The sequence below is a fragment of the Pelodiscus sinensis genome, chromosome 10 (assembly GCF_049634645.1).
Source record: "Pelodiscus sinensis isolate JC-2024 chromosome 10, ASM4963464v1, whole genome shotgun sequence".
Lineage (NCBI taxonomy): Eukaryota > Metazoa > Chordata > Testudines > Trionychidae > Pelodiscus > Pelodiscus sinensis.
This window is the reverse complement of record NC_134720.1, coordinates 7,704,355-8,607,791: the sequence shown is the minus strand read 5'-3', so window position 1 is coordinate 8,607,791 and position 903,437 is coordinate 7,704,355. Positions and strand designations below refer to the sequence as shown.

The 903,437-nt window shown below is 45.4% G+C and overlaps 12 protein-coding genes and 2 long non-coding RNA genes across 35 annotated transcripts; 8 read left to right on the top strand and 6 right to left on the bottom strand.

Annotated features, from left to right (window-relative positions):
- Positions 1 to 48,576: 48,576 nt before the first annotated feature.
- On the top strand, positions 48,577 to 388,760 carry GPC1 (glypican 1). The gene is made up of 9 exons (XM_075937488.1): positions 48,577 to 49,309; positions 203,738 to 203,896; positions 309,834 to 310,225; positions 352,991 to 353,156; positions 364,191 to 364,321; positions 381,186 to 381,305; positions 382,667 to 382,800; positions 384,094 to 384,269; positions 385,368 to 388,760. Exons 1-9 carry the CDS (start codon positions 49,153 to 49,155, stop codon positions 385,583 to 385,585), a joined length of 1,653 nt encoding a protein of 550 aa, XP_075793603.1. The 5' UTR covers positions 48,577 to 49,152; the 3' UTR covers positions 385,586 to 388,760.
- On the bottom strand, positions 313,178 to 328,692 carry LOC112546139 (uncharacterized). Of its 2 annotated transcripts, none has more exons than XR_012906194.1 (5): positions 328,567 to 328,692; positions 324,817 to 324,940; positions 322,732 to 322,801; positions 321,767 to 321,862; positions 313,178 to 313,316 (listed from the first exon to the last, which is right to left on the bottom strand). It is a non-coding gene; the product is annotated as an uncharacterized LOC112546139 (long non-coding RNA). The 2 variants fall into 2 exon arrangements; XR_012906195.1 differs by lacking the exon at positions 313,178 to 313,316 and adding an exon at positions 318,773 to 319,005.
- Positions 388,761 to 390,607: 1,847 nt separating the features above from the next.
- On the bottom strand, positions 390,608 to 450,502 carry ANKMY1 (ankyrin repeat and MYND domain containing 1). Of its 5 annotated transcripts, none has more exons than XM_025185708.2 (18): positions 450,334 to 450,502; positions 446,672 to 446,969; positions 440,376 to 440,522; positions 435,653 to 436,119; positions 431,569 to 431,785; positions 429,206 to 429,370; positions 425,949 to 426,319; positions 423,107 to 423,278; positions 421,764 to 421,904; positions 419,884 to 420,036; positions 412,665 to 412,772; positions 409,499 to 409,630; positions 407,206 to 407,319; positions 403,258 to 403,423; positions 402,167 to 402,251; positions 398,398 to 398,552; positions 393,356 to 393,409; positions 390,608 to 390,834 (listed from the first exon to the last, which is right to left on the bottom strand). In XM_025185708.2, the coding sequence occupies exons 1-18, from the start codon at positions 450,336 to 450,338 to the stop codon at positions 390,647 to 390,649; spliced, it is 3,138 nt and encodes a 1,045-aa protein (XP_025041493.2). In that variant the 5' UTR covers positions 450,339 to 450,502; the 3' UTR covers positions 390,608 to 390,646. The 5 variants fall into 5 exon arrangements, with proteins under 5 accessions (XP_025041493.2, XP_075793594.1, XP_075793596.1 ...); XM_075937479.1 differs by lacking the exon at positions 450,334 to 450,502 and adding an exon at positions 449,125 to 449,309; XM_075937481.1 differs by lacking the exons at positions 409,499 to 409,630; positions 450,334 to 450,502 and adding an exon at positions 449,125 to 449,311.
- On the top strand, positions 409,856 to 411,725 carry LOC142830842 (uncharacterized). Its single transcript, XR_012906363.1, has 2 exons — positions 409,856 to 410,349; positions 411,605 to 411,725. It is a non-coding gene; the product is annotated as an uncharacterized LOC142830842 (long non-coding RNA).
- A 2,997-nt stretch (positions 450,503 to 453,499) lies between the features above and the next one.
- On the top strand, positions 453,500 to 459,555 carry DUSP28 (dual specificity phosphatase 28). Its single transcript, XM_006125191.4, has 2 exons — positions 453,500 to 454,023; positions 456,203 to 459,555. The coding sequence occupies exons 1-2, from the start codon at positions 453,676 to 453,678 to the stop codon at positions 456,332 to 456,334; spliced, it is 480 nt and encodes a 159-aa protein (XP_006125253.1). The 5' UTR covers positions 453,500 to 453,675; the 3' UTR covers positions 456,335 to 459,555.
- Positions 459,556 to 460,889: 1,334 nt separating this feature from the next.
- LOC102448096 (claudin-15-like) lies at positions 460,890 to 497,250 on the bottom strand. Of its 2 annotated transcripts, XM_006125192.4 has the most exons (6): positions 497,099 to 497,250; positions 496,428 to 496,692; positions 477,418 to 477,582; positions 477,178 to 477,259; positions 462,615 to 462,725; positions 460,890 to 461,068 (listed from the first exon to the last, which is right to left on the bottom strand). In XM_006125192.4, the coding sequence occupies exons 2-6, from the start codon at positions 496,645 to 496,647 to the stop codon at positions 460,969 to 460,971; spliced, it is 678 nt and encodes a 225-aa protein (XP_006125254.1). In that variant the 5' UTR covers positions 496,648 to 496,692; positions 497,099 to 497,250; the 3' UTR covers positions 460,890 to 460,968. The 2 variants fall into 2 exon arrangements, with proteins under 2 accessions (XP_006125254.1, XP_006125255.1); XM_006125193.4 differs by lacking the exons at positions 496,428 to 496,692; positions 497,099 to 497,250 and adding an exon at positions 486,392 to 486,730.
- A 7,171-nt stretch (positions 497,251 to 504,421) lies between these two features.
- Positions 504,422 to 528,343, top strand: PARL (presenilin associated rhomboid like). Of its 3 annotated transcripts, none has more exons than XM_075937476.1 (10): positions 504,426 to 504,723; positions 506,284 to 506,476; positions 507,696 to 507,836; positions 510,602 to 510,650; positions 513,344 to 513,439; positions 514,756 to 514,905; positions 515,446 to 515,516; positions 517,261 to 517,362; positions 522,775 to 522,872; positions 527,503 to 528,343. In XM_075937476.1, exons 1-10 carry the CDS (start codon positions 504,590 to 504,592, stop codon positions 527,615 to 527,617), a joined length of 1,149 nt encoding a protein of 382 aa, XP_075793591.1. In that variant the 5' UTR covers positions 504,426 to 504,589; the 3' UTR covers positions 527,618 to 528,343. The 3 variants fall into 3 exon arrangements, with proteins under 3 accessions (XP_075793593.1, XP_075793591.1, XP_075793592.1); XM_075937477.1 differs by lacking the exon at positions 504,426 to 504,723 and adding an exon at positions 504,760 to 504,932; XM_075937478.1 differs by lacking the exon at positions 522,775 to 522,872 and having other exon boundaries at positions 504,422 to 504,723.
- Positions 528,344 to 533,718: 5,375 nt separating this feature from the next.
- On the top strand, positions 533,719 to 561,166 carry MAP6D1 (MAP6 domain containing 1). Of its 2 annotated transcripts, XM_075937474.1 has the most exons (3): positions 533,719 to 534,291; positions 552,592 to 552,709; positions 559,135 to 561,166. In XM_075937474.1, exons 1-3 carry the CDS (start codon positions 533,846 to 533,848, stop codon positions 559,210 to 559,212), a joined length of 642 nt encoding a protein of 213 aa, XP_075793589.1. In that variant the 5' UTR covers positions 533,719 to 533,845; the 3' UTR covers positions 559,213 to 561,166. The 2 variants fall into 2 exon arrangements, with proteins under 2 accessions (XP_075793589.1, XP_075793590.1); XM_075937475.1 differs by lacking the exon at positions 552,592 to 552,709.
- Positions 561,167 to 564,860: 3,694 nt separating this feature from the next.
- On the bottom strand, positions 564,861 to 647,310 carry YEATS2 (YEATS domain containing 2). 4 transcript variants are annotated; one of them, XM_075937463.1, is made up of 33 exons: positions 647,288 to 647,310; positions 646,100 to 646,387; positions 643,849 to 643,966; positions 635,712 to 635,809; positions 635,516 to 635,608; positions 632,378 to 632,407; positions 631,556 to 631,798; positions 628,389 to 628,504; positions 626,489 to 626,650; positions 624,314 to 624,425; positions 622,215 to 622,259; positions 618,834 to 619,020; positions 612,373 to 612,612; positions 610,382 to 610,540; positions 608,330 to 608,433; positions 605,706 to 605,813; positions 604,045 to 604,218; positions 601,956 to 602,214; positions 601,398 to 601,559; positions 599,270 to 599,394; positions 597,705 to 597,863; positions 596,844 to 597,017; positions 593,041 to 593,239; positions 590,452 to 590,583; positions 589,515 to 589,613; positions 587,741 to 587,852; positions 582,096 to 582,169; positions 580,685 to 580,764; positions 575,194 to 575,395; positions 572,406 to 572,632; positions 571,575 to 571,649; positions 570,781 to 570,854; positions 564,861 to 568,219 (listed from the first exon to the last, which is right to left on the bottom strand). In XM_075937463.1, exons 3-33 carry the CDS (start codon positions 643,946 to 643,948, stop codon positions 568,111 to 568,113), a joined length of 4,233 nt encoding a protein of 1,410 aa, XP_075793578.1. In that variant the 5' UTR covers positions 643,949 to 643,966; positions 646,100 to 646,387; positions 647,288 to 647,310; the 3' UTR covers positions 564,861 to 568,110. The 4 variants fall into 4 exon arrangements, with proteins under 4 accessions (XP_075793578.1, XP_075793576.1, XP_075793580.1 ...); XM_075937461.1 differs by lacking the exon at positions 647,288 to 647,310 and adding an exon at positions 646,746 to 646,937; XM_075937465.1 differs by lacking the exons at positions 612,373 to 612,612; positions 647,288 to 647,310 and adding an exon at positions 646,746 to 646,937.
- On the top strand, positions 647,216 to 681,524 carry LOC142830741 (uncharacterized). Of its 5 annotated transcripts, XM_075937471.1 has the most exons (6): positions 647,443 to 647,469; positions 664,477 to 664,589; positions 667,775 to 668,034; positions 677,000 to 677,209; positions 680,400 to 680,635; positions 680,988 to 681,524. In XM_075937471.1, the coding sequence occupies exons 4-6, from the start codon at positions 677,187 to 677,189 to the stop codon at positions 681,440 to 681,442; spliced, it is 714 nt and encodes a 237-aa protein (XP_075793586.1). In that variant the 5' UTR covers positions 647,443 to 647,469; positions 664,477 to 664,589; positions 667,775 to 668,034; positions 677,000 to 677,186; the 3' UTR covers positions 681,443 to 681,524. The 5 variants fall into 5 exon arrangements, 4 of the variants coding, with proteins under 4 accessions (XP_075793587.1, XP_075793588.1, XP_075793586.1 ...); XM_075937472.1 differs by lacking the exon at positions 664,477 to 664,589 and having other exon boundaries at positions 647,216 to 647,469; XM_075937473.1 differs by lacking the exons at positions 664,477 to 664,589; positions 667,775 to 668,034 and having other exon boundaries at positions 647,216 to 647,469.
- Positions 659,545 to 698,301, bottom strand: KLHL24 (kelch like family member 24). 4 transcript variants are annotated; one of them, XM_075937468.1, is made up of 8 exons: positions 698,135 to 698,293; positions 685,306 to 686,290; positions 675,245 to 675,429; positions 672,581 to 672,699; positions 671,644 to 671,832; positions 670,949 to 671,137; positions 666,667 to 666,803; positions 659,545 to 664,715 (listed from the first exon to the last, which is right to left on the bottom strand). In XM_075937468.1, exons 2-8 carry the CDS (start codon positions 686,223 to 686,225, stop codon positions 664,697 to 664,699), a joined length of 1,758 nt encoding a protein of 585 aa, XP_075793583.1. In that variant the 5' UTR covers positions 686,226 to 686,290; positions 698,135 to 698,293; the 3' UTR covers positions 659,545 to 664,696. The 4 variants fall into 4 exon arrangements, with proteins under 4 accessions (XP_075793583.1, XP_006125259.1, XP_075793582.1 ...); XM_006125197.4 differs by having other exon boundaries at positions 659,545 to 666,803; XM_075937467.1 differs by lacking the exons at positions 659,545 to 664,715; positions 666,667 to 666,803; positions 670,949 to 671,137; ... (1 more) ...; positions 672,581 to 672,699; positions 675,245 to 675,429 and adding exons at positions 681,628 to 682,648; positions 682,884 to 683,175; positions 687,729 to 687,894 and having other exon boundaries at positions 698,135 to 698,301.
- Positions 689,467 to 767,933, top strand: KLHL6 (kelch like family member 6). 3 transcript variants are annotated; one of them, XM_075937469.1, is made up of 8 exons: positions 689,467 to 689,933; positions 691,020 to 691,115; positions 734,722 to 734,899; positions 740,808 to 741,257; positions 744,685 to 744,922; positions 751,569 to 751,771; positions 757,895 to 758,108; positions 766,030 to 767,933. In XM_075937469.1, the coding sequence occupies exons 3-8, from the start codon at positions 734,738 to 734,740 to the stop codon at positions 766,329 to 766,331; spliced, it is 1,569 nt and encodes a 522-aa protein (XP_075793584.1). In that variant the 5' UTR covers positions 689,467 to 689,933; positions 691,020 to 691,115; positions 734,722 to 734,737; the 3' UTR covers positions 766,332 to 767,933. The 3 variants fall into 3 exon arrangements, with proteins under 3 accessions (XP_075793584.1, XP_006125260.2, XP_006125261.2); XM_006125198.4 differs by lacking the exons at positions 689,467 to 689,933; positions 691,020 to 691,115 and adding an exon at positions 727,573 to 727,975 and having other exon boundaries at positions 766,030 to 767,932; XM_006125199.4 differs by lacking the exons at positions 689,467 to 689,933; positions 691,020 to 691,115 and adding an exon at positions 727,585 to 727,975 and having other exon boundaries at positions 734,734 to 734,899; positions 766,030 to 767,931.
- A 12,970-nt stretch (positions 767,934 to 780,903) lies between these two features.
- On the bottom strand, positions 780,904 to 781,959 carry GPR148 (G protein-coupled receptor 148). Its single transcript, XM_006125235.2, has one exon. It carries the CDS (start codon positions 781,957 to 781,959, stop codon positions 780,904 to 780,906), a length of 1,056 nt encoding a protein of 351 aa, XP_006125297.2.
- A 37,755-nt stretch (positions 781,960 to 819,714) lies between these two features.
- On the top strand, positions 819,715 to 881,225 carry AMER3 (APC membrane recruitment protein 3). The gene is made up of 3 exons (XM_006125200.4): positions 819,715 to 819,782; positions 831,020 to 834,087; positions 878,875 to 881,225. The coding sequence occupies exon 2, from the start codon at positions 831,041 to 831,043 to the stop codon at positions 834,065 to 834,067; it is 3,027 nt and encodes a 1,008-aa protein (XP_006125262.2). The 5' UTR covers positions 819,715 to 819,782; positions 831,020 to 831,040; the 3' UTR covers positions 834,068 to 834,087; positions 878,875 to 881,225.
- The last annotated feature ends 22,212 nt before the right edge of the window (positions 881,226 to 903,437 follow it).

Here is a 903,437-nt window from a genome sequence, read left to right as displayed (position 1 = left end):
TTCACAATCTACTAGCCTGCCCTCCTAAGATCTGATGTGCAAGGGGAATGTGGGGAGTGTCTTTTTCCTTCTCAGTTGGGGGCCACTGAGGGTTTTTCTCACTTGCACGCAGGCCCCTGACTGATTTTTCTGTGGGTCAGCAGCTCACCAGCAGCTGGCACCCTAGGCAAACCATGCAATCGGTGCCCCCACCTCCAAACCCCTCAATGATATTGCGTCACCATTTGGTGCCCAATTTAACTTGGCACCCTAGTCAACCACCTAGTTCGCCTGTATGGATGGGCTGCCCCTGGCAGCTCCTGACCAAAAAAAGGTTCCCCACCCCACATTTGACTTTCAACACAAAATCCTATCAGCTGTACAATACACAGGACCATACACAAACATTATTAAAATATGCACAAACATATGAAATAGCATGCATTCATGATGTGCGATGACACAAAATAAATTAGCAGGTCAGAGTTTTGAAACGTCATTGATTTCTGTATCATACTATGTCAATGGACACCAGCTTTATTTTTTTCTATCCAATATGATGTGCATTTAAGTCTGATGTAACCAAATGTCCATCCGCAAGGAACTAAGAGAGGTTAGGCATGACCAAAGTGCTGTTTTCCTTCTTTCCTTGTCTAGGCCCCGAGTGGAAATATATTGGAAATGCATTAAGAAAAGAATGTTTTCAAAGCCATGTTTTCAATTCCTTATGCTGGAAAGCTGTGAGATTTCTTACACCTTTTAGTATATCAGACCAGCGTAAGAGACAACACCTGCTGAAAGAAATTACAGTCGCACATTCACTGGTTTATAATACTTGAGCTGTATAGGATTATTGCAGAAATCTTCATCTAGTATTAATTGTCAAGGCTCCATTAGCACTATAACACTTTACACCTGTTGAATATCTGTCCCTGTGTCTTAAACTGGCCAATTATTTACAATCAGAACATTATTTTAAAACATAGATGAAAGTGATATAGGTAAATACCTTCCTTCCATTTTGTGATATGCAGAAGATGATTCAGGCTTCTCCTAAAAGAAGAATAGTCAAGTCAGCATTTCTGGTTTGCTGTTGTCATTCTGTTGAAAGTAATTGCAGTTTTCATGACAGAATGTTGTATGGACCAATATAGTTCCATATTAAATCTCTATTATAGTTTCATGCCTAGCAATGCTCTAGTTAAGGATCTGCCAGATTTCCATTAAAAACAACGACCTATTTTCAAGGGTTTATAACATAGCCTTAAAAGCAAGCTATGTATTGAAACTTACTGTGCAAAAGATCCAAGACAGTGTTTCTTTAGAGGAGGTGAAGGATATCTGTATATAATGGGTTATAAACGTCTCCCCTCAAAATCTAATACCCAAGAGAAACTACAAAGAATTTATTCAAGAATCCACTTAGCTGATATGCCAAATACCCTCAATAACTAAGCTTAAAGGATCATGCAGAAACAAGTAAAAATGTCCTTTTTGGAGGGGGTTGGGACAGCAAACACAGCTAGAAGAAAACCCTGCCATTTCAGACCATTTTTAAAAACAGCATTTTTAAGAACTATGAGAAGTCCTGTGGCACCTTATAGACTAAGGCTACGTCTACACTGGCATGAATTTCCGAAAATGCTTTTAACAGAAAAGTTTTCCATTAAAAGCATTTTCGGAAAAGTGCGTCTAGATTGGCAGGATGCTTTTCCGCAAAAGCACTTTTTGCGGAAAAGCGTCCGTGGCTAATCTAGACTCGGTTTTCCGCAAAAAAGCCTTTTTCACGATTGGGGCTTTTTTGCGGAAAACAGTACTATGCTGTCTACACTGGCCCTTTTGCGCAAAAGTCTTTTGGAAAAAGACTTTTGCCCGAACGGGAGCAGCATAGTTTTTCCGGAAAAGCACTGATGATTTTACATGAGCTCGTCAGTGGTTTTCCGGAAATTCAAGCAGCCAGTGTAGACAGCTGGCAAGTTTTTCTGGAAAAGCAGATGATTTTCCGGAAAAACTTGCCAGTCTAGACACAGCCTTAACAGATTTATTGGAGCATAAACTCTCATAGGCAAAGACCCACTTCATCAGATGCAGTGGGTCTTTGCCCATGAAAGCTTATGCTCCAATTAGTCTATAAGGTGCCACAGGACTTCTCATTGTTCTTGCAGATTCAGCCTATCATGGCTACCCCTCTGATACTTGTCACCAAGCATTTTTAAGGTTTATTTTATTAGTAGTATAATGCTGTACTGCTAGGGATGAACATTCCCATCATTTTGCATACATGAATTTTCTTTCTCTGTATTTGTTGTGTGCTAGTTGGTAGTCAGGTACCACAGACGTAGGTACCATATAGCAGAGACCATTTGGTGGCAGGATTCGCACAACATGTGAAGGTGACATGAATTAGGTCCATGCTCCGTAAGAGTGATGTCCATGACAATTTTAGTAAACATCTGTTCTGTATTCAGAGAGAAGCGGGATGATATGTTCATATCACATGAGGAGGATTAGCAACTTTCTAATCTATTAGTAACCAAGGATGATATTTGAAAACATCTTCTAGGAGGTAAACATTTTTAAATCAGCAGATCTGGATAACACACACTCAAGCATATTTAAAGAGTTGATTGAGGAGATTTCTGGCCCACTGATATTTATTTTTAATAAATTGAAGTGGTATGAAAAATGCAGACCTCTGAAAGAAACTGCTAATGTGCTGCCATTCAAAGAGGGGAAGTGGGATGACCAGGTAGCCTGAGATTAAGCCAAGGCTAAATAATGGAAAAGCAGATACAGGACTCAGTTAATAAAGAATGGAAATGTGATTAATGCGAGTCAGGGTAGTTTAGGGGGGAAATTAGTCTGTTCAGACAACCTTGATTTCGTTTTATGATCCCATTACAAGTTTAGTTGACAAAAGTAGCTTTGTAGATGTACTATATAGATAGATTTTCATAAGGTCTTATTACCACATCTTCATTAAAACAAAACAGTCTTATTCAATACCAGTAAAGCACATTAAATGAACTGAGAACTAGTTCAAACTAGTTCTCAGTGGGAATCATGATTGAATATGAATGTTTCTGATGGGCTTCTGCTAGGGCCTGATACTAATTCAACATTTTCATCAATGATCTGGCAGTAAATATGAAGTTACCTTCGATTAAAATCTGTGGCTATGGTAAATACTGCTGACGACAGGGTAGTCATGCATAGTGATCTGGATCATGGCAAGCTTAGAGTCATTCAAACAGAATGTATGTTAATACAGCCAAATACTACGTCCTACTTCTAAGAAAAACAAATGTGATGGGGAGGAGGCTGTAGCACTTTTTCAGGCCCAGTACTTGTAATACACATAGCATAACCCCTCCTCCCATACACACAGCCACGTGAGCCATGACAAACATTTGCTTTAATTCTGAAAGTATTGTTACATCCTCTACATTTCTGAAAAATGTTAAACAAATATAGCCAAAGGGAGCATAACATCCAGGCTGAGAGCGTTCCAAGTTTGCTGACTACTTTGTGAGGTTTTGGCCATTATAAAGGTATTATATCCTGTCAGTGTCTTGATGTTTTGATTCGAACGGACCAGCGTGACTGCAAGCATTTTATAATTACGTCAATTAACTTTCAGCTTTATTTTTCTGACCTTTTTCATTTGAGCAATTCGACCTGAGCGGACGCCCTCAGTTGTGCCCAGACACGGCCCGGTCCGTCACAGCCAGGCGCCGCCATTTTTAAATCCCGGCTCGTTCGAACCCCGTGCCGCGCGGCTACACGCGGTACAGACTAGGTAGTTCGGACTAGGCTTCCTAGTCTGAACTACCGTTACTCCTCGTGGAATGAGGAGGAACGGTAGTTCGGATTAGGAAGCCTAGTCCGAACTACCTAGTCCGTGCCGCGTGTAGCCGCGCGGCACGGGGTTCGAACGAGCCGAGATTTAAAAATGGCGGTGCCCGGCTTATGCAAATGAAGCCCGGGAAATTCAAATCCTGGGCTTCATTTGCAAGTGCGGTATGCCTACATTACCCCGCTAGTTCGAACTAGGAGGGTAGTGTAGACATACCCTGAAGGGGCTCTGGCCTGTATTCGAGGCAGGGCTATAGCAGTCTATGAGGGCCTGGGCTGAAGCAAGCAAGGCGGCAAACAGGACTACAGCTGGGTGAGCACCAAAGCTGTTTAGCACTAAAGCATGCCTCTTGGCCTAAGGAGCAGAAGGACTGCCACCACTGGGTGGGGTGGCAGAGGGTAGAGATACATGGGTCTCCCCAACACCACCAGGTCCCCCAGCCCAGGGCCCTAACAGTGAGTGGTCCACCCGTGGGTCAGCAGGGATCTGCCTGCCGCATGCTGACTCCCATTCCAGCAGGAGAACCCTGGGCTACATCCTACCACAGTTGTGGTTTACAGTACAAAGAGCCCCACCTCCGCAGGGTATTTGTCTACTGAGAGCTCCAGCAGCTCCTCAGGGTCCTCAGATTGCTCCCTGAAAGTAAGGTGTTGGTCCACCCCTGGGCTGGGCTTCCGCAGAGGTGTCTGCTCCTTTGAAGAGACATCTCTTCTCTGCTATGGCTCAGCATCGGCAGGGCTCTGCTTTTCTACTCCCTCTCTTGCCCTGGTACTTCCAGTGAGGGGGGCAGGCCAGATTGGGCTCCACCCATCCAGGGCAGTGTAGTGATCCCTCACACTGCAGTTCAGAGGGAGTCCACTCCACCTCACCATGCAGAGCTGGCAATAGACTGCGGGGCCTGAACAATGGGGGGCGGCAGCAGTGGGACCTCTGGAAGGGACAGGGCTTGGGGTGGAAGGTGCGGGGCTCAGGGCAGCCAGCCCTCAGCACTACCTGGGACTCATGGAGATTTAAAGGGTCCAAGACTGACCACCACTGTTGCTGCAGTAGTGGTGGCCCAGAGGCCTAAGCTCTTTAAATTGCCGGGACTTGGGGCTACTGCCCCATTTGCCCCCCTCCCATTGCCCTGTCACCACATGCCTCTCTATATTGGGTGAATTTTACACCTTGGCCCCAAACCTACCAACCGGGGCTACAACCCAAGGGAAGTAGCCTACACAAATATGAAATCCCACTGACTTTCATAAGGAGCTGATGTAGATCAGAATGCAGGACTGGGGATTTATTAAGCAGGATATTGAAGAGGAAAATATATTAATCTCTCAGCAAGCTAAAGGTGTAACAGAAATTCCCTTCTAGTGGAACTAATGGTCTGGTGTTATCTTTGTATGTGACAACTTGGATTATCCTGGTGTCATGGGGAATATGAGATAAATTCAGATCATCTGTTTAAAACGACTGATGGAATTTCTGGCATAATTTCCAGATTCCATAGACCTGACTATTTCTATCCGGACAGTCACAGAAGTTAGTGCTGAATATTCAAAATCCTCCTATTAAAATGGAAGAGAAACTTGTGTAGGGGTTTTTAATTGTATTTCACTAATACCACGGGGCTATCTGGAGCTAGGCCAGTGGATATTCCTTTAGAACATTTAAATTGAAAAATATTGGTCTATTTGACTTTGCTTTACTTGAAGGATAAGAAGATTTTCTAGGCACAACCCTGTGTCAAGATGTTGAGTTTAGATTTAAATCAAATTTCAAAAATTACATATCCCTCATTCACTCTAGCCCCCTTCTATGACAATTAGTCTCTAAGGGTATGTCTACACTACAATGTTAGTTCGAACTAACGGACGTTAGTTCGAACTAACATTCATAGCCGCTACACTAGCGCTCCGCTAGTTCGAATTTGAATCGAACTAGCGGAGCGCTTAGTTCGAACTAGGTAAACCTCATTTTACGAGGATTAAGCCTAGTTCGAACTAGCTAGTTCGAATTAAGGGGTGTGTAGCCCCTTAATTCGAACTAGTGGGAGGCTAGCCCTCCCCAGCTTGCCCTGGTGGCCACTCTGGCCAACACCAGGGAAACTCTATGCCCCCCTCCCGGCCCCGGACCCCTTAAAGGAGCACGGGCTGGCTACGGTGCCCGTGCCAGGTGCAAGCCTGCCAGCACCCAGCCAGCAGACCCTGCACCTGGCACGGCACAGAGCCACCCACCCGATGTCCCCCAGCCCACCCCCTCTTCCCGGGACCAGGCTGGCGGCTCCCGGGAGCTTGCCCTGGACCGCAAGAGGCGGGCACCTTCCTGGGCTAGTGCGGACATCGTGGACCTCGTCCACGATCTCTGCACTAGGCACAGGAAAGTGGCCGTCTAGGGCAGGAGAGCTGCCAGCCTGGCCACCCAGGAGCAGGTGTGCATGAAAATCAAGGGGGTCCACTGAGACCCCCGACCCTGAGCCCTGAGCTTACAATGGCCGTACTGGGTCAGACCAAAGGTCCATCTAGCCCAGTAGCCTGTCTGCCGACAGCGGCCAACCCTAGGGACCCTGGAGGGGATGGACCGAAGACAGTGACCAAGGCATTTGTCTCGTGCCATCCCTCTCCAGCCTTCCACAAACTTTGGGCAGGGACAGCACTCCTACCCCCTGGCTAAGACTACTCCATGGACCCAACCTCCATGACTTGATCTCACTTCCCTTTAAACTCTGTTCTAGTTGTAGCCTTCACAGCCTCCTGCAGCAAGGAGTTCCGCAGGTTAACTATTTGCTTTCTGAAGAACAACTTTCTCTTACTAGTTTGAAGCCTGCTACCCATTCCTTTCCTTTGGTGTCCTCTAGTCCTTCTTTATGGGAACTCATGAAGAACTTTTCTGAATGCACCCTCTCCACCCAACCCCTGCTTTTAGAGACCTCTATCCTGTCCCTGCTCCATCTCCTCTTTTCTAAGCTGAACAGTCCCAGTCTCTGTAGCCTTTCTTCATATGGGACCTGTTCCCAACCCTTGATCATGTTAGTTGCCCTCCCCTCTCCCAGCCTTTCTCTTCCCCTCTCCCACCTCCTTTTCCCAGTCTCCCCCAGTTTTGTTCAATAAAGACAGAGTCAATGTTGGAAGAAACGTTATCTTTATTTTGTACATCAATAAGAAGGGGGGCTAGGGAAGGGTAAGTGGAAGGAGGTGAGGGAGGAATGGGGTACGAGCCCCCGATGGGGAGGACTGGGCTGGCTCTGCGGGCTTCTGGGGGTGGAAGCTCTCCTGCAGCCCCCCAATTGCCCCCTCTCCCCAGATGGCAGCCTGCGGCAAGTGCAGCCGGGCTGATGGCCGAGGGGTGTGATGTGCCGAGTGTGGGCACTCAGGGCACTCCAAGCCAGGACTGCTTTGCAAGCGGGGCACCCCTTAGAACTGTCTGTCCGGGGTGGGGGTCGGGACCCTTTAAGTGCAGCCCTCGGCTAGCCTGAGACTGCTCTAAGTCCTCCTCTGATGCCCTGCCGGCACTGCTTCCGGCCATCCTTAAGACCTGTTCAGAGTCCACTCAATGTGGACATGCTAGTTCGAATTAGCAAAACGCTAATTCGAACTAGTTTTTAGTTCTAGACGCGTTAGTTCGAATTAGCTTAGTTCGAATTAACTAATTCGAACTAAGTTAGTTCGAACTAGCGCTGTAGTTTAGACATACCCTAATTTCCATGTGTTTTATAGACAGCTAGATTGGCTGTTAACTTTATGTAAAGTGGATGTTAATTAATGCTAAATTGTAGTTCTTAAAGTGCTTCATATTTCATCCCCTTCAATGCTATATATGAACCACCGATCATCTGATTGCAAAGAATAAGGAAAAAATATAGGAAGGTCAATTTACCATCAGCTGTGAAGTCCTAGCTACTTACTGTAACTGGAGTTATTGGGTTTTAAAATTTGGTTTCTAATTTTTCAATAGATGTATAATTTAGCTTTTTAAAGCTTATTTAGTGGTATGACCTCAAATCCTCAGGGGATTAATTAATATGGAATGACATGGCACTTTGAGGCTAAAGTTTAGTGTGAAAGGAAATGTGTTTAGCTCATGGTTTCTCTGAAATGAGTGTGACAGAATAAACCTCTCTGAAAAGGACTACGTCTACACTATACATTTTTGCGGCAGAAAATATGATGAGGGGCTCATTAACATAAGTTGCAACATCATTCGCATATTTTCTGCCATTTCTTTTTGAGCAAGGGGTTTTTGCGCAAAAAGAAGCACACCCCCTTGCATAAAAAGAAATGGCAGAAAATATGCTAATGATGTCCCGACCTATGCTAATGAGTCCCTCATTACCATATTGTCTGCCGCAAAAACATGTAGTGTAGATATAGCCTAGTGCATGAATTCTGCTGTTCTCTAAAAGTCATTTTTCTGGATCAATGTATATAAAATACGCTGCTTGCCTTGGGTAATGGAACCTCCTGGCAATAGTTTTTTGGATTTCATTAGTGCCTGCTGACTCCAACAAACATTAGGTCCTGATTGTGCTAGGTACTGTACAAATGCATAGGAAGAGGACAATTTCTGTCCCAAAAAGCCCACAATCCAGCGAGCTGGTCTAACGTGCACTGGGGGCAATAGAAAGACTCCTACTGATTTCCCTGGGCTTTGAATCACTCCTGAAGTGCATTTTGCATGCTCTTTTTAAAAGTAAGATTTTAACTTCAGTATTGTAGAGCCTGGTAGAGCCATGTAGATGTTAATAATTTAAATTCCCCACTGACTGCTTCATACATTTCCCTCTCTCCCCTCTGTCTTCTGTTTGCCGTAAGAAAAATACAATACCTTCCACTATCCAAACGAAAACGATGGAAGAAGTCTTCTTTTGGCTTTATGGATTCACTATTTTTAGGCTAATACTGGACTAGGCCCTCCGCCTCACAAAATCTTAACTGGTCACAACAACAAGATCTCTTCAGAACAATCCCACACAATTGTCCAGCATAGGTAACTCCTGGATATAGCACTTCTGTTTCTCCAGGCATGGCATGACCATTTATGCCTAGTTCCAACATAATGTGCCACAGTCAGGACCTTGATTAAATCCCTGGAACAATGGTGGCAACCTGGGGCTCTATACGTGGGATTCTATACGTGACCCATGAGACATTTTGTTTGCCATTGCCCACGTGCAGGGTTGCCAGATTCCGTTTGATTTTTAACTGCATAGGGGTTTTTTCCTACCAGTATTACTAAAGTGACAGGCACGTAAAGAAAGGGCACGTGAAGTGTGGTGTGTACTGATAGCACACAACGTTGACTGTCAAAGCCGTGCGCTCCCTCTGCATCCAATCAAAGCATTGCTATGGTTCAGCTGGTACATCCTGCAAATTCTAGGTACACACACGCAGTTAGCAAAGCTACCCTATCCTAGGAGACCGTCTTGGTTACAACAATCTTACAATCCAATGAGATGAGGGAGGGCCACTCTTGCAGCCCACTCACTAGCCTAGGTTGTCCATCACTGCCTTGCAATGTGGTTTCTGTGCCATTCTTAAAAATAAATGTAATCCTGGCATTTGTAAGTTACACATTACTGGGGAAAAAAATCAATGGATATTTCTCAGTAAAGACAGTTTAGCTCTTCCATGTGACCTTATTATATGATGTTTGTATTTTCATAAATCCTGTTTAATTCCTAGTATCTATTGTGAAGTATATTTGCAGTTTCCTTAATTTTTGCAGGATAAAGAATAAAGTTAGAGGCTAAACAATTATCAATTTCATAGCTGGACAGAAGATCTTATGGTAAGCAAAATAGACCGGCTGTCCAGTTTTAATGGGATTTATACAGTATTTTATGCTTAGAAAAGGTGGAATGAAGGTTTCTGTACAGTTTCAACACAAATCACTAAAACGTCCATCTTTTTTCTTCTTGCATACGTTCTGTTCTCATTCTGGTATTAGAGCAGTGTTTCATAAACTTTTTAAGACTGAGGAACACCAAAAAATAAATTTTGTTTATGAGGAACGCCAAAGATTTTTTGTTGAGCAAAAAAAAAAAAAGAGGGAGAGGCGGGGAAAAGTTATTGACCAAAAAAAGGGTAGGGGGATTATTCAGAAAAAAAGGGTGGGAGGAGTCAGGGAAAAGTTATCAACCCCTCCACCAAAAAAAAGCGGGGAGGAAGTTATTAAGCAAAAAAAAAAAAAAAAAGTCACCTGCCCCTTTAAGGGCGGCCATTTTTAATTGTTTTGTTCTCTGCGTCACACCTCCGATTGCCTCGCAGCACACTGGTGTGCCGTGGAACACAGTTTAAGAAACACTGTACTAGAAGATGCCCAGCGCTCCAAAGAGGGACTGACCTCTATTAAAAATATGGGTGGACTGCATAGCTAAACAAGTTCAATAAACACTATTAGCAATTAATATAGTCAAAATATTTGTGCATATTTTATAAGTGGACTGAAACATCTTAGGCATCAATACAAAAATCTCTTCTGTCGATAGAGGATATTGCATAGATAACACTTTAGAAACTGGCCATTCTGTGAACTTATGCTTTAAAATGTTTACCATAAACTACTCGTAATGTCCATTTCTGCATTTATATCTGTGCAGGACACAAGAGCAAATGAGCTCACTGCCTGGAAAAGAATAGGAAGGATGGCAGGAGATCACTCTGGTTTATCCAGGAGATCCTCAATGAAATGAAACTCAAACAAAAATTTCCACAAAATGTGGGGAGAACCCAAGAATGTAGGGACAAAATTAGAAAGGCCAAGCCACAAATGAGATTAAACGAGGGAAATATAGTCTAGATGGGACTATTGTAAGGTGGGCACATAACTGATTGTAAACCGTTTCCAGAGAGTAGTTATCAATGGTTCAAAGGCAAACTAGAAGCCCATACTGAGTGAGGTCCCACAGGGATCTGGCCTAGGCCTGATTCTGTTCAATATCTGGATAATGGAATAGAAACTATACTCATAAAATTTGCAGATGATACCAAACTGGGTCGGGTGGAGTGACAGGGTGTTTGCCCCCCACTGGCCCTATAAGGGTTAAAACTAGGGCTGTCAATTAATGCGTGTTGACGCCTGCAATTAATGCAGGGCAGAATTAACATGTTAAAAAAATTAACGCACGTTAATCTAGGGTTACCATACGTCTGGTTTTTCCTGACCATGTCCTCTTTTTCACTTGTTAAATCTCCGGCCAGCCATCTTTTTTAAATGGCAAAAAATGTCCGGGATTTTGCTCTGCAAAGGGGATCAGCGAGGGACAGTGGCATGCATCTGTCAAATGGAACGTTCGGAGCCACGCACCGGGACTGTTCATGGCTGCTCTGCGCATGCACCCCAGCGACTGGAGAGAAAAGCGTGTGGTTGCCAGGGCTCTGGTGAGACCCAGTGAAGATCCGATGTGGGGGGGGTTGGCTCCTCCCACGGAGTCACCATCTTACCCTCCACCCCGCTAGGTTATGTCCCCGGTTCTGCGGGAGGAGTGGGGCATTGGGTTAGAGCAGAGGAGCTGGGGATGTCTGGCTCTGTGGGAGGGGTGAGGGCATTGGGTTGGAGTGGAGGGGGGGAGCTGTATTCTTATTATTCTTATTATTGTTTAACAGCACAATTAATTGCACAATTAATTTTTTTAATCGCTTGACAGCCCTAGTTAAAACCCAAGCCTGGGAGAGGGCTGAGATGATAGAGCCCACAGCTGAAGCAGATACAGCCAATTAGGGCCCAGTGGGGCTGTATAAATAAGGGCATTTGGAGTGGAGGAAAACTAACTCTTGCTCCAGCCGTGGAGCAGGAGGGACTTGGCTGCCAAGGAAGCTAGAGGCTTCCTGAGACAGAGCAGTGCCGGGGAAAGGCAGGCAGAGCTGGGGAGCTGTGGCCTGACCTCACTTCCAGGCTGCAGGGCCTGAGGCAAGGCCTGAGCGATACTAGGGCTGCAGGGATACCAGGGCAGGAGAAAGCAGCACCTTTCCAATGATGAGTGGCCGTGTCAGACGGCAGTTTACCTCTGAGGCAGGGACTAGATGACACCTGGCAGTGGGTCATTGAGGAAAGGTTGGTACAGACGGTTGGGGGAGTGAGTGTGACAGGTGACAAGTTCTTTGGAGGTGGGAATTAGAATTTAAAATAATCTGGGCAGTCTGAAGAGAAGAGGATGAAATTCAATAAAAACGAATGCAATTTACTCCCCTTGGAAAGGAACAATCCATTGTACACATACGAGATGGGAAATAACCGCCTAGAAAGGAATACAGGTTGGACCTCCCTGAGCAAGTGAGTTTGCCAGATATGGGGTGGTCAAGGTACTCCCAGGAGGGGCCGGCAGCCTTCCTGCTGGGCTCCCCTTCTGGCCGCCAGTCCCACTGCCAGCCCTGGCTGCTGGGCTCTTGGACCCCCGCGCGGCTGACCAAGCTCCACTCCCCATCCACTGGCTGGGCTCCCTGCCACCAGGGCTACTGCACTGCCTGACCAGCTCTGCATCAGTCCCGCCAGCTTGCCAGGCTCCCAGCCACTGGAACCACCAGGCTGCCGCACCGGCTCTGCTCCCAGCCAGCCAGCCAGGCTCCTCTGTCAGATTCCCAGCCACCAGTGCTCTCCGGTCCAGCCGTATACATGCAGCACACATTCCTCTACACCTATGTAATTACTATGCAAAAAACCTTCCCTACTTCCTGACTGGCTGCCTGCTCCACTTGTCCACTTGGTGGGGAAGAACTAGCACCCAGAGCAGCTGTGGACAGCTTGTATTAAAGGAGGAGATTGGCATAATAGGCATCACTGAAACCTGGTGGAATGAGGAAAATCTGTGGGACACAATCATACCGGGATATAAAATATATAGAAAGGATAGAGCAGGCCGGCTGGGTGGCGGAGTGGCACTGTATGTGAAAGATAATGTAGAATCAAATGAAATAAAAATATTAAGTGAATCAACATGTTCCATAGAATCGCTATGGATAGAAATTCCATGCTCCAATAATAAGAAATTAGCAGTAGGGGTATATTACCGACCACCTGACCAGGACAGCGATACTGACATAGAAATGCTGAGGGAGATTAGAGAGGCTACCAAAATAGAGAACTCTATAATAATGGGGGATTTTAATTACCCCCATATTGACTGGATACATGTCACCTCAGGAAGAGAAGCGGAGATAAAATTTCTCAATGGCTTAAATGACTGCTTCTTGGAGCAGCTAGTGCAGGAACCCACAAGGGGAGAGGCAATTCTCGATTTAGTCCTGAGTGGAGTGCAGGATCAGGTCAAGGATATAACCGTTACAGGACCGCTTGGGAATAGTGACCATAATATAATAACATTCAACATTCCTGTGGTGGGAAGAACACCTCAGCAGTCCAGCACCCTGGCATTTAATTTCAAAAAGGGGAATTACGCAAAAATGAGGAGGTTAGTTAAACAGAAATTAAAAGGCACAGTGACTAGAGCCAAATCCCTGAAAGCTGCATGGAAACTTTTTAAAGACACCATAATAGAGGCCCAACTTAAATGTATACCCCAAATTAAAAAACATAGCAAGAGACCTAAAAAAGAGTCACCGTGGTTTAACCACCATGTAAAAGAAGCAGTGAGGGACAAAAAGGTATCTTTTAAGAAGTGGAAGTCCAATCCTAGTGAGATAAATAGAAAGGAACATAAACACTGTCAAATCAAGTGTAAACATGTAATAAGAAAAGCAAAAAAAGATTTTGAGGAACAGCTAGCCAAAAACTCAAAAAGAAATAACAAAATGTTTTTTAAGTACATTAGAAGCAGGAAGCCTGCTAAAAAGCCTGTGGGTCCCCTAGATGATCGAGCTATAAAAGGAGCAATCAAGGATGATAAAGCCATTGAGGAGAAACTAAATGATTTCTTTGCTTCAGTCTTCACGGCTGAGGACGTTGGGGAGATTCCTGAATCTGCACCGTCCTTTGTGGGTGATGAATCTGAGGAACTGTCCTGGATTGAAGTGTCATTAGAGGAGGTTTTGGAACAAATAGAAAAACTTAATGTTAACAAATCTCCGGGACCGGATGGCATTCATCCAAGGGTTCTAAAAGAACTTAAATGGGAAATTGCTGAGCTATTATCTGTGGTTTGTAACCTATCCTTTAAATCGGCTTCCGTACCTAATGACTGGAAGGTAGCCAACGTGACACCAATATTTAAAAAGGGCTCTAGAGGCGATCCTGGCAATTACAGACCGATAAGTCTAACTTCAGTACCGGGCAAATTAGTCGAAACAATAGTAACGAATAAAATTGTGAAGCATGTAGAAGAACATAATTTGTTGGACAAAAGTCAACATGGTTTCTGTAAAGGGAAATCCTGTCCTACTAATCTGTTAGAGTTCTTTGAAGGGGTTAACAAACATGCAGACAAGGGGGATCCAGTAGATATAGTATACTTGGATTTTCAGAAAGCCTTTGACAAGGTCCCTCACCAAAGGCTCTTGTGTAAATTACATGGCCATGGGATAAGAGGGAAGGTCCTTTCTTGGATTGAGATCTGGTTAAAAGACAGGAAACAAAGGGTTGGAATAAATGGTAAATTTTCAGATTGGAGAGGGGTAACTAGTGGTGTACCCCAAGGGTCAGTCCTGGGACCAATCCTTTTCAACTTATTCATAAATGATCTGGAGAAAGGGGTAAGCAGTGAGGTAGTAAAGTTTGCAGATGATACCAAACTGTTTAGGATAGTCAAGACAGAAGCAGACTGTGAGGGACTCCAAGAAGATCTCACCAAACTGAGTGATTGGGCAACAAAATGGCAAATGAAATTTAATGTGGATAAGTGTAAAGTAATGCACATCGGGAAAAATAACCCCAACTATACGTACAGTATGATGGGGGCTAATTTGGCTATGACAAATCAGGAAAGAGATCTTGGAGTTATCGTGGACAGTTCTCTGAAAACTTCCACACAGAGTGCAGCGGCGGTCAAAAAGGCAAATAGGATGCTAGGAATTATTAGGAAAGGGATAGAAAATAAGACCCAGAATATCTTACTGCCCCTGTATAAAACTATGGTTCGCCCACATCTTGAATACTGTGTACAGATGTGGTCTTCTCACCTCAAAAAAGATATTTTGGCCTTGGAAAGGGTTCAGAAAAGGGCAACTAAAATGATTAGGGGTTTGGAATGGGTCCCATATGAGGAGAGGCTAAAGAGACTGGGACTTTTCAGTTTAGAAAAGAGGAGACTGAGGGGGGATATGATAGAGGTCTATAAAATCATGAGTGGTGTGGAGAGGGCTGATAAAAAAAAGTTATTTATTAGTTCCCATAATAGAAGAACTAGAGGACACCAAATGAAATTAATGGGTAGCAGGTTTAAAACTAATAAAAGGAAGTTCTTCTTCACACAGCGTGTTGTCAACCTGTGGAACTCCTTGCCAGAGGAGGCTGTGAAGGCTAGCACTATAATAGGGTATGTCTACAGTACAAAGTTAGTTCGAACTAACGGACGTTAGTTCGAACTAACTTTAATAGGCGCTACACTAGCGCTCCGCTAGTTCGAATTTGAATCGAACTAGCGGAGCGCTTAGTTCGAACTAGGTAAACCTCATTTTACGAGGATTAAGCCTAGTTCGAACTAGCTAGTTCGAATTAAGGGGTGTGTAGCCCCTTAATTCGAACTAGTGGGAGGCTAGCCCTCCCCAGGTTTTCCTGGTGGCCACTCTGGCCAACACCAGGGAAACTCTATGCCCCCCTCCTGGCCCCGGACCCCTTAAAGGGGCACGGGCTGGCTACGGTGCCCGTGCCAAGTGCAAGCCTGCCAGCACCCAGCCAGCAGACCCTGCACCTGGCACGGCACAGAGCCACCCACCCGATGTCCCCCAGCCCACCCCCTCTTCCCGGGACCAGGCTGGCGGCTCCCGGGAGCTTGCCCTGGACCGCAAGAGGCGGGCACCTTCCTGGGCTAGTGCGGACATCGTGGACCTGGTCCACGATCTCCGCACTAGGCACAGGAAAGTGGCCATCTAGGGCAGGAGAGCTGCTAGCCTGGCCACGCAGGAGCAGGTGTGCATGAAAATCAAGGGGGTCCACTGAGACCCCCGACCCTGAGCCCTGAGCTTACAATGGCTGTCCTGGGTCAGACCAAAGGTCCATCTAGGCCAGTAGCCTGTCTGCCGACAGCGGCCAACACTAGGGACCCTGGAGGGGATGGACCGAAGACAGTGACCAAGCCATTTGTCTCGTGCCATCCCTCTCCAGCCTTCCACAAACTTTGGGCAGGGACACCACTCCTACCCCCTGGCTAAGACTACTCCATGGACCCAACCTCCATGACTTGATCTCACTTCCCTTTAAACTCTGTTCTAGTTGTAGCCTTCACAGCCTCCTGCAGCAAGGAGTTCCACAGGTTAACTATTTGCTTTGTGAAGAACAACTTTCTCTTACTAGTTTGAAGCCTGCTACCCATTCCTTTCCTTTGGTGTCCTCTAGTCCGTCCTTTATGGGAACTCATGAAGAACCAGATGGCAGCCTGCGGCAAGTGCAGCCGGGCTGATGGCCGAGTGGTGTGATGTGCCCAGTGTGGGCACTCCGGGCACTCCAAGCCAGAACTTCTTTGCAAGTGGGGCACCCCTGAGAACTGTCTGTCCGGGGTGGGGGTCGGGACCCTTTAAGCGCAGCCCTCGGCTAGCCTGAGACAGCATCTCCATGCTCTAAGTCCTCCTCTGATGCCCTGCCGGCACTGCTTCCGGCCATCCTTAAGCCCTGTTCAGAGTCCACTCAATGTGGACTTGCTAGTTCGAATTAGCAAAACGCTAATTCGAACTAGTTTTTAGTTCTAGACACGTTAGTTCGAATTAGCTTAGTTCGAATTAACTAATTCGAACTCAGTTAGTTCGAACTAGCGCTGTAGTGTAAATGTACCCATAGAGTTTAAAGAGAAGCTGGATAAATTCATGGAGGTTAGGTCCATAAAAGGCTATTAGCCAGGGGATAAAATGGTGTCCTTGGCCTCTGTTTGTCAGAGGCTGGAGAGGGATGGCAGGAGACAAATCGCTTGATCATTGTCTTCGGTCCACCCTCTCTGGGGCACCTGGTGCTGGCCACTGTCGGTAGACAGGATACTGGGCTAGATGGACCTTTGGTCTGACCCAGTACGGCCGTTCTTATGATCTTATGTTCTTAAGTTCTTATGAACTAGCACCCAGAGCAGCTGTGGACAGCTCATCCCATCTTCACACTGCTGAGGCTGGACAGATGACTTGAGGGGCAGCTGGGGAGTGAAGGGGACTGGATTGCCAGGGAGGCTGAGTTCAGGTGGGAGCAGAAATGATGTGTGTGTGTTGGGGGAGAATGGATGCGAGGAAGAGGATGGGGTAGGTAGGTTAATGACTCAGCAAGTGCAGGGAGATGAAGGGGATGAGAGTGCTTACATCTGTGGCCAGAGTCACTTTAATAGGTCAGGGAGAGTGGGCAACACTCGCTGTCAGACCCACATGCTGAGATTGGGCACGGTCTCTGTGCAGAGCTAATCAGGACAGTGTCAGAAGAGAGAATTAGCTGACAGGTCTGGACGGTTCCATCAGCTGGTCCTGGTAAAACTCGGTTTATTCTGAATAACAAACTCAGGGGGACTTCACTCTGGCATATTATCAGGATGTGTGTGAGTTTTCTGTGATTCTTTAATTCAAGACACGCAAGGAAATCTGAGAAAACAGGGCAACATTTTCAAAAAGAAAGTGTTAAAATTTTGCAAAGGAGACTTGGCAAATATTTTGTTAAAAATACATTTAAAAATTAATTGTCCTACTTATGATGCCATCATTGGATATTAAACTATGAAATGAATTTACAGAACAGCAGTGGTTAGTCTTAACCTAAATGCACCCTTAGCTCTGGAGTCACCACTCGCCTTCCATAATATATATCACAAAAGAGGAAAACCGAAATGCCTGCTTGTTCAGACACCGTCTCACAGAACATTAAATGTGAAATGAGATCTCAGGGTTAAAACCTGGTCACTGCCACTTGTTCCACTGCCACTTGTCAATTTCATACCACTCATGCATGATCTCTGTGACTCTTCATGTCACTTTTACTGTGCTCCTTGTCAATTTCACGCCCAGGAGTGGGAGAAAATTGGCAGCCAGTACACAGAAATCAGAAGCAGAATAAATTGACAAGGAGTGGCAGAAACCTGTGAGTTCCTTTGAGCTCAAGAACACTGAAAACCTAGAGAGACATGGAAACATCAAGATGGTTAAACTGACATAAGACTGAGAGATCAGGAGTGGTACTAAACTACGGGGAGAGTTGAAATGATCAGGAATAATGTCCAACTACAAGAAGAGACCTGACATGGGGCTAAACCACAGCAAAAGAGGAAGTAAAAGGAGCTCAAAATTGAGAGAGGCAAAAATTACATTTTTAAAATTAAGAAGCAATTAGATTAAAGCTTTAAATCAGCCACACTTACTCTCACTTGAATACGTGCTGTGTGAAGGTGTGAGGTTTAAGAGTACTTCTCCTGTAATCTAATAGCAGCTCTTCCACACAGAGACAAAGGGCTAAGATTTTCCAAAATGACTGTTGGTACCATGAAAAGGATGAGCACCACTGAAAGGATCTGATTTTAAGCAACACCTTATAACCATTCCCAGATCCATTCCTGGATCTTTGGTCAGCTGCTGGTATGAAAGCACCCCCATGGGCAAGAGAAGTTTGGCATGATTTAGTAATGATTTCTCTGATTAAACAATGAGTTGAGCTTCAAAGAATCCCATCTAGTCCGTATCCCAAACAGTGATGGCTGTGACACAGGGTAATGAGTCCTCTTAGAGAACCATGTAGGTTCTTGTAGACAGTGACCAAAAAAATCTCTTAATCTGCTCTTTGATACACACCTCTCAGAAGTGGGTGCTTCATACATTAAACATGCAGCATTTTATGTAAAGTAGATATCAAGATGTGATCAAAGTGGTTTTTCTTCCCTGTCCCAGAGGACTCCTGGAGAAAGAGCATTCCTGCTTAATAAAAAAAAATCCACATTTTCCATCAAGAGGCAAAAGGCAAAAATGAACTGCCAGTGAGCTGGTCTTCTTGGCTGAAGAAGCCATTTATTTTGTCTTAATCACATTGGTAGCATACTAAATCTGAGACAACTTTCATGAATAAGATTTTCTTTTTTCTTAATGTAAAAATATGCACCATCCATTTCATGAAGATAATTATCTAGAAATTTGGGCTATTCTTCCATTTTCCATAGAGATGATAGCATCTGATTGTCTGGCTAGAATCACAACTACAGTAAGGCTCCATGTAGTACAGCATTGTAATGACTCTAGGTGGACTACACTGTCTATAGACTTAAGCAAGGAGAATGTTTTAGAAAGTGAAATGCTTAGTTTTGTAAAAAATGGTTTCCCTTCAGTACAAGTACAGTACAATGTGCTACTCTTGAAACCCTCACTCATGCCAGTTGTTCCTTTATGTTCAGTTGCATTATTCATGTAAGAGCTACAGAATTGGGTGCCATGCTTGAAACTATCATCTGGTGACCACATTTTGAGCATTTAAACAAGTGTTACAAAGAAAAACAAAATGAAAGTTATTTACCTATAACTGAGTTCTTCATCCTCATAGGATGCAGACAGCTGGCACAGCTGACATGGTGGGACTGTAATTAGCAATGAGTAAACCACCCCTGACCTTTATGAAAGTCCACAGATAGGAGGATCTGACTTTAAAGACTGTAACTTGTTAACTCTCCTTGTTGATATAATAATTGCAAGAAAAAAACTGAGGTGAACCAGTGAACATTCAACCAGTAGTTAAAATGGTGGTAACATGATTTTCAAAAGAACCAAGTTAAGATTCCAGATATATGCGGAGGTATAAATACATACAGTAATTCCTTGTTTAACACATGCCCGCTTAACACGTCTTCGTGATAGCACGATTTTTTTTTAGGGAACATTTTTTTAATTACTCGCCTATCCCCAGAATAACATGATTTTCCCCACCGGCCTATTGCCAGCGGCTGCAGGGGGCTTCCCCCGCCTCCCTGCAAAGTGGTGGAGGGTTTGCGGCTCGCCGCGCCATTCCCCAGCGACCTCCGCCCCCTCGCTGGATGCAGTGCGAGTCCCGGCAGACCCGTCACAGGGGCATACTCCCAACCCAATCCCCTTCCCTCCCCTCTTCTTCCCTTCCCCAGAGCCAAACACCTCCCCTCCCTGCTGTAACCCAGTCCCTTTTCTCCCCCAACCTTATGTCCTGGTCCCAACAGACACCACCGCTTGAAACGCAACCCCCCACCTTTTCCATTATTTTCAATGGGAAAATTGACCCCGCATAACACGTTTTCACTTACCACGATCATTTTCTGAAACATATCTATAGTGTCAAATGAGGAATTACTGTATATAAATTATATAATCCTTTGAGAAACTTTATAACCCAGAATAACGCACAATGATTTACCATTAACCCATTTTTTTAGGGTTGCCATTCCTTTTAGATGATAAATTTGAGGAACTACTAACTCTTGTTTGTAACTTATCCTTTAAATCAGCTTCTGTAAATCAGACTGGTACAGAAGCTGCTAGCAGCCTTTAAGTACCTGAAGCGGGGCTCCAAACAATATGGAGAGAGGCTGTTCTCAATGGTGACAGATGACAGAATGAGGAGCAATGGTCTCAAGTTGCAGTGGGGGAGGTCTAGGTTGGATATTAGGAAAAACTATTAGAGTGGGGAAGTGGGGAAACACTGGAATGGGTTCCCTAGGGGGACAGTGAAGCACTGGAATGGGTTCCCTAAGGAGGTGGTGGAATCTCCATCCCTAGAGGTTTCTAAGTCCTGGCTTGACACAGCCCTGGCTGGATTGATTTACTGTATATAAATCTTTGGGCAGGGGGCTGGACTCAATGACCTCCTGAGGTCTCTTCCAGCCCTATGATTCTATTCCGAAATAACTATGCGAGTGTCTACACAGCAATTCCGTTATTTTGAAATAATTTCAAAATGACAAACGGCTTGTTCCAACTTCTGTAAACCCCATTCTAAGAATAATAACACCTATTCTGAAATAGCTATTTCGAAACAAGGCGTGTGTAGACGCTACACTTTTGCTATTTCAAAATAGCCCCATTCTAAGTTATTCCTCCTGGGGCTTTAAATCGAGATAGTATGTCTACATTAGGGAAGCCTGCCTCAGACTAATTTTGAGGCTTCCCTGCAGTGTAGATGTTCTATTTCAAAATAAACTATTTTGGAATAACTATTCTGGAATAGCTTATTCTGAAAGAACTGTGCAGTGCAGATGTAGCCTAGGAGATAACTATTTTAGTTTAGATCATATGACTTGTTCTTGACAAATGCATTGTGTTTTGCCATACAAAACATGTTATACCCATGTGCCACATGCCAGCTCCCTCTCTGGAGCACTAATGTTCTTAGAAATGGACCCTAGTGATCAATGAAAAATGTATTGAACTTAATATTGTTGGCTCAGGAAAGTCATTTGTCTTGCCCTACCACTGAAAGCCTATGCTAGCAATATGGGCTACAAGTGGAGAGCATTTTATTATTTATTATATTTAAGCATGTTCTTCTCAGTGGAAGTGCTGCTTTTAATGATGGATTTTTGGTGATGTGAATATAAAGTACATCACAACTCCACTATGTTTTAATTTTATGGATGGCACAGCTCTTTGGCCTGGGTACCCTCAGTTGGCTGAAATCATATGCATGCATCCCAGCTGGGAACAAAGTCACAGATACGTAGAAAGGACAAGAATGTCCGAGTAAGTCAGCTGTCACCATGGAGATTGTACCAACACAAGAGATACAGTAAAACAGCGGTCTCCGACTCCAATCTTCTTATGCCCCAAACCACTTTTTAAATTTCAGGGCAATCCAAGATCTACTCTCACCCTTCCCAGGACATTGCCCCATCCATGCCTCCTTCCCTCCATCACCCACTCTCCCTTACCCTCACTCATTTTCACTGGGGTGGGGCAGGGGTGCGGGCTCTGGGCCAGGGCTGAGGATTCAGGTGCAGGAGGGGGTGAGGGATGCAAGTCTGAGAGGGAGTTTGAGTGCAGAAGGAGACTCCAGGCTGGGGTAGAGAGTTAGGGTTCAGGAGGGGGTAGGAGGAGTGGGGTGCTGGCTCTGGGAAGGCAGGGGCAGGGGAGGAGGAGGACATATGGAGTGTTGGCTCTGGGAGCGGCCTGTGGGCTAGGGCAGAATGTTGGGGTGCAGGAGGGAGTATGGAGTTCTGGCTCTCAGAGGGGGCTCCTGTCTGGGGCAGAGTTTTGGGATGCAGGAGAGGGTGGAAAAGGGAGTGCTGTCTCTGGGAGGGGGCTCCAGGCTAGGGCGCAGTTTAGGGGTGGAGGTGGAGCTGTGGCATGCTGGCCCTGGGAGCGGGGCCAGGGCTGAGACAGGGGTGTAGGAGAGGTGCAAGGCGCAGTAGGGCTCAGACAGGCTGCTTGCCTGCCATGGCCCCATGCTGATCCCAGAATCAGACAATTGCAGGTTTGTCTCTGTGCTCCCCTGGCTGGGAGGGGGACAGCACGTCTCCACACACTGCTCACTGCCTCCGGCATTGTCCTTACAGCTCCCATTGCCCAGGAGCCAGCCAATGGGAGCTGCAGGCACAGACAGCTTGTGGAGACATGCTGTCCTCTTTTCCCCAATGGGAGCAAGAGATGAGCCTGCAGGCAGGAGGCAGCTTGATTATAGCAGCCCAGAGATTGTGATTGACAGGCTGAGACTCCAGGACTGACCAGTCAATCACAATCTATGGTGTCTCCTGCAGTAAAAGATTCCATACAACCTTGGTTTCCAGTCATTGCCATACCAAGCTCTTCCTCCTATTTAGCAATATGGGAAGGGCAAGGCAACTGCAACTCCATGAGGCCTGTTCATAACCTCCAGAACCTGGGATACATTTTCAGAACCCTGGTGCACGTACAAATGTACAATAGGAGATAATCCGGCACTGGCAGAAAATGGATGGAATTATCAAAATGGGTCTTTTCCATAATGGCTGGTCGCCCCCTGTCTTGCAAGGTGATAACAACCTACAATAGAAAAGGAGCAGACATTTGACTCCAGCAGACTTACTGTCACAGGTGTGAAGCTTGACGGCAGGCACTTCTCAATATGTTGCTGCCTACCATGGGCAGTGGAGGCCAGCTCCTAAGCCTGTGGCCCCACCACCACTCTGCCTAATACCCGCCCCGGCCCTGCTCCCTCCCTACTGTCTCCCTCTTCCCTTTCCTCTCCCTTGTTACTCACCCTTTACAGCAGGGCTACTCAACTTCAGAAGGCCCGGGGGCCACAATGATACTCACAGCACATGCCGAGGGCCACAACTTAAGTGTGGTTGCATATACATGCAAATATATATGCAAATATATGAAAATACCTTCTTTCACACCGATGGTCATGAATACAAAGATTAAGGCAAGACTTCACAACATGCAGGTCCCATTTAAGTCAGTTCTGCTGATATTAATAAAATGCAATATTTACCCGATTTCCACCCATATGTCAGAACTTTTAATGAGTGTCAGTCTAGGAATTTAACTCCTATAACGTATATCAACCGAAGACCATCATATTGATTGCAGGCAGTCCCCGGGTTACGTACAAGATAGGGACTGTAGGTTTGTTCTTAAGTTGAATTTGTATGTAAGTCGGAACTGGTACATATTGTAGGGGAAACTCTAGCTAAACATTTCTCCAGAGCTCAGTTTTATTCTCCCACACCTCACTTCCCTCAGTCCTTTATTCTCAAGCTGAGGTGTCTGCTGAGAAAAGCCACTCCGCATCTCCCTGGTCTGCTGGGTGGGGGCGCTAGCTTCGCGTCTCCCTGGTCTGCTGGGGGGAAGCAGCTAGTGCGGGGTTGCCTCACCCCGTTTGTAAGTAGGGATCCGATGTAAGTCGGATCCATGTAACCCGGGGACTGCCTGTACTTTTGTTTTGGCTCCCACCTGCAGGTCACATGTTGAGCCCCACGTAAATCCAAACTGCACGGCAGGCCGCAAACAAATGGACCATGGGCCACATGCAGCCCACGGGCTACGTGTTAAGTAGCCCTGCTATACAGCCAAATCATGGAACCCAAATGTTGCAAATGACATTTAAAAAATGCTCTTCTACGATTTCTTCCTAAAGAAAATGGAGCATGTTTTCTACTTTCTGCATGTCAAATTGTGAAGAGTAGGCCTGCAGAAGGTACCTAATTAAAAGCATTAAATTGGGGAATAAAAAATTATCAGTCACAGGTATTTTGATATACCTCAAAATTTGTCAGAGATGTATGTGCAAAAACTTTGTAGTAAGGGCAAGTCAGCTGTCCTGCTCAATACAGTACTACATCTCATGGAATACATGTTGTACAGCTTTTCTCTATTTTACGTTTTCTTCATCAGTATTTCTAAGATGATTTTATATTTTAAATGTACTCTTAAGCCTTCATTAAATAATCATTCCAGATTACTACATATTTAATGAACTGAAAGAAAGACATTATTTTAAATTAATCAGTCAGAGCACTTTAGTGTATTCGTAACAAAGTACGTTGCTTTTATAAAAAGGGAACACTAATTTATTTTGTGATCTTCATAAAAACAGCCATATTTATGAAATTTCCATATATGTTTATATTAAAAATACATTTCCAAAGTTTTTAGGCATAACAAAGGATTTTATATCTTGGTAAGGTACTGATTTTGGTGGAGGGTTCTCCTAAAACTAGTTCATCAGATAGTCAGGACTGAAAAAAGAGAAACTCATTTGTCCAGCTCTCTGGCATAAAAGAAATGTCTTTTTTAAGGGAGGAGATGAAAGGAAAGTAGGGATAAATAGAAAGGACAGGAAGACTTTGGGAGCAAGTTTTTGTACTATAGTTATTAACATTAAATTGTGTATTTTACATAAGGGTGATCTTTTGAAGAATATATTTTAAAAAACATGTCTGAGGATCCAAGCATTAAAGCTGAATACTCAGATTGTGCACCTAAAAATTTATGCAAGGATTTTTTAGAGATGTGATTTAATAATCTTCTGCAACAAACTAATGAAATATTTAAAGCAACATTTAAACTAAGGTCCTGTAGACATCGCAATGTACAACTTTTGTTTCAGTAAATTTCAGAGTTGGCACATGCCTGTAAATAGTTTCATGTGCCACTTTCACATGCTCAGTCTTATGCTAATACGTGTGGCAAGCTGGAAGGCTTTTCACTTTTAAGTTAATAGATCCACTTCAGGGGAAGACTCTCCAGCCTGCAATAGCCTGCTGCAGGGGCCTTCAGGAGCTCTCAGAGCAGGGCGAGGAAGAGCAGAGCAGTTGAGTACTCAGACGCAGGGAAGGTATTGCCTTCCCTTTCCTCTTACAGCTGCCGCCCCTGCTGCCTTCAGTATTCTCCAGTGAATCATGGAGTCATGAGACTGGAAGGGATCTTGGACGGTCCCCTCACCCAGCCCCCTGCACTCAAGAGACTCATAGACTCATAGACTTTAAGCTCAGAAGGGACCATTATGATCATCTAGTCTGACCCCCTGCATAGTGCAGGCCACAGAATCTCACCCACCCCTCTTAGAATAATCCTCTCACCTATGTCTCAGATATTGAAGCCTTCAAATACTTTGAAGGACCCAACATGCAGAGAGTCCTTCAGCTGTGATCTGTGCCCCATGCTACAGAGGAAGGCAAAAAACCTCCAGAGCCTCTGCCAATCTACCCTGGAGGAAAATTCCTTCCCGACCCCAAATATGGCGATCAGCTAAACCCTGAGCATGTAGACAAGACTCACCAGCCAGACACCCAGAAAGTTCTCTATAGTAACTCCTATCATCCCTCCATTGACCTATTTCCCACTGATAATGAATGGTCAATTAGTTACCAAGATCATGTTCTCAAGAGAGAACTAAGTACTATCTAGATCAGGGGTCTCAAACTCATGGCTCACCGGCTATCTACAGGCCAGAGCATATTCACAACCCAGCGCGAGAGATCCGGCAGCCTGGGGAGGGTATGCCCATTACCAAAGCCCCGCCCCTTTCTGCCACCGCCCGCCTTCCCCTGTGGGGAACTGGAGCAAATGCATGTACCGAGTACGTGCCGCTTCCCTGTGACTCCCACTGCCACAGGGACGGCAAGGGAGCCTGACCGCTGCTGCTGTTCTGCACCACGGCATCCCAGTATTCCCCAAAACTGCATCCCTGGGGGATGGGGTGTGATGGTGGGGAGAAGGCAAACAGGAAGGGGTGTGGTTTGGGGGCAGGGACAGGCACACTCCCCAGGGGTTGCCAGGTCTCCGGGGCCGGAATGTGAATATGCTCTGGCTGGCAGATGGCCCACGAGCAGTGAGTTTGAGACCCCTGATCTGGACCATCTCTGACAAGTGCTGTCTTAATTTCCATGCCTTCTGATTTATCTTGTTTCAGTCTCATGCAATCTTTAAAACGAAAGCTTTCCAACTTATTCTCCATGACCACTATTGTGGCCCTAGCTTCTGCTTTCTTTTCAATTAATATTTCTAGAATTCCTATTAAGTCCATCGTTTCTGATCATATGAAGCTAAAAGCAGGCAGGCTTACTGCCCACAAGTGAAGAGATGCTAATAATCTGGCTTTATTTGATTCTGCTTTTCTGGCATAGTTCCAGGAACCGTTATCTGGGTTCAATCTAGCCTGTGACTACAGAGTACCTTGAGTACAGGTATTCAAATCGGGAAGGCAAATTAAGGGCCTCACTGAGATTTTCTTGTATCAACTCTGGCTATTGTTGTAAAGAAATAAAAGCCCCTCCACGGATAACCCCGAGGGGCTACACTGCAAAATGAATATAAAACAGGTTAACTCAAAGGTCATCTGCCACAGTGCTCTTCATTGTCCTTCAGAAGCGCCAAGTTCAATTCCTTTAGTCCATCTGGACTGCAAGGTCTGCAGGCGCATGAGGGAGGGAAAGCATTCTGCCCTCAAAGGAAAAAGAGCATCTTGCGGCTGATGAAAGAGCGTTGCTGACAGGCTGTGAAAGCAGTTGCATTCATGGGGCATGTGAGCTGAGGAGAGTAAAGCAACAAGAAAAACGGATGATTCTCAGCGCTCTGGAGGAGATGTTTATGGACAAAGCAGTGAAGGCGGGGGGGGGGCGCATAGGCTATGTCTACACTGCAAGGTTATTGCGCAAAAACAGTTGTTTTTGTGCAAAAACCCGTGGAGCGTCCACACCCCAGATGCGCTTTTGCGCAAGTAAATCAGCAGTAAAACGACAAAACAGAGGGCTTTTTCCGGCATAGGTAAACCTCCTTCTATGAGGCATAACTCCTTTTTGCACTACAGCTATTGTGCAAAAAGGCAAGTGTGGACTCTCCAGAGGGATTTCCCTCTGGGAAAAAGCACAGATGCTCTGATGGTCATTCTGTGAATGGCCATCAGAGCTTTCTTGTGCAAGAGCATCCATGCAGTGTGGATGCTCTCTTGCGCAGAAGCACATTGCTTTTGTGATGTGCTTTGAGGTATGGATGTGCTCTTATGCAAGAAGCCTACAGTGTAGACGTAGCTTTAGTGCATCCACCTGACCTCCTTTGATATTTCTGACTTCAGACTATTTAATAATATCCTGAAAGGCCTATAATATGTAGCACAAGGGACAGTTTTGGGAAGGTTCCACTTCAATAGCATTAAGAGGTCTCTGTTTCCTTGTGCCCATTGCTGAGCAATGTGTGTCGCTCTCTCTTGCAGGGCCTGTGTGCCCTCTCCTCCCACCTACTCCCGCAGCAGTTGACAAGGTGCTACAGCTTTGAGGAGCTGTGAGCCTGTTACCTCACAGTGCAGAGCACCTGCATACCTCCCTTCAGCCGAATGGTCCAGGAGCTCAGCATCTCTGCAATCAGGGCACAGCAGCACTAGAACATTTCTTACAATGGGGGTGCTGAAAGTCTGGGGTCCTCACCCTGCCTTGGTTCTGCCCATGCTTTTCCACCCTACCCCCCCAAGCTGGAGCCAGGAGTACGGCTGTGGCTCTGGATAGATGGGTGGGACATGCAGGCAGGGTTAAGGAGGCTAAGGCTAAGAGCCAGCAGCTGAACTCCTAGTGAGGGGCCAGGAGCAGTGGGGACCCTGTGTGTGGACTCCAGGTACAGGGCTGTGAACAGAGTCCTGGACATGAAGCCAGTGGCTGCCAGGAGCAGAGGCCTGGGCATAGGGCTAGCAGCAGCCAGGGCAGGGTTCTGCAGCAGCCAGGCCCCCACAGCCCGTGTGTGCGGCTGAGAGCAGACCCCTGAGCATGAGTCCTGCAGCCAGAACTGCAGGTGCAAAGCCAGGAGTGGAGCCCTGGGAACTGGGAAGTCAGGGTATGTCTACACTACCCCCCTAGTTCGAACTAGGGGGGTAATGTATGCATACCGAACTTGCTAATGAAGCCCGGGATTTGAATTTCCCGGGCTTCATTAGCATAAAGCCGGCTCCGCCATTTTTAAGGTGTACAGATAGATCGGAATGGCTACATAGTTCGAACTATCTAGCCCGTGCCGTGTAGCCGCGCGGCACGGGGTTCGAACAAGCCGGCTTTTAAAAATGGCGGAGCCGGCTTTATGCTAATGAAGCCCGGGAAATTCAAATCCCGGGCTTCATTAGCAAGTTCGGTATGCATACATTACCCCCCTAGTTCGAACTAGGGGGGTAGTGTAGACATACCCTCAGTTCCAGCACCCTGGGCATGGGGTGGCAGGTGGCATATGGCACCCACACAATAACTGGGGGTGCTGCAGCACTCCCCACACCTTAGTTCCATGCTTATGCTGAGGCATTTAAATGTGGAGTTAGGTACCCCGCTGTGGTCTCCTGGGTTGGAAAATATTCATCCAATTATTTATGGCTAACCTTAAAGGGTTAATGTGAACGGGTTTATAATCGTACACTTTGTAAAGTTTAGGGGCACAGTCCTGTACTTACCCAGGCAAAATTCCCATTTGGGGAGTTTTGCCCAAGGCTAGTCTGTACTTGCAGAGTTGTTGCATTGCCTGTTTACCAGGCGTCAGAGCAGCAGAGGTGCTGGCCAGAGTGGTCATTTAGGCACTATGGGTATGGCTACACTAGCCACCCTAGTTCGAACTAGGGTGGCTAATGTAGTCATTCGAACTTGCAAATGAAGCCCGGAATTTAAATATCCCGGGTTTCATTTGCATGATCCCGGGCGCCGTCATTTTTAAATGCCCGGTAGCTAGAATTACCTGCCTGCGGATACACACGGCACGGACTAGATAGTTCGAATTAACACTCTTAATTCGAACTACCGTTACTCCTCCTGCAATGAGGAGGGATATCTCACAGGGATATCTTCCGAAGGCTAAACATTTTGTAAATAGGAAGAAAGTGTCTTCACTTGCACATCACTCCAAAAGCATCACTGGTCAGAGCTGCATGCCTTCTGAGTTTCACCACAAAAAGTCATTGGCAAATGTAGATGATCCCACTGGGTTTGTGCTAAAAAGGGACTTTTCCCACTTTATATGGCAAATGCAGACATGCCCTCAGCAGAGAGTTTACAACCAGACTTCATTCGCAGAATGATAGCATCATAGAGCTGGAACAGATCTCAGGAGGTCATCAAGTCCAGCCCCCTGCCCAAGATAGGACCAATCCCAACTAAATCAACCCAGCCAGGGCTTTGTCAAGCCGAGACTTAAACACCTCTAGGGATGGAGATTCCACCACCTCCCTAGGTAACCCATTCCAGTGCTTCACCACCCTCCTTGGAAAATAGTTTTTCCTAATATCCAACCTAGACTACCCAAACTGTAACTTGACACCATTGCTTTGTTCTGTCATCCATCACTACTGTGAACAGCCTCTCTCCAGCCTCTTTGGAACCTCCCTTCAGGAAGTTGAAGGCTGCTCTTAAATCCCCCCTCACTCTTCTCTTCTGCAGACTAAACAAACCCAAATCCCTCATTCTCTCCTCATCGGTCATGCGCTCCAGCCCCCTCATCATTTTGGTCGCCCTCTGCTGGACCCTCTCCAGTGCATCCACATCCTTTCTATAGTGGGAGACCCAGAACTGGACACAAAACTCCAGGGCTACATCTAGACTGGCATGATTTTCCAGAAATGCTTTTAACAGAAAAGTTTTCCATTAAAAGCATTTTCGGAAAAGAGCGTATAGATTGGCACGGACGCTTTTCCACAAAAAGTGCTTTTCCACAAAAAGCGTCTAGATTCCGTGGCCAATCTAGATGTGCTTTTGCGCAAAACAAATCTCAGCTGTCTACACTGACCCTTTTGCACAAAAGTTTTGCGCAAAAGGGACTTTTGCCCGAACGGGAGCAGCATAGTATTTCCGCAAAAAGCACTGATTTCAGACAGTAGAAAGTCAGTGCTTTTGCGGAAATTCAAGCGGCCAGTGTAAACAGCTGGCAAGTTTTTCTGGAAAAGTGGCTGATTTTCTGGAAAAACTGGACAGTCTAGACACAGCCCAGGTGTGGCCTCACCAGAGCCAAATAAAGGGAATAATCACTTCTCTGGATCTGCTGGCAATGCTTCTCCTAATGTACCCTAATATGCCATTAGCCAATTTAGCGCTCTTGGCTACAAGGGCACACATATCCAGCTTCTCATCCATTGTAATCCCCAGGTCCTTTTCTGCAGAACTGCTACTTAGCCATTTGGTCCCCAGCCTGTAACAATGCTTGGGATTCTTCTGTCCCAAATGCAGGACTCTACATTTGTCCTTGTTGAACCTCATCAGATTTCTTTTGGCCCAATCCTCTAATCTGTCCAGGTCACTCTGGACCCTATCCATTGTCTGTGACCAGAACAGAGAACAATTTTTGTCCACTTTGTCTCTGAATTTGGCCACTTCTCATTCTTCTTTCCTTGTATAAAAGCAACAGAATGAAAAAGAAAAAGAAAGTTGTCAAGTCCATGTGAGTAGAATGCATAATGAATATGCTCAAAATCTAGGCATTAAGGAGCAGAACCCAAGTTCTTATGGGCTACCCTATGTATCCCATGAGGAGTCAGCTGTGCATGTAGCACTTCTGGAGAATGAGGAGGAGGACTTTCAGTTCTTTCTCAAATGGACAGCACTGAATAGTTCATTTCACAAAACATTACTAAATGGAGATTTGGGGAAAATTCCATTTTTCCATTTAAAAAATGAGTTATGGGCTCTGAAGTTCATAGGCTCGTTCTTCTTCTTTAGGTGAAACAGACATTTGTGAGAGGCAGAAAATAAGGGGAAAATTGCCTTAAGCATGTGTAAGGAGATTAGTGAGCATGTCAGCATAATTTATTAATACTTTAGGAATTTGGTATTCTTGATATCAGTATCTCAAAGGTACAGTGTTGGAGCATTGTGCAATTTAGCTAGAAGACTTTTAGATTATATTACTGCCTATGCTGGCAAAATTTATGTCACTCAGGAGTGTGAATATTTCACCCCCTGAGCAACATACATTACATTGACATAAGCGCTAGTGTGCTAGTGCTATGTTGGCATATGGAAGCTCTCCTACTGCCATATTACATGCTGCTTATGGGGCTTATGCTGCTCTTCTACCTCTTTGAGGATCTAGGAGTGGCAACCTCAGCAAAAGCAAAGGCCAATTCTTTCTCCTCTAAGCTAATTCAAGCAGTGTTGTCAACAACGTAGTTGCTCAGTTAGGGCTTCACTCAGAAAAAAAGAACACATCTGCCCCAGCGTCAGAAGCCCTCTTCCAGGGCTGTTACCTTCATGCACTGTAGAATGGATGCATAGGTTTCCGCACAGATTTCTCAAGCATGGCACAAAAGTCACAGCTCAGGCATGGCATGGGAGTCTGTGGTCAGCAAGACTGATAGCGTTTATGTAGATTTTAAGGCTTTCTGCCATTATAATGTCCAGTAATTTTCTGGGTCAGGTGCCAAAAATCCAAAGAAGAGGAAATAAGGGTAGATAGATGGTGGGTGCTGGTAGTTGAGTCTCTCTCACCTTTTTCTCTGATATACAGACTCTTCATGTGTGTGATTAACTGGAGTAATCTAGAAACACAGAGGAAAACAGGGAGCTCACTGGGGAGAAAGGAGTGTTTAAATATCCCTGCACTCTCAGGGCACGTCTACACCAGGAAATTATTTTGAAATAACTGAAATCAACATCATAACGCCTGATATAATAAAATCAAACTAGCATATGGGAAAGCATCAAGATGAGTTAGAATTATTCTGAAATAGCGTGTCCCCACTGACTGGAGCCTGACTTGGACTTGACCCCCCCTGGAAGCACTCTGGGGAGGGCACCAGGAAGGTGGATACTTCCGGTGGCTGCTTGGTCTGGCAAACTGTGATACATGCTCTCACAGGGTATGTCTACACTACAAAGTTAATTCGAACTAGCAGCCGTTAGTTCGAATTAACTTTAATAGGGGCTACACATGCAAACCGCTATTTCAAATTTAATTCGAACTAGCGGAGCACTTAATTCGAACTACGTAAACCTCATTCTACAAGGAATGATGCCTAGTTCGGATTAAGTATTTCGAATTAAGGGCTGTGTAGCCACTTAATTCAAACTAGTGGGAGGCTAGCCCTTCCCAGCTTGCCCTGGTGGCCACTCTGGGCCAAACCAGGGAAACTCTTCTGCCCCTCTCCTGGCCCCAGAGCCCTTAAAGGGCCACGGTCTGCCCACGGTGCCCGTGCCAGTTGCAAGCCTGCCAGCATCCAGCCAGCAGACCCTGCACCTGGCACATGATGAGCCAGCCACCTGCTGCCACCCAGCCCTCCACCTCTTCCCAGGACCAGGCTGGCAGCTCCTAGGAGCCTGCCCGGGGCCGCAAAAGGTGGGCGCCCGCCTGGTCTAGTGCGGACATCGTGGACCTCATCGAGGTTTGGGGGGAGGTCTCCAACGTCCACGATCTCTGCACTAGGCACAGGAACGCGGCCATCTACAGCCGCATGGCTGGCAGCCTGGCCACCAGAGGCCACATGCAGTCCCAGGAGCAGTTCCGCTGCAAGATTAAAGACCTGCGGCAGGCCTACTCCAGGGCCTCCCAGCCAGGGGCCGACCTGGAGGCATGCCCTCATTATGAGGCCCTGGACTGCATCCTGGGGGCTCACGCTGTCCATGCCCCCCCGGGTGGTGATTGACCCCAGGGCAGAGGGCCCCGTCCCTGACACAGAGGAGGAGGAGGATGCCGAGAGCCAGGAGCTTGCAGGGAGTCTGCCCAGGACCCAGGACCCCCAAGGCATCCCACAGAGCACATCGGCTGTGTTGTCCGAGGCCATGGAGGACTCCACATGTGAGTAACATCATGCTCCCCTTATGTGTATGGGGGGGAGGGGTGGAGAGGGAGCCCAGGGACCGTGCACCTAGGCCTTGCCCACCATGGAGCAGCAGCTGGGTGTCATGCAGAGGCCCTGGCCCATTCCCCACTCGCTGACCTCACCTTGCAGAGTGGGCCTGGGTTTCACCCACTGTGTCCCCAGGGAGAAGTGACCACTGCTCTTGTTTCACCACAGCCACAGCACCTGAGACTGCAGGGTGCACCACCCCACCTGCAAGAGCCACCTGCACCTGGGCCAGCAGGTGCACCCGCAACCTGGAGGACTATCATCGGGGGCTCCTGTGGCTACTGGAGCACCAGCTCCGCACCCAGGACCACTGGGTCCGGGAGGACCTGCAGCTGCAGCAGTGGAGCTTGGAGGCTCCCTAATGCTGAGGCTGTTCTGATTGCAGAGAAGGAGAATCCGGCAAACTACAAACTGGTCAGCTTCACCTCAGTCCCCCGAAAAATCATGGAGAGAATCCTCAGGGAATCCATTTTCACAGAATCATAGAACACTAAGAACAAAAGAACATAAGAACGGCCGTACTGGGTCAGACCAAAGGTCCATCTAGCCCAGTGTCCTGTCTGCCGACAGTGGCCAGTACCAGGTGCCCCAGAAACGGTGGACTGAAGACAATGACCAAGCAATTTGTCTCCTGCCATCCCTCTCCAGCCTCTGACAAACAGAGACCAGGGACACCATTTTATCCCTGGCTAATAGCCTTTTATTCTCTTCGCACTAGAACTGAAAGAGACCTTGAGAGGTCATTGAGTCCAGTCCCTTGCCCTCACAGCAGTACCAAGCACCATCTAGATCATCCCTGACAGGTGTCTATCCAACCTGCTCTTAAATATCTCCAGTGATGGAGATTCCACAACCTCCCTAGGCAATTTATTCCAGTGTTTAACCACCCTAGCAGTTAGGAAGTTTTTCCTAATGTCCAACCTAAACCTCCCTTGATCCAATTTAAGCCCATTGCTTCTTTATCCTCAAAGGCCAAGCAGAACAATTGTTTCTCCCTCCTCCATGTAACACCCTTTTAGATATGTTGCCCTAGGTAAAGGTCCAAAATGGAGTCTTAGGAGTTTTTCTCCCTCAAACAGCTTTCCTGCCAAATCCTGTAGGGAAGAAGTCTTTGCACTCCTCCCTGTCACCTATGCACACGGCTCCAGGCCTTTGCACTCCGCACTATGTCATGCGTGTGCATCTTTTCTCTGCACACAACCCTCTTTACTTGTGCACACCGCCCACCCTAGCTGCACCACTCTCATTAACCCACTTTCCCACCTTGACTTCTTTATAAGCCTCCCCCTGAGCAGCATTCGTGTTGTTTAGTTCTCCTTCATCCATCTGTGTGCGTCGTTGTTTACCCTGAGGAGTCCATCCATCCACTGCCACGTGACCTGATTGGGACTATCCATATCCAAAAGGGCCATCTCAAGGGGTGAGGGAAGCCTCCTCCCATTCAGCATTTTGAATTTTGGGAATTACCATTGTAAGTTTTGCTCATACAGACATTCAGACAAGGACTGGTGTCTAACTGACTCTGAGCATCAGCACGTGGAGAGCGAGGATCCACACTGTTCCGGAATCCGGACCAGCGTAGCATCGAGGGATGTCCCTGTAGTCGTCCCTCTAGGCTTTCAAATAGCCAAGAGGTAGAAGGTCACAGACGTCTATCGCCGTTTTATTGTAAAGTATAACCTTCTGTTTACGGGACCTTTCCTATCCTCTCTTTCTCTTCTGGGATAGGGTGGGACAATTATTGTTGTTGGCTGTGTTGATGATGCGTGTTTGTTCTTTCTAAAATATATGGTTTGGCCCTAAATTTATGTCTGGCCTGTTTATGAAACTTTGCACCAGTGATAGATACAGATACCAGGTCGAATCTGGCTTCTGTGGGGGAGGCGCATTAGGCTTTGATTGATTGCCCACAGCAATTGTTTACCTTTGCCTTCCAGGTAACAGGTACTTGAAATGTTCCCCCTCAGTCTTCTCTTTTCTAAACTAAACAAACCCAATTCTTTCAGTCTTCCCTCATACCTCATGTTTTCATGTTGCTCTTCTCTAGACCTTCTCCAATTTTTCTACATCTTTCTTGGAATGTGGTGCCAGAGCAGAAGAATGACTTCTCGTGTCTTGCTCACAACACTCCTGTTAATGCATCCCAGAATCATGTTTGCTTTTTTTGTAACAGTGTGACACTGTTGACTCATATTTAGCTTGTGGTCCATTATGACCCCTAAATCCCTTTCTGCAGTACTCCTGCCTAGAAAGTTGCTTTCCATTCTCCATGGGTGTGTCTAGACTACATGCCTCCTTCGACGGAGGCATGTAGATTAGCCAGATCGGAAGAGGGAAATGAAGCCGCGATTCAAATAATCGCGGCTTCATTTAAATTTAAATGGCTGCCCCGATCTGCCGATCAGCTGTTTGTCGGCAGATCGGGGCAGTCTGGACGCGATGCGCCGACAAAGAAGCCTTTCTTCATCGGCACAGGTAAACCTGGTTTCACGAGGCTTACCTGTGCCGATGAAGAAAGGCTTCTTTGTCGGCGCGTTGCGTCCAGACTGCCCCGATCTGCCGACAAACAGCTGATCGGCAGATCGGGGCAGCCATTTAAATTTAAATGAAGCCGCGATTATTTTAATCGCGGCTTCATTTCCCTCTTCCGATCTGGCTAATCTACATGCCTCCGTCGAAGGAGGCATGTAGTCTAGACACACCCCCTGTGTGAAACAGATTGTTCCTTCCTAAGCAGAGTACTTTGCATTTGTCCTTATTTAAACTTCATCCTATTTCGCTCAGACCATTTCTCCAGTTTGTCCAGATCATTTTGAATTTTGACCCTCTCCTCCAGAGCAGTTGCAACTCCTCCCACCTTGATATCATCTGCAAATTTAATAATCTTAGTTTCTATGCCATAATCTAAATCTTTGATGAAGATATTGAACAAAATCAGTCCCAAAACAGACCCCAGCAAAACCCCACTTGTTATGCTTTTCCTGAATGATTGTGAACTGTTAACAACTACTCTCTGAGAATGGTTATCTAGCCGGTTATGAACCCATCTTATAGAAGACCCATCTTGTATTTGCCTAGTTTATTGATAAGAAGGTCATGTGAGATCGTGTCAAATACTTTAGTGAGGTCTAGGTATACCACGTCCACGTCTCCCTTATCCACAAGACTCGTTATCCTATCAAAAAAAGCTATCAGATTGCTTTGGCATGATTTGTTCTTTATAAGTCCATGCTGGCTGTCACCTATCATCTTCTTATATTCCAGATGTCTGTGGATGAATTCCTTAATTACTTGCTTCATTATCTTCCCTGGCACAGAAGTTAGATGGACTGATCTGTAGTTTCCTGGGTTGTTCTTATTTCCCTTTTTATAGGTGGGCACTATATTTGACCTTTTCCAGTCTTCTGGAATCTCTCCCAACTTCCATGATTTTTCAAAGATGATAGCTAAAGGCTCAGATACCTCCTCTATCAGCTCCTTGGCTACGTCTACACTGGCCCCTTTTCCGGAAGGGGCATGGTAATCTTTGAAATCACAATAGGGAAATGCGCGGGGGATTTAAATATCCCCTGCAGCATTTAAATAAAAATGTCCGCCGCTTTTTTCCGGCTTTTAGAAAAGCCGGAAAAGAGCGTCTACACTGGCCCCGATCCTCCGGAAAAAGCGCCTTTTTCCGGAGGATCTTATTCCTACTTCAACATTGTTTCAAAATAACTGCCTGCTGTGTAGATGCAGACTAAGTTATTTCGAAATAATATTGCTATGTAGATGTACTCTAAAATACTGATTTGATTTTGAAGCATTTGGAAGAGAGGAAAGTGATCAGGAACAGTGAACATGGATTCATCAAGGGCAAATCATGCCTGACCAACCTAATTGCTTTCTAAGACTAGGTAAAGGTCTCTGTGGACATGGGAAAGGTGGTGGATGTGATACACCTTAACTTTAGCAAGGCTTTTGATACGGTCTCCCACAGTATTCCTGCCAGCAAGTTAAAGAAGTATGGATTGGATAAATGGACTGTAAGGTGGATAGAAAGCTGGATAGATATTCAGGTTCAATACATAGTGATCATGGTTTGATGTCTGGTTGGCAGGCAGTATTGAGAAGAGTGCCTGAAGGGCCAGCTCTGGTGCTGTTTTTTTTTCTTTTCGCCATCTTTATTAGTAACCTGGATGAGGGGATGGATCGCACCCTCAGTAAGTTTGTGGATGACACTAAGCTTGGGGGAGAAGTAGATATTTTGGAGGCAGGGCCAGCTCTAGGCACCAGCAAATCAAGCACGTGCTTGAGGCGGCACATTTCCATGTGCGGCATTTCCAGGTAAGCAGCCGTCCCCAGCAATGCTTGGCCCCACCCCACCCTGCCCCACTGATTTTAAAGGGCCACGGGAGATGCCACTACCCACTGCACAGCGCTGGCACCATGCGCTTCCAGAGCCTGCTGGCCACCCTCTGCCTCCTGCTGCTGCCTGGCTCCACCGCCTACTTCGGGTCAGCCCTGCCCGTGGGGGGTGGGGTGGGTTCACGGGGGGATGGCCCCGTTGCAGAAAGCGCAGTCTCCCCTCCAGCCAGGGCCATGGTGGCTGCAGGGAGGCTGGGCACCCGCCAGGGCCCCTGAGTCCTGGGCACAGCCACATGGACCGTGCTGGACAAGGCCCTGCAGGCACTGGAGAAGCTGCAGGTACTGGTGGAGCAGCAGGGCCTGGAGCTGTGGAACAGCGCCCCCTGCTGGCCCCAGCTCCTGCTCCAGACACGCCAGCACCTGCCCAGCCTCTGGGAGGCCGGCTACTTCCCTGTCTTCATCAGCAACCTTCAGCACAAGGCCAAGCAGGCCACCAAGCTCTTCAAGGGAGACCCCGAGGGAATTTGTCAGGAGGGGTCAGCCTCCAGGTACTGGTCCCCAGGCAGCAGGGGCGGGGCGAGGCAGGGATGCCCAGGTTTGTGGGTCAGGAGTGAGGGGCACTGGTAGTGCTGTGGGTTGGGAGCAAGAGGCATTGGCAGGGCTGGGCTGGGCTGGCTGTGTGGGCTGTGGGTCAGGAGTGAGGGGCACCAGCAGATGGGGGGACAGTGCTGGGCTGGCTGTAGGAGCTGAGGGTCAGGAGTGAGGGGCACCAGCACGTGAGGGGGGGCAGGGCTGGGCCGGCTGTGGGTCAGAAGTGAGGGGTGCTTAGGGAAGACATTAACGTGTTTCATTACAGTGTATCGTTGAACCAAAATTGTTTGTAATTGTGATTTTGTTAAAATTAAATGAGTACACTAGTAGGAAATTGTTTTATTTCACTAACTACAAATTTTCTGTTTTAATTTTTTGTTTTTAATTTTAAACAGTAAAAAAAAACATTACAAAGGGCAAACAAATGCAAAAGCCAACAAAAAAGGGGCGGAGGGGCGTGCAAAAATTTTTTTGCTTGGGGCAGCAAAAAACCTAGAGCCGGCCCCTGTTTGGAGGGCAGAGTGACCTAGACAATTTGGAGGATTGGGCCACAAGAAACCTGATGACGTTCAACAAGGACGACTGCAGAGTCCTGCACTTGGGACAGAAGAATCCCAAGCGTTGTTACAGGCTGGGGAGCAACTGGCTAAGCATGCAGTTCAGCAGAAAAGACCTGGAGATTAGAGTTGATGAGAAGCTGGATATAAGTCAAGAAGGCTAATGGCATATTAGGTTACATTAGGAGAAGCATTGCCAACAGATCTAGGGAACGGATTATTTCCCTTTATTTAGCACTAGTGAGGCCAGATCTGGAGTACTGTGTCCAGGTCTGTGCCCCCCATTACAGAAAAGATGTGGACACTTTGGAGAGGGTCCATCAGAAGGCAACCAAAATGATTAGGGGGACCTACATGACCTACAAGGAGAGACTGAGGAACTTGGGCTTATTTAGTCTACAGAAGAGAAGAATAAGGGGGGATTTGATAGCAGCCTTCAACTCAGTTAAGGGGGGTTCCAAAGAGGATGGAGAGAAGCTGTTCTCAGTGGTGACAGATGGCAGAACAAGGAGCAATGGTCTGAAGTTGCAGAGGAGGGACGTCTAGGTTGGATATCAGGAAAAACTATTTCCCTAGGAGGGTGGTGAAGGATTGGAGTGGGTTACCTAGGGAGGTGGTAGAATCTCCATCCCCAAAGGTTTTAAAACCCCAGCTTGACAAAGTCCTGACTGGGCTGAGTTAGTTGGGGTTGGTCCTGCTATTAGGTGGTTGGACTTGATGAACTCCTGAGGTCTACTCCAACCCTCGGATTCTGTGATTCTATGATTGTATTCAGTGCCTTGCTCTACAGGAGGGCAGTACCCACAACTCTGTGCCTTGTCTGTGGGAGACCCAGAGAGCAAGAAAGCAGGCATCAGTGTCAAGATTAGCACAGCTAGGAACAATCGCAAGGAGACTTCTGTGATTGCTTCCTGTCACAGTACTTAATGGAGTTGTCACAGGAAAAAAGGAAATGCATAAGGAACAACCCAAGCTATTATCAGGAAAGTGCCATATGGAGTTCTTGATTGAGTTCAGTAACTACTTAAGTCAGTTAGGCCTAGATCCTGAAAGGTATTTAGTCTTCTTACTTCAGTGTAGGATCTAGACCATTAAACACCTGCTCTGACGTTGGAGTGGTAGCCTGCAAAGGAAACATGGTCAGTAGCTGAGGTTCTAGCCGGTGGGAGGTGGTATTACCTCCTGTCTCTTTAAGGATAAGGTGGCCATCTTGTACTTAATGGCCCTCTCCTTAACTGTTTAAATTAAAGAGAGTGATTTTAAGGAGTATTCAAATAGGGTGATGAGTTACTTGGTCAATGGGCCATTTTAAAGTATATGAGAAAGTTTGACCTTGATTAAGCCCAAGTAATATGGAAATACTGAGCTGGAGAGGTATAGAATCATAGAATCACAGAGCTGGAAGAGACCTCAGGAAGTCATGAAGTCCAGCCCCCTGCCCAAGGCAGGACCAATCCCAACTAAATCAACCCAGCCAGGGCTTTGTGAAGCCGAGACTTAAAAACCTCAAGGGATGGAGATTCCAGCACCTCCCTAGGTAACCCATTCCAGTGCTTCACCACCCTCCTAGAGAAATAGTTTTTCCTAATATCCAAACTAGACCTCTCCCACTATAACTTGAGACTATTGCTCCTTGTTCTGCCATCCACCACTACTGTGAACAGCCTTTCTCCAGCCTCTTCGGAACCTCCCTTCAGGAAGTTAAAGGTTGCTATCAAATCCCTCCTCACTCTTCTCTTCTGCCGACTAAACAAACCCAAATCCCTCAGGGTATGTCTACACTGCATCCCTAGTTCGAACTAGGGATGCAAATGGAGACAATCGAAGTAGTTAATGAAGCGGGGATTTAAATATCCCACGCTCCATTAACATGATCTCGCCGGCGCGCTAGTTCGAATCACAGCTGATTCGAACCAGGAAGTGCGCGCCGGGACGCGTTAGTTCGGACTAAAGCCCTTAGTCCGAACTAATGTTACTCCTCAAAAAATGAGGAGTAATATTAGTTCGGACTAAGGGCTTTAGTCCGAACTAACGCGTCCCGGCGCGCACTTCCTGGTTCGAATCAGCTGTGATTCGAACTAGCGCGCCGGCGAGATCATGTTAATGGAGCGCGGGATATTTAAATCCCCGCTTCATTAACTACTTCGATTGTCTCCATTTGCATCCCTAGTTCGAACTAGGGATGCAGTGTAGACATACCCTCAGTCTTTCCTCATAGGTCATGCGCTCCAGCCCCCTTATCATTTTAATAGCCCTCCACTGGACCCTCTCCAACGCGTCCACATTCTTTCTATAGTGGGGGGCCCAGAACTGGACACAATACTCCAGATGTGGCCTTCTCAGAGCTGAATAAAGGGGAATAATCACTTCTCTAGATCTGGTGGCAATGTTCCTCCTAATGCACCCTAATATGCCATTAGCCTTCTTGACTATAAGGGCACACTGTTGACTCATATCCAGTTTCTCATCCATTGTAATCCTCAGGTCTTTTTCTGCAGATCTGCTACTTAGCCAGTCCTTCCCCTGACTGTAACAATGCTTGGGATTCTTCCCAAGGTACACTGTATGACTACATCTTTAGATTTTAGATTTTCTTCTTTTTATTTCCTTACACTCAGAGAAGATGAACCTTGAAAATTTAATTTCTTCCCTTGTTTGTTCCATATTCCACTGGGAAACCATTTGTTTTTTCTAGTTTAAGTGGAATTGCAATTAAGGTGTCTGTTTGCCTAATAACTTGGTTTATATAACACTTTCTTGCACCAGTGCAACTTGGTTTAAGTATATTGCATCAGCAAATAATATTTGTCAGTTAATTGCTATTGCAGAGAAAACAGGAGAGCACAGCACATCAGTTCTATGGTACTTTTGGAGGTCCCGCACCGTAGCACATATTAAAATCTGCTTTATTTAGAATCTGAAGGATGTTCTTCATCAGATTATAACTATTTTAGATAAAATGAATATAGGTGTAAACAATATTAGTGTCCTCTTAAAAATTAAAATGCAAAATCTAATTGGGATAGTAATCTAATTAGATGGGATCAGCCCATCTAATACCATACAAATATATGTATTTTATTATAGACTGTTGGGTTTTTTTCCTCTTTTCTCTTTTCTACACCAGAAGAAAATCCAGGAGAATGAGAAAGAAGTACAAATATGGAAAGATGGAGCAGACTGCAACAGCCACAAGTAGTAAAAGATTTCATTATTTAATTTCACACTCACAAGGCTGTAGAGGCATTGCAGACTGTGGGGAGAACAAGTTAAGAAGGGTACTGGTCAGACAATGGCAATATTGGTGTGTAAAGAAGCCTGGCAGCTTTCAAAAAATGAATGGAAGATTTCTTCTCCTTTCCTTCCATTCACTATAGATTAAAGTGGCCTCTAGAAGTAAATTCTTCAGACACCCCTTCCCCCCATCAGTGGTTTTGCAGTGAAGTTTATAATTGTACACTACAGTGTAGAAGAATTCAAATTCAATTTCTGGCCTTTTTATTTTATTTTATTTTATTTTATTTTATTTTATTTTATTTTATTCCTAGGATTGTACTTCTTTCATGGTCCCATGATCTCTGAGTTCTCTGGTTGGCCTATGACCTTTCAGCCTTGCACTACATGTTTCTTTTCTAAATTGGCCAGGGTTGAGACATCACTCGGGGAATATCAATGTTATAAAAGACAGCATTCTCTCAAAAAATGTCAGATTGAGTGAGTCACTGCACCTGACTGCTTAGCTTTTGTCAAACAGCACGGAAGGTTTGAAAGCGAGGTTCATTTTTTTCCAGAGCTAACCTGTCTAAAGTATTTTAAAAGACATTTTCCTGGCATCCTTTGCAACAGAGGCAGTGGAGTTAAATTTTGCTGTGCTCAGATTCAACATTGTAAACTTAAAGACAAAATGTAAAGGTGTGCTGTAGAGTTTGACCTATTATTACTCCTGGTTTTCTCCGCTTTTCTCTTCCTGTTCATGCTCTCTGTTCATTAGCTCAGCTGGAAGCGAATCAGATTAAGAGCTCTATTATAATCTCAAGAACATGGGTGTGCGTCATCTTGCATCATGAAAAATCCAACATTATGAGTGTGTGTTGCTCCTGGCAGAAGATTTTTTTTCAAGATACATGGCAGCACATGTTAGATTAGAATGAAATCCTTGTTGCAATAAAGCAGTATAGTTCCACTGTGACACCAGTTTGTGCCTCTGGGGATCAGGCCCAGGAATAACACTTTAACCTGTTTTGTAGCGATAATGAATTTTCTCTCTCCCTTCATATGATGGGTTTGTCTCACAAAAATTGAAAAATTAAAAATATACTGGATAAATTCCTTCCCAGATGCAATCCCATTGACTTCAGAGGTGCTCTGCCAGATGAATTTGGGCCATTTTTTAAAAGTGCCATTTAGTAGCTTATACCTTGTTTTATTGCATAGAGACTTCCTATGTGACAAGTCATTTCCAGAAAAAAGTTGTATTCAAAACGAGGTTATATCCTATGTTTGTCATGACTATACTTGTAGTGAAATTATGTTTGGCTACAGTTTACCTGCACTTCATGTTGATGCCTGCTGTTAGTAACAGGTAACTGTCCTAGTGTTGCCCAGGCTCCTATGCAATTACTTAGTCTGCTTATGCCTAGCGCTGGCTACGGTCAACGTTGGTAATTTGGGTGGTTGCTTTCCAAGGGTAGAGTAAGATTACCTTTGAATGGTATGATTGTACATTTTCTCATAATCTCATTCTACAGAATACTACCACAGACAATGGGATTTAACATTGCCTTTAAAAGAAGGTGGATCTATTGGAAATGGTAAAATGGCAATTTGATCGCATCCTGCTGTAGATTCATAGACTTCAAGGCTAGAAGGGACCATCATATTCATCTGTTTTGACCTCCTGCACATCGCAGGCCATAGAAGTCCACCCACCCACTCCTGCAGAAGACCCCTAACCACCCATCGAGCCACTGATGTCTTCAGATCATGATTCACAGGCTTCAAGTTATGGAGAATCCACCATTTACACTAGTTTAAACCTTCAGTTGGCTTTTGCCACAGGCTGCACTGAAATCTGGAAAGAAAGAAAAAACACTGGGTCTCTGCCCATTTGACCTGCAGGAAAATTCCTTCCTGACCTCAAATATGGTGATCATTTGAGTGTGTGGACAAGACTTACCAGCCAGACATTTGGGAAAGTAAATCAGAACCCTCCACATCTAGGGTTCCACCACTGGCTGTTGGGGCATGTCTACACAGCAGGACTTAACTCAAAACAAGCTACACAAATTAAGCTATGTCAATTGCGTAGCTTATTTTGAAATTGAAATTGGGAGCATCTACACAGCACTTATTTTGAAATAGAGCACGACTTCCCTTACTCCTCATACAATGAGGGTTACGGGGGTTGGAGTAAGACGTCCTCAGGTTGACAGTATTTTGACATTGTTTTAAAGGAACTGCCTGCTGTGTAGACGCAGACTACGTTATTTTGAAATAATGTTGCTATGCAGATGTGCCCTTGGAGATATTTACTGTTGGCAGTTGTAGATCGGCTACCATGCCATTGTAGAAAGCCTCATCACACCATCCCCTCTGTAAATTTATCAAGTTCAGTCTTGAAGTTCATTAGGGTTTTTGCTCTCACTACTCCTCTTGAAAGGCTTTCCCGGAACTTACTCCTCTGACAGCTACAAACTATCTGATTTCAAGCCTAAACTTGTTGATGGACAGTTTATATCCATTTATTCGTGTGTCCGTATTGGTGCTTAATTTAAATAACTCTTCTTCCTCCCTGGTATTTATCCCTCTGATGTATTTTTAGAAAGCAATCATATCTCCTCTCAATCTTCTTTTGGTTAGGCTAAACAAGCCAAGCTCTTTGAGTCTCCCCTCATAAAATAGGTATTCCAGTCCTCTGATCATCCTAGTAGTCCTTTTCTGCACCTGTCCCAGTTTGAATGCATCTTTCTTAGACATGGGAGACCAGAATAGCGCACATATGTTATATTGCACTCAACGTTATATTGTGTATCTATGTTATATTGCACTCAGTGTTCTATCCTGCTGTGTATTGCATCTTTGAGAGCCACTGCCTTCTTGATTCTTTAGCAGAAGCAAGAATTATTGGTTTTCCTATATCTGGGGCCGGATTTTGAACCACTTAAGTCCATAAGAGCTTTGCCATTGATTTAGAAGAGGAGCAGGGTCAGACCCCTGAGAACAATCTCCAGCTCTTGATGTCATATAGAACAATACCCTTGATTAATTAACACAGACACACAAATCCTCAAGTCTTAGCATTTAAGATGGACAAATGGCTTTCTTACTTAGTTGTGTGAGATCAAGCTGGAATCGTGAGCTGGACATAGATCCTCTGACAATTTAAGGAGACTTTGATCTTATAACATCTATCAACAAAATAACTGAGCACACTATTCTTGTGCATGCCAATAAAGTTTAGGTTGAGTGGAATACCTTATGATTTTCTAATAAGAAAGATTTTGTTCAGAAATAAACAGCACCAGAAAGCAGGGTGAAATCTAATAAATCTGCTAGCCCTGGTCTATACTAAGCAGTTATATTGGAAAAAAATATTTTGAAATAATAAGCAGAATGTCCACACTACCAACCCTGTTATTTTGAAACAACAGGCTGGTCGTTTCGAAATCTGTTCTCTTGCTTTCCTTGGGAAATAGGCTTATATAGAAATAGTTATTTCTGGAATTATTATTTTGAATTTAGTTATTTTGAAATAATTTCCTAGTGTAGACATGCCCCTAGATAAGTGAATTAGACCTGAATCAGGAAGACGTGTGTTCAGCTCCTGCTGAGCACAAGTCAACCTGGGTGTAGGAGGTGGCTTTCATGGTTTAGTATCAAAGTTAGGTATAGCCTCGGAGAAGAGAACCTGGAAAAAAAGATACTAAGGACGCTCCTACTTTACCTCTGTTTTAAACTCAAATTGCCTGACTATCTGCACATAAATCAGAATGGTGGTGCATTACATTCTTTGTATATTGTTACAAATGGTCATACATTATTAGGGCAACAGAGGATCAGACTCAACATGGAACAAGATCATCTGATTTATACTTTTGTGGGTCAGATACTTGACTGCTATAACTCAGCATTGCTACGTTTTTGCACCAATTGAGGATTTGGTCCATGTAATTCCACTGTGTGATTGTTCCTGATTTGCATCAACTGGAGAGAAGACTCAAGTGTGCATGTAAACTTTTGAAAATTAGATGACGCTTCCAAACATATCATGCCAACCTTACTCTCTTTTCCTTTCCAACTCCCCACTCCCATTTTTTTATTCTTACCTCGTGCCAGATGAATTGACCTTTCTATATCACACCTGTCACTTTTCAGTGCCTGAGTCTACTTTTCTAGATGCAGCACTTTGTCTGTGACTGACAAGAGGCTTTCTATCTGTTGCAGGATGGATTTTCTGCTTCTCTTTCCCTAAGTTGCTGGCATTTTGTGTTCTTTTCTCTTCATTCTATCTACACCTTTTATGTTTTCCTGCAGTCTTTTTCCTTGCTCCACTGTTTCTGTTTCCCCTCTTCTAAATCACTGTTTTCCTTAAATAACTGAAGGTTTCTAGAATCTACAAATGGAAGATCTTCTGTTTTCATATTAACTCACTTTCTAATTTGTTTAATTCAAAATGTTGAAAAAAAGTCAGAGTTCACAAAGCGAATCTGACCCTCAAATGTCCACAGGCAAGAGTTTAATTCTCTACATATTTTGTAAGATGCAGTAAAGTATATTTTCATGTTTTGATAATGTATTTGAAATTGCTTAAAATTCTTGGTGTATATTCAAACTTTCTCAGTAAAAACCACCCAATCCTTTAATATCGATATGCATTTGTTTTCTCAGTTTTGTACAGTATGTCAAGTTAGATGGCTCTTGTCTTGAATCAAAAATGAATCTATTTGGCTCTTGTCACCATAGTATCTGAGCACTTCACAATCATTTATGTATTTATTTAAATATTCTCAGTAAGGCAGTAGTCCCCCAGCCCCAGCCCCTCTGCTGAGCCCCCTCCCCCCCACAGGGAGGGGAGAAGGCAGGGCAGCATACATGTGCCCACAAGGAGGGGAAGAGATGCTAGGGGTGCATGGGGGTGCCCCAACCTCACCGGACCCTGGAGCACTGGGGAGGGAGGAGGTTGCATTGCATCTCGTGGCTCCCATCTCCCCAGCTCTTGGAGCATTGGGGGAGGAAGGAGGTTGCGCGTTGCAGCTCTTGGAGCACGGTGGGAGGGAGGAGGCTGCATGACGGAGCACGGTGGGAGGGAGGAGGCTGTGTGGTTCCAGGCTCCCTGGCCAGGAGCACGGGGAGGGTGGGCGCTAGGGGCAGCAACACTCCACCCCAGAACATTTACAGCAGGTGCTCTGGGGGCAGAGTGTGGGTGAGGCTGTGCCTTGCGGTCTGGGAAGGCAAAGCCTTCCCCCACCTAGGCTACCGGATGCCTATGAAGCTAAGGCTCAGATTCTGGGGATATAAAATTGCAGGGAAGAGGTGGGGCAAGGGTGTTTGGTTTTGTTGGATTAGAAAATGGGCAACCTTACCTCTAACTGCCACCATTCTACAAATGAATAAAGACTTTACTAAGGCCAGTTTTATTCTCATGTGTCAATGAACAGAATAAAGCTGGTTCCATTTTCACACACAGTTTCAAATACAGATTTGCCAGGGCAATAACTTGCAATCCAGGTACGATTTTTTTTAATCAAATTGTACATATTCTAACCTTGTGGTAGCTTGTGTCTTTGTATTTGTGGGCCAGTCTTTGGCATTCTTTATTAATGCCAAAAGAGTGAGTATCCCTTAGATATCTGATTGTGAAAGAAAATCTCCAGGGACCAGGACTAGGGATGTTAAATATCGGTTAATTGAATAGTTGATTAACCTTATGAATTCTTACTGATTATTCGATTATCCTATAGTCCCCGGGGGTAGGGCTGGCAGCCAGTGCACTCTGGCTCCACTCCTGAGGAACCCCTTGCCACTCCATGCTATTGCCTCTGTATCAGAGGCAGCAGCGTGGGGTGCCAGTCAGGAGCTGGTTTAAAAACCAGCTTCCCTTGCAGACCGGCTGCCTGTAGCCCTGGGCTGCCCCCTCTGACACAGAGGCAGCACCCCCTGTCCTGGGGTGGGAGGCAGGGCTAAATTCCTGGACCTCGCCCACCTAGCTCCTAATACACTTTAAATGCAGAACCATAGCAGGAGTAGGTCCTGGATCTGCTAAAAAGTATACTGGCAAGAAGTGGGAGGGAAACGTCTCTAGTCTATAGCATATGCGCTTTGCTTATGGTTATGTGACTACACTATTACATCCCTAACCAGGACTGGAAGAATTCTAGTGCTCAGTCAGTGCCAGTGTTTTTCAAACAGCTTGAGAGTGGGATCAAGCAGAACGAGCTGAATTTATGCAGAAACTCCCCCGTTAATCAGTTGCAGCAGCTCAGGGTGTAGGTGCTGCTGACACGAGGTGTTCCTTGAAACACGACAACCCCTCCTAAGGACGCTACAGTTCCTGCCATTCCTTAGCAGGCTTGGCTCTTCGGACAAAGCCCGGGCAACGCTCCACCTGCCCGGCGCGCTGATGCAGCCCCTGTGCCGCGCGCCGCGGAGCGATGGGGCATGGCGTGGAGCTCAGGCGGGCGCCCTGCGTGGCGCCCGCGGCACGGGCTGGTCCGGGGCCCCGGGAGATGCCCAGGGGGCGGGGGCGGCCCTCGCACGCTGACCTATGGCAGCGAGCAGGTGGCGGCGGCTGTCAGCACGCGGGGAGCCGGCCGGCGGCGCAGGCCCGCGCCCCCCACCGAGCGCACAGGAGCGACCCCGGCGAGGCGCGGGGAGGAGCCTGGGGGCAAGGCAGGGGGAGGGCCGCTCCCCGCCCTTGATTGGCGCAGGGGCTGCATGATGCCACGTCCGGCGGGGGAAGCCCTGCCTTGCCGCGGAGCCTCCCCGCCCTCGCCCTCTTTGCAGGTGGTGCGCGGCTGCAGCCGGCCGGGCTCACTGCTCCTGCCGGGGAGACGCGCGCTCGCCCCGGGCGCTGCAGCCCCCGCCAGCCGCTAGCGCGCCCCTTGGCTGCCGGCCTCCAACTTTGCCCAACCCGCCGGGGCTGGCTATTCGCTGGCAGCGCCCCCCGCGGCGCGTGTTCCCGCCAGCGGGGCTGGCCCGGCTCCCCCCCGGTGGCAGCTGCCCCAGCCCCGCGCGCTCAGCCCAGCGGAGCCGGGACTGGCCCCTTCGCCGCGCTGCTGGCAGTGGCAGCCGCTCCCGGGAGCTCGCCCTGCCCAGTCCCGCGGGCTCGTGCCTGTGGGGTGGGGATTGCGCCCCCGCCCCCGCCGCCTGATTTCCCCGGAGCGGGGCTTGGTCTCGTGAGCAGCGGCCGGGATGCGAGGGGGCCGGCGGGACTGAGCTGCCACCCGCGAGCCAGTGAGCGAGCGCCGGGCGCAGGCGGAGCCGGCGGGGCAGCGGGACCTTGGGCTCGTCCTTCGCGCAGCGGGCTCGGGGGCTCGGCGCGGCAGGAGGATGCATTTCTTCCCGTGGGGATTGTGGCTGCTGTGCGTCGCCGCCGCCCCGGCGCGGGGGGACAGCGGCAGCAAGGCGAGGAGCTGCGCCGAGGTCCGGCTGTTCTACGTGGCCAAAGGGTTCAGCCAGACCGGGGTCCCCCAGGCGGAGATCTCAGGTGAGCCTCCCTCCGCGCCTCGCCCCTGCCCCGGACACCCGGCAGCGCGCTGCAGAGCCGCTCCCGCAGGGGGCAACCTCTGCCCGGAGCCGCTTCGCCGCCGCGCTGCCGCGATACAAAGGGACTCCGCTTTGTCAGCCCGCCGCTGCGGGAAGCTGCGACTCTGGCAGGACGGCGCTCTGTGCGGGATGCAAACCGGGGTGGGGGGCGTTGGGCAGCGGCTCCGGAGGCATTGGGAGGGGATCCCCCTTCTGTACAGCATCCCCGCGTGTCTTCGTCTGTTCCCATCCGATTTCTCGTGAAGGAGCCCACCAATTGCACAGTGATCCATCCAAACAATGGTGTGATTTTCCTAGTCTCGCCTTCCCACGGGACCAGTGCAATAGGTTCCTCGGCAATAAATATCAACTTCAGTCTGTTCTGGAGTGTTGTGGAGAAAAACGATTTCTTGTAGGCTTGTGATTTTTGTTAAGGAGTCAGTCAGTTAGAAGTAAGGGAGTGGTGAAGTCAGACCTTAGATGTCTTCAGGAGGAGGGCATCCCCAGATGTGGCACACCAGCCCTTCTTAGCACTTGCAAAGTCTTCCGATAGACGAGATCTGTCTTGATTTTCTGTGGTGCAAGCATGTTTAAAGGAGATATTAGGTGATTGCTGTCCGGTGTTTTCATTATTGTACAATTACAATGAACTGGAGGATTTGGGTTAGAACTCAGGATCATCAAAATCCTATGGATTTGATTTCAAAGCTAGAAAGTGCCCCATAGTTACAAAAGAGAATAACTTTTGTTTATAATGTTCTGTTGGATGAAAACCAGCTTAAAGGCATTTGTCAGTTAAAAATTTAAGTGTCAAATGATTTTTATCAGGTGTTTGAAACAACCCCAGTCATCTACATCAGAATTGATTTCTGCTATATTAATATTGCATGTGAAATACAAACTAGATGGGGGAGGGTCGTGTCTGTTTTTTGGCAAATAAAGAGGAGTTTTCAGAAAATCTCTGAAACATAAGGAATATTTCAAGGTTTGGTTTATGTTTTTGAAAAATCTGCATTTATTTTTGTTTGTAAAGCTTTGCCGAAGTTCTGATTCACAGACTTGTGACCCATATCTAAGAGCTTTCTTGCTCACTTGTGGGAGCTACTTAGTTCAGACAAAGCATTAAGACATGCAAGTGTACGTGCCAGAGCCAACCTTCAGGGACATCTCAGTTAGATTGCAGTTTGTAGTTCTTTCCTAAGCTGCAGAATTTCTTATGAATACTTCATAATGTAGTTTTATGGGGACATTATTATCATCAGCTGACATACAAATGGAGAAGGCTGAACTTGTTGCCATACAAATGTGAACTTTTTCTTTGTTGAAAGGTGGATATTAAAGTAAAATGGAAGGTTTCAGAAAGTGAAATAGTGGAGAATTTAAAACCTATTTAAATTAAGGGGTTTGGGGAAAAATGGGGGAGGGGATGCAATTAATCCAGCTAAGCAAAAAAAGACCCTTTCCCCTTGGCTACAGATATCCGTAAAGGATTGTTTAAATATCTCATGCTGCTTAAATAGCTCATGCTGCTTATAAAGTCTTCAAGGGCGTAAACATTTTAAGAAACAATATAATGAGGAAGAGTACATGAAACCCTAAATGAAATGAGCTTCAGCATTGGTCATATTTTAGAATTGTGTGATATGCATTGCATAAGATATAAATATCTTGTACCCTCAGGGTCACTGTGTTCAAAACTGTGTTCAAAACTTCTAAAAATGCTGAGGTTGGTAAAGAAATAAGAGGAGACAGATTTCTAGGAACAAGGTTTATTATTTCTAAAGAATTACCAGTATTCACGTTTGCAATCTTAAGCAATAATGTTTGAACTATAGGAACAAATGGTTTACCTCTGACAGTGAAACTGTACAGATAAATATTGTAAAAATTGGTGGAATGAACTGAGACAAATGGGGGAATACTGTCTTCACATGTGAACGTTCTGCTGATAGTGCAGCCAATTGTGTACTTAAAATACAAAATGAGAACGCTTCATGTTCATTGTTGGTGATTGTCACGTGTACTTCTAAATTCTAAGTTCTAAATGTTTAGAAGTTTGAAGCTGTCATCTGTACTCTCTTAATATCTCTAATATATAGATAATGTAGATAAAACGTTTTACTGTGAAAATGTCAATTTTGAGTTGGCCCAGATTGTGTATGGTTCTGGTTTGTTGATTATTTTATACATGGAATGCACATACTGTTTACTTTTTCAGAATAAGGGTGTCTCAAATGGCTTTTTAGTGACAACTGTGTAACCATCCATGACAAGTAAGATCTTGTCTTAAGAGACCACTTTATCATATCCCCAAAGGTACGGGGTAGAATATAGCTCTATCTTAATTAGCAAATGACTTACGTTAAGCAACCAAATTCTGTTGTCTCTTTGAGTGGTCACTGAAATATAATGAAACCTGTCTTAGTTTGGTCAGCTGACCAGAACTGCATCACAAGACTTGTTACCCACTGGGCTTCGTATGACAGAAATCATGTCAAGATTCTACTATAATCTCATCTGTAAATGTCTACACAACAAACACTAGGGGAAATTTCAATTTAGTAAGAAGTGCTGATTGGGGTGGTTTAACTATGAACAGCCTGGCTTTGCTTTCACTGAAATCCCTGTGTGAGTGAGAGAGGTTTCCCAGTGTCCAACTCATGGTTTGTTGGACAAGGGCAAGGGTCGTCCTACAAGCAGAAGTAAAAGTAAGTGGGTGCACCCCAGTGTGCAGCTCTGGTAAGAGCTGGGTAAGCTGCAGCAAAAGCCAGCAGAGAGCTATTTACAGAGCTGGCAGGGCCCCGGGTTGCAATAGGACAGTACCTGCAAGAAATTCTAAGTTACTGTCACCACTGCCTATGAGCCATCTGTTTTTCACTCTTTGGAGAGGAAGAGGATAAAGTGTAATTGGCTCCACGTGACTCCTCATGTTTTCCTCCTCCTTCCATAGTCTTCCTCTTACTAAATGAAGAAACTGCTTTATTTCCATCATTCCCAGCCCCATGGCTGTGGCTGCCTTGCTCCTCGATCACTGGGACTGTCTCAGGAGTCTGGTGTCATCATTATTCATGCACCCCTGAACTCCTCTTGACTTCAGAAGAAGTTGATGGTGTACCAGTCATGCAAACTATGACTTAGAATGAGTTAGTTACATTTATATTGGCTTTAGCACACTTCACATTTTTTAATCTACAATTTTTAATGATTTAAGAGGATTATGACTAATAGAAGAACTCCTTTGCTCAGCAGATGATAGTATGAGTGTACGAATCAGCTGGAGAGGTGGCTACACTGTTACTGTTATTAGCTCCTTAACACATACAGTGCTGATTAAGGGAAGAGTCCAGCCCCCTGGATTTCTCATGAAACAACCAGGGCAGGGTTTCTAACTTTACGTTAATGGAGGCACAATGCATTGTACATGTCTAAGCAAGCACTCGGCATGTGTCAGATACTAGTATTAATCATGTTTTAGGAAGAGACAAGGTATTAAATCTCATGGCTTTGAAGTCAATGGCAAAACTCCCAAACATGAAGAAGTCTACTCATATAAGCAGGGCTCGACAAATAATGTAATCTACTCGCCCATGGCAAGTAGATTACAACCCGGAAGAGCCAGCACACAGCGATCTGCGCATGCGCAGAACCGCGCAAAACTGCATAGCTGGCGAGTGGGGCTCGCTGCCACTTGGAGAGCCCTGCATATAAATAATCTCCACATCCCAACCTCAAACCCCTGATTCTGCTGTAAATATCTATGGTAATGAACATCCCTAAACTAAGGAGCGATATTCCCTCTTGCACATGATGCAATTGGCAACATTTGCTGGACCCACATCTACTTAGTTGGTAACAGACTGGGCACAGGTTTCCTGCCATTTGGAGAGTATTCCCTGTGCAGGACTCATTTGCCTGTAGACTTACTGTCCTTTAAGGGCATTTAAAACCACGAACTGTGTGAAAGAGCCAGGGCATTAGCAAGGTAGGGATGTCTGTGGACCATTCCCCCCACAGACCATTGTCTGGGGTGCTATGAAGGGTTGTAACATTTCAGGTTTAACTGGTTAACTGATTAAGTGGGATCCCGCGTGGGGCTGGCAACAGGAGCCAGAAGTGGGCGACAGGTGGGGGCTGCTCCCCACTGGTGCCCGGTACGCATTCCCCATTAAGGGTTTTTTTTTCTGGAAAAACGGCCATTTTTCTGGAAAAACTTCACTTATGTCCACACTGCAATTGCATTCTTTAGGAAAAAAATTGAAAGAACAGAGGGGTTTTTCCAACATTGGTAAATCTTTCTATGAGGAAGAAGCCTTTTTCTGAAAGAGCTCATTTGGAAAAAGGTGTGTGTGGACGGGAAAAGAGGGAGTTCTTTCGAAAGAAAAGGAAAGAAAAAGCGCAGGTGCCCTGGTGGCCACTCCGTCCATAGTATTCACAGCTGAAATGCAAGATAGTGTCCATTTAGCGTGGATGCTAGAAAAAGCAGATAGCTTTTTTGATGCGCTTTTGCTGTGTAGACGCTCACTTTCGGAAGAAGTTTTTTCAAAATATCTTTTCGAGAAAAGTTTCTTCTGAAAGAAGCCTGCAGTTTAGACATAGCCATTCCTAGCTCTAAGTTAAGCTGGGACCTTCTGTTCAGATTCTTAAACAGATTATGTATTTAAATGTGGCTGCTGTGAGGCAGTGTGTTGTTTGAATTCATTTACCCCAGGATATCACTTCTCAAAACATGCTTCCATCTCCTGCTGTAGCCAGGCTATGTCTACACTACAGGGATCTATCAGGAAAAGGTATGTAAATTGTGCTCTATTTTCAGAAGAGGCTTTTCCGAAATTTGGCCCGTCTTACACTAGGCCATATTTCGGAAAAGCCTCCTCTTTCAGAAGAGCCCTTCTTCCTCGTGGGAGGAGGAAGACGGCTTCTGAAAGAGTGCATCTGCTCTTCTGCAGCAAAAAGCGGAAGAGCAGACGTGTCCCATTGAGGTGGCGGAGTTTTTCCAGGATATTTCTGGTATCCCGGAAAACCTCTGTAGTGTAGACATAGCCCCAGAGGCTGCGTCTACATTGGTATCCCTTTCCGGAAAAGGATGCTAATGTGACGAGTCGGAATTGCAAATCCGCGGGGGATTTAAATATCCCCCGCGGCATTTGCATTTACATGGTTGCCGCTTTTTTCCAGCTTGGGGATAAGCCGGAGAAAAGCGCCAGTCTAGACGCGATTCTCCGGAAAATAAGCCCTTTTCCGGAGGATTTCTTATTCCTACTTTCAGAAATCCTCCGGAAAAGGGCTTATTTTCCAGAGAATCATGTCTAGACTGGCGCTTTTCTCCGGCTTATCCCCAAGCCGGAAAAAAGCGGCAGCCATGTAAATGCAAGTGCCGCGGGGGATATTTAAATGCCCCGCGGATTTGCAGTTCCGACTCGTCACATTAGCATTCGTCACATTCCGACTCGTCACATTTTCCGGAAAGGGATGCCAATGTAGACGTAGCCAGAGAGTGTCTAAGATAGGGGTTGCATGGGCAAATGGTGAGCAAAGTGCAGAATTTATTTTCTGGGACTTCTGAGCTAGTTTGGTTACTCACTTTTCCAGGCAATTCTGCTACTCCCCAAAGTTAAGTATCATTTAACTGTATGCAGTACTGGCTCTTTTTAGTTCGCCTTGCTTTCATCGCTCAGATCTTCTAGGCTCCCACAAAGTGCTCCTGTGACTCCATTATGGTCTGAGAGATTGTCAAGCGTATGTATGAAAGTCATTGTGGAGACATTAGCTACATTAAGAATTCAGGAATACTGCCCTTTTCCTCTTTGTGCAGGACCTAATTTGATGGGGACTTCAGAGTGTTACTGAGTTAATAACAAATACTGGAATTGTATTTGAGTTTTTCTGGAAAACTCTAGTAATAAAAGTAAAGGCACAGTGATTGGAAAAGCTACAGATGAAGTGGGACTTTCTGTTCTCCAAACACCGGTCTCTTCTACTTGAACCAAAGGTGATTCTCCATTGGTTCCTGGTAGTAATAGCAGGGTTATTCTATCATCTTTGTGTTGTAGCCACAGATGGATGATAGGATCGCATACACTTAGCTGGTGTGTTATAGTGCTGGTGAGCTTGTTCGGAAGAGATTAGATTATTTGAAAGGTAGAAAAATTCTCCTGACCCAGCATACTTGTAGTATGTCTGAAGAAGCAACACACACTACTAGATTATGTCCTGTTTTCACTAAAATTGACAATGATCTTGGTATGAATGTTAGAAAAGGTTTTGGTTGAATTTAATCCCTTTCACACTGATGTCACTTAATGTGATATGTTTACATATTTTCTGCTTGGTGATTGTGTTCCTAATACAATATGTGCACATATACATACTTGTCAAAATCACATTTATGGAACAAAACAAGTTCTCTCTGGTGGCTAATTAGTAGGGCCCTGCCAAATTCATGGCCATGAAAAAGATGTGTTGGACCATGAAATCTGGTCTCCTCCCTTGAAGTCTGGTCTTTTGTGGGCTTTTACCCTATGCTATTCAGTTTTCACAGGGAGAGAGACACAGCATTTTCTCAAACTAGGGATCCTGACCCAGAAGGGAGTTGCAGGGGGTTTGCAAGATTATTTTGGGCAGGTTTCAGTATTGTCACCCTTATTTTTGCGCTTCCTTCATACAGGCAGCTGGAGAGCAGCAGCATTTGGTTGGGTGCCCAGCTCGGAAGGCAGTGCCCCAACAACAGCAGTGCAGAAATAAGGATGGCAGTACCATATCGTGCCATCCTTACTTCTGCGCAACTGTTGGCGGCAGCTCTGCCTTCAGAGTTGGGTCTCAGCTAGCAGCTGCTGCTGTCAGCTGCCCAGCTCGCAAGGCTGTGTCGCTGCCATCTGCATCACTGAAGTAAGCCTAGCAGTATCTTATCACCCCTTACAATAACCTTGCCCTCCCCATTTCTTTTTTGTGTCAGGACACCTACAGTTACAGTACTATGAAATGTCATGATTTTAGCTATTTAAATCTGAAAATTATGATTCTTTTTAAAGTCCTATAACCAAAATGGACTATGAATTTGGTAGAGGCTCTTCTAAGTAGATGCCTAGTCCCTTAGGTTTAAACAAAGTTTTGGTACAATAACGGACCGAGGCCCAGATATAGAAAGGTATTTAAGTGTTTCTGTGCTCGGGTAACCAACTTAGGAGCCTAAATGAGATTTAGACTCCTAACACCAATTGAAATCAGTGGCTCCTAAGTGGATAAATCTCTTGAAAATGAGACCTAGGCCTCTGAGGGTATTTTTGAGTAGTAGCTGGGAGTATGCTATCCAGCACAGGTAGACTTGAACCAGCGCCCTAAACCTAACAGAGGAGCTGCAAGCAGCACAAGTAACAGCCTGGGCTAGCCACCCAAATACTCTCCTGCTTGACTCAGTGGGTATGTACTTGGTTGGATAGCCTACCATACATGCTGCCGTGGCCACGCTGCTGTTGGCTCAAGCAGAGCTTCTGTGAGTAGATCTACCTGAGGTAGGAATAACACCTCCCAGCTGCTATATAGACATACCCAGAAACACTTAATGTTGCAGTGCTGACCACAGCAATTCCAAAATATATCTAAACTAGTCAATTAGCCCATCACAGGGGTGCTGTATGGGGACCGCGGCACCCAAATGGCCGCTTGCTCCCCCGCGGCAGTCCGGCTGAGCAAAGCAGAAGTCAGGTGAGTGCCACGGCGGGAGGCAACAGCTCTGCCCAGAGGGAACAGCCAGCGTTAGAGTCATAGACATTGGGCTACTATATCTATATCTATCAGGCCCCAAGTGCCTGCCTTGTACATATTTAAAATCTAGAAAGCTGTATATTAAAATGTTCATTTTAAAGGATTTTCCTTACTCAGTGTGAGATGGATGACTAAGTTCTCAGTACATAATTATCATTATCAACTGCATCTGACAAAAATATTTCAACAGCTCCTTTTGTTGGAGAAGCAAAACATAATTAATGTCTTCCCCCGCCCTCGCCCCCCTGGAAAATATGAATTAATGTATAGCTTGAATTCCTTTTGTTTGAAAATCCATAGCCTCTTTCCCTTGTTCCTCATTCCTCTGATTTTGCCACGTGGCTGTTCAGTTCTCCTGTTTTTATTTAGAGAGGCTGATAATATCAGTAAAATCTCAAGACATGCAGATATGTTTCATAAGATCAGAGATGGGCACCTCTGATGTTACCAGTTGCATTCAGCAGACCATATAGACTCATTCTTGTGGCTCATTTAAGTGACTAGTTGTGCTTATACTTTAAAAAAATATAGGTTGCTGTCTTTACTATGAAAAGATTGAGTTCAGAGCCAGAGATTATGTTTTCTTATATCAAAGTAGTAATTTATTTAAAATAGAGGGCCTGGAAAAATCTGCTCACTAAAAAAATCTGGGAACCTTTCTCTAATGGGCCATGAGGGGCTAGTCTAACTCCCAGTTGTTGCTGGAGTCAATGGATTATTACTTGTATTGCTAAAGCACCTCAGCTTTCCAGTTATGGCCCAGGGCCCCATTGAATAAAACAGAACACAAATATTGACCCTTTCCCAAAAGGCCATAAAGTCTGAGTAGCCATACTGAGCCTGCTAAGTGACAGGGTGCTAGTGTCATCTGACTTGAGCCATAGGATGAAGTGTTGTCTCTTGTGTCTGCCATTGTGCTGACCGCTTCCTTGGAATTCTAGCTTGCTTCAGAGCTGGCAGGTGAGATTATGAAGCTGGGGCAGGTGATGGTCACTGGGAGCAGGGAGCCAAATGGGATCTAATTGTGTAATTAAACTTAAAATTTAGGCTACCAAAGGAGCCTAAATGCCACTGAAATTCTATGGCAGGCAGATATTGTAGTTCCTTAGTCTGCATTGAAAACCCAGCCTTTATTTGCCATTTTCTAGCCTGGCTCCTATTTTAGATAGGCTGGAAAGAAAAAAAGCCTGACAGTTTTAATACATTCAGAGTTATAGATCTCGTCCTGAAACATGGAAATGCAAGTAGAAAAAAGGAGTAGAAACAGCAAGGAAGTATCAATATTTATGAGGCAGGTAGAAAGAGGACATTCTGTCCTGTGACATGGTTGGACACTACTAACTACATACTCCGGATGTAAAAGGTTATCCGGTAAAGCCTCACCCTTAATCGATAATACCGGATCCGGTTAACCAGGAGGGGCTGGAGCCGCTCCCCACCTGCCCTGCGCAGGGCGGTTCTCCAGCCCTGCGGGGCCCACCACAGCAGCCCTACCTCTCCCCTCCCACTGCAGGTTACACGCTAGCTCCTGAGAGTGAGGCCAGCAGGGGCTGCCTGCCCTGCTCCCAGGGAGCCGACTGTAGAGCCCACAGCGAAGTCACCCCGGGAGTGGACAGGTAGCCCCTGCTGGCCCTGCTTCTGGGGAGGCTTTGCTGTGGACTTTGCAGTATAAAGCTTGTTTTAAGCTTTATACTAGAGAGCCTGCAGCATGTGTAACTCTAACTGCTAGGATTTTTAGCAGTTACACGGTTACATTTTTAACCGCATTTTTACAGCCTCACTGCATATACCATAATGATTAAACAGAGCATGGTTTCCTGAAAAAAGGGTGTATCTGTCTTACAGTGATGTGTACGTGAATTACACCTGCTCAGAGGAGCAATGGCAAAGTATCTCTTGTATGGGAATCACAGCCACTCCATGTGGTGTACATCTGTTTGCTTGCAACATCTTGGTTTAACTCTGTTTTTGATTAGACAAACCCTTTGTATTCCTTTGAATCTGTCACATTGTAAGATGTATTCAGCAAATTGCACAACATTCGCTATTCTTGTAATAGATACCTTGCATCAGCCCTGCTGTTCTGTCCTAGAGTGAGTGTCTGTTGGTGTAACTCCACTGCCTGCACTGGAGCCTCTCTGGCTTCCCACCAGAGTAAATAAGATCAGAATCATGCCCATTACTTTCATCCCTTATGGAGGTCCATCTTGGAGGCCTAGGCACTTACTATTTGTATAGTAATGAGAAGGGAAGGATGATTTGGTGGGTAGGGTGCTAACTAAGACTGAGACACCCAGGTGCAATTCCCTGACCTGGCACAAGTCTGTTAGGCCCAGTCTACACTATCACAGGGCATTGATCTAATAGCATAGCAGATCTACTTACTGCAGTATCTTCCCTACAGTAAGTTGATACATTCCTGTCAACACCCTTTACTCTTCTTGTTCTGGTGGAGTACCAGAGTCAATAGGAGAGTGCTTGGCGGTCAATTCATCACATCTGTACTACATGCGATAAATCAACCACCGCTAGATCGATTGCTCCCTGCCAATCCAGGGGGTGGCGAGACATGCCCTTAGTCTCTGCATCTTTACCATGCGAGGCATACCTCTGAAAAAAAATCTGCACATCTGTGCCTCCATGTCCCATCTGTTCTGAGGATAAAAGCAGTTACTTCTCACAGGTGTTGTGCGGAGAAAAACATTGAAAGATTGTGAGGTGCTCCCTTACTCTAGTAACAGGGACTATATAAATTACCTTAGCTAGATAGTCCCTAGTATTGTGAGTGGTTCCATTTAAATCACTTAAGAACATAAGAACGGCTATATTGGGTCACACCCTAAGTCCTTTTAGCCCAGTATCCTGTCTTTCGACAGTGACCAATGCCAGGTGCCCCAGACAGAATGGACTGAACAGTGATCCATCCCCTGTTGCCCATTCCCAGCCTCTGACAGACAATCTAGGGACATTTCCAATGCCCATCCTGGGTAACAGTCATTGATGGACCTATCCTCCATGAATTTGTCTAGTGCTCCTTTGAACGCTGTTGAAGACCTGGCCTTCACAACATCCTCTGGGAAGGAATTCCACAGGTTGACTCTGCATTGTGTGGAAAAAATACACTTTGAACCTCTTTGGTCTGAGACCCTCTTGTCCGGCAACCTCCCTTCATCTAGCAAACTCCCTTCATTGCATCTGGTCAAGTCCTGAGGGTGCCAGACCAGGCAGATCCAACCTGTACTTCCTTTTGTTTGTGTTACTTCTACCTATTAATTTCATTTGGTGACCCCTAGTTCTTTTGATATGAGAGCAAGTAATTAACTTTTCCTTATTTGCTTTCTCCATATCAGCCATGATTTTATAGACCTCTATCATATTCACCCTTAGTCTCCTTTTTTCTGAGGTGAAAAATCCCAATCTTTCTAATCTCTCTTCATATGGCAACTCTTCCATATCCCTAATCATTTTTGTTGCCCTTTTTTGAATGTTTTCAATGCCAAGGTATCTCTTTTGAAATGAGGTGACCACATCTGCACACAGTATTCAAAATGTGGGTGTACCATGCATTTATACAGAGACAAGATATTCTCTATCCTTCTTTTAATGATTCCTAACAGTCTGTTTGCTTTTTTGACTGTTGCTGCACACTGAGTGGATGTTTTCAGATAACTATCAACAATGACTCCAAGAGCTCTCTCTCTTCTGTGGTAACAGCTAATTCAGTCTCCATCATTTTTGACGTACAGTTGGGATTATGTTTCCCAATATGCATTACTTCGTATTTATCATCATTAAAATTGGTCTGCCATTTTGTTTGCGGTCGCCTAGTTTTGTGAGATCCTTTTGAAGCTCTTCACAGTCTGCTTTGACTAAACTATTTTGAGCAGTTTGTCACCTCACTGCTTGCCCCTTCCTCCAGATCATTTAGGAATATGTGGAAAAGGATTGGTCCTAGTTCAGACCTCTGCGAGACACCATAGTTACTTTTCTGCCTTCTGAATACTGATAATTTATTCCTACTCTTTGTGTCCTGTCTTCTAACCAGTTATCAATCCAAGAGAGGATATGACAACTCATGGTGGTTAATACTGTTTGGGGTTAATGTTTGCAGGAGCAGCTGCTTGATTACTGTCGTGTTAGGGTCTGTCTTCTGGTAGTTAACTTCCTTCCTCCATCCCAAACTCCGATTAAAGCAAAGATTTCTTTTTTCAAAAATGATGTTCACTTCCCTCATTGTGTGTGTGTGTGTGTGTGAGTGTGTGTGTGTGTGTGTGTGCGCGCGCGCGCGCACGCCTCTGACAATTTAAAATGTACCTTTATGTAATATTTGATTCCCAGCCCAGGGGATTAGATTGCCTCCATTGACAGTCTGAGTTCTGTGAAAAATAATGAAGCTTTAGACTGACACTTAAAACGCTTGTCTTTACAGGACGAAATTGCAAGTTGGTTCAGTGACGGCTGCCCAATAATGAATTTCCATTTTAATTCCAGTTTTCCAGACATAAAATCACCTTTTTTTCCTGGTGACTCAAATATGCTGTGTGATGGTTGTCCAGAACAGACTAGTTCTGTACCTTTTCTAAAAAAGAAAAAATATAGTAATCACAAATGTGTGGCCTTTATTGACATTGTAAAAGTAATTCTTTTTCTTTCATATGCAACAGTCTGAATAGAATAGTATAGAATTACCCACCTCTTGTAAACTCTTATAATTGGCAACTTAAACTATTTTTAGATTATCATGCATTCTACTAAAGCACTTTTAAAAATATTTAATATGGTTTCAATGAGCAGCATGATAGTACTTGTGCAACATTCAAAACTTTTGATTAAAATACAGGTACTTTATGACAAATAGTTTTGACTTGCAAAATGGTATTTTATAGCTTTGTATTATATTATATAATTTTGTCAAAATATTTCAAGTTTTTTTACACAAGCTTCTTGTTTTCTGACTGGTGTGGGGGAGTGGACAAGAGAAAAACTGAAAAGCTATTACTTTCATCTTTCAGTCTATTTCTGGATGGGAAAAGAATACAATAAAGGGTGCGTTTTGGAAATTAAGTTTAACTCTTTAGTTGGTAAAAAAACAGAAAGTAACTCATATGTCTATCTCTTCTTATATTCCTGAATGGTGACAACATTGAAAAGAAACAAACACAAATTCAGTTTAACTTGACTACTCAGTAAAGTTTCTGGGGTTGCACTGGCATAGCGGGGGGCTGAATTCGGCTTCAAGAATTCATTGCAAACTTGAAGGGATATTAACTGTCAGAATTTCTCTAACTCCAGCTGTCTCAATAAATGAGTTAAATTGTGGAAGGAAAGACTTGTGGTTACTTGGCTGGGAAGTGGGAGGAAGGGGATCTGTGCCCTTAGGCCTCAGTTTTCATGGGAATGATACAAGTCACTTCACTTCTCTCCTCTCTCTCTGACTGTTTCCCTATTTGTAAATGTTAAATGGAAATGTTATTTGTTAATTACCTCATGGAAAGTGGGTTGGTTGTGGGGCTTAATTTGCTGGATTGTAGAGCTTTGAGATGCATAGAAGGAAGACATTATAGAGGAGCAAAGTATTCCTCTTTCTGACATAGCTGCCTGGCTTAACCCAGCCGCATGAGTTTAAAACAGTTGCATAACCATTTCCCAGTTTACAAACATCTGTTTGGCTTTGCTGCAGAATTCCAAACAATCCCAGCTAAAACTCTCCTCCTTGGTGCGAGGTCTCACTTAGGTTTCCACATTGTGGGAATAGAGTCTCTTTATTGAATTGGATCAGTATGGACTGCTTGGGATTTTAAACCCACTGGGAGTTTGAGGAGGCTCTGCTCTGCAATAGGTGGACTTCCCACCAACTCATTCAGCATTTTATTGGGACTGAGCCCATGCTGAAGTGGGAGCTCTGGCCATTGGTGCTGGTTCAGCCCTACTGGCCACTGCAGCAGAGTGTGAGGGTGAGGCTAATGGCTTTACCCTGAGATGGACGCTCCAGAGATTGAAGTCCCGGGGTTTGATTTAGTGGGTCAAGTAGTGAGCTGCCAAATCGACTGATGATGGTGCCCGTTGGCCCACTACTCCACCAGGTCAGGAGGTAGGGTTGCCAGATGGTCTCCCAAAAAATACCGAACACTACAGCTAAAGATTTGTCGAGCCAAAAAACAAAAACACACTGCCACAAACACACATGCTATGTTTAATACTTAACTTTATTATAAAACAGTCTTCATCCTACACCATCTCTATGTAAAGAGGCTTAGAAGTAATTGTGCAAATGTGCATGCTGTTTTCATTGTTTTCTGTTCCTCTAAAGCTAAGGCTATAGAAGAATTTAGAAGAACTCGTTTTTATCCTGCAGCTGAAATGATTGTAGAGAACTCCTAGCGCCGATCGTGCCTCGCCTCCCAGCCACTCCCCCTGCCCCTGCTAGGCTTCTGGGCTTCTGATGCACCCAGAGCGGCAATCGCGGCCCTGCCTCCCATCTGGAACTTCCAGGCTGGGAGGCAGGTCCACGATCGGCACTGGGAGCCTGTGATTGCGCAGAAGCCTAGGAGGGGCGTGCCAGATGCAACCTCCTGCAGTGGAGACAGTGCAGAAATTCGATTTAAGGTATGTTGGTTCTAGCTATGCTGTTCTCATAGCTGGAGTTGCGTATTTTAGGTCGACTTTATCCGTAATGTAGACATGGTCTTACTGTATGTTCAGCTTCTAAGTTACATTAAAGTTTAATATTAGCGTTAAGCACATGCACATGTCTTTGTAGGATTGGAGCCTATAGAATGGTGGTCCCCAAACTGTGGGGCATACCTCACTGGGCGGGTAGGGAGGAGCATTCAGAGTGACACATGATGGGGCCTGTGCTAGCCCTGTGGAGAGCAGGGAGGCAGCCACATTCCTGCCTTCAGCTCAAACTCCTCTGCTGAGCCAACTGTACAGTAATGGAGGGGGAGTGCAGACATATTTGATTACTAAAAAGAGTGGGATGGGGTTGGCAGGAAAAGTTTGGGTACCACTACTATAGAATATGGGGGTGATGGTGGAGTTCATGCAAAGGGGTGGAAGGATTGGGGAAGGTTCCTTGAATCCTTATCCCATACTTTTTTGCAGCTGATCTGTACAGGGTTACAGATCAGCTGCAAAAAAAGTACAGGATAAGGATTCAAGGAACCTTCCCCAGTCCTTCCACCTCTTTGCATGAACTCCACCATCACCCCCATATTCATATCTGTGCTGTCCTGCAAATATATTCCTGGGCTCTCTTGTTCTCTCTCTATTGTTCTTTGTGTGGGCCCCCTTTACTATAGGAGCCTCTGACTTCTACAGGGAAAGATCCTTTGTACTGCAATCTAGCCTTAGAGACTGCAACTCCCATGATGCCTTGGGAACAGGAGGGAAACAGCTTCTTGTCCAGGCAGTGCAGAGAGAGAGCAGGTGGTGGGCTCTATTTTGGAGAGAGGAGCCAGATTACTGGTGTGGAGCTCAGTCCAGACCAGCAGTTGCTGCTGGAAGCTAGAGCCTGCTAGGGCTTTGATCGACAAGGGAACCTCAGAGGCTATCGGGGGTTGTCCCTGAAGGGGGGAGACTTTTGTTGTGCCTGGAGCTGACTGAGAAGGGCCTGCAAGGCAGGAACCGAGAGTCACTGGGACTGTTTGGGAAATGCTTGCAAGGGAAGGAGCACAGCAGTGGGACTGAGTGTGAGGAGAGGCAGAGTGATCTGCCTAGTGAACCAGGGACCTAAAGCTGCTGGCATTTGGAGGGGTCAGCTCAAGTCTTGATAGGGGTAGTGCAGCTTTCTGCCTTGCTGCACTGACACACAACCTTCACAGTGCGGTGTCCACTACAGCTGCAGATCTTCAAGTGCCCTCACTCAAGCAGGAGTCTGGGACTCTGAAATCCAGAGGAGTGCACACTTTGGGTGGGGTGAATAGTGGCAGTGCGTAACTGTTTAAATGGTTAACCCATAAGCATCAGCTTATCAATTTCCGTTACCCGCCAGATCCCGGTCCTGCTCCTAAGGAACTGGCTGCTACCGTGCGCTGCAGACCCTGCAGTGTAAGCTTTATACTGCAGAGCCTGCAGCACATGTAACTAACTGCTAGGATTTTTAGTGATTACATGGTTGCATTTTTAACCATTTTTTTACATCCCTAGTGTAAGTGCAAATTAGATAAGATTCATTTATTACTGTATACTTTGATTTAATTCAGCTACACATTCTGGATTTAATTGAGTGACATTTAATCTTAGTATGTTAAATCTTTTTTCTTTACATTAAATTGGAATTAATACACTTTTACTTAAGTAACTTAGATGTATATTATTTATATTTATTCCGGGAGAGGAGTCGATAGAGAATCCCCACCTATCCAACATCACCAATGGGATACTCAGGATCTCCTTTAATATCAAGAGCATTAGGCGCTCAGACACATAGCAAGGGCTGCCTACTCCCGAATAACCCAGGGAGGAAAGCGGGAGGGGTTACATTTGCATTAAGATTTTTACAGTAGCTGCACTTGGATCCAGACTGTGGCATGCAAGTTGATTTGATCAGGTAACAAGCAGTTTCACGTCCTTTAATTATAATATTAATAATCAGTGACCAGATGACAAGTAAAGACAAATCTATTGGTAAATCTTTCCTTCTGTGCTTAATTGCTGCCAGCATGTAGCAATTTGGAAGTGTTAACTTTTAATTAATTTGGGTAGTTTTAATTTGTATTACATGATGATGCATGGTAGTTGCTTGTTAAATATACAAATCCAGGCTGAACAAATTGGCAGAGCAGGTCATACTGCCATTAAGCTGCTGAATTTTTAGTAGGTGTTCTTAAATGGTTGTAGGTTTCTGAAGTTGGAGGTGAAAAGATGGTACTGTAAAGAGAACCAATTTAAATATGTGATCTGTTATGGATTATTATAGGAGTGAACTGCCCAAAATTACTGTTTGATAGCCCGCTTTATGCTTTAAAGACTCAATCTCTACAAGAGGGGAAGTGGGGTCTGGGAGGGGTTTTGATTGCAGGAGTGGATTCTGATCTGAGAATCTTAGAGGGAGTTGTGACCAGGAGGGAGTGCACAGGGCTTGGGTTGTGACCTGGTGCAGGAGTGGGTGAGGTGCTGGGGGTAGGCTCTGGCTGGGAGGTACTTACTCTAGACAGCTCCCAGCCAACGGCCCAGCAGGACCCTAAGGCAGGCTGCCTCCCTGCTACCACCACACACAATACTCAAATCGGCTGGCTGTTTGGGCCAGCATGTGTGTCCCTGCACAATGCGCACCATGGGGGGAGAGGGGCTGTGCATGCCTGCAAGCACAGCCCAGGCAACTGCCATTGGTCTCTTCTATGATTGGCTGATTTCTGGCCAGTGGGAGCTGCAAGATTGTTCGGGGGTACAGTGAAGTTTCCTTCCCCCTAAGGCGCATGCACTGCTCAGAGACGCACACGTTGACCCCAGCAGCCAGTGAGTTTGAACAGCATGTGGGATCACAGCAGGTAGGGAGCCTGCTCAAGTCCCACTGGGCTTTGGGATCTTGGCGGGTCATATCTGGCCTGTGGGCTGTATTTTGCCCACTCCTGTTTAAGGCTCATGATTGGGAGGGAATTACAAAGACCAGTTTTTGTACTCAAGACTCTGCAGAGGTTATCCCATAGAATTTCCAGAATAGGAAAGGGATGCGATCTACATATTTTAGCATTTGCTTTTTCCCCTCTCTCTACCTTCTGATGCTGGGATTAATCACGCTCATGACAGCTATACAGAGGGTGCAGGAGAGGGGGGAGGAGAATGATCACCCACTCCTCCGCTGGCTGTTAACATTGCAGCTTTATTGTTCTCCTGTCTTTGTGAAAAGTATTCAAGGTTTGAATTTGGTACCTATTGTCTCTTCAGGAAAAGAGTTCTGCATTAATTAGCTCTGCTGCAAGAAGAAGGTGAGGAATTACATAAAAAGCAGAACCATGTTCAGCCTGCTGTGTAACCAGATATCACAGTCTAGGCGATAGGTTAGAGGACACCTTGTTTTTCTTTTGTCTGTACTTGCTGTCCTTTTTGGTCACAGAACCATTTAAAGCCTCCGATTTTTCCATGATGCAAAAATAATTTTGCTATGGAAATCACTGTCCATTGCTGAGTCTGCTGATTTTACTGCTCTTGGGTTTTCCTGGAAAACAGAAACCTACAAACAAATGTTGGGACCATGAGCACTTTTTTCCCCAGTTCCGGCCCCCTTACCCTCCCCCAGTAGAGTAGAGTTTTAATGAAATCTGCTTAGGTGCTAGCATGTAAATGAGGAATGACTACAGTGTGATTTTGCTCTTATTAGATAGAGTGAATGCTTTCAGACTCTGGGCACGTTTCTGTATTAAACAGAGAGAGCGAGAAAGCAATACTGTATTGTTTGCTACAGTATTCTGGGTCAGCTGTCTGGGGGTTTGAGTTGTGTCCTTATATGTAACATTGCACTTTGTATTGCAGGGAAGCAATCTCCTGTCAGTCATATATTATATATTTTTCCCTGTTAGTGGTACATTAAATAGCAGTACTTAGGCCTGAAATCCTAAATATACCTTCAGTTTGTCTGGTGTATGTATATCCTGTTTAAAAGTGATACCCTGTATTTTCATGCCATCACTATTAGATTTTTATCATGTTACATTACTGAGTATTCACTGTCCTTCTGTCAGTGAGGGGAATAGACTTCTGAAATTACCGTGCTTATGTAATTTGTGTGTACTGCACTGTTGTTTTCTCAATACTTTTTTTCTGTGTGTCATGGGAATGATGGTGTTTGTTTTAATGGTGGGGAACCTAAGGCTTGCATGGATCCAGCCACTGGTGCTCGGGGCTTCTCCTCAGAATTGTAGAGCCTATGCTGGCGCTCCAGTCCCCCCATCTCCCTCTCCCCGCTGTTCTCCCCGTGGGCCTGGAACACACAAAATCTAGTAGCCTGGCCCCGACTGATTTTTCTGTGGTTGAAAAAAGTCGGAACTGGTACATATTGTAGGGGAAACTCTAGCCAAACATTTCTCCAGAGCTCAGTTTTATTCTCCCACACCTCACTTCCCTCAGTCCTTTATTCTCAAGCTGAGGTGTCTGCTGAGAAAAGCCGCTCCGCGTCTCCCTGGTCTGCTGGGGGGAAGCAGCTAGTGCGGGGTTGCCTCACCCCGTTTGTAAGTAGGGATCCGATGTAAGTCGGAGCCATGTAACCCGGGGACTGCCTGTATCTGGCAGAAGATGCCAGTTGTTAAAATTTTGTAAATAAAATGCAGAAACCCTGCAGAACAACCTAACAATACTGTATGTTAGAATAAAATTCAGAATAAGACACAGAATTTGGGACATTGATGGATAAGAACACGTTATTAATGAAGGTCTTCAGGGAGTTGAAAGAAAGTCTATCCTGTCATCATTAGTATACAGCAGTTTTAGTTAGCAAAATTAACAATAAAATCCTCTTCTAATTTGATCTTTTTTTCTGATGTGCCTGAAATATGTCATCATATGGTTTTATGGTTAAAGCACAGACTGGCTGGAACTCAAGTTTGGAGTTCAGCTTTCTGTTCTCATACAGATGCAAATTGGTCACATTTCTTGGTGCCTCAGTTCCCCATCTGTGTACGGAGGTAATAAAACTTCCTTTGTCTTTTTTATTTATATTATCAGCTCTTTGAGGCAGGATCTGTCCCTTATTGTGTGAATACATATTCCCTCACAAAGTGAGAACATGATCTCCTTTGGGACCTTAAGGTCATATTGTAGTAAAAATAACAACAGTGCTTAGCACCAGATTTTGCTAACCTTACTTATAATAACTAGAGTCCATGGTGTCATTTACTTGTGAAATAGAATTCCATGCTACTCAACCGGAGTAAGCACTCTGACATTTCCAGAACAGATTTTGTGGGCACGTTGTTGGGTTCTGTGTGTTTTGTTTTCTTTTATCATTACTCGTTTCTTTCAGGTATCCAAACAATTTACTTAGTAAATGAGAAAATAAACTCTTCTTTATTTCACTGTAATTATCTCCAATTCTTTAATCTACATTTTATTCAGTGGGTAGTGAACAGTATTCATTGGGAGGTGGAAAGGAACTGTGAGAGCAGAAATCATATTGCAGGAAAAAATAAAACTGGAATCCATGCATCTCCAGAGACTCTGGTCTAAATCAGGAGCCAATATTCTAGAGTCCTTATAGAATGGAGAGTCAAGTTTAGCAGATTTGAATGTAGATTAACAATTACTTTAGTTGATTGTGTGCCTGGAGTTGCATTACATTTGTTGTGTTATTTTTAGCGAGTTTTGAAGCCATCAAGTAGTATGTAGTCTGTTATTTTTATCTTGATATAGCTGTGTCTAATAGAATTTCATGTAATTGAATCTTAATTATTACAGACAGCTTTTCTGTATGAAACTATGGTAACATTTAGTGTAGCAAAATACTTCTCACAATGAAGTTAAACAGTTTATTCTTAAGCAGAGCCAGGGGAATAAATAATTCATTCAATGGCATTGGCACCATGGTCTCTTGACTCCATGCTAATATGCCACATTATAATAACAACATTATGTGTTTGTCATCACTTTTTTAATATTGTTTCCTTTAATTTTTATTATACTTTCATCATGAAGCATACAGCCAACCACATGTGACAGATGTGAGTCTTGTTTCTTAATGCATTACTGGCAGGTGCTCAAATAGTTTTGATGTGCATGTTACTTGCGTGTGTCTACGAGAGAGAGAAAATGTAGACTGTATACAGATGCCTGGTAGCCGAAGTAATTTTTGTTTTCAAGGCATTAATTCCAGTCATCCCTCCTGGCCAAAGTATATGGGGTACTATATATGTAATAAAAACTAAAATACAGCAATATTTTTTTTTCAAACACTCTACTAATTAACATAACACAGCCATCCTTTGACTACAAAACAAAATTAGAAGACATCTAATACAGATGGCTAGAGAACAAAAAATGTGGAATCAGAAAGAATTATTCTAAAAATTAATATCCCCATATTCACCCTTTGCTCTCTGCTATTGTGTTTATGCATGCTTGTTTATAGGTGAATGTGAACCAGCATGTACAAAATTACTCATATACTACTCTGCAGCTTTTCACACATGTATGAAGGAGAATGATTCCTTGACTTCCCCTTATCAGTTTTTGTCAGGGTTAAGACCTGAAAAGCAGACCTTGAGGGCTTGCAAATGCACTGACTATTGCAGAAATATAATTTCCTATCAGTGTATTTATTGATCAACTTTTTTAGCTAGACTACAGCAAAAAGAATGGAGACGTTTCAATGGAAAAACAAAGATCACTGCTTCTGAACTGGCAACATTTCACAAAAAGATTGGGACTTGTGCATTTGTAAAAGACTTGCATGAAAAGTTTCTTATTGGCTACTACTGTATCATGCCCACAGCCATCAAAGGAAGATAGTTGAAGGAAGGCACTTCAATGTCTGCCCACTCTGACTCAAGTTCATATTACACGATCCTAGAAACAGCAATGCCAGCACTAGAATGCTAATCTGCCTTAGAGTTTATACTCCAGTCTAGACATTCTTTCTTTTAGTTCCATGGAGGGGGTTTTCTTATCCACCCTTGCTCACACAGCTCCTCTTATTAATGTATTAATGGCTCCAGCCTGCATTTGAATAAAGAGGAGAATATAACACTTTCAAATTTGCAAATCACAGTTTCATTTCTGTCAGCTTTGGCAGTTACAGAGTTTCTGGTAACTCTCATGAAGACAATCTGGTTTGAATTTAAAACCCTCCCTGAAGAAAGGAAAAGCTGGCAGCTCAGAGGTTCAGCAGGATGTCCTTATGTGAAGCTTCTGTCTTTCCTTTTTGTCTATGATTTGTGTTAGCAGAAGGGAAAACTGTTTTTTTTTTTAAATATCTCTAAATTGGCCAAGTATTCGGGGACATATTTTTGCTATTACAACCTATACTGGTTCTGTGGTAAATCAGCAATTTTCATTTGAGCAGTTCTAAAAATTAAGCTAATAAAGACTGCTAGCCTTCCCTTGTGTTTAACGTGACCCGTAGGGAGATACTCCTACTCTCTCTATGGGTTTCTTAAAGGGATGGGTTGTGGTGTCTGGGTCATTGTTGCTAGGCAGATTTAGCACTCCACTCCCAGAAGCTTCTGGAACTCATGGTAGTTGTTGGATTTGCTACAGTAGGTTCTCCTGTTGCTGCTGCTTTCTTCTAGGCCATGTATTCTGTGCAAGCTGGGAGAAGCTGAGCTCAGGAGCAGGAAGCAGGCTGTTGTCCCTCACTCAAACATTTTGTAGCAGGGTTTTCTTTAAATCTGTGGTGGGGAACCTGTGGCCCTTTGGGGTTCTATGTGTGGTCCACAGCAGTGGTTCCCAACCTTTGTTATATCGTGGACTGGCAAAGCCATTCACAAACTAATTTTATTTGTATATTTACATATTCATTAGGCAAATGATGAATATGCAAATACAACATTACCTGTTGTGACAAAGCTCCTACGAAAACTCGCTGGGTCCTACACTTCCTCAGAGGCTCACAGCAGCCAACAATTTTAGGCTCTTTGCCCAGGGCTTTAATTCACTGTTTGTTGAGTGCTTCATCATTGGCTAGCATATGGTAAAACAGGGTATGTCTACACTACCCCGCTAGTTCGAACTAGCGGGGTAATGTAGGCATACCGCACTTGCAAATGAAGCCCGGGATTTGAATTTCCCGGGCTTCATTTGCATAAGCGGGGAGCCGCCATTTTTAAAACCCCGCTGGTTCGAACCCCGTGCAGCGCGGCTACACGGGGCACGAACTAGGTAGTTTGAACTAGGCTTCCTAGTTCGAACTACCGTTACTCCTCATTTCACGAGGAGTAACGGTAGTTCGAACTAGGAAGCCTAGTTCGAATTACCTAGTTCGTGCCCCGTGTAGCCGCGCTGCACGGGGTTCGAACCAGCGGGGTTTTAAAAATGGCGGCTCCCCGCTTATGCAAATGAAGCCCGGGAAATTCAAATCCCGGGCTTCATTTGCAAGTGCGGTATGCCTATATTACCCCGCTAGTTCGAACTAGGAGGGTAGTGTAGACATACCCACAGAGAACAAACTCCAAAGTCTTTCTCCGTGAATGGAAATGGGAGGTGGGTGTTGGGGGGAACCCGAGGCCACCCTCTACTCTGGGTGCCAGCCCAGGGCCCTGTGATAGTAGTTGCTTGTGAATCTTGACACCTGCTAGAATACAACTCCAAGACCCCAGCGCTACTTCCCCAGCACCTTCCTTCTCTCCAGTTCATCCTCCTAGTTGCGATCTCCTTCCTCCCAGATGTACGCACCCTATCACTGCAGGCCACTTCTTTTAGAGCCAGTCTGAACTGGTTTTCTTAAATACCCCCAGGTGACCTAATTGGCCTAAGCTGGCCTGATCCTGCAGGCCTGGTCAAATTACCCTCAGGTGTTTAGGGTTGCAAGGTGTTCAGTTTGGAACCGGACAGTCCAGTATTTGAGCTATTTTGTTTGGGAAGCAAATTGAGAAAATATAAATGAGAAAATATAAACGTCTGGTATTTTCTAAATAAGATGTAATGTAGATATAATGTAGTGTCAAATGTGTCCAGTATTTTTGTTGAAACCATCTGGCAACCCTATGAGGTTCCATTGCCCAGACTGCCTCTGTTGATTCCAAGCCAGCCCCTCCCTGTTACTCTGGGGGCAGGGATTTCCTCAGTCTGAGGCTTATAGCCTACTTTTTATAGGCTTTGACTCTCACCCCTGTGCCCTTTGACCCTTTAATCTCTGACCCCTACAGTCCATGCCAACTTGTCCTGTGACCCCACCACACCCTCACCAACACCCCTTTGCCCCCTCTCCACCTCTGCACTCCCCACAACAAGGCTGCCCCCTCCAGGGAGCGTGAGAGAAGGAGGAGGGAGTGTGAGCCACCAACGGCGGCTGCTCCACCTGCCCACACAGCCAATTTTGCTGCCAGTAGCGCAGGAGAAGGTGGAGCAGGAGGCACCTCCCTTCCTCCTCCTCCTCCTGCCACTGCCTCAGCCCTACTGCTACTGTTAGCTAAATCAGCCACCACGGCTGCCAGAGCTGAGCCACTGAGAACAGCTGGTTTCAGCTCCGTCAGCTGCTTTCGCAAGCCACAGTTGGGAGCCACTGGTTCACGAGACATTTTGTTTACCATTGCCCACATGCAGGGTTGCCAGATTCTGCTGGTTTTCTTCCATATAGTTGTTTTTCCTACCAGTATTACTAAAATGATGCACCCTTAAAGTAAGAACACATTGCATGCAACATTATCTGTGAGAGCCATGCGCTTCCTCTGCAGCCAGTGTTGCTATGGTTCAGTTGGTGATCTGTTAGCCTGGTGAGTAGTGATTTCAGTAGAGGAAGAGTATGTATGAGTTCCAACTAAGGATGTTACATTGTGATTATCTGGCTTACAGACCCGTCTTGGCTCGTGCTGGCTCCAGGAGCGACCCCTGATGCGACTCTGCACTTTCAATGTAGTAGGAGCTGCTGGGCTCTTGATACATTTAAAATGCAGCGGTGCAGTGTCCTGGGCCAGCGCAAGCCGGCTCTGCTTGGTCCTGGCTCGTGCTGAGTCCAGCAGCCTTCATTCGCAGTGGCTAGGGCGCCTCCCCTATCCTCTCATTGCTGCCTCTGCTTTTAAGCTGGCGCCCCTCAGCACCGCCTCCTGCCCCCTTTACTGCCTCTGAGAGTAGTTGATACTCCAGTGACTACTTGATAAGCTTATGCTTATCGGGTAGTCAACTAGTTGATTACCCACTAACATCCCTAGTTCCAACTGAAGATTTCTTCAAGCAAATGGAAGGAAGATGCTGTTTTACACTCACCAAATTGTACAGTTTTCATGATCAAATACTCTATCTAATCAAGAGTCTCCAAACTCATGGCCCGTTGGCCATCTACAGTTGAAGAATTTTAATAATCCAGTGGGGAGCCCCTGCTGCTGCCCCAAATCAGGCTCCTCTCTCAGTAATTCCTGAGGCCACATCCTGTGGGGGAAGGGTTGCAATGAGGGGCAGAGGGCAGTACTTTGGGGATAGGTATGGACGCATTTCCCCACTCCTGGGCTGCAGGGACTCCCAAGCCAAATTACAAAAATGCTCCAGACTCGTGGGCAATGAATTTTGAGACCCCTGCTCTCAGTGAGACTTAGGTGAACTAAACCTAAGCTGTTGGGAGTTTCCTCTCCCTGTTTCTGTGGGAACTGAACTGTTCACATTTTAATTTATGTATAATGAAGATAATATCGGTGGGTCATAAAATAGCATGTTATGCTTTGAAAATGAGATTATTGTTCATCATAACTTTATAAAATATTAATTACATTAATTTTTTAGCTCCTTTTGGGATTTCAAGGTGGGGAGGCTGATCCTGTGCAATCCTTGCTGAAAATCCTTAGAGCCTGAACGTTGAGTCTCCAGGTGCTTTCTGTGGGAGTTGAGTTTATTTTCCGCACTGGAGAAGGGCAATGAAGTGAACTTGAGTCCACCCAAGGTTACACTTAACACGGTTTCTCTGCTGCTTTTCATCTGATTTGAGATAAGCAGAGGTCATGAGGTCATGTTCAGATAGCTTTATTTATTCAGCAAGGCAAAGGGCATGGATCTGGGGCTGCACCTTCAGCCCTGCTTGCAATGTTGAAACCATGGGGGCAGAGCTGGGCCTGTCTGTCACTGACTGCAGCATGTTTTGCTCCCCCTGGAGAGCCTCATTCTCTCTGCCTGCACAGCAGTAGTAAGGTGAGAAGAAGGCTTCAAACTGTACAATTTAGGTTTCTCTTTTGTCTTAGATGCTGGTCAACTTGATCTGCCTAAAATATTGGGTCTTCCCTGGGCTCTTCAGGGCTGCTAGCCCTGAATTTGGCAAAGGAGTCTTTCTCTTAAAATAAGGCAGCAGTTCATCTCCACGCACAGCCTCTGGGCTTGTCTCCCCTGCAAGAGTTTAGCTCAGGTTTGTACACTTTGCTTAGCATCACTGTTCCCTGTAATTTTTCCCATGCATGTGGGGAATTAATTTTGTTATATGCACCAATACGGAGGAAATGTGTGGTGAGGACGAGGCTGAAGACATTCACAAACACTCTACACCCACCTTCACCTCAAACCCCTCATCTCTGCAGCTCCACCCTGGAGCCTGCAGTCTAGTCGGAATATATAATTATGCATCAATAATTTTCTTCAACGGGGTTGTGAGAAAATAAATATGAAAACCACTGGCTGAAAGGGAACTTTAGCCTAGCGTAACCCTGCACTGTGGTTCACTGACAAATGTTGTGGCACGTGTTCTTTGCTGTTGCTGTAAGTGGTCTAAGAGACCTCTACAGCCAAGGCTGAGCAGCTTTATAGCTCAAGCTGTAGAGGCTCCTATGCTAAGATCAAGATGTCCCATGTTTGAATCTGTCCAGTGGCAGTTACATTAGCATTACTCGAATGATAGTAATAGCGTGATCAGATGGCAAGGGTGAAAAATCTGGACAGAGTTGGGAGTAAGAGGCATCTATATAAGACTGAGCTTCCAATATCAGCACTGTCCCTATAAAACCAGGACATCTGGTCACCCTAGATCAGTATTTCTTAAACTGTGTTCCGTGGCACACCAGTTGGAGGTGTGCTGTGGAGAACAGAGTTCAAAATGGCCACTCTTAAAGGGGCGATCTTTTTTTCCCTCAATAACTTCCTCCTCCACTCCCCTACCCCCTCTCTTTTTTTCCCCCCCTCAGGCTGCCTCTGCCCTTTTTTTTCCCCCTCAACAGAAAAATCCTTGGTGTTCCTCATTTAAAAAATTTTTTTGGTGTTCCTTGGTCTTAAAAAGTTTAAGAAACACTGCCCTAGATAGTGCAAAAGATTGCTGTCTGTAAAGAAAATGTGGTAGTAGCTGCTGTACAGTTTTCTGGGAAACCTTTAGAATCCAGACGCATCTGCCGTAGATGCGTATAACCAGAAACCAGTGAAAGCGGGCTATATCTAGGGATGTGAACGACTAGTCAACTATCCAATAAGCAAATGCTTATCGACACATTAGTTGCTCTCCCCCTTCCCTTGCTGCCTCTATCAGAAAGAGGCACCAAGTAGGGGATGGGTGCTTCAAAGCAGCAGCGCCGAGTGGAGCCCGGGGTCAGGGTTCCATTTGGCACTGCTGCTTTGAAATGCCAAGTGCAGCCCTGGGCCAGCTGAGTCCCCAGCTGGTCCTGTGCTCCCCATGGTGTTTCAAAGCGGCAGTGTTGCAGGGAGCCCAGAATCCCCAGCTGACCCCGGGCTCCCTGTGCACTGCTGCTTTGAAATGCCGTATGGGGCCAGTGGGGGACTGTTTGAGTTCCCCACTGGCCCTATACTCTCCCCGCTGCGTTTTCGCCTTTGAAATTTAGCAACACCTCTGGGGCTGTTGCTACACTTCAAAGGCGGAGACAACCTTATCGACTAATCGAATAGTCAATGAAAATTACATCAACTATTCAATTAGCCAATTAATCAAAATTTTACATCCCTAACTATATCTAGCACATTTATTAAGAGAGCTTTATTAAATGCAAATATTAAAATGCTGCTTTTGTGGGGGTTTTAAACTGAATTTGAATTTCCATCTGAATAGATATTGACACAACTCGTGAGTTAAATAATCATCTAGGAAATTAAATCATCTAGTAAATAAAAATGTATAATATACCATTTTCTATCAAGTGCAAAATTTAAGATTTAATAAATGTAAGCTAAGCTACATAATTGCTGAAGTAAATGTGTATAGACTTAGCATTATCTTCTTTCTAGCAAAAAGAAGCACTAAATTTAGTATAAAGGAAACATCTAATTGCAAATCAACATGTTTTAAAGGTAGATTTTTTATTGGTTGACAACTGTTCTTCAAGACTATAACTGAAGTACAAATGATTTAAATCTGTAACTTAAGTAAAGGTTTCCTGCCTAGTGATTTGAATCACTCCCCCTGGAAGAAGCTAGCAAATAATTACTATCTCCAGATGGAATTCTCAGGTGATGTAAAGCCAGTTTTGCTGTCTCTCTACTACCACTTCCAGGTTGCAAGGTAAGAGAGAATTCCCATGGAAAATAAGGCATCCTTGGGCTCCATTGGAGCTGCTGATAGCAAACTTCTTCAAGCTACTTGGGGGATGGGGATGGCCTCTGGGCTGAACAGCCCCCCAGATGCTGCCAGGCCACCTGTCTATGCTCCTGCAGTTGAATATAGCTTGGCTCGACTGGATGACTAGTGGTCTGTCTCTCCCTGGTGGATTGGGAAGAACTATAATGCAAGAGTCTGTGTTGGCCTAGAAAACTGCAAGGAAAGAAAATGACCACTTAGGAAATTCTCCCCATTCCGCCAATGCTGTGTGTGTTTTGTTGGGTTGTAAAGCAAGGGCCTGGTACTGTGAAGTATTGAGTACTGAACCTGATCAGTCTCTGAGGTCCTCAGTTCTTCACAGGATAAGACCTAGAAATGCTTAGTGATTTGAGTATCTCTGCTGCCAAAGAGATGCAAATTGGGTACTTTGTGGAACAGAAGACTGTCTCAAGCACCTCTGCACTTCTCAGTGGTTCCTCTAGGGTAGTGGTTTTCAAACTTCTTAGGCTGCATACTCTGATCTGAGATCACGCATACCTACGATTAGATTGTCAAGTCTCACTGAATAAAGTAAATAAAGTCTGTCATTACAGGACTTTTTATCTGTAGCCCCCAAGGAAAGTGTGTGTGTCCCAGTTCGAAAACCACTGATCTGTGGAACTGCTTTAACCTGGGCATCAATAAATGGGTTATCTGTCTCTTAGGGTCAAAACTAGGAGTGGTGTGATGGCAGTTGCAGAACTGGGGATTAGGGTTTTAAGAGTGTAGCCGTTTAAATGGGTAACCAATAAGCTCATGTTACCCAAATTGCTACACGTGGCTCCCAGGCCTGCTCTCCAGGAGTGAGGTGGCAGGCAGGAGCTGATACTCGCCGGGAGCTGAGTACCGGAGGCAACAGGCAGGAGCTGGTGTGTGCAGGGAACTGGCTAAAAAGCTGGGAAGCTGACAGCTACCCCATGCTGCCGATGCATGTAACCATTGAAAAGTTCAGCAGTTACACACCCCTGCAGTGTGAGGTGGCAGTCGGCTTGCTGGGAGCTGGATTTTTAGCAGTTACATGGCTTTTTTCAGCAGTTACACCGTTAGCCAATTATCCACATTTTAACATCCCTAGTGAGGATAAGGAAGAATATTTTAAAATAGCAGCTGCATGAAAGAAATCAACTTCTGCACAGACTATGAAGATTCAGTGTAGTTGTAGTGATGAACCAACCTCAGGTTGATGACTTGAGTATACATAATTTTGTAGAAAGTCAGCAATAAGCAGTAAAAAAAACCCTATAATTGCCCTTTCTTGCTAAAGAAAACAAGTCTTTGATCTTTGTTTTTGTCTACCTCTCAACAGATGTTGGCTCTGTTGAAATGTTTACTTTTCAACTAACATTCTTCCTAACTAGTTAATTTGCTTTCAGACATTTTTATTTTTTATTTGTTTGAAAACAATTTGGCTGCTAGAGAAAAGTTCTACTCGTTTTACAATCTTTTTCATTGATGCTCAGGCTTTGTTTTGAAGTTAGCGCCTATTTGTGGATCTGCTTTTTATGACTTATTCTCTTCTGTTTAAAATCGGTTGACAATAGTGCCCAATCATTAAACACTCTTGCAGGCTAACCTTCAGTTTGACAGATCTTACCCTCATATTCAGGATCATTTTTATATATATTAGAGGACTTGCCAGGGTTCCGGCGCGCACTTCCTGGTTTGAATCAGCTGTGATTCAAAGTAGCGCGCCGGCGAGATCATGTTAATGAAGCGCGGGATATTTAAATCCCTGCTTCAGTAACTACTTTGGTTGTCTTCATTTGCATCCCTAGTCCGAACTAGGGATGCAGTGTAGACATACCCTGAGGGACTCACACCTGAATAGCCAAACTTGCACAACAGGGAAGAAGAAGTGAAGGTTCTGTCTTACCCCTCTCCAGGGACCGTCGACTTCCAGATTTCTGTCCAGATAACAGAGATTGGGAATGACTAAGCAGCCATGGGAGCGTGGGCTAGATCCTAACCCAGAACCCACCTGAATCCCTCTTGTGTGCATTACCCTGTCTAGTCCAGGTGAGCTGTGGGCTCCCCAAGGATTAAACACACCTTCAGATGTTACCCCACTATACTGGCAACTGTCACTCCAAGCCAGTGATCAGTCTGCCGAGGAGTCCTGTCACTCAGAGAAGCAGCGCTCACTGCACCGTGTCGGCGAGCAGGCTTGAGGAAGAGAGCCCAGAACACTCCGAGCGCCCTCTATTTATGCACTCCTGTTGCCTAGCAACATTTCCCGCTCTTGCCCTGTTTTCCCGCCTTTTTCCTAAGCAAGGAAGAAGGCTATTCACAATGGAGGCTCATCTGTTGTTTGAACAAAACAAAATGGCAAACCCACAAATAAACAACTTAAACATCTCAGCTGAATTGCTCATTACAAAAGAGCTAACATTAACAGATAAAGAAGCGCCCATTAACAGCATCCCCCTCTGCTCTCCATCCCCATCCAGAACTTGATATAGTTGGGGTCTGACTGTCAGGCCTGAGGTGGTGGCAGCAGCTCAAAAGTAAAGGTGGCAACGGGGCACTAAGTCTACTATGAAATGTGATATTTGTCAATATCACTTTTCACATTACCACCCTTATGTCTGTGCTGGCATGATCCTGCCTTCACAGTTGGGCACCCAGACAGCAGCTGAGCTGGGTGGTGATATATATGCGTTGGTGGGGGGGAAGTATAAACAGAAAGGGTGCTTGATCAAGTAAGTTTGAGAACCACTGGCTTAGTGGATAGGGCATTGAACTGGGACTCAAAAGACCTGTGTTCAAAATCTGGCTCAGGCTTAGACTCCCAATGTGACCTTGAAGAAGTAGCTTAATCTGCTCATGCCCACCTGTTTTTAAAAGACAAATCTGTGAAGAGGCTAATACTTCCTTTCCTCGCAGAGGTGTTAAGGATTAAATCTACTCATAGCTGTGGGATACTTCCATGATAGTAATGAGGACTTCAGATGTATCATAGAAAGACAAACGCTCCTTCGGAAAGATGATTCCTGTGTTTATAAGGATAATTTTGGGGGAAACTCACCAGTACAAATTCTATTCCGTTGTCTTTTCCAGTGGTTCCCAACCTTCTTTACATGGGGGATCGGCAAACCCATTCACAAACGTTTGGCAGACTGGCAACATTGTATTTGCATATTCATTGTGCAAATATAGAATATGCAAATAAAATGCTATCTGTCTACATAGCCCCAACCCAGCCCAGCCCCTTGCTCCCTGGTGCCTAAAACCCTTTGATCCCCACCTTTATGCCCGGTGCCCTTTGACCTTTTAATCTCACCCAACACCCCTTTTGCCCCTTCTAGGAAGTGTGGTCTGTGCTGTCACTGTGGGCAGGGGAAATGGCCATTGGTGGTGTATCCCCTCCTTCCCCAAGCATGACCTCATCTTACCTGGGTAGGACGGAGGGAGGGACCTCCTGCTCTGCAGTGTCCTGCCGCTGCTGGAAAAATCAGCCATGTGGGCAGTGGAAGCGGCCGTTGGTGGTGGCGCACTCTGTGCTCTTGTCCTCACCATGCAACTCTTCCGGCCGCAGCAGCCCCTGCCATCAGCCGCCTGTCCCCTCCCCTCCACCGCATGGCTCTTCTGGCCCAGGGCCACTGTGGCCCAGCAGCTGGGAACCGCTCATCTATTCTGTGAAGCCAGGACTTGAGGGGACCCTGTGTGGAGGAAATAGGCAGCCTTGGCTATAGTAGTCAAACTGAAAGTTCAGTTAGGCTCTCGGAGTCTCCAAACTTCAGTGAAAATTCTGGTACCTTGCTGCTACCACTGATTCTGATCTGGTGGTACTGTGAGAATAGTAGCCATATCTTTTAAATCCTCAGTCTATATAATTAATAAAAAGGGGGTAGAAAAACCTCTTCGTTCAGGACTGGCATGACACCAAGTACAATTACTACCACTGAAAGGAATTTAATTATAAAAAAATTGCTAGCTGATTTGTGTGTCGTGGTGGGGAAAGAATGAGGAGGGAGGGTTAATAAATCCCTTGTCTCTTCTCTGGTCAGCTGTTACACAGCAGGGCAAATGACTGGCAAGAAATAAGGAAGCCATAAATAATAACATATGTCTTAAGTGATTACAGGATGGTAACAGCTGAAACTGAATTAGAACTAGGATTTCTTTTAAAAATTGATCCAACAGAATATAATGTAATTTTTGAAGCTATGTTGTACAGATAGTAGAGAAGTTTCCCTGTATTCATAAGATGTAGTTGACATGCCATTAAAGCTTTGTTTCTCTAGGAACTTGTCATTATTGGCAACACTAACAGAGCTGTGAACAGCAGCAGCTGGGCTCAGCATGGAGAGTCTGTGGATTTGACAAGGTAGCTGAGCGTCTTTTAACTCTCAAAGTGTCCACGCATCCAGACTTGCAATGGGGTGTGTGCAGTTTTATCCTCAGAAAACCTGCCAAGTCATTTCATTCCTGTTTCTTTGGTCTCATTTAGCCACTGTCTTATGGGAGATCTCCTATTCACTCTCCACAGCTGTCTGACAGGCCTGCATGGACATCTACAGGAGCCAGTGTGTTTGTAGGCTGTGATGTAAATCTTTTTGGGTTATCAAATCCCACTGGGTCCCTTTACATGCTTGGAAGAAAGGGTGCTTTTTAACCATATCCACGTCACTTGTGACTCCACATCTTCCACGTCTGACCTGACTGATATTTTGTGAAGATTTCCATATAGTCCCTCCTTTTATCTCACTTCTTTTAAAAACATTATGCTCAAATTTTCAAAAGTGCTCAGCAGCTCTCACATGGGGAGCAAGACAGCTCCTACAATACTGTGGTTGAATCATAGCCACAGTGAAGAATCATGAGCAAAGCAGCTTGGCAAAACTGAAAATAAAATCCCCTGCTTGCTGAAGGTTTGGATGATAGTTAAGAGGGAAATATGTTCTGTCATTGTCAGCTGTTTGTGAACAGTAGGAGCTTGCTGTGCTCTGAGACTCTTCCAAATCTGGGTACTTCCTTTAGGGAGCTAAATAGCAACGAAACTCTTTGAAGATCTAGCTAGGTATCTGGATGTCTTAAGTGGGAACAGTGAGTACTGAACTTCTTTTGAGTGTCTGGCCCTTAGTTTCTAAAATCACAACAGATTGACGGGTGGAACATCCTTGCATGTCTTGCTGTGTAACAGGATATTTGGCATTTGCTACAGTAGAAGGTTTATCTGTAGTGCATGAATGAATGCTTTCTGTCTTGCCCACCATTAGTTAACTGCACCTTTTAAAAGGTGCTTCCAAGGAGCAACCTGATCCTCAGTCCTAGCGCCTGTTTAATCTTTCTAGGCTGTCTGTCACCACTGTGAAAACTGTAATAGCTTTGTTTACATAAACATTAGCAGTGAAGGTAGAAGTCTAGACAGATTACAGTCACCTTCTGTATGTTCAGAGTTTTTTTTTATGTGAAGTGAGCCTTTTACTTCCCCGTGCAGTTTCACTTTTGGTGACTTGGTATGGTCTTAAAACATGTTCCAAGTGTCTGAGTGCCCCACAAGAGATGCCTGAGATTGCTAGGGCAATCTAACGGTATGCAGTCCGGGTTGACCGGACCAAAATGAAACTTGCCACACATCATGGTTTGGGTTGTTTCTTTTTTTAAAGTGAACTTAGTGATGTTGAAAGGTGTCAGTGTGACAAACTTGGAACCTGAAGTCTTTTGTTTATCCAAAGGAAAGGCACAACATGGGCCAGGTGGCAGCAATACAGATTCCCAGCGAACTCTGTTCTTGGAGTAGCATCTTCAGGCATGAGCAGGTGGTTCTTCTTCCCTTTCTTCTATCTGACTGCTGCAGAAGCTGCCAACAATCACAGGCATGAGGCTGGGTGGTTCAGTGATGTGAACAGGTAGCAAATAGGCTGACGTGATCAACTCTTCAGATTGGCCAGCCAAGCAGTTTTTAGGAGGTAAAAGACTTTAAGTGGAGACTCTCAAAAGCACCCTGTTGTCCTAAGTCTCCTTCCATTGATGTCAATAATAAATCTCTCATTGATCTCAGTGGGAGTAGCTAGGCCAATGCTGAGTGCCTTTGAAAGTCCCAGAGGTGATCTAGAGGTTAAGACCTCCTATCTGTTCCGGCTCCGACTTCGAGTCATTCAGCTTCCCAAATGTTTGTCTCTTACTTCCACCATCCTTTTTTTTCCTTGAAAAATGGTCTGTCCCTAAAAATAAGCTTATGACGTACAACTGTTAAAATAGAAACCTGTATGTTGGGCAACCTATATATGTATCACATATCCAAATAATTGGGCTTCTCCACAGTCCCAAGTGTGTGCAGATTGTCACTGTGTGCATGTGTGTGCTTACAAACCCAAACAAATCTTGTCTGTTGGAGGCTAATTGGGGACCATACTGGGAATCAGCAGGATTCTTCGTTAGTCTGTAGGAGCAAATGAATCTTAACAAGAAGATAGCCTGGCCTCTGCCTATGAAAGAAACCTTGTGTCCTGTAGGAGCTCTCCCCTTGTGCTTTTCCACAAAGCTGCTTATAATCCTTCTCCTTAGGACCTGGGGAAAGGAGCAATATTACCCTTTGGGATACTAAGACCCAGGGAGTAGCTGTCAGTCTCACCTTAAGCCTAAATTTACAAGTTTGGACAGCATCGTATTAAATGTGGGTTCCTGTAGTAGTCACCAAAAGAATCAAAATTAAATAGCTTACCAACTGACTAGGATGTTATCATTCAGCATCATTCACGCTACTGTCAATAAACCGAACCAGGGCACCTCACCTTGAGTTTTACAGTGGGAGAAGATTGGCTTTAATACTTTGTAGGATTGAGATTTAAAACATTTAGTTTTCAAACAACCCTGATTGCATGAGCCTTGGTTCTGTTTCTTGGGGTCATTTAAGGCACCATCAGCAAGGAAAGCCAATCAGCGGCAAGTGTTCTGTTTTTTGTTTGTAATGATCTAATTACTAGTCAGTCTATGAGAACTGCACCTTGGGTCAGTAGAAATATGCTGTGTGTGTGTGGGAAGCGAGGGAAGGATGTTAAAGGAACAGGGCTGAGAAATGTGGTCTGCATGCTTCCAGGAATGGAATGGCTGGCTGTTAGGAATGAACTCTTGTGGGTGGGTAAATCTGTGCATTCTGCATCTGGTTTATCAGTGACAGAACAAAAAGGCTGTCTCCTTTCAGTACTCATCGCCACTGTTAAGGCCCTTCGTTAGATGAGGCGTATGTGGTCTGCAATTGTTGGCAATGACTTGGCTGTTTCTTTCATAGAAATTACTCAGGCAGCTTCCTTGAGTTATTCGTGCTCTGGAGTCTGGAGAAGGTAGCCAGTAAGGCTGTAAGAGTTTAACCATTTAACCGGTTGACCAGTAAGCACCAGTTTCTGTTATGGTTAAACTCCTGCAGTGTAGCCGGCTCCCCGGGAACTGGTGCATGCCAGCAGCAGGTTTACAAGCTGGCTTCTGGAGTGCACTGGCTCCTGGCTGCCATCCCTGCTACTGGGCTCCCGGCAGCTGCCCCACGTTGTGGGCTCTGCAGTATAAACCTTAAACTGCAGAGCCCGCAGTATGGGGCAGCCAGCTTCCAGCCCCACTCCTCTGGTTGTTGGCCCCACTTCCGGGAAGCCAGCTGTCCCTCCCTGCTGTGGTCTCTGCAGTGCGGGGCAGCAGCCAGCTTCCCAGGAGCCACAAGTGCACCCTCACCATCCTTCCCTCCCATGTCCCACCCAGCTGTAGATCCCCAAAAATGGTTAACAGTGTAACCGCCAGGATTTTGTTGTTGTTACACGGTTGCTGTTTTAAAAACTTTTTTTTACATCCCTAGTAGCCGGAGCTGCTTGGTTCAGTGCTAGTTATTTCCTTGCTGTGCTGCGCAGTTCAGCTCCACTTTAAGGACTGGCTGTGACTATGAAAGTGTTACGGAAACCGTGGGACTCGGTACCATCTGGGAAGTGTTCTTACAGGGCCTAGGATGGACTTTGTGGCTGGAAAAGGAAGCTAGGTAGCATGTGAGACATTTCCCCACTCAAGCTGTAGTTTGCAATTGCTTTGGATAGTACTTCTTTTGCTGTATATCAGTGGCTCTCGGAGTGTGGTCCACATACCATTAGTGGTAGTGACAGTCTTGCAGGTGGGCCGTGGGCTCAGAGTTTGCCCCCCACTCTGTAGTGGGGAGCCTGCACTAGCACTCCAGCCCACCCGCCCCTGGCGAGGTTGGAGCACCAGCTCCAGCTACCTGCTACAGGGAGAGGTGAGCCTCATGGGAAAGAAGGGGCTCCGCGGGCTGCCAATCCCTCTCTCCCTGGCTCAGGGAACAATAGTGCAGGAAACCACTTGCCTGGAGGCTTTCTCTGCTGTTTCCTTTGGTCAGAATCACTGCCAATGGGAGCAGCGGGGGATGGTGCCTGGGAGCAGTGGGAGGCACAGAGCCAGGTAAACACCCAATCCCTTCATGCACCCCCTCTCCGACTGAGACCCCACAACCCACCACGCTCCTGCATTCTCCCTCCCAGCCCCTCTCCCCCCACCTCAGCCGACTCCTGCATCCAACTTCCTGGCCCATCCTCATCCCACTACTTCAACCAACTTCCCACCCACCCCTGTACCCTACTTCTTGGCCAGATCCCCCCCCCCCCCCCCCCCACTCCTCGTGTACCCATTTTGTCATCCTGGGTGGCTGGCTGTGGAAAGGTCTGCCTTGAGCGAGGTGGGTCGCGGGCCAAAAAGTTTCAGAATCACTGCTGTGTATGTATAACTTTCCAGGTTTTTTTTCCCACAAAAGGATAATGCTCTAAAATGTGAGATTTCACTATGTAGAATTGGGGCTAGAAAGTTTGAACGTTGCACTCCAGTTTAAGGTGTCCTTGAATTTCCTCCTTGCTAGAAGATAAATTGGTCACTGAAAAGCACAATGTAACTGTTTCTCTGCAGCACATCCTGGGATGTGGATCTGTCCCCTTCTTAACTGTGGAAAAGCAATACAGTTAAACATCACAAAAAGCTTATTTTGGGCTGTTGTAGAGAATCTATGAGCATGGATTTCAGGGGACCAGATGATGTTTGTTTGAGTTTAAATGGAAAGCTTGAAGTCCTCTTCCGCCCACAAGGGATTTGTTGGGATTTGTCCTGGTTTTAACAGGGTATTGGACTTGATGACCTTCTGAGGTCTCTTTCAATCCTTTGATCTATGAAATAGTAGTTGTTTCAGGGCGACTTTACTGTTTGCTGACTACTTGACTTCATCACAATTCGTGTTTCCTTTATAAAGTAAACTGCCTGTCTGATACAATGTCGTCTTGCCCTACTGCCTGTGATTATGATTGTGTTATTCCCTTTTTGCAATTGAGACTGCAGTTTGTTGGCATTTTTACCCTTTGAGTGACTTTCATTGCTAATTTATTTTTAAGTGTTCCCTGGACAGTCAACGCTACAAAGTCGGGCTGATTGTCAGGTCTATCCCTGTAGAAGGTGCTTAGTAATTTGCTTGGTTTCATTCCTTTTTAAAAGCACCCTGTTCATGCCAACATTTTAGGTTAATGTTATAGAATTATTTTTTGCTTGTTAATTTCTGTTTGTAGTGCTGACCAGGTGCTTAGAATTAATATGCCAGTGCTCTCCAGAGATGGTGTTTTCAATAGCACGTCAATGACCTACGAGCACAATTCCCACTGGAAGTCAGAAGGAAGTGTGCGCCTAAATCACGGAAGATGGGACTTTTAAAAGCACCTAAGGCAAATGTGCTATCATTTATCCATTCTCTTTGAATAGTGTGTGACCACTAGAAGAGTGTTTTGAATAAGTACTTCTGCACATGTACATGTTTGAATGTCCAAGATGCAATAGAAAACTTTTTTTCTGTTATCCAGAAAATCTTTTTTAGATTCTGGTTCTTACATTTTCTCTAGTGATAGTATTTCTACCTTCTGCCCCTCCTCAGCCCCTAAAACAGAGGTGGGGAACCTCAGGCTCAGGGGACGGATGCGTCCCTTGGCTTGCCTGGATTCAGCCAACCACCAAAGCTCAGGACACCCCCCCCCCCAGCATTGGCGGGGCTGGAGCGCACAAAATCTACTAGGCTGGGGCCCCCAGGCTCTGCTGTGTGAGGGGGAATGCAGGGAGTGTCTTTCTCCTTCTTGGTCAGAGGCCACAGTGAGGGTTTTTTTTTTTTCCACTTCTCACTTGCGTCCACCCCAACTGATTTTTCTGTGAATCAGTGGTCCCTGACCCCAAAAAGGTTCCCCACCCTGCCCTAAAGCCTTCCCTTGTTTTTGAGCTTTCTACAAAAGTCCTGGCCTCCTGTCTCCCAGAAGTAATGGAAGTGGGAAAAGTTCTTCTAGAAAGGAATTCAGAATCAACCACTTAAGAAATGTGCGTGGTCTGGAGCAAACACTTTTATCTGCAGACATTTGTTCCGGGGGTTGCAGACTTACTAGTCCGTGTATTGTTTTTCGGTATACTAGTTGGAAGACTGCTTTTAGAAAATGTTCTCCTGCTCCCCTTGCACACACCTTAACATTGCTGAGATGGCGCATAGGAACAGTGCTAAAGGGAAGCTAGGATTTTATTCTATCTGTTCTATTTAGAACAGAATTAGAAATGAAACTTCCTTGAAAATCTGCATTTGTTTAGGGTTTTTTTTAACATTTTTTGTTTCCATGAGCCAAAATGCATTGAGTAGGAGTGGGCAAAAGTCACTCAGTGGCCTGGATCCGGCCCACCTAAGGCTTTGATCCAGCCCCTGGGGCTGTTCTAGGCCCTGTCCCCTAGCACATTGCCTAGGAGCCGGAGCCGCACAAGCCCTTTGAACTACTTCTATTTAAAGGGCTCGCGCCTTCACGCCTGTCAGGCCTCACATTGCCTGGCAGCCACCTGGCAGGTGCGAGCCCTTTAAATAGAAGCACTTGAAAGAGCTTGCGTGTCCCTGGCTCCCAGGCAACGTGCTTACAGCGAGGCCGGGAGCAGTGAGGCCTTACTAACGTGATACCTGGGAGCCTCAGGGGAGGCGTGAGCCCTTCCAACTCCTATTTCAAGGCCTCAAGGCCTCACTCCTTCTGGGGCAGCCTGCAACCACTTCAAAAGTTTTTTAAATGGCCCCCGCTCAAAAATGATTGCCCACCGCTGTCACAGAGCCTAGCATGGATATAAAATATGTATCCACAAAATGAGTCATGGATATCCTTATCCATAGCCATTGGTAACCACGGATTAGCAAGGGCTCTAGAAAGGCAGTGGGAAATGTTCCTCTTGCACAAGTATTGGATACCTCTTGAGAGAACTAGTCCTTGTAAGATTTCCATCCAAATATTGTACACACATGATCAAGGCTTATTTGAATTACCATCCTGGCTTTTGGATGCTCCTTCAGACAGGGGTGAAGTTTGCTTATCGGGAAAATAGTCCAGGGCTTTCAAATGACTAACCAATGATCAAGACATTTGGATTTCAAACCAGATCTGCTCTACCCACCCAAACTCTTTCTGAAGTCATTATATTACAAATTCCTAAAGAGACAGGCATGTTTTTAAATAGTAAAAGCAGAGTTGGAGAGAGTTCTGTTTGGACACATGGTTGAAAGCAAAGATTGTTTCATCTGTATTCTGTGGAGAGTAATTTAGTACATTGTCATTTGTTTCAACTAGAATGTGTGGAGAAGCATGGCTGGTTATTTTCCCCCCTTTCTGTTTGAAACAACTTGACAGTTATTTAAAATTACAAAATTAAATGCAGACTTCAGTCAGCTTGACTGAGTTTTAAAATTAAGATTTTTCTGTGCAAAGTACAGTGAGAAATCTCATTTCCCCTTCCTTATCCCTGTGTCTCCTGCATCAACACCAGATTTAGTTCTGCTTTAGGGAGGCAGCATAATTTCAATCTGGCTGTGTCCCCTTGTATCCGTGGTTCTCAAGCTTTTTGCCTTGTGTCCTACCCTGCACGAGGCAAACTTTTCCACAGACCACCAGCCAACCACCCACGATGATAAAACGGGAGCAGGAGCGGGTGGAGGTCTGGCCCGGAAGTTGGTTGCAGGTGTGGGCTGAGGGTGGGGGGTCTGGGAGGAAGAGTGCAGGAGATGGGATAGTGGTGTTGGGTCTCAGTGGGAGGGGTTGCAACGTCTGGGCATGGGAGGGTTGGAGGGCACTTACCTCGCTCCATGCCTCCTGTCGTTCCCAGACACCACTCCCCATTGCTTCCATTGGCAGTGAATCCAGCCAGTGGGAGCAGCGGGAAAAGCCTCAAGGCAAGCAGTTTACCTCGCTATTTTTCCACCAGCTGGGGGGAGTGGGAGCAGCAGCGTGCAGAGTCACTTCCTCTCCACGCGAGCCAGTTCCAGCCCATGAAGTTCACTCCCCTCTCCCCCATACAGTGGAAAGCTGGCTCTGGTGCTCCATATTCACCGGGGTGGAGGGAGAGTGGAGCTGGAGTGCCAGTGCAGGCTCCCTGCTGCAGGGGAGGTGAGCCCTGAACCAATGGCCCACCTGCAAGATGGTCATGGACCACGCTTTGAGAACAGCTGCTTCATAGCCAGAGGAGAAGAATGTTTACTTGGGTATGTCTGCACTGCAGTCACAGGTCTGGCTGCAACACTTGTAGGTGTCCCCAAGCTAGGTCTGATCTAGCTAGCGTGCATAGGAATAGCAGAAGAAATGTAAAAAGTAATTGAAAAATAACTGTAACTGCTAAAGATCCTACTGGTTACACACGCTGCGGGCACTGAAGTACAAAGCTTAAACAAGTGTAAACTTTATACTGCACAATCTGCAGGGAAGCCAGCTCCCCGGGGGCAAGGCAAATGGGCTGCTGGCCCCGCTCCCAGGGAGCTAGCATGTAACCATAATGGAAACCCATGAGCTGATGCTTAGTAGTTAACCGTTTAAATGGTTACACGTTTATATCCCTAATTAGCAATGACGCTGCAGCAGCACATGTTGTACAGGTCCATCTGTGACCCTGCATATAGAACTTGAGCAGTTAGTCCAGGCCACCATAGCTTTACTGTAATTGTCACTTGCTAACGACGTGAAAGCTTGCTTGGGTATGTCTGCATTTGCTGCCATCACATATGCAGTGAAGACATACCCATAGTCTCGCTATGTTAGACTTAGATCTGGTGATTCCAAAAATACTGACTAGATCAGTTAAACCAAAATTTGCACTGATACTTCTTGTAGCCCAGCAAGATGGAAGCTAAATTATAAATGACCATAACATGACAGCTGAATAACTGGCATTATACAGTCATGATACCACTAAGTAATGTGAAGTGAGCAGCCTTTGGCATTACACAAGTTGTAGCTTAACGTGACTTATATTAACGTCCACGGTACATGCCATGAATGGCTTCTGTGTTTCTACTTGGACAACAGCCTGTGAATCCTGAGGGTCCATGCCGGTGGCCAGGAGCCCCCCTGGGTTAGGAAGGAACTGTAGATTCTAACACAATGGAGCATTTTGTGGCTGTGATACATTTTTCATTATGGCAAAAGGTGCTTCCTCAGAAACCAGCAATCTAGTCCTGTATCTTCGCAGTGGTTTGGGGCAGGTGCTGTGGCTCTTGTGAGGGATGTAAATGGTTAACCAGTAAGGGCTGGAGCAGCTCCCTGCCTGCCCCGTGCAGGGGCCCGTTCCAGCCATGTAGGGTCCACTGGCGCAGCCTCTGTCCGTGGCAGGCCTGGCTGCCCACCTGTCATAATTACACATCTTCTCCCTTGGAGCATGGGCAGGGAGACTTCACTGTGGGCTCTGCAGGGCTCTAAAATTGCATTGTAGATGTCTAGACTTGACCTGGAATCTGGGCTTTGGGGGCTATGATGGGTGGAAAGGCATCAGGACCAGGCTGTGTGTACTACTCTGCCAAGGTGTCCAGCAGCTGTGTTGCCCAGGTGATGGATTTTGGCTGGTGTTTGGTTACAAATCATTCAGTACTGAATGTGGGGGTCATGAAATGCTGGTATCCTTATTTATGGGAAAAGGGAAGCAGAGCTATGTGCTTAACTTGCCTAAATTGGGGTAGGGTCTCCCTCAGTCATAGAATCCTAGGGCTGGAAGAGACCTCAGGAGATCATTGTGTCCAGCCCCCTGCCCAAAGCAGGACCAACCCCAACTCAATCATCTCTCCCAGGGCTTTGTCAAGCCGGAACTTGAAACACTCTAGGGATGGAGATTCCACCACTTCCTTAGGTAACCCATTCCAGTGCTTCACCATCCTGCTAGTGAAATTGTTTTTCCTAATATCCAACCTGGACCTTCCCCCGCTGCAATCTGAGATGACTGCATCTGGATCTATCATCTGTCACCACTGAGAACAGCCTCTCTTCATCCTCTTTGGAACCTCCCTTTAGGTAGTTGAAGGCTGCCTCACTCTTCTCTTCAGCAGACTAAATAAGCCCGAATCCTTCAGCCTCTCCTTGTAAGTCAGTGCTTAGCTTGTGACAGGACTTAGACTTGGCAGTTTGTAGCTCTAGGACCTGTGGCCTTGCTTGTTGCTCAGTTAGAAAAGTAGCAAGCCGTGGTGTGATGGGTTGGATCGCAGAAATCCCCTTGGGTTTGGCCCCAATATGCTAATCAAGCCATTGATGCCCTTCTTCCTGCCCTCAAGGGTTCCCCCCCACCCTATCCTTCTAGGCCAGAAGCCTTGGTCTCCTCCAGCGAAGGTACAGAGTTGGGATTACCACCCCCCAGCACAGCAACACAAACGCTGAAGGAAACCAATCCACAAAAGGGACCAAAACCCCAAATAAATCCATCTTACTCTGTATAAAAGTTTTACACAGAAACAGCTAATAAAGATGTCTGTCCCCTTTGACCGTGAACAAGCAATATGCATATTCATTGCTCCTCCTTCCCCCCAGGTAACCGTTATTTACACTGGGCTTCGTAGTAGGTCAGGGTAACGATATAGTAAATTCAGAATTCACTGCTATGGTGTTCTGAGAGGTCTCCTGCTTCGTTAGTGATGATAAATGTTCGGCGCATGCATTTTCGCACTTTCTCACTATATCATGCCAGCTCTGTGCAGATAGCTAGCATAATAGATTTCATGAGAGCTCCCGAAGACCACAGACTCAGATAAGATTCGAAGGCACCCGAGTCAAGTTTATTGTCGAATGAAGTACAGTAATAGCTGTCAGTAGCCAGATGGCCTCTGAGCCCCAATGCATTTGTACCCGTGACAATGGACGTGGCTCAATTAATAGTGAACAAAATAGTGAAAGGTATGAACAAAAGTATTTTTATAAAGTATAAAAAGTAGGAATTGTAAAAGTAGTTGAAACAGAAAACAGATCAAAGTAAGTTACTAAGTTAAATTAAATCAAAGAGGCCAGCTAATTCTAATACATTAGGGCAAGAATTTGCATGTAACAAGTTTCTTAAACAGTTCTTATCTCAGGCTAGAGTTGATCTTTCTTTTTAGCTAGTACTTTTCAGCTACATGAAAAGGCTGCAAAACACTGTGTCTCTGGACAGAAAGCCTTATAAGCCAATCACTGTCCGAGACAATTTTAGAAGTGTTTAATGAGGCTGATAAACTGTGTTGTGTCTCTAGCATTCTCATGTGAACTAATATGGCTGTTGCATCATACTTTCTATTTAAGCAAGAGGTATCACACATTACAAACTCTAGGCCAATGTTAAATACATGGTTACTTTTTACTTCTGAAGTTGGACACTGGTTCTGAATAAGACTGGCAAATGCTTACTTTCTTTCTGAAAAAAAAAAATCCAACTGACTGGTTAGGAACATGTGGTAAAAAAGTGAAGAACTCCCTCACCACATTAAAAAACATGCATAGGTAAACTAGTCTGGTGTAGTAGTTCAGGACAGTGATGTGGTAAATTCAGGATTCACTGGTGTGACGTCCTGACAGGTCTCCTGCTCCATGAGTGATGATAGCTGTTAGGCTGTGTTCATTTTCGAATGCTTGCTTAGTATATCATACCAGCTCTGTGCAGGCTCAGATAAGATACGAAGACACCCGAGCTGGGTTTATTGTCGAACAAAGTACAGTAATACAGGCAGTCCCCGGGTTACATGGATCCAACTTACATCGGATCCCTACTTACAAACGGGGTGAGGCAACCCCGCACTAGCTGCTTCCCCCCAGCAGACCAGGGAGATGCAAAGCTAGTGCCCCCCATAGCAGACCAGGGAGAAGCGGAGCAGCTTTTCTCAGCAGACACCTCAGCTTGAGAATAAAGGACTGAGGGAAGTGAGGTGTGGGAGAATAGAACTGAGCTATGGAGAAATGTTTGTCTAGAGTTTCCCCTACAATATGTACCAGTTCCGACTTACATACAAATTCAACTTAAGAACAAACCTACAGTCCCTATCTTGTACGTAACCCGGGGACTACCTGTAGTTGTCGATAGCCAGACATGCCCCAAGCCTTTATGCATTTGTACCCATGACAATGGACTTGGCTCAGTCAATAATATGGATTTACTACTTCCTCCTAGGCTGGACAAAAAGTTTAAGTTGAGGTACCCCAACATTTATAGACAGAGATAAACAATCTATGATACATACCTTTCATATCCTCTTATGCATTATTGACACGTTTGGTACCTCCCCTTGTACTTTCCTCCAACGCATTTCTGTTCACCACCCATTCTTATGTTATGTTTTCACTGTTGTTTTCAGACACAATATCACTATTCAAACTATTTTTTCATGTGCTAAGTTGGGGGTGTCCTTGTACTGTCCTGGTGGACTGTATTTACATATTTCATGTGCTTTTAGCAGCGCTAGCAGTTCTTGTGCCGAGTTCATGTCCTGGACACTGACTTGCAAGGAAACGTCTGCTTTAGACAAGGCCTGCCTGTTATTCATAGTATAACTCTTGCTTAATTTGGCTCAGGTCTCAGGCCTTACACCAGGCCTGTGCTTCAGGTTCTTTCTTTCTCTTATATCAGGTCATAGAAGCTGCATCTGTAACATCTTAGAGTTAAATGCTTGTAAATTGAACCAAGCAAATGGCTGCTTTTGCATTTCACGGAGTTGCAAACTTCTCTGTACAAGTTTTTCTCAGAGAAAAGTGGTTCAACCCTTCTCACCCTATACACATTAGAGGCTGTCTGCTCCAACTAGCACTAATGTGAGCTGCAGAATCTTTAAAAGACATTACAAGCCATACACTTACGGTGTGTGTAGACTACAGGATTTGTTGACAAAAGTTGGCTTTTGTCGACAAAACTATACCTGCGTCTACACTACCGCCGCATTCTGTTGACAGAACGCAGCAGTTTTGTCGACAGCAATAAACCTCAATTTACGAGGAATAATGCTTTTTTCCGAAAGTTCTCTTTCGAAAAAAGGTGCTATTGCATGCAAACTGTGCTTTTTCGAAAGAGCGTCTAGACTCTTTCAAAAAAGTGGCTTCCTTTGTCGACAATACTGATCATAGTCTAGATGCTCTTTTTCGACAGAGGCGAAAAAGGCGTGCAGTCTAGATGTAGGCTTAATGGCTCTTGCGATGGGTGTCGTCACAGAAGACCCCTTAGGGAGGCTTTCTGGAGTTCTGACAAAGCCACTGACACTCACCTCTTTGCTCTCTGGGGCATTTCACCACCCTGTGATGCTGAGCCAGCTCACCTGATCTCTCCCAGGCAAGGCACAGAGCTGAGATCACCGCTCCCCACCCAAGGAGCAATATAGACACACAGGCATGCTCAGCACATTTCATTAGGGTGTGCACCCAAATAATTTTTTTAAAATGCACTTTGACCCCCATTTTGGCCACACCCTTGAGCCTCATTGGCCACACCTCTGGAGGTAACATTCTCAGGGCAAAATGGACACATGACCAGAAGCAAAAGATGTCATGTGATTTTTCCCCCCCGCCCCCCCGTACTTTTCCCACCATCCTCCTACCAATAGGGATTAATTTGGCCCCCACCAAACCCCCCTCATGCAACTATCCTGCAATTGCATTAACCCAATGTGTGTGACATTAACTCAGTACTGGTGCACAACACAAAATTCATTCTGCTCATGGGAGGAAACTCTTAGAGGGAACACTTCCTCCAGCCTCTCCGCTCCCGAGTTAATGTGGCTTGTTTGGATGTGCGACTGTGGCACCCAAGTTATTAATACATATCTCAAACCTCTATATTTTTCCTCTGCAGCCATGTCTCCTCCCCTTGCTCCATCAGCTCCCCTCATGCCTACTGCCCCCCTACCCCTCACCCTCCTCTGCTGTCCTGACTCACTGCCCTCAGCCTTCCTGAGACCTGCCCCTCTCCCCCAGCCCTTCTCTCCCCTCTGTGCCCACTCCTCCAGTAGCCCCACTCTGATCATGTGAGCTACCTCTCCTCATCCTCTCTCCTAACACCTCCCTCTACACACCTGCCTTGCTGCTCTCCTCTGGTGCTGGTTCCTCCCCTGCAGATGTCTGCCCTTCTGCTTCACCCCCAGAATCCTCTGGCACCTGCACCTTCCCTTAACCCTGAACCCTCCTGGTGCCTCCCCCTTCCCTCACTGCCCCTGCCCCCTTTGCCCTCTTTTTCCCTGATGCCCTCCCCCTCACCATCCTCTGCCCCCAGTCCTCTCATGCCCCTGTGCCCTCACACATGACTTGCTCCATCCCTGCCTTCCTCATGCCCATGCCTTCTTTCAAGCCTTCTCCCAGAACTCCCCCCTCTCCCCTCTAACCCCCAATGCCCTTACCCTCTTCTCTCCCAGCATCACCCTGTCCCCCTCCCACTGATACCTCCCCTCTTGCCCTTTTCCTCATTGTCTCCACTTGGCCCCCTGGCATTTGTGTATCCTCTGCCCTGTCCCTTGGTGCCTTCCCCTTTCTTCTCCTGACCTGCCCCCCTCCCTCTCCCACTCCTTCCTCGTATTTTTCTCCCCTTCCCCTCCCCTCCTCTCCCCTCTCTTACCTTACCTTTGGCTTCTGCCTTCCAGCTTGCGGGGCTGGAGTCAGTCGGCCCAAACTACAGGCTGGCCAGGCCATAGCCCGGGGGCGCCTCAGGGGCACAGCTCAGTGCTGTTGGGCTGGGCGGGGGTGCCACCCGGGGGGCCGCGCAGTGCTGCTGCTGAGGTGGGGCAGAGGCCTGGGCCGCAAAAATGGCTCGGGCTAGCATGTGTAGAGCCCCAGCTGCCTCTGGACCTGGGCATCACGGTTTTAAAGTCCTGGAAGTCACATCACGCCACGCCCGGGCGTCTCCCCTCTCACCTGTTGTGTGGCATTTGAGGATGCCGCGCATGAGCTCTCTCTGCCCCACAGTGCCCTGTAGATGGCCGCGGGGAATTTAAAATGAGGAGCTGCGGCGCCCCATCACAAATCCCCTTCTGGCCGGCTTGAGACATTAGGGTGTGCCTGGGCACAGCCGGCACACCCTGTGCGCACGCCTGTGCATAGACACTGAATCTCTTCAGGTCTGAGGAAAATGTAGATTTTTGGGCCTTGCTTTCAGGGAAACCACTTGCCAAATGGGATCGGAACCCCAAATGTAATTGTTCAGGTAAGCCCCCTTTAACAATGAAAGGAGGATGTGCACACTGATTGCTCCCCCAGGTGACAATAATTTACACTGGGCTTGACAGTACAGAAAAGTGATTTTTATTGAGTACAAGCAGTAGGATTTGTTGTTGCAAGTGAAAACAGGCAGAGCAAAGTAGTTTACAGAAAACGCATAGCTAGTTCTAACGCTTAAAACTCAGTACAAACTGCCTGTAAAACTGTTCTTATCTCAGCTAAACCTCCAAGCCAGAGAAGATCCCTCTCCCTGGAGTCTTTGGTTCATTCTCTTGGGAGTGCCATGCCAGCCAAAGACAAAGAGACTGAAAACTCTGCATCTTAAATAGCCTTATTTTTAGGTGAGAATTCTTCAGATTCCACCCTTCCATGGAAAATTACCTGGTTAGACCCATGCCAGTTGGGGTGGTCACATGACTTCCTAAGACCAGACGTAGCTTATATTTAAAGGAAAAGGAGACTGTTTACTGGTGATCATCCAGACATTGAAGGTAACACCTTTGATGACTTTCATTTGCACATTTAAAACGATAAAGCATACCATACACCAAACGTCTAATTTTACACATAAGAGTGGTACATATATCAAAATAAGAAATACAGATCCCGAAGATTGTGACATTAAGATTGATAGGCTACATGAGGCATTTTGTCCAATGCATCTTTGAATCATGCATATTTGTGTCCATAAATCAATTTCATAAAGCCGGGGAAGGGGGGAAAACAGGGCCAGCCCACAACATTTTGGCACCTGAGGTGGGGAGCTCAAATGACACCCCCATGTCCCCTTGCTTGGGCTAAAACTTTGAAAAGTCTCAATTCTGCCGCCTTGTTGTTCTACTCCCCTCATGGTACTGCTCTGCTGCCTACCCCAATAAAGGAGAACTAACAACTTAAAATGCCTTGTTCAAGAATTGTGAACTAGTGGCGCATTCCCCCCCAGTCTGGCACTCGAGGCGGTCGCCTCAGTTCACCTCATGGTAAGGTCAGCCCCGGGGGGCGGGAGGGGGCGGGGAGGGGGGAAGGGAGATCGGGTGGGTGTGTAAAACTGTCACACTGCTTAAGTCCAAAAGGGCTGAATGCCTTAAAAAAACAGAAGATACACGGGGACTGATATTCAGATTAGTCCAAACTGAAAAATCATGCAGACTTCCTCATGAGTAATCCTTGGCTATTGTCTTTTAAAATTAATGCAGCTGTTACTGGCTTTGGGAAGTGCCTACAGAGATAGAAATAGGTCTAAATGAGTGCAGCTTGCAGATTGCTTGTGCTACTGAGTTCAAATAAAACTATTATCATTCTCTTATCCTGTTGATGCCACTTGGGTCATTAACCAGTGCCATCCAGGAAATGCTACAACAGCAGTAGATATTTGTCAAGCAATGGAAGCTAACCTTGGATCAGTCAGAGGTATACACGAAAAGCATACTGAAAGAAGCATAGACTTGAATTCAGGTATTGACTAATGAAGGCACTTACACTAAATCCTTAAATGTAGAAGAAAAGAGGTGTTTAAGTCAGTTGAAAAAGTGCAAGATTTGATTCTTACAAATATACAATAGTGACTTTTGGATTCTACTCAACATCTCTATAGCTTTTACAGATTCCTGTCTTATAAAACACTTCTGCTACGTCTACACTGTGCATTATTGCGCAATAAGATATGCAAATGAGGTGCGGGGATGAATATCGCCGTGCCTCATTTGCATACCTAGTGAGCCACCATTTTTGTGGCACCAGCTTTTGCGCAAGAAGGAGCTGTCTACACTCCTCCTCCTTGCGTAAAGAAACCCCTCTTGCGCAGAGCCGTTCTTCCTGAAAATAAGCGGCAGAATGGCTCTGTGCAAGAGGGTTTTTTTTTTTTTTTGCACAAGGAACAATTTAGACAGCTCCTTCTTGCGCAAAAGCTGGTGCTGCAAAATGGCAGCTCATTAGGTATGCAAATGAGGCAGGGCATTTGTGACACCTTTTTAGATACCTGGTTCATAATAGGGATGTGAATGACTAGCCAACTAGTCGCTCCCCCCACCCCTTGCTGCCTTTATCAGAAAGAGGCAGCAAGGGGGGGGAGACAAGAGAGTGCTTCAAACCAGGAGCACTGCATGGAGCACAGGGTCTGCCGCTTTAAAACGCCATGTGCAGTCTGGGGCCAGCTAGGAATTCCCAGCTAGCCCCAGGCTGCATGTGGCGTTTCAAAGCGGCAGCGTTGCTGACCCCAGGCTCCTTGTGGTGCTGCCACTTTGAAATGCCACGGGGGGCTGCTTGAATCCCCTGCTGGCCCTATGCTCCCCGCAGCACTTTTGCCTTTGAAGTATAGCAATAGCAGTAGGGCTGTTGCTACACTTCAAAGGCAGAGGCGCCCTACTGACTAATGAAATAGTCGACTATTCGATTAGCCAATTATCTAAATTTAACATCCCTGGTCTATAGCTGTTGCTCCTAAGCCCTACTGTACTGCTAATAATAATGAAGAACAAACTGCTATACTTACGTTAGCCCCGATCCTGAAAAGCAGCATATAGCAAACAGCTGATCTGTGTCTGGAGGCTGTCTTCTGGGAAAGGCAGCTGGGAAGGAATGTGTTCCCCTAGAATACTGTATGTCTGGTATGGAGGCTTCAGGAGCTCCTTGTGGGTTTTAAGCCCCTGCTCAGAAAAGGGCAATGGATAGAGAATCTATAGACTCGTCCTCTCTCCAATATTGAAGTCCATCTGCAATGGTGCTTTACATTCCCAAGCAAAAATCCTGCCTGTCTCATGGAGCAGAGTGGTACTTGCTTGGTGGCTTCTCTGGGACTTCTGATTTCACAGAGGGTTGGCAGGATGTTTTAAAAATTATGCACAGTGGAGGTTTTCCAGAAGCCCTTGCTGTATGTGATTTGGAATACTCTGCATCACAGAAGAAAAGGTCAATGCACCTACCTTCTAGTAACTGCAGCAAGTAGCCTTGTTCCAGTACCTCAGCAACAGTGTTAGGGCTAACACTATATTTACATTTTGTGTTCTGTAAAATTGTCTTTGAGGGAATAATTGAATGTTGCAAACAAGTGACTCAGAACAAACTGTGCCTTATGAGAGAATAGCCTTCAGATAGGTCTTTGTTTATACTTCGGAGGTTCCACCCCAGTGTCTTTTGTTACGGTCTGGGTGGGCTTACATCCACCAGATTGCTCTTTGAGGCATGGGGCAGGATGAAAATCCAAGACGGTGAGATGTGGTGAAACATGGGACTTTCACCAGAAGTAACCAGCAAAATTGGATCAATGTGCAGATTTTGTATCTTTAAAAAAAGACTAAATTTTTAGATTTCAGGTTTTGTTGTGAGCATTAACACACATTATGCGTTATGCCTTATTAGAAGATTTGCCCGGTGTTGCTTGGGTACTAACTCAATTTCTTTCATTTTCCAAAAAACAAAAATTAAATAAAATGCAAGTGTTCATACCTCATTTGAATCATTGCTCTGGGGTGAGGCGGGGATGAGGGGTTCAGTGTGTAGGCTGTCCTGGGGAGAGCAGACTCCCCCAAATCCTTCATCAAGGCAGCTTGGAGCCAGGTGACAATGTTCACTAAATACGAGAGAGAACCATTTAAGATGAGGAGTTAACAAATGTTGCAAGAGACCATTCAGTATGAACTAGACAGTAAACATCTCTGCAGTCCCAGGGCAAAGGAGGGTTAATGGGTTACATATGAATTATTGAAGTGAGCCATCAATTCATTGTCTTTGAATCCGTGACTGTTTCTTTCAGGTACACATCTTTTGCTAGCTGCAATTCCAGTTGTGCTTTGGCCTTCCTGATTACACCTCTGCATGCTAGAGCAATATAGTTATGGGGTTCTCCAGTCATCTGTCCAAGCTTCCACTTCTTGTAAGCTTCTTTTTTATGTTTAGGCCCATCAAAGATTTCACTGTCCCAGAGGGGTAGCTGTGTTAGTCTCTAGCTTTAAAATAGGTAGTCCTGTGGTACTTTAGAGATTAACAGAAAAAATACATATTGAGCTTTTGTGGACAAAATCGACTTCCTCAGATGAGCTTCAGTGATTTCACTGTTATGATAAGCGACCAGCTCGGCTTATTTGCTTTTCTTACTGCACATCGGGATGGTTTGTTCCTGCACCTTCAATAAGGCTCCTTTAAAATATAGCCAGCTTTCCCTCCTCACGTTCGCATCCCATGGGGATCCTGCCCATCAGTTCCCTGAGGGAGTCAGTCTGCTTTTCTGAAGTCCAAGGTCTATATTTTGCTGCTCTCCTTCCTTCCTTTAGTCAGGATTCTGAACTCAACTATCTCATGATTACTGCTTCCCAGGTTGCCACCCACATCTGCTTCCCCTGCTAATTCCTCCCTGTTTGTGAGCAGCCGGTCAAGCTGCGCATGACCCCTGGTTGGTTCCTTCAGCACTTGTACCGGGGAGTGGTCCTGTATATTCTCCCAAAACTTCCTGGATTGTTTGTGTACTGCTGTCTTGGTCTCCCACCAGATGTCAGGATGACTGAAGTCCCCTATGAAAACCAGGGTCTGTGGTCTGGAAGCTTCTGTTAGTTATCTGAAGAAAACCTCATCTACCTCATCCATCTGACCTGTTGGTACATAGCCGACACCCACTTCAACCTCACCCTTGTTGCTCCTGCTTCTTAACTTAACTCAGAGATTCTCAACAGGCTTTTCTCCCATTTTATATTGGAACTCTGAGTAATCATACTGTTCTCTTACATTCAGTGCAACTCCTCCACCTTTCCTTCCTGCGTGTCAGTTTATGCTCTTCCATGACAGAAGGGTATATTTAAGCGTAAAGCAGAAATATGGGAAGTTCCCGAATCTGTCCTAATCCCACAGGTTACAATAAATTTGTGGTGGAAGCAGACTGCAATATTATGGTGTTATGCACAGTTGATCAGCTCTGTCCTTCAAATGCTATTAACTTCAGGCTGGGTAATCTATATTCGTGAACGTAGAACACAAAGTCATGCCCGCAAAAGGTTTAGGAGAGAATTAAGTATTTGTTCCCTAATCCTGAATGTTTATAAATCAGTATTAATTACTATAGAAGGAAGCATTCATACTTGAGTGCTTTTAAAGGGTTTACATCCCAGTTTTTTAAATTTGGCAATCCAGCTGGCTAATTAATATAGCTCAGCGCAAAAGAAGAAATAAAAATCTGTTCCAATGCAGCATAAGCATGCTGCTCTTTTACTTAATGGGGACTAATTGCAGCCATTACGGAGTGTTATAAATTAAAAACAATGGAGGGTCTTGCCACATCCTACAGGGCTGTTGGTAAATATGCTCGGAGGCTTGGCTCTGATTTGGGGGGCCAGAGTGGCTTTTTGATTCTAGGACTGAATGTATGTCGTGTTCAGTCTGTTCAGTGTAGTGCACAAGCTTATAATACTCAAGGATGTAATTATTTCAGTCACATAGCCAACAAGATTTAGAGGAGTCCATGGTAGATAAACACCATGGAAATACCGCAGTTTGTCATAATACCAGAGGTAGCATTCAATCCATTTTGTTGCTGTGCAGCAGTGCAAATAAAGAGGTGGGGGTGGAAAATGGAGAATTGAAAGTCTTATCTTTTTTTTTTAAACATAGGGCCATTTCCCTAACAGCAAGGAAGTTGTCCTCAAAGCAAAGAGAACATGAGCTGGCTGGAGCCAGCAAATCTTGCACTAAACATTTCCAGGGCTATTGATTGCCCCAGATTAAGCATTTAATCCTTTTTTTAATCACACGTCAATCCTACTGTTTACATGAGGTTTTAAAAAAACTTTTTATCCTTGTTCTTTACTGGTTTAGTAGAAATGTGTGTTCTGTGTGCCACATTTGGAGCGTTACAGACCCTGAGCAAATGTGTTACCTCTCTGCATTGCTCCATGAGAAAGAAAAGGTTCCTGTGGACATTTTGGTCCATAATACCTTGCCCAGTGTGTGTGTTGTCACCTTCTAATATTCCTCCTTCATCTGTTTTAGATTTAGCAAGACAAATAAACACTCTTCAGTTGTTTCTGCACATCCAGTATCAGGACTGAAACCAGCTACAAGTTGGACCTCCTTGGTGTTGCACCCTTGGGACCTGACCTGTCCTGATCAAGGGGATTTGCTGGGCCTGTGGAGGCCCCTCTCCTCCTGGCCTGTGCTAAAACGCTGCCCTGTCCACTTTCTCTCATCCCATCCCTCCCCTCCCTCCTTCTCAGCCCCCCCCCCAGTAAGGCTCCAGCCTGCCCTGTTGCTTCTACCTGGCCAGCCGTCGTTCCCTGGGCCAGAGCTCACCTGCTCCTGCTGTCCCCACTGTCACCAGGGCTGGAGTTGCATGGACACTGCCGGCCCCCTGCTACTTCCTAGCTACTGGGGCTTAAGTGCCTAGCCCCTCTTCCCTCTCCCACAGGGCTCCTGGCTCAGTTGCCGGTCCCACCCGTCACGCCCCCCCCCCCCTCCTCGACTGGGCTGTGGTAGGAGGAAGTAGGGAAACAGGAGCTGCATTGTTGTAGGATTTCTTTTAACTCTCAACTACAAAAGGAATTTTTTGTCATTGCCTGTTTTGTTAAAGACAGTTGCTGACAGCTATTTTGAAATAAATAACCCAAATAATTTAAAGTGGTGTTATTATATAGTGTTCTTTTGACAAATGAAATATGCAGAAATTTTCAGAATTTTAAAATATTAAGTGCAAAATTTAATATTTGGCCCAGAATTGCCGCGGGAGTAAAGTAATCAAACTCATCCTCAGAAAGCGTGGCGGGAGTGGTGGAGAGGTGAGAATATGCAAAAAATTAGTAAGTCTTGCTTGTTCTCCATGGCCAGCTTCGGCCATGGAGCAGTTTTGAGTTAGAATGGGGATGCCTTGTACTGGCAAACTCGACCTAAGTGTCCTGTGCTTTATAATGCTTTGTCTAGTTCTCAAATGTCCTAATAATTCAGTTACACATACTGAAAGCTAATGTAAGTTACAGTCCTGTCTATAGGTCTTGTATTTCATACTATTTGAATAGGAGTAGCTACTGTAAAGAATTCAGAGATTGAGAGTGTGAGAGAAATCTTGAAAGCATTGATGTAATCTGTTCTTAATTAGTACTTGTGTCATGGTATGTGCTTGGGTCTATAATGGGGTGCACTCACCTCTCATGAGCACCCCCTGGATGAGTGTATATGCCTGACTCTTTCCCGATTTGTGATGGCCCTAGGGTTGCCAGATGGTTTCAACGAAAATACCGGACACGCTTGACATGACATCACAATCTACATTACATCTTATTTAGAAAATACTGGACATTTATATTTTCTCATTTATATTTTCTCAATTTGTTTCCCAAATAGAAAGCTCAAATACTGGACTGTCCAGTTCAAAACCGGACACCTAGCAACCCTCCGTAGCTCTTCAGTGACTCAGCTGGACCTGAGTATTGGCTGGCAGACCTGAATATTGTTGATCCACTGTCCTCACCTCTGTTTCTCTCCATTCTTGTCCACTATGTTTTGGGTCAGGAGGATCCCCATTGACAGAGCTCCATGGTTATAAAGGTATCTTGGGCTCTCCACATCTTGCCCTAGTTTCCATAGCAGATCTGGTGTTTGTATGGGGAATGGGAAGAAGGTCCAGAATTGGCTCTTTTATCACTATTGGTAGGTCTAGACTACAGGGTTTTTTTTTGAAAAAAGTGGCCTTTTTTCAAAAAAACTTCCCCTGCGTTTAGACTGCCGCTGAGTTCTTTCGAAATTAAATCGAAAGGACGCGGCATTTTTTTCAACCATGGTAAACTTCATTTTACGAGGAAGAACACCCTTTTTTGAAAGTGCTCTTTCGAAAAAAGGCATTCTTGAATGCAAACTGGGCTTTTTCGAAAGAGAGCATTCAGACTGCCTGGGTGCTCTCTTTCAAAAAAGCAGCTTGCTTTCTCGAAAGTACTGGTTGTAGTCTAGATGCTCTTTTTCGAAAGAGGCTTGCAGTCTAGACGTAGCTTATGCCTTCAGGTTAGCCAGTCAGAAACCTAGGCATCAGTCATTGAAAACCATTCTACATACATGATACTTGTTTTTAACTTTTATTCTCTTGGAAATAGTCAATCAGTAGGTAATATGCAGGTTTTGCTTTTCTTAGAGGAGATGCAGCCAACTGAAAATCATGCATTTTTGTTAATTTTTTTGTATTTCTTTTAGCCAGATGCTGATCTGGTCGGTTTCACTCTCTGGGTTGCATGAACCGAGGTTGGTTGTAGACTGTAGCAAGAAGTCAATAGCATTTCCAATGATAAAAATGCTCCTATTCTTTAGTAAGCTTGGTACAAATGTCTCACCTTTTGGGAAAGACTGAACATAAGAACGGCCATACTGGGTCAGACCAAAGGTCCATCCAGCCCAGTACCCTATAAAGGACGGGTCAGGTTTGGGAATCTCCCTAACATCCTCAGCCATGAAGACTGAAGCAAAGAATTCATTTAGTTTCTCCGCAATGACTTAACGACGATAAAGTGCTCCTTTTGTATCTCGATCGTCCAGGGGCCCCACTGATTGTTCAGCAGGCTTCCTGCTTCTGATGTACTTAAAAACATTTTGTTATTACCTTTTGAATTTTGGCTAGCTGTTCTTCAAACTCCTTTTTGGCTTTTCTTATTACAGTTTTACACTTCATTTGGCAGTTTTTATGCTCCTTTCTATTTACCTCACTAGGATTTGACTTCCACTTTTTAAAAGATGTCTTTTTATTTCTCTGCTTCTTGTACATTGTTAAGCCATGGTGACTCTTTTTTAGTTCTTCTACTATTTTTTAATTTGGGGTATACATTTAAGTTGGGCCTTTATTATGGTGTCTTTGAAAAGTTTCCATGCAGCTTGCAGGGATTTTACTTTAGTCACTGTACCTTTTGATTTCTGTTTAACTAACCTCCTCATTTTTGCATAGTTCCCCTTTTTGAAATTAAATGCCACAGTGTTAGACTGCTGAGGTGTTCTTCCCACCACAGGAATGTTAAAAGTTCTTTTATTATGATCACGATTTTCAAGCAGTCCTGTTATCTCTTGGACCAGATCCTGTACGCCACTCAGGACTAAATTGAGAATTGCCTCTCCCCTTTTGGGTTCCTGTACCAGCTGCTCCAAGAAGCAGTTGTTTAAGGTATCGTTTAAAGACTCATGTACTTTACTCTGTCACTTTAAATAAAGTCCCAATATTTACTAATTTTTTGCATGTATTGCAGTAACATTAATCCTGATGAATCCAACTGGTTTTAATGGAGATGTCATAAGTATTTACACAGGCTTTCAACTGTAACTTAGCATCAGTTAACTAAACCGTTATTTTAAAGTATTGTCTTTAATTTTAATACATTACATTTCCCAGGGTCCTTGAGCAGTTACTCTTAGTTCCTGTTGCTACTATCTTCATTTTTCATTTTCCCTATCTTTCCTACTTTTCTTTACTAACTCTGTTTTGATGGTGCAATGAAACGCTTCAAAAATGGCTGCTAGAAATCAGCCTGATGCCAGTGCTACTTCCTGCACGATGCTAAAGACCTCATCCTAGAAAACAAGTTGCTTTTTGCAATCAGCCTTTTTCTGACCTAATGAAAAAAAGGGTGTTCTTGCTGTTAAGTCTCTGGACTTGGACACAGGAGATCTGGAGTTAAATCCTTGGCTCCATCACAACTTCCTTTGTGCCTTGGGGAGATGCACTTTGTTTCTCTGAGCCTCCATTTCCCATTTGTAAAACACTGAATAATAACAATTATTCCTTCCTGGTATGATCTCTCCCTTGTCTGGTGACTCTTGGAGGTCTACAGAGGAGGGTGGCCAGAATACATTCTGAAGGAGGAGAAGGGCCTGCAATCACCCGTGTTAGCAATTAGCTCCATTTGCAAAAGACTCCAAGAATATCTTAAGAAGACTGGTGTATGAGCTGCAGCTGCCCTGGCAGTTCCTATTCATAGAGCCATAGTTCAGTTCACTTTCAACGTGTTAAGACAAATCAAATAGCCATTTGTTGAAACAGCACATAACAAGTACTACTTTAACCTCTCTCTCCAGCTCTCTGCTTCCTGTCCCTGAGAACAAATATATTTACCTGTTGCCTGCTTGGAATGTGTATAGGGTCTGAGCCAAAGCCCACCAAAGTCAAATAAAAGACTCTCCGTGGTCTCAATGAGCTATCAGACCTTTAAAGAGGCCATTCTCTCTTAGTTCATTTGTGGGGTATATTTCTCCCTGCCAGGAGAGAGAGTGTGAGCATTTGGAGCTTTCAGCTATATCATTCTATCTATATTGCCCAACATCCCCGATACTGGACTGCATTCCAGTTATTGCCTCTCTTACTGTTTGGACAAGCTGCATTTCCTACCGTTTCAGCAGCATTCTAGGATTTGTCAGAATTAGGGATGTAAAAGTGTAGTCGATTAACCAATAAGCAAAAGCTTATTTTTTAGCAGGCTGGCTAGTGGCCCGGCTCAGTCCTGGCTTGTGCTGGGTCTGGGAGCTACCCCACGGTGGCTCTGCATTTGAAGTGTATTAGGAGATGGGTGGGCAGGCACCCCGACTCAGTTCCAGCTTGTGCAGGGCCCGGGAGCTCAGACCTGCCCTAGACAGGGGCTACTGCCATCCTGTAGTGCTGCCTCCTTATCAGAGGCAGCAGCACAGGGCGACAGGCAGCTGGTCAGTGAGGGGAGCTGGTTTTTAAACTGGCTCCCCTCGCAGACCAGCTCCCACCTGGCATCCTGTGCTTCTGTCTCTGATACAGAGACAGTAGTGCAGAGTGGCTGGGGTCTCCTCAGGAGTGAGGCCAGAGCACACTGGCTGCTGGCCCCACCCCTGGGGACTATAGAATAGTCGACTAACCAATACGAATTCATGAGGTTACTCAACTATTCAATTAACCGATATTTAAAATCCCTAGTCAGAATTTCTTAGGGCAGTTTGTGTTTCTTAAAGATTTTGGGTTTCTTGGTTCATTGTTTTCCTCCATTCATATTTTAGATCCAGGGGTTGTTGAAGTTGTACTGTCCTAGAGTCTTTCTGACTTCAACCTGATTCATTATGTGTGTTTTAGCATTTGGCCTATATTAGTTTCTGGTTAGGCTGCACAACAAAGTGCAAGGAATGGTATGGTTCCTTTGAAGTGGTATGTATCCCTTAGGGCTGTTTTGCACAGATAGGCAAGTCCATATTTGAGTAATTAAATCCCATTAAAAATGCTCCAGTTTTTCTGTAAAGCTTCTTTTCAGCATTTGTCCAAGCTGATAAAAGCAAGGGACTTTGAACAACAGCTGCTACTTTGACTTTAACCCTAACCAGAATGGAGTGTCTTTTTTTTAGCAGTGCATGTCAGATATTGTGGGCCAAATGCTGCCTTGGGTTGCTTACACAAGAAGTTCTGATCAAACAAATTATGCCTCTGTAGGGACTGCAGTATGGAAGGCATCACTGTGGTGAGTTAAGGGACAAACCAGGTTTTCTTGTTTTTATTGCTGTAAGCCAGAACATTCATGTTATTGTAAAGCTGATATGTGTGGCCCCTGCCCCTCTCCCTTCAATCGGTTAAGTGGTTAAACTATATTATTTTAATAATTAATAATGACATCCCTAAAGATTATTTTAATAATGTTTTTATGTAATAATTTGCTTTTTATTTAATGAACTACAGATCAAGCCATTCATTTTAATAATGTCTGTCTTGTCTCTAGACATTAAATGTTAGCATTTTTACTGCCTGATGAGAGGTGCTTTCATTTATGTTGGGAGCAGGTTGTGGGTGCAGAACAATTCTCCAGTTCAAGTCCTACCCTGTATTTTGACCCACACTGGCCATTTGCAGATACGCTCACATTATGTAGTATTCATGATGTAAAACTCAGTTGTATTGTGAGAACTTGTTGCTGATAAAACAAGTGGGATGAAAGGATCTCATCTTGAAAGACTTAGTAGGGTGGCAATTTTATTAACCAAACTTAATGGAATTGTGCTCATTTGCATCTTGTAAATAGCACTGTAGCATGGATCTCAATTGTGGGTTTGAAATCATTATAGAAAGCACTTTATGGGCTTACCATATTTCACAGTTAACTTGTCTGCTCATGTTTTCTTATATACGAGGCAATAGACCAGCTCCCAAAGTTCTATTATTAAAATGAACTATTTCCATTTAAAAGCTCATCCCAAACCCAGCAGACACTGTTTTCAGTCAGCCTCCTCCAGTGAAAATTGGAGAGATTAAAGAGGCATTTTAAGTGCTTACAAGATTAATGCCTGGATGAGGCCAACAAGAACCAATATCTCCATGACAGTTTGACTCTTCACCAGTATTAAATAGGAAGATTGTGGTACAATCACTCATAGGTTCTAATTAAGTTTCAGTATAAAAATGCTCATAAAAAGACATAAATATATAGGGATGAGTCCTCAGCTGGGGTACATAAGCATGACCCTGATTTCAGTGGAGCCGTATTTGCTCAAGGCATCTGAAAATCTGACCCACAAGTATGTACATTGGCCTTCCGCCACCCTTGAACTAAGGATGTTAAATATTGGGTAACTGGCTAATCGAATAGTTGATGCATTTTTGCATCGACTAGTCGATAGGGCACCTCCCCCTTTGAAGTGCAGCAACAATCCTAGGGCTGTTGCTACACTTCAAAGGCAGAAGAGCTGAAGCACCCAGTCTCTGTGTGGTGCTGCTGCTTTGAAACACCGTGGTAGCATTTCAAAGTGGCAGTGCTGCACGGAGCTCAGGGTCAGCTAGGGAGTCTCCAGCTGATTTCAGGCTCCACTTGGTGCTGCCGCTTTGAAATGCCACGGGGAGCCCAGGCTCCTCACCAGCTGATCCCGGGCCCCCTGTGGCACTCAAAGCGGCAGCGCTACATGGAGCAGCTGTCCCTGGGCTCTGTGCAGCGCTGACGCTTTGAAATACCCCCTTCTTCTCCTCTCCTCTCCTCCACCCTCCGCTACCTCTATCAGATAGAGGCAGCAAGGGGTGGGGGGGAAGAGACTAGTCCACTCGTCCTTCACATCCCACCCTTGAACATAGTATTACAAAAGGACAAACCCAAGGTGATTGGACTGTTACTTGTCCATAGTTATTTTTATGTGAATTGGAATAAAATATTAAAATGATGATGGGGCTGTGGGGTAAATTTTAAGTTCAGGGCTAACCATGTGGCTTTTTGCCCTGATATGGACCCCATCTCCCCACCAGCCAACCTGCTTTTTGTTCTCTAGACACCTGATTTTTTTGTTTTAATATTGCCATTTTGTGCAGCGGCCACAAGAAAGGTCACATCCCCATGGTGTACTAGCACAGGACCTATAATTTAAAGCCGGTTGCCCCGTTCACTGGCAGTGCGCGCATGCACAATGCGGATCTTGCACATGCGCAGTGAGGGGCTGGCAAGTAGATTTTGCCGCGGTTTGTCAAGCCCTGTTTATATGAGACGTTGGCACATGGGCAGAGGCTGTTGGAATCATTGGCAGAGTGGAGAAGAAAGGCAACATGAGAAAAAACACAAACAGAGCAGTAAGGCAGGGCAGTGTTGTGAGGAGCCTTGAAGATGGAACTGTAAACTTGAACATGATGAGGGAGAGATTCCATTCTGTCGTCTTTTAATGGAATGTCACAAACATTTTATCTAGCCTGTGTGGCCATGTAAACAAGTTTTTCTCATGAGGGAGCTGTTAAGAGTTGCCCCTGAGATACCACTGAGCCTGCCACTTCTGTCAGCCTGGGCACCCTTTTACCCTGTCTTGTGGAGTGAGACTGCTAAGCCTGTTCTAGTGCATACACAGATAGGGCTGTATCCAACTGCAGTATGATCCAGACACTGAGGGGGTGTCTAGACTACATGACTCCATCGACGGAGCCATGTAAAGTAGTTTACCTGACATAGTCAATGAGCGGGGATTTAAATAATCCCCGCTTCATTAAAATAAAAATGGCCACTGCGCTGTGCGGACAATCAGCTGATCCGGCACAGCGCGGCAGTCTAGACGCGGATCGGTCGACAAGGGAAGCCTTTGTCGACTGCTCCCTTATGCCTTCCTTATGCCCCACTTCATTGATTATGTCGGGTAAACTACTTTACATAGTTCCATCGATGGAGCCATGTAGTCTAGACGTACCCTTCGTGTGCAAACCCCAGATATATGAAATACACCTCCTCTCTCATGGTGGAAAAAGACACACACAACTTCTCTCCTCCCTTCTGTTAGAAATTATATTATAAATAGATTATATTATAAACTCATAGTAAGTATGAAAATGTAACAAAGCACATTATTGAGCAAATATAAATAATATACAAACTCAGCTTAATATACTCAAACCGGTAATGAAATATAATTTCTTACTCTAAATGTTACTTTAGGCACGTTGCAAAGTTTCTGTACCTTAGAGTTCCAGTTCTATTTCTTTTCAGACTGGATCCTTGCCCCTGTCTAAACTTCTCCCTTGCTTTCCCTTCAGCAGTCTGTCTTTCTTCTTGGGTGGGCAGGCAGGCAATAGAGTAACGTCATTTGCTATCCCGCTTCCTCTTAAGTAAGATTTACACAAAACAGGAATTTTATGTTTCCCGAACTTGACCCCTTCCTCCTTTTATTTTTAGTGGACGATCACAAATCTAAGATAATGTTTAGTACAAGGTGACAGGACCACCTGACCCAGTAGTTTCTCAACCGAGTCCCAGAACTCCTCTCAGGAAGGAGAGAGGTTTAATACCTTCACAGTCTTGTTGTTTTGGTTAATGGGCCATCAGCCCTGTCTGGCTTTTTCATTGTTGTACCTGAAAGACTAATTGTGGGTGACACCTAAAGTAGTCCATTTGAAATATAGATACATGATTAATATTTTAAACTTCAGATGCAGAAATGATACAGGTGCACGAACTGGATAATCCCATTCATTAAATCAAATCCTTTCCAATGATATCTTACATGAGCCATCTTTCATAACTGAGATGCACTTCATATCATCCATCTTGTAAGCATATTTTCATAAAAAATATGGAGTGTAAAATCACAGCAGCTTTATTCAATGTGAGTTCACTGCTTACTCCATGAAGGACCCCAAGAGCAGCCAATAATGCTCTGAATTTAAATCCACTGGCATGGTGGCAAAGTGGGTGGGCGCAGAATGCAAATGTTCTGAACAAACTGGCTTGATAGGAAGCAATGACAAAACAAGGATTTAGATATACTTTTAAGTACAGTATTTTGGGGTGCTGATTGGATTTATGTGTTCCTAGGTATGTATCTGATCCCTGCTGCTGTAGGATCTTAATGCCTCACAACCTCCAGTTTATTTATCCTTCCAGTACCCTATGAGGTACAGTAGTGCTCTTCTCTCCACATTATGGATGGAGAGCTTAGGCACACAGAGACTAATTAGGAGCAGATTTTTCAAAGGCATAAATGGCTGTTTAGCACCTAACTCCCCTTGAAAGTCCATGGAAGTTAGTCACTACACTGCCGTTTGTGCTTTTTAAAATCTTTCCCCAGGTGACTTGCCTGTAGTCATGTAGGGAGTCTGAGGCAGAGCAGGAAACAAAAGTCACATACTCTAAATTCAAGGCCAGTTCATTAAACACTTGAATCCTAATTGTTGGGTGGCCATCACAGGAAAAAGAAGAAATTATGCGTTTCATGTACATGAGCAGGTTTCTTCTCTCCCCATCATCACCTCTCTTTTTACAATAATAGGAATTAATGTGGGAATTTCCCATTAGTTCATCTATGCTCTGCACCCCGATGCAGGACTGTTTGCTTTGGTATGGTCTTGAATGGCTTAGTGAAAGGAAGACTACTGATATGTTATGGCATGAGAGGCCACTGAAATGTCAGCTGTTGACCTTTGCTTGTGACTTCTATAGAGGCAAAGACCTATGTGTCTGCATCAAGACCTGTTCAAAATCATCTTGTCAATTTGAAGAATTTGTCCGACTTTAACAAGATGAAATTCAGTAAAGATGAGTCCAAAGTACTTCACTTAAGAAGGATAAATCAAATGGGCTATTACAGCATGCAGACTAACGGGCTAGACAACAAGTACTGCTGAAAATAATTTGGGAGTTAGTGGATCACAAATTGACTATGAGTCAACAATTTGATGCAGTTGTGAAAAAGGCTATTACATCCCAGAATTATATTAAGTAGGAATGTTAACATTTCAGCAGTTACACAGTTACAAGCGGGGCAGCAGCCAGCTCCCTGGGAGCTGGCTTTTAAGTGTGCACTGGCTGCCACCTCACACTGCTGCCTCTGTATCAGAGGCAGCAGCTGTCTCCTTGGGAGCTGATGTGTACTGTGAGCCAGCTTAAAAGCTGGTTCCTGGTGCGTACTGCTTCCCGTCTTCCACCCCGCTCCTGGGAAACTGGCTGCTGCCCTGTGCTGCTGCTTTTAATACAAAGGCAGCAGTGTGGGGTGACAGGCAGCCCTGGGAGCCACGTGTAATCATTTGAGTAACCGATAGGCTCATACTTATCGGTTACCTATTTAAATGGCTATAGTCATACATCGCTAGTATTAACAGGAATGTTGTGTGTAAGAAACAGGAGGTAATTGTGTTGCTCTGCTTGGCATGCTGAGGCCTCGGCTGCAGTAATGTGTCCATATCTGGGTACCACCCTTTGGGAAAGATATGGACAAATTGGAGAGAGTCAGAGGAGAGCTGCAAAAATGATAAAAGGTTTAGAAAATCTTCCCTATGAAGAAAAGACTGTGATCAGTTGTTCTGCCTGTCCACTGAAGATAAGACAAGAAGCAAGGGACTTAATCTGCAGCAAGGAGATTTAGGTTAGTTATTAAGAAAAACTCAATCTATAAAGTCTCAGTAGGGTAGCCGTGTTAATCTGTAACTTTAAAAACTGTGAACAGTCCTGTGGCAACTCAAGGACTTACACATATATATTATATCGTGAGCTGTTATAGGTAAAACACACTTCATCAGATGAGCTGGAGTGGAAATTACAGAATAGAGAATATATATAACAGTAAAAGCAATTGTATGAGCAGTGTTAATTACACTAATCAGGTCAGGCAGAATGTGTCACATTCGTAGCTTTTGATGTGTAAATGCAAATATCAATGGCGGGGAAATTGCCTTCCTAGTGCATTTACCAAATATAATCTTTAAACACAAATTGAGAGTGTTGAATTTGTAAATGAATTCTAGTTCAGCAGTCTCCCTCTGCAATTGGGTGATAAAATTCCTTTGCAGAAGAACTGCTACTTTAAAACCCATTATTGAATGTCCAGGGAGGTTAAAATATTCCCTTACTTGTTTGTGTGTTACCATTCCTGATGTCTGATTTGTCCATTTATCCTTTGTCACAGAGACTGTCCGGTTTGGCCAATATACATGGCTGAGGGGCATTGATGGGACTTGATGGCATATATCACATTAGAGGATGTACAGTTGTGAGTCCTTGATGTTGTGGTTTATGTGGCTAAGTCCTGTGATGGTGCCTCTTGTATAGATATGTGGACAGAGTTGGCAGTGGGGTTTGTTGCATGGTTAGGTTCCTGGGTGAGTTTATCTGTGATGTGGTATGTGGCTGCTGGTAAGTATTTGCTTCATGTTGGGGGGATGTCTGTAGGCAAGGATTGGCCTGTCTTTCAAGGTCTATGAGAGTGAAGGATTGTTCTCCAGGATAGATTATAGATTGCCAATTATGTGCTAAAGGGGGTTTGAGTGGGGGTTGCAGGTGATGATGAGTGGTGGTGGTATTTTTTTTGTTGGGTCTGTCTTGAAATAGTTGACTTCTGGGTACTTGTCTGATTTCATCCATCTGTTTCTTCATTTCCTCAGAAAAGTATAAGTTTTAAGAATGCCTGATAAAGATCTTGTAGGTGTTTGTCTCTGTCTGTGGGATTGGAACAGTGGTTGAATCTTAGGGCTTGGATGTGGACAATGGATTGTGTGATGTCTCCTGGATGGAAGCTAGAGGTGTGTAAATAAGAATAGCCATCAGCTGGTTTCCGGTATCGGGTGGTGTTTGTGACCATTATTAATTTGTACTGTAGCATCAAGGAAGTGGATCTCTTGTGTGGACTTATCAAAGCTGAGGTTGATGGTTGGGGTGGAAAATGTTGGGTCCACATGATGATGTCATCTATGTAGCATAAGTAGAGGAGGTATGCCAGAGGAAACATTGTAATTAAACTCTAGAATTGGCATCTAAGATTGTGGGTACGTCTACGCAACAGTGTTATTTCAGAATAACTGACATTATTCCAAAAAAGCTTTGTCCACCTCTGTATACTACAAGCAGTTATTTCAGTATAATGTGAAAATAATGGCAAGCCAGAGGACTTCTTACTCGACTCCTGTAACCCTCATTTCACAAGGGCTATGTCTAGACTGGCCGCTTTTCCGGGAAAAAATCAGCCGCTTTTCCGGGAAAAACTTGCCAGCTGTCTACACTGGCCGCTTGAATTTCCGCAAAAGGACTGACTTCCTTCTGTAAGAAATCAGTGCTTCTTGCCAAAATACTATTCTGCTCTCGTTCAGGCAAAAGGGCCAGTGTAGACAGCTGAGATTTGTTTTCCGCAAAAAAGACCCGATCGCGAAAATGGCGAAACTTTTGCGGAAAAGTGCTTTTGCAGAAAAGCGTCCGTGCCAATCTAGACGCTCTTTTCCGAAAATGCTTTTAACGGAAAACTAGACGCAGACATGGAGTAAGGGAAGAGTGCTCCACCTCGGACTTCTTGCTGTAGACAGCACCAAAAGACAAAATAAGCTATTTCGACTTAAGCTACGCAATTGACATAGCTCAAGATGTGTAGCTTATTTTGGCTTTAGCCCTGCTGTGTAGATGTGTCCTGTGTGTGGAATTCCCCCTTAGATGTTTTTAAAAACAGGTGGTAAAGAGACATGTCAGGAATAACAAGGATTACTTGCTCCTGCCTGAATTCAGGGGACTGAACTTGGTGACCTTTCAGAATCCCTTCCACTTGTACAGTTCTATGATTGTTGTTATTCCTTTATCTCATATAAACTGAGGTTTGCCTACATTTGCAGACCTGCTGGTGATTGTCATAACAACACAAAGCTCCACAGCAGAATAATAGGCCATCATAAGTTTTGAGATATACACACATCATTTAGAATGGTAAATTAGGGACTGCTTCAGATTCCTCTTTCACCAACAACTCTGTTTTCTGTAAGTATTGTGTTTAAGTCAAGAACTCAGGCTCAGTTTTACTATGGAAAAGCTCTAATCCTGCAAATGTGCAGTGGGCCTGGTTTCCTGCTGGTGGTTTTAGTGGCATGGAATTAGTGTAAATCAGGACCACTCTGTACAATTCCCATAAATTTCAGAGAGATTGTTGTGAATTGCCAGTATTCACTGCAGTTTAGAAAATCTCCCTGTTATTTTTGTATATAAAAACAACTTTTACATCAAGTAAACTCACTGATAAATTATTGTTCTTGTTTTGGAACTAATTGCATTGTTTTATTAAAGTTATGAATAATTGGTTAAAATAACAAAAAGTAAAACCCATAGAGAAAATGAGTAGTGTGGCTGCCATGGATGTTTTCTTCATGAGCATGAATTATTTTAATGTTTTTTTTTCTTGTATTGATTTAAGTTCTTTTGTTCTGATGCTATCAAAAGAGGACAGATTTCAGAAAATTCACGTGACGCATGTTTTTGGTTCTCATGGTACCTCCTACAGTATCCTAAAGTGGAACTTCTGTTGAAAGCAGAATAAACATTGCAAGAGCCTTTTGGGCCTGCTTGTCAGAAAACAAGGGACAGTTATTAAGGGTATTTGCTTTTCATGTAAAGAAATGCCCTTGATGCCCTTGCAGATGATGGTTCCATCAAGAAGTATATATATGCTTAACTTTTTGCACTGCATGTAGCTTTGTTGATGTTTTGGCAGAATCAGGGCCCTAATGGAACATTTTAGGTGTAATTATGCAGTGAGCTCTTGAAGGGTGGACCCTAGTAATGTCAACTCTTCAGATTTTATCGTAACTCCTTTGGCAGTTGGTGGTTAGTCTTAAAGTCTTGGGTCTGGGAATTACATGAAGATTGTTTTAATGAAAAACAAAATCCCCAAACTTCGCGGAGAAAAGCTTGAAAATGTGACCCAGGTTAGCCTGAAGTCTCCGATGCTGCAAGGCAAACAAAAGAATTTAAAACATATGGGGGTGACCAGTTTTTCTTAAAAATAGTGAGATTTAAACTGATCTCGTGATTTTTTTGAGGTGTCTGACTTCTGCTTTTTGTATGCTTGGATTGGCAGTACAGTGGCCCCTGCATTCATGTTGAACTCACAGAAGTCATTTGGACTGCCTTCATAAAGCTCGTGGCAGGATCAGGGGATGAGAACTTTACTTAGTACTGTAACTGAAATGGAAGTCTTGTTGGTGTTCTGGGATCTCAGTAGCAGTATTGTTTTTTTTCTGCGTGAGAAAGATGCGGGGAAAATCTACCTATTCTAAGCAGATTAACCATTGAGAAAAGCCTGAGCCACCATTTTTGATTAGCAGAATTAGACTTGATCCGGAAATTCTCACCCTCTACCTCAGGTTTGTTGAACAGCACTAGCAATAGACTGTGAAACTGAGACTATTATGTGAGAGTAATGGAAGGAAGCACATGGCACCTTGAAGTCCTTGCATGTAACGAGTAATTCAGCTGTGAAGAAGTGTGGCTCGTCATCTTGCCTGTGGGAAAACTTCCTTTTGGCTGGAAGAATAATGCTAAATGGTGTGAACTTGTGTGGGCGTTCCACTTTATCTTCTTTGTATGGTTTTGTGGTTGTATATTTTGACTAAAAAAATAAAGAAAGCATCTATTTGAAAAGCCAACTGAAAACCTTTCTGCTGGAAGATCTTCATGATTGTCCATATTTGTTGAATTGGAAAATTCTCTTTATATTCTTGTTTTTGACTGCTGTAGTCAGGTGTCAGTTAATTTTAAAAGACCATACCTCTCATTACACATTTCTAAACAAAAAATGAAATATATTACCGGGTGGAAATGATTATGCAATGGAAGAAAGATGTCAAAAATGAGCCATGGCATAGGAATTATGTACATTCTGGGACTGTTATCCTTAAAAAGATAAAGCTGTAAAGAAAAATTATCTTCATTCATATAAGGATATAAAATAATCAAGAATTTCGTATAAAATCCTGTAAAGAAATAGACTGGGACTCCCAGATAAGTACTTAGTTTTTTGCATTCTTCTTCCACACAATAGGATTTTATTTATGAATTCAGGCACCAGTCTTAGAATGAATACCATGCTAGTGCAGGAATCTGCTGTAGCCCAGGCTTAGGATTCTAAACAGCAGTAATGCGAGGAACCTACTTAGTGTCCTCTAAGACACTAGCTGAAGCAGTTAGCATATAAGGCTTTGAGGCCTATGAACTTGAGCAGAAATAATAGGTCCTACGATGATCCCGAGTTTTGGAGACCTAAGAATATTGTGCTTAGGTTGGAGATTCTATACAAAGTGATGCCTGTAACCAGGAACATTGAACCTATACTAGGCTTGGCTATTTTTGGATGGAAATGTTGGCAGATGATTAACCATGAGATTGCCTTGGCAGTGAATTCATGTCAGTGAATATTGGTCAAGTTTATTAATATACTAACCTGTAGAATAGGGAAACCACAATGTGATTAGAGTGAGGAGGTTAGATATGGGCAATGGAGACTGGGCATTTGTCTGAATATTCATGACAGTCCCTATGCCTCCTAATAAGCCATGTAAAGAAAGATCTGGACCACTGGACTTGTTTAGCATGTCAGGCACAGTTCCCTAAGAGAAGCTGGGCATGTATGGGAAGAATGATTGAAGGGCTAAAGCAGGGGTTCCCAAACTTTTTGACGCAGGGACCAGTAAATCCAATCACGAGCTTTCGGAGGACCAGCAACAGTCATTTGCATATTTGCATATTCATTAAGCAAATGATGATTATGCAAATATGTTGTTTTTGGTCTTCCCAAAGCCCCCAAGGCCAGCTTTAGCAAAGCTTTTGATATGGCCACCCACAACATTCTTACCAGCAAGTTAAGGGAATATGGATTGGAAAAATGGACTGTAGTCCAATAAAGCCCTGCACCACCACATCGTGTATTGAAAAGGGGCTCATTTATTTTTAGAAAGCTGACACCATCTTTGGAATTTTTTATCCATATTCTCATTCGGGATGGTGAATGCACCAGGTTCTCTCCATTCTGACACATTGCAGTGCCTTTAAACCTCACTGTCAGCAGTGGGGATATTTAAAAGGCACTGCTTTTACATTTTTATTCAGGATTTGCGTGCACCCTGAACTGTCCCGCTCCCCACCAGCCGATTCTCTCCTGGCAAGCCCTGCTGCCCCCACCAGCCCTGTTTGTGCCAGCTGGTTCCCCAGCCAGCCTCACTGCCCCCGCCAGCCGGTTCTCCTCTCTCTCCCCCCCCCCCCCCCCGTGATCTCCCCTGGCCAGCCCCACTGCTCCTGTCCCCCCAGCCAGCCCTGATTCTGCCAGCCGGTTTTCCCCCTCCTCTCCCCCCCCCACGATCTCCCCTGGCCAGCCCCACTGCACCCACTCCCCTCCCCCCCCCCAGCCAACCCAGCTTCTGTCAGCCGGTCCCCCCTCCCCACGATCTCCCCTGGCTAGCCCCACTGCTCCTGGCCCTCCTGGCCAGCCCTGCTTCTGCCAGCTGGTTCCCCCCCCTCCCCCCCCCCCCAGTGATCTTCCCTGGCTAGCTGCACTGCCTCAACCCTGCTTCCCTGCAGCCCATATCCAAACTTCCCCTCCATAGCCAGCAATAAGAGCTCACTTGGTAACCCTCACTATGCCTCTGCCGGGAGCCTGAAACATACCGTGCATCCGCCCAGCCCGGCTTGAGGAACCCAGCGCTGCACGGACAGTCCGGGAGCCCGGAACACCCTGGCAGCCACGCTGAGGCCCAGTATTTTTTTTTCCTGTGTCCCGGTACTGGGCTGTGGCCCAACGTTTGGGAAACGCTGGGCTAAAGAGTTTGGCAACACTGCCAACACAAAGCTCATTACATTCTCAGGTGCTAAGATAGTGTTGGTATCCTTGTGTTTTCATAGCTGAATGTGGGAAAATAATTTCCTTTCCCTTTGGATCTTTGTAAACTGGTTCATAATTGGTTTTTCTGTGTGAAAAATCCTGTCTTTAATATAATGAGGACTTGTCTAAAATGAATTTTTACTGTAAAATAACAAAGAGGCTGGTGGCACCTTAAAGACTAACAACTGTATCTTGGTGTAAGCTTTCACGAGTTGCTACTCACTTTGTCAGATGCATGAAGAGAAATAAACATGTAGTGGGGATCCAGAGATGGGAGTGTTACACCAGAGCTAATTCAGTCAGGGTGGATGTGGATAAGAGAGTGAGTAGATCTAAAGAGGAAAATTACTTATTGTAATGAAAGAGCCATTCCCGGTTCTATTCAGGCCCATTCAAATAGTGTTACATTTGCATATGAATTCCAGCTCAGCCGTTTCTCATTGCAGTCTGATTTTATTGTTTTTTATTCTTCTGCTTGAGGGTGGCAACTTTTAAGTCTGTAACTGTGTGTCCAGGGAGGATAAAACGTTCTCCTCCTGGTTTTTGTATAATACCATTGTAGTGCCCCCTTCTCCACCTGCTTACCTTCTTTAATGCCAATCTGCTTACAGGTTTTGATGGACAGATCTGGGTTCTTCTGGATCCCGCCACCCACTCAACTTTATTTGGATTTATTTGGCGGTGCCTCCACCCCTCTCACTCCTTCCTGGCAGGGTCACCAGGGAAGCTTGGGAGGAAAATTCTAACCCAGGGGAATCCCCACGTACTTGCCAGATAGTTGGAGACTCCCAGAAAATAACACAAACACATACACTATAATAAACACAATTATATTAAACGGGAGACAAATATAACAGAACAGGGTAAAACACTATTTTTAGGTTCACCGGTGCCCAGCAACTGTAAGGTTAGTGTCCCGTTGGTACGCGTACTTTGTTGGGGCCTTTGATGACTTATGACCGCAAAAGTCTTCTCTGCAGTGGTTTAGCAGTGGGGCTGCCTGGGTCCATTACAGCCCAAAGGACTCCCAAGTAGGAGAAGGTGGTAAATCCTTCCACAGGTTTAATATGCAGCAGGTTATAAAATCCCCAAATTCCCTGACTAACTAAAAGATGGTGCACTCACACACTCCATGAATGAGCCTCAGGTTCGGCGATGACTCAGTCACTGCAGATGGCTGGTCTCTTCTGGCAGGGATCCTCTTCAGGCAGGAATCAGGCTGCTTTGATCCCAGAATTTCCCCTCACCAAAGGGTTGCAAGACTCAAGGTGCAGGCCACACAACTGCACTAAAAATCCAAACTGTAGTCTCCTAGCCCAGCATTCAGACACACACAGCAGGTAGCAGCCTCCCTAAACCAGCAGACAGAGCAGAGCTGACCATGCGGTGACTGGTCTCACCCAGGGAGCTGGAGAGCCAACTCAGCCTGGCTGGGGAAGTCTCCCAGCAAACTCCACAAACTGGGAATCAACGGTGGAGACATAAAACCCAGCTGAGGGATCCTGTCTTCAGGTCCCTAGAGGCTAGTTCTCAGGGGGAACCCTGCATGCAGGCCTGGGGCTTACCGGCTCCCACACAACATCCCTCCCCTTGCCCTGCTGGCTCCAGACTCCCCCCAACAATGGCCTCTCCTTCCCCCTCCTGAACTCCCTGGGAGGAGCATCTCACTCCCTATGGGTTGCCGGGCAGACTCTGACCCTGGAAGGGAGGGGGAGCCAAGGCAAACTTAGTGTGCCTCTCCCTGAGCTGCCAGCAGACAGAGCCCCAGGAATCTAGGTAATCTCCTTGGGGGTTACGCCATTCTTGATGTCTGCTTGTGTCCTAACCACATCAGCCATGCGATCAAGAGCTCGTTCACCCACCTGCACATCTACTAATATGCCATCATGTGTAGATTGGGCCTCCTAGGTCCAACACCTTCAGGATTTAAGTAATCCCAAAGAAGGGAGTTTGCTGTAAGAGGATGGGGTGGGAGGAGGGTTCAGGCCTCGGGCTCTCTTGGGCTCCCCTACTGGTCATTGGCCGGGGCACAGATGTTGCTGGACCAAAGAGCCCTGGACCATGGAGGTTCAACTTGTGCCAGCAATGCCCATCTGCCACATACATTGGACAAACCAGACTGTCCCTTTGCAACAGACTAAACGAACACAAATCAGACTTCAAGAATGGTGTAAATTAGAGCAGCTGAGTGGAGCATTGAGTGTTAGTCCTTAGTAAGCTATCGGTTAATTGAATAGTCAATTAACCGCATTAATTCTTAGGGTTAGTCAGGATTGGTCCTGCCTTGGGCAGGGGGCTGGACTTGATGACATTCTGAGGTCTCTTCCAGCTCTATGGTTCTAGGATTCAATTATTCTATTCTGTAATCCCCGGGGACAGGGCTGGCAGCCAGTGCACTCCAGCCCCGTTCCAGGGGAGCCCCTTGCCACCGTGCACTGCTGCCCTGTGCTGCTGCTTCTCTCTTCTGCTGCTGCCTCTCTAACAGGGGCAGCAGCGTGGGGTGCCAAGTGGGAGCCAGTTTAAAAACCAGTTGGCTACAGAGGCAGCTATGTGGGGTGGCAGCCGTCTCTGTCCGTGGGGCGTCCGAGTTTCTGGGGAAGCAGCTGGCTCACCATGGACAGAGGCTGCTCTGTGGGATGTGAAGCAGCCTCTGCCCCAAGCCTGAGCGGCTTTGCGGCAGCCTTCCTTGCCCCACCTCCATGTTGCTGCCTCTGTATCAAACTGATTAACCAACTTATTGGTTATTCAATTAGTCGACTACTCGTTCACATCCCTAATTTGGCAGCAACTTTATGACAAAAATTTAGGCCTCATGATGCTCAATTTAAAGACTTGCTCAAAAGGGTCAAAATAGAATCCATGCACCTAATCTAATTTTCTACCATTTATAAATGATTGGCCAGACTTGTCAACTTTGGAATACTGCATGTTCACTATGATTATGGTTTCTGAATTGTAGACATGGTTGTGTTTGAGTTGTTTTCCTTCCTGTCTCAGACCTCTGCAAGACAAGCTATTCTGCTGTCAATTTACCTCGGCTTAAGTGCTGCTCACCTCTAGTTTGTTCCTTATATGCCAGGTTTGATCTCTTTGACCCTCCCCTTCTTCCCATGTTACTGTCTAAAACTCTGCTTTGTAGCACAGGTTTTGCTTATGTAAAAGGTTTCAGTTCTTGTTTGTTGTGTGGGGAGAGAAGGGATTTTGTGCTGCTTTGCTGGATCTACGGATGCAAACCATGCAAGCAGTCATTTCTGTATCTCATTGCTCATACTGTTCCGGGGTACTTGATAAGAGTTGAACTGTAGAATACTCTTGCTTTGTTCTGTCATACAAAACACTGAAGTTTGGCACTTCACTTTGTAGGAGCCAACTTGTTCCACTTGATGTTCCCCTAGACTTCAAGGGTGCTGAATTACAGATGGTTGCAAACTAGAACGAAGAAATTTTTTGAAAAATTTGCTATGAAATTGCTGTTGGGTTTAAAAAAACGAATTGGAACCTCTCTAGCACTGAGTTTATTCAAATAGCGAAGGCTTAGCTTGCTGCTGAGAGTTGTCTTTTCTGAATGGCCTTCTCATCCTGGATCCTGAATTATGTAAATATGATTCTTACCATCTTCAAACAGCGACATGGCACATTTAGAAAGAAATTATCAGCTGTCTGAACTGTAAAGTAAAAACAATAAAAATAAGCAAAACTTGTGCCTGTAACTCCTTTTTCCATATACATCAAAGATGAAAGTCGTGTCAGCCCAGCTGAAAATTGCATTGTGATCATAATTAGTTTGTTAGGAATTTAAATTGCTGCACAGTCATGTTAGAAGCATTTTCTTTATACAAATGATAGAGAAAAATAAAAGAGGATGAGAGTTTTTATTAAGAAGAGATACTGTAGAGTAACAACTCCTCATAAACAGCGGACTTCTCTTTTTCCAGGCTTTTTTCCACAATGAAAAACTGTTTTCAGGGTTTTTGCAGAATTGATGATAGAAGAAACAGGCACAGATTCAAAATAATAAAATGAAGTACCTGTGTGACCAGTCTGAGTATTATCATGATGTAAAGAAAGTAACATATTTCCTACCTGATTCACATAATCAGTGAGTTACAAATTGAATTCCAAGGTGGAGAAACAGCCTAAAGGTTCAAAGCCACTTTTGCTAATACTAGTCTGAAATTAATGAATGGCTTTCACTCCAGGGTGGTTCTTATTTCTCTGTACTTGAAAGTCTTTGCTGCAATAACTTCAGACTATAATTAGATTGACTGGAAAACTGAATTATCTGCAGAGTTACTCAGATCACGAATGAGGGACATGAACTTTGTTCATCTCATGCATATGTCACCTTCAACAAGCAGCAAAATAATTTCAGTTTCTAATACAATAAAAGGAGGGGATATCTGAAGTTTGTTGGCTATAGATCCAGTGACATGAATTATTCTGTCCAGAGAATCCTGGCTTCTTTTGATTGACAAGTTTACTGGGAACATACCTGACTCAGTACTTTTGAATGTTGTACTGAACCATGTTAACTTGCAGCACTGTGGGAGTCGATTGATATTTACCAGATGAAGTTACCTTCTACTGAAGTTAACTGAGCAATGATGAATCCTCTGAAGTTGTGGGTGTTGAGAAAAACATTTTAGCATTTTTAATGCAAATTGTATTTATTAAAAATAAACCATATTTATCTAGGCTTTAGTTTTGTTAAGGTAATACTTCCATAGTTAAGGATGATACATAATTCAGGGTGTATGATAATGTTAAATTATTATTTAGTACTGTTTGCATAGGACCCGAATATTACTCTGCTTGATTTCCTCCAGATTTGATGATGCTCAGAATATCAAACCCAGGCCTATAATTCTAGCCATGTGATAGACACTTTACAGGCAGGTATTCAGACAAGAACATCTGTTGCCTTCAGTAGAAGGATCAAGCCCATGGTACCTGCTTCCAGTAACTTGCAGTCCAAGCAATTGATCTTGTGAAGTTACTTGTTTAGATAGTCCTCAATGAGATGAATAAGTAGGCTGATTTCAGTGGGATTGCATGGTTGGATTCGAAATCCTATCAAAGGACATGGTTCTGGGATATTCTTTTTTCAACGTTTTAGTTTACAACTCGGTAGGACCCATAATGTTACAGCATAGTGTGCTGCTTTGGAGCCAGGTCACCCTAGTAACAGTGCCCTTATGCCTGGATATCCCATTGGCTGTGCTGTGCATTGCATCAGTGCTGCAAAGCTGACTGACACAGCTTCATTTTTCCATGAGATCTGACAAAGAAGGGCAGGAATTTTATGAAGACTGAAAAAAAGTCTGTAAATGTAACTGGGCTTGCATTTTGAATTACAATGGAATGAATTACTCTCTCTTAAAAGATGCATCTCACTGATGACATGGACTCTTGTGTTTTACAAGGGGTTACCAAGAAGATGCTAAGCATGCTTTACTGTATTTCACATTTTGTGACCTAATCCTATATTCTCAAAGTCTCTCTATGAAACTGAGTCTCGTCTATGAAAAAGTCACGTCTATGAAACTGAGCTTCACTGGCTTGTTCTCGAGACCCACCTATTTACTGAAGATTTAGAGATGTCACTCTCAGCAGAAACCCTTTGAAAAGTTTATTTTGCCTGTTCAAATAGGAGAAGGAATTAACTTGATAGTTGGAAGCCGTGGAGTAGCAGTGATACATTGTGGAGTAGTGGTTGTGGTTGTGGTTGTGACTGAGGGTTGAGTGTGTATGCAATTTTTTTAACTTTTGCCTTTGCACTCCATTATTCCTAGCTGCTGCCATCCCTTAGATGTAATTGGCGTAAGCTGGCCTCAAGGGGTGAGGGGCTGCGCATACTTTTCCCAACTGAAGATCGCATTGGCAGAATGCCGTAAACCTCAGGCTTGTGGCTAATTTACATAGAATAGAGGCAGACTGCAGCATCCTGACCGTCATTATAAAGATACAAGCTGGTACTTTGCTTTTCTGACCTTGATGGCATGTTGGGTGCTGTGAATGGTCGCCATGATGGATTTCTGGATTAGAGGGTGGTCATGAGCTGTCTGTAGGTACTAGCAGCGGTAGGAAATGGAGTGCATTATACATGTATACTTTAGAGGGACCATAGCCCATTGCTTCCTGCAGAATACAGTGATGAATGGTTCTGTTCAGTCTTGGCCTTCCTGGTACAGCAAGACTATAGGAAATGCTAGTACTACAAATTCAAATATCAGAGGCCGCCATGAGTTCAAGTTCCTTCCTGTTTTACTGCAGAGTGCTGTCTGGCTATTGGAAAGTAATAAATACTGGGAATTGGGGGGAAGCTATTTAGTCACTGGCACTTGGCCTTTTTAATATATGGCTTTCCTCAAGGAGCCATCAATTTGTTTCCTGCAAAATACTGCCGTTTTGAGTATCCCTTTCAATGGCTGTGGGGGTTGATCTGTTTCAGCACCACTTCTGTAAGAGCGTAACTACATTCAGAGGAACATAGAATCTGCTTTCAGTGAAGGTGCTGCATTTCTCATGCTCTACAAATCTTCAGCCTAGGTGTCGTGTTGCGATTTCTGATACCATGTAGAAAGCTGGAGCCAATATGCACCAAAAAAAATGCTGTATATTAGATTTCAACATCTTTAGAGCAAGGTACCATCTCTTTGTTCTGTTTTTGTACAGTTGCTGGCACAACGGGCCATAACCACACTACTGCATCACAAATAATTGATAGTACAGGTTGAACCTCTCTAGACTGGCACACTCTGGTCTGGCAACATCCATGGTCTGGATGCCTTTTATCGTGGATGTGGCCACGTTTCTTCCAATCCTATAAAATCTGTTTACAGCCATCAGTCCTGGCTCTCCGTGTTCTCTACTGTTGTTTAGCTCTAATTTACCTCTAAATGTCTTCTAAGAGTCCAGCAAGCAGTGGAACTGTTGGTAATGCTGCTAGACAATATTGACCTTCTGTGGGTCGACACCAGTCCAGTCCCAAGGACAACAGACTAGAGAGGTTCAACCTGTACCAAATTGTGGTTGGTTGGTTGGTTGGTTGGTTGGTTGGTTGGTTTGTTCATTAATTATCATAAAATGGCCTATCATTAAAGGGATAGAATTAGTATAAAATTCAAATAATCAGAAGGGGTCTGAGGATGGGAGAAAAAATAGAAATAACAAGCTAATGACAAGGACTTCAAAGGGAGTTTATTAATTGGGTGTGCATAGAAGGAAAACTAACTGGAGAATATGAGAATGACAAAAGAATGTGTAAGTGGAAGAAAAGGTAGGAAAAGGTGAGAGAACTGGCAAGAGAATATAAATGAAGAAATTAGTGAAAACATTTCATCAAAAGAAAAAATTGTACACTCCTTACGGTACAGATCTAGGTTTCCGGTGTGCCAGTGACATGCCATGCACACAGATGTACATTTTTACAAAAAAAAAAATCCTTTTCTTTAAGCTCAGGTTGCTAGAGTGATTTTTAAAGTGTACATCACTTAGGATGACAGCTTCGTAATAGCTGTCTCTTCCCTCTACTGCAAGGCAAGTGGTGTTGATCTGATGAGTGTTTGATTTCTCACCCAACACATTACGGCTACATCTAGAATGGCATGATTTTCCACAAATGCTTTTAACGGAAAAGTTTTCCGTTAAAAGCATTTGCGGAAAAGAGCGTCTAGATTGGCACAGACACTTGTCCGCAAAAGCACTTTTTGTGGAAAAGCATCCGTGCCAATCTAGACACGCTTTTCCACAAAAAAGTCCCGATCGCCATTTTCGCGATTGGGGCTTTTTTGCGCAAAACAAATCTAAGCTGTCTACACTGGCCCTTTTGCACAAAGCTTTGCACAAAAGAACTTTTGTCCGAACGGGTGCAGCATAGTATTTCCGCAAGAAGCACTGATTTCAGACAGTAGGAAGTCAGTGTTCTTGGGGAAATTCAAGTGGCCAGTGTAGACAGCTGGCAAGTTTTTCCGCAAAAGCATTTGCGGAAAAACTTGCCAGTCTAGACGCAGCCTACCTGTTTAGAATGGAGAGGAAGATTTTAGGATCTTGCATATGTCGAGTCATCCTGATGTAGGGTACCTGAACTACTGCAGTTATGCCAAGCAATTAAAGCTGAGACCCATGAGTCAGCTGATTCTTTGTGCTCCCTACAGAAGGAACTAGTGTGCGGGCCACAGAAGTCCTTCAGGGAAGACTTTTGGAATTGCGAAGGTACAGGATAAATGTGGATGATAATGTGGTGGTGATTCTGTGGACACGTGTATGCTCACTTCCTGCGGTAGTGGCAGAGTGGCCAGATTCAGTCATGGGAAACTGAATTAGTTGCAAAAATGTTTGTCTAAAATTAGTGTGGAATATAGGGGGCAGTTGAAATCAGTGTGAGTTTTTTGCCACTGACATGCTACAATCCTCATTTTTTTTAAGGAGAATTGAGGCATGAAGAAGTGAGGAGTATATCTATGCAACGGTGAGTCTCAGTGGACTTGGGCTTGCAGGGCTCACGATGTGGCACTGAAAATTGCAATCTAGACATTCCTCCTTCATGGGCCCTGAAGGCTGGGAAAGGAGGCAGGCTTTGGAGCTTAGGGGAAATATCTACACAGCTGTTTTGAATGCTGTAGTACTAGCTTGAGTCTGTAGACCTGAGCTCTAGGCCACATTACTGTGTAGACACAACATGAGTGGTCTGTCCAGGTTCATAAAGGAAATTTCTGGTGACAGAGAATATTGTTCTAACTACTGGACCATCCTTCCCGGTTTAGTCTTGAACTATGCTGCAAGTTTCTAGCTGTTCTAAATTATGGGAAGCAACTTGCTAAATATAGCAGCAGCTCTTCTCCCAACTGCATACTGCCTTTTGATCCTTGGTTTGTTGTTTGGCACTGGAACGGAGAGGAGGAAAAAACAAAGGATGACCAAGGGCAGTGTGGAATTGTCTTCCCTGTCTAGCTCTAATAAATCTAATAAAGAGATCAGCTTGCTTTCTTCTGTTTAAAGTTCTTAGCCAATTCGTCCCTGTTTTTATGGCTGAGCTTTCACTATTGGCTGCTGTGTGGGCTGAACCAAACAACTAAACAAGTCGCATTTCTTACAACATTTGAGGGCTAAATTCTGGTGTTCCCTGCCAGCAGGGAGTTAGTGAAGAAGGGAGTGGAGCTGGAACCATTTTTCTGAGATGGAAAAATACAGGCAGAGAGGTGCCTGGGGGCAGTGTGCTCAACTGTGTTCCATATACTTGCTTTTTTTCAAGAAAAGGGCAGTGTTCCCTCCACAGAACCCATTCCTATATGCCACTAGATGGCCAAGGACTGCAAGGACCTATTGGTTTGACCGTGCCTCTAGTAGCATTGTCAGATTCAAGGCACAGCTCTACAGCTTGGTTCTTAAGGCCGTGCTATGCCTGCATGATGTCCAGCATTGCGTTTCTGCTCTAGGGATAAAAGCCTGCCTGCTTCCTCTGTCTCCTTTGAAGTACATGGACATAGGCAGATAGAATTTGTGTGTTAAAGGAGGCAGGTGCGGATAAACTCTCTCCAAGGGTGATTCTCTATGTTTTAAAAGAAAAGAGACTTCAACTTGTGAGGAATGCAACTGTGATGGGAAAGGTGAAGTCAGTTTGAACGTGGCAGATGCTACTTAACACATACATTGCGGTATGATGTGTCAAAATGTGAATGGAACAGAGCGGGCTGGAACATTGCTGCTGGAACATTGCTGCTTCATCGCGAAGTGCTTGTGTGACGTGCACTACAAAATCACTCCAGAATCCAGTCCCCTGCCTTTCCTTGCACATGGGGCATATCTCATGAAGGAATTTAAAACAAAATCTAAAATCTGAAACAATCAGTTGTCATTTTCAGTCTTTTTAGCAGTACTTGTGGTGAAATGCCAGGATACAGGATAGCCAGAATCTTCCATGTCTAATGGTTTCTCTCTTTACTAGGACTTAAAAAGAAATGGATTTAAATTAAAAACACCCCAACATAGACCATGACATTTCCTGTTAACAGGAAGTACAGATTTTCTTCTTATCCTAGGTGGGTTTCTTTTAATTTTAGTTGAGACAAAATGAACTGATATGCAGCAGTGTTCCCCTTTATTTGAGAATTCTGTATTAGAAGATGTTCACTGGTTGAACTAAATGGATTTTAAATCCTCCTAGTTTAAACTGGTGCAGCCCCCTGATTAGCCATATTAAAACTCATGTAATCGTTGTGTCATGGGGCCGGACTTACGGCTGCAGCACTACCTGCTGGCAGTTCCATGCTCCTGCTCCGGTCCTGTGTTGCTCCAGGACCGTTGTGTCCTCTTCAGGACACTGCCCGCTCCAAAGATCTTTCGCCCCCTTCTGGGGGTTTATCTGCAGTTCTGTGTTTCTACTGCCTCTGTAGCTGACTGTGGCCTCCAAACCTAGTCCCTCTGTCTCAGGGGCAAGGCACAGTCAGTACTGAGCACACCTTGGTGGCATGGTATTGTTCAAGGAGGAGGGGGGGACTCAGGCACTCCCACTACTCTGGGTTGTTCCCCAGGGACCCTCTAGAGACAGTATTTTCCTGCCATCCTCCACTCCCCTTCACTGTCTCTACTTCCCTGGGCCACTTCTCCTGTGACCCTTTGCATCCTCCTGGCCCTTGTAGCAAGGCCTAAGGCGGCAGGTATCTGGCTGGAGCCTCCCTGTCTAGCCACCCTGAGGCTGCCCAGCACAAAGGTGCTTCTCTGGGAATCGGGTTCTGCACCTTCCCTGGTCAGAGCCTAACTGGTTCTTGCTGCTGGGCAGCTCCTTATAAACAAGGCTGCCCCAGCAAGCTGCTGTCTGAATGGCTCCTTCCAAGCCCTTTCCCAACTGGCCAGGGCTCTGAGCAGGGTCCCCCCCAGCCTGTTTTAACCCCTTCCAGCCAGTATGGGACAGCTGCCCCGCCACAACTTGCTTAAATCCATTTTGCATGCATCAAACTACTGAACAGCGTTCCCTCTCATTTTTTCCATCCACATGCTGAATAAGTGTTATGGGCACCGAGGTATGTGAGGATGTGCACCACTAATAGGAACACAGGCTGTGGGCATTGTGAGCGCTCTGAAAATCAGATGGGTGGCATTTGAATCTCCGCCTTCCTCAGCTTACAGGGAACGCTGCTACTGGATGTAGTTTAAGTAATTTAAGCACAAGTTAATCCTGTATACATTTGTAGAGCTTAAATGTTTGCACTGACTTAAAGTCGATTAATTTTGTTGGAGTGGTTTGACTTTTCTACTACAGACCAGGTTTCTGTCATTACTCCAGCTGGGACACTTCAGGTGAGGAAAACATCTAAAGGAACATCAGTGCAAGTTGGGGATCTATTTCATATTTCCTTTCAGAATGTTGTTTGCATAAATGTGTGCTAGGAAAGGTCCATTTTCATTTGGACTGTGAGTGTCTCTGAATAATCCCTATATTTGCATTTTGTAATATTCATACTACAGTAAAACTCCATTGGTCCGGCATCTGACAGTCCGGCACTCCTGATGGTCCGGCACCATCAGGAACCCGGAAGTGCTCCGCAGCCGGACCATTGGAGCTGCTCTGCCTCCAGCTTCCCCTATTCAGCCGCTGCTATAACTGACCAGCGGCTGAATCGGGGAAGCCGGAGGCAGAGCAGCTGGGGCGCTGCAGGGTAAGTCCCCTAGCGCTGCCCCGGGGGCTGCGGGACCAACCTGGCAGCACCCCAGGCGTCCCCGTTTTGACCAGCCGCTGATTCCGGGAAGCCCAGGGCAGAGCTGCTCTGCCTCAGGCTTCCTGGAGTCAGCTCTTGGTCAATTTCAGCAGCGGCTGACTTGGGGATGCCTGGGGCAGAGAAGCTGGGGTGCTGCCGGGTTGATCCAGTAGCACCAAGGAGCGGTGCTGCGGGACCAACCCAACAGCACCCCAGCTGCTCTGCCCCAGGCGTCCCCAAGAGCAGCTGGGGTGCTGCCTGGTTGGTCTCGCCGCGCCAAGGTCGGCGTTACCCCGACCAACCTGGCAGCACTCCAGCTGCTCTGCCCCAGGTGTCTCCGATTCAGCCACTGCTGGTCAGTTTCAGCAGCAGCTGAATCAGGGACGCTTGGGGCAGAGCCGGACTATCGGAAGGGGGGGCTATGTGGTGTCTGGGGTGGCACCCCCCCCCAGACTCCTCATAGCTTCCCCTTCCGATAGTCCGGCATATCTGATAATCCGGCACCCCCTGGGTCCCAAAGGTGCCGGATTATCGGAAGTTTACTGTAAATAGAAATGGAAACCAAATCCTAAAGACCGATGTCTCTGCTTAGTGCCTTCTCCAGTGCTCTGATTCTGAAGTTGCATATTCCTAGCCAGAGTGGCTGAAAATGAAAATGCTAAACCCAATATCATGTAGAGCCCTGAAGTAAAAAAACGGAGGCCCCTGTGTGTCTGTGTTCGGAACTGCAGATTTTTTGCATGAAGCTCACTCAGAAGTGGGAGATCTGCAAAAGGTCTCCAAACATGGTGGTAACACTGCACAGCAGTGTGTGCATGTGCAAAGAGTACAGCCTCGACCTCACGCTGAAACCAGCTGAAGACCGGCCACCTTTGGTAAGAAGGCAGAAGGGTGGGTCACACGTAGGACGGGATCGGGCCAGTCAGTTTGTGATTAGAGATCCAGTGACTACAGATCACCATGCACGTGGTGAGCAGTGCAGCTGGTCTTAATATATTTTTATAGAAAGTTCAAGCCTTTCTTGGTGGCCACCTGTTTCCTCCAATCCCATCCGTACCCTCCCTGTGTACTAGGAGGCTGTCATTAGTAGGACCCTCCTGCCCATAAAACCTCTCCTGTTCTCCCTGCTTCCCTATTTATCTGGTTTTAGTGTCCGTGATCCCTGCCCCAGACCTTCGGTTCCCCTGTGAACCGGCTCAGGCTGTGAACAAGAAGAGCCACATGTGGCTGCATCATTTCTGTTTCCCTAGGATCTGATTGGGTGGTGAAGTTCAGCCTTAACTCTAGTGACGCAGCACAACATAAGCAAAGTAAAATGTTTTTAAAAAACTCTGTAAATGTGATTGAGTGGAGGATACTTATGAGGATGACAAAATAATACGGTAGCCAGAAAGGGGAGGGGTGAGGACAAACTCCCTGTTAGCCAGCATCTAATCATAGTCCTTGAAGCTCACTGTCATTGATGGTGCACTGTGTTTTGCATCTGCAGTCGAAGAGTCATTACCTGCTTCCCCACCATTCCTGGGCTTGGTTATTCTTTTCTGGCAGATTATTTCAAGTCAGGTCACACGGTGCTATCGCATTTCATTTTGATGTACCTGAATAAATCGCTTCCAGATGGTGGTATTTAATGGCTGTGCCCAGCTCACTTATCACCTCTGCCCGACTAGTTCTGTAATTGTTTGGGGCAATGGGTCTCCAGCAAATAGCTATAGATGTTTGTTTGTTTGCTTCTTATGCTCCCTGTTCGTATACATATGATATTTTATCTAATATACAGGCAGTCCCCGAGTTACACGGATCCGACTTATGTCGGATCCGCAGTTATGAACGGGGTTTTTCTCACCCCGGAGGACGGGAGCGGCGGGACGCCCAGATGCGCTGCGGTCCCGCCGCCCGCGTCCTCTGGGGCGAGAAAAGCTGCTCCGCGTCTCCCTGGTCTGCTGGGGGGGAAACCCCCCTCCCCCAGCAGACCAGGGAGACGCGGAGCAAAGCTGCGGAGCACGCGGGCAGCGGGATAGCCCAGTGGAATGAGGAGTAACGGTAGTTCGGATTAGGAAGCCTAGTCCGAACTACCTAGTCCGTGCCGCGTGTAGCCGCGCAGCACGGGGTTCGAACGAGCCGGGATTTAAAAATGGCGGCGCCCGGCTTATGCAAATGAAGCCCGGGAAATTCAAATCCCAGGCTTCATTTGCAAGTGCGGTATGCCTACATTACCCTCCTAGTTCGAACTAGGAGGGTAGTGTAGACATACCCTTGGACACTATAAGAGCTACCACAACCAAACTTTGCATGGGATAATCTTTCATCCAGGAGAAGGTTTTAAGATACTTTTGGACCTGATTGGGGTCCTGCCCTGCCTCTCGCGGCACCTGCAGCCCTGGGTGCAAACTGGGCACCCCTCCCGTGTGTAGCCTCACCTCTACCTGGGGTCGCTCCACATCTACCCCCTCCCCCATCCTGGAAACCGAAACCAAAACCAGCCAGCCTTTCTGCTCAGCTCTCTGGCCTTATCCGAGCAGAAGGACTCCATGTGCCTGCTGCAGCGCAGGGCGGAGGAGCCGAGTTAAACCCTCGATGCATTACACTGCTGTGAAGCCAGCCGGCTGCTGTTCATACTGTGAGTGGGGCTCTGCTGTGTCTGGTTCCAGCCATCGGGGTTAGATGTGAGCTCTGATCTTTTGCTTGCCAAAGCAGGGCAGGTGGATCCCTGAGCCAACCTTGCAAAGAGAAGTCCCCTTGCTACTGGCCCATGACTGTGAACTGTTCTCCTGGGGGCTGGTTGCTTGGCCCTGAGGGGAGAAGAGTCCTGCTGCTCTCAGAGGGCCAGGAGCCATCAGCCCCCAGGGTCTGTGGCTCTGGGGGTCCCCTCCTTTCCTAAATTTTGTTCCTCCGGTTTCCTGAGCAACGCTCGGTAAGTCCAGCCAGTATAAAATAAGAGAAATCTTTTGAAATTTCACCACTGACCTTTCTCTTAAATTTCATGTCCTGTTTTCTCCCACAGCACCTTCCTCCCAAATCTGCTAATTGTTTCCTTCACAAAGTACTGTCTAAAGATGTGTAATTAAAACAGGGTGTTAACTGGCCTTTGTACATTTTGGGCCAAATCTGGGAGGCCTGACTGATCTGCACAAGTAGGGGTGTGTTTGTGTGCGTATTTGCAAAGAGTGTCTAGCCCTTTGCACTCTGATGCTGGTGCAGGTTCTGTGCAGGGTTGGGTGCCAGGCACTTACACGAAGTGACGCATTACACAGTAGGGAATTTGTCTTTTCAAGGGGTAGCCTGGCCCCTTTCCCACAGCCACGACATTTTCTCCTGCCGTACCAGCTGCAGCAGGGAGGGCACATGATGTACAAGCTGGCCCTTTATATAACCTGACCCTGGAAAAATCTTCCCTGGGCTGGGGGGGCCAGTTTTATAGCCACATTGTGCCACTGGTGCACTGCATCAGAGACTGATCCACCTTGCCGCCTGTTACTGCGGCTTAAGCTCCTGCTAGATGGCAGTACAGAGAGAAATGCCCACTTAGATTTTTCTCAAGAAGCTGCTGTTTCCTTTGTCCATGTTACAGTAAATAAATATCCCAACACAAGCGCACACACACATCTGCCCTGATTGACACTTTCTTATCCCATTGAATTGACGACAACGTAACTGTAGAACATAGTCCTGCTAGTGCTTGTAACTGCTTCCCACCCCCTTTGACATCCACGTAAAGTGAGGGCATCGCAGGAAACGTTCAGGGTTATGGCAGATGAGGAAAGGGGCACGAAACCAGGCTGCTCACTACACGATCTGTGCACAGCGTGGAAGAGGGCTTCCTATCAAACCTCTCCAGGCAGTTCTCGTGTGGCTGTTGTTGATGCCGTAGTTTCACGTGTGGACGGTGCTGATGTGAGAACATGTCCTAGCTCTCCATCTTGCAGTCGACTCTGCCTGGGTAGATTTTAGATGAGACCCTCTGTAGTGTTCAAGTGCAGTGTCTAGCACAATGGGGGTCAGATTATGAATGGGTGACACTGTATTGTGTGTGTGTGTGTGTGTGTGTGTGTGTGTGTGTGTTTAAATATATGTCTGTCTATTATACAGAGGCCTGTATGTACAATTAAAGCATTCCAAAATAACATTCCCCTCACACCTTTTTCCCTTTAGGGAGGGGATGAGAATAAACATGTCACAGATATCACAGTGCTTAATGCATTACTAGAAAATGCTGAGATACTATGGTTGGGGTAGGGACCCTATGGATCAATGTCATTTGGCCCACAGGCCACACAAGTTAAACCTACCCACCCAGGGAGTTGCCAAAACTCAGAGTCCCTCTCGCCCTCCTAGTGGGGTGAGCTCCTGCTCATGGCTCCAATCCTATAGGTAAGGGGGAGACCCAAGCCTGGGCACTCCTGGGAGGCTGAAGCTTCAAGTGCCATTTTCAGTGTCCCTCCTCTCTTGTGGAGCTGGAGCTGTGAGCTCATCCCGACACAGGGGCAAAGCTTTGAGTCCCAGGCCTATGATACAAAAAAGGTGTTGAGAGCAGTATAAGAGCCTGCCGAGGATAGACTATTTATATTCTGTACACCCCGTGAACATTATCTGCACAAGTCATCAGTAAATATGCGGCCAGTATTCCTAAGTCTGCCAGTCACAAAGAGGAGAAATAATTGAATTCATATAAATATGGAAAACGTCTGCTCAGGGTGATTGGACGTGGGTTACAACTTTTCTGATGTAAATCACTAGTGCTGATGTACATCCCTGGTTCAAACTGGCTCATCACGACAACTGTTGCTGTGAAATGAGTTGGAGAGTGTAGGGCCATGCCTAATGGGGAAGTGAAAAACTTCCGACACAATTGGCACTCATTGACACTAGTAGTTACTGCCTCTACCATCATAGGTTTTACAGATTGAAACAACCCGTTAAGTTCTGTAGACTAGGGACGTTAATAGAGAACCGGTTTCCTGGTAAGCATCACTCTTAATGGGTGATGCTTACCAAGTAATGGTTAACCAGTACCCATGAAGCAGTCACAGGTGGAGGGCAGCAGTGGGATCACTGGGCGCCTGCATGGGGCTGCCGGTTATCAGCCCACGTGGGTTGGGAGCCGGCAGTGCTGTATGAGGCCGGATGTCTGATTCAAGTTCTCAGGTCTAGAGCCTTCCTATAGGGCATCCAATGTTGAGGGAGACTATGTTGTATTCTATGTTTGGCTGGATGTTAATGGATGGGCAGCAATCTTGTGAAAATCAGCTCATTAAAAACAGCCTGTTGAAGCTAAATTTATTTTATTGGTCTTTTGGTAGGGTAGTACTCTAGTAGTTACATATGTTGTGTATTGACTTTTTCTTATTGAAAAGTTTTTAAGTTGCAAAAGCTAATCTTGTGTCCTCTTATTCCACACAGACCTAACCCATCTAGTACTTCATATAGTGACTATTAAGGCCTAACAAGAATTGTAATTAATTGACCACTTGTAAAGTCTTTGAAAGTTAAATGGGCCCAATATTACATTTAAGATTTGGGACCTGACTCTGTTCTGATAAGAATTCAAGATTTTATATCAATGAAGAGATGTAATGAACTGTGAATAAAAGGGTAGGGACTTCTAGCATTCTGCAGTCATCTCCAGATAGGATTTTAACAGGCATAGGAAAACGGTATGCCTTGAAAGTCTGTGGATATGAGCCAAAAATCTTTGAAGTCTCATAGACTCATAGACTCATAGACTTTAAGGTCAGAAGGGACCATTATGATCATCTAGTCTGACCCCCTGCACAGTGCAGGCCACAGAATCTCGCCCACCCCTCTTAGAATAATCCTCTCACCTATGTCTCAGATATTGAAGCCTTCAAATACTTCGAAGGCCCCAACATGCAGAGAGTCCTTCAGCTGTGATCTGTGCCCAATGCTACAGGGGAAGGCGAAAAACCTCCAGGGCCTCTGCCAATCTACCCTGGAGGAAAATTCCTTCCTGACCCCAAATATGGCGATCAGCTAAACCCTGAGCATGTGGGTAAGACTCACCGGCCAGACACCCAGAAAGTTCCCTATAATGAATGGTCAATTAGTTACCAAGATCATGTTATTTCATCCAACCATCCCCTTATCATAGAATCATAGAACTGGAAGAGACCTCAGAAGGTCATCAAGTCCAGCCCTCTGCTCTAGGCAGGACCAATCCCATCTAAATCAACCCGGCCAGGGCTTTGTCAAGCCGAGACTTAAACACCTCTAGGGATGGAGACTCCACTACTTCCCTAGGTAACCCATTCCAATGCTTCACTACCCTCCTAGTAAAATAGTTTTTCCTAATATCCAATCTGGACCTCTCCCACCACAACTTGAGACCATTGCTCCTTGTTCTGCCATCTGTCACTACTGAGAACACCCTCTCTCCATCCTCTTTGGAACCTCCCTTCAGGAAGTTGAAGGTTGCTATCAAGTCCCCCCTCACTCTTCGCTTCTGCAGACTAAACAGACCCAAGTCCCTCAGCCTCTCCTCGTAGGTCATATGCTCCAGACCCCTAATCATTTTGGTTGCCCTCCGCTGGACCCTCTCCAATGCGTCCGCATCCTTTTTGTAGTGGGGGGCCCAGAACTGGACACAGTACTCCAGATGTGGCCTCACCAAAGCCGAATAAAGGGGAATAATGACATCTCTGGATCTGCTGGCAATGCTCCTCCTAATGCATCCTAATATGCCATTAGCCTTCTTGGCTACAAGGGCACACTGTTGACTCATATCTAGCTTCTCATCCACTGTAACCCCCAGGTCCTTTTCTGCAGAACTACTACTTAACTGGTTGGTCCCCAGCCTGTAACTATGCTTGGGATTCTTCCGTCCCAAGTGCAGGACTCTACACTTGTCTTTGTTGAATCTCATGAGATTTCTAGTGGCCCAATCCTCCAATTTGTCTAAGTCACTCTGGACCCTATCTCTGCCCTTAAGCGTATCTACCTCTCCCCCTAGCTTAGTGTCATCTGCAAACTTGCTGAGGGTGCAATCTATCCCCTCATCCAGGTCATTAATAAAGATATTGAACAAAACTGGTCCTAGAACCGAACCTTGGGGCACTCCACTAGAAACCGACCGCCATCCTGACATCGAGCCATTGATCACTACCCGCTGGGCCCGGCCTTCTAGCCATCTTTCTATCCATCTTACCGTCCATTTATCCAATCCGCATTCCCTTAACTTGCTGGCAAGAATATTGTGGGAGACCGTATCAAAAGCCTTGCTAAAGTCAAGGTATATAACATCCACTGACTTTCCCATGTCCACTGAGCCACTTACCTCATCATAGAAGCTAATCAGATTGGTCAAGCATGACTTGCCCTTTGTGAATCCATGCTGACTATTCCTGATCACTTTCCTCTCATTCAAGTGTCTCAAAATGGATTCCTTTAGGATCCCTTCCATGATTTTTCCAGGCACCGAGGTAAGACTGACCGGCCTATAGTTCCCTGGATCGTCCTTCTTCCCTTTTTTGAAGATGGGCACTACATTTGCCTTTTTCCAATCATCCGGGATTTCGCCCGATCTCCACGACTTTTCAAAGATAATGGCCAAAGGCTCCTCAATGACACTTGCCAACTCCTTCAGTACCCTTGGGTGCATTAAGTCTGGACCCATGGATTTGTGTACGTTTAGTTTTTCTAAATATTTCCTAACCTGTTCTTTACCCACCAAGGGCTGTCCATCTTCTTCCCATCTTGCGTCGCTTAGCACAGAAGTCCAGGAGCCGACCTTGTCCGTGAATACAGAGGCAAAGAAAGCATTGAGTACTTCAGCTTTCCCCACATCCTCTGTCACTAGGTTACCTCCTTCATCCATTAGGGACTGCACACCCTCTCTGATCACCTTCTTCTTGTTGACATGCCTGTAGAAACCTTTCTTGTTATCCTTTACATCCTTAGCTAGTCGCAACTCCATTTGCGCTTTCGCCTTCCTGATAACCCCCCAGCATTCTCGAACTATACATTTAAACTCCTCCCTAGTCATTTGTCCAAGTTTCCACTTTCTGTAAGCTTCCTTTTTGTGCTTAAGTACACCAAGGATTTCCCCTGTAAGCCAATCCGGTCTCCTACCAGGTTTGCCTCTCTTGCTACGCGTCGGGATGGTTTCTTTCTGTGCCTTCAATAAAGCTTCTTTAAAATACTGCCAGCTGTCCTGGACTCCTTTCCCCTTCATGTTAACATCCCAGGGTATTCTTTCCATCAGATCTCTGAGGGAGTCAAAATCTGCTTTTTTGAAGTCCAAGGTGTGTATTTTACTACTCTCTTTCCTTCCTTTGGTCAGGATCCTGAAATCTACCATCTCATGATCACTGCTTCCCAGGTTGTCACCCACCTCTACGTCCCCTATTAGTTCCTCCCTGTTTGTGAGGAGAAGGTCAAGCTGTGCACGGCCCCTGGTCGGATCCTTCAGCATTTGTACCAAGAAGTTATCCCCAACATTCTCCAAAAACTTCCAGGATTGCCTGTGTACTGCCGTATTGGTTTCCCAACAGATGTCAGGGTGATTAAAGTCCCCCATGAGAACCAGGGCCTGCGATCTGGAAGCTTCGCTCAGTTGTCCGAAGAAAGCCTCATCTACCTCATCCACCTGGTTCGGTGGCCTGTAGCAGACACCAGCCACAACATCACTGCTGTTTGCTCCTTTAAACCTGACCCATAGACTTTCAACAAGTTTTTCTCCCTCTTTATACTGGAGTTCAGAGCAATCATAGTGCTCTCTTACATATAGTGCAACTCCTCCTCCTTTTCTCCCCTGCCTATTCTTCCTGAACAATCTATACCCTTCCATGACAGCGCTCCAGTCATGCGAGTCATCCCACCAAGTCTCTGTTATCCCAATTAAATCATATTTCTTGGTCTGGGCCAGGGCCTCCAGTTCTTCCTGCTTGTTGCCCAGGCTTCTCGCATTAGTGTACAAACACTTCAGGTAACCAGTTGATTGCACTATCTTCTCCATTCGAAACTGGGGTCCTCCTTTCTCGCTCCTTGCTCTATGGATTCCATGAAAACAAATTTTAATTCTGATAAGAATTTTGCATGCAGTAGTTTCTCTTTAGGGGTACGTCTAGATTACACCTTTCTGTTGACAGATATGTAGATTAGGCATGTCGAAATTGCTAATGAAGCAGGGATTTAAATATCCCGCGCTTCATTAGCATAAACATGGCCGCTGCTTTTTCGACACGGCGCTTTTTAAAAAAAACAAACAAAAAAACAGGCAGCCTAGATGGGGATCTGTCGAAAAATAAACCCGTTTTTAACAGATCCTGTATTCCTCAAAAAATGAGGTTTACAGGATCTGTCGAAAATGGATTTATTTTTCGACAGATCCCCGTCTAGACTGCCATTTTTTCGAAAAAGCTTCATGTCGAAAAAAGCGGCTGCCATGTTTATGCTAACGAAGCGCGGGATATTTAAATCCCTGCTTTATTAGCAGTTTTGACATGCCTAATCTACATCTCTCTGTCGACAGAGAGGTATAGTCTAGACACAGCCTAGGGGTTATGATCTCCCAATGTGTTAGTCTGTATGTATGTGTCACACCCCTTCCCTGCCCCCACACCCTTTCCATTGAGATAACAGCAAAGAGATTTGGACATTCTGTCTTCTGCTTCTCTTGGGCTGCCCCTCCATAGTGCGGAGAAAGCAAAAAGCAGCAGAGATCCTTGGAATCTGTGGTTTTACTTGAGAGTGACTGAAGGCAAAATGTGGCCTGGGATTCATTATGTTCCATGTATGCATGTGGTGTGGAAAAAGAGGGAGAACCACTTTGTCTTAAAGGGAGGGAGCCTCAGCTGTGGCAAAGCAGAGTGGGATATGGTTGGAGATGAGAAGGAGGCAGAAGGTGGCAGACTACTTTCAGAAGAGCCCTGCATACCCCCGGTTATCCATTTTATATCCATGGGTATCCACACCCACCGATATCTGTGGCTTATTTTTTCAGAAGCGTATACCATATTTGTATCTGCGCAGGCGTAAACTCTCAGCACAAGCTAGCTGTGCCTCAGGGCACATCTAATTTGTGTTGGCTTATACTGGCCCTCTAGAAGCATTAGGCTGGCAAGGATCACCCTAGTGTACTATGCTCCAACCCTAACCCTTCTCACCCCTACATCATTTCCGTCTGTTTCAAGTTCATTTTGCACCGCTCCTACATGTGAGCAGGATCCGGCCCAAAATGCTTCAGTTTAATTGAGTCCGTCAGGGAGAAGGAAGCAATCAGAAAGAAAGTTAAGTTATTTTTAACATATTTTACTGTTTGAGCTCAGCATGTTTCCCCTGAATATAGGAGATACACTGAGAGGAAAACCACAGTATGGTACCATCACTCACTCACAAGCCCTAGTGTAGACACAGTTATAATTGGCAAAAGAGTGTTTTTACCGGCAGATCAGATTGTATTTGGGGAAAGGAGCGTGAGCGATAGCAGTAAAAGCATTCCCTTGATGGTCTAGGCTGCCTTGCGTCAGGAGGGTTGCTGGCATGACTATACTGCAAACCTTTTCTAGTGTGGACCAGTCCTAAGTTACAGGGGATCTGACTGTTCATTTCTCACATTCTCATTTCCTGGGAGTTTTGGAGCTGTGCATTAGGGTTGCCAGTTTTGGTTGGACATGTTCCTGGAGTTTTCATCATATGAAATGACCTTTAATTAAAGATTAATCTTAATTCCCATAGGCTCCATTGCTAACTTGGAGGGTTGGCAACCCTATTGTGAATCAGGGTCCAATTTTTGGGTGGCCCAGTCCAGACTTGTAACATAGGCCCCCTCCCACACACACCATAATTTGCAGCCTGGGCCAAGCGCTCTCTTCCCTGGCAAAGTGTATCCTTCCCCTGTCGCCCTATGTGGAGGTCTTGCAGTGAATAATGCAGGGCATGCATATGTACAGAGGAAGACCAAGTATACTCTGGCCTTTCACATTATTACTGAACGTGACCACTAGCATTTTACAGTGAGTCTTTTTTTCTCTCCAGACATTCTTATTACACATTTTATTTTAAGAATGGGATTCAGTTCTCTGAATCCATGGGCTGTGATGTGTGCAAAGAGCAATATGTAGTGCTTTTTCCATTTGACTGTTCTGGTTGCTCTGGTATGGGTCTAGTAGGTTTAAAAGCTGTGAAATTGTCTGGCTGTGCTGCAGTTATGTTGTCAGTTCCCTGAAAAGTGTAAAGGGGGAAAAAATGGCAAGAAAGAACATAGCTGGCACTGCACTTTTTGTTTGCTGAGTTTAATATCTGATTCTACAGCTTTGTCATGTAACACTTTTTATTGTAAGCAGCAACTGCTAGAGAAACAAGCAGTAACATCTATCCTAGAAAAATATAAAGCAGCAGTCTTCTGTTCTGCTGTAGGAGCTCACTTGATTTGTTACATCTCCTAATTTACATGATGTTCCATGTTAGCAAAACAAAATATGTGTTTCTGGGAAAAGTTACATCTTAGCAGGGATGCATTTATTTATATACTAAGATTACCCTGTTGTGTTGCTGCTCTTCTCACCCTCTGTGTAGATCAAGGAACCGTCCACCAAAGTGACTGAGTAGATGGAGAGAGGTGGATTCTCAGGAGGTAGACAATAAAGTGCTTTTTGGGTCAATACCAGCATCCTGAATTGTTCCAGGAAACCACTAGGAAGCCAGTTTGCTCTAAGAGACATATTAATAGGTACAGCTGCTCATCCATGCCCTATATAAATGGGCAGTTTGTTTTGCAATAGCTGAAGTTGGAGGGAACTCCAGTATAACACTTTGTAGAGGGACCATTGATGTTGGCATGAGTAGGGATGACTGGTAAGTTTTGAGAGAAATGGCGACAAGTACAGATTGAACAAGGTCACTGCTGCTGTCTAGATATCGAGAGACTTCTGAGGGTCCTAGCCAGATTCAATAATTAAAAAAAAAAAATAGTAACAAAGGAAGGGCATACTCCTTCAAAGGGGCAAAAATAATTTCTCCTATTTTCTCTGGATGCTTGCCTGAGCCAGCCACTGTCACTTCTGTTTTATACTTTAGCATGCCAGCGCTGGTCAGTTAGCTGTCTCTCCAAGTCCTGGTTCCAGAGAGATCTTGGAAGAATCTAGCAACCACGCTGATAAAGATGTAGAGCTCATATATCTCTACACTTGTGCAAAGCGGATCCACAATAAACAACTACATCAAGAACAAAGGAAGGAGAATCAAGCTTTTTTACCCATTGCAAAGAGGTGTTTGTTCAATAGAACCACTTACAATTTTTTGACATTCAAACTTTTGAAATTTGAGAGGGAAATCAGGATAGTGGTTGACTAACACTCCCACCTCTCCCCCTCCTTTTTTTTTTTTTTTTTTTAACAAACTGTGAAGTTGATAAATATTGGACATCATTTTAAAACAAGTGTGAAGAAGATTAGGAAACAAAGTACAGACTTTCACTTGTTCCACGAGGAGTACAGCTAGTTCGGATTAGAAGCCTAATCCGAACTAGCTACTCCGTGCCACATGTAGCCGCGTGGCACTGGGTTCGAACTAGCCGGCATTTAAAAATGGCGCCGGCCAGCTTCATGCAAATGAAGCCCGGGAAATTCAAATCCCGGGCTTCATTTGCAATTGCGGATGACTACATTACCCCCACTAGTTCGAACTAGCGGGGTAGTGTAAACATACCCTAATTGACTACCTAATAAGCATATGCTTATCGGGTAGTCAAGTAGTGACACGACTAGTCGCTTCCCCCTCTTCCCTTGCTGCCTTATCAGAGAGAAGCAGTGAGGGGGAGGGGGGAGCAGGAGCCTGTGCTGGGGAAAGTGGGGGGCAGGAGAGGCAGAGGTGTAGTGGGGGGGGACCGGGTGTGAGCCGGGAATCAGGTGATTCCCAGCTCATGCCTGGTCCCAGACACTGCGCCTCCACTTTTTAAAATGTATAAGAGCCTCTCTTAATACATTTAAAAAGGAGAGGGGGAGCATCTGAGACCACATGCAAGCCAGGACAGCTTTGCAGTTTCCCCCCTTATGGAGTAGTTGATGGAAATTCCATATGTATATACACACTTACTTAGAACACTACTGCTAAAGTCGACTTCTTACAGGATAGAATCCCTGTAGGCTCTTGCATTACTGCTAGAATATAATGAGAAGGTAAAGTATAAAGCACAGTATATAGGTTTACAGGTGCACAACCTACAGTGGATTAATTATCTTTTGTATTGCAATATTACCTGGAGCCCTACGCCAAGGTCAGGGCCTCATTGTGCTGATCTTCGTGCAGACCCATGGTCAGATACTGTTCTAATCTGAATATCTGATAGTCTAGAGAATATGGACAAAGGGTGAGCAGGTAAAGGAGATGCAAAGAAGTGCCCTGGGTCACACAAGTCACTGAGTAAGCTGGGAAGAGAACCTAGGTCTCCTGACTCCTGAGTTCAGTGCTCTGGTCACTAGATTACAGGCCAATTCGATCCATTAACATAAAGGCTTCCAGTCTGCTTTGGAATCTCAACTGTGGAGTTGTCTAAATAGCCACTGGACCCTGGAAATGCAAAATTCCCTGTGTTGTTGCAACAACATCCCATGTTTCCTGGAGAACAATGAGGGTACTAGCTCCTTTCATAAACACCCTTTGGAAAGTAACTACCAACTGGACCAGAGCCAAAAAAGAGTGATGCATAGATTAAATCTGTCATAGCCCTTTACCCATTCTCTCTGCACCTCTGTGCTCATATACAGAAGCTTTGTCACTGCTATTAATGATCTTAAAGATTTCTGGAGCCGTCCATGTTAGGAAGGCAAGAGAAGATAAACTGTCCCTTCCTTCAGAATCTGAAAATGTATAAAATGACACGTTACTAAAATATGTTTAGAAAACCCCAATCCCTGATTCCGTATCAAGTTTCAGTCCTGGGCACACTGACTGATATTGGTTTATAATGCAAAATCAACAGACCCTTCCCCATAATGAAGTATTAGTGCTAATAAAGATAGTTCACGTTATATGAGAGATTACAACACTACTTGTTTTTCATCCTTTTTTAAAATTAAAATTGATGTAAAGAGCCTGATCTCGCTTCCTGTGAATTCAGTGGGAGTTTTGCTGCTGACATCCAGGGGAAGAGGATCTGACCCATAATTTGAAAGAGAAAGGGGAAAAGTATGTGAAGGGAGTGTTTGTTTTTGAAAGAGAGAATGTATGGTGGAAGGTTAGAGGGCAATTTCTTTTGCTTCCCCGGGGAATTAAGATTGGCTGCAGATCAGCAAGCAAAGACTCCCAGAAATACCATTTAAATAAAGAATTTGGTGGTCAGCCAGGAAAAGGCACTTGAGTTTTGGCACTGGTGCTTGGTATTAAAGACTGACAGACAGCATATTGTACGGTAGTCATTACAATGACAGTAGGGAGCTAATCGATGTGCTAGGTGGAGACGTTTAAAGGGAGGATTAGAAGGAGACTGTTTTCCTTGCAGTCTTCCAGGGTGGAACATAAACATCAGTTTCTTTTTGTAAAACACTATCTTGGGAGTTCAAATTCTCAGAACCAACAAAATGGATTTGCAGAGTTCCTACATGCAGTTACTGGCAGTTGTTTAATTCAGCTCTTGAATATAAGCTTTTGTTATGGCACTGGGCTGAGTATTGCTATGCAGTGTGTCTCCTGTGATTGATCAGAAGAGCTGCTAAATAATTTATCACTGAATTATTATTCTAGAGTCAGTTTTCTATACGTGAATTTCACTGTAGTGTCCTGATCCTGTCAGAGCCTATCCTGTCCTCTGTATTTCCCCGACTAACATGTTTGCGAATCATTGCTTAGCTACCAACTGACCAAGGAAAGTTTTAAAGTTAATGACTGATACTAATTTTACTTCAGAAGCTTGTTTTTCTGTTTTGTACTACTATTTAATCTTATAAGGACAGGTTGATTCCAGTAAGCACCAATAAGCATCAGTTCTGATGGTAATTTTTGTGGGAGAGAACTTTTGATATACAATACTATTTTTTTTTCTTTACAGGACATTTTTAAAAGTAGGCTTCATCCTTCTAGAATTCATCTTTCTATTGCTTTTTTGTTGTTGTTGTTGTTGTTGAAACTGAAATTTGTCGACATCCTTATTTTTGATTGCTCAGTTTCACAGCTTGCGCAGAGTTGCTTAGTTATTGTAGGATTCCACAGGACAGTTGAATTGTTGTCATAAGCAAGTTGTGTTTTTATTTTTAAGAGGGGATGCTCTCCCTCAAGTGTTTACTTTTCACGAAAAAGGAATATAAATAAATATTTAGTTTTTGAAACTGGCTTTAAGAAAAAGCAAATGTGGTAAAATTCTAGGCCTTTCCAACTTATGCTTTAGGGAAATAATTCTACAGATCATATTTCTGGTGTTGCAAGACTTTCAATATTAGGGTTTTTTTCTTATATCTCTAGCTCCTGGAATCATCTTACTACATAATATACACCTCTTATACAGCACTTTTCATCAATACATCTCAAAAGATTTTAATTCCTGGATCTGAATATTCATTTTTTTAAAAAGCTTCCAACCCTTATGGCTGAAGAGAAAAAGCTTACAATTGTGCATTCTAATAACTCAAACAGAAGAGAACCCGGCATTTATTATTTAATTTGTATGATTCTTAAACCAGTCTCATGTTTTTTAAACACGTGGAGTTCCTAATACTGCATTTCTTTCTTTGGTGGAGGAGAAACAGAGCCTGACAAAAATTATATCTGTTTAGGGCAATGAAGATACCTACCAGTAAAGGTGAAAGAAAAAGGCATCACACTAGCACAGAGTGTATCCAAACCCAAAGACAATTGATGTAAATGGAAAGTTGTCCTCCGTAAGAACTTCTGGTCTACACCCAGAATGAGGATTTTGAGTATCACGCACCAACTTTTGTTGACTTTTTATGAGATTCTCTTTCTCACAGAGTAACTCGGGTTCTGAAATGTGACTGTTTCTTAAGCAGGAGGGCCTCAGCTCTGCCCTCTGTACATGGACAAGTTAGGGTTTTTCCCTTCCTCTTTTCAACAGGAAGTAGTTTCTTTGTTTCCTCTTCATGGAGATGTTGTGTAATTAATTCTGGTAGATGAGAAAGCCTTGCCTTTCCTTATAGTTTGGCCAGTATTTAAGTTGTCAGAAGCTGCTGTAGAAGTGATCATATTAAATACCCTGTTGGTAAAAATAAGTAATGAACTTATCCTATTGTACACAGGGGCCTTTGAATTTGAGCAAGTGATAGCATGCTTTAGGTGTCTATCGTGAGCACTGTACATAAAGGGAAGATCTTTGAATCGGTTTGGCACATCCTCCCCCTTGTCTTGTTCATCGCATGGGGTTTCTACCAGCTAAAGGGAAGCTGATGTTGACAATGTGACCTTCATCACTTGTTCCTCTGTCATGAATCATGGGGAGCTGGACTGCCATGGTCATAAACATTTCAGTATTGTCCTCCTTTCTGCATGAAGACCACCATCTCATTTTCAACCTGGGAATGATTCCTGAATGTCTCAGCTGGATCAGTAATTCAGTATCTGACAAGCAGACTTCCTCTTCCTTCCCAATTTACCCCATTTGGATTGAGATAGCCTGAGACTTTTTGCCCCAGTTGTGGGGGGTGCCGATTTATAGCCTCTTGTTAGACTCTGCAGCTTTGCTTTGTAGACCGGGGGGGTGGGGGAGGGAAGGCACTTGCTACTGCAGGCTGAGCAAGGCTGAATAAAATCTCAGGTTTACTTTGTTTTCAGGGGCATCCTCATCATCTTTGTCACTGTACTCATGATCCTCATCTCTCTCTCTCTCTCTCTCTTTTTTTTCTATTCAACTCCAGCATAGGGATTGAGGGCATTGCAACATTAGTGCTGCCTTTCTGTGCGCTAAGTGAGGCTAATTCATTTTTCCACTTCACAGTCTTTCTCAAGCGCTTGCTGGTGGATGCGAAGGTTAAATTGCATGACAAAGAATTGATTTTTCATATGCTTGTCTTTAGAGGCATTCTGATCATGTGGCTGAGTAGTCTTATGCGTGCCTCTCCAAGCAAGCACACCTTAATCAAGCACTCACTTGAATGTAAGAAGTGCCTTCATTAAGAGGCCTGGCGTTGCAAAGTTGCCCTGTGTTTAATTCCAGTTGTCTGCTTAATTAGACGTTTGAGAGTCCTGTTAATTGATTGATGAACAATTAAAACAGCTCCAGCATCTCTCCTGACTAAGATGCATTCAGCAGCTAAGCCCTATTGTATGCCTCTTTGGGAATTTGCTCTGCAATTAGTTGTTACCAATGCCTGTTTTGGTCTGTAGCCTTAGAAACCAACAGCACAGGCATATGAGAAGTATCTCTAAATAAAAGTATGTTAACGTGCTGTGCTTGTGTTGTAGTCAGAGGAACAGATACACACGGGGATAATAGGATCATAGAATGAAAAAACAGAATTTGCATACAGCATCCTCCCCCCACCTGACTTTTACATTTTCGTCTTTATCAAATATTTTATAATTGGATTGAGGTCACTGTAGGGAGCAGTTATACAATGATTACAAATTATCTTTAAAAAAATCAGGCAATCATTCATTAATCAAGTTTGTGTCAGACTGTTGATGACCTTCAATATAGCCACCGGTTTTGTGCTGGTTTAATAATACTCCTTTTGAAGTAATAGCTGGAATTCCCAGAGGTAACGTTAATAACACTGGCAGTTTTGACACACTCACTGATAGGGCATTAAGTAGCAGGTGTCAGCTTAGGGTTCTTGTATGCCGTTTATCAAGTGAGAACCATCTGGGGCCAAATTCTGGCTGCCCCTGTGTTTGTGATGAAGCTAAGCTGGCTGTCTATTGAAGAGTTTAGGAAAAAAGCAGGTGGCATTTTTGGAGCTGGCGGGCTATCCGTTCACATGCAAAGCTTTTCATATAAGCTGTCAGTATGAGAATGTGAGGCTTAGGCCCCATCACAGTATTTGAGGTAGAGGAGACCCTCAGCAATAAGGAAGGGAAAGAAAATGATTTTTCACTATACATTGGGGGCTGGGCAGTGTTGGTGAGGAGGGGGAGGTCTGAAAGGTGGTGGGCATAAGTCTGTCCCACCAGCCCCAGCCTCTCGGCCGAGGACTAAGTTTCTAGGGGATTTTGAGGACAGCCCAGAAATTTTGCCACATCCTGCCCGATATAGCCCACTTCTTGCTCACAGGGTAGCTGAACACGCTCACTCCCAAAACATTAAGTTTTCTTCTGGAAAGACAAATGCAGTGGGGCCTTGTCCTTAGAAAGAATTATTTTTTTTAAATGAGAATGGGGGAAAATATGCTGGGACAAGTGATAGGCAGTTTCCACATCAGTGTGCTTAATAGCATGTGTAAGGAACTAGCAAGCACTGGCAAGAGCAAGAGGTTTTCCTAGCACTGGTGGGGTCAGTGGGTTTCCCCTCATTTATTTATGTATCTTTAACTTAGGTATAGGGGTTTGTCACTGGAAGATTGTTTGCAGAAGTTTCCCTGAGGACTAGTTTCTGCGGCACTTTGTTCCCCTTTCCTTCATCTCCCCAGGGCTTAGCTGGCTCAGTTCCTAGAAGTCTCTCCATGTCTGACAGCAGCGTTATACTAAGTGAACTATTTGTTCTTTTTCCAGCAGTGAAAACACAGTCAACTGCTGTTTGTGTCTGCTGCTTTTATCTCCGTCTTTTCGGAGACGTGCTGTGCTCCCCTCCTACAAGACCTTCCCCATTAAGCTGTTGTGTTTGGTGGAGAAGTGCTGATGTTATGTGATCCCTGGTTGACAGAGCTCCTCAGTGGCTGTAAATCGGCAAACATTCAGGGGCGCAACACCCACGGATGCCATTTGAGGAGCCAGCCTAGAATTTTTAGGTTTCCCTTTTTTTTTTTTTTTTTGGACACAGCGTTAACGGTAATTTCAGCAAGGGGCTCTTTTGCCTCAGGTTTTCACTTTTTGCACACTGTACTCCACAGGAAATGTATGTTGTTAATTGAACACACGAGGTTTTAAAGTAAAATAACAAATTTAGGTGGAACATTTAACGATTTTACAAGTAAGTCTCAATTTTAATAAATGTTCTTGTTCCGGTTCTTGCAATTTATGTAGCTTTTATATGTTAAAAACTCTCGCTTAAAAATCTCTCAAGTGGCCTATTGTTCCTAATGAAAACAGTGAGTCAACTTGATGTGATAGATCACAGGTTGTGATGCTGTCAGCTGATCCTGATCATTTTGATCACAAAACAAGATAGTCACACAATTATCTTAATTGAAAAGAAGAGCAGAAGATAAAAATGAAGCTTTTTCTCTCCTGGGTTTCAGTTGCTGGGAACTCATAGGCACAAAACGTGGCATAACTCAATTAGTCAATCCTGGGGCTCAGCCATCGACAACATTTGTATAGATTGCTTTGATCTTCCTTTCAGCAGAACTTTTGCTGCAGTCATGCTAGTGCAGCCTATGATATTTGTTATGATTAACTTAGCTAGACTGTTATTGGAAAAGAAATGGCAACAAGATAGAGAGAGGTGGGAGGAATATGATGGGGTAGAAATTGACACCTGCGGGAGGGAAGTAGGTCACGTTGGACGAATTTCTCAAGGCTAGGGTGGCTTGAAATGTTTCCGAATTTCAGGTTTTTTACATTTAAAAAGGGGTATTACGGATATTAAATTTAGATTAATCAACTAATCGAATAGTTGATGGAATTTGCATCAACTATTCGATTAGTTGATAACAGCACCTCCGCCTTTGAAATGTAACAACGGATGGATCTTGCTATATTTCAAAGGCAGAAGCACCAGGGGGAGCATGGAATCAGCAGAGGGGAGGACTCAAACCTGCTTTTGAAATGTACAAGAGTCCCCACACACACCCCCACTGGGCCTTGAATCCCCTGCTCACCCCGTACTCCTACAGCGCTTCTGCTTTCGAAATGTAGCACCTGTTCTTGCTACATTTCAAAGGCAGAAGCGCCACCAGTTTCCCACTGAGCCCTTCCCCTGTTCTCCCCCCCACCCCACCCCACCCCACCCCACCCCACCTGAGATGGTACTGGGAGGACTGGCTTTTAAGCTGGCTCCCCCCAGCACTGGCTCCTGCTCTGCACCCTCTTCCCTCTTCCCCCCTCCCCCCCTGCAGCCTCTTTCTGATAGAGGCAATAAGAGGTGGGGTGGGGGGGAGGAAGCAACTAGTCACTTACATCCCTAAAAGGTATACATCTTTTGATGACAGTTACACCGCCATCGAGAGAGAGATTTCTGGTTTCCTTTCTTTGGAGTCAGAACATCATCCAGAATCGAGAGCATGATGGTAAATCCTGGCATTTGGTGGCAGTAGCACTGAGTAGGATGTTGATGCTGTTAAGTGTCAAAAGGATGAGAATTCTGTCTCTGACAAGTCATCACTAGAAGGGGTGGAGATTGGCCTGTCATTAAAAATGTCTAATCAGAAAATGTGTCTGATAGACAAGGTGCTAGCCTAATAAATTCTGGTCTGTTGCTGTAGAGGTTTTGTTATGTCACTAGAAGCCTTAAAAACCTAAACCTTTCCTGTGGATGGGGCTTTGGGAAAGCACTCAAAGGTGGCCTCACTGTTTTCTTTTACTTCAGTGGCAGCGGGAATTTGGCAAACTTTTGAGTGTGGTAGAAAATCCCATTGTAGCTCAGTTCCCACCATTTCTTTGGTTTTGAACGGCACTAGCTTTCCTTACTATTTTACAGAATGACACTCTCTGTTTGGATTTTCAAAAATAGGAGTGTCATGGAGTCACTTGAGCCAGGGAGTATCTCACGGAAGGAGCTCGTCAAACCATATGGAAATCAAATTAATATTCAACTTAGGATAGCCCACTTGTACCGTACATTTCACAAAGTAAAACAAATGAAAAGGGTGCTCTCGGATTTAAGCCCCTACTATGCCAGACTTCTTGGGTTAAGACAGGGAAGAGCCTTCTTTTGTGGTCCCAGAGTCACCCAGAACTGGCAACTGGAGGAAGCAGTTAGCCCCTTTTATCCTGCCAGCAAGACCCTGATTGGTGCCTGTTCCCTGTCCTCCTAGTTACCAGAGGACTGATGCTATTGGTTCTACCTTCAATTCATCCTGGGTGGCTTTTCTAGGCAGTGCTTGAAGAACTACATGTGGTAGTCCTTTTCCCTCCAAAAGGTCTTTTCTTCTGATGAGGTGACACAAAGTGGCAGGCCTCCAGCAGGGGGGTGCAAACACCTAGTACACCCTGTCAAGGAGCCTAAAGATACACCGGAGGTATCCTGAAATAGCTATTCCACATCTTTTGAGCATACCTGTTACTTTGAAATAGAATGAGCTTGCTATTCCGATGTCCCTGTAAACCTCATTCCACGAGGAGTAAGACCGCGCCAAATTTTGAAACAAGCTATTTTGAAATTAACTCAAAATAAGCTGCGCAATTTGCATAGCTCAAATTGTGTAGCTTATTTTGAGCTCTGGGTGCAGTGTATACACACCCGTAGGCCCTAAATATACATTGAAAAGCTTAACTTTAGGCTCCTGTGATTTGAAATTTGTAAAATGAACTATCTTGAAAGGAGCTCTCAAGAACTGCATTTGAGAAAGCTAAATCTAAGTTAATAGCATAAACCTTATTTGCTTATTTACAAACTTTAAACTACAGCATAAGGCCCTTCAAAAGGCACGACGATGGTCATGTTCATCTTTGTGTAGTGGCCGTAGGCATAACCCTTTCTAATTAGGTCTACCGTGCCTGGAAAAATCCAATTGAATTGTGTTCAGAAAAGATGAACAAAGATGAGGATTCAGTTCACAAGTAAATTGACTTACAGGTTTAAAATTAGTTTGAATGTTTGTTGCATGAATGATTGTGGGCCAGTGTGGGAATTATACCAGTGCTAGCTAAACTGAACCCAACTCATTCTCGTGACAGGATGTCACAAGAAATTGTAGTTACAGATTGCATGTTTATGCGAAACCCCCCACTGGACAATTTTACCAAGTAATGAAATGAGTTAAGCACTGATAAATTATCTGACGTTTGCTCAACACAGTAATGGGTAGGGTACGTTTATCTGTTGCAGTTCCTGTACCAGTTATCAGATCTGTAAGAGTTGGTGCATAGACTTCAGTATTGTAACCTGAAGGAAGTGTTAGTCTGAGCTCCATGATCGTTCCCTGTCATGGGATCTTTATTGCTTATATGGATAGACCTTACAGAGGCATGCAGTATCAGTTTAAGCCTGTGTCTCTGTGCTATGTCCTGTAGGAAGCCCAAGTGGTGATGTAGTATGGACTGGAACTCCTAGCTTTCTTGTCTAGCACAGTGTGTGTGTGCTCGTAACCAAGCTAAAGAAGCGTTAGAATGCCTGTGCCATAAGTGAAGAGAAGTGTGATGGTCTTAGTGTTCTGTTAATGCTGGTGTCTGACAACTTTGGGAGGGAGTTTTATTTATTTGGATTTTTTAACAGTGCAGATCAATAATTCACTTGGCTCACATACAGAAATTAGGAACAGTCGATGCATGACAACTGTAATTGGCTCAATCCCAGAAAAGATCTGTTTTCCCCCAAACATCAGCTCCACAACCCTTCTCAAACGCTGAACAGGAAGTCTGGGAAAAGCAGGCAGAGCTGGCAGTGTGAGCTAATGGACATTAATTGCTGGCCACAGGAGAAGCTAGTTCCAGGGCTGGTGAGCCTCTTCTAACTTAAGTCAGCGTGAGCTGTTAGCTGGAGCATCTCCACTCCTGTGGAATCAAGTACAGGATAGGGCTGGTCTAAGGCAGACACATACTTGCACGAAAAATCTAGTTAATATCGGGGCCTGTAGTTCAGGAAGTTTGAAAACCACAAACCCAAGCCAACTAGAGCCAGAGAGCCTAATTCTGGTGGCACATAGACTTCAGTGGAGATACTTTTGAAATTAAAGTAGTATGGTTACATCCAGTATAGGTGGGTCAGCTGCACTTGCTCCCTTGAATTGTTGTACTCGTATGCCTTTTGAGTGGTATGACAGGTTGTATTCTGGAGGCACAAGTCACGTCTCCAGAGTTATGGCTAAATAGAGCTCTAAGCTTGGATTCAACCTCTTTGTTATGTATGGATATGCTGACCATATGTCCCGATTTTTCCGGGACTGTCTGAATTTAAATATTTTGTCCCAGTGCCCCATCAAGTAGTGAAATGTCCTGGAAAATCCCGCTGAAGATTTCACTATTTGATGGGGTGGTGCAGCAGGATGCGTAGGGCAGCCAGATCAGCTTCCAGTGGTGCACGGTCCCTCCCTCTCCCTCTCCCTCTCCTCTCCCCCTCCCCTCCGCTCCCCATGGGACTGCCTCTTCTGCATGCGGTCCTGGTCTGGCAGCACCGCCTCCTCCTCTGCGGTCCACCTTGGAGACCGGCTGGGGTGCTGCGGGGTGGGCTCGGGCTCAACAGGTGCCGGGACTAGAGTGGAGGCCACCCACGGTGCTATTTTTAGTTCTGCGGGCCGGGTCCCAATTGGGGCAGCTTCACTGGAACAGGCCTCATGTGGCTGCCACTTGAGTCCAGTTGGAGCTGGGCACCCCTCAATGACTGAGACCACCATACTAAAAATAGCACCATGGGTAGCCTCTTCTGCAGCCCCGGCATGCGGTTCTGCCCTGGGAGCAGCTGAGGCCAGGGCCACAATAATAAAAATAACGTCGCAACCTGGCTCCAGCCCCACAAACTGCTTTCCATATGGAAGGCAGAAGGTGAGGGAGGGGGCAGGGGGAGAACTAAGGGGAAGGTGGTTGAGGAGAGGAAGGGGCTTGTAGTGAGGGGAGATGAGGGAGTAGGTCAGCAGAAGAAAGGGGAAGGCACCAAGGGGCAGGGTGAAGAAGAGACAAATGCCAGGGGGCCAGGAGGAGACAACGAGAGAGAGGACAGCGTGATGCTGGGAAAGGAAAGGGGAGGGACAATGGAGGCAAGAGGAAGGAAGAGGAGAGGGGAGGAGTAGGTGCTGGGGGAAGAGGGGTTGAAAGGAGGGGTGGGCATGAGGAAGACAGGGGTTGGAGCAAGCCATGTGTGAGGGCACAGAGGAGCATGAGGAGAACTGGGGCAGAGGGTGGTGAGGGGGTGGGCATCAGAGAGAAAGAGGGCAAGGAGGTCAGGGGCTGTAAGAGAAGGGGGAGGCACCAGGTAGGTGCGGGGTAAGGGAAGGTGCAGGTGCCAGGGGATTGTGGGGGTGAAGCAGGGCAGACATGTGGAGTGGACGGACGGGCACAAGAGGACAGAGGAAAGAGGCAGGGCAGGTGGGTAGAGGGAGGTGTTAGGAGAGGGGATGGGCAGGGGTAGCTACAGGTCAGAGTGGGGCTAGAGGAGGAATGGACACAGGGTGAAGAAAAGGGCTTGTGCAGAGTAGGGGGACAGGTCCCCAGAGGGCTGAGGGGAGTGAGAAGGGCAGGAGCCAGGACAGCAGAGGACAGTGATGGGTGGGGTGCTGCAGCAGGCACCAGGGGAGCAGATAGGGCGAGGGGAGGAAGCAGAGGGAAAAGGGAAAGGTTTATAAGATATTTATTTATAACTTGGGTGCCACAGTGGCACGTATCCCAACAAGTGCACATGAACTGGTGCACAAGACAAAATTCACTCCGTTCATGGGAGGGAAATCTTAGAAGGAACATTTCCCTCTGTGGCAATGCAATGCAAATTGTGTTAATGCAATTGCAGGATAGTTGCATGACGGGTCCTGTGGGGGCCAAGCCCAAACCTATTGGTAGGACGGTGGGAGGAGTTCTTAGAGGGGTCACACAACACCCTTTACTTCTAGTCATGTGTCTATCATAACACCAGGAGCACTACTGCCAGGGGTGGGACTTCTTGTCGGTCGGGGGTGTGGCTGTCATGTCCCTAATTTTGGTTCAGAAAATATGGTCACCATATATATGGAGCATAAAGTAAATCCTTCAGAAATTCCATACTTACTCTTTAAGGTACTGAATGAATTTTCTGAGAATTCACAAGTAAATCTAGTAATTGATTTGACTTAGAAGGAATATAAAATGTATACACATGCAAATCAGTGTAGATATGGATGTACCACCTGACCACTTCTATTGTAGAGAATGGGTGTTCCCTCCTTTATTGAAATTTTCTAGCTTTCATGGGTATTTTACTCCCAACTTCTAGATTCTGTCCAGATTTGAAAATGGCAAATGGATCGAGATGGTTCCTTCCCCATAGTTTCTAGCTTTTAATTGTAGTTCCATGAGCTCATGTTAGTGAAACTCTAGTTACAACATGTTCTTTAATTAATATTAAGCCACTGTAACTATTGCAAATCCAGTAGCACAAAGCTACTCTTTGAGTCCTGGAGCTAGGTGTAATTGTAGGGCCTGGAACTGAGTTCAGTATTCTCTTTATTATATACATGAGGGAATTTTCTTCATTTCATCCTCCAAAAAACCTGCAGCTTTATAAATGAGATATCAGACTGGTTTTACAATGGACATTTCCTCCAGTCTCCAATAAACTTTATCTTTATGTTTTATTGGTGTCAAACAGGGTTTATTTTATTAGAAAGGAATAAGTGTAGCTGGACAATCTATTTGTCAATCTAATAAAGGATAGAAGTAGTTAAAAGATAAAGCTAATTGATTACATAGCACAGACTCTCTCATCACCTATTCTGAGTGAACCATAGCAGGCAGCATGCCAGGCATCACTGATCTGGAGGCAGGAATAGATCCTCGCCTGGCCAGAAGGAATGCACTGCTGTAACTCATGCTAACACAGTATGGGCATTTGTCTCCCTCCAGTGGGTTGAAGATTTATAGACATTCCTAAGTGCGAATTCCTGTTCTGTAGACACTGAAGGCTCCTGCTTTAAAATCTGGAGGTCTCAGGTTCTTTCCGTGCAGATGGCCCGTCCTCTGAGAGCCTGTGGTTAGGTGGTAGACCCGTGATTGCAGCGTCAGGAACACCAATATTTCTGCTCTCCCTAGGCGTGCCTACCATATTCATCACCACTGTGTCTGATACTGTGCTATTCCCTTAGGGTATGTCTACACTACCACCCTAGTTCGAACTAGGGTGGTAATGTAGGCAACCGGAGTTGCAAATGAAGCCCAGGATTTGAATTTCCCGGGCTTCATTTGCATCTTGCCGGGCGCCGCCATTTTTAAATGTCCGCTAGTGCGGACTCCGTGCCACGCGGCTACACGAGGCACGGACTAGGTAGTTCGGACTAGGCTTCCTATTCCGAACTACCGTTACTCCTTCTAGGAAGCCTAGTCCGAACTACCTAGTCCGTGCCGCGTGTAGCCGTGCGGCACGGAATCCGCGCTGGCGGACATTTAAAAATGGCGGCGCCCGGCAAGATGCAAATGAAGCCCGGGAAATTCAAATCCCGGGCTTCATTTGCAACTCCGGTTGCCTACATTACCACTCTAGTTCGAACTAGGGTGGTAGTGTAGACATACCCTTACAGTGTTACTTTGCTGTCTTGTGGCATTCTGCCCCGTCTCTAGACCAGCCTAGTTTATACTGGACCTGGTTCTATTTGAACCCAATGACAGAATTCCCACTAACTTCAAAAGCAGTCGTATTGTGCCCATTAGTCCAAAATAACTATTAATCCGTGGGACAAGAAAGCAAAGTCAAGTCCTTTTCTCCCCTAGTTTGTCTGACCCTGTCAGGGTTAGAAGCAATAGTCCAATTGGCTGTAGCTGAGTAAAAATACATTTTCAAGATGAAGGTTTTAACTGAAAAGAAGAATAAATAGTTTTTTCTACCTTTTCCTGGTCCCAGCACATGCTAAGGTAAGCGGTTAGCACGTGACAGCTCCTCTGGCTGGATCCCGCATCCCTTGCACTGTGCTAGACAATAGTATGCATCTTGCAGACTTTTCTCTTTTGGGGGGCTGAGAGGTGGGAGGGAATCCGAATTGTTGCCTAGTGTGGATAGATAGACCCCCATCTACTTCAGCAATCAGCAGGTAAAACTGTTTCCCACTATAGCCTTTGGTTTTAAGCTAGAAAAAAAACATTTCCATGTTCTGCCTCCAGGCTGAGCTGTTACCGCTGGGGTGTGTCTACAGAATTCCACAAGTGTGGGTGAGAGTGTCCTGTCTGGAATGCAAGGAGCACAGGTGGCAGCAGCAACTGCAAGTTCTCATTGCCCCTGCAATGGTTCTCAGGCTGTTTATAGCTCTGTCAGAGAAGGTGACGTGGGGCAGCAGCCTCCAGTGTTGTTTCTTGCTGGGATGGTTATTTATTGATGTATTCTAGTCCAGAATGACAAACTTCTGAACTAGAGCAAGGCTCTGCAGTGTTTGTACTTGGTGCCTGAGTACAGTTATGCCATGTACAGAAATATCCCTCTTCACTCCTATTTCCAGACTTGGATACAGACAGCAAACAGGCTTGAACATATCTACCAATTCTGTGCGTCAAAAGAGCCATGCGTTGATGCAGTTCGAGTCGCTGTACTCTGCTTTCTGCCCTGCCCGAGTCCCAAATTAATGGTGATTGATTTCCAAGAGCTGTGCAAATCTCTAGTTTCTGGGGTGCTTGCAAAACTTGCCTTCATGCCAAACAATGCACCTGGAGTGGCTGAATGCCTCAGCATGATCTATTTCATGTCGCTTTATTTCTGAATTGAACAATTTAATTAAGATATAAATTAAAATAAATGTCACTGTTTAGTCATGATTATAAGTGCTCCTTGTCGGGTGAACTTTTCAACTGCTAGGATTAGCAAAACATGAAAGCTTTTCTTTAACAACAAGCAAATAAAACGTGGTGGATTCTTATTTGAAAAATTTGGCCATTAGACTATTCTCCCTCGGTTCATCAGTTCTGCTCACTGGCTATGGAGGGACACTGTAAGTCATTCTCTGTGGAATATTTTTTAATTTTGCACTTGGGGCCACAGAGCAGCACAAGTAACTTCTTCTACCTTACCATTTATACCTAGAGTAATGAGCTGTTGGAAATAATTTGTTTGGAGAAAGTTTGTACACAACAGGTTCATTGAAGAAAACCCTCTAGTGTCTCAGTGTTGTTAAGGCTTAAGCAGCTTAAACAAGATTTCAGATCTATATTTGACCTTTGCTTTGTCTCTGCAAGGCTGAGCTAAATTAGCATTGTGTATCTAAACAGATTTTGATTTCCCGACAGCTTCTGTCTGAGCTGCAATGTGTGTGTCCAATTTTGCAAGCCCCATTGTAGAAATGAGAAATGTTTTTTACAGTCACCAAAGCATCCTGTTTGTGGAGTAAATGTTAATGACACGTTTTCCCCCCTTTATAGGCTTTTCCTTGTAAGTACTACTACTACTTTTCCTTGCAAATACCGCACTCCATTATTGTACTCTGTCTGCATGTAAACTAGGATTTATAACTGCATTTAACTTCTAAAAATGATTGTGGGCCCAGAGGTGACTGCTGCCTCATGAGATGATACAGGCACAGAGCATTGTCTTTGGTTTATTACTACTAGAAAGTCTGATGTGAGTTTAACATAATTCTTCAGGAAGAAAATAATTCAGTGGATTCTCATCGCTCTAACCAGGAAAAATGGCTTTACTGTGCATCATTTACATGACGGTCTTAGTCCTGCAAGTGTCCTAATAAAGCCTCTGCCATATAGTGTCCATGGACAATGAGAGAGGAACTTACCATAATGATACTACACACTATAGATTATTATGCCCAGTGGCTAATATGTTCTAAAGGTAGCTACATTTCTGTGTTGCTGGAGGGATTACAATCTATGCAGTGTGAATGGATATGAGATACAGTTCTCTTACACCATGCACAAAACTAGTATTAATACAACTGAATATGGGTCAAACTGTCTTCCCTAGCGGCGCAGCTCCTGAAGTTAAAAGGGCAGGAGTACTCTCCTCTGAACCTCCTATGGCACAGCAGTAAGAGGCTTTCCCTGCAGATCTCCTAATGTGCCTATGGCAAGGCGTTCCAGAGCCAAATAATTCCAGGTTACAGAATCTGCATGCCTCTTGCTGTGTTTTGCAAGCCAAGAGAGCTGCGATGGGGGGAGAGTGAAACTTCTAATATTTTTTCTCCACATCTTTATTCATGCAAGGACAAGAAAATAGTTCTTTATCGGTAGTTTTCAAACTTTTTTTCATGTGCAGATGCTAAAAATATTGCAAACGCAGGTGTGGACCCTTTTTGAAGTTCACCCAGTGGCCTGTAGCCCCCTACCTCAGACGTATTAGGTACTGAACAACAGCTCCACAGAATTTAATTATAAATGTTGCACGTGTTCAGCATGGCATTTGATGCGACAGCAGCAAGTGTGCTAAACTGTGGGCTTCTACGGGAACAACAGCACTCCTGGGTTTTGAAATGCAGGTGGGGATATTCACATACTTTTGATTGGTCAGGAAAACGGAATGCCTTTTCTGGGATCTAAAACTTTATTTTCATAATCACCTTTCATGGACTTCTTAGACATAATCTGTGGTACCAATGGAGTGAACACACCACCGATTGAAAACCACTCATTATATTTAAGCAGTACAGGGCGCTCCCGCTATAAGTTGCCCCGGTATACATCAGTTCCACACTAAAGTAGTTTAGTGATAGAAATGTAGCCGTGTTAGTCTGGGGTAGTTGAAGCAAAATGCAGGACAATGTGGCACTTTAAAGACTAACAAGATGGTTTATTAGATGATGAGCTTTCGTGGGCCAGACCCACTTCCTCAGATCAAATAGTGGAAGAAAGTAGTCACAACCATATATACCAAAGGATACAATTAAAAAAATGAACAAATATGAAAAGGACAAATCACATTGCAGAACAGGAGGGGGATGCGGGGGGGGGGGGGGGGGAAGGAAGGAAGGTAAGTGTCTGTGAATTGATGATATTAGAGGTAGGGAGAGTGGGATGTTTGTGAGTTAATGGTATTAGAGGTGATAATTGGGGAAACTGTCTTGGTAATGGGTGAGATAGTTCAAATGTTTGTTAAGTCCTTGTTGGCAAGTGTCGAATTTTAACATGAATGACAGTTCAGAGGATTCCCTTTCAAGTGCAGATGTAAAAGGTCTTTGTAGCAGAATGCAGGTGGTCAAGTCATTGAGAGAGTGTCCTTTCTGGTTAAAATGGCAAGAAACTGTTTTCTCTTTGTGATCTTGTCTGATATCTGTTTTGTGGCCATTAATCCTTTGGCGCATCCCCCTCCTGTTCTGCAATGTGATTTGTCCTTTTCATATTTGTTCATTTTTTTAATTGTATCCTTTGGTATATATGGTTGTGACTACTTTCTTCCACTATTTGATCTGAGGAAGTGGGTCTGGCCCACGAAAGCTCATCATCTAATAAACCATCTTGTTAGTCTTTAAAGTGCTACATTGTCCTGCATTTTGCTTCAACTAAAGTAGTTGACGCTTGTAAGAACGGATGCGTTAGAAGTCCTACCGTTCCCCGCTCTTAAGTTGTGGAACCCCCCCTCCCCTCCGCCCCAGTTTGTGGAAATGGAAGTGAGCTGCAGGGGGAGAAAATCCCCACTTTAAGTTGTTTCGCTGTAAGTCCAAGTTTTTGGAACGTATCTTGGACTTATAGCGAGGACGGCCTGTAGCTTGTGATCCCATGATCAATGTATTATAAAGCATAAACTAACCTTTTAAAAAATCTAACACGATGCTACAGCTTCTACCTATGGATCTTATGTCCACTCTTCACTTTCTCCAGTCCTTTGTTCTAATCTCTTCTTCCTCTTTCTTTTCTCATCTTGCCCACCTGTCAATTCTCTTTGGGTTTCATAGGATTATAGAATCATAGAGCTGGAAGAGACCTTAGAAGGCCATCAAGTCCAGCCCCCAGCCCAAGGCAGGACCAATCCCACTTTGGCCCAGAGCTCTTGGAAGTTGGTGGAAAGACTTTCATTGACTTCAGTTTACATTAGACCAGGCCCTGAATGTCTTTATATAAACTCCACAGTTGGGATTTTCAAAGCTGAGTGAGGCATTTGAACTCCCAGTTCTAATTAATATAATTCGGAATTGCATGGTCTGAATCCTCCTTGATGGCTTTGAAAAAGTACAGCTCACATGTACAAGCCTAATAGGACTCTTACATTTAAAATTAACAATTTTGGTTTGAGTCATGTTTTACTTTTTATTTGCTTGGTTAATAAAACAGAAATGTGTGATGACTTGGCATCTCAGACTAAATTTGATCTAGAACCAATTTAGGAACTAACTATGGAATTCCATGATACCATCTTCAGGGCAACTTTCCAGAGGATGGTTACTGATCAACAGCTCGATGTCTGGTTGGTGGTTGGTTTCAAGTGGAGTGCCCTAAGGGTCAGTTCTGGGGCGGGTTTTGTTCAACATTTTTATTAATGACCTGGATGAGGGGATAGATTGCACCCTCAGCAAGTTTGCAGAGAACACTAAGGTAGGGGGAGAAGTAAATATGCTGGAGGTAAGGAAGAGGATCCAGAGTGATCTAGACAAATTGAAGGATTGGGCCAAAAGAAATCTGATGAGGTTCAGCAAGGACAAGTGCAGAGTCCTGTACTTGGGACAGAAGAATCCCAAGCATTGCTACAGGCTGGGGACCAACTGGCTGCATAGCAGTTCTGCAGAAAAGAGCTGGGGATTACAATGGATGAGAAGCAGGATAGGAGTCAACAGTGTGCCCTTATAGCCAGGACGGCTAATGGCATATTGGGACGCATTAGGAGGACTATTGCCAGCAGATCTAGGGAGATGATTATTCCCCTTTATTTGGCACTTGTGAAACCACATCTGGAGTGTGGCGTCCAATTCTTGGCCCACATTACAGAAAGGATGTGGACACACAGGAGAGAGTCCAGCAAAGGGCAACAAAAATGCTTAGGAGTCTGCAGCACATGAATAGTGGCCAAGGGATTTGAGCTTGTTTAGTCTACAGAAGAGAAGAGTGAGGGGCATATGCACTCTTGTCCCATGGGATGCAGGTACCAAGGGGTGTGGGTGCTGCCTGTTCGGCTGTCAGTTCATAGGCCCACTGTCTGTCGCTCTGAAGTGGTGTGGCTTATTGGCCCAAGTCTCTAACACAGCCCCAGTTCAGGGCCACATGGCCTAATGTCTAGAGTCTCAGGGGTTCGAGGCAGAAGCCTCATAGCGGGGTCTGGGACCACCCTACTCCACTGGGCCCCAACTCAGAGCCCTGTCAGTGGGGGAGTGATCTACCAGTCGCTCAGCAGGGAATCCACCACAATGAGTCAGTGTCGGATGCAGGGACAAGGGCCTCTTGTAGAAAATGACAAACTGTGGATATTTCATGAAAGAAACACTGGCCACTAAAAGACTGAAATCAGGGGCACATTAGAAAAGAGGCAGAAACTTCGCTTCCTTGTAATGTACGAAGCAGGCACAGGCTTAGGGATGTTTGCTTGTTTGTTTTATTGTTTTTAATTTATTTTATCCTGCTTATATTTTCCTCCCACGTATCAGAAATAGGAAGGCGTATTTCTTTCATCAAACACAAGTTCCTGGGCTCAGGTCAGGTGTTACAGGGTAAAAGTCTCAGGCCTGTGAGCTACAAGGGGTTAGATTAGTTGATCTAGTGCAGGGGTTCTCAAACTCCAATGCACCCTGGTCCTCTTGTGACAAAAATCATGACATGAGCCTAAGAAGGGGGACCAAAGCCTGTACCTCGCCAAGTCCCCCTGTCCCACATGTGGGGAGGGGAAAAGCCCACCAGCTTCAGCCCTGGTAGGGGACCTGTAACCTGAAGCCCTAACACCCAGGGCTGAAGCCCTTTGGCTTCAGCTCTGACCCACATTCTGCGGGGCTTTGGCTTTTGGCTCCAGGTCCCATCTAGTTTTAGCCAGCCCTGGTGACATCATGAAAATGGGATTGTGACCCACTTTGGGGTCCCAACGCACAGTTTGAGAACTGCTGGGCTTGCTGTCCCTTCTGGCCTCACAATTGATAGGTCCTCCCCTTTCATCTTTGATTGAGGAATATGTATTGAGAGCTTTCTTGGACATAAGGGAACAGAGTTGCTGAAACCACCACTGAGTTTTTACCCAAGCACATTAGTTAGGGGCTAAAAACACCCAACCCCCCCCCCCCCACACCAAAGTGTTAAACAATGTGGAGAAAAGACTTCTCTTGGTTAATGGGGTTTCGCTTCCTTGGTATCCATGATGCCTTGCTCTTACCTGTTCTCCCAGGCTCAGTGGAGACTTCTTGTCTTGGTAAGACGTACATTTGCAATGCAAAACAAACCACTCCCCCAAGCAGAACTCTGCTCACTCCATATTTTCTTCTTTTTAAACAATCAACTTGCTGACCCACTTTGTACATTATTTAGAAAACAGCATGTGGCAATTAATTTCCCTTTGCAGGTCACAGCTTTAGGTTTTTCCTTGAAAGTGCACTATTAAAACACTTAGCTGTTAAAATGATAATCCTTTCTGGTTTTTTTTTTTAAACCAGAGAAGCCCACGTAAACTACTGTTTTGCCACTAGGATAATGCTAGATTATTTTACAGACCTGAGAACAGTAGAAGAGTTAGGAACCTTGATTAGAGGATTCTTATTTGAAGTAAACTGGCTCATCCCTAAATTGCTAGGCACTTTGCCAGTATCTTTCATTTATTGCATTGACCTGCTCTGTAATTTAATACTAGGGATGATGAGTCTGTTAGCGTAACATCAGGGTTCTGATGTGAACCTAGGAGGTCAGGAAATCATTCTGTACGTTCTCTGCCCCTCAACATCTGTCTGCTTCACAACACATGCCTGGGGTTCTGGCTGAGCTCACCCACCTTTTGGAGAACTCTGAAATGCAACCGGGTGTTGCCTGTCCAGGAGGAGCTGGAAGAGAGTTATGATGGAGCAGCCTGAGTTATTGCCTCTTGTTTCCATTGTCTTCTGGGGAGCTTTCCAGGCAAAGGAGGAAGAGTTGAAAGGTTGGGAAATCTAAAGGGATGGCAGCTCCAGCCCAGAGGTAGGGTTCAGAAAAAAGTAATGCCACTCTTGTGCTGTCCCCAAGAAACTCCATGGCCCTGCATTGGTTTATCATGGCATCAAAGTATGAGCTTACAAAACTCTGTTTGTGTTTTTCAAATGCCTGCAGTTCTGTTCACCAACTTGCGTAAATTCACAGAAAGCTGTATGTGGTGCTAGCCACAGAACTCCCATCACTCCCTCTGGAATTCTGGGTATGATTCACTGCCCTGAGGCTTAAATTGTCTCGCTCTGTCTTTCTTCATCCTTTTGGCAAGTGCTTCTAGTCAGCCTTCCTCCTCTGAGTCAGTGGCTCAAATGTGACAGAAATTCGGAGTAAGCTAATGTTCTCAATCCACTTCCCAGTGGGCAGGTGTCCACGTTCTGGAAGCCACAGTCACACATGGCTTGCTGGCACCTACAGCGAAGACGACAAGGACTTGAGGGCCTGATATAAAGCCCATGAAGGTCAGTAGGAAGACTCCCATTGGCTGTGGATCAGGTAAACAGGGCATGGAGACTGAGCCACCTTCTCACATTTTACAGGTGCCACTTTGCTCAGGGTTTGTACCCCTCAGAGTGGGCAGCAGTGCCCTGAGGAGCCTACACACAGGAGCTGCTCCTGTTCTGCGAGAAACAGAGAGCTCCGGTTTATGGTGACACCGTTTCCAAGCACTGAAGTTGTAGACGTTTAAAAGTGAACTGAATGTTTGAGCTACCCTTCGGGAACATTCATGTGTGTATTCAGTATGGGGTGCCTGGGGAGTTTATGGCTAGGGGGCAGGGCGAAAGGCAGAACAAAAGCAACATTCAGGGCAAAAGTAGCTGAGATTCTGGAACACCCAATAGGATTTTTAAAAACCATTCTGAAACCTCAGGTGTTTGCTGAGCAAAGCAGTTGGTTTAGAAATCAGCATGGCCACACACTTTATTACAGCAGTACTCATACCCCAGTACAGTGAGGACTGATCAGCAATAGTCTTCCTTATCCCTGAGCTGAGACACTTGGGCCCCACTTGGCCCAAGCCAGCCAGATTTCCCTGGTTTTCTTCTAGGATTCCTTCTGCACATGCTGTATTTAGCTCCCAGCCTGGGGAACGAAATGTAACTCTCTGTTCTTATTACATCATTGTTTCATTGCAACCTGAAAGGATACTTCTGAAAGGGTGATCCAAGTTCTCCACTGCTGTAAAGTGGCATGGCTCCATTGAATCAGTCAGTTTACAACGATAGAGAGTTCTCAGGATAGGTTGCCCTTGGGCTTCCCTTGGTTCTGAAAGGACATAGATGATATTTTCACTTTGATTAGAAGAGAGATCTCAAAACAAAATGTTGTTTTCTACCAGCTGATAAATACGATAGCTGCAGGCCAAGGCCTGGGTCCAGTTAGAACCTGTTGGTGGGTTGATCTGGTGAGATTTTTCTGATGGTGGGGACTGACTGCAGGTGTTTGCATCTGGATTGCTGTTTCTGCTGTAACAGGTGCCTTGCCATATTCAGTACAGGGCCTTTAGCTCAGCTTGTTGCTGTGGAGGGCTGCTCACCCTGTGTGGATAATCTCTCTTCTCGTGGACAACATGGGCTCAGAAGCAACACTATAGAACCCTTTGCTGGTGGGGGGTCGGTTCCTATTTGGTGATGCTTTGTCGATGTGTTTACTTTTTAAATACAAGCAGTAGTGCACTGATGAGAGAAGCAACAGATTTTTTTTCAGGCAGTTTTTGGATATTTGGAAGCAAGAGGGGAGCACTGCACAGTTGTTTGATGTGCTGATCAAAAGATGACACTATAATCATCTTAAACCTCCAGGGTTTATACAGTCTGCTTGTGTTTAATGCGAACACTCCAAACCAAAAGAAACGAAACAACATTGCTTTTTGGCAGAAAGGGTGTGAGAAGTAAGTGTTGGGCTTTTTATTAGACTGTTTAAGACATTACTTTATAGTAGGGATGTTAGAGTTTAATTTATTAATTGTGTAACTGCACCAATTCTGAGCCACCCCGTGCTGCTGCCTCTGATTCAGAGTTAGCAGTGCAGGGCAGCAGCAGCCACTATCCACGGGGGGCCTGTGCTCCCATCAGACAGGGGCTGCTCTGGCCCGCCCGCCCCGCTGCCGGAGGTGGCTCCACGTAGTCAGTGCTTGTGGGGAACTGGATTTCAAGCCGGCTCCTTATGCTTGTATCTGCTCCTGCCTGCCCCCCTCACCCTCCACACTGCTGCCTCTCTATCAGGGCCGGGGGGAGGCGGGCAACTCCTCGGGATCCAGTTCTTGTGAGGAGCCAACTTAACAGCCAGCTCCCTACAAGCACCAGCTCCCGCCTCCCCCTCCTTGCTGCCTCAGATACAGAGACAGCAACGGGCAGTGTTTCTTAAACTGTATTCTGCGGCGCACTGGTGTGCTGTGAGGCAGTCGGAGGTGTGCCGTGGAGAACTGAGTTAAAAATGGCCACCCTTAAAGCAGCAGGCGATCTCTTTTTTTTTTTCTAAATAACTTTTCCCCAGCCTCCCCCCCCCCTTTTTTTCCTCAACAAAAAAATCCTTGGTGTTCCTCATTTAAAAAAAATGTTTGGTGTTCCTCGGTCTTAAAAAGTTTAAGAAACACTGGCAAGGGGGGTGTGCATATAGTCATTTAGGTTAACCAATAAAGCCAGACTCCTCAGTTAATAGTTTAAACAACTATACCCTAACATCCCTACTTTATAGACTTGCCTTACCTGTTCTACAATGTGCATGGTGATTAGTAATCTGGAATCTATTCTTGCTGTTTATTTTACTGCTTGGAGTTGGGGACCTAGAATCAGATCCTCAGTTGATTTTAAACTGATGTAATGCCAGAGCAATGCTAATTTAAACCCGCTGAAGATTTGGCCCACTCTGTTCCTTGAGCACCCGTTATGTTTCTATGTGATGTGACACAGTGCTTAGAAATACAGACCACCCCTTCATAAGACTGATCTGTGATATAAAGTTATATTTGAGTTGGGGTTTAATCTACATGTGTATAACTTTCTCCTAGTTACTGACGGTTTCAAATCAATGATCTGAATCGCTGGCCTGTTACCGGTCTCATGATCTATCCACACCCCTATGCAACTTGTTTTTGCAATAGAAAAGGTTACTTCAGCAGTTGGCATAGTCTGCTGTCTGGTTAAGTCTTGTTTGTTCTTGAGTTAGGAGTTTGGCTCTGGAATTGGAACACATAAATACTCTAACTTGTACCATGTGAGCCACGCAGAACTTACAAAGACTTTTTTGTCTCAAAAGCTGAACTTTTAGAGATGCTTTCCTTTTTATGTTTCCAAATAGTGGGAATCAGTGTTTTCCTTGGACAATGGACAATGTCAGTCGCTCACTGCTTTCAAATTTCTTCTCATTCTTTATCTTATCATAAAGTGTCTCAAGATAGTTTTATGAATTTGGCCATTGCACTAAATTCTGTGATCATGTTCCTTGTTATGCTGTATTTCTGGCCATTTGTCCAGGCTACTAAAATACTAGAGACATTGATGATAGGTTGAATCTGTAGCATGGCAGAGAATTTTTATGTGGACTAGGTTTCTTCAGATACTTCCTCGTGCCATGTCTCATTGCACCGATGTTATATTTTAAGGTGATGCCCATCTAACATGCTGAGAAGTGCATAGAATCATTGTTTATTCCACACAATATTGTGAATAGGCAAATACTTGGTAGACTTGTTCTGCTAATGGAGAGCTGCTGCTCCGATCTGATATTTCGGGGAAATCGGAAGAATTTACCCATGGTAAGCATGGTATGAATGGTAGGTCCGTGATAGGCTTAATAAGGATGTAAGGTTAAAAACCAAATACAATTTGGTTTTTAATATGATACAGGGGGGATGTAAGTGACTAGTCATCTACCCGATAAGTATATGCTTATTGGGTAATTGAATAGTGACTTGACTAGTTGCTTCCCTTCCCCCCTCTCCCCCCCCCCCCCCGTCAGCAAGGGAGGAGCAGGAGCTGGTGTTCGGGGGAGCTGACTTAAAATCTGGTTCCTCCCACCACTGTTTCGGGGGGCGGAGGGAAAGGTGAGCCAGAATCCCTGCTCGCTCCTGGTCCCAGATGCAGCGCCTTTGCTTTTTAAATGTATTAAGAGCTGCCAGGTTTAGAACTTGGGGGACTGAGCAAACGTTTCTCTCTACTCACGATCCATACTGATCCATATTCAAGGCCTAGTTCATTCCCAATATAACGTGTAGGCATGACAGTTCTGTCTGATAACTTCATATTGCTTCCTCCAGCTCTCAACTTAGAACTCTCACAAAGAGGAAGGGCAGTAGCATTTAAATTTCAGCACTACTTCTTCTGAACCCTGTCAACACCCTTAGCTACCTGAGTTTAACCCTTTAGTCACCGAGTGCTGGCTAGCACTCCTGCCCATCACGGTCCTTTGCCATAATTATTGAATAAGTGTTGTGTTGGACAGTGCCTAGAGTGGTGGGAGTCTAGTCTAGGATGGGCCTCGAGGCCCTGCTGGAATAAGATAATGGTACTAAGACTAGAGAATTTTCCCTCTGTCTTCTTTCCTTTCAAGATGCCTCCTATTCTAGTTCTACACGGTTCAAGTAAGAGAAGAAATACTTTCCCCGACCAGGCTGCTACCTGTCTGCCAAGACCAACTTCTCCTGAAGTTGTTACAAGCTCATCTTATTACATGGCCTCTCTTGCTAACAGATTGAGAAACTTTGTTTGGGAATAGCTCTTGTTTTGAGAGAAAAATTTAATAAGAGCTATGTGCTCTGCATTTTTATTTTGTTTTGTTTTTCCCTGTTAGGGTTGTTTAGATGGCTCACAGGAAGAAGTGAGTCCTAATAATCTAGGGCCAGTTCTTCAGCTGGTGTAAATCAGTGTAGTTCCTGTGAAGCCATTTACAGATACCATCAGAAGATCTAGCCCACTGTCTGTAGTGTTGTGATTAAGGCCTAGTTTTAAACCCCAAATGGAAAACTTGTGAATATTGTTTTTACTTGAAAAATGATTCCTCTCGGGTTCCTTAAAATCTACCTATTCCTCGGAACAAAGATGGCAGTGAAATTAAGAGTTAAATTCTGGCAGAGCCAGGCTCCAATAGAAAATGAAAGGGTTCCAAATGTGTTTCTGATCCCAGATGTGCACATCACATCCATGAGGTCAGCCTGCTCATTCTCTGGAACAGACAGGTTGTTGAACTGTATGAGAATACTCCTCTTGTATATTTCAATAATATGTCAGCTCACAAAAATAAAGCAGACAGACATCTAGGACACGGAAAGCATGATGTGAACCGTAGCTTGTCAGTGGTGAATAAAAGGAAGCTTGGGAGGGAGATGTATCAGCTCTCTCAACAAAAGATGAGGTTTTTGGAGAAAATAATTTCTAGCCTTAGTACATGTGTTACACCAGCTGTAACACCACCCAGAGTATTTACCTGGAACATACAAACTAAAGAGCTCTTGTTTGGAAATCAAACCTAGTTCGAAGAATTGTTGAATATTGCAAGTGTCTTAGGGCAGCGTTTCTCAACCAGTAGTACAAGTATTCTTAAGGGTACTTGAGAGAAGTCTTGTGGGTACATCAGCACAACTGAAATTTGGAGAAAACTGAATTTTTGTTTTAAATTTTACAACAGTTTATTTTTGTACTTTTTACACCCAAAAATTTCATTACCCGCCCAGCTACAATTAAGTTGTTTAAACAAATGTATTTCAATGGTAGAAAAAAAATGTGGTGTCTGAAAACTGTAGGTACTGGGGGTACTTAAGATGTTGTTGTTGTTACTGTTGTTGCTGAAAAGGGGGTACTTTTTAAAAATAGGTTGAGAAACACTATCTCAGGGCACGTCTACACAGCAGGGCTAAAGCCGAAATAAGCTATGCAACTTCAGCTACGTCAATTGCATAGCCTAAGTCGAAAGAGCTTATTTTGGCTTTTGGCGCTGTCTACACAGCAGGAAGTCCAAGCATTTTTTCTCTGACTTTCCTTACTTCTCATGAAATGAGGGTTACAGGAGTCGGCATAAGAAGTCCTCCAGCTTGCTATTATTTCAACATTTAACTTGAAATAACAGCTTGTAGACACGGACAATGTTTTTTTGGAATAACATTAGTTATTCTGAAATAACACTCTTGTGTAGACATACTTTTAAGGTGTTTGAGGCCTCACAGCGGGAAGGTGCCATAAGTTTTCTCCAATCCTCCAATATTATCTCTCAGTTCATTTTTATACACACAGTGGTACAATTTTATTTAGTTTTCTAACTATAAAATATCAGAATCCCTTTTTCAAATCTTATTTTTTCAAACAGACAACCCACAAGTAATTCAGTGGTATCTGGCTAAGTATTTAGTGGTTGGACGCTCGCACACTATGTAGCTTCTGAGCGCAGATGCAGTTTTATCTCAGTTTTTAAAAAAAATACAGATGTAGATTCAGATGAGAGGCATGATTGCTAAGAGGTTAGCAATTGGTGATGTTTTGGAATGTTGTACGCTTATTAAGTTTGCAGATGATACCAAGCTGGGAGGGGTTGCAACTGCTTTGGAGGATAGGGTCATCATTCAAAATGATCTGGACAAATTGGAGAAATGGTCTGAGGTAAACAGGATGAAAGTTAATAAGGACAAATGCAGAGTGCTCCATTTAGGAAGGAACAATCCGTTTCATACATACAGAATGGGAAGCAACTGTCTAGGAAGGAGTACGGCAGAAAAGGATTTAGGGGTTATAGTGGACCACAAGCTAAATATGAGTCAACAGTGTGATGCTGTTGCAAAAAAAGAAAACATGATTCTAGGATGCATTAATAGGTGTGTTGTGAGCAAGTCATTCTTCTGCTCTACTCTGTGCTAATTAGGCCTCAGTTGGAGTATTGTGTCCAGTTCTGGGCACTACATTTTAAGAAAGACGTGGAGAAATTGGAGAAGGTCCAGAGAAGAGCAACAAGAATGATTAAAGGTCTATAGAACATGACCTATAAAAGAAAACAAAGAATTGGGCTTGTTTAGCTTGAAAAAGAGAAGATTGAGAGGGGGCATGATAGTGGTTTTCAGGTATCTAAAAGGGTGTCACAAGGAGGAGGGAGAATCATAGAATGATAGAATCATAGGACTGGAAGGGACCTCGAGAGGTCATCGAGTCCAGCCCCCCGCCCTCAAGGCAGGACCAAACTCCACCTACACCATCCCTGACAGATGTCTATCTAACCTGTTCTTAAATATCTCCAGAGAGGGAGATTCCACCACCTCCCTTGGCAATTTATTCCAATATTTGACCACCCTGACAGTTAGGAATTTTTTCCTAATGTCCAATCTAAACCTCCCCTGCTGCACTTTAAGCCCATTACTCCTTGTCCTGTCCTCAGAAACCAAGAGGAACAAATTTTCTCCTTCCTCCTTGTGACACCCTTTTAGATATTTGAAAACCGCTATCATGTCCCCCCTTAATCTTCTTTTTTCCAAACTCAACAAGCCCAGTTCATGAAGCCTGGCTTCATAGGTCATGTTCTCTAAACCTTTAATCATTCTTGTCGCTCTTCTCTGTAGCCTTTCCAATTTCTCCACATCTTTCTTGAAATGTGGCGCCCAGAACTGGACACAGTACTCCAGCTGAGGCCTAACTAGTGCAGAGTAGAGCGGCAGAATGACTTCACGAGTTTTGCTTACAACACACCTGTTGATACAACCTAGAATCATATTTGCTTTTTTTGCAACAGCATCACACTGTTGACTCCATATTCAACTTGTGGTCCACTATGACCCCTAGATCTCTTTCCGCCATGCTCCTTCCTAGACAGTCGCTTCCCATCTTGTATGTATGGAACTGATTGTTCCTTCCTAAGTGGAGCACTTTGCATTTTTCTTTATTAAACCTCATCCTGTTTACCTCTGACCATTTCTCTAACTTGCTAAGGTCATTTTGAATTATGTCCCTATCCTCCAAAGAAGTTGCAACCCCACCCAGTTTGGTATCATCTGCAAACTTAATAAGCGTACTCTCTATCCCAATATCTACATCATTGATGAAGATATTGAACAGTACGGGTCCCAAAACAGACCCTTGCGGAACTCCACTTGTTATCCCTTTCCAGCAGGATTTAGAACTGTTAACAACAACTCTCTGACTACGGTTATCCAGTCAATTATGCACCCACCTTATCGTGGCCCTATCTAAGTTATATTTGCCTAGTTTATCAATAAGAATATCAATAAGAAAATCAATAAGAAAAATTGTTCTTCCTGGCCTCTGAAGAAAGAACAAGCAATGGGCTTAAATTGCAGCAAGGGAGGTTTAGGTTGGACATTAGGAAAAAGTTCCTAACTGTCAGGGTGGTTAGACACTGGAATAAATTGCTTAGGGAGGTTGTGGAATCTCCATCTCTGGAGATATTTAAGAGTAGGTTGGATATATGTGTATCAGGGATGGTCTAGACAGTACTGGTCCTGCCATGAGGGCAGAGGACTAGACTCGATGACCTCTTGAGTTCCCTTTCAGTCCAAGTATTCTATGATTCTGTGTTTCAAGAAATGTTCACTAAGAAAGACGTTCAGTTCTTGATCTCTAGCCTTGTAAGGATGGAATAGCTTTGAAACTGCGTTTGGCACATTACAAGGGCTCGACAAATAGTGTAATCTACTCGCCTGAGGTGAGTAGATCACACCCTGGAAGAGCCGGTGCGGAGCGATCTGCGCATGCGCGGAGCGGAGAACCGCGCAGCTGGTGAGCGGGGCTCGCCGCCACTCGGCAAGTCCTGCACATTACAATATTCAGCCATCTTAATTAAGTCAGCGTTTAGGTCGTCTTCTGGTTCTGGAAATGACCAGACTTGGATGCCTAAGCAAGTGTCATGTGAATATGTGAACTTACAAACCTGGGTGAACAGAAGTTTGTGTACACATATAAAAATGTTGGGCAAGCACAGAGCCTTGGAGTAGGATGGATGTTTGTCTTTCCCTCTTGCTGACAATGTCTCCCATGTGCACTCAGTAACACATGCTGTGGCGGGGAAGGTTAACAACATCGATCAGCTATGCTCTAGACAATTTGGAATGGCACAGGCAAGAGAGAGGTCAGTCCATAGCTGGCAACGTTCTGTAAGTCTTTTCCCAATTTCAGGAGAGCAATGACTTTTGGCATTCACTGAGTCTTTGAAAGTTGCTCTTCACTGACCACTTACATGAAAAGCTGTACAAGCAGCTGGTACATAGTGTCATCTCACTCAGTCACAAAAGGCATTTAGCAAACACAGGGACTGGGTCTTTGTATGAGTGAAAAATGTGTTCTAGAAGTAGAGCATTCAATACCTACTTGCTGTAGTTTAGGCTTGATAGAAAACTTGGGTGTATTACAAAGTGCTTAATTGTAAATTATAATGGTTAATAAATTGCACTTTAGTGATAATGTCAAGCTATGGATGTAGAGCTCTAGTCTGAAAAGAGACTGTGAAAGACTGTGTAAAAAGGGAACTCAGATGCATCCATATTTGGAATCAGAGCTGCTGGCTTTAGGTACAAAAAAGAGCTTATCTTGCTACTTACACCAATTTGCTGTTGAGCCAACAAACTTATGAAAAAGTGGATTGGTTTTTGTTCTTTCTTGAATGTCAACAGATGGATTGCTCACCAAGCTCTAGTTAATTATACCTGGCCTTGAAGATTAGACACAGTGGTGTTAGTGTAATTGAGAGTTGGATTGGCTCGCAGAACCTTTAGCACAAAATGACGTGTTTGAGAATAAACAATCCAGCTTAACTCTCTAAACAAAGGCTAGCCCCTAGTAGGCTGCTGCCTCTATTTACTGCACTACTGCACATATGGGCAACCACTGCTCCCATTGGCTGAGGATTGGCTGTCAGACCTGGACACTGCTTCTCTCAGTTCCCATTGTCCAAGAATGGCAATCTCTGGCCAATGGGAGCTGCAATTGCCTGTATCTGCAGAGGTGCAGGCAAATATAGCAGTAGCTTGCCAGGTACTAACCCTGGCAAATCAGACATGGCCCGAAGGCTAGTATTTGCCCAACCCTGTTTTAAACCCAGGCTGAGTTTGCAAGGCTGGATGTAAGGGAAAGAAGTTGTCTGGTTTTAATATAACTTGTATTTGTGTAAATTAGAAGTCACTTACTTAAAGGAAATGGATTTAAAATACGGTGAAAACTGGAGGTAGGAAGAAGAATTGGGCTCAACACCTAGTTAGTTATAACCTGAGAATATCTGAGACATAATAAATCAGAGACATAATAAATATAGTGATAAACAAAGCAATTTGTAGAGTATTGCTTTTCTGAGTAAAACAAGTGATGAGAAAGGTGACCGTGAGAGAGAGAGACTCATAAGGGGACTGTGAAAATTAGACTCTCAAAGTGACAGCTCTTGTGGGGGAGGGGGGAAGCTTGTGAGATCTCAGAATTCCATTGGAATGCTGGCAATTGAATGACTTGAATGAAATACGAAGACTCCATGGCATGCCTTGTTGTCTGAATGTGGAATCTAAGATTACCCTGGTGGTGGTTGATAGGGAAGATGAAAAGAGGACAGATGAAGGGTGGCTAAAAGAGGGAGATGAAGAGCGCGGCTCTTGAAACTTTTTTTTTTTTGCCATTACAGTGGGTTAAAATGATATTTTTAAAGGTCCCTACTATGTATGAACAGATATTCCTAGGCACCATTGCACATGGTGATAGAAGTGAACTGCCAAGCCATCTATGAGGCCATTCAGTCCCGTGAATGGCTGAGGGAAAAGTAGGGTGGATTGATTTAAATCACAATTTAAAACACCCCTCCCCCCAAAATTGATTTAAATCAAGTTACCAAAAAAGCTAAGACTGATTGATTTTGGAATAAGCCCCATTGAACTCACTGGCACTTCTGTTTTTTGAGAAAACAAGTATAGAATGGGGTTCTCTTGGAAAAGCCGAGTTATGCTGATGTAAAATAAGGAACAGACTTACATGACCATGATGTTCCAAAATAAGGGGCATGTATTATGTAGTATAAAATAAGGAAATGACACAGTGGCAACTGGCAACTCTAGTTTTCTCTTACTGCAGTGTTCTGTACGGCATACTTGAGTGATTGCTAGATTCTAAACCTAATTAACTAATTAAACATAACATAAGGATTAGCTAAGCTAAACTTATCTAGCAACATCCAACTCAGAAAAAAAGCTTGGGGATTTACTTATCAAATCACACTTCTACTAAAAGAGATAGTCTTGGAGAATGATGCGTTCGTTGCAAAGCGAATTATTTAAGTTACTAACCAGTTGATCCACTCAGCCATATCTACATCTTCATCCACATAATTTTCTCCCTATAAGCAGTTTTCCATATGCTGTTTCATTCTTGAAAGTAGACCCGGCTTCTTGTTCTTGCACAGTTTGCACTTGATACTTGGGATAGACAAAATCCTGTTTAATCAGTTAACCGGTGACATCCCTACTTGACACATTTTCCTTTTTAACCCAGGGAACAAATTTCTTCACACTATTCCCAGATAGGGTCTGTCTTATGCCCAGAAGCCATGACAGTTTTTCTTTGGCAAAAGTGTAGGGGAATATAGAAAGCTCTGTGTGTGCGCTGAATAATGTGTTCCTTTTTTCTTTCTAGTGGACTCTACAGTTCCTGTCTATGCTGCCTCTGTCCTTTCCTATATATTGTCTTTCTGTCTTCAAGACAATATCTTAACTAACTCCTCTGACAAGCTTGGCCAAAGTCCACCACCACATAAGCACAGAACAAAAATCGGTCCTGTCCAGCTTGTGTCTGTCTTTGTATATGTTACTTTTCAGACGGCTGAGAAACAGAAATTGAAAGACCAGAGCTTTCAAAAAACAAGAGCTGGTAGTTAGGCTGGACAGACTAGAGGCATTAATTCATTTGTATGAGACTATATGTATAGGTGTAGCATGTCTGCGATGAGATTTATCTGTAACTTATTTTTAAATGAGAAATTTAGTATTTTATTGATTTTTAAAAAATCTGCTCTTTTTACATTTTTAAATGGATTTTTATCTACCCTGGTGAAAAGGGATATTAGCAAAATTAAATAACTTTGGAAATGAATAATCTGTTTGGTTTTTCATCTTTCAAGCGCCTTCTGCTTATAAACCCTCAAGACCATTGGAGGTGGCAGCTAAAGGTTCAACAGATGTCAGTGGGCAAGTAATTTGCCCAGTGTTTCGGACCCAATATCAAGGATTATGTAGGCCATCAAAATTTGCTTTTTGTTATGTAAACAGATGTACCTGGGAGAACTTCTATTTTGCAATAGGCACAGGGATTTGCTTATAAAAAAGGCTAGGAAACATTTCAGTAGTCCATGATGTGATATTTTAGTTAAGGAAATTTGGGGATCAGAACAGTAATGTTGCCTGTATATGTAACAGAGACACTAGATGGCTAGCTCTTCCGTTGGTTATGTGACAACAGTGAAGCTACACTTCTTTTCAGATGCCTTTTTTCTGTAGCTTTGCGGTTGTTGAGGCTGCAAAAGTATCAAAACAACTGTTAGGACTCAGGCACTCTCTGCATTGACATTGTTGTTGCTTTAACATGAACCTCAGAAAAGGATTCGAAGGCTTTTTAGGCACCTGCTGCAGGGATGTTATGCACAAGTCAACGTCTCCACTGTATAGACTTTCCCAAAGCCATTCCTGCAGATGAGTCTAAATAGTGAAAAACAAATTACTCATTCTGTTTCTTATCTTGCATTACCCTGACTGGAATCTGACTTGATGGCTTTTAGGAGCTAGTTGCTGCTGCTTAATATCTGAATGCCGCCCGCCCTCACTCTCTTCTCAGAAACCAGTACTTAGTATTGGGATACTCTTGGGACTATGTAACTTCCCCGGCCCTCCTCCTCCCATACATACAGGAGCTGCTGAGGTGTATATATGGCTCTTGTACTGCCAACTAATTATCTTAACAATTTTTTAATATTTATTTTAGTTCATTAAATCGATCAGTTGCTCTTATGCACAAACTATACATAATCAACTGGTAACCAGTCGCAGATCCATAACTAGTCTACTCAAACTCCTCCCTCTCCAGCCCTCCTTATTTTACTCATCCTCGCCCAACAAGCCTGGGGAAAAGGGTAGTCTTGCAGCCTGTCCTGCACATCAGCAAATGGTGGCTCTGTTTGACCAGTGTAAAAGGGGAGCGGATTCCAAAATCAAGGAGTGCATTTTCCAGGGAAAACTAACTCCACCCCAGTCTTGTTTAAACGGCACAAGCAAGCTAACAAATCTCAGCTGCCATATATCATGGATGGAGACTTGGTCTCTATTACCTTAGAGATCCAAATCATTTAGGGCTTTGTACATCCTAGGGGTATGTCTACACTACAACGTTAATTCGAACTAACTTAGTTCGAATTAGTTAATTCGAACTAAGCTAATTCGAACTAACGGATCGAGACTAAAAAACTAGTTTGAATTAGCGTTTTGCTAATTCGAACTAGCATGTCCACATTAAGTGGACCCTGAACCGGGCTTAAGGCTGGCCGGAAGCAGTGCCAGCAGGGCATCAGAGAAGAACTTAGAGCGTGGAGATACTTTCTCAGGCTAGCTGAGGGCTGTGCTTAAAGGGTCCCAACCCCCACCCCGGACAGACAGTTCTCAGGGGTGCCCCGCTTGCAAAGCAGTCCTGGCTTGGAGTGCCCGGACTACCCACACTGGGCACATCACAGCACTCGGCCATCAGACCGGCTGCACTTGCCGCAGGCTGCCATCTGGGGAGAGGGGGCAATTGGGGGGGCTGCAGGAGAGCTTCCACCCCCAGAAGCCCGCAGAGCCAGCCCAGTCCTCCCCATCGGGGGCTCGTGCCCCATTCCTCCCTCACCTCCTTCCACTTACCCCTCCCTAGCACCTCTTCTTGATGTACAAAATAAAGATAACGTGTCTTCCAAAATGGAATCTGTCTTTATTGAACAAAACTGGGGGAGACTGGGAAAAGGAGGTGGGAGAGGGGAAGAGAGAGGCTGGGAAGAGGGGAGGGCAACTAAAATGATCAGGGGTTGGGAACAGGTCCCATATGAAAAGAGGCTAAAGAGACTGGGACTTTTCAGCTTAGAAAAGAGGAGACGGAGGGGGGACAGGATAGAGGTCTCTAAAAGCAGGAGTTGGGTGGAGAGGGTGCATACAGAAAAGTTCTTCATTAGCTCCCATAAAGGAGGACTAGAGGACACCAAAGGAAAGGAATGGGTAGCAGGCTTCAAACTAGTAACAGAAAGTTGTTCTTCACAAAGCACAGAGTCAACCTGTGGAACTCCTTGCTGCAGGAGGCTGTGAAGGCTAGAACTAGAACAGAGTTTAAAGGGAAGTGAGATCAAGTCATGGAGGCTGGGTCCATGGAGTGGTATTAGCCAGGGGGTAGGAGTGGTGTCCCTGCCCAAGGTTTGTGGAAGGCTGGAGAGGGATGGCACGAGACAAATGGCTTGGTCACTGTCTTCGGTCCATCCCCTCCAGGGTCCCTAGGGTTGGCCGCTGTCAGCAGACAGGCTACTGGGCTAGATGGACCTTTGGTCTGACCCAGTACGGCCATTGTAAGCTCAGGGTCAGGGGTCTCAGTGGACCCCCTTGATTCTCTTGCACACCTGCTCCTGGGTGGCCAGGCTGGCAGCTCTCCTGCCCTAGCCGGCCACTTTCCTGTGACTAGCCCAGGTGGGTACCTGCCTCTTGCGGTCCCGGGCAAGCTCCCGGGAGCCACCAGCCTGGTCCCGGGAAGAGGGGGAGGGCTGGGGGGCATCGGGTGGGTGGCTCGATCTGTGCCAGGTGCAGGGTCTGCTGGCTGGGTGCTGGCAGGCTTGCACCTGGCACGGGCACCGTAGCCAGCCCATGCCCCTTTAAGGGGTCCGGGGCCGGGAGGGGGGCAGACGAGTTTCCCTGGTGTTGGCCAGAGTGGCCACCAGGGAAACCTGGGGAGGGCTAGCCTCCCACTAGTTTGAATTAAGGGGCTACACACCCCTTAATTCGAACTAGCTAGTTCGAACTAGGCTTAATCCTCGTAAAATGAGGTTTTCCTAGTTCGAACTAAGCGCTCCGCTAGTTCAATTTAAATTCGAACTAGCGGAGCGCTAGTGTAGCGCCTATGAAAGTTAATTCGAACTAACGTCTGTTAGTTCGAATTAACTTTGTAGTGTAGACATACTAAGAGAGGGCATTGACTTGCCCCTGAAGATGAGCTGGAAATGGGCAGCTGCATTTTGCACCAGATGAAGTTGCTGATTATCTCTCCATGGTAGCAATCCTGTCACATTGGGCTATGCCAAGCAGACAGGCTGCTTATGTTCCATTTGCTCTCGTGTACTGCACACAATGGAAAGTTACTTGCAGTTCTCTAGACACTTTAGTTGTTGCCTTAGCTGGACCAGACTGCTTTCCATGCTCCTCTCTTCTCTCCCATTCGCACATCGGTGAGAGCCTGGCAGACAAAGACAAAACTGTCACCACTAGTTGCCAGGAGGAGATCAAATGCAGCGTTGTTTTTGGAACATGGCATTCTGTGATTCACAGAGCCTTCCTTGTTCGCTCATCTCCCACGCTATGTCAGCAGAGGAGCAGATAAGAGAATAGTAGGATGCCCTGCAGAGACCTGGCTGTTGTTTGAAGAAAGTTTAAAGCATCTTCCAAATGCCACTGAAATGCCACTGAGGGATCCAGTGAGCATGGAAGGGAAAACAGAGAAGGGAAAAGATAGCTCTTTCATCTGGCTAGATTGCATATTGGTGATGGGTGAGGTTTCCCTTTGATCCTGCAGTTTACTGTGCTGAATATTCCTTACCCCAGAGCAAACATAGCTGTTCGGCTCAGAGCAAACAATGCGAAGCAGTCACAGCAGCATTATTTACAAATGTACAGCCACAGCCAGTCTTTAGAAAATCTTGGCTTTTTGAAGATGTTTTAAAGTGACAGCTTGGTTTAGCTGCCTTCATTTGGTGCGCTCAATCTGATACAGTTTAAGAGTTCTGATTTTCCAGCGTGGTTGTGCATCACTTTCTGAAAATTGGATCCCTTCCAGATGTCTAAAGATGGCCACCCACACAACTGGTGCTCTTGCAGACTTTGAGTCGACTTGCCTGCTGATACATCGGGAAGGTCAAGAGGCTGCACTGCATTGAACAAAGGGGGCAAGTGAATTCCAGAGCTAAGGGCCTTCTGTTTAGACACACTTGCTCTGGCCCCCCAGACACACATGAGTAGGGACTGTAGGCTCAACTGATCTCAGCTGATGGGTTATTGAACAAAGGGATTGTTTCTACAGTTCCCAATATTTGAACTGTAAAAGCTGTTATTGATCCAAACCACACTTTGAATTTCATCTAGAAGTGAAATGGAAGCTGGAATATGTTATGGACTAGTAGGGTTGCCAGGTGTCCGGTATTTTCGCCTCTGGTCTGGTAAAAAAAAAAAAAAAAAAAATTCAGAAAATACCAGACACCTGAAATGTCCGGTATTTTCTGTTTTTTTTTTTCCCTGCCAGGAGGCGAAAATACCAGACACCTGGCAACCCTAAGACACTCGGCAACTGGGCCCAGCCCCCGGACCACTCCCTGGACTCCCGGGCCCTCTGCTTACCTGTAGGGTGGCCAGGTGGCCGGTATTCTACCGGACAGTCTGCTTTTTTGTACCTTCTGTCCAGTAAAAAAAATTCAGAAAATACCGGACGTGTGCAATGTCCGGTATTTTCTGTTTTTCTGGCTGGGAGTCCCAGCCACTCTTCCGCCCCCGCCAGGCTTCTGCATGCAACCAGAGGGAGTCCCAGGCTAGGAGGCAGGATTGCAATCAGTGCTGGGAGCCTGTGGTTGCGTGCAGAAGCTGGGCGGGTGTGGGGGAGTGTTCGGTATTTTTGGGGAGACCATCTGGCAACCCTACGTACCTGGGGGAGGGGGTACCCTCGATCAGGAAAACAAGATGGCCGCCAGCCAAAAGACCTGAAGCAAGGGGAAGCAATGCCTTCCCTGGGTCTTAGTGCTCAGCCTCTCCCCTCTCGCACTTAAAGTACAACAGCATGGCTCCTTTATGTATTTTAGTTTAGTTTATTGCTTAACTTTCAGGGTCCCCCTTTTCCTCCTCCCCCGCCATGTTTTTTTGGGGGGGGGGTCGGTATTTTTGGTTAAACCATCTGGCAGCGCTGTGGACTAGCTGGTATTGGATGTTAATGTTAAATTGGCTCTATTGCAATTTTTTTTTTAAAACTGGTAACTTGCCATCCCATCTCTCTCCCAAGGAGATGCAAACAAATCCAGGGAAAATGGAAGAAAGACAGTCACTCATGTTTTCCTGATTAATCACTTTCACTTCAGCCCTACATTGGCTGAACCAAGTTGTCTGTTGCATACACACTGATCAATAGATGCTACTGTGTTCTTGCTGATTCCTAAATTGAAACAGGCCAGCAAAAGTTTACAGAAGAAAACTTTCAGAGGGGTAGCCATGTTACTCTATCAGTAAAAACAAACAAAAAAGGAAGAAATACAGACATTAGTGCTAAACACACTCACTTCTCTGTATCTCTTCCTTTTTTTCTTTTATCTTCGGGCATCTGAGAGAGTGAGATGTAGCTAATCACACTCACTTCTCTGTATCTCTTCCTTTTTTTTCTTTTATCTTTGGGCATCTGAGAGAGTGAGATGTAGCTCACGAAAGCTTGTGCCCCAATACCCTAATATTCTTTTTTGTTTTTAAAGAAGAAAACATGTTCCTCGTGCCCTGTTGACTCCAAAAGGCTTGCTCCCGCCATCCTCCTCTTGAAATAGTTCCATTATGCCTGAGGCAAGATTATTAGATTATTGTAAATCCACAGGGGTTCAGCACCATAGTTTCGTGTGCATGGCATTGCGTCTCACTTGCCCCAGCCAGAGCTAATACTGTCAGAGGTATGTTTCCGCCGCACCACCTGGCTGCCTCATCCTGATCGTGCCTGTTGCCCTTGTGGAAATGCCAGAGAATGGGGTAGAGGAGGGAAATTTGTCTAGAGGCCCTTTGGTCATTATAATGTGAATGTAACAGACTGGTCAGTGCATAGCCCTGAGATCAAATCCCAGATGAGCCACTTCCTTAGCCACCACTGGAGACTGAACCAGGAATCTCCAGGACTAACAGCATGAGTTTCTAGATCTTGAGCTAAATAGCCAAGCTGCTTGCTTACTTCATGCTATTCATTTATCTTCAATAATTAACCTAGATTAGACCTGATCTACATTTAAGAGTTTTAGCTACTGCCATAGCTATGTCAGTTGGCGTTCAACTCCCCGTGTCCCCGCAGGCTTTGGGGAAGTCCCTTAGGGTATGTCTACACTACCCCGCTAGTTCGAACTAGCGGGGTAATGTAGGCATACTGCAATTGCAAATGAAGCCCGGGATTTGAATTTCCCGGGCTTCATTTGCATAAGCCGGGCGTCGCCATTTTAAAATCCCCGCTCGTTCGAACCCTGTGCCGTGCGGCTACACGGGGCACGAACTAGGTAGTTCGAACTAGGCTTCCTAGTTACTCCTCGTGGGCTTCATTTGCAAGTGCGGCATGCCTACATTACCCTCCTAGTTCGAACTAGGAGGGTAGTGTAGACATACCCAGAGTCTCTCTAGGTATGTGCATGCTTCAGTAACACACGTATGACTGAAACCAAGAGCTCTCTACCAAGGATTGAACATTTTTCTGTCCCAGCAACATTTTTCTGTTTTCACCTCCCTTCCATGAGACCATTCTGCTCACGCTCTCTTCACACCTTTGGTACATCCTCCACCCCTTTTCCTTCTGCCTCAGAAATTGGCAGTGTCAGTCTGACCAAAGTGTCAGAGCAACTCAGGCCAGCAGAGGCTGTCAGCCCCTGGACCAACTTTTATTACCTGATTGCAACAACAGAGGGCACTTGTCCACTAGGTGGCTGTAATGAGGAGTATGGTATGTGCATTTCTGTATGTATTTGTATAAGAAGATTCACAGTATCTCTGAATGAATATTTATCAGGGTGGCCTTGCCATAAGCCTACATGCTGAACTGAAGACAAGGTGGAGGGAAGAATGTTGACTGTAGCACCCATAAAATCCCACTTGTGCTGTTTACTGAATCTCCCTTGGGGATTCAGTAACCCTCATTATACAAGTAGTTTAAAGAGAGAAAGAGAAACAGACAGTCATAGAATCCTAGGTCTGGAAGAGACCTCAGGAGGTCATCAAGTCCAGCCCCCTGCCCAAAGCAGGACCAATCCCAACTTAATCATCCCAGCCAGGGCTTTGTCAAACCAGAACTTAAAAATCACTAGGGATGGAGATTCTGCCCCCTCCCTAGGTAACCCATTCCAGTGCTTCACCACCCTCCTATGGAAATAGTTTTTCCTAATATCCAACCTAGACCTCCCCCACTGTAACTTGAGACCATTGCTCGTTGTTCTGCCATCCATCACTACAGAGAATATCCTCTCTCCATCTTCTTTGGAACCCCCTTCAGGAAGATGAAAGCTGCTGTCAAATCCCCCCTCACTCTTCTCTTCTGCAGACTAAATAAGCCCAAATCCCTCAGCCTCTCCTCATAGGTCATGTGCTCCAGCCCCCTAATCATTTTGGTTGCCCTTTGCTGGACCCTCTTCAGTGCATCCACATCCTTTCTATAGTGGGGGGGCTCAGAACTGGACACAATAGTCACCAATATTGTTCTTTTTCACCTGCTCTTGCATTTACACCCTGCTATCTATCTACGGTATGTATTTGGACTCCGTTACTGTGGTCTCTGAGCATCCTGCAATCAATGTGCTTTTCTTCACAAATCCTACTGTAATGGGAAGGTTTTTCCATCAGGTTACTCAATCACCCTCTCTGAGAGCTGATTATGTCAGCTGGGAGTTAAGTCCACTTACATATGCGCTTGGGTTGTGAATTTTTCATATCCTTAAATAATGCATATAGGCGTATCTACCTTTAAGTGTAGACAACCCCTAGGGCAGAAAGAGTGTATCTATACTGCAACAAAACCCACACATGCTGGCTCGGATTCGCAGGGCTCAGCCTCCAAGACTATATAATTGTAGATTACATCATGGGTCTCAGGTTGGAATGGGGCTCCAGGACCTCATGAGGGCAGAGAGTCCCAAAGCTCAAGTTCCAGCCTGAATGTCTACACTGCAATTTTAAAGCCCAGTAGCCCAAGACTTGCAAGTCTGTCATGGGACGTAGACCAGTCATAGGTGTGTTATTGAACATGCATAGACTTGGTCAAACTAAGTGACTTCTGCAAAGTCTGTGGTGGCACGGGGAATTGACCCTGCAATGACACTTTAACCACTGGGCAACCCTCCTTTCCAATTAAATAAACCATGTGTGGACTTTACTGGAGAAGGGTAGTTTTGAAAAACGTGTGTCTGGATGCAGAACTCCAAGAGGCAAGGATGAGGAGAAACACATTAAGCCATCTTGAAATATCTCAGAAGGAACTGTCCCCTTTCCCTCCCTCTCACCCCTCCCCTCGGCTTCCCTCCTGCATAACACGGTTTACAGACTCCCAGGAATTAATTCCTGGTTGACATAGAACTTGTCTTTCATGTGGTCACCTGGCTGCTTACAACGGACACTCTTGTTTCTACTAGCCTTAAGAAATATGCACACGGATTAGTGAATTTTCTTTCTGCTGTTTTTTTTTCTCATTTAGTGTTTTATTTTCATCATTTTAACATTAAAAGCACAGCAGTTTCCAGCGTCGAGGATTGCATTTTACACACACCCATCCCCGACACTGCCCTACGAATCTGCTTTGCCTGCAGGCATGCTTTAATCATTCCCTTTTCTTTTAAATGACAACAGCATCTGTTTGCATCAGCACTCTTACTGACACTATTGCGTGACAATAAGAACAACACTTAGCACTGGTGTGATGCAAGCTATGTATGCATTTGTCTAGAAACTAGTTTGAGGGAACAGAGCAGGGCAGGGGGCATTCCCACAGACAGGTTTTGAAAGTGAGAGAGGAAGCAAGCTTGAGCTCAGTGGTGAGTTGGAGACATGACGTGAACAATGTCCTATTCGCATACAGAATAGTGATAGAAACGTAGCCGTGTTAGTCCGGTGCAGCTGAAACAAAAAACAGGACTATGTAGCACTATAAAGACTAACAAGATGGTTTATTAGGCGATGAGCTTTCGTGGGCCAGACCCACTTCCTCAGATCAAATAGTGGAAGAAAATTGTCACAACCATATATACCATACAGTCTTTGACTTATTTACTTTCTAAGTGTAGTGTGCTGGGCGCTTCCCGACTCGAGTGTAGTTGCTGATTCAGTGTTTTTTGAATGCTCTCTGTATCAGTTCTTGTCTGCCATAAAAATCAGATTAGTATGCGTGGGGTAAAGAGTATTTTCTACAGTCACATTTTAAATACATAATAACTTTTAAAAAGATAGTGGCTCTATTGAAATTGGGAAATTGTACCATACAATGAATAGGAGAAGTGAATAATAATTTTCCAGAAGTACAGTACCTTTGCTCTGACTGCATTGCAGGCTTGGCTGTCCTCTTGTAACCTCTTTGGATACTTGCTGGCAATGAATGCTGAATTTACTGGGTATTACACATTGAAAATTGTACATGCGATGGAACAGAAAGGACTTGAGACCACACTTTTTGTTCTAAAACTACTTGACAGTTTTCAATTTATTAGTTCCTTTAAGAGCCACAAACTGAAGTTTTCTCATGAGATTAGCATTTTTTTCCTTGACCACCGAATCACTTACTGTGTTGTCATGTTGAATACTGAAACTGAGATCAACTTCTAGGTAGAAGCTATAAGCATTTAACAAGCAAAGAATAGACAAGGGATACACAGTTATCAGAACTTAAGATGGAAGCGGATCTCTGTTAATTATGTTTCAGTTATAGCTGGAAACCTGTTGGCCACACACATTTCTAGCATGCCTGTCTAAAGTGGAACTGTTCTAACCATAGACGTCAGCTCCAAGTGCCGTACAATGTTTGTGATAAAGTAAGTTAGTTGTCTCTTCCCTGTTCAGAAAAGGTTAACAATGGATCCTTTCCCAATGTGGCTACATAGCTGTTAAATGCGGCCAGATTAAAAAAATAGTTGAAAACCCCAGAGAGCAAATCTTTCTCCCTTTGAAGTCAGTGGGAATTTAACCATTGACTTTCAGTACGAGTAGGTTTTAGCCTCAGGTGAGCAACCACCTGAAATTAAAACCAATGCTTCATAGCATGTCGAAAATAAGCAGGATTTTACAAAGCGTCTCCTCTGTGAGAAGATGATGTATTCCCATTTGCTCCCCTGTCAGATGCCTCTTCAGTTCAGAGTCTCTATCTGCTTAAGACAACCACAGATCAAAGTACAATTTTTGTAATTTGTGCAATTTAATAAATATCTTATCAAGACAAAGGTAGGACTCCTTAAAGAGGGAGTGATTTGCTAGGTGGAACTAATGCTGAAGATGAAAGCAGTGAAGTTTCATCACCTGCAGTTAGAGTACGTGGAAGTAGAATGAAATTCAGTGGGAAGAGACATTGTCAGTGGGTTACACTGGGAAAACAGAGAGCCTGGTCCTACAGGTGCTGCTGGGATTCGCACTGCTATCTGCATCTGCTTGTACCCAACTGCTGAAGGAAGCAATAGGAGAGAGTTGAGTGAAAGGGCAACATGCAAGAGAAGAAAGGGACAGGAAGTGTACAGAGGCCAATAGATCGGTTCAAGTGAAAATAAAGAAATGGTGTGAAAGAGAAAAGGATGAGAAAATTGTCAAGCTACCAGCATACCGTACAAACTTACTTTTGTATAGTATAAACTTAAAAAAAACAACAAATAGTCTGGTAGCACTTTAAAGACTAACAAAACATGTAGATAGTATCATGAGCTTTCTGTGTGTCATGAAACCATCTACATGTTTTGTTAGTCTTTAAAGTGCTACCAAACTATTTGGTGGTTTTTTTAAGTTTATCCTGTACAGACTGACTTGGCTACCACCTGAAGCTACTGTATAGTAGTACGAGTATCCTTTGTAGCTGATAAGCCTTGTGGGACATGTACAAATTGTAGATTATGGTATATCACTTACAGGTAAATAGCCCATACAGAGTGACTATAGATGTAGGTCAGAGATTTTTTTTAAATGTATAACGGCTACATTTCAGTAATGCTGACTGAAACACTGCTTGGGGGTGGGGTTGATTGTTTCATTGGAGGAGGGATTCATTTGCCACAGGCAAAAGAGAAGATTGGTCTTGAGGTGAGATCTGAAGAAGCCTGGGGAACCAGTCACGTGCAGAAAGGCAGGTGTTCCACATAACGGGAGATGGATCTTCCTCACTCCAAAGGGACAGGGAGCAGAATTTGACAGTTCTTGTATACAAAGATCCTCTTGAGACTATCACCCACTCTACTGATCATACCACTGAGCCCACCTACTTGCCCTTTCTGCGGCTCCCCACCACTACAAGCTCTCATCTCTCCCAACAAAGGCACAGGGTTGGGGTAACAGCCCCCCAGTGGAGTTACACAGATGCTGATAACAGATCTGGGAGGGCTCAGTTACAGGGACTTGACAGCTGCCTGGAGCACAGCCCCCAAAAGGAACCAAAACCCCTAATAAATCCATCTTATTCTGCATAAAAGTGTTGCACACACAAAGCTCACAGAGTTAGCTCTCTTTCTCAGGGAAAGAGAGCGATGTGCAGCTCTTGCACTAGGTTTGGTAATAAATACAAGTGTTTCATTAAGTATAAACAGTAGGATTTAAGCGATTGCAGATGAAAACAGAGAGATCAAAGCAAATTACTAATCTAAAATAAACAAAAAATGCCAGCTAAGCCTAATACACTAAGAGAAGTTGTTAGAAATCTTATTTCCCACCCTCATTCTTCTCTCAGATGCAGTTATTCACAAGCCAAAGCTGTGATTTTTTTTTTCTCTTATTTGGGCCCAGCAATGCCTTCTACTCCTTTCATTGCAATTCTTTTCTTTTCCAGGTGTTCTTTTGTATCCTCTTGGGGTGGGGCAGCAGTTTCAGAAGCCAGATAAGGAGGATCATTCTTTGCTTCCCATCCCTTATATAGAATTTTTCTGGGGCTTTGTTCAATTCTCTCTCCTCCCTTACAAAACAATACAATATTCAATGTGGATTCCAGCACCAGGTGGCATGGTGACATGTCTTTGGAGGACCAACCTCAGTTTTGGCTTATAGGAAAAACAAAATCATTGAAGATCATTGTCTTGAGCACTGGGCCTTTAAGTCCCGTAAGTATCACTAATGATGTTCACTAGGGGTATGTCTAGACTACATGACTCCATCGACAGAGCCATGTAGATGAGTTTACTAGACATAGGAAAATGAAGCGGCGATTTAAATAATCGCTGCTTCATTTACATCAAAATGGCCACCGCGTTGTGCCAATCAGCTGTTTGGCGGCACAGCGGGGCAGTCTGGATGCTCCATGGTCAACAACGGAAGCCTTTGTTGACCTCTCTGTTATGCCTCATGGAATGAGGTTTACTGGAGCGGTGGACAAAGGCTTCTCTTGTCAACCACAGCGCGTCCAGACTGCTCCGCTGTGCCACCAAACAGCTGATCGGCACAGCGTGGTGGCCATTTTGATGTAAATGAAGCGGCGATTATTTAAATCGCCGCTTCATTTTCCTATGTCTAGTAAACTCATCTACATGGCTATGTCAACGGAACCATGTAGTCTAGACATACCCTAAAAGACCAAGAATTAATAAAACAGGTATCCACTTACTATTTCTAACTTCATGTATAAGAATGATACATGCACACAAATAGAATATACACATTCAGGAGATTACAGGCTCTTGAAGGATAGGTTACTTGCCTTGTTTTGCATAAAGGATATTTGAATTCTGCATATTGATATTCAAAAACATTTTTCTATAAAAATAAGAGGGTTATTAATCACAGGAACCATTAAGAATGTTTTGTGTAAAATGAATGATTTCAAAACATTGGACAGCGTTTGAAATAGGCCAGAATTAACCTTATTTGAGGTGAAATAAATAAAACTCCATACCTGGAGACTTACTGGCATAAGGGGTGAGGATACAGTGAGATGTGCAGTCCTTTTTTTTTCTTGAAGGTACGCATGTAAAATGTGCTAGATTGACAGCCCAAGCTTGAGGGGCACGCGGGGTGACATCATGGGGAGGACCGTTCTCAACCCATTTCCTGGGCCTATTTTGATTGCCAGTATGCTCCTGGACAGAAGTGTGGCTTTTATCCACAGAAGAGATGTGTGATCCACAGACTGTAATCTCAGATATTCCTTCCTCAGCAAGGAAGTATTAGAAATCTCATAACATCCTAAAAATCAGGGAAAGGCAAAGTCCTCTCAGGTAATCCAGCCTCTTTTCCTACAGATACAGGATTATTCCCTGTGGTATATTTTATAGCTTCTTGTCCAGTCTTGTTTTAAAAGTCCCAAGTGATGGGGCTGGCTCTCATGAGATTGCCACTTTATTTTTGCCAGCAAGTCTATTGAAGGTTATTAGTGATTAGTATTAAAACCATTCATGCAAGTGTGCTGGAGAACAGGGCGAGATGAAATGAGAGATGGAGTACCATGGGAAATGTATGATGTCCCTTTGTTGTCACTAATATAAAACAAAAGAACTGTTTAGGAGTAGTTTGATAGATGCTTAGGGGAGCAACTTCTTTCTGAATTGCTAGCAAACTGCCCCCATCCTTTGACACTCTATCCAGATCATTAAATTGTGTAGTTAGCTGGACTAGGGATAAACAGTCTGTGAGCTGGATTCACTTCCCTGCTAAGATTAGTTAGGAAACTTTGCCTGGGATTCTGAAATGGACCGGAAACCAGAGATTTCTGTGGATGTGGGTCATGTATTCACGTCCTAATGATTTCAGTATAGAACACACCCATATACAAACAAGGTCTTTAATTTCTTGGTGACTAGCACATTTTGATTTTGCCCATTAACTTGGGGGTGTGGAATAGGGAGAGGTCAGGTGACTAAGCTATGAAGCCTTCCTTTCTCTGTTGATGCCCAAACCTTTATCTGCCCAGACATAGAGGCTGAGCAGTAGGGATACGTTGAAACTAGCACGAGTCAGAAAATGGGAAATGTTTTTATGTAAACACATTGTCATCTTTTTGTTGTTGATATTTTGAAGAAAATTGTGACCAGCTCGTCAAGCTATAAGGTGCTTCTCTACTTCTTCCGCTTGTCCCCTCTGTCCCCATCACCAGCCCCAACCCTCCCTGAATACCACAGTGCTATGGAGTATGACCCATAGCAAGCGAGGGAGGGGAGAGGAGTCTGAATCCCACGAGCTTTAAGTTCTCTCCTCTCAGAATCCTTGGGAAAATTTCAATTCAAAGAACAAAAAATTAAAAGCAAGCAGTAAAGCTCCAACCCACGAAGTATAATAGCACTTTTGGCACCAAAGGTCTGGGCAGGATTGGTCCCTTAATTCATGCATATGAGTTAATGCCATATACAGCAAGGTATGTATAGAAATATGCATGAGGGAATTGAGCTATGCGGTGTGGGGACCATAACTCTGAATTTTCTCATTTTCCTGCACTGAAAGCGTCAGTTCCATTGACATGTTTTGGCTCCATTCACGACACACATGTGCACCCAGCAAACTGAACACCAAAAGGCACCCGAACTGGTTTCTGTTTGCCCCCCCCCCTTTTTTTTACAGCTTCAAAAAGAGGGCAAGGCATTTTAAACACTTTATTAAAGCAACATAGAATCCGTCCTGAACTGAAACTTCTATTGCCAAGTGCCATCCCAGACTAATTCTTTACAGCTGAGCTGGAAGCCCTTCTGAAAACAGGGATTTAAAGTGGAAACACTGACTAGCTATAACTATACAGTACCCTAAAAGGAGACACTACAATTACGCCTGACATGATTCACCAAGACCTGATTTTTATACAGTTGGTGAACATTTGCTGTTTGATGGTTTTGGGAGCAGTTTCTGTATGTGGTCTGCTCCCTTTTGTTCATACTTGGTTGACACATGTTTTTCTATAAACATCTCTTCTGAAGGGTACTGACAGACAACTGTGTTTAACTATGAAATGATTGGGTGAGCTGTTTGTCCAAGCTATAAATAGGATACCACACAAACCCAGCACTAATCTTCCTAAAAGACAGATATTGACAATATTTCTTGGTCAGATGGGGATGATGCTGAGGGAAGAACAACTAGATCCTTTTATGTTTTAGGACTCAGCACATTTTCGTTAAGTATTCAAGCAGCTATTGCTTAAATAAGTTTCCTTAGTAAGATTTTATTCTTCACATGTAACTGTTTTGGATCAAATATAGACCTGATGCACGGCAATAGAATTTCACTCATTTCTATCTAAAGATGGTTCTTTATATTTGAGTGGTGGTGAAAAGTGATGAATTGATGGTCTCGAAGACAGAAATCCTCTCTCCACATAACAGCTGCAGCATGGCCAGACTCCCCGACTCTGCCCGGTCAGCATGCCTCAGCACACAATGGCATGGACCAGCCTTGCGGGTGAAAGAGTAGCTCGCTCTTTACCCTTTACTTTCTGTAACTATTTTCCATAAATAGATGGTTCTGTAATCTGCAGAGAGAGATACTACAAATGAGCAGAGTGAAATGTAAAAAGAAAATCAGACACACAGATTTCATCTGTGTTTTTACACCACTGTTCATCTGGACATTCAAAAATGTAAGGTGAATATAAAATCTCCTTGTACCATGAGTTGTCCTGAAAAGATAACACTAAGCTAGGGGGAGAGGTGGCTAGGCTGGAGGGCAGGGATAAAGTCCAGAATGACCTAGACAGATGAGAGGATTGGGCCAAAATAAATCTGATGAGGTTCAACAAGGACAAGTGCAGAGTCCTGCACTTGGGACAGAAGAATCCCAAGCATCGTTACACACTGGGGATCCACTGGCTAAGCAGCAGTTTGGCAGAAAAGGACCTGTGGAGTACAGTGGATGAGAAGCTGGATACGTAGCCAAGAAGGCTAACAGCATATTAAGGTACATTAGGAGGAGCATTGCCAGCAGATCTAGAGAAGTGATTATTCCCCTTTATTCGTCACTGGTGAGGCCACATCTGGAGTATTGTGTCCAGTGCTGGGCCCCTCCATTATAGAAAGGATGTGGATGCATTGCAGAGGATCCAGCGGAGGGCAATGAAAATGATTAGGGGGCTGGAGCACATGACCTATGAGGAGAGACTGAGGGATTTGGGCTGCAGAAGAGAAGAGTAAGGGAGGATTTGAGGTTCCAAAGAGGCTGGAGAGAGGCTGTTCTCAGTAGTGACAGATGGCAGAACAAGGAGCAATGGTCTCAAGTTACAGTGGGGGAGGCTTAGGTTGGATATTAAGAAAAACTATTTCCCTAGGAGGGTAGGGAAGCACTGGAATGGGTTCCGTAGAGAGGAGTGGAATCTCCATCCCTAGAGGTTTTTAAGTCCCGGCTTGACAGAGCCCTGGCTGGGATGATTTAGTTGGGATTGGTCCTGCTTTAGGCTAGGGGCTGTGCTCAATGACCTCCTGAGGGGTCTCTCAGCCCTATAATTCTGTGATTCTAAGATTGCTGTACACTAGCGATGGGTTAATCTCCAAAAGCCCCAAGGTTGGTTTTGATAATCATTCAGGCAGTGAGATGCTTATTCCAATTTGTATGTGAATTTTGCATGGACATTCACACAAGATTTCTGGTACTTCTCCCATTTGGAATGGAAACGAAGGGTTACATTTATTACGGTTACATCGGTATCTCCAGCTTTTTAGCTCTTTCACTTCTGATCAAAACAGGGAAGGGTGAATGTGCACGAGACAAAAATTAAGGGAAAATGGGACATATTTATATGGATGATGATAAACATTCTGAGTTCCAAAGTTTAAAAAAAGCAGCAACCAACCAATCCACACTCAACCGCCAAGAATTGTGGAAGGGATACAAATGCTCCTGCTTCATGGCATAAACCAACATCTAAATTCAAGGAGTCCTTTAACCTTAAGACACATCTGTAGGAATCTCATCATTTTGTAATCCCTCAGTTTACTCTAGTAGCTCTTTACGGGAATAGGCTTCTATCAGATAGCAAACTGCCAATGCAAGCGATGGAAAACTTGATGTAGTAATAATTAATGTCATAACTTCAAATAACTAGAATGCTCAGTATTAATCTAAGAAGAAATGGAGAAAGCCTGCTTAATGAATCGCTTTTCTTCTTCCATAAAGATGTTACACACTTAATGAAGACCAGCACATATGTAATGGAATTGAATAATTTATGTGTACTGTCTAGAAAATTTTGATTAATCTTCTTGTAATAAGATAGGAAGCAGTTTACTGTAATGGTAGGATAAGATCTAACTGTGGATAAAAGCCACTGTTTAAAAAAAAATGTAAGCCAAAATATCAGCTGCTATGTTCAGGGCAGCTCTGAAAGTGGTCAATAACAGTGGACTGTGGAACAAAGCATCAATATTTCCTTAGAAATCTTGTGTAAAAAAGCAAGCCAATTCTTGCCTTGTTTAACATGCCCTATAGGGGCCTCCTGCCTTCTTCAGAGAAGTTAATAGAAAACAGCGTAATACTAAACTGCCTCTGTCTCTCTTCTGTAACCAGACACACGCTGTTTTCAAAGGGTTCTAGTATGATTTGGATTTTTTCCTAAGGCTCTTAAGGTGCTAATTGAAGACCCACCCTCAGTACCATCACAGGGGCTTATGTAACATATCTCCTCCCTCCCACCCCAATGGAGCAAGTTGCTTAGGAGCCATTGTTAGACTCCATGTACCTAAGGTGAGTAGAATCAGTGATGTGAAGAGAGATGCCAAGGAGCAATGCTCTTTGGTACACGGGACACAGTTGTCCGTTCTGCTAGATTTGGGGCTTTCATTGCCTACAGAATATGTAAATTTGTTGCTTACATCATTCTGTCATCACTTTCGCATCTCCCTGAAAAAGATATTTGCTGAAAATCATAAAGCAGCTCCTGTCTCACCCTAAAGCACAGTCTTCAACCACTCATTAGGTCCTCTTTTGCCCTCAGATGCATGCAAACAGTGCTCATTCTAGTCAGTGGTGTTGTCAGGCCCTGGGTAACTGAGTTCAGAATTGAGGTTTACATAGAGAACTAAGTGTGATGTCATGTGCAGTATCTGGAAAAGAGTATGAACGGAGAGGCTAACATTAAGCAGATACATTTCTTTAACACAAATTATTTTAGCAGAAGTCAAGAATGTGGTCACAATATGTGGCATTTTCTGCCATCTGTTCCTTAAGGGTTTTGCCATTGAAATGCGCACACACACAACCTTACAAGTATCAGCAAGAGTATCAGCACATTTTAAGTCTGTCTTATCCACTCTATATTTAGTATTCTTCCAGGGCATGGTAGTGGCCTTTACCCTTGTCTTTGTTAATTATATTTTCTTTTCCATGTTAACATTCCCCTTAATTGTCTCCCTCTGCGGAGGCTTGGATGAAGCAAATCAGTGCCACACTTCCAGTGCTTCTGAATGGGGCTGGATTGACAGTCCCTAGAGACTGATGTCAAACCTAAGAACATCAGCACGGCCATACTGGGTCAGACTAAAGGTCCATCTAGCCTTAATATCCTGTCTTCTGACAGTGGCCAATGCCAGATGCCCCAGAGGGCATGAACAGAACAGGTAATCATTATTTGATCTCTCTCCTGTCATCCATTTCCAGCCTCTGACAAACAGAAGCTAAAGACACCATTCCTACCCATCCTGGCTAAAAGCCATTGATGGATCTAACCTCCATAAATTTATCTAGTACTTTTTTGAACCCTGTTAAATTCCTAGTCTTCACAATATCCTCTGGCCAGGAGTTCCACAGGTTGATTGTGGACTGCATAAAGAAAAACTTCCTTTTGTTTATTTTAAACCTGCTATCTATTAATTTTATTTGGTGACCTCTAGTTATCAAATGTCCTCGAATGAATGACCGGAAAAGTAGAGAAGAGACAGTAAAAGTTTGCAAATGCTGCCCTACCAGTTTGCAGAAATTTAGACCCCCTAGCCCATATGGGCCCCATCTGTGACTGGCAGAGTAGTTCAGATGCCTTGATATCCATTAAAGATTGTTTGTGCTCATGGGGCCAATTGCAATTTTAAACCTCCCTTTCCCACTTTGTACATTAGGTGACATTTTCACTGTGAGGCAGTTACCAGATGATGCTAACAGAGTACAGTTCTAACCTATGCAGTGAGGTTGCCTTATTTAGCCAACATGATCTGATGTCTTAGTAAGTCTTTCAGCAGAAAGAGTAAAAAGGTAGGATTTGGGAGGAGGTCATCATATGGATTTTCTATAACCTCTCTTGGATAAAAGCAAGTATGTGTGTGTGCTGGTCACAAGTATCCTGATATTGTGTATGTGTAGATTGTGTAAACATATTCAGGACTTCATTTTAACTTGTTTTTATTTAGCATTGATGTTTAAAGGCACAAAGCACAGTGCTTGTTTTTTGTATCTGAAAGGAGAATATTCCCTGATTGCAAATAGTGCTGGCTATTTGAGCAACCATTAGAAGAGAAGAGATAAAAATGCCACTGAGGTGAGACGAATTAAGACCAGGGGTGTACAGCTGGAAAAGACCTGTATTCTCATTATCCCCAAGACCTGCAATCACTTCCTTTCGGGAGCCACAGAAATTGTTTGATTTTCAGTAGAACACTATTTAGAGTCAAATCCTGATAACCGTGTTCACCCCTGTAAGAACCATTGAAGTCTTGGTAAGGTGGGTCTGATTGGCCCATGCTCTTTCCAAAAGTTCCCAGCCACTTAATACCGACACGGAAGTATGATCGGGTTTGGCTTGAGAAGAGAATATCCAGTATCTGTGGTTCTGTTTTGTGTAGTGAGTTTGACCGATGTGTGGATGGTACCGTAGAATCTCTGAGTTACAAACACCTTGCAAATGGCAGTTGTTCGTAACTGAACAAAATGTTATGGTTGTCCTTTCAAAGGTTTACAACTGGACATTGATTCTATATCACTTTGAAACTTTGCTATGCAGAAGAAAAATGCTGCTGTCCCTTAGTTTGTTTGGAGTTTTTTGGTAGTTTACATTGAACATAGTATTGTACTGTATTTGCTTTTTTGGCGGTCTCTTTGTTGATGCCTGATGGTGTACTTGCAAGACCAAGTAGTGTGGTTGACTGGTCAGATCCTAACTTTGAGGTTCTACTACATGTGGAATGTATCAGAGGGGTAGCTGTGTTAGTCTGAATCTGCCTTTGGAATTTCCACTACATGCATCTGACGAAGTGGGACTTTGCCCACGAAAGCTTATGCTCCAATAAATCTGTTAGTCTATAAGGTCCACAGGACTCCTCGTCGCTTTTGTATGTGGAATGATCCCACCTTATTAAAAATTACTCACTGGTACTCAGTTATGCAAATACCAGCTACTTCCACTATTTCCTGTACAGGATCATATCCCTACACTGAGATATCTCAAAAGCAGTTCGGGCTGAGCCACAACACTTGGATCTGGATCCAGATCTGAACTGTTCTGCTCTGGGGTTTTGTCCCTAAAATCATTAAAGGATCATATTCTCCTGGGGCAATGCGGGAATGGGGGCATGAAGGGTCATGTGCCCTTCCAGTGCCATGGGGAGAGGAGCAAGAGACCAGAAGCTGGCAGAGCCATCCTGTCTGGGGCAGTCGCCCTGGATGGAGTGCTTTGGGGGCCCAGGGCAGTGTGGGGCACTAGGACCCAGGGGATCATAGCAGGCTGGGGCTGGGTCGCTCTGCTTCCTGCTGCTGCTGGTGAGTGCAGGTGGGCTAGTCCTCTGAGCTGCGTCACTCAGGGGAGGGAGTGGGGACACGCTGAAGGCAGACCAGGAGCAGGAAGAGGCGAGTAGGGGGTAGGGCATCGGGGCAAAGGGAGGAGTGGGCGTGGTCCTGTGGCTGTTGCTCACCTTGCGTCCCTCCCTAGCAGTCACCACTGTATTCTCCTCTTTGCGGAAGGAATTTCAGCTTCCTTGCCCATATTCTTTGCTTGGATAACGCCATTTAATGTGAGTGACAAAAGCTGGTTTTCTGAGTAGCGTCCATCTTGTGCTCCACTTCAGGTGCGCATGCACCTCTCAAGTTCTTAATCAATCAGCGATTTTCCATTAGCAGGGTCTCTTCTACCTGTGCATGTGCCAGATACCTCCTTGTGCGGGCCATTAAAGCTATATAGGGCTGCAAACTGCCCTCAGTTCCTTCTCAGACCCCTCAGCCTGAGCATCCGTCCCCCTGAACGTGCCTTGGCTTTTCAGTCTTCCCATTGTTATTCAGATTAGTTAGTTAGGTAATTGTACTAACTAATTAAAATAACGAGGAGTTTGGTTTTTTCCTCCTCTCCAGAAGACTTGTTTTCCCAGCAGGACACGCTTGGCTTGCCAGGCTTCAAACATCTTCTGCCTACGAGCAGCAGCCACTGTAAGCATGCCCGCTACGTTGGGGAGTCTCATCGCTCCCTGAAGGACAACTTCTGTCTAGTCCTCCAATCCAAGGCCAAGAAAAACAGGGAGACTAAATTCAGGTTGTTAACAATGGAACACGTCGGCCAGCTTCTGCATCAGGTCAGGGGACAACGTCCCATACTCCTGTCTCCCTAACAGATCACGCGCCACTTCAACGTTTGGAGGCTTCTGAGAAGGCATCTGAAAAGAGGAGTGCGGACTTCTTGGCTGAAGTCCAGGTTCCCGACAAGACCTATGGTCTCTGAAGCCGTGACCTCTCGATTTGATACAGTTGCGTTGAAGGACGCCTTCTCTAGGACAAGTGGTGCCACAACGTTCTGTAGCTTAAAGGAGAAGTTCAGCTCCAGTTGGGCCTTGGTACCCCACTTAATGAGCAAAGAGGGTGATCATAGGCACTCAGCACTGGCACTGTTGAGCTCAGCCCAGCTGATGGTATTAGGGATGTTAGATATCGGGTAATTGAATAGTCGTGTAACTGCGTGAAATCTTAGCAGCCAGTGTACTCTTGGCTCCACTCCAGGGAGCCCCCTGCCACCACACTGCTCCCTCTGTATCACAGTCAGCAGTGCAAGGTGCCAGGGGAGCCAGTTTGTGAGGGGAGCCAGTTTAAAAACTAGTTCCCCTCGCAGGCTGGCTGCCTGCTGCTCCATGCTGACGCCTCTGATACAGAAGCAGCAGCACAGGGTGGCAGCAGCCCTCGTCCATGGGTGGGTGGTGGGGGGGGCGGTCCGAGCTGAACTGGCTACTGAGAAGCAGGCTTTGTCTGTGCCAGGCCCTCCTCCCACATTGCCCAAGGGCCTAGCAAAGCTCTCAGCTCCCCTGACTCTCTCTGCTTTACTCCTAGTACTTCTGTATCTCACTGATCTCTATAGATATTTGCGGGCAATCTGTTGCCAAATGCATAGAGAGAGATTTGACACATTTTCAGCAAAAGAAGAAATTACATAATAAAGGTAAATTAGCAAACGAGTGTGCAATAAAATAATATGAACCCCTAAATAAATAATGACAGTGAACATTGCAAATACAGATCAAATTAGAAACCAAAGCACAGGTTTTTCACAGGGTTTCAAAACTCTTCCTCTCTTTTGTGCAAAGCATTTGAATTGCAAAGAGGAATGTTAGAAACGTCATTCTCCCACTGAGATAAATTATTGTAGTATTGAAGATAAATAGTTGTTAGAAAGAACTAAATTTGCTTTAGAAAGTGCTTAAAGTAGATTTTTTTGTGGTTCGAGCCGCAAAGGTGGAAAAGTGAGCCCTTTTTGCATAGGGGCTTTTCTTTTCAGTCTTTGTGTGTCTGTCTTCCATTTTTTCTCTGAAAAGCATTGGCTAGAGCCTGGTTGATGCTCTATTAACAGAGAGAGATTTTGGAATGATGCCATTTTCTCAAATGTACCCCATGCTTGGATGGGCGAGGGGAGATTTGTCTGGTCATGTCATGTTTTAATTAGCGCGTCTCAAACTTTTGTTGTTCCTCTCTGTGTGTCATGGAACTCGGGCATTGTGCTGCGTTCTGTTTCCTTGTGCTGCTTCCTCTCTTGTGGACTGGAAAGCCTTGAATTTTGTTCCTTCCTTTCTTTTGTTTCTAAAATCCCAAAGCACAGGAACCTGCTTGACCTGTATGATTGAATGTGCAGTTGTCTCCTCAGCAGAGACGTGAAGCAACTCGGCAGCCTCATGTTTGAAAGGGGGCTGTTCTTTTGTATTCGTCCTGCAATGTGAAGCCTTTTGTTACATTGGAACGAAGAGGTTTGAAATAGGAGCCAGGCCATAGGATATTGCCTGGGATGGCAGGGAGATGGTGGTTTATTAGCAGTCCCTAATGACTCTTCTGATCTGTACCTACAACCTACCTTAAGTTTTTTACACACAGGAAGAATGGGGCTAGTCTTGTGTAAAGTTACTCATGTTATTAAGTGTATGTGGGATGGTCCTAGTTCAGCTTTGAACGTATGGCTCTGCCTCCAAAGCTGTCCCGACTCAAGGTTGAGCGTAGATAAAGGCAACCTTCTGAGGGAGTTTGGAGACCCTTACTCCAGTAGGGCAAGTGTAAATAAAACCAAGTCTCTTGTTACAAGCCCTATGAGGCAGGAGTGTATGTCATTGACTGAAAAATCTGGGTAAGAAGCAAGTTTTTCGTTTTCCATGTCAATGTCTTAGTGAGAAACTCTAGCTCTACCTCCAAGTACGGCTGTAATCCTTACAGTGGCTTTTCCATACAAATGTAGTTGGGTGGGGTGGGGTGGGGAAAATGGCCTGTAAGAAGCCAGCTAATGAGAGGGAAAGTTGGGGCAAGAAACACTTTTGACAAGAAAGACAGCTGAAAGTTAATTTGGCAGGGGCACAAGGCTACACAGTGTTTGTGTGTGACGCTTCTGAAACTGCTCCTGTTTGTTTATTTTCCTGGTCCAATACGTTTCTCTTGTGCCTTTTTCTGTGGACACAAGAACAAATGGATATAAGCTGGCTAGTAGGAAGTTTAGACTTGAGATTAGACGAAGGTTTCTAACCATCAGAGGAGTGAGGTTCTGGAACGGCCTTCCGAGGGAAGTAGTGGGGGCAAAAGATCTATCTGGTTTAAAGATTAAACTAGATGGGTTTATGAAGGGGATGGTTTGATGAGGTAACATGATCTTGGTAACTAATTGACCATTCATTATCAGTGGGAAATAGGTCAATGGAGGGATGATAGGAATTACTATAGAGAACTTTCTGGGTGTCTGGCTGATGAGTCTTGCCCGCATGCTCAGGGTTTAGCTGATCGCCATATTTGGGGTCGGGAAGGAATTTTCCTCCAGGGTAGATTGGCAGAGGCCCTGGAGGTTTTTTGCCTTCCTCTGTAGCATGGGACACAGATCACAGCTGGAGGATTCTCTGCATCTTGGGGTCTTCAAAATATTTGAAGGCTTCAATATCTGAGATATAAGTGAGAGGATTATTCTAGGAGGGGTGGGTGAGATTCTGTGGCCTGCACTGTGCAGGGGGTCAGACTAGATGATCATAATGGTCCCTTCTGACCTTAAAGTCTATGAGAGAGAAAGAAGTTCTCTTTGGAGTGAGGAGACCTGACAGGAAATCTTGTCTTCCCTAAAATGGGAAAGCTGGAGGTAGCGAAGGTCAGAGTTGGAAATCCCGGTGTCACAGTTTAATTTAATCTTGTCTTATGCAAAACAGTGATGCAGAAGCAGAGGGGAAGAGCCTCAGAAAGAACTAGGGCTCACAATAATAACAGTAGTCATACCTGGGGAACATGACATGTTAAGCAGAAGTTCAGATAGAACATTCCTGGAGTTGTCCTGTTCCTGCCAAACCTAATGAAAAGACACTCATTAATTTCAGTAATATGGACTCAGGTCCTGAACTTGATGTGAAAGCATGCACTGTGTTGTCTGGCTACTCAGGGCAAAATCCTGCCCTTTACCCTTGCAAAGACAGCAGCACAGCCTGTATGTTGCTGCCCTGTATGGCCGGGTACATAGAGCCTACATGAGCTTATGCCAATACTGGATGATATCTATCAAAAAAAGCAAGCATCATGAGCAAAAATATTTTCTGTATGCCACAGATTAACATGGTGCTTAACCAAGTAAGATGCATTATCACTCCTCAAGAACTTATAAACCTGTAAGCTTTATGCAGCAGGAGCTCTCATTGGTTTTAATAGACCATTGTCCATTTGGAGGACTTGCAGGATCAGGCTGTAACAGACAAAAGAGAAGTGCAAGACGAGATGTGGTTTTAAGTGTGTTTTGGCTTGGTTATGACCTAAAGGCAGCAGTCCTCTAAAATTGCTTGCGAAATTGTTGGCAGTCACAATCAAATTACATTAAACATGTTGACTTCAATGTAATTGGGTTATCTCAGTGCATGATTTTTTTTTAAATGTCTGATTACATTCAAATGCAATTGGGAGCTGGCTAGGGGAAAATCCAGGGAGTGTTCGCAGGTGGATGGCTTCTTGTCAAAAATCCTAAAAAATCAGGTAATTGTTAAATGATGCTGTCAACTGTGCCTATGCAAATATTTGTTTTGCCCCAACAGAGTTTGCAAGAGGTACTAGAGGGACATGCATACTGTAGAATTTTGTTGAAGAATGTGTCAAATTTTAAAATATGAATTCTGATCTCTCTCTTTGATGTTGCAGCCAATTATCAAAAAGAATTGTGTTTTAAAATAGGATCTTCACTTGCAGAGTTCATCTTCTCTCCCTCGTGGGAAGTGTTGCTATCAAATTTTGGGGCAGCAGAGTTTTTCCCTATTGAAACACTCTGTCAAACATAAGCTGCCTCTGGAAGAACCAAGAGCTGGCTTATAAACAAGGACCATATTGAGCAAGAATGTGCCATACTGGTGTGCTTCTGCTCATCCTGTCAACCTCAGCAAATTATCAACTTTCATTTAAAAAAGAGTAAGAAGGAGGTTTTCAAAGACATAAAGGGGAATTTGGCACCCAAATGCCATTGACTTTCAAACTCCCCCTGTTAAGTCATAGTTGTGGGAACTTGCTCCAGAATGGGAAGAGAGGTCACATTGTGTTACTGTTCTGGTGAGGCATCTCAAACAACTGCTCTAAGAAAAGTGTGAGCTGTGCCACTTATGCATGTTAACTCTGCAACCTAATGACAACAATTACAGTATCATATCATTTAATCAGAGATATCTATTTCTGGGGTTCTGGGCAGAGCCTGAATAAATGCAATATTCTTCCCCCTCCACCCCATCACACACTGGGTATGAGTGAGGAGAATTCGATTCAAACACAAAACATCTGTAACTGTAAAACGGATTAGCTTACATTATTGATTATACAGATTGTCCTAATTCTTCCCTCAGTTACATAAGTAAATGAGGGTGGGCTTGGATTTGCTATTTGTAGCATGGATAGTTTGATACAAAGGTCATCTTGGGCGAAACCTCTTTTAAAGACTTTCTTAATACATTTTTCATCCCTTTAGGGGAACACCTGAGAATATGCCCGCAGGGCTACACCTGCTGTACCAGCGAGATGGAGGAGAACTTCGCAAAAAAAAGCCAAAGTGAATTTGAAGACACAATTATGGAAGCCAGCCGCTCTGCCCAGGTGACCCTAACATCTCAGTACAAAAACTTTGATGGTAAGTAAAAAATATACAGCTTACCCCAGTTTACTTGTTGGACATAGCTTTTTTGCCAGCTGGTTCTATTTTGTGTATTGTGTTCTGTGGCTATTATTGTATCAAGACTTTCAATATGAGTTCTAGCATGTGTTGCATTTTCACTAGAGAATTACTTAGAAAAACCAGTTTAAGTACTTTTCAGGAGTCTTGCATTCATAGATACCTAGACTCATAGATAATTAAGGTTGGAAGAGACCTTAGGAAGTTATTGAGTCCAACCCCCTGCACAAAGCAGGACCAACTCCAACTAAATCATTCCAGGCAGAGCTTTATCAAGCTGGGCCTTATGAACCTCTGAAAAGGGAGATTCTACCACCTCTCTAGGCAACCCTTTCCAGTGCTTTACCACCTTCCTAGTGAAGTAGTTTTTCCCTAATATCCAACTTAAACCACCCCCTCTGCAACTTGAGACCATTGCTCCTCATTCTGTCACCTGTCACTACTGAGAATAGCTTGGCTCCATCCTCTTTGGAATATCCCCCTTCCAGTTGTTGAAGGCTTCTTTCAAGTCCCCTCCCCCCCTTACTCTTCTGCAGACTAAATAAGGCCAGTTCCCTCATAAGTCACTTGCCCTAGTCTCTTAATCATTTTTGTTGCCATTTGCTGGACTCTCAGGGTATGTCTACACTGCATCCCTAGTTCAGACTAGAGATGCAAATGGAGATGACCGAAGTAGTTAATGAAGCAGGGATTTAAATATCCTGCGCTTCATTAATATGATCTCACCGACACATTAGTTCGAATCACCGCTGATTCGAACCAGGAAGTGCATGCCAGGACGCGTTAGTTCGGACTAAGGGCTTTCGTCCGAACTAATGCGTCCTGGCATGCACTTCCTGGTTCAAATCAGCTGTGATTTGAACTAGCGCACCGGCAAGATCATATTAATGAAGCGCGGGATATTTAAATCCCCGCTTCATTAACTACTTCCATCATCTCTATTTGCATCCCTAGTCCGAACTAGGGATGCAGTGTAGACCTACCCTTAGCTACCACATAACCATCGCTAAGATCTGTATATGCAGGCACAGAATTGTTTTTTACAGACAACCCTAACAACGCTGGGCATTACCACAGCAGCATAACATCTGAGGTAATGACAAGAAGGTTGGCAGCATTCCTTGCGCTGGAGGTGCTTGGGAAGATTCGGAGTCTCTAGTTTCCTGAATGAAAAATAGCAAGTGTCGTTTGCCAACAGATGCTCCTGGCAAACGGGCAGTAATTTAATGTAGCACTCACCCTTACCTGTGGAGAAGCCTGATGTCAGGGATACAGCATTGCTTTCAAAGCACTAAACAAAGAATCTGGCAGGCGGTTGCTGTTGTGACCAGTGCAATCTGTTTTGCAGCACAAGCTGCGAGCTTTGAGGTCTTAAGGCCAGTGGAAATAAGTGGTTTATTGGCAAAATAGAGCTAACCTATGATTCTGTAACCATGTCTATTATCGGCAGTACCTTATTTGAAAAAGGCCAGGCATTTAGAATCACAGCCCTCATACCTTTATCAATGATTGTCATATGGGCTATGGTTAAAAGAACTGTGTGTGGGAGAGGAGGTAATGAATAGAAGGGTAAATCGAAGATTTCAGGAAACACACAGATATACAGAAATTGGCCTGACCTTCAGAAGCAGATAGCCAAGATTAAGGTCTTTTTCACTGAATAGGACAAAATTCCAAGGCAGTGCATCTCTGCACGGTGCATTTCAACTTCGTAGTTGAAGTTGACCATAGCAAAGGCTTTCTTTGAAGTTTAGCATACATTTGTAATTTTACCCTGCGAAAAAAATTATGACCATGATTGTTTGCCTAGCTTTGCACTGTAATGGGCATGATTTTCAGGAAAAGTTGAGCATACTTGCTGCCCTCTGGCAATCAGATCCCATTACAAAAGCTTCAGGTGGGTAGCCGAGTTAGTCTGTAACTGGAAAAACTTCATCTGAAGAAGTGGGTTGTGCCCACGAAAGCTATATGTTTTGTTATGAGGAGAGGTTAAAGCGACTGGGACTTTTCAGTTTAGAAAAGAGGAGACTGAGGGGGGATATGATAGAGGTCTATAAAATCATGAGTGGTGTGGAGAGGGCCGATAAAGAAAAGTTATTTATTAGTTCCCTAAATAGAAGAACTAGAGGACACCAAATGAAATTAATGGGTAGCAGGTTTAAAACTAATAAAAGAAAGTTCTTCACACAGCGTGTAGTCAACCTGTGGAACTCCTTGCCAGAGGAGGCTGTGAAGGCTAGGACTATAATAGAGTTTAAAGAGAAGCTAGATAATTTAATGGAGGTTAGGTCCATAAAAGGCTATTAGCCAGGGGATAAAATGGTGTCAGAGGCTGGAGAGGGATGGCAGGAGACAAATCGCTTGATCATTGTCTTCGGTCCACCCTCTCTGGGGCACCTGGTGCTGGCCACTGTCGGTACACTGGATACTGGGCTAGATGGACCTTTGGTCTGACCCAGTACGGCCGTTCTTATGTTCTTATGTTAGTCTCTAGGGCTATGTCTAGACTGCAGGCTTCTTTCGAAAGAAGCTCTTTCGAAAGCATCTTTCGAAAGAGCCTCTTTCGAAAGATCGCGTCTAGACTGCAGGCGGATCTTTCGAAAGAGAAATCTGCTTTTTCGAAAGAGAGCACCCAGCGAGTCTGGATGCTCTCTTTCGAAGACGGCCTCTTTACATTGAAGAACGCCTTCTTTCGAAAGAGGAACTTTCGAAAGAAGGCGTTCTGCCTCGTGAAATGAGGTTTACCGCCATCGAAAGAAAAGCCGCGTTCTTTCGAAATAATTTCAAAAGAACGCGGCTTGAGTCTGGACGCAGGGGAAGTTTTTTCGGAACTTTTCCCGAAAAAAACCCTGAGTCTGGACACGGCCTAAGAGGCTACTAGACTATTTAGTTGTTTAAGACCCCATTACAGTGCCTCAAGCTGTTTGCCCAGGTATTATCCTGGCCCGTTCACCCTCTTACCCTCCCATTCAGGGCTGATCACATGGAACTGAACACAATGCTACATCCTCAAGGTAACTGACAATAGAATGTGGCATGTTGAGGATTACATGAACAGAGATTGCTCTGCACGCAAACTCTTTAATAAACCTAATTTTGCTTTGTTGTTGGGTTTAAAAAATCAAAACCTGAATCCTCTTTCTAAATTTCTGATTGGAGCAACCCAAATGTTCTTTATGGTTGTTGTTGGGTTTTTTTGTTTTTGTTTTAAACACTGCTACTGCTTTGGGCCTAAGAAAAAAATGTTAAATGTACATCTTGGAGTGTACGTTTACGCTTAAATGTACGACAATCAAGACATTTTTCTCAAGGAGTATTTTTCTCAAACACTGAAAATATAAGAAAAATAAGGAAAGTTTTTCTCAAAGACTGGAAAGCAAAGTATTGCTTTATCAAACCAAATCATTGTTCTTTTGTAGCAGGTATAACCTTAGTTGAGCCCTCAGGCCCAAAAGATGTTTCTTGCTCCTATTGCGTCTTTTTTTTAGTTTGCTTAACTACTGCTGCAATCAACATTGTTTTTATGATTTATGCAGAACATGTAATGCAAAAGAGTAGTTATCATTTCAGGTTTCAGTTTCAAGTGCTAATTTGCCTATGAGCCAAATTTGGCTTTACAGCTCCACTGGAAATTTGAGATTGAAGGAGTTGAAACTGCAGTGGGATGAGGGGAGGTGGATCAGTTGCAGAAATGGTGTGGAAACAAATGCAACTTAACTGTTGGGATTGCCAGCTGGTTTACAGTTAAAATGTTTTGCACTCAAGGAGTGGTGGTGTTAAATAGTTTGAAATAAAGGCGTTTCTCTTGGTTCAGATAGGAAGTGTATGCTGAACACAAGTAGAAGTGTTCTTACAGGAGCAGTTTCCTTTGGTGCCTGGCTTTGATGAATTACCTGTTATGCAATGGAAAGGCCCTTCCTTGGCTTTGCCCCTTGCTTCAAAAGAGAGTGATCCCAACGCAAGGTAGTAAGTGCTTTCTCCCCCTCCTCCAGAGGTCTGCAAGATTTCATCTTTTCATCCCTCTTCTTTGATGTGCATGTTTGGCCTGTAGCGAAGAGAGATTGCCATGTTCTGGCTTGCAGGATTATCAGCAAGCACCTCATCTCCTTTGTTATAGGAGGGAAGTATTTAAAGGATAGAGTAGCGAGTGGGATTTCCATTGGAAGGGTATATTACCTTTGCCAATCTTATTTGCAGCCTGGAGGTCCTGTTGTTCATGGACTCTCTGGTACCAGGGATGGCATGTTGAGCTTTTTTGGCCTGGAGGCTTCCACTTTCCCTTTCCATTGCAGATTGCCCCACAGCAAATCAGGTCTTTGCAGTCTCAGTGCTGAGCACTGTAATTGCATTTATTTGTGGAGGACCCAGAAACTTCATATAGAAAATGCCCATATCATTAGTACTTACAATCCACTGTGTCACTGTCTGCCCTGGGGCAAATTCTCCATTGCCACTGGCAGAGAACTCTCTGATAGTCAAATGTGTTTCTAGGGCAACCATTCATATAGTATTTAGGCATGAAATTCAAATTAAAAAAACGTATGGAATTGAATTCTGCTCTTGCCATCCTAAAACTTGATTGTTCTCCGTATATTATTTATTATCTGAATTCCAGATTCCCAGGCTAATTAATATGATACAAGCTATAGAGATGTATAGGACCTGCTCAGAATGTGCTTTAAGTTATGGCCTGAGCTTTTTTCCTTGTAGCTCATTTACCTGCAAAGTGGGCAAGTCCTGCCCTGTTTCTGTATTTCAGATGGTTGAAAGAGAAATTTGAAGAGAACCGTGACTGACTGTTGTGGGGGGGAGCTTGTGGAGATTGTTTTAGAAGTAGGCGTTTTTCTCACTTGAAAAGGACATAGATTTTAATCTGAGATTTGTCTGATGTTAAAATTGATGTGACAGGAAGGGGCTAGGGGAATGGGGAATGTAGACGCAGATTTAAAAAAAAATCCCCCTGTGGGGTTCAAAAAATTGCACAAAATGTGTGGTGTTCCCTCTTCTGGCTGGAAAGCAGTAGTTAGCTAGCCAACTCCTCGAGTCATGCCAATGGCAGGCAATAGCTGTTCTATTTGAAAAAGCCTCTTTGGCAAAATTCAGTGTTCTTTGTTGTTCCTGCATCGTAGCGACATGCACCTATGTGCGCACACGGAGTATTTTTCAGAGTTTGAGTTACATTATCAAGGTTTCAGTTTTGGTTCTTTTTGTTTTTTTAAATCTGCTATTGATTAAAGCCAATGCCTGGTAAATCTCTGATCCACCTGAAGAATGCAAATGAAAAGATCTGGTAGCATTATGCTATGTGTTGGTGGTTACATCTTATCTAGAATACATCTTATCTAATTCATATGTCCTTTTTAAATTATAGTTGGTGCTAGCAACTGTTGTTCTGTAACTGCTTGTAAGATAGCTACTCCACCCCGCCATCTAAGAAACTGTGTTCCTGGGACTCACATGGCATGTCATTATATTCTGAACACTGCTGGCATAGATGTATAAATACAAAGAATAAGAGCAAGTGTCAATAGGAAGTGACAGCGAGGGGCTGCAAACCGAAAGGAACAAAGCTGTTTTTATGGTATTAATCAAAGCTTAATTGTTACAACCCTAATCTATCTTCCTCTCTCTCTTATTTTAAATGACTTTTAAATAAGAGTGAAATATTGTGCCCGTCTCCTCTTCTCAAACACTTTAGTGCACTTAGCAGCACTGCTTGTGTGGCTGTTGACCTTTAGTTGTGAGCCAGGAAATTTGTCGTCTTATAATTATTTATTCCTTTTAAGGGAATGTCAGAATATGAAATTGACAATCTACATTTCTTCCCACATCAGACAGGTCACTAATATGTACTTACAACTGACAAAAAGTCCAGCGTTTTTAAGATTTACTGCTGATAGGCAATTTTATGTCAAGTAAACTATTTGAATAGTTTGTATTTTTTTAAATCAAAAGGGAAAATAAGATCAGCACTGCAGCAAAATGATTTACTAATTTGATTCACTACATGTTTTAAAAAGAAAAATAGTTTTGGGGCCTGATTGACAGAGAAGCAAAGTCTGTCCTCGGTCTCCTGAGCAGGCTCAGTACTGCTGAGAGCAGGGGGTGGCTCAGGGAATGAACACGCTTGCAAAAGGGAGCATCAGATGCAATTCCCTGGATTCATCATAATTTTCTCTGCTGAGGAAGCTTGTGCAAAGCAGCTTTGTACCTCACAAGAAAAGGGAGCTGTACTAAAGAGTGGCAAAACTGGACATATGGGAAAAGAAACAATAAAACATGCAGGAAAAGATCTCTCTCTCTCTCTCTCTCTCTCTCTCTCTTTCCTTTTTTTTTTTTTTCCTCTCACGAGTATGGTGAAAGGAGCTCTTCAATGCTGTTTGTTTCTGATGGAGCACCTTAGGAAAACACCTACAACTGGGAATGGTTTATGGTGGTTCTGCTGCTGCTTTCTACAAAAATCCAGCTCAGCCAAAGAGATTTCTTTCATGTACAGTATTAGCGTCTCATTTGGTATTTATAATTTTGCTGGAATGGGGTGGGGTGACTATCAAACTGCATGCCAGAACTTGGGGAGATTACTCTTGACAGGTAGTTGCCTTGGGGAAGTGAAAGCTTATGTTCCTATATAACAATTTTTTAGCACCTGGAGTTTTTTTTCCTCCTTCTGGCCTGTTCTCGTCACATAGAAGCTGCAAATCTCCATTGTATGCTGCAGGGCATGTTTTACTGGGCGTGCAGCAGTTTACATTAAAGAATGACATGAGCCCAATATTCTTTCCTACGAAAAAAGAGGGGGTAGGTGGGAAGTGATGACTGGGTGAGAAAGCACACAGCTTTCGGGTGCCTTGTACAAGGATTAATAGATACAAAAGAGACTGTGTTATGAGCGGCTTGTTCATGCTTATGATGCAAAGATTTATGTAGGACAGGTGTGTGTGAAGTCTGTTATACATATGCAATGAAACAGCACGTTACCATACTTTGTCAACCCTCCTCCCCTCCCCCCAAAAAAGAAACCCCTCTCTTCTCTGTGCTCAAACAATAGTGAAATGCACATCTGTTGTGGGACAGTAAAGAAATCATCTGCTTTTCTGATAGCTCAGAATAACGTCCCAAAAAGTTAGTGATGCCCTGACAGTCATTGTAGAAGACAGTGTGGCTGGATTTTATTGTTAATGTTTAGGGACTCATGCATGCATCTTTCTGAAACCCTCCAATTTCACAGACTATGCAGTCAATCAGCCTAGCATTTATTATAAATGCTGGATGTCACCATTGGTGATGGAAGAACCATTATGCTGAGTGCAGTTGTATTCAGATGGCTGGATTGAGGACCGAACAATACAATGAGAGATGAATAGATGAAATTTTTCTGTATGGCTTTTCAGAGGCGCCTATTATCTGAACCAATGTACAATGAGCTAGTGAAAGTTAACTACTTTTCAGTTGGAACAGCTCCCATCCTTCAGCCTTCTCGCTCTGTGCTTTTCTCAGAAAAGTGACGAACTGGAATGTCTTTGGCCAGTTCTGTTGTGATGGCGTTTATTCTGTCTGAGCCCAATCCTGGGAAGGCCTGTGTACCTACAGCTCAGTCCTCTTTTGCATTCCCCCTTATGTTTCTGATCAGCTGAAGATCAAACTTAGCTGGATTCAAGATTCCGAAAACTGGGCATGTGAGCCGCTGTGCCACTTTGGTTTCTGGCACATTTAGTAAACTTAAATGTGGCAAGTACCTGCATCGCAGGTTACATTTGATTTTTTGTGGGGCCTTTTTTAGTGTATTTTGTCTCATTCTGGGTGGTACAGGCTCTTTGTTCTGTCCACAAAACATATTCTTATTACAAGCAGTTGTTCTGTTATTACTGTTGTTATAGAGCATATAGGCACCTTGACCAAGACCAGGCTCCACCGTTCACGTGGATACTGAGAGCAGTGCAGGACTGTTTCATTGCTGTGCAGGCTGGGGCTGGGGCTGGAACCCAGACTCTAGGACACTGTGGGGTGGGAGGATTGGGGCTCCAGTCTGAGCCTGCAAGTCTGCACAGCAATGAAACAGCCCCGTAGCCCGAGTCCTGTGAACCCAAGTCAGCTGGCACCAGCCAGCTGCAGGTTTCTCTGCTGTGTAGATATGCCCTAAAGGGACACACCAAACATGGGGCAGAAAGTGAAAGAGATGAAATTACTCCTCTGATGTCACACACTAAGTTAGTGGCAGAGCTGCCAATGGAAGGCAGGTGCCAGTCTGATGCTCCATCCACCATGTCACATGCCCTTATTGTCTAATGCTTGTAATGATCCTGTGGACGAGGTATGGCCCTTTGAGAGTGCAGGAGCTAGACATCATGCCATTCATTACTGGCTTTGCTCATTCAGACTTGCATATTTCCTCACCCAGTCTCTAAGGTGGGGAAATACGCCATAGGTGCCCCTTTTGTGTAAGGCGTTCTGGAGAGGAGAATGGCTGAAGTCTGTAAACCCGTTGCGCAAACTGAAGGAAGAATAAAACAGCCTTTCCTTACAAGTGGAGGCTGCACCATGTCTTCCTGTCGTGCTGCGCAGCACAAAGCCCAGCAAAGTCAGTGAGCGCAACAGGTGCGCAGTCCCTCTGGGGATCAGGCTGATGGCTGAGGTGCCTGCTGCACTAGGAGCTTTGGTAATATTTTGTCATTTTTTGGTAGAAAGAGGCTTTTATGTTACCACAGTTCATTACAGATGCTTTACTTTCCTCCTCCTCCTCCTCCTCATTCTGTTTTCCATATTAGATTAACTTGGTGCAATATATTCTGTCTGAGTCTTTGCTGGAAGTCTTTCATGGGCTATTTGAGTACCTATTTTTTTATTCTGTTTCTTGTATTTGCTGAAAATGACTCGGGATAGTAACAAATTCCATTTATCTGGAAGCTCATAACTGTTTGAAAAGTGCTCATGAGCTGTTTTCTGTTTTCAGACATTCCATTCCTTGATAATCATTTGAAATGTATAATAGTTCATGTTATCTAAACCAATACAGAGTATTGAGAGTACAGGGTTTCCACGTTAAAATGTAACCACTTTGAGGTGCCAAATATTTTTATTGAATAAAATGTTATTGGATCCACTGATCCATTTTTGCTAGTGACCCAACTAAACCCTTCCCACTACTCTAATTGCTTTGGAATGGCTAGAGCGCGGCGACATATGCACCTAGCATGATCGTTTCAAAAAAAGAATCAAAATGGTGAAGGGAGACTCCTCCGTTTATAAGCCCACTCCAGAGAGCAGTCCCAGCTTCAGCGCAGGCTGAGGAGTGTGCAGGCTGCAGGCGTGGAGCTTCTCAGCTCCCATTGGCGGCTGTTCACTGTTCAGACTCTGCAAGCAAACGAATGTCCCAGTGCAGTCCGGACAGCACTTCCCAGGACAAACCGCTGGTGCACTGGGACTTGTTATCCACATGGTGCCTCTGCAGGCTTGGAGTCTGTCAGCTCCCAGTCCCTGTCTTTTGTTGTTCCAGGTCAAGGAGAGTGGCAGCCAGCACATCCCTTGACCTGTTACTTCCTCAGCTCCCACCCCCTCTACCTGCTGCCCATGCGCATGTAACCGCTACCAGACTGATTCAAACCTGGGAGCTCTGGAGCTTAGTATAGGAGCCTCTACAGTTTGAGCTGTAAAGCCGGCTGGCTTTCAGAGTAGGCTGTAGAGCTCCATTGTTCTTATCTCTGGCTGTGAGTGGTCTAAGTGCCGCTACATGGGACAGTGAAGCACATTAGGTCTGTGGGTTACACACAAAGGTTATGGCGAGGGGGCTTTCGTGGCCAAAAGCAGCTCCTGCCTCAGCACTCTGCTGTTGGCTGAGCTTTGTGCCCTGGGGGAGAAAAAAAAACAGAAAAGTAAGGATCGGGCCCACCGCGGAAATAGGAGGAGGGAGAGGGCTGGAGCTTAAATGGCAGTACAGCTGGTGGCAGGAGGACGAATGGTTATGAACGGCAAGCCCTGGGCGAGAATTGCCTGGTGGAAAGTCCCAGTCTCATGGTGGGCCTGATCGTTACTTCTAAACTTTCCACAGATCCCCTAAAAATCCCTATAATACCATCGTGGACCATCAGGGGTCTATAGACCACAGGTTGGGAACCACTGGGCTATACAGAACAGAACTGCCCTTGCAGAACATGATTCAACAAAGTATATAAGCATGTGCTTAAACTTGCGATTGCATGCTTTCCTGAGTTGGAGCTATAGAAAGGATACGCAAAAATATGCTGGGGATATCTTAAAAAATAAAATATAGCTTAGCATTCAGCTCAGTACTTAGCACAAGTTAATCCAGCTCCATTAGCTTTATTTCAGAGGCTACAAACTTCCCATAGGCTACGTCTATACTGCAGGCTTCTTTCGGAAGAGGCTTTTCCGGAAGAGATATTTGGAAAAAATGTCTTCTGAAAGAGAGCATCTACACTGACAAAGCACATTGAAAAAGCGCTTTTTCGAAAGATAGCGACCACACTGAATGGACGCTATCTTGCATTTAAACTGTGATTACTATGGACCCGTGGTCCCCAACCTGGTGCCCGCGGGCGCCATGGCGCCCGCCGGGCTCTTTACATGCGCCCGCGGAGCAATCTGGGCTGGCAGGTGCCAGCCCCGGGCGCATGGCTGGTCCTGGCCCCGGGGGCGCCGCACGTGCCCTTGCCGGCTCCGGCGCTGGCCTTGGCCCCCCCCCCGGGGGCACCGCGTGTGCCCTTGCCGGCTCCAGCGCCGACCTTGGCCCCGCCCCCGGGGGCGCCGCGCCCGCCCCGGCCCCGGCCTTGGCCCCGCGGCACTTACGGGGGGAGCGCCGGCCCCGGGCGCGCGGCGCTTACGGGGGGCACCTTCCCCGGGCGTGTGGCTATGGGGGGGGCCCCGGCCCCGGGCGCGTGGCTATGGGGGGGCCCCGCCCCCGGGCATGCGGCTGGGGGGGGGCCGCCCCCGGGCGGGCAAGAGTCCCCTCCCCCGGCGCCCGGCGGGCGAACGGCTACGCCCCCTGGCGCCCGCCAACCTGAAAAGGTTGGGGACCACTGCTATGGACAGAGTGGCCACCAGGGCACCTTTGCTTTTTCCTCTTCCCTCTTCTTGCGAAAGAACACCCTCTTCCCCGTCCACACACGCCTTTTCCCCAAAAGAGCTATTTTGGAAAAAGGCTTCTTCCTCATAGAAAGAGGTTTACCAATGTTGGAAAAACTCCTCTATTCTTTAGATTTTTTTCTCCCAAAATACAGGCAATCCCCGAGTTACGCGGATCCGACTTATGTCGGATCAGCAGTTACGAACGGGGATTTTCTCGCCCCGGAGGACTGGAGCGGCAGGACGCCTGGTCCTGGCCGCCCGCCTCCTCCAGGGCGAGAAAAGCTGCTCCCTGTCTCCCTGGTCTGCTGGGGGAGCCAGCAAACCAGGGAGACGGGGAGCAAAGCGGTGGAGGACCCTGGCTGGACCCGCGGCGCTTCCAGCTGATCTGGAAGCGCCACGGGTCCGGCCCAGGTCCTCCGCCGCTTTGCTCCACGTCTCTCTGGTCTGCTGGGGGGGGACGCAGCTAGTGCCCCCCCCCCCCAGCAGACCAGGGAGACGTGGAGCAAAGCCCGGGGCCTGTGGTAGAGCAGGTGGGGCGCTGCCGGTTGGTCCCACAGCACCGCTCCTTGGCGCTACTGGACCAACCCGGCAGCACCCCAGCTGCTCTGCCCCAGGCGTCCCCAAGTCAGCCACTGCTGAAACTGACCAGCGGCTGACTACAGGAAGCCCGAGGCAGAGTTGCTCTGCCCCGGGCTTCCTGGAATCAGCTGCTGATCAGTTTCAGCAGCAGCTGACTTGGGGACGCCTGGGGTTCTTAAGTTGAATCTGTATGTAAGTCGGAACTGGTGTCCAGATTCAGCCACTGTTGAAACTGATCAGTTTCAGCAGCGGCTGAATCTGGATGCCAGTTCCGACTTACATACAGATTCAACTTAAGAACAAACCTACAGTCCCTATCTTGTACGTAACCCGGGGACTGCCTGTAACGCGATTGCAGTGTGGATGTAAGGCTTCAAGGTCTGCCCTTAAGAGAAAGAGGACTCTTTATTGCCTAACAGTAATCCTTCTTAATTAATGAAAAGCAACAAGTGTATCAGTACACAGTATCACCCAGACCTTGTCCAGAAGGATGGAGCCTTTGTAGCAGGGAGAGAGAGAAGCTCTGTTGAGGATATGGAAGATCCCACTCTTCGCTAGGAAGAAGAAATAAGGATTTTTTTATTGTTCCTCTGAAGATAGTGTAATGGCTTATGAAGCTTTAGTTTAAGGTGCATTTACTATAACCATTTTTCCAAACCTAATGCATACGTTTCTGCATTGATTACTTCTCCTGCTGCTTAAAACACTAGACAAAATCTTCTTCTGTGGCTCGGTGCATGATTGCTGCTACAGGCTAATTTGAAAGGAAATTAGACAAAACAGGAAAAATGATCATACAACAAGCTCTGAAAATTGTTCACGTATTGTTTTGGCTAAGAATTAAGACTGTGCTGTTTTAAGATACCCAACGAATTAGGTTCCCAGCTTCATTGAAATTTGTAGGGTTTGAGAACTATATTACCTGAGGCTCAGTTGAAGATTGTAGCCAAAAATAGTGTGTACCTTAACCCTGGTGTTAGAAGTCTGGTAAGAGGAGAATGAACCCACTACTTTGGCTTCAGAAAAGCATGATAATCCAAGGATATGTGATGAGTTAAGGTGTGTTTTGTAGCTCTTTTAAAACTTCAGTGAAGATTTATCATTTTAACCCTGAAACAATAAGGAAACAATTTCCTTGTGACCATATTGGGCTTTTAAACTTTGGTTTTAATTTCCATTAGTGTCTTGAAAGTAATTCATCTTCAAGCAACTTTCAGTAATGTCTGTCTCTGCTCAATTGTAATGCAAGCTGTGTATCAGTAATAATAATAAAAAAAATCAGGATAGCTGCAAACCAGGGGTCATGTCACCAATTTACCAAGGTGCTGAGAAATAATGTGTGTTACCGGGTAATGTTAGTATCCAGTTTAGAGCCATTTATAATGCTGGAGATAATGCTATAGAGAATTGCTGCTGCTGCTGTTGTCACAGTTTTCATCTCTGGCTATACATATGGCTCCGAAGCCCGAACTATGATATTTGTGGCCATCAAGGTGCCATCATCTGCAAAAAGTGCTTTGGCAAGAAGTCTCTTCAGCATCATGGTTTTAGCATTGAGTCTTCATAGATCAAAGAAGGAGACATCCCCTGATACAAGTCCCTTGTGGCATGATGCAGGACAAGGGCAAAGGACAAGTGAAATAGCTTTGGAGCAAGTACACAGACTTGCTTTACTCGGTTGGAGATTTCCAATGGGTCAGAAAAGTCTCGACTGGTGAGCCCTTGTACTGTCATGTAGTCTTGGGACAGACGGTTGATTTGTATGAACCTTCTTGGGCATCCCCGTTTATATAAGAAGCCCATAATCCTTTCTGTTAGCAGTATCAAAAGCTTTGGTCAAATGATGAAAATTGTGATGAAAACTGTATACAGATCTATATTGTGCTCTTAGCATTTTTCCTGGATCTGCCTTATGACAAAGTCTCTTGATGGTCACTCAAAAATGAGTAGGACGTCTTCTTGTCACCCTCCTCTTTGTGAATTCGTAGATGGCTGACCAGCCCGATTCTGAAGCCCTAGGTCTTATTGCAGAAGGGGCAGATGTTGCTGGCTATTGGAGCAATGCAGGGCAGTCTTTGCTGCTCTTTTCTCCTTCTCTGTCTCTCCTTGTCTGTGATGCAGCGGGACCTCTCAAATTGCATCACCCTTTTGTGGATTACCGCTCTTCACTGGGGACAGTCCTGGGCAAGGTTCTCCCAACACCGATGCCACACTTTTTCGTGTTTGCCTTCAACATGTCCTTAAATTGTTTCCTTCGATGGCCCCAATGCTTCTCCGTCCTTCCATTAGCTCGGAAAACAGAATCTGTTTTTGGGAGGCGCTGATTAGGCATCTGGACCACCTGACCAGTCCAGCGAAGTTGTTGGTAGATGATTATAGCTTCAATGCTGGTCATGTTCGACTCTTCCAGGACGCTAGGGTTCATGCACCTGTCCTCCCAAGGGATATTTAGGATTCTCTTGAGGCAGTGTTGATAATATTGTTCAAGTGCTTTCACGTGATGCTTAAATGTTGTCCAGGTTTCACATGCGTACAGCAGTGTTGGAACAACTTTTGCGCGGTACATGAGGAAGTTTGTCTTTTCACTGACATCCCGGTTCTCAAAGACCCTTCATCTCAGGTGAACAAAAGTAGAGCTTGCGCAGCTCAGACGATGCTGGATTTCTGCGACAATGTCAACTTTGGCGGAGAGATGACTTCCACGGTATGGGAAATGCTCCATGTTTTCCAGCAGCTCTCCATTGACTTTAATAGATGGTACATGAGATTGTCCCATCAGAGAGGGGAGTACCTTGGTCTTTTTGATGTTCAGTTTGAGGCTGAGATTCTCGTACACTTCAGCGAAGGCACTTAAAATGGTCTGAAGAGCTATGGGGGAAAGAGCAACGACCATATTGTTATCTGCGTACTGGAGCTCCATGATTGACGTTGTGGGGGTCTGGCTTTTGGCCTTCAGTCTCCTGAGATTGAAAAGCTTCCCATTCGCTCTGTAGACAATCTTCATGCCATCTGGAAGGTTGCCGTCAATGAGACAGAGGATCATGGCAATGAAGATGCAGAACAGTGCTAGGGCAATGACACAGCCTTGTTTGACTCCCGTTTTGACCACAAAAGGGTTGCCTCGGGATCCGTTGTTACTCAGTACTGTGGCAGTCGTGTTGTCGTGCGGCAACCTCAGGATGCTGAAGAATTTTTGGGGACCACCGATCTTTGAGAGGGTGGTCCACAGGGCGCTACAATTGATTGAATCAAACGCCTTGGTCAGCTCGATGAAACTCATGTATAGGGCTTGATTTTGTTCACAACATGTTTCTTAAAATTGCTGAGCGGTGAAGCTCATGAGCACTGTTCCTTGGAATGGTCGGAAGCCACACTGGACTCTGGAAGAATTTCTTCTGAGACTGGCAGGAGTTGATTGGCAAAGATTTGAGCTAAGATTTTCCCTGCCGTTGCCGGGAGGGACTGCCGCAATAGTTTCCACAGTCCAGTTTGTCACCCTTCTTCAAGAGACTGAGGCTATGTCTAGACTACATTCCTCTTTTGAAAGAGGAATGTAAATGAAGCAAATCGAAAGTGAAAATGAAGCGTGGATTTAAATATCCCACATTTCATTTGCATATTTGCGTCAAAGCACTTTTTCGGAAAAGGATTTTTTGAAAGTGAAAGCACAATCTAGATGGGGTTCTTTCGGAAAAAAATCCTTTTTCGAAAGAACCCGTACTCCTGAAAAAATGAGCCATTGACTACTCTTACCCTTACAAGTTGAATTGATAACTTTTATAGAGTTTCTGTCTGGTGTTTAACAGCAGTGGGTAAAAGAGGTAAGGCAAGGCATTGCCTCCCTTGGGTCTTAGTGCCCAACCTCTTCTTTCTGTCCCTATTCTGGCCATTCTTCAGGCTCCCACAGCAGGCTTTTGCAGCCTGGTGAGTCTCCTGGGGAACAGGAAGGGGGGAACTAGGACCTTAATGTTGAAAAGCCTTCCAGCTTGCCAGGCCTATTAACATGACATTGAACCTGTAAAAGAGCCATTAAGTGGTAATGAAGCCATTTAACAGGCATGTGCCAGCCCGGAGGTATATATACTGTCAGTTTCTAAATTTACTGAGAAAAACAGTTGTGCATTACTGGAATAAGTCTACAGGACCTTAGTTTAAAATTTGCTTTAAATATTTCATTAGTTTGTTGCTGAAGATTTAAAAAATCACATCTCTGAGAAATCCTGGCATAGGTTTTTAGATGCACAATCTGACTATTCAATTTTAGACAGAGATTTTATTTGTCAAAAGATGACCCTGAACTAAAATTAAGATGTGTATTTTAGATACTATCGTACAAAAAATGTGTTTCCAAGGTGGTCTTGTCCTTTCTGTCTGTCCTTGCAATAATCCTTCTCCCTTCATCTCCCTGTGGAAGAGAGCCCTTAAAGTAGGGATGGGCATTTCAGCTGTGGGAGGGCGGGGGAGGAGCAGGGATGGAGAGCAAATCGGGCAATTTGCGTACTCTCAAAGTGCAGGAAGGGAGGGGGAGAAGTAGGAAGTGCGGGGCTCCAGTGCTCCTGTGTTATAGAAGCATGTGGTGGAGCGGGGCAGCCAGTGGACCCCATGCGGCCCATGAGCCACAAGTTACCCACCACTGCCTAAAAGGGTAGGTAACCTCTTTCAGATAGCTTCTCTTCTTTCAGGGTATGTCTACGCTAGCCCCCTAGTTCGAACAAGGGAGGCTAATGTAGGCATTCGAAGTTGCAAATGAAGCCCGGGCTTTAAATATCCCGGGCTTTATTTGCATGTTCCTGTCCGGTCGCCATTTTTAAATTCCACTAGTCCGAACTAACTGCCCGCGGCTACACTGCCCACGGCAGTCAAATGGTAATTCGCACTAAGTCCTTAGTTCAAATTAACTGTTACTCATGTTAATGGAATGAAGAGTAACAGTTAATTTGAACTAAGGACTTAGTTCAAATTACCGTTTGACTGCCGTGTGTAGCTGCGGACAGTTACTTCGGACTAGTGGAATTTAAAAATGGCGACCGGACGGGAACGAACAAATAAAGCCCGGGATATTTAAATCCCGGGCTTCATTTGCAACTTCAAATGCCTACATTAGCCTCCCTTGTTCGAACTAGGGGCTAATGTAGACATACCCTCAGATAGCTAGACAATGAGTTTCCCTTTGGAAAGCCGTCCACCAAAATCAGTAGTTTAGTAAGATGTAAAATCCTTTGTTATGCCCCAAAGCTTTGGAAACATTGTTTAACATAAACACATGGAAACATTTCATAAACATGTCTTTTGTTATGGAGCTCACACAAAATAAATTGTTTCCTTTTTCTAAATGCAATGAACTTTGTTATGAACACACTAAGCCGCTCAGACTGATTCATTTAAAAAAATGTCTCTGTTAAATATGTAGTAATCTGGAAAGCAGGACAGCTGACTTGCCCTTACTGCAAAGGTTTTGCAAGTAAATCTCTGACAAACGTGTGTGTGAGTGTGAGTGTGAGTGAGTGAGAGACTCTCTGTGACTGACATTTTTTATTCCCAAATTAAGTGATTTTTAATTAGGTACCTTCTGCGTGCCCAATTTTCACAATCTGGCATGCAGTGAAAAATGATCTCCATTTATATTAGGAAGAAATTGTAGAAGAGTGGGTTTTTTAAAATATAATTTCCTACATTAGGGTTCAAGGATTTGGCTGGAAGTGGGTGAGCCAGCAGGGGGAAGGAAGAGGAGAGGGAGACAGTGGGGAAGGGATGGGACATGGGCAGAGTGGGGGTGAAGTATAGGTGGGGATATGGGCTGGGGATCTGGCCCCCCCAAATGGAAGCTTTGCCCACCACCCGTTAGTGTTAATTTATCTGTGCAGTGCTTGGTGTGGCTGCATTGAAAGGACGTTAGCTAACTGTATGGATTTGGATGAAGAGAGGGAGATCACAGACAGAAAGCTGCAGGGACCCCCCCAGGCTAAAGTGCAGAACAGAAGGTGTGAGGGAAAGAGCAAGAGGGGCTTACAAATGGGGCACTCAGCATTATTTATTCCCCTCCCCCAGGATCCTATTTATTCTTATGGATATCTTAATTCCCTGATACAGAAGCATTTCTGGGAGCGCCCATCAGAGAAGGCCCGTGGTGACTCAGGCGAAACATGTTCTATCCTAAACATCATAGTTTTGCCTTAATGATAGGGAAAGACTGCAGACCCCATCGCTAGCAGGTAACAGACACACATTGCCTGCTGCGTGCTCAGTTTGTGACATTTCAGTGAGAACATTTGTCCAGTATAACTTGTGCATTTTCCAGTCCAGCTCATCACAAGTGGGTTTGCCCACAAAAGCTCATAATACTATATGTATATATATTTTTGTTAGTCTCTGAGGGTACGTCTAGACTGCTTTGCTCTTTTGAGGTACTGGAACTATCCTGAAATAGCAACGCCACATCTTTAAAAGTGCCCGCTAGTTCCCGAAATAGCAAGCGCACTCGTTCCATGAGGGTTAAGGCATTTGTCACAATAGTGCCTTATTTTGAAATTTGGCACTGGGTAGACAGCGCCAAATTTTTTTAAAAAGCTCTTTCGATTGTCACGGAATAAGGATGCTGTCTAATGAACCCTAAGGTGCTACAGTACTACTCGTTTTTACAGTTCAACTAGGTTCACTCGTGGAATGTAAATCAGGGCACGGTCTCCACTGTTGCTCCAGAATCTAGAATTCCAGCTCGCTCATGAGTAATAGAGAGTTTGTACAATTTGAACTAGAGCCAGGGAGTTGGTTTTACTGGTTGAAAGTTTTTTCCTCTCCCTTTCATTGACTGAGGGCTGCCAAAATGAAAACTACAAGAAGCCAGATTTATTTTTACCCTTGCTCAGGAAGATCGTGGCTCTTTTAAAAATCTGAAATTAATTCAGTAACATTTGTGAGACCCTGTTTGAAAGGTGTTTTGTTTTCTGTGGAGCTGTCCTTTCCTTCCCTGTTTATAAGCACCACTTAACTGGCTGGACAGAGTACTGTTAAGCTTTTACTCCCATTTCCCCCTTAGCTATGAGTCTCTGAAGCTCTTTCTGAAGGCATCTTTCCCATGCTATTGCAGAATATTACCCCCAGGTCACTAAGCTTTATTCTTCTCTAAACAATAAGTATTATTACATACAAAAACTGACATGAAAAGAAACTTGTTTGAAAACTCAAGCCCTCAAAAGTTAGGAAATGCCAGAAATCAGATTGCCTGAGCAACCTTAATTTGGCCCTTTTGTTCATATACATTCCAGTCTTTAATTAAATCATCACATTTATTTTTTTCCAGAGGACCCCTGTAATTTAATTCAGGGATTTCTTAAGTTTTGAGTCTGAACTTTGCTACTTTAATACTGGTCTTTTAACATAGTTTTTTTGGTAAATTTTTGGTACAAACAGGAAAAAAAATGAAATTCTGTTTTCTTGGCATGACATAGACATCCAAGTGGTTAATCACAAGGGGTAGACTTTTAAATATACTCTGAAGACCCTGCCACCTGAGCTAACAGAGTAACTGATAGCCATAGGTTGTGTGGACCAGCACTAGAAGGAATCGAGAAATTCATTTTGCCAGGACGTGTCTACACTTGCGAGAAGATCAACCCTTTGGAGGTCGATCTTCTAGCATTCGATTTAGCAGGTCCAACATAGACCTGTAAATCCAACACTGAGGGTAGCCCCTGCCTGACATCTGGTACCCGTTGAGGGGTAAGGAAAACCCCTCCAGGTTGTGATCCTGCCATGGCCTGGCTTAAGGTAAGCCGACTGCAGCTATGCATTTTGTGTAGCTGGAGTTGTATCTCTTAAGTTGACCTGCCTGCTCTAGTATAGACCAGGCCCCAGTGTCTATTACAGATAATTCCTCTTAACAGATTGGTGAGTCTCGGGAAACTTCCAGGCTATAAAGGGAAGCGTGCTGTAGTGGTCATAGACTCTTCTGCCTATCTTTCCCCAAAGCTTGATCCTGTCTGCCCCATCCCCTCCAACCTGTCACAGTGCTATCCCTTCATCATCCTGATCCGGTTCTCCTGGCCTTCCCAGGGTTAGTCTCTGCTCTTCAGGTAGAATTGTCCCAGTCTCTTTTTCTAGCCAATCCTCGTTCTCCTTACACATCAGACTGGATCTGTCTCCCTCCCCCCTCCAGTATTCCCCTCCAACCAATTGGTTCCCTGTCCCTGTCTACTTATCCAGCTACTTCCAGTCTTCTTACCTCCCCACAGCCACATACCTAATCTGTGTTTCCCTTCCACTTGCCAGTTGGCTCCACCACAGTTATAGTTCCTCTAGACTCCTTGTCCAGCCAGTCCCAATCTGTCTTCCACTCTGGGGTTACCTGTTCCCCTCACCCCCCCCCCCCCACATCTCTCCCAGTTTTTCTCTTCCCATCTACCCCTGCAGTCCCAGTCTCCCCAAATTCCTTGTCCCAATCTATTCCTTTCCCAGCTCCTGTTCCAGCTCTTGTGAACTCTGCATTAAAGTCAAGCAGAGTCCTCTTCCATGCTGCCTGGGCACCAGCATGGGAGTTATTGAGGGTACGTCTACACAGCAATGTAAGCCCAGGATTAGTAGAGCTTGAGATAGCAGGTCTGGGGATTAACATAGGGCTTGAGCAGCTACACTTAGTTATGATCCCAGGTTAGGAACTTTTTAATCCTGGGTTCCATCCTGAGGCTCCTGCATCTATCATTCATATGTGAGCCAAAGTCTGTACCCAAATCCCCAACTTCCTAGAGCTCCTCCCGAATGTGGCTGCTCTAGCCCTCTGTTCTTGGTGCTCTGTGGGAAAGCCTGACTATCCAGAAGATAAAGAAATTTGGCCAGTGCAGTTGTGGGGTATTTTGGGCAGATGCCTGGATTTCCAGAGGAAAAGCAGAATGTACAGCCACTTCTCTGTCAAATTTCTGGTTCCCAGTCCAAAACATCAGCGCTGTAGAGCTTCTTAAAGAAAAGGTCACCAGAATTTTTGAAGATTGCAAAATGTAATATTCTCAGAAGCAGATGAACTGTTTTGATGGAAACTTCCAGAAAATTCACCCTCAGGAAAATTACAGCCCAAATGGTCGATGCATTTTTTCAGGTGTTTTTGACTTTATGGTAATAGGAAATGGCAGACAATCTCAGTACTAGGTGGTGCTGCCGGCCCTGCCCATAATAGAATTACAGAAACAGAATGCTCACTAAGCTCTCTGGTTTACTACTCAGTAACTTGCATTAAGATCCATTGGTTAGAATGGAAGTTTCAGAAATCTTGAAATTTGATCTATTGTGGAATGAACTTTTTTTTCCTGTCTAGAAGTGGGGAAATGACATAATTATACTGTACGTGTTTTATGGCAGGGTTATGAACTTGTCTACACTTGAAAAAAATCCAGAATGAAGATTTAGAAATGGTTATTCCAGAATAATTTCACATGTAGATAAGCCCTCTGGATATGTCTACACTGTGGGACAAAGTCGAGTTAAGATACACAACTTCAGCTATGTTAAATACGTAGCTGAAGTGCACGTACCTTAACTTGACTTTTGGTGCTGTCTACACTGCAGGAAGTCAAAGGAAGGGCGCTCTTCCTTCAACTTCCCTTACTTCTTGTGAAAGCAGAGTTATCGGCATCGACCAGAGTGCCCCTCTCAGTTCGAATTAGCTGTCTTCACTAGACCACTAATTCAAACCCTAGAAGATCGACAGCGGCAGCTTTGATCTTCTCTGCAATGTAGGCTCACACCTTATTATAGTTTGTTCAGTGTTGTACCAAAATGTGATCGTGACTTGTGGGTGCTATAATAATAAAACATATATTGGAAGAAGAAATATTTTTGTATCTGTTTTTGTTTTTTCCATTAATGATACATTTCAGTGGGATTGGTTTTAGACCACACTGCAATCAACAATTTACTTTTCCTATAATTCCTCTTCAAGTTTTATAGGCATTTGCCCTCCACAGAAATGCATAATTTCCTTTACGTATTCTGAAAATTAATATGCAGCATCTTCAATTGATTATCAGAGGTCCCATATAGGCTGGCTATTTCATTACTGAAAGTTTAAGTGCTCCATAAATGTGTTTTATGTCCCTTTACAAGTTCAGAGTGCCATGAAATATAATTAAAAGATTCTGAGTAGTGCAATCATAGGAACAACACGGTATATAAATGTTTGACCTTTCTTACCTTTGGTCACCATGAGCAACTGCTCTGTAATTTTTCTGCATATATTACTGTTCTGTCTTTACTACAAAAAGCAAATGCCAATTAAAAACACTGACTGAACATTTATCCTTCAAAATTCCATACCTCTTTCATCTTGAATTATTCAAGTAGTTTCCTTTAGAAGTCGCAGTGGAAAATACAAAGATATTAAGAACCCAGCAATTACCTTTAATTATGTGGGACAATGTAGTCCTGAACAAGAAAGCTATACATGACTGTGTTTGTTATTTTCCTTTTGTTTCTAAAAACAAAAGTGCAAATCAAGAAAATTTATATAGCGGAAATATAGTTTGTTTGAAACAACTGCAGTTTGTTCTGGCCAAAAGATGACCACTGTAAAATACAGGAGGGAGGAATAGCTCAGTGCTTTGAGCATTGGCATGCTAACCCTAGGATTATGAGTTCAATCCCTGAGGGGGCCATTTAGGGATCTGGGGCAAATTGATCAGGGATAGTACTTGGTCCTGCCAAGAGAGCAGCAGACTGGGCTTGATGACCTCTCAAGATGCTTTCCAGCTCTGAGACAGGTGTATCTCCTTATATTTATTTTGAATGCAGTGACATGAGAGGTGAGTAGTCATTCTTTAAGTAACATTACTCTGAGTGTCTTGTCAGCCACTGGGTTAACATTTATAGCTGTTTTATGAAATTATGCTAAATTCTGACATTGATTTCCATTGATGTGAGACAGAGTTTGACTGATTAATTTTCATATGTGCACACTATTACAGAATATGACACAGTATAACTCTGAGAAAAATAGACAGACCGCATCAGAATGTAAAATTGTCGTTCCCATGACGTAAGAAACTAAACCAAACCATGTCTATCATATAAAACAGGAGAGAAGCTAGTGGCCAACTAAGCTAAAGCAAAGGAGCTCGCAAAGATAGCTCCATTGCTTGGTAGGTGATTAGTTCTTAGCTCTGACCCTAAATTTAGTAGGGCTTGCAGTTCTCTGTGCATATATTCAGACGTTACATATGTTATGCATCTTCACTTGTTGGGCGTTTTCTGTTTCACTGTGGCTATTAATCTGACAGTTCATCTAACCAAACTCCAGGTTTGGTATGGTAAGTGCCATATGGTCATTGCGCCTAAAAGGTCTGAAACTGTAAAATTCAGTGGTAGTCAGACACTTAGACTTGGAAGCATAGAAAGTTATCATCACACATGGAAGTTTACAAGTGCATGACCTTCTGTAATTCCAAAGGGTAAAAGAAAAATCCAGCCAGGCAAGCATTGATCATTAAAATCCTTGCTTTAGGTGAACATAATGGCATCTAACTGGTAGAACGTCTAGCGTACAAATAAATTTAGAAGAGAATACTAGTTATTTTTACAATCCATCTCACAGACACTACATCTACACTATGCTATTTTGGGATACCGCATCTTTTGAGTGCGCCCCTTATTTCAAAATATAACAGGCTCGCTATTCCGATGTCCCTGTAAACCTCATTCCATGAGGAGTAAGGGACATTTCAGAATAGCGATTTATTTCTAAATCAGTGCTGTGTGGACAGCACCAAATTTTGAAATAAGCTATTTTGAAATAACATCGAAATAAGGTACATAATTTACATAGCTCAAATTGCATAGCTTATTTCGACCTGCGGTGCGGTGCAGATGCACCCAGAGTGAATGTCATTAGAAGTACTGTTGTGACAAAGATATGGAAGACACTGCTTTGCTATACCAGAAGTTAATAATGTGGCTAGACATATAAAATCACCAAAACTTTCTAAGACTGTATTGGTAACCAGTTCTCTGCTGTAGATTGCAAGACAGCAGTATGCAATAGTCTGGAAGCAATTTATCCTGTGTGTACAGAATTGCATAGCTGGCCAGGTGTATTTTGCTTTTCATTCTTCTCTGACCTATAAGGATTAGGCTACTGCAGGAGAGAGAATGAGTACTAAAGCAGAGTGATCCTGAGTCTGATCCCGCAGAGCAACTCCTGTATTTTTAACTTTTCTGCTCTTTTGTATAAACAGAGAGGGACACTTTACTTGTCCTTTTTATATAGCATTAAATATTCATTTCGCTTATGTGAATACGAAAATGTATTCGTAAGGGCCTGATACAAAGCCCATTAAAGTCAGTGGAAGTACTTTTATTCATTTCAATGACTTTTGTAATTGGGCCCTGAATGAATAGCTGAAAACCAGCTTTGACCTTTTGGTTTGTCCATCCTCCCCATCAGTGCACCTAGTTTGCAGATCTGAAGGAAGCTCAGTGAAATGTGACTCTCCTTTGTACTGAGAGGTCAGGTAATCCCTCAAAAATATATGTGTAATCACCCATCTGACACTGCACTCTGAGTGTGCACACACATACCTGTAAATAATTCAGATTCTTTGGGAATGTACTGCTAAGTACACACAAGGAACTGGCAGACACCAGACACAAAGAAGCTGCCTCATCAGCAGTGGTAGGGTAAGGACATCTATGAAATAGATTGGGATTTGTAGCCAGAGATGGTAGAAGAATCCTCGTGAACAGGAATAGCACATTTAAAGGAGTGAGTGGCAGCAGCATGTTAGTGGGAAGTTTTTCCTTTAAGGAAGGATATGACGATTAACTTTCCTTAAAAGTACTGAAAAGATTGGAATCTGCACTGTCATAAAAAATGCCGTCCTTCTGTTGTGCAATGTATTTTACAAGGACAAGCGTCTGAGATAATGGCCGCTATCTGTGCAAGCCACAAACTACTATGTTGAGAAAATGTTTTCCTACCAGAGCAGAATGATGGGCTACAGCATGTTGATTGGGCACTTTCATCATTGTAATTGGACTGTTTGATATTTCCTGTGCTGTGTGCCAAAAGCTTCCCAAACAAGCCGTGAACACTGCAGCTTCCAACAGCAAATTTACATCATTTCAAATCCCTTCCATAAATTTCTTTTCTTACAGCCAAATCAACACAATAAATCTTATTAGTTATCTGTACTGTCGGCCTCTCTGCATGTAAACCTCAAGCCTTTATGTGCAGAGGTAACACAGAATTAGGGTATTTCATAGCAAGGTTCATCTGGAAATAGCCCACTCTCCTTCCATGTTGCCAGAGATTCAAAATGAGCTGAAATATCTCAGCTTCTTACAAACATGCATGGAGCATTGTTTTTCTTCTGACAAGAGAAATTCATTCTGCCAAACCTAAGTTAACTAGCCAATTAGCCCGTCATAAGACAGGATTTTCAGATCTCTCCTCCACGTCGGTCTTCTCTCCTGAGCTTCCGGTCTCTCGTTCCATCTCTCTCTCTCTTTCTCCTCCTTCCTCCCCCCCCCCCTCAGCTCTCCTCTGCCTCCTGCCTCTCTCTCTGTCTCTCTCTTTCACTTCTCCTCCCCCTCCTGCCTCTCATTTGGGGGCCCTCGGAGCCCAAATGGCCGTTTGGGCTTCAGACTCCCCGTGCTGCATGTGGGACGCGGAGCCCAAACGGCCGCTTGCTCCCACGTGGCGGCCTGGCTGGGCAGCGCAGAAGTCAGCCGAGCGCCACGGCGGGAGGCGAAGGGGGGCGGGGCGATGATGATCATGGCCAGGGGGCGGGGCCTGGAGCCACTGTCACGCCGCATGTCACCGCCTCGCTCCCCTTCGCCTCCCACCATGGCTCTCGGCTGACTTTTACGCCGCTCAGCCGGGCCGCCGCGGGGGAGCAAGCGGCGCAAGTGGCCGTTTGGGCCCGCACTTCCCATGCAGCATGGGCCCCCCCCGGAGGGAACAGCCAGCGTTTCAGGCAACAGCGCCCCCCCAGAGGGAACAGCCAGTATTTCGGTGTTACAGACTCTCGGACACTGGGCTACTAAATATATGATGTAACTCTAATATTACAGATTGCTGGATCCAGTTAGTTCAGACATCAAGTAGCTCATCAAGTCCTGTTTGCAATTAATTATTCTAAAACATCCTATCAAATAAACGAACCTAATATCCAAGGAACAACTTGTAATTGCTTCTTTACAGATAGGAGTGAATTAATGTATGCAAATCGAGTGCAGCTTGTATGACTAATGTAGCCAATCTACTAGTGTGTGAGTCTATCATAAACAGAATCAAAGTTTTTCTTTTCCGTTGTAAGCAAGAGAAATCTGTAAAGCACATTCTGTCCATCTAAGGATGAATTCTTGTGCTCTTATTTCCTTAAGAGGCTCCCAGAATTATGATTGCCATGTGTATGAACCTAGTACAAATACCCTGGTGTTTGTTTCCTAGACTATGTCTACCCTGGGAAAGTTTGATGATGAAAGTGCTGTCTGCATGCAAGAGTCCCCAAACTGGTTTTTCTGCCTCCCATTGTTGACATTTCATGGCCATGTTACTAGCACCCTGTGGACAGAGCAAAGCTCTGTGGGTAAGCATCCTACAGTGCAGTGTTGTGGGAAGGCAGAGCCGATCCCTGCGCTTCTTGGGATTTACTCTGAGTTCTCCCACAGGATTCTCAGCTGCTAGGAACAGCATCGTGAGAGGCTCTGTGAGCTCTCCATGCTGAGGAATGTCAAAGCAGCACAGCGGTCTCTCCAGCCTTCCCCCTGCTGCAGCAGTCTGCCTATTGCTGTGTTTCTAGCAGGCAAAAGAGAAGCATTCCAGTGATTTGCTCTTTGTTCCCCAAATGGAGCAGCTCACTCAGTTGTCAGATACTTCCTGGAGCTTTGACAGGGAAGGGGCACGTGCCTATAGAGCAGCAGAGATCACAAAACGCTGAGCACAGCCATCAGGGCAGGCATTGTGGGATACTAGCAGATGCCAATTCTCTCGACAAAACAGAGTCCACATTGGCTCTTTGTTGACACTAAAGGGAGGGGGTGGATACAAAAGTCGCTAGCAGGGCTGGAAGATTTTTGTCGCCAAAACTGGGATGTCATTGTAGTATAAACACTCTCACTGTATTGTCCCTAAAAGGCAGTTTTTAACAACAAAAAATGCCAGTGTAGACAAGGCCCTAAGAGTACATATAGCTGATACAAGCTCATGAAACCAGTAGCCAGGTATCAATGAATTCTGTGTATATATAGATTTATTTAACTTTCTTTCAAAACCCTGAAATAGTGTCATGCTTTTTCCCCCCATAATGCCACACAAACCGCTGCTGATGGAAAGCTTCTAGAGGATCGCCCAGTAGCTAGAGTACCTGATGATCTCAGGTGATTGTCTCTGGAATTGGGAGATGGTTGGGGGTGACAGGATGGTTGGAGATGGGGGCTGGCAGTTGGGCGGGGGACGTGTTGCTCTTGGGACTGTTGTACAGGAAACTGATGGAGTCACACCAGAGGGTTTATTTTTGTTCCCTAATGATACTCCTGGTGGAGGCTCCCCCTCTGACCATTTTTAAATCTAGATCTAAAAGAGCTGAAGAGGGAAGGGCCGACTGGCGAGCCAAGGGGGCAGTTGCCTTGGAGCCTGGTGATTTAAAAGGGCACGGGGATCCTTGCCACTGCTGCTGCAGGAGTGGTCGTGGCCAGCGCCCTGGCCCTTTGAATCGCTCCAAGAGGGGGTGGGGGTGCCAGCGTGGCCTGCTGCAGGCATCACCATGGGCTGGCTGCCCCCAGCTTTGCTCCTTCCACCCACATCTCCACCTCTTCTGGGAGCACAGAGCAGGGCCCCCCACTTTGCCCTGGGGCCCAGCAAGTCTGTCTGCCTCCCTGGTGGTAGGAATTATTTTGGGGGAGAATGGCCCCATTTGGCCTTATAATCTATGACTGAGAATGTAATTAATGCCCCAAAAGAACATCAGCTGGTGCATGAGTTACATGTCAAGAGAGACAGGCCTTGGGGGATTATCATGAGAATTGTCATGCATCCACAGCCCATGAGCACACTGAAGGGAAATTTAATCATTATTTAGGTCACTAGTTAACATTAGGACCCACCCTCTCCCCTATATTAGTTCTCTTTTTCAGCCAGACTTTTAATTGGATTTTCCTTCAAGTGCTGGGTAGGAAATTGGCTGGAACACAATGTTACAATGAATTTGGCTCAGGGAGATTAAATGATTTGCTTAAGGAAACCCAATGAATCAGTCTCACAGAAGCTATGTCTAGAATGCAGGCTTCTTTCAGAAGAGATTTCCCGGAAAACTTTTTTTGAAAGAGAGCGTCTATGCAGCAAAAATGCAACGAAAAAGCGATCTCGCATTTTTGTTGTGATTACTGTGGACAGTGTGGCCACTGGGGCACTGGGACTTTTTCCTGGAGGCCTCTTCTTTCGAAAAAACACTCTCTTCCGCGTCCATACACGTCTTTTTCCAAAAAAATTTTTTGGCAAAAGGCTGCTTCCTTGTAGAAAGAGGTTTACTGATGTTGGAAAAACCCCTCTGTTCTTTCAACATTCTGTCGAAAGAACGCAATAGCAATGTGGACATAAATGTAGTTTTTCTGGGGAAAAAGGCTGTTTATCTGGAAAAACTTTGCAGTGTAGACATAAGAGGTAGATAGACTCTAGTGTGCTGCTCTAACCTTTAGGCAACCTTAATATTAAGTGTTCCCTAAATTTAGGCATAAAGGGCCATATTTTTAAAGGAACCTCAGTTTAGCCTCCTTTTCAGATTGTTGCATATGCAAATGATTATGTGCAGAAGTGTGTGCTTCAGTAGTGGGGTTCTTATAGCTGCAGGATTTAGGAATGGGTCTAACAGCTTGACTGCGTTTGGTGTATTTATTATATCTTGGAAGTTCATACTGATTTCTGAGAAGTGTTTGCATACAGAGATGACGGATGGTCCTGGGGATACAGCAGTAGAGGCTCTGTTGTCAGTTCTCATAAAATCATAGAGCTGGAAGAGACCTCAGGAGGTCATCAAATCCAGCCCCCTGCCCAAGGCAGGACCAATCCCAACTAAGTCAAGCCAGGGCTTTGTCAAGCCGAGACTTAAACACTTCTAGGGATGGAGATTCCACCACCTCCCTAGGGAACCCATTCCAGTGCTTTACCCTCCTCCTAGGGAAATAGTTTTTCCTAATACAGCCTCTCTCCGAATTACGAACAAGTTACGGACCAAACGCTTGGCCGTAACTCGATCTGTTCGTAACTTGGACCCCATTGAGTTACACGCGACAGCGCTGTTCGTAAGCATGGGTCGCGTTCGTAACTCGGGGACCGCCTTTATGACCGCTCCATGGGAGCTTTGGTCATAAGTGCGAACGGTCGTAACTCGACCGTTCACAACTCGGGGAGCGGGTGTATACAACCTAGACCTCTCCCACTGTAACTTGAGACCATTGCTCCCTGTTCTGTCATCCATCACTACTGTGAACATTCTTTCTCCGTCCTCTTTGGAACCTCCCTTCAGGAAGTTGAAGGCTGCTATCAAATTCTCCCTCACTCTTGGCTTCTGCAGACTAAACAAACCCAAATCCCTTAGTCGCTCCTCATAGGTCATACGCTCCAGCCCCCTAATCATTTTGGTCGCCCTCCGCTGGACCTTCTCCAATGCGTCCACATCCTTTCTATAGTGGGGGGCCCAGAACTGGACACAGTATTCCAGATGTGCCTCACCAGAGCTGAATAAACGGGAATAATCACTTTTCTGGACCTGCTGGCAGTACTCCTCCTAATACACCCTAATATGCCATTAGCCTTCTTGGCTAAAAGGGCACACTGTTGAGACTCATCCAGCTTCTCATCCACTGTAATCCCTAGGTCCTTTTCTGCAGAACTGCTACTTAGCCATTCAGTCCCCAGCCTGTAACAGTGCTTGGGATTCTTCTGTCCCAGGTGCAGGACTCTACACTTGTCCCTGTTGAACCTCATCAGATTTCTTTTGGCCCAATCCTCTAATCTGTCCAGGTCACTCTGGACCCTATCCCTGCCCTCCAGCATATCTACCTCTCCCCCTAGCTTAGTGTCATCTGCGAACTTGCTGAGGGTGCAATTTATCCCCTCATCCAGGTCACTGATAAAGATGTTGAACAAAACCAGTCCAAAAACAGATCCTTGGGGCACTCTGCTAGAAACCGACCGCCAATCTGACATTGAGCCTTTGATCACTACCCATTGGGCCCGACAATCTAGCCAGTTTACAGTCCATTTATCCAATCCAAACTCCCTTAACTTGCTGGCAAGAAAATTGTGGGAGACTGTATTAAAAGCTTTGCTAAAGTCAAGGTATATCACATCCACTGACTTTCCCATATCCATAGAGCCAGTTACTTCATCATAGAAGCTAATCAGATTGGTCAGGCATGACTTGCCCATGGTGAATCCCTGTTGACTATTCCTGATCACTTTCCCCTCTTCCAAGTGCTTCAAAATGGATTCCTTGAGGATCCCCTCCATGATTTTTCCGGGGACTGTGGTAAGGCTGACTGGTCTGTAGTTCCCTGGATCGTCCTTCTTCCCTTTTTTAAAGCTGGGCACTACATTTCCCTTTTTCCAATCATCAGGGATCTCTCCCCATCTCCATGAGTTTTCAAAGATAATGGCTAAAGGCTCTGCAATGACATTTGCCAACTCCCTCAGTACCCTTGGCTGCATTAAATCCAGGCCCATGGATTTGTGTATGTTTAGCTTTTCTAAATAGTTCCTAATTGTTCTTTCCCCACCAAGGGCTGTCCACCTCCTTTCCATACTGCGTTGTCTAGTGCATTTGTCTGGGAACTGACCTAGACTTTTCTCTTCCCTAGATTTCATGCCCCCCACAGCCAGAGTATGCAGTCTACACAGCACATGACAAGTGCACATTTATTGCTTAGTGTAGCCGTGACCAACCCGCAGTGCGCAAGCTGCATGCGGCTCTTGCCCCCCAAAAGTGAGGCTCGCAAAGCCACTCCTGCACCCCCCCAAAGAGTCCCCACCCCTTGCCGGCTCCCCCGTAGCTCCCGGCTTCCCTGTGCTTACTGGGTCGGAGCTGCGGGGTTTTAAAAATGGCGCCCAAGATGGTGTCCGTCTTAAATGGGCAGCCTCCTTTTTAAAAAAAACTTTGGTTTTTCTTGACAATTCTCTAGGGGCTTTTGTTTTGTTTTGTTTTGTTTTGCTTGACAATTCAGGTATGGCTCTTCGCATTTTTTCTGCCGCTGTTTTGGCTCTCTTTGTTAAATGGGTTGGCCACCTTTGGCTTAGTGGTTCTATATGTCAGGAAGTAACTACAGCGACGAGAGTTGCTTACAAATCTGTAGTTTCTTGTTGCAATAATCTTACTGTATTTTTCATATATATGGAAGAGGCATCATTTAGCTTACATTTAGCATAAATGATCAGTGTCAATATAAAGTGAAAAAAAGGAAACTGCTAATAAATTGCCAGATTATCTGGATAATAACATGTGAAATAGTCTGGTGAAGACACAGCACTTAAATCAGGCCTTACTTTGGCTTTATACTAGTGCAGTTCTATTGTCTTCAGTGGGAGGCAGAACAGGTATAACTTTTGGTTTGCACAGCTATATCAGTCAGGGCTTTGAAGAGGTGTGATTGCTGACCTGTGTAGTTGTGCTGCCTTAGTGCAGACAAAGCTGTGCTATTACTACTATAGCTTGTTTTGCTTGTGAGAGGCGGTTTTACTATATCAATACAAAGCACCTCCAGGCAAAGCATCCGTCAGGTTCGCAGCATCACTGTCTTCCTCAGCCTAGCAGTGAGTTTGACCCTCAAGCTAGTGGTACAGTTCTCAATACCTGTAATGCTCCCTTGTTAGTTCTTAGCTGCAAAAGAAAACATTCTGATGGAAGGGAACTGCATGTGCTTTTCAGTTGGAACTTTTCCCCCCTCTTTGACCCAGCGCAGAAGTAATTTCAGGCCATCTAGGAAAATCAGTTCCCTCAGTTAGCCAAGACGGCCTACTTCCCATCTTCAAAAGGGGATAGTGGCAGCTGAGCTCCTTGAATGCACAAGTGACCTTTTGGCACAGCTGGCATAATTTGGATTTCAGGAGGACACACAACTTTTCATCACAGCCTCCACTAAGCGATCTTGGCCGGAAACCCACGACCAGATGGCATTAGAACTGTTTTGTCTGTACTATTACAAAGTGCCACTGTTCACAAGCTCAGCAGCTGAGAGATTATAAATTACTTGTGCAGCCAGGAAGTGTCCTTGCAGCCTGTTGATTTGTCGTGAGGATACCTTCAACATACACATAGTCCAAGAGCTTGTCTAATCTCTCTGTGCCAAACTTCTTTGTCCCTGCTCCTCTATTTCCCCATATGCTCTCCACTTAATGTGGGTCTTTTATTGTTCTTCACTCTGTTGTACTGACTGTAGCATGTACAACTCACCTATGGACTTGTAAGTGTACTTAGACCTTCATTAGCTGTAGAGAAAGTTGTAGCAGTGTTGTACAGGACATGCTGAGACATAAATAGGATTACATTCTAAGATGTTGACAGGCAGAGGGCAGTAAGGGTTCTCTCTCTCTTCTGGTCCTGACTAGGGTGTGCATCAGAGGTGAAAGATTAGGATGCTCTGCAGTGATCACCAGAAAGTAAATGATGCATACAAAAAACTTCTTGATCAGCTAAGGAAGAGATGTTCTCTGCTACTAAGGATAGGTCAGGGGAGCTAACAAGATTTATGGGAACAATCTGTACCTAGGAAGGACACCACATATCCATGTATTTTGAGCTTTAACTGACAGATGCCCTGGCATTTCAAATGACCAGTGCTACTTTCCATGGAGGCAAAACGGTTAGCGTATCTTACAGGTCTAATGGCAGCAACCTCTGTTGCAAGTTAATGTTTGAAAATCTCTGCCTTTGCTGGAATCCTTGGAAATGTAAAGAATTCCATTTCCAGACCCACTAGGCCTGATTAAGTAGCACCCACATTAATTTTACATTAACAGAAATAGGTTTCTTACTTACCAGACATTTTCCAAGAATATTTTACTGATACAAAAAGGCATTTCTCTCCCTCCCTCCCTCTCTCTCTCTCTCACACACACATATACACACGCGTTTGCTTCCTGCTAATAATTTTCAGTGCTGTGGATATTATGTATGTTAGCTCTCTTTAATATGCATTGATTCAGAGTAACCTGACAAAATAAACACTGTTATAGGTCTGTAGTGCCATGAATAATAGTCAGTGAGAGCTCATTGATGCTAGTTTATCTACAGCATGAATGTCTGTAAAAGTTAGCAATCTACGGTAAACCTCAGTTCAGAAATCTTTCAAGGCCTGTTTCTCTTTCTCAGGTGCAATTTGTAGTCATTTTTCTGAGTATACTAAGTGGTAGTATTTGGTTTTTCTAACTAACTTTCGCTTATCTTGACTTAACACTTCTACATTTTCAATATGGCTATGTCTAGACTGCAGGCTTCTTTCGAAAGAGCCTCTTTCGAAAGATCGCGTCTAGACTGCAGGCGGATCTTTCGAAAGAGCAATCTGCTTTTTCGAAAGAGAGCACCCAGCGAGTCTGGATGCTCTCTTTCGAGGAAGCCCTATTTACATTGAAGAACGCCTTCTTTCGAAAGAGGAACTTTCGAAAGAAGGCGTTCTTCCTCGTGAAACGAGGTTTACCGCCATCGAAAGAAAAGCCGTGTTCTTTCGAAATTATTTCGAAAGAACGCGGCTTGAGTATGGACGCAGGGGAAGTTTTTTCGGGAAAAGGCTACTTTTTCCGAAAAAACCCCTGAGTCTGGACACAGCCTATGAGTCTATTTGTACCATTGTTGGTTTGTCCAAAAGGACATGGGTTCATCTAATGCTGTAGTGCTTTTATATTTAAGCGTGTTTTATCAATAGCTTCATTAGAGGTAATTTCACAAAGCTTTATAGGCTCCCATTCATTGAAGCATGCCTAATCTTGCTAGAGCACTCAAGCGCATGCTTAAATATTTTCCTGAATCAGGGCCAGATGCTGATCATTACTTCATAGACACCTTTTACTGTATATTTGCTCCTGATAAAAATAAACAAACAGCTGTCCTTTTATGGTGATTTGCGCTTTTTTAAAAGACTTTTTTATCAAAGTAATTGGTAAAATTGTTTTAAAATATTTCATTGTGACAGGTATTTATTATTTAATGTTATTTTGCACATATATTTTTATAGCAGCAAAAACGTTTAGCTTTTCAGTCTCTTAAAAGATTCCAGAGAGCTCTGTTAAGTTGACCTGACCATTTAAAAATATTACTTAAATACGGTCAAGAGTCTTGAAATCAAGATTTGTCATAATGTTTGTATTATTGCTTCTTATATCCTTGCCTCTTCCTTTTTCAGACAGAACTGATAATCTCTAATAAGCCCTGAAGGGTGCTTGGTTCTTATCGTTTGACTAAATATGCTCTAAAACTGGCTACCAATAAATCCATTCCTTTCCATATAAAAGAAATACAGGATTGGAATGATGGGCCTTTTATGCTTCACTCAAGTGATGAGATAACAAATTCAATATATTTGTACTGCTTTAAAATACAGATGTTAATTGTTGTGAGGACAGAAATTAAAAAATACTGCTCTGTTTTCTGAAGAAGTGCATCTCACTAATGGGAGCTGCTTGTTTGGTTATATTGCTGAGAATGGGAGAGAGAGAGGGAAATGGGAGTTGAGATGATTCTCCACATCAGGAGATAAAGAATTATACACTGGTTGCAGGGGTATTGTAGCCATGTTGGTCCCAGGATATGAGACAGAGTTGGTGAGATAATATCTTTTACCGGACCAACTTTGGTAATGGAAGAGACAAGTTTTTGAGCTACGCGGAGCTCTTTTTCTGTTCTGGAAAAGAGAGTCTAGAGAGGCAACAGGATCACAGGGCCCTGGCAATGTGGGGGAGGATCTACTCTACTCTCCTGGGAAGGTCATGGCCTTGTGGGGAAGGAGTGGGACTGGGGCAGCCAGCCCTCAGCACCACCCTGCACAGTACCTTCCACCCCCCTTCACTTGCTGGTAGAGCTAGTCGGAGTCCATGGCGCCCCAGCGGTGGCAGCCGGGGAGCCCTTTTAGGCTTGCCAGATGCTTTCAACAAAAATCCCAAACATGGCAAACTTGGTTGGGGGGGGGGGGAAGGGGCTGGGGGGAGACCAAAGTTGTTGAACCTTTAAATGGCCCCGCATTTCTCACTCCCCCGCCAGACGTGGCAGGGGAAAACTGTCCCCGCTGGGCTTCTGTCTGAGAGAAACAGGAAATACCGGACATGTGAAATGTCCGGTATTTTCTGGGGGGTTTTTACCATTCGGGGGACCTGAATACCGAACTGTCCAGGCAAAACCCAGACACCTGGCAACCCTACGCCCTTTGCCCTTTAGAATTGCCAGGCCCTGGGGCAATCCCCTCCTTTGCCTTTCTCCCCTCTCCCCCAGTCAGCAGTCCTCAGGGCAGCACAGCTGGTAGGAGAGAAAGAATCCAAGTAAAATGCACAGGAGGGGAAATGTGAGCTATACAAACAAAGGCTAGGGATGTGAGAAGAATATAGGAAACAAAGAGAGAAGCGGAGAGTACGGAGCAGAAAAAATGAATCCTCTGGCACTCTCCTGTTCTTCAAATGTTCCTACTACCTGTGCATAGTCTTGCTTTTTCCATCAGCCTGGAAGCAGTCTGGAATCTATTTATTGAAATTCAATGAACATCAAACTGTGGAAAAGGAGATGTGGATGCTTCAGAAGTGCCGAGGTGGGTGGGACAGTTTGGCAGGGAATAGGAGCAGTGGCCTGTGCTGTAATGGGTAGCTAGCTCATTTTAATTTAGGGGTGTGTCTAGACTACAGGGTTTTTTCGAAAAAAGTACCCCTTTTTCAAAAAAACTTCACCTACATCTAGACTGCAGCTTCGTTCTTTAGAAAGTAAATCGAAAGAATGTGGCAGTTTTTTTGATCGCGGTAAACCTCAATTTACGAGGAATAATGCCTTTTTTTGAAAGTAATCTTTCGAAAAAAGGTGCTTTTGAATGCAAACTGCTTTTTTGAAAGAGAGAGTGTCTAGACATTCTTTCGAAAGAGCAGCTCGCTCTTTTCGAAAAATCTGCTTGTAGTCTAGACGCTCTCTTTCAAAAGAAGCTTTTTTTTTCGAAAGAAGAGTCTTTCGAAAAAGCCTCTTTTGAAAGAGGCTTGTAGTCTAGACGTAGTCTAGGTGAGAGAGTCACTAGAAACTGAACATTATTGAAGACTAAAATTCTATGTCCCCGGTTCCACAGATGCTTCCCTTTAGTGCAGCTATTTTATTCAGGATGAGCTCACATCCTAAGGATAGAGGCCATCGCCATTATTATTGATGCTAATAAGAAACTGCTGAAAAAAGATAAGTAGTAAACTTCACACTATCCATTTCATAAGATTGACTAGCGAGGATGCCTTTCTAAGGATTTACATATCTTTAGGTCAGTGGTCTCCAACCTTTTTAACCACAAGATCACTTTTTCTAGTTAAGTGCAATGTAAGATCTACCTCAAACCCAAATAACTTTGCCCAGTTTCCTTTCCCCCCCTTCTCTGAGGCCCCGCCCCTGCTTCACCCCTTCTCCGAGGCCTCACCCTGCTCACTCCATCCCTCTTCCTCCCCGAATCTCATTCACTTTCACCAGGCTGGGATAAGGGGTTGGGGTGCAGGCTCTGGACTTGGGCCAAGGGGTTTGGAGTATGGGAGGGGAGGACCTGAAGGAAGGAAGGTGGGGTGAGTTCTGGAGTGGCCATGGGGATTTGCCTGGGGAGAATAGGGTTGGAGGCTCGATTCCTGCCCCTGCCCACCCTGAGAGCAGTCATACATCCAACACAGGCTGCTGCAGGGATGGAGCTAGCTCCCCCATTAGGAATGCAAGATAAAGGAATGAGGTGTATCAGTAGTTCGAATTAGAGAGCCTAATTCGAACTACCTACTCCGTGCCGCGTTTAGCCGTGGGCACGGAGTCCGCACTAACGGGGATTTAAAAATGGCGGCGCCTGGCAAGATGCAAATGAAGCCCAGGATATTTAAATCCCGGGCTTCATTTGCAACTTCGAATGCCTCCATTAGCTACCCTAGTTCGAACTAGGGTGGCAGTGTAGACATACCCAGAGATATTTAAGAGACACATGGATATTAGAACAGCTGCTGATGCTTTTCTTCATCATCATAATCTTTTTCTATATGGAATGCAAACATTGTTCCATAACCTTGCTATGATACAAGCAGACTTGCTCCCCTGTGGGCTGCTTCTCTGATCGAGGAAAAATTTTTGTAGACGTTTAGAAGATGCTTGTTTCAGATGGCATGGCATTCTTTGGAATCTTTAGCGCTGCTACTTGATCTGCTGTGTGACATTGTCCAGCATGTGTCCTTGGGTCTCATAGAGCTCAGGGATTAGAGATAAGCCATTTTTCCCTTCCGCGTTTTGGTCTGACAAACCCATCCTTTCTGGTAGGCTGAAGTGACTTAAGATTTTGAGGAAAAACTTTATTTAAACATCCTCATGAATATCCCTCTGAGTGCATGGACGTGTGCATTTTAAGTTTTTCATCTGTGATAGGTAATTTTTTCAGCTCTTTGTTTTCGTACATCCCTTTCTTGATCTGGCATCCTGCCACAGATTAATGTCCAGAAAAGATATAGATATTTTCATTCCTTATTTGGGTCTGAAGCTTTTGTAGCTTTTTGTATCACCCTCTTGCAGTGGTGTTAGCGTTATTTGTCAAAGGGCATATGGACAGGGTCTGACCATAAAGTTATTACACTGCTGTATCTTTTCTTCAGTAGATTATCGTTGCAATGGGAGGGTGCCAACAAGCATGAGGTACACAGGAAAAGCTTGCATTCAGTACTGCTGCTATTAGCTTTGTAACACTTTCTATAGCCTTGGACCAAAATATCCTGCTCCTGCTCACTGAATTCCTCAGCCGAAGAGTAGCCTATTAAAGGCAAGGTTAAGGTGTGACATGATCATTGTTTATAAGTACCTATGGGTATGTCTACACTACCCTGCTAGTTCGAACTAGGCAGTTCAAACTAGGCTTCCTAGTTCGAACTACCGTTACTCCTCATTCCACGAGGAGTAACGGTAGTTCGAACTAGGAAGCCTAGTTCGAACTGCCTAGTTCATGCCGCGTGTAGCCGCGCGGCACGGGGTTCGAACGAGCGGGGATTTAAAAATGGCGGCGCCCCGCTTATGCAAATGAAGCCCGGGAAATTCAAATCCCGGGCTTCATTTGCAATTGCGGTATGCCTACATTACCCCGCTAGTTCGAACTAGCGGGGTAGTGTAGACATACCCTGAGTGGGGAACAGACATCTGACAATAGATGGCTCTTTAGTCTAGCAAATGTATAACAGACTCAATAGCTGGAAGTAGAAGGTAGACATTCATATTAGTTATAAGATGCAAATTATTAACACCAAGAGTAATTAATCACTGGAACAATTTACTGGGGGCTGAAATGGAGCCTTGATCATTGAAAATTTTTAAATCAAGACAGGATGAATGAGGAAACTGAGCTACAGTTCCCAGGAAGAATTGGGGCAGAATATCCAAACTGAAATATTTCAACTTTTGGTCATTTGGCTACGTGGTGGAAAAATTGAAGTTTTCTGTGGAAAGTAGACATTTTTTATGTGAAAAATTGTATTAAGTCAAACATTCAATTTTCTAGTTAAAAATAACTGTTTCAATGGAAATTTTTCAGCCAACCCTACTCAGTTAAAACAATTAAGAATGTTTAGTAATTTGTTCTAGTTATTTTATTAGAGGGGTATGGAAATGTTAACTAATCCATCCAGAAGGAATTTCAAAATGCCCAGCAAATGTCCATAAAAGCTGGATAGGTTGGACCTCCCTGGTCCAGCACCCTCGGGACCTGAGCTGTCCTGAACCAGGGAGTTTGCCAGATCAGGAGAGGTCAGTGCTCCCCTGCTGGCTGCCCGCTTCTCTGGTCCTCTCCCTAGGGCTCCCTGCCCTGCTCTAGCCTCTCTAATGCTGGCCCAGCAGGGGCTCCTTACACTGCTCCCAGCCGGGACTGCCTGGCTGCTGTGGCCCTGCTGTCGCAGTGTGTTCCCCGGAAGGGGCTATCCAGCTACCCCGCCCCTCTGCTAGAGCCAGCCCCATTGTGGCCAGCGATTCCCTGGGGTTCCCCAGCAGGGCTGCCTGCCTCCGCCACCCCTGCTTCAGCCAGGGCATTCTCGGCTGGTGCTGCCCAATCACCCTGGCCCTGCTGCCACCGGGGGTTTCTCGGGGTTCTGGCAGGGGCCACCTGGCTGCCACCAGTGCTGTTGCTGCCAGAGGTTCCCTGGCCAGGCCTCTCACCACTGCCATGCCCTCTGCAGCTGGGGGTTTGTTGGCTGGAGCAGGGGCTCCCCAGCCATGCCTGGTCCCTTTGGCATTGGAGGTTCCCCAGCCAGGTCAAGGGCTCCCCAGCTGCTGTCTGATACAGCCGCTGTTGGTCCAGCCTGAGCTCTCCAGCTCCCACATTGTCTCCCACTGCCACCTCCCATGCTCTTTGGTCAAGCAACAAGTAGCCGTACCAGAGAGTCCTGGATTTGGGAGGTTCAACTTGTACTTAGTTTTGTTCTGTTAATTAGAAAATAAATAACTCTCCTTCATTGTAAGAACTACGCATTTAGATTATTACTATGTACTAGCGAGAAGAATCAAGATGAAATCATTATGAAATATAATGCTATGAATAAGAATCAGTAACTCTTCAAAAATGTATATGTCCAACGGCATTATTGGATGGTTCCCATGTTCTCACGGGGTGGAAAAAGAAATTGTATTAAATTCCTTTTGAAAACTTGAAAATTTAAATTGCTTTCAGTGTCACTGATAAATTCAAAATGTCTCTGTGAGTTTGTCTAGATATAAATCTTATTTATGAGTTCACTTGCAATTCCCCAGTGAACTTTTCAGTGAATATTAGCAGTGTGTTGATTTCATTTTTCTGTGATTGGCTCTGAATATCAATAAAAAGTTAATCAGCTCACACGTGTTCCTTCATTGCCCACCCATATTCTGGAGCAGGTATGGGCAAGATAACTCTCCCAGGGAATGTCTACACTACAGCACTAATTCAAACTAACTTAATTCGAATTAGTTAATTCGAACTAAGCTAATTCGAAATAGTGCATCTAGACCTAAAAACTAGTTTGAATTAGCATTTTGCTAATTCGAACTAGCATGTCCACATTGAGTGGACCCTGAACTGGGGTTAAGTCTGGCTGGAAGCAGTGCCGGCAGGGCATCAGATTAGGACTTAGAGCATGGAGCTGCTGTCTCAGGCTAGCCAAGGGCTGTGCTTAAAGGGACCCGACCCCCACCCCAGACAGACAGTTCTCAGGGGTTCCCCGCTCGCTTGTCTAACTCGATGAGGGACAGCAAAGCAGTCCTGGCTTGGAGTGCCCTGAATGCCCACACTCGGCACATCACAGCACTCGGCCATCAGCCCAGCTGCACTTGCCGCAGGCTTCCATCCGGGGGGGCGGGGAGTCAATCGGGGAGCTGCAGGAGAGCTTCCACCCAGAGGAGCCACCCCAGTCCTCCCCATCGGGGGCTCATACCCCATTCCTCCCTCACCTCCTTCCACTTACCCCTCCCTAACCCCCCTTCCTGATGTACAAAATAAAGGACATGTGTGTTCAAAAATAGAAACTCTCTTTATTGAACAAAACTCAGGGAGACTGGAAAAAGGAGGTGGGAGAAGAGAAAGGGTGGGAGAGGGGAGGGCAACTAAAATGATCAGGGGTTTGGAACAGGTCCCATATGAAGAGAGGCTAAAGAGACTGGGACTTTTCAGCTTAGAAAAGAGGAGACTGAGGGGGGATATGATAGAGGTCTATAAAAGCATGAGTGGTGTGGAGAGGGTGCATAAAGAAAAGTTCTTCATTAGTTCCCATAATAGAAGGACTAGAGGACACCAAATGAAATGAATGGGTAGCAGGCTTCAAACTAATAACAGAAAGTTGTTCTTCACAAAGCAAATAGTCAACCTGTGGAACTCCTTGCTGCAGGAGGCTGTGAAGGCTACAGCTAGAACAGAGTTTAAAGAGACGTTAGATAAAGTCATGGAGGTTGGGTCCATGGAGTGCTATTAGCTAGGGGGTAGAAAGGCCAGGGACACCATCTGTTTGTGGAAGGCTGGAGATGGGTGGCACGAGACAAATGGCTTGGTCATTGTCTTCGGTCCGTCCCCTCCGGGGTCCCTAGTGTTGTCCGCTTGTCTGCCCCTTTAAGGTATCCGGGGCTGGGAGGGGGGCAGACAAGATTCCCTGGTGGTGCCCAGAGTGGCCACCAGGGCAAGCTGGGGAGAGCTAGCCTCCCACTAGCTCAAATTAAGTGGCCACACAGCCCTTAATTTGAACTACTTAATTCGAACTAGGCTTAGTCCTCGTGGAATGAGGTTTACCTAGTTCGAACTAAGCGCTCTGCTAGTTCGAATTAAGTTTGAAGTAGCGGTTTGTATGTGTAGCGCCTATGAAAGTTAATTCGAACTAACGGCTGTTAGTTCGAATTAACTTTGTAGTGTAGACATACCCCCAGATCCACTGAGCCACCAGATCCGGTCCACGGACCCTCCCTGCCAAGACCCTCAGGCATGCAGCAGCCGCTGTCTTAAGCACAAGGATGCTCCATGTGGGAGTGGGGTAGCTTCATGTTCTCTCCCCAGCCTAATCCTCAGCTCCTATTGGCTGGTAGTCGCTGACTGGAAACAACTGGCCAATAGGAACAGACCCCAGCCAATCTCTCAGCCCCTATTGGCCAGAAACAGCCAGCCAATAGGAGCTGAGAGACTGGCCTGGGGGAGGGGAGCAGTGCAAGCCCCTCCCCACTCTCAGAACTGAGAGCCAAGTGGAGGGAGCAGGCTATAGTTTTAAGCCATCTGTGGCTGTAGCAGGCAGGGAGACCAGTCTGCCTTGGAGTACAGCAGGGCTGCTGGCAGGGAGATGCTTAGCTAAGTGCCTCCCAGCCAGAGCCTGTCTCTGGCACCCCTGCCTCTCCTGCACCCCAACTCCCTCCCCCAGGTCAACATCCAAATCCTCTGCACCTCCTGCCCCAGGTCACAACTCCTCCCCAGACCCTGTACCCCCTTGTATGTCCCTCCCCCAGGCCAGAATCTTCTCCCGCACCCAGGCCCCCTTCCTGACCCTACACCTTAATCCCCTGCCCCAGGTCACAACCCCCTCCTTCACCCAGACTCCCTCCCAGACCTCACACCGTCTCCTGCATCCCAGTTTCCTACCTCATGAGCCCTTCTGCACCCAACCTCCATCCTAGACTGCACACCCCCTCCATAGAAAAGTGCGGCCCTTGATCACTTTCCAAAACATTGGAGTGTTCCCCCCCCCCCCATCAAAAATTATTGCCCACCCCTGTTCTGGAGGGGATTCTTTTCTGTTCTTCTTCAAGTGCTTGCTCACATGCATTCCAATATGTGTGTGTGCACACTATGTGCATAGTCGTCGGAAGATTTTCCCTAGTGAGTGGTACTTGTCTTGGCAGTCCCCTACAGCGTTATATAGATGCTGTCTATTCTCCCCTGCTGACCCAGTGCCTAGTCAGTTCCTTCCTTCTGCCAGTGACAGTCACTGGCACTTCTGACCTCTTGCTTTACAAGTCATCAGTCTCTTGGTTATGTAGTTGTTGTTCTTCTTGCAGTTGTAGTACAGGCAGTCCCTGGGTTACGTACAAGATAGGGACTGTAGGTTTGTTCTTAAGTTGAATTTGTATGTAAGTCGGAACTGGTACATATTGTAGGGGAAACTCTAGCCAAACATTTCTCCAGAGCTCAGTTTTATTCTCCCACACCTCACTTCCCTCAGTCCTTTATTCTCAAGCTGAGGTGTCTGCTGAGAAAAGCCGCTCCACGTCTCCCTGGTCTGCTGGGGGGGGGGGGGGACTAGCTTCGCGTCTCCCTGGTCTGCTGGGGGAAAGCAGCTAGTGCAGGGTTGCCTCACCCCGTTTGTAAGTAGGGAAAAGTGAAAGAAGTGGAGGCCTACTGGGGCCTTTCTCCTAGCAAGAGATCCAGCTGAGACCTAGAAGTTGTGTGGCCTGTGTCCCAGCACCATTGTGTGGGTCCCGGTTGTGTGGGTTGAGAGCCCCTCTGTCCTGGCACCATTCACTCTAGCCCCTATGGCAGGGCTGTCGAGTCAGGTCTTGGCCCTGGTCTGTGCTAGGTAGTGATTTCGAAGCAGCTGCTCTTATTTCCAAATAAGAAGTGGAGCGTTCACACTGCCAAACCCATTAGTTTGAAATAAGTGGCAGGTTACTTGAAATAATAACTCCTGCTTTCCACAAGGAATAAGGGTATGTCTACACTACCCCGCTAGTTCGAACTAGCGGGGTAATGTATGCATACCGAACTTGCTAATGAAGCCCGGGATTTGAATTTCCCGGGCTTCATTAGCATAAAGCCGGCGCCGCCATTTTTAAAAGCCGGCTAGTGCGAACCCCGTGCCGGCGGCTACACGCGGCACGGGCTAGATAGTTCAGATAGTTCGGAATGGCTACGTAGTTCGAACTATCTAGCCCATGCCGCGTGTAGCTGCGCGGCACGGGGTTCGCACTAGCCGGCTTTTAAAAATGGCGGCGCCGGCTTTATGCTAATGAAGCCCGGGAAATTCAAATCCCGGGCTTCATTAGCAAGTTCAGTATGCATACATTACCCCGCTAGTTCGAACTAGTGGGGTAGTGTAGACATACCCTAACTTATTTTGAAATAGTGTGGATGCTCCACTGTTGCTATTTTGAAATAACTACTCTCCTGGGTTATTCAAAATAATTACTCCCCGATACTTCCTGGGGCTCTAAATCAAGGTAGAGCATCCACCTTAAGGACACGTCTACACAACAGAACTAAACTAGAAATGAGTTACACAACTTAAGCACTCTTCCACCCGACTTCTCTTACTCCCCATACAATGGGGTTTACAGAAATCGGAGTAAGGAGCCCGTTATTTTTTTAATTTATTTTGAAATAATGGGCTTGCTGTGTAGACGTGCAGTGCGTTATTTTGGAATAACTGACATTCTGAAATAACGCTGCTGTGTAGACACAGCCTAAGGGAGCCTGCCTCAGACTAATTTTGAGGCTTCCCTGTAGTGCGAATACGCTATTTCGAAATAGTTATTTCGGGAGTTATTACTTTGAAATAGTTTCCTAGTGTAGACATGCCCTTGGTGGGCTTTCCTGTGCGCAAGGTGTTGGAGGAGGACCTGGATCTCCCCTCCACACTGAATACATTTGAGGCAGCTAGAGACCTGACGCAGCTCAACACTGCTGCTCACGGTCCTTGCAGCACTGCCTGTGACTATGTCTTTGGCACCTCACGACTGACCCTCAGCACTGACACACGCACACCAAATGTTGTACCCTGGGCACCACCACCAGTGGCAGTGCTCCTGCTCCTTGGCACTACTTGTGGCACATGTTGTTCCACCCTCAGCTGCTCCGGCACCAGGACTAGTTTTGGCTGCAAGTGCAGCTCAGCGCCACAGCAAACCAGCCCCAATGAGCCATCACAGCCATTCCCCCTCTCCCCCATACCAATACCTTCCTGTTCTGCCTCTTGTAATCTGGCTCAGTGTACACTTCTGATTTGGACACCGATTCTTTTGTCTCTCACAACTTGTAGTGCTGGTCTCAATCTCAGTACTGCCAGGCTGACTGTTCCTGCTCAAGGTAGTGTCATCCTTTCATGTCAATCAGGATATTTTTCTGCCCATCTTCTTCCTGAAGCCCCATGGGAGTGACTGCAACAATCCTCGGAAGTCAGGTGTGCCCTGGTTTTTTACATCAAGTGTGCCAAGACGTTTTGCAAATCACTACAGCTCTTCGTAGCTCTAGCTGCCCACCGTGTCTCATCCTGGATCACATTATGTCTTAAAACCTGCTATAAACTGGCCAAACTCCCAGTCCCGCTTCTGACGGCTCACTCAACCAGAGTGCAGGCATCCCCGGCGGCATTCTTGGCACAGGTCGTTCACAAAGCAGGAACATAGTCCTCCTTTACTGCAATTAGGCTATCACCTAGCAGGCCTGGGATGATACTGTCTTCAGTAGGGTGGTTCTGCAATCAGCAACCCATTGAAGTCCAGCCCCTGCTCCACGCAAACTGCTGGTAAGTCACATATTGAAATGCACATGAGCAAGTATTTGAAGAAAAACGGATCACCTGCCTTTTGTAACTTGTTCTTTGAGACGTGTTGCTCGTGTCCATTCCAAACCCTCCCACTTGCCCTCTGTTGGAATGTTCCAGCCAGAAAGAACAAGGCGGTCACGAGGTCAGCAGGGAAGTATATACAGCTCCATGGGGGTGCCGCTCTAGGAGCTCAACAACCGACCCAACAGGTACCACTAGGAAAATCTTCCAACCGTGCACGTGGTGCACCACATATTGGCGTGGACATAAGCAACACATCTTAAAGAACAATGGGTATAAATGGTAGGTAACCTGTTTTTCTAACAGGGAAGTAAATATATGATATTACATGTTTCATGCAACAATTGCTCTAGTTATAACATTAATGATTCACAGTTGTGAATGGGTAGATGGGAAACTGTCTACGTAAACATGAATTGAAAACGAGAAGATTCTCAACAGCATTGGCCCATGCCATGAGAAGGTTTGAGAACCCATGCTATAGGCAGGTAGATGTCTTTTTTTATAGAATGAATTATGCTTTTTGTTTGGCACTATTAATAATGATAATAATAATAATAAGCTTAGATCAATATTTTTTCTTTGAGGTAGGAAAGAGGCTCTTGAACTGTTATTTTGCTATTCCTGAGTTTGTTGTATTGCTGTTATCCTGAAATGCAAAACAGCAGAAGCTATCTCCAGAATACCAGCATTCTAGAGCATTGACCCATCAAAGTGCTGTATATTGGACATGAGAAATGCCATAGAAGGTCTGGTGAGTTTTCATATGTTTGCTTTAGATAAGCTCTCTTTGTCTTCAGGGTCTGAAAGGGGTTTCTTCTGAATCTTGTAAAATATTTAAATTATTTTCTCTATTTGATCCTGACTCAACAGCAAGAATTTCATTCTGTTTCTTCTAATCGTCACCCTAGACAATTCACTGGTTTGCATCAGTGCAAAAATCTTTATTTAATTTTAGAAATCCTGATGGGCGGACAGTGCCACATCTTGTATTTCATAAAATCAAACAGCCTCATATTTGCCTAAGATACATGCGCCAAACAACTACACTTCAATAGCATTGCACTGGTTTTGTTTTGGATTCATTTTTACCCTGGAGGAAGAGGTACAAATTTCCGCCGTATAAGAATATTAATTATATCTGTCATCTTGAATAATTTTGGAGGGAGAGTGTTTGTAGGGAGAGATTTAGGAATACTCTACTGAAATGTTCCAATAAAACAGTTTGTCTAGGGAAAAGGAGTATTGGAAATGTAAATGTTGTTTTTCTAGGTCACCTTAGTATGATGATTTTTATTTTATTTTTTTAAAATCAGGCCTAACCCCTTTTCCTGTTACTGTTCTGCTCTCTTCATAACTTTACATTGGTTGTTTTCTGCCATGATTTTTAATGGCAATAACATAAATTTATTTTAATGTGAATACAGGCTAATTGAGAAAACGTTGTGATGGTCGTGCTGGGAGGTAATTTATCACCAATTAGGTATCCTTCATCAGTGACTTACAAGATATACTCCGTTATAAACCCCGTACAAGCCAATAAGGTCATCATAAATAAATGGAGTGACTTTCACATAGGGCAGCTCACCGTAACTGAGTGGCCCTCCCTCCCTGGGCCTGCTTGGATCAGTTAACAAAGAAGTGACTAGCAGCTGCTCTCCATCAAAGGGCCCTTGCCATGGATGGAATGGAGAGAGAAGCTGCCTCTGTCATTTGTCGCTTCGGGAGGGGGAGAGAGAAGCTGCAGATTCGAAAGTAGCCTTTCCCCAAACTGTTACAGAAGCGGACCTTCTAAAAGCTCCCTAGGAATTTGGGCAGACACGTTTAATCTTATTCGCTGGTGTCTATGGCATAGTGTTTATTTGAGCTGGGCAAATGCAGAAACAGATTTCTGTTAAAATATTTCTGTGTACACATTCTGATTTTTAAAGTGAATTTAGCTGAGGCACGTTAACACCTCTTCTCTATTTCCTTTGCGCAGGCAATCAAGACATTATTTTATATTCAAAAGGACATGTAGAAAATTAATTTTAAGCTTCTCCATTTGAGTATTCACATTGGCAGTAGCATTTTCCATTGTATGCAAGGGGACACTGCTTGACGAAACAGGGGAACAGAGTTTCCCCAACCGGAGTCCTGGCACAGTGGCAATTCCAACACACTGGAACGTGACCACACCCTTTGCTGCTAGCCCCACACATGCAGTTATTTTGTGCCAGTGTGGTGATGATGGGAAAATTATAGTAATCTAAGTGCAATGTGCTGTTCTGTTTTATGCGGGATGGGATGCTTCTTAAAAGCAGGGTTCCAAAATCCTCTTGCAGCCAGGACCACATGTGCACAAGCTATTATCTGCTGCAAATATTATACAAAAAACGGAAATGTTAAGACTGCACACAGACAACAAATCTTATAGACTCATAGACTTTAAGGTCAGAAGGGACCATTATGATCATCTAGTCTGACCCCCTGCACAGTGCAGGCCACAGAATCTCACCCACCCCCTCCTAGAATAATCCTCTCACCTATATCTCAGATATTGAAGCCTTCAAATACTTTGAAGACCCCCAGATGCAGAGATCCTCCAGCTGTGATCTGTGCCCCATGCTACAGAGGAAGGCGAAAAACCTCCAGGGCCTTTGCCAATCTACCCTGGAGGAAAATTCCTTCCCGACCCCAAATAGGGTGATCAGCTAAACCCTGAGCATGTGGGCAAGACTCACCAGCCAGACACCCAGAAAGTTCTCTATAGTAACTCCTATCATCCCTCCATTGACCTATTTCCCACTGATAATGAATGGTCAATGTTATTTAATCAAACCATCCCCTTCATAAACCCATCTAGTTTAATCTTGAAGCCAGATCGATCTTTTGCCCCCACTACTTCCCTTGGAAGCCTAATTTTTCTAGGAATGATGCTTCAGTCAGGGCTTCTGGTCCAGAAAGGAAAAAAGTTCACAACTTCTACTCGCCTGTTACCTCTCTCTGAATAATTAAATCTCTGTGGCCATGTCTACACTAGGAGATTATTTTGAATTTACTATATTCGACTTCTGGGCACCGATTTTACAAATTTGAAGTTCCATGTCCTCAATACGGGGAAGAATCTAATGCTGTCCAAAGCAGGCACCATTAATGTGGACTGTCTCAGACTCAGAGCCCCAGGAAGCACTCCAGGAAGCTGTGCGAGGACTACCACAGACCAATTAGTTAGAATTAGCATCCACACTAACATTATTTCCGATTTACAAGTCCAGGAATAGCAATATTCCTCCTGAAAAGCAGGACTACAGAGTTTGAATTCCACAGCCCCTTAGTCCAGAATAGTGGGTTTGGTAGTGTGGATGCAATGCTTACAAAATCAACCTTGGGGAGCTGACTTCAGACTATGGTCCTAGCATAGACCAGACCTGGGTAAATTCAAATATTAAATTCAAAGAAGTTGCAGTCAACTAAACTTGTAGAGTAAGAAATTCTCTGAATTATTTAATATTTATTTTTAATATTTTAGGATCTATTTTGTAAGTATCTTAAATTATTGGTCTGAATAAGATTTTGTAATTAAATATAAGGTAACATTATTTAATTGTTCCAATTGCTTTTGATATTTGAAAGTTTCACTTTAAGTAGCAGATTCCTTTTGGTATAGGCTTTTGTATGTTTGCTTAGTTTTAAAAGGTACTACTGTTTCCTATTCAAGCAGTGCATTAACTAAACTGTGTTCTAAGGTTTCCCTGTTGTGACAGAGAAATGCCATAATCTCTTCTTGCTCCAAACAATATGGGCAGGTCTGGCAGCTGACAAGAACTGGCTTATAAAAAGGATTCTTGAGAATTTTCTAACACAGCTGTATTGACAAGAAATCCAGTTCTGCTTGAACAACACTGTTTTGTTTTCCAGGGATGAAATACAGTCACCAGTGCAATAACAGAATGATATCATGTTGTCCATTGAAATCCCTTAGCAACTGATTCAATATTTACAGAAAAAACCCATCAGATGGAACTGCAGACTGTCACTAGCAACTGTAGCTCTCTTGGTTCTTACTACATATTAGACCGTGGCCTTTTTTTTAGATAGGTCGCAGTTAAGATTTTTACACATGATGATTCAGTTTTGCTTGTGAATGACAAACTTATTTTCTCATTGTTCTTTTCTATCGGCAACCATTTTTAGCTCTGGAAGTTGGTTTGGCAAGCAGATTGCACTTCTAGCATCTGGGAAGATCCTAGAGCTCCAATTTTTAAAGATATAGAATGGGAGAGACTGTTCCCTAGAGAGTGTACTGTACCTTCAGAGGCTCTAGTTTGGCATAACATTCTACCATCTACATTTCCATTATCAAAGAAATACTATTCAACAGCATTACCCCAGAACACCGTAATAATGCAACCATAGGCTGTGTCTACACTGGCATGAATTTCCGGAACTGCTTAAAATGGAATACTATTCCATTTTCAGTTTTTCTGGAAAAGGAGCGTCTACATTGGCAGGCTGCTTTTCTGGAAAAGCCCTTTTTCCGGAAAAGCGTCTGTGGCCAATGTAGACGCACTTTTCCGGAAAAGACTACTGGGCTGTCTACACTGGCCCTTTTCCGGAACAGTGTTCCGGAATAAGGACTTATGCCCGAGTGGGAGCAGAATAGTTTTTCTGGAATAGCGGCTGATTTTGTACAGTAGAGCATCGTTGCTTTTCCGGAAATTCAAGGGCCAGTGTAGACAGCTCACAGCTTATTCCGGAAAAGCGGCTGATTTTCCGGAATAAGTGGCCCAGTGTAGACACAGCATAGTGTTCTAGACCCATCGCTAGAGTATTTTTCAAAACAGGGAGTTCTGTAGCTATCCTCATAGTGTTGATCATTATGGCATTGTGAACAATTATATGTGCATTTTTCTGTGCATCTCCAGCTCAGTGGACATCCCTTGATATAGTATGTTTCATGCTAAAGGGCTGATTCTGCACCAGACTGCGTGCTCTCTGCTACGTTGGACTAATAGTTGAGGGTGCTCAGCATGTTCATAACATTGACCATGCAGCTAAGAGGATGCATCAGGGATGGTCTTATTGTTTTAGCATATGACAGCATTGTGCATAAGGTAATGGCCGTGTTTATATTAGCATATACTAAAGATGATGTTTGCATGCTTTTTAGACACCATGTATGAAAAGCAAGATGGCAGCAGTTTACCCACCGTAAGAAACAGATATGGAGGGAGGGAGAAATAAGCCTGAAGAACAGAGAGCTCCATAGGAACCCAGAAATCAGTGGTACTGATTCTTCCTTGCTCAGTTTCTCCCTCAAGAGAGTGGCAGGAGTTTAGGAATCTCAGTCTCAGCTCTCCCTCCCTCTGGGAAACATGAAGTCTCCTGCACGGCATGCCCAGGAATTGGCCTGTACATGTGGAGCTGACTGGCTGGTTCAGTCCTGTGATGTTTGATGGTTCCCTCCGATGGCCATTTGACCTTGACTGCCACAGTCAGAGGATTCCTCTGCAGGGTCTGTCACTTCCTAGCCACTCTCAGAAGTAAAGGATCTTGTGAGTATCCAGCCTTTGCCTTTGGAGGTGCTGCTCCTCTGACATGGTTACTCTTGCTCTCAGGGTAAAGGCCTGTTCTCTCCTTTGCTTCATTCCTCTCCATCATCTCCTGGAACAGAGAGTCAGTATTTGTGTCCTCGTTCTCTTCCTTTCTCCTCCCCATCCCTGATTCCTTTGGCTTCTCCCTCCTAAACTCTTGGATCCATTACTCAATTTCTCTCTCCTTTAAATCCAAGTACAGTATGTGTCCCTGCTTCAGTTGATGCCTCTTTCCTACAAATGTGGCTAATCAGGCATCTTATAGAGAGCAAACAATAAGGCAGCTCCACCTAGAGCTGCCTCCCCCTAAGTGTACAGAAATAGGCTTAAATTTGTATTGCTCCATTTGATGCTGTCCAATAATCTGTCCAGCCCTTAGGCTTCACTTACTTTGCACTTGCCTGTCTGAAAAAGTGAGCATCTCTTTTGTTACGTACTTGTTTGCATGGGTGCAAGTCTGGTCTACACATGCAGGCATTTAAGTATTATTATTTAAGAGGAGAAACAGGACTAAAAATAATAGATGTTGCAACATGGCTGAGTTTCAAGAGTAACTTCAAAGTCTGACATTTTCAGGCTTTTGAAAGCTTCATTTCTTCACCTTAATATTTTAGTGACATTAGTTTTTCCAATTTTAGTTTCCCTGATTTTTCTTTTTTTTTTTTTTTTAAAAAAAGCAGCTGTTTGACTTGCAAAGCACAGAAGATGTCCTGATTTTAGCAGCAATCAGAAAACCAAAATTGGTAATAGTCTAAGAGAAGTAGCCATGTTAGTCTGTAACTTTGAAAACAATGAGTAGTCATGAGCGAGCTTTCATGGGCAAAACCCACTTCTTCATCTCATCTGAAGAAGTGGGTTTTGCCCACAAAAGCTCATGATACTATCTACATATATATATTTGTTAGTCTCTAAGGTGCCACAAGGCTACTTGTTGTTTTCCAAGTTGGTAATGTTTTTTGTTTTGTTTATTATCCGCACATGCCTGTGTAGGTCAGGACTTCACAGGGGTAAGAATGCAGTCCTTTATGGTCTAGGCACCCTGGGCCCACTTGGCTTTTGGCTATAAGGCTCTGTCCACACATATGGCTTTCATGGAGGTGTGCAGGAACCCAAGAGAAAAATTAATTGCATCTTTTAATGCAAATAGAGGAAAATGCCAACTCAAAACTTTAATATTTTTAAAACTCCTGAACTTTACACTGGGTTTGTTTTACTCTGCCATGTCATGGAGCACTGTCAAACAAGCCAAGTCTGGAGTTTCTGGACCAGCTCACCACCTGGTGTAAGTCAGCACAGCAGCTCTGTTGACGTTAGTGGAATGATGCTTATTGATGCCAGAGGATCTGGCCTGCTAGCTACCTTTCCATTGTACAGTTGCAGTCTGCTTCAAGCATACACGGAAAGTGCACCTGTTTTATGCTCCCTCAATAGAAAATCAACTTTCCAGAAGCAAAAGCGATCAGTTAATGGAGCAAAACCAAAGCTTAGCAATGGGCAATAAGGCTGGTCAACATAAGGGTGTCCTCATAAGCATAGGCCAGTCAAAGTAAGCCAGAAGAGTTAAACAGAAATCCCCCCAGATGGGGTGGAGAGCAGTATTCTCCCCTTTCTCTCTCTCCAGCAGCCTTTAGGCAACTCTTTCAGGAGAGCTGCAAGAGCGGCTGGAATTAACCCCTTGTGCCCTTTGGGCTCAGGAGTTGCGCTTGCTCCCATCACAGAGAGGCTGAGAACAAGCACGTCCCACCACCAAGAGCTCGGTCACATCTTTCTGACTGGCAGACTCCAGAATGGGGGTGGAGAGAGTCCGAGGGAAGGAAGCCGCCTCCTCAGGGCTGCACTCACAGATATTTCCTTGTGCCATTCTGTCAGATAGGGCTTAGGGGTCAGGGTGCCAGCGAGAGATGTGAAATGGCAACCTGGGCTCATTGGTTATCCTTCATGGTTACACCCAGGTTCCCAGTCCCTGCAAATGTCTGCTCCTGGAGAGCTACCTATCCTTCCCCCCCGCACTGCTGCCTCTCCCCTTGCTCCCCCACGTGTAACCATGTAACCGCCAAAATGTTCAGCAGTTACGTTTACTTACTTAAATGCATTGTTACCTCTCTAGTTCCCTCACCACCCTTGTGCCCACCCCCAAGCCTTCATACTCCAGAGGTTCAGTGGGAAAATAGGCCCATCCACCTGGATACCCCTTGCCACTTCAGCAACTCAGGCACATACCCTACACCTGACCAGGCCCCCCTGCCCTGTGTCTTGGTTTCCTTGGAGTTCTATTACAAGTGACACCCTCTTGCTTCAGCAGCCCTTCAGAGACTCCTTAAAGGGGCGCTTCCACAGCCTGAGGGGTGCATAGGAGGTGAAATGACTGGGAGCTATGTGTAAGTGCCATAGGGATAATCTGTTCCCCCTCCTTGCCCCTTCAGCTCAGTGAGTCTGGTCCTGCATGACTCCATGAGCCCACAGAGGGCCATCTGCAGAGCTCTTGGGAGAGGAAAAATAGGCCACTGCAGGCAGCAGAGCTCACACATACACATACACATACATGCGCACATGCACACACCCCTGGATCTGGGGGCGCATGCGTGTGTGTGTGTGCGCGCGCAGGCGCATTTTCCAAAGGTATTTGGGAAACTTATGAATGTCCGGCAACCATATTTCAGGCTTAAATATCAAGGTCTTGAGAAGTTCAAGGGCTGCTTCTGCTAGACCTCACATACTCTGTGGAAAAACTCCGCTTCCCCCTGCTGTGCCCTTTGTCAGTGAGAACAGGGTAGGGCTTCTGGGGAACTGTGAACTTTTCATGTATGTTTACACAGCAACAGGAGCTGGCGACTGGCCCGTGCTAGCCAACTTTGCCTTTGGGGCTGCTTCACGGCTGTGTGAACTTCCCGACTTGAGTTGGAACCTGGACCCTAGAACCGAGAGTGTTGGGCAAGGCCTACAGCTTTAGCTGCGTAGCACATCAGGACGGTTTGAGCCCAGTTTGAGCCCTGCCTCGCTTACTGGCAGAGTCCTGCTGCTGAAGCAACACCTCTGGTTATGCAAAGCGTGGAAGCATGTCAGATGGCTGCTGCTTTGCCTGACAGGGAAATTTCAATAAAATGCATGTAACAAGCAGATGGGGGTGTGTTTAGAAGGGTGAAAACAGCTACGTCTATAAAATAACAATTTGCAAGAGTTGCATTACACTCTGGCAATAGTTCTTCCCATGGAAGGAGATTTATATTGCAAAGGCAGCATTTCCAGCACAGAATGGGAAATTTGCGATGATTGCTATGGTAGCCTAAGTGACAATTTTCAGACTGGATTCTCCATTCAGATGTGGTTCTCCCTGCTCCTTGTTGAGTCTGTGCACTTGAGTTGAAATTACCTCTCCACCATAGCCTATGATCCCATGATCCCATGATTTTGCTATGGAAGAAGAGTCTCTTTAAAAATAAAATTAGGTGGGGGGAGGGGATTTATTGGGGAGTTGGATGTTTAGCACTGATCTGAAAAAATTGCACAGTACCTTTTGTAAAATGAATTGTGTCCCTTTTAGGAATGGGAGTCTTTAGCGCTGCTTATCTTGTGTAAGACAGAATAATTTCAATGCAAGCAATACAACTCAATGGTCACAATTTTACATGGGGCACTATAACTTACCTTTGCTGTGCATGTACTTTGTTGTGGTTGTTGGGACGTTAGTTAAGATTGCTGCTACTTTGGAGCCCCTCACTGGAACATGCAGAGTATATGTGTTCTATAGGCTGGGACAGGGAGGTAGCTGCTTTCCATGGACTCTTCACCCAGAAGGACTGTTGTTCTATTAAGAACTGGAAAGGGGCACAGTATTGTGCTCAGTTGTCATGCTTTCTTTCTCTGCTGTTTTCATTCTTATGACTGGGAAGAGGCCCAAGAATCCCACTGGTAGAGCCATCCCTGGTTCAGATGTGAATTACTTGAAATGTTTCATGTTTTCTGATCACTATATTTCTATATTAACTTGTGATTCAGTTAATCATTAGCTAACTTGCTTATTCTGTGTCATAAGAGGCTTGGGGGGAGCAAGAATCAAAACTATCTTCCAAACTGTGGAGCTTATTAAATTGATGTTGCAACATAATGTATGTTACATAGTTAAATGTGTCTGCCCTTCAAAACCTAGGTAACAAAAACCGACTGGTGTGTTCAGCATAACACCATTGAGAAATTCCACACAAACGTTTTCGATTTTGCTGCTTGCTTCCAGGTCCTACTACTAATTATTTCATTGCTATCCAATATCAACATCTACCTTGTTTCAGTGTGGTTATGTCATTTTGGCTACGTCTAGACTGCAAGTCTCTTTTGAAAAAAAGCGTCTAGACTACAACCAGTACTTTCAAAAAAGCAAGCCACTTTTTCGAAAGAGAGCACACAGGCAGTCTGGATGCTCTCTTTCGAAAAAGCACAGTTTGCATTACATAGCGCCTTTTTTCGAAACAGCACTTTAGAAAAAAGGCATTCTTCCTTGTAAAACAAGGTTTTCCGCGGTCAAAAAAAACTGCCCCATTCTTTCGATTTACTTTCGAAAGAACGCAGGAGCAGTCTAGACGCAGGGGAAGGTTTTTTTTTCTTTGAAAAAAAGGCCACTTTTTTTCGAAAAACCCTGTAGTCGAGAGACACCTTATGTGATCTTATCCACCTATCCTTTTCTTTGTGGCAAAGCATGCAATCGTGACATACATCTACTATATGCATTTCAACCAATTTGATCATTATAGATGCTGTGTGTGGCAAATGCTATTGACGGTAACATACTGCTTCTCTTTTAACATCCTTGTCACATCCTTTTAAAGTTCTCAAAAGTTCTAATTTCTTTAAGTTTTAACGCAGGGTGCTAGTTTTTAAATTTCAAGTAAAATTGATTGAGCCATTTTAGGATTCTCAAAGGTTGAAAAATATACATTTTCCACTATGTTATTGTATATGTATAATTTACCCTATGTAACTTAGAATGTCTGAATTTTCAGTGTTCCATATCACTCTCTAAGGCCACTGGCAACTAAGTTTTGCTCCTAGGGAACTTCATAGAGCAGATACAGCTCAAAATTCCACCTTTTCAGCTCTGAATCTGTGGGATGGTTTTCTTGAAATCCAAATCACAGTTTTAGAGGTGAGAGGTCATGACACACTTGTGTTGGTCACATTCATATTAAAGATGAAAAGCCTTAGAAACAGACAACTTTTGCAGCACACAAAACTCTTTGCAGCCAGAGCTATGGCAGTGGAATTGCATGAATGTTACTGAGACAGTAATCTGGTCAGTATAAAGACTTAATTTTGCAACCTTCTCTTCCAAGAGATCTTTACTCATGCATGTCATCTCATAATAGTCTGTGGGACTCCCAGTTGCATGTGTCAGGACATATTAGGAGATCGGGCCTTTAATTATTAAGTGGCTCACACAGCTTTGTGAATGTGATGCTTTTTCTTTGATTACACTTCATTTGCTTGTCTCTTTTCCTAGTATCATTTTCTACTTGATTTTACTCCATTTAAAATACTCCACATCCTGGAAAATTTTGCCTTTCCAGATGTAACCTCTGTCTCCCGCCTAGTTTGGCTCCCACCTAAACCAAACAAGATTGTGATTTTTGCTTCTCAAATTTTCCCCTACCTTTTTGTCTTCTGTTATATCCTCTGCTTGATTAACTATTCATTGTCTAGTCTTGTCCCCTCTGCCTGTGGTTACAAACGTAGTAAATGCACTTCAAATCCATGCAATGTCGAAAGAGTTTCCATTGCTCTATTTTGGGGTACCCATGTCAAGTGAATTTTGTCTAGTTGTTCACTATGGTAACATTCTTTTTAGGACATCTTGAGTCTCCTTCAGTCATTCATCATCTAAGATGGAATCTCCATCACCGGAGGTTGTGGAATCTCCATCATTGGTGATATTTAAGAGTAGGTTAGACAGACGCCTGTCAGGGATGATCTAGACTGTGCTTGGTCCTGCCGTGAGGGCAGGGGACTGGACTTGATGATCTCTCTAGGTCCCTTCCAGTTCTAGTATTCTATGATTCTGTGATCTAAATGACACTAAACATCTTGAATATATAATTGGTATTGGCATAAGGAATAAAGGGCCAAGTCCTCATCTGATGTAAATCAGCATCACTACATTGAATTCAGTATCTAGCTATACCAGTTTACACAGTGAGGATCTGGCTCAAAGACAATAATTTCACTGTCATACCCAGACACTGTATATGTTGATATGGGCACAGATGGTGCAAGAAGCTCAGAATTTCTCTTTACTAAAGTCATTTGATGAACAGGACTGCTTTCCCCCACCTGTCTAGTGATATTTATGCACTCTGCACATGTGAGCTGTTCCAAACTTTCATCTTCAAAGTAGCAGGAACAGAATGAGTACCATTGCCAGCCAAAGAAAATTGGAGTAAATCCCCAAAGAAATTATTTATAAAATGTAAATCGCTTACAATAATGAATGTAATCCTGTCGAACAAGTTCTTAATTACAGTAACCTAACAATCATCTGTTGATTTTTATAGAATACCACAAACACAGCCTCAGCATTTTTATAATGCATATATTCTCAAAGGATTATGATGTTGAGAAATGTATGGACAGAATTAGTCTCTCGTTCACTGAATAGTACATTCTTTTACATGCAGGGATAAACTGCAGTTCATTACTTTCAATTTCAATTATTAAATAGTAATGGCGTGTGCGTTTGGCATGTGTTTGTGTGTGTTAACTGAACCAATTCTGCAGAGTTTCTGTACAATTTTTCTCTTGCTTTCAGTTGCACTTGAATATTGTGCTTGCAATGAGATTATACAGTTGAAAATGGAATAATTCAAAGCTCTGAGAGTACAGGAAACCCCCGCGTTACGACGGCCCGAATTGCAACCCCGCCGCACTTACGACCATTTTTGTAAGAGTGGAAGGGGCTGAAAACCCCCGACTTACGTCCTTGGTCCTCATTTACAATGGTGCATGGCACCTATTGTAAACGTGGATTCGTGTTACGACGCTCCCGACTTGCGAGACTTCCCCAGGAACCAATCGCGTTGCAAGTCAGGGGCCGCCTGTAATCATTTTCTTCCAGCAATTCCAAACAACTATTTTTGGAAAGGAAGGAAATCTGCACGCGAGTGCACACATGACAACATTATAACACTAAAGCTGGGAGCCACAATTAGATGTTAAATATTGATTTTGCAGACTTGACTGTGATGTGTTAATCTCTTTCCGGGCACAGAAGAATATTTTTTTTCTGTGCCGATATTTAACTTTGATGTTGTATAATAACATCTGCTGTTGACCACAAACCATACTATAATTCTAACACATCAGTTGCAGCTAGACTTCACTGAAACTTTATTAGAAACTCTGGTCTCTTTCATACAGGCTCAGTATTGTGGTAGTGCTCTGGTTCAGATCAGTTCCCTTCTGTTCCCAAACCTCAGCCTCTAAAAATGTAACATTCAAATTCTAAATGAATCTCTCTCTCTCTCCCCCCGCCCATATTACATTTTAGTTCTGTTGTGAGTGTTTAATTATCTAAGTTGTTCAAACACAATTTACAAGCTCCAGAGGATGCATGTAATGACAAGATTGCAACTAGGGAAGGGCAAACTGGTTTGAATAAAAGAGCCACTCAAACTGAATGGAACTCAAACTAGCTTTGAGAATTAAAAGTTAGTGTGTCCTCCTGCCTTCGTCTGTAAATTCCAGAAAAAGACTGTCCTCTCAGTTTATTTTGGCCATATCAGATTTTGCCCAAATTTCTTTTGTTTAAATGAGTAATAATCAACCAGAACTTTGGATGCTTGTCTAAAACCAGAATAGTGATAGAAATGTAGCCGTGTTAGTCTGGTGTAGCTGAAACAAAATACAGGACTGTGTAGCACTTTAAAGACTAACAAGATGGTTTATTAGATGATGAGCTTTCGTGGGGGGTCTGGCCCACGAAAGCTCATCATCTAAAAAACCATCTTGTTAGTCTTTAAAGTGCTACATAGTCCTGTATTTTGTCTAAAACCAGTTTGCTAAATAGAAACAGGCCAGAGCCAAGTGGACTGTGTTTAGATTTCAGCATCCGCACAGTATTAGGGGGTTTGGTTCAATCCTACCTCTATTTCTGAGGTTTGTTCAACACCACCAATTTAAATCCTCCTATCTTGGTAACTTATGCACTATTTTAAACTTGGATTTTCTCTCTAGCAGCTCACATCCTAAATAGTAAATGTTAAGTGAATTTTCCCTTTCCTGTATTATTTCCAGTGAGTACAGTAGCTTCTCACTCAATATTTTAATTATGTTCCTGAAAATTGCTTCTCTAAGCAAAATAATGTTACATGCATTTCCCCATGAAAAATAACGATGAAAAGTCTCAGAGAAGTAGTTATGTTAGTCTGTATCTGCGAGACACCAAGGAGTCCTGTGGCACCTTAAAGACTAACAGATCTATTTGGGCGTGAGCTTTCATGCATAAAAACCACTTTGTCTCCCACAAAAGCCTATGCCCAAATAAATCTGTTAGTCTTTAAGGTGACATGGGACTCCTTGTGTTTGTATAAGAGCTAATGTAACTGGGGGAGGGGTTAGGTCCCAAGGAAGGTATTTTTTGCAAGAAAAAAGATGTTTTATATATGTATAAACTTACACATACAGTGTACGTTTTAAATAAAGAATTAATACTGTATTTGCCAGTGATGACTGTGACTCTAGGTTGAGGCAGGGACGTAGCAGGGTCACGGTTCAGGTGCTACTTAGCCGCTCCGGCCAGCTAGCGTTCCTGCCAGGGAGCAGGATCTGGGCACGAGGCTTACCTCACTCTGCCTGGCTGGAGTGCCATGTGTGCAGAGAGGGGCAAGCCAAATAACCTTATAATGGAACATTGCACAACTTTACATCAGTCTGTTCTCTAATAAATGAGCAACCAAATAATGAAGCAGTGTTAACTGGGATGACTTTAAGTGAGGAATTATTGTATTTACATTGTTATAATAAAGACAGTATTAAAAACTTACAATCTTACATTTAAATACTCCCTGCGCCTTTTACTTTGCTTTTCCTTGTTTTTCAGTGTGTTCTCGTTTGTTGAACTGTAAAATGGTGGGATTTTGTTAATTATTTTAATGCATTCAAATTGGTATTATGGGGGCTTACAGTACCATGAGTGCACAGGGACTGACTCAAAGTCTACTGAACTGAATGAAAAGACTCCCATTAATATCAGTGAGCTTTACATTAGGCTCTTAGCTGTTACTGAATATTCTCTGCATGTCCAGAATAAAAATTATAAATAGCTAATGAAAACAAAATTGCAATCAGCGCATTGCATTCTTTCTCAGTGCCATGTCTTCCTTTCCTTGACCTCTATTGAGAATCTTCGTCTACCAATACTTACTGCTATGTAACACTGTGATTATTCAAATATGATTTAAATATGTTCAGCAGACTTGAACAACTCATCACCTTTAGGTATAGCTGCGACTTGATTCAATTCTTAGTCCAGGTAGAACATTTTTCTTTACTTCTCTCTGGGCAGCAGTTATCCATTCGATTTCTCAGTAAAAACACTCTTGAGTATGAGTGTTGTTCTAGGGAAACATCTCTAATCCAATATTTATTTAAGTGGGCAGTGCCATGAATACAGGATTTATTTTTCTAAATTGATACATAACAAATTGATTCTTCTTAACAGACTGAGTTCTACAGGAAGTCACCCTTCAAATGGCTCTATGGCAAGTCGTCATTCAAGTGGTTTCCAGTGTGGCACCACTTGAGTTTAATTATGAAAAATGTTTGGAACATTTGAGAATGGAAAGTGTAGGTTCAAGTGTGAGTTCAAATCTCAGAGCATTACAGAGACAGGGGGAGGGGAGAGTGTCTATGTTGACATGGGAACACAAGCATGAACAGAAGTATTTCTAAGGTTACATAATCTTTCTATTCATCTGTTCCATTTCCCAGAAGTCCTTTTCTATTTTTCAATATAATTAACTTTTTCAAGTAGGTAAAAGTTTGGAGATTAGTGCTTAGAATGCATTAAGATGAGTTTAACAACTATAAATAGTAAGTGGTTTAATGAAAACAGGAATGGCATGTTATTCTGAATTGTAGACCTCATTGCTTTTTGGCTTCGAGTGTGGACAGTGTTAATTTGGCAAGGGAACAAATTCCAGATTTCCTGCTGACAGAAGAAAAAATAATGCATCATGTCTCCACACATGACTTCTTAAGAAACACATTCTTGTAGTCTGAATTCTGAGTCACCTTTTTTTCTAATCTTGTGGGGGTATAATGAGTGAGAAGACTGGGTTTGTTAAGTTTTCCAGTGTCTTGGTACATTTAGAGTGAGGTTTGTTTGTTTGTTTGTTTCTAATCTGCTGCTTGGCTGTGTCTTGATTCATTCACTCTGAGGGAATTTGGTAAATCCTCCCCAACATATGTTGTACTTTAATACTAGACAGAAGCATAATGAGAGATGTGTGGTTCCCACTTTGATCTTCTCAGCAGCCTTCTGTACCACTTGATATTGCAGCGTAGGCTGGAGGATCATTTTTAGGCGACAGTATCTTTAAAATTATTCTACTTCATGTAATATATGAGGATAATAGGCCCAAACCAAACCCTCTAGATCATTAAATCCCTAAATCTTTATGGATCCTTACCTCTTCACATCTGTCTGTATCTATTTGTATAAACCTTCGTGGTAGGCTGTATAAAAATAAATACACACACATAACATTACTTTGAAGTTGTTCTTCAGATCAGAACAGTATTTTATGTGTGTGTGTATGTGATTAGTGCTCAACTTTAGTTTCATTTAATGAGAACTCAGCATTAGTTTTACTTTATTCCCATTTAAGTCAACCATTGACTTCAATAGGTGTAAAGCCAATGCTGAACACTTTTGAAAAATCCACTCACATAATAAAGATACACTGTGTATACAATATCTCATAAAAGTGCATACAAGTACATATATTTGAAAGTTTGTTGTAAACTCAAGAGGCTCTTTCAGGGTAGGTTTATAATTATAAGTAGAGCCACACATATAGCTAAAATTGCACAGGGTTTAAGAACATAAGAATGGCCAGACTGGGTCAGATGAATGGTCCATCTAGCCCAGTAGCCTGTCTTCCGGCAGTGGCTAAAGGAGGGTGCCCTGGAAGGAATGAACAGAACAGGGAATCAATTGATACAGCCCCTGTCACCTATTCCCAGCTTCTGACAAATAGAGGCCAAGGATGCTATCCCTGCCCATCATGGTTAATAGCCATTAGTGCCTCACTTTCACCTCTGGTTACAGGTGAAATAGACAAAAATGAGCATCTCAACTTGGGTAATGATGCGTTTTTAAAATTTCAAATAATTTTTTCATTTTAATTTAAAAAGTTGTGTGTATTTTGGGAATGACAAAAGAGCCACATTTGGTTCTGTTCTGTTCAAGAGCCATAGGTTGGTGACCCCTGCTCTGGTGGATTGTGCGTGGAGAGAAGAAATACTTCCTTTTGTTTGTTTTAAACCTTCTGCCTATGCTGGAGAATCATTTTAATTGCTTATAACGGTTGTCAGTCATTTGCCCTTCTGGATGACATTTGGCAGGATTGTTCTCGGTGCAGGAGTGAATATTTCTGAAAGGTTTGAACCAAAATGGTCCAGCCATTTTTAAGAATGGAGGAGGGAATGGGAGAAAATACCTTTCCAGTTCTAAAAGAAGCTTGTCTGTCTATCAATGTATTTGATGGTGTTTCTGCTTTCATGTGATCAGTGTTAAGCTTAACCCCAAGAAAGCATTCCACAGTGATTTGGTAACTGCTCTCCTTCTGATAAAGACCATCGGTAGTGGTATCTGCTAAGAGGATAAAACCTTTTCTGATGTGTCTGCCAGTTACTCTGTATTGGTATAGTGTTAGTTGGCAGATCTTAACCACTGTTGCATGTAAAATTTGTACTTGTTAAAATTTAATAAATATATTTTGAAAAGTAGGATTAAAGTATTTAAGACTTTCTAATGCATTTGTCCAAAACTTTAAAGCTTATCTTACTCTGGATTTACATGTCCCTTGACAGTAACTAATAAAAATATTATTTTGATGTTCTGAATACAATCCCAATTACTGACAAAGCATTTTAGAGATTTGTCCAATTTTCTCTTGAAAAAGAGGGGGAAAGAAGGTTCTGATTTTTATTTAGTAGATTAAGTGATGTCACTTTATTTTAGGTTTACTACACAGCATATTAGAGATTTAAATTGGCTAAAATTCTTCAGTCTGTTGAACTAGTACAGATTTTATTTAAAAGCACCCCATTTGCATCAAATGTAACCTGAAAAATTACTGGTTGACGACATCCATGCAATAATAAATTTGCACTTATAGAACAACTGCGTTTTTTAGTTCAAAGCACTTTATGAGTATTAATAAAGTAATATTTCCAGCCCCCTTTTATTTATGGAGACACTGGGGCACAGACAGCTTAAGAAACTTGCCTCTGTTCATACTTGTAGATTGTACGTGGCTGAGCTGGGAAGAGTGTTAAATCAGTTAAAACAAATTAATCTAGATGGTTGGTGCTGTTTCTGGCCCGTTAAGGTAAGACACAGAGCAAGAAGCATTAGCTTCCCTGTTTGCCAGCTAACAAAGCATCATTGAGAATACAGTAACCTCTAAGACAACCACATGGTCGGGGAGAGTGGGGCTGGGAGTGAGATCAGCAGCTGCAAATAGATTGACAGGGTTTAGGAAGGTTATTAAAAAGTAGAAAGCCCAGATTGAAAGTAATGGCAGATTTGGCAGGAAGGGGACGTGCACACATGCATAGCAGAGCATCATCCTAGTGAGCATCATCCTCTACTCATTTTTCCAGCGCGGAGTGGGTTTGTTTTCCACGCTTAGAATCTATAGAGCTGGAAGAGACCTCAGGAGTCATTGAGTCCAACCTCCTGCCCAAAGGAGGACCAACCCCAACTCAATCATCCCAGCCAGGGCTTTGTCAAGCCGGGACTTAAAAACCTCTAAGGATGGAGATTCCACCTCCTCCCTAGGGAACCCATCCCAGTGCTGCACCACCCTCCTAGGGAAATAGTTTTTCCTAATATCCAACCTAGACCTTCCCCACTATAACTTGAGACCGTTGCTCTATTGTTCTATCATCTGTCACCACTGAGAACAGCCTGTGGATGCTATACCTGTATAGTAAAACTGCACCTGATTTGTTGGAGGGATTTAGTTTTGGTTTGTGAATCTACCTTTACTTTTCCCGGCCGAATCTCTATTATTCAGCCAACAGTTAGGGGTGGTTCTGGCTGAAAGCTGGCTTTCTGTGTGCAAGTGTACAGTCTAGTGCCCAGAGACCACTTGAAACCGCAGCATTGTTGTGGCTGCCTTGCCCCATGCCATCACTGCTGGCTATGGAGTGTCTGAAAAGCATAGAGTTACTTCTGTGGTCTCTCCGCTCCAGAAGAATTTGAAAAACCAGTTTTCAGTTTGATACCCAGAGCATTGCATCAGCTAGAAAGTATGTTGCGTCCAAACCTCCTCCACAAACCAGCTGACTTAATCATGGTTATGTATCTGATTGCACTTAGATTATAGAGCTGTCATCAGTTTTGGCAGGCTGTGTGCATAATGAATATTTTGTAATGTCCACGGGCACTCTTGCTTTTAGCCTGGAGCCTTTGTTCTGGAAGGATCAGGAGGCATTCAGCCTCTGGCAGGGTGGAGAAACTCATTTTCTGGGGAATGTATGTTTTAGGGAAAATATATTCATACACAGTGGAGCAGGAGAGTGATTGTGTGTGCTCTGCTGCTCTGAGACCTTCCCAGTGTCACAGGATTAAAAGCTGAACCTTTTCGTTATTTATTATTATTTTATTACTTATTTATATTGTGGTATTGTCCAGAGGTCCGAGGCCCAGTGTTTGAGGCATGGTGCAAACATGTAACCGAGACAGTACCTGCCCCAGCATGCTTATAGTCTAAGCATAAGACAAGAGGCAAAGAATGTAAGAACAGCTGCACTGGGTCAGACCAGCGGTCCACCTAGCCCAGTATCCTGTCTTTCAGCAGTGGCCAATGCCAGATGCCCCAGAGGGAAAGAACAGAACAGCCCCAACAATGCTCATTGAATGACTGAATTGAAATTTTGGGCAGTTATACAAATAAATGATTAAGTTGGTCTCTCAGTGCCCTTGACCAGCAAGGGCTGGGATTATTGTTTAGGCAGCAATTCTTACAGGCAGGGTCTTGTCTCTCATCACTCAGCAGCAGCTCTGTATAGTTTAGATTTTCTGTAGTTCTCAGTTTCTCAAATAAGTTAGATCTTTGGGTAAGTTCCCCCCTTGATTTGTGAAGTCTTCTGCTCATCTCTTTCTGTTGGTTTTAGTATGTTCTGCTTTGGGCCTGTGTAACTTTATTAAAAATTATTCTGATAATGGTAGGAAATTCATATCAAGGTTTGACTGCCTGAGTGTACACCAGCAGGGTTTAAATTCGGGTGCTCCCACTGCCTTGTGCACTAGCTGTCTGAGTTGACCCTCCTGGCCTGTTCTTAGGGTGCATGTTCTTGTAGCACTCTCGAGGAGAGGAGCAGGATGCATGATGATAAATGGAGCACGGGGAAGAGGGGAGATATCTCAGGTGGAAAGGGAAGTCAGTGACTTGGCTAATTTCTGAAGCATTTCTTCTTTCTGGCCTAGTCAGCCTTGCCTCAGTCCAGTGCAAGTCAGCTTTTCTTGATCCAAGTTCTCTTCTCTGTGATGGCATTGACATCATCAGTGGAAAATGAAATATATAGCCTCAGCATATTGTTGGCAGCAGAGGCCATAGTGCTTGCCATTGCTCAGCTGATGTCCTCTAGACAGGGACGAGAAGAAGGGGCAGTGTAGCACCCTGTGGGACTCCCCAGGGCGGAAGTAAGAATGTCCCAGAGGCCTCTGGAAGCCACTGATTCTATGATTTCCATTACCTCCATGATAGAATCTTGGCCTTTACCATGAACCTTTGTATGAATTTGTTAATGGGAAGTTGTCTCTAGCTAGTGTCTTGTGCCCATTTTAAAATTAATAAAGTAAGGTCTCCAGTGCAGAATTGTGTCTGTTTTCAGCATTTTTTAGTAAAACCTCAACCTGTTCAAAGCTGGCTGCTTAGAGGCCGAATAGATTGTTCCGTAAGTATAGAGATGGTACGTACAATCTCTAACTTGTTCACACTCTTCAGACGTCAAACCTTCCGCTTGTTTCATCAGGGTTAAGTTACTTGAAATGTTCTCATCTTGCCTACAGAGTTCCCCTAGGGCAAGTGCTTATTTCACAGTATGTGGGAATTAATGTGATCTGTCTTTATGTGATGTTTTCTTAGTTCCATTGTTTGTATGCATTGGATTGCCTAGGAAACTATAATAATCTTGTTAAAATAAAGATTTAATCTCTCTGCGGTGTTGGGACTAGTTCAAAAAGCCAGACTCCTATTCACTGGTAGTCACAGTTGGAATACATTAATTCTGAAATGCTTACTTTAATGTGGGTGGGTCAGTGCCAGTGACTTGTAGACATTCTGCATGGGGTTTGATAGCAGGTTATTGCCAAGAGAAGTCTTGACAGTTGCAGAGTATGAGCACCGGGAGGGACCAGCTGTGTTGGGCAGCTGTGGCTGGTATGCAGGCGCTCACGGCTGTGATATGAACAGATGGAAAGAGCCTTGAAGAGCTCTGGGTTAGTATCTTTCTTGCAGAACTTATACAACAATTTGTGAGAGGACATATACCAAGAAATAGGGCCAGCTGCAACAATCCAACGGATAGTTTTCTACTCCCCAAAGAAGAGCACAGTTTGCATTTCTCTACATTCGCTGGATTATGGCCAAGTTGCTTGATATTCTGCAATGCAAGGAATAGCTACCATTTTTAAAAATCCGTCCTTCTTAACTTTTGCACAAATGCACACAAAGTGTTACTCATTTCAGCACAATGTGGAAGTAACCTCTCCTTCAGTATTATTTTACTTCCCATTGACATCTGCTTCACAATAAGCAATTTGCTTCACCCTTCCCCACAAGATTAATGCCAGCGGCTGTTTTAAATGTGATCAGATTTGTCATGCATCACCCCCAGTTGCTTAGCATGCCAAACCATTATAAAGGTCTGTTAATCTTGATCCAGTCACATCTTTGAGTTTCCTGCTATATTAGGTCACTTGCACATATGTAGCTGAGAAATAAAAAAGTATTCGCAATGATCCCTGTTGATATACTGAAGTTCCTTCAAACAACTCTGTCCTTTGGTCTCCTCTCCATTTAGCTATTTGCACTTTAAATAAGATACTTGCATTTGGAAGTCACAAATCAGTGATATAATAAAACCTGTCAACAGTTTAAAGATAATTGACAAAGTTTGACCATGGAACAGTTTCTAACGTATCAGCAAGATGAAAGCTGAGTCAGAAGTAGACAACAGCACATTAAACTCTAATAATTTAACCTATGATCAGTTTCTAAGAAGTTTGGTGTATTGTTGCTGCATATGAGATAGGGTGTTAAATACACAGCTGATTGGAAAACGTGCCATACTTATGTGGAAACATGTACATATTTTTTCAACAGTATAAGATGGGGCAGGGAGTTGAATCTGTTCCGGATCTTCCACAGTCCCATTGCTTCAGCTTAGCCCTTGTTAAGATGGATCTCATCCCCTTTCCCTCCCTCTTCTTCCATCCCACTTCCTTCCTTTCTTTCAAAGTCCCCGTCTCCCTTCTTTGTTTCTTCACTTGGCGAATGTTCTTTTAACCTGCCCCTACCAAACCAGCCGACCAGAACAGCAACAAACGATAAATAAGTAAATAAATTGTGGAGCTAACACAGTGCTTGGAAATCACTGTCCTATGCACTCTGCTTGTGCATTCTACCCCCTCCCACCATCCCCTTTGTCTGTTTTTTCTCCTTAGATTGTACGCCCTGCTAGGCCACGCCAATCTCTCACGCTAGGTTTGTACAGAGCTTAGTGCAATTGGGCTGCAATCTCTGTTGAGGCGTATTGATGCTGCTGTAACACAAATAATAATTAATAATATTGTGGGGTTTGGGGATGAGTGTAACAAGCTTTGTTATAATGAGGCCCAATCTATGGAAAAGGCTTGAGAATCTTTGATCTATTAAGCAGCATGGAGGGCAGAGTGTCAATTTCAACTGACCATGCTGGAATGACTGCAGTTCTCCAGTAGGATAAGATCTGGACACAGATAGTGACCTCCTTTGGAGTCCTGGTTACAGGGCACGGGAAGAGCAGATGTACCATGGAGAAAAGCATGGTCAAAATCCATTGGAAAATCCATTGCCCGAGTAGTGCAAATGTAGTTCACCTCCACACCTTCCCAGAAGAAGAAAGATGCGTTCCAAGAAAACACGCATGACCAAAAACTCCCTGGACATGGATTCCTTAGAGGGGAGGGAGCTAGTTGAACTGGTGTTTGACCTGGGTATTTCTGATACTGGGGCATGTTTTAAAGCGCTCTGTTGTGGAGTGTTTGTTTTTAAATGGTTTGTTTCTTTTCATTTAGATGAACTAATATAAAATCAGCCCTCTCATGTTCTGAGTCTTTCAAGTGTATTTTCTATAGTTACTCGACCCAAATTAATCCAACATGTTTCTGAGCCAAGAGGGACAGTTGAGCTCCACCAGAAGTCAACAGCAGATTTGGTACATTTTTCCCCTCCAGTAATAAAAACACATTTGGGATCAGGAGAAGAGTCCCCTCCCTCCCTCCCCCCCCCCCCCCCGCGGGGAAAATTTCATCTCATTCCTCCGGGAGGGAGGCTTGGAAGAATTTCAAACCTTGGGGCAAATAGCCTAGAAGAAACAATGAGATCCTGTCTCCCACTGCTGGTGTGATCACTGCCTAGTATCTTGAGAGCCGTAGTTGAAATACTTTCCCTTCCTCCGTTGCAGGTTCCTTACTGTGCCTTGGCTCCACACAGGAATGTTTGGGAGGAGGCATGCTTATTTCAATGGTATTTTGACCCTTACCCTCTGTTTCTTATAATCCATTCAGGTCTTTCCCAAACCTTGCAACCTAATCAGACACTCCTCCAATGAATTCACTTCAGAGGAGCCACTTCGTTATTCTAATAGCAAAAAAAGGTGACGATGGCTTGACATTTTAGTTGTCTCAATTGAACTGTTTGGATGGTGAGGAACAGCTCCTATCACATTGACGCTTTTAGGGGAGGAGATGTATTGCATCTGACTAAACTCACGTTGAGAATTTTTTCCTCTTTGATTGTGCTGCAAGAAGACCAAAAAAGGAGCATGACAACCTTTCATGCAGTGCCTTGCATAATGGCTGGTTTCAGAGCGGTAAACTGACTCAGCTACCTTTCATGCAGCGATGTGTCAACCAGGGAATCCTTCACTTCTGACTTACATATATACCCCAACTGTCCCCATTAATGGGTCTCTCTGGCATGAATTTCAAGGGGATAACAAGCCCCCGCAAAATTATGAGAATCAGCGGGGTAAGCTCTGATTGTGACTTTCGTTCCTTCTCCCAGAAATGTCTGATTGAAAGAAGGCAGAACTGGACACGGTTATTTCACACACAGAAATCAGTCAGCATTCTCCTTAGTGGAAAAGTGATAAATTGAGAATTAAGTTCTCTCTTCTTCTCCCTGCCCAAGTTTAGGAAAACATGCCTATTCTGAATGAGGCCCCTTGGGTGCTGCCATTGGCCATGTTTTCTTGTACCAAACAAGTAAGATCAGAGTGACAGAAGTTTTTCTTTTTTTTCCAGTCACCAGTGGTAGCAGCAGGGGTTGTGTTTTGTAAAATAGCGTGCACAAATCTGGTGGTTTGCCCATCCACATGAAGATCATAGATTTTTTGAAAACACTGAGGGAACAGTGACCAAATCTTGCAAAACAAGCGATAACATTGAAAGCATGCATTCAAAGAATTTCACAATATGAAGAATAAATAATTAACCATAATGGATGATCACCACAGAAATTCCACAGGCCTGTGGCTACATGTCAAGCAGATGAACTCTGCTTCTAAGGAGATACAAATTGCTAATTATCTAAACAATTGAGTTACTCTGAAATATAAACCACTCAGGGCATAAAGGCTGGTGTCTGTGTCCCACTATATCAGAGTCATGAGAACATGTATGCACAGACCAGCAGGGATGACAGCCACCCCTGGCCCCAGGGCAAGGTGTGGAGGGGCGGCTCTATGCCCCTGGAAAGGGCGGGGCTTTGGGTATAAGGGGCGGAGCCAAGGGCAGTCAGCCCTTAGCCGCCGTCCAGAGCAGTGTTCCAACTGTAATTCAAAGGGTCCCAGGATTCCTGCCAATGCCACAATAGCGGCTGCCAGGAGCTCTGGGCCCTGAGGCAGTTACCCCCTTTGCTCTCTTTTCCCCCCACCTCCTGTTGGTGGGGCTGGAACAGACCCATCATCAGCCTATGTAGTGTTTAGTTTTCCTTATCTTGAGAATGATCTATAAAGCGGGGCTGGAAATACCAAACAGATGTATTACTCACACTAACATAGCAAAGCATGTCACAGTGTGTATGTAAGGATTCACTTCACTTCTCAGCACTGGAGGGTAGTCATCTATGGGGCAGAGTATAGGACTTCTTTGCACACAACCGGGATTAAGGGAAGAAACCATATTCAGCTGAAATTGCAGTGGTGATGTGTATAGGCAGCAAATAAGTTACTCCGCTTAGGCTGACATGGCTTTTGGCCTATCTTTCTTTACTATTTTTAATATACTCTACTTATAATTGTTAATTAATGTGGTATGTAAACATTGTTGCAATATGTTAGATACATTGTGAACATAACATTATGGATGACGCCTGAGGGGAAAGAAACTGGAAAAGAAGGCAGAAACTATTTTAAACTCTGCTGATCCTAAGAGAAACTTTACAAGGGTGCTCTGGTAGATTTTATTTTCCTTTGCCAAGAAGCAAACACCCTGGAATCACTAGGGAAGGAATTCTTTTCTTGCTTGCTGTTGAAAAGTCTTCCCCCATGTTGCCAATATTTGGCAAAACAAAGGGCCATTTTAAAATGGCAGGTTTATAGTGTTTACATTTGCGTGCAGAGCCGAGCCATGTACTCGTGGGACTTTTGAGCACATACACGGTGTTGCTACTTGTGGCATCCAGGAGATGGACGCTACAAGCACATGACTTTTGTTTGGGTTTCTTGTGGTGTATTCCCCTCGTATGTTTTCAATAGTTCTAGATTGTCCTGAAAAGGTAGACTCAAATCAGTTCACTTTTCCATTAGTAAAATATATGTAGTGGAGTTCAGAGGAGAAAGAGTAATAATTAATACCTAGCTCCTTTACATAGCACATTCTATCACTAGGCCTCGGTGCTCTCCATAAGAGGACAGTATCATTATCCCCATTTTCCAGACAGAGAAACTGAGGCACAGAGCAGGGAAGTAACTGGCCCAAGGTCACTCAGTAAAAGCCAGGCCTCAGTCCTGAGTTGTAGTCTAGCCCGGTCGATGGCCCTGTCACTGGCATCTTGTTGCCTTGCAAAGAGATGTGAGTTCGATTAGAAATCTCGCCCCCCCCCCGAGCAGCAGAACCTATAAGTCCTTTGGCAGTGCTATCAGAGAGGAAGAGTTCCCCCGTGCCCTCCCCTTCTCCCCTGGGCTTGACACATGCCCGGTTACCGCAGTAGAGCTTGTGAGCACAGACATGACATCCTATGGCATGGCCCTTTTCTCTCTCTGTGCTTCCCTGCTCTGTGGCAGCTGCTGACTGTGTTTTAAACCCATGTGGACCAAAAGGGAAACAAATCCCCGCAACACAGGCTGAAATAGGCAGTCCTATGCTGCTCTTCTGCACAGCCTCCATGTTGGGATGGGGCTGGATCAGAGAGGAAACAAGAAGGGGAGTGACCAGAAAGTTGTTTCTAATTTTTCTTGGCCATCCTGCAGCCCCTCGGCAGACACATGCTCCAGAGCACTGGCTGATTTAGAGTTTGGTTTTGTTTTTGTTTTTTTTAAATCATTGATTTAAATCTTTGAGGCTTTGTAAAACTTGCCTGAAAATTTGTCTTCCTGCAACATTAGAGTAAAAATGTTAAATAATTTTGAACACTGTTTTATTTTTTGGTTTTGGTTTTAATGCTACTAGTGGTAGGATCTTTTATTTGACTTTTTCAAAACTATTGTAGACGGAGCAATATATTGCAAATTAAGACCCATATCTGTTTAAAAATTTAAACAAAAGTGCAATTTTACTCCCATGAATTGTCCCATTGACTTCACTGGGACCACTGGTGTGTGTAAAGTTAACATATGCATAATTGTTTGCAGATAAAATTGCATTGTTTCTAGAACCTTTTCTGGTCATGTATAAAATGTCACTTCAAAGCAATATTGGGTTAACAAAGCAGTGCCTGTGTTAATAATAAAAAGTTATTTAGATTTTACATTAATACATGTACATCAATACATTTTTTTAAATACACTCAGACCTAAGGTTAGATGCCTGTTTCCATAACTAGGACATCTTCAGATGGGATTTGCAAGAGCCCCTAAGTGACATAGGGACACAAGTCCCACTAACTTCAGATGGCAAACACTGACTGAGGAGTACAGCTTGGCTGGAGCATTCCGGTTTTCCTGACTTGTAGAAGTTCAGTAGCCCAGAAGAGGGTGTTGGTTGCAAATACAGCACGAGTTATTTATCATTTTGGTGCTTTATTCTCACAGGAAGGCTATTAATGAGGCCCTGGACAAGGCTTTTTCAGCATAGGTGAACCTTATCAGTGTGAAACTTCTTAATAGAAAAAACTGTATGTGGAATAATAAGTTGCCTAATTGTTAGAATTTTATAGAGAATCAAGAAGAAAACATCTACTCTAGCAATTTGACTTACTATCAAATGAGAAGAAGGTAAAGAGCCTGTAACTTACAAATACAATTTTCTGATTTAGAGTTTTTTAAAAACTAATGTATTTATTTAAAATCATCATTTTTATCCTCCTGGTTGTAAGCTAAGGGAACCCGAATACCCTCCAACTTCTGCTGGGGATTGTGCAGGCCCTAGGGTTGCCAGGTGTCCAATTTAGAACTGGACAGTCCGGTATTTGAGCTTTCTGTTCGGGAAACACATTGAGAAAACATAAATGTCGGGTATTTTCTAAGTAAGATGCAATGTAGATTGTGACATAATGTCAAGTGTGTCTGGTATTTTTGTTGAAACCATAGAATCATAGAACTGGAAGAGATCTCAGAAGGTCATCAAGTCCAGTCCCCTGCTCTAGGCAGGACCAGTTCCAACTAAATCAACCCGGCCAGGGCTTTGTCAAGCCGAGACTTAAACACCTCTAGGGATGGAGACTCCACTACTTCCCTAGGTAACCCATTCCAGTGCTTCACCACCCTCCTAGTGAAATAGTTTTTCCTAATATCCAACCTGGACCTCTCCCACCACAACTTGAGACCATTGCTCCTTGTTCTGCCATCTGTCACTACTGAGATCAGCCTTTCTCTAGCCTCTTTGGAATCTCCCTTCAGGAAGTTGAAGGCTGCTATCAAATCCCCCCTCACTCTTCGCTTCTGCAGACTAAACAGACCAAAGTCCCTCAGCCTCTCCTCATAAGTCATATGCTCCATCCCCCTAATCATTTTGGATGCCCTCCGCTGGACCCTCTCCAATGCGTCCACATCCTTTTTGTAGTGGGGGGCCCAGAACTGGACACAATACTCCAGATGCGGCCTCACCAAAGCCGAATAAAGGGGAATGATGACATCTCTGGATCTGCTGGCAATGCTCCTCTTAGTGCAACCTAATATGCCATTAGCCTTCTTGGCTACAAGGGCACACTGTTGACTCATATCTAGCTTCTCATCCACTGTAACCCCCAGGTCCTTTTCTGCAGAACTACTACTTAACCGGTTGGTCCCCAGCTTGTAACTATGCTTGGGATTCTTCCGTCCCAAGTGCAGGACTCTACACTTGTCCTTGTTGAACCTCATCAGATTTCTTGTGGCCCAATCCTCCAATTTGTCTAAGTCATTCTGTACCCTATCTCTGCCCTTAAAGGTACCCTACCTCTCCCCCCATCTTAGTGTCATCCGCAAACTTGCTCAGGGTGCAATCCATCCCCTCATCCAGATCATTAATAAAGATATTGAACAAAACCGGTCCTTGAATCAAACCTTGGGGCACTCCGCTAGAAACCGACTGCCATCCTGACATCGAGCCATTGATCACTACCCGCTGGGCCCGGCCTTCTAGCCATCTTTCTATCCATCTTACCGTCCATTTATCCAATCCACAATCCCTTAACTTGCTGGCAAGAATATTGTGGGAGACCGTATCAAAAGCCTTGCTAAAGTCAAGATATATAACATCCACTGACTTTCCCATGTCCACCGAGCCAGTTACTTCATCATAGAAGCTAATCAGATTGGTCAGGCACGACTTGCCCTTTGTGAATCCATGCTGACTATTCCTAATCACTTTCCTCTCATCTAAGTGCCTCAATATGGATTCCTTAAGGATCCCTTCCATGATTTTTCTAGGAACCGAGGTAAGACTGACAGGCCTATAGTTCCCTGGATCATCCTTCTTCCCTTTTTTGAAGATGGGCACTACATTTGCCTTTTTCCAGTCATCCGGGATTTCTCCCGATCTCCACGACTTTTCAAAGATAATAGCCAAAGGCTCCACAATGACATTTGCCAACTCCCTCAGTACCCTCGGATGCACTAAGTCCGGACCCATGGATTTGTGTATGTTGAGCTTTTCTAAATAGTTCCTAACCTGTTCTTTACCCACCACGGGCTGTCCATCTTCATCCCATCTTGCGTCACTTAGCGCAGAAGTCCAGGAGCCGACCTTGTCCGTGAATACAGAGGCAAAGAAAGCATTGAGTACTTCCGCTTTCCCCACATCATCTGTCACTAGGTTACCTCCTTCGTCCATTAGGGGCCGCACACCCTCTCTGATCACCTTCTTCTTGTTAACATGCCTGTAGAAACCTTTCTTGTTATCCTTCACATCCTTAGCCAGTCGCAATTCCATTTGCACTTTCGCCTTCCTGATAACCCCCCGGCATTCTCGAGCTATACCTTTAAACTCCTCCCTGGTCATTTGTCCAAGTTTCCACTCTTTGTAAGCTTCCTTTTTGTGCTTAAGTTCACCAAGGATTTCCCCTGTAAGCCAGTCCGGTCTCCTACCATGTTTGCCTCTCTTGCTACGCGTCGGGATGGTTTCTATCTGTGCCTTCAATAAGGCTTCTTTAAAATACTGCCAGCTGTCCTGGACTCCTTTCCCCTTCATGTTAACATCCCAGGGGATTCTGCCCATCAGATCTCGGAGGGAGTCAAAATCTGCTTTTTTGAAGTCCAAGGTGTGTACTTTACTACTCTCTTTTCTTCCTTTGGTCAGGATCCTGAAATCTACCATCTCATGATCACTGCTTCCCAGGTTGTCACCCACCTCCATTTCCCTTATTAGTTCCTCCCTGTTTGTGAGCAGAAGGTCAAGCTGCACACGGCCCCTGGTCGGATCCTTCAGCACCTGTGTCAAGAAGTTATCCCCAACATTCTCCAAAAACTTCCTGGATTGCCTGTGTACTGCTGTATAGGTTTCCCAGCAGATGTCAGGGTGATTAAAGTCCCCCATGAGAACCAGGGCCTGCGATCTGGAAGCTTCGCTCAGTTGACCGAAGAAAGCCTCATCTACCTCATCCACCTGATTCGGTGGCCTGTAGCAAACACCAACCACAACATCAAGGCTGTTGTTTGCTCCTTTAAACTTAACCCATAGACTCTCAACAGGTTTTTCTCCCTCTTTATACTGGAGTTCAGAGCAATCGTAGTGCTCTCTTACATATAGTGCAACTCCTCCTCCTTTTCTCCCCTGCCTGTTGTTCCTGAACAGTCTATACCCTTCCATGACAGCGCTCCAGTCATGCGAGTCATCCCACCAAGTCTCTGTTATCCCAATTAAATCATATTTCTTGGTCTGGGCCAGGGCCTCCAGTTCTTCCTGTTTGTTGCCCAGGCTTCTCGCATTAGTGTACAAACACTTCAGGTAACCAGTTGATCGTCCTATCTTCTCCATTCGAAACATGGGTCCTCCTTTCTTGCCCCTTCCTCTCTGCATTTCTTCCCAGTATCTGACTTTCCCACTCCCCTCAGGGTTTTGGTCACCGTCCCCCGACGAACCTAGTTTAAAGCCCTCCTCACTAGGTTTGCAAGCCTGCCCGCGAAGATGCTCCTTCCTCTCTTCGTTAGGTGGATCCCATCTCTTCCTAACAATCCCTGCCCAGTCCTTTCCCTTCGACAGGGAGGATGGAGGAGAATACCACTTGCGCTCCAAATTCTTGGATCCTTCTTCCCAGCGCTACATAATCCACAGTAACACACGCAAGATCATTCTTGGCCGTATCATTAGTTCCCATGTGGAGAAGCAGGAAGGGGTAGCGATCTGAAGGTTTGATCAGCTTGGTAAGCCTCTCAGTGACATCCTGAATGCGAGCTCCCGGTAAGCAGCACACCTCTCGAGATTCCAGGTCCGGACAGCAGAGGGATGGCTCAGTCCCTCTTAGGAGGGAGTCCCCAACCACCACCACCCGTCATTTCCTTTTGGGGGTAGTGGCCGTGGAACCCCCATCCGTAGGACTACGCATCCCATGCCTTCCAGTAGATGGTGTTCCCTTCTGGTTTCTTCCTTGTGAGGTCCCTTCCAGAGCTTTCAGCACTGCAGAGCCTGTGGAGAGAGCTTGAAAGCGATTACTTACCTCTATAGCATCGGGGGATTCCCGTGCTGGCCTTTTTCCCCTTCTAGAAGTTACATGCTGCAGTTTTCTTCTTGATCATGTACTGCCCTCTCTGGCTCTTCTGCCTGCCGTGCTTGAAGGATTAAATGCTGCCTTCTATCGAGGAAGTCTTCATCCTCTCTGATCAAGCGTAGGGTCGACACTTGGGCTTCCAGTCCTCTAATTTTTTCTTCCAAAATGTCAACCAGCTTGCACTTGGTGCAGATGAAATCCGTTCTTTCTTCTGGGAGGAAGACAAACATGGCACACGCTGTGCAGGTAACAACAGCAGACCCATCACCAACCATCACTGCTGTCCTGGAAAAGGGATTTAAAAAGAAAGGCAAGAGAACCTCTCGCCCTTCCCTGTCCCCTTCCCAACTCCCTCTCAAAACTCCCTGTTAGCAATCACCTGTTTGCAAGCTCCTTGGTCGCTTGCCCACTGCCTTATAAAGCCCCTCCCCCTACCAAGGCTCAGCCAATCAGCAGAGGCTTCTAGAATTCAAACTTTAATTAGAAGCCAACAGTTTCCACCTGCCAATAACAGCACAAACTCCATCAAGGGAAGGGGGAGGGGCAGAGGGGAGGTGGGGAAAAAAAAACCTCACTCTCAAACACAGGGGAAAATAAATAAATAAATAAACAAAAAAGCACACACACCAACCCTCACTCACAAACACATGCTCAGCACACAGCAAGAAAGCCCCAAACACAACACCCACTGGCAACCCTAGCTGGCCCCTTGAGCCATCCAGAATTTGGAAGACATAACGGAGATACAAAGCAGTATTTGAACTCCCGCTGTCTGTTCTGACTGCCTATTGTGCCCCTTGTTGAGGTGTTGTGCATTTACAAGCACGCTTGAGGCCATACATCTTGCAAAGAGAAATCTGCAAGTTCAAACAGAGTTCCTCCTATGGTTTTTTTTTTTTTTCCTGCAGATAGAAATATGTACTGATTAGAAGGGGCTGCATTTCAAAAGTTCATTTCATCTTGAAAGATTCTAATGCCTTGAGCAATATTCCTCATGGCTACCATGGATGAATACTGCTGAAGCCAGGACTCTAAAAACGGAGTGAACATTAAGTGAAATCCCTGTAGTCCTCGAGATGTCAGTGGGAGCAGTGCAGGGTTTAGCACTTGAACTGTGTTTCTGTACCAGACTGCTGTGGATTTCTCGTGGCTGATAACTTAGCAAAGGAAGAACCCTGTAAAAGCACAGAAACACTTACTGCATAGGACATAGATGTTTGTCTGTTGGTTTTAAATCAGTTGCTTGCTTGCTGTATAAAAAAGCATGATTAAGTCCTCAGAAAATTCAGTGCTGAAGTGGTTTTGTAAAACAGTATTTTTCATATCAAAAGATGCTAGAAATTCTAAAGGTGGGTTGGACTAAAACGAAGAAGCCAATATATCTGGGGCCTACAGAATTTTTTTCATTCACTTCCGTGTTCAGAATTCTAGTCGCGTACAATTTTCCTGATACTCATGCCATTTCAGCTTGCTGAAACAAACCCTTTCAGAACTTTTTCTATTTCCACTGGGGCAATCCCAGGCTAAAACCCTAAAAAATACTTTCACAGTAAGAGTAATTAATGTTTTGCTTTGTTCACAGAAGAGATCTCCAGCAGTGTTAGTGTCCCTACATTATGGATAAGTGATCCTTTACACAGTGGGAATATTGGGGAGAAAAATATTAAATCCTCTGGGGAGAGTAGGACTGGCAGTTCCCCTAAGCACTCTGAATCAAGAGGTCCCAATACGTGTTCTTCCTTCCCATTGATGCTCCCTGCATTTTGTCAACTTACACGGCTGATTGGAAAGAGTAAGATGCAGCTGATAGTGAGCTATCATTTTTCCTACAAGTTACAGGAGAAGATTTTTCTCATGGTATTTTATTCCCTTGTTTAGTGGATTGTAAGCTTTTTGGGGCAAGGCCTGCAGATTTGCCAGCACAAAGAGGACCTTATCCTGAATAGGGCCTTGGGTTGTAACACAATACAAATAATAGTGGCAAGTCAGTGGATGGATGCCACTGTTCCCAGCTTCCTGTGTATAGAAGGACAGTTAGTAGCAGCCTGTAGGGTTGTGTGGTTCTACGGCGCCAATCTCCAAATCATAAAAAAGCAAATTCATGCGTTTTAAAGGCCCTATGAAGTGAAACAACTTGTTCGTTTGTGCAGTCCTATTGGTGTAATGAATACAGGCTGATGGTATTTGCAGTAACAGGTGGTTATTTAAAGGCCTCAGAACCACTACAGAAAGTACACATCTTGAAAAGAAATGTAAAAATGCAAAATAGATCTACATACTAGTTTAGCAACAGGATATGGTTCTAAAGAGGAAATCCAGCATAGTCAATGGGCTCACACTCCAATAAGGATTTTATTTTTAGCTTGACGATTATGGATTTTTACAGTGTCACGTCACCATAAAGGGCTTTTCTTCAGAACAAGAACAGAAGAGAGGAAGTCCAAGTATATGGAGTCCAAAATGTTTCATGGAGGCGGCAAACGTTCTCAGATACTGGAAAAGTTCAACTATAAACTAACTGTGCTCTCCCCGGGGAGGGTTCGAGAATACAGTAGCTTTATTATATTTGAGAAGACAGCTGGTTGCAGACCAGAGTTGATATAATTATTCCCAAAGTCTGTCACCAGAAGGGGGTGGAGCCAAATAAATCCATAAGAAAAAATGAAGTTGAGTGGGTGGCGGGATCCAGAAGATCCCAGACCTGTCCATCAGAACAGGTAAGCAGATTGGCCTTAAAGAAGGTAAGCAGATGGAGAGGGGGAGCTACATCCTTGTCATCTGGTCCCCTAACTCTAGAATCTGTCAGATTCCTATAGGATAGGATAGCTCCTCTATCCTATCCCCCCTCAGTCTCCTCTTTTCTAAACTGAAAAGTCCCAGTCTCTTTAGCCTCTCTTCATATGGGACCTGTTCCAAACCTCTGATCATTTTAGTTGCCCTCCCCTCTCCCACCTCCTTTTCCCAGTCTCCCCAAGTTTTGTTCAATAAAGAGAGATTCTATTTTTGAACACGTTTTCTTTATTTTGTACATCAGGAAGGGGGTCTAGGGAAGGGTAAGTGGAAGGAGGTGAGGAAGGAATGGGGTACGAGCCCCCGATGGGGAGGACTGGGCTGGCTCTGCGGGCTTCTGGGGGTGGAAGCTCTCCTGCAGCCCCCCCAATTGCCCCCTCTCCCCAGATGGCAGCCTGCGGCAAGTGCAGCCGGTCTGATGGCCGAGTGCTGTGATGTGCCCAGTGTGGGCACTCCGGGCAATCCAAGCCAGGACTGCTTTGCAAGCGGGGCACCCCTGAGAACTGTCTGTCCGGGGAGGGGGTCGGGTCCCTTTAAGCACAGCCCTCGGCTAGCCTGAGGCGGCAGCTCCACGCTCTAAGTCCTCATCTGATGCCCTGCCGGCACTACTTCCGGCCATCCTTAACCCCGGTTCAGGGTCCACTTAATGTGGACATGCTAGTTCGAATTAGCAAAATGCTAATGCGAACTAGTTTTTTAGTCTGGATCCGTTAGTTCAAATTAGCTTAGTTCGAATTAGCGCTGTAGTGTAGACATACCCTACTACACTCAGTGGTGTTGGCATTGGGCTTCAAACACTCTTGGTTACCTGCAAATGGCATTCTGCTACTGAAAAGCAAACAGGTCTGCCTATAATAGACCAATCTTAATTAACATGCCTCTTACTCAGGGGACAGCAACCTCTGGCTCCTGAGCCAAATATGGCTCTTTTGTAGCTCAGACTCAGTCCTCCCTCAGCTCCTCTTGCAGCAGGGAGCCCATGTTGGTGCTCCAGCCTCGCAGTCCCCTGCAGAATTGGAGCCCCAAGCACCGGCTTCCTGTGGGAGAAGGTGGGAAGCTCAGAGGCTCCCCGCTAGATCTGGCTTGCAGGGAAGAAGCGGAGCTAGAAGCGTCTCCGTACGCTGCCACTTCCCATCCCCCTTCCCCAGCTGGGAGATAGCCACGCATGGACGCATTTCCTGGAGGCTTTCCCAGCTGCTCCCATTGGCCACAATCCTGCCAATGGGAGCAGCAGGAGGCTGTGCTTGGGACGCGGTACTGGCAGCAGCACAAAAGCAAGTAAGTGCCCCCCGCCTCCTCCAAGCTGAGATCGCACAGTGAGATGTTTCAGTTGGGGGACCACATCAGTGAGGGTTGGGGGGGGTTGGCAGGTGTTGCCCCTCTGAAGCTTCTGATAATAGTAATTGACCTATTTTATCTATGATTTTTCAGGCAGGATGGGCTAGTTGCTCTCTATTTACCATTATTTTTAATGGCAAACCTGTGCCAGCTGTCTCTTATGGAATTTAAACCACAACTGTATCCATTTGTGTGGCTGAAGGCTGCATTTATAAAACTTAGAACACATACCAACTCCGGAGCATAATGGAGAGCACTGACAGTGCTCCATGTGTAAGGAAATCACATTATCAGTCATTTAAATGGGCTGCAGATGCTTCAACTACTTAATAAAATGTAACCACTTTTTGGAAAAAACCTACCAAGAATGCAGTTTTCATGAAAACTTCAAGTGCAGGAAAGTTGATCTTTAAATTGTTCATTAATTGAATTTGCTGAAGGAAAAAGTAACGGGATTAATTAGTCCTAGCATTGAGCATGGTGTTAGGCACATGCTTCAAGTGACTAACCTTAGGTTATGCCGCAGGTCAGTGGGAGAAGTGGGAATAGAACCCAAATCACTTGGCTCCCGTCCCCCATAGGAGCCATTTGCAGAAGTCAGAGCTGGGGGTATGTCTACACTACAGCACTAATTCGAACTAACTTAATTCAAATTAGTTAATTCGAACTAAGATAATTCGAATTAGTGCATCAAGACCTAAAAACTAGTTCGAATTAGCATTTTGCATTTAGCATTAGCATGTCCACATTGAGTGGACCCTGAACTGAGGTTAAGGCTGGCCGGAAGCAGTGCTGGCAGGGCATCAGATTAGGACTTAGAGCGTGGAGCTGCTGTCTCAGGCTAGCCAAGGGCTGTGCTTAAAGGGACCCGACCCCCACCCCGGACAGACAGTTCTCAGGGGTTCCCCGGTCACTTGTCTAACTCGATGAGGGACAGCAAAGCAGTCCTGGCTTGGAGTGCCCTGAATGCCCACACTCGGCACATCACAGCACTCGGCCATCAGACCGGCTGCACTTGCCGCAGGCTGCCATCTGGGGAGGGTCAATCGGGGGGGCTTCAGGAGAGCTTCCACCCCGAGGAGCCTGCAGAGCCACCCCAGTCCTCCCCATCGAGGGCTCGTACCCCATTCCTCCCTCACCTCCTTCCACTTACCCCTCCCTAACCCCTCTTCCTGATGTACAAAATAAAGGACACGTGTTCAAAAATAGAAACTCTCTTTATTGAACAAAACTCGGGGAGACTGGGAAAAGGAGGTGGGAGAGTGGAAGAGAGAGCGTGGGATAGGGGAGGGCAACTAAAATGATCAGGGGTTTAGAACAGGTCCCATATGAAGAGAGGCTAAAGAGACTGGGACTTCTCAGCTTAGAAAAGAGGAGACTGAGGGGGGATATGATAGAGGTCTATAAAAGCACGAGTGGTGTGGAGAGGGTGCATAAAGAAAAGTTCTTCATTAGTTCCCATAATAGAAGGACTAGAGGACACCAAATGAAATGAATGGGTAGCAGGCTTCAAACTAATAACAGAAAGTTGTTCTTCACAAAGCAAATAGTCAACCTGTGGAACTCCTTGCTGCAGGAGGCTATGAAGGCTAGAACTATAACAGAGTTTAAAGGGAAGTTAGATAAAGTCATGGAGGTTGGGTCCATGGAGTGCTATTAGCCAGGGGGTAGAAGTGGTGTCCCTGGCCTCTGTTTGTGGAAGGCTAGAGATGGATGGCACGAGACAAATGGCTTGGTCATTGTCTTCGGTCCATCCCCTCCAGGGTCCCTAGTGTTGGCCGCTGTTGGCAGACAGGCTACTGGGCTAGATGGACCTTTGGTCTGACCCAGTACGGCCATTCTTATGTTTTTATGTTCTAAGCTCAAGGCTCAGGGTCGGGGGTCTCACTGGACCACCTTGATTTTCATGCAAACCTGCTCCTGTGTGGCCAGGCTGGTAGCTATCCTGCCCTAGACTGCCACTTTCCTGTGCCTAGTGCAGAGGTCATGGACATTGGAGGCCTTCCCCCAAACCTGGATGAGGTCCACTATTTCCGCACTAGACCAGGCAGGCGCTCACCTCTTGTGGCCCCAGGCAGGCTCCTGGGAGCCGTCAGCCTGGTCCTGGGAAGAGGCGGAGGGCTGGGTGGCAGCGGGTGGCTGGTTCATGCTGTGCCAGGTGCAGGGTCTGCTAGCTGGGTGCTGGCAGGCTTGCACCTGGCATGGGCACCGTAGCCAGCCCGTGCCCCTTTTAGGGGTCCGGGGCCGGGAGGGGGGCAGATGAGTTTCCCTGGTGGTGCCCAGAGTGGCCACCAGGGAAAGCTGGGGAGGGCTAGCCTCCCACTTGTTCGAATTAAGTGGCTACACAGCCCTTAATTCGAACTACTTAATTCGAACTAGGCTTAGTCCTCGTAGAATGGTCTCTATTACCTTAGGGTATGTCTACACTACCCTCCTAGTTCGAACTAGGAGGGTAATGTATGCATACCGCACTTGCTAATGAAGCCCGGGATTTGAATTTCCCGGGCTTCATTAGCATAAGCGGGGAGCCGCCATTTTTAAATCCCCGCTGCTTCGAACCCCGTGTAGCGCGGCTACACGGGGCTCGAACTAGGTAGTTCGGACTAGTCCCTAGTCCGAACTACCTAGTTCGAGCCCCGTGTAGCCGCGCTACACGGGGTTCGAAGCAGCGGGGATTTAAAAATGGCGGCTCCCCGCTTATGCTAATGAAGCCCGGGAAATTCAAATCCCGGGCTTCATTAGCAAGTGCGGTATGCATACATTACCCCGCTAGTTCGAACTAGCGGGGTAGTGTAGACATACCCTTAGAGATCCAAATCATTTAGGGCTTTGTACATCCTAGGGGTATGTCTACACTACAACGTTAATTCGAACTAACTTAGTTCGAATTAGTTAATTCGAACTAAGCTAATTCGAACTAACGGATCGAGACTAAAAAACTAGTTCGAATTAGCGTTTTGCTAATTCGAACTAGCATGTCCACATTAAGTGGACCCTGAACCGGGCTTAAGGCTGGCCGGAAGCAGTGCCAGCAGGGCATCAGAGAAGAACTTAGAGCGTGGAGATACTTTCTCAGGCTAGCTGAGGGCTGTGCTTAAAGGGTCCCAACCCCCACCCCGGACAGACAGTTCTCAGGGGTGCCCCGCTTGCAAAGCAGTCCTGGCTTGGAGTGCCCCGAGTGCCCACACTGGGCACATCACAGCACTCGGCCATCAGACCGGCTGCACTTGCCGCAGGCTGCCATCTGGGGAGAGGGGGCAATTGGGGGCTGCAGGAGAGCTTCCACCCCCAGAAGCCCGCAGAGCCAGCCCAGTCCTCCCCATTGGGGGCTCATACCCCATTCCTTCCTCACCTCCTTCCACTTACCCTTCCCTAGACCCCCTTCCTGATGTACAAAATAAAGAAAACGTGTTCAAAAATAGAATCTCTCTTTATTGAACAAACCTTGGGGAGACTGGGAAAAGGAGGTGGGAGAGGGGAGGGCAACTAAAATGATCAGAGGTTTGGAACAGGTCCCATATGAAGAGAGGCTAAAGAGACTGGGACTTTTCAGTTTAGAAAAGAGGAGACTGAGGGGGGATAGGATAGAGGAGCTATCCTATCCTATCCTATAGGAATCTGACAGATTCTAGAGTTAGGGGACCAGATGACAAGGATGTAGCTCCCCCTCTCCACCTGCTTACCTTCTTTAAGGCCAATCTGCTTACAGGTTTTGATGGACAGGTTTCCAAACCTGGGCTCCCACTTATGCAGGAACGTCTACACTGCTCTTTCTAATCCCATAGCTCAAGCCCTGGGTCTATTAGGGATGTGAGGGACTAGTTGCTTCCAACCCCCCTTTCTGCCTCTATCAGAAACAAGCAGCGGGGGGTGGGGAAGGAAAGAGACGGGGTACTTCAAAGTTAGACCTTGGGCTTCACACGGTGCTGCTGCTTTGAAACATCCCCTGCAAACCAGGGCTAGCTGGGGAGTCCCCAGACTGCACGCAGCATTTCAAAGCGGCAGCGCCACATGGAGCCCGGTATCAGCGGGGGACTCCCCCGCTCACCCCGGACTCCGTGAGGCACTGCCGCTTTGACCTGCCGCAAGGAGCCTGACACTGGGCTCCTCGCAGTGTTTCAAAGCAGCAATGCTGCTTGGAGCCCAGGATCACTCCCCCGCTGACTGGGTTCCATGCGGTGCTTTCACCTTTGAAGGACACTTCAGAGTCGGATCTGCCCTATCCACTAATCAAATAGTCAATGTAAAATGCATCGACTATTCAGTTGGTCAATTACTCGCAATTTAACATCCCTAGTGTCAATGGACCCACGCTTGCTGATGTGTGTTTTCTTTTGCAGTGCAAATATATCCAGAGTCCCTTTAAATCGCATTAAGAATTCGAAGCCTGATTTACCCAGACAAAAGAAATGTTTGTGGAATTCCCAGCGCTTGACTACAAACATTTTTTTTATGGACATACCGAAGTTTTTATTTAATCTTCTTATAGTCTTCAAGTTAAAAGCATACCTGAGCTGAACATGAGAGCTAAACAGGCTATTAATCTGAACCCAAGTATAGCATCCTGAGGGCATTACAAGCAAATGTTTGTGTACTGACAAATTAAAGTCCCGGCATTGGTGAAAACAGACTGTATCTCCTCCAGTTGGACAAAACAGATATCCAGTTCTAACAAGGATTTCAGCTACATTAATACCGCCAGATCTTACCAGCTATAGCCTTGCTGAGTTTGTACAGCTAAGTGCATATATTTATCCACTGGGCTCACACAACCTATCACCTATGCTGATAGAAGACAACATACACAAAGTCAGAACTTATAAGGCTCATCGGGTTCGCTGGAGCAGTGCACTTCAGGGGGAAAATATCTGATTTACCAGAAATAAAAAGTAAAAAAAAAAAAGAGAGAGAGAGAGAGAGATATTTAAGGCTTTAAGAGTTTGAAAAAGTGTCGGTTCCTCCTGCCAGTAAAACTTCAGCCTGAGCTGCAGAGGCTGCAGAAATCTTAGCTGAGGCAGAAGGAAAGTGCCAGCTCGAGCATCTTTGAGTTTGTTTTTATTTCAAACTACCTGGCATAGCTCGGGTCCTTCAGGGCAGGAGACTGGGCATGTGAGGGGGTACAGGAGTCAGGTTGGGGCTCATGGCAGTGGGGGGACTCAGGATGGAGTGAGGGTGCAGGAGTCAGGGCAGGGGGTGGGTGGCTCAGGAGAGAAGCTGGGCACAGAAGGAAGGAAAGGGGGTGAGGGCTCTGGGCAGGGGGGCACAAAGTGAGAAGGAGGGTGAGGGCTCAGGAGAGCGGGTGGAGGTGCAGAAGGCAGGACGGGATGAGGGGGCTCAGGAAGGAGGCTGGGGGCATGGGAGTTCAGGACCCAGAGCAGGGGGAGGGACTCAGGGCAGGGGGTAGAGACAGCTGGCAGCAGCTCCCCAGAGCCAGGCCACGGCACTGGGGGCTGTGTTGCCCAGCTGCTGGCTGTTGTCCGGGGACAGGCTGGGTGGCAGGGGCCAAGCTGTCTGGCCAGTAGCTGTTCCACAGCTCCCCAGGGCTGTCAGGGCAGACTCGGGAGCTCTCGGGTGATGTTCAGCCCCACCAAAGCCAGTATCTATGGGGTCTGTTCCTGTCTTTGCCACTGACCAGTTGTGTGGCCTTGAGCAAAGTCACTTTGCATGTCAGTGCCTCTGCTTGCCATCACATACAAAAGAATGTGTTCAGACCTGTTTCTTTAAACGTTACTTATGCTATCAGTCTCAGTGAAATTTAATATAACCCAGCCAAGTTTAAAGAAAATTAGTTCATTGTTATAAAAGTATGTGTAAAGCTTAGATAGCCATGAGTTTGTGGTGATACAATGTTTGGAGTCACTTTAGCTTTGAAATAATCTTTAAAAAAAACCAGAAAATGAAAAACCTTTCAACTTCAAGATCAGTTTAAGGCTTAGAAGACTGAGCCATCAGGCGCTTCTGAGTATTTAATGGCAAAGGTAAGATTTTCTGATATGGGTGCCTAAAGTTAAGCTTCTAATTCCCTATTCAAGCACTTGTCAAAATGGCCTGAATTACAAAGTTAGCGGGGAGCTGGTGGATCCTGAGCAGTGTTGAAAATCAGGCCAAGCAGGGTGGAATTATAGAACTGGAAGGAACCTTGGGAGGCCCCCAGAACCTGGGACAACCGATTCAGGGTCATGGGCTTACATTGAAGGGCTATATGGAGCAGCATAGTTGTTCCTGCTTAGGCTGGAGCTTGTCTCTGAAACCAGACAAACAGGGAGGGTCTCAGAGTCTGGGCTGCAGCCTGAGCACAGATGTCTATGCTACTATTTTTAGCCTGGTACCAAAGTCCTGATGAGCCTGAGTCAGCTTAGTAACCCATTATTCATAACCGGTTATTAAATCAGTTGACCAAGATGCTGAGACTTGCTGCCACTGGTTATGGGGGGCGGGGGTTTCAGCAGTCTTTCCTTATTTAGGTTCCAAAAATGAAACGAGGCTAAACAATAGGGCACTTTTTTTTTTAATCTTGTCTGAAAATTTTAGGTTCTAGGACTACAAGGTGGTTAAGAATACAGTAGTTCGTATTCTGACCAAACGGGAACAGAATGGAAGGAAAATCAGAATATTGTGTTAGGGTTCTAAATTTTAGTGAACAGGTAAAGCAATATCAGTTTCTTTAAAAAAAAGTCATACTTTTTTAATTATCCATACTTAAGGAGACCATTGTATTTTTTTCAGTTAAGGGAATGCATGGACTGCACCTATCCCCCTATTACTATTTACTGGCAATGTAAATAGACATTAATGGGAGAGGATAGCCTTTCCATTTTCTTCTTTTGATGAAAAGAACAAGCTTTTGACCTTCACAGAGCTCAACCTGAAGAAGAACCTGCAGAGCTGACCAACAGAAATTGGTCCAATAAAATATATTAGTTCATCAAATGTATTATGACGGTTGTCTGACACTCCATTATAAGACCCTTTGTTTATAACTTTGGCAAACCTAAACCATTTGGGCTGAAATTTTCCTTGCTGCATGTCTGCCTCATCCTGGCATTTTTGGAATTTTTCAGCCAGAGCAATAGTTCAGCTAGTCATGGCTACGAAAAAATATGTTACTTAGCCCATTTTTTTAAGTTACTTTTCCTGAGACAAACTCTGGTGCTCCCATGCTGTGGAACAGAGTTGAGTAACAATAACTGTATTGTGTAGTTTTACCTCTTTATGAATATATTAATTTAATACGATTTCAGACAGCTAGTTTTTTTAAAATGACAAGTAGAATGCTTTTTGAGGAGGAAGGGAAGCTTCAAATCAAATTGTTTATAAATTTTACTAAGCAAATATGGAAGTAATGTGATAGAGAAGCTAGTTCATGTAGAAATGTTATTCCAAGGGTTGGTGTCTTAGATATTGTTTGTAGCAAAAATGTAGTGACAAGCAGTTTTTTCTTTAACCCAGCAATGAACAGTTTGTTGTGAGGGCACTTTGAGCACTGGGCAATACTAATTAAAAACCAGTAGTCAGTTCTGACCTAGTACCAAAGTATGAACCTACTAATTTATTAAACACACATGAATCTGTTCATCTGAGGGTTTCAAAAATTGAGTGCAAAAGTCTCTCTTCTAAAGGGACAAAGATTAGTAGACATGGAGGGTAGAAGGCTGTTTTGTTCTTGATCTTTTTTTGCAGAGTCCCTGTACATATTTGTGTCTGCTTTAAAAAAAAAAAAAAAAAAAAACTAATAATTGGTGGATTTTTTTTTTTAAGAACAGCAAAAGTCAGAGTGAAGAGTCCTGGTTTTAATGGTCATCCCTATGATAAAATAAATTCTCCTATTGTGCACTTGTTTAGGAAATGAAGCTGAATTTAGGAGGTGTGATCTAAGAGGCCATTATAAACACAGAATAGTTGTCAAGCTCTTATTATGTTTAATTTTTTAAGTTTAATTTAGTGAAGAGGGTAGGGTGGGAAGAGTTCTGGAGGAAATGATTTCTCCAGCAGGTTGATTTTTAGAAATGGCAGCTGTCTGGAACTTCTGAAAAGTTTGGAATGTTACACTAAGTCCCAGGGAGACTGATTATAGCAAGCAAGTAATTTGGTAAGAAGTATGTGATAAACTGCACAGACATCTAATAAGTGTATCAGTTGCCTCTCCAGTTTGTCATGTGGAGAGACTACGCAGTAATTGTTTGTTTGTATGTACTTACAACAGTTACCTTGACCCTGTCCTTTCAATATATAATCATGTGAACTTGTTTTAACATGTTTTGTAGATAGCTGATTGTCTATTTTAACCGTAGAAAACAGTCACTTTTATTTTCTGAATAAAAAATAAGACTGTGAAGTTGTAAATACTTGTGGTGTGTTTATGTTGTGGTGTACATCATGGAAAATTGCCAACAATTCACAATACTTTAGCTCGCTCTTGAGCTTGTTTTGCAGTTACGTGGTTCTTCACAGAAATGTGGTTCTTTAGAGAAATGTCATTCTTTAGAGGTGTGTCCACATGTCCTCTGACTATGGCCAGGGTCTGCTTCACTTCTTAGGACACACAGCAGCATGCGCATATGTCATCTGCCACACCACAGTGGTTGGCATCAGTTTACTCGCAGTCCAAGTTATGCTCCCCTTGCAAGTACTTATAGCCTTGCAGTGGTGGACCATGCCCGAGAATGTCCTTGAGAGAGTCTCATTCTCCATCTCAGCCCCCCCCCCCCCACGAGCTCATGTCATACTCCTCAGACCTGGGCTGGGGCGCACACTTTGGCACCCACCAGACCCAGGGATTGTAGATTCCGGAGGAGTCTCAACTGCATATCAATGTGAAGGAGCTCAGAGTAGAGCATCTGGCTTGTGGGGTTTTCCTCCTTAGATGTCGGGCAAAGTGCTACTGGTCCTCATGGACTTCATGGCATCAGTGTTCCTTATAAACAGACAAAGGCGAGCACACTGCACCGTGTTCTGTCAGGCAGCGCTCCTCCTTTGGGAATTTTATCAGCATTGATATCCACCTGGAGGCGGCTCACCTTCTGGGGGTCAGAAACGCCCTAGCAGATCACCTCAGCAGTGACTTCTCTTCTCACCATGAGTAGTCACTTCTGGAAGTGGCCTCCATGATCTTCCAAAGGTGGGAGACACCCCAAATGGACCTCTTTGCCACCAGGCTGAACAGGATCACTTCCCTCCTCTCCTGGGCTCTGCTGTATCCCTCTCATCAGCAGGGGCCTCATCCAGCTCAAGCAGGACAAGGCCCATGTCATCCTGATAGCCCTGGTCTGACCTTGCTAGCACTGGTTCAAAATGTTTCCAGACCTGGCAGTTTGCTCCCCTCTCTCCCCTCCCCCCGTCCGCCTGGACCTACTGTCTCAGGACCAAGGTTGTCTCCTCCATCCAGTCCTTGCATCTCTGCCTCGCCTGGCTCCCTGGCTGGGTGAAATGGAGCACACCTGTTCAAAGGAAGTCCAGCAGGTTTTACTCGGAAGTAGTCTCGTGGAAGGTTTCCTAACTTACCAAGTGGTGAGCAAGGTTCTCCCAGTAGGCAACAGAGTAGAGTATCTCTCCGGAAAACGCTCCAGGACAGTTGGTTGTTGACTACCTGCTGCAACTTCAGTGCCAAGTGTTACAACTCCAGTGTCAAGGCCTAGTACATTCCTCCATTAAGGGGCATCTTGAAGCAATCTCCACCTTCCATGGACCAGGCAAGGGCAGACAGTATGTCACCACAAGACTTGATTATTTACTTCTTGCAGGATCTCAAGTGCCTCTGTCTGCAGATGCGGGACCCAGAGGTGGAGGGGGCGGTCTAATCTTAGTCCTCTCCAGTTCATGAAGCCTCCATTTGAGCCTCTGGCTGCCTGCTTTCTCTCTCTCTCCTTTTTGTCATGGAAGGTGGGTTTTTGGTCACGGTAACATTTGGGAGGCAGGTTTTGGAAATCCGAGCTATAACTTCGGAACTTTTGTTTACTGTTTTCAAAGGACAGGGTCCACTGAGGCCCCTTCCAAAGATGGTGTCCTTTCACGTGAACCAGGATATCTTACCTGTGTTCTGCCCCAAATGCACAGGACAGAGGAGAGATGGCTGCTTGCTCTGGATGTTAGGCAGCCTTTGGGATTTTACCTGGAGCTCACTAAGCCATTCTGCAAGTCTTCTCACCTTTTTGTGGCTACAGCTGGCAGGATGAATGACATGCTGGTGGTCACTCAGTGTCTGGCCAACTGGATTACCTTGTGTATCCAGACCTGCTATGACCTTACCTGGGTTCTCCCTCCACAGATTGTGCAGGCACATTCAACCAGGGCCCAGGCATCATCAGCGGCCTTCCTTGCCTACGTGCCTATCCAGGACCTCTGTAGAGCCACGACGTGGCCATCAGTCCACATGTTCGCAGCCCACTGTGCCCTCATGCAACAAGCTAGAGATGACTCTGGGATTGGCAGGGCTGTATTGCAGTCTATTAGACCATGAGCTCCTGTCCACCTTTTTCTGCTTGGAGTCCTCCAATATGGAATGGACAGGAGCAATCACTCGAAGAAGAAGAAGAAAAGACCGTTACTTTCTGGTAAGTGGAGTTCTTGCAGATGCGTTGCTCATGTCCATTGCACAAGTTGCCCTCCTTTCCCACTGTCGGTTTCCACTGAGAAGGAACTGCTGAGGGCAGGGGGAGCACACGTGTCCCTTATGCTGTCCCCCAGAGGCACTCCCCTACAAATGCTGCTACGGGAAAAACTTCCGGCATGGGTGCATGTGGCAAGCACTCCCACCTAATGTGGGAGGGACACGAGCAATACGTTTCGAAGAACACCGGTTACAAAACCAATAACTCTCTTTTCTTCTTCGAGTGCTTGCTCATGTGCATTATCATAGAATCATCATGTTGGAAGGGACCTCGAGTGGTCATCCTGCCCAGTCCCCTGCCTGTCAGTGGCCTCTTGTGTGGAGCTGTTTGACCATTACATTCTTCTAGCTCAGGGTGGGCAACAGTTCACCAGGGTTAGCCCCTGGCAGGCCACTACCACTATATTTACCTGCGCCTCCACAGGTGCCAGTGATTGGAACTCCCATTGGCCAGGAACGGTGATCCATGGCCCAAAGGAGCTACAATCAAGCATATCTATGGAGGCACAGGTAAATACAGTGGTGGCAGCCGGACAAGATCTGGCCCCTGGGCTGGTATTTGCCCACCCCAGTTCTAGCTAGTTCCCTGCTCCTCAAAAGTACTCTGAGATCACAGCCTCCTTATTGACATGTTAGTAGTTTGTCTTCGCTCTGAGACAGTTCTCTCAGTTTTTCATATTTTGATGGCTAATTTCTAAACTGATGTGTGCGCTTTAAAGAAAGTCAGAGCTTCTTTCTGCCCAAGTGAGAGCTATTTGACTTCCCCTGCAGCACTATGTTAATTGCGGTAAGCACAGTGACATCCCTGTGTAGAATTATCAGATGGCATCAAAAAGACAGAAGAAAGTCCTTATCCCTGGAGGGTTTTTCAAATCGTAGTCTTTACAGAGAGAAACTGCCAGTGCCTGCCTCACTATTCACAGCTTTCCAATTTGTACGTAGAATTGTGAAAATGCCGATGCTGTGGCAATATGAACTGTGAACACTGGAAAGTTGTGAGATGGAGAATCAGGTAGAGATTTGCAATCTTGTTCAGATGCAGAGGTTACAGATTGTGATTAAAAGATTTATCCTGTAATAAGTACCTTTTCCTCTCGTTATGACACCAGGAGTAGCTGCATTGCCGCTAGCCAAGGCTGCATACTGGCTTCCAATGTACCACCCTAGTTTTCTTTTGTCTGTTATTTTGTGAACATTTATATTTCAGACAGCTTTCCAGACTTGCTTCTCTGTAAAAGTGAATTTCATTTGAGCAAACATGGTGGTGGGATTTTGGAGCATTAGAAAGGGGGAGGGAGGAATCCCACTTGCATTTTTTTGCTTACTTTTTTTTTTTTAATGGTTTACAGGGAGATTTTCTAAGATGAAATTTGGGACATAGTTAGCCATCATTGAAGAGCATTGTTCTAGAGGAAATTGGGTTTCATTTGTCTAAATTATTAGTTTAGAACCAGCCTGGACAAAATACGGCCCGTGGGCTGGATCTGGCCCGCCAAGCCACTGTCTCCGGTCCGTGGAGGCAGTGAGGAGCGCCAGGGCAGGCTCCCCTGCTTACCAGAAACATGGCTATGAGGCGCTTTCTCTTTGAGCCCAGAGGGGAGGAGGGAAGATTCAGATGCTGCTCCCACCACCAGCACAATCCCATTAGCCAGCTTCTGGAGAGACACTGGCCAAAGGGAGCTACCTGTTTGAATAACAGGCAGTCACAAAGCACAACCCTCCTGCTCACTCACTCAAGCACATGGCTGAGCAGAAAGAAACATTTTAAGCTCTGCAAGTCCTTAGCTCTGCAGGCAGGCAAGCAGGCTGTTAAGTCTCCTGCTGAGAACCTGCCTCTGACACCTCAGCCCCTCCCTTCCCCAACCCTCTTCTCCACACTCCTGTTCCACTCCTCCACATGCACCCATACCCTCCCTCCCAGATCTGGCACCCCAATCTCCTGCCTGAGATCACAATCCCCTCCTATCCTAGATCACATCCCAAAATTCTGCACCCCAGTTCCCTGCCCTAGGTAACAACTGCCTCCTTCCAGACCCCACTCTTCCTCCTGCACCCCAGTCCCTTACCCCAAGCTGCCTTCTGCACCCAAAAAGCAAACAGGATGTTAGGAATAATTAAAAAAGGGATGGAGAATAAGACGGAGAATATCTTATTTTCGTGCCCTTATATAAATCCATGATATGCCCACATCTTGAATACTGCGTACAGATGTGGTCTCCTCATCTCAAAAATGATATACTGGCATTAGAAAAGATTCAGAGAAGGACAACTAAAAAGATTAGGGGTTTGGAACGGTTCCCATATGAGGCGAGATTAAAGAGACTAGGACTTTTCAGCTTGGAAAAGAGGAGATTAAGGGGGGATATGGTAGAGGAATATAAAATCATGAGTGGTGTAGAGAAAGTGAATAAGGAAAAGTTATTTACGTGTTCCCATAATATAAGAACTAGGGGCCACCAAATGAAACTAATGGGCAGCAGGTTTAAAACAAATAAAAGGAAATTCTTCTTCACACAGCGTATAGTCAATCTGTGGAACTCCTTGCCTGAGGAGGTTGTGAAGGCTAGGACTATAACAGGGTTTAAAAGAGAACTAGATAAATTCATGGAGGTTAAATCCATTAATGGCTATGGGTAAGGAATAGTATCCCTAGGTTCTGTTTGTCAGAGGGTGGAGATGGATGGCAGGAGAGAGATTGCTGGATCATTACCTGTTCAGTTTACTCCCTTTGGGACACCTGGCATTGGCCACTGTTGGCAGAAAGGGTACTGGGCTGGATGGATCTTTGGTCTGACCAAGTATGGCCGTTCTTATGTTCTTAACCTCCATCCCAGATGCCGCTCCTCCTCTGTTAATACCATGGAAGAGTGTGGCCCTTGACCTCTTTCCACCTTACATGATTTAGCTATATAGTTACATCTCTACATGATGCAGGGGCTGAGCCTGAGGTTTTTGGATGTGATTGAGGCAGGGTTTCTGCATACTTGGTGAGGAGCCCATGCCTCATTCTTTGTAGGCCTCCTAAAACTTGAAGTGGTTAGAGAGATTCGCAAGAGAGAACCCCGCTTAGATATGCCTTCTGAGTAAAGTACCTTCCCAAACCTGAGCTCTGACAATTTTCATGAGAGGAACTTTTCTGAATACCAAGGAGCATGTCTTGCTGATGGAGACCTTCCAAAATGTGCCTTGTGTTGCCAGCTCTTGTGATTTCATCATGAATCTTGTGATATTTGGTGTTTTTTCTTCATGTGCCAAGTTTGGGAGTCATCTTAGGGTACGTCTACACTGTACACTTATTTCGAAATAAGCTATTCTGGAATAGTTATTTTGAAATAGCACATCTACACTGCAAGGAAGCCTCAAAATCGGTCTGAGGCAGGCTTCCCTAATGTGGATGTGCTATCTTGATTTAGAGCCCCGGGGGGCCCTGGGGAGGGCCTTAGAATGGCCCTGGTGAGGGGCTATTTCTAAATAGCAGCAGTGGAGCATCGACACATGCCTTATTTCAAAATAGCTATTTCGGAATAGGCATTATTCCTCGTAGAATGAGGTTTACAGATTTCAGAATAAGCCATCCATTCTTTCAAAATTATTTTGACATAACGGAATGGCTGGGTAGACTCTGATTGTTATTTCAAAATAACACTAGTTATCTCGAAATAACGGTGCAGTGTAGACACACCCTTAGTGTCTAGGTCGCTTACTTGTGGATAACAGTTTAAATATGCAGACACTAAAGGCTCAAGAAACCTGAAGGGGAATGTTTCTTGAAGTTGGCAATACTTTGTATCACCTGGAGCCCATTCTGTGAACTCTTTGGCTGGGAAAGGCACTGGGTTCAATTACCTTATTTCCCTCCCCATCTTTTACTAGTGAGTCAGGTAGCTAGGCCTTGTGTGTGAGATCATTTTAGTGAGCTTTGTTTCTTTCTAAATAGCACTACTATCAATTAGTGTTCCTACCTGAAACTAGTAAGTATCCATGTCTCTAGGCCCTGATTTAGCAAGATGGTTAAACATATTTTAACACTCTCATTAACATCATTGAGACTGTGCACATCCTTAAATACCTTGTTGAATCAGGGCCCTAGATAGAAGTATAGACAGGGGTTATGGTAATGAGAAGATGCAATGCTACTGTGACAATACCTGTGTTACTCTACAAGCAATGCGCAATAGATACTGGGTGATTCAGGGTGTCTAGGCTGATTACAGAGGTAAATAATACAAGCTGCTGCACCATCTCTCCTGGCAAATCTGAAGCCTGAGTATCTACTACGTGCTACAAAATGGACATTTAAATTCTGTGCCAGATTGGCTATTTGTCAGCTGCACATTTGGGCCTAATTACTCATTAATTTTCCTTAGCTATTGTAGATATTTTTTTCTCCATCTGTGAAATCTGGAAGAACTTAACACTTCTGCAAATGAGCTTATTGTTATTCGCACAGCTCGCCAAACCGCAGTGAGCCCCGCTCGCCAGCCGCGCTGTCCAGTGATCTGCGCATGCACAGATCGCCCGAACCCGGCTCTTCCGGGTTATAATCTACTCGCCACGGGCGAGTAGATTGTAGTATTTGTTGAGCCCTGGTTGTTCGAGTTCTCTCACTTAGTTGAGCAGTAATACAGGCCATCCTCGCTATAAGTCGGTATACATCGATCCCACACTAACATAGTTGATGAATTTAGGTACTGTTTTGTTCTAAGTTCTCTCATTCCCTGATTTTATGTCACTCAAAAAAATGAAAAATTCAGTCAAACAAATCAGTCGCATGAATGCAAATCAAAGATAGTAGCCAACTTGTGTGCTGCACAGACATGGAGGAATACTGTGAACTGTACTGTAGCAACCCACGCCAAGCGTTGATGCTCTCCGTCTTCATTGTGTGCAGTCATGTTGTAGAAAGATACCGCATGCCCCCATGTCATTCTTAACAGTGCAGTATTATGTTACGTTGTGCCTAAAGGAAGTGCAAGTGATGTTAAAAGTAAAGTTGGTGCATTCAAGAGGCATTGGAGAAGTGTTAGGATGTGAAGTTGGACGTATTAGATCATAATGGGAAGAGTGACCACTCTGCCGATATTACTCACTACCTTGGAATGCCTCCAATTACCGTATGCACAATTATTAAGAATCGTGAGAACATTTTAGAGACAGCAAAATTTGTGCCACAGCATGCTTCTGTGAAGCTTATATGACAAAGAAGTGACAGGATGGAGAAAATGGAATGTTTGTTGTCTATATGGCTGTATGATCTGTACAAGCAGAATATGCCCATCAGCCCAGACTTCATTCAGGAGAAGGCCATGAGCTTGTATAAAGACATTGAAATAGAAGGAGATACTGGCAAACCTGGACCTTTCAATGCCAGCCGTGGATGATTTCACAGTTTCCAGAAAAGATATGGCTTCAAGAATGTGCAAGTGCAGGAAGAGGTTGTCAGTGCAGACAAGGATGCAGCTGAAGCATTTCCTGAAATGCTGAAGACCATCATCGAAGAAGGCAGCTACTACCCACAGCAAGTTTTCAGTGTTGACGAAATGGGCTTGTATTGGAAATGCATGCCATCTAGGACCTATATTTCTGTGAACAAGAGGTCTGCTCCTGGATTTAAGACCGTGATGGATCGACTAACTATTATTAGGGGGCAATGCCAGTGCAGACAAGAAGCTGAAGCCCTTGCTAATGTATCATAGTGGCAATCCACGTGCTATGAAAAACTTCTCCGCTTCCTGCCATTTTGAAATCCCACAGAAAGGCCTGAAAGACTAGGCAGCTTTTCTGTGAATGGTTTGTAGATTATTTTGTTCCAGAAATGAAAAAGTATTGCGAGGAGAATAATCTTACATTCGAGATTCTCCTCATCTTGAATAATGCTAGTCCCCACGTCCTGGATTTCAAATCTCACTGTCCTAACATCAAGGTCCTTATGCATAAGGAAATTGTCCAACTAGTCAAGGAGGCTGGCTTTCTGGAAGTTAGAGGACGATGTGAAAGAATTGTTGGAATCTCATTCTTTGCTTCTCAGTAATGAGGACTTAGCGGAGTTGTATTAACAGCGCCATGAAGAAGATAGTGTCGATGAAGATGAGGGTAAAGATAAAGATGCTGATGCCTTAGATGGCAAACTGAAGTGCACCAAGCAAACACTGGATGCTTTCTTTACTAAGAAAGTAAAAAGGGATACCAGACCATTCACAGGGGAGCCTCAACCAGGGCCTTCTGGCATTAAAAAGCAGAAAAAAACCTATGCAGCAGCCGTTGAAGAGCCTCCAGAAGTTGTGACATTGTTATTGACATTGACACAGCAGGTGTTGCTGAATCACGAGTCGCTGAGGTGTTTGTGTTGTTGAGATGGCTGTTGATGATCCTCCACCTGCTTCCCCATCTTCATCCTCCAACTAATTCTCCATCAGCACCAACAAGCAAAAACGTAACCTTCTCAAGGTCAGATTATTTTATTAAAAACTACAGTAAGATGTTATAAAATCATGTTTATGTGTTGATAAAATCAGAAGTGTGGCGTTTCCTAAGTTCTGGAACCTAACTTCTCCTTGATTCATTGATTCTTATGGAGTAAAATTCCTGCCTTGAGTCTTTAAGGTGACGTAAAAACTATTCCGGAACACCTCCCCCCTGTTTACATTAATTCTTCTGGGGAAGAACTTCCCACTTGACTTTGTTTCGCTATAAGTCCACTTTTTTGGAACTTATCTTGGATATATGGAGAGGATGGTCTGTAGTTTGACTCCATAGGCACAGAAAGTAGGTGTGCAGATCTTGAGTCCTGTGCCAAGATCCCGGCCACCAGCCGGCACCTGGGGGCCTTGTTACTGCTCTCGGTCCCGGCCGCCAGCCCCTCTACCACAGAGGTTCCAGCCACCAGCTCTGTAGGCTTTGCTGGTGGGGGCTGCGCTGACTCCTGGGGTCCTGGCATCTCTGCTACCGGCCCTGGGGCCCCAACCATCAGCCCTGCACCGAGGACTCTGCCGCCACTCCTAGCTGTGGCCCCTACCTGGGCTGGTGAGGGGTGCAGACAGGATAAGGCAAGGGGGCGAAGCCCAGTACCTCCATCCTAAAAATTGCTCTAGTGCCACTTATTGGCTCTTAATTAGGTTGGATTTTTTTTCAGGGAGCAGTTTCCAGGTTTTTGACCGAAGGATATACATCTGGTTTCTCGTGTAGTGCACAGAAAGGGCACCTTACCTTGAATTGACAAATAGGTCTGCATTTGTGGTGGCTCTCCTCATGCTGCTGAATGGCAAGTTGCCATGTAATGCTGGTATCCCTTATCAACTTGTGCAGCACACATCAGTTGCCTCGAAAAGAACGTTGATTATACAAGAAAGAGAGCTTAAACTTACCAAGCATCTTCTAGTTTCCAGTGGTTTTACAAGCATCAGTTGAACTCCACAGTCTCTCTTTGGGCAAAATGTAGACATTCGACCACCCATTTTACAGATGGCAAAACTAAGGGAACCCAAAACTTAGAAAAGTTGCCAAAGACCACGCTGAGTTAGTTGCAAAGCCAAGAACAGAAACTATAACACCTTACTCTCAGTACCATGCCATAGCAACTAGACCACATTCCCTCCCTACAGTCTCTTCTACCTACATTTAGAGAATCTCCAGGAATGAAGGATTAATCTTGAATCAAATATTATGTGATGAAACCTCCAGGAATATGTCCATCCAAAACTGGCACCCCTGCTTCCACCTGGGAGCATTTTTTCATGATAAATAACATCAGTTGTCCCTAGCATACTAAACCTCTATGCAGACATTTGTTGCAAACATTGTCAAGGCGTACAGTTTAGACCATTTGTTAGGTCTGCTGCAAACAGGGGTGGCAGGTTTCCAGACATTTTGGTGGTGCCTGGAAAGCCCAGAGCCACACCCCTCCCCCACCCAAACTCCCTCCTCTCCGGCTTGCCTAAGGCTCTGAGAGGAGTTTGGGTGCAGGCTCTGGGCTGGGGCAGGGATTGGGGTGCAGGCACTGCAGGGAGTTTGGGTGCAGGAGGGGTGAGGGGTCTGGCTCTGGGAGGAAATGTGAGGGGCAAGCTGGGATGGAGTCTGGGTGCAAGTTCTGGGCTGGGCTATGGGGGACGGGTGCAGGTCTTGGGAGGAAGTGTGGGGGATGGAAGAGGGAGTTTGGGGGTGGGAGGGATGTGTGTAGCTGCAAGCTCTGGGAGGGAGTGGGGGTCTCCATGCACTGCTGCTGGGCCGCAGGTGGGCTTGGGATGGGGCCAGAGGGATGTGCTGGCAGTCTCACAGTGCAAGTGGCAGGAAGCTGTTCTAGCCCTGCTGTGCTGCCTGTGGCAGTGGCAGCAGGGACCCCTGGGCTATTTAAAATTGCCTGCGGGTGGCAGGTGGAATCAGGGGACACACTGGGGAGGGAGCACATGGGGGCAGCAGGTGGGGCTCGGCAAGAGATCTGGTCCTGAACTTTGCTGGAGCTGGGCCCCTGGCCAGGGTTATTCTTGGTGCCCTGCCACCACGGGCCACAGAACTCACACGCTAAATAATGATTGATTTGTTCACTTGGGCGAAGGCAGACGAGACACACGGGCATGTTGTCAGTAACCCCCTTAGCACTGCCCCACGCCGCACCAGCCTTTGGCTGAAATCACCCAGAAACCGCAGCATGGAGCTGTTGCACCAGAGCTGCTGTTCTGGGTTACTGAGAGCAATGCACTTGGCTGCTGCATGTGTAGACGTAGCAGTGTGGGTAAATGGAAGTGGAGTGGAATTGCTAGCGTGGAAGCTCAGGATTGGCCAGTGCATAACGGGAACGTAACAGGTCATTATTAAAGGGTAAAAATAGAATGAACAGGTTCCAGAGAATCACCAGGCCTGAGGTAGCAGCAGGTCCAGGCCTGCCTGGCATTTGCCTACCCCCAGGAGCAGTCGCTTCCTTCCACCCACCTCCCTTGTGAGAAGGACAAACAAAGGAGAAATTAGGATCTTTCAGTGGGAGCATGTCACAAGGAGAAGGAAGTAGCTGAATTGCTATTCATCTTGATAAGCAATTCAAGGTGAGTGCATTTGATAAACTATGTGTTAGGACAATCAGCCCTTAAGGCGCTTTCACTACTCATTAAAATGAGATCTTCAGCTAAGCACTTGCTAATGGGATCAGCATCTGATTTTTCTCCATGTCAAGGACCCTTCATTACAAGGCACTTTTACAGATGCCTTGGATGTCTTGCAAGGGCTCTTAAGCAGCATGTCAACTGCACACGTGCATGGAGAGGATAGCTTTCAAGAGAGGAATAGATTTTAATCTGGTAAAATGAACCATGATATAAAATTAATTTTTAAAAAACAAGGCCTCTTGGTACTACTGCAATTTAAATACTAAGTGAAAATAAATAGCCTGGATTTATTTCACCTTCCTCTGCAGCCCAGGGCATGGGTCACTTGCAGGTTTAAACAAATACAAATGGTGGATTCCCTGTAACTGAAAGTCTTTAAGTCGTGATTGACAACGTCGGTAATTCAGCCAGAGGTTGGGGTGTGTTCTACGAGCAGGTGAATGAGGTTCCATGGGCTGCAATGTGCAGGAGGTCAGACTAGGTGATCATGATGGTTCCTTCTGGTCTTAGTCTATGAGCCTCAATGTCTCTATGGAAATTTAGATCATATAAACTAGGCTGGACATGTAAAGTAGCAGCCACTGATTTGGGAGTGATTCCATTCTGGGTGCCCAGCGTGAGCTATGAGGCTTGTTTTCAGTGGTGCTGAGTTCCCTACTGGAAGCTGGGCATGCTTAGAGTGCTTCTGGATAAAGTCAGGCTTTGAGTGACTCGCAAGGTGCCTCACACACCGAGTCACTCAGTCAGTAGCCAGGTTTGAAAAATGTGGCTGCTAATAAATATTTGAACATGACTGACAGACTCTGCTAAGGCAAAGCCAAACATTAGAGTGGCCAGATAGCTTAATTCCATGGGAATGTCCCAGCTTTGCATGAGTGCCAGGGCCAATTACATTGAAATGGTGCTGCTTTCCAGTTTGTCTAGCTGGCTGGCTAGCAACTGCCCCTTTCCAATCCTCAGGCGCATCTGTGTCTGATTGCAGCCTTGGCACAGCACTGCCCCATTGGATTGTGGTACGACTCATCCCGCACAGGAGCCTGAGACTCCTCACAGCCCATGTCTGGTGGGTTTGGGAGTGCATGCTTCTTATCACCACACTCACTCCTGTGCCCCGTATTTCTTCTACAAGTAGTTATTTCTAGCCTGTGCTAAGGTGCCCATTAGTCAACTGCGCTTTGGAGGCCTAATTACCAGAGCTCCTGAGTTCTCTGGACTTGGCAATATTTCTTCTTGTCAAAGCGATTGCACACAGAACACTAACTAATACAGGATGGCCTGTAACCTCTGTGTGTGTACCAGGGGGTGGATTGCTTTGTTAAGCCACAGTTGTAGATCCCTTCTTATAAATGGCTTGTGCCACATAGGTACTCCATTTGCACATTCTTTATAGAGAGAAATCTCCGACCGCAATTCTCTGTTGCCCATCCGGCCCCAGGGGTCACAGAATACAGAAGACACTTATCAAACGGTGTGACCTGAAACTCCACAGGGACACTTGTTAGATAGATGGTAGAAGCAAAAAAACAGAGAGAAAGGAAATCAGCCTGATCACACAAGTACCAAAGAGACATTCCATTAAAGTCAGCCGCAGAGGAGCAGCTAGCACTTTTGTGTAGCGAGAGGAGGAGGCGAGATATCCCCAGCTGGTTAAGGACAAGTGCTGCCCTGAACAATTGCACTCTCTGGCAAGTAAGGGCTCCATCCCGTTCAGGGACATTGGTATGTGTCACCATGCTGTGTGACTTGAACATGCTACACTGCACAGTGATCTTGTTAGGTCTCCGAACGTGAGCAGTGTCCAGCCTGGACTGTAGCTGGATGGATAGGAGACTTCTCAGGGGAAAACAAGGTGGGGGTGACAATTCGGGAGGTGGGAATTTTCCCTCCAGTAACCACTCAGTCGCTCTTCTGGCATAGTGCTAGGAGGAGATGGTTGGTGCAGGAGGTTCAATCTTTTGAATGAAATGGAAAAATGAGGCATAGAAATGGGAAGGCTGGTATTTTAGGTGCCCCACTTGTATTCCCAAAAGAGTAATTGCAGGATTACCCACACTTTTCCTGATTGACCTCGTTATCTCTGGCCTTCCTCTTGATTGGTACTCCTTTTTTTTCATGTGCCTTTATATTTATGCCTGCCTCTGGAATTTCCACTACATGCATCTGACGAAGTGGGTCTTTGCCCATGAAAGCTTATGCTCCAATAAATCTGTTAGCCTATAAGGTGCCACAGGACTTCTCGTTGTTTATCCACACTTTCCTGTTACCTGAGCTGGAGATAGGCTTCATCTTCTGTTTCTGGAACGCTCGGGTGCCATTTAATGGCATTTAAAGACCCCTGCACTGAGACAGGACCAAGTAAACCTGGAGCATGTCTGTTTGTCTAGCCTGTCAATACAAACCTCCAGTGAAGGGGATTCGGCAACCTCCCTTGGAAGCCTATTCCAGAGCTTAACCGTCCTTACATAAGTTAGAAAGTTTTTCTAAATATCTAACCTAATTAATGTCAGTAACTTTGAAAAAGAAAACTTCCTTTTTTAAATCATTAACATGATATTGATTTTTCCCTTAATAGGATCCATTATCAAATATTCCTTAATTCATGCATTTATAGAGTGCCCTACTTCCAGTGTTTACCTGACAACTGTGTGACTGTCTAGCAGCCTCAGTCATTTAGCTTGAATGTGCAAACCTGCTTTCTGTGCATTACTAAACAAATATTTGTTAAATCTTCTGGAAGCGAATGAGAGTTTCTGCAGTAGTTTACTTCTTGAGGGTCAAATGCTGGTGGCTTTACTCAACTCCGTTAGTCGCACTGAAGTCAGCACTAAAATTACTACTCATGGGAGTACTTGCTTCGGTGATTTGCAAACGAGGAAGAGATTACACATCTGCTTAAAGTTCAGTCCTTGCTTAAATATCTTGCTGTTTGGTGCCTCAGTATTTAAGAATCCTACAAATTCTTTGAAAGAAAGCACGACTTCAGCTTTAACTGCACAAGCACTGTGGCAACAGGGTTTTTAAAAACATAAAATTAGCTGTCATCTGTTGTTTGTGTCATCAAGGATAAGAGAGTAATTTAATTCCTGCTTTGTGTCTTTTCTCAAATACAAATGTTTTAACCACTTGTCAACTCTAAGTGCTCGGCAGCCAGGAAACCAACTCTCAAATGGGACCAGAATCCCAAATAAATCTGTTTTACTTTGTATAAAAGTTTTGCACAGAGAAAGCTTATAAAGCTCTTCCACTTTATCAGGGAAAGTGATATATGCCCAGTGGTTTATGGATATGCATAACTCAAAGATGCTTTATAAAAACAGATCATGAAACATATCATTTTTAATGTTACAATCTGCGGAAAGTATATATCCTCTTTTTGTGCATGTATCATTCTTGTATGTGAAGTTATAAATACTAAGTGTGAGTCTGTCTGTAGTGTATCCTTCATTATTTACCCAGGGCTTGATAATAAACAGAAGTCATTTAAGTACAAACGTTGGATTTAAGTAGTTGCAAGAGAAAACAGTCAGATCAAAGTAGGTTACTAAATTAAAATGAACAAAAACACTTAGCTAATTCTAATCCACTAAGGGTATGTCTACACTACCACCCTAGTTCGAACTAGGGTGGTTAACATAGTCAATCGAAGTTGCAAATGAAGCCCGGGATTTAAATATTCCAGGCTTCATTTGCATCTTGCCGGGTGCCGCCATTTTTAAATCCCCGGTAGTTCGGACTCCGTGCCCGCGGCTACACGCAGCACGGAATAAGTAGTTTGAATTAGGCTTTCTAATTCGAATTACCGTTACTCCTCGTGGAACGAGGTGTACTGTAGTTCGAATTAGCCTAATTCGAACTACCTACTCCGTGCCGCGTGTAGCTGCGGGCATGGAGTCCGAACTACCGGGGCTTTAAAAATGGCGGTGCACGGCAAGATGCAAATGAAGCCCGAGATATTTAAATCCCGGGCTTCATTTGCAACTTCGATTGACTACATTAACCACCCTAGTTTGAACTAGGGTGGTAGTGTAGACATACCCTAAGGAACTTCTTACATGCAAATTCTTATCCTGAACAACAGTTCTTATCTTAGGTAAAGAACTTCAAGTTAGAGTTGATCTTTACTCTGACCTGGGTCTATATCTTTTCAGTTCTTTGCCTGTCCCATGCTAAGAGGATTTTTAACAGCGATTTCAAAGGCCAGTTGAAGACAAAAGTTGATTGCTTCCAATTGCTTAAATAAACTTTTCCCCAGGATGGGAATTCTTTGTTCAGCACCTCCGATCTATCCCCAAGGAAAAATACCAGGCTCAAGATGGAGTCTAGTACCAAGTGGCTTGGACACATGTCTTTCTAAGACCAAACGCTGTTTGGGCTTACAGGACAAACATGACCATCCACAGCTCATTGGTTTGAGTACTGAGTCATTATGTTTCTGGAGCAGGGGTAATGGCTCTTATTAGCACATTTAGCACTGCAGACAGATTCACACTTTGTATTTATAACTTCACATATAAGAATGATACATGCACAAAAATAGGATATATACATTCAGCAGATTGTAACATTAAAAATGATATGTTACGTGATCTGTTTTTTATAAAGCATCTTTGAGTTATGCATATTCATAAGTCAATGCTCATAAGGCATGGGGAGAAGCCTATGATCTTTAGTTTCTGGTTGAAGAGCTTGCACTTGATGTTGTTTTTAGATGTTGTGGAGCAGTCATGGGGTAAGAGGGAAGGTCCTCTCATGGATTGGTAACTGGTTAAAAGACAGGAAACATCCACTCAATGTGCAGTGGCAGTCAAAAAAGCAAACAATGTTGGGAAACATTTAAAAAGGGATAGAGAAATAAGACAGAGAATAATTTATTACCTCTGTATAAATCCACGGTACGCCCACATCTTGAAAAATGCCTGCAGATATGATCGCTTCATCTCAAAAAAGATATCTTGTCATTGGAAAAGTTTCAGAAAAGGGCAACAAAATTATAAAGGATATGGAACAGCTGTGATCTGAGGAGAGATTAATAAGACTGGAAATTTCCATCTTAGAAAAGAGGACAATAAGGGGGAATATGATAGAGGTCTATAAAAACATGGCTGGTATAAAGAAAGTTAAATAATGAAGAGTTATTTACTCCTTCCCATAACACAAGACTAGGGGTTACCAGATTAAATTATTAGATAGTAGCTTTAAAACAAACAAAAGGAAGTATTTCTTCATGCAATGCATAGTCAACCCGTGGAACTCCTTGTCAGAGGATGTTGTGAATGCCAGGTCTTTAACAAGATTCAAAAAAGAGATAGATACATTCATGGAGGGTACGCTTATCCCTGGCTATTAGCCAGGATGGACAGGAATGGTGTCCCTAGCCTCTGTCTGTTAGGGGTTGGGAATGGGCAACAGGGGATGGATCACTTGATGATTACCTGTTCTATTCATTCTTATTGGGTATCTGGCATTGGCCACTGTCGGCAGACAGGATACTGGGCTAGGTGGACCTTTCATCTGACCCAGTATGGCTGTTCTTATGGAAGGAGCAAGGTGGCAGCAGACCATTCTTATGTGCTGGTTGTGGAGTGTACTAGCTTCTGCCCCTTTATCAACAGCTCAAGACCTAAAATTGTGGGGGTGAGAGGTGGTCAGTCAGAAGAGAAGAAGAAAGGTTGTCCGAGGGTCCTTTTTCTCAGCCTACTGAGTGGTGCAACAAAGTAGGTGTCTTTAGATTAGCCTATTAGAGATATTTAGTTCTCCTGCTGATCTATCACCCTCTGCTTTCCCTCTCTCTGCAGGTTATTTCCAGGACTTGTTGAATAAGTCAGAGAAGGCCCTTTATGATACTTTTCCTGGTATGTATGGAGAGCTGTACAATCAGAACATCAAGCTCTTCAAGGACTTGTACAGCGAGCTGAGACGCTATTACCGGGGGTCCAACATCAACCTAGAAGAGGCCCTCAATGAGTTCTGGACACGCCTGCTGGAGCGCCTCTTCAAGCTGATGAATCCACAGTACCACATCACAGACGAGTACCTGGACTGCCTGGGGAAACACTCCGAGCAGCACAAGCCCTTTGGAGAAGTCCCGAGGGACCTGAAGTTGAAAGCGACCAGAGCCTTCATCGCAGTGCGCTCCTATGTCCAGGGTCTTAGCGTGGGCAGTGAGGTCATCAAAAAGGTCTCTCAGGTAGGTCATGAGATCAATCTCCTCTGTATCCACCTTCCTCTCCCTCGCATTTCTAGGACCCTATTTCTTGCTGAGAAGCATTGGTTTGTTACACTGTTCTTCTTAAACTTTCATCATGAGGCCGGCAGGACTGTTGGTAATGACCATCTCTCGCTTGTATAAACAAGTGCCTGCTAGTGAATTGGGGGCTGTATGAACACGGACAGAGAAGGTGAATGGAGGTGCAATTCACCACAAATGTAACTTCGCATCCATTTAACCTATATGGCATGATGCCCAGGAAGCTTTAGTCATCTAGATTCTATAGTCGTTTAGTTGCTTGTATATATTCCCACGACTTTTCTAGCAAGGTTATTGCCATGCCTTTAAATCACATCATATTACAGTATAAGGGGGGGAGGCAGACAAAATATGGCCCATGGGTAGGTCCAGCCACCACGCGGCCAGATCTAGCCTACAGGAGCCTCCACCAGGCTCCCTGCCACCCCTCCCTCTCTCTGCACGCAAAGCATCTCCCTGAACACTGCAAGCCCGGGAGAGGTTTTGCCCCCACCCCCAGCAAAATTTTGCAGCTCCCTTTGGCCAGTTTTTACTCAATGGGAGCTGCCTGGCAGTGCACTAAGTACCCTCCCCCTCCGGGCTTCCAGCATTCAGAGTCAGCCACACATGACCCCTGAAACCAGAGGAACCAGCTGGGCTGCTGTCTAGCAGCTGCCCAAGTAAGTTTCTCCTGTCCGGAGCCTGCCTCTGGCACTCCAGCACCTCCCTTCCCCCAATGCTCTGCCCCACCTCTCCCATGTAACCCAAACACTCTGCACCCCTGCTTCTGCACCCATAATGCCTCCTAGACCTTGCAACCCCAATCCTCTAGTCACAACTCAGAACCCTGCACCCCCTCCTACACTCCTGCCCCAAGTCACAACCCCCTCCCAGACCCTGAACCCCCTCCTATACCTCAGTGCTCTGCTCCAACTCACAACCCCCTCCTGCACCCAAACTCTCTCCCAGATCCCACATCCCCTCCATGCCAAGTTCCTTTCTGCACCTAACCTCCATCCCAAACTCCGCCCCTCCTCATAAAACTCCTCATCCCATGATGTCAGGCATGGAAAACTGACTTGGAAAGAACGTGCTGGGAATGCATGCAAGAGGTGCATTTCAGTGGCGGACGCTTGTTTGTTGCTATGGGAGTATTTACTTATACAGTGTGTGTTTACAGAGGAGGTGAGCCTATAAAGTTCATTGGTGTCTTTGGGGATGAAGGGTGCTCTCTATACATATAAATTAATGCTATTGAATGTGATGTTTTCATAAGATAAAATCATATGCATCCTCTGGTACAAGAGGAGCCTTCCAGAGGAGGAGGAAAGCTATCACACACAGACAAGGGAGTCAGGCTTTTTGCAGAGGAAATGTGATGTACTCGTTCTGTGGTCTACTGATTAAAAACTAGAAAATCGATTTTATAAAATTACTTGCATACTTCATGTGAAGATGGCAATTGGCAGGGGTAAGGATTGGGGTGTGACTAAACTACGAATGAAAAAATTGAAATACCAATTAATTTTCTAGAAAGAAAATGCTTGGTAGAGGGCAGTTTTATTTGATATAGTGAGTCCAGACTTAGAGCTCAGAGAGACATGTTAATGCATTACTAGTGACAAATGCTTTCATTTATGTGGTACTATAAAACTATTTCACTACACAAAAGCTGTTGCACATATTACTACGGTCATATTTTTGTGCTTCTTACAACAGATAAAAGAGGAAAAAGATATACATCATTAAAAGAGACCAAAGTAAAATATTTGAAACTATATTTGAACTGCTGAGTGTTTCAGATTTATGCATCTGAAACTAACTTTAACCCTGGGTAGGTGGGTTGAGGGGGGTAAGGTGAGTAGCTGACACGTTTTCTTTTTTCCTTTTCCTTCTCTGTAGTTTTCACATTCTCTTTTCCTGCATAAATGCAGTCATAGCAGTTCATAAATAGTTTCATTTTCAGCCCCAATAGCTTTTGAAATGAAATACCATTTTGTGTTATATTGGCGTTTATCGATTTTTCTTCAAGCGCTTGCTTATGCGCATTCCAATAGGTGTATGTGCACACCATATACGTGACCACCAGGTTTTTCACCTAGCCGTACCAGTCATGTCGGCTGTGGAGTCCCTCGGAGTGACACCTTTATGGCAACGTATGTAGGGCCATGCCGACCTTCCACCCATCTAGTTACTTCTTACCACCAATGACTGTCATTGAAGTGTTCGATCTCTTGCTTCACAAGACATCCCTAGCTGTTCCAGTTGTACATAGTTCAATGTCATAGTAGTTTAGCGTATACTTAGCCTTTAGTACTGATAGGTTTCCTGTGAGGGCTCAACCTCTTTCTCTTGTTCTCAGTTCTCTTAGTGGCTGGCGAGTGGCTGCTTGTTCCTCTTGTGTGGTGCTGGAGTTTGCGACTTATTGCAGCCAAGAACATCAGCAAGTATCCCAGTGTGGTGGGTCCCTCTTCAGAACACCACAAGGAGGGTACAGATGTCCCAGCATCGTCCACCCCAGCCCCAAAGGCAGGGCTGCCAAGTCCATTATCAATTGACTCTCTTGTTCACGGGAGAGATCTAGACCTTCCCTCTATGCATGACACTTATGTAGCGGCTCGGTACTTAATTGCCATGAGGGCTCACCCTCCCGTGGCCTATCCTGAGCACTGACCCAGTCTGCTGCGGCATGTCCGAATTGGCACTGACCATGGTGCAATAAGCGGTGCCATCCTTGGCACTATTGTGAGTCCTCCCCCAGCCTTCGCAGATCATGTCCTGCATCAGGACCTACTATGACCTGGCCAAGGTCCCAGCTCTGGCACTGACAGCTCACTCCACCAGAGCACAGGCATCCTCAGCAGCGTTCCTCACGCAAATCCCCATTCAGGACACTTGCAGGACTGTGACATGGTTGTCTGTTCACACCTTCGCATTACACTTTGCCCTCAGCCAACAGGCAGGGGATGACATGGCGTTTGGCAGAGCAATTCTTCAGGCAGCAGCTCAGTGACTTCTGATCCCTCCTCCCGGTAAACTGCTTGGGAGTCACCTGTTGGAATGCACATTTGAGTAAGAAAAAACGGTTACTTGCCTCTCGTAGCTGTTCTTTCGAGATGTACTGCTCGGCCACTGCACTGCTTATGCTCACGCTCACGCCCGCTGCCCCTCACGCTCAGCATCCCGGCCAGCGCATGCTAACGGCCAGCCACTCAGTGCACGTGCCCTGCGCCTGCAGCGAGAGGCGTGTGGTGGTAGCGGTGGCAGCAGTGGCAGCAGCTCCAGGGCCCGGGTTAGAGTGGGGTGGGGGGTGCCTGGCTCTGGGGAAGGAGAGGGAGGGGGATTAGGTTAGAGCGGGGGGGGGGGATTGGGTTAGAGCAGGGGTGGGCTGGCTCTGGGGGAGAGGAGCGGATGGGGATTGGGCTAGAGTGGGGGGGGCGGAGAGTAGGAATCCCAGTACTGCATGCCAGCTCCAACTTCTCAGGAAGCACACAGCTGTCATGGGGAGCAGAGGAAGAGCGCGCGCTTCCTCAGAAGTTGGAGCTGGCATGCAGCCCCAGGATTCCTACACACACACCCCCTGCACAGGCAGCCAGCGGTGGGGAGGAAGTCCCCAGCCCAGCGACAGACCCGGTGTTTCAGGAAGCGCGCCAGCTATTTCTGGGAGGAGAAGGGAGGGGAAGACCAGCCCACGCGCTTCCTTAGACTTGGGATCTCCAGGTACCAGCCGAGCTGTCCCTGTCTCCTCCCCGTGGCCAAACCCCCCACCACCAGCACCCTGCCACCGCCCCAGCACCTTGCCCCAGCACTCTGTCCCCTGCCCCCACCAGCACAGTTGGGGCCAAATTAGTGAGACTTGGGGGGGTTGTTTTTTGCATCTCACCCTTTTCTGAGGGTCAGTGACCCCTGACTCAAATCAGGTTCCCCGCCCCTCTCATATATAAAGACAACGCTGAAACCTTTTGAGTTTGACATAATATTTTATTTAAAAATGAAGCCTCGCCAACAAGGCCCCAATTGGGGCCAAGCCCCCATCTAGCCACAGCATCATAACACTCCTGCAACCCCCCAGACTCCAAACCTGAGCCTATGATACACTGGCACCCCCTGTCCTGAGCCTCTCTCATCCCCAAACTCCTGCAGCCCCACATCCTTAGTCTTCTGCCACAACACTCCTGCACCACCATACACTGCAAATCTGAGTCCTGAGCCCCTCATACTCCCAGCCTCCCTGCCCTGAGCCCCTCATGCACCCCAACCCTCCACCTGACCCCAACACTCTCCAGCCTGGAGCCCCCTCCCTGAGGCAGCATCCCCTTCTCTACTTCATCCTGCACCCAAATTCCCTCCCAGAGCTTACACCTCTCACCCCTTCCCCTTTTTTTGTGATGCTATGCCCTGGGACCTGTTTTCCTCCGGCGTGGCCTTCCCCTCCCCTCCCCTCAAAACACACACACACACGCGCGCGCACACACACACACACACACACACACCATGCTCTGCCCCCGGGTACTTGGCTCTTCTCTCTATCGGGCCCCCCCTGCCTTAGATTGTTTGGTTCCACTGCCATGTTTCTGTGTTCTGTAAATCATTTCAGCAGTACTTGGGCAAACACAGTGCAGATAAACTGTGTGAAGAATAACCATCTAGATGGAACGAATCTGATGAGCTGATAAACAAATGAAAAGTAGCACTGCCTTCCCTCTCCATTCCTTCTCCAGATCCAGATTCCTTCTGCCTGCGTGATTTATCCTTCAAAACAAAACGCATCAAACCCACTGTTATTAAAATATGATGGAATAAACACCATGCACATAAATCTTATGAAACTGGTCCGGTTTGCTGAGCAGCTCAGAAACCTCAGCAAACCCAGCTCCAGTGTTCAGTTTGTAATTAAATCCACCAATTGGCAGGTTTCGTCTCTTTCTTCAGGAACTTTCATCAGCAGGGGCTGGATTCGTCCACCAAACCACTGGATACGGCGCACAACTGTCCTGCACCCCAGCAGGAGCTTCGGGTACGCTTCCTGGCTGCCATGCCCCTGCACACCACTCAAAGCAGCTGACTGGAGGGGGAGGAGGACATGTGCGTCTCTGCAAGCCGTGCACCCCTTGAGTGGGAAGGGGCCGTGTTGGGCTGCTGGTCAGGAGCCGCCTAAGGCCAGAGCCTGTATCTGGCATTCTACCCCTTCCCTCCCACCAACTTTCTGCCCCAGGTCACAATCCAGACCCTCTACAAACCCTGATCCTGCACCCATACCCCCTCCTTGAAGCTATACCCCTGTCCTCTGGTTCAGGTCACAATCCAAACTCCTGTACCCCTTCCCCAGGTCACAGTCCCCTACTAGACCCTGCACCATCTCATACACCCCTCCTCCAGGTCAGAATTTTCTTCTGCACCCATACCCTCCTCCCAGACCCTTCACCACTCCAGTGCCCCCTCCTTCACCCAAACTGCCTCTCAGACCTCACACCCCCTCATACATCCCAGTTCCCTTCCCCAAGCTCCCGCTTCATCCAACCTCCTTCCCAAGACCCCGAACCTCCTCCATTAACATGGAAGAGTGCAGCACTTGACCACTTACCAAATTCTTGGAGGCCCCCCCCCATCCCTGGTCTACATAGTTCTAGTGATGCCACTGAATGGAACAGGCGGATGGAGACTGCACTGCTGAGGTGTAAGTTTTGCTTCAAATGTGCCTTGGTAGTCAGTGGTCATGTACACAACGCAGAGCCTGTTTTGCCACCACCTTTCCCAGATGTTCAGTGACTCTAAAATGCAGTCACTGAGATTTTGGTAGTGGTTTGCACTCTCTTTGCGCAGGAGTAAATGGCTGCATAAGAGATAAAATACTGGAGAATCTGGCCCATAAAACTGCATGTTCATCAATTCTTTTTGCCAGAGCATAGCTGTGGGTTTTTTTAATAACTGGCTCACGGGTGCAAGTTTAACTTGAAAACCACTTGATTTTTCACTTTATTTCCAATTCTAAGTGATCTGTTGGATTCCGCTATTAAACAAATGGAAAGAACAGTCCAGGTTATTGGCCTTTAGAGTATCTTATTTAATTGGAACAAACATTTCAACCAACATTTTGATTTGACAAATGTTTTGTGTTGCTTTGTTTTTATGATTATAAGGATTTTACTAGGAATAAAGGTTGAGACAAAAGCTTTTTCAGTCAGGGACTTTCTTTACGAATAAGTTTTGAACTGAAATGTCATGCCTGGTCTCAAAAACAGGGGTGGATGTTTTGCTCAGTGTCTACAGAAAACCCACTGAACTGGTTTGAGGTAGACAAGTATAAACTAGACTTTTTTGTACTTTTAAGAAATTGTTTTGACTTATTTTGCACTCAGACAACAAAAGCTGCTGATTTTTGTTCAATAGTGGCTAGTCCTTACTGCATCATTGTTTAAGTTTGAAAAATAATTTTTAAAGAGCTGTGGCATAATAAGGGACAATATGTGTATTGTAAGTGTGCGTGGCGCATAATTTTCCTCAGTCAGGAGAACATCGAATGAGGTGATCAGTAGCAGTACGATGAATAGTATTATTTGTATGCTGGCAGTCTCTTCTGGCCTCTCACCTTGCAACCTGCTGCACACAAGTGGACTTGGCGCCACCTGAAATGTGTTGCAGGATTGAGCCCTAAGAATGGGACTGCACTGTGCCCTTCTCCTTGGTGTTCTCATTTTGCCTTTGTATCCTTCGCCCTCCTTATAACTGTTACAAGGCCTTCCCAAAATGCAATGCAAACAAGGCTGGGGAAAGTGTAGTGCTTTTTGGATTAGACATGCTGAGGAGCTTCATAATGGGGAGGATTGAGAGACGCTCGGATTGCACGACAGGCAGGATTCTGTCATTTCTAGTGACTGCTGCCTGCTCACTTTCCAAAGATACATGTCTTCCCTTGCCACCAGCTGCCAGACAACCACATCAGCCCGTTCCTGTGTTGTTTGTGTCCCAGCAGGCTCTGTGTGCAGCCCTCTAGCTGTCATTGAAAGGTACATGGGCAGGCTCAACTGGGATGCCAGAGGAAGAGAAGTTGCCTGTTTGGAGCAGGAACTGCACGTGCCAGGGGAAATAGCAAGTCTGGGAACCTGACAGAAAAGGGCATATTCATAACCAGCATTTCTCCTTACAGTCACTGTACATCACGCTTGTCTTTAAGGAATAGTCAGAGAGAAATGCTTCAAAATGTGATTTGGAGCTTTTCATTCCTGGGTATTGGTACAAACATTGGTACTACCACCTTGTTAGTGATAGAAAACTACCAACTCTTCGGGGAAACGATTCTGGAGGCCTCAGTCCATTGGCTAGTGGACCAGGTGTGCATGCTACATGGATATGCTTCTTAGCAGCATCAGCAGATAGATGGCACGCTTAAGAGAAGTGAAGACTGCAGTCCTGTTTCCAAGCTAATGCGTTCTGATGTGCAGTGTGGAGAAGCTTTACACTCCAGCTTTATATTCAGTCTATGGACAGAGAATTTGATTCTGCATGACTGTCAGCTAAGCACCCTGCAGACACCCTTCCTCCTTTATAGGGCTTGTGCAATATGAGAACCTTACCTCCCACTTACCATTATTAAGGCGTTACAAGTATTTGAAATCTGGGTGGTAGGCAGGAATTGCCTCTCTGTGTATGAATATACGATATATACTTCTGTGTCAGCTCTTAGCGCAAACAATGTTTGTTCAGTTAGAAACATTATGCGCAAGATTGAGCCATTGTTTCATTGTGTATCTGAAATAGTAGATACCGTAATGATCAATAAATAATCCTTCCAGGGACATCTCTAGCTGGTGATGCATTCTTTCAGGAGCATGCCAGTACACGTGAGTAGAAATATCTCACTGCTAGCTAAAATTCTTTTCTTTCATGATGGGGTTGGCACCTGTCCCAAAATAGCATTTGCTGTGACTCAGAGAGAGCTTTATTCGAACAGGTGAAAATCATTGGCAGAGGCTGCCAGTTGCCACTCGGAGACACACTTGTTCCTCGTGCTTGCCATTCCTGGCCTGATGATGCAGGGGAATGGGGAAATAAATTAAAAACAAATCACAGTATAGAAAAATGTAGATAATTTGGGCTGCATCTACACTGCGGCGCTATTTCGGGATACCTCCAGTATCCCAAAATAAGTATCACGTGTCTTAACAGCGCGCCCATTATTTTGAAATAGAACGGGCTCACTATTCCAACATCTCTGTAAACTTAATCCCAGAAGGGGCAAGGGACATTTTGGAATAGCGGGTCATTTCAAAATTTGGCACTGTGTAGACAACGCCAAATTACGAAAAATGCTATTCTGAAATTGACTCAAAATAAGCTGCGTAGGTCAAATTGCGTAGCTTATTTCGAGCTCCGGGTGCAGTGTAGACACACCTTTTGGGAAAAAGAAGTGAAATTAGGATGTCAGATTTAAACAAGTAAAAGATAAACAGTCATATGGAAAAATGTAGAAGCTAACAGCAGAGATACACAATGTGAGGAACAGGAATATCCCAGTGAGAGGCGATGTTTGTTATTTGTGTTTTGGGAGTGCCTGGGAACTTCAGATTAAGATCAGAGACCTCTGGGCTGGGAGATTTGCAGAAAGATAATTGAGAAGACAGTCTTTCCCTCAGAGGGCTCGCAGTCTGCATGTCGGACACGGTGCAGCATGCCTATGGATGAAGCAGGATTGGGGTGTAGTGTAGGAGTCCTGAGTTGAGTTTTTGAGGGATTTTTGCATGCTGCCAAAGAGTGAACAATAAGAGAGATTCTTTTCACCAAGTTCACCATTGGTCATCTCCCCACAAATCTGAGTTTCCCTTTAAAGACCATAAAGGAAAGCTCACCTCAGTAGCTCTCATCAATAACTCACCTTGCTTGCATGTTGCCTGTAACCATAAAAGTTAGCAATAAAGGTAACTTCACTGAGCATTGGGTGGCATTGTTGTTTTTACGGTATAACAGCCAAGAAAAGTCTTTTTTTTTTTGCATTGCCTGTTCTTCTCTTTTGCTGTCAGTCATTATAACCTCACTTTTGAGCAAGGTAGAAATCTCATCATTTCTTCTTTGCACTGATAGCAATTAGAGGTCAGGCCCCCATTATGCTAGGTCACGGGTGGGCAATAATTTTTGACGGGGGTCCACGCCAAGATTTTGGAAAGTGGTCGAGGGCCATACTCTTCCATGATATTAATGGCGGAGGTGCAGGGTCTGGGATGGAGCTTCAGTGCTTGGGGTAAGGGATTGGGGTGCAGAAGGGAGAATGGAATCTAGGAGGGAACTGGGTGCAGGTTTTTGGGATGTGATCTAGAGTAGGAGGGGATTGTGATCTCGGGCGGGAGATTGGGGTGCCAGATCTGGGAAGGATGTGGAGTAGCAGGACGGGAGTGGGAGGCAGAGGGTTGGGGAAGGGAGGGACTGGGGTGCCAGAGGCAGGTTCTGGCCAGGAGACTTACCAGCCAGCAGCCAAACTGGCTTGCTTGCCTGCCTGCAGAGCTAACGGCTTGCAAAGCTTAAAATGTTTCTGCCTGTTCGGTCATGTGCTTGAATGAGTGAGCAGGAGGGCTGTGCTTCGTAGCTGCCTGTTATTCAAACAGGCAGCTCCCATTGGCCAGTTTCTGTCTAGAAACTGGTCAGTGGGATTATACTGGGGGGAAAGCTGCATCTGAATCTTTCCCCTTCCCCTCCGACCTCATAAAGAGAGAGCACCCCACAGCCGTGTTTCTGAGCAGCCTGCGGAGCAAGCAGAGTAGCCTGCATGGGGTTCCCCACTACCTCCGCAGGCCAGATTCAGTGGTGTGGCGGGCCAGATGCAGCCCGGGGGCCGTATTTTGCCCAGGCCTGTGATAGGTGTTGTATGGACATTTTCACTGTAATTGTGCAGTTTCTCTTATTACACTGCAGTGAAACACTGTTTAAGAAATAAACCCTCGCCACCAGTTTACATCTGCAAACTCAGAGTGTTTGTGTACCCTCTCCCAGTGCGTCAGCTTCCTCAAATGAGCCAGCTGTTTCCTGGAGCTGTGCTGGCAAAACCAAATGTGATGGCTGGCTGGATGACTCGCTCACTGACCAGACTGCTGTGCAGCTGCTTGCTGCTTTAAATAACTTATTTTTAGCAGCTTCTGTAGCCATAAAGGCACATCTGTGATTATGTTCAAAATTATCTGTTACCGCTCAAGTCAGAGATCTTGTAGTTGTCATGGATGGTTCTCTGAAATCTTTGGCTCACTTCACAGCAGTGGCCAAAAAGACTTAAAGGTGTATTAGGAATTATTAGAAAAAGATAAAAAACAGGAAATTTTAGAATTCCATTATGTAAATCCATGAGATGCCCAGACCTTGAATACTGTGCTCCATTCTGGTCACCCCGTCTCAAAAAAGAGACATAGTGGGACTAGAAAAGGTTCAGAGAAGGGCAACAAAGCTGGTCATGAATATGGAACAGCTTCCATAGAGGGAGAAACTATAAAGATTAGAGTTCTTAAACTTAGAAAAGAGTTGGCTAAGTGTGGACCTGGCAGGGGTTTATCAAGTCATGAATGATGTGAAAAAAATTGAGAGAAGTCTTATTTGTGCTTTCCCACAACACAAAAATCAGGGGTCATCTGATGAAATGAATAGGCAGCTGGTTTAATACAAACAAGAGGAAGTACTTGTACACAATCCACAATTAACCTGTGGAACTCACTGCCAGGAGATGTTGTGAAGGCAAAAAGTGGATTTAAAAACATGAATTCAAAAAAAGAACTAGATAAGTTCATGGAAGATATACCCATCAATGGCTATTAGTCAGAACAGTCAGGGAGGCAATAGGGATGTGAAAGGTTAACCCATGACCAGTTAACCAGTGAGCATCACCCTTAATGGGAGATGTTTACCAGTTCTGATTAACCATTAAGTGGTGGGGCCTGGAGCAGCAGTTGTCCGGAGCAGCACCTGTCCACAGCGGGCCCACGTGCCCCATAGGCTGCTCCTGTCATCTGTGGCAGGGGGGTCACTCCAGCCTGACCTCGGCAGGTGGGAGGGGCTGATCCAGCCCACTGGGGCTGTAGTGCCCACCTGTCCCTGCCTGTGCCCCCTTTAATCAGTTAACTAGTTAACCAATTAAATGGGATTTTACATCCCTAAGAGTCAAACCCATTCTCAGAGCAGCCCCAACCCTCTGATTGCTGGAAGGGGAAGCCAAGTGTGGCTCACTCTACCTGCCCTGGTTCTGAATGCTCTCCTGGTGCTCTGATATTGGCCACTCTCACACAGAGGACAATGGGCTACATGGACCATCAGTCTGATCCCATCTGTCTGTTCTTATGATTGTAAGACTCGAGTACAGGCTGTACCGCTGTTCTGTCCCAAGGCAGCATATTACGTAAAGTTTCCAGCACAATTAGAGGCCTTTTGTAATCTCGAACATCAAGAACCCTCACTCCTCTTTTTACAATCTGGTGTTTCACTTTCAAGAACAACTGAAGTGAAATTTTTCAAAAGCATTTGGGCAGTTACCGTCTCTGTGTAACGTGGCAGTGAGCGCCGTTCCATTTCTCTGTGGCCTCTCGTTTATCCCAGCACACAGCACCCTGGCTGCTCTGATGCATTGATCTGTTGATAGTTAAAGGCAGGGCATGAACAGTTTGTATGTCCTGGGGAATTATTAGCTCTCAAGGATCTGAACCACCTCTCTATGATGTCATCTCTATTCCAGGCTCTTGAAGATGGCCCTCGGGGGTCTGGGTTCTTAGGATGGGCAGGGGAGGGGGAAGTGACTGGTGAGATATACAAGGTGCTTGATTTCTTGTCAGCAACAGGAACATTGTGCAAAAAGTAAATGCCAAATGTTGTTATTTCATATTCCATGACTTCTCTGTGCTATGGAAACTCTGTGCCCTGTAAGTGTTTGACAAAGCTAAACCAAGACTGCATTGCAAGGCAATAATACGTCTGCCACGCTACACAGGATTATCCTTAGAGAATGGATGGTGGCAGCAGGCCAACCACGTTGGAAAAGGGCTAGCTGCTTTATCCCCACACTTTGGAAATGAGCTGCAGGATTCTACTGGTGCTTTGCCAACCACTTCCCAACATGGGTGTTGTTCTCTTGCCACACGCGTGCCAGGAATTTGCTCTGCTCTAGCGTTTGTATTTGATTTAACAAATTCAAACAGGATTGGTTGAGGTGGGCTTACATTCCACATACCTCGCACCATTTTTATTCCACCTCAACATCAACCTCAGCCTGGACCAGTTCACACAAGAACCACTTCCTTGACACTACAGTACAATTACACGACGGCCACATTTCCACCACCTTATACCGGAAACCTACTGTTACACTTACCTTCATGCCTCTAGCTTCCATCCCAGACACATTTCTCAGGCCCTAAGATACAACCGGATTTGCTCCGGTCCCACAGACAGATACAAACACCTACAGGATCTCTATCAGGCATTCTTAAAACTTAAATACCCACCTGAGGAAGTGAAAAAACAGATTGACAGAGCCAGATGAGTTCACAGACATCAGCTTTTTCGAGATAGGCTCTACAGAGAAAACAACAGAACACCACTAGTCATCACAGCCTGCAACTTAAACCCCTCCAATGCATTATCAACCATCTACAATCTATCCTTGAAAATGACCCCTCACTCTCACAGGCCTTGGGGGACGGGCCAGTCATAGAATCCCAGGGCTGGAAGAGACCTCAGGAGGTCATCCAATCCAGCCTCCTTCCCAAGGCAGGACCAATCCCAACTAAATCAACCCAGCCAGGCCTTTGTCAAGCTGGGACTTAAAAACCTCTAGGAGGGAGATTCCACCCCCTCCCTAGGTAACCCATCCCAGTGCTTCCCTACCCTCCTAGTGAAATAGTTTTTCCTAATATCCAGTCTAGACCTCCCTCACTGTAACTTGAGACCATTGCTCCTTGTTCTGCCATCCGACACTACTGAGAACAGCCTCTCTCCAGCCTCTTTGGAACCTCCCTTCAGGAAGTTGAAGGCTGCTATCAAATCCCCCCCTCACTCTTCTCTTCTGCAGACTAAACAAACCCAAATCCCTCAGTCTCTCCTCATAGGTCCTGCGCTCCAGCCCCCTAATCATTTTGGTTGCCCTCCACTGGACCTTCTCAAATGCATCCACATCCTTTCTGTAGTGGGGGGCCCAGAACTGGACACAATCCTCTAGATGTGGCCTCACCAGAGCCGAATAAAGGGGGATAATCACTTCACTGGATCTGCTGGCAATGCTCTTCCTAATGCACCCTAATATGCCATTAGCCTTCTTGGCTACAAAGGCACACTGTTGACTCATATCTAGCTTCTCACCCTGTAATCCCCAGGTCCTTTTCTGCAGAACTGCTACTTAGCCAGTTGTTCCCCAGCCTGTAACAACGCTTGGGATTCTTCTGTCCCAGGTGCAGGACTCTACACTTGTCCTTGTTGAACCTCTTTAGAGTTCTTTTGGCCCAATCCTCTAATCTGTCTAGGTCACTCTGGACCCTATCCCTGCCCTCCAGCATATCTACCTCTTCCCCTAGTTTAGTGTAATCTGCAAACTTGTTGAGGGTGAAATGCATCCAAAGTGGGCTGTGCCTACAAAAGCTCATGATACTATCTTCATTTTTGTTAGTCTCTCAGGGTATGTCTACACTACCCTCCTAGTTCGAACTAGGAGGGTAATGTAGGCATACCGCACTTGCAAATGAAGCCCGGGATTTGAATTTCCCGGGCTTCATTTGCATAAGAGGGGAGCCGCCATTTTTAAAACCCCGCTGGTTCGAACCCCGTGCAGCACGGCTACACGGGGCTCGAACTAGGTAGTTCGGACTAGGCTTCCTATTCCGAACTACCGGCACACCTTGTTCCACGAGGTGTACCGGTAGTTCGGAGTAGGAAGCCTAGTCCGAACTACCTAGTTCGAGCCCCGTGTAGCCGCGCTGCACGGGGTTCGAACCAGCGGGGTTTTAAAAATGGCGGCTCCCCGCTTATGCAAATGAAGCCCGGGAAATTCAAATCCCGGGCTTCATTTGCAAGTGCGGTATGCCTACATTACCCCGCTAGTTCGAACTAGCGGGGTAGTGTAGACATACCCTAAGGTGCTAGAGGACTATTCATTGTTTTTTAAGGGTTTTTTTTTTTCATTTTTATTCCGTTTTTCTCATGTCTCTTTTTCACATATTAGAAACATAGGACTGGAAGGGACCTTGCGAGATCATCTAGTCTAGTTCCCCTGTCCCTGTGGCAAGACTAAATATTATCTAGACTATTCCTGACAGATGTTTGTCTAATCTGCTCTCAGTGATGGAGATTGCACAACCTCCGTAGGCAATGTATTCCTGTGCTTAACCACTCTGACCATTAAGAAGCTTTTCCTAATTTTCATCCTAAACCTCCGTTGCTGCATTTTAAGCCCATTGCTTCTTGGTTTATCCTCAGAAATTAAGAAGAATATTTTTTCTTTGTACTGCTAGTAACAACCTTTTATATACTTGAAAATTGTTATGTCCTCTCTGTTTTCTCTTTTCCAGACTAAACAAACCCAGTTTTTTCAATCTTACCTCATAAGTCATGTTTTCTAGAGCTTTGACCATTTCTATTGCTCTTCTCTGGACTTTCTCCAATTTGTCCACATCTTTCCTGAAGTGTGGTGCCCAGAACTGGTCACAATACTCCAATGGAGGCCTAATTGGTGCAGAGTAGAGTGGAAAAATTATTTTCATGACTTGCTTATAACATTCCTATTAATGCATCCCAGAATGATGTTCACTACTTATTGCAACCACGTTACACTATTGACTCATATTTAGCTTGTGGTCCACCATGACCTTTAGATCCCTTTCCCCAATACTCCTTGCTAGGCAGACATTTTCCATTTCATGTAAGCAACTGACTCTTCCTTCCTAAATGGAGTATTTTGCATTTGTCCTTGCTGAATTTAATCCTGTTCACTTCAGACCATTTCTCCAGTGGATCCAGACAATTTAATTCTTTGTTCCCAAAGCACTTTCAGCCCTGCCCAACTTGGTATCATCCACAAACTTTATAAGTTTACTCTCTAGCCATTATCATTCATTAAGATATTGAACAGAACCAAAGTCAGAACTGATCGCTGTACCCATTCATTCTGTCCTTTCAGCATGACTGTGAACCACTGGTAGCTACTCTCTGGAAAATTACATATGGTAATGAGTGAGCCATTCCCAATCCCTATTCAGAACCATTCTGATCGTCTCACGTTTATTTGTGTCAAATTTGTATACTATTAGCCTTTCAGAGTATGGTTGATGTGGTTAGGGCCTATGATGGTGTCACTAGAGTAGATGTGTGGACAGAGTTGGCAGTGGTGTTTGTTGCAGGAAGAGGGTTCCTGGGTTAATGTGTCTGTTGTGGGATGTGTGGTTGGTGGTGAGTATGTGTTTTAGGTTGGGGACTGTCTGTAAGTGAGGACTGGCCTGCCTCCCAAGGTCTGGGAGAGCAAGATCATCATCTAGGATAGGTTGTCAATCCTTGATGGTGTGTTGGAGAGGTGTTAGCTGGGGGCATTCTGGTGCTTTCTTTGTTGGGTCTGTCCTGAGTGTCCTGGTCCACACGACTGCCTGCAGCTCCCATTGGCCAGGAACAGGGATCCACAGCCCTGAGTGAGCAGCCATACCTGTGAATGCACAGGTAAATAAAGCATCTGGAGGGCCGCCAGGGCTAATGTTGGTGAACAGTATGGGGCCTGCTGGCCATTTATTACCCGCCCCTCTTCTAGATGTTTTCAAATGGATTGCTTAAATTACCTGCTCCATCATCTTTCCAAGTACAGAAGTTAAGTTGACTGGTCTGTTATTCCCTTGGTTGTCCTTATTTCCCTTTTTATAGATTTACCCTTTTCCAGGCTTCTGGAATCTTTCCCATGTTCCATATCTTTTCGAAGATAATCGCTAAGGGGTCAGATATCTCCTTAATCAGCAACTTGAGCTTTCTAGGATGCATTTTATGAGGCCTTGGTGACTTGACATTTAACTTCTCTAATTAATTTTTAACTTGTTCTTTTCCTATTGTATCATCTGATCCTACCTCATTTTTCACTAGAACCCACTATATTAGATGTCCAGTATATTCTTTTTATAGTAAATACCAAAGGACAAGAAACTGACACTTTTTTAAAAGGGACAATGCTGTACACAGCAGTGGCACTTGATAAAGAATACAAATATTGCAGACAAACATGAATGTGTGTCTCACACCTTGGTAGGAAATTGAGTCTCTTTTTCAGAAGATCTGAAATTGCACATCTGGATCTGACTGCATCAGATTCATAGGCCATCACAGAGAAATGCAAATGTTACATCGCTAAGTAGGAAGAGATGGAATCAACAGAGCTATGCTCTTAAACGTGAAAAGGTGGAAGAAGCTGACTGGCTGTAGTGATAAGGAGATGGAGCTGGTAGTGTCCTGGGGTTAGGAAATTTGGTTCAGATTGAAACTCATTAAGGACCTTTTCAAAGCGATGATCTTCGGTCCTGAGTAACTGTTGTTTTTGGGAGCTGAACTTGTGATTCATTCTGCTCTATTTTAATGGTGCTCAAAATAAAACCTAGTTGCTTTGTGACACTGAACAGTCTGTGTTCTTCTCCTGAACCAACATGAGTCTTCACACTACAGCGCGATACACCTAATAATAATTCACCCTTTTTAACTTTTACTGGGTGCCTTTGGGTTTGGTTTTGTTTTGTTTAAGTTCTGGTGCAAGGAATAATCTTGACAGCAGTAGATACCAAAGTCTTGTCTCTGTCCACAAAACAGGTATTGCGTGGGCTGCGGAAGTGCAGGTTTCCTAAAATACTGATGAAAGTCAATGGCATGATTGCCTGGAACATTGCTGAGGTGTTCTGCTTAGTTTCTGGTCTTCAGAAGGGGTGCGTCTAGACTGGCAAGATTTTGTGCAAAAGCATCTGCTTTTGCGCAAAACCTTGCCAGCTGTCTACACTGGCCGCTTGAATTTGCGCAAGAACACTGACTTTGTAATGTACAAAATCAGTGCTTCTTGTGCAAATACTTTCCCACTCCCACTCGGGGAAAAAGCCCTCTTGTGCAAGAATATTTGCTCAAGAGGGCCAGTGTAGACAGGGAAGAATTGTTTTGTGCAAAAAAGCCCCGATGGCTAAAATGGCGATCGGGGCTTTCTTGCACAAAATCGCGTCTAGATTGGCCACAGATGCTTTTGCACAAAAGCACTTTTTGCGCAAAAGCATCTGTGCCAATCTAGATGCGCTTTTGCGGAAATACTTTTAACTGAAAAACTTTTCCATTACAAGTATTTCCGCAAAATCATGCCAGTCTAGACGTAGCCAAGATGTTTTGAAAACACAGTTCATGCCTTTTCAGCCTCTTTCCTGAAGTGCTGAATAATTCTTACAGCTCATTCGCAATAACCACCTGTTTGTGTGAAGAAGATGCAAAACAATGATTCAAATGACTACACAGAGCAGCCGCATCATCGTTAAAAGAATCCTGTTTGTGTAACGCTGGCGGCTGCTGCTTCTAGAGTTTTCATGGGAAAGGGTGGAAGCTTTAGCTCATTTGACGCACACCAAGAGGCTAATTACTGAATGGCAGGCCCGGCGTAGACACGTACAAAGGGACAGTTGACAACGTGCCTTTATGAGCTGGCCACGTATTCACCGTGTGAGCTTGGACTTGTCGCTTTTCCGCTTCATTTTCAGAGGAGGAGAATACCCACCGTTCCTGCTCAGTTTCATGGGCAGTTGGGTGTTCGTTCTCCTTGGGCAGAGAGAAGTAGCCTGACATTCAGTAAAAGCTCTACACTGATACACAGCCCCTTTTGGGGTACTTTGAGATCCTGACCTGAAGCGTGCTCGGTAAATACTAAATGGTGCTATAATAATGAAGCTGCCACAGTGGTCACTGCCATGTTTCAGAATCCCCAAACAAGCAGCTGGACACCTGCCTGGTGGAAGGATGAAATGTCTTTGCTCTCCCCTAGTTTATAGTAGAAGGTGTCAAGGAAGTGAGACTGTCTCACTTGTAGCAAAGTCCACACTTCAGCAGCTCTCCCCAGAGACTGGTTTTGCAGTTGCTGTTCCTGGCCCTAAGAGCTTTGTTCTGGCTGTACAGTTCAGACACATGGAGTGTGGGTAATCAGAGTGGGTCTTTCTGAATGCCAGCCTGTGTTCTTCACCATATCCTGACTCACCAATTTGGGCTCACTGACTGAAAAGCTCACCTCTTTTCTCCGAAACATTATCCCTATATGTGCTTTCCATGACTCCACACCCCCCCTCTCTCACACAGACACCCACCTTAATGCGGTGTCACCACTTGTACCAGCTGCTGTAGCACAGAGCTGAGTAGAGATGGACTCTGCGTCAGTAAGAGGTACTCTATGTTGCGCAGATGTGCCAGTCTCCTTGTATACAGAAGCCAACTGACCTTTGCGTTGGTGCACCTTGATCTCTTCTATTCTCTGACCGTGACACACAGTATTTAACTCTTGCAATGCCTGTAACATTTCAGTCAGATTTGGCTGTTGGCTTGGTGTGAAGATTGTCCTCAGAGTGGTCTGTGATATACAGACTCTCAAATTAGATGAGCTGATGGTCCCTTCTGGCCTTAACAACAACTTTGCCAGATCTCAGATGTCCTCTTGACAAAAAGGTGTTACTTTAAAGTGGGGTGGGGGGCTTTTAGTAGAGGGGTTGCTGATGCTCAGACACCAGCCCCTTATTTGGACTTGATGGCCTTCTAGAAAATAAAAGACCCAAATCTCTCCAAAATATTGTGCCACACAGGAGTAACGGCAAAACCTCACGTTCCAATGCAGATTCCCAGGTACAGATACCAACAGACTTCTCTAACCCTCTCTAAAATATGATCACATTAGTAATCTAGAATACAAGCATGCATATGATTTAGAAAGCATGCCTCAAAGCCCCTAGCTCCCCATCTTGCAAAACAGGGCTTTGTTTTCAAATCTAGGCATTAATCCAGCAGTTGCAGTTAGGCTGTGCTGGTGCTGGGGAACTGGCCTTTCATAGGTATGTAGCTCTTCCTGGAAAAAGTGGAAAATGTGGAGGGTAAAGGAAAATTCAAGTAGCATATAACTTAAAAATATTATTTACAATTGCTACATGTATACATGTTTTATATTCATGCCACTCTCATGGAGATAAGGGCAGCAGAACAATTAGTTATGGATGTCTCCGTGTGTGTGTGTTTCTGCACTTTAGATCCATGTTACTCCTCTGAGGACAGGGCTGGTAAAGTAACCTGAGAGTTGTAGGTATCTGGCACATACGCAATGAGGCTGGTCTTGCTGCAAGAATGTGATAAAGCTTTTAGAATGCTAGTCATGGTGCTGCATAGATCAAATCTCTCCCTTTTCACCCTCTTTCATCGTCCCTTTGGAGGGGAAAAATGCTGACGGAAGACTCGGAGGGGTAGCCATGTTAGTCTGTCTGCAAAAACAACAACAAGACCTGTGGCACCTTAGACACCAATAGTTTCTTCCCCCTCCGCTGCTCCTTTCTTCTCTCCTCTGCTGCCCTTTTCTTCCTCTCACTCATATTGAACTCAGTAGAGATAGGAGAGTGAACCCGTCACAGCCATCAGACATGGCCACTCATTGAATTGTGGATTCTTGCTCCCATGCGGGTGTCTCCGGAGAATCAAGTTCCTCTCCTCAGACACCGTTTCGGTGAGATATTAAAAGCCAGCTCTACTTCTGCTCCGCATTTCTTCCCCACTTTGGGCCTGATCCTGCTCCCCTTGAAATCATTGGGAAAACTCAAGGGTCGTTCAGAGGGAGCAGGTTTGAGGCCTTGCCATGAAGAGACTACTTTCCACTCTGCCTCAGGGACAGGATGAGACGCCAGAGAGAAAAAGCAGCGCAGTGCTCCTCACTGCTTCAGGTAGCAAAGCGATGCTGGCCTGGCCCCGTCTATGTAAATTAGTGCTGTCAATCCGCGGAGGAGGATGTTTGCTATGGAGTTTAGCAGCTGTCAATAGTGTAACTTGATTGGGTCTCAAGGAGACTGTGGATCATACGTACAGTGAAGTGAGGTAAGGGTGGAGGAAGTCAGGAGTCCATTCAAAATAGCAAAATACGGACCTTTTAAAGTCAGGTCCCATGAAAAGTGTGTTTTATCTCAGCAGCGGTCCAGTAGGAGCAGCCATATGAAATAGTGAAGGGCCAGAAGGCATCTGCCTGTGGAAGCTTGCTCTGGCCAGAAGTCACTGGAGCTACTATGTACCAGTTCAAAATCTGGCTCTGTACCTATAGCCCAGCTGACATCTGCCATCAGTCAAATGAATTGTCCTCACAAGATGCTGCTCTGGTAGTTTGATCACAGATGTCAGCCACACCGGACTGATGTTACCTTGTATATTTATCAGCTGGCCTCATGAGCCAGCCATAACTCTCTCCAATCTAGTCCTCCATGTTTGGACGGAGCCAAACATGTGCAAGCGCTGGCCTCTCTCTCAAACCAGTCTGATGAGTGTGCTGGGGGGTGGGGAAGGAAGACTGGGAGAAATGCCTGAGAGATTTGTGCTTGCTTTATTGCTATTAAATGCCTTTAACATGTCCATGAAAGCTGCTGGACCCTGAGGAGCCTCAGCCTACCACAGTCAAAGTGCAGATTGTCGTTTTCTTCCAGCCAGACCTCCAAAGGAAGAGGGTTTATGTTTTCTATTCAGAATCAGCATTTCAGATGGGCACATTTGTAATGTGGCTATAGGTCCTAAGGCCAATGGACCAGATCCTTCTTCTGGTGAAGTCAATAAGGGTATGCCAGTTCGAACTAGCGGGGTAATGTAGGCATACCGCAATTGCAAATGAAGCCCGGGATTTGAATTTCCCGGGCTTCATTTGCATAAGCGGGGCGCCGCCATTTTTAAATCCCCGCTCGTTCGAACCCTGTGCTGCGCGGCTACACGCGGCACGAACTAGGTAGTTCAAACTAGGCTTCCTAGTTCGAACTACCGTTTCTCCTCGGTAGGCACGGGGTTCGAACGAGCGGGGATTTAAAAATGGCGGCGCCCCGCTTATGCAAATGAAGCCCAGGAAATTAAAATCCCGGGCTTCATTTGCAATTGCGGTATGCCTACATTACCCCGCTAGTTCGAACTAGTGGGGTAGTGTAGACATACCCTAAGAGTGTTGCCATTGACTACAACAGGAGCCAATTTGGGCTGTTGTGTGTCACTGGCAATGGCGAGAGTGTCACCTGACTGACATCTTGCAGCCGCTGGCCACACCTGTCTCTGGCTGCCACCGCTTTGTGTATGACAGCACGTGATGGGGGAATGACAGGAAAGCCTAAAGGCAATGTGAGGTGCTAATTTTCCAATGCTCACAGCTTTCTGAAAATTCATCTTTTTCCATGCCAAGGCTCTTCCTGAAATTATAAGCAGTGATCCAGTTGCTACTAAAGTAGTTATTCTGTTTTTTACCTATGGGGCCTCTGGTAATGTCTTCACAAATAGATATAGAGCTGTGTACAGCTGCAAGGCGGTGCAGGATTGTGCATGGCTCAGGAGCAGTATCCCCTTAGGTTCCTAAGGTGGCAGATACAGCAACCCTTGGTCTCTAGTGTCTCTGATCTCCTTCACAACAAAGTGTTGTTTTTGATAAGAGATGCTGTAAATCTGACTTCTCTTTTGAAGTTTCCTTTATATCCATGAGCTCAGATTCTCTGTGCTGCTAATGACTGTTCTGTACTGGAAACGCCTGTATCTGAAGCTGACAGCTTCCGCCCCAAAAACTCTCAACTTTTTATTCTAGGATCCGGTAACAAGGATATCAATCAGGATTTTTGCCATTGACATCAGTGGGAGCCAAGCGACTATCTAGTAGAGGCAGATTTTGGTAGGGTCCCACTTTGAAGTGTAGGGCCAACATCCTATCTTTTTGACCAGCTTTCATGATCCTTTCAGTCTTCTGCTACCATTTCAGAGGGGCGGTGGTGCTATACTGCTGCCCTGGCCCATGTAGCTTGGAAAGTCTGAGCCATGTGTCTTTTTCCTGGCTTCTCCTTGGCCCTTATTTGGAGGAGAAAAATGATTTGCTTTGTGCAGTACAGGTGGGACCTCCCTGAGCCAGCAGCCTGGGGACCTGAGCTGTGTCGGACCAGGGAGTTTGTCAGACCGGGGGAGGTCAGTGCTCCCCTGCTGGCTGCTCACTCCTGGGCTCCTCTCCTTGAGCTCTCTACCCTGCCGCTGGCCCCCCGAACTCTGGCCCAGCACGGCTTCCCACCCTGCTGCCTGTCCACTGCCCCAGGGTCTCCCGGGGTTCCAGGCAGGGACTGCTTGGCCACTGCTGGTGCCCACCTGGGCGTCCAACCATCCCGCCCCACTGCGAGGGCCGGCCCCACTGCCGCCGGGCATTCCCCACCCAGGCACCCAGCCATCCCGCCCCACTGCGAGGGCCGGCCCCACTGCCGCCGGGCATTCCCCACCCGGGCACCCAGCCATCCCACCTCACTGCGAGGGCCGGCCCCACTGCCGCCGGGCATTCCCCACCCAGGCACCCAGCCATCCCGCCCCACTGCGAGGGCCGGCCCCACTGCCGCCGGGCATTCCCCACCCGGGCACCCAGCCATCCCACCTCACTGCGAGGGCCGGCCCCACTGCCGCCGGGCATTCCCCACCCGGGCACCCAGCCATCCCGCCCCACTGCGAGGGCCGGCCCCACTGCCGCCTGGCATTCCCCACCCGGGCACCCAGCCATCCCGCCCCACTGCGAGGGCCGGCCCCACTGCCGCCTGGCATTCCCCACCCAGGCACCCAGCCATCCCGCCCCACTGCGAGGGCCGGCCCCACTGCCGCCTGGCATTCCCCACCCGGGCACCCAGCCATCCCGCCCCACTGCGAGGGCCGGCCCCACTGCCGCCTGGCATTCCCCACCCGGGCACCCAGCCATCCCGCCCCACTGCGAGGGCCGGCCCCACTGCCACCTGGCATTCCCCACCCGGGCACCCAGCCATCCCGCCCCACTGCGAGGGCCGGCCCCACTGCCACCTGGCATTCCCCACCCGGGCACCCAGCCATCCCGCCCCACTGCGAGGCCGGCCCCACTGCCACCTGGCATTCCCCACCCGGGCACCCAGCCATCCCGCCCCACTGCGAGGGCCGGCCCCACTGCCGCCTGGCATTCCCCACCCGGGCACCCAGCCATCCCGCCCCACTGCGAGGGCCGGCCCCACTGCCGCCTGGCATTCCCCACCCGGGCACCCAGCCATCCCGCCCCACTGCGAGGGCCGGCCCCACTGCCGCCTGGCATTCCCCACCCGGGCACCCAGCCATCCCGCCCCACTGCGAGGGCCGGCCCCACTGCCGCCGGGCATTCCCCACCCAGGCACCCAGCCATCCCGCCCCACTGCGAGGGCCGGCCCCACTGCCGCCGGGCATTCCCCACCCAGGCACCCAGCCATCCCGCCTCACTGCGAGGGCCGGCCCCACTGCCGCCGGGCATTCCCCACCCGGGCACCCAGCCATCCCGCCCCACTGCGAGGGCCGGCCCCACTGCCGCCGGGCATTCCCCACCCGGGCACCCAGCCATCCCGCCCCACTGCGAGGGCCGGCCCCACTGCCGCCGGGCATTCCCCACCCGGGCACCCAGCCATCCCGCCCCACTGCGAGGGCCGGCCCCACTGCCGCCTGGCATTCCCCGCCCGGGCACCCAGCCATCCCGCCCCACTGCGAGGGCCGGCCCCACTGCCGCCGGGCATTCCCCGCCCAGGCACCCAGCCATCCCGCCCCACTGCGAGGGCCGGCCCCACTGCCACCTGGCATTCCCCACCCAGGCACCCAGCCATCCCGCCTCACTGCGAGGGCCGGCCCCACTGCCGCCGGGCATTCCCCACCCAGGCACCCAGCCATCCCGCCCCACTGCGAGGGCCGGCCCCACTGCCGCCGGGCATTCCCCACCCGGGCACCCAGCCATCCCGCCCCACTGCGAGGGCCGGCCCCACTGCCGCCGGGCATTCCCCACCCGGGCACCCAGCCATCCCGCCCCACTGCGAGGGCCGGCCCCACTGCCGCCGGGCATTCCCCGCCCGGGCACCCAGCCATCCCGCCCCACAGCGAGGGCCGGCCCCACTGCCGCCGGGCATTCCCCACCCAGGCACCCAGCCATCCCGCCCCACTGCGAGGGCCGGCCCCACTGCCACCTGGCATTCCCCACCCGGGCACCCAGCCATCCCGCCCCACTGCGAGGGCCGGCCCCACTGCCGCCGGGCATTCCCCACCCAGGCACCCAGCCATCCCGCCTCACTGCGAGGGCCGGCCCCACTGCCGCCGGGCATTCCCCACCCAGGCACCCAGCCATCCCGCCCCACTGCGAGGGCCGGCCCCACTGCCGCCGGGCATTCCCCACCCGGGCACCCAGCCATCCCGCCCCACTGCGAGGGCCGGCCCCACTGCCGCCGGGCATTCCCCACCCGGGCACCCAGCCATCCCGCCCCACTGCGAGGGCCGGCCCCACTGCCGCCGGGCATTCCCCACCCAGGCACCCAGCCATCCCACCCCACTGCGAGGGCCGGCCCCACTGCCGCTGGGCATTCCCCACCCGGGCACCCAGCCATCCCGCCCCACAGCGAGGGCCGGCCCCACTGCCGCCGGGCATTCCCCACCCAGGCACCCAGCCATCCCGCCCCACTGCGAGGGCCGGCCCCACTGCCGCCTGGCATTCCCCGCCCGGGCACCCAGCCATCCCGCCCCACTGCGAGGGCCGGCCCCACTGCCGCCGGGCATTCCCCACCCAGGCACCCAGCCATCCCGCCCCACTGCGAGGGCCGGCCCCACTGCCACCTGGCATTCCCCACCCAGGCACCCAGCCATCCCGCCTCACTGCGAGGGCCGGCCCCACTGCCGCCGGGCATTCCCCACCCGGGCACCCAGCCATCCCGCCCCACTGCGAGGGCCGGCCCCACTGCCGCCGGGCATTCCCCACCCGGGCACCCAGCCATCCCGCCCCACTGCGAGGGCCGGCCCCACTGCCGCCGGGCATTCCCCGCCCGGGCACCCAGCCATCCCGCCCCACTGCGAGGGCCGGCCCCACTGCCGCCTGGCATTCCCCGCCCGGGCACCCAGCCATCCCGCCCCACTGCGAGGGCCGGCCCCACTGCCGCCGGGCATTCCCCGCCCGGGCACCCAGCCATCCCGCCCCACTGCGAGGGCCGGCCCCACTGCCGCCGGGCATTCCCCGCCCGGGCACCCAGCCATCCCGCCCCACTGCGAGGGCCGGCCCCACTGCCGCCTGGCATTCCCCGCCCGGGCACCCAGCCATCCCGCCCCACTGCGAGGGCCGGCCCCACTGCCGCCGGGCATTCCCCACCCAGGCACCCAGCCATCCCGCCCCACTGCGAGGGCCGGCCCCACTGCCACCTGGCATTCCCCACCCAGGCACCCAGCCATCCCGCCCCACTGCGAGGGCCGGCCCCACTGCCACCTGGCATTCCCCACCCAGGCACCCAGCCATCCCGCCTCACTGCGAGGGCCGGCCCCACTGCCGCCGGGCATTCCCCACCCAGGCACCCAGCCATCCTGCCCCACTGCGAGGGCCGGCCCCACTGCCGCCGGGCATTCCCCACCCGGGCACCCAGCCATCCCGCCTCACTGCGAGGGCCGGCCCCACTGCCGCCAGGCATTCCCCGCCCGGGCACCCAGCCATCCCGCCCCACTGCGAGGGCCGGCCCCACTGCCGCCGGGCATTCCCCACCCGGGCACCCAGCCATCCCGCTCCACTGCGAGGGCCGGCCCCACTGCCGCCGGGCATTCCCCACCCGGGCACCCAGCCATCCCGCCCCACTGCGAGGGCCGGCCCCACTGCCGCCTGGCATTCCCCACCCAGGCACCCAGCCATCCCGCCCCACTGCGAGGGCCGGCCCCACTGCTGCCTGGCATTCCCCACCCGGGCACCCAGCCATCCTGCCCCACTGCGAGGGTCGGCCCCACTGCCGCCGGGCATTCCCCACCCGGGCACCCAGCCATCCCGCCCCACTGCGAGGGCCGGCCCCACTGCCGCCGGGCATTCCCCACCCGGGCACCCAGCCATCCTGCCCCACTGCGAGGGCCGGCCCCACTGCCGCCGGGCATTCCCCACCCGGGCACCCAGCCATCCCGCCCCACTGCGAGGGCCGGCCCCACTGCCGCCTGGCATTCCCCACCCGGGCACCCAGCCATCCCGCCCCACTGCGAGGGCCGGCCCCACTGCCGCCTGGCATTCCCCACCCGGGCACCCAGCCATCCCGCCCCACTGCGAGGGCCGGCCCCACTGCCGCCGGGCATTCCCCACCCAGGCACCCAGCCATCCCGCCCCACTGCGAGGGCCGGCCCCACTGCCGCCGGGCATTCCCCACCCAGGCACCCAGCCATCCCACCTCACTGCGAGGGCCGGCCCCACTGCCGCCTGGCATTCCCCACCCAGGCACCCAGCCATCCTGCCCCACTGCGAGGGCCGGCCCCACTGCCGCCGGGCATTCCCCACCCGGGCACCCAGCCATCCCGCCCCACTGCGAGGGCCGGCCCCACTGCCGCCTGGCATTCCCCACCCAGGCACCCAGCCATCCCACCTCACTGCGAGGGCCGGCCCCACTGCCGCCGGGCATTCCCCACCCAGGCACCCAGCCATCCCGCCCCACTGCGAGGGCCGGCCCCACTGCCGCCGGGCATTCCCCACCCAGGCACCCAGCCATCCCGCCCCACTGCGAGGGCCGGCCCCACTGCCGCCGGGCATTCCCCACCCGGGCACCCAGCCATCCCGCCCCAGTGCGAGGGCCGGCCCCACTGCCGCCGGGCATTCCCCACCCGGGCACCCAGCCATCCCGCCCCACTGCGAGGGCCGGCCCCACTGCCGCCGGGCATTCCCTGCCCGGGCACCCAGCCATCCCGCCCCACTGCGAGGGCCGGCCCCACTGCCGCCGGGCATTCCCCACCCAGGCACCCAGCCATCCCGCCCCACTGCGAGGGCCGGCCCCACTGCCGCCTGGCATTCCCCACCCAGGCACCCAGCCATCCCGCCCCAGTGCGAGGGCCGGCCCCACTGCCGCCGGGCATTCCCCACCCAGGCACCCAGCCATCCTGCCCCACTGCGAGGGCCGGCCCCACTGCCGCCTGGCATTCCCCACCCAGGCACCCAGCCATCCCGCCCCACTGCGAGGGCCGGCCCCACTGCCGCCGGGCATTCCCCGCCCGGGCACCCAGCCATCCCGCCCCACTGCGAGGGCCGGCCCCACTGCCGCCTGGCATTCCCCGCCCGGGCACCCAGCCATCCCGCCCCACTGCGAGGGCCGGCCCCACTGCCACCTGGCATTCCCCGCCCGGGCACCCAGCCATCCTGCCCCACTGCGAGGGCCGGCCCCACTGCCACCTGGCATTCCCCACCCGGGCACCCAGCCATCCCGCCCCACTGCGAGGGCCGGCCCCACTGCCGCCGGGCATTCCCCACCCGGGCACCCAGCCATCCCGCCCCACTGCGAGGGCCGGCCCCACTGCCGCCTGGCATTCCCCACCCGGGCACCCAGCCATCCTGCCCCACTGCGAGGGCCGGCCCCACTGCCGCCTGGCATTCCCCGCCCAGGCACCCAGCCATCCCGCCCCACTGCGAGGGCCGGCCCCACTGCCGCCGGGCATTCCCCACCCGGGCACCCAGCCATCCCGCCCCACTGCGAGGGCCGGCCCCACTGCCGCCTGGCATTCCCCACCCGGGCACCCAGCCATCCCGCCCCACTGCGAGGGCCGGCCCCACTGCCGCCGTGCATTCCCCACCCAGGCACCCAGCCATCCCGCCCCACTGCGAGGGCCGGCCCCACTGCCGCCGGGCATTCCCCACCCGGGCACCCAGCCATCCTGCCCCACTGCGAGGGCCGGCCCCACTGCCGCCGGGCATTCCCCACCCGGGCACCCAGCCATCCCGCCCCACTGCGAGGGCCGGCCCCACTGCCGCCGGGCATTCCCCACCCAGGCACCCAGCCATCCCGCCCCACTGCGAGGGCCGGCCCCACTGCCGCCTGGCATTCCCCACCCAGGCACCCAGCCATCCCGCCCCACTGCGAGGGCCGGCCCCACTGCCGCCGGGCATTCCCCGCCCGGGCACCCAGCCATCCCGCCCCACTGCGAGGGCCGGCCCCACTGCCGCCGGGCATTCCCCACCCGGGCACCCAGCCATCCCGCCCCACTGCGAGGGCCGGCCCCACTGCCGCCTGGCATTCCCCACCCAGGCACCCAGCCATCCCACCTCACTGCGAGGGCCGGCCCCACTGCCGCCGGGCATTCCCCACCCAGGCACCCAGCCATCCCGCCCCACTGCGAGGGCCGGCCCCACTGCCGCCGGGCATTCCCCACCCGGGCACCCAGCCATCCCGCCCCACTGCGAGGGCCGGCCCCACTGCCGCCGGGCATTCCCCACCCGGGCACCCAGCCATCCCGCCCCACTGCGAGGGCCGGCCCCACTGCCGCCGGGCATTCCCCACCCGGGCACCCAGCCATCCCGCCCCACTGCGAGGGCCGGCCCCACTGCCGCCGGGCATTCCCCGCCCGGGCACCCAGCCATCCCGCCCCACTGCGAGGGCCGGCCCCACTGCCGCCGGGCATTCCCCGCCCGGGCACCCAGCCATCCCACCTCACTGCGAGGGCCGGCCCCACTGCCGCCGGGCATTCCCCACCCGGGCACCCAGCCATCCCGCCCCACTGCGAGGGCCGGCCCCACTGCCGCCGGGCATTCCCCACCCAGGCACCCAGCCATCCCGCCCCACTGCGAGGGCCGGCCCCACTGCCGCCGGGCATTCCCCACCCGGGCACCCAGCCATCCCGCCCCACTGCGAGGGCCGACCCTGCTGCTGGGGATTCTGGCTGCCTGCCTCTGCCAGCCTTGCCTCAGCCGGTGGGTTCCCCAGCAGAGGCTGCCTGGTCACCTCGGCCCTGCTGCCTCCGGGGGTTTGCTGGGATTCCTGGCCAGGGCCGCCCAGCCTCAGGCAGCCCTGTTGTAGCCAGGGGTTCCCCAGCTGGGGCCAGGACTCCCTGGTCACCTGTCCCCGCTAACGCCAGGGGGTTCCGTAGAAGGAGCGGGAGCTCCCCCACCGCTGGCTGGCCCTGCTGATGCCAGGGATTCCCTGTCTAGGGCTGGGGTTCCCCAAATGCCGCCTGGCCCAGAAGGGGCTCCATGGCCGGACTTGGGAGAGTCTCGGATTTGGGAGGTTCAACCTGTATTTGGCTTTCAGATACCCCAGCTGGAGCTGCCTCCTCTCTCTCGGTCCCTGTTATTTGCAGCTGGCTCTGACTAATGTTCCCTCTAATCTTTTCCATCCATGTGTGGAGTGCATTTGTTCTGTGCTAATCAGCTGGGTGGCATTTGAATTTCTCCAGAGTGGCCACAGGGAACACTGGCCCTGTCTGCCCTTGAGGCCTTGTTGTTTTAAACGGCAGCTGTTTGACTGTCCCTGGGTTTGGAACATTCTAATACAGGGTGGCCAACCTGTAGCTCCAGAGCCACTTGCAGCTCTTCAGAAGTTAATATGCGGCTCTTTGCACAGGTACCAAATCCAGGGCTGGAGCTACGGGTGCCAACTTTCCACTGGGCCGGAGGGTGCTCACTGTTCAACCCCCAGCTCTGCCCTGGTGCTGCTTCCTTCCCCCTCTCCCCCAGACACACCCTTTCCCCCCAGGATCCTGCCACTTCCTACCCTCTCTGCTGAGCCTGCCACACCCCAACTTCCCCCCTCCAGTGTCTCCCACTGAGAAAGAGCTGATCCCAGTGGGCGGGAGGAAAAGGAGAAGGAGACACCGACAGGTGGGGCTCCCAGTGGGCGGGATGTGCTGAGAGTGGTGATGGGAAGATGATCAGGGCTGGTGACATACAACTGTTGCTCTTGGGCAATGTGTATTGGTAAATTCTGGCTCCTTCTCGGGGTTAGGTTGGCCGCCCCTGGTCTAATAAGACCTGGGTAGGAGGTTTATTGTAAAGAGGCCAAGTGAGATGATCAGGGATGTAAGAGAAAGTACCACATGGATCGCACCAGTTAAATGGAGGCTGCCCAAGCTGCACTTGTAAATCCTACACTGGGGGCACAAATGGGTGATTTGTGCTTTTTGCACCAAGTGGAAGCAAAACTTGGCTCTCCCTCTGATGTTCTACAAATATATAAACTTCCTTCTGGCAATGAAATGAGGAATAGCCAGCCTTGCCGGACTCAGTAATTGTGTGTACCGTGTTTGGTCAGTGCTCATCATTTATCGATTTATACCTGCATTAAAGCATGCAATAAATGAAGTATCAAGGAGCTCTTTTTGTCAGGACTCTTCCCAACTGATTCCTTTCTAAATTGCATGAGAGTTCAAAAATATTGGATGGGGCCTCCCTCCCCACTGACAATTGTTCACAAAACCATTAATTTTACAGTAATTGACTTAGACGCTGCTCAGGAGGGGAGGGAAATGAGAAAACAAATGCCACTTTGAATGCAGAGAATGATGATGTGTTGTTGGTTTTCTGACATGTTCTCTCCAAGCGCACCTCTCCTCCCTGACGGATCTGCTGACTGTTTTGCAAATGCTGGTAATGAACAGTCAGATGGGGAGTCTCGGTACATTAGTCACTTAGTGCGGCTGTATCGTGAGCTTTGCAAAATTATAAATTCTATTTCCATACTAGAGGTGACACAGGTTTTTTTTTAATGATTGTTGTCCGGGAGAGGAGTTCATGGTGGAGGAGTGAGATGGTTTTCTCAACAAAGAATGGAGTCATCCCAGAAAGGGAAGTAGCCACAGAGGAGCTCAGAGTTCATCTCTTGATATAAACCACAGTTGCAGGATAATACCAGATGACAGCCCTCCTGAAATGCCAATGCTTATGGTAGAACAATGCATTGCACAGGGGGAGTTGCTGTTCCATTGCATTAGCTCATTGCCACTAAAATCAATCGCTGTGTACCCAGCTGGAAGGTAGCTTTAATTAAAACGACATACCACGCAACACTATTTTGTATGCTAAGCAGTTTTGCAGGGGCTACTCCTATTGAAGATAATAGCAGAACTCCTATTTGCATAATGAAAGTAGGGGCAAGATTGGGCATGTGATTTTTACTTAGTAATTAAAAGCATTATTTTAAAATTGTTCTTGGTTGTGTTTTGTATACTTACTTCTGCATCCTACAAATGACTGAATCATAACTGATTCCAAGTTAAAATCTGTATTTTTCAGTAACTATTTTTACTATTGACTTGAATTTGACTGAGATACGTTCAGATTCTTGGTGGGTAGGTCACACAACCTATTATGAAGCTATTCTTGACGTCTTGGCATAGTTTCTAGGTCACAGTACTAAGAAAAGACTCCAGTAGATACCAATGGGGAAGACAACCTATGAAGGGAGGGAGATTAAAAGCTGTTGAAGTAATTCACATGTCTGGAAATTATATCTGTGTTGGATGATCTCTAATATTAGAATATCTGTAGCTAAATAAGTCACTCTTGAAAGAGAAGTAGCTATGTACAAGTAGCTCTAGAAAGAAAAATTCCCAGGGCTCAATCCTGGTCTGAAGTCAATGGCAAAAATCTTAGAGCATGTCTATACTGGGAAATTATTTCCAAATAACTTATTTTGAAATAATTCCTAAAATAACTACTCTAAAATAGTGTGCCCACTCTACAGGGAAGCCTAAAAATTAGTCCAAGGCAGGCTCCCTTAATGTGGACACGCTACCTTGACTTAGAGCCCCAGGAAGCAATGGAGAGGAATTACTTTGAGTGACTTTGGGGAGTAGTTATTTCAAAATAACAGCAGTGGCGCATCCACTATTTCAAAATAACTATTTCAAAATAAACATTATTCCTAATGGAAAGCAGGAGTTATTATTCAAAATAACCAGCCCCTTATTTCGAAGTAATGGGCTTCGTGGTGTGGACGCTCCACTTGTTATTTCAAAATAAGGGGAGTTAGTTTGAAATAACTCCCTAGTGTAGACCAGGGTTCAGAGACTTCAGCTGGGTCAGGATGTGGCTCCATCAGAGGAGAACAGATATGAACACAGAAGAAGAGCATAACAAAGTCACAACAAGAATATTTTGGAATTATTTTGGGGGAAAAAAGTAATTTATAAACAATCCATTGTTTTACATTTGGATTGATCTTTGTTTTATATGAATTTACTCCATACCAGCCTCTATCTCTATCTGTATATATTTCTATCTCTGTATCTAAGTATATCTGTATCTGTACCCAACTATATCTATTTAGAGATTCTCCACCCATAAAATTAGAACAATTTGAACAGCTTAAATCACCTTCCCAGTGTGACGCCTGGAAAATGTCCCTTTGATTCTCCTCCATTAAAATGTAAAGACAAATATCAAATGTCTGCCAGCATGTTACTCCACACCTGCTTTCTGAGAACATGTACCAGCATATTTTTATGAGAGAGGTGTCAGAGCACAGACTCTAACCCCTGCAGCAACTCTGGCCTCTAATCATGTGGGAGGGGCGAGGTGAGCGAAGGCAGGGGTGAGAGGGAAAAGAAATGTGAGAGATTTTTGTTTGCATAAAGGCCGCATTGTTTCTTTTGACTGAGTGTTGACTGACATTAGAAGAGACTTCAGAACCCTGATGACTTGTTCTCTCATGAAGTGATTTTAATGAAATTCTCATTGTAATAAAAATGGCATTGACAGGAGTCAGCCAGGTATTTCAACAGCTGGTACTTTAGCAAAGACTGGGACAGCTTAATAGTGCTCCGATAAATCGGTGTTTGTCATCTGCTGTCTTCATGCAGTGCTAGATTATTTAAAGACGAGCAAATGATGTTTTACTTAATTTTCAGGATTGTGTATGCTTCTGATTTTTGGCCACCTGTGATTAATCCCTGGCTTTGCCAACCGACCGTTATTACAAGTCTTAGTTGGAAACCTAGTGTTTTTCATCAGTTTATAATTGACACCAGATGCTTGATCAATCAGAGGTTGAATGGAAAGTGAGGTGTAATTTTTTAGTGGTCAGGGATGGGGATGATAAGAATGAAAGAACAAGGACATTAGATCTTTGGTTTGGGATCTTTCATCTTGCCTTTGTGAGTAAAGTAACTTTTCACCTAATGGAAACTAGAGAAATTACAGCTATCAGGACTGAGACTTTAAAAAAAAAAAATCTTGTGATAATTCACAAACAGGCTTCTCCTTAGAGTATCAAGACCTATAAGTACTGATCTACGAGGACTGTACCTTTTTTACATTTCATTTGAGAGAGGGAGAGTATGTGTATGGGAGTGAAGTTAGGGTACGTCTAGACTACAGGCTTCTGTCGACAGAAGTTTTGTCGACAGATACTGTCGACAAAACTTCTGTCGACAAAGAGCGTCTAGACTACATTGAGTTCTGTTGACAAAGCAAGCTGCTTTGTCAACATGGTAGTGTAGACGCAAAGGACGGTTTGCATGCAATAACACCTTCTGTCAACAGAAACTCTGTCGACAGAAGGCGTTATGCCTCGTAAAATGAGGTTTACCAGCGTCGACAAAACTGCTGAGTTCTGTCGACGTTATGTCGACAGAACTCAGTGGTAGTGTGGACGCAGGTATAGTTTTGTCAACAAAAGTCCACTTTTGTCGACAAAACTCTGTAGTCTAGACACACCCTTAGTTATCAAGAGAGTTATCAAACATAATAGGTATGGCCCAAGCATCTTCAGAGTAAGAGTTTTCACCAACATAGTTAAACCCTGACCTAAAAGAAATGGCCCTTAGCGAGTGAGGGGAGTTCAGTCAACCCTATTCCATCTTTGGTGTGTCTGTTGAGATTGCACACTTCTGGTTTAAGGGTGTGGCTGACTGGCCAGTTTGTAACTCGGAGGTTCTGCTGTCATTAGCTCACATGTTGGCAATCAGGCAGCTGCAGAGATCCCCAAAAGAAGCAAATGCAGTACTGTACTGTTTTATACAGGGAAAGATTTGACAAAAAAATTTAAAAGATTTGATAAAAAAGTGCTTGTTTCATGTGAATTAAGATGGTTAAAAGCATAATAGATAGTTAAAGCTAAAAGCTTTTAAAAGATCGTTAAAAAGCTGTATTGAGTCAGGTTTTTTTATTATACTCTTTTAAAACAAGAACCATGGTATTTTATTCAGCATTATAAACATTTCATAGTTACGATCAACATCCATTCCAAAGATGTTTGTTACTCTGAGGTTTTACTGTAGAGCCAATTCAAGTAGCTTCTCTGGTGTAGTTACGCTCCATGTGCATCTGGACTGAGAACATCAGTCCATTTCATTTAGGAAAATAAGCAGCCATCAGATCAATGAGAACTGGCTGGGGCTCCACCAGCAGCTTACAGATGTACCTGATTCAAAGGTCACTGCAGTCAGTGATCGTCTTTCCTTTGATTTCAGAGGGATTTGCATCAGGCCGCCTCTCACCTGTTCTTAGGGACAATATAAATATTGCCCAGGTTCTGCAGATTTTTTTTCCTTATTCTTTAGACATTTTTTTTAAATCAAGCTGACTTTTTTTAAACCAAAAGGCAAACACTAATGTTACTCAACTCAGAAATTCTAAACTATCTGGGTATGTCTACACCTGCACCCTCTTTCGAGAGAGGGATGCAAATGAAGACATTCGAAATTGCAAATGAAGCCAGAATTTAAATATCCCACGCTTCATTTGCATAATCGCATTATGGCACTATTTTGAAATAACAGACGCTGTTAAGACGTGGTTATTTTGAGAGAAAACCCTTCTCTCGAAATATCTCTTATCCCTCATACAGTGAGATTTACCAGTTATTTTGAGAGAAGGGTTTTCTCTCAAAATAATTGTCTTAACGGTGTCTGTTATTTCAAAATAGCGCTATAATGTGATTATGCAAATGAAGTATGGGATATTTAAATCCTAGCTTCATTTGCAATTTCAAATGTCTTCATTTGCATCCCTCTCTCAAAAGAGGGTGCAAGTGTTGACACACCCTCTGACATTAAAGTCATGTTTGCTCAGTTATGAAGAACAGACATAGGGGTTTTTGCTACTCTCACAAGCTTGACTCAAAACTCCAGGCTGTGTTCTTTGTGCCGCCTAGAACATCATTTGAGATGGCTCTCCAAAGGCAGATGTTAACAGTAAGCCAGGATTTCCTTTTTCAAGATACTGCTGCATCGCGTGTGATAATTAGCCTGTCTAGCCAAGCCATGGCCCCCTGACGGCTGTAGAGTGGCCTATAGGAAGCCTGTTGCAGACAGAAGATCGGTGTCCACAACATCACAGGAAAGCACAATGCTTGCACCCTGTTGAGCAATCTTTGTGGTAAGGACATGAAGAGACCGGCGTGGAGGATTAACTAGCCTCTCACGCACAGATGGTCTTATCAAATCTGTGTAGCGGTAGAGCTTGCTGGAGCTTGCACAAGTGTTGCCCTGCTGGGACTGTCCTGGAGATAAGGGGATTTGTCAGTCTCCATTGGCTTCATGAGCATTAAATTCACTCTGAAAAGAAATATGTCCTTACGCTTGGGAGATACGTGCTCAGACAGATAAATAAGGTGGGTGAGGTAATGGTTCTGCTGTACTTCAGTTAGTGAAAGGGACATGCTTTCGAGCTCCACAGAGCTCTTCTGCAGATCTAGAAGAACAGTCAGCAAAGGTCTTCCCAGGAATTTCTTGTGAGCGTTCCTGAGCGTGAATTCTTATTGGCTTTGTCTACACTGCAGGGTTTTTGCGCAAGAAGCTTTCCGCAGAGGAGATCTTCCACAAAAACTTATTGCGCAAAAGCACGTCCACACCTCAAAAGCGCATCGCGAAAGCAATGTGCTTTTGCACAAGAGAGCGTCCACACTGCATGGACGCTCTTGCGTAAGACTGTTCTGATTGCCATTCACAGAATGGCCATCAGAGCACCTTTGCTTTTTGTGATAGGCTCTTTTTGCGCAAGAAACCCCTGTGGAGCGTCCACACGCAACTTTTTGCGCAAGAACTCTTGCGCAAAAAGGAGTTCTGCCTCGTAGAAGGAGGTTTACCTACACCGCAACAAGCCCTCTGTTCTGTTGATTGATTGACTGTAGATTTTCTTGCGCAAAAACGCGCTTGAGTGTGGACACTCCATTGATTTTTGCACAAAAACCCTGTAGTGTAGGGTAGCCAGACACGAACCCCATCTTGGTTTCCGCCCCCCTCCCCCGCCAGAGAGCAAGAAAAAGGCAGTCAGCCTTTGATGCCCTGGGAACACAGGTGTGCTGCCTGTCCCTGACTCTACCATAAACAGAAACCTGACAGTAAAAGGGATAGCTGACGACCCGGGGCCTCCCGCCATCCTGATGGCTAGTACCAGTAGTTGACATGCCTGCACTGTCCCAGGAGAGGAATCTTCGCCCATCACATACCAGAGGTGCCCATTGTCTGCATTTTCCAGGTGTGAATTATGCTTTGCACCCTTCGTGGGAAACTTGGCATTCAAAGCCATTTTTCCTAATTGGCCACTTGAGCCCAGGAAGAAGCCTACGTGAACCAAGGGATATAAAGAGGGGTTCAGTAGTCCACCCCATTGGAGCTCCAATCATCTATACCTGCTGGCAGGTATTGATTGTCTCCCAAGGTCTGTGGGATGCCCAACCTCACCCTACTTCTTCCCAAGGGATTGAGAGAAAGACGCTGGCCACGCCAAGTCTGGAACGCAGGGGTGAGAATATATACCTGCTAGGTGTCTATTTTGCATGCATTTAATAAGTGCTCAGAGAACCAAAAGGGTTTCATGGTACCTGTAAGTGACTTATTAGTGTAATTTCTGTCCTGTCCTTTGTAGTGGCTGTGTTATCTGTAACACAGCAGTAGCATTTAACAACTAAGTTTACCCTGTAACAATAAAATAGTAACTCTTTAAGCTTTAACCTGACTCCTTCAGTTGCTGTAACAGAACCAAGCACAATTTAAAAGAACTTGAGCCGGTCATAAGGGACTCACTGCACTGACTGTCGGCTAACATGTAGATATAGCCATACTGGACTGTCACAGCGCCCTTCTGGTACGTGAAGAGTCATTAAAAGGAAAAGTAGCAATTCCGTCCAGACTGAATTTCTAGTATTTCAAGTCAAATAGCCTGCCTCTGGTGGGTGTTAGCCTATTTATAGCAGGCATTTATATTTAATCTGCTCTTAACTGTTGTCCCCTCCTTTACTGTTCTACTCATTAATCTACTCCTAACTGTTGTCCCCTCATGTTATTCAAACCCTGTAATTTAGAAGAAGAGCTTACATTTTAAAAGAATATTTTCATTGTATCTTGTTGTTGTCTTAGGTTAATAAGTGGTGGATGGAGGTTTGTTTTCTTTCACAAACTTTTGAAGTGATGTTTCTTGTCTTCTGCTTCAGCGGAGCAAAAGCTTCACCTGCTGGTGTGAAGGGAGTATTACATTATTAACCAGATTTAATCCCAGGCATTTAACATGCCCATTTAGTACCTTGTAGTAGAGATGTGAAGAATGAGTGCGCTAATTTTACCCCTTTGGTTCTGTTTGTCTGTGTTTGGATTGGTAACAAAAAAAAGAGTCTCTTTAAAAAGACAGAGGAGAGTATTCGAACTTGAGCCATTTTCTTCAAGGCTGATTTCTGAGTATTTCTGTAGAAGGTTAGCATGCACTTTATCTGCACAGTTAAAGCATTGGAACCCAGATCTGCAAAAGGACTTAGGTACGTAAAACTCAGATTTACATACCACTGCCATTACAGGGTTCCTGAAGGTGCTAAAACTCATTTGGCACCTACATTTTCACTGTAAAACGTCCTTAAGGCACCTATGTTCCTGCCACTAAGCATGTGCTCTGCTGCCTCAGGTAGGTGCCTGGACAGCCACCTGAACTCCAGAGTGATCCTGAAACCAGGAGAAGACAGGCTTTGCCATGCCTCTTCACCTGCAGGGCCCGATCTGTTCGGTTTGCTCTGAGCACAAAACACTGGGGGTGGAGGTAAAAGGAAAACACCTTCACCATCTTTGGGCCAGTTCTTAGGGAACTCACCCAGTCTGTGAGAACCCACTCCAGTTACCCCCTCTGCCTGTGGAGGAGAAGGGATTTGAACTGGTCTTCTCCTACCTCTCAAGGGAGGGCCCTGACCATTGATAGGGTTGCCAGATGGTTTCAACAAAAATACCAGACACACTTGACATTACATCACATTGCATCTTATTTAGAAGATACCGGACATTTATATTTTCTAATTTGTAGTTTCTCAATTTGTTTCCTGAACAGAAAGCTCAAATACTGGACTGTCCGGTTCAAAACCGGACACCTGGCAACCCTAGCCATTGATCAAGGGGATCGATAGTCTGGTGTGTCTTTTGCCCACTGAACCCATTCCTGGGTGAGAATGATGCTGTAGTCACTAGCAGGGGGATGGGGGAACTGAACCTGCCTCTGAGGTGAGTTCCCTGACCACTGGGCTAGAGGTTGTAAGAGAGGCTGCCTCCTCCCTCCAGTCATTTTGTGTAGCTACTGCTGCAGTTCTACCAAGATACCACTCTAGGCACCTGACTTGAGATGAGAATTCCTGGCTGAGGATGCCGATCAATAGAGGAGACTTCCTCCAGCATGGACCAAGGCCCTCACTCCATGGTGGTGGCTGGCAGACCTCTTCTCGTGATCTCCCATTGGCTAGCGTAGGTGGCTCTCTGCCTAGCAAGCTGGCTTTTGTGGATCCCATTCTCGGGCAACTATCTGTCCCCATGTGTTGTAGTGGGAGCCGAAGGGCCTCACCCAGGGTTTGCTGATTCCACCAGGGCACAGGAATAAAAAATCCCACAACCGGCCTTGGTCAACTGACTTGGGCTCCTGGGGTTTGGGTTTCATGGCTAAAAAATCACTGTGTAGATGTTCATGCTTGGGTTGGAGCTAAACCCCAGGATACTTCAAGGACAATGGGATTTTTATCCCTGCATAAAGTGATTAGTCACCCACAAGTTAGGTGCAATGATCAAGCCTTTAGTGGATTTGGGGCTCGGGTCTTTCTGTTTATATTTATCATGTACAGACAGAGGGCTTTTTCCTACTTTATTCCATTGATTTTCTGTGAGGTTTAGAAACTTCATTTTATAGAAACCAAAGAAATTGAAACCTCCTACTTTTAACTTTTAACATGGGGAACAGCTCTGGCACTGTCTGTATGCTGTGAGCCTCAGGAAGTCTTCTCATGTGGTCATTTAATTAATTCCTGCAGCGCTGGAGAGATCCTTTTCAAGGGGTACTAAAAATAAAGGGCTACAGAGAAGAGTTTTTGGGGAAGACAAGCCTTAGGGATTTTATCTCTTGACCTCTAACAGTAGGCTCAGCATGCTCCCACTGTTCCAGGGCTGCCTCAATATTGCTTATTCTTGGACCACAGCAAGCTTAAGAGGACATTGTTTGACATATTTGTCATAATATATGGGAGAAAAAAGTCTTAATGTTGAAACTGAATCCTGCAACTTGGATCTCTTTCCAGACAGAACATTTCCCTTGTCTATCACACTTACATACCAGTTTGGTATTGCATTATTTCTTATGAGTGCTAAGCTACTGGCATTGATTGATGGATGGATTCATTGAAAAGGGAACATTAAGCCATTCTATTAAATCACCTATAAATACTAACGGGGAAATGTCAAGTGGATGTTAGCCAAAAAAATTGGTGTAATAGTTAATATTACAGACTGGCCAAGTTTGTCTGGGTCCCTTTAACGATTAAGCTGATGGTTGCAGCCCCATTCTGAGGCTGTTCTTTGCAGGCGAGTGTTCTTCGGGAAGCTCTCAGGAGCATCTTAATCTGGTTCTGCACCAAATTATAGATGGACGGTTTCCCTTCCTTTAATGTGCATCAGCCCCTTCTCCTCTGAAACACTAATCCCTGAGAATCACACAAACACATGAAAGTTCAGTTTCTTTAACCCTTTGGAGTACCCCAAATTGCAGGTGTTTTGAAAATGGTTCATTCTGATCTTTTGTCTCAACCCTTCAATCTGTCACCCTACTTTCCTTTCCTAGTATGACGCCAGCAGAATATCTGTAATGTTCGGGCTCCCTTATGGGGTCAGCTTTGCATGAGAGGCAGTATGCATTTCAGGAGCAAACTGCCAGTGCAATCAATATAAGTTCCTGGGGTAGGAGATGCTTGTGGCCATCCAAATCCACCTCGTGGTTAAAACAGAACACTCACTTAACCAAAAAGCTGCTGATGCTTATAAAAGGCTCTTCTGGTGCAGGAGTGACCACATGGCAGTGTCACAGAATTATAGTTTATAGCAGGGGTGGGCAATAATTTTTGATGGAGGAGCCACTCCAAGAATTTGGAAAGTGGTCAAAAGCTGCACTCTTCCATGCTACTAATGGAGGAGATGCAGGGTCTGAGATGGAGGTTGGGTGCAGAAGGGAGCTTGGGGTACAGGAGGGAGAATGGGGTCTGGGAGGGAGTTTGGGTGAAGGAGGCAGTTGTGACCTGGGGCACTGGACTGGGGTAGTGGGGTTTGGGTTGTGATTTGGGATGTAGGGGCTTGGGTTGTGACCTAGGGCAGGATGGGGTTGTGATCTGGGTCAAGGGTAGTGTTGAATTTTGGGCAGGTTGAATTTTCCTTTGGGCAAATTGAAATTTCTTATGTGCAACACCGGTATCAAGGTAGTGTATGAATGTGCACCCACCCGTACAAACAAAAACCGTAGATATAAATATATATTCCATAGGTGTGGAAAAAACAAGGTGTAATTAACAAGGAGCAATACTTATGATTATTTAATATGAACTCAAATAAAAAGAAAATTAACACTACCCTTGGCTGAAGAAGTGGGTTGTGCCCACTCATGATACTATTTATATATTTTTGTTAGTCTAAGGTGCTAAAGGACCATGGTTGTGTTTTAAGTTTTTTTAGTTACAGACTAACACGGCTATCCCCTCTGAGACCTTGGATACAGGATTTTAAAAAGTCATTAAGATCAGAGTTTTAGATATCTGCAGCACTCCAAAAAATTCTCAGGGGAGCTGCCAGAGTCACGTGTATTGTTCTGAACGGAATGCTGTAAGCCTGGAGGTGAGGGAAGAGGGGGCAAACAGGCAGCTGCTCTTGGTCGAAACCAGCCAATGGGCACTACTGAGGGCAGGGCAGCATGAGAAGCCTGTCTCTCCTCCCACCAGGCACTCAGAGTTCAGAAACACACAGGTGGCCCTGCACCCAGCTTTCTGGAGTGCTGAGTGGGTGCGGGGCAGGCAGGGAGTCCACTGAGGCTTTCACAGCCAGATCTGGGCCACAGATCATCTTTTGCCCAGTCCTTCTCCATTTATAGCGGGCAGCAGCTGCTGCTGATTCTGCTCCTTCGAGAGGGCGAGCGCCCCGCCCCTCCCCCTTTCCCAGCCGATCAGCTGAGCTCCCTACTTACATAAGGAGCTCTGAACCTCTGTGTGGGGCTCAGAACAGGGCTGCACGCCTGCATGGACACACTGCTTACAGGGAACCTTGGTCAAGGGATTGTGGTGCAGGTTCTGCGAGGGGATTTGGATGCAGGAAAGGGGCAGAGGGTTTGGGTATGTGGAGTGGGGGGGGCAAAGGGTTGGGGAAGAGAGGGGATGGGGTGCCAGAGGCAGGCTCTGGCCAGAAGACTTACCTCAGTGACTCCTGGCCAGCAGCCCAGCATGTTTCTGAGACAGCCTGCCTGCCTGTCCCACCCCTGCGCAGGCTGCAGGGTCATGTGCATGTGTGAATAACTACGAGCCAGAGGGCGCGGGGTCATGGTGCTTCGTGTGCTGCCTGTTATTCAAATAGGCAGCTCCGATTGGCTGATTTCTGGCCAGAAACTGTCCAATGGGATTGTGCTGGGACCGGGGGCAGCACTTGAAGCCTTCCCCTCCCTCCCCTCCGGGTTCACAGTTGTGAAAAAGAAATGGCCTGGCAGCTGCTTTTCTGAGCTGCGTGCGAGTGGGGCAAGTCAAGCAGGAGCCTGCTGGGGGCTGGATCCAGTGGTTTATAGTCTTGACATAGGGTTAGTGAATACAAAAAGACAGAGAGAACAAAGTTAGAAAAACTGGACATCGCTGTTTGTGAGCGAAGCCAACCAAAAGGATCCATCCTGCAGATACTCAAGGAAGGAACAGGAATGCAATATCACTGCTGATGCGCTGTAACGTTTACACATTTAGTGTGAACTTTTCTAAGCAAGTCATAATGCAGTCATAATAATTTGATTATTTAATATGCTCTCTGGTATATGTTTGTATTTCAGCCCATTAACAAATATTGTCATTTCTATATATTTCACTTCTTTTGCTGCTTTGGTTTTACTATCCATACCTGCATTACGGTAAGCGTAGGGCCTCGTTTTGCTAGGTACTGCAGGAATATACATTAGGTAGGTTAGTGCTGTAAACACAGGCTGTGATTAAGGCGTACACAGTGAGAGACAGTCTAAAAACCAGACTTGAAGCACTTACAGCCTAACTAGATAAGGCGGATGAAGTGTGGGAGGGGAAATAGAGGTACTGATGAACACAGTCATTTGCCCAAGGACACACTACAGACCAGTGGCACCACCCAAAATAGAATCCTGTCTCACAGTCCAGAGTTCTGCCCACTGGACCACAGAATATTTTAGATGATTTAGTTACCTGGGGCATGGATATGGCTCGGTATAATGTATTCTGTCTGACTAGGGCTTTAAAATAATGCGCTCTATATTTCCCTATTTAATGAGAGACTTGCATTTGTTTCCATACTTAATAATTGCCCTTCCCCCTCTCCTAGGTGTCTCTTAGCCATGAGTGCACTCGTGCCATAATGAAGTTGGTGTACTGTCCGTATTGCCGGGGCATGTCTAGCGTGAAGCCGTGCAACAACTACTGCCACAATGTCATGAAGGGCTGCCTGGCCAACCAAGCAGACCTGGACACGGAATGGAGGAACCTGATTGGTAAGGAGACCCTCTTATGTGCCAGTAAAACTGTTGAGTTTATGACATGTTCCCCTCTCACACCCAAAGCTCACATTCTGTCTTTGTGAGACCGGGGCTGGAGAATGAACGAAGTGTCATTAGAACAGCTAAACGGGCATCAGACCCTTTTATACTAAAATTCCTCCATCTCGGAGCTGGATTGTAAAAGGACTTGAAAGACATTTTACCCTGTTTGAGTAATGAGCTCAGTCAAATTGCTACACAGAATGTGCTACACTGGTTAACAAGACCCTTGATCCTGTCGCTTTGGATTGCCTCGTCTGCACTGGGCTGACAGGAGCCCTACGCTCTTTTCAATTAAACCAATTAAAACAGCTCAATTAATTCTTATGCCCTCCCCACCTCTTGAGGCTTACAGCCAGATTTTACCACCTTTATTCTGGCTGAGTGGTACCGTCCTTCACGAGAGCCAAGGGTAAACTCAATGAAGTTGGGAAGCACTTTTAGGTCATTCAGTGGAAGGTGTTGTAGAAATAAGGAGTCAAACTTGCTTCAAAACAAACAGGGTGGGGGGTGGAAGGAATAAGACTGATCTATAAATGAAAATGAAGCTAGGTTGCTTTATATTTAAATAAAAATGCAGTGGTTTGGAGGGAGGGGTCATGTTCAGGAGCCAAGCAAAAAATCAACAGGAGGAGAAAACTAGAATAAATCCAGTAAAGGAATGTAGCCTGGACAATTATTATTAATTATTAACTTATCAGATTCAGTGTTGGGTACAGCATGCGCTTGTCACAGATAACAGGTTCTTTTCCTAGGCAGCTACTTAAAGGTAATTGACAAGATGGAATTTGGTGAAATGTACACAGAAATTATTTATTACAGACAACTGTAATTGGCATTGTGGGAAAGGATCAATACCTGTAACTATATGACTAAGGTACGTGTGGTTCAGTGGTTTCCTATATCGTTTATACTTACAGTCTTGCATTGTGTGTATTTACAATTTATGGAGACAGAAGGATAACTGAATGTAACCCATCAGAAGGGAGGTTCTGATTCTGTTTACACTGTCTTAGGGACCTGATGAACCCATAGAAATGAGAACCGGGTGTGGTATTTTATACCCTTTGTTATGACGGTAATACAGATATACACCATATTTGATCCTTTATCCTGATTATAAGAAGGTCATTAACAACCCCTATCCATACGAGGCTTTTAGGATGTCCATAATTAAACGTTAACATCATTTATTTCTTAGCAATTTCTACATCTAAATGTGGTTTAGCTGCTTAATACTGCATAGCAAGATGATAGCCAAAGCCCTCTAAAGCTCCCTTTTTGTAGAATTGAGTGGTGTGCTGTACCTGTTTGTAGTCACTCGTTTGTCTCTCAGAAGGCGAGAACAAAATATCTGACCTGAGGTTATTTTTTGAGGCCTACACTATTCAGCCAAATCTCAGCTGTTAGCGTAAGTACTCCCACAAGGCCTCGCACTCATACAAAAGGCTTGTAATCATAGCAAGCCTGATCATTTAGTTATTTGTTCTCCAGGCTGTAACTGCTTTCGTAACTTGCCTAGGAAGGCTTAGCAAGCAATCCCATAGTAGCCAAAACTATCAGCCTTTCACAGTAAGGTCAACAGGCAGATTATGCATCTGTCACTTATGAAGGGGACAAGCTGTGTTGCGGTGAAGGGGACTGTATGTCTGTATGGGGACATGATTCCCCGATTTGAAGGCCAGAGAGAACCATTATGCTCAAGACTGACCTCCTGCATAACGCAGGCTAAAAAACCCTTACCCAGTGATTCCTGCCTTTGGACCACGACTGCTCGCTGAGCTAAGCATCTCCTTTGGAAAGCTACCCAAGGCGTGTCATTAAGCTGAATGTTCAGAAAGCCTGGGATAAAAAGCTACTGCTTTAAATGTAAACTAGAGGGATTCAGGGCTTCAAGAGTGTGTGGGGCGGGGCAGAGAGGAAGGGGCTGTATCGCTTAGGACTGGAAGCAATGGAGCTCTGTGGGGAGTCAGAGGACCCCTTGCTGTTTCTAATTGTCCTTCACAAATAGGCCCAAGGACAGCATCTGCAGATAAACGAACTGATTACATGTAAGTGGGGCTGAGTGGTGAGTGAGCACGCTGCAAGCAGCAAGTACATCCAGGAGATTTGTATTTTCAGCATAACTGGTTTAACACGAAGGAAATGGAACAGAAGGGTGATAAATACAAGGTAATCTGCAATATGACCATAATTATGAACCCTCACAAATTGGGATTCAAGCCTTTTTTTTTCTTTCTTAATACACCATTAGCTGAAAGTTTTATGTTTAAAAATACATTTTCATTTCCTTTCAGGAGTGTTTCGGTTCTGCCACCCTGCCCCAATGTTGCTGTCAATGGAATGATTTTGTGTCCTCGGTTGTGTCACCTCCAGCACAGATTATGGCTGAAAGCTACTCACAAACATGTCCTTGTTCAGAATGCCGCCGGCAGCTGCTTAGTGCATGACAATCCTGGCAGGGAAGGCATTGGCCCTGTGCTCTGTAGTCAGTGCTGGCTGCCAGGTTATTTGTGGGGGTCCAAGCCAAGATTTTGTTTTTGACCTAAACACCCAACCTGATTTGGGGCCTGGCTGTGAGAGAAGTGGCCCTCCCCTTACATGGCCTCATGGTAACTGGACACAACTGAAGCACTCAAATTAGAAGCCCGTCAGTTTAAAAGGGAAGAAGTTGGCAGCAGGGCTGAAGGGGTCATGGGGCTGTGGAAGTCATTTCTCTAGAGCCCTTGTTTGTTGCCTTCTAGGCACAGGGCCTGCTGTTGAGAAGCTGGTCCTGTATGCCTCCAGCCACAGATCTCTTCCTCTCAGGGCACTGTCTCCTTACTCTGTCTCATAACTCTTCTTCCCTAAAGGACAAGCGCTGCACTTCTGGGCCTTTGCTGCCAGCACATCATGCTGAAAACCCTTAGCACTTCAGAATTTTTAACCTGCTGTGGTACTCGTAGGCCAGCCCAAGGGTCAAAAATCCACCTTATACAGCAACCTTCCAAGGCCCTTGACTTTTCCAGCCAGCTCCTTTCAAGAGCAGGAAGCTCTAAAAACCCTTTAAAAACGCTCTAGAGGATAACATTTTAAAATCCCCCCCTTTTTTTTCTTCAGCTCCATGCAGTAGGCCCAGTCATTCCAGAGAGGTTCTCAATGTAGGCTATTTCCATGGAGAGCAGAGGTGCCATGCCAGAGCACACTGCATAAGGTGACAGTGCCTCCAAAGTCACCTGCTTTGACCATTAGCTGTGCCCTTTCTTTAGAGCAAGGTGTAGAAAGGGAGAGCTGGTTCCTCAGAGAGAAGAAAGCAGAACCTTTCCAAGTGGGGTTTAGTGACTCTATCCCCTATTAACAAATCTTCACAGACTGAACCCTGTGACAGTTTGAGAGCTAAGGGTGTCTTGTGACTTGACTAAGCTCACACACATGCGCCAATGATTCAGGTAGGGGTTAGGACCTTCCTTTTCCTAGTCATTCACTCTTGCCACTAGACCACACCGCCTCACTTATGTACTTCTGACTCAGCTACTTTACACCTCACCAGCAGGACACCTGGGTCACTTTGGCTCAGTTGTTCTGTAAGTCTTCTCTCCTTCTGCTAATTTCACCATAACAATATTGCTCAGCACCATCAATTCTGACAACTGTCTACATTCCAGACACAGCGCATAGGCCAAAACCATTTTCAGGTTTCCCTTTTGGTGAGAACAGCACCAAAATACTTGTTGTGCTTCACATAGATCCACCGTAACATGTGAGTGTGCCTTAATTCCTGGCACTAGTAACTTTAGACGAATGTCTCTGTGTCAGCTGGTCAAGGGCTCTTAGCGGTTTAATGCTTATGCAAACAAATTGCAGTCACTGCTAGGAGCTCTGCTGTTGGTGCTGCAAGGTCAGCGTGGAAAACCTGGGGAGCATCCATGAGACTGTCACAAGCTGTAAGAGCCTTATTTAATGGCCCTCTACCATAATGGCTTTAACCTTTTCTCCTTTGTGAAAGTTTACATTTTCTCCTGGGAGCATAATGGCACTAAAAGAAATGTGTTCAAAATAGCATGACGGGTCCTGCCAAGATCCACAGGAGACTGGCGACTGAGTGTTGAATTCTATGCTTATTTCAGCTTGCTGTGCTCAAGCACTGCAGCGCTGCCGGTGACTGCTGCCTTCTGTGTGGGCTCTTCTAACATAGAGAGCGCCTTGCGGCTCCTCCGGCTCTGACGCTGCAGCGAACACGGCCAGGCCAGACTTCTGTGCAGCGTTCCATTGTCCTGAGACGGGGAGCCATCCACATCCCGTGCCGTGCTGGATTGGGATCTGTGTGAGCTAGCAGATTTGGAGCAGAATAAGGCAATCCTTAGGGAGAAAAGTACCGTGGTGGCCCATTGTCATAGCACAGGGACGGGGTTTCAACAATCTATTCAACTGGATTTTTCACCCTTCTCCCTTCTTTTCATGCACTCACCGAACCATTTTCTTGTCTGACTCTTCAGTGTCTCTCTTGTTCTCACAATTCAGCAGCCTTGTATGGCTCCGTATTGCTCCTTATGACTGTTAAAACATCGGCCCCTCCCATGTCTCCTTTCTTTCAGTGGCATACTGCAAAGTAACAGCTGAATCTAGGCTCTAGCTGCGTAGGATGCATTAGCCAGCTTTTATCCATTTTAGTTTTTCTAATTAGCTTTCCTTTCTAATGACCCAGATGGCAGGTTACCACAACTAATTGGCAGTGAATCCAGTGAGAATGGCTAGTGAGTCCAGTTAAAAGGAGTGGGGGAGAGCAGATAGCATCTGCTTCAGGGGTTAAACCTGGCGTTTGTGCATTTGCCTTTCTGGCAAGGACAAGCCAATTGTTAGCTGTCATTGCTCTCCATCTCGCTCCAGCAGAAAGACTGGCTGCCATTCCTGAAAGGTCAATCTGCAAGTCTAATTGATTGATTAGGTGGCATGGCTGTGTGCCTTCTGCACTTGTTCCAGGTTCTTTTTGCCCAAGAGACTGTTTTTGACAGTAGCTGACCATTAGGAGTAAATCAGATCAGTATTCCGATTACACTTGCCCTCTGTAATGATGTTAAAGGTCATAACTCACACAAGTCACATAGGCAAGATGTTTAACAGAGGGAGGAAATCCACTGCCATTCTGCATGTTTCACTCTTACCCCATTCTTTGAAGGTGAGATTGTAATGACAAATATGTCACTACTATATTGTATGGGCAGATTAGGGCAGGTGAAGTTAGAGGAAATGTTTCACCATGAGTGATGTATTGAATTTTATCAACAACTTTGGGGATTTCTGTTCATCTGTCAACATTTGTCCTCAGAATTAATGCAACCACAAGCTAAAATTATTCAGAAAAGTTGTCTTGAAAAATGTTTCTTCTCTTAAACAGGAGCAGGAGCATAAAGTGCCGATCTTTGGCTGGGGCAGAGTGTTCAAAAAATACCAAAAAGCAATAATACCATGTTTAACTTTCTACAGCAAAGTCACTGTTGGCTTTTACTAAAGAAAAGCATTTTAATGGAGATACGACAGCAATTTTTTCAGTTCTTGTTTACACTTAAAAGCAGCTAAAATACTTCCGAGTTGATGATAAAATGCATCCAAACGAGAGATGTTATATTTTGATTAATCAGCGAATCGAATAGTTGATGGAATTTTTGTCAACTAGTTGATTAGTTGATAATGGGGGTGGGGCACTCGTTATCTCCACTGTGCCTCTACCTTTTAAATGTAGTAAGAGCTTTCTTTCTTGACAGATCCCCCTCTAGACTGCTGCTTTTTGCTGACAAAATGCTAAGTCAGCAAAAAGGTGGCCATTCTTATGCAAATTAAGCATGGGATATTTAAATCCCTGCTTCGTTTGCAATGTCGACCTGCCTAATCTGCATCCCTCTGCCGATAGAGGGATGCAGTCTAGACATACCCCTAGTGACAGATGATGTGGGAAAAGCTGAAGTACTCAATGCTTTCTTTGCCTCTGTCTTCATGGACAAGGTCAGCTCCCAGACAAATGCACTAGGCAAGACAGTATGGGAAGGAGGTGGACAGCCCTTGGTGGGGAAAGAACAGATTAGGAACTATTTAGAAAAGCTAAACATACACAAATCCATGGGCCCAGATTTAATGCATCTGAGGGTACTGAGGGAGTTGGCAAATGTTATTGTAGATACTTTGGCCATTATCTTTGAAAACTCGTGGAGATCAGGAGAGATCCCAGATGACTGGAAAAAGGCAAATGTAGTGCCCATCTTTTAAAAAGGGAAGAAAGACAATCTAGGGAACTACAGAGCAGTCAGCCTTACCTCAGTCCCTGGAAAAATCATGGAGGGGATCCTCAAGGAATCCATTTTGAAGCACTTGGAAGAGAGGAAAGTGATCAGGAATAGTCAACATGGATTCACAAAGGGCAAGTCATGCCTGACCAATCTGATTAGCTTCTGTGATGTGGTAACTGGCTCTGTGGATATGGGAAAGTCAGTGGATGTGATATACCTTGACCTTAGAAAAGCTTTTGATACGGTCTCCCACAATATTCTTGCCAGCAAGTTAAGGGAGTATGGATTGGATAAATGGACTGTAAGATGGATAGAAACCTGGCTAGACTGTCGGGCCCAACAAGTAGTGATCAACAGCTTGATGTCAGGTTGGCAGTCGATTTCTAGCGGAGTGCCTCAAGGATCAGTTCTAGGACAGGTATTGTTCAACATCTTTATTAATGACCTGGATGAGGGGATGGATTGCATCCTCAGCAAGTTTGCAGATGACACTAAGCTAGGGGGAGAGGTAGATACACTGAAGGGCCAGAATAGGGTCCAGAGTGACCTGGACAGATTAGAGGATTGGGCCAAAAGAAATCTGATGAGGTTCAACAAAGACAAGTGCAGAGTCATGCACTTGGGGTGGAAGAATCCCAAGCGTTGTTACAGGCTGGGGACTGAATGGCTAAGTAGCAGTTCTGCAGAAAAGGACCTGGGGATTACAGTGGAGAGAAGCTGGATATGAGTCAACAGTGTGCCCTTGTAGCCAAGAAGGCTAATGGCATATTAAGGTGCATTAGGAGGAACATTGCCCAGCAGATCCAGAGAAGTGATTATTCCCCTTTATTCAGCTTGGTGAGGCCATATCTGGAGTATTGTGTCCAGTTCTGGGCCCCCCACTATAGAAAGGATGTGGACACATTGGAGAGGGTCCAGCGGAGGGCGACCAAAATGATGAGGGGGCTGGAGCGCATGACCTATGAGGAGAGACTGAGGGATTTGGGTTTGTTTAGTCTGCAGAAGAGAACAGTGAAGAGGGATTTGATAGCAGCCTTCAACTTCCTGAAGGGAGGTTCCAAAGAGGATGGAGAAAGGCTGTTCACAGTAGTGGTGGATGGCAGAACAAGGAGCAATGGTCTCAAGTTACAGTAGGGGAGGTCTAGCTTAGATATTAGGAAAAACTATTCCCCTAGGAGGGTGGTGAAGCACTGGAATGGGTTATCTAGGGAGGTGGTGGAATCTCCATCCCTAGAGGTTTTTAAGCCTCGGCTTGACAAAGCCCTGGCTGGGTTGATTTAGTTGGGATTGGTCCTGCCTTGGGAAGGGGGCTGGACTTGATGACCTCCTGAGGTGTCTTCCAGCTCTATGATTCTGTGACTATGCAGCTGCCAAATCTCACACTATAGACGTGCGCAAGTAGCAGAAATGTTTTCCCTGTGGCAAATAGCAGGGACTCCGAGCATTTTGTCTGCTACTTTGTCCTTTTTCCTGGTTGGAACAGGGAACTGAGCACAAGATCTGAGCACAAACTGTTATTTTTGTTAACTTGTGCTCTAGTCTGCTTGTTTGTCTCAGCACCGCGTTCTGTCAGCTGAGTTGTGTGTGTTACTAGACCCATTGTCTCAAGCCCTTTATTATGCAAGTTACCACATATGCTGTGTGTGCCTCATCCCAAGCCCTTTGAAGCCAGTGGGAGTTTTTCCATTGATTACGAGAGTTTTGGATTAGGCCCAGATTGATTACTATAAAAGCATTATTTGTTCTTTCTTTGAGCCCTTGACAGTTGGACTCTTGGTCCTGGTACAGTGGAGTCTGGCTTTGCAGTTTAAAGACACAGAAAGCAGTATTAATGGAAATAAATGTAAGTTCTGTATAACAATATCACCATGAAGTGTGACGGGTACAGAATGCACGAGGGTGAGGCGTGAATGATGCTGGCAATGCACACTCGTGCTGATTAATCATTTGTACCACAGTGCACCACTCCCTGGGAACAGTCTAATACCAAGATGATGGGTAGAGCAGAAAAACTTAGAATAGAACTTGTTCAGTCTCTTCTAAGTCAATGGTTGCTCTTAAATTAAGGACCTCCGGATACGATCCTCCATATATTGGCAAGAAAAAGATAGCTTAGAAGAGACAGACATTTTTTCCTTGTGGCAAATAACAGGGACTCCAAACATTTTGTTCTCTCTACAGTCTGATTTTATGCAATGCAATGGTCTAGTTTCATTGAAATCAGTAGAGGTGCCAGTACACATGGTAATGAGAGATTTTTGTGCCCAACGATGTGGTCAGAACTGAAAGCAATGCTAATTGGCATTGCTGCTGAGTCTGTATTATGATGGTCTCACCGCACAGGGTTCATAAGAAACCTCAGGACTCTTCATTTACACTTTTATATCTTTTCTTGTGTCTGGGTGTGTAATATTCAGTGCCGGAGACATCCCATTTGCTGTTTTGGAACATGCAAACAGGGAAAATAGCAAAGAGCGCAGGGGATGCAGTTCAGGATTTAAATGCAATGGCAGGACTGGAAGTGCAGTGGGCTTGCTTCAGAAAGCACCGGGATATAGTAGAACAGGGCTGAGATGCATTGGCATAGCATGTCCAGGGGTGGAAAAAGGGAGTGTGTGTGCACGGCTTATATGTACCTGTGATTATGTCAAGCCATGCGGTACTAGCAGTTCACTCACTCTTCAGACTGCTGTATTTCACTCACTGATCTATAAAATGAAATAAACACAGAGAGCAATACAATGTTTATAAAGCAGGAGCCGCATTTCTAGGAAGCTGAAAGGCTTCTCTTAATAAAGACAAAAACATCAAGAGGAGACTTTGCACAGCAATTCTCAAAAGAAGAATCTGAACTGGATGGCAATTTTCAGTCATTCTGTACCTCCAGCTGGTGGTGTACAAACAGTCCCTTTTTTAACCTATTCCTTTAACCTGTAAGGTCTTGATTGACTCTGGTCTCCCTGAATATTCAGGATATCAGCTTTTCTGAGCACTGTGTTCTTTTGATTTCCAACACTGGATGTATGTGTAAAACTTGCTTCTGCTTTAGCTTGTGTTGTCAGCACAATCCAACAAGGCACAGATCCAGTTAGTAGCTTCTAGTGCTGCTCAGATCCATTGTCATTTCAGCCTCTGAACTTGTGAGGTGCCCAAATCAATAGCAGCTGATACTTTTCACCCACCCCTACCTAACCTCTCCTCCCCTCTGGCCTGCTTAGCTGTATGTGTTCTGCTCTATTGCACCACTTGTGAGGCAGCTGTTTTCCCTTGTTAGCCATTCTGTATCCTGCCAGAGCACCCGCATCCACGGTGCTGCTTGGGAAGTACTCACTGGGAGCAAGATTTATTTTTACCCTCTCTCCTTCCTGGCCATGCCAGCCACACACATGTGCTATTACCCATAAACTCCTTCTCATGGCTCCTTCCCCACTCTGGCATGATAAATGCAGAGGTGGGGGCCAGCAAGTGTACCCCAAAGCCTTATCTACCAGGCTTTGGTATAAAACTTCCCCCCAAGATCTCAAAAACCTAGATCTTGGGAATAAAACTTCCGCTGCCACCACCCAAATGTGATAAAGAAATCAGGGGAAAGATCATTTGGGAAATCTTACCCCTAAAATAAAAATCAAGGCACACAATTAACCACTGCCAGGTTAATAAAAAGAAAAGAAAGAACTTTTATTATTACAACAATATTCCTGTTGCAACCATAATGACTAGATAGGGAGTTAACAAAATATACTCATGGAGAAACTCCATGGGCCTAAAACTTAGTTACAAAGAAAAGCCAAAACATCTTTTACACAGTGCCAGATCTCAGATCCCATACCCAATCCTTAAAACAATAAAACCTAACGAGACTACCTAAACTTTACCCTACTTACAGAAAATGAAGAATGGTGTCTTGGAGAGAGAGAGAGACATGCTTGTCCCTCTCTGTAACTGCAGAGAACTCCCTCAGCGAGCCCAAAGGGAGAAAAAAAGAAAAAAGCCCAAATTCCTTTGTCCCAGTTTGAAAAGTCCCACCTACATTCTTATTGGTCACTCCACCTGGCTAGGTGTAGTTAACCCCTTAATACCCAGGCTGCTGGCTAACCCCCATAATCATGACAGCTGTTTTCCCTTGTTAGCCATTCTGTATCCTGCCAGAGCACCCGCATCCACGGTGCTGCTTGGGAAGTACTCACTGGGAGCAAGATTTATTTTTACCCTCTCTCCTTCCTGGCCATGCCAGCCACACACATGTGCTATTACCCATAAACTCCTTCTCTGGTCACTTCGGGTAAACACCATCTCGAAGTTCCATTCATTGCGGCACTTGGTTGAAAGTTGAATGTAGTCAGTAAGGGAGGGTTCGATCAAGATCCTTGCTTTACATTTCCGTACAAATTCCTCTCTCCAATGGTAAGTGTTCTCTGGTCACTTTGTAAGGTCGTGGCAGTCTGCAAAGAGAGGTTGTAACAGCTGTTTCTTTTCTATGGCATTCATCTAGCACTAGGGGTGCCCTTTCTAGTGCACTTGGATAGCAGGGCCTTCTTTTGAATGTTGCCAAATTCAGAGAGTAAAACTGCTGAAAATATACCCACCAGTACCTGAAGTCACTGAAGAATTTCTTTCACCTGCGGAGGGGCAAGTGCTTGATTCCTCTCCATATAAATGTATGTACATTGAAGTTGCACTATAAATTGATGTACTTAAACACGTGTCTCCATCTCTCTTGCTTTACTAGACTCAATGATGCTGGTAGCTGACCGGTTTGATGGACCATCCAATGTAGACACTGTGATTGGCACCATTCACACCAGGATTGCTGAGGCCATTTCTAACATGCAGGAAAACAAAGACTCTATCACAGCCAAGGTAAGGAGCTGATACCTCTGCCTGAAGTTGATATTAAATCAGTTGAGAGTGCTCTGGCTACAGCCTTGGGCATATTCTTCCAATACCATTCATTTGTTTAACACACAGGAGGCAGGTTCTTTTAAGAAACCAGTCACTCCCCATGGGCAAACCTCAAACGCTTCTGACTCAGACTCCTCCCCATCTCTGCCTCCAGCAAACCAACTTGATACGTGCAGGCCGAGTACAGCATGGTGTTGAATTCTGAATCCCTGGGGAACGTGGTTGATGGAGTATTGTGGAGCCTCAACCTCTGTAGCCAAGGGGGGGTCCGAATTCTCTCTGAGCTAGGTACAGCAAGTTGATGGGCTGCCTTACACTTGACCCAGTGGACAAGCTCTCTTGACCGCTACAGGAACAGTGGAAAATGGAAACATTTGGCTGAGTGGGTTGTATTCATGGGGTAGGGTTGTTCTTCTAGTGATTGCTCATGTGCATTCCAATGAGGTGTGTGCGCGCAGCGTGCACACGTCGTTGGAAGTTTTTTCCTCAGCAGTACACTTAGGGCCAGCGGGGAGCCCCCTGGAGTGGCACCAGTATATCGGCCCATATATACCCCTGCTGGCCCCCTCACCCACTCAGTTCCTTCTTACCGCCATGACGGTCGTTGGAACAACCCTCAGCGCTTCTAGCGATAGTTGTTTTCAGTATTGTTCTCTGATTCTTCAGTTAGCTTAAGTACCTGCAGTTAAGTTAAAGACTCTTTTGTTGTTCTTTGTTGTTTTCATTGCTGTTCCCCACCGCGGCGCGCTGTGCATCCATGGCAGGACATGCCCAGCCCACAAGGCTTTAAGTCCTGCAAAAAGTGCCACAAGCCTATGCCCCAAGGCAACCCTCATTCCTTGTGTTTAAAGTTGTTGGGAAAGACGCACCTCACTGAAGCCTACAAAATCTGCAAGGCGTTCAAGCCACGAATGAAACATGAGAGAGAATAATGTCTTAAGATCTTCCTTATGGAGGTGGCTCTCCAGCCGGTACTGGCACCAGAGTTGGCACCGGGTCTTCAAAGCGCACCAACGTCAGTGTGGGACTCCCCCCTGCACCGTGCCTCACCAGCACCGCAGAGACCTCGACACCAGTCTCAGTCTCTTGCACCGCAGAAGAGTAGGCGGCCTAACAGGGGATGGCCTCCTGCTAGGCACGCACCCTCCGTGCGCCCTTCAGCGGGGCACATGGTGCCAGCAAGTCCGGAGCCCAGACCTTCCAGGTCAGGCAGACCATCCTCTCAGCATAGGGAGCTGAGCTCCTTAGAGGACTTTCCTAAACCCTCCACACTGGAGGCCTTAGAAGCGGCAAGGGTGCTCATAGAGTCTTCCCCCTTGCCGCCCCCTACTCCAACACCTTCCAGGAAACACGGAACATCCCAGCACCGGGTATCAAAACAACCCGAGACAACAGCACCAGAGGCCCGGGCCCACCGCCCTCTCCTCCCCTCCTGGCTCCACCGGCACCACCTGCGGCACTGACCAGCAGCGCATCCCTACGCATGGTGCCCCATCAGGACATGGCACCAGATGCACCGCAGTACCATACCCCGGCACTGGCTCACACCGTTCCAGCACCTACCTCTGCACCGAATGCCCACACCACTATGCCACTACTGACAGCTCGACACCCGGGGAAGCCGGAGCCTATAGCCAGGCACGTAGCTGTTCCGCAGATGGTGTCGGCTCTTCCCTGGTCCACCTTGGACTATACATCTGACTCCGAGGAGGAATCCACCTGGTGGTCTTGGGGCTCCCGGTCCCAGTCGCGGCATCGCTCACGTTCGCGGCACTGCTCCCGGCACCATAGTCCACCTCGTCCATACCGGCAGCAATGGACACAACCAGTCCCAGTACTGGTGCTCCAGCAATCGAGGCCTCCTCAACTTCCAGCCCAGTGGCCATTTTGGACGCCTTGGGCATATCACCAAGCCCAGGAAAACCCCCCTTCCAGGTCAGCTTCAGTTGCATCGGGTCCTCGGGCCCCTCCTTCGGTGACCCCACTGGTCAGATGCCAACCTCTAGCCAGTCACTGCCCCCCGTCCAGCAGTCTCCTGGTGCTTTGGGGAGTGTGGCTCCGGTGAGCCAACCTCCCCCACCCTCGTCCACTGGCACACAGCAGGATCTGGCACTTTCAAGGGTATCCGTTGGAGAAGTCTGAAAGGGATCATCATCATTCTTCCTTGACGAGGCTCTGGGAGACCCTGAACCATCCATGGCCTCTATGGACACCAGGGCCCACCAGGGCCTCCTCCGACGTCTGACCCAAAGTTTGGGAGTCCAGACGGATAGGGTGTCCAATGACTCTGATCTCACAGTGGACATCCTTCACGTGGATGTCTCCTCTAGAATGGCCCTCCCCATTTAACAAAACGGTGGCCAAGATCTCCAAAGCCTAGTGGCAGACTCCTGCATCCATCCCCCTTACGAATAAGCCGGTTGAATGGAGATACTCCGAATGGAGCATCTTTTTTCCCACCCCACACTGGGTTCTCTCATGGTACAAGCCATGAATCAAAGAGAGAGACAAGGTCAGCCCACCCTTGTCCCTAAGAACAGGGAGGCTAAGAAAACTGACCTGGTAGGCCGAAAGGTCTATGCATCCGGTGGTATCCAGTACCACATTGCAAATCAACAGATCCACTTGTCCCAGTATGCATTTAACACCTAGGTCTCAATGGACAAATTCACGGACCTACTCTCCCGAGAGTCCCGCGTAGAACTCAAAGCTCTCCATTAGGAGGGGAAAATGATTTCCAGGGCGGCTCTAGACATGATGGATGCTGCTGCCCAAATAATGGCCTCCAGGTGGTCTTACGCCGCAGTTCCTGCCTACAGGATTCTGGGGTTCCCCTAGAGTTCAGAACACCATACAAGACTTCCCTTTTGAAGGCTCCTTGCTCTTTTCTGAGCAAACTGATCAGAGGCTCCATGGCCTGAAAGACACCCATGCTACCCTAAAATCATTGGGCATGCACACTCCGGCTACCGTGAAGCGCCCCTTCCCCATTAGGAATGTTCCTAGAAGACCTCCCCAGGGGGGTCCGCCTACTGACTTCTCCTGCCATAGGAGCAGAAGCGGTAATGGCAGGAACAACAGGCGTTGCCCTTGCCCGAACCCTGATGACAACCAGGGGTCCCCCGACAAACCCTCCGTCAGGGGTTTTGATGGGACCTACGAAGGCAACCTTCCAGTCTCCCCATTTCTCTTCTGGGACCGTTTATCCCTCTTTACTCCAGCCTGGCAGTTGGTCACTTCGGACTGCTGGGTGCTCGAGATAGTGGAAAGGGGTTATGTAATCCCTTTCCACTTCCCTCCCCCTTCCCAACACCCTACCCCGTCCCTTTTCAGGGACCCCTCTCACGAGCCTCTGCTTCAAGAGGAGGTCCAAAATCTCCTTACGATGGAGTGGTAGAACACGTTCCCCCTGAGTTTCGGGGGAGGGGGTTCTATTCCCGCTACTTTCTGGTTCCAAAAGCCAAAGGGGGCCTGCGTCCTATCTTGGACCTAAGAGCCCTCAAATCCTTCATCACCAAAGCAAAGTTCAAAATGGGAACACTGGCATCTGTAATTCCCCAGAGACTAGTCCCCAGAGACTGGTACGCTGCCCTCGACCTAAAAGACACTTACTTTCACATTTCCATTGCCCCCCACTACCGCAAATTCCTCAGATTTACTGTGGGCCCAGACCACTACCAATTCACGGCCTTCCCATTTGGTATTTCCACAGCCCCTTGGTAGTCGCTGCACTCAGGAAAAGGGGTATCCAAGGTGTTCCCTTATCTAGATGACTGGCTCCTTAGGGGGGGCTCGCAAGTGCAAACGCACAACACCATGGTGTGCACACTCTTCGACGATCTAGGTCTTTTGTTAAACCTGGACAAGTCATCCCTAACGCCCACAATGTTAATAGAATTCGTGGGAGCTACATCGGCAAGAGTCTCCCTACCCAAGTCCCGGTTTATCGACATACAGGCAGCGGTAAGGGAGCTCCAGAACTTTCCAGTGACCACCACCCAGACTTGCATGTGCCTCCTGGGTCTCATGGCCGCCTGCACTTATGTAGTGCAACATGCTAGGCTGCGCATGCGCCCGCTACAGATGTGGCTATCATGAGCCCACAACCAGTCGTCCATTCATGGGACAGGATGGTGATGGTCCCCGCTTCTGTCCTCCTTGCACTGACCTGGTGGACCAACCAGACAGAGATATCCATGGAGGTACCATTTTCCAGGCCGGTACCATCCACCCGACTCGTCACAAATGCATCGGACACCGGCTGGGGATCCCACCTGGGAGACCTTCACACTCAAGATATGTGGTCTGCGGACGAGATCTCCCTGCATATCAACATCAGGGAGCTCCGGGCAGTCCGACTGGCTTGTGCGGTTTTCCTTCCCCACCTCAAGGGCAAGTCTGTTCTCATCCTATAAGACAACACGACAGCGGTGGTGTACATAAACAAGTAGGGCAGGGCCCATTCCCCTCGCCTGTGCTTGGAGGCGATTCACCTGTGGGAACTTTGCATCAGGGCAGATATCTACCTGATGGCCTCGTACCTCCCGGACTCCCAAAACTTCCTGGCGGACAAACTGAGCAGGTCCTTTACAGGACACGAATGGTCTCTGAGGTGGGATGTAGCCCATTCTATCTTCCATGCGTGAGGGTCTCCCCATCTGGACCTCTTTGCCACAGAGCAGAACAGAAAGTGCCATCAATTCTGCTCCCTCATGGGACAGGGACATGGCTCTCCTTCTCCCCTGGCTGCAGGGACTACTATACGCCTTCCCACCATTCCCGCTAATCCACAAGGTCTTACTCGGTGCGGGAGTTCAGGGCATCCCTGATTTTAATCACCCCTGCACTGGTTCTCAGCCCTCCTCAACCTGCCATGTGAGAGAACCATGACCCTCCCGCTGCTCCCGGACCTGATTACTCAGGACTCAGGCAGGCTCCGCCACCTGGACCTGCACTCGCTGCATTTGACAACATGGAAGCTCCGTGGCTAACGGCTGAGGAACTTCAGTGCTCAGAGCGGGTCCAGGAAGTCGTATTGGGTAGCAGGAAGCCCTCCACTAGGAGGTTCTGTATCTGGGCTGCCCAGAAGGGGGTACACCCAAGGCGAGCTGCGATCCCCTGGATCCTTGATTACCTGTTAGACCTCAGGCTCCGGAACCTCTCTTCCTCCTCCATCAAGGTTCACTTGGCGGCCATTTCGGCCTTCCACCCAGGGGAAGGAGGGAAAGCTCTGTTTGCTAACTCAGTGGTCAACGGGTTTCTGAAAGGGTTGGACAGGCTCTACCCATATGTTCGCCAGTCCATCCTCCAGTGGGACCTAAACCTGGTCCTTTCCAAACTTATGGGACCCCCGTTTGAACCAATAGCGACATAAGAACATAAGAATGGCCGTACTGGGTCAGACCAAAGGTCCATCTAGCCCAGTATCCTGTCTGCTGACAGTGGCTAGCACCAGGTGGACCGAAGACAATGATCAAGCAATTTGTCTCCTGCCATCCCTCTCCAGCCTCTGACAAACAGAGACCAAGGACACCATTTTATCCCCTGGCTAATAGCCTTGTATAGACCTAACTTCCATGAAATCATCTAGCTTCTCTTTAAACTCTGTTATAGTCCTAGCCTTCACAGCCTCCTCTGGCAAGGAGTTCCACAGGTTGACTACACGCTGTGTGAAGAAGAACTTTCTTTTATTAGTTTTAAACCTGCTACCCATTAATTTCATTTGGTGTTCCCTTCTATATAAGGTGTCTCTCCTGGTGGCACTCACATCTGCCAGGTGGGTATCCAAACTCAGGGCACTTACCTCAGATCCCCCCCCTACACGGTGTTTTTCAAAGACAAGGTTAGGCTCTGCTCCCACCCAGCTTTTCTGCCCAAGGTGGTGTCCTCTTTCCACACCTCCCAGGATGAGCTCCTGCAGGTCTTTTACCCCAAGCCACCTGCATCTGGGAAAGAACAGGCTTTACACACTCTAGATGTGCACAGGGCATTAGCCTTTTATTTAGACAGGACAAAACCATTCAGGAAGTCATCGCAACTCTTTGTGGCCATCGCCGAATGGGCGAGTGGCCGACCCGTATCCTCCCAACAGATCTCCTCCTGGATAACCACTTGTATCAAGGAGTGCAGTTCCCTAGTGGGTGTATCGGTTCCACCCTTTAGAGCGCACTCCACGAGAGCTGTGGCAGCCTCCACCGCTTTCATAGCACAGGTCCCCATCCTGGACATCTGCAGAGCCGTGACAGGGTCCTCTGTCCATACCTTCACCAATCACTATGTGCTAACACATCAAGCAAGGGAAGACGCTCCCCTGGGCAGGGCGGTCCTCCACTCCTCTGTAGCTTCAACATCTGGCTCTCCTCCATAGGTTCTGCTTTGGAGTCACCTAATTGGAATGCACATGAGCAATCACTCGAAGAAAGAACGGTTTCTTACCTTGTAACTGTAATTCTTCGAGTTGTGTTGCTCATGTCCATTCCAAATCTCTGCCCGCCGCCCTTTCTCCAGAGTATTCTGGTAAGAAGGAACTGAGAGGGTGAAGGGGCCAGCAGGGGTATATATGGGCCGATATACCGGCGCCACTCCAGGGGGCTCCCCGCTGGCCCTAAGGGTACTGCTGAGGGAAAAACTTCCGACAACGCGTGCATGCTGCGCGCACGCACCTCATTGGAATGCACATGAGCAACACATCTCGAAGAATCACGGTTACGAGGTTAGTAACCGTTCTTTATGTGGGGGTAGAGTTGTTACACAACTGCCCTGTGACGCAGCTTGTGCTGGGGCTCAGAGCCTCACAAGAATCATATTTCCAAGGCCTGTTTCATTAATCTCCACTTTCTGCCCATGTAACTCACTAATCAAAAGCCCGTGCCACAGCTGTAGGTAAAGCGAACACCCTTCCCAGGTTCCTGTTTTCACACCAACCCACCACCAAGCCACCTACCTTGCCATTGTTATTCAGATTGCACCATTGAAAGTGTTTTATTATCTGGGGAAATAGAAAACCATCTGAACTGCCGTGTGCACTGAGGGCCTCTATTGTGCATGCAGGCACTCATAGCAGGTGGATACTTCTGTTCCAGCCTGTCCTTGACTGGAGCAGCAGAGTGCATTTGACAAGTGTCTGAACTGCATCTTCATTGTAGCAAAGTGCACTTGCCTGTCTTGGCGTGTGGAGCCAAGCAGCAGAAGTTGGGCACTGACAAACTGCTGAGAGGACGAGTATGACAGACGGGGAAGGGTGGCGAGCGAGGGAAGTGCGGTTTAAGAGCCGCACTGCTTCCCTTTTCATGTCGGTCTGTGAGCGCCGTTTGGAATCGCTGAAAGGAATCGACTCACATCTGGTTCATTTCTACACATGGCGTTTCTCTGAAGTGGTCACTTGTGAAATGTCAAGCAAGGCTCTTGAGCTACTGCCAGTCGCGATGCCTTTGAACGATCAGCAGTTGATCATCCGTATCAAAGGCTTTATTTAAACTTTTGAAAGGAAGCAGCTGGGATTTTTATTTTCTTATCCAGGGAAAGAAGGAAACACACAGAAAATGTGCCCAAGGGTTAGCCCTGTTTCCAGGCAAAAAGCAGAAATGTGCGCACCATGCACTCACATATGGGCCATTCTGTGTCTCTGGTTTGGAGGGGTGGCACCTGCGGTGCTCAGCTTGCCCAAGACAACCTTGGTTTGGCCAAAGGCTGTTGACACAGTGCAAAGCTGAAAGACTAAGCTGTGCTCAGCACAGACCCAATCCTGCTGCCCTTAATGTCAAGGGGGAAGTTTACCGATGACTTAAATAGGAGCAGAGTTAAGGCAGCACTGAGCATTTTTGAAAATGATGACTTTATGGGCACAGTCTCTCGTTCCCAGTGGCCTTTGGATCCCGTAAAGCCTGCCGCCTGGATTCTGAATGATTTGGGGGAACGAGACATGTAAGAGAGACTCTCAGTTTCCATTTAAACTAAATGTATTTTAGCACCTCTTGAAAATGTGAATTGATTGGTAGGAAGTGGGATGAAGGGACTTCAGCGTGTCTTGTGTGCAGAGTGGGTCAGTTCATTTTGGACTGTATCCCAACCAGTACTCTTGGCTGATGCCCCCCACTCTTCAGGCTGGATCTGTGCATACAAGTGCCATCCTGGTGGCCAGCAGTTGGTTACAGTTGTGATAGAGGTTTGGCTCATAACGTTGTGCATGAGTCTACCCACAAACTGGTTACCTGAGCATCAGGTGATGCCCCTCAATACCACTCTTGCTATCCTCATACCTTGGTGGTGGAAACAGAGACCTTTTAATATCTGGTCCACAGAACAAGGTCCTTTGGAGGTGGTGTGGATTTTATTGCCTTCTCAAGTTTGTTTCAATGTTTTAGATTGTGGGGGGAAAACTCTCCCCTAATCTGATCTGATCCTCCCAGGCCAGGAATAAAACTGTGCAGAGAATAAACAGCATAACAAATAGTGAAACCCCACAGCACAGCTACTCCATATTCTGGCCTAGTGTGCAGTAAGGTGACATCTCTGTTGCTGTCCTAACCAGGGGAATGTGCATGTTGCCCGTAGTCGCAGAAATTTCCCAGAGCCAAAATCTGACTCATCACTTGTTTGTTTTATTGACCGTTATCATGAAATCATTGAATCATAGAGCACTAGAACTGGAAGGGACCTAGAGAGATCATCAAGTCTAGTCCCCTGCCCTCATGGCAGGACCATGCACTGTCTAGATCATCCTTGGTAGATGTTTATCCAACCTGCTCTTAAATATCTCCAGTGATGGAGATTCCATAACTTCCTGGACAACTTTTTTCAGTGTTTAACCACCCTGACAGTTAGGAAGTTTTCCCTAATGTCCAACCTAAACCTCGCTAGCTGCAATTTAAGCCTATTACTTCTTGTCCTATCCTCAGAGACCAAGAACAATTTTTCTTCCTCCTCCTCAAAACACCCTTTTAGATACTTGAACACTGCTATCATATCCCCTCTCAGTCTTCTCTTTTCTAAACTAAATGAGCCCAATTCTTTCTGTCTTCCCTCATAGCTCATGTTTTCTAGACCTTTAATCATTTTTGTTACCCTTCTCTGGACCCTCTCCAATTTCTCCACATCTTTCTTGAAATGTGGTGCCCAGAATTGGACACAATACTCCAATTGAGGTCTAATCAGCATAGAGCAGAGCGGAAGAATGACTCCTCGTGTCTTGCTCACAACACTCCAATTAATGCATCCCAAAATCACGTTTACTTTTTTTGCAACAGCATCACGCTGCTGACTCATATTTAGCTTGTGATCCTCTATGACCCCTAGATCCCGTTCAGCAGTACTCCTTTCTAGAGAGTCATTTCCCATTCTGTAGGTGTGAAACGGCTTGTTCCGGCCTAAGTGGAGTATTTTGCATTTGTCCTTATTAAACTTTATCCTATTTACCTCAGACCATTTCCCTGGTTTGTCCAGATCATTTTGAATGATGACCCTATCCCCCAGAGCAGTCGCAACCCCTCCCAGCTTGGTATCATCAGTAAACTTAATGAGCGTGCTCTCTATGCCAATATCCAAATCAGCGTTTCCCAAACTGTGTTCCGTGGCACACCAGTGTGCCGCGGAGAAAACAGAAACAATTCTGCTCCGCCGCCCCCTGCAGAGCCCATAGACAGCGGTTGTCCCACCTACACACCAGCCCGCAGGATGGCCCGTCCCTCGGGGCCTCCACTGCTGCGCTCTGCCTCCTCCTCCTCTGCCTCCTCCTCCTCAATGCCCAAGCGGCCGCGGCTGCTGAGAGGGGGACGGGTGGTCAGAGCCGAGGAGCCGCTCCCGGACCCTAGCGTTTTAAAACTGCCACCTGCGGGGAACCCAGCTCAGGCTCTGCCCTCCCCCCCACCTGGGGCGCGCTCAGACTCTGCTGCCCCCCCCCCCAGGCACGCTTGGGCTCTATTGCCCCCCGTGCGCTGCTGCTCTCTTTCCCCTGTGCCCCTCCCCAGCCTGGTGGGGAAGTGAAAGAATTTAATCTGGTGGGGACAGTCGGCATTTCTACCCAAACCCCCCTCACTCCCTTCCTCCTTCCAAGACCCCGCACTCCCAGATTGCTCTGACATTCTGCCCCAAGTCCCCGCCTGCCCCAGGTCCCTTCCTCTGCCCTCCCTCCTGGCCAGACACCCTGCCCTGGTTGGTTTTTTTGTTTTGCTTGACAAAATCTCCCTGGGAGCCTGTTTTTTGTTGGTTTTTTTTTTTTCCTTGACAAAAAAATCCTTGGCGTTCCCCAGAAAAAAAAATTGTGTTCCTCAGTCTTAAAAAGTTTAAGAAACACTGATCTAAATCATTGATGAAGATATTGAACAGAACCAGTCCCAAAACAGACCCCTGTGGAACCCCACTTGTATGCCCTTCCAGGATGACTGTGAACCATTAATAACTACTCTCTGCGAATGGTTATCCAGCCAGTTATTCACCCACCTTATAGTAGCCCCATCTAGTTTGTCCAGGTTGCCCCTCTAAAATCTGGGATTCTCTGGTCTGGCAACATCCATGGTCTGGCATGAGCACGGGTGTTCCAGGATCGGAGTCCCTCGGTGCACTGCAGGTTGGTGGGAGCCCGGGAACCTGTGCATGGCCCAGTTGGGCTTTGAAAGGGGCCAGAGCCACATGGGGGGAGGACAGGGAGCTGGTGCACAGCTCAGCTGTGCTGTAGGGGATGTCAGGAGCCAGCATGCGGCTCAGCTGTGCTGGGGAGGAGGTATGAGCTAGGGCACAGCTCAGCTGGGCTGAAGGGGGAGCCAGGAAGCCAGCGGGTAGAGTGCTGAAATGAACTCCCCTGGCCCAGAAAAATCCCTTATCTGGGACCAATCAGGTCCCAAAGGTGCCGGACCAGGGACATCCAACCTGTGTTTCCCTAGTTTATCAATAAGAAGGTCATGTGAGACCATATCAAATGCTTTAGTGATTAGGGGAATGAGAAATTTTATCAGTGCTCACCTTTGGAAACAAAACACAGCACCACCACAACCAGCCCCATTCCTCCCCCCTCCCCCACGCCTCTTACGCTTATCGAGTAGTCACTTACATCCCTACTCCTGACAGCTAAATCCTGGATTTCAAACTGTATAAACTATAAAAGACTGCAGACTGCTGCTTGCATCCAGAGAGAGTGTGGCTTCATCTGATAGGTTCCCCAACCCTGATTTATACTTTTTTGGGTCAGGGGCCACTGACCCACAGAAAAATCAGTCGGGCTGCACACAAGTGAGAATCAAAAAAACACGTCTCACCAGCATGGGCTCCCCAATGCTGGGGGGAGCCCCGAGCCTCAGGGGCCAGATCCAGGCAAGCCAGGGGGTGCATATAGCCCCTAAGCCTTAGGTTCCCCATCCCGGTCTCAGTGGACAGTGGCTTTCATTAGCATGGTCAGGATTACTCCGATAAATCATCTGGCTCAATAAGAGAAGAGACTCTGCAATGTAGCATAAAGCACTGGAAATACAGTAGGGTGGAGATTTCTTTTTGGCGGAATGAGTGAGTGTTACTTCATCTCATATCCACTAAAATGGCTACATTTTACACTTCTGCACGTTACAGAAGTCTGTGTGCATCCAAATATTTAGGTTCTTCACTTCCATAATAGGAAGCTGCAAGAATTAGTATCTGAAAAATGCACATTCAGGTTTGGGATTCTACAAAGGGTTCGACCAAGGGTCTCCCACTTCGCTTGCCCACATCTGAGCTGCCGTTCTCTTGGGTGCTCGGGAAGTAGTGGTACTAAACGTTAGTTCTGTTGCTCTCTGCTTGTGGGAAGTGTGATTTCACATCCTGGGGACACGCTGTAGGTAAGAAAAGTTTCTAAACTGATTTTAGATTATTTGTATGTAAGCGCTGTCAGGTGCATCCATCATTTTGTGGGGGAAATAGAGTTACAGAGTGTGGAAGTTCGCACAAGCCGTCACGTACAGGTAATTTTTCCAGAAAAGTGAGATGTTCTATTTGGGAGGAGAGGGGCGTTCCCCTTTCTTAGATGCTATCCTGGATCAGGTACAAGTTTTAAACCAGTCTCATCTGTACAGCAAGTGTGTACTTAAAATAGTCTCCTCCCCATCATAGCAACTGGACTCATTGTCTTGCCCATAAAAGTTTGCCCAGCTATTACTCAGAGCAGACTTTGTCACATTAGCTGCATATATATGGAAAGAATTCACTTCTAGCTAGCGTCTTTTCTCTACTGTTGTTGCTCAACAACCCACTGCGGCTGATGTTAACGGCAGAATAATTTGTATTCGTGAACCTCGCTGCCTTTCCCATGACTCTGAAGTGCTGTAACCAACAGATTCTTATGGAAAATGAATCTGAAGCTAGCTGGCAAATAGATAAGTCAATGATAGACCAAGCACAGAGACGGATAGAAATACCAATGCAGCACAAAACACAATGATAATATAACACAGGGATAGAGTAATCAATTATAAGAAGAAAGAAATAGAGGAATGAAATGGATCTATAAAAGCCATGAAGTGTTTTTCTTTATTTTTCTATGTTTTTATCTCCCTGAAAGAATGGTTCACACCAACCGCAGTAACAGGACTATAAACAGTAAACTACCACAGTGAATTTCTATACAATGTTTTAAATGCTTTCCATACAATTTTTAAAGATCTTGCACCAGAAGGAGTAGACAGATGGAATATTTGGATTGCAACAGAACTGCCATTACATTGCATGGCTCCAAATGCACGTTCTGTCCACACTTGTTTCAGAGGATAATATATCTAAAACAGAAAGATTCCAGACATAGGGCAGGAGACGTGGCTGCTTCCCAGGAATGCAAACGGGCTGGTGTCTCTCTCTCTCTCTCCTCTTACAATTTTGCAGGTCCAAAGGAAAGCATCTGGCTCCTCATTTGGCCACTCAAATCTCCAGACATCTGTTATGGTGGTCTGAGGGAGCCTGAATTTGCTGCCCTTCCAAGAATGCTACAGAAACCATTGATTTGACAAAGGCAGGATGGTTCTGAAAAGGAGAGGCTACCACAGAGCCCATGGCTGTGTCTACACTGGCATGAATTTCCGGAAATGCTTAAAACGGAATACTATTCCGTTTTCAGTTTTTCCAGAAAAGGAGCTTCTACACTGGCAGGCTGCTTTTCCGGAAAAGCCCTTTTTCCGGAAAAGTGTCTGTGGCCAATATAGATGCACTTTTCTGGAAAAGAGCCCCGATCGTCATTTTCGCAATTGAGGCTTTTTTCCGGAAAAGACTACTGGGCTGTCTACACTGGCCCTTTTCCGGAACAATGTTCCGGAATAAGGACTTATGCCCGAGCGGGAGCAGAATAGTTTTTCCGGAATAGCGGCTGATTTTGTACAGTAGATCATCGTTGCTTTTCCGAAAATTCAAGGGCCAGTGTAGAGAGCTTGCAGCTTATTCCGGAAAAGCGGCTGATTTTCCGGAATAAGTGGCCCAGTGTAGACACAGCCCATGTGTATTGATTTAGCTATTTGGTTGGTTTTAATAACAGTGAAATGGAGTCCTACAAAAAGCTCTGAGCATGCTCTTAGTAACTAGGTATGCCATAACAATGAGATCCAGCCACAGCATTAATACTGACACGCAAGTAAATGAACTCAGACAGACAGCGATATTAAATAATCTAAATGCAGGCAGTGGCTGCCCTCACACAAGCAGGCCTCAGACAGGGAACATTCTGGGGGTGGGGGCTTATCACGGGAAATGAGGATCCCAAAGAGGCAGCTCTCCATTCACAGACAGGAATACAGAGACACATCAGGTTGCCCATCTAACAATGCTGTAAAAGTTTCTTCTGCTCCAGGACAAAATGTACTGAATGCTTAGTACTCTTCCTCAGCAATGGTCTTTGTCAACACTAATTAATCTTCACAACATGCCCAAGAGTCAAATAATTAAGTAGGATCATTCCCAAGCTTACAGATGAAGAGACTGAGGCAGAAGTGGCCCATGGCTGCAGTAGAAGTTAATGGCAAAACTGTACAGTATTGAGATTCTGTTTTCAGAGTCTAGATTAAAGATGGTCTCCTTAAATTCTGGCAGGAATACTTTGGCCAATCGATAATATTACTAGCAGGGTGGCTGCAGAGTCCCTCTGTGCATATTTAAATGGATCTTAGAACCTGTCTTAACCTAGTCAGAACACGGACTGTTCCAGTTATAATGATGTCACTAGTCAAAGCTCCTCTCCTCGGTGAAGGAAACAATGACCAGATATTCAGAGACCTCACTTTCTGCTTTCCCGCAGGTTGTGTCCTGTTTTTCTTATTAAGCTGCACTCACTAGTGTTATCCTTCCTGAGAGTGCAGTTCACTTTGGGAGGGACCTTTTTTTTACTGCCTTGTGATACTTTGACAATAATTTTCTTTTTATACTTCAAGCTGCTGGGCTTTCCTGTTTGCAGTACTCACGTCTACACTGCAGCACTATTTGGAAATAACTAGCGCTATTCTGAAATGACTTAGTCCATGTCTACACAGCAGGCAGTTATTTTGAAATACTGTCAAGCTGGAGGACTCCTTACTCCGACTCCTTTAACCCTCACTGTACGAGGAGCAAGGGAAGTCGAAGGAAGAGTGCTCTGTTTCGAAATAAGTGCTGTGTAGATGCTCCCAATTTCAAAATAAGCTATTTTGAAATAAGATGCACAATTGACGTGGCTCTCAAGTTAAGCCCTGCAGTGTAGACCCCTCCCTCCCAGAATGCATGACCGTGCCACACTCTCTGCTCAAATGCGTCCTTAAAACTTATTTTTTATGCAAAACACCAACTTGCCGCTGCCGCCAACTCATAAAGCTCATAGAACAAGATGGCTAAAGTTGTTGGGAAGGCCCCGTATTGTAAAGCATATCTGCTGCCAAGACCACACCCTCTTCTGGCCCCCTCCAGCTGTGTGTCTCAATCCACATTGTAATTGCCTTGGTGGGAGGATCAGGGTTTCCTTTGTGTCTGTCCTGTAGAGTGCTGAATACAGAGTCACGGCTTACCCAATATGAGCTGCAAGGAGTCGGCAGCACCTTCATCACTGTGCATAAGGGGGTGCTCACAGGCGAAACAAGAGGGATGTGGGAATTTGGATAAGGACCCAGTGAATTTGGATAAAGCACCTAGTGAATGCAGAATGACTTGGGTAAATTTTCGACCTCAGTGTCTGAGGCAGGAAACTAAACAAGCACAGAAAGGCTGCTCTTGTCGTGAAGTATTTCCTTCTTCGGCTGATCCAGAAGCCATAGGCAGATGCTGGAAATCTCACAGATTCATAGAGTGTAAGGCCAGAAATGCCCATTTCATCACCTAGTCTGACCTCCCATCTGCCACAGGACAGAGAATTCCACCCACGTACCCCTGTGTTGTACAGGACTACAAGCTTCTTCCAGAAAGGCAGCCAGTCTGGATCTGAAGACATCAACAGATGGAGACTTCACCACTTCCCGTGGGAGTATGTTCCAGTGGTTCCTCACCCACACTGAACATTTTGTGCCTCATTTGTAATTCAGACTTGTCTGGCTCTAACATCCAGCCACAAGTAGGGATGTGATAGTCTAAATGTGTACACAGTTAACCAATGAGCCTGGGTGCTTAACCTTCGCAGCCCCTCCCCTCCCGCTGCCTCTGTATCCAAAGCAGCAGTAGAGGGTGGGGGGCAGGCAGGAGCGGGTGTGCTTGGGGAGCCAGCTTTTAAGCAGGCTTCCTGCTGGCACCTGCTCCTTTGGAGCCCCCCTGCCCCTCATGTTGTTGCCTCTGTATCCCCACGGAAGCCCCCCCTCCCCCCATGTATTCATTGTCATTTATGTTCTGTGTTTGGAAAGAAGCATCCTCGTGCATCTTTCCAAACACAGAACATAAATATTTATTGAACACATCTTCCTTCAAAAGCAGGGCTGTTCTAGTTGGCTTTGCATATCAGATAGATTTAGGACTTTTGTCCCAGTGCTCAGAATTTTTGGCCTCAGGGATTATGCATTTTAAATTAAACAACAGGTGGTCCTGAAATATAACCCTATACTATGGTCTAATAGTATCGGACATATGGGATAAAAAATGGCCTGGTGTTTTTTCAAGCTGGTGATTAAGTAAAGCAGTCTCAGTTTCTTTCCCCAGTTTATTGCTTCATAAACCATAGCAGAGAATAAACCATTAATACCCGTTCATTGGTGTCAGTGAGAGCAAACGTGAATTTTAATATTAATTTAATATTTAGTGATTTTAATATTAATGTTTGACTGTAAATCTTCACAGGTTAATACTAAAAAGCGCAGTCTGTAGAATAGCTGTGGGAGAGAGGGAGAGCTCAGCATTAGACTCTACCTTCGGCACTGCGGTGATGAATCAGCTGCCATGTAGCTCTTGCCTAAGTCCAATATGGTACATTAGAAACAAGCGTCTCACAAATGGTCTGGTGTAATTATGAACAGAAAGTCATTCTCTCATCCAGCTTTCCCATCCAATTAGGTAACCGTCCTTGTAGACGGTGGTGCTACCTGTAAGAACCTCTTGGTGGATTAGTGATGATCTGTGTTACTATCCATAGATTGGCAGTGTTGGCCTAATTGTGGGATTAAGCTGCTGTTTGCACTTCTGGCGTGCTTGGCCAGCACACTAGGATGTCTTGTAGGGAAAGGTGGCGCGGTTCCTGGCTTTTGCTTCTAGCCCTGGTGAGTTTTTAGAATCACAAAAGAAAAATGCATAATTGCATGTCCAAAAGCAAGGTCATAATCGAAAAGGTCAGGGGAGTGGGAGTAAATGAGGAATTAACGAACGCATGGCAGAAGCTAATGGGTGAAGCTATTGAAACATAATATAAAGGAATTTTTTATTTGGGTTTTTCTAGGTTTTCCAAGGTTGTGGAAATCCCAAAATGAGCACAAAAACATCCAGTGGAGAGGCTAAGAAAAGACGGGGGAAAGCTGTCACTGATGATAAATCATCAGGGCTTGGACTGGAGAAGCTAGTAAGTGTGTGTCTAACTTTTTGGAATATATTTATAAAGCATTTCCCCTGTTGGAATATATGAAACTGCGCGTTGTGTCTGTCCTTGTCACGTGTTGGGATCCTCGCTGACCCAACGGCAAGGCAGTGCCGAGAGCTGTGGGCATCAACCCTGTTTGGGGTCAGGTGATGTCTTCTGACGCAAGGCCAGAGCAGGGACTCTGCCCTGTCGCCAGTCAGGCGGGGTCGTCCCAAAGAGTTCCTGACAGGTCCTCGGCTCCCATCCATGATGATAAACTTTTGGCTGCATGAATGTGCTTCCCCTGTCTAGCGCCTGAACACAACAGACTCTGAGAGACCACTAATCAGACAAGGATCAAAAGCACCCGAGTAGCTTTATTGCCAAGTGAGGTACACTGATAGTTGTTAGTGAACAGACTCACCGCTGCCCCTGTGTGCACTGTGACAATGGACTAATGCCCAACTAAACACTCTGGATTCTAGTGTCCCCCCATGATCAGTCAACGAGCACTGTTATACACAGCTACAAACAAGGTACATGTCACTCCTGATGTATCAGGTTGCCACTCTCTGTTAGCTAGTTACCACCCCTTCCCTCATGCCAGGGGGGTTTCCATTACTATCCATCACGCTGTCAATTTAGACCCAGTCCTGAACCTATGTCAGTATGTCTGATATTTGTGGGGTGTGTGCTGTTGTTGTTTCTTAACAAGGTGTTCTGTTACGAACCCTCTGGAGTGTGTTTTATGGTCTGTGCCTGGCACCTTTTGGTGTTCTTTATGCTTGACCCTGCTTGTGCCATTTCTTTTTAGCCAAGCCTCTTTCCTGCTTGTAGCTTCACAGAGCCAAAGTCTTGCTCACTAGATTTCAGGCCTGCTGATTTTATGTTGCAGACCCTCCACTTACTACATGCTCTAGTCTTTGCTGGCTAACCAATAAACACTCCCACATGCCTATTATGTAGAAAAAGCTGCTGACCTGTCACACTGAAGGCTCAACTAAGACAGGATTCTGGCTGCTGATTTCAGCTCCCCAGCACCAGACTGGTGGAATGACCTAAGCGTATCGAGATGTTTGGTCCCCAAGGGCATTGGTAGTAGAATGGAGCACAAGCCAGGCAGCCTTTTCCTCCAGCATGGGCAGCTGTGCATCGCCCTGATGAGCTTTGCCTTAGTCGCTTCTCTCCTTGGGCGGAGGGCTGTTATTGAGGTAACGTCAGTGTTCTCTTCCTGAGTGTGAAACCGCAGCAGTGCTCTGTCTCGTACAGTAAATGAGCTGGAACTGTAGCCGGACAACCTTCTATGAAGCCTCTAAGGTTTCATAGAAGTTTCCTTGGACCCAGATTCTCCCTCCATCTTACAGGTTTCCGATGCCAAAGGGAAGCTGAGAGAGATCAAGGATTACTGGGTTGTCCTTCCAAGCACACTGTGCAATGAGAAAATAACCTCTGGCTCGACGAACGAGGACAAGTGCTGGAACGGAATGGCCAAGGGGAGGTAAGGAAGGGGAGTAGAGAAGAGACACAAAACATGTCCATGCTAGAATTTAGCTGTTATCAGAGAGAGGATAAAGGTACTTGCAGAGAGAAACTAATTCCTTCCACATCCCTGTGCATGAAGCTTTATAGCCTGCAAACCATTTCAGAGGGTGTTTTGCTAAAATACAATTGCCCCTCAAGACCAGTTCCCCCAGTTGCTTCAACCCTAATCCCATGTCCGCTCCTCATAGGAGTTGTTAAGGCCACGGTAAACGTGTCTGACCCCACTGGAGCCAGCATGGGGCAGATTCTCAGCCTTGCATGTACATGACCTAAGCACTGGGGCAGTGAAACATCCCACTTTCTAGACGCTGAGGCACTTCCAGCAGTTACTCTAGTTATTTAGAGACCCAGAGGGACGGCTGCTATTTGATGCTGCTGAGTTCGTTGTCAGCAGCACGGGGACTAGGGATGTGAACAACTAGTCAACTATCCGATAAGCAAATTCTTATTGGATAGTTGACGGAGTAGTCAACTAGTCGTCCCCCCCCACTGCTGCCTCTATCAGAAAGAGGCAGCAAGTGGGGAGGAGGGGGAAGAAGGAGTGCTTCAAAGCAGCTGCACCACGTGGAGCCCGGGGCCAGACTCAGAGTCCCCAGCTGACCCCGGGCTCCATGCAGGCTGTTGCTACACTTCAAAGGTGAAGGCGCCGTTATCGACAAATTGCATCGACTGTTCGATTAGCCCATTAATCTAAACATCCCTAACGTGGATAGAGTCTGAGACCTCTGGCTTGAAAAGCATGAGGTTGTGCTGCCTCTCCTGAAATCCCCAAGCCTGGGAGTGCATAGCCAGTAGCTCTAAGCAGTCCAGTCACTAGAGGGAGACAGAGGCATCCTGTAAACTGAGTGTTGCACACACAGTGGCAAATATGCTGGCTACTTCCCTGCCCGTTCCCTCCTCCCTTTGCCCTGCCAACCATGGAACCCCCAGCAGCACTGTGCTCAATGCCTTGCATGGGTCCCCTGAATCAGCCCTCTTCGTTCCACTGCCAGGGAAATCACTGTCATCAAAGAATTGGGAGCTGAGATTGCGCCTTATGCTAATGCAGAAATATGGGCAGAAAGACAAATGAACAAAAAATTGGAGGCTGTAATTGGAACACAAGTAAATACGCTAGTGATATCACCAAGCCGCAAAGCGCTCCTTCTCATGGGTTGTAGATTATCAATTGTAATGGCATTTGTGTATACCAAGAGGAGAATTTACTGTGTGGGGAAAGCCCATATGAACAAAGTGATTTCCTGTGTAGGTATTTACCAGAGGTGATGGGAGATGGTCTGGCCAATCAGATTAATAATCCAGAGGTGGAGGTGGACATCACCAAGCCAGATATGACCATTCGTCAGCAAATCATGCAGCTGAAGATCATGACAAACCGGCTGCGCAATGCTTACAATGGGAACGACGTGGACTTCCAGGATGCTAGTGAGTACAACAGAAATCTTTCACGAGTAATGGGACACACCGTGAATGCCAAAAGATTTCTGAATGATGTCTGGAAAAGTTCTGTCAATCCCAATTCCAGGCTGTGCACGATAAAGTGCGAGAGGAGACTAAAAGCCCACGATTCCTGCGATGGTATTTTTATTTAGATTGTACCAAAAATAAGTTAAATGTTTTCCAACCGCTGATGAGGTGCTGCCCTAGAGTGAGTACAGGGCCACCCATAACAACTTCTGGCCATTGTCACTGAAGAGAATGGAGTGTGGGGTTGCATCTGGCCTGTGGTACTCCTGCAGCCAAAAGAGAGTTGGAGAGTAACAGAATGAGGTGCCCTGGGGTAGTATTGTACTGACGCCGGATAATGCAGCCACCCTCTGTGTTCTGCAACCCCCTCCTGAGACAAGAGCCCGTTGGTCACAAAACAAGATGTTACCCCTCCCCCAAGAAAGACAATGTGATCTTTATCTGTCCCCTGAACAGCTGCTAGAGAACGGGGACAGCCTTTGATTTCACATCTCAGCTAGTGAGCATCACCTCCCCAGCTATTCAGTCATGCATGGTCAGTGCTAGGCACAGTATCACGTTCAATCCTGCTGCTAGTCTGTGCACCAAAGACATGTAGTCCACGTAAGATCACAGCAAGTGTTGTCCATGCTTGCTTTTAGTGCGAGGGTGGCAAAGCAAAGTTGGGTGTTTGCTATAGTTGTAAGAAGATACCTCAGGGTTGGACGAGATCTCAGGAAGTCATCAAGTCCAACTCCCTGCCCAAAGCAGGACCAACCCCAACTCAAAGGCTTCCCTTGTCGACCGCGCCATGTCTAGACTGCCGCGCTGTGCTGGATCAGCTGATCGTCGGCACAGCGCGGCGGCCATTTTTATTTTAATGAAGCGGGATTATTTAAATCCCTGCTGCTTTGACTATGCCAAGTAAACTATTTTACATGGCTCCGTCGATAGAGCCATGTAGTCTAGACGTACCCCTAGAGTCCTGTTTTTTGTTTCCCTAGAGGCAGTGACTGTCCTGTGCTAAGCACCAAGTTCCATTTGTCATTCTCACCCCGACTTTCTCTCTTTGTGCAGGTGATGACATCAGTGGCTCTGGGAGCGGCGATAGCTGCCCTGATGAAGTCTGCAGCGAAAGACTTTCCAAGAACCCCAGCACCAGGCAACCAGAAATACATGCTATTCCGAACCAGTCTGGACGTGGTGTAAAGGGGGCCAGCAGCAAATGTTTGCCTTCCTTCTTCCTAATCTTCCTTTCGGTAGCTGTTATTGCAACACAGTACTTGTGGCGATAACTTACTTGCACAGCCATGAAAGAGACTGTGGCTGAGGTCTTAACTTTGCCAAAACAAACAAAAAAAGACAATATAATTCATCTTGGCAAAAAAGAGGAAGAAAAAAGGTCTCAATTGTTTGTGATATCTGGCAGTGCTAGAGCTGTCTCATCCTTGTTTGGTCTTTTGGAATGCTGGGCCCTTCTTTCCGTACCTCATTTTTATTTCATTTTATTTTGCCACAAGGGGAGGCTCTTTATGGCCTCAGACGAGCCTTTGCAGATAGGGAAAAAAAACAAGTATCTTGAAAGGGTCACCATTTGATTTACTGCAGTGGAATATGCAGTTGACCTAATAAGTTATACAACTGTAGACAAAAATGCCACTTCCCCATTAACATCTAAAGCATGACCGAGGTTTTAGAACAGTGCAAAATTAGGATGGCCAACGGCAGAGTTAAGTTAAGGAGCTATTTCACGGTTTTCTACTATATTGCTTAAGCAGGTAGAGAGATGATTATCACTCATTTGCTTTGATAAGCATAAGGAATTAGTTGAAAAAGCCTCCATCAAACTCAGTTAGCAATGGGATTTCTTATCCAAGTGTTTGCAATCAAAATGTAATGGTCCTTTCACTTATAGGTACATGAGTAGTTTTGCTTCCTAATCAGCAGAAATTAACAATCCTCCTACTTTGAAGGGAATGGGAGTAAGTTTTAGATTTTGCATGCTATTTGGAAAACATTGAAGTTTGCTGTTAATTGATGGTCTAATCTAAAATTCCAATACCGTATCACAATATGCAACATTGAGAGAAAAATACATATGGCGAGATTGGTCATTTGAGAGAATTGTTTCCAACAATAGGCTGAAGCTTTTTCTTAATGACAAAGACAAGAATAACCTTCTACAACAGGAAGTGCTATTTTGTGAAATCTCACAGATTTATGACACCTAAAGTAATTTAGGTTACAGTCTTGGAGTCAGTGGGTTATTATTTACTTCCCTGGGGGAAGGGGGAGAGAGAGAGAGTGTGTGTGTTTGTTTTTTGCCTAGGAATTGACTCAGATGTATAATCTGGGTTTTGGAGATTTTTTAAAGTGAATGCCTACTTTTCCTCCAACTCCCCCTCCAACTTCATCACTGCATTGACTTAAGAAAAAAACTGTCATGTGTCTGATCTATAATTACACACAGAATCAATAGATCATCTGGAACTAAAACCCAGGATGCTTCTAGAATTTCCAGTCCTCTGTCCTAAGCAATGGATGCACAGCCTCCAAATTTTAGCCAGTTATTTTTTGTAGCTTATTACATGAGTGCTGGGCTTGGATTGAACTAAAGGCTTCATTTTTGTCAACAAACAATATATATCAGTATACACACATACATCTGTTAGGGATGTCTCTGTCTACAGAGCTGTGCACTTTGGTTCCCTAGCTGGCTTGTGTGATACCCAGATACAGTTACCATCATTTAGAAAAGTATCTTTAGAGTAACAATATAGTCCTATTGACTGTTTTTGGAAATAGGGAACTGTGAGTTTGGGCTCTGCTGTTGTTATTTTTGTCTCATATTGTGATTTTTATTTTTAGGGAGCAAGCATGTCTTATGTTTAAAAAGTTTATTAGATTATCAGTCTTTTAAACACTCTTGGCTCTTTCATTAAGGGGGAAAATGTATTTTGGTGCATAACAAAATATTTGGCAGAAGCAGAATTTTATTTGTGCTGTCACTGTTTATGGAATGTGCAATTTAAGGTAAGACTCTTAGGATTAGAGAGTTAGAGGATGTTGACAGATGTTGCAAAAAAGCAAGTGTTCTGAAATCAGCATTCTCCATGTTGATTTAAAATTCCTAATTTATTGGGCAACTACTGCTGTTTCCTGGCCTAGCCACTTAATAGAGGCTGACATTTCTACCACCATATCAAAACTCGGACTGTGTTTAGGCCAGTTAGGAGAGATGCAGCATCCCACATTACACCTTGCTTTGGCACAGACTATTTTAGATCCGGGAGGGGGGAGGGTGTATTCCCCTTATAGCAGTAGTTCTTAAAGCTAAGCTTGCATCAAAGGCATGTTGCCATTAGCCTTAAATTATCTGGCTCTGGATGCAAATTAAATAAACATGATACTACTGGTCCTATAGTCAGCTGTGGTGTGGTTTCATTCAGGTTTGCTTTTATGGGTCTAGTGTGGTGATTTTAATCCATGTTGAACATAAGAAAATCAGACCAAAGGTCCATCTAGCCCAGCAGCCTGTCTGCCGACAGCGGCCAACACCAGGTGCCTCAGAGGGGGTGGACCGAAGACAACGATCAAGCAATTTTTTGCCGTTGTACGTATAAAATAAGACTGCTCTTATGCAGCACCTAACCCAGTTGCTGAGGGAGAATGGAAAACAAATGTGAAAAGGGCATTAGAGTAGATTTTTAAAAAAAATATTAAAATATGAGCACTACAGTAAATAGTTTATAACTATTTAGGCACCCATTGCTGTATGCAATGGAAGAGGGGGAAAAAATCTCTTTAGCATGTATTTGCCAGCCTAGTGAAAGCACTGACACACTGTTCCCGGCCCTGGGGGAGTCCTTTCATTAAGGGCCATACTATATCCCATATCAAGGGAGTATGATTTACTTTGGATTTGCTGCTTTGGGAGGGGAAGAGGAAATAGGACCATTCACTTCTGTGTTAGCAAGATGGTGATTCTCAGTGTTCTGATAAGGAAAAAATACTTGGGGTTTGTTCATTTTCATGTTCTTATCTGAATAATTAAACACTCACATCCCTGCAAAGTAGAGAACCAGAAAAATGGTGTAGTGGATTTACAGTCATCTCTGTCTTCAAACTTGCTCTTTTGTGCCATAATTTGTATGTTTTAACTAAGAGTGGGATCGTTAGAGGCTTTGAGACCACAGATATTTATCATTTTACAAATGACAAACAACCTATTGTTTTCTGGTGGGCTTGGTAGGGGAGATAAGGTATAACAAATATTCTACATACAACTTTGCTTTAAAAATGCATTTCTATCTGCAGGATTAAGACTTATTTCACTTATTGGCATAGCTGGCCAATTATATATTTCTTTCTGTTACCAAGGTACTTGTAACTATCTTGCACTGTTTATCTAAAGTTGAAATATGTTCTTTGAATCCTTGTATAAATAAAAAGGCTGGAGACTTACATCTATATTTGTCCTACTGTTACAAATCAGTTTTGTGTCGTCTACATTTTATCTGACTAGCTCCAGTATCAGTCCTTCGTTTATCCATTACCATGATATAGCATAGCCACTGTGAGTTCACATGCTCAAAAATGTATGATGTAGAGCAGTCAACTCTAGGCATGGGAGATGCATAAAAACAAGATGAAATCTCTTTGATGACATTTTATAAAGTTAATAAACTAAAGATTGTTAGTGTGAAAGCCAGAAAGAGAGAGACCAGGGAAGGTATAATAAAGGAGAAAAAGCTTTAAAAAAAAACCCTAAATATCTGTAACCATAAAGCATCATGTTAATTATTCACTTTTGCACTCAAAATACTGCTTCTTGAAAAGTTAACAAAAAAAGTATTCTGGTCCCAATGAAGAGCTTTTCTGAATTAAATAACCCACCACCGTGCTCCCTTTGAATGAAATGATGTCGACACAGGTTTTGTTTTTCTATATACACAGTTCCCAGAGGTTAACTTGATAACACTTCCAAAGGGGTTATCCCCACACTTCTGGTAGTTAGGTAAGGACAGAAGTTGTGCACATCACTGGAAGTAAATGGCACCTTAAGAATTCCAGGCCCCCTTCCTACTTTTTCCCAAAGAAAATAAACAATGTCTTGTCTCTAGAAAACTTATCAGTTTACTTAGTAAATACCAAAATCTGTCATTTACAGGAGTTTAGATTCTACTTTATAGACACAGCACTAAACAGCTGAAATCTACATTCTATAAAACTAATACATATGTATGCATGGGTTCTCTACAAAGGCCAGTATTTATAAAAACTGTAATTCAGTCATCTCAGAAATATATCTCCTGTAAATGCTCTCTGTCGTGCTTTACTATTTAAAATAACTACCCCTAGAAAAGAAATGGGAAAATGAAAAAACATTTTCTATAGCTAATTGTGTAACTTATGAACACCGCCCTTTCTCCCTACACCCACCCCACCCCTTTGCAAATGGTCTACTGGTAGGCCAGATATTGGGAAATCAACATTCTTAAACTATCCACAGTCCTAGGCTCAGCTCCTGCTCTCTGTTACATCCCTATGCCAGTCACAGGGGTGTGAGGAATGGCATTCTGGTCCTTTATGTATGCTGGCAATGGGTGTCTACAGGCAGGCACATAAATACAGGCCTTTGGGAGGTGCTGAGGACCTATATTTACTTCCCCAACTGGATCCAATTTGAGTTGCAGTTACTCAGAACTTCTAAAAGCTGGGCACCTAAACCAGAACCTTGCCTTCTTTTCCAAGTGGTGACCTCTGCCTGCCACATGAGCACATACCCCCAACTCCTCCATCTCCTGACCTGAACAGGAGTGGGGTTTTCTCCACCTCTGATCATCATCCTAAAAGTTCTCTTTAATTTGTGTGTGTCCAACCCTCAGGGCTTTTAATTTAAAAACAAAATGCTACATGCTTTTTAGAGTGTAATCTGCTTTCAGAAGGTTTGGTCAGTCGATTAAGTAACAGCCAAGTTGCCCTGCACTAATCACAGTGTGATTAAATGGAAATTAAAGCTAAAGGAACATGAACTTTGCATGGAGTTGATGAGTGATGCAATAAACTCAAATTCCAGATACTATTTCAGTGACATAAATAGTTCCTAAAAAGTCTTACCCTTCACAGTCGTCATTTTACCATCCAGCTCTCTAAGTTACATGTCTAACTGTAGATACTAATCACCATTTGAAATAAAAGCGAAGATCCCTAGAAAATGACTGAGGATGTCCAAGCTGTCATCACAACCATGTCACTAGAATGCTAGTGTTTCTTGTTTGAAAAGCACATATTAGATCAAGGCAAGTGATGCCAGGTCAGCTTACTCAACATGCTCATGTTTTTGTATTGGAGGATTAATTGTAACTGTAATTCCCAGTGTAAGGAAGATTTGGACGTGTGTCCTCGTTGGTTGCCTGTACTTTGCCTTTCTTGTCATCTTTCCTGAAGGCTTCTTTTCTGCCACTTCCATCTCTTGCCTTTCTGCCATTGGGACTCTGCTGACCTCTTGAAATGCCTGACTTCGTCTTAAGTTGACGCTTTCCTGTAAAAATGAAAACACGCTGATTGGTCTGTGAAGGAACACTGGTTTCCTTCGACCACAATGCTGGACACAACTGCAAGCTTTCAAACTTACTGAACCTTGAATCAGCTTAATAAGCAAGATGGGAAGCACCATCTCTCTCCTGCATGGCAGAAACTGCCTACCTGCGGGCCTTTAGAGGGATAGTGTATGGCACTAATGTTTGTACTTTTTTCCATCAGTTACTACTTCTGAGTCTCTTAATATGAAAAGCTAGTTTCAAATGATCAGCATTAATATAAGCTTTCTGTAATTCCTAGGTAGCTACCACAAAATTCAATTGACAACATCACCATCTCAGAACCATCACAGTGTTTAATACACAAAGTAAAACATAAAGAACCCTGAAATAATACTGAAATTCCCTCCTAAACACACAGTTTAGGTTACTGCAGATACCTTAAAATTAATCTGTAAACCCTACAGGTTGAGATTTTCAAAGTAATCCAAGGAATTTATTTAGCCATTGGTTCATTTTAAATGGAAGAGGTCTCTAAATCCGCTAGATGTCATGGGAAAAGCTCAGTCATCAATTGCAGCACCTTACCCACTGATGAGATTCCACAGTTTAGGTGATCATTTATCTTAAATTTAGAAGCTGCCTTTTGCTAGCAAGACAAATGAAGAAAAATATGTTTGACTACTTGGCAACGAATCACGAAGGAGGGAGAAAGAGAAAGTTTGCTGATGTATGAATTACCTTATTGCCATCCTTGAAATATATATATATATGTATATATAAATAAATAAATCAGTGATAGCAAAAACCTATCTGGAGGGAAGCATGTCTTGTTTGTAGGTACAATAACTCAGAACACTCGTGTGTGTGTGTGAATCTGTCATAAGGGCACTCTAAGAATAGCAGAACTGCAAATGGTATGTCTACAGCACAGGATAAGGTCGAATTAAGATACTCGACTTCAGCTGCATTAATTGCGTAGCTGAAGACGAAGTACTGTAACTTGACTTTTGGTGCTGTCCACGCTGCGGGATGTTGAAGGGAGCACACTTCCGCCATTGACCAGAGTGCCCCTCTCACTTTGAATTAGCTGTTTTCATTAGACTCGCTAATTCGAACCCTAGAAGATCGACAGCGGCAACTTCGATCATCTCTGTAGTGTAGACAAACCCCAATACTAATGCCCCTTTGGCCTTACTCCAATTTTTTAGACGGCAATGGCAAAGACAGCCCAAAAGCATCTCGCCTGCAAATAAAATACACTGCTTAAGGTGAGATAATAGCACTATGCTTGTATTGGTACCAGCACAAAAGGGGCATAAATAGGAAACTAAAGCCATTTGCTTCTGTTTTTCAAGCTTTTTGCTGCTTATCATCACGTCAACAGCTTCTAACTTTTCTAGCTGGCCCAAACGCAAGCCATTCAGTTCTTCTCCCGGTGACAACTGAAGCAGGCAAAGACAGTATCCAAGCACCTGTCCTGGCTTTCGTAGATAATAATTTCAAAAAAAATCTGTGACATAAGCCAGACCTGTAACTCCAAGTCAGCTGACCCAGCGCCTACATTATTGGCTAAGTAAACCTGTACGTCACAGGCAGGGAACAAAATCCATTTTGTCTGTCATGCTAGCTTAGTAAGGGAGTAGTTCCCTGTGCAAAGGGGAGCATCAAATTATAAAGCCACATGAGCACTTTAAAAACGGGCTGAGAGAGTACCATGACCACGCTCTTCCTTGGAGTTCATGAAGCATTTTGCCCCACTGCCTATCTATGCTTACATGTTGGGCCACTTCTCTATCAGCTGTATTCCCCTCCCACACAAAGTTCCCAGAGGGCACACCCTACTCATCAGTCATATCACTGTTTAGAAGGTGGTACTGAGTCTTCTGGTGGTTTCCATTTCAAACTATCAGTGTAGCCAGCTACAAATTCCTCTTTTATACCAGCCTTTGTTACCATTTTTTCTTACTACACGTAAATTAAAAATGACCAAGATGTGCTACGCGCTCTATGGAAATTAGAACTGAAAGTCTTTGGAATGGTCAGGCAGGTTTATTGCTCTCCTGTCAGCTGTGGAAATGGTTTTTGCCGTACCTTTCACAAGAAGTATCATGGAAACCAGCCATTAATTACTCAGTCACGCAGAAAAGGAGGAGTTGGGCAGTGCTGAGAGGGACTTGACATCACATGCGGCTTTTCACTTTTCTTTAAAAGCAGCTATAGCAATTCTTGCCTCACTGCAGCCATTGCTTGCCCTCACCACTACATGCACTGTAGTTACAGTTCTGCCATGAGGGCTATGCTAGGAGATGTCTCTTTAGCAAGTAAATTAATTGTCTATACTAGGAAATGTCTTAATTATTGCTTCTGTAAATGAGTGGGCTTTGCAGGCATGTGTTTGGCATTTAGTCTCCAATTTTTAAAATGAAATCTATGAGTGGCAATGAGTTTAAAAGGGCCAAAATGTGAATGCAACTGCTTCTCGATGATGGAAAAAGATGTGAACAGTCAAAACAGACTTACCATCCACCTCAGATTGTAGGCTGTCTTGGTCAGAGTCCATTAAGGGTGAATCACCTTTGGCAGCAACAAAACAAGGTGCAAAGACATTTCAGAATAGTCACGTGTGAGGTCCTATTGTGACTACGTAGAGGAACCAACTGCTTTCACTGCACTCTAAGCAGTTTTAAAAAGTTGCTAACAGCCATAAATACCAATAAAATTTATTTTATGAACAGTTGCTCACAAAAAAAAATCATTACATTTCCCACTATACAGGTAAAGTTGCACAATAACAGCTACACAAAGCTTATTTGAAACAAAGATACAACTTTTTCAAATACAGCAGTAAATTGTAAACATGACACAAGGACTATGTCTTTAGAAAGCTCCCTTTGCTTGAAGTTAAAAAGGAAGCATGCCAATTTTTTAGTGATCTGCTGAGCAGTGTTTGGCATTGTCATGTCTTCACCAGAGTCCTAGTTTTTTCACTGAAGAAAAAAGTCACCACACAGACGAGAGGTGGGGCTAAAGATGGAGCTTCCAGTCTTCACCCCATTATTTTGCAGGAAAATCCGAGCTAAGGAGATCTTAAAGAGGCCCTGCAATCTCCATTACCCAGCATGCAGGTTTTGGTTCATAATCAGCTAATACTTAAAGATTTTTTACACTTCAGCCTCTAGTGAACACTTCTTCCATCTAATGGAACGTCATCGGAGGTGTGTGTCATGAATCCATATCGCAGCATGTGAGGCGATCATAACTTCATGCCAGACTCTGTTCAGCACCTTCAAAAACAATTTGAATGTGTCTCCTCGTGGCTCTGCTCAAAGATCTGTAGGTCACCATTTCAACTATCACTCCCATTAACACATGGTTGTTGGCCCGTGTGAAATGTATTTGTAGTCTCAATCCAGCCCATATGGAACAAGTCATCTCTTTACAAACAATGACGGCACCTTGCACAAATTGGAATCCTTTAATGACAGTGTCCCAGTAGCACTCAAAGACTAACTTGCTTTCACAGCGACTATCGCTACTGTATTGCTTTTGTGAAGAAGCTGACTACACCGTTAGTTTTATTCTGCCATGAAAAATGCTATTAAAAAAATCTTCTACAATAGCCAGTGCTATAGTCTGAGTAGGACCAGCAAATATATTAGGAAACCAACTGCCAAAGGCCAGCTTTGCAACATGCAATACACACGTGTCATTTCAGAGGTTAGGAAATACTAGAATTTTGCAAAGCCATTCCTCCAAAGATGTGGCAAAGTCTTCAGAGTTGCATAAAATACATACAGTAGCTTGTGCTGGCAGCAAATATTTTCTCTGTCCTCTGCTCTTTTCCAAGAAGCCTGTATTACTCTGGTTCTGCTTTTGAAGGCCATCGTGATACCAGTCCACCATTTTGACTTTACAGTTTGAACATTACTCCCTGTATGGCTAATTCTCGTAGACAATACCATTATTTATCAATACAGAGATTCCCTCGGCCCTAAACATGTTTTTGCTAAGCACAAAGTTCTCCATTAATTCGAATTTTTTGTCAAGCTTCCATGTGTTTTGACATTTTGGTCACATACATCAAGGTTGACTGCCAGGTCTCTAGATGGGTCTGGGTTTTCTGAGAACGTAAAGTGAACGGCCGCATATTACAATAGAGTTATCACAGTTCACCAAGGCTGTCACAAGATACCTCTCGGACAGTCTGGGGATTTTCATTTACAACAGCCAGCAAGTGTACACTTGAGCAAAATATCCTCCACAAGCCAGATCCGGCCTGTGAATCCAGCAGATTCAGCCCACGGATGCAGCGGAGAAACTCAGGCTGACTTCCTGCCTGCCCCCCGCACACTGCTGAGAAAAGCGGCCATTGCAAACTTGTGGAGCTCTGTTTGAACAGCTGTGAGCCCAGGGGAGGGAGATGAAGCTTCAGGTGTTGCTCCCGTCTCCAGCACAATCCCATTGGCCACTTTCTGGCCAATGGGAGCTGCCTCTTGTCAACAGGGAGCTTGTGAAGCACCCTCTCTCCCTCCTCTCAGGCCTGTAGCTGTTCTAAAACCACATGGCACCTGCAGCCAGTGCAGGGGTGGGACAGGCAAGGAGTCTGCTTGAGGAGGCTGCTGACTGGGTGTCAAGAAGGTAAGTCTCCCAGCCAGAGTCTGCTTCTGGCACCCCAACCCTTTGCCTCCCCTACCCCACATATGCCAAACCCTCTTGTCCCCATATCTCCTTCTAGATCCTGCACTCCAATACCCTACCCCAGGTCCAAGGATGTTAAATTACAGTTACCTGGCTAGTCAATACCTGTCTAGTTACCTGTAAAGTCACTACAACTTGTATCAACTACACAATTAGTCAATAAGGGCCGCTCTGCAGAGCCACACCAGGGGCAGCTCCAGGAGCCATCCCCACTGCAGCTCTGCATTTTAAATGTAGTAGGAGCCAGCAGGCTGCAGAGGTGCAGTGTCCCGGACCAGCGAGAGCTGGGACTGCTCAGTCCCAGCTGCTCAATCCCAGCTCGTGCTGAGTCCAGCAGTCCCTGTTCATAGCAGACAGCCCTGTTTGCCACAAACAGGGGCTGGTGCCAGAGCAGTCTCTATGCACAGTGGCCAGGGCTGGCTGCAGGGGGGAGGGGGGGGGCATGCAGCACCGCAGAAACAGTGCTGAGGGGGAGCTGGCTTTTAAGCTTCACCCAAACTCCCTCCTGATCCCAATCCTTTACTGTACCCAACCTCCATCCCAGACCCCGCACCTCCTCCATTAATATGGAAGAGTGCAGCCCTTGACCACTTTCCAAATTCTTGGAGTGACACCCGCCCTCCCCCCCCATCAAAAATTATTGTCCATCCCTGAGCAAGTGAATAGGTATGCAGTACTAATATCGTAAAGTATTTCTGCTGAGCTCCTAACCCATACTTCAATTTTTGTTTTCAAAATGGCAAGCAGCCACTGTTAAAAGAAGGACATTCTGGATTTGTACAAACCATTTAGGATCTCCAGTGCCAGATTTTCTAAGGAATATGAGTTAGGAGAATGTTGCCATAGCTCAGTGGCTCCCAACCTTTTTGTGCATACTCTTTTCAATCTAGTAAAATTTCATGGACCCCTCAATGGGGGAGAGGAAAAGAAAAGAAAAGTAAGAATCGGATTCACCACAGTGGGCCCGATCCTTATTTTTAACCTTTCCATGGACCCCCTGCAGTAGTGTTGCAGACCTCCAGGGGTCTGCAGACCACAGGTTGGGAACCACTGCTATAGCTGCATTTTAGCTCTAATGTAGTACTCCGCCACAGTAATGTCTTGCATCATGCTTGGTCTGAAGTTTCTCATTATCATCCTGAAAGTTTTAATAGCAGTCTTAGATTTTAGACACTTTTCCCAACAGAATCCTCCAACAAAACTACATGTATCAAAAGCCAACACAATGATAATTTCACCAGCTTTTACTTCTTGGATATGATTTAATCACATCTCATCGATGTTCTCAACACTTTGTTTTTCTAATCATGCTGTGGTCATTTTTCTGAAGATGTTAAACAAGATCCATGAGGCTGAATATGACTTTTTTGTTGTTGCTTTTTCACCTTTATCATTAATTCACATGGGAAGGAGTTGTCTCATCTCAGCAGAAGTCCTTCCCATTGTCCTCACTTGTTCACTGTGCAACAGTAGGTTGGTCAGTACGATGAAGGAACCAATAAAATGACCATATTCTAGCAAGGTCAGCATCACTCTGGCCACGAAACTAGTTGTCTTGTAGTCAAGTTCTTATTGGGAAACTTTAAAATCTTTTTGTTTCATGTGCTGTATTGATTGTTCAACTAGCACCTACCATATTATTTGGCATTTTTCATTGCCATCTGGTGGTTTGGGATGTGCACTGCAGGTAGTGTTCTTCCAGTATTTCCTCCTTCTGACACATGCACTGAAGCAGTAGCAGTAACAATAAAGCATTTCATGGGCTTTCATAGTTTCTTTATCCACAGGGTTTCTAAAGCATCTACAAACGCATGTTATGTATAGCACAGGCTTATACAAATAAGCACACACTCCAAAAGAAATGCAGCTGCCATTTGCTGGATGAAATACAGAAACACATCCAGCAATGTAACACAGCTTTAAATTTGGATATGTAGTACACCATCATATCCTGTTCAAAAGCAGGAGGAGTTTACTGCAAGTAAACAAAACTTAATAATCCACATTGCAATTTGTCTGGACAACAAGGTTAAACCTTGTTTGTGAAAAATCCAAGGGATCTTTAGAGGCTACCAGTGTGAATGTGCACGTTTTCCATTTTGTTCATCTCTGACAGCACAGACCTAGCATTGTCCCAAGGCACTGGTATAATATAGATCCAGAGGGAAGAGTCATATACTGAGTAGTCACTGAAAAGTAGTTCAGTCATTAGAACGGCAGCCCAATTTTATATACATTTGCCTTCACATTCGAGAGATTTCTCATTCACTCAAATATACGAGCATCTGACCTAGTGACAGAGTCTGCTTTTTTGTATCGTTCCATTATACACATCTTCTACAGCTGTATAGAATATTTTTCTTGTATCTGTGTGTATTTTTATAAGTATTTTACCAATACTGAAGATTACAAGAGGCCTGGAATTTGTGAGTTGACAGACCAAGAAGATGATTTGATACTCTTTTCATTTTTAAATACATAAAGGTCAACAGAAGATTATTTCTTTGCTGAAAGGCTCATAGAACCTGGTTTATTGGGCTCCTGAGGCACAGAAATCTGTGCTCGCCTTAACTTTATTTTTATTTCTGCTCTGACAGTCACCTTTAAAGAGTCTCCTAGGCCGAAATCAATGATAATGCTACTTTCCCAAGCTTCTTACATCCAAGAGTTTTTATGAGCTCACGCAAGTTCAACTAATATATCAACTTGAAACCTGTTGCTATGAATTTGATCTTATCTTAGTGCTTAACTAAAATATGTTTTACTTTACCATTAAAAACAGGCCTTACATTTCAGCAATGTGTTTCAAGGTACATGTCATGGCCCACCTGCTTTGCTTTCCCTGCGCTCTAAGTCAAACTTACCTGTAGCTACAACACACTCACGCTTGTGACGCTCATTCCACGCTTTGACTTTACAAGACTTGCTGCAAGTGAAGATCTCAAAACAGCGCGTGCAGAGAGTGAGGCGAATCCCTACTGCCCGCCCACACTGGTAGCAGTATTTAAAGAAGGGCTGCCTGGAACAGAAAGAGCATGAGAAGGGTTATATGAAATGTCTCATACGACAGGAGTAAAAATCTGCCCCTCTCCACCAGTGTAGCCACGAGAAGCAAGGCGCTATGGCTGGTCACAGCGAATATGCTGCTACCTGGGGGACAAATGAATATAAGCAGCAGCACTAATTCTAGCAAACTGAAGTGTCCCAAAAGCTTGTTCCATACCAAGGCCCCCCCGTGTGCCAATGCATTGTGCACAGCAGCCAGCTGCTTGCGCCGACTCCCTCTCCATTACTAAATGTAGGAGCGAGTGTCTATTCAGCATGGGTATGTCTACACTACCCCGCTAGTTCGAACTAGTGGGGGTAATGTAGTCATCCGCAGTTGCAAATGAAGCCCGGGATTTGAATTTCCCGGGCTTCATTTGCATGAAGCCGGCTGGTGCCATTTTTAAATGCCGGCATGGAACGAGGTGTACAGCTAGTTCGGATTAGGAAGCCTAATCCGAACTAGCTACTCCATGCCGCGTGTAGCTGCGCGGCACAGGGTTCGAACTAGCTGGCATTTAAAAATGGCGCCAGCTGGCTTCATGCAAATGAAGCCCGGGAAATTTAAATCCCGGGCTTCATTTGCAACTGCGGATGACTACATTACCCCCGCTAGTTCGAACTAGCGGGGTAGTGTAGACATACCCCATGAAATCTGGGAGCAGGTCACAAATACACAGGTCAGATATGGAGCAGGTTTGTAAAAGCCTCGTTAGCACTGAGGACCTCCCCAAAGTGCTTGCACCGCAGCAATGCTCCAGCAGCTGAGGACAAGAAGTGAAGAATGTTCTATCCCACTGGTGCTGCAGGAGATATGTAAATAGGCAGAATGTACTTCCCCTAGCTGCAACACAGCCTAGGCACTAGACATAAAAACCCCTGTACCTCTGAAAACCACTAATGGTCAGGACTTCCATTCATCTCATCCCAAAGATACCCTCTCACCCACACTCACCACCAACCTTATCTCAACAGAGGGCAGATCAACTTTCTGGATTATGGGCTCTGCATGGGCCCAGACAAAAAGCACTGCCCAGTGACCCCTCCCCACTCTTTACAGCACTGATTTCCTTGACAATATATGGATGGGAGAACTCTGTGTTTCACTCTGCTTAGCTTGTGCGATTTCTCACAGCACAAGGTATGGCTCAAAGGCAGCGGCGGATTTAGGGCAGGGCGAGCGGGGCGGCTGCCCCGGGCCCCGCGCTTCCCGAGGCCCCGCGCATGTGCCTTGGCACCACGGCGCATGCGCTGTGTCAAAGGGGGGGCCCCACGAAATTTTGCTGCCCGGGGCCCTGTGGTGCTGCCCTGGGCCCTGCGGCACTCTCATCTGCCCCTGCTCACAGGCGACGTAGTGCAGGTATTCAAACTGTCTGTGGTAAAGCACCACAAGGACTAATGTAATTTTTAAGTATTTCAGTGCCTCTTAGCTTTTCATTAGCGGTCTCTAAAGGCAACACTGGATGCAATGGGATCATCCCGCATCTTTGGCATTGAGGGCTTTGATTTTTATAGCATTTCTGGCAGCATATCATGGACTCTATTAGTGTCTTGCTGCAGTCTCTTCAGTGTCAGCATCATTAATACAATCAATACTGTTAACAAAATGGCACAAGTGGAGGGAAAAAAGATGTAAGCAAGCCCCTAAAGCATTAATATGAATATTACCAGCCAGCATCAATGCTGTAATCTTGAGTCTCAAGAGCAACTTGGAAAGATAACACAGAATAATTTTGGTTTCCAACTAATTCTTCGCATTCTCTTCTAACAAACTTATTTTCATTTCTTATTTCCTGAGAAGTGTGCAGGTTTATCTCCATTGTTAACACCACGAGACCTACCACTTTTCTGCAAGAGTTAGGTAACAGACCAAACCCCTAAGTCAGAACTGTCAGGTGAGGGAAATGTTGAATCCTTTACTGATCACAAGCCTGGATTATATCTATTAATATGTTTAATGACCCTGAAATAAAAATATTAAAAATTATAAATGCTGGTAGATTTGTATTTGTAAATTCCTAAACAATTTCCATGGCCATCTCTCTCATTAGGGACTACAATTCCTAAATAATTAGGGGTTCAATAATTAAGGATCCATATTAGTCATATAAATTATGTATATAACTAGTTTGAAAATGTAGCCCTGTATCTTCAGTTCATTTAGGAAGGATGGGACAGGGCATCGGAGATTAGGGTTAGAACTTCAGAATAGTATGCATTTCGCTTTACCAGTATGCAGAGTAAGAACATGTGCAGCCAAGTAAACAACCTATACCACACACACACACACACACACACACTGACCACTATCAACAAGTAATCTATTATAAGACAGTGCTATCTGGAATAGTTCAATATTTTCCCAAGACCAATCTATGATAACTGGTGGCACTGTCTTTTTTAACCACTGTACATAATGTTGCACACATATTATGGAACTGAAGTAGTGACTTCCTTCCTATGACCCTGATTCTGCACTATGAAAACTTAGGGGAAACCCCTATACACAGGAAATCCTTAATGAGGCTCTTAATAGACACAAGGATCTGTTCATGCAGTTCCGCTTGCAAGGCAGGGTGGGGATCTATGTTTGAAAGAGATTCCGCTCCATTTGAAATTTGGTTTTGACTCAACCCTAGACTTTGAAAAAAAGATTTTTGCAGATGGCAGCATCATACGGTTTGTACTGGGCCATGGGAGGGTTTGTCTGGAAAGCCTCAGGTTAGACTAGCTTCTTTTGAACTACTAGGCTGTGTATACAAATGACCAATTTGTTAACAACCAGAAAATTGTAACATCTTTGTCCATTCCTAGAAGCCACCTTAGCTAACTTCAACCTAATTCTAAACACTGATTACTAAAAAGTCATAGTTTTGTTTTGTTGTTTTTAAGATCAGAAGGAACCAATGTGATTGTCCAAACTGATCTCCTTATAGCACAACCATGGGACTTCCCTGAATGATTTACTTCAAAGTCGAATGGCTGTGGTGGAACTAGAGTATTTCTTTTGCAATAAAAAGTCCACCGCAACCCTAAATTGTTCCAATAGTTAATTACCCTTGTGATTAGAAATGTGAACCTCATTTCTAGTATGTATTTATCCAGCTCCAACATCATCAAGGTATTAAGAAATTCAGAATACGTGGAGAAAGAAATTCAATGATTATTCCAATTTCATATATTCTTTTATGGCTATGGTAATCTCTGTGCTTACCACTTACTGCCATGGAGTTTACAATGTCTGCACTTACAAAGTTTCCCATGTGCATTTGTAAGCTCTTTTAGACTGTGTGGTGTGAAGCAGCTTAAGACTTATGGGCACATCCAGTCAGGATGAACAGTCTGACCTTTACGCAGAGACAACAGGGTGTTAGCGAAGGGACTGGGGGTGGGGAAGGATTGATACCATGAGAGAAGGTGGGGAAGGTAATTTTAGCTGCTGAAAAGTAGATAGATTGAAGAGACAAGGGGAAAGTCAGCATGGCCAGAGAAGGGATGTTGGTGACGGTGGCCCAGGGGAGGGAGAGCCATGACGTGATATATTTGGTTCAGACCTATAAGTTTTTGCATTCAGCATCATTGTCGTACCTCACTTCCTCCTTGTCTAGTGTAACTGCAACACGCTTCTCCGTACGTTTCCTTCTAGCTGAGGGACCACGAGAACTTGCATCTACTGTAACAACATATAAAAGAGAAAATCAGGCCTCACGAATACAGCATGTGAATAAGCATGCTGGTCACTAGTGCCACTTCCATTAAAACTGCATTCAGCCCGCTGGTGTGGTTATGTCACAACAATACCCATTTATTAACAACTCACTCACTGGCCCGCGCTGGCTATTAGAAAGGCCAGAACAGTTTCTTCTTGAAATTGAAGTTACAGGAAGATACAAGTTACACTGTGTCACATAATTTAAAAAAAAATCCTAAATAATGCTCAGTGTCCAACTTCATATTTTTATAGCCCTCATTGTGAGCCCGTGAAACATCTTAGTGTCACCTGCTGGGACTCAGTGAGATGTGAACTGTGAGTACAGTGACACCCACAGGCAAATATATTGTATTTTCACTGCCCCCTAAGTACAAGATAGGCACTTGTCTCAGATTTTTTAAATTAAAATATTTTAAGATAAGAACTTCAAAGGTTGGCAATATATCTCCAATCTAACTAAGGGGAAAATGTGGTAGAGAGAAAATATCAGATTTGTAAGGCCAGAAAGGACCATTATGATTACTACAACATCCTGCCTAACACAAGCGATAGAATTTCAGGTTATACGAACTGCAGAGGGTAACTATACCTACAACTTGATAAGTGAATTTTAGTGTGGGAACCTCTAGAGGCAGGATTATTTTGTGCTTGAAACACAAGTATCGGGGAAAACGTAGGTTCTACATCTGGTACTGCCACAGACCTGAGCAGGACCCTGAGCAAATCACTTAACCCCAGAGTACCGAGGCATGTCCCTAGCTATAAAAGGAGAATGGCACATACTTACTCTATAAGGTTAATGGGATCCTGTAAAGCACTGGGACCCATGGATTAAAGATGTTACAGAGGAACAAATTCAACATTAGGGGCTATAGTTTAATCCTACTGCACAAGGATCCCATAATTGTAAACCCCTGTGCTCCGTTACACAGCATTTACACAGACTGAAGGCTTGGCTTGAACTCACATTTCCTGGATTTCCGAAGTTCTTCTCTATTCCATTCTTTCTCTTTCCGGGCAACACACTCACGAAGCCGGTCACTAATATAATCTAGCAGCTCCCTGCGCGCATTGAAAATCTCCCGCTCTGGCGGCAATAGTGCATGGTATGGGGTATGGGCTATCTTCTTATCCTGTCACACACAATTGATATACAGTAAGGTGTAGGGAACAGACATCTAACATGGCGAACATGTGCTTCCATATTATTCTTAGCAGGAAGTAAACCTGACCTGATGCACGGCTGCCCAACATGGAAAGCACTGTATCATCCTGGCTATATAAACAATTGCAAGCCATGCCAAGGCACAGGATCCCCTTACCCAGTGCTTTTTTTGTAAGAAAAAAGGTGCCAGTACTCCGGGGGAAAAGCTGTTGAGAAAAAAAGAAGAAAAAAAAAGCCGTGCCATAGGGGGGCCAAAATGCCGTTGCGGCCCCTTTAAGAGCTGCGTCTCCCAAGCGGGCTTCCATCGGGAACCCAGACGCCCCAGGAAAAGAGATGCCGGGACGCCCGAGGGGAATGCAATTCATTTAAGTTATGCAGGGAGTTATGCCGGTATGCCATCCTGGGGCGTACCGTCTCAGAAAAAGCACTGCCCTTACCTCTCCACACACCTGCCACTTTTACACAACACTGAGGAGCAAGCTGGAACACAGCGTTTAGAAACAATCACATTTAATATTTTAACCAATTTTTTTAGTGGCTGCTCTTGATTGGACAGGGCTCCCTCAGGGGAAGGAGAAGCAGCCTGGTGCTGCGAGGTGACACAGAGACTTCTCTGTCTGCCTACAGAGTCTTGTTCACCAGATTTGCTGTCAGGAAGCAATTCCTCCCCCCGCCCCCCCCCACCGGATTGTTTGTTGTTGTTTCTCGCCTACCCTTGCAGCATGGGGCATGTGCTGTAAACTTGGATCCTGAGGACATGGACCACCTCAACAATTCCCTGCACTTTGGTGGCACCTCTAAAAATCTTTAGTTGAAGTGAAGTCATCAGGCTCACTACAGGTGGAATGATACACTTTGTGATATGCAGGAAGACAGGCTAGAAGGAGCCAATAGTCCCTCCTGGCCTTAAGCGCTGTGAAACTATGGCGCCCCGAGCTAGAATCGTTTCCAAACAGAATGCATCTCAAAGATCTCCAGGGAGCATCAGCAGCTTTTTAAAGCAGCAGCTCCCATGCAGGGACCTTGGGGCGCCCCGGGAAGGGAGCACAAGCAGGTTTTAGTGGGGCCAACAAGCTGAGCCAGCATTAGACTTGCTGGGGCCCAGGGCAGAAAGCTGACGCCTCAGTGGCCCAGCCCCACCACTGCAGGCTGAAGCTGAAGCCTGAGCAATTTCGTTTCCGGAGCTCCCTGTGGTACGTCACACCAGGCAGTTGCCCTGCTTGCCATCTCCTAACGTTGGCCCTGGCCTGGCTCATCGGTTAATCATACTGGTTACACGCACCTTCTGTGTCAGAGGCTGCAAGGTGGGGAGAAGGCAGGAGCCAGTGCCTGTGCGGAGCCGCCTGTGCCGACTCCCGTGGAACCGCCTGCCCCTTCCCCTGCTGCCTGCCACAGAGGCAGCAGCAGTGGGGGGGCTGGCAGGAGCCAATACTCATGGGTAGGGGGAGGAGGGAGACGGCTTAAAAGGCTGCCTGGAGAAAGGAGACTACCCCACCCACTCCTTGAGAAGCGCCTCTCCTTGGCCATAGCATGTCCGGTGGGCACAGCCAGGGGAGGGGTGCAGGTCCACCCCTGCGCTCCCCAGCCAGAGTGAGGAATGAAGCAAACTGTGCACTTTCCCCTCACTCCCTGACAAAGGGAAACAGCCATACGAATCTTGGGGGGCAGGGGAGAAGGTTGAGCCTTAAAGTATGCCTGAGGGTGGGAGGCAGACCTGGCAGGGGCACACTGCCAGCCAGCCCCTTTCATTCACCTGGTGATCGTTTCTCTTTTTCGTATGGTTTTATGTGTCCCCATTCGAATGGAGAGGGGCACTTCAGTCCCCCATCCTCCCTAAAGAGAGCTTGGGGAGTGGGAGGGCTGGGGCTGGGATAGTCCCAGAGAGGGGCCTGGTGATTCTGTCTCTTTTCTATATGGTTTTATGTGTCCCAGTACAAATCACTGGGGAGGAGCTTCAGGCCCACCCCAGCTTTGCCAAAGGTGTGGGAATCCTGGTGATGCTGTCTGTTTTCTGTATGGTTTTATGAGAGGCAATCCCATTCTGGATTCAGAGAGATAGACAGATGGACACAAACAGACACTATCTCATACCCATGACATCTGCTACATTATGTTGGTGATTAGCTTATGGTTAAACACAAGCTTAAAAAATAAAGTGCCTTGGATCCAAAATTGTAGGGTTAACAGCTTTTATATGCAGAAAAGCAGTTGTTGTGGCACAGATACCAGGATGGTCCATAGAGGTTTTACAGCATGTTTCGAGGAGGGGAGGGCTAAGGGGGCACCTCCAAAAGAAAAACGTTGAGAAGTGTTTTCAATCAAGTTCAGAGAAAGCAGAATTTCTAGATCTGGGAAACTGTCAGTCACACTTTATGTTCAACTTCTTTTCATAAAGCGATAATAAATGATTAATATACGTTAGATTCTTGTAACGTTCAGTCAGTCAGTAAGTTGCCTACAGTCATAAATTTTAACCATCTATAAGACCTTTGAATGATGTGCTTCTCACCATCGATAGTATAGACTACTCGGGTCCGTAACATGCTTATAACATCTATCAATCATTCATTAACTCCTTATAAACCATTTATAAATGGAATCTTAATATAAAATGTGACCAAATCATTTCTCTCCCTTGGCAAAGCTACTAAGGCTTTTTAGACATACAGGCAGTCCCCGAGTTACGCGGATCCGACTTATGTCAGATCCGCAGTTACGAACGGGGATTTTCTCGCCCCGGACGACGGGAGCGGCGGGACGCCTGGTCCCGCCGCCCGCGTCCTCCGGGGCGAGAAAAGCTGCTCTGCGTCTCCCTGGTCTGCTGGGGAGGGGGGAGAGGAGCCAGCAGACCAGGGAGACGGGGAGCAAAGCGGCGGAGGACCCGGGCAAAACCGCGGCGCTCCCAGATCAGCGCCGTGGTCCCGCCCGGGTCCTCCGCCGCTTTGCTCAGCATCTCCCTGGTCTGCCGGGGGGGGACGCAGCTAGTGCGCCCCCCCCCCCCCCAAGCAGACCAGGGAGACGTGGAGCAAAGCCGCTCCTTGGCACTACTGGACCAACCCGGCAGCACCCCAGCTGCTCTGCCCCAGGAGTCCTGATTCAGCCGCTGCTGATCAGTTTCAGCAGCGGCTAACTTGGGGACACCTGGGGCAAAGCAGCTGGGGTGCTGCCGGGTTGGTCCAGTAGCGCCACCACTCCTCGGCGCTACTGGACCAACCCAGCAGCACCCCAGCTGCTCTGCCCCAGGCGTCCCCAAGTCAGCTGGTGCTGAAACTGACCAGCGGCTGACTACAGGAAGCCCCTGCCCCGGGCTTCCTGGAATCAGCCGCTGATCAGTTTCAGCAGCAGCTGACTTGGGGATGCCTGGGGTTCTTAAGTTGAATCTGTATGTAAGTCAGAACTGGCATCTAGATTCAGCCGCTGTTGAAACTGATCAATTTCAGCAGCGGCTGAATCTGGACGCCAGTTCCGACTTACATACAGATTCAACTTAAGAACAAACCTACAGTCCCTATCTTGAACGTAACCCGGGGACTGCCTGTATAGCATCCTTTCATGGGTGAAAGTTCAGTGGAGAATGGAACGAGTCCCAAGAAAACTGGACAAAAGAGAGCCCACTGGTGCTTTAGCATGATCTACCCTTGCCAAAGTGACAAGTGCAGAACTAGAAAATCTGGTTGTTTATATATGTGTATCTGAAGAACATGATCAATATTAACATTAAATTTTAAGTTGTAGTGGTCAAAGAGATACCTGAAAGTATTTATAATATGCATAGTCTACTACAGTTCCCACGGCAGTTCTCCTTCCCTGGCTAAGTGTAATTGGCATCAGCATATCTGCACCAGCCTCAATTAGCTTATCAACCTGGAGAAAGAAAACAAAACACAGAACAAAACTGAACATCCTGTTTTTTATATTTTCCAACCAAACTGTAATTTCCTGTTATAATTAAACTGAAAGGATTGATCACCAGATCCTGATATCTATTTGTGCACATGTAACGGAGAGCATAATTTCTTCACATAAACACCTGTGTGAGCAAGTGAAAGACTCTAATGATGAGTTTTCACGTGACACAATGGGTTTTGCATGTGAAAAATTCCAACACCCATATAGGCAAACATAGCCCTGATTCCCAGGGATATCAATCTCATCTGATCCTACTTCTGTTCTATGGAAACCCTTCTTCGTTCCAATTGTTTATCTGGAACCCTGAAAGTTACAATACAGTAAAACATATACATGCTGATCAGGGCTATATTAAGAATGTGGCTTGCATCTGCCTCATATGAAATGCAAAGGAATCAGGAAATCCCACAATTCATCTGTTCCTGCATTTTTATTGCTCACCAGACATCAATCCTGCTTGTGATATGACAACTGGCTGCTGTAAAAATGATTATGATGTCAAACAATGACTGCAAGAGAGGCAGACCTTAGAAAGGTGGAATTCCTTCTAGAGAGCAAGAGATGAGAAATACAGTCAACGGTACACAAAATTCTACGTATGTAGTTGCAGATTTATGCTGTTTCACAAGTGTCAATGAGGAACAGTCATTTCCCAAGTACTTCTTTTATTATTTTAGCTTCCTCTTGTTTTCCCTGTCTTCCTTAGGAAGCTTAAAAACCAATGTTCAAAGGACAAAACTAAACTTCTTCTCTAAAAAACAACAAATAGTCTGGTAGCACTTTAAAGACAAACAAAACATGTAGATGATATCATGAGCTTTCGTGGGCACAAGCCCACTTCTTCAGATGACTGGAGTGTTGGACGTCTAGAACCAAGAATAAATAAGGAAAGGGGGGGGGAATTGAAGGGTAGGGGGTGGGGGAAAAAGAGGACATTGGGTAGGTAAATTTCAAAGGGATAGCTGATCCAGTATGAAACAGGAAAAACTTAAAAAACAACAAATAGCACCTTTAAAGACTAAATAGTTAAAAGAGGCTGATAAGAACCATTAGTTTGCACTGGGAAAGGAAAAGTACTAACACCAGATTCTACACAGACATCAAGAACCATTGGCACCTTCATTGTTTGGTTGGTTGATAATGTGTGAACCATCCGATATCATGATTTTTGTGACGAGTGTAACACAATTTTCCCCTCAGCATAACACAAACAGCTGCATTTAAAAATATGGCAGTTACTTACAATGAATCCCGCATGTGGGAGTGGACTCAAGTTAACCACAGTTGCTCACCATATTTCAAACATGACTTGTCCCTGTGTACAGGAGGCAAGTGACACCATGCTAGTTAAAACATGTGCACATGGTTTCCAAGGCAGTTCATTTTCCCAGCGCAGAATCAGAACAGAAACAAAAGGAATTGGCAGTAGAATCACTGAGTTACTACAGAAAAAAATCTGCATCACTGAAGGCTGAGGAGAGAGAACTGATTCACAAAGAAGAACTAGCATTCCACACACCTGCTAGGAATATAAGACCAGCCATACTGGGTCAGACCAACAGTCCATCCAGCTCAGTATCCTGTCTGCTGACAGTGGCCAACGCCCCAGAGGGAGGGATCGCAACAGGTAATCCTCGTGTGATCCCTCCCCTGTCACCTACCTCCAGAGAAACACAGGCTAGGGACACCATTCCTACACAGCCTGGCTAATAGCCATTGATGGACCTAACCTCCATGAATCTATCTAGTTCTTTTTTGAACTCTGTTGAAGTCCTAGCCTTCACCACATCCTCTGGCAAGGAGTTCCAGAGGTTGACTGTGCAGTGAGTGAAGAAAAATTTACTTTTGTTTATTTTAAACCTGCTGGCTATTAATTTCATTTGGTAACCCCAAGTTTTTCTATTGTGGGAATAATTAAATAATTTTTCCCTCTTCACTTTTTCCACACCTGTCATGATTTTATAGATCTCTATCATACCCCCCCCTTAGTCTCCTCTTTTCTAAGCTGAAAAGTCCAAGTTTTTTAATATCTCTCCCGTGCCAAACCACTAATAATTTTTGTTGCCCTTTTCTGAACCTTTTCTGAACAAGTTAATTGGAAAAGTAAAGTTGAAAACAATATATGTTTTCTTACCAATAAAATCCTGTTTGCTGTGGTCCTCTTTTGTTCATATGTAGTACTGACAGCAGCACAAAGGGCACTACCTAAGCCTTTGCTTAATGGAAGATTGGGGTCAGCGCCAAACGCCAAGAGCTCTGTCACCGCCTGCAAACGGGCACAGTAAATATGAAAAATAAATGAATGATGATGTCATCCTAGACAGTATTACAGCAGGACTGTGAGATCCAAAATGTACAACTATAGCTGTGTCAACACTTCACAGTGTTTAAAATAATCTCTCTGGAACGCACATGAGTATTTTACAGTAACTTAAAGACAGAAAATCATATCTAATGTCGGTCTATGAGAATAGTTTTGCACTTGCTTTGTGTTGCATTTTTAGCATGATAAAAACCACAGCTCCATACTGAATAGCCACGTGTCAAGTGCTTCCCAGCGTGACACGTGTCAAGTGTTAAAAAAGCCATCTGCTGTTCTGCTTTTCTAACTACAAAGCCTGGGTTCTGCCAGAAAAGCAGGACTATGCCAGCAGTATATGTACTGCACCTGACAGACAGGTTCATAAAACTCCATGACTTAGATTTCAGACGTTTCAAACATGAGACTGAATTCTGTTCTTTTAACCCAAACAGCGGCTATTAGCCCAGAACAGAAGCTCTTTCTAAGCCAGAGGAATCTTAACAGGCCCCTTTTATTCAATTATTTTCCCTTTAGTAACCAGTGTAAGACTTCCACAAGCCCCCTGTCTGATGATCAAAGATGTCTTGAGAAAAGCCTGGGTCAGACTTTCTATTCATGGGCTTTGGACACTGCATGGACTCTGGGAGACCATGGACACTGTAACTGGCCTCTTACAACTCAAGGTACTCAGGCATGATTTTTCTGATTTCATGTTATCTCTTGCTTAGCACTCCCGATCTGTCATCTGTGTCGGGGTGGGCAATAATTTTTGATGGGGGGGGGCACTCCAAAAATGTGGTAAGTGGTCAGGGGCTGCATTTTTCTACAATATTAATGGAGGAGAGTGCAGGGTCTGGAATCAAGGTTAGGTACAGGCGGGAGCTCTGGGCAGGAGATTGGGGTGCAGGGTCTGGACAAGCGTTTGGGTTCAGGAGGGGGTGGTGCGGCAGGGGGACAGTAGCGGGGGGCAGTTTGGATACAAGGTGCAGAGGGGTTTGGTGCAAGAGGGGGTTGTGACCTGTGGCATGGATTGGAGTAGGGGAGGGATGCCAGGTGTAAGTTTTGGCCAGAAGGCACTTACCATTGGCAGCTCCTGGCCAGTGGCCCAGCAGGACCCTCAGGCAGACTCCCTGACTGCCACGCTGTCCCGGAAGATGGCTGCTGGGCCTGCGTGTGTGTCTCTGCATGGTGTGCCCTTGGAAACCAGCCAATGGGAGCTGTAAGGGCAGTGCAGCACGCAGAGACCCGCTGCTACCCTCCTCACAAGGGGCATGCACAAAAGCTGATACCCAAATAAATCTGTTAGACTTTAAGGAGCCACCAGACACCTCATTCTTTTTGCCAATATTCTCTTGCTTCTGAAATCAGCCATGTTTTTCCCTTTCTTAGTAAGCTATGGCTATAATAAGGGTGCTAACAAAGTAGCTTCCTTTGCATTTCTTTGTCTATTTAATTTTTAAAAATTGAAAGCCAGCCAAGGAATCTCCCTCAGATAAGAACTTCCTGTGCTCTGCTTCAGGACTAACTTAAGCCCTTTTTATATAATGAAAATCAAGAGATCTCTGTAATTCAGTAATGCCCAAATTCATTCCTTTCATAGAGTAATTCAAAACTTTATATTAAAATCTAGAAACCTTCCCTTTTCATTTTACTGCAACTAGCAGTCACTTTAATTAACAGAGAAAATCATGAGAAATGAGCCCATCCGCGAATACCTCCTGGATCAACTGTGGGATTTTTTAAAGTATTGTCCTATTGTCTTTACTAAATGCAAAATTCATATATGTGCACTTTAAGGACAGCAGATTTTAGTAGCACTCACGCTATAATTACAACATCACATTCAGATCTCCAGAGAGTCTGCAAGGACTGTATTCTAGAGGCACAGACGTCCCCCAGCATGGGCAATTATAACTGAATATATTCTAACTATCCCAGGTTCAAACACACGCTAATGGGAGAAGATGAAGAGCTGGGAGGATCCAGATCATGAAGAATCATCATTTCAGTGACTGAAATGTTTGCTCTCAACTGCTTATTAAAATTGCTTATTTCCAAAGTTTTAATGCCTGGAGAGTGAAGCTATATGGAAATTGTATAAAGGGCACACTCGGTTCAGCCCTTTCAGATGTTAGTGGTTTTGATCATCTCAAACCCAACTGTCTGAAATAGAAACTGCATTATTGGATCAGACCAGTGAGCCAACTATTCCCCGGTGTCCAGCCTCTCGGAGCAGCCAGCATTATCTAATATCAGAAGATACAAGTAGTAACTCAGTGGACAGTTACAGAACAACCTATTCACAGGGGAAGATTCTTCCTAATCCCATCAGTTAGGGGCTGATTTAAGACGCAGAAGTATGACAGTTTATGTTCTTTAACATTTCCAGGGTATTCTATAGTGTAACTGAATGTTCTCACGAGCCATAACAGATGGATATTTCTTTCTGAATCCTGCCAAGCTCATAGCCACTAATCCACGAAGAGAACTGATACAGGGGAAATTCAGATTTGTAAGAAAAGTAAATCTAGATACAGGCAGACCCCGGGTTATGTACAAGATAGGGACTGTAGGTTTGTTCTTAAGTTGAATTTGTATGTAAGTCAGAACTGGTACATATTGTAGGGGAAACTCTAGCCAAACATTTCTCCAGAGCTCAGTTTTATTCTCCCACACCTCACTTCCCTCAGTCCTTTATTCTCAAGCTGAGGTGTCTGCTGAGAAAAGCCGCTCCACGTCTCTCTGGTCTGCTGGGGGGGGGGGACTCTATATTCGCGTCTCCCTGGTCTGCTGGGGGAAAGCAGCTAGTGCGGGGTTGCCTCACCCCGTTTGTAAGTAGGGATCCGATGTAAGTTGGATCCATGTAACCCGGAGACTGCCTGTACTTTTATTGGAAAAAAAATCTGGGTCACCCCATGATGTAAGCCATCTTGGCTCTGATTGGGGAAGGAATTAAAGCAAAAACTAACTAAGTAAAAAGGAATTAGACGATGCTCACCAAGTCGTTCCCACTGGCAATTGCCAGAGAAAGTGGTGAATGGCCACTCCACAAGGTGTTAGGATTTGCCTTATGAGTTAAGAGGAGGCGGACAACATCTCTGACATGCTGAGTAGGAGGGAAAACGGTAGAATTAGACAACAAAAAAGAAAATCAAGACATGAAATTTATGAAAAACAAGCGCATTAAACCCTTGCTATAAACACATACAAGGATTACATTTTAAAAAATTAAGATTGTTAAGGTTATATCCTTAACCCTCAAAAGCTGGGAACTATGAAAATTAATCAATTAATTAATGCCCCTTCTGCATAGACATTAAAATTCAATCTTTATTTACACGATCACATACTGTTTTTTCCTCAGGGCCCCAGCCTGACTCAGTACCATGATGGACATGAATCTGAATGCTGCCCTGGAGAAACAGATTCTATTCCTGCCTATGCCACAAGGTTCCTGTGTGATACAGAGAAAGTGGCATAAGCCAAACTTGTCAAGAGGGAAGCCCTACATGAGTATTAACGTTCCAGGTGCCTGACTTGAGAACTTGGGGTCTTCTTGCAGAAGTGCTCTGCACTCAAAGCCACAACTGAAGTCAATGGAATCTGTGCTTGCCACATCTGGAGTAGGAGTAGGATCCTAGGTGCTCTGAGAATTCAGGTCTCAGTCATCTTAAATTGGGCACCCACAATTTTTTATTTTAAGCTCTCTTTGCCTCTGTTCTCCATCTGTAAAATGGGAATAACACCCTACATCTAACTCCATTCATATTTGAGAAGCATTCCAATATTAAAGTGATAAGTGCCACAGAAAATCCCATGGGGAAATGAATACTTCATTCATCACAGCAGGGTTTGCAGGCCCTAGACCGAATGAGGAGAAAAAGTAATGACTAAAAACTTCCTAAGTACATACCGTCCATTTGGTACACACAGTGAAGCAGGGGTCGTGTGTGTGTGTGTGTGTGTGTGTGTGTGTGTGTGTGTGTGTGTGTGTGTGTGTGTGTGAGAGAGAGAGAGAGAGAGAGAGAGAGAGAGAGAGAGAGAGAGAGAGAGAGAGAGAGAGAGAGATTCCTTGTTCCTTGGCTTAATAAAGCACACTGTCAACAGAAATCCCAACATGTGGCTGCACTGGAAACACAGCCCTTCCTCCCCCCGCCGCATGCCTCATCAGCAGGGTTGGTACCATTAGATCAACTGCACAGACTGCTGCCATTTGAGCTAATGGAATAACTATTGATAGCAGCAGCAGACTGTAATCCCCTCTGTCAGTGGTTCCCAACCTTTTCCAGATGGGGACCCATTCTGACAATTCAGGAAGACTCGGTGACCCAAGGCAATTCAAAAACAGGGGGAGGATAAGGGGCAGAGTCACCTGGGAGACACTTGGTGACCCTTTTAAAATGTAATGGCAACCCATATTTGAGTCCTGACCCATAAGCTGGGAAACCCTGCCCTGTGTGGACCAGCAAGACGTCAGTGTAGGACACTTGTCAAGCAGGTTTCCTACATATCCGCTGGCCACAGAGTGGTGCGGCTCAGGGATTTTTATTCTGGAGGACAGTGTGCTCTCTGGTGAGCAGACTCATTTGCCCATTCCTCCAGGCCTGATCCAGTCTGCCCCATCCCCTCCAATCTGTCCCCTGTCCTGTCTCTTTGCCCCAGTATTCTCAACCCGTCCCAGACTCCTTACCCAATAAATCTTAGTCTAATTGTTTCGATCTCCCAGTCTTCCCTTCATTCCTTGCACAGTATTCCCAGTTTTCCCCTCAATCCCCAGGCATTTAATCTCACCTGTCCCTCTCCATTCCCCCAGTCTCCAGCCATTCCCAGTAAAATTTCTAAGCACAGGACTGCAAGAGCTTTTCAAAGAAAGACATCACCAGAATATTTTAACATAGGCAAAAAAAAAAATCACTTATTTTTTCCATAGTCTCATTTTGTGAAATACATGAATCATTTGGGCTGAATAGTTCACAAAAGAATTCAGCCTGAAAAACACTCGGCATGGAAAATGTCAGCATAAATAGTTAGAAATATGACAAAGTTATGTACGTCTTAAAACAGGGTCTTCTAATGGAAAACATTAGGCAACCTTCATAACAGGCAGTGCTACCAGCCCCACCAGCAAAACAAAGACATGAAAAAAACCAACAACCCCCAATTTCAATCATATTTTCAATCAGAACAGATCCCTATTTAGCCAAGAATTTATCATTTATACCAAAGAATTTTAGGCTATGTTATAAATCTCTGAATACAGGAACTGACCATGTAAAAAAACCCAAAAGGGAGCTCAATAATACAGGTTGGCTATAAAAAAATGGTAATTTCTAAATACTCAATAGCTTCAAAACAACTTTAGAAGAAAAACGGACTGAATAAAGCAATCAGCAATCAGCTCCTGAAAGGACACAATATATGCAACGTAATGCATCCTGGCATAGTAAATGCGACTTTTTCACATTTGCTAAATTGCTCAGGGACAGTTATCAAAAGTAATTAAGAAGGTTTCCATTGCTAAATTGGAAACCTTTACATCATTTCTATTTAAAGTTTGCTTTAAGGCAAGACATTAAAAAAAGTCAAAAGTCAAAATATGGAGCTATGTGACAGAATCCCAATATGTAGAACCACAAGATCAAAGCAGAACAGAATATCAGAGAAAGAAAATGAAATATAGTAGGTGACAATGTATAATGGAAATCAATTAGTTATGGCTTGTCTTTTGGGAAAGGCAGTATGGAGGGGGATTTTAACTCCAGAACTGTACTGGAGTTCTGATAATTTTAGTGCTAGACAGATCAAATAAATAAACAAACACACATACGCACACAAACAGGCTGTGTCTAGACTGGCCAGTTTTTCCGCAAAATCAGTTGCCTTTGCGGAAAAACTTGCCAGATGTCTACACTGGCCGCTTGAATTTCCGCAAAAGCACTGACGATCTCATGTAAGATTGTCAGTGCTTTTGCGGAAATACTATGCTGCTCCCGTTCGGGCAAAAGTCTTTTTCCGAAAAACTTTTGCGCAAAAGGGCCAGTGTAGACAGCAGAGATTTGTTTTCCGCAAAAAAGCCCCAATCGCGAAAATGGCGATCGGGGCTTTTTTGCGGAAAAGCGCGTCTAGATTGGCCACGGACACTTTTCCGCAAAAAGTGCTTTTGTGGAAAAGCGTCCTGCCAATCTAGACGCGCTTTTCCGAAAATGCTTTTAATGGAAAAGTTTTCCGTTAAAGCATTTCCGGAAAATCATGCCAGTGTAGACGTAGCCACAGAGTTTAAAGACCCTGATTCAATCTACCAAACTAAACATTGCCACTGATTCAGGTTGTGCCTACAAGCATCTGAAAGTCTTCATAATGCAGGATTTGGCCACGACAGAAGGGTAGGGTTGCCAGATGGTTTAACCAATAATACCCAGCTCCCAAAAAAAAAAAAACACCGGAAAAAAATTCTGTTGAGACAAAAAAAGGGGGGAGAGACCAAAGTTGTTAAGAAAAAAAAATAGGACCCCAACAGCAGTTATTAAGCAAAAATTTAAAAATAAAAAATTAGCATGGACCCTTTAAGAAGAGGTTTTTTTGATGGCGGTCATTTTGTTTTTCTTTCCAGCCACAAGACAAGCTCCAGATAAGAACCAGGTAAGCGTGGGGGTGGGTGGGCATACTGGGGGCCCGGCAGGAAACCCGGTGGCGGGGGGGGCAGTTGCTGAGTGTATTTAGGGTTGCCAGGTATCCGGTATTTTCGCCTCCTGGCAGGGGGAAAAAAAATCAGAAAATACCGGACATTTTAGGTTTCCGATATTTTCTGAATTTTTTTTACCGGACAGGAGGCGAAAATACTGGACTGTCTGAGTCAATATCAGACCCCTGGCAACCCTACAAAAGGGAGGAAGAGAACAAACACAAAGGAGCTGGTTCAGGAGGGGCAGTCCTATTAACATGGTGCAGTAGCTAGGATTGCCAGGTGTCCGGTATTCACCCGGGCAGTCGTGTATTTTCGCCTCCTTTCCGGTAAAAAATTTCAGAGAATACTGGACACCTGAGATGTCCGGTATTTTCTTAATTTTTTCCCAGTCAGGAGGCGAAAATGCCAGGCACCTGGCAACCCTACAAACACTCAGCCCCTGACCTCCAACAGCCCCAGCCTCCCGACCCCAGCCTCCATTCTTACCTGGTTCCCCAAGGCTGCCGGCACAAAATGGCTGCCAGCCAAAAGACCTAGGGCAGTGGTTCCCAATCTTTTCGGGCTGCTGGGCACCCGGGGGCGGGGCCACTTACGTGCCGTGCGTCCGGAGGCAGGGCCGCTCACGCGCCATGCGCTCAGGGCCGGCACCACGCATGTGCCACGCGCCCAGGAGCGGGGCCAGCCCAGATTGTTCGGCGGACGCACATAAATGCTCCAATGGGCGCCTTGGAGTCCTTTTGTTGGTCTCCCCCCACCTTTTTTTTCTATCTAAGCTACTGCTAGGGTTGCCAGATGGTTGAAACAAAAATACTGAACCATCCCTTCTCTTCCCCCCCCCCCGAAAAAATGGGAAAAAATTCTGTTGAAGGGGCAAACCACTCGCAGAGTTCCAGGAAAATGGCCTTCCCATAGCTGCAGGACAATGCAGTCCCACCAGTGGCCTTCCCATAGCTGCAGGACAATCTCCCTCCGCCAGAAGTGGCATTCCACTGTGTCCAGGGGATTGAAGCGTATGCATGGCAGCAGGAGCTCCAGGACCTGGGTGAGCAGGGCCTGCGGGCCACACTGGGATTCGTCCCCTTCATCTTCATCCTGGTCCTGCTGGAGCATTGTGCAGGCAGTCTGGAAGTACTGTCCCATGAGGTGCAGCACGAGGACCATGAGCCTGGCAGTGCTTTCAGCAGCTCTGGTTCCATTTTGGCAGTGCTGTGGTATCCATGCAAGCAACCTGGGCACGAGAAGGCACATGCCCACTGCGTCCCTTTTCTGTCTTGTGAGGGGGGAGGTACTAGAGGAGTGGCTTGTGAGACATGGCCATACAGAGGAGAAAGCACACATCTCAGCTTGCTAGACCAAGTGGCCACAGGAAGTATATATTCCTGGCACCTTCCCAAGAGAGCTTCTGAGGGCTCTAAGTCCAAGGCAGGCTCCCTTCAATGTGGACACACTATTCTGGACTAATTTCAACGCTTCCCCATAATGAGGACATGCCAGTTCGGATCTGTTGAATTGGGAGTTCTTAAGTTGAATTTAATAATTTCAAAATAGCTTCCTAGTGTAGACATGGCCACAGAAACCTGCATCATCAGGACAGAAAAACCTTCCTTTAGTCCCTTATTCCTTGACTTGAGCAAAGCTTGTGACACAGTCTCCCACTGTATTCTTGCCAGCAAGTTAAAGAAGTATGGCTTAGATGAATGGACTATAATATGGACAGAAAGCTGGCTAGATCATCAGGCTCAATGGGTAGTGATTAACGGTTGGCTGCTGGTATCACGTGAAACGCCCCAGGAATTGGACACATCTTCATTAATGACCTGAATGAGGGGATGAACTGCACCCTCAGCACGTTTGCAGATGACACTAAGCTGGGAGGAGGGGTAGATACATTGGAAGGGAGGGACAGGGTGGAATGACCTAGACAAATTGGAGGTTTGGGCCCAAAGAAATCTCATGAGGTTCAACAAGGAGAAGTGCAAAAGTGCACTTAGAGCAGAAGACTCCCAATCATTGCTAAAGGCTGGGGACCGACTACTAAGCAGCAGTTGTGCAGAATGGGACCTGAGGATTAGAGGGGACAAGAAGCTGGATGTGACTCAACAGTATGCCCTTCTAGCCAAGATGGCTAACAGTATATTGGGGCACATTAGGAGGAGCACTGCCAGCAGATCCAGAGAAGTGATTATTCCCCTTTCTTCAGCACTGGTGAGGCCAAACCCACAGTATTACATCCAGTTCTAGGCCCCCACTACAGAAAGGATGTGGACACATTGGAGAGTGTCCAGCGGAGGGCAACCAAAATGATGAGGGGGCTGGAGCACATGACTGATGAGGAGAGGCTGAGGTTTTGGGCTTGTTTAGTTTGCAGAAGAGAAGAGTCGGGGGGGGGGGGGAGTTGATAGCAGCCTTCAACTTCCTGAAGAGGATGGAGAGAGGCTGTTCTCAGTGGTGGCAGATGGCAGAACAAGGAGAAAAGGTCTCAAGCTGCAGTGGGGGAGATGTAGGTTGGATATTAGGAAAATCTGTTTCACTAGGTGGATGGGGAAGCACTGGAATGGGTTATCCAGAGAGGTGGCGGCATCTCTATCCTTACCGGTATTTTAAATTCCAGCTCGACAAAGCTCCATCTGGGATGATTTAGTTGGGGTTGATTTGAGTAGGGGACTGGACTAGATGACCTCCTGTGGTCTCTTCCAACCCTCATCTTCCATGAGAGTCATTCCATCCAATGAAGATTTAATTTACACGTCTGACTTGGAGACATTTTGAAATTAGGTCTTGAATTAAATCAATCCTTAAACCAGCAAGAGATACTGCTTGTTCTGCTCACTCTCTTCCCACTTGTAACTAGGAATGTAATTTGTTAAACAGCCTGTGGCGGGGGAAGGGCTGTTCCAGCCTGGCCAGGCTGCCGATTAACCAGTTCAGGGTAAGCATCACCTGGTAAAGTTAACTGGTGACATTCCAACTTGTAACCTCCCCTATGTGAATCACAGAATAGCGCTCTCAGTATGACAAAAACAACCAATGCAGAGGACAGGTGTTTGGACCTGAGTCTGCTGCCCTCATGTGTCAATGAAGCCAACAGAAGACACGGGCCTAGTCTGCATGGAGGATCTGCTCTCACCATTCCAGAGCAAACCCCTCTTACATAAATACACAAAGGCAATATAAGGCCCAGTTTCACAAAAACGTCTGCATCTACTTCCAACCAGGGTTAAGCTGCAACAGTGCAAACTGTAGCTGTGCCTGTCTACATGAGACGGTCACACTAGAGTAGCTATACAGGTGACTGGCCACCCACAGCCAAAATCCCCACATCAGCAAGGTCACATAGACTAAAGGATCAGACCCTTCCCATAACGGAGATGAGAGTTTTATTCTTTCTACAGAAGCCCCATGAAATCAGATTCTACTGAGGATTCTCCAGCAGGGTAAGATGTGTCACTTGAGGACTGTGAGTTGTGTATTCGACAGGAGCAAAACCGCAACCTAAAGAAGGGACATTCCGACAGCTCCACTGTGCTCCTACCTTGGGGTTGTCCTCTCTCTCGCAGGCAATATGCAAAGGAGTCCTCCCACCTTCCTCTGGGACGAGACGAGAAGATGAGTAGTATTCTGTAGGCGGTCCAGTTTCGTTATTAAGTTTCATGGCAATAATAACTGGTGATTCAGCAGGCTCATCCTGAATTTAAACAAAAAAAACAGACAGACACTTTCAGTATTGCTTAGAGATAATCTAACAGAAAACAAATCTGTGCAGGAATCCTCAGGTCCGTTCTGGATTTGCTCATTACACCACAGTAGACACAGTATAAGCAATCCCCACCATTTCCCATTTCTTTCATTAGATTCCAGTTCCACCTGCTGGACGGCTTGCACTACTGCAGCCTCAAAACCCTTAACATGAAGCCACTGTAGGTCAACAGCATTTCGACAGCTTTTATTCTGACATCTACACACCCTCATACACAGAGAGGGGTTCCTCATCCCCATTCCTTTATTTTTACTGTAAGGGCAGACATGGAGAGGCAGGAAGGGGAGGAAACCAATTCTCTAATGTGCTCTTCTTTGTTTTAGCACTGGAATGCTCCTGCCTAAGAGAGATTGTTCAGGGTTCTCCTTGAGCTTAAGGGTTTCTAACAATGCACACTGTGTTGGCCTCTGTCCTGCAAAAGTTGAAAAAAATACCTCCCAACTCCAAATGAACAAAACGGCCAGCTGGTATTGTGAACTCACAGACTGTAGCTGCTGCATTGCTCTGCAAAGGGCTACCGGTAGACCCACTGAGGTGTCAGGGAAATCTGGTGACTGTGAAGCACACAAAGGAAGGGTGGGGGGAATTCAGGCTTTGCATGCAGGTTGGATGGTTTGCTCGCAGAACAGGATAGACCACTCTTGTGCACTGCAGAGAGAAGCCAGTGAAAGGCATGACAGGATGGCAGGCTGAGGTAGCCTGCACTGATACACCCGCATGGTGGCAGTTTGTCCACTGACAAAGATATGAGCAAGTTCACTTGCTGCATTGCTGAGAACCAGAGCAAGGTGTGCTGGTGTGGTAGGCCAGTGGTAGGCCAGTGAGACGCAAATTCTGGAGGAGTTGAAGGGAGTTAAAGGGATGGATAATCAGCACACAGGGTTCTCAGACTGACCTAACAGAAAGATTCCCAAATAGTGGAACTTAAAATAAATTTAATGTCTCAACAGTTGGAGAATGAAACCCACACACACATAAGTGAAAGCATTCTGCTACGGACAGCTGCACATCCTAGGCCTTGTCTGCACTAGAAAAGCTTTGCCAGTAAGCTTCCAAGTGGTTGTGTAGCTCAAACCAGCAAAAGAGTGCTGCTGCTGGCTTAGTTTAGAATGTCTGGCACTCCGACCCACTCCCCACCCACGGGGCCAGAGCACACAAAATTTACTAGCCTGGTCCCCCCAGGCTATGGTGTGGGAGGGAAATGTGGGGAGAGTCTTTCTCCTTGTCAGTCAGGGGCCACATCAGTAAGGGGTTGTGGTGTTTGGGGGAGGGGTTGTTTCTCACTTGAGTGTGGCCCCTGACTGATTTTTCTGTGGGACAGCAGCCCCTGACCCAAAAAAGGTTCCCCACTCCTGGATTATAGGCTCAATACTGCAGTTGTACTTCACCAACATCTATTCAGTTGTGCGTAGCAGGCTGCTAGCTTGTGTCTAATATGCATCAGCATGCTGCAAACATATAAGGTACCCCAAATCATAAGTAAGTGTTGTGTATGTCAGTGATATGCCAGGTTTTTTCAGAGGCAGTGCAATTATTCCAACAGTGCACAGAAATGTTACTTTGAATCCAACAGGCAGGCAGCCAATTCCCTGCTCATGTCTTCCACAGCCCACACCTAAACAGTTGGAAGAGAATGGGGTAATGATGCAGCGTACCCAGTCTGGTGCATACACCTCATCTTCATCTTCTGCCTTTGCATCAGGCTCTGCAGCTGAATGAAGGATTAATTCTGTTATCTTGACTCCTTCTTCACCAGGAATGGCTACAGCAATATGAAGAGGCATTAAACCTCCCAGCTGAAAAATAAATGTGGCATTAAGACTCTTTGGTTTATCATAAGTAACTTCTAAAAACTAAACCCTCAGGCTCTATTTTCAGAAATAAAGGACTGTGTTTATGATCAGTTTAAATGCAATTTCACTTACTCCCTGCTGTCCATCTCATCCTAAACCTACTGTGATCGGAATATTCCTGGTGTGACAGACAGCTGCACAGGCACTACATAGCCAAAACAAAATATGAATACCAACTAGTGAGGGAAATTGGTACTCAATTTTGAAGCTTAATTTTACTTTGTTTGGCTTCTGAATTCCGAGACAGTCTGTTGGGCTGCTGCTTCTCCAGGCCCATGAGGTGCAAAAGGAATAAAGGGAAGACAGCTTTCACTAGAACCATGGCAGAGAGGTAACCAAGCTCTGAGCTGTAGCTAAAGCAGAGGTAGGTTTCAACACTGGATATGATGATACTGACCTCCTATGTAAAGCACTTTGAAACCTACCAGCAGAGCCCTCTATAAAAGAGTTAGGTATTAATACTACATTATCATCCACAGCCATCAAACCAAGCAAAATTAAGCTCTAAAACTGACAGCTAAAGTACTAGGAGGCAAACCAGGATACTCTGCAGCAAAATGTATATTTGAGATGAAGATGTCCAGATGTAGCCCTTCAAGCTAACAAACCAAAATCAACTGTAGCTAGCAAGCTACAGTCAGAAAGTACCAGGGAGCAGACATATTTCAGTGCAGAAGCTAGCATGAGATGCCATATGCTAAAACAGTTGGTATGTAACTTTGATCCTGGGGAGTTCCCACCATGCTCATATGAGGGCATGTTAACCAATTGCCGAGAATTTGGGGCAACAGAATATTAAGAGAACAGACTACAGCCGTAAAGAGAAAATAAAACTAAAACCAGAACAATAAATTTTGGAAAATAAAACTGACTTTTGAAGTAGTCTGAGCTTTAGTATCATGGATAAGCATCATGTCAGCAGGGAAATACACACATAGAATTAGACCTCTGCTAGAGTACGTTTTTTTTTTTTAAAGATAAATTTTTTAGATAAGATAGATTCTTTAAATTACTCCTTTGGGATTGCAAAGCTGAATCAGTCAAACTGTCATAAGAATTGACGCTTTACTCATAGACATGAAATTGTATTACTGATCACCCTAGAATATTGCATTTGGTTGTTATTAGTAATTATTATCCGTTACCCTCGATGGAAGTCGTATGTCAGTCCTTGCTCCTGATGATAACATTAGTTTCACTGCTCCTACATCTGCAGCTTTAACAGCAAAGAAGAGGACATGCAGAGGGATCTGGCAAACATTGGGGTCTGCACCTCGGCGGAGAAGGAGTTTGACCGTGGTCCATCTCTTTTGGTATCTAAATCAACATGGCAAATAGCAGAATAAGCTGTCAATAACTCAGAAAAAAGCACTAAGGGACATATTTCTGAACACAGGTTCCTAAGGTGAGTCAGGCTAATGGGCTGTATAATTGTGGTGTAGACATTTAGGTTTGTGATGATGCCTGGGCATTAGGACCCTGAGAAGCGGGTGTGCAAACTGGCATGTAGATCCAGGGAGAGAAAGCCTGCTGAGCATGAGGTGCACAGCACAGCAATGTGATGCCATGAAGAGGCTGCGGTGGGGTCATCAGCCTCTTTCAGCACCACTGAATCGCTGGGGGCACTAGCAGGGAGCAGGAGAGCCCACAGACGACACATGACAATGACAGTAATACTCAGTATGGCACAGACTAGTTTTGCATAATACAGAAGTGTTTTTATGAAGTTAACAGGGAATTACTGTTCCTAACGTACAATACAGGATTTTAAAAATAAGTCTGGTTAGCACACACATGGGCACACACACATGTGTGAGTGCACATAGAGAGTATACATGTCATGCGGGGTCACGAAAAAAGGGCAGAATAGTTGGCCACCTTAATAAAAAGTTGTTAATGAGTGAAATTCAGGCCTTCTCCCCGTCAGGTAAGGGTCCTTGCAATACCCCTTAACAGGCACACCCTATCCCAGGCAAATGGAGGGTCGTTCTTCCCCACAAACACACAAAATCACATTTGTTACTCTCTCTGGGTATGTCTACACTACAGCGCTAATTCGAACTAACTTAATTCAAATTAGTTAATTCGAACTAAGCTAATTCGAACTAACGCATCTAGACTAAAAAATTAGTTCGAATTAGCGTTTTGCTAATTCGAACTAGCATGTCCACACTGAGTGGACCCTGAACCGGGGTTAAGGATGGCCAGAAGCAGTGCCGGCAGGGCATCAGATTAGGACTTAGAGTATGGAGCTGCTGCCTCAGGCTAGCCGAGGGCTGTGCTTAAAGGGACCCGACCCCCACCCCGGACAGACAGTTCTCAGGGGTTCCCCGCTTGCAAAGCAGTCCTGGTTTGGAGTGCCCGGAGTACCCACACTCGGCACATCACAGCACTCGGCCATCAGCCTGGCTGCATTTGCCGCAGGCTGCCATCCGGGGGGGGGTCAATCAGGGGCTTCAGGAGAGCTTCCACCCCGAGAAGCCCGCAAACCCTAACCCTAACCCTAACCCAGTCCTCCCCATCGGGGGCTCGTACCCCATTCCTCCCTCACCTCCTTCCACTTACCCCTCCCTAGCCCCCCTTCCTGATGTACAAAATAAAGGACACGTGTGTTCAAAAATAGAAACTCTCTTTATTGAACAAAACTCGGGAAGACTTGGAAAAGGAGGTGGGAGAGGGGAAGAGAGAGCGTGGGAGAGGGGAGGGCAACTAAAATGATCAGGGGTTTGGAACAGGTCCCATATGAAGAGAGGCTAAAGAGACTGGGACTTTTCAGCTTAGAAAAGAGGAGACTGACGGGGGATATGATAGAGGTCTATAAAAGCATGAGTGGTGTGGAGAGGGTGCATAAAGAAAAGTTTTTCATTAGTTCCCATAATAGAAGGACTAGAGGACACCAAAGGAAAGGAATGGGTAGCAGGCTTCAAACTAATAACAGAAAGTTGTTCTTCACAAAGCAAATAGTCAACCTGTGGAACTCCTTGCTGCAGGAGGCTGTGAAGGCTGGAACTAGAACAGAGTTCAAAGAGAATTTAGATAAAGTCATGGAGGTTGGGTCCATGGAGTGCTATTAGCCAGGGGGTAGAAATGGTGTCCCTGGCCTCTGTTTGTGGAAGGCTGGAGATGGATGGCACGAGACAAATGGCTTGGTCATTGTCTTTGGTCCATCCCCTCCAGGGTCCCTAGTGTTGGCCGCTGTCGGCAGACAGGCTACTGGGCTAGATGGACCTTTGGTCTGACCCAGGACGGCCATTCTAAGCTCAGGGCTCAGGGTCGGGGGTCTCAGTGGACCACCTTGATTTTCATGCACACCTGCTCCTGGGTGGCCAGGCTGGCAGCTCTCCTGCCCTAGATGGCCACTTTCCTGTGCCTAGCGCAGAGGTCATGGATGAGGTCCACGATCTCCACACTAGACCAGGCGGGCGCCCGCCTCTTGCGGACCCGGGCAGGCTCCTGGGAGCCGCCAGCCTGGTCCCGGGAAGAGGCAGAGGGCTGGATGGCAGCGGGTGGCTGGCTCGAGCCGTGCCAGGTGCAGGGTCTGCTGGCTGGGTGCTGGCAGGCTTGCACCTGGCACGGGCACCGTAGCCAGCCCGTGCCCCTTTAAGGGCTCCGGGGCCGGGAGGAGGGCAGACAAGTTTCCCTGGTGGTGCCCAGAGTGGCCACCAGGGAAAGCTGGGGAGGGCTAGCCTCCCACTAGTTTGAATTAAGTGGCTACATAACCCTTAATTCAAACTAGCTAATTCAAACTAGGCATTAGTCCTCGTAAAATGAGGTTTACCTAGTTCGAATTAAGTGCTCCGCTAGTTCGAATTAACTTCGTACTAGCGGAGCGCTAGTGTAGCGCCTATCAAAGTTAATTCAAACTAATGTCTGTTAGTTCGAATTAACTTTGTAGTGTAGACATACCCTCTGTGCACTCGGTTCAGCAGAGCTTGTCTAACCTTTCCAGAACACTGACCCAAGGGTTTTTTTCTTACTAACACTTACTCGGATATTGATAACGCCATTTTTCTCATGGTGCCTTCAGTTCCGTCATGCCTATTGAGATGGGAGTAGGAGGACACTTTCAGGAAACACTGGCTAAAGGCTTCTGCACTCTGCTGCAAAGCTTTTAGAGAAACCTTGATTCCATAGTTGTAAACAGAATTGTTCGACTCAAAGCTGGTTTCAGAGCTGTGGACAGTCATCTGATCAAAACTTGCATAGTCCACTTCATCCAATGTGTTTCCATCATCGAAAACAGACTCTGCCTTTTCCCCAGACTTAGAAGTGCTCAGAACTGACTGATGAACGGTGTCTGTTACACATGTCTCTTTGGTTGGTTCAAGTGATGGAGATACATCTTCCGACAGCTCATCCTGATATAAAGTTTTAATAATATTAAAATGACATTAATGAGGAAAATATGGAAAATCCTTTCTTCAACAACAAGGATCATCATACCAATTTCAGTGTTTGGGAACTCGGTATATTACAGTGGAGTTAATGTAGAAAGTAATTTTACTCAGTCCATCATTCACGGGAAACATTTTGAATTCTGTGTATGTGCATTTGGGTTTTGGCCTCCACTGTCAATAAAACCCTCTTTGGTGCCTTTGAATCTCAACTAGTACTCTCACACTTCATAAAAACTCTGAAACAGAAGGGGACATTTCTTGATTTTCAATGTGCACATTAGCACACAAACTAATGGATGCCTGAACTGAACGCTATTGCTAAAATCTAAAAAAGTTACCTGAAAGTTTTCTGGGTTTGTATTGAGCTCTGAGGGAAGATAGAAGAGTGTAAATTTCTTCTCTTTCTTGCATCAGCAAAGAAACTTTTGAAGTTAATGGGAGTCAGATGTGTAATCTGTCTAGGCACTTTTTATAAATTATTTATTATTTGTATTGCCATCGGGCCTTGGACTCCCACCATGGGCTACGACTCCCTTGTGCTAAGTGCCGTACAGAATACAGAATAAAAGACTATCCCTGGCCCAATGATCTTACAATCTAAATACCAGTCTCTCTGTATCTTAAGGTACCTAAATACCTTGAAAAAACTGGTCCAAAATCTCTGGTACCAATGTGACACGTTAACTGACTACAGAGTTGCCCTACTTCCATACTGACACTTGATCCTGTGCAGTGGGAGCTATCAATGGAAGTCAAGGGCACTCAGCGACTCAGGAGAGGTAAGCAGTATGGCTTTCTCCAACTGCTGGAGCACACAGAGCAAAGTACAGAAGAGTCTCGATTATCCGACCTTCGCTTATACGACATTGTTTTATCCGATGTGCTGCCCACCAACGTGATGAATAAGAACACAGCATGCACAACGGCCAATCAGCGCTGCACACCCACACCACACATACCTAGTGTGCTTTTGTTAGCAACTGTGATTACATAAGTGCAGTTGTGCTTTTGTTTGATGATGCCAGTATTGTATTCTTATAAAGACAATATTATCAAACTAGAGAAAGTGGATAGATTGAGTCAGACTGAGGGAATGAAGACTCTAGATGTAGCACTAATTTACACTGAGCAACAGAGGGAAGCGACCGCTACAGACTTACTACTGTTCAGACGCTGGTGTGATCTTGCCGTGAAGAAAAGTAAGGACTCCCCAAAACAACTCCTGATCACTCATTTCTTTAAAAACTAAACTTTTTTATATTCACAAAAATGTTGTAAATTCTATTTTTGTTTGTTGAAATATTCTATTTTATTTTTTTGTTAGAATTAGTAATAAACTGAGTTTATACATATTTGTACCCATGTTTTTATTAGTACAGGCAGTCCCCGGGTTACGTACAAGATAGGGATTGTGGGTTTGTTCTTAAGTTGAATTTGTACGTAAGTCAGAACTGGTACATATTGTACCCCAGGTGTCTCCGATTCAGCCGCTGCTGAAACTGACCAGCGGCTGACTACAGGAAGCCCAAGGCAGAGCTGCTTTGCCCCGGGCTTCCTGGAATCAGCCGCTGATCAGTTTCAGCAGCAGCTGACTTGGGGACACCTGGGGTAGAGCAGCTGGGGTGCTGCCAGGTTGGTCCCCGCAGTGCCCCAGCTGCTCTGTCCCAGGCGTCCAGATTCAGCCGCTGTTGAAACTGACCAGCAGCGGCTGAATCGGACACGCCTGGGGCAGAGCAGCTGAAGTGCTGCTGGGTTGGTCTGGTAGCGCCGACCCTTGGCGCGGCGGGACCAACCCGGCAGCACCCCAGCTGCTCTTGGGGACACCTGGGACAGAGCAGCTGGGACGCTGCCGGGTAGGTCCCCGCAGCACCGCACCTCGGCGCTGCGGGGACCAACCCGGCAGCACCCCAGCTGCTCTACCCCAGGTGTCCCCAAGTCAGCCGCTGCTGAAACTGATCAGTGGCTGATTCCAGAAAGCCGGGGCAGAGCAGCTCTGCCTCAGGCTTCCTGTAGTCAGCCACTGGTCAGTTTCAGCAGCGGCTGACTTGGGGACGCCTGGGGCAGAGCAGCTGGGGTGCTGCTGGGTTGGTCCAGTAGTGCCGCACCTCGGTGCTGTGGGACCAACCCGGCAGCCCCCCAGCTGCTCTACCCCAGGCGTCGGCGAGAAAAGCCTGGTCTGCTGGGGGGGTGCACTAGCTGCGCCCCCCCCCCCCCACAGCAGACCAGGGAGACACGGAGTGGCTTTTCTCCCCGCAGAGGACGTGGGCGGCGGGACTGCAACGCGTCTCGGCGGTCCCGCCGCCCGCATCCTCCGCGGCGAGAAAAGCCTGGTGTGCTGGGGGGGGGGCGCACTAGGTGCGCCCCCCCCCCCCCAGCAGACCAGGGAGACGTGAAGCGGCTTTTCTCGCCACGGAGGACGCGGGTGGCGGGACCACAGCGCGTCTCAGCGGTCCCGCCGCCCGCGTCCTCCGCGGCGAGAAAAGCCGCTCCGCGTTTCCCTGGTCTGCTGGGGGGGGGGGGGGGGGGAACACTAGCTCCGCGTCTCCCTGGTCTGCTGGGGGAAAGTGCCCCCCACGCCGCGGGAGGCAGCGACAGTGGGGGAGGCACCCTGCACTAGCTGCGCCCCTCTCCCCCCGTTCGTAACTAGGGGGCCGACTTAAGTCGGATTGACATAACCCGGGGTCCGCCTGTATTCTGTATTATCCGACATTTCTGCTATCCCACCATCCTCCGGTCCCATTTAGGTCAGATAATCAAGACTCTAGTGCAATCATAAAAAGCAATTCTGTGGCTCATGTGAGGACACGGAATTCTGATTTCACAATTATAGATTAATAAAGTACTGACCTCGTCTTTTTTAAAGTTCCTCTCAGCAATGTTGGCCTTAAATGACTCTATTGGGTAATAAAGAATGATGCACATAGAGAGAGCTGATAATCCTTCATCACTGCATTTGTTCACATCAGCTCCATTATCAAGAAGAAGATTAATGATGTCTTCATGGTAATTCACCTGTTGAGTGAAAACATGTGCGTTACATGAGCATATGTGTGCATATACAATTTTAGTTTTCCATGTGGGATTAACTGAAACCACAGAAAACAAAATAATAACCAAGACACTCACTGAAGATAAGACTCAAATCACTATTACTGACTTCACATATTTTGCAATTTCCCTTTCTTTTCTTTTTATCCCAGCACTGAATTTGGCTCATAAATTAACAGTGATCTCAAAATGTTTCTACTGCTTTCAGGTATGTCTTATGGGTAAGGCTCGCAGAACTAATAAAAAACTTCCACAAAAGGTAAAACTATTTTAGATGCACCAATGTAAGGCGGGTTTAGAATTCCTTTTTTTCTGGAATATAACCTTTAATGGCACAAGCAGTGAATCAGATGTTGGGTGAGTGATGTGGTCGCTATCAGAGCAGCAACATGCAGAGATAGATGTCAACTGCATGTATTTACCTTCAAGAGGATAAAGAGGGCAGTCCATCATTGGACGGCATGTGGTTTGTTTTTGAGGTCCACAGGGGACCTCAACAAAGCACCGATGATAAAAACGTAAGGGAAACTGCCCTGATCACAACATATCCTTTGTAACAAAGAAGGCTCTTTCAGCTCATGTGTTTGTTTCATGGAGCATCTAAGAGATGATCCAGAGGCACTATCTGCCAAGAAATGCACCATTGATCCAAAACTCTAGTCCTACACCACTTGTTACCGCTAGTCATTAGAAACCATGTCTGATGTACTGTCAGTAATTACACTGAAGTCAATGGAGTTTCATCCACTGACTACATCTGACCTCTCAAACTGGAGTGGATGCTATTGGTAGACATTTCAACTCTTCTTACATTAGTGAGCTACCTACAAAGCACACTTCATGTAAATAAAATATTCTTCCATTCTGACTTTTAAAGTTTCCAGAAAAGACTTAACTGCGGGGAAGCATATTATAATGGAACTCAGGAATCAAATACAGCAACACATTTCATTAATACAACAGTTTGGCAGTGAGAATTTCAAAAATCAAAGTTGTCCGGAAATTCAAAGTTATTGTTGCTAAAGCAACTAGGACTCTGCCACATTGCAAACACAGTAAGGGCAATAATTTATGTGTATTAAATTACATTATATCTCCAGATACACACTCAGTTTTGGCCTTCTGTGTTATACTGGACAAGTCACTTAATTCCTGGGCCTTCAGTACCCTCTCCCCAAAATGTACTGAACTGTCACAGGACTGCTGGGTCTCAGAGGGGTAACCATGCTAGTCTGCATTTGCAAAAACAATGGCACCTTAGGGTACGTCTACACAGCAACATTATTTTGAAATAACTAGTGTTATTTCGAAATAACGAAATCTAGTCTGCATCTACACAGCAGGCAGTTATTTCAAAATAATGTCAAAATACTGTCAAACTGGAGGACTTCTTACTCTGACTCCTGTAACCCTCATTGTACGAGGAATAAGAGACGGCAGAAGAAGAGTGTTCTATTTAGAAATAAGTGCTGTGTAAACACTCCCAATTTCGAAATACGCTATGCAATTGACGTAGCTCAATTTGGGTATCTTATTTCAAGTTAAACCCTGCCATGTAGACACACCCTTATAGACCAACAGGTTTATTGGGGCATAAGCTTTCATGGGTAAATCCCACTTCATCAGATGAATTGTATTTGTACTTTCATATATACCCCGGCTTCTGTAATTTCCATAGGGTGTCAGGGGGCTCCCCGGGAGTGGGACCAGGAGCCAGGAGTGCAGTAGCTGCTGGCCCCACCCTCAGGGAGTATTTTTGTCACTGTGTAACTAATAACATTTATTTTAGTAATTGTGTAGCTGCAAAAATTATCTGGCATCCCCAACGATAATAAAAACAAACTAAAACCAAAACCAGATCTTTTCTGGGTTTGAAAACAACTTGGAACAAGAAAGGGCAAAAAAGTTTCAGCTCCAGGGATTTAAATCCAGAGCAATGCAACACTGACACTGGAAGGATTTGGAATTTTAGGCTTAGAGTCATTTTAATATTATGCAGGGAAACATTTTGCATAGATTGTTTAGCCCTGTTGCTCAGAAAGCTCTTTCCTTAACTATGTTTGCTATTGAGTCTCACATTCATTGTATAACAAAGACACACAGATGCAGTAGCAACAAAAAATGGTCATTCACAGAGGGAGAGGTCATATTTGGAGCCTTACAGCAGCAGCTGCAAGTGCAGTGTATCCATGTGTGTCCGCTACATCTGGGTGAGCTAAGTTGTCCCTCAGAATCTCATAGATACTATTGAAGTTTCCCGCTGCTGCCTTCTGAATCAGCTGCTCTGAAGCAAGCTCTTTGGAGCCTTTGGGGCCAAAGGTATCTCGACTTCCATTCAGAATGGCGTTGATATCCCAACTGATCTCTCTTTGACAATGCCTTGAGCAGAGGAAAGTGAAAAAATATTAAACAGCTGGAGCGTTCACATTTAACTTAAACAGTTGTGACACAAACACCTGTTATACCACAGAGCTTTAAAAAAAAGCCCACTGATAATACAGAGCATTGCCAGGTAACATAGAAGATGGGGCAACCATTCATAAAAACCATTTCAGACAATTCTTGCTCTCACCATGGAGCATAAAGGAGTAAAAATTGTGGAATGAGGGACATTAATTACATTCAGGAGAGAGGTTAAAAACATCCAACCCCAAGATCGGGGCAGGGCAAAATACGGCCTGGGGGCCACATCCAGCCCACCAAGCCACGGGATCCGGCCTGCGGACCACCCTGCTGGGACCCTCAGGCACACAGCTATGCAGTTTACAGCACAGTCCATGCAGCTCTCTGCTCCACAGGGTGAGGGAAGCTTCGTGCAATTTCCCCACCCCCAGCCCAATCCTCAGCTCCTATTGACCAGAAACAACTGGCCAATAGGAACTGACCCGAGACAATCTCTCAGCTCCTATTAGCTGGAAACAACTAGCCAATAGGAGCTGAGAGAGTGGCCTGGGGGATGGGAGCAGTGCAAATCTCTTTTTTCTCTGGGAGCTGAGAGCCACGTGGAAGGAGCAGCCTGCAGTTTCAAGACAAGCTGCAGCAGGCAGGGAACCCAGCCTGCCTTGGGGGTGCTGCGGGGCTGCCAGATGGTTTAACCAAAAATACTGAACACCTCTTCCCCCCAAAAGAAACACCTGGGGGAAAAAAGTTGTTGAGCATTAAAAAAAAAAAAAAAAAAAAGACCCCAACAGCATGGCCCCTTTAAGATGAGGCTTTTTGCCGCAGCCATCTTGTTTTTCTGCTCCAGCCACAAGAGAGCTCCCCTGAGGAACCAGGTAAGCAGGGGTGAAGGGTCGGGGGGGGGGAGGCGGTTGCTGAGTGTGTGCAGGGTTGCCAGGTGTCTGGTATTTTCACCTCCTGGCAGGAAAAAAAAAAATCAGAAAATTTTAGGTGTCCGGTATTTTCTGGATTTTTTTACCGGATATGGGACAAAAATACCGGACAGTCAAGGTCAACATCAGACACCTAAAAATGTGCAGCCTCAACTGAAACAGTGTAGTTTGGAAATAAAGTCCATAATACAGATGAGTGCCTTGTGTGCACCCCTCCTGCACCCCAACTCCCTGCCGCAGATCACCACCCAAACTTTCTGCACTTCCCCCCACAGTCATAACTACCTCCCAGACCTTGCACCCCCTCCCCCAGGCCAGAATCCTCTCCTGTACCCAGACACCTTCCCGGACTCTGCACCTCAATCCCCTGTCCCAAGTCACCACCCTCTGCAGTCTGCACCCCCTTTTCCCCTTCTCCCAGGTCACAGCTCCCTCTCAGACTTTGCCCCCCGTCCTAATGCCCCTCCCCCAGGTCAGAATCCTCTCCTGCACCCAGACCCCCTCCCTGACCCTACAACTCAATCTCTTGACCCAGGTCACAACCCCCTCCTTTGCCCAAACTCCCTCTCAGACCTCACACCATCTCCTTCACCCCAGTTCCTTACCCCATGCACCCTTCTGCACCTAACCTCCATCCTAGACCCCGCACCCCCTCCACAGAAAAGTGTGGCCCTTGACCACTTTCCAAAATCTTGGAGTGGCCCCTCCCCAAAAATTATTGCCCATCCCTGACCAAGATATTGGATGTTTAAAAATACCAAATTTTTGGAAATTAAATACCAAACTCTCCAACACTGAAAAAGACCATCTGGTGTGCTTAGATTAAAGAAAGCACACAAGGCACTCATCTGCATTATGGACTTTATTTCCAAACTGCACTGTTTCAGTTGAGTCTGCAAAATATGTACATGCCGGCACTACTTCTGCAAATATACACAGAGTATTTTTGTGTGTAAGAGAATATTTGCATATACAAATACCTGTCTGTATATATAGCTAATGGCTGTTGTACGTGCACTAGCAGTTGAAGACATTTTGGAGCATGATTTTGCATAATAACTTTGCTATACAAAGTTACTTTGCTATACAACCCCATAGCATAATGGATCTCGCAATCTAGAATGGGACTTCTAGGCACTGTCTAATGCAAGTTAATAATGATGATGATGTTTTTAAAGGCACATACTGGGATCTGAGTGGATCTGGGATATTTCAAGGAAAGGGGGGTATGTCTACACTACCCCCCTAGTTCGAACTAGGGGGGTAATGTATGCATACCGAACTTGCTAATGAAGCCCGGGATTTGAATTTCCCGGGCTTCATTAGCATAAAGCCGGCGCCGCCATTTTTAAAAGCCGGCTAGTGCGAACCCCGTGCCGCGCGGCTACACGCGGCACGGACTAGATAGTTCGGATTAGGCTTCCTAATCCGAACTATCTAGTCCGTGCCACGTGTAGCCGCGCGGCACGGGGTTCGCACTAGCCGGCTTTTAAAAATGGCGGCGCCGGCTTTATGCTAATGAAGCCCGGGAAATTCAAATCCCGGGCTTCATTAGCAAGTTCGGTATGCATACATTACCCCCCTAGTTCGAACTAGGGGGGTAGTGTAGACATACCCGGGGTGTGTTTCCTTTAGGTTAAAGAAGTGAGGGTATGTCTACACTACAGCACTAGTTCGAACTAACTAATTCGAACTAACGCATCTAGAACTAAAAACTAGTTCGAATTAGCACTAGTAAGAGAAAGTTGTTCTTGACAAAGCAAATAGTTAACCTGTGGAACTCCTTGCTGCAGGAGGCTGTGAAGGCTACAACTAGAACAGAGTTTAAAGAGAAGTGAGATAAAGTCATGGAGGTTGGGGCCATGGAGTAGTCTTAGCCAGGGGGTAGGAGTGGTGTCCGTGCCCAAGGTTTGTGGAAGGCTGGAGAGGGATGGCACAAGACAAATGGCTTGGTCACTGTCTTCGGTCCATCCCCTCCAGGGTACCTAGGGTTGGCCGCTGTCGGCAGACAGGCTACTGGGCTAGATGGACCTTTGGTCTGACCCAGGACGGCCATTGTAAGCTCAGGGCTCAGGGTCGGGGGTCTCAGTGGACCCCCTTGATTTTCATGCACACCTGCTCCTGGGTGGCCAGGCTGGCAGCTCTCCTGCCCTAGACGGCCACTTTCCTGTGCCTAGTGCGGAGATCGTGGACGAGGTCCACGATGTCCGCACTAGCCCAGGAAGGTGCCCGCCTCTTGCGGTCCAGGGCAAGCTCCCGGGAGCCGCCAGCCTGGTCCCGGGAAGAGGGGGTGGGCTGGGGGACATCGGGTGGGTGGCTCTGTGCCGTGACAGGTGCAGGGTCTGCTGTCTGGGTGCTGGCAGGCTTGCACCTGGCACGGGCAACGTAGCCAGCCTGTGCCCCTTTAAGGGGTCCGGGGCCGGGAGGGAGGTATAGAGTTTCCCTGGTGTTGGCCAGAGTGGCCACCAGGGAAACCTGGGGAGGGCTAGCCTCCCACTAGTTCGAATTAAGGGGCTACACACCCCTTAATTCAAACTAGCTAGTTCGAACTAGGCTTAATCCTCGTAAAATGTGGTTTACCTAGTTCGAACTAAGCGCTCCGCTAGTTCCATTCACATTCGAACTAGCGGAGCGCTAGTGTAGCGGCTATGAATGTTAGTTCGAACTAACGTCCGTTAGTTCGAACTAACATTGTAGTGTAGACATACCCTGAGAGAGGACAACCTCACAAAACCTCATTTGTAGTTTGTCAAATGAATTTCTAAATTTAGTCATGAACAACATATTTCTCTGTGAAACATGACTTCTGTACTACAACTTATGTTAAAGAGAAGTTTTGTAGTCATCTAAAAAGAAAATCCCATATATCTCCTAACAGCCACAAATCATACATAAAAAGCAATAGCTACTGTACCTGTATTTATACATGTGCTTCTGCATTCTAACCATTAGAGGGGTTCTGTTTTTAACAGGCCATGGTTCCTCATCATACAGCTGTTTGTTTTTCTGAAAATATTGGGAATCAAATTCTTTACGGAAGGTGCAAGTCAGGGGAAGATGATCCGTATCAGTTGAGTATATGTACATTTTTTCAGGCAATGTATAACTGTCATCTAAAAGGAGACGTTTGTAGTTGTAGAAAAAAGGATCCTTCTCCTCATTCAGATCCCAAAATGGAATTTCCTTCTCAGAAAGATATTCTTTCTGGGAAACAGCATCAAAATAGCTGGAGTGTTCTGGATAATCCAAGAAAGAAAAATGGCCAGGTATTTCAGTACACAGTTTAATTATGTGATTCCTCAGCCACAAGCCAACATCTTGACAGCCATCTGGATAGCTCTGAACTCCTGGTCCAAACCGCTCATCTGCCTTGTATAGTCCCTAAGGAGAGCAAGAGGTTAACTAGGGTTGGAGAAGATATAGAAGTCATAGACACTACACAGTTGACAGCCTGGCTTCCTTTTATAAGGTACAAAACCAAATTTCCTTGGTTTGACCTTACTGCTCCAGTGTCAACTGCCTAGTAATACATAGAACAATCCAAGCGCCTGACAAGCTGCTCAACTATTCTGTCGTCACTTTGACTGGTCATGCTGGAGCTGCACTAACTGCAATGAATGAAACCCAGTGGCTGAAGTGTAAGGTAGGTTCACTCCAGGTTTGACTAGGACCATTCAGACTCTCATTCTCTGTTCAGCAACCTTATACAGCTCAATCTTTGTTCTTACAAGAGTCAGCAGAAAGCTATTTTCAATCTATTGCACCTTGGGTTGTTTAATCGTTCATAGGAAACTATTCACTTTTGAGTTAAACGCACTTGTACAAATTAAGATCAGTTTATGATATGAGAGTGTAACCGTGTACAGGGCCGGCCCGAGCCATTTTGGTGGCCCAGGCGCGCGGTGCTGCCCCCGGGCACACGGCGCATGCACGGCCCCCTAGGGTGCACAGGCCCACCCCATGGGGCACATGGTGCATGCGCTGCCCAGCCACGGCCACTGGCACGCAGCCCAGGGCTTGCTCCAGGGGCGCACGGCGCATACACTTCTCAGCCTGGCCCAGCCACCGCTGCTGGCATGCAGCCCGGGGCAGGCCACACCTGGCCATGCATGGCCCCGCAGCCGTGGGGGGAAGGGCGCTGCTGGCTGGCGCCATAGGGATGGGGGGGGCGGTGCTGCAGGAGCTGGGCGCGTAGCACCTGATGGCAGCTACAAGGGACGCCACGCGCCCCTTACAGCTGCCATTAGGCGCCCCCCCATCGGTTGGCATCCCAGGCAGCTGCCTGGCTCGCCCACCCCTTAGTCCGGCCCTGACCGTGTACAACGGTTAACAGATGAGCCCATGGTTAAGCTTCACAGTTACATGCAGGCTCCCGGTACACATGGACAGCTGGCTTAGGAGAGCCACCTCCCCTTCCTCCACCCCACATTTAAGTGTGTAATAGCTGACATTTTCAGTGGTTACACGGTTACTTCAAGGAATTTTAACATCCCTAGTTTGCGGGCAATCTGGACAGAAGGGATCAATTTGACTGCATTGTTTACAGTAAGTAGTTCAACCACCTCTAGTAGAGTGAACCAGGCTTGAAAAATTTCAGTTATTTGAAACTTTGCTCCCCTCAAGTCTATTCAGAACATTGTTGCTAAAGTCAGCTTTCTGGCTTATCACCCAGACCAAATCAACCCCCTCTCTGAGCTCTCTTTTGACTTCCAAACTCTCGCTTCTTAGGTCAGAATCCTTAACTGATGTAAAATAAACATAACTTCATTGATTTTAGTGGAGCTACACTGATTGACAGCAGTTTGGGATCGGGCCCTTGTCTTTCACTATAAGGTCCTTCACAACACAGCCTTACATCAGCTGAGCTAACTTATCGTGCCACTGATCCCTCAGGGTATGTCTACACTACAAAGTTAATTCAAACTAACAGCCGTTAGGGATCTGGGACTGAGGTTGGGTGCAGAATTGAGCTCAGGGTAGAGAACTGGGGGTGCAGAAGGGGCTATGGGGTCTGATAGGGAGTTTGGGTGAAGGAGGGGATTGGGATGCAGGGTCCAGGAGGGTGTCTGGGTTCAGGAAAGGATTCTGACATGGGGAAGGGATGTAGGAGGGAGTACAGGGTCTGGGAAAGAGTTGTGACGTGGGGGAGGGGAGGTGCAGAGAGTTTGGGTGGTGATCTGCGGCAGGGAGGTGGGGTGCAGGAGGGGGTAGGGTGCCAGATGCAGGCTCTGGCCAGGAGGTGCTTACTCAGCCAACAGCCCAGTGGGATCCTTAGGCAGTCTCCCTGCCTACCTCACCCCCACACATTGCTCCTAGCGACTGGCTGCTCCGTGTGCTTCTCTGCACTGCGCGCACAAGTGGGGAAGAGACTTTATGCACTGCCCCCACCCCCAGCACAATCACCACGGCTTGAGCTCAATGATTGGCTGGTGGAGGGAGCAGCACACAAAGTCTCTCTCTCCCTTGGCAGAGACACATGGAACCGGTGCAGAGACACATGGAACAGCCTGCCGCCTTGAGCATCCTAGGGCTACGACAGGCAGGGAGCCTGCCTGAGGGTCCTGGCAGGGCAGGCTGTAGGTTGCATTTTGCCCTTCCAAGCGTGGTGAATTCTTCTCTGGATTCAATTGCTTGTGTGTTGTATCCCCTGCCTTTGATCTGTTTGTGCCTTGAGGGCAAGTTTTCTCTCTCTCAGCAGGAGCCCCGCTCTCGACTGGGTCTCTACTAATAAAAGATGACCAGGCATTTGTTAAGCTGACTAGTAGAGATGAAAAATACTAGTGCTCTTTCTCTCGCACACGTGCCCAGATACACCACCTACATTTCAAAGGCTTGTCCATTGTGTAAGACTGACAGTTGATTTTCTAGTTTATAAACTTCAGCTGGCTCCTGTGTTTTTGGGATACCTTCTTTCCCTGGTTGGCTTCACTCCTCTTTTGTTCCTTCTGTGCATCTTGCTGCACTGTTTCCACTCTCCTTTCCTTCCTTCCCATCCTTCTTCTATACCTTCCCCTTTCCTTCCCAACACTGGGTTCAGTCCTTGCCCCTTTACATCTGTTTTGTGTCACCTTCCTCAAATCTCTCTCTGCTCTCAATCACCCATTTGCCCATTCTGCCCCCACCTCCTGCCTCTCCACTGGCTTCTCACTTCCAACCCCCACCCCTGGCTACCTGTTCCAGCACCCTAAAAAGAGAACAGCCACAACCTGCTCTCCTTCTGCTCCAGCCACTCTCAACATGAAAACAAAAACAATCCAGGCAACTCCCCAGCTCATCGCTCTTCTTCTCATTTTCTCCCATCAGCTCTTTGCTGCCTGGTTGCTGGAGTGTAACACCAGGGCCACTCTGCTTCCAAGCTTATTATTACCTTCAGGGCATGTCTACACAGCTCATGACAAGCTGTGACGGGGCGAAGAACCCCCGTCACTGGGTCAGAGCCGCGGCCGAGCGGTGCAGCCGGCTGACTCCACCCCCGCGACGATTCGGCACATGCTCAAGCCGGGTGCCGGGCGTTTTAAACGCCAGCAGCTGGGAGAGCAGGGGGGAGGAAGGAGGAGTCGGGCTTGCCCGATAGAAGGGGGAACGTTCCCCCACCCCGTCACCGACCGCGGATGAGCAGGTCGGGAGTGGCCCAGAAGGGGCCGAGCCTAGGAGGGCAATGCACCTGCCCCCAGCGACAGCGGAACTGCCCTGGCGCTGGAAGGATTCCAGAGCCGTACCAGTGGTGCCAGACCAGAGGAGAGACAGCTCTGGGAAGGTGCCACAAACATTGAGTCCAGGTGCGGGTAGGAAGAGGCCCAGGGCGAGCCAAGACCCCGAGTGGTTGCTGGTCGCTGGTCTTCCCCCACCAGCCAGTCGTCCCTACCTTAAGGGCCCTGGGCCGGGACCCGAAGGAGTGGGAGGGCCCAAGTCTCCCTACCCCCATCCCATCGAGCTGAGAGGCAGAGCCTGTGCAGACAGGCAAGGTATGGTGCACGCCAGGTGTATCAGGCCAAACTGAGGACCATGGGGTGGCCAAAGGTGGCCAGGGGTTAGGACTACAGAAATAAGGAAGGAAAGACCAAGGAATGGGACCAGAGACCGCCCGTAACCTCGGAGCAAACCCTATTAAGACAGGAGGTCGCCCAGGAACGGGGATTGCGGGTAAAAGGACATTGGCTCTGCAGTCCCGATCCTCTCCCCACCCCAGGGCTAGAGAAAAGTGGGAATCGGATCACACCAGGTCACCCCAGATGGGGTGAGTCCCTGGGACGATTCCCTACACAAGCAGAAGTTATTATTTCAAAATAACCAGCCTGTTATTTCGAAATAGCGAGCATTGTAGTGTGGGCGTTCCGCTTGTTATTTCAAAATAACTCCCTAGTGTACACCAGGACTCAGACCTGCAGCTCCAGCTTCCTGTTCCCTGACCACTGACACTCCAAAATGATATCTGCCTCAGGCACAGCGTTTTGGGAGACCTGGATCAACTGACGCTCCCCTCTTTGGTCACTTCTGCATGAGGCATGAATTCAAACAACTGCTTTAGCAGCATAAAGCTTTTTATTTTCTTGTTTGTATTTACCATTATGGCAGCACTAACTCAGATTCTGTTAGTGCTATCAATCATTAGAATACATTCAACTGCATCCTGTTACCTGATAGTTTCTGCCATCCTTGAATTCCATGGTCCCATATCCTTCCTTATGGCTAAGATAAAATGATCCAGTAAATTTGGAGCTGTCCGGCCAAAAGTACACCCCTTTGCCATGACGATGGTCCTTGTAAAACTGCCCCACATACTTCTGTAACACACACCCCAAAAAAAGAAAGAAAGAGGACAGTTATACAGCTGAGGTAACAGAAATAAGTGGCTTGTAACTACTCTTCACTACAATAGAGTAATACTAGTAAAGATATCCACACAAGATCTTGGTATATACATAGTATCAACCCCTCATGCAGATTTGGAAAACTGGCCAAAACCCTGGCCCCAGTAAAACTAATGAAAAAACTCCCCTCACGCTCCACTAGGCCAGGATTTCACCTGTTATTTTTCCCGTGACATAGAGGAGAGTCTGTAACTCATAACGCTTTAGGGGAGAAGTCCAAATACTCTTACATCCAAGTACCCTAAGTCACAACGAGACACAGCATGAGCCAGCAGCGATTTAAGCATTGAGCAGCTCACACACAGCCCTATGTGGGTACATATGCAATAAGGAGGTATTGAGGCTGCAGTAATAGTGAAGTCCAGGGTATCCACAGAAACATCTGTTTGGCTCAGTCAGGAGTCCACGGTATAAATGAATGCCTGGCTGCAGACCAGAGATGGGTCTGCTTGAGCAGCTGTCTCCCATTTATCTCCTCTAAACAGAAGAAGCCCTGAATGGAAAGGAACATCGCCCCAGGTCCCTCAGGATCCACGGCCAATGGGAACTGTGGGGAGGCTGCCTGCAGATGGGGCAGCACAGAGCAACATGGCCCCACCTCCATATGGGAACTGGAGGAGGATGGGCTACTGCTTTCAGGAGCTGCTTCAGGTAAGCACCGCCTGACGTCTGCATGCCTGACATCCCCCGGTGTTCCAAACCCCTTCCCCAACCCTGATCTCCCTCCCCACTGCAAACCTTTTGATCCCAGTCCTGCACACCCTCCTGCACCCCACACCCTTCCTCCTTTTGTGGCCCCACCCCAGAGTCTACACCCCCAGCTGAAGCCTTCACCCTCACCCACAACCCCAATCCTCTCACTCCAGCTGAGAGCCCCCTACCACCCTCTGAACCCCTTGGTCCCAGCCTGGAGTCCTCTCCCACATCCTGAACTCCTTATTTCTGGCCTCCTCCCAGAGCCCTCACCATCTCCTGTACCCCAGTGCCCAATTTTGTGAGCATTCATGGCCCTCTGTACAATTTCCATACCAAGATGTGGCCCAACTCTGATCTAGACTATCCCGAATGGGTATGTATCCAATGATTGAGAATCCACAACCTTCGCAGGTAATTTATTCCAGAGCTTAACTAGCTTACAATTAGCAAGTTTTGCCTAATATCTAACCTAAATCTTCTTTGATGCAATTTAATCTGACTACTTCCTGTCCTGCCCTCAGTGGATAAGGAGAACAGTTTCTCTCTCTCCTCTTTATAACAACCTTTTACATATTTGAGAATAGTCATCATGTCCCCATTCCCAGTCTTCTCTTCTTCAGTCTAAACAAACCCATTTTTTCACTCACTTCTTGTAGATCATATTTTCTGTACCTTTCTAGGGTTGTAAAATTTCAATTGGTTGATAAGTGCCCCTCTGCTTTTGAAGTGTAGCAACAGCCCCAGCGCTATTGCTACACTTCAAAGGTGAAACTGATGTGAAGAGCATAGGGCCAGCGGGGGGACTCAATTCAAAGAGGAAAACCTAAGATTTTGTCCCATTTTAAGAACTCGAGAATTATTCTTATTGACCCTTCCAGGACACAAGAATCAGATCATAGTCTTTAATAAAGGTGAACACAGAAAATTGCTTTCCTGAGATTCAGATGTAGTTACAGTGTTTGGGGTGGGGGAGGCACATGGACTTGGCACAGAGGAGTTTAACCAACAACAAAACAAATAAAATAACTTAATCACATCCAACTAAAAACATTCCCTGTCTACTCACATATCTGTACTTTCAAGGTCCAGTCTGTTTTTAGGCAAGTATATTCCAGTTTGGTTCAATTAATTCTTCCTCCAGCTCCTAGTTTGAACTCAAACAAAACAACTGCAGCAGGCAGATTCCCTTTCAATTCAAATCTCAACTTTTTCTCCCCATTGGTTCTCCTGGCTCCCTGTCAATAGTTTCTGGCTACTCTGGGCTTAACCCTTTAGGGTATGTCTACACTACCACCCTAGTTCGAACTAGGGTGGTTAATGTAGGCAACCGGAGTTGCAAATGAAGCCCGGGATTTGAATTTCCCGGGCTTCATTTGCATATTGCCGGGCGCCGCCATTTTTAAATGTCCGCTAGTTCGGACTCTCCCTTCTTGTTTTTGAACCTGTCATATTTGCAGTCTGGAAGAGACCTGAATTTTTAGAACTATAAAAAAGCCATAATCTTCATAAGTAAAAAAATGAGGAAACCATACCAGAGATCAACAAGCTGGAGTGAAACAGGCACTTCAAATTGTGCTAATTTACTTCCCAGTTCAGTTTAATTTTAAAAAACTCACAGGACACAATTGAGCAGTAGTGTTAAATTTCAAATACATGGTAGAGATGGTTTTTGTGTGTGTGAGAATATTACTGTATTTTTAAAGGGTTTTTTTTAAATGTGATTGATGTTTGTTCCTTGTCAAGTTCTCTGAAGATCTATGGACTGGCTGTGAATTTTTTAAGTGACTAGAGATTTTTTTTTTTTTGTCTGCAATGTCCTATAATGTTATTTTTATCACTACATTTTGTGTACTATATCTATCTATCTATAGATATATAAAAATGAACATACAATACATGGCTCTTCACACTCTATCCACAGCTATTTTGGCTCTTTGTCTCTAACTGGTTGGCCACCCCTGCTATAGAGCCACAGGGGAAAAGCTTCTCAAACATGCAGACTGTGAAGGCCCATTCAGAAAGACACGGATGGCTGTCAGTGCCTTGCCTAACCCCACCCGCAACCCTGGACCATTCTGCTACCAGCTGCAAGGATCTCGCCAATGTCTCAATCTTTAGTAAAATTAGGCTCTTAGTACATATTCTCATGGTTATTTGTAGCACTTGACTGCTGAATGCTTGTCGATGTGTTCAGTCATTTCTCACAGCATCCCCATGAGGTAAGCAAGTATTATATTTCTTTTCAAAACTTAGACATCTTTGGATACATTCTCACACTATTTGTTTGCATCACTGGAATGCTACTATACCTGGCAGTGAAACCAACACAGAGACAGTCTGCTCCTGTGCCACTGCATACTCAGAACAGCCAACAAAGCTGCTGGGGACTGGGGCCTTAGTGGTGTGCTCAGAGCTGCACAGCACATCAATGGCAGAAGCAGGAATAGGTCACCAAACTCCTAGTTCCCAGTCTTAGCCAAGTAGAAAATATTGTTTTATTAAACTCTTTTCATTTCAGCTAAACCTCCAAGCCAGGGAAGATCTTTTCCCCTGGGATCTCTGGTTCATTCTCCTGGGAGTGCCATGCCAGCCAAAGACAAAGGGAAAACTACCTTCCCAATGTTTTATAAATTTCACTTTGGGCAGGAACTTGGAGTCCTCCCACCCACCTTCTATGGAAAATTACCTGGGCAGACCCTACCAGCTGGGATTGTCACATGTATTCCTAAAGCCAACCACTGCTTCAGTGGTCTCCAACCTTTTTACACCCAAGATCACTTTTTAAATCTCCGAACAGGCGAAGATCTACCGCCCCCCCGCCCTTTCTTGAAGCCCCGCCCCTTTCTATTCTCCTCGGGTACGTCTACACTGGCCCCTTTTGCGAAAGGGGCATGCTAATTTTACAGGTCGTAATAGGGAAATCCGCGGGGGATTTAAATATCCCCCGCGGCATTTAAATAAAAATGTCCGCCGCTTTTTTCCGGCTTTTAGAAAAGCCGGAAAAGAGCGTCTACACTGGCCCCGATCCTCCGGAAAAAAGCCCTTTTCCGGAGGATCTCTTATTCCTATCTTGAAGTAGGAATAAGAGATCCTCCGGAAAAGGGCTTTTTTCCGGAGGATCGGGGCCAGTGTAGACGCTCTTTTCCGGCTTTTCTAAAAGCCGGAAAAAAGCGGCGGACATTTTTATTTAAATGCCGCGGGGGATATTTAAATCCCCCGCGGATTTCCCTATTACGACCTGTAAAATTAGCATGCCCCTTTCGCAAAAGGGGCCAGTGTAGACGTAGCCCTCCTGTCCATCATTTGCTATCCCCAGCCCTTACTTACACACTCTGATAAACACTTCATTTTTAAATTATGCGATGTATAAAATTAAAATCACGTGTTTATAGTTATGAAATAAATGGTCTGTTTTTTATTCATGCTATTTAAATCTAAAATGAAGCATTTATAATTATACATTTTGTGGGAACAGAGTTCTGCGGCTGGGGGCAGGGGAGAGGGAACAGGGAGCTGGGAGGACAGAGGACAGGGTTCTGCAGCAGGGGACAGAGTGCCAGTGGGGACAGGTTTCTGCAGCTGGGGACAGGGTGCCAGTGGGGATAGGAACAGGGACAGAGTTCTTTAGCTAGGAACAGGGGAGTGGGGACAGAATTCTGTGGCTGGGAACAGGGGAGTGGGGACAGAGTTCTGTGGCTGGGAACAGGGGAGTGGGGACAGAGTTCTGTGGCTGGGGAGTGGGGTGCCAGTGGAGACAGAGAGTCCCCTGTATCTGCCTCCTCCCAGGATTCCCCCGCCCCCAGAGGGAAACCAGCGTGTGCCTGCCCTGGGGCCGACCCACCCGCAGCACAGGGAAGCCCCGCGCGCGCACGCCTTCCCCGGGCCCGACCCCATGCAGGGAAGCCCCCCACACGCGTGCGCCTGCCCAGGGGCCGCCCCCCTCCCCCCGGCGCAGGGAAGACCCGTTCGCGCCTGCCCCGGGGCCTACCCCCCCGGCGCAGGGAAACCCCGCATGCACGCCTTCCCCGGGGCTGACTCACCCCTCCTGTGAGGTGCAGGGAGCCGATGCTCCCTCCCGCAGTACACCAGGCAGAGCAGCTAGGGCTACTTCCAGAATCGCTGGAAGTGGCGCTAAGCTGCAGGATTCTGTCCATCTCCAGGAAGCCTACACTACCTCGGGGGTGGGAGGGAAATGGGGGCGGGGTGGACAGGACGCCTCGCGATCGACTGGTTGAGGCCTCGCGATCGACCAATCGATCGCGATCGACCTGTTGGTGACCCCGGGCTTAGACTCAAAGGATAAAAGAGGCTGTTTACAGCTGATCACCCAGACATTGAGGGAAACACCCTTGATGGCTTTCATTTGCACTCCATATTTCTAACTTTACATACAAGAATGATACATACACCAAAATAAGAAATACAGATCCAGCAGATTATGTCATTAAAATTGACAGGTTACAGGAGGTATTTTGCCCAAAGCATCTTCGAGTTATGCATATTTGTGTCCATAACTCAATTACATAAAGCACAGGGGGCAGGGGCAACAGACTCAGAACCTTTAGCACCTGTTTCACCTCTTCCTGCTTATTTTTAAAAAAGCAAGATCTATCTAGTTTGGTGTAAGCAAGAACTAGCAGAAAGATGCAAGTAAAACAAAACATTTGTATTTGTGGCATGTTTCCTTACACTCAGTGGTGCCGGAACTATTTTTAGGATGGGGGTGCTGAGTGGCAACCCCCCCGCCTATTCGTGCCCTTCACCACCCCAAGCTAGGCTCACACATAAGGTTGCCAGCTCTCCTGGATTGGACGCCATTGGCACGTCTGGTCCAGGAGATGTGTGATACTACACAGAAATAAGAAAATGTTGAATAAATGCCAAGTAAACAAAATGCCAAACTTGTTTGCATTAACGAAATGACGACTGAATGTCAGATATAAACTAATTTCCATCCTGCCTTGAAACTGAATTAATGTTTAAATATTTAAGTTCTTCATCCAATATTAAAATAAGTACTAATGCAATTGCAAACTAGTTCACAATTTCTGATATTTGGATCCTACTCCATTAATATTTCATACTGTAACTATCTGACAACACAATGGCTGCTAATAGGAGATATGGACATACCTATTTTGTATTAATAAGTTTAACAGAACTCTAGTTTATGCAAGAAGAGCAGTGCTAGCTGAACGTTTAGCATCATGTGCTGTGTGATGCATGTCAGGCAGATTTATTACACTTTTGTAAACTGAAAAGTGAGACACTTACCCATGTTTCTTGACAGCATTGTATACAAATCAAACATGCTATCAGAGAGACGTGTACTTAATGTAAATGTTAAATAGACTAAACCAGTTTACCTCACCATTGATCCATGAGAATTCTCCAAAACCAAGCTTTAGATCAAACCCAAATTCTCCTTTGTAACTGGAACCATCTGGCCACTCCTGTATGCCATTTGTGAGTATGATCCCATTACTACTCAGCTCATCTTCAGTCAGTTTCACTAATGGTTCACCATCTTCTTCATTCTCTGATGCTTCCTCTTCTCCGAAGAGACTGGAATCTTGTTCCACATCATCTTCTCTTTTTTCTTCTGAGATCAGACTAGAATCCTGTTCATAGTCACCTTCTGTATCTTCTCCAATAAGTGTGAAACTGCACACAGAGAGGACACCAAATTCAAATCAGAGTCCCAGACTAACACCATATGAAGCGGCAACTACTTTGCTTCACAAAGGATAAAAAAAAACTCATTCCAATATAACCATTCCAAACATTATCTGTGTCTACTGCACAATAGCTAGCACAAGTTGTACCTGACCTGTCCCAAACCAGGGAATCTGCCGGACCAGGGAAGGTCAATGATGGTCCCTCTACTGCCATCACCTGTGGGGCTCTGCTCCAGCAGCAGTAGAAGGGCCAGCACTGACAGAGCGGAAACTGATGGGGGCTGCTCAGTAGGGTTTTTACTGGTTAGCCAGTTAAATGGTAAGTCTCTCTCAAAGGGTGAGACTTACCGGTTATGGTTAACTGGTGGGGGCTGGAGCAGCTGGGTACATCGTGGGCAGAGGGACTCCAGCCCACCCGGAGTAGCACTTGACCATGGCGGGGAGGCGCTCCAGCCTGGATGCAGCAGGCAGGCCGCTCCAGCCCAGCCAGTCTGGCACAACCCTCCACTGCCCTGCAGTCCCCAGGCAATATCCCTGCTCCTCCCCCCTCTCTCCCTGAGCTTGAGCTATTTGAGGAGCTCCAGAAGCTCCGGAACAGGGGCAATGCATGGGGGATGCACACAGGGCCACATGCAACTCCAAGGTAGGAGGAGCCGGGGCCAACAGCAGGAGTCTTTGCAATGCAGCTTCTCCCCACCACCACCACTCACCTGCAGCGGTGGCAGGGAAAGTGCAGGCCAGGAGGTTCGGTTACTACCACTCTTGACAGTGGTGGGAAAAGGCAGGGCAGAGTGAGATGGAGTAAGAGAGCAGGGAGAGGTAGGACTGGTGCCCCCCCCTTCTCCTGTCACCAGTCACCACTGCTCTAGGAATGCAAGGGAGGAGTTTCTGAGCACCCACAGGGATGCAGGACCATGAACGTTTCCAGACTATGGAAGTCCAAACTATAGAGGTGGAACTTGTACTGGTGGTGTAAAAAAAAAAAAAAAATCAGGACCCAAAGAAAAAATATAGGAACAAAGTTATTCCAGAAGTCCAGACTAAATAGGTTTCACCTCTGTAATGGGCCAGTTGACACAAGGAAATCCATTCTTCTCATTCTATTATATAGAATAACAGGCAGGTGAGCGAAGTAAAGGCAACACAGAGATCCAAAGTACACACTTCTCACAAACTGCACTGCAACTATGAAGACTAGCCCCCATTCCAAACATATACAGTCAAACATGCTTCTGAGACTATAGCAATGTGCAGCTTGCTTTCACAATGCACCCTTAGAACACATTCATCATTAACACCTGCCACCAATACCCCGGAATTCTATGTGCATCTTCTCTTCCCCAATACACACATAGGTTCAAACTCTCCCATGCATCCTAATAAAGCCAACACTCTCACATGTCTAATCCCTCTTTCACACTCCAACATACATTCCTATTTGCATGCTCACACACCACTGAACACACATGCATTTTACACACCCCATGCCTACAACAAGGCACAGGCATGTGCACAAACACTCCCAGCTCCTGCACACAAACTCTGTTGCAAACATACAAACTTTCCAATCCTAGCATACACACGTCACAGCCCATGTGCGTATACACACACCATTGTAATCCCTGAACACACCTAAATGCCCTCTGAGCTCATGCACACACCTGTGTATGCAGGCAAACATGCTGAGCTCCTTTACCCATGTGCCACAAGTGTGTGCACAAACATCCCAACTCTGGCACACATCACATGCGTAACACATACTTTGAACCCCTTGCACAACTGTGCTTGCCCATATACACATAGGCAGTGTTCCCTTTAAATAGTGCACTCGCGCAGCTGCTCAGGAGAAAAGTCAGATGCTGAGCACTGGATTAGCAGAGCGCCCACAGCTAGGTTTTTGTTTCTCCTGTAGTGCACCTGTGCACATAACAAATTTATTCTGCACATGGGATGGAAGAGATTAGCGGGAACTCTGCACACATGGACACTCCAAGCCCTGGCGCACACAGGTACTGTGCAGTGCTGCACCATGCACATGCCCCTGCGCCCCCCCCCCACGTACACACTGGTACGTGCCACCGCCCCGCACACTGCGCCGGGACCGGCCTGGGCACAGGACGCCTCGAGCTCCCGACACCCACCCGGCAGCGGCAGGTGGCTCCATCGGCCCGTCCAGCGCAGCCCCAAGAGCCCGCGGGCCCTACCACTGTCGGGGCGGGGGCGCTGGAGCGGTGAGTCCCAGCGCCGAGGGGCCACCGACCCGGTCCCGGCTACTCGACCGCCGCGGCTCCAGCCCTGGGCGGGTCACCTCCCCCCTCCTCCACCCGCCCACATGGGCTGTGCCAGAGTCCGGGTTTCCATGGAGACCCAGGTGTGTGTTTGTGAAACTGGCCTCGCCCTCGCTCGCCATTGGCCCCTCGCGCCGCGGGGCGGCCCCGCAAGACCCGCCCGGCCCCCGCCCAGCCGTGCGCGCGGCAGCCCCTCCCCTCCCCCCCGGGCTCGCCAGGGCCGGGCTCATCTCCTGCCCCCCCCCCCGTCACTCCCCCTGCTGGGCCCCTTTCCTAAGCTTCCCCCCCCCTCCGCCTAGCCCCGCCCCTCCCCTCTCCCCTGCCTGAGCTGACTGCCCCTCTCCTGCGGGATGCCCTGGCTCCTCTTACCCCGGCTCTGGCTGGGGCAGTGGCCGCAGGACTCGCACAGTCCCCTCAGAGCTGCCCCTCCCAGCGCACGTGGCCTAACACAGCCCCATTCCTATGCAAACCTGCCCTGGGGCACAACGGGGCCAAGCACCGGGCTCCCAAATGTGTGTTTGTATGGAGGCTGAAAACTGGGGCTTGACCCATCTGCGCGGTGCAGAACCTTCCCTCTGGCTGCTCGAAGCTGGGCCTGGGCAACAGTGGGACAGTCACTCCATAAACAGACCTGTTCTGCCTTCCCTCAAACTTCTGTCATGGCCATAATCAGAAGACAGCAGACTCCGGGGAGGGGGCTTTGAGGGAGGGGTGCAGTGGGGATGGGAGGAGGCAGGAAGAGCTTCCCTCTCCCCCCTTGGGAGGCCCTGGCAGCTGCTCTCCCTCAGCATTAGAAATTGCAGGGAATACTGCACTTGGAACAGAAGTTCATTTATCACACTTGTAATGAGATGAACAAAATTATGGCACAAAACTACTCACTGAAGAAATATTCAAGAGCTCTGTATTATTTTTAACTTCACACACCTTCCCCAATAAAGTTTTCTGTTATCCCTGCATATTCCCCAAATTCCTCTCACTCTGGTCATTTGTAGAATACTTATTGCCCTCTTTTTAACTCTTGCTTCCACATACAACTTCAGAAACCAGGAAACCACTCACCCCATGCTCCATCTCCGGGGAGGGTATTAAGGGGCATTCCAGACATAGCCATTGCTTCTCTTGCCCTGGATTCGGGAGCAGAGCCGAGGGCATGAAAAAATGAAAAGTGCAACACCTGCTCCTTTGTGTAATGAAGGGCAGATAGAGAAAAACCTCTGTCTCCTTGGACAACGGTGCAACCTCACAGATTCTCTTGCAGCTGCACATTAAAAAGTAAGGCCTCAAATTCTTAGGTTGCTAGGAAACCATACATGATTCCTTAGTAGGGCAAAGAGGTCATAGTTACTCAGCATGCATGTAATCTAGCCTTACTGTGATGTCATTATTTGGTTAATATGGAATATTTTTAAAGAAAACACAGCATTAGACTGTCAACTAGTAATAAACAATCCCGCCAATTAATTTAGGTTAAATCCTGCTGAAATTACAAGAGTATGTCTACTCAAGATGGGGAGTATTCTTGGTAGAATAAGACACGTAAATTGGGTTCTTCAGTCTTAATTGTGCAAAAAAGCTTATGGGTGGAAAAGATTTTTTTAAACAGAGGATCTGGGGTTGGGAGCCAGTTCAAATGTAAGAAATATGAAATTGTTCCAAGTTGGTGAACTGCTTTTAGAACATCAAAGTACTGCTCATGCTGGGAAAATGACTGAGACTTTGATCTCTCTGAACGTGATTTAAGGACTGGCAGAGGAGCACTACCACTACTGAACATATACTAGACCAGTGGTGCCTCCTGTTCTGGAATTGAAGCAAGATGCTGAACCATGCCCAGAAACAGAAGCAGGACCTGACAACAGACTGACAAATCATGAAAATCATACTGTGTATAACAATGTACAGTATCAAATGATACCTGTATAACCAATTTTATATTACCACAGCAGCTCTGTAATTAAAATGTTATGCACTTTTAAATGCAAGTGATAGCAAAAGGGGTGCAAAATTTCAGAAAATGACTGGGAAATTAGAGGAAATTTGATGGCCTTAGAAGAAAAGAGTCAGTGAAGAAAGATAAAAGATACAAGAATAGTATTAAGAGTTGGGGCATTAAGAATTTCAACAATGAATCATATGGGTATCACAAAATGAGATTTCAATTACAATACCTTGTAACAAAATAAAACAAACAGCATGCTGGATATACTGGAGGATATACTGGAGGATTAAAGGATGTTCAAGATGCTAGGATAACAGGACAGCTGCTTAGAAAAGTGGAAGCACTAGTAGCAAGAATTGATATGGGGAAAATCATCAACCATCCTAATGTATGAATTAGCAACATCCTTATACAGGACCTATAGGCAGGATTACAGGAAATTCAGGAGGGGAAGGTGCTTAGGTTAATAACAAATAAGATGATAAAACAATGAACAAAAATAAAAGCAGTAAATCTGTGCAGAGTTACTAGGCACTACTAATGGATCTATTATGCTGAGAGAAGACGCGAGCTTGATGAAACATGGATCCTTCCTATGATACTAGCAGTACTAATGGGCACAGGTCTCAGTCTATTGTTATGATAGAACCTATCATGGGAGGTTACATCATAAAGGAATAAATGTCTCTCATCCTCAAATTCTAGTAGGGAAGGGTGATGGAGTCTGAAAGGTCCCAGATAACGCATGTTGTTCCAAGAGGCATGGTACCTGATTGTGTCATTGTGATGTACTGAAAAGTGCATTGCTAGCATTGGGTTCCTCTAGGATGAAGAAACTTGAAATAGCAAAGTAAAGCTGAGGCCAAGGTTAAGCCAAGGTTTCAAGGGCTGGAGAAGGCAAATAGCATGTAACCTTTGGGTCAGACACTTCCAGTGTGGGATACAAACGTTGTTATGACTGGCCAATGTTCTGCTTTGTTCCAAGAAACATTACCTGACTAGATCCACAGTGTTATCAGTTGATGCCCCTCTGACTGGCACTGCCCTAGATTCTGTGGTGCAGGTAAGCCAAGTCATACCACCCGTTGCAATATAAGAAACCACCCCCATCCCATATGGGCTTGGCTAGGTAGGTGCAGAAACCCCCTTGGTTAACTCTATAGAGCTGCCTCCAAGCCTCACAACCCCCTCAGTCCAAGGCCTGGGATGAAGGAACTTGCCCCAATGCTTCAGGGCAGTGTGGCCCAATAGCCATCATCAGTGTAGCTATCCCTCACTGGGGCCCAGTAGCCAACATCAACGCAGCAGCCCTTCACGACAGGGCAGAGTGGTCTAATAGCCAGAGTCAGTAAGGGTATTCCCACTGACCCAGCAATGGGTGTGTCATTTTCTATTAACATATTGGAAAATGCTCCAAGCTCCTAAAAACAATCCACTGCTCTAGACTTGGTGCAATCTATGATATATTTTGAAGAGTCTGTTCGTGGATTTGTTTGTGCAAAGTAAGTCTTACTTCACGATTACCTGCAAATATCAAATTTTGTATACACAATCCTGCCACTTAAATTAGCTGAATGCACTACTTTTTATACTGGAATATGCTGGATGAAAGATGTAAATAATTATTTTTGTTTTTCATTATGATTAGAGTTCATAAAAATATTAGCTAACAAAATTAAAATCGAGTCACCTATTCAACTGACATTTTAGTGCAAAGAAAATTGTTATTGTTACAAATAACAAAATAATTCAAAGAAGTTACGGAAAGAGTAATGGTAACTTTACAAGTTTCTGTTTCAAATTTATATGGTAAATATTCAATAAAATGAATAATGTTTGAAGTTGAAATCCTACAAATTTAAAACCGTTCTTTTACTTCCCTTCTGCAAGCACATTAATAAAAAATTCTATTACATATATTTAATTTCTTGAACTTTCCTATAAGTGTAATCTATGCAAAATGACTTTGCCTGGTCAATGACAGGCTTCATCTGCTAGCATATTCTATTTGCTTTTAATTCATTTTATTCCTACTTGATCAATATGTCGTGTGTTACAGTAATATTGCTTTCCAAATAAGCAGTAATGATGGAGCAGTTTCATTAATTTTTGTGTTGAAAAGTACAAAATTGTTGCAGAAACAAGTGCTATTCGAATTTCTAATCTGTTCTATGATTGCTCTGTGGGCTCTGACTTGTGTTTTACCTTCTCAGATGTTTCTATCAAACCATAGAGGGCACTAGGACCCGAAGGAATCCTTTAGTTCTGGTACAGTATATGTAGAATATATATAGCACAGCACAGACAGCTCAGGAACAGAACAGCAGAAACAAGCAAAGTGCTGCTGGAAACAAACTGCACTTTCATGTAACCAAGATTTAAGTATCATTTTGTGTTCTGCCACAGGCCTTAATGCTTCTCATAGAAAGCAGCCTGTAAAAGCATCCAACCCTTTGTTGCCAATGTTACAGCTCTGTAAGGTCACCGACTCTTTGCTGATCAGTAATTCTAAGTCAGCCTGCAACAAGGAACTCCTCACTCAAGAGGGAGTTACATTCTGTATTAATGTCTCCAGGCAGCAGCCATTCCCGGGCCTTCATCAAGTCCGAAGCCTGCGAATTCCTGTTTTTGATGACCCAGTGGAGGACTTGTATAAATATTTTGAACAGTGCAGCAACGCCATCGAGGACACAGCACGGAGTGGTGGAAAATGCTTAGTTTATTGTAAAAATGGTCGCAGCAGATCTGCAGCGATCTGCATGGCCTATCTGATGAGACACCAAAATCTCACTCTTCAGGATGCCTTTGAGGTACTGTACTCGTGCTCGAAAGTTATACTTATACCTCTCATATTTAATAATTCATTTCAAACCATTTTATGAATAATGACCCAATACCTAAGACCGCAAGCAACAGACAGTATAGGTGACAGCATTCCTTTTTTTTTTAAGCATCTGGAGATAAAAAGTATTTAAATTCTTTTGCAGAACTTAGAAAAATATGATTGTCACTATTGATAAAAATGACAAAATCTGATGTCGTTTTATAGTTTCATTTTAGTGCCTTAGTCCATTTTATTAACTTTTCCAATTTCTTCACAAATTGTCAACATTTTCAAATTTATTTATTTTGAAAGTATGGGAACATTAGTGGACTGTGGCTTGTAAGCAGTTTAAGAATTTTCAGCATTCCAAGTTTGAGCTGTTATGATTGGATATAAACCCATGCCTACTTTCTGGTTCCTGACTAGATAAGAAAAGCTTTTAAAATTAGGTGTCTGGAACAAATACAATTACCAAGTCAAATGTTCTTTAAGAAAACACAGCAGAACAGTCACAGAAAGAAAGCTGTTTCTGTGCACATTCCTGATGGCACTTGCAAATCCAGTGCAAAGGAACATAAAACGAAGTGATGACAAAGCCACTCAGTGAAAAAAAAATCAAGCAAATCTGTGCAGAAATTATTAGACATTGTTAATCCTGTTCTCCTTCATAGCAATGTTATCTGTGTACTAGCCAAACATTGGACAGAGACAGTATTTATTGTTCCTGATAAGCAGTACTTTGGACAACAATAATGCCCTACTAGTAATGCTGCAACCTTGATTTTGAGTGTCCACCAAGTTGGACTCAATCTCTCTATGTCCTTTCACCCTTGGCCTTCCTATTAGATCTGTGACAGGGGGAGGTCACAGAAGACCCGTTGCAGGGCAGAGGGAGAGGGGCCTTCCTAGAGTGCTGACATGGCCACTATCACTCGCCTTCCCACTCTCTGGGGCTTCTCACCACTCTGTCCTGCTGGGCCAGCTCCTTGGTCTCCCACAGCCAAGGCCCCAAGATCAATGTCCCCCTGAGAAGCAGTACAGACACTGAATCTCTTCAGGTCCAAGGAAAGGGGAGTTTAGGGCCCAGCTTCCCGGGATACCACTCCCCAAATGGGATCAAAACCCCCCAATGAAATACTTGGGTAAGTCCCCTTTAGTAATGAAAGGGAAAATGTACACACTGGTCCCCCCCCCCCCCCCCCCAGGTAACAGCTGGGCTTGATAGAAAATTTAAGTGATTTTTTTAGATACAAGCAGTAGGATTTCAGTGGTAATAAGTGAGAACAGGCAGAACAAAGTAGATTACAAATAAAAAAACAACAAGAAACACTTAGCTACTTCTGACACTAAAATCCTCAGCACAAACTAATTATAAACTCACCCTAAAACTCTCTCTTTTCCAGCAAAGCCTTCCAAACCAGGGCTGTCCCTCACCCTGAGGTCTTTAGTTCATCCTCCTCAGGTGTGTCAAGACAGCCCAAAGACCTACCTTCCTACCTTCCTATTGCTTTTAAAGATTCCCTCCTTGTATGGGAAGTCACCTAGCCAGGTGGGGAGGACATGTGACTTAACCAGACCAACCAATGCTAAGACTTAAAGGACAAAATAGATTGTTCAATAGCTGGTCATCAAGACATTGAGGGGAACACCCTTAATACCTTTCGTTCACACATTTAAAAACTGTAACACATTCCACACACCATATGTCTAATTTTATACACAAGAACAATACACAGACCAAAATAAGATGAACAGATCCAATGGATTAAGACATGAAAATTGATAGCTTACATGAAGAAATTTGCTCAAAACACCTTTGAGTTATGTACATTTGTACCCATAAATCTATTTCATAAAGCATGGGGGGAGGGGTAAACTGTCATAAGACCTACCTAATTAAGATCATTGTCTTAATGACAATGGCTTCCACTTCACTAGGAACTGGACTAAGCCTCACTTCCCCAGATACAAACATTCATATTACTCAAAAACAATATAATGTATTCTTTGGTATATGCAAAATACGCAAAACAAAGCCATTTCATATTGACTCCCACAGAGAAATATAAGAATCAACTTTCTCAGATGTCATGGAGTGAAAAATTATTTTGTCTGATTTCCTGCACAATTTATATCATACTTTCAATGTCTGTCACTTTTTCTAGACTGTGAAGACTGCCAGACCAGGAGTAGAGCCCAACGCAGGATTTTGGTCTCAGCTGCAGAGATATGAAGAACATTTACAGATGCAGCATCCATTGGGTTATTCTTCTAAAAAAAAAATTTCTTCCAAATAAATATAATTCAGACCAATGTACTATACTATACTATACTATACTATACTATACTATACTATACTATACTATACTAACCAATGTAGTATTATTTTCCCCAATCCTGTAAACAACCCACAATGGCATCAGGTGTGAATTTTCTCATTCTCCATTCAGCTCATTTAGGTGCTAACTTTAAAGCCTAATAAAGACTCTCAGAAGTATTTTCTTGCTGATCATTTTAGAAGATGGAGTGGGGTAGGAGAGCAGCTCACAAGAGGCAGAATATGCTGCAGGGGGAAAGGAGCAGAGGGAAGCAAGGAAGAGAAATGAACAGAGAAGGGGGACAAACAGAAAGGATAGGAAAGGAAGAAACACGTAGGCTGTGACTACATTGGCAAGATTTTGCGCAAAAGCAGCCACTTTTGCACAAAATCTTGCCACCTGTCTACACTGGCTGCGAGTACATGTGCAAGAACACTGATGTTCTAATGTATAAAATCAGTGCTTCTTGCGCAAATATTATGACGCTCCCACTCAGGGATAAGCCCTCTTGCACAACTGTTCTTGCACAAAAGGCCAGTGTAGACAGGCAACGTTAATTTCTTGCGCAAGAAAGCCCGATGGCTAAAATGGCCATTGGAGCTTTCTTGTGCAAGAAAGCGTCTACACGGCACGGATGCTTTTGCGCAAAAGCACATCTCTTGCACAAAAGAACATGCCAGTGTAGACGCTCTCATGCGCAAATACTTTAACGCAAAAACTCTTGCGTTAAACGTACTTGCGCAAAATCTTGCCATTGTAGACGTAGCCCAAGGGAAAAAATAGTGGCCTGGTCCTAATAGTGAGTATGTTTCCCTTTGAGTCATGCCTAATATAGCAATAAGGTACTGAACAAATAACTTTTAATTACTATGTACAGGCTATATCCTAATCTTGATCTTGGTACAAAGCTCTCAGTAGCACCAGTGGGTGAACTACTTACTGTGCCTAAAATAGAATATTGTTCTAACCCCCATCTATTGGCCAATGATTAAGAGTGAAATTTGACCTCTCCACAAAATAAATTTCAACAGTCTGAATACTGGCAGAGTTCTGTGTGGGAAGCTTACACAGCTTCTGCTCAATATATGCCTTTTTTAGCTGAGTTTTTCCCAACTGAATTATCCATTACAATATTAAAACAAAATACACAAGGGGGGGGGGGGGGGGAACTGACATTATATAGTAATCTCCATGCCTTCTACAGTAGACTTCCGATAATCTGGAATCTTTGGGACCTAGGCGGTGCTGGATTATCGGATATGCTGGACTATCAGGAGGTACTATAAGCTGGTTATATATATACAGTATACAGTATATACTGTATAGAAAATGTTTTAACCCTTTTTACTGTAGAGTATACTGTAACGTTTTAGTTTTTTTAACCCTTTTTTACCCTTTTCGCTCAGTTCAGCTGCTGCCACTGCTGCCTTCTGACTCGTTTTTTACCGAAGCTCATTCACTAGGCTCTTGCCATTTTGATGCCGTACTTTCCGGAGTGCCGGACTATTGGATGTCTGACTATTGGAGTTTTACTGTATTACCATTTATTAAGCCAAATGAGATTTAACAGTCCCCAAACTGACTTTTTACTGAAAAGGTCACCAAGTTATAAAACCACATTCTGTATCACACATGCAAAACAATGATTCTGCCAAGAGGCCTTGTATGATTTCATAGGAAATATCTTATTTGGGTACATTGGAGACAGAATTTACAACTAATGGTACATTTAAATGTAATTATCGGGCTCAAAAATCAGACAAAAGTAGAGGATTATTTTGTTCTACTGTTTTAATACATTTGAAATTAAAAAAATAATTATGAAAACTGCAAAATTGTCAATGTGAAATTTCATTTGGCATTGCTCAGCAAACCAATTTAATTTTTAAAAAGGTTAGCTAATCTTCACTGACGAAATGCTATAACAAGAGTCTTCCCAGCAGCAGAATAACTTGAGTTGAAAGTACTAAAGACCAATTTTATAAATCATAAAATTAGTGCAGAGCAGAGCCACTGTGGAATAGTTTGAATTAGACAATTCTAATAGATTTTTTTCAGGTTTTATATCTAGTGTACAGGGATTTTTTAAATCTATAAGTAAAAAAAAGGAATAGATTATTTGGGAATAAGGCATTAGGTAGATAAAGAATCCCTTTATCAGATAGCTTTTCCACTCCTGACTGTTTTTAGTATTCCTTGTATATTATCCATTGGATGAAGATTTTAGTGTGTTGTGTTGTGTTGTGTCATGCAATTTTTTTTAAAAAGTTCCAGTACAAACCTCTCATACAAGATCACTTGTTCTTAAACTTATTTAATTATACCCCGTTTTTTGTGTCTATAGTAATTGATTCAACGCTCTACCCCCATTTCTGCCACACAAGTACTTATACCAGTATAAGTGGTAGCAGTACTTCACTTGAATCAATTTTAGCTTATTTGTTTTTCACTTGAGTTGGGCTTTTTTTTTCTGTTGCACGAGAAAGCCAGCAATCCATTGTAATAAAAGCAAAAGCAAAACTGTGACTGTGTTCCATGCTTACAATTCAATGTGCACATTGCGTCACAGTAAACAGATTAATATACGTGTGGCCACAACTTTCTGTAGTGCTATGCAAATTTAATAGTGCCATCTGAGGACCGATGGTACTTTAAAGAATATTTGAGCATAAATTTTCATGAACAAAAATCCACTGACTACATCTAGACTGCATGATTTTCCGCAAATGCTTTTAACGGAAAAGCATTTTTTGCGGAAAGCGTCCGTGCCAATATAGACGTGCTCTTGCACAAAAAAAGCCCCGATCGCCATTTTCGCGATCGGGGCTTTTTTGCGCAAAACAAATCTGAGCTGTCCCTTTGCACAAAAGCTTTTGCGCAAAAGGACTTTTGCACGAATGGGAGCAGCATAGTATTTCTGCAAGAAGCACTGATTTCTTACATGAGATCGTCAGTGTTCTTGTGGAAATTCAAGTGGCCAATGTAGACAGCTGGCAAGTTTTTCCACAAAAGCAGCCGCTTTTGCAGAAAAACTTGCCAGTCTAGACACAGCCACTTTGTCAGATGCATGGAGTGGAATGATGAAGTGGGGTTTTGCCCACTAAAACTTATGCCCAAATAAATCCGTTAGAGTATGTCTACACTAGCCCCCTAGTTCGAACTAGGGAGGCTAATGCAGGCATTCGAAGTTGCAAATCAAGCCCGGGATTTAAATATCCCGCGCTTGATTTGCATCTTCCCGGCCAGTCGCCATTTCTGAAATTTACAAATCCAGACTAACTGCCCATGTCTACATGCGGCAGGGACCCGGTAGTTCGAAATAAAGCCCTAGTTCGAACTACCTGTTAAACCTCATTCCAGGAGGAATAACAGGTAGTTCGAACTAGGGCTTTATTTTGAACTACCGGGTCCCTGCCACATGTAGACGTGGGCAGTTAGTCTGGACTTGTAAATTTCAAAAATGGCGACCAGTCGGGAAGATGCAAATAAAGCGCGGGATATTTAAATCCCAGGCTTGATTTGCAACTTCGAATACCTGCATTAGCCTCCCTAGTTCGAACTAGCGGGGGTAATGTAGTCATCCGCAGTTGCAAATGAAGCCCGGGATTTGAATTTCCCGGGATTCATTTGCATGAAGTCGGCTGGCGCCATTTTTAAATGCCAGCTCCGTGCTACACGCGGCACGGAGTCCGAACTAGCCGGCATTTAAAAATGTCGCCGGCTGGCTTCATGCAAATGAAGCCCGGGAAATTCAAATCCCAGGCTTCATTTGCAACTGTGGATGACTACATTACCCCCGCTAGTTCGAACTAGCGAGGTAGTGTAGACATACCCTTAGTCTTTAAGGTGACACAGGACTCATTGTTTTTGCAGATACAGACTAACATAGATACCCCTTGGACATCTGAAGATCTAATATGCCTGGTGGAATCAGCTTTGCTAGTTATTCGTTGAGGGTAAAATGTTCACAGTAAATTTTTTTATCTTAAAGCGTCTCTCGCCCTGCTCTCTACATACATTCCATGCACCCCTGAGTGGTACATCCGTCAGTTTGAGAACCTCTGAACTAGACAGAATGTGAATATCAAAAAAACATGTCTTTAAGTGCATATACGATAACAAGTAGTAACACTGGCCATAACAACTTTAATTAAGAACTGCAAATCACTCAAAGGATAATGCCTAGTTCCCATTAAAACTTAACACATTCTAAAAAAAAATAAAATAAAAAGCCAAAGTATCCATAAAAAATTATAGTAAGCTTTACAACATTGTAATTTTATTAAGCTGTGATTAGTTGCAGCATGTCAGTTTCACACTTAGAGCCAGTCAAAAATAGCGTAATAGTCACTCTTTGTTTGTTGTCAAGCTATACATTATGGCTTCATTTTGCTTGGTTTGTCAGTGAACAGGAAGTCTCCATGTGGCAATATATTTCCAGAAATGTAACTGTTTCCATTTTCAAAATGTTCCCAAAAGGAAGTAATAAGGCATATAACAACCTCAATACTGAGATAAAGTTTGCAACCTGAACTAGAACAGTCAAAAAATTATCTTTTTATTTGGATTAACAAGATGTTAACATACAAACAATTAAAAAATAAAAGAAGAGTTTACACATAATCTTTAGATGTCATGACTACATCAGAATTTTTGGTGTAAATACGTGGCTGATGAACTGCCTGGCCAGCTGAGTAGTCATATTTGCCGTCACTGTAATTAAGAAAAATGAACTGTAAATAATTAAGTACACTACATCTTCATGGTCTTTAAAAAAATACAACTAGTGTAAATAAAGACTCCAGAGTCATTGCTGCTTAGACCAGTTAAATTGATTTTGTCAAACACAAAACAACAAAATAAAGAATATTGGGTCCACACTGTTCATCACTCATCCTTAGTGGAGAGTTTTAAATTCTGCACTAGGTTTCACTGAAGGATTTACTAAAATCATGTGGAAAATTGGTGAGTCAATGCACGATGGATCAGATCCAAAAGCCCCCATGATATCATTTGAAATTTGTCCATCAACTTCAGTGGCTTTGAACCATATTCTGTATCATGCTCAGAGAAAAACTGTCCCTCAGTAGCTGTTCCCACGCAGCTTTTTTTAATGTTTAAGTAAAGCATCTTCCAAAGTGTTTCTTCCCTGTGTGCATCCCCTTTTTTAAGGTTTAAATGAACATGGTTTAGAAGTACTTTGGTCCTAGTATTTCTAGGACTATTTCAAGGTTGCACAGACCTTTTCTGTTTCTGACAACAGGAACCATATACCAAACAGTTGCTGCACATATCTCAAATAACAATTATATTTTCAAATGAAAAAGGATAAATAGGCCAGAATTCTTGATTTTTCTGACATATTGCGGAACAAACCTTTCTAAAAGAACAGAAGATGAAATAAAAACCTCTTAGAATGTCTTAAGCTGTATCAGTTGGTTTGGGAAAAAAGGAATTTATTTTCTGCAAAATAAATGGAATTAGATCTTTTTAATGGTAGTGAAACAATATTATTAGAAAATTATAGTGCTATAACCATAATACAAAAAATACTTAAAAGATCTGTATTGTAGCTTTACCAGTACAAAGAAAGTATAAAACTGATTTCAAATCTTAACAGGCCAGTTTCAGAAGGAAGAAGGATAGCATGAAAGGTGTGCATGCTTACATCACAGCTACGTCTAAAATGGCATGATTTTCCGGAAATGCTTTTAACGGAAAAGTTTTCCGTTAAAAGCATTTGCGGAAAAGAGCATCTAGATTGGCATGGACACTTTTCTGCAAAAGCACTTTTTGCGGAAAAGCGTCCGTGGCCAATCTAGATGCACTTTTCCGCAAAAAAGCCCCGATCACCATTTTCGCGATCGGGGCTTTTTTGAGGAAAACAAATCTCAGCTGTCTACACTGGCCCTTTTGCCCAAAAGGGACTTTTGCCTGAATGGGAGCAGCATAGTATTTCCGCAAAAAGCACTGATTTCTTACAGTAGGAATTCAGTGCTTTTGCGGAAATTCAAGCGGCCAGTGTAGACAGTTGGCAAGTTTTTCCGGAAAAGCGGCTGATTTTCCGGAAAAACTGGCCATTCTAGACACAGCCCACAAGTTTATGGCAAGACTCAGTGCTGAATTGACAGACTGAGCCTCTAATTTTTGCATTTACACAATACAGAGGTGAATGATTGGAGACAAACCCACTTTCTATGCATAAACTGGCACTGATTGAAGTGTATCATTTATTTTGACTTTTAAGCTGAAGAGCTACCTGTGCTTTCTTCTTTTTCCCCCTTTGCATGAACAAGTCAAGAAGATCCCACCAAGCATAGACAGAATCGACCCAGCCCAGCCTAAGTACAGTGCATCTCCAAGTTCATACCTGGAATATAAAGGATTTTATGGAAGCATCATACAATAGGATCAAATATAGAAGATTTAAAGCTTTCTTCATTATATTATATACTTAGTATTAAGCAGTAATACATTTTACATGGTACTAGATATAAAATGTGTAAATTGTATAAAAAGCTAGCATCATTCTTGGTAAAGAACACAGAGAATTATAATGCAGACTGTTTCATTTCAGTATCTAATTACATGTTACATAATAGATTATGTGGATGGCTAATAATGTGAGCATTTGTATCTCTAATTAACAAACCTCTTAAGCAGATGCTTAAGTGCTTTGCTGAATCGGGGCTTTAAAGACAAAAAATTAATCAGCATCATGGAGATAAAGGGGGCTCGGTAATTGCTTAGAAATATTGAAGAGCTGGTCATAAAAGATAGATATTTACAGTGTCTGAAAACAGAACTCATATGGAGCAACAGCTTGAAAATATGTCAGCCGACGGTCAGGGCATTGTGTATGTTCTATACACCCGAGACTTTAACTGCTGAGACCGGGGTCCCTTGCAGCCGGCAACCTGGAGGAGGCAAACGGGTGCCCAATAAGTGTACAGGGAGAGCTTATAACACCTTAGATTTCAGCTGCTAGAATTTGTAATTCCTTCACAGCGGTCAGCCTTGGGGATAGACTGAAAGGTGCCCCAGTGGATTCTGCCACCTGGGTGTGACACAAATCCAAACGCCCAAGCTCTCCCTATATCTGTCCCTAATGACCGGCTGAAGTTCTTTTAAATTGTGCCTGGTTCTGTTACAGCAACTGAAGGAGTCAGGTTAAAACTTAAACAGTTACAGGTTTATTGAGGAAGCTTATAAATCATATGGTTACAATGGCTATTCTTCTATTTCTTAACTGCTGGCAAGTATATATGTATATATATAGAGATAGATCTTTAAAAAAAATGGTTACAAAGAAAAATAAAGATAGGAAATAGAAAAATAATGGTACCAAATGACAGCTTAATCTTTAAAGAGCTCTATTCTATGCATGCACTAAAACAAAAGGACACATACGGGTACAATTTTTACCCTCTTCTGCGTCGCTCAGTCCCAGCGTGTCAGGCCAGGATCGGTCCCTCAATTCCTCAGAAAGACGAAAATACGAGGAGGGCGTCCCCGTGGAACCTCGGGAGGTCAAAACACCTAACCCGACCAGCAGGTAGAGGGTAGATTGACACTCAAAGTGAGTGCGTTGCTGTACCCACTTTTATACCCATTGGGTCACGTATTTCTCTTTCTTATCTGTGATGCCAAATGGTGCTGGTCTGTCTTTGTGAGACCAGTTCTTACAAGGGAGTTGTGAACTTAATTTACACTTGTAAGAGAGAGTTGAGAGGATTAAATTGGAAGTACTGGACATTCTTTTTCTCAGTGGGGGATTCCTCTCCCAGGGACTGTGTGTGTTCGAATCAACATGGGTGCCAGCCGGGCACTTCTTGCAGCCTCGAGCTCAGTTTATTGAGTTAATCGTTACTCAGAGTCAGGGAACACTCGCATATCCTGATCTCGCATCAAAGCAGATCAAAGCTTAATGGCTATGCTGATTTTCTTATTGTTCCTTCTCTGCCCTGTATACAGACATCTCAGAGGGCAAGCAAGATTGGTTGAGATGGGGGGGGCTGTCTGGCTACAAAGTAAAAGGGAACAAAAGGTTTACTCCACTTATCCACTTATGCCTGGAGATCACAGTATTACCGGGACTTCCTCAGCGAAACAGTTTTCTCTGATACAGAATTACCAACACAGCTCCCCACTGTAGGAGATTAGCTATGATTCGCCAATAGAGCTGTATAATTCGCTATGCGAAGAAGCAATGTGGCCGATGTATAAACCTTTCGGCCAAACATATCCAATTTCTTTGCCTCTTTATCAGCCCCCACATTTTTCAGCTGTGGGTTCTTAGCCCTTTGGAGAGCTGCGTCAACGACCAAGGAGTTTGGCTGCGGGTGAGTAAAAAGGAATTCTGAGTCTTTAGATGCTATAAAATAACGCTTCTCCGCCGGTTTCGAAGTTGGTGGAGTCGAAGCCGGGGTATGCCAAATTTCTGCTGCTGATTGGAGGATTGCCTCGTCCATAGGGAGAGCAACCTTAGATTGTTGCTTAGGGTGTAGATTTCTCCAGAGCTTAAATTGCTTCGTTGGAGTGTCTGATATCTGAACGTCCTGAGACTGGGCTACTCTCCTAAAAAGGTCTTGAAAGTCCTTTGTGTCGTCTGGAGGAGATGGATCCCCTTCAAACACTGCATCGTCTGGGGAAGATGACGAAATATCTTTTGGAGATACAGTCCGTAATTGATCGTCCGTATCCGATATCTGTCCTTCCTCAGGCTCGGATAGGTGAGCTGAAGGCAAGGGGTTCTGTTGATGAGGCGATGCCCTCTTCCAGTCTTGAATTGGAGATGACTATCGTGCCTCATGAGGAGTGTGCCAGCAGCACTGATGAGAACGAGAGTGAGGTCTTCCGTATTCAGAGGATGATCGATGGCTCCTATAATCAAAGTGGTCAGGGGACGACCTTCGCGAGGAATATCTGCTGGCATACCCCCTATGATAAGATCTAGGCGGGGAGTAGCTTGGTGAGCGAGATCTGTATGATGATTCCCGATGGTAACAGTGATACCGTTCGCGATGATCGGAATAACGAGACCTTGATCTCCATCGCGGGGAAGGCATTGTTTCTTGAAGCCCCGCCCTCTCTATGCTCCTCCTTTCCATTACTTGCTATCCCCAATCCTTATACTGCTACTTTAAAAAAAATTCCCACAATTCCTTGCAGCTACTCACCTGTGTTGTTGCTCAGTGAGTAGCTGCTCCTCAAATGAGGAAATCTAATGTAAATGTATTGCGCAGGTGTGCAGTTCAGAGAGGGCTCAAGAGCTACTCTTAGAGACTCCGAGATCTACCGGTAGATCGCGATCTACTGGTTGGTGACCACGGGTATATAATGTCGATACAGTCCCCTTACTCTAATGGGGTATGTCTACACTACAGCACTAATTCAAACTAGCTTAATTCAAACTAAGCTAATTCGAATTAGCGCATCTAGACTTAAAAATTAGTTCGAATTAGCGTTTTGCTAATTCGAACTAGCATGTCCACACTGAGTGGACCCTGAACTGAGATTAAGGATGGCCGGAAGCAGTGCCGGCAGGGCATCAGATTAGGACTTGGAGCGTGGAGCTGCTGTCTCAGGCTAGCCGAGGGCTGTGCATAAAGGGACCCAACCCCCACCCCAGACAGACAGTTCTCAGGGGTTCCCTGCTTGCAAAGCAGTCCTGCCTTGGAGTGCCCTGAGTGCCCACACTGGGCACATCACAGCACTCGGCCATCAGTCCAGCTGCATTTGCCGCAGGCTGCCATCCGGAGGGGGGGTCAATCAAGGGGCTTCAGGAGAGCTTCCACCCCGAGGAGCCCGCAGAGCCAGCCTAGTCCTCCCCATCGGGGGCTCGTACCCCATTTCTCCCTCACCTCCTTCCACTTACCCCTCCCTAGCCCCCCTTCCTACTGTACAAAATAAAGGACACGTGTGTTCAAAAATAGAAACTCTCTTTATTGAACAAAACTCGGGGAGACTGGGAAAAGGAGGTGGGAGAGGGGAAGAGAGAGGGTGGAAGAGAGGAGGGCAACTAAAATGATCAGGGGTTTGGAACAGGTCCCATATGAAGAGAGGCTAAAGAGACTGGGACTTTTCAGCTTAGAAAAGAGGAGACTGAGGGGGGATATGATAGAGGTCTATAAAAGCATGAGTGGTGTGGAGAGGGTGCATGAAAAACAGTTCTTCATTAGTTCCCATAATAGAAGGACTAAAGGACACCAAATGAAATGAATGGGTAGCAGGCTTCAAACTAACAACAGAAAGTTCTTCTTCACAAAGCAAATAGTCAACCTGTGGAACGCCTTGCTGCAGGAGGCTATGAAGGCTAGAACTATAACAGAGTTTAAAGAGAAGTGAGATAAAGTCATGGAGGTTGGGTCCATGAAGTGCTATTAGCCAGGGAGTAGAAATGGTGTCCCTGGCATCTGTTTGTGGAAGGCTGGAGATGGATGGCATGAGACAAATGGCTTGGTCATTGTCTTCGGTCCATCCCCTCCAGGGTCCCTAGTGTTGGCCGCTGTCGGCAGACAGGCTACTGGGCTAGATGGACCTTTGCTCTGACCCAGTACGGCCATTCTAAGCTCAGGGCTCAGGGTCGGGGGTCTCAGTGGACCCCCTTGATTTTCATGCCAACCTGCTCCTGGGTGGCAAGGCTGGCAGCTATCCTGCCCTAGACGGCCACTTTTCTGTGCCTAGTGCGGAGGTTGTGGATGAGGTCCACGATGTCCGCACTAGACCAGGTGGGCGCCCGCCTCTTGCGGCCCCGGGCAGGCTCCTGGGAGCCGCCAGCCTGGTCCCGGGAAGAGGCGGAGGGCTGGGTGGCAGCGGGTGGCTGGCTCGAGCCATGCCAGGTGCAGGGTCTGCTGTCTGGGTGCTGGCAGGCTTGCATCTGGCATGGGCACCGTAGCCAGACCGTGCCCCTTTAAGGGCTCCGGAGTCGGGAGGGGGCAGAAGAGTTTCCCTGGTGGTGCCCAGAGTGGCCACCAGGGAAAGCTGGGGAGGGCTAGCCTCCCACTAATTTGAATTAAGTGGCTACACAGCCCTTAATTCGAACTAGTTAATTCAAACTAGGCATTAGTCCTCGTGGAATGAGATTTACCTAGTTCGAATTAAGCGCTCCGCTAGTTCGAATTAAGTTCGAACTAGCGGATCGCTAGTGTATCGCCTATCAAAGTTAATTCGAACTAACTTTATAGTGTAGACATATCCATGTAGACAACTTGAGTTTCCTTCTAGCAAAGGAACTACTATCTATTCTTACCAAGTCTGAATGCAAATTCTTTTGTAGTCTAGTCTTTGCTTTTCCAAGATTGGACCAAGATTGCTTCACCGTTAGACTTCCCCCATATTCCGTCAACAGCCGAGGGTTGTTCAATTTCCTGAAGGGGTTTAAATCTATGTAGTAAACTGGAGGTCTCTTGGGCATGTCTACACTATGTGCTTATTTCAAAATAAGCAGTTTCAGAATAAAAACTCCGAAATCGCTTATTTTGAAATAGCATGTCTACACTACAAATGCCCAATCGAAGCGCTGAGCTATTTCGAAATAGAGCATCTACACTGGTTAGAGCCTCAATTACATTTAAAGCCCCTTGGAAGCACTCCAGGCAGGGCATCAGGACAGCAGTCACCTCCTGGATCTGCTGCCTGAGGCTATCTGAGGCTCGTGCTAAAATGGACCCCCTTGTATAGTCGTGTCTCAGGCTCCTCACCTTTGCCTACCTCCTTGAGGGGTAGCAAACACATTTCACTGTGTGCTCTGGTTGTCCTTACGGACACCACAGCCCTCCTGGCCCAGCTGGAAAGCAGTCGCCAGCTCTTAGACCTGCTGCCACACCTCCTGGTGCAATTACTACAGGCTGCCCTTGTGGCTCTTCAGAAACAGGACCTGCCATTCCCTGCGGGGCACCTCCTCTCCCCTCTCCATGTGCTGTTCATGCAGCACAGCCCCTCCCACCCTTCCCTGCTCACCACTTCTGTCAATAGGACACCAGTTCCGACTGGTGGGATGGGATTGTCATAGAGCAGTGGGACAATCAGCAATGTCTCCAGGACCTTCATGGAGCTGTGTGCCCGGCTCGCCCCTGCCCTCATGCGACGGGACATCCACATGCGACCTGTCATCCCGCTCCAGAAGCGAGTTGCCATCGCCATCTGTAAGCTCGCTACGGTGGACAGCTACCGCTCCGTCAGAAACCAGTTCGGCATGGGGAGCTCGACTGCTGGGGCTGTGCTCATGCAGGTACCGCGCGCTCATGCTATTGTCCCAGGAGGGTGATGAACTGCTGGAATGCGGTTCCCCAGGGAAGGAGGGAGTGGAAGCTCTCTCCGTGATGGGTTTTTCAGTCCCACTTTCACAAAGCCCGGATGGGGTAAGTTGAGGTTGGTCCTGGGGGGCAAAGGGGCTTGGGCCCCTGAGAACTCCTGAAGGCTCTGGCAACCCTGTGATTTTCTGTTTGCCTCCTTCAATATGTGGTGAGGGTTATCGACACCATCCTGCTGTGCAGGGTTGTCATCCTCCTCCTTTGCCACCATGGGCTTCCCCAGGTGCGGGGCGGGCCATTGACTTCACCCACATCCTGATTCAGGGGGCAGTGGACTACATCAACAAGAAGGGGTACTTTTCTATGGACCACTGAGGCTGCTTCATGGACATCAGTGTGGGGTGGGCAGGGAAGGCACAGGATGTCTGCGTATTCTGCAATTCCAGCCTCTTCCACAAGATGCAGGCTGGCACTTTTTCCCCTGACTGCACCATCAGGGCCAGGGAAGTGGACATGCCATCTTAAAGGGAGGTTCTGCTGTCTCCTCATCCACCTTGACCTCAACAAGCAGAACGTCCCCCACATGGTGGCAGCCTGCTGTGTCCTGCACAACCTGTACAAAAATAAGGGGGAGGGGGCAGGGGCCAAGCAGTTGCCCGGGGTCTTTGAGTGGCCATTCATGGCTGCCATCCGTCAGGCCCATCAGGGGGCTGTGCACATCCAGGCAGCCCTGAGGGAGAGTTTCAGACAAGGACACCTGTAACTCTCCTCCAGGCCTCTCCACAAGGGGCCTCTGCAGTGCCCCTCTGTGCCTTTGCTCCCCAACCCCTTCCTTCCCCCGCAGACACAATGAACAAGACTTTTTGTTTTTGAACAATAAACTTTTTTTAAATTGGGGTAAATATAACTGGGGAGGAACTGGGGAAAGAACCTGGGAGAAGGGAGGTGGCAGGGGGAGGAGTGTGGAGAAGGGGCTCAGGGATGGGGCTGGGACTGGCAGCTGCCTCAGGTGGTCCCACTGCCTAATGCGCAGGGCCCTCAGTGGCTGGCAGGGGGCTCAGAGGAGAAGCTGGAGGGGCAAAGGCAGGATGGTAGCTTCTGGACCACTCTATGGTGACATCCTGGGAGGGGGGTACCAACTCCAGGGACAGGCTGATCTCCTGGCTGGTGGGCATGCTGTAGCTGCTGGTCTCTCCCTCTTTCTCCACAGCCCTGTCCTTGTGGAGGCTGACGACGGGCATGTCCAGGCTGGGCATAAAAGCGGCAGGTCTGGGGTTGCTGCTCCCAATCAGGAACTTCTTTCCCTGGTATTGGTGTAGGCCTGCCTCAGCTCTTTAATCTTCATTTTCACCTGGTCCAGAGTGCGGCTGTGCACCCTCTGTACAGGCTGTTGGCCATATGGCCATAGACACTGGCATTTCACTCTCTGCTGTGAAGATCCTGGAGGTTGGATTGATCCCCACAGATCTTGATCAGGTTCAGGATCTCCACTTCACTCCATGAGGGACCCCTCCTCTTTCACCCCCGGCCAGGGGCTTCCACGCTGGCTGCTGGCTCTCTTGCAACCATGGGGGGCTTGATGGGAGTGCAGGATCTGCCATGGCAGCAGGGAAAAGAGGGATGGCTACTTGTGTGTGGCACAGGACAAGCAGGGCTTGCTTTGTGCCACAAGCCCTTTCCTCTGTGGCTGCAGCTTTAAGGGCTACAGGGGAAGGGGAACTATAGAGTTATGATGAGTGTGGACTGAGTGGCCACCAGAGCACCTGTGGGAAGCTGTGGAGGCCACTTATTTCGAAATAACCACAGCTGTGCCGTCTATATTTTGAGATAGGTGCTAATCCTTGTGAAATGAGGGTATGTCTACACTACCCCCCTAGTTCGAACTAGCGGGGTAATGTATGCATACCGAACTTGCTAATGAAGCCTGGGATTTGAATTTCCCGGGCTTCATTAGCATAAAGCCGGCTCCGCCATTTTTAAAAGCCGGCTAGTGCGAACCCCGTGCCGCGCAGCTACACGCGGCACGGGCTAGATAGTTCGAACTACGTAGTTATTCCGAACTATCTGTACGCCTCGTGGATCTAGCAACAGATTTAAAGCAACAGATGGATCTAGACCAGGGGTCTCCAAACTTTTCAGCCCGAGGGCCGCATTAACTATCAAACAGCAGTTCGGGGGCCGCTTTCACGACGGGGAATTTCAGTTGCCTATTGCGCCCTCTGTCGCAGCGCGGCCGGTACTCTGACCATGCACTCCCTCCAGTGCTGAAGGGGAGGGAAAGGGGGGCCCGGGCCCACCCTCACTCACGGGCCCCAGCCCAGGGCCCTAAAGACACGGAACCAGCTGGCTCCGGTCCGGCTGACGGGGCTCCTGCCGTAACTCGTCAGCCCACCAACTCTTAACGAGTTCTGCCCTGGGCTGCTTCCTTTCCCTCCTCGTGTGACCCTCTACCTCCCCCCACCGTGGGGCGGTCACCTTTGATTCGTCCGTCAGGCTGACGGTCGTATATCCAGACGCCCACCCCTCCCGCCGGGGCTGGTCCTGCCGTCTGGGTGGCCGTCGGGTCTGGACTCCTGAGAAGGGGGGGGGGGCTTTTCCCCCTGCTCTCCCCTTCCTCTGCACGCTGTCCTCCCCTCCTGCTTGCCACCGCTCACTCCTTCCCCCCCCTGGGCGGAAGGGGTCACCTTTTTAAAGTTCCCGCCGGGGTTCACGTTCCCCCGCACGTCGCCGGGCGGGCGTTACCACCACCGCCCATCCTGCCCCCTGATTGGCCGGCTGCCCTGTCAGTCTGGGCGGGGGAATGCCGCCCGTGCTAACCCCCGCCCCCTGCGCCGTTTGCCGCCACGCGGCCGCTTGTCAGCAGAGCGGCCCGCTTCTCCTGCCCCGGCGCGGCGTGAGTACACGCCGCACACCCCTGACAGGGCCCCCCCCCCACGGCAAGAAGGGCCCGTTCAGCGGCACCCCAGGGACGGGCGGGGGTCGCCTCGTCACACCGGCACGCGGAAGGCGGGGCCAGACAAAAAGGTCTCCACGGGCCGGATGAGAGGGCCTCGCGGGCCGTAGTTTGGAGACCCCTGATCTAGACAAATAGATGAGCAGGCCCGCAGATGAGGTAATTAATGAGGGGCAATTGCCCCAGGGCCTTGTGATTCAAAGGTGCCCGGGGCTCCAGCCACTACCGCCACTACTGTGGTGCTGCTCAGGCCCCACCCCTTCCCCCAAGGCCCTGCTCTTCCAGTAATGTGGAGCTAGGCCCACAACACACCTTGCCCAGAGGCCCAGAGAAACTGTCAGAAACAATGACAAACACAACAGGCTATGGTCTCGGCACACCAGCAGCCTAACTGCCATCATGTTTTTGTAGGCATCAAGGCAAAGGAGAGTTTCATAGACTCACAGAATGCTAGCACTGGAAGGGACCTCTAGAGATCATCAAGTCCAGTCCAAGCACCATCTTTCCCTGATAGATGTCGAGCCAAACTTCTCTTCAATATCTCCAGTGATGGAGATTCCACAGCCTCCCTAGGCAATTTATTCCAGTGGGTAACCACCCTGACAGGCAGGAAGTCTTTCCAAATGTCCAACCTAAATCTCCCTTGCTGCAATTTGAGCTCATATGAAGAAGGAGGAATTTGAAGGGGGATAATGAAGTACGGCAAAAGCTCAGAGTTGTGAGTACCTAGAGAGAGATTCAGGTTGAAGATGAAGCTTGCATTACAGATCAGAGTGATTGGCAGGGTAGTGGTATTCTTTACAGTGTACAAGACAGGAGACAGCGGGAAGGGCTTCCGGGGGAAAATTAGGAATTCTGTTTAATAGGACTGAATTTGAACTGACAGCTAGACACTCCCAAGGAGATGTCAGATACAGGCTGAGAGTTTAGTTTGGACAGCAGGAGACAAGTCCAGAGCAGATATCTCTGTGAGTAGTCAGCATAGAGATTGTAGTAGAATTTGTGTTTGTGCAAGAGATTACCCAAAGCTAAGGTACAGAGGAAGAAGAGAACAGAACCAAGGACAGAGCCTGGTGGAACCCAATATAACATTAGAAAAGGGTGAGCGAGACTCCTTTGAAGGACACGCTGAAGAATCAGTTAGAGAGGCAGAGTTAAGAACATGGAAAGGATAGCGTAACAGAGGCCTAGAGGGGACAGATTTGTGTTTTCCGAGAAAAATAATAAAAAGCACAAATGAGAACAACACTCTTCAAAAAGGAACAGCAGAGGTAAATTCTACAAAATGTTGGCATTATCATCAACTTCAAGAACAAATGACAAAAACGTAAAGCTAAGAAGAAAGGGCTGATCACTAAAGTAATTGCGGAAAATTTCATTATGCATTAGTACAAACTAATAAGTATTGAAAAAGGTGCCTAGTGAACAGAAGAAAGGCGTGCGGCTGGTTGACACATGAAAGAAAGAAAGGAACTGGGGGTACGTCTACACTACAGCGCTAGTTCGAACTAACTTAGTTCGAATTAGTTAATTCGAACTAAGCTAGTTCGAACTAACGCGTCTAGAACTAAAAACTAGTTCGAACTAGCGTTTTGCTAGTTCGAACTAGTAAGTCCACATTGAGTGGACTCTGAACAGGGCTTAAGGATGGCCGGAAGCAGTGCCGGCAGGGCATAAAAGGAGGACTTAGAGCATGGAGATGCTGTCTCAGGCTAGCCGAGGGCTGCGCTTAAAGGGTCCCGACCCCCACCCCGGACACACAGTTCTAAGGGGTGCCCCGCTTCCAAAGAAGTTCTGGCTTGGAGTGCCCTGAGTGCCCACACTGGGCACATCACACCACTCGGCCATCAGCCCGGCTGCACTTGCCGCAGGCTGCCATCTGGGGAGAGGGAGTAATTGGGGGGCTTCAGGAGAGCTTCCACCCCCAGAAGCCCGCAGAGCCAGCCCAGTCCTCCCCATCGGGGGCTCGTACCCCATTCCTCCCTCACCTCCTTCCACTTACCCTTCCCTAGCCCCTCTTCTTATTGATGTACAAAATAAAGATAACGTTTCTTCCAACATTGACTCTGTCTTTATTGAAAAAAACTGGGGGACACTGGGAAAAGGAGGTGGGAGAGGGGAAGAGAAAGGCTGGGAGAGGGGAGGGCAACTAACATGATCAGGGGTTGGGAACAGGTCCCAGATGAAGAAAGGCTACAGAGACTGGGACTGTTCAGCTTAGAAAAGAGGAGATGGAGGGGGGACAGGATAGAGGTCTCTAAAAGCAGGGGTTGGGTGGAGAGGGTGCATTCAGAAAAGTTCTTCCTGAGTTCCCATAAAGAAGGACTAGAGGACACCAAAGGAAAGGAATGGGTAGCAGGCTTGAAACTAGTAAGAGAAAGTTGTTCTTCTTGACAAAGCAAATAGTTAACCTGTGGAACTCCTTGCTGCAGGAGGCTGTGAAGGCTACAACTAGAACAGAGTTTAAAGGGAAGTGAGATAAAGTGATGGAGGTTGGGTCCATGGAGTCCTATTAGCCAGAGGGTAGGAGTGGTGTCCCTGCCCAAAGTTTGTGGAAGGCTGGAGAGGGATGGCACGAGACAAATGGCTTGGTCATTGTCTTCGGTCCATCCCCTCCAGGGTCCCTAGGGTTGGCCGCTGTTGGCAGACAGGCTACTGGGCTAGATGGACCTTTGGTCTGACCCAGGACGGCCATTGTAAGCTCAGGGCTCAGTGTCGGGGGTCTCAGTGGACCCCCTTGATTTTCATGCACACCTGGTCCTGGGTGGCCAGGCTGGCAGCTCTCCTGCCCTAGACAGCCACTTTCCTGTGCCTAGTGCGGAGATCGTGGACGAGGTCCACGATGTCCGCACTAGCCCAGGAAGGTGCCCGCCTCTTGCGGTCCAGGGCAAGCTCCCGGGAGCCGCCAGCCTGGTCCCGGCAAGAGGGGGTGGGCTGGGGGGCATCGGGTGGGTGGCTCTGTGCCGTGCCAGGTGCAGGGTCTGCTAGCTGGGTGCTGGCAGGCTTGCACCTGGCACGGGCACCGTAGCCAGCCCGTGCCCCTTTAAGGGGTCCGGGGCCGGGAGGGGGGCATAGAGTTTCCCTGGTGTTGGCCAGAGTGGCCACCAGGGAAACCTGGGGAGGGCTAGCCTCCCACTAGTTCGAACTAAAGGGCTACACAGCCCTTAGTTCGAACTAGCTAGTTCGAACTAGGCGTTAGTCCTCGTAAAATGAGGTTTACCTAGTTCGAACTAAGCGCTCCGCTAGTTCGATTCAAATTCGAACTAGCGAAGCGCTAGTGTAGCGCATAGGAAAGTTAGTTCGAACTAACGTCCGTTAGTTCGAACTAACTTTCTAGTGTAGACATACCCTGGGAGACCATTGTGGAATGTCAAGTTCCACATCAAAACAAACATGACGTAAAGAGAAAATGCGGAAATATAGTGACGTATACTTGGAGTTAGGGTTTACATGGATGGGCAATGAATCTGAACCACGTCCATTATGCTTACTCCGAAAGGAGGTGCTGTAAAATGAGAACTTAAAACCAGCTAATCTTCAGTGTCACATTAAATGGAAACATGGTGAATATGTTTTGAAGCCAATTTAATTTTTTTAGAACAAACTCAAAGAATGAAAGGAATGTAAGACATTAAATTGAGCACATAGCCACGGGCAGTGACCATGAGCACTCCCAGCTATCCCCTAAGCAATTCTAGGATCCACCCCACTTCCCTAGCTTCAGGACATCCCTTATCCTGCCTTCCTATTGCCAGAGCCAGATCCATCCCTGAGGCAGCTGGTGTTTACTGTGTGGCTGCTCTTGGAGTGGGAGAGGGACCTCACACCCATCACCCTGTGATCCTTAACTCTGTACCTTCTGGACACCCCTTATCCTGCCTTCTGAATGCAAGAGCCAGCTCCTGCTCTTGGTCAACCTGTGTTGGTTGTTCTGCTGCGCCTACGGTGGGTGGATTTGAGTCCCCAGGCAAATGCCCTATCCCCTAGGCCGCTCCAAAACCCACCCCACTCCATCTCCCTGCCTTCAGGAAGTACCTTATTCCTGCCTTCCTAATGCAGTTGCCCCTCCCCACCACCCACCCTGGAAGCAGCCAAACAGCCAACACTGGCTGCCCCAGTGCTGGAGCTGGCAACCGCATTAGGAAAGCAGGAGCCAACACAGGCTTCCCGCATTAGGAGTGGGGACCTCTTATTGGGCAGCTCAACTCATAGCCAGGACAGGAAATCCACACACCAGAGGAGAAGAATTTATATTACCTGCAGCAAAGGAGATGGTGAGTGCAATGCTTGGAGACAAGGCTGGGAAACAGATTGGTTTAATTTCTCTCTCAAACAATGCAGTGCAGCACAGAATTGACGAAATGGCTCAGAATGTTAAGGAACAACTGACTGAAAGGGTGCGGAAAAGTCGCTTCTATTCTTTTCAAATTGATGACTCAACAGATATCACAAACCACTCAAACCTTCTGACAGTCGTTAGATATGAATACAATGGAGAGGTCCAAGAGAACTTTCTCTTTTGCAAATCTTTGCCCACATGCCCAACTGGTGAGGCTATTTTTGTTGTGTTGAGCGATTTCATGAGGGAGTATGATATTGACAGGTCAAAGTGTGTGGGGATCAGTACTGATGGGGCTCATGCAATAACTGGCCAGTATACCAGAGTAGTCACTTGAGTTAAAGCAGTGGCACCGTTAGCGACATTCATTCATTGCAGCATTCACAGGGAAGTGCTAGCTGTTAAAAAAATGCCTCCTGACCTCAGGGCAGTTTTGGACAAATCAGTCAATTTCATCAAGGCCCATCCATTGAATTAAAGACTATTTGATGCTTCGTTTGGTGAGGTGGGCAGTGATCACAGCCAACTTCTTCACATGGAAGTTTGCTGGCTTTCCAGAGGAAAGGTTCTTTCACGCCTGTTTGACTGTGTGATGAAGTGAGGATTTTTTTTTGCTGGACCATCATTTTGAGCTTTCTCATTACCTTGTTGAGTTTCCTTGGCTAGCTAAATTGGCTTACTTAGCCATATCTTCAGCTACCTAAATGGGCTTAATCTAAGTCTACAGGGAAAAGCTGTGACCATCTTTCATGTCCATGACAAAATTGATGCTATGATCAAGAAATTGGGCCTGTGGACATCTCAACTTGATCAGTTCAGCATTAAACCTCATTGCAGGAGGAATACCAGCTAATTTGAGTTAGGGCTTTAAATCGGAATCCTGTTTCACTGCCGCGTGTAGATGCGGGCAGTTACTTCGGGCTAGTCAATTTCAAAAAGTGGCGACCGGCAGGGAACATGCAAATCAAGCACAAGATATTTAAATCTCGGGCTTGAATTGCAATTTTGAGTGCCCTCATTAGCCTCCCTAGATTGATCTAGGGGGCTAGTGTAGATGTACTCCCAGTCCTTCCACCCAGCAATAATTCCTCTATCCTGTGGGGGAGAATATTTCAAAGACTTGATTGTTGGTAAACTTTTCTTAAGTAGGATGGGATAACTTGTCCAGAACAGACTACGGGTCTCTGGAAAACTCTTGCATGAAATTGTCCATTGAAATTACTGATGCCATCTTAAAAATACTCAGTAATTTGGTACAACAGGTCCATTAACTTACTTAGTTCCACCATACAATGGGTCAAAAAACTGAACTGTAATCCTTGCAGCATACCAAGAAACAGCCACCATGGAAGAGAGTCCTATGGAGGAAAATTCAAAATGTACATATTTAAAGAAATAATTCTACAGCTTTGCATTATGAAAATGGAATTATGAAATACACATTTCACTTCATTTGCTAATTGTGAAAGCAATGATATTCTAATTTCAGTGTCAATGTATAATGATAGTATCTTACCTGCTAAAATGAAGATTGCTCCCCCTGTTACAGACATCTTTACTTTTGCGTTTTCATTACTCATCCCAGCTTGTGTGCACCTTAAACCAAACAGTGACAGCACAGTAGCCAAGAGACCCAAGACAATGGAAATTATCATCAGGGAACGACATGCTTGTATATAAGCTACATTAGAAAAGAAGGACAAAAAAATCAGTTTCCACACAATAAATTTAGCAACATTCCATTTTGGAAGTAAATGTCCATCAAAAAAATGTCAAATATTTATCAGAATTGATGAGGGAAGCTTATAAGGTTTAGATATTTGGTTTACAGAAGCACCTAGAAATCAGAATGTTTATTTAAAATAAAATTAATGAGGCTGCCAACTTTAATGCTGAACTAGATTGACTGGTAATGAGGAAGCTAATGGTTTCAATAACACCCGATAGAGATTTTTGCATACTTGAAAAATGACCCCTATATTAGTGAGTTGGGTACCAATCATCAGTATGATTGCTTGTTTTAACGTCAAATACGAGGTTTTGTGTCCATTAAAATGGTGTATGAAAAAGAGTAGGTACTACTTTATAGGAGACAATGGAAATCTAGCTCTTCATGTTTAAATTCTCTTGTAGGATCATTGGATCATAGAAGATTGCAGGTAAACGAGACCTTAGGAGGTCATTTAGTCCAATCCTCTGCTTAAAGTAGGACCACCTCCAAATAAACCATCCCCAACCAGGACTTTATCACATCTGGCCTTAAAAACCTACAAGGATGGAGATTCCACTCCCTCCCTAGGTAACCCATTCCAGTGCTTCACTACCTTCCTAGTGATGTTTTTCCTAATATCCAAGCTAGACCTCCCCCACTGCAACTTAAGACAATTGCTTCTTGTTCTATCATCTGCCACTGAGAACAGCCTCCATCCTCTTTGGAACTCCCCTTCAGGTAGTTGAAGGCTCCTATCAAATCCCCTTCTCATTGTTTTGAAGACTAAATAGGCCAAGTTGCTTCAGCCTCTCCCCATAAGCAATGGGCCCCACCCAGTTCCTTAATAATTTTTGTTGTCCTCTGCTGGAGTCTCTCCAATTTGTCCACATCCTTTCTGTAGTGGGAGGCCCATAACTGGATGCAATACTCCAGATGTGGCCTCACCAGTGCCAATCAGAGAGGAATAATCACCTCCCTCAATCTGCTGCCAGTGCTCCGACTAATGCACCCCAATATGCCATTAGCCTTCTTGGCTACAGGGGCGCACTGTTGACTCATATCCAGTTTCTCAAACACTGTAATTCCCAGGTCCTTTTTTGCCCAACTGCCACTTAGCTAGTTGGTGCCCAGCCAATAGCAGTGTCCGGAATTCTTCCATCCTTAGTGCAGGACTCTGCACTGGTCTTTGTTGAACCTCATGAGATTTCTTTTGGCCCAAACCTCCAATTTGTCTAGGTCACTCTGGTGACCTATCCCTTCCCTCCAGTGTATCTACCTCTTCCCCCAGCGCAGTGTCATCCATGAACTCACTGAGGGTGCAAGCCAACCCTTCATCCAGATCATTAATGAAGATGCATTTATCGGATGTCCATTGTCCAAGATATTTGGGCTTGAGATCTCAAACAAAAATTTTTGCAAATTGAACTTGCCTTTTTTTAAAAAAACCTGCCAATCACCTCCAAGTTGTTCACCTTAATCCAGTCTCTGACCTACTGAGCTAAAAAGTCCAGAATATTATATAGAAAATGCTTTCAGACACATCTATTTCAAGCTTTCTTGAGGAAAAATATCATGGGCAATAGAAGGGGGAAAACAACCTTTTCCGTATAATGAACAGTTTTAGCCCTGATTTTCAGCTGCCCTGGACACTGGAGACATATAAGAAGGTGAATACACAGTCTGAGCAGACAACTTTCTGGAAATTTTAGGGTTCGATGGCACAGTTGTGTGCGTTACCTTAGGTAGGGATCCATCTATATGGACAGTGCTCAAAGAACATTAAAAGTTAGCTCCATCCAAATCATAGGCTACGTCTAGACTACATCCCTTTTTCGTAAAAGGGATGTAAATTAGATGTATCATAATTGCTAATGAAGCGGGGATTTAAATCTCCCCCACTTCATTAACATAAAAATGACTGCTGATTTTTTTCAGCATGGAGTTTTGCCGGAGAAAAGCGCCAGTCTAGACGCTGATCTTTCGGAAAATAAAGCCTTTTCCAAAAGATCCCTTATCCCTTATTTGAAGAGGAATGAGAGATCTTTCGGAAAAGGCTTTATTTTCCAAAAGATCAGCGTTTAGACTGACGCTTTTCTCCGGTAAAGCTGGGTGCTGAAAAAAAGCGGCAGCCATTTTTATGCTAATGAAGTGGGGGAGATTTAAATCCGCGCTTCATTAGCAATTGCGATACGTCTAATTTACATCCCTTTTACGAAAAAGGGATGTAGTCTAGACGTAGGCATAAAGTGTTAAACAGGATTACTTGTATTTCACCAGAGTTTTTAATCCTATGTTTAAGGTAACTGATGCAAGTTTAATTATTACATAATCTTCTAACACAGGAATTTATTTATCACTATACCCCATACGACATCATCATAATCTCAACAACCTTACCTATGGAGCTGCTAGAGTTAATTCCATAACAGGAGGGATTACTCTCAGTTTATCTTCTCTGGTATTTATTAATCTAGTTACAAACTAAATTCATTTACTAATCAATAATAATTGCAGCACATAATTCTACATCAGAGATGGCACAGAATTAATTGGCAATGAAACAAATTGAGGTGGTGCAATGTTCTATTTATATAATAGTTTCAATGTTTTTCAACTCAATTTAGATTTAGTCCCTGATTTTCTGACATCCAGTCAACATCCTAGTTATTGCTTAATATTTGCTTGTCTGCAGTTTTTCCATGTCTAGCTATGAAGAAAGCAGCAACAATGTATACCAGTCTCTCAATGACCTTAAAACATGCATATTGCTTCAAAGAGATTTTAACTCCAGACTTCAAAGAGAAGCCTCAGAACTGTCATTCATGATTAAATTTGACACTTTACGTATGGGCCTTAACAAAGATGCTTATTATCTCACCCATTACAAAGATAGCTTCCCCAATTATCACCCCTAATATCATTACTTCACAGACTCTAGCCTTCCCCTCTCACTTCCCCTCTGTTCCAAAATCTGATTTGTCAATTTTATATGCGTTCACTTTTTTTTATTGTATCACTTTGGTATATATGGTCGTGCCAATTTTCTTCCACAAATTGATCTGAGGAAGTGGGTCTGGCCCACGAAAGCTCATCACCTAATAAACCATCTTGTTACTCTTTAAAGTGCTGCATAGTCCTGTCTTTTGTTTCAGCTAGACCAGACTAACACGGCTGCATCTCTATCACATAAACAGTATCTGTCAAAGACCTTGAGAAAGCTAAGTATTATTCCCATTTTATAGATAGGAAAACTGAGGCACAGATACTCCATGACTATCTGATTCCCAGTCCCTCACTCTAAGCATTACACCATGCTGACTCTTGATAAAAATGTGTTCCAAAATGAACCACTTTGAGGTTCTGTATATAGCACATAATAGGGTATGTCTACACTACAGCGCTAATTCGAACTAACTTAGTTCGAATTAGTTAATTCGAACTAACGCATCCAGACTAAAAAACTAGTTCGAATTAGCGTTTTGCTAATTCGAACTAGCATGTACACATTAAGTGGACCCTTAGCCGGGGTTAAGGATGGCCGGAAGCAGTGCCGGCAGGGCATCAGATGAGGACTTAGAGCGTGGAGCTGCTGTCTCAGGCTAGCCGAGGGCTGTGCTTAAAGGGACCCGACCCCCACCCCGGACAGACAGTTCTCAGGGGTGCCCCGCTTGCAAAGCAGTCCTGGCTTGGATTGTCCGGAGTACCCACACTGGGCACATCACAGCACTCGGCCATCAGACCGGCTGCACCTGCCGCAGGCTGCCATCTGGGGAGAGGGGGCAATTGGGGGGCTGCAGGAGAGGTTCCACCCCCAGAAGCCCACAGAGCCACCCCAGTCCTCCCCATCAGGGGCTCGTACCCCATTCCTCCCTCACCTCCTTCCACTTACCCCTCCCTAGCCCCCCTTCCTGATGTACAAAATAAAGGACAATTGTGTTCAAAAATAGAATCCCTCTTTATTGAACAAAACTGGGGGAGACTGGGAAAAGGAGGTGGGAGAGGGGAAGAGAGAGGCTGGGAGAGGGGAGGGCAACTACAATGGTGAGGGGTTTGGAACAGGTCCCATATGAAGAGAGGCTAAAGAGACTGGGACTTTTCAGCTTAGAAAAGAGGAGACGGAGGGGGGATAGGATAGAGGTCTATAAAAGCATGAGTGGGGTGAAGAGGGTGCATCAAGAAAAGTTCTTCATTAGCCCATAATAGAAGGACTAGAGGACACCAAAGGAAAGGAATGGGTAGCAGGCTTCAAACTAGTAACAGAAAGTTGTTCTTCACAAAGCAGAGAGTCAACCTGTGGAACTCCTTGTTGCAGGAGGCTGTGAAGGCTAGAACTATAACAGAGTTTAAAGAGAAGTGAGATCAAGTGATGGAGGTTGGGTCCATGGAGTGGTATTAGCCAGGGGGTAGGAGTGGTGTCCCTGCCCAAAGTTTGTGGAAGGCTGGAGAGGGATGGCACGAGACAAATGGCTTGGTCACTGTCTTCTGTCCATCCCCTCCAGGGTCCCTAGTATTGGCCGCTGTCGGCAGACAGGCTACTGGGCTAGATGGACCTTTGATCTGACCCAGCACGGCCATTGTAAGCTCAGGGCTCAGGGTCGGGGGTCTCAGTGGACCACCTTGATTTTCATGCCAACCTGCTCCTGGGTGGCCAGGCTGGCAGCTCTCCTGCCCTAAACGGCCACTTTCCTGTGCCTAGTGCGGAGGTCGTGGACGAGGTCCACGATGTCCGCACTAGACCAGGCGGGTGCCCGCCTCTTGCTGTCCCAGGCAAGCTCCTGGGAGCTTCCAGCCTGGTCCCGGGAAGAGGGGGAGGGCTGGGGGGCATCGGGTGGCTGGCTTGAGCCATGCCAAGTGCAGGGTCTGCTAGCTGGGTGCTGGCAGGCTTGCACCTGGCACGGGCACCATGCAAGAAATTTCTGCATCCTTAAGCCTTTAGCTGAGCAACTCATCTTCTTGCCATGCAATTATTGTTTGACATTTGCTTTCTAAAATTCTCTCCACTAACTTATCTCTTGGCCCCACCATCTCACTTTCTTGTTTTTCATCACTCTGCTCTCATTGCCCTTGTTCAATTTTCTTTTTCTAGGTCATTATTTATTCTTTACCTACTTCAATCTCCTCCCTTGATGCTATGATGGGAGACAAACTATTTACAGTAGAACCTCAGATTTATGAAAGCCAGAGTTACAAACTGACAGTCAACCAAGCACCTCATTTGGAACCAGAGGTATGCAATCAAACATCAGGAATAAAGCAAATACAGGACAGGCCTCTGTTAAACATAAACTACTACAAATAAAGGGAAAACAGCAAATAGCATTTTTTCCTGCATAGTAAAGTTTCAAAACTGTATGAAGTCAATGTTCATTTGCAAACTTTTGAAAAACAACCACAGCATTTTGTTCATCATTACAAACATTTCAGAGCTACAAACAACCTCTTCTCCCGGGGTGTTTGTAACTTGAGGTTCTACTGTATTATATCCTCCATAAATACATTCCTTCTGGGGAGCTTTGATTAACCTCACTAATCTGAAGCAGAGACATTGAATCTTAACTCAACGATAATAAAACTAAAGTTTAAAGTGCCAATATAAATAGAAATTGGCAGCTGATTAAATGATTAGTGACAAATGCTTTATCTCCCACATGTAACACAGGTGCTAAATACATAAGCAATTTAATATAGTTGGTCTTCTAAGCACTGCAGTCTGAATTAGCAGTGCATAAAATAAGATACTCAATTCAAACCCCTTATCTGTGTCAAAGGGACCCGAATATCTTTGGCTACAAGGAGCTGTATTGTAGAAATACAGATTCTGGGCATTTTCTATGAATCAACGACAATCATATTGTAAAGTTTGGTTTGTTCTCAATACTAACCATTTCATCTACTGTCTTGTGAATTGCCCATGTACTGTCAGTTACATAAACTTTGGCTGCCATAACTTGTGGGCACCAGATTGGTTAGCATCTTATCTCCACAAACAGTTTAAAGAAATGGATCCCCAAACCCCGTATAAAACTCTTTTCATTCTGAAGTTTCATACTTTAAATATAGTCTGAACATTCAATTTACTATACATGCTATTTCATACCTACTTATATTCAAAAGCACCAATAAATATCAAATGTCAATTATTAAGACTGTGCCTGGAAAACAGGAGTGGGGAACCTTTTTTGGGCAGGGGACACTGACCCACAGAAAAATCAGTCAGAGGCCACACACAAGTGAGAAGCAAAAAAAAAAAAGAAAAACAAATCCTCGCTGATGTGGTCACTGACTAAGGATAAAGACACTCCCCACTTTCTCCTCGCACACCAGGGCCTAGGGGTGCCCAGCCTAGTAGATTTTGTGTGTGCTCCAACCCCACAGTGAGGCAGCGGGGGAACTGGAGTACCAGTCTGGGCTCCCCAGTGCTGGGGCCCCTCAAGCCTCATCCAGGCAAGCCAGGAGCCACATCTGACCCCCCCAGGCCTGAGGTTCCCCACCCCTGCTGTAAAATATCTCACTGAAAAAAATAAAGAAACTTTGAGAGATGCTCATGAAGGCTAGAAATGGTACAATGTCCAGTTATCATTCCATAGGATGTCAGCAAGCATATTGCATTATGTTTTAAATGCCTATAGAAAGAATAATTGCCTGATGCATTATTTTAATAGCTTTTTTGATGTGGTTTATTTGACACATTGGTAAGGCTGTTCCCCACTCTGGTACTTCAAGTTCAGAAGCAGGGGGGCCTCAAGAGATACCCCACCACTAAAGGCTTCTGCTTAAAAACTCTGCAAGTTCACAGTTTCTCTGACCTTGGGTGGCATGCTGACATCACCCAAATGCAAAAAATCCCTTTGAGAACCCTAGAAGATGCATTTGGGAATTTCTTCCTGTAGCGTACCCTCTAGCTCTTTAATCTTCCCTCTGGAGAAACCTCGAAAACAAACTGTAATTTCTTAATAGCTAATCTTTCAGTCTCAGACATACACATACAGGCATCAGATCATAATCTTAAAAAGGTGATTTTATTAATAAAACAAAGACATACTTGTAAAGCATACTTGGTTGCTAGGTGTTACAGAGAAACTGAAAATTGCTTCCCTGTGATTCAATTTCAAAGGTATAATGTGGAGTAAGAGTTAGTACATAGGCTCAGCAAAGAAGAGTTGAACAAATCCAAAAATAAAGAAAATAACCTGATTACATCTAAGTAAACATTCCCTATTCTGCTCACATCTCTGTTGTTCCAAGGTTTAGTCTGTCCCTAGTCATGCATGTTGCTAAATATTCCATGCTTTGCTTCCTGGCTCAATTTGGGTTTGTGGTTCTCCTCTGGTCACACAAATACTAGGGCAGAAAGATCACTGCTTCATATTAAAAAAAAACTGCACTCTGTTTTCTTTTGGCTCTCCTGATTCTCTGCCAACACTTCCTGGAGACTGCCAAGAAACCAGTCTCTGGGTTTAACTCTTACAGATAATTTAGTTAATTGAAAAGGGTAGTACCCCTCCCATTCACCACACACATTCTAATGCTTTATAGACTTTTTTTATTGCAATAGTCTATGAAGCCTTTATTGACCAAAAAAAAAAAAATCTATTTCACTTTTTGCCACAGTTCCTAGTGAGCACCCCTGCCTGCTCACTCAGTAGGACTGATGTAAGGAGAATTTAAGCCTCAGTGCTCTGGATCCAGCAGACTGAAGTATTAGTTCCTCCCCTGGCTTCCCTGGCACATTTACTAGGCACTGACTTTGAGTCTGTACCCTTTTTCAGAAATGGGGCCTTCAGCCACCCGCCCTAAGCTTCAGGACTGGCATTGACTCCTGAATATCCCAGTTATTTAAACACACCTCTCCCAGAACTCCACTTGTGGTTTACAGAGCATGCAACTGGTGTAAAGCAGTTATACATGCACGCACACAGAGCACAGTCTAACACAGGGGTGGGCAATAGAAAAGCAGTGACCCACCAGGGTTAGTCCTTGGTGGTCCTCTGCTGCTATATTTACCTGCGCCTCTGCAGGTATCAGCGATCGCAGCTCTTGTTGGCTGTTCCCATTGGCTGGGAACAGTAATCTATGGCCAGGATGGTATTTGCCCACCTTGGGTCTAACACCTTTGTTGTCTTTTATATTTAATTGTACACAGCACACAAAACAATATACACCTAAAACTACTATGTCCATCACTTTCTAGTTCACCCTTCCCTTGAGTCCTGGGGGGGAATCGTCTGGGTTACAGAAGGCACGAATGGTGTCCCTGACTCATGCACACTGTTACATTCCCTCATGCACTGAAGACAATGGCCCCTAAGCAGACCAGCCTGTCTTTTAAAAACCTTCATTCCTTGTACCAGGTAAGTTACATCTTTTGTCATTTCCACCCCACCCCCACCCCCACCCCCACCCCCAAGCACAAACCCATCACATGACTCTGTTGCCAATGTGTGTTTTCCCCTGCTAACTCAGTTACCCTGGGATGGAACCACCAGGCTTTTGATTGGGTAGTTAAGAGTCAACTACCCTCTCTTATTAGTCTTTTGGAATTTGGAAACCCAATGTGGAGGCAAACAAATCACAGAAGAGATGAAAGAGTTTACAGCCTTACACAGACACATAGGTTTTATAATCTCACACAGAATTCATAAATTGTACAGACATATCCCCAATTCATTTTCCATTACTACTACACATATCGAGTTAGAGTTTTCTTAAACTAAAAAGGGTTCTTTCAAAAAAAAAATTTCTATTAGATAAAAAGTATTGCATGAAAATAGAGACATACCAGGCAGTGCCAACATAGATTCAAACTGTCTGCAGTTGGAAACTCCAGTGCTATCTTCTGCACAGCTTTTCCACAGGTTTTCAAACAAGCTAGAAGTGGTAATCACATTCCCATGTATGGTGGAGGTTTTCCAGTAACTATTTGATAAAGTGGCTCCCACAGCTAGCCATCCACACAAGCTCAGCAGAAAGCCAATGATTTCCAAAGCAGCAGACATGTTTGTGAATATTAACACACTGTCTATCTTTTATAAAAATTAAGCGTATAAAATATTGTTCCCTGCAAAAGACTACGTGCTGTTCTATCTCTAGTTTCACTCCAAAATGAAGCTACCTTTGCTCTTTGCTCAACCCCCAGGGTGATAAGGCTTTTCATGCATAACAGTAATATCTGGGAGCAATTTATGGGAAAGATATTAATTGAAATAGTCTGAGAAACTTACACGTTATTTTTATGATTAAAAGTTATGGAATGAGCCCATAATGCATCCTGAGTCAGAAAGTCTATCCAGTGTTCTGACTATCACCTCTCCCATGAAGTTTTAGAGACCGGTAAACTTTTATGATGTTCATAGAGTCTCTATCTTAATTTTATCAATCACAGTTCACATAAGGCTACAATTACTTGGAATTTTATAGCTGTTTGAAAGATTAGTGTTCCTATGGTATTTGCTTTAAAACAAAATTAGATTCTAATTCAAAAGCAGGAATTTTATTTTCTATGTACGGTACTTTACATACTTATGGAACTTAATTATAAGTAAAAACAACTCATACCAAGACAACATATATTTTAATTAAGATAGTTATTGTATTACTATACTCAGTATTTCAAAGGATGTTAAGTTTGTAGATAAAAGATAAACATTAATATTTTACAAACGATTGATTTCTAGTTAAAGTGATATTTCCCCATGAAACCGCATCCCACTCACACTAAAACATGAAAGCATGACATGGAATCATAGCAAAATTTCAGGTGGATTGAATCACAATTTGAAAATAGTTTTATGGCTCTCAATATCAATTTATTAAATGTTTGTCAGAGGCTTTTTTTAAGAATTCTAGTGATTAAGGGTATAATCATATCCCAGACTAGTTCTACAGAAGACATTTTCATTGGCATTTTATGACTTTAGTAACTTAAACTGTTTGCAAATATAAATAGGCTAAATCACAGGTAGTAAACTGCTTCTACCTCACCTGGAGAAGAAAGCAACATTTCTATTCTACACAAACTAGATCTTTTTGTTGTGTTAAATGTATATAGATATGGAACTTGTTATTATACAGTTAACATACAGACTTCCAAAAGGACCACTCATCACGAGTGTCACAAATTCCTAATAAACTAGATGGATCAGCTCTTTTAGATATGCTCATCAAACCTCTTTGGTCATTTTGTGGCTAGGCTTTAGAAGGCTAGGTTTTGGTTGCAAAGGCATGTTAGAATGCTACATGCCTGCTTCAGCTACCATAAAAATCAATGGGAGTTTTGCTGTTGATTTAGACAAGAGCAGACTTTGGACTCAGAGGGTATGTCTGCCCAGCAATTAAGCACCCATAGCTGGCCCGTGTCAGCTGACTCAAGCTCATGAGACTTGGGCTATGGGGCTGTAAAATTGTAAGCCGAATCAGTTGACACCAGCTAGCTGGGGGTATTTACTTGTTGTGTAGACACTGAATCGTAGAATCATAGGCCTGGAAGGAACCTTGCGAGGTCATCTAGTCCAGTCCCTTGCCCCCATGGCAGGACTAAGTATTAGCATTCTAGACCATTCCTGACAGGCGCTTGACTAACCTGCTCTTAACATTTTCTAATGATGAATGTCATACCCAGAATGCCACTGTGCTCAGTAGTGCCTTTGCACTCTTATAAAGCTCTCTGATGATGACCATGAAGATTTGCTTCTTATAAGACATTAATCAAAGAACATGGTAACAATTTAACTTTTCGTAAGAATCCTACCAATGCTGCACTTCTGCCTGGGGACTGGGGGTTTCTGCAATTTTAACGTGATGGAACTTTAGATCAACATATTGTGGCAGTACTTACATCTCTTTTGAAGAACTTGCTGTTTTTACAAAAACAAAAGAGGGAACATTTCAGACTCCTTTATCTCAACATAGGGTTTGATCCTCACTATCCTCACTATCGGTATCCCCACATACCTCTAGCACAGCTGAATTCAGTGAGGCACTTTTTATATTCAGCAATGGACAGTTGCTTTTAATGAAGGGGTGTGGAGTCATTTTGGCTTCCTTGATGTTCAGAGTTCTTAGCCTTTAGAACACAGAACTTATCCCTTCAGACGCTTGCTTGAAAGAATAGTTTTGTGTTGTATGCTTTGTTGTGTTTGGATAACCTGCCATATAAGATCTCACTCTGATAAAGAGCTAATTAACAAACTCCAACTTTATTTTGGCTGCTTACAACTAGCTTTCAAACAGGTTTTGCTAGGAAGCATTATGCTGCCTGAAAGCACCTGCTCCATTTTTATATTTATTGTTACCTCTCTTCTCTTTTAAAGAAAACTGTCAAACGCCCCTGCAACAACTGATAATGTAATCTAATGTGTTCTTTTCAGATGGTGCCTGTTCTTCTGGTTGCTATGTTCATTGTTGTATAAGTTTGCCTAGCTACTTACCAGTATAACTTAGAAGTTCATCACACAAACTCTCCTAGGCTACGTCTAGATGCAGGTTTCTTGTGCAAGAAGCTTTTTTCAGAAGAGATCTTCCAAAAAAACTTCTGAAAGAGAGTGTCCACACACAAAAGTGCAACGAGAAAGCGATGTGATTTTGCAAAAGAGAGCATCCAGACTCATTGGATGCTCTCTCGCATAAAAGGCCACCTGAAATCAATGAGGAGAGGCTGAAGGAGTTGGGTCTGTTTAGTCTGCAGAAGAGAAGAGTGAGGGGGGATTCGCACAGATACAGAGAGACATCATCTTTCTGTCCAAGTGCAGGGGGATTTGATGGCAGCCTTCAACTTCCTGAAGGGAGGTTCCAAAGAAGATGGAGAAAGGCTGTTCTCAGTAGTGACAGATGGCAGAACAAGGAGCAATGGTCTCAAGTTGCGGTGGGAGAGGTCTAGGTTGGATATTAGGAAAAACTATTTGAGTAGGAGAGTGGTGAAGCACTGGGATGGGTTACCTAGGAAAGTAGTGGAGTCTCCATCCCTAGAGATTTTTAAGTCTTGGCTTGACAAAGCCCTGGCTGGGTTGATTTAGTTGGGATTGGTCTTGCCTAGGGCAGGGGGCTGGGCTTGATGACCTTCTGAGGTCTCTTCCAGCCCTATGATTCTATGATTTAGTCTCCAGTTGCTTCCAAGTGCTGGTGCTGGAGCCTTGCAGAGACACGCACTTACAGGGACCCCCCTGGACAACCATTTCTCTGCTGCTGCCTGCTTGCTACCTCTTTGAGGGACAGCAAACCGCTCTCAGTGCCTGCTGTGGTTGCCCTGTCCTTTTTTGGATGCCACAGCTTTTTCCTTGATTCCATGGAGCTGGAGCTGCCCCTGGGCATGTGATGGCCCCACACGGCCATGCTGCAGTTTCTGCAGCACTTAGTGCCACCTGCCTTCCTGGTCCTGCAGGACCTGGACCCTAATCTCATTCTGGGGATCCTTTCAGTGGCTGCAGCTGCTCCACTCTGGCAACTGCACCCCACAGTGGAGAAAAGATTCTGGAGGCTTGACACCAGTTCGGACTGGTAGGGCCAGCTGGTCATGGACGACCAGCAGTGGCTCAACAACTTCTACATGCAGAAGGTCCACCTTTCTAGAACTCTGTGCCTGGCTCGCCCCCGCCCTCCGGAGACGCGACACCCACCTGCGACCCGCCATCCCCCTGGAGAAGCGGGTCTCAATAGCCCTCTGGAAGCTCGCCACCCCCGACAGCCCCAATGATGGGCAACCAGTTTGGAGTGGGGAAGTCCACTGTCGGGGCCCTCCTCATGGAGGTAAGGCACTGTGGGGCTGAAGTCCCTGCACAGGGAGGGAGAGTGTTGGATAAGGGGGACCCTTGGAACAGGGGGCCTCGGGACTGTGGGGGGTGGAGTGAGTGTAGGGGAAGCCCCGTCCCTGGGGGCTTCTGCTGTCCAGCCCTCACACAGCCCTGCTGCTGGGGGAGAGGGGAGCAGCCTCTTAAGAGGTGGCTCCTGCAGTGTTTGGGGGGGTGGAAGGGAGAGGAGCAGGGCGGGCACCTCCCGAGGGCTCAGGCATCCCCTCTCTCATTCTCTGTTTTGTGTGTTTCTTTGTATCCTTCTGCAGGTGGTGAGGGCCATCAACTACCTCCTGCTGAGAAGGGTCGTCCATCTGGAGACCTGGACACGACTGTGGCTGGATTTGCTGCCCTGAGATTCCCGAACTGCGGGGGAGCGATTGATGGTACCTACATCCCCATCTTCACACCGGACCATCGAGTGGCCCAGTACATAAATCAGAAGGGCTACATTTCCATTGTCCTGCAGGCCCTGGCTGACCATAGGGGAAAATTTACCGACATTTTTGTTGGGTGGTCGGGCAGGGTGTGTTCAGGAACTCAAGCCTGTACCATAAGCTGGTGCCAGGCACATTTTTCCCCCCCAGAACTTTGCAGTTGGGGATGTGCACATGCCTCTGTGCATAGTGGGGAATGTGGCATACCCCCTCATGCCATGGCTCATGAAGCCATACACCGGTCACGGGATCCCAGCAGGGACCTGTTTAATGCCCACCTGAACCGGGCCAGGATCCAGGTGAAGTGAACCTTTGGCCGCCTCAAGGCACATTTCCAGTGCCTCCTCACTCGCCTGGACGTAGGGGAGCACGTCATCCCCGAGGTGGTGGCAGCATGTTGCTTCCTCCACAATACTGTGGAATGGAAGGGGAGGCCTTCCTCCTGGGGTGGGAGGCAGACACCGGCCGCGAGGGACGAGCATTTGAGCATCCCCGGACAACTGCCATCTGCCAGGCCCATCAGTTGCGGAGGTGCATCCGGGAGGCCCTGAGGGAGAGATTCTCTCAAGCACCTCACTAACTGTCCCAGAACTTTCCCAATAGGGGCCTCTGGCTTGCTGCTCTATCCCTTCCCATCACAACCCCTCCCTTTGGCCCTTCCCTGACCTCCCAATAAACGTATCTTGTAGGTTTTTTTAAAAAATGCAGTCTGTATTAATGAAAGATTCGGAAAAGGTGTGCAGAGGGAGAAGGGTTCTGAACTGGGAGGGGGGATCAGAACTGGGAGGGGGCTCTAAACTGGGAGGAGGCGGCTCGATGTGCCGCCTCAGGTGCGGGCACCTCGTCGGGCTTGTGTGGGTGTGGGGACCACAAAGGGGATATGGAGGGGGGGCTGCAGTGGGGTCCAGGTTGGCAGGGAACAGTGAGAGAGGGCATGGGCATCACTTGGGGAGGGGGCATGGACATTGCTAGGTGAGGGAGCAGAGGCATGGCAGGGGGGCAAGCAGAGGGGGAATGGGCATAGCATGGGGGGTAGGAGGGTGGAAACCAGGAGAAGCGGCATCAGGCACTTGTTCTGTCAGGCGGGACACAACAGCGCACGTGTTATCGCACTGCTGTATCAGTTGGTCCCAGGTGTGCTTCCACCATTCCAGGTCTGGTGGATGTTAGGAAGGACACTCTTTCACAAAAAGGCTTTTTCCTCATAGAATGAGGATTACCAATTGTGGGGAAAGCCCTCTGTTCTTGCAATTTACTTGCGAAAGAATGTGCTTGCAGTGTGGACATAACTCAAGTTTTGTCGGGAAAACAGCCATTTTTTCAACAAAACTCTGTAGTCTAGACATACCTCAGATGAGCAGATTAACACTTTGCTGTTGCTTTGAGGAAACCTCAGTGAAGATGTTTTGTGATCAAAATCTCAATCCTTTCTGAACATCTGGAACTCTTAGAGGCCCAAAGATGCCAGGACTACGAACTGTGAAGCCAATAGGTGCCAGAGCTCAGCTCTGGCAAGCCCTTGCACAAAGTAGCCCTGACACAAATTATATATTGAGTGTCAGTCTCCATCTAGCTGTTCATCTCCCTGAATCACATCTCTATACTCCCTGGCTACGTCTTCACTGGAATGATTTTCCGAAAATGCTTTTAACGGAAAACTTTTCCGTTAAAAGCATTTTCGGAAAAGCACGTCTAGATTGGCAGGAAGCTTTTCCGCAAAATCACTTTTTGCAGAAAAGCGACCGTGGCCAATCTAGACGCGGTTTTCCGCAAAAAAGCCCTAATCGCCATTTTTGCGATCGGGGCTTTTTTGCGGAAAACACTACTGTGCTGTCTACACTGGCCCTTTTGCGCAAAAGTCTTTCGGAAAAAGACTTTTGCCCAAACGGGAGCAGCATAGTATTTCCGCAAAAGCACTGACGATCTTACATGAGATCGTCAATGCTTTTGCGGAAATTCAAGCGGCCAGTGTAGACAGCTGGCAAGTTTTTCCGGAAAAGCGGCTGATTTTCCAGAAAAAGTTGCCAGTCTAGACACAGCCCCTCAGTATCATTTCCCAGGCCCTGGTAATACCACCCAAAGTCACTCTTCTATCCATTTTCGTTATGTTCTGGAACTGTACTTTTATTGGGCTCTTTATTTGAGCAACCTTGATGCCCAGAAGTGATACTACTGTCTCATTATCTATGATCATAGAATCATAGAATCATAGAGCTGAAAGAGACCTCAGGAGGTCATCAAGTCCAGCCCCCTACCCGAGGCAGGACCAATCCCAACTAAATCAACCCAGCCAGGGCCCTGTCAAGCCAAGACTTAAACACCTCTAGGGATGGAGACTCCACTGCTTCCCTAGGTAACCCATTCCAGTGCTTCACCACCCTCCTAGGGAAATAGTTTTTCCTAATATCCAGAAAGTCCAGTCTGTATTTCTTTTTATTCCTTTGATTTTTTAATTTAGTTTTTCTTTTCCCCATGGCCTTTAATATGGAGTGAAGTTTTCCCTTCCTTCATTAACTAGTTTAAACTAAAATAATAGGAGCTTATTCCCATACTGAGATAGTGATTGAAGAGTTTCCTTCCAGAGGAAGTTTTCACACCAGACAGTCTCTGATTGTGACACAGAGGAAGGTCTAAAAAATCCCACAATAAACAGATGTAGGATAATCTGCCTTCCCCTGTTCCAAATGAGTTCTAATCAGTGATCCCTGTAAGATGTGAGCTTGTGTGGATGCTCAGGAGAGATTCAAATGCTGCAAACTGATTAGCAGAGCAGGTTTTTTTGTTTCTACAGGTGGTGCACATTTGCACATGCCGTAGTGCACAGAAAGAATTATTTTGCACGTGGATGGAAAATATCCGTACATGGATGGAAAAAGATTATAGGGAACATTGGTTCTAATCCTAATCTCTAATAATTAGAGGTGGGTTTAAAACCTGAAGCATCAAGCTTAATGTACCTTCAAAAAAATTGCATTGCAAATAAAGGATTTTTAATCCTTGGTTTGAGTCGCAAAGACTGTTGTCTATATAAGTTTTACAATAGCAGACATTTATCAGCAATTCACGATGTCCTTTAACATTTCTACATATCAAGCAAACAGATCAAAGAAGTGAAATACTGCTCACTATAGTTAGACACAAATAAATAGCTCTGTACAATCATGGACAAAACAAGTTAAATACTGAGGAACTTTAACATTTAAAAATGGGGTGGGATCAAGGACAATTATTGAAGGGAATTTTTAGTGACCTTTTAAGTCACACAAATATCCAATTTACTGAGCAACAACAGATCTGCATGGTGGTCACTAACATGGTAACAGAAGAAGAGCAGAAGTCACCTTTATAACTCTTACTTGTTAAATGGAGAGGAACTGAAAATCAAACAAATGCAGGAGGAAAATGCTGAACTATTAGCTCTCATTCTAGTTACTTTCCTTTACAAGTCTCTGGTGGCTTATGTAGAATGATGAATACTCAGAATTACTTCAAAAGCAAATGGATTGAGATAATACAAAATGATCTGGACAAAATGGAGAAATGGGCTGAGGTAAATATGATGAACTTCAATAAGGACAAATCCAAAGCAATCCACTTAGGAAGGAATAATCAGTTTCTCACACACAAAATGGGAAGTGTCTAGGAAGGAATACTGCAGAATGGGAGCTAGGGGTCATAGTGGACCACAATCTACAGTGTGACACTGTTGGGGGGAAAAAAAGCATCATTCTGGGATGCATTAACGGGAATGTTATAAGCAAGACATGAGAAGTCATTCTTCTGCTCTACTCTGCACTGATTAGGCCTCAACTGGAATATTGTGTCCAGCTCTAGAGTACCACATTTCAAGAAATGTGGAGAAATTGAAGAAGGTGCAGAGAAGAGCAACAAAAATGATCAGCGGTCTAGAAAACAAGAGCTATGAGGGAAGATGGAAAGAATTGGGTTTTTTAGTCTGGAAAAGAGAAGACTGGGGGTCGGGGGAGAGGAGGCCGGGTGCTGAGTGTTTGTAGGGTTGCCAGGTGCCCGGTGTTTTCGCCTCCTGGCCGGGGAAAAAAATCAGAAAATACCGGACATCATAGGTGTCCGGTATTTTCTGAATTTTTTTTACCAAACAGGAGGCGAAAATACTGGACTGTCTGGGTGAATACCGGACACCTGGCAACCCTAGTTCCGGATGAAGAGCCAAAGTCCAGCTGGATCCAGCTCAAAGAGCCGGGGCAAAAAGTTGTAGAGAGAAAAAAAAAAGGTTTGGCCCTTTAAGAAAGCTTTTTTTTTTAGGCTTTTTGGCCTCTGTAGGCTCATGTTGGTGGCCACTGCCGCCATATTGGATCTGCTATTTTGATCTGGACGGCTCCCCTACCCTGGTGAGCACAGGGGAGTCAGGAGGTGTGAGCCGTGTTCAGTGGGTGTGGGTGTGGCTTTGTGAGCCTTGGGGGCGGCTTCGCGAGCCTCACTGATAGGGTGAAGGGGAGCCACATGTGGCTTGTGAGCTGTGGGTTGGCCACGCCTGTACTAGACTATTTGTTGTTTTTAAAATTTTTCCTGTTACAGACTAATTCGGCTACCCCTCTGAAGAGGTTGAAAACAGCTAGATCTCCCCAAAATGCGAGCCTTTCAATAGTATACAGCAATTATTTCTGTTCTTGTTCATGAGGTAAGAACTTACAAGTATGTCAGTCTTGCAGGGTTTTTTGGCACTGGCTCCAGGCAGAAATACTGAAAACCCAGAATAATTCAAAGCAGAGTATGTTTCAATCCCTAGATGAAACAATTCTTCTGTTGCTACACTTGATGCTAAATTATCAAACTACCATGTTTTGTCCTAGGAAAAGGTCAGAAGCACTAGTTGTACCCTCGGAAATATTTTTAAATTTGTTTATATTAAAACTATCACCTTTGAATAATAAAAATTTTAGAAGCACTTTGCTATGTGGCACTAACAAAAAATGAAATTTCTTTCAGAGATTCCTAGTTTCAAGTAAACAATTCTGTTTAAAGTAAAAAACATCTAGTCCTCTGGTACCTGGGTTGAATGTCAAGATTTTTTTCTAGATCATCTTAAATGATGAGATTACGATGTCTGCTCCTTCTTGAAAATGATATGTATTCGGACAAAGAGAAAAAATATTTGAGTGATCTGATTAAGACACAGAATTCTAGAGCACCACTAAAGTTATATCCCAAGCCATCGTATGAATAAACTCCTCTAATACAACGAGATGTGATATGCCTATAATTAAGAACAAAAACTATGGAAACAATTGGAGACAGTATATTTTTCAAACCTGTAATGGCTGAAATTCAGATCCATGCAAAGAGATAGGATATTTATAGTGCAGGTGGACTGGATGCACAGGAGCACTACTCTGTACTGCAGGGTCTCCATGAGATCTAACGATTCCACTGAAGGTCGGAGGGGAGGTGTTAAAGAGGTGCTGCTGCTACTCTAAATCATAGGCTACAGTAGTGACCATAAAGGGGCTGAGTTGAAGCCTTATAGCCTGTCCATAGCGAAGTCTGTCCCTGAACTCTGTATCCAAAGAGGGAGGTAAATTGCCCCCAAGTATTTTATTAATTTAAACCATACACTTACTGTCCACACTCAGCAAGGAGAAAAATATCTTGCACTGAACTGAACCCAATGCAGTAGCTGCACAATTCATCCAAAGACCTTCGTAAACCCAGGTTGCAGTAATAATTGTTGTTGCCATGCTGGAAATTTTCCATTTGTTGGACACAGTCGTAACAAGTAAAATGATGAGTCCCGCCAAAGCCAGAAGCAATGCAGAGATTTGTAAAGCTGATGATGCCATTCTTTGGTTTCCAAAGTAGCCCCCCAAAATTCAGACACCAGAAACCTATTAAAATAGTTTAAATACATGCAATAGATCAAATTACATTTACATATATTTTATATAAATTGCAAGCTAGCAGTGAAAATATTAGCAAAATTAATTAAAGCTTAATAATTTATTTGGAAATGAAGCAAAAGTATTCTAAATATCCCATGATATTTGTTCCAGATTGTTAGGTTTCTACATCTTTATATGCTAACCATTAAAAAAAGATACTCCGACACTCTGAGTTTCCATCATGTCTCCTGTTACAACATTTCCATTTCACTTGTTTACAAATTAAGTTTGTTTATTTTTTAATTAAAGCAATCAAACACAAGAATAACAATAATTTAATTGAACCAATTTACATTTTATTACATTGCATTACATAGATTCAAATTTCAAACAAAACAATGTCGACACTTACGGTTACAGATATGTTTTCTGCCTATTTCAGTTGTCCTTCAGCTAGATGGTGATGTCAGCACTTTGTGAGACGCTCAGTTTGGTCAAACACAAAGTTTGTACTGTATTAGGACTTTTCCCCCTGTACTAAAAATCAAGGCCTCACTAACAGATCATTGACTGGTGGATAAGAGTTCATAGTACTACACTAAAGTCTAACTTCAATAACATGGACAAGTTAAATTAAACAAATTAAAATCAATCATAATATTAGAGAGGCTAATTGCAAGAAGTTTTCAAACTATTCTGGGGATCACTTGCTGGGGGCCTGATAACAACTGATTGCTCACATTGTGTTAGTTTCTCCTTTGATTCTTGTTGTTACAATTAATCAGAGTTAACTCACACAAAATTTCACTAATAGGGCTGTCATTTAATCACAGTGTAGCTCACAGAAATGTAATCGCGATTTTAAAAATTAACTGTGAGTGCTTGCAGCATTCATTACACTACTAAACAATAGAATTCCAATTGAAATGTATTAAATATTTGGATGTTTTCTATATTTTCAAATATATTGATTTCAATTAAAACACAGGATACATAGTGTACAATGCTCACTTTATATTATTATTTTTTATTATCATTTTTACAGTGGAAATATTAGCAAACAGAAGAAACAGTATTTTTCAATTCACCTCCTACAAAGTATTGTAGTGCAATCTCCTTATCACAAAAATGCAACTTACAAATATACGGGGTATTTTTTGTTACATAACTGCACTCAAAAAACAAAACAATGTAAAACTTTGGAGTTTACAGGTCCACTCAGTCCAACTTCTTGTTCAGCCAATTGATGAGACAAAATAAGTTTGTTTATATTTATGGGAGATAATGCTGCTAACTTATTTACAAAAAACCTTTAAAAAATAACAAATAGTGTTGCAGAACCTTTGAGACTAACAAAAAATGTAGATGGTATCATGAACTTTCTCATGCTAGCACAATCCACTTCCTCAGATGAATGGAGTTTAAGGGGTCCATGTTCCAAATAAATAGCAGAGAGAAGGGATGGGGAGGGAAAGAAGAGGAGAGAAAATGGGAAAAGAATAGTCAGTTAAAGTTTCCATGCTTAATGAAGCTGATGCAGAGGGTTCTAAGTGTTCTTAAGTACCTGGGCTGTGTCTACATTGGCATGATTTTGCGCAAAAGCAGGTGCTTTTGCGCAAAAACATGCTGCCTGTTTACACTGGCGGGGAGTTCTTGTGCAAGAACACTGACGTTCTAATGTGTGAAATCAGTGCTTCTTGTGCAAGAACACTGACGTTCTAATGTGTGAAATCAGTGCTTCTTGTGCAAGAACTATGATGCTCCCACTCAAGAATAAGCCCTCTTGCGCAACTGTTCTTGCGCAAGAGGCCAGTGTAGACAGACAACATGAATTTCTTGCGCAAGAAAGCCCAATGGCTAAAATAGCCATCGGAGCTTTCTTGAGCAAGAGAGCATCTACACTGGCACAGATGCTTTTGTGCAAAAGCACATCTCTTGTGCAAAAGCACATGCCAGTGTAGACGCTCTCTTGCACAAATACTTTAACGCAAAAACTCTTGCGTTAAAAGTATTTGTGCAAAATCTTGCCAATGTAGGTGTACCCCTCCTTTTTGTTTGGCCTTTTATGTCATTAGGATGTGGGATGTAGTGGGTAATCCAGTTAAGGTCTTTGCTTAAATCTCTATTGTATGTATCAAACTTCTAAAATGAAATTAAACTCTCACAGATTCCCTTTCAAGCTGGTTTTTTTAATTGGCTTGCAATAATTCGGTGACTTTGAGATCCATTAATGAGTGCCCAGGCAAGTTAAAATGTTCCCCAATATGTTTCTGTGTGTTACCATTTTGAATATCTGATTTGTGTCCATTAATCCTTTCTTGTAGAGACTGTCTAGTTTGGCCAATGTACATAGCAGAGGGGCATTGCTGGCACTTGATAGCATAGATCAGACTGGTGGATGTGCAGTTACATGAGCCTTTGATGTGGTGATTTACATGGTTAGCTTCTGTGATGATGTTGCTTGTATAGATGTGTGGACAGAGTTAGCACCAGAGTTGATTGCAAGGGTGGGTTCCTGGATGAGTATGATGGAGGTGTGCCGCATGGTTACAGGAAAGAATTTGTTTGAGGTTGGGGGAGGGAGGTTGTCTGTAGGCAAGGATCCGTCTGTTCCCCCAGGCTTATGGAAGTGAGGGGTCATTTTCCAGGATAGGTTGTAGATTGTTGATAATGCAATGGAGGGGGTTAAGTTGGGGGCTGTAGGTGATGACAAGTGGTGTCTTGTTGTTTTCTTTGTTGGGCCTGTCTTGAAGTAGCTGATGTCTGGGTACTCATCTGGCTCTGTCAATCTGTTTTTTCACTTCTGTGGGTGGGTATTTTAGTTTTAAGAATGCTTTATATAGGTCCTGTAGGTGTTTGTCAGTGGGATTGGAACAAATCCAGTTTGGGGAGTACATACAAATTTAAGAACGTTTTCACCTGCATGGCTTACTGATACTGCAAGTAGTAATACTCCATGCTGGATGGATGCAACACCATCATCTTCAAACAATATTTGCAGATTGAGTAAAAACTGATATTTGGTCTGAAACTGGAGGATGTACTAACATTCATATTAGCAGGGTAGATAGATGTAAGGTGGATGAAACAGATGGTGTTCTCTGAATAGCAAAGTATGTGAGGTATCAAACAAAAGATGTTGAGCTCTTTCTTCCATTACAGAGAAAAAGGAGCGGTGTGAGAATTAGAGTTATCTCAAAACTGAGATGCTGATATTTGTAATTCTTAAAGAATGAGTAAGTAAGAGGCATGTTTTGTGTCCAAGCAATGTTTAGGAGCCAGAAGGTTGGTCACAGATTAATACGTAATATACGGAAGGAGATAGTGGAAGTCTTTAGCCCTTATTGGAAAAATAGAGGTCTCCTATAGGCAAGGAAACAAAGCCAGAGTTTCTGCAAAAGTTTAATGAGGTTTTAAGATAATGTCGATAATGTTTAATCCACAATAAGTATTAAATATTCTCAGTCAATGGAAAGGCTGTAGACATTCAAATGTCGGCAACTTTAATAGATGCCACTCTAACCAATTACATTTGGAATCAAAGGTGTGTTTAAAGAGAAGCTAGATAATTTCATGGAGGTTCTGTCCATAAAAGGCTATTAGCCAGGGGATAAAATGGTGGCCTGTTTGTCAGAGGCTGGAGAGGGATGGCAGGAGACAAATCGCTTGATCATTGTCTTCGGTCCACCCTCTCTGGGGCACCTGGTGCTGGCCACTGTCGGCAGACAGGATACTGGGCTAGAAGGACCTTTGGTCTGACCCAGTACAGCCGTTCTTATGTTCTTATATGTTTTTTAACTCTCACCACTCTTGCTGTAACCTCTCTTGAAGAGTCACCTTCACATCACCCCTTCCCTGTCTTGCCAATGTGATACAATGTTGCTATGAAAGCTACCTTCAAGCTTTAAAGCTTTTCCGTCTCAAAAAGACTGCCACATGTGATGACTGATTTGTTGTTGCTCTTGTACTTTTAATTATGTTACTCTGTTTGTGAAAAGTGCTTGTTTGACAGCCCGAGAATTAAGTTATGAAGACATTTACAATGGAATCATTTACAAATGTTAATAATTAAATAATTAAGCACTGTTTGCAGTGTTGTTATAGTCGTGTTGGTCCCAGGACATGAGACAAGGTGGATGAGCTAGTATCTTTTACTGGATAAATCTCAAAAGCTTGTCCCTTACAACAACAGAAGTTGATCTAACAAAAACTTCACCTCACCCATCTTGTCTCTCTGATAATTAAACATGTTCTAGTCCAAATAAGACTTTGGCATAATGTTATGACAATAAAATCAAGGAAAGAGTCCTATCATTCAGTAAGGGCTGTTCTGCTGACCATATCAAATTAAGACCTACAGGTTGGACTTCCCTGATCCAGCAGAGTGGCCCCAGATGAGGAAATTTGCTGGACTCAGGGAGATCACTTGCCACTGGCCCTAAGCCTAGTGCCCCTCCTTGCTGCTGGCTCCTTCGGCCATGCTACCGGCTGGGTGACATGACTGTCCTGGCCCCACTGCCAGAACGGCTGCCCAGCCCCACTGCTGGCAGCATGCAGCCCCGATCGAGCTGCCAGGCTACCCTGGCCCCAGCTGGGGTGCCACAACCATAGCAGGGCTCTCTGCCCCTCTGCCACCACCAGGCTGCCATGGCCCCGTTACCACCAGGTACATAAAAGAACACGGCTGATTGCATTGTTGCTCTTACTTCTAAAAATATTGCAATAAATGCTTTTACAACAGAAATATGTGGCCGGGGACCTGCTCCTGTCTTAATTCAAGCAAATTCTGAGGATGACCTGACTGGCAGTGCAGATTAGAAAGAGAGATAAAATACAGATTTAAAACAACATGGCCTGGGTTCTCCTGGCTGGCTCCTGCTCCTGGCCTCAGGGGCTCTTTGGTCCAGCAACCTCTGTGACCCTGCTAGACCACAGATGATGCCAGACCAGAGAGTCCCAGATTTGGGAGGTTCAACCTGTAATACTTTTATTTGGCAGGCAGGCCGGCTGTAGGCACCAGCAAACCAAGCACGTGTTTGGGGCGGCATATTTCCAGGGGTGGCATTCTGGCCAGCCTTACCGCCTGACGAGGAAGGGGCTAGAAAGAAAGTTGATGAGTCGGAAGGAAAGGCTGCTGCAGCATGCCCAGCCAGTGCGCTATGCCCCTGGCCCGCTGAGTGTGGGGGATGCTGCTGCCCCGGTGAGTACCGGCTCCTGCCCCTACCCGCAGCTCCGGGAAGCCGCTTCACAGTGTGCTGTGGGGCTGGAGGGAGCCACAGCTGCGCTGGGCTGGATGCACCAGCTTCGTAGAGCGCCCGGCTGCAGTATGGGCTTTGGCCGCAGCAGCAGTGCCAGGCCTCTTTCTTCAGTGGGGCTGCGTGGCCATTTGGGGAAGTCTCTCACTTCCCCTGGGGGAGGCAGGGCTGGGCAGCAGGGGCATTGGTGGCGGGCGGGGTGGGAAAGGGGCACACTCGCAGGCAGCATGTTCCACACTGCAAACTTCCCTCCAGCCAAAGCGCAGGTCCTGAGGAAGATTGCGGGGTGTGCTCCGCCTATTGGGCTGGCACACCCCCACCAGCAGTGCTGCATCTTCTGCTCAAACACTAAGATGATTGTCTGCGCGTTGCCAGAAGGGCTGGTGGGTTGGCACCGTGCCACTTTCACCCCTCTCCCAGGGTGCTCCGACGTTTCCGCACATGCTGTGGGGAGGGGACACAAGGGTTTGGTGGGGAGAGGGAAAGGAGACAGAGTTCGGTCAGTGGGGGAGGTGGGAGAGGGGAGCGGACTGATTCCGGCCGGGAGGGAGGAGGATCGGGTTTGGCTGGGAGGGAAGAGAGAGTGCAGGGTGCATTAGGTGGGGGAGGGAAGGGGACGTGGACTGGGTCCGGTCACTGAGGGGTTGGGTTTGCCTGGGAGGGGAGAGAAGGTGGACACTGGGTTCGGTGAGTGGGTGGGGGCAGGGGTCGGGATGTGTGTGGACGGGGATCTGTGTGGAGGGGAGACAGGACGTAGGCTGGGTTTGGCCAGAGGGTGTGGTGGGAGTCAAAGAGCCACAAGGTGAAAGGGGATCTTTCCTCCTCAGTGCCTCTCCTGCAGCAGTGGGCCAACGGGGGGGCGCCAAAATTATTTTGCTTGGGGTGGCAAAAAACCTAGAGCCGGCCCTGCTGGCAGGTGACCACTTGTCATTCCTATGATCAAAACACTAATATATACAAACACTCGTCTTTACCAATACTTTGCTCATCATCCTACATTCATTTCTCTGTTAATCTAATTGCTGCATTTTGTCAGTCCTATATTATGACCTCTCTGGGGCAGGGACTGTTTTACTTGCCAGTACACTGCCTTGGTCTCTGGTAGGACCTCTAGGTACTAAAAATTACATCTCAGATGCTGCCACATCCAATGCCGCCCAATTCTTCTTCTCCCCAAACCTGATACCACTGCTGAGCCTCTCCCTCAGTGTTGCTGAAGCCAAACAAAAAAATCTTACAAGTCAGGTCTAAAAAACCATGCTATCAATTTAAATGCCATGAAATTTAACATAAAGTATATTCATTTAATGATACTTTATGTTTTTTCATTTAAGTCATATTTTCAAAATTTTCTCCACAACAGACTTGTCAGAAACTGCTTTTTATTAATGAAAGACATATGTATTTAAAAACAGCTAGTGTGAGCCACAGGATAGAAACTGTGAGAATGAAACTGTGAAATCATCTCAATGCTTATCAGAATGTGATTTTTATTTATTTATAATTTTGATTTGATTAATAGCAATGTATATTTTTAACTCTTCCCCAAAAAAATCTTTATCCTTTTAATTTTCATAGTGTAGGAAATTGTGTGGGAATCAAACAATAGCTATTAAATGAGAGCTGTCAAAAGTCAAAATGTTAATGTTTTGCCACAAAAATGGTCACCATCACGTCTCAACACATCCTTAAAGAAACGACAAATATGTTCCCAGGAGGCATTTCTCTGACCCTGTCTGAGCTGTACATTTTTATGGTTATTGCTAGAAATACTTCCCCTGGGATCTGCATATGCTCAGTGAAATCAATGTTTTGTGATAGAAATCCATCCCCTCCTATAAGCATAAGGATATGAAAATACTATGATCATGGTATTAGCTACACCAGCCAGGCTCTGGTGCCATGGCCTGCCCTTGCTGCAGGAGCCGAATCCCATCAGATTTCAAGCCCCACAGGCCAACGAGGTCTGCAGGATGGTAGGAGCTCCCCGGCCCCAGCCTCCTGCTCCTGGCATCTGCCTCCCCCAGGTCTCAGCAGAGTCCCACAGCCCGTCTCTTTGGAGAGCTTTCGCTTGGGCACTGCGGCGGGCACAGGCCACATTGCCCGGCCTGGCAGCAAGGGGGAGGTGGAGATGACTCTCCACATGGAGACGCAGGCTGGGCAGCGCGGAGGGTCCCCTACAGACACTGGTCTGGGCCTCAGCTTCGGGGGCTGGAGCTACTTGGCCAGACGCGTCTCCAAGCCTCTGCCCGAGCGGCTTTACTAGGAGAGCTCAGGCCCCCGAGCGGGTGGAAACCCCCCGACATTTCATTTGGGGACAAAATGAGAAAAGTGCCCGGACACGGTTTTAGGGGCGCCACTTTTATACCATCTTGGGATGACGTAATGGCCCCAAGGGCAGGCGGCAGAGAACACGGCGGGGGCACGAGACGTCGCCTCAACGGCTGAGCGACATAAAGCGAAACGGCCCGTTTCCGCCGCTGGGCGGTGGCAGGAGCCGGGACTGGCTGGCGGATCGCGCTGCACCGACATGTCCAACTGCGGCTCATTGTGTACGGACTGTCCCGAAATTTGCTGACGGTTGGCAGCCCTGCCTCCGAGGTGCCCCCGGGGTTTCGCAACAAGGCCGAGCGGAAGGCAGGCGGGCGATGACCTTCTCAACATGGCGGCTCCAGCGGGCTGCGGCTTGTGTCCTTCTCAGCATGGCGGCTGGCGAGGGACTTGCCAGCGGAAATGCCCCCTCCCGCCGCTGCGACGAGCCCCGCGGGGAGGCGGGGGAGAGGTGCGCGCGCCTTCCGCCCCCTCAGAGCGGGGTGAGCGCGCCCCAGCCCAGCCCTGCCCCTTGTGACGCGCCGCCCGGGCTGGATGGCGGCCGGGCGCCGCGCGCTCCGGAAGCGTTTGGGGCGGGCGGGGCCGGATCATGGCGTGGAGCTGCTGGGCCCGGCTCTGCAGCCGCGAGGCGCTGAGCGGCCGCTGCCCGCGGGGGCACAGGTACGGGGGCGGGGCCCGGGGCTGCGCGAGGGCCTGCGCCCGCCCTGCCTCCCGGGGGCTCGCAGCGCGCGCCTGGCCAGGCCCGGGCGCAGACCCTCCCCAGCGCCAGCCGGGCGTTACAGGGAGGGCGGCCCCCGCTGAGACGCCTGGGGCACCGAGTAGGGGTGCGAAGGGCTGACCGGCTAGCACAGCGCGAGCCTCCTAGGGGGCCAGCCGGGGGTAATCGACTCCTGGGGGGGGGGGGGTGCTCTAGCCCCACTCCTGGGAGCGGCCTGCCTCCCTCTGTCTGCAGCGGGGCTGAGCTCTTCTGGGAGAGGCTACTCCCAGCAGCCCCCCCTCCGGAGAGGCAGTAGTGGGGGAGGGACAGGCGGCACTGCAGTGCTGTTCCTGGGGGAACCAGCTTTTAAACTAGGTCCTGCTCCCTTCCCCCGCTGCAGCCACCTCTGATACCCAGGCAGCAAGGGGTGAACATATGTGAGTAGCTGACTCGATTAACCAGTAAGCTTAGGCCTATCAATGAATTGTCTAGTCAACTCCTCCTTCACATCCCTAATAAACCATCTTGTTAGTCTTTAAAGTGCTACATTGTCCTGCATTTTGCTTCAGCTACCCCAGACTAACAGGGCTACATTTCTATCACTACTAAGCATTACCAGTATGTTTACCAGGGTGACCCATTAAAACTGGCTAACCAGAGGGCTGGGTAGTCAGAGCAGCCCCTGCCCACAGTGGGGCCAGCTGGCAGGACACTTGACAGCAGTAGCACGGGCTGAACAGAACTCCTAGTGGCAGAACCTGCTGCCGTGAAGTAGGCCCCGCCGCAGGATCATAGCTGTAGTAGCCCCTGGTTAACCAGTTTAATGAATAAAATTAAATTGTTTAACTGGTTAACATTTTTAGTGGGAATTTACATTCCTAGCAGGAAGGATTACACATGAAGTAACAGAAACCTACCTGCCATTCCCAGGCCTGAAACAGGCTTCTGCCCAACAGCTCCCCAAACCTGGGCAATGAACTGGTAAAACAATGGTAGTATTTTCATATCTTTGTGCAAGCTGTCATGGACATGAGAGAAACTGAAACACAAATTAGCTTCCTCATTTTGTGAGGGGCCAGGTAAATCCTGAAACAAGGAAATTCTGTAGCGGGCAGGTGGAGAACTCATCTTTATACCGTTGTGTAAAGAAATGAGATGATTCATCTCCACAATCTGAGAATTGCTTCCTCCTCCCTTGCCACCTATGAAGTTTTGGTAATGTCTAGATAATATGATCTGGGTTTAAATAGAGATAGCATATAGATTGAGCCAACTTTGACTTTGAATGTGGTACACGTTTCTTCTTTTCCCCAGATTTACTTTATATACACAGCAAAGACATGGATTCAGAAAAGTACCACAAAAGACTGAAGCTCGAAAACCAGACAAAGAAACTGGCTCCAAAACATACAGAAGCAGTCTGTCTCCTCCAGTAAAGGAAACAGTCTTTTATACTTCTTCCCCGTCTCTGAAACATCTTGTGAAGCCGTTCTTTTTTACTATTGGGGTAAATGTGTCAGCATGTTACATGTATTACAAGTAGCATTGATGCGGATTTTCTTGTACAGGTGACTGCACTAGAGTTTGTGCATGATAAGCAAGAGTATTCCATTACAAAAAATACTATATAATCACAGAAGTTTATTGCATGAGACTGTATTCTGTCACCATGCAGGTACCTTCTAACTTTTAAAAACTTTTTTCTCAGAACATGCTTTCTTTTCTATTTTAACTCGTTGTCTGTAGTGGGCTTGGTGGATTTCTTCCAGGAGAAGCATAACTAAGTTATTACCCCATTAGTCCAGAAATGACTGCTTAAATAGTCCTGTACTTTTGTAAGCTGCTCAGTGTCTTTCTTGCCAGTCCTAAGCTACCTGCCTGCTCTTTCACAAGGAAAGATTATTCTTGAATATGTTTCCCACACAAATATTATGCAGCTAACTTCTTATTGATTCCTTAGTATTGCCAGTACTTCTCCCTCTCCTGAGTAAAGTTAAAAATGTAGGGGGGAGGGATAGCTCAGTGGTTTGACATTGGCCTGCTAAACCGAGGGTTGTGCATTCAATCCTTGCAGAGGCCATTTAGGGATTTGGGGTAGAAATTTGTCAGGGATGGTACTTGGTCCTGCTGTGAAGGTGGGGGACTGGACTTGACTCAATGACCTTTCAAGGTCCCTTCCAGTTCTAGGAGATAGACAATCTCCATTAATTTTTATTTATAAATTAGTCTGAAATTAAACTAGCTGCTTGCAAATATTCTGTACTTTCTGAATCATCCTTGAAGGTCAGAATTCCTTCCTTGTTGCAAATCAGTCAGTGTCTCATCCTCTGGTACCTGTTTCTTTTGTCCCTCTAGCCAGAAAAAAGGGAATGAAGACTTCTCCTAGCAAATGGATAGGAGCAGAGGGTATAGCACATCGATTCAATATTTTACAACATGCTAGCATGAATCTTTGTTTTTTGCAGCACAGTATTGTCTAATCCTGCCACAAACTGGAAGTTAGGCAATAACGTGAAATGTCTGACAAAAATAACCATAAAAGAAGGCTCTTATTAAATAGCTTAACACAATTAATGTAATTCAGTGCAAACCTTCTTTTTTGAATGTTTTAATGGTATTAATGTGTAAGTACAGTAGGAACATATGCTATAACTTTTACCTTAAATTGTATAAGGATTTGTTTTCCATATTAGACTTTGGTTTTGAATGCATCTATTATTGCATAGTTTACAGGCTGTGCATTTGGATCAGCTGCTATTTGGCAGTATGAATACCTAAAATCCCGAGTCCAGAACTATTTTGATGAAGCTCGAGCAGATTGGTTGGATAAGTTACGACCTCAGAAACATGGGGACTTCAGAAAGCAGGTACATAGAACATAAGTATCTTGTACATTTAAATGTGGTCAATACTGTGACTATAGGACTCTAATATATATTGCATATGAATAACGTGCTTAGTGCTTTACAGAATATGATGCTTAATCTACTTAAGCAGTGTAATTTTAGAAGACGGCTGTATGGTCAACCCTATATAAAACAAACACAGTCAGGCATGTATATTGCTACCCCTAGTATTGATAGAGTACAATAATAGTTGCTTTTCTTTTATTATATAATATCAAATTCTTGGCACTTAAAGGGACAGACCTTCCCTTATGCAGACCTCTCTCATTTTAGCCATATAACACTTCTTAGAAAAGTTGTTTAAGGGACAGGGGCCTTGGAGTCAGCCAGCCTATCCTGATCCATTATCAGACCCAGCTGCCCATGGGTCAGCTGATTCCTGTATTAGGGCTAGGAAAACTGCAGAAAGGAAGTTGGCTCCTATGGTTGGCTCTGGAACAGTAAGGGGGAAAAAATACAAGGGGAAAGGTCTCTCCTTCCTGGCCCCAAAAGAGGAGGAATACCAATAGTTTTGGTGTGTATAAAATATCTTAGTGTCATTTGCTTTTTATTGTACTAGAATGTGTAGTATTGTCCAACCTCCATTTCAAAAATTCCAAGATGGGCTTAAAATAATACTACAACGACTAGATTCTCTTCTATAAATGACCATGTAAAATGAAAAGGTTGCAAAGCAAACAGCTGACTCCAGAATTTGAGACTTTAAAATGGAAACTAACTACTTATGATAAAATCATCAGTTGGCGCTCTTGTTACATTTTAATTGAAAATATTATAGCAATCAGTTCTGTACATTATGTCCACTGAGAAGTTAATTTCCTGGTGTGTGGTACACCAGATGTGATTTCAAGTCCTGGTCTGTTTCTTCCACTACAGCTTTGAACCTCTCTAGTCCAGCACTTTGATCTGACAACATCTATAGTCCAGCATGATTTTAGTTAGCCATGTGTTCACTTATGGGTGTGGCCAAGTTTTCTGCAGTCCCACAAAGTTATAGAGCCATAATCTTAGGTCTCAGTGTTCTGTACTGTTTAGCTCTAATTTACCCCAAATGTCTTCTAAGAGCCCAATAAGCAGTGGAAGTGTTGGTAATGCTGCTAGGCAATATTGTGGTTCGGCAAATTCTCCGATTTGGCATCGGTCAGATCCTGAGGGTACCGGACTAGAGAGGTTCAATCTGTATTAATAGGAGTGAGTGTTCAGCTGCATAGGCTCTGCCCTGAGCAGGATGCAGACAAACCCACTGTGTCCATAATGTGAGTTGAATACATTGTTGTACCTCTCTAAATGTATGTCTTGTCATCTGTGTATGTGAATCGCAGATAAGATCAAAGCTGCCCTTTAAGAGTATTTAGAAAGTTTAGTTCTAAACTTGTTTACATCACAATCTGATAGATTTTAATTAGTTGTCTAAAATATAATAAGCAAAGCTATCATGTTGTTATACATTGTAAAGAAATCTCTAGCCCCCATCTCTATCTGGTAATACAAGTATCCTAAATTCAGCATCCAGTGCTAATTAGTAAAGGCATGTAGCTTTTTGTATTATTCAAAATCATGTTAGGACTTGATGGGGAACTAATACTGTTGTGGGTTTATTTAGAGCCTATGCCAGATAACTAAGCAACTGGGGAAAGACAGGGTGATGACTTTGAAATGAACAGTTCACTGAAATCATATTTTGTTACTTTTTGTTTAATCTATAGAAATAATGTATGTAATAACTACAATCAAGGAAAGTGCTTTTAAAAAATACCTAAAAAGGGGGCCCTATTATACGGGGATGGTTGGAAAAGCACATATAAATATGAGCTGATATGGGTCATAATAAATTTTGTTAGGGATTTCTTAAAGATGCAGAGGGGATAGGCTGAGCTGGATACAAGGGGGAATGCCATATCTTACAAGTTACTGCAAATAGTGACCTCTGGCAGAAAGGTGGACTCCAAGGTGGGTGATGTGAGATCACAAATAGCCATCAGCAAGAGATTCAGCCTAGGAGAAGTACATAAATATTGGTATAAACTGATATTGCTCCTTGGAATTTAGTGGAGCTATGCCATTTTGTACCATGTGACTAGGGATGTTAACTATCGGGTATTTGCGTAAACATGTAACTGCTAGAAATTTTAGCGGTGACATGTTTACATACGGGGGAGGGGGGGAGGGAGTGGGAGCCAGTGCTCATGGGGATCCAGCTTAATAGCTAGCTCCCCACACATGCTGGCTACAACCCCCACCCACCCCCCACTGCCTCTGTGGGAGGCAACATGGTGGGGGCAGTGGCTCTGAGGAACTGGCTCCTCACGCTCCTGTCCCCTCCTACTCCCCCACCTTGCTGCTGCCTGTGAGAGGCAGCAAGAGGGGGGAATGCATGTAGTCAATAGGATTAACCGATAAGCCCAGGTTTATTGGTTAATTGTGTAGTTGACTACATGTTGACATCCTTACATGTGACTATTGGATTTTTTGGTGTAACAGGATATTTCACAGAAAGGGGAAATTAAAAAAACAAACACACCCATGAACAGGAAATAACTTTCCATAAAATATATTTTAAATCTTATAAATACTCTAAACTTATATTCCCCAACCCCCCTTCCTTCTGTTAAAAAGAACTTTGGTTTTTTTTCATTGTTTTAAGTTTAAACTTATGCGACTTTCAGATTAGTTCTGAGATTGTGGCTATTTTGGGAGTTCTGTGAATATTACTTATTCTCTTTTAGGTTAACAAGTGGTGGAATAGCCTGAGTGAGGGTCAGCGGACAGTGACAGGTTTGTGTTAGCTTACAAGTATTAGACATTCACAGGAAGAGAATTATGGCAAACAGGTACAGTATGTCACAATAGATGGCTTTCATACCATGCTTACTGATTGTTAGAAACAAAGCAAATCTGTGTACGTAAATGCTATTTGCATTCCCCCCATCTGCCTCTGCTACTCATTCCTTCTCACAGAAAATATTTCTTGTACATTAAATTGAAATTTCCACTCACTTGTTTGGAATATTGTGCAGATTTAGAATTTTCCTTCTGCTACATATATAGAAGTTGAGTAAAGATTGGCATGAGGACCTTTCAAAAACAACAGATTTCTACAATCTTGCCAGACCTTGTAATAGTACTGCTTTTCAAAGTATATTACTAGTCCTTCAAATTAACAGCTTTCTCATGAGAGGGAGAGTTTCCTTTTGCTGGAAATATTCTTTGTCATCCAAGGAATATTATTCAGTTTTATGCACCATAATCAGAAACAATGGAAATGTACAGGTTTTACCTCCCTGATTACCCTTGGAACCTGAGCAGTCCCAGACCGGGGAGTTTGCCAGACCAGGGGAGGTCAGTGCTCCCCTCTTGGCTGCTCTGCTGTTGGCTTCTCTCCCTAGGTCTTTCAAGGCTAGGGCTCCCCACCATGCCAGTGCTGAACTGGCTGGGGCTCCCCACCCTGCTGTCCACCTACTACGGCTGGGCTTCCCTGTGGTTCTCAGCCAACATCCTGGCTGCTACCTCTGGGGATTCCCTGGAGTTCCCCAGCTTGGGGCTGCCCAGTTCCCAGACCAGAGAGTCCCAGATTTAGGAGGTTCCACCTGTATTGTAATTTCTCAGTGATGGTGTTGCACCATGAACACGGTGCTTCCTGTTAACATGTCAAGACTGCATACTCAATATTGCAAATAAAAGGTAGCTAACTTGTGTATCAGATTTTGGTGCATGATACACAGGTATTTATATTTAATTGGAGATTACATAGTCTGCTTAATACAGAATTATTCAAATCCCATTGATAGACCACTCACATGGCTATTCAGATTAATGAGAAAATTTTGAAAAATACATTAACTCATAAATTAGGTATATCTTGCTCTGTTATATATGTTGTATGCAAAAATATTTCCTGAGTTCCTGAACGGATTTCTATTAATTATATTAGAGCCTAAATATTTAGTGTTTTCATTTATCATAAAATACATATTTATGTAGAAAAAAATACTCAGCTGGGTATATACAATATTCTAGATTGCTCTTATTGAATTGTGGGATGATTGTCAAAGAATTGTGGCTGAGTTGCAGATAAGTCATGGAAAATTGTAGAAGAGTAATACTGGATCTTATAATTTACAGTAATTAAGTCCACTGTTATTTTCTGCAACTTTCCACTGCTGGCAGCCACCCAGAGCTTCCGTTGTCAAAATTGAGATGGAAGCCTAATGCTACAGAAGTAGGGCCTTTTTATTACATAGAAATGTAACTGATATACAATGAAACCTTTCAAACATACTTACTTGCCATGTTGCACTAAAACAGATTAGGGTGTGGTTTGTGGGGGTGTGCGTGTGTGTTTTTTTTTTTTTTTTTTTTTTTTTAATTCTCTGCCAGGATCTTCTACAATCTTAGGTATTGTTGAGCACATTGAGATTTTTGGTTAATAAGAAAGCACCACAGCATAGCATAGCATAGCTCTCTCAAAGCTAAAAGCAACTCAAAGGGTGTGTATACACTGCAGGGTTTAACTCGAAATAAGCTACGCAAATTGAGCTACGTCAATTGCGTATTTTATTTCGAAATAGGGAGTGCCTACTCAGCACTTATTTCAAAATTGAGCACCTTTCCTCCGATTTCCCTTATTCCTTGTACAGTGAGGGTTACAGAAGTCAGAGTAAGAAGTCCTCCAACTTGACGGTATTTTGACACTATTTTGAAATAACTGTCAACTTAGTCGGTGTCTACACAGTAATTTTGGCATAGCGCTAGTTATTTCGAAATAGTGTTGCAGTGTAGACGTACCCAAAGAAAATAGGTTATGCAGATTCTAAAGAGAGAATTTCAGATACAAATATCCTTGGAAAAAGTATTTTCATAGTTTGAGTTCATCAAATAAATCATGAAAATAAGGAATCTAAGCTTTTACAAGGAAATAAATGATCTCTTTTCCCCCAGTAATGCCAGATTTATCATATATATATATATATATATATATATATAAATAATTCAGATCTGTAAAAACAGCTTTATGTGCTTTCCAGACAGAGACAGCTATATTTTAATTTGGTTTTAGGAGTGTGCAAAGTACTTGAAAACTTGCAAGGATGTAATCTTTCATCTGTCTGCTCTCAGATATTTAGCATTCTTACCTAAATTAGAATGTGATCAGAATTAAAACTTAGTAAGTAAACAACAATTTATAAATTGTAGTTAATGCAGATTTCTTGGTAGTGACTCACTGGCAAGTATGTTTGTGTAACTAAAGCAACTTGGGAACATATACAAAATGTGACTTCTGTTAAGAGTTTTCATTGTGCAAAGATTTCTGAATTCCAGTTCACTTTTCTTAAAATCCATCAGAAAATAAAAATAGCACATTTGAAATTGGGATGCTGTTGTAAACATGATTCTGAAATTTTGCTACCATGAGCTTTTTTCTTGCATATTCATACTTCATCTGTAAATTGGATTTTTTTTCTTACTAGGCATCATAGCTGCAAATGTCTTTGTGTTTTGTTTGTGGAAAATCCCTTCTTTGCAGCGGACAATGGTTACTTATTTCACGTCTAATCCAGCCTCTAGTAAGTGTACATTAATTATGTATCTGAATTTTGAGTGTGGGTGGGTCTAGAGAGAATACACACCAGTATGGTAAAGGCTTTAAAATGAAGCTGAAAGAAAATTATGCCAGCCATCCCAAATAAATCTGTCCAGTTGAATAGGTAGACTTCGGGAGGAATAAACTGTACATAATACATTTATAGAAACTTACAAGTTTTCCCCCAAAATAGCTTTTCTGGAGATCATAATGTCAAGATTTTATGAGCCAGTATTTTCAAGTGTGCCATACTGAACAACAAATGGCGTATGTTTTTGCAAAGGGGGTTTCTCATAGTGGAATGAAGTCATAGTCCTGGTCTTTTGAGAGGAAACTAACAGTTTTTATTCTTTAAAAAACTGTTTTGAAGCTTTTCTTTCTTTTTGATCATTAATATTCCCAGCTTATAAGAACTAGTGGCCTGAGTGCAAAGGAGGTTGTTACCAATACACCTGTAGATTGGTGTACATTCATTTATCACAATATAACATTAATTATATACTCACTAGTGATCATGGGGGTTCATGCAAGTCCTTATCTGCAGAGCTGGACTTTTCTCCAATGAAGGAGGATCTCAGCTTTCATGGTAAAATAGCCTTGAAAATATTAACTGATAGAAACCAATCAGTACGACCTAAAAGAGTAAGCAGTTGAGGTCCATTTCCAAACTAAGAGAGAGGGATGTGGAAGACACGTGAGGGAGAAGACTCTTCTGGTACTTCCCATCCCCTCACTCCTGCTGTAAAAGTAGAACCCAGATGTTTGTGCCATTAGGCTGCAGTTTTGAAAGCCTAAGGGAAATAGGCAGTTAACTGATTTTCCGTAAATTGGACTCCCAGTTGACTTAGTCCTCTGATGCTTTCAGAATTTGAACCTAGAGATTGGTTTCTATTTATTTACCTTTACCACTGCAATGAATAGGACTAGAAAAAAAGTAAATGAAAGCTAAGATTTTCCTTTCTGTCTTAACCTAAGCAGTAATAATTGGCCCAAACCTGCATAATGAAGAAAAGTGGCTTTCTCCAAAGAGAAGCTTTTGAAAAATCCATATAATTTCCCCACAAGGAAACTGTCAATGTACTTTCACATGGGTACTGGGTCACAAATCTCTAAGAAAATGTTGCATGCTTCAGCAGTCACCACTCTGATACTCATTACACTCCTTGCATTTTACATATTTAAAGTTTATACAAATATTTAAGAAGTCCGATTACTACACTTTCTCTTACTTATGCAGTGATGATAATACTAAAATTGCCCGTATTTGTTTATTAACTACTGGTTTTCTTCTTCCTGTAGAAAACATTTGCTCTCCTATGCTGCTGTCTACATTTAGTCATTTCTCTTTCTTCCACATGGCTGCAAATATGTATGTGTTGTGGACATTTTCTTCAAGTATAGTGTCTCTTTTGGGACGTGAGCAGTTTGTAGCAGTGTATCTCTCTGCAGGTAATTTTTCCAAAAGATTAATACTTTAAAGAAATGTGTGACCATATTTTTGCAGGTAGGAAGTGAGAAAGATAAACAACTGTTTATGGCTGCAGACGCTGATTCTTTATTCTCATAGGCTGTTTTATCGAGTGCTTATTTTAATTATTTATTTCTGTTGCATAATACGTAGGAGCCCTAGTCGTGGACTAGGACCTCATTGTGTGAAGCACGGAACAAAAAATGAAAAGATGGTCCCTACCCTAAAGAGCCACTGCAGAACAGAACACTGATCACTTCGGGACATTTGGTTTTATGCTTTCAAAGTTCAAACCTATTGTTAAAGTCGTGCTTCATTATTGAACCATTAATTTTTAACATTGTCCTACCACATCCCTGAGATGACAAGCAAAACTATACCTGTTTCTAGTCTCCACGTCCTCCACCTCAAAAAATTACCATGTACGATAACTCATGCAACAGTTGACACAATGTTTTGTATCTTCTGCCCCTCACTTACATTCTCTGCATGGTTTCTAATAGTAATTTTACCTTTTTTAGGTGTTATCTCTTCTTTTGTCAGTTACGTCAGTAAAGTAACTGCTAGAAGATTTGAACCATCACTTGGAGCTGTGAGTAGCATGTGTTTTAAAATCCTCAATAATATCCTTTTGAATTGCTAAAACCAGTTTCAAAGCATTGTATTCAACAGCTTGTTTAGAAATTAGCGATATATTGGCTTGGGAAGAAGGCAGGATTTACCAGCATTAAGAAAAATCAACAAGTAAATCCTGTGCAAGAACTGGGCCTTTCTTCTTTGGCATCAGCAGCTCAGAACTATCCTGCTAAATGCTAATGGGTGTAAATTGGTGCTTAACAGCAAGATCTCTTGTCACTGAGCAGATAAGTTGTAGAATGGAATTCGCTGTCTTATAAATGTTGTTGTATGAGGCAGTTATGCATAATTATGCTCTAATTGAAAATTGTATGCTTTTTGAAGAACTCATGATCAGGGACACTTGTAAAAATTAATAAGTGATATTAGCAAAGTGTCTCCTATCCACAATAGGGTTGTTCAGTTTCGTTTAATCAGTTAATCGAGTAGTCAGTTGAATTTCCATTGACTACTCGATTAGTTGATATTGGGGGGGTGGGAGGGACTGCAGAGCCACAGCAGGGTTAGCTCTGGCCCTGGGAGCTAACTCTGTTGCAGCTCTGCCTTTTAAATGTTGTAACAGCCTGGCTCTTAACTACATTTAAAAGGCAGAGGTGCAGCAGGGTACTGGGCACGAGCTGGGACTGCTGATTCCTGGCTTATGCCTGGTCCCCCGCTGTGCCTGTGCCTCTCGCTGGGGAGACAGTGCTCAGGGGGAACAGGCTTTTAAGCCAGCTCCCCTTAGCACCAGCTCCTGTTCCTTCCCCTTTGCTGCCTCTGATAGAGGCAGCAGGGGGCGGAGGAAGACTAGTTGAGTAGTCACTCGACTACCCAATAAGCATGTGCTTAGTCAACTACTCAATTAGCCATTTACATCACTAATCCACAAAAATATAAATCTTTTGCCTGAGCGTACTCAATCTGTTGGCAAGAGTGGTATGTTCATTTTCTCTTCTGCTTCATTTTTCTAAATGAAAATGTTTGCTATCAAAGCATGGTATGTTTTAAAGTATTCAGCTTACAGTAAGGTAAAAATCAATGTATGGCTGGAGTAAATGTTATGTGTTTTGGAGATTTTATACATTTAATGATATAGCTTTTAATAAAACCCATATTTTTGTTTTTCAAATACAGAGAGGAACTTGTAGGACAGCTACAGCTACAATTGATAAGTTAAATTTCAGCTAATGCCATCCTGTTCACATATTCTGCAAATTATTTGTATTTGCAACAGAGTAACTTTCTCGCTGATCAGATGTTAATATTACCATGCAAACCTGCATACAGTTTAAGGTCCTGTCTATTCATGGATTTGGAAGATCCTGTGTTAAAGCAGGGGTTTTGTTCCAGTTTTCTTTAAACTAAGCAGTTGCTTTCACTTTGTGTTCAACTATATTTCAGCAGTGCTAGATTTATATTTCTGAAGTTCTTTGGGATGAAAAGCACTATACTAACATTAGTTTGTTTATGATGGTTACAAGTGGCAAAGTTTTCAGAAGAGGTTACAAGTTGCTTACTTATTTTTAGAGGTCAACCAGTGAGGGCATAGGAAGCAATTTTTTCAATTCTTTCGCTGCTTTGTGCTTTGGAATCTTTTCATGCCCTCAAGGGCGGCCTTGGGAAAGAAAGGCAGCAAGAAAAATAGGTTCACATACTGAAAAAATGATTTTTCCCTTGTGTAAGATCTCAGTTCAATGTCATATATTTTAATGTATTTTCAGTCAGGAGCTATAATGACTGTTCTTGCTGCAGTATGTACGAAGATGCCTGAAGCAAAGCTAGCCATCATATTTCTTCCAATGTTCACATTTACTGCAGGAAATGTAAGTGCCTTTGAATAGCTGAAGAAATCATATCTTCTTACTATATATTTTAGAAATGTGTGTTTGTCTGTCTCAGAGTCCATTTGTTCAAGAACTTTCTAAACAGTAAGAGCTAGGACCACAAAATTTGGTAGGCAGCTTTCTCTTATAATTTAAAGCAAGGTCAGGGTTTGCTTGTGCCAGGACACTCTGATGTGCCTTCAGTTTCCATTTTATGAGAAACAATCAAAGGGAGAGATCTGGCAGGAGGGAGTTATACTGCAAAATGACCACAGAGGGGACAGCAAAAGGCCAGAGATGGGGACCAGGACAGCTGTAACCCTGTTGGGCCAGCAGGGGGGAGTGGAGAAAGGGACATCTATCTACTCTTATTTCAGAGAACTTGTCTATTTGTGTATCTGTCCCCCAGACAGGGGACATGCACCCCTCCCCTGGCTGGGCCCGCTGCAGGAGGCATGAATAGGTGCTTCTCACCTGGCTCCAACCTGCTCTGGTGAGAGGGCTGGGGTTGTCCTCTCTCTTCAGTGCAGACTGGATACTGAACACTTCATCCCCAGCCCCACCCCCAAGAACAATGATTTAAATGAAGAAAAACCACTTACTTGAGTTAAGGACCCGAGCAATGCCGGGTAAATCTTCTAGCATTTTCAGTGTTTTTTCATTCCTTGCACTCCAACAGTGTCTGAAAAGCTCCTTTTGACCAGAATACATAAGCTAAGTCTAATTTTTTTATTTGAAGTGTTCTGATTTGTGGTTGCTCTGAACTTTGTGTAGTCATTTACACCAGTGCAAAATGGGCTTAAAATGTTGTCATCCTCATTTGGTAGAGTTCTGCACTGACTATTATAAATGACTAAACAAGGTGCAGAGCAGTCAAGAATCAGGCCTCTTATTTTCAGTTGCTTGTCTCTCTTTATCGTAGATCTTAACTTCTAAATTCCCTGCTGCAGATGTATTTCAAACCAAATTCTTAAATCTACAGAAAAGGGGGCAGGGGAAAGGAATGTGATGCATGTGGGGAAATAAAACACTGTGTAGAAGCACAGTGGGAATCTGTTGTTCAAAAGTGTGCCATATAATGTGTGGCTATGTTTGTTAAGGATAAAATTGAAGACCTAGTCACTTATTTCAGGCCACTTTAAATGAACTGCATGAAAAATTATTCAGGGCTGAGGAAGAAAGAGGGAAATCAGCAAAGCAACCTCTGTAGGCAGATTTGATAACTTAATTTTCCAAAAAAATATAATTTCTAATCACATTACTGTAAATAAGTATCAGAGGGGTAGCTGTGTTAGTCTGAATCTGCATAAACAATGAGAAGTCCTGTGGCACCTTATAGACCTATGGTTCTCAACTGGTGGTCCATGGTGACTTTTTCGGTGGTCCACAGGAACATTGTCCAAAGTCTCATGGTGTGAGCAGGTGCCTCCGTTAGGCTGTTTTACTCCGTGTTCACAAGCACGCGGCGCGTCATCCATACCGTCACCTAGGACGCAACCGCATTGTGTTGCCAGTAACTTCCTTGTGAAGCTCTGAGCATAAGTGTAGCTACTGAGCGGTTGCTGTGTCATTTGTCCTGTGCTACATGTGCTGGAGGTGGTCCACAAAAATGTTTTGATTAGCCTGGTGGTCTGTGGACTGAAACAAGTTGAGAACCACTGTAATAGACTAACAGATTCATTTGCAAATTTGACACTATCAATTTAGGATTAAACAAAGACTGTGAATGGCTAGCCAACTACAAAAGCCGTTTCTCCTTTCTTGGTGTTCACACCTCCACATCAGCTGCTAGAAGTGGGCTACATCCTCCCAGACTATATTGACCTGGTTATCTCTGCATTTGATTGGTACTCCCATCTTTTCATGTGCCTGTATACCTGCCTTTTGGAATTTCCACTACATGCATCTGACAATGTGGGTCTTTGCCCATGAAAGCTTATGCTCCGATAAATCTGTTAGGGTATATCTACACTTGTACCCTCTTTTGAGAGAGGGATGCAGATGAAGACATTTGAAATTGCAAATGAAGCTGGGATTTAAATATCTTGCGCTTCATTTGCATAATCGCTTTATGGCAGTATTTCAAAATAGCGCTATTTCGAAATACAAAACAGGGTGTAGATGCGGTTATTTCAGGAGAACACCCTTCTTCTGAAATAACTGTTAAACCTAATTTTATGAGGAAGAAGGGTTATTTTGGAAGAAGGGTGTTCTCCCGAAATAACCGCATCTACACTGCATTTTGTATTTTGAAATAGCGCCATAACATGATTATGCAAATGAAGTGCAGGATATTTAAATCTTGGCTTCATTTGCAATTTCGAATGTCTTCATTTGCATCCCTCTCTCGAAAGAGAGTGCAAGTGTGGACATACCCTTTGTCTATAAGGTGCTACAGGACTTCTCTTGTTATTGCTGTAGATGCTTGTCTCTTGCTTTGGATAGTTTCTGCTTCTAAGAATATAATTTTAGGAACAGGAATGTATCACTGGGACTTTTGTAGCACATTTTTAATATTCTAATTTTTTTATTCCTTTCCCTGCTTTTTTTTTTTTTTTTTAAATCTTTGCTTAGAAACTCATTCACGTAACTTGAGTCCTTGAGTAAAGATGCAATGTAATCATTTTTGTATGCTGCTTAACGTCGTTTTGGTATAATAGCTTAATTGCTTTATTTTAAATTATTTTAAGACAACTGGGTTTAAAATATGGAATGAGGGAATGAGTTTCAGATTTCTATCAGTTTTGAAATTTCAAAACATGTTAATCTAAATTTAAGTCTTTCTTTAAACTTAATTTTTGGAACTTTGGTCTCTCTGAATTTTTTCTTGCAGATCTGTACTATGTCTGCAAGAACCCTTTAATTGTCTCTTTTCAGAAACAAGTTAGTTTAGGAAACTTTTATATATAACTTGGGGCACTAATGTCGCCAATTTTTTAATGTTCTAACCTCCTACTTACCATTATGCTTGTCTCATTCACCAAAAGAAGTTGGTCCAATAAATATTACCTAGCCCACTTTTTTTTAAATTATACTCTCCCTCTCCCCCTCAAAAAAACCCCTCCAACTATAATAGTCCAAATCTAAGAATGTAATTCTGTGTGTCAGAATTAAATGTAATTAAGTGCTGATTATTCTAGTTAAGACTGTGGTAAATATGCAGAGAGTTTGGGTGGTGACCTGGGGTATGGGATTGGGGTGCAGGGTCTGGGAGGGCCTATGGGTGCAAGAGAGGATTCTGGCCTGGAGGAGAGGTGTAGAGGGAGTGCAGGATCTGTGGAAAGGTTTGGGGTGCCTAAGGCAGGCTCTGGTCTGAAGGCACTTACTTAAGCAGCTCCCAGAGAGTGGCTAAGCAGGACCCTGGCCTCTCAAAGTGGCTGGTGGTTCCATGTGGCTCTCTGCTGCGGGTGGAGGGGATTTGCACACTGTCCCTGCCCTCGGCAAAATCTCTCAGCTTCCATTGGCTGGTTTCTAGACTGTAGGAGCTGAGCGATTGCGCTAGGGGTGGGGGCAGTCCATGAAGCTTTCCCCTCTCCTTCGTGTGTTGCATGGAGCCACAGAGAGTAAACAGCTGCTTTGAGTATCATGTAGCTGCTCTGTGCCACATGTGCAGACTGCGGGCTGGATTAAAAGGCTTAGTGGGCCAGATCTGGCCCGCCCCTGGCTTATACAGTAGTACTTGCCATTCTAGAATACTTGGATCTCCTATTCGTAAATAGGTCTCATATTTCATCCACCATGGGTACTAGTAGTAGATATGCACTATATGGGAATTGAGGGTGCAGTCCCACACCTTCCCTTTAGTAGCAGGAGAGGTACATACACACACGATTGGAGGGGACAGGGTTTGGGAGCACAGACACACAAATCTAGAATGTTACTGCATAGAATTATTATGGCTTATGTAGAACTGACTTGCAAATGAGATTTTTGCTGCACTTCCTTAATCGGTGATCCTTTTTGTCAGCTACTTACCTCCTTTTCTGGCTTGATGTGGCAATAGAGCTGGTAGGTTTTTAAAATGTAATAAATGCACATTTAGGCTAAGGATGTAAAATTCCATTTAATCAGTTAACTAGTTACATGTTATGTTTAACCACTTAACCGCTTAAATGCAGTGGGGGGAGGGGAGTAGAGTGCCCGCCTGCCATGGGCGGGACCTGCTCCAGCCAGGCAGCCCCCTAATTCGGCTCTATAGAGTACAGGCAGTCCCCGGGTTACGTACAAGATAGGGACTGTAGGTTTGTTCTTAAGCTGAATCTGTATGTAAGTCGGAACTGGCGTCAGCCGCTTCTGAAACTGATCATTTCAACCGCAGCTGAATCTGGATGCCAGTTCTGACTTACATACAGATTCAACTTAAGAAACCCAGGCGTCCCCAAGTCAGCTGCTGCTGAAACTGATCAGCGGCTGATTCCAGGAAGCCTGGGGCAGAGCAACTGGGGTGCTGCTGGGTTGCTCCAGTAGCGCGGCTCCTCGGCGCTACTGGAGCAACCCAGCAGCACCCCAACTGCTCTGCCCCAGGCGTCCTGATTCAGCCGCTGCTGAAACTGACCAGCAGCGGCTGAATCAGGACGCCTGGGGCAGAGCAGCTGGGGTGCTGCCGGGTTGGTCCGGAGCGGCGCTGCGGGACCAACCCGGCAGCCCCCAGCTGCTCTACCGCAGGGGTAGGCAAGAAAAGTCTGGTCTGCTGGCGGGGGGGCCACTAGCTGCACCCCCCCCAGCAGACTAGGGGGACAGGAGCAAAGCCTTGGAGCACGCCAGCAGCGGGACAGCCGAGGCGCGCTTGGGCTGTCCCGCTGCGGGCGTGCTCCGCTGCTTTGCTCCTGTCCCCCTGGTCTGCTGGGGGGGTCCAGTGGCTTTGCTGGACCCCCCCCAGCAGACCAGGGGGACAGGAGCAAAGCCGCCCAGGTCGGGGGAGTCCGGGGCAAACGAGCAAAGCTGCCCAGGCAGCGGGACTCCCCCCACCTGGGCGGCTTTGCTTGGGTGTCCCTGGTCTGCTGGGGGGGTCCAGCGGCTTTGCTGGACCCCCCCCAGCACACCAGGGAGACCGGGAGAAGCTTTTCTCGCCCCGGAGGGCACGGGTGGCGATCCGCCGCCCGTGAGCTCTGGGGCGAGAAAAGCCCCGTTCGTAAGTGCAGATCCGACGTAAGTCGGGGACTGCCTGTATATATTTTCTACCACATTTTTAGCCTCTCTTATTTGGGGACATCTGGCAGAACTAGACTTCATGTATATTGTCTTGTTAGAAAACAGCAGGGCTAGAAAAATGTTTATGTAGTAAGGATTATTGCATGTCATGAGGAATTCTATAATTTTAACATTTGCTTAATGGGAAATTATGAAGCATTCCGGCTGCTGGTTGTTAGACTGCTGCAGCTTCTGCTCTCACAATGCTTTGCTCATTTTTAGGCCATAAAAGCCATTATTGCAATGGATGCTGCAGGGCTTGTTCTGGGTTGGAAATTTTTTGACCATGCAGCACATCTTGGAGGATCTCTATTTGGAATGTAAGTTTTTGTTATCTATTAACTTTGTTGATTATACACAAACAATTCTGTACTGGAAAAAGAAAATATTTAAAACCTTCCACTGCACTAGTCTAATGGAGGAATCACTGGACTAATGAAAACATCCTTTCAAGTGCATATCTCAGTAAAATGTCTCATGTCTCTGATCATTGGGTTGGAGGGGGAAGAGGACAGCTAGGCTACATCTAGACTGCAAGCCTCTTTCGAAAGAGGCTTTTTCGAAAGATACTTTTGAAAAAGCCTCTTTCGAAAAAGAGCGTCTAGACTGCAAGCAGTACTTTCGAAAAAGCAAGCTGCTTTTTCGAAAGAGAGCACCCAGGCAGTCTGGATGCTCTCTTTCGAAAAAGCCCTGTTTGCATTCAAGAACGCCTTTTTTTGAAAGCGAACTTTCGAAAAAAGGCGTTCTTCCTTGTGAAATGAGGAGTACCGCCATCGAAAGAAAAGCAGCGTTCTTTCGATTTAATTTCGAAAGAATGCGGCTGTAGTCTAGACGCAGGTGAAGTTTTTTCGAAAAAAGGCTACTTTTTAAAAAAAAAAAAAAAACCCTGCAGTCTAGATACAGCCCTAGTGAGCAAACGTAAGATCTGTTAGGTCAAAATTCTGTTGAAAAACTACTAATTTTATTTGGCTGCATTTAGGGATGTAAAGTCTTACCCAGTAAACCAGTTACCCGGTAAGCATTTGCTTTATCAGCGTACTTACTGGGGTAATCAGTTAACCAGTGGTGTGGCCTGGTTGGAGTTAGGATGTTAAGTGTCAGGTAATTGACTAATTGAATAGTCAATGCATTTTTGCACTTCAAAGGTGAAAGCACTGAAGCCTGGGGTCAGTTAAGGAGTCCCCAGCTGTTCCGTGGCTCCACATGGTGCTGCCACTTTGAAATGCCATGAAGAGCCTGACACCAGGCTCTGTGTGGCACCTGCTGCTTTGAAGTACCCCCCATCTCTTCCCCCCACTTGCTGCCACTATCTGATAGAGGCAGCAAGGGGGGGAAGTGACTATTGGACTGTCCTGTCCACTATCTGATAAGAATTTGCTTATATCCTTCACATCCCTAGTCTGGAGCAGATGTCTCCTCCCCACCACCTGCAGTAGCTCTCCACCTGCGTTGTACCACCAGCTGCCACGCCACAGGTGGAGGACCACTCCAGCTGGAGCAGCCCTCCACCCCAGGATCCCAGTTAATCAGTTTGAATATACCCTTTAACCAGTTAAATTTTTAATCATGATTTTACATCCCTGGCTGCATTATCTACCTGTGTGAAGCCTTCAAAGTCTATCCCTAATTGGATTGAAGTACTAGAAATGTAGGAAACAATTTGGTATTGTGATGTATTGAACTATTTACCTAATCATTTTCTCTCCTCTCTGGTCTGATTGAACTATGGTATTATCTAACTCCAGAGTTCTCAGCCTTTTCCTTCCAAAGGCCCACTACCCTTGGAATAAATGTATCATCATCCTTTTTAACAACTCAAGCTATTAAACACACCAAAACTCATATTATCCACACAAGACTCAGCTTAAAGATGCTAAACAAATTTGAGTCAACTAGCAATAGTATTTGCAAGGAGAGCATGACTAGTACAGTATTTACTGACATTGGAAAGGAGAGTAAAGGGCATTTAATAAGTCTTATACAGTTTCTCTGGGGAATATTTAGGATCCATGCTATATAAAAGATGAAAGTTCTCCTGGTTTGAAACTTTCATCTTGTGTGTCAACAGCTTAAAGACTCAGAGCAGTAGCCGTGTTAGTCTATGTAATCATGCAAATGTCCTCCTGGCATCCCCCCATGCAACATACTTCTTTCCCTCTTCCTCCCCAACACAGCCAGAGAGAGGACTGTAGCAAGTCGGAGACACCCCAAACAAACTCCCCCTTCACCACCTTCACCTCACTGCACAGATGCCAGCACCCACTCATCCCTTCTTTCCCCCAACTATCGCTGTGCAGTGTGGTCCCCCCAGCCAAGCTGGGGGCTGGGATAAAATCCTGCTGCTCAAACTAGCACGCACCAGCTGTCTGTCCAGTCCTAACTCCCAGCTAAAGCACAAACAAATTATCCGCACCTCCCTCACCCCATAGCACAAATACACTCTCCACCTCACGCCAATGCCAGCATTCACTCACCTCCTCTGTCCCCCACTTATCCGATGCAGTCAGCTCCTTATCTCCCCTTCCCAGGAGACTTGAGAGTGCTGAGTTTCTGCACGCTCTCCTCACGCAGATGTGGAAAGAACTTTCCAAACTCCCCTTCCCTCAGACTCTTCCTCAGGCAGTCGTTCCCTCCTTCCCTCTTCCTCCTCCCCCCAGCCACTTATTCTCTGGGAGCTGCTCAGTTTCAAGCATGCAGCAGCTCCGTTTATCTCATGCTTAGCAAGATGACGCTCTGTCCTGCCTGTCAGCTGAGCTCCCTGTATGCACAGGAGCTTTGATCCTCTGAGCAGAGCTCAGAAAACAGCTGTGCAGTCACTCAGCTGCGCAACTTACAGGGAACTTAGCCTATGTCCCAGTTGGTTTAATGTTAGCCCTGTTCAGCAGACCCCCCCCTTGAAATTTGCTTGTGGTCCCCCCCACCCCCCATTGAGAACCACCCGTCAAACTTATACTCTTAACAGTATGAATCTTATTACACCTAAAATAAATCCCTACTTCACACGAGTGATACTTACTGGTTCTGGTTAACCAGTGGGGACTGGAGCAGCTCCCCACCTCCCACAGGCGGGGGGCTGCTCCAGCCAGGCAGGGAGCCTGCCCGGACAGGGGCTGCTCTCATCCAAAGCCATTCCTGTCCACAGCAGCCCTGGGCATCTGGAGCAGCCTCTGTCCATGGTAAACCCACCCCACTTCACAGGTAGGGGCTGCTCCATTGGGGGCTGGGGCCCAACAGAGGTAGCTCCAGCCCCAGCACAGAGGCTAGGAGCCAGCAGCCAGTCTCAGCGTGAGGCTGGGGGCTGGAGCCCTGTGGTCTGGGGGCTGCTCCAGCTGGGCAGGAGTGGTCCTCCCTGCCCGGATCCTGCTTAATTGGTTAACCGGGATTTTACATCCCTAATTGAGATTTAGTATAGCTGTTGAGGGGCATGAATAATTCAATGCAAATGGAAAAAGTTTGCCCAGCAGGTTATATATATACACAAATTAGCTCATCAGAACATCTGAAAAGTACTGTAGGAACTTCTAAATTATCCTGCTCAGCCTTGCTCCCCTCATGCCTCTTAGCTGGCTGAATGTAAATAGAACAGTTGTTCTTTTTAATCTTAAAATGGCCAGCCAGAAATTCATATAATCTAAAAGAATTAGGGAATCTTGTTCTCCAAATTTAGCATAGCTTTCTCTTTCCTATTTGTCGGTCTCTTAACACAGGCATATTTTGAGAGATCGCACTCTCCTCACCACCTGTTCTCTTAAATCACCAAAGCATTTGGTGTTAGCATGTCACTTTGATTTATCTGTGTCAGTGTTCATTATAATACATCTTTTTCACACATCATTGACAGAGCTGATATTACACATGGAAGAGAGAAAATGAAGGCAATTGGAGTAAAAATTCTTAGATTCACATGTGTGCTGATCCATTCTTATTCTCCTTTACTGTCTCTCCCCCACACAGACCCACTCATTAGACTTGCAAATAATCAGTTCAGTCTCTTCATCACTGAAAATCTAGGTTTGTATTATAATTAGGCCACAGGTGAATGAGTATTATGTGCATAATCCCTTGTAGAAAATTGTCTATGTGATCTGAGGAAGTGGGTCTGGCCCACGAAAACTCATCACCTATTAAACTCATCACCACTTTAAAGTGCTGCATAGTTTTTCCTTTTGTTTTTGCAAGGTCAGACTTAACATGGCTACTTCTCTATTAATATTCAATATAGTTTGGTGTAACTGACAGACTGCTTGGCAGATGCTGAGGGCTGATACAGAAGTGCTATTGCAAATCAGGACTGAGGTGCATTAGTACAGAACTGTAGGGAGAACATTATGCCTGGCTTCATCTAGCACTGTGGGTCTCTCCCTCCCATAGTCTGTAACTTCACCATAACCTTGTGCTATAATCCCTAGTGCTGATGTTCATTTAATGTCCATGTGTTATGCCAGAAAAGTTACTTCCAGTCTTTTACTTCTGCACCCATCCAGCTAGAGAAGCCGGTTTGCTTCAAATTATGTGACACTATTCTAGACTTTTTTCTGAGCTCATTTGCATAAAAGGCAATACCTCTGCAGAAGTTCAGCAGGAATTCAATGACATAAGTAACAAATATTATAACCTTTTAAGTGGAGTAGCATTTGGTGAAAAAACTTTGGCTACAGTAGACAGAAAATTTAAGGTGTTAACTGCTGTTCAACTGCATGGTGGCAGGTGGAAGTTAGAACTGTGTAAGTTAGGAGTAAATGGACTGAGAAAGCTGACCTAAAGTTGTCAATGTTTTCTTCTGAAAGTTTATCAAACTTCTTTTCAAAACTTACCCTGGCTTCCACTGGTTATCCGATCTGTTGTGGTGTTGAGCAGAACACTGAAGGAAGATAACGGAACTATCTATCTCGTTCCTACTGTTAGCTTTCCATGATCTAATTTCAGTTGAAGTTTTGTTTTTGTTTACAGATGGTATATAATGTATGGCCATGAACTCATATGGAAGAACAGAGAACCATTGGTGAAGGCTTGGCACGAAATGAGGTCTAGAAGCCGGGGAAAAGGAGGTGGAGAATCTCGCTGATTCTGATTTTAGAGCCGGCTTATGCAGAAGATTTTGTGCTCCTGAAGACATGGAAGTGAATTGCTTTTGGAATTTTTTTGTAACTCCACAGAAAACCTCTTAGGATGTGTAGTTTCTATTGTAAACTACACTTGCAAATAAAATGTGGTTCAGTAGAGAATGAAGTTGAAACAACAACATTTGTATATGATTGGTTTATGAAAGTAAAGATGTGCATCACATTTTTTTTTAAAAATTTGTCAAGAAGAAACATTTTTGATTAAGTGGTTGGAAACTAAAACCAGGCACATTCCAATAAAAATTAAGCACAGTTTTTAACGGTGGTGATTGACCATTGATGCAAACTACCAAGGGAAGAGAGATCACTCTTGATATCTTTAAATGAAGGCTGGGTGCCTCTTAAAAATATGCTTTAACCAAATAAGGTATTAGACTTAGTATAGGAATAAATGGTTGAAATGTAATGACCTGTAATATAAAGAAAGCAAGTCAGAACAGATTTGTGGTGTCCAACACGCTAGCCACATGTGGCTATCTGGCTGGTTGAGTATGGCTAGTTTGCATCAGAACTGATTGCACACCATGGGAGTAGATGATCTAATGGTCCCTTCTGGCCATTCATTATATGAATCTATGAAAAATACTGGTTTCATTTAAATGTTAGTTGTATAGTAGCATTGATGCCTAGCAAAACTACATTAAAAATTTTAAGAGTCTGGCTCATGATCTGATGGCAGGCCCTTATTCAATGTATTCTAACTTGCAGTTGTTTCTACCTCTAAGATATTATCAAACCATGGATTCAGAATGTCATTGGAGAATTTTCTCTTTGTCCTGTTGCATGTAATTAGAAAAATGGCCCATTTCATGTGTAGTTTGAGTATTTTTGCAATAAGTTATCACAGGAGACATTCCAGCATCAGCATGTCTCTCAGCAGTGAACTGCATTTAAAAAAAAAAAATCCTGTCTTGTCCAGGTTGAACTTCCCTGGACTGGCACCCTTGGGACCTGAATGGTCCTGAACAAAGGAATTTGCCAGACCAGGGAAGGTCAGGCATCCGGGCTCTCTTGGGGCTCCCCTCCTGGCTGCTGCCCCGGGAAAACTTGGCGGCCTGACCTGCTCTGGCCCACCTGCCTGGTTCTGCTGCGCCAGTGGTGGCAGCTATCCTGGGATTCCCTAGCCTCAGCTGCTTGGCTCCGTGCAAGGCAAGACTGTCACCCCATGGGGCTCTCTGCCTCTGTCCCCCCGGGGTGACAGTCTCTCCCAGGGCTCTCTACTTCCAGGTCCTTGGTCATGTGGGCTGCGGCAGACCAGACCAGTTGTTACTCTCAGTCTCTGTAGCTTGGGCTCTGATCTAGCAACATCTGTGGTCCTGCATGACCACAGAGTCCCAGACAAGAGAGGTTCAACTTTGTTTCATTTACTGTTATTTTGAGGATTCTAAAATAGTAGTGTCTGGCTTTAAGCTCTCCAGTAGAGGCAGAGGAATGAGAACAGGAAGCTGCACCAGAACCTTCTTTGACAATTGGCAGTCTTTGACAATTGGAAATAACTGTAGGAATCAGCCATTGACATGGAGTTGGACACAAGAATCAAAATGGCTCCTGTTATGTAAATACTGGTCTGTGAAGGTGGGTTGTTTTGCAAATGACTAATCTGGGCTCCAGTCCTGCAACAATAGCCCTTCCAGATGCATCCCTAATTTGCAGTGGGGCACAAAGGTCTGCCTGGGGAAAGTAATTTGCAGGATCAAGACCTCATAAACCAGTTGCTTACATGGGTTACACTGAAATGAAACTGACTATAAAGCATCAATAAAACATGCACATTTGTATTTTATAATGTAATAACCACTTTTTCTATTGGTAAACTAAAGATGCACCTAGTGAAACAAAAGCTAGAGAGTGAAAACCACATCAGTTCTTTACCAACATATGCTAACATCCAATTGCAATCTTTATCACTTACTCTTATAAAACAGATGATGTTTATATTGTGATAAAAATACACCAATGACTGATTTGAGGATTAAAACCACAAGTTACTCTTCATTCTAAACCCGTTAGAAAAGTCTAGCCTGGAACACTAGCTGGTATTTAATGAAAGTTTCTTCCACGAGTAGTCGTCACTCATTTGAGTCAGAGGGAGCTCATCTCTGAGTACTCTTCCTTTGCTCACCTGTTTATTTTCCTTTTTCTACTGGGGTTCTTAGTTAACTTACATGAAATCACACGCTTTTCAAGCTGCAGCTATGCCTGTTATAGCCAACAGAGATCAATAGTACTTCAAATGAGCTATGTTGCACCCAGCCTAGCGTAAATGGTTAACTGGTTATAATTAGCCAGTGGGTGTTGTAGCAAGTGGCCCTGTAGAGTCTGCCATAGGCTGGGGTGCTCTGGCTGGGCTGGAGCAGCCCCTGCTCACAGCAGGGGGGTGGATTCCAGCCTAGCAGCACCAAGTTGGGGGGGGGCACTTGGTTTTTGGGTTCTGACAGCAATCGTCACCTTTCTCCACATGGGCATTTGCTCCTTCTTGTGATATTTCACCTCCTGTTCTTTTGTTCGTTCTTTCTTTTCTTCCTTTATCTTTCCCTCCATTTTCTTCCATGTTTCTTTACCTTCTTGGTTCTTTTTTTTAGTGAGGTGCTGCCTTTAGGCAGCAGCCATATATTCTAGTTGGTAGCATTCGACCATTTATCCAGTGAAGACAGATGTGCAAACCTAGACTTGCACTACATTTATAGCCACAGAAAATCAGTTATGGGGGGAGGGGGAGGGTTAACAGTAATGCTTAGGCATTTATACCATAAGGACTTGATCTTTTCAGAGAAATTGAGCCTCCACACCTCTCAATGGAATTTCGAGTGCCAGCTTTTATATCAGGCCCTATGTTATTTGTAGAGCAGAGGACAGACCTTTGCTTTATCCATGCTTTCTAACCACAAAACTTGCTGCCTCTTATGGTATTTCTATGCCCCCCTAGCACAGGAAACCAGAATTGTCCTTTATTCAAAAAATACTCTTAAAATTGGAGTACATACATCTGTACTGAATTAAGTTAAGTGGACTAATGGCCAAAGCTAGGACATCTCATGGGTGTAAGCAAACTACCATTCTGGCAAGCAAAATATCCCTCCTTCAAAATTTGGCATGTGTGGGGATATAAGTACTTGTCCATGTATGTACACACAAATCTCCTGGTATGTTACATTTAAATAGCATAAAATTTTTAATTCAAGTACCAAAAGGGATAGTATTTACTTTCTAAAATGGTGCGACAAAGGAGGATTGTGTTTGATCTTTTCACTTTGTTATATTGCATGTGATTTCTACTACCCTGTAGTAACCCCATGTGCTAGTGCACCATGGGTATTTTGGTGTAATTGTCTCCATGTACACAATGGCTGATATTTTCTGTAACCTGAGCCTGGGGAGAAGGGGGAGATAACCAGGTGACACCTTTTGCCTGGGAAGCTGGACAAAGGCCTGAAGTGGGGCTGGCTGCAGGACTGGGGCAGGTTTCTGAGTGTGGGTTAGTCTCGCTGGCTTGGGGGCAGGAATGGGGAGTAAGGCCCTTGGCTTTGAGCCCCGTGTCCCCAAGATGGATTGTACTGACTGCTTCTGGTTACTGTACTGACATGTCTGTTCTCTGCTGTGTCCCTGTCAACTAATAAACCTTCTGTTCTACCTGCTGGCTGACAGTCACATCTGATTGCTGATGGGCTTGCAGGGCCTGATGACTCCCCACGCCTCAGTGACAAATGGCTTACTGTGAATGAAAATGAAATGTAATGGTTATGGGGATGTTTAGCAGGGACACCAGATGGTGTTATGCTTAAGAAAACAATGGCAAGAACTATTAAAAAAAAGTCCTGGTTAATCATGTAGGAGTACAAACTAGTTTATGTTGAGCTTTTAGAAAATATAAGTGAACACTCACTTTTTAAAAACATCTGCTATGGCTATGACAGGTTTAAAGAGCACCCAGTCTGAAAACATCCTTGTATCTAATTAAATAGTTCATAAGTCATTAATACTAAAGTCATAAAAACTGTTTTATAGGATTCCCCGCCCCCCTCCAAGAATTGCTTCATAGCCTGATTTGCCTTACAGTTACCATGTTTTGCCATCTTCTAGTGATAAGGAATTGCTTCCAAGTGCAGTCAGCTTTTAAATCCAGTCTAAACTCTTCTGGCTTCTCCTGTTCTGTGTGATACCAATTCCATCTGACAAACTCAGCACTGAGCAGCCGCTCACAGCATTGGCTGATGATGGATGTGCATCTCAGAGAGCACCATGTCAAAGCAGAGCTCAGTGCTAGGAAGTGGCTGGCACAATGAGGCAGAGGAGACATCATTCGCTCGCACATTTCTCTAAACCAGACTTAAAAATAGGGATCAGAGCACCATTTGTAGACTGCCAGTGAAAATAAGAGACAATGAAATGGATGTCCTGTTTTCCTCATTTTCATTTAAAACCCATTTCTCAGGATAAAGTGCTCTGTATTTGACCCAGATGCTATTTGTTTTTAAAGTAATCACATGCAGACTGGTATTAGTTCTAGACCCCAGCACCAGGAAATTCATTAGTAATAGGCATTGTTTATATTTCAGTACACCAATAACATTTGTCATTATTCCTCCTTACCTCCGCATAGGAATAATTACAAATTTTTAGGTGTGACCAGGGATTTTGGTGGATTCCATTTTTGGATACCTAATTTGAGAAGCCTGGCAGGGAAGTGATTATTTAGAGGGAAGGTACATAACACTTCCATCAGGCTTCTTTAAAGTGTTGTAAATTGGGTGACCAAAAGCTGAAGCAATCAGAAATCATTGGTCAGGTCTAAAAATCTTGACGCAAATTACTATCATGTGAACAATTGCCTCGGGTTAGGAAGGGATTTCTCTGTGCACATTTGCATTTTTAGGGGGAAATAGCTGGTAGAGAGATGGTGTTTACTTCATATTTGTATAGTGCTTTGCACAATCAAGCCCCAATCTTGACTGCTGCCCAAGATGTTGTTGTAATATTAAATAATTGATAGTTTCCATCAGATACACTAAATTTTCTGTTTCTAGTGTTTCACTACATATCTGCATGACACTGATTTGACCTCTTTGGATATTGAGTTGGAACTAGATTACTGCTTCCTAAACTGAGTTTGTTAGCCTTTGTGTACTATAAAATCATATATTTAGATACTTGAATTTAGGCTTAAAAGTGTCAGAATTTTACAGCCTTGTATTTGATAGTGTGGTGAACAAGTATATCATTAAATAAAATTAGTATATCGTTAAATAAAAAGTGTCTGTACCATAAATTATAGCATGGTATTATGGCCTGTGGCCACTTAGATATGATGTTAAATTCTAAAAAGACGAAATTATATCCCAGTGGAGTTGCATCAGATCTGTAATTTACAGTCCCTAAATCATGTAAAGTATATAACACACTACATTTTTAGATTAAAAATATAAAAAATATAAAGTGCAAATAAGTTGTTATATGAAAAATCTATTCTTACAATATTTGTGTTAAATACTTCAATGGAACACACTATAAATTAGAAAACGAAAGAATGCAGCCCAAAGATGAAAGAAAAAAAGGGGAATTGCTGTATTAATTGTACTATTCCAATGAGCTGTAGGGCTGCAGTGGTTCTTTGTATGGTGTAGCAGTCAGCAGAGACCTTGGGTTAACAAGAAATGGCTCTTACTGAATGCCCAGCTATTGTTTAATCTGCATCTTATTTCATGGATATTATAGTATCACATCACAACCACAGATGATTTCAGCCAAGACGCAATTGCAAGGAAGGCTGGATTGAAGCATTCCTCGTTGCCCTGCTGTCTGGAATTGTCCGCATATCGAGCTGCGGGCAGAGGGCTGCAAGGGGGGAACTTAGTTCTCACAATGGGGTTATTTTGCGGGGGCTGGTGGTGTGACTCAGAGGGCGCCCCGAAGGCGGGCAGAGCCTGGGGACGCAGCGGGCGAGGGGCTATCAATGGGAAGGGGGGGGCTTTGCAGGGCTGAGTGGCAGCAGCTGCAGGCTGGGGATCACGTGTGCGAGCTGTCGGGGGGGGGGGGGGCACAGTAACCGGGGCTGCCAGGGTAGGGGCGGGCGCTACCGGGGGCCCGCTCCCCCCAGCTGTGCGCGCCGCCGGCCGGCTGGGAGCGCAGCGCAGCGCAGGGGAGCGGAGCGGGCGGGCCGCGCGGTGCCGTCCATGGCGTGGCCCTGCATCAGCCGCGTGTGCTGCCTGGCCCGCTTCTGGGGCCAGCTGGACAAGTCCGACCTGTCGGTGCCGCTCACCATCCACAGCTACTCGGACATCGAGGATCCCGAGGAGGGGGCGAGCCCGGCGGGGGGCGGCCCCCGGCGGGGCGCGGCGGCGGGGGGCCGCCCCCGGGCAAGCGGCCAGCTGCCGGCCGGGCCGCCCCCCTCGCAGGACAGCCTGCCCGTCAAGCGGGCGTGGAAGGGCGGCAGCCAGACGCGGGGCCCGGCGGCCCCCTGCAGCCCGCCCTTCGCCGCGGAGACCCAGTACCGGCGGGACTTCCGCGCCTGGCCGCTGCCCAAGCGGGACGCGCCCCCCGGGCCGGCCCGCGCCGTCTACGTCCTGCCCGCCGGGGAGCGGGAGCAGCGGCCCGGCGCTGCCAGCACCACCTGCTACCGGTAAGCGGGGCGCCCGGGGCCGGGGTCTGGGGCAGGTCGGGACCCGCAGTCGCTGCCTGGTTCTGGAGGCTCAGGGCGGGGTTAAGTCATTTCCTCTCGGCTCGTCCCGCCAGGCTAGGCCGGCCCCAGCGGCGCTGGACCGGGGCGCAGCAGCCTCTGGCGTGGAGCCGTTTCCATCAGACAGTTGGGTTCAATGGCTCCAGCATCCCTGGCGGGCCCTGTGCTTTCCCCAGGGCTACCGGGCGCTGTCCTGAAGCAGGGCGGGGGGGAGCGCTCTCCTGTGCAGCGCTGCCAGGCTGATACTGTGCGAGCTGCATTTTGGCTTTTGCCAAAGAGTAACAGGAGTAAAGCAAGCGCTGGTGTAAACACGCCCGTGATGCCCGCTACCATTGCACTAGCATAAGTGCTGTTCTGTAAAATACAGTAGGGCATGCGGGCATAACCAGGACTCAGCACAAATCAACACAATGTGTACCCTTAACTACATTAGGGTTAAGACGTCAACAAATGCTGGAATTGTTTAACCCCTTGGGTGAATTTGGGGGCCATGGGCTATTGATTCTGTGAAAAAGGTCTCTCGCAGTAATATGTAAGACGTTTATACCAGAAAAATTCATCACTTTTACATTAAGTCACAAACCACCTTTATTTACATTAAGTGATTTTATTTTGTTTTCCTTTTGTCTTTTCTGGATTATTATACACATTGCTTACTGGAACAAGAGATGAGACTGGCTACTTCTGAGTTCTGTTCTACTCTGGGCTTCTTCCCTGCATGTTTATTGACCCTTAAAAATAATGTAGCTATTAAGTAATGTATCAGGTTCATTAGAATAGCTGCTGTTTCATGGTCTCTAATAATCACACAAGTGGTAGTTTTAAACATGTCTTTTAGGTATATTGATAGAGCAGTTCATGTTACTGTAACGGGTAACAGGTATTTATATATTTTCATTATGTATTATTTACCCACCAATCACATAACTTTGTTACAACTGATGAGAGAAATATTAAGGATGTTATTGGTTAATCGTGTAAACGACTACACATCAAGCCTGGGTTTATTGGTTAATCCTAATGACTACATGCGCACACTCCCCATGCTGTGTCAAAGGCAGAAAGGGAGGAGAGAAAGCCGGAGCAGCTGCCCACAGGCACCCATCTCCAGCCCCTCCTCCTGCCCTCCGCTGCCTCCTACAGAGGCAGCAGTGCATGGGGCAGGTGGGAGCCCATGCTCAGGGAGCCAGCTTAGAAGTCAGTTCCCTGTGAGCGCCAGCTCCTGCCTCTGATAGGCTGCAGTGCCGAGGATGGGCGGGGGGGAAGCAGGCAGGAGATGGTACACATGGGAAGCCCGCTTTCAAGCTGGCTCTCTGCACATATCCACTCCCATGAGCTGTCTGCCCCCTACCCTGCCCTACTGCCTCCTACAGAGGCAGCAGTGTGGGTGGGGGGCAGGCGGGAGCCAGTATGCATGGGAGGCTGGTTTTTAAACCCCCTTTCTGTGCATGCCAGGTTCTGAAGAGCTGCCTAGCTGTCCCGTCCCCCCCGCCTCCCACAGAGGCAGCAGTGGCAGGGGGGAGAGAAAGGTGGGAGTCAGTACTTAAAAGTTGGCTCCCCACAAGCACTGGCTCCTGCCACCCCCACCCCCATGCATGTAAATGTGAAACTGCTAAAAAATCCAGCTGTTATGTGTTTACACAAATAAATGTTAGTTAATGTCCCTAACAAATATACTGTGACATACCATTTAAACCAAGATATTTGAATCCCTTGGAGTGATTACAGTTCAGCATGTGCATTTAAATTGGTTACCTTAGCTCTCCATGCTATGGAATGGTATCACAATATACATGTGGATATAAAGAAATTGTCTTTAAAAACAATAACTGTGCAGCAGTTGACCTTAATCATGCAGCTTTCCTCACTTGTTAAAAGCAGCAATAGTCTAGTACGTAAAATAGAAAGACCCTGCAAAATGGCAATTGTTAATAGAGAAAGGCAATCTGAAACAGAACAAGTGCTTTAAACCAGCAAACAGCATAGTCAATGCCAATCAATTAGAAACTCACCCATCATCAGTTTGTTTTTCAAATATCTGCCTGGTAATTCCGTCTGACCCCAAACCCCAGGGCATATTAAGCACTCATGGCAATTGCAGATTGTGCACTGTATTTTCAGTTGTCAATGCATTTGTACCTTTCAGACCATCCTTGCATCTGACTGCTTAATTCTTGTGTAGGATCCTCAAATAACATCCGCCAAAGGCAGAAAAGCTTATACATGTTGGCTGTGTCTAGACTGCATCCCTTTTCTGTAAAAGGGATGCAAATTAGACACATCGCAATTGCAAATGAAGCGGGGATTTAAATCCTCCCCGCTTCATTTGCATAAAAATGGCTGTCGCTTTCTTCCGGCTCGGAGCTTTGCTGTAAAAAAGCGCCAGTCTAGATGCGGATCTTTCAGAAAATAAAGCCTTTTCCGAAATATCCCTTATTCCTTAAGAAAAGGCTTTATTTTCCGAAAGATCCGCATCTAGACTGGTGCTTTTTTCCGGCAAAGCTCCGAGCCGGAAAAAGGCGGCAGCCATTTTTATGCAAATGAAGCGAAGGGGATTTAAATCCTCGCTTCATTTGCAATTGCGATGTGTCTAATTTGCATCCCTTTTACGGAAAAGGGATGCAGTCTAGACACAGCCGTTCAGACTAAGTAGGTAGTATGGATGTAAAATCATATTTAATTGGTTAACCAGTTAAATCGTGTTTAACCAATTAAAGTGGGGGTGGAGGAGTGGGCTGGAGAACTCCTGCCTGTAGCATGATGTGGGGGGCAGAGGGGCTAGAACTAGTAAGTCTCACCCATTAAGGCTGAAGCTAACCAGTTAACCAACCATTCACATCCTATTGCGGGCAGCGCGGCTGAGCTTTCCTCCTCCGGAGCTTGGGCAAAGCATCTGGCTTGCTTGGCAGCTGAGCTCTGGTTCTTATTCCCCTTGGCTTCCCCTTCCTGCTTCGTGTGGGTGGGACTGGGTGAGTCTGGTCCTGCCCACCAAGGGGTCTTAGAGAGGCTTTCCTCTTCTGGGTCAGAGGGAGGCCACGCTGCTGACACCACATTCCTTTTTAGTTGTTTGAGGGCAGCTTGATGACCTTACAACTGCTTTCCCTCTGTTGTCTTCAGGGGAAGTCTGGCAAGCCCCATTCCCCACTCCTGGCCTTCCTTCAGATGGGCAGGGTGTCTCCTGCATTTTCTTCTTTTAGGGAGGAGAATAATATCAGGCTTACTCCATCCCAGTCGATAGGGTTAGTTTTCATGGCCTGCTCCTCCATGCTGCTATAATGGATCCAGCCCTTTGCTGACAGCTCTTTCTTCACTGCCTGTTGTAAGCTCTGCTTAGGGAAGTCGGACTAGATCAAATATAGGTGATCAAAACCAGTTCAGTTACACTCAGCCTCAGCCTCCAGTAGATTGGTCCTTTATACAGGGGGGTTTGATAGCAGCCTTCAACTTCCCGAAGGGGGGTTCCAAAGAGGAAGGAGAGAGACTGTTCTCAGTAGTGACAGATGGCAGAACAAGGAGCAATGGTCTCAAGTTACAGTGGGGGAGGTCTAGGTTGGATATTAGGAAAAACTATTTCACTGGGAGGGTGGTGAAGCACTGGAATGGGTTACCTAGGGCATTGGTGGAATCTCCATCCCTAGAGTTTTTTTCAGTCTCGGCTTGACAAAGCCCTGGCTGGGATAATTGAGTTGGGATTGGTCCTGCTTTGGGCAGGGGGCTGGACTCGATGACCTCCTGAGGTCTCTTCCAGCCCTAGGATTATATATAAACAAGGTGAATTGTGGGGAGTAGTTCATGTTCAATAGAAAACATGAAAAACACACACACACTGCATACCATGTGAACATCAAGACCGAGAAAAGCAAGATTATCATAATGGGGGGAAATTGCAGCCTGATCCAGCAAGACATAAGCATATGAACAGCCTCATTATATTCAATGTTTAAAGTTAGCTTTACTTGCTTAAGTCCTCTAGAAGGTGGAGCCATTAATACAGAAACACTTGTTTGCTATTAAAGATGCAAGCTTTCAGGTGCTCTGTAGCAAGGTTAGAATTATAGACTCATAGGACTGGAAGGGATCTGGAAAGGTCACCAAGTGCTACCCATGGCAGGACCAACCACCATCTAGATCAGTGGTTTTGAAACTGCGGGTTGTGATCCTACAGTCACGAGTAGTTGTGATCCTACAGAACCTGCATGGAATAGGGAGGGCAGGGCTATTATCGAAGGATGTCAACGTGTAGACACATACATGATTACACAATAAGCCTGGGCACTACCCCCTTGCGACATCTGTATCAGAAGCAGCCGGGGGGGAGGGGGAGGGGAAGTGGGAGCTGGCGCCACGAGGACTGGCTTAAAAGCTGGCTCTCCACAAGCATTGGATCGGCCTGCCCCCCCCCCCCCACGCTCGAGCTGCTGCTTCTGATAGGCAGCAGCGCAGAGGGTGAGGGGGGCAGGTGGAAGCTGATCTGCGTGGGCTTTCAAGCAGGTTCCCTGTGTGTTGCTGGCTCCATGAACTTGCCTGCCCCCCCTTGCTGCCTCCCACAGAGCGGGTGGGGAAGCAGGCAGGAGCAGGTACAGTGGGGAGCCGGCTTACAAGCTGGTTCCCCTAGCACCAGCTCCACAGTGCTGCCTGCTCTCCTTCCCTCACGCTGTTGCCTCTGTCAGAGGTGGCAGCGCAGGGAGCGGGCAGGGAAGGCTGCCGCAAAGCACCTTCTATCTGCAGTGGTCCCATTTCCCTGTGGACAGAGGCTGCTCTGGCACCCCATGGAGCAGCCTCTGTCTGCAGCAGGACTGGGCAGCAATACTAAAATTGCTCTCCTTGCAAAAAGAGGAAAACAAAAATAGACCTCACGCAGTTTTCACAGCATCAATTTGTAAACATTCAGGCAGTGTACACAGTAGAGGATTAACATGCACACATTGGCTTTTGTCTAAAAACAGATGTGTAATTATGACTATCTAACAACGCGGTATAAGTGGGGGATTATATTTGATAAATCCAGTGATGTCCTACATTTTTGAGCAAATGTTAGAACCTGCCTGTGTATTTCACAGATAAAGCCTGTTTATTATTTCAAAAGCATATGGTGAAACCTTGCAGACTGTTTACTAAAAGTGAATTGGTCTGCAGCCGCTTCCCAGGGTGACTTTGCTGTGTCAGCTAGAGTTAAAATTTCCTTTGCATGGCCATTAAACACACTCCTTACAAAAACACAAAGGGACAATGAGCTATGCAGCAGGTATATAAGTTGGCAGGTTCTCATCCTGGAAAATCTTTCAATGAAATGCATTTTTTGGATGTGTTAAGGAGTTTTCATTTGGCGTCGTAGCTGTCATGTCTTCCTTACTTGGTTTTCAGATCATTCTGAGTCCAACACACAACACTGTATTTCCACAGCTCCAAATCTCTGTTTGTCTTATGCCCTGAGTCCTGCTACTCCTTTTGCCAGCAGGCCAGGTTAAGTGAAATGGGGCTTGCCAGGTAAGAAAGGGGACAGCTTAGTCTTGGGGACAGCTGTCTTCCAAAACTGGCCAGGACACACTGAAACTAGCTACTAATATCACCACTTCTTTGTGGTGTACAAAGGGGCCTACTTCCTTGTATCATTAATGGCCCATCTTGCCTTTATAGTCTAAAGGTGCAGCATGGAACAGACCTGACAGCATAGTCCAGGGGTGGCCAAAAAAAACTGCAGCTCCCGACAGAACCGCTCAGGTCAGCCGCTCTCACGGCCGGGCCACTGTGAGCCGCATGCGTGCTCATGGCCTGTGCCGTTCTGCTCACCATCCCTAGCGCACTGCATCAAATCCTGTACATGCAGGCCAGGTCGCACGCAGCGTCCCACCTTGCATGTGCTAGCAGCCGGCTGCTGAGTGCAGGCAGTGGTGGCTGCAGCTCCGGGGTAAGGCATCAGGTTAGTGGGGGAGGGGGATTGGGTTAGCGCAGGGAGGGGAGGTGTCTGGCTCTGGGGAAGGGGAGGGGAGAGGGGTTAGGTGGGTGGTGTGCATGGTGTTCTGGCAGCTCAGTGAGCCAGAGCCTGGAGAGAGATGTGTGGCTGTAGCGGTGGCAGCTCCCGGACCTGAGAGTTAGGTGGGGGAGGGTGTGTGTGTGCCTGGCTCTAGTTTGGGGGAGGGGAGGGGAAGGGAAGGAGATTGGGTTCAGGGGGTGGGGCGTGTGCACGGCATCCCAGCCAGCACGTCTCAAGGCCAGATGCTCAGCGCATGCACCCCAGCTCCTGGAGGGAGATGTGTGTGGCTGTAGTAGCGGCTCTGCCTCCAGACCCGAGAATTAGGTTGGGGGGGAGGGGGATTGGAATAGAGGGCGGGGCAGTGCCTGGCTCTGGGGGGGAGGGATTGGGTTAGGGGTGTGCGTGCCTGGCTCCGGGGAAGGGGAGGGAAATTGGGTTAGAGCAGGGGAGGTGCCTGGGGGAGGGGAGGGAAAGAGCAGCCAGCATGCTTCCTGAGACCCGGGATCCCCAGGTACTGGCCCCAACTGTCTCTGTCCCCTCCTCCTGGCCAGACCCCCCCACCCCCGAGTACCCTGCCCCAGTACCCACTAGCACCCCTGCCTCCACCAGCACAGTTGGGGCCACATTAGTGAGGCTTAGGGGCCTTTGAAACAATTGTTTTTTGTGTTTCACTTGTGGTTTTCTGTGGTTCAGTGACCTCTGACTCAAATCAGGTTCCCCGCCCCTCTCATAAATAAAGACAACGCTGAAACCTTTTATGTTTGACATAACATTTTATTTAAAAATGAAGCCTGGCCAACAAGCCCCCATCTGGCCACAGCATCATAACACTCCTGCACCATCCCCCACCACCCCTGGACCCCAAACCTGAGCCTATCATACACTGGAACCCCTTGTCCTGAGCCTCTCTCATCCCCAGACTCCTGCAGCCCCACATCCTCAGTCTTCCCACAACACCCCTGCACCATCCACACACTGCAAATCTGTGTCCCAGCCTCCCTGCCCTGAGCCCCGTATGCACCCCAGACCAAACTCCTACTCCCTCATAGCCACAAGCCTGTGGCTTGCTCAGCTCCCAACCCTCCACCTGACCCCAACACTCTCCAGCCTGGAGCCCCCTCCCTGAGCCAGCATCCCCTTCTCTACTTCATCCTGCACCCAAATTCCCTCCCAGAGCTTGCACCTCTCACCCTTTCCCAGTGCTTTTTTTGTAAGCCACAATAGTGGTAGAGATAGCGTGAAGACCCTGGGAAAAGTTGTTAACCCCAAAAACAAACAAAAAAGCCGTGCCCTGGGACCTCTGGGACTGGATGGCATTCATCCAAGGGTTCTAAAAGAACTCAAAAGAACTCAACCCGCGGGCACCGTGTTGGGGACCACGGCACTAGAGAGTGTCTACTAGGCATTAGCAAGATAGGGTCCAGGTCTCAGGCTGTGCTTATTTTATCCAGTAGGTGGCAGTAGAAAACACTACCAATTCACTGGGACATTTCTATTCAGATTTAAAATTAACGTTCAGCCTTGTGTAACTACTGCAGTTTCTGTTTACATCATATTCTCTACTCCCTCTCCGCTAGCCCATCTTAATGTCCTATCAGTTACCACAGTGAGGTTCATCTGCCCCAGAACAGAAGGATTCTATTTGAGGTTTCTTTCCCAGATGTAGGCTTGTTAGCTAATGATTTAGGGGCCATCCTGTTTTTACAGCCTAACTAAAGCAGGACAAAAATTTTCAAATTAATAATAATAATAAAAAAAAACAGGTGGGGAAGATGCTTCAAAAAGTATTTGCAAACTGTCCTCCCTTTTTTCTAACCAGCTGGAATGCTACCCATAGAGGAGGCAACCCTACTTCCCGAGAGCTGAGTATGGAATGTATGTTTCCAGTTTGACTTATTTTTTTTCTATGTAACAGACTAGAGGCCACAGAGAGTAAAATTCAACTGTAACACTGCAGTGGCTGAGCCAGCAGACTTCTGCTCTCAATCAAACTTTGCTTGTGGAAGGCCTGCTGTAGATTTACATTCATTCATACTAGATCGGGTAGTTTTACCATGCAATAGCTCAGATAAATTGGATGCACCTATGGGACAAGTGCAGGCTTGGCAGAATTTTTTGTTCTTGTTTTGATGGATAATATCCTTGCTTATTTTTAAACATTTTTTATCTGTATTTATTTACATTTTAACAATTGTGCAATATTATGGGTTTTAAGAATTTTTTTCAGATTTTTATCCAGTCTAGATGTTTACAGTAATGGCAAATTATGAAGATGTCAGTAACTATTCAATAACAGTAGATGTTGATTGAAAAATGTAAAGCTTTACAGCTTTAACTTTATGGCTTAAACTCTTTGAAGCAACGTCTACAGTTGTTAAATATTTGGCACCCTCATAATTACATAATGACCATTAAAATACAAACAGTCCACATTACATATCAAAATATACAAGGTAAATATCCTCAAACACTAATAAGTTCTCAAGCAGCATTTTTTCCACTTTGTGTATTTGTAAATTTTTATCTATAGAAATATTTTATTTGGTTTATACAGTGAAACCTACATTTACTGACATTTTACCACTAAAAATCTAATCTTTCCAAGATTAGACAAGGATTACTCTTTTGTGATACAGTGAACCCAATTATTTTGCAATACAGTGGAACTAATTTATCTTTGTCACTACACAACTTCCATTTCCTGTTAGCTGACTGGTATAACAGGTGGACTGCACAGTGGGTAGACATGGATGGAGAAGAACAGATAGGCAAGCAGTGTGAATTAACTTTTATTTACTTAGCACTGAAACAAAAAGATTCAGATCTAAAGAGCAGGAGTGAAAACTTCTCTGCAATTCTTCTGCTATTTGTTTCACATTCACCCGCAAGCAAACCTATATATGTTGTGTTGTGTTAATTATAGACTAGAATAGAATAGACATGGTGCTTTCCTAGCACCTGTCTTGTCCTGTGCCATACCGCAGTGGAATATTTCCAATCACTAATGGACTGCTCACATGTGTTTCACACAGCTGGGCCTGGCAGTAGGTGAGCAGTCAGAGTACTGCACATGTGCATACATTGTGTGGTTTCAAACAAGGCATTGCCCTTTTGAAATCTAACCAGATGCAAAACATACACTGTGAAGGTGCTGCACCTGCTCATTCTACAACCATGGAAACAAACTACACACATACACTGCTATCAATTGTACAAGTAAACTGAGAAAATCTAGAAACAATGTTTGTACCTTGTCTTCAGTTCTTCTACCCAGTGTCAGTCGATGGTTAATTGTCTTTTAACCTTCATCAACTGACAGGACAGTAATTGCTAGCACATGTTTACCCCTAGGCTGTACGGCTAGTAAGAAACCTGTAACCTGGCAGCTCAAAGGCAGACAGACTTTACTGTAAAAGACAGCCAGGGTTGTTAGCAGATTTTCCCAATACTCTGGGGTATGCTCATTTATTAGGGTTACTCCTATGGGGTGGGGGGAGGTTAACAATTCTATCAGTGTGCTTACTTGTGCTGTCATATTCTCCCTGCAGGAACTAGGTTCCTCAGGATGGGGTTCTTACCACTTCAGCAACACACAGACATTCTCACCCACTAACAGAGCACGTCTGAGAGGACTGGGTACTCAGCAGTCACAAGCTGACCCCTCATATGTCCCTGGATTCAGCAGGCTGGGTTAACAGCAATGCCACACTGCACCCTCATGAGCCTTTGGACTCAGTGGGCTGGATTAAACAGCACTTTCAGATGCCATTCTCATAAACTCCCAGGTTCAGCACTTCCCTATCCCCACTTTCACACCACAGTCATTCACTGGTAAACCACACGATGAGCAGACCCCACAGGGATCTTTGGGCACTACAAGGATCTTGGATACAAGAAGCGTTGTTACAGAGCCAATGGGGAAGCCAAAACAACACCCCTTGAGGAAGAGTGAGAGAAAGGGAGAGAGAAGCAACCAGCTTAACAATGAAAGTGATTTATTTCTGAGTAGTGAAAACAGTTACAATATTAAATCTAAATTGAAACTGATTACAAATGTTATAACAGTTACATAGGGCAGGGGCAGGAGGCTATGCTTAGAGAGGTAGTTGGGGGAGAAGAGCGAGAAAGAGAGAGAGCGCTCACCACTCCGTGGAGCTTGCACTGATCGGGGTTCCCAGGTGGTGATGGGAGCTGGGGATCCAGAGGGCAGGAGACAAGCAAAGCAGAGCCCCCAGCACGATCAGACAGGAGATGAAGAAGTCTCACCTGGATTTAAACTGCAGCAGTTCCAGTATCAGAACAGTTTTTCTTGGGGCAAGGAAAGGAGTTTTTATAGGGACAGGACAATAGTTCAAAGAGAAACAGAGGCGAGACAACAGAGACTGATCACACCTGGTTATGGGTGATGTTCCTTGAACTGAGCTCACAATGCAACTGGGCAGTTTCAGTAATTTGGATGTCAATAGGATCCTTACTAGAATTGGTCTGATAATGACTAATTTGGGTGTGAGCAGGCCTGGGTTCTTTAGCATCTGGAGCAGAGATTTCCCATCAGGCAATGCTTCTCTGCTTTCGGTGTCCCATAGTTCACTGCGGTTCCTGCCTTGAAAGAGCTGGTCTCCATTCTGTATGCTAATGAGATGTCCCTCTGTTCTCTCTTCCCTGGCCTTTTCATTGCTTTGTCTGATTCTAGCAGAGGCCTATGGGAAGGGGTGGGGGATGGTTATCCATGAATGTCACTCCCTGGCTCCCCAAGAGCACAGGGCTGGTAGGTAACAAGGTGGGAGGGAAGGAATTTTTAGATTAGCCACTGATTGGGACTGCGTCACCTTAAAGCCAAGTGGGCCTGTAAGAATCGGATTCATTCAGATCTCATGAAGGCCCTTCCCATCAATGTGAGCAAAGAACAGTCTGAAAATCCTGGCTCTCAATACAGAGGAAAATCCCTCTGGAGTCAGAGCGGTGTCACAGCAATAGAAAAGCACTGCGCGTGGCGTAGCTATTCTGGTTTTGCTCGCTTTTCTGACTTGATGAAGACAGAACCTTGCCCAGATACGATCACGTTTTTTTGCTCCTTAGACATTGGTGCCCAGACTGAGCATCACGTTATTTGGTTTCCAGCCAAACTGAGGATACTCCAAAGCCCTGCTGCTTCAAGGAGGCCAAATCAGAGGATTTATTATAAAGTAACGAGACAAACTCAGTCCTGGAAAGAGGAGTCTCAGATGCTTATTCAAAGCGGGGAATACCCTCTTCTCTTCCAGAAGGCAATGGCATACGGCCATCCTTAGGATGCATAGGTTAAGAATCAATGCAGCTGATCCTTAAGGCAAGCCAGCGTGATGTGAAATGGTTCAAGGACTCGGATACTACTGTGACATGATTAATGGTTAAGTACGGTCCTGTTGGTACTTTGCCCAGTGTGTCCTATGTCCTCCCCGCTGGCTGCAAAGCTGTACAGGGCTTGAATTCAGCCAACCATGCACAAATAGTTAAGATTCACGAGGGAAAGTTCTGTTTTGTTGTTGCCATATTTGGCTAATAACATTTGTTTATAATATGTACTTAAGCCTTCTATAGGGGGATCTCTCCAGAGATAGCTAAGCACCAGATACAGACCAGCAATAATGTAGCTAGAGAATCAGCCAGCCAATATATAGTCTGATATCCTTGAAATAGCTACCCCCAGGACAATCAAAAATAAGAACAGCCATACTGGGTCAGACCAAAGTCCGTCTAGCCCAGTATCCTGTCGGCTGACAATGCCAGGTGCCCCAGAGGGAGTGACTAGAACAAAGAATCATCAAGCAAATCCCTCTCCCGTCACCTATTCCCAGCCTCTGACACAGGTTAGGGACACCATTCCTACCCATCCTGGCTAATAGCCATTGATGGACCTAACTGCCATGAATTTATCTAGTTCTTTCTTGAACCCTGGTAAGCATTGGTCTTCACAGCCTCCTCTGGCGAGGAGTTTCACAGGCTGACCATGTGCTGTGTGAAGAAAAACTTCCTTTTGTTTGTTTTAAACTACCTATTAATTTCATTTGGTGACCCCTAGTTCTTATGTTATGGGAACAAGTGAATAACTTTTCTTTATTCATTTTTTCCACACCAGTCATGATTTTATGGACCTCTGTCATATCCCCCCCCTTAGTCTCCTCTTTTCTAAACTGAAAAGTCCAAGTCTTTTTAGTCTATCTTCATATGGGACCCATTCCAAACCCCTAATAATTTTTGTTGCCCTTTTGTGAACCTTTTCCAATGCCAATATATCTTTTTTGAGATGAGGCGACCACATCTGTATGCAGTATTCCATATAAATCCATGGGCGTACCATGGATTTATAGAGGCAATAAGATGTTCTCGGTCTCATTCTCTTTCCCCTTTTTAATGATTCCTAACATTCTGTTTGCTTTTTGATGCCGCTGCACACTGAGTGGATGTTTTCAGAGAACTGTCTTGTTTGGCAATTGGTGGGAAGGCTGTGGAAAAAGGATCGAGTGGGTAATAGGTGCTAAAATAAGCCAGTCCTCAAGACCAGAACGTTTAAAATAAATTCAAATGCAGTGTACACTAACCCCGGGCACCTGACCCTGGTTTGAGCCCAAGCCTTATTTCCGTCCACACACAAATCTGTCTGACTCAGTATCTGAGTGCTAAGATCCTGCTAAAACAAAAGGAAAAATATGTAGCACTTTAAAGACTAACAAAATTGTTTATTAGGTGATGAGCTTTCGTAGGCTAGACCCACTTCTTCAGATCATATTCTGAAAGAGAATTGGCATGACCATATATAACAAAGGAATACAATGAAGAAAGTGAACACATTATAAACTAACAAATCAGATTTTAGAATGGAAGGTAGGAAGGAGGAAATAGCTTATTGTAAGTCAATAAGTGGCTAAGCTGGAGTTACTAGGACTATCAATAGGTGGGGAAGCTGTCTTTGTAATGTGTAAGGTAATTAGCATCTTTATTAAGGCCCATTAGTAAGGTGTCACATTTAGGCATGAATGCAAGTTCTGAAGTTTCTCTCTGTAATCTGGTGTTAAAGTCTCTTTGAAGTAAGATGCGTGTTGTCAGGTCTTCAAGGGAATGCCCAGGTAGATTAAAATGTAGATTTGTGGGCATTGATTCTTTGGCAAAGTAACTGAGCAGTCTGTCCAATATACATTGCAGAGGGACATTGCTGGCACATGATGGCATAAATCACATTGCTGGACGAACAGGAATATGAGTCCTTGATCGTATAACTGACACGGTTAGGTCCAGTGATGGTGTCACCAGAGTAGATATGTGGACAAAGTTGGCAACGGGGTTTGTTGCAAGGGAAAGTTCCAGGGTTAGTATTGATTGTGTGCCCTGTTGTTGTTGTAAGTATCTTCTTGTGGTTAGGTGGTTGTCTATAGAAGAGTATAGGCCTGTCACCCAGGGCCTCTCGGAGTGTAGTATCCTGTTCCAGTATAGGTTGTAGGTTATTGATAATGCATTGGAGGGGTTTAAGTTGGGGGCTATAGTTGATGACAAGTGGTGTTTTATTGTTGGTTTTCTTGGGCCTATCTTGAAGTAGATGATTTCTGGGTATTCATCTGGCCCTTTCAGTTTGTTTCTTTATTTCCCCCAGTGGGTGATTGAGTTTTACGAATGCTTGGTAGAGATCTTGAAGTTTTTGGTCTCTGTCAGTGGGATTGGAGCAGATGCGGTTGTATCTAAGAGCTTGACTATAGACGATGGATTGTATGGTGTGTCCTGGGTGGAAGCTGGAGGCTTGTAGGTAAGTGTAGCAGTCAGTGGTTTTTCTGTAGAGAGTGGTATTGATTTTGCCATCACTGATTTGTACTGTGGTGTCCAGGAAATGGATCTCTTGTTCTGAATGGTCCAGGCTGAGATTGATGGTAGGGTACAGGTTGTTAAAATCTCTGTGGAATGCGTCCAGTGTTTCTTGACCATGGGTCCAGACCATAAAGATGTCGTCGATGTAGAGTAAGTAAAGGAGGGGTAATAGGGGACGGGATTTGAGGAAACATTGTTCTAAGTCAGCCATAAAGATGTTAGCGTACTGTGGGGCCATGTGGGTACCCATGGCTGTGCTGCCTATTTGGAGGTATAAGATCCTGCTAGAGAGTGTGGGTCAGAGCTCGAGTCCCATTGTGACTTGGGTTCGAGTCCCATCCTTTTGCAGTGTGGACGCAGTTCAAGCCACAGACCCAAGTCAGAAGGGCTGTGTGAAGCAGAATGAATGCATTAGCATGGCAGTGACACTGAGTCCAGCAATAGTCAGCTTAGGTTTACAAGGCAGTGTGAACACTCAAGTCTGGGCTTGGAAACACTTAAGCCTGTATTCCACAGGCCTCGGTTTGCCGCCTTATACCTCAGGATCCACAGCTGAATGAGACCCACCATGGTCTGGAACAGATTTAAGAATAATTTGCCCAATTAACCACCAGGCAATGAAACATAGGACAGCAAAGTACTGAAATAACCTGCACCCAATGGATTAGAGCATGGGGAAACTAGGAAAACAGGTTCTGTCTAGATTTAGAAGTCTAGTATAAATCAGGCAGTGTATACTGTAATCACGTGCCTACCGGCTCAATAGACACATTCTAAAACACCCCTGTCTGGACAAAGCTTTAGCAACTCTCTTTCTATCAGGATTTTAAACAGCTCTTTGCAACCAATATAAAAAGGAGGAAAGTCATGTTTAAAAAAAGAGTTGGCTGGTTATGATCAAATCTAGGCTCCCTGCTACAGGACAGCCTGTTCTCCAAGCCAGTATGGATTAAGACTCTGACCTGTAGCCTTTACCACAGTAGCAGTTAGCACAGTTTTTTGCTTAAGACAGTTGTAATTGATTTTGATACAATAAATGGGCCTAGAGAGTTACAGGTATTAACCTGTAAAATGATGAGGTCAAAAATGATGAGATCTAAAATAGCTGTTACCACTCAAGAAAGAGATCTTGGAATCCTAGTGGATAGTTTCCTGAAAACATCTGTTGAATATGCAGTGGCAGTCTAAAAAGCTAACAGAATATTGAAAATCATTAGGAAAAGAATAGATAAGACAAAATACCATATTGCCTCTGTATAAAGTCATTGTATTCCCACATCTTGAATACTGAATGCAGATATGGTCGCCCCATCTAAAAAAGCTATATTGGATTTGGAAAAGGTACAAAAAGGGCACCAGAAATGATTCAGGGTAAGGAACAGCTTCCATATGAGGAGAGATTAACAAGACTGGGACTTTTCAGGTTGGCAAAGAAATGACTAAAGGGTGGGAGGATATGTTAGAAGGCTAGAAAATCATGAATGGTGTGGAAACAGAGAATAAGGAAATGTTAGTGAAGGAATGAATAACATAACACAAGAAGTTCACCTAATTAAATATGCAGAAGATTTAAAACAAAATAGATGACGGGATGGATCATGATTGCCTCTTCTGTTTTGTTTTGTTCTGAAGCATCTGGCAAGGCATTGGTCTGACTCAGTATGGCCACTCTGATGTTTTTATATAGAGCTGAAATGTACCTGCCCCTGCTGTAAACCATTAGATCCCACTCCCTTTCCAGAGCTGAGGTAGAGTCCAGGAGTCCTAATGGGGTCGGCCTGTCTCTCTCTCCACAGAGTTAGTAACAAAGTAAGAATATTAAAATTTTAACGCTAACCCATGTCCCTTAAGTGACTTGCCACAAGATGTCAGAATATGTTAGTGTCAGAGCTGAGTGGGTCTAACATTTATTTCATTTTCTTTCTTTTAGATAGGAATTAGATACAGTGCTCCTGCCAACTAACTGCTAAGTTGTCTGCCAAAAAAAAAAGTAGTTTCCCAGTGCCCCTGGATAGAGATGGTGTGTGTGTGGGGGGGGGGGGGGGGGGGAGGGGAGGGTGTTCTCCCCCATTTGGTGCTTGGCTTGTACTGAGCATGCTCAGTAACATTGCCAATGCCTCTGTCTTCAGTCTGTCTCGCCTCACACTTTCGCTCTTCCCATCACGGCATGCACAGGTCACTCTCCCCACCAAAATCTGAAATAGTGCCTCTGGTATAGACCTGCTGGCCTGCAAAGACACTAGAAAAGCTGTGGCAAACTTTGGAAATGTATTGGCACAGGGCAAGGGGTGCTGTCCTGACAAGTCCATCATCACATTTTTTTTTATTTTGCCAATCAGGCTTAATTTCTGACACACCAATTTTTGGTCCACTGATTTCCATCTTCACACTCCTTTGTTTTCCAGGCATGATCTCAGCACAGTCCGCGAGTTACATTAGGAACCCTTTTGTTTGGACTAGTTCGGTCGGTCTCCTTTTTCGTACCTTTTCCCATTATCTGTCATTGCTATGCAGTGTCCCAATCACCTTGTTGAGGGGTGCGCTCCCCTTGAGCGGGATCCCATGGTCAAACCCTCCCCCACACCGGCCCACTTATCAGTGTCCATACAGCCCAATGGCCGGAGTCCAAGTCTCTGTTCCCCTTTACCAGGGTGTATTTAGCCTGACTGCCAGTCCCAAATAGTGGTCCACTCTATAGGGATAAATATGGCCCTGAGGCCTAGTTCTTGTAGCACTCCCCTCTATCGGGGTAACTTCCTAGTCCACAGGCCCAAGGGGAACTGCCTCTGCCCAGGAGCACTGCAGAGGTGGGTAGGGGGACCCAGGCCCCCCCACTGCCCTGGGTCACAGCCCAGGGCCCTGTCGGCAGTGGCTCCATCCACTGCTTGCTCAGTGGGGTCTCCCCCTGTAATTCCCCACCCTGGGCTACTTCCGACCGCCCCACGTGTCTCCCCGTCGCTGTACCTCCAGATGGCCCCTTGCCCGGGGCTGTTGCTGCGGCGGCTGCTGCTGCGTTGGGTCAGGCTGCGTCTGCGCCTCTGGCTCTGGAGCGCTCTCAGCAGGTCCCTCCCCTTCTGCAGTCCGCCCAGTGAGCCTCCTCAGGGCCTTTTATACTCGAGCTCGCCTGTGAGCATGCCCGGCAGAGCCGTGGGGGAGGGGCTCTTTCAGCCATCTGGGCCCAGCCCACAGTGTGTTCTACAGCGAGGGGCCGAGGCACCCCAACACACCCCTGTAAACAGCTTTTCCACAGTTGGCCGGCCAGCTAGCTCCCATTACTAGAGCAGGAAACATGCAGCAGACTCCCTTAATCCTACCCAAGTAAGCAAACAAGGAGACACATTTGGCTACTTCTGCAGCCTCCAGAATGGCCTAATTGGGAATCCTATTTAACCGTGTGACAAAGGAGCACCATGTGGAGGGCTAAGTTACTGGATAAGCCAGACACTGTACAAGCCACTTCTGACCATGGCTGAATACTACAAGCAAGGTAGGGTGACCTCTGCGCCCATCTTACCAAACACAGCCATGCTAAAGTAGCCTCTTCTTTCCTCTCCTTCTGTCTTAATGAGCCAGGCTTTCCAACCTGTCTCAGTCACAGGAAGCATCAGCCAGCTGATAGCCCATAATGGGGCAAAGAGGTGGCCCAGCTCTGACACATCTATATGCAGAACACTGCACACTGTAGCCATGAAAGGTAAAATTCAGATAAATGTTAAAAAAATAATTCACTAAAAGCAAGTAAAATGCCATGGAGCTGAGGTGTAGGAGGAGGATGCCGGGACAGAAAAGACAACGACAATGTTTCATCTACGAGGAAATCAGCAAGCGGCTCTCAAAGGGAGTACAGGCTGCCCCCAACTTGCAACGCGATCAGCTCCGGGGATAGCATCACAAGTTGGGGGCATCTTAACTCGAGCCCACATTTATGATAGGCATCGTACGTCATCGTAAATGTGGGGCCGGCGACATAAGGTGGGGGATTCTGGCCCCTTCCACACTTACGGAAAAGGTCGTAAGTGTGGGGGGTCGTAAATCGGGCTGTCATAAAGTGGAGACCTCATGTTTGCAAGCAACAGCAAGTAGGTGCCGGATGAAACTAGTGCTAGTCCATTTAGGATGTTCCACACCCTTCATTGGAGCATCAGTTGCCTGTGGAATGCAGCACGCAGAGCTGGCTTGAGAGTTTCCTTTTATTAGGTGTTGGAGCAACTGTGCTGGAAATTATAAGCAGGGTAAACATACGGCAAGTATGAGAAATCAGGGCAAAGTGGAGGCCTATCTAAAACAAAGCCCTAATATGGGAACATCTGGTCACCCCAATGCTAAGCAAGCAGTTCCCAAACTTGCCTTTTGTATTTATTTGCATGGCTGCTGTCTGTACACTGCATTGATTCAGTACACCGGGTCCCTCTGTTTTTACTCACTCGTTCCAGGCAGGAGTATCGCCCGTGGACTGGAGCCAAACCCTCGAAGCCCATAAAGACAAAGCAAGGCTTCATTATTCCTGAAGATCATTTTGTGCAAGAGACTAGCTACAGGGCGGATTTTAAGGTAACTCTAATTTTTTCTACAAACCCTGAAGGCCTTTTGAAGAGAAACCCAAAGAAAATTCCATACCCCTTACATATTCCCAGGGTGGTGTGTTTGGAAACCTAGCCATGAATTGAACAAATGCTCTTCCTGCTTTGCAAACGAGCCACCTCTTGTTTTCAAAAAGGCCTGGCAGAGAGTCGTCTTCACTTTTAATTCAATGATAAGGTCAAGGTTTTAAACTACATGGAAGTCAGCAAGTTCAAAATTATGGTTCCCACAGCAATCTTGACTTGGACATCATCTATTCTTGGTCTGTAGTATTGTCTTACTGTGTATAGTCAATGTAATACTCTCTTTGTCTGTGCAGTATCATCAAATTATGCTGACGTGGATGTTATCTGTGTTATCTGCTAATATTAGGGGTTGTTGTTAGGGGAACATCTAATTTTGAATTGCCTGATTGATGCATTTGAAGTCTCCAGGCAAACATTAACTGTGTGCACATTAACTGTGTTTGGAGATAGGCAGGAGAGTGGACACTGAGTCCACCATCACAAATAACTGAAGAACTGGACATCTTTGGACAGAGAGAGATGCCAGTCTCCAGCAATATCAAGAGATCAGTTCTAAGGAGGAAATGAAGCTGCAGAGAATCTGAGACCCTAGACGTGTTCGGATTTGCTGGACTCTTTCACCCTGTGGATGTATTGTGCAATGTAACAAGCCTAAGCTTTCTTGCTGACAAAGCAAAACCAAAGGATGCTGAGAAACTACTCGCAAGCATTCGCTGTTAAGGACGTTCCCTAAGTCTGTCCTCACACGTGCAAGGCTCACTTGTGAGCAATGCCTCACTCTGCAGCCTTCTGCAGTGCTACAGAATGTACAGACCAACTCCAGAGTCAACCGCAGGCTGCGCTGTCAACCCTGAACAGCAGTTGGATCTGGCTTACTGGGCAATACAGTCTCAACCCTGCTGCAAGGCAAACCCATTCGCCAGCATCCCCTCCCCTCTTGCTCCGAAGGGTGTGGGAAGGTTCCCCCCAGTCTCTGTGGTGCAGCAAAATGAGAAGGAGCTTTGATGCAGATGGATTAAAATGGTGCCTTTTAAGGCTGGACTTCCTCCCATTTCACAGATGGCAGAAGATGAAGTGACTTTTCCCCTGTTCACGGAAAAGCTTCCTCCCCCATGACTTGAGCAGAGAGAAGCCTCACCAATTAAAACTAGAATTAAAAGCCAAGGAGCTTTGGGGGAAAAAATCCAAACTTAAAACTCTGTTCTGTGTGTTACTTCTATAGGGTGCCCAGGTCCATCCATCCCCGTCGCAGTCACATGCTACCGGTGTCAGCCCTAAACTTGAGACGCGGGCCGGCATGTAGAGAAATCGGACCCTGCCACAGATGTGGCCTTGCTGCAGGGCTTCTGTCTCTGCCTGCTCTTCTGCCGAGTCCGCTGGCACCGTGGCATCGGAGCGCCTTAAAAACCCAGTGCAGCTGTCTCTCCTTTGCCACCCTTCAGGAAAGGGTTGTCCGGGAAGCCGGGGGAGAAATGGCTGGTGAATCCCACTCTGGCCACAGACTTGCTCTCCAGCCTTGAGTAAATGTGAACACGGGCGGTTTGCAAAGATAACTTTCCAGCTGGGAGCCCAGTGTAAGCTGCTACCGCGGGGGCTCTCTGGGGGGGTGACTTCACCTTTCTTCTCCATGGGATGTTAACAAGAAAGCCAAGGGGGCAATTGAAATGTGAGCACTTAACCATTTGACTGCTGGTTATTTAAAAGGAACATGCAGCTCATGTGCTTTTCTCGTGGCAAACTGCCCTTTCCCAGCTGAATGGGCCCCCAGCTCGCCCCCGACTGCCCCAGCAGAGCAGTTCTGTGTTTGCACTGCAGAATTCCGTAGCACACTGAAAATGACAAATGTAGGAACAGCATAAAATTGAATATAATACCAAGTGTGCACAGGGGACACTGCACCGCCTGCATTATTCATTTTCATATTTAATTGAAGAGCCGCCTCCAGCCCTTTAACAGCCTACTTGAAGCTGCTGCTGAATCTCCAGTTTGTTGTGCTGGCGTCTGCAGAATCATGGGCATTTCAGCAGAATTGAGGTTAAATTGGACCTGAAGTACCAGGAGCCTGGATGGCAGGATCTGACAGAACAGCAGGCAGATGGTGCCATCGCAGCAATGTCGTCACAAGGGGCTGTGCTATCAATGCCTACGGTGGAGAAGAAAAGAAAGCGTTGGAGCTGAGCAGCCCAGATTGGCGATGGTCCCTAGCGAGAGCGAACAGTGTAGAAGCTGAGCTTTTCAAATCCACCTGGAGGAGCTGAACTTCGTGTTCCCACTAATTAGCTCATTCCATATTCTGATTCTCGCTGAATTAAACCATGGTGCTTTGCTGAGAACCAGACTGAAGCTGAAACAATTCATTAACTCCCAATACATTTAGTGGGAAATTAAGCATCTGAATCCCAGAGGCAACTTGAAAATATCTCCACCAAGACGGTAAAATAAAGTTGTATCCACTTCAGTCCTGCTCTCAGCAAAGCACTGAGTGTTTTAAGAAGCAGAATGTTTTTGGAAGGGAGAGGGAACGTCTGGGACGTGGCACCAGCAGCAGCACTCAGAGATAAAACAAGTGGAAGTGAAATCCACAAAGAACTCTCCAAACAAGGATCAGAAGAGTTTGATTTGTTTGAGGCTTTCGCAGACAGAATTAAAACTCAGGGAGTGTTTGAATATTAAACTTTGTTTTGTGTGATCCCCACCAGCTAATATTAGAAGAGTTGGTGTTTGTTCTCTTGGAAAGCGAAAACAAAAGGTCATGAAGTTGCTGAACTGGAGAATTCTGGACCTTCTGGAAGAAGAGGCAAGAGATGGACAGGCATAGTGGGATTGTAGAGGGGAAAAGACTTGTTAGTTGGAGTCTCCCTGCTGGCAAGCACAGCTTACAATGTACTTAGACAGATGTCTGTCTTAGGGATGTAAGCGACAAGGTTTATCAGGTAATTGAGTCACTACTTAACTCATTGCTCCCCCTCTTGCTGGTCTGATACAGAATCGGCTTAAAACCAGTTCCCCCAGCACCGTCGGGAAATGGCTCAAGCAGTCCCAGCTCCCTGACTGAAATGTAGCAGGAGTACATCTCAAAGGCAGAGGGCAGCCAAGATAGTGAGCACCCTACCTTCCCCTTAATCGCGTACTCAATGGAAATTCAACTACTCAATTAGCTGATTAATCGAAATTTAACATCCCTAGTCTGGCCGGTGGTTGTGTCAAGCGGAGTGCCCCAAAGGTCCGTGTTGGGGCAGGTTTTGTTCAACATCTTTATTAATGACCTGGATGAGGGGATGGATTGCACCCTCAGCAAGTTTGTGAATGACAACTAAGCTACGGGGAGAGGTAGATACACTGGAGGGCGGTGATAGGGTCCAGAGTGACCTAGACAAATTGGAGGCTTGGGCCGAAGAAATCTGATGAGGTTCGACAAGAGCAGAGTCCTGCACTTGGGATGGAAGAATCCCAAGCACTGTTACAGGCTGGGGACCAACTGGCTGCATAGCAGTTCTGCAGAAAAGGACCTGGGGATAACAATGGATGAGAAGCTGGATATGAGTCAGTGTGCCCTTGTAGCCAAGAAGGCTAATGGCATATTAGGGTGCATTAGTAGGAGCATTGCCAGCAGATCCAGAGAAGTGATTATTCCCCTTTATTCGGCTCTGATGAGGCCACATCTGGAGTATTGTGTCCAGTTCGGGGCCCCCCACTACAGAAAGGATGTGGATGCATTGGAGAGGGTCTAGCAGAGGGCAACCAAAATGATTGGGGGGCTGGAGTGCATGACCTATGAGGAGATGCTGAGCGAGTTGGGTCTTTTTAGTCTGCAGAAGTGAAGAGTGAGGCGGGATTTCCTGAAGGGAGGTTCCAAAGAGGCTGGAGAGAGGCTGTTCTCAGTGGTGACAGATGGCAGAACAAGGAGTCTCATGTTGCAGTGGGGAAGGTCTAGGTTGGATATTAGGAAAAACTATTTCCCTAGGATGAAGAAGTACTGGGATGGGCTCCCTAGGGAGGTGATGGAATCTCCATCCCTAGAGGTTTTTAAGTGCCGGCTTGACAAAGCCCTGGATGATTGAGTTAGGGCTGGACTTGGTGACTCCTGAGGTCTCTTCCAAGCCTGGGATTCTGTCATTCTAGGCTGTCCTTATGGTACTCTGTGTGTGGTGAGGGAGGGAGAGCCAGAATGGGGGGAGGGTTCTTTGTGTGGGGGCTGTGCTCAGGGCTGTGGGTACAGGAGCAGGGCAAGGAGGCACAGAAACTGGAGGGTGCTGCAGCACCCCCACATTTTACGTGAGTTCCCAGCTGCCTATGGTTCTGCCACTGGCCAGTGTCCTCACTGCTGCCAACCTTGGCTCTCAGCCCTGTCCACTCCCCCGCCCCTCCCAGCCTGCTCCTGGGTGGAGCAGGTAAGCAACAGCTGGCTGCAGTCGGTAGGGGCTCCGGAGATGAGGATGGCCCTTGAAATACACAGCACACAGATGGCTAAGGGCCCCACTAAGTTTGAGACTCCTGGTGCTGACCAAAACGTTGCAGTGAAACAAAAGAACTTGCAGTGTTTTCATTTGACCTGTGGGATGCTGGGAAAGACCAGTTACCGACCCAAAGCCTCCCCTTCCAGCCCTTCCTCCAGTTCTTGAACTGATGCAAAGATAAAATCCAAATCCCAAATGCATAGGGAGAAACCACCATGGGTGCAGCATATGGAAGCTCCCCTGGCTCAGCCTGGGGAGTTTCCATATGCTGCACCCATGGTGGTTTCTCCCTATGCATTTGGAACGGCTCTGCCTCTCCGTGCAGCTACAGATGCTATTCTGTCTCACCCAGCAAGGGAAAGAGCCTGATGATGAGGAAAGCAGCAGGTTGGCATGAAGAGTGGAGACACAGTTTGAAGTCACTTGTGTTCACTTGGCCATAGAAGACCTTTTAAAAACCTTCCAGCCTTTTTCTTTTGCCCAGGCCCGATGTTGCGACACATTTGTGATTCAGTTAGCGCAAGAGCAGCCATAGCGAGTCAGACTTCAGTGTGTCTACTTCAGTGAAAGGTGCCAGATGCTTCCGAAAAAACTAACAGAACAGGGCAATTATTTAGCGATTCATCCCATCCAGCCAGTCTCTGCTTGTCAGAGGCTTAGGGACACCCAAAAATAGGGTTGTGACTCTCAGTATCTTGGCTGACAGTCACTGTTAATCCTCCGTGAACTTGTTGGCTTCTTTTTGTAACCCATTTGTGCTTTTGACTTTCACAACATCCCCTGCGATGAGTTTCATACGCTGTGTTGCAATAACCCATGTAGAGGATTTATCGAGGGTTTCCTAGTGGTTGGGTTTCACAGTAGCTTGCTGTGTGAGATTATTCTGTTCACCAGCCTTTAAGACTCCTCCCCAAAGAAATGAAGGGAAAATAGATCAATAGCTTGTTTCCCTTTTTCCATGCCCTGGTCTTACAGCCACGCTCCCCTTCCTCTCCAGCAGCACTGTTAGTCATTCGGACCAAGCAAAACTTACCCAGTAACGTTTGAGGCCAGCTATGTCCTGAGTCCTGGGCAGCTGCCAAGGGCACAAAGAAAGGCCATTCCATTTGCATTCAGATAGCCTCTCGCTATGCAGTAAGAGCGACTCTTGACTCTCCTGGGCTAGACGTGCTCCACGTGGGATGAACTCTTGGCTCCACTTGCTGTGAAGTCATCTCTGCTTCTCAGTCTCTCCTGAAGAGCAGGGTCTTACCCGAGTGATTGAGGTATTATACCCGGCATGGACACCATTTGGTGGAGTTAACTTTTTTCCTGAATACTGCTTACGCGTGCCCAGGTTGTGAGACGTTCCCTTGCTGCATGTCTAACGCACTCAGCTCAGGCACTCATAACGCAAGGTGTTTTGTTGGTGTCCTCCAAGCAGTTCAGACGTCACCGTGCAGACCTCTCCTCTAGTGTCTGATGTTAATCAACGAGCCTGTATCTGTCCTTATGTTTGTGTGAAACAAACACCAGCAAGGGTCTGTGACAGGGGCCACAGTTCACTCTGTGCACATTGGCAGGTTGTCAATGGTTTCCTAGCCAGCAAAAATTGCTCCGACATGCTGGGCTTGCTATTGTAGACAGAGCCTCAAGTCTTAGCTACTCTGTAATGGTTAATCATGTTGAAGGACCCAGCTAAAATAAAGCAGCCCATGGAGCTCTGATTGAACTGTTGGGGTTATGATGCCCCATAGTGCCCTGGAACTGTGCTATGAAAATGGTGCAGTCTCATCTGTCGGGGAACACATGGCATAGTCCTCCAAGGTGTTTCGTTTCATGCAAAGAGTAGCTATTTGGTTCAAGAACAACTGGAACCCACGTGCTTACTGTGCCCAGAGGTAGCACTAATGCTTATTCTTTTCCCCCTCAGATCCCAGAAGCGAAGACCAAGTTTTCTCCCAACCCTTCCGCCGTTTTCCAGGCTCCCTCTCGTATCCTCAATGTTTGAACTTGGATCCGGTTCGCATCCAGGCAGCTTAAATATGGGTTTAATGTAAAAATGCCGTGCTATGCAACTTTGATACAGGGTGTTGAGATCAGACACACAATATCATCAGAAGCAGCTATAATGGTTAATGGTATATACATAATCTCAGTGAGCACACAAATCACAAAGCACGAGCTTTGGAACTGGTGAAGCAGATTGCAAGGGCTGACCTAGTTTTTGTAGAAACAAGCTCATTGCTATGCCAGCTGGTATCGCATTAGGAGATTGATTTTGGGCAGCAAAGCCCCTTATGCTTAGCTGCATTGGTGGGAAAAATCACAAATGGAAGTTATAACTAAAACCCAACCCAGTGCTATTTAACAGGCGTGGCTCCAGTAGGCCAGTGAAAGACCCAAGCTGACTTGTGCACTTTGTATTTTTAGTTTGAAATAAAAAAGCAAGCACCTCACACACCCAGTGAAACACTGTACCAATCAGTGTAACGGCTGTGGCTGACACCGGTTTCAGTGTTTTTAGACCTTTGCTGGTTCTTTAAAAAAACCAAAACATCACTGGGGCTTCATGACTGAAAATTGAACGGTTCCAAGCTGGAAAGCCACCTGGAAGGGAGATTGGATTTCTAAAAAAGAGTAGGGGCATGAAGAGAGAATAGGAACTATCCTGACAGACAGTGTCTCCACTACGCTCTGGACTGAAAGCGCTCATTAGGTCAGCTCATAACTACTGTGGATGGTACGGACCAGACTCTACAAATTATATTCATAAACATGTTAATTGCCATGCTTAAGATATATGTATATAGTGTATATGGATTTTCCATTATGGAATCTGTGGATTCTTTAATAAAAGGATATATTTAGACTTTTATTAAATGTTAACTCTTTGCATATGCAAGATGGAAAATATATTGCCTTGAAACTCCTGAATTATTGCCTGTACACTGGTAATGCTAGTGCTAAAAATAAGAGATGAATGTTATAGTCAATTTAAAAAAAAAAGTAGAATGTAATTCATACCTTAATTTTTAAAGATGGACCATTTCACATTTAATTATTCTAAAGATTACCTTTTTTAATATGACTGATGTGGATTTACTTAGATAAGAACTTTAAGCTTATCACAGTCTGAGTGCTAGGAAATGGTTTATAAAAACAGACTGACAGGTTTATGCAATATAAATAACCTATTTTAAATTTAATATTTTTCTTAAAATGTCATATGGAAAGATGTTATAGTTTGTTGTTAGAAACGTGTCTATTAGACGGAAAGGAAATGTTAACCTCAGACAGGAACAGTAATCAGTTATTTATTCATCTGTAATGAAACAGACTGATAAAATGAGAAGTTAAAGACATTTTCTCTTAACCTTTCCCCAGCTCAAGTCAAAGGCTGGTTTAATGATCCTTTGGACTACACAATCACACTCATGTTGCCAATCATCTCTGTAAGAGCGATTCTTGAATTGGGGGCTGGGGACTGTATTTGAAATTTATCAAGAAGACACATTGCATTATGCAGGGATTTCATAGCACTGCCTCCATTGCATTATGCAGGGATTTCATAGCACTGCCTCCATTAAAGCTAGTACCATTGACCCACTAAAACTCAACTGTAAGTAAAGATAATATGCCCACTGATGTGGTTTCTTTGGGATGGGAGATAAATCTGAAAGTTCAGGAAATTGTATGTTAGGACTTACTGCTAGATGAATCTGCAGTGTCTAACATTAGTACTTGCAAAATATCTATATACACACACACTGATTATTTATTTATTGGTGAGAATTTTTTTCTGAAAATTGACAAATATTCTGAACTGCACTAAATGTTTGCATGTTACGTTTCTAAAGAAAAATGTAGTGTCTGCTTGATTAATCTGTAAAGTTTTTAACAGTTCAATTTCAACAGTTCACTCAATTTCACTCTTCTATTTTACTATTAGAAAAAAAAACAATGCCTACTCAGTTTCTTTTCTTAACTTACTATATTTCTAAAAAAATCAGTTGTAAACAAACTGGTGATATATGAAGCTTGTATTTTATCAAATGGACTGAAAGTTAATTTAATAAAATGTATTTTGGCTACTGGTTCTTTCTCTAATCTTAATTTTGATGTAAAATATAGTATTGTACCTCTACTACCTTCAACAGAAAGGTGATAACTCTCTCGCTGTAGATGTGTATGTACTTCCACACACACTGATCCAGAAGTCACTCACTAGGTTGTGTCCTAAGCCACTCAACACAGAGACAGGTCCAAAGCAACAGAACTGAGCTGCCTGCCTAGAACAGTGAAGATACTGTTTGAGAGGAGTGGAATCAGGGTGTCATCGCTACCTTTGAACGCTGCAGTGGGAAAGATTAAAAAAAATCCTGCACACAGATTAGAACTGCTCCGAAGTTGTCAAAGAGAAACGAAACAACAATTTACCGTGAGTGATAAGGATGAAATCACTACCTTGCAAATCACCCAATAGCAACCTCACTGAAGTAGCACTAAGGATGAGTTATAATTCTAGTAAGCAATATTCAGACTTAAGGTGTAAATCCAAATGTATTTTTAAAAACCCACCCTGGTTACTCCAGACTCAAGTTCAATTATATTTAGGTAACATGTTCCCCTGTAATTCAGTTGCTTTAGATATTTCAGACCTCACAGTATACTACTGGTGAATGAGCTCCAGGAATAGGGCACTTCAAACACTGGGTGGGAATAGTAAAAAGTTTTTTGTGTGTGTCAGTGTTGAGTATCTTGAAAATTAGCTTTAATGCAAATGTTGCAGATGAAGGGTTCAGTTTCAAATCAGAAGATGCAGAATTTAACATCCCCTGTGGCTACATTGGCCATGGATACTATTTTATTGCAAATATTCACCACAGCTCTGAAAATAACACATGGCTACATCTACACTGCAGGCTTTTTGTGCAAGAACAGCTGTTCTTGCACAAAAACTTGCAGAGTGTCTACACTACACACGCATTCTTGCGCAAGTAAATTTACAGTACAGCATCGGAAAACAGGGCTTCTTCCAGAACAGTTATTCCTCTACAAGGAATAAGCCCCTTTTGCGCAAGAGCGCTTCCACAAGAAGGCAGTGTAGACAGGCAATATGAATTTCTTGCCCAAGAAAGCCCTATGGCTAAACTGGCCAGCAGAGCTTTCTTGCACAAGAGAGCATCCACACTGCCATGGACACGCTTGCGCAAAAGCACATGGCAGTGTGGATGTGCTCTTGTGGAAGACCTTTTGCACAAGCCTGCAGTGTAGATGTAGCCATCATGTACTGAGAGGTTAAGTCCAAGTTCACTTCTGCTCTTATTGTAACTATAAACCATTACATCTTAGTGTACCAAGTTTCTGTGAAAAAGGAGGGGTAAAGTCCCACCATCAGGGCCAGCCTTTCTTACACAGTGGGCATGCGGCCGTGGGCACGTGGCATCTGATTGACATGTACAGGGCACCGTGGCCCCACCCCAGGTGGCAACCTAATGTGGTGCCCTTTACCACTTCAATCAGGCACCCCCCCATAGGTTGGACCCCTGGGCATCTGCCTGGCTAGCCTCCTCCTTAATCTGGCCCTGCCTACCATATCTTATTTACTATAAGGCAGCACATTCACATCAGCCATTTAAGGTCCAGATTATTCCTCTGCTCAGCTGCAGATTTGGCCAGCAGGGGAGAAGTCAGCCAGTGAGCAGAAGAGGGGGTCCCCAGAATTCATAGTCAGTGACGTACTCAAGGCCTGCAGAATGCTGGGCCCAAGTGTACGTGGCCCATGCCACTAGGTGAATAACCCTACTGCAGCCTCTCTTCCCCTCGCCCAGTGGAATGGGTGGGAAAGTCTAGTGAGAGCCTGGCACATTTGCAGCCACCTGCTTTATAGCCACAGGTAGCTGCAGCCACAGCTCAGTTTTTGCTGTCTAGAATAGAATTTGCTCTGCCCAAGTCTTTGCCTTGGCCTGTTTCTGCAGGGCTCAGACAGGCTAAAGGAGTTCTCAACCCACAGCCCAATTAGCATACAGCAGTGTACCTTTGCTACTCTGGTCTGGCAGAGGGCTGGGCTAGCTGAGGTGACCATCTCTTGCAGTCTGTGCCCATGCTCCTGCCAAATGGGACTGGGGAATGCCACAGCAGGTGGGAGAGTGGGTCTGGGGACTGGGGTTTTAGGTAGTGCTCTTCTCCTGAACCCTGCCCCCCCACTTCACAGATCCTGGGTGCCTGCCTGGCCCCCAACCAGGGACTCCAGCTCCTGCCTGACCCTATGCCAGGGGGTCTGGGTCCCAGTCCAAACCCAGCTGGATTTGTGGACCCCTCTCCCCTGTGCTGCCTGCACCCAAAACTCCACTCAGGGCAGAGGAGCTAGACACAGGTGACTGGGTGGTTTTAGGGTTTGTGTGTGGGGGGCTGGGCAGGGCTGGGGCTCTCCACCTGCAACCCACTTAACCCATTGAGAGCTGCATTAAAGCAGACACAGACAAAATGTGCCACTCCCAACTGAGTGCACAAACAGAAGCAGCAAATTCTAGCAAAGCGTCTCAGGATTAGTGCAGTTCTACCCTGTGTATTCCCAGCTGATTTTCAATCAATCATAACTGTCAACAGGCAGCCATCCATTTCTCAAGCTGTGATGCAGATGCAAGGCTGCCAGAACTATGTACAGTACATGGCTGCAGCATGTGTGTGCTAGGCAAGGCAAGTAAGAGTTGCTTTCAAAAAGGAAAAATACTTAGCTGCAGAACTTGTGGCAGCTTATGGGATTTTCCTCAAATCTCAGGGTGAGCTTTTCAGAAAACAACATGTGCCCACCAGATTATCCCGGAAATTGGTTTGCAGCCTCAACTGCATTCCATATGACTGCAGCCTGCTATCAGCTGTTTGGAAAGACCTTCCTTGATGGAAGGGAGGGTGATAATAGAAAAATTAGAAAAATATGACAGGCACAAAGACCTGGTAAGTGTTTTACATCTTCCACCTTCTACAACTGAGCGTTCATGTCTTGTTAATATGTTTGCAAGTATGTCAATCAGCAGGATGATGTTTGACACCCACATGGGGAGGCTTTAGCTAACCTGACAATTTTGTCCATTTATTGCCAACAGTCTTCCAGGGCCCAATTCTCATTTATATGAAGAAGCCTAGTCTACATGAAAATCAGGACTTCAGTATTCTGCAAGAGAGTACAAGGCTCTCATCTTCAGAATTACAAGACGATCTGAGTATTTGTACGGTTCCTAAAAGAAAACTGATAAAAAAACCTGCTTAAAGCTAGTTTTGATTTCTTCTCTTCTCATTCAACTTTCACTCATTAATAAAGATAAATAAGTCTGCTGTTTGCACAGACATCAAAAGCAGTTTAAACTTTTTTGCTCTGTTCTTGGCTTCTTCCTCTTTCAAAAGAGCAAAACCATCACCACAGAAAAACTGAAAAGCAAAAAACTTACTTTTGCTTTGGCCAAGTTTAAGAACAGCCAGATTTTGTGCAAAGCCAACAAAAGATAAAATCCCTGTTTTGCTTCAGGGACAAAGGAGTTTGTCCTTCTGCAGGAGACATCATTGCACCTCGTATATCACATAAAACAGTTGGGGAAAAAACAATTTAGGGGGAAAAAACCAACAGTATTTGGGTGACAGGTGAAAGTTACAACCTCATCACAATTAATAAAAGAATTTATTGTAAACGTATGTATATTACACAATTATACATTATAATACAGAATATGGAGGAGTTAGACACTCAACATTTCAAATATGGACAGTGTTTGTAAGGAGATCTTTGACTGACATTAAGACTTTTTAGAAAGCCACAGCGCATGTAGGGGAATATTCAGAAATGTCCCAATTTTTTCCACACTTGGTAGCCTGCCCCTTGTTGCTGCATGACAATTGTCTTATATTCAATTTGATGGAACAAGTGTCTTCTCATGAAAAACTGCCTCACCACTCTTGACAATTCAAAGATCTTCTTGCAAAAGCATCCTACATTTGGAGGACTAAACAAATATTGGTGGCTGCGTTTGATTTTAATGGATAGTTTGTCCTTAGCAAAATCCAGTGCGAGTTAGATTATTCTCCTAAAGGAAACTACATTAATCTAGCTTGCTTAGAAATGGATCAAGAGACTCAGTCATTGAAGCCCCTTTGCACTACTACAGAACAAACAGATGCCTTGGTTTAGGGTCCTTTTTAGAACTCAAATTCTGAACACTTCATTCTCCAGCGCTACAGAAACACATGGCTCAAGCAGTCGGAGCAAGATTTTGACTAGCAGGTGCCCAAAGATGGGCTCCGATGACCACAGTTGCTGCTGGGTTCTCAGCACTTTTGAAAACCAGACAACCAATTGATAATTTAGTTGTGGATAATTGTGGATGACTAAGGTATGCATGTGCACATGTCACTTCAGAATACCAGTGCACTGGCTACCCAAGAGAACATACACAGGCTCTGTAGTCCCATTCCTGCTACATAAAATATTGTCCCTAACTTACAAATTGCCTACAAGTGCATCTAGGTGAAGGAGGGTTGATCCCCTATGCCTGTAAACAAAACATCAAGGATAAGAGGCTGCCAGGCCCCGAAAGCACTTTGGGAAGCTAAGACAGGGCTTGATGTTCCTAAACTGAACCAATTCCTCTCCACACTCAGAGCTGGCCTAGTCACTATGCTCTAGCGAGAGTTGCTGCAGCTGAAGTACTTCAGACTCCTGTCAGTTTAAAAGCTAGACCAAGGGCTGAGTGCACAGCTCTTCCTCAAGCCTGCAAGTACTCGCTCATGCCCGTGATCTTGCTGGCTGACCACCAGCATGAGCAAAAATTCCACAGCAGGACCCCAGAGAGTTTTAAACGCCCATTCCACTGTCATCAAGCTCTTCATCTCGGAGCCCGACTCAAATTCCATCCCATCAGCCCCGTTTTCAGGGCCAAGCTGAGTAGTACCCCCATTGAAATCAGCAGGCTGGGAGTGCGGTATCTACTGACTAAGGAGGGCACCAATGGATGAATCTGGCCCTAGAAGGACAGTGTCAAAGGTCTATAGTTTAAATTGAATTTTATTCACTCTGGCATGTAACTGCTCTTTAAAAGCCTGAAACCACTTTTCAGCTGAACCACTCTCCATAGTTGTGTTTAGCTTTAGAGCTCCTGCCATCAAATGTATTCATTTTCTAGTGAAAACACACTCTCAAGTACTAGTTTTGAAATACACTCTTATTGTGTTGGGGAGCAGAGTGTACAGCACTTCTACTATGCTTTGTGTTTTGAAAGTGCTTCACGAATATTAATTAGGCCTCAGCACCCCCTGAGCTAAGGAGGTACAGAAACTGAGGCACAGACGCAACTTCCTCCAAGCCAGACAGCAAGTCAGTGATTTAAACAGAACCAGAATTCAGAGTCCCCTGGGTTTTAGGCCCTCATTCAACCTATCACATGGCACTGCCCCCAAAAGACAAGGACTTCGAAAGCCTGATGCAGTAATAGTCAAATGTTGTACAGCTCAACCTTGAGAGCGTGTTTGGCAATATTATAAACACACCCAAGAATATGTTATAACTCAAGGGCAGACCTTCTTACATGCAGTAGCATTCACAAGCTGCAGTTGTTCCCTTCAGATGTGGATTCACAAGAAGAACATGGCAATATCTAAGACATGTAAGTGGCAGAATTGAAGTGAAGTTTCTACCACAGCCATGGGATCAGGCGCTCACATGTCCCAAAATACCAGTGTTCTTCCCAATCCCACTGGACATCTTTCTGCTCCACAGAGCTCAAACCCAAACTTTGTTATTGTCAGTTCCTCACAATATGCGCTTAATATCAGTCAATGGTTTCCAGAGGCTTAAAGAAACGTTACAGAGCTAGTGGCTTGGCCTCCAGCTCAGTAATCACAATTCTTCCAGCTAGACCAGGCAAATCTGCAGAGATCCACTTGATAGCCACATCTGTGAACCATTTTTGCAGACTATGAATGGATGCAGATCTAAATTTTTTATCTAAAGTTCTGCAAGTCCACGGATACCCACCAATCATTTTTACAGATTTGACGCAGATACAAACTTTTTATCTGTGCAAGGCTCTATTTCCAGCAGCCAAGATCAAAACTTGCTATGCAAGCAAAGGATCTCAGCCAATTAATGCCCAGTAATCTAGACAGAAATCTGTGAAATGAACCAAACACCCCACTTCCTTTCCCTTTCCGCTCAAAGGTCACATGCTCAGTGAGTCTCTAAATTTGACTAATTATTCAACTTGGCCATACCCCCCAACATACTATGACGGAGATGTCTGAAATTCTCTTTCAGTCCCTCATAAGGGAAGGAAATCTTTATGATGTTATAGTTGGCTGTATATGGTAGGTCCTGCTACATAAGAACCACCGTGTTGATGGTGTTCAAGTATATCTGCACAAGTCACTCACCATAAGCATCAGCCTCCAAACAAACCGACTTCCAAAACCCCCTATCACTTTGTGTATTCTCATTGCCTCGACCAAATTGGTCTCCCATAACTCCTGAGTTCACAGCAAAACCGGTACTGGTCTGTGGACTGCCTCAAAGGGAACTGATGTACCAAAGAATCTCGCCCATTTAAAAAAATGCATCACTTCAGCAAGCTATCCAGCCATTAGTTGGATGAGGCCCATTTAACTACCACATCTTCCTCAGCTAGCAACTGAATGCAAACAGACAAAGTTTGTTTGTTCACTTGCTGAGTGAACACTGCAACCTAAATAACTTGATTTGGAACAGAGCATCATTCTGTTGCATTAAGGTGCATCTTTAATTGGAGGTAACGATCTAGTAGCCCAACATTCTAAAATGTGTAACAGTGTCCTACAGAGACAGTGGAATTGTCATTGAATACTTCAGTCTTCAATCCATTGTTGCTACAGTCTTCAGGTTATTTCACTGTTCCTCATTTAATATCCTCATATGCTTGTTTGTGAGGAAATCAAGAAAGGGAATATTGCAGATGGCTTGGTGAATATTCATTACTGTGATCTCTCTTGGAATCCTGCAGAAAACGAATCAAAGAAACTATTACACAACACAAAAAGTCAAATGGCTCTGAAGTGCCAGGCCAGTAAATTTACTAAGAGGGAATTGGGGGGGGGGGGGGGGGGGGGAAGAGGGGGAACCCACCAAAAAGGGATAATAATGTTACAGCTACAGAGAAAAGGTATTAAAAGGCCATAGCACAAAATGGAGACCATCAGAAAATTTGGAGGAATACTCCTTGGGCACAAGCACATGAAAATTAAAGGGCAATGCTGTATACCAGTTTTGTGGAACAGGAAGTATATTAACTAAGCCATTCGCTTGTACATATTGAACACTAAGGCGTTTCTTTTTCAATTTCAAGTTCTGCTAGAAGAATATGAAGTCAAGGTGATGGGCGCCTTACATCAGCTAATCAAAAGAATAATGTTTGGATCTGGAGTTACTTGCAAGAATTACTTGATTTCCATGCTACTAAGTAGGCTACTGGGGCCTTGTCAGGTCATTGGCAGATCAACTTATTTTGTTCAAGGGAGAAGGCTTGCAGCCCCAAACTGTGAAAGCAGAGAGACCCCTTCCCAATTTTGATCTGTAAGCGATAGGGATGTAAAAGAGTAGTTGATTAGTCATCAAGTCGACTACTTGCATTCTCCCCCCCCCCATATCAGCTGCCTGGCTCTCTCAACATTTAAGAGGCCCCACACCGCAGACAGGGTGCTGGGAGGGAACCAGCTTCTAGGAAGATAGTAATTCAGTGGAGGTGGGACTCCTTACACAAGCCAGCAAGGGAATGAAGATTTTTGCTCAGTAATTCATGTAATAATAAACTGTTTAAAAATGTTTTAACAACAAAGGTAACAGACACCCTGCAAACCCCAGAGTATATGTTGTAAGGCAAAGCGATGTGTAGGTCCTCTATGAATCGAGGAAGGAGAACAATTAAGTGATGACATCAAGAAGGATGAGGTATTTAATCCCTATTTTGCTTCAGTCTTAAAAGGCTAACAGTGATCTGTTACTCAACACAATTAACATGAACATGGGAGAAGAAATGCAAGTCAAAACAGGGAAAGAATATTCAGATAAGTTCAATGTATTCAAGTCTGCAGGGCCTGAAGAAATTCATGCAGGGTTAAGAAACTAGCTGAAGCAATCTTGGGCCATGTTTTCACTAAACGGAGTCTAGGTAAGACTCGCTAAATTAAACTCAGAGTGCACCCCCACCAGCTGCCAGTACTCATGCTACTGAAAGGAGTAAGGGAAGCCAACGGGAGCATTTGCTCCCATTGGTCTCCCGCTATGGGGACGACAGGCAAACTCAAAACAAGGTACATATCTTCTTTCGACATTCCCTTTTAGTGTAGACCTGGCCTTGAAGCATTAGCAATGATCTCTGAGAGCTCCTGGAGGATGGGTGAGGGCCCCAAGGACTGGACAGGGCAAATACTGTTCCCTTTTTAAAAAGACAGGTGCTAAGATGACCTAGAGAACTGTAGACCAATCAGCTTAACTTCAACCTGGGAAAATACTGGAATAAATTCTTATACAACTTGTAAGCCCCTAGAATATAACACAGTTTTAAAAAACAGTCAACATAGATTTATCAAGCACAAATCATACCAAACCCACCTCATTTCCTTCTTTGACAGGGCTACCAGCCTAGTGGATGGGGGAAGCAGTATATGTGAAATATATTGATTTTAGTAAAGCTTTTGTCACAATCTGACACGACATTCTCATAAGCCAACTGGGGAAATGTGAAGATGAAGTTACGGTAAGGTGTGAGCAGAACTTGTTGAAAGATTGTACTCAAAGTTATCAAAGGTTTGCTATTGAATTGGGAGCGCATGTCTAGCAGGGTCCCTCAGGGATCAGTATATGTCTCATGCTATCCAATATTTTCATGAATGATTGGCTAATGGGGTGGAGAATATGCCTATATAATTTGTGGATGACACCAAGCTGGAGAGAGTTGACTGAAGAGAGCCCAGAGGACGGCAACAAAATTGATAAAGGTTTATAAAACCTGACTTGGGGGTGGGGGGGTGGGGTGGGGGGGAGAACAAAACAAAAAACAAGCTAATCCTGTTTAGTCCTGAGAAAAGATGACTGAAGGGGAGTTTGATAACAGCTTTCAAATATGTTAAGGACTGTTATATAGAGGTTGGTGATCAACTGTTCTGCATGTCCACAAAAGGCAGGACAAGTAGTAGTAGGATTAATCTGCAGCAAGGGAGATTTAAATGAGCTATTAGGAAAGACTTCCAAAATGCCAGGGTAGCTAAGCTCTGGAATAGGCTTCCAAGGGAGGTTGAGGAATCCCCATCATTGGAAGTCTCTAAGAACAGGATGGGCAAACACCTGTAAGGGAAGGTTGAGGCTTACTTGGCACCGTCATAGTGCGGGGGGCTGGACTTAGTGACGTCTCAAGAATCCTTCCAGCCCTACCATTCTGATTCTATGCAGAGAGGGTTCATTGCTCACAGTTTTAGCCATGTGATGTTTAACAATTGCTGAAAGCAGGTAAAGCTTTTGTGTAAATGGTATAGATGACAAGAGAGAGATTAGTCACTGTACCTGTTGTGAGGAGCAGTCTGATACCCAACAGCCAGCGCCTGCCTTAGGATATCATTCACAAGTTGTTCAGTAGCCTAAAGACAAAAAGCAGCATTAGGGGTGACATGTAAAAAGATTAAGCAATGGATTTTATTTGTAATTTCACTTTCACAAATAAGCAGAAGCTCAAAGGTTTAGCTTTTATTTTTTTTAGTTCTAGACTCAGTTAACATTTTTTAAATGGATCAGCCAATAAACTACAAACTATACCAACAACCCGAAAAAGATTCTACTGTCCTAAGGTGAGCAAAGCCTGGCTAAAATTAAAATCACTAGAACTTCCCAGTTCTTAAAGTTGCTAAAGATCTTCGGTGGCAAATAGTATATTCTTTGCTTTATCTGACACCACAAACAACAGCCTTTTATGCAGGATTACTCGTTCTTATTTCAAGTATCCTGCAGTCTAACAGTAGAGGCAAGGCAGCCAAAAAGGGGGCAGTAATACTTTGGGAAAAATATTTAACCCTTATCAAATACTAATTAATCAACATCATTTCTATAGGGTTGGTAGATATCGTCTTTGCAGCAATGAGCAAAGTGATTTGTTCAAGCTTACAGAATGGATTCAGTGTCAGAATAAACATCAGAGGATGAAAGTTTACATATTTCATCATAACGTCATTTCTAGCCCAACATTTCCCTCTCTCTCATACTGAGTATTTGATTCTGTGCAAGTCTTCTGGATTGATCATTATTCTACATTACTGGGTCAAATATAATTATACAAATGTAATCACAGTCAAATAATAGCTTACCTTTAAAACCATATCTTCTATAACTGATGCATAAACATTCTTGTGCAGCTCAACAGGTTGAAAAGAAATCCCTATCTATAAAATGAGAGAGAGAAAATATTTTTTAATCTGATAAGACTGCTGCAAACAAAATAACCAATAAGGTTATTTTGAAACATAGCTTAGGAAAGCTGTTCTGAAAGATATGATAGCGAACAATGTGTTTCAGGAGTAATCCATTACAATGATAACACAAACATACTGTAAAGTTTAAGTACAATATAATTTCCAGGATTAGATTTGAAAGAATATCCAGTGTAGGCAAAATCTGAACCTACAAATGGCGGCAGGGACATATCTAAAACAGAGAAAAGTTAAATTATTTTGATGGGTTGGGGGTCACTTCTGTGAGCAAAAGCCCCTCTGGACTTTTGTGTGTCTATTTACTTGATTAGTTTCAGGTTTTGCCCTTAGTTATGAAGACTGGATCTGTATTAAATAGTTCTGTTTCACTCCCCAGGTCCTGCCTTTTGTACTGGCCATGACTTGCATGTAGTACACATATGGAGCTCTGCTCAGATACGGACAAGAAGGAAAAGTTTGACCCCTTGCCCCCCCTTTGGCTGATGGGCCTGGAAGGAGACAAGCTCTCTCTTCTCCCTCAACTGCTACACAGAGGATCACCCTTTTCTCCCCAATCTGCTACTGAGAAGAAATACATTTCTTGCTCTTCATCAGTAAGCACCACAGAATCCATCTGGGCAAAAGACACTATTTTTATATATATGAATATGAATATGGGGTAACTAGTTTAGTGGTCATTCCTTAGCTTGGCGCAGCAAGTTTCACTACCTCCTGTGCCATGTCTCGCACAAACTCTGAGCCAGGCAAGGAGGCTAAGTAGAACTTCATCTCCTCTTGTTTTTCTTCCTGTTCCTTCTTAATGTTTATTTTTAGTGGCTCAGTGCAGCCAAGGATATCCACTTCCTCCTCATTCTCTGGTTCTTGTTTCAAGAACTGCTGCAGCTCCTCCAGTTTTCGGCAGAGCTCTTCACCACTCGTGTAAGACGACGGGCACTCTAAAAAGACAGAATTCAGTCTTACTTAGGACGTGCTGGGAAAGGCACTTAAACATGGATACAGGCCCAAAGTCATGAGAGAGAAAAATCAAGTACGTAAAGGACTCATTTTGGGACTTCATACTTCAGAACACAAGGCTGAACAAAGAGCAAATACCACCCCAAGAGTCTTCTCTTTAATGACACCCAGTACAAACTAACAGTGCAAAGTGGTCTCACTCATCAGCTGCTCCTAATAAAGAAGCTGCACTTCAAACACTATGGGTGTGTCTACACTACACCTAGAGCTCAAAAGAAGCTATGCAAATTGTTTAGCTTATTTTGAAATTAGGCACTGTCTAGACAGCACTTTTTCAAAATAAGTCGCTATTCCAAAACATCCCTTACTCCTCATGGAATGAGGTTTACAGGGATGTCGGAATAGCGAGCCTGTTCTGTTTTGAAATAACAGTGTGTTCAAAAGACACGGAATAGCTATTTATGGGATACCTCTGGTATCCTGAAATAGAGCTGCAGTGTAGATGTAGCCTATCAGACTCATGTGGATTTACTAGAGTCTTCCAGCAGTTCTTTTGTAGAAAAGTTTGAAACTAGTAGATACTGCCCTCACCACATTGAGAAATGGAAATGCCACGCAGCTCTGGATACTAATCATGTTGCTAAATGTAAGGATCTAATTTAAAAAAGATAATTAAACAGATTCTTAATTTGTGTAAGTATGCGTAGATTTATTGTCCCTGTATGAGAATCTACCCACAGAAGAGCCAAGAGATGACAGTCCTTTTTGCATCCTCTCATTACCATTCCTCTGAACTATCTGGTTTCCTCACTGCATGTATTATTCCCCCTCACAGTCAGTCATTAGGAACTGAAAAGGTTGCATGAATGTTTGACCTTTTCTTTTCTACTCATCAGGTGCTTTCCAGGTCTACATGACTGCTCACAGCTCACTACTGCTTTGATTTTTGTCTGAACAGACTGGTAGTCACACACTGTTCCATAGCTGCCTCCTTCTATTTGGTAAAATCCATTTCTTCATTCCATTCTTTAATCCTCCTGTCCTACTTCTTAAAAGCCTGGCGCTTCCAATAAGCCATCAGAAGCATCACAAACTTGTCATAATGAGAACTGCATAATAGACATTTTCTGAAAGCAAGATGTCTAAACTCCACTCAATTTATAATTACACTGGGAACTGACAAAAAAAAGCCCTATTGTGGGACTGTGATAAGAAAAACCCTATTTTCCAGCTCAAGAACAATGTTTCTTTCCATGAGCACACATTTTACAAAACAGTAAGCTGCAGATGCCAAAGCTGGCTAACTGTGACTGGTTTCAGAGCAAGGAAGCTCTACAGGATGTCAAAGGGAGTTGTACAGAATGGTTCAATTGTGCTCCATGAATGTTACCGCAGGGCAAAGAGACAGGACCTGCAGTACAAGCGTTTATACGCCTGAGATGGGCAGCAGTGGCTAAATTCTGTGACAGTCATAGACCTGCTCTGTAGTAAATGATGAATACCACACACTGACCAGGTTATTGGGACATGTACTGCAAGAATATGTTGGTTTAGCTGAAGAGCAGGCTGTAAGGGAAAACAAGCAGGAAGGGAAGGAGAATTGCTCAGGAGAAAGAGAAATCCCCTCTGTAAATGCTTGAGGATTGTTACAGGCTCAAAGTCTGACTTGACCTCTTCCTGAGCCTCCCAAAATGGTTTTGACAAGTGGGACCAAACACTGGGAGCTGACAGGTGGAAAGGATCTCTGGCTGGACTGAAAAGGATTCACTCTCGAGAGGAGAGCTGCTGTGAAGGTGATCCGGCGGACAAGACTGACACAAAGGCCCTGAGGGGTGTCTAATGAAGTTAGGCCTGGACATGCTATCATCAGGGGATGAGTCCTACAGTTAAAACAAATGGTTTTGATAAGGCTGTCTTGGTCATAGTATACCATTGGTCCCAGCTGCACGTTGCCAGGCATACCTGATCTAGCACAATGCACTGGTGGGGCACAACCCAGGATCAGTCTTTTCACAGAGTAATAAAATAACTGTAAGATCAGGGCGGGGTGGAAGAGGAGGAATCTGGCTTTAGGGGAGGGATCAGAAAGTGGTACAAAGGAGCAGCACTGGAAAGAGTGGGATGAAATTCAGAAAGGGAAAATTTTGCTCAGCTGTAGGGAGAAGGTTCCATACAGCGAGATGTGCTCAGCTCCATGGGAAAGTGATGGAAGCTCCAGCACTGCCCCACCCATTCGTCAGACGTAAACTCCTCCAGGCAGGGACGGTCTTTCACCCTGTGTCGGTAACAGTATCTAGTCCCAGGGAATCTTGATGTTGTTGGGGCCTTTCCATGCTACTATAATGTCAACAACTAAGCTGCACAGAGCACTTGAAAGCCATCAGTAAGGAACAATTTGGGTTGGTAGGAGGAAAAGGGCAGATGTATTATGAGGCTGTTCTGATCTCTAATTTCTGCAATTCCAAGGGAGTGAAAATAGCTTCAAGAATATGCTGGAGAATAAAGTGGGAGCTGTGTAACAGGCAATATCTTAAGTGCTCACCTGGCTCACTGTCTATTTGCGTCAGCACATCTTCTATTGAATCTTCCTCGTTCCTTAGAGCTTCAGGGTCAGGCGGAGTGTAGCCGTGGCATCGACACCAATGTACCACATGCTTGGTTTTCAGGGGGCTGATGCTGTGAAACTTGGGGTGCTTTTCTATGATTTCTTGTAGGATTTTTCTCACAGTCATTGCTCGTTGCCACTGTGGGAAACCAAAGGGAGAGCTTTATTTAGCTGAGGTGTATTATATTTGAATCCCAGGACACCAGAACAGAGACAGTTTAGGATCCTAGGAACATGAAGACTGACAATACCAGGTATTTCCTCAGAATGCTGCATGACTGGAAGAATGAGCATGGATTGGTGGTGATCCTGAGTCATTCTGTAGCCTAGGACTGGTAATTTAAACTCTGCTTCTGTTCCCACTATGTCAAACTGAAAGATCCCTATCTCATGGGGACTAAGTGAACTTCAGCCTTCTATTCTTAAAAGGAACACTAATGATCACAGTAACTGAAAGCCATTAGAGGGAAATATGTGCATCTATTTTTTGCAGCTTGTTTAATTTTGTGAACTTGAACAGGGCTGCTTCTAGTCAGCTTCATTATTTTCTATATAGATCCTTCACGTAGCAACAAGGGATGAAAACTATGAAACAAATATATAATTGCAATAGCATAAAACAATTACACAAACTATTTCTCCACAATGAGTTAAGAATCCAGTTCAGTAACTGCTCTGTGTTTGGGGTTATGGATAGCTCAGTGGTTTGCGCATTGGCCTGCTAAACCCAGGGTTGAGAGCTCAATCCTTGAGGGGGCTACTTAGGGATCTGGGGCAAATCTGTCAGAGATGGTACTTGGTCCTGCTGTGTGGGCAGGGGACTGGACTCAATGACCTCTGAACGTCCCTTCCAGCTCTATGAGACTGTTATATGGAGATATACCTATAACGATGCATGAGACCTTCAACAAAGAATCAACACAACAGAGCAGTTATAATAGAAAGGCACAGGGTTAGTAGTAGTGAAAAATATATTGGGAAGAATCAGACACACAATATTATGCCATACAATGATGGCATATGGACGTGTAAAAAAAGCTAAGCAAACATTGTATTATATTACTCAGCACCGACATTTAAACACAACCCAAAAAGATTTTAAATTGAAGCAACTCAAAATAGAACTTCAAGGTTATTTACCTTTTAATAACTGAATACTAGTATATTGGGGAGCTACATGGAAAGAATCCAGTGCATGTTAAGAACAGCCATACTGGGTCAGACCAACAGTCCACTAGTCCAGTATCCAGTGGCCGATGCCAGATGCCCCAGAGGGAGTGAACAGAACAGGCCATCATCAAATGAGCCCTCTCGTCATCCATTTCCAGCCCCGGACAGAGGCTAGGGACCATTCCTACCAACCTGAATAATAGCCACTGACGGACCTAACCTCCATGAATTTATCTAATCCTTTTTTGAATCTGTTAAAGGCCTGGTCTTTGCAACATCCTCTGGCCAGGAGTTCCACAGCTTGACAGTGTGCAGAAAAACTTTCGTTTGTTTTAAACCTGCCACCTATTAATTTCATTTGGTGACCCCCTAGTTCTTATGTTATGGGAACAAGTAAATAACTTTTCCTTATTCACTTTTTCCACACCAGTCACGATTAAATAGATCTCTATCATATTGCCCCCCCCCTTTAGTCTCTTCTTTAAGCTGAAAGGTCCCAGTCTTTTTACTCTCTCTTCATATCCATTCCAAACACCTAATCGTTTTGTTGCCCTCTTCTGAACCTTTTCCAATGCCAATATATCTTTTTTGAGATGAGGCAACTACATCGATCTTATTCTCTATCCTTTTGTAATAGTTCCTAACATTTTGTTTGTTTTTTTTGACTGCTGCTACACATTGAGTGGATGTTTTCAGAGAACTATCTACAACAACGATCTCCAACCTTTTTACACCCAAGATCACTTCTTAAATGTCAGCACAAGCCAAGATCTACTCCACCCCTTCCTTGAGGCCCTGCCCTCCCTGTTCTCCTTCTCTCCATCACACTGTGCACTTCCGAGACCTGGCGTGCAGCTGCAGAACTACCCCCCACGCTGCAGGAAGCGCACGCTACCTCCATTGTCCCTGGAGGTAGTGTCAGCACAGCGTTAATCTTGGGGTTGGGGGACCACCAGGAGGGCCCCCTTGAAAGCCTCGTGATCAACTGGTCGAGCTCCCAGAATCAACCAGTTGATTGCGATCGACAGGTTGGTAACCATGAATCTACAATGATTCCATGTTCTCTCTCGAGTAGTTGTAGCTAAATTATGCATTACTTTGCATTTTATCAACATTAATTTCATTTCCTATTTTGTTGCCTAATCACTTAGTTTTGTGAGATCTTCTTGAAATTCTTCACAGTCTGCTTTGGTCTTAACTATCTTGAGCAGTTTAGTATCTGCAAATTTTGCCACCTCACTGTTTACCCTTTCTCCAGAACATTATAAATAGATTAAATAGGATTGGTCCCAGTACAGACTCTTGGGGACACCACTAGTTACAGTAAAACTCCGATGGTCCAGCATCTGATGATTTGGCACTCCTGATGGTCCGGCACCATCAGGAACCCAGAAGTGCTCCAGGCAGCCGGACCATTGGAGCTGCTCTGCCCCCAGCTTCCCTTATTCTGCCGCTGCTAAAACTGACCTTCGGCTGACTCTAGGAAGCCCGAGGTAGTGCTCTGCCCCGGGCTTCCTGAAGTCAGCCCCTGATCAGTTTCAGCAGCAGCTGACTTGGGGACACCTGGGGTAGAGCAGCTGGGGTGCTGCCAGGTTGATCCAGTAGTGCCGCTCCTCGGCGCTGTGGGACCAACCCAGCAGCCCCCTCAGCTGCTCTGCCCCAGGCGTCCTGATTCAGCTGCTGCTGAAACTGACCAGTGGCTGACTCCAGGAAGCCAGGGGAAGAGCTGCTCTTCCCCTGGCTTCCTGGAGTCAGCCACTGATCAGTATTAGCAGCGGCTGACTTAGGGACATCTGGGGCAGAGAAGCTAGGGTGCTGCGGGGTTGGTCCAGTAGCGCCAAGGGTCGGTGCTACCAGACCACCCATGCAGCACTCCAGCAGCTCTGCTGCAGGAGTGCCCGATTCAGCTGCTCCTGAAACTGACCAGAAGCGGCTGAATCAGGGACGCCTGAGGCAGAGCTGGACTATTGGAAGGGGGGGGGCTATGAGGGGTCTGGGGTAGCATTCCCCCCACCCCATCCCATAGCCCCCCCCCCCCCCCCTTCTGATAGTCCGGCATATCTGATAATCCGGCACCCCCTGGGTCCTAAATGTGCCGGATTATCGGAAGTTTACTGTACTAGTTTCTCCACTGAAAACTTACTGTTTATTCCTACCTTTTGTTTCCTCTCTTAACCAGTTAATCCATGAAAGGATCTTCCCTCTTATCCCATGACAACTTATTTTACTTAAGAGCCTTTGGTGAGGGACCTTGTAAAAGGCTTTCTAGAAATCTAAGTATACTATATCCTCTAGATCCCCCTTGTCCACATACTTGTTGACCCCCCTCAAAGAACTCTAGTAGATTTTCCTTTACAGAAACCATGTTGACTTTTCTTCAACAAATTATGTTCATCTATGTGTCTGACAATTTTACTCTTTACTACAGTTTTAACTAATTTGCCCTGACATTAGACTTATTGGTCTGTAATTGCCAGGATCACCTCTAGAGCCCTTTTAAAATACTGTCACATTAGCTATCTTCCAGTAATTAGGTACAGAAGCTGATTTAAAGGACAGGTTACAAACCACATTTAATAGCTCTGCAACTTCACATTTGAGTTCTTTCAGAACTCTTGGGTGAATGCCATTTTGTCCCAGTGACTTGTTACTGTTAAATCCATCAATTTATTCCAAAACTCCTCTAATTATCTCTCATTCTGGGACAATTCCTCAGATGTGTCACTTAAAAAGACTGGCTTAGGTTTGACAACCTAACACCCTCAGCCATGAAGACCGAAACAAAGCAAAGCAATTAATTTAGTTTCTCTGCAATGACCTTATCGTCTTTGAGTGCTCCTTTAGCATCTCGATCATCTAGGGGCTCCACTGATTGTTTACCAGGCTTCCTGCTATTGATGTACTTAAACATTTTGCCATTACTTTTGGCGTTTTTGGCTAGCTGTTCTTCAAACTCCTTTTTCAGCTTTCCTCTTATATTTTCACACTTAATTTGACAGTTTATGCTCCTTTATTTTCCTTACTAGGATTTAACATCCACTTTTTAAAATGATGCCTTTTTATCTGCCTTTCTCTCTCTCTCTCTCTGCTTCTTTTACTTGGTTGTTTAGCCACAGTGGCACTTTTTTCATTTCTCTTACTCTGTTTAATTTGGGCCTCTGTTACGGCATCTTTGAAAAGTTTCCATGCATCTTGCATGATTTTACCTTTGCCACTGTACCTTTAAATTTTTAACATCTTCATTTTTGTGTTGTTCCTCTTTCTAAAATTAAATGCCAGTGTTAGGTTGCTGAGGTGTTTTTCCCACTATGTGGATGTTAAATTGTATTACATTATGGTCACTATTTCCAAGCGGTTTAGTTATATTGACCTCTTGGACCAGATCCCGTGCTCTACTTAGGACTAGATCAAGAATAGCCTCTCCCCTTGTGGGTTTCAGAACCAGCTGCTCCAAGAAGCAGTCATTTAAGGTATCAAGAAATTTTGTGTCTGCATCCCATCCTGAGGTAACATGTACCCAGTCAATATGGGGATAGTTGAAATCCCACACTATTAACTGAGTGTTTTATTTTGATAGTCACTAATTTCCCTTAGCATTTCATAGTCACTATCGCTATCCTGGTCAGGTGGTCGATAACGTATTCCTACCATTATAGTAATATTATTAGAGCATAGAATTACTATCCAGAGAGATTCTATGGAACATTTTGATTCATTTAAGATTTTTACTTCATTTGAGTCTACATTTTTTTTTTCCCAGGTATTGTGCCACTTCCTCACCAGCACGACCTGTTCTGTCCTTCCGATATATTCGGTACTGTGGTATGAATGTGTCTCATTGATTGTCCTCAATCCACCAACTTTCTGTGATGCCTATTATATCCTTTTTTAATATGAGGCACTCTACTTCACCCATCTTATTATGTGGACTTCTAATGTTTGTGTATAAGCACTTTAAAAATGTATCATGATTTATCTGTCTGCCATTTTCTGATGCGTTAGACTCTTCACGTGACTGTTTCTAATCTTACCCATATTTTAATCAGCGGTCTTCCTCTCCTCCTTACTAGACCATAGAGAATCTCTATTAATAGATCCTCCCCTAAGAGATGCCTCTGTCCGATCCATGTGCTTCTCCACACATGCTATTGTGAAACATACCTCCATATCCAATATATCAGAATGTTATGGTTCCAGGTTTCCCCAGTTTTATAAGTTTCCCCACCAATGCTTACAAAACATGGAAAGAGAAAATTACCTCAGCTGCCCTCCGTTTTCCAATATTCCAGCTGTAATATTGTTCTACTGAACTGGCACGGAAAGAACTGACATCTTCACCTAAAGAGCCAAAAAACTGGAGTTAAATTTTAACAACTATGAAATCTAATGTACACTGCTGTTGGCTTTTCCTGAAATCCAAAAATAGGTGGTCTTTGAATACATTGTGCTTGGTGGGGAGAATGGGAAAGATGGCTCCTCCGTGTGCAGTCCACACAGCATAAAGAGCTCTATGCTCCTACAAAGCGTTCCCTGCACATATGGTCATAGTTGTACCACCACACTCTCTTTTTCAAGTTTGCTGACACACGTGGAGCCAGCTTTAAACTCCCCAAAGATAAAACATAACTGAGGAAGTCCAGTGGTGCGCTTTGCTATCAGAAGTATTTTTTCTTTTCTGATAGCACTTATTTGGCTAACAATTAGAAATATAAAGATAAAATGCAACAATAAAACAAAACAAAAAAATCTCAAGAAGTGTCTACTGCCATGAATTTAGAAGGAGGGAATTAACACCCAAGCAGCAGATCCATTAGTGTTATATAAAGCTTCTAAAATAACGAAAACTTTATTGTACCACCACTTTACTGTACTGACCACCAGCACCATTTTGCTCATGCTACTGATTATGTTCAAAATCTGTCCTTTCCAGTCTCCAGAAGCTTCGCCTCATCAAAGTACATTTGTTATTAGGAAAACATCATTAGTAGTACATTTCCCAACCACATATATGGGTGGTGTGTGGGTGTGCAATTAAAAAGGACCTTTCTTGATCCAAGTCAGATGAAACAGTGTGATGATTGCCTAAAAACTGCCATCATTGGTCAGGTAAGCACCTTTATTCTATTGAGAACTACACTGCCTCCCTCATACAGGCAAGACATTGAATATTAGGGCTTATCTATGTTTACAGCTAGATTGGCACTGATGTGATTGAGGCAGAGGTATTGATTTAGTGGGTCTGATGAAGACTCGCTAAGTCAATGGCAGAGTGTTCTTTCTTTAAAACTCCATTACTCCAGCTCCCTGAGAAGCATAAGGGAAGTCAGTGGGACAGCATCTCCCATCAACACAGCACTCTGTAGACACAGCACTGTGTAAGATGACCTAAGTTATGTCGATTTAAGTTACATAACTGAAGTAGCATAAGTTAGATCAACTTATAGCTGTAGTACAGACCAGCCCTCGGAACTGCCAACAGCAGCTATTACTTTGTTGGCAGGATTGGACTGCTTTAGCTTCCTAAGTATTTTGCAAGCAACAGAACTGAACCTAAGCTTTGTGGCACAGTGTTTTCACTTCATTCTGATGTGGAATTTTCCCAGCTGCAAAGTGCCATGCACATTTTTGGTGCTATAAGAACAAACTGATTGTTTTCATACAAATCTTACTTTTCTCAGCAATTAATGGAACTTTCTTCACTATCGCTGTTAAAAGTTGCTGGACATTCTCCAAATGTTCTATGCTGCAAAAAAAAAAAAAAAAAAAGATCACAGTGAATAGTACCGTGTTTGAGTGCATATAATCTACAAACCCCGCAAACCTGCAGGGTATACGTATCTGTGGGGTATACAAGTTTATTTTTACTTGCTTGGGCGCGAGTGCGGCTCCCCTCCCGCAGGCTGGCCAGCTCACCTGCGCTCTCTGTTTCCCACCTTCCAGAGGAGGGTGGGTTGCCTGGCTGCGGCTGTGCAGAACCTGGGCGTGAGCAAGGCTCCCCTCCTGCAGGCTGGCCAGCTCACCTGCACTGCACTTTCCATTCCCCCCTCCCGGAGGCTACGGCTGGTATGTGCAATTACCGGGTACCTTAAAGTAGTGTATAAAACCCACAGGCTATACATGTGTGCAGATTATCTAAGACTCTCCCCCCCCCCCCCCCCGCCCCTTCTCTCCTCCCCCCCCCCCCCCCCACACACACTTAGGAAAAACTGCGGGTTATGGATGGGTACGGGTTATACATGAGTGCGGGTTATATATGCTAATTTACAGTAATTACTTTTTAGAAAAGAAAAATCAGATATACACAGTTCTAACATCACTGTCAATTTCAAAAAAAATCGTGAAAAAAATGTGCTAATATTAACACTTGCTTTGAATAAATATTTTCATGTCAGTCCCTCATTCTACAATGCTATGCACATGACAGCTATGTCCCACATGGTCATACATGCAATAAATGAATCAGGCGTATGATAACGTTTGATAAACAGTATTTCTGTGAAGTTATTTATAACCAACTGGTGACACAAACAGCAACTGGCTTTCAATTCCCACTTACTGAAATCCAGGCTGGGGAGAAAGGGGCCTGCTGGTGGAATCTCTTAGGCAACAGGTGGAAGAGCTACAGGAGGTGGTGGCTAGGCTGAGGAACATCTGAATCCACCAGGAATTACTGGAGAGTATTCATGTGGAGACCACTGAGGAAGCTATCCCGTTACATAAGACTGCTGACACACCACTGGTGGAGGAGGAGATGGCTCTGTCTTGGGGGGTACACTAGCAGTTGTTTACTTCTATCAGCAGGCAGTGCTCCACCCCTATCTGCTCCCAACCTTCCCACCGTGGTTCTAGACAACCATTATGCTTCTCTGGATACCCCCTAAGGCAGAAGAGGAGAAACCTCATACCCTTAAGGCTGGGAAGTCTGCAGTCACTACTGCAAGGAGGAAATGCAGGGTAGTGGTGGTTGGAGACTCCCTTCTGAGGGAGACGAAGTCCCTCATCTGTCATCTTGACATGTCATCTAGGAAGGTATGCTGCCTGCTGAGATGTTACGGAGGCATTGTCAAGGATTATCCAGCCCTCTTTTACCCCACACTACTCATTCATGTGGGCATAAATAATACTGCAAGGTGGGACCTTGAGCAGCTCAAGAGTGACTACGGCACTCAGAGTACGCGCGAAGGAGTTTGGCGTGCAGGTGGTGTTCTCTTCAGTCCTTCCTGTCAAAGGTAGGGGCCCAGGCAGAGACAAATACACCTGGAGGTGAATGCCTGCGGCTGCGAAGATGCTGCTGCCAGGAGGGCTTTGTCTTCCTTGACCACGGGATGCTGTTCCAAGAAGGGCTGCTAAGCAGGGATGGGATTCATCTTTCAAGGAAGGGGAAGAGAGAGCATTTGGATTCAGACTGGCTAACCTAATGAGGTGGGCTTCAAACTAGGTTCAAAGGGGGCAGGTGACCGAAGTCCACAGGTCAGTAAAAAACATGGGAGAAATGCGAGATGGCTCAGAAATGGGAGGGAGCATGGGCTATAGCAACAGAGATACAGGAGGTAAAAAAAAGCAAATTGGTATCTTAGAGCCTATATACAAATGCAAGAAGTATGGGGCAATACGCAGGAAGAACCTGAAATGCTAATACATAAATACAACTAGGACATAGCTGGTATCACAAAGACTTGGTGGGATAATACACATGACTGGAATATTGGTATAGAAGGGAAGAGCTTGCTCAGGAAGGATAGGCAGGGAAAAAGAGGAGGAGGTGTTGCCTTATATATTAAAAATGAACACACAGACTGAGGTGGAGATGGACATAGGGGGACAGATTTGCTGAGAGTCTCTAAGTTAGGTTAAAAGGGGTAAAAACATGGGTGATGTCATGCTAGGGGTCTACTACAGACCACCTGCCCTGGCAGAAGAGGCAGATGAGGCTTTTTTTTAAAAAACCCACTAACACAGTAGGGCATAGGTTATCCAATAAGTTCCTGGACTGCACTGGAAACAATTTTTTATTTCAGAAGGTTGAGAAAGCTACTGGGGGGAAGCTGTTCTTGATTTGCATTTAACAAATGGGGAGGAACTGGTTGAAAATTTGAAAGTGGAAGGCAGCTTGGGAGAAAGTGATCAGGAAATCATAGAGTTCATAATTCTACGGAATGGTAGAAGGGAGACAAGCAAAACAGAGACAAAGTCTTAGCTGCTAGGTAGGGTCTGATGGGAAGCAAGACGAAGAGGAAAAACAACAGTTTTTTAAAGGGACATTATTAAGGGCCCAAAAGCAAACTATTTCACTACATAGGAAAGACAGTATGGCAGGAGACCACCTTGGATAAATTAGGAGATCTTATATGATCTAAAAATCAAAAAGTAGTAATATAAAAAGTGGAAACCACGTCAAATTACAAAGGATAAACATAAGCAAACTCTACTCTGTGCTAGTTAGGCCTCAACTGGAGTATTTTTTTCAGTTCTGGGCACCGCATTTCAAGAAAGATGTGGAGAAATTGGAGAGGGTCCAGAGAAGAGCAACAAGAATGATTAAAAGTCTAGAGAACATGACCTATGAGGCAAAGCTGAAGGAATTAGGTTTGTTTAGTTTAGAAGAGAGAAGATTGAGGGGGCACATGATAGTAGTTTTCAGATATCTAAAAGGGTGTCATAAGGAGGAGGGAGAAAACTTGTTCATCTTGGCCTCTGGGGATAGAACAAGAAGCAATGGGCTTAAACTGCAGCAAGGGAGGTTTAGGTTGGACATTAGGAAAAAGTTCCTAACTGTCAGGGTAGTCAGACACTGGAATAAATTGCCCAGGGAGGTTGTGGAATCTCCATCTGTGGAGATATTTAAGAGTGGGTTAGATAAATGTATATCAAGGATGGTCTAGACAGTATTTGGTCCTGCCATGAGGGCAGGGGACTGGACTCGACCTCTTGACGTCCTTTCCAGTCCTAGTATTCTATGATTCTACCACAGGTATGTGGGGCAAGATTAGAAAGGCAAAGGCACAAAATGAGCTAAATCTAGCTAGCAGCATAGATGGTAACAAGATGTTCTACAAGTATATTAGGAGCAAGAGGAAGGCCCATTGCTCAGGGAAAAGGGAAAAACAGTAACAGGAAACTTGGAAATGGCAGAGGTGCTTAATGACTGTGTTTCAGGTTTCATCAAGAAGATGGATGGTGACAGGATGCCTAACACAGTGAACAGATGTGGAAATGGGGTAGGTTTAGAAGTTAAAATAAAAGAACTAGTTAAAAATTCTTTAGAAAAGTTAGATGTCTGCAAGTCACCAGGACCTGAGGAAATGCATCCTAGACTACTCAGGAAGCTGACAGAGGAGGTATCTGAGCCTTTAGCTATCATCTTCGAAAATGGAAGACGGGAGAGATTCATGGAAGTCCAGTCATGGAAGTCAGGAGAGATTCCAGAAGACTGGAAAGAGCAAATATAGTGCCCATATTTACAAGGTGAAGTAAGAACAACCCAGGAAACTACAGACCAGTCAATTTAACTTGTGCGCCAGGGAAGATAATGGAGCAAGTAATTAAGGAATTCATCTGGAATATAGTAAGGTGATAAGAAACAGCCAGCATGGATTTGTAAAGAACAAATCATGTCAAACCAATCTGACAGCTTTCTTTGATAGGATAACAAGCCTTGTGGATACGAGAGAAGCGGTGGACGTGGTATACCTAGACTTTAGTAAGGCACTTGACAAGGTCTCACATGATCTTCTTATCAATAAACTAAGGAAATGCAACCTAGATGGGGCTACTATAAGGTGGGCGCATAACTGACTAGATAACTACTCCCCGGGAATGGTTAACGGTTCACAATAATGCCAGAAGGCCATAAGTGGAGTTCTGCAGGGGTCAGTTTTGGGACTAGTTCTGTTCAACATCTTCATCAAGGATTTAGATGATGGCATATGATGGTATGATTATTAAGTCTGCAGAGGATACGAAGCTGGAAAGGAATGCAAGTGCACTGGAGGACAGGGTCAAAATTCAAAATGATCTGGACAAACTAGAGAAATGGTCTGAGGTAAACAGGATGAAGTTTAAATAAGGACAAATGTAAAGTGCTCCACTTTGGAAGGAACAATCAGTCTCTCACATATAGAATGGGAAACGACTGTCTAGGAAGGAATATTGCTGAAAGGGCTTTAGGGGTCATAGTGGACCACAAGTTAAATGTAAGTCAACAGTGTGAAAAGTTGGGGGGAAAAAAAAGCAAACATGATTCTAGGATGCATTAACAGGAGCGTTATGAACAAGACATGAGAGGTCATTCTTCCGCTCTACTCTGCTCAGATAAGGCCTCAATTGGAGTATTGTGTCCAGTTCTGGGCATCACATTTCAAGAAAGATGGGGAGAAATTGTAGAAGGTCCAGAGAAAAACAACAAAAATGATTAAAGGTCTAGAAAACATGAGCTATGAGGAAGATTGAAAGAATTGGACTTGTTTTGTTTAGAAAAGAGACGACAGAGGGGACATGATAGTAGTTTTTAAGTATCTAAAAGGGTGTTGCAAGGAGGAGAAAAAAATATTCTCCTTGTTCTCTAGTGGTAGGACAAGAAACAATGGGCTAAAACAGCAGCAAGGGAGGTATAGGTTGGACGTTAGGAAAAATCTTCCTGTCAGGGTGGTTAAACACTGGAATAAATTGCCAAGGGGGGGTCTGTGGAATCTGCATCACTGGAGATATTTAAGAGCAGGTTAATCCCCATGAGGCAGGGGACTGGACCTGATGACCTCTTGAGGTCCCTTCCAGTTCTATAGTTCTATCACGAGGGAAATCGTCAGCAGAATAAGAGCATGGTATGGCATTTTTTAAAAAAACATGTAACAAAAATGTGATGGGAGAGCTCAAGCACACAGAGAGGTGAAACACACACGCACTTGCCTAATTATCCCTCCCCCAATTATTTTACCCTGTATTTCAAGGGCCATAGCCCAGCATTGACCAGTGAATGCAATGGCGGTGGGAATTGAGTGAATGGATAATCTAAGCAGCAAATTTTTGGCAAACCCCAAAACAATTACGCACCATTAAACAGCTTCATTTTTAGCTGCTGAGTTCAAGCCAATTCACAAATCAGTATTTTCATACTACATCCTGCAGACACAGATGTAACTGAGGTCAGAAAATGAATGTCAAGAGATTACTCAGATTATGGAATGCTACAGAAAATCAGTGGCTGTCAGATTTTAATCACTCGATTCCCCAGCCAACGTTCTGGTACTGTTGTACAATGTCCTAGGACCTGCCCAATGACTAAACCATACAGTTCTTGAGAGGAAAGAACAATGACCTGATAACGTAATTTCCAAGTTCTGAGCTCTCTTCTGTTTTTACTGCTCCTTGACCATCCTGAGAGACCAGAGAGTTGCAGTTCTGTCCGGCTGAATCAGGCTCCATCTTGACTTCAGAGAAAAAGAACAAATTTTTAAATGACAGATTTCTTGATCGTCAGTTGGGAAATACCTGATAAAGCTCAGAAGAACTATGCAATTGATCAGACCATTCTACTTGGGAGGAGGGGGAGGAGGAGGAGGAGGAAGGAAGGCATGATTAAAACTAGGGATGTTAAATGTTTAACTGCTGAAATGTTCAGTGGTTACACGTTTACACATGGGGGGCAGGTGCGAGTTGGTGCACACAGGGAGCAGGTGCTGGTAGGCAGCTGCCATCCCCCTTTCCCCTCCTCCCCCTGCCATGGGAGGCAGCAGAAGTGAGTGCATGTAACCGGGCAGGTTAACCAATGAGCCCAGGGACACATTAAGGTCCCTAATTTTGCAAAACTGCCTGGAACACTAGCATCCATATTCCAAAGAGCAGTACTGAACATGGGGCAGCACTGAACTAGTGTGGATGAGGTTTTCCCGCACATCTAGCAATGCCACCCAACTTTGTGCATGCATTCTATCCTTTTAGCACAAGCAAACCCTACTCTCTTAGCAAGCCATCCCTTATCAAGTGGAGGGAGAGCCACTGAAACACAGTTTTACTCCACACTCAAAAAGCACTCAGTTGTCTTCTTGTGAGAAAGTGTCAGGTCAGGAACATCAGGTGCTTGTGTGTATGATGATTCAATTTCAACAAAACTGCTTGCAAGTGTTCCTTGGCTTTTTGTCAACTGCAAGGCCTGAAATGGCACAGCCACTGACATTTACTTCTGCTGGGAAGCCCCATCCAACAATTCCATCACTTAATTACCATTCCGAGGGCAGTGCTTCTGCTTTGATTAACACTCACTGCTCGCTACCGTGTAGTGCTGCATGTTTCCACTAGAGAGGTAAAACCCTGTGGCTATGTCTACACTGGCGCGATCTTGCGCCAGAGCTATGCAAATGAGGCTAAGCGTGGCATATCGCCGAGCCTCATTTGCATATCTAATGAGCCACCATTTTTTCAGAAGAGGCTCTTGCGCAAGAAGGAGCTGTCTACACTGCCCCTTCTTGCACAAGAAAAACCCTCTTGCGCAATGCTGTTATACCTGAAAATAATCAGCGTAACAGCATTGCGCAAGAGGGTTTTTCTTGCGCAAGAAGGGGCAGTGTAGACAGCTCCTTCTTGCGCAAGAGCCTCGTCTGCAAAAATGGCAGCTCATTAGATGTGGCATATTGCCGAGCCTCATTTGCATGCTTAGTCTCATTTGCATAGCTCTGGTGCAAGATCGCGCCAGTGTAGATATAGACTGTTTTAGTTAAACAGTTCAACTTTATGTTTAACCAGTTAACCAATTTAAATGGGGGTGGGTGGGAAGGCTGCTCCAGCCCAGCTGCCCTGGCTGAAGCATCCCTGACTGCAGTTCACCGAACAGAGCCCACTGCAGATGGGGACTGCTCCAGCCGGACCGGAGAGCCCCACAGGACTGGAGCAGCCCCCACCAGTTAACTAACTCATAAGCCTCACTAAGCTTACTAGTTCCACAACGGTAGGTTGGCACCATGCAAATTTTACTACCTATAGAAACCTTTCAGAATATCCTCCAAGTTTTTTAATTCTCTTCTGTATATTTCACATTCATTCATCACAATCTGTTTCTTTGAGCATGCTACTGACAAGTAACATTCATTTTTTACCTTTAGTAGCGGACGCTGTGGAGGGGCTGGGTACAACCGCACTGGCTGCTGTTACAGCAGAGGAAGAAGACACTTTACTGGTAGAAAGAGATTGTATCACTAAAGGACAACAGGAAAAAAAAATAAAACTGATTTGTTGCATACTTCTAGATACTCCTATCTAGCGCTTGCTTCATCCTTGTCCTAGATGGATAATTTTATAAACCTTTGATAGCAAGTTACATTGTATTTGCAACATGAAAGCTTGGGAACAACTGAAACCCACTACAGGCTGAACCTCTCTAGTCCAGCATCCTCAGAACTTGACTGCTGCCGAACCAGAGAATGTGCCGCATCATGGGAGGTCAATATTGTCTAGCAGCATTACAATCACTTCCATGGCTTACTGGACTCCTAGAGGACATGTAGGGGTAAATTAATTAGAGCAAAAGAATGGCACAGAACCCTGAGAGCCAGGACTGGTGGCTGTAAACAAACTTTATGGGATCGCAGAAAAAGGGGCCACACCCATGATAAGCAGACATTTGGCTAATTAAAATCATGCCGGACTAGATGTTGGCAAGCCAGAGAGCGCCGGAATAGAGAGGTCCAACCTATACATGTTTTCTTCCTGGGTATTTGTAACCCTTGTAATGCTGTATGGCAAGAATGGCTGAGCTCTTTGCTATGTTAAAGGGACCATCAAACACTATCTCTAGCTCTCTAGGGATGTAAAATCCCTCTTATTTGGTTACCCAGCTAAAAATATTGTTTACCCAGTTAACTAATAAAGAAGAGAGCAGGCGGAGGGGTCGTTCCAGGCCAAGCTGGAGCAGCCTCTGTCCACGGCGGGCCCCGTGTGGGGCTGGAGCGGCCCCTTGCCCGCAGTAGGTAGGGAGCTGCTCCAACCCCCACCAGTTAACCATTCACATCCCTAATGCTCTCCACCACATTTTACCTTTGTTCACAGGCATCAATATCGTCTGGACACCTCCAGATGCTGTATTTACGCTGAGCTGTTTGAGCTGGCTAGGTACCGTCAGCACAGCCTGTTGGGAACTAGATTGGTTTGAGTGGATCTTTAACAACCCTAAAAGAAAGGGTGGGGGGGAGGAGCAGACAGGGGGAAGACACATTAGACAATGCTTAGTTCAGTCTAGCCCCTACTATTTCTCTCCCTTTCTGCTTGAAATATGATGGTATAAGCTAACCTTTGGCTATCTTCTTAGCAAGCCAAGGCTCACAATGAATTATGAAACAAGTTTTTTGTTGAGCTGGATAGCTGCTAACACCCACAGATACATTAAATAACTATATTGCAATGCTTTGATATTTGCGGTGAGATTTATAGATAATATAGTATCACAAGCAGAAACTTGGGCCTTGCAAGTTCTTTAACAATAAGCACTTGCAAAGTAAAGCTAATAGTATACAGCATACTTAAGAGAGATTGATATAAATAACCATTTTAAATCATAGTTTAAGTAAGAGCAGGAAACCTTGATTTAAAATATTAATTTTAATTTTGTTTTTCATTTGAACTTTCCTAAAGAAAAGTCCATTCTCATTGGTTGGTTATAATCATTAAAACATGGTGATTTGCTACTAAGTATTGCTATTACATACTGCTATATACAAGAAAAAAACCTGTATCTTGAAAGGTTTTGCATTTAGTACTAACTGACATATTAAACCAAGGAATTGTTAACAGTAGTTAGTGAACTGAAGTATTAGGTGGCCAGATTTTCAAAAGTCATTTAGGCCTCTAAAGAAGCAGAAAGGCACCTAATGAGCTTTTTAAAAAGTAACTAAGCAGGCAGGTATCTAGCTCCCACTGAAATCATTGTACGGGTGCACAATGTGGAACCCAAGAGGCAAAGACAGTGGGTTTTGAAATTACAAAACGTCCATTAGCTTATTGGGTGGGAGATGCTCATTTTCCTAAAAGTGGCTACACTTCGCAAATTCTAATGCAAGATTAATTTTTAAAAAGCTAAGTATTTATCATACAGTGTTTGCCACACTAGAAAAGGCAGTTTACCCCCACTGTTTCTTTTAACATTCTTATAGAATTAGCAGCCCTCCCTCTGCCCTGGAAAAAAAAAGGGGACATAAATTTAAAAAAACCTCAAACAAAACTTCTAAGCCATGGATATAAACTAGTTCTGCTACAAGCCATCTAGATTAGCACAATTCCCATCAGAGGACATGGTCTTTGGTTTGAAGAGAACAGATTACACTGATTTCATCTGTTCACTGAAGAACTGGTGAATGAATCAGCAAAGCTGCCTGTTTAAAACAACTGTGATGCTAACAACAATGGGACACATCCAACGTGTATAATATACACAGTAAAGTGAGCTTTTCCTCTCTACACAGACCTTTCCCTCCCCACTCTGCTCCAAACTGATATACTATATAGACTCAGGGTATGTTTACACTGCAAGTGATACAGCAGCACAGCTGCAGCTATGGTGCTACAGAAGTGACAGAAGGGTTTTTCATTTCTATAGAAAATCCACTCCCTTGAAAGGCAGTAACTAGGTAGGGGAAGAATTCTTGTGTCAACCAAGTGATGTGTACACCAGTACTTCAGTTAGCTTAATAACATCTCCTAGCAACTTCACTAGGTTGACCTAAGTTTTAGTTATAGTCCAGGCCTCAGTGTCACTTATGTACCCTACTTCCCACTTCTAGTCTCAACTTAGATGGCATCATGCAGAGAAGAATTAACAAAACATGCCTGCAAGAATATTAAATGATAGCATCATGGGTTTCTACTTTTTACCAATTCTATAAACTATGTGAGTTAAGCACAGTAAATCTTCTTTGAGCTCTTCATTTTGTATGTACGCTGAAAGCCAATTATGCAGAAAAATGTAAAAGACAATAAATGGAAGATCAAAACAAAGAAAAAACACCCTACTTTTTGGCTTGATCGCTTCATTTTATTGCCTTATTTAATTCAAATGTTCCAGATTCAATTTAGTTCACTTTACTCTGTTTTTATAATCAGTTTTCTCCACCTCTCATTACTTTTCAAACAAAGTATACTAGATACACCATTAGAGAATTTGGCCCAGTGGGTTTGTAACACTACCAGCCAAAGAATTTGTCTCATTCTTTTCCCCACTCTTATGTCCAATATCTGCAGTATCAGTGCCCAGATCTCTTTAGCGTTTTCTCTTTGATACAACCATGTATTTGGGTAAGTGGCACCAAAATAGAGATTCCACACTAACTACTAATGGAAAGCTACAGTCATTAAGCTAACCAAAAACACTCAACATGCTAATGGCCTAAAGAAATCAATTTGCAAATTGTTCTTTTCATTGTTCTTTTGCAACCTGCTATCTGTAAGTGAAAAGTCATTTTACTGAGACAGGTTTTAGAAATTAGCACAAATAGCTAAATCTATAATTACTTTCTGGTAAGAGCTCAAAAATGCAGGTGCTCTGAATTCTACTGTTTACTGTACAAGGTATCTGAAAGAGTTATAACTCAAATCTAAATTTTAGTAATAACAGGCAGAAACCAAGTATATTACCTGATACAGCAGCTTTCCCAGAAACAGGGGTTGGTGTGGTCATCAAGGAAGCAACACTTACAACCGTAGAGGAAGCAGTTTTACCTGCTCCTGATGAACCAGACTGCCCCTGGTTTATACAGATTTGGTGCTGTTGCCCTGAGGGCTTTGTCACAGGACCCACACTGGAAGATGAACTGGAACCTGCCCCATCTACTTGCTATATTAAAGAGAGAGACATGGCAACATTAAATTCATTTAAAATAATGTGTAATAGTTCTAGAAAGGAGCCAAGATAAGTAAAAGCAACTGCATATATATCTCCACAATCTTATCATCTTTATATAACACTGTCATGTAAAAGTTCTTAAAAATATTTCCAAAAGATTTATAGTTCTCACCAGTTGCCTGTGCCCTGGGGTTCTGAGCGGGAATGAAACAGACCATACATGTAAGAAGCTTCAGGAGGTAGCCGAGTTAGTCTGCACTTTATAGACTAACAAAACATGCAGATGATATCATGAGCTTTCGTGGGCACAGCCCACTTTTTCAGATGACAGGAGTTTTGAGTTTAGGATGTGCAGACCCAAAATAAACAGGAGTGAGGGGGAGATGGGGTAGAAAACAAAAGGATGGGGGTGGGAAACAGGGAGCTAGAGGGAATCAGTAAGTAAGAATCTGAAGATTGGGTAGTTAAAATGAAGGAGATAAAAATCGAAGTCAATTGATAGTATCCTTCCTGACATAGGAATCTACACAAAGAGCTGTTCATCGCCTGTTAAGTTGATAGTATCCCAATCATCACATTAAATTCAATGGATGACTGGATAATGGACTGAGTCCACTAGCATGTGAATTTAATTTGCGGATGAACTCTAATTCCAATGCTTCTCTGTGTATCTGGCTAGTAGAATTGGTTTGTGACAAGACAGCCACTTATAATATACGTAAGAATTACCATGCTACCACTGGAACTTCATGAACAATGCTCAAGTTCCCTATTCACACAGGTGGCTTACTCATCTCCTTAGTGAGATGAGTTAGCATAGCATAGACGTTTATAAGAATCTTGAATACTTCACTGCTGCTCAGAATTCTAGAGCTGTGGTTCTCAACCAGGAGTATGTGTGCTTCTGGTGGTACACAGTGGTCTTCAAGGGAGTTCATCAACTCGTCTAATACTTGCCTAGTTTTATAATAGGGATGTTAGATTGTGTGTTTTTTAGTAATTGTATAGCTGCAACAATTTTTAATGGTTACGCGGTTCCTAATATGGTCCCTCAGGGGTGAGGCCAGAAGCCAGTGCAGTGGACCCACAAGCAGTCCTGCGACACCAGTGCTCGTGGGGAGACAGCCACGAGCCCCTGCTCCACTCTCTTGCTGCCTCTGATACACCAGCTAAGTCACTACTAACTAAAATATCATACAATGACTAGTTTATACTGAATTATAGACCATACCAGTGTTTCTCAACCTAAGCCCACACTTTATTTTGTAATTATCTGGTACAAATGAGAAAGTAAGCAATTTTTCAGTAATTGGCACTTTTGTATTTTTATTTCTGAGTTTGTGAGTTAGTAGTTTTTAAGAGAGGTAGAACTTGCAGTACACAAGACAAATCAGCCTCCTGAAAGGGGGACAGGAGTTTGGAAAAGTTGAGAACCACTGCTCTAGAGCCATGAGTAGAGAAAAGGAGAACATTTTGTCACTTTCATTTTAGTGCGTCACCAATGGCTCAACTAACAGCTCAGTTAATGTTTTATCCACATCTTAGCAACAATACATTGTTCAGTCAGGAGACATGTAAAAGGGACACTGGTAACTTAAATTCATACAGAAGTGTGATTCGTTCCTTTTGTGATCTTAGGGTTTTGCACTGCCACTGTTCATCATAGTATTTGAGCAGCTTCAGCATAACACAGATGGGCAACAGAAACACCCCTAGAGGTCTCTGGCTCTTCTCCCTTTTGGAGACAAACTGTGGATGGGTGACCAGCATTGTGAATGTAATTCTAGTAAAAATGGAAAGAGGCACCTAAGATTATAATAACTGAAAGATTAGAGGGAAAATATTTAATTTTTTCTTTATGCATTTGACAACACTTTGCCTATGGTCAATTTCACTCCTTTGTCTGTGCAGTTAGTTTGCCTTATTTTTGTAGATCTTTCACATAGCAACAGGCAAGAGAAAAACTCAAAAATATGAAAATCGGATTCAACACACACACACACACACACACACACACACACACACACACACACACCCCTCTCACTAAACTAAAAAAATGGTAGTTTCACCATGGATGTTGCTGTTTCACCCACTCAGAGTAGGAATGGGAGTATAAGGGATAAGTCAATAGAAGGGTTAAGGTTATTTTCCTGACAGGATCATATTAGTACACCTGTAAGTGTCCTTCATCACATAAATACTACAATTTCAACAGGACTGAAATAAGAATTTAAAAAGGTAGAGCAAAATTAAGTACCTAAGTGCTTAAAAACACTTATGTCTCATTTTCAAAAATGACTTAGGCACTCAGAAACTTAAGTCCCATAGACTTTCAATAAGATCCAAGCTCCTAATGCCAGAGTCATTTTTGAAAACCGGGCTTAGGTGTTCCTGAATTTTTGCCAGTAGCCTTTATTTAAATTATACAAGTTAGAATATAACTGGCAGTGGACCAAAGTTACACTTTGAGAAAGCCAAAAAACTGAGGTTCCCTCTGGATTATCTCTTTCCCAATAGTTTTGGAATTTAAATGTGGAGCCACTATGGGATGTCTCCCTTTGGGAAAAAGAGGAGGATCAAATTTTGAATGCTGCCAAATTCACAGGACTATGAATCTTGCAGGCTTCCAACCTATAGGAGGATAGGCAGATTAGTATCAGTGATCTACGATGATCATTACTAGGTAACTGCTGCTGGTTATTTGTTGCACTGTTGTATGGAGACCTTTAAGCACTTTGCAATTTCCTGTCTCCTCATCTAAATTCAGTATATGTATTTGAAGCCTGAAAGTCTGACCAGGGCGCATGATGCAAGATCTTTCTTTTGGATAAAACCTTTCCATCAGGACTGGATTTACTCTAGATTTCAAAAATAGATACTTATAATCCACATACCTCTAGATCTGCAAAAGGAAGAACACACACAACAGTACTTTGGGGACCTCGCTATGCAGCTCTAGTTTACCAGTGTGGTACCCAGTGATGGGTATTATAGAAAATCCAAGACAGATAACAGATGATGATTAAAACCAGAAAATTAAAGGAGAAACAGTGTAAGTTTTAACAGAAACTGGTTTAGTTATGACAACTTCTGTCTTGGGTAGTTATGACAACCTTTGTGCTGTTTTCAACCTCTAGCACTTTCCACAGATTATGATAAAATATGCCCAAATGGCAAAACAACAAAGTTAACAATGCTGAAGAAAAAAAGTTACTGATGGAAAAAAACAGTGAAGTCATTTCTCTAAAATGAATTGGTTAGGAACTAAAGATTACATATAGTTACAGACACCTGCAGATACCTGTGTAAAGCTTTTGTCTTCCTACCAACCCAAAGTTGATTAGGCATGTATGTCAGTGCACACATGTTGATAAAGCATAAAGTTTGTTCCTCCTCCCATTGGAGGTCACAAGCAAGTGAACTAGGAGGCACCCAAATGCAGTGTAGTCCATGCCAAATTAATGCAAGAATGAAGCAAAGAATTAGAACAGAAGCACTCCAAATCTCATGTATACCTGTCTTAAATGTCTCTGTCTCCTGGACATTTTGCTTGACTTTTATATCCCTGTTATAATCTACTTGCAATGGTTCTCACCTGTGCAACTCCATTTGCAGGGAGGGACATGGCTGGGGTCGTGGCCGCAGTAATCACCCCTCCAGATACTCTTAGAACAGTGGTGCCGGGTTTGGAAAGCTGAGAGGAAGCTGGAACGGATTTCAACGAACCATCTGATATTTTCATCAGTGATGTTTGTCCACTAGGAGCAGCCTTCAAAAGAGTTCAGTTTAACGGAAACCATTCCAATGATGTCTTTTTTGTATTAGAGCAGAAAAAAATCAGAATACTTCCCAGGGCAAGAGGAGATGTTTTTGAAGCCAGATCATTAAGCTTAATTTGACAATTGTTTATAAATTGCTCATTTTCTAAAGTTAAGTCTACCTTTTCAGAAGTGACCCAATTTTGGGGGGATCAAAGTGAGAGACTCTAAAAAGGACCTAATTTTCAGAGAAATTGAATTTTTTTGCACCTGCAAATAGGTTGCTAAGAAGTCTATGAGCTGGTCTACCAGGCAGGAATATGGGACATTTTCAAGACTCAATTTTTGGATCCAAATAAAACTAGGTGCAATATTGTGTACAATTATCTGCATTATACATATGCAGGTACCACGGTGTGAAAATCTGGCTCAACATTTCACATATTGTACAAGTACGTGTTTTGGGCTTTTTTCAAAGGCTAAAGATGTCTTTTTTTCTTTTAGTTAAGATTTTTTTTTAATAGCCAATCTGTGGCAGTGAAAATGCAAAATAAACACAAAATCTGTTGCTTACCTAAATAAATCCAAAGGAGGGCTGAAATATTTTGTACAATTGGTTACAGTATCCTTTGCCCCCACCCCTCCATGAGACAATGCATATAATCTGAAGAGAGACAAACCTGGTATGTGAATGTTACCTGGGCAAATAAAGCAGTCTTCTGTCCGGTTATTACTTTTAATGTTTGCTGCCCTTGAGTGGAAGATGCTCCGACTCCTACATTGCCCTGAACAACTGATGCCGGTGTCAACTGCTTTCCAGAATTCTGGGGAGATGGCTGACCAACTAAAAATGTGCCCTGGTCCAAAAATAAGTTACTTGGGTTAGGCTCTCTGAGTGGAAATCAAATGGTATGAAAAATTGAATTCTGCATCAGTAACAAGACAGTGACATTTGTAACTTTTCTCCGTGATCTGAGATTTTAATTTAAACAAAGATTTCTTATCTTTCAGGTTGCACACACTAATCAGATTTGCTACCGTCATTTGGAGTTAAAAGAAATACGAGAGCCCGTATATCTTCTTCACTGACTTCAAAAGGTCTTAGAGGAAACTTCACTCTACCTAGCAGTGAGAATTCACAGGGCTCAAAGCATTTTTAACAAAAAGTTTTTTTAAAGCACTTTGCAGTTAATTATGGTGGACATTTTTGCTAGAGGCAAGATGGAAAGTGATATTATGTGACACATTGGAAGTGTGAGAATCCAAAAGAAAAGGTCACAAGCCAGGTTCCAATCTGGTTAGAGATGTCCATTGTAATTTAAGAAACCTCACATAATTCACAGTTTATTCACTTATTACCTCATGAATGTTCAGAGACTGCTGGGATGAGAGAAAAGGAGTGGGGGGCAATTTTCCCTTCCACTTCAAAGCCTAATTCCACAAAGGCCACGTTAACAGCAGAGCTAGCTGTGCTAGCCCTCACAGCAGCAGGAGACCCCATTTTAACAGACAAGGCAGTGGCCCCAAAGTCCTTCCCTGCCTACCATGACTTAATGACCACCTCTCACCTGCTTTTTTTCCAATGTCCTCTTTTTTAACCCTGGCTTTGCTTCATATTGATCACCTTTGCTTTTTCTCCCCAACCCCTTGCTCCTACATCTTCATGACTAGTGCTCTCCCTGCCTGCAATTTTCATTGTAGGGATGTTAAAATGTTTAACCAGTTAACAGCTGCACTTAATTGTTTTAATATAGGCACTGCTGCCTAGCTCACTGCACAGCCCCACTGCTTACCTGTTAACTGTTTAACATCCCTATTTCATTATCTCCAATCTTCTTTTCTTGCCCCTTGGGCTGCCTCCCTGACCTCTAGGTCTTCTGGTATTTTCCCCGTGGACACTCCCCAGCCCCCTCTACCCCCCCCCCCCCCCCCGATTTGGAGATGGCCTCTACCTCTCCTCACCCATTTTGGGGGAAATGCACTTGCACCCTGGTGTCATTCATTGGTAATGTTCTCTCCTCCCCCCATTCCCTGAGCTACAATAGCAGTGCTCTCTACACTACACAACAGTCCACAGCGAATAGCACACAACCCTCAAAGGTGAGGGAGGGCACAAGACACACTGACAGCTGCAGTGAGTGAGGGTGAGTAGGGCAAAGTGTGTCTCCAGAGGGGTTTGGCTTCCTCATAATTTGAAACTCATCTACTACAGAAACAGAGGCTGGGCATCACTGGATCAGTTACAATGCTGGACGACTCTGACCTGTGGTGTCTGCTTGAGGATGTAGGATGTGTAGGTGAGGTGCTGGGATAAGCCACTACTTGTGCTTTGGGCTGCTCCTGTTCCTCCTCCTCCTCCTCCACTCGTAGAAGAGCCTGACTGGAGATCTGTAACAAGAATCAAAGCAATGACTCTGCAGAGTTCAAGTTATACTGTGCAGAAATTCACTTCTTTCCATCAGCACCCTATTCCTCACACACACCTCTGTCCTTTGCAGAGGCAGCTGCTGAGGTATTAGCATGCACATAGCTTTAAAGGCACTGTGCGTCGCATGCTACCCATGCTTCACAAGTGAGCAGCATCTATTCATCATTTTTCAATGCAGTGGCCAGTGTGATTCTGAGGGTGATATTGTGTTCTCTCACTATGTTCTGGAAACAAACTGAAAGGGAGCACGGCTGCTTGTGGGCACACAGAGGTCTGTTTTGCAGTCTCTACAGCCAGAAGCAGATGCAAACCAGCAATTTAATAGCTCTTTCAACAGCCTCTTGCAGATCATGAATAATAAATGAAATCCTACTAATGACCTGCAAGCTAAGGATTTTGCTTTTACATCAGATACACTTACCTAGTGTTTGCACATATTTCAGAGTAGTTACAGAGCGCTCCCCAATAATTACTTTGCACAGAAAGAATCTAAGGCTGCATTTGAACTCTCTTACTAAGCCACACCGAGAGCAGTGTGACCCCAGTCTTATTTTCAGTCTCTTACTAAACAACCACGTGAGCAAAATGGTAATCGTTTTCCCAGAGAATCATGTATTTGCTTTACCTAGGGCCAGATGGTTTTACAGTCCTTTTTCCTATGGGACTGTACTCAGCCTACCTCAGTCCCAAGCAATGGGTGGGGCTCCCACAAATGCACCGCAGCCAAAAACAGCTAGTTAAAGTCTATTTCAGCACATCCATCCATCCACCCACCCACCCACCATCCCATCCCCCTGCTCTTGGTTATAGGCTCATGTGCTGCACTTTAACTCCTCCTGTCTTCTTGGTGTCAATACCAACAGTGGTCAGAAAATGGGCAAACATTTGGATTTTTTTTTCCTTTTCCAATGAAAATTTGAAAATTATCAAAGAAAGCAGACACTTTTCTACAAAACATGTCATTTGGTCAAAACCCCCGTTTTCCATTAAATAAAGTTTTGACCAGCTCTGGTCAATACCCTTCATAAACTTGCCCAGTTTATCTTCCCTCTCTTCTCTTCCCCCCCTCCCCCTCTGATTCTAGGCTCTCTCAGGTGTGGCATAGCTACAATACCTTTATATGATGCCTTTGCCCTTTCTGTATAATTCGGTCCCTTGAGCTCCCTGGTCATTTTTGTTGCCCATTGGAAATTTCCCTCCAGTTTGTCTATTTCTATTAATTTTGGGTTCAAAACTGAAGGGAATATTCTGGGCACCACTGTACCCGAATTAGACACATTATGCAACAACTTTGTATAAGTAGCCTAAGATAGCACTGGGCTTTCCTATAGCAGCCACACATACTGCAAACTATTTAGTCATCAACCTAACTCTCTTAGCAATAGTGCTGCCCAGCCTTTTTCCGCAATGGCTCCGATCCAAAGCCCACACAACTCAATAGGCATCTTTCTATCAACTTCACTGAATTTTGGATCAAATCCTACATGAACATTTGTGTTTTAGATCATTTCCCCCTCAGACAGATCAGTTTGTCTTTTTCCCAAGACAAATTTCCTTTTGTTATTTTCTGCTCATGTTTCCAGTTTCTCTTTCTAATATTTCTCATGAGTTTTTACAACTTCTTTCAATTTAATGTCAGCTGCAGGTTTCAGGAATGTGCTGCATACTCTTTTTTCTGGATTACTAACGAAGGGTTAAAAAACCATCTCACTTGCTGTAATTTTCTTCTTACTTCACCACTATCTGTAGTTATTGCTTTAAAAAAACAACTGATCATCAGGGGACGACTTAAATAAAAGAGCTCTCATGCATCTCCTCACTGAACAGTCCATGTTTTTGGTGAGCAAAGAACCTTGCTCTATTACTAACTCCCAAAGTACCAGAATAAAAGGCAAAATGCTTAACACATTAATTACAAAATGATTACATTATTTAACGCATTAGATTTCCCTGCAAGACTAACTAGCATTGTTTGTGGCTCTCAGTATGGCTCCTTGAGGTATCAGAAGCAGTTTTCCTTTTCCTGAAGGGTTCTTGCTGTTGGTGGTAAGGTACAGTTTGGTGCCAGGTGGTAAATTTGCCAGGTTTGCCAGATTTGTGGCTGGCAACTGCAGTGTAGCCATCACTAGAAATGGAATAAAAACAGAAAACCGTGTTAAAAATTCAGGTTTGCAGAATATGATTCATAATAAAATCTGGGCAACTGAAATAAAGTTGGAACAAAGGAGTGGCTAACCAATGAACACGGTGCACAACAGTGATAATTCTGTGCTTGCAGCACTTTATACAGCACTAGGTATTTCTTCTGTGGAAGAAAGTTTTATATATAAATTATTATTTATTACTAAACTAGCCCAATTCTAAGATATTTTGCCTACAGCTCTCTTAGCATGTTATTTTGACTAGGTGTTCCCCTCTTCTTCGGAAATAGAGCTGCATTTGGAGTAATACTAGAGTACAACAGCGTTCCAAAATGAATTAGAATCTGAATTTTGTAATCCAAGTTGTAAAGTTACTTTACCTGAACCTTGAGATCCACTTTTCTGAACCCCTGCTGAAGTCACCTGAGCCTTTGTTAAAGTTTGCACAGGTTGGGCAACAATTGTTCCACCACCTCCACTCACAATGGCTTTTGCTACTCCTTGGGTTACAACCTGCTTTGGACCAACAGCTTTTGCTACTGAAGAGCTGGATTTTGCCACAAGTATCTGACCACCACTGATAGCCACAGCTTGTTTCACTGTTGACTGTAAAGTAGAACCGGCAGGAACCCCAACGACCTGTAATAAATAAGCATCTGATGACATGCTTCATGCAGGATTTCCCTGGTACAGCACCTGGAGAGAGTTAACATTCCACCTGGTAGGTTACCCGAGAAATAAGTATATAATTTCAGGGCACTTCAGAAGTTAAATAAGCTGACAAGTTACCCATTCTAAACAACCACCACAATGGGGACTCAAACACATTCAAATATAAACTGAGGCCATCAGTCAGGGTGCATCTACACTGCACCTGTAGCTACGCAAATTGCCATGGCGCCTGTCGGGGCATTTATGTGCGCCCGCAGAATGATCTGGGCCAGCTCTGGCCCGGGCACGCGGCGCTGGCCCCGGGCACACAGCACATGGGTGGCCCCACCCCTGGATGTATGGCACATGGGCGGCCCCGCCCCGGGTGCCCAGCAGTCCCAAAAGGTTGGGGACCACTGGTGTAGGGTATTCACAAAAGTCTGGATTGTGGTTATGCCTGAAAACCAGGAAGCTCTTCAGAAAACATTTGGTGAAAGGCTATATTAGACAAGGATTGTAGCCTAAATTTTAGTTCTAGAAAGTTTTTGTTTTGTTGGTAACCATTTCTCTTTCTGTTATTCTTACCCAATACTCACTGTCTCTATGATGCTCTACTTTTTGTTAAACAATTTGTTTGTTTTCACCATAAACAAATGAGTCACTTACTACAAAGGTTCTGATTCTCTCTCTTTTGGGACAATTAGTGTGAGTGTCCAGTGACAGGGGCTAGATGTTATACAGGAGCACTCCTGGGGTGTTTGAGGCCTGGGATTACTCTGTATTAATCTGCAAGGCAAATATAAGAGCTGGCAGGGTCCTGAGGAGTTTGTTGGGGGGTAGCTAACTGGCTGAATGTCTAGGATCTGACATAGTCCAGTACTAGCAAGTCTCTCTCGCAGAGGCAAAGTGGTAACATTCTGACTAACGGTTGTGGAGAAAGTTTCAGCTGCCTCGTTAAAATCAACTTCAGGCCCAATGTTTAACTCACAAACAGCTTCAGTTTTGTAAGCAGACAATACATCCATGCAAATATTACATTTGTGCACGCACCTACTTAAGCAAAAGGGTAGTTTAAAGAACAATTAACTCATGTAACTACTAATGTATTTTTTTGCTTACATAGGCCTGTGTGCTTGGCAGGTAGATTTCACTGTATACAATTCAGAGTGGATAGAAAGGATGGAATTTAGGCTTTTTAATGTCTTGACTGTTCAGACACTTAGATGCTAAACTCCAAGAATGCCCCAGCTGACCAGAATCAGCCGCTGTTCAGTTTCAGCAGCATCTGAATCAGGGACGCCTGGGGCAGAGCAGCTGGGGTGCTGCCGGGTTGGTCCCGTAGCGCCGCCCCTCGGCACTGTGGGACCAACCCGGCAGCACTCCAGCTGCTCTGCCCCAGGCGTCCCCAAGAGCACCCTAGCTGCTCTGCCCCCGGCTTTCCCAATTCAGCTGCTGGTCAGTTTCAGCAGTGGCTGAATCGGGGAAAGCCAGGCGCAGAGCAGTTCCAATTCTCCAGCTGCCTGGAGTACTTCAGGGTTCTTGAGTTCCCATCAGGAGTGCCGGAGCATTGGATGCCAGACCAATGGAGTTTTACTGTACTTATGAAAAATAAAAGAATATGATTTCCCCCTACAGCTGAACTTGAAACTGAATCCTAGTACTCCTTCATGCACGGTCCCTCCGCCAGTCTAAGGCAACAGTACAGAAGTGGCTGGTTTCCTACGACCTTCCCCCAGACTGAAAGAGCATCATTGACTGCTGCCTGATATGCCCCTAGGTGTGCATCCAGGCAGTTTAAGACATCAAAGCATTCAATACCTTCGATTGCGTGGTCCCCTCTCCTGAGCTCATGATCTGCTTCTGTGGTGACAAAGCTATCATGTGACCCCCCTTCACAGCAACATATTGGTGCCCTGAGGTCTGTGAGGTTGTCCCAGTCACCGGTAGCTGTGGCTGCTGGGGCAGCTCTCCAGGCTCCTGCTTTATTATCACCTTTTCATAAAGAAAACTGAGTCAAACAAACAGCTTTACTCTCCAGATGAAATCCTGCTCTGCAAGCATCAGTCTGCCCCAAATATGGCCTGCATTCCGGAAAAAACCCCAGATCTTTGATAGATCCTTTTCAGCCCTGCTAGATTAAATAAAAGGTGTACCATATTCATTTAAGTTATGACCTCTGTTACCATAGCTTCTCGGCACCCTGAATGTATCTATGCCCCAACCACTCTTTATCCCCATCTGGGAAACTGAGGCACAGAGACAGAGGCTTCGACTAGACTACAGACTTTTTGTGCAAGAAGCTGGTGTCGGAAAAGATCTTCCGCAAAAACTTTTCGCAAGAGAGCATCCAGACTGCCTGGATCCTCTCTCAAAAGTCAGTAGTGATTGCTAGCGACAGAATGGCCCCTGTGCTTTCTCCTCTTCCCTCTTCTTGTGCAAAAAACCCCTCTTCCCCATCCACACACTCCCTTTTGTGCAAGAGCTGTTGTGCAAAATGGCATTCTTCTTCGTAAAATGAAATTACTTATTGCACAAAACCCCTTCATCTTTCTATTTACTTGCACAAAAACGCACTTGAGGTGTGGATGCTCTGCGAGTTTTTGCGGAAAAATTGCTATTTTTCTGCAAAAACTCTGTAGTGTAGACAGCTTGAGTGACTTGGTCAAGGTTATACAGGAAGTCTGGTGGAGCAGAGCATCACACATGGGTTTCCTGTTTCCCACGCTAGTGCTGTAAACACTGCACTATCTTTCCTCTCTCACCCACGTTAACTTGTAATGTAAAGGAATTAAGGTAGGCACTCATAACTCTGGCCTAAATTAGGCCAGAGACAGAGGCTTCGACTAGACTACAGACTTTTTGTGCAAGAAGCTTGTGTCGGAAGAGATCTTCTGCAAAAAAAATTAGGATGGAAGTCCTTATCTATCAGATCATGCTGCTCATTCCCCTTTAAGGGGTGAGAGCAGCAATGTCTCTCAACAGATGACACGTGCCACAGGACTCCTTGCCACGTGTTACTACAGTTGATTAAAAAGAAATTGGGATGAGTGACACTTAAGGAAGTAGACTTAAATACCAATATTTGACATGCAGAAATACTGGAGTATTATTAGGTATGGAAAATAGCCAAAGTCTCAAAACTTATTAGGCAAGAAAAGCACAACTTTGGTAGATTTGGTAGCACATGGCAGCGGTTCATCGAAGAAAAGGATGAAGAAGATAGAAGGGAAACAGAAAAGGGAAAGAAGGCAGAGGAACAATCAAGCCAACATAACAGAATAGCAGTCAAGACTAATCTGCTGACAGTTGCAAGAGTTACATGAGTTGGGAAACTAAAACAAGACAAGTAGCAGTTGGGCCAAGGAGACACACTTCCAAACTGCTCTAGAAGAGTTACATGCTTTGTGATGGAACTCAGTCTGGAATGATACTATCAGAGCATGCATCCATGTAAAAAGCCAAGAACAGACATCAAATACCTTTGTGAAAGCTCCAAGTCCGCCTGTGACAGATTTAGGGCTTTGCGCCTTAGAATGACTCCCAATTGGACAAAGGGGTGGCATAGTTGCAAATAAAGAATCTTCTTGCTATGAATGAATACATATGGCACACAGTTAGGTGACAAAATGATGACTGCCTGTATTCACATTACTGATAAGTAACTGAGGGCATTCTGGGTTATCTGTACTGATATGGTAGTCATATTGATCACAGGATACGAGACAAAGTAGCTAAAGTATTATGAGAGTCACTGTTTTTATGGCTCAATTTGTAACCCACCCTACCATCTTCTAATCTTTAGTTACCCACTTTAAACAGTTTCCTACAGCTTTTGTGAACCCCTTATGCTTAACCTGTCCCACCTTATATTTAGCTAAACACTGGATACCCTCTACAGACCTCAGAAAAAGCCCTGTGAAGGTCAAAAGCTTGTATCTTCCACCAAAACAAGTCATTCCAGTTAGAGATGTGAACACACACAACAGAATTTTTTCTACCCTTACAAAATTTTATGGTACCAGCATAGCGGAAGACACACTGAGATTTACAGGAAGCAGACATCCATTTATTTTTCTAATTAACTTCTGATTCCTAATGGTGTTACCTTGAAAATGTGTAATTCATTCAATGTGAATGGTGTGCATCTTTGGATTATTCTGATTTGTTCGACAATGCATAGAATTAATTGCTCTCAACCAGTGAATTAAGAATAAACAGTATTAGCACTGTTAACCAGCAGTCAGACTGTTTTTTAAAGAATATGGGGCATGCACAAATCACAATTTAAAATTGCTGCTTTACATTTGCTGTCTCAAAAATGTAAAAACTTTTAATTTTATTTCTTAAGAAAAAGGGATATTCAGGATCACTTTGGGACAAGTCTAAGGACTGGCATTCTTACTGTGAAATTACTAGATGGGAATATAGGCTTCATTTTACTTAACAGATCTTTTCACATGTACATACAGGTCAAAATTCCTACGTTACAGATTCTCAGAGATGGACCTGGATGTAAAGGAACATTCTGTGTCTCAATTAAAGAAGAAATCTTTCTAGATTGGATGGCAATTATAAAACAACCTAAACTCAATAATTATTGTATATGCTGAACAAGCTAAGAAAGCTCCAGCAGCCCAAATGCTTCACCAACCACTTTCAAAAGGAGGCATCTCTAATTCCAGTAGCCTGCCAAATATACCCTTCTCTGTAAAGGAAATGGAGCAAATTTTATCTGAAATAATACAGCCCCACACCTTTCCAGCTCAGATCTTATTCATTCTCAATTTTCAATCACTTACTCCACATTTGTCTGTGATACATACTAGGGATGTTAAATTTAGTTTATTCAACCAATCGACTATGGATGGATTTTCCATCGACTAGTCAATTAGCAGGGGAGCTACAGAGGGGTTAGCTCCCGGCCCAGGGAGCTAACCCTGCTGTGACTCTGTCTTTTAAATGTATTAAGAGCTGGTAGGCTCTTAAAACATTTAAAAGGCTGAAGAGCAGCCGTGGGGACCCAGCGTGAGCTAAAAGGCTAAAAGCACAGCAGGGGGACAGCTGAGTTCTGCTCTCACTGGGTCCCCCGCTGTGCTTTAGCCTTTTAAATGTATCAAGAGGCTGCCAGCTCTCAATACATTTAAAAGGCTGGAGCTCAGAAGTAGGGACTCCGCATGAGCTGGGCCAGCTGATTCCCAGCTTGTGCCAGGTTCCCCTGCTGCACACCAGCACACTTTAAATGTAAAAAGGCTGGAGCACAGTGGGGGACCCAGCACAAGCCAGGAATCAGCTGTCCCAGCTCACATTGTGTCCCTACTGCTGCTCTTCAGTCTTCTAACTGTATTAAGAGCCTAACAGCTATTAATACATTTAAAAGGCAGAGCTGCAGCAGGTTTGGCTCCTGGAGCCAGGAGCTAACCCTGCTGCAGCTCCCCCACTTATCGACTAGTCGATGGAAATCTGTTCTTTTGAGGAAGGTAGCTGTAAATCCACTGAATATTTGCTCTTGGCCTGATATTAATGTATCTGTTGTGAAAAATATTCAGAAGTGAGCTTAAAATGTGCACCTCTTCTTAAATCTGATACTATCACCGAACAAGTTAAAAAAAAAAAGACCCGAGTCTTTTACAGAACAGGCTCTTTGAAAAAGGAGGCATTTTGAGAGTACTGAGATCTGTGCCCACCAAGGATTTCCTTATACACTAGCAAAAGACTGACACTTAAGAGAAGTAATCAATAGGGATGTTAAATTTAGATTAACGAATCAATCAAATAGTTAATGAGATTTCCATTGACTATTGGATTAGTCTATCAGGGATTAGTCTGTAAAGGCACCTCCGCCTTTGAACTGTAGCAAGCACAGAGGCAACAAAGGGGGCGGAAGCAACTAGTCTCTTACACCCTTAGTACTCACAACTCTACCAAGAGCTGCATGAAATTACTCTATCATTCCATGTGAAAAATCATGTAAACAATAGTGCTATGGCAGCTAGAGAGTAATTATTCCAGTAAAATAATGAGAACATGAAGTTATCCAGAATCAGCATTTACAATGTTGAAAAAGTCCCTTCTTTATGGAAAAACTACCCAGCAAGAATGTTACCTTGACAGCTGATGTTACCAAGCTGCTTCCATGGATCTTTGAGACTGGAGATCCGGCTCCATGAGAGGCTTGAGACACACTTGTCAGTTTGCTTGTGGGGCTTCCTGTGTATTGGAAGATACATTTCATGCAGTCTCATCGTAGCCAAATTAGTCCCAGGGTATTCGAGACATAGGGGATGAGAGTGATGCCTTTTATTGGACCAACTTCTGTTGGTGAGAGAAAGAAGCTTTCAGGCTTACCCAGACCATCAAAAGCTTGTTTCTCTCACCAACAAAAGCCTGGTCCAACAAACAATATTATCTCACCCACCTTCTCTCGCTATTGGAAGATGAGAGAGATTTTAGCATAAGGGTTTAGTCCTAGGTACTATTAAATAAATACAGCTTTTCATCAGACAAGGAAGACATGGCATTTCATTTCAGTTAACCTCTCATATGTGCTGATGGGAACAAAACATGACATGACCAGTGGGGATCAGGATGGGGACAAGTTACATTAGTGTTCTGCTAGAGAAGATAGCCTGTCATCAAAAACACCACAAACTAAACATCCCTTCTCTAAAGGAACATGTTCTCGCTAGACATAATGCTAAAAATCTTTTTCTTCCAATACTTTTGAATATTTAAAAACATTTTTATATTTGCTTCTTTCCTGTTTGAGCTGTTTACATTTTGTACCACACTCAACTAGTTTCGTTTTCTGATTCTCAATCATTAGTACAGTTCTGCAACACTTGAGTTGCAAATAATATCCCCTCTGCAGTGTTTATTTATAAACTACTTGCATTTATATTAAAAACAAAACTATACAGATATTTCTACTGACGGCAGGCTTTGTGAAAGCTGGGTTCTACAAAACTTGAACGGCAGTGTCCCTTTATATTACCCTCCCATATGTAGTAAAGATTTTGAACCCCCGATGATGTGACACTGTTGAACCAGTCTTTCCTGACTTCCCATGGAACTTGTGTCCTAAATCAGGGAGCTGATTTTGAAAATTCCACTCATGAGATTATTTTGGATTTAACCAAGAGAGCTCAAAGCCAGAGATAGAAATTCAGCTACTGCAAACATACAATGGTTTCTCACCATTCAATGTTCCTCCCATGCAGTTGTGGGGGGAGGGATGCTTGTTTAAAAAATGTGATTGTTTTCTTACAAAAAAAGAGGAGATATTTTAATGAAAATCTCTCCTTTTTTTCCCCCAACAACATCTGCAGCTTATTATGATAGGCAAGGAACATAATAAGCTGGATGAACATGCTATGTAAGTTCCAAGTGTCACTTTGGGAAGCTACTATATGTATACATGCATTTAGACCAGAGGTTCTTGGTCTGAGTCTCATAATGGACTCACAAGCAGTTACTTTTTGTTCCAACATGAAGGCAAGAGTTTCCAGATGGCTTGCATGGCTTTTCACCCATCTTCTGCAATCAGTACACCTCAGATTTTATTACACCAGTTCCCCTAGCATCACCTCTGAAACACTGCAGGAATCCAGTCAAAAGAGTCTAGGAAAACCAAAGGCCAACCACCTTAAAGCAGCTGAATAAAGGTTCCCAATGGCTTAAAGGCTGATAGTGTGCCTCTCCAGACCAAGTTGACCCGATCTGATCTGAGCTATTGTTTCGATGCAGCTAGAGAAATGCATGCTGGATCCTCCTGTACTGGAAAGTCCCACAGCTGGGTTAAGGACTGTGAGGGAGTAAGTAACAAGCACTTTAGCCATGACAAAGACACAGCTTCCTGCCTTGCTTTGTAGCAGTGTGCAACACTGCCTCACATTCCTTGCTCCTCCTGAGATACATTCATTTCCCCTGGGGAAAGAGTGTGTGATTTCTATTTGGCCTTGTTTTTTCTGTCACGGCCCAAAGCAAATTCGTTCAACATTAAAAAGACACATTCTGTACAGTAATTATACAAACGAATGATTCTGCCCTTCCTTTGTAAAAGGCTTTTAGATAGTCACAGATCTTGGTATGTTTTGTTATTAAGGAAAGAGAATGGATGAAACTAACCTGGCTACTTCCTACAGATCAAATTACACACCTGTGGATGTGACTGCTGCTCCGACCATCTGTCCAGGTTTGTCCACAATAACGTATGGGTTATTAATGACTGAACTAGCAGACCCCAGCTTCATGTGCACTGGAGTGGAGGTTGGGGTACGAGGTAGTGGAGATGGGCTTGGGGTTGATATTGGAGAACCTTTGGGGGGGGAAAAAAAGAGCCCAACATTTCCATCTCAAGTTTCACAAGGACATAAAAATGCAGTAATAAAATAATGACTTGGAGTTTGTGCATTCAGCTGAAGGTGCACTTCTAGCCTGAGAAGGATCCAGCAGCTGCAGGGATAGGTAGAGCTGCATGACCCCATATTCCCCCTTACTGTCAATATACTCCTGTAAATAAGAGCAAAGTGCCGAGCAGCTCTTTGAAGCCATTTACCTGCCTTTACCTTGTCAGCCACCCACAAGAATAGCTCATGAATAAAGGCTTGTTAGCTCAGGCAGTCATCCACCAGGCCAAGCCTCTATCTTATCCCACAGTCAGCACAAGAGCCCCTAAGAGCACCATTGTGTAGCCTTTTGGTAAGTGGAAAGGGGATTGGGGGGAGGGGGGGAGGCACAAAACATATGAGCTAAAATGGGAACAGACACAAAAGGACAGAAAAAAAGATGGCAACTGCTGCATTGGGGAACCAGAGCAAGGGGACATTATGTGAGAGAAGGCGATCCTCCAGTAATTGGCTCTCTTGAGAGGGAGGGCAGGAGGATCATCAACTAACATGGAGCAGAAACACTCCGTCCAGAAAGACCCTAAAGATTCACAGCAATTGCCACAGTCCAAAAGGAGTCTGGGGTCTTAACAGGAAACAAATGGCAGTCAGCAAAGCCTAGGAAATATTTAAACAGGGGAACATCTGAAACAGCAAAGCTTGATAGAAAAAAGCCGAGAGGTTACGAGGAAGGAAAGATGGTTCCTATAACTCTCACCCACTGGACAGCATCAGAGTCTCACTCGTGACCAAGAAGAGAAGAACAGTGGGACAGTACATTAGATAACTGCATCTGGCACACATTCAAACAGGCTGCTAGTGCCCTGTGTAGAGCTTTAAGATTACAAGGGCAATTGGCAGAAGAGAAAACAACCACACACAGAAGTCAAGTGGGAACAGTCAACAGCAGGCAGCTTGGTACCCAGACTCTCCATACTCTAAGCGAACACCAGATGATGGTGGGGCTTTACAGGCAGGCTCCCAGTTTCCTAAGTGACCCAGTAGCGTGGGCCATTAAAGATTTTTGATGCAACAGTACAGCCAAGAGGGAGGCATTGCGTCAGTGAAGAGAATGCACGTTATGTTTGGCAGACAAGAGACCAGTAGTGAAGAGTTAACAATGCAGGCAAGAGAGGCATGACTGTGTGTGTCTGAGAAAGCTACTAAAAGGAAATAATTTTGCCAACTGCAAACAGCCGCTTATCTAAACAGGACACAGGGAATTACTATTAATGGGGAATGGAGGACACAATCTGATTCTAGGGAGGGGACTTTGTTTTTCCCATAGTAACAATTTACATACAAGTTTAAACCCTGTCATTTCTCTGATAATGACAAATAAAAAAATTGTGCCCGCTTTACCCAGTCCTGTAGTTTGGAAATTTGCAAATGGAAGAAGCCCTTCTTCCCACACGCAACCCCGCATATTCAAGATGAATTCCAATCGATATTCATGTCCAAGCCCAGCAGAAGAGGTAGCTGTCTTACTAACTGGTGATTTCAAGTGGATCACTGGTGGAATTTGTGCCCAGTAAGAAACTAAAACCAGTTCCCATCCCAATTTTAATCTTGAATTCACAAATTCATTATACCTTTTGCATAACTATTTAAGAAAGGATGAAATTTGTTTACTAGATCATACTGGATCTCCCTACAGTCTACCTTTTAATATTAGCGTGAAAATGGGAAAGGACACAAAGCAAGACCAACCAGTTCAATCTCACTGTTCAGTATGAAGTATGATACTGAGACTAAAATGTACCTGATACGATCTTGCAGCTCATGGTGATGGGCTGGAAGGATTTTCCTGGAGATTCTGCAGGGCTCGGGATCTGACCCTGAGGCACTATTTTGCAACTAGCTGCAATTGGCTGAAAAGCTGAATTTCCATGAGAGCCAAAGGTTACTTTCTGTGTTGCCAATTTGGTGGGAGTCCGTTCTACTGAAGATGGCAGGGAATAAAAAGTGGTATGTCTTTCAGTTTCAGCATTCACAGGGAATCCTGATTAAAATAGGGAAAAGAGAAATGTTTCTCAGGCTGAGTCAAGTTCCTTGCTGCGTTTCTCTACAGAGACAAAACTTAAGATATGACAAACATGTCCATAAATATAAAACATAAGAAGTGGGGCTTTTGGCTTTGATTTTTTTTATTTTCATGTGTTATTTTGCTGGATACTTCCTAAACAAAAAAATTAAGAAATCAGATTAACCACATACTGTCTTACCCAATATGCAGTCATTCACATTGGCTTTTGGCATAATTTTCATAAATCACACTGATTTACCTAAAACTAAGTTTTGAGTGTCCATAGACAGATCCACATAGTCAAGGGGAAGTTCCCCTAGAAGTAAATTCCTGTCACTGCATACTTAGGAGTGATTATCTAGGGGCATAGAGGCTGACTTCCATCCTCTTAATGACTGAGGAGCTCAGTTACTCATTGACTAATAGGCCACAGGGAAAATCACTATGGAGACCCCAGATGTACTGAGTGCCTCTGATCAGGTCTAAAAAATGTTTGTGTATTGATAGTTTAGATGCCTGCAATTTCCTTCTTTGGTGTGAGACCATCAAAAGCATTCACTGAAATCCTGAACCTTCTTCCTTTCACCTTCCCTGCCCTGCCCTGAAACACAGAACCACTGCCATAGCACACTGCAGGAGTGGATGACATGGATGGAAAGAATGGCTGTGCCACAAAAACATGAGCACTCTCAACTGGATGAGTTCCACCAGGAGATTTTACCAGAAGTCAGGGTAAAATAAGGCCTCAAAGCAACTGCTATCAGAACCAGCCAATGCTCCATAGGCTAGCATTTTGTAGGGGATAAATTGTTCCCTTTCACTATATACTTCTGCATACCAGAATACAGATACTAAACACTAAGACAAAGAGTCTCCCTCTTTTCATCCCAGCTAATAAAAAGAATTGTTCCACACAACTAGTCATTGTAACACTCATGAAAAAGTAAAATGGCAGCAGAATCAGGTGACCTAGAAATGCTTTACTGCTCTCAATTCAAATGATTTTCCAATCTCAATCACTAGAACATTCAAAAGGACACACATGACTATTAAAGAAATGGAGTTCATGTGATCTTCAGTGGCACCTGTCCCTAAAGGAAAACAGCAATGGTGAGACAAGATCGCACTGATCAACAGATAGCTGAAGCAGTGTTGTTATAAGGAGGGCTTCAGGATGTGCAACCACTGGGAGGTATTCAGTGATACAGAACTGTCCACAATAGGATGAGACTCCACTGGAGTAGGAAGGGAGATTTCAACTTTTAAACTAACATTCTGGGAGCAACAGGTGGAAGATACTCCTATAAACTCCATATCAGATTCTAATATTAAGTTGGAGGAAAATCAAGTGAAAGATGATACAGCAATAGAGAAAGGAACAACGGAAGATAGGAGAACAGCTAAGACAGTATCAATATCATACAGTAACAGTTGGGTAGTCAATATTAGCAGTAAAATGACTATCTAGCAAGCAAAGAATCTGTCAGAAGCCACAAACAACTAAGGAGCCTAGATAACAAAATGGATGAAGTAAAACTACTGGTGCAGAAAGTGAAACTTGGTGTTGCACCATATTTTTGTTATCCTGTAATAGTAATCATGACTGGAGTATAGGTATTGAAAGGTATGTGTTAATCAGGAAGGACAGAAATAAAGGTAAAAGTGGTGGAGTAGCACTGTATGTTGATGACAGGGTAGAGTGTAAAGAAAGTAGAAGTAACAGAAAAAGAAAGGGAATATGGGTTAAAATCAGTTTGGGTAAGCAAGGCAACAGAGGCTCCGCTGGGATAGTGCTTGAGATCTGCTCAGGCTCCCATAATAAAGATCATTATTAGGATGTTATTTTACATTTAGTTTTGGCAGATAGCAAGGACCTCAGGAAAGAGGATAGGCAGTAGAGGACAGGCTTGGTTCAAGTGAGCATGAGTTAGTCCAGTTAAAACTAAATGGAAGGAGAAACAAAAATGGTCTGCAACTAATGTCCTTGATTTTAAAAGGGCAAATTTTTAAATAATTAAGGGAATTAGTTATAGGGATGTGAGCAGCCAGCCTTAACTGGTGATGCTTACTGTGTAAGGTTAACCAGTACCTGGAAGAAGCCTCCTGCTTGCAGACAATTGTTCCAGCCCCACCAGACCATCAGAGACCCCCCCCCATCCTCTTGCCCCTCTGCCCAACCCCCCTGTATGCAGTTAACTGGTTAAACACTACATTTAATGAGTTAACCAACCAAACAGGATTTTACATCACTAATTTAAGGAAATGGATTTGACTAACAATCTCAAGGATTTGAATTTGGAGGAGGCTTGGAATTACTAAGTCAAAATTGCAGAAACTAGCTGCATGCCAAGCAAGAAGAAAAAATTCATAGGGAAGGGCAGCAGATGAAACTGGAAGAATAAGCATCTCAAATGGGATATTATAAAAAAAAGCCTACACGGAATGGATCATCAAGGAAACAATTAAAACCCATGGTTGGCCCATGCCAGCAGACTTAGGCTCACAAGGCTCAGGTTAAGGAGGCTGTCTAATTGCAGTGAGACACTGCAGCCCAACCGCTGGGCAGGAGGAGGATGTTAGACGAGGGGGTTCGCTGCGACTGTGGGGCCTATTTCCGCTCTTCCCTCGTGTCACGAATCCGGGCAGAGTTCCTCTGGGCGGCGTCCACTGGCTCCATCGACAGCTTTGAGGAGCAGTGGGCGCTGTCCGGGGTTCTCTGCTCGGTGTCCCCATCCGGCTCCCTTATTTTAAACCTGTGACCCGCACTCCTTGACCCTGTAGTCATTTTTTGTCCCCCGGATTCAATTGAACATGGGTTCAGTGTCCCTCCCATAAGGTTGGGAGGGGCTTTTAGAATGTGGGCGGGCTTTGCCCGCCCACCTTCCCATGATTTCAAATAGGCCCAACCCCTGGGACCCTCCCACAATTAAGCAGCCCTGTACCCAATTCAGCTGGGACAGGCCAGCTGTGGATGTCTAATCACAGTGTAGACACACTCTTGGAAGTCAGGAAGTGTAGGGAAAAAACTGCCAAAAACCAATAAGAGTTGGACCTTGAAAATGAAATTAAAAACATTAATGATTCTTTAGCCATATAAAAGAAAACAAGGAAATGGGACTGCTAAATACAGAGAGTGGGACGGAGATTACAAATAATTGAGTTATGGCCCAACACCTGAACAACCACTTGGCCTCAGTTTTACTCAGGGTAATGAGGAGTTTGGGACAGTAGCAGGGTGGCTAATTGGAACAAGGATACAAAAATACCCAGAGGGGAAGCCAAACTAAAGCACTTCAATGGGACCAAATCAGGTGGCCTGGATACATTCTATGAACAAGTGTCAAAGAAACTGGCATATGAAATTACAAGCTCCACAGAACCTATTTTCAATGAATCTTTACACTCGGGAGTTATACCCTATAACTGGATAATTACAAATATAGGTACTATATTCAAGAAAGAACACAAATTATCCAGGAAATTACAAGCCTGTTAGTTTGAACTCAATTGCATACATGGTATTAGAAAAAATTTGAAAGAAAGTAGGTAAGGACAAGAGAGGTAAACAGTAATAGGGATAAAATATCAAAATTTTAAAAAGGTCGATTGCATAGAATTATTTCCTGCACCCACACATTCAAAGTCTAACTGACTGCCATATTTGAGGTCAGGATGGAATTTTCCTTCAGGTCAGACTGGAAGACACCCTGAGGTTCTTTTGCATTTTTCTGCAGTATGGGGCTCATGTCACTTGATAGTTTGAATTTGAGTGAATGGTAGATTCTCTGTAACTTGAAGTCTTTACATCAAGATTTGAGGACTTCAGTAATTCAGCAGAGAATATGGGCCTATTACAGAAGTAGGTGATGAGGCTCCCTAGCCTGCAATGGGCTTGAAGGTCAGACCAGATTAATAGTTTTCAAACTTTTGTACTAATGACCCCTTTCACACCGCAAGGCTCTGAGTGAGACACTTATAAATCAAAAACAGGGAGATTTTGTATTTAACACTATATTATAAATATTAGAGGCGAAGCAGGGTTTTGGGGGGTAGAGGGTGACAGCTTGTGACCCTCCCCCCCATGCTTGCAACCCAGGGAGAGGTCATGACCCCCAGTTTGAGAATCCCTGGACAAGATGATCATAATAGTTCCTTCTGGCCATAAGGGTCTAGAGCAGGACCAAAGTAAGCTTGTGTTATACAAGAAAAAAATAATTCTGCTGTAAAGGTGTAAAAAAATGGTGTTCACCTAAGACTAAATCATGCTTAAGGAAGAGTGATTTAATTCAGGCTGTTTGGACAACGGTAGGGTCTTTTCCTCAAAATACATTTTCTGGAGGATATGCAGAAATAAAGACTGGTGTACATGTTCAAAGAGAAGGTGGCAACTATTTTTGAAAGTGCTTGGGACCACCTAAAAGATTATCACAGTGAAACAGCCATGGTTTTCAGGTCTTGTGCCACGCTGCAACAAAAGGCTAGGTTCTTACTCTGAAATCCCTGACCAATGGTAATAGATTCATGCTTGACACAGAAGGTGCAGACAGCACGGAGGGGTTCTGGTAAAAATCGCTCTATTTCAGTTTAATGAAGATAATTTGCTTCAAAGGAGAAGGATCTGCTGGTTAAGGCACAGACTAGAAAGCCAGGAAATCTGAGTCATATTTCCAGCTTCGACACATTTCCTTGAACAACCCTCTGAGCTTTGGTAAAATAAGGATAATTCCCTGACTTGCCAGGGTATAATTGGGCAAAAATAATGTTTATGAATCATTTCAACATTACAGGACAGAAGGCCCCAGATCAGAGTTTCTCAAACTGTAGGTCACAACCTCCAGACAGAAGAGATGATGGTATGTTGAAAAAGAGAAAAACCAAGAAAATACCCCACAAGTTAGACAGGTCCCAAACCTGGCAGCACTGAAGCACCATGCGCTAGATTGCAGCACCTATCAAATTTAGTGACAACGGAGCAAAGGGCCAAAATCTGATTGGCACTGCAACCTACCACACATGGTGGTAATAATGGGACATCATCTCCTCTGTCTCCATCAGAGAGGCATGTGTGCTAAACCTGGATGCAACACCCAAAATGGGGAGTTGTGTCCAGCCTTGCAGCTGGCTGGCTCTGGGGTGAACTCATTCTCCAACCTGTCCCCCTGCTCCCTTAATTTCTGTAACAACTAGGGAGAGGGGAATTGTGTTGGCTGGCATGCAAGAAGTTTGAGAACCACTGAACTAGAGGATAGTCCAGGGGTTAGGAGAAAGTCAGAGAATCAGGAATCCTGGTTTCAATTCCTGTTCCACCACTGATTTCCTTAGGGACCCTGTGCATAGTCCCGGGATCTCTGTGACCCAGCCCCCATATGTAAAATGGGAATAACAGCACTTCCTTATTTGATAGGGGTATTGTAAGGATAAAAGCCATTAAAGATGAGAGATGCTCAGGGCTTATATAAATACAGCAGCCTTCTCACTCCCCTAACACTTTCACAGTCAAACAGTCTTTTCCTGCAGCCAACACCACTGCAGATTCCAGACAATCCAGCACTCACGAATGTACACCAAAAACCCTAAAGTGTTCAAGTTGAGCAGCTCACTTCTTTAAGTTACCAGTAATGCACAGAGCATAACTGAAAGCATAAAGCTTTTGTTGTTCCTGAGTTGGGAGAATGGTCTACTCAATGACCCCTGGATATAGAACACTACACTGAATTCAGTTTCTGTCACAAGCCCAGGGCCGGCCCACAACATTTTGGCACCTGAGGCAGGGAGCTCAAATGACACCCTCCATGCCCCCTTATTTGGGTCAAAACTTTGAAAGGTCTCAATTCTGCCTTCTTCCTGTTCTACTACTCTCATTGTACTGCAGAGAGAATACATATGCATCAGCAGCAGACAATTTTCTACACTCTGGGTCCTAGTGGCACCCCCCTCCCCCCCACCCCGAGTCTAGCACCTGAGGCAGCTGCCTCAGTTCGCCTCATGGTAAGGACAGCCCTGCACAAGTCTGTTGCTTCCTCAACACATTTGGCAGCCAAGGACCACTCAGATGATTTATGGTTTATTTCAACATAACTTTAAGTAGCGGTTCAGTAATTTGTAAACCAAAAACAATTAAAAGTAACAGCCACAGCATCACTAATAGCCATGTATTCAAAACCAAATTAGAAAACACAAATACCGGTTTACTTTACCTTTGTCCACAGAAGCATCTAGAATGGGCTCAAGTAACTGTTTAATTGGTGAAGAAGCTTTCACTGGCGCCGATATACTTAGTGGTAATGGTACAGATGTGGGGATATCAGAGAGGTCAGATTCAGAAGACTGGGAACAGAGATAATCTTCTCCAAGAGAATGTCGATGAAGCTCAACATCCACTACCTTCCAGAGAGAGATGAAAGGATTATGATAAGCTATGCACTTGGCAATGGACAAGTTCAAACACTGACTCTAAAAAACTCAGTACAACTTAGCCAAAGCCTGCAAGCACTCTGCACATGGAACTACCATTGATTTCAAAAGAACCTGCCCAGGCAAATGTCTTCCAGATGTTCTGCTTACAACAAGACTTAGAAAAATACAATGATTTCTGGTATTAAATATCCACAACAAAGTGACACACATCTACCACAGAATTCTGAACAGTGAGCACCATCAGGCAAAGTTCCTACAAGCATAGGACCAGATCCTGAACAATTAATCCACATGATGTCCCATTAAAGTTAGTAGGATCCGCACAGTGCAGGGATATGTGCTTATCAGATCTGAATGCAGAAGCTAACCTTGTACCCTAGATTTGGAAATCCTCTGAAACGTATACTACAACATTTAATTTACTCTTCAAAAATGATCCCAACTTTCTTGAGAAAGCTTACATTACAATCTACTTCACTGAAGCTGAGATCATGCAACTCCATAGAAAAATCTTTCAATTTTGTAAAACAGAGGAAAAAACAAAATTAGAAATAACAGACTATGATTTATGAGGTTAAGTGACTTATTCAAGTCTAAAATAGAAACTTGTCTTTACTTTGATAGTCTTAAGCTCTACCACACCACTAAACTATGTTGCCACATATACTATAAAAAAAGTTCAACTAAACACAACAGGCTCGGGCCCCAGAGAGCTGCAGGGGGAGGCAGGAGGTGGGATGTGGCTGAGCTGGACTACATGGGGGCCAGGAAGCTGCTGCACTGCCAGGGGAGAGAAGGAGTAGGAGCTGGGAAGCCCAGCATGGCTGTGGGGGGGGGGGGGGGGGGGAAGGAGAGTGGCAGGGTTAAAGGTGGGGCCAGCAGCAGGGGGGCCAGAAATGACTTCCTGTGGTTCAGCAAAATTCTTCATCTGGGACCTGTAAGGCCCCGAGGGTGCGGGACCAGGGTCCAATCTGCAGTTCATTTGCTGGCCACTGGCTTCCCCTGTCTGTCTCTCACACCCACACACGGCTCAACAAATAATGCAATCTACTTGCCTGTGGTGAGTAGATTACAAAGTGGAAGAGACGGGTTTGGGCGACCTGTGCATGTGCAGAATAATCTGTGCAGATCTGCATGAGCAGATCGCCGGACAGCACAGCTGGCGAGAGGGGCTCACCGCGGTTTGGCGAGCGTGCGCGCGCGTGTGTGTAGACAGACACACGGCTCGCTGAGCCCCACTCACCAGCCGTGCAGTTCTGTGCCAGCTCTTTCAGGGTGTAATCTACTCGCCATGGGCGAGTAGATTACACTATTTGTCGAGCCCTGTATGTGTGTGTACAGTGAGCCCTCGCTACTTCGCGGTTCGACCATCGCGGATTCACGACTTCGCGGACTTTTTTCATTACATTATGTATATACGTGAATCCGCGATGGTCGAACCGCGAAGTAGCGAGGGCTCGCTGTATACATGTTAAATATGGTGTCCCTACTTCGCGGATTTTCAACTATCGCGGTCGGGTTTGGAACCTATCTACCGCGATAAACGAGGGTTCACTGTACACAAAAATTCCTGGGGGACGACGGAATGATGTCATCACATCACTCTCCCCCTCCTCCCAGCTGAAGCCCGACCTCGCTGCTTCCCCTCACCACTTGGAATCTTAAACCAAGCCCTTAGTCCCCTTGTTCCACCCCCACACACAGGGCTTTCAACACCAAGAAACATGGCACAATAGCCAGCAGACCCCCCACTGCAGCCATGGCAGCCCGGGGTGGGGGAGAAGTATGGTCCTCAGGACAGCAGCCCAGGGATAGGCGCTAGGAGTGGGGCTCCCAGCCGGGCTTATGTGCCAGCAGCAGGCTCTTGGGGAGCTGGAGCACGGTGTCCACCCATCGAGTCTAGCTGCCCCTGAAGAGACACACCCCCCTCCCCAGTGGCTGAACATACTGCAGTTTCCAGAGAACCCCCAACCTGCCTGGGGGAGCTGCCGCACCGACCAGTCAGCTCCTTCCCTTCAACTCCTGGTGGGGGAGCAGGCAGCTCCGGGCTTTCCAGGCAGGGCTGGGGCAGTGAGCAGTGAAGGTGGGAACACACAGGGAAGAGGTCAGGACAGCACCCCCATGCTGCTGCTTTTCCCATCTCAGCAGGCTGCAGTGCCCCGGAGCACCATGTGCACACAGCACTGCCTGTGCCTCACTGCGTCCCATGCAGGGCAAGCAGGCACCCCTGCACCTTCCTTGCTGCCAGGGCTAGAGCTGGGGCTGGTGTGCACCGTGGCTGGGATGGGCGGGGGAGGGACGAACGTGGAGAGGAAGAAGGGTTAGGGTTGGGGGTGGGGAGGGGGCAGAGAAGGGGCCTGGCTGGCCGAGGGAGGGGGTGGAGAGAGGATCCAGGATGGCACAGCCATAGCCCAGCCCTCCCTGGTGTCCAGAGGGGAAAGCTGGGGTTGCCTACCCCCTGTGAGAGGGGGGTTGGCAAGTGCAGCAAGCAGGGGGTTATTCATTCCTTTCTGTAACTCATTTTTATACTAGTGTGCTAGATTTCTGTGTGTTTTGTTTTCATGTTAAGCTCATTCAACTGAACTTTTAACGAACATGGTACCCATACACTATTTACATGGAAAGTTTGCTTCTCTTAAATGTACCTGACTACATTTCTCTTCAAAATAACGAAGATGAAATATCATGACTTAAGGGAAGTGAAGTCACTTTCCAGAGTTGCTTTATCATTTAATTTTGTAATACAAATCTATTCTATTGTTACAAAAAGAGACAGTGTGCAGTGTTGTTGTAGCCATGTTGGTTCTAGGATATTAGACACACAAGTTGGGAGATGGACCAATTTCTGTTGGCGAAATATCAGCTTTTGAGCTATACAGAGCTATTCTTCAGGTCTGGAAAAGATGCTCAAAATGTCACAACTAAATAAAAGGTGGGACAGAACTTGTGGATTAACAACAAGGATAATAGTTTTTACTTCTCACAAAGCTATTTAAGGAGCTTCCATGCTTTTATTATGAAAGGTTAAACTACGGTACAATTTTACTTGGCTACTGTCACTGCAATTCCAGTACTAAACATCTTACTTTGCAAAGTGTTCAGTCCATGAAAGGTGATATTTATAACAAAAAATGTTTCCACTCTACAACTTAGTAACTCACTGTTTCTGCACCAAGAGTCTGCAAGCCAGTATAAGTTCTGTCCAACTGTGGAAAACAATTAGATGAGTAAATACATTGTAACATGTTAAATATTATTTTAGCTAAAGTTAACAAATAATTGTTTCTGAAATAACACAGCAGCAAGTTCCTAATTAAAATAAACTGTGATTCTGTAACCGAGCAGTGACTTATCAAATTTATCAAAGCTAGAGATCACATTTTCTTTGGCAAGTAGCAACATTTGCATTTTGAGTAAGCTGAAAAACCTTGCTGCCACAGAGAGGGGTGGGGCATTGGGAAGATGGAGCTGGGAGAGCCAGACAGACAGAGATCTTTAGGGGTAGGGAGACTGGCATTCTGGAGTAATTAATTTTAATTAAGTCCATAAAAATAATTGAAGGTACTAATGTCTCTAGCCTTAGAGGCATGTTCTTTTTATTATTTGCATAAATTTAAACAAAAGAATATGAAATAATATCAATTATTTGCAGCAGCATCATTAAGTGGAATTTTTGTTATTGGTTAGTTTATCCTAAGGCCAGCTACATCACTGAAGTCACCTTATCCAGTTTTCTAGCAGTAGATAAGAAACAGGAAGTTTCAATGAAAACTGTGACACCAGCTGACAAAGAACCCAGTAGCAGAGACTCCTTGAGCCATATAAACTTCAAAAGAATTCATGCCAAATTAAGGCCCCATGCACCAATATGCAATCCCTCACCACAGATATGTGGTACCGGCACAAAGCAGGGTTTACATTGATTAGGGATGTTCATGTTATTTTTGTAAATGTGCGATTGCTGAAATTTTTAGCAGTTACATGTTTAAACGCAGGGGGCAGATGGGAGCAGGTGCTCACAGGCAGCTCCCCCCTGCCCTACCCTTCCACACTGCTATCTCTGCATCAGAAAGAATTCTGTATCAGAGACAGCAGAGGCCACTCCATGGGAGCTAGTATGTGCAGGGAGGCAGCTTGAAAGCTGGCTTCCTGCGTGTACCAGCTCCTGCCTGCCGCCCCCCTCCCCACAGGAGCCAGCTCCCCACATGCATTGGCTCCCGTCTCCTTCCCCACTCTGCTGCCTCTGCCCAGGCTTCAGGCTCCCATTCATTCTGTAGGTCACATTCACTGGTCAGACATCTCCCAGAATGCACCATGGTATTGTCTCATGTCTTTAGCCTTAGAGACATGCCCTTTTTAACCAACTCCTCATGGAAGGGGAACGCTGTGCATAGGGTCACCTTGCAGATCTGGAGATGAAGTGCAGCTAGGGATCCTGCCCAGAGAGAAGGGGAGCATAGGGCACTTGACCTACAACTCCCAGGTGGCACAGCAATGGCAATTCAGAATCAGATTATTTCAGTTTTCCAGGATTTCAGCAGAAAGTTTCATTTAGTCAAAAAAAAAATCCAAACACCAGTTGGCATGGAGTTTTCAGCCAGCCCTACTGCCTAAATCACGAGTGTGCGTCGACGTAACAACACTGGTGAGACTTTCCTTAAAACAGACAAGACCCAAGTCAAACTAATAGTGCAGTGAAAGTTCAGAGGACAACTAAGAATAATGATAAGGGAAGGGTAACAAGTGAATTCTACTACAGTTAGACTCAAGTAATTATAAAAAGAAAAAAGTCATGTCCACCCCCAGAAGGAATGGTCATGTACCCATAAATCCTCTACATAAATCTTCCTTTTTGAAGAGTTAGGCCTGTGAGAAACAAATGAGCATTCTGGGCTTTCCCTTCTCATCCTTCCAACAACAGGTTGAGTCTAGTGGTCAGGCTGCAGATCTTTGATAGCTGCAGGTCAGGCTTAGGGAAAGGACCATATAGAACCAGCATTCCATAAGGAGAGAAAGATACCCTTATTCAAAACCTAGCAAGTTAAAATTGATGACATGATAAAAACACAAATCACAGGTTAAAGCAAGTAAATGCTTTGCTTCCTCCTGAGACTCCGGATGCTCCCAATGGAACCTCACCTCTTACATGGCCAATATCAATGCCTTTCCTTTATTTTCTATCTCCATCTCGTATGCTCCCTAGGCAGACATCAGAGGGAGGCCAAACACACCCTTCATACTAGCAATTCTATTCAAGTACCTTCAGATTGTGTATGATATCGATCCTCTTGTTCTGGCTGTCCTTGAAGTGAATCTGAACCCTCACTGGAAATTCTCCCCAGCCTCGTCTGGTCAGATGAAATGGAGGCTCTCTGAAAATAAACAGAAATTCACATTACAGACATGAGCACTGCATCTTCCAGATCCATCTGTTCGTCTAACTAAACAATGCTTTTCCCATTGGCTACATATGAGCCTTAATTCCACTTTCCATCAGAAAGACCATGAAGTCTAAGCAGATGGCTGCAGACATCTTTTTGCATGGGCAAAGACAGAAGAAAATTATTTCAAAATGGTGAACATATGCCAGCAGAGAAAGTAGTAGAATTAGTTCTTCAATACATGGCAGCATAATGCCAGATGATCCATTCTGGTGAAAATCAGTGCCATTTAACACTGTTGCAAGCTGACTTTCCCATGCAGAATTATCAGTCTTTCCCTCCTACAATCTAGCTCCTCATAAAAGACATTATAGTGGTGATAGACAAAAATGATCCACAGGCCATGTATGTAAAAAGGATATCTGCAGATTTGTAGGGCTCTACTGGCAGACAAGACCAAAATAACCTCATTTTTTTAACATATCTTTCCCTGAATACTTCTGGACTTTACTCTGGGCGGTGGCAGGGTTGTCCTTTTATAGGACAGGGGACCGCTGACTCCCAGAAAAGTCAGTAGGAGACTGAGAAGGGGGAAAAACCTCTCACTGATGTGGCCTCCAACTGAGAAGCAGAAAGACACTCTCCACGTTCCCCTTGCACAACAGAGCCTGGGGGGGATGGGGACCCAGGCTAGTATATTGTGTGTGCTCCAACCCCAGAGGGAAATAGCAGGGGAGGGGGAAGAGGGATGAAGTGCCAGCACAGGCTCTCCAATCCTGGGGGGAACCCCAAGGACCCAATCCAGGTGAGCAAAGGGCCACATCCAGTCCCCGGGCCTTAGGTTCCCACACATTTTATATGAAGTACATCCCAGTTGAAGGGACAGATGTTAGAGAGAGTATTATAAAAGAGGAAACCATGAATGTATATCAGCATGGAGTTTCATGTACATCAGTCCTAGAGGCTAGGATAGATCCCCATCCCTGCTCCCACTCCCTCAATCCAGACTTCTCAGGAGCAACCCAGTCTAACAGATACTGGCCATGTGTACAGACTTCCAGGTCATAAGTCAATAATGGGAATGAGGGTTGTTAATTTACCAGTAGGGAAGGAATGCAGGTACCCACACCTCATTTGCTTAGCACTTTCACTGAGGGAGTGTGAAAAAAGTGAAAATGGATGTCAGATAGTTGTTTCCCAGACAGAGAGAAGGAACAGAGAGAGAAATAGCTCATATTAAAAACCACCATCTACAGTGGTTTCACACCACTGTTTTAAAATGAGCTTGCAGAAGTCTTGCAGAAAAACTGAAGCCAATGTACACCAGAGTTACTTTCCTAATAAGATTGACACTCATGTCTTAGTGGCAGAAAAAGAAGTGGAAATCTCCACTGAGAAAAAGTCCTGTAGTTTACCCTGCTGACCTCAGTGGAGCAATATTCTTCAACAATGGTTTAGGGGAGGAAATGTTGACAGTGTTACATTTGGCACCCTGTTTCTCCAGTGTCAATATAGCCATGTTGTTATAGTAGAATCATTCTTCAAAGCATGAGACTAAATCCAAGATTATGAGTACACAACAGAAGAAAGCAGGAGACAGGTATTTGAGGAAAAAGCCCATTACTGAACCACACAAGTATCTTAAAACAAGTGGGAATTCTTTAAAAAAAAAAAAAAAAAAACCACCACACCACTCTGGCAAAGAAAAATGGACTTTTCACATTGGACTGGGTTGGAGAGGACATCTGTTTGGTCTGGCATGCAGCCAAACTTGCAATGTAAGTGATGTAATGAAAACAACAAATATACAAGATCATACTGCTTATCTGAAATACAGAAGTTTACATTTCTCTCCAGTGCAAAAGGGTCTCTAATCTGTTAAAATAACTTGGTATGTGTTTTGCAAAACTGCAGCATATCAATTTACAAGTGCTGATAAACACCTGAAGAATTAGCTAGTTAAGCAAGTTCGAAGGTAAGTTAAAATCCAACATGCATAGAATTTCAGTATATCAATCTTGATAATCTCAAAGATTCCAGTAATTCTTGATTACCTGACCTCCACCAGGTCGTTAGGTTTGTAACTGGGATGAAGGAAGAACCAGACTTTTTTGACAAAATGATTTATGCTGGGTTCTCGCCGAGAGCCTCGTACATACACCATCCATTTATGAGTTGACTGATCATTCTCCTCTCTCTTGTCAGGAGGAATATACCTGGCAGAAAAAACAAAAATAAAATAATAAAAATAAGTACATTTACATACACAGAAGATTCTGGGGTCAATCTGCAAGAGTTTTAGTACCAGTAAAAGGCCTATCCAACTAGGCACATCTGGAACATATTAATTGCATCATCCAGCATTTCATCAAGTCCTGAATGGCTCTCTTATGGACATTTATACTCTTTGCTTTAACTCTACTCGTTGGTATCAATATATATTTCTGTGAATTATGTCTTTGTAAATTTCCAATATCTAATCTTTGTTTTCTAATTAGGGGAGTTAATTTTAACCCTTCACCAGCAGTGAGAGGAATTTTTTGGAGATGTAAATCACCTTGAAATCATTTTTTTCCCCCAAACACCAGATTGGTAAGAATTCTACCATAATACATCCATCCATCCATCTTAATTTAAAATGAACTACAGGTCTTAACCACCCTCTCAAAGTCAAGATTTGGACTCAGATTTCTCAGCATTTATGTTTTTAGATCCATCTGTAGTGCTAAGAAAAACATCCAACATTCACCACCAATATAATACTTTCCATGCTGAGAAAAATACCCTGACACGAATAGTGCTGCAGCTGAGGCCAGAAGTAAAGCTGTTCAAAGTTTTCCAAAACTAATTTTTTTTTCCATCGAAACTTAATCCTCAACTTTGAGAAAATACTACTTTTTTAAAAACTTCCAGAGTTATGAAAAATTTCTCCAGAAACTTTAGCAGAATCACCATAAGTATCCTTTTTTTTAATCTAAATGAGGTCTCTTTCCTTCTGCCCCCAGCTATTTTGGTGTTGGTTTAATCCTTTTTGTACTGTCAATTTGATTGGTTATCTTAGTCACATAGGGCACTTGCTAATCCAGAATAGAGGAATTCTATTTTTGAAAAATTCTGATTTTGGAAAAAAATATTTAACATTCTGAAAAATGAAAAACTGGTTTTGGAAAACAATGGAATTTAAAAGCAGTTTGAGTTGTCAAAATTTCTGTGACTTATTTTTTTTAACCAGTTCTTGCCAGAGGTAAGATATACTAGTAATAGAAGGCAAGGGAAAATACACAGTGCATGCTTGCATTATGTTTAAACCATGCCAATTTTGAGAACTTGAACAATATTAAGCAGCTTTGAAAGAATTTTGACAGTAACACTGCTCAATCTGACTCAAAAAAACATGAAATAGCATTTTCTAAATTTGTCTTCACCTTAATTCAATGACATTTCCAAAAGTTACCATATAGCACACAACTATGCTTGCATCTCTTACCACGGTGGGAATCACAGAATTAGTGCAGTGCTACTGTCTTAGTCCAGCTCTGACTATCTCTCATCAAAAACTGGCTCCTACCTTTACCAAACCATAGCTCTGATCCTGTAACTAGAGCCCTGTGGGGTCTCAGGTGATTTCTGGGCAGACCCTATTGCAGAATCAGGGCTTAGCACTTCCAAGTGATAGGTTGGAAGAACTGATTGGGACAAAGCAATTTTTAAGACACTTAGCTTTGAAGCAGGTGCAGAGAGTCAAACTCCACACATTACTACAATAAGCATCAGCTATTGCTCACACCCAATAGCAAGATTATGAACTAGAGTGCTGGTACAGCTGTGTGCGCCTCATAGAGCTGATACCTTCACTCTGATCCAACAGTGATTTTTAATTGCTTCTGAACTTCGATCCACAATTCAAATCAACGACTAGAAATTAAAATAATTAGCAATGCCTTAGATACTAACTTGGAGACGTTGCCGACTACGATTGTTTTCTTCACATAGAGTCGTGAAGTCTCATCATTTAACAGACCAGCCTTTCGCTGGCCTATTTTGTGAGAGCTTGTAACACCAGAAGCATCCTGAGGGGTGAAAAGAGGAAATATCTACTTTGCAAACATGGACTTTTGGTACTTGAAAGCAAGCTGCTGTTTAGAAAGAAACCCACAGAATTAAAATGAGAGAACAGAGAATCGTTTTACAACAGATACACTCAAAATGCTAACTGACCATTTTCAAGTAATTCATGTATACAGCAAATGAACACTATATGGCAAAAGTGGGTTCCAGTTATCTGACACACAATTGGTCTGGGCTCATATTTGACCACTGCAACTAATTCATTTGGATGGCCACCTCAAGACATCCTCAATATACTTTATTTTCAGAAAGTGCTGTTGTCTGAAAATATAGATCCTTTCAAGAGTCAACTTGGGCATCCAAAAATCATGTTCTTTTAAAATCTTGCCCTCATCTCTAAAGAGCCAAATTCTGCCATCCAAGACCTCTACTTCAATGCAAGTGCCAGGCATGTGTCTGGAAGAAAAGTTTGGCCCCACACCAGTTAGAATGATGGCCAACAACAACATAGCTCAGGGGTGGGGAATCACTCAACCACAGATAAATCAGTCAGGGGCTGCACACAAGTGAGAAGCAAAACATACAAACAAACAAAAAACTAAAACAACAAAACAGTGCAGGCTGCCTAATGCTGGGGATGGGGAAAAGCCCTGAGCCTCAGGAGCCGGATCCAGGAAAGCCTTAGGGTTCCCCTGACATAGCCCCATCATCTAAATAAAGCCAGTGAACCCACAGCAATCTTCTGATACAATACACAACCTAAGTGACCCACTAGGGATGTTAAAAAGAGTTAAGTAACTGTGTAACTATTAAAAATCTTAGCAGTTACACCAGGGGTGGGCAGATGATCTGAGACCTCTCATGGGCCAGATCCAGCCCGCGGATGCCCCCCAGAATCCTTAGGCACGCAGCAGGCACTGTTTTAAACGCAGGGCTGTTCCATGTACCTCTCTGTTCTGGAGGCAGGGGGAGGCTTCGGTGATCTCCCTGCCCCAGCCCAATCCTCAGCTCCTATTGGTCAGAAACAATCAGCCAATAGGAACTGGGAGACTGGCCTGAGGGATGGGGGTAGCGCAAGCTTCTCCCCGCTCCTGGAGCTGAGAGCCACATGGAGGGAGCAGGCTTTATTTTCAATGCTCTGGGGCTACAGCAGGCAAGGAGCCTAGCCTGCCATGGGGATGCTGCAGGGTTGCTGGCTCAGGTAAGTGCCTCCCTGACCCTGCAACCCAATCCCTTGGTTCGAACTAACGTTACTCCTCATTCGTTACTCAGGAAGTGCGCGCTGGGGTGCGTTAGTTCAAACCAAGGGGTTTGGTTCAAACTAACGCGTCCAGGCACGCACTTCCTGGATCGAACCAGCTGCGATTCGAACTAGCACGCCGGTGAGATCATGCCAGTGAAGCGCGGGATATTTAAATCCCCGCTTCATTGACTATTTTGAATGCCTTCATTTGCATCCCTAGTTCGAACTAGGGTGCAAGTGTAGACACACTCTCAGTCACCATCAGACCATTCTCCAAAACAGCACCAGTGCCCTGCTACTTGATCAATGGTACTGGTCTGTCTCCCTGTTAACTCTGGGAGCAATGGGCATTATTCTACTTCATGTGCAGAATTGGTTATTTCCATCACTGATTACTGCTACTCTCCAAACTGCAGAATTCAACTAATTTCAATGGGTCTGCCCATCACTGACATTGATTAAAGAGTCTGCTGCAACTATGACTCATTTCTTCCTTTGAAAATGGAAACATTCTTTACAGGACTCTTGGGGCAGATCTAAATAATTAGCCTCTATGTTATTAAACAATCATGCCTCGGTCTAGGCCGGTGTTTCTCAACCAGTGGTACGAGTACCCTTAAGGATACTTGAGAGAAGTCTTGAGTTAACTGAAATTTGGAGAATACTGAATTTTTGTTTTAAGTTTTACAGCATTTTATTATTTTTGAACTTTTTACACCCAAAAATGTCATTGCTCACCCGGCTACGATTAAGTTGTTTAAACAAATTTGTTGCAACAGCAGAGGAAAAAAAATGTGGGTGTCTGAAAACTGTAGGTACTGGAAGTACTTTTTTTTTTTTTAAAGGGTATTTATAAAAAAAAGGTTGAGAAACACTGGTCTAGGCAATGCTATGTAATGGGTTAGGGTGGGGGGAGTACCAGGAACTCCTTGGTTTCTTTGCTAGCTATGCAGCCAATCTGAGACCCCAACCAAGTCTGAGAATTCTCTCTGAAAAATAAAGAGTACTGCCTGCCTCGCAATAATCTGTACTGCCTTATTGGTAAAAGGACTGTGAGATCCTCACGTGATTCTTCATAAGCTTAAGACCAGGAATTTTTAAGAGCTGAACAATTTCCTTGGCACAATGGGGAAAAACAGATCCCACACTGCTGGCAGCATTCTGGCTGCAGCCAGAAAGGAAATGGATACAAAGGTAGGTTAATTATGCTATCCCTGCAGAGCAGCTGGGTACAGACTAGTAGAGACCTTTACACAGGGTAAAGGGAAGTTATTTGGGACTACTTACGAGGAGTCTATTTCTCTGGAGGTGGAGGGACCATTTGCTACTATTCACAAATTAACTTACAACCCCCAGGAACAGGGAATTAATTTGTTTCTATTTCTCTGAACAAGGTAGCTGACAACTGACCAGACTGAAAACAGGGGAACAGCTGATGTTTGTGATCATATGAAAACAGACAGAGTCACAGGCTTGAACTGCAGGGCTATAAAATTACAGTACACACATTCCAGTCGCCAGCGGGAGCCTGGTTGCTGATAACTAGGGTCTCAGAGGCCAGGCCCCAGCCAGAGTGCCTACACTGAAAATTTATAGCCCCGCAGCAGGCCAACCCGAGTCAAATGACCCAAGTCAGAGTCAAATGACCTAAGCCAGACAATCTCAGAGCAGGGTGGACAAAAATATACTCCTCACCCTCTCCCCGGCTGATGCTGGCCCAGCCTATACTCCAGGTAGTTGGGAAGGAAGTTATGTGATCACACACATCTTCTGTCCTACTGCCCACCCTCTTTTCACAGTTTTACGTTACCCGTCCAGTATTTCTGCTTGGTCTCTGATCCAGATTGTTTGCCAATCGCTCTTCCATGTCCAGACTGCCATTGTCTTTGTCCTGGAGGAAGTCATTGTGCTGAGATAGAGAGTCACTTTCTGAATGGTTAACAGATGGAGTTTCTGATCCATGATTAGCAGGAGATGATGATCTTGATGGTGATTCCAAGAACTTCTTGATTGAAGGATGATTAAAAACCATAGAGTCACATGTCCTGGCTCCCTGCAATGATAAAGTCCAAGCAGAACCATTATTTTTTTCCAGCTCTAATAAAAGAGGGGGTAGGCCAGAAAATGAAAAGCAGAGTAGCAGCACACAGAAGCAGAGAACCAATATTTAATCACAGGTAAAGCATGCACCACAGAGATTGGAAAATGTAATAGTGTTTAGGGAAACAGGGCCAAAATAACCTACTCCAACACTACAGATGCCTTTGTCCAAAAAAATAAAATAAAACAAAAAAAAATATCTATCTGGTTTCTGAACTGAGCACAGCAACATGCCCAGACTACTATGCAGGTTTCTATTAAACCAAGACTGGCTTCTTTAGGCTCACAGGACTGTACTTTTTCTTAACATGGGTGATAATGTCATACTGTATATGCAGCTCAATTCCTATGGCTGGGCAAGGTATTTAAATGCATCAGACTCTCATTCTTCATACAATCGGCATTTAACAAAGACAAGCTGCATGCATCTGTGCCTTGCCTGCTTCCGGAAGGTAACCCAGGGGTCAAGAGTCACATGCTTGCCCGTGCCTGCAAATCAAACCAGACATACTAGATCTCATCTTAGACCTACCTTCCTTAACAGAAGCCCTTTATAGGTGACCTGTAAAGGACAACAATGGGTTTATGACCCTCTTTTGGCTTTTTAAAAAAAATGTAATGTATAAAGGCAGTCTAGGAGATTTTTCCCCGCTTGCACTTAACCTTAAGCATATAAATCTGCCTCATTAAGGAGGTCTCCTTGGACAAGAGAAGGAACTGGAGTAACAGCTCTCTCAGCCCTAGACTGAAGAGATAGGTAACGGGCAGGTTTGAATCTTTTGGAGATGAGATTTTCAACAGTGTTTAAGGGAAGGGAGGAAGGATCACTGCAGTGTTTTTTAAATATCCCATGGCTAACAAAATTCTTTCCTCTCACGGTTTGTTAGGCAACTGGTTTAGACACTTGCTAATTAAAACAAACTTTTAAACAGTCTAGCAATGTCTACACTAGCGAGCATACAGCAGCTCAGATACAGAAGCATAGCTGTGTTGATGTAAGATTACTCGTGTAGCTGTTCTATGCTGATAGGAGAAAGCTCGCCCATTGACATGACAAAATTAAACCACATCAAATGAATACAGTAGCTATGTTGACTGTTGCCCACATGGCACTTCTGCCTTTGTTACACATCAGGGAGGTGTTTTTTCCAAACCTCTGAGCAATGTAAGTTACAGAGACAAAAGTGCTAGTGTCGATGTAGCCTCTGACTCGCAGTCTCTTCCCATCATGAATCCTGAGCTTTGACTTCCTTGCTGTTTGCAATGTAATACTCCTATTAATTCTCTAATTATCCATAAATTAAATCAGTGAAAAACCTTTTGAGTCCACTCTATGTATCCAAGAAGCAAATAACCAAAAGGCCATTTTGTTTGTTCTCCCTTATGCAAATAGGTTACTTACTAATTTTCAGAAAAAAAACCCAATAAACCATATTTAATTATACCTCAGAACACAGCTGTACAGCAGTAAGTTCACATGGGCAGAGAGGCTGCTTTTTATTTTTATATTACAGTAGATAATTTTATAATCACAAATTGCTAAAAACGCATATGTATTTAAAAAGTAAACAATGAATTAAACTACAACAGACACACACTTTACTACATGTGTAAGCAAAACTATGCCAGCTGTTGATAAAATCAAACTGATATTAATTATTTTAAAACTGTGTGGATGGTAAAAAGATCTGCCAGCTTTGTAAACAAACACAAATGAAATGAAAGGAGCTTGTCTAGCCAACAAGGAAGTTAGAGTCTTTGAGAACTCAACTTGAACTTCAGCACCCAGCACAAAAACAAAAAAATTGGAGCAATAGATGTTCTTTTGTGAGGCATTCTTAAGAATAAGAACAATTTTTTGAAAGTGAATTTGATACTGGTGATGCATACTGGACTCATGGATAAGTTGGGGAAACAAACTCTCCATTTGACAGAACAGATACAGAAAGCAGGGGGGCAGTACAACACTCTTGCTAATGTGCCTCCAGGTGGTATTCGAGGAGACACTTGATCAGAAGTAGCTCAGTCCCTCCAGAATAGCCAAACACAGAAATTCAGAAAAAACATATTCCTCCCATCACTGCTAAATTCTCTGTCCATACCAGTTCATCAACATGTGTTTGAAGAGGCAAAAAATCAAGTTAGATTTTTAAAATAAAACTCAAAAGCGCCTTTTGGAAATGCTAATACTGGTTGGACCTCCCTGGTGCGGTAATGTTGGGACCTGACTGGTCCCCAACGAGAGAATTTTCCGGACCAGGGGAGGTACCCCCTCCCACCAACCCCTAGCCAGCCAGACCCCTCTACCCACTCTCCCCAGCCAGGTTGTCTGCCCTGCTGCCACCGGCCCCCTGACTCTGGGATGCCACAGGCTGCTGGAGTTCTCTGGCCCCTGGTCCCATGCTGGGAGTTCCCAGTTCTGTGCTGCCGCAGGCTGAAAGGGTTCTCTGGCCCCTGGTCCCATGCTGCTGCAGGTGGCTGGGATTCTTTAGCCTCTGACTCTGCACTGCCACAGTTCCTTGGTCCTGCGCTGCCACCGGCAGCCAAGTCTTCCCAGTTCTGCGCTGCCGTGGGCTGCCAGGATTCTCCATCCCCACACTGTTGTGGGAGGCCAGGCTTCTTCAGCCCCCAGCTGCTGGGGTTATCTGGCTGTAGCCCCATTGACCCGGACCAGGCTGCTGGCCCTCCTATCATTGGGCTCCCGGGCTTCCTGGTCCAGGAGCATTCGTAGTCCTGCCAGACCACAGATGTTGCCAGACCAGAGTGTACTGGTTTTCAAAGGTTCAACTTGTAGGATACTCATGTAACAAAAGCAATCCCTGCTGAACAGAACTATGCATCTAGGTATTCTCTAGGCAGGTAAGGCAAATCCATGGTTTCTATCCACATGCCTGAAGTCTGATGCAGCAGTTCCATCATCCTTTATTAGAACTCAGATAAAACATTACTCTCAATCCAAACACTAGCAATTTAAAGGGGAACTGCAAGTCAAAAATAAAACTTGAGTTAAACTCAGGCACATGTCCTGACACTCCCACTTGCTAAAATATAGGAGCACATAGCATAGAAATAAGTTAACTGGCTGTGTCTAAATTCATTTTCTCCCACCTGTGACATCTTGGTTCATTCTGTGAAGTCATAACTATAGCTGGCTGCATGAAAGGAAGGATGGTTTTGAGGCTAAAGCACTGATGAGGTTTCAGGAGATTGAGGTTTCTGTTCCCAAGTCTACTAGACTCCCTCCCTCTAATCTTGGATAAATCATTAATCCCTCTGCTGCCTCAGATCCTTATCTGTAAAATGGGAGAATACTGCCCAACTTGGAGTCCTGTGTACTGATACAATGGTGACCAGCACTGTAGAAAAGAAACAGTTTCAGAAAATAAAACATGGGTGTTGATAGGGTTTCAGGTAGGGGATGCAATGCATTTCTCAGATAAAAGAATTTAACAGAGTAGATAAAATCTGTCTGTGCTGAATGCCCCTGCAACCTGTTAAGTGGCACCACAAGCTGCATGCAACTCAGTTCCACTTTGGTTTTGCAGTTCATCTTTCAAGCATTTATGACTGTACCGCAAAAGCCAACCAGGAAAGCTACACAGAAGATGAACTATGCAGTCTAACTTTACCAATATTTTCCAGTCTTATTGTTCCAAAAATAAATTTTTACCTCTCCAACTTTAAGGAGACCAGCAGAAGCATAATAATTAGCCACAATGCAAGCACGAAGCTTATCCATCATCCTCCTTGCCTCAATCAGGCGCTATAAAAAGAAGAGAAATTGTATTACAAAGTACAGCAATTGCAGCACTTTTCAATACTTCCTGATCCTCTAACTTATTTCCTTTTAAGAGAGACTTTTATACCTGATCTATGACTTCAATCTCATGTTCCTTATTCTTCATTTCAACAGCAAACTGCTCTTTAATAATTGTCTCAATCTTCTGTACAGCAGCATCTCGAGCTGTTGAAAAAAAATCACATTTAAATACAAAGGAAGTTTTCAGAGGCAAGGAGTTATAGTTCAATCCCAAAGGTTCTACATAAAAAAAAGTTAAAGGAAAAATAAAGATTATAGTAACTGACTGAGCACAACACAGCAAAAGGGATCTCTAGTACTTCGTGCCAACTGGTTATTACTTCTGCTCTGCCCCAGAACATAATTTACCTTAAATATGTTAATGTAATCGGCAGCCTGCTCCAGCCTGGCTGGGCCCACCACACTTTGGGCTAGGGGCACTCGAGCCCAAATGGGGCTTGCTGTGCTACCAGCCATTAGGGGGTGGAGGACGACTCTCCAGGCCATATGGGCCCACTGTGCCACTGGCAGGGAGCTGCTCCAGCGCAGCTGGGCCCACTGTGCCATACCACGGGCAGGAGGTTCCTTCAGCCGGGTCGAAGCACCTGGTGATATCAACTTGGGATCCCAGTTTAGTGGTTAAACATAACGTTTAATTAGTTAACTGAGTAAATGGGATTTTATATCCCTACTTAAATATGTATACAAGTTGTTTTCCACAAGGATTTTTCTCTTATAAGCACTGAGATGGGAGTCCTGTAACAAGACTGTTTACTATATCATCTGAAAATTAATACAACACTGAGAAAAAATGCAACACAAACAGTCATTAGAAGACAACATGCACGGACAAATATACAAGCAAAATACAAAGAGGATGAGGGGGCAGACCTCCCCCCCCCAAAAAAAGGGAAGTTTATAGATGGGAAAGAGAAGCCAATACTCCGTTTGATATAGAACAGACCTACCACAGCACTTCATAAAGCCTGTGGCCTGCTTCAATATAAGATGCTAATGGCTGATTCATTCGCATTTCTTATGTTTACATCACTTTAGTTTGCACAAAGAAATACTAAAAAATGTGATAAAGAATGGATTTAATAAAAAAGTCATGTTTCATATAAGTGCAAGCCTGTAAATAATAACACTGCATTTGCAGCTCAGCTGTAGGCTAACCAGACCAATTAAAAACACATATTTCTTTAGTGATTTTTGGTATAAAAATTTAGGCAGACACCTTCAGACATGTGCAGATTAGCAGTAGTCTGTCCCAGATGCAATGCTTTTGACTGGGAGGTAAAGGCAGACGCTGCACCAAAAAAAACAAACACCAACCAACAAAACAGAAAATGTCCATTAAATGTGTTTTTCAGGGCAGGTGGACTGATCAATTTATACCCATCAAGGCAAATCACTATGTCTCATTTGTAAAACAGTTGCAGCGTGGAAGAAACATAACATGAAAAGACACTCTTGCACAAAGCCTAGGGGAAAGTATGATACACAATGAACTGCAAAGAGATCGGACAATGACAGCAAATGCTCGGAATACGACAAGAAGAAAATGCAGTAGCAGTGAAGGCAAGCTACTGTGTTGTGTATTTACTGGGTACTAATTCTAAATCTTGTTCTGGCAGGGAATTCATAAAGAAGTAGTTATGGAGGAAACATGTTCCGATTAAAGGAACCTTACTGAAGCTGCAATTCGCCAGACTATTCATCGTAGAATAGAAGCAATCGCTGCATATTTAAAAGAATGGCCCTGGGAAAAAATCCAAGATGTTGAGGTTTGTTCAGTGGCTTTGGATGAAAGCAACATTACTGACAGTGCTCAACTGCTAATTTCATTTGTGGAATAGACTAGGCATTTCAAGCCACTGACGAGCTTGCGGTACTACAGATAATTCCTGGGAAAACTATAGGTGAAAGACTGGTTTTGCAGATTTGCTGACATTATTAAGGAAGTTGGTCTGTTTTGGAATCAACTCGACACAGTGACAATGGACAGACACTAAGAACATGGCATACCACAAGACTGGATTGACTGGCTGGTGAATAAGGCTGGCAAATCTTGTATCACTGAAAGGCCAATAGCACTGCATTGTATTATTAACCAACATTGTGTGGCAAAGGTCTAAACTTGGCAAAATGTAATGAAAGCCATAGGAGTCACTGTAAACTCAGAGTACCTGGAATGAATCACTGTTCATTGCAAGCATTTCTGAAGAAAACTGATGCAGAATATCAGGATGCAAAGTATGTTGGCCTTACTTGTGGAAATTCACTGAAACATTTCTTCGTCTTGTGGAATGAAATCAGTATTTTCATGAACAAAAAATCCAGTGTAGTTGTGGAATTTTGCAATTCTAACATTTAAAATTTATCTCAGTTTGAAGTTGCAAGATAAAGAGAAGCTGGTTTCCCACTTTTAAACAGATCTGAAAGTCTTTCAAATAAATCAAAACACTTGTGACACCGCTCAGAGGGTACATGTCTACACTTGCAACATCTGTTGAAAAAGGGATGCAAAAGAACAGGGCTCGCCGAACCACAGCGAGTCCCGCTTGCCAGCCGCGTTGTCCAGATCGCCCAACCCAGCTCTTCCAGGTTGCAATCTACTCACCATGGGCGACTAGATTGTTTTATTTGTTGAGCCCTGCAAAAGAAGACATTCAAAATTGCAAATGAAGCCGGGATTTAAATATCCCGCGCTCCATTTGCATATTCCCATTATGGCACTATTTCAAAATAGCGCTGTTTTGAAATAACAGACGCTGTTAAGACACGGTTATTTCAAGAGAAAACCCTTCTCTTGAAATAACTGGTAAACCTCATTGCATGAGGAATAAGGGTTATTTTGAGAATGGGTTTTCTCTCGAAATAACAAACGCTGTTAAGACGTGGTTATTTCAAAATAGCACCATTACGCGAATATGCAAATGAAGCCTGGGATATTTTAATCCCAGCTTCATTTACAATTTCAAATGTCTTCATTTGCATCCCTCTCTCGAAAGAGGGTACAAGTGTAGACATACCCAGAGAAGAGAACACTAATTCACTTCTGAAGGACTCGGGAAGAAAATCTCAATGCTCAACTCCTATGTGCCTAAATTATAAAATTACTGGACCTCCAAAATTCTGAGGACAAATTTTTTCAACTTCAAGTTACACACAATTAACATCCTCCCAAAAACCATTTTGTTGCTAATGTGGATCATGTCCCTTCCAGTCTGCAAATGGAACTGACTGAACTGTAATTTAACTCAGATTCAAAGGACATGTTTCACAAAAAGAAATTGGGGGAGTTTTAGGCACTGCTCAGTAATTAGTTAGAACAATAGTGCATTGTAAAGCCAGAGACTCACTCAGACACCTTAATCTCTAGCATGGTATCAGACACTGGGTATCAGAATGAGATATCCAGGTAATTAAACATTGGATATAAAGGTCAGGGTGACCTTTCACTAATGCAAATCCAAATATAGCTCATCTAGTTTTTGCAAAATCTCATATAGTAAGAGTTATTCTCCTGGAAACTGAAAGTTAGAACCTTCAGCCATAATAGCGATTGGGTCCATCAAGGAAAAACAGTATCAGAGGCAGCAGGATGGGAGTAGTTCTGGATGGAGAAGGAGATGGGAACTGCATGTAAAAAAAATTCAGCGGTTACACATTTACAAAAGTAAGTGTTTGTTAACATCCCTAATGGCCTCACATTATGCCAAAATTTTTATGGCTGACCTCGAACATTTCCTCAGCTCTCGTCCCTACATCTAAATTACATCCCTCTGCTGACAGAGGGGTGTAGATTAGATGCATCAAAAGAGCAAATGAAGCGTCAATTTAGACGGGGCATTTTCGACAGAAATGCCCTGTTTCGAAAGATCCTGTGGAAAACTCCCTGTCTAAACTGCTGGGTTTTTTCCGAAAAGCTCCGTTTCGAAAAAAGCGGCAGCTGCCATTATACAAATGAAGTGCGGGATATTTAAATTCCCACTTCATTAGCACTTTCGATACATCTAATTTACATTCCTCTGCCGACAGAGGGGTGTAGTTTAGATGTAACCCTAGTATCCTTTCTCTTCTTGAGCTACGTTGATGACATCATCATATGGACTTGTGGAAAGGAGACCCTTGAAGAATTCTACAGGCATTTCAACAATTTCCACTCCACTATCAGCCTCACCTTGGACCAGTCCACACAAAAGAAACTTCCTTGACACAACAGTACAAATAAAAGATGGTCACATAAACACCCCCCCTTACTGGAAATCTACTGATGGGTATTCTTACCTACACGCCTCTACCTTCCATCCAGGACACATCACATGATCGATTGTCTACAGCCAAGATACAACCGGATTTGTTCCAATCCCACAACCGGAGACAAACACTGCAGGATCTTTATCAGGCATTCTTAAAAGTTAAATACCCACCTTGGGAAGTGAGGAAACAGACTGACAAAGCCAGACAAGTACCCAGAAGTCCGCTATTTCAAGACACGCCCAACAAGGAAAACAACAGAACACCTACAGCCCCAAGTTTAAACCTCTCCAGTGCATCATTGACAATCTACAACCTATCCTGGAAAACGATACCTCGCTCTCACAGGCCTTGGGAGACAAGCTAATCCTCGCCTACATACAACCTCCCAAACTGAAGCAAATACCAGCGGCCACACATCACACCTCAAATACATTCATGCAGGAACCTACCCCTGCAACAAACCCTGTTGCCAACTCTGTCAACATAGCTATACAAGCAACACCATCACAGGAACTAACCACATAAGCCAAGACACATCAGGGGCTTATACAACTGCACATCCTCTATAATAAAGTGGTCCCCAAACTTTTGGGGCTGCCGCAACCCCGGGGGCGGGGCCGCCCATGCGCTCGGGGCCGGCACTGGCATGTGTCGCGACCCCAAGGCAGGGGCTGCCCATGTTCCTGGGGCCGGGACTGTCCATGTGCAGCGACCCTGGGGTAGGGACCGCCCATGTGCCATGTGCCCGGGGCCAGCACCGCCCATGTGCCATGCGCCCAGGAGCGGGGCCGGCCCAGATTGTTCGGCAGGCACACAAATGGCCCAGCGGACGCCATGGCACCCGCGGTCACCGTGTTGGGGACCACTGCTCTAATGTAATATATGCCATCAAGTGCTAGCACTGCCCCTTTGCCATATATACTGGCTATAGAGGACAGTATCTGTGACAAAGGATAAATGGACACAAATCAGACATCAGGAACGGTAACACATGTAAACCTACAGAACAGGCATCGGCAACCTTTCTAAAGTGGCGTGCCAAGATTTAACCTTCCTTCCCTGGGCTGTGCCATTCTCCTGGGGAGTAGGAGGGGCTCTCTCCACTATGCACTCTCCTTGGTCTCCTGCCTTGGGCTCTGCTCCCGCTTTTCCTATGGGGAGCAGCAATGATTATGCACTTCCCCAGAAGCCGGATGCAGCACGGAGCCTCTGGGCTCCCCTCTTCCCACAGGAAGCCAGCTCCAATCTTGCAGGGGGGTGGGGCATGCTGGATCGCCAACGGCGAAGCAGGAGTGGGTGGGTAAACCTGGGGTGTCCAGCCCTGCCAGGGGTGGAGTCTGGGGGAGGGGCAGGGTTCTGGTCCATGGCACCCTGGCCTTCCTGCCAGGAATCCAGGCACCCAAGGGCCAAAATGGCTTTGGAGTAGGGGCATCCGCCCACGTGTTTTCCTCTCCCCTCAGCCCCCCCGCCGCCATCCATCCCCAGAGCTGCAGCCTGGGCAGCATTCACCTTCTAGCCCAGTGGTTCTCAAACTTTTTGGCCCATGGACCACCTGGCTCAATGCAAATCTTTCTGCAGACCACCACTTGCCAATGGAAACTCACTGTTAATTACATAATTACACCTGAGACATTTTGCTAGTGCTGCGGCTAGGGAGAATGGTTTAATTTAAGTGTTTTAACTTTCTCATGTTAGTTTATCAAACTTCATTTTAGATAAAGTAAAATATTAATTTATGTCCAATGCAAAAGTTCCCCATGTTTTCCTTATTTATGGCAGGGGTGGGGAACCTTTTTGGGATCAGGGGCCACTGGCCAACAGGAAAAAAAATCAGTTGGGGTCCACACACGTGAGAAGTTAAAAAAAAAGTCCTCCAAAAAGCCCAAACCCTCACTCATGTGCCCCCCAACTGAGACATCTCACTCCTCTGGCATTCCAGCCCCACAGAGCAAAGGAAGGGACAGAGAGGACTGAGGCTTCCCATAGGTCAGATTTACTTTTCTGGGATTTCAGAGTTAGTGGATTTTTGTGGACCCCCTGAGGCTCTGGGGTGGAGACAAAAATGAGGGCTTCAGTGTGCAGGACAGAGCTGCCAGTGAGTGGGATATGGTTGTGGGTGCAGGATCTGAGCAGAAGATGGGATGAAGAAGCAGGCTGGGAGTAGGGTGTATGGCCAGGGGGAGGGAGTAAGAGCAAGGGAGGGTGCAGTGTGTATGGCCAGGAGGGTGGGTTCAGGAACAATGGTGGATGCAGGAACAAGGTGGGAGTAGGAGCAGGGTGGTGGCTGGGGGATGGAATACAGGAACAAGGGAGGGTGTAGGGGCAAGCTGGGGGCATGAAGGTCCTAGTCGGGGAGAGGTGGTGAGGGAGACTGGATTGTAAGGGTCTGGGCATGCAAGGGGACACTTACCTGGCTTTGCACCCCCATTGCTGCCACTGCCCGACCAAGGGCAGCAGCAGGGAAAGCCTGCGACCAGTGCATCATTATGCTGCCACTCCCCTAGGGGGATGGGGAGGAAGGGATTGTGCAGAAGGGATTGTGCGCCAGACCGGTTTGTGGAGAGGCAGAGCAAGCGGCTCCATGCTAGGGCAACAGCGCATGGAACCGCTTGCTCTGCCTCTTCATAAGCCTGGTGCTGTCGTCTCACGTGTTACAGGAACCACCCAGAGCCAGATGCTCCTGCCCGTGTCCCTCGCCCAACCCATCCCTGCACATGGGCTGAGGGAGGGGGAGTCAAACAAGTGACAATGCGGGGGAGGGGGGAGGGCCCTCCCTGCACCCTGGGATGACAGTGCGGGGGAGGGCCCTCCCTGCGCCCTGGGATGAGCGTAGTTCCCAGCCCCACCACCCAGGCAGACCCGGTAAGGCAGCAGACCCTCCTTCTCCCTCAACACATTGAAGTTCCGAGCAGGCTGCCCCACACCTTCTCCCTCCCCTCACATGCGCCACAAGCGCTGGTGTGAGGGGAAGGGACATCAGGAGCAGCTTGTAGCACGTGCAAGTCACGCACAGAGCTGCCATAAACAAGCACAGATGACTGACTCTCACGGGGAGCGGGGGCGAGGGACGAGGAATGCAGCTTGAGCATTCTTAGCATCCGTACCTCCAGCTCCTGTGACTGGCCAGACACCGTGCCTCAGCTGAGTGCAACTGCTCAGGACATTTGAAAGGGCCCAGTGCGCAGGAGTCGGAGCTTGTTTTTGCGCCTCACTGCTGCGCGGTGAACGCCAGGCTGGAACAGCAGCATAAGTCCCCCCACTACATGCTTATGGCACATGTGCCGTATGTTGCCGATCCCTGCTATAAAGGAACATTTTAACCAACCTGGTCACTCAATCATGGATTTAAAAGCAGCCATTCTTCTACAAAGAAATTTTACCACCAGTTATAGAGAGAGTCTGCAGAACTGGAATTCATGTACAAATCTGACACTGTTACTCTGGGCTTGAATAAAGACATTAACTGATTATCACAGTACAAAGCCAATTTCCCCTCCCTTTGACATCTGCATTTTCACATCAAAAGCAATGAATGGGGCACATCCAGCCCACTAAATTAGCTTAATTAAACATGAGCCCTACAATTGACAGGTACTTCTTTTGCTGTTATACATCTTTGATTTCTGTTATTTCCACTCCAACTCATCTGATAAGTGGGTCTTACCTATGGAAGCTCATGATACTATATATTTTTGTTAGTCTTTCAAAACGAGTAGCACTGGGGCACCCTCAAGTTTCAGAGTAACACAGCTACACCTCAGACTTTTTGTGCATTCATTATTTGCTTCCTGTAGTCTTTATCTGTAGTCACTGTAATTCTAATGGAATACTAGTTCATCTGCTTAGATAATAGAGTTCAATGCCTGCAGTTTTCCAGAGGGTACAGTATGTACAGAGAGTTTTATCTTCCATAAGATTCCATGACAGACAGTTCCTACCTGACTGTTCAACTGCTTTGTGACGTTTATTTGGTTGTGTGACTGAAATCTCCTCATAGTCCGGGTCCTTCTCCTCAATCACTCTCTTGATCCCAGACATGGTAGGTCAACTGCTCCCCTGAAAGGAGAAAAAAAGAATCCATGTTATTACCGGCACCTACACTCAAACTGACTTCAGGCCTCTAAAGCCACATGATTTAATAGGGGAAGTCTGCCCTCCAACTCAGAAAGGAGGAAAAGCTATGTTTTGAATAGCTGTTTCCCTTATTGCTCCCAGTTGTGATTTATCAAAATGTTCAGTTCTAAAACTCTGCATCATCCCTGTTCTGACTTTTTTACATGCTATTAAATAATCCAAGAGTGCAGTTCCACCTCCACACTTTTATCTACAAATGCAGGAAGTGGTACCTTTAAAAAGTGAATACAGGGATGTCAGACCAAAAAGCAGTCAGAAGTTACAGAAGTGCAAGATATATCTAATTCCTCACCTGGCAGGAACATTTTTATGGTGAGAGTAGCATTCATTTTCCATGCCCTTTTTTCCTAGTCCCCTTTGCCAAGACGGCTAACAAAGAAGCCAGTTGTCATGGACTTGTAATAGGAACATTTGTCCCATCAGAAGTAATCTCGGACTGCCAACCTTCCCCTCACAAACTAACAAAAGATGTTTGCTATCAGTTGAAGTGAAAGCTCCAAGTCCTGTTTCCAGTTGTCTGAAACACCCAATCCTTTATTGCTGGAGCATCAATGCTTCTTTAGCCTTTAGAGAAAATCCAAATTTGCCTGGATTAACTAACCAATACACAATTCTAGTTAAGCTAGAATATTGACCAGAATGTCACCTGTATCCTTAACATCACCTAATTATTAGACACTAATTTGTTCAACTCAAATTGAATCATTCCTTTTAATCAACAAACTGGGCAAACATATCTGTTGCTTATTTGGACCTTAGCATATTCAAAGATCGAAAAAGAGCAACATTACTGGAAAAAGTTAGGAAAGTTATGCAGATATGAGGTAGAGTGTGAATTTAAACCACTATATGCCAGCAACGCCTCACTGCAATGTATAATGGCCGAACTGGACAGTCTCTATGGAAAAGAATTAATGGACACAAATCATATCAAAAAAGGCAATACACAAAAACCTGTTGGAGAACACTTTAATCTGCCTGGACAATCATTAATGGATCTGCAAGTCACCATTTTGTTTCAGGCCAATTCCACAAGCCAAATACACAGAGAAGGGTTGGAACTTAACTTCATTCACAAGTTTAATTCTTATGCAAATGGTATGAACAGGGACATTGGCTGGCCCGCACACTACCTTCCACATCCTATGACTTAACCAACCAGCTTCTTGTTCTTATCAGCCTCTTGTAACTACTTGAACCATCTACTCACTGTCTCTCTTTTTTCATCCTTCCCCTGTCCCCCTTCCCTTATTTATTCTTGGATCTGGACTTCTAATATTCCTGTCATCTGAAGAAGTGGGTTGTGCCCATGAAAGCTCATGATACCATCTACATGTTTTGTTAGCCTTTAAAGTGCTACTAGACTATTTGTTGTTTTTAAAAATTTTAAAGGCATAATGTAAGAACATAAGCAGGGCTTGACAAGCAGCGGCGAGCCCCGCTCACCAGCCGTGTGGTTTGGCACACTGTGCATGCACAGATTGCGCTGCACTGCCATACTAAAATCTAGTCACCAGAGGTGAGAAGATTGCCGTAATTGTCAATCCCTGAACATAAGTATGGTCATACTAGGTCAGACCAATGGTCTATCTAGCCCAGTATCCGGTCTTCCAACAGTAGCCAATACCAAAGGACCCAGAGGGAAGGAACATCAAGCAATCCAGTGCAGCTGTCCCATTTTATATTTTTGTTCTAGAATGAAGTGTCTTTTTCCAGTTTTATTTATGTTTAAACTAAACCAAAAAAAGTTAATTATTCTTTTTCACAGAGTGAGTTATGCTGGTATAACTAGAAAAGTCTCCCACATGGACAAGCCATTAGAGATCTTAAATTATGTAAGGATTTGCTTTAACATACAATTCTGCATTTCTCATTTCAATAGAAATACAGTAAAAATAGAATGACAGCTTGTCCGTATGGTTTGTGTGAACAGTATCTAGAACTAAAAATGAGTGCCTTTTCACAATTAGGTGCTGCAGAGAAACATGGCTGAACTTAGCTGCACACTTTTGCCAGGTGCCAATAAACACTTTACACGTGCTTTTACTTTTTTACCTTTGAAGTATAAGGTTTTAAAAGTCTGGTTTCCTCTGCCTTGGTTAGGGAACGGGTGGGGGAAAGCCTGAGTGGATTTTAAACTGGCCTCCCTTTTCACAGTGGAGCGAAGTGCTGAATCTCGAACAGATGTCCCCTTTGTTGCAGAAGTTGAATGGGTGTTAACAAAAGCAGTTTAAAACAGTCCCAATAAGAATGACTTTCAATCAACGCCTCCGCCTCCAGCTGCGGTTGGTGCCCGCTCGCGCCAGGTGCCGTTGGAGTCTCCAGGGGAGCCAAGCCCCGAGTCTGAAATGAGACAGAAACACAAAATCTTAGGCCCAGAGGGCGAGGGCCCCACGAGGCTGCCGTGCCCCGGCCTAGGGGAGAACATGGCCGCTTGCAAGCCGGGCACGACCCTTCCCCGCCGCGCACTCAGCGAGGCAAACGGGCCACCTTGGTGTCTGCCGCGGGCCCGGCTGCGGCGCCCTGCGCATGGGGGCCCCTCAGGGGCCCGCCCCCGCCCCAGCCAGCTCGGCCCCACCAACCCCCCAGCGAGGGGGGCCGGGGTACTGCCCTGCTGAGTCTGCACGGGGGCAGGGCGCCGGCCAGGCCCCGCCTGCTGCCCGAGCCACGCGGCCGCTCCCGCGCTGCCCCCGCCGCCTACCGGCTCCGCTCCTCGCGCCACCGGCCCCGCGCGCTCAGCGCGGCCCCCGGCCGCCCCGTGCAGCCGCCGCCTCAGCGAGCGCCGCCATCAGCCCAGCGCCCTGCCCGGCTGCCCGTCAGCGCGAGGGCGGGAGCCGCGCAGGCGGATGGCGGCGAAAGGGGCGGGCCGCGGGGCTCCAATGGGAGCCTGGGCCGAGCGTGCCCCCGTCCCGCCTCTCCGCTCGGCGGGGCCGCTGCCAGCTCAGCCCCGGCTCCGGGCCCCGGCTCAGGGCGTAACCAGCGGGGCCGCGCCTCCAGCCAGCCGGTATCCTGCGGGGCCTGGGCTGCCCGGCTGGAGACCCCCGAGGGGGCAGGAAACGCCGCTGGGTAGGCGCTGGCCGGCCGCTACCAGCGTAGACTCCTTAGGAGGGGCCCTGCCCGCCGCAGGGGAGCGGGCGCCGGGCCGGGCTGAGAGCAGCGCAGGCTCCCCTGGCACGGGCGGCGCGTTCGCTGGCGGTCCCGGGCAGTCCCTGCCGCGCGCAGCGCTCAGTCTGCTCCCCCTACCTGCGCGCGCTGCCGGCTGCGGCTGCCCCCACGCGCAGCGTTTCCAGGTGACCGGGGAGACACCCAAGCGTGACGTCACGGCCCGGGACTTTAAAAGTGCGCGGTGCCGCGTGGCCTCGCAGCCGGGTCGAGTCCAGGGATTGGTGGGGCCTGAGTGCAGAGCCCGGCCCGGCAAGTGGAAGGTAGGCGGGGCGAAAACTAGGAGAAAGGGGTGAGAGAGGAAGGGGCTTGTGCGAAGTACCAGGAGGGTGCAGGTGCCAGGAGATTCTGGGGGGTGAAGCAGAAGCGCAGACACCTGCAGGGGAGGGACCAGCACCAGAGGAGAGAGGCAGGGCAGGTGTGTAGAACAGTGGTCCCCAATGTGGTGCCCGCCGGGGCATTTGTGTGCACCTGCTGACAACCTGGGCCAGCCCCCACCCCCAGCGCACGGCACACTGGAGGCGCCGGCCACAGGTGCACGACACGCACGGGCACCGGGTGTGCGGCGCTCAGGCGGCCCCAGCCCCGGGGCACATGTGGGCGCCGGTGCTGGCCCTAGGCACGTGGTTCGGGCGGCGGCCCCGGCCCCAGGCCAACGGCACAAGGCGCTCGGACGGCCCCGGCCCTGGGGCACATGCCGGCGCCGGGTGCAAGGGCATGCCTGCCCCTGGCATGACCCAGGACGCGTGGCCCTGCCCCCTGGGTGCCCGGGCGCGCGTGAGTGGCCCCGGCCGCCCGGGATCCTCTAAAAGTTTGGGGACCACTGGTGTAGAGGGAGGTATTAGAAGAGGGGATGAGAAGGGGTAGCTCACATGATCAGAGTGGGGCTACTGGAGCAGTGGGCACAGGGGGGAGAGAAGGCCTGGTGGAGGGGGGCAGGTCACAGGAGGGCTGAGGGCAGTGAGAAGGGCAGGAGTCAGGGCAGCAGAGGAGGGTGAGGAGTTGGGGGGGGCAGCAGGCACCAGGGGAGATGATGGAGCAAGGGAGGAGACATGGCAGCAGAGAGAAAAGGTAAAGGTTTAAAAATATTTATTAATAACTTGGTATGCTGCCCACGGCCAGTTTGTTTGCGCCCCGTGGTGCAATTTGGATTTATGTGGGGATCAACACATGGCCAGCGAGTGGGAGCCAAAACAAAAAAGTAGTGTAATGATCTTCTGTTGATATGTGTTTTAGGAGTTAAATTCTTGGGACTGTCATTGCTCATGAAAAGTGCTGTCACATGGGTAGAAATCGGGTAAATATTGAATTTTATTAATATCAGCAGAACTGACTTAATGGGGCTTGTGTGTTGTGTAGTCTTCCCTTAATCTTTGTATTCGTGCCTGTCAGTGTGAGAGAAACTATTTGTATATATTTGCTTGCATATGCAACCACACTTAAGTTGAGGCGCTCAGCATGTTCTGTAAGTATCAGTGTGGCCCCTGGGGCTTCCAAAGTTGAGTTGCCCTAGCTCATCCCTGACAGGTGTCTTTCTAACCTGATCTTAAATATCTCCAGTGATGGAGATTCCGCAATCTCTCTAGGCAATTTATTGCAGTGTTTAACCACTCTGACAGGCAGGAAGTTTTTCCTAATGCCCAATCTAAACCTCCCTTGCTGCAATTTAAGCCCATTGCTTCTCATCCTAAACTCCGAGACCAAGGAGAACAATTTTTCTTCCTCTTCCTCCTTATGATACTCTTTTAGATACTTGAAAGCTGCTCTCATGTCCCTTTTCGGTCTTCTCTTTTCCAAGGTAAACGAGGCCAATTCCTTCGGCCTTGCCTCATACCTCATGTGCTCTAGACCTTTCATCATTTGTGTTGATCTTCTCTGGACTTTCTCCAGTTTCTCCACGTTTCCTGAAATGTGGCACCCAGAACTGGACATGATACTCCAGCTGGGGCCTAATGTAGATGGCTCAATCACTGCCTAAGGGATGTGAGACTGGGCGGGTTAATTTCCAATCCTCCTGTTTATTCTTTTCCTAAGCCAGGAGTGCACAGTAGTTCTGATGGGGGCTCTGCAGGAAGGCAGCCCGCACTGCTCCTTGCCTGAAACCTGTGCAAGTGTTAAACAGCTGTCCAGCCCACCCTAGAGGTGACTTCATTTCAGCGTGCCTGAAGCAACATTGCACCAGCAATGGACAGGAGAATGGCTCCCAGGCATGGCTTGCTCATGACTGCTTCAGTCCCATTGGATGGGCCTCAGCCTCTTTTCTTCCCCTCCCCCACTTTGCAATGGGGCTGTAGACTCTGTGGGAAGAGGGGTGGAGGCAGGCAGAGGTGACTCCCTGCAGCAGATGTAGACACGTCTCTGTATTAATCATTCTCTCATTGAAGTTTTTACCTTTATATTGAGTCCTTTTACATGGAAACTTTGTATTTCGTCTTGGTAGAATAGTCCCTAGGACAAGTGAGGCAGAGACTGTCCCTGTGGGATGAATGAGGTGGGAATGGATAAGGCGGAAGGTGAGCGCCTCTGGGCAGTTGCAAAGATTGGAGAAGGGATGGAAGCCAGACCAAAGATCAATGGGCCCATTGAAAGGAGACTGGACCTATGGATGCCTTGGGGATCAGCAGCAAGGGCCTGCTTTGGGAAGCCCCCTCTTTGGAGGTGAATGTGGCAGCACTGAGACACCACCCAGAAGCAGGTGCCACAGACACTAACTGCAGATTCATGGGACGGCTCTCACAGATCTTGCACATGCGTAAGTTGATAGATCTGCAGGAGGGGGGCAGTGGCGTAGCAAGGGGGTTGGAGGGGTCAGTTGCCCCTGTGCACCATGCTAGGGAAGCTCCAATTTAATCCCATTCTGCTCCCCCCGTTATCCCTTCAGCTCATGTGCTCCTCCTCCACCTGCCACTGGCAGCTGAAGCCTCCTCCCTGCCTCACTGCTCCAAGCCTGACCCTGCTCCAAGCCTGGCCATCCTCCATTTCCACTGGTGGGTTAGTGCATGTCGGAGCCCGGCCCCAGACTGTAGAGGGTGAGGGAAGATCGGTACAAGTTCCCCTTAGCTGTGCACCAGGTTTGGGTCCATGCCACATGGCTTTGGGGGGGGGTGCAAATTTTTCCTTTGCCTCCGGGCGCATAACCCCCTCGCTACGCCTCTGGCGCAAAGCGTCCGTATCAGACAGGAGTCTGTAAGGCAGTGGTCACCAACCAGTAGCTCAGGCGCTACCGTAAATCTTGGAACCTCTGATGGGGGGAGTCCTGACTGGTTTGGCGGGGAAGCTCTCAAGTGCTGGCACTTCAGTTTCCCCTCCACCCACTGTCATGCTGCTTCTACTCTCTGCCTTGGAGCTGCCCCCTGGGAGCCTCCTGCTTGCTGTGCAGTGTGGGGGAGGGAGAAGAAAGGGAGCTGATATCAGGGTATCCTCCCACTCCACCTCTCCACCCCCACACACACACACTCCCTTGTACTCCACAAAGAGAGAAGGGGATGGAGGGAGCTTGGCAAATCTCTGACATTCTCACACTGTGTGCGTGCGCGTGTCAGGCATTTTAGAGAATGACAATCCTGTCATATCTGGCGTAATTATCCTTGGGGTAATTGTGCTCCTGGAAGTGACTGGCATGTCCCTGCAGCCCCTGAGAGGGTCAGAGCTGCTGTCCAGGTGAGGGCACTATCTCATAAGCCAGTGTTTCCCAAATGGTGTTCTGTGGAACCCTGGGGTTCCACGAAGTGAAAATAATAAGAACTTAAGAATGGTCGTACTGGGTCAGACCAAAGGTCCATCTAGCCCAGTAGCCTGTCTGCCGACAGTGGCCACCACCAAGTGCCCAGGAGGGGGGGGACTGAAGACAATGATCAAGCGATTTGTCTCGTGCCATCCATCTCCAGCCTCTGACAAACAGAGGCCAGGGACACCATTTCTACCCCCTAGCTAATAGCCTTTTAAGGACCTAACCTCCATGAATTTATCTAGCTTCTCTTTAAACTGTTATAGTTCTAGCCTTCACAGCCTCCTCTGGCAAGGAGTTCGACAGGTTGACTATGTGCTGCGTGAAGAAGAACTTTTGCTTAATAGTTTTAAACCTGCTACCCATTAATTTCATTTGGTGTCTTCTAGTCCTTATATTATGGGAACTAATCCATAACTTTTCTTTATTCGCCCTCTCCATACCACTCATGATTTTATATACCTCTGTTATATCCTCCCTCAGTCTCCTCTTTTCCAAACTGAAAAGTCCCAGTCGCTTTAGCTTCTCTTCATATGGGACCTGTTTTAAACCCCTAATCATTTTAGTTGCCCTTTTCTGAACTCTTTCCAAGGCCAAAATATCTTTTTTGAGGTGAGGAGATCACATCTGTACACAGTACTCAAGATGTGGATGTACCATAGTTTTATACAGGGGCAGTAAGATATTATGGGTCTTATTTTCTGTCCCTTTCTTAATAATTCCTAACATTCTATTTGCTTTTTTGACCGCCGCCGCACACTGTGTGGAAGTTTTCAGAGAACTATCCACGATAATTCCAAAATCTCTTTCCTGATTTGTCGTAGCCAAATTAGCCCCCATCATATTATATGTATAGTTGGGGTTATTTTTTCCAACGTGCATTACTTTACACTTATCCACATTAAACTTCATTTGCCATTTTGTTGCTGTCCTGTATCCTGGAGAAGCAATAAACCACCTCTTTTCTACTGGCTGGTGGAGTCTGTTTGTGCCATTTCGGGGGTGCAGGAAGTAGGGGACCCCCAACGCGCCGTCACTGTCACATTAGCTATCTTCCAGTCATTAGATACGGAAGCCGATTTAAAGGATAGATTACAAACCACAGTTAACAGTGCTGCAGTTTCCCATTTGAGTTCTTTTAGATCCCTTGGGTGAATGCCATCCGGTCCCAGTGATTTGTTAACGTTAAGTTTTTCTGTTTGATCCAAAACCTCCTCTAATGACACTTCAATCCAGACCAGTCCTCAGATTCATCTCTCACAAAGGACAGTGCAGGTTTGAGAATCTCCCCAACAACCTCAGCCATGAAGACTGATGCAAAGAAATCATTTAGCTTCTCCGCAATGGCTTTATCATCCTTGATTGCTCCTTTTGTATCTCGATCGTCTAGGGGACCCACTAGTTTTTTAGCAGGCTTCCTGCTTCTAATATACTTAAACATTTTGCAAAAAACATTTTGTTTTTTGAGTTTTTGGCTAGCTGTTTCTCAAAATATTTTTTTGCTTTTCTTATTACATGTTTACACTTAATTTGACAGTGTTTATGTTCCTTTTTATTTATCTCACTGAGATTGGACTTCTACTTCTTGAAAGATGCCTTTTTGTTCCTCACTGCTTCTTTTACATCGTGGTTAAGCCACGGTGACTCTTCTACGTCTCTTCCTATGTTTTTTAATTTGGGGTATACATTTAAGTTGGGCTTCTATTATGGTGTCTTTAAAAAATTTCCATGCAGCTTGCAGGGTTTTGGCTCTTGTCACTGTTTCTTTTAATTTCTATTTAACTAACCTCCTCATTTTTGTGTAATTCCCCTTTTTGAAATTAAATGCCAGAGTGCTGGACTGCTGAGGTGTTCTTCCCACCACAGAATGTTAAATGTTGTTATATTATGGTCACCATTCCCAAGCGGTCCTGTAATAGTTACCTCCTGGACCTGATCCTGCGCTCCACTCAGGACTAAATTGAGAATTGCCTCTCCCCTTGTGGGTTCCTGTACCAGCTGCTCCAAGAAGCAGTCATTTAAGCCATTGAGAAATTTTATCTCTGCATCTCTTCCTGAGGTGACGTACCCAGTCAATATGGGGATAATTGAAGTCCCCCATTATTATAGAGTTTTTTATTTTGGTAGCCTGTCTAATCTCCCTTAGCATTTCAATGTCACTATCACTGTCCTGGTCAGGTGGTCAATAATATATCCCTACTGCTATATTCTTATTATTGGAGCATGGAATTACTATCCATAGTGATTCTATTGGACATGTTGATTCATTTAAGATTTTTATTTCATTTGATTCTACGTTATCTTTCACATATAGTGCCACTCATTCCACCAGGTTTCAGTGATGCCTATTATGTCAATCTCCTCCTTTAATACAAGGTACTCTAGTTAACCCATCTTGTTAGTCAAACGTCTAGCATTTGTGTAGAAGCACTTTAAAAATTTGCCATTGTTTATTTGTCTGCCCTTTCCTGATGTATTAGATTCCTTTATACGTGGTTGTTTGTCTGCTCTGGCCCCTTGTTTGTTCTCTCCTCTCCTCTCCCTTTGACTACAGTCTAGAGAATCTCTATCAATGGATTCTCCTCTAAGGAGTCTCTGTCCGATTTACGTGCTTCTCTGCACCAATTGGCTTTCCCCCATCTCCTAGTTTAAAAATTGCTCTACGGCCTTTTTAATGTTCAGTGCCAGCAGTCTGGTCCACCCTGGTGTAGGTGGAGCCCATCCTTCCTGTATAGGCTCCCCCTCTCCCAAAAGTGTCCCCAGTTCCTAATAAATTTAAACCCCTCCTCCATCGTCTCATCCACGCATTGAGACTCGTAAGTGTCCCTGTATAATGCCAGCTTAGCCAGAGAGTGGGAATGATGATGTTGCTACTCAGTACTGTGCATGCAGTCAGTCAGTGGTGCGATCACCTATTACATTCCACTGTAAATCCTGTACTCACACTCAGGGAGCGTGGATCACATGAGTGACTGAATACGAATATACTAGCGCTGTGTTGGACAAAGTCGAAGATTCAGCTGTCAAACCAGTTGGTTGTATGGGAATGCGCAGGCAGTGCTCTCGCAAATACTTTACTTCAGTATAGTCGTGTGATTTCTTGTTTTTCAAAATTTAACAGTGCCAAATACAAATTGACACTGATAGATTCCTCTACATATCGACAATACATAACAATGATACTTAGGTTGATAATAATAATATGACAAGTGAATAGTATCTACACATAGAATTTAAATGATTGAAAATTCCCCATGGATCATTGGCTAAAAGAAGGAACTTTAAAGAAACTGTGAGTACTTCAAACACGCTATATATATATATATATATATATATATATATATATATATATATAAATAAAAGACTGTTCTTAGGGTTCTGCAAAATTCTTTTGAGTTTAAAAGGATTCCATGGCCAGATAAAATTGGGAAATGCTATCTTAAGCCAATCCAGACACCCCAACTTCCTATCTTCAGCCAGCCTGCCCCTTACAATGTGGGAGGCCAGGGCAACCTACTACTCACTACCCTGCCTTCCCCAGGTGAGTGTGTTATATACTCTAGGCCACTCCAGAGCCCACCCTGCTTTGCTGCCTTCAGTGGGTCTCTTATCCTATCTTTGTAATGCAGCTGCCAAGTTCATGCCTGGGGTGGCTCATGTTGGCTGCCCAGCCACAGCCTGGGTGTGGGGAGGGGACTTGAACCTACCCCCCTGAACTGCCCAGGTGAATACCCTATCCCCTAAGCCACTCCAGAACTCACCCCACCCCCCAATCTTCAGTCAGTCCCTTCTCCTGCCTCCTTAACCTAGAGGCCAGGTCTGCCCTTGGGGATGCCCAGCTGCTGCTTGGGTGGGGACTTGAATCCACTACCCTGCATTCCCCAGGCAAATGCCCTAAGCCAGGGCAGAACCCACCCCCTTCTCTTCAGCCTGTGCCTTATCTGCCCTTCCTAATGCAGGAACCTGGGGCAACCCAGCCACTGCCTGGGTGAAGGGAGGTGACTTGAACCCATCACCCTGCGCTCACCTGAGGAGGGTGCTATCCTGTAGGTCACTCAACCCTTATCCTACCTTCCTAATGCAGTAGCCAGGTCCATCCCTAGGGCAGCCTGGGGCAGCCTGTGCCAACTATCCAGCTGCAGCTTGGGGATAGGGCAGTATTTGAACCCACCACCCTGCACTTCCCAACTAAATGCCCTATCCTCTAGGCCACTCCAGAGTGACCTCACTCACCCATTATGAAGGCCAGATAAGAGACCCACTGAAGGTAGCCTGTCGGGATAGGTTATGGAGTGGCCTAGGAGATATGGTATATGCTTGGGGAGTGCAGGGTGGTGGGTTTAAGTTCCCCTGTCCTCTTTCCTTCACCCTCCCCCATTCCCCTCCGGCAGCAGCTGGACAGGCAACAAGGGCTGGGCCAGGAGTGGTGCTGGCTCCTACAATAGGAAAGCAGTATAAAGGATGCCCAAAAGATAGGGAGGTGGAGAGGGTTAGGGGATATGGCATTTGCCTAGGCAGTGCAGGGTGGTGGCTTCAATTCCCCTTCCTCCCTCAGACCACCTGGGGAGAGGACAGACAGCCCACACTAGTTGCCCCATGGACGGACCTGGCTCCTGCCATAGGGAAGGTTGGATAAGTGATTTGCGAGGGGGAACAGTGAAGTGGATTCTGGAGTGGTTTAGGGGATAGGACAGTTGGCCTGGGGAGTGCTGGGGGTGGTGGGTTCAAGTCTGCAGGGGGACAGCCAACACAGGCCTCCCCATGAATAGACCTGGCCCCCACACCAGGAAGGCTGGATAACAGAAACCCTTGAGGTAGTGTGGGCCCTGGAATGGGGATAGGGCTTGGAGCCTTTCCCTTATCCTGCCTTCCTAATTTGGGAGCCAGGTCTCTGGGGCAGCTTGTGTTGGCTATCCCACCTCTCCCAGGGTGGAAGGGGACTTTGAACCTGCCAGCTTGCATGAGGAGTAAGAGAAACTAACAGGAGCATTTGCTGCCAGCGGCTTCCCGCTGCAAAGAGCAAAACAGAGCTAATGTGAGCTGCACTGCCAGTAAATGTTTTTCAAAGTAGTTTCACAGAGCACTTTCAGAAACACTGAGGCTGTGTCTACACCGGCACGATCTTGCGCCAGAGCTATGCAAGTGAGGCTAAGCGTGGAATATTGCCAAGACTCACTTTCATATATGAGCTGCCATTTTTGTGGAAGAGGCTCTTGCACAAGAAGGAGCTGTCTACACGGCCCCTTCTTGCACAAGAAAAACCCTCTTGCGCAATGCCATTATTCCTGAAGATAATCAGCACAGCAGCATTGCGCAAGAGGGTTTTTCTTACGCAAGAAGGGGCTGTGTAGACAGCTCCTTCTTGCACAAGAGCCTCTTCTGCAAAAATGGCGGCTCATTATATATGCAAGTGAGGCTCAGCGATATTCCACGCTTAGCCTCACTTGCATAGCTCTGGTGCAAGATCGCGCCAGTGCAGACATAGCCTGACCTAGATCAACTTACACCTTAGATCTCATACTAAAGACAATGCTGGCAGCCAATCCTATAGCAAATGATTTATTAACTAGGAAAAGGAAATTAAAGTGCTATTTATAGGTTAAAGCAAACAACATAAATACCGATTAATTACAGTCTTATGTTGCAAAAAGTGACAAATGTAGTAGCTGGTCCACTGGAAGTCTTTTAGGGCTAATCCAGGTTGACCCTTGCAAACTGTCATACCTTTACTTTTGTTGGATAGCAGTTTCCCCCACGACTCATGAAGAATCTAGTCCTTTATTGCTAATTTGCAATTGGGATCAGCCAAGGTTCTGTTGTATTATCTTTAGGACCCAATCCTGCAAACCTTTTTTTCTACTTGGCTTCAGCACAAATAGGCAAAAAATATTTGTAGGTTCTGGCCCTGATCCTGCAATCATTTATACAATTATTCTCTATTAAGTCAATAAAGGTTAATGGGACAACTCATATGAACAAATTGTTTTAGTTTATTACCTTTTTCTCAAGAATGTTATGTACGTGTTTTAGTTTGGCTTTATTTTCTCCCTGTTCTCTACCTAAAGGAAAAAAATGGGGAATAGCAGGGGTGTGGGTCGCTGAAATGATTAATGTTGTGCATCTAGCATTTTCAAGATACAGGCAGTCCCTGAGTTATGTCGGATCCGCAGTTACGAACGGGGATTTTCTCGCCCCGGAGGAGGCGGGCGGTGGGACGCCTGGTCCCACCGCCCGCCTCCTCCGGGGTGAGAAAAGCTGCTCCCCGTCTCCCTGGTCTGCTGGGGGGAGCCAGCAGACCAGGGAGACGGGGAGCAAAGCGGCAGAGGACCCGGGGCCGGACCCGCGGCCGCTTCCAGATCAGAGCTGCTAGTGGTAGAGCAGGTGGGGTGCTGCCGGTTGGTCCCGCAGCACTGCTCCTTGGCGCTACTGGACCAACCCGGCAGCACCCCAGCTGCTCTGCCCCAGGAGTTCCCAAGTTAGCCGCTGATCAGTTCCAGCAGTGGCTGAATCAGGACACCTGGGGCAGAGCAGCTGGGGTGCTGCTGGGTTGGTCCATTAGCGCCGAGGAGTGGCTGCGCTACTGGACCAACCCAGCAGCACCCGAGCTGCTCTGCCCCAGGCGTCCCCAAGTTAGCCGCTGCTGAAACTGACCAGCGGCTGACTACAGGAAGCCCGAGGCAGAGTTGCTCTGCCCTGGGCTTCCTGGAATCAGCTGCTGATCAGTTTCAGCAGCAGCTGACTTGGGGACGCCTGGGATTCTTAAGTTGAATCTGTATGTAAGTCAGAACTGGTGTCCAGATTCAGCCGCTGTTGAAACTGATCAGTTTCAGCAGCGGCTGAATCTGGATGCCAGTTCCGACTTACATACAGATTCAACTTAAGAACAAACCTACAGTCCCTATCTTGTCCGTAACCCGGGGACTGCCTGTATTCTAAGAACAGTTCCCAGAGGCCATCGGATGTATTGATTTGCTTTGCTTTGCAGACAGCAATCTGCTCTTTTATGGGAGATTAATTTTGCCAATACAGAGCTGACTCATTTTTTGCAGAGTTTTAACCCATTTTCAGTGTGTTAGTAAGATTAATTTGGCTCTCACTAATGATACAGGAGACACTTTTGTTGTGCTGAAAAGAAGCACCCGGGATCTTTCTCAGGGGGATATGGCAACACGCCACATTTATTTAACATACATAGATCAATCAATATTTATCATATGCATAGGATACATTACACTCATGCACTCTCACACACACAAGCACACACTGTCTTGTTATGCTCCCCTAACTGCACTGGCCAGGTGAGTTAGATGGGGGAGGGGTGGAGCCCGGCTTCTGCAGATCCAGATCTATGCTCCCATGTTGACAAGACGAAAACCCGGGGTCCCTCTGCAAGATGTCTCATATTTATCCCTCTCATGCAGCCAATTAGTTATCACCTCGCCTTTCTTAATGCTGCTTCACAGAGAGTTCTTCCAAGGGCAGGCACTTGCTGCTTGACTCCCTAGGCCTCTATTTGTCCAGTCTTCTTAATGAGCTCACTTTACAGGTATTGTCTTGGATCTGGCTCCCAGACCTTCTCCACCCTTGCAAATGCTGCTGGAGGTGCTCCCCTTTCATTCTCCATTCACACCTCATTCATTTCAACAGGACAATCAAGGAAAGGGGAGAGCTCAAAAGACATTTTTTTTTCTTTACAAGAGCTATATATCTTAATACAAAGTTATAGCAGAAATGTTACATAGATTCTATAAGAACACTTAAAGATATATCTAAAAGGACAAGATCTTGATACAAAGTATCATATTACAGGGATTTATCCACTCTTTGGCCCTATTGTGAAACACTGATGGGGCAGATAGACTGCTGGCATCGTAAACTTTATAGTTCCCATTACAAACAAAGTATTTAAAAATGCTATGTACCTGAGGGGTAGAATACTTAGTCTCAAGCATCATTAGTGGTCCTGATTTGCCTCCACAGAAACTAATGGGAATACTTCATTATCATGGATGTAAATCTGGATCAGGCCCTTCCTATGCTTTAACTACATCAGGTCCTAAGCAGTGATGAAATAGTTATTTTGGAAGTATATGGTGTCTAGACAAACATTTCTCATTTTTATTTTTCATAGTCTTTCTACCTTAATTCCACTTCAGTAATATAATCTGTTTGCTCCTGCATCCTAGAATCAGCCATTCTTAAGGTAGCAACTTCCATTTGTGGATGCTCACACTGGAGACATTTAAGCCTGAACCAAACCTAAAAGAAGTTTGCAATAAGGCATTAAAGGCTAAGCTACAAAGCTCCTCTTAGCCACACAGACACAGGGAATCAGTTGCATTTGCACCCTGGATTCTGAGGGAATAGGATCTCAAACTACATTAACTTTTCTGTGCTCCTTCCCTTTTATTAGTGTGTGACCAAGCACTGCGAGTAAAGCCATCCTGCTGGGGAGATGGAGGGAAAGAGGGATTCAGAGATGGGAGGGATCTCACCATCACACTAAACAATCTGGGACAAATTCTGCAAGGGGGAATCTGTAGTTTCTTCCCCTGTTATCCAAGCCCCACATGTTCATTCTTCCATGGATTAAACACAACACACAAAGCAATACTCAAAAGACAAGTGTTTATTAGATACATTGACTTAATTTAAAAAAAGATTATGCAAGAAATACATTTAAATATAACAATTACATAAAATGTTATTGAAATTCTGTGCTACATAATAAAACAGGCATCTTTTTCATTACCAACATACAGTGAAGATTTCCAATATTGGCTTTATGCAAAGTAGTATTCAGCTGGTACATGTTAAGTGGTCTGCACTTTTGTTCAAATCTGATTTGTGCTGTGCCAATTTGTTCCTGAAATCTGCATTAGCTCTAGGTGGAACAAAATGTTCTCATGTTCTGTACATAAGGAAACTGACCAGCCACCCCCTCCCCCCCCCAACAAAACAACAACAATGAACTGCTTTCAAAAAGGAAAAAAGCTAAACATAACTCCAGGTAATGAAAATGTCTGTTAGTGGGCGTGTTCTCTTTCACTGGAGAGGTAATGCTTATAATGTGACTTGGTTATTATATGGGTGTGCAATGAAAGGAGAATAGACCCTTAGGTCTGGTGCTCGCCCATATGAAATGGATACCAATTCATGATATTCATGTTTCTTGGTCTTGTTTATTGCCATGCTGCTTCATATTACTTCACATTATGTACCTTGTGGGGAGGGAAGGGGAAATGTGTGGCCCTGAACAAGATTATTTATGACAAACAAGCCAATGTCCAGTACTAAGATACTAACAAATACAAAAGATGCATGAATTGATTTAATTGTGCTTTAAATTAATGAATGAAGAGATTGCTGTCACAAGGACATTACCATTCTGGGCAATAAAAATGACCTTCACAAAGGATTCAGCAGAAGCAATGCAAATTCATACACAAGAGTAGAGGGAATATTAGGGCATTCAAGGCACAAATATTTTGGCAACATTAAACACATTCTTTTCTTTGGAACCAGTGGTGCAAAAGAAGCAGCTATTACATACCTGCCACCATCATGTACAGCTACCTACAAGATGCAAACAGCGTCTTTATCATTTTTGTAAAAGATCGTCATATAAGCCCTATCATAAAATGATCAGAAAAAATCACACAAAACATTCACACAAATCATTAAAATACTGACTGAAGCATTATGATATGATAAACAGGAAAATTTCCTGTAAATAAAACTCTCAGGCAATGTTATCTATGGATGCACAATCCTAAATTACCTGGACTATTTTACACAACATCAGTTATGAAAAACTGCTGCCATGCACTGTCAGTGCATTGAGGAAATCTTGCGGTTGATGTATCTGACCTTCAGGGACAATGGCTAATATTTTTGTAATAATATTGATTGAATCTACACATTTAGAAAAAGCTACAATTGCAGTGGATTTTTACTGAGGCTACTTGAAACCTATAATGTTTAAAACAAAAACACTAAAAGAAACTTGTATGCTAGACATGTGAATATAAATATTTGGCTCCGTGCCAGAGTGTCAAACTTCTACCTGAAATTATACCTTGCATAACAGACTCTTTCACTTTTTTTTCTTTCACGTTTTTGATCTGAGGAAGTGGGTCTGGCCCACGAAAGCTCATCATCTAATAAACCATCTTGTTAGTCTTTAAAGTGCTACATTGTCCTGCATTTTTCTTTCACTACTTAGTACAGAGACTTTTTAATCAGGGACGAGTCAATTTAATTTGTACCTTCTCGTGAGTGCAAGGGACTGGACTAGATGACCACTCAAGGTCCCTTTCAGTCCTATGATTCTAATGTGCAAAAGAGTCTAAGTACAGATAAAAATCTGTCATGCTTCTTAGTAACAAAGTCTGGTAAGTTTCATAATTCTTTTGAATAGTCTATTGCCATCTTCAATAGAGAAAATCTTGTCCAAATTGGGATAGTAAGAAAACTGAATTCTCCTACCTTTCCTGAGCTTCATCACTAGAAGGACCAGAAGCATATCAATGCACACATTGTTTTCTCTGAACCTGAACACAAATAGTTGCCAAATAAAATGCTATAATATTAAATGAGTCAGCATCGGAGATCATGATCTGCAAGAGTATCTAGAAGATCCTGGTTAGAACAACCTTAACCATTCAATGAATGCACTGGGCTTTCATCTGTTACTTTTCCCACCCATCTATTCAGATTCTTTCTATTAATTTTCTTCTGAATTGGAATGAGAATGAGTTTACAACTTCATCACTGCTCCTTGTAGCTGGGAATAATGAAGGTCCAGTACACAATCAACGCATTGTGGAGGAGGAGAAGTGTCTTAAATAGTAAGAAATGGATTATTTCTTGTCTTGTGTCCTTGCACCTTATCAATTTAAACAGGATAACCTGATGAATCACGCAAAATAGGGCAGTGAACTTAGACTATCTGCTAGAGAATAGCTAACAATCATAAGTGTCTCCTGCTTTCAAGCACAGAAGTCCAAAGTTTCCTCTTTGAACTACTTCCCTGTGAAAATGCATCCCTTTCCTGCATCAGCCTTTCCTTGAAGCTTGCAGAACACAGAAAATTCTGTAAAAAATTATGGGTGAGTTAACATAAGAGGAATCCATATCAACATCTCCTGAGTTAAAGGTATCTGTGCACCATGGAGTGAGAATATCAGTGCAATTCTTAATGCTGTTGTACTGGTTCATGAGTCAGAAACCAGAAATATGTTGAACTCTCATTGATAGCAGGAAAAACATAATGCTTAATCCTTGGAGGAGGCACAGGATGCATACACTGCAAGATGAGCTATCCAGTGGCACAAATGGAAGAGGTCCCACAAGTTCAGCCGACTGAAGGCATACAGAGTTTGAGGGAACCGACTAGAAAATGCATAATTACTAGACTTAGTGAAATATAATGTACTGCTGACTGTAAAACTGATGTCATGTACGATGTGTTGAAAATCAGAAGGTTGTATAAAACTCTCAAGGATGCACTATTCACATTATTCAGATGGTACCTTCTTGACAGCCAAGTTGCAAGTAAGTACTAATGTTTTTTTCAGTCAATGCCAGGATTCCAAAGAGTAGAGAGGCAAAGCTCATGAACATCAAAACTCAGAATTTAATGAATTTTTTAAAGCTATGTGATTTAAGGACATTTACTTTTCTGTTAGGTAAATATTAGATCTCTTAACAGTGAGTTTTTAAATGAATGGAACAGCTAGAAAATTTTTTGCCCTGCTTCCCAAACATGGCTATTTTGAAATTATGTACTTGTGCTAGCTCCCAGGAAATGAGATCTGCTTAACTGCGACTTTTCATCATGAACATCTTTTGATTACAGTGAAAGGCACGTTAGTATTTTTTCCTCAAGGAATCAGGGCACATAAGGTCCAATCAAAAGGGTTTGCATCATTGTGAAAGTCTTAATCTTTGAATCTATCTATCCCCAAATAAAATATTTTGAAATACAAGAGACCAGGAAGTGCCTCCACGCACAATAGATGCCTCTAGAACATGTTACATTTTCAATAACAAGCTGTTTTCTTATACATTTTAAAAACAGTATTTTGACAGAATGTGTGATAACTTCAACTATATGTAGAGTCAAAAATACAAAATATTAACAGTTCACTTAAAATGAAATTACTGTATAAATAACTTCAGCCATTTTAGCTATGCTCAACACACACACTTCTCCATTACTGCTACAGGGTCTAATAAGCTGCATGCAAAAAAGTTGCTTTTACATCTAAATATCAGCATTTACTGGTACAATAAACAGCTATTTTCAAAATTAGTAAGTAACAGTAACAAGATACATGTAAACAGTAAACATACAACATTCTAAACTATAAACTGACTCTTCAGACACATAGAACATAATGTGTTTGTATTTACAGATAGGCACAGAGACTTATAAATGCAAATAAAAATAATCATCACACAAATAACATTATTATATGCCTATAAAAAACATTTCAGAACAGCTTACTCTAAAAATCAACATTAAATATCATAATACAAAAAGAAAGGCAGTTGGGGGAAATGGAAATCTGTCTTAGCATCTTATTAGAAATAAAGTGCTCCTTCCATAACAACTTTTTCATTTACAATGTTGCCACAAGCTGTTCACCATGATACTGTAAAATAGTTACTGAGCAACTACCAATGCTGTCAATGGGCCTTGTTCACAGGTGCTGGAATTCTATTTTCAAAGTCAGGCTTGGTGAACAGGGACCCCAGAAACACAGAAAGGGATTAATTTATCTGATTCACTTTTCTTATACTACTCCATTTCTTCCCATTTTGATCACTTGGATGTGATTTAATAATTACATCAGGGACTGATTTAATAATTACCTCAGTAATCTGCACATATTTTTATTTAATCAATATATCTAATATAAACTACTAGGCTATGTCTACACTCGCGGCTTCTTGCACGAGTAATATGCAAATGAGGCTAAGCGTGGAATATCGCTGAGCCTCATTTGCATACCTAATGAGCCACCATTTTTTTCAGAAGAGGCTTTTGTGCAAGAAGGAGTGTCTACACTGCCCCTTCTTACGCAAGAAAAACCCTCTTGTGCAATGTCGTTCTTCCTGAAAAGTAACAGATGCTCCTTCTTGCACAAGAGCCTCTTCTGAAAAAAATGGTGGCTCATTAGGTATGCAAATGAGGCTCAGTGATATTCCACGCTTAGCCTCATTTGCATATTACTCATGCAAGAAGCCACGAATGTAGACATAGCCCTAGTGTTTGGCATCTAGCTAGCAATGGAAATTTGTATACATTCCCTTGGTTACAACCCTAATTGGCCGAATGTTCACTTAATGCTCAGTGCTCCTTTACAATGTCACCATTACTCAATGCTGACAATGATGACTCTCTAAAGGAGTCGGAGCTACACCAAAAGCCAGAATGCCTGTTTCATGGGAAAAACTTGTGGGAAGAAGATGGAGAAGAAATCCCAAGGGGGACAGATTATGTTCCAGACATGCAGTTTGCTCTTTTTCCCTACAGACCGAACAAGGGTTTCAGCACTTGTAAATCTCCTGGATCTGTCCTTGAAAGAGGCCCTTTGCGTTCATCTGCTCCAGTACTGACTGCTTTCCTGGCTAACAGCTATCTTCAAGGCAAGGAGAGACTTCATGAGGATAGAGGATATGGTACCTTGTGGTGGGAAATTGGTGTCTGGAGCAAGCATTCCTTCCACATGTAAACTCTGAAGCGCTATGTAGTTTCATGAATATGTGCTCCAACTATAGAAGTGTATATTGGGAGCAAAACATCCTGTTAGAGAGATCTAAGCAGGAATGGGAGGGACATATTTCATAAGATTTTCAGCTTAATTGATAAGCAATGGGCCAAAATCTGGGAGGATACTTTGGAAGTCTTTAAACCTTCAAAATTAAGCCATTCAGTTTGTGATTTTACAAATCACATGGCTAAATGAACACCTCTCTGGATGGCATTTTGACAATTTGTGGGAAGTGTCAGTTCTACACATGTCCTCTGTGGGGTTTACAGCTCAATAGCACTGGAAAAAGTGACTATCTAGAGAAATCTATACAAACAGAGTTAGCCAATGTCCCAGAACTTTGCATATTAAGATTAACTCAAACAGCAGAGTTAGGCCTGTGGTTGCTAGCTCTTTCTATCAACAGAGAGTTTACACTATGAAATTCATAGAGTTAGAAGCCCCCCTTGATGAGTGTTTCTATTTATACACATGCATCTGACAAAGTGGGTCTTTGCCCACGAAAGCTTATGCTCCTACTCCTACACGTCTATAAGGTGCCACAGGACTCCTCGTCTATTTATACAGTAGAATGATGAATGGTACCTTACAGTTAGCAAAGGATGGTATCAAGAATTAGCAGACTTCAGCTTTACAATTCAAGGTGGTCAGAATTGGGACACAAAACTGCTTCAGATGTGTGCCTATGCTGTAGGGTCATTATTTTTCTGCATGCATATAGTCCAGTATTTGTATGACTTCTAATAAATTATTAGAAACACTATGAATAAGGTCCATAGTGAAATGTTAGAAGATCTGTTATGAAAACAGTAGTTACTGCAACTTTTTGCAGCAGCTCAATGAACAACCACGACTAGATAAATGCATGGATGTTAAGTCCATCAATACTTATTAGCTAGGATGGGTATGAATAGTGTCCCTAGCCTCTGCTTGTCAGAGGCTGGAAATGGGTGACAGGAGAGGGATCACTTGATGATTATGTGTTCTGTTCACTTCCTCTGGGGCATCTGGTATTAGCCACTATTGGAAGACAGGATACTAGGCTAGATGGATGGTTGGTCTGACTCAGTATGGCCATTCTTATGACACCGTCAATTCCCCTACCCATATACAGAGGAAAATTATTTACCAAAGGTTTTAATATTTATTTCCTATGAAGCATTGCATTTAAAACATTTAAAACAGTGGGTGAATATGAAAGAAAGTCTATTTGGTAAGCCAAGAAATCTTATGGTAAAAGAACATACTTGTGAGACAAGGGGTGAAATAATATCTTCTACTAGACCAACTTGTCCTGGTGAGAGAAACAAGCTTTCAAGCTTATACAGCGCTCTTCTTCTGCTCCGTGTAATCTCAAAAGCTTCTTGTTCTCACCAACAGAAGTTTATGTACTAAAATGTATTCTCCTCAGATATCCAATGTCTCGAATATCCTGGGGCTACAACAACACTACATCACGATGATACAAACTCTTTTAAACCAACATATTTTTTGTAGGTCAACTTGGTTAAATGTTTTCAACTAACAGACTCTGAGAGAACCAAAAAAAACAATAGAGATCAGTCCTTAAGATCTAGGCACAACTACTTGTGAAGGTTCCTTCCCTACGTAACATCCAAGATCTTGATTACTGTACACCAAGAGGAAACTATGTAAATGTTAGTTTACTGTTATCACACCAGAAATGATTGAACAGTAGTTACTGGATATGGTTGTAGATTTTTTTTGTTTACTTTTTAATTAACTGAAAACATTGTGTTTGTTTTAAAAGGCACATGGAGATTTAGTTTCGTATGGCACTGAGGGAAAAGTCAGTTTCCCATTTTAGGAATCTTTGAAATCCTGTCTTGTGCCAGGGCACTGCATCCTTTCATAAGTTTTCCCTTCTTTACAGTTTAAAGCTTTTTTCATTGTATCTATGAATCGTCACACAGCCATGATATGATACTGGCCTGGGCATGGCTGCTACTCCCGTGATGATGCCTGTTGCAGGGTCATAACAAAGAATGGTGTCTGTGGCTTCTCCATTTTCTCGTCTTCCACCAAGGATATAGATTTTGCCGTTACACACAGACATGCCACAGTTTTCCTGTTTACCAAATATACAAAAAAATGCACAATTATTTACCGACTCCAAACCCTGTTCAAGGTTGGCAAGATGGTCCAGCATTTTGATTACCAAAAGGAGATAGATCAAAACTATATTATTTCCTTCTGGTACTATTCACTGGAGAAAGCAGGATATTGCTCTTCTGGACCAACCCTGGGGCATGCTAATGCTAGCAGCATGATAATCCTGAAGACTTGGGCTGTTCAGGCATAAGGCTGTATTGGACTGAAGCAGCTAAGAATGGCTTTTTCAGACTGCAATGACATATCCAATGTTTGGGAATAGTGCAGATAAGCAGGTGAGATAAGAAAGAGATGGAGAGAACAGAGTTCAAAAAAAAAGAGAGAAAAGTCAAAGAATAAATGTAGCAAATATGGGATGGGAACAGAAAGAGAGGTTAAGAGAACAGAAGTAGGTAACAACTAGTGGTTAAAGACAAGGAAAGAAAGAGAGCCAGGCACAGAGTAATTACAGAAAAAAAAGCAGATGTTATGTTCTAGTGGGGGAAAAAGGGGAGGGGCCTCAAAGTTATCTGTCTATCTAAGTATTTGTGCATCTGTCTGTCCATTCATCTGTGAGTCCATTTGCTCAAGAACTCCTCCTAAATGGTAAAAGCTAGGACCATCAAATTTGGTAGACAGCTTCCCCTTATCCTAACTTAAAGCAAGGTCAGGGTTTGATTGTGCGAAGAAAATGGGAAGTAGGGTTGCCAGATAGTTTAAAAAAAAATACCGAACATGGCAGGAAAAAAAAGTTGTTGAGCCCCCCCCCCCCCAAAAAGCCACACCCTGCACAAAAAAGAGTCACGGCCCCTTTAAATCCTCATACACTCCATTCACCCCCGCCAAACATGGTGGGGGAAGAATGTCCCAATCAGCCTTCCATCTGAGAAAAATACCAGACCTTTTACATGTCCGGTATTTTCTGTTTTGTTTTTTTTTACCCGGCAGAAACTGCAAATACCGGACTGGCCGGGCCAATACCAGACACCTGACAACCCTAATGGGAAGTGCCTGGAATGGAATTGTTTTCCACAAAAAGGGAGGAGTCTGAGAGAGCAGGCACAACTGTCTCTCCACAACGACCAATGGAGACAGCGAGTGTGGGGGACAGCTATGCTGCAGAGTGACGACGGTGGGAGAGCAGCAGCACCAGGAACAGAGAGGCCAGCTGAGGCTAGGACTTTCCATATTACTGGCCACCAGCTTAGGTAAACGGTCCCTACACACGGCAGCAATCTCTGCTGGGCAGTTTATCCCTGGTCCCTACCCCTTGCGAGGAGCCACCGAGCAGCCCAGCCTGGCTCCCATCACTTGCAAGGAGCTGTGTCTGCCCACTGGCAGGTATAATGTAGGAAATTGACCTCTGTAGGCATTTGCTATCTAGGGTGCACGAGCAGGCTCAGGAACGCTGCAGAAACCACTGCCCTTTGTTGTGCCCTAACTTTGTGTAAGTTTCTGTTGACTGCTTTTTACTGGGGGCTAGAAAGGGGCAAAGGGAACAAATCAGAGGGGAGTGGAAATTGACTGAGCAAGGGGGTGAAGCAGCTGGAGGCAGTTAGGTTAGGGGCTGGAGGCAAAATCAGGGCTGGAGTGAGGAGCAACAGGTAAGCCCCGGGTTGAGGCACTGCTGGATAGTCACAGAGGGCAAAGCCCCACCCCAGAAGGAGCTGTCGGCCGGGGGCGGGGGGGGGGGGGGGCTGGCTATCCTAGCTCTGTCTGTTCTCCAGGAGGATCCACTGGGGCATTACTGCCTGGCCCCCTGGAGGAGCTGTCTTCAGAGCAGCACCATCCTCACTGCCATGGCTGTCCCTGGTAAGCCCCCCTCAACTTCCCAGTCCCCTGGCTTGAGCCCTCTAGGTCCTGAATCCTGCAACCCCATGACCTGAGCCCCCACACACCTCCCACCCCTCCTTTGAATCCCCCACCCCCTGCCGACTCCTGTACTCCCACCCACTACCCTCATGCCCCATCACACCTCCCAGCCCCTTGTCCTGAATGCAGCACCACCATCTCCTGCCCTGAGTCTCCCAACCCTGCCTTGACTCCCGCTTGAAGGACCTGAGCAACGCTGGGTAAATCTTCTAGGTTTTTTCCCTAAAGGAGAGAAAGAAGGAGGGAGTCAAAGTGAAAACATTATGCAGAAAATTGTAAGAGGAAAAGACAGAAAATGAGGGGACAGGGCAGGAGCAGCTATCTTTCAGGGCATTTTTTAAAAGTGTATAGTATTTTATTAGCAGATTAAAAATATAGAGAATGTATTGCTATAGGATAACTAGTTTACAAATCGTATACCAAGGGAAAGAACTATATCACTGGAATTCTGCTCAGGGGTCTCATTCAGAGATTGCTATGAAACTTTCTGCTGCTTTTCATGCTCTGCTTTCTGCTCATATTTCATGCTCTGTTTAAAACATTTTCCTACTATAATTTTGTAACTCTAAAAACTTCAATTTCAACCAAATAATATTTGAATAAATAAAAATGCCAATGGAATTTAGTATCAATCTATGTTTGGAAGTGTTAAATTGTATCCCATAATAGACTGTCCATGCTAACACACTAGCACTCACCAGAAGTGCTGTTAGATGTTTCTCTGACTTTTAGTGTCTAGACCAGGGGTGGGCAATAATTCTTGACCGGGGGCCACTTCAGAAATTTTTGAAGTGGCCTTGCACCACCCCAGAAGGGGCAGGGCCAGGACATGCCTGTGCTTCCCCACCCACAGACCCTGATTGGTCTGGGGTTGGAGGAGCATGCAGTCTTTGCCCCTGCAGAAAGAACTGCCAATTGTTCTGAACAGCTGGCAGTTCCCTCTAGGTACCTCTGCATCTGGCAGTGGAAGGAGACTTCGCACGCTCCCCCGTTGCCCCCAGGTCAATCAGGGTCTAGGGAGGGAGAGCACATGAAGTCTCTCACTCCCTGCCCCCGCCCTGCCAGGGAGCACCCTGCTTAGAGTCAACCACCAGCTGAGCAGCACTTGGAGGTTGACTTTAAGTGCTGAGCCCCTTGCAGAGTGGGAGGAGACTTCACACGCTCCCCCCGTCCCCAAGCTGTGATAGGCCTGGGGAAGAGGGGGGAGTATGCAAAGTCTCCTCCCACTCTGTCCCCTTGCTGTAAGGAATGTGCAGTGCTTAGGGGCGCCGCACCCCTTGCAGGGCAGGAGGAGACTTCGTGCCTTCCCCCCAACTCCCTAGCAGGCCAATCAGGGCTTGGGAGTGGGAGGAGCGTGCAAAATCTCCTACCACTCTGCCATGGAACATGCAGCATTACTAAGCACCACACACTCCTTGCAGGACAGGGCCAGGTGGGAGGAGACTTCACACACTTCCCTCCCGCCCCCAGGCTCTGACTGGGGAGCAGCATGGCATCCACAGGCCAGATCAAATCGCTTGGTGGGCCGGATCCAGCCTGTGGAGGCCCTTTTGCCCTCCCCTGGTCTAGGCTGCAATTAGTAAGAATACAGTTTTGTCAGAGGAAATGAATTCTGTGACTTTACTAGCCTCCATGATTTCTTTGGTTTCAGCTGTCACCAGAGCAGCAGGGATGAAGCAGCTGCCTGGCTCTGCTGCAGGAGCAGTGCCCGGGTTGGAGCAGCAGTCAGGGTAGTTTCCAGAGCTGAAGCAGTGACCGGGGTGGTGTGGCTGCAAGGGCTGGGCTGGAGTGGTAGCTAGGGAACTGGAGCAGAAACTGGGACTGTGTTGAAACAGTGACCAGGGTCTGAGTCTGGGGGTGGAGCAGCCACCCAGTGCCTGAGTCAGCCTACAAGCAGTGGCCAGGGATGGAGCAGCAGTAGTCAGCCCCCATCACAGGAGCAGCAGCAGGACTAGAACAGAGACCAGTTTCCCCAGCTGTTAGTTCCCCCTCCCCATATATTTTTAGTAAAAGTCAGAGAAAGATTGTGGGCAAGGTTGTGAATTTTTGTTTATTGCCCATGACCTGTCTGACTCTTAGTAAATACCCATGACAAAAAACTTCATCTTAATAAATGTAAAGCAAGAACTAATGCATCTGAGAGCTGCTATTTAAGTGAGTTTCATATCAAACTCATTTAATTGCAAATTATTAATACAAAGAAGATAAAATACATTTTTCAATGTTTCCAAGTATTTTAGTGTTTATTACCTGTCTGCTGAATGTATTCTGGACATGCATCCAATAATCCTCGACTGGATCGTAGCAGTAAATTGCCTTGGTGAGCCCTCCCGCAACATAGATCAGATTGTTTAGAGACACAGCTGTTATGCATCTCTTTGCAATAGGGATAGTTGCACGGAGCAACCAGGAATTAGTATCGGGATCATATGACTGAACCTGGAAACAGGCAAACACATTTTATGTTTAACATCCCACATGAACAAAAATCAAATTTATTACCTGAAGTAGATATAGAAGTTTTTGAGTGAAAGAGATTAGAAATAACAGCATCTAGTTGGAGTGTGTCACAAAAAGATCGCAAAGTAACTCAAGATATTGCTACTGTAAATCTGCAACATTAAAAACAAGGAATATTAAACAGCATCAGTTTACATAAAATTATACAGTATTTTACATTATTTACTTAAATATGCTGTTTTATTGAAAACTTATATATTTCTGAATGCATGAATGCAAAGATGATTTAACCACGACAAAGCCTATATTAATGGCAAACTGTGCTTTATTATTTTTTTCTGCTGTGTGATGCATACTTTACATTCAGGCACTAGACTAGTTCAGGAGATTTGTAATCCCGTTTAAAAATCTCTCTGTATGACTTACATTTTCAGTAGTATTATTAAGATACACAAAAAGGAAACAAATATGAGGGGTTAACTGACCTTGTCAGAGCACGTGTTGTCATCAGGACCTCCACCAATCACAAACAATTTGCCTACACAGCTAGTTACTGCTGGAGAACTCACTGCTTCTTTAAGTGGAGCTACCTCTGTCCATCGATTGGAAAATGAATCATAACATTCTACACTGCTGAGTCTGCTTTGTCCATCATACCCTCCAACCACATACACCTATGCAAAACAAAGAGAAAATATAATCAATTTATCTTTATCTCCTGTTTGAATTAAACAAGTAGAGGATTCAGCTGATTCAAAGCTTCAGGGTCTCAATTCTGATTTGCTGTATTTCTGATCGCACAGGTTTCGCCTCCCCACTGAAAACTTCTATACAGAATAGGAATACTGCCTTTTCAGCCACTCAGCTAAACAATCTCAAGACAGCAACCAAACATTAGTACATGGAGATACCGGAGCCAATGGAGCATACATTACAAATATGGACATAGGATTTCCTTTTTACATAAACATGCTCTATAAAACATCTCTACAATTCTCTTTACTTGAGCAAACAGACAGACTCATAGGCCCGGGTATGCTGCTAAGATCAGTATCAATTTGAGTTAGTAGTTGCATAAGCGAAAGACTTGCAGATCAAAGGTGTCTGAGGCCCAGTTTTATTTTGGGACACATGTTTAACCACATGTTTAAGAAGAGGTATAATTTGTTGCTCGTTTGTCTCCCTTTCACAGTGTATCGGAACAGCGTTCCATTGCAAAGAAACAAAATCAAAGTTAGGTAACACCAGTTTCTACAGACACTGCAAACCTCAGACCATAATTCATCGGTTATTTAAAATCAACAGAGGTTGATGGGAAATGCGATCTGAATTTTAAATAATTACATCTGGTTTTACAATTAAGTTTTGCTTATTATTTGGAAAATGTATTTGCCACAATAAGTAATAAAATATTTCTCTTACTTTACCAAGAAGGACAGCCATTTTATGACGCCATCTGCCTTTGTTTAGGGAAGCAACTCTGATCCAAATGTTAAGCTGAGAGTTATAAATCCACACGTCCCGGCTGTTAATTCTTCCACCTTTAAAATTACAAAAAAGACAAAAAGAAAAAAAAAACATCTCTATGACTAAGGCAGTTACTAAATATGAGGTGCTAGATACTGACATACTCCTCTGCAGTGGAACACGGAAAATGTCACATCTTTTACATCTGCTAGGTAATATATAACATTGTATTTCAACAAGGTAGTTGCTCAGACATAGACTGAGAGGTACTCAGAATTACTAATGTTAATTAATATTTCAAAAAATGAAAATACTTGATATTTCCCATTATTCAAACCTTTTAGAATAATATGCTAAGCAAAAAATATGCAGGTTTTGTTTTTTTCATAAGACACTGCATTAGCAGATTTTTTAATGTTGGAAAACACTGAAATGAATTTCTTTCCACAATTTAAACTTTCTTGGGCACTACTGCATGAATGAGCCACTGGAAAGGAAATTTCAAAGATGTACGTTCTGTGTGGCATGTACCTTACCTGTGATGGGGCATCTGCTCCACAATGACCCTATGAGGGTTGAAACCCAGCCCTGAGAGAGGGCTGAGAGAGCAGAGCCCACAGCTGAGGCAGATACAGCCCACTATGGTGTAGCTGGGGTTGTATAAATAAGGGCTCCTGGAGGCAAGGAGAGCACACATGCTTGCTCTAGCTGTGGAGCAGGAGGGACCTGGCTGCCAGGGAACCTGGAGGCTTCCTAAGACAGAGCAGGGCTGGGGAAAAGCATGTAGAGCTGGGGAACTCTGGCCTGACCTTGTGGCCTGGGAATACTAGGGCTATAGATAGACCAGGGCTAAGGAAAGTCAAGCAGAGCTGGGGAGCTCTGGCCTGACCTCACTCTCAGGCTGCAGGGCCTGAGACAAGGCCTAAGGGTACTAAGGCTGCAGGGGGGTAGCCAGGATAGGCAAAGGTAGCAGGTTCACACCCCCTTGCCAATGATGAAGGGCCATTTCATACAACAGTTTGCCCCTGTGGCAGGGGCTAGATGATGACTGCCAGTGGGTCACTGAAGCAAGGTGGGTATAGGGGGATTGGGGTTCCATGGGAGGGGAGGACCCTAAAGTGCAGGGGCACTGACCTAGGATGGTACCAGCAGGCGTGACACCTGCTGAAAGGGGCATTCCAGGGCTGAAAAGCTGATTCCCAGAGCAGCCGGGGGAGGCGCCGTGGGGTGAGTGCTCGCCCCGAGACACTAACATTGAGTGCTGTCCTCTACATGGTCTCACGCATATGTCCCCCTCTAAGTTCCACCGGCTGCTGAAGTGAAAACATGTGGAAAGACAGACACTTTGAGTAAACAATCAAATGCAATAGGGGAGATAGTAATTCCTATCCTGGAAGAACCTAACCAGTTAATCCTGTCACCATTGGTCCAGATGACAGACATATACCCAAATAATCTTCTAAGGGTCTTAACTTGAGAGAGGCTGAGCATCCACAACTGCTATGGACTTCAGTGGAAGATGAAGATGCTCAGCACCGTCTATGGCAACAAGCCTTTTCACTGCAGAATCTAGCACTAATAATTAAAAGTTGCTTACTTAACTGGTGTGGAGGAGGACATATTGGATCATGGGTCAGTTCATATAATCATTTGGCTATAAACTCCACCCAAGCCTCCTTCAACTTAGATGAAAATTCATCCATTGATGTACAGTAATTCCTCATTTAACACTACAGATATGTTTCAGAAAATGATCGTGTTACGTGAAAACGTGTTATGTGGGGTCAATTTTCCCATTGAAAATAATGGAAAAGGTGGGGGTTGCGTTTCAAGTGGTGGTGTCTGGTGGGACCGGGACATAAGGTTGGGGGAGAAAGGGGACTGGGTTACGGCAGGGAGGGGAGGTGTTTGGCTCTGGGGAAGAGAAGGGGAGGAGGATTGTGTTGGGAGTATACCCTTGTGACGGGTCTTCTGGGACCCGCACTGCATCCAGCGGGGGGGGGGGGGGGTCGCTGGGGAATGGCACGGCGATCAGCGAACCCTCCGCCGCTTTGCAGGGACGCGGGGGAAGCCCCGCGCAGCTGCCGGTGACGGGCCGACCGGGGAAACCCAGTCGCTGGCCTTCAAGCGGGGGCGGAGGAGAGAGGGCAAGGAGTCTGGTGAGGGGGAGTCAGTAGGGAACGGTGCAGCGAGTGGTGAACCCTCCGCCGCTTTGCAGGGATGCAGGGAAGCCCCGCGCAGCCGCCGGTAACGCTGGGGAAATCGTGTTATTCCGGGGACGGTCGTGTAATTCAAAAAACGTTCCCTAAAAAAAAAAAATCGTGCTATCGCAAAAACGTGTTAAGCGGCCACGTGTTAAATGAGGAATTACTGTAATGATTAATGATTAAAAACAAAACAATAAGAAAAAATGTGGATACCAAATTATAGGCATAGGGTTTATGCTCAACACATATTGAGGGAGGTTATTTGGTAAGCTACATATAGGCCAGAGGAGGTGAAATTCATGAAGTTTTCATTCCAGCAACTTCTGGAAGTGCAAACAATCTCCCAAAGACCTGTAAACTGTCCAGCAATATTCCTGCTGTCATTACCCTATTTAAGTTTCCTAGAATTTACCTGAAACAAGAATATCATTCCGAAGAGCACAAACTGCATATTCAGACTTGGTAAATTCTGGGAGTTTAGCTAGTGACTTCCATTCTCCTGTCACAGGATCATAGCATTCATTGTATGGCAGATTAAACCCCCCAACTCGTTCACAGCCTCCGACAATGACTATCACCTCAGAATAGCCAGTGGATCTTAAACAATGAAAACAGAAAGAGAAAATAGATGTCTATTAAAGCACATATAGCAAACAATATCAGCTTGAAAAACCAAGATCGTACAGCTTTAAAATCTAAAAATCTATTATTTAACATGACACTGACTTCTACAGCAATAATCATTTGCTTAAAAATGATTCAGATATTTCACTATTTCCAGATGTCCCATTGTGTGACAAGTAACCATACCAATAAATAACCATTTTGTTAAAAGGATGGAGTTATATTGCATGCATGCTGTGTAAAAAGCAATTTTTTTTAAAAAAGAAAGCCCTTATATTTTAAGATTTTCTCTTCTGACTGATGCAGACATATAAGAAGTAAAGCTGAAGCCATGTGTGAGAAATACACACACACACACACATGGTTTTGAAGGTTTCATATAAAATCCAGTTTTGATTTTTGAAGGTTTTGAAGGTTTTGAAGGTTTCATATACAGTTTTGAAGGTTTCATATAAAATCCAGCACACTGAAAACAGTCTCCTGTAAAGTTATAAATATCACAAAAATTCTCGTGACAGTTTATACCACACAAATATTTTGCAAATTTAGAATTAAATACCTTCCAAATGTTACAGAAAATTTCTTTTTTTTAAATGTTTAAGACCTCTGGATTAAGTATGTTAAAGTTTGATTCATCAAATAGTCGATGGGATTTCCATAGACTATTCGATTAGTCGATAAGAACTAGAGCAACATTCCACCTTTGAAATGTACAAGAGCTCCAATGGGGCTCCTCTTGAGCCTTGGGGCTAGATCCAGACAAGGTGGGGGCTGATTTAGGGCTTCTCTAGTTTAGGGAAATTTGTGCCTATGTCATTACATCAATACACTGGTGTAACTAACCAAATCAAACCAGATATCAAATGCATATTATCTTTAAAAGAGCAGATTGATGTACTGCATGCTATTTAACTACAATTAATCCCAGAGGAGCAGATATCTTATTTACTATGACCCAATCCTGCCAAAAAAAAATAAAAAATCACATGACTTATGTCTATAACAACTCCATGATCTGTTCTCAACTTTGCTTATGAATGATAGAATTGCTATAGGCATTTATTTAAAACCACATTGTGGGGCATCAGAAGTAAAAACTGACTATTCTTGTTCTCATGTTACTAAATTCTATAAACAAATAAGTCCTTTTTCCTCTAAATGTTTTAGAAAAAGCAAAGACACGGTAAATGTGAATATACCATGAAATCTCACAATATAAATACTTGTCTTAAGAACTATGTTTACACACTTGGATCATTCAATAAAGTGACCTCAGTTACTCTCTCATAACTGGTAAAAAAATCCCAAAGAAAATTTCCCTTCAGTTGCTCCAACCTTGAAGTGATGTCAGGGCCTGCTTTTTACATATTTAATGTCTAATGTTGAGCTATCTAATCTTCTTTTTCGAGGAACTAATCTTGGAAAAGTATTTCTTTAATGGAGAGAAGGAACTTTACCGAGGAAGCATTATTCAGAAAAAGAAATTGGTTTCTTTCAACAACTAGTTATTTGTCTCTCTTACTCCCCCCCTCTCCCCCAACAGGTAAATGCAAATATATGTACCAAGGATATCTGTCTACAAAGGAGGAGGCCTGGCTACTGATTTCTTTAAATACTACTACAATCAAGACTTTTGCCAACTGAGAAGTTTGTTGTGCATGTCTGCCAATCTTTTTTAAATTAAGAAAAAACTGAGCCAACATCCATGGATTGAAAAATACTGCCTGAGAATGGTGATGAGTAGGGTTACCAGGTGGCTTAAAAAAAAAAATACCGGACACACTTGATCTCAAAATGGGGGGGGGGAGGGGAACTGGCTGGCGGGAAGCAGGGCTGGTGGGGGGGGTTGTCGGGGGCAGTGGGACTGGCCAGGGGAAATGAGGGGAGGGACACTGTCTGGCAGGTAGCAGGGCTGGCTAGCGGGGGGGGGGGGAGAGGATTGGGGGTAGCGGGGCAGATCGGGAGGGGGGGACCATCTGGCGGGGGGATCGGGGGCAGTGGGGCTGCCCGGGGAGGGGGGGGTGTCAGGGACAACGGGGTTGGTGATCGGGGGATGGAGGGGGAGAGAGAGGACCATTCAGCAGGAAGCAGGGCTGGTCGGGGGGCAGTGGGGCTGGCAGGAGGAGATGGGGGGCTGGGGGGGAGAACCAGCCAGCAGGGAGCAGTGCTGGTCGGGGGAAGTGGGTGGAGAGAATCGGCCGGCGGGGAGCGGGACTGACCCGGGCACATGCAGATCCCAGGGCGCTACCCATCCTGGTATGGTCTCGGCAAAGCACGAACAAGTCCAGCCCCAGGGATTTCCTCCCACTCCGGCCCCGCCCCGGCCCCTCCCTGTTGCGTAGCTGCGTACTGCCTGGCTGGCATACACGCTCTGATACTCCTAATAATAATAAAACATACCTAATTAGAAAATATCGGACATTTTATATGTCCAGTATTTTCTCAATTTGTTTCCCAGAGGGAACCCTCAAATACCGGACTGTCTGGTTTAAAACCGGACACCTGGCAACCCTAGGGATGTGTAGTTTGCTCTCTCTGAAGAATTAATTTACTAAAATTCTTTAAATCCAGAAGTGGATTAAAAAACAAAAAACCCACAACTCTGGACAGTCACATATGTGAAGATGAAGGCCTGGATTATCTCCCATCAACCTAGCACTGTCTACACTGGGAGTTAGGACTGGCTTAACTGTGCCACACAGGGGCAGTGTGAATTTTTCACACTCCTGAACAACACAGTTAAAACAACTTAATTATCTAGTGTAGACCAGACCTTAGAATTTTTTCAAGTGGTCAGTGTGCTGTCAATAAAGGTAATGGGGATCATGTTAAAAAATAAAGAGGAAGGTACAAAATAGAAGAAGACTGTTAGCAGCAACAGTTAACCATTGAAACAATATACAAAGGAAGGTCAATATAGCGGTGGTTCTCAAACTGTGACCAAAGATTCCTTCTGTTAGTCTACAAAATGAAATACTGTGAGAAACCAGAAGGGTGGGCCCAGGAGATGGCAGAGAAGGTGATCCATGAGATTTCTCTGTCATTATGTGGTGCGCAAAATACAAAAAATTGAGAATTATATTACTAAAGTAACATTAAACCCAGTGATTTCAAATAAATTAAAAATCAGATTTCTCATGTACTTCACACAGAAAACGATGCTGCTCTCATACCATTATTTGAGTTCAAAGAAAATCTGTTTAAAAAAATAAAACTTGCATAGACAGAAATGTGGAGGGCCTTTGAAAATTGATCTGTAAAAGCATCTACCATATTTGGGTGCTGCACAGATAGCAATAGTCAGTAGTAAAGTAGTTAAATAAAAATAAATTAATTTAAGAGGAAAAAATTATTGACTGCTTAAATTAAAAAAAGGAGTTGAGAAGAACTGATTTAAATGGATACATATGATAACCAATTAAAAGTACATCTTGATATTAGACCGGTCTAGTGGGACTGTGCTAGTTATGTAATAGTATACAGGCAGTCCCCGGCTTACGTACAAGATAGGGACTGTAGGTTTGTTCTTAAGTTGAATCTGTATGTACAGATCAGTTTCAACAGCGGCTGAATCTGGATGCCAGTTCTGACTTACATACAGATTCAACTTAAGAACCCCAGGCATCCCCAAGTCAGCTGCTGCTGAAACTGATCAGCGGCTGATTCCAGGAAGCCCGAGTTGGGACTGGGACACCCAGCGCATGGTTGCCTAGCAGGTCCAGGAGCTCCAGCATGGCACACGTGGCTACCCTGAGGGTATGGGAGCTCCAGTGCAGTTTGCATGGCTGCCTGGTGGGTCCCGGAGCCACGGCAGTGATGGCTGCCCAGTTGGGGCCAGCAGAAGGTGGTGAGCTGGCTGGGAGGACAGCAGGCCAGGCCGGGGAAGGGGGGCGGGGGGGGGGGGGGCTGGTGGCAGGGGTCTAGAAACGACCTCCCCTGGTCTGGCAAAATCCCTCATCTGGGACTGGTCAGGTCCTGAGGGTGCCAGACCAGGGAGGTCCAACCTATATTTAAATAAATGGTATTCTATTATTGTTTTCACAATCACAGAATTAGTCACAATTTCAGTCGTTTGACAGCCTTTCAATTGGTTCTATGTTTTCCCTCACTGACAAAAATTACATAGAAGCAAAGCAAGGAGAAAGAAGCAGCAGCAGCAATACATGGAACATAGAGAGGAAACAGAGCTACCAAAACCCCATTTTAGAAGAAATGATAGGGAGAAGCATAGGCTGTGTCCAGACTCAGGGTTTTTTTCGAAAAAAGTAGCCTTTTTTCGAAAAAACTTCACCTGCGTCTAGACTGCAGCCGCATTCTTTCGAAATTAAATCGAAAGAACGCGGCTTTACTTTCGACAGCGGTAAACATCATTGCACGAGGAAGAACGCCTTTTTCGACGGAGATCCGTTGAAAATAAGTGAGTGTGGACGTGGGGAGGCCATTTTTTTGAAACTAATGGCCTCCAGGAAGAAGCCCTGGTGGACAATCTGGGGCATGGCTTGCATGTCTCTGGTTCCTGTCTGCAGCCATTTCTTACAGGGACAGGCACCCTCACAGCCACTTGTGGCAGCAAAGCAGCCAGAGCACACGGCGGGTGAAGTGCAGCATGTCCCAGCCCCAAGACCCTCCTGGCCCTTCTAGAGAGCCTTCTGGGGATCCAACCAGGGGCTCCAAACACCGGGCACCATCATGGTCTGGGCCAGAGATCAAGACCCTTCTCGAGCTCTGGGGAAAGAGGAGGAGTACTTACAAGCCCTAAAAAGCAGGCGGCGAAATGCAGACATTTATGGCCGCATGGCAGAGGCCCTGGCCCAGAAAGGACACTACCCCCGCACCCAGGACCAGGTGCGCTCCAAAGTTAAGGAGCTGCGCCAAGGGTATGTGAAGGCCAGGGAGCATAGCTCCCGTTCTGGGGCAACCCTCCACTCCTGCCCTTACTATAGTGAGCTGGACCAGATCCTGGGTGGTGGTGGTGAAGCACGCACACCACGGCATCTCGTGCAGTCAGGCTTGGCGGACCTTGTGGTGGACATGCCAGAGCAGGACCCAGAGCAGTCAGGAGACGGGGACATGGTGCCAGAGGAGGACAGTGAGGAGACGGCGACCCTCACCCTGAAGCCAGTCACACAGACCCCAGAAGCCTCCCAGGTGTCATCTGACGCAGGAGATGAAGCAGCAGGTGAGTGCAGTGAGGTTGTGTAACACCGGGGGGGAGAGGGGGGAGGAGGTAGGTGGGTGCGCAGTGGGTGATGCACAAGGGAAACCTGTCATGCTCAGGCTGATGCCCAGGTCACACACAGTGTTACCTTCAGAATGTCTGATTCCCCTGTCTCAAGGAGAGGGCATGCCCTTTTGGACAGCTGTTGCACACATGACTGATTGTGATAGAAATGTAGCCGTGTTACTCTGATCTGAGGAAGTGGGTCTGGCCCACGAAAGCTCATCCCCTAATAAACCATCCTGTTAGTATTTTAAGTGCTACAGAGTCCAGTTTTTTAGGACTGGTTGTGTCTTCCTCTTTTCCTCCACAGCCGGACCAGCCGTGCAAGAGGGCCGCAGCACCCCAGCCCCACCTCCATCTCCATCTCCATCTCGGGGACATGGGAGCCGCAGACACAGGCGTGTGTATGTGGACATCCTGAGGCAGCATGTGGAGGCCGTGCAGGAGCTCAACACCATCCTGCGAGAGAGGGCGGAGGCAGAGGATCGGTGGCGTGACCGGCTGATGGAGGAGCTGGTCCAGCAGCGCACGTCCCTGTGTGCCACTCTCAGGGAGGTCTGCGGCTTGCCTGCTCCTGTGCCTGGTCCTGCTCCTCCAGCACCCCATAACCCCGCCCCACCAAACCCCCCTTCCACAACAGCATCCCTTTCCCCCCTTGGACCTCCCTCTCCCCCAGCCCCCCCCAGTTCCCCAGCCCCTCTCTCCCCCTGGCCCTCCTCTCCCCAGGCCTCCCCGTCCCAAGAGCACCTACCCGCTGTTATCTAGCCAACCGACAGGTGCACCACCCAATCCCGTGGCCATGGTGGACCCCGAACACGAGGCCAAAGCAGGAGACTGAGATCAGGCAAGCACCGTGCAACCTGATCCCCTTCCCCCCTCCAGGTTTCAAGTCCCCTTCCCCCCTCCAGGTTTCAAGCACCCCCATCACCCCAGTTACATGACAAGGAAAGTGTTCAACAAAATGTTTATTGTACACAGTTTGGCATGAAACTATATTTTCTACATCAAAAATGAACAAAAGCTTTTTTATGTTTGCAACAGTTATATTTTCCAGTGAGTGATATTTAAAAAAATAAAACAGAACTTATTATTTTGAGACAAACCCTGGTGTTTATTATTTCTCCAAACAGGGTCAGGAGATGGGTTGTGGAGGGAAGCTTCTTTTGGGCCAAGGCCCAGTCCCCAGGCAGAAGCCCCTCAGTAGAGTCAGTGGCCTCCAATTGAGAATTGCTCCCTTAGGGCCTCCCGTATGCAAACAGCAGACCGGTGAGCCTGGCGGATGGCAGCTGTCCGGGGCTGGGCAAAGTGCCTCTCCTGACCATCAGCACCTGTACCCCACCCTGGTAGGAAGGCCTCCCCTTTCCTCTCCACCAGGTTATGGAGAACGCAACACGCGGCCACCACCTCAGGGATGTTGCTCTCCCCCATTTCTAGGCGTGTGAGCAAGCACCGGAATCTGCCTTTTAAACGTCCGAACGCACATTCCACCTGGTTGCGAGCCCGGTTAAGGTGAGCATTAAACTGCTCCTTGCTCGCATCCAGGTGGCCGGTGTAGGGCTTCATCAGCCACGGCATCAGGGGGTAGGCGGCATCAGCCACTATGCACACCGGCATGTGCACATCCCCAACCGCAAACTCGCGATGCGGGAAAAATGTTCCTGCCTGAAGCCTCCGGTAGAGGTACGAGTTCCTGAAGATGCAGGCATCATCTGCCCGCCCTGACCACCCAACACAAATGTCAGAAAACTGGCCACGATGGTCGACCAGGGCCTGGAGGACCATAGAAAAGTAGCCCTTTCTGTTAATGAATTGGGCTGCTCGATGGGGTGGTGCACGGATTGGAATGTGTGTCCCATCGAGCGCTCCTCCACAATTCGGGAAGCCAAGGGCAGCAAAGCCGGCCATAACGCTGTCCAGATCTGGTAGACAGACAAGCCTGTTGAGCAGCTCCGAATTGATGGCCCTCACCACCTGCAGAACGAGACAGACAACAAAATGTTAGAAGGGGTGCCTTATCTCTTAGGAGGAGAACCCACCACCCACCTTCCCTCTCAAACACCCCGGGAATCCCCTCCTCAGAACTCCCCCCCCCCAACAATTCAGGGTGAGTGGAGGAGCTCCCTCCCACTCACACTCCACTTTGCCCTTCCTGACAGTCTCCCTTCCCCCCACCCCAAACTGTGACTGTCCCCAGACAATGACTTACCTCCATCAGGATGGATCCAACAGTAGACCTGCCCACTCCAAATTGGTGTCCCACGGAGCGGTAGCTGTCGGGGGTTGCCAGCTTCCAGAGGGCAATGGCGACCCTCTTTTCCACGGGGATAGCGGGCCGCAGGTGGGTGTCTTGCCGTTGCAGAGCAGGGGCGAGCCAGGTACACAGCTCCTGGAAAGTGGTCTTTCGCATCCGGAAGTTGCGTAGCCACTCTTGGTCATCCCAGAGCTGCATAACGAGTCGGTCCCACCAGTCAGAGCTGGTGTCAAGCCTCCAAAAACGCCTGTCCACAAAGAAGTTTGGAGGCAAGGGCAGTGCGGCTGCATGACGGACAATCCCTTCGTACCTCTGGTCTGGGTCCAGATGGGGAAGTAGCCTCATGACTGTGTCATGCAGATGCAACAACACTTGCAGTATGATGGCGTGGGGCCATCGCCTGCCCAGGGGCAGCTCTGGCTCCATGCCAAAAAAATGGGTCTAAAACAGAAAAACCTCCACACAAAAAACCTGCTGGGGTGTCCCAGGAAGCTGAGCACTCCAAAGCAGCACTGCAATGCCTTGCTTACTTCCTCGAGGGACAGCAAAGGCAGCTGCAGAAGCAGAGCAACGGGTATTCAGGGGCGTCCCTTTAACCACGCGTCTTTGCAAAGGGCAGGCAGCAGCACCCGGAAGGAAATTGCTGCCCCCATGCCCTGGCAGAAGTGGTTCCGGGTGGCTTTTAATTTCGAAAGAGCGTCCAGCAGTCAGGACGCTCTTTTTCGAAAAAGCGGATCGATTTTCCGATCCGCGTATTGTAGTCTAGATGCGCTCTTTCGAAAGAGGCTTTTTCTAAAGATACTTTCGAAAAAGCCTCTTTTGAAAGAGGCTTGCAGTCTAGACATAGCCATAGAGAGGGCAGAGAGGAATCTGGTAACTATTACAACACTATCAGTTTTACAACAGAATCAATGACAAGGAACTATTCCTTGAATTTAATAATAGATACAAGGGAAAATCATCAATGGAAAGCCAGTCAGCTTCTCTCTTTATAAACTACTTTTCCTGTTGTTGCATCTATGGATGCAGTATTTAGTTTCTCCCTAAATTTAGTTACAAAAACCCAGCTTAGAATATGTCCATGTTAAACAGGGGCAGTGGGTTGGGTGGGTGTTGTCTCCCTTTTCCACTAATTCTCCACTACAGCATTTCAGCTAATCAATTAACCTTCTCAAGTACCTATACTATTTTGTTTGGCAGAATTTCCAGGGTTAGTTTTACTTCTTATCATTCTTTCAAGCATTTAATGTTTAACATTTTTAGAAATTACCTGGGAAGGTATATGACAGAATCCAAAAGAAATCTACCATAACATTTTTTCTCATTTCCTACTATAGCTTCCAGTAGCTATTTCCAGTTATACTATGGGATAGTAAGAATTAACATTTTAGGACTTAAAAATCATATTACAATATTTAAGCTTAAAATATTTTCTGTAGCTACTATGTAGTTCTGTAAATATTTACATTTGTTTTGTTATTTCGCCTCTGGAGCTGTTATGTAATTCTAGAACTGTATTATTAAACTTGTACAGTGTTTTGTGGTGAAAAAGTGAAATTCTCAAAAGCAGTTGCTATTGCCCTAACTGAAAAATTACATCCAACTCCTCCAATTAGTGTATAATACACTATTATTTTAAAAAACTATAAAAATTAAATAAATTATGAAATGTAGTACATTTGATTGTGCTGTAATGAGCCAGAATGAAAGCTGCTGCAAGTGTGTGGCTTAACTGGTAGACTAGTTTACACCTGTGAGTAACTTACCGACATAAGAATCCTTCCTATTGAATTCAAGGGGACTAACCATGTCAATAAAATTACATGTATGTGTGGATAAAGTTATTCAAAGGCCTACTTAAAGTTAAGCATGTCAGATAACTGGGCTTTAGGTGAAGTTACGGCAGAATAAATGCAGAATTCATTAACATAAAAGATACTTTCAAATTTGTCTTTTCATTGGTTACAGTTGGTTGATTACAGTTCATACCCACTAGAAAAAACAGGTAAAAACTCTGTAAACCAAAATAATGTTCTTCTAGGGCGCTTGCAGGGCGGGGGGGAGCGCCGGCCCCGGGCGCGCGGCGCTTGGCGGGGGGGGCGCCGGCCCCGGGCGTGCGGCGCTTACGGGGGGAGCGCCGGCCCCAGGTGCGCGGCGCTTGGCGGGGGGGAGCGCCGGCCCCGGGCGCGCGGCGCTCGGCGGGGGGGGCCCTGCCCCCGGGCATGCGGCTGGGGGGGGGCGCCCCCGGGCGCGCACGTGTCCCCGCCCCCTGGCGCCTGGCGGGCGAACGGCCACGCCCCCTGGCGCCCGACAACCTGAAAAGGTTGGGGACCACTGTTCTAGGACATATCAGAAAAACTGTAAAAAATCCTCTCACCTGCGTGGCCTAGTTCTTGGGGACATCATTTCATTTCCAAGTATATGGTATCTTCTTGCTTCATGTAGAAGCTGATAACACTCTGGAGATGTCTGGATCAGCTGGTCCACTTCCACTGTCTGAACAAAATAATTAGGATGTAATAAAGGAAGTCTCACATGTGTCAGAAGTTCCTGTAACATTGGCCTTCTCAGATCAACGGAGCGGTAAACCCAGCGCATGACTGCTTCAAAAACCATCTCTTCTTTACTGATCACCAGTTCATCGCTACAAATATAATCAATGAGCTCATCTTTGCCAAGCTCAAGAAATTCTTCATGCTGAGAAACATCCTCAAATGTCTGTAATGCAAAATTCTTGCATTTGGTGAAGAGTGTCTTTAGTGAGTGCGTATCAGCAAAACGCTGGATTCCCAGACAGTTACAAGCATCCAACTGCTCTTCCAGGAACTTGGCACAGGCATCACGCAGAACACTAATTTGAAAGAGACTTGATGTTTCAAAGATATATTGCACATTCTCTGTAGTGATTTTCACCTTGCCAGTGTACACATACTGTAAAAAGCAATCCATAGCTTCAGCAAAAATGCCATTGATCTCCACCAACATTTCTCTGCTTTCTCTGTGATCATTGCAAAACATAGCTCTGAAATAGCTACTGCAGGCTGAGAGAACAGCTCGATGGCAGGGAAACTCTCTTCCTTCCACACAGATAATTACATCTGTGAACAAGCGGCTGTCTCTAAACTCGTTGAAGATCTGGAGTATGTTTTCAGCATGAGATGATCCTGAAGAGAAGTCAAAAAACTCATGACCTGATAAGGACTTTGGGTCCATTTCAAAAACTTTACGTTTGGTTGCAGGGGAATCACGGACCCCGCTATCCTCTCTATTCAGTCTGCGTCCCAGTATTAGTACCATTGTTACATCCGTTGTCTATAGAATCATTGAGAAAAGATTTCTGTGTCTTCTTTACGGTGTTATGGCTAGAAGAAGTAAAACATTTTATAACCTAATCAGTTGATTCTGACAACTAATGAAATTAAAGAATTATGAAATTTATGAAACTTACATAAAATAAAACAAATAGCTTGATAGGTCTAAAATTAGTGTAATTTACACCGTGAAGGTCAAAAGTTATTATTTGGCAAATGATATGTGACATCAAGCAATACAATCAAACATATCCTACTGTAATGCATACGCCAAGGGACAGAGTTAAGGTTGCTGTGGTAAACATAATTACAAATACCCTAGACCAGGGTGAGCAATAATTTTTGAGAGGGGGGGGGGGACACTTCATGAATTTTGGTATGCAGTAAAGGGCTGGCTCCAGGCTCTCAAGAAGGTGTGACAAAATGCAGGACAATGTAGCACTTTAAAGACTAACAAGATGGTTTATTAGATGATGAGCTTTCGTGGGCCAGACCCACTTCCTCAGATCAAATAGTGGAAGAAAGTAGTCACAACCATATATACCAAAGGATACAATTAAAAAAATGAACAAATATGAAAAGGACAAATCACATTGCAGAACAGGAGGGGGATGCGGGGGGGGGGGGGGGAGGAAGGAAGGTAAGTGTCTGTGAATTGATGATATTAGAGGTAGGGAGAGTGGGATGTTTGTGAGTTAATGGTATTAGAGGTGATAATTGGGGAAACTATCTTGGTAATGGGTGAGATAGTTCAAGTGTTTGTTGAGTCCTTTAAAGGACCATTAACTCACAAACATGCCACTCTCCCTACCTCTAATATCATCAATTCACAGACACTTACCTTCCTTCCTTCCCCCCCCCCCCCCCCCGCATCCCCCTCCTGTTCTGCAATGTGATTTGTCCTTTTCATATTTGTTCATTTTTTTAATTGTATCCTTTGGTATATATGGTTGTGACTACTTTCTTCCACTATTTGATCTGAGGAAGTGGGTCTGGCCCACGAAAGCTCATCATCTAATAAACCATCTTGTTAGTCTTTAAAGTGCTACATTGTCCTGCATTTTGCTTCAGCTACCCCAGACTAACACGGCTACATTTCTATCACTATTCAAGAAGGTGTGAGACTTTGGGTAGAAGGGGTGGGACTGAAGGTTACAGAGAAAGAGTGTGTGAGTGTGAAAGAGAGACGGTCTGTACCAGAGACAGACTTTGTGACATAAAGCGAGTGAGTGGTGGCACAGAGACCAGAGAGTGTATGTGGCACAGAGACACTGCGGAACAGACTGGGCGTGTGCAACAGTGTAAGTTTCTGAAAGAAGCCATGCGCTGTCTCTTTAAGACAGAGAAAGCTGTCTTCTGTTGTATCCCTCCTCTGCAGAAAAAGGGCATGGTGGGGAGGAAGTGCATGTGTGAGAGACCGAAAGAGAGCACTGGAATCTTAGAAACAGGGCACTGCCTCTTAAGATGGGGACTCCTCCGAGTCACTTACCATCCATGCTTCAGATTGGAGCAGCTCCACTGTGTGTATCTCTCTCCCGGACTTTGACTCTGCAGAGATGGGGTACAGGGGTAGAGGAACACCCTGACTTCAGCACTCCCCTCTCTCCTCCATTACCCCTTCTCCCGCTCTGCACAGATAGCAGCAGAATCCTTGCCTGCAGGATGGAGCAAGGTAGGGGGAGGGGCAGCTGAACACACGGTGCCGGCTGTGGCTACATCTACACTACAAGGCTTTTGTACAAAAACAGCTGTTTTTGCACAAAAACCCGCGGAGCGTCCACACCTCAAGGGCATTTTTGCACAAGAAAATCTACAATCAATCACAGAACAGAGGGCTTTTTGCGGTGTAGGTAAACCTACTTCTGTGCCTCTGTCTTTGAAATGTAGCAAGAACCCGGGGTGAGTGGGGACTGCTTCAGTCCCCCCTTGCGCCATTTCCCTGCTGCGCCTCTGCCCCACCTGACTGCCCCCAGATATGGTGCTGAGGGAAACTGGCTTTTAAGCCAGCTCCCCACCTCACCAGCTCCCTTCCTTGATGCCTCTGAAACTGAGGCAGCATGCAGGGGGAGTATAGCGGGTCCTCGCTATAAGTCCAAGATATGTTCCAAAAAACTTGGACTTATAGCGAAACAACTTAAAGCAGGGATTTTTTTTCCCATGTCTGACTTCGATTTAAGCAAACAGGGGGGAGTGTTTCACATGACTTACAGTGGGGAATGGGAGGACTTATAATGCATCAGTTCCTACAAAAGTCAACGACTTTAGTGTGGAATGGATGTATACCAGGGCAACTTATTCCTGGATTTTAAAATCAACTGGATTAAAGCCCTACCACAAGCACTGAGAAGCACTCGTATGCTAACTTTCGTCATTCTGAATTCATGGAATTATTTTTGAACTTTAAGATATACATCAAAGTATTTTAAAACTTGTGCAAAGGATTCTTTTTAAACAGGATTTTTAAGACATTACATTCATTTCCTCTCATTCCTCACATACAGAGATAGCAAATGCAATTTCTCAGTGTTGTCTTCGAGTCATCATTGTCAAGTCCAAGTCAAGTCTCAAGTCACCACAGTTCAAGTCTCAAGTCAAGTCCCTAAAGTCACTTTCGAGTCAAGTCCCAAGTTGAGGCTCAAGTCTTAATTTAAAAAATGTCAAGTCACTTTTGTACAAGCCATCAATATCTGCATTTTCGGACAATTATTTCGCCAAGTCAATTTAACAGAATTAGCAAGTCTCAAGTCAAGTCTCAAGTCACAAACAATGAACCCAAGTCGAGTCTCAAGTCTTAAGTCACATTCGAGTTCAAGTCGTGGGACTCCAGTCAACAACTCTGCAATTTCTAACAGTAATTTTATTTTCTGATTGGCTGGTGTCTTCAGAGCCACATATTACTGGACCAAAGTCTGCTTACATCATCTCTTAATATAGAACAAAATGACCTATACTTTTTTTTAAACAGACTTTTTATAAAGTTAACTTCAGAAGGCACTATCTTGACAAAAGCCACAGTCAAAATGACTGTATTACAGTTTCTTTGCTCAGACAATTTTAAAAAGGAACACTATAAATATACCAGTATATCATACAGTCACTTTTTATATAGAGCTCAACTCTGTTTCAGACAAAATTTGAGGAAATGTTAACAAATTATTTACAAGATAGAAAATAAGTTTGTTAAGGTCATATCTAAACTACAAAATAATTATCCTTAATTTGAATTAATACATGGATGTGACAGGGCGCTCGCCCTGCACTGGCCCTTTAAGGGCAGACCCCGGCCTGAACCAGGGCCGGGGAGTTTAGCCCAGCTGAGGCTGTACTAGCCCATTAGGGCCCAGCTGGGCGCTATAATAGAGAATGGGCTGCTGCTGTGGGGGGAAGCAGTGAGAACCTGGCTGCTGAGGGAGGAGGAGGCTCCCTGGAGTTAGGGCAGGGCTGGGGAGGCCAGGCAGGGCTAGGGGAGCTCTGGCCCGCAAATCCTCAGACTGCAGGGCTTGAAGGAAGGCCCGATGAAGGAACATCAACCCCCGGAAGGGGGGCTCAGAGACAGACTTGGGCACTGCCGGAGGGCAGTGTGGCGAAGAGGACGCCGCAGCCGCGAGTAAAGAGGGGAGACACCACCCCAGAGAAGGCACCCTACCTGCCAAGGGAGCCAATTCCGGAAGACAGACGGCAGGGGGATACGGTGGTGAGTGCGAACCCCCTCACAATGGATTACATTGTGATTTTTTGTCTAAAGAATACCGTTGCATTCTATATAACGTTTTCAGTACAGTTTCTTAAAGCATTTAGTTAATATTGTGTCATTTGATATTTTAATCTGCATCTCTCTATCCAATTTATTTTGCAACAGTTTTATCCAGTAGTGACATCTGCTAGGCCTGCAGGCAGGGAGCTGCTCAGGGCCCCCACTGGTTAACCAGTAAACATCACCTGTGAAGGATGTTTTCACATCCCTAAACCAATGCATAGATTAACACAATTTATTGGGGAAGAGGTAATATGACTTTTGTAAAGGGAAACATGGCCCACCAATCTAGTAAAATTCTTTGGGGGAGGTGTCAAAAAACATGTAGACAAGGATGATTCAATTGATACTGTGTTGTTGAACTTTCAGAAAGCCTTTGCCAAGATCCCTCACCACAGACTCTTAAACAAAGTAAGCAGTATGGAATAAGAGGGAAAGTCTACTGATGTATTAGTAATGGGTTAAAAGACAGGAAACCAATGACCAGAGAGAATGGTCAATTTTCACAGTGGAGAGAGATAAATAGCAGGTTTCCCCAAGGATCTGTCTTTGGACCAGTGCTTTTCAACATAAATGATCTGGAAAGGGGGTGAATACTGCGGTGGCAAAATTTGCAAAACAATACAAATAATTCAAGATACAGGCCGTCCTTGACTTTATGATGTTTGACTTACAATGAACAGAACTTACAGTTCTGAATTGGCACCCTGATTTGACTTATGGAATTTGTTTTGATTTTACAATGCTCAGTACCACAGGGCGGTTCCAAATTACAATGTTTTGACTTATGATGAAATTTAGGACCAATTGTATTGTAAATCTGAAGAATGACTGCCAAGAGATACAAAGGGATCTAAAAAAAATGATGACAAGGTAACTGGACACTGGATTTATTGCTTATTACAACAATCGTAACCCATTAGTCCCCCCTCCTCTTTTGCCCTTTGCAGAAGTTTTAATAGGCCACTGTACCTTGAATGGTCCCTTACAAAATGTGCTAAACAATCTTTTCCACCTTGCATTTAGTTGTGATGCTTGGAGTACCTTCCCCAGACCAGAAGAAGAGCTCTATGTGGCATGAAAGCTTGTCTCTCCCATCAACAGAGATTGATCCAATAAAAGGTATCACATCCCTCACCTTGTCTAATATCCTGACACTGACATGGCTGTAACTACTATGCATATATAAGTAACCAAATGTCAGATGAAATTGAATGTTGATAAATGCAAAGTAATGTGCACTGGAAAACAATCCCAACTATAATTATAAAATGATGGGGGTCTAAATAGTTGTTAGCACTCAAGAAAGATCTTGATGTCATTGTGGATAGAGTTCTGAAAAAAAATCTACTCAAAGTGCAGGAGGAATAAAAACAGAATGTTAGGATCCATTATAAAAGGGATAGAAAATAAAACAGAAAATAGCATAATGCCACTATATAAATCTGTGATACGCCCACACCTTGAATACTGCATGCAGTTCTGGTTGCCCCACCTCAAACAAGGATACATTAGCATTGTAAAAATTACAGAGAAAGGCAACAAAAATGATTAAAGATTAAGAACAGCTTTCAAACAAGGAGAGATTAAAAAGACTGAGTGTTCATCTTAGAAAAGAGATGACTAAGGGGGAATATGATAGAAATCAATAAAATCATGACTGGTGTGGAGAAAGTGAGTAGAGATATGTAATTTACTCCTTCTCATAATGGAAGAATCAGGGGTCACCTCATGAAATTAATATGCAGCAAGTTTACTATAAACAAAAAGGAAATACTTCTACATACATCCCACAGCCAATTCGTGGAATGTTGTGAAGGTTAAAAAGATAACCAGATTTAAAAAATTAACAGAGAAGTTCATGGAGGATAGGTCCATCAATAGCAATAGCCAAGATAGAAAGGGATGCAATCCTGTGGTCTGGGTGTCTCTATGTCTTTGACTGCCAGAAGCTGGGACTGGATGACAGGGATGGATGACATAATAAACTGCCCTGTTTTACACATTCCCAGCCACTTTTGGAAGACAGGCTACAAGGCTAAAAGAACTATTAGTCTGATCTAATAGAATCATTCTTATGTTCTTAGGTTGATGCCCTAACCCTTCCACTTTTACATGCATTAAGACTAATTATACAATAAGTTCAGGCTACTCAACATGAGAAAAAATGTAGCAGAATTTGGATTTACAACAGCAGTAAAAAAGGAAAGTGCAACTGTGAGAACATAACTATAATTCTAAGTGCCTGATTTTTATATAGACTCATGTAAATCAGAAGTAATTTCAATGAAGTTACTGGATTTATACCCAGGTACAACTAGCATGGTTTACACAGAATCAGAACCTTGGTGTTTAGCCTAACAGCACAAAATGCTGTTCATCTTATTCCTGTAAGCAATCTTATTGATTTCAATGGGCATATTCATATAAGTAAAGAAAGCAGGATTTGGTTCTTATTTATAAATTATTGACAAATTTAAGTTTTAGCATGCATTATATAGTGTAATTCATAATACTTGTCAATCTTTTTCTTCCACATATCCTAACTCAAAGAAAGGTCAGGGTTTGGTTGTGTCAGGACAATGCGGTGTGTCTGGAATTCAAATGTTTCTCATAAAATGGAAAGGGAGGTGTCTAGTAGGAGAGAGTTATTCTGTAGAATGACCACAGGAGGGCAGCAAGAGGCCAGAGATGAGAGCGGGGACAGCTATAACACCACTGGGCCAGCAGGGAGTAGGAGTGGAGAAAGAGACAACTATCTACTATATATTTCAGAGAGTTTGTCTGTCTGTTTGTGTGTCCCCAAGCTGGGAGACATGCATCCCTGCCCCGGCTGTGCGTGCTATCCCAGGTACTGTAGGCAAGGAAAGGCATTGTCTTCCCAAAACTGCCTACACTCCCTGGCCACTGGAAAAGGCTGGGGCCTGGCTGCAGGGGAAAGCTAGAGCCGTGGCGCAGCAGCCCAGCTACCCGGCCACCCAGGAAGGCTGGGGCCATGGCTCCCGCGTCACTGGGAAAGACTGGGACCATGGTGTGGCAGTCCTGGTCCTCCAGGTGGCCAAGGACCGGGCTGGGGTTGGGTGGGACTTAGCTCCATGGGGAAAGAAAGGTTGCTAAAGGGGCGGGGCCTCAGGAAGGAGCATGGCGGGGAGTGAGGGTGGGGGGCAAGGCATCTGAAAATGTCAGTGGTTATACATTTATTTAAAAAATGCTTTTAACATCCCTAGTACGAAGTTGGAATGCAGAAGTGGGCTCACGGTACTGGCTCTGAGGGGAGATCAGGTCTGGGTGAGAGGTTGGGGTGCTGGTTCTGGAAGGGGGGTCAGGCTTAGGGCTTGAGAAGTGGGAAGGGGGGCTGGCTCTGGGAGGGGGGTCAGCACTGGGATAGGGGTTTGTAACTGCATCTATACTAGGGGGCTTTTGGCAGTATAGAAATGTTGTAAGAAAAAAAAAGGACACCCCTACCAACATAACTATATATTGGTAAAAGTTTTAATGTAAACCTGGCTTGAAGTCTTGTGTCATCAGGAAAACAGGCCTTTTTACCATGTTAACCAACACAGGGTAAAAACAAAACTCAAATCCATAGAAGAGATGTTAAATTTAGATTAACGAACTAATCGAATAGTAGATCATTCCCAACAGAATATTCTCAAAATAAGATACACAATTTGAGCTGCGCAAATTGTGTATCTTATTTCAATGCTATTTCAAAATAGCTCATTAAATTTTGAAATAAAGAGCATTCCGAAATGTCCCTTTCTCCTCGTAGAATGAGGTTTACAGGGGCATTGGAATAGTGGGCCCAAAATAAGAGGCTTGCTGTGAAGATGCAAGATAGCTATTTCGGGATACTCCATTACCCTGAAATATTGTTACAGTGTAGACGTAGCCTAACTTTGCTCATTCTACTTTTAAAATATGATGTTCAAAAGGAAGAAAAGGTTTGGGTTTAGTGGTTGTTGTTGTTTTTTTTTTTTTTTTGCTTCATTGTGACATAAAAAGTCATAAAAAAAACTTTTCAGTGATTTTAAGGTTTTTTTTTTCCTTGTTTGTTATTTTACACTAGAAATTCAAGTCTTGCATGCTCTTGAAAACTGCAAGAATTGATCAGCAGTACACTAATACTATTCCAAACATGTCAGTTCAATGGGATTTCCTCATGTCACATTTAATTTAAACCAGTGGGAGTTTTGAGCACGTAACAATGGCAAAATAGGTTTTATACATGTTTATTCACTTGAAAATGTCTATGTTAAAAAAATCTTATAAAAACAAGGAAATAGAAGGAAAAGATGCATTGAACCATCAAAGCTGTGACGACAATGGACAAAAGCCAGGAAATTGAAGGCTGATATTGTCAGTTTACATTGCTAACTTTTTCCTGTTTGCAGCCACTTAAGTTAATAATGGAGGTTGGGTTACTTATTTTTGTGATTAGTGCTGTGATGCAATGTTATTTAAATACAGATTTTGCATGTTAAAAATGTATTTCCTGAAACAGGTGTGCTATTTCATCAGGTACTTCCGAAGAATTTTATTTATACTTTGTGCCTTGACGTCTAAATGCATATAAGCACAATTATAATCCAAAAGCATTTTAAAGTTCTTGTTCCCCACCCCTTTTCCCTGTATACATAATCAAGAGTGAAATGTCAAAGTACGCTATAAAAGGTTGCAACATAACAGCTTGCTGAGGTCAATGGGAGTCTTGCCTAAGGGTAAGTCTACACTGCACCCTTAGCTCAAAATAAGCTACGCAATTTGAGCTATGCAAATTTGCATAGCTTATTTCAAGTTAATTTTGAAATAGCTTATTTTGTAATTTAGCACTGTCTACACAGCGCCCAATTTCGAAATAAACTGCTATTCCAAAACATCCCTTAATCCTTGTGCAATGAGGTTTACAGGGATGTTGGAATAGTAAGCCCGTTATATTTCAAAATAACAGGCTTGCTTCAAAGACACAGAATAGCTATTTTGGGATACCGGATGTATCCCAAAATAGTGCTGCAGTGTAGAGGTACGTACCCTGAGTTGCAAAGCCCATATGGTGATATCGCCAGTGTACTCATTACTTGTTTACTCTAAGTACTGTCAGTATGAATAGTACTACAAAAACAAAAGACTGGTAACACCTTCCTTTTGTATGAGTTACCAGACTAGATTACTTGCAATAGAAACAATATCTATAAAAAGAGTTGTGTTAGAGTGATTTGGAATTATCCAGGACATTCAATTTGGGACAGAAAACATTTAATTGCTAAATATCCCCTTTTAAAACTAGCTTAATCCCACTTTGGACTAGTCTGTACTAGAAATTTAAAAAAATGGATGCACTTGTATATGTTTTAGAAATGAACATAAGAACATGAGAATGGCCGTACTGGGTCAGACCAAAGGTCCATCTAGCCCAGTAGCCTGTCTGCCGACAGTGGCCAGCACCAAGTGCCCTGGAGGGGGAGGACCGAAGACAATGATCAAGCGATTTGTCTCGTGCCATCCATCTCTAGCCTCTGACAAACAGTGGCCAGAGACACCATTCCTACCCCTGGCTAATAGCCTTTTATGGACCTAACCATTTAAGTGGTTTAAATGACATTTCAAACTTAACAAATGCATTACAAAACTAGTTGGGAGATTTTGTTCTACAAAAGAGGGTCAAGACTTTAGACTGTGTCTAAACTACATCCCTTTTCTCAAAAAAAGGGATGTAAATTAGACACTTGGAAATGGCAAATGAAGGCAGGATTTAAATTTCCCACGCTTCATTTGCATAATGGCAGCCACAGTTTTTTTTGAAAAGCTCCTTCTCAAAAAAAAAAAAAAAACTGTGGCTGCCATTACGCAAACGAAGCGTGGGAAATTTAAATCCTGCCTTCATTTGCCATTTCAAAGTGTCTAATTTATATCCCTTTTTTGAGAAAAGGGATGTAATCTAGATGTACCCTTACTACAGGTTTGATCTGACTGATCCAGGATCCTCAGAACCTGACTGGTCCTGGAAAAGGGGGTCAGGGCTCTCCTGGGGTCACCGGCCTCCGCAATGGCTTCCCTCTTGGCCACTGGACTGATCTCATTCCCCCCTCCTCGAGGCTGCTCTCCACTGCTAGCCCCTCTGATACTGGACTCCCAGCCAACAGTGGCTGGGGCTCGCTGGTTCAACAACATTCATGGTACCTTTAACCAGTTTTAACTGAGCTGATTTTTAAAATTAAGAGATTGGGCCTGCCAATTAACGGGATGTTAAAAAGCAGGGGGGGGGAGGGAGGCTGGAAAACATATAACCGCTTATTTTTAGTGGTTAGACGTTGGCAGGGCAAGGTGGCTTTTAAGCTGGCTCCCTGCCTGCTCTGCAGTGCCTCTTTCATCAGAAGCTGTGTGTGTGTGTGCATGTGCCTGTGCGCACGCGTGCAGGGGGCAGGGAGGGCTGCCTGTACCTGTGCAGGTTAACCCAGGGGCCAGACACACAGTCACATGGTGACATCCCTACCTAACACACCGGCTATGTCTAGACTGGCATGATTTTCCGGAAATGCTTTTAACGTAAAAGTTTTCCGTTAAAAGCATTTTCGGAAAAGAGCATCTAGATTGGCACGGATGCTTTTCCACAAAAGCACTTTTTGCAGAAAAGCGTCCGTGGCCAATCTAGATGCGCTTTTGTGCAAAAAAGCCCCGATCGTGAAAATGGCAATCAGGGCTTTTTTGCGCAAAACAAATCTGAGCTGTCTACACTGGCCCTTTTGCACAAAAGTTTTGCGCAAAAGGGACTTTTGCCCGAACGGGAGCAGCATAGTATTTCCGCAAAAAGCACTGATTTCTGACAGTAGATCGTCAGTGCTTTTGCAGAAATTCAAGCGGCCAGTGTAGACAGCTGGCAAGTTTTTCCGGAAAAGCGGCTGATTTTCCAGAAGAACTGGCCAGTCTAGACGCAGCCACCATGTATATAAGCGCTGGTGCTGCAGCACCTTGAAGACCAGGCAGAGGGGACCATGAGCTTTCTGGGCACGGCCCCTTCTTCAGCTGCAGACTCGCTAGGCTCCCCCGCTGAAGCGTTGACCGTGAACCCGCAGCCCCCGGTCAACAGGCAGCTCTGTGGAGTCTCCTGCGTTCCTATTTACAGCATCGCGCCGCCACACGACATTCCCGCCCGCTGCCCCCAGGCTGCCGCTGGAGACAACCGCCCCGACCCCCGCGGGCCGTAGCAAGGTGCGCACGCGCGCCCTAGCCCAACGGGCTCCCTCAAGGCACCAGCCGCGGTTGCCACGTGCGCACGCGCGCGCCCTCCAGCTCACCTTCACCCGGGGCAGCCTTAGCGACAGGCCGCCTCCCTCCCAAATATTGCTGCCCAATCAGACCGAGGCAACTCCGAACAAGGTCCCGCCCCCAGCTCCCCTGGAGCCAATCGCCACGACCCTTAACACCCCCCCCCCCCAGCACCGCTGTTGTTATGAGTTGGAGGATGAGGGAGGAAGGAAGGATCCAAATTACGAAATACCTGCGAGGGGGCGGGGGGGGCACCACCACTCTGCCTCCCTGGTGGTTTGTGGTGTGAGGGGGAACGTGGCTGCCCGCTCCAGTGCTCGGTCCGGGGAGGGGTCAATACGACAGGGGGTCGCCCCCCGGAAGGGGTCACCCCTGTGACGGCTCGGTCCCACCGAGCTCCCACACCCGCCACCGGCCGCTGTCCCACCGCGCCGGCACAGGGACTCCCGGCGGCCGCCCGGTTCTCTGAGAGCCCCGCGCCGGGGGCCCGGCCGGTCCCCGTGCGGCAGAGCCCCGCGCCCCCGGACAGCCCAGCCTCCACCCCCGAGCTGGGATCGAACCGCGCCTGCGCAGCGGATGCTGGGGGGGGGAGGCAGGGCGGGAACGCGACACCCTCCGATGCCGAAGGGGGAGTCGCGGTTACCCCACGGCCACGCACGCCCGGCCTCCTGCCTGGGCCGCTAGCTGTGGGGCCGTCGGGGCTGCTACAGCCGGGGTCGGTGCCGCGGATGCTGCTGGCCGTAGCGTCCGGGCTGCTGAGCTTTACATCCCGCCAGGCTGGCAGCTGGCAAGCCGGTGCCTCCTGGCCCCAGCGTCTGCCGGCCCCAACGCGCCGGGGGGGCATTCGCTGGCAGCCAAGCCCAGGCGCCGCTTACCTCCCAGTCCGGGCTCTTGCTGCTGGGCCGCCGGGCTGCTCTTGCTCTGCCTTTTCTGTGGTTAGGTCTGTGATCCTAGCTCCGGCTCAACTCAAAACAAAGGAGACCCTGAGAGACATGTGACCTGCCAAAGCCAAAACACATGATGTCAGTGACAGGCCAGCCAGTGGGAGCCCAGCGGCAGAAGTACTTGGGAAATGTAGTTCAAGGAGACCACAGCCTCTCGCAGCCCTGTCACGTTTGCCTGCCCATTTTAGTCCAGGGTCAGAGTTGAAGTTGCTATTTTAAACCATTAACATCTGGTAAGGGCCAACTTTTCAGAAACAATTGCGCCATTCATCTAAACTATAGATACCAGTAAATGCCTGAGTGTAAGTATAACTTACTCATGAATTTTTTGAATGGAACCAGAACTAAATAGTACAACTGCAGTGAAAATTTAGTCCTGAGCTGTAACTTGAAGTAATATTTTCAAAGGCCACTTCCAACAATCTTGGTTAGTGCAGCCATCAGCACTCAGAAACATTGATTTATGCTTTTGGGCCCTTTTTCATTTATTCAAATTTTTAACACGTGGAGGAGCCTTGAGTAATTTGGCCCTTTCTGCAAAAGCGACATGGAGTCCTGAATCACCTTATAGACTAACAGATTTATTGGAGCATTTATTTTTGCCTGCAAAGACCCATTTCACATAACCTTTCGTGGGCAATGAAGTGGGTCTTTGCCCACGAAAGCTTATGCTCCAATAAATCTGTTAGTCTATAAGGTGCCACAGGACTCCTGCTTGCTTTTGCAGATTCAAACTAACACGGCTACCCCTCTGATACTTGGCCTTTTCTGTCCATTAAAAGGCTACTGGCAGTGTTTAGGACATCATAGGTTGTGAAATGATTGATATGTGAAATGTTTAAACTAGATTTCTTGCTCAGTAGTCAATTTTTCAATACTGATTTAGTTGAAAGAAGGAAAAACTAGTGAAGAGTAAATTGGAAATAGAATAGGCAGGAAGAAAATATTCTCCAACAGTCACTGATACCCAGTACATCAGCCTTACAGAATCATCATTTAATATTGCAAATCTCTCAGTGATGTCCTCTCCTCCCTCCCGCTAGGAGCCAGTGTGAAACTGTAATGGAAACTGATAAGCTGGGTGAGATCTGCTGGGTAGCAGAAACCTGGGTCTGGGTCAGTTTTGTTAATGAATCTGAGTAATTTGGGACAAGAGGACTCTGGCTTAAGGAGTTCCAATTTTTCCCTTGTTTCATCCTTCTATTAAAGTAGCTTTTCCAATGCCCCCTTCCCCCCCTGCTTCATTGTGACCCGAATGTCTGATATCTCCCATTATGGGAAGGTAGTTTCTGCTGTTTGGATAATTCTGTTGGGCTGCAGGATCCCAAATAGAATGTTATATCATTCTGGTGCCAGGTTTACATGATCCTAAGTAACTGTGAACCTGGTGTTAAGGCACCATGTAGATGGGGCAGATTATGGGGCTACCTCTGAAAATATGAAATGTTTCCTGCATGGAGACCCTAGTCATTTGAGGGCTTTCTGCCCATTCACTGCTGACTTGGGGGCCCTGGTAAGAATGTGAGAGACCCCAAGATAGTTGGAAGAAGGGTTGGGAGAGGGACCAGAAGGAGACAGAATCTACAACAGTACCAATTGAGTAAATCCTCCCACTTGTTGTATATGGTCTGCTGTTGTCCAGGAAGCAGACTCCCCAAAAGAAGCCTCTATTGTGACTCCATAACTTGTGCCTGGAATGAAGCAAGTCGTAAAGATTGAGGATGTGCAGAGGAAGTGGAGTGAGATTCTAGAGATGAGGGTGAAGATGAGATGGATTTAGGAGGGACTGTTTCTGGGTAAAGACTTTGGAGGCACATGAGATTATGGCAGTGGCTGAGGATGGAGCTGTGTACCCTGAGGATGAAGACAGCATTGTGCTGAGTTATTGCTCCATGTGTAAAATGCTCTTTTCCTCTCACATAGTAAGTCCTTGAGCCCCAGATCCTGCATACTGCAGTGTACTGCTTTGGGGAAAGGATATGCCAGCTGCTGCCAATTGATCTTTCTCCTTCATAAATAATGAGAATGTTACAATAGCAGCACAATGTTCTTCTGAGCTGGTGGAGTCTGAGAGTGATAGAAGAGCTTGTGGTGATCTCTGACTCCTCACAGGTTCCCAAAGGCGGCTAGTTGGCTATCTAGGAATTATGCAGGAGATTAGTGACTTTTTGGAAGGGGAAGTGGGAATTTGAGGTTGAGTCCTATTTCCCTGATTTACAACACTTTGTTCATTTAGCTTCCCTTGTCTTGAAAGAGACCTTTGTTGGTCATAGGAAATGTTTCCTTCTCAAAAAGTTGAGGAGCAAGGTGAAGTGTGCAGGGTTTATTCAAAATATATTGGCCTCCCAAAGGCTCATTTTTCCCAGTTACTTCCACTTTCTATTATTTCTCACTGTTTCTTGGCTCTCCTTTTCTAGTATCTATGATGCTGCTGAACTTTGGCTCTTAATTGAGGCTGGAATGGTCATAACAGGGCACAGCTCATAGAATTTTTCAATCAAAAATGAGCTGATCTAATTCTTTTGTAAGAGACTGGCTCAGACGGGAACTGGTTGAAGGAATGGAAAGGGGAAGTTTTCTTAACCTATGACTGTATGCACTGTTGTGGTAGCTGTTCTGTTCTCTTTTTATGGTGCACAGGGGCACAGATCCTGTCTGTACATAAAATTGTACAGGGTCAATTCCTCCAGGTGGAGACACACTGTTGTTTTTAATCTTATTACTGTGTATGCCCCTTCTTGGGGTGGAGATTGTGTCTCCTTTTTTGCAGTCATTTTGACACTTCCCTGTTGACTTTGAACCTCATGCTAGTATCCTGGGAGGGGATTTCAGTTTCACTGTAGATTATGTTTAAGATATGAGCCACAAGAAACAACATCTTCTGTCAGGCAGGGCATTGTCAGCTGCAGAGTTTTGGCCTAGTAGATGTTTATTCTTTCACCCTGCTGTTAGGCAGTACTCTTGGCTGAAGACAACACCTAACCACATCTCAGGTTAGACTGGATCACTTTTATACCATGAAAGACAGTCTGAATATGTTTGTTTGGTGCTATGTTTGGTCCACATACTTGTCTGATCATCATCATGACTCTTTCAGTGTGTTTCTCCCTCTTCCTGCCTATGTGTCTCACTGGTTCTTTAACACCAAATTATAGGACTTGAGTCTCATGCAGTTATTTACTGTGGGCTGGGAGCATGGAAGTAGCAAAATCCCCTGTTCAGATCCCTAAGACAGTGGTAGGGTGTCAAGAAGGTCCAGCTCCACCAGCTGCCATGTGGTCCTGGCATCAAGCCATGAGTGTCCTGGAATGAGATACCTTGGATCTTCATGGCAGCCAAAGAGTCATAGAAACATTTAAAGCTTCACCACACTCCAAATGAGATGTCCTGACTCCTGAGATACCTATTGGACAAGAAGTGCAAAATGCCCTGGTTTGGGCCCATTTTATTCAGCTATAGGATACTGATGTTCCCAGAAGGTTTTTTTTCTTCATGTTGAAGAAAAAAGGCAGTGGCCCATCAGCAGATATTTTGTCTTTGGCCACTAGATGGTCGTTGATGACTGACACTGCTGAGATCCAGAAAGCAGTTGGAGCCATTCCTGTACCCCCTTGGATGCTGTTTGATTGGTTTATCCTTTTACAATACTTCTGTATTCACCTGACCCCTGTGCCATGGTGCCTGTACCAGGGAATAACCAATCTAACTGATGAGATGCAGTGGTGACTGTCATTATAGGAGCTCTCTGTTGCAGTCCATCATCTCTCTCCAGGCATCAATGGGCCGCCATCTGAATTCTACATTTATGGCACTTTATTGGCCCTTCTTTCTCCCCCCCCCCCCCCCCCCACTAGTGCCGGAATGTATTCAGGAGAAAGACCTGCCCAGGATTGTACATAAAAGGGAATCTCTGTGATTTACAGAATTGAAGATCTATTTTCCCTTCTCTGCTCTTATTGTAAGATTTTTATCCTGGTCTATAGTCAATTGGCTGAAGGATTATATAAACTTTTTGATACATCCTGATCAAATATGTCATATTTCCAATAGCTGTATGTTTTTCACTTGTTCTTAATTCATGATGTTTTTTATTGTTAGCACTTTTTAGTCTGGATACACGTCTTGTTTCAATGGACCTAAAGAAGTGATCTGATAAAAGATAACCATAATGATCTTTTAAAAATGTTAGAAGTTTTTTGGATTGGTCTAGTGTTCACATCATATTTCTTTTTTATACTATAACTTTTTTAGTTTTTTAATGATTAATGGGAGTCTTCGCCATTGCTTCCCAGTCTGTAGGAGCCTATGTCAAGGTGCCCTCACGCTGAGAAGTTGTACGCCCAACTGTTGTATGCTCCAAATGGCTGGAGCCATTCATGTACCTCCTTAGAAGCTGTTTAATTGGTTTATCTGTGCTACGGATGGTGGATGTCTGATGATTTCCTGGATTATCTATTGGCCTGTGCTGATGATGCTTCAGTTTTCATCATGTCTGAAAGTGACATATGGGTACTTTGTGCTTGTTCACAAGTGTATAAGCAAGTGTCATCTGCTTGAGTTACCTGGACTAAGAGTAATTTAATTTTATGGGACTCCTGCTGCCCATCAATTACAATGGGGCACTTCTGTGATTAAGGTGTTGGGGATTTTGTTTTGATGTGAACAATACACATTAAGGAATTGGGAGGGACTAAGAAGATGCAGGGTTGCCTGCATTCACTCCTTTCTGGACTCTCTTCTTAGAGACAGGTTTTGATTATTAATAACCTTGAAACCTCCCCCAGGTCTCCTAGACTGGATTCAGAAGTAGGGATGTTAACAGATAACATCCGGGATCCCTTATGGGCTGGGAGCCAGCAGCCACATGTGGGGCTGGTAGCGGATGGGTTGGAAGAGCCCTGGGAGGTGGGGTGGGAGGGCAGGGAAATCGCTTCAGCCCAGCCACAGTGGGTGGTGGGGGCACTCCAGCACAGGTGGGCTGGACCACCCTCTTCCCACCCCTGTTTAATCAGTTAACTAGTTAAACTTAAGGTTTAATTGGATAACTAATTAAACTGGATTTTATATCCCTATTCAGAAGCATATGATTCACATTTTTTGGAATGTTTGCTACTGTTTGCCCCCATTTTGCTGTTCTTGCCAGTAGATGTGGATAGTCAGGGGCTCACTGACCTAACCAGCAGGTTGACAGCTTTTTGCTAATGACCTTGAACAGTTGCTGTGCTCTGACTCCCTTGCCCTCTCTCTCCTACACTGTGCTGGGAGGTTAGGCTTTGACTTTCACTTGTTTTTGCTGGCACCTGGTCAAGTATAGAGTTTAGATTCACCCTGTGCTTTTTAAGCCTGTCAGTCTTAGAGAAGACATGATTTTTAATCCACTTTTTCTCCTCTGAAGCTCTTCTCTCCAGGAGCCTGCCTTTTATGTCTTTCCTGAAGGTGGCTTGAGCAAGCAATCCCACCTGATTGTTCCATGTGGGTCATGCTGGAAATCAGCAGCAGCACTTGCTGCTCAGCCCAGAATCCAGTTTGTGTGGTTTTTGGTCAAGGTTCTCACTGAATACCAGGCGGCCCACTCTCAGTGGGCTGCTCTGTATTTCCAAGGAGGTTTTGCAAGGACTGTCCTTTTGTGGGGAATCCTCTGTTCCCCTCATTGTTTTTTTTTCTCCTTCCATGGAGGAGATCCTTGTGCAGCAAGGCAGGTTGCTGTCCTGGAAATGTCTGGTAAATGTTCCTTTTATAGCCATGGACAAACTGCAGCTCTGTGGTGTTTGTGTAAGGTGCAGCCTTATGCCATTCTCTGCAACCTCCCTGATACAATCTGGAGGATGGCTCTGTCCCTAGGGGTATGTCTACCCCTACTCATTGGAGTAACGGTAGTTCGAACTAGGAAGCCTAGTTCGAACTACCTAGTTCGTGCCGCGTGTAGCCGCGCGGCACGGGGTTCGAACGAGCGGGGATTTAAAAATGGCGGCGCCCCGCTTATGCAAATGAAGCCCGGGAAATTCAAATCCCGGGCTTCATTTGCAATTGCGGTATGCCTACATTACCCCGCTTGTTCGAACTAGCGGGGTAGTGTAGACATACCCTACCTAGGTGGTTCGGTGCCTCTGGCTTGAAGGATGTGTTAACAAATCTCCTTTGTCTGAGTGGTCTGGTGACTTGCAGTGTAGGTCCCGCACAGCATTGTAACTGCTAATTCTTCTGTGAACAATGTCACTCCAGAGATGTCCAAGCAGTGCCCTTTCTGTTCAGCTTCAGACACACTGTTTCATTTTTGCCTTCACTGCTCACATTTGATTCCTCTTGTTGATTTTTTGCAGCAGCTTTTCAGCATTCTTTCTTTTGGGGGCAAAATGCAGTGCTCATATTCACCTGGTTTTCTGCCTGGCTAACTTACTGCTGGGTCAGGCCACAAAACTAGTTGTTCTGAAATCTCATCAGAATAACCTAGCTGGGAAAGAGGGATGCAACATGCCAGCACTGTCCAACACGCTGAATGTGGCCTGGCTGTGAACTGGTTACACCTTCTATAAATTGACTGGACACTTTTCATTTGACTTGTTGTCTTAATTTTAAATAGTTTTTACTGTGGTTTTATGGAAATGAAGTAATTTTTTCTGTCCATACATTCCTGTGAAGGCTGTCTGAAGTTACAGCAGCTTGTCCTTGCAGTAAATATTTTGTTGGGTTGCTATTAGCTGCTGTTGGCCTTTATTATTGCATGACCAAGCTTGTTCGACATTTCTCAAGCTGGCCTTAGCATTTCTCTCAAAATAAGTATTTGTATGTTGCCTAAGATGTTGAAGCCAATGATTAATAATTACTCATTTCTATAATGCTTCATAAATTATTATTTTTCAAATATAAATACATGCTAAGCATGTAGGCCAGTATTTTCAGAAATGACCCCACTGGTTTTGTGGCTGGCCAAAGTGAGACATCTGCGCATGAAAACAACAAAAAAATCAAAGCACATTAATGATACTCCTTTAGCATTTTTTCTAGTTATGATGCTGATTCATCTGGAGTTGGTGCTGGCGGGCCAACTGTTGTACCAATTAAGTCTGCAATTGTTGTTGGGTTGCCTGCTCTTGTTGGTTCTCCACATCCACTTCAGGAGCTTTTCTAAGTTCATCTTCTACCAGTATGAAGGACAGGGGGAAGGGTTCCCTATCCCCCTCTTTCTACCTGGACTTCTTAGCAAGTCCATATCGATGCCCACATTCTCCACCACTTGTTGCGTTGCAAGCACACCTCATCCTGAGGCAGTGTGGCCCAATGGCCATAGTCTATAATATAACCCTACGGTTCAGTGTACCACAGCCTATTGGCTAGAGTCAGTAGTAACAGCCTTCAGCTCAGTGCAGCACAGCCTAATGGCTAGAGTCATGAGATTGGAGCATGTTGGGGCCCTTTTAGTGGCAGAGTGCTCCACCACTCACTCAGCAGGGAATCCAACCGCAACACACTGAGCTCATTCAGGTGGGAGACAGCACTTGCGCCCCCTCCCCGGGTCACTTCCTAACAGATCCAGAATTGGGGTGCTCCACATAGTCTCCAGGTCCTCTGGTTCTGTAGCGTCAGTCTCCTGCAGTTCTGCTGAGTCTGAAGGCTCAGTACAGTCTCCCAGTTCTCTGGCTCCCGTTGTCTGGGTTTCTGGCTGGTCCTCCTCTGGAGCTCCTCTAGAAGGTGCTTCCTCTCCAGCATCCAGCCCAGACTGAATGGGAGCTGAGCTGCTCCCTTTAATACTACTCCAGCCCTTGGAGCATGCCCAGTGTGGCTGGGGGGGCGGGGCGATTTCCTTTGCCCACCGGGCATTAAGCCCTCCTGACCCAGTGCAGGGTATACAGGCAGTCCCCGAGTTACGCGGATCTGACTTATATCGGTTTCCAGCAGACCAGGGAGACGTGGAGCAAAGCCGCGGAGCACGCGGGCAGCGGACAGCCCAGACGCGCTGCGGCTGTCCCGCTGCCGGCGTGCTCCGCGGCTTTGCTCCGGACACCTGTGGTACAGCAGCTGGGGCACTGCCGGTTGGTCCCATAGCGCCGCTCTGGGCGCTACTGGACCAACCCGGCAGCACCCCATCTGCTCTGCCCCAGGCGTCCTGATTCAGCCACTGCTGGTCAGTTTCAGCAGCGGCTGAATCAGGACGCTTGGGGCAAAGCAGCTTGGGTGCTGCTGGGTTGCTCCAGTAGCGCCGCTCCTCGGCGCTACTGGACCAACCCAGCAGCACCCAAGCTGCTCTGCCCCAGGCGTCCCCAAGTCAGCCGCTGCTGAAACTGAACAGCGCTGACTACAGGAAGCCCGAGGCAGAGTTGCTCTGCCCCGGGCTTCCTGGAATCAGCCGCTGATCAGTTTCAACAGCAGCTGACTTGGGAACGCCTGGGGTTCTTAAGTTGAATCTGTATGTAAGAACTGGCGTCCAGATTCAGCCTGTTGAAACTGATCAGCGGCTGATTCCAGGAAGCCCGGGGCAGAGCAACTCTGCCTCGGGCTTCCTGTAGTCAGCCGCTGGTCAGTTTCAGCAGCGGCTGAATCTGGATGCCAGTTCCGACTTACATACAGATTCAACTTAAGAACAAACCTACAGTCCCTATCTTGTACGTAACCCGGGGACTGCCTGTATTCACCCCATCACACAGATATTTAACAAAAGTAGGTATCTTGCAGGCTCAAATGTTATAGTTAAGTCAATGCACCTTGCTGTTTTTAATGTACCAAACATTGTGGAATTTGTGTTTTACTATCTGATTCTACTCCTTCCTCAAATCTATCTGATAGAAAAGCAGCTTCCTTCAGAAGAAAAAATGGAAAAAATAGGATAAGTGAGACAGTATGGATTTCTGACAAGAAACACTACTTTGTGCTAGCACATTGTTCACGGCATGGCTTTTCTAATATAAATCTGATCACTGTCTTGCTGAACCTTTAGAAGGAAATGGTAGATAAAAATGTTATCACTAAGTATCATTGTATGTCTTGGCTCTATAAACTATAGACTATTAACTTTCATGTACAGGTGAGAGAGGAGTTTTTTTTAGCAGTTTTAGAAGGATGGGGAAGTGAAATGAGGAACAGGTCATTAGTGTAGACAGGAAGCAATAGAAAGGCAAATAAATGGCTTTGGTGTGTCTACTTTCTTTAGATGGTTGTAGTTATATTTTTGTTATTTTTTACAAACGTATTTTTGAGCAAACAAAATATACAAAAAATCTACCGTCCTTCTCTTCTCCAATGAGAAAGGGTAAAAAAGCTGGGAATGTCTCAGCCAAGATACAGTTCTCAGGTTTTTCAATCTCTTCTTGTAGCCAGCTACTATGGAAACACAACATTCATTAGAAGACTCTCTTACTTTTCACTGGGAAAAATAGTGTGGTATTACTTTTTGTAAATCAATTTAATCTGGGAGGAGAATTTTTACAGTATATTTTAAGTGTGGTAAACAGAGATTAGAAATGATGAGCCCTCCGAAATTAAAAGCATTTTTAAACCTCTCATGATTTTTTGGTCACCATTCTTTTTGGAATGCAACTCCTCAAAATCACACCTAGTTAAAAACACCTCCGCTCGCTTCAGAGCATCAGCAACATTTGACACAGCCTGATGGGCTCCATCTTCAAAGTCCTGGTGACTCTTGTACTATTGTAGAGGTCCTAAATTCAGAATACTTACAGAGCTCCTAAACTCCATAATCTTTCCTTGACTTCCACAGCTCTCATCATGCCCCAATTTTCCTCTCTACAGGCTTCTTGAGTTCACAGGATCTGGTATGGTCCTTTCTGGATTCCCCAGCAGTTCTTAGTTCCTGCTGACCTACTAAGGTTCTACACAAACTTGTGGACTTCCGAAGGTCCACAGGGAAACCAAAGTGGGAGAGAGGCAGAACAAGATTCAGGCTGTGGCATTTGTGGGCAGGCATTCTCATATATTGTATTAAATCCTATTGTTTATGTTAGGCAAGAGGTCAGACTAGATGATTGTGGTCTCTTCTGGCCTTGGAATCAATGAATCTATAATAGCCATAGGATAAGTCACATTTATGCTCCGCTAAGGTTACTGTAATTAAATTAAATTAATTAAATAATGCCTTGCAATCTGAGAAATATAAAGTTAAGGAATTCTCTCATAATTTCCTTTCTATGCCAAGAAATATTTTAACCTTTTTTAGCAATTCTGCCTTTCATTTTTGTATCCATATACTTCCATCACCATATACTGAATTACAATACATTTCCAGCCGTGAGCTAGGGGTATGAACAGGTAACAGATGGAGGGCTGCTCCAGCCCTGTGGGACTGCTGGCTCACAGAATTGGCAGCCTCTTGGGGGAAGGCGGACAGAAGCAGCAGGGAGGGCAGAGGACTGCTGGCTCCCAGCTTGTATGGGCTCGCAGGCTGGGAGCTGGCAGCCTCTTCCCCTGTTGCTGCTTCCACCCCATGTGACCCTGCTGATGCCCAGCCCACATGTGCTGGGAGCCATGTGGGTAGGGGGACCACTCCAGCCCAGTGGGCTGGAACAGCTCCCCACCAGCCCTTCTTTAATTAGTTAGCTGGTTAAACTTAACATTTAACCAGTTAACTAATTAAACAGGATTTTATATCCCTACCATGAATAACACAAGGTCAGAATTATGTATCAAGATATTAATATTTCTGTTATTTTGACAATTGGTGAAATTTACATTTCCACCACATAGATTAATATAAAAATGAGATATCTATATTTACAAATATAGATATAGAGAGAGATGTAAGAGAGTTGTGTGTCTGTCTGTGAGTTGTTTGTCTTAAACAGTAAGAGCTAGGACCACCACATTTGATATTCAGTTTTCTCTTACCCTAACTTAAAACAAGATCAGGGTTTGATTGTGCCAGGAAAATGGGAAGTGCCTGGAATGGCACTGTTTTCCATAACATGGAAAGGGAGGGGGCTGATACTGCCGAGTGACCGGGGCGGGAGCAGCTGAACCAGCAGGAGAGAGGCTAGCTGGGTACAGGGCTCCACATGGCTGGCCACTGGGGCAGGTAAGTGGCCCCCATACCCCAAATAGTGGAGAGAGAATGAGGGGAGACGGCTCTATCGTTACAGCGCCTCTGGGTCCATCACTGCAGCCCAGCTCCCATCCAGGAGAGGCCCTCCCCAAAAAGAGGCCGGGGCAGGGAACAGTGGCCCACCCTCCACAGAGGAGATGTCCCCCTAGAGGAGAAGCAGGAAACCACCATGGAGAGACACCCCCCCAAGGAGATGCCTCCCAGAAGAGATGCCTCCCCCTCCCCCGTAGAAGTCAGGTCCAGAAACTGTGACCCAGCCCAGGAACAACTGCAGGCTAGGGGGAGGGGCACTGGAGGTCAGGCTTGGCCTTCAGAACCTCATCCCCCTGGACAAGCTGAAGGGTGGGGCTCAGCCCCACAGCCCTGGTTCCTGGGAGGGGTCACTGTCCAGGGAGCACAGCCTCAGCCTCCCTGGAGGGGCTGCTGACTAGGGACTGCAGCCCCTGCTCCCCTTCAGGAAGAACATCTGTAGTATGCAAGGTCTTGGGAAAAATTTTGAAGGAGAAAGTAGTTAGGGACATTGAGGTTAATGGCAATTGGGACAAATTACAACATGGTTTTACAAAAGGTAGATCGTGCCAAACCAACCTGATCTTCATTGAGAAAGTAACAGAATAACAGAAAGTACCACATGGGGAATTATTGGTTAAATTGGAAAAGATGGGGATCAATATGAAAATTGAGAGGTGGATAAGGAACTGGTTAAAGGGGAGACTACAGCAAGTCATACTGAAAGGTGAACTGTCAGGCTGGAGAGAAGTTACTAGCGGAGTTCCTCAGGGATCAGTTCTGGGACCATTATTATTTAATCTTTTTATTACTGATCTCGGCACTAAAAGTGGGAGTGTGCTAATAAAGTTTGCAGATGACACAAAGTTGGGAGGTATTGCCAATTTAGAAAAAGATCGGGATATCATACAGGAAGATCTGGATGATCTTGTAAATTGGAGTAATAGTAATAGGACGAAATTTAATAGTGAGAAGTGTAAGGTTATGCATTTAGGGATTAATAACAAGAATTTTAGTTATAAGCTGGGGACACATTGGTTGGAAGTAACAGAAGAGGAGAAGGACCTCGGAGTCCTGGTTGATCACAGGATGACTATGAGCCGCCATTGTGACATGTCTGTGAAAAAGGCTAATATGGTCTTGGGATGCATTAGGCGAAGTATTTCCAGTAGGGATAAGGAGGTGTTAAGTGCCATTATACAAGGCATTGGTGAGACCTCATTTGGAATACTGTGTGCAGTTCTGGTCTCCCATGTTTAAGAAGGATGAATTCAAACTGGAACAGGTACAAATAAGGACCACTAGGATGATCCGAGGAATGGAAAACCTGTCTTATGAAAGGAGACTCAAGGAACTTGGCTTGTTTACCTTAACCAAAAGGAGGCTGAGGGGAGACATGATTGCTCTCTTTAAATATATTAGAGGGATAAATGCCAAGGAGGGAGAGGAATTATTTAAGCTCAATACCAATGTGGATACAAGAACAAATGGATATAAGCTGGCTATTAGGAAGTTTAGACTCAAAATTAGGTGAAGGTTTCTAACCATCAGAGGAGTAAAGTTCTGGAACGGCCTTCCAAGGGAAGTAGTGGGGGCAAAAGAGCTATCTGGCTTCAAGATAAAGCTAGATAGGTTTATGAAGGGGATGGTTTGATGAGGTAACATGATCTTGGCAATTAATTGACCTTTCACTATCAGTGGTAAATAGGCCAATGGTGGGAAGATAGGAGTTACTATAGAGAACTTTTTTCTGGGTGTCTGGCTGATGAGTCTTGCCCACATGCTCAGGGTTTAGCTGATCACCATATTTGGGGTCGGGAAGGAATTTTCCTCCAGGGTAGATTGGCAGAGGCCATGGAGATTTTTCGCCTTCCTCTGTAGCATGGGTCACAGGTCTTTGAACCATCGTTTCAAGGAGTTCAATATCTGAGATATAGGGGAGAGGATTATTCTAGCAGTGGGTGGGTGAGATTCTGTGACCTGCATTGTGCAGGGTGTCAGACTAGATGATCAAAACGGTCCCTTCTGACCTTAAAGTCTATGAGTCTATGAACCATGGCTGGAACAGCACCACCCTCACAGCCATGACTGGCCTGGTAGGCTCTCCTGCCCCGTCTCTTTGTTCTGAGCCTCCCTATACCGATCCTGAGCTCCCCACCCTCTGCCCTCAATTCAGCACCCTCCACCCCCTGCCCTGAACTCCCCCCCCCCCCCACAAGCCTCCAGTCTCTTGCCCTCACTTCTGTTCTTCCTTCAACTTCCTGCGATGTGGGCAGCGCCAAAAACCAAAATAAACTACTTCGACTTCAGCTACGCAACTTAATTTGACTTTTACCCTACAGTGCAGACATGCCCTAATTGACCCCAAGTTAATTGCATCACAAATTAACTTCACTTCTACTGGGGACAGCAATTAAATATGTTATTGTTGGTCAGAGGGGCGCCTGATCCTCATGCTATTCTTGCAGAATAGGAAAACTTCCATTTGGCTTCAATGGGTGGGATTGGGCTCCAGAAAAGACCATTTTCTTCGGTTTTGGTTCACATGGGTTTGCACTAAATCAGGCTCAAGCATACAAAACAGATGCTTAAAATGAGTTAGTCACTGGTGTGCAGGCCTGGATGTTTGTAAGTGTGATGTTCTGACCGAAAATGGAGCATTGCATGGGCCTCCCCTCTTCTTGCCTCCTCAGCAATCAGAGCAATTGTAAATACGTCTAAATAGCCTGTCTGAGCTGGAAACTTTTGTTATAAACTTAGCACATTCTATCAGCAGGCAGTGACAGATCTAGCAGGCCTGGGACACCATTCAAGCCTGTGATCAGCCCTCCAGACTAAACGAACCCCCCAAATCAAAGCAATATATAGCAAAGCTTCTGAGTGTCACTTTTTACATGAATTCGTCAGGTAGAATTGCTGAGAACTGGCTGAGCTTTACAAGCAGCAATGAAATATTAAAATGCAGCACTGAATTGATTCTGCAGGTCTGCCATGAAATCTGAAACTGTGTGCATTTCCTGTGGTTTGGGGTTCTACTGCCAACATTTCACACAGCTGTTTATCACACATTGGAAGAGACTCACAAATTGAAGTTTCAGTATTATCAGAGTCCATTCCTCTCATTTACCTCATACTCCCTTAGAATCATAGAACACTAGAACTGGAAGGGACTTTGAAAGATCATGAGTCCAATCCCCTGTCCTCACAGTAGGACCAAGCACTGTCTAGACCATCCCTGATAGATGTCTGTCTAACCTGTTCTTAAATATCTCCAGTGATGGAGATTTCACAACCTCCTTAGGCAATTTATTCCAGTGTTTAACCACCTTGACAATTAGGACATTTTTCCTAATGTCCAACCTAAACCTCCCTTCCTGCAGTTTAAGCCCACTGCTTCTTGTCCTATCATCAAAGGCCAAGGAGAACAATTTCCCCTCCTCCTCCTTGTGACACCACTTTAGGTACCTGAAAATTGCTATCATGTCCTCTCTCAGTCTTCTCTTTTCCAGACTAATGAAGCCAAATTCCTTCAGTCTTCCCTCATAGATCATGTTTTCTAGACCTTTAATATTTTTTGTTGCTCTTCTGTGGACCTTCTCCAATTTCTCCACATCTTTCTTGAAATGTGGTGCCCAGAACTGGACACAATACTCCAATTGAGGCTTAATCAGCACAGACAAGAGCAGAAGAATGACTTCTCATGTCGTGCTCACAACACTCCTGTTAATACATCCCAGAATCATGTTTGCTTTTCTTGCAAGTGTTACACTATCGACTCATATTTAGCTTGTCGTCCACTATGATCCTTAGTTCCCTTTCTTCAGTACTCATTCCTAAACAGTCGCTTCCCATTCTGGATGTGTGAAATGGATTGTTCCTTCCTAAGTGGAATACTTTACATTTGTTCTTATTAAACTTCATCCTGTTTACCTCAGACCATTTGTCCAGTTTGTCCAGATTATTTTGAATTATGACCCTATCTTCCAAAGCAGTTGTAACCCCTTCCAGCTTCTTATCATCTGCAAACTTAATAATTGTACTCTTTATGCCATCATCTAAATCGTTGATGAAGATTTTGAACAGAACTGGTCCCAAAACTGACCACTGCGGAACCCCTCTTGTTATGCCCATCCAGAATGATTGTGAACCATTAATAACTACTCTCTGAGAATGGGTATCCAGTCAGTTTTGCACCCACCTTATAGTAGCCCCATCTAGGTTGTATTTGCCTAGTTGATTGATAAGAAGGCCATGAGAGACTGTATCAAATGCCTTACTAAAATCTAGTTATATCACATCCTCTGCTTCTCCCATATCCACAAGACTCGTTATCCTATCAAAGAAAGCCATAAGATTGGTTTGACATGATTTGTTCTTTACAAATCCATACTGGCTGTTACCTATCACCTTATTATCTTCCAGGTCTTTGCAGATGGATTCCTTAATTATCTGCTCCATTATCTTCCCTGACATAGAAGTTAAACTGAATTGTCTGTAGCTTCCTGGGTTGTTCTTTTTCCCCTTTTTATAGATGGGCACTATATTTGCCCTTTTCCAGCCTTCTGGAATCTCTCCTGAATTCTATGACTTTTCAAAGATGCTAGCTCAGATATCTCCTCTGTGAAATGTCAAACCATCAGCCTGGACTTGGGGTACTGCTTTGCCCTGCTAACTCTACAAACTGGGCGTTCAGTGCTTTTCTAGTGACAAACAACAAACCCCCATAGGAACTGTTATCACTCAGTACAATTGCATGTGAAGCCTTGGACCCAGTTAGATTATACAAATACAGACAGCCCTCGGCTTGAAACGCGATCGGTTCCTGGGGAAGCATCGCAAGTTGGGGGCATTGGAACTCAAACCTTCATTTACGATAGGCGTTGTATGCCATTGTAAATGCGGGCCGAGGACATAAGTTGGGGGTTTTCGGCCCCTTCCACACTTACAACCGTTTTTGTAAGTGCGGGGGGTCGCAACTGGGCAGTCTCATCTCAGGGATTTCCTGTACTCCCTGAGTGACTCATGAATCACATAGATTTGCACCAGCAAGTCTCTAAAGCCAATAGCCCTGCACCCCTCAGAATATCTCATCTTGTGCTGGTCAGAAACTAGACAAGTGTAAGTTTATTATCCACTCAGCCCTTCCCTCAATGTGGACAGAACACACACTAGCCTTTGTAAAATAAGCTGTGATTTCCCAAGCACTTCAAGCAAAACACCGTGTTTTAGGTAAAATATTAAACCGCATTATTAACTCTAGCAAGAGATTTTAAGTGATAGGCACAAAAGGTAAGGTTACCAACGCTCCTGCTCTCACCAGAAGTCTCCTAGAATTACGGCTTATGTCCCAGAGGCTACCTCAGCTAAACCAGTAGATTTTGGGTGCTAACAATCCAGCGTGGCAGCAGAGTAACAGCAACAAAGCTCCACTTTTATGTAAAAAATCATGATTAAATAGAATCTTCGTGACTAGTGATTTAAATTATGATTTAAATCAATTTGACTTAAATCAAATCCACCCTGAATATTTTTAAAGCAAATGTTTAAATGAGGTCCTGTAAACTGACATAGTACATTCAGAAACTAACAGCATATATCTGCTAAATGGCTTCATTGCCACTTGAATGGCTCTCTCAGATTCAGTTCTGTTAATAGGTCTGGCAGGCCTTTTCACTTTTATGTTAATTAGACTTCTCTGGATGGAGACTCACCAGGCTGCAATAGCCACAGAACCGAGTTAGGAAGAGGCAGGTGGGTGGACATTAAGAACCAGTGCTGCCCCAAATGTTTGCGTGTCCTACATAGCTGCATATTCTGTATTTGGATAAGGACAGCCCTGGTCAGAGACAATTACCAAAGAAAATAAAAGGTAGTGCACAGTCTAAATCTTAAACCATATTACACTAGCAGTTTTTCTCACCTCACTGGCTGCTGAAGGTAGGTTACATTTCTTAATATAAAGAGTTCCCCTTTAAGTTTGGCACCAATCCCCACAGTTCAAGTCTTTGTCTTCCCAGCATTCTTGCTTCCAGAGTAAGTGGGGGAAGAGAAAGGCCAAAGCATGTCATCACTGTCCTCTATTTTATATCCTCAGTCCATGTGCCTGGAAAACAAGTCCTGGCGGACTTTGCTGAGTCACAAGGTTGAGCAATCCCACATTGTGTGATGCTTGGGCAGCCATCTTAGCTGTGGTGTACACTAGAGAGTTATTTCAAAATAACCCCCTGATTTTGAAATAATAAGCCAAGCGTCCATACTACCAAGCCCATTATTTCAAAGTAACAGGTTGATTATATAGAAATCTGTACTCCTGCTTTCCTTGGGGAATAATGCTTATTTCAAAATAGTTTATTTCGAAATTGCATTAGCACGGACACTTTGCTGCTGCTATTTCGAAATAGCTACTCCCCAGAGTAATTTGGAATAAGTACTCCCCAGTGCTTCCGGGGGCTCTAAGTCGAGGTAGCACATCCACAATAACATAGTCTGCCTTGGGCTAATTTTGGGTCTCCCTCTTAGTGGGCATTCTATTTCAATTTTTGTTATTTCAGGAGTTATTTCAAATTTCGTTATTTTGAAATAATTTCTTAGTGTATACATGCCCTTACAATGTTCAAATCCCTTGCTTAAAACTCCCCTGCTTATTAATGGTCACTTAACACCCTCCTGGGAGTAGATCACTACCTAGCAGTACAGAGTCGCAAATTTACAACATATTTCAGCAACATCTCATAACTTCATAAACATTAATGATATACATATTTGGACAGAACAATGGGTATCAGCAAAACATGAACTTTCATGTAGTATCTTACATGGCATACTTTGTATTAAATACATCATAGTTATATGACAGGTGAATAGCGAGGGTTCAGAATGCTGCTTTGAGGTACAGCATGCCACCTGGGAAGGTTTGTCCAGGACTAGCTGTGGTTTAGAAACAGTAGTGAAACATAAAATGCAGCACAGGATTGATCTGCAGGCCTGCCATTAAATCTGAAACTGGGCGCATTTCCTGTGGTTTGGGGTTCCACTGACAACATACCACACAGCTGTTTATCCTGCAGTAGAAGAGACTCACAAACTGAAGTTTCAGTTTTATCAATATCCCTTCCCCACATTTACATGATACTCCCTCTTGAAATGTCAAATCCTCACATATTTTATCACAAACTACAAACACCTCCATTTTATAGCTTTTTACATACACCATCTTTTATTCACATGAAGGAGCAGCAGCTGTGGTCCCTATACCATTATATGACAAGCTAGCTGGGTGGGCCTTGTATTTGCTAACAGGAAGAAAAATGAGACCCTTTAAAAGCATGGCCCTCTTGTTTTAAACCAGTCCTCAATGTGAAGGTGAGTCTTTAAAGAATCTCTACACTATGCGAGTCACAAACAGGCTCTCTCTTCAACATCCAGCTCCATCCTGCTTTAATTTATTTAAATAAATAAATAAATACGTTGTCCTGGATACTTGTAGGGCTGCCAGCCCTTCAGGATCTTGGAGGGCCCAGGAATTAAAGATTAATCTTTAATTAAAGATTGTCATGTGATGAAACCTCCAGGCATACATCCAACCAAAATTGGCAAGCCTAGATACTGGTGTAGTGATGGCTGCCATGGCATCTATTTGGATTTAAAAGCAGCTGTTTCTCTCCCTGTTGCTGAAGCACGGCCACTCACGTGTGAATAGTTCTTCCAAATAAATGACACTCTATAAGTGGACAAGAGAAGTTTAGGCCATGCTGGAAAAATAAAGGACTGTTGTCCTCAGGAAAGGTTTGATTGTGCATTCCTTGTGCAACTCACACTCTCAGAAGTCTGGTTCTGGCCCAAAGGGTATAATTACAGAAAGACCGCTCCAACAAGGAGAGTAAGTATAGCTTTGCCATCTATTTTATGGCTCAATAGACAATGATCCCCAGAACAGGGATTGCCATTTTGGTTGGATGTATTCCTGGAGGTTTCATCACATGACAATTTTAAATTAAAGATCAATCTTTAATTCCTGGGCCCTCCAAGATCCTGAAGGGCTGGCAGCCCTACAAATATCCAGGACAACTTTATGTATTTATTTATTTATTTATTTAAATAAATTAAAGCAGGATGGAGCCGGATGTTGAAGGGAGAGCCTATTTGTGACTCGTATAGTGTAGAGATTCTTTAAAGACTTGCCTTCGCATTGAGGACTGGTTTAAAACAAAAGAGGGCCATGCTTTTAAAGGGTCTCATTTTTCTTCCTGTTTGCAAGTACAAGGCCCACCCAATTAGCTTGTCATGTAATGATATAGGGACATCAGCTGCTGCTCCTTCACTTTTAACGACCAAGGATTCTAAGGGTACGTCTACACCAGGGCTAAAGTTAGAATCATAGAGTCATAGAATAATAGGACTGGAAGGGACCTCGAGAGGTCATCAAGTCCAGCCCCCCGCCCTCAAGGCAGGACCAAGCTCCGTCTACACCATCCCTGACAGATGTCTATCTAACCTGTTCTTAAATATCTCCAGAGAGGGAGATTCCACCACCTCCCTTGGCAATTTATTCCAATATTTGACCACCCTGACAGTTAGGAATTTTTTTCCTAATGTCCAATCTAAACCTCCCCTGCTGCACTTTAAGCCCATTACTCCTTGTTCTGTCCTCAGAAACCAAGAGGAACAAATTTTCTCCTTCCTCCTTGTGACACCCTTTTAGATATTTGAAAACCGCTATCATGTCCCCCCTTAATCTTCTTTTTTCCAAACTAAACAAGCCCAGTTCATGAAGCCTGGCTTCATAGGTCATGTTCTCTAAACCTTTAATCATTCTTGTCACTCTTCTCTGTAGCCTTTCCAATTTCTCCACATCTTTCTTGAAATGTGGCGCCCAGAACTGGACACAGTACTCCAGCTGAGGCCTAACTAGTGCAGAGTAGAGCGGCAGAATGACTTCACGAGTTTTGCTTACAACACACCTGTTGATACAACCTAGAATCATATTTGCTTTTTTTGCAACAGCATCACACTGTTAACTCATATTCAACTTGTGGTCCACTATGACCCCTAGATCCCTTTCCGCCATGCTCTTTCCTAGACAGTCGCTTCCCATCTTGTATGTATGGAACTGATTGTTCCTTCCTAAGTGGAGCACTTTGCATTTCTCTTTATTAAACCTCATCCTGTTTACCTCTGACCATTTCTCTAACTTGCTAAGGTCATTTTGAATTATGTCCCTATCCTCCAAAGAAGTTGCAATCCCACCCAGTTGAATTAAGCTATGCAACTTCAGCTACATCAATTGTGTAGCTGTAGTAGAAATAGCTCAACTCAGCTTTGGGAGCTGTCTACAGAGCAGGAAGTCGAAGGAATGAAGGTTACCGTGAGTCAGAGTAAGAAGTCCTCCAGCTAGACATTATTTTGATATAAAAGCTTGTAGTGTAGATGTGCAGTGAAAGGAGTATAGGAAAGAACCTCCTGTTCCCAGGAGAAGGGACAGACCACTTTAGGGTAAGTCTACACTGCAGGGTTTAACTCGAAATAAGCTATGCAAATTGAGCTACATCAATTGCGTAGCTTATTTCATAATAGGGAGCATCTACACAGCACTTATTGGCTGTGTCTACACTGGCCGCCTATTACGAAATAGGCATGCTAATGTAGCACTTGGGAAAAGGCAAATCTGCGGGGGATTTAAATATCCCCCACGGCATTTGCATTTTCATGGCCGCCGCTTTTTTCCGGCTTGGAGATAAGCCGGAGAAAGCGTCCAGACTGGCACGATCATCCGGAATAAAGCCCTATTCCAGAGGATCTCTTATTCCTACTTGTAAGAATAGGAATAAGAGATCCTACTTGTAAGCCAAGACTTAAAAACCTCTAGGGATGGAGATTCCACCACCTCTCTAGGTAACCCATTCCAGTGCTTCACCACCCTCCTAGTGAAAGTGTTTCCTAATATCCAACCTAGACCTCCCCCAGTGTAACTTGAGATCATTGCTCCTTGTTCTGCCATCCATCACTACTGTGAACAGCCTTTCTCCATCCTCTTTGGAACCTCCCTTCAGGAAGTTGAAGGCTGCTATCAAATCCCCCCTCACTCTTCTCTTCTGCAGACTAAACAAACCCAAATCCCTCAGTCTCTCTTCATAGGTCATGTGCTCCAGCCCCCTAATCATTTTGGTCACCCTCCCGCTGGACCCTCTCCAATGTGTCTACATCCTTTCTATAGTTGTGGGCCCAGAACTGGACACAATACTCCAGATGTGGCCTCACCAGAGCTGAATAAAGGGGAATAATCACTTCTCTGGATCTGCTGGCAATGCTCCTCATAATGCACCCTAATATGCCATTAGCCTTCTTGGCTACAAGGGCACACTGTTGACTCATATCCAGCTTCTCATCCACTGTAATCCCCAGGTCCTTTTCTGCTGAACTGCTACTTAGCCATTCAGGCCCCAGCCTGTAACAATACTTGGGCTTCTTCAGTCCCAAGTGCAGAATTCTGCACTTGTTCTTCTTGAACCTCATCAGATTTCTTTTGGCCCAATCCTCTAATCTGTCCTGGTCACTCTGGACCCTATCCTGGCCATCCAGATGTTGAACAAATAATGCTGTTATGCTTCTTTAAATGTGAAAACAATAAATTATATTTCTATCGCAACTCTTCTCCCCACTCAAAGTGCTCTAGGTGCCATACAACTGAATAAAACAAATACTGTACTTGAACTACAAACATAAACAAACAGATGGTAGGGCCCACCATGGTAATTTATACTTTTTTTTTTAAAGTTGTGCAATTTTCAAAAAGGAGGAGAGGCCCCAAATGAGGTGCAATTTGGGACAGAGCGAGTTAGGGCCATCCCAGCAAAAGTGCAATTGCCTAACAGCTTCAGACAATGGCCACAGCCCTAACCAGGGAAATGGAACCAACACTCCTTCAATATAAGGCTCAAAGAGAAGGTCATGAAATGAACAGTGACTTCAGATTAGAAAGAGTAAACTACGAAAGGCCACCAAGATGAATCAGACAAGCCAGTTTACTAGTAGTTTGTATAAAACTAGGTCCACAAGTTTCAGGTGTTATTTTAAGAACAATCTTCCCAGGTACCTACAAAAATCTCATCAGTTTCCTGGTTTAAATGAAGACTTCCTATTTTCAGCTTGTGGTTGTTGGACAAACTTACTGAAAACACAGGCAAGGAATCCATCAGTCCTGCACTGACATCAGATTAACAGGTTCATTAGAGGACAATTAGTGAGTTCACGAGGAAAGAAGGCTGCTGCCAAAGCAAGTTCTGAAGGCCAAAGAGTGTCAGAACTCTTTTTGGAAGCCATTACTAGAAAGTAAAAACAGATAGGATTAAGGAATATACCACTGTAGTAGTCTAGGGTGACATAACAGGGTCGCATTTGCTTAAATTACTGGTGATCTATTAAACCATTAATAACCAGCCTGCTTTAAAGAGATCAACGCAAAAACAAGTGCCTGGATGACTTCAGATACCTTAAAAATGACTCTGATTATTTTGTTCTATTAGCCTGTGGTCATGTAAAACACAGCACTTGCCTCTCAGCTCTGCATTACTGCCTGATGATGCTAGTACTTAGGCAAATCATGACAAATCACCAACAACCCATCTCTTAAGCTGCAGTGAGTCTTTCCTTGTGGACCAAAGGATTCTGGTACTATTAAGCACTTCTAGAAAGGCAGACTCTGACCATGAGGAGCTGCCTGGTAGAAAAGATAAGGTTTATAGCAGTTACAAATAAAGGGTGTTGGCAAGGGGATCTGAGTGTCACAGTTCTACCTATCTTTCCTCCTCTGGTGCTCAGCAAGGGTGCTCCAGTCAGTGGGGAGAGAGATGTGCATCTCCAGAACAGGTCCCAGCATTTGCTATATTATTCCCAGCAAGAAGCTCACTGCCTGAGCAGAGCTACTTGGTTTCTTTTCAGAGATTGATAATTAACTGCCTCAGTTAAGCTGCCACACAGCTCTTTCTATGCCAGGGCTAAAGCGTCACTCAGAAAACATATCTAAAACACCAGAAGAATCTGTATGCAGGCTAATAAACTTAGCAGAGATCACCCAACTCTGACAAGGTCTGTGGCAGGTGATTAGCCTTTCAGGCCTGCAGAGGGTCTTGTCGGTGGTCACAAGTTCATAACAACCTCAGCTCAGAACTAGCACAGTCATGAAACATTTAGTCCAGCTTTTATACAGTTCAGGGGTCTCTGATCTGGAGTTTCCAGGAGTACATAATCAGCAGATGATATGTTTTTCTTCTTGGGCTGTAGCTTTAGAAAACCAGACCAGTCAGTTTAACCTCTGTGCCAGGAAAGATAATGGAGCAAGTAAGGAATTCATCTGCAAACACCTAGAAGATAATAAGGTGATAGGTAACAGCCAGCACGGATTTGTAAAGAATAAATCATGTCAAACCAGTCTGATAGCTTTCTTTGATAGGATAACGAGTCTTGTGGATAAGGGAGAAGCAGTGGACGTGGTATACCTAGACTTTAGTAAGGCATTTGATACGGTCTCGCATGATATTCTTATCAATAAACTTGGCAAATACAACTTAGATGGAGCTCCTATAAGGTGGGTGCATAACTGGCTGGATACCCATTCTCAGAGAGTAGTTATTAACGGTTCACAATCATGCTGGAAGGGCATAACAAGTCGGGTTCCACGGGGTCTGTTTTAGGTCTGGTTCTGTTCAATATCTTCATCAACGATTTAGATAGTGGCATAGAGAGTATGCTTATTAAGTTTGCAGATGATACGAAGCTGGGAGGGGTTGCAGTTGCTTTGGAGGATGAGGTCATAATTCAAATGATCTGGACAAACTTGAGAAATGGTCTGAGGTAAATAGGATGAAATTTAATAAGGACAAATGCAAAGTACTCCACTTAGGAAGGAACAATCAGTTTCACACATTCAGAATGGAAAGCAACTTTCTAGGAAGAAGTATTGCAAAAAAGAATCTAAGGGTCGTAGTGGACCACAAGCTAAATATGAGTCAACAGTGTGACACTGTTGCAAAAAAAGCAAACATGATTCTGGGATGCATTAACAGGAGTGTTGTGAGCAAGACACGAGAAGTCATTCCTATGCTCTACTCTGTGCTGATTAGGCCTCAATTGGAGTATTGTGTCCAGTTCTGGGCACTACATTTCAAGAAAGATGTGGAGAAATTGGAGAAAGTCCAGAGAAGAGCAACAAAGGTGATTAAAGGTCTAGAGAACATATCCTATGAAGAAAGACTGAAATAATTGGGTTTGTTTAGTTTGGAAAGGAGAAGACTGAGAGGGTACATGGCAGCGGTTTTCAGGTATCTAAAAGGGAGAAAAATTGTTCTCCTTAGCCTCTGAGGATAGGACAAGAAGCAATGGGCTTAAACTGCAGCAAGGGAGTTGGACATTAGGGAAAACTTCCTAATTGTCAGGGTGATTAAACGCTAGAATAAGTTGCCTTGGGAGGTTGTGGAATCTCCATCTCTGGAGATATTTAAGAGCAGGTTAGATTGACATCTATCAGGGATGGTCTAGATTGTACTGGGTCCTGTCATGAAGGCAGGGAACTGGACTCGACGGACCTCTCGAGGTCCCTTCCAGTTCTAGTGTTCTATGATTCTATAATGGCACAGATGGCGATAAGAAGGAAGACAGCCATCAACATTTGCACCATTCAACACAGTGGAGGCTGCTAGGGCATTCCCTATGTCATCCATAATGGTTGGGGAGCTAGTTGCATCGCAGTTCTCCACTGACATAGTTAGGGCATGGTTTCATTTTGCAGCGTTAATGGGACCTGAACCCAAAGTTTGTATTCACCTTTGCGCATCCTAGTAATTTAACTATATCTTGCAATGTTTAGTAGTTTTCTTAAAGTGTCTTGGGTACTTACCTGAGAACCTCAGTTTCCATTTAAAAAACAGTCAAGTTTCTAACCCTAATGGTATAAAGAAAAGCTTGGAAATGGGAACCTTAAAGGGTTCAGACACTAGAAGGCAAATACAAATAATCTAATATTGTGGTTAAAATATGATTTATTTAGATCAATCTTATGATTTTTTGGGGACTGACTCATGATTTTTGAACCCATGGATCTGGCAGACACAGATGGAGCATAAGAAGAGAGGAATTCACAGTCACTAGAAGTAGCAATAGCAACTCCACAGCTGCATTCCGCTCTGGGATCATGAAGGAGCAAATAAAGATTGAGCAAATTCTGCAAGAAATGACAGACAATGAATGCAGTAGAGAGGGGAGAAAAGGAGGAAGATTTCTGGCTTCCTTGCTTTCCACCCTTGCAGCCTGCACCAGGGCCACCCAAAGTCCAGTTCTATCTCAGCATAATTGTTCATTCCCTCCAATTGTAAAGTCAGGCTCCTTTAATATTGTGGCTTTAATTAGAAAGAGTTTGGAAGGAGAGAGAAAGATAACTAATGAATTTCAGAAACCTAGAGATGGCCTAAAGCACCAATCCTGTAAATAATAGTGTCACAGATTCAAGGTGTGCTCTTATACCACTTATAAAAATTAGAAATAAGTATCATATCCCACTGAAATGGAGGATTTCCTGGTTCCCTGCAGATATAAAGTTCCAAAGCCAATGACAGGATTAGGCCACCCAACTCCCATTACTTTCAACAGGGTTCTGTGGCTAAATTCTCTAGCTAGCTTTCAGAATTTCTCACCTACACTATAAAGTTTTGTGGGAAAATGGCAGTTTTTCCAAAAAATCTTCAATTACGTCCACACTACAATCGCATTCTTTTGAAATAAAATTAAAAGAACAAATGGGATTTTCTGGCATTGGTAATCCTCTTTCTACGAAGCAGAAGCCTTTTTCCAAAAGAGCTCTTTTGGAAAAAGGCATGTGTGGACTGGGAAGAAGGAGTTCTTTCAAAGAAGAGGAAAGAGGAAAAAGCACAGGTGCCCTGGTGGCCACTTTGTCCATAGTAATCACAGTTTAAATGCGAGATAGCATCCATTCAGTGTGTAAGCTACCTTTCGAAAAAGCAGATCGCTTTTTTGATGCACTTTGGCAGTGTGGAAGCTCTTTTGGAAGATGTTTTTTTGGAAGATCTCTTCTGGAAATGTTTCTTCCGAAAGAAGCCTGAAGACTAGATGTAGCCTCTGTTCCTAGTCCTTGAATGGACTGTAAACCCAAGTCCAAGACCTAAAATTACCTGTTTTGTATCTCAGAGCAGTGTAGTTTTTTGTGTGTGGCAGGATCTATTCCACATTGGAGAGGAAACATCTCTTTGGAGTTTGCTTGAAGCTTCTCAGAGGTTTGGAATTATAGTTGTAATTCTGGGTAGAGATGGATTGGTGGATGAAGAGCAGGTCAGGCAATCAAATCAATGTAGTTGTTTCGATTAAAAACAGAATGTTTAAAAGCCAATTTGCAATATCAGCCATCTTACAAAGTATGTTTCTCAACATATTACCGTTACTAGTCTTCATCTCTTTGTTCATGAAGGCCTCCAAAGAGAAATCCCATTCTTAAAGTTCTTGCAGTAAGGGATTCTAATGTCTAAGGCTATGTCTGCACTTGATCAACAGCCTTCTACCCCCACGCATGACAAAGTTTTGCCACAGCAAGTGAAAGTGTGAATCCACTCCTGCTAACAAAACAAAACCCCGTCATTGGGGGTGGAAGTATTTTGTCAACAAAAGTGCTGACAGACAGCATGGATTCATGCTGACTTTTAGTGACAGGGCCGTGTCAACACAGCCTTGTCACTACAAACTATGTAGTGTAGACATACCCTAAGCATACTCAAGTCTCTTTAGAGCTAGATAAAAACTGGTGTGGGGTGGGGGGAGGAGAATAAAAAAATTGAACATTTTCATTTTTCATAGTTCAAAACTTAGCTTTTTAAAAAATATTCCAAAAACATTTCCCATTTTAATTAGAGTATTAGACTCACAGAATCATAAAATTGGAAGAGACCTCAGGAGGTCATTGAGTCCAACCCTCTGCTAAAGGCAGGACCAATCCCAACTAAATCAGCCCAGCCAGGGCTTTGTCAAGCTGGGACTTAAAAACCTCTAGAGATGAAAATTCCATCACCTCCCTAGGGAACCCATTCCAGTGCTTCACCACCCTCCTAGTGAATTCTCCCTCTTTCTGTCCTTTCTGGAATCAATACAGTACATTATGTCAAGGACTGGGCCTTTCTTTCTTTCTTTCTTTCTTTCTTTCTTTCTTTCTTTCTTTCTTTCTTTCTTTCTTTCTTTCTTTCTTTCTTTCTTTCTTTCTTTCTTTCTTTCTTTCTTTCTTTCTTTCTTTCTTTCTTTCTTTTCAACTTTGGAAAAGTTGGATAAAAGTACAAGAGAAGAACCCAGAGGGGATCTTTGTAGCAATGAATCTTTGAACTCCATTCTTCCTCAATTCCTCAGTGCCCATGGGGCACAATTCACTGCCATGGCACCTCCTGCTGGTTGTTCCAGGAATTAGCTCAGTTTTCAGCAGGGTGCCTCCTGGCAGATATCTTGCTCATCATCGCTCTGTGCTCTTCTCACGATCTTGCTCTGGACCCACATTACTCCCAGACCATGGAGTCCTCTTCAGGACACTGCTCTCCAGCAGTGCCCACCACAGTGGTCTCTCACCCCCTTCCAGAGGTATCAGCAGTTCTCAACTTCCCCTGCCACTATGGCCAACTGCATCCCCAAAGCCTAGCCCCTCTGCCTCAGGGCACGCCACAGTCTGTATAGGCCACTGTTCCTGGTAGCAAGGTGTGGTATGAGTGATAAGGGGGGACCCAGGCCCACCCACTACTCTAGGTCCTGGACCAGAGACCCTTGGGCAGAAGCCTCATCCTGTCCCCTTCTCTCCCTTCTACTGCCTCCTGTTTCCTGGGCCACTTCCCCTGTGATTCCTGCACCTCCCTGGCCCTTGTGTCAAGGCCAGCAGCCTGGAAGGTATCAGGCTGAAGCCTCTCTCTCTAGCCCCCCTGATCCTGTCCAGCACTGCTCTCTCACCAAAGTGTTTCTCAGGAAACCAGTCCCACACCCTCCAACATCAGGACCCGACTGCCTCGCTTTGCTGGGAAGCTCCTTATATACAGGGCTTGGCCCAGCAAGCTGCCCTCTGATTGGCTTCTTAAAAGCCTCTTCTGATTGGCCAAGGCTCTGCACAGGCTCCCTCCAGCCTGCTTCAACCCCTTCCAGCTAGTGTGGGGCAGCCACCCCACTACACTCAGGTTGCTTTTATCCTGCCCTAAACCTCTTCTGCCCTGTGCAGCTCACAATTGCATACAATTCAGGAGTCCACCCTATACTCGGATGGCCCTCTTGTGGAGGGAGAGTGAAACTACACCCATGTTGTTGTCAGGTGCTACAGAGACAGGAAGAGAATTTGTCTCTTGGTATCAAAATAAAATAATTCTCAATGAGGCTTCACAGTTATGAGAGGAACTTCGTGAACTTCTGGTGTATTTACTGAGTTGTGTGTAGGGGCGGTTTCACAAGGTTATTGTGGTGTGGGAGGGGTTATAATACTGCTACTTTTACTGCTGCGCTGCTGCTGGCAGTAGCTGTGCCTGCTGAACAAGGTCCTCAGTCAGCAGCCGCCACTCTCCAGCCGCCCAGCTCTGGAGTCAGCAGCGCAGATGCAAGGTTGGCATGATATGTATGGAATTACCAGCCTTACTTCTACACTGCGGTGGCTGGAACACTGACTTCAGAGCGGGGCACATGACCAACAGCCACCACCCTCCAGCTGCCCAGCTCCAAAGAAAGTTGAGAAGTAAACATGGCAATCCTGTGCCCCCCTAAAATGACCTGGTGACCCCCTGCAATTCCTTTTGGGTTAGGACTCCTAATTTGAGGAACACAGGTCTCCCATGTGAAATCTGCACAGTGTAGAGAAATAGCAGACAAAAGACCAGATTTCACAGAGTGAGAACAGATTTTGCGGTCCGTGACGTGTGTTTTATGGTGGTAAATTTGGTAGCACCCTAACAACAAAGTAAACATGTTATAGATGGCAGCTCAGGCATCAGCATTTAAAATGATAAAGTGTCTAATTGTGAGAATTTATGCCTGATAACAGACATTTCTCACATTCAGTACTCACTGCCAGTGGATGGACCTGGAATCCATAAAGGACACCTTTCATTTTGGATAAGCAAATTGGGATAAATAAAAGGCCAGTGTCAGGATGCGAGAGAGGCCTTCCCCATCATTTGTAATCTTCTCACATTTAGAAGCATCTTAAGTCTTTTCTAAACATGTTGATATTGCCCGAAATTCACAGAAACCTCCACCCTCCCAGCCTTTGTTTGTGTTAACAGGATGAGAAAGTGCAAGGCTTCCTGTTATGTGTGTGACAGCTGTAGATAAGCGGAGAGCCCTGGACAGGAAATCCGCTTAACTTCGGCAGTGTAACTCATCTGAAGCTTAGGAACTCTTTTAGAGAGAAGCCCCAACGGAATGACACGGTCTGGTTCCAACATGGGGGACACAGTGGAGAAAAGTTCTGAAGACCCTCTGGTCTCTTTGGACAATGAGTACTCCAGGAAGATGGGGGACCTAGTGGAAATCTCAAGTGGGGACAAGGTTAAGTTTGATGACACTGGGCTTTCTATGGTGCTTCAGAATGGCCTGGAGAACCTGAGGCTGGAAAACTCTCTCACGGATGTCATCTTGTGTGTGGACCACATGGAATTCTCTTGCCACCGTGTGGTCCTGGCGGCAGCAAGCAATTATTTCAGGTAAGGCAGTTTTTAAAACCAACACCTTTTCCCCTCAGTACACGGAGGCTGGGCGTTTCTAAGGCGCCTCAGGCTGAGTGCCCAGCTCTTGCCGACTTTCAGAGGGTTTGGACCCCTGTCTCCGTTACTCTCTTTGACAGTTGGAGCCTTAAATTAGGAAAGCAACAATGTCAAACATGTCACGTCTACCCCAAACAGACAACTGGAGGGAAAACAATTGGCGATGGAAGGACAAAATCTTAGCCAAATATTCTGAGCATTGTTTACCCATCATTGTATGCATCCTTGATTCATTGCAAATTTGGGGTAGTTTTGTTTTAGTGTGACTGTGGAAGTTGTCTTTTTTCACTATTACTATGTGGTAGAATGCATAGTCTGTAAACTTGTTGAGAAGGGAAAAGGATGTGTGTCCTCTTTCCTGTCTTTCCCAAGATTACTGTAAAATCAGTTGAGAGATGGGAACTTCTTGTAAGGAAGAAATTTTACAAATTCCAAAGAATCCACCTTTAGTCCTTTTAAAACCACAGTGAACTTTAGGCTCCTGATTGGAAGGAACAAACTTGAGACTCATGGAGAAACACAGTATGAGTTATAACATTTTCCATTATCAGTTTAGACCTTCACATTTGCATAGCTGGGATTTTTTGTCAACTGTTGAGATGGCGTGGTGACTGACTACAGTGGAAACTGGAGGGAAACAAATCTGCAGGCATTAGTGATTTGAGTAGGAAGTGCCAGTTTCATGGAGGCTTAGTGAAGTTTACTCACAGAGATCACAAGAGAAGTGCTATTTTAGACATCCGAGACTAAACCTAATACAAAATAAGATTTACATGTGAAACTCATGCAGCTGAAAGCAGTGTAGTAGTGGTGCCATATGGAAAAAGGGAAACAAAATGAACAGTGGAAATCTGAATTAAAATAATGTAACTGAAAAATGGCCAACAGTCAAACCAGTATTGTGTGTTATCAGGGGATTACAGATTGGCTTCCTCCAGCCAGGGATCCCCAGTGTGACGGGAGTGGCTGTTGGCATCACACATCACTGACTGCTATCAGCCAGGCATCTGCTGTTGGCAGAGGACTCTGGGAGGATGAAATGCCCCTGGGTGTATGGTGCCCCTCTCAGCCCTTTGGGATATGGCACAAAATGGCTCAAAAAGGAGGGTGGATACTGACTGGGTTTTGTCATGTGAAGAGCAAGGATGGATTCATTGGATGTTGCATGTCTGCAGGGAGCAAATAGTTTTCTAAAATTATTTCTCTCATTTGTCATCCTGAATTGGGGGGTAGGTTTGTACAAGGCCTAACACATTTTGGATGCTAACATAATAAAACTCCAGCCATCTGAAGAAGTGGGTTGTGCCCACGAAAGCTCATGAGCCCATCTACGTGCTTTGTTAGTCTATAAAGTGCTACCAGACCATTTGTTGTTTTTTAAGTTTATAGTATAAGTAGTTCATGCTAAATTCACATTTTAAACAGGGGTTGAGCAGGGACCAGGCAGAGGTATCAACTTTCAGTCCTTCCTCTGTTATCATTGAAGATCATATATAATATAATGTTTTGATGGAGTCCTGTATCCTTAAACGTGCCTTAAATTCTCCACTCCAGCTGTGCAAAGTAAATGGTGTAAAGAGGGTACCAAACCAGAAGAGCAGCATTTTACACCTGATTTGCACCAGGTAGTGGAGAAACAATCCCACAGAAACTGGGGCCAATATTTTCAGAAGCAACTGTTAGTTATGAGAGTCGAACATTTGCCAAAATGCGGGTGCTTAAAATTACACTCATTAAGTCCAAATGTAGGAACCTAAGTGTCCTAACATTCAAAAATGCTGGGTGCACAGCAGCTCCCATTTCCTGGGTCTAAATTTGGACTTTGAAGCCTTATTTTAGACACCCAATTCTGAAAATCTGAAAGCAGGGCAGTGGTGTGGTAGTGCCCTGCATTCCCAGCCTCGAGAGCTTTGTCCAGCTGGGGGCTTGCAGGATGTTTCTGTATGGCCCACGTGGAAGGCACCATTTTGTAGAGCAGAGTTGCCTGGCCACAGTAGAGCTGCTGGAAGAGACACCAGTCCTCCATGATGTTACACCCCTCCTCCCCCCCATTTCTGCCCCCTGACTTTCAAGGAGGAGTGATGTGGAGTTGCTTAGCGCTTTTCAACCCAGGGTCTCAGCAGGTCTCACACACAGTAAACAAGTCTCCCCTCACCCCACTGAAGTGGGGGCAGGGGAAAATATTATTCCCCCCATTTAAAGGTTAGAGGATAGGTGCAGAAAGCTCCCCCGTGAGAGCGGAAAGCCACGGTAACTCCACTGAGTTACTCCAGTTTCAGGCTGATAAGGTGAGAACAGAGCTGCACCTCCCCGGCTGTTAGTGCCCTGCCTTACCACAAGACCACAATCACAGATCTAGGAGATAAAGAAGTGAGGGTACAGAACAGCTGCATCCTAGGACAACAGCCCGTTTCTCACTCACATGAAGCTCTTCCACTACCACACGTGCAGTATGTGCCCTTTAATTCTTTCCTTTTTTGTATAGAACCCCTCTCTCTCTAACGTGTGACCGGTGCTTTTGCTCTCAAATGCCTGCCTGCCTGGAATACCCGAAAATGTCATCTCAACAGCATGCAGCACCCCTGCTATAACATGACAGAGTAAAATACACAGAAGTAACAGGGGCCTAACTCCTGCTCCTGTTGAAGTTAAAAGATATTTTGCCATTGACTTCCGTGGGAACCAGGAAGGAAAGCAGGGAACAGGAAAATGCTACAGGGCAGTGAAAATGCGAATGAGGCAAGTCTTTGGAATGATTAGGTCTGCACAAGCCTTCTGCTCACAGGCTCTGTCTTCCCTGCCGTGCACAGCAGGAGACTAACATGGATTGTCTATCTTGCTTAAAACCCTAGTGTAGAGAAGGTGCAGGTCACTTTTATTGAAATCTAGCTAGGAGAGGTCAACAGCATAGGCCCCGCCTGTGGCTCACCTCATCTAAGTATTTTGTGGTAAAAACGACAGCACCTGGCCTCCGCTTCCCAGAGAGGTTGCTAATCTGTGTTTGGCAGGAAACACACACCTTTTCTGTCCGTGAAGACTTTGGTCTGCAAGACAATTATACACAGTTCTCCTAACTTTGCATCCTTATGTGGTCCTTTCTAACCTAGAAAGATTTGGCATTCCAGGTTAATAGGAGATGAATTACATTTGAGACGCTCACACATGTTTTCCTCTGGCTGTAGTCAAAAAAAGGTTCAGGTACTTCTAATCTTACTGTTGTGATTGAATCATCTTTGAAATCTGGCACCTGGCCTCTAAGAGTCCGTGTACACTACAGAGAAGATCGAAGCTGCTGCTATTAATCTTTCAGGGTTCGAATTAGTGGGTCCAGGGAAGACACACTAATTCGAACAAAGAGGCATGCACCAGTCGATGCCGGAAGGCCTGCTTCCAAGAGAAGTAAGGGAAGTCGAAGGGAAATGTTCTCCCTTCGACCTCCTGGCTACGTCTAGACTGGCATAATTTTCCGCAAATGCTTTTAACGGAAAAGTTTTCTTGCACGGTTTTGTGCAAGAAAGCCCCGATCGCCATTTTCACCTTTGGGGCTTTTTTGCACAAAACACTTTTTAGCTGTCCCTCTTGCGCAAATACATTTCTATCACTATTTTACATTAGATCGTCAATGTTCTTGCGCAAATTCAAGTGGCCAATGTAGACAGCTGGCAAGTTTTTCCGCAAAAGCAGCTGCTTTTGCGGAAAAACTTGCCAGTCTAGACGCAGCCCCTGTAGTGTGGACAGCGCCAAAAGTTGAGTTAAGGTACTTCAAGTTCAGCTACACAATTAATGTAGCTGAAGTTGTGTATCTTAATTGGACCTTATCCCATAGAGCAGACGAACCCTAAGTGACAGCTGAACTCAGTGACAAAGATCAGGATAATCAGCAGGTATTTAAAGTGCAAAACCAGAATTGAACTGGGAGTGAGAAGCCATTCACCAGCAGTACATTCATCTTATAGAAGAAAACTGCTTGAAGAGAGACTCAAAATTAAAGGGGGATTAATAAATTAAAGAAAGATGAATGTGCCAGTGAGGAAGCAAAGTGCTTTGAGATGGCGCTTAGTTAATTCTGTGGTTTAGATCCTGTACACAATACTCTGTTAGGATTAGTTTTGTCTACACTACACAGCTTTGAATGACATGACTGTGTCGCTAAAAGTGGGGCAAAATACTTCCATGCTCACAACAGTGTTTGCGTTGTCAACCAGACAGTGCTCCTGCCGGAAACAGCAGTTCACCCTGACGCTGCTGTGGCAAAAATTTTGTCTCTCAGGAGCGGGGGGTTAACATTCTGAACAACAAAAGTTTTGTCGCTCAGTTGCCAGTGTAAACATAGTCTACAAACACACCGTCATCAATAACAAGGAAATTGCCATTTAAGGCAATATTAACAGCCAAGCCAACCACAATTCAGATTCATTGCCATTTATATACCTTATACCCGAAGACACAAGCTTCTCAACTCCACAGCAAACTCCATGAGGTTCATCAGAGGGAGAAGCTGCTTCTGGAGCAGAGAAAGTAACTCTGTCCTAAAGGCATCTTCATCTGTAAAGTTCCCAGTCCCTCCTCTCTGGGACTCATAGGGTCCAGGACATAGTGGGAGACTTAGGCTACGTCTAGACTGAAGGCTTCTTTTGGAGGAAGCTTTTCCGGAAGAGATCTTCCAAAAAAACTTCTTCCGAAAGAGAGCATCCACACTGCCAAAGCTCATTGAAAAAACTATCTGCTTTTTTGACTGATAGTGTCCACACTGAATGGACGCTATCTCGCATGTAAGCTGTGATTACTATGGATGAAGTAGCCACCAGAGCACCTGTGCTATTTCCTCTTTCCTCTTCTTTCAAAAGAAGTCCCTCTTTCCAGTCCACACATGCCTTTTTTGGAAAGAGCTCTTTCAGAAAAAGGCTTCTTCCTCGTAGAAGGAGGTTTACCAAAGTCGGAAAAACACCTCTGTTCTTTCGATTTTTTTCCGAAAGAACGTGATTGCAGTGTGGACACAAGTGAAGTTTTTTTGGAAAAACGCTGTAGTGTAGACATAGCCTTAGAGTATGGCTACATTGCTTGCTTATTTTGAAATAAGCTATTCCGGAATAGTTATTCTGAAATAGCTTATTTCAAAATAGCACGTTGACACTGCAGGGAAGCCTCAAAATTAGTCCGAGGCAGGCTTCCCTAATGTAGACGTGCTATCTCGATTTAGAGCCCAGGAGGCACTCAGGGGTAGATAACTTAGCATGGCCCAGGTGAGGGACTATTTCAAAATAGCAGCAGTGGAGTGTCTACACAAGCCTTATTTCAAAATAGCTATTTCGGAATAGGCGTTATTCCTTGTAGAGTGAGGTTTATAGATTTCGGAATAAGCCGTCCGTTATTTCGAAATTATTGCGACTGGGACTTTTCAGTTAAGAAAAAAGGAGACTGAGGGGGGATATGATAGAGGTCTATAAAATCATGAGTGGTGTGGAGAGGGCTGATAAAGAAAAGTTATTTATTAATTCCCATAATAGAAGAACTAGAGGACACCAAATGAAATTAATGGGTAGCAGGTTTAAAACTAATAAAAGAAAGTTCTTCACACAGCGTGTTGTCAACCTGTGGAACTCCTTGCCAGAGGAGGCTGTGAAGGCTAGGATTATAATAGAGTTTAAAGAGAAGTGGATAAATTCATGGAGGTTAGGTTCATAAAAGGCTATTAGCCAGGGGATAAAATGGTGTCCTTGGCCTCTGTTTGTCAGAGGCTGGAGAGGGATGGCAGGAGACAAATCGCTTGATCATTGTCTTCGGTCCACCCTCTCTGGGGCACCTGGTGCTGGCCACTGTCAATAGACAGGATACTGGGCTAGATGGACCTTTGGTCTGACCCAGTACGGCCGTTCTTATGTTCTTATGTTCTTATGTTCTTATTTCAAAATAACAAAATGGCTTTGTAGACACTTGTATTATTATTTCGAAATAACGCTATTTATCTAGAAATAACAGTGCAGTGTAGACGCACCCTTAGTCAGAGTTTCCAGCCATATGGATTTAGCAGCAATTTCTGCCTCTAACAGCCTCCTGTGGTTCTCCAAGAGTACTCTCAGTGGGACAGGCCTAGGTGTCTACTGGCTTGGGAGTCACCTCCTGAGGGGTAAGAGTGTACGTCTTCAGAGCTATATCTGAGGCAGAGATTGTCAGGGAGACCGGGGTTTAGTGTAAAGATGTTAAATATCAAGTAATTTACTAGTTGAGTATTCGACTAGTCGACAGGCACTTCCGCATTCCTCCCTTGAAACACACAAGAGCTCCCGCTGAGGCTCTTGCACATTTCAAAGGAGAAATGCGGACCTCCTTGTGCAGCCCAGGGCCAGCAGGAAGTCCCGCTGACTCCGGACTGCATGCAGCATGCCAGCTTTGAAATGTACAAGAGTCCCCAGTAGGGGCTGTTGTGCATTTCAAAGCGGAAGCGCCTGGATCAGCAGGGGACTTATAGCCTTTGCTTATTGGATAGTCGACTAGTCCTTAGCATCCTTAGTTTAGCGCCTATCAAAGTTAATTCGAACTAACGTCTGTTAGTTCGAATTAACTTTGTAGTGTAGACATACCCAGAAGGACTCTGCATTGGTAGAACATGTCGATAGCAGTAGCTTCAAATCTGGTAGCTGTGTTTTTTCAGAATGCTTCATTCTTTTTGGGTAACCAGTGAACAGCTCTTGTTTCAGGGCCATGTTCTGCAATGACTTAAAAGAAAAATATGAAGAAAAAATCATAATTCAAGGAGTGGATGCGGAAACCATGCAGATGCTGTTGGACTACACTTACACCAGCCAGGTGCTGATCACAAAGCAAAATGTACAGAAAGTCTTAGAAGCCGCCAGCCTTTTCCAGGTTAGTGAAAAAGCACGTTCAGCACACATGGATTAATGCAAACAGATTGTTTCAGTTTTACTGTCAGGACAATACAACACATCACCCATGATCAAAGCGCTGCACACTTCTTTGATTTGTCAAGCCCATCAGAGATCTTTGGCTTCATGTTATTTATTTGCATGATGGTCACATATGGGAACCCAGGACCCATTGTGCTGGGCAGGAACCTGGAACAAAAAGACCGACCCCAAAGTGCCATGAACACATGCTGTCTAAAAGCTCATGGTATTGCATTCTCAGTGGGACGGCATTCTACTGATGCAGACAGACTCTGAATAGCCTGCATTCAGCCTAGATGTACATAACAGTCCCGTCAGTCTTTAAAATCAATGAATATCACAAATATCAAGCTCTGAGATTAACCCCTTACCTGTAGAATAGTATATTTACTCTGGACGGTGTGCTTGTTAGGAAAATACCTTCACACAGAAAAGGTAATTTAATTTTAATAAAAGGCAATTTGTACTTCTCTTCCATCCCTCCGCCAGACCCATGGTCTGAGTGGAATGGCCCACAAACATTTTCAACAGTCCAGTATTGTGAGCCCCCTGGCATTACAAAATCAGGGCATTTTTTTTCAAAAGTCTGGACTATTTTTATTCTTGTTCTGGGTATTTTTTGAGCCTGGCCTTACTCTGAAAACATGAGGGCTAGAAATTGTTTTATTGTTTTTTAATGAAAGTTGAAAGTTGAGGTTTGGCTTTATTCGCCTGACTACATCTGCTGGGGCATTAAGTGAAGCACAGAACCTCCTGAGACTCATGATAAGTCCTGAGAAGTGACAACACTGACTGAAGTACTAGAATGTTCCGCTGACGGTATCAGTCCAGGCAAGGATACGAAATTCTAGTACTGTTGCCAGCGATCACCCCAACCCTACTGCAGTACTGCGGGATACCAGGCCATTACTGGAGAATATGCCCGTGCTTTAGAAGGGGTTTCACAACGTGTTGAGCAACATTCTACTTTTCCTTCTCACTTTTGGTGTTATCCTGGCCCCCCAACAGCCTCTTCGCCCTCCGAGTCTGTCCCAGGCCCTACCCTTTACCTCACTGCAATAGACTGGATGATGAGTGGTTTTAGCTGCGTGCTACTGCCAGAGCCTTGGCTGCTCCTCTGGGCTGTGACCGAAAACTCCCCTTCACCCAGTCTCACTGAACATTGATTCACAGACCCCTGCCAGCGTCTCCACCCCTCCCCGCTGCCCCAACAGACATTAAAAGAGTGGGAAGCAGGTGTCCTTCTTTCTGCTCCCAATGGAACAGCTAGGAGGTGGGCAGGGAGCTGCCGGAGAAGCTGCTGCTGTGCAGAAGCAAAGAAAACAACCTTACCACTGAGGGCAGAGGTGGCTGAGGGTGGGCCCCATCCTCATTACCCTGGGTGTCCACTCAGCCTCCGGGTACCACACGAGTACCGATAGGGTCCCCAAGTAGATGGACATTGATATATTTGTTTTGTTTACACTGTGAAATCCAGAGGGCAGTCTTGGGAGCAATGGGACGGGGGCAATTCTGGTCCAAATAATTGCGACCTGTTGGATATTCATTGTTTTCTCCATTTCTTGTGTCTGATCTACTTTCACACCTCACACTTTTGCTACTTTCTGATGCACCCACGCAGTTTAATTCACAGCGCTCTCCACCCACGCCGAGCCTTTTAGGATAGAAGCACGGGCCATCTTATTGCCATCAATTTTGTGCAGCTGTGTGCATACCTACATTACTCTCACTAGGCTACGTATAAACAGAACACAGCCCGCAGACCAGGGAGTTAGGAGTTCTAGGGTCTTTCCCAGCCTTATGAGTGACTTGATGAGTAATCTTGGCCAAGTCATTCTTTGTAACTCATTTTCTCCCATCTCTAAAATGGGGATAAGGCCCACCTGATGGGAGGTAGAAAGCAGGGGCAGCAGAGAGGGTTAATCAGTGTTTGCAGGGTGCTTTGAGATCCTCGGAAGATAAGGGGAAAGTATTAGTGTTAATAGTGATAGCCCAATGGAGAAATTCAATAGCCCTGGGACAGACCAGCTAGCACCGAAGCCTCAGAACTCTGCAGTGGCGTTGTGGCACACTCTTGACATTTTTAGAGCAAAAGCTATAGCCACGATCACAGTATTTTGATTTTTAATGTATCCCCTGTTCATTAGTCAGTTGCATTTCTCTAATCTCTTGACCACATGTAAATGAAAAACAGGAACTAGATAGTCTGTAACCAGTGCTTGTCATCTTTCAGATTTGGTCAACAGTCTGCATATGTCAACAGGATACAGGTCTGCCCAGAAAATTCTGCCCCGATTATTTAAACAAATCTAAATACGTTAGCATTTAAAGGTGGGTTTACTGTGTTTCACTTCTCTTTCCCCTTCAGTTACAGTTATACAATTTTCCTTACCATGGAGAACAATAACATTAAAATGGCCAATCTATTGACATTAAATAGAAAAAAATGAGGATACTACCTTTAATTATATTCATAGTATCTCCTTTTATTAGTCTTTTCTGCACTTTGTTCTTTACCAGCTGGCTAAGGAGAGCAATATTAAATACCAGTGCGCGACTCCCCTGTTAAAATCACTGAGGCAGGAAAAAGCAAGCTTGAGGGGTAACTAGCAATATCTTTTGCTCAGGACAGGTTCTCCGTTTATTGAGCTGATCACCGGGAGCCTCATCTTGCTCACATTGTTGTCAGTGGATATGGGGATTAACAGGATTGGGATTGGGACCCTAATGTAACAGCAGTGAGCAAAAGTCAAAATGCATCTGTCACAGCAGCTCTGACGCTCTATTTCCAGAATCTTCCTTTTGATTGAAAGGGAAATGTCAACTAGAAAACCATATTTCTGTCTGACTTTTTAAAATCTATTGCAATTACCACACTCAGAGGTTAGTGTTTTCCTCAGGAGGCCTGGCCTCCGACTTTTATAACTCAGTGTCACTGTTTTGCTGATGGCTAGTCCTCTCACTTCCTGTCTCATCCACCAGCAAGATGACATCATGCTCACACTGGCCTGAGAAGGGAGCTCCCTTGCACTGTGCTGGGAGAGCTCACACGGTTTGTTTTTCCACCAGCCTAGCACGACTAGGGTTCCTGGACCGAAGTATCCCTGAGCGGGCACCAATGGTGGCAGGGTGTTGGTGCTAATGTAGGCAGGGTATTGGCAGCCCCCTGCATTTCCACCCCCATGTCATCTAGACCTGCTCTGAGCCAGCGGGTAGAAATGCCTGCAGCCCTGGGAGGTTCCACTGCTCTCACTTTCCAACTGGCGGAGAGATACTGGCAGCAGCAATGCTGGGGGATTTCTCACAAAAGTCTCGTGTGAACGCAGCCCCAGTGGATATTTAGCCAGTAACAAAGCAGCAGAGCTGCTACCATTTCACAGTGGCTTCTTTTCTTGGGACCCTTGCATGGAGCAATGGGAGCCAGGGAAGGTGGAGACTGGGAGAAGCCCCTTTTGGACTTCCCAGACCTCTGCCTGTGAGCAATGGAGACAGTGTGGAGCAGGGAGCCCTTTTTATTTCTGGATGGGGCAGGAAGCAATTCAAACTTGTGGGAGGAGGGCCTAAGGAGACCCGCTCTTCTCTGCCCAGCCTCCTGCACAGGCAACAATAAGAGTCAACAAGACAAAGGTTTCCATGACCGCACAGCTGGGTCTATACTGAAAATGTACCGTGGCAAAGCTATGGCATCCGGGGAGCCGGGGGTTTGAAAAATCCACAGGCCCACACAGCTATGCCAACCTAGCCCCCAGTGTAGACAGTGCTAGGTAGATAGAAGAATTCTTCCTTCAATCTGCTGCACCCCTCAGGGAGCTGGACTAACTACAGTGATGGGAGAAGAGTGTCTACACCAAAGTGCTGCAGCTGTGCTGCTGTAGTGTTCTAGGTGTAGACATGCCCTCCGTGATGGGGATGCGGCTGTTGATCAAGTGGGCACACGTGTACACAGAGGGGCCGGAGAAGGAGAGAGCCTGAGGAACCTCTGCTAGTGTTGCTCTTGGGCCTGTCTCCTATCCCCTCCCTTTGGAGTTCTTTAAAAAATGGTTTTCGTTTTAACCTCACGGCATATTGTTTAAAGGTTGTTCTCTTAGAAACAGGGAATTTTTAAAATGAATCAGTTTAAAACTCTTCAACTTGACAGTGCCCCTTTACAGTACGGTGAATCTCACACGGTTAAAACAGAGCAGAAGCCAGGCAGGAGAAAAGCCTATACAAAAGCTCTGCCGCAAAACAAACAGCAGTTTCCGAATAATGGGTCAGATGGCAGTGTTACTCCATAGGTGCAAGTGAGATCAGAATCTGCCCCTTTGCAGACATTTGTAATACCCCATTCAAATACTGGCAGCTGAAGTTCAAAGACTCTATGGCTGCCTCCACCAGATCCTTTAACTTGATGGCCTCTTCACCAAGCCACCACTGATAGAACTGGAACAGCATGGCTTGTGTTACACTCACGGCTCCACCTGCACCCCCCGTGACTCACAGGCCCCATTTATTCCTTCTCCCACGCCACTCCCAATGCCTGGAATTCTCCCCCTCTCCTTGTGAGCTGACTGGACGTCTTCCGTCCATTCAAATCTCTCTTCAAACTCACTCCCGTCAGCCAGGCCTCACGCACATGATGGGCCTGGATTTTCACACCAGCAGCTCCCACCAGCTTTAACTGGAGCAGAATCAGCTCTGGGAAGGAGCGGGAAGAGTGTGAATCAGCTGATTTATGTTGCTCCAAAAATACTGGGAGGGAAGGAGAGGGGCAGGTAAGTGCAGGGCGTGGCATCAGGGGGCAGAGGGGGGTGCATGGGCCTCCTCCAGGTGGAACGCCAATAGTCCACATGCAGTGCCCATCACTGGATTTCAACCTTGCAGCCCACTGAGGTGAAGGAGGCCACCCATGCGGTCCACTCGCTAGTCTTGGCTGCCATCGCTGCTCTAGCAGATGGGGCTGGCACTCAGAAGATTCAGGTGTATTTCCTGGGTGAGCCACGGCCTCCTCATCTGAGCTGGGGCAAGTCACTTAACCAGCTCTGTGCTTCAGTTCTCCATCCTTATGGATACCGACTTCCTTCTGTCACAGACGTGTTGCCACTAGTAACTCCTCACATTAAGTTGTGCTGAAAACCACATATGTTGCCCTTGATTATACCCCTTATTAGGGATGTAAAATCCTGTTTAACTGGTTAACAGATTAAAGGGAGGGTGGGTACAGGGCCGCTCCAGCCCCACTAGGCTCAAGTGGCCCCCATGCCCACTGTGGCTGGGCTGAATCAGCCCCCCCGCCTCGCCCCTGCAGGCAGGCGCTGCTCCAGCTAGCCCTATCCATGATGGGCCTGGTTGCATTGCAGACAGGGACTGCTCTGGTCATCTGGAGCAGCCCTGCCTGTGATGTGCCTGGGCCCACTGTGGACAGGAGCAGCTCCATAGGACCGGAGCAGCCTCTGCCTGCAAGTCTCTCAGGGCCTGCTGCAGACACCCCTTGGGGCCGGAGCAGCTCCCTGCCCATGGCAGGTGGGAAGCTGCTCCAGCCCCCACTGGTTTACCAGGTAACCCTACTTCCCTACTTCTTGTAAGTCCTACTATGATGCCTTCCAAAACCCCCAGACCTGGAGATTGGTTAGGCTGCCGCGTGCTGCCTGTGACACTGCTTGTCATGCTGTATTGTCTCAGGCGTTGTCCTCAGCAGTCTGTAGCTGTCTATTATCTCTTGTCTTGTGCTCAGTTTGGAAGCCTTGAGGGCAAGGGCCTCTGCTGGGTTTGTGTTTGTCCAGTGCCTAGCACAAGGGGGGGCTGGCCCTTAACGGGGGCTCCCACACCTACCACAATAGAAATGTATCATAACTGCATGGTACCGGATGTGCTCTTTGTGTCTGTAGTTTCTGCGGATGGTGGATGCCTGTGCCAGTTTCCTCACCGAAGCCCTCCAGCCGGAAAACTGTGTTGGGATTCTGAGGCTGGCCGACACTCATTCTCTGGAGAATCTGAAGCAGCAAGTCCAGAGCTACATTATTCAGAACTTTGCTCAAGCACTGAACTACGAGGAATTCCTGGAGATCCCCATTGACGTTCTCTGCAACACACTGAAGAGTGACGACCTCTACGTCACGGAGGAGGCGCAGGTCTTTGAGATTGTCATGAACTGGGTTCGATACAAGGAGTCTGAACGGTTTCCTCGCCTACCCTATGTTCTTGAGAATGTCCGGCTGCCCCTTTTGGACCCTTGGTATTTTGTAGAGACAGTAGAAGCTGATCAACTCATTCGACAGTGTCCTGATGTCTTCCCTCTGCTTCAAGAAGCAAGAATGTATCATCTGTCAGGCAATGAGGTGAGTAACCAATGAAAATAGTTTGTAAACTGGGGGAGAGGAGCTGAAACATTAATATAATCATAATCACTTAACCGTGAAATCTAAGAGGTTTCCAGACAGCTTATTTTAATATAAAACCATTTCAGAAAATGTTCTGAATCTCTGAAAGGAGAGAGATCTTCCTTGCACACAATTCCATCTAATATCATACAAAGGTTCACCAATATTCCTTGATATGCTCCCTAGTAAAAGGCAAATCAAAAGTATTACTTCAGACATTGCTTTCTTGTTTAATATTGGTATCCCAATTAAAATAATCATCTATGGTGTCAAATATGGCAAAGAATCTCAATGGGACAGTTAGGGTGAGCAGCACCATACCTCCAAAACCAGTTATCTATGTCTACTTTCCCTACTAATGTATTTTCTCTTTAGCTGCCCTGTTGATCTTTGAGGTTCAATCATCAATCAGATTGTTATGGGTTTGATGCAGGAATTCCTGGGAGAAATTCTCTTGTGTGCAGCAGATCAGACTGGATTGTACTAATGACCTGCTCTGGCCTTGAATGTGAGAGATATTAAAATGTAAGTGAGCAGGAAGAGATCTAATGGAAATACATAGGCGCTCAGTTCGTTAAAGAGTCCAGAAGCTTCCCCTGTGTTCTTGGGAAGGAGTGTTGGCCCATGCCTTTGCTCATATCTTCCATCCAGACTGAACCTCACCTGATATGAAATGCTCCTGTAGTTCCAGCTGAGGACGTTATTCTTCACAACCCCGCCTCCAACACAATTGCAGGGTTGAGGCGGACTTGTGTGCTCCTCCCAAAGAGGCTGTGCTCAGTACTGGGAGAAGCGATTCCCCTTGGTAGCCTGCTGCACTCTGCCCATGTGCTTGGGTGAAGGGGGCTGTACAAATCAAGGGATGAGTCTGGAAACGTTTTGAAACCCCGCTGCTGCACTTCTGTGTCCTATGCACTCTTCTGCAGACCAAGCATGTGCCACTCACCTGCTCAAGCAGCACTAGCTGTCTTCATGGGACACTGAGGGTCAAGTGCAGGGCCACTGTTTAAAGTTGCCCTGAAATGATCCTGCTTCCATGCACAGGCAGAGGCACTCAAGAATTTCAGAGTGGGTGGGAGAAGGCTCAGTGTCTACCTTACTAGGTTACTGTGGGAATCTTTTAGGAAAGAAAGAACCTGCCGTGAAAAAAACACACTTTGATCTCAGAGACAGGATCCTAAGCAGAAGTCTGGACAGCTGATTAGCACAGGACCTGTGACGCATCCAGACTTAACCTGCAATCTGCAGTCTCAACCCTGTCCCAGCCCTGTCCCATCTCCCCCAGATGTAGCAGCCAGAGGTGGAAATGGAATTCCCAAACTGAGCCTCTCCCTTACTTGGAAAGTTACATTTCAGTCCCACAGAAAGTGATCATAAGGTGTCAAAACTTCACAGTTGAGAGAGAGAGAGAGAGAGAGAGAGAGAGAGAGAGAGAGACTTGTGCTTCCTCACAGGCTGAGGAGTGTCATGAGCAGGCAGCAGGCAATCAGAGGTATGTCATGGGTGCATAGATATTGGTAGGACCCTGTTGTCAGAGGGGAAGGAGCTCCCTGGATAGGAACTGCAAAGGGCATCACGAAACACAGGCAGGCCCTGCCTCCACATAGGATTAGCAATTCAGACCAGCCCGCAGGTGACCCCGTGGCAGGCACAGGGCTCTGTACTACCTTACTAGACAGCAGGGCTCAGTCTTCAGTCCCAGTGCTTGGCTCCCTGAGCCAGCCGTGAGCCGTGCAAAGAGAGCACCACGCTTGTTTTCCGGGATGCGGAAGGGGCAGAATGTGCACTCTCCGCAGCCCTGTTCATTGCTGGCGGTGGAGAGTCGAAGGGCTGTGAGGCTGGCCGAGGGGGTGTAGGAGGAATCTGCACAGTTCTGACACGGATGCTAAGACTCGCTGGCAGTTTAGTAAGTTTTACTGAGCAAACAGAGAAAGGAATTTTGCATCTGCATAGGGTAATGAGATCATTTATACCAGTTTATAGAAACACGCTTTAAACTAGTTATAAAAGTCCAAAGAAAAGAGCTAGTGCTCTTTAATGGGTAGCAGGTTTTAAACTAATAAAAGAAAGTTCTTCTTCACACAGCGTGTAGTCAATCTGTGGAACTCCTTGCCAGAGGAGGCTGTGAAGGCTGGGACTATAATAGAGTTTAAAGAGAAGCTTTTATGGAGGTTAGGTCCATAAAAGGCTATTAGGGGATAAAATGGTGTCCTTGGCCTCTGTTTGTCAGAGGCTGGAGAGAGATGGCAGGAGACAAATCGCTTGATCATTGTCTTCGGTCCACCCTCTCTGGGGCACCTGGTGCTGGCCACTGTCGGCAGACAGGATACTGGGCTAGATGGACCTTTGGTCTGACCCAGTACAGCCGTTCTTATGTTCAAACATTTCAGATAAATGATAAATTCCTGTACACTATAAAAAGCTTTCCTTGAATTTTCCACTGTGTTCATTCCAATGTGACTAATGGTGTATCTACAGGGAGCAAAGGATGTCGTGCCACCAGCACTGCGTTGAGACACAGCTTATCATTAACACCTCTGAACAGAGAATTGTGACAATTCCTCTTGTGTCTATTCTCCTAGGAGCAGCACAGCGCTTTGACAGACACTTTTATCACTGACACAAAACCCGTTTGCTAGAACCACCCTCAGTCTGCACCTGGAACCTGGCATTTAGATTCGGGCAGTGTTTGCAGAGAGGCTGGATAGTCCAGTGGTTAGAGCATTAACCTAGCACTTGGAAGTACTGGCTTCTAGTTCTTGCACAGCAAGGTGTTTCTTGTGTGGACTAAGGCAAGTCGCTGTCGCTCTCTGTGCCTCAGTTCCCTATGTGTAAAAGAGGGATAAGAGTGAACCCCTGTCTCATTGCGGTGCTGAGAGATTACAGACATTAAAGCCTGCGAGGTGCTCAGAGACTGCAGGGACAGGGGCCGTAGAAATACCTCAGATGGACACATGAGTGTGGACTTTCATGTTCCCAGGAGGCTGTGCCACCCGTACTCTGCCACTTCCTCCAAGGCCCCATCCTTTCCTATCCCTGCTCTAGTCCCTCACCTGAGGCCCACCTCTGGCATCCTCTCTGCCCCTCTCCCCATATTCCGCCAGCAGCTGTGGGTGCTGAGGTCACTATTTTTCCATTGGGTGCACCAGCCCTAGAGCACCGGCAGAGCTGGCACCTCTAGGCAGACAGATGTGCTCGTGGGGCTGGCTAATAGCAGGTGAGAGGAGACTCTTCAATGTACCATTGGGGAAAACTTGGCCAATGAATGGAACCAACGGGAGGTAAATTAGTGAGCGACTCACCCCACAGGGTACAATGCTGTTTTTTAACGTCCCCCTGCCCTGCGACACATCCCGTGTGTTCATTCTGTATTGCTTGTGTCTAGATTATTTCAGAAAGAACAAAGCCCCGGATGCACGAGTTCCAGTCTGAGGTGTTTATGATCATTGGTGGTTGCACAAAAGATGAAAAATTTGTCGCAGAAGTGACGTGCCTGGATCCTTTGAGACGGAGTCGTTTGGAAGTGGCAAAATTACCAATCACAGAACAGGAAACAGAGAGCGAGAATAAAAAATGGGTGGAATTTGCATGTATTACATTAAAAAATGAAGTCTACATATCAGGTAAGGAGCAAGGAGATGCTCATGGAACTAAAAGAAGAGAAGAGTCTCACTAACAAGGGAAGGGAAATGGCTACAGCTTTTATGCGGAACAGTGGCTCTGAATCTTTGCAGACTACGTTACCTCTGTCAGGAGTCTGATTTCTCTTGCATACCCCCAAGTTTCACTTCACTCTAAAGCTACTTGCTTACAAAATCAAACCTAAAAATACCAAAAGTGTCACAGACACACTGTTATTGAAAATCTGCCGACTTTGCCATTTTTATCATATAACTAGGAGGCTGTGTCCCCTACTCATTGTGCTCGCACAGCCGCTGGGGAGGGGAGCCTAGGTTTCTTGCTCCCACCCGCACAGCCAGCCTGGGCCTCAGGGTGCCCCCTCTCCCACAGCCAGCCTTAGCCTCTCGCCCTCTCCCCACCCCCACATCTAGCCTGGGCCTCTCGGCCCCCCATCAGACTGTTGAAGAAGCTGGCGCAGGCCGCATTCGCTCAGCCGGTGGAGAAGGGTCGGGGTGACACAGGCCGTGTTCTGAGCCAATCGAGTTAGCAGCAGGGAGTAGGGAGGGAGGAGTCTGGGTGGCTGAGGGGGAGGGGCTGTGGGATGCAGAGTAGTATAATGATGTCACTCTGTAGTCCTGCAGGAAACGTTTTTTTTAATATATAGAAAGATTATAAAATAAATCAACTGGGATATAAATGTTGTACTTCCATTGCAGGTAAAGTGTACAGAGCAGGATAAACAATATTGGTATGAAATTTTAGTTTGTGCTGACTTCGCCAATGCTTTTTATGTAGCCTGTTATAAAACTAGGCTACTATCTAGATGAGTTAATGTATCCACTGAAAGTCCTCTGCGTGCCTCTGGGGCTACATGTACCCTCGGTTGATGATGTAGACTATATGCTGTGCTGTGTAAATTGACCAACACAGCTAACGATAGAGCATTTCAGCCCTTGCCTTTGAAAGGGGCTCCTCACACACACCATCAGGGCTGAAAGACAGGCTCCTGAGATGCACGGGGTTGAGTGGTTCAGTTTTGAAACAAATGCACCGTGTGTGAATGTAGTGCTGTCACACCAAAGTGTTAGGAACAGTAGTCCCAGAAAGGCCTCTTACAGCTGCTTATGCAGCATACAGTCAACAGTAGCTACTGCAAAGCTCTTCTGGAAGACCTGCTAGGAGTTCTGCATGAATAAGCAACAGTCAATAATTTGCAAACACTAAGCATGGTTGTTTTGCTTGTGATTGAAAATCCTATTTTCAGAAGCACATCAATAGTGCAGCCAGAGGACTCTAAAAACAATCAATTACAGACAGCACAGTTAATTGCCATCACCACTGTGAGGGCCAAGAGGCCTTGTACAAGGCAGCCGTGTGCATATTTGATTGTGGATCACATAGGGTGACCAGACAGCAAGCTTGAAAAATCAGGGCAGGGGGGTGTAAGGTAAGAGGCACCTGTGGAAGACAAAGCCCAAAATATCAGGACTGTCCCGATAAAATCAGGACAACTGGCCACCCTAGGATCACAGTATGCAGGGATTCAGCAGAGACATTCAACTTCCATAAACACCTGTTCCATACAAACTCATGTGAAGGAAGACTAAGGATTGCTTAGGGCAATGGTGGACAAACCATGAGAGTTGTGTGTGGCCCACTAGACATTCTGTTTACCACTGCCCATAAGGTCGTCAGATTTTGCTGGTTTCCATCCACATCGTTTTTCCCCTACAGGTATTATTGAAATGATACACACTCAGAGCCAGGGCATGCGAAATGAGGTGTGTGCGGATAGCACATGACATTGACTATAAGAGCCGTGCGCTCCCCCTGCGTCTTATCAAAGCGCCGCTTTGGATCAATCGGCACAGCCTCCATATTTTAGGTGCGCAAGCGCAGTTAGAAAAACGACCCTCTCTCAGGAGACTGTCTTGGTTACAACAATCTAGCAGCGCGCTGAGATGAAGGAGGGCCACTTGTGTGGCCCACTCACTAGCCTAGATTGCCCACCGCTGCCTTAGGGGACTGGCAATGGAACACACAGCTTTTTATTTCCAGCTCACCAGTTCAAAGGCAGGTCAGCTGGGCCGTGACTCATTGCCATGTGAGAGCCGGTTTGATGGCCTCTGTGGAATTAGTTTGGTGATCTCATTCTGCTTTCTAAGGGAAAGGGGCTCAATGACTCAAAGCCATCTTCACAACGGCCACATTGAGCACCCTGCTTGTCAGACCAAAGGTGACAGTAAGTGGAGGCCACAGGTTTCCCCAACGTGGCACGAAGGGTGGGGCTGTGTGGGGAAGCTTGCCCAGCCAATGCCAATCCTGGCCTGGTGCTGGGAGCTGGACCTTTCACTCTGCAGAGTTCTTCATCAGGCACCTTGCCCAAGCGGGACTTTTCCTTCAAAGATGAGTAACAGAACGGCAGGAAGAGGCGGGCAGGGGAGTCAAATGGGAACATTCTGCCAGTGAGATGAGGGTCTAAAATATCTCCCAGGACTGTCTGCCTTTAAGACTACATGGATTTAACAAACTCACTCCAACTTAGTCTTTATTAAATCTCCTTGTACTAGGACCAGCTTTCATCCCTCTTCCCTCCCCATGGCTGGGTCTAGACTGGCAAGTTTTTCTGCGAAAATGGCGATCGGGGCTTTTTTGCGGAAAACTGCGTCTAGATTGGCCACGGATGCTTTTCTGCAAAAAGTGCTTTTGTGGAAAAGCATCCTGCCAATCTAGACGTGCTTTTCCGAAAATGCTTTTAACGGAAGAGTTTTCCGTTAAAAGCATTTTCGGAAAATCATGCCAGTGTAGATGTAGTCATGAGTTTAAGGAAAAGAAGTTCTCTTTTCATCCCACTGTTACATTCTGCTCTCTCTTTCTCCCTTTCTTCAGTAGTCCTATGTGGGGGAATCAAAGGCAGCATTTCAACCAGCATGTTCAACAAACACGTTCCCCGACTCCTTGGCACCTGTTTCACTCACAGAGCTGCTTACTGTCTGTCTCTTATCACTCAGTCTGTCTCCTTAGCCTCAGGCCTTTTTCCTCCCCTCTTCTCTGGCTTCTTCTCCTGTTCTCTCTGTCTCCTTTGCTGCTCTGCCTCTAGACATGCCCATACATGCCTTGCCATGAAAGAATCACTTACTTTGCTCAGTGACACTAATTAGTACCCTTCCTCCCCTTCATCAACTCCGTTCCTTGACTTCTTCACCTCCTTGGTCTCCTTCAATCTGCTTTTCCCCATTTCCACTCCAACAAAGCTGCCCTGGCCCAGCTCATTAATTGTTCCCTTCTAGCTAAAGCAGAGGGGTGCTTATCCATGCTTGTCCCTCCTGCTCAGCCTGCTGCCTCTGATACTGTTTATCACACTCTCCTTCTTGATTTTCTTTCTTCTTTGGCTTCAATGACTTGGTTCATTTCTACTTCGCTATCTATTCCTCCAGTATCTTTGCCTCCCCCTGCCTGCCATACCCTTTCCTTCATAGTCCTGTATTTTGCCTTTCCTTCAGGTACTGCTGGAGGTCGCAGGCCTCTGATGACTGCAGTTACACTCTCTTCAGAAAAAGCGGTATAAAAAAGCTGAGAGCAAGGAGTTTGAATGTCTCCAGTTCTCTCAAAAATCTTGCCCCCTCCCCCCCCCCAGGCTGTAGCCAGACTTCAATAACATGTCGTCAGGGCAGTTTTCTAATTCAGGAGAGAGCAAACTGTAATATAAATGAGAAGGCTGCGGGACGGTGTGGCTGGACCGCCTGCCGTCTCTCAACTCTACTGTAGATAACAATGCTGGCATTCCGCATTCCTCCCCTTCACCCATCTGAGTGCAAATAAAACACACATGCATGTGCAAACCTCATTGCCACAAGAGCATTATTCATGACTCTTCCTAGCATGCTAATGATCTCCTATTCAGTCTGCGATTTGGCCCAGAGATGAGCTCCTTCAGGCTGCAGTGATCTGCCTGCCGTACAGCATACAAACGAGGGCAGACAATTCGGTAATGGAATACGACTCCTGCTTTCAGTATAGTCATTGGTGACGCGTTTGCATAGCTGGACTGTAGTGAGCTTCTCACACTGCGCAATGGGGTTCACACATGACTCATTCTGTGCGTGTTCCGGTAATGAATTATAATTACACAGACACTGAAGTACTAGCAAAAACCCTGCAAGACTTTTTTGAATGAGTGAGACTCCTTTGCACAACTAGGGTGTGTCTAGATTACAGGGTTTTGTTGACAGAAGTTTTGTCGACAGATACTGTCGACAAAGCTTCTGTCGACAAAGAGCGTCTAGACTACATTCAGTTCTGTTGACAAAGCAAGCTGCTTTGTCGACAAAACCCTGTAGTCTAGACACAACCCTACATGCAATAACACCTGCTGTCGACAGAACTCTGTTGACAGAAGGCGTTATGCCTCGTAAAATGAGGTTTACCAGCGTCGACAAAACTGCTGAGTTCTGTCGACGTTATGTAGTAGTCGCAGGTATAGTGTAGTGTAGACGCAGGTATAGTTTTGTTGACAAAAGTCCACTTTTGTCGACAAAACTCTGTAGTCTAGACACACCCTATCTGTTGACAAAACTTCTGTTGACAAAAGCCTGTAGTCTAGACGTACCCCTACTGTAGGGATTTCCCTATTGGGATTGATTCTGATCTGGTGTAAATAAGGAACCATTTCACCACAAGCAATCCATATCTAGTATTGCAAAAAAGAGCATGCTGGTGAGTCTCAGAACCCAGCTCAACTCTCAAGCACGTGGGGCTCATGTTATGGGGCTTAAAATAGCCATGGATATGTTTGGGGCTGGGCTAGCGCCTGGGCTCAGAGAGACACTGACCCTCACCAGGTTTCAGAGTCTGGGCTCTGACCTGAGGAGGAATGTCATACTACTATTTTTAGTCCTAAAGTGAACTCCAAGGCTCTCTGAGGTTCAGTGCTGTGCCCCCAACCCAGCCACCCTCCCCTTCCCAACAATGTAGCTGTACACAGAGTCAGGTGGACAGAAGTGAGGTCACAGTCCAACTTCTTCACTTTCAAGAAGCTATGGACCCAATGCTGAATTTTTCGCTCTGGCAACCCCCCCTGGCAGATTTCAGTGGGAGACTTTCGGGGGCTAGGAGGCCAGGATCAGGGCCCGGGTTTATACTTTGGAAATCAGCAGACCAACCAGATGGATGTGCAAAGCTGTCCTCAGCGGGATCTCCCCGGCACTAGGGAATTCTCAAGTGGCTGAGGGCTGGGTGATGCAGAAGGAGGTGGAGAGCAGATATGCGTGTTTTCTGTAAATAGAGTAGGACGGGGATAAATACCAGAGAAGGTGAACAGTTTCTTCAGCCAAAGGAAAATGTTGGTACAAGAGCAAATAGATACAAACTGGCCATCAACACATTCGGGGTAGAAACTGGAAGTTTTCTAACCATCAGCGGGGTGAAGTTCCAGAACAGCCGCTAGTGGGAGCTGTAGGGGTAAACAATAGAATTAGTTTTGAGAGAGAGCTGGACACATTTATGAAGGCAATTGTATGATGGAGTGGCTAGAGATGGGGTGGGAGGGCTGCTGTCAGCAACCCTGGGGGCTCACTTCCGGTTTATGTCTTATGTTTCCAAAGCTCATGCTTCAGGGTCTCTGCTGGCCACATGAAAGGGATCAGGAAGGGTTCTCCTTCTCCCTCTAGCATTTCCTTCCTCTGAAGCACCAGCGATGGCCATGGCTGGAGACAGGACATAGGACATGGAGGTCCACAGTTTTGAGCTGGTACACGCCATTCTCTCCCTCAGGTGCTTGGGTGGCTGGCTGTTGTTCACATGCTCAGGGCCTAACTGATCATCATCTCTGGGGTAAGGAAGGGACGTTCCTCCAGGTCAGATTGGCGGTGACTTTGTGATTTGTTTTGCCTTCCCCCGGAGCATGTGGGTTTGGGCCACCTGCTGCATTGCCTGGATAGCTCACTCACTTGCCACAGAGGGGCTCGGCACTGGTATATATTGGTTCTTCCTGTTCTTTGCCTGTGGAACATTACAGTTTAGTCTCCTGTGGATCTCACTTGTGTGGCTGGATTTAGTGTACAGGTGTCTTCCATATACAGGTCAGACTCGGTGATTGGAAGGTCCCTTCTGGCTTTAAACTTGATGGCTAGAAATCTGCAATTAGCAATGGGTCTCATTCCTGAGATTTGAGCACGAGGCTGACGGTATATTTGTATGTGCTGGTCCTTAACTATTGATAGGTATTAGGATTTTGGAAGCGCACACAGAGATATTTGCACTTGAATGTATCTAGAAAGGTGGTCACTCATGTCAAGAAAAAACCTAGCAAACACAGGAGAAAAGGTGGTAGCAGCTGACAGCTGACAGCTAAAGCACGAATAGGGATTCACATCTGGTGAATGGCTTGTAAAACAACCTTTTGGGGGTTTTCCCATCGCTTTCTCAAGTATAGCAATGCAAATATAGCTAGACGAGCTTGAAGCATGCAAGTTGTCTTTCTCTAAAGCAAGCACTGACCACTACTGGAGATGTGGTTCCAGAGCAAATGTCATGACCCATTTTCTTTCTTGTAGGACAAATCTCTGTGAAAACCAGAACATACGAGAGGTTCTGCATGAATACAGGTCGTGCCAATTATGTCAGTAACATGCATTGTGTATCCTGCAGGTGGGAAAGAAACACAACATGATGTCTGGAAATACAATTCCTCCATCAACAAATGGATCCAAATTGAATATTTAAACATCGGGCGATGGAGACACAAAATGGCTGTGCTGGGTGGCAAAGTGTATGTGGTTGGAGGTTTTGATGGCGCACAGAGAATCAACAGCGTAGAAACATACGATCCCTTTCATAACTGCTGGTCAGAGGTAAAGTGCAGTCACATTCTCCTGTTTCATGCAGCGCTATTGAAACACATTGAAATCAAGGAATTTTGTTAGGTATTTATTGAACCTCCAAATAAATGAGCTAAATTCTAGACTATGTACACACCAATCCAGTTGAAAACCCAGACTTCAAGGAAAGCAGGCTCAAGCTAAGGGTCAGTTCTGCCATCCTGACTCCTGCTGAACTGTTTCTTATCTACAGCCATTTCCATGAAGTCAGTGGGATAAACCCTAATACGCATCAGGAGTCAAGGTGTCAGAATTAGCCCTAAGTTTGTGCAGTTAGCCCCAGTTGTACAGGGAGCTACTAACCCAGGGGTCTCCAACCTTTTCACACACAAGATCACTTTTTCAATTTAAGTGCAATGTAAGATCTACCTCAAACCCAAATACCCTTGCCCTGTTTTCTTCCCGCCCCTTTAAGGCCCTGCCTCTGCTCCACCCCTTCTCCAAGGCCTCCCCCTGCTCACTCCATCCCCCTTCCTTCCCCATCCTCACTCACTGTCACCAGACTGGGGTAGGGGGTTGGGGTGCAGGCTGTGGTCTTGAGCCAAGGAGTTTATAGTGTGGGAGGGGCTCCACACTTAGCCCAGGGTGGGGGATTGGGGTCCAGGAGGATTTTCAGGGTGCAAGCTCTGGGAAGGAGTTTGGGTGCAGGGGGACTTACGTTGGGGGCAGGAGGTTGGGTGTAGCAGGAGATTCAGGGTGGGGACAATCAAAACCCCAAAATAACCTACTTTTCAAGCAGTAAAAGCAGTAACAACAACCCCCACATGTGTGTTGGATCAGGATCTGAGAGGAAAGGACAGTGCATGGTTGTAAGAATGACAGAGACACACACAGTGTGTGAGAATGACAGATTTGCATTGCCAACCTCCCTCCATCTCCTTCTTTTTGTGTGGAGATAGGTACAGATGTGGGGGAGGATGGACACCCTCATATCAGCGCCCCCCCTCTTCTCCCTCCCACATCCTGCACAGCAAGCCGGAGATTCTGTCAGCCGGTGGTCAGGGCAGTGCATGTGTGTTATACACCTGAGTCTTCAACTGCTGGGACACAAGGTCCCGTCACAGTGGGTGGCCTTAGGGAAGGCCGATGGGCGCCCCAAGAAGTTTTATGTCCGTGTCTTTGACCGCTAGGACCGGGGTCCCTTCATGTCGGGCAGCCAACAGGCTGACAGACACCCCAAAGTTTACAGGGAGAGCTTATTACACCTCAGACTTTGACTGCTAGGACACATGATCCCTTCGTAGCGGGCAGCCTAGGGAAGGCTGAGAGATGCCCCTATGGATCTGTCCTCTGGAAGCGACACGATCCAAATGCTCAGCTCTGCCTGTATCTGTCCCTTATGACCGGCTGGAGTTCTTTTAAATTGTGCTTGGTTCTGTTACAGCAACTGAAGGAGTTGGGTTAAAGCTTAAACAGTTACAGGTTTATTAAGAAGGCTTATAAAGCATGTGGTTACAATGGCTCTTGCTCTACCTTTTAACTGCTAGCAAATACAGATCTTAAGATGGTTACAAAGGAAAAAGGAAGATAGAAAATAATGGTACCAAGTGACAGCTTAATCTTTAAAGAGCTCTATTCTATGCATGCACTAGAAACACAAAGGACACATACGGGTACAATTTTTACTCCCTTCTGCATCGCTTGATTCCAGCTCATTAGGCCAGGATCGGTCCCTCAATTCCTCTGAAAGACGAAATACGAGGTGGGCGTCCCTGTGGACCTCGGGAGGCAATGCACCTAACCCGACCAGCAGGAAAAGGGTGGATTGGCACTCAAAGTGAGTGTGCTGCTGGACCCATCTTTATACCCATGGGTCACGTATTTCTCTTTCTGATCTGTGATGCCAAATGGTACTGGCGCCAGTTCTTACAAGGGAGTTGTGAACTTAATTTACACTTGTAAGAGAGCTAACTGAATTGGGAGTACTGGAGATTTTCTCAGTGGGAGATTCCTCTCCCAGGGACAGCTGTGTGTGATCGTATCAATATAGGTGCCAGCCAGGGCAGTTCTCGCAGCCTCGAGGACAGCTTAATGACTTGATCGCTCTCTCTCATATCTATGTTTTCAGCTTACCCAGGGTCAGATGAGCCAGCATATCCGGGCCTCTCGTCAAGGCTTCAAAGACTATGCTGATTTTATTGCTCCTTCTCTGCCCTGTATGCAGGCACCTCAGAAGGGCAAACAAGATGGATGTGACAGAGGGGTAGCCTGTCTGGCTGCAGGCTCCCAGGAGGCAGCTCCAAGGCAGAGGGCAGGAGCAGCCAGACAGTAGGTGAAGGGGCAACTACAGTGCCATCACTTGATAGCTTCCGGGCCAAACCATTCAGGATCCCCTGTCAGAGGCTCCAAGATCTACTGGTAGATCGCGATCTACTGGTTGGTGAGCATTGTACTAACCCACTAGCTATAGAAGGGTGCACGCAGATCAGCATCTTGCACATTTCAATACAAATGTAAAACAGTCGTGGGGATTAGAAAGTGCAAGTTTGGATATGAGACCAGAAGCTGGCAGGTGGTCCTGTCGTTTTTATGGACGATTTGCCAGGGATCTCAGTCTGACAATGTGGAAAATTACTGCAACTTTGAATTTTCAATATGCCTTCATCTGAGATTCTCAACACGCTTTCCAAACATAAAGGGCCTCATTGTGTTTAAGCCGTGGCTGTGCAGGGGAGGGGAAGGAAGTATTGGCGAGAGAGCCAGGGAGAACACGTTGCAGCCACAGCTCCGCCACCCTTTCAGTGGATGCCACATGGGCATCCTCTACTGCAGGCCAAATCTGCTGAGTGGGCCCCACGCCCTCTTTTTAGAACCTGAACGAGAAGGGCCAGGGCCTTGGCTTATCTGTCGGCCTGTGCCTGACCTTGCAGAGAGATGCAAAGGTGGAGGAAGGCTCCTCGCACTCCCCTCTACCTTGTCCCCCTATTTTTGCAGCCACACTGGACGGACAGCAGGGAGCTATTGTTATGCTTAAACAAAGCACACAAGATCTTTTATGGGGAAAAGTCAGTACACTGCATTTATTGAGAATACAACAGTTGCATATGCTTTTGAATCACACACACACACACACACACACACACACACACACACACACACACACACACACACACACACACACACACACACAGAGTCCCACCAGACAATATTATAGTTACCAGTCCAGAGTCTGTATAAATCTAGTGGCCAGTTAGATCGATCACAGAGGGAGAGCAGAGCCTTTCATCAGTCGCGATCCGATGCTCATCTGGAGTTGGTGGCAAGACGAACCCAAAGTTCCATAGCAAGGCACCCTGCTTTTATAATCCTTTTCTCTTTTGAAGTCTATGGATTCTACTGTGTCAGTCTGTGACTGGCGTGTTATCTTGTTGATGTCATTCATTCTCAAAACATTTCCAAAGTGCATCCTGTAATCAATCATCTTGTAGGGGTGCTTGCTTCACTTTAAAGCTGTCAATCTGCCAACTCGATCACTCCTTGGCCATGGGTATGCACTGGTGGTAACTGATGGTTCTTCTGACGCCGATCAGTCTGTTTTCACCCATGCTCACCCCTCCTTCTTTGGCCATCTGGCAATAACTTTCGCACCTTTATCTCAACACATACGTACCACTTCCACACATAAATATCTTTTAAAAGGCCTTTCGAAGACAAGCTTAACATTAGTATTTCATAGGCAAAGCAAGAGGCATTGTAAATCATACAATAAAAACTTCAGCCTTCAACATCCCTCTAATCTCATTAACATAGACACAATACCAAAACTCTATTTCCTTACTAACTAAACTCACTGAACTTTAAAACAAAAGGGCTTACTAAAGGGCTTAATTTAAATGTGATAATATGTTACCTTATATTGCTACATTATTAAACCTAAAAATACAACTATAAAAAGGGTAAAACTTTCAATCTCAACATTTTGGCTAACCGCTAAGATACTGGTAGGCATCCAAAGAGGCAAGAAGGGCCAGTGGGTTCAGCTGAGTAGAAAGGGAATCAGATCTGTGGATAATTATGGAAGCAAAGATGGATAATGGGACAGGATTAACATTTTCAGGATGACAGATGAGGGTGGACATAACCCAGGGCAATGCCAAAGCAGTGGGAAGACAAGAGGAAAAGCAGCAGAAGGTAACACAAAGCTGTGCTGGCCCTTTTCATGCAGAATGGGTCGTGCCGCCCAAGTGGCCTCAATCAAACCAATCCTGAAATAGAGGCACTGTGGGGTGAGGGGTTCAAGAGATCCCCATAGATGGAGGAACCACTTCCTGTATGGAATGAACATTGCCCTGTGAGTAGCAGTTGCAGCTGACCGTGGGCAGTTGGTCAGACTGGGTTGTATTTTAGGCCTGTATCTCAAAGGACCTTAACAAATGCTAAGCTGCCTTGAAAAAGAAACTGCTGTAGATGTCAGGACCCTGTCTGCTCAGAAACCGGCACTTCTTTTCTTTTCTTTTCTTTTCTTTTCTTTTCTTTTCTTTTCTTTTCTTTTCTTTTCTTTTCTTTTCTTTTCTTTTCTTTTCTTTTCTTTTCTTTTCTTTTGCTACTCCTTATGGATGAAAGAACAATGTTTTTGATTCAAGGGAAGCTGGGTGCGCTTGGGTTTTGCCATTACTGTGTCTGAGGAGATGAATCACACCTAACCACTTAGATCTGTTGGGAACTTCCCAAGTTGGGTAACCTGGCTCTTTTACACGAGGAAAACACAAGCAAGGAGATGATTTCATGCGGTCGCTCCTGTAACCCGCTACCTCTCCACTGTAGGTCAAAGAGAGCTGAGCGCAAAGGTGGGACTAATGGCTTGAAACCCGCAAACTAAACTGAACCCAAATCACAGATTCAAGCTTGAGACAATCACACCCTGTACCTTGCACCACGGTAGCCTGCATCACACCATGATCAGTCTGACGTGGCTCCGGAGGAGCTCTGCTCCCTGGAAATATGTTCCCCTGCTGCATCCCCGTACAGATGAGCTCTGCTCCTGCCCCCCACTTGCCATTCCCAGAGCGTGGGGCCAGCATGACACTTCACTGAGGAGAGTGATGGAGGATGCAACAGTTCCAGTTTCTGAAAACAATTCCCATATCCTTGCTGTACCAGCTTCATAGCCCCCGGGTGGAGGTCACTCCTTTTCTAACAGGTTGAAAGGGAAAATGTTTGGTGATGTCTGTTGAAAACAAGTGCACGATAATCCACTCACCCGTCTCCAGTGTTCCTGTTCCAGCGAGCAGAGGAAACTCTCCTGCCATTGCACATGGTACATTATGTAACTGGAGAGGCACCTCTAGGGCTCATTTTACAAACCTTCTCAGAGTGACGTGGGCTGCAGCTCCCTGGGGAGGACAGCTGACGTGCCCACCATTGCCCTGGCACAGGGGTTCAGCATGCACCTACAACAGAAGATGGCTGCTGATAAATCCCCGTAAATAAGCTGGGGTGAGGCAGGAGCTACATACATCACAATATGTGACAGACCAGTGCAGCCCCCGCTCCTTAGACACGTCCCTCTGCTCTCTCCCTATCGCAGTGGGGCAGCTTTGGCAACAAGCCCCCTCTCGGTTGCAATGCAATCCCCTCTGCTGAAACTGCAGAGTATCGACTCTGGCACCCTCCCTTTTCCTGTCTGAACAAAGTGCATGCTGTGTGGAAGGGACACTGTCAAGGCCGATGCGCCTACAATCAGACCTCTCTCTTGTGTTAGCTTTTAGGCACCCCACGGGCCCCTCCTGCACCGTTCCTGTGATCACACAAGGTCTTTGCACCATGATTTCACTCTCCAGGGTGATAGCGTTTTAAAGTTAGCAGCTTCTCGAGGCACTGGGAAGGAATGGAATCTTTCAGACCCAGTCAGAACCCCAGCCAGGGCTCGCGCCCCAAAAGTCAGACTTCCAGGGAGTTCCCTAGCTGGAGCTCCCCATTGTGCCTTTTCTCTCTCATGCCCTCTCATGAGGGCTTCTAGGAATGCCACTGGAAGGTGGGCTCCTCAGGGAGAATACTGAGCCCCATAGGAAAGAAGAGACAATCACTAGTCTGAATGACATGAAAGCCAAATGGTTCTTCAAGGGTTGTTAATGATTTTTTTTAATGCTGACCTAGGCAGCTCCCCTCATGGTCAACGTGAGCTCCTTTGCCACTGCCAGCTACAAGAAGAAGCTCTATGTGATTGGGGGAGGCCCCAATGGAAAACTGGCTACGGACAAAACACAGTGTTACGACCCAGCTGTGAACACCTGGAGCTTGAAATCACCTATGCCAGTGGAAGCAAAATGCATCAATGCTGCGAGTTTCCGGGACCATATCTATGTTGTGGGTAGGTAAAGCAGTGATGCTTTTTCTCCTCTGGGCTCATGCAGCTTGTTTTTTTATTAACTCCAAAAACCTTATGGAGAAGCACAAATTATCATTATGCTTGTTTGGGAGCTCGGGGTAAGGGGTTGAGGTGGGGGATCAGGGAGGGAGTTTGTGTGACTTAGGGGATCACTAATTAACCGCCCCAACAGACTGAGGTGAGGAGGGGGTGCAGGGTCTGGGAGGAGAGTGTGACCTGGGGTAGAGGTGCAGGGGTTTGGGTTGTGACCTGGGACAGGGGTTTGGGGTGCAGAGTCTGGGTGCAGGAGAGGATTCTGGCCTGGGGGAGGGGTGTAGGAGGAGGGAGTGCAGACTCTGGGAGTGGGCTGTAACCTGGAGCAGGAGTGCAGGAGGGGATGCAGGGAATTGGGCTGTGACCAGGGATAGCAGATTGGGGTGCAAGGTCTGGGAGGGGGTTGTGACCTGGGGAGAAGTGTGGGAGGGGATCCAGTGTCTGGAAAGGTGTACGGGGGCTGGAGAAGGGGTGCAGAAGGTTTACGTGGGGGTAGGGAATAACCATGGGGTTACGTGGGGCAGAAAGGGGGCAGAGGGTTGGGGGAGAGACAGGCTGTGGCTGAGAGACCTTACCTGGCTCCCAGTCAGCAGCCAAGCAGGTTCCTTAGCCAGGTCCCTGCCTTCCAGTCCCTACATGCTCAGGGGAGCGGCAGGAGCCATGTGTACTGCTCTGAACTGAATGCTGTAAGCCTGGGGGAAGAGGGAGGAGGGGCACTTCACATGCTGCCTGCCCTGCAAACAGGCAGCTGCTATTGGCTGAAACTGGCCAAGCGGAGCTACTGGGGGCAGGGCAGCATGAGAAGCCCGTCTCCCCTCCCTCCAGGCTCTCAGCACTCAGAAAGCACATGTGGCCCTTCAGCCGGATTTACTGAGTGCCGAGCAGGCGCGGGGCAGGCAGGGAGCCGGCTGAGGCTCTCACGGGCTGCCTCCAACAGTTTGGAGGGCCAGATCCGGCCCTCAGACCACCTTTTGCCCAGCCCTGACATGGTGTGTTAACTTAGCAGAATAAGGTGTATCAGGATCCAGTGGTTCTGGAGAAAATCTGAGTAGAAATAAGTCAATTTTTTATCATTGAGGTACCATTTTTGACCATTGGTACAACTTTCCTGGGGACATGGTAAATTCTCTCCTTGTCCTGTCTTATGCAGAAGGCCAGATTAGATGATCACAATTTTCTTCTTCGAGTGGTTGCTTATGTCCATTCGAAGTAGGTGTGCGCACTGTGTGCACCGCGTCTTCCGGAGCGTTTTCCCTAGCAGTACCCGTAGTGCCGGCAGGGCGCCCTCTGGAGTGGCGCCGCCATGGCGGGGCATAAGTACCCCTGCCAGCGCTGCCCCACCTCAGTTCCTTCTTACCGCAGCAACGGTCGTTGGAGCGTCTCCATATCTCCCAGTCTACTTAGTTAGTTAATGGTTCCCGTTCTCACATTCGTTTGTAAATAGTTCTCACAGTTAGATAGTTAGTTTCTTTGCTTTGTTCCTTCCCCCTTGGGGGTAAGGAATGCCAGGGCCACGAGGCTTCAAGACGTGCGCTGACTGCGGGAAGTTTATGCCCAGGGGCGACCCACACGACAGCTGCCTTAAGTGCTTGGGTGAGGCTCATCTGGCTATTGCCTGTAAGATCTGCAAGTCCTTTAAGCCCCGTACTAGAAAAGAAAGGGTTTCCCACCTGAAACTTCTCCTCATGGAGACAGCACTTCAGCCGGTGCCGCCGGAACAGCCTGCGGTGCGCAGCGCACCGGCTTCCACGCGGGAGGCCCCTCACCGGCACCGCGCATCGGCGTCGAGTTCTTGGCACCGGTCGCACTCTCCTCCGATTAAAAGAGTGAAGAATTCCCGGGGAAGGTCCCCTTTGAAGAAGACAATGTCGGTTGGGCACCGCACTGTGGGCTCTCCGGTGCGCGTATCGTCCCCTCCGCACCGTCGGCGCCGAGGAGGCCTAGGTAGTCCTTGTTGCCTGCCTCCACACCACCCGTCCACGCCGGATACATTCGAGGCGGCACAGGACCTTATTAGCCTCACGACCTCCCCTCCATCCTTGGTTGACTTGGAAGGGTCGAGGTCACCATCGTCGGAGGCTCGGCTGGCTACGGCTTTGCCCCAGCATGGCCCAGGTCGGCATGCTAAAGTGGCTTATGTGTCAGGACCACCCCATGTGGGGTCAGTACCGATCGCTACTTCGGCACCCTTCTCGTCGCCGAGCCGTCACTCTCAGGGAGTTTCCAGCCATGCGTGAACTGAGCTGCAGTTGAGCTCCTTACCAGCTCCCCGCCTGACGGTGCCGGTGCCGTATCTGAGTAGCCATGTGGCGTCCACTCAGACCTTTCTCTCCTTCATGGAGGTCACCCAGGAGCCGGCGTCTGTCTCTATGCCTTCATCTGCACCGGCATCGACGCAGTAGTCTCGTCAGGGCCTGGGTACCCCGGTGCCGCAACTGCCGGCCGCAACTCAACCGGTACCGGGCCTGAGCACCCCGGTGCCGCAACCTTGGGCAGCGTCACAACCGGCACCGGGCCTGGGCACCCCGGTGCCGCAGCTGCTTGTGACTCAACCGGCACCGGGCCTGGGCACCCCGGTGCCGCAGCTGCTGGCGACTCAACCGGCACCGGGCCTGGGCACCCTGGTGCCACAACTGGGTGCCGTAGAACCCTCGGCACCGGGTCTGGGTCCCCCGGTGCCGCAACCGTCAGCGAGCCTTCCGACACAGGGCATGGATCCCCCGGCCCCACAGATAGTGCGGCCACGACATACTCATGTGGGTAAGCCCGAGTCAATGGCAAGGTTTGCCCCGCTTTCTTCATCGGCTCCACCCTGGCCTGAGTCCGATTATTCCTCAGACTCGGATGCTGCCTCCGTCCGTTCGGGCTCCTCGAGGGCATCCTCGACCCATAGGTCCAGGTCCAGAGATAGGAGGGACCACACTCAACAAACGTGGCCTCCGCACCCACAGTGGCCTTTCTGGACCCCCTGGGCCTACCATCAGTGGCAAGATCAGCTGCCTCCTTCTCTGGGGTCGGGGACTTCAGGACATCGTTCCCAACGGTCGGCGTGCCTGTCCTGAGCCCCTCCCTCCCTTCTCCGGGCACCTCAACCCAATCCAGCGGCACCGCAACCGCCAGCACCGGAGGTGGACCCATCGGGAGCGCAAGCTACCCAGACGGCTCCGCAGTTGGCAACAACTGTTCCTGTGCCACTTCAGGAGTCGTCGTTGTCGTCGTCCCCGGACGAGGCACTAGCAGACCCTACACCGAGTCTGCCGTCAATGGATGCCCGCACGCACCAGGACCTTCTCCGCCGCATGGCTGCCAACTTGGCCGTTCCAGTGGAACCTGTCATCGACAACACGGATCCAATGGTGGACATCCTCACGGAAGATGCGCCTGCGCGATTGGCCTTACGGCTTAACAAAACAGTATCAAAGATTACCAACGCCCTGTGGCAAACGCCGGCAACCTTGACCCCTACCTTAAAAGGGGTCGAGAGGCGTTATTACGTCCCAAACTCAGGGCATGATTACCTATACTCACAACCCACCCCCGGGTCCTTGGTCGTGCAGGCCACGGTCCAAAAGGAAAGACTCCCTCAGCCGGGTCCTTCTCCAAAAGCTAGGGAGCCTAAGCGGCTGGACCTGTTGGGCCGTAAGGTTTACGCCACGGGGGCGTTACAACTCCGCATCGCAAACCAGCAGGTGATGCTGCGTAGGTATGCCTTTAACACCTGGCAGGCCATCGAAAAGTTCCGAGACAGACTCCCTGTGGAGGACCGCCAGGAGTTCGCGGCTGTTGCCTCAGAGGGTAAAGTCATCTCGCGAACTGCTCTCCAGGCGGCTCTGGACACTGTGGATTCAGCGGCCCGCACGACGGCGACTGGTGTCGTTATGCGTCGGGGGGCATGGCTCCACGTCTTGGGAATTCCCCTGGATGTGCAGCATACAATTCAGGACTTGCCCTTTGAGGGCAAAGCTCTGTTCTCAGAGCACACCGAGTCTAGGCTCCATACCCTGAAGGACACTAGGTCCATCCTAAAGTCCTTGGGCATCCACACGCTGGCCCGCAGCGGCGAAGGCTGCCCTATAGGCAGCAGGGAAGGGCGCAGCCCCAGGTTCCCCGTGGGGATTACTGGAGGCACTGTTCCCGGGCCTCCGGTGGAGGTTCCGGGGTGGCCGTGCACCCTCTGGGGGCTAGGGGTTGACATCGTCACCCCAGGACCGATACCCAGCGTGGAGGTCCTCACGGTCCTTCCCATCAGGGCAAGCCTCAGTTTTGACACCTCGTTTGAGAGTCCCGTACCAATCTCCTGCCCTGGCCCCCTGTTTGGGGCCAGGCTATCCCTTTTTGCCCATGCTTGGGCCATAATAACTTCAGATGCCTGGGTTCTGAACATTGTAAGTGGAGGCTATTCTATCCCATTCCTAGGCCCGCCGCCCTCAAATCCCCCTTCGTCGTCTCTAGTAAGGAACACTCCTCACGAACACATCCTCTGTCAGGAGGTGTCTGCGCTCCTCGAAAAAGGAGCGATAGAGGAGGTTCCTCCGCAGCTGCGAGGAAGGGGTTTTTACTCCCGTTATTTTGTTGTCCCCAAACCGAAGGGAGGGGTCCGCCCCATCTTGGACCTCCGAGATCTAAACAAGGCGGTTGTAAAACACAAGTTCAGAATGGTGACCTTGGCATCGGTCATCCCAGTGCTACAATTAGGAGACTGGTATGCGACTCTCAACCTCAAGGATGCGTACTTCCACGTGGCAATTAGACCCAGCCACAGGAGGTTCCTCAGGTTTATGGTGGGCCAATACCATTTTCAGTTTACGGTGCTCCCTTTTGGTTTATGTACGGCACCGAGGGTATTCACGAAATGCATGGCGGTGGTTGCTGCATATCTCTGCAAACAAGGGGTGCACGTGTTTCCGTACCTCAATGACTGGCTGATCCGAGGTCGCTCGTACGGGCAGGTAGAAGCTCACGTGGCACTCACAAGAGCCTTTTTCCTAAGGTTAGGACTCCTGATAAATGTCGAGAAGTCATCCCTGACTCCCTCGCAACAGATAGAATTTGTGGGAGCCCTCCTCGATTCGAGGGTGGCAAGGGTGTTCCTGCCCAAGAGCAGGTTCCTCTCCATAGTGGAGCTGATCTCGGGGCTAACCCAGTCCCCTATAACGACCCCTCGGGTCTGCTCCAGGCTCCTAGGCCATATAGCAGCGTGTACGTACACGGTCCGCCATGCCAGATTGCGGATGAGACCCATGCAGGCGTGGTTGGCGAGGGCCTTCAGCCAGTCCAGGGGTCTTTGGGACTCGATAATTACGGCGCCCAAAGAAATTCTGGACTCCCTCCTATGGTGGACCCAGGAACCTGTGGTATGCAGTGGGGTCCCTTTCAATACCCCTCCCCCCTCCCTGACGCTGGTCACCGATGCGTCCGACCTGGGCTGGAGAGCGCACCTGGGGCGACACAGAACTCAAGGCCTTTGGTCCCCCTCCGAGCGAGCCCTACACATAAACGCCCGGGAATTGCGGGCGGTGAGGCGAGCCTGCGAAGCCTTCCTGCTAAGGCTCGCCCACCGCTCGATCCTGGTTCGTACGGACAACACAGTGGCAGTCTTTTACCTCAACAAGCAGGGTGGGGCGCGATCACCTCCCCTCTGCAAAGTGGCCCTGAAACTTTGGCATTTGTGTGTCACGCACAGTATCACACCTCAAGCGGAATACCTCCCGGGGTGCAAAAACCTGCTAGCGGACACGCTGAGCAGATCCTTTGGAGCCCACGAGTGGACCCTCAAGGACTCTGCTCTCCGCCAGGTTTTCCGCAGGTGGGGTTATCCCCGCCTAGACCTGTTCGCCTCGGCAAACAATGCCAAATGCAAAACCTACTGCTCCCTGCTGGGGCTGGGGAAATATTCCCTGGGGGATGCCCTGACGACCGTGTGGCCAGAGGGCATTCTCTATGCCTTTCCCCCATTTCCCCTAATTTCCAGGGTATTGACCAGGGCAAGGACATTTCGGTCCTTGATCATTCTCATAGCCCCCAGGTGGCTCAGACAGTTCTGGGTCCCCATCTTGGTGGACATACTTGTCCAGAACCCAATAGCATTCCTTCGATCTGCTAACTCAACCCTGGGGCGAGGGGATCATGGTTCACCCGGATCTCCAGTCTCTCCACCTAACGGCATGGTTTATCCGTGGTTGAACCAACCTGAAAGGGAATGTTCCCAAGAGGTTCAGATGGTTCTCCTCAGTAGCAGGAAACCGTCTTGGGCGTCCCGGAGAGGAGTACACCCGTCCTCGGCTCCTATTCCAACTATTCTTGACTACCTTTTCCAGCTTTGGTCTAGTGGCCTATCTTTCTCTTCTATCAAAGTCCATGTGGCATCTCTCTCCGCCTTCCATGTTGGTATGGCAGGAGTCTCCTTTTTTCTAACCCGGTGGTTAAACGGTTTCTTACTGGCCTGGAAAAGCTGTACCCCTCGGTGAGGGCCCCGCTTCCCACCTGGGACCTTAACGTGGTCCTCCACAGGCTTATGCTACCTCCCTTTGAACCACTGGCCACGTGTTCCCTGCTGCACCTTTCATTGTATGTTGCTTCCATCGTGGCCATTACATCGGCTTGAAGGGTGTTGGAACTAAGGGCGCTAACTGTAGACCCGCCCTACCTTGTTTTTTCCCATAACAATGTAAGGCTACGGCCTCATCCAGCCTTCCTCCCGAAGGTGGTATCACCATTCCACCTGTCCCAGGAGATTTATCTCCCGGTTTTTTTCCCAAAACCTCACACCTCCTCTAAAGAGCGGGTTCTGCACTCCCTGGACGCCAAGTGGGCGCTGGCGCTCTACATTGATAGGACCAAGCCGTTCCGTAAATCACAACAGTTGTTTATTGCATTCAGTGACAGGGTCAAAGGGTCGCCTATATCCATGCAAAGGCTATCAAGATGGGTGGTGCAATGCATCACAGAATGCTATCACCTGGCTGGTAAAACCCCACCCAGGGTGAAGGCACACTCCACCAGGGCACAGGCATCCTCGGAGGCCTTTGGTGCCCAGGTACCGATCACAGAAATTTGCAGGGCAGCCACCTGGTCTTCCCTTCACACGTTTACAACACAGTATGCGCTACCTCAGCAGGCCAGGGAGGATGCAAGGGTGGGCTCTGCAGTCCTCGAATCTGTGATGTAAATATGTTTCCGGTTGTCTTTGTTTTTAAATGGTGCCTTATCAGTGTTGAATTGTTCAAATAAATCAGTTTATTGTTCACCTCACTTCATGACTCTGGTGGTATGACTGCTCCGACCCCTCCTCCGTGGGGTTAGCTTGGTAGTCACCTACTTCGAATGGACATGAGCAACCACTCGAAGAAGAAAAGAACGGTTACTTACCTGTAACTGTTGTTCTTCAAGATGTGTTGCTCATGTCCATTCGACTCCCACCCTACCTCCCCTTTGTCGGAGTGTCCGGCAAGAAGGAACTGAGGTGGGGCAGCGCCGGCAGGGGTACTTATGCCCCGCCATGGCGGCGCCACTCCAGAGGGCGGCCCTGCCGGCACTACGGGTACCGCTAGGGAAAACGCTCCGGAAGACGCGGTGCACGCGGTGCGCACACCTACTTCGAATGGACATGAGCAACACATCTCGAAGAACAACAGTTACAGGTAAGTAACTGTTCTTATCCCTTAAAATCTAAGGTGCTATAAAAACCAAGCAGCCCTTTGTAGATCATACAGTGCAATCTTCTTGTGCCCGGTAGTCTTGTTTTGACTTCACGTTGGGTAAAGTGTTCTCATATGTGTCAGGGAGGGAACCCTGTGGACAAGTCTTATCTGGCTAGGAACTCTTAGGGGAACGCATGTCATGAGCAAACCGATTTCTGTTTCTGTTGCAGGAGGAGCAATGAAAGCCCTGTACTCGTACAGCCCCCTACAAGACACATGGTGCCTCGTGACTCAGTTCACTCATGAGAGAGCAAGTTGCGGGATTTCCCCTTGCAACAACAAATTGTTCATCACAGGGGGCCGGGATGAAAAGAATGAAGTCATTGCCACGGTGCTGTGCTGGGACCCTGCAATCCAGAGGTTAACAGAGGAGTGTGTTTTACCACGTGGGGTGTCCCATCATGGCAGCGTCACCCTCCGGAAATCCTATACACACATCCGCAGGATAGTGCCTGGAGCGGTTTCTGTCTGACTTAGGGAGAGACGAGAGTGCCACAGGTGACATCCAAATACCTCAGTCCCCCTACGGGGACGCTAGCCAAGTAGACTGCATTGAAAGGATAATTTGTTGGAACCATTGCTACTTTTACAAATATGTGCTTGGCCTCTTTGAAAACAGGAAATCTCACTCCTCTGTACAGAACATACTTTAAATTATCTTCCCCACCTCAAATATGATGGGCCCATCTCGAATTTACTCCTGATGCACAGAAATTCCAGTCATACAAGGAAACGTGATGAACTGGGGTCGATCTGCCTCTAATCCTACCGCAGATAGGATAGTCATGCCAAACGTCAGCCCACCCCTGCCAGATGTTGCGATATTATTTATTACTATTCACCTCAGACTACTGGCCTTGCAGCATCACCCAGAGAAAAGGAGAAGTGGCATATGGAATGGCAGGCTTGCATCACTAGCAAAACTCACGTGACACCCTCAAAAGTCACACTTCTTTTCGACAATGGCATGTTACATGCAGCCAAAGGATGACATTTTAAAAAAAGGAAATCCTCCTTGCATTTCCCATCACCAAAAAAGTCCACCCCAGCTAATGTCCCTGGCTGACAATCCCTGCAGAGATACCAAAGAGAGAATAAACAGAGCCTAAATCTCTCACCCCTACATACGGACAAACCCTAATTTATCCCATTGTAAGTTTAGCATAATTATTTTCCAATAAACCCCACCACAATGTTTGGGCTCTGGATTTTTTTTCTCTTTTAGCTAAAAAAAATCCTAACAAAGTTAGAAAGTACCAAAAAACCCCAAAACACCTCGGAATGACAATTAACAACCAAACCTAGCAAGGGTAACGGTAACAACAATGATCCTGTTAGACAGAAGGGCACAGGCCGGGGACGGGACGGGTGTTCCTACCTGGAGGAATGGACTGGGTTTAAAGAGCGCTAGATACCATTTCACCCTCCCCTCTGCCAGTATTTAGAGACAGAGTTGATCAGATTCAATCTAAAGTCCTTGCTTCCACTCAGTGACTGCTAGAGCTGACATCACTAAATAAGCTGGTCTAGGAAGTTGAACCTTAGACCTAGGACAAGTAAAGTGGTAGTGAAGGACAGGGCAGAGGATGAAGCAGGAGGCGGTTCTCCGCTCTTCACTAGGCTGAAATGGTTAAGAAGAGGGCTCAGCAACAGAGGGCAGCATTGCCACTAGAGGCAGTAGCAGAAGATACAACATTGGGCAGGGGTAGAGGCATTGCTTTCCTCCTGCATTCAGGGGTGGGAGATGAACACCTGTGGCTGCACCTCTGAACTCTGGGACTTTGCAGGGAGTGGGCTGTTGTCAAGGGAAAGGGAGTGACATGTTAAGGGGACCTTTGTCCATCAGACTTTCACATGATGAAGTGGGAAACTGAGGCACTGCCCAATCTACTGTGGGGCATATGTTATGGATTGCTTGCATACTTCTGAATCACAGTGTTTTCCCAGATTGATGCTGTTTTCCCTCTCCTTTTGATAAAAGTTTTCTTTTGTTATACACAGACTCACTGCTTGCAAGTAACAAACGACAGGACTATGCAGCACTAACAAGATGGTTTATTAAGGGGGTTGAGCTTTCGTGAGCCAGACCCACTTCCTCAGATCACATTGTGGAATTTGATCAAATTCCTCAGATCTGAGGAAGTGGGTCTGGCCCACGAAAGCTCATCACCTAATAAACCATCTTGTTAGTCTTTAAAGTGCTGCATAGTCCTGTCTTTTGTTTCAGCAAGACCAGACTAACACGGCTGCATCTCTATATTATTATTCTGCTTGCAAGTAAGGAAATATTGCCTCCTAGAGGTTGCCAGGGGTGGTGCTTCATTCTGTGGAGTATTGTTAAGAGGAACCTTTTGATATTGAAGCAGGCCCTAGCTGCCCCCGGCACCACCTGGCAGAAGGATTATAATTGCAATTCATCCCCATGCCTCTCCTCATCAGAGTCCAGATTTGTTAAGCTTCTAGGCATTCAGTGTGAGCTTGGTTGTTTTTCATGAGCTATTGGTTTTGCTCTAGAGGTTACCGGCCAGGCAGACTGGCTGCATTTAATTCCTTGGGGGGCATTATCCCTGTTTTTCTATTTAAATTCACTGCACAACTTCTAGAGTTGCAGGCCCCAAAGGACAATATGTTTTAGGGACAGAGCCCTGCACGGGGAGGAAGCAAGATTATACACCCTGATAAATAGCTATGGTAATATCTTTGAATGCAAAACGATTCCCCTTTGTCTTTGTCTATTTGCTGCTTGTTTTTCCTCTATTGCAAAAACTCCCCCATCTTTCTCTTGAGTGCTCTGCTTCCTCTGCTCACCTGAAAGTCCTTGTCGTCCCCCACCTTGCCTCCCAGATGCCCCAGTAGTGTTCTCTGTGAGCTGTGTGCACATGCAGGAGAGATCCCAGTGCTGCCCAGCTGATTCGCAGAGCGCCCACTGCTAGGGTTGTGTTTCTGCTGGTGGTGCACATGCCTCGGTGCACATGCCAAAAAATCTGCACATGGATGGTAAAGAGTAGCGGGAACATTGTCCCCTAGTGCTGTTTGCTCACAGCATCTCCTCAGCAGAAAGAGAAAGCAACAGACGCAGGGCAGGGTGAGTAGAAGGGGCAGGTGCCAGGACTTAGCTGGAGAGACATGCAGAGGGTGCTGTACCTTGCTGGCAGGGACAGAGAAATTGTTCCCTTTGCTGGGTGGATGTTAGGGGGCAGGAACCATCTTAATTCCTGCTTTCCCCTAGGGTGGCACTATAGGTCAGCCAACACAGGATAAGGGAGCCTCTGAAGGTAGGCAGGTGGGGTAGGTTCTGGAGTAGCTTAGGGGATACAGCATCAGGGCCTGGAGCACAGGGTGGTGAACTTGATTTCCCCCCTTGCTCCAAATGAACTGGCAAATATTTGCAAGGCCAACAGTAGGATCCTGGGTTGCTCTCTCCGCACCATGAGGAAGAGGAGTCTCTGAGCTGCTTCCATTGCCACATTTCCTTCGGTAGGTGGCAGCATGACCCTGGGTTGGTTGCCTTGGAGGTTTATTTGTATCACGAGGATTATTTCCTGGAATACAAAGGCACAGAACAAGCTGGCGAGAAGGAAAACAATTCTTGGGATCTGCAGGCGATTTCCGGGAGATGCGCAGAGTGTGGGCACCGGGCAGCACGGGCAGGTGGGCGAGAGTCCCTCAGTCTGGCCAGTTCTTCCGCAACAAAAATAACTACAGGAGGGCCAGTGCTGGGAGGGCGCCTGGCCAAGGCTGGGAACAGTTTTAGATGATTTCCCCCCGGCTGGAAAATCACAATTAAATCACAAGATACAAACCACAGAACAAAGCTGCCGGTCTATGAAACACGGTAACAACCCTGTCCCTGGCAGCCACCCTCCTCCCGATTGAACTCTCTCTCTTCTCGCCTTTTTCTACCCCTCCTTCCCCCCAAGCACTTTCTTCTCATTTACTTCGCCCCTCTTTCTGGGGTAACCCCTCCAGCTGCCTAGGATGTAGTGATGTCACTGTACGGACCATTCGGGCTCACCTGGAACGTCTCAGCCCAGCCGGGAAATCCGCTTACTCCACAGACACAGGCCTCACCCCTGGAGCTAAAGGCAACACAGCCTCTGTCCCGGTGAGCAACACAGCCTGGGCCCAGCTGGGCTGTTAGCGCTGCCCTGGGAAGGCTGCAGCGCACATGCATGCACACACGAGCCAGAAAGTCTGTTAGAAACGTTTGTTTTCTTCCTAAAATCCCCCTCCTCCCCTGCCCACTCTGCTTCTCCAGGCCCAAAGCTCCCCCAGTACTTTCACCTTTGTCCTCTCTCCCTCCTTTTCTATTCCAATCTCTCCTCCTTCAGCCTCCCTTCTTCTGGTCCCCTTCTTTCTCCAGTATCTGCTGGAGCTCTCTCCCCTCCCCACGCTGCCTCCCACAACGCTGCTGTCTCTGCCAGGCACTGTGCTCTCCGCAGTGAAGAGGCAGCAGCACCACACTGCCCATGGTAAATCCTCTGAGCCCCCTCACCCATATGGTGCAGGATCCAGTCTGGGGGCTGCCTGTCCTTCAGCCAGCTTGGAAACACTGTACCTAAGGCTGCAATTCCACCACGGAGGCCACAGATTCCATGGTTTTCTGCAACTTCTGTGACTTTTGCAGCTGCAAAAGGGACCTCAGCTGTGTGGGTGCCCTGCATCCAGCTGCACCCAAGGGAGCACCCGAGCACAGGTCACAGAGTGACTGGCCCCAGGAAGCACCCAAACAGTGGTCCCCAGGGCCTTGGAGTAGCAGGTGGCTGGAGTAAGGGCTACCGTGGGGCCCCAGGAGCTCCTACGTTTTAGCCAGGGGTATCTAGATAGTAAAAGTCATGGAGAGGTGATGGCCGTGAATTTGTTTCTTGCCTGTGATCTGACCATGGCTTTCACCGAAAATACCTGTGACAATCTTAGCCTTAGCCATAGCCAAGCGCATGGACTTGGCCTTCCCTTAAGCCTGGCCATGTGGCTAAGCCATGGGCTCCCCTCTGAGAGCTGGGATCCGGTCGTAGCTACACAAGAAGTGAGCATGCAGGGCTGCCGCAGGAGGCTGTGAATGATGCTGGCCTCCCTCTGCGAAGGCCTTGCTTGGTGACCCAGGCTGTGAAGTGTAACCCAGGGTTATTCATGCTGCTTGTTGAATAAGGCACACCCAGGACCCCTGGCTCCCAGCCTCTGGCTCCTCCCCCTAAGCAAAGGGTATTGGTCTAGGAGTAAGTGGGGTGTGAAGTCCCCCTGTGGTGGGGTGTTTCCATTACTGCTCCCAGTCCACTGGGAAGTGCCAAGAGCTGCCCCCAAACCCTGCCTGGCCGTGGGGTAGCTCAGCTCCTTCAATGTGCTTAGCTGGCGAAGGGAAGACTCCCTTGGCCAGGGGTGCTGAAGAGGGGAGAGGCAGGATGAGCCGGAGGCTGCCTGTGGGTAGAGCAGCAGCCGCATCTGGCACGTGACAAACTGAGGACTCCCCAGCTGCCCTGAGGCTCCCTCTTCCCTCCAGGCAGAAGACCACAAATGAAAATGATCCCTACACTAAGGCTCTAAAACCTGCTCCAGTGGCAGGAAGGGGTCTGACGCTCGCCCAACCAGCCTTCCATCCTGGTGAGGACTAAATATGGGCCTTCACCGGACAGCGCGAGGCATGGTGCCCAGCCATGCCTGCGGGACTGGCTCTGCTCTGCTGTAGAGGAACTGGAGTCCCTTTTGGATTTGTTCTTGGGTCCACTTACACACTACACTGATCCTCCTGGCATGAAAGTGTAGACAAGATAGATGAGCTGATCCCTTCGCTTCAGCGTCTCGTGTCCCTCGCCACAAGATGACACAACTCCATGATGTCACAGGAGGCCGGGATCTACAACAGACACAAATCTGTGCTCCTTTTCGGATCCCCTTCCATGGCACCCCGATCTCAGAAGCTGTGAAGTCTCTCAGCTTGGCTCACATTATGCCATGGTTCTAGCCATAACCACATTTTGTTGTTGAATAAATCAGCTGTGTAGAAAGACGTTTCCAAACAAACCCCCAAACACTAATTCATTTCACACTCTGTTTTGCAGACATACACAAAGCAAACACCACAAAACACCTTGTTAGCCAGCTGTAGCCTGTTTCGATAGTGGTTCTTTAATTCTTCACTGGTACGGCGACAGGGATTTTTCCCCATGACAACCTGTCTGTGTTCACGTAACCCCTGCCACAATCTGGTTTATGAGTTTGCTATTAGCCTAGCTCTGTGTGTCAACAGAACATTATGAACGCACATATGCACCGCTTACTGAAATGGATCAACGAAAACCAATTTACCCTCCGTGTGCTGCAGTTTGATTCTTAATGCTGCTGGGGAAATTGAGTAGTTTGACAAAGGATTAGAGGGTGAGCTAGCCATTTGCTTTTCTCCTTCTCACTAATGGGCCATGTTTTTGCTATTGCCTTGGAAGACTGCGCTGATATGACACAGTAAATAACTTATGTGGATGCACGTTTTCCTTGAGTAATGGTGCAATTTGAAGGCTCAGTTCTGCTCTTGCTGATGTTATTGAGATTTTTGTTTTGATTTCAGTATTATTACTGGTATCACAGCAAAACGCTAGTCTCGGAGCATGTCCCTGTCCTACCAGGGCTTCTATAAATGCCCCAAAGAGTTTGCGATCTCAATAGAAGCAGGCTCTTAAAGTAGTAGGTGTCCGTTTGTACGTTACGCTGATGACCACAGGTATTTAGCTTACCTGAAAATCAAACTTTTTTCTAGTTTACAAACCTATAAAGTTTTCTTTTTTTTTTTGAGCAGCAACTATGGAGTTAGATAAAAGAAGGCTTCTTTTTTTTTTTTTTTCTCAAAGTGCTGGATTCTATATTACCTTTATAACCCTCCAGCCAGATGAAACCAGCCGCAGCCAGGGCCAGGTTCAATAGCTAGGGGTTCCTCTCCAGACATCCAACACAGAACCGGCTTGAGCCCCCATCCAGTAACCTGGGAAATTCACATACACTCCGGGTGCCGCTAAGAGGCAATGCTTCCCCGCTCGCAAGCGCAGAGTCTGAGCATGGAAAAGACACTTTCTATAAAATAAGGGAAGTAACGGGACATTCATTTGGGAAACCTCTGCAAATGGGTTCATAAACATAAACCGTGAGTAAAGGTTCCACCCCAAGAGGCTGGGCAGCATCCTTTTCCTCACAGGTTCTGAAGCCAGCAATGTAAATGTCCCCTTCATATGCCCAACCCTTCTCTGCCCCCACTCACAGCTAGTGCCCTTGGTCAGGGCAGACCAGGAGTCCAGATGTGCAACTGCAGAGTTCACCTCCCATCTGCGGGGGAGGAGGGGCAGGTAACGAGGCTGATCATGCGCCATCCACCTGCTCGCTGCTGTCTGCCGTTGCGTTGCTCGTCAAACCTCTTTACCACAACTCACCTAAGAAAGTGGCTCCAAATGGAGCCTATTTAGCTCTGTTCTTTGAGGGCGGGGTGGGGCACAGGTCTGACCAGTCCAGGTAGGGGAGGACATTTTGTCTTCAGAAGAGAATAACCATCCCTCACCCCACATAGATTCAGAGAGCTCGGAGAGCTAAGCCTCTGCTTAGGAAATTCTTTCTGCTCACTGTGAGCCCTTCCCTTTGGAACAGACTTAGCACAGTTCTGCTTTCCTGTGTTCCCACAACACTTCAGACATTGGTCACCACATTTCAGCTCTCCCTGCATTCAATACAGACATGGCTTGTGTTGGGTCACAAAGTAAGTTATTTCAGTGAGCAAAATACCACTCCATCTACTGAATATCGACATCTCAGCAACGCACAAGCAAACCGTATTTACATAGAACCGCCCAGAATCTCTCCCCCTTTCCCACTGGCTGTAAGGGAAGCGCTCCTTCAGCGGCTGCTTACATCCACACTCCGTTAATATTGACAGAGTCAACTCTCTTGCAGTTTCTTATATTAAACCTCCCTTCAGAAATTAGACAAGAGGTGGAGGAAATTAGACTCAAGGAACAGACACATTTAATATAAATTAGCAAAACTGCAGGAGTTTAATAAGTTTAACTGAACAATTACCAACATTTTAGCAAGTGTATTTTTTAAAATATTGAATGCTTGTATAGCTATTACAGGCACCACATGACACTGAAACAGATCGAAAATTGGCGTCATTACTTTCAATTTAATTATTTTTCAAGTCATGGATGACCCAAGATCAACTCTAGGAATTCTAGTCTGATCTCATTCAGAATCTTCATATCATAGCAAGACAATGATCAAATGCACTCGCCGTTTAGGAATTAAAAATCTTTGAACTGAAAGTATCCAAATGGATTGTTTTAGGCACCCTAGAGACTTTGACTTTATTTCGGGAAAACAGAGCATCCAGAATTGCATCCAGAAATTTATTATTTGAATGAATAAATCAGTATGAAACAATGGACTTAACAGCCTCCTTTTATCATTCTATGCCAGGAGGGACATTGAGCAGCACAGCCATTTCCATGGTAGAAAAAAGAATCACATAAGCGGTCTTCAGCTAACATACATTGGGCCCAGTCCTAGCTCCTCTGATTTTAATAAGATCAGAAGTTGCCACATTGCAGTCACCTCCAAAAGACAACGGAGCTAACACACAGAGATCAATATTTAGCACTGAGGGTTTTCATCTGCTTTTAACTTGGCCCCATCACCACTGGCACCTTCTGCCAGCTGGTCTTCCTTACCTCCTGGCCTCTGGTACACTCCTCACCAGCCTGGTGTGGCTTGTTTGCTAGGGTAGAGCCTAGCTCCTCACAGAAGGGGTATCTTGTTTGAGAATCTCACAAAGCAAAATTTCAGTCTCAAGTTTAGCTCTCCTAGCATATGTATGGTTGACGGGGCTTTTCTCATTTCCCAAACAGGGAGACACAAAGTTATATACACTTTGAAGGGCCTGAATCTTTTCTCCCACCTTCTGTAGTCATTTACTTCAGTACAAAGCGATTTGGTAGCATTTTACACCCATTTTGCACTGGTGTAAATAACTGCACATGGTACGGAACAGCCAAGAGCAGGCCTTACCTTTCTGGGAAAGCCAGGAATAATACCCAGATTACCTGACTCCTTATCCTGTGCATTAATCATAAGTCTACCCATTCCGCTTAGAAGAACACACAACATTACTGCATATGGCCATTACACAAATGTGAACAAGCTGTCCAATCAGCAGGTCCCAGAGACAGGTGTTGTCATGGGGATAGGCATTAGAATGCCTGGGTTTTAAGTTGACCAGCCCACATCACCATGGGCAAGAAAACATATGTCTCTGCATCAAAAGTTTCCGTTTGTAAAATGAGGTTAATGCTGCTTAGCTGTCAATCTTTGAGGGGCAGAGCAGACTCTGGTCCTCAGTGTACCAGTAAAAGCAATTTGTATGGGAAAAAATGAGCTTTGTAAACATGCTGACACCAGTCAGTGTTCAGAGAGATGCCCAGACACATAAGCAAGCAAGGAACACGATGCAGTCTCCTAGGCTGACTCTGCAGTGCTCTCCCTGCCAAACAGAACAGCCCGCGTGTGCACGCATAGGGTACGTCTACACTACATGCCTCTGTCGGCAGAGGCATGTAGATTTGTTTGTTCAGCAAAGGTAAATGAAGCCGTGATTTAAATGATCGCGGCTTCATTTACATTTACATGGCTGCCGTGCTGAGCCGACAAACAGCTGATCAGCTGTTTGTCGGCTCGCCGCTAGTCTGGACGTTCCCCCTGTCGACATCAAAGCCCTTTGTCGGCAGCCCCGGTAAACCTCATTCCACGAGGAATAACGGGGCTGCCGACAAAGGGCTTTGATGTCGACAGGCGGAACGTCTAGACTAGCGACGAGCCGACAAACAGCTGATCAGCTGTTTGTCGGCTCAGCTCGGCAGCCATGTAAATGTAAATGAAGCCGCGATCATTTAAATCGCGGCTTCATTTGCCTTTGCTGATCTGTCTAATCTACATGCCTCTGTCGACAGAGGCATGTAGTCTAGACACAGCCATACTGTGTTTTGAAATCCTGTTTAGAAGCTGCCGGGGTGACATTCCACAGTCCTTTGCTTCCGATGACACGTCCCTCCACCCCAGCTACTCCAGCTTCTCACAGAATTGCGCCAATTTTCATTTGTGGCAGGTGGAAAAGGCAAAACCAAATCCTGCTGCTCCTTCCAATTGCCACGAGTGGGAGCTACTGCCGTGAAACTGCCCTGGGACAGGCACCAGCCATGCTGCCAAGCTGTGTGTTGGTGGGCTGGTTGGCCTTGCTTTTCAAAAGGCCTGGTCTTCATTTATCGTTTGTCTTAGAAGGGTTCAATTTTTACTGATTTACTGCTAATTTCACTGTACACATACACATGCACATGCTCACACACACAGGTGAAAAATTTTTTTCCCTAAAAAACATTACAGATAGGCAATATAAGATAAATGCTTCTGGAGAACTTAGGAGAGTTTTGGTTTAAGGCTATTTACTTTGTCTATTTTGACCTGTGATGTTCACATTTTGTGCTTTAATGGTTATAAAGCTCTGATTTTTTTTGAATCTCACCATCTACTGTCATTAAATAATTATTGTCTGACCCTCTCCTCCAATTTTCCACAGCTCTGAAAATTGAAACCCATTAAATGCTCAAAAATAAACACTGGTGTTATCTGTCAATCACAGAATCGGATTCTGCCAAGCAAGGCTGGGCAAGATGCGACCCACGGGCTGGATCTGGCCCACTTAACACTGACCCAGCCCACGGGCTGCATCTGGCCGCTTCCTATTTATATCCTGCTGCCCGTGCCACTAAATTTCTAGGAGGTGGCTCAGGGAGCAGGATCCTATTTACTGTAAATGGCTCCTGGTTGCGGCGCGACCTTGGTATGGGCTGGAGCCGTGATCCTTTTAAATAGCCGCAGCAACCCCAGGCAGCTGCCAGGCAACACACTAACTGTGAACCCTTTACTACGTGTTTAATTCAAAGCCTCTGGCCCCAGACAACTCTGTGGGGGAGGCTAATCCCCAGCCCTGCCCCTTCTGGGGGGAGGAACCGGCCCATGATCACATAGCAATTCATAGGGTTGCCAGATGGTTGCAACAAAAATACCAGACACACCTGATATTACATCACAATCTGCATTACATCTTATTTAGAAAACACCGAACATTGATATTTTCTCATTTATATTTTCTCAATTTGTTTCCCGAACAGAAAGCTCAAATACTGGACTGTCCGGTTCAAAACCAGACACCTGGCAACCCTAATAGCAAAATTCATTAAGGGGCTCCCTGCAAAAATTATTGCCCACCCGTGATGTATAGCAAAGCCCAAGGGAATCTTATGAAAAGGTTAAAATTCTCCAATGAGGGCGGGGGGGGGGGGGGGGCGCTAATATACCACCATAAAAATCCACTGTAAAAACCCAGACAACCAATAGAGTAAAACAATTTGCTGCTAGAGAGAAAAACTCTTCTCCACAGATTCTTAGTAAAACCCATTCAATACCACACTCTTATTTGGCACTCTCCTGGATTCTGTTAATATTAGTCTTCAGGAAATCCGGATTTAAAATCACGAGTGTGCACTTAATATGAAGATCAAACATTTGTCCGACGCTTACTGCTCACATGACTAAAGAACTTGGTTCCATATTTATTTACTAGTCACACAAATGTGACTAGTACAATAAACATCTATGGGGTCTATAATGAAGGAAAAATAAAAGCATACAGCAGAAAGCACGAGAGGCACATTTTATTGACGCGTTTAGGGATTTGCACAGGAACAATACTTTTTAAGTTCAGTTGTAATCAAAATATGCAGCCATCAATAAAAGAAACTCTGTTATATCATATAATCGATTCACTTCAAAATACTTTGGGCCTGATATTCCACTGACTCACCCTTGGCGCAGTCCTTCGCAGAGGTGCCAAGTGAGTGCAAAGCACATATTATTCTTAAACTTCAGAGGGGTAGCCGAGTTAGTCTGTAACAGGAAAAACTTAAAAAATAACAAATAGTCTGGTAGCATTTTAAAGACTAACAAAACATGTAGATGGTATCATGAGCTTTCATAGGCACAGCCCACTTCTTCAGATGACTGGAGTGTTGGATGTTCATAACCAAGAATAAATGCGGGAAGGAGGGAGGGGGGAGAAGGAAAAATTGGAGGGGGAGGGAGAAAAAGAGGCAGTGGGTAGATAAGTTGCAAAGGGAAAGCTGAGCCAGTCTATAACAGGAAAAACTGAAAAACAACAGGTAGTCTATTAGCACCTAAAAGACTAGATAGTTGAAAGAGGCTGAAAAGAACCATTAGTTTGCATTTGGAGAGGAAGAGTACTAACAACAGGTTCTACACAGACATCAAGAACCATTGGCACCACAATTATTATTCTTAGTTATGGTTAGCCAATGGTTTGTGTCTTGGCACCAAGCCTGGGACTGATGCTAGGTAGTTGTAGATGGCCCTCTCCGAAGAGCTTACTGCCAAAACAGGCACATCAGACCCAAGGTCAGGGAAGGGCTACAACACACAAGTGGAGTAAACAATAGGATGACAAACATTGTTTGATTGACTTAAACAACAAAAGGTCTGGTAGCACTTTATAGATTAACAAAACATGTAGATGGTATCAAGAGCTTTTGTGGGCACAGTCCACTTCTTCAGATGACCGGTCATGACATGACATGTCACTCCTGTCATCTGAAGAAGTGGGCTGTGCCCTCGAAAGCTCATGATACCATCTACGTGTTTTGTTAGTCTATAAGGGTATATTTACACTTGCACCCTAGTTCGAACTAGGGATTCAATGTAGGCATTCGAAATAGTCAATGAAGCGGGGATTTAAATATCTTTGCCTGCAGGTAAAGTGCACGCCGGGGTCGCGTTAGTTCGAATCAAACTGAACTAACGCATCCTGGTGCGCACTTTCACTTTCAAAACAGCTATTTATCGGAGTAATGCCCCGGAGTGATCATGCTAATGAAGCACGGGATATTTAAATCCCCACTTCACTGACTATTTCGAATGCCTACATTTGCATCCCTAGTTCGAAGTAGGGTGCAAGTGTAGACATACTCTCAAGTGCTACCAGGCCTTTTGTTATTTTTAAAGTTTATCCTGTACAGACTAACTCGGCTACCCCCTGAAGCTTCTGACTATTGTTTGATTGGTGTAAGGTTAACGTTAGGAGGGACTCAAATACATGGAAAGAAAAGGGAATGGGATGGGAAGAGAGGATAAGAGGGATGGGCAGAAGTGAAGAGAACGTGAAGGAGGGGGCCAGGAGAGGGAAAAGGTTGGAGCAAATAAGCAATTTGAACAGGGCAGAAGTCCAATAAAAACTATGGAAAGTTCTCTACTTGGGCTGCGTCTGCTCCTGGCAGTTGGAGTCTCTGGCTGTAAGAAGCCACCCTTCTGCTCTCTCTTTGCCTGCGGGTAAAGAGTTACAGAAAGCGGAGAATCTGCACACTGAGAGCGACATGGAACACAGCATAATCAAGGCACAAAGTTTAAAAAGCCTTTCAAAAATCATAGTGTACGTAAGCTCAAATGACATCAACTTTTGAAACACTAGAAGCTTTTCACAGAGTTTGATAACCAGAGCTTCCCCACACTGCCCTCCAACGCTTGCCGGCTTAAGAGGAACTGGCTTCCCTAGAGATCTGAATACCCTGCATTTATTTTATCCAGTAGTTTGGTACCTGTGCACTTCTCTGTTGAGAAAAGAATTAAAAGGCAGACTGGCTGCTGCAGAGCATCAGTGCACATGGATTACTGTCTGCTAGATGCTGATCCGAGACCACTTCACACTGGACAGTTGTTCTGTACATTTTCAGAATGAATCCAGTTGACTGATAATGCACTGACATGACCCACGAGAAGTCGCCGAGGTTGTCGCTGAATACGGCAGGTGTTATTTCCAAAGTGTTCTAATGTGTTTTACAAAGCAGACAGCTGGGTATCAGTGGTGCAGTTACTCCTCGGGGGTGAAGGCAACTGCATTATGCACAGGGTAAGTCTACACTGCAATGGAAGGCCAGGCTTAGTGGACTTGAGTCAGCTGACCTGTGTTAAGGAACCTTGGGATTGAGTAATTACATTGTATTGAAATCGTATGTTAAGACTTTTCTAATCCATGCTTAATCCTATGGCTCTGGGGTCTGCATTGCAGTGTGCAGCCCCATGCCAAAGTAACCCACCCTCTGAAGAGTGGCTACTGAAACCATATGACAGTGATGCACTATGGGAAAATTTTACTGCCTGTCCTGCATATTCCAGGAAGCTTGAATAATCTGCCAAACCTGTTGCAAACCCAGGAGGTTCCCTATGTGCGTGTGTTTGCAGCCTGGTGGTCAGAAGAGAAAGAGTTAACACTGACCTGAGCTGCTGCTGGTGTTTGCCCCGTAGGGTGACTTCCATTTTCCATAGAGTGGGTTGCTTGTCCCATGGATTTGTGGGATACTTCTGGATGCTTCCCAGGACTGAATCAAGTGGGGCTACATCTACACCTTGAGTCCCACCTTAACTCGAGGTCGAACTCTTCAACCCCTCAGGATCCTGGGACTCTGAGTGAAAACCCTGGGTTACCCCAACTGCAGTGTACATACAAGTGGTGGGTTGGACTGGACCCTGGGTTCAAACATGGGCTTTGTTGCAGTGTAGACGTTTCCTCAGTCACACACTTCACTCATGTTATCAAGGGGCAATTTTGGCCAAGGCAGCCAAGGTGTACCACTGGTCTTTGTGCCACTGACTCTTTAATTTTAATGGTGACAGCCCCGCAGATGGGCAGAAATGACCTCGGTTTAATGTCCCCTCCAAAGGACCCTGCTGCCAGCAATGGCACAAGCTCTAGTTCTACATGCAGAGCAGCGCAGGGTATGGGCCCAGACTACAACCCTCAGGCAGTGAGGGGACAGTATGACTACCCCAGGTACAGCAATGCCTTGGACACCTACCAGTAAAGATCTAGGTAGCCGGTGACATGCTTACCTATTGCAACAGGGCAAACACAGCCCTTTCGAACTCACTCTAGTGTCAGTGCATTCTGCCTCGCCTCATGGCGTTACAACGGGGGACACAAGACTAAGGCGCTTCATTCTGAAAATGAGCTTGAGAGAGGACGCGATCTCCCTATACCGAAGCCCGTACAGATATGGCGACAAAGCTTTGGGCAGCACCATCAGGACATTGCAGATGGTCAGAGCCATCCATAATCCTGTGCGCAGCCCAATGACGTTGTTGGTGTAGAGTAACGCTTCTACCACCAAGGCCAGCAGGGGAGAGAAGTAAAAGAATAATATGGTGTGATGCATCAAGAAGGTCACGCTTGCTCTAGAGAAAACGCTTTCCCATATACCCGACTGTCTTGTTTTCAAATACAGGACAATATAACAAGTATGTATTAAAACCAAGCAGAGAAAGAGGGCCGTTACTGAAAGCACATAACAGAGCTTCACGGCATCATCTCCATGCAGGGTCATGACCAATATTACTGGCACAGAGCATGTTTTTATGGGACACGGTGGGGGCTTTTGAGTCACCATCAACACCAAGTAGATAATCCCTGGGAAAAATCCGGAAGAGGTCCATATGAGTACAATCAGTTTTTTTGTTCGTGAAGAAGGCAAAATGGTAACATAGCGCAAAGGAAACAAAATAGCCAAGGATATATCCAGTACCATGGCAGCAGCGGTGAGTAATCCCCCGCAGTAAGTCACGGCCAACAAGAACAACAAGAACACACAGGTATGGTTGGAGAGTATAAAGTTTGCACCATTGAGAACTGCCAAGAGGGTGTAGAATATGAGGTATATCAAATCGCAAAGCAAAGCATTTCCCAGCAGCAGGTACCTTGTTTCCTGGCGAATGCTGAAGCTGGAGAAAATCACAAACAAGATGGAAGGAATTACCAGGATGGCTGCCATAAGACAGGCAATTGGAGGGATCAGGAACATCTTCATGTCTGTATACGGAGGGGAGATAATCCATTCTTGCAACATATACATGGCATGTTCATCCAGATACGAGGACCTGTTGGAATCCCGCTCCCTCTGGAGACGGTCCAGAGTTGCATTCAGAATCTTTGCGGAGGTGCAGGCTGAGAAGTTCATGTCCCTGGGATTTTTAGATTGACTTGGACAAAACAAGCTCTGCTTTGAATCTCTAGCCTTGCAAAAGCGGATGATGCAGTGGGAAACACAAAATCTTCTATAGACACCGTAAAACCCAAGGTTGGATAGTAGAAATTCAGTAGTCCCAAAAGTGTTTCCACAAAGTGGAATAATTTCTTTTCTTTCTGCAAAAGGCAAGGGAAAAAAAAGGAAACAAAACAAACCTTCATGTGTTTTAAACTTCAAATGCTCTGTGAGCTCTTTGATCAGGAAATGAACGGGTTACTCATTATTAGCAACTTGAGTTTATTCTCCTCTCACCGCCACGCCAAAGGGGCAGATGGAATACAGCTTGATTAAACAGATGTAATAGGGACATTCCAAATGTACTGATGTAGTAAAGTCATAAAAGCGATCAGATGATATTTGTATCAATTCACAAGTAATAGCATAACATACTGATTGGACAGGATCGATAAAAACATCTCTTAATTCCTGTTGTAAAATAGCATCAAGGTGGGTCTGTTTAATGAAATCATTTTATTTATAGACGGTGCCCATTTTTGACTGGCAGCTCTTCAGATATGTTTGTTAAACACGGTACACAGACTGTGTTCCTTTCAGTTATCACAACCAATGTGGATGGGTAAAGAGCTGTATACTTTTATAAATAAGCAGCATGACATGCACACTGGCCATACAACATACGGGCGTCATTGCAGCATGTTCATTCAGATGCTATTTCCTCATTATTTGCCCCATCAGGCATTGCACTGCTATTTGCAGGGCTGGACTGCAATTACTGATCTCGATCTCAGTTATATGGTCTTGGAGCGCAGTGAAAACAGAGTGGACAGCCTCAGGCTTGTGAGAAGAGAATCCTCACGTTTTCCTAAGAGTGACCCACCTGGCTGAAAGAGCAAATGCATCTACGATCTCCAAGTAGTATTGTTCCGTTCATCTCACCCCGTCAGAAAGACTGTAGCTGAGAGATGGTTTTGGGTTGTGTAGTTAAGTGGGGACAAGCCAGAAGGGCAATCCTTTGGGTGTAGCAGTTCCTCGTGAGTGTGAGTACCGTAAAATTGCAAATATAATGAGCTCTTTCCCCCCTGTTTTTTTAGGCTCAAAGCCGGGGTGCGCATTATACTTAGGAGCAATTTTTTTGTGTTTTAAACTCCCCCTCCCCTCCGCACAGAAACTTTCCCACTGCAGCAAATCTCCCTGGGGGTCCCCTCTGCAGGTGCGAGCTTGGCACGGCACGTGGGAAGCTGTCTGCTGCGCGCATGTTGCCTGGGCGAGCCTGTAGGTAGAAGTAGCACGTCCCTCCCTTCCGCTCTCCTGCAACCTCCGGGAAGCAGGCGAGGCTGGGCTTGGTGCTGGTGGTTTGGCTCCTGGCGCAGCGGGGCAGGCCATATTGCTGCCCACAGCACCTGGGCAGCTGTCCGGGAGGGTGGGGGGCAGGTTTCAAACTCCACCGCCGGCTCTCCAGGCTGCGCACGCGTTTCCCTGTAGCTTCAGATCTGGTTTAAGGATAATCAAATGTTGTGTTCCAGTTTAGTAGAGACCAAGAAATTCTGGACTTCAGACACAGGTTACCTCCTGTTCTACTGTACAATGGGGTGCACATTGTACATAGGAGTTCAGTTTTTTTTCATTATGCTAAGATTCTAAAGTCAGGGTGCACATTATACACAGGTGCATAATATTCTCGCAATTTTGCGGTACATGTTCTATTTTATATACAGATGCCCTTGGTGGAATTAAGCAGTCACAGAAACCCTGTATGCTATGACAGGGCAAGATGTCACTGGGGAAGGAAAATGTCAGGAAGACAAGAGCGTACTTGCTAACAATCTTGTCTTGCTAGGTCGCAGAGCTCCGAGAAAGGCCAGTCAGAGGTTTCCTTTTCACACCACTGTTTGGAGGACTCCGACTTTAGGAGGAGATTGAACAATGGGTCTCAATATGGCAATTTACCTTGTTACCTGACAATGAATTGTGGCACTGCCTAGGAGTCCCAGTTGTGGGACAGCATCTCATTGCACTAGGCGCTGTACAAACGCAGAATAAAGAGACAGCTCCTGCCCATAGAGCAGAAAGGCTGCCTGGCTCAGACTGCTAGGAGAGGGGCGTCAGGCTCTCTAGCCACTCTGACAGGGTGGAGGAGGTAAAGGTCGGGTTGTCTCATCTCGAGCAAACCACTGAGCATGCAGGGAAAGAGGTGGAGTTTGGTGGCTTTAAATACAGTCTTAAATGTCCATTTTGGGAGGAGAGCTGGGAAGAGCAGAGAGGATGCCGGTGGCTGGATGGGACAACTCTGGGAAGGAAAGTTAAGTGGGGGAGAAGGATTAAAATAGATGGGGAGAGGAAAAAAAAGTCTCCCTGTATATTAATGGGGGAGAGGGAACATGTGACTGGCTGATCGAGGGTATGAATTAGGGGTGCTGGTATGCTTTATTTGGACTTGGGGCTTGGCTCTTCACTGCCCTGAAGTCATTTCCTTCTATGCAAAGCAAATGGTACCAAATCAAAATGATATAATGAGCACAGGCATAAGTGGTCGCACAAGGTACAAGACTGGGGAGAAGCCGAGGACCTCGCTTCTCTTAAAACCTCTGATTTCCTGGTGATTCAGTATGCCCCACTGTGTCAGTGGTGAGCCGGGGCAACCTGGCACACTGGACTCTGTGACCCATGTGTAAGAAGATTAAAGACACCATTAATTGTGACTTTGACAAGACCATAGATATGCAGGCAACTAGTGAAATAGCCAGTGAAAGCTGCTGGCTGCTCAGCACTTTGAAATCTGGATACTTAGCAGGTGTCGATAAAACTTACTGTAAATTAGCAAATATAACACGCATCCAAGTATAATACGCATTCATGTATTACCCGCAGTTTTTCTATCGTGTGTAAAAAATATATTAGCATACCCGCGTATGTACATAAACTGCAGAGACTTCATAAAAGAATTTGGTGATCTTTGATGTGGTTGCCACTTGCCAGCTAGAAAGATTGAAGATTACAATGTCATGCAGCCCGATAATACTCAAGTGATGCAGAATAAACTTATTCAGCATGCAGCATGTACTATTTATTTTATGACAATGCATAGGATGGATTTTTTTAAAGCTGCAGTATCGTATGTATTAATATTTATTTATTTATTTAGTAGTTTCACAGTAAGTAACATTTTAACTTTTATTTTATTTTAGTAAACACAACAACATTGCCGCTCTTATTAAATTATTATTAAATCAAAGATGCTGATTTTATTATGTTGATCTTGTCTTCTTATAATCTGAGTAAAAATCAAATTGCATCAGATGCGGACCTATATACCCCATGGAGATGGGGGGAGGTAAAAACATGGACAACCCACGGGCTATATTTGCTAATTCATGGTCATTTAAACGTTGGCCATTTTGGGGGGAAATCTTGGCTGATGTACCAGCACCTCATTTGCCATCCTACACAGCAAACTGTTTACTGATTTTAAAACGACAGTTTCAAATGATAGTTTCTCCCCCTCTTGTTAAAGATAAATGATTCAATTAAATGGATCAATCAAAGCAGGAAAAAGGCAAATGCCCATTTAGCAGAGCATTATAATATTCATTATTCACATAGTGCTAGATGCTGTGCAGACAGCACGAACAGTTACATGTAATTGTATTGCCCCTGGAGGATGACGCATGCAAAGCCCTGGCTCTGCAATATGCGGGTTCTGTTAGGATCTGCCAGGCGACACAAGGCAACATAATTTTCAAGGCAACCAGTGTGTGAATCCCACCATGACTTAGCCAAACCCAGGCAAGTTTTGCTTTGCCTAGCACACGGGTAGATGGCCAGCACTGGGCAATGTGTCAGGGTATCCAAACATGCTGCACCTTACAGGACAAAGAGGGTGGGGAGAAGCATGCCCAATGGTTAGTTATAACGGGGGTCTTTGTTGCTATGGTCCTTGGTCATTATCATTCTTTACCAGCTCAATCCTGCATGTATCAAAGAAGGTGTGATCAGAATGTTGCCATCACTTAAATGCATTCAGGTTCAGACCCTCCATCTGTTTATGAGTAACATCATTACCCTCGTTAAAGACATGAGCATCTTTACTATTCCAAACCTCTGAACTTGTAGGATTTATATAATCATTGAGATTAGAGCAGGAAAGGGGGTGTAATTTAGGCCAACTGGAATCATAGCCAACCCAAATCTTTTTTAATATAGCAGCAAATTCTTGCCACAGCAGCAAGAGAATCTATCTGACCTCCCAGGAATGTCAAATCACAAGAGCGTTTTCCCCCAGCTGGTGTGGATTAAATGCGGCGGAAGTAGCTCATTGCCATCTCAGCTGCGCATTTTTAGCTGGTGGAAAAACTAACACAAATTTGGAGCAGGCTGATGTGTTGCACAATGCCCACAGCGGCATTCACAAGGCTGCCTTTATCAGCCTTGTGTTTCGCAGGCTGATGGGACATATCACTTAAGAAAAGTTCTAACATGGGGGACACCCTCCCGAATCTTGTGACTTGTACGCCTGTTTGAGCTCAGGGTTTTAGAGAGACAAGACGGGGAAGGTAAAATCTATTATTCGACCAACTTCTGCGGGTGAGAGCAGAGTGTTTGAGCTTGCACAGAGAGCTGAAGAAGAGTTTTGTGAGCTTGAAAGCATGTCTATTTTGCAAACAGAAATTGGTCCCATCATAGGCACCCACTCTGTGGGTGCTCTGGGGCTGGAGCACACACGGGGAAAATGAACCGGTGCTCAGCACCCACCTAGCAGCCAAGCTCCTCCCCCCAGTGCCCCTTGCCCGCTGGCAGCCCTGCTGACCAACCCCTCCCCCCCAACACCTCTTGCCCACCATGAAATAGCTGTTTCACAGCATCCAGTATGCTCCGAGAGGGAGGAGGAGTAGGGATGCAGCATGCTGGGGAGAGGAGGCTGGGAAGAAATGGAGTGGGAGTGAGGTTTGGGGGAAGTGGTGGAATGGAGGCAGGGTGGGGGTGGGAAGAGGTGGGGTAGGAGTGGGGCGGAGGGAGGTGTTGAGCACTCCCCAGCTAGAGGAGAAGTTGGTGCCTATGGGTCCAGTAAAAGGTATTGCCTTGAATTACCTTATCTCTCTAACCTTGGCCTCCAGGGCTCTGAGACCAATGCGCTGAACGTCATTGTTTTCCCTTTGTAAATGCCCAGTTCTGGCTGTCTGGGCCAAGCTCATTTTTTTCACCTGATGCTTGGAAATGACATCTATGTTCCTCTCCCCAGTGTGAAAAGCTGCATATGTTATGGCCTAGATGCAAAGTGGCTAGAGTTTGACTGAAAACAACTATGTGGAAGGAAGCTCTGCTGGTCTAAATCTGGCCAAGGCAGCACAACGCCTCAGCATATTCTGTCAAAATAGGGAAGACAAAGTGGGTGAGGGAATACCCTTTGCTGGGCCAACTTCTCTGCTGAGAGATACAGGCTTTTGAGCTACACCGAGCTCTTCTTCCGGCCTGGGAAAGGTTCTCAGAGTGTTACATCTAAATACAAGACGGAACAGACTGTTTAACGTCTATTCCAACCGACCATTCAAGGTAAAGTGGCCCATTAGCAACTCTGAAGTCATAGAACAAAAAAGAAATAAGAGGAGAGTTGGTGGGTTGCTGATTGTTGTAATAAATCCTAAATCCAGTGTCTTTAAGACCAAGATTTTTAATGTCTAACAAAATTATGATTTTAAGCTCCTGGGGACTGTCTTTTGAAGGAAATGAACTTTTAATCACCAAAAGCCCCCTGCATGGATTTTTTGTCAGGACCCTTATGGGGTTGGGGTAACCTCTGGTAAGCTTGTTAGCACGTTTGCATCATTTCTTTGATTGTTTTTTATCTGTGTTCTCGGTCATGCTTTTCCCTTGAGAATAAATGTGCTAGCTTACAAAGAGCTGTGTGGTAACTTAACGGTGGCACTTACACGGTCCACAGGCTCTGAGGAGAAAATGCAAAGCAGGCCTGCTTAGGCCGTTAGACCTGCTGGGGGACTCACAGTGTATGCGGGGAATGGAGTAGCCTGGGAAAAGCCTGGTCGGGAAGGAGAGAAACAGTTGTTTCTACTCCAGAAAGGCAGTGGCTAGAGATCCAGCAGCCTGACAATGGCTGCCCTCGGTGGAACGGAGGGAGTGCGGGGGGAGTGTGTGGTACAGCTGCAATTGTTTGCATCTGTGACAGGCTGCACCACTTTAGCTAAGCCAATGTAGTCAAACTTGTGTGTTTAGACAAGGCCTAAGTTGTGCAAAATTGGGCAACAGCAAATAATGTGGGCAGTGCAGATGGGTTCAGCGCTATCGTACGCAGACAACTCTAACACAGGCGTTACCAGTGTCCTGCAGTTGGCCAGCGTGAGACTGCTGGATTTTTAAAACCTTGTGTGTCTTGACGTACAGGTCTCAGATATCAAAGGTGGCACTGGAGCCTCATGGATTTTCATTGATAATGAATTTGGCAGGCACCTGGCTATTATGTCCCAAGATACCGTCTATATTGCTTGGCAACTGAATGCTCAGTATTTTGTGGCACTGGCCTGAATGATTCTCTCCATTTCCGGTAATCCTAGCCCTTAATGTGCAGGTTATTGATTCATTTGGTAAATGTATATTATGCAGAAGCACTTCTTATGTCTCTACCTTGTTCAGAACGACCTGTATCAGAGAGTCTGTCTCCTGTTTTATAGTTTGCCTTGAATTGCACACCATTAATTCCTTTATTTATTAGGGCTCCTGCCTCAATCTCCCATAGGAAGCCAAGGTAAATGGTGCTTTTGCATCTCCATACTTGCATTTGCAAGTCAGGAGATAATCAATGGGGTTGAAATTGGAAGGCTCATGCAAAATCAAACGTACACTGAGCAATAAGTAACACTGTGAATCACGTACAGGGGACAGTTCACTATATGTATCTGCTGTTGCCATATAGAATCATAGAATCATAGAACTGGAAGAGACCTCAGAAGGTCATCAAGTCCAGCCCCCTGCTCTAGGCAGGACCAATTCCAACTAAATCAACCCGGCCAGGGCTTTGTCAAGCCGAGACTTAAAAACCTCTAGGGATGGAGACTCCACTACTTCCCTAGGTAACCCATTCCAGTGCTTCACCAGCCTCCTAATGAAATAGTTTTTCCTACTATCCAACCTGGACCTCTCCCACCACAACTTGAGACCATTGCTCCTTGTTCTGCCATCTATCACTACTGAGAACAGCCTCTCTCCATCCTCTTTGGAACCTCCCTTCAGGAAGTTGAAGGCTGCTAACAAATCCCCCCCCCACTCCTCGCTTCTGCAGACTAAACAGACCCAAGTCCCTCAGCCTCTCCTCATAAGTCATATGCTCCAGCCCCCTAATCATTTTGGTTGCCCTCCGCTGGACCCTCTCCAGTGCGTCCACATCCTTTTTGTAGTGGGGGGCCCAGAACTGGACACAATACTCCAGATGCGGCCTCACCAAAGCCGAATAAAGGGGAATGATGACATCTCTGGATCTGCTGGCAATGCTCCTCTTAATGCAACCTAATATGCCATTAGCCTTCTTGGCTACAAGGGCACACTGTTGACTCATATCTAACTTCTCATCCACTGTAACCCCCAGGTCCTTTTCTGCAGAACTACTACTTAACTGGTTGGTCCCCAGCTTGTAACTATGCTTGGGATTCTTCCGTCCCAAGTGCAGGACTCTACACTTGTCCTTGTTGAACCTCATCATATTTCTTGTGGCCCAATCCTCCAATTTGTCTAAGTCATTCTGTACCCTATCTCTACCCTTAAGCGTATCTACCTCTCCCTCCAGCTTAGTGTCATCCGCAAACTTGCTGAGGATGCAATCTACCCCCTCATCCAGATCATTAATAAAGATGTTGAACAAAACCGGTCCTAGAACCAAACCTTGGGGCACTCCGCTAGAAACCGACCGCCATCCTGACATCGAGCCGTTGATCACTACCCGCTGGGCCCGGCCTTCTAGCCATCTTTCTATCCATCTTACCGTCCATTTATCCAGTCCACAATCCCTTAACTTGCTGGCAAGAATATTGTGGGAGACCGTATCAAAAGCCTTCCTAAAATCAAGGTATATAACATCCACTGACTTCCCCATGTCCACCGAGCCAGTTACCTCATCATAGAAGCTAATCAGATTGGTCAGGCACGACTTGCCCTTTGTGAATCCATGCTGACTATTCCTAATCACTTTCATCTCATCCAAGTGTCTCAATATGGATTCCTTAAGGATCCCTTCCATGATTTTTCCAGGAACCGAGGTAAGACTGACCGGCCTATAGTTCCCTGGATCATCCTTCTTCCCTTTTTTGAAGATGGGCACTACATTTGCCTTTTTCCAGTCATCCGGGATTTCTCCCGATCTCCACGACTTTTCAAAGATAATAGCCAAAGGCTCCACAATGACATTTGCCAACTCCCTCAGTACCCTCGGATGCACTAAGTCCGGACCCATGGATTTATGTACGTTTAGCTTTTCTAAATAGTTCCTAAACTGTTCTTTACCCACCACGGGCGGTCCATCTTCATCCCATCTTGCGTCACTTGGCGCAGAAGTCCAGGAGCCGACCTTGTCCGTGAATACAGAGGCAAAGAAAGCATTGAGTACTTCAGCTTTCCCCACATCATCTGTCACTAGGTTACCTCCTTCATCCATTAGGGGCCGCACACCCTCTCTGATCACCTTCTTCTTGTTAACATGCCTGTAGAAACCTTTCTTGTTATCCTTCACATCCTTAGCCAGTCGCAATTCCATTTGCGCTTTCGCCTTCCTGATAACCCCCCGGCATTCTCGAGCTATACATTTAAACTCCTCCCTGGTCATTTGTCTAAGTTTCCACTCTTTGTAAGCTTCCTTTTTGTGCTTAAGTTCACCAAGGATTTCCCCTGTAAGCCAGTCCGGTCTCCTACTATGTTTGCCTCTCTTGCTATGCGTCGGGATGGTTTCTTTCTGTGCCTTCAATAAAGCTTCTTTAAAATACTGCCAGCTGTCCTGGACTCCTTTCCCCTTCATGTTAACATCCCAGGGGATTCTGCCCATCAGATCTCAGAGGGAGTCAAAATCTGCTTTTTTGAAGTCCAAGGGGTGTATTTTACTACTCTCTTTTCTTCCTTTGGTCAGGATCCTGAAATCTACCATCTCATGATCACTGTTTCCCAGGTTGTCACCCACCTCTACTTCCCCTATTAGTTCCTCCCTGTTTGTGAGCATAAGGTCAAACTGCGCACGGCCCCTGGTCAGATCTTTCAGCACCTGTGTCAAGAAGTTATCCCCAACATTCTCCAAAAACTTCCTGGATTGCCTGTGTACTGCCGTATAGGTTTCCCAGCAGATGTCAGGGTGATTAAAGTCCCCCACGAGAACCAGGGCCTGCGATCTGGAAGCTTTGCTCAGTTGTCCGAAGAAAGCCTCATCTACCTCATCCACCTGATTCGGTGGCCTGTAGCAAACACCAACCACAACATCAAGGCTGTTGTTTGCTCCTTTAAACTTAACCCATAGACTCTCAACAGGTTTTTCTCCCTCTTTATACTGGAGTTCAGAGCAATCGTAGTGCTCTCTTACATATAGTGCAACTCCTCCTCCTTTTCTCCCCTGCCTGTTGTTCCTGAACAGTCTATACCCTTCCATGACAGCGCTCCAGTCATGCGAGTCATCCCACCAAGTCTCTGTTATCCCAATTAAATCATATTTCTTGGTCTGGGCCAGGGCCTCCAGTTCTTCCTGTTTGTTGCCCAGGCTTCTCACATTAGTGTACAAACACTTTAGGTAACCAGTTGATCGTCCTATCTTCTCCATTCGAAACATGGGTCCTCCTTTCTTGCCCCTTCCTCTCTGCATTTCTTCCCGGTATCCAACTTTCCCACTCCCCTCAGGGTTTTGGTCACCGTCCCCCGACGAACCTAGTTTAAAGCCCTCCTCACTAGGTTTGCAAGCCTGCCCGCGAAGATGCTCCTTCCTCTCTTCGTTAGGTGGATCCCATCTCTTCCTAACAATCCTTGCGCCCGGAACAGAGTCCCATGGTCGAAGAAACCAAAGCCCTCTCTGCGACACCATCTGCGCAACCACTCATTGACGTCCTCAATTCGACGATCCCTGCCCAGTCCTTTCCCTTCAACAGGGAGGATGGAGGAGAATACCACTTGCCCTCCAAATTCTTGGATCCTTCTTCCTAGCGCTACATAATCCGCAGTAACACACTCAAGATCATTCTTGGCCGTATCATTAGTTCCCACGTGGAGAAGCAGGAAGAGGTAGCGATCTGAAGGTTTGATCAGCTTGGTAAGCCTCTCAGTGACATCCTGAATGCGAGCTCCCGGTAAGCAGCACACCTCTCAAGATTCCAGGTCCGGATGGCAGAGGGATGGCTCAGTCCCTCTTAGGAGGGAGTCCCCAACCACCACCACCCGTCATTTCCTTTTGGGGGTAGTGGCTGTGGAACCCCCATCCGTAGGACTACGCATCCCATGCCTTCCAGTAGATGGTGTTCCCTTCTGGTTTCTTCCTAGTGAGGTCCCTTCCAGAGCTTTCAGCACTGCAGAGCCTGTGGAGAGAGCTTGAAAGCGATTACTTACCTCTATAGCATCGGGGGATTCCCGTGCTGGCCTTTTTCCCCTTCTAGAAGTTACATGCTGCAGTTTTCTTCTTGGTCATGTACTGCCCTCTCTGGCTCTTCTGCCTGCCGTGCTTGAAGGATTAAACGCTGCCTTCTATCGAGGAAGTCTTCATCCTCTCTGATCAAGCGTAGGGTTGACACTTGGGCCTCCAGTCCTCTAATTTTTTCTTCCAAAATGTCGACCAGCTTGCACTTGGTGCAGATGAAATCCGTTCTTTCTTCCGGGAGGAAGACAAACATGGCACACGCTGTGCAGGTAACAACAGCAGACCCATCACCAACCATCGCTGCTGTCCTGGAGAAGGGATTTAAAGAGAAAGGCCAGAGAACCTCCCGCCCTTCCCAACTCCCTCTCAAAACTCCCTGTTAGCACTCACCTGTTCACAAGCTCCTTGGTCGCTTGCCCACTGCCTTATAAAGCCCGTCCCCCTACCAAGGCTCAGCCAATCAGCAGAGGCTTCTAGAATTCAAACTTTAATTAGAAACCAACAGTTTCCACCTGCCAATCACAGCACAAACTCCATCAAGGGGAGGGGGAGGGCAGAGGGGAGGTGGGGTGTATTTTATGCTGCTACATAAAATACAAAGAGCTATTTGTTATTATTCTTTGCAGTACAGTAGCACTTAGAGGTCCCACCTGAGATTGATGCCCTATTGTGCTAGGCAGTGTACAAACACATGACAGATTAATCTGCTCCTGGGGCAGGGGACTAACTAATCCAAGTGACAAAGACAAATAAGCACGCTCTTGTCACACCTGTCCAACCAGTTTCTCAACTGTGATGCGACAAATGCAACACAGTCCAGAAACGGGTTGAACAGCTGGCAAAAGGATACCTCACAGTCACAGTTCACTGTGTAAATATTATCACTGGTTGCACTACACTAGTTCAAATTCAAGGCTTTTGTGACTCCAGAACCCTACCATGCCAGCAGGCCAGGGGGTTGCAAGAATGAACCGATTCTGGTATGTAGATTCTAGTTGACCAAAGAATGTCATGTGAGGTTTTAACGTGAAAGCCAGGGCCAGGCTGGTTGTTTATATCTCTGTGAAATGTATGCACAGAGATGGTCTGTGGGGGTTATGTATGTGTATTGGAAATATGGTCTTAGATTCTGCGTCACAGCAGAGGTGGAGAAACAGGTTTCCTGTGAGGCAACAGATGTTTATTCATGTGTGTGTTCAGCACTGTAAAAGAACACAAAGGAGGCACATTTACATACGATGTCAGCAGAAGGATGTGAAATCAACAGGGTAAAAGGAGGACATAGGCAAAACAAGTGACGTGGGTAACACTACTCCCTATTTATCACAGTGGTATGATTATAATAGAATTTAGGATGGGGTGGCCAACCCGTTAGAGACGAAGAGACAAAATAGTGGTGGATAGAGTGCGAAGAGCCACGTATTATATATTTATTTTTATATATCTATCTGTAGAAAGATAGATAGATATAGCACTCAAAATGTAGTGATAAAAATAACATTACAGGACATTTCAGACAAAAACCAATACAAAAGTTTCTAGTCACTTAAAAAATTCATGGCCAGTCCATAGATCTTCAGAGAACTTGACAAGGAACAAACATCAAATTAAAAAAAAAAAACCTTTAAAAATACAGTAATATTCTCTCACTTAAAAAAAAGCATCCCCACTATGTATTTTAAACTTAACACTACTGCCCTATTATGTCCTATAGCCCCCAACTTAAACCCGTCCAACACATTATCAATAAACTACAACCTATACTAGAACAGGATGCTACACTCCGAGAGGCTCTGGGAGACAGACCCATAGTCTCCTACAGACAACCACCTAACCTCAGGATGATTCTTACCAACAACCACAGGACATAACACACTAATACCAACCCTGGAACTTTTCCTTGCAACAAACCCCGTTGCCAGATTTGTCCACATATTTACTCTGCTGGCACCATTATTGGACCTTACCAATTCAGTTATAAGATCAAGAACACATATTCCTGTTCCTCCAGAAATATAATTTGTCATCGTGTGTCGACAATGTCCGTATGCTATGTACATTGAACAAACGTCTCAGATGCTTCGCCAAAGAATCAATGCACACAAAACGGATATCAGACAGTATCACAAAGAAAAAACAGTTTCTTGCCATTTCAACCAGAAAGGGCATTGTCTCAACGACTTCATTACCTGCATACTGCTTCAAAGGCATTTTAACACCAGACTTGAAAGAGAAACCTCTGAACTGTCATTCATGCTTAAATTTGACACTTTACGCCACGGTCTTAACAAAGATGCTAATTATCTTACCCATTACAAAAATGGCATCCCCAATTATCGCCTCTAATATCATTAGCTCACATTTACCTCCACCCCCCATCCCCCTTCTGTTCTGAAATTTGATTTATCCTTTTTATATGTGTTCACTTTCTTTGATTGTATCCCTTTGGTGTATATGGTCATGCCTATTTTCTTCCACAATTTGATCTGGGGAAGTGGGTCTGGCTCATCACCTAATAAACCATCTTGTTAGTCTTTAAAGTGCTACATAGTCCTGTTTTTCAGCTAGACTAGACTAACACGGCCACATCTCTATTACTATTATGTCCTGTGAGTTATTTAAAATTAAACTGAACTGAGAAGTAAATTAGCACAATTTGAAGTACCTGTTTCACTCCAGCTTGATGATCTCTGGTATGGTTTCCTCATTTTTTTTATTTATGAAGATTATGGCTTTTTTATAGTTTTAAAAATTCAGGTCTGTCCCAGACTGCAAATATGACAGGTTCAAAACCAAGAAGGGTTATCTCAGAATAATTGCTTCAGCCTGGCAAACAATAGCCTTTGAATTTTCTTTAAATAAACACAGTGTAGACCAGATACATGCTGATTCTTTTTTTGCCCTGGAATTTAAATATGTCATCTGTGTTGGCTGCCTTATTCTGCATCCATGAAGACTTTGAGTTTAAGCTGCTTCAGCCCCTCCCCTGCTTTAACCCAATCCTCCTCCCCTCCCCCAGAGCCAGGCACCCCCCCCCCCCCACACACACACACTCTAACCTAATGCCTGGGAAAAGAAGTGAAAGGCACCAAGGGGAGAAGTGGCATGGCTAGAAAAGGAACCCAGGAATCCTGCTTCCCAGAATTCCTTCCTTTTCCCTGCCTGCCCCACCAAGCACCAGCTCCCACATCCCCACAGAGCAGAGACTGGAACCCCCATATTTAACCAACAGACCCACTGCCCACCGACAGGAAAGGAAAGAAGCCAGAAGTTCTTACGCCCAGCTCCCTGCTCTAACCCAGTGCCCCTCCCCTCTCCCAGCCCCAGACCCGCTTACCCCTCCGGTCTAACCCAATGTCCCACCCCTCCCTCAGAACCAGCCGCCCCTCAGCCCCCCTGCTCTAACCCAATGCCCTCCCCCCTCCCCCCTCCCCCAGAGCCGGGCACCCCCAGGCCCCCTGCTCTAACCCATCCCTCCCCCAGAGCCAGGCACGCCCAGGCCCCCTGCTCTAACCCAATGCCCTCCCCCCTCCCCCAGAGCCAGGCACCCCCAGGCCCCCTGCTCTAACCCAATGCTCTCACCCCTTCCGCAGAGCCGGGCACCCCCAGGCCCCCTGCTCTAACCCATCCCTCCCCCAGAGCCAGGCACGCCCAGGCCCCCTGCTCTAACCCAATGCTCTCACCCCTTCCGCAGAGCCGGGCACCCCCAGGCCCCCTGCTCTAACCCATCCCTCCCCCAGAGCCAGGCACGCCCAGGCCCCCTGCTCTAACCCAATGCTCTCACCCCTTCCGCAGAGCCGGGGACATAACCTAGCAGGGCAGAGAGTAATGCAGTGACTCTGTGGGAGGAGCCAAGCTCCCCCACATCAGACCTGCCCTGGGTCTTACCGGAGCCGCTGCTTCTGTGGCCACACACTTTTCCCACCAGGCGCCGTGGCGCGTGTACCGAGCGGCCATTAACGGTCCTGGCACGTGGCTCCAAACATTCCATGTGACAGGCATGTGCCCCCGTCTCCTCCTTGATCCCCTCTGCAAGGCAAAATCAAGGACATTTTTGGCCATTTAAAAAACCCGGCCGGACAGTGATTTAAGAAGTGAAAAGGAGGAAAAACCGGATGTATGGTAACCCTACTCTGTGTTTAACTCAGTGCTCACTGAGGCAAAGAGGATTTTATTTGAGAAAAGGTTGAGGGCAGCAGGGAGCAGGGCTGTCTCTTGTTGGCTGTGTCTAGACTGGCAAGATTTTCCGCAAAATCATCTGCTTTTGCGAAAAAACTTGCCAGCTGTCTACACTGGCCGCTTGAATTTCCGCAAAAGCACTGATGATCTCATGTAAGATTGTCAGTGCTTTTGCGGAAATACTATGCTGTTCCCGTTCGGGCAAAAGTCTTTTTCCAAAAAACTTTTGTACAAAAGGGCCAGTGTAGACAGCAGAGATTTGTTTTCCGCAAAAAAGCCCCAATCGCGAAAATGGTGATCGGGGCTTTTTTGCGGAAAAGCGCGTCTAGATTGGCCAGGGACGCTTTTCCGCAAAAAGTGCTTTTGCAGAAAAGCGTCCTGCCAATCTAGATGCGCTTTTCCAAAAATGCTTTTAACGGAAGACTTTTCTGTTAAAAGCATTTCTGGAAAATCATGCCAGTGTAGACGTAGCCGTTATGTTTAATAGGGTCCCAATTTTAGGTGAGGTCTCTGGGTGTGACAGTACTAGCAAGAACAAGAGATGGAGCCAGTGATCTTCACCTTGTAGCTAGCTCTGTCTGGTACTGAAAACTGTGCAGTGTCTCGTTTGTCATTCTGTGATGCTAAGACCTTAAATCTACAATGGCCCATGTGTTGTTCCTGCAGCTTTACAAAGTCCAAAACCCAGGTACAACAGTTGCTAAAAATAAAGCAGCAAAGGAAGAGGCGTGAAAAGTGGTTCCAGGTGACAATGATTTTAAAGATCAAGGAACTTGGAACAAAGAGAAAAAGTGGGAAAAACTGGCGTGAAGATGTTTTGAGGAGGTTCCAGAATGAAATGGGAGGCAAGAGATGATTCATAGCTAAGCCTCTGACTCATTTTTCAATTCCAAATGCCAGGGGGCCATAGTAGAGCTTGTTGTTGTGAGTCAGAAAGCGGAGATAGGTCTTGCGGAAAATTGACTCTGCAGGTGCAACAATCAAGGTTAAATGAGTTATCAGGGTAGCAGAATGAACAGGAATACTTGGAAAATTTTCTAAAATATTTATATGAAGGAAGAAACAATGGGGTCAGTGAAATAATCATAACCTGAGGGGAGGGGTTTGGTTCCAAACAGAGCGTAGCCTCCTACTGCAGGATCACTGCTAGGTGCGGCAGCCACATAAAAACTTCATTTCCTGAAATGACCTACATGATTCAACCAGTAACGCTTTCTTATGAGTCAGGCTTCAGATGCTTTTGGGGACATATGAAAACAAACAGATTTACGTGGTCATATTTTTACACAAGCAATTACTGTGCCTTATGAGAAGTCACTCTAGATTTTCTCCCCCTTGGGTGTAATAAGCTTTACTTTCCCACATGCCTCCCATAATGAGGTATTTATGCAACTGTCAGGAATGGCTTGGGTAAATAATGCCAACTTTTAATATATCAGTTCTCTTTTCTGAAGCAGCTTAATTTGCATAAAGAAAGTATTTACATTTTTAGGTTTCTAATGGCATTGCAAAAATCAATCAATTAGTGATGATAGGTGGTCCCTGTATAAACCCTATGTACATGAGAACTATGGGACTAGAACCTGGGATTATGGGCTGCAGATTGCATCTGCATTGCCACAGGAATCCTATGTTAGGTTTTTGTGAAAGTAGCCACTGCAGGAAGTATAGCCCAGCAGGATCTGAGGAACAGCCCCCTGCAGCTTATGCTGGCATATGAACCAGAAAGCCATCATGGGGAGCTATCATAGAATCATAGAGCTGGAAGAGACCTCAGGAGGTCATCAAGTCCAGCCCCCTGTCCAAAGCAGGACCAATCCCAACTAAATCAACCCAGCCAGAGCTTTGTCAAGCTGAGACTTAAAAACCTCTAGGGATGGAGATTCCACCCCCTCCCTAGGTAACCCATCCCAGTGCTTCACCACCCTCCTAGGGAAATAGTTTTTCCTAATATCCAACCTAGACCTCTCCCACTGTAACTTGAGACCATTGTTCCTTGTTCTGCCATCCATCACTACTGCGAACAGCCTTTCTCCATCCTCTTTGGAACCTCCCTTCAGGAAGTTGAAGGCTGCTATCAAATCCCCCCTCACTCTTCTCTTCTGCAGACTAAACAAACTGAAATCCCTCTGTCTCTCCTCATAGGTCATGCGCTCCAGCCCCCTAATCATTTTGGTTGCCCTCCGCTGGACCCTCTCCAATGTGTCCACATCCTTTCTATAGTGGGGGACCCAGAACTGAACACAAAACTCCACATGTGGCCTCACCAGAGCTGAAAAAAGGGGAATAATCACTTCTCTGGATCTGCTGGCAGTGCTCCTCCTAATGCACCCTAATATGCCATTAGCCTTCTTGGCTACAAGGGCACACTGTTGACTCATATCCAGCTTCTCATCCACTGTAATCCCCAGGTCCTTTTCTGCTGAACTGCTACTTAGCCTTCAGTCCCCAGCCTGTAACAATGCTTGGGATTCTTCCGTCCCAAGTGCAGGACTCTGCACTTGTCCTTGTTGAACCTCATCAGATTTCTTGTGGCCCAATCCTCTAATCTGTCCAAGTCACTCTGGACTCTATCTCTGCCCTCCAGCATATCTACCTCTCCCCCTAGCTTAGTGTCATCTGCGAACTTGCAATCCATCTCCTCATCCAGGTCATTAATAAAGATGTTGAACAAAACTGGTCCAAAAACTGATCCCTGGGGCACTCCATTAGAAACCAACCATCAACCTGACTTTGAGCCGTTGATCAATACTCAATGGGCCCGACAGTCTAGCCAGGTTTCTATCCATCTTACAGTCCATTTATCCAATCCATACTCCCTTAACTTGTAGGCAAGAATATTGTGGGAGACTGTATCAAAAGCTTTGCTAAAGTCAAGGTATATCACATCCACTGACTTTCCCATATCCACAGAGCCAGTTACCTCATCACAGAAGCTAATCAGATTGATCAGGCATGACTTGCCCTTTGTGAATCCATGTTGACTATTCCTGATCACTTTTCCCTCTTCCAAGTGCTTCAGAATGGATTCCTTGAGGATCCCCTTCATGATTTTTCTGGGGACTGAGGTAAGATGACTGGTCTGTAGTTCCCTGGATAGTCTTCCTTCCCTTTTTTAAAGATGAGCACTACATTTCCCTTTTTCCAGTCATCCGGGATCTCTCCTGATCTCCACGAGTTTTCAAAGATAATGGCCAAAGGCTCCGCAATGACATTTGCCAACTCCCTCAGTACCCTCGGATGCATTAAATCCGGGCCCATGGATTTGTGTATGTTTAGCTTTTCTAAATAGTTCCTAACTTGTTCTTTCCCCACCAAGGGCTGTCCACGTCCTTTCTATACTGTGTTGCCTAGTGCATTTGTCTGGGAGCTGACCTAGTCCGTGAAGACAGAGGCAAAGAAAGCATTGAGTACTTCAGCTTTTTCCACATCATCTGTCACTAGGTTACCTCCCTCATCCAGTAAGGGCCCCACACCCTCTCTGATCACTCTCTTATTGCTAACATGCCTGTAGAAATCTTTCTTGTTGCCCTTCACATCCCTTGCAAGCTGCAATTCCAGTTGTGCTTTCGCCTTCCTGATAACTCCCCTGCATTCTCGAGCAATATATTTATACTCCTCCCTAGTCATCTGTCCGAGTTTCCACTTCTTGTAAGCTTCTGTTTTGTTTTTAAGCTCACCAAGGATGTCCCCGGTAAGCCAATCTGGTCATCTACCATATTTGCTTTTCTTGCTGCGCATCGGGATGGTTTCTTCCTGTGCCTTTAATAAGGTTTCTTTAAAATACTGGACTCCTTTCTCCTTCATGTTAGCATCCCAGGGGATCCTGCCCATCAGTTCTCTGAGGGAGTCAAAGTCTGCTCTTCTGAAGTCCAAGGTGTGTATTTTGCTACTCTCCTTTGGTCAGGATCCTGACATCTACCATCTCATGATCATGGCTCGCCAGCCCTGTGCAAACTGAGCTGTGCATACGCTGATTGCGCTGCGGTGCCGTGCTGGGCTATAATCTACTCGCCCATGGCGAGTAGATTACCTAAATTGTCGAGCCCTGCTCATGATCACTGCTTCCCAGGTTGTCACCCACCTCTACTTCCCCTACTAGTTCCTCCCTGTTTGTGAGCACAGCAATCTGAGCACCAGTGCTGATTGCCTCCTTGCTTCCACACCACACCTTGCTTCACTGAAGACTTCAGCTTCTGACCCTGGTTTGTCCCCAACTTTGCTGTTTGCTTGCAACCTGGTGACTGACTCTGACTTCTTGGCATCCCGAGCCCACTTGGCCCCGACTCTGCTGTTTGCCTGCAGCTGCCTCAATTAACCCTGCAGCCTTGTGCACCACCCTGACTTTCTGGTATCCTGACCCTGCTCGACCCCGTGCCTCATCTCCTGACTGAAACTTAGCTAAGCAGTGCACCCGGCCTGGCTCCAACAACGTGCTTTGTAGAGATGACAGCACCAAGTTGCCCGCACTGGGAGATTATCACCAGTTTTATAGGCTTAAATGCTTTGCCAAGATACTTGGCGGTGCTTTTGCTCACAGGCCCTCTCTCATTGTGCAGTTATTGCATTTCAGCCCCGCAACACTCACGCCTGGTGCGGATAGTCGCCAGCATCTGCGGGAAGAGGTGCATGGGATTGTTACAAACAGAGGAGAGATCTTGCAGGAACTAGCATTGGACTGCTTTATCTCTCATGTACTGCAAGACAGGATGGGTTGCGAGAGAAGTTAGGGTCATCAGAGACAGAATTTCCCAGCAGGAGGAAGGCTTGGTGAGAGGGATGGGTGACTGGAAGACGGATGAAATAGCCCACGTGAGAATAGAGAAAAGAGGAGAGAAAGGACAGGATTAGTGTGTAGATAAGGAAAGGTTAGCACTAATGGTAGTTTAGGGGCCAGGACACTTGACTGAGATTCCTGACACAGATTTAGTGGGTGACCTTGGGCAACTCACTTACAGTATGTCTACCCAGCAAGGCTAAAGTTGAATTAAGCTACGCAACTTTAGCTACGTCAATTGCATAGGTGAAGTCAAAATAGCTTAACTTGGCTTTAGGCACTGTCTACACAGCAGGAAGTCGAAGGAAGAGCACTCTTCCTTTGACTTCCCTTACTCCTCGGCTGTGTCTAGACTGGCATGATTTTCCGGAAATGCTTTTAATGGAAAACTTTTCCGTTAAAAGCATTTTCTGAACAGAGCGTCTAGATTGGCAGGACGCTTTTCCGCAAAAGCACTTTTTGCGGAAAACAAATCTGGGCTGTCTACACTGGCCCTTTTGCGCAAAAGTTTTTCACAAAAGGACTTTTGCCCGAACAGGAGCAGCATAGTATTTCCGCAAGAACACTGACAATCTTACATGAGATCGTCAGTGCTTTTGCGGAAATTCAAGCGGCCAGCGTAGACAGCTGGCAAGTTTTTCTGGAAAAGTGGCTGATTTTCCGGAAAAACTGGCCAGTCTAGACACAGCCCTCGTGAAATGAGGGTTACAGGAGTTGGAGAAGTCCTCCAGCTTGACATTTGAAATAAAGGCTTGTAGTGTAGACGTGCTCTTCGTTATTTCGGAATAATGTCAGTTTTTCTGAAATAAAACAGTTGTGTAGACGTATTCTCAGTCTATCCTGACTCCCCATCCCCCATGTGTAAAATGAGAATACCACTTCCCTCCCAGCAAGGGTGTTGGGAGGATAAAATCCATTGCTCATTGTGAGATGCTCAGCTACTACAGTAAATTGGATCCTAAGAGCAAAAGAAAGTGGGGAGGGGAGAGAAAATGTGAGTGGAGGAAATGGAGGGAAAGAAAACCTGTAAAATGGGAAAGACTCCAAACCGGCACTGTGGCTGTCATAGACAGATGGTATTGCCATGGGAAGAGGGAATTCAGAGGCTCAGAGTTGTGAGGGGGAGCCTGGCTCAAGGATAGGAAATTAAAGCCTGATTAAAGAGGTGAATGATAGCAGGTTTTCCTTTACAAAAGGGGAGCAGGCCAGCTATGAGGGTCTGGTTCCAGACCTGGTGTCTCACTCTCTGAGATAATGTTGTTGTATAGCTGTTGGAACAGAATCTGGACACCGCGTATGAAGCAAGCAGGAGGGTTTATTACACACAGCGCTGGTGGAGTGTCACTTTGCTTGTTAGGTTTCGTGAACACTGCCAGACAATAGGTTACAACGGATTATATCAAATGCTGATGGGCGGATGAAGTGTTGGGGGGAAGGGGAAGATCCCGGACCCCCTGGATAGGTACTAACCACGAAGCAAAATAAAAGCAATAATCTAAAGGTTACATAGTGTTTTCCACCCATAGTTTAGGGTATGTCTACACTTGCCCCCTAGTTTGGACTAGGGAGGCAAATGAAGCACACCGAAGTTGCTAATGAAGCGAGGGATTTAAATATCCCGCGCTTGATTAGCATATTCGCGGCTGGTCGCCATTTTAAAATGCCGGTCACCTGATTTAACTTGCCGCGTGTAGACGCGGTAGTCCGATCCAAAACCCTTCCCTCGAATTAACTGTTACTCCTCCTGCAATGAGGTGGTGAGCCCGATGAGTGAGCATCGGGGTGTCCTCCCATCTACCAGGCACCTGTTCTCTCCTCCCCACCCAGCCACCAGGGGTACATGAGAATTGTGCATTTGTTCCTAGCACTGTTGAATGTGTTATGTCCTTTCTCTCACCCCTACGGCCTTTCTCTGGGATGTAATTATCTAGGTAGTTATCTTTATGATGACCTTCCTCCGATGGGCTAAGCAGGGGGAGGTAACCTTCATGCACTGTGCCTTTGGTATAGGTAAAAAAACAGCAAGCAAATGGTCTGGTAGCACTTTAAAGACTAACAAAACATGTCTGTGTGCCTGTTCCAGACTTGAAATTTAGAATAGTGGTTCTTAACAGAATATCATAGCCTGCCTCAGAATTTTTTACCCTACAGAGCTCTGTGCAGGCAGCACCCAGAGGCAAGGGAAGAACTCCACAGGGACCCCTCCATCCAGTGAACTTCAGACAGTCTTGCTGATCCTCTTCAATGGTTTATGGGGTGTAGCGGGGGAGTGAAAGGGGGTTTAAGTACAGACCCTTGAAAGTTAGCAGGATATGTGAGCAAAGCTGGCTACCTTGGGCGCTGCCGGCATGGTGACTCAGGAATGGGGAAGTACCATCTCATAATGGCCAGGGGGTACCACCAGTGCTCAATCCTCGTCTTATCTAATTGATATCCATGCACTACAAGACTGGGAGGGAATGTCAGAGACACTGTTGTGGTAACACAGTAATGCCTCTTTAAGGCCCAGAAGCAATAAAGAGGAAATAAAACTAGGGGTCCCCTGACTGAAAGCACAGGAAAGATTCCAGCTATTCAGATGCTTTTTGTCAAGTGCTTTAATGAGGGCTTGTTATCAGATCAGCTCATAGCACAGGAGAGATACAGAGGGAACACCCTCAAGCTAAAGATGGCGGTTCAGTGCTACAGCCAACGTGTTCTCCTCTAGCTCACAGCCCTGTGCCAGCACTGCAGTGATCTGGACAACAAATAATCCACGAGCCCAAAATGATCTACGCTCATGGGCTGACAATGACCTGACCTCATGCTGCTGAAGCAGGTGCTAGGTATAGCAGCACATATGGCGTGAAAGATTAATGGGCAGTGTGCTGAGAATCACAGGCTATACTCATGTAAAGAAAGACTGCACTGTGAGACCCTTTTGAATATCCAGTATTGCCCACAAACACACAGGTGCTGCTGTTTCTTCCCAACACTTTCCTGATGAGCTATCCACTGCTAGTGTGTTTAGAAATGGGATTTTTCCATCACAAAACCCCTCACCACACTGATCTCTGAATGTAGCATCCATGCCATTGCCGCTCAGGTACTGCCAACCAGGAGGGCTTGATTTCGCTGCAGGAACAGCAGCAGCTGATACTAGATGTGCGGGGGAAGAAACTTATTCCAAGACAAATGTTCCCATGGTAGCAAAGGAAATATAGATGATTTTTTGGCAAATCAAGTCCATCCAAGTGATGATCCTCTTTACCACAAACTGGGGCCTGCCTATCCCATTGCATCTTATTCTGGTCATTTAGGCTACATCCACACTGTGGAGCTATTTCGGGATACCTCCAGTATCTCAAAATACCTATTCCACATCTGAAGAGCAAGCCCATTGTATTGAAATATTCTGATGTCCCTGTAAACCTCATTGCATGAGGGATAAGGGATGTTTTGGAATTGCACTTCATTTTTCAATAAGATCAAAATAAGCTGTGCAATTTGCACAGCGCAAATTACATAGCTTATTTCAAGGTAAGGGTGCTGTGTAGGTGCATCCTTATTGAGGTTCTTGGTGAAATTGCAAATGGTGATAGATGGGACTGAGCCCAAGAACAGAGTGTTGCTGAAAGCAGCCCACAGACACGGACATGTGGATTCATTTTTACTTTACTTGGTGAATTAATCTGATTTTAAAAAAGGATCTGGATACACAAATGCCACCTGTCTCCCTGCTTCCCTCTTCCTTCATTTCCCTGTCCCTTTCTTGCTATTTATTTTTGTATCACTTGTATGTCTTGTGGCCCCACAACAAGTAGGGCCCTGATGTGCCAGGTACTGCACACAACATGCAGGCTATGTATAGTTTAAACTCTGTATAAGGGACAAACAGGCAAGGAATATCATCATCCCAATTTTGCAGCTAGGTAACTAGAGGGGTTAAGTGACTTGCCCATGGTCACACAGCACTTCTGTGACAGAGCTGAGAATTGAACCCATCTCCTGAGTCCCAAGCCACAGCGTTAACCACAAAACAATTTCAGTCTCTTTGCAGGTTGATACTTGTAATAAGGGTGTGACAGGCCTAGAAATGCATTAGAAATAATGTCGTCACAAGAGTCGTCAGTACCTACTAGCACTGGGGGCTTATTTTACGATTTCTGGTGTCTGCTTCTCCAAACAGTACTGATGATTTCAAAATCCATGTACTAGAGTAGCCTTTCCCTACCAGCAATCCAGCAGGTTCTGACCCTGAGGACAAAGTGCTGGAACTAATGTTTCCTGGGCCAATCCAACAGAAATGAGAGCAACTGCAAACATTCTTGCAGTGAAGATAATTTAAAATGATTAGAGATCAGGGGAAGCTGAGAGAAGGAAAAACATGAAGGGAGAAGGGAACAGCCCTTACTGGCCAATGTGATGCTGTTTCAGAGGTGCAGACTCTTCTGCAGATCCTACCCCTCTTTTATGTCTCCAAGCACTGCCCCTGGTGCTCATTACATGCAGATTGAACTGCTCACACAAATGCCACCTGCCCCTTAATTTCCCCTTTCTTTAAATGCTCAGTCCCATGGGGAAAGGTCAGCCATCTACCGCAACATTCAATCAAATCACCGCTGTTCGTTAGTGCTGGCGAGGGCGCCACAACAGCCTCTGTGGAATTATCTTCTTCAAGCTTGGCCTGTCTGTGTCTGTTTATCCGCTGCCAACTCTCACACTGACAGCTCTGGTGTAACATTCATGATTCTCTCCCTCTTGCTCGGTCTTTTAGAACACGAGTCTCATTCAGACTATAAGTACCATGTCACTTTTAATTACTTTCTGCCTTTCCTTATATTCTCCACTGTGAATTTGAGGAACCACTTTTTGCCCTGCAAGCGTTCAGGACAGGGCCCTGTTGGGGGTGGTGGTATAGGAGGCAGGGGGTGGAGAGGGGTGCAAGAGTGAGCAGTGGGGTGTCCTCCCGCCCACCAGGCACCTGTTCTCTCCTCCCCACCCTACCCCCAGGCACCTGTTCTCTCCTCCCTCCCAGCCACCAGGGGCCTTTTTTCTCCCCCTCCTCCAGTGCTGTGGCCAAGGGCCGGGAGGGAGGGGAAGGGTTTGGGGCAGGGCGGCTACTTACCCGTGTGCTGGCAGGCAAGATGGTGGAGCCCCAGCCCTGCAGGCCATCCCCTTGGTGGTACGGCTGCCCCAGTGGACACTGCAGGTAGCTCTTCCCTGTGGGCTCACTGCCCCTAGTGCATCTTCCAATCGGCGTGAGTTGGGCTGGAAGCCAGTGAGTGGGCAGCATGGCCCTCCTCACTCCCAGGCTGGCCCCAGGGAGAAGCTGGTAGCCAGGCCATGCGGCCCCCTCTGATCCTGGTCTGGCCTCAGGAAGCAGTTGAAGGTAGGATGTGTGACCCCCGCCATCTCTGGGCCACAGGGAGAAGCTGGCAGGTGGGCTGCACAGACCCTGCTGCCTTGGGCCGGTCTCGGGGAATAGCTACTGGCTGATCCCACCCAGTGCCCTGAGCTCACCACCTCCACTCTGCCTCCTGCCCCTGTCCTGAAGACCTCCTCACCTCCAACCCTAACTCCTGCACACACACCCCAGACCCGTTCCCTGAGGCCCCCTGACCCCCAGGGCCCTGCACCTCCTACAACTGGGCCAGCTCTGCACATTACCAAAAGATAAACTCGGGTCCCATCTCTGCTGTCACTGAATCAAGCAGCTGGGGATTCAAAACAAGGGTAGCTCTGGTCCCCCACTGGCTCATAGCATCAGCTAGCTCAAGTTGTGCGCACAGTCTGAACATGTGGTAAGTCACGTACTATTCACACGGACTGATCTAGCACTAGCATAGTGTGAGGGCAGGGCTCAAGTCTCAGAATGAGCCCCTCACCTTCACGGTGCTGGGAGCTAAAAGCAGAGCAGCTGCAGTGCTGAGCACCTGTGGAGAAGAAAAGACTTGACAACATGAATGTAAGCAGCAGAGGAAACTGGAGGGTCATCCGAGAGGGCTCCCATTCCTACTGTCAAGATTCCCAGGTCAGCCTGGTCCCTGAACCTCAGTTCTTTCTTTTAATGCAATACATATAGGGGATCCTGGGGTAATAGGCCTTTGATCATCCTCAGTGGGGGAGTAGGGGGCATTGTACCTCATTAAGCCAACCCTTCCTTCTTGTGTGAGTATTGAATGCAGGGGGCATGAGCCACCGGTTAACACTCTCTGGGTATGTCTACACAGCAAAGTTATTTCGAAATAAGTTTCCTAGCGTCTACACAAGCCAACTGCTATTTCGAAATTAATTCAAAATAGCGGAGGGCTTATTTCAAAATTTGTGAAACTCATTCCACAAGGAATAGCACCAATTTCGAAATTGCTATTTTGAAATAAGCGCTGTGTAGATGCTTATTTCAAAATAGGGGGCCTCCAACCCTTCCCAGGGTGTCCTGCTCGCCACCCTGGCCACAAGGTAACTTCTGACCTGATGCCCTGCCGAAGCCAGTTCCGGCTGGCCTTAAATGCGATTCAGAGTCCAATCAGTGTGGACGCGCTATTTCAAAATAGCAAAAAGCTATTTCGAAATGCATTTTGTGTGTAGACGCGTTATTTCGATATAAGATATTTTGAAATAACTACGTCGCAATTAGATATTTCAAAATAATGCCGTGGTGTAGACATACCCTCTCTGTGCCAGATCAGGATACAGAAGGACTACCACACACAAGAGACTTTTGAAAAACAGGTTAAGAAAAAACCTGTGAATCTCTTAAGGGCTTTTCCTTGCTTTCTGCTTTGTTAGCACCTTAGGGGTTAGATGAATATAGTCACATTGCCAGAACAGTTTCCTTGATCATGCCTGCATGTTCAAAGCCTATTTCCTAGTGGCACATACTGCAAAAAACAACACTGGATGATTAGCCAGTTCATTACATTTGTTCTCAAAGAATATATTAGCCTCACAACAAGTTGTGCCCACAAAAGCTCATGATCCCATCTACATGTTTCAAGTCTTTAAGGTGCCGCTAGACTATTCATTGTTTTTTGTTGATTCCAGCTTAGGCTTAGAAAGTCCTCTAAAATACAGAACTAGGAGTTAAAACACCTCACCAACAAACAAGAAACCATCTTGCTTGCTAGCAAGAATAGGCAAAGTTGCTTCTGAACTCATTGCACTTTATTTAGCATATGTTCCAGAACTAGCTGCCAGTGCATATACCAGTTTTATCAAGAGTTTCTAGTAAAATAATAAACAGCAAACCAGATCTTTTACGTGTGTTTTCAGAGAACTGACAAAAGCTAAGCCAGTGATACTCAAATGTACCACACAAGTGGTTTTGTTTTTAAAAGTTCACACTGAAAACAATCTTTAATGCTGAGAGCCCTCTAGTGGAAAATGGATTCATTGCAACAATGAATCCAAACTCCACGCCACATATCACAGAATACGTTTTGTCTATTGACATCTCCTTTATGTGTTTTCTAGTTTTTCCCACACACAAGGTGCCCCCTCCTCATATCAGCATAGCACCTATGAAAGCAGAAAGGAGAACAGAGACTCTCTCACTACAAGCCATTTTGTGGTACAGTACTCCATAGCCCTGAAATGGCTACTTGTTACTTATTTGTTAGACTAATGACTTTAGAGGAGCTTTACTCAGAAAGCCACACAGATTCAGTTTGGGTCTTCACTCATGCAGGTTCTTCAAAGATAAGTTTCACAGGCTATGTCTACACTACAGCGTTTTTCAGGGATATCTCCGGTATCCCAGAAAAACTCTGCAGCGTCCAGGGAACGCAGCTGCTTTTTTGGATCAGTTTCCGAAAAAGCCGGTGTTTTCTTTCAGAAGCCCTGATTCCTCATTTTATGAGGAATAAGGACTCTTCCAAAAGAGGAAGTTTTTCCCACATTTGGCCCCGTGAAGATGGGACAAATGTCGGAAAAGCCTTTTCTGAAAAAGAACTGCAGTGTGGACACAGCCACAGTTAGCTAAGATTTTTCTGAAACTAAATGACCCCTACAAAACAAACAAACAAAATCCAGGAAAGATACATCTATTGTATATTTTAGAGAGTTTGTGAATCTGTCTGTCTGTCTGCGTGTCCGTTTGTTCAGGAAGTCCTAAATGATAAGAGCTAGGACTCCCGCATGTCTACACTGGCGGGTTCTTGTGCAAGGACTGCCGTTCTTCCGCAGAGCGTCCATGCTGCCCGCCCGCTCTTGTGCAAGAAGATTTACAGCAAAGCGTGGTAAGAGAGGGTTTTTTGCACAAGAGCTATGCTCTATTCTAACAAGTGTAAGCTCTGTTGTGCAAGCGCTCTTGCGCAAAAGATCAGTGTGGACGCGCGGCAGAGGTTTCTTGTGCAAGAAAAAATCCCTATGGCTAAAATGGCTATCAGAGCTTTCTTACGCAAGAGAGTGTCCACACTGCTATGGATGCTCTTGCGCAAAAGCACATGGCAGTGTGGACGTGTTCTTGCGCAAGAGTTCTTGCATAAGAACCGATGCGCAAGGTGTTCTTGCGCAAGAAGCTGCCAGTGTAGACATAGCCTTGGTGTGTAACTTCCTCTTATCATAACTTAAAGCAAGATCAGGGTGTGGTTGTGCCAGGACAATGGAATGTGTCTGGCCTGTGATTGTTTCACATGAAATGGAAAAGAAGGGGTGTGAGAGTGGGGACAGTTATGTTCATGAATGAACATAGAGAGGGTAACAAGCATAGGGGACAGTCATACTCAGGGCTCGACAAATCAGTGTATCTACTTGCCCGTGGTGAGTAGATTTCAGCTGGTCGCCCCGTTCACCGGCGGCGCGCATATGCAATGTGGGTCTGGTGCATGCGCGGTGCGGGGCTGGCGAGTGGCTTTCGCCGCAGTTTGTCATCCCCTGGTCATACTTACAAATGAACATAGAGGGGGGTTGTCGGGGGGGATGATGGATACCTGTGCCCTCGTGTCTAACAAAAAGGGGATAATTGTCTCGTTTTCGGTAGTCAGGTTTTGATAGGGTCGAGGGTCATTTAAATCGGGCCGAGTGACAGCTAGGCACTCGGCCTCTCCCCGTTTTTTGGCTTCGGGGGAATAGGGCGATCTTCCCACCCCAGTTTCACAGCCAAGTCTTTCTGTTGATCACTATTCATTTTCCTAATAGCTTCCTTGGCGAGTCCCTTACCCAATAAAAATCCAAAAATCTTACGCTCGATGAACGAACGCTCGGGGTATTTGGGTTTGGGCGCCATTTTGGACTCTTTCACCAGAGTAGAGGGGGTTGCAAGTAGGGCGGCCTTTAGTGTTGCCCACTTCACCCTCTCTACAGCGTCGTATAGTTGGCCAATAGGTTGTCCTGTGTATCAAAAAGCACAAACTGATTTTATTTTGATGACGCCAGACAATCATCAGAACAAAAATTAAACAGATTGCCAGACAACACAAAACAATTCCCTGAGGCTTTTCTAAATCACAATAATTCCCAATAACTGCCCAGGGGTTAGGAACAGTTGAATTAACACTGGTATTGTCCATAGGGCTGATTATTTACACAACTTTATACAAGGAAACAGTAAAAAACCTAAACCACAACTATTTATGAACTAACCTAGTAACTTTTTAGCCACTGTCACTTGACAAGCAATAAGGACAACTAAAAAATCAATTAGGATAGGGATGATGGCGGGGGGAGGGGGGGTTATACCAGTTCTGGAGACAGCAGGAACACAAGTACCGGTCGCATGCTCATAAACTGTCTCCACTCGGGTCGACCAACTCGGAGTACGCTCAGTAAGACTCGAGAGTGGGGGGTGCAAGGCGTCTGGTGATCAGGCCAGGCGTTCACTCGATGCGAATCCCCAGTGAGAGAGGGGCTGCCTGCCTGTTTTATTGCCTGTGAACTTATCACCCCATAGGTTGGTTTTTGCTGCAGTGGGTGGAGTAGCAGGCCTGAGCACAAGTCAGCCCATTGGCTGATCTTTCACTGCAATGGGTGGAGCGAGCAGGGGAAGATTATTAATTTACATGCCCTTATATGGAAAACACTCCACCTCACAGACAGAGCCCCCTATACCAGCCTTAGAGGTATTACAGGCTGTGGCTCCCTGTGATGGGCAGCCATTATTGTAGTTCTGACTCGGACAGGGGTAACAAACACCCCAACCCTGGGGAGCAACCCCTGCCATCCTGGGCTTCCCCCAGGGAGTAGCAGCCCATTGTGTAGCATGGTCCCCTCCACCCCGAGCTCGCCCCAGGCAGCAGCCAGTAGCAGCTGCTCACCATACCACAGGGTCCTCACTGCCCTGGACTGGCCCCAGGAAGAAGCTGGTGGGTGGGCAGCATTGCTATCGCATTGCATAGCTTATTTTGAGTCAATTTGGAAATAGCATTTTTGGTAATTTGGTGCTGTTTATACAACACCAGATTTTGAAATAAACCACTATTCCAAAATGTTCCTCACTCCTTGTGGAATAAGGTTTACAGGGAAGTCAATTTAAAGCCCTAACTCAATTAGCTGGTATTCCTCCTGCAATGAGGTTTACCAGCTAATTCGAATTAGGGGCTTTAAATCTGTCTCCCATTTCACTGCCATGTGTAGACGCGGGCAGTTACTCCGGGCTAGTGAATTTCTAAAATGGTGACCAACCAGGAACATGCAAATCAAGTGCGGGATATTTAAATCCTGGGCTTGATTTGCAACTTCGGTATGCTTCATTTGCCTCCCTACTTCGAAGTAGGGGGCAAGTGTAGACATACCCTAAGGCGCCACAGGACTACTTATTTTTTTTTAAAGTTACAGACAAACACAGCTTCCCTTCTGAGACAAAAAAAGTTGTAAAAACAGTAAAACCCTCACCTTTTTCTCAACCGTTCTCCTTTCTAGAAATTTAACAATTACACAATGGATCAGTGTAATAATTCCTGGTTCTTGGCTGTTCTGCTCCCAAATTTTCTTCTCTTTCCATGATCAGTTTTCTTTTTAATTCTATCTAGAGGACAGGTTATATCTCCAAAAGAGATAGGTTAGCTATTTAAGAACCACCATCAAGCCCAACCCTCTTTCTTTGTACAGATGCCATCTGCAGGACTTGCGCAAGACATTCCTACCCCTCCAAACCACTGCCAGCAGAGAAAGTAGCTGCAGAGCTGCTCCACCGACACTAAAACAATCCTCATGCTGGAGTAGCCAGGGGTGCTTAGTTTCTAATGAGAGAGCTGGGGCACAAGCAGGAAAAGCATCTGGGTGACACCAGAATAATGCATTGCCACTTTCCCATCAATTAATTTCCAGCATGTTCTCCTGTCCATCACACTATCCCACATATCACTGATGCTTTGGCGATTACTGGGAAGAAGCCCTATGTTAAGAAAAGCCATCGTAGTTTAGATTAAGCACCACTGAGTTTGCTGTTGTTACCCAGTCCCCGTGAGCCTGCAAGGTTGTGAGTGGGTGTAGATAGCAATGCTCTACTCATCACATCTGACTGGCTGGCCAAGAGGAAGGCTCATAAAATCCTGCATGTTACCATCTGCTGATAACTCCTGCAGCCTAAGTACTGATCTTGACATTGTCAATACCAGGGTTCTTTAACCGAATGTCTCTTAACAAGCTCAGCCCCTTCGGTGTCACTGGCTTCTTTATTTTAAATAGGACAACCTGTGTTGATATGTCAGAGAGCAGCCCCTTCCTGGAGCAACCTCCTGCAGACGAACAGGCCTGCCTGCCTCACTTTCTCCTTTCAGAGTCTGCAGCAACGTCACTTCCGGATCTCTTGCTTAAATAACCTCCCTCCTCAGCGTTGGTTTCTTATCAAACGTAGTTAAAATAGTCCCCAACCAAAGTCCCAGATATGTGCATGTAGCCCCAGAAACCCCACTCTTCCCAGTGGAATGTCCCACAGCCCCAGTTCCCTTAAAGAGAGGCCTCCCATACTGTTCTCCGGGGTCTTCCACCACACCTGGGTTCTCTGTCAGTCTAGCTGGTGTGGGAACCCTACTCTTCCCAGTGGGATTCCGCACAACCTCATCTTCCTTAGAAAATTCCTTGTTCCTCCGGGCCTCTCCATTGTTCCCCTAGGTCAGGTGCTCCACTGTGGAGACATTAGTAGCTTTGCCCCGCTGCTGCACCCCTCCCTTCATCCCTCTGTGTCCACTGGCTTCAGTTCTCCAGCTTAGAAGTCATCAAGGCACCCCCCTCTGCTACTCTCTGGGCCTGGACCTCTGGAGAGATCAGCCAGGAAACCCCTCCTGCTGCTGTCCTGCCTTCACCCTCCCTCCAGGCAGCCAGAACAGCTTCCACCTGGGACCTTCCCCAGCTCCCACATGCCCCTTTTCAGATGGATTCTGTCCAAGCTCTAGGGTGACCCTCCCTCACAAGCTCCCTCCCAGAGGGATCAGGTGCCTCTTTTAAGGCCAAGGGGGAGCAGTGCATGGATCAGAGGTACATGGTCTCTGCTCTCACAGAGGTCCCTGCAGGGAGCCTGCTAGCCTAAGGTGCCAGGGCTCAGGCTAGCGCTCTAAGAAGGGCTGTGTAGCTGTTGAGTTGTGGCTTGGGCTCTGAAGCCCACCCCACCTATAGGCTGCAGCTCCAGAGTGTTGCCTACACAGGGAATTTTAGAGCCCCGCTCGTGGGAGTCCGTCGACATGGGCTGTGAGGCCCATTCCTGGGCTATGTCAACAGACCCTTCAAGAGCCAGCAGCACCCTGTGGCATGATCGTATTTTATTACTACAGAAGCCTCCGTTTTTTTAAGACGCGCCCATGCTGAAAGCAAATCCCATGAGATGACTGAGGAGCATGGTTAAAAACTCCTACAGCACATCGGCTGCTAGTGGCTGCTAGTCCCACTATTCTCTGACTTTAGGAGGGAAAGTGTAGAAATGGTAAAGGAAATAAGAGGGAATAGACCCAGTTAAACATTGCCACAGTGGCTGCTAGCACTACTTCAATTTAAGAGCTTATTGTTTCTTCCATATAGCCCGTTTTGTTCCATTATTAGAGATATAACTCACTGGTTTCTCATCCCATTGAGCTGACTGCAAACTGCAAGCCCCAGCAAAGAGATTTGTTCCTCGCTCTTTTTCTCTCTTTGGTTAGCTGATCTAATTTCGGGCATTGTATAAGTAGTGTTGAGGGGGAATTTGTTTATACCTGTTACAAATGTAAAAACAAATGGCTGACAAATTTTAGTAGCAACTAGAGACCAGTTGTCTTCCAGGGAAGCATGCAGCTCAGAGAAAATTCAGCCTGTAGGTTTCTTGGAGTGTTTGTGGACTAGTCTGTTTTGTCATTTTACATATTTTATACGGAAGTGACTATTCTGATTTTGAGAAAGAGAGCTGCTTCAGTGGCAGCACTGTAATAAAAAGTAGCAGATCCCCCGGTCCTGCATTGTGTTCAAAGATGTGGCAGACAAGTTAGAACATTAGAAGTGTTTTATACATGAAATGAATTGTAAATCTTGTTTACATGGATACAGCATGTCATGCAAACAATAATATATTTGTTTTTTCAATACAGACAGCCTCTCAGAGTCAATGTCTCAGACCAGAAATAGATAAACATAAGCTCATCTATACAGTATTTTAAACACATGTGCACGCACACATGCATTCACTTGTGATGGAACAAACATTTCTGAGACCTAAACTACACCCTGTGAAACATCAGGAAAGAGACAAAATTCTAACTATGGGCCCTCTATTTGTATTCAATATTTATATAGCGGTTCCTATGCAGCTGTACATTTCTGAACCAGGAATACTGCAAGCTGGCTCTTTAAAGCGAATGATTGTAACTACAGCCGGTCAAAACATTTGTGTTTGGAAGGAAGTTGGATGACAGTTAAAGAAAATCACAAGAAGCTCTGCAGAAAAAAAATGTCCATTTTCTTTGACACTCACCAAATTGACACTGACAATGGAGTGAACTCTGGACAGGAGGCACCAGCACCCTTTATATGCCCATAACCGTCCTTTACTGGCAGGCTGAGGCCTGATTGAAAGGCAAGAAACCCCCAAGTTCTCATTCGATGTTCACAGTGACTCCAGAACCTCTGCATTGGCTTCCTTAGAAATAACAGAACTTAACATCTTGTGTGAGGGAACTGGATTTTATTTTATATAGTTGTTTGTTAAAATCCCATGAAGACAAACAAGTTGAAATATCAACTGCTAAGCATTGTTTATAGCAGTAACAATTTCGGATTGTAATTTGTGCAACAGACACTTGTTCGCTGAGTACTGCATTGAGACTGGCAATTAAGCTCAGGAAACGAACCTGAGGAGCAATTAGTAATAATGTTTTGTTGTTTCCAGCCTTGGTCAGACTCTTCTTAGTGACCTGGTGGTGAAGGGGTTCATATTGCATTACCAAAACTCTAAGACATGCAACCCCCTGAATCCTGATGAATAATCAAGTTTAAACTGATGTGAGTAGAAAATTCAAGTTTCTGTTTTTAGAGATTTGATTTGTTGGCAGGATATATCATGGGCCAAATTCATCCATGGTGTAATTCCTTGGTCTCAGACTGAATTCTCACCATGATTGTTTTTGCCCAGTATGTCTTTTGTACTGAAATGCCAGCTACCCACTTCTGCCCACGGATGATATTGAAATAGCATACTTTGTTTTTGGCGAGTTGTAACAGACTCACAATATGCTGCAGTACCTTGGTCAAACTTTATGGAATTAAGTTAAACTTAATGCAATAATGTTTAATACTGTTGGGTCCATTGTATTCAAAATGCAATTGTGTAAGCGTTATTGCATATAACTTCTCTAAGAGGTGAAATAATACAATCGCTGGAAAATAGTAGAAATTTCTAAGGGCTTTTTGCATGAAGTGAGTTCGCTATGAAATGCTTGGGAGGAGGGAAATGCAAATTCTCCATTGCAAAGCCAGTTTTTTGAAGCTATGTCCTGGGGAGACAGAGCCACAGTTTACTCTTTATCTGTCCCTGGAAATTTCAGATCGAAGTCCCCCGAACTGTTTCAAACTACAGAGTGGGGGCAGGCACCTTTACTGATTCACTGCAGAAATAGCTTATGGAGTGTCAGCCGACGGTCAGGGCAGTGTGTGTGTGTGTGTGTGTTACCGAGAAAAAGGTTTAACATCCGTGACTTTACTGCTAGGGTCCCGTCGCAGAGGGCAGCCAACAGGCTGACAGACACCCCGAGTTTATAGGAAGAGCCTATTACATCTCAGATTTTAGCTGCTAGGCTACAGGATCCCTTCGCAGCGGGCAGACGAGGGAAGACTGAGAGATGCCCCAACGGATCTGTCACCTGGGAGTGACACTATCCAAAACGCCCAAGCTCTTCCTATACCTGTCCCTTATGACTGGCTGAAGTTCTTTTAAATTGTGCTTGGTTCTGTTATAGCACCTGAAGGAGTCAGGTTAAAAACTTAAACAGTTACAGGTTTGTTAAAAAGACTTATAAAAGTATATGGTTACAATGGCTATTGTTCTATTTCTTAACTGCTAGCAAATACAGATCTTAAAATGGTTACAAAGAAAATAAAGATAGAAAGTAGAAATAATGGTACCAAGTGACAGCTTAATCTTTAAAGAGCTCTAAGTCTATGTGTACATTTAAGACAAAGGACCACATCCAGGTACAATTTTTACCCCTTTCTGTGCCTCTCGGTCCCAGCATATCAGGCCAGGGCCGGTCCCTCAATTCCTAGGAAAGACGAATACGAGGTGGGCATCCCCGTGGAACCTCGGGAGGTCAAACACCTAACCCAACCAGCAGATAGATGGTAGATTGACACTCAGAGTAAATGTGCTCTGGACCCATCTTTATACCTGGGGGCCCATATCCTCTTTCTTATCTTAAGATGCCGAATTATACTGGTCCATTTTGTGGCGCCAGTTCTTACAAGGGAGTTTCAAATAATTTACACTTGTAAGAGAGGAAGATAGCTAAATTAGGAGTGCCAGATATTCTTTGCTGGGCGGGAGATTCCTCCCCCTGCGGACGGCTCTGTGTTCGTATCAATATGGGTTTTAGTCAAGGGCACTCCTCGGCAGCCTCTTGGTCAGCAATAGGCATATCTCTGTTTACAGCCATTCACGGTCACTGAGCCTGCATATCCAGGCAAGCAAAAATGGATGTTACAAGGGGGGGGGTTCCTGTCTGGCTACATGGAGGGTGTGTGTTTTTCTTGGAAGTTTGAACCTGGGTCCTGTGAAACCAGCTAGCTCTGCACAGATGGACGGTTGTAAGGAAAGCTGCCGGTATTAGAGAGAAAAAACAACAAATGGTCTGATAGCACTTTATAGACTGACGAAATATGTAAATAGTATTATGAGCTTTCGTGGGCACCACCCACTTCTTCAGATGACCCAAGTTATGAGTTGGGGATATAAAAACTTGAAATAAATAGGAGAGGGGAGAGAAAGAAAAACGGGAGGGGTGTGGGAGACAGAGGATCATTAAGTATCTGGAGAAGGGGTACTTAAACCTAAGCAGATAAAAATCAAAGTCAATAGAGAGGAAAGGTAACTATTATGTGGCACTCTGCTTTGTGCTTTATGACTTTGTGCACTGTAACCATTTCTGTCTCTTGCTTTTTGCAGAATCCTGGTTCTTTCCTTAAATAACCCTTTTCTTGTTTCATTACAAGTGCCGCGGGGTTTAAGGTAAAACTGGGGTACAGTTGAGCTCTGATTCCTGTGAGCAGCCAGGGCCAGGGGCTGGGTGTCAGGGGAATGATTCAGAGGGACTTGGGGTCTATGGAACACCCAGGGCTGGCGACAGACAGACTTTGTTGGGTCTGGGACAATGGGGGGAATTTTGACTCCAGTCCCTCCACTTGGGTGGAAGAGGCAGGGCTAGAAGCAGCCAGCCCTCAGCACTGCCCTGACTGCAGTGTGCCTTCCCCAGCCAGCCCTCAATGCAGCCCAGACTGCACCGTGCGGGGCTCCAGCAGCTGCTACTGCTGCAGTAGTGATGGTGGTGGCCTGGAGCCGCAGGCCCTTTTAAATGTCTGGGCCCCAGGGTAACTGCCCTCTTTGCTCCCCCGCCTGGCAATGGCCGTGGGCACACTTCTTGTTAGCCTGCCAGGGTGAAGACAGGGCTGGCACAGCCCAGAGGAGAGCACTTAGTGGCTAACAGGCTGGTTGTATTAGGGACTAACAGCCAGCCATCCTGGGCAAGGCTCCCTCTCTGTAGAGGCGGGGTAACAAGGTACCGCGAGAACCATCATAGCTGCATATAAAGCACAGTCCAAAGCTACAGCTCAAACCGGTGTTATGGGAGGACTCTAGACTGTCATGTGTAACACTGTTCTGTTTGTGAGAATCCCTGGCAAGCCCCAAACCAGGGCCATGAGAGGTACTGAGGTTTAAGACGCAAAATTAACTTCCCTTTCAGCATATGAGATTCCAATTCCTCCATGGCTAGGGTATTTTTGGGTGGGGGGAGAGAAGGAGGAAGAGGATCTAACTCAATATTGTCATGAAATTGAAGCTCTGATACTGGTGATATTAAACCCATCTCCATAACAGACTGTGATGTGATGATAACTCCCAATTTTGCCTTTGTGACAGAATCAAGCAGAAATTAGATTGAAAGCTGGTTTAAAACACAGCCAGTGACTAAAAAACAATTACATTTTTTGGTAGAAATATTCCCTTTCCTCCTGTCCCTGCTATGCTCCAGTGACAGATCCCTTCTTTAATATCAGAAGCAGCATTTGTGAAGACAGCGTCTCTCTCCTTAACAGTCCTCTTTAGCTCACTTCTTCAAAGGGTGACTCATTTCAGTAACCTTCATACATGTTGAATAGTGATACATTGCCATGACCTAGAAGTATCTGTACAGACAGGTGTTTTGGCTTCCAGACACCTCTTAAAATTGTGGGAGAAATACAGTTACAATAACACGCTCCTGAATTAACCCAAACCTGTTATGTGTGTAGTATAACCAGGACACTGCCGTGAACTCTCTAGTTTACCTTCAGTTTTTGCCTCTGAACAATGGAGGCATTTACTTGTGAACCGATGCAACAAACATCTTTCCTAAACCAAGCGACATGTAGAAATCTAGAATCTATGTCCGGTAGGACAAGCTGCAAGCTGGAGGGACTGAGGGGTGGGGATGAGGGAAGGAGGAGGAGGAGGAAATGACAGGAGGTGGAGAATTCCAGTGGAGAGCCGCGGTAGTACAGCCCTGAGTCTGAAAAGCATCATAAGAGCCTCTGGATACAGATACTCAGCTGCAGCAACAAGACCAGAGTAGAAACAAGAGGATTACTGCTGAATGGTGAAACATGGTGAGTAAGATTTTTGTCCCTCACCTTATTGCTAGCCTTTTGTGCAAAGGAATTCCTTTTGCTCTGACATCGCCAATGAGACTCCAAGGGACAGACGATTATTTTGGGATGATTGCTTGTTCTGACACTACCCCAAGCACTGGTTTTTCTTTATTTCTTTTCTTATATATTTGGAGGCACATGCTCAATCTCTTTTAAAGCAATAAATAACGGAATGTGACTAGAGCTGGCAAGGTTACCATGTGGCTGGCTGATACTAAAGGCGGCTGGACACGGCCAGTGATAAATGCACTGTTTCCCTTTCAGGTACACAGCCGAGATTTCTGTTCAGCTGTTTCCTCCCTGGAGATAGGCTCATGGTTCAATAGCTCAGGGCGGGTAAGGAAAATGTTTCAAGCCAGTTCATTTCTTTCAGCTTCAGGTGCAGAAGAAAAACCGAGCTGTGCAGAGCAATGCCATGAAGGGTGCCTCCTGCTGTAACAAATTCATCCTTCTCCCACATTCCTCAGTGTGGTTCTCCCTCTGTTTTCCCTTGGCATAGAGCTGCAAGAGCTAGTAATTACAGAAACTGTTCAGATGACTAATCAAGGAAATGAAGCTGGTGGCTAGGAGCTAGCCATTGTGCTGAACATGTGGAGATTCTACAGCTTACATGCCCTGTACAATGAACCGGAGAGAAAGAATGCTTGTTTTTCTGCACCCTTTTTCATCTTTTCTATGTACCTAGCTAGCATATTTACACACACGCTACTGCAGAGCTCAGCATACCAAGAGGTTTAATTTTACTACTGACATCTCAGCTTTACTGAGCAATTGGCAGTGTTTCATTTAAGGTTTAGAGACTTTCCTGTAGCACATTGCTAATAAGATTAAACATTAACTACAGATCCTCATAGTATTCTGATGGAATGTGTACGATTTTACCGAGTGTGCGTATGATGGTGTGTTTCCTTAGGTCTTCCAGTGAGAAAAAGAAGAGTCTGACCTAAATGTATATGCAAATTACTAGATGATCTGGATTAGCCAAGAGAGCCAGCCAGGTGATACATAGGAATAATAGCATGCTACCACTAATGATGACAAGACTATGCCAGGCAGGTGGTATGATAGATTATGCCAGTATAGATCTGTATGTCATAAAGGTTTAATTAAAAACAATCATTAGTATCACTTACTCTATTTCTCTTTTTTAAAAATGGAGATAAGATAGTGGCAGAACACTCAGTTTAAGAAGTGAGAAGATGAGCAATGCTTTAAAATCTTTTTTGTTTTCCACTGTGCGGGAATATTAGTGTCTGTTTTTAAGAAACTGAATTGGGTATTACAGTAACTTCAGACAGAATATCATCACGTTCTAGCAGGGAACCTCTTTGTTGGTTTATAATAAAAACATTCAAACAGTGTAAAAGAACAGCATGTTCCTAATAATAGTAGGAAAATTCTCCACTGGCTTTATTTTGTGACCTTTAGTAAAGAGAGTTAAGTGTTTGTGAAAGTAACTGTATTCTATCTCCCAAAGATAGCCCCTTTTGTAAGATTATATACTCTACTTTATGCTCTGTTAATTGATCCAGAACAAATGCTAAGCATTTATCTTACTCATTGATTTCAATAGGAATCATGGGCACTCACCCCTTCACACTGGTTTGTTAATCTTTCTTAGGGTTTTGGTTTGGGACCCATCACTATAGCAGCTCATTGTCTCCCTAAATTAATTAGTCTCTAGTACACTTAATGGCACCTTCAGTTCTTTGTCATTTCCCATTCTTTAATTTCATCATTAAAACATTTGAAAATAAGTTTCACTTCAGAGTGTCAAAAAACTCCCCAAATGCTTGAAAAAGTTAACAACACTGTCCATGAGATTTGTGTCCAAAATTTGTCTCGCTCCACAGTTTTTTGGAGCAGGGAGAACATTTTCAAAAGTGACTTTCACACTTGGGCACCTAAGTTCACTGTGGAGAAGTCACCTCAATCATTTAACTCTAAAATACATGCGTGCTGTATTTTTCTTTCTCTCCGTTTTAATAATATCAGCAGTTAGAAAGAATATAAAAGAGTTTGTCAATGGATTAAAATAGTAAGATCAAATCCTAGGAAAGGGGCGAGTTTAGACACTGTAGAAGAGGCAATAATTTCTGGTGGGGGGGGCACTCCAAGATTTTGGTAGGTGGTCAAGGGCCGCACTTTTCTGTGGAGGGGGAGCAGTGTTTGGGATGGAGGTTAGGTGCAGAAGGGAGTCCAGGACAGGGCACTGGAGTGCAGGAGACAGTCTGGGGCTTGAGAGGGAGTTTGGATGAAGGAGGGGGTTGTGATCTGGGGCAGGAGGTAGGGTATAGAAGGGAGTGCAGGGTCTGGGAGGGAGATGGGTGCGGAAGGGGGTGGGGTGCCAGAGGCAGGCTCTGGCCAGGAGGTGCTTACTTAAGCAGCTCCATGCCAGTAGTACTGTCAAGTAGGCTCCTCTGCCTGCCAACAGCTGTTCTGTGTAGCTCTGCTGCACTGCCCCTCCCCCCAGCAAAATCTCTCAGCTCCCATGGACAGAATTGATAAGTGGAGCATCCATGCTACCAAGTCCGTTATTTTGAAATAACAGGCTGCTTATTTCAAAATCTGTGCTCCCGCTTTCCTCAGGGAATAATACCATTTTCAAAATAGTTATTTGCAATGCCGCTATTTTGAAATAATCACTCCCCAGAATAATTCAAACTAATTACCCCATAGTGCTTCCTGGGGCTCTAAGTTGAGGTAGCACATCCTCATTAAGGCTATGTCTAGACTGCAAGCCTCTTTCGAAAGAGAGCATCTAGACTGCACGCGGAACTTTTGAAAAAGCAAGCCGCTTTTTCGAAAGAAAGCAGCGAGTGAGTCTGGATGCTCTCTTTCTAAAAAGCCCTGTTTGCTTTCAAGAACGCCTTTTTTTGAAAGAGCACTTTCAAAAAAAGGTGTTCTTCCTCATGGAATTAGGTTTACCGCCGTCGAAAGAAAAGCCACGTTCTTTCGATTTAATTTCGAAAGAACGCGGCTGCAGTCTAGACGCAGGTGAAGTTTTTTCGAAAAAAGGCTACTTTTTTTTTTAAAAACCCTGAGTCTGGACACAGCCTAACAGAGTCTGCCTTAGACTAATTTCAAGGCTTCCCCATAGTGGGGACATGCTAGTTCAATTTTGTAAAATTGGGAGTTAAGTCCAATTAATTATTTCAAAATAATTTGCTAGTGTAGACATGCCCTCAGCATGAACTAGTGCATACAAGATGATTGTTATAAGTTTGATGATGGAGTATCTTTGAATTTTAAAAATAATATTCTCCAAATCCAAATACCAAATCCAGAGTTTTCATTTCTATTGTACTTGCTAGCCCAATCTTTGGATTTAAATCTTGTTTAGAAACCTGTGAAACTTTAATGCTAATGTCAAGACCAGTAGATCTGTGTCATTCTAGCAATATCATAGATGGGAAATGCAGTTTCCTCACAACAGTAGCATAGCATTTCTTTAGCTGCAGAAAAGTCTGTGTCTGAGATAGTGGTAGATAAAAATTTAACTGCAGTCCAGCCAAGATTTATGGCACATACGTAAATCTATTGATGCTAGAAAAAAGGAGATGGGTCAATTTGAAGGAAAAGTACACACAAAGTCTTCTTGAAACCATAATGGATTAATTCTTAGTGGGCTGGCAGCCAGTTCCAAAGAGTCCTGTCATTTTGAGTGAATTTTAATTGAAAAACATATTTCTTTACAAAGATGGAAATCAGTCCCCAGATACGTCCTTTTTCTAGTAGAAGCACAAGATGAAAAGTGGAAATTAAATGTAAGGGTGGAATAATGGAAAGGAACTGGAGGCAAGGCAGTGAGAGAGCTGAATGTGTGAGTCAGAACAACCCACAGACAAAGTCTAGACTCATTTTCTAGAAGTTTGATTAGGATTACACAACTCCTGGAAGCATATGCTAGTTTTTTACCTTAACGTTTCTTTACTCTTTTTATCCCCAGTTCTACGGTACAGTTTCCATGGTACTGATGCACAGCCCCATAGGCAGAAAAAGGAAAAATGATATAATTGGATGGAGATAGTAGAATTAATAATGATGCACAAAAGACATAAGTGTTCAATATGCATTGCTAGTCTATATTTGAAGAGAAGCAGAGTGACATGCTTCTATCACATAAGGATGATAAAGTACTTTCCAGCCTGTTTGTCAGTCCAAGGAGGATGTTAGACAACATCAATAAGGGATAAATGTGTTTAAACTACTAGGGCCAGATTGTACATAAGAGTTCTAAAAGAGTTGGCTAAGAAGCTCTGATGCACTGATGTCAATCTGTAATAAATCTTAGAATATCAAGAGACATTTTAGGAGAAATTAACAGAGCTAGTATTATGCCAAGTGACCCAAATCACAAGCTGAATGACCCAGGTTACTACTGGGAGCTTAGGGTGTAATCAATCCTGGGCAAAATAATGGAAAGCTGATGTGGGATTTAGCTAATAAAAAATTAAGGACAGAAATACAAATCATTCTAGTCAATGTAGCATTATGGAAACAGTTCTTGTAAAATAAACCTAATTTCATTCTTTGAGATTACAAGTTTGGTGGAGAAAGATAACTGTAGAAGTAGTCTATTTAGATGTTTAAAGGTTTTTGACTTGGTACTGTTTGTCATGCTGATTTCAAAAGTAGCGCTGGAGTATCAATTAAATGCATTATTAAGAACTAGCTACCATTTTTTTTAACCAAGATCAGACTAACACGGCTATTTCTGTTACTTTATATCTCAAAAACAGAGTTGTCAATGAGGAAGCTCTGAATGGGAATGTTTGTAGCACGGTTTTGTGGGGATTAGGGGACCACACTATTTAACATGCTCATCAGTGATCTGGAAGCAAATATCAAATCACTGCTGATAAAATTTGCAGATGACACAGGTGGCAAAGTAGTAAATAATGATGAGTAGGGCAGCCATGCTGAGACTTGGTAGGCAGGATTGTTCAAAGACTATGCCTTTTAATACAGCCAAATGCAAAGTTATACATCTAGAAAGAAGGAATGATACCTCCAGAATGGGGGATTATACCCTGGAATGTAGGAATGGATTGTATCCTGGACTCCTGGAGTGCCCCTTGGAAAGGATCAGAGGATCAACTCAACATGAGCTCTCAGTGTAGTGCTGTGGCCAAAAGAAACAATGTGATCCTTGGCTGTGTAAACAGGGCATAGCAAATAGGACTAGGAAGAGGATTTTATCTTGGTTTGTTGCAGTAGTTAGACTGATACTAGATTATTGGATACAGTTCAGTTTTACATTTTAAAATTAGAGAGGGCACAGAAAAGAGCCACAAAAGTGATTTGAGGACTTTACAATGAGAGACTTAAAGACCTCAATCTGTTTAGTTTACCAAAAAGAAGACTGAGTGGTGATTTCATTGCAGCATATTTGTTGTGTCACCGGGAGTTAGTATCAGGTGCTAAAGGATTTTAATCTAGCAGAAAAAGGCACAACAAAAATGGTGACTGGAAGCTGAAGCCAGACAAATTCACATGGGAGATTAGGCACAAATTAGGATAATCAATCATTGAAATAAGCTACCAAGGGAAGTGGTGGAGAATACACCACTGTATGTCTTTGGATCAAGACTGAATTCCTTTCTGGAAGTTATGCCTCAGTGAAAACAGTTATGGGGCTCAATATGGGTGAAATTTAATGGCCTGTGATATACAGAAGGTCAGAAGATCAGACTGGATGACACAATTGTCCATCTATCTTTGAACTCTGCAAATCCCCCCTCCCGCTTTTTTTTCTCACAAGTTCGCTCCCGTGGAATAGGTTTTCCTCCCATCCCTCTCTCAGGATGCTCAAATGGTTCTAACGTTTTTAACCTGAGAGGCCCATCTGGGCTTGATACCTATAAACCCTTTAAACAGCTATTTTCACAGACCCCTAGTGTCTCAAAACCAGTTTTTTCTGAAGCATTCCTCATTGTACTAGGCAGTGAACATATATGTAGAGCGTCTCTGCCTCCACCTTAACTCACCCTACATCTTTGACTATCTTAGCTGCTCTCTGGGCACCAATCCAGTTACAATTTACTGTAATACCTCAAATCCATGAGCAGCTCCAGACAGCTGCCTTTCTTTATATGACAATCTGCAGGGGAAAAAAAGTTCCTTTCTTCCCTAAATGTGACATTTCCTCCAAAAGCTACCCCTGCACAAGGTTCAGGAAAAGCAAAATGTATCCTGGGATAGCCACAGTTTTTCTAGACATAAAAATAATACAGTGCTGAAGTCTTATTCTACAGCCCAGCAGGGAGCTTCAAGCCACAGAGATATGCATTTTCCCCAGGGGATCCAGCATCTGCTTCAAGCACTAGAAGAGCCTGAGATCTCTGAAACCTCACATTTATGACATTACTAGGTTGCAGGAAAGTTATCTTCAACTATTTCTAACAGACTTGTGTGGCTCTCTCTCAATTCTGCACAATTGGATTCAAGGTAAGTAGCATTTAGTTTTGAGCAAAGAGGTGCAAAAACATCCCAATAATCTTTTTCTAAAACTCTGAGTCTCCACACTGTACGAATGTAGTCACACGCTACCCTCTAGTTTGCCATTATTTCCTGACTTCCCCTGTCAGCACATTACAAATGTGCTGATTACAGGTCAACCTGGTGCCTCCACTAGAAATTGCTTTATACCACTGGATTATCACAGATCTGGCTGCCTGAAGATTCCCTTCTCCCTGTGGATTCCACGACTAGCTGTTCCAAGAAGATGTCAAGACACTTTCTCTCTTTATCCCACTCTGAGGTGATATGTCGCCAGTCAAAATGGGGATAGATGAAATCTTCCATTATTATTATGTTTTTTATTTTTATAGCCTCTCTAGTCTTGCTGAGCATTTCACAGTCACGATCACCATCCTGGTCAAGAGATTGATAATATATCCCTACCGCTATATTCTTATTATTCGAGCTTGGAAATGCTATCCATATTCTCTAGTACAGTTTGGTTCATTTCAGATTTTCATTTGACTCCATATTTTCTTTACATATATTGCCACTTCCTCACCAGCATAGCTTCTTCTGTCCTTCCGATATATTTTGTACCCTGGTATTACGGTATCCCATTGATTAGCCTCATTCTGCCTAGTTTCTGGGATGCCTATTATATCAATAGGCTCATTGAATACGAGGCACCCAAGTTCCTCCATCTTATTATTTAGATTTCTAGCATTTGTGTATAAGCACTTAAAATTGTCACCTTTTAGGTGTCTGCCATTATGTGATGTAATTGAATGGGACTCTTTCTCATCTGACTATTTCTCATTTTATCCTACCAATATTTAATCACCTTCCACTTTCTCCTCCTTACTAGGGCCTAGTGAATCTCCTTCTCCGCAGGATGTCTCTGTGTGAACCACATGCTCTCTTCACCTACCTGCCCATTGTGGGAAGGTGGCCAGTTCCAGCTGTCAGAACATCCTCTTAGAGGCCATGGACAGATGTTACTATTTAGAGGAGTTCTAAGACTGTTCCAAGTTGTATTTTCATATTAAAAGAGGCTTGCAACTGGGGGAGAGGGAGCGTACAAAGCTGGTTTGTACTGGGTGCAGAAGAGCTGGATCTGAGACGTTGGCCCCACATTTATGCACCTCATTTGAACACTGGCAGTTCTTTATTCTGCTAGTGTAACTGTGCCTGGTTTATCAATGAATGTTGGATGTAACACTGTGCTGCTGATGTGTATTTTAATATGAAGCCATTCATTCTCCATTATTGCTGACTTCCAGAGCTCCAGATGATTTTCGTTTTAGTGTATGTCTAAATGATGCAGACCTAGGGAATTTAATTCTCAACTGAGGTTTAATTCGGTGCAGATCTGAAGGGATTTTAAAAAAACGAACAGGCCTCTGAATAAGTATATGGGCCATTCTTTTTCTCCAAGAAGAATTTGGCTTGCATGAGAGCTTGCAGGACGAGTTTGATTCTGAATTATGCACTTATAATCCCATTGCTTTACTCCTGATTTACACTGGCGCAGGGAGGAGGAGAAACAAGTGCTGTCTATTTATGAAATAATTCCATGGGAGCTGAATTATTGTCACCACAGAATACTTTTCTGGATATGTTAAGTGTTTACTGCATTAAAACAATCAACTGTTCTGAACACTGTACAATCCACCCCAAATTTGCACTGAATTATGCAATGCACTTACATTTAAAAGTAACGAATGCACCAAAGTTATGCCAGTGCTTCCATGTACTATAGTTTGTCATCGTACACTTAAAAACGTTTGTTAGGCCAATCCAACTCTTCAGTGGTACTTAGCGGAGCCCTTTAAAAAAGCTACTGTTGGCATGTTTTTGCTAAAATTAGCACTACAGAAAATTCTAGGTTGCACTCTGACGTACAAACTCCCACTGGAAAGGTAAGGGTTAAAGAATTGATCTGCACCCAAGTGGCCTCACTCCACCGCACCTGCCACATCCGCACTGGCTGGAGAAGGAGCTTTAAAAGGGGAGCAAAGCAGCCCAATGGCAGGCAAATGAGCTGACCCACAGCTGATCACAGCCCCGTGCAGAAGGTAGGTACAGGTCCTCCTACCACCCTGTAAGGAGGGATAACTATGGAAGTTTATCCCTCAGTGGGGAACCTCATTGTGGGTAGAAGACCCTGATGATAGGTGGAGGAGAGTCCTGAAGCCTCCTGCTTAATTCCCAAAGGCCTTCCCCACACTGTTGGACACCCTGAAGGGCCCAGATGTGTAAACATGACCTGGCCAGGACAGAGCCCTGGGTGGAGCCATGGCAATAAAGAGGGACTCTGGAGAGAAGATGGTGAGCCTGGCCTTTTCACACCTCCACCAGATGGAAGAGCAGCAATTCAGTTTCAGCATGTACCCCAAGCATTGCTTTATTCTGAACTTTTTCTAATGCCAAGATATCTTCTTTGAGATGAAGGGACCACATCTGCACATAGTATTCAACATGTGGGCGTACCATGGATTTCTAGAGGCTGTAAGATATTCTCTGTCTTATTCTCTATCCCTCTTTTAATGATTCCCAACATTCTGTTTGACTTTTTTGACTGCTGCTGCACACTGAGTGGCTATTTTCAGAGAAGTATCCACAGTGACCTGGGGGGGGAGGGATAGCTCAGTGGTTTGTGCATTGGCCTGCTAAATACAGGATTTTGAGTTCAATCCTTGTGGAGGCCATGGGGGAGAATTTGTCAGGGTTGGTACTTGGTCTTGCTGTGAAGGACTGGACTTGATGATCTTTCAAGGTCCCTTCCAGTTCTAGGAGATAAGCAACCTCCATTAAATTTAATTTTTTAATTTTAATCTCTCTCTTGAGTGGTATTATCTGATTTAGTCCCCATAATTTTGTATGTATAGTTGGGATTATATTTCCAATATGCGCTACTTTGCATTTTTTTAGCATTACAATTCGTGAGCCATTTTGTTTCCCAGTCACCTTCCTATGTAAGATCCCTTTGAAGCTCTTCACAGTCTACTTCGGGCATAACTATCTAGAGCTGTTGAATATCATCTGCAAATTTTGCCACCTCTCTGTTTCCCCATTTCCCCAGATAATTTATGAATATGTTGAATACGCTTGGTCACAGCATGGACCCCTGTGGGACACCACTAGTTACCTCTCTCCATTCTGAAAACTGACCTTTTATTCCCACTTTTTGTTTCCTGTCTTTTAACCAGTTACCAATTGATGAGAGGACCTTCCTTCTTATCCCATGACAGGTTGTTTTGCTTAAGAGTCTTTGGTGCACGCCCTTGTCAAAGGCTTTCTGGAAATCTAAGTACACTATATCCATTGGATCCCCTTTGTCCACAAGCTTGTTGACCCTCTCAAAGAATTCTCATAGATTGGTGATGCGTGAGTTCTCTTTACAGAAGCTATGTTGACATTTTCCCCAACAAATTATGTTCATCTATAAAAATGATGAGAAGTCCTGTGGCACCTTATAGACTAACAGATTTATTGGAGCATAAGCTTTCATGAGCAAAGACCCACTTCATCAGACTAAATCTGTTAGTCTATAAGGTGCCACAGGACTTGTCGTTTTTGCAGATTCAGACTAACACAGCTACCCCTCTGATACTATGTTCATCTATGTATCTGACAGTTCTGTTCTTTACTATTGTTTCAATCAATTTGCCTGGTTCTGAATTTAGACTTACCAGTCTGTAATTGCCAGGATCACTTGTAGAAAATTGGTGTCACATTAACTATCCTGCAGTCATTTGTTACAGAAGATGATTTTAACTGTATCTGAAAGCTCCATCTTTGAAACTGTCAAGCTGCTATCAGGCCAACTAGCTGTCAAACTAGAGTGACCTGTTCTCCCTGCCAGTTCTATGAGACCTTTGCTAACCTTACCAGTAACACTCACTGGCTACGTCTAGACTACATCCCTTTTTTGTAAAAGGGATGTAAATTAGACGTATCACAATTGCTAATGAAGCGGGGATTTAAATCTCCCCTACTTCATTAGCATAAAAATGGCTGTTGCTTTTTTCCCACACGGAGCTTTGTCGGAAAAAAGCGCCAGTCTAGACGCTGATCTTGCGGAAAATAAAGCCTTTTCCGAAAGATCCCTTATCCCTCTATGAAATAAGGGATAAAGGATCTTTCGGAAAAGGCTTTATTTTCCGCAAGATCAGCATCTAGACTGGCGCTTTTTCCAAACAAAGCTCCGTGCAGAAAAAAAGTGGCTGCCATTTTTATGCTAATGAAGCGGGGGAGATTTAAATCCCCGCTTCATTAGCAATTGCAATACATCTAATTTACATCCCTTTTACGAAAAAGGGATGTAGTCTAGACGTAGCCCTTGTGTTTCACTTGAACTCTTTTTCAAGCAACACCAGGAGTTATTGACTAAAATCTCCCATGAGAAATAAAATCAGTTCTAATATTGCTGGTTCCCCCAAGCCTTCATTTCGCTAGATGTTATTCAAAATATACAAATCTGAATGGGGTTTTAGTTGTTTGGGAAACATCCTTCAAATCTACATGTATAGATGTGGGAACTAGAGGTGCTCTGCTCCTGGACCCATACCTGGCAGCCCAGCTTGGCCGGGATAAGGGGGCAGACTATCATTATCCCTATTAATAAAAGTGTTCCTGCACCGCTGCCCACATGGCCCCTTCAGAGCTCATTAGTGGAGAGCACATAGCCAAACACATTCTAAGGTTTCATTCTGCTGTTTTCTCTACAGAAACAAATGTGAGGAAGCAGCATGGAGCTAAGGAGAGGAAAGACCTTCATAAAATCGAGTTTGCAGCTGACCTCTGAGAAAGCACCATTGATAGATGCGATTCCTACAGACAAGGATGGTCTAGGAAAAGACAAAAGGGCAGCAGGTGAGGGGACCAAAAGCGAAGCAGATGTCCAGCCGGCGTGTTTGTCCACACACAAAAGTGATAGATTTTCCAATAGAACAACAAGGAGCGGGGCTAGTGAAAACTTCCTAGCAGCACCTGGGTCTTCCTACAAACTGGTAAGGAAGAGTAAAACCCATGACTGTGTGCTAGGGGGAGAGAAAACAGAACGATGCAGCCACAGTGATAAAGGTGAGAAGGAGGGCTCTTCAGCTGCAGGAAGAAGTAAAGGGCGTCTTGTCAATAGCATCAGCTTTTCTGGGGTGGGGAGCACCCTGAATTGCAGTGACAAGAAAGAGGCCATGGTCAGTCCAAGTCAGTCCACTTGCAGCAGTCAGCAGATGATAGATTATAGAAACTTTGCGCCACAGATGCCTTTTGTACCAGCGGTAGCAAAAAGCATCCCCAGGAAGAGGATTTCCCTTAAGAGATCTAAGAAAGGGCTCAGAGATATATTTCACATTAAAAAAAACAAACCTGAGAGCCTAACGCTGCTAGTTGAGAAGGGCAAGAGGCTGCCTTCTCCAGCTTGCAAGAGTGAGCTGCCAGGCAGGCTGGGGAAGTACCTTTTCAAACCCAGAGAAGCCTTTGCAGCTGACTGCTTGGCACAAGACTTCTCCGACAGCGAAATGCAGTCTGACTCCTCCCACGACTACTGCCACGCTCTGTGTGAAGATGTTGCTTCTCTGAAGAGCTTCGATTCTCTCACTGGCTGTGGGGAGATCTTTGCAGACGAGAGCTCTGCTCACGTGGAGCTGGAGAACAGCAGAGAAGTGCGGATGAGGCGATCCAAGGCCAAAGAGAGCCCCGTCCTGGGGTCTTTTCAAGGAGGGGTGGAACAGCTGGCATCCCCTGCCCAAAACGAAGCAGCTGATTTTGCAAAATTTTGGGACAATATCAACAAGTCGGTGCGATTACACCAGAGCACGTTATTTGATAGAAGGTTGTTGAAGATACCCAGCCCTGATTTGGGAAAGAGTAAACATGAGGCTCCTGCTTCAGTGACTGACCTGCTGGTATCACCTGACAAAGATCTTGACAGTTCCAAAGAAAGCTCTGTAGATACAGGGACGCCAAAAAGTGAGCACCAAGAATCCACCTCCACCAGCGATGAGGGATACTATGATTCATTCTCTCCTGGGCAGGATGAGGACACGAAAGAGACCCAGACTCCTGGGGTTCCAGGTAGATTTCCAAGAGATAGTTACAGCGGCGACGCCCTTTATGAACTTTTCTATGATCCCAATGAAGCCAAAATAAGCCCTGTCCTAGACGATGAGCTATGTATGTCTGAAAGCATGTCAGAGCAGGCCATTGAAATCCCTTTGTCAATTTACAGCTTTCATGTGGGAGCAGAGGAAAATTTGGCTTCACAGCCAGCTGCAGACATTATTAGCCAGGGGTTTCTTCACAGCACGTGGAAAGGTAAGGAATGCTTGTTAAAGCTCTGTGATACTGAACTTTCACTGACCATGGGGATAATAAACTGGCTGCGAAAAAACCCAGGGTTCATTTCCCCCACTGACCCGATCAGGAGTCCTGAATTGCAGATGGAAAACAGTGGAGATCCATTGGTCTCTTCTAGTCCCAGTCCATGCTGGAGTGAGGACAGAGCATCTGAGGAAGAAACACAAGCCAAAGGAGAAACAGATACTTCTAATCCAAAGCCTTCTTTGGGTGATGAGAATAATACGGCCCAGATGTGTGTAGAGGCCATGGCTGAAAAAGATGGAAGGGAAGTTTCTTGGCCTCACATAGCTAATGGGCATTCTCAGGAAAGGGAAGGAAACTACTCTGAAGATTCGTGGACTGTGTCTGGGCTTCAGGAAGCCCACTGCACACCCAGTAATGTGCCAAGATCACAAGCTCTTGGAGGCACTTTAGGGACCAGTTTGCCCGAGAAAGAGAAGATGCCAGTTTCAGGAGAATGCAAGGGACCTGAAGATAAAGCCCCATTAACAGGGGACGCGAACATGGAGCCTGCTTGCCAGAGCTGTCAAAATGATAGCCAGGAAGTGGAATCCTGTTGTTCCTATATGACTGCAGCAACCTCCCCGATGGATTCCCTAGAGACAGCAGGTGACAATAAAACAATCTATCATTCTTTGGCTATTTCCTGCAACACACCAATGCAGCCTCTTACTCTGAGACATTTTCAAAGCTACATCAGTCCCACACAGAGGGAAAGCGATACTACTATAGTGCATCTTCTGGAACGGTGCGTCACTCAAGTTGCATCCTTAAAAATCAGCTACGAAAACAAACATCTGGAAGACAAATGCATCGGGAATGAAATGAACAACATCATTTGTAAGATGTCTCAGTACAAAAACAAAATATTGTTGCAAAACGAATGCCACTGTGTTAGCCCGAGTTTAGAGTGCCCTGGTGTCCCTCACACAAACCAAGATAATTATGAGATGGGGCTCAAAGCTAGCAATCCATATCAGCAGAAACAAAATAAGGAACTAATTTGCTTGAAAGATCAGAAATGCAAAATAAATATTTTCGATCACATGAGTCAGGTCACCGGGAGTAAGATAAATTTTGAATATGCCCAGCTAAATAATCAAGCCCTCTCTTACATAAAAGACTTTAGGCTTGAGCACAGTCCAAGTGACTCTAACAGCATGACACCTCTTAATAGGCCAACATTTTTACCTCTCTTCAACTCTGTCTGCTCGGCTGTACCCTGTGATTTTTCACAAGCCTGCACAAACAGTTCCCTGGACAAACCAATGCAAAGTAACGAATCTAAGCAGAGCAGCACATCCTCATGCAGCTACACAGAAGGATTCCACCAAGGACTCTGTCAAGGAGCCACTCTCCCTAATAACCCAGAGGTGACTACCACAGACAGAGCAGTGACTGGCAAGACCCAGTAATGACACACCACAGTAACAAGGTGAGTACTTGTAGAAAAGATTGAAATAAAACATGACAAAATGAAATGACAACTATTCTCTTTAAGGAGAATAAGGCCCAGTGCACCTTGTTCTCCTGAGTACTTGGTGTGCCTCTCAGCTTGATCAGGTTCTTAGCATCTGCTTTATAGAGATGGACAAAATAAAAAAGAAGAAAACCAACAGTTAAAATCACACTGACTCCCAAAGCAAAGGGCCACATATTGCCTCAGGTAAGTGTGAAGCTGATAGACATGAATGAGAGATCCATGCAAAGGTGAAGGAGAGATTGGGGCTGAATCTGCACCCAGTTAAAGCACCTTCACCTTTATGGTCACTCCATTAAAAAGTTTCCTTATTCTCTAATCATAACTCTGGTCATCTGAAGAAGTGGGCTGTGCCCACGAAAGCTCATGATGCCATCTACATGTTTTATTAGTAAACTAAGGTGCCTTTTAACCCCTTCCACTTTATATTGTTTTGCTTCAAATGAATAAGAAAAGTGGTTTTGGTACCCTTGTGAGCAGCTCAATTTTCAGAGTGTCGTAATTCAGGAAATCCCTTTGCTCCAATTCATTTTACATTTTCTAGACAATTTTTACTTCAGGCCCAGGACTAAAACCACTGATTTTGAGGCCAATACCAAGACTACCTGTGGATTCTGAAGGGGGCCAAAATCAGTTATGTAATGCATCCTTAACTATGGAGCTATCATCATCATGCCACTCTCCAAAAAGAAAAAAGTAATTCTATTTATTTATTTAAGTCTATTGGCTCTGCTCATTATCAGCAAAATGTTGTGCTCACAGTTACTGTGGTTGTAATGACAATCCAAGATGGCTTCTTTTCCCACTGTGGTTCCCATAATTTCTGCTTGTACCTTGCCATGAAAGAACAGGCTCTTGGAACTATCTGCTGCAGTGAGATTTATAATACAGAAATTAAACATTCATAATAAAAAAGGAAAGATTAGTGGTCACAGTTGCTACAAATAAGTCCCAATTCTGGCCACATCTGCCTAGGATCAGTGGACCAATATATACATTTGCTTACTGTGTCTATCTTAAAGTTGAGATTCATTCAGAAAGCTCTGCTATGCAGATCCCTTTTGTCTCAAGCTTGGATTGTTTGAAGGAATTCTATTTCTGATGCAAGAAGCAACCACTTTCTGCTAGAAATAGAGGGCAGAATTGTAGCTGATGTGACTGTCAGTAGTGGTAATATACTGTAACTTAACACTGTATGAGATATACTGCAGATAGACAATCATTGGTCTCAGGGCATTTTCTACTGCATCAGATCAAATGGCAGCTGTTATATGCCACCACTTGTCAGTGTAGATACCTGCAGTGCGAGGGACATAGCAGAGTTCATATGCCACAGCCCCATGCCCCAAAGAGATGTTAATATTAGCTCTTTGCAAAAGGAATGTGCTAGTTTGTGACAGATGATTTATCTAACAAAGTACAAATGAGCAGCATATACATTTTATTGATTTAAAATGTAGATGGAATTTGCATATTTGTGGGCTATGTGTTCAAATGCATAATTTCCAGGAATCATTTTGCTACAGACACCTTCATTGTGATTAACGTCTTACTGAAAGTAAATTTACACAATCATTAAAATGGCATTTAGCAAGAATGTAAGAAACAGCTGTGGGGGTAGCTATTAACTGTGTAACATGGAGTTTTCCTGTCTTGCCTCATCTTTCCTGGCCGCTCTTGAGCCTGCATTAACAGATGGTTTGAGGGTTCATTTGGGATTTTACTATTTTTGAAGATGACTGAAGATTTCTACCATATTGATGAAGGTGGGAGTGGGAGAAGGGCAGAAAATAAATAGGGCCGCTGCTCTGACTTTGCAGAGAAATGCAACAGGAAGAAAATAATCCTGCTCTGGACACAAGTGCTTAAACCTAGACAATTTACACCTGACAAAAGCTCTAAGGCTGCAACGATCTCACTATTTAAAACATCATGCTTGGGAAAGCGACTAAGCCATAGAACAAATGCTGCACTGGCAGCTTCTGTACAGGCTGCCTAGGCCACGTCTACACTAGGAAAGTATTTTGAAAATACTAAATTCGACTTTTAAATCCTGATTTAACATATTCGATCTAGCATATCCCCACTATGGGGAAGCCTCAAAATTAGACTGAGGCCGGCTCCATTAATGTGGACACGCTACATTGGATTTAGAGCCCCAACAAGCACTGGGGAGTAATTAGTTTGCATTTCAAAATAACTATTTTGGAATTAGCGTTACTCCTGATCAAAAGCAGGAGTTCAGATTTCGAATTCCACAGCCTGTTATTTCAAATAACGTGGTTGGTACTGTGAACATTCTGCTTATAAATTCAATCTTGGGGGTGGGCGGTATTTTGAAATAAAGCCCTAGTGTAGACCAGGGCCTACCGATAAAAATTCTATCTGGACCCGCAAAAGGGATGAAAGGATAATGCAGCCTCCAGGCACCCGACATTCAAACCTGGTGGTGATGGTACTTGCCATCTTCACCTAGAGGTGCCTTATCTCTACATGTTCCAGTTTCCCAGTGACCAGTGACCCATTGCTCCTTCTTCTCCCCAAACTGGCACATGGTTTCTTCCCAGCCCTGTGAGAACAAGTACACAGCTAGCTCTCTCCCTAGATTCCACAACCATATACAGCCATTCCTCTCCACCTCTCTGTACTAGCAGCTGTCCTTCCCACCTTCACCTCTGGGCCACTTAAGCCTGACAACTTTGGTAAGAAGCATGGCAATTGGGAAAAACAGCCCCAGTGCCTCTTCTCTTTCCCTCCCCTTCCAAGTGTGGAAGAAAACATTGTCCTCACTCTGAGTTTGTAAGCAACAAGTAGCCAGAGGCAGTTTTATTACGAGCTGCAGCAAGGGAAAAACTGGTTCAGACAGGGGGGAAGCCCCCCCCCCCCGAGGTAGATCTTCGAATACAAGCAATTATGAAGCAGTTTATATACTGTCTATTAGATATAATAACAATAACAATTAGTCTCCTTCCCATTACAAACACCAATGGCTAACAGTTATTTAGTTCCACCCAGATGCTCCTTATCTCAAGGTCCCTGCCAGAGTCAGCATTCTATCCTTATCTCCGTATGGAGGCGAGAGGCAAAGGCAGCGTCTAATTACAGATCTCGCGTTGTCAGGCCACAGACTTAGCCTGACTCTTGCTCTCTTGTTAACAAGACCAAGATGGCTGCACACAAATTCCCTTATTCCCTTTTCCTGCCTCCACACAAGCAAGGTGCGAATTTGCAAATCTCCTTTGTAAGTTACTCATCGGTGGAATATGACCAGTAATTCCTAGCCCAATAGGTCTGCACTTAAAGCAGGAGGGGAAGTGGTTTAACATCCTTATGAAGAATGCAGATGTGCACCAGTGGAAGTTACTAGTAAGAAATACTTTGCGAGAGATCGATAAAGGAATTAAAACAGTTTCTGATTCAATGAATAGACAGAATCTTACACTGTAGTCTGAGGCTCATTAAATTTGGGTTCAGGTGGGTCGTGGGAGCAGGCAGGTTCTAGAGGTTTGAGCCTTCCCGTGAGAACCCCATGGCATTCGAGTTCAGAAGCAGGAGATCTCTCAGTATGAATAGGAGGGGCTGCTGGGATGATATTCTCCTCAAGGGGAGTTCATCCTGCAGACCCTCCACAGGAACGGACAACAAGAACAGATTATGCCACCATGACTGGACACAGGTAGAGAGAGAAGCTTTCTCAGATTACTGGGCCCACATTCATTTTGGGATCCTTAGATCTTAACATATCTTTTGAATTGCCCTGTTACGTGAAGAAAAAATAGGGCAGAGTACCAAGTACTTGTAAGAGCTCATAATAGCTCCTCTCATTCAAATGCTGAGCTCCTGCACGATGTATTAGCTAGCACATTTGGGTGCATTTCAATGAGAGTAGATTGCAATAATGTAGCACGAGGGTTAGAAAGGAAGAGATGATTGTGACAAGGTCCATGCCAATGAGAAATGACCATGCATGTTGGCCAAGTGTTGATAGAAGAAGACAACACAGTGCAAGCCATAACTGTCATGTAGCAACTGAGAAGCAGCAATGGATATAATATGACCCAGATACAGAAAAGGGATATTGTAAAGGTCAGATATATATCTGCAGTAGAAGGCATATTCATAGCCTTTCCATTCTAATGCTTTCTCTTACCTATCACCTTCACTTCCAGGCTGTCTACTTTAAACTAGGTAGCTGGCTCTCCTGCAAATACCCTTGAACCCGTAAGGCACAGGAAGAGCAGAGATTGCAATATTTGGGTTTGACAGAGCAGAGAAGTAGATTTGGTAATTGCTGGGGGTTAAAATATCCCATTATCCCCAGTGAGCTCAGCTGTATATTTTACAAGTGGAAAGAAAAAGATGGAATCCTTCAGAAATGCGCCTGAGAGCCCCTGAGCAGGGAAGGAGCTTAGGCTATGTCTAGACTGCAGGCTTCTTTCGAAAGAGCCTCTTTCGAAAGAGAGCGCCTAGACTGCACGCGGAACTTTCGAAAGAGCAAGCCGCTTTTTCGAAAGAAAGCACCCAGTGAGTCTGGATGCTCTCTTTCGAAGAAGCCCTATTTACATTCAAGAACGCCTTCTTTCAAAAGAAGCACTTTCGAAAGAAGGCGTTCTTCCTCGTGAAATGAGGTTTACCGCCGTCGAAAGAAAAGCCGCGTTCTTTCGATTTAATTTCGAAAGAACGCGGCTGCAGTCTAGACGCAGGTGAAGTTTTTTCGGAAAAAAGCTACTTTTCCCGAAAAAAACCCTGAGTCTGGACACAGCCTTAGTTACCTGTTTCAAGCCCACAGAAGTCAGTGCTTTCCATTGTCTTCACTGGAGTTTGGGTCCAGCCCTACTGGGAACTCTCAGAAGTAAGTAGCAACGAAGTCACGGAAGGGCTTCCCCTCCACTGCCATATGATTCCACGGCCGAGTTACCTGAATCTTGTGGACAATGGTGGGTTGACGGGTATCCAACATTGATGAGAGGTTTACCGCCATCAGTATGGACACGTTAGCCATACCCATTACTTGGTATGGGGAGAATGAATGCTACAGTTGAGCCCCACTCACCGAGAAGGCCACGCCAGCAGTGGCCCCCTATTTAATATGATAGTCCTATCGCTTGAGAGCCCTCGTGGATGGTAGCTGTGGTAGCACAGAACAGGAAAACAATCCCTCTGTGCTCCAATATTAAGGCCGGGACTGGCAACAAGAATGTGCATTTCAACAGAAGTGCCTCCTGTTCCATGGATTATGGTTTTATAAATTGAGCTACTCAAGTCTGTTTGCATTTAAGAAGCAGGATTCTAAAATCAAATCTGACCTTAAAAAATGCACCCTACTCCTTAGACAAATGTATTGTCACCAGATACCAATGTACAGCTAGAGATATTTGGCACCGTGTGTCTAGAGAAGATGGAGAGTAAAGTGATGGGCCTTTACCAATGTGTTTGAATGTTAGTCACCATGTGCCCAGATACTAGGGCTAGATGCTAAATTAAACAATTTTCTTCTTCATTAAACATTATTGCTTCCGGACTTGGCTTTGTGTCACTGAACTGTCTGCATCTGACTTTTCCACTGATCCTTCCTTTGTGTAAAACCAGCGCTTCATCAGAAAGCAGGAGAGAGAAGGATTTCTCTAGCATATTTGCGAGGAGAGAAATTTTTAGCGCATAGTTATCAACAAAGATGCTCTCTCGGAGGACAGCTGCTCTAAAACAGTATTAAATTTGTTTCGTTTTGAAGCAGAGGAGATTGATTTGCCATTCTTGCCGGTTATTGCCGTGGCAGGGTTTCCATGGATACAGTTTGATAGGGGTTCTTTTTTTCCCTGGCAGCAGCAGAGGGCTAAATTCTGATCTCAGCTGCACCAGTATAAATCTGAAGCCACTGGAATTACTCCAGATTTGCACTGAAAGCAGAATTTAGCTTTGAGTGTTTTGCAGCTCCCTAGCCAGGATTTTCACTGGAAGGAAACCAGGTTCTGTTTTCGGCAGGTGTGACTAAGGCACAGCACAAGCAAAGCAAACACTGTGTCTGTGTTACATGTGAGAAGTGCAGATGATCCTAAGCCCAAAATACAGGCACGTGAACTGCCTATCATGTTCAGTGGCTTAGTGGACTACCCAACCATTTCATGGCAAAAATTCAAGTCCAGTTTTGATTACCCAACCAAATTACCTCATAAAATCTGCCTTAGATTGGACCAAATACTGTATCATCATTATTAACAATAGTTGCAGCAGTGTGAAGAACACTCCCCCCCCTCTTCTTTTTCTTCCCAGGACACGTAGGAAGGCATGGAGGAAAAAGCAAAATCAGTATCTAATCTAAGCAGCAGACATTTTAACCAGTACCGATATATATGAGGATTGAACAGAGCACCTGGCCTGCAGAGAGTGCAGAGCAGGACTGGCTGAGGCATAATCTGTAGCTGTTTGATTTTGTACCAGCCTCCTACTATCAAACAAAGAGATTTTGTTTTGTTTTATCTTGGGGGGTGGGCAAGGAGGAGAAGAGAGTTTTCAGTCTCTCTGTACTCATCTATAAAGCCCACCTCTATATTTAAGTTCCTCTTAAAAGCCCATTTCCATTGTGCTCTCTCTATGAAATGTTCATTTGTTACCACCCCCCCCATTTGTACATCCCCCCCCCCTTTCCCAATCTCTGTTTGCTTGTCTGTCTGTGAGTTCCCTGGGGGCAGGGGCTGTGTTGCAGGGGAACTGCACCTATATTTCCCTGCAGTCCTCCCGTCAGGGCACTCACTTAGGGTACGTCTACACTAGCTCGTTAGTTCCATGAGGAGTAACACTAGTTCGAATTAGGATCTTTAATTCAAACTACCTACTCGGTGCCGCACATAGCCGCGGGCACGGAGTCCGCACTAACGGGGATTTAAAAATGGCGGCGCCCAGGAACATGCAAATGAAGCCCGGGATATTTAAATCCCGGGCTTCATTTGCAACTCCACTTGCCCTAATTACCCTACGTAGCTCGAACTAACGAACTAGTGTAGACGTACCCTTAAGGTTTCTGTCTCCCAGCCATCACCACTTTTGGGCAGAGACCAGCATCCCTCTTCCTGCTGATGGGGGAGGGGCTGCTCAGGCTGCTCAGCTCCCTGTCTTACATTGTGGCATCCCCAGCAAGTCCTGCTGCCTGTAGGCCAGGGCCTGGGCTTTGCTGTCTCTCTGAGGGCAGGGACCAGTTGCAAGTGCTCAGATGGCTCTTTCGAAGCAAGCTCTCTTAGTCTAAAGGCACAAACTGAGAATGCTTGTTAATAACCAATTACTGTTCCCATACGCCTCTGCTCACCCATCAGTCATATGGGGTCCCAGCAGGCCAAAGAATTCCAGCCGTTCTGTAAAGATGGGGGTGGAGCAAACGGAGCTCGTGCCCAGGGAGTCGTAGCCAGGGCAAGTGCTGCTACAGGCTCGGGTTTCCCTTGGCTGGCTGTGGCACGGACTTCTCTCCTCTCCAGCCCCTCCCCCACACTGGGCCTGCAGGTTTCTCTCCCATCCCTGGCCCTTCTCCTCTGCCCACTCATGGCCAGCTGAGGGCTCCGGCTCCACCCAATGCCCCCTACCCCTGGAGCCCAGAGTCACTGTTTGTGCCACGTAGTCTCTAATGGGGGAGAGAGGAAAACTGGGCAAGGATGGGAGCAGAGCTGGGGGAGGAGATCTGGAGGTTGGGAAGAGAGGGGGGCAGCCAAGCTTGAGGGGAGTAGAACCAGGCATGGGTCTTAATAGAGCTCGGGGTGGGGGGGGGGAGGAGCAATGTTCCCTTTAATTTTTCCATCCATGTGTGGAATACATTTTGGTATGTGCATCAAGGCATGTGTGATATGCACCACCAGTAGAAACACATGCTGCCGGCTGGGGGCACTGTTGAACGCTTCTCTAATCAGCTGGGCAGCATTCGACTCTCTCCTGGGTGGCTGCCCAAGCTCTTAGCTTACAGGGAACACTGGAGTGGGGGGAGAGGAGGAACCGGGCGGGGGCTGGCTGCGGGGAGCCATGCTGGGAAAGGAAAAAAGCAGGAGGGTTCTTTGTCTAGCTCAGTGAGCCAGCAACAAATGTGCTTCGGGGCCGCCTGGGGCCATGAGACACCCCTATGCTGCACCTGCAACTTTCCCCTCTTCTGCCCACAGGCCCTACCCTGCCTGCAACTCCCAGCAGTCTCTCTCCTAGGCCAGGTCTACGTTGGTGGAGAAAATCGATGCAAGATACAGGAATTGCATAGCTGCAGTTGATGTCTCTTGCATTGATATTCAGGGGCGATCCCACCGTGGGAGGTCAACAGGAGAAACTCTCTGGTTGACTTCCCTTACTCCTTGCAATTGTTTACCAGACCTGCTAAATCAAACGTCAGAAAATTGACCTCCAGAGCATCGATCTTCTGGGAAGCATAAATGTGGCCCTAGTCTCCTTTTCACTCTGTCCCCCTCTGCTGTGAAGTTAAACCCAGACAGATGCCAAGAACCATCCTTTTCTTCTCCTTCCTTCCCCAGCAGGGACCAGCAGCAGATGCAGGCTGGAAGGAGGGAGAGGCACACGCTAGCCTGACTAAAGGAAAATAAAAGAAGGTGGTGTTTGCTTTTCCTGCACATTCACTGTATTCCAGTGTCAACAGGAATCCGCCACTAAAACAAAATGAGGAGGGAGGGCCATGTACCTGGAGCAGAAAAGCAGCAATGCAAAATGCAAGGCAGGGAGCGACCTCTTAGCCAGGGAAGAAGATGGACTTGCTTTTGATAAGGCTGGAGTAGCTGAAAACTTTTATGTGGGCAAAAAGCGACATGGATTTTTTTTCTTGCGGATTGTGTATCTCCAGGGCTGTCTCTTAAGCTGGCAGCATTTTGAACAAGGGAGTGTTCTAATCAGTGTAGAGTTGAGTGGGATTAAAAGGGTCCTTCTAGAGTGCAGTACATTCTTCCTCACCCGTGAAAAAGACCTTTAAAAATGCCTGACATATCTGAAACAAGAGATGCTGTTCAAATGAGGCTTGGCTGGTTTATAGCTCCAGCCCCACGGATGTAGCATTGTTGAAAATGTGTGCTGAGCTACACCCCATGCAATCCCACTTTGAAATTTACAAGTCCTGACTAACTGCCCGCGTCTACACGCGGCAGGGACCCAGTAGTTCGAATTAAAGCCCTAGTTCAAACTACCTGTTAAACCTCATTCCAGGAGGAATAACAGATAGTTCGAACTAGGGCTTTAATTCGAACTACCAGGTCCCTGCCGCATGTAGACGCGGCAGTTAGTCCAGACTTGTAAATTTCAAAAAATGGCGACTGGCCGGGAAGATGCAATACAAGCCCGGGATATTTAAATCCCAGGCTTGATTTGCAACTTTGAATGCCTACATTAGCCTCCCTACTTCGAACTAGGGGGCTAGTGTAGACATACCCTAAGGTGCCATGGGACTATTTTTCATTTTTGAAGTTGCAGACTAACACGGCTCCCCTCTGAGACTTTTTATAATACATATTAGTAGGGATGGCCTTGGTGGGCAACTTTCTTTCTGAACATGTAGCTATTTGAAGGGTCATTAACAGGCGGATCAGGATGAACCTGAAATCATAGAATCATAGAGCTGGGAGAGACCTCAGGAGGCCCAAGGCAGAACCAATCCCAACTAAATCAACCCAGCCAGGGCTTTGTCAAGCCGAGACTTAAAAACCTCTTAGGGATGGAGATTCCACCACCTCCCTAGGTAACCCATTCCAGTGCTTCACCACCCTCCTAGTGAAATAGTTTTTCCTAATATCCAACCTAGATCTCCCCTACTGTAACTTGAGACCATTGCTCCTTGTTCTGCCATCCATCACAACTGTGAACAGCCTTTCTCTAGCCTCTTTGGTACCTCCCTTCAGGAAGTTGAAGGCTGCTATCAAATCCCCGCTCACTCTTCTCTTCTGCAGACTAAACAAACCCAAATCCCTCAGCCTCTCCTCATCGGTCATATGCTCCAGCCCCCTAATCATTTTGGTTGCCCTCCGCTGGACCCTCTCCAATGCATCCACATCCTTTTTGTAGTGGGGGGCCCAGAACTGGACACAACACTCCAGATGTGACCCTCTGATGTCCACAGTACAATTGATTAAAAAAAGTGTGTGTGGAGGGGAGGTAAAGTTTTTCACGAAAAATGAACTTAATGAAATTTGCATTGCAATTTTAAAATCTGGAAATTTTCCACAGCTTTAGTGTGCAGTAAAATGTACTTTCCCCACAGCATTTCAGTCCAGTTGTGGTATGGAATAGTATTCATTGTGCTCTCTGATCAAAAGGCTCCCAAAGCCACGAATAATTTTGGTAAGATGGCTTCATGCAAATATCGAGCGTCAATTCAAATTTTCAGGCATTTCAGTCATGTCCCTTTTCCCATAAAGATTTCAACAAATAAATATTTGCTCTCAGATATAAAGCAATTTTTTGTATATTCACAATGCTTTTCTTGCAATATTCTTATCTCTAGTACTTAACATAAAAAGCATAAGGTACAGACTAATTTAATATTGCAAACTAATCCCATTGTCATTGAACTCGATAGCAAAACAAACTGTTACTGACTTCAGTGGAAGCAGGATTGAGCCCTGTTTATAGTTGCAGACATTCACTATAAAACAATACAGCAAGAACGTGCACTAGACATTCTCACAACTTCAACTTTGCAAGAGATGCTTTGCATTTATTATTCTCAACTGTGCTTGTAAAGAAATATTCCCTGGGTTGTTATTAGCTCTCCTTGATGCTGCTGCACTTTGGAACTGAGAAATGCTGGCACATCATCTTAGGGTTTTTTTCCTATTAACGTCAAAAGACGCCCTTTTGTGGCAGAAAATCGAAAACAATTTAGAAAAATGGGAGCTGCTGTTCAGCCCATAGGATGCTGCCAGTGACAGCCCTCAGACAGACAGAGGTTAGATTTCTTTCCTTTCCCATTCTTTCTTGCTTTGAATGTACAATGAAGTTGATTTTTGCTCTGAAAAGCATTTAGTAGACTGTTGCTATAGCAACCAACTCCTTGAAACCCTTTTTATAATAAGGATGGTAGTCTTAGCAGCCCACAAAAATAGGTCTTGAGGAAAAACAAGACTTACAGCTTCCTGGTTCATATTTTTAAAATAATTAAAAAATAATTATTGTCTGAATTGGGCAAGGTTGTTTTAAGTTATTTGGGAGCAGAGGTTTTTGTATTGAAAAATATTTTGCTTAATAGCTGAGGTGATAAAAATATTCAAAAATCCACCTTAACTGTATTTGCCAAGAAGCAGCAGGGATGTAATTTAAAATTTCTGCCTGATTTTGTCAAGTCAAAGAGCTAGTGCTTGAATCAACTGATGCTCTCAATAGTGCTCACTGGATATCATCAGTAAAATCTCAGGACAGTACATCAATCCTCCAGTGACTAATTTAACAATATTTCTACCTTCCTTCAGCATTCAAAAGCTTCTTGACTTTCAATTCATGTGAAAACACGGATGGCCCAGTTTTCCTAGGGAAAGGATTAAAATATGGAGATAGTCCACAGGATTGAATACTCTATTTCTGCAAAGGGAGTTCTGTATTGATTTAAAGCAGGGGCGGGGCACCTTGTTTTTCTGTGGGTGAGTGGCCCCCCAACCCAAATCAATCAACCAGGGGCTGCACACAAGTGAAAAACAACACCCCCAAAAACAACCCCCCCGCCCTTTACTGACTAAGAAGGAGAAAGACAGTCCCCTCGCACACCAGAGCTTAGGGAAGCCCAGCCTAGGGATGTTAGCTGAATAGTCAATTAACTTCATGAATTTGTATCAGTTACTCAACTATTCTATAGTTCCCAGAGGTGGGGCTGGCAGGCAGTACGCTTTGGCCTCATTTCTGAGTAGCCCCCTGGCACTGTGCGCTGCTGCCTCTGTATCAGAGGCAGCAGTGTGGGGTGCCTGGCAAGCAGTAGTCCACAAGGGGAGCCGGTTTAAAAACCAGTTCCCCTTGTGAACTGGCTGCCAGTCATGGAATGGCAGCAGCTCCTGTCTAGGTGGGGGTCTGAGCTCCCTGACCCAGTGCAAGCCAGAACTGAGCTGGGCTGCCTGCCAACCTGGCTCCTAATACATTTTAAATGCAGATCTGCTGCGGGGCAGGACTTGGACCCGGTGCAAGCCAGGACTGAGCCTGGCTGCTGGCCAGCCTGCTAAAACTTTTAGGGTATGTCTAGACTACATTCCTCTGTGGCCAGAGGGATATAAATTAGGCATACCGAAATTGCTAATGAAGCGGGAATTTAAATATCCTGTGCTTCATTAGAATAAAAATGGCTGCTGCTTTTTGCCGATGTGACAATTTGCCAGCAAAAAGCGGCAGTCTAGTCGGGAATTGGTCAACAAGGAAAGCCTTTTCTGAACGATCCTGTAAACCTCGTTGCCCCCAGACCTCCCCCCACCCGCTTCCTAGGTTCTGCAGGGAAGCTGCCTTCTGGCTTTGATCAAGAAAACAAGATGGCCACTGACAAAAAGCCTATAGACTTTTCTTAAAGGGGCCATGCTGTTTTATTTTTTTATTTTTTTTGCTCAACAACTTTGGTCTTCCCCTTTCATTTCATCAACAGAATTTTTTCCCTGGTGTTTTTTTTTGGGGGGGGGGAGGTGTTCGGTATTTTTCGTTAAACCATCTGGTAACCTTATGTGCATTAGGGAAACTGTATTTCTAGAAGGCCAGATTTTGCAGACCATTTTTAGCCAAACACCAGTTGAAACCAACAGAGATTTTGACTGACGAAAGTCTGCAGGATGTTGACATTTTTCCTCACTAAACCAGTCCCACCAGCTACCATTAGGGTTGCCAGATGGTTCAACTAAAAATACCGATCACCGCCCCCCCCACCAACAAAAAAGAAAACACCAGGGAAAAAATTCTGTTGAGAAAAAAAAGGGGGGGGGAGACCAAAGTTGTTGAGAAAAAAAAAGGACCCTGAGAGTTATTAATAAAATAAAATAAAATAAAAAAATACCAGCATGGCCCTTTTAAGAAATGCCTTTGAAGCTTTTTGGCCCTAACAGGCTGCTGGCAGCCGTCCGCCATCTTGTCTTCCTGCTCTGGGCCAGATAACTCCCCTGAGGAACCAGATATTTTCACCTCCTGGCCAGGAAAAAATCAGAAAATACCGGACATTTTAGGTGTCCAGAATTTTCTGAATTTTGTACCGGACAAGAGGTGAAAATACCAGACTCTCCGGGTCCATACTGGACACCTGGCAACCGTAGCTACCCTCGTACATATTGCTCCTTTCTGAATTCTTCCCAGTGCATTATCTTTCTGCTATGGAAGCACACAGCACAGTATTCACTCATCTAGGTGAGACCGAACTGTGTGCTGTATCGAGTTGCACTGCCTCCCCCCTGGTCCTGCAGTGAAGGATTCCTTGCAGTGATGATCACAATGTAAACTAAAAGTGCACTCCACTCCTTTATGTTGCTGCAAGAAAGCAAAAGAAGTTTCCTCTGCCTGTATCTGATATCAAATGCTTTATGGGCTAGTCCAGGGGTGAGCAATAATTTTTAATGGGGAGCTACTCCAAGATTTTGGTAAGTGGTCAAGGGCCGCACTTTTGTGGAGGGGGCGTGGGGTCTGGGTGTGGTGTAGAAGGGAGTATGGGTGAAAGAGGGGCTTATGATCTGGGTCAGGGGATTGGGATGTAGGGTCCAGGAGGGGTATGAATGCAGGACATTATTCTGACCTGGGGGACGGGTGTGGGGGGGCACGGTCTGAGAGGGAGTTGTGACCTGGAGGAGGTGGGGAAAGGGGGGGCAGATGGTTTGGGTGGTGGCCTGGGGCAGGAAGTTGGGGGGGAGAATCAAAAGGGGGGGCAGAGGCAGGCTCTGGCTGGGAGGCACTTACCTAGGCTTTCTCCTTCCTACCCAGTTTGCAGAGCAATTAGCAGCCTGCTGTTTAGAGCAGGTGCAGCTACTCTATAGCAAAAGTACTGGCTAGGCAGCTGTGGGCTGGATCTGGCAGCTTGGCAGGCCGGATCTGGCCTGCAAGCCACCTCTTACCCACCCCTGAGCTAGTCCCATGCAGCAGGTGGTGGGCAGTCATATTTTGGCTCCCTTCAGATAGGAGCTGAGTAGCCAACTTGTCCATACTTGTCAAAGTGAAAGTGTTTCGGCAAAAGACTTAGGGCCTGTTTCTCCCTTCCCTCAGACCAGTGACAGGCCATGTGACAGCCATAGGGTCGTGGCAAATCAGGCCTTTCGTGTGATAATGCAGAAATCAGCTAGGCAGTGTAGCCCATAATTAAGATTTTTGAACTAGTGATGGATGAAGACAATGACTTCCAAACATCTAGGCTAAAACATTTCGGCTATGTCTACACTGGCCCCTTTTCCGGAAGGGGCATGGTAATTTTTGAGATCGTAATAGGGAAATCCGCGGGGGATTTAAATATCCCCCGCGGCATTTAAATAAAAATGTCCGCCGCTTTTTTCCGGCTTTTAGAAAAGCCGGAAAAGAGCGTCTACACTGGCCAGATCCTCCGGAAAAAAGCCCTTTGAAGTAGGAATAAGAGATCCTCCGGAAAAGGGCTTTTTTCCGGAGGATCTGGCCAGTGTAGACGCTCTTTTCCGGCTTTTCTAAAAGCCGGAAAAAAGCCGCGGACATTTTTATTTAAATGCCGCGGAGGATATTTAAATCCCCCGCGGATTTCCCTATTACGATCTCAAAAATTACCATGCCCCTTCCGGAAAAGGGGCCAATGTAGACGAGCCCTTCATGTTTACCAATAAGTCCTTCCCTCTGTTTTGTGCACTGAGATTTAAAGAACTTTCCTAAAAAGGCACAGCCAGTCTCTTGACAGACTGGGCTAGACAGAGACTCAGACACAACAGGGCTTATGATACTCAAGGGCCCAGAGAGAGACAAGGGGACTAACTCCAGCATCTTTGAGCTGTTCTGGGTGACTATGAGCATGACGCAAGAGAGCTGTGCACAATTTCTATGTAAGTGGTGCACCCTTTGGCTTGGGAAGGGCAAAAGCTTAATACCAAGGTTTGTCTCTAATCAATAAAGAAGCCAACAGTCGAGTTCCAACAAAAAGGATGGGCATACATCCTGCTGCCAGCTACACATACCTCAACAGCTCACCTTTACAGGTGCAATTAAATTTAATGCAGAATGGAGTAAACTGAAGAGATAGACAACTGTATAAACCTTTCAAAAGTAACTGTACCTTACTAGCATCTGGGAAGCTTAAACTGAAATCCATTAAAATCACTTGCAATGAGCCAGTTTTGCAGGTTTTAAATAAATATTTCTGAAAACAGAAATTGCTTCCATGAACACCCCCCTGGCACTTGCTGCTTTGCTGGCATTAGCATGGGATTGACAAATTTTGCCATCATATGTGCCCTCCTTGAGGGCCAAATCCTGTTTCCCTGCACATCTCCAGAACAAATGGGCTCTGGGCATGGGATTGCCTCATTTTCTGGGGAAGAGAATCCCCCCCAATTTGAAAAGCAGCAACCTCCGTTCTCTTCCAAAGCAAAAGTTTTGGTCAGTGGATCTGTGTCGCTGCAGACCCTCTAGCACTTCCACACCTTCCACCTGGCCAACTGTCACTTCTTTTTAGGGCTGTCACAGCAAACTGCCACAGAGAGCTGATCCCGAGAGAGTGCAGGATGTGCACAGCCCTCTCCTCACCCCTCTCATGGCCTGCTCCTTCACTTCCCAGCTGTTCTATTTCTTTTTGGTTCCCAGTCTGCCCACACAATGGAGGGAGCACAGGGATTGGCCCTGAAATAACTGTTGCATTCAACCGAGTTGATAGGTCTTTGGGGCTGGTATTACTAATACATATGCTGTTTGGAGTTGTGATTTAGAATGGGATGTGTCATGTATAAAGAGAATAAGCGCACAGTGTGTCCTCCAATTAGTTTGGAAGCATTTTCTGGTTCTTTGCCTGGGAAGATTCAGACAACAGTAGCATTGTTAGGAATGAATTGCTACCCCTTAATGTTCAGTTACGAGCATTACTGGCCGAGTAAATTATTACTGACCTTCGTCTTCTTAGTTTCTTTTTAAAGATTCATGAAACCTTGGAAAAATTCATTTGAAAAAAGGGTGTCAAAGCTTGAGAGAGTGAATCAGAAAAGTGTGTGTGTAAAATGGATAAGTAAACTTGCAATACCATACTATTATTCAGCTGTTTAGCATATGAGGGGTGGCATGCCTCCTGGTATGTGCGTATCTCTAAGGTCAGCTCCACAACTATTCTGTTAAAAGGCTAGTTCAGCAAAAACAGGCTTTTTTGCAACTATTCCCATCCCTGAGGCTTGTCTGTTAGGATGCTGTGCCAGGTTTCCTTACTTATGGGCATGTAGTCACCAATTGTCTCCAACACAGTCTGTGGACACTGATTTATAATGTCTGCACTGCTGTGAAACTGGCTGGCTTGCACCCTGCTCTCTGTCTTGTTTAATCAGGCCATCCACAAATAGGCAGAATCTCACACAATAGAATAACGATGTTTCTCATACACATCCTTGTCCACATTGTACATTATTGCCATGGCAAATACACGTTGAACCTCTCTAATCTGGCACTCTCTGATCTGGCAACATCTGTAGTCCGGCATGATTTTAGTTCTCTGGATGCCCACTTATCATGGGTGTGGCCATGTTTCCCACTGTCTGTGTTCTGTGCTGTTAGCACAAATTTACCCCTAAATGTCTTCTAAGAGCCCAGTAAGCAGTGGCAGTGTTGGGAATTCTGCTAGACAATATTGACCTCCTGTGATTCAGCAAATTCTCGTTTGGCACTAGTCAAGTTCCAAGGGTGCCTGACTGCGGAGGTGCAACCTGTACTTGTTTATATAGTTAAATATACCTCAGGAAACTTCAGGGCATGTCATTTATTTTTCTAGCATAGGAGTCAAAAGCATGGAAATTCTAACATATGACCAAACCCAGAGACACTTGTATCTATTTGCCTAGTAATTATGCTTCATAATTATATCTCCATTCACTCAAGGATTTCAGATCACTTTTGAAACACTAAAATAAATCTCCACAGCAAGAAAATGGTTGCAATGTGTTGTAATGTCATCCCCAGCACTTTGGAGCTAGCCACCTCAGAGCTGGAGACACCTAGCAAGCATTCATGGACATTTGAAAATTTAGGCTTATGTTCTTTGCTCAGGGAAGACAGCAAGTCAGTATCAGAATCCAGAACTTCTGACTCCTGCTTCCATATTCTAACTGATAGACAACAATACACAAAGATACTTTAGGTCAAAATTACTACTGGCATAATCCACTACAACACCACTACATCACCAGCAACTATACACCACACCACAGTAACTCTAACTCAGGAACCAATCCCTGCAAAAAACCTCGGTGCCAACTCTGCCCACATATCTACACCAGCGACACCATCACAGGACCTAACCAGATCAGCCACACCATCATGGACTCATTCACCTGCACATCTACCAATGTAATATATGCCATCATGTGCCAGCAATGCCCCTCTGCCATATACATCGGCCAAACTGGACAGTCCCTACGTAAAAGAATAAACGGACACAAATCAGATATTAGGATTGATAATATACAAAAACCTGTAGGAGAACACTTCAATCTCCCTGGACACACAGTAGCAGATTTAAAAGAGAAACTGCAGAGCTACAATTCATCTGCAAATTTGACACTATCAGTTTAGGATTAAACAAAGACTGTGAATGGCTAGCCAACTACAAAAGCAGTTTCTCCTCTCTTGGTGTTCACACCTCTACATCGGCTGCTAGAAGTGGGCCTCACCCTCCCTGACTGAATTGACCTCGTTATCTCTAACCTTACTCTTGATTGGTACTCTTTTCTTATGCCTGTATATTTACAGGCAGTCCCCGGGTTACGCGGATCCGACTTATGTCGGATCTGACTTATGTCGGATCCGTACTTACGAACAGGGCTTTTCTTGCCCCGGAGGATGTGGGCGGCGGGACCACCCAGACGCACTGCGGTCCCGCCGCCCACGTCCTCCGGGGCGAGAAAAGCTGCTCCGCGTTTTCCTGGTCTGCTCGGGGGGGGGGGGGGGGGCAGCAAAGCCGCGGAGGACCCAGGCGGCGGGACCGCCCAGATGCGCCGTGGTCCCGTGGGGTCCTCCATGGCTTTGCTCCATGTCTCCCTGGTCTGCTGGGGGAGGGCCCCAGCAGACCAGGGAGACGCGGAGGACCCGGGCAGCGGGACTGCGGTGTGTCTCGGTCCTGCCGCCAGTGTCTCCCTGGTCTGCTGCGGGGGGGTGGGGGGGGAGCAGCTAGTGTGCCCCCCCCAGCAGACCAGGCTTTTCTCGGGACGCCTGTGGTAGAGCAGCTGGGGCGCTGCCGGTTGGTCCCGCAGTGCCGCTCTCAGCGCTACTGGACCAACCCGTCAGCACCCCAGCTGCTCTGCCCCAGGCGTCCTGATTCAGCCGCTGCTTGTCAGTTTCAGCAGCGGCTGAATCAGGACGCCTGGGGCAGAGCAGCTTGGGTGTTGCTGGGTTGGTCCAGTAGCACCGAGGAGCGGCGCAACTGGAGCAACCCAGCAGCACCCTAGCTGCTCTGCCCCAGGCGTCCCCAAGTCAGCCGCAGCTGAAACTGACCAGTGGCTGACTACAGGAAGTGGCTGACTACAGGACCTACCCGGCAGCGCCCCAGCTGCTCTGTCCCAGGCGTCCAGATTCAGCTGCTGTTGAAACTGATCAGCGGCTGATTCCAGGAAGCCTGGGGCAGAGCAACTCTGCCTCGGGCTTCCTGTAGTCAGCCGCTGGTCAGTTTCAGCAGCGGCTGAATCTGGACGCCAGTTCCAACTTACATACAGATTCAACTTAAGAACATACCTATAGTCCCTATCTTGTATGTAACCCGGGGACTGCCTGTATACCTGCCTCTGGAATTTCGATTTCATGCATCTGATGAAGTGGGTCTTTGCCCACTAAAGCTTATGCTCCAATTTATCTATTACTCTATAAGGGTATGTCTATTCTAGCCCCCTAGTTTGAACTAGGGAGGCTAATGTAGGCATTTGAAGTTGCAAATGAAGCCCGGGATTCAAATATCCTGGGCTTTATTTGCATCTTCCAGTCTGGATGCCATTTTTAAATCCCCTTAGTCTGAACTAACTGTCCATGGCTACACGTGGAAGTGAAATGCTAACTCGAACTAAGTCCTTAGTTCGAGTTAACTGTTACACCTCATTCCACGAGGTGGTATCACTGGTTTATTTTGTCTTAAGTTGTTTAGGATAAATTAATTAGAGCAGGTCTACATTGGGGGAGAAAATTGATGCAAGATACGCAACTCCAGGTACATGAATTGAGTAGCTGGAGTTGATGTACCTTGCATTGATTTTTTGGGGTAGCCCCACAGCAAGAGGTTGGCGGGAAAAACACTCCTGTTGACTTCCCTTAATACTCGCGACAGCGAGGATTACCAGCACCAATGGGGTGCCCTCAATGATTGATTTAGCAGGTCTTTACAAGACCTGCTAAATTGAACTCCGGAGGATCGATCGCCTGAGCATCAATCCTTTGGCAACTGTAGATGTGGCCTTACATTATAGTTCATCCTCTCCACAATGAAGTGGAGAATGTTGCTGGATCGTGTGGCCTGCTCATATTTCACAATATAGAATATCGTTAACAATATAGAATTTTCACATAATGTTACCAGATTCCCAGACAAAAGTGGAGACAAACTTCTAAGGAAACTTTTCTGAGTGTGCAAGATATGAACATCTCACTAAACCATAAAACGAAGATCTTAAAGTCAATTGGTACATATTAGAACACAGTCAAGAAGTCAAATCACAGAACTGATATATTCCTATTTCATAACATTAAACAATTTTATTTTGATTGGAAGAAAAATTAATGGCAATCAATATTTTTGCAATACCCTCAAAGGATTTCAGCAAATGATTTCACTTCCTTATACTGTATCATGGGTTTGTTATTTTGCTACAGATACAGATTTATATTACACCTTCCTATGGAGGTAACCTCATAGGATGGTGGGCAGAAGGTCCAGGAAACTCCATAAGGGGAATTTAAAAGAAGCCTCAGCGATGACGTTGGTAATTATAGGCTGTTAAGCCTAACTTCAGTACTAGGCGAACTACCTGAAACTATAGCAAAGAACGGAATGATTAGACACATAAATGAACATGATATGTTGGAGAAGAGTCAATACAGATTTTGTAAAGGGAAATCATGCCTCACCAATCTAGTAGAATTCTTTGAGGAGGTCAAACAAACATGTAGACAAATGGGATACAGCTCATATAGGACTTTCAGAAAGCCTCTGATGAGGTCCCTTACCAAAGGCTCTTAGGCAACGTAAACGATCATAGTCAAATGGGAGCTGTGGGGAAAGGAGGGAGGAGGTGGTGCTTGCAGGTGAACACTAGGCAGCATGGAGCCACCTCTTCCTCCCCCCTCCAGCAAAAGGGAAGCTGCGGCTGCTCCAGATAAGCACCCTTCACCACAATCCCCTGCCTCAGCCCTAAACTCCCTCCCAGACCCCACGCCACAAACCTGAGCCCCCTCCCACACCTTAACTCTTTCCTAGACCTTGCACCCCAACTTGAGCCCCAACCCTGAGCCCCTTCCTGCACCTTAACTCACTTCCATAACCCCCACCCACACCCCAATCTCCTGCCCAGAGCCTGCTCCCACATTCCGCATCCCTTGGCCCCAGCCTGGAGCCACCTCTCTCCTTCACCCCAAATGCCTCATTGCCAACCCCACCCCAGAGCCCACACCCCCAGTCAGCACCCCCATCCCCTCCCACTTCCTGTGCCCTTCCCACACACTGAACCCCTCACTTTTGGCCCCACCATGGAGCCCAGGGGGACCCCACAAAATCTAATAGCCCCAGGCCTACCGAAGAGTTAATCCAGATCTGGCTACTGCCCACAGTCAGAAGACAAAATACATGGACAGATGGACAATTGGTCTGACCCAGTATGGCCCTTCCTATGTCCTTATCAAAGGTTCACCTCAAGGATTTGGGGAAGAGGCAACATGCCCTCTAGCTCCTGAGGATTCATGAAGAAAGGAAGTTCCAAATCCAGAGAGAGGCCACCTCCCCCCAGCTCTGCCTTGCTCCCCTGCTCCCACGAGCTCCTTCATCTGGGCTGGTTCATGTTCTCTGTGCAGGCTGTGATGTCATTGGGGGCTGTCTACTCTTACGGCCCTGGAACCACTGAGGTTGGTTGCTGTGTGTGCTGTGGGTGACCCCTACTGGCCTCCGTCTGTGAGCACTGCCCAGCGGGGGTTGCCCCTGAGCACCAGCAGGTAGACAATGACCAGCCGCTTCTCACCTGACCAGGGGCAGGGGTTTAAACAAAGGAAGGGGGGTGGCTACCTGGGGAGGATATGTGTTCTGTGGTTTTTGAGAAGGGGCAGTCTTGGCTGGGAAACCATGATGGGAAGGGACTAAATTGGGTGCTGGGGGTTCAGGGGCCTGGGTACCCCTACCCCAAGAGGTCTAAGGCTGCCTGCCCCTTACTCCGATGTCCATATCGAACCCAGGCTGTGCTGTATCTCTGAGAAGCAATAAATCCGCTCTATTCTACTGGCTGGCGGAGTCACATCTGGCTGCGGACAGGGGTGCAGGGTCGGGGGGTCACACAGCCATAGAGCATAGACAGTGTTGCTAGGAGAAGCTTTAACCTTTGTGTTAACAGCTGTCCATCTCGGTGTGGAATATGTTGTGGAAAGTGGCTGCTTCCTCTTCCACTCCATGTATTCACTCTAAACCACTGATGCATGATTACTGTGAAGGGTGACTCCCACCTTCTACTGCTTTTTACTCTGCTTTCCTCGTCTCTATTTCTTGGTGCTGAAGAAAGCACATGCATCCCTGACAGATGACATGCACCCTCCAGGTAATGTAGGCTCAATCCTGACTCTATTAAATTAACCCAGTAAATCAGTAACAATTGTTATCTAATAAAAGTCATGACAATAATCTACATAAATCTATAAACGCTTCCTAACAGCAGTTTGCCACCAGTGATGTCATTCATCATGTTTATTTCCTGTCTATGCCATAATTAAATAGAGCCCTTCATAAATTAAGTGAAAGCAAACAATGGCAATATGAATAGCAGCCCTATCGGAACAGAATCTCATAATGTTGAAAAATCCTGTCCCAGAGCTCTCTCTAACAAACGAAGAGCTAGACAAATCACAACGTCCACCAGAGACTTGCTAATGAACCCTAATTCATATAGATGGCACTCATATGAGAGTAAAGGGCAGCCTTACTACATCATTAGATACACTTCTGACAGTTGTACGAAAGATTTTCTTGGTGTTGTAACCTGGAAAGAAATTTATTCCAGTGTAAACAGGCAAACTCATACAATAAATTATGAAATTTAAACAGTTATAATTTGACACATTCAAATCAGTATTAACGACCCTCTCTCTTTTTGGTAAACATGACTGAAAACCCATTGGCTACGTCTAGACTGGCATGATTTTCTGCAAATGCTTTTAACGGAAAAGTTTTTCCGTTAAAAGCATTTGCAGAAAAGAGGGTCTAGATTGGCATGGATGCTTTTGCGCAAAAGCACTTTTTGTGGAAAAGCGTCCGTGCCAATCTAGACGCGGTTTTGCGTAAGAAAGCCCCGATCGCCATTTTTGCCATCGGGGCTTTTTTGTGCAAAACAGTCCTGAGCTGTCTTCACTGGCCCTCTTGCGCAAATACATTTGCGCAAGAGGGCTTTTTCCCGAATGAGAGCGTCATAGTATTTGCGGAAGAACACTGACAATCTTACAGCAGATCATCAGTGTTCTTGCGCAAATTCAAGCAGACAGTGTAGACAGCTGGCAAGTTTTTCCGCAAAAACGGCTGCTTTTGCAGAAAAGCTTGCCAGTCTAGGCGCAGCCATTTCATTTGTTCAATTCCCATAAATTGTACAATCAAACAGAAAGTTTATTGTGTAACTATCTTGCTATTAGCATATGTGTATGAATTCCTTTGAGTGTACTTTCATGCTTCCATTTTGCTAAGTGATAAAATGCATCACCTTGAATGAGTCACAAAAGAAAATAGAACTGAAACACAGAGAAATATATGATTCTCTTGATAGCAGTGTTGCTGTACTACATCTTTGTTGAAAAAGCAGTTTCAATTTACAAACTTTCAGATAAATGTTATTTGGTTTCTTTTCACGGATTTCTATAGTTTGAGTTTTTCATGTTTCCGGGATAGTTAACTCGTCACTTTCCCAACCTTAACCTCTCCTGGCTTGTGGTGAAAGCATAAACCACCCCAACTTGGTTGCAATGGACCCAGCTTTTCTTGAGAAAGACAATTTGGCAGATGTTGGCCTCAATTAGCCACTGCTCTGCCCACTGTAGTCATTTACATGATGAAGTCACAGTTCTCCACTAAAGTACACCATTGGTGACATTTTACATCCCCTTTTCCAACACAAATGACTGCACTAAGTTCTAAAAAGCGGGTGCCTGTTCATTCCTTTGTAATAAAATATCACATCCATATGCTGTATAGATTTCTAATGAAAATTTAATGATCCTTAATTGAATCATCTGCATGAACTAAATTATTGACCCATCATAACAGATGTTAGTTATATGTTTTTAATTGATTAGCAATTCCCTTTCCCCCCACCAATTGTCAATATGTACAAAGAAAGTCATGTTTAGACTGAAAATGATGCAATGTTACTCAGTCTTCTTTCCTAGTTAGTCCAATCCATTCCATGTTTTCATATATGAGTGTATGCCATGTAATGGATGTCTGGAGTTATATAAAGAAATGCCAGCTTCTTGCACTGCCAAACTTAAAAATCAGGGAACTACAAAACATTGTTTTTCTGCTTAGCTGGGTGCAAACAGACCTGTTCATGGATGCACTTTAATGGGCCTTAAGGAGGTGCTGAATGATCTCTGTCAAAGTGGTGCAGTCAAGAGGATTATAAATCATGGGGCAAATATAGCAAAGCAGATAGAAACTCTGTGGACCCAAGTCCTTGAAAATTGCCCGTCTATATTAGAAATCTCCAGGTGGCTGGGAGCCCAAGAAAGCAGATACTGCTAAAAGGAGGGCGCATACCTGATCCCCAGCTAGCAGAGCATAAGAACAGCTTTCACTGGCTGCAGAAATGGAGGACTGTAAAGATGGTGTAACACCACCTTTTTGTCACCCTGGTTCTGAGCTGAGCAAAGCTTATCTGGACTAGAGAGTTTAGGCCCAGAGCATTTACACTGTGTACAGGGCAAACACAGCAAAGGAAGCATGCAAAATAGAAGTGTATTACACAGAAATCACTTAAGACATATATGCCAAAGTATACCTATCGGATTCAAAGGCAGTCTCCTCAACTCCGACCAGAACACAAAAGTTATAATGAATCTTCACAATTGTAGTTTCCCGTAGCAACACTCATTATTTTTTGGTCAGGGGGATCTTGTTTATAGTGCCCTGAGTTTCTTTAGCAGGAAGAAGGGTAGAGTTGTTTAAAATGCTAGAAAAGTCACCTTCCCCATATACCTGTTATAAATCAAATTTTAGAAAATTTTGAGCAGCTCCAACTTAGAGCTAGGAATGTCTGAACCTGGCTTTGTCAAAATCTTGCTCTATTGCCTTCACCAAGTCATTTAGATCAAAATTTTTAGCTTTGGGTGACTAAATCCACATTTTAAATCTGTTTCTAAAATTTTGGCCTTAACCTATCTACTTCAATCAGTATATTCAGTGGGTTGGGATTTTAAATTATAAAATAGGAATATTGTCTCAAGTTAGAATGGAAGAATTTGTAATCATGGTAGCCCAGAAATCAAAGAATAATTAAAAAGCACAATCTTGTTGACCTTATTGCATATTTTATGGAGAGAATTAAATAGATCACATGATCAATAACGACATAAAGAGACTGCTGGAAAAACATAGGTATAGCATAACAGTCTTATGTATTAATGATGCATTAATTTAAATGGATTACATGGGCCCAAAGAGTCAAATCTGTGAAAGTAACCCTTCCTCAACATTAAAGAGTTTTAAACAAGGACTGGGGTTTGTTGCACAGAACCTACTATAGACATGTTGGTCTCAGGATATTGGAGAGAAAAGAAGGGTGAGGTAGAGTTAGCATCTTTTATTGGTGAGGGAGACAAGTTTTTGAGCTTCCACAGAGCTCTTCTTCAGGACTTATTAAGTAAGGTTTTCATTTTAACAACATCCCTTCTTTCCTTTCTCTTTAGCTGGAGAGAATTTTTAGGAGGAAATTCTCCCCTCCCCCGATTAGTAAGTCTCCTAGAGGGTATTAAAGATGTTAATTGTTCTTTTGAGGAAAAGAGAATAGTTTAGTTTAAATAACCTAGAGCTATGGTTATTGTTTCCTAGAAGACAAAAGATAGACACACAAAAAAGATAGCAAAAGAACAGCAAAGATAGAAAATGCAGCTTCTGGCTCTGGTGTTGACTTTCATGTGCATCCTCACTGCTACAGAAAGGCATAGAATCATAGAACAATAGAACTGGAAGGGACCTCAAGAGGTCATCAAGTCTAGTCCCTTGCCCTCACAGCAGGACCAAACATTATCTAGATCATCCCTGACAAGTGTCTATCTAACCTGCTCTTAAATATCTCCAGTGATGGAGATTCCACAAGACCCCCTAGGCCAGGGGTGTCCAAACTTTTTTCAAAGAGGGCCAAATTTGATGAAGTGAACATGCGTGAGGGCCGACCATTTTGCCTGACATTCTTTGAACCATTAAAATTAAATGCAAATTAACTATTTTATGCAAAGTTTATTGCAAACGGCATACTTTTCATTTCGGCACATAGATGACCAATCTAAACAGGTGTTAAATCACTCTGCCTTTCATATCCGAAGGCCAGATGAAAAAAAAATCCAGGAAGCTGAAATATATGTCAGGAACATTGTAAAGTACATTACATATTATTGGTAATAAAGGTTGTCTGTCAACTTTTAAGTTCAAAAAATATGAACAGGAACATAACACCAAGTATACATGTTGTGTCCAAATATATTTATAACTGATTTAGACCAACTGACTTTAACTGAGATTTTACAATGTATTCATCTGAATACATATGGATTCGTTGGGGGCCATAAAAGATAGATATTGCCAAATTACCTGGGGGGCCGTATTAAACCAGAACACGGGCCGCAATTGGCCCGCGGGCCGGACTTTGGACATGCCTGCCCTAGGCAATTTATTCCAGTGTTTAACCACCCTGATTGGAAGGAAGTTTTTCCTGATGTCCAACCTAAACTTCCCTTGCTGCAATTTAAACTCACTGATTCTTGTTCTATCCTCAGAGGCCAAGGACAACAATTTTTTCTCCCTACTTTTCATAATACCCTTTTAGGGTATATCTACAGTGCAACACTATTTCAAAATAGTGAAAGGAGAAAGGAGGGTCAGGGCACAACAGGGAGGCAAGATCAAATCAGTATCTTAGATGCCTATATACAAATGCGAGAAGTATGGGTAATAAGCAGGAAGAACTGGAATTGCTAACAAATAAATACAACTATGATATCATTGGTATTACAGAAACCTGGTGGGATGGGACGCACGATTGGAATGTTGGTATGGAAGGGTACGGCTTGCTCAGGAAGGACAGACAGGGAAAAAAGGGAGGAGGGGTTGCCTTGTATATTAAAAATGTACACACTTGGACTGAAGTGGAGATGAACGTAGGAGATAGCTGTGTAGAGAGTCTCTGGGTTAAGCTAAAAGGGGTAAAAAATGAGGGTGATGTCATGCTAGGAGTCTACTACAGGCCACCTAGTCAGGTGGAAGAGGTGGATGAGGCCTTTTTTAAACAGTTAACAAAACTATCCAAAGCCCAAGATTTGGTGGTGATGGGGGACTTCAACTATCCAGACATATGTTGGGAAACTAACACAGCGGGGCACAGGCTATCCAATAAGTTTCTGGACTGCATTGGAGACAACTTTCTGTTTCAGAAGGTTGAAAAAGCTACCAAAGGAGAAGCTGTTCTGGATTTGATTTTAACAAATAGGGAGGAACTAGTTGAGAACTTGAAAGTGGAAGACAGTATGGGGGACAGTGATCATGAAATAATAGAGTTCATGATCTTAAGGAAAGGTAGAAGGGAGACCAGCACAATTGAGGTAATGGATTTCAGGAAGGCAGATTTTGATAAGCTCAGAGAACTTGTAGGTAAGGTCCCATGGGAAGCAAGACTGAAGGGAAAAACAACTGAGGAGAGTTGGAAGTATTTCAAAGGGACGTTGTTAAGGGCCCAAAAGCAAAGAATTCCACTGTGTAGGAAAGATAGAAAATATGGCAAAAGACCAGCTTGGCTTAACAAGGAGATCTTGCATGATCTCAAAATAAAAAAGGAGTCCTATAAAAAATGGAAACTAGGACAAATAACAAAGGATGAATATAGGCAAGCAACACGGGAATGCAGGGGCAAGATTAGAAAGGCAAAGGCACAAAATGAGATCAAACTAGCTACAGGCATAAAGGGAAACAAGAAGACCTTTTATAAATACATGAGAAGCAAGAGGAAGACCAAGGACAGGGTAGGCCCACTGCTCAGTGAGGAGGGAGAAGCAGTAACAGAAAACTTGGAAATGGCGGAGATGCTCAATGACTTCTTTGTTTCGGTCTTCACCGAGAAGTCTGGAGGTGTGCCTAACGTAGTGAATACAAGCAGAGAGAGGGTAAGTTTAGAAGATAGGATACACAAAGAACAAGTTAAAAATCACTTAGGAAAGTTAGATGTCAGCAAGTCACCAGGTCCTGATGAAATGCATCCCAGGATACTCAAGGAGCTGATAGAGGAGGTATCTGAGACTTTAGATATGATCTTTGAAAAATCATGGCAGACAGGGGAGATTCCAGAAGACTGGAAAAGGGCAAATATTGTGCCCATCTATGAAAAGGAGAATAAGAACAACCCAGGAAACTACAGACCGGTCAGTTTAATGTCTGTCCCAGGGAAGATAATGGAGCAGGTAATTAAGGAAATCATATGCAAACACTTGAAAGGTAATAAAGTGATAGGGAATAGCCAGCATGGGTTTGTGAAGAACAAGTCATGCCAAACTAATCTGATAGCTTTCTTTGATAAGATAACGAGCCTTGTGGATAAGGGAGAAGCGGTGGATGTCATATAGCTAGACTTTAGTAAGGCATTTGATACGGTCTCACATGATAAGGGGGGAGGGATAGCTCAGTGGTTTGAGCATTGGCCTGCTAAACCCAGGGTTGTGAGTTCAATCCTTGTGGAGGCCATTTAGGGATTTGGGGCAAAAATTTGTCAGGCATGGTACTTGGTCCTGCTGTGAAGGCAGGGGACTGGACTCAATGACCTTGCAAGGTCCCTTCTAGGAGCTAGGCAATCTCCATTAATTTTGGGCTTAAAGTGCAGCAGGGGAGGTTTAGATTGGACATTAGGAAAAAATTCCTAACTGTCAGGGTGGTCAAATATTGGAATAAATTGCCAAGGGAGGTGGTGGAATCTCCCTCTCTGGAGATATTTAAGAACAGGTTAGATAGACATCTGTCAGGGATGGTGTAGACGGAGCTTGATCCTGCCTTGAGGGCGGGGGGCTGGACTCGATGACCTCTCGAGGTCCCTTCCAGTCCTATTATTCTATGATTCTATATTCTTATTGATAAACTAGGCAAATATAACTTAGATAGGGCCACGATAAGGTGGGTGCATAATTGGCTGGATAACCGTAGTCAGAGAGTTGTTGTTAACAGTGCTAAATCCTGCTGGAAAGGGATAACAAGTGGAGTTCCGCAAGGGTCTGTTTTGGGACCCGTACTGTTCAATATCTTCATCAATGACGTAGATATTGGGATAGAGAGTACGCTTATTAAGTTTGCAGATGATACCAAACTGGGTGGGTTTGCAACTTCTTTGGAGGATAGGGACATAATTCAAAATGACCTTAGCAAGTTAGAGAAATGGTCAGAGGTACACAGGATGAAGTTTAATAAAGAGAAATGCAAAGTGCTCCACTTAGGAAGGAACAATCAGTTCCATACATACAAGATGGGAAGCGACTGTCTAGGAAGGAGCATGGCGGAAAGGGATCTAGGGGTCATAGTGGACCACAAGTTGAATATGAGTCAACAGTGTGATACTGTTGCAAAAAAAGCAAATATGATTCTAGGTTGTATCAACAGGTGTGTTGTAAGCAAAACTCGTGAAGTCATTCTGCCGCTCTACTCTGCACTAGTTAGGCCTCAACTGGAGTACTGTGTCCAGTTCTGGGCGCCACATTTCAAGAAAGATGTGGAGAAATTGGAAAGGCTACAGAGAAGAGCGACAAGAATGATTAAAGGTCTAGAGAACATGAGCTATGAAGCCAGGCTTCATGAACTGGGCTTGTTTAGTTTGGAAAAAAGAAGATTAAGGGGGGACATGATAGCGGTTTTCAAATATCTAAAAGGGTGTCACAAGGAGGAAGGTGAAAATTTGTTCCTCTTGGTTTCTGAGGACAGGACAAGGAGTAATGGGCTTAAAGTGCAGCAAGGGAGGTTTAGATTGGACATTAGGAAAAAATTCCTAACTGTAAGGGTGGTCAAATATTGGAATAAATTGCCAAGGGAGATGGTGGAATCTCCCTCTCTGGAGATGTTTAAGAACAGGTTAGATAGACATCTGTCAGGGATGGTGTAGACGGAGCTTGGCCCTGCCTTGAGGGCGGGGGGCTGGACTTGATGACCTCTCGAGGTCCCTTCCAGTCCTATAATTCTGTGATTCTATTATTCTATGAAAATAACTAGTGCTATTCTGAAATAAGTTCATATCTACATAGCAGGCAGTTATTTCGAAATAGTGTCAAAATATTGTCAAACTGGATGATTTCTTACTTTGACTCCTGTAACCCTCATTGTACGAGGGAAGTCGGAGGAAGAGTGCTCTATTTCGAAGTACGTACTGTGTAGACGCTCCCTATTTCTAAATAAGGTACGCAACTGATGTAACTCAATTTGCATAGCTTATTTTAAGTTAAGCCCTGCAGTATAGATGCACCCTTAGATACTTGAAAACCATTATCATGTTCCCGCTCATTCTTCTCTTTTCTAAACTAAACAAGCTCAGTTCTTTCAGTCTTCCCTCATAGCTCATGTTTTCTAGCTCTTTAATCATTTTTGTTGCTCTTCTCTGGACCTTCTCCAATTTCTCCATATCTTTCTTGAAATGTGGTACCCAGAACTGGACACAATACTCCAGCTGAGGCCTAATCAGTGCAGAGTAAAGTGAAACAATGACCTCTCGTGTCTTGCTCACAACTTTCCTATTAATGCATTCCAGAATCATGTTTGCTTTTTTTGCAATAGTGTCACACTGTTGACTCATGTTTAACTTGTTATCCACTATGACTCCTAAATCCCTTTCTGCAGTACTCCTTCCTAGACAGTTACTTCCAATTCTGTATGCGTGAAACTGATTGTTCCTTCCTAACTGGAGTCCTTTGCATTTGTCCTTATTAAAATTCATGCTGTTTACCTCAGACCATTTCTCTAGTTTGTCCAGATCATTTTGAATTTTGGCCCTATCTTCCAATCATACACGTGATTTTATCAGCCCTTCTGAGACATGGCAAACTTGTACCAGCATTGGGCTGTTTAAGGCATTGCTTTTAGCTGCCTTTTTCTGATCACATTCTTACAACTGCATTGCATAATATGCAATCATGGCAAAGCCAGACTCTTATTTCCCAGAAGGAAAAATGAGAGGGACAAGAAAGTGAAGAAATAACAAAAAGGGATGCATGGAGAGGAGGAGAGATGACAGTCTTACATTGCTGGTGGTGAGAGGATTGAGACTGATCCTGTGGAAGCAGTGACAAAGACCCATTAGTGTAACAATGTGTCCCAGGGTGCTAAGAGATGGTGGCCATGATAGTGAGGTTTGTTCTATTCTGTTCTCCTGTCTTTCAGTCAGCCAGTGTTCATCATTTCTCCCCCTCTCTCCAGAAGAGCATGATGTGCAAAATAGCCCTTCCCCTCATTATTTGTTTTCACCAATTTAGTGTGATTTCTGACACCAATTTTGGTTCATTGGTTATTGGTCCTCTTGTTTACCAGGCATGATCTTAACAAAGTCCTTGAATTATATGTAGGCCTTTTTGTTAGGACCAATTCAGTCTTTCCCTTTTTCATCTGCTCCCATCAACATTTATTGTTATAGGCTATCATTACACTTTGTCACTTTTTATTCACTTTCCCACTGTTACGCTCACAGCTGGACTAGGCCTACTATGTCCCAATTAGTACCACGATGTTTAGCCCCTATTCATATTTGATTAGGGGACTAAGCTATTACCCTTTGCTAGCTGTCCAGTGGCCTATATAAAATGAGTTGGGGGCTGTGTCTGTTTTGCTCATAGACAGGTATCTAGATCGCAAGTTTCAGTATCAAAACTGGCACCCCTTTGGGCAGTCTCAAGATGAACAGTATAGAGATGGAACCTGGGTAGTACAGGCCTTAGTCACAGTAGTAGATGGTGGGGGGAGAAGCCTGCCTTGCTATGGCACACGCTGTACCAGTTTATGCTGAGAAAGATGATTTAGGTCTATATGGCATGTAACAAGCAAACCATTCAATAGAGGCCTGGAATCCAGAGTTTGGTACAGTTAGGCCTGGCAGAACTCAAATTTTATTCTTTGTGTAATTTTGATCAATGTTAATTTTAAGCATTTTTAATTTTTTAATTAATTTAAATGCTCACAGTTGCAGAAAATTATAAGTTGGCCAGATAATTATTTAATGACAATAGACAGTGAGATTCAAGAAAACTTTATACCCATTAAAAGATAAATTGTATTTTTCAGAACATGATGTTGAAAGAGTAAATATCCATAAATCAAACTAATAAGTTCTCAAAAGGAGCAATTGTTTAATTTCTCCTATCTGTACATTTTCATTAAAGGAAGTATTGTTTCATCGCTTTGTGGGTGTGTGTCTGATGAAACTGACATTGACTGACATTTATCAATAAAAATCTAATCCTACCAAGGCTAGTTAAAGGCAGTGGGAAGTCTCCCGTTGATAGACGCTAGCTAACGTACCTCAGGCAAAGCCCACTCAAGTCAATGGAAGTCTTTGTGTGGGGTTGAATGGGCTTTATATCAGGTACTATAAAATCTTTTAATTGACTTTCAGGGGTTTTGAATCTGGCCCGAAAGTGTTCAAAAGATGAGGTTTTGAGACCTCTATAAAGGAAAATTGCCTATAGCTGCAGTATTTTTAGCTTCTTTATTCAAAAGTAAAAACAGTAGAATGGAAAACATGTCAAAACATTCTTGAAGACTCACTTTGCTATCCTGGCTGCTACCAGTGCCTTTTGATCTACGTAGTGGAACTCTCAGTTCAAGAAGATTTTTTTCCCTTCTCCTGAGTGACTGCCAAGCAAGCAGAACTGGAAAACTGTCCAGCCATCCTTCCAGATACTTGCTGAGGCTGCGCTATGAAAAGTTCAAAGCCATAGCGGGGGGGAGGAAGAGTTGTCGCTTTCAAAATCAATACCAGTGCTGCAGGACAGAAGCTGGGCTCATTTCTGTTTGTGCACAAGTGAAATACAAAGGTTACTCACCCTGTCTGAGTCTAGCAAGGGCTTTTGTGACACCCAACATCTTCAGCAAGGATGATTTTGATTAATGCTGCTGCAGGGCAGGGCCTTGACTGAGAAGTAATGACCAGCCAGGAGAAGCCAATGGCCAGAGGCAATGCTGAAGGCCATTTCCCCAAGCGGGTCATCAGTCCCCAGAAATGCCTTGAATAGGCATTTTTATTGCTATCAGACTAAATAGAAGAAGTAAACATTGTAAATACTTTTTCTATGCTGTTTTAAAACTGGCATTGCTACACATGTGGTGATATATCTACCCAGTGTGTAATGCCCCAGGAGGTCTCAGACTTAATTGCTGGCAAGTTTAAAGAATGAATATTCATTTTGGATATTTTAATGTTTTAAAAAAAATTATTTAGCTTACGGGTTATCTCCTGCTATAATATATACACTGTTTCTCATTCCCTCAAATCTGTTATAATTGGACAAAACAAGGTATTTTCTCATCTGAAACTCCCTCTGTCACTTAAGCTAAATCTAAATAATTTTTGGAAAAGCCCCCGCAAATGGCTAACCATTCTAAGGAGTAACATTGTAAGCCTAATTCATTTCCTACCCCAAGGCACTTTTCATTTGTTATTTCCACTCTTTTTATCAGAACAAGTCATTTATGTGAGTAATGAAAATAATCTTACCCTGCAGCTTTTAATCTATTATTCAGCGGCCAAATGGAAAGTAACAATTGCTATTGCTATCAATAATTCAACTCCACCACCGTTTTACTGCTAATGCAGCCACTCAGCTGAACCCCAGACCAGTGCCTCATACATTTTTAATTCCTAGGCTGTTTCCATCATGCGAGGTCAAGCATGTGAAAAGTGCTTATAAATATGATTGTGAAGTGTGAGAAGGACAATTAAAGTCTATTTGCCTATTTGCCAATACCCAGCTAATGCAAATGAGAACTTGAATATATGTCACTGAGATTGAATAGGGAAATTCCATTACAGCAGCGTTTCTCAAACTGTGGGTCCCGACCCCCTGGGGGGTTGCGAGCAACTTAGAGGGGGATTGCAAACAAATTAGAGGGGGGTCGTGAGCAACTGAGAGGGGAGTCGTGGTATCACAAGATTGAGAACCCCTGCATTACGGGATCACAGGTGCCTGCTTGACTTGGCTACTGGAAGAAGATGAAAAGGCCAATGCAGCACTGAGAGTCTGAGCTAGTACAGAGAGTTCAGGAGCTCTCAACATCCCCACAGCATGTCTACTGATTTTATTAGATGGCAAAAGTGACCACATGTTCTAAGTTCTTCCCTCCTGTTCTCTTCAGTTTTATTTCTGGAGGAGGGTTCACGATAACCTTTTCAAAACATCCAAGGTTTCTCTGGGCTACATTTTCTTTATTTTTGTTTCTGAATAGAGTGTTGACAAAGGAAAACAGGTGTTTGCTACCTAAGGGTATGTCTAGACTACATGGCTCCATCGACGGAGCCATGCAGTCTAGACATACCGTAAGAGTTTTCATAGCTCCCAATGCTGATTCCCCTCTTGAAGTCAATAGGTCACTCTGACATCACAGTTGGTTGCTGTGGAAATCGCCATTATGACTCAATGTAAAAAAGGGTAAGGACCTCTGAGGTAATAATTCCCTATGACCTTGACAAGTAAGAAGGGCAGGAGTCCCTTCACTCCCCTGAACCCACGTCACTGTCTTCCCCGGGGTGCTAACGTGGTTGCTCCATCCCTTTTAGGCAGTGGCAGAGGTGGCATAGCTAATTTATAGGTAAGAATGAGTCACTTCATCACTGACTGCATTGGTAATGTGAGCAGGGGACTGCTGGCACCTTTGCTTTTCTTTCTGTTGGCAGAGGGGGAAGCCTTGGAAGGACGTAAGAACTTTCCCTCCCATGGCCTGGAGAGACAGAAAAGCATCCCGCCATTAGATTGTTTCATTGCAGTTGATAGTCCTATTCAATGTTTCCTCTAATCTTTTCCATTCATGTGCAGAATACATTTTTTATGTGCAACAAGGTATGTGGGAATGTGCACCACTGGTAGAAACAAAATCTTCTTGTGGGCACTCTGCTAGTCAGCTGGGAGGCAGTTCAATCTCTCCTGAGTGGCCAAAAAACTGCACAGCTTACAGGGAACACTGGTCCCGAATCAGTGTGGGATTATACATTTGCTTACTGGCCAACATGTCGGCTACAAAGGTTTGCAATTCAAAACTGTGCCAGTTTTTTTTTCTTTCTTTGGAAATTTGACATGCGCCAATGCTCTGGCTGATAGAAGAGTGGTGGATATGTCTTATTTCTTCATGCTAAAACATGCAGGCTGTGAAATTATGTTACCTGTTTTGTAGCTCTCTTCAGGTTTATGTCTTGCTGCCTGACCTTTGTCATTTAATCCTGGAAGACAATGTGTTAATATTAAGCTGCTTGTTACAGAAGGAAACGTGAGATGGACAAAGGTTTCTGCATAGGTCAAGGCTTCATGCTGATCTTCATTCCTATAGCCCCTTGTTTTGATGTTTAAAAAATAAATTATACATGTTTATATAGAGGCTTTTTTTTGAATAGGCAAAAATAGGCTTTGTTCAGTGCAGCATCTTGGGCTACGTCTACACTGCAGTGCTATTGCGGGACACCGAAGATATCCCGAAATAGCTATTCAGCGTCTTTTGAGTGTGCCTGTTGTTTGAAAATAAAACAGGCTTGCTATTCTGACATCCCCATAAACCTCATTTCACAAGGAGTACGGGATGTTTTAGAATAGCGATTTATTTAGAAATAAGTGCTGTCTAGACAGCGCCATATTTCAAAATAAGCTATTTTGAAATTAACTCAAAATAAGATAAGCAATTTGAGAAGCTCAAATTGCATAGCTTATTTTGAGCTACGGGTGTAATGTAGATGCACCCTTGGTGAACAAACCAGAGGGCCTACAGCAAGCACTGGGATGGGTTCCCTAGGGAGGTGGTGGAATCTCCATCCCTAGAGGTTTTTAAGTCCCGGTTTGACAAAGCCCTGGCTGGGATGATTTTGTTGGGGTTTACCCTACCTTGGGCATGGGATTGGACTTCATGACCTCCTGAGGTCTCTTCCACCCCTATGAATAAGGTGACTAGACATTCTGATATTTCCCCCTTTGTCCCATGTCCCAAAAATGCACAATCAGGATGTCATTTGTCCATATGGGGCAAGTGATGGGCAGGGGCGGTGAGAGTAGACTTGCAACACGTACAGGGAGAAGGAGTGATGGGAAAGTGGTCGTGAGCTGGGGGAGGGGTCGGACCTGGGGAGAATGAGGGTGGAATGTGGGTGAGGTCAACAGCTCCCCAGTGTGTCCCAATATTCACTGTTGAGTTCTGGTCACCCTAGCCTGTAACAGATCTGGGTTTCCAAAATGCAGTAGTGGACGTTATTCTATTCACATCCATCCCCTTTGGATATTTCACATATAATGTGTAATTTGTGTTACTATCACCTTAGCATTCCCGGGCATGGCTAGGACCCTATTGTGACATATGCCGTACAGCCACAGAACAAAAGGTTGGCAAGCCCCAGGGGTTATCATCTCAGTATAAGAGATCACAGATGGATACAAATGGAAGAGTAGAAGGAAACATTGTCCAGTCTTGACCAGCTTTCTGGACATAAGCCTTACAGCCAATGTATGCTTTAAGGAGGGACTTGAAGAAGGGTAATGAGTGAGTTTTGCAGACAGGTATGAGGAGCTCCCCCCAAGGAGGAGGGGAGCATGAGAGAAGACACAAAGGTTTAACACAGGGGTGGGCAAGATATCTCTGGCAGGCCTGCCAAGCCACTGGATCTGGCCCACGGACACCCTGCCAGGACCCTCAGGCATGCAGCAACTGCTGTTCTAAGCAAGGGAGGGAGAGGGAGGCTTCATGTGCCCCCAGCCCAACTCTCAGCTCCTATTGGCTGGAAACAACTGGCCAATAGGAACTAACCCCAGCCAATCTCTCAGTTTCTATTGGCAGGAAACAACCAGCCAATAGGAGCTGAGAGATTGGCCTGGGGGAGGGGAGCAGTGCAAGCCCCTCCCCACTCCCAGAACTGAGAGCCAAGTGGCGGGAGCAGCCTGCAGTTTTAAGAGGTCTGAGGCAGCAGCAGGCGGGGAGCCCAGCCTGCCTTGGGGGTGCAGCAGGGCTGCTGGCCAGGAGACACTTAGATAAGTGCCTCCCAGCCAGAGCCTGTGTCTGGCACCCCTGCCTCTCCCGCACCCCAACTCCCTCCCCTAGGTCAACATCCAAATCCTCTGCACCTCCCTTCCCCAGGTCACAACCCCCCTGTACTTCCTGGTACACTCCTCCCCCAGGCCAGAATCCTCTACTGCACCCAGACCCGTCCTGAACCCTGCACCTCAATCCCCTGCCCCAGGTCACAATCTCCTCCTTCACCAAACTCCCTCTCAGATCTCACATTATCTCCAGCACCCCAGTCCTTTACCCCATGTGTCCTTCTGCACCCAGCCTCCATCCTAGACCCCGCATCCCCTCCACTTTCTAAAATCTTGGAGTGGCCCTCCACCAGAAATTATTGCCCACCCCTGGTTTAACAAGTGAAAATTTAACAAGTGGGTGATAGAAGCTGACAGCCAACTGGACTTGACATTTTGATAGTGAATAATAGTCTGTAGGTACAGAAAGGTTAGGCCATGAAGGGCCTGGAAACTGGAGACAAACAAGCCTCTCCGATGGTGATTTAAAGGGCCCAGGTCTGCTTCTGCTGCCCCACTAGTAGTGGCAGCTGGGCGCCTCAGGCCCCTTTGAGCCCCCAGGCTTCAGGGCAACTGTTCCCTTTGCTCCTCGGTCGGCAGGCCTGGTGTGGCGCTGGAAAGGAAAGGCCCTATCTTAGAGATATTATGGAGAAAAATATGTTGTCCAGGTTATAGGCCTCAGTAATGGCAGGATGGTGACATTGTCCACAGTGATTGAGAAAGCAGGGGGAGTTTGGTTATGAAGTTTATCCTCAGATCATGTTTGCTTGATACGTATAATTGGCTGCCAGTCAGGCTAAGCGAATATGCCAGAGAGAGCTCTAAGTCAAGGATGGTAGAAGAGTCAGTATTATCCGAGTGGGTACGACACTGAAAGCATAGCGGTTGTATTTAACATTAAATACATTTCTGCCTCTTGTCTCTTGTTTCAAAACCAATTGGAGAATCTGGGTTGCCACTTAAATTTAATACTGTTCATGTTAACAACAGCAAAAAATCCAGCAGTGACATCTCTGCCATCAGCACTAAGTACAAAGGTTACCTGTAAAATGCTAACAGAGATGCACAGAGATTAGTTACCAACATTTTATTGCTGGTTTTACTGTGAGTCACATTCACTCTGACAAAGACTTTGAGCATACTAGTTAATCCCATTTTACAAACCCAGATATGCACAAGCAGCTCCCTCACCAAAAACAGAGAAAAAAAATCAGGTTGAGGAAGACAGGATGGAGAGTTTGAAAATTGATTCCTCGGCTATCCGTGACCTTGAGACTCTCTGTAAATGCTAACGCAGACTGGTGGGCAGCACAACCTGCAAACCCCACAGCAAATTGACAAAGTACGTTCAGAGCCACAGAGCAGAAGGTGCAACCTGATACGTGAAGCAGAGCAGCACAAAAGCATTTACAACCAGCAAGCTGTCAGATATTTCGATTGCGAGGATTCCAAAGAGCTCTAACGCACCTATCAAAATATACAGGCTGAAAAATTAGATTTTTTCTTTGGGTTCCATTTTATGGCTATTGCTCCCCAAGCCTGATGTGATCTAATATATTAATGATGATGACATTAGGACTTTCAGGGAGCCTTGCTTCAGTACCAGTGTTGGAAACTCTAATGATAGCTACCAGCTCTGTTCCCCATTGGCTGGTCCTCTTGCTCTGACTGCCCATGTGATATTAACTGTGACTAGGTACCACATCGACTAGAATTATGTGGGTCAAACTAAATGACCGTATCTGTTCCTTCTGACCGTAAACACCATGATTCTAAGATGTAAACCCTGTCGACATTAGGTGTTAGCAAGTCGGTAAGTAGCTTTTAAAGCATGTTAGCAAAATATTTTATAATGCCACTCCTGCATCTGCAAAGTTAGGGGGAGAAAAGAAGGACTTGATCTTTCCTCATGGGGGAAAAAGGGTAGTGGCTCCTTTCTGGCTATCGCCCGCACAGAACATTGAGGAGCACCACCAGAACTGGTGGGCCTGGGGATGGGGCTCAGGTTAGCCACTGGTCTCCATGCAGTGGGGAAAAGTATTTAAACCCTCCAGCCTCAGGTCCTGTTCTCCCATGGATTAACATCAGAAATGTCTGGATGTTCTACACACCCCCTTTTCCATAACCTAGAAAATGCCAAAACACTCCCAGACTTTCAGGACTTTTCAGTGACCATGGACTGAGTTTTGAGTTTCTGACAACACAAATAAGGCAGCAGGCAAGATTTATATTTTACATTTCATAAGAATATAAGAACGGCCATACTGGGTCAGAACAAAGGTAGCCCACTATCCTGTCTGCCAACAGTGGCCAATACCAGATGCCCCAGAGGGAGGGAACACAACTGTTATTCCTAGTCTTTATTTCCTGTCTTTTAACCAGTTATCAATCCATGAAAGGGCCTTCCCTCTTATCCCATGATAACTTGCTTTGCTTAAGAGCCTTTGGTGAGGGACCTTGTCAAAGGGTTTCTGGAAATCTAAGTACACTATATCCACTGGATCCCCCTTGTCCACATGTTTTTTGACCCCCTCAAAGAACTCTGGCAGATTAGCAAGGCATGATTTCCCATTACAAAAACCATGTTGACTTTCCACCAACAAATTATATTCATTTATGTATCTGACAATTTTAATCTTTACTATAGTTTCATCTAATTTCCCTGGTACTGGCGTTAGACTGACTGGTCTGTAATTGCCAGGATCACTCTAGAGCTCTTTTTGAATATTGGTGTCACATTAGCTCCTCCAGTCATTAGGTGTGGAAGCTGATTTAAAGGATGGGTTTCAAACCACAGTTAATAGTTCCACAACAGTATTCATAAAGCCTCTCCCATTACGGGGTTGTGTCAGCCTTATATGAACAACATCATTAGTCTAATCATTAGAACCAGGGACAGGAATACAGAACTTCTGAGTCCTAGTTCCAATCCACCACTGATTTGTGATATTTTGGGCAAGTCTCTTCACCTCTTTGAGCCATAGTTTACCCAACTGTAAAATGGACATAATACTTCATATGGGTGATATGTCTTAGTGGAAATTTTCATAAAGCACAAGTCCTCCCATGGAAAGCTCTGTACAACACATCTTGGGAGCTCAGTAGAATAAGTCCAAGTGAAAAATAATTCAAATAGTAAAGATCACTTTCAGCTTTTAAATTTATTTTTTCAACCAAAACCACTTAGTTTTGTTCTCAGAATGCAAACAAGTTACTGACTCAGGGAGTTTCAGGTACCACACCTCTGTAGTTAGAGAGCATTTTCTAAGATGGCTAAGAAATTGTGTGCACTTGCCAGAAATAATATTAGGGTAGATCCCGGGTGTTTGCTTGATGAATTCATTCATTCAATTTGCTCAGCTACAGCAATCTTGGCATACAAAGGCAACCCAGAGAAATACCTCAGTTAGGAACCTGAGTGCTGCAGAGAGGACCAATTGTCCAAGCAAGGCTCTACAACTCAAAAGCCATCATGCAAATGTGTATCCAGCAGTTTGCATAATGAAATGAGAATAAAAAGATGGAACATTAACCACTTTTCTGCCACTAGATGGCAGAATTTCACAAGAGGGGTTTACACTTGGGGCTTCGATGTCTGAATTATGCACTGTGCCACAATGAATTGTTAACAGTTCTGGCAGTTAAGGGACTAAATTTGGAAGTGCTGTATGGAGGAGATAGTTTATCTGATATCCTGTAATCCCTGGAAAAGAGTGTTCAGATCAACAACAACTAAACTGTAAAAGCTACAGAATGTCCCACAGTTACTGGGTTGGCTGAATGAGCGTTGCTGCCACGTGTGGGCATCCTCAGAGTCTGGCCACGGGCTAGCACCCCATCCCACGTGGAAATCCTGGCTCTGACAGGAGTTCCGAGAAGTCAGGACTTCGTCTATTCCTCACCTCTTTCAATCAGTGTAATGAGCAGCACACAAGCAGGCAGGCCATTTGCGCTTTCTTCTAGAAAACTCTGACAGGACAGCACTGCATAGGAGAATCCTAGACATAGGGATCACACTTATTAAAGTGCACAGGGGGCTGAGAATAACCCCTTTGCCCCACTGTGAGGAGGGCACAACAGCATCTCCCAAATGTATGAATCTGAAATGCTCATAGAAATGCTCATAGAAAAAAGAGCAACTATCTGTTCCTTAAGCACTCACACTGAGAAATTCACCACACTGAGTTCAGAGAAGTGGGAACTCGGTCAACATATCGTATCAAAGAAATGTACATGCACATCTACCTTCTTCTGCAGCCTCAGCACAACATCCCTGACAAGTAACCTTCTGGCTCCCTCTGGTGGAAGAATTCCACTCTTGCTTCCGTACCTTTCCCACCCTGGAACAGGTGTAAAACCTGACAAGAAGAAAAGGAAGCTGTAAGTTCTACTTTGAAATAGGTTTAAAGGGCCAAATCTCCTAATAATCTGGGACTCTGGGAGCCACAAGGGATGTGCACATAGACCTAGTAGCCAGGTCTAATTGATTTTAACGGTACTTGAAATCATCAGGGCCTCAAAAAGCAGATCTCCCCACAGAGAAAATGGAAAGCCTGAAAACAATCTCTTCTGTAACCCGGCATCTGCCTGCTCATGCCTGGGCTTTTCTAGATCATTGGGGAAAGCAATTGTATCAAATACTTTTAAAAAATTAGAAAAAAAACCACCCTCTTCTTTAAGTGGACGTGGACAATGGTGGAACTCAAGGGTTAGCTTCCCTTTTTCCGGCCTAGACTCTTTTCTGGTCTATGCAGTCTCCCTCACTGTCGTGGCATGCATTTGGCCATGACTCTGGTAGCAGTCACAGTGCTGGCACCTCCCAAGTCTTGAGATTTTTTAATAGGCACTCCCAAGGGCTTTGAATTCATCCAAAAACCTGAGACAGGCCGCCATGCTTCAGAACGATGACTCAGTTTTCATTATCCCCTCCCTTACCAATGACACTACACCCCAGAGTGTAATCCTATCTTCCCATCCCCGAGACTTAATTAGCATCGTCACATCCTAGAGAAATAGGGAGTCATTTTATGCTTTGAGTTTTCCCTGCTTAATTGTGGCTCTCAAGCTAAAGTAATGGGTCATTTCCCCACTTTGTTAAGTTCTGTTCTGATTCCAGGGCTACCAAGAGAATAACATGGGGAAAAAATGGAAACCCAGCACCAGAACAAACACAAAAATCAGGCACATGTGCTGCAAAATACACAGTGAACAGAGGAATTTCATAAAGGATGGGGTTTGAATAAACTTTCAGGGGTTTAGATACTTAGTTGGCTCAAGAGAGGTTTCCCACCAGACCCAGTCATCATCCATCCCCTGCTAATTGGCCAATGAGACAATGTAGTGGCTTGGGAGACTGCACAATGGCCAGTGACTATACTCTCGTATGGCTGAAGGGTGGCTACAAGGCCTATGACCCATCTGACATCTTGAGAAGAATGTGGAAAGGCTGAGTCTCCATACCCAGTAGCTAAAAGGGGGCTTGGCACTCTGCCTCTCTTCAGAAGACCCATTGTTCTTTCCATCCCCATTGTTCTTTTGTCCCCCATTAATCTGTCTGAATCCCCAACCATACCTGTCCACCTAGGTGAAGAGTTTTATAGGAGAGGACGTAGGGGTTGACTCATCTCCTACCCCAAGCACTATTGTAGTAAGTGGTAGTGGGTGTGTTGTAGGGTGGGAAGTGATATTTCTATATTTTAAGTGGGAACAGTGCATTCGATTACATCTTGGCCCCCCTCCTCTTAGCTCTACCCTGAATCAGCAGCCTGTGCAGAATATCACCTGCCTCCTACCTAACTGAACAGAGAGCCTGCTTTCAGAGAGATAGCCATGTTAGTCTGTTTCAGCAAAAACAACAAGGAGCCCGGTGGCCCTTTAAAGGCTAACAATTTTATTATGGCTTAAGCTTTCGTGTATTGCAATTCAATTCCTCAGATGCATGCAGTGAAAACAGCAGTTAGTAGGGATACAGAGATGGGAGTGTTTACATCAAAGCTAATTCAATCAGGGTGGATGTAGCTCGCCTCCAAGAGCGATGAGAAGGGGAAAATACCTACAGGGGAAATGACTTACTGCAATGAGAAAGCCACTCCCATTTTCTATTCAGACTCATTCTGATGTCAAATTTGCATATAAATTCCAGCTCAGCACTTTCACAGTGCAGTTTGTTTTTGAAGATTTTTGCTTAATAACGACAATTTTCAAATCTGGAACTGTGTGTCCAGGTAGGTTAAAGTACTCCCTGACTGGTTTTTTTAATGTCACCATTCTTGATGTCTGATTTGTGTCCATTTATTCTGTTGTGTAGAGATAGTCTGGTGTGTCCAAAGTGCATGGCAAAGGGTGTTGTTGGCACAGGGATGGCATAGATCACATTAGTAGGTATGCAGGTGGATAAGTCTTTGATAATATGGTTGATGTGATTAGGGCCTATGATGGTGTCACTAGGGTAGATGTGTGGACAGAGTTGTCAGTGGGGTTTATTTCAGGGATTGGTTCCTGGCTTAGTGGGGTGTGAAACTGGTGGTGAGTATTTGTCTCAGGTTGTCGTAAGCAAGGACTGGCCTGCCTCCCAATGTCTGAGAGACTGAGGGATTGTTATCTAGGGCCAGTGTTTCTCAACCAGTGGTACGAGCACCCTTAGGGGTACTCAAGAGAAGTCTGGGAGCTACATCAACACAACTGAAATTTGGAGAAAAATGAATTTTTGTTTCAAGTTTTACAGCGCTTTCTTATTTTTGTACTTTTTATATCAAAAATTTCATTGCCCACATAGCTAAGATTAAGTTGTTTAAACAAATGTGTTGTAACAGTAGAAAAAAAATGTGTATGTCTGAAAACTGTAGGCACTGGGGTACTTATAATTTTTTTTGAAAAAGGGGTATTTTATAAAAAAAAGGTGAGGAACACTGATCTAGGGTATGTTGGAGATCTTGATGAGGTATAGCAGAGGTTTTAGGCAGGGGCTGTAGGTAATGTCCAGAGGCGTTCTGTTGCTGTCTTTGTTGGGTCTGTCCTATAGAAAGTGACTTCTGAGTTCTTAACTGGCTCTGTCAAACTTTTTCTTCTCTTCCCCAGGTGGGTTTTTCAATGCTTGATAGCAGGGGCAATGCATAGAGGGGGAATGAGGGGTCACATGTGCTCCTGAAGGCCATGGGCGGGAGGGACTGGCCAGCAGCTGGTGAGGGAATTAGCAGGGCCACGGGTGTGGGCAGTGCCAGCAGCAGGAATCTGCCACACCCTGCACTCACTGGCAGTTTCATCATTGCCAACATTTCATGAAGTTTGTGGAGTAATTCAGAGATGCAGCTGAGTCGCGGGAGGCAGCCTGTATATCCTGGGGAAATTTGGGAGACTCATATCACTACATCAGTTCTCAAAACTTCAAAAAGTTGGGGCTCAGCAGTCAGAAACCCCAGATATCTCACCCCAAACAACTGCCTGTTTCCCACACATAGCACTGACACTTACCAGAAATTGCCTTCTTCGAAGGGTAGCCCCATGCCTTATACCACCTTCAGGCATCTTCACCAGTGAGCAGAAGGCCCATTTTCCACTTTCCATTTCCTCTGCATCCTCTCACTCTTGAGGTATCTGTTACTCAGTGTTCTCCAGTGCTGGGCAACATGCCAAGTAGAAGGGGCTGGATTTCAGTCCTGAGGGCAGCATTACTAAACCACTGCAACACTGATTATTACATTGTTTAAAAAATCACAACAAAACAGGAGATTTTTTTGACTACATTGTAATTGCAGCCAACTTCTATTATTGTTTTCCTAGATGCACTACTGCATTTATTCTTTCAATTTACATAATAAAATAAGACTACCAATAAAAATGCACGCTGACCACAGCTTATTTTTTCTTCTGTATTTAGAAGCCAAAATGTGACCATCAGTATGTTTTCTGTTTATATTTCAGGTACAACACTGAAGAAACCAACTGTAAAAGTGATAGCTTTCTGCCGGTGTGTTTACATGAAGCAAGTCACAATGGAGGTCAATCCAGTGTCATAAGCAACAAGAACTTCTCACCAAGGCCATGCCTACACAGCAACATTATTTTGAAATAACTAGCATTATTTCAAAATAACTTAGTCTGTGTCTACACAGCAGGCAGTTATTTCAAAATAATGTTGAAATATTGTCAAGCTAGCGGACGTCTTACTCTGACTCTTGTAACCCTCGTTGTGTGAGGTATAAGGGAAGTCGGAGGAAGAATGCTCTATTTTGAAATAAGTGCTGTGTAGATGCTCCTAATTTCAATATAAACTATTTTGAATTAAGCTACACAAATGACATAGCTCAATTTGTGTAGCTTATTTCGAGTTAAGCCCTGCTGTGTAGATGCATACCAAGAGACCCAGTGAAGACCTCATACTGGAAAGTTGTCCTACTCTTCATTTTAACAACAAATATTGTTAGGAGCTTACACACACCTCCTTAAATTCAGGTTTGCAAATGGGCAATAAACATGCTCCATTTTTCAATTGCAATGAGATTATGGTGAAAATAGTTTCATGACATGAATGTAAATGAAAAATATTGCACCACATGACAAAGTCTTTCAGGCAACTGAAAACACACAATATAGGGGTTTTTTTTGAAAATGCAAGAATGTGTCTAATAAGCACTCACTTGGTTTAGATAATTTAGAAGATTTTCATTCTTTTGGATAGTGTAAATATTGTGAATTTCTACTGATCTTCACAGAAATTCTTAATAGTTTAATCATCTTAAACTTGATCATGAAGGTTACATTTGTATACTGAGGTTTACCACTTAGTTTAATTTTTTTTTGTAAACGTGGAGGTAAAAATACTAAAAAGTATAAAATGCTCTGCCCTGGATTCTCCAAAGAAGTTTGTTTACTATGTATCCTAGTTATAAAGGGTTGTGTTTCAGAATGACAACTAAAAAGTTGTTACTTGTTCTAAGGCAAGAAAAACACCCTATTTAACTGTCAAACAATGATTTTATTTCATTCCAAAAAGTCTTATTTTTCTAATTAGAACCCAGTTAGATATACCACTAACTTCACTTTCATTTTCTATGAAAAAACCTCTTAAGAGGGTTTAACTTAAGATAACTTATTTTCAAGAAGTGCTTAACTGCAAGGTGTCACATACTATAAGGACGCAGAATTAGAGTGATTGAAACTGGATACATAAAAATTCTATGGGCAGTGGGACTAGTGATCTAATGGTCCCTTCTAGCCTTATAATCTATGAAAAGAACATTAGATCATCTACGTCAGTAACCTGCCTCAAATATGGTTTGTCATCTGATGCTTTGTGGAAGAGAAAAAAATTATCCATAATGCAAGCAGACAATTATATGTTGTAATATGTGGAGATGAATGAGGTGAGGGAAGAGGATTCTTTCCTGGTCCCCCATTTTATTCCTTGAAGCATGAGATGTGATTACCCTTTGCTTGAAAATGTATGGCTGCTAGTCAGCTTCTGTGGATGGCTTTTTAAAAGGATGGATAATGTAGTGACTATTATCTAAATTTTGCCAAATTTGAATTGGTACAAAAGAACCTAATGCACTGAATTTCATGTCACAGGTCCAGATATAGTGCATAGTTTCCTCTTTCATGGGTAGTTATGAAATAAATCCCACCCACTAGGGTCTCCGAGGTTTCCAGTAAAGGACATCTTCAGGATGGAAACATTTGCCACAAAGAACATGTCCTCTACACTACAGAGGAACAGTCATGACCTTCCTTTGTTGCCAGATATAGGCAACTGTGGGCAGCTAAGAATTTACCATTTAGAATGTAAAAAGTCTAAAATCACAAACCATTAATCACAGAGGCACCCCTTCAGAAATGCTAACATGACGCACTAGCTGGGGGCTCATCAAATAATAATGAAGCTCAACAAAAGGGGTTGTGTAAGAACCAAACTGAATTCTCTTTTCTTGTATTGAGTTGGCCTCTTTTATCTTCATTATGTTTACTTCTAAACTGTTCTTGCAATACTGAAGGCCAATGAGAGCATGAGGCCAGAATTTCTTCACAGAGTAATACATGCCAAACCTGCCCTTTTAAACACTGTAGCCTTAATAAAATATCATCCCAACCCTTCAAAATGATCAGGTTTCATTGCCTTAAAATCAGTGATACTACCCGCTTTCCAATTCTTAAAAGAACAAGGCATGCAAGATGCAAATTCCCAATGGAAGGCATGTTGGAAAAAATACTGTTTTTAAAAGGCCCACACCTTTCAGGGCTCATTGGTGTATCATAAACAAGCCAACCAAGGACACCAAGGCACCATTTCTTCTTTCCTCTAAAGATCATTTTTAAAGCACAAGAGTCTCCAGATTAAATTCTCAGTGGAGTTTTGAGGCTTGGCAAAACCCTGGAAGTCTGCAAATTCAAATCACTTGTATGAATGAGCGCAATCTTATTGATTCTGAAGAAGCTGGGACCTCTCATGCCACTGATGAAAATGTCAGGTGTTAAAATGAGATTAAAAATAAAGTTAATAAGATGTAGATTATGTTTTAAGGGCCTGGTTTTAGAATTTTATACATCAAGTAAAAACAGTTTGGCTACGTATAGACTAGCATGATTTTCCGCAAATGCTTTTAATGGAAAAGTTTTTCTGTTAAAATCATTTGTGGAAAAGAGCATCTAGATTGGCACGGATGCTTTTGCGCAAAAGCACTTTTTGCGGAAAAGCATCCGTGCCAATCTAGACGTGGTTTTGCGCAAGAAAGCCCCGATCGCCATTTTTGCCATTGGGGTTTTTTTGCGCAAAATGGTTCTCAGTTGTCTACACTGGCCCTCTTACGCAAAAGCATTTGCGCAAGAGGGCTTTTTCCTGAACGAGAGCAGCATTGCATTTGCACAAGAACACTGACGATCATACTTTAGATCGTCAGTGTTCTTGCACAAATTCAAGTGGCCAGTGTAGACAGCTGGCAAGTTTTTCTGCAAAAGCAGCTGCTCTTGCGGAAAAACTTGCCAGTCTAGACGCAGCCTTTTAGTCTGAAAGTAACATCAGAATAGTTTGTGTTCTAACAAAATAGATTAACAACACAAAACACTGTAAGTGGATCTAGCAGGGCTTCTCTTATGCAGAGGTAGTGGGGAACAAGGGCTCTTGGGAGGGCAAATCCCTAGTTTAATAAAATGACTGGTCCTGCTGTGCCAAGCAAGGCCCAGCAGCCTGAATGCAAATTTACTGTGAAAGCTTCACTCCTGTTCAAGCCAAACAACGTAAAATGTGAAAAATGTGCATATTATTAGCAATGTTGTTGTGGCCACGTTGTGCCTCAGGTGTTAGAGAGACAATGTGCGTTAGGTAAAGAGAGAAGTTTTCAAGCTCTATAGAGCTTCTGGTGTGAAGGAGAGCTCTGTGTGAGTCCAAAGCTTGTCTCTCTCCAAGAGAAGCTGGTCCAAGAAAAGATATTACCTCACCCACCTTTTCTCTCTATAAAGTCAGTACAGCAGAGCACAATCTGCCCACTGTTTTCATTTTGTTTGTTCTCAGATTGTTTAGCGAGTGGGGCAAAGCACCCCTTGGCTCCTTTGAATGGTGACCACTCATCACTGAACAAAATTGGCCTTAACTATATAATACTAAGCACATGCTCTGGAACAGACTCAGTCAGAAATTTTAGACATGAACATGCAGTAAGGTAAGTGTCCTTCAGAAAACTGGTCATTAAAAGGGGTGGGTGGGTATTGTGAATATAGTGAAAAGGCCTTACTTTGCCCTGCCTCACATCTGGTTTTTCTCTTCCATGTTATTGTTCTTGCTAAGTTACAAGGTCACTGGTAGGTGGATATTGATTTAAAGATGCACTACAAAGTTGCAAATTAATTGACACATTTAAGAACAGCAACAACAAAAGAAGTCATAGAAACACAGACTGACATTTCCTTTGCGATGAGAAAGGAATAAGCTCTGGTTGTAGCTTTGGTAGGGAAAAGTGTGATTGGAGGCCACATGTAAACAACTCTGCAAAGTTGTTCAGTGAATAATATGAAATGCACATTGTTTTTAAACCATGACAGCAGAGAAATTGAATACTTCAGTACATATGATTGAATGTAATTAAACTACATACATTTAAATGCTATAGCTACCATATTTTTAACTCCTTTTCTTAAATTTGTCATATATGATATATAGTATTATGCTTTATGTATTATATTTTAGTTACCATATTCTACATTGCATATTAAAATCACTTGAATCCTATGTTATATATAGTCTCTTTTCAACATTCTTTTTATTTATTTACTTTACATATCATTAATAATTCACCATTTTTCAGAAATGAAAATTCATTATTCAATAATAGCTAATGCTTATCAGTTTTATTTAAAACTCTCACTTGTTTCTTTTTCTGCAATGTGGCCGTTAGCATAAGGAAAATGTAGACCTTTTCCTTCAATCTGTTCTCTGGGTAAAAGTCTATGTATTTTGTACACAATTGCACATGTAAAGTTTTCCGAGGGCAGAATATCAGTTCAGTATAATTCAGTCCACATGAAACTAACTAATTCCTAGGTATATGCTATGTGAGTGGACAAAAATTTGTATCCACATCTGATCTACAAAAACAGTCTGCAGCTATCTGCAGATTGCTGATGGGAATTGGATAATCTCCTAGTTTCGCAGCTGTATCTGAAAAGAGGGAAGTTTCTGACCACTGGGAGGCAGCGCAAGTAGAACCACATGAAAAGAGCAAGTGTCAATTTACCTAGTCAAAGAAACCGTCATCCCTACCCTATACAACTCTATGGTAGCAAGCACTACATCTGGTAGTAAGTGTTTCAGTAAACTAGTTAGTAGCAGAGACTCAATTTTCAACGTTCTATAAAGTGTCTAATACATTTTTGAGTGCCATGTTAAAGATACTTACAGTTTAATTTAAAAAAAATTTAAATTCTTCTTTGAAGGAGGAAAAATCAAGAAATTAAGACTTGGCCACTGTGTAAGGGAGCATAGATTGGAGATACAAGTCTATTAACACATACCTTTTGCCCTCTTTACTGTGGAACTCCCATTAAAGTCAATGAGATTTCTGCATATGGAAAAATGCAATGCGCCTACATCCACAGAAACAGGACAGGTTTAGAAATAAAAGCAACATTTTTACACAGAGCAGTAGGAGTCAATAGAAATGTCCCTGCAAGTTTCCAAACACAAAATAATGATCAAGAGCTAACTTCTAGAAAGTTGTTAGGTTTTACTGTATAAGACTATTGCCAAGCTGTGCCAATCCATTGTCTCAGCATCCCATCCAGTCAAATGGTGAAGAGCACAGCGATCAACTGAACAGTCACACTTCCCCTGACGTAATATGTATTTGTTATCATGGGGCCCCCAGACCTATCCTGTGAGGTCTTGAACACTCAAAATCCCACTGAAAGTGATTGGACATTAAGGATACTTTGCACCGCTCAGAACTGAGACAGTCTAATTATGTTAAGAGTCTTTGAATGGCTTTAGTGGTAAGCATTTTCTCATCCATTTATGGAGGATTTACATCAGCAATCAACTGTAATGCTACTATGAACGTGTATATCTATTAATGGTAATGAGGAGCTCACCGTGTAAATCTCACACACATGGATGGAAGCTGGCAAATTCTCCCATGCTGGAAAATTAACAACACTGAAAGCTTAACACAACATTCAATATGAGGTATAATGATAACAAGTCCAATGCAAGAAAGTGCTGAACACCCTAAAACTCCTTCAGTGGATCTTTACCGATAGTTGAGGGCATTCAGAATCTTGCAAAAACAGGGCTAGTGGTAGATGCTGTAATGCAAAAAAGAAAGGTGCAATGAAGCTGGCAGCATGATAATCAGAGAGCATCTTTCTTGTCCCTTATGGAAAAGACAAGGGCACACATGGCTATGACTGTGAGCTGGCTGAAAAAGCAGCACACAAGAAAATGTGTGTTTGCATTACGGTTCTGACAACGCTCCTCTGTGCTCAGGTACAGTGTGTATTTTGTGTGCAGATTTGTTAGGCAGAACAGTTGCCAAAGAACTGCACAGATTCGTTAGGCAGAGCAGTTGGGTAAAAGTAGAATGCAGTGGTATTCAGCTGCATGATGAACTTATGTGTTTTGCTTACTTGCATGTTATAGCTAACCTCTATGTGAATGCAGCCCAGGGAGTTATCATCTGTAAAAAAAAATCAATATGAAAAAAACATCATTTTACCTAATTAAAACAATCTCATACTTTTTCAAGTGAAGTTTTGTGTGTGTCTGGAATTTGAATTAACTTATATCAGTGTAGTAATAACTTTCCATAAGTGCTGTATGCATCATCTGGATACTCTTTTACTTGCCTTGCATTTATATGGTTCAAATACAATAAAACAAGGGGATTCAAGAACAAGGCCGTCTGGAACAGCATCTACAGTGGAAACATTTCTAACTTAGTTTTGAAAAGCTTTTCAGCCTTGCTGTTCTTCTAGGCAGTCATCATCTTCTAAACCCCTCCCTCCCCATTGGTTAGAATTGTACCAAAAAATCTGAGCCTTCTCCAGGTCAATATTTTGAACTTATTTGAGTGGCATTTATAATTCCAAGGACACATTTTGTGCTGCTTCTGAATGCTGTTTTCTAACTTGCTGTTTCTAAAGGAGTAAATGGATGTTTTATTTGTTTGTTGTACTTGTGTTTATTTTTTTATTTAAGATTTTTCACAGCCACGTCTTCCCCTTTTACCAGTGTCCACAATTGAGTATTGTCACTGACCTATGGCAGGAAGTCACAGTGAGAGCTTTGTCGTGCAGTCCCTAGCGTTCCTGGCTGGCACTCTACTCAGTTCTCCAGATGCTAGCCTTTGATAGGGTTCCCCCTTTAATACTCAGTCTAATAAACTTATGCAGGGGTTCTCAAACCTCAATGTGCCACTACCTCCATCTGACAACAGAAATTGCTACACAACCCTGGGAGAGGGAACCAAAGCTTAAGCCCACCCAAGTTCCTCACTTCCTAGCTGGAGGACCAAAAGTAAGGCCCAAGCTTTGTACCGCTGTTTACAGTGGGGGTGGGGCAAAGATGAAGCCCAAAGGCCTCAGTCTGAGGTAGGGGGCCTATAACTTGAGCCTGGGAGGTGGGACGTGGGTGGGGTTTGGCTTCAGCTGCACGTTACAGCATGTCTAAGCCAGCTCTGGTGGCCCCATTCAAAACAGGCCTCAACCCACATTGGGGTCCCAAGCCACAGTTTGAGAACAGCTGAAATGGATTCCTAGGGCTGCCATATGTCTTCACTGGCTGCAGTGGCTGACCCACGTTGTTCCTGACCCTGTAGCATGGGAGTCTTGCTGAGACCCCTCCACAGCAGCTTCGTGCCCTGAAACCTGCTGCTGCAACGAAAGCTGGCTCCCTGGTGTGGTGTGAGGAAAAAACAGGGCAAGTTGGTGCCCTGCTCTCTCCTCCTGCCTGGCCTTCCCCTGCAGCCAGTCCCCACAGCTGCTGTCTCCTTACCATCTAGCTCTCCCTCCATCTCCTGTGCCCTTCTCACCTCTGCTGCTACTTCCCTGGCCTGTGCTGGAGCGACCCTGGCTGGCTGTGGCACTCCAGCTGTGCTCCGCCCTTGCAGTGCTCGCAGGAAGAGGAAGGGGGGGCTCCCCTCTCCCCAGCCTTGGGCTATGGGGGAAGAGCCAGGAAGGACAGCTGCCAGCACCCCAGGGCAGGAATGTACCACTGGGAGCATGGGCCCAAGGGGTGAGAGTGTAACCCACACACCCGGGTGTAGTGCACTGTCCCATCTAGGACCAATGCCTCTACAATGTTAGCTAATAGCCAGCTGGCTGTTAGCTCGTGCAGGTGAGGCTCCTGCATTGAGCTCCAGAGGTCCCAGGTTCAGCCTTACACAAGGTCGGGTGCTGGGGGAGTGTACCCCTCCCCCCCAAAGTGCTTAGAATCATAGAATCATAGAACTGGAAGAGACCTCAGAAGGTCATCAAGTCCAGCCCCCTGCTCTAGGGAGGACCAATCCCAACTCAATCAACCCAGCCAGGGCTTTGTCAAGCCGAGACTTAAACACCTCTAGGGATGGAGACTCCACTACTTCCCTAGGGAACCCATTCCAGTGCTTCACCACCCTTCTAGTGAAATAGTTTTTCCTAATATCCAACCTGGACCTCTCCCACCACAAGTTGAGACCATTGCTCCTTGTTCTGCCATCTGTCACTACTGAGATCAGCCTTTCTCCATCCTCTTCGGAACCTCCCTTCAGGAAGTTGAAGGCTGCTATCAAATCCCCCCTCACTCTTCGCTTCTGCAGATTAAACAAACCCAAATCCCTCAGCCTCTCCTCATAAGTCATATGCTCCAGCCCCCTAATCATTTTGGTTGCCCTCCGCTGGACCCTCTCCAATGCGTCCACATCCTTTTTGTAGTGGGGGGCCCAGAACTGGACACAATACTCCAGATGCGGCCTCACCAAAGCCGAATAAAGGGGAATGATGACATCTCTGGATCTGCTGGCAATGCTCCTCTTAATGCAACCTAATATGCCATTAGCTTTCTTGGCTACAAGGGCACACTGTTGACTCATATCCAGCTTCTCATCCACTGTAACCCCCAGGTCCTTTTCTGCAGAACTACTACTTAACTGGTTGGTCCCCAGCTTGTAACTATGCTTGGGATTCTTGGGGCAGCATTAGCAACATGACAGGGTGGGAAGCAGGGTGATTGCCCAGGGCCTGGCTGGGCTCTTTTTTATAGACGTGCCATTTGCTATGTGAGGAAAAAAACATGTTACTGAGGGAATCTTTAGGTGTTTTCTCTCTAGACTACAAGGGGCTGTGGGGGGGGGGGGGGGGGGAGAAGGGGTGCAGAGTTGACTTGGGGTTGGGGGAGGAAGACTATTTTTTTGCATTTCAAGGGTGGTAATGCTCCCTTTGATGCTAAGTTACCCCCTGCCCTGGGCTGTGCCACTTGGGAAGGGAGTGCAACCCCCTCCCCCAATCACCTCAGCCAGCCTGGAGTCAGTGTTAATTGCTGGCTCCTCCCCCAAGGCATGTCTACACTAGGAAATTAATTCAAAATAACTTATTTTGAAATAATAACTCCCCAAATAATAATTTCGAAGTAGTGTGTCCACACTACGGGGAAGCCTCTAAATTAGTCCAAGGCAGGCTCCCTTAATGTGGATGCACTTATAGACTCATAGACTTTAAGGTCAGAAGGGACTATTATGATCATCTAGTCTGACCCCCTGCACAATGCAGGCCACAGAATCTCACCCACCCACTGCTAGAATAATCCTCTCACCTATATCTCAGATATTGAAGCCTTCAAATAGTTTGAAGACCCCAAGATGCAGAGAATCCTCCAGCTGTGATCTGTACCCCATGCTATAGAGGAAGGCGAAAAACCTCCAGGGCCTCTGCCAATCTACCCTGGAGGAAAATTCCTTCCCGACCCCAAATATGGCGATCAGCTAAACCCTTGACTTAGGCTACGTCTAGACTACAAGCCTCTTTAGAAAGAGATCGTCTAGACAGCAACCAGTATTTTCGAGAAAGAGAGCCGCTTTTTTGAAAGAGAGCACCCAGGCAGTCAGGATGCTCTCTTTCAAAAAACTGTTTGCATTTGTGTTCAATAACGCTTTTTTCCGAAAGAGCACTTTTAAAAAAAGGCATTATTCCTCGTAAAATGAGGTTTTCCGTGGTTGAAAAACTGCCGTATTCTTTCAATTTAATTTTGAAAGAATACAGCAGCAGTCTAGACTTAGGTGAAGTTTTTTTGAAAAAAGGCCACTTTTTTCGAAAAAACCCGGTAGTCTAGACACGCACCCAGAGAAATGGGTCTTTCATGGGTGTCCACTTAATATTTCTGCCCTGGTTCTCAGCAAGTCTAACAGCATCCTTGAGCACGAACCCACCCACACAGACACACACGTGCACTGGGGGAATGCGCCGGGCCACTGGGAAAGGGTGTACACACACCTACACACAGCTATTGGAGATGTAGGGCATGGTGTTATTGTGGGGGAGGGGAGCTTTGGGAGGATGGGCACTGGACTGAGCTGAGGAACAAACTTCTTCCCCCCCTCACTAAAATCTTTGGGCACAATTACTCCACTGCTTTAATGTGCAGGACAAGAGGGCTTGGGGGAGGCAGAGACTGGTACAGCTGAAGAAGGAGTGGGGATGTGAAAAGTGAAGTCATCCTCTTGCTGCAGTAAGAGTGCTCAGCATTTTCAGAACGTCTCTCAAATTGCATGCTCCAAAATAGTGGCCGCCTGTGAAAATCTGGACCTATGGGGCATGTTCTCTCTGTCACTCTCTCTCAAGTTCTCAAGGACATCTGAAACTGGAGGAATGAAATATGAGGCTACCCACTACTCTCCCCTTCATGAGGCCACCCACCACTTTACCCTTTTTTAGCTTATAAGTGCAAAAGAAGATAAATGCACAGTAAATATGGGGCCACTTCCCTAACAAGGGAGCGGGGCATGCATAGTGGTGTATTCACACAAGTTCTGAATTAGAATAGTTTGTTTCATGCCAAACCACCTGGTGCTGGTTGAAATCTGAACTGAACCTTGACTTTCAGGAGAGTTCAGTTAATGATTAGTTTTCATTTTCTTACCCTCCCCATTGCCAAGTTCACTTGGTCTGGCTGGGGCAAAAATCAGGTATGCTGGACTACATCAAGAGTCTGGGCTGTAGGCATTGCTGACCCAGTCAGAAGCAGCACATGCCAGAAAATTCACAAGGCGGCTTCCTCTTGCAAGATTTCCTGCCCAGTTTTGCTAGGCTCATATGGTCAGTATAATTCAAATAACTCCCCAGTTTTAGGGTATTAGCTGCTTAGCAGAACCAAAGCTCTGAATGTTTGAATTCAACCCAGGACTAGTGGAAATATTTTTTCTTCCTTGATCCAAACCTTCTAAATGTCTCATCTCAAAATACCATGGAACTTTGCTAATTTACACACTTTAGAATACACAGAAACGTGGCAGTCACTTGTATCTCAAAGATTTTAAACTGCTGCAATAAAGATTCATATACTAAAACATTGTATTAGGAAATTAAACTATGCTACATCTGCTAATACATGGACAGTTAACAAATCAAAACTGGACTACGAAATGGTCAGAACAGATAACCACTGTACACGCCTGATGCAGCAGCCTTGCTTTTACTTTCAGTTGCTGGTGTGCCTCGGTGAAAATATTCCTGTACAGGCAGTCCCCGAGTTACGTGGATCCGACTTATGTCGGATCCGCAGTTACGAACGGGGCCCTCTCCCTGGTCTCCAGCAGACCAGGGAGAGGAAGCAAAGCGGCAGAGCACGCGGGCAGCAGACAGCCCAGACGCGTCTGGGCTGTCCGCTGCCTGCGTGCTCCACGGCTTTGCTCTGCTTTGCTCCCCGTCTCCCTGGTCTGCAGACCAGGGGGACGGGGAGCAAAGCGGCGGAACACACGGGCAGCGGACAGCCCAGACGCTTTGCTCCCCGCTTTGCTCCCCGTCTGCAGACCAGGGAGACGGGGAGCAAAGCAGAGCAAAGCCGCGGAGCCCGAGGGCAGCAGGACAGCCACGGCGCGTCTGGGCTGTCCCACTGCCCCCGTGCTCCGCGGCTTTGCTCCGGACGCTACTGGACCAACCCGGCAGCACCCCAGCTGCTCTGCCCCAGGTGTCATGATTCAGCCACTGCTGGTCAGTTTCAGCAGCGGCTGAATCAGGACGCCTGGGGCAGAGCAGCTGGGGTGCTGCTGGGTTGGTCCAGTAGCGCCGAGGAGTGGCGGCGCTACTGGACCAACCCAGCAGCACCCCAGCTGCTCTGCCCCAGGCGTCCCCAAGTCAGCCGCTGCTGAAACTGACCAGTCGCTGACTACAGGAAGCCCCTGCCCCGGGCTTCCTGGAATCAGCCGCTGATCAGTTTCAGCAGTGGCTGAATCTGGATGCCAGTTCCGACTTACATACAGATTCAACTTAAGAACAAACCTACAGTCCCTATCTTGTACATAACCCGGGGACTGCCTGTACTATGAAGTGCTGGGATTTTTAAGAAAAAAGGCTAGCTGACATTGCATTAAGCAGGATTGCCACTATAACTACCACCAGGCAGATTTGAACCTGGGACTTCTAGAGCTTAGTAGAGGCACCTCTACAACTTGAACAATAAAGCCAGCACTCTCTTAACCCATCCTGTAGAGGTATCTTGTTTTTACCTGTTGCTGTAAGTAGTCTAAGTGCCCCAACATGGGATAATGAACCACACTGCTAGTTAGTAAAATGTTGCCATAATCAAATGAGACGGCTACAAACATTGCAGAGTGCATTCACCTTAGCATGAAGAGCCCTGCCCCACTGTGAGATGCAATTATTGCTGTGCTGCTGCATTTCAAAATCGTCTAATGCAAAACAGAAATGGGGCTGCTCATCTGTTGATTCGTATTTTAAGGGCAGCTGTTGCAGGCAGTGTGGCCCTCCAGCTTCTTCAGCACAAAGTGTACTGTCAAAGAAGTGGTTCAAGTTTGCGAGGCTTTTTGTAATACTAAAAATGATTCATAGCAGAAGCATGAGGTCACACTCCAGAGAAGTTTGTTTAAGGTCCCTTCAGGTCAGACAAAGCTCCCATTTCCACACTTCTCCTCTGCCCTGCCCCCACAGCAGCTGTTCGTAAGATCTTTGGCTAGGACACTGCTTCTTTCACATAAAACCAAACCCAACCAGGATACTTCATTTCAAAGAATGACTGAGAGATTTATTAAATAAAAGTCCTAGTTTCTCTCTGCCCCCAGTCCTAAATACAAGGTCAGTCACATCATTAAGCTCAAAAACGAATTGTTAATGGAGAATCACCATCCAACTGGAGGGACGGCAGGTGTTTTCAGTAGGGTTCTTCTGCAAGGCTCTCCTCTTGGCCTAATATTATTCAGTATCTTTGTCAGTGATCCGGAAGGATACCTAAAGTCATCACAGGTAAGTTTGGCCGATGAAAAATTGATGGAGTGGTAAATGGTGCTGGGGCAGAGCAGTTATACAGATCAGTCTGGACCGCTTGGTACAGTGGACTCATTTGAACAACATTGTGTTTGAACAGAGCCAAATGCAAGGAAGGAGCAAAGAATGTATGTCTCTGAAGGTGAAGGGCTCCAGTTTGGAATACAACAACACTGAAGAGGATGTAGGGATTGTAGTAGACTGCTAACTGAAAATGATTTCCCAAGGTGATGATTAGCTAAGGGAGCAAACATGTTATTTAGGAGCCTACGCAGAGGAATTGTGAATAAGCTCAGGGAGGAGGCGTTACCTCTGTTTATAGTATTACTAGTACTGGAATACTGTGTCCACACTTAAAAAAATGTTGAAAATTGGAAAGAGCTCAGAAAAGATATACAAGAATGATACGAGGGCTGAAAATTATGCCACCTAGGGTACGTCTACACTACATGGCTCCGTCGACGGGGCCATATAGATTTGTTTATTGGGCAAAGGGAAATGAAGCCGTGATTTAAATAATCGCCGCTTCATTTAAATTTACATGGCTTCCACGCAGAGCCGACAAACAGCTGATCACCTGTTTGTCAGCTCAGCGCGCTAGTCTAGACGCTCCCCTGCCGACATCAAAGCCCTTTGTCGGCAGCCCCGGTAAACCTCATCCCACGAGGAATAACGGGGCTGCCGACAAAGGGCTTTGATGTCGGCAGGGGAGCGTCCAGACTAGCGCGCTGAGCCGACAAACAGCTGATCAGCTGATTGTCGGCTCAGCGCGGCAGCCATGTACATTTAAATGAAGCGGCGATTATTTAAATCGCCGCTTCATTTCCCTTTGCCTATAACCCTCATCTACATGGCTCCGTCGACGGAGCCATGTAGTCTAGACACAGCCCTAGAGATCAAAGACATTCAATAATTTTGGGTAGGTACATCTCGACTACAAGCCTCTTTTGAAAGAGAGCATGTAGGCAGCTACAAGATTTTTGAAAAAGTGATCCGCTTTTTTGAAAGAGAGCACCCAGGCAATCTGGACGCCCTCTTTTGAAAAAACTCTGTTTGTGTTCAAGAACGCCTTTTTTGAAAAGCGTTCTTTCAAAAAAACATATTTTTCCTTGTAAAATGAGGTTTACCGCTGTCGAAAAAACCACCATGTTCTTTGGATTTAATTTAGAAAGAATGCATGGCAGTCTAGATGCAGGTGAATTTTTTTTTTTTTAAAAGCTACTTTTTAGGGTTAGGTTTTGGCTACTTTTTTTGAAAAAACTCTGTATTCTAGACATAGCCTTGCTTTATTCAAGAGAAAGGTAAGAGGTACTTGATTCCAGTGGCATAGCCAGAAGGGGACACTTGGGTGGGTCCTAACTTGGAATGGGTGGGCAATGATAGGGGTGAGGAGAAGGAGATAAGAGGGATGGGGCCACTTTCCCCCAACCAGCTTGGAGAGGAATGAACAGACTGGCCAGGGGACCTAGAGATGCACCCAGAGAGTGGGTTCTGCTTGTGGGGTCTTGCCCTATTCCACCTACCTAACTGGTGCTCCAGCCTGGGAGTGGAGTCCCAGTTCAGGTTCTATCCCTGCTCCACCCACTCCCTGGCAGAGAAGGGTAAGCTCTTGAGACGTGGCCCTGCTCCTCTGCTGGAGCATGGGATGCCCCCATGCCCAGCTCCCGCTCCCACTCCCCAGTTGGAGTGTTGGGTGAACGGAGCATGGAGAATCCTCGGCCCTACTCCCACATCCCACTACTGGTCCAAAGCACCTGGCAGAACAGGGGAAGCACTTGCGCTCTGATTGCACTTCCGAGCTGGAGCACAGGGCGGGCTGGCAGAGCGGGGCAAGCCACGGGGCATGAGGAAACCCGTGAGGGGATGCAGAAGTGGGCTTGAGTGCAAAGTGGATGATCCAGGGCCCACTCAGACCCACCCATGGCTATGTCCCTGCTTGATCCTGGTCTGTATGTACCCCGATGGGAAGACATTTCTGACAACAGACTGTTCTTTAGCACAAAAAAAGGCAGAGGAGCCCTCCAGGCATAAGAGATCCAAGAGTTGGAAACTGAAGCTACATGAATTCAGGCTAGAAATAAAATGCAAAGTGGCTGGGATGATTTAGTCAGGGCTGGTCCTGCTTTGGGCAGGGTCCTAGACTTGATGACCTCCTAGGGTCTCTTCCAGCCCTAGGAGTCTATGTTTCTATGATTTTTCAGTGCGGATAATTAACACTGGAGAACAAGGTGGATTCTCCATCACTTGAATTCTCTACGCCAGCTTTGGATATCTTTCTCAAAGAACCATGATAGTTCAAGCAGGAGTTATGGGCCTGATGCAAAAACGATTGGGTTGTATGGTTTGTGTGATACAGGAGGTCAAAACAGAGCATCATAATGGGGCCTTCTGGCCTTAAAATTAATGACCGGATCTATGAAAAGGAATAGCTACCATGGTTCTAGTGTTTTCCTTCCTTTTGGTCGATGTAAGGGTGAGGACCCAGCAGACAAATGGATGTTGACATATTGATAACATCCAGCTCTGTGGATTCCTGATCCTGGATTATTTTATTCAATTGGAGTTTTACCATTGACTTGAGCAGGAGCAGACCCCATAGCTCCATCTTCTTTGACCCAGTTGCTAGAGCAATTGAACACTTTGCTTTGTGTCTGATAAACTTAGAGATTAGAGATGGCTGAAGCTCAATCCAGATAAGGCTAAGGTGATGTCGGTAGGTGGGGAGAGCAAGCACAGGTGATCCCAGAGATTTCAAAATCCTCTGATTGATAAAGGCAGCAAGGGACTAGCATTGAGAGCTGCATTCAGTCTCTTGCATTACCTTACAGAACATTACTATAGGGTAAACCTCTAGTCTGGAATCCTCGGGACCTGACTGGTTCTGAACAAGAGTATTTTCTGGACCATTGGAGGTCAATATTGTCTAGCAGCATTACCAACACTTCCACTGCTTACTGTGCTGTTAGAGGACATTTAGGGGTAAATAAGAACTAAATAATAGCACAGAACACTGAGAGCTAGGACTGGTGGCTGTAAACAGACTTTATGGGACTGCAGGAAACTTGGCCATACCCATGAAAAGTGGAAATCTGGCTCACTAAAATCATTCTGGATGACAGATGTTTCTGGACTAGAGAGCTCTGGATTAGAGAGGTTCAATCTGTACTGCTACTAGAGACAAGTTCTAAAGTGACTTTTAAATGGAAAAAAAAGACTGAGTGCACTGAGAAAGGACCCAGCTGAATAATTACGGCTAGCTCTTTTGTTGATGGCTCCTAGTGTATTAATATCAAGACAATAAAATGAGAAAATACCAGTTTCTTTTTAAGAATCTTCAGAATGGCATTCTGCATTTACAAGATATCTGTGGAAGTTCCCCAGAAATACCAAAAGAGAGAATCAATTTGTTTTCAGTCCAATTAAACAAGTGTCTGGCTTAGCAAACCCCACCCTTCAGCAGGGCCTTTGGGTATTTGTTGACATTTTTGTGTTTCACTGAAGCACCAGGATTTTCAGCTTCATTCTAATACAATTTATAAAAGGAAAAGGATCCTACAATTTGGAAGTAGGAAACCCAGTGTCTCAGATGGACGTGCCACTGCTGGGTGGTACTAGAGAAGTTTGGATTTGGAAGCAGACTTGATTGAACCTTTGAGAATTCCTCTGGTATGCAAATTTGTCTATTTTTTCCAACTTTCAGCTTCACAGATGCAGACTTGTAATCCTCAGCAGGGTGAGCGAAAGTCAAAGAAGAATTTGAAAACTTATGAAAAGTAAGAGAATTAGAAAACGTTATGAAGAGACACAGTCGGGTTTGACCTGCCTAAGTGTAGGTCTCGTGAAAGAGAACAGTGCAGAGGAGGAAGGTATCACAAGTAGGGCTTTGAAATATACAGTTGAAACGCACTCTAGCAGTATTAGGCAATAGTTTTTATACTAAAATTTGGATATGCAAGAGATAGGTTCTTGGAGTTTTTTTTTAACGCAAAAAATAACTTTGACGTGCACAGATAGAAGCAAATAGAACCTGGGTGCAGTATATTAAATACTCTAGTTGGAGAAAAAGGGATAATGTACTAATCAAATACAACGGAATGTAGACATATAGTTGCATTTGTGCGTGGATATCGAAGTTGAGCATTGAGGTATTATACAATATTCTCCACTGCCTTGACCCTCCTGGAATCATTTATGCCTGTTCGGATTACTTTACACTTGTTTGACAGAGGGGCAAACAGCTACCCACAGAGCAAAAGAGTGAAAAAATCAGAGGACTGAGGACTAATAGGGAGATCTTGATTTGTGCATCTTATTTTCCTAAGATTGATTCACTGGTGTTATCACTGCTTCAGCTTCACTTGTGGTAGAAATAGTAGAGGTGGCAGTATGGGCAGAACACTTGTGGCTGCTGGTACTATAACAACCAAATCATCTGCACTTAGCTGGGTTAGACAACAGTGATTAAAATGTGCTAAACTGGTCTGTGTTAACTCTCCTGTAGTTATTAGCTCTTTCGGTAGCAGCAGTTTTGGGATGTTTTGGTAGAAAAGACTAGCGGAGAAACCTCCTTGTGGACAAAGGCAGATCTCACAGTCTGTTGGAAAACACACTGGAAGAAGAAAAATGCACTTCACTAGTATGTAAGGTGTTCATCTTCAACTACTCTACAAATGTAAAGCCCCGTTAACTGTTTTCATAGCATGTTATTCTAGCTTTAGTTATATTCTGCTTAACACAACATTGGGCTTGGTTGGATGGAAAGACCATGCAGCAGCAGACTGATAGAGGCTTTAATGTCTGCACTTCAGATTACAAGAAAGGATGCAAATGGTATTCCTCTTTCTACTCTCACTTGCAGCACTTCATGGCTGCCGTGAAGTTTGGTTCTAGAGTTCTCTGCTATCTCGGGGTATGTCTACACTGCAAAGTTAATTCGGAATAACAGCCATTATTCCGAATTAACTTCCACAGCGTCTACACAAGTAAACCACTATTTGGAATTAAATTCGAAATAACGGGGTGCTTAATTCGAGTTTGGTAAACCTCATTCTACGAGGAGTACCGCCAAACTCGAATTGGCTAATTCGGAATAAGCGCTGAGTAGACGCTTAGTCCAAATTAGCTGGCCTCCAGCCTTCCCAGTTTCCCCTGGTGGCCACTCTGGGTCAAACCAGGAAAACTCTTCTCCCTTCCTCCAGCCCCAGAGACCTTAAAGGGGTTGACTCTGGCAACAGTGCCTGTGCCAGCCTGCCGGCTCAGAGCCAGCAGTCACTGCTCCGACCCAGTGGCTCCAAAACATGAGCCAGCAAACCACTGGCAGCCAGCCCTCCACTGTGCCCTTGGAGCAGTCTGCCAGCTCCCAAGAGCCTGCCAGGGCCCAGAGAAGGTGAGCACCTTCCTAGTCCAGGACGGAGATCAGGGTGGACCATACTCAGGTTTGGGGGGATGCCCCCAATGTCCATGATCTCTGCACTAGACAGAGGAACACAGCCATCTATGGCAGGATAGCTGCCAGCCTGGCCAACAAAGGCCACATGCGAACCCAGGAGCAGGTTTGCATGAAAATCAAGTTGGTCCAGCAAGACCACCAACCCTGAGCTTCTCCTCCCCCTTCCTCCCCTTGCCTCTCCATTCCACTCCCTCCTCCCAGGTTTCCCCCTCCCTCTCCCACCTTCATTCCCACCCCAGTTTTGGTCAATAAAGAGAGTTTGTTTTTGGCAAGAAATGTGTTTTTATTTGACATCAAGAAGGGGGGCTAGGGAAGGGTAAGTGGAAGGAGGGACAAACAAGGCACAAGCCCCTAGTGGGACACACCAGGGAGGCTGTTAGTGTTCCTCAGGGTGGAAGCTCTCCTGCAGGGCTTCCTGGATACTGACAGCCCCCTGATGAACCTCTGGGATGGCAGCCTGCAGAAAGTGCAGCCAGTCTCGCAGCAACATGTCCACAAGAAGCACCAGAGTGCCCAGGGGCAGCTCCGGTTCTGTGTTGCAAAGTGCTGTGGTGTCCTTAGTGAGGGCAATCAAGGCACGCAGAGACACAAATGCTTTGCTGTCCCTCATTGAGGCAGGCAAGCAAGCAGGGACACCTGAGAACTGGCTGCCCGGGAGGTGGAGGGAGGTGTTCCTTTAAGTACTGGCATCAGATAGCCTCAGGCAGCAGCCTTAAATCCGATTCTGTGTCCAGTCAGTGTGGATGCAGTATTTCGAATTAGCAAAATGCTAAGTCAAGCTGCATTTTGTGTGTAGATGTGTTAATTAGAATTAGCTTAATTTGAATTAACTATTTTGAATTAAGATAACTCGAATTAACACTGTAGTGTAGACATACCCTCAATGGTTCACCTTCATTGGTCTGGAAAAAAACAGGGAAATAGTCACTGCTGAATAGTGACCCACGTTGATCGCCTGGAGTATGCTTCAGCCAGAATGAGAGCTCTTGTTTGGTAGTCTGCCTCTTAACTCACTGAAAACGGAGCTAGTCTCTAGGGGTGTGTCTAAATTACATGGCTCCATTGATGGATCCATGTAGATTAGGCTGATTGGCAAAGGGAAATGAAGCCGTGATTTAAATAATCGCGGCTTCATTTAAATTTAAATGGCTGCGGCTCTGAGCCAACAAACAGCTAATCAGCTGTTTGTCAGCTCAGCATGCTAGTCTGGACGCTTCTGCGCCGACCTGAAAGCCCTTTATCCACCTCCCCGATATGCCTCGTAGGATGAGGTTTACCGGGGAGGTCAATAAAGGGCTTTCATGTTGGCAGGGGAGCATCCAGACTGCCCCAATCTGCCGACAAACAGCTGATCGGCAGAGCGGGGCAGCCATTTAAATTTAAATGAAGCCGCGATTATTTAAATCGCGGCTTCATTTCCCTTTGCCGAACAAACAAATCTATATGGCTCCGTCGACAGAGCCATGTAGTTTAGACGTACCCTAGGGGTGTGTCTAGACTACAGGGTTTTGTCGACAAAAGTGGCCTTTTGTCGACAAAACTATACCTGCGTCTACACTACCGCTGCATTCTGGCCATAGTATGTCAACAGAATGTGGCAGTTTTGTCGACAGCGGTAAACCTAGTTTTACGAGGAAGAACGCCTTTGTCGACAGAGATCTGTCAAAAAAAAGGTGTGTGTGGATGCAGGGAGCCAGTTCTGTCGACAAAAAAGGCCTCCAGGAAGAAGCCCTGGTGGACAGTCCAGCCTTTACATGTACAGCACCTCTGTGGTTCCTGACCACAGCCTCTTCAAGGCACAGGCACCCAGACAGGCCTTGCTGTCCAGCAGCTAGCCAGAGCACCCGTGCCAGCCATGTCAGCCATGTCCCAGCCTCAAGGCCCCCTGCCCCTTCTCGGAACAGAGACAAGGACCCACCCAGGGGCACCAAAAGGCAGACACCAACCTGGTCAGGGCCAGAAATCAGAACCCTCCTGGAGCTCTGGTCCCAGGAAGAAGCCCTGCAGGCCCTGCAGACACGGCGCAGGAATACGGACATCTACGAGTGCCTGGCCCAGGGACTGGCCACTGAAGGGCATCACCCCTGCACCATGGCACAAGTCAGGGCCAAGGGAAAGGAGCTGCGGCAGGGATATGCCAAGGCCCGGGACCAGAGCTCCCACTTGGGGCAGCCCCCGAGACCTCCCCTTACTACCAGGAGTTGGAGCAGATCCTGGGCGGTGGGGAATCCCAGACTCCACTGTGTATGGTGGAGTCCCGGTTACCCCACCACATCATGGACCTACCCCTCCTGAGGGAGGAAGACCAGGCAGTAGAGCTGCACCAGGAGGAGATGGAGGAGGAGGAGGCAGCAGGGACCCAGACCCCAGAGGCCACCCAGGCGTCCATGGACAGCAGGAAGGGAACATCAGGTGAGTGCTTTGAGGGGTCACCACACACAGGCGGGTTGGCAATGCGGGGGGCCAGCTAGTCCCATTGCCACTGTGGGGCCCCTGTGAGGCTTTCAGGCCGCTGCCCAACTCACACGTGGTGTCATGTGTAACACCCCTGAGTCTCCTGTCCAAAGGAGAGCCCCTGACAGCCACGGCATGCCCTCGGGGACAGCAGGGGTGCACACAGACAGTGATTGTCTCCTCCTCTTTTCCTCCACAGCCGGACCCTCTGCCCAACAGGGGAGCACCACACCTGCCCCACCCCCATCCCGGACCCATGGCACCCGCAGGCGCTGGTGGGTCTACATGGACCTGCTGAGAGAGCACATAGTGGCCCAGCAGGACCTGAACAGGACCCTCCAGCAGAGGACGGAGGCAGAGGCTGAGTGGCGCACCAGGCTGCTGGATGAGCTGGTCCAGCAGAGCACTGACATCTGTGCCACAATGCGGGACCTCTTTGCCCTGCCTGCCCCTGTCACAGGCACCGCTCCTCCTGCACGTCAGGCCCCTGCTCCTCCAGCTCCCCCAGCCCCTCCAGCCCTCCATCCCACCCCAGCCCCTCCTGCTCCTGAACCCTCACAGGCCCAACAGCTGTCCCCCCCTCCTGCCCAGGCCAGGACTAGGTCTTGCTCCACCCGATCCCAAGGCCGTGGTGATGCCGGGACACAGGAAGGTGGCAGGATCCTGCGATCAGGGAAGCCGTGGCCTACCTGAGCCCCCCTCCAGGTTTTCAGTCCCCTACCACCCGAGTGAAAGGTCATTTTAGTTATATAACAGAATCTTTATTTTTGAGTGGAAGATTTACCTTGTCTATAAATATGTGAACAGTACACAGAGAATTTTTTTTGAAACAGTTAGCACATTTTCTTTACTGATAGTGTTTCTAATAAAAAATCATTATCTGTGTACAAAGAAAACCGTGTGTGTGTGTATTCTTTATGGGAAGAGGGTGAGGATAGTGGAGGGACAGGTAGGAGTGGGCCAGGCCAAACCCCAGGCTCTTTCTGAGAATCTTTACCTCAGGGCCTCTCGGATTTGGACACCAGCCTGGCGGATGGCAGCCGCCCAGGGCTGCTGAAATGGCCTCTCCTCACCATCAGCACCTGCCCCCCACCCCAGCAGGAAGGCCTCCCCTTTCCTTTCCACCAGGTTATGGAGGGCGCAACATGTGGCCACCACCTCCGGGATGCTGTGTTTGCCCATCTCCAGGCGTGTGAGGAGGCAACGGAATCCCCTTTCAAACAGCCAAAGGCACATTCCACCTGGATGTGAGCCTGGCTAAGATGCAAGTTGAAAAGCTCCTTGCTCACATTCAGGTGGCCAGTGTAGGGCTTGATGAGCCACGGCATCAGGGGGTAGGCCACGTCAGCCACTATGCACACCAGCATCTGCACGTCCCCGAATGCAAGGTGCTGCTGGGGGAAAAATGTTCCTAACTGCAACCTGCGGTACACGTAGGAGTTCTGGAATATGCGGGCGTCATGTGCCCGCCCCGACCACCCAACACCCCGATGGACGACCAGGGCCTGCAGCACCATCGAATAGTAGCCCTTCCGGTTTATAAATTGGGCTGCTCGATGGGGCGGTGCATGGATTGCGATGTGTGTCTCATCAAGGGCGAACCCGGCAATGATGTTGTCCAGGTACCCGAGATGGATAAGCCTCTTCAGCAGCTCCACATTGATGGCCCTCACCACCTGCAGCACGAGACAAATAGGCAGACAGAAACCAGGGAGTTAGACAGGTTACCTAAGCGCTTGGGAAGAGAACTCTCCCTCCCATCAACCCACTCCTCCCCTTGTCAGGATGCCCCCCTGCCCTGCATCAGTGCAGGGGTGGCTGAGGAGCGGCCTCCAAGTGTCACTCCATCCCCCACTCCCTGTTGCCCTTGTGTGGCAGTCTCCCTTTCTCAAACCCCCCACTTAGCAGGCCCTGTCCCCCGACAGTGACTTACCTCCATCAAAACGGTGCCGATGGCAGACTTCCCCATGCCAAACTGATGCCCCACAGAGTGGTAGCTGTTGGGGGTGGCCATCTTCCACAGGGCGATTGTGACCCGCTTCTGCAGGAGGATGGCGGTCCGCAGGTGGGTGTCCTGATGTTCCAGAGCAGGGGCAAGCCAGGCACACAGCTCCAGGAACATGGCCTTCCGCATCTGAAGTTGCAGAGCCAGTGGTTGTCATCTCAGACCTGCATGACGAGCCTGTCCCACCAGTCCGAACTAGTCTCATGCCTCCAAATCTGCCTGTCCCCAAAAAAGTTTGGGGGCAAGGGCAGAGCTCCTGCATTCCGGAGGAGGGTCTCCTCAGTGCAGTCCAGGTCCATATGGGGCAGGAGATTCATGACAGAGACGTACCAGAAGCTGCAGTATGGCAGTGTGGGGCCATCGCCTGCCCAGGGGCAGCTCAGGCTCCATGGCCAAATAAAATGTGAAAAGCAGAAAAAACCCTGCAAATAAAGTGCTGTGGTGTCCGAGGAAGCAGGGCAACCAGAGCAAGCACTGCAGCATCTTTGCTTTCCCTCTAGGAGGTAGGCAAGTCAGAAGCAGGAGCAGCGCAACGGCTGTCCAGGGGGATCCCTTTAAGTACGCGTCTCTGCAAAGGGCAGGCAGCAGCACCTGGAAATAAAGGCTGCCCCCATGCCCTGCCAGAAGCACTTCCGGGTGCCTTCTTTTTTCAACAGAGAGTCTGGCAGTCTGGTCGCTCTTTTTCAGAAAAGTGGATCGATTCTTCGATCCGCGTAATGTAATCTAGATGCTCTTTTTTGACCGAGGCTTTGTTGACAGATACTGTCGACAAAGCCTCTGTCAACAGAGGGATGCAGTCTAGAGTAGCCAAGATGTTCTGCAGGTTTCTCTGATGCCTTTCACAGGAAAGGCTGGATTCTTCCACTTTTGCTCATAGCAGGTGGTACCTGCCTCCACAAATAATCTCATTAATTTCAATGGGATTACTTGTGGCATGGATAGGATTCCATGTGACTAAGAGTGACAGAACGGATCCTTTTGGATTTAAGTGCTTACAGTGCTTTTACTGAATAGCTGCCATGCCTGGTACTTGGAAGTGGCTCAGACTCACTCACTGAAGCCTTGGCTGTTATATCCTTTTACGTTAAGAAAGGGAATATTAGCCGAGGGGACATCAGAGTTTTCCCTCAGCCTTTCCGCAAGTGGCCAGAGAATGCCCACTTTCCACCTGAACATCAAGAAGTAGCAGGGACAGGGCAGAATATAATGTAGCATCGGAAGTATGGAAACTTCCTTTGCTCATCACTAAAGCTACCAAGACAATTCACCCTGATGGTCAACATAAAATACATTTGTTATTACAAGTTGAACCTCTCTAGTATGGCTCCCTCGGGACCTGACCTGTGCCAAACCAGACTATGGGAGGTCAATATTGCCTAGCAGCATTACCAACATGCCCGCTGCTTACTGGGCTTACTTGGAGGTAAATTGGAGCTAAATAACAGCACAGACCACTGAGAGCCAGGACGGGTGTTTGTAAACAAATGTTATGGTACTGCAGGAAACTTGGCCACATGCTTGATAAGTGGACACGTGGCTAACTAAAATCATGCCAGACCACGGATGCTGCCGGACCAGAGAGTGCTGGACTAGAGAGGTTCAACCTGTAGTACCACTGAAACT

Excerpts from the sequence above, each read along its gene's own strand:
- LOC102448096 (XM_006125192.4), bottom strand. The coding sequence starts at position 496,647 with ATGGCATCATCAGCTTTACAAATCTCTGCATTGCTTCTGGCTTTGGCG. Across the intron at positions 477,583-496,427 it reads CTCCTTGCTGAGTGTGGACA|CTTATATACAAGCATGTCGT; the intron begins GTAAGTGTATGG and ends TTTCTAATGTAG. Across the intron at positions 462,726-477,177 it reads CCATTGTATGGTGGAACTAA|GTATGAACTTGGAGATGCAC; the intron begins GTAAGTTAATGG and ends TTTATATTCCAG.
- DUSP28 (XM_006125191.4), top strand. The coding sequence starts at position 453,676 with ATGTTACAGCTCTGTAAGGTCACCGACTCTTTGCTGATCAGTAATTCT. Across the intron at positions 454,024-456,202 it reads CTCTTCAGGATGCCTTTGAG|ACTGTGAAGACTGCCAGACC; the intron begins GTACTGTACTCG and ends CACTTTTTCTAG.
- GPR148 (XM_006125235.2), bottom strand. The coding sequence starts at position 781,959 with ATGAACTTCTCAGCCTGCACCTCCGCAAAGATTCTGAATGCAACTCTG.
- PARL (XM_075937476.1), top strand. The coding sequence starts at position 504,590 with ATGACCTTCTCAACATGGCGGCTCCAGCGGGCTGCGGCTTGTGTCCTT. Across the intron at positions 506,477-507,695 it reads CGTTCTTTTTTACTATTGGG|TTTACAGGCTGTGCATTTGG; the intron begins GTAAATGTGTCA and ends ATTATTGCATAG. Across the intron at positions 522,873-527,502 it reads GGAGGATCTCTATTTGGAAT|ATGGTATATAATGTATGGCC; the intron begins GTAAGTTTTTGT and ends TTTTGTTTACAG.
- ANKMY1 (XM_075937479.1), bottom strand. The coding sequence starts at position 449,147 with ATGGAGCCACCTGCCGCTGCCGG. Across the intron at positions 402,252-403,257 it reads ACTTCGGAAATCCAGGAAAT|TAGATGCAAGTTCTCGTGGT; the intron begins GTGAGTTCAAGC and ends ATGTTGTTACAG. Across the intron at positions 398,553-402,166 it reads CTAGACAAGGAGGAAGTGAG|GCAGCCCTTCTTTAAATACT; the intron begins GTACGACAATGA and ends TTTCTGTTCCAG.
- AMER3 (XM_006125200.4), top strand. The coding sequence starts at position 831,041 with ATGGAGCTAAGGAGAGGAAAGACCTTCATAAAATCGAGTTTGCAGCTG.
- KLHL6 (XM_006125198.4), top strand. The coding sequence starts at position 727,695 with ATGACACGGTCTGGTTCCAACATGGGGGACACAGTGGAGAAAAGTTCT. Across the intron at positions 741,258-744,684 it reads ATCATCTGTCAGGCAATGAG|ATTATTTCAGAAAGAACAAA; the intron begins GTGAGTAACCAA and ends GCTTGTGTCTAG. Across the intron at positions 751,772-757,894 it reads TTCATAACTGCTGGTCAGAG|GCAGCTCCCCTCATGGTCAA; the intron begins GTAAAGTGCAGT and ends ATGCTGACCTAG.
- YEATS2 (XM_075937463.1), bottom strand. The coding sequence starts at position 643,948 with ATGTCTGGGATCAAGAGAGTGATTGAGGAGAAGGACCCGGACTATGAG. Across the intron at positions 612,613-618,833 it reads AGATGCTTCTGTGGACAAAG|GATTCCCTGTGAATGCTGAA; the intron begins GTAAAGTAAACC and ends TATTTTAATCAG. Across the intron at positions 601,560-601,955 it reads AAGTGGATCTCAAGGTTCAG|TGATGGCTACACTGCAGTTG; the intron begins GTAAAGTAACTT and ends TTCCATTTCTAG.
- LOC142830741 (XM_075937470.1), top strand. The coding sequence starts at position 680,146 with ATGGTCTGGGCCAGAGATCAAGACCCTTCTCGAGCTCTGGGGAAAGAG. Across the intron at positions 680,636-680,987 it reads CGCAGGAGATGAAGCAGCAG|CCGGACCAGCCGTGCAAGAG; the intron begins GTGAGTGCAGTG and ends TTTCCTCCACAG.
- KLHL24 (XM_075937467.1), bottom strand. The coding sequence starts at position 686,225 with ATGGTACTAATACTGGGACGCAGACTGAATAGAGAGGATAGCGGGGTC. Across the intron at positions 683,176-685,305 it reads CCAAGAACTAGGCCACGCAG|GCGTTTTTGGAGGCTTGACA; the intron begins GTGAGAGGATTT and ends CTTTGTGGACAG. Across the intron at positions 682,649-682,883 it reads TTGGATCCATCCTGATGGAG|GTGGTGAGGGCCATCAATTC; the intron begins GTAAGTCATTGT and ends CTCGTTCTGCAG.
- GPC1 (XM_075937488.1), top strand. The coding sequence starts at position 49,153 with ATGCATTTCTTCCCGTGGGGATTGTGGCTGCTGTGCGTCGCCGCCGCC. Across the intron at positions 49,310-203,737 it reads CCCCCAGGCGGAGATCTCAG|GGGAACACCTGAGAATATGC; the intron begins GTGAGCCTCCCT and ends TCATCCCTTTAG. Across the intron at positions 364,322-381,185 it reads AAGACTCTATCACAGCCAAG|GTTTTCCAAGGTTGTGGAAA; the intron begins GTAAGGAGCTGA and ends GGGTTTTTCTAG.
- MAP6D1 (XM_075937474.1), top strand. The coding sequence starts at position 533,846 with ATGGCGTGGCCCTGCATCAGCCGCGTGTGCTGCCTGGCCCGCTTCTGG. Across the intron at positions 534,292-552,591 it reads GCCAGCACCACCTGCTACCG|GCAGGAGTATCGCCCGTGGA; the intron begins GTAAGCGGGGCG and ends CACTCGTTCCAG. Across the intron at positions 552,710-559,134 it reads GCTACAGGGCGGATTTTAAG|ATCCCAGAAGCGAAGACCAA; the intron begins GTAACTCTAATT and ends TTTCCCCCTCAG.